Genomic DNA, 1,153,433 nt, shown 5'->3' on the forward strand with positions numbered 1-1,153,433 from the left:
TTTTACGAGGGATTTGTTCATAAATATCAGACCTTGCTTGGGTGGCCCGCGTACGACGACGCACCCCATGATCTGGAGCAGCGGCAGCTGTAAACTAAGTACGGAGAGAATATATATATATATATATTCAATGAAAAAACCATAGGTTTCATGCACGTTATAATTAGGAATTAGCATTTAAAAAACCTTAGAAATTCACTGAAAAAAACATAGGTTTCAGGGGCGTTATAGTTAGCTGGACATTTCCCTCGTACAAAACCCTAGAAATTCCCCTGTTATAGTTAGTTCAGCTAACTATAACTCGCGCCCCCGCAATGCACTGCTGATGACGTCACATATTACATCACTCATGAAATGGTCAGTGACATCACTGATGACATCACTGATGGCATCTCAAATGACATCACTGCTGACATCACTGATGACATCATCCATGTGACAAATTAGTGCACCTTCTCACACCCTAATATAACCTTTGATACACCGACTCAAAATTTCAAACTGCCATTTTGACAACCATAGATACTCCAATACCAATAACTGCAAACCTACTCATTGACTTTTAGGTTTACATACATGTCCACTCACTCACCTGTACAGTCACTAATACTTACAGTCACTCTGTGCATTTATACACCTATATAGTCACTCACACACCGCCAATCATCCATTGAGGTACTGACACATCTAGTCAGTCATGCAAATAATTAATCACAGTCCAATTTACTCACCTATACAGTTAAACACACTCAAGTTCACTTACTCATAAAAATACTAACAAATTATGTGTCTTCCTGCAGAAAAACAAACAGCACATGACACAGATATCCTTGCACTATGGCGCATACAGCCACTCCCAAAATCACACACTCTCACATATAAATAGTTATATACTCTTACACACATATACACTGCATTTCACATATGTAGTTACTGACACATGTACAACTGAGATATACATTCAATCACTAACACACCCTTACATACAGTCACCCAACCATACAGTCCATCACAGATGCACTCTTAACCCCTTCAGTGCCACGCCCTTTCCCCCTCCTGTGCCGGGCGTTGCACTAGTGGGTGGGGTTCATGACGAGATAGTCTCGTCATGGGCACAGCGCAACCGTGCTCCATGACGAGACTATCTCGTCATGGGCACTGAAGAGGTTAAAACTATGCACCCATAGAATCACTCACACATCTAGTCACAGAGTTACACACCCCCTACCCACACAAACACTCAGGCACCCATACAGATACTCAGACAACCAATCAATAACCCATATAGACACTCATATAGCTATTCACAAAACCATGCAGCCACTTATACACCAACACACAGACACATACAGACATTCACACAGTTTAGTCACTAGTCTGCAGTAAGATACATTTAATGACTCACTTATAGAGTCAGTTACGCACCTAGAAAATCATCCATTCACACACTTGTACACCCACTTATTCTTCAACAGGCCTTTCCCTATATATATTAAACATATTAAAGCTGTTCAGAAACACATACTCAATGGATGATGTCATCAGTGATGTCATCAGTGATGTCATTTGAGATGTCATCAGTGAGGTCATCAGTGATGTCACTGACCATGTCATGAGTGATGTAATATGTGACGTCATCAGCAGTGCATTGCGGGGGCGCGATTTATAGTTAGCTGAACTAACTATAACAGGGGAATTTCTGGGTTTTGTACGAGGGAAATGTCCAGCTAACTATAACGCCCCTGAAACCTATGGTTTTTTCAGTGAATTTCTAAGGTTTTTTAAATGCTAATTCCTAACTATAACGTGCATGAAACCTATGGTTTTTTCAGTGAATTTCAAAGGTTTTTTAAATGCTAATTCCTATCTATATTTTATCTCTAAAGATATCATGAAAAGCATTCTTTTTTAAAAGTAGGGTGCACATTTGTTTTGTGGAAAAGCATCTTTGTGATTGGTTAAGAAAAAGCAGTTTCAACGTGGAGTACATATCATAGGATAAAATTTGCTCAGCTCAACCACACCTGCTACTTGCATTTGGAAGGCACTGTTCGAACTTAAAACAATCAGGAAGTTTTAACCTGCACGTGTCGTTAAATGTTCAAGAATATGTTGCAAAAAAATATTGTTAAGTTTTAAAAAATTGATGGACTTTTAACCTGCACGTGTTGTAGATTGTTCTAGAAAGTGTGTTGATAGAATACGTTGCACTTCTGACTTCTATGTGTTGTTGAATATTAAAAAAACGGTTCAGGTGGAAAATTAAAAAGAAACCAATAGAGAAGTTTTGAAACCTAAAAGAATCAAGGAACTATTCTAATTTATTCTTTACATGTATTTATGTGTGGAGCAACAAAATTATAGACACAACAACACCAGGAAGAGGAAGAAGCAGGGAGTGGGGGGAGGGGGGTGATGGGCAGAATGGCACACATGCACAATTAAGTACAACACACATATAGACTAACAATGGCCAAAATGAAATACACCAACAAGGAGCACAAGTCACACAACCCACCAACATCACACCACTGAACGAGCATAGAAGTGAAAACCACGCTGCATTCATACAGGATGTGTACAAAGGCCAGTCGTTAGTGTTGTGGGATGTCTGCGACCGTGGTCATCATGGATGAGATGCCCAGCATGTTGCACATGGTCAAGTTCACTGTGTGTTATGTTGCCAAACAGCTGCTCCTCCCTCCCACGAGCCCCCACACTTTTGTACGGTACGCTGTTGTATCTCGTGCACTCGTACGGCACACCATTGAAATGCCTATTTGCGCATGTCCTACTACATTCCAACTACACCATCACAGTGCCGTTTGGAGGTGGTGCATGCCACTTTACAACATCGACTGCTGCGGCTCTTGTAGCAGGCCACACCAGAACACAACACAACTTCCTGTACACGGACATGTCCAAGACACCCCGTTCCCCTTGCCGGATAGGCACACCCCTGCACTGACCTGTGAACCCCAGACCAGAACACGCCAGTTGTGCATGCAGGAGGATGCGTGCGTAGCTACACATCCAGGCTCACTGCCAACGCTGAGGTGACAGCACACTGTGATGTTGCAGGGCTCGTGCCTATCATGCTAAGACAATGACCACAGGGACACACTTGCTAAGATGTGGGTTTGGGGGGCATTGGCGGTCCTGCAGTTGTTGAGATGAGTCTTCTGGCCCTCATGGGTATCCCTGTATCATGCTCATTGACTCTATGGCACCTGTGGGTGTTCTGGTGTGGCTCTTGGCTGTGTTCCCTTTCATGGTGCAGGTAGTTGTCCTGCTTAACACCAGCAGAAAGCAGGTGTAAAATCCCTGGTGCTAACGTGTCTTATCGCGAGAATTTGTTTCGCATTGCAATTGGTGTGAAAGTTGTGATGTGATTTTTTTCGTGTGCAGAACAATACACGAACTCTGCAGTATATCTCGTCAAGATCCAGCACCTGACGCACTATTTCCAATCAATATAAATACAATGAGATTTCTTAATAGATTTTGTGTGTACACTGTAAGTGCAGCCAATACCTCAGTGCAATTCAATACAGGATTTTAGTATTTAGAATAACTCGGAAAGGTGCACCTCGTGTCTTTTTGCACGGGAACGGCTAGTCTCCATTTTATTATCAGCACTTTAACGGAAGTAAAGTTGAGATAAATCTAACACACTATTCAGAAGTTGGGGCAAACTGCAGATATCACCAGTATTCCAGCGATAAGTGCCCCAAAATTTAACACCATGGTAGACTCCATCAAATAACAGTAATAAGAACAAGAAAGAGTCACACAGCAGTTAAGAGAACAACCAAAAACATTATTAATTTTTTTTTCAAACTTTATTTTTTATAATCATAAATATGTAAATGATAAACTATTTTAAAACGTTATTTTTTTATTAACATATATATGAACGATAAACTAATAAACAAAATGTATCAACAATAATACAAAACAACAAGGCGGAACACTCCTGTGGGGACCATGGATGTCGACTACAGACCTGAAAAATCAGAAAGGTTGTTAAAAAAAAACCAACATGCTATTCTCAACAAAATACCACAAGAAACAAATCACAGATATATAAAATGCATACAGCTAACAAAATTTTATAAGTTTAACTTACAAACACTGTAAATGTTGCCGCTTTAAAATATTTACCGAATCTGAGGAAAACTTTTTGCAGAAGGCACCACGCCCACAACGTTTTTCTTCAGTGGTGAGGAAATGTTTTACTTTTCCCAAGGGGCAAACAAAGACCAATGCCACCTTGGTCACATGCAAGATTTGCAAAAGAGTTCTGTCACGAGGGGATCCTAACAAGAAATATTCGTACGGCACGGCAAGTATGATGAAACCCCTAAGGACCCTTCATCCGAACAATCTTGCACGAGAAGAGTGCAAACAGATGAGAAACACTCCTGTTCTGTATCTGTAAAAAAGAATCACAAATAAATGTATTTTAATAACTTTCAAAATTATACTATTCCATTACTGTACAAACACATTTTATATAAATACTGACTAAGAAACTATGTCCCTGAACCACAAGTGTGACGATGGTTAAAACACTACATGCATAGTGCATACTACTTTGAAGCAGTTCATGCCCTAAAGCCAACCTCACTAAAACTCTACATGCTAACTGACTAAATGATTACAGTACTATAAGGAGACACACTGGGTGAGTGACAGGGTGTTTGCTAGAAGAGTATGAATACTAACTAGGGAATTGAAGGTGTGAAACACAACTGTGTAGGTGATTAGAGGACTGCATCCATACTGCATAGGCATTTAAAGCAGTCCATGTGCTAAGGCCTGGCTCACTGCATGACTACTTGGGTACTGACTGAATGATTAGAGTACAGCAAGGAGAGTGCCTAGGTGAATTTATAAGTGCTAGGCTTTTTGCACAGGGAATGGATTAGTACTTGGTACTGAATGGGTCACTAGAGGAGTGCAAAGGCAGTGACAAGATGTTTGCTGGACTGTATGGATACTGACTAGGAAATTGAAAGTGTGAAAGACAAGTGTCTAGGTGGTTAGAAGACTTCATGCATAGTGGATAGGGGTTTGAAGCAGTCCATGTGCTAAGGCATGGCTCAGTGCATGAATACTTAGGCACTGACGGAATGATTAGAGTACTGCAAAGATAGTATCTTGGTGAATTTATAAGTGTTTGAGTTTTCGCGCAGTGAATGGATTAGTACATGATGCTGAATAGGTCACTAGAAGACTGCAAAGGGAGTGACAGGGTGTTTCCTGGAAGCGTATGGATACTGACTAGGGAATTGAAGGTGTGAAAGACAATTGTGTAGGTGGTTAGAGGACTGCATGCATAGTGGATAGGGGTTTGAAGCAGTCCATATACTAAGGCCTGGGTCACTGGATGAGTCCTTGGGTACTGACTGAATGATTAGAGTACTGCAAGGAGAGTGCCTGGGTGAATTTATTAGGGTTTGGCGCAGTGAATGCATTAGTATGTGATGCTGAATGGGTCGCTAGAGGAGTGCAACGGGAGTGACATGGTGTTTGCTGGAAGTGAATGGATACTGACTGGGGAATTGAAGGTGTGAAAGACAAGTGTGTAGGTGCTTAGAGGACTGCATGCATAGTGCATAGGGGTTTGAAGAAGTCCATGTGCTAAAACCTGGCTCAGTGCATGAATACTTAGGCAGTGACTGAATCATTAGAGTACTGGAAAGAGAGTGTCTTGGTGAATTTATAAGTGTTTGGGTTTTGGCACAGTGTATGGATTAGTACATGCTCTTGAATGGGTCTCTAGAGGACTTCAAAGGAAGTGACAGGGTGTTTCCTGGATGTGTATGGATACTGACTAGGGAATTAAAGGTGTAAAAGACAAGTGTATAGTATGTTAGAACACTACATGCATACTGCATAGACATTTGAAGCAATCTATTTGGTACTTAGAAACTGACTAAATAATCAGACTACTTCTAGGACAGTGCTTAGGTAAAACTTTTAAATTTGCAGTTCTGCCACAGTGAACAGAATAGTACATGGTACTGTGCCTTAGTGTCAAACCCTGACTCATTTTATCAATGCATAAGCAAAGACTAGCTTCTAATGCTACTAAAACTTGACAACTTGACAGGTTTTAAAAGAGTTATCTGCAAAAAAATACACAATGTTACCAAATGCTTCTCTCACAGTGCTTCCCAAATGCACACAGACTCACAGTGTGATTCTAGACAACAACCACTATACCTAGGAGTTTACCAAAAATCATTCACTACTGTGGAAGTGGTAAGGGAACTGCACACAATCTTCATATTTCAGGACTGCACTTTTGTGTCAAAGCCTGACTCATTTAATCAAAGCATAAGCAAAGACTGGCTTCTAATGCTACTAAAACTTGACAACATGACCGGTTTTAAAACAGTTATCTGTCAGCAAATACACGATGTTACCAAATGCTTCTCTCACAATCCTTACCCAAATGCACACAGACTCACAGTGTGATTTTAGACAAGCAACACTATACTAGGAGTTTACCAAAACTCATTCACTAGTCTAGAAGAGTTAATGGTACTGCACACAATCTACATATTTAAGTACAACACATCCGTGTCAAAGCATGACTCATTTAATCAATGCATAAGCAAAGACTGGATTCTAATGCTACTAAAACTTCACAACATGACAGGTTTTAAAACAGTTATCTGTCAGCAAATACATGATGTTACCAAATGCTTCTCTGACAGTGATCCCAAATACACACTAACTCATAGTGTGATTCTAGACAAGCACCACTATCCCTAGGAGTTTACCAAAACTCATTCACTACAGTGCAAGTGGTAAGGGAACTGCACACAATCTACATATTTCACAACTGCAATTTACTGTCAATGCCTGACTCATTTAATGAAAGCATAAGCCATAACTGTCTTCTAATGCTACTAAAACTTGACAACATGACATGTTTTAAAACAGTTATCTGTCAGCAAATACACGATGTTACCAAACACTTCTCTCACAGTGGTTCCCAAATGCACACAGACTCACAGTGTGATTCTAGACAAACAACACTATCCCTAGCAGCTTACCAAAACTCATTCACTACAGTGGAAGTGGTAAGGGAACTGCACACAATCTACATATTTCACGACTGCACTTTAGTGTCAATGCCTGACTCATTTAATCAATGACTGGCTTCTAATGCTACTAAAACTTGACAACATGACAGGTTTTAAAATAGTTATCTGTCAGCAAATACACGATGTTACCAAATGCTTCTCTCACAGTGGTTCCCAAATGCACACAGACTCACGGTGTGATTCTAGACAACAACCACTATACCTAGGAGTTTACCAAAAATCATTCACTACTGTGGAAGTGGTAAGGAAACTGCACAAAATCTTCATATTTCAGGACTGCACTTTTGTGTCAAAGCCTGACTCATTTAATCACAGCATAAGCAAAGACTGGCTTCTAATGCTACTAAAACTTGACAACCTGACTGGTGTTAAAACAGTTATCTGTCAGCAAATACACGATGTTACCAAATGCTTCTCTCACAATCTTTACCCAAATGCACACAGACTCACAGTGTGATTTTAGACAATCAACACCATCCTAGGAGTTTACCAAAACTCATTCACTAGTCTAGAAGAATTAATGGTACTGAACACAATCTACATATTTAAGTACAGCACATCAGTGTCAAAGCATGACTTATTTAATCAACGCATAAGCAAAGACTGGATTCTAATGCTACTAAAACTTCACAATATGACAGGTTTAAAAAAAGTTCTCTGTCAGCAAATACATGATGTCACCAAATGCTTCTCTCACATTGGTTCCCAAATGCACACAGACTCACAGTGTGATTCTAGACAAGCACCACTATCCCTAGGAGTTTACCAAAACTCATTCACTAGTCTAGAAGAATTAATGGTACTGAACACAATCTACATATTTAAGTACAGCACATCAGTGTCAAAGCATGACTTATTTAATCAACGCATAAGCAAAGACTGGATTCTAATGCTACTAAAACTTCACAATATGACAGGTTTAAAAAAAGTTCTCTGTCAGCAAATACATGATGTCACCAAATGCTTCTCTCACATTGGTTCCCAAATGCACACAGACTCACAGTGTGATTCTAGACAAGCACCACTATCCCTAGGAGTTTACCAAAACTCATTCACTACAGTGCCAGTGGTAAGGGAACTGCACACAATCTACATATTTCAGGACTGCACTTTTCTGTCAAAGCTTGACTCATTTAATCAAATCATAAATCATAACTGTCTTCTAATGCTACTAAAACTTCCCAACATGACAGGTTAAAACAGTTTACACAATGTTACCAAATGCTTCTCTCACAATGGTTCCCAAATGCACACAGACTCACTGTGTGATTCTAGACAAACAACACTATCCCTTGCACTATACCAAAACACATTTCTTCATTTATAAGTAGTACTACATTTTAGTATAGAAACATAACATAACTCATTTCACAAATTCATAAACAATGACTGGTTTCTAATTCTACCAAAATATAAAAACAGCACAGCTATCTGTCTGCAAACACATGAAAAACACAAATGCTTATCACAGAATGGTTTCTACATGCACACACACTGTCAATAAGATTGTAGAGAAAAAAAGTACTCCCTACACTTTAGCAGGAGAAATACGATAGGATGCGCGCACCGTGCGCGCATTTTGCCGTTTTTTTGTTTTTAAAAGGGGGCCCCAGGGGGTCCTTCTGGGACCCCCTAAGCACCTCTGGAGGGTCAGAGTATTTCCACTCTGCCCCCTTTATATGTTTTACACACTTATTCCCCTTGCTTCTTCAGCCTCGCTTCTACCGAGGCAGGAAATGGCCGCCAACAGTTCCTGGTTTCGAATGTAGAGAGATACTCGACAGCCAATTAGCATTCAGCGCGCGATCGGGAGGGTGCACGCTCGGTTCGGGGAGGGTGCGCTTACGGTGCGGGTAGGGTGCGCCAATCCTCCGCGGCCATAGATATTTATGTACTTTTAACTCTAATTTTCTCAGCAACTAATGAACGGATTCACACCATATATGCAAAAGGCACAAGTCTGAACTGAGGACTACCTCTTTGCCAAATTTGGTGTCATTCCGTTCAGCGGTTCGGGCTGTAGCTGCGAAAACAGATCCTATGGGAAATTGCATGGGGAAAACGTGTTTTGGGACCCCCCTTTTTTCTCGGCCCCCGCTTGACGAATTACCACGAAACTTTCAGGGTAGGAGCGGAACTGGCCAAAAGTTTGGAAAATTTCACGAGGATTCATCAATCGGCGCCGGACTTATTGGGAATAGAATGTTGCAGATTTCCTATGGAAAATAGGTCCTAACTATAACTATCTACTGCCTTCAATATTCAGTAGTATAATCGTGTATGAGGAGCACAGATTAAAATTAAATAAAAAAATCAGGTTGAATTAAGCATTCTTTTTTTCTGTACTGAAAACCTGGCTAGGGACATCTGGCCTCCACTCAGGCAGAGCTCTCTCATTTCCGAGTTACATGTGTAAGTAGTTGATTCAGTCCAGGTTTTTCTTTCCATCCTGGGAATTGTATCCCAGTTAATTCTCTATGCCAGAGGGATAGTACCAGATCATGCCTTTTGAGCTTAAGAATTCTCCCAAGACTTTTCAGCAACTGGTGGATTATGCTGTCTCAGGGCTGGAAGAGTTCTGTATGGCCTACCTTGACAACAGTTCTATCTTTAGCAATTCATGTGAGGACCACTTGAGACACCACCATGATAGAGGGAGCAACATTGAGCATTAAGACTACTAAGTGCCAGGTGTGGCAGTACTCTGTACTCTACACTGGACATCAGATAGATAATGGGATTGTCCACACATTGGATTCCGAGATCCAGTTGTGTTGAAGCGAAAGACAGTTACCTGTCAGACGCAAGATAGATCCTTCTTAGGACTCACCAGTTATTGCAGGAAAGTTGTTGCCAATTATCCGATAACAGTTGCATGATTAATAGCCCTAACCTTCTTAGGACTCACCAGTTATTGCAGGAAAGTTGTTGCCAATTATCCGATAACAGTTGCATGATTAATAGCCCTAACATTAAAAAAGCAGCCTAAAAAAGTGATTTGGCCTGCAAAGTGTCAGAAGGCCTTCGATGACCTGGAGACAGTGCTATATACTGCACCTGTTTTGTAGGTACCTGAATATGGCCATCCCTTGATTGTGCAGACTGACCCTTCAGATAAAGAAGATGAAGCAGTATTGGCTCAACGTGAGGACAAGGGGAAAATGTGTTTATTGACAGTTATGAGTTGCAACCTACTTTCCATCGAATAGAAATGGGAGGCCATTGAAAAAGAGCGTGTTGCGATAGTGTGGTCTTTCAGGAGGTTACAGCCTTTTTTGTGGTATGAGAACTGTGGTTCAAATAGATCACAAACCTCTCATTCTGTTACTGGAAATGAAGGGCGAGGATCCCATGTTGCTCAGATGATGTATCTCAATTCATGGCCTCTGTTTCACAGTGGAGCACTGGACAGGATTGAACTGTAGGAAAATAGATGGTCTTTCTCACTGGTTTTCATGATCTGTCAACCAGACTTCTGCAATTGTGGAGTAAAGTTCCATGTATTCTAGTCTGTGATTCACACATGCTCTTCAGCCCTATATTTATTTACTCCTGGCAGCTGCAGTCCAGTAGAAAGTGCAGACTTTATGTGATGTTCCCTCAGCTGTGGGAGACCGACTGTCAAGCAGACACTAGTCCTGGTCATACAGTAGTCATCAGAGGGCTCTGCAGAACACTCCTTCCATGGTCATGACCAACTTGAAACTGTGGGGTGTTTTGAATCCCAAGTTTATGAACATATTCTAGACTGGGGAAGTGGATCCACCGTCTGAGATTTTAGAACTGGCTTGGGTTGGTTCTCCTTCAAATTTTAGTTCCAATCTTTTCTCGGGACACAGAGTTTTGGCAAAATGATGTCTCTTGCAGCAGGTAGCAATGGGGCTGGCTCCAAGCAGGAGCACCCAAAATAGGAGCACAATGAAGTGTGAGTTATCTGCAGCCATCCAGATACAGCAACCAGAGACAGAGAGAAGTGCAAGCCAGATCTAGAAATGTCTTCACCTTCAACAACAGAAATTACAGTCCCACTCCTCAACCCCCACCATCTACCAAATGAAAGTGCTCAGGAAAAACTAATAAGCAACCCTTTGCTAAAAACACTGTCATGGTAGTTCTAAAGGGAGTCCAAGACTAAATCCTCTTCACTTAGGTGTCTGAGCCTCCACCTTCATACCACAGCTATTCAGGCAATAAATTTTGACTGTTTGAGAAAAGCTGTCTACATCCTCCATCTTGTTCCAAGCTAAACCAGGGACAGCCTGTATCCCACTGGCCATATTACACAGTCTCACAACACATAGAGTCCTCTTCCCATGCATGTGCTGTACATGCAATGCACACACACACGCAGTCCTCGTGCACGTGGGACAGCAGCACTAGATTCTAGGTTTTACATGAAAATGGCACTTTACTGAAGGGAAGTCAATGGATTGCACCCACTCATGGCAGTAGGCCTTTTCCATCGTAGCATGCAGGATCAGCAACAACATAGTTGCATAAAAAATCAGCACCCCAAGGCTGCTCCAATTTAGGAAAGACACACCTCTTTGAAGAACTCTACATCATAATGCAATTACAGTTCACAAAACAGTTCCCTCTCCTGTCACTCATAGACTTTAACCCTGTACAGCTCTCCGCTGCCTTTTGGCTATGTTTTCTTATAGCAATACTACATGCTTACATACATACATACATACATGCATACATACATACAGACATAAACAATGACACGAGAAAAAGTTCTGGTCACCCTGTAATTCCAAAAAAGACAGTACACTGTCACCACTGCCTAATGTGATACACCCAGAATATTGCCAGTAGTCCAATAGTCCACTGCCTAGTAAAAGGGCATACTTTGCCTCGCATTGTAAGGGACAGGCCTGGCCCTCTGTGGACACACTAGACTAGTGTGACCCGAGAGATAAAAATAAAAGTCCAAATACCATTTTCACTTGCGGTAGGGCACTCAGGGCAGAGGTAGATGTCCTTTTACAAAGCAAATGACATTCCGTTCTCAACACTTCCAACTTCACTCACCTTACAAACTGCTTAAATTGTTGGAGTATTGCTCCTTCATGGGAAAGAGATAGACATGAAGAACAAAAGCAGAATCAGTAGTGCAAAATGAGATACATAAAAAAGTTAGTCACTTGTTTTAAAAACATATCAGAATCAGTTTAAATTAATCATAATTAAAAAGGATTGTAGCTCAGATTGAGTAGCAATATGCAGAGATTATTTTGTGTAATGAATTATGGACAAAACATAAACATGCTGATATAAATATATACATTCTGTTCATCACTGTTCATTATAGGAAAACAGATCAGAAGAACAAAAGCCAGTTCTCATGTTTTAGTTGTTTGAACTGCAGCTGTAATTATGATCTGTGGCCTGCTTTTCACATTTGTTATTGACACCAGGCATCATGACAGCACAACTCAATTACAATAACGTATTACCGCTGAAGAGCGATATCATTTTCATAATACAGTAATAAAAAAATGTGAGACTGGTTTTTATACAGTAATTGCATGCTTCCATCTATTATAAAACTAATAAAAGCGTAAAAGTAATAATAATAATAAGAAGAATGATAATGATAAAAATTAACCTATTAATACTTTTATTATTATTATTAGTAGTAGTAGTAGTTTTAGTAGTATATTTCTTATTATTTGTATCACGCCCAAGAGGAGCATCCATCAATGTTGGGCCAGAATGCTTCTGGAGCCAAACTACAGCCACTAACAGGATATTTAGATATTGATCAATAATGCGGGTGGTGGAGGAGCCTAGCGCGCAACCAAGATGGCCGCGTAGGTGCGAGGCTCCCGAGGACCTCCGCGACCTCCTGAATTAATCCTGGCGATATCCTGTCCTTGTTGAGGGGACTGTGTTTGGGAACCCGAGCGGAGGCGCCACCCGTTTTTTGGGCCCGAATCGGGCCCCGAACACCGGTGGGAGCGTCGATCGAAGGTTGCGGCCTTCTCCTCGCCGGCCCCCCGGATTGGAGTGGTGGGGCGATCCGGGGACAAAGTGAACAACAGCGGCGAGCGGGGCTGGGCGACTCGCGTACCCCGCACTTTCACTTTCGCTTTTGCGCCCTCCTTGCTTCTAGCGGGGTCGGGCTGCGGAGCGGGGTGCGGTGGTGTGGTCCTGTCCAAGTGCCCGGCTGACCCGCCGGCTGTGGGTCGCCCTGCGGATCGGTGGTCGCCCCCGCCCCCCCTCCCGGAGCCCGTGAATTGGTATAGCGGCCTGTTTGGAGATCTTGGCACGACGGTGGAAGGGCCAGCATGTCCACCAAACAAGATGGCGACCGGGCGAAGATGAAGACAACCCGCCGTGGCACGGCGCACCAGGCCAATAGTATGGATCGCTACACGCTCCAAAAGGGTTCTCCGGAGACATCGCGGTCACCCCCGGTGGGCCCGACGGAGGCATCTGCCCATCCAGTGGATCTGACCCTCCGGGACGTCATGGGCGCCATCGCAGAGATGAAGGCCTCAGTGGACCAGCGTTTCGATACCTTGGCGCAAAAAATTGACTCGGTCCTGGTGGACGTGGGCCTTGTGAGGGCAGACTTGTCAAAAACAAATGACCGAGTCGACTCCCTGGCCCACACCACAACGGGCCTCACGACGGACGTGGTGGCCCTCCAGAAGGAGGTGCGCCGGCTTGGCCAGGTGAGCGCCCTGATGGACCGGCGACTGGAGGATTCCGAGGGTCGGGCCCGGAGGAATAATGTCCGTATTATTGGTGTGCCGGAGGGCCGAGAGGCGGAGGCGGCGGATCTCTTCGTGGAAGAATTGATCCTGACCCATCTCCAGCCCCGGGGGCTGAGTAAGCTTTTTGCGGTGGAGCGTGCCCACCGGGTCCCCGGGGGCCGCCCTAAGACCGGTGCCCCGCCGCGGCCTCTTATTGCCCGGATTTTTAATTTTCGGGACAGAGATGCCATCCTCCAGACCTCCAGGCAACAGGGACCGGTCAGGCTGGACAACATGGATGTACACTTCTACCCAGACTTTACTCCGGCGGTCCAGAAGCAGCGACAGAGCTTTCTTGGTATTAAACGTCGCCTAAGGGACCTAAACCTCAAGTACTCAATGCTCTTTCCGGCTAAGCTGAGGGTGGAGGTGGATGGCCGTACGCACTTCTTCGACCGGCCCGAGGCGGCTGGGGACTGGTTGGACACTTTGCCTGGAGATCGGGGCGGGGGGAGCGCGGCTGGCGGGGAGGGCCCGCCGGATCAGAATTGAGGGGTGACTGTATAGGCCTTGCTCGGGATGTTATTCCTTTACCACATATTGCTTTCGTATGTTCCCCTCCCATGGAGGTCGGGTGGGGTCTGCTGGGGGCTTCCCTCCTCCTCTGGGGGACTAGTTAGTACTTAGCTATGGGGCGACAGGCACACTGCACTTTGGGGGGGCTGTCTGGGCTCATGCAGGGGTGCAGGGAGGGGGGAGTTCTGTTGGGACCGGGGGGTGGGGGAGGTGTGTTGTTTGTTAGCACCGCAGGGCAAACCCGCAACTGTTTTATTGTTCTTATGATGCTCGGTGGGGGACGACCGATTGTTTCGACGTATGATGGGGGGTAGGGATTTGACTGTGTTGTCATGGAATGTTAACGGCCTGGGGGATAGGATTAAGCGTGGTGTGGTCCTGCAGTATTTAAAACGCATTTCACCGGATGTTGTCTTCCTGCAGGAGACGCACCTTATAGGTAACACCTTTCATGCAATGAATCGGCGGGGTTATCGTTTGGCGGCCCACTCCGGCTTCACTTCGGGCTCGCGGGGGGTGGGTATTATGGTCAAGAACTCGCTCCCGTTTGAGATTGACGAGGTGCGCCATGATGAGAGGGGACGCTACACTGTTCTGGTGGGACGTATGGAGGGTAGAGTGTTTATCTTTATATCAGTCTATGTCCCGCCTGGGTTACAAGCCACTACATTTGCGGATCTAGGGCGCCTCCTTCTGGACCTTCCGAGTGGCCTGTTGGTGGTTGGAGGGGACTTTAATGCGGTTGCCTCTGGGTCTATGGATCGCCATCCCCCTAGGGACCTCCCCCGGGCACAGGCGTGGCTGCCCGGCCTTTTAGACACGCTGGGCCTGGTAGATTGCTGGCGCTTGAAGCATCCTGTATTGCAACAGTACACTTTCCACTCGGGGGCCCATGGTAGCCTCTCGCGGCTTGATTATATCCTTGTCCCGGCGGCCCATGCAGGGAGGGTGGGGGAGGTGCGCCATTTGGCACGGGGTATCTCAGACCACTCCCCATTGTTGTTGCATTTCGATGTCTTCCCGAGGGGGGATGGCAGGGTGGCCCCGATTAATGCATGGTATTTGCGCGACCCCACCATTCGTGCCGACCTGATCAAATCCTTACAGCGCTATTTCGATGAGAATGTGGGGTCGGTCCCGTCTGCCATCTCCCTGTGGGAGGCTTTCAAGGTGGTTCTCAGAGGGGAGGCCCTCTCCTTTATTTCCAATGCCCGGCGGCGCGAGCGGGAGGAGGTGACCCGGGTTGAGGCCGAGATTGCAGAACTGGAGGGTGACCTGGGGAGCGGGGTAACAGACGCCAAGTTGCATGTTTTGCATTTAAAGCAGGCGGCCTATCGGGCCCTCGTCGCGGAGGCGGCCAGGGGCCTCAGTAGAGAGCAGCAGGGGCGATTGTATGATGTGGGTGACAAGGCTGGCATATTGATTGCGTGGTTGGATAAGAGGGAGAGAGCGAGCCGCGTGGTGCCTTTGGTTGAGAGCGTGGATGGCGTGTGTGTCACCGAGCCGGAAGCCATTGTCTCCTGCTTCGCGGATTACTTCCGCGAAGTTTACTCCCCGGTTTCTCCCTGCTCGGAGGAAGATTCCCGTGCCTTGCTTCGGGACATCGCACTGCCCTCCCTTACGGTGGAGGATAGGGACTCGCTGGATGCCCCTCCCACCTCGGACGAAATTGCCTCGGCTATTCGCTCGGTTGCGTCCGGCAAGGCCATGGGCCCCAATGGTATTCCCATTGAGCTATACAAGCTACGCCCGGATGTGTTGGCGCCCCACCTGCGCGCGATGTTCCTTGCGGCCCACTCGCAGGGCTCCCTCCCGCTGGACCAGCGTCTGGCCACAATTGTGGTGATCCATAAGGAGGGGAAGCCCCGTGAACGAGTCACATCCTATAGGCCGATTTCGCTTTTGAACGCGGAGCCCAAAATCCTTGCCAAGGTGTTGGCCAACCGGTTGGTTGGAGTGGTGGGCGATTTGGTCCACCAAGACCAATCGGGCTTTATACCACACCGCAACACGGCGCTCAATCTGCGGCGCTTACACGGGGTGCTCGCGCGTGTCCCATTTTTGCGGGAGCCGGCCATCTTGGCGTCCTTGGACGCCACCATGGCGTTTGATACGCTTGAATGGCCATATATTTGGCCGATGCTGGCGAAGTTTGGGTTCGGCCCGGGTTTCGTCAGCTGGGTTAAATTGCTATATTCGGGCCCGTTGGCGCAGGTGGTGGTGAATGGGCGAGTATCGGCCCCATTCGCGCTGGGGCGGGGCACGCGACAGGGTTGTCCCCTGTCGCCTCTTCTGTTCGCCCTGGCCCTGGAGCCCCTGGCGGAGTGGCTGCGGTGGCACCCTTCTATCCGTGGCCTCCGCTGGACCCCCGAGCATGAGGACCGCGTGTCCCTCTATGCTGACGATATCCTTTTGTATCTCGCCTCCCCGCGCAAATCATTGATCGTCCTGGTTGATGTTTTGCGCTCCTTCGGTCGTAACTCAGGCCTGGTCATCAACTGGGCGAAATCCTGTGTCTATGTGCTTTCCGGGGAGGCTCCGGTCCTGCCACGGGACTGTCCGATCCAGATTGCCTCCCAGGGTTTCCGGTACCTGGGTATATATATTACTCTTGACCCGGAGGCCCGCTATGAGCGGAACTCGCTGCCCCCCCTCCAGCGTTTGAGGGAAGACGTGGTGCGCTGGCGGCGTCTGCCGCTCTCGCCGCTCGGCCGAGCGGCCTTATTTAAAATGATGTCCCTGCCGCGCTTCCTCTACGCCCTCCAGAATACCATGGACTTGGTCCCGGCACGTTACTTTCGTGAGGTGGAGGGCCTCCAGCGACGCCTGTTCTGGGACGGGAGGCCGCGTATTGCTCTGGCTAAACTGACGCTCCCGTGGTACGATGGAGGGGTCGCCCTTCCGGACATTAAACGGTATTACTGGGCCTCCCAACTAGCTGCAATTAATCATGGCCTTTACGGGCCCGCCCTGAATCCGGCATTTGAGATGGACAAGATGCTCCTACCCGGTGGCGACTACAATCGCGCGCTCTACTCTGGCGCGCCCGACTCCCGTCTGACGGGACCGACGCGTGTCATGGTGTGTGTCTGGCACGCGGCTAATGCAGCTATGGGGTGGAAGGACCGTTTGACCCGGGCGTCTCCGTTGTATGCATCTGAGAGGTTGGGCTCCCTGTGGACGTCGAAGGGCTTCGAGAAGTGGGACACGATCGGAATCAGTACGGTGGGAGATCTCTGGACGAGGGGGGGATTCAAAACTTTTGAGACGCTGCAGGCGGAGTTTCAGCTGCAGGGCAGTGAGTACTTTCGGTACCTACAGGTCCGCCATGCGCTGGGCTCCGTCTTCCCGGATGTTGCATCCATTCCGGAGTCTTCCCCCCTGGAGGACAGAGTGCTAGATGGCCATGTCCCGGACAGCACGATCTCCCTCATATACAAAAAATTGATTAACGATAGATCGTGCCTGCTGACTAGTCTCCGCGAGGCTTGGGTTGCCGACGGGCTGGAGCTGGACGACGAGGATTGGATTTCCGCGGTGGCCTCTCCGAAAGAGGTGGCCATCCCGGCTCGCCTTCGTTTCGTCCAGCTCAAGATCCTTCACCGGGTCTACGTGACGGGGCCAAGGCTTCTACGTATGGGTTTTGCCAGTGACGGAATGTGTAAGCGTGGCTGTGGCGCGTTGGCGACTTTCATGCATATACTGTGGGAGTGCCCGAAGGTGGAGCGATTCTGGCGTGGTGTGCATGGGGTTCTGCGAGTGGTTACGCGTGTCGCGCTACTGCCTGAAGCGAGGAGATGCTTGCTGAATGTCTGGGAACCTAATGACTATTCGGCACCGCAGACGCGGTGGGTGACTCTGGGATACATGATAGCTAAGCGCGATATTGCTCAATTGTGGGGATCCCAGAGGCCCCCTGCGGTGTCGGCCTGGAAAGAGCATATGGATTGGTGCATGTTTCGTGAAAAGGTGGTGTATGTGGCGAGGGGTAAGCCTGGGGCGTGGATGAAACTCTGGGGCCCCTGGAACGCCTACCGCGGGGGTGTTTGTGAGCCGCCGCTGCTACCGGCTGCCTCGCCGGCTCCGTCTCCCTAGATGGCCCCCCTCCCTTGGCCGCGGGCGCGCGGTCCCCCAGTCCCTGATCTACTCCCGTCCCCCTCTTCAGAATTTTGCTGCTGGTTTGGATCCCCCACTTATGGAGCACGTGTTGTCACTTTGGATCGAGGGTTGCCTTGCGGTTGTGGTTTGTTTATGTTGTTTTGTTTTAAGAAAATGGAACCGTACTGTGGGCATGGAGCCGTGAGGCCTGCACCATTGATTACTCCTGTTTACCTACTTTGCACCGCTGTGAGACTTTTTGCTGTATGCATGTAATATGTTTTTTGATGCTCTAGCGGCCGGCCGTGTGGTTGTAGGCCCATACCTGTAACTTTTCAAACTGCAATAAACGGTTTCAAAAAAAAATAATAATAAATAATGCGGGTGGTAATTTCAATGGTACGTTTAGAGAATGCTTTAGTAAACATTCATGTCTTCCTGGTGTCCTTTATAGCACCCTGTCCTGACAGTCCAGACTAGCTTGCCTTTGGGATGCCAGACTCGTATTTGTGGCATGGTTGATGGGACAACTTCCACAGAGGCACAACTAAGAGGTTAACCAAGTGTGTCAGGCAGCATTACTAGGATGTCTGCCATGACTAATAACAGCTGCCATGGATGGGCAGACACAGGGACATCTGATGGATTTGGGGGGCCCAGGGCCTCACCAATTTTAGGGTCTCCTGTTCCTAACAGCTTTGTATTTATGATCCATTTTCAGCTAAATCAAGCCCATTGATAATTCCTAAAAAGTTAGCTAATTGTAAAAGAAAGAAGGAAAATGACTGGCGGTTGCTTATTAAAAATCAGTACAAGCATCATTGAACAGCCCTCCTTTTTTTCTTGAGTTTTTAATTTAAATTAATTTGGGGTACGTCTCTGGGCAGACAGACTTACTAAGTATGGCTAACAAATAAAGTAAAACACCTGACCACAGTTAAAAGTGAAGCACCCCCGGCCCTTCGTCAGAGGTTAGAACAATACAAAGCGTGGCAGAAAACAAAGAACGTTTAAATTAAAAGGCATAAAATAGTGAGTTTGATGGGGTTGCTGTTTGTCATACTAGTTGGAATGATATAAGATGGGTATACCCGTATGTATTACATGACACCCAACTATTAGACTTCTTGACAGTGGGTATTAATAGAATTTGGTGAATAAATCAGAATAGCTTCTCTCTGTGTGACAATTTGGTATTTGGGACATAGACTCAAATAATCCTCTCAATATAATGTCATCCCAGGATTGACACATTTAGGTCCTGTAGCAAACAGGAACATAACTAGCAGTTTCTAATAGTATGTTTAGACAAATTTGATCATAAATTATTACCGACTTGAGAACCTCCTGTTTTAAAATGGATAAAAAGCTCAGCATACATATCTAGCTTGGCTCTAAAATAAAACTGAATGGCTCTATTAAGAATGAAATTAGGCATTTACCCCAGCCGTTTTTTTTATTTTAATACAATAATTATAATAGAAGTCCAGGCTTTTTATTCAGGGAACTTTTTATCCATTTTATACAAGATTTATATATATCAATATCAAGTGTCAATATTTATATCCACAGATTTCCTAATACTATTGACAACTACTTGAAACATAGAATTAGTTAGCAGCTGTGTAATTTCCAATCAAGGTATATCAAGGTACCAGATTAAGATTTTCTCATTGAAAACCAAGATTTGTGCATAACCACAATATAATATTCATACTAGTTCTAATTCTAAATGGAAGGCCTCAATAGAACTACAATAGAACTACGCCTTTTAAACCACCAAATAATGTTTTCATAGTGTACTCTCTATTAGAAGTACAATGGAGTAACCTGAGATCTTAAAGCATTCAACCCTATATAGTAACATTCTCTATAATTTAAAATAAACATGAAAACTTAAAGCATAAACAGTGGTCAGTGCCTTGGTAGTTTGACAACACATTGCACTGAAAAAGCACAAACTGCCATTACCCACTGAGGTAGCCTCTGCTGCCTGTGTCTCAAGTAAATTATTTTGTAAATCTAAAATCGATGTAATTGCTTTTCACAGGTGCTTGCCCCCAACTCACATCTACCTTTGGCCCTGGACATTATTGGTCATCCCTTCCACCACTTGGACAGGGCATTGTCTCTCAGGATGTCGCCTTCGTTGGTGTGATATGAATCATGCCACCCAGGATTTTGGCTGTCACATGTGTGCTGACCACTTTTTACCTCCCAATCATCAGCACAGTGAATCCATTTCTCATACAGGCATGATAAAAAGCCATGGCAATATGTTCAAACTGAATGGCAGACTACAGCAGGTTTCGAGAATCTACTACAGGATTGCAGGATTTAATGATCTACTGCAGATTTAAGAATCCTAGGATCTACTGAAGGCTAATAAAAGGCAGACCTATTGCTATGCCAGGTGCTTCTCTTTCCTCTCTTTCAATGAGGAGAAGCCGCTAATGGGCTCTACTTATCACCTGTGTTGCTCTGCCTGGACTCTCTTTTTCACCTAGTTTCCAGGCCCTCCAGTCAAGATTCACTTCAAGCCAGACATTTAGAAATATTTCAGACGCTTTCTTCTTGTGATGCTTATTGAACTAACTTCTGCAGCTTCACCTCAAAGACATCTCTAGCAGGCTAGGAATTATTCGACCTCTCCTAGTGCTGTCTTTAGCTACTTCAGGTTAGTCATAGCTAGGGAGAATCAGATATTACTTGTTTAGATTATGGGACTCTTAGTGGGCCCATGTACTGTCTCTTATTCTGTAATACACTCACAGTTGTACTGTAACAACAATCTCTTCAGTGTTATAAGCAGATCCTCTGTTAACATTTGCTGCTTGTCGGTGTCAAACTGTGGAGCATTGACAACTTCTATAGGACGTCAAATCGAGACCAATCTCATAATTCTTTTGGCTCTACCTGGTTAAATGTACTGTGTCATACGGTACTGTTTACCATTGTACATCAGATAGTAAATCTTGTGTACATGTTATTTCCTGCAGAAGGTTCCCTTTCATGCGAGATAAATAAAAAATAAATCTCAGTGTATTTTAAGTTGATGTAAGAGCAGACAGTAACAGTAGTCTAAAAATGCCATCACTCGTTAGAGATTGCAGAAATTCTAAGAAAACCTCCATCTGAGGAGATGAGCTGTGTGACTAGAAACCAACAATATTCCTTGTATGCCTTCTCTCATATCTGTATCCACTTTCCCATTTCCTATTCCCCGTCAGCATCGAGCACAGTGGTAGCTGTATTTTGCAATGTCAACAGGGAACTGATGGGTTCCACGTTGTGCTCACAGCAGCATGAAAATCTACACTACCTAACCACTCTTACATCCAGTACATGTCTTTAGTCAAAGAGAATAATAGTCATAACACTCCAGTCGTAGTCACTTTAGCCAGCATTCATACAGAGTTACAGGCACTTCAGCTAGTGAATTAATCCATGAGGGCAAAACTATAAGGGTATCATCTAAGGGGAGAAGCCTGGTCCTTGCCAAGGCTGGTTGCACCACGGCCTCTGCAACCAGTTCACCTCAACCTACAACCTAGTCTTGCTTTCTCATTCCCCTCAGGAACCCAGTCTTTGACTCTAACAGTGATCACTCCACCTCCTGTCTCTTTCACCATATTCATGAAGCAATGTCATTTACAGTTCTTCTGTCAGGCAGCTGCCTTTGCCGAGGTCTCATCATAGGTAGAATTTTTTTTGTCATGCTTGGGGCAACACTCCAACTTGATGAATACTTTTGGTTGAGTGAGATGACCCTTTGCTCTGCAGTTTCATCAATTTCATTGGAGGCTGTTATTCATGAAACCATATACATGCAGGTGTTGGATAATAAGTTACTTAATCTAAGGATGGCCAGGTTTGTTTTCAATCATACAATCATTTATGTTGACTGGTTGAAATCTTTACATTGTTTACACTGATATTTCTTTGTTTAAATGTTTCATATTTTGTATTTTATTTGATAAGTAATTAATTAAATGTTTTGTTAATTTTTAATTGAAAAATATTTTCTGTAAATCTTATAAACTGTTGTATTATTTTTTTATGGTTGTTTGGTATTTTCTGGGTTTTATACTGTATTTGTTTACACTTTTCGTATCTATTTGAGTGTTTAGATTTAATTGTTCTTACAAAATGCAAGAAATTACTTTATGACAGTCTTTTTAATGTGTGTTTGTTTTATAGGTAGTTATTTTAAGATAATTTCCATATTATTTTACCTAATTAATTTACAACATTGAAAATATATATGTAATTTAAAATGTATATGTCAATGATTGTTTCAAAGGTGTTTTTAAATATATTTTTAAGGAGGAATTATATTATTTGGTTGTAGTAATTAGGACCCCAAAAATGTATACTCTTTTCCGACTATTATTAGATTAGAAATAGAATAATAAATCTGATCCCCACCAATAAATGCTCTTTCCCTAATTTTTGTAAGTTTGGAGTTAGATTAGCAAATCTGACTCACCCACCCCAATTATGCATTTTCTGCAATGTTTGTTAGATTTGCATTAAAATACTAAATATGACACTCCCTCATGTATGCACTTACCCCAATGTTTGTTAGACTGGATGTAAAATAGTAAATCAGAGCCCCACTCACTCAATTTGCCCAATGTTTGTTGGATATGTATTTTTTAAACGTTTCTTCATTGGCATTGTGTGTTTATACATAATCATAACAGTAAACCTTTGTGCTACATTATACCATCTTGTATATTGAGCTTCTAATGCCAGTTTAAGCCTTGACATTCCACATTAGAAAAATCAAGAGACAGTAATGCAGTGATAAGTATGTTACAGTACAAAATACATTGATTTGAGGCACAGATCACCATTACTGAGCATCCATGCAGAATTCGTATGCCCCCCCCCCCCAAAGGTAGTGATCCATGGAGTGGTAGAAGTGTTGCCCCAAGACCTCATTCAGATCTGTCCTTTCGCAACAGTTATTGAGGGAGTGCATTTATTGTCTGGTTGTAGTGCGTACAGGTGAGTACCCCAGTCACTAACTCAGGGTGATGTCATCCATAGCATCTAAAGCTTGGACCAGTAGATGGGACTTCAATGGTTCACATATGTCTCTGGGCCTTGAGCTAGGGGGCAGTAATTCATCATAGACAGTAACCTGATCTTTTCAATATATAAAATCTTGCAGCCAGTCCTTAACGTTGGATGCCCAGCCCTTACCCTTTACATGCAACTCATCTCTTGGCCAGTAACAGGCTAAGTGATACATATTTAAGAAATCCTGCTTCAGTGTCCCCCGTGTGTCCCAATATCGCCACCAGAGGTTTAAGGTTGAGTTACTGGCCAGTCATGAGTGATAGTGCTGTCTCAATCTCTCCCCAATAGGACCGAACCTGGTGACATGACCAGGCCGGGTGGAAGTAGCCCGCCTCCTCCGGCCTGCACCTAGCTCATTTGTCATCTGCACGGAGATGAAATTTATGCAATCGTGCAGGAGTATAATACATCCTGTCCAGAAATGTATAATAATTAGAATAGTGAATATGGCCCTCCATCACATTCTTTGCACATTCCCAAATGTCTGCTTTGCTGGATTTACAATAGTATATGGGACCACCACAGATATATGCTTTTTTTCCTAATGTTTGCTATACTGGAGTTAAAATACTACGTTTTACCCCCTCTAACTTAAGCACTTTCTCAATTTTTATTGTACTAGAGTTAGAATAGTATATTTGACTCCTTAATGTATATATTTTCCCTGTGTGTTAGATAGGGCTTTGATTCCCTCCTCCCCAAAATGTATATATATCTCCTATACCTGCAGCAATAATCAATGAGTCGCACACTTCAGGCCACCTAAGGGGATCCATTGAGGAACGGAAGCCTCCCCAGGTGTCATCCCTAACATTTACCTTTGTCAGGCAAAATCCAGTATCAATAACAAGGGAGAATGCTCCCATCAATTAACAATTATTTCACAGAACATAGCAGGTATTAAGAGACTCTTTGAGGAGAAATCCGCCCAGGATTACCTTTGTAATGGGGACATATTATCCCTCCAGGAGACATGGGCCATGGAAACAATAACGTTTGCTGGATATTATGAGTTTCATAATGCTACCACAAGATACAATATGTTTGGCTGGCCATGAGGCGGCCTTTCCATCTTCATCAAACATGCTCGGAAAATAGTGGCCACGGCATTAACCATTAAGTCAAACGCACTTCAAGCCCTGCTCATCAAAGGCATAAAGTTCAATTCACAACCCCTACTCTTGCTGCTAATCAACTACTATTGTCAATCATGCACCGCTCCAGAAGAAACAGGCCCCTGACTTTTTAGCAAACACTATTGACAAGCTGCTAAACAAAAACAAGTTGTACCTGAAAATCATAGCTGGGTATTTTAACACCAGGGAGCTAGGCAAAAACACCAATTTTCCAGAGTCGCCAGGGATGGTGACATACATGCTCTCTTTTTTAACCATCACTTCTCCTCGTCCCAAACCATAAAAGAAGCCAGCTCTCCCTTATGGTGCCCCAAACCCAGCTTTATGAACATTTCCATTATAGATTGGCTATTTGCTAGCAAAGGGCCGGCGCCCACCCACTATGCTTTTGAAATCGACGCTAGGGACAAAAGCGATCATAGACCCCTATGCATAACATTGCATCTAGTTTCTACAAACTCACCATCCATACCTTCGCTGGGGGAACCTAAAGGAGATGAGCAAAACAAAGTCCTACATAGAATTAAATGGTCGATCAAACTCGGGGACAAACATTCAGCCTGGAAAGAAGAATGGAAGACAGCTAGCAAAATAACCAGTCCTAAAACTTACATAAGCATACTAGGAGGGCCTTGTGTGGACCTCCAGAAGGCATTGGGCAATGGGCAACTGAAATCCCCATGTTGGTTACCACCAACTCTGACCTCTTGTCATTCCAAGAAAATAATTGGCAGCAATCGAGCCCTCAGTAGGGCTCGAGGTTCCAAGATCTGATCACTTTGCGTGCAGTCTGTAGGTCAAGAAGCAGTCGGACAATACGCCCGACAGTTAATGCGATACCAGAGGCTTAGGAGGAAACCAGTATTATTGATGATGATGAGGTCGCAGAGCATACAGTGCATTCAGTTTTAACCATAGGGACATACATGAAACCACAGCGACAGTTACCACAGTGTCAGATGCTGTTCGGTATGCACCTGCTGGCAGCCATCTTGGACACTGACGCTTCCACTGATATCATGTCAGCAGAAGCCTTTAAGGCCATGCAGCCATCTGAGGCCCAGTAAAAGGCTGAGATCAGGATGTTCGCTTATGGCCAGGACACTGTTACCCAACCTGGGTAGATTCAAAGCAACCCATGGGTTTAAGACAGTAGACTTCCATACCTACGTCATGGAAGGTGGCCATGGCATGCTGCTCTACTGTCACACAGCTGAGGTTCTCAGGATTGTCACATTTGCATTTGATATTCAGTAAGTAGAGCTATCTCACATATTGGCAGAGTTCAGTGATTTATTTAAAGGCATTGGATGCCTAAAAGGAAAAGTAGTGAATCTCCATATTGACTGCTCAGTCCATAGACCTTTGACATCGATGCATTGCATTTCATCTGAGACCCCAAGTGGAGAAATAGCTAGACAAGCTTGAAGCAGCTGGGATTATTGACGGGGTGTCAGGCCCCACACTGTGGATGTCACCCATTGTGGTGGCGCGGAAGCCAAAACAACCCGGAGAGGTCCACATTTGTGTGGACATGAGGCTCCCTAAAGTTGCAATCAAGAGGGAATGCCACCTGACCCCCACCATCGATGACCACATTGGAGAACTAAGTGGCGCAAGTTGGTTCTCTATGGTGGACCAAAGATCAGGCTATCATCAACTCACCCTTGCTGAGGAGTTGAGGTACAACACAACTGTTTCCTCCCACGTCAGTCTGAAGCACTATAGGTAGTTCAACTTCGGGATCTCGAGCAATGTCAACCTATTTCACCATACAATACAAGAACTGTTGGTGGTGCTTCTGGGTGTCATTAATGTCAGTGAGGACATACCAGTGTATGTCAAGTTGGTACAGGAACATAAAGCAAGACTAAAGAGGGTCCTCGAAAAGATACAGGTGTCCGGACTCACCCTGCACCAAAATAAGCAGCAAATCAATATTTTTGGCTACACTTTCTCGACGGAGGGGGTGACCCCAGAGAAAGTACGGTACATCAAAGAAGCGTCCCCGCTATCCAATGTCTAGGTGGTACAAAGCTTTTGGGGGATGGTGAATTATTGTGGCAGATTCATCAAGGACCTGACCATGCTGACTCAGCTGCTCTGAGACTGACCAAGTCCGTAGTCCTTGGGTATGGAGTGACAACCAGAAGCAATCGTCCCTATCACCAAAGATGCCCTCTCGGCAGAAACCGTTGTTTATTTTGACCCCAGGAAAGAGACTAAAATCACTGTGGATGCCAGTCCAAAGAGGCTAGAAGTAGTGTTGATGCAATGGCCGGAGTGTGGAGAATGGGACCTGGTGGTATTTGCAAGCTGATTGCTGACTCTGACTGAACAGTGGTACTCACAAACGGAGATGGAAGCACGAGCAATACACTGTGGATGCCAAGACTTCCACTTGTATGTGTACGGACATCCTTTTGGGGTCAGTACGGACCACAAAGCTCAAATTGCACTGCTTCGAGGGACAGTATAGAGATTACCCCCATTAATCAAAAAGTGGGTGCTACAGTTACAGGAAAATAACTGGCAGGTGGAATACTGACCTGGAACCAAGTACCCCGTAGACTGCTTGCCGCATCATCCCAGGGCAGCAACCCCAGAAGAAAAAGAGGAAGTCAATGAGACCAAGGAATATGTACGAACTGTGGCAGACCGATCTCACCCTCTATCCATGTCGGTGGACACCATATACCAAGTTACTGCGAGGAATGAGTGTTTGAAGCATTCACTGAAAGACGTCAGAACTGGTTTGTGGCATCAGTTCAAGGCCCACTGGGCTCAACACACACCTGAATCTCAATGCATACTGTAAGGTCTATACCACATTCGCCATGATATGGTGGCAGACCCAAATGGTTGTCTCCTATGAGCACACGACCTCAGCATCCCTACAAGTGCGACCGACCAATTGGTGCAGCTACCCCATGCTGGCCATCAAGGGCTAGTCAAAACAAAGATTTAGCATCACACAAAGGTGTGGTTTCCTCTCATGGATGAACTGGTTGCGATGATGGAGAGATAATGCCCCTGGTGTCATGACGCTTGGGCACCTGTGCCGAGAGCCCCAGTCACAACGGAACGAGGACCTTAGCAGACATGGGAGTGCACAAGTCTAGACTTTGGGAGTCTCCCGGATGGGAGACACACTTTGGTCATCATTGATGACTAATCGAAATACCGAGAGATGGATATCCTCAACTCCCAAGGAGTCCAGGAAGTGCTTTCCAAACTGGAAAAGGTGATGGTCTAACATGGCCTTCTCAAAGAACTCTGTACCGACAACAGTCCACTTTTTCAGGGGCAGGAACTATCTATATATCTGCAGCCACTGAACATCAAACAAATAAGGGTTGCGCCTCATTGGCTACAAAATCTAATAAGGGGCAAACCCAATAAACCCTTGTGGGCTTGGGCGAGTGAATTGAAAAGGTTGAAGTGCCGACAAGGGATTTTGTTTTTGAAAAAGAATTACTTGGTTGTCTTTTACAACAAATTATTAGGTGGATGTATTTAAGTGCATTTTACATCAAAGACAGAATTGTCGTCAAGAATGATCATTAAATACAAAAGAGTACACACACGGGGATTTTTTACTTGTGAATTGAACACAATTCTTTTTATATATAAATCAGAATAAAAAGAAGTACATAAGAGCCATTGGTTAGAGCAATAACTCATGAAAAACAGGTTACATCGAATCCACAATTCATTGAAAAGACATCGATTTCAGCACAATTTTGACAGAGACCAATCTCATCATTGAGACAATAATCAACTGTACATATTGAATATTGCGAAAATAGATGGTTGAGTCGACGTTTCGGTCTTGTCTTTCATTAGATTTAAACATACTGAAAAAGATATGCTCTGGTGGGTTATCGAAGTGGTAAAACCTACAATTAGACAGCTGAATGTTGACCGTACACTTACAATGAGAGAAAATCGTTGGATTTGTCGCACAGACAATATCAAACAGGGTTTGAACTCCGCCACAGAATGGCACACCCTAGCATGTCTATCATAGGAGTTGGGTCTTTAGTCAACTTATATGTGGACCTGCCGACCAGCAGTTTGAGTATCACCGCACTGTTATCATCGATGCCATTGTGGCCTAACCATGACGATTGGGTGGTCGATACAGTCCCATTATTATTATATGTATGTTCAGGTTGTTGACAGTATATACATCTTTGACAGTCCATCTGTATACATACAGGTTTTGATTTCGTCATCAGGTCGCATAATATGGCTTTACCCTACATATAGTATATATGATAATGCAAACTACACTTCTAGCTTTGAGGGCATGAATGTATGTACATAGAACGACAAATTGTGTCCTTATTCATGTATACATTTGTATCAGATGGCCCGTTATAGGCGACTGTTTTCTGTTAATGTAATTTTGTTACGACGAAGGATCTAAGAATCACGTACTGTTTCCATTATTAAAATTATGGTGATCTACTCGCAATGTTCTCTTATAGTGTGGATTGTAAATACGTTATACCTCACTAAACGAACGTAGATACTAATGTACTCGCAATAGTATGTTGAACCATCGACTGGGAATGAGCTATTTCCACAACTATAGTGATGTTAAAGAATAAGTCCATACAACCTAGCATTTTTTTTAAAACGGCTGATCGAAGACACTAACAAATCCATAACAGCAATGCGGAAATACAAGCTGCCCGTAATTGTCACAGCCTCAATTACAATTATATGTCTTATTGTCTAAATCAACAGGCTCTGATCCCCTCAATCTCCACCGTCTAAGATCTAATGTAAAGATCAGTATGACCTGGGGACATTAATTAGACAGTCAAAGATGGCTGCCTCGTTCGACTAATCCAACACATTTCCGGTTTCAATTACACTTATTCCCGCCCCTTTACCGGTCGGCTTTAAAAACATCCAACTATTACCAGTCCAACGCGGCGTTCCTGACTTCGGCAGACCCCTATGCGTGTGGCTCTACATGAGACATGTAAGTAGACTTCACATTAAATGCATTTAAATCGTTGATTAAAACAGAGAGCCCCCCTTTTTCCCTCGGGTTACATTTTTTCAGTCAGTGACAGAGTCCCCGTAACCCTATGGCACATAGACCGCTATATCAGTCTCCCTACTATTTAAACGTAGTTGAAGTACTGTACTAGAAAAGACCAACTAACTTAGTCAGGCTCTTCCCATGTCTCTTTCATTCATATATTGAGCATAGGTTGCAACACCGAACGTTGTGTTACCAAATAGACCCAGTATATCATTAGCGGTAATTATGACACCATAGTCGCCCATTTTTTCCTGACAAGTTGTCCATTTATTGAGATGAACAACACAAAGACATCGCATACTGAAGTAGACAGTTCTTAGTCCCTGTAACTAGTCTACCAGTAGTGCACATATACCTCTATTTACTATGGTTCCAATAGTTTCTCTGAGGGTCCAGAATTAGATGCATGATAGAACTTTCTGTTTGCACTGAAAGCAATCGTTTCTGGTTCGACATTAAGGTTGAGCCACTCACTCTTACATCAACCTGGATATTGAGTCAACTTTACTAACAGTATCGTTTGCAAAGACTTTGATATATGCACTCACTATGGATGTTTTATTCATTTTGAGACACCCTAAACATAATTTATGAGCTAATGGTGTGCACATTTTTTGTTTCACCATACAGTCTTCGAAATCAGAACGAAGAATAACTCCTCCAGTTCAAGTTCCTATCACTAGAAATTTGGAATTACAAATGGTAGGATTTATTCCAATCACTCTCCTTTGAATCACCAATTTTTGCTTTATATAGACTAATTGCTATGCGTTCTTGATTTGATTACAGCAACAACTATAACGCTCCTACTACGATAAAAATAAAAACATCGTGGTATTTCCAGAATTCACGAAGTAAGCATATTCTTACATCAAACAAAACATTTGTCTATAAATAGGAAATGGTTAGAATGTGGACAATGTATAAAAGAGGATATGGAAATAAATATTGTGAAAAAAGTTCCTTACAGGTTATAAAATGGATGTATTCCACTGCTTGAATGTATTTATATACAAAGGTTAATACTCTCAATTCGATGAATTAAAATGAAAACTGTTAAGTAGATACTCACTGCAGCGTAGAATCAAAACTTATTAGATAAAATGTTAAAATGACTACTCTTCACACACGGGTTATTTTTGATAGATTTGTATTTAATACAGCTTACACAATCATGTTGCCAATGTTGTAACTGCTTGCATTATGTTTACATAGGGTTTTTTTACGCAATAACTTACTGTCCTGAAGATGGTCTGACGGACCTCTGCCATCCAAGACCGAAACGTCGACTCAACCATCTATTTTCGCAATATTCAATATGTACAGTTGATTATTGTCTCAATGATGAGATTGGTCTCTGTCAAAATTGTGCTGAAATAGATGTCTTTTCAATGAATTGTGGATTCGATGTAACCCGTTTTTCATGAGTTATTGCTCTAACCAATGGCTCTTATGTACTTCTTTTTATTCTGATTTATATATAAAAAGAATTCTGTTCAATTAACAAGTAAAAAATCCCCGTGTGTGTACTCTTTTGTATTTAATGATCATTCTTGACGACAATTCTGTCTTTGATGTAAAATTCACTTAAATACATCCACCTAATAATTTGTTGTAAAAGACAACCAAGTAATTCTTTTTCAAAAACAAAATCCCTTGTCGGCACTTCAACCTTTTCAATTCATTGGCTACAAGCCAATGGGGAGGTGGAAAGATTTATGAGTATATTGTTATTGACAAAGGTATCAGGATTGCTCACGTCCACCAAAAGCTGCTGGAATAGGCCATTTACTTGTTTCTACAAGTGTATCGCAAGACACCACCGCGGGGCAAGCCCCAGGACACCTCATCATGGGAAAAGTGATAAAAGACTGTATTCTGCACCACCCAGAATGGGCTCCTGTTCCTATAAATGACCAGCAAGTATTGAGGTAAAGATGTATAACAAACGCCCAAGCCTGCAGGCGCTGGCATGCCAAAATGTCCATCCTACAAGCAGGTAATCTTCTACTCAAGTTTAGACTCACGTTTGAGCGCCTACTGTAGGTTATCACTCAAATGCATGGTACTAAAGTGACTGCACGAATGGGCAAAGAGGAGGTCATAGGAAACATTTTGCATTTCAAGAAGTTTCATCCGGTGGATTCTCAGTTTGGGGAGGGTGAAGGGGCAGATGTAGGACAGACTGATCTTGACGATGCCCCGGCAAGTGTTGTCTGCTACAACTACAGCGAGTGAGGTGATAGCCGAGTCTCAGGGGTATCTACGGAGTTGAGAGACATGGACGGGCTACCGCCTGTGAAGTAACCCTGCCCCATCTCTCCGCCTAAGAAACCATGCGGAATGAGCCTGTACCCTGCATCCCTACAGAAGGCTGTGGGAGGTCATGGAGTATCTTTTTTGTAGCAGGACATGTGGGCAATGATGATTATCATGTTGTACAGAGAGAAGTATGTTGGTTATGTTTGTTTCAGTTTTGTTTTGTTTCATTAAATAGGAGAGGATCGTAATATCTACCAGTGACATAACTGGTAGGCGTGTGGCCACCAATGGTAGATCCGGAAAGAGGGATTTAATGTATCACCCGCAGTGCAGGTGTGTTGATGCGCTCTCACGGTCATATCCGCTGTTTTGAATAAAAGAAGTCCAGCCAGGTGGGGTGAGGGAGCAGACTGGCATAACAGTTGCTTAAGGAGGATTTTCCTTTTCATCAATTCTTAGAGTTAAGAGAAACTGTATCAAAAGGGGGACATTTAAAAGCATGCAAACTGATAAACAAGAAAATTGCAGAATAGGCATCACCTTCAGACACTCAGAGAATGGTCCCACAAAGGAATATCTAATATCAACAATGATAGCCTTATTAGAGAGCTATTAACCCCTTCCATGCGGGGCGGATTCCCCCGCTGTGCTGACCGTTACCTGCGCGGGCGTGGTCATGACGGAACGGTTCCGTCATGAGCACAGCTCAACCGACGCTCATGACGGAACCGTTCCGTCATGAGCGTCGAAGGGGTTAAAGCAAGGATTGGACACACTTGTTTGTGTTACCACGTACAGTACATTGTCTAATTCAGTCAAAACAAATCATCAGTAAACACTGGTGTAGCTGAAACCCGCCCTCCACCTTTTGGGGTTTACCACCAGTGACATGACACTTCCTTTGGGGAAGGTGTAACATTACCTATCTCACTAAATAAACCAAAACCATTGACTTTGGCAACAAAAAACCCCATGGACTCTCATGAAACTCACTAATTGTAACTCACTCAACGATTTGACCATGCAGGTTAAAGTATATTGGAATGACCTCTGGCAAGGTTTGCATAATCATCTGTGCACACAAAAGCACTATCAAATGTAAAACAACTATCAACAAAAATGTCAAATCACTTTTTGTAGGCATGACATAATTAGCATGATATCCGCTGGGTCATTACAGAACAACTATCTGAGAACACACCTGATCTACTGAAATGGTAACAGGACAAAGAACAGCGATGGATATACAGACTGAGGCCTCACACATCAGATGAGATCCCATTGACACTAATGAATACGTAAAGACAGTGTTTCCTATATGGATGTAGTATTTTGTAGGAGATTTTAATTTGTATCCCTCACATTGAAATAGTCACATTTGGGACTCATTGGATCCATCAATGCCCAAACCCTCCCCCCTTTTTCTAGCCAGCTGTAATCTTTTACTAGCCAGATACACCTTTCTTAAAAAACTTAAGGTCTGAGAGCCAAAAAAAGAGTTGAAGAATAATTTTTCAACATCTACTTTAAGGGCACACATGTTCCTTATTCAAACTGGCATTGTATTGGCTTGCGTCCTTTCTGGTGAATAGATGCCAGCAAATCTGGATTCCTCCCTTTTCTGCCGAACCCCATAAATTGACAGTGGGAATCCCGCAGAGCTCAGCACTAACTCTAACTTTGTTTAATTTACACTTAACTCCTTTGGCCAGGATTTCTGAAGCCCTCGGAGCAAAAATTATATCATATGCTGATGATACGCAATTGCGTTTTCTTTTGGCAAGGGTAAAGAGATCTCTGGAGTCCAGATAAAACCTGCGTAGCTACAGTTTTCCAGTGGTTGGCTGACAACCAATTAAAGTGTAATGCAGGAAAAACTGAGGGGCAGATTTACAAGCCCCTTGCGCCACTTTTGCGTCAATTTTCCCATGTTAAAAGTGACGCAAAAGTGGCGCAAGGGGCTTGTAAATCAGCCCCTCTGTTTTTTGGTAATACTGCGCCTGAATGCTGGCAGACCTATTGGCCTGAAAATGCAGCCCCTCCAGGCCTGCAAGAGGGCTCAATTAAAAACTTGGGAGTCAAATGTGATGATAAACTATCCTTTAAGTTTCAAATTGGGTCCGTGACGGGCACTTATTTTGGTGTCCTACGTTCTCTGAGGAAAGTTCTACATTTCTTATCTTCCCCAGCTAAGAAAACTGTAATTCAGGTCACAAGAACTTCAAGACTAGACAATCGCAATACATTATACTTTGGATTACCAAAGTGGGTGGTTGGTAATCTACAAGCTGTCCAAAACGCCGCTGCCAATCTACCAATCAAAACACAGATGTCTTCACATTAAGAAATTGATTTTGTTCAAAGTACTAGTTTTAGTGCATGGGACTTTATACCAAACAGGAGCAGCTTATCGTAAAGTAGGATTTAGCTTTTACAGTTTACAAAAAAAACAGAAATCGGTTAATAAACTGTTGGCAGCATTGCACAAAATAAGATAGGCTAGAACAGGAGGAAGGTCACTGACCTAGCTAAGAGCTGTCGCATGGAATAAGATCCCCCTGGAGTTTCGAGCCACAAGGAACAGTACAACATTTTTTAAAAAGTCGAAAACTTGGCTTTTTCTGCAGGATTAGTGATAGTTTTAGATCTTCAGACTTTTTGCCAAGCACCAGGACACTCTTAGGAGTAGCTGTTGCGCGAAATAAAATGGTTTACCATTTATCCCTCCGTACAATGTTTATGTTTTAACTGTGAAACACCCCAACAACAATTTTGTGAAAGGTGTTTGACTCTTCTTTCTTCTTATACTACCACGTCCTACACTTAAGTTCTACCTCATTGCTGTGCAGTGTCAAGAAAGTTATATTGAACAGTTTTTCTAATGAATATACCTGTAACTTCCGGGTCAGGCACGGCAGGAAGCGGAAGGGAGGGGCGATGTGAAGGAGCGCCAGATCAGGGTTAGAAGGCAAAGAATACAGAAGTGTTTAACCCCAATCATGTCCGTGTGTCATTGCGGAACGCGATTTGAAACCTGGCGACGAGGATGGGATGCGAAGACACCCCCCTCTGATCGGCATGCATAAGAAACGCCGACTGAGCACTGCAGCAGACGGTGAGCAGAGCGCTTCACTGTCAATGTGAGCGTGAGTGGAGGCTCCTGCCCAAAAACCCCACATACAGATGAAACCCAGAGCCCAGGACACCAAGCAGCCTGAAACCAAGAACCCCTGATGCCCAGACGGTTGGAACATCGTGTGGAGTTGGGATAAGCACAATAATCTTCAAGTGAGGCTGATGTGTAGAGGTCGCGTTTGGTGGCCATTTTGAGATCAGGCACTCCCATTCAAAAGGCTGGTCACCAGCCCAATGGCCATTTTAATGTCAGGCAAGAAGAAGAAAGTATGCTTGGGCCTGCCTACATTTAATTGGAACCCCCCTACAGACGCTGCCGCAGGTTGCTGGAGTGGAGAGTGAAGTCAGCTGAGTTTCAACATGACTACCTAACCGGACTCCTCACACAACGCAGCACCAGGCCCCGCGCGAATTGCGCCGCCCGGACCCATGTTAGTAGGGGTATCCTTCCTACGCCCTCCCGAGCCTTTGATGCTGACCTCCGGAAACAGTATGGGTCCCAAATGGAAGAGCTGGATAGAAGACTTTGAAGACTTCATGAAGGGCTCACAAGTGAGTGATCCTGGCCGACAACTCATAGCGTTACGGAACTTGGTGGGTAAAGACATCGGACAAATTATCAATGAATTACCCCAAGCTGATGCTGTGTCATACACAGATGTGAGGGAAGCATTGAACAAGAAGTTTCTCCACAAGCAGAACCTAGACTACGAACGCTACACCTTCAACCTTGCGTCTCAAGAACGGGATGAGTCCATGGGCAACTTCATCTCTCGCCTCAAGCGTCTAGCCAGCTACTGTGAATTTGACAAGTTCAACACCGAAGATGCGCTTCGCTTACGAATCATTAAGGGATGTCAATCAGAGTCACTATGCCGTTGCTTGTTGAAAAAGCATTACTCGCTCGACGATATTGAGGAGCTCACACAAATAAACGACCAAGCGGGAGAGCATGCAAAAAAGATGGAAGCTGGTAAGACAGAGAAACGGGAACAGGCGTTCCGAATACCTTCTCAGATAGACTCAAGACGTCGGCCGGATTATTGGAAACCTGAAAAGTTCACAAGTTCGCCCCGCAGCGAAAACAATAGCAGTCACACCCGGAAACAACCGCCACAGTGTTATCGCTGCGGCCAGGACTAACCTCACACGGGCCCCTGCCCAGCCATTGGACAACAGTGCCACCGATGCAGGAAGGACAATCACTTTGAAGCGGCTTGCCAAACACGTCATAAGGAAGCCAGGCTGACCAAGCAAAGCACAGGATCACGTCACCACGTGAGGGCAGTGCAAGGGAGAAGAGACCGATCAATGAGCTCGTCAAGATCCAGCACCCAGTCACAAGGTTCATATCGATCCCGACGATCAACGTCAAGAGAATTGTCCGCCCTCACTCCCATATCACAAGACAGTGATGAATACGTGTGTATGGTAGCAGACCCAGACCGATTAAAGAAGCATCCCCGACTACACATTCAAATGGGTAATCACTCTGTCAAGTTTGTTTTAGATACTGGAGCATCACTCAACTACATCTGCATGAGTGAATACAAGAGAATGGACCCGAAGCCGAAGTTAGAACTGGCCGGGGTGCGCGTCCACACGTGAATGTCCAAAGAACCGCTGTGGTGGTTAGGACAATTTCGCACGTCTTTGACCTACAAAGACAGGACAGTTCAGGCCAAATTCAAGTAATAGAAGGCCCTGAAGCAGCTGACTGCCTTCTCAGCTTACACTCCGTCCATCAACTCCTTTGGTTTTGCTTTGTTCGCCCTAAGTTGGCAGGGTATGCCCAGACGTGGGTCCCTTGCTCACTTTGCCACTGGATTCAAGCTAGCCCGGCTGATGGCGGCTGATTAGCCAGAAACCGGTCCCAGGATGCTTGTTTCCAGTCCGGGGAAGACATGCTTGGCAGTTCGGGCTGGACTGTTCCCATGAGGCACAGGGTCAGAATGATTTGCCTATGGCCATGTCTGAACTGGGGTGGCGGAGTGAGCTACAGAATGATGATGGATTAAACACAGATCAATTGACTGGGGGTGAATGCTTGCAATGTTCAACATTCCATCCATCATCCCCTTTGGTTTTGCTTTGTTTGCCTTCTCAGCTTACCAACAGCAGAACGTCTGAAGCTCGTAGAAATTCTGTACAGAGTTGACGACTCACCTGACATAATCAGCAAGTTCCCAAAACTATTCTTGGGCCTTGGAAAATTAGCCCATGTCAAAGTCAAGTTGCACATCAATGAACAAGTGACGCCTGTGGGTCAGCACCATAGGAAAGTACCATTCCATCTCCAACAAGCAGTGGATGACGAACTCCAAGACCTGCTGAGTTCGGACATCATAGAAAGGTCAATCTGGCCTACTCCGTGGGTGTCACCGGTAGTAGTTGTGCCCAAAGGAGGACACGAAAACAAAGTGCGCTTGTGTGTGGACATGCGAGCCCCGATCACAGACATCGAACGGGAGCGGCATCCAGGACCCCACATCAGCGACACGATCACTTGCCTGAATGGAGCGACAGTCTTCTCGAACCTGGACCTCAACAAGGGGTACCACCAGCCCGAACGTCATGAAAAATCTAGGTACATCACAACGTTCACCGCATACTAAGGGCTCCTCAGATACAAGCGCCTTAATTTTGGAATCTCTTCAGCAGCGGAGATCTTTCAAGAGGCTGTCTGGCGAGTGATCCAACACATCTTGAAGTCATTTAACTACAGCGACGACATCCTGGTGTTTGGCGAAACACGCAAGGACCATGACAAAGCACTGGATCGCATGTGTCATGCCCTTCTCAATGTAAACCTCACGCTCAACTGAGACAAATGTGAATTCCTTAAGTCAACTCTCAGGTTTTATGGTCACATCTTCTACAAAGACGGCATGAGACCCGATCCTGAAAAAGTCTTGGCGCTTGCTGACACGTCACAACCCCATGATGTTAGTGAGATTCGATCCTTCTTGGGCATGGCCAGTTACTGTGCCCGATACATCAAAAACTATGCGACCATCAGCTATCCGCTGCGAGTACTCACGAGGCTAGGCCAAAGCTTCCACTGGTCAACCAAATGCGAACACGCCTTCAATGTGATCAAAACTGCTGTGAGCTCCGCCATCAACCTAGCGTACTTCAACCCTCAAAGAAAGACTGAGATTACAGTAGACGCTAGCCCTGTCGGATTTGGTGCTAATCTAGCTCAGTATGATGATGAGGGAGACCAACGTCACATCATGGCATATGCCAGTCGCAGCCTCACTGACACGGAGAAAGCATACTCGCAGCCTGAATAAGAAAGCCTGGCGGTTGTGTGGGCGTGCAAGCATTTCCATCTATTCGTGTATGGGAAGCACTTCACACTCATCACTGATCACCAGGCTCTACTAACAATATTCGGATTGAGCGGTGGGGAATCCCCCTGCAAGACTACACGTACACCATCATTCACAAACCGGGTCAGGTGGAAAACCCGGTGGATTATATATCACGACATCCCCAAGCTCTGACGCGGACACGCGGCTCGTTAGCCAAAGAATTCCTCCATTTTGTCATCGATCAAGCACGCCCACCTGCCGTCCCACTGGACGTCATTATAGAAGCCACTGCCAAAGACGCCATGCTTCAGAACATCATGCAGCGTATCCGTACAGACTCTTGGAGATATTTGGAGGACCAGCAAGCTAACGATGACATTAATATGCAAGAACTCTTATCTTTCAGACACGTCAAGGATGATCTCATGATCAGTGCTGTTGGACCTGGCCCTTTTGGCCGGATGGTTCCTAAACTTTTCGCCTTCCACCTGTACTTTTTCTGACCTGTTGTTGGCTATTCTATGACTCTGGGCACTTTACCACTGCTGTTCAGTGCTAAAGTGCATATGCTCTCCCTATGTAAAATGTATATGTTGGTTGGATTCCATGATTGGCTTATTTGGTCTACTGTCAGACCCCAGTAAAGTGCACCAGGAGTGCCCAGGGCTTGTAAATACAAATGCTGCTGGTGGGCTTGCAGCACTGGTTGTGCCACCCACAGAAGCGGCCTAGTAAAATGTGTCTAAGGTCTGCCATTGCAGAACCTGCGTGCAGTCTGGTACTGTCATGCTGACTGGGCAAGTGCACCCACTTCCCAGTGCCTAAACCTTCCCTTAACTTCATATTAGTCACCCCTATGGTAGGCCCAAGGTCATGGTGCATTGTAAGTATAAGGTAAGACAAGCCCTGATGTGTGTGGCATGCCCTAATAGTGTATTACAGCCATTTTCGTTTTTCACTATTGTAAGGCTACCTGTTCTCCATAGGCCAGAATGGGCTGTTAGAATTGTTACATCCTATGATCCTAACAGACCCAGGGAACATGGTATAAGTATATAGTTTAGTATGCCTGAATAATAAAATACATATTTTAGTAAAGTTTATTTTAATATTCTGTGTTTGCAAATACCACTTTTAGAAAGTTGGTAATTGCTTGCCTAACCATTTCAGCCCGCCTCTGCTATGATGTGTATCTGCCTGTCTGGTTTGTGTGAGTAACAGGGATGGGGAAACCCAGAGGGGCAGGGCTAGGTAGCCTGGTGGTGAATAGAGAGATTGACATCCAGATGGGTGGGAGGAGTGCACCTGGACTCTGACTAGGGCTGTGCTCTGCCACCACAATGCTGGCTCCACCTCCTGTGGAGCGGCTGATGTCTCTGCCCTGCACCCTGAATAGAAAGGCAGGGTCATGTCATCAAAGTGCTCAAGAACTGGTTTGGACTGGGCAAAGGCCCCACTCCCCCAGAGGAACAAAGGAATTAGGGGTATAAGTATTGGGACCCTGCTCCCAAGAAATTAGATCCTGCTTGACAAGAAGAACCTCTGCCTGAGGAGAAGGAACTGGGAAAGCTGTAAGGAGGAGTACTGTCCCTGACCTGGGGGATTGGCCTGCAGTGGTTGCCTTGCTGCTGGAAGGAGAGGAGAAAGACTACAAAGACTTTATTTCAACTTGTGCTTAAAAGATCTCCAAGGGCTTGTGCTGAGCTTGCCCCTGAACGAAGTCCCAGGACCAGTGGACTTCACCCCCCAGCTCCCCAGAGTTCTTTGGAAGTGCCTGCTGCTGTTGTTGGGCCTTCTGAGGGACTGCGTGTCGCAAGGAGCTGGAAGCGCGACTCAAGAAAGAGAAGCGTGCTGCCGTCGGAGCTGTTGTCGTCGCATCTCGCAAAGCGTGTCGCCGCTGCAGCATCGCATCGAGCGGAAGCATCTCGCATCATTCCGGAAGTGTCTCGCAATGCCGAAGAAGCGTGTCGCCATCGCAGCCATCGTAGCTGACGCATTGCACCGCATCAAGAGAAGAGTCTCGCACCGAGGAAGAAGAGTGTAGCCATCGCAGCCATCGTAGTTGTCGCATTGCACTGCATCAAGAAAAGCGCCTTGCATCCACGGAGATGCGTGCCGCTGTCAGAACTGCTGTCGTCGCATCACGTAAAGGGGTGACGCCGCTGCAGCACCGCATCGAGCGGAAGCGTCTCGCAAACGTCGGAGAAGAGTGCCACTGCCAAGGCCGCTGTCGTCGCATCGCGTAAAGGGGTGACGCCGCTGCAGCCGACGCATCGAGACGAGTCTTCTCGCAACATCGGAGAAGCGTAACGCATCTGGAAGATCTTCACGTCTTTATTTCTTTGCACCAAAAACTTCATTGCATCAGCATCGTTGCAACACTTTCGTTGCCCTGCGTGTCGCATCTAAGGTACATTGACTTAAAGTGTCGCATTTAAGAACTTAAGAGAACTAAGTAAACTTCTACCATCTAAAGTAACAGTATTGTGTATTTTTGTCGTTTAATGGTCTTGTGATAACTCTATATAAAGAATCCTTATTTTTAATATAAAAACCTGTGTGGTGTCCATCTGTAGTGTTGTCACTTGGTTACTGTATGTGTTCACAAATGCTTAACCTATAACGCTCTGAGATAAGCCTTGTCTGCTCGCGCCAAGCTACCTAGAGGGTGAGCAGGGGTTATTTTAGGAGTGTAACCCCTTACCCTGACTAGAGGAAAGGTCCCCTGCTTGTCACAAGTACCTACCTGTGCCAACCAGAGAACCCGGATTCTAACAAGTGCCAATGGACTACTGCTGAGAGACAGGAGAATTGTTATTCCTCACCAATTAAGACAAGGAACTGTCAATCTAGCACACGAAGGTCACAGAGGTGTATTGGCCACGACGAAAGCGCTGCAAGAGCGAATCTGGTTTGCAAATGTCTGAAGTCCCAGACAGCGTGTGACAGCAAGTAGCTGTTGACTTCTTCGGCCCGCTGAAATCTGGAAAATACATCATCGTCCTCATGGATGAATATTCCCGATTCCCTATTGCACACCAAATCTCATCCGCAAAAGCAACCGCCGTCATACCCGTCATCGACTAAGCGTTTGCAGCATGGGGAATCCTCACGGTAGTGAAGACAGACACCGGGCCACCGTTCAACGGGCATGAGCTCACAGAGTTCGCAAAATCACCTGAACTTAAAACACAGAAAGATCACTCCTCTGTGGCCCCAAGCCAACGGGATGGTTAAACGTTTCATGGCCACCATAAAGAAAACAATACAACAAGCTGAACTAACTCAACGCGACATCCAACCAGCACTCAATGAAGTACAGGACCACACCACATAGCACCACAACAGATGTCCCCCACTCTGATGCTCGGAAGAACCTTGTGCACCAGGATACCAAATTCGGACACTATCACACAGTCCAAACCCCGACCTCGGACCATGAGACCTTAGTGATTCTTGATAAGACCAAGAAAGCAAAGATGAAAGAATATGCCGACAACCTTCCACATGCCAAGGCATCTGACATCCGAGAAGGAGATTGGGTGTTGGTAAGGCAGGAGCGGAAAACCAAGGCCGACAGTCGCTACTATGCCCACCCGCTCCAAGTAACGAGGAGGAAAGGAACTATGATCACAGCTGCCTCTGGAACTAAGAGGACCACAAGAAACGTGTCACATTTCAAGAAATGCAATCCAGCAGTGTACACTCGAGAAGAAGAATCTGACTGGAACACGGACATATCTATCAAGTCAAGAAGCAGATGATCAAGAGGAACCTCAATGTGTGGCTGACACGAACAACATGAGAGAGAGGCGTCTCTCTCGCCGACCACTGAGAACTATCCGGAGACCAGCCCGGCTCATCGAAGAACTCTAAGAAATGAACATGGGACACTTATAAATTAAAAAAGGGGGAGATGTTGTGTCGCCGTGCTGAACCTGTCTGTAACTTCTGGGTCAGGCATGGCAGGAAGAGGAAGGGAGAGGCGAGGCGAAGGAGTGCCAGTTCGGGGTTAGAAGGCAAAGAATAAAGAAGTGTTTAACCCCAATCGCGTCTGTGTGTCATGGCGGAGCGCGTTTGAAAATTACGTCCCTGATGGGGCTATATTTGAGTACCTAATACGGTAAGTCTTAGAACTAATGGGGTATATTTCCTCTTAGAATATCAATTTGAGTATCATACACTAGTGCTTCACAAATGTGGGTAGTTTGCAATATTGCACTTGCAAAATGTAATAATGTTATGTGCATGCATTGGACTACTAATTGTTGGTACATATATCTCTTTCCCCACCATAGCAGACATTAAGGATTTACAAACTCGACAAGAATAACTGCATGATTTGCATGCCGTCATTTTGCATGAATTAATGGATGTATGATGAATATGTTTAGAGACAGGAAACATCTAATTGTTAGGATCCTAGTCCTGAGGAAAGCCACAGACCTATAGAGGCAATCTTGAGGTTGAAACATGTAGACCATTTCAGATGTGGAAAAAATTGCAATTTCAACACATTACCTGAATTTTTTTTTAATGCCACTACTGGAACCAGGAATAAGGACCTAAAGGTAATTTTGCTCCAAGGGATCCTCTTCCCTTCATATTTAAATTTCAAGAGCCCTCTGAGAAGTCTGAGCCCACCCTCACCACCACACTTAGGGGTAAGGATGGGTTATCTATGATGAAGCTTGCCAAGGAAATGTAGGTGAATCTCCTGTATTGAAAACATTGTGCTCAGTAAGTATGGTAAGGGACAGAAGCACAATCATTCAGACTTTTCACTGCCAGAAGTTTCAGCATTCGTATTAAAACATTTTGTATTGCAACCACCATGGCAGAAATTGTGGGTCTGCAATATCCAGTTGAGGTATATTCATGGAAGGTGTCACTGATGCTTCATCAACTAATTGAGAAGAATCGTAATTCATAGAGGCAAAAAGATTGCCAATATTAGATTAATTTATAATTTGATAGTCTTTTTTGATCTTATTACTTGGTGGGTTATACATTGCTATATCATCTCTACTTAATTGTCTTTAAAAGTTGTCATTGCATAAAGATCAAAAAACCCTATGGGTAAAGCATGTGGGTTTTATGTAGTCAATGTTTCTCATTCATCAGACTTACCTAAAATCTCCACAGAGGTTACCCGAGGATCTGATACAGAATTATCATAAATTTTACAAAATAACAGAGTTGATTTACCAGCTGTTGAATGAATTATGTTAAAATAAATATAGTCCATTCTTTCTTGGTTCTTTTATGGCCCTCCTGTTCTTCAGCTAGATGAGTATTTGCTACGTCCTTAGATACCTAGTTATTATCACTATAAAATTACGGGAAGTCCTAAACTACGAACTTATACTTAATATCCTAGCATTGGACAAAGACATACCCATATGACTTAACCTACTGACCCAAAAAACACAATTGGTATGAAAATAAGTTAGTTGGAAATATAGCAAATATTACGAATTGCAGTCAAATCAGATCACACATTGATAGAAGAAGGAGAACATGTAGAGTTTTGGCCCTGGTCCGCTGCCCTGTCGGTGACACCCTTTGTTCACTTCAATGCTGACGCATCATTGGTGCTCTACATCAGCTAACTCCATGACACAGGAGGCAACCAGATTGTAGGGTGACCTAGTGGAGTACAACAACTAATCAGGAGGGAGGGCAGGAGGTAAAAGAAATTAGACACTGCCCCCTTCACATGCCCTCTCTAATACGTTTGCACCAGCGCCACCAATTATCACCAACAAAGTGCACAGTGCCTCTAGAAGAACAGTTCAGCTTCCGGTGAATTCAAAGATAAAGCAATTGCATGCCTAAGTTCTCACAGCCCCTCTGCATCAGTTCACTCATTGTTATAGGAGCTGACAAAGGCTACAGTGTCAAGCACTCAGTGACTCATTCAAAAGCAGCTGGTAGCATTTAGATTAATTTGAAAAACCACCGTGATTCATAAACTCAGACTCCAGGTTTCAGCAGTAGGCACTACATGCTGTTCTTTCTTGATGGCCTGATTAGGCATGCACTTGTGAACACTTACTCAGACTTTGCAGAGCTGTTCAGACAATGAAGTTATATAAAGAGGTTATGCAGCTCAATGACACATCCAAAGGCAGCAGGTAGATTGAGAATAATTTGGAGAACCACCTTGATCCATTACCTCTGCCACCAGGTTGTCAAACGTAGGTATTGTAGGAGAGTAGGGTCTGCTGCATATGGGTACCCCCACTTTTTGCTGGTGTTTCACTGTTTTTCGTTTTTAGTCTGGCTGTGGCCCTGCTAATCAGGACCACAGCCTAGCTGCTTCCTCTCTAAAATGGTTTGCATGTACATTAGGTACATGTCTAATTGGATTCTGGAGTGCCTTATAAGCCCCTAGTATATGGTATACTATGTACCTAGGGCATAGGTACCTCAGAGGCCTACCAGGGGCTGAAGCATGTATTATGCCACCCCTGGGAAGCACTACAAAATGGTACCACAGGTCTGCTACTGCAGCCTGGGTAAGGGTGTGCTTGCAATGCAAAGAATATTAGGACCCCCTCTGCACAATTTACTTTTCAAAAGGTCAGGGAGAAGAGGGGCAAGAACAATAAACAATCCAAAGAATATTACTCCCTCACGATCTATATATTATTACTTATACTTTCAAACTACTTTTTTACAAAGCATGGGTTATTGAACAAGGAATTCAATTACAAATCCAACTTATTTTTTTACTTTTCTTTATTTTGTTTTGATATTGTTCTTTTTATCATTGTTCATTTGCAACATTATCAAAATTATATATTTCTATTATTTACAAAAAGTCTCTAATACAAAATTATTTTCCTAAACAAACCCAGGTAGAGAACAAAAACCACACATACTACTCATTCATACATCCACATTACATCCACATCCCATACACAACTCTGTATAGCTTTCCCAGTTAAAACATTCAGTTGGTTACAGTCTCTGTGACCCTAAAAAGGGCTACTACTAAAATAGTAGAATTTAAAGAGGACTTGGTCAACGCGTTTCGGTGGCATAAAGAAACGTAGAAGCCACCTTCATCAGGACCCGCCACTTATCACACCAATGGTTTTCAAACCCAGGGATTTCCTGAAAAAATATATAAAACAAAATCAGTTACTAGCCCATGACTACCTGAGATTAAAAGACACTGATGGAACCAGTTTACCAACATTTACAGACATATAAAAGTGATTGACTACACAAGTGTCACCTTATCCCATTCAAGGGTATAGGCATTAGTGATCCAAGCACATGTGACAGTGCTCTTTTCATAATTATCCAACCCTTACTAGAAACAAGACAAAGATAAGAGAGAATAATCTGGTGAGTAGCAAAACAGCCTATTCAGCTATCATTTCCAAGTAGGACTATACTACATTTATAAACTATTCAAGGAAACAGCATAAGTAATCTAGTTTCACCCTACCAAGATTTACAGAATGGTACTTACTGTATATGAGTCTGGTACTGGAATAACATACTTCCTAATATTGTGTAAGACAGCAACCACAATAGTACCATACGTAGGAATATGCCCGTGTCCTGACAAAGTAAAGCGATAGGAAGCTATAAGTTATTGTTGGCTATTATTAACTAACCTTTCCTCCATTATTCCTGGACTTAGCTTAGATTCAAAAAAGATTTTCTTACCAGCGAGTAACAACCTTCTTTTTGCTCCTCAAATATATGGGGGTAAGCCACTGCCCATCCGCTAGTTGTCTACGCATGCACTCCGTAAGCCTGCATGGGGAATTTTTATTTTTTGCGTTAGCCCTTATGGTTAGTTCTAGGGGCATCCCTACCATAGTTGTCTCAAAGAAAGGGAAAGGGGGCGGACTCAAGTACCTTTATAGTGTATTCCTTTCTGAAATCACAGTAAAATTCTTCTCTCGTAAATGTCAATGGTCAACCTTTTTTTCACATCACGACCACAAATTAATATCCCGTCCTTCAAACTATTCGTAGTATCACTGTCAAGAGAGAGGACATGTCTTACTAATTTGAAACATATTTGAGTACAGAGTCGGAAAAAAGGACCATTAATTCAAGCCCTCTTTATGAATATCGAGAAAGTCTTCTACATCAACCCCCAGGGCAAAACCCCCAGAGAGACAAGCAATGAATACTATTTGCTGATCACCAAGGTATCCACTTCTACACAAGTACAGAGAAACATTCTCCATTTACTCATATTTGAACTACCACCAATACAATTTACCCAAAACTCTCATCTTATCACTCACCTTCTCTTGTCGGCGTATCCGTCCTCAATTTACGTGCCTCAAACTCACGGTCTCTCCCACAGGAAGTCGCTGGGAGACAAGGTGCGAGAGACCCACATTTATACTAGTTCGATCTCAATTGGAGCGAGCGCGAAATCACCAATACACATCACCTGGTGAGTTCCCAAACACTGAAGACGGACTCACCCACCTCTACTCCCGAGGGCGCCATCTTTGTTAAGTCTACCACTTCTCTTAACTGTAGAGAGAATACATATGTGGTACATAATTTAAAGCGTCGACGGACTATCGCGGTCAACCCGATAACGCCATCTTGGGTGTGATAAGTAAACTCAAAAAATAATAACATGCTTTAACCACATATATAATCACAACTATTTACAATATTCAAAAAGAAAAAAAGAAAGAAAGAAAAACAATACTTTACAAAAATGTTTTTTGAAAGAGTGCACTTGTATTATTTCTACTTTACTCGTTATCAAGCTTTGAAAGGACTTCTTTACCTGCTATCAATCTCGTATGCCTAAAATCATGGTTCAAAATGAGGCCACAAATTCACAAATTATTTGTGATAAAATGAAAATCCTATAAGAATTTTCGCAAAAGTTGCAAAAGGCAGCTGCTTCATTCGCCACACACTACGACCATAATCTCTCCATCAGGACCTATAGGTAAAGTCAACTCATAGGTACCCAAGTACAGACTATTCACGGTCTAGTTTACTCCGGGCCCTTGATCATAACGCAGCCCTAAATTCACAGTTTGTTTAAGACAGGGCAAGAATCCTGTAGAATTTTATACATTGGTAATAGGCAACCGCGTCACTTACCAAAATAAAAAGACTATAATCTCTTCATCAACACCTATGGATATTTTGAAATACCTCATTATTAGAACTAGATCATTTCTGCAACATGATCCTATGCCCTACCGCCACTAACTCAGCGTGGGCTAACACAGCACATTTCTTGGTACGCAGACCAAAGACCACAATTACAGAAATGGACAGCCATCCACTTCCACTATCCCAGTCTCACACTGCCCAATTCTCTTGAGAATATCACTCCCAAGCAGCCAGATAACAACACAAAGGTTTATCAGAGTGACGGAACTAACTCAACAAGTCAAATGTCATATCAGTTATATGACCACTAAAGTCCTGCATGTGTAAAAATTCACCATGGTTTCGTGATGTTCCATTGGATCTCTTCATTCAAGCCTCGTTTTACACTATCTAAGGTAAAAATCCAAAATGTTTCTCTTCTTTTTCGTATGATTTCCATAGGTGTCCCTGCCTGACCTTTAAATGTTTCTAAAATACACCACTTAATATCTTTTTCAGTGTGGTGTTTAGCAAGAAAATGTTGGACAAGTGGGGCAGCAGTGCTTGCACACCTTACAGTGGTATAGGCTACCCATATCACTACCATTGCACACACATATAAAACCTATAAGTCACTCCTATGGCAGGCCTTAACAATCCTGATGGCAGAGTGCTTGGTTTTTATGTGAGAGGGTGCCCCTGCATGAGCAGAGCCCCTCTGCAGCATTCGGAGTACCTCCTCTGATGCTGTTTGTGGTGCAGCCTGACCATATACTCTTAAGTGCATTATAACCTCGCGGTAAATGCTAACTTTGGGATGGCTGCACGGAAACATGTTGTGTCTGGTGTCAAACGCTTTGGAATACTACCCCCCCCCCGCCAGTTCCGGCGGCGGGGGTAGCATTCCACCCTTCTAGAGGGAGAGACATGATGTTCACACTGGTCTAACCCAGTAGGACTTTCTTGAGCCCAGGCATCACAAAATGGATGCCTCTGCCACAGACACGGGTCTGGCCTCCTGCTACTGACCGAAACTCCGGCAGGGGAGGTCTGGACAATAGGTTTCCTGTCGAAGGGAAGTATAACCACCTCCCCAGACAGGCAGGTGTGTATTGGGGCTGGGCGGGAGTACTCTCTGGTGCTTTGAAGTCCTGCGCTGGGGGCACACTTGGTGTCCCTGTGCATAGTCCAGTTCAAACCGGTTGCAGGGGCTACCTGCTCTGGTGTGAAACTGGACAAAGGAAATGGGTGTAACCACCCCTCTTTCCAAACCCTCCCATAGGTGGGTCCCTAGAGTATGTCCAACCTCCAAACTTAGTATAAGTATGGGAACTCAGTCCTTGCGACTTTAGATTACACTGGACGAAAATCTGCAACATATATCCTGGACCTTCGACGTTCTACTTTAACTAGAAGACTGAAGGAATATCCATTGGGGTCAAAGAGTGACTCCCCTGCTTGGCAGGCACCAAAGAACCAACTGACCGCTCTGCATCGCTGAAGCTCCTGCCGGACGCCAAAGTCTTTGCATCACCAGAGGTGGATTTCCAAACTTCTCAGAGAATACCCTGAGTCCACAGCAAAGCTGTTGCCCCTGGCTATCGTGGGTGACGTGGAACCGTGACCCCTCGCCACCTTGATCTTTTGCAGCAACACTATCTTCCTGGTCCTCCTCGAAGTTGTACTTTGGGTTCCGAGTAGCCCCAGCCTTGAGCTCTTCCTGCACCGAAGATTGCTGGCCTCCACTCCACGAGTGACCCGTGGGCCAGTTTCAAGTGGGACCGCTCGAGGCTCCTTTGTGATCACTAGCCCGTTGGCTAGCAAGTCCCCACAAAAGCAACTCCTCTTCTAATTGGGCGTCCCTGGTTGCTCCAGATGTGGCCCGACTTACCCTCACTGGGTGAGTCCCTCAGACCTTGCTGGTCTGCACCGGAGTCCTTTTCTCTGAATTCCAGTGACTTGCCGTTGCCAAGGCTTGTTGGGATTATTCTGGTCGCCGACACCACAGCACTCGACAGACTTCGTGGGACAGCTTGAATCCAGCTACTGGTCATCATCGGCGCCTTCTGGACCTCGTGGCTGAAGAGTCAAGACACCGATCAACTCACCTGAAGCACCCGACATCTGTGGGCATTGGTCCATCCTGCCCTCGGTCACTGGCTAGTGACCCAGACTCTGTCCCCTCTGCTTTCAGGTTCCTTCCATCCTAGATCCAGGCTTGGATCTCTTCGGACACTTCTCCTCTTCACGGCAGCAGCAGTTCTTCGCCAGCTTCCATTGTAATCGACAACGCGACCCGACGCCAAAAGACACCTATGCACCCGGATTCCCTGGGTGAGGTAACTCGAGTACTCCGGTGCTCCCGTGGGTACTAGCCCTAGAACTTCTTAAGTCCAAAAGGGTTTGGTCCTGACTCAATTCTAAGTGTCCCTAATCTTTAAATTTCCAACCGTGACATTGCCCATAGAAGCTAACGGGAACCCGCGGTTGTGTTTACACACTGCATACAGTCCCAGTGGGTCCCCTGTGTCACTACCTTGGGTGGTTCCTTGGGGTCCCAGCGATTCTACAGGCTCTAGGCCTTGTGTCTATTCCATGTGTGGTTCTTATACCACTTTTTTGGAATATGGTTTGGTACGCCCCTAGGGCCCAAACGTGTATTTGTGCTATTACTGTTGATTGCTAACTTGTAAATTAAGTACTTCGAACACCCGTCTCATAAAGAGACTAGAGGGGTGTGTTTTATCCTAAATACATATATTTTGAATATATACCTGGTGTGGTTGTCCTTTCATTTGATCATTCAAGGGATTATAGACTGGTAAAACAAGCTGCTTTACGTTCCTTCAAGACTTAGCCTGAAGGCTGCTCACCATAGCTACCACAAGGATAGCTTTCAATAAAGGTTGTCTTTAACCTATCACCATAAAGGGGTTGTTTGGGCTGATACAAGGTGCCCACTAGAACTAGTGGACAGCATATATCAGGCCACCTTCTCACAGGTATTACATGCTATTCATTTGGCGGGTGCCTTTGGTAGCTCTGCTGGGTAAACCCCAGTTCTCTGGAGCAATCCTCCTTACAGACATCTCCTGGACATCTGCAGCACATTTATTATGCACCTATCAACAACCACCAACCGATGGTGCCGCCTATTTGTGGTGAGGACGTCTGAGAACTCCCCTTGAAATCATTGCTGCACAGTACCAAGCCTGCTGGTGGTGGTGTAGGACTACTGGTGTGCTGAGACCCGGTGGCTGTCACGTCAGCCCCACTGAAATTGCTTCCAGTAGAGTGGGGGAGCTCCATGGAGATCAAGTGGCTGCCGCTGGTGCATCGAGTCACTTGGTGAGTGCATTGAGGGGGTGTGGGGGACCCGGTTAGGCCTGGTTGCTACCAGCATGCCATCGGCTTGGCTGCATCTGTGGTGCCATTGCAGGGCATTGCAGGGTAGCCCGCCATGGCCTGGCGGGCTGCCCTGATTTGGAGCTCCCTCTGTGGAACTGAGTGACAGGCTCTGCGCTCCTGGTGCTGCTGCCCGGATGCTGCTTCCCCAAGTGCAGAGAAGGTGGAGGAAGGCGCCCAACCTGGCAGTTGGATTCGGGACTTGCTCTTGACTGTGGCAATTGTGGCGCCCCTTCACCACTTGGCCCACCACATCAGCAACCATGGAAGGCACGTCAAACCTATGGCTGCAGAAAGGTTGACGGCCTCGACCTGAACCACCAGAGCACACTAATAATGCTCAGCTCCACCTAGTGCGACCTCCAGGCTCCGCTAAAGCCACAGGCTAGTGGAGAAGCCAGGAACCTACTGCTTTGGCTTCCCCCATGAGGTACAGGAAGCTGAAACCACGTGATCCATCTCTAGTGGACACTGGGAGCAGCGGTGTTGCTCCCTTTGGGCCGATGCCACTAGCCCCTTCGGTACACTAGACTAAATTTTGGGGAAAACAACAATACCACAGCCTCACTGTCCCTCTTGCCCTAATGGGAGGCTCCACCTGCTCATCCCATCAAAAGGATAGCTGCTGCAAGCACACACTTCGCTGCAGAGTGGGGTCAATTTACACCAGACTGAAGTGGCCAACCTGACTTTTCCATCAACCCCCAGCGCTCCACACCAACACACAATGGCTCTGGTCTCGAATCTGCAGCAGTGACTGCGACACCCCTCGGGAGGCCTTTAGGGAGTTTGGGGCCCCCTGCACCTGAGAGCATGTCTGGGCTACTCATGCTGCAGCACTTCAGCGGACTTCCACGGCCCTGGCAAGCCAGCCCACCCCACATGCTCCATGCCACTTGAGTCACCCTTTAGGCCAATGCAACTGACCCCTGCAACAGGGTAGGTCCTAAAAGTTGGGGGAAACATTGATGCCACAGCCTCGCTGACCTTGCTCTAGTGGGAGACTCCATCTGCTCGTTCTGGCCAAAGGATAATTGCTGCAAGAACAACAATTTTATGCTGAGTGGGGACTATTCACGCAGCTTGCTCTGCTGCAGTGGCTACCAACTCACTGCTCTCTGTGTCAAAACGCAGTGGCACTGGTGCGGATCTGCACTCATGCCTAAAGCACCCCCCAGAGAAGCCCTCGGTGAGTTGGAGGCCACCTGTGCCTGGGAAACATGCCTGGGTTGCTCGTGCTGCTGCACTTCAGCGGGCTTTCAAGTGCTAGCAGGAGGGCCCACCCTATGTCCCCCCTGCCAGATGAGACTGCGCTGGACCCAAGGGGGTGCCACCTCGCGATGAACTACCTCTGATCAGGCACCACTACTCAACTCGCAAAGATGACTGGTGGGGGTACTACCTTGGTCTGCTGCACCAAATTTGTAGGTGCCCATGATCGCCCAATATCACTAGATGACAAGATGAATATGTTACTGGATGCGGTGGAGAAGACAAGCACAACACTGGAGAGCACTCGTGTCTCTCGAGAGGGAAAGCTCAACAGCATTGCAACGGACCTTAATCTGCTCCACGCTGATCATCATAAACTAGCAGACAAAGTGCACACTGCAGAACAAACCATTGCTGGACTCCAGCCGGCTTCCAAAGAACTGTATCATAAGTACAGCTGCTCACAGACCGTGTTGACATTCTTGAAGCCATAGCTGAGGATGCTGAGGGCTACTCACGCAGTAACAACGTGCAGGTGATGGAACTTCCAGAAGGTGTCGAAGGAAGTAACTCTGTTGACTATCTGGACAACTGGCTGCGGAACCTGCTGCCGACTGACTCCCTCACACAATCCTTTTTGAAAGACCGTGCACATCATGTCCCGACATGGAGGCCCCCACCTGGCTTCAGCCCCAGACCATTGCAAACTCGCCTACTCCATTACCGTGACGTAGACATCATTCTACGAGAAGCCAGAGAACTCGATGTAATTGTAGTTGATAATGCCCGCATGTTCTTCTCGGACCACACAGTAACGGTGCAACATCACAGGGCCTGCTTTCTAGCTGTCAAACACAGTCTTTGTGAACTGAACTTGAAATACTCACTGCTCTTTCCGGCAAGACTACGTGTCATTACGGATGGCAAAACCCGCTTATTCAGCTCACCAGAAGATGCTTGGGATTGGCTGGAGACCTCAGGACTTGCTACGCCCTGCCGCTCCGTGGGAGGGGAGCCCGGCACTGTCAGGACTGATGGCGGACCTCACCGTGGGGTACGGCGAACAAGGAGATGGCCTCCCTGGCCTGCGGCAGTCCCCGATCTGATACAGGTTATACAGGAGAGAAGACAGGCCCTCCAGTCCGTGATAGCAATCAGCAGCACTTGGCCTTACATCAGCACCGAAGTAAGATCTGTGTGATCTTCAAGCGAAGATGGTTCCTCCACTGTTTCGGCCTGTAGATGCTGATGCCTTTGTGCGATCAGCGGCACTCCACAGACAGCCTATGACATTTTTTGAACAACCCCTACTTGCATATGACACTCTCATAACAACCAACTATGTCTCATCATGTGACATAACATACGTTTGTTGTTTTTACTGTCTGTCATTTCACTTAAAAATACTCATTTGGTGTCATACTACCAGCTCTTGCGCCACAAGCACATGCTGCACATGATCACCCTTCTACACATCTTACTCCAACTGGAACACATACACCTACACTGCATGGGATACACTACCCTTGGCAACGCCACGTCCCACCAGTAAGACCCTCGTTCTCAGGCTTCACTGCTGTATCTTGCACAAAGTTTTCAATAAGCATGGGTAGGTAAACATGTTGTTTGACTGCCCACTAGTATTAAATGGTTACATCCCATTCCCCCCACTTGACATTGCCTCCATACCCCATCAGGATCCACCCCGATACTTGTCACTATGCCTTTCCACTGCAGTTGCAAGCTTGGTCCATAGGGACACTCAGGACAGCAGCCCTCCATCTATACTCCCACCACTAGAATGACACACACCACTTTTAAAACCTGGAACTTGTAGGGCATGCATACCCCCTCACGCCGATATGCTGTCTATGCCTACCTCAAGTGCCTCTCCGCAAAATTGGCCATGATTTAAGAAACTCACTTAACACTAACTGAAGGAAACACACTTCAGCGCTGTTGGCGGGGACAGGTATACGCTGCTAATTTCTCAGATCAGACCTGGGGTCCCCTTATCCACTGAAGAGGTTGTAACTGACAGTAAAGGCCAATACATCCTCGTCAAGGTCTGCTTTGATGGTCAACATATTCTCATTGGTAGAATATATGATCCTAACAAAGAGCAATCCCTGTTCCTCCAACGGCTGTAAATGGCGCTGTCTTGCTGGAGCAGAATCCCATGGTTATTAGGTGGGGACTTTAACTGGGTTCTTAACACTGATCGTGACAGATCCTTTCCTCCACTGCTCAGCACTGCAGCTACCTCCTAGGCGCATGCGTTACGTGACTGGCTTCAGCATTGGCACATAGTAGACATTTGGTGACAGTACAATGCTCAAACAAAAGTGTATTCCTTTTTTTCCTCACCACATCGCCTCCATGTCAGGCTTGATTGATTTGTTGGCACAAGGGGTGACTTAGAATGTCTGAAGACCGCTGGATGCTGATTTAACTTGTCTGGAACGTACCCTCTTGCAACATGAGACCAACGCAGTACATAACCCCAGTAGCTCTCGCCATCTGCTGGCCACACAATGCCCTCCTGGAACGACTGTGTTGCCTGAACTTCGCAGCTCACTGTGCATGCACACATGGAGCTGCTGACAAGTCTAGCACACTATAGGCAAGGCTAATAAGATCGGACCAGCCCATCACCCCATTGTAGCTCTGAAACCTTCTACTGGTGACTTACACTGCATGCATCAAGACATACACCTAGAATTAACTCAAAACTACGCTTTGTTGTACCAATCCAGATTTACTGCTATTCCCTCAGAAATGGATGCCTTCTTCATTGCGATCCCCCTGCCCTGTCTAACCCCCAATCAAAAAGGCGAGCTAAATGATCCAATTACACTATTTGAAATACAGGAGGCAATCAAAGCTCAGACCACTGGCAAAATACCTGGCCCAGACAGCCTGCCTGTTGAATTTTACATGGCATACCCCCACGCTCCTTGCACCTCAGTTGCTCATCCTCTACAAAGAGGCTATGGAAGCATCCTGCCTTCCCACTTCTCTATGCGAAGCTCGGCTGATATTGCTCCCTACGCCACACTAAGACCCCACTGAACTAGGCTCTCACTGGCCCCTAGCACTGCTTAACACAGATTATAAGGTACTTGCTAGATCCTAGTGACTTGACTAGCACCCACAGCACCCACGCTGGTACATCATGACCAGAATGGATTTGTGCCATCATGCAGTACACCCTTAAATCTTAGACTCTTCTTCCGAGTCCTAAAATACACACCAGAATTGTGGCCCTGAGCGGGATGTGTGGTACTGGATCTGGCCAAGGCCTTTGATTTGCTGGAATGGGCCTGTCTATTTGAAACATTAACTCGCGATGGCATTGAGGGATGCTACCTAAAACTGGTTAAGCTATAATACCTCTGCCCAAAACCTAAGGTCAAAACCGGCCCCCTGATATCTGACACATTAGAGACTCACAGGGGAACCCGCCAGGGCTGCCCTCTTTTTTTTTTTTGTGTTTGAAAAGCTTTATTCAAGAAAATGTCATTACAAAGATATCAGCAAAGGCTTAAGGAATAAGCAAATAGAAGTAAAATAACAATAGCAAGCTAATATCATATAGAAACGAGCAAAAGCATTTTATACAGTTTTAAGGAGAAAAGGGAAACAAGGGAAGGAAGGGGAAGGATAAAGAAATAAAAAGGGGAGAAAAAAAAAAAGGGAAAATGTCAACAACATATTATGAAAGCATAAAAATACGTCTGAAGAGTAAGTGCTGTAAGCAAATCAATAATCAAATAGAACCAAGAAGAACAACTACAACAATAAATAAATCGTATACTGTGAATATAGTGAAAAGAAGAGGCAACATCCTCAAGGTGGCTCAAAATTTTCCGAAGTGACACGTGATACATTCTTTCGAACCATCCGATCTAAATATGAAGTAAGAGGTAACCAGAAGAGATCCCTATTAATTGTAGGATTACAGGAGGATGTGAAAGCAATATCAAGCCTATGAAAGTGACATAGAGAGTTCCACCAATGACGGATGGAAAGCTTTGTGAGGGATTTCCAATTGGAGGAAATGTGTTGAAAGGCGAGAGCAAGCAAAAGGTCAAAAAGACCATGAAAATGTAGAGGAAGATCTAAAGAGTCAGATAAACTGCCTAGAAAAAGGGTAGAAATCGAGTATTGATACGAGAGATGTATAGCCAAACATTATTCTAAAACTGAGAAACAGAAGGACATAAAAATAAAAGATGAAAAAGATTAGCATTAGGGGTAGAACGTGTCCAACAGTTAGACTCCGAAGAAGAAGAAAAACGATCCAGAGAAAGTGGAGAAAAGTATAGTCTGTGGTACATGTAAAACAAAGATTGAGTGAGGGAAGCAGAACGAGAAATTTTCAAAGATCTGGACCAAAGTTTATCCCATAGAGCAACGGACCAAACACATCCCAAATCCGTCTCTCAAGAGAGTTCCGTTTTAGACTTAAGGCGATCAGGATTAGGCGATAGAAAGAATTTGTAAATGAGCGAGGCTTTGGGAAGGGTTGAAAGAATTTTGAGAAGAGGGGCCTAGGGCTCGGAGGGAGGGGAAGAAGGAAGAGAATAAAAAATATCAAGGATAAGTGAGGCCAGAGTAACAAATTTTTGCAAAAAAGAACGAGGACAGTCATAGGACTTCTGAAATTGGGGAAAGGAACAAGGAGATGCTCCGTCAAAAAACTGGTTTACCCATATGATGCCCTTAGACCAAGAATTCCAGAAAATGGGCCTATTATTTATAAGGATGAGTGAATTATACCAAACCGTTGAAGCTAGAAAGGATTCCCGAGTTGAAAATAGTCTGTAAGAGAGAAAAAGTATACTTAAATAAAGGAAATGACATGTGCGGAGACTTGGTAGAAAAGCGTATGAATTCTCCAAAAGAGAACGGCAACAACAACGTTTGTTCAATGTGAAGCCAAAGAGGAGTAAAAGGAGAAGGAACTGACGCAAGCCATCTGGATGCCTGACGAAGAGAAAATGATTTATGGTAGAGACGAAAGTCTGGAAAATTGACACCACCATTGGACTTGGGTTTACGAAGCTGTGCTAAGAAGATTCTAGATTTCTTTTTGTTCCAAAGAAATTTTGACAAACAAGAGTCAATGCGTTTAAAATAAATTGCGGGGATATGAATAGGTAACATGGACAAAATGTAAATTAAAATGGGCGCTATCATCATCTTAATTGAATCCATTCACCCCCACCAAGAAAGAAAGAGAGGATTCCAGGAGGAAAACAGTCGCTCAATACGAGACAAAACCTCAGACATGTTTAGGGTGATTGACGAGGGAATAGAGTTGGAAAACCATATTCCTAAATATTTAATTTTGGAGCTGTTCCAAGCAAATCCAGTAGAAGAAAAGGCATGAGGAGTGCAAAATTTTGTAAGAGGAAGTATTTCAGTTTTATCCGAATTAATTTTATATCCCGAGACCTGTGAAAAAGAATCAAACTCAGCCAGCAGAGAGGGAACAGAAATGTCTGGAGCAGAGATGAATAGAAGAATATCGTCCGCATACGCAGAGAGCTTCAACTGATCATTACCATAAGGAAAACCTGAAATGGAGGTATTATTACGGATGGAAGACAAAAAGGGTTCAAGTGCGAGAACAAAGAGTAAAGGAGATAAGGGGCAACCCTGACGAACGCCTCGCTGAAGAGGAAAATATGAGGAAATCTGACCATTGACCAAAACCGAAGCTTTAGGGGAAGAATACAACAAAGATATAAGAGAGATAAAATGAGGGCCAAAACCATGCCAACGCAGTGATGCAAATAGGAAAGACCAATCAACCCGATCAAAGGCTTTCTCTGCGTCGACAGAAATGGCCGCCAAGGGAATAGAAAGAGAAGAAACCTTATTTAGAACATTAAGGAAGAGGCGAATATTGTCAGAGGTAAGCCGGTCTTTAACAAAACCACATTGCTCCTTACCAATGAGATGGGGCATAAGAGGATCTAAGCGTAAAGCCAATACTTTAGCAAACAACTTATAGTCCACATTTACTAAAGAGATCGGACGATAGTTCTTGCAAAATTTGGGATCGCGACCATCCTTGGGAATAAGACATATGGTAGCTTCTTGAAATGTGCCTTCTGCCTTACCCGACAGATAAAACGATTGAAAGAGAGAAAGAAGTTTGGGGAGTAAGAGATCAGAGAAGTGAGAATACAATTCAACAGAAAAACCATCAGGGCCTGGAATTTTACCCTTGGTGAGAGTCCTCAAAGCTGCAGAGAGCTCACGTAAGGAAAGATCAACTTCCAGGTCTGGGAAACTCAGATGAGAGGACGAGGGTTTAGGAAGATTGTCAAAATAAACTTGGATAAGAGAGGAAGAAGGAGAGGATTCCGGTGTATAAAGGTTACGATAAAATAACTGAAATTGGTCAAGAATATCCTGAGACTTATGTAATAAAGTGTTGTCCGAAGAATAAATAGAGTCGATGAAAGAGCGTTCCTTACGTGTCTTAAGATAATTAGCCAGAAGCTTCCCTGCCCTGTTACGACCACCATAGTAACGAGCACTGCTACGAAGAAGCATCGACGAAGCGTTATCCGTAGTAGATTTATTGAATTCAAGCTTGGCACGAATAAGATCCGGAGACACGGAATTAGTAGGGGAAGAGTAGAACTTATGCCCTAAAGATTTAATCTGGGCAAGAATAGATTTCTGTTTTTGAAGGAAAAGTTTCTTCTTCTTGGAGACAAAATCAATAACAATCCCTCGAGCTGTAGCCTTAAAAGAGTCCCAGAGAAGGTGAGGGGAGATATCGGAAGTATCATTTAACAGGAAGAAATCAATGGCAAAGGAGCGAAAAGAAGAGGAGAAGAAAGAATCATTAAGAAGAGAATTGTTAAATCGCCAACGAGAGGGCTTGGGATGCGGAGGAAGGAGGTCAAGATCCGTAACAATAGGAGCATGGTCCGAGATAAGTATAGGTTCAATAGAAGAAGAAAGCAGGCTTTGTGATAAGGAGAAAGAAAGAAAAATATAGTCGAGACGAGAGAAAGATGAGTGAGGAGGAGAGAAAAAAGAGAAGTCAAGAGTGTCAGGATGTGAGAGCCTCCAGGAATCAGTGAGACGTGCTTGAGAAATGGTGTCTAGAAATTGCTTGTGAGGTTTGTGAGGTACAAACCGAACCGTTGACTTTCGGTCAAGAAAGGGATCCACAATCTGGTTACAGTCACCACCTAAAATGAAGAGGTCATCTTTATGTTGAATACATTTGCTTGTAATTGAGGGCCAGAAAAGCAGGTCAGCTTGTGTAGGACCATAAACATTAAGTACAGTCAGGGGAATAGAATTGATTGATAATTTAGCTAATATCCACCTACCATCAGAATCTGTTTCTTGTAGTAAAACCTTACATTTTAACTTTTTATGACACAGAATAACAACACCATTCTTCTTATTGGTAGAAGGAGAAAATAAAACCGTACCCACCCAACCACGCTTTAGCTTGAGAGACTCAGCCTCAGAGAGATGAGTCTCTTGTAAGAGAACTATGTCAGGACTATAGGAGGCGAGATGGGAGAGAATCCTCTGACGCTTAATGGGATTGTTAAAACCTTTTACATTCCAGGAAATTCCTCTGAATTTAAACACTGAAGAACATGAACAGGAACAATACCTACAACAGCAAATAGAAGGAAAGATAATGACAAAAAGTGGAAAAGAATAGAAGCTAGATAAGAAGGTTGAGTGAAAATAGATGATAAGAAGAATAAAAAATTCAAAACTGAAACACAGCCACTAAAAAGAGAGGAGATTAAGATAAACAAAGGAAAGGTAAAAAGAAATAATAAGTGGAGCGGAGGCAAAGGGAAAAGAGGGGAAGGGTAAACAGAGACAGATACAAGAAGAGACAGCACAAATCCAAAAAGGACGACTGAAGATAACATACCTAAAGGGAACATGAAGAGGACAATGGGGCAATGGAGAGACGAAACAAGAATGACCTTCCGGGACCAGGAGACCACCAAACCGCATCAGGACGAGAGATGAGAGGACGAGCCATATAAGGGAGTAGGGGAGGACACCACTCGATCTGGATAAGAAAAATAAGTATGAGAAACGCTATAATAACAAGACAGGCCATAAAACAGGTAAAAATGGTATTCAGAATGAAATATAAAAGAGATTGCAAAAGAATGAGAATTAGCAAAATAGTAACATACAATGAAAAACATCATATAGAAAGGCTGAATAGATAGACAAAAGGCGAATTAACAATATAATAAAATAGACAAGGGCAATGTAAAAAACATTATCAGAGAAAACCTGCAAGAAAAAAAAGAATAAAAAATAGAGTTGAACAATCAGCCACTAGCAGAAGTAGAGGTATCCATGCCAGCATTAGTCTGAATATGAATAAAGTTCTTAAGTTCAGCAGGATCTTGAAAGGACCAAGTCTGGTTCTGATGAGTGACTTTGAAGGTGCAGGGGTGAAATAAACCATATCTGGCACCAAGAGAGCGTAGAGGGGCACGAAGACTCAAAAACTCTTTCCTTCTTGCTGCAGTAACATTGGAAACATCCTGAGAGAGAAAAACCCTCTGACCCAACCAGGAGACTTGGCGTTTGGTGCGAGCCGCAGAGAGGACAAGAAGTAGATCTGTGAATTTCAGAAAGAGAATAATGACTCCTCTAGGCTTAGTTGAGGTTGACGAGCGAGGACCAAGTCTGTGAGCTCGTTGGATAGTAAGAGAGGTGGTAGCAGGCAGGTCCAACAATTTCAGGAGGAAGGAGGAGAAAAACAAAACAGGATCGTCTCCCTCCAAAGACTCAGGTAGACCATAAATACGTAAGTTATTCCTCCTATTTCTATTTTCCAAATCCTCAGTATGTTGCTGGAGGGCAAGAACAGACTTCTCCAGAGAGGAAATACGCTGAGAGTTGACTGGGATCTCTGAAACCTGATGCTCAACAGAAGAGACTCTATTTTCCATAGTCGACCATTTTGCCTCAAAGAGTTGCATTTTATTATTGGTCTCCTCAACAAACGGTTGTAATGCACGTATCTCCTCCAGAAGAAGTTCCAAGGAGATAGGAGATGACGGTTTATCCGGCGGGGGGGAGTCCTGTTTCAGGCGCTTAGATGACGTGATAGGAGGAGAGGACTTACTTGAAGATGACTGGGATGAGGAAGGGCGGCTAGGAGCTGGTGACGCCATTTGATCCGTGATAGAAGAAGAGTCAACTGTTGAGGAAGATGAAGATGGTATTGAAGGAGAACTCTTCGAGGGCACAAAAACGAACTTTGGATTGCGTAATTTGCCCATAGATACTTGAATAGACAGACAATAGACTAGGTGGAGGAGGTATTGCAGCGTGCACATGCACAAATGAGACTGAAGCACGCAAACTCCCAGCAGGAACAATTAGGTGGAATATGTGGGAGTCACAGTATGGGAAATGGAGGTGCGCAGCATAGAAAGATGCAAGCATGAATATGAAAGAGTTCCTCCAGATAGGCACTTTAGCCTTGCGTAAACCTATCTTAAATCACAGAGTTGGAAAAGCGCAACACAGCAAAAACAGCAAGAACTGTGCAATGAAATGTCTAATAAAGGCAACTGAGGAAAGATATGTTTGAAAACCAGGAACCATCAGAAAGACCAATGAGGCAGCGCAGAAATCAACATGAGTGAAGCATCGGTTGTTAGTGGTCTACTGAACCTGAATGCGTTTCTGGCAAGGTGGTGGAAAGCACAGGTGTTATTCTTCACAACATTCCAGCTGTGTAGCAACTCAGTGAAGTTCAAGGGTGATTGTTAACTGTCAGGTACACAATACTGGCTGTCAGCGAAGATGTCACAACGACTCCCAGTACTTCCAGAAAAACAAGAGACCTTCAGAGAAGCCAGCATTAATAAACACACCTCATGTGGTCAAATGACATATCCCTCTGACGCAGCCACCGGAAACAATTCAGACAAGATTGGTGGTTAGATAACATTGCCCAATAGTAGGATTAGCGCCATGTGAGACTTGAACAAAATCTATGATGGCACATTAAAATTGCGCAAATGTCATGGCAAAAGAGTCTCTGGTACAAAATCTGCCTTTATGCACCCACATTGCGAAGAAATCAATTTAAATCACCTCTCAGGAGTGTTGAAGGCAAACGTGACAGACTCAGGGAACAGCAATGAAGCACAATAGAGGCATTCTCCTCAAACGCAGTGACATCGTAAAGTCGACATAATGCAGACAAAATGGCGGACACACTGAGGGGGTTAGCAAAATCACCGAAAACGAAGCATTTCTTCACAGAAGAGTAGCCCCCCAGGTCTCAACAGGTGCACATGACGTTTCGACGCTGAGAGAGGCCAGAAGGAACGAAAAAAGTTCAAAAACGCCTCCCTACGGCGTGAAAATCCATCTCGGTGCGGCGGAGCTCCGAAGTCAGGCGGCCATTCCAGTCGGCGCCTAAGCCACGCCCCCAAGGCTGCCCTCTTTTGCCCCTGCTTTTCTCACTAGCCATAGAGCTGCTGGTACTTGCCCTCCGTGCCAGGAGCGCAGAATGGGACCTACTGTTGGGTGACATCCTTCAGTCTGTCTCTCTCTATGCTGATGACCTGCTCACCTATCTTCATGACATTCACTCCATCCCATATGCTGTCGCCCTCGAACTAGACTGCTTTGCCCATCTATCCAGCCTCGGGTCAATTGGACCAAATCTTGTTTTTTCTTTTTTACCCGCTCACTGGCAGCCCTCCATCTCATTCTCAACCAGACGCATGTGCGCTGGCAACCATCCATGTTCTGCTACCTGGGCATCATGGTGTACCATGCGGAAGAAGATTTATATGATGGCAATCTGAAAAGTGCTGTTACCACACTGAGAGCGTAGATGGCTTTTTGGCGTACGCTGCTGCTGTCAGTAGAGGGAAGTATAGCGCTCTTTAAAATGGTTGCTCTCCCTTGACTCCTTTATTATTTTGCTAATCTCCCTCTCTACATCCCCACTACCTTTTTCCAATCCCTGCAAAAGGCATAGCAAGATTTAATATGGAATAGCTCCCGCTGCAGGGTAGCCCTGTCGAAACTATATCTGCCCACAGACCGAGACAGCCTTGCAGTGTCTCATTTTGAACACTACTATCTTGCATCCCGACTCCAATGGGAGGCTAAATGGATGTCAGGCTTACAGCTCACAGACACAGCTAAGAAAGCCCTGGCCCATGGTCTGCAAGATGAACTCAACATGTTCCACCCCTGTGCACAAGTGCCCGCCCCTAAGTCTCTGTTTTTGGGGGCAACACACCAATGTTATCGCCTCTCTCTCATCCTCAGACGCGCAGTGAACTCTTATGCTCCAGTGATGCCCTTGTTTGGCATGCACAGACAACACACCATTACATCGTAAGCAGGACTAGCCACCTGGCAGGTATCCACACAATCGGAGACCTTTACCGCGACAATATCCTCCTGACCTTTGAGTCCCTTATGGAGGAGGACACCCTCCCATCAGGCCACTTCCTCTTATATAATTCATTGGTGATTGTCATGGAAAATTGATGGGGTGATATGGCGCTGGAACCCCCAATACATCTCACCATGCAATACTTGTATGTACTGGGACCAGATCTGTTGGTTTGGGTACTCACTGTGCTTGCATTCTGGCCCCCCGCTCACCCTCATTCATTGCAAGTGGGAAGAGGCACTAGCCCGCCCCTGCAACAATAGGGAATGGGAAACACTGCTACAGGGCCCAGTGTCCCACGCAATGTCAGATTTTGCCTAATACAATACTACATAGTGTACAGTGCATACCTCGCCCCAGCAAACATAAACTGATACTTACAGCGTACAGATACCCACTGCACCCATTTATCTCTAGAAGATGCTGACTTTTTACACATGCTCTGACGATGTTGGCATCTACTAAACTACTGGTAGGGGGACACTTCAAAATTGTCTACCTGCATGGGGCGTTTGGGGCTGCACACCTGGGAGCTGTGCATTCTCGGACTCTATAGTAGGATTAAGAAAAATAGGGTTACATCGCGCTTCCTCGACCTAAGGCTGATAACAGCCAGTCGACACATCCCGCGCAGATGGAAAGCGCAGGATCCCCCATTGCTTGCGGCTTGGACGCAGTCCCTTCAGGCTTGAGCTCAAGCAGAGAGCTTTGCCCTGCATAGAGAGGACAATTTAGGGCTCCACAAACACTCTTTAGCATCCAATTGAGATACTATTCTAGTAGACTTACGGAGTGTTGTACAATCGGCCCCATCATCCGATATAAACCTGGCACTGCACCAATCAGACGACACAGCACACTGAGCACCACACCAGCTGCTGGGGCTGTATGGGTTGCAGACCACATGCCCTACACATGGTGACAGGCACCTACCTAGTCATAGCGCCTTTACGTGCCCATCAATTCACCCCTTAACATGTGTGAAACCGCTTTACTGTGGGGAGGGTGGGAGCGGGTGTAGGAAATGCCACACATTTTTTGATAACTTTTCTTTCTACTCAGTTCACCTATTTATTGCTAGATACATGACTGTCCTATTGATGCGAAACGTAGATTACAGCACATTACTCGTTTGAAATCTTAAAGCTCATATTATCACTGGGGTAAGTGATATGAATTACAAATATGCTGATCATTCTGGAAATGGTTGAATGCAAAGCAAGGTAGATCACGCTATCATACCTCGTCTCTCCATGTATACTTAGTGAAATGTTGCACCGACTATGCTAACCATGTATGAAGCTTGTAAAGCAAACTTCAATAAACATATTTAAACAAAACAACATGCTATTCTTTCATGATGGACTGAGCGGGCATGCACATTTCAAAGTATATTCGAACTTTACCCAGCTCTTTGGACTTACATGAGACAAGATGGTTGAGACCCATGAGGTGGGTCCTACCACCTATTTTTATTAATCAACCAATAATAATTTTATTTGATTCACACCTCAACTGAGGTCAACAAATACAATTACATAAAAAATATGTTAGATTATATTTTTTAAAGCGATTTTAGAAAACTCTTTATGAGAAAAAACTGGTTAAAATAGTTTGTGGTCCGCATGAACAACATACGATAGTTAAAACTATTAGATTTGTGCACCTTTTTTAAAATAGCTTTAAGAAACTCTTTAAAAACTTAAACAAGTTATAGCAAACAAATTTATTGGGCGGAGACTTTCACACCGTGATTAGATCTTCAGCTAAAATAGCATTGTCTCTTAAACGGATCGGCTTTATGAATCGACGCCAAGCCTCTACCAATATCGGATTAGGAAAAATAAGTAATACGTGATAGAGATCTTGTGATCCATGGTTGCACAAGTCACAATTGCCTAAAGAATTCTGGCTGAATAGGCTTTTAAAGGAAGAATACCCAATCGCAGAAGAAGGATACAGCGCCTTACATCGTGATCTAACTGGAACTGTAGATAGAGTTCAGGGGTTTTATATACTATGTTTTCCGAAAAAAAATTGTAATGCGTTCCTATTGAAGGTGTACCGAGACGCTTCATCTCTAAAAGTCTCCAATTTTAATATATACCTCAATAAGCCAGGAACTGCATGAAAGAGATTAAAGGCTCACCTTATGATATTGGAGACGACTCAAGCAAATGTGCTCTTTAGAGAGAGCTGAAGGCGTATGGCTTGTACAGGGACTGATTGGGATACTTTTAACAGATTCTGAAGGATGATCCCTTCCTTTACTTTTATCGATTGCCATGTTTTACTTTGTGTATATTCCATGGCGTAAAATAGAATCAGTGGGATTTTCATGCTGTAAACCTCCAACAAGGATTTAAAATGACTATTGCCTGTTGAGTGATAAGATCTCTGTGGTGCCCCAACATGCGAGTCTGCCTTTCACCCTAGATGTTGGAGATTGGAAGCGTCTTGTAAATTATGCAAAAAGATATGGCCCAAGTAGACATATTCTTTCAGTATCTCAATTGGGTTACCTCCCCAAAACCATCTGAAAGGTAAAGATTTCCTTCTTCCACTGAAAGATAAGATTTTGGGACCACCTACTTGATTATTGCAGCATTCTTGTATTTTCCCAGCTCAGCCACTATTTGACAATGCACATGAAAATTGAGTTACTTGTGCTGCATGTCTAACAGCTTTGTTGATGGGTCTATGAGTAGTCATGTTTTTCTTCCAGGCGCCCAAAGCCTTTAAAGATGTTCTTGAATTAATTGTGCATTTCCTGCAAGGCACACAATGGTACACCAAAGGCAAAGGATTTGGTGGCCATGCAGCTGATCAATGTTCTTCTATTTGTGTGGGCAACAAAGACATTTGTCCTAATGGTTTTTCCCTTCATAGCAGACATCAGTGAAGATGTTTTCAGCAATTGGAAGTGGTGACTTGCTACCATATACATAGACTGTAGTGTGTATAGCCATCATATTTTAAGAAGGGTAATTGCTTAATAGTACCTCCATGCCACAATACATACAGAGGTACCAATTTCAATTAGTATATCTATGGATGTTCCATGGATTCATATTTTGCATCTCGGGTGAGTGTTGGAAATGGGTGCTGCCCATTTATTCCTCCAGGATTTTTTGCTTTTGGCTACCCGGTTTTTGGACTTTTACTGTGAGTGAGTCTAACTTATGGTAAATTCACGGTAATTGGAGTGAGCATGTTAAGAGAGCTCTTTCATAGACAACTCAAAGTCACTATTATAATTATTATTATTATTATTTGTAATGCGGAACAAATCATCCCCAAGGGGATCTCTCGGTGCCAGGGTAGCAGACGATATAATTAGGGAGTGCTCATTTAAAACAGCCAGGTTTTAAGAAGTGTCTTAAATTGCGCCAAGTTGGAACACGCTCAGATTGTTTTGGTTTGTTCTAAAATTCTATGCAGGAGGGTTGGGACAGGGGTTGGCTGGATAATGTGGCATCTTTGGATTGGCCAGTGGTGCTTGGCCTCTACAACTTTCCAGCCCCTCTTAAAGGCCCCTGCACAAATGAAAAACAGTTGAGAAGACACTGGCCCTGAAAGTGACAATGGCGAAAGAATACCCAGCTTCAAGGAGAAGGCACCTGATGCCTTGCAAGGATTAAATGAGGAAGAGCCCCACTAGGGACCTTCAAGAACCTAGGAGGCTCTGGGGCCAGTAAAGTAAGGCATTGAGGGTGTTTTCCTGGCTGGCTGCAGAGGGCTGCGCAATATGCTCCCACCAGCAGGAGAAAAGCACCAGATGCCAGACAGAGGACAAGTCTGGTGCAGGGAGCCAGAAGATCCAGCTCCTCATAGGCTTGTTTTGCCATGTACAAATACCACATACATAGAACACACTCACCCAGTAGAACTCAACAGGTTGTGCAGCAAATTCAGATGCAGGCCAGGACTCGGGGTGGCCACCAGTGCAAAAGCCACATGCCGTATAGATTGAACAAGGGGCCACCAAGCAGAGGCATCAGTAGGAGATAATGAGCATAGAATGGGAGCCTTGTTACCAGGGTTGTGTTTCTGGTTAAGTATGTGTATAGGCAGTCAGGAGGCTTCCAAGCCTGAGAAGGATGCACAGCATTTTATTAAATCAGTAACCTATGGGCCAAAGCAAGCAGGCCCAACACACCTGATACGCACCACATTCTTTCAGTGTAAAGACACAAAAGTAATCCATGGGGTAACACACTTATCAATAAAGGTGGAGTTCAGAGGTGGGCGGATATGCAGTCTACAAAATAAAACTCCAGAAGAACCCTGTGATTTGCACGGTGGCAATAAGAATGCGGAGATACCCTAGTGCAGTGCATCCACAATGCTACAATCCTTTCAAAATATAACATATTCGGGGGGCGTGGCCTAGCAGCCGGCGATGGTGGACATGAACTAGGCAAGCTCTGTCCAGCCTGCACCAATATCCTTGATTCATCCTGCCTTCCGACTCCGAATTGAGTCCGTTGTCCGCGCCATGGCTGGGGAGCGCATTGGGGATGAGAGCGATCCTCGTTTACATATCCTATCCTGCCGAGTGGCGCTGTGCCTGAGGGGGCCTGAGGCGCGACCCGGAGGCAGCAGCAGGACGCCATTTTGGGCGGCGGTGCCTGGAGAGAGATGTGGAGCGGGCCTGGGGCTCAGAGGGATCATCTGGACCGGAGGAGGCCGCCTGCAGCTATTTGACATACGGTGAGGGGGTCGGGAGGGGAAGGCAGCCTCTAGGGTTGGTGGTGTGCGGCAAGGTCAGTCCCCCGTGCTTTGAGTGGGCGGTGGTGCTATCGGCGGCTGGAGCCGGGACACACCCGGCAGTAGAGTTGTGCTGCACTAGTTGCCAGGGGGACCCTGCTTGCTCCGGCTTTGAGGCTGCTGAATATTGGATGTTGGGAGCGCGCCCCGACGCTGCTGCTTGCTGGGGGTATTGGGGTGCGTGCCTTCCTCCTGGTGTCGTCACGCCCCTGCACCAGCGGCCATTTCGGGTCGCATGGGGGGTGGTGAGGTGACTAAGTGGAGTTGCCATAGTTATACATTTGTGCCCCCCTGGTCTGCTCAAGTGCTCGGCGGAGGGGTGGTGATTCCAAGGGAGCCCTCGCCCTCTCAGCGAGCTCTGGAAGGGTGGCCGTGAGATCAGAGGTCTGAGTCAGGCCGTGAAAGATTGGAGTGGGCAGAGCCTTGTGGTGGTAGCCACCGTGGGGGCCCTACGAGCACCAACCTTGGGGCTGCCGTACTTCGGGGGCTGGGAACATCCAACGCTGCTGCTGGCTGGGGCTCTGTGAGTCGTGTGCCTTCCTCCTGGATAGCCGTACCCTCGTATCGGCAGCCAATTCGGGCCATGCGGGGGGCGGTGAAGCGACTGTGGGGTGCCACTGCAGTTGTAGCTGTGTGCTTCACTGGCCTGCTCCGGGGCTCTGCAGAGTGGCGGTGGTCGCATCCTGGGGCCATGGGGGGGACGGAGGGCCCGCCTGAGCCTGGTTGTTGTGCCTGGCTTGCCATATAATCATATCCTAGGATCAAAGCAGGGCGGGCTGGTCCTTGTCCTTTCTTTGTTTTGTTAACGGTGGACACTAAAGGGCCCACTGGCTTCCTCACTGGGGTCTGTTGGGGCCCATGTTCGGCGGCCGTATCGGGTCGTGGTGGTCCCAGGTCCGTGGTGTTTGGACCCTCCTTGCCGGGCCTCTGGGGGATCCATACCAGTGGTCCAGTGGTTTGGTCCCTGTGGACATAATGACCCGTGATAAGCCAGGGGCGGGTTCCGCAAAGCAGAGTACACTGGATAAATTCACGGGCCCTGGGGAGGCCGCGACGCCTCTGGCGGGGGGTCAGGGAGCGGCCCCGGAGCTACCAGACAATGCAGCGCTTGTGGCCATGATCATACAGTCTCGGGATGCCCTGGAGGCTAAGATCGGGCGGTTGGGTCGGACGGCATGTTTCTCCGCCAGGACCTGCGGAACGCAGTGGCCCGCATCACGGAGACCGAAACACGCATTTCAGGAGTGGAGGATGATGTTACGATCCTACAGAAGAAAGTGGCCGCTCTGGAGACGACTCAGCGGACCCTGGCAGCACGGGTGGAGGATGCAGAGGGCCGGGCCCAGCTCAATAACCTTTGCTTTGTGGGCTTCCCGGAGGGATGTGAGGAGGGAGATATGGAGCGGTTTCTTACTCGATGGTTGGAGGGTTGGCTCCCCCCGGAGTCCCTGTCCCGCTGCTTTGTCATAGAGCGGGCTCATGGTGCCCTCATGCAAAAACCACCACATGGGGCCCGCCCGAGGCCAGTCATCGCCAGGATATTAAACTATCACGACCGAGATGTCATTCTTAAACAGGCCAATGTCAAGGAACCGTTGCTTTTTGACAATGCACGTATTCTAATATTCCCGGACTATACGAAAACGGTCCAGCAACAGAGACAGTCCTTCCTAGCGGCCAAGGCGCGCCTACGAGATCTTAAGCTTCCATATGCCCTGCTCTACCCCGCCAGGCTGCGAGTGGTTTACCGTTACCGGACCCACTTTTTCGACACCCCCGAGGAGGTTTTTTAATGGACAGATGAGAGAGAAGGTGCGACTGCGGCCCCATTCACCGCCCAGGCGGGACTCTGATTCTTCTTCTGGGGAAGCTGCCCACAAGCAGTCTCAATTGAGTTCTAAAAACAGTAGGAGGTCCAGATCCCATCGCCGGTCCCGCTCTTGCAGTGTCTCTGCACGGACTGGCTCGGCCTCTCGACAGGCCCCCTCGGGCACTGGAGCTGGAGGAGATCTCTAAACCCCTGAAGATACGGACACAGTGAACAGTAACGGAGGGCTTTATGTGATGGCAGGCTTCTCTGTTGGGCTTCCGGCGGAGGGGCAGCCTGCAGACTTTGGGCTGTACATTGGGGATCCATTGGTCGAGGTGCCCTGAGACTCCCTGTTGGGGTCTGCGGGCGTCACCCACTGCGACAGATGCTTCATCGTTCTTGAAGTGTAGGGTGGGGGGTTTGTTGGGTTGTGTTGGGTTATGTTTAAGGGGTTGTCCTCAAGTCGCACTGCATCGCCACGCTGCTAGTTCGCTGGGCATGCTCCACGCACCTCTCTCTACACCTTCTATCTTTTTCGGGGTAGTCAATGGCGGCTTCACCTGAGAAGGCCCAGCCCCCTCTCGAGACCCTCAGGGTACAAAGCTGGAATGTCAGAGGTGCCCTGGATAAGATTAAGCGGGGGGCAATTCTCCAACATGCTAAGAGGGCCCATGTTGATATCCTTATGTTACAAGAAACACAATCTTATGGGCTCAAAGGTGCTTTGTCTACAGAGATATGGGTTTGCTCGGGTGTTTCGTGCGGGCTTTACACAGGGGTCACTGGGAGGTAGCGATTATGATCCATCGCCGCGTCTCTTATACGCACATCAAGTCATGGGTAGATACCCAAGGGTGCTACTTGTTTCTGCGGGGCACAATCAGGGAGGAGCCTGTGGTGTTGGGATGTGTATAGGCCCCCCCTCCCTTGTCATGGGTATTGGTTGAACGGCTTATGTCTATATGGGCGGATATGCCGGATGGTTTATCTATGATCGGGGGGATTGGAACAATGTTATCGACATTGCCTTGGATCGTTGGAGACCTGGGGAGGGTGTGGTAGTTCACCAGAAAACGAAACTCTCCGCACTGGTATCGGGACTGGATTGGGTGGATCCCTGGTGCCAGATGCATGGCCTGGCTCAGGGCTACACCTATCTTTCTGCTGTGCATAACTCTTTCTCTCGTCTTGATTATTTGTTTGTCCCGCGTGCGTCTGCAGCCCGGGTAGTAGAGGCGGATATTCGACCAAGGGGCCTATCGGATCACTCGCCGGTTACTCTCGTTCTGCAAATGGGTTGGGCGGGAAGACCTTTCCGCTGGCGTCTTTAAACGTGGAACCGACAGAAGTCTGACTATGGGGAATGCCTCGAGAATGCACTGAATCAATACTTGAAGCTTAATGTAGGGTCGTCTCGGATGCTGAACCTCTGTGGGAGGCGATGAAGCCTACTATGCGGGGGTAGATATTTCCTATTGTGCAACAGCTCGTAGGACTCGAAGGGAGTCTCTGACACAAGCGGAGATGAACGTCGGCGACCTTGAACAACGCAGTCGTAGCGGGGAGGGTCATCATATATGGCAACAGTTATTACAGGCGCAGCAAAACTACGCTGCCCTCCTTATGGACGAGGCCCGACTCGCATGTTTGGCCACCCGCTGTCGCATATATCAGTGGGGAGATAAATCCGGGAAGATGCTCCGTAGACTTTGTGAGGGGTTGTTTCACGCTCAGCCCCTCCCTGGGATAGTGGGCCCGGATGGACGGCCCCCCACAGATTCCCTCGAGATAGCCGAAAGCTTTTCCACATATTTCACGGAGCTGTATACCCCCAAAGAACGTCTCGGTGAGGACAAGATTAGCTGGTTCTTAGACGATCTGCCCCCTCCGAGGATGTGAGCGCGAAGTTAGACCTTCCGCTTAGTGAGGAGGAATTGGGTACAGCCCTGGGTGACCTTAATTCGGGCAAGGCACCGGGGCCCAATGGGTTCCCCTGCGAGTTCTTCAAGAAGTTCTTTCTCCAGTTGGGGCCTCACTATCTTCGGGTGGTGGAGGAATCATGTGAGCATGGCTGTCTTCCACGGGACTGGCGGCATGCTGAAGTAGCGGTGTTTCATAAGCCTGGTAGGTCCCCAGATAGCCATGCTTCTTATCGCCCCATTTCGCTCCTCAACGTGAAAGCCAAGATTTTGGCCAAGGCGTTAGCCAATCGCCTGCAGACCCATATCACTACGCTTGTCCATCCAAATCAATCCTGTTTTATGCCCCAGCGGGCGACCCGACATAATATACGTCATGCTTAGGTGGCTGTGGAGGCAGTTCAGGGAAGATGTGAGCAAGCGGTGTTGCTGCTGGCAGATATGGACCGGACGTTTGATTCCTTTAGTTGGGTGTATTTATTTGCTCTGTTGCATCGTCTCAATCTCGGCCCGCGCTTCCTATCCTATGTATGGGAGCAAAGGGGACCCGGCTTACGCTGTGGAGCGGCGCTTCATGGGGGATCTTTCTATCCACACGATCCTATACTCTGCACCAGCGCGTAAGTCCGTACCGTCGGTGACTCGGTTGGTCTTCCAGGTATGGAGGCAGGCTTTGCGGTGGATAGGGCGGTGGAACACGCTGACCCGGGAGACCCCACTGTGGAATAACGGGCGCCTGCCGCAATTGGCTGCTTTGTCGGGGTTTCGGGGTTGGGACAACATTGGCATCTCTAAACTTGGGGATGTTATCTTAAAGTCCTTTCAGGACCTGCAGGGTGATTTTCAGATGCCTAAATCCCAATTCTATAAATACCTCCAGTTTTGACACACCTTGTCTCCTAGCCTGGTGGGTCTGGAGACGCTCGTCGAATTCAGCCCAGTGGAAGCCAAGGGGGATCTTCAGGATCATAAAATCTCCAAGATATATCAGACATTGGTGACACACAGCTTCCCCACCCTGCAGAAACTTAGGGGGACTTGGGAGGAGGACCTGGGATCCATGGAGGAAGAGGACTGGATGGAAGCTCTGGCCTAACCGCGAGGGGCGGCCATTGCTGTACGTCTACGTCTTATTCAATTTAAATATCTCCATAGGGTCTATTTTACCAGGGTTCGGCTATTGTGAGCGGGTATGGTGGCCTCCCTGATGTGCCTCAGATGTGAACAGAAGGAGGGGACCCTGATGCATATGATCTGGCATTGCTCCTCCATGGCGCGGTTCTGGCAGGGGGTGATGTCCTGCCTCTCGGAAGTGTTGGGATGGGACTTGCCCCGGTCACCGAAATTGGTATTGCTACACGTCATGGAAGGGATTAGGGGCAACATTTATAAGTGCCATCTTATGATGCTGGGTTTTATATTAGCAAAGAGGGATATCGCTAGGGCTTGGAAGGCGCCGGCACCACCGTTGTTGTTGGTATGGAAGAGGGGTCTGGACTTTTGCATGGGGTTGGAACTCCTTATTTTTACAGCCAGGGGTTGCCCGCAGAAACATTATAAAATCTGTGGTGGGCAGATTATCGTGCACTAATGTTGGAACCGATCGTGGAGGGAGTTCCCCCCTTCCAATTTGATGCTACCTCATGTGTATAAAAGGCGTCTGCTTGTAGGGGTGCATGAGTTGGGGAGGCAGGTATGGTGCGTGGCCTGGTTCTGATTGTGCTTTGGGGGTTGGTGGTGAGACTTGTGGGGGTGGGGGGATAGTTGGGGAAAGGGGGAGGGTTTCAGTTTTAAAATAAAAGGTGGGGGTTTTTTTTCATCTGCACTGCACTTCTCCATCCTTGCTACATTCCTTCCCTTTGGTTAAAAACAAGTCAAAGTCATGATGTTGGTTACTGATTGTGCAGAGGCCTCTGGGGTACAGAGCCCTGCGATATATGTGACATTTGATGAATACATTTTGTTTAAAAAAATATATATATAACATATTCAATCAATCGAAACAAACTAGACGGCACTGCTGTCCACACCGTTTTAAGGGTTCATAGTCTTGGTATCTTGAGGATGGTGCAAGATGTGCCCGAAGATTGTACTAAGAATAATCCCCCTCTCAACAACACCATTGAGACCCCAGACTTTCATCTGAGTGATCACCACATCCTGCTGACTCTTCAAGTGATAACGACAAAAGTGGCTTCTACACCCATCATACCTTGCACGCCACTGTCTGGTGCCTGGCACCCTCATCCTGCCTTTACAGCGAGCCACTGTTTCATGCCTCCAGCCCACTTGTAGAATAAGATAACTCTTTGTCACCTTGTCCCGCCATCACCATGGGTCTGATATAGCGCGAGACCGGAGAGAGAAAAAGAAGGAAATCATCCTCCCTGCGTCTCATAATTTCTGTTAATCAATATTTGTTTATCTAAAATTTCATTGCAAATAATATTACCATTTGTTTCATTAAAAGTTTTAGAATTTTTCTAGATCAATTTATTTAAATCACAGGACCATATATTTACCTATTCTGGCTATCTGGATTTCTCTAATTCTTTGGCTCTGAATAACCAAATTAGCCATTAAATTGTCCAAGTAAGCAGGCCAAAGCTTAAGGTCCAAAAGTTCTTTGCTCAGCACGTCACAGTCCCAAAGATCGCCAAAGGACCAGAAGTCGTGCAAGCATCAGTCATCGCCTATGGGGTCAAAGAGGGTATGAAGTCATAGTAACCGCCGAATGCCATTTTCCCTCCCTATTCTACTACTCTTTTTATAATAAATTTCGGGATAGCATGAAAAAAATATTTAGGCGGAGAAAGTCTGTGATTGGCTAATCGAAAACGTCCGATATTTGTTCATCCTAATATCCCATGGATTTTGCTGTTTCGCTGCCGGAGATGACATAGTCCTTATGTAACAATATTTCTTGGTTTGCTTGTATGATCCAATTGTTCATTTTAAACCAGTTTTTACTGTCCGAGGTTTTGGCAGTCCACCAAGATCCTATCCTTGACAGAGGATTATGGTGTACAGGGTTCGTTAGGAAGTTCACAGAGCCATCCAAGTCTGCATAGTAGGTATCGCTCTCACGAGACGGTGGTCACTTCTGAACTCGATTTCCGCCGCCACGTTGTGGTAGGCCCAAATGCTAACTTAAGCGAAACAAACACAAAAGAATAATTAATACAAAGAAATAATGCGTCTAATGTTATACCCTCACTAATCCCTTTATGTATATTAGTATTTTCCTAGCTTATAGCGACATTTAAAGCGATAATATTTACCTTTTGGATCCAACCTAGAATGCAAACATCACGTAAGCAATATAAATCGTGCAATATCTAATTACCAAATATACTACTATTAATATGCGTACGTATTTTAGTTATTTGAGTTATTTTGCCATGCAAATAGCAATTTCCCACGTGTAGTTTGTGTATGCCAAGGTTAAGTTAGTTTCACACAGCAAACCGTTAGTAAAATTATAATCAGTAGGTTAAATAGTTAATCTTTTCATGCAAATAGAGGAGGTATACAAAATGTTGCTCTACCTGCTCCATCAGGTCCATCAACCTTTACCACTTACCAAAAAGATGATTCAATCGGAAGCTGAAACTTACTGCCGGAATGTAAATCCTGAACCAACATCAGGTCTTCCACTTTGAATGCTGATTGGCTGCAGCATTCTGTTTCTTCCGTTTCTGAAACATCAACTCATCACTCATGAGGGCTGGTGTCCAGCTTGGATGTTGGAGCAACGTTTCCGTTGCTAGTCGCCCCATGCATAGCTAAGGGACTGTCCAGTGGTCACATGAGGTGTCTGCCAATATTCTCAGATGAAGTAGAGCATCCACTCCAGGTGGTTGTGCTTGGCATTGGCTATTCAAATCACATTGCATAAAGTTCACATAAAGTGTTTAGACTCGCCCTTGTCTAGCGGCCATCTTGACATTACCTTCTGACTTTTGACTTGCAGTAAATGGAAATAGACTGCCACTTCCTACCCCTGAAATGGAGGTTCATTGTCCAACCTGAGTTCTGTGTGCCCAAAATCTTTTCCACCTAATGGTTCAGTTAGTTAGCCAAGGAGCTATTCACAAGTTCGACTTTTGGATACTTGTAGTAGTCATCAATAGCCACCAGCACATGTCGACCATCCAGAAAACTTCAAAATTCAGCACTGGCTCAAATCCATGGATCATGTGGGGTGTCTTTAGTGATAATGGGTGCAGAGGTATCAGGGCTGCCAGCCTCCTAGTACATCTGGCACACTTTGACAATATGCTTGAACATCTCACTCAGCTGGGGAAAAGTGGACCTTGCTCCGGATCCTACTTTTACTTTTAACCACATGAGCAAGTTGGATCACTTGCATGATGACACATTATGGGGTCACAATCTGGTGTCCCCTGAGAGGGAATCCTTCCGCAGAGACTGCTCGCTCCTGCTGAAAGTTGTGCACAGAGGCCAAAGTCTATTATGCTTCCGGATCTATAGTGATGCATGAGGATTCAGGGCAGTCCAGTCTCCTTCCAGATAGCTCTCGAGACAATCTGCAGAGGATTCTCCTACTATCGCTTCTACAATCTCCTTTAACAACATGGGCAGAGGACAAGACCTTTCAATAATAAAACTTAAGGACTCCTCTGTCTCTCGGGCATTGTTCTCTTCCTTTTGAGTGGCAGACCGAGGGGGTCTGGAAAGGTAGCCCGCTGGGTTCTGGGAACCATGTTTCTATTCTACAGAAAACATGTACTCCTGTAGCTCCAGAAGCCATTCCTTTATCTTAGGTGGGAGGTTTGATGTTGACCACTGGAATGTTGGCAATAGTGGTTTCTGGTTCGTCTGTACTGTGAAAAGTGTCCATACAAGTAAAGAAAGAAGTGTCTAAAACCACAGTGATAAGGAATAGCTTCCCTCTCAATTTGGGAATATCTCTGTTCAGTGAGGTGAGTGCTCTGCTGGCATACTCCGCTGGGGCCATTCTCCAAAGCTCTGCTTCTGTGACAGCGATGCCCTATGCCCTGTGGGCTAGCATTCGCAGACAGCTCTAACTCCTTGTCTGGGTCATGATACACTAGGGTTGTCTCGGCCTCTAGTGCATCTTTGGTATTTTGGAAGGACACATCATGAGCCTCTTCTCACAACTCTGGGTTTGGCACTTTTGTGAGCTTGTGAAGAGAGACAGTAAGGGAAGTCAAGTTCTTAATTCATCTCCAACAGTAATTAACATCTTCAGAAAGCTCCTCACTTTTGTCATCAAGGATGGAGGAGGTGCTGATTTTATGCCTTTCACCCTGGTGGGTCTGGGCCACTTTTGTTGAAAAGTGATAGCCATAAAATCTGATGTATGACAGTATAAATTTGCACTTTTTACTATAAAGCACGAGGCCACAGTCTCAAGGTGCTTGTAGTACTTAGAGCTGAGCATTATGGTCTTTGAGAGATAGAGCATACATCAGTAAGCGTCACTTACGTTGATGACCCCGGTAAGTCCTGACAGTTCCTCTCTTATGGTATTTCAAAAGACCTCCACAGCACTAGATATACCAAAGTTTATCCTTTTGTATAAGCAGAGGCCAAGATAAGTGGAATGGTTGTAATGAAACTGGCCCCAGATTCCAGCAGGTGTGGGTGCTAGCCAGACCAGGGGTCCATCTTTGAAAACCAGCAGGACCAACTAATGTTGCTCACTAGGTCATTTGCATACGCCCTGAATGAAAACTGAGTCAGACAAAGTCTCTCAGCTGTCTGGTAGTTCAGAAGCATGCCTACCCATTTTAGGGTTATATACACCTTTGCTTGGGTGGTGATGTCATCGTGGGTAGTGACAGTGACAAACATAACAGATAGTGGCTGCAGGTTGGAGTGTCCATATACCTAAACTTGTAGGTTTCATTATCAGCTGATTGGCGAAGGTTTTGTATGTTTCTTTGGCGTGACATTGATGGGGGCTCTGGTGTCAGTGATGGTAGTCACAGACCAGTCACTGACCAGTATGCAAGAAAGGTTGGAGAATATTTCAAAATAAATTAAAAAATAGTGATGCAAGTTAGTAAGAAATCTTCTAATTAAGTCCATTAATTACATGTATTGCTCCTCGAACAATGTAACAATGGTACAGGTGTTGATATGTTAAATGGGAGAAAGGTGAACAGCCAAGAAAGATGAACAGCTAACACATGTTTCACCTAACCAAACTTTACCAAGGTTGATCTGACTCTGTCACTTGTACTCCATAGAAAAGGAAGCCTTTGTGTTGAAAGGTAACTGGCAACAATGTAACTTTTAGATTCATATCTTTCTTATGCAAAGCTCAGTTAAGTGAAGGCAGAGATTCTACTCCAATATCCTGAAAGAGCAAGATGAGTCGTACAAGAACTTGGTCACCACCAGGTCCCTTGGTAGTAGGCCATTTGGTAACAAGCTACTGAACCTGTTTTAAAACATCCCAGCACACATACACGCAGGACTCTAGTGCAGTTACGTGCTTGTACCATGAGTGATCCTTGCACCTTTATTTATATCCTCAGGCCAAGCCCAATCCCTCGGGAGCATGCTGTTACAACACATCGTAGTGGCCGGATGGCTCACTACTTCCCTCATAACCTTGATGGCAATCAAACTACAAAAAAATAAAAATAACAACCATGAAATGAAGAAAAAAACAGTTCTAGAGGAGCGTTCACCCTGGAGGATTGGTTTTCCGGGGCAGTTGTGACATCCCAAGAAGATACATGACCTTGACTCCAGGCATGGCTACTGTCTTCCCCGCAACTGGCCTCAGACTGCCAGCCGCCAGTGCTCTGATTCACCAGCGTTGCATCATGTTCGGGGTTTTCACATGACTTAAGCTTACTCAGTGCTCTCTTGAACCATGAGATATTTTGCGATACCACCAATCCCCCTCTCTGGTCTGTGACAATGACTCCTTTAATTCCAACTGCATCCTACACTTCTTTTTCAAAAGGAGTCCTGAATTTCCAACCAGTGTGTCGGTCTTTAATTACAACTTTATCTCCTATTCCTATGGTAGGCTCGTTCAGATTTGATTTTTTACTCACCCACTTTCTGTTTGCTTTTTTCTTGCTTTGCGCTGCTTCCTTGTCCGGATTCACAGGTGCCCACTGTGGGATCACTGGCACCAAGTGTCTTACAGGTCTCTTCATGAGGAGTTCACTCAGAGCACATCCTATAGCAGAATGGAGCGTTTGGTGATACGCTCTCAGAAATTGTTGTAAGCACTCCTCCAACTCCACTCCTTGATCCACACCTATCCTGAGTGCCTTGTTCAATGCCCTCATAAATTTTTCCACTTCCCCATTCACCTGGGGCCACAGGGGAGTGATTTTTCTGTGTCTGATGTTGAGGTAATTTCTGCCCATTAAATGCTGGCCCTTTATCAGCTTTCATCTCGCCTGGCAGCCCCAACATGGTAAATATTCTGCTAGAGCTGACTTGACGCACTAAAAAGCTGTGAGTTCCACCGCTGGGAATTTGGTGGTGCTGTCGATCATCACAAGAGTTTTCCGCCCATCAGGAAAACTCCCAAAATCCATATTTACCTTTGAACAGGGCTTGTCACATGGTTCTTCACTGATGAGGTTGCTGCACCTCTGCCCAACGGATTAAGCAGAAATGGCATCCACGCACAATCTCCTCCATTATTCAATCCATCCTGGGAATACAGACTTTAGAGCGTAACCATGCCTGGGTCTTGGCCAGCCCCTGATTTGCTTGGTGAGTCAGCTCCACCGTGCATCTCCACAGACTCTGAGGCACTACGATGTGCGGTCCCCTCAGCAGGAGCCCTTTTGAGCTCCAACTCAATGAGACTGCTCACCACTGCCAAGAAATCCTTTCACTTGTGCACCTTTAGTGCCTTTTTCACTCCACTGATCCAGTTGTCCTCTTAAATTGCTTCCACCATCTCCTCTATTGACAGTGCACAGGGGCAGACACTATCAGTGTCTAGCCATACAAAATCTTTAACCCCACCATCAGTTTCCTTTTGCAGCTGTGTATCCTCTGTCAGAGGGTGTCTTGAAAGGTAATCAGCTGGATTGTTCACTCCTGGCTGTTATGAAATATCAAAATTGTATTTCTATAGCTGTAATGCCTATCTTCCGATTCATGGTGGTCCATTCCTCACCGTTCCACTGAACAAAGGCACTAAGGGTTTATGATCGGTGCTCACTTGAAATTGGTGTCCACAAAGGTAAATGCGAAAAAGTTAACATGCCCATCGAATAGCAAGGGCTTCCCTTTCTATTTGGGCATACTAGGTTTCTACAGCAGTCAGTGCCTGACTGGCATATGCGATGGGCATCCACTCTCTGGCCATGTTTTGTTGTAAGAGGACGGCCTCCAGCCCCACCATACTGGCGTCCACGATAAGTTTCGTTCCGCCTCCCGGTCTGAAGCAAGCTACCATGTTTCTTACAAGCAGTGCTCCTTTTACCTCTCTGAATGCCTGGGAGGCTACCCCCATCCACTCCCACGGTGTGTCCTTTTTGGTTAATGCCCTCAACGGTTCAGAGATGGTCACCAGCTGGTGAATGAACCTCCCACAGTAATTGACCATTCCCAAGAAACTGCGCATCTCCGTGGGGTTATGGGGAATTGCTGCCACTCGGATAGCCTCTACTTTGGTGAAGTCGACTTGAAGACCCTCCTTCGAGAATCTATATCCAAAAAGTCTACCTCATTGGTGTAGAAAGAGCATTTACTCTTGTGGAGTGTGAGTCCTCGGTCAACGAGTGATTGCAGTGTGGCCCTCTGCCTGGCGTGATGCTCCACCAAGGTATTCAAAAAGATCAGAACATCGTCACTGATGTTGATAACACCCCCTAGTCCTGACAGCACTTCTTTTATTGTGTCCTGGTAAACCTCTGTTGAGGAGAATACCCCGAAGCTGGGCCTCTTAAATCGCTTCAATCCCACATGGGTCGGAAATGTGCCTTATGCAGTAAGTGCATGTCCATAAGCCATCTTAATGCCCACGGCTGTTTTGGTTTTGGGGTTATCTACAGGGCGACACCCACGAGGTAGGGCAAACTACTTTTTCAGTCACCCTAGCTCTCTCTATCGTCAGCCCAGTTCTGCTTCCACTAAGAGCCATTTTATCAATGTGTAGTTTCACTTTGACACCCTTTAGGCATACTAATCCTTCAAATAACTTAGGAAACTCGTCCATGATGTCCTCCGCATGAGATAGGTGTACCTGCTTGGCAAAGAGTACTTACCCCAAGTCCTTGGGTGTATGGCAGCCCAGTAAGATTCCAGAACTTTCCTTTGTGACGTGGAATTCGGTCTGTAGCACCGCCTTCCAATGAATCACTTCCACTTCTATGACTCTTTGGAGAGGTATTGGAGTAGCACATCCATAGTTGTAGATCTTTGCCTTGGTTCTCAACAACTGGGGTCGCGGTTCTAGTCACAGATACAGCTCGGCATCCAGAATGTTCACTGATGCACCAGTGTCAATAAGAGACTATATTGGTGTACCCTCTATGCTCACTCTACACATTGGTGGAGGTCTCTTCTTTTAGTTGCTGCATCCTGTGAACGACACGGTGAACACTTCACACTCATCGTCCTCTCCCTCTTCGATACTGTGCATTTGTTGGCACACCATCGTCGCCACACTGTCTTCTTTCCCCACTTCGGAGACAAACTTGACCTTTCTGAATCTTTTTAATTTTCTACCACCAATGGGTTGTCGCATGGCACCTGGGCATGCTTTTGTGAAATGGTCTTGTTTCTCACAGTTTAAACACGTTTTCCCTTTTGCTGGACAACTTCTCAGGGGATGACTGGGGAAACCACAGCTCCTACACAATATTTCTTCTGTGAAGGCCCGAGGCCTCCCTCTTCCTCTGCAAGACCATTTTGGATGGTGTCAACGCATTCTTCCTTGACCTTCACCGGGGCCAATTGTGTGGCGCTACTGCAGTGTGGGCTATTGCTGATTCCATCTCCCCGGCCCTCCCATTGGCCATTTCATGGGAACTACCCAATATGAGGATTTCATCAAGCGATATGCTCGGCTGGCAGAGGATTAGTTTCCTCAAGTTGTCGGAACGGCATTCTTGAATTAGTTGCACTCTTATTTCCACATGCTTGTCGATGCCAGTACATGTGCTGGCCAATTTTTGTAGGCGGACAAAAAAACATGTCTAGCAACTCCCCTTCTTGTTGACGAGCCTGCCTTCATTTAAAGTGTTTGTAATCTGAATTTAATTGCGGATCAAAGTGTCAGTTCAGCTAGGCCACAGCCGTATTATAGTCATTACTGTCACCAGTATTCAGTAGATCGAGGAATAATTTGTACAGCTCCTCACCTCCCATGTGTAACATGGTTGACATTTTTACGGCGCCGCCCGTTTCGTGCAAGGTGCTAAAGCGGTGTTCTAGCCTCCGTATCCTCCATCTCGGCGCTGCTGTCAGAGGGTCGCTAGTTGGCTAAAAGGTGGTAGTGAGGCTAGTGATGAATGAGCAAAATGCTCATTGGTGGGTACTTGGTCCTCACGGGTCTGAACCGACATTCTGATACTACTTCTGTGTTTCTCAGCCTCTTAGTGTGCCCACTTTTCTCTCAGTGTCTTTACCTTCTTTCTTTTACTTTACTTACATTTTTTTCCAGGCATTTCTTCCCACAGTTACACCTGTAGTGTCATCAACTGCACACACACACTTTGACTTTTCCATTTCTTTTATTTTTTCCTTTATCGATTTTTTAGTCAGCCCTCACACATCCTTCCTTTACTTCTTTCCTTATTTCACCACGGGCGAGTATCTACTTTACTGGCCACGTGGCACCGCTCTTCTGTCTCCTCTGCAAAGTTGGCCACTTGCAGCCTCTCCTCAGCTCCCCTCAGCTTAGGCCGGGCATCGGCCGCTCCCCTTGGTGTTTCCTCAGTGCCGATCAGTTGGAGCTTCTCCATGCAGCCACCCTTTGCACTGCGGGCGCCACTCCACTCGACTGCCTTCGCTGCGCAGGCCTCAGCGATGCTCCTTCTGCCACTGCCTTTCCCCACCGAGAACCGCCGCCTTTCTCTGCTGTGCCGTCGGCATGCACTGCGATCATTCCGTGCTACGCTACTCAGCATGTCCTGCACCGGCTCAATACCCCAGCAGCCTGGTACTCACGTACTGGGGTAAGTTCCTCCTCGATGTTACAGTTAGCGCTCTAGCGTTAGACGCTAGAGCGCATGAGGACACTACGCAATGCGTACGCCACGTTCGTGGCGTACGCCTCTGTATAAAATAAAGGGGCGCGGCCTGCTGAGGCAGTCACGTGCCGAGACCCAGACACGAAGTGTGGCGTCAATCATTGCAGCTGCGGGGCATGTAACGAGGGCCTCCATCAGCGCTAGCGGCCCCATAACACTGGCGACGAGTGCGAAGATCGACCCCGTGTGCCCCAGCTGGAAGACGCGCTCCGCGGCAGTCCCGCGCGCGCGCACGTGATCCTGACGGGCCCGACTGAAACCGGCTCCGTCTCACGCGGGCAGTGCAGCTGGGCCCCTCTGAGTCTGCCTCGACCTACGGTGAGTGCACGTGTGCACCGAACACGGCCCATTTTGGCAGATGAACATTCCTGCCACTGAACTGAGTGACTCTATTTCCCTGCTGTGCCCTGGCTGGGCCCTGAAGCCCTCTGCCCCAGTTGCCTGCTGTGCCCTGGCTGAGCCCTGACGCCCTCTGTAAATCCCAGGTGTGGGCATCTCTTGCCACTGCGGCCTCCTCTGCCTGCTGCCGTCCCTCCTGCTGTGCTGTGCCCCAGGGAGCCATGGGTGATGATGAGCGCCCCGCCCAGGCAATGCCACTGCACCCCGCGTCCGGCGTTCTGCCGCCTTTTAGTGAAGCTGCTGACCCTGCCACTGCCGCCCCACGCTGGCAAACGTGGATTGGCCGACTCGACAACTATTTTGCGGGCACCAGGGAGACGGATGGCACCGTGAAAAGGTCTCTACTACTCCACTATGCAGGGGAAGAAGTTTATCTCCTATTCAAGCACCTCCCCAACACAGGGAACGCAGACGACTATGACGCGGCCGTGAGAGCCCTCAATGCGCATTTCGACCCCCAGTTGAACCCGGATTTTGAACATTTCAAATTGCGCCAAGCGAGGCAAAAGGAAGGGGAGTCGGTGGATGCATTCCACGCTCGACTGAGGGTGCTGGCAGACACGCACCTCGTGGGTGATAGAGCCAAGGAGGAGATCAGAGCACAGATAATATGCAGAATACGCAGCAAAAAGTTACGAACACTCATTCTCTGCCAACCGAACATCCCGATGGCGGACATTCTAGTGCTGGCACGGTCCCATGATCTATCCGACGCCCGCGCAGAGGAGATGGAGATGGCGCTCACACGAGGCGCCGGGTCAGGAGTAACAGTCAAAACGGAGCGGGCCGACGCAGTACAGACGCGTGAAGCTTCCCGCCGACCGGCGGCGAAGAAGCCTGCAGCCCCGTGCGGGTACTGCGGGTATGACGAGCACGGAGGCAGGACGTGCCCTGCGAAAGGAAAGGCGTGTGACAACTGCGGCGTGATGAACCACTTTGCGTCTGTTTGCCGCAAACGATCCACGCAACGGGACCGGAGGGGAAAGAGGCCAGAGAAGGCCATGGTGAGACAGCTATCCCAGCTGTCGCTGTCCTCCCCCACCAACCCAGGGCGCAAGCAAGCGCAGGCCCTGCGGGAAGATGCAATGGAGTCCGATGATGACGAAGGGGAAATATACCTGATTTCATTCACCAGAGCCCTCAAGAGCTCGAGAAGACCACAACCGAGGTGCGACGTCCTAGTCGCTGGATCCCGGATAAACGCAGTGATCGACACAGGGGCGTCAGTCACCGTGATGGGAGTGCAGCAATACAATCGCCTCCGACCCAAGCCCGAACTCCGACGGTCAAAGGCCCAGATTTATGCCTACGGAAGTGACACACCGCTGCCCCTGGCAGGAAAGATGACGGTGCCGGTGAAATCGGATGACGCAGAGATAACGATTGACATACATGTGATCAATCAAGAGGCAGACACCCTCCTCAGCGGGCACGCAGCCGAAGACCTAGGGTTGATCGCATTCCTCCGGAAGGTGCAAGAGTCCCAGACGACTACCCTGCTGGACCAGTTTCCGGAGCTGTTCACTGGTCTGGGGAACATCCGACGACCACCAGTCAAGCTCCACATTGACCGTTCAGTCACACCCACAGCGTTAAAACACAGGAGGATTCCTTTCCACCTACGCCCGCTGGTAGAGGAGGAGCTGAGGAGGTTGGAGGAGCAAGGTGTCATAGAGACAGTAACCGGACCCACCCCCTGGGTATCACCCATGGTGATAGCGGAAAAGCCCCGGCAACCAGGCAAGATTCGAGTGTGCATCGACATGAGGCTGCCCAACAAGGCCATCAAAAGGGAGAGGCACATCACGCCCACGATGGATGACATAATCGCAGACCTTAACGGAGCCCGGTGGTTCTCCAAACTGGACCTCAACGCGGGGTACCACCAACTAACGCTGGCCGAAGAGAGCAGGTATATCACTACCTTCAGCACGCACCTGGGGCTACGCAGGTACCGACGCCTTAACTTTGGCATCTCTTCGGCGGCCGAAATATTTCAGAACACTATCAGAGACATCTTGCAGGGGCTACCAGGAGTACTAAACGTCAGTGATGACATACTGATACACGCCACAACAGTGGATGAACACTACCGACGGGTCCGGTCCACACTGATGAGGCTGAGAGAGTTTGGGGTCACGTTGCACAAGGAGAAGTGCCAGTTCTTTCAACAAAGCATTGAGTTCTTCGGATACACGTTTACCAACCATGGCATTCAAGTGGACCCAAGAAAATCCCAGGCTATCAAGAACGCCCCAGCACCGACTTCTGCGTCGGAAGTCCGCAGTTTTCTCGGGATGGCCACGTACTGTGGGCGGTTCATCCCAAACTTGGCTACCACGGCGGAACCTCTCAGACGCCTCACGAAGACAGAAACCCTGTGGCTCTGGGGGCAAGAGGAAGAAGATGCCTTCCATGCTATCAAGACCACGCTGCTGGACCAGGCCACTCTGGTCTACTTTGATCCGACCAGGAAGACAGAACTACTTGTCGACGCCAGCCCGGTGGGACTGGGCGCAGTCCTTACGCAAGAGCAAGAACCAGGGACATGGGCCACCCTGGCCTACGCCAGCAAGGCACTCACCCCAACTGAACAGAGGTATTCTCAGATTGAACGCGAAGCACTAGCCATCCGATGGGGTTGCCGGCATTTCCACCTCTATGTCTGCGGGCACCCTTTTACTGTGGTGACAGACCACCAGCCATTGGTGCCCCTGTTCAAAGGGACAGCGCCCCACCCCCCCCCGAGGATCGAGAGGTGGGCCATTGGACTACAACAATACCAGATGGAGGTGACATACCGGCCAGGTGCGAAAAACCCGGCAGACTTTCTGTCACGACACCCGGAAAGGGGGGTGACGTCCCCGATCGGGAAAGAAGAGGAAGAGGAAACCGAAGCACACATCGACCTCTTAGCTGCTCTGACTTGCCCTCGGATACTGACAATCCAGGAGATCATACGTGCCGGGGAGCACGACGCCGTGCTGGCAAGGACACGGGGAGCTCTTCAAAAAGGGCCATGGGCTGATTTCCTACACACCGCCAACTCGTGGGCAGACGAGGACAAGAAGGACTTGCAGCAGATGTGGCGAGTGCGGAATGAACTAAGTATGACCCGCGATGGTGTCGTCCTGCGAGGGTCTAGGATCGTCATGCCCACCGCACTACGCCATCAAGCCACGACCATTGCTCACGACGGCCATCAAGGGACGGAGAAGATGAAGACCAGGATGAGGGCGAAGATATGGTTCCCGGGGCTGGATGGCATGGTGGACGAGGTGGTAAGAAGCTGTGCCGCGTGCCAGGTGACGAGCGGCCCGGAGCCTCCGGCCCCCATCGTGACAGAAGAACCAGGAAGGTACCCATGGGACAAGATTAGTATAGACTTCGGGAGCCTCCCAAACGGAAAAGTGTCGCTGGTGGTCATTGACAACTTCTCGAAATATCCCATAGTGGAAGTTCTACCGTCCACAGCCTTCATGTTCGTGGGACCAGCGCTGGAGAAAATATTTGCCATGTTCGGGCGCCCCTCGGAGGTGAAGAGCGACAATGGGCCACCCTTCCACGGTCATGAGTTCCGGGAGTTCCTTCAGCATCAGGGAGTACAACATCGGCGAATCACTCCTCAGTGGCCACAGGCCAACGGAGAAGTAGAACGATTCATGAGGACCCTGAATAAAGTGATTCGAATAGCCGGCGTGGAGCAACTAGACCCCGAAAGGGAAATCCAGCGATTCCTGGGAGAATATCGGAGCACGCCCCACTGCTCCACCAAACAAGCCCAGTGGTCTCTCATGCTCAATGGCCCCCGCCGCGATGGGCTACCCACAGTCCCTGGGTGGGCGCCCCCACCGTTCGAAGCGGAGGAGGTTTTCCAACGACGAGCATACCGCAACCGACAAGTGAGCCGAGCCAGAGGCAGTCGAGACCGCGACATCAGACCAGGGGACAGCGTCCTCGTGAAGGACAGAAGGCCTGGAGGAAGATTCAGACCCCGGTATGAACCAGGTAGTTGGACTGTGGCACAGAGGCGGGGTACAATGGTCACAGCAGAAAGAGGGGTGGAGTCGACCACCAGGAACATCTCGTGGTTCAAACGCATTCCGGAGGCCACCGACCGCGGCCAGAGGGGGCTGGACGGAGGGGAGGAAGAGATCTCAACCCCAGAGCTGGGACCAGGACTGACGTCCAGCGGAGCCAGCAGCGCCCCAGAGCAGAGCCCTCAGGCCCCGACGGAAGGTGAAGCCCCGAATAGCCACCCACCCAGCTCCGGCACTCGTGCCACTGCCAGGTATGGTCTGAGAGCGAACCCCACGCCAAGCAGCCGCCTTAAAGACTTTGCCTGCCAAGCAAGTGAGTGACTGTTATGGACTTTGGTTTATTTTGTTATCCAAGTTGGGGAGGGATGTTACAGTTAGCGCTCTAGCGTTAGACGCTAGAGCGCATGAGGACACTACGCAACGCGTACGCCACGTTCATGGCGTACGCCTCTGTATAAAATAAAGGGGCGCGGCCTGCTGAGGCAGTCACGCGCCGAGACCCAGACACGAAGTGTGGCGTCAATCATTGCAGCTGCGGGGCATGTAACGAGGGCCTCCATCAGCGCTAGCGGCCCCATAACACTCGTCACCAGTGTAGAGGTCACAAACCTCTCGCTAGGCCCCTCGCTAGTAGGCAGGCGCGCAACACCCATTGGGCTCACCGGGCTTCAGCTTCCCCCGTCATGTGTGTCAGCCCGGCTGAGACAGCCTCGCGGGCTGGCGTCCGTCTAATTGCAGCCGGACCCGAGTACTTCACAGGTCTATAAAAGACCATTTACTCTTTAATGAGGCTTTTGTTGCGTTTTCGCCCCTTCTTACAGCCACTCTGCCTATGGCTGGAAGACTCAGCCCCCCCCCCCCAAATCTTTTTCAGCGCCCCCCCCCTCCCTAAATTTGGCTCTAGTTGCCCGCCTGCTAGTAGGCCATATGGTAACAGGCGCAGCACACATACATGCATGACTCTAGTGCAGTGATGTGTCTGGACCACGAGCAATCCTCTCACCTTTATTTATATCCTCGGGCCGAGCCTGGCCCCTTGGGGGTATGCCGTTACAATATATCCTTGTGGCCGAACAGCTTACTACAGTCACATTGAACGTTCAAAAGTAATGGTACTAGGAGCACAAAGTGTACCTCTCACATAAAATGATGCACATTTGAAATACTGCAGTTCCTCCTTACTTGATAGCTTATATACTTTACATTTACAGCACGGTGCCTCGTGCCTATTATATGTCCGCTGTGTTCTTCCAGTAGCAACCGACTACTTTTGCGAAGTGGTTATTTTTCTCACAGATGGAGAATCTGTTGCCACTAGCTGGGCAGTCTTCCGGATGAGGGAAAGGTACTTCACAGTGTCAGCATTGGGGGATGCGATCTTTGGCGTCCTTCTCACTTTTACAAGCCACCGGCCTTAACGACCTGTTTTTTTGCCTAACTTTCGATCGGTGTGTGAAGGGCAGCTGCTATGTGAGAGGCTGCCACCTTTGCAAGTTCTTTTGAACACCCTTGGGTTAGAATACCCTGCAGAGATTTGCTAGATCAGTGGTTCTTAGCCTGTGATTCTCGGACCACTGAGGGTCGGACTCCTACTGGGGGGTCTGTGCATGTGTAGTAAATTAAATAATATTAAGGATAATGAACTACATACAAATAAAAAAGTAATATTGAAAATGTTAATACATTCCATAAATGTGAAGGAATTTGAAACTTGAGACAAAAAATTAAGTTTGTATCCTTTGCTTGATTTATTGGGGCAGAGCAAGTAGAGCAAACAGAATACAGTATAGACAATGGGTGGCCTCAAATGAAGCCCCATCAAAAAGACAGCAGTTGGAGCAAAAAGTAAAAGTGATATGCTAAAGTTTAACATATCTTTTAGCCTTTAAGAATTGAAAAACAAATTTAGAAACGCTCCAACCTTCCCATTTGTATTTCAATTTTTCTATCTTTGGTTGTGAATTCATTATAATATTTCAATATTTGTGTATTTCTTTGAAGTTACTTGTTTTTGTATTCATGAGTATTGTATTGAGGTTGAAATGATATAAATTGCTTAGGCTAGGTGTTAGACTTGGCCTTTTCAGCAGGTTTACCCTCAGACTTTTTGCTTTCTGGCCTCCAATTTTTGACCATGTTTTTGTTGGTTTTAGAACTCTGTGCACTTTATCACTACCATTCAGTGTTAAAGTGCATATGCTCTATGTGTAAATTGTATTATGGACTGGTGTTTCCATGATTGGCATATTTGATTTACTGGTGAGTCCCTAGTAAAGTGCACTGAGAGTGCCAGGGCCTGTAAATCAAATGCTACTAGTGGGCCTACACCACTGATTGTGCCACCCACAGAGGTAGCCCTGTAAAGGTACCTCAGACCTGCTACTGCAGAGTCTGCGTGCAGTTTGTAACTGCCATGTCGGCCTGGCAAGTGCACCCACTTTCCAGGCCCTAATCTTCTTTTTTCTTGCATTTAAGTCAGCCCTAAGGTTGGCCCAAGCTACCCCTGTGGACAGGGTGCTGTGTATGTTAAAGGTAGGGCTGGTGTGTGTGACATGTCCTGGTAGTGAATAACAGTGCATTTCGTTTTTCACTATGGGAAGGCCATCTGTCCCATAGGATAGAATGGGAGTTTACTTATAACATCCTATAAGTATATCTTTCCCTAGGGACAAGATAGAAAGATGGAGTTTAGTATGTCTGAAATCAAAATATAAAAATGCATCTTTTAGTAAAGATGATTTTTATATTGTGTGTTTGAAAATACCCCTTTTAGAAAGTGGGTATTTTCTTGCTTAGCCATCCTGTGTGTCTCTGCTGGCTTGTAGATTGACCGACTGGCTTTGGAGTGACAAGGGCTGGGAAGTGCATTGTCCCAGACAGCCACTGGGGGGGGTGATGTGTGGCCTGCATTTCCTTAATGAGTCAGGGCTGGGCTGAATAGACCTGGGCTGTATTCAGAGTGGTGGGAGGAGTGTTCACTAGCACCTGAATAGGCCTGGCCTGCATTTAGAGTGGCAGGAGGAGATTCCCCTTGCACCTGAATAGGCCCTGTCTCCCTTGCACAATGCTGTCTCAATCTCCTGCCGGTAAGCTTGACCAGAGAGGACAGAACTGATTTGGACTAAACATAGGGACTCTCTGCCACTAGAGAAGAAAGGAAAATGATGTATAAATAGTGGGACCCAGACCCCAGTATTTAAGATTACTGCTGAACTAAGGAACCTGCCAGGAATAAGGGCTGGAAAAGCTGTCAGGACGAACTGCCACTTTGCTGCATGCTCTGCTATGTTGCCCTGCTGCTTGCTAATTCTGTCTTGGGCAGGGAAAGGACTGGAATGTACTTTCATCATCTTGCTGTTAGAATTTTCTCCAAGGGCTTGAGGTAGATCTTGCCTCCTGTTGGAAGTCTCAGAGATAGAAAAGACTTTAGAGAGAACTCGCTGGAATCAAGGAACCTGCCATGAAGAAGAGATTGAAGAGCTGCCAGGAGGAGTACTGACTATTTTCTGTGTTGCTGCTTTGTTGAGTTGGCCTGTAATTGCTGCTTCTTCCTTTGGCTATGAAAGGACTGAACTGAACTTTCTTTACTAGTGCTGAGTATCTCCAAGGGCTTGAAGCAGAGCTTGCCTTCTGTTCTGAAGTCTCAGGGACTGTAAAGACTTCACCAAAATGTTGGTACCGCTTCTGTTGTTTCAGTTGCCAAAGAGAATGGAAAAGCAACCGACTCCATCACTGACTCCATCGCTGGTTCTATGTCCTGGAGGCACCACAGAGGGCACTGCAGTATCTCGCACCGCAACCCTGGTCTCACCGACGACCGATGCCGCTGCCACCAAGCCGCTGCTTGCACTATGACCTGTGGCCACAGCACTGCCTCACTACACTTCACCGCCCTGGTCTCACCGACGCCATCGCTGCCTGTTGAATTTGACACCCGTGACTGCATTGCGGCTGGGGGAACAGCTTATATGTTTCACAACGTACTGCCTCACCCCACACCGCAGTCTGGGCCGACCTATGCTATCTCCTGCTAACCGGCTCTGTCGCTTGCACTGTGACCTGCTGGCACAGCAACAAGCACCGCCTCACTTCGCATCGTAGCCCTGGTCTCTCCGACGCCGCTGTATGCTTGTCACAAGCTGCTGCCTGCACCGCACCTTAAGGGCACCGCACGCTGCACCGCTTCACTTCACATGGCAATGGTTGCCACGTCTGGCTCGCACTAAGGTGTCAGCCGCAACGCAAAAACTACTGTTTACGAGTCTGCTGACACCCCAGACCGACACGGTCAGATGGAACTGTTGGATTCTGTTGTTTTCTAAATCGCAGTAGCTTGGGACGGAACTACCAACTCGGAAGAACTGTGTTTTTGAGATATTTCTGCAATTTTAAAGGATATCTTGCAAAGTATATATTTTTGAGTACTGTATGTGGGATTCTTATTGTTTTGGACTTGTTTTGGATAGATACAAATAATGGATATTTTTCTAAACTGGTGTGGTGTCTTTTTGTAGTGTTTTCACTGTATTACTGTTGGGTATGGCAAATGCTTTACACGCTGCCTCTGGGTGCTAAGCCTGACTGCTCGTGCCAAGCTACCAGGGAGTGAGCAGGGGTTATTTCCGGACTGTAACTCCCTTATCCTGACTAGAAGGAAGGGTCCCTACTTGGACAAAGGTGCAAACATTTGTCAACTAGAGACCCCCATTTCTAACACCTGTCAGAGGCCCTGGATTCCAGTAATGGACATTTCATTGTCTACTATTGGGCGACACACCGGCGCTACATCTCGGAGAGGGTGGTTCGCAAAAGCGCGATATATTGGTTTCAAATGGATAGAGTGGTGGCATGCAGGGCTCTTTGGGACTTTGTTCACCCTAAGTTGGCAGGGTATACCCAGACATAGGTCCCTTGCTCACTTTGCCACTGGATTCATGCTAGGCTGGCTGTTGAGGGGTGTTACCCTGAAACCGGTCCCAGGATGCTTGTTTCTGGTTCAGGGAAGACCTGCCTTGGCAGTTCGGGTTGGACTGTTCCCATGAAGCACAGGGTCAAGACTGATTTGCATATAGCTGGGTCGGAACTGAGGTGGCGAAGTGAGCTAAAGAATGATGATGAATTTAACCCAGATCTGTGAGTGGGGGTGGGCATCTGAAACGTTTCAGCACTCCGTCCAGCATCTCCTTGTGTTTGCTTTGTTCACCCAAAGTTGGCAGGGTTTACTCAGACGTGGGTCCCTTGCTCACTTTACCACTGGATTTAAGCTAGCGTGTCTGAAGAGGGGTGTTACTCCGAAACCGGTCCCAGGATGCTTGTTTCTGGTTCAGGGAAGACCTGGCTTGGCAGTTCAGGCTGGACTATTCCCATGAGGCACAGGGTCAAGACTGATTTGCATATAGATGGGTCTGAACTGAGGTGGCGAAGTGAGCTAAAGAATGATGATGGATTCAACCCAGATCTGTGACTGGGGGTGGGCGTCTGAAAAGTTTCAGCGCTCCGTCCATCATCTCCTTGTGTTTGCTCTTTGGGACCTTGGCCTGACTACCGAGGCGTTCACAGCCACGTAGTGCCTACATCGCTACCCCCACGAGAACTGTCCTGGACATATAGGATAAACTTGCTGTCACCAGGGGTCTCACCTCCTTCCCCTCCTCCAATACCCCTCTGGCCTGGAACCCCAGATTTTCTCCGGCCTTACAACCCAACTCCTTTCAGGTTTGGTGAGAAGGGGAATGCCGCACAATCAGCGATCTCTTTGAATGGGAAACCTTTGAGTCCTTCGACTAGTATAAACTAGATTTCCACCTTCCTGCCATGGCACTCTCATTTTCCTACTCCCTGCTGACGAGAGGCAACTACCTCGAAACACGTGTCCAGGGATGGCACACGCCACGCATACTTGCACGCACTCTTGAGCATAGGTGTATCCGCCGACGCTGACCTTCAGGGACCATTTTCATTGGGGGAACACGACTGGTAGGTGTAGCAGTGTGCGACCAATCTGATGTTACTTTATATTCAGGCTCCCTTGAGCCGGTGGAGTCGACGAACTCATGGTTACGCACCTGCGCGCTAAGAGAGGTACTAGACCTGATTATGTTTTTAGCAGCTTACACAGCAACCCCACTCTCATTTTCCTACTCCCTGCTGACGAGAGGCAACTACCTCGAAACACGTGTCCAGGGATGGCACACGCCACGCATACTTGCACGCACTCTTGAGCATAGGTGTATCCGCCGACGCTGACCTCCAGGGACCATTTTCATTGGGGGAACACGACTGGTAGGTGTAGCAGTGTGCGACCAATCTGATGTAACTTTATATTCAGGCTCCCTTGAGCCGGTGGAGTCGACGGACTCATGGTTACGCACCTGCGCGCTAAGAGAGGTACTAGACCTGATTATGTTTTTAGCAGCTTACACAGCAACCCCACTCTCATTTTCCTACTCCCTGCTGACGAGAGGCAACTACCTCGAAACACGTGTCCAGGGATGGCACACGCCACGCATACTTGCACGCACTCTTGAGCATAGGTGTATCCGCCGACGCTGACCTTCAGGGACCATTTTCATTGGGGGAACACGACTGGTAGGTGTAGCAGTGTGTGACCAATCTGATGTAACTTTATATTCAGGCTCCCTTGAGCCGGTGGAGTCGACGGACTCATGGTTACGCACCTGCGCGCTAAGAGAGGTACTAGACCTGATTATGTTTTTAGCAGCTTACACAGCAACCCCACTCTCATTTTCCTACTCCCTGCTGACGAGAGGCAACTACCTCGAAACACGTGTCCAGGGATGGCACACGCCACGCATACTTGCACGCACTCTTGAGCATAGGTGTATCCGCCGACGCTGACCTTCAGGGACCATTTTCATTGGGGGAACACGACTGGTAGGTGTAGCAGTGTGCGACCAATCTGATGTAACTTTATATTCAGGCTCCCTTGAGCCGGTGGAGTCGACGGACTCATGGTTACGCACCTGCGCGCTAAGAGAGGTACTAGACCTGATTATGTTTTTAGCAGCTTACACAGCAACCCCACTCTCATTTTCCTACTCCCTGCTGACGAGAGGCAACTACCTCGAAACACGTGTCCAGGGATGGCACACGCCACGCATACTTGCACGCACTCTTGAGCATAGGTGTATCCGCCGACGCTGACCTTCAGGGACCATTTTCATTGGGGGAACACGACTGGTAGGTGTAGCAGTGTGCGACCAATCTGATGTAACTTTATATTCAGGCTCCCTTGAGCCGGTGGAGTCGACGGACTCATGGTTACGCACCTGCGCGCTAAGAGAGGTACTAGACCTGATCATGTTTTTAGCAGCTTACACAGCAACCCCACTCTCATTTTCCTACTCCCTGCTGACGAGAGGCAACTACCTCGAAACACGTGTCCAGGGATGGCACACGCCACGCATACTTGCACGCACTCTTGAGCATAGGTGTATCCGCCGACGCTGACCTTCAGGGACCATTTTCATTGGGGGAACACCACTGGTAGGTGTAGCAGTGTGCGACCAATCTGATGTAACTTTATATTCAGGCTCCCTAGAGCCGGTGGAGTCGACGGACTCATGGTTACGCACCTGCGCGCTAAGAGAGGTACTAGACCTGATTATGTTTTTAGCAGCTTACACAGCAACCCCACTCTCATTTTCCTACTCCCTGCTGACGAGAGGCAACTACCTCGAAACACGTGTCCAGGGATGGCACACGCCACGCATACTTGCACGCACTCTTGAGCATAGGTGTATCCGCCGACGCTGACCTTCAGGGACCATTTTCATTGGGGGAACACGACTGGTAGGTGTAGCAGTGTGCGACCAATCTGATGTAACTTTATATTCAGGCTCCCTTGAGCCGGTGGAGTCGACGGACTCATGGTTATGCACCTGCGCGCTAAGAGAGGTACTAGACCTGATTATGTTTTTAGCAGCTTACACAGCAACCCCACTCTCATTTTCCTACTCCCTGCTGACGAGAGGCAACTACCTCGAAACATGTGTCCAGGGATGGCACACGCCACGCATACTTGCACGCACTCTTGAGCATAGGTGTATCTGCTGACGCTGACCTTCAGGGACCATTTTCATTGGGGGAACACGACTGGTAGGTGTAGCAGTGTGCGACCAATCTGATGTAACTTTATATTCAGGCTCCCTTGAGCCGGTGGAGTCGACGGACTCATGGTTACGCACCTGCGCGCTAAGAGAGGTACTAGACCTGATTATGTTTTTAGCAGCTTACACAGCAACCCCACTCTCATTTTCCTACTCCCTGCTGACGAGAGGCAACTACCTCGAAACACGTGTCCAGGGATGGCACACGCCACGCATACTTGCACGCACTCTTGAGCATAGGTGTATCCGCCGACGCTGACCTTCAGGGACCATTTTCATTGGGGGAACACGACTGGTAGGTGTAGCAGTGTGCGACCAATCTGATGTAACTTTATATTCAGGCTCCCTTGAGCCGGTGGAGTCGACGGACTCATGGTTACGCACCTGCGCGCTAAGAGAGGTACTAGACCTGATTATGTTTTTAGCAGCTTACACAGCAACCCCACTCTCATTTTCCTACTCCCTGCTGACGAGAGGCAACTACCTCGAAACACGTGTCCAGGGATGGCACACGCCACGCATACTTGCACGCACTCTTGAGCATAGGTGTATCCGCCGACGCTGACCTTCAGGGACCATTTTCATTGGGGGAACACGACTGGTAGGTGTAGCAGTGTGCGACCAATCTGATGTAACTTTATATTCAGGCTCCCTTGAGCCGGTGGAGTCGACGGACTCATGGTTACGCACCTGCGCGCTAAGAGAGGTACTAGACCTGATTATGTTTTTAGCAGCTTACACAGCAACCCCACTCTCATTTTCCTACTCCCTGCTGACGAGAGGCAACTACCTCGAAACACGTGTCCAGGGATGGCACACGCCACGCATACTTGCACGCACTCTTGAGCATAGGTGTATCCGCCGACGCTGACCTTCAGGGACTATTTTCATTGGGGAAACACGACTGGTAGGTGTAGCAGTGTGCGACCAATCTGATGTAACTTCATATTCAGGCTCCCTTGAGCCGGTGGAGTCGACGGACTCATGGTTACGCACCTGCGCGCTAAGAGAGGTACTAGACCTGATTATGTTTTTAGCAGCTTACACAGCAACCCCACTCTCATTTTCCTACTCCCTGCTGACGAGAGGCAACTACCTCGAAACACGTGTCCAGGGATGGCACACGCCACGCATACTTGCACGCACTCTTGAGCATAGGTGTATCCGCCGACGCTGACCTTCAGGGACCATTTTCATTGGGGGAACACGACTGGTAGGTGTAGCAGTGTGTGACCAATCTGATGTAACTTTGTATTCAGGCTCCCTTGAGCTGGTGGAGTCGACGGACTCATGGTTACGCACCTGCGCGCTAAGAGAGGTACTAGACCTGATTATGTTTTTAGCAGCTTACACAGCAACCCCACTCTCATTTTCCTACTCCCTGCTGACGAGAGGCAACTACCTCGAAACACGTGTCCAGGGATGGCACACGCCACGCATACTTGCACGCACTCTTGAGCATAGGTGTATCCGCTGACGCTGACCTTCAGGGACCATTTTCATTGGGGGAACACGACTGGTAGGTGTAGCAGTGTGCGACCAATCTGATGTAACTTTATATTCAGGCTCCCTTGAGCCGGTGGAGTCGACGGACTCATGGTTACGCACCTGCGCGCTAAGAGAGGTACTAGACCTGATTATGTTTTTAGCACCTTACACAGCAACCCCACTCTCATTTTCCTACTCCCTGCTGACGAGAGGCAACTACCTCGAAACACGTGTCCAGGGATGGCACACGCCACGCATACTTGCACGCACTCTTGAGCATAGGTGTATCCGCGGACGCTGACCTTCAGGGACCATTTTCATTGGGGGAACACGACTGGTAGGTGTAGCAGTGTGCGACCAATCTGATGTAACTTTATATTCAGGCTCCCTTGAGCCGGTGGAGTCGACGGACTCATGGTTACGCACCTGCGCGCTAAGAGAGGTACTAGACCTGATTATGTTTTTAGCAGCTTACACAGCAACCCCACTCTCATTTTCCTACTCCCTGCTGACGAGAGGCAACTACCTCGAAACACGTGTCCAGGGATGGCACACGCCACGCATACTTGCACGCACTCTTGAGCATAGGTGTATCCGCCGACGCTGACCTTCAGGGACCATTTTCATTGGGGGAACACGACTGGTAGGTGTAGCAGTGTGCGACCAATCTGATGTAACTTTATATTCAGGCTCCCTTGAGCCGGTGGAGTCGACGGACTCATGGTTACGCACCTGCGCGCTAAGAGAGGTACTAGACCTGATTATGTTTTTAGCAGCTTACACAGCAACCCCACTCTCATTTTCCTACTCCCTGCTGACGAGAGGCAACTACCTCGAAACACGTGTCCAGGGATGGCACACGCCACGCATACCTGCAAGCACTCTTGAGCATAGGTGTATCCGCCGACGCTGACCTTCAGGGACCATTTTCATTGGGGGAACACAACTGGTAGGTGTAGCAGTGTGCGACCAATCTGATGTAACTTTATATTCAGGCTCCCTTGAGCCGGTGGAGTCGACGGACTCATGGTTACGCACCTGCGCGCTAAGAGAGGTACTAGACCTGATTATGTTTTTAGCAGCTTACACAGCAACCCCACTCTCATTTTCCTACTCCCTGCTGACGAGAGGCAACTACCTCGAAACACGTGTCCAGGGATGGCACACGCCACGCATACTTGCACGCACTCTTGAGCATAGGTGTATCCGCCGACGCTGACCTTCAGGGACCATTTTCATTGGGGGAACACGACTGGTAGGTGTAGCAGTGTGCGACCAATCTGATGTAACTTTATATTCAGGCTCCCTTGAGCCGGTGGAGTCGACGGACTCATGGTTACGCACCTGCGCGCTAAGAGAGGTACTAGACCTGATTATGTTTTTAGCAGCTTACACAGCAACCCCACTCTCATTTTCCTACTCCCTGCTGACGAGAGGCAACTACCTCGAAACACGTGTCCAGGGATGGCACACGCCACGCATACTTGCACGCACTCTTGAGCATAGGTGTATCCGCCGACGCTGACCTTCAGGGACCATTTTCATTGGGGGAACACCACTGGTAGGTGTAGCAGTGTGCGACCAATCTGATGTAACTTTATATTCAGGCTCCCTAGAGCCGGTGGAGTCGACGGACTCATGGTTACGCACCTGCGCGCTAAGAGAGGTACTAGACCTGATTATGTTTTTAGCAGCTTACACAGCAACCCCACTCTCATTTTCCTACTCCCTGCTGACGAGAGGCAACTACCTCGAAACACGTGTCCAGGGATGGCACACGCCACGCATACTTGCACGCACTCTTGAGCATAGGTGTATCCGCCGACGCTGACCTTCAGGGACCATTTTCATTGGGGGAACACGACTGGTAGGTGTAGCAGTGTGCGACCAATCTGATGTAACTTTATATTCAGGCTCCCTTGAGCCGGTGGAGTCGACGGACTCATGGTTACGCACCTGCGCGCTAAGAGAGGTACTAGACCTGATTATGTTTTTAGCAGCTTACACAGCAACCCCACTCTCATTTTCCTACTCCCTGCTGACGAGAGGCAACTACCTCGAAACATGTGTCCAGGGATGGCACACGCCACGCATACTTGCACGCACTCTTGATCATAGGTGTATCTGCTGACGCTGACCTTCAGGGACCATTTTCATTGGGGGAACACGACTGGTAGGTGTAGCAGTGTGCGACCAATCTGATGTAACTTTATATTCAGGCTCCCTTGAGCCGGTGGAGTCGACGGACTCATGGTTACGCACCTGCGCGCTAAGAGAGGTACTAGACCTGATTATGTTTTTAGCAGCTTACACAGCAACCCCACTCTCATTTTCCTACTCCCTGCTGACGAGAGGCAACTACCTCGAAACACGTGTCCAGGGATGGCACACGCCACGCATACTTGCACGCACTCTTGAGCATAGGTGTATCCGCCGACGCTGACCTTCAGGGACCATTTTCATTGGGGGAACACGACTGGTAGGTGTAGCAGTGTGCGACCAATCTGATGTAACTTTATATTCAGGCTCCCTTGAGCCGGTGGAGTCGACGGACTCATGGTTACGCACCTGCGCGCTAAGAGAGGTACTAGACCTGATTATGTTTTTAGCAGCTTACACAGCAACCCCACTCTCATTTTCCTACTCCCTGCTGACGAGAGGCAACTACCTCGAAACACGTGTCCAGGGATGGCACACGCCACGCATACTTGCACGCACTCTTGAGCATAGGTGTATCCGCCGACGCTGACCTTCAGGGACCATTTTCATTGGGGGAACACCACTGGTAGGTGTAGCAGTGTGCGACCAATCTGATGTAACTTTATATTCAGGCTCCCTAGAGCCGGTGGAGTCGACGGACTCATGGTTACGCACCTGCGCGCTAAGAGAGGTACTAGACCTGATTATGTTTTTAGCAGCTTACACAGCAACCCCACTCTCATTTTCCTACTCCCTGCTGACGAGAGGCAACTACCTCGAAACACGTGTCCAGGGATGGCACACGCCACGCATACTTGCACGCACTCTTGAGCATAGGTGTATCCGCCGACGCTGACCTTCAGGGACCATTTTCATTGGGGGAACACGACTGGTAGGTGTAGCAGTGTGCGACCAATCTGATGTAACTTTATATTCAGGCTCCCTTGAGCCGGTGGAGTCGACGGACTCATGGTTACGCACCTGCGCGCTAAGAGAGGTACTAGACCTGATTATGTTTTTAGCAGCTTACACAGCAACCCCACTCTCATTTTCCTACTCCCTGCTGACGAGAGGCAACTACCTCGAAACACGTGTCCAGGGATGCCACACGCCACGCATACTTGCACGCACTCTTGAGCATAGGTGTATCTGCTGACGCTGACCTTCAGGGACCATTTTCATTGGGGGAACATGTTAGAAAGGATAGACGGACCGGGAGGGTCGGCCGGGGTCAGGAGGAGAGGTCTCCGGGGAGAGCCGTCTCCAGCGATCGTACAGATAAGTAACTTCCCCCCCACAGACAGATACCACACACGGATAAGGTTCAGTGTTCTTTATAAGCACTTCTTAAGGTACGGTTGAATGGTACAAGGAGGTCTGGACTCAGGGGTCCCCTCGATTCAAGTCTCTCAAAGCAGGGTAAGGGGTAGCGGGACAGTCTGTCTACCAGTCAGGTAGTTTGGATGAGATGATGATTAGCTCACAATCCTCGAGCTTAGTTGGTGCGGGCCGCGGCAGCGCCAGCAGGTCCCGGAACGATGGTCGATGTACGGTCCGCGGCAGCGCCAGCAGGTCCCGGTGAGGATGGTCGTTACAACGGGCTGCGGCGGCGCCAGCAGGTCCCGACGAGGATGGTCGTTACAACGGGCCGCGGCAGCGCCAGCAGGTCCCGACGAGGATGGATGTTGTAGAAGGCCGCGGCAGAGCCAGCAGGCAGGACGATGGTTCACAAGAGCGGGCTACGGCAGCGCCAGTAGTCCGTCAAGGCTGAGTTCTCTCGGTGTCTCTCGACTCCAGGATACAACTGCCTTCCTGCTCCGGAGTTGCCCCAGTTATAGGGCAGGCGCTCTTTGATGTCCGGACCCTCGCACTTGGAGGTCGGAGGGCCCGGGATGAAGGTGTCCAGGCACCCAGCAGGGGGTGGAGCCAGCGCCTGGGGGAGCTGGGGGCGATCGGCACCTGGCGGGGGAAGAGCTCTCGACACTTCGTCCTCCCATTGACCTGCCAAGTGGTCCGCTCACCTCCTGGGTGGATGGTGGTGCCGGGACGTCGGGGCCGGTCAGGCCCGGGGTTAGGGTCGGGGCGAGGCCACGCGGCCTCGTGGTGCAGGGCCCAAGATGGCGGCTTGAACCGGCCGGGGAAGCCGGTGGGGCTGGGCCCCGTGATGAGTAGAGGTCCGAGGGCAGAAGATCCGTCGGGAGACGGGGTACGGGTGCTTTTCGTGGGTTATGCCTGGTGGGCCGGAGCTCGGGCCCTGTCGTGCGGGGAGGGAGCAAGCCCTTCGTGTGGCCTGTCCAACATGCGTCCCCCCCAGCTGAAGACGGGGAGAGTCACCCATCTCCTTGGGGACTCTCCTCGTCGAGGCGGAAAGAGCGGGACAGGCCATCCGCGTTGGCGTGGTCTTGGCCTGGTCGGTGCTCCACAGTGAAGTCCATTCCCTGCAGGGAAATGGACCAGCGCAAGAGTTTTGGGTTCTCCCCCCGCATCTGCATCAGCCACTGCAGGGGTCGATGGTCGGTTTGTACCCGGAAGTGGGTACCGAAGAGATAGGGCCGGAGCTTTTTGAGGGCCCACACCACTGCGAAGGCCTCCCTCTCGATGGTGCTCCAGCGCTGTTCTCGGGCCAGGAGACGTCGACTGATGAAGGCCACCGGCTGGTCATGACCTTCGGGGTTTAACTGAGAAAGGACGGCTCCGATGCCGTGGTCGGAGGCGTCGGTCTGTACCATGAATTCCCGACTGTAATCGGGGGCCTGGAGCACAGGGGCGGTGCATAGAGCGGCCTTCAGCTTCTCGAAGGCCGCTTGACAATCGGGGGTCCAGTTAATCCGCTTCGGCTGGTTCTTGGACGTGAGACCCGTGAGGGGCCCCACGATGCTGCCGTAGTCTTTCACGAACCGCCGGTAGTAGCCGGTGATCCCCAAGAAGGCTCGGACCTCGGTCTGGGTGACGGGGGGCTGCCAGGACTGGATGGCAGCAATCTTAAGTTGTAGCGGGGCCACCAGCCCGCTTCCCACTTGGTGCCCAAGGTAGGTCACAGACCCTTGGCCAATTTGGCACTTGCCGGCCTTAATTGTGAGGCCGGCCCGCTGGAGGGCCTGTAGGACCTCTTGGAGGTGACGGAGGTGGTCGGGCCAGTGGTGGCTGTACACAGCGATATCGTCCAGGTAGGCAGCGCTGAACTCTTCGAGCCCCGCCAAGACCTGGTTCACGAGGCGTTGAAACGTGGCGGGGGCATTCTTCATGCCGAAGGGCATGACCTTGAATTGGTAGTGGCCATCGGGGGTAGAGAAGGCTGACCGTTCCTGAGCCCTGGGTGTGAGGCCGATCTGCCAGTAGCCCGCTGTTAGGTCGAAGATACTGAGGTAGCGGGCGGCCCCCAGCCGGTCGATCAGCTCGTCTGCTCGGGGGATCGGATGAGCGTCGGTCCGGGTGACAGCGTTCAAGCCCCGGTAGTCGACGCAGAATCTCAGTTCAGGTGCGGTGCCGGGGGCAGCGGCTTTGGGGACCAATACAACCGGACTGGCCCAGGGACTGTCCGAGGGCTCGATGACCCCGATTGTGAGCATCTTGGCCACCTCCTCCTGTATGCAGGCCCGTACCCGATCTGGTACGCGGTAGGCCCGGTGTCGGACAGGGGGACTGTCCCCGGTGTCCACGTCGTGCAAACACCAGGGGGTGACCCCGGGGGTGAGGGAGAACAGGGTAGCGAACTGCAGCAGGAGGTTCCGGCAGCCCTGGCGTTGCTCCGAAGTGAGGGTGTCAGAGAGCCGGACCCCGTCCACGGAGCCGTCATTCTCCTGAGTCTTCAGAAGATCCGGGAGGGGTTCGGAGTCTTCCTCTGCCCCACTGTCCGTAGCCATCAGGAGGCTGAGTTCTGAGCGCACAAAGTGTGGTTTGAGTCGGTTGGTGTGGAGGACCCGAAGGGGGTTCCGGGAGGTCCCCAGGTCGATGAGGTAAGTGACGGGGCTTTTGCGCTCGACCACTTTGAAGGGCCCCGTCCACTTATCTTGCAAGGCACATGGTTTGGTGGGGGACATCACCCATACTTGTTGTCCAGGCTCGAACTCAACGGAGGAGGCATTGTGATCATACCACCTCTTCATGTCCTCCTGGCTGGCCTCGAGGTTCGCCTTGGCCATCTCTCTGAAGCGCCGGGTCTGATTGCGTAGGGCCAGGAGGTATTTGAAGACGTCTGGAGGGGTCTTTAGGGGGGCCATCTCCCAACCTTCTTTTACTAGGCTGAGGGGCCCTCGCACAGGGTGCCCGTACAGGAGTTCGAAAGGGCTAAAACCGAGGGACTTCTGGGGAACTTCGCGGTAGGCGAAGAGGAGGCACGGGAGTAGTACATCCCACTGGCGACGGAGGGGCTCTTCCAATCCCCCAATCATCCCCTTGAGGGTGCGGTTAAAACGCTCCACTAGTCCGTTCCCTTGGGGGTGATAGGGGGTCGTGAATCTGTAGGTGACCCCGCATTGTTGCCAGAGGGACTTCATGTATTTGGATATAAAGTTCGTGCCTCGGTCGCTGACGACTTCTCGGGGGAAGCCTACCCGGGAGAAGATCCCCATTAGGGCCCGGCCAACCACCGGAGCTGTCACGGTCCGTAGGGGCACCGCCTCGGGGTAGCGGGTGGCATGGTCCACCAGTACTAAGATGAACCTGTGTCCTTGTGCCGTGCGGGGGTCCAGAGGCCCCACGATGTCTATCCCCACCCTCTCGAACGGGGTGGTGACCACAGGGAAGGGTTGCAGAGGGGCTTTCAGCTTCCGACCACTCTTCCCGCTGGCTTGGCATGTGGGGCAAGATCGGCAGTGGTTCAGGACGTCATTCCTCATCTTCGGCCAGAAAAAGTGGGTCACTAGGCGGCTGTACGTTTTATCTTGGCCCAGGTGTCCAGCCAGGGGGACATCGTGGGCCAGGTTGAGCAGAAAGTCTCTGAAGCGGAGAGGTACCACCAGTACTCGACCGGCCCCCAGCTCGGCGATTCTTTGCTCGCTGTATAGCAGGTCGTTATCCCAGTAGACCCAGTGAGTTCCGGTGGAGTCCCCTGCGTTCTGGGCGCTGGCTTGTTGGCGGAGTCCCTCGAGGGAGGGACAGGTCTTTTGTTCCTGGCGGAACTGTGCTTGGGTGGGCCCCCCCTCTTGACGCCACTGAGCCAGGTCAGGAAGGTCCTGGGGTTGCGCGTCCCCTTCGGCCGTCGGGTTTGGGAGGCTGGCCTCGTCGGTGTCTTCTACTGGGGCGACTGGGGGCGGAGGTGCTGGCCATTCTGGTTCTTCTGATCGAGGGACGGCACGGGCGGCCATGGACCGGGTGGTTATGCAGGCCCAGTCCGGGAGGCCCAGCATCCCCAGGTGCTCTCTTCTCTCAACGGTGGCCCACGGGGAACTCTCGAGGTCATTTCCCAGGAGGCAGTCCACGGGGGCATCGTCCCGGACCGTCACCTTCAACAGGCCGGAGACCCCTCCCCATTCGAATGGAACGCAGGCCATTTGACACATACTTTCAGAGTTGTCTGCCGAGCGGACGGGGCAGAGAATGTTCGGCAGGATCTGCTCGGGCTTCACCAGGTGACAGCGGACGGCCGTCACACTGGCGCCTGTGTCACGCAAGGCCTCGGCTCGCTGTCCATTAATGGTCACCCACTGACCGTATTTCCTGGTGTTAGCGGGTAGGGGAGCCCGCGGGACCATGTCTCTTCCCCCTAAGCACGCCAGGACCATGGCGGCCGGTTCCCACTCTTGCTGGGCCGGCTCATACTCCTCTGGTTCCTCCAATGATCGCTCTTCCCCCAGGGCGGCGGCAGCTACCTGGCGGGGCTTGGGTGTTTGGTTCTGCGGGCAGCTCGGGTCATTGGCGTAGTGGCCGACTCGCTGGCATCGGTGGCACGTGACGTTGGCTCGGACCCCAGGACGCCACGGGGGGTTGCCCCGACCGGCCGGAGCCGGGGTGCTGGCCACGGGTGTTGCGGGCAAGGCGTCTCTCCCTCGCCCCTGGCCCCCTCCTCCTCCCCGAGGACGGTGCTGGCCTTGGTTGTTTCTGTTCTGTTCGTGTGGCCCCCTCCGGCCCACTCGGGTGCTTTCCCATCGGTCAGCTTCGGCGGCGAGCTGCCGGGGGTCAGTCAGCTTACTGTCGAGGAGGTGCTGCCTGAGCTCGACGAAGCAGTTGTTCGACAGGTGCTCCCATACCATCAGGTTAAAGAGTTGTTCGTAGGTGGTGACCTGGCTCCCCTTTATCCAACCCTCGAAGGCACGGCTGAAATAGTTCACGTATTCTACCCAAGTTGTACCTGGGATCCGGGTGCAATCTCTGAACCTCTGGCGGTACATCTCGGGTGTGAGGCCGTAGCGGGTGAGGAGGGCAGCCTTCATGTGGTCGTAGGACGACATTTGGTGATCTGGGAGCTGCAGTAGGGCATCGCGCCCCTCGTTGATAAACCTCCCCCAGAGTCCGGCTCCCCAATCACTCCGGTCGATCCGGTGGGAGGTCATGGCGATCTCGTAGGCTTTAAACCACTGTTGTATGTCGTCTTCTCGGACATACTCGCGGACAACATCCTTGGGGATGTGGACTTTTTTCTCGATTGGCCCCGGGGTGTGTGGTCGCTCAGGCACCCCCAGTTCTTTATTCTGTTTCCGAAGTTCTATTTCCGCCAGTTTGCGCTCGTGCTCGAGCGTTATTTTTTTCTCCTCCAGCTCTCTCTGCCTCTGCTTCTCTTCTCGTTCATCTCGGAGCCGCATGTGCTCGAGGTTGAGTTTCTGTTCAGCTAACTTGAGTTCCCCATCCATCTTGAGTCGTGCCATTTCCAACTCGTGCAATCTGGTTCTTTCTCTTTCTCGGATCTCCTCCTGCGAGAGGCCCGTTCCCCGCTCCTCGGGAGCCGTGGCGTTCCCCTCTGGTGTGATGCTGCTTTGGTCGGAGGGTCCGGCGACCCCAGTTTCTGCCCACGACTCTAGGGCGTGCTTTAGATCCTCTTTGGTACTCAGGCCGGTGGTAGCAATGCCAAGTTCTATGCAGAATTGTCTCAGTTCGCGGTGGTTGTATTCTTCTAATTTCTCCATTTGGAATTTCTCGGTGGAGTTGCTATCTTTGGCTGACATCGTGTTGTTGTCGTGGGGTGAGCTACTCTCTGTACGATTACGCGTTGATTCGGATCGCGCCGCTGGCCACCAATGTTAGAAAGGATAGACGGACCGGGAGGGTCGGCCGGGGTCAGGAGGAGAGGTCTCCGGGGAGAGCCGTCTCCAGCGATCGTACAGATAAGTAACTTCCCCCCCACAGACAGATACCACACACGGATAAGGTTCAGTGTTCTTTATAAGCACTTCTTAAGGTACGGTTGAATGGTACAAGGAGGTCTGGACTCAGGGGTCCCCTCGATTCAAGTCTCTCAAAGCAGGGTAAGGGGTAGCGGGACAGTCTGTCTACCAGTCAGGTAGTTTGGATGAGATGATGATTAGCTCACAATCCTCGAGCTTAGTTGGTGCGGGCCGCGGCAGCGCCAGCAGGTCCCGGAACGATGGTCGACGTACGGTCCGCGGCAGCGCCAGCAGGTCCCGGTGAGGATGGTCGTTACAACGGGCCGCGGCGGCGCCAGCAGGTCCCGACGAGGATGGTCGTTACAACGGGCCGCGGCAGCGCCAGCAGGTCCCGACGAGGATGGATGTTGTAGAAGGCCGCGGCAGCGCCAGCAGGCAGGACGATGGTTCACAAGAGCGGGCTACGGCAGCGCCAGTAGTCCGTCAAGGCTGAGTTCTCTCGGTGTCTCTCGACTCCAGGATACAACTGCCTTCCTGCTCCGGAGTTGCCCCAGTTATAGGGCAGGCGCTCTTTGATGTCCGGACCCTCGCACTTGGAGGTCGGAGGGCCCGGGATGAAGGTGTCCAGGCACCCAGCAGGGGGTGGAGCCAGCGCCTGGGGGAGCTGGGGGCGATCGGCACCTGGCGGGGGAAGAGCTCTCGACACTTCGTCCTCCCATTGACCTGCCAAGTGGTCCGCTCACCTCCTGGGTGGATGGTGGTGCCGGGACGTCGGGCCGGTCAGGCCCGGGGTTAGGGTCGGGGCGAGGCCACGCGGCCTCGTGGTGCAGGGCCCAAGATGGCGGCTTGAACCGGCCGGGGAAGCCGGTGGGGCTGGGCCCCGTGATGAGTAGAGGTCCGAGGGCAGAAGATCCGTCGGGAGACGGGGTACGGGTGCTTTTCGTGGGTTATGCCTGGTGGGCCGGAGCTCGGGCCCTGTCGTGCGGGGAGGGAGCAAGCCCTTCGTGTGGCCTGTCCAACAGAACACGACTGGTAGGTGTAGCAGTGTTCGACCAATCTGATGTAACTTTATATTCAGGCTCCCTTGAGCCGGTGGAGTCGACAGACTCATGGTTACGCACCTGCGCGCTAAGAGAGGTACTAGACCTGATTATGTTTTTAGCAGCTTACACAGCAACCCCACTCTCATTTTCCTACTCCCTGCTGACGAGAGGCAACTACCTCGAAACACGTGTCCAGGGATGGCACACGCCACGCATACTTGCACGCACTCTTGAGCATAGGTGTATCCGCCGACGCTGACCTTCAGGGACCATTTTCATTGGGGGAACACGACTGGTAGGTGTAGCAGTGTGCGACCAATCTGATGTAACTTTATATTCAGGCTCCCTTGAGCCGGTGGAGTCGACGGACTCATGGTTACGCACCTGCGCGCTAAGAGAGGTACTAGACCTGATTATGTTTTTAGCAGCTTACACAGCAACCCCACTCTCATTTTCCTACTCCCTGCTGACGAGAGGCAACTACCTCGAAACACGTGTCCAGGGATGGCACACGCCACGCATACTTGCACGCACTCTTGAGCATAGGTGTATCCGCCGACCTTCAGGGACTATTTTCATTGGGGAAACACGACTGGTAGGTGTAGCAGTGTGCGACCAATCTGATGTAACTTTATATTCAGGCTCCCTTGAGCCGGTGGAGTCGACGGACTCATGGTTACGCACCTGCGCGCTAAGAGAGGTACTAGACCTGATTATGTTTTTAGCAGCTTACACAGCAACCCCACTCTCATTTTCCTACTCCCTGCTGACGAGAGGCAACTACCTCGAAACACGTGTCCAGGGATGGCACACGCCACGCATACTTGCACGCACTCTTGAGCATAGGTGTATCCGCCGACGCTGACCTTCAGGGACCATTTTCATTGGGGGAACACGACTGGTAGGTGTAGCAGTGTGCGACCAATCTGATGTAACTTTATATTCAGGCTCCCTTGAGCCGGTGGAGTCGACGGACTCATGGTTACGCACCTGCGCGCTAAGAGAGGTACTAGACCTGATTATGTTTTTAGCAGCTTACACAGCAACCCCACTCTCATTTTCCTACTCCCTGCTGACGAGAGGCAACTACCTCGAAACACGTGTCCAGAGATGGCACACGCCACGCATACTTGCACGCACTCTTGAGCATAGGTGTATCCGCCGACGCTGACCTTCAGGGACCATTTTCATTGGGGGAACACGACTGGTAGGTGTAGCAGTGTGCGACCAATCTGATGTAACTTTATATTCAGGCTCCCTTTGTAGGAGAGTAGGGTCTGCTTTCTATGTTCACCCCCACTTTTTGCTTTTGCTTTACTGGTTTTCGACTTAGATGTGGCTGTGGGCCTGCTAATCAGACCCACAGCCCTGCTGTTCTCTCTATAAATTAATACTATGTACTTTAGGTGCATAACCCATTTGGATAGGATCACCTTATTGGCCCCTGTACAGTGTACCCTAGGTACCCAGGGCATAGGTGTACCCTAGGCCTACCAGGGGCTGCAGCATGTATTATGCCACCCCTGGCCTGGCCTTCCATTTTGACACAACTGGCTGATCACTCAGCTGGGGCAAGGTCGTGTACTCACCCCTTGCTTAGGTGTAGTATTCCTATACCTAACTCACATATAGACACATGTGTACCTATCAGTCACTCCTATGGCAGGCCTTGACAATCCTGGAGGCAGAGTGCTTGGTAACATGTGAGATGGTGCTCTAGCATGAGCTGAGCCTGTCTGCAGCTTTCGGAACCATGTCCTTATAGCTGTTCTATGATATAGCCTGCCATATACTCTTAAAGTGCCTTATAATCTTAGACGGTTATGGTAACTATGGTTTGGCTTTATCAAAACATGTCGTGTAAGGTGTCTAACACTAGGGAATAATACCCCCATGCCATTTCAGGACATGAGAATATTATTCCCCCCTTCTAGAGGGAGAGACATGTTAAAATCATACTTCAACTGTTAGCCTCTGACCAAAGCCTCAGCATCACAAAATGGATGCTGCTGCCACGACACAAGTCTGACCTCCTGCAGCTGGGAGTGATCCCAGCCAGGGAGGCCTGGACAATAGGTTTCCTGCTTGGGGAGGTGCTAGCACCTCTCCAGACAGCCTTTAGTGTATTGGGGCAGGGTGGGCTGAAAGGAATGAGACATGCCTGGGGCACACAAGGTGTTCCTTGCATAGTCCAGTTCAAACCGGCGCTGGGGCACTCCAGCCCCAGCTCTGGCGCGAAACTGGACAAAGGGAAGTGGGTGTAACCACCCCCTCCCAGGTCCCACCCCTAAGGCGTGACCTAGCAGGTATCCCAGCCCCCCAGATTAGTATAAGAGTGGGAGTTGGGCCTCAAGACTCTAGATTATCCTGAACCTGCAAAACTGAACAGAAACTCTGGACCTTCGACATTCGACGAAAGAAGAAGACTGAAGAATCTCCCTTGTAGCCAAGGAGTGGCTACCCTGTGCAAACAGGCACCATCAAGAGACTACCCTTTGCTTTGCGACCGTTCTACGAGGAACCGACTGCAGAGCCCGACCAGAGCCTTGACTTCCAGACTTCTCCGACCCTCATCCACATCTGCAGCAGAGCTGAGATCCGTGGAGGCGACGAGCGACGTGGGACCGGCTACCTGGGAAAAGTGGCTAGTAACTTACAGCGCAGCTTCTGAGGTACCCTCGAAGTTGTGCACCGGGGATTGAGAAGCCCCAACCCCAAGCACCATCTGCACCGAAGACCAGCCCCCCACACTCCACGAGTTCTGCGTGGGGCCCTTCAGCATTTTCCTGCTTGCCGCGTCTGTCCGGTTGCTTGCCCGCTGGCTAGTGGCCTTTGTGACGACGCTCCCTGAAATCTTCTGCGCTGGTTTGGCTCCTCCAGACTGGCTCCCGCTTCTCTGCAAAGAAGAAGCACCCCAGACCTTCCTGGTCTGCACCAGAAGCAAGTCCTTTGTTCTTCGTGGGTTCCGCTTGCCAAGGCTTGGTGAGTCCTAGTCCAACTTCGACGCCGCCGACAGCAAGAGCCTTCGTGGGACAGCTCGCCTCCTGGCCCTGGTCGTCCTCGACGCTTCCTGGTCCTCCTGGCTGCAGCGACAAGCTTCACCTTCACCTGCAACTCTTCACGACATCGCCTGGTTCCTTCCTGGTTCCACGTGGTCACTGGCTAGTGACCTTGACTCTGTCCCTTCTGCTTGCAGGTTTCTTCACTTCTTGATCCCAGCCTTGGGATCCACCGGACACTCTTCACTGACTGCCTGTCAGCATCTTTCTTCAGGCATCCATAGGAGTCGACGACGAAAACGACGCATCTTCACCCCTATGCACCCGCAGCCTGTGGGCTAGGTAACTTGGGTACTCCGGTGCTCATCAGGATAGTGACTATCCTAGTGTCTAGTTTTCAAGTCTCAACTTCCTAGCTACTCCGGAAGTGTCCTAAATCTATCTATTTCTAAACTGTAACATTGCTATTGACTTTTACGCATTACGCGTGAGTGTTTCCACTCTGCACACGAATCCCGTGGGCCTCCCACTTCCTAACTAACGCTAGTGTAGTGTAGCCCCAGTGATTCCCTAGGCCTAGGCCTATTCTATTTCCGTGACAGTGGTTCTTATACCACTTATTTAGTATATGGTTCGCGTGGCCCCTAGGGCCTAACTGTATTACTTACCTGTGTGACTTACTGTATGCATTAATAAGACTGTGTTGTACTTACCTCTAAACTCATAAAGAGTGCTGAGGGTTTGCTTAGAATAAATACACTTTATTTTATATATATATCTGTTGTGGTGTCCTTTCATTTGGTATTCAAGGGATTATATATGGTATCACAGCTGGCTTCACATGCCATTCAGAGTTTAGCCTAAGACTGCTCTTGTCCATGCTACCACTAGGATAGCTGGTCTATAAGGTTGACTTTACAACCAATCACCATAAGGGTATTTGGACTGATATAAGGTGTACACTATAACTAGTGACATCATACATCAGGCCAACTTCTCACACCCTTGAGCCGGTGGAGTCGATGGACTCATGTGTAGGAGAGTAGGGTCTGCTTTCTATGTTCACCCCCACTTTTTGCTTTTGCTTTACTGGTTTACGACTTAGATGTGGCTGTGGGCCTGCTAATCAGACCCACAGCCCTGCTGTTCTCTCTCTAAATTAATACTATGTACTTTAGGTGCATAACCCATTTGGATAGGATCACCTTATTGGCCCCTGTACAGTGTACCCTAGGTACCCAGGGCATAGGTGTACCCTAGGCCTACCAGGGGCTGCAGCATGTATTGTGCCACCCCTGGCCTGGCCTTCCATTTTGACACAACTGGCTGATCACTCAGCTGGGGCAAGGTCGTGTAATCACCCCTTGCTTAGGTGTAGTATTCCTATACCTAACTTACATATAGACACATGTGTACCTATCAGTCACTCCTATGGCAGGCCTTGACAATCCTGGAGGCAGAGTGCTTGGTAACATGTGAGAGGGTGCTCTAGCATGAGCTGAGCCTGTCTGCAGCTTTCGGAACCATGTCCTTATAGCTGTTCTATGATATAGCCTACCATATACTCTTAAAGTACCTTATAATCTTAGACGGTTATGGTAACTATGGTTTGGCTTTATCAAAACATGTCGTGTAAGGTGTCTAACACTCGGGAATAATACCCCCATGCCATTTCTGGACATGAGAATATTATTCCCCCCTTCTAGAGGGAAAGACATGTTAAAATCATACTTCAACTGTTAGCCTCTGACCAAAGCCTCAGCATCACAAAATGGATGCTGCTGCCACGACACAAGTCTGACCTCCTGCAGCTGGGAGTGATCCCAGCCAGGGAGGCCTGGACAATAGGTTTCCTGCTTGGGGAGGTGCTAGCACCTCCCCAGACAGCCTTTAGTGTATTGGGGCAGGGTGGGCTGAAAGGAATGAGACATGCCTGGGGCACACAAGGTGTTCCTTGCATAGTCCAGTTCAAACCGGCGCTGGGGCACTCCAGCCCCAGCTCTGGCGCGAAACTGGACAAAGGGAAGTGGGTGTAACCACCCCCTCCCAGGTCCCACCCATAAGGCGTGACCTAGCAGGTATCCCAGCCCCCCAGATTAGCATAAGAGTGGGAGTTGGGCCTCAAGACTTTGGATTATCCTGAACCTGCAAAACTGAACAGAAACTCTGGACCTTCGACATTCGACGAAAGAAGAAGACTGAAGAATCTCCCTTGTAGCCAAGGAGTGGCTACCCTGTGCAAACAGGCACCATCAAGTGACTACCCTTTGCTTTGTGAAACGTTCGACGAGGAACCGACTGCAGAGCCCGACCAGAGCCTTGATTTCCAGACTTCTCCGACCCTCATCCACATCTGCAGCAGAGCTGAGATCTGTGGAGGCGACGAGCGACGTGGGACCGGCTACCTGGGAAAAGTGGCTAGTAGCTTACAGCGCAGCTTCTGAGGTACCCTCGAAGTTGTGCACCGGGGATTGAGAAGCCCCAACCCCAAGCACCATCTGCACCGAAGACCAGCCCCCCACACTCCACGAGTCCTGCGTGGGGCCCTTCAGCATTTTCCTGCTTGCCGCGTCTGTCCGGTTGCTTGCCCGCTGGCTAGTGGCCTTTGTGACGACGCTCCCTGAAATCTTCTGCGCTGGTTTGGCTCCTCCAGACTGGCTCCCGCTTCTCTGCAAAGAAGAAGCACCCCAGACCTTCCTGGTCTGCACCAGAAGCAAGTCCTTTGTTCTTCGTGGGCTCCGCTTGCCAAGGCTTGGTGAGTCCTAGTCCAACTTCGACGCCGCCGACAGCAAAGAGCCTTCGTGGGACAGCTCACCTCCTGGTCCTGGTCGTCCTCGACGCTTCCTGGTCCTCCTGGCTGCAGCGACAAGCTTCACCTTCACCTGCAATCTTCACGACATCGCCTGGTTCCTTCCTGGTTCCACGTGGTCACTGGCTAGTGACCTTGACTCTGTCCCTTCTGCTTGCAGGTTTCTTCTCTTCTTGATCCCAGCCTTGGGATCCACCGGACACTCTCCCCTGACTGCCTGTCAGCATCTTTCTTCAGGCATCCATAGGAGTCGACGACGAAAACGACGCATCTTCACCCCTATGCACCCGCAGCCTGTGGGCTAGGTAACTTGGGTACTCCGGTGCTCATCAGGATAGTGACTATCCTAGTGTCTAGTTTTCAAGTCTCAACTTCCTAGCTACTCCGGAAGTGTCCTAAATCTATCTATTTCTAAACTGTAACATTGCTATTGACTTTTACGCATTACGCGTGAGTGTTTCCACTCTGCACACGAATCCCGTGGGCCTCCCACTTCCTAACTAACGCTAGTGTAGTGTAGCCCCAGCGATTCCCTAGGCCTAGGCCTATTCCATTTCCGTGACAGTGGTTCTTATATCACTTACTTAGTATATGGTTTGCGTGGCCCCTAGGGCCTAACTGTATTACTTACCTGTGTGACTTACTGTATGCATTAATAAGACTGTGTTGTACTTACCTCTAAACTCATAAAGAGTGCTGAGGGTTTGCTTAGAATAAATACACTTTATTTTATATATATACCTGTTGTGGTGTCCTTTCATTTGGTATTCAAGGGATTATATATGGTATCACAGCTGGCTTCACATGCCATTCAGAGTTTAGCCTAAGACTGCTCTTGTCCATGCTACCACTAGGATAGCTGGTCTATAAGGTTGACTTTACAACCAATCACCATAAGGGTATTTGGACTGATATAAGGTGTACACTATAACTAGTGACATCATACATCAGGCCAACTTCTCACATTGGTGAGCAGCGGTTGGGATCTGAGCTTGCTGTTGTAATACCATTGTAATCTTGAGATACTAAATTGAAAGATCACACAGATATTGTCTAGGTACATATAACATAGATTATTATACTTAAGTCCTACTGGACTTTGTAGTTGTAGGTTGAAGGGAATAACACACCCTGACTACAACTACTAGAAAGGTTTAGTAGATACAACTAGTGTAGGTAGGTGCACACACCACACCCTCACTAGATCATGCCTCTGGGAGGAGATCAAGTAGATGCTCTCTCAGGAGGGGCAGGTCTGCAGAAGACCCCCTCTAGGTATGATACCTTAACATTCCAGGAGATGAGACACTTGTGTACCTCCAGAGGAATAAAACAGGGTGCAAACCCTACCCTCCTTCAGTTAAGACAACTCCTAGAGGAGTATGATGCTCAGAGGGCATCACAGGAAGGTGCCCTAGGCACAGAGGAGGGTCTACCCACCACAGAGGAGTCAGATGGGGCTTCAGATGGGGAGGTAGACAGCCAGAGCCAAGTAAGGAGACTTAGCCAGGCTAACTTAAGTTTACATGGGAGTTTGCATGGGATCCCCCCATACAGACCCACAAGTAGACATTCACAGAGAAACAGGAGGGACAGATCCCCTTCAAGGGAATCCATCCACTCCCATGTCTCTAACATCTCTAATGCTTCCTCTCACAGGGGAATGACTTCACCTGAGAGAAAGGAGCATGCAGCCAGAATGAGGGAGGCTAATCTGAGGATTCAGAGGGAAGAACTTGCCCTTGCCAAAGAAAAGCTTGCTCTGGCTAGAGAACAAAAGTTAAGTGGGTTAGAACCCACTGGTGGCAGCAACATTCCTAGAGATAGAGACAGGCACTATGATAATAGAAACCTGAGCAAGATTGTCCCTCCCTACAAGTGTGGGGATGACATCCACAAATGGATAACTGCTTTGGAGAGAGCTTGCAAAGTACAGCAGGTACCCCAAAGTCAGTGGGCAGCTATCTTGTGGCTCTCCTTCTCTGAGAAAGGAAGAGACAAGCTCCTCACAGTTAGTGATGAGGATGCAGATAATTACACTGTCCTGAAGAGTGCTCTGATTGATGGGTTTGGCCTAACCACTGAACAATACAGGTTGTTGTTCAGGGATACCCAGAAGACACAGACTCAGGACTGGACTGACTTTGTAGATTGTGCCACTAAGGCTCTGGAAGGCTGGCTATTGGGAAGTAAGGTTAAGGACTATACAGGATTGTATAATTTGATCATGAGAGAACAAATACTTAACAACTGTCAAAACCAGCTATTGCATCAACACCTGATTGATTCTGATCTGACTTCTCCCCAAGAATTGGGAAAGAAGGCAGATAGATGGGTCAGGACTAGAGATAAGCAGAAAAACCAGAACCAGGGCGGTGATCAGAAAAAGGCAGACCAGAAGGGTAATGAGCAGAAACAAAAAGACCAGAAGTCTTCACCAGGCCCCCAAAAGGCTCAGGGGGAGGGTGGTTCCAAAAAGGATAAGAAGAAAGAAGGCCAAAAGAAACCATGGTGCAACTATTGTAAGTCTACCTCACATTGGTTTAGTGAGTGCACCAAAAAGGATAAGCCCCCAGCCACCATTGCCCCTAAGGCAACTGTACCCCCTAGTTCAGCTGTAAGTGGTGGTTCCCAGCAAAAGGGTGTAGTAGGGTTAACCCTGGGAACTGAGGAGGACTCTGGCCTAGTCAGAGTACCTACTCAGGCTGTCCTGATCTGTGATGGGAATTAGCTTTGTCCTCTACTGTAGGCCCCAGTAACCTGGGCAAGTACAGACAGACACCTTTTATCAACCAAAGAATGGCTCAGGCCTACAGGGACACTGGGGCTAGTGTCACAATGGTGACACCTGCTTTTGTGGACCCTGGACAGATCATACTAGGTGAGAATTACCTAGTGACCAACGCTAGCAATGCCACTACCTCCCATAGTGTGGCTATTGTTAACTTCTCCTGGGGAGGGGTAACTGGCCTCAAGAAAGTTGTTGTTAGTTCAGACCTTCCTGTAGAGTGTTTACTGGGCAATGATCTTGAAACTTCAGTTTGGTCTGAAGTGGAGTATAGGACCCATGCAGAAATGCTGGGGATAGATGCACATGTCCTTGCTGTGACCAGGTCACAGGCCAAAAAGTGCAACACTGAACAAGTGCTGGATCCTGAAACTATGGACCAGTCACAATCCAAGAGAAAGAGCAGTAGGGTTAAGGCTGTGCCTTCCCCCCTGCCTCAGGTGGTGGATCAGCCCTCCCAGGAGGATGATTCTGAGAGCCCTGAAGGAACTGTCCTAGAAGAACTTGAACCTGATCAGGTTGAGTTTCTTGGGACAGGGGGACCTTCAAGGGCAGATCTGAGGCAGGCTCAATTAGACTGCCCCTCTCTTGAACCCCTCAGACAGCTGGCTGCTGCTGAGGCTGCAGGGAATGCTCAAGGTACCCATAGAGTGTATTGGGATGAAGGGCTACTGTACTCAGAGGCTAGAGACCCCAAGCCTGGTGCATCCAGGAGGTTGGTCATACCACTGAAGTTCAGAGGCTTCCTTCTAACCTTGGCCCATGATATTCCCCTTGCAGGACATTTAGGCCAGAACAAGACTTGGGACAGGCTTGTCCCTCACTTTCACTGGCCCCATATGTCAGAAGATACTAAGGAGTTTTGTCGCTCCTGTGTCACCTGCCAAGCCAGTGGCAAATCAGGTGGCACCACAAAGGCCCCCCTCATACCACTACCTGTGGTGGGGGTCCCCTTTGAAAGAGTGGGCATAGATATTGTAGGACCAATGGACCCACAGACAGCATCTGGGCACAGATTCATACTGGTGATAGTGGACCATGCCACCAGGTACCCAGAAGCAATTCCCCTGAGGACCACAACAGCTCCTGTTGTGGCAAGGGCCCTGCTTGGAGTATTCTCCAGAGTGGGCTTTCCAAAGGAGGTCATTTCTGACAGAGGTGCCAACTTTATGTCAGGATACTTGACTGCAATGTGGAAGGAGTGTGGTGTTAACTATAAGTTCACCACACCCTATCACCCACAGTGCAATGGGCTTGTTGAGAGATTCAACAAGACCCTAAAGGGAATGATAAAAGGATTACCAGACAAGCTTAGGCGAAGATGGGACATCCTTTTACCCTGCCTTCTGTTTGCTTACAGAGAGGTCCCACAAAAGGGGGTTGGCTACAGCCCTTTTGAGCTTTTGTTTGGGCATCCTGTAAGAGGACCCCTGTGTTTGGTGAAGGAAGGATGGGAGAGACCTCTCAGACAACCCAAACTAGACATAGTGGATTATGTACTTGGTCTCCGCTCCAGGATGGCAGAGTATATGAAGAAGGCTTCTAAAAACCTTGAGGCAAGCCAAGAACTCCAAAAAGCTTGGCATGACCAAAAGGCTGTACTGACTGTTTACCAGCCAGGACAGAAAGTGTGGGTGTTGGAGCCAGTGGCCCCAGCAGCACTCCAAGACAAATGGTCTGGACCCCACACTATTGTTGAGAAAAAGGGAGAAGTCACCTACTTGGTGGACCTTGGGACTCCCAGAAGCCCCCACAGGGTGCTTCATGTCAACAGATTGAAGGCATATGTTGACAGGGCAGACATGGGGCTACTCATGGCTACAGATGAGGGGCAGGAGGAAGAGAGTGACCCTCTCCCAGACCTGTTGACTCAGAACCCTGATGATGGCTCAGTTGATGGTGTGGTCTTTTCTGACAGCCTCACTGTCCATCAGCAACAGGACTGCAGACAAGTTCTGCAGGCCTACAGACATATGTTCTCTCTGACCCCAAGTCAGACAAACTGGTGCACCCATGAGGTGGACACTGGTGACAGTCTGCCTGTGAAGAGTAAAATCTACAGGCAACCTGACCATGTCAGGGACTGCATAAAAGTTGAGGTACAAAAGATGTTGGAACTGGGAGTCATTGAACCTTCAGAGAGCCCTTGGGCTAGTCCTGTAGTCCTTGTGCCAAAACCTCACACCCAAGATGGTAAGAGAGAGATGAGGTTTTGCGTGGATTACAGAGGTCTCAATGCTGTCACTAGGACAGATGCCCACCCAATACCTAGGGCAGATGAGCTCATTGACAGACTGGCAGCTGCTAAGTTTTTGAGCACATTTGACCTAACAGCAGGCTACTGGCAAATCAGACTAGCTGAGAGTGCAAAGGTCAAAACTGCTTTCTCGACCCCAGGAGGACATTATCAATTTGTGGTAATGCCCTTTGGTCTGAAGAATGCACCTGCCACTTTCCAAAGGCTGGTGAATCAAGTCCTTACTGGGTTGGATGATTATTGTGCAGCTTATCTTGATGATATTGCTGTCTTTAGCTCCACCTGGGAGGATCACCTGGTCCACCTGAGGAATGTTTTAGAGGCCCTGCAAAAGGCAGGCCTCACTATCAAGGCCACTAAGTGCCAGATAGGGCAGAGCAAGGTTGTATACCTGGGCCACCTAGTTGGTGGGGGTCAGGTTCAACCACTGGAGAGCAAGATCCAGACCATAAAGGACTGGGCTCCTCCAAATACCCAGACTCAGGTCAGAGCTTTCTTGGGCCTGTCTGGGTACTACAGAAAGTTTGTTAAGAACTATGGGTCCATAGTGACACCACTTAATGACTTGACCTCCAAGAAGATGCCAAAGAAAGTTCAGTGGACAGCAAGCTGTCAAAAAGCATTTGATGACCTGAAGCAGGCCATGTGCAGTGCACCTATTCTGAAAAGTCCAGACTACTCCAAAGAGTTCATTGTCCAGACAGATGCTTCTGAGTTAGGTGTGGGAGCTGTTCTTTCACAACTGAATGTAGATGGTCAAGACCAGCCCATTGCTTTTATAAGTAGAAGGCTGACCCCTAGAGAGAAACGTTGGTCAGCTATTGAGAGGGAGGCCTTTGCTGTGGTTTGGGCCCTGAAGAAGCTGAGGCCATACTTGTTTGGCACTCACTTCAAGATTCAGACAGACCATAAGCCCCTCTTGTGGCTAAATCAGATGAAGGGTGAAAATCCCAAACTTTTTAGGTGGTCCATTTCCCTACAGGGGATGGACTTCACAGTGGAACATAGACCTGGGACTGACCATGCCAATGCAGATGGACTCTCCAGATATTTCCACTTAGAACATGAAGACTCAACTGGTCAAGGTTAGTTTAATGTCCCTAAGTTTGGGGGGGGGGGTTGTGTAGGAGAGTAGGGTCTGCTTTCTATGTTCACCCCCACTTTTTGCTTTTGCTTTACTGGTTTACGACTTAGATGTGGCTGTGGGCCTGCTAATCAGACCCACAGCCCTGCTGTTCTCTCTCTAAATTAATACTATGTACTTTAGGTGCATAACCCATTTGGATAGGATCACCTTATTGGCCCCTGTACAGTGTACCCTAGGTACCCAGGGCATAGGTGTACCCTAGGCCTACCAGGGGCTGCAGCATGTATTGTGCCACCCCTGGCCTGGCCTTCCATTTTGACACAACTGGCTGATCACTCAGCTGGGGCAAGGTCGTGTAATCACCCCTTGCTTAGGTGTAGTATTCCTATACCTAACTTACATATAGACACATGTGTACCTATCAGTCACTCCTATGGCAGGCCTTGACAATCCTGGAGGCAGAGTGCTTGGTAACATGTGAGAGGGTGCTCTAGCATGAGCTGAGCCTGTCTGCAGCTTTCGGAACCATGTCCTTATAGCTGTTCTATGATATAGCCTACCTCTTAAAGTACCTTATAATCTTAGACGGTTATGGTAACTATGGTTTGGCTTTATCAAAACATGTCGTGTAAGGTGTCTAACACTCGGGAATAATACCCCCATGCCATTTCTGGACATGAGAATATTATTCCCCCCTTCTAGAGGGAAAGACATGTTAAAATCATACTTCAACTGTTAGCCTCTGACCAAAGCCTCAGCATCACAAAATGGATGCTGCTGCCACGACACAAGTCTGACCTCCTGCAGCTGGGAGTGATCCCAGCCAGGGAGGCCTGGACAATAGGTTTCCTGCTTGGGGAGGTGCTAGCACCTCCCCAGACAGCCTTTAGTGTATTGGGGCAGGGTGGGCTGAAAGGAATGAGACATGCCTGGGGCACACAAGGTGTTCCTTGCATAGTCCAGTTCAAACCGGCGCTGGGGCACTCCAGCCCCAGCTCTGGCGCGAAACTGGACAAAGGGAAGTGGGTGTAACCACCCCCTCCCAGGTCCCACCCATAAGGCGTGACCTAGCAGGTATCCCAGCCCCCCAGATTAGCATAAGAGTGGGAGTTGGGCCTCAAGACTTTGGATTATCCTGAACCTGCAAAACTGAACAGAAACTCTGGACCTTCGACATTCGACGAAAGAAGAAGACTGAAGAATCTCCCTTGTAGCCAAGGAGTGGCTACCCTGTGCAAACAGGCACCATCAAGTGACTACCCTTTGCTTTGTGAAACGTTCGACGAGGAACCGACTGCAGAGCCCGACCAGAGCCTTGATTTCCAGACTTCTCCGACCCTCATCCACATCTGCAGCAGAGCTGAGATCCGTGGAGGCGACGAGCGACGTGGGACCGGCTACCTGGGAAAAGTGGCTAGTAGCTTACAGCGCAGCTTCTGAGGTACCCTCGAAGTTGTGCACCGGGGATTGAGAAGCCCCAACCCCAAGCACCATCTCAATCAATCAATCAATCAATCAGTGACACTTATAAAGCGCGCTACATACCCGTAGGGTCTCAAGGCGCTGGGGAGGGGGGGTGCCGCTACTGCTCGAACAGCCAGGTCTTCAGCTTCTTCCTGAAGGAGAGGTGGTCTTGGGTCAGGCGCAGGTCGGACGGGAGGGAGTTCCAGGTCTTGGCGGCCAGGTAGGAGAAGGACCTTCCTCCTGTAGTCGCTCTTCGGATGCGGGGGACGGCGGCGAGGGCGTGGTTGGCTGATCGGAGGTGGCGTTTGGGAGCGTAGAAGTTGACTCGGCTGTTGAGGTAGCTCGGGCCTTGGTCGTGTAGGGCTTTGTGTGCGTGGGTGAGGAGGCGGAAGGTGATTCTCTTGTTGATGGGGAGCCAGTGAAGGTCTCTCAGATGACCGGAGATGTGGCTGGATCGTGGGATGTCGAGGATGAGTCTGGCTGAGGCGTTTTGGATCCGCTGGAGTCTCTTCTGGAGCTTGGCGGTGGTCCCGGCGTAGAGGGCGTTGCCGTAGTCCAGTCGGCTGGTGACGAGGGCCTGGGTGACGGTCTTCCTGGTCTCTGAGGGGATCCACCAGAAGATCTTTCGTAGCATGCGTAGGATGTTGAAGCACGCCGAGGAGACGCTGTTGACTTGCCTGGTCATGGAGAGGGAGGAGTCCAGGATGAAGCCCAGGTTTCGTGCATGGTCTGTCGGTTTGGGCGCGGTGCCCAGGGCGGGAGGCCACCAGGAGTCGTCCCAGGCGGAGGGTGAAGAGCCCAGGATGAGGACCTCCGTCTTGTCCGAGTTCAGTTTCAGGCGGCTGGTCGTCATCCACTCGGCTACCTCTTTCATCCCTTCGTGCAGGTTGGCTCTGGCGGCGGCGGGGTTGTTGGTCAGGGAGAGGATCAGCTGGGTGTCGTCGGCGTAGGAGATGATGCTGAGGTGGTGTTTGCGTACGATGGCCGCGAGGGGGCTCATGTAGACGTTGAAGAGGGTGGGGCTCAGTGATGATCCTTGGGGGACGCCGCAGATGACTTCGGAGGCCTCTGACTTGTACGGTGGTAGGCGGACTCGCTGTGTTCTTCCGTCGAGGAAGGAGATGATCCATTCCAGCGCCTTGTCCTGGATACCGATGTTGCTGAGGCGCCGTGTTAGGGTGCGGTGGCAGACCGTGTCGAATGCCGCGGAGAGGTCTAGGAGGATGAGGGCCGCTGTTTCTCCCTTGTCCATCAGGGCTCGGATGTCATCGGTGGCGGCGATGAGGGCGGTCTCGGTGCTGTGTTTGGCTCGGAAGCCGGACTGTGAGGGGTCGAGGGATCCGTTCGTCTCGAGGAAGGCGGCCATCTGCTTGTTGACGGTCTTCTCGATGACTTTGGCTGGAAACGGTAGAAGCGAGATGGGGCGGTAATTCTTGAGGTCGGTGGGGTCCGCTGTTGGTTTCTTGAGTAGAGCGCTGAGTTCGGCGTGTTTCCAGCTTTCGGGGAAGATGGCGGTGTCGAAGGATGTGTTGATGATGTCTCGCAGGTGGGGTGCGATGACAGCGTCGGCCTTGTTGAAGACGTGGTGAGGGCAGGGGTCGGTTGGTGATCCGGAGTGGATGGAGTTCATCGTGCGGATGGTGTCTTCTGTGCTGATCGGGGTCCAGGCGTGGAGGGTGGTGGTGGGGGGGGGTGGCAGGTCGGTCGTGGTGTGCGTTGGTTGGTTGTTGAAACTGCTGTGTATGTCCGTGATCTTGTTGTGGAAGTATGAGGCGAGGGAGTTGCAGAGGTCTTGCGATGGGGTGATGTCGTTGTTTCCTGCGCTGGGGTTGGAAAGCTCTTTCACGATGTTGAAGAGTTCCTTGCTGTTGTGTGCGTTGTTGTCCAACCGGTCCTTGAATGCTGTTCTCTTGGCGGCGCGGATCAGCTGGTGGTGTTTCCGGGTGGCCAGTTTGTAGGAGGTCCTGTTGTCCGGTGTCGGGTCCTTTTTCCAGACTTTCTCGAGGGCTCGGCAGTTCTTCTTGGAGCTCTTGAGTTCGTCGGTGAACCATGGGGCCTTCTTGCTGGCGGGTCTGCTGGGCGGGGTCCTCAGCGGGGCGAGCTCGTCCGCGCAGGTGGTGATCCACTTCGTGAGGTTGTCGGCGGCCTGGCTGGGGTTCGCTGAGCTGGCAGGAGGGTGTTGGCTCAGGGAGGTGGCGAGCTGGTCTGCTGTGATCTTGTTCCAGCTTCTGCGGGCGGTGTGTTGCTGGTGTTGGTGGGTCGTCGTTCTCTTGAAGGTGAAGTGGACGCAGCTGTGGTCCGTCCATTGAAGCTCTGTGGCGTGGCTGAAGTTGATGTCTGTGCTGGATGAGAAGACGGCGTCGAGTGTGTGTCCGGCGAGGTGGGTGGGGGTGGACACCAGTTGCTTGAGTCCCAGGTTGGCGAGGTTGTCGAGCAGGGTGCTGGTGTTGTGGTCGTTGTTGTTCTCCAGGTGGAAGTTCAGGTCCCCCAGGAGGATGTAGTCGGCGGAGGGGAGGGCATGCGGGCTGACGAAGTCGGCGATGTCCTCGCTGAATTGCGTGCGTGGTCCAGGGGGTCGGTAGATCAGGGTGCCTCTGAGGGTGGTGTTCGGGTTGGTGTGGATCTGGAAGTGCAGGTGTTCGGCGCTGGTCAGGGTGTTGTCGGTGCTGGTCGTGAGACGGATGGTGTTCCTGTGGATGATGGCGATGCCTCCTCCCATCTGGTTGGCGTTGCGGTCCCTCCGGATGATCTTGTAGCCCTCTGGGATGGCGATGGCGATGTCGGGAGCTGAAGAGGCGTTCATCCAGGTCTCCGTGAGGAAGGCAACGTCAGGGGCTGTGGCGTCTAGGAGGTTCCAGAGTTCGATGGCGTGTCTGTGGACGGAGCGGGTGTTGAGCAGGATGCACTTGAGGTGGGCGCTGCTGGAGTTCGACTTGTCGGGTGCTGGTGCGGGGCTGGTCCGGATGCAGGAGAACTTGCAGGCGTGGCAGCTGAAAGGTCCGTGGGTGCGTCGTGGTGTGGCTTGATGGCATTCTGGGAGTCGGCCGGTGTTGAGTGCGATGAGGGTGGCGGCGGAGTACGTCAGGCGGGTCGGTCGGGCTCTACGGGGGCCAGGGGTCCTGGCGCTGGTCGCGATCCGGTCGCGGACGGGCGCAGACGGGCTTACCTTTGGCGCGCCTTCGGCGCACAATCGGTGCGCCCGCTGCGCGTGACCGCTGCGCGTTCGCACGGTCGCCATTTAAGGCGAAGTGCGCGGGTGGGCGGGGCAGCTGGGAGGCGGGAGCGGGGAGGGTTACAGAAGAAAAAGGGGCGGGGACAAGCGGCGGTGGCGGGAAGGGAGGGCGGGGGGTGGCGCGGTAGGCGGGCAACAAGGAAGGAGAGCGCACACTTTAAAATACAAACAGGCAAAAATAAACGACAAAAAACGGGCAAAACAGAGAAAAACACAGATCGGCAAGACAAGCACAAATGCTTGACAAAACCTGGAAAAGCGGCAAAAGCACTCGCAGCGGCGGCAGCCGGCAAACGAGGCTCAACGAGGCAGCAGGGCAGGCAAGGGGCACACGCAGCAGCTGGTGGCCGTGCGGCGCGGGGGTGTCCCACAAGTGGGTCACACTCACCTGCGTCGCACGGTCGCCATTTAAGGCCAAGTGCGCGGGTGGGCGGGGCAGCTGGGAGGCGGGAGCGGGGAGGGTTACAGAAGAAAAAGGGGCGGGGACAAGCGGCGGTGGCGGGAAGGGAGGGCGGGGGGTGGCGCGGTAGGCGGGCAACAAGGAAGGAGAGCGCACACTTTAAAATACAAACAGGCAAAAATAAACGACAAAAAACGGGCAAAACAGAGAAAAACACAGATCGGCAAGACAAGCACAAATGCTTGACAAAACCTGGAAAAGCGGCAAAAGCACTCGCAGCGGCGGCAGCCGGCAAACGAGGCTCAACGAGGCAGCAGGGCAGGCAAGGGGCACACGCAGCAGCTGGTGGCCGTGCGGCGCGGGGGTGTCCCACAAGTGGGTCACACTCACCTGCGTCGCACGGTCGCCATTTAAGGCCAAGTGCGCGGGTGGGCGGGGCAGCTGGGAGGCGGGAGCGGGGAGGGTTACAGAAGAAAAAGGGGCGGGGACAAGCGGCGGTGGCGGGAAGGGAGGGCGGGGGGTGGCGCGGTAGGCGGGCAACAAGGAAGGAGAGCGCACACTTTAAATACAAACAGGCAAAAATAAACGACAAAAAACGGGCAAAACAGAGAAAAACACAGATCGGCAAGACAAGCACAAATGCTTGACAAAACCTGGAAAAGCGGCAAAAGCACTCGCAGCGGCGGCAGCCGGCAAACGAGGCTCAACGAGGCAGCAGGGCAGGCGAGGGGCACACGCAGCAGCTGGTGGCCGTGCGGTGCGGGGGTGTCCCACAAGTGGGTCACCCATCTGCACCGAAGACCAGCCCCCCACACTCCACGAGTCCTGCGTGGGGCCCTTCAGCATTTTCCTGCTTGCCGCGTCTGTCCGGTTGCTTGCCCGCTGGCTAGTGGCCTTTGTGACGACGCTCCCTGAAATCTTCTGTGCTGGTTTGGCTCCTCCAGACTGGCTCCCGCTTCTCTGCAAAGAAGAAGCACCCCAGACCTTCCTGGTCTGCACCAGAAGCAAGTCCTTTGTTCTTCGTGGGCTCCGCTTGCCAAGGCTTGGTGAGTCCTAGTCCAACTTCGACGCCGCCGACAGCAAAGAGCCTTCGTGGGACAGCTCGCCTCCTGGTCCTGGTCGTCCTCGACGCTTCCTGGTCCTCCTGGCTGCAGCGACAAGCTTCACCTTCACCTGCAATCTTCACGACATCGCCTGGTTCCTTCCTGGTTCCACGTGGTCACTGGCTAGTGACCTTGACTCTGTCCCTTCTGCTTGCAGGTTTCTTCTCTTCTTGATCCCAGCCTTGGGATCCACCGGACACTCTCCCCTGACTGCCTGTCAGCATCTTTCTTCAGGCATCCATAGGAGTCGACGACGAAAACGACGCATCTTCACCCCTATGCACCCGCAGCCTGTGGGCTAGGTAACTTGGGTACTCCGGTGCTCATCAGGATAGTGACTATCCTAGTGTCTAGTTTTCAAGTCTCAACTTCCTAGCTACTCCGGAAGTGTCCTAAATCTATCTATTTCTAAACTGTAACATTGCTATTGACTTTTACGCATTACGCGTGAGTGTTTCCACTCTGCACACGAATCCCGTGGGCCTCCCACTTCCTAACTAACGCTAGTGTAGTGTAGCCCCAGCGATTCCCTAGGCCTAGGCCTATTCCATTTCCGTGACAGTGGTTCTTATACCACTTACTTAGTATATGGTTTGCGTGGCCCCTAGGGCCTAACTGTATTACTTACCTGTGTGACTTACTGTATGCATTAATAAGACTGTGTTGTACTTACCTCTAAACTCATAAAGAGTGCTGAGGGTTTGCTTAGAATAAATACACTTTATTTTATATATATACCTGTTGTGGTGTCCTTTCATTTGGTATTCAAGGGATTATATATGGTATCACAGCTGGCTTCACATGCCATTCAGAGTTTAGCCTAAGACTGCTCTTGTCCATGCTACCACTAGGATAGCTGGTCTATAAGGTTGACTTTACAACCAATCACCATAAGGGTATTTGGACTGATATAAGGTGTACACTATAACTAGTGACATCATACATCAGGCCAACTTCTCACATTGGTGAGCAGCGGTTGGGATCTGAGCTTGCTGTTGTAATACCATTGTAATCTTGAGATACTAAATTGAAAGATCACACAGATATTGTCTAGGTACATATAACATAGATTATTATACTTAAGTCCTACTGGACTTTGTAGTTGTAGGTTGAAGGGAATAACACACCCTGACTACAACTACTAGAAAGGTTTAGTAGATACAACTAGTGTAGGTAGGTGCACACACCACACCCTCACTAGATCATGCCTCTGGGAGGAGATCAAGTAGATGCTCTCTCAGGAGGGGCAGGTCTGCAGAAGACCCCCTCTAGGTATGATACCTTAACATTCCAGGAGATGAGACACTTGTGTACCTCCAGAGGAATAAAACAGGGTGCAAACCCTACCCTCCTTCAGTTAAGACAACTCCTAGAGGAGTATGATGCTCAGAGGGCATCACAGGAAGGTGCCCTAGGCACAGAGGAGGGTCTACCCACCACAGAGGAGTCAGATGGGGCTTCAGATGGGGAGGTAGACAGCCAGAGCCAAGTAAGGAGACTTAGCCAGGCTAACTTAAGTTTACATGGGAGTTTGCATGGGATCCCCCCATACAGACCCACAAGTAGACATTCACAGAGAAACAGGAGGGACAGATCCCCTTCAAGGGAATCCATCCACTCCCATGTCTCTAACATCTCTAATGCTTCCTCTCACAGGGGAATGACTTCACCTGAGAGAAAGGAGCATGCAGCCAGAATGAGGGAGGCTAATCTGAGGATTCAGAGGGAAGAACTTGCCCTTGCCAAAGAAAAGCTTGCTCTGGCTAGAGAACAAAAGTTAAGTGGGTTAGAACCCACTGGTGGCAGCAACATTCCTAGAGATAGAGACAGGCACTATGATAATAGAAACCTGAGCAAGATTGTCCCTCCCTACAAGTGTGGGGATGACATCCACAAATGGATAACTGCTTTGGAGAGAGCTTGCAAAGTACAGCAGGTACCCCAAAGTCAGTGGGCAGCTATCTTGTGGCTCTCCTTCTCTGAGAAAGGAAGAGACAAGCTCCTCACAGTTAGTGATGAGGATGCAGATAATTACACTGTCCTGAAGAGTGCTCTGATTGATGGGTTTGGCCTAACCACTGAACAATACAGGTTGTTGTTCAGGGATACCCAGAAGACACAGACTCAGGACTGGACTGACTTTGTAGATTGTGCCACTAAGGCTCTGGAAGGCTGGCTATTGGGAAGTAAGGTTAAGGACTATACAGGATTGTATAATTTGATCATGAGAGAACAAATACTTAACAACTGTCAAAACCAGCTATTGCATCAACACCTGATTGATTCTGATCTGACTTCTCCCCAAGAATTGGGAAAGAAGGCAGATAGATGGGTCAGGACTAGAGTTAAGCAGAAAAACCAGAACCAGGGCGGTGATCAGAAAAAGGCAGACCAGAAGGGTAATGAGCAGAAACAAAAAGACCAGAAGTCTTCACCAGGCCCCCAAAAGGCTCAGGGGGAGGGTGGTTCCAAAAAGGATAAGAAGAAAGAAGGCCAAAAGAAACCATGGTGCAACTATTGTAAGTCTACCTCACATTGGTTTAGTGAGTGCACCAAAAAGGATAAGCCCCCAGCCACCATTGCCCCTAAGGCAACTGTACCCCCTAGTTCAGCTGTAAGTGGTGGTTCCCAGCAAAAGGGTGTAGTAGGGTTAACCCTGGGAACTGAGGAGGACTCTGGCCTAGTCAGAGTACCTACTCAGGCTGTCCTGATCTGTGATGGGGACTTAGCTTTGTCCTCTACTGTAGGCCCCAGTAACCTGGGCAAGTACAGACTGACACCTTTTATCAACCAAAGAATGGCTCAGGCCTACAGGGACACTGGGGCTTGTGTCACAATGGTGACACCTGCTTTTGTGGACCCTGGACAGATCATACTAGGTGAGAATTACCTAGTGACCAACGCTAGCAATGCCACTACCTCCCATAGTGTGGCTATTGTTAACTTCTCCTGGGGAGGGGTAACTGGCCTCAAGAAAGTTGTTGTTAGTTCAGACCTTCCTGTAGAGTGTTTACTGGGCAATGATCTTGAAACTTCAGTTTGGTCTGAAGTGGAGTATAGGACCCATGCAGAAATGCTGGGGATAGATGCACATGTCCTTGCTGTGACCAGGTCACAGGCCAAAAAGTGCAACACTGAACAAGTGCTGGATCCTGAAACTATGGACCAGTCACAATCCAAGAGAAAGAGCAGTAGGGTTAAGGCTGTGCCTTCCCCCCTGCCTCAGGTGGTGGATCAGCCCTCCCAGGAGGATGATTCTGAGAGCCCTGAAGGAACTGTCCTAGAAGAACTTGAACCTGATCAGGTTGAGTTTCTTGGGACAGGGGGACCTTCAAGGGCAGATCTGAGGCAGGCTCAATTAGACTGCCCCTCTCTTGAACCCCTCAGACAGCTGGCTGCTGCTGAGGCTGCAGGGAATGCTCAAGGTACCCATAGAGTGTATTGGGATGAAGGGCTACTGTACTCAGAGGCTAGAGACCCCAAGCCTGGTGCATCCAGGAGGTTGGTCATACCACTGAAGTTCAGAGGCTTCCTTCTAACCTTGGCCCATGATATTCCCCTTGCAGGACATTTAGGCCAGAACAAGACTTGGGACAGGCTTGTCCCTCACTTTCACTGGCCCCATATGTCAGAAGATACTAAGGAGTTTTGTCGCTCCTGTGTCACCTGCCAAGCCAGTGGCAAATCAGGTGGCACCACAAAGGCCCCCCTCATACCACTACCTGTGGTGGGGGTCCCCTTTGAAAGAGTGGGCATAGATATTGTAGGACCAATGGACCCACAGACAGCATCTGGGCACAGATTCATACTGGTGATAGTGGACCATGCCACCGGGTACCCAGAAGCAATTCCCCTGAGGACCACAACAGCTCCTGTTGTGGCAAGGGCCCTGCTTGGAGTATTCTCCAGAGTGGGCTTTCCAAAGGAGGTCATTTCTGACAGAGGTGCCAACTTTATGTCAGGATACTTGACTGCAATGTGGAAGGAGTGTGGTGTTAACTATAAGTTCACCACACCCTATCACCCACAGTGCAATGGGCTTGTTGAGAGATTCAACAAGATCCTAAAGGGAATGATAAAAGGATTACCAGACAAGCTTAGGCGAAGATGGGACATCCTTTTACCCTGCCTTCTGTTTGCTTACAGAGAGGTCCCACAAAAGGGGGTTGGCTACAGCCCTTTTGAGCTTTTGTTTGGGCATCCTGTAAGAGGACCCCTGTGTTTGGTGAAGGAAGGATGGGAGAGACCTCTCAGACAACCCAAACTAGACATAGTGGATTATGTACTTGGTCTCCGCTCCAGGATGGCAGAGTATATGAAGAAGGCTTCTAAAAACCTTGAGGCAAGCCAAGAACTCCAAAAAGCTTGGCATGACCAAAAGGCTGTACTGACTGTTTACCAGCCAGGACAGAAAGTGTGGGTGTTGGAGCCAGTGGCCCCAGCAGCACTCCAAGACAAATGGTCTGGACCCCACACTATTGTTGAGAAAAAGGGAGAAGTCACCTACTTGGTGGACCTTGGGACTCCCAGAAGCCCCCACAGGGTGCTTCATGTCAACAGATTGAAGGCATATGTTGACAGGGCAGACATGGGGCTACTCATGGCTACAGATGAGGGGCAGGAGGAAGAGAGTGACCCTCTCCCAGACCTGTTGACTCAGAACCCTGATGATGGCTCAGTTGATGGTGTGGTCTTTTCTGACAGCCTCACTGTCCATCAGCAACAGGACTGCAGACAAGTTCTGCAGGCCTACAGACATATGTTCTCTCTGACCCCAAGTCAGACAAACTGGTGCACCCATGAGGTGGACACTGGTGACAGTCTGCCTGTGAAGAGTAAAATCTACAGGCAACCTGACCATGTCAGGGACTGCATAAAAGTTGAGGTACAAAAGATGTTGGAACTGGGAGTCATTGAACCTTCAGAGAGCCCTTGGGCTAGTCCTGTAGTCCTTGTGCCAAAACCTCACACCCAAGATGGTAAGAGAGAGATGAGGTTTTGCGTGGATTACAGAGGTCTCAATGCTGTCACTAGGACAGATGCCCACCCAATACCTAGGGCAGATGAGCTCATTGACAGACTGGCAGCTGCTAAGTTTTTGAGCACATTTGACCTAACAGCAGGCTACTGGCAAATCAGACTAGCTGAGAGTGCAAAGGCCAAAACTGCTTTCTCGACCCCAGGAGGACATTATCAATTTGTGGTAATGCCCTTTGGTCTGAAGAATGCACCTGCCACTTTCCAAAGGCTGGTGAATCAAGTCCTTACTGGGTTGGATGATTATTGTGCAGCTTATCTTGATGATATTGCTGTCTTTAGCTCCACCTGGGAGGATCACCTGGTCCACCTGAGGAATGTTTTAGAGGCCCTGCAAAAGGCAGGCCTCACTATCAAGGCCACTAAGTGCCAGATAGGGCAGAGCAAGGTTGTATACCTGGGCCACCTAGTTGGTGGGGGTCAGGTTCAACCACTGGAGAGCAAGATCCAGACCATAAAGGACTGGGCTCCTCCAACTACCCAGACTCAGGTCAGAGCTTTCTTGGGCCTGTCTGGGTACTACAGAAAGTTTGTTAAGAACTATGGGTCCATAGTGACACCACTTAATGACTTGACCTCCAAGAAGATGCCAAAGAAAGTTCAGTGGACAGCAAGCTGTCAAAAAGCATTTGATGACCTGAAGCAGGCCATGTGCAGTGCACCTATTCTGAAAAGTCCAGACTACTCCAAAGAGTTCATTGTCCAGACAGATGCTTCTGAGTTAGGTGTGGGAGCTGTTCTTTCACAACTGAATGTAGATGGTCAAGACCAGCCCATTGCTTTTATAAGTAGAAGGCTGACCCCTAGAGAGAAACGTTGGTCAGCTATTGAGAGGGAGGCCTTTGCTGTGGTTTGGGCCCTGAAGAAGCTGAGGCCATACTTGTTTGGCACTCACTTCAAGATTCAGACAGACCATAAGCCCCTCTTGTGGCTAAATCAGATGAAGGGTGAAAATCCCAAACTTCTGAGGTGGTCCATTTCCCTACAGGGGATGGACTTCACAGTGGAACATAGACCTGGGACTGACCATGCCAATGCAGATGGACTCTCCAGATATTTCCACTTAGAACATGAAGACTCAACTGGTCAAGGTTAGTTTAATGTCCCTAAGTTTGGGGGGGGGGTTGTGTAGGAGAGTAGGGTCTGCTTTCTATGTTCACCCCCACTTTTTGCTTTTGCTTTACTGGTTTACGACTTAGATGTGGCTGTGGGCCTGCTAATCAGACCCACAGCCCTGCTGTTCTCTCTCTAAATTAATACTATGTACTTTAGGTGCATAACCCATTTGGATAGGATCACCTTATTGGCCCCTGTACAGTGTACCCTAGGTACCCAGGGCATAGGTGTACCCTAGGCCTACCAGGGGCTGCAGCATGTATTGTGCCACCCCTGGCCTGGCCTTCCATTTTGACACAACTGGCTGATCACTCAGCTGGGGCAAGGTCGTGTAATCACCCCTTGCTTAGGTGTAGTATTCCTATACCTAACTTACATATAGACACATGTGTACCTATCAGTCACTCCTATGGCAGGCCTTGACAATCCTGGAGGCAGAGTGCTTGGTAACATGTGAGAGGGTGCTCTAGCATGAGCTGAGCCTGTCTGCAGCTTTCGGAACCATGTCCTTATAGCTGTTCTATGATATAGCCTACCATATACTCTTAAAGTACCTTATAATCTTAGACGGTTATGGTAACTATGGTTTGGCTTTATCAAAACATGTCGTGTAAGGTGTCTAACACTCGGGAATAATACCCCCATGCCATTTCTGGACATGAGAATATTATTCCCCCCTTCTAGAGGGAAAGACATGTTAAAATCATACTTCAACTGTTAGCCTCTGACCAAAGCCTCAGCATCACAAAATGGATGCTGCTGCCACGACACAAGTCTGACCTCCTGCAGCTGGGAGTGATCCCAGCCAGGGAGGCCTGGACAATAGGTTTCCTGCTTGGGGAGGTGCTAGCACCTCCCCAGACAGCCTTTAGTGTATTGGGGCAGGGTGGGCTGAAAGGAATGAGACATGCCTGGGGCACACAAGGTGTTCCTTGCATAGTCCAGTTCAAACCGGCGCTGGGGCACTCCAGCCCCAGCTCTGGCGCGAAACTGGACAAAGGGAAGTGGGTGTAACCACCCCCTCCCAGGTCCCACCCATAAGGCGTGACCTAGCAGGTATCCCAGCCCCCCAGATTAGCATAAGAGTGGGAGTTGGGCCTCAAGACTTTGGATTATCCTGAACCTGCAAAACTGAACAGAAACTCTGGACCTTCGACATTCGACGAAAGAAGAAGACTGAAGAATCTCCCTTGTAGCCAAGGAGTGGCTACCCTGTGCAAACAGGCACCATCAAGTGACTACCCTTTGCTTTGTGAAACGTTCGACGAGGAACCGACTGCAGAGCCCGACCAGAGCCTTGATTTCCAGACTTCTCCGACCCTCATCCACATCTGCAGCAGAGCTGAGATCCGTGGAGGCGACGAGCGACGTGGGACCGGCTACCTGGGAAAAGTGGCTAGTAGCTTACAGCGCAGCTTCTGAGGTACCCTCGAAGTTGTGCACCGGGGATTGAGAAGCCCCAACCCCAAGCACCATCTGCACCGAAGACCAGCCCCCCATACTCCACGAGTCCTGCGTGGGGCCCTTCAGCATTTTCCTGCTTGCCGCGTCTGTCCGGTTGCTTGCCCGCTGGCTAGTGGCCTTTGTGACGACGCTCCCTGAAATCTTCTGCGCTGGTTTGGCTCCTCCAGACTGGCTCCCGCTTCTCTGCAAAGAAGAAGCACCCCAGACCTTCCTGGTCTGCACCAGAAGCAAGTCCTTTGTTCTTCGTGGGCTCCGCTTGCCAAGGCTTGGTGAGTCCTAGTCCAACTTCGACGCCGCCGACAGCAAAGAGCCTTCGTGGGACAGCTCGCCTCCTGGTCCTGGTCGTCCTCGACGCTTCCTGGTCCTCCTGGCTGCAGCGACAAGCTTCACCTTCACCTGCAATCTTCACGACATCGCCTGGTTCCTTCCTGGTTCCACGTGGTCACTGGCTAGTGACCTTGACTCTGTCCCTTCTGCTTGCAGGTTTCTTCTCTTCTTGATCCCAGCCTTGGGATCCACCGGACACTCTCCCCTGACTGCCTGTCAGCATCTTTCTTCAGGCATCCATAGGAGTCGACGACGAAAACGACGCATCTTCACCCCTATGCACCCGCAGCCTGTGGGCTAGGTAACTTGGGTACTCCGGTGCTCATCAGGATAGTGACTATCCTAGTGTCTAGTTTTCAAGTCTCAACTTCCTAGCTACTCCGGAAGTGTCCTAAATCTATCTATTTCTAAACTGTAACATTGCTATTGACTTTTACGCATTACGCGTGAGTGTTTCCACTCTGCACACGAATCCCGTGGGCCTCCCACTTCCTAACTAACGCTAGTGTAGTGTAGCCCCAGCGATTCCCTAGGCCTAGGCCTATTCCATTTCCGTGACAGTGGTTCTTATACCACTTACTTAGTATATGGTTTGCGTGGCCCCTAGGGCCTAACTGTATTACTTACCTGTGTGACTTACTGTATGCATTAATAAGACTGTGTTGTACTTACCTCTAAACTCATAAAGAGTGCTGAGGGTTTGCTTAGAATAAATACACTTTATTTTATATATATACCTGTTGTGGTGTCCTTTCATTTGGTATTCAAGGGATTATATATGGTATCACAGCTGGCTTCACATGCCATTCAGAGTTTAGCCTAAGACTGCTCTTGTCCATGCTACCACTAGGATAGCTGGTCTATAAGGTTGACTTTACAACCAATCACCATAAGGGTATTTGGACTGATATAAGGTGTACACTATAACTAGTGACATCATACATCAGGCCAACTTCTCACATGTTACGCACCTGCGCGCTAAGAGAGGTACTAGACCTGATTATGTTTTTAGCAGCTTACACAGCAACCCCACTCTCATTTTCCTACTCCCTGCTGACGAGAGGCAACTACCTCGAAACACGTGTCCAGGGATGGCACACGCCACGCATACTTGCACGCACTCTTGAGCATAGGTGTATCCGCTGACGCTGACCTTCAGGGACCATTTTCATTGGGGGAACACGACTGGTAGGTGTAGCAGTGTGCGACCAATCTGATGTAACTTTATATTCAGGCTCCCTTGAGCCGGTGGAGTCGACGGACTCATGGTTACGCACCTGCGCGCTAAGAGAGGTACTAGACCTGATTATGTTTTTAGCAGCTTACACAGCAACCCCACTCTCATTTTCCTACTCCCTGCTGACGAGAGGCAACTACCTCGAAACACGTGTCCAGGGATGGCACACGCCACGCATACTTGCACGCACTCTTGAGCATAGGTGTATCCGCCGACGCTGACCTTCAGGGACCATTTTCATTGGGGGAACACGACTGGTAGGTGTAGCAGTGTGCGACCAATCTGATGTAACTTTATATTCAGGCTCCCTTGAGCCGGTGGAGTCGACGGACTCATGGTTACGCACCTGCGCGCTAAGAGAGGTACTAGACCTGATTATGTTTTTAGCAGCTTACACAGCAACCCCACTCTCATTTTCCTACTCCCTGCTGACGAGAGGCAACTACCTCGAAACACGTGTCCAGGGATGGCACACGCAACGCATACTTGCACGCACTCTTGAGCATAGGTGTATCCGCCGACGCTGACCTTCAGGGACCATTTTCATTGGGGGAAAACGACTGGTAGGTGTAGCAGTGTGCGACCAATCTGATGTAACTTTATATTCAGGCTCCCTTGAGCCGGTGGAGTCGACGGACTCATGGTTACGCACCTGCGCGCTAAGAGAGGTACTAGACCTGATTATGTTTTTAGCAGCTTACACAGCAACCCCACTCTCATTTTCCTACTCCCTGCTGACGAGAGGCAACTACCTCGAAACACGTGTCCAGGGATGGCACACGCCATGCATACTTGCACGCACTCTTGAGCATAGGTGTATCCGCCGACGCTGACCTTCAGGGACCATTTTCATTGGGGGAACACGACTGGTAGGTGTAGCAGTGTGCGACCAATCTGATGTAACTTTATATTCAGGCTCCCTTGAGCCGGTGGAGTCGACAGACTCATGGTTACGCACCTGCGCGCTAAGAGAGGTACTAGACCTGATTATGTTTTTAGCAGCTTACACAGCAACCCCACTCTCATTTTCCTACTCCCTGCTGACGAGAGGCAACTACCTCGAAACACGTGTCCAGGGATGGCACACGCCACGCATACTTGCACGCACTCTTGAGCATAGGTGTATCCGCCGACGCTGACCTTCAGGGACCATTTTCATTGGGGGAACACGACTGGTAGGTGTAGCAGTGTGCGACCAATCTGATGTAACTTTATATTCAGGCTCCCTTGAGCCGGTGGAGTCGACGGACTCATGGTTACGCACCTGCGCGCTAAGAGAGGTACTAGACCTGATTATGTTTTTAGCAGCTTACACAGCAACCCCACTCTCATTTTCCTACTCCCTGCTGACGAGAGGCAACTACCTCGAAACACGTGTCCAGGGATGGCACACGCCACGCATACTTGCACGCACTCTTGAGCATAGGTGTATCCGCCGACGCTGACCTTCAGGGACTATTTTCATTGGGGAAACACGACTGGTAGGTGTAGCAGTGTGCGACCAATCTGATGTAATTTTATATTCAGGCTCCCTTGAGCCGGTGGAGTCGACGGACTCATGGTTACGCACCTGCGCGCTAAGAGAGGTACTAGACCTGATTATGTTTTTAGCAGCTTACACAGCAACCCCACTCTCATTTTCCTACTCCCTGCTGACGAGAGGCAACTACCTCGAAACACGTGTCCAGGGATGGCACACGCCACGCATACTTGCACGCACTCTTGAGCATAGGTGTATCCGCTGACGCTGACCTTCAGGGACCATTTTCATTGGGGGAACACGACTGGTAGGTGTAGCAGTGTGCGACCAATGTGATGTAACTTTATATTCAGGCTCCCTTGAGCCGGTGGAGTCGACGGACTCATGGTTACGCACCTGCGCGCTAAGAGATGTACTAGACCTGATTATGTTTTTAGCAGCTTACACAGCAACCCCACTCTCATTTTCCTACTCCCTGCTGACGAGAGGCAACTACCTCGAAACACGTGTCAAGGGATGGCACACGCCACGCATACTTGCACGCACTCTTGAGCATAGGTGTATCCGCCGACGCTGACCTTCAGGGACCATTTTCATTGGAGGAACACGACTGGTAGGTGTAGCAGTGTGCGACCAATCTGATGTAACTTTATATTCAGGCTCCCTTGAGCCGGTGGAGTCGACGGACTCATGGTTATGCACCTACGCGCTAAGAGAGGTACTAGACCTGATTATGTTTTTAGCAGCTTACACAGCAACCCCACTCTCATTTTCCTACTCCCTGCTGACGAGAGGCAACTACCTCGAAACACGTGTCCAGGGATGGCACACGCCACGCATACTTGCACGCACTCTTGAGCATAGGTGTATCCGCCGACGCTGACCTTCAGGGACCATTTTCATTGGGGGAACACGACTGGTAGGTGTAGCAGGGTGCGACCAATCTGATGTAACTTTATATTCAGGCTCCCTTGAGCCGGTGGAGTCGACGGACTCATGGTTACGCACCTGCGTGCTAAGAGAGGTACTAGACCTGATTATGTTTTTAGCAGCTTACACAGCAACCCCACTCTCATTTTCCTACTCCCTGCTGACGAGAGGCAACTACCTCGAAACACATGTCCAGGGATGGCACACGCCACGCATACTTGCACGCACTCTTGAGCATAGGTGTATCCGCCGACGCTGACCTTCAGGGACCATTTTCATTGGGGGAACACGACTGGTAGGTGTAGCAGTGTGCGACCAATCTGATGTAACTTTATATTCAGGCTCCCTTGAGCCGGTGGAGTCGACAGACTCATGGTTACGCACCTGCGCGCTAAGAGAGGTACTAGACCTGATTATGTTTTTAGCAGCTTACACAGCAACCCCACTCTCATTTTCCTACTCCCTGCTGACGAGAGGCAACTACCTCGAAACACGTGTCCAGGGATGGCACACGCCACGCATACTTGCACGCACTCTTGAGCATAGGTGTATCCGCCGACGCTGACCTTCGGGGACCATTTTCATTGGGGGAACACGACTGGTAGGTGTAGCAGTGTGCGACCAATCTGATGTAACTTTATATTCAGGCTCCCTTGAGCCGGTGGAGTCGACGGACTCATGGTTACGCACCTGCGCGCTAAGAGAGGTACTAGACCTGATTATGTTTTTAGCAGCTTACACAGCAACCCCACTCTCATTTTCCTACTCCCTGCTGACGAGAGGCAACTACCTCGAAACACGTGTCTAGGGATGGCACACGCCACGCATACTTGCACGCACTCTTGAGCATAGGTGTATCCGCCGACGCTGACCTTCAGGGACTATTTTCATTGGGGAAACACGACTGGTAGGTGTAGCAGTGTGCGACCAATCTGATGTAACTTTATATTCAGGCTCCCTTGAGCCGGTGGAGTCGACGGACTCATGGTTACGCACCTGCGCGCTAAGAGAGGTACTAGACCTGATTATGTTTTGAGCAGCTTACACAGCAACCCCACTCTCATTTTCCTACTCCCTGCTGACGAGAGGCAACTACCTGGAAACACGTGTCCAGGGATGGCACACGCCACGCATACTTGCACGCACTCTTGAGCATAGGTGTATCCGCCGACGCTGACCTTCAGGGACCATTTTCATTGGGGGAACACGACTGGTAGGTGTAGCAGTGTGCGACCAATCTGATGTAACTTTATATTCAGGCTCCCTTGAGCCGGTGGAGTCGACGGACTCATGGTTACGCACCTGCGCGCTAAGAGAGGTACTAGACCTGATTATGTTTTTAGCAGCTTACACAGCAACCCCACTCTCATTTTCCTACTCCCTGCTGACGAGAGGCAACTACCTCGAAACACGTGTCCAGGGATGGCACACGCCACGCATACTTGCACGCACTCTTGAGCATAGGTGTATCCGCCGACGCTGACCTTCAGGGACCATTTTCATTGGGGGAACACGACTGGTAGGTGTAGCAGTGTGCGACCAATCTGATGTAACTTTATATTCAGGCTCCCTTGAGCCGGTGGAGTCGACGGACTCATGGTTACGCACCTGCGCGCTAAGAGAGGTACTAGACCTGATTATGTTTTTAGCAGCTTACACAGCAACCCCACTCTCATTTTCCTACTCCCTGCTGACGAGAGGCAACTACCTCGAAACACGTGTCCAGGGATGGCACACGCCACGCATACTTGCACGCACTCTTGAGCATAGGTGTATCCGCTGACGCTGACCTTCAGGGACCATTTTCATTGGGGCTACACGACTGGTAGGTGTAGCAGTGTGCGACCAATCTGATGTAACTTTATATTCAGGCTCCCTTGAGCCGGGGGAGTCGACGGACTCATGGTTACGCACCTGCGCGCTAAGAGAGGTACTAGACCTGATTATGTTTTTAGCAGCTTACACAGCAACCCCACTCTCATTTTCCTACTCCCTGCTGACGAGAGGCAACTACCTCGAAACACGTGTCCAGGGATGGCACACGCCACGCATACTTGCACGCACTCTTGAGCATAGGTGTATCCGCCGACGCTGACCTTCAGGGACCATTTTCATTGGGGGAACACGACTGGTAGGTGTAGCAGTGTGCGACCAATCTGATGTAACTTTATATTCAGGCTCCCTTGAGCCGGTGGAGTCGACGGACTCATGGTTACGCACCTGCGCCCTAAGAGAGGTACTAGACCTGATTATGTTTTTAGCAGCTTACACAGCAACCCCACTCTCATTTTCCTACTCCCTGCTGACGAGAGGCAACTACCCGAAACACGTGTCCAGGGATGGCACACGCCACGCATACTTGCACGCACTCTTGAGCATAGGTGTATCCGCCGACGCTGACCTTCAGGGACTATTTTCATTGGGGAAACACGACTGGTAGGTGTAGCAGTGTGCGACCAATCTGATGTAACTTTATATTCAGGCTCCCTTGAGCCGGTGGAGTCGACGGACTCATGGTTACGCACCTGCGTGCTAAGAGAGGTACTAGACCTGATTATGTTTTTAGCAGCTTACACAGCAACCCCACTCTCATTTTCCTACTCCCTGCTGACGAGAGGCAACTACCTCGAAACACGTGTCCAGGGATGGCACACGCCACGCATACTTGCACGCACTCTTGAGCATAGGTGTATCCGCCGACGCTGACCTTCAGGGACCATTTTCAATGGGGGAACAAGACTGGTAGGTGTAGCAGTGTGCGACCAATCTGATGTAACTTTATATTCAGGCTCCCTTGAGCCGGTGGAGTCGACGGACTCATGGTTACGCACCTGCGCGCTAAGAGAGGTACTAGACCTGATTATGTTTTTAGCAGCTTACACAGCAACCCCACTCTCATTTTCCTACTCCCTGCTGACGAGAGGCAACTACCTCGAAACACGTGTCCAGGGATGGCACACGCCACGCATACTTGCACGCACTCTTGAGCATAGGTGTATCCGCCGACGCTGACCTTCAGGGACCATTTTCATTGGGGGAACACGACTGGTAGGTGTAGCAGTGTGCGACCAATCTGATGTAACTTTATATTCAGGCTCCCTTGAGCCGGTGGAGTCGACGGACTCATGGTTACGCACCTGCGCGCTAAGAGAGGTACTAGACCTGATTATGTTTTTAGCAGCTTACACAGCAACCCCACTCTCATTTTCCTACTCCCTGCTGATGAGAGGCAACTACCTCGAAACACGTGTCCAGGGATGGCACACGCCACGCATACTTGCACGCACTCTTGAGCATAGGTGTATCCGCCGACGCTGACCTTCAGGGACCATTTTCATTGGGGGAACACGACTGGTAGGTGTAGCAGTGTGCGACCAATCTGATGTAACTTTATATTCAGGCTCCCTTGAGCCGGTGGAGTCGACGGACTCATGGTTACGCACCTGCGCGCTAAGAGAGGTACTAGACCTGATTATGTTTTTAGCAGCTTACACAGCAACCCCACTCTCATTTTCCTACTCCCTGCTGACGAGAGGCAACTACCTCGAAACACGTGTCCAGGGATGGCACACGCCACGCATACTTGCACGCACTCTTGAGCATAGGTGTATCCGCCGACGCTGACCTTCAGGGACCATTTTCATTGGGGGAACACGACTGGTAGGTGTAGCAGTGTGCGACCAATCTGATGTAACTTTATATTCAGGCTCCCTTGAGCCGGTGGAGTCGACGGACTCATGGTTACGCACCTGCGCGCTAAGAGAGGTACTAGACCTGATTATGTTTTTAGCAGCTTACACAGCAACCCCACTCTCATTTTCCTACTCCCTGCTGACGAGAGGCAACTACCTCGAAACACGTGTCCAGGGATGGCACACGCCACGCATACTTGCACGCACTCTTGAGCATAGGTGTATCCGCCGACGCTGACCTTCAGGGACCATTTTCATTGGGGGAACACGACTGGTAGGTGTAGCAGTGTGCGACCAATCTGATGTAACTTTATATTCAGGCTCCCTTGAGCCGGTGGAGTCGACGGACTCATGGTTACGCACCTGCGCGCTAAGAGAGGTACTAGACCTGATTATGTTTTTAGCAGCTTACACAGCAACCCCACTCTCATTTTCCTACTCCCTGCTGACGAGAGGCAACTACCTCGAAACACGTGTCCAGGGATGGCACACGCCACGCATACTTGCACGCACTCTTGAGCATAGGTGTATCCGCTGACGCTGACCTTCAGGGACCATTTTCATTGGGGCTACACAACTGGTAGGTGTAGCAGTGTGCGACCAATCTGATGTAACTTTATATTCAGGCTCCCTTGAGCCGGGGGAGTCGACGGACTCATGGTTACGCACCTGCGCGCTAAGAGAGGTACTAGACCTGATTATGTTTTTAGCAGCTTACACAGCAACCCCACTCTCATTTTCCTACTCCCTGCTGACGAGAGGCAACTACCTCGAAACACGTGTCCAGGGATGGCACACGCCACGCATACTTGCACGCACTCTTGAGCATAGGTGTATCCGCCGACGCTGACCTTCAGGGACCATTTTCATTGGGGGAACACGACTGGTAGGTGTAGCAGTGTGCGACCAATCTGATGTAACTTTATATTCAGGCTCCCTTGAGCCGGTGGAGTCGACGGACTCATGGTTACGCACCTGCGCCCTAAGAGAGGTACTAGACCTGATTATGTTTTTAGCAGCTTACACAGCAACCCCACTCTCATTTTCCTACTCCCTGCTGACGAGAGGCAACTACCCGAAACACGTGTCCAGGGATGGCACACGCCACGCATACTTGCACGCACTCTTGAGCATAGGTGTATCCGCCGACGCTGACCTTCAGGGACTATTTTCATTGGGGAAACACGACTGGTAGGTGTAGCAGTGTGCGACCAATCTGATGTAACTTTATATTCAGGCTCCCTTGAGCCGGTGGAGTCGACGGACTCATGGTTACGCACCTGCGTGCTAAGAGAGGTACTAGACCTGATTATGTTTTTAGCAGCTTACACAGCAACCCCACTCTCATTTTCCTACTCCCTGCTGACGAGAGGCAACTACCTCGAAACACGTGTCCAGGGATGGCACACGCCACGCATACTTGCACGCACTCTTGAGCATAGGTGTATCCGCCGACGCTGACCTTCAGGGACCATTTTCAATGGGGGAACAAGACTGGTAGGTGTAGCAGTGTGCGACCAATCTGATGTAACTTTATATTCAGGCTCCCTTGAGCCGGTGGAGTCGACGGACTCATGGTTACGCACCTGCGCGCTAAGAGAGGTACTAGACCTGATTATGTTTTTAGCAGCTTACACAGCAACCCCACTCTCATTTTCCTACTCCCTGCTGACGAGAGGCAACTACCTCGAAACACGTGTCCAGGGATGGCACACGCCACGCATACTTGCACGCACTCTTGAGCATAGGTGTATCCGCCGACGCTGACCTTCAGGGACCATTTTCATTGGGGGAACACGACTGGTAGGTGTAGCAGTGTGCGACCAATCTGATGTAACTTTATATTCAGGCTCCCTTGAGCCGGTGGAGTCGACGGACTCATGGTTACGCACCTGCGCGCTAAGAGAGGTACTAGACCTGATTATGTTTTTAGCAGCTTACACAGCAACCCCACTCTCATTTTCCTACTCCCTGCTGATGAGAGGCAACTACCTCGAAACACGTGTCCAGGGATGGCACACGCCACGCATACTTGCACGCACTCTTGAGCATAGGTGTATCCGCCGACGCTGACCTTCAGGGACCATTTTCATTGGGGGAACACGACTGGTAGGTGTAGCAGTGTGCGACCAATCTGATGTAACTTTATATTCAGGCTCCCTTGAGCCGGTGGAGTCGACGGACTCATGGTTACGCACCTGCGCGCTAAGAGAGGTACTAGACCTGATTATGTTTTTAGCAGCTTACACAGCAACCCCACTCTCATTTTCCTACTCCCTGCTGACGAGAGGCAACTACCTCGAAACACGTGTCCAGGGATGGCACACGCCACGCATACTTGCACGCACTCTTGAGCATAGGTGTATCCGCCGACGCTGACCTTCAGGGACCATTTTCATTGGGGGAACACGACTGGTAGGTGTAGCAGTGTGCGACCAATCTGATGTAACTTTATATTCAGGCTCCCTTGAGCCGGTGGAGTCGACGGACTCATGGTTACGCACCTGCGCGCTAAGAGAGGTACTAGACCTGATTATGTTTTTAGCAGCTTACACAGCAACCCCACTCTCATTTTCCTACTCCCTGCTGACGAGAGGCAACTACCTCGAAACACGTGTCCAGGGATGGCACACGCCACGCATACTTGCACGCACTCTTGAGCATAGGTGTATCCGCCGACGCTGACCTTCAGGGACCATTTTCATTGGGGGAACACGACTGGTAGGTGTAGCAGTGTGCGACCAATCTGATGTAACTTTATATTCAGGCTCCCTTGAGCCGGTGGAGTCGACGGACTCATGGTTACGCACCTGCGCGCTAAGAGAGGTACTAGACCTGATTATGTTTTTAGCAGCTTACACAGCAACCCCACTCTCATTTTCCTACTCCCTGCTGACGAGAGGCAACTACCTCGAAACACGTGTCTAGGGATGGCACACGCCACGCATACTTGCACGCACTCTTGAGCATAGGTGTATCCGCTGACGCTGACCTTCAGGGACCATTTTCATTGGGGGAACACGACTGGTAGGTGTAGCAGTGTGCGACCAATCTGATGTAACTTCATATTCAGGCTCCCTTGAGCCGGTGGAGTCGACGGACTCATGGTTACGCACCTGCGCGCTAAGAGATGTACTAGACCTGATTATGTTTTTAGCAGCTTACACAGCAACCCCACTCTCATTTTCCTACTCCCTGCTGACGAGAGGCAACTACCTCGAAACACGTGTCCAGGGATGGCACACGCCACGCATACTTGCACGCACTCTTGAGCATAGGTGTATCCGCCGACGCTGACCTTCAGGGACCATTTTCATTGGGGGAACACGACTGGTAGGTGTAGCAGTGTGCGACCAATCTGATGTAACTTTATATTCAGGCTCCCTTGAGCCGGTGGAGTCGACGGACTCATGGTTACGCACCTGCGTGCTAAGAGAGGTACTAGACCTGATTATGTTTTTAGCAGCTTACACAGCAACCCCACTCTCATTTTCCAACTCCCTGCTGACGAGAGGCAACTACCTCGAAACACGTGTCCAGGGATGGCACACGCCACGCATACTTGCACGCACTCTTGAGCATAGGTGTATCCGCCGACGCTGACCTTCAGGGACCATTTTCATTGGGGGAACACGACTGGTAGGTGTAGCAGTGTGCGACCAATCTGATGTAACTTTATATTCAGGCTCCCTTGAGCCGGTGGAGTCGACGGACTCATGGTTACGCACCTGCGCGCTAAGAGAGGTACTAGACCTGATTATGTTTTTAGCAGCTTACACAGCAACCCCACTCTCATTTTCCTACTCCCTGCCGACGAGAGGCAACTACCTCAAAACACGTGTCCAGGGATGGCACACGCCACGCATACTTGCACGCACTCTTGAGCATAGGTGTATCCGCCGACGCTGACCTTCAGGGACCATTTTCATTGGGGGAACACGACTGGTAGGTGTAGCAGTGTGCGACCAATCTGATGTAACTTTATATTCAGGCTCCCTTGAGCCGGTGGAGTCGACGGACTCATGGTTACGCACCTGCGCGCTAAGAGAGGTACTAGACCTGATTATGTTTTTAGCAGCTTACACAGCAACCCCACTCTCATTTTCCTACTCCCTGCTGACGAGAGGCAACTACCTCGAAACACGTGTCCAGGGATGGCACACGCCACGCATACTTGCACGCACTCTTGAGCATAGGTGTATCTGCTGACGCTGACCTTCAGGGACCATTTTCATTGGGGGAACACGACTGGTAGGTGTAGCAGTGTGCGACCAATCTGATGTAACTTTATATTCAGGCTCCCTTGAGCCGGTGGAGTCGACAGACTCATGGTTACGCACCTGCGCGCTAAGAGAGGTACTAGACCTGATTATGTTTTTAGCAGCTTACACAGCAACCCCACTCTCATTTTCCTACTCCCTGCTGACGAGAGGCAACTACCTCGAAACACGTGTCCAGGGATGGCACACGCCACGCATACTTGCACGCACTCTTGAGCATAGGTGTATCCGCCGACGCTGACCTTCAGGGACCATTTTCATTGGGGGAACACGACTGGTAGGTGTAGCAGTGTGCGACCAATCTGATGTAACTTTATATTCAGGCTCCCTTGAGCCGGTGGAGTCGACGGACTCATGGTTACGCACCTGCGCGCTAAGAGAGGTACTAGACCTGATTATGTTTTTAGCAGCTTACACAGCAACCCCACTCTCATTTTCCTACTCCCTGCTGACGAGAGGCAACTACCTCGAAACACGTGTCCAGGGATGGCACACGCCACGCATACTTGCACGCACTCTTGAGCATAGGTGTATCCGCCGACGCTGACCTTCAGGGACTATTTTCATTGGGGAAACACGACTGGTAGGTGTAGCAGTGTGCGACCAATCTGATGTAATTTTATATTCAGGCTCCCTTGAGCCGGTGGAGTCGACGGACTCATGGTTACGCACCTGCGCGCTAAGAGAGGTACTAGACCTGATTATGTTTTTAGCAGCTTACACAGCAACCCCACTCTCATTTTCCTACTCCCTGCTGACGAGAGGCAACTACCTCGAAACACGTGTCCAGGGATGGCACACGCCACGCATACTTGCACGCACTCTTGAGCATAGGTGTATCCGCCGACGCTGACCTTCAGGGACCATTTTCATTGGGGGAAAACGACTGGTAGGTGTAGCAGTGTGCGACCAATCTGATGTAACTTTATATTCAGACTCCCTTGAGCCGGTGGAGTCGACGGACTCATGGTTACGCACCTGCGCGCTAAGAGAGGTACTAGACCTGATTATGTTTTTAGCAGCTTACACAGCAACCCCACTCTCATTTTCCTACTCCCTGCTGACGAGAGGCAACTACCTCGAAACACGTGTCCAGGGATGGCACACGCCACGCATACTTGCACGCACTCTTGAGCATAGGTGTATCCGCCGACGCTGACCTTCAGGGACCATTTTCATTGGGGGAACACGACTGGTAGGTGTAGCAGTGTGCGACCAATCTGATGTAACTTTATATTCAGGCTCCCTTGAGCCGGTGGAGTCGACGGACTCATGGTTACGCACCTGCGCGCTAAGAGAGGTACTAGACCTGATTATGTTTTTAGCAGCTTACACAGCAACCCCACTCTCATTTTCCTACTCCCTGCTGACGAGAGGCAACTACCTCGAAACACGTGTCCAGAGATGGCACACGCCACGCATACTTGCACGCACTCTTGAGCATAGGTGTATCCGCTGACGCTGACCTTCAGGGACCATTTTCATTGGGGGAACACGACTGGTAGGTGTAGCAGTGTGCGACCAATGTGATGTAACTTTATATTCAGGCTCCCTTGAGCCGGTGGAGTCGACGGACTCATGGTTACGCACCTGCGCGCTAAGAGATGTACTAGACCTGATTATGTTTTTAGCAGCTTACACAGCAACCCCACTCTCATTTTCCTACTCCCTGCTGACGAGAGGCAACTACCTCGAAACACGTGTCCAGGGATGGCACACGCCACGCATACTTGCACGCACTCTTGAGCATAGGTGTATCCGCCGACGCTGACCTTCAGGGACCATTTTCATTGGGGGAACACGACTGGTAGGTGTAGCAGTGTGCGACCAATCTGATGTAACTTTATATTCAGGCTCCCTTGAGCCGGTGGAGTCGACGGACTCATGGTTATGCACCTGCGCGCTAAGAGAGGTACTAGACCTGATTATGTTTTTAGCAGCTTACACAGCAACCCCACTCTCATTTTCCTACTCCCTGCTGACGAGAGGCAACTACCTCGAAACACGTGTCCAGGGATGGCACACGCCACGCATACTTGCACGCACTCTTGAGCATAGGTGTATCCGCCGACGCTGACCTTCAGGGACCATTTTCATTGGGGGAACACGACTGGTAGGTGTAGCAGGGTGCGACCAATCTGATGTAACTTTATATTCAGGCTCCCTTGAGCCGGTGGAGTCGACGGACTCATGGTTACGCACCTGCGTGCTAAGAGAGGTACTAGACCTGATTATGTTTTTAGCAGCTTACACAGCAACCCCACTCTCATTTTCCTACTCCCTGCTGACGAGAGGCAACTACCTCGAAACACATGTCCAGGGATGGCACACGCCACGCATACTTGCACGCACTCTTGAGCATAGGTGTATCCGCCGACGCTGACCTTCAGGGACCATTTTCATTGGGGGAACACGACTGGTAGGTGTAGCAGTGTGCGACCAATCTGATGTAACTTTATATTCAGGCTCCCTTGAGCCGGTGGAGTCGACAGACTCATGGTTACGCACCTGCGCGCTAAGAGAGGTACTAGACCTGATTATGTTTTTAGCAGCTTGCACAGCAACCCCACTCTCATTTTCCTACTCCCTGCTGACGAGAGGCAACTACCTCGAAACACGTGTCCAGGGATGGCACACGCCACGCATACTTGCACGCACTCTTGAGCATAGGTGTATCCGCCGACGCTGACCTTCGGGGACCATTTTCATTGGGGGAACACGACTGGTAGGTGTAGCAGTGTGCGACCAATCTGATGTAACTTTATATTCAGGCTCCCTTGAGCCGGTGGAGTCGACGGACTCATGGTTACGCACCTGCGCGCTAAGAGAGGTACTAGACCTGATTATGTTTTTAGCAGCTTACACAGCAACCCCACTCTCATTTTCCTACTCCCTGCTGACGAGAGGCAACTACCTCGAAACACGTGTCTAGGGATGGCACACGCCACGCATACTTGCACGCACTCTTGAGCATAGGTGTATCCGCCGACGCTGACCTTCAGGGACTATTTTCATTGGGGAAACACGACTGGTAGGTGTAGCAGTGTGCGACCAATCTGATGTAACTTTATATTCAGGCTCCCTTGAGCCGGTGGAGTCGACGGACTCATGGTTACGCACCTGCGCGCTAAGAGAGGTACTAGACCTGATTATGTTTTTAGCAGCTTACACAGCAACCCCACTCTCATTTTCCTACTCCCTGCTGACGAGAGGCAACTACCTCGAAACACGTGTCCAGGGATGGCACACGCCACGCATACTTGCACGCACTCTTGAGCATAGGTGTATCCGCCGACGCTGACCTTCAGGGACCATTTTCATTGGGGGAACACGACTGGTAGGTGTAGCAGTGTGCGACCAATCTGATGTAACTTTATATTCAGGCTCCCTTGAGCCGGTGGAGTTGACAGACTCATGGTTACGCACCTGCGCGCTAAGAGAGGTACTAGACCTGATTATGTTTTTAGCAGCTTACACAGCAACCCCACTCTCATTTTCCTACTCCCTGCTGACGAGAGGCGACTACCTCGAAACACGTGTCCAGGGATGGCACACGCCACGCATACTTGCACGCACTCTTGAGCATAGGTGTATCCGCCGACGCTGACCTTCAGGGACCATTTTCATTGGGGGAACACGACTGGTAGGTGTAGCAGGGTGCGACCAATCTGATGTAACTTTATATTCAGGCTCCCTTGAGCCGGTGGAGTCGACGGACTCATGGTTACGCACCTGCGTGCTAAGAGAGGTACTAGACCTGATTATGTTTTTAGCAGCTTACACAGCAACCCCACTCTCATTTTCCTACTCCCTGCTGACGAGAGGCAACTACCTCGAAACACATGTCCAGGGATGGCACACGCCACGCATACTTGCACGCACTCTTGAGCATAGGTGTATCCGCCGACGCTGACCTTCAGGGACCATTTTCATTGGGGGAACACGACTGGTAGGTGTAGCAGTGTGCGACCAATCTGATGTAACTTTATATTCAGGCTCCCTTGAGCCGGTGGAGTCGACAGACTCATGGTTACGCACCTGCGCGCTAAGAGAGGTACTAGACCTGATTATGTTTTTAGCAGCTTACACAGCAACCCCACTCTCATTTTCCTACTCCCTGCTGACGAGAGGCAACTACCTCGAAACACGTGTCCAGGGATGGCACACGCAACGCATACTTGCACGCACTCTTGAGCATAGGTGTATCCGCCGACGCTGACCTTCGGGGACCATTTTCATTGGGGGAACACGACTGGTAGGTGTAGCAGTGTGCGACCAATCTGATGTAACTTTATATTCAGGCTCCCTTGAGCCGGTGGAGTCGACGGACTCATGGTTACGCACCTGTGCGCTAAGAGAGGTACTAGACCTGATTATGTTTTTAGCAGCTTACACAGCAACCCCACTCTCATTTTCCTACTCCCTGCTGACGAGAGGCAACTACCTCGAAACACGTGTCTAGGGATGGCACACGCCACGCATACTTGCACGCACTCTTGAGCATAGGTGTATCCGCCGACGCTGACCTTCAGGGACTATTTTCATTGGGGAAACACGACTGGTAGGTGTAGCAGTGTGCGACCAATCTGATGTAACTTTATATTCAGGCTCCCTTGAGCCGGTGGAGTCGACGGACTCATGGTTACGCACCTGCGCGCTAAGAGAGGTACTAGACCTGATTATGTTTTTAGCAGCTTACACAGCAACCCCACTCTCATTTTCCTACTCCCTGCTGACGAGAGGCAACTACCTCGAAACACGTGTCCAGGGATGGCACACGCCACGCATACTTGCACGCACTCTTGAGCATAGGTGTATCCGCCGACGCTGACCTTCAGGGACCATTTTCATTGGGGGAACACGACTGGTAGGTGTAGCAGTGTGCGACCAATCTGATGTAACTTTATATTCAGGCTCCCTTGAGCCGGTGGAGTCGACGGACTCATGGTTACGCACCTGCGCGCTAAGAGAGGTACTAGACCTGATTATGTTTTTAGCAGCTTACACAGCAACCCCACTCTCATTTTCCTACTCCCTGCTGACGAGAGGCAACTACCTCGAAACACGTGTCCAGGGATGGCACACGCCACGCATACTTGCACGCACTCTTGAGCATAGGTGTATCCGCCGACGCTGACCTTCAGGGACCATTTTCATTGGGGGAACACGACTGGTAGGTGTAGCAGTGTGCGACCAATCTGATGTAACTTTATATTCAGGCTCCCTTGAGCCGGTGGAGTCGACGGACTCATGGTTATGCACCTGCGCGCTAAGAGAGGTACTAGACCTGATTATGTTTTTAGCAGCTTACACAGCAACCCCACTCTCATTTTCCTACTCCCTGCTGACGAGAGGCAACTACCTCGAAACACGTGTCCAGGGATGGCACACGCCACGCATACTTGCACGCACTCTTGAGCATAGGTGTATCCGCCGACGCTGACCTTCAGGGACCATTTTCATTGGGGGAACACGACTGGTAGGTGTAGCAGGGTGCGACCAATCTGATGTAACTTTATATTCAGGCTCCCTTGAGCCGGTGGAGTCGACGGACTCATGGTTATGCACCTGCGCGCTAAGAGAGGTACTAGACCTGATTATGTTTTGAGCAGCTTACACAGCAACCCCACTCTCATTTTCCTACTCCCTGCTGACGAGAGGCAACTACCTCGAAACACGTGTCCAGGGATGGCACACGCCACGCATACTTGCACGCACTCTTGAGCATAGGTGTATCCGCCGACGCTGACCTTCAGGGACCATTTTCATTGGGGGAACACGACTGGTAGGTGTAGCAGGGTGCGACCAATCTGATGTAACTTTATATTCAGGCTCCCTTGAGCCGGTGGAGTCGACGGACTCATGGTTACGCACCTGCGTGCTAAGAGAGGTACTAGACCTGATTATGTTTTTAGCAGCTTACACAGCAACCCCACTCTCATTTTCCTACTCCCTGCTGACGAGAGGCAACTACCTCGAAACACATGTCCAGGGATGGCACACGCCACGCATACTTGCACGCACTCTTGAGCATAGGTGTATCCGCCGACGCTGACCTTCAGGGACCATTTTCATTGGGGGAACACGACTGGTAGGTGTAGCAGTGTGCGACCAATCTGATGTAACTTTATATTCAGGCTCCCTTGAGCCGGTGGAGTCGACAGACTCATGGTTACGCACCTGCGCGCTAAGAGAGGTACTAGACCTGATTATGTTTTTAGCAGCTTGCACAGCAACCCCACTCTCATTTTCCTACTCCCTGCTGACGAGAGGCAACTACCTCGAAACACGTGTCCAGGGATGGCACACGCCACGCATACTTGCACGCACTCTTGAGCATAGGTGTATCCGCCGACGCTGACCTTCGGGGACCATTTTCATTGGGGGAACACGACTGGTAGGTGTAGCAGTGTGCGACCAATCTGATGTAACTTTATATTCAGGCTCCCTTGAGCCGGTGGAGTCGACGGACTCATGGTTACGCACCTGCGCGCTAAGAGAGGTACTAGACCTGATTATGTTTTTAGCAGCTTACACAGCAACCCCACTCTCATTTTCCTACTCCCTGCTGACGAGAGGCAACTACCTCGAAACACGTGTCTAGGGATGGCACACGCCACGCATACTTGCACGCACTCTTGAGCATAGGTGTATCCGCCGACGCTGACCTTCAGGGACTATTTTCATTGGGGAAACACGACTGGTAGGTGTAGCAGTGTGCGACCAATCTGATGTAACTTTATATTCAGGCTCCCTTGAGCCGGTGGAGTCGACGGACTCATGGTTACGCACCTGCGCGCTAAGAGAGGTACTAGACCTGATTATGTTTTTAGCAGCTTACACAGCAACCCCACTCTCATTTTCCTACTCCCTGCTGACGAGAGGCAACTACCTCGAAACACGTGTCCAGGGATGGCACACGCCACGCATACTTGCACGCACTCTTGAGCATAGGTGTATCCGCCGACGCTGACCTTCAGGGACCATTTTCATTGGGGGAACACGACTGGTAGGTGTAGCAGTGTGCGACCAATCTGATGTAACTTTATATTCAGGCTCCCTTGAGCCGGTGGAGTTGACAGACTCATGGTTACGCACCTGCGCGCTAAGAGAGGTACTAGACCTGATTATGTTTTTAGCAGCTTACACAGCAACCCCACTCTCATTTTCCTACTCCCTGCTGACGAGAGGCGACTACCTCGAAACACGTGTCCAGGGATGGCACACGCCACGCATACTTGCACGCACTCTTGAGCATAGGTGTATCCGCCGACGCTGACCTTCAGGGACCATTTTCATTGGGGGAACACGACTGGTAGGTGTAGCAGGGTGCGACCAATCTGATGTAACTTTATATTCAGGCTCCCTTGAGCCGGTGGAGTCGACGGACTCATGGTTACGCACCTGCGTGCTAAGAGAGGTACTAGACCTGATTATGTTTTTAGCAGCTTACACAGCAACCCCACTCTCATTTTCCTACTCCCTGCTGACGAGAGGCAACTACCTCGAAACACATGTCCAGGGATGGCACACGCCACGCATACTTGCACGCACTCTTGAGCATAGGTGTATCCGCCGACGCTGACCTTCAGGGACCATTTTCATTGGGGGAACACGACTGGTAGGTGTAGCAGTGTGCGACCAATCTGATGTAACTTTATATTCAGGCTCCCTTGAGCCGGTGGAGTCGACAGACTCATGGTTACGCACCTGCGCGCTAAGAGAGGTACTAGACCTGATTATGTTTTTAGCAGCTTACACAGCAACCCCACTCTCATTTTCCTACTCCCTGCTGACGAGAGGCAACTACCTCGAAACACGTGTCCAGGGATGGCACACGCAACGCATACTTGCACGCACTCTTGAGCATAGGTGTATCCGCCGACGCTGACCTTCGGGGACCATTTTCATTGGGGGAACACGACTGGTAGGTGTAGCAGTGTGCGACCAATCTGATGTAACTTTATATTCAGGCTCCCTTGAGCCGGTGGAGTCGACGGACTCATGGTTACGCACCTGTGCGCTAAGAGAGGTACTAGACCTGATTATGTTTTTAGCAGCTTACACAGCAACCCCACTCTCATTTTCCTACTCCCTGCTGACGAGAGGCAACTACCTCGAAACACGTGTCTAGGGATGGCACACGCCACGCATACTTGCACGCACTCTTGAGCATAGGTGTATCCGCCGACGCTGACCTTCAGGGACTATTTTCATTGGGGAAACACGACTGGTAGGTGTAGCAGTGTGCGACCAATCTGATGTAACTTTATATTCAGGCTCCCTTGAGCCGGTGGAGTCGACGGACTCATGGTTACGCACCTGCGCGCTAAGAGAGGTACTAGACCTGATTATGTTTTTAGCAGCTTACACAGCAACCCCACTCTCATTTTCCTACTCCCTGCTGACGAGAGGCAACTACCTCGAAACACGTGTCCAGGGATGGCACACGCCACGCATACTTGCACGCACTCTTGAGCATAGGTGTATCCGCCGACGCTGACCTTCAGGGACCATTTTCATTGGGGGAACACGACTGGTAGGTGTAGCAGTGTGCGACCAATCTGATGTAACTTTATATTCAGGCTCCCTTGAGCCGGTGGAGTCGACGGACTCATGGTTACGCACCTGCGCGCTAAGAGAGGTACTAGACCTGATTATGTTTTTAGCAGCTTACACAGCAACCCCACTCTCATTTTCCTACTCCCTGCTGACGAGAGGCAACTACCTCCAAACACGTGTCCAGGGATGGCACACGCCACGCATACTTGCACGCACTCTTGAGCATAGGTGTATCCGCCGACGCTGACCTTCAGGGACCATTTTCATTGGGGGAACACGACTGGTAGGTGTAGCAGTGTGCGACCAATCTGATGTAACTTTATATTCAGGCTCCCTTGAGCCGGTGGAGTCGACGGACTCATGGTTACGCACCTGCGCGCTAAGAGAGGTACTAGACCTGATTATGTTTTTAGCAGCTTACACAGCAACCCCACTCTCATTTTCCTACTCCCTGCTGACGAGAGGCAACTACCTCGAAACACGTGTCCAGGGATGGCACACGCCACGCATACTTGCACGCACTCTTGAGCATAGGTGTATCCGCTGACGCTGACCTTCAGGGACCATTTTCATTGGGGCTACACGACTGGTATGTGTAGCAGTGTGCGACCAATCTGATGTAACTTTATATTCAGGCTCCCTTGAGCCGGGGGAGTCGACGGACTCATGGTTACGCACCTGCGCGCTAAGAGAGGTACTAGACCTGATTATGTTTTTAGCAGCTTACACAGCAACCCCACTCTCATTTTCCTACTCCCTGCTGACGAGAGGCAACTACCTCGAAACACGTGTCCAGGGATGGCACACGCCACGCATACTTGCACGCACTCTTGAGCATAGGTGTATCCGCCGACGCTGACCTTCAGGGACCATTTTCATTGGGGGAACACGACTGGTAGGTGTAGCAGTGTGCGACCAATCTGATGTAACTTTATATTCAGGCTCCCTTGAGCCGGTGGAGTCGACGGACTCATGGTTACGCACCTGCGCCCTAAGAGAGGTACTAGACCTGATTATGTTTTTAGCAGCTTACACAGCAACCCCACTCTCATTTTCCTACTCCCTGCTGACGAGAGGCAACTACCTCGAAACACGTGTCCAGGGATGGCACACGCCACGCATACTTGCACGCACTCTTGAGCATAGGTGTATCCGCCGACGCTGACCTTCAGGGACTATTTTCATTGGGGAAACACGACTGGTAGGTGTAGCAGTGTGCGACCAATCTGATGTAACTTTATATTCAGGCTCCCTTGAGCCGGTGGAGTCGACGGACTCATGGTTACGCACCTGCGTGCTAAGAGAGGTACTAGACCTGATTATGTTTTTAGCAGCTTACACAGCAACCCCACTCTCATTTTCCTACTCCCTGCTGACGAGAGGCAACTACCTCGAAACACGTGTCCAGGGATGGCACACGCCACGCATACTTGCACGCACTCTTGAGCATAGGTGTATCCGCCGACGCTGACCTTCAGGGACCATTTTCATTGGGGGAACACGACTGGTAGGTGTAGCAGTGTGCGACCAATCTGATGTAACTTTATATTCAGGCTCCCTTGAGCCGGTGGAGTCGACGGACTCATGGTTACGCACCTGCGCGCTAAGAGAGGTACTAGACCTGATTATGTTTTTAGCAGCTTACACAGCAACCCCACTCTCATTTTCCTACTCCCTGCTGACGAGAGGCAACTACCTCGAAACACGTGTCCAGGGATGGCACACGCCACGCATACTTGCACGCACTCTTGAGCATAGGTGTATCCGCCGACGCTGACCTTCAGGGACCATTTTCATTGGGGGAACACGACTGGTAGGTGTAGCAGTGTGCGACCAATCTGATGTAACTTTATATTCAGGCTCCCTTGAGCCGGTGGAGTCGACGGACTCATGGTTACGCACCTGCGCGCTAAGAGAGGTACTAGACCTGATTATGTTTTTAGCAGCTTACACAGCAACCCCACTCTCATTTTCCTACTCCCTGCTGATGAGAGGCAACTACCTCGAAACACGTGTCCAGGGATGGCACACGCCACGCATACTTGCACGCACTCTTGAGCATAGGTGTATCCGCCGACGCTGACCTTCAGGGACCATTTTCATTGGGGGAACACGACTGGTAGGTGTAGCAGTGTGCGACCAATCTGATGTAACTTTATATTCAGGCTCCCTTGAGCCGGTGGAGTCGACGGACTCATGGTTACGCACCTGCGCGCTAAGAGAGGTACTAGACCTGATTATGTTTTTAGCAGCTTACACAGCAACCCCACTCTCATTTTCCTACTCCCTGCTGACGAGAGGCAACTACTTCGAAACACGTGTCCAGGGATGGCACACGCCACGCATACTTGCACGCACTCTTGAGCATAGGTGTATCCGCCGACGCTGACCTTCAGGGACCATTTTCATTGGGGGAACACGACTGGTAGGTGTAGCAGTGTGCGACCAATCTGATGTAACTTTATATTCAGGCTCCCTTGAGCCGGTGGAGTCGACGGACTCATGGTTACGCACCTGCGCGCTAAGAGAGGTACTAGACCTGATTATGTTTTTAGCAGCTTACACAGCAACCCCACTCTCATTTTCCTACTCCCTGCTGACGAGAGGCAACTACCTCGAAACACGTGTCCAGGGATGGCACACGCCACGCATACTTGCACGCACTCTTGAGCATAGGTGTATCCGCCGACGCTGACCTTCAGGGACCATTTTCATTGGGGGAACACGACTGGTAGGTGTAGCAGTGTGCGACCAATCTGATGTAACTTTATATTCAGGCTCCCTTGAGCCGGTGGAGTCGACGGACTCATGGTTACGCACCTGCGCGCTAAGAGAGGTACTAGACCTGATTATGTTTTTAGCAGCTTACACAGCAACCCCACTCTCATTTTCCTACTCCCTGCTGACGAGAGGCAACTACCTCGAAACACGTGTCTAGGGATGGCACACGCCACGCATACTTGCACGCACTCTTGAGCATAGGTGTATCCGCTGACGCTGACCTTCAGGGACCATTTTCATTGGGGGAACACGACTGGTAGGTGTAGCAGTGTGCGACCAATCTGATGTAACTTTATATTCAGGCTCCCTTGAGCCGGTGGAGTCGACGGACTCATGGTTACGCACCTGCGCGCTAAGAGATGTACTAGACCTGATTATGTTTTTAGCAGCTTACACAGCAACCCCACTCTCATTTTCCTACTCCCTGCTGACGAGAGGCAACTACCTCGAAACACGTGTCCAGGGATGGCACACGCCACGCATACTTGCACGCACTCTTGAGCATAGGTGTATCCGCCGACGCTGACCTTCAGGGACCATTTTCATTGGGGGAACACGACTGGTAGGTGTAGCAGTGTGCGACCAATCTGATGTAACTTTATATTCAGGCTCGACGCTGACCTTCAGGGACCATTTTCATTGGGGGAACACGACTGGTAGGTGTAGCAGTGTGCGACCAATCTGATGTAACTTTATATTCAGGCTCCCTTGAGCCGGTGGAGTCGACGGACTCATGGTTACGCACCTGCGCGCTAAGAGAGGTACTAGACCTGATTATGTTTTTAGCAGCTTACACAGCAACCCCACTCTCATTTTCCTACTCCCTGCTGACGAGAGGCAACTACCTCGAAACACGTGTCCAGGGATGGCACACGCCACGCATACTTGCACGCACTCTTGAGCATAGGTATATCCGCCGACGCTGACCTTCAGGGACTATTTTCATTGGGGAAACACGACTGGTAGGTGTAGCAGTGTGCGACAAATCTGATGTAACTTTATATTCAGGCTCCCTTGAGCCAGTGGAGTCGACGGACTCATGGTTACGCACCTGCGCGCTAAGAGAGGTACTAGACCTGATTATGTTTTTAGCAGCTTACACAGCAACCCCACTCTCATTTTCCTACTCCCTGCTGACGAGAGGCAATTACCTCGAAACACGTGTCCAGGGATGGCACACGCCACGCATACTTGCACGCACTCTTGAGCATAGGTGTATCCGCCGACGCTGACCTTCAGGGACCATTTTCATTGGGGGAACACGACTGGTAGGTGTAGCAGTGTGCGACCAATCTGATGTAACTTTATATTCAGGCTCCCTTGAGCCGGTGGAGTCGACGGACTCATGGTTACGCACCTGCGCGCTAAGAGAGGTACTAGACCTGATTATGTTTTTAGCAGCTTACACAGCAACCCCACTCTCATTTTCCTACTCCCTGCTGACGAGAGGCAACTACCTCGAAACACGTGTCCAGGGATGGCACACGCCACGCATACTTGCACGCACTCTTGAGCATAGGTGTATCCGCCGACGCTGACCTTCAGGGACCATTTTCATTGGGGAAACACGACTGGTAGGTGTAGCAGTGTGCGACCAATCTGATGTAACTTTATATTCAGGCTCCCTTGAGCCGGTGGAGTCGACGGACTCATGGTTACGCACCTGCGCGCTAAGAGAGGTACTAGACCTGATTATGTTTTTAGCAGCTTACACAGCAACCCCACTCTCATTTTCCTACTCCCTGCTGACGAGAGGCAACTACCTCGAAACACGTGTCCAGGGATGGCACACGCCACGCATACTTGCACGCACTCTTGAGCATAGGTGTATCCGCCGACGCTGACCTTCAGGGACCATTTTCATTGGGGGAACACGACTGGTAGGTGTAGCAGTGTGCGACCAATCTGATGTAACTTTATATTCAGGCTCCCTTGAGCCGGTGGAGTTGACAGACTCATGGTTACGCACCTGCGCGCTAAGAGAGGTACTAGACCTGATTATGTTTTTAGCAGCTTACACAGCAACCCCACTCTCATTTTCCTACTCCCTGCTGACGAGAGGCAACTACCTCGAAACACGTGTCCAGGGATGGCACACGCCACGCATACTTGCACGCACTCTTGAGCATAGGTGTATCCGCCGACGCTGACCTTCGGGGACCATTTTCATTGGGGGAACACGACTGGTAGGTGTAGCAGTGTGCGACCAATCTGATGTAACTTTATATTCAGGCTCCCTTGAGCCGGTGGAGTCGACGGACTCATGGTTACGCACCTGCGCGCTAAGAGAGGTACTAGACCTGATTATGTTTTTAGCAGCTTACACAGCAACCCCACTCTCATTTTCCTACTCCCTGCTGACGAGAGGCAACTACCTCGAAACACGTGTCCAGGGATGGCACACGCCACGCATACTTGCACGCACTCTTGAGCATAGGTGTATCCGCCGACGCTGACCTTCAGGGACTATTTTCATTGGGGAAACACGACTGGTAGGTGTAGCAGTGTGCGACCAATCTGATGTAACTTTATATTCAGGCTCCCTTGAGCCGGTGGAGTCGACGGACTCATGGTTACGCACCTGCGCGCTAAGAGAGGTACTAGACCTGATTATGTTTTTAGCAGCTTACACAGCAACCCCACTCTCATTTTCCTACTCCCTGCTGACGAGAGGCAACTACCTCGAAACACGTGTCCAGGGATGGCACACGCCACGCATACTTGCACGCACTCTTGAGCATAGGTGTATCCGCCGACGCTGACCTTCAGGGACCATTTTCATTGGGGGAACACGACTGGTAGGTGTAGCAGTGTGCGACCAATCTGATGTAACTTTATATTCAGGCTCCCTTGAGCCGGTGGAGTCGACGGACTCATGGTTACGCACCTGCGCGCTAAGAGAGGTACTAGACCTGATTATGCTTTTAGCAGCTTACACAGCAACCCCACTCTCATTTTCCTACTCCCTGCTGACGAGAGGCAACTACCTCGAAACACGTGTCCAGGGATGGCACACGCCACGCATACTTGCACGCACTCTTGAGCATAGGTGTATCCGCCGACGCTGACCTTCAGGGACCATTTTCATTGGGGGAACACGACTGGTAGGTGTAGCAGTGTGCGACCAATCTGATGTAACTTTATATTCAGGCTCCCTTGAGCCGGTGGAGTCGACAGACTCATGGTTACGCACCTGCGCGCTAAGAGAGGTACTAGACCTGATTATGTTTTTAGCAGCTTACACAGCAACCCCACTCTCATTTTCCTACTCCCTGCTGACGAGAGGCAATTACCTCGAAACACGTGTCCAGGGATGGCACACGCCACGCATACTTGCACGCACTCTTGAGCATAGGTGTATCCGCCGACGCTGACCTTCAGGGACCATTTTCATTGGGGGAACACGACTGGTAGGTGTAGCAGTGTGCGACCAATCTGATGTAACTTTATATTCAGGCTCCCTTGAGCCGGTGGAGTCGACGGACTCATGGTTACGCACCTGCGCGCTAAGAGAGGTACTAGACCTGATTATGTTTTTAGCAGCTTACACAGCAACCCCACTCTCATTTTCCTACTCCCTGCTGACGAGAGGCAACTACCTCGAAACACGTGTCCAGGGATGGCACACGCCACGCATACTTGCACGCACTCTTGAGCATAGGTGTATCCGCCGACGCTGACCTTCAGGGACCATTTTCATTGGGGGAACACGACTGGTAGGTGTAGCAGTGTGCGACCAATCTGATTTAACTTTATATTCAGGCTCCCTTGAGCCGGTGGAGTCGACGGACTCATGGTTACGCACCTGCGCGCTAAGAGAGGTACCAGACCTGATTATGTTTTTAGCAGCTTACACAGCAACCCCACTCTCATTTTCCTACTCCCTGCTGACGAGAGGCAACTACCTCGAAACACGTGTCCAGGGATGGCACACGCCACGCATACTTGCACGCACTCTTGAGCATAGGTGTATCCGCCGACGCTGACCTTCAGGGACCATTTTCATTGGGGGAACACGACTGGTAGGTGTAGCAGTGTGCGACCAATCTGATGTAACTTTATATTCAGGCTCCCTTGAACCGGTGGAGTCGACGGACTCATGGTTACGCACCTGCGCGCTAAGAGAGGTACTAGACCTGATTATGTTTTTAGCAGCTTACACAGCAACCCCACTCTCATTTTCCTACTCCCTGCTGACGAGAGGCAATTACCTCGAAACACGTGTCCAGGGATGGCACACGCCACGCATACTTGCACGCACTCTTGAGCATAGGTGTATCCGCCGACGCTGACCTTCAGGGACCATTTTCATTGGGGGAACACGACTGGTAGGTGTAGCAGTGTGCGACCAATCTGATGTAACTTTATATTCAGGCTCCCTTGAGCCGGTGGAGTCGACGGACTCATGGTTACGCACCTGCGCGCTAAGAGAGGTACTAGACCTGATTATGTTTTTAGCAGCTTACACAGCAACCCCACTCTCATTTTCCTACTCCCTGCTGACGAGAGGCAACTACCTCGAAACACGTGTCCAGGGATGGCACACGCCACGCATACTTGCACGCACTCTTGAGCATAGGTGTATCCGCCGACGCTGACCTTCAGGGACCATTTTCATTGGGGGAACACGACTGGTAGGTGTAGCAGTGTGCGACCAATCTGATGTAACTTTATATTCAGGCTCCCTTGAGCCGGTGGAGTCGACGGACTCATGGTTACGCACCTGCGCGCTAAGAGAGGTACTAGACCTGATTATGTTTTTAGCAGCTTACACAGCAACCCCACTCTCATTTTCCTACTCCCTGCTGACGAGAGGCAACTACCTCGAAACACGTGTCCAGGGATGGCACACGCCACGCATACTTGCACGCACTCTTGAGCATAGGTGTATCCGCCGACGCTGACCTTCAGGGACCATTTTCATTGGGGGAACACGACTGGTAGGTGTAGCAGTGTGCGACCAATCTGATGTAACTTTATATTCAGGCTCCCTTGAGCCGGTGGAGTCGACGGACTCATGGTTACGCACCTGCGCGCTAAGAGAGGTACTAGACCTGATTATGTTTTTAGCAGCTTACACAGCAACCCCACTCTCATTTTCCTACTCCCTGCTGACGAGAGGCAACTACCTCGAAACACGTGTCCAGGGATGGCACACGCCACGCATACTTGCACGCACTCTTGAGCATAGGTGTAGCCGCCGACGCTGACCTTCAGGGACCATTTTCATTGGGGGAACACGACTGGTAGGTGTAGCAGTGTGCGACCAATCTGATGTAACTTTATATTCAGGCTCCCTTGAGCCGGTGGAGTCGACGGACTCATGGTTACGCACCTGCGCGCTAAGAGAGGTACTAGACCTGATTATGTTTTTAGCAGCTTACACAGCAACCCCACTCTCATTTTCCTACTCCCTGCTGACGAGAGGCAATTACCTCGAAACACGTGTCCAGGGATGGCACACGCCACGCATACTTGCACGCACTCTTGAGCATAGGTGTATCCGCCGACGCTGACCTTCAGGGACCATTTTCATTGGGGGAACACGACTGGTAGGTGTAGCAGTGTGCGACCAATCTGATGTAACTTTATATTCAGGCTCCCTTGAGCCGGTGGAGTCGACGGACTCATGGTTACGCACCTGCGTGCTAAGAGAGGTACTAGACCTGATTATGTTTTTAGCAGCTTACACAGCAACCCCACTCTCATTTTCCTACTCCCTGCTGACGAGAGGCAACTACCTCGAAACACGTGTCCAGGGATGGCACACGCCACGCATACTTGCACGCACTCTTGAGCATAGGTGTATCCGCCGACGCTGACCTTCAGGGACCATTTTCATTGGGGGAACACGACTGGTAGGTGTAGCAGTGTGCGACCAATCTGATGTAACTTTATATTCAGGCTCCCTTGAGCCGGTGGAGTCGACAGACTCATGGTTACGCACCTGCGCGCTAAGAGAGGTACTAGACCTGATTATGTTTTTAGCAGCTTACACAGCAACCCCACTCTCATTTTCCTACTCCCTGCTGACGAGAGGCAACTACCTCGAAACACGTGTCCAGGGATGGCACACGCCACGCATACTTGCACGCACTCTTGAGCATAGGTGTATCCGCCGACGCTGACCTTCAGGGACCATTTTCATTGGGGGAACACGACTGGTAGGTGTAGCAGTGTGCGACCAATCTGATGTAACTTTATATTCAGGCTCCCTTGAGCCGGTGGAGTCGACGGACTCATGGTTACGCACCTGCGCGCTAAGAGAGGTACTAGACCTGATTATGTTTTTAGCAGCTTACACAGCAACCCCACTCTCATTTTCCTACTCCCTGCTGACGAGAGGCAACTACCTCGAAACACGTGTCTAGGGATGGCACACGCCACGCATACTTGCACGCACTCTTGAGCATAGGTGTATCCGCCGACGCTGACCTTCAGGGACTATTTTCATTGGGGAAACACGACTGGTAGGTGTAGCAGTGTGCGACCAATCTGATGTAACTTTATATTCAGGCTCCCTTGAGCCGGTGGAGTCGACGGACTCATGGTTACGCACCTGCGCGCTAAGAGAGGTACTAGACCTGATTATGTTTTTAGCAGCTTACACAGCAACCCCACTCTCATTTTCCTACTCCCTGCTGACGAGAGGCAACTACCTCGAAACACGTGTCCAGGGATGGCACACGCCACGCATACTTGCACGCACTCTTGAGCATAGGTGTATCCGCCGACGCTGACCTTCAGGGACCATTTTCATTGGGGGAACACGACTGGTAGGTGTAGCAGTGTGCGACCAATCTGATATAACTTTATATTCAGGCTCCCTTGAGCCGGTGGAGTCGACGGACTCATGGTTACGCACCTGCGCGCTAAGAGAGGTACTAGACCTGATTATGTTTTTAGCAGCTTACACAGCAACCCCACTCTCATTTTCCTACTCCCTGCTGACGAGAGGCAACTACCTCGAAACACGTGTCCAGGGATGGCACACGCCACGCATACTTGCACGCACTCTTGAGCATAGGTGTATCCGCTGACGCTGACCTTCAGGGACCATTTTCATTGGGGCTACACGACTGGTAGGTGTAGCAGTGTGCGACCAATCTGATGTAACTTTATATTCAGGCTCCCTTGAGCCGGGGGAGTCGACGGACTCATGGTTACGCACCTGCGCGCTAAGAGAGGTACTAGACCTGATTATGTTTTTAGCAGCTTACACAGCAACCCCACTCTCATTTTCCTACTCCCTGCTGACGAGAGGCAACTACCTCGAAACACGTGTCCAGGGATGGCACACGCCACGCATACTTGCACGCACTCTTGAGCATAGGTGTATCCGCCGACGCTGACCTTCAGGGACCATTTTCATTGGGGGAACACGACTGGTAGGTGTAGCAGTGTGCGACCAATCTGATGTAACTTTATATTCAGGCTCCCTTGAGCCGGTGGAGTCGACGGACTCATGGTTACGCACCTGCGCCCTAAGAGAGGTACTAGACCTGATTATGTTTTTAGCAGCTTACACAGCAACCCCACTCTCATTTTCCTACTCCCTGCTGACGAGAGGCAACTACCTCGAAACACGTGTCCAGGGATGGCACACGCCACGCATACTTGCACGCACTCTTGAGCATAGGTGTATCCGCCGAGGCTGACCTTCAGGGACTATTTTCATTGGGGAAACACGACTGGTAGGTGTAGCAGTGTGCGACCAATCTGATGTAACTTTATATTCAGGCTCCCTTGAGCCGGTGGAATCGACGGACTCATGGTTACGCACCTGCGTGCTAAGAGAGGTACTAGACCTGATTATGTTTTTAGCAGCTTACACAGCAACCCCACTCTCATTTTCCTACTCCCTGCTGACGAGAGGCAACTACCTCGAAACACGTGTCCAGGGATGGCACACGCCACGCATACTTGCACGCACTCTTGAGCATAGGTGTATCCGCCGACGCTGACCTTCAGGGACCATTTTCATTGGGGGAACACGACTGGTAGGTGTAGCAGTGTGCGACCAATCTGATGTAACTTTATATTCAGGCTCCCTTGAGCCGGTGGAGTCGACGGACTCATGGTTACGCACCTGCGCGCTAAGAGAGGTACTAGACCTGATTATGTTTTTAGCAGCTTACACAGCAACCCCACTCTCATTTTCCTACTCCCTGCTGACGAGAGGCAACTACCTCGAACCACGTGTCCAGGGATGGCACACGCCACGCATACTTGCACGCACTCTTGAGCATAGGTGTATCCGCCGACGCTGACCTTCAGGGACCATTTTCATTGGGGGAACACGACTGGTAGGTGTAGCAGTGTGCGACCAATCTGATGTAACTTTATATTCAGGCTCCCTTGAGCCGGTGGAGTCGACGGACTCATGGTTACGCACCTGCGCGCTAAGAGAGGTACTAGACCTGATTATGTTTTTAGCAGCTTACACAGCAACCCCACTCTCATTTTCCTACTCCCTGCTGACGAGAGGCAACTACCTCGAAACACGTGTCCAGGGATGGCACTCGCCACGCATACTTGCACGCACTCTTGAGCATAGGTGTATCCGCCGACGCTGACCTTCAGGGACCATTTTCATTGGGGGAACACGACTGGTAGGTGTAGCAGTGTGCGACCAATCTGATGTAACTTTATATTCAGGCTCCCTTGAGCCGGTGGAGTCGACGGACTCATGGTTACGCACCTGCGCGCTAAGAGAGGTACTAGACCTGATTATGTTTTTAGCAGCTTACACAGCAACCCCACTCTCATTTTCCTACTCCCTGCTGACGAGAGGCAACTACCTCGAAACACGTGTCCAGGGATGGCACACGCCACGCATACTTGCACGCACTCTTGAGCATAGGTGTATCCGCCGACGCTGACCTTCAGGGACCATTTTCATTGGGGGAACACGACTGGTAGGTGTAGCAGTGTGCGACCAATCTGATGTAACTTTATATTCAGGCTCCCTTGAGCCGGTGGAGTCGACGGACTCATGGTTACGCACCTGCGTGCTAAGAGAGGTACTAGACCTGATTATGTTTTTAGCAGCTTACACAGCAACCCCACTCTCATTTTCCTACTCCCTGCTGACGAGAGGCAACTACCTCGAAACACGTGTCCAGGGATGGCACACGCCACGCATACTTGCACGCACTCTTGAGCATAGGTGTATCCGCCGACGCTGACCTTCAGGGACCATTTTCATTGGGGGAACACGACTGGTAGGTGTAGCAGTGTGCGACCAATCTGATGTAACTTTATATTCAGGCTCCCTTGAGCCGGTGGAGTCGACGGACTCATGGTTACGCACCTGCGCGCTAAGAGAGGTACTAGACCTGATTATGTTTTTAGCAGCTTACACAGCAACCCCACTCTCATTTTCCTACTCCCTGCTGACGAGAGGCAACTACCTCGAACCACGTGTCCAGGGATGGCACACGCCACGCATACTTGCACGCACTCTTGAGCATAGGTGTATCCGCCGACGCTGACCTTCAGGGACCATTTTCATTGGGGGAACACGACTGGTAGGTGTAGCAGTGTGCGACCAATCTGATGTAACTTTATATTCAGGCTCCCTTGAGCCGGTGGAGTCGACGGACTCATGGTTACGCACCTGCGCGCTAAGAGTGGTACTAGACCTGATTATGTTTTTAGCACCTTACACAGCAACCCCACTCTCATTTTCCTACTCCCTGCTGACGAGAGGCAACTACCTCGAAACACGTGTCCAGGGATGGCACACGCCACGCATACTTGCACGCACTCTTGAGCATAGGTGTATCCGCCGACGCTGACCTTCAGGGACCATTTTCATTGGGGGAACACGACTGGTAGGTGTAGCAGTGTGCGACCAATCTGATGTAACTTTATATTCAGGCTCCCTTGAGCCGGTGGAGTCGACGGACTCATGGTTACGCACCTGCGCGCTAAGAGAGGTACTAGACCTGATTATGTTTTTAGCAGCTTACACAGCAACCCCACTCTCATTTTCCTACTCCCTGCTGACGAGAGGCAACTACCTCGAAACACGTGTCCAGGGATGGCACACGACACGCATACTTGCACGCACTCTTGAGCATAGGTGTATCCGCCGACGCTGACCTTCAGGGACCATTTTCATTGGGGGAACACGACTGGTAGGTGTAGCAGTGTGCGACCAATCTGATGTAACTTTATATTCAGGCTCCCTTGAGCCGGTGGAGTCGACGGACTCATGGTTACGCACCTGCGCGCTAAGAGAGGTACTAGACCTGATTATGTTTTTAGCAGCTTACACAGCAACCCCACTCTCATTTTCCTACTCCCTGCTGACGAGAGGCAACTACCTCGAAACACGTGTCCAGGGATGGCACACGCCACGCATACTTGCATGCACTCTTGAGCATAGGTGTATCCGCCGACGCTGACCTTCAGGGACCATTTTCATTGGGGGAACACGACTGGTAGGTGTAGCAGTGTGCGACCAATCTGATGTAACTTTATATTCAGGCTCCCTTGAGCCGGTGGAGTCGACGGACTCATGGTTACGCACCTGCGCGCTAAGAGAGGTACTAGACCTGATTATGTTTTTAGCAGCTTACACAGCAACCCCACTCTCATTTTCCTACTCCCTGCTGACGAGAGGCAACTACCTCGAAACACGTGTCCAGGGATGGCACACGCCACGCATACTTGCACGCACTCTTGAGCATAGGTGTATCCGCCGACGCTGACCTTCAGGGACCATTTTCATTGGGGGAACACGACTGGTAGGTGTAGCAGTGTGCGACCAATCTGATGTAACTTTATATTCAGGCTCTCTTGAGCCGGTGGAGTCGACGGACTCATGGTTACGCACCTGCGCGCTAAGAGAGGTACTAGACCTGATTATGTTTTTAGCAGCTTACACAGCAACCCCACTCTCATTTTCCTACTCCCTGCTGACGAGAGGCAACTACCTCGAAACACGTGTCCAGGGATGGCACACGCCACGCATACTTGCACGCACTCTTGAGCATAGGTGTATCCGCCGACGCTGACCTTCAGGGACCATTTTCATTGGGGGAACACGACTGGTAGGTGTAGCAGTGTGCGACCAATCTGATGTAACTTTATATTCAGGCTCCCTTGAGCCGGTGGAGTCGACGGACTCATGGTTACGCACCTGCGTGCTAAGAGAGGTACTAGACCTGATTATGTTTTTAGCAGCTTACACAGCAACCCCACTCTCATTTTCCTACTCCCTGCTGACGAGAGGCAACTACCTCGAAACACGTGTCCAGGGATGGCACACGCCAAGCATACTTGCACGCACTCTTGAGCATAGGTGTATCCGCCGACGCTGACCTTCAGGGACCATTTTCATTGGGGGAACACGACTGGTAGGTGTAGCAGTGTGCGACCAATCTGATGTAACTTTATATTCAGGCTCCCTTGAGCCGGTGGAGTCGACAGACTCATGGTTACGCACCTGCGCGCTAAGAGAGGTACTAGACCTGATTATGTTTTTAGCAGCTTACACAGCAACCCCACTCTCATTTTCCTACTCCCTGCTGACGAGAGGCAACTACCTCGAAACACGTGTCCAGGGATGGCACACGCCACGCATACTTGCACGCACTCTTGAGCATAGGTGTATCCGCCGACGCTGACCTTCGGGGACCATTTTCATTGGGGGAACACGACTGGTAGGTGTAGCAGTGTGCGACCAATCTGATGTAACTTTATATTCAGGCTCCCTTGAGCCGGTGGAGTCGACGGACTCATGGTTACGCACCTGCGCGCTAAGAGAGGTACTAGACCTGATTATGTTTTTAGCAGCTTACACAGCAACCCCACTCTCATTTTCCTACTCCCTGCTGACAAGAGGCAACTACCTCGAAACACGTGTCCAGGGATGGCACACGCCACGCATACTTGCACGCACTCTTGAGCATAGGTGTATCCGCCGACGCTGACCTTCAGGGACTATTTTAATTGGGGAAACACGACTGGTAGGTGTAGCAGTGTGCGACCAATCTGATGTAACTTTATATTCAGGCTCCCTTGAGCCGGTGGAGTCGACGGACTCATGGTTACGCACCTGCGCGCTAAGAGAGGTACTAGACCTGATTATGTTTTTAGCAGCTTACACAGCAACCCCACTCTCATTTTCCTACTCCCTGCTGACGAGAGGCAACTACCTCGAAACACGTGTCCAGGGATGGCACACGCCACGCATACTTGCACGCACTCTTGAGCATAGGTGTATCCGCCAACGCTGACCTTCAGGGACCATTTTCATTGGGGGAACACGACTGGTAGGTGTAGCAGTGTGCGACCAATCTGATGTAACTTTATATTCAGGCTCCCTTGAGCCGGTGGAGTCGACGGACTCATGGTTACGCACCTGCGCGCTAAGAGAGGTACTAGACCTGATTATGTTTTTAGCAGCTTACACAGCAACCCCACTCTCATTTTCCTACTCCCTGCTGACGAGAGGCAACTACCTCGAAACACGTGTCCAGGGATGGCACACGCCACGCATACTTGCACGCACTCTTGAGCATAGGTGTATCCGCCGACGCTGACCTTCAGGGACCATTTTCATTGGGGGAACACGACTGGTAGGTGTAGCAGTGTGCGACCAATCTGATGTAACTTTATATTCAGGCTCCCTTGAGCCGGTGGAGTCGACGGACTCATGGTTACGCACCTGCGCGCTAAGAGAGGTACTAGACCTGATTATGTTTTTAGCAGCTTACACAGCAACCCCACTCTCATTTTCCTACTCCCTGCTGACGAGAGGCAACTACCTCGAAACACGTGTCCAGGGATGGCACACGCCACGCATACTTGCACGCACTCTTGAGCATAGGTGTATCCGCTGACGCTGACCTTCAGGGACCATTTTCATTGGGGCTACACGACTGGTAGGTGTAGCAGTGTGCGACCAATCTGATGTAACTTTATATTCAGGCTCCCTTGAGCCGGGGGAGTCGACGGACTCATGGTTACGCACCTGCGCGATAAGAGAGGTACTAGACCTGATTATGTTTTTAGCAGCTTACACAGCAACCCCACTCTCATTTTCCTACTCCCTGCTGACGAGAGGCAACTACCTCGAAACACGTGTCCAGGGATGGCACACGCCACGCATACTTGCACGCACTCTTGAGCATAGGTGTATCCGCCGACGCTGACCTTCAGGGACCATTTTCATTGGGGGAACACGACTGGTAGGTGTAGCAGTGTGCGACCAATCTGATGTAACTTTATATTCAGGCTCCCTTGAGCCGGTGGAGTCGACGGACTCATAGTTACGCACCTGCGCCCTAAGAGAGGTACTAGACCTGATTATGTTTTTAGCAGCTTACACAGCAACCCCACTCTCATTTTCCTACTCCCTGCTGACGAGAGGCAACTACCTCGAAACACGTGTCCAGGGATGGCACACGCCACGCATACTTGCACGCACTCTTGAGCATAGGTGTATCCGCCGACGCTGACCTTCAGGGACTATTTTCATTGGGGAAACACGACTGGTAGGTGTAGCAGTGTGCGACCAATCTGATGTAACTTTATATTCAGGCTCCCTTGAGCCGGTGGAGTCGACGGACTCATGGTTACGCACCTGCGTGCTAAGAGAGGTACTAGACCTGATTATGTTTTTAGCAGCTTACACAGCAACCCCACTCTCATTTTCCTACTCCCTGCTGACGAGAGGCAACTACCTCGAAACACGTGTCCAGGGATGGCACACGCCACGCATACTTGCACGCACTCTTGAGCATAGGTGTATCCGCCGACGCTGACCTTCAGGGACCATTTTCATTGGGGGAACACGACTGGTAGGTGTAGCAGTGTGCGACCAATCTGATGTAACTTTATATTCAGGCTCCCTTGAGCCGGTGGAGTCGACGGACTCATGGTTACGCACCTGCGCGCTAAGAGAGGTACTAGACCTGATTATGTTTTTAGCAGCTTACACAGCAACCCCACTCTCATTTTCCTACTCCCTGCTGACGAGAGGCAACTACCTCGATACACGTGTCCAGGGATGGCACACGCCACGCATACTTGCACGCACTTTTGAGCATAGGTGTATCCGCTGACCTTCAGGGACCATTTTCATTGGGGCTACACGACTGGTAGGTGTAGCAGTGTGCGACCAATCTGATGTAACTTTATATTCAGGCTCCCTTGAGCCGGTGGAGTCGACGGACTCATGGTTACGCACCTGCGCCCTAAGAGAGGTACTAGACCTGATTATGTTTTTAGCAGCTTACACAGCAACCCCACTCTCATTTTCCTACTCCCTGCTGACGAGAGGCAACTACCTCGAAACACGTGTCCAGGGATGGCACACGCCACGCATACTTGCACGCACTCTTGAGCATAGGTGTATCCGCCGACGCTGACCTTCAGGGACTATTTTCATTGGGGAAACACGACTGGTAGGGGTAGCAGTGTGCGACCAATCTGATGTAACTTTATATTCAGGCTCCCTTGAGCCGGTGGAGTCGACGGACTCATGGTTACGCACCTGCGCGCTAAGAGAGGTACTAGACCTGATTATGTTTTTAGCAGCTTACACAGCAACCCCACTCTCATTTTCCTACTCCCTGCTGACGAGAGGCAACTACCTCGAAACACGTGTCCAGGGATGGCACACGCCACGCATACTTGCACGCACTCTTGAGCATAGGTGTATCCGCCGACGCTGACCTTCAGGGACTATTTTCATTGGGGAAACACGACTGGTAGGTGTAGCAGTGTGCGACCAATCTGGTGTAACTTTATATTCAGGCTCCCTTGAGCCGGTGGAGTCGACGGACTCATGGTTACGCACCTGCGCGCTAAGAGAGGTACTAGACCTGATTATGTTTTTAGCAGCTTACACAGCAACCCCACTCTCATTTTCCTACTCCCTGCTGACGAGAGGCAACTACCTCGAAACACGTGTCCAGGGATGGCACACGCCACGCATACTTGCACGCACTCTTGAGCATAGGTGTATCCGCCGACGCTGACCTTCAGGGACCATTTTCTTTGGGGGAACACGACTGGTAGGTGTAGCAGTGTGCGACCAATCTGATGTAACTTTATATTCAGGCTCCCTTGAGCCGGTGGAGTCGACGGACTCATGGTTACGCACCTGCGCGCTAAGAGAGGTACTAGACCTGATTATGTTTTTAGCAGCTTACACAGCAACCCCACTCTCATTTTCCTACTCCCTGCTGACGAGAGGCAACTACCTCGAAACACGTGTCCAGGGATGGCACACGCCACGCATACTTGCACGCACTCTTGAGCATAGGTGTATCCGCCGACGCTGACCTTCAGGGACCATTTTCATTGGGGGAACACGACTGGTAGGTGTAGCAGTGTGCGACCAATCTGATGTAACTTTATATTCAGGCTCCCTTGAGCCGGTGGAGTCGACGGACTCATGGTTATGCACCTGCGCGCTAAGAGAGGTACTAGACCTGATTATGTTTTAAGCAGCTTACACAGCAACCCCACTCTCATTTTCCTACTCCCTGCTGACGAGAGGCAACTACCTCGAAACACGTGTCCAGGGATGGCACACGCCACGCATACTTGCACGCACTCTTGAGCATAGGTGTAGCCGCTGACGCTGACCTTCAGGGACCATTTTCATTGGGGCTACACGACTGGTAGGTGTAGCAGTGTGCGACCAATCTGATGTAACTTTATATTCAGGCTCCCTTGAGCCGGGGGAGTCGACGGACTCATGGTTACGCACCTGCACGCTAAGAGAGGTACTAGACCGGATTATGTTTTTAGCAGCTTACACAGCAACCCCACTCTCATTTTCCTACTCCCTGCTGACGAGAGGCAACTACCTCGAAACACGTGTCCAGGGATGGCACACGCCACGCATACTTGCACGCACTCTTGAGCATAGGTGTATCCGCCGACGCTGACCTTCAGGGACCATTTTCATTGGGGGAACACGACTGGTAGGTGTAGCAGTGTGCGACCAATCTGATGTAACTTTATATTCAGGCTCCCTTGAGCCGGTGGAGTCGACAGACTCATGGTTACGCACCTGCGCGCTAAGAGAGGTACTAGACCTGATTATGTTTTTAGCAGCTTACACAGCAACCCCACTCTCATTTTCCTACTCCCTGCTGACGAGAGGCAACTACCTCGAAACACGTGTCCAGGGATGGCACACGCCACGCATACTTGCACGCACTCTTGAGCATAGGTGTATCCGCCGACGCTGACCTTCAGGGACCATTTTCATTGGGGGAACACGACTGGTAGGTGTAGCAGTGTGCGACCAATCTGATGTAACTTTATATTCAGGCTCCCTTGAGCCGGTGGAGTCGACGGACTGATGGTTACGCACCTGCGCGCTAAGAGAGGTACTAGACCTGATTATGTTTTTAGCGGCTTACACAGCAACCCCACTCTCATTTTCCTACTCCCTGCTGACGAGAGGCAACTACCTCGAAACACGTGTCCAGGGATGACACACGCCACGCATACTTGCACGCACTCTTGAGCATAGGTGTATCCGCCGACGCTGACCTTCAGGGACTATTTTCATTGGGGAAACACGACTGGTAGGTGTAGCAGTGTGCGACCAATCTGATGTAACTTTATATTCAGGCTCCCTTGAGCCGGTGGAGTCGACGGACTCATGGTTACGCACCTGCGCGCTAAGAGAGGTACTAGACCTGATTATGTTTTTAGCAGCTTACACAGCAACCCCACTCTCATTTTCCTACTCCCTGCTGACGAGAGGCAACTACCTCGAAACACGTGTCCAGGGATGGCACACGCCACGCATACTTGCACGCACTCTTGAGCATAGGTGTATCCGCCGACGCTGACCTTCAGGGACTATTTTCATTGGGGAAACACGACTGGTAGGTGTAGCAGTGTGCGACCAATCTGATGTAACTTTATATTCAGGCTCCCTTGAGCCGGTGGAGTCGACGGACTCATGGTTACGCACCTGCGCGCTAAGAGAGGTACTAGACCTGATTATGTTTTTAGCAGCTTACACAGCAACCCCACTCTCATTTTCCTACTCCCTGCTGACGAGAGGCAACTACCTCGAAACACGTGTCCAGGGATGGCACACGCCACGCATACTTGCACGCACTCTTGAGCATAGGTGTATCCGCCGACGCTGACCTTCAGGGACTATTTTCATTGGGGAAACACGACTGGTAGGTGTAGCAGTGTGCGACCAATCTGATGTAACTTTATATTCAGGCTCCCTTGAGCCGGTGGAGTCGACGGACTCATGGTTACGCACCTGCGCGCTAAGAGAGGTACTAGACCTGATTATGTTTTTAGCAGCTTACACAGCAACCCCACTCTCATTTTCCTACTCCCTGCTGACGAGAGGCAACTACCTCGAAATACGTGTCCAGGGATGGCACACGCCACGCATACTTGCACGCACTCTTGAGCATAGGTGTATCCGCCGACGCTGACCTTCAGGGACTATTTTCATTGGGGAAACACGACTGGTAGGTGTAGCAGTGTGCGACCAATCTGATGTAACTTTATATTCAGGCTCCCTTGAGCCGGTGGAGTCGACGGACTCATGGTTACGCACCTGCGCGCTAAGAGAGGTACTAGACCTGATTATGTTTTTAGCAGCTTACACAGCAACCCCACTCTCATTTTCCTACTCCCTGCTGACGAGAGGCAACTACCTCGAAACACGTGTCCAGGGATGGCACACGCCACGCATACTTGCACGCACTCTTGAGCATAGGTGTATCCGCCGACGTTGACCTTCAGGGACCATTTTCATTGGGGGAACACGACTGGTAGGTGTAGCAGTGTGCGACCAATCTGATGTAACTTTATATTCAGGCTCCCTTGAGCCGGTGGAGTCGACGGACTCATGGTTACGCACCTGCGCGCTAAGAGAGGTACTAGACCTGATTATGTTTTTAGCAGCTTACACAGCAACCCCACTCTCATTTTCCTACTTCCTGCTGACGAGAGGCAACTACCTCGAAACACGTGTCCAGGGATGGCACACGCCACGCATACTTGCACGCACTCTTGAGCATAGGTGTATCCGCCGACGCTGACCTTCAGGGACCATTTTCATTGGGGGAACACGACTGGTAGGTGTAGCAGTGTGCGACCAATCTGATGTAACTTTATATTCAGGCTCCCTTGAGCCGGTGGAGTCGACGGACTCATGGTTACGCACCTGCGCGCTAAGAGAGGTACTAGACCTGATCATGTTTTTAGCAGCTTACACAGCAACCCCACTCTCATTTTCCTACTCCCTGCTGACGAGAGGCAACTACCTCGAAACACGTGTCCAGGGATGCCACACGCCACGCATACTTGCACGCACTCTTGAGCATAGGTGTATCCGCTGACGCTGACCTTCAGGGACCATTTTCATTGGGGGAACACGACTGGTAGGTGTAGCAGTGTGCGACCAATCTGATGTAACTTTATATTCAGGCTCCCTTGAGCCGGTGGAGTCGACGGACTCATGGTTACGCACCTGCGCGCTAAGAGATGTACTAGACCTGATTATGTTTTTAGCAGCTTACACAGCAACCCCACTCTCATTTTCCTACTCCCTGCTGACGAGAGGCAACTACCTCGAAACACGTGTCCAGGGATGGCACACGCCACGCATACTTGCACGCACTCTTGAGCATAGGTGTATCCGCCGACGCTGACCTTCAGGGACCATTTTCATTGGGGGAACACGACTGGTAGGTGTAGCAGTGTGCGACCAATCTGATGTAACTTTATATTCAGGCTCCCTTGAGCCGGTGGAGTCGACAGACTCATGGTTACGCACCTGCGCGCTAAGAGAGGTACTAGACCTGATTATGTTTTTAGCAGCTTACACAGCAACCCCACTCTCATTTTCCTACTCCCTGCTGACGAGAGGCAACTACCTCGAAACACGTGTCCAGGGATGGCACACGCCACGCATACTTGCACGCACTCTTGAGCATAGGTGTATCCGCCGACGCTGACCTTCAGGGACCATTTTCATTGGGGAAACACGACTGGTAGGTGTAGCAGTGTGCGACCAATCTGATGTAACTTTATATTCAGGCTCCCTTGAGCCGGTGGAGTCGACGGACTCATGGTTACGCACCTGCGCGCTAAGAGAGGTACTAGACCTGATTATGCTTTTAGCAGCTTACACAGCAACCCCACTCTCATTTTCCTACTCCCTGCTGACGAGAGGCAACTACCTCGAAACACGTGTCCAGGGATGGCACACGCCACGCATACTTGCACGCACTCTTGAGCATAGGTGTATCCGCCGACGCTGACCTTCAGGGACCATTTTCATTGGGGGAACACGACTGGTAGGTGTAGCAGTGTGCGACCAATCTGATGTAACTTTATATTCAGGCTCCCTTGAGCCGGTGGAGTCGACAGACTCATGGTTACGCACCTGCGCGCTAAGAGAGGTACTAGACCTGATTATGTTTTTAGCAGCTTACACAGCAACCCCACTCTCATTTTGCTACTCCCTGCTGAAGAGAGGCAACTACCTCGAAACACGTGTCCAGGGATGGCACACGCCACGCATACTTGCACGCACTCTTGAGCATAGGTGTATCCGCCGACGCTGACCTTCGGGGACCATTTTCATTGGGGGAACACGACTGGTAGGTGTAGCAGTGTGCGACCAATCTGATGTAACTTTATATTCAGGCTCCCTTGAGCCGGTGGAGTCGACGGACTCATGGTTACGCACCTGCGCGCTAAGAGAGGTACTAGACCTGATTATGTTTTTAGCAGCTTACACAGCAACCCCACTCTCATTTTCCTACTCCCTGCTGACGAGAGGCAACTACCTCGAAACACGTGTCCAGGGATGGCACACGCCACGCATACTTGCACGCACTCTTGAGCATAGGTGTATCCGCCGACGCTGACCTTCAGGGACTATTTTCATTGGGGAAACACGACTGGTAGGTGTAGCAGTGTGCGACCAATCTGATGTAACTTTATATTCAGGCTCCCTTGAGCCGGTGGAGTCGACGGACTCATGGTTACGCACCTGCGCGCTAAGAGAGGTACTAGACCTGATTATGTTTTTAGCAGCTTACACAGCAACCCCACTCTCATTTTTCTACTCCCTGCTGACGAGAGGCAACTACCTCGAAACACGTGTCCAGGGATGGCACACGCCACGCATACTTGCACGCACTCTTGAGCATAGGTGTATCCGCCGACGCTGACCTTCAGGGACCATTTTCATTGGGGAAACACGACTGGTAGGTGTAGCAGTGTGCGACCAATCTGATGTAACTTTATATTCAGGCTCCCTTGAGCCGGTGGAGTCGACGGACTGATGGTTACGCACCTGCGCGCTAAGAGAGGTACTAGACCTGATTATGTTTTTAGCAGCTTACACAGCAACCCCACTCTCATTTTCCTACTCCCTGCTGACGAGAGGCAACTACCTCGAAACACGTGTCCAGGGATGGCACACGCCACGCATACTTGCACGCACTCTTGAGCATAGGTGTATCCGCCGACGCTGACCTTCAGGGACTATTTTCATTGGGGAAACACGACTGGTAGGTGTAGCAGTGTGCGACCAATCTGATGTAACTTTATATTCAGGCTCCCTTGAGCCGGTGGAGTCGACGGACTCATGGTTACGCACCTGCGCGCTAAGAGAGGTACTAGACCTGAATATGTTTTTAGCAGCTTACACAGCAACCCCACTCTCATTTTCCTACTCCCTGCTGACGAGAGGCAACTACCTCGAAACACGTGTCCAGGGATGGCACACGCCACACATACTTGCACGCACTCTTGAGCATAGGTGTATCCGCCGACGCTGACCTTCAGGGACTATTTTCATTGGGGAAACACGACTGGTAGGTGTAGCAGTGTGCGACCAATCTGATGTAACTTTATATTCAGGCTCCCTTGAGCCGGTGGAGTCGACGGACTCATGGTTACGCACCTGCGCGCTAAGAGAGGTACTAGACCTGATTATGTTTTTAGCAGCTTACACAGCAACCCCACTCTCATTTTCCTACTCCCTGCTGACGAGAGGCAACTACCTCGAAACACGTGTCCAGGGATGGCACACGCCACGCATACTTGCACGTACTCTTGAGCATAGGTGTATCCGCCGACGTTGACCTTCAGGGACCATTTTCATTGGGGGAACACGACTGGTAGGTGTAGCAGTGTGCGACCAATCTGATGTAACTTTATATTCAGGCTCCCTTGAGCCGGTGGAGTCGACGGACTCATGGTTACGCACCTGCGCGCTAAGAGAGGTACTAGACCTGATTATGTTTTTAGCAGCTTACACAGCAACCCCACTCTCATTTTCCTACTCCCTGCTGACGAGAGGCAACTACCTCGAAACACGTGTCCAGGGATGGCACACGCCACACATACTTGCACGCACTCTTGAGCATAGGTGTATCCGCCGACGCTGACCTTCAGGGACCATTTTCATTGGGGGAACACGACTGGTAGGTGTAGCAGTGTGCGACCAATCTGATGTAACTTTATATTCAGGCTCCCTTGAGCCGGTGGAGTCGACGGACTCATGGTTACGCACCTGCGCGCTAAGAGAGGTACTAGACCTGATTATGTTTTTAGCAGCTTACACAGCAACCCCACTCTCATTTTCCTACTCCCTGCTGACGAGAGGCAACTACCTCGAAACACGTGTCCAGGGATGCCACACGCCACGCATACTTGCACGCACTCTTGAGCATAGGTGTATCCGCTGACGCTGACCTTCAGGGACCATTTTCATTGGGGGAACACGACTGGTAGGTGTAGCAGTGTGCGACCAATCTGATGTAACTTTATATTCAGGCTCCCTTGAGCCGGTGGAGTCGACGGACTCATGGTTACGCACCTGCGCGCTAAGAGATGTACTAGACCTGATTATGTTTTTAGCAGCTTACACAGCAACCCCACTCTCATTTTCCTACTCCCTGCTGACGAGAGGCAACTACCTCGAAACACGTGTCCAGGGATGGCACACGCCACGCATACTTGCACGCACTCTTGAGCATAGGTGTATCCGCCGACGCTGACCTTCAGGGACCATTTTCATTGGGGGAACACGACTGGTAGGTGTAGCAGTGTGCGACCAATCTGATGTAACTTTATATTCAGGCTCCCTTGAGCCGGTGGAGTCGACAGACTCATGGTTACGCACCTGCGCGCTAAGAGAGGTACTAGACCTGATTATGTTTTTAGCAGCTTACACAGCAACCCCACTCTCATTTTCCTACTCCCTGCTGACGAGAGGCAACTACCTCGAAACACGTGTCCAGGGATGGCACACGCCACGCATACTTGCACGCACTCTTGAGCATAGGTGTATCCGCCGACGCTGACCTTCAGGGACCATTTTCATTGGGGAAACACGACTGGTAGGTGTAGCAGTGTGCGACCAATCTGATGTAACTTTATATTCAGGCTCCCTTGAGCCGGTGGAGTCGACGGACTCATGGTTACGCACCTGCGCGCTAAGAGAGGTACTAGACCTGATTATGCTTTTAGCAGCTTACACAGCAACCCCACTCTCATTTTCCTACTCCCTGCTGACGAGAGGCAACTACCTCGAAACACGTGTCCAGGGATGGCACACGCCACGCATACTTGCACGCACTCTTGAGCATAGGTGTATCCGCCGACGCTGACCTTCAGGGACCATTTTCATTGGGGGAACACGACTGGTAGGTGTAGCAGTGTGCGACCAATCTGATGTAACTTTATATTCAGGCTCCCTTGAGCCGGTGGAGTCGACAGACTCATGGTTACGCACCTGCGCGCTAAGAGAGGTACTAGACCTGATTATGTTTTTAGCAGCTTACACAGCAACCCCACTCTCATTTTGCTACTCCCTGCTGACGAGAGGCAACTACCTCGAAACACGTGTCCAGGGATGGCACACGCCACGCATACTTGCACGCACTCTTGAGCATAGGTGTATCCGCCGACGCTGACCTTCGGGGACCATTTTCATTGGGGGAACACGACTGGTAGGTGTAGCAGTGTGCGACCAATCTGATGTAACTTTATATTCAGGCTCCCTTGAGCCGGTGGAGTCGACGGACTCATGGTTACGCACCTGCGCGCTAAGAGAGGTACTAGACCTGATTATGTTTTTAGCAGCTTACACAGCAACCCCACTCTCATTTTCCTACTCCCTGCTGACGAGAGGCAACTACCTCGAAACACGTGTCCAGGGATGGCACACGCCACGCATACTTGCACGCACTCTTGAGCATAGGTGTATCCGCCGACGCTGACCTTCAGGGACTATTTTCATTGGGGAAACACGACTGGTAGGTGTAGCAGTGTGTGACCAATCTGATGTAACTTTATATTCAGGCTCCCTTGAGCCGGTGGAGTCGACGGACTCATGGTTACGCACCTGCGCGCTAAGAGAGGTACTAGACCTGATTATGTTTTTAGCAGCTTACACAGCAAACCCACTCTCATTTTCCTACTCCCTGCTGACGAGAGGCAACTACCTCGAAACACGTGTCCAGGGATGGCACACGCCACGCATACTTGCACGCACTCTTGAGCATAGGTGTATCCGCCGACGCTGACCTTCAGGGACCATTTTCATTGGGGGAACACGACTGGTAGGTGTAGCAGTGTGCGACCAATCTGATGTAACTTTATATTCAGGCTCCCTTGAGCCGGTGGAGTCGACGGACTCATGGTTACGCACCTGCGCGCTAAGAGAGGTACTAGACCTGATTATGTTTTTAGCAGCTTACTCAGCAACCCCACTCTCATTTTCCTACTCCCTGCTGACGAGAGGCAACTACCTCGAAACACGTGTCCAGGGATGGCACACGCCACGCATACTTGCACGCACTCTTGAGCATAGGTGTATCCGCTGACGCTGACCTTCAGGGACCATTTTCATTGGGGCTACACGACTGGTAGGTGTAGCAGTGTGCGACCAATCTGATGTAACTTTATATTCAGGCTCCCTTGAGCCGGGGGAGTCGACACACTCATGGTTACGCACCTGCGCGCTAAGAGAGGTACTAGACCTGATTATGTTTTTAGCAGCTTACACAGCAACCCCACTCTCATTTTCCTACTCCCTGCTGACGAGAGGCAACTACCTCGAAACACGTGTCCAGGGATGGCACACGCCACGCATACTTGCACGCACTCTTGAGCATAGGTGTATCCGCCGACGCTGACCTTCAGGGACCATTTTCATTGGGGGAACACGACTGGTAGGTGTAGCAGTGTGCGACCAATCTGATGTAACTTTATATTCAGGCTCCCTTGAGCCGGTGGAGTCGACGGACTCATGGTTACGCACCTGCGCCCTAAGAGAGGTACTAGACCTGATTATGTTTTTAGCAGCTTACACAGCAACCCCACTCTCATTTTCCTACTCCCTGCTGACGAGAGGCAACTACCTCGAAACACATGTCCAGGGATGGCACACGCCACGCATACTTGCACGCACTCTTGAGCATAGGTGTATCCGCCGACGCTGACCTTCAGGGACTATTTTCATTGGGGAAACACGACTGGTAGGTGTAGCAGTGTGCGACCAATCTGATGTAACTTTATATTCAGGCTCCCTTGAGCCGGTGGAGTCGACGGACTCATGGTTACGCACCTGCGTGCTAAGAGAGGTACTAGACCTGATTATGTTTTTAGCAGCTTACACAGCAACCCCACTCTCATTTTCCTACTCCCTGCTGACGAGAGGCAACTACCTCGAAACACGTGTCCAGGGATGGCACACGCCACGCATACTTGCACGCACTCTTGAGCATAGGTGTATCCGCCGACGCTGACCTTCAGGGACCATTTTCATTGGGGGAACACGACTGGTAGGTGTAGCAGTGTGCGACCAATCTGATGTAACTTTATATTCAGGCTCCCTTGAGCCGGTGGAGTCGACGGACTCATGGTTACGCACCTGCGCGCTAAGAGAGGTACTAGACCTGATTATGTTTTTAGCAGCTTACACAGCAACCCCACTCTCATTTTCCTACTCCCTGCTGATGAGAGGCAACTACCTCGAAACACGTTTCCAGGGATGGCACACGCCACGCATACTTGCACGCACTTTTGAGCATAGGTGTATCCGCCGACGCTGACCTTCAGGGACCATTTTCATTGGGGGAACACGACTGGTAGGTGTAGCAGTGTGCGACCAATCTGATGTAACTTTATATTCAGGCTCCCTTGAGCCGGTGGAGTCGACGGACTCATGGTTACGCACCTGCGCGCTAAGAGAGGTACTAGACCTGATTATGTTTTTAGCAGCTTACACAGCAACCCCACTCTCATTTTCCTACTCCCTGCTGACGAGAGGCAACTACCTCGAAACACGTGTCCAGGGATGGCACACGCCACGCATACTTGCACGCACTCTTGAGCATAGGTGTATCCGCCGACGCTGACCTTCAGGGACCATTTTCATTGGGGGAACACGACTGGTAGGTGTAGCAGTGTGCGACCAATCTGATGTAACTTTATATTCAGGCTCCCTTGAGCCGGTGGAGTCGACGGACTCATGGTTACGCACCTGCGCGCTAAGAGAGGTACTAGACCTGATTATGTTTTTAGCAGCTGACACAGCAACCCCACTCTCATTTTCCTACTCCCTGCTGACGAGAGGCAGCTACCTCGAAACACGTGTCCAGGGATGGCACACGCCACGCATACTTGCACGCACTCTTGAGCATAGGTTTATCCGCCGACGCTGACCTTCAGGGACCATTTTCATTGGGGGAACACGACTGGTAGGTGTAGCAGTGTGCGACCAATCTGATGTAACTTTATATTCAGGCTCCCTTGAGCCGGTGGAGTCGACGGACTCATGGTTACGCACCTGCGCGCTAAGAGAGGTACTAGACCTGATTATGTTTTTAGCAGCTTACACAGCAACCCCACTCTCATTTTCCTACTCCCTGCTGACGAGAGGCAACTACCTCGAAACACGTGTCTAGGGATGGCACACGCCACGCATACTTGCACGCACTCTTGAGCATAGGTGTATCCGCCGACGCTGACCTTCAGGGACCATTTTCATTGGGGGAACACGACTGGTAGGTGTAGCAGTGTGCGACCAATCTGATGTAACTTTATATTCAGGCTCCCTTGAGCCGGTGGAGTCGACAGACTCATGGTTACGCACCTGCGCGCTAAGAGAGGTACTAGACCTGATTATGTTTTTAGCAGCTTACACAGCAACCCCACTCTCATTTTCCTACTCCCTGCTGACGAGAGGCAACTACCTCGAAACACGTGTCGAGGGATGGCACACGCCACGCATACTTGCACGCACTCTTGAGCATAGGTGTATCCGCCGACGCTGACCTTCAGGGACCATTTTCATTGGGGGACCACGACTGGTAGGTGTAGCAGTGTGCGACCAATCTGATGTAACTTTATATTCAGGCTCCCTTGAGCCGGTGGAGTCGACGGACTCATGGTTACGCACCTGCGCGCTAAGAGAGGTACTAGACCTGATTATGTTTTTAGCAGCTTACACAGCAACCCCACTCTCATTTTCCTACTCCCTGCTGATGAGAGGCAACTACCTCGAAACACGTGTCCAGGGATGGCACACGCCACGCATACTTGCACGCACTCTTGAGCATAGGTGTATCCGCCGACGCTGACCTTCAGGGACGATTTTCATTGGGGGAACACGACTGGTAGGTGTAGCAGTGTGCGACCAATCTGATGTAACTTTATATTCAGGCTCCCTTGAGCCGGTGGAGTCGACGGACTCATGGTTACGCACCTGCGCGCTAAGAGAGGTACTAGACCTGATTATGTTTTTAGCAGCTTACACAGCAACCCCACTCTCATTTTCCTACTCCCTGCTGACGAGAGGCAACTACCTCGAAACACGTTCCAGGGATGGCACACGCCACGCATACTTGCACGCACTCTTGAGCATAGGTGTATCCGCCGACGCTGACCTTCAGGGACCATTTTCATTGGGGGAACACGACTGGTAGGTGTAGCAGTGTGCGACCAATCTGATGTAACTTTATATTCAGGCTCCCTTGAGCCGGTGGAGTCGACGGACTCATGGTTACGCACCTGCGCGCTAAGAGAGGTACTAGACCTGATTATGTTTTTAGCAGCTTACACAGCAACCCCACTCTCATTTTCCTACTCCCTGCTGACGAGAGGCAACTACCTCGAAACACGTGTCCAGGGATGGCACACGCCACGCATACTTGCACGCACTCTTGAGCATAGGTGTATCTGCTGACCTTCAGGGACCATTTTCATTGGGGCTACACGACTGGTAGGTGTAGCAGTGTGCGACCAATCTGATGTAACTTTATATTCAGGCTCCCTTGAGCCGGTGGAGTCGACGGACTCATGGTTACGACCCTGCGCGCTAAGAGAGGTACTAGACCTGATTATGTTTTTAGCAGCTTACACAGCAACCCCACTCTCATTTTCCTACTCCCTGCTGACGAGAGGCAACTACCTCGAAACACGTGTCCAGGGATGGCACACGCCACGCATACTTGCACGCACTCTTGAGCATAGGTGTATCCGCCGACGCTGACCTTCAGGGACCATTTTCATTGGGGGAACACGACTGGTAGGTGTAGCAGTGTGCGACCAATCTGATGTAACTTTATATTCAGGCTCCCTTGAGCCGGTGGAGTCGACGGACTCATGGTTACGCACCTGCGCCCTAAGAGAGGTACTAGACCTGATTATGTTTTTAGCAGCTTACACAGCAACCCCACTCTCATTTTCCTACTCCCTGCTGACGAGAGGCAACTACCTCGAAACACGTGTCCAGGGATTGCACACGCCACGCATACTTGCACGCACTCTTGAGCATAGGTGTATCCGCCGACGCTGACCTTCAGGGACTATTTTCGTTGGGGAAACACGACTGGTAGGTGTAGCAGTGTGCGACCAATCTGATGTAACTTTATATTCAGGCTCCCTTGAGCCGGTGGAGTCGACGGACTCATGGTTACGCACCTGCGCGCTAAGAGAGGTACTAGACCTGATTATGTTTTTAGCAGCTTACACAGCAACCCCACTCTCATTTTCCTACTCCCTGCTGACGAGAGGCAACTACCTCGAAACACGTGTCCAGGGATGGCACACGCCACGCATACTTGCACGCACTCTTGAGCATAGGTGTATCCGCCGACGCTGACCTTCAGGGACCATTTTCATTGGGGGAACACGACTGGTAGGTGTAGCAGTGTGCGACCAATCTGATGTAACTTTATATTCAGGCTCCCTTGAGCCGGTGGAGTCGACGGACTCATGGTTACGCACCTGCGCGCTAAGAGAGGTACTAGACCTGATTATGTTTTTAGCAGCTTACACAGCAACCCCACTCTCATTTTCCTACTCCCTGCTGACGAGAGGCAACTACCTCGAAACACGTGTCCAGGGATGGCACACGCCACGCATACTTGCACGCACTCTTGAGCATAGGTGTATCTGCTGACGCTGACCTTCAGGGACCATTTTCATTGGGGGAACACGACTGGTAGGTGTAGCAGTGTGCGACCAATCTGATGTAACTTTATATTCAGGCTCCCTTGAGCCGGTGGAGTCGACGGACTCATGGTTACGCACCTGCGCGCTAAGAGAGGTACTAGACCTGATTATGTTTTTAGCAGCTTACACAGCAACCCCACTCTCATTTTCCTACTCCCTGTGAGAAGTTGGCCTGATGTATGATGTCACTAGTTATAGTGTACACCTTATATCAGCCCAAATACCCTTATGGTGATTGGTTGTAAAGTCTACCTTATAGACCAGCTATCCTAGTGGGTGAGTAGACAAAATATCGGAAATGTAATATCGATATACAGAAATATCGAAGTCAAAATATCGATGGAACAATATATCTCTGTCAACAATATCGATGTAAAAAATGTCGAGATTGTGATGTGTAGTAAAATATCGAGGTATAGTATATCGAAAGACATAATATCGTGTAGTAAAAATATCGAAAAAGTATAGTATTAAGTCACTTTGTGATTTGTAAAAAATTATTGTTTAGAAGTGTCAGCAAATGTTTATTTAAGTGTATTAAAAATAACAATTTTCTTTCTATTAATATAATTTTTTAAATTTTGATATATAATTTTAGGAGCGGGATGTTGGGTTTATAGGGGATAAGGGTGGGGAGTGTTTTAAAAAAATATATTTGAAATAAAATATTTTAATACATTTTTGTAGAATTTAAATTTAAATTTTGAACAAAATTCAATTATTTAAAATTTAATTGTGAAAAAAAAAATTTTTAGTGGGATGTTGTGTATATAGGGGTTAAGGGTGGGGAGTATTTTGGAAATAAATATTATATTTAATATTTTAGGATATAATTATTTAACTATTATTAATATAATTTTTTAAATTTGGATATATAATTTTAGGAGCGGGATGTTGGGTTTATAGGGGATAAGGGTGGGGAGTGTTTTAAAAATATATATTAGAAATAAAATATTTTAATAAATATTTGTATAATTTGAATTTAAATTTTGAACAAAATAGTAATATTTAAATTTTAATAATGAAAAAAAATATTGTTAGTGGGATGTTGTGTATATAGGGGTTAAGGGTGGGGAGTGTTTTGGAAATAAATATTAAATTTAATATTTTAGGATATAAATTTAGAAATATTATATTTAAAAAAAAATAAAAAAATTCAAATGTGTTTTTAAATTTTAAATGTGAAAATTGTAATAATAAAATAAATGTAATCAGTGGGATTTTGGGGTTATAGGGGATAAGGGTGGGGAGTGTATTAGATATATATTTAATATTTAATATTTAATTAAAAAAAAAAATTTCAAATTTGGTATGAAAATTTAAAATTAAAAATTTTAGTAATAAAATTTAATAATTTATGATATAAATTTTGAAATATTATATTTAGAAATAAAAACATTTCAAATTAGTTTTAAAATTTTACATGTGAAAATTGTAATAAGAAAATAAATGTAATACGTGGGATTTTGGGGTTAAAGGGGATAAGGCTGGGGAGTGTTTTAGATATATATTTATTATTTAATATTGAATTCAAAAAAATTTACATTTAAAATTTTGTATTAAAATTTACAATTAAACATTTTACTAATAAAATACATTTAATAAGTGGGATTTTGGGGTTATAGGGGATAAGGGTGGGGAGTGTTTTTGAGAAATATTTAATATTTTATAAAAAAAAAATAGAAATTTAATTTTTGAGTTTAAAAATTAAAATTAAATAAATTACTAATACAATAAATTTCATAAGTGGGAATTGGGGGTTATAGGGGATAAGGGTGGGGAGTGCATTCAAAATATATGTAATATTTTATTTTTGAAAAATATAATGCAAAGTTCTAATTTCTTAATAAAAGTAAATTTTAATATTTTTAATAATAAAAAAAATTTCATAAGTGGTATTTTGGGGTTATAGGGGATAAGGGTGGGGAGTGTTTTATAAATATATCAAAATTTTATTATTCATAAAAAATTATTTCCATTTAGAAATGTTATTTTAATTAACATTTAACAATTTTAAGAAGATAATTCATTTAATAAGAGTGATGTAGGATTTATAGGGGATAAGGGTGGGTAGTGTTTACAAATTAGTAATTGTTTGAAAAAATCTAACATATATAGTAATCCTAATTCAATATAGATTGGAGTGGGAATAGTAAATTATTTATGGTCACTGTCCAGCACCTACTGTAATTTTTTATAGACTGGAGTGGGAATAGTAAATTATTTATGGTCACTGTCCAGCACCTACTCAAATGTATTATAGACTGGAGTGGGAATAGTAAATTATTTATGGTCAGTGTCCAGCACCTACTCTAATTTATTATAGACTGGAGTGGGAATAGTAAATTAGTTATGGTCAGTGTCCAGCACATACTCTAATTTATTGTAGACTGGAGTGGGAATAGTAAATTTTTTATGGTTAGTGTCCAGCACCTACTCTAATTTATTATAGACTGGAGTGGGAATAGTAAATTAATTATGGTCAGTGTCCAGCACATACTCTAATTTATTATAGACTGGAGTGGGAATAGTAAATTAGTTATGGTCAGTGTACAGCACCTACTCTAATTTATTATAGACTGGAGTGGGAATAGTAAATTAGTTATGGTTAGTGTCCAGCACCTACTCTAATTTATTATAGACTGGAGTGGGAATAGTAAATTATTTATGGTCACTGTCCAGCACCTACTGTAATTTTTTATAGACTGGAGTGGGAATAGTAAATTATTTATGGTCACTGTCCAGCACCTACTCTAATTTATTATAGACTGGAGTGGGAATAGTAAATTATTTATGGTCACTGTCCAGCACCTACTGTAATTTTTTATAGACTGGAGTGGGAATAGTAAATTATTTATGGTCACTGTCCAGCACCTACTCTAATTTATTATAGACTGGAGTGGGAATAGTAAATTATTTATGGTCACTGTCCAGCACCTACTGTAATTTTTTATAGACTGGAGTGGGAATAGTAAATTATTTATGGTCACTGTCCAGCACCTACTCTAATTTATTATAGACTGGAGTGGGAATAGTAAATTAGTTATGGTCAGTGTCCAGCACCTACTCTAATTTATTATAGACTGGAGTGGGAATAGTAAATTATTTATGGTCACTGTCCAGCACCTACTCTAATTTTTTATAGACTGGAGTGGGAATAGTAAATTATTTATGGTCAGTGTCCAGCACATACTCTAATTTATTATAGACTGGAGTGGGAATAGTAAATTTTTTATGGTTAGTGTCCAGCACCTACTCTATTTTATTATAGACTGGAGTGGGAATAGTAAATTATTGATGGTCACTGTCCAGCACCTACTCTAATTTTTTATAGACTGGAGTGGGAATAGTAAATTATTTATGGTCAGTGTCCAGCACCTACTCTAATTTATTATAGACTGGAGTGGGAATAGTAAATTATTTATGGTTAGTGTCCAGCACCTACTCTAATTTATTATAGACTGGAGTGGGAATAGTAAATTATTTATGGTCACTGTCCAGCACCTACTCTAATTTTTTATATACTGGAGTGGGAATAGTAAATTATTTATGGTTAGTGTCCAGCACCTACTCTAATTTATTATAGACTGGAGTGGGAATAGTAAATTATTTATGGTCAGTGTCAAGCATCTACTTTTATTTATTATAGAGTGGAGTGGGAATAGTAAATTGTTTATGGTCAGTGTCCAGCAACTACTCTAATCTGTCTGGTATTTAATTTAATTAAATTACATTGATATAGTAGTTATAAAAATATATTTAAGTGAATATTATTTGTATTGTATGTTTATATATTGGATTTGTAGTAATTAATTCTATATTTATAGTTTAGGATAATATATACATGTAACCTTTTAATTTGATATGTTTGGAATATTTAATATTATTATTAGGAAAAATATATGAATATTTTGTATTGGAATAATGGGTAATGGCATTCTGTAATTTTATAATATTGATTGATTTGTAATTTTTTATAAAATAATTATTCTATATGTTAAATATTCATAATAGAAGATTAATATTAATAATCAGAGAAACACAATTCATAAGACAAGAACATGGTTTTTATTGTAGTTTTTTAAATTTGTTATTGTTTATTCATTTGAGTAAGATCATTCAGAAATAGTATTATTTACATTGTAATTACATTCAAACATATTGAATATAGGTCAGAACAAATTTTATGTACATTAAGTATATTTTCAAACATTTTTAAGTAAATTATAAAGATTATTAATAATGTTGTACAATGTAGTGTTTTAAATTAAAATTAACATAGCAATAGGTTTTGTAAATCTTTATACAAAACTTTTAACAAATATTTTCATATATAAACATTTTAATATTTGTAGTACAAACATGTTATACCTTTTTTATTAATATTAATATGTAAAATATTAATATTAATTATTTTTACAATGTTTTCGAAACAAACATCTTTTTAACATAAATAAAATTTTAGCATTTATGCAAAAAAAAATTTAACAATTTTTCATACATTGTTCTGTAGTATTATCTTTTTAGAAATTATAATAATAAATATTTTAAATTTTAAAATATTTATTAATATAATTTTACAAATTAGGAACATTTGTTGACAATTTGTAGGTAAATTAAAAAAATAGGTATATTTTTACTAAATAATATAAAATATTTGTGTGTGAATTTACTGTTTTACCTGATTTATTTAGGGCTTTTTAGTATAGTTAAATGTTTTATTATGTTTTGGACACTCTATTTTGTAACCGGGTAATGTTGTTTTGGGTCATTTGGTTTGAAGGGAAGCTCGCGGTTGGGAGTTACTTCGCGTCGTGAAAGGTAAGGTTTGTTTTATGTGTTTTAGATGGTTTTAAATTTACTTTTGAGCCTAGTTAGATAATGTTTAGTGTAGCTGTACATATATTAGTTATATTTGGAAATGTTATGTGTTAGAGTTGCGTGTTGTGTTTTTACGTGTTTTTAACGATGTGTAGGCATGTTTCGAAAGTTAGGTTTAAGGTGTTTAATGTATATTTAGAAGTGTTTTAAATCTAGTATTATTGTTAGTACGTGTTTATGTGTTGTTTTATGTGGGTGGGAATGTCAGTTGCTTTGTTTTTACTATTTCTTTTCTAGGTTATTCGTTTCGGATGGACTCTTTTTTTTTTTTAAAGAAGTGTGTGTTCGTTTTATTGAACAATATGGTTTTTACACTACTTTAAATGTTTCGGTTTTCATGGATCGTTTTTTAATATTTTTAGCTATTTTCGGGTTTTTCATGGATTTTCGAAGGATATTTGGTGAATGGCTTATGGATTTAATCGCCAGTTGTATTTTTGCATTTTTTTTTGGGAACCATTTTTTTAATGTTTGGATTGTGTAAGCAGGAAATGGATTTTTCAGACTTTGGAATAAACGTGGTAAGTTAATTTATTATTATTTCTTGTGGGTGGGTATTGTTTAATATTATTGTTCATTTTTATTTTATTACAAATATTATTAATGTGTGTTAATATATTTTTGACAATATGTATAAATATGTTACACACAGTAATTATTTTTGTAATAAGATACATATATTTTATGTGTTTGATATTATTGAAAATGGGTAATTAGTCATTTATTTGTATTTGTACTTTAAAGAAGTGTTTTAGCTATGATGTTTAGGTATTCTAGGCCTTTGGTAGTAGGGTACAATTTTACTTGTTGCTCTAGATATTTATACATTTGTTTAGTTTGTTTTGAGGTTTTTGGAGTTAGCTGAGTTATGGATTGTTCCATTCGGAACTCTTGATAACTCTGTTCTTTTTGTAGGCATGATATAAATCTTTCTAGTGTTGGTTTTGTTCTGCCTGTTGATTGTAGGAAGGCGTTATGCCATCCTTCAACTGCGTTATTAGTTTTGGATTCTCCATTTAAGGTGCTTCTGTATACGTTCCACCAGGGAATTAAGAATTTAGGGTTTCTTCTGTGGCCAGATCTATGTAGTCTGCCGACCCATGTATCTTCGAAATAGTCCAATAGTGAACTTAGTTTTTCTTCATTTTGTTTGTAGAAGGCGCTGTCTATTAAAATGTTGTAATGTTCTGTTACGTCTGTGTCAGGTACATAAGCTAGTGCTATGAGTTTTTTTATTTGATATGCAAAAGATGAATTAGTTGCATATTCAATGCTTAGGGCTGATTTTTGCATGTGTCTCCATAGGCATTGATTAAAATGATAGTAACAGCCTTGTATGGAGGTATGGGGGTGTGTTTTTAATATAGAATTAATCATTGCATGTTCAAAATCTAGGATTATTTTTTGTGGGGAAAAGTCATTTGTTTTTTGTTTTATTATATTTAATAGTTCAGTGTATGTGGAGTTATGTTTGTTTGGTAATAATGTGTAAATTAATGGTATATTGCAATTGTGATATATGACATGTATTGTATATAGTTGGAAAAATGGTTTGGGACATATGGTAAAAGTCCCATCCATCATCCAGTTATGTGATTCTTGTAGTTTACAGAGATTTTTAGCTGTTCCAAATATTATTATTCTTTTGTCATTGTTTTTATTATCAAAAATGACAAATGGTTCTTTGTTGAAAGTTATACTTTGTTCTGGACTTAGAATAACTTCACTGTATGTGTGAGGAATTGGGGTTGAAGTAGTAGTGGTTTTTTTAGTACGTGCAATAGTTCTTTTGAGTGAAGTTACAGATGGCATTTGTGTAGTAGCAGTTTTAGGAATTTTGGGAAGCTGCTCTTTTAAAATTACACTGGTAGGTTTTTGAGAACTTGTGCTAGCTTCCTTTATAGTTTCTAAAGCAGATCTGACTTCGATTTCAGTAATGTTTGGTGGGTGGTTATGTTCTCTAGTGTATAGTACTGTTGTTTGTCGTGTTGTAGCACGCCCATAGCACTTATTAGAGTAGTATTTAGTGCATTTCCAGTTAACTTTTAAACCATACACTTTTTCCTGTGTGTAAGTGTACCCCATATAGCATAGTAACATTTTTCCCTTCTGGCTTGTTATGAATTCAGCTCCTTCAGTCATTTTGATGTAGCTTTATCTATGAAAAATATATATTATAGTTATTATATATGATGTTATATTAATTTTCAGTAGAAAAAAACAAGATTTAGTTACTATATACTTACAACGTTGGTTTTGATGTGTTTGAGTAGAATGCTCCTGATTCTTTATTTGTGGGATTTTCCTCTAGTATTTTCTTTGTCTGGAAAAGAAAAGGAAATGTGTTGTAATAATTGTTTCTATATTTTTATAGGGAATGGTTAGGGGATTTGCAATTGGGATTTAATTAGGGTGGTATTTTAATCTATTAGTTGATTTTTGGTTGTGAAATACTTACTTTTTAGTTGTATCTTTTTTGGTGCTGTTCTGTATTTTCTTAGTTTCTTTTGGAGTTTCCTGTAGTGAAAACATGAAATAGAAAGAAGACATTAATTTATTTATAGTGTATGTATATTGTAATTACAATTTATTCTATTTGAGTCTTCATGAGAATAATATAGTTAACTTACTTTTGATAGTTTTAAACATTTCCTGTATGTTGATTTTCTTATATCTGTAGTTGCAATCCAGTCGATTTTCCTCTTCATTCAATTTCGTTTTTTTGGTTTTGGACTGTGAATGAAGTTGAACTTCTTTTTATAGTGCTTTGGATGTTGTAATATGTGTTTTATTGGTCAGTTTGAATTCGGAGTGTTTTTATTGGTTAGTTCGAATTTTTTTTTTTTTTTTCTGGTAGTTAGTTTCCTAATAAGGAAAACGCTAATTAGTGGTTTTGTGGTGTATTATTCTATATGTATTTTTCTAAACATTATATTATGTATTGGATGCATGAATTGATAAAGTATAATTTAATAATATAGTTGTTTAATGTAGGAATGTTGTTAATAATGTTTTAGTAAAGAGTTAATTATTTAAATCCATTTTTAAATGTAGTAAATATATAATTGTTTAATAATAATTTTGTGTAGAGATAAAAGACATTATTTGGTGTTTATGTAGTTTGATTTTAGGTTTTCATTAAATGTTATATAGTCGATATTAGTAAAATGGAGATATTTTAGTGGTCGATATTTTAGTTTACGATATTTTGTTATGAAGTATATGTATATTATTGAGCATCGATATTTTAGGATTTCGATATTTGTGTTGCCGATATTTTGTGTACCTATATTTATGTAGTTCGAAATTGTGTGTTCGATATTTTTGTAATGTTTTAAATAAGTATATGATGTCGATAATAATGTGATCGATTATTTTGTATCGATATATTTGTAGGTCGATTTTTTGTCTTTCGATATTGTGTCAGTGATTCATCCTAGTGGTAGCATGGACAAGAGCAGTCTTAGGCTAAACTCTGAATGGCATGTGAAGCCAGCTGTGATACCATATATAATCCCTTGAATACCAAATGAAAGGACACCACAACAGATATATATATAAAATAAAGTGTATTTATTCTAAGCAAACCCTCAGCACTCTTTATGAGTTTAGAGGTAAGTACAACACAGTCTTATTAATGCATACAGTAAGTCACACAGGTAAGTAATACAGTTAGGCCCTAGGGGCCACGCAAACCATATACTAAATAAGTGGTATAAGAACCACTGTCACGGAAATAGAATAGGCCTAGGCCTAGGGAATCGCTGGGGCTACACTACACTAGCGTTAGTTAGGAAGTGGGAGGCCCACGGGATTCGTGTGCAGAGTGGAAACACTCACGCGTAATGCGTAAAAGTCAATAGCAATGTTACAGTTTAGAAATAGATAGATTTAGGACACTTCCGGAGTAGCTAGGAAGTTGAGACTTGAAAACTAGACACTAGGATAGTCACTATCCTGATGAGCACCGGAGTACCCAAGTTACCTAGCCCACAGGCTGCGGGTGCATAGGGGTGAAGATGCGTCGTTTTCGTCGTCGACTCCTATGGATGCCTGAAGAAAGATGCTGACAGGCAGTCAGGGGAGAGTGTCCGGTGGATCCCAAGCCTGGGATCAAGAAGAGAAGAAACCTGCAAGCAGAAGGGACAGAGTCAAGGTCACTAGCCAGTGACCACGTGGAACCAGGAAGGAACCAGGCGATGTCGTGAAGAGTTGCAGGTGAAGGTGAAGCTTGTCGCTGCAGCCAGGAGGACCAGGAAGCGTCGAGGACGACCAGGACCAGGAGGCGAGCTGTCCCACGAAGGCTCTTGCTGTCGGCGGCGTCGAAGTTGGACTAGGACTCACCAAGCCTTGGCAAGCGGAACCCACGAAGAACAAGGGACTTGCTTCTGGTGCAGACCAGGAAGGTCTGGGGTGCTTCTTCTTTGCAGAGAAGCGGGAGCCAGTCTGGAGGAGCCAAACCAGCGCAGAAGATTTCAGGGAGCGTCGTCACAGAGGCCACTAGCCAGCGGGCAAGCAACCGGACAGACGCGGCAAGCAGGAAAATGCTGAAGGGCCCCACGCAGGACTCGTGGAGTGTGGGGGGCTGGTCTTCGGTGCAGATGGTGCTTGGGGTTGGGGCTTCTCAATCCCCGGTGCACAACTTCGAGGGTACCTCAGAAGCTGCGCTGTAAGTTACTAGCCACTTTTCCCAGGTAGCCGGTCCCACGTCGCTCGTCGCCTCCACGGATCTCAGCTCTGCTGCAGATGTGGATGAGGGTCGTAGAAGTCTGGAAATCAAGGCTCTGGTCGGGCTCTGCAGTCGGTTCCTCGTAGAACGGTCGCAAAGCAAAGGGTAGTCTCTTGATGGTGCCTGTTTGCACAGGGTAGCCACTCCTTGGCTACAAGGGAGATTCTTCAGTCTTCTTCTTTCGTCGAATGTCGAAGGTCCAGAGTTTCTGTTCAGTTTTGCAGGTTCAGGATAATCTAAAGTCTTGAGGCCCAACTCCCACTCTTATACTAATCTGGGGGGCTGGGATACCTGCTAGGTCACGCCTTATGGGTGGGACCTGGGAGGGGGTGGTTACACCCACTTCCCTTTGTCCAGTTTCGCGCCAGAGCTGGGGCTGGAGTGCCCCAGCGCCGGTTTGAACTGGACTATGCAAGGAACACCTTGTGTGCCCCAGGCATGTCTTATTCCTTTCAGCCCACCCTGCCCCAATACACTAAAGGCTGTCTGGGGAGGTGCTAGCACCTCCCCAAGCAGGAAACCTATTGTCCAGGCCTCCCTGGCTGGGATCACTCCCAGCAGCAGGAGGTCAGACTTGTGTCGTGGCAGCAGCATCCATTTTGTGATGCTGAGGCTTTGGTCAGAGGCTAACAGTTGAAGTATGATTTTAACATGTCTTTCCCTCTAGAAGGGGGGAATAATATTCTCATGTCCAGAAATGGCATGGGGGTATTATTCCCGAGTGTTAGACACCTTACACGACATGTTTTGATAAAGCCCAACCATAGTTACCATAACCGTCTAAGATTATAAGGCACTTTAAGAGTATATGGTAGGCTATATCATAGAACAGCTATAAGGACAAGGTTCCGAAAGCTGCAGACAGGCTCAGCTCATGCTAGAGCACCATCTCACATGTTACCAAGCACTCTGCCTCCAGGATTGTCAAGGCCTGCCATAGGAGTGACTGATAGGTACACATGTGTCTATATGTAAGTTAGGTATAGGAATACTACACCTAAGCAAGGGGTGATTACACGACCTTGCCCCAGCTGAGTGATCAGCCAGTTGTGTCAAAATGGAAGGCCAGGCCAGGGGTGGCACAATACATGCTGCAGCCCCTGGTAGGCCTAGGGTACACCTATGCCCTGGGTACCTAGGGTACACTGTACAGGGGCCAATAAGGTGATCCTATCCAAATGGGTTATGCACCTAAAGTACATAGTAGTAATTTAGAGAGAGAACAGCAGGGCTGTGGGTCTGATTAGCAGGCCCACAGCCACATCTAAGTCGTAAACCAGTAAAGCAAAAGCAAAAAGTGGGGGTGAACATAGAAAGCAGACCCTACTCTCCTACACAACCCCCCCCCCAAACTTAGGGACATTAAACTAACCTTGACCAGTTGAGTCTTCATGTTCTAAGTGGAAATATCTGGAGAGTCCATCTGCATTGGCATGGTCAGTCCCAGGTCTATGTTCCACTGTGAAGTCCATCCCCTGTAGGGAAATGGACCACCTAAGAAGTTTGGGATTTTCACCCTTCATCTGATTTAGCCACAAGAGGGGCTTATGGTCTGTCTGAATCTTGAAGTGAGTGCCAAACAAGTATGGCCTCAGCTTCTTCAGGGCCCAAACCACAGCAAAGGCCTCCCTCTCAATAGCTGACCAACGTTTCTCTCTAGGGGTCAGCCTTCTACTTATAAAAGCAATGGGCTGGTCTTGACCATCTACATTCAGTTGTGAAAGAACAGCTCCCACACCTAACTCAGAAGCATCTGTCTGGACAATGAACTCTTTGGAGTAGTCTGGACTTTTCAGAATAGGTGCACTGCACATGGCCTGCTTCAGGTCATCAAATGCTTTTTGACAGCTTGCTGTCCACTGAACTTTCTTAGGCATCTTCTTGGAGGTCAAGTCATTAAGTGGTGTCACTATGGACCCATAGTTCTTAACAAACTTTCTGTAGTACCCAGACAGGCCCAAGAAAGCTCTGACCTGAGTCTGGGTAGTTGGAGGAGCCCAGTCCTTTATGGTCTGGATCTTGCTCTCCAGTGGTTGAACCTGACCCCCACCAACTAGGTGGCCCAGGTATACAACCTTGCTCTGCCCTGTCTGGCACTTAGTGGCCTTGATAGTGAGGCCTGCCTTTTGCAGGGCCTCTAAAACATTCCTCAGGTGGACCAGGTGATCCTCCCAGGTGGAGCTAAAGACAGCAATATCATCAAGATAAGCTGCACAATAATCATCCAACCCAGTAAGGACTTGATTCACCAGCCTTTGGAAAGTGGCAGGTGCATTCTTCAAACCAAAGGGCATTACCACAAATTGATAATGTCCTCCTGGGGTCGAGAAAGCAGTTTTGGCCTTTGCACTCTCAGCTAGTCTGATTTGCCAGTAGCCTGCTGTTAGGTCAAATGTGCTCAAAAACTTAGCAGCTGCCAGTCTGTCAATGAGCTCATCTGCCCTAGGTATTGGGTGGGCATCTGTCCTAGTGACAGCATTGAGACCTCTGTAATCCACGCAAAACCTCATCTCTCTCTTACCATCTTGGGTGTGAGGTTTTGGCACAAGGACTACAGGACTAGCCCAAGGGCTCTCTGAAGGTTCAATGACTCCCAGCTCCAACATCTTTTGTACCTCAACTTTTATGCAGTCCCTGACATGGTCAGGTTGCCTGTAGATTTTACTCTTCACAGGCAGACTGTCACCAGTGTCCACCTCATGGGTGCACCAGTTTGTCTGACTTGGGGTCAGAGAGAACATATGTCTGTAGGCCTGCAGAACTTGTCTGCAGTCCTGTTGCTGATGGACAGTGAGGCTGTCAGAAAAGACCACACCATCAACTGAGCCATCATCAGGGTTCTGAGTCAACAGGTCTGGGAGAGGGTCACTCTCTTCCTCCTGCCCCTCATCTGTAGCCATGAGTAGCCCCATGTCTGCCCTGTCAACATATGCCTTCAATCTGTTGACATGAAGCACCCTGTGGGGGCTTCTGGGAGTCCCAAGGTCCACCAAGTAGGTGACTTCTCCCTTTTTCTCAACAATAGTGTGGGGTCCAGACCATTTGTCTTGGAGTGCTGCTGGGGCCACTGGCTCCAACACCCACACTTTCTGCCCTGGCTGGTAAACAGTCAGTACAGCCTTTTGGTCATGCCAAGCTTTTTGGAGTTCTTGGCTTGCCTCAAGGTTTTTAGAAGCCTTCTTCATATACTCTGCCATCCTGGAGCGGAGACCAAGTACATAATCCACTATGTCTAGTTTGGGTTGTCTGAGAGGTCTCTCCCATCCTTCCTTCACCAAACACAGGGGTCCTCTTACAGGATGCCCAAACAAAAGCTCAAAAGGGCTGTAGCCAACCCCCTTTTGTGGGACCTCTCTGTAAGCAAACAGAAGGCAGGGTAAAAGGATGTCCCATCTTCGCCTAAGCTTGTCTGGTAATCCTTTTATCATTCCCTTTAGGGTCTTGTTGAATCTCTCAACAAGCCCATTGCACTGTGGGTGATAGGGTGTGGTGAACTTATAGTTAACACCACACTCCTTCCACATTGCAGTCAAGTATCCTGACATAAAGTTGGCACCTCTGTCAGAAATGACCTCCTTTGGAAAGCCCACTCTGGAGAATACTCCAAGCAGGGCTCTTGCCACAACAGGAGCTGTTGTGGTCCTCAGGGGAATTGCTTCTGGGTACCTGGTGGCATGGTCCACTATCACCAGTATGAATCTGTGCCCAGATGCTGTTTGTGGGTCCATTGGTCCTACAATATCTATGCCCACTCTTTCAAAGGGGACCCCCACCACAGGTAGTGGTATGAGGGGGGCCTTTGTGGTGCCACCTGATTTGCCACTGGCTTGGCAGGTGACACAGGAGCGACAAAACTCCTTAGTATCTTCTGACATATGGGGCCAGTGAAAGTGAGGGACAAGCCTGTCCCAAGTCTTGTTCTGGCCTAAATGTCCTGCAAGGGGAATATCATGGGCCAAGGTTAGAAGGAAGCCTCTGAACTTCAGTGGTATGACCAACCTCCTGGATGCACCAGGCTTGGGGTCTCTAGCCTCTGAGTACAGTAGCCCTTCATCCCAATACACTCTATGGGTACCTTGAGCATTCCCTGCAGCCTCAGCAGCAGCCAGCTGTCTGAGGGGTTCAAGAGAGGGGCAGTCTAATTGAGCCTGCCTCAGATCTGCCCTTGAAGGTCCCCCTGTCCCAAGAAACTCAACCTGATCAGGTTCAAGTTCTTCTAGGACAGTTCCTTCAGGGCTCTCAGAATCATCCTCCTGGGAGGACTGATCCACCACCTGAGGCAGGGGGGAAGGCACAGCCTTAACCCTACTGCTCTTTCTCTTGGATTGTGACTGGTCCATAGTTTCAGGATCCAGCACTTGTTCAGTGTTGCACTCTTTGGCCTGTGACCTGGTCACAGCAAGGACATGTGCATCTATCCCCAGCATTTCTGCATGGGTCCTATACTCCACTTCAGACCAAACTGAAGTTTCAAGATCATTGCCCAGTAAACACTCTACAGGAAGGTCTGAACTAACAACAACTTTCTTGAGGCCAGTTACCCCTCCCCAGGAGAAGTTAACAATAGCCACACTATGGGAGGTAGTGGCATTGCTAGCGTTGGTCACTAGGTAATTCTCACCTAGTATGATCTGTCCAGGGTCCACAAAAGCAGGTGTCACCATTGTGACACTAGCCCCAGTGTCCCTGTAGGCCTGAGCCATTCTTTGGTTGATAAAAGGTGTCTGTCTGTACTTGCCCAGGTTACTGGGGCCTACAGTAGAGGACAAAGCTAAGTCCCCATCACAGATCAGGACAGCCTGAGTAGGTACTCTGACTAGGCCAGATTCCTCCTCAGTTCCCAGGGTTAACCCTACTACACCCTTTTGCTGGGAACCACCACTTACAGCTGAACTAGGGGGTACAGTTGCCTTAGGGGCAATGGTGGCTGGGGGCTTATCCTTTTTGGTGCACTCACTAAACCAATGTGAGGTAGACTTACAATAGTTGCACCATGGTTTCTTTTGGCCTTCTTTCTTCTTATCCTTTTTGGAACCACCCTCCCCCTGAGCCTTTTGGGGGCCTGGTGAAGACTTCTGGTCTTTTTGTTTCTGATCATTACCCTTCTGGTCTGCCTTTTTCTGATCACCGCCCTGGTTCTGGTTTTTCTGCTTAACTCTAGTCCTGACCCATCTATCTGCCTTCTTTCCCAATTCTTGGGGAGAAGTCAGATCAGAATCAATCAGGTGTTGATGCAATAGCTGGTTTTGACAGTTGTTAAGTATTTGTTCTCTCATGATCAAATTATACACTCCTGTATAGTCCTTAACCTTACTTCCCAATAGCCAGCCTTCCAGAGCCTTAGTGGCACAATCTACAAAGTCAGTCCAGTCCTGAGTCTGTGTCTTCTGGGTATCCCTGAACAACAACCTGTATTGTTCAGTGGTTAGGCCAAACCCATCAATCAGAGCACTCTTCAGGACAGTGTAATTATCTGCATCCTCATCACTAACTGTGAGGAGCTTGTCTCTTCCTTTCTCAGAGAAGGAGAGCCACAAGATAGCTGCCCACTGACTTTGGGGTACCTGCTGTACTTTGCAAGCTCTCTCCAAAGCAGTTATCCATTTGTGGATGTCATCCCCACACTTGTAGGGAGGGACAATCTTGCTCAGGTTTCTATTATCATAGTGCCTGTCTCTATCTCTAGGAATGTTGCTGCCACCAGTGGGTTCTAACCCACTTAACTTTTGTTCTCTAGCCAGAGCAAGCTTCTCTTTGGCAAGGGCAAGTTCTTCCCTCTGAATCCTCAGATTAGCCTCCCTCATTCTGGCTGCATGCTCCTTTCTCTCAGGTGAAGTCATTCCCCTGTGAGAGGAAGCATTAGAGATGTTAGAGACATGGGAGTGGATGGATTCCCCTGAAGGGGATCTGTCCTTCCTGTTTCTCTGTGAATGTCTACTTGTGGGTCTGTATGGGGGGACCCCATGCAAACTCCCATGTAAACTTAAGTTAGCCTGGCTAAGTCTCCTTACTTGGCTCTGGCTGTCTACCTCCCCATCTGAAGCCCCATCTGACTCCTCTGTGGTGGGTAGACCCTCCTCTGTGCCTAGGGCACCTTCCTGTGATGCCCTCTGAGCATCATACTCCTCTAGGAGTTGTCTTAACTGAAGGAGGGTAGGGTTTGCACCCTGTTTTATTCCTCTGGAGGTACACAATTGTCTCATCTCCTGGAATGTTAAGGTATCATACCCAGAGGGGGTCTTCTGCAGACCTGCCCCTCCTGAGAGAGCATCTACTTGATCTCCTCCCAGAGGCATGATCTAGTGAGGGTGTGGTGTGTGCACCTACCTACACTAGTTGTATCTACTAAACCTTTCTAGTAGTTGTAGTCAGGGTGTGTTATTCCCTTCAACCTACAACTACAAAGTCCAGTAGGACTTAAGTATAATAATCTATGTTATATGTACCTAGACAATATCTGTGTGATCTTTCAATTTAGTATCTCAAGATTACAATGGTATTACAACAGCAAGCTCAGATCCCAACCGCTGCTCACCAATGTGAGAAGTTGGCCTGATGTATGATGTCACTAGTTATAGTGTACACCTTATATCAGCCCAAATACCCTTATGGTGATTGGTTGTAAAGTCAACCTTATAGACCAGCTATCCTAGTGGTAGCATGGACAAGAGCAGTCTTAGGCTAAACTCTGAATGGCATGTGAAGCCAGCTGTGATACCATATATAATCCCTTGAATACCAAATGAAAGGACACCACAACAGATATATATATAAAATAAAGTGTATTTATTCTAAGCAAACCCTCAGCACTCTTTATGAGTTTAGAGGTAAGTACAACACAGTCTTATTAATGCATACAGTAAGTCACACAGGTAAGTAATACAGTTAGGCCCTAGGGGCCACGCAAACCATATACTAAATAAGTGGTATAAGAACCACTGTCACGGAAATAGAATAGGCCTAGGCCTAGGGAATCGCTGGGGCTACACTACACTAGCGTTAGTTAGGAAGTGGGAGGCCCACGGGATTCGTGTGCAGAGTGGAAACACTCACGCGTAATGCGTAAAAGTCAATAGCAATGTTACAGTTTAGAAATAGATAGATTTAGGACACTTCCGGAGTAGCTAGGAAGTTGAGACTTGAAAACTAGACACTAGGATAGTCACTATCCTGATGAGCACCGGAGTACCCAAGTTACCTAGCCCACAGGCTGCGGGTGCATAGGGGTGAAGATGCGTTGTTTTCGTCGTCGACTCCTATGGATGCCTGAAGAAAGATGCTGACAGGCAGTCAGGGGAGAGTGTCCGGTGGATCCCAAGCCTGGGATCAAGAAGAGAAGAAACCTGCAAGCAGAAGGGACAGAGTCAAGGTCACTAGCCAGTGACCACGTGGAACCAGGAAGGAACCAGGCGATGTCGTGAAGAGTTGCAGGTGAAGGTGAAGCTTGTCGCTGCAGCCAGGAGGACCAGGAAGCGTCGAGGACGACCAGGACCAGGAGGCGAGCTGTCCCACGAAGGCTCTTGCTGTCGGCGGCGTCGAAGTTGGACTAGGACTTACCAAGCCTTGGCAAGCGGAACCCACGAAGAACAAGGGACTTGCTTCTGGTGCAGACCAGGAAGGTCTGGGGTGCTTCTTCTTTGCAGAGAAGCGGGAGCCAGTCTGGAGGAGCCAAACCAGCGCAGAAGATTTCAGGGAGCGTCGTCACAGAGGCCACTAGCCAGCGGGCAAGCAACCGGACAGATGCGGCAAGCAGGAAAATGCTGAAGGGCCCCACGCAGGACTCGTGGAGTGTGGGGGGCTGGTCTTCGGTGCAGATGGTGCTTGGGGTTGGGGCTTCTCAATCCCCGGTGCACAACTTCGAGGGTACCTCAGAAGCTGCGCTGTAAGTTACTAGCCACTTTTCCCAGGTAGCCGGTCCCACGTCGCTCGTCGCCTCCACGGATCTCAGCTCTGCTGCAGATGTGGATGAGGGTCGGAGAAGTCTGGAAATCAAGGCTCTGGTCGGGCTCTGCAGTCGGTTCCTCGTAGAACGGTCGCAAAGCAAAGGGTAGTCTCTTGATGGTGCCTGTTTGCACAGGGTAGCCACTCCTTGGCTACAAGGGAGATTCTTCAGTCTTCTTCTTTCGTCGAATGTCGAAGGTCCAGAGTTTCTGTTCAGTTTTGCAGGTTCAGGATAATCTAAAGTCTTGAGGCCCAACTCCCACTCTTATACTAATCTGGGGGGCTGGGATACCTGCTAGGTCACGCCTTATGGGTGGGACCTGGGAGGGGGTGGTTACACCCACTTCCCTTTGTCCAGTTTCGCGCCAGAGCTGGGGCTGGAGTGCCCCAGCGCCGGTTTGAACTGGACTATGCAAGGAACACCTTGTGTGCCCCAGGCATGTCTCATTCCTTTCAGCCCACCCTGCCCCAATACACTAAAGGCTGTCTGGGGAGGTGCTAGCACCTCCCCAAGCAGGAAACCTATTGTCCAGGCCTCCCTGGCTGGGATCACTCCCAGCAGCAGGAGGTCTGACTTGTGTCGTGGCAGCAGCATCCATTTTGTGATGCTGAGGCTTTGGTCAGAGGCTAACAGTTGAAGTATGATTTTAACATGTCTTTCCCTCTAGAAGGGGGGAATAATATTCTCATGTCCAGAAATGGCATGGGGGTATTATTCCCGAGTGTTAGACACCTTACACGACATGTTTTGATAAAGCCCAACCATAGTTACCATAACCGTCTAAGATTATAAGGCACTTTAAGAGTATATGGTAGGCTATATCATAGAACAGCTATAAGGACAAGGTTCCTAAAGCTGCAGACAGGCTCAGCTCATGCTAGAGCACCATCTCACATGTTACCAAGCACTCTGCCTCCAGGATTGTCAAGGCCTGCCATAGGAGTGACTGATAGGTACACATGTGTCTATATGTAAGTTAGGTATAGGAATACTACACCTAAGCAAGGGGTGATTACACGACCTTGCCCCAGCTGAGTGATCAGCCAGTTGTGTCAAAATGGAAGGCCAGGCCAGGGGTGGCACAATACATGCTGCAGCCCCTGGTAGGCCTAGGGTACACCTATGCCCTGGGTACCTAGGGTACACTGTACAGGGGCCAATAAGGTGATCCTATCCAAATGGGTTATGCACCTAAAGTACATAGTAGTAATTTAGAGAGAGAACAGCAGGGCTGTGGGTCTGATTAGCAGGCCCACAGCCACATCTAAGTCGTAAACCAGTAAAGCAAAAGCAAAAAGTGGGGGTGAACATAGAAAGCAGACCCTACTCTCCTACACTCCCTGCTGACGAGAGGCAACTACCTCGAAACACGTGTCCAGGGATGGCACACGCCACGCATACTTGCACGCACTCTTGAGCATAGGTGTATCCGCCGACGCTGACCTTCAGGGACCATTTTCATTGGGGGAACACGACTGGTAGGTGTAGCAGTGTGCGACCAATCTGATGTAACTTTATATTCAGGCTCCCTTGAGCCGGTGGAGTCGACGGACTCATGGTTACGCACCTGCGCGCTAAGAGAGGTACTAGACCTGATTATGTTTTTAGCAGCTTACACAGCAACCCCACTCTCATTTTCCTACTCCCTGCTGACGAGAGGCAACTACCTCGAAACACGTGTCCAGGGATGGCACACGCCACGCATACTTGCACGCACTCTTGAGCATAGGTGTATCCGCCGACGCTGACCTTCAGGGACCATTTTCATTGGGGGAACACGACTGGTAGGTGTAGCAGTGTGCGACCAATCTGATGTAACTTTATATTCAGGCTCCCTTGAGCCGTGGAAGTCGACGGACTCATGGTTACGCACCTGCGCGCTAAGAGAGGTACTAGACCTGATTATGTTTTTAGCAGCTTACACAGCAACCCCACTCTCATTTTCCTACTCCCTGCTGACGAGAGGCAACTACCTCGAAACACGTGTCCAGGGATGGCACACGCCACGCATACTTGCACGCACTCTTGAGCATAGGTGTATCTGCCGACGCTGACCTTCAGGGACCATTTTCATTGGGGGAACACGACTGGTAGGTGTAGCAGTGTGCGACCAATCTGATGTAACTTTATATTCAGGCTCCCTTGAGCCGGTGGAGTCGACGGACTCATGGTTACGCACCTGCGCGCTAAGAGAGGTACTAGACCTGATTATGTTTTTAGCAGCTTACACAGCAACCCCACTCTCATTTTCCTACTCCCTGCTGACGAGAGGCAACTACCTCGAAACACGTGTCCAGGGATGGCACACGCCACGCATACTTGCACGCACTCTTGAGCATAGGTGTATCCGCCGACGCTGACCTTCAGGGACCATTTTCATTGGGGGAACACGACTGGTAGGTGTAGCAGTGTGCGACCAATCTGATGTCACAATTGTAATACTGCCAGCTCCGACACTGGCTACATACACCCACTACACAAGGGGCCATACGCCAGCTTACCTTCTTCGAGACACTAGTATGTTCCTTTGATGGCTTGTGGGGGCTGATTTCACGCACATACTAGGTCCTACAACACTTCAACTCGCTACCCCTCCACCCTTATCAACGGAAATGGATCTCTGACACCTCAGCAATGCGAACAGCTGTGGCAGGACATTCGTAAAACATACAGAAGCATTACCCAACGGGAGACGGCTTACAAAGTTATGACCCACTGGTAATATACACCCGTTTGTCTCCAGAAGATGTTCCCCACCTCATCTCTGTGCTGGCACTGCAATTCTGACATAGGTTCTTACACTCACATCTGGTGGTCTTGCCCAATTTTAACTCTTTTCTGGAAGAAGGTGCTGAGCCACATCAAAGACACAGTGGGGTTCCCCATCCTGAACATTCCACAAATTGGGGATCCGACGCCAAACTCTCAAATCCATGAGACACTCGGATTGGCGTGTGATCCTACACATGTTAGGGGCAGCCAAACAGGTCATTGTCGTGCACTGGAAGAAACCTTTGACCCCGTCGGTTTCGCTGTGGCTCACTCACCTCTGGTACACCATGGCGATGGCGCTCTTATACAGCCACATCACACAAACTAACACTTAATTCACACATGTGTGGCAACCCCTGATACTACATTTGTCTCAACTAGCACACTGCCGCTCCATTCCCCCGTACTTGCGTGCTTTACAGCTCTTTGAAGACGCTCTACTACCACGAGGTGCTGCACCCTCAGAGTGAAGCTCCACTCACTACCATAGGTGAGAGACCCTTTATCTACTCGCCCTTTCCGTCACTATACTATTCTTATCTCTCCTGGTATCCACGCATGTGCTCACCACACCTACTGGTCATGGCTAGGTCTCAAACGACAACCTCAATGGGCCCTTCCCCCTTCCTTGTCCTTGCTTTCTTCCCCTTGTTTTCCTAAGTTACTCTCTTTTGTTGGATACTGGTGGAAACATGCTTTTGTGGCACACCATCCACTTTTATTGGGGCCAACTAACCATACCCTGCACATTATTCTTTGAAATATCTCAAACACGTACAAATGTAGTGCTGGGCCAAGGCCCCATGGACTTTCCTGTTTAGCCAGAAGCGCACTTACTGGATCCGCCAGGGTGTTACTTGTTTTTATGATTGTTAATAGCACTGCATGTATCATAAATGTGTGCACAGTTCTATGAAATCAATAAAACTGATTTAACCCCCCCCAAAAAGTACCTCTTCTTTACTTAAAGGGGCCTCATAGGCTCGAGGGTGGGGGGGCAGTGTGGCCACCCTTCTTAATGACAAGAAGGGAATAGTAATACAAATTGTTAGAGTGGTGAGTTGGCCCTCAACTGCTTCATGGTGCCCTGCGTTCTTTAAACTATGAGCAGTCGTAAACCTTTGTATATTCAGAAAACACCTACTTGTGGAACAGCGCATTTAGGTTAATCTGGTCCCTCCCGTCCTGGATGTTACCTGGTAGGACCGCTGGTTCTTTTTAGGTCTCGCGATCTGCGTTGCACTGCGCAGCAGTGCTCGCGCAGGCGAGAGTACTTTTGACCGGGGTTCAGAAATGGACCCTGGAATCACACACGCTGGTGCGTGTGCAATTCCTTCTGTGGTACACGATTGGCCTTCGCCTTATTATAAAAGACTGCACGCAATTGGCTAAAGGCGGGCGTGTTGCTCCACCCATGGCCTATTGGTGTATATTACGCGCTTGGTGCGCGTCATAGACACCAATAGACCATGGCTCGCAGTGGCGCACGCGCACCACTCGTGGGCTTATTTTTAAGCCTGGGCGTTGAACTACGCTCCGCGCGCAGAGCTTGCGAAGTTTAGGCAACTTCACGATTCACGTAGAGTGCGAAGTTGCAGATTGCTACGCAATCTAGCGTGTAGCGTAGTACTTTTGCTTCCTCGCGCGCTCAATATTCATTCTCGCGCACGCGGTAACGTCTTACCGTGATTCTGCGATCGCCAACTTGCTTTTCTGTCCGTTCGCGAGCGCCATGAGATTTGTAATATGGCTGCCCAAGCCTGCGAGAGTGTGCGATCGCGAACACGTCATTCGGGTGCGCGAGCTGACTTCCGGCGGCTGTCTTGGTAAGATCGCGATCCCGAACATGTAAAAACTACAATCTGGCGAAGAATATCTCGCGAGCTTCATAAAACCTTCTCTAAAATGATCATTTTGCTCAGAAAACCTCCTCAGATTGTGATTTTGCTGTAGTCTTTTGTGTAAGGAGGAGTCCTTTATTTTTTTTTACTCTTTTTTTCAAGAGGAAGGAAGTGCCCCTGAGTCTACAACTTCCTATTCCTGTCCAGCAGGCTCCTCCCAGTGCTTTGTGCATGTGCTGTTCACTTCCATTTGGATTTGGAGCTGGAAGGTTCACTTTTTGTGTCTGTCTGCTGCATCATATCATTGGATTGGATTTATTTGAGGACTTCTTGATTTGAGATTTAATTTACTACAAGTAAGTTGGAGAATTGGTGTGTTTGTTTCATTGGGGCTTGTTTGTACCTACATTTTTCTGGGATTTTCATTGTTTTTAAAAATTATTGTTGTGGCGGGTGGCCTGTACTTTCAATAGGGGCCTAGTTGTTTTTCTCTGCAATTTCTGCCAGTAGGGTACCCATGGGTCCATGTTTCGTGGTGTCAGTAGAATTTTCAACATCATGTAGGGCATGGATGGCATAGGAATGAAATGCTAAATGTGGCTGTGATGTATTTGACTGTTGGTGTGTGTGTGTGTGTGAAATACCTTTGTTGGATGTGTGTGCTTGATGTGTAACTTATTTCCAATCCTTTCGTAGCCCTGTTGATTTTCATTTTTGGATTAAAGCTGTGTTGTTTAGCAGGCCTCCTTTGTCCCGTCATCTATTATAGGCCTGCTTCAGTTCATTTTTTTCCATGGCCTGTTGTGACTGTGAGTGCCCATGTGGCTTGTGGCAATTTTGTGGTGGTAGTTTAGTAGTGTGTGCTTCTTTTTCCATAAAGGCCTGCATTTCTTTTCTTTGTTCCCCTTGGCTTATGCTTGTTGTTGTTGTGTCCTCCTGGCCATGTGTGTGGCGGCCATTTTGTGAAGGCAGGCATTGTGCTTTTGCCTTAGGCTTACATTGACTGTTCCAAGCTTGTGGCCTAGTCTGCCAGTAGGCCCAGAGTTAGTCAGCCTCAAATCTTTGGTGCGTTATTTAAATTTACAGTTTCTGTTGGTTTTTTTTTACACCATGGATGGCTTTGGATTTTACTTCAAAAGGTTTTTTTTGGGGTGGGATAGCAGTTTTTGGGTGTGTGTTAAATAAATAGGGATTTTCAGCCAGTCGGTAACCCTAGGGATTCAGCTCGCGTACTTTCGGTAACTCTGCACAGCGCGACAACGCGGACTTACAGTTTTCGGCATTTTTGCGCTCTCAATATGCGTGTTCGCACACACGATAAAGCATTTTTGTACAGTTCGCTATCCTGAACACGCAGCATTTGCAATCTGGCAAACAATATCTCGCGAGCAACATAAATCCATCTCGAAAACGCTGATTTTGTGCATTTTGCTAAAAAAACTCCTCAGGTTGTCATTCAGCTGTAGTTTTGGAGCACGGAGAAGCTTTTATTTTTTTAAAAATATTTTTTATGAGAGTAAGTAAGTTCCACAGACACTACAACTTCCTGTTCCTGTCCTTTGTAATCACTTTTTGGTTATTATTGTGGTGGGTGGCCTGAGCATGTGTGTGGCGGCCATTTTAGGAAGGCAGGCATTGTGCTTCTGCCATAGGCGTACATTGACTGTCTTCCATTTCTTGTTGTTGTGGGTGTATGGCGGCCATTTTGTGGAGCCATCCAAGCAGTGTGCTTTCTTTTGCCATTCTGTTCCAAGCTTGTGGCCTAGTCTGCCAGTACGCCCAGATGTGGTCATCCTCAAATCTTTGGTGCATTATTTAAATTTACATTTTGTGTTGTGTGTTGAATTATTTTTTTACACAGTGTATGGCTTTGGGTTTCATTGCAAAAGGTTTTTTTTGGGGTGGGATAGCAGTTTTTGGGTGTGTGTTAAATAAATAGGGCTTTTCAGCCAGTAGGTAACCCTAGGGATTCAGCTTGCGTACTTTCGGTAACTCTGCACAGCGCGACAACGCGGACTTACAGTTTTCGGCATTTTCGCGCTCTCAATATGCGTGTTCGCGCACGCGATAAAGCATTTTTGTACAGTTCGCGATCCCGAACACGCAGCATTTGCAATCTGGCAAACAATATCTCGCGAGCAACATAAATCCATCTCGAAAAAGCTGATTTTGTGCATTTTGCTAAAAAAACTCCACAGGTTGACATTCAGCTGTAGTTTTGGAGCACGGAGAAGATATTATTTTTAAAAATATATTTTTTATGAGAGTAAGTAAGTTCCACAGACACTACAACTTCCTGTTCCTGTCCTTTGTAATCACTTTTTGGTTATTATTGTGGTGGGTGGCCTGAGCATGTGTGTGGTGGCCATTTTAGGAAATCAGGCATTGTGCTTTTGCCATAGGTGTACATTGACTGTCTTCCATTTCTTGTTGTTGTGGGTGTGTGGCGGCCATTTTGTGGAGCCATCCAAGCAGTGTGCTTGCTTTTGCCATTCTGTTCCCAGCTTGTGGCCTAGTCTGCCAGTACGCCCAGAGGTAGGCATCCTCAAATCTTTGGTGCATTATTTAAATTTACATTTTGTGTTGTGTGTTGAATAATTTTTTTACACCGTGTATGGCTTTGGGTTTCATTGCAAAAGGGTTTTTTTGGGGTGGGATAGCAGTTTTTGGGTGTGTATTAAATAAATAGGGCTTTTCAGCCATTAGGTAACCCTAGGGATTCAGCTCGCGTACTTTCGGTAACTTTGCACAGTGCGACAACGCGGACTTACAGTTTTCGGCATTTTCACGCTCTCAATATGCATGTTCGCGCACGCGATAAAGCATTTTTGTACAGTTCGCGATCCCGAACACGCAGCATTTGCAATCTGGCAAACAATATCTCGGGAGCAACATAAATCCATCTCGAAAACGCTCATTTTGTGCATTTTGCTAAAAAAACTCCTCAGGTTGTCATTCAGCTGTAGTTTTGGAGCACGGAGAAGCTTTTATTTTTTTTAAAATATTTTTTATGAGAGTAAGAAAATCTCACAGACACTACAACTTCCTGTTCCTGTCCTTTGTAATCACTTTTTGGTTATTATTGTGGTGGGTGGCCTGAGCATGTGTGTGGTGGCCATTTTAGGAAATCAGGCATTGTGCTTTTGCCATAGGTGTACATTGACTGTCTTCCATTTCTTGTTGTTGTGGGTGTGTGGCGGCCATTTTGTGGAGCCATCCAAGCAGTGTGCTTGCTTTTGCCATTCTGTTCCCAGCTTGTGGCCTAGTCTGCCAGTACGCCCAGAGGTAGGCATCCTCAAATCTTTGGTGCATTATTTAAATTTGCATTTTGTGTTGTGTGTTGAATTATTTTTTTACACCGTGTATGGCTTTGGGTTTCATTGCAAAAGGGTTTTTTTGGGGTGGGATAGCAGTTTTTGGGTGTGTATTAAATAAATAGGGCTTTTCAGCCATTAGGTAACCCTAGGGATTCAGCTCGCGTACTTTCGGTAACTCTGCACAGTGCGACAACGCGGACTTACAGTTTTCTGCATTTTCACGCTCTCAATATGCATGTTCGCGCACGCGATAAAGCATTTATGTACAGTTCGCGATCCCGAACACGCAGCATTTGCAATCTGGCAAACAATATCTCGGGAGCAACATAAATCCATCTCGAAAACGCTGATTTTGTGCATTTTGCTAAAAAAACTCCTCAGGTTGTCATTCAGCTGTAGTTTTGGAGCACGGAGAAGCTTTTATTTTTTTAAAATATTTTTTATGAGAGTAAGAAAATCTCACAGACACTACAACTTCCTGTTCCTGTCCTTTGTAATCACTTTTTGGTTATTATTGTGGTGGGTGGCCTGAGCATGTGTGGCGGCCATTTTGTGGAGGCAGGCATTGTGCTTTTGCAATAGACCTGCATTGTCTGTCTTGTATTCCTGACCTTTTCTTGTTGTTGTGAGTGGCATGGCCATGTGGTGGCGGCCTTTTTGTGGTACCAGCCACTGTGCTTTTTCCATAGGCCTCCAAGCTTGTGGCCTAGTTGTACAGTAGGCCCAGGGGTACTACTCATCAATCATCACGGGTGCATGGAATTTAAACAACTGTTTTTGTGTTGTGAGTTAAATTTCAACATCATGTATGGCTTTGGATGGAATTGTAAAATGTGGCCTTTACTTTTTTTCGGGGGTAGATTTCACTTTTTGGGTGTTGTAAATAAATGCCTTTAGTTTTTATGTGTATATGTTCGTTGTTGTTGCTTCCTGATGCTGCATCCATCCCATAAGATGCACAAATTTGTATTTAGGACAAACAGGCTAGACTACATTTATGTTTTTGTTCTTTGCTATTCTTCTTCCTGAGTGTACACAGTACAAATACACCAGGATCCCTGGCCTTGTCAGTCTCTTTAATGGCTGGCTATACTGTTGTTGTTCACTGACTTCATAAAATTTAATTATTGTGACCACCCACCAGACCCTAAGAAGTTATATATTATATTATTGATCTTTTGACTGATGTTCTTCTGGCTTTTTTGCTTTTAGGTGCACAAAAGACAGAGGAGGTGTGTCATCATCATCGACCGTTGTGGTGCTAGACCGACGTCCTGCTGCTGTACATGACGTGACGTGTGAGTGACCTGACCAGGCATCTCTGCAACTTGTGCAACTGAGTGCTGTTTTGACATCTGAAGAAGATGCCCCCAAAGAAAGCAGGTAGCAGGTCCTCCGGTACCAAGAAAGTTGCCATGGAGAAGAAGGAACAGAAGAAGAAGAAAGTGTTACTTAAGTCTGGTGTGCCTCCCAAAACCTTTTTTGGAACACCAAAAATGACGCCTGCAGCAGCGGTGTCGGGGGGCCAAGCTGGGGGCAGCACCTCCACATCAGTGGGCCCAACCCACCAACCCAGGCCCAAGCAGATGAGTGTGGAAGAGGTAGCCAGCCTTATGGTGGAAAGGAGTGATGTTGAGCCTGAACTAAACTTATCGCTATCTCAAAGTAGTACACAATCAACGAAGGAGGGAACACAGCAGATAAGTGGTCAACAGCCGCAACCACCGCCTGCAATAGTACCTGTAGTTCCTTCCGAAGTAGGGGCAGTTCAGGAAATTGAGCCTCATGCAGAGGAAGAAGAGGAAGCCACTCCTTTAGAAGTTCCATTGGCTTCCAAATCCCCAGCAAGGAAAAGGAGGGTTAGTACATCAAGTTCTTCACCAAGCCCCCCTTCTGATGATCTAGATGCCACTTGGAAGCCACAAACTGTGTCTGAGAGGGAAACACGTCAGAAGAGCAGGCATGGGAAAAGGAAGGTTCCAGAAAGCCTTACACTTATGGAGGTTGATGTAGAAGAGCAGGAGGATGATGATGATGATGATGGTGAGCCAGTCATCACGAACATCACTCCTGGGCCTGAGGAGATGGAGACCAACATTTTTACACTATCCAAAATGGCTGCGAGGGATGTAGCACGCATACCTCCAACACAGGTAACACCAACACCACCTCCAGCTTCCATATTTACATTAGCAAAGGACCGGCAGCGTCCTACATCCAGCACAAGCACCACCTCAGCAGAAGTAGGTAGTTGTACTGCACAGAGTCAAATTCAACACACACCCTCCAGTTCATCCGGCATTGGAAGTGGGAGTGGCACCTCCAGCAGGAGACAAAAGTTAAGCTCCCCAGTGTGGGACTTCTTTACGGTTAGCGGAAAGGAGGAGAACATTGCTATATGCTCCATTTGTCATACCTCTGTTTGTCGTGGTAAGCTTGGTACAAACTATGGTACCGGAGACCAAATGACCCATCTGAAAAAACACCACGCAATCCAGTGGGAGGAGCATCTTATTCGAATGAAAAAAACTGGAACCATTGCTGTTGGGCATAAACGAGTAGAAAGTCCGCTCACGGTGGAACAGAAAGAAGAGGGAGACATTCTCTGTGCTAGTGGTACACAAAGTAGCCCTGTCCCCAGCACTGCAGTGGTAACGTCCACATCCTCAGCCACATCTCATTGGCACAAGAGTAAGAGTCAGCCTGAGACACCAAGGAGTACTGCTGGCCCAAAAAGTGCGACGTTGACCACAGGAAGGAATACCATGCAGCCTACCATTCTTAGCATGTTTAGTAGGCCAGAGGGGCAGTAAAAACGCAACCACCCAATAGCACGTTTGTACAATGCGAAGCTGGCTAAAATGTTAGCACTGGACCTTCTCCCTTTTTCTTTTGTTGAAGGGGTGGGTTTTCTTGAATTTGTGACCACCATCTGCCCAAAATGGAAAGTTCACAGCCGCTACTATTTCGCAAGAGTTGCTGTTCCAGCACTACATCACGACGTGCTGGAATTGCTTGGAAAAGCATTAAAACAGAGTGCTGTTCAGAGTATACACCTGACAACAGACATTTGGACCAGTTGCCAAGCCACTGATTACATGTGCATCACTGCACACTGGGTCTCTTTTTCGGGTGTTAAAGGTAAGATATCTGACGGTCTTGTTGACACCGCTGAGATTTTTAAAGACACTCGCAAACATGCAACTGTAGCCATGTTTGCTATGGAGAAATCTCATACTGCTGCAAACATTTTGGATGAGTTTAACAGCAAGGTGTTTGAGTGGCTGCGACCAAGAGGGCTTAACATTGGTTTTATTGCCATGGACAATGGCAGTAATGTAGTTAGGGCCATGAAAGATAGTGGCTATTTCAGGGTCCCATGTTTGGCACACTGCATTAACATTGTTGTTCAAGACTTTCTGAAAAATGAAAGCAAAGTCAGCAGCTTACTGACCACCTGCAGAAGAATATGCACACATTTCAACCATTCTTTTAAAGCCCGGAAGCAGCTGAGGGTCATTCAACGTGAGCATAAAACACATTGGAACTCAACGTTTTACATGCTTGAGCGTCTGTTTGAGCAGTACATACCACTTAATGCTTATGTCATGAAAAGGTCAGGGGATCCTACTGTGAAAGGCATGAGAGTTGAGATGGCCCAATGGGACCTCGTCAAATGCCTGACAGAGATGCTACTTCCTTTTGAGGTCTTCACACGTGAAGTGAGCAGGGAGGACTGTACTATGGGCTAAGCTATCCCATTGTTGTACATGCTAGAGCAAGAGCTGAAGGAGGTGTCAGAAATCTACACAGGTGTGGATGACAAAGTAGACACATATTATTTGGCAGAAACCTCACTCGCTCGCTCGCTTATCTGACAATACAAGGATTCAAAATAACATTGTGTCACATCCACATTACATTACTGCCTCAATTTTAGATCCACGTTAAAAATTATTGCTGCGCAGTAATGAAGTAATTCCTTTTTCAGAAGTGGATGTTGCCCAGTACAAAACTTTGATAGCTGAGGAAGCCACTGACTTTGAAAACGAAAGGATCTTAATTAGAGGCCCACCCCCCCAGGGCAGAAAAAGTACTGCAGGGCACCCAGAGTCAAGTTCTACTTCAGAGGCCGAGAGCAGTGCGTTTGCCTCCCAGCAGTCAACAACACTGCCAGCAATAACATCAACAGCACCAACAGGATCATCAGGCACATTTAAAAAAACTGCAGGTGATTGGTTTCTACGGAAAGGGTTTTGTACGTCCATGACTGATGCAAAGGCAAAAGAGGCCAAGCAAATCGGAGCACCCCTGAACATTGAGCGGATGGTTCAGGCCTATCTAGATGACACAACAGAGGTCTTCATGGAGCAAAGCCCATTGGTGTATTGGTATGGGAAAAGAAGCCAATGGCCAGTGCTCAGCAGGCTGGCGATAAAGTATGTGGCTTGCCCTGTTGCAAGTGTCTCTTCAGAGCGTATTTTCAGTGCTGCTGGTGCCATTGTTACTGTCAAAAGGACCAGTCTCTCGCCCAAAAGCGTTGAGAGGTTAATCATGATCAAAATGAATCAACACTTTATACCACCGGAGTACAAAATACGTGAATCACAGCAGGAAGAGGAGAGCGACTTCGATGACATAAGTAGTGGGTTGACGTACTTATGTCCGAACCACCAGAGTTTGAGGACGAGCTCCTCTTCCCTGACAACTAGCCTTTCAAATTGTTCTCCCTTCCTTTATTTGTGTGTGACTGTGTATCTGTTTTTCTGGTTCAAAATCTAATCACAACAAATCCATCAACAGTCTCCTCTTTTTATTTTCCTATTGGAGTTGCACGTCTGTGCATAACTGTCCACTCCACTCCTCAGGGTCCTGCTCCATCTTCCTTACTCTCCCTAAGTACATTGGATGGAGATGGAGAATAGTACAATACATGTTGCCTCTAACAGTCCCTCCATAAGAAGTGAAACGTGACTCCAGCTATATTCCGTTTTGTTTCCAAGCCGAAAGAAACTCATCACTGACTGTCAGAAGGCTAGGCAGGCATCAGATCTGACAGCCAAAGAGAACAGCAAGACAGGTAATGAGTGATTAATATTGTGAACGATGGCATGCATTGCATTGGATGCTGGGTGACTGCGAATAATTGTGCATGCCATGAAGTAGAACTATACTAGTTTATCGACAAAGTAAAAGTGACTCAGGTGTGGTGACAGTTAATGTTTCCTTGTTGTTTAATAATAACCACATTGTACTCCTACCACTGCAGGTGCCGGCCAATATCCGTTGCAATTTTGTAGTATGAAATATATTATACTTAATCAGTCACTACAGACTGAGTTGGTGCTGGAGAATACGTACCACACGGTCATCATCATGATGCTGCTGAGCATACTTTGCACACAGTCAGTTGGATCGGAGAAAATTGATGGAATAACTGCGTTTCATGGGCTGACTTAAAAGGTAAACAGTTTGAACAAGAACCACAGCAGACCTAGGCTAGATGTCCGTGTAGTGGTGTGCACTGGAGTAGAGTGTAGTGGTATGAGGGACAGTGGCGCATTGATTTAGTCACTTCATTTGGAAAATGCTAGGTTGCTGCAGTGCATATGACATTTCTCTGGCTCGGTCAAAATGTAAGTAAGGGGTAGGGTGCCTGGCCTGTGCCGCGCTTCTCCTGTTCTGTGGCTGTGCTGGCTCCTGAGTCCTGTCCCGTTGTTGTTGTAGCTTAATGCTGTAGAGTAGACACTATGTATCCTATCCAAGCTGCCTGAGTCTGAAAGTGTTCTCTCCAGAGTCTTGTCTTCTCGTCTTGCACTCCACTGTAATTGAGTTTATTGTTTTAAATGCAGTAATTTTTCAATACCCCGTTTGTTTTTCCATCTACACTTACAGGCCGGCCTTTAACCTGTGCTATATTCGGAGAAACGACTCACACTTACCTTACCAATCCGCATCAGGCAGGCAGTGGTACCCAAGATTGATGTGCGGAGTGTCCATGGAAGGGAGGACCAAGAGGAATGACGAGAATGATGCAACTCCACATTTGGACCAGGATAATACAGTAACTTTAGTATCATTCATCACTCGTCTTTAAAATTATTTGATTGCTTTTTTCTCTTCAATCATTATGACTGTGTGTTGTGGTTTGTTTGTTAATTGATCCCTACAACTATTTTTTAATTTGCTTTGCTAGCTTGAAAAATAAAAGTAAGCCCTGTACAGCATGTAATTTGGTTCGGTCTGAGCTCTGAGGGCGGCAGACAGGCAAGGCAAATTTCATATTAATAATTTCTTACCTGTACTGTCTCATTGGGTAATAGTAGTTATAGTAAGTACAACTCATTATCATTAACCATCAAGTTCTCTTCCTCAGCATGCATGCATTTGCTTTTTCTCACTTTATACTTTGATTTCTTTGATAATGGATCATGGTCGTCTTACAAGATTGTGTTTTACTTTTGTTGTGTCCATACTTCCCATCCATTCATCAATCCCTAACCCTCTTCCCCCGGGCTGTGTGATTTATATTGAGGTGTGATGTGATGACTACATTAAATGTACACCAACAATTGATCACACGCTTGCTGGGGCAGATGTGGTGAAAGTAACACTAATTGAATTTCAACCAAGGCAGGGCAAGGGTCTTCTTCTGCTTGCCCAACCATGCTGTAGTTTACTTTGTGTTCTGTTCTACTACTCCTCCCACAGTCTCTCAGTCAAGTGACTTTCTCTTTCTTTTTTCAAATGCTATTGCCAGTGTCTACTACTACCACCACAATAATGGCATCTTCTCCATTAATTTGGGAAACCAACCATGCAGCCATCAGTGTGCCAAACTTCATCATCAATCACAGGTAAGATACGTTTGGTGGGAGGTATGGACTAGGAGGAGAGACTGACAGTACTATTATGACAATTAAAAATAACTCAGTGAGGGGTACTGCATCTATCGGTTTGTGTGTTACAAAATCGGCAGATCTTTTAAATCAAACACTGGCTGTGGGCATGCAGCAGCACGGAAACAAAGTAACAAACCATGTAACTGAGATTGAATTCTGAAAACTGTAACCCACCACAAAACATTAACATCGTATAAGTAAATAGAATAAAATGTAATATCCCCAACAAAAATAAACTATCCCACTCTGACCTAACCCACCCCCCTCCCTAACCCCAACCAATGTCCAAAACGAAACGAAAGTCCAAGATTCCCAATGTCTGAACGAATCCCCAACGCCCAAAAACCCACCCCCCAACAAAAGGAATTAAAAAAGGGGCAAATGACGAGGTCCTCTATTGTCGGCAGGCCTTGAGGTGTTTGTCCACCAGGATTTTTACCCGCTCCTCCAGGTTCTCCTCTAAGCGGGCCATCCGGCGGAGCAGCTGGCAGTGAAATGCCCTGCAGTTACATGCAGGGTGGGGGGCAGCAGTGCTTGTAATGGAGGCGCGGCGGCGGGCGGCTGCCGGACCACGGTGCCGTGAAACTGAAGCCAGGGCCTGACTGGGGCCCGGGGCATTGGAGGAGGCTGCAGCTGCAGCCGCCTCCTCCTCCTCCTCCGCCTGAGCCACCAGCCGGCGATAATGTTCGCAGATGGCCTCCAGTTTACGGCGCCGGGCCCTAGCGGCCAACTCCTTCCGAGATGGTTTTGTTGATGTGGAAGGAGTATCTATATCAAGAAAGAAAAAGAACATGTTGTAGCCAATACTCTAAGCAAAACAGAAACACTAAAATCATTCAACACATAGTGTCACAGTATCACTAGCAAGCACAGTTCATAACATTTGTGATTTGGTGGTAAGTATCTCTACTCCTACTTCCTTGGACTCTAACATTTGTGGTAGGTTCCGACATTATAAATATAATCGTACTATTTACTCCGGTACACCAGTCGTGTTGTTTAGCCCAATTACATAACCTTGTTGTAGCCGGCATGCCAGCTCAGTCAGCTAAGCTTGCACCCAAGAGAAACAGATATGAGCCACATGATGCAGACTCACGTTAGTTTTATTTACTACTACTGTCTGCAGGTGGGGAAGCTCATATTTTTGTATGACGCCTTACGGCCGGTGGCACTGGCCATACTCTGTCTGTTACATGAGGGCAAATGCACAATTTCACTTACACCCTGCCCTGGGTACTACAAAAAGGCTTATTATTAATCTGATCCAATGATCATTGCTTATATTCATATTATAGATGCTAATACGATATGACATCAGGTCAGTAGCGGTCGGTGGTGGGAGTGCTGCCGGGCGGTGACGTGGGAAGGTGCAGGGTGGGGATAGTAAACTATGGATTAAGGACAATCACAGGTAATTAAACAATACATTAAAAAAAACAATTTGCACGCACTGCATCGCATTCGGCGGTGCAGTGCGCACATTGAAAATAATTTTATTTCTTTTTATGTTGATTACCTGTATTTGGCCGTAATACACAGTTTACTCGCCAGTTCCACCCACCCGTCCCCTCCCCATGTCACCGCCCGCCAGCACTCCCATCACCAACCTCTACTGCAGAGGGTCCTTTGCTTTCATTGATTGTGTAACCAACCATAAACAACAGATAGGCTGCCTGACCCAATCGAAAATACATAAATAATAATAGGTAGGGAGTGGTCCCAAGAGTGGGAGGAAGGGGCTTCCGCTTGATAATATAAATATATATATATATATATATATATATATATATATATATATATATATATATATATATATATATATATATATATATATATATATATATTACCTACTGGCGGTCGCCAGTAGGTAGTTATAGTTAGGACCCCTTTTCCATAGGAAAACCTCAACATTCTATTTTGAATAACTTTGGCGCCGGTCGATGAATCCTCGCGAATTTCTCAAAATAGGTGGGGCGCTACGCTTCGCTCCTACCCTGAAAGTCTCGGGGGGATTCGTCAAGCGGGGGCTGAGATAAAGGGGGGTCCCAAAACGCGTTTTTCCCATGCATTTTTCCATAGGACCTTTAGAACGAGCTACAGCCCGAACGGCTGAACAGAATTACTAGAAATTTGGCAGAGAGGTAGTCCCTAGGTCAAGGAAGTGCCTTTTGCAGGTTTGGTGTAAATCTGTTCAGTAGATTCTGAGAAAATAGCCTTTAAATCAATATATATATCTGAGCCCGCTTACGGTACGCTTACCGTACGCTTACCGTAAGCGTACGGTGGCGTGCGCGAGCGCGATTCTGATTGGCTCTTAGATCTTAGTAAACATTCGAATCGGCCGAAACCAGGAAGCGGCGTCCGCCATTTTGTCTCTCGCACTGAGTGTTGTTTATCAAACATGATGGCCAAAAACATGTTACTGGGCTGTTATGACAACTCCCTCCCACATAGTCATGTTGAGGGAGTCCCCAAACATCCCCCAAGAGCAAAAACGGTTTTATTTTTTTTTCGGCAATTTCGCCGAGTACGCTTACCGTACGCTTACCGTAAGCGTACGGTAAAAAAATAAAATAAAAAAAACACTATCCACACTTACCCCACCCCCTGTGCTTTTGGTGGCCGTAGGCCACCAAATGTACAGGGCTTATTAATAGGTAAAAAAAACTAAATTTTGGCAACATGAAATTATAAAATCGAAATAAAAAAAACACTATCCACATTGACCCCACCCCCTGTGCTTTTGGTGGCCGAAGGCCACCAAATGTACAGGGCTTATTAAAGTTGATAAAAACCGTGCACGGAACGAATTGCGTTAAGTGGGCGCGCACGCCTCGAATGGCGTAAAGTAACTTAGCATTTACAAAACCGTACAAATTCACTGAAAAAACCATAGGTTTCACACACGTTATAGTTAGGAATTAGCATTTAAAAAACCTTGCAAATTCACTGAAAAAACCATAGGTTTTACACATGTTATAGTTAGCGGAAATTTTACTGATAAAAAACCAGTGAAATTGCCCCGTTATAGTTAGTGCTGGCAACTATAACTCACGCGACCACAATCTTCTGCTGATGACATATGTGTCTTTATGAAAAAAAAATATTTGTAATATATGTATAGCTAAAAATGTATGGAAGAAGACATGGGCAAATAAGTGTCTAAATACAGTATTAGCATCAGCAGAGGATTGCGGTCGCGTGAGTTATAGTTGCCAGCACTAACTATAACGGGGCAATTTCACTGGTTTTTTATCAGTAAAATTTCCGCTAACTATAACATGTGTGAAACCTATGGTTTTTTCAGTGAATATATATATATATACATATATATGATGTGCTTGCAAACTACTGCAAGTCTGTGGAAATTTAGCGTGCAAACTGAACATTATCTGCGCCATCTTGCCTCTCCCCAGCGCCACGCACAGCGAATGAACGGCCGCCATTTTAGGCACCCCACTCTCTCCCCGCTCATTTTCGATCACCAGCGCTTTCCCCTAGCGCTGCGAGCATCCCCCGCGCGCCGGCCACCCCCGCTCTCTCATATAGGCCATAAACCCTCTCCTTCTGCGCAACCCTGCTACGGAACCACATCCGACCGACATCCCATACATGGTCATGCCTCTCCTTTGATAACCCCCTTCCTCTGCGCCCCATTGTCTGAACTGGTCCCAGGCCATCACCTAGCCCTGCGGATGCAGTTTATTGCCCCTACTGTAAGGGAAACACCCCACATCAAAGGGATTACAGTAGATCAAAGCCCCTACTCCCTGAGACACGACCGGTCACACACACCCCCCAGGAATTGGCGGAATACCCTGCTGCGCAATAGCCATCTCCTACTGTGGGTGGGAACTTCTACTGTATCTATGTGTGGGATCGGATCTGAACCGGGGCTTCAGGGGATATTCCCCCATACATCAAGGGAATCTCAAGAATGTACCATGTGTAATAAAGCAATAAACCTGTGTATAAGAGACCAGGTCTCAGAGATGCAGTTAGAGCACCACGTGACGATACCTTGCTGTCTGATCTGATGTGTTCTGCTCCGACGGAATAAAACTTTGTTTCCTGCCTTCCAGTCTCCGGCGCCTGCCTCTTTTATTGGTAAATTATCGAATGGTATGAGAGGCGATTACCGCCGGGCAAATACTTGAAAGGTTATCGACTGAAACTGCCGCTACCATTTAACAATTGGCGTCCCAAACGTGGGGCCCATCAGCGACACGTGGATCCAGTGGGAGAGGTCCCGACGACAGAGTGAACGACTGCAACGATCGGGAGAGCTCCTGCCCAATAGACCCTCGTCTGGCAGCCGATCATCCGAACTTCACTGGTTCCGAGCAGACCTCTCTCGAGTGATCTACGGTCCTGACTGGGAACCATCAGGAGTGCCGCGGCAAATACGGAGAGTAGAGGACGATTGGGCGCTGGAGGCGGAAGACGAGAAACTGTCCACGCAGTCCGGGTAAGGTCGTGATACACGACAAAATGCGAAATAATTGATTGATTGTTTAAAGCTTTGGAAATACTAGTATTGCTCATTGATTGTGCTCATTGATTGTTCTCTTTGAGATATTCGCTGTCTACAAACGGGGAGGAGTAGAAATACTCTCTCTCTCTCTCTCCCTTTGCAGATAGTGAAGGGTAGGTAACGCAGACTTTTGTCCCCGTTGAAACCCGTCGTGCCTATCTTTATCTCCCCATTGATTGATTGTCCGAACATTGATTGTTTTGGAGAATAGTGCTTTTTGAGATATTCTCGGTTTGCAAATAACGTAGAATAGGAATATTCTGTCTAGTCTTTGCAAATAGTGAAGGGTAGGTAATGCTGACTTTTGTCCCCGTTGAAACCCGTCATGCCTATCTTTATCTCCCCATTGATTGATTGATTGATTGTCCGAACACTAGTTGTTCGATATTGGTTCTTTGGAGGTATTCTCTGCTTACAAATAACGAAGAATAGAGATATTCTGTCTAGTCTTTGCAAGCAGTGAAAAGATAGGTAGTGCTGACTTTTGTCCCCGTTGAAACCCGTCATGCCTATCTTCTCCCCACTGATTGGTAGTTGGTTCTGCCCGGACCGCTTATTAGAGGTGAACCATCCGGCTCCACTGGAAAGCACCCCTAATAAGGACATGTTCACTAAATATGGACTAGTCGCCGTAGCTTATAGCAAACTGTGGCATAAATATACCAAGAAGGACCCCGAGAGTCAGTGGCCACTGATGGGATCCTTCGACGACCATAAGATAGAAGCGCTAGAAGTAGCTCTGCGTAGCAATAAGACGACGCCTACTATGCTTGACAGTATCGGCATGTGGCGCAAAGAAGCAACGCAACGGAAAAAGAGGGAAGAAGTAAAAGCAGAAAAGGAATTACGAAAGGCAGCTCACCTTGCCGCTAGAAGGTTAGAAGAAGACATAAAGGAGAGAAGGGAAACTAAACTAAGACAGAAGCCCGAAACCTCAGGCCAGTATGCTGTTAGGACCCCTTCTTTGCTCTACCCTGAGTTATCCTCCAAGCAGCGAACGAATGACGAATTACTGTTAGGTCCCCCGATCATTTACATGCCCCCTCCGTATGCACCCTCCCAATCAGTAGTGCAACACCCACAACCCCCGAACACGAGCGAAAGCAGTACAGGGGCCTCGGTCCTCACGGCCTCCGCGCCGGCCGAGCCTCCTGTGCTGAACACAACGTCGGCTATAACGTTAGACGACCCAGAGATGAGAAAGAAAGAGTCCACCAGAATGAATCGGCTAGCGAAGGATGAACGAACAGGAATCGACAAGATAGTAAAGGCACTGGTAGGATCCTTTTTGACCTTCCAAAAACTAAAGTAACGCTAGGAGTTAGCCCTTTGTGGGACATATGAAACCAAGGGAAGGAGTCAAGCTCACGGTCGAGACGACCACGAGGTAGCCCGACTCCATTACTCTCGCTACCCAAACATGTCTGCCCTACTGCCCACCCCGCCCAATAAGCATGACAAAATCCCGCACAAACGGAAGCCTGCTGACACCCACCATCAACGTCACCAAACTAGGGCTAGATCGCGCACAATTGGGCTATGTTATTTTTCCGATTGCACAGTAACCTCCTTGTGCTCGTCATCAGATTGCAAATATGTACAAACACTCCAACGACGTAGTATAGTTATAACATTTTAATAACTTATAAGATATAACAAACACACCAACAGGGTAAACAGGTTGAAACACGTTTTAAAACAACTATTTACATGACAGTCTGCTGCAACCTCCATCCCAAAGCCTTAACGTCCACGTGACACCGTCCTCGCCTCTCCTTCCTCGAAATTGCAACATTGGCCTGTTTTGGGCGGTTCTTTTAGTCGGCTTTGGGCTATAAAAGCCATGCAAAAATCCATTGACCTCAGTGGCGGACGACTGTGCGAATAGGCCGGAGGCTATACGAAGCGCCGAAGTTCTGGCAACCCCAAGGTGGAGCCCGCCACGCTGTGCGGGCCTTTCCGCTTTCTCTTCTTCTTTCTTTAATGAGGGCTGATGCCCTGGCGGGGGGAGGCGATGCAGACGGGCCTCCCCCACCTCCCCAGGTGGAGGCTCACCAGCAGATGAGGACGCCCCAACCGTCTTTTTCATCGGTCTGCTGGATCGCACCCTGCCACGTCGTGTGGATCCTCCCATTCTTTTCTTCTTCCTTCAATAACGGAGGGGTGCCCTGGCCGGGGGAAGCGACGCGGACGGGCCTCCCCCACCTCCCCAGGTGGAGGCTCGCCAGCAGATGAGGGCACCCCAACCGTCTTTGACTCGCCGGCCAGCTAAGCTGCACCCAACAGTCTTTGACTCACCGGCCAGCTGAGCTGCACCCTGCCGCTGCACGCGACCACCGGACAACAGCCCAAGCACGGGTTCACCAGGATCGCCACTAGCTCCCGACGCGGCGAGTGGGCCCCCGCAGCAAGGTAATCGGGGACCCACCCCGGTGGTGATACCATCCAAACTGCTGTCGTCACTGCTACTGGAATCACCCCGGTGGCAGTACCATCCGAACTGCCGCTGTTACTGCTGCTGGCTCCTCTCCGGTGACTGTACCGAAGAGCTGCTGCTACTGCTGCCCTTGAACTCCGGCGGTCGACTCCTCCGGATCCAGGCCTAAAGCCCACCGTGAGACAATTCTGGACTCGAAAGCTTGTCTGCTTGGGCATGGGCCCCACCCTTGACAAGATGCTCCCCTCAGCCTTGCAGAATCGGCTGGAGTCATTTGACACTCGACTCCCGCGGACTTCCGGTAAGGACAAACCGCCGCCATTGCTCTTTGCCCCGGACGGCAGTCACCTTGCCTCCGCTTGGTGCAGTGAGAAAGACTGGTTCGAAGCGTCGGCGGAAGAACCCGCCTCCTGCCCCGCCCCAAGAACGAACCATGGCATTTCTACGGGGTCGCAGTGACGCCATGCTGACGCAAAATTGACGCTAACGAAAGTTCTCGAACTACTGAAAGGGATTCTGGTCCAACAGCTAATTCATGGAAAGACTTAGACTGTACTCTGGCCCGACCTCGCCCCAAGATGGCGCCGATGTAGGAGAGGCCTACACACCCTTGTGGCGTCCCAGTCACGTGACATTTGTGTTAAACAGATATATATATATATATATATGCAATGCTTCCACATATGATGGTCGGGGAGGGGCGGCAAGGGAACCGATTTTATGCCGTAGTAGCGTTGCTTATGGCACTCGACGCCTCCCCACCACGTGGCCGGCCTGAACGGTTGTAGGCCCGTATCTTGTATGCTGACATTGTTTTAAATAAAGGGTCTCTTGAAAGAATTACGGAATCAGTGCCATGACTAATCACATAGGTTGATAGAGATTACTTCATTTGAATAAATGATTGTTACCCCCAAACAATAGAAAACAGATAATGCAGTCCCCATTTGCCTGAATCTTTTTGATTAACGGAATTTGTACCCATCACACCTATCTTTTTCCAAGAGTTGTTAAACCATGGTCAACCATAGCTCAGGGTATATGCCGAACGCAAGGTATGGTATCTTGCACCCTAATACAGGACCGATTGAGAAATGCATATATGACAAGGGAACCCGAATTTAGGAAATGAAATAAATTAGAGCATCTTTGTCTCGGACAAAGAGAATAATAGGTCTGTGGTATCACCCATTCCTGCGACTAGCCTGGTACGTGGTAAGTAGAACTTTTTCGTGTCTGCGCGCGCTGGGGTACTTTGAATACTGCACATCCCCTCCCCTCTTTTTCCCCTCTATAGGTCACAACGAAGCTCCGACTGAAGAATGAAGTGGACATGGACCGCACCGAGTTCAATATCAAGGAAAATTTAGACAAACGTTGTGAGATAGTGCGTGAAGTGCAGACCACCATTGAGAACATAAGAAACTGTATGGCATGATTGTGCGTGTGTGCTATGATTACACGGTATAAATGTGTGTGCATCTCATGCTTAGGTCACTTGGAGAGAGCGTCACTGTATGATCGAAATGCTCACCATCGATCAAAGGGAGGAGAATACAGGGTCCGACACCCCCTAGGATAAACTACAAAATACTGAAAGTACGCAGCATGCATAGGAAAGGAGGACAGGAAAGGAGAGGTCCCGATGCTCAACGTAGCCCTGAGTCTCCATCTTAAGTTTCTGCACTTGATGCATGTACTGTCACACCCTATCCGGCATTTGTGTGTACGTGATCACCGAATTTATGTCTTTTCCCCGCTTGTGTTTTCTTACATGGAACAGACCCATGCTACTCCATGTTGTGTGTGCACCAAGTGGCCTATTTTCTTACCCATGTCTCTCTCTCGTTTTGTGTCGTATGTATGCCAAATAGCCTACTTGATGCACACCTCTCTCTCTCTCTCTCTCTCTCTCTCTCTCTCTCTCTCTCTCTCCCTCTCTCTCTCTCTCTCTCTCTCTCTCTCTCCCACTCCCTCCCTCACTAAAAAGCCTTCTTACCCTCTTTTCTGTTTGAATAAATTAACGACACATACCTCCTCGGTAAGTGTATAATTGGCCTGGAGCACGGTGGTGTTCGAACAAATTGACTGAAACAAAACGACCGTACTCTGCCACGTTACTACCTCTCCTTTCTACAAATATTGAGCTTAATTGGCTGAGAAAAGAAAGGACAGGTAAGACGACTGATGTCTCCCAATTTGGCCCTCATCACGGGGACTATATGTCAGTGGTTTCCGTTTTTCAGAGCTTTAACAACCCCATCTCCACCGCCCAGAATTACCCCCGCCCAATTACCCCGAAATAGAACGTCTAAAAGCACCCCGTCCTCCCAAGATAACCCCAGCCCTATACTAGCCGCCTCACTAATAATACATCACCTAAACTGTTAAAGGGTTACCTATTGTCGCCAGCAAAAATAATGCTTAGCTTATGTTCCTCCCCGAAATGGATACACGTGAACCCGTGACAGTAGCACCTCGCACTTTCTTTTCATAAACTTAGCAGTCCTCGGAAGGAAATATATATTAACAAAACTTGTGTTGAGACGAGCGAGCCTCTGCCGGAGAAGCCGGTTCGAATTTTTAATAGACTAGAAGGTTGACAGATGTCAGGCTTCCTGCAACCAGTATCGGGCGCAGGAATCGGCACCTAGGGGGCCAGACGATGGACAGGGACACCCACAGAAACTTGCACCACAGCAATGATTAATAGATTAGTAACGCACACACTAACATCAGAGTTAAAAGACACCAATCATGCAGCAACCGATAAAAACATGTCCGCAACTACTCGGTGGTTGGGAGAGAGGATGAAGTATGTAAATGTCTTCCCTGCCAACTCTCTAAGACTTTTGTTTCTTGTACCCATTTAAAGATAACGTGCTGCCATCGGAAGGGAGGGGTCGGACGTGACGCACAGCCTGGCTGCAGACCTTGGAACATCTATGACATCGACCAAGGGGGAGGCTACGAAGCAAAAAGGGCGTGGGACGAGACACCATTTTCAGGATGATAAGCGCGAGGGGCTACATCGAGGCCCCCTGCTCACCGACCAGCGTGCCTGAAGTCTCAACCCGTCGGGCCCGATTGATGGGCCCAGTGCTGGAAGATTCTGCTCCCCTTGGTCCACATTTTTGATCTGATCCCACTCCACCCCCTCTTCCCTCGGCGTCCCGAAGCACGTCACACCCTTCTCTCTCTCACCATCTTTTATATGGATTATGAATCTGACCTACCCACAGAAGAACAAAAGGCAGGTACCCTGTCTCAAAGTACCTATGGTGAACTGTGTTAAGGAACAGGGCTGTGATCGGAGAACAATGAATGATCACACCCTGCAACGTGAGAAATTGGATTTGAGCTGGACCTTAGCTCCACCGCCGGTGCTCAACAGTGCCAACGAAAGAAGAACAACAATGAGAGCTTACCAGTGATAGCTCTTCATAAAAAGGACACTGGAAAGAAGAACCCATGTCAAAGTCGAAAATCCTCTCCCAACCACCTTTTTATACTAACTATCTTCTTATCAAGTTTTTATGGTGTTGCATCAATCACTTCCGACTGTACACTGAGAAGTTAAGGAAATGTAACTTTGTATAGTAACATCCATACAACACCAGCCATGTACACGACTATACTGTAACTCTGTATGTACTACCTCCTCGCCTACTTTATCACCTGTAAGTAACTATAAGCAAATGTGTCAGATTACTCCTGCATGCCCTAAAAACTCTGTATCTTTAAGGAATGTACGAAAGACATTAACGATATTATAGCTGAAGGTTAACAAAGAATAAATGACGGCCAGGCAAGCTGGCGAGATATGTTAAAAGGGAGGACTGTGGAAATTTAGCGTGCAAACTGAACATTATCTGCGCCATCTTGCCTCTCCCCAGCGCCACGCACAGCGAATGCACGGCCGCCATTTTAGGCACCCCACTCTCTCCCCGCTCATTTTCGATCACCAGCGCTTTCCCCTAGCGCTGCGAGCATCCCCCGCGCGCCGGCCACCCCCGCTCTCTCATATAGGCCATAAACCCTCTCCTTCTGCGCAACCCTGCTACGGAACCACATCCGACCGACATCCCATACATGGTCATGCCTCTCCTTTGATAACCCCCTTCCTCTGCGCCCCATTGTCTGAACTGGTCCCAGGCCATCACCTAGCCCTGCGGATGCAGTTTATTGCCCCTACTGTAAGGGAAACACCCCACATCAAAGGGATTACAGTAGATCAAAGCCCCTACTCCCTGAGACCCGACCGGTCACACACACCCCCCAGGAATTGGCGGAATACCCTGCTGCGCAATAGCCATCTCCTACTGTGGGTGGGGTGGGAACTTCTACTGTATCTATGTGTGGGATCGGATCTGAACCGGGGCTTCAGGGGATATTCCCCCATACATCAAGGGAATCTCAAGAATGTACCATGTGTAATAAAGCAATAAACCTGTGTATAAGAGACCAGGTCTCAGAGATGCAGTTAGAGCACCTCGTGACGATACCTTGCTGTCTGATCTGATGTGTTCTGCTCCGACGGAATAAAACTTTGTTTCCTGCCTTCCAGTCTCCGGCGCCTGCCTCTTTTATTGGTAAATTATCGAATGGTATGAGAGGCGATTACCGCCGGGCAAATACTTGAAAGGTTATCGACTGAAACTGCCGCTACCATTTAACAAGTCTACTGTATTCTTCTGATAATACTACCTATATTCCCCTACGCTTTGATACTGTTGCGCAGTTTCTTTTACATTTTCTTCAAAGTAAGAATCTCCAGTGACACTTTCCACCTATACTGTCTATTGATGATGATAGTAGTAGTAGTACATCCAGGCATACATCCATTAAAGTAAACGTGTATCCTTCTTTTTTATATATCTCATACTTAGTTGGTTTCACCAACAACCACCCATGCTTCCGCTCCTTCCTTGCTTGCCCTGGCTTTGAGAACCAAACAACGCTGATTCTTGCTATCTAGCACTATCCACCCATACTGTGTCACCCACCTAGGCAGGCATTCTCTTTCACCTTCCACCCATCCTTTAACAACCCATGCATCTGATCTGATTACTATCAGCCACCTATGCATGCTTCCAACAACATATCCTTCTCTGCCAGTCAGTCATATTATTTATCTCGTCCGTCCTTCCACCCTTAGTTCTTTCCCTCTTTGTTCAACACATCCATCAAGGTCATCTGATCTGAGTTTGTCTTCTCCATAAAACCTTCACAGCTGATTTTGGAGTCAAATACAAGAGGCCATGGTTACTCAACTCACGCTGCTAATGCTAAGTAAAGGGTGTGTTCTTCAACCGTTGTATAATGTTCACTACAACTTAATAAGTCGCACAGTACAGGGAAATAGTGAACACACTTCCATCTAGTAGTAATGTCAAGAAGTAATGAATATAACTTACCGCCGCCGGCCACTGCTGCTGGCTCCCCCCTGTCTTTCCTGCAGGTGCCGCCAGTTCTCCTGCCCCCTCCGGAATGGCCGCATCGCCGCTGGCCCCGCCGGCACTGCTGGATGGTAGTGTGCCTAGAAAAAAACAACACAAATTTTTAGATGCCTGGAAACCTCCCCCTATTTTAAGTGTTCACTTGGAACATTGAAAAAAAAGTGAATACAACATACATCAGCACTAGACAGTAAGTACAGTCAGTAGCTAGTAGTGATATGGTTCCTAGGGTCATCTAGTCCTACTCTACTCTTTTGCAAGTTAGCCTGAGCCATGTGTAACCCTTTTAGAATAGATTCATCATGTCGACTACTACTCTTTTGGCGCATATTTAATTATACCTGCCAGCTTATTGACATGTGCAGTACATGCCTTTGAGGCCACTTGACTGTTGCGTACAAGTGAAGAGGTCGAAAAACAACCCACTTATTGAGTTTGTTTAGTCCATATTGCTTAGCCATCACATACATGTTACACTTTTTGCCATGACTGCAAAATGCTTGCATTCACCAGTATACTATCTAACAGCTAACGCGCAGCATTTTTCTCATATAATAGGTGGAAGATTACCTTCTGCAAACCAGAGATTTACAGAGCATATTGGATGCAAGATGATGTAACCAGTATTTCTACGTTCTACGGTGAGGGGTCTTCCAGAATTCAAAAGATCTTGGCTCTTGTTCTTGTTGTCATGCACTTGTAAATGTTTACTGTTTTAATGTTAGGCTTTTTGCTGGCTTATTGACTATGGCTGTAGTCAATTAAATTTCATATTAACGATGTACAGAGTTTGATACTTGTTTCAAATAAACCTTTTGAACTTACACATAGACTCTGTGGTATTTGGTGTGGTGGGGTGGACTTACACAAGTGAGTGAGCAAATTGGTGTTATTAATTATTATGTTCTGGGTTGTCTGTCTCAGTCATCATCAACATTGTGTATCTTCTTCGTGGGGGGGTTGGGAGTGGGACCCTAATGTGAGACACTATAGCTAGTCGGTCAGGGGATCGTGGGTTCTCTTCGGACTGAGGTGTGATCAGTAAGGTCCAACCTCCCATCAGCAACATCCTATTTTGTTGTGCATAGTTCTGTATGTGGCTCTGCAGAATCACTAAACATTAGTAGTATCATGTACTATCCGATCAAAAATACTAGTCAAATATCTGGTTGGCCATTTTGTTTGTGGTAATTCTCAAAGCCTCAACATTGAGAAGACTTGAAGAGGACAACCCAAAGGACAGGACACAGTGGCTAGAGCTATTGGTCAATCAGAGTTTTATTATTCCAAAGAAAACCTTCTATAAAGAGTGGGCAACTGTGCAAGCTTCGCTACAGACAGAGTAATAATAGTAATAGTAGTAGTAGTAGTAGTAGTAGTACAGAGAGTCATAGCAGAGGCAGTTAGAAGCAACTTAGTTAGAGGCAGGGATAAACAGAATTTGGAAACAGATAGTCAAGGTCAAAGAAGTAAGCTTTTGTACAAAATAGAATTAGAAAGTGGAACCATAATTTATAATTCGGAAAAAAAAGATGCAGTAAAAGTTAGGGAAATATAAATGTCAATATAACCACTGGAGGACTTACTGGGGCCAGCAGCAGGAGCCTCGGTAGAGGAGCGGTCCTGTGGTTCCCCCGCCGACTCCGACCCTGTCTTGTTGCCCCTGGGTGGTGCTAATGATCATGTAAAATATAATAAAGAAAGACAAACATTAAGGAGTGCTGTGAAACAAATAATAATAAATCATTTTGAAAAATAAGTCAAACAACATTTTAGGAAACAACAATTGCAATAAAATTGACCTATCTAATCAGATGGATCGATTACTGGCTTCTTCCTGCATTCATGGATCGTCTACTTATTTATGAACACTCCAGTGTTCCATAATCATTCTGATAACAATACGAAGCCTAGTAAGTACCACCTGACCTACACCACCTATTCCAGACGGGCCAATTGTTCACAAAGTCTGCATTTCCATTTTTTTCAGCCATCAAATGCATAGATGAGATGGAGGACACATGCATACATTAGTGCATACATACATACAACAAATTGTGGGTTGGTTGCATGATTCTGATCTAGTTCTGCTACTGATTGACCATGCTAAACCTACCACTCACTAAACAAAGTACAAAAGGTTCGACGGAGGACTGGGGTAAGCAGCAATCAGTGACAGAGGATGCGTCACGCAGACCGCATAAAACAATTATTAACTAATATTAACAAACTAAACCTAGTATCCAATATCCATCCACCTCTATTTCACAGTAGGACAATGGAAGGACTAGAGTCTCTCTAGCAAATCGCATTACCTAACTTCAGTTCTGTAAAATAAACTTACATAATCAGCATCAGCAGCACAAGCTAGCGCAAACTAACTTGCAAACAAGTAAGAGTACCACCGAGCACCTGGGTCCTTGGCTTAAATCAAAGAACATTTTGCTTTTTGGAAAGTAATTTACCAGCAACGCTTGGCACGCAGCAGTAATCTTGTTGTTCATCAAATTTAATATACACAATCAGTTACTCACCAATCCAGACGACCTCGACACCTAGCAGGTCCAACAGGTCCTGCTCCCGGTCCAGGATGTCGGACCACCGGTGGGCTAGCTGATTGTGGGTGTGCCGGACCCCAGAGCACCGGAACACGGCCCGGCGCACCTTCGCCCACCGATGGTGCCGCTCCTGGGTAGTGTACCCGGAGCCGGGCGTGCCGCCTGCTGCCAAGGTCAAGGGGAGGAGGCGCTGGATGAAAAAAACAAGGGTGGCCACCTCCTCCTCCCCAAACAGTTGCCGGGCCTGCACCCCTGCAGGACGCATTCTGCCGCAAGGCAGGCGGCCCTTCTCTGCTCCTGCAGGTCCCTTGCCCTTGGCACTCGGACTTGGTGTGCCCTTGGCCATGGTTCTGGGGTGGGTGGGAGGCGGAAAAGAAAAGTTAGAAGGGGAAAAAAAAGTTAGGGGGAAGAAGATAGAAAAGAACTTTATAAAAGTAACAAAAACACAGTAAAAGTAGAAATAAAATGCAAAATATAAACTTAGGCAAAGAGAGAGATAGATAATAACAAAAAAAAGTCAGAAAAATGCTTTAAAGACAAAGGATTGCAAAGATAAAGGGTAGATACAAAAGTAGGCCCAGAACCATAGCATAGAGTGAAAAACAAGATGGGCGCGCCCATTCGCGACCGCGTGGGTAAGTTCGCGCGATATTTCTCGCGAACATGCACTATTCATCGCGAACAAGTAAAATGCGCTCCCGAACACGTCAATGCACATCGCGAACACGCTATCCGCAACCCGGAACAGGAAATAGGCATCGCGAGCGGGCGGGACATTTGAAAAACAAGATGGCCGCGCCCGTTGGCGACCACTTGGGTAAGATCGCGAGATATATCCCCCGAGCATGCAAACAGCTCCCCGAACATGCTCACCGCGCTCCCGAACAAGAAAAAGCCATCGCGAACGGGTGCCCCAAGCAACTACGCAAGCTCGCGAAGCTACGCGAAGGTCGCGTAGTGCAAGTACATCTTCGCGAAGCTTCGCGAAGCGCGGCTACGCGAACTACGCCCAGGGTTACTTATTTTGATGTTTGTGCACGCGTACAAGTAGTGAATGGAATCTAGGGTCAGGCTCTACCCACTGCATGAAAGTCCAAATGCAGATCACGAACGGCTCAAGGAAATATATCTTCTGCTGCTTGCAGGCTGTTATAAATAGAAATAAAGTGTCCTACGTTCTGCATGTGGAATGAACAAAGGCCCACCCACTATGGTTGCCTGCCAGTCTCTTACTCTGCCCCTGAAAAGCGCGATGCGTTTGTTGTTTGCCGAGCAAGTTTGTCTAGAAATTCGAGAAGCCAGATTGCAATTAATCGTTCTGAATCTTGCAACGGCCTTCCTGGCAACACTTGGGTTCCGAGAAGGCAAAACGTGTTCTAAAAACCATTGACTGAGGTAGTGAGGTTTGAATATTTGGGCAGGATTTATTTGTTATCTTTTTCAACTAGTGAGTTGGTTCCGCCCACGAATCCTATCACATATCCATTGTGCAGTGGTACCCATTGAGCAGTTCAGTGGCATGGCCAGTGTGTCACAGATCCAGGCACAAAGGAGGCAGTGTGAACTCGGAAATACTTCAGGGTCCCTTAGGCCTCTGTGCCCTGGTGCCACTGCACCTACTGCACTAATGGAACCTACGTCTCTCTTGCAGTTCGATAAATAGTGGGCATTCTCGCTGTCAAAACAAGGCAGAAAGAAGAATTGGTGCATACGTAATAGGTGGTTATTTAGAAAAGTGGGGCATAGATGTCTGATATGTTGGCCCATTTAATAGATTGATTTTCCACAGGGAGAAATAGCTTGTTTCCGTGCACCTTTTTAAGTGGATGACAGCTTAGCTCTCACTGAATATTTAAATTGTTATTTTTTAAATCATTTTTTTTGCACCCTGTCCGCTCCCTACGTTCGTTTCTGTTAATGTGTCTATCCAGCTTTCACGATGCAGCACTCGAAAGTCCCTTAGGGTATATTCACCCTTCACAAAATGAATACACTAAATAAAATAAATCATTTTCTATTATCGTTACCAGAAAAACATGACCCTTCAGTATATTCCTAAGTCATGTAAGGACGAAGCTGTCTGCACGCGTATTCACTCTTATAACCAGCATTAATACGGAGCAATCAGAAGTAGCCACTGCAGACTTCCTACTCTGCAAAGTTCTTAGATATGTATGGAGTTTGAACAGGGCCGGACTGGCCGTAGTGGGCACCAGGCAATTCCCGGTTACGCCGCACTGGTGGGGGTTGGTTTTCGGCCCCTGGGGGGGCGTTTTTGTTACAGGGCCGTTCTTGCAGCATAGCTGCAAAATCGTCCCTGTAACAAAATCGGCTGAAAACCAGCCCTGGCAAAGAGCTCGGCGGCACCCCCAAGCCCCGGGGGTCCCCAAGCACTTTGCCAGGGCCGGTTTTGGCTCCCAGTCCGGCCCTGAGTTTGAATCAGTAACTACAACACATCAGATACAAATAGGTATAAACAGATCACGAGGTGTAGTAACATTCTTACTTTAGTCACGCCTTTAATATCTGGCATTTACAACGTGGAAGTAACGCCACCTTGTGGAAAGTGCTAAAACGTGTAGAAAGGAGACAACAGAAGAAGGGACTCCTTGGGGGTGTTTGTCATGCAAACTGTTGATGTCTGGTCCATGAGATTTGGACCTCTGGTCAGTGAGAAACCACTGAAGAGTTCCCCATTGCATGTGCCTTTCCCTGAAACACGGAAACTTTTTGTTGTAGGCTTGGTATATTTGACATCTCTATAAGTCCACTTCAGTGTGCTTACAAATAGCGCAGGCTGTTTAAATGGTGAAAATCGTCGGTGTATTTATTAGGGAAGTTTGTCCCTCACATTTGGAGGTAAGGATTGTCCCGCAGTTCCAAGCTGGGCCTAAAAGTTGAAGTGAAATGGAACTTGATTTGTATTTAAACACACTAGATTTAACATAAAGTCAGGTGTAACTGTGTTTATAAAAGTTAGGTTCAGCTTCATTGTGCTTACATTTGAAGTGCGAGTTGTGGACATTTCCTTTTAAAAATGGTATCACGAGCTTACCTGCTATGTTACGAATTCGCACTGCAGCTGGGTTGCCTACTTTTAAAGTGTGCGAACACTCACTCTTGCTAACAATATTTAAAACAGTTACGCAAGTTTGAGCTATTGGCATTGTAAAGCCTTTTATTTTGGTATTGGTTTTTAAAACATAAATAAAAGACATTGTCATTTACAATGGCAATAGCTTAAACTTGCGTAAAAATGCGAGACCTATTGCATTGCAAATGCTTGTTTATGGAAGTAGTGTGCTAATTGGTCTGGGTTTTGGCATGCATAGAGAAGATAGACTCTGGGGTGTTCGCTGGTGTCTCTCTTCTGATGTTACATATTTTTATAGTTGACACATGTAAAAGGGCAAACATAAAAGTACATCGACTTGCAGATGGAAATAAAGTAGCTGGTGTGTTATTTTTATTATGAAAAAATATGAGTGTGCCTAATATGTGTCTGCTAAATTATGAGGCTACTCTGGTTATTTCAGTGATGTTTTCCTGAGCCCCATTAAATGAGTTATACATGGTGCTATAAATGATGTTATGTATAGATAGAGCAGGTCTGCGTCGTATCCCTTTCCTTACAATACCGGGTATGTTCATGGACCCTTAGGATGTCTTTTTGTAGGGGTTTCATTGCCTACATCTCTTATCGCACAATCTACTGTTATGATAGGGGTAAATGTTTCTATTTCAGGCGTTTTTTCTTGTGCCCACATATGCATTCATCCTGCCGATTACCAGAAGAATAGCTCTGAACATGAGTTTCTTTTTCACATCCATGGTGTCAATAGAGCTAGTAGTAGTTTTTTCAGTTCTTTAGTTTCTAGACTTTGTCTTCTTTTTGAGTAAATCTTGGGTCATTTTTTGATAGTTTTATCTTTCTCAGCGGTTTCAATCTAATATGAGTATAAATACCTATGTTCCTTATGACATCCGCTGTTACTAATGTTCATGGTCTTCTGATTTTATCAAGGTTTTCGAGTCTCTCTGATAGTATCTTTCTACGATTATCTAGTTACTTGGCTCCATGGAATGTTGTCATTTAGCCTGTTGATGAAGGTCCCCAGACGGTAACTCCATCTCTGTTTCTTTTGCAGTAAATTTCTCTCCTTATGGATGTTGGAATAATCAAGGGTTTCTAAGAAAACCCATTAGATGTAATTTGAGCAGTGTCCCACAGAGAGGAAGTGATTACTCATTTTTTGGTTGGACTTTCTACACCTAGAGTTGCTTCTGTGTTCACAGATGTGGGGTTTTACCTTTCTGATGATCATCCCAATGTAGCGCAGATTGCAGGGACACGTAATCATGCATATAGCATGAGAGCTGTTGCAGTTGGTATGTCTCCTTAGGTTCCACTTGAAATCAGTTTTCAGGTCTATAGTTTTTGTGGCTGTGGCTAAGTGGCATATGGAGCAATTACCACAGGAGTAGTGGCCTACTATTGGGGGAGAGGGTTTGCTTTTTCACATGGTTGAATGATGAGCTGCCTCTCATGAGCTCTTCATCCAATCATGTGAATAAACTAATCCAGAAAAATTGGAACATCAACACAGGCACTTTTAATTGGAAAAAAATGTGCTTTGGCTATATGACAGAAAGAAGCTTAAAGTCATATTTGTTCACACTCGACCAAGAAGAAAAGAGGCAACACAGGACACCAGATAGATATGAAACGAAAAGCATGGAAAGGATGGCTTAATAAAGTGCATTTTACAAGTGGTATCAAAGTTTCGACGATACCCCGTACTAATTAAGTAGCACTCATCAAAGGCATACTCTAGATTTATATATGAATTCATGTGAAAATATACATGTTTATAACTAAGACAGGACTGTCTACATTGTGAGCTGTATGTCTTCCCCTTTTTCATTTCAGCATAGAACAGTGTTCTCTCTATACCTGGAGCAAAAGGTTTATCCGTACTATACAAAGTCCAGGGGGCAGTGTTCCGCCTGACACAAATAATATAATTAAGGGATCCCCCCCAGATCCCTAAATCTAGTGGTCCTGATAAAAGCCGCCGACCCGTAGAGGGCGAAGGAAGGTTGAAACATGTAGACCTTGATTTCACCTAGTGATGTGATGGATACATTACATATCCCTCAGACACATCCACTCCTTTTTTACCTTACCCGTATCTAGGTTTTCATTAAACCAGTGTTTCTAGATAAGAGGTAATTTTAGATCAGTTATTCTGTTGCGGATCCCCACAAGAATCTCTTCGATCAAGAGAGATTACCTCCTGGTGGAGGAAAAAAGACCCAATGATGATGCTATCAACTACCAGTACATCAATGGCAAAGCATATACCATTGACCGAAAGTAGCTGTTGAGGGTCCCACAGATATTTCTAAAGGGATTCCTCCAGAACACTAGATCCCACTCTCTCTTGATTTTTAAGGTTGCATGTTAGCCTGTAGATGCCCCTTTCAGTGATCCTGCACAGTGGTGGCAACAAAATACATCTTGAGTCCCTTGACCCACAACTCCCACTTGGGGGCTTGTGTAGACAGCAGCCCTGAGTTGAGGAAGGGGTCAACAGCTGGAAACCCTCGTCTGTATATGTACTACCTTGCTGTGTCCTTCCTATTGAGTGATTTATAGATAAGCTTTCTCCCGCTAGAACAATAGCTCAATAACTGCAAGTATCTTGATATGAAAGGAGATTCACAACCCATCCCCTTTCTTTCACCTTGTCTGACACCTGTTTTGCTTCTTGGCCACACTATTTTTGGGTAGTGTAGGCATGACTTCCACTGATGGGCAGAGCACTTTCAGTAGCCCCTCTACTTTGAAGGACCTCTGTTGGGCCAGCTCACCATTGCATCATGGACCAATGGGTGCATCTGTGGTAATTGCGTCTCCAGCCTTAGCTGGCTTCAGGTAGGCCGATTGATGCCAGTGCTTCCAAGGTGGTATGGTTTGTGACTTACAAAATACTGCAAACAGGAAGAGTTGCCTTGGGAAACTAGGGCTGTGTGTGCTCTGGTGGTGCAGTGCAGCAGCTGAGGGTGTTGCTGAAGCAACCCTCTGCCAGGTGTTGGAATGCCCCCTTGGGAACAGCACTGGTGAGAGGTACCACCCTGAACATGTTGGTGAGAGGTACCACCCTGAACATGTGCTAATGGGGAGTGAGGCACGGGTTCTCGCTCTGGTGTGAGGCACCACCTTGTGCGCCCTTTTATGTGGTTGGCTCTTGTTTAAACGTTATTGTGAATATACCTATTCATTAGCATATGCATCTGCATTTATTGCGATAATCAATTGTATGAACTATACATAAAGCAGAATATGTTATGGATGTATCCTGTTATATTACCTCTCCATGTTTCCCCCTCCCTTCTTTGACAGTTAGCGCATTCCATGGTTTATGACTGTTCAAATGTCATTACTGTACAGTAAGTAGCTGTGGCTATGAGGTTGTGACTTCATTCTGAATAAACTATAACTTCATCAACTATGACTGCATGTTGTACTTTTATTTAGTTTAGGACGGGATATCGGATCTAGCTGTGCAGGGGACAGCCATACAACTTCACCCCTGTCTATCATTGATAAGCCACCGTGCAGCACCGTCTACTGTGGACTTGTGCTGGCGTGATAAGCGTACAATCTTGGGACCTGGTGTTCCGGGTTTTGCTCCAGTACAAGTAGTGCTGCTGGGGAGCAGTCTTGAAGCTGAAGTCGAACACTCTGAGGTGACCTTTACTGCTGTGAGGCAAGAGAGTCGACTGGTTTCAGACCAGTTGTTCTTCACTTTGCTGGTGATCAGGCTGAACTGGGGAGTTCTGGGCGAAACCCTCGGAGTACAGGATACCATACCATCAGAGTCTCCAAGGAGGTGAGGCATGACACTCGTGGGCCGCTCACTCCCTGTGCATTTTGTTGGAAGTTGGGCTGTAGCAGATAGTCCCACGGTGAATGCAGCAGTGCTGCGAGAGACGTCCGATCACTGAGTCCTCTTATGAGGGGAGGTAAATAATAGTGCCCTCATGCGGCCCCCAACTGCCTGTTCATCCTTGGGCAGGGCCACTACTGTGCACAGTGCGTTTTAGTTTTCTGTAGCGCCTCGGCGTTGTCGCCAATTCCAGAACATCCCCAAGCAGTAGAGTTGGCCCTGCGCGTCATTCTGACTTCCTTACTCCTCTCAGGCTTCGGCGGCCTGCATTGGGGAGTGGCGTGTTGTGCTAGCTAATCCCTTGCACTGCCCGCCGGCTGCCTTCAGAGGCCTGTGCCGTTGCCTGGGGTGCGATCAACTCGTCATGTTGCTGCATACTCTGCTGTAATGTCGTAACACATGACGCGATACGCCTGCTGCGTACGCGTCGGGTCACGTGAGTCGAAGATAATAAAAGAAGGTTGCGCATGCACGTACGCCACTGAGGCTACGGCGCCGGACCAGTTAAACACCCACTTTGTCTCCGCTTCGTTATTCCCGCTGTAGACCCCAGTCACGACCCTCCCGGCGATCGTAGCCTAGTTTCTCCGGCAACGGAGGCCGGACTACACAACATAAACTGGCGATGAGGGCAGACGTGCCCTCGCTGACGCGTGGTACGCTGGTGTGGCGGCCGCGAGGTCTGGCCTCGGCTCGCAGCGCTCATGCCCCAGCGTAGCGCGGTGAGCGAATCCTCGTGCTCTGGGAGCGCGCCTGGTGCGCAACACGGTCGCGCTGCCCCGCGGAAGCGCTGCAGGCCTAGCGCGTGAGGCATGTGGATGTCCTGCTCTGCCACCACGTGGTTCCAGGCCCAGAAGAAGGCTGAATACTCTTCCCCAACGCAAGTAAGCCCTGCAAGTGCTGCCAATTGCACTGTTGAGAGGGGGACAACCCTTGGAACACCCGGTGAGTTCCTGTGGCTGAGTGTTGGTGGCCCCAACTGGCAGACAAGCTAGAATAAGCCCACATCGGTACACAGTAGTCCAGCACCTCACAGTTTTCATCAGGAGGGGGGCCCATCGATCAGAAGCTTACACAGTGCAAGAGGAACACCCACAAGGACAACAATCAGGACTACACACACGCTGAGGCCAGGGAGGACCACGCACTGCGCTGTGTAACAGCCATGGCCACGATACCGCCAATAGAACCCTTCATAGTAGAAGGGTCGCCGTCTTCGATTGCGGCCAAATGGAAGGACTGGGAAGATCGGCTGCGAATATTTTTTGAGGCCACCAAAGTCCACAGGGACCAGAAAAGGGCAATGATCATACACCTCGGGGGAAAAGACATTCACAATATTGTCAAGACGCTAGCGGAGGCCACTCCCAAGACGCACATCACACTGATAGCCGCCCTTAATGAACTCTTCGAACCGATGGCCAACCGCGATTATGAGAGATTCATCTTCCGGCAAGCGCGCCATCTTCCGGACGAGTCGCTCGACATGTATCATGCCAGCCTGAAAAATCTTGCAGCCACGTGCGGATTCCGGGACGAGACAGAAGAAATCAGAGGGCAGATCATCCAGGGGTGTGCATCAGCCAAACTGCGAGAGCGCATACTAGAAGAGTCCGGGAAGCCGTTGGCGGAAATCCTGACAATGGGTCGGACCAAAGAACTGTCAAAAGCGCGAGCGGCGCACATGGAAGCAGTTCTTCAAGCGCCAGTGAAGACTGAACCTGTAAATGCGGTGTCAGCCAGACCCACACAGAGGTGGGGCAAGAAAGGAGCGGGAACTTCACCCCCAGGACAGCCAAAGTTGTGTGGATACTGTGGGGGATCGCCGCACACAGCAGCAAAGTGTCCTGCGAAAGGCAAACGATGCTCGTGATGCGGAAGATTCAATCATTTTGAAAAGGTGTGCCGGTCGAAAAAGTACCGCAGGCCCCGCCAAGTGGCGGACACCATCAAGGAAGAGGATCCCGTACCCAGCGACATGGATGACGATGAGGAGGAAGAGAGAGTGGTGCACAAAATCCACATGATTGGTACCACCACCCTCAAAGCAAGGCGCCTACCACAATGCAGTATCCGAGTAGGATCGCAGGAGGTCACCGCAGTCGTGGACACCGGGGCCACCATTAATATCATGGCCGCAACACTCCACAGTACGATGCACCCGAAGCCGGTGCTGCACCCCTCAGCGATAACGGTGTTTGCGTATGGCCAGGAAGCCCCGTTGAAAATACGTGGACGGTTCCGGACAGTCATATCCCATGGCACGCAGTCGGTTACCACCAACATTTACATTACAGAAGATGGCCAGGGGATGCTACTGGGATGCAGAGCGGCTGAAGACCTGCGTGTCGTCACATTTGCGTTCGGAGTACACCAGGAATCCCTGCAACACATCCTAGACGAATTCGAGGAGATCTTCCGGGAGATCGGGAAATTCCGAGGGAAAGAAATCCACCTCCACATTGACCCAACGGTCCAGCCGGTTGCCTTACGACACCGTCGAATAGCGTTTCATCTGAGGCCGTTGGTGGAAGAAGAACTCAAGAAACTAGAGGCAGCAGGGATAATTGAAAAGATATCCGGCCCCACACCGTAGGTGTCCCCCATCGTAGTCGCCCGAAAGCCCAAACAGCCGGGTGCGGTGAGAATCTGCATTGACATGCGACTTCCCAACGTTGCGATCAAGCGGGAACGCCACATCACTCCCACGATAGATGATCTCATCGGAGAAATGGCGGGAGCCTGTTGGTTTTCAAAGTTGGACCTCAGGTCCGGATATCACCAATTGGTACTGGACGAAGCATCCCAAAACATAACAACTTTTTCCACACATGTGGGACTCAGACGGTATACCAGGTTGAGTTTCAGAGTGTCCAGTGCCGCAGAAGTATTCCAAAACGTGATACAAGAGTTGATCGCAGGCGTCCCGGGGGTAATCAATGTCAGCGATGACATCATGATCCACGCCAAAACCATTCAGGAACACCATGAACGACTACTCCAGGTACTCCGCCGGATACAAGAGGCCGGCCTCACTCTCCACCGACAGAAGTGCGAGTTCCTATGCACCAAACTACAATTCTTTGGCTACACCTTATCCGCGGAGAGAGTGAACCCAGACCCCGAGGAAGTGAGGGACATTAAAGAAGCGGTAGCTCCCACCAATGTCACGGAAGTCCGCAGCTTCCTTGGGATGGTCAATTATTGTGGAAGATTCATACAAGATTTGGCCAACCTGACAGCACCACTGAGGGAACTGACCAAGGAGTCCACCACCTGGAAGTGGGACAGTGAACAAGCCCAGGCCTTTGAGAAGATCAAGGAGTCGCTCTCTGAAGCCACGACCCTGGCGTTCTTTGACCCCACCAAGTTAACCCTGGTCGCCGTCGATGCTGGTCCGGTTGGGCTGGGGGCTGTCCTCCTACAAAGAAGGAACCATCAGGAGGAGTGGGCTCCCGTGGCATTCGCCAGCAGATCCCTCACCGCGACAGAGCAAAGATACTCGCAAATAGAAAAAGAAGCCATCGTGATTCACTGGGGGTGCCACCATTTTCATTTGTACGTGTACGGAAAGCAGTTTGTAGTGGCAACAGACCACAAGCCGCTGGTAGCACTGTTCTCAGGGACCTCAACTAAGCCGCCGCCATGGATTGAAAAGTGGATGCTGCAGCTCCAAAATTACAATTGTAAAATAGAATATCAACCAGGGTCCAAGAATCCGGCCGACTACCTGTCCCGCCATCCTCGGAAAGCTACAGCCCACGAAATGGAGGAGGCCGCTGACACTGAGGAGTATGTCAGGTGTGTCACTGCCCGATCCTGTCCCATACCCATTTCCATGGCTAGTCTACAGGAAGCCACCAGCCAGGATGAGTGTCTGCAGCGTGCTAAGAGAGCCATCCGGGGCAGTAGCTGGCACAAAGCGAAGGAGGAATGGAAGAGTTTGACAACCACGGCACAACGAGTTATGGACAGTTTGTACCATGTTCGGGACAAGCTCACCGAGGATGACACAGGGTGCCTGCTACGAGGACACCGGCTAGTAATTCCCACGTCTCTAACCCAGAGAGTGGTGGACCTTGCCCATGTAGGACACCAAGGCATGGTGAAAACTAAATCGAGGCTTCGCACAAAGGTCTGGTTTCCACTAATGGACGATTTGGTAGAGGCCACTGTTCGGGCTTGTCCATCGTGTCAGGTCACTGGGGAGGCACCCCGACCTGCCCCTGTTATCATGGAACCTCGGCTGAGGGTCCCATGGTCCCGAGTGAGTGTCGATTTTGGCAGTCTTCCAGCTGGGCGCCATACCTTGGTCGCCATTGACGATCACTCGAAGTATCCTGAGGTGGAAATACTGTCGGCGCTCAGTGCGACTGAAGTTATACCAAAGCTCAAGAAAATCATGGCTGCCCATGGACTCGTGAAAGAGATACGGACTGACAATGGATCCCCGTTTCAGAGCCAAGAGTTCGCCGCATACCTACAAGCGCTGGGTATACATCATCACCGGATCACCCCCGCTGGCCACAAGCGAATGGGGAGGCTGAAAGATTTATGCGAACACTCAATAAAGTGATATGCATTGCACATGACAAGACTCAATCGGTAGAATTGGCCATCTTCACTTTTCTCCGGAGTTATCGCCAGACACCTCACACGACTACTGGGGTGGCTCCCGCACATTTATTAATGGGAAGAATAATCACCGACACGATCCCTCATCACCCGGAGTGGCGACCAGACACTCCCGAGGACAGCGCCATCGACGCCCTACGGCAAAAAGCACACGCTAATGTTAGTACCCGGCGAAGAGCCGCTCTACCCAACATCCGTCAAGGGGACACCGTGCTGCTCAAGAACCGAGCCCAGGGAAGCAAATTCCGGTTGAACTTTGAGAAAGAACCGTGGACGGTGGAGTCCGTCAAGGGAACTTGTGTTACGGCCACTCGTGAGAGGGAGAGAATAACCTGAAACGTGTCATTATTCAAAAGGTATCACCCGCACGGAGGAGAAGCAGACTCTGACCAGAGTGGTGGCACTGGTAACACAAGGCGTGTGGAAGATTGGGTGGAAGATGTCGACGCTGGAGATGGAGAAGTGGAGCCGGCCACGGAGGGCCTTGGAGAAACTGATTTTTCCCGGTCATCCCCGCAGAGAGAGTTGCAGGACACAGCAGTGAGTCCAGAGTGACCGTCTCGTGAGGCGGTGACCCCTGTCGAGGGGCAAGGTGGATACACCGGAGACTCACAAGGCCGGGGTGCATCGCAATACCGCCTGCGGATTAATCCTGAGCCCTCCTGTCGTCTCAAGGACTATCTCACGTAAGACTGTTCCATCTGTTTATGTTGAGTTTTGAAATGTGTGTGATAAAAGTGAGCACAGGGCGGGGAGCCCAATGTCAGAAACGTTATGAGTAAATTTTTGGTTTTTCTCATGTTTGTTGGGGAGGAATGTAATGTCGTAACACATGACGCGATACGCCTGATGCGTACGTGTCGGGTCACGTGAGCCGAAGATAATAAAAGAAGGTTGCACACGCACGTACGCGACTGAGGCTACGGCGGCGGACCAGTAAAACACCCACTTTGTCTCCGCTTCGTTATTCCCGCTGTAGGCCCCAGTCACGACCCTCCCGGCGATCATAGCCTAGTTTATCCGGCAACGGAGGGCGGACTACACAACACTCTGCCATCACCGTGCCCTGTGCTGGAGCCTAGGCGCGTTGCCTGTTTCTTTCGGAGCCTTCACGTATATCGGAGACGCACCTAGGCAGGCCGACCTTCATTTTCAGTGCTGGCATTGGTTCGGTCTCGCCTCTAGGCTGGCTTATCTACCGATGCTGGGTTTCCATGTGCTGAGCCTGAACCAGATTAACCCGAGCATTTCCATGCTGCATATGTGGTGATAGGTTTAGTATCAAGTTTGCCAAAGGGAGACAATGTTGACTAACGTACCTTGGACTACAGGAACAGAGAACATTGTAATGAGTATCTTCAACTGGGCGATTGCACTATTTCAAGTTTAGCTAACATTGCTTATATTATAGTGTTATTTCCTTGTATTATTGCAAGGTATTGTAATTTATGCAATAACTGAACTTTACACTAATTTATTCTGTGTCCGTGCCCTGGAAATGTATACATATATAGTACTATGGCAGTAGGCATTTTGATACAGCCGCCACCCTTCCTTGACAAAGTGAGAGAACCATCTTTGCCTTGGAAGGAGTGGGGGAAATTATTTCAATCTTAACTGATTGCAATTGCAGGGGAAAAGTTTTCCTCATTTTTGAAACTGCACATATTACCACACAATTTACGAGTCCATGGAAGGAGAGTCTATGAAAACCTTGTAACTCCTGAAGAAGGAGAGGAAGATGAAGAACATGAAGATTTGTATGTAATGACATTTTGCAAGCTGGAAGAGCATTTTGGGGAAAAAGTCAATATAGTACTTGAGAGGCATAAATTATTTTGCAGATTCCAAGGTAATGACGAAAAGGTCACTAACTATTATAGATTGCTTGAGGGTTATGCAGGGTTATGGCCAGCTTATGCAAATTTGGACCATTATGTGACTCCCTCATTAGGGACAATTGGTGAGATGCATCAGACTTGAAGGAAGCAATTGACTTGGCGAACAATATAGAGCACAAAGCAGAGTGTAAAGAGATGAAACGGAGTGATGTATCAGAAACTATACACGTAGTGAAGAATCACTCCAACAGTGAAGATCTTAATGCGGAGAATAATACCAGGAGAAGTCATATTACATGGTATGAAAAAACTATTGAAAGTGGTAAAGTAAAGGAAAAGAACAAATGTTATTGATGTGGAAATTATAATCACATAGCGAACACTCGAAATTGACCAGCATGGTTATGTATCTGTAGAAAATGTAAAAAAAGAGGTCACTCTACCCATACATGCAGAAATTGTCAAGAAGAAAACTAACAAGTTCATGTTGTAGAAGAGACTGAAGATAGTGCAAACAAATTTGTTTTCTCAAGTCATGACAAAAAATGTAAAAGCTGGGAATGACTATCCCACATGTGAGATTCTGCTAGATGAGGTAAAAGTAATGGTATGTGCTGATTTGTGTTCACCCTATACTTTTATTGACAGCAAAACATTTGAAGAAAAGTTGGAAATTAAAGGCTACACTCTTCAATGTGCAGACATAAAACCCGGAGAATATAACCAAGATCCTGTTCATTCGAATTTCCAGAAGTTTGTGCCAAAATCCTTGGTCATTTAAGGAATTTTCAGCATAAAATCAAAATAAAGGATAATGCAGTACATTTTGTGCATAAAGTGAGATCCATTCTCCACTTAATGCATGAACATTTGAAAGAAGAGTTAGACAGGTTACTAATCCAAGGTGTCATAGAACCTATCAGAAGTTCACTCTCACTTGCCCCTATTGTTGTTGCCCAAAAATCTGGCATAATAAGCCTGTGCTTATATGTAAATTTGAGGGATTTAAAAAATAATATTTGGGTTGATATTCCCCCTACCAAGAATAAATGAAATGATCCGCATGATAGGACATGCAGGCTATAGACCTCTCTTCGGCATACCCTCAAATCGAGTTACACACAGATTCCAAATGTCTTAGCTTGCAGCTGCCATTTTTCAAAGGGTAATGCATGAGTTACTGAAAGAGATAAAAAAGTACTTCACTACCATGATGATGTTCTAATATATGGTAATTCTGTGGATACACATAATGTTACATTGAAGAGTGTCCTCGCTGCCCTCAAAGATGCATGTCTAAATATTAAACTTGAAAAATTGCAATTTTGTGTAGAATCAGTCAATTACCTATATCGTAAGACTTGCCATCTTTGTTGTGGTTTCACCAGACATTGTGCCTCTACCTCCTGCATTTGTGACTGTGTGATGGAATTCGTTTTTGCTTGCTTAGATGCTATGGGCACTTTGCCACTGCTGATCAGTGTAAAAATGCAAATGCTCCATTTATAAATTGTAATTATGATTGGTTATCCATGATTGGCATATTTGATTTGCTAGTAAGTCCCTAGTAGAGTTCACTAAGTGTGCCAGGGCCTGTAAATCAACTGCTACTAGTGGGCTTGCAGCACTGATTGCGCCACCCACACGAGTAGCCCTGTAAATGTGTCTCAGACCTTCCACTGCCATGTTAACCTAGCAAGTGCCCCCACTTGCCAGGCCGTAACCATCTCTTTTCTTACATGGAAGTCACCCCTGAGGTAGACCCAAGGTACCCCCTATGGGCAGGGTGCAGTGTATGTGAAAAGATGGACATGTACTGGTGTAGTTTACCTGTCCTGGTAGTGAAATAATGTGCATTTTTTTAAAGTATTGAAAGGCTGTTTGTCTCATGGGATCGCATCGGAGCTGCACTGTAACATCTTACAAGTGTAGGAGGGGGTGGGCGCACACTGCCTCACACTCCAGCACTCAGTTTGCCCCGATGTATCATAATAAATGCAGTGCATGATAACACTTTCTTCGGGGTCAGGCTTTAATTTTTACTTGTGGCACCTGCGCTCAGCGATTGGTACTGAGACCTAAGAAGGCTTTGGGCAGCATCTCCAGCACCCCCAAAAAAGTGTTGCTCTCTACTGAAGAAGGACAATTATCCTGAAACACGTGTCTAGAGATACACAGCACTGGCTGCACCAACAAGGGTGAAAAACTAAAGTCTGACACCGAAGAAAGTGTTATCATGCACTGCATTTATTATGATGCATCGGGGCAAACTGAGTGCTGGAGTGTGAGGCAGTGTGAGCCCACCCCCCTCCTATTTGAAAAAAAGGCTTCCTTGAGCTAACGAGCTGAGGAGCTCTGGTTGATGCACATGCGCCCAGCAAGTGGTACTGAGACCTGAGAAGACTTTGGGCAGCATCTCCAGCACCCCCCAAAAAAGTGTTGCTCTCTACTGAAGAAGGACAATTATCCTGAAACACGTGTCTAGAGATACACAGCCCTGGCTGCACCAACAAGGGTGAAAAACTAAAGCCTGACACCGAAGAAAGTGTTATCATGCACTGCATTTATTATGATGCATCGGGGCAAACTGAGTGCTGGAGTGTGAGGCAGTGTGCGCCCACCCCCCTCCTATTTGAAAAGGCTCCCTTGAGCTGACGAGCTCTGGTTGATGCACCTGCCCCCAGCAAGTGGTACTGAGACCTGAAAAGACTTTGGGCAGCATCTCCAGTACCCCCAAAAAAGTGTTGCTCTCTACTGAAGAAGGACAATTATCCTGAAACACGTGTCTAGAGATACACAGCACTGGCTGCACCAACAAGGGTGAAAAACTAAAGCCTGACACCGAGGAAAGTGTTATCATGCACTGCATTTATTATGATTCAACGGGGCAAACTGAGTGCTGGAGTGTGAGGCAGTGTGCGCCCACCCACCTCCTATCTTACAAGTGTAACAAGTGTAACTCTCCACTGGGACAAGATAGAGAAACGGGGTTTAGGCTCTCTGAACAAATCTATTAGAAAGTAGGCATTTTCTTGTCTAACCATTCTGTGTACCTCTGCGTGTTTGTGTATTCACTGTCTGGTTTTAGAGTGACAGGGGCTGGGGATGTGCATTCATTCTACACAGGCCTGAAGGGGGGTTGAGGTGTGTCCTACCATTCCTGGGTGGCTCATTGTTAAGCTGAATAGACCTGGGCTGCATTTAGAGTAGTGGGAGGAGTTTCACGAGTACCTAAGTAGGCTGTCTCCTTTGCACAATGCTGTCTCCATCTCCTGTGGGGAATCTGGGCCAAAGAGGACAGAACTGGTTTGGACAGGAAACAACCTTTACAACGCAGTAATTACATCGCACTACCTTTACAATGCAGTCATTACGACGCAACATCCTTTACATCGCTTGCCATTACAATGTAGCCATTACATCGCATGTCATTACAACGCATGTAATTAGAATGCATGTCACTACAACGCATGTCATTACAATGCAATATAAGGTAAGTAATGGGGGAATAGTAATTTTTAACCCTACACTATCCAACACTTACCCTACTGTTGCTCTCACTGGAGTGGAAATAGTAATTTTTACCACTACACTATCCAACACATACCCTAATATTGTACTCACTGGAGTGGGAATAGTGATTTTTACCCCTACACTATCCAACACTTACCCTATTGTTGCACTCACTGGAGTGGAAATAGTAATTTTTACCCCTACACTATCCAACACTTACCCTACTGTTGCCCTAAAAGTAATATGCGGCAATTAGGGGGGCGTGGCCAAGTAAGATGGCTGACTGGTAGTGCACTGAGTCAGCTCCGGCCCCATGGACTCCTGTGAGCGGCTAGACGGGGGCTCTGGACTGGCGCACTGCGAGGAAAACACTCGCGGGACACCTGTGGAGGCGAATGGACCGGCGGCGAGGATGAGGCGGCCCCGGTGCGGCTAGAAAGCGAGCATTGACCCGGGAGCGATGACCGAGCAAAATGGCGGCGGACGGCCACGATCGCTCGCCGAGCGGCGGTTCACCCGGAATCAGGAGAGTGACTGGAGGCTGGTCGCGGTGACCGTGCAGCGGGAGTGACCGCCGCGGCTGGAGTGCGGCTGAACCGGAATCTGCCGGCGCCAGTGAGCGGGACAACGCACGGGGACACCTCACCGTGGGACGTGCATGAGGAAGCGGAGATTGCGGCCATCACGGAGCCCATGAGGAAGGACGGAGGGCCAACAGGAGATAAGTGGTCCGCCCTGACGGTGACCGAGCCAGGCTGGAGGGAGCAGGGGCGCAGGGGGCAATCACCGCGTGCCCGGGCGAGAGACGATGCCTGACTCCAAGATGGCGGCCAAGTAAGACACCTGCCGGCACCGGGGGAGCCTCCGCAGCACTGGTTCTCTGGCGCGCTAGATGGGAAGGGTGCCCTGAGATATAGGTGCAGGTCGGCGCTGGTGAGGACTTTCTGAGGCACGGCACGTGGGACCAGCTGAGTGCCTGGAGGCGGCGAGCGGAGACGAGTCGGTCCCCGCTCTGGCTTCCGGGGTCCTGGTGGCTGAGCGGTGGTGGTCGGCCGCGACAGGGCCATAGAACTGGTGGAGGCGACGTCGTGTGGCACGGAGGGGACGGTCTGATGGGGAGGTCGTCCCGTGCGCCCCCGACAAAAAAGGCGCCGAAGCCTCAGGAAAACCGCGTGGCGAAGTACTTCCAGGCGCTCTCCAGCACTGCAGACGAGGGAGGTCCAGGCGGAGGGGACAGCATGGCCTTGACGAAGGATGACCTGGTGGCTACACTCCGGGACTTCAAGAGGGATTTATGTGGTGAACTTAAACGGGACCTCCACGCCAGCCTGGACCAATTGCGTGGGGACCTGACGGAGAAGCTTGGTGATCTGCACAGTGATGTGGACGCCGTGGGGTCGCGAATCCTGGAGGTGGAGGAGAAGGTGCAATCCCTGGATAGTACAGCTCAGGCTTCCCGGTCGGAGTGCGCGGAGCTTCGCGCTCAGCTGGCGCAATCTGCTCTGAAGCTGGAGGACTTGGAGGATCGTTCCCGGAGGGAGAATATACGGGTGAGAGACTTGGAAGAAGGCGCAGAGGGTCCGGACCTGGAGGCGTTTATTATAGGCCTCTTTGGAGAGGTGGTGAACAAGCCAGACCTGAAAATAAAAGTGGATCGGGTGCACAGGGTCGGACCACCGGTACACGGCGAACGCCGGAGACCTAGGGATGTCCTAGCAAAGTTGCACGCCTTCCCAGTCAAGGAGGCCATCCTAGAAGCGGCTAGGAAGAAGAAGGAGGTCTCGTTCCAGGGCCACAGTTGCTCTCTATATCAGGACTTGTCGCAGGCCACCCTTGTTCGGAGGCAGCAGCTCCGCCCAGTGACCAGCAAACTCAGAGAGGACAATGTGCGCTATCGTTGGACCTATCCCTTTGGGCTCAGCTTCGAATGGCAAAATAAACGACACCACATCACAGACTTGGGAGATGGGCTGCGTATCCTGGGCCTCCCGACGGAACCGGAGGAAGGAGGCAGCCCGGGGCCATCCGGGACAGTGGCAGTCGGCTCTCAAGGGGAGCAGTGGCGCAGGGCGCAACGCCAGCGAGGAGGGCCTCACCGTGAGTAGAGGTCGCGAGCTGGAAAAACGGGATTCTCCGGGATGCAGTTCAAGAACGACCGCGGGGGGTCCTCCGGCCGGGAGGGACCCGGGAGCCCGAGCGGCGAAGCCAGGTGGCTGGTGACGAATCTGTGAAGGCCCAGCGGAGAGATGCGGCAGTCTCCACAGAGACACTGAGGTTACATGGACACTGAGGTTTTTGTTTTTCTCTATGAGCCCTTTGTCTGGCACACATGTTGTTGATGCTCTGCCGGTTGCGGAGCAAGTTGATGAGGTTAGGAGTTCGATGGGGCGGGGTCTTGGTTACTTTCCCTGGAACTACCCCAGGCACGAGGGGTTCCATGGTTGGGTTCTTGTGGTGGGGGGGTGCGGGAGTGGGGGGGGTATGTGGGGGGGTCTGGGCGGGGGGGGAGGGTGACAGGGGTAGGCTGCAACGAAGACGTGGAGAGGGTCCGGGGAGGGACGGCGAGACATTAGAAGGGGGGCCCGGGGGGCGGAGGCGGACAGGCGCTGAGGTCTGGTATCGGCGGATCCCACAACACGGGGTGGAGAGGGGGGTCTACACTCACTTAAGATGGTGACGTGGGCTACATGGAACGTGAAGGGCCTGAACTCGCCCCAGAAGAGACAGCAGGTCTTGAAGTACATTGTGGATCGGCAGGTCAAGGTAGTTGCTCTGCAGGAAACGCACCTTACAAGGGAGGATGTGGGTAGGCTCAAGCATAGGGCATTCCCGCAGATTTTTCACTCAGCGGCCACCACCAAACATAATGGAGTGGCGATATTGTTCCATAGCTCAATGCCCTTCCAAGTAGTGGATTCACAGAGAGATAAGGAGGGGAGGTGGCTCATGCTCAAGGGGCGGCTTCAGGGCCAACTATGCACCATTGCGGTCGTGTATGCTCCGAACACGGGCCAGGCGGTGTTCACAGCCCGCATGTTGGGGTCCCTGGGCGGATTCGCGGAGGGCCCCATCATTCTGATGGGGGACTTTAACTGCCTGTGGGATGGCGTCCTGGACGGCTCCCACGTTGCGGGGGCCAGATCATCAGTGTTTTCCAAGCGAGTCAAGGACCGCTTCGATTCCCTAGGTCTGCGGGATGGGTGGCGGGCTCTCCACGAGACGGCAAAAGACTATACTTTCTATTCCCATGTTCACCGGACTTACACTCGAATAGATTACATCTTCATTAGCCAGGCATTAGTGGGGAAGGCGACAGGGGCGCAGATTCTCCCCATCTCGGTCTCAGACCACGGGATGGTTCTATTGGAGCTTCAGTGGGGGGCGCGGGGACGTGGCAGATGGTACTTTCCGGGGGCCCTCCTGCGAGACCAAGTGCGGAGGGTGGAGCTGACCGAGGCCATAGGGGAGTACTTCCAGGACAACCCGCCTGAAGACACCTCACATCAGAATACGTGGGACGCATTCAAGGCGGTGATGAGGGGCAAATGCATCCAACTACAGGCGTCGCTGCGGCGACAACAGGCATTGGAACGGGAGGCACTGGAGGAGGATCTTAGGGGGTTGGAGGGCAGACATAAAGATAAACCCACTCGCGACCTGCAACGACGACTCACGGCGGTGAGGGGTAAATTGCGGGCGATTTACAGCGCCAGGGCGGAATATACCTTGCTGAGGCTGCGCCGCGCGGGGTATGAACAGGGGGACAAGGTGGGTTCTCAGTTGGCTCGAAAGCTTCGCATTCAGCGGGCAAAATCCTATGTGGAAGGCATTCGGGTAGGGCCAGACCGAGTCACACACGAGGAGGCAGCGAAGACCAGAGCCTTTAGGGATTTCTATGGCGAGCTGTATGGGGGGAGCCCGCTGGCGCACGACGGGCAAACGGCATATCTCGATGGGGTGGAGTGCCCCCAGCTATCAGCGCTGGACCGGGAACGGCTGGACGAACCTATTTCCGTGGAGGAAGTGCGGAATGCCATAAAGCGTCTCAAGCTCCACAAGGCACCTGGGCCCGACGGCTATACCGCCCACTTTTATAAACACTTTGTAGACGAGCTCGCCCCGCATCTGACGGCTCTGTTTCGGGCGGTGGCGAAGGAGGCGAGAGTGTCCAAGTCAATGGCAGAGGCGGTGATTACGGTCCTGCCTAAACCGGGCAAGGACCCACTGGTGTGTGCATCATACCGCCCCATAGCACTTCTGAACCTAGATGCCAAGCTCTACTCCATGATCCTAGCTAGCCGCCTGGATGACCTGCTGCCTCGATTGATCCACCCGGACCAATTGGGCTTCATTAAAGGGCGCCAGACGCACGATAATATACGGCGTACCATCCACCTTATCGAGAAATCATCCAGATTTAAGATTCCAGCTGTGCTAGTAGGATTGGACGCTGAAAAAGCGTTCGACCGCGTGGACTGGCCCTTCCTCTTCTTGACCTTGCAAAAATTTGGGTTCGGGGACGCTTTCATGGAGATGGTGCGAGCTAACTACAGCCATCCCTCCGCGAGAGTGGTGGTCAACGGGACACCTTCCGAGCCCTTCCATCTGACTAGAGGTACTAGACAGGGGTGCCCGCTGTCCCCTCTGCTTTTCGCCCTCAGCATTGAGCCACTAGCCATTCGGGTGAGGGAGAATGCTTCCATTAAAGGGATCCGATTTGGCGGGGAAGACCACAAAATCTCCCTCTTCGCGGATGATATTCTGCTGACTCTGGGGGAGCCACATGTCTCTCTGCCCGCGGTGCAGGGGGAATTGAGGGACTTTGAGAGAGTGGCAGGGTTCAAGGTCAACATGACCAAATCCTACATACTCAATCTCACACTCTCGAGAGCGGAGGTGGCCTTGCTCAAATCCCAGACGACGCTCTCATGGGCCCAACACTCGCTACAATATCTAGGGGTGCAGCTTACGCCGACGGTTTCGGGACTGTATGGGGCCAACTACACCACAGTTTTGCCGCACTTGCGGCAGGAGTTGCGGCGGTGGACGCCCTTGTACATATCTTGGTTGGGGCGAATCAACGCGGTGAAGATGATGGTGCTGCCCCGGGTCCTTTACTTGTTTCAGGCCTTGCCGATCCCGCTGGAGAAGGCATTTCTCCCGCAGCTGAAGACGTTGATCACTCAGTTTGTGTGGCAAGGAGGGAGGGCCCGGCTCCCTTTCACGGTGCTTCGGAAACAAAGGGCGGATGGAGGGATGGGGCTGCCGGACTTTGAGCTTTACTATCAAGCGGCCCAATTGCGGGTCGTGTTGGAATGGACGGTACAGGAAACAGAGAAGCATTGGCTTCATATGGACCGCGCGATAGCCGGCAGATCCATCTGGGATCTGCTGTGGAAACCGAGGAGAGATAGACCGCCGAATGCATATCTTAGCACGCCAACGCGCACTACGTTGGAGGTTTGGGATAGGGTCACGCGGAGGGAGGGGTGGACGACATTCCCTTCACCATATACCCCGATACACTTTAATCCGGCCTTCGCCCCAGCCAGAGAGGAGGGTCCCTTTGATGGGTGGCGAGAGGGAGGGTGTCTAAAGCTGGCGGACCTATTCGACAAGGGGGCGTTCCGCTCGTTTCAGAACTGTAAGAGTGAATTTGGGGTCCCCAACAGTGAGCAGTTCCATTATTTGCAGCTCAAACACTGGGCCACGGCGCCACCGTTCAGGGAGGCGGGCTGCCGGAGCCTTACGGATATGGAGAAACTGGTTTTGTCGCGGGCGGGCTCGATGAAGGGGGCAATCTGAGGAGGGGTTCCCCTGGGCCGTACATGGAGCATCTGAACCACCTATGGGGCATTCTGCAGATACCTATGGCCAGGGGACACCCGGCAGTTACTTGTTATTGTATGACTACACATGTGCAATGATACTGTTGTTCTGAAAATCAATAAAAATTATTGCTATAAAAAAAAAAGTAATATGCGTTGTAATGGTATGTGTTGTAATGGAATGCGTAGTAAATGTAGTTTCTAAAAATGCATTGTGATGGTATGCGATGTAAAAACATGCGTTGAAATGGATGTTGCGATGTAAAAATTGTGTTGTAAAGGCATGCGTTGTAAATGTTTGCGTTGTATCGTCCTACATCCGGTTTGGACTGGGCTCAGAGACCCTTGCCACGAAGAGAACAAAGAGAAAGTGTGGTATAAGTATTGGACTAAAAACCCCAGATAATTTGATCACTTCTGGACTCAAGAGGAACCTCTGCCAAGGAGAGGAGCTGGTGAGCTGTAAGGAGGACTACTGCCCCTTTGCTGTGTGTGCTTTTCTGGGTTGGTCCACAGTTGCTGCTTTTTCCAAGGAGAGGACAAAGATTGGAACTTTGCTGTGAACCAGCTTGAAGAAGAATCTCCAAGGACGTGTGTGTGTGCTTGCCTTCTGTTCTGAAGTCTCAGGGCCACAACAACTTCAACTGCACCCACTGACTAGCACCTGGACTCCTCTGTGGACTCCGGTATTCAAGTGGGGGCCAACTCCAGTTCCTGGTCCCTGAGAATTGTGTGGTTGTTGCTGCAAAGTAAGAAGAACAACTCTGACGCTGTCAGCGATTCTGCCAGTGTTGCCGCGACCTGCACCAAGGCTGGGGGCACCACTTGTGAAGTTCTTGACACACTACACAGCCTGCACCGCAGCTCCGATGCCCTTCAACGCCTGTAGTTATTGGCCTACCCGACATCAGTGCTCGCACTGAACCCGTCAGTGCCAGCATTATATTAATGCTGAGCTTCTAAACGACGAGGGTGACTTCACAAACTCTTTCACGTTGCATCCCCTCAACAGAACCGATGCCTCATCACTGATGCTGCCTAACTTCCCTGTCCTGGACTCGATACCTCACCTCCTCACAACTCGACACCTCACCTCCCACATGGCAGAAGGGAATGGGCATCGCCTCTTCACTGTCGCCTCACCTCCACGACAACCTGCATCGCCTGTTGACTTCATTTCCAAGGTACTGTTGTTTGGGGATCCTTGTAACTCCGTGCCTAGCCCGTGTACCTGGTGCTCAGTGCCGTACTTTGGATTTGTGCTAGTGATGACGTTGTAGTAGCCCCAGGTGGAGCTACTTTGTTTTTACAGTTCTATTTTTAAAGTAACCATTTCTAAATTGATATTTTGATACATGTATGCTGGATTTTTGCTGTTTTGGTCTTGTTTGGTTTAGATAAAGATACTTCATTTGTTAGGTCTCGCTGAGCCCAGCGCATGCACTGGCTCGGAGAGACATATTGTATGTGAGTTTTCAAAGTGTTGCTGACTGGCCTAGCGCTTGCGTTCACGCGACCGTGCATGCGTGAACCGCTAGCCTTCAGCAGCACTTTGAAAACTTGTGCGTCATCACGATCACTTTCGCTTTCAGAGCGATCGCGATGACGCACGCTTTTAATGCTTGTTTTTAAATCTGGACATCCGCATTACAGCTGCATCCTCATGACCGATAATATGTACCTAGAGGCCCACAGTTGATAGAGCATTTGTAGCACATTGAAGCCCGGTTCCAGTTCCCTGGCTGGCTCCGTCCGAGCCTGTGGCATGTTGCGTTCATTTGAGCGGCAGTCGTCTGATAAAAGCAGGAATGCATATCAACAATATTCCACAGCCCTCACTCTCCTAGCAGACACTGAATCTATTAATCTCCGTTTCGCCTCCAGCCACTCATGCGTCATCGCGATCGCGATCACTTTCGCTTTCAGAGCGTTCGCGATGACGCACGCTTTCAATGCTTGTTTTTAAAGCCGGACATCCGCATTACAGCTGCATCCTCGTGACGGATAATATGTACCTAGAGGCCCACAGTCGATAGGGCATCTGTAGCACATTGAAGCCCGGTTTCAGTTCCCTGGCTGGCTCCGTCCGAGCCTGTGGCATGTTGCGTTCATTTGAGCGGCAGCCGTCTGATAAAAGCAGGAATGCATATCAACAATATTCCACAGCCCTCACTCTCCCAGCAGACACTGAATCTATTAATCTCCGTTTTGCCTCCAGCCATCATGATTTCACCAGTTATTCTTCCCGGCTGACCCACGCTGTGAAATGGGATTTCTGAGGGGACACGAGCAGCGCTTCACTGGGGCTTAGTTTGCAGGGTTACCCCCGCTTCAAAGGCAGGCTCTGTCTCCCTGTGCTACCGTCCAGAAACTGCAACGCGGTGCCCCTGTGCTCAGGGGTCCCCGGCATTTATCAGGTAATTGGCAGGGGGCCGGTATCAAAGCCCCTTCGCCGGGGAAGGCCTCAGTGCGCTATCAGCCCGGTACAGCTGAGGGGATGGGGCTCTGGGGGCACCACAGCCTGGGGCCGCCACTATTAATAGAAAGCTGATAAACTGAAGGAACACTTCGAAAACACCTATATATGTCATCTTTATTAGTTATTTCTGCTGCTGCACTTACAGATCTAGTAATATCAAGCTCAAAATAAACAAACGTTCTTCACGTGCAGGTACCAGAAGTGACACATCACTGACCTCACAGCGCGTAGAAATGATCGCATTTAAATATCAGCCTGTACGAGCAGATAGCGGCATGTATTTATGAATGAACGGATGGATTGTGGTGGATGGATGGATGAAAGTGACCTAGTCCGGTTGGACAGACAAAAAGATATGTGCGGGATACAAAGGCATTTCCGTAATTTGCAACACAGATGTGACGTGTTTGGCACATACAGAATAGGAAGTGAAAACAGACTTGTTTTATAACATACGACAACAGCAACATTTCAGGGTTATGAATTCATGCATAGCTTTTGCGTATATTTCAGCACACCCCGGAAATCCCCGATTCTTCCTGACTGTAAACGTCGGAATGCTACGCAAACAAACCAGCCCCCCCCCCCCCCCCCCACGCCTGTCCTAATCCGCTATCTGCTTGGACCACTTTGTTTATGCCATGTTTTGGAAAATGGCTGAATGGTGAGTGGCCAAAGCTTTTAAATAAAATAGCACTTTGCTAGGATTTGTTGGCATTCTCTGTTTTCACCAATATGGAAGGGACTCTCTCTGTGTGTGAATACGCGAACGCTTGTGAGACTGACATATTTCCCTAATATTACCACAAACATCACCTGCAGCAAATGCATGCAGTCTCCCATACGTTGAAAAATATCCCTACAGTGTGCTTTGACAAGCTCAAAAGAGATGTGATTTGCTAATGTGGGCCACTTTATCCGCTTTATGGTTCGCTAAAGGGGCACTTTTATTTTGGTGCCTGGGCCTATTTTTGGCCCCAGTCTGCCCCTGGGCAGAGCACGAATTTGCGTCAGAATCACTTGTTTCATCATAAAACAAGATTACAGATGTATACTCTAACCCAAGAGCACATTTGAAATATATTTTAATCAGCCGCGGCCCGTGGAGGGTGTTCCGTGGGGCGGAAAGGCGGGGCGGGGGAGGGGCAGGGTGGGGGGTACTAAAAACCGAAATATGGATAATTGGAGGTAAGTGAACAATTAAATAAATAAAACGAATTTCGTAGCGCGCGCTGCATCGCAATTTGCGATGCAGGGCGCGCTACGAAATTCGTTTTATTTATTTGTTTACTTACCTCCAATTATCCATATTCCGGTTTTTAGTACCCCCTGTTGTGTTGAGCAGCGCTACTGCGGCGCCGGGCTCTAACTCTCGTGGGCACCTGCCGGGCGTTGGGGCCTAGAAATAACACGCGGGACCAGCAGTGACTTGTATGCGTAGTATCGTGGTCGCAGCCCTACTGGCGTAGGCACGCACGTACCTCGCTTTTATTTAGCTGACGCGGGTCACCTGACCCGTACGTTACGGAGGGGCGCCTGTTGCGTCACAGGCGCAAGACTACATTCCTCCCCAACAACATTAAAGCAAAACCAAAAACAGCTGACTGGAGCTTTGTCACTGAACATCATACCTCCCATTAGCTACCCCAATAAGAAATGAAACAGTCTTACGTTAGGTAGTCTCTTAACCGGCAGGATGGTTCCGGATTGTTCCTGAGACGATACTGCGACATTCCACGACGCTGAGAGTCATCGCCTTCACTGCCCCTCACCGGAGTTTGGTCACCGCCTCCCGGAGCGGACCAGTCCTCACCCTCTGCGGATTCCCGGTCTCGTTGGCCTGGGCTGTGCAGTGGGGTTTCGGGACTTCCGGCATCTTCGGTCACTGCAGGAGGTGGCACCCTGTCGGTAGTGTCCGGCCTCGCCTCCGTCGCTATTCTCCTGTTGGGACGGCCCTCCTCCTGATTGGGTGACTGCTCAGGCACTTCAGGGTAGTATCTTTTGAAGTGTGACACATTCCGTGTTACCCTTTCTCTCCCTCGGGTAGCCACAATGCGGGTCCCCTTGACATAGACAACTGTCCACGGGTCCTTTTAAAAAACCAGCCGGAACCTCCCGCTGGTGACTCTATTTCTGAGTAGCACTCTGTCTGCTCTGCGGAAGTTGACCAGCCTTGACCGTCGGCGACGGCTGACTTGCGCATGTGTCCTCTGGCGCTGGGCATCTATGATGGTGTCATTAGGGACGTCCGGCTGCCATTCTGGGTGGTGCGGGATTGAGTCACTGATTACCCTTCCCATCAACAAGTGAGCCGGGGCAATGCCAGTTGTGGAGTGCGGTGTCTGGCGGTAGCTCCGGAGGAACGTGAATATGGCGAGTTCCAATGACTGAGCCTTGTCGTGCGCAATTCGTATTACTTTGTTGAGTGTTCGCATGAATCTTTCGACCTCTCCGTTGGCCTGGAGCCAGCGAGGGGTGATCCTCCGGTGGTGAATACCGAGGGACTTCAGATATTCCGCAAACTCTTGACTTTGAAACGGGGGCCCATTGTCCGTTCGCAGCTCCTGCATGAGGCCATGGGCCGCCATGATTTTCTCAATCTTCGGTATGATCTCCGTGGCACTGAGGACGGACACTATTTCCACCTCCGGATACTTGGAGTGATCGTCGATCGCTACCAGGGTATGACGAACATCCGGTAGACTGCCACAGTCAATGCTCACTCAGGACCACGGGGTTCTTGGACGAGGTTCTACGATGATCGGGGCAGGCCGGGGTGCTTCCCCGGTTACCTGACACGCCGGGCACGCCCTGACTGTAGCTTCCACGAGCTCGTCCATTAGCGGGAACCACACCTTAGTGCAAAGTCTCGACTTTGTTTTCACCATACCTTGGTGCCCGATGTGCGCCAGGTCCACCACCCTCTGGGTCAGGGATGTGGGAATGACCAGTCTGTGCCCTCGCAGCAAGCACCCGGTGTTGTCTTCGGTGAGTTCTTCTCGTACATGGTGTAGGCTGTCCATCACTTTATTTATTTATTTATTTATTTATGGGCTTGTAACGCGCCGGCATCACACCCGAAGGTGTATCTCCGCGCGGTGCTGTGAAGAACAGGTAGGGCAGCGCTCCAACTAGAACAGGGTAGTCTTTAAGTGTTTCCTGAAGGCTAGATGGCTAGGACAATCTCTGAGGGAAAGAGGAAGACTGTTCCACAGACGTGGGCCCATGATGGAGAGGGCGCGACCTCCCTGTCTGGTCTTGTTATGTCTAGGAACCTGAAGTAATAGCTGATTGCTGGACCTAAGAATGCGGGAAGGGCGGTGGTATACAAATTTCTCGGCCAGGTAGTGAGGACCGAGGTTGTGAAGACTCTTGTGCACCACACAGCAAATCTTAAATTCCACCCGTTTCCGGATGGGAAGCCAATGGAGGGCCTTGAGGAGGGGCAAGGATGGGGTTCTAGGGGGGGCATTGGTCACCAGGCGGGCCGCAGTGTTTTGAACCACCTGAAGTTTATTAAGCACTCCTTCATTGGCTGCTAAGAATAGGCCATTGCAATAGTCCAGGCGGCTCAAAACGAGGGCCTGGACCAAGGTCTTTCTTGTATGGTCTGGTAGAAGGGGGAACACCTTCCGAAGGAGGCTAATAATGTGAAAGCAGGAACCCGCCGTGGTGCTGGCATGATGAGCAAGGGTAAGATCATGATCTAGACGGACCCCCAGATTTTTCACCACCTGTTTAGGGGATGGGGCCTGACCCAGACTGGAGGGCCACCAGTCAGGGGTCCACAGGGTTTTTGCCCCTCCGAATAGCATGACCTCAGACTTCCCCACATTACACTGGAGAAAGTTCTGGGCCATCCAGCTGGCGATCGCAGTCATGCCGTTGGAGAAAGCTTGTCTTATCTCCGGGGTAAAGTTTTTAAAAGTGAACAGTAGCTGCGTATCGTCAGCGTAGGAGATAGGCATAAACCCGAAAGACCTCACAATGTTGGCCAAAGAGGAGACATATACGTTAAACAACGTAGGGCTGAGACAGGAGCCCTGCGGGACTCCTCTGGTGATGCTGGCCGAGGGGAAGCTGAAGGAACCCATATTCACCTTCTGGGTACGTTCAGAGAGAAAGCTGGTGAACCACGCCAAGGCGGATCTATCAATACCAATCTCCTTTAATCTGGTAAGGAGAATTGCGTGGGATATGGTGTCGAATGCTGCGGACAAGTCCAGCAGCACCAACACCACTGACATCCCTCTGTCCAGGGACAAGCGTATAGCATCCGTGACGGAAAGAAGAGCCGTCTCGGTGCTATACCTGGGCCTGAACCCCGACTGAGAGTGGTCCAGACAGCCGGACTGCTCAATGAAGCTGGAAAGATGGTGATTCACATGCTTCTCCATCAATTTGCTGATGAACGGCAAGAGGGAGATAGGCCTCAGATTAGTCATATCAGACCAGGGGATGGAGGTGTTTTTCCTGATAGGCTTGACCATGGCCTCCTTCCACTCCCGGGGGACCAGTCCCTCAGAGAGGGAGCGATTGATCACCGTCTGAATAGAAGGACTGAGGACACTCCCAATGAGGTGCATGACACGGGCAGGTACAGGGTCCACTGGGCTGCCTGATTTAATAGTCCCGATCAGGGAGTTGACTTGGTCCAAGCTAATCTCGGGAATAGAGGACAGCGCAGCGGAAACAGCACCGACTGTTCCGGGCTGGGGGCTAAAAGAGGGGACCATCTCCTCAATAGGTGGGCTTATTTGGGAGATGTTACGATAAATGGAATCGATTTTATTGGCAAAAAACCCAGCGGTATCCTCACACAGTTTTTGGGTCAGCGTTTCAGGACTGTCACAGGCGACGGGCTTGGTAAATGTGCAAAGAACCTGGTACAGTAGTTTAGGGTCGTTGCCAGCCTCAGACAGTTGGAAGACAATGTGGGATTTACAGGCAGCTCTGATGTTTTTATGATAGAGTCTCATGGCTGAGCCATAGCGATCTTTATCGGTCATACTGCGTGAGATTCTCCAGGCCTTCTCCAACTTCCTGCAGGCCTTTTTCTCCGCACGCAGTAGGTCCGAGTACCATGGTTCCTGCCTGCGGTCAGAGCGCCGATTACAGCGTCTTAAAGGGGCAATTAGGTTGACCGCCGTGATCAAGGCATCATTGTATTTAGACAGAGCCGAACTGGTGGAGTCAGAGGGGAGAAAAACGGGAGGTACGAAAGTAGATTTAAAAGTGTCAGCGGACACCTTATACCACTGCCTGCGCCATAACGGGAGGGGAGCAGGTTGGGAGCGTTCTGTGAAGAGGGCGGGGAGGGAAAAGTTAATTACAAAGTGATCGGTCCATTCCACCTGCGTAGAAGGATAACACGTCAGGAGGTGCGAGTTGGACAGGATTAAGTCGAGGGTGTGACCGGCCCGATGGGTCGGACCTTGGTTGCACTGTTTAAGACCAAGGGCAGATAGATCAGCCAGCAGGTTGCGCGCATCTGCATTGTCAACCAATTCACTGTGGACATTGAAGTCTCCAAGGAGTACAAAATTAGTCCCTACGCTGATATGAGGAGCTAATGTCTCCAGAAGGAGGGTCGAAGCCTCCCCACAAGGGCCAGGGGGACGGTACACCAGTGCTCCCTTCCAGCAAGCTTGTGACAAGGAACCAATTCTGAAAACAAGGATTTCAATGTCCCTAGTACAGCATTGGTCGAGAAAGGTGACAGTGAGAGTGTCTTTATAGATTACTGCGACCCCGCCGCCGGTTTTGACAGGGCGGTCGAGCCTAAGAATCTTGTACCCCAAAGGGATCCCCAGGGTGATGGCCGGGACCAGATGGGGTTTGAGCCAGGTCTCCGTACAGAAGCAGAAATCAGGGCGGGTCGAGTGGATTAAGTCCCAGACCTCCGAGTGATGCTTCGGGAGGGATCTTATATTACATAATATGCTATTGCCCCTAGGAGACCTGGGACACAAGTCCTCAGGGGTCGATGTGTCTGAAAGAGGAGGGCATGGGTATGACTGGTAGCGGCAATGCCTACATGAGAAAGGGCCCTCTGGACATAAGTCAGGGTCCTGAGCGCAACCTTTCGGCGGCGGGTGCCACAAATTACGTAGGTCATTGGAAGAGTACCTGAGTCTGTCAGAACCGCCAGCGGAAGGAGCCTCGATAACAGGGGTCATGGCCCCTGGCCCCGTGCGGTCACGGACGGGCACAGACGGGCTCCTCTCTGGCTCGTCTCAGGCGCGACTAAGGCGCCCCCTGCGCGCAATCGCTGCGCGCTAGGGCGACGAGAGGGCTTAAATGCCCTGCCTGATGCAGTCAGCTAGAGCGCTAGCAGCGCGATAGTGTGGGTGGGGTCACTGGCTCTTCCTGTCCCGCCCTCCGCTCAATCGGCACTGGTTGCCGTGTCGGACCGGGGCAGGGGAAGAATCGAGCACAAGCCCTCAAAGAGTCAGAGCGTCAGCACAATCTCACAGTAATGGCAGTAAGTATGACAAAAAGTTTTATAAAATATCGTAGTGACAAATTAAAAGCTAGACTGTGCAAACACACACAAACAGGTACCGGCTAGTGGGGAGCGCAGAGCGCTGTTGCGATCACAGCAGATAGTAAAGCGGGTCGGGGAGACTCTGCCACCGTCCTCCCTTCCGCAAGCTCCCGCTGCTCCTCGCCGTCTTAAATGCCCTGCCTGATGCAGTCAGCTAGAGCGCTAGCAGCGCGATAGTGTGGGTGGGGTCACTGGCTCTTCCTGTCCCGCCCTCCGCTCAATCGCACTGGTTGCCGTGTCGGACCGGGGCGGGGCAGGGGAAGAATCGAGCACAAGCCCTCAAAGAGTCAGAGCGTCAGCACAATCTCACAGTAATGGCAGTAAGTATGACAAAAAGTTTTATAAAATATCGTAGTGACAAATTAAAAGCTAGACTGTGCAAACACACACAAACAGGTACCGGCTAGTGGGGAGCGCAGAGCGCTGTTGCGATCACAGCAGATAGTAAAGCGGGTCGGGGAGACTCTGCCACCGTCCTCCCTTCCGCAAGCTCCCGCTGCTCCTCGCCGCCTTAAATGCCCTGCCTGATGCAGTCAGCTAGAGCGCTAGCAGCGCGATAGTGTGGGTGGGGTCACTGGCTCTTCCTGTCCCGCCCTCCGCTCAATCGGCACTGGTTGCCGTGTCGGACCGGGGCGGGGCAGGGGAAGAATCGAGCACAAGCCCTCAAAGAGTCAGAGCGTCAGCACAATCTCACAGTAATGGCAGTAAGTATGACAAAAAGTTTTATAAAATATCGTAGTGACAAATTAAAAGCTAGACTGTGCAAACACACACAAACAGGTACCGGCTAGTGGGGAGCGCAGAGCGCTGTTGCGATCACAGCAGATAGTAAAGCGGGTCGGGGAGACTCTGCCACCGTCCTCCCTTCCGCAAGCTCCCGCTGCTCCTCGCCGCCTTAAATGCCCTGCCTGATGCAGTCAGCTAGAGCGCTAGCAGCGCGATAGTGTGGGTGGGGTCACTGGCTCTTCCTGTCCCGCCCTCCGCTCAATCGGCACTGGTTGCCGTGTCGGACCGGGGCGGGGCAGGGGAAGAATCGAGCACAAGCCCTCAAAGAGTCAGAGCGTCAGCACAATCTCACAGTAATGGCAGTAAGTATGACAAAAAGTTTTATAAAATATCGTAGTGACAAATTAAAAGCTAGACTGTGCAAACACACACAAACAGGTACCGGCTAGTGGGGAGCGCAGAGCGCTGTTGCGATCACAGCAGATAGTAAAGCGGGTCGGGGAGACTCTGCCACCGTCCTCCCTTCCGCCCGGGGTCGTCAGATTCTTCCACTCTTCCTTCGAACGGTGCCAGTTGTTGCTCCGGATCACAGTCTTGGCACGCTGGAGGCATTCATCTCGGCTCGTTGCCTCCCGTAGGCTCTCCATGGAGAGGGGTATGGAGCAGGACCGCGCTGTGATGCACCTGACATACTCTTCCGTGTCCGCAGCATCCTCCATTTCTTGGGCTGTGGCCTTCCTCGGGTGACGAGACAAGTAGTCCGCCGGGTTCTTGGACCCGGGCTGGTACTCTATCTTGCAGTTATAATTTTGTAATTGAAGCATCCACTTTTCAATGCGTGGCGGCGGCTTGGTCGACGTTCCAGAGAAAAGGGCCACCAGAGGCTTCTGGTCGGTTGCCACCACGAACGGTTTCCCGTATAGGTACATGTGGAAGTGGCAGCATCCCCAGTGGATGGCAATTGCTTCTTTTTCTATCTGCGAATACCTTTGTTCGGTCTCAGTAAGCAACCGGCTAGCGAATGCCACGGGGCTCCATTCTTCCTGAGAGTTCTTTCTTTGCAGGAGCGCCGCTCCTAATCCCACCGGGCCGGCGTCCACGGCCACTAAGGTAAGTTTCGTGGGATCAAAGAACGCCAGAGTAGTAGCTTCAGAAAGGGCCTCCTTGATCTTCTCGAAGGCGTGGACTTGCTCAGGGCCCCATCTCCAAGTGGTGGATTCCTTGGTCAGCTCCCTTAGTGGGGACGTCAAGTTGGCTAGGTCTTGGATAAATCTCCCACAGTAATTGACCATTCCTAGGAAGCTATGGACTTCCGTGACGTTGGTGGGCGCAAAGGCTTTTTTGATGTCTCGCACCTTTTCGGGGTCTGGATTCACCCCTTCCACGGAGAATGTGTATCCGAAGAATTGTAGCTTTTGGCAGAGGAACTCACACTTCTCTCGGTGCAGGGTGAGGCCTGCGTCCCGCACCAGGCGTAGCACTTGAAGTAAACGTTCGTTATGTTCCTTGATGGTTGTCGCGTGTATCATGATGTCATCACTGACATAGATGACCCCGGGAACATCAGCGATCAACTCTTGTATCACGTTTTGGAACACCTCTGCAGCACTAGACACTCCAAAACTTAACCGAGTGTATCTACGGAGTCCCACGTGTGTGGAGAACGTGGTGATATTGCGGGAGGCCTCATCCAATACTAACTGATGGTATCCCAACCGCAGGTCCAATTTTGAAAACCAGCGGGCTCCCGCCATCTCTCCAATGAGGTCATCTATGGTGGGAGTTATGTGGCGTTCCCGCTTAATTGCCACATTGGGGAGTCTCATATCCACACAAATCCTGACCGCGCCGGGTTGTTTAGGCTTCCGGGTGACGACGATCGGAGAGACCCATGGCATGGGACCTGACACCTTCTCAATTATTCCCGCTGCCTCCAGCTTCTTAAGCTCCTCTTCCACCAGGGGTCGCAGGTTGAACGCTATTCGCCGGTGGCGTAAGGCGACTGGCTGGACCGTTGGGTCTACGTGCAGATGAATTTCTTTTCCCTTGAACTTCCCTATTCCTTGGAACACCTCTGTGAATTCCACAAGTAGGTGCTGTAGCGATTTGTGATGTACTCCGAAAGCAAATGTGACGACTCCTAGGTCTTCTGCAGCTCGGCACCCCAGGAGCATTCCTAGGCCATCTTCAGTCACATAGACATTGGTCATGATGGTCCTCGAGCCATGTGCTAGGGTCGTCCGGAATCGGCCCCGTACTTTCAGAGGCGCGTCTTGACCATACGCAAACATCGTGATGGTTGAGGGGTGGAGCAGGGGCTTTGGATCCATGGTGCTATGCAGGGTCGCCGCCATGATGTTGATAGTGGCTCCGGTGTCGACCACGGCGGTGACTTCCTGGGACCCTACCCGAATGCTGCACTGTGGTAGGCGTCTTGACTGACGGGTGGCCGTGCCGATCATATGAATTTTGTGCACCACTCTCTCCTCCTCCTCATCGTCATCCATGTCGCTATGCTCAGGGTCCTCTTCATTCAGAGTGTGTGCTACCTGGCGAGGTTTGCGGTATTTTTTCGACCGACACACTTTCTCGAAGTGGTTGAATCGCCCACAGCCCGAACACCGTTTGCCCTTCGCGGGGCACTCCGCTGCTGAATGCGGTGGTCCTCCACAGTAGCCGCAGGTCTTGGCCTGTCCCAGAGCGGGGGCTCCCTGTCCTTTCCTACCCCATCTCTGTGGGGGCTTTGTTGTCACGGCGTTGACTGGTTCCGCTTTTATCAGCGTTTGCAACGCCGCCTCCATGTGCGCGGCACGCACATGGAGGCTTCTTTGGTCCGCCCCATGGTCAGTATTTCCGCTAGGGACTTGCCGGACTCTTCTAGTATGCGCTCACGCAGCTTGGCCGACGCGCACCCCTGTATTATTTGTCCCCTGATTTCCTCAATCTTGTCGTGAAACCCACACGTGGCCACTAGGCTCTTTAGATGGGAGTGGTATGTGTCCAATGATTCTTCCGGAAGCTGGAGCGCTTGCCAAAAGATGAACCTTTCATAGTCCTGGTTGGCCATCGGTTCAAAATGTTCGTTGAGGGCATTGATTAGCCCTTGGTGACTCTTGGGGGTGGCTTCGGCAAGCGTCTTCACGATGTTGTGAATGTCTTTGCCGCCTAGGTGGATGAGCATCGCTCACTTCTGGTCCTTGTGGACCTTGGTGGCTTCAAAGAAGATGCACAAACGGTCCACCCAGTCCTTCCACCTGGCCGCTAGCGACGATGGCGGTCCTTCTACAGTGAAGGGCTCAATGGGGGGAATGGTGGCCATGCTGCCACCGTGCCCTGTTCTTCAGGGGTCTGTGGGTCTTTGCGATACCTAACTTCTGCCCTTGGCGCCACCACTCTCTGCCCCCTATGTGCTGTCGGGTGCACCTGCGTAGGTCAGATGCACATGCGCTGGCTTTCGTGTGGGGTTCTGGTGCTCTTTACCCCTTTCGTGCTGGGACCCCTGCTCTGGTGGCGGAGCCTCGCTCCAGTGCGGTGATGTCTCTTTGGGAAGCCGTGGGGTGACGCTCTGGGCCTTGTAGGTCAGCGTTAATTGATGGTGGGCCTGCTGTAGGCGTCTACCTCCCCTCCCTCCTACGACAGGGCAGGGTACTCACATGCAGGACCAGACTCCTCCCCCAGGCTGCCGGGACACCAGCAGGCTCTCTCCGTGTGCACACCACACGAGGTCAGGGGCGATGCACAGCGAGGCTGGAATAGAGGCCTCGACCACGTGGGCCCCACCGCGGCACTCCGCCCGTTCCTCTCTGGTTCTTGGGCCGGGATTCAGCAGCAGCGGACGCGCTGAGGGTACCGGGGTGCAGCGCCGCCCACCACGGGGGTCGCCGAACACACGTGCGCACTGGGGCACGAGCGCCGCGAGCGGGGAAAACGCTCTCACGGCCGCCACACCAGCGTACGGGACACGCGGGCACGCCCACCTCGTCGCCACTTTGTTGTGTTGAGCAGCGCTACTGCGGCGCCGGGCTCTAACTCTCGTGGGCACCTGCCGGGCGTTGGGGCCTAGAAATAACACTCGGGACCAGCAGTGACTTGTATGCGTAGTATCGTGGTCGCAGCCCTACTGGCGTACGCATGCACGTACCTCGCTTTTATTTAGCTGATGCGGGTCACCTGACCCGTACGTTACGGAGGGGCGCCTGTTGCGTCACAGGCGCAACACTACACCCCCCACGCTGCCCCTCCCCGCCCCCCCTTTCCGCCCCACGGAACTCCCTCTATATAATTAAAACAGAAAACAACCCAAGAACAGAAGACTTTCTAAACGGTGGAAGAGACCGTACGATGAATGAAACATACCGACTATTTTGGGAGAAATAAATATCGTTTTCAAAGTAACATATGTCGCACTAAAAATTAATAGGCGGATTGACGAAACCGCTTTTACTTGGTGGATCGAAATGGATGTAGTTATAAATACACGCCACCCCCCACCCCCCTCCCCTCCCCCGTTATGTAAATAACATTATCTCGTTAAAAGATGAGAAACTGTAACTCGACTAAGGCTTTTAATGAACGAGTACAATTCCTTGTTTTTTTCTGCTTACCAGACATAGTCTGGTGTCAAAACCCCACACTGTGCACCTGGATGTACTCAAATTGATACATTTATAATTTAATAACTATACCGTGTGTGCCCAGCCACCGGATTCAAAGTGGCCCCTGCGCCGTACAATGGGCAGCACCGCGCTTCTACTTCCGGCTAATGACTCCTAGAAAAAGCACGTGTTTATTTATGCCCCTGTCCACTCCGTTCCACTTTGTCTTTGATTCATAACATAACTTGAGTAGAGTAAAACATTAAAAAAACAACAATCAGGAATCAGGACACGGATCCCTCAGTCATAAAAATTGGCCACAAACAACGCTTCTGCGTAATGTGATTTCCAGCGCTAGGTGCTCAACCGAAGACACAGGGTCCTTGTTAATTCAATCGATTTTGTTACTTGGAGTATCCCAGGTAGTCAATGCCTCGTGTATTGTTTTAGAAAATTTGGGAATGCCATTGCCTTTTTTGTGATTCAGCGCGAAGTGGGCAGGGACGGACCTTTAATCAAATTGAATGCGTTCAAACAATTCTTTTTGTACGATGGCCTGATTGCTTGTACCCTTTAAGTGGTTCTCAAAGGTGTTGTTTTAACACAACCAAAGGGTACAGTCACCGGGGTGTTAATAATAAAGCAATCTGGCCATTTGGATGCAAATGACCCTTTAAACCTCTTCCCAGAGCGCTTTATCCCTTTCCAGCAGACAATGGCACTTGCTACTTTGGACAGAGATCACTCCGAGTGGACGCTGGATGCTCAGTTGAAACGTTTGCCGGTCAGATGTGATTTATGAACTTATCACGAACGCATGCCTTGGTGTAAGAGGGCATTTGAAACTCTGACTGAAATATATACCCCTACACTGTCCACTTATCTTTGTATATCATAGGTAATTTCAGTGGCCTCCAAAAATAAGAAAATGCACCCTTTTCCCCTAAGGTAGGGAAAACCAATCATAATTTAGGTGCAGATCACACCGGTTTGCCTTGGTGCAAACGCACGTGCTGCACTAGTGAAAGTTACACCCTTGTGCTGCCCAGTGGCAAATGGTTTCAGATGGGGCCAGTGGGAGGCACAAACATTTATTATTTGTTGAAATGTTGTGGAAAAGAAAGCATAGTCGATTCATTTTGAATTTGAAACTGCGCACTGTTGGTTTATCTGATAGTTATATTAATTATGAGTAAAAACCATCTCTTTTTTTCTCAATTGGGCTTATGCAACACACACACACACACGCACGCACACCCCCCCCCAATCACTACCACCACCACTTTGTTATTGGTGACTCGCGATATCTCCCAAGAGAATTAAAAAAGTAGGCGCTAATGGGGACTGCGCTTATTAATTCACCTTTTATGCAAAAGAGCCCCATAATTAAGAGGTCACTGTGACACATTATAGTGTTGGAAAGTATACCTCACGGATGCATCTTACTCACGATTCACTGAAAACACTTGAGTCAATTTTCTCATTTAGCATCCAAATGAGCAATTAAATACATTTCTGAAAACTGTGCGCCCAAGTGATTGGTAAACTAAACGGTTTCATCTGAAAGATACAACTGACTTCGAACATTTAGCAGTTATCCAAAGCATTGTTTACTTCGCACGTTGACCAGCAGAGGGCGCTTTGTGGTAACTTCTCACGCAGTGACGTTCGCCCCTCACTTCCTCAGTAGTTTAGTTACTGATTGAATGCCCCCGGCCAGCCGCGGACCATGGAGGGTGTTCCGTGGGGCGGAAAGGCGGGGCGGGGGAGGGGCAGGGTGGGGGGTACTAAAAACCGGAATATGGATAATTGGAGGTAAGTAAACAATTAAATAAATAAAACAAATTTCGTAGCGCGCGCTGCTTCGCAATACAATATAGGTCTCACATTTACGCGAGTTTCAGCTATTGACATTGCAAAAAACAATGCCTTTTACTTTTAGATTTAACAACATAAACAAAAAGCATTTATTTACAATGCCAATAGCTTAAACTCGAGTAAATGCGAGACCTATTGCATTGCAAATGCTTGTCTAAACTGGTGTGTTGTCCATTTGTGGTGTTGTCACTGTGTTACTGTATGTTTGGGGTATGAATACTTTACAAATTGCCTTTGCGATAAGCCTGTCTGCTTGTGCAAAGCTACCAAGTGGGTGAGCAGAGGTTATCTAAAGTGTGTAACTCCCTTACCCTGACTAGAAGGAAGGGTCCCTACTAGATGAGGTAAAGGTAATGGTATGTACTGATTCTTGCTCACCCTATACTTTTATTGACCGCAAAACATTTGAAGAAAAGTTGGAAATTAAAGGCTACACTCTTCAGTGTGCAGACATAAAACCAAGAGGGTATAACCAAGATATTATACCTTTAGTAGAAATGGTTGACATGTGCATAGCTTTTAAAGATTGTACTACCCAGGGAAAGATGTATGTGGCTGAATAGGGGTCAAGCTTGTTGGGTTAGAAGTATTAAAGAAAATTGGGTATAAAGTTAGACCCTAATAGCAAGGAACCAGTCATGGCAATAGAACAATTGTGTGTTAGTAGTAAAATATATGAGGAATTTCCAGAAGTGTTTGCTAAAAACCTTGGTAATTTAAGGAATTTTCAGCATAAAATCAAATTAAAGGTTAATGCGGTACCTGTTGTGCTTAAAGTGAGACCCATTCCCCACTTAATGCATGAACATTTGAAAGAAGAGTTAGACAGGTTACTAAAACCACTGTATAAAATAACCCATCGGAAATTCACTCTGTCTTGCCCGTATTGTAGTTGCCCAAAATTCTGGCAGAAGAGGGTATCGCTTATGTTGTAAATTTGAGGGTTTTAAACAATAACATCTGGGTTGATAGAGTTCCCCTACAAAGAACAAATGAAATGAGTAGCATGATAGGAGATGCATGGTATTTTAGAGTTATAGACCTCTGTTCGGCATACCATCAAATCGAGTTACACACAGATTCCGAATCTCGTACATCGTTCATCACTGCTTCTGGTGCTTTTAGGTTCAGCAAAATGTCTGTTGGGCTGGCATCTGCGGCTTCCGTTTTCCAAAGAGTAATGCATGAGTTATTGAGAGAGATAAAAAACTTACTTATACTTCCATGATGATATTCTAAAATATGGTAATTCTGTGGATAAACATAATGTTGCATTGAAGAGTGTCCTCACTGCCCTCAAAGATAGTGGTCTAACATTTAAACTTTAAAAATGACAATTTTGTGTAGAATCAGTCAATTACCTAGGACATAACATTTCCAAAGAAGGGATAAAACTAGATTTAGTTATTACAGTCAGAGAGGCAGCTCTACCTAAAACAAAAGAAGAATTTAAATCATTCTAGGTCTAGTGGAGTATATGGTGAAATTTGTGAAGAACTTTGCCGATCACACAGCGCCCATGAGTAATCTATTGAAGAATGGTATTCATTTTGAATGGCATGATGCATGCAAAAAATCTTTTAAACTAGCTAAACAAGCTATTACAGAGGCACCCTAATTGGGACATTTTGACACAAAACATGAGACCATTCTGACCACAGATGTTAATGGGAAGGGAACTGGAGATTTATTTGTGCAGATTGTAGGTGGCAAGGAGAAAACAGTTGCTTTTGCCTTGAGGACAATGACAAATGCAGAAGACAACCATTCCATGATAGAAAGAGAAGCCCTGGCTTGCTATTGGGCCATAACCCATTTCAAATTCATTCTGTGGGGATTACCCTTTACATTGAGAATAGACCATAAACCTCTTACAGATATCTTTAATACCAAAGGGAGAGAATGATCCGCTCCTCGCATAGCCAAGTGGATCATCGATCTGGAAGGGTATAACTTCAAAACAGAATTTGTCCCAGGTAACAAAAACATATTTGCATACTGCCTTTCCCAATTACTTTAGCATGGGGAAGAAAAGGAAGAAGTGGTTAACCAAGAACACACCATTCTACCAATTAATCTTCCAGGCATTACAAAGGAGGAGTGGGTGGAATGTTCAGAGAAAGATGCAACTCTTTAATGTAGTAAAAGACAAGTTAGTTCAGAAATGGCCAGTTAAACCCTATGGACTCCAAGATGAAGTCTGTAGTTATTGGGAAGTTAGACATGAAATGTGCATAAATAATGACATGATCTGGGCTCTTATCTCCTTCATTTGGTCATTCGCAGTACATGTGCTGGCCAGCTAGCTTAGGCATGTGTAGCATGTATCTATGGACTCTAATTCGCGTTGGCGGGTCTGTCGGTGTTTGAACTGCTAAAAGTCGAGGTTCAGTTAGGGGTCGAAATGAGCATTGGGAGCTGTTACGGCAACATTGTAGTCTGTGGCAGGGCCAGTATTGGGGAGGTCCTTTAACAGCTGATAGATTTCTTACCCCGCATAATGAAGCAGGAGGGAGCGCTTGATTGTCCTGTCTGTTTCTCTGGTGGCAAAAAAATATTTCTCTAGTATATCCAGGTTTTCCAACGAGGTTATACCGGAGTTCGCTAAACAGCTGCAGAACCCCCACAAGTGCATGCTGCTATGGAAAGTGTCTCTGAGGTTGCACTGCTGGGGGAACAGCATTTGTGTCATCTGCCATTGCGGAGGTCGCTGTGCATGATCTACCGCACCCTAATGCCAGGGCCAAAGTCTCAATGGTACCCCTACAGTAGCACTGCTTTTTGGAAATGATCCTCTCACAGAACCACTGCTTATGCTCATGAGAGAAAGTTCCAGAAGACACCTAAGCAGGGAGAAGAGTTGTTTGATGAAGACTAGCAGGTGCAGGTCGAATGTTCGGACGAGAAGGTAGACACTACAGGAGAGTGGCCTAGGCACTCCCAACCATAGACTAACCTTGGTATCTGTCACGCCTCAGTACAGGCTCATCCGGGCTGATGCGGGGGACGGTCAAGCTTCAGGCGTGATGCATGCACTGTCACTCAGCAGCGCGAGGGCCTCTCTGTGAGGTGTAATGGGCTGCAACAAGTCTCAAGGCTCATTGGGGCACTCTGCTGTGGTAGACGGCACTGCAATAGGAAGCGGGGCCACTCCTCTGGGCAGAGCACAGAATCACCAATGGGTAGCCGGGCGTCGGCCCAGTTGACAGCACCCAGGGCCAGCAGGGAGGTCCATGCTAGATAAAGCCACTATTCCCTGGAGCCCAGAATAAACACACACACACACACACACACTACTATGGTGTGGGCAGAAGACCCATGCGGTCCACACCCCTTTATTTATAGCCTCGGTCCACGCCTGGCCAGAAGATGTGAAAAGTGCATATCCTGGTGAGGGGTCACACGGGAGGGTACTGGATGGCTCACTACATTCAACATAATATCTTTGTTTCAACTACATGTTTACTGTGTTAATCCTATTGTGAATTTAGTTTAAAAAGAACTTTTCACTGGCGCACTGGTCGACCGCAGCTACTAGGCAGTGTAACAGCAGCATGACTCCTTTCTGCCTCCTGAGAAGCATGGGCCACTTGGTGACAAAGCAGAGACAAGTAAGACCTGTAAAACTCTGCTTATGACAGGAATCTAATGTTCTATGTCCTACTCACTTCCATTAACCTCAGTACTTCACTCAGGTAAATCCCTAATGCTGCGCACACACATTATAAACCCCCGTCTACTAAAGGCATGGATGTGATGGAGAGTCAAAGATTAGGAGTTGAAACAAAATAAGCCCTTGTAGTATAGTGCGTAATGGTTTAATGGGTAAGTTAGTTCTATTAGTATCAGAACTGTATTAATGTTAACGATCTAGAATTGTAGAATCGTATGACGTAGTAAGTATTCCCTTTGTGTCATTTGACTGCTTGTACCTTGTTCGTGTTGGATGTCCTTTCATGCGGGGGTTGGAATAAAGGACCTACAAACCTGATACTGGTTTCGAGTCTTCAATAAGATACTACATTCAATTGGCGACGATCGATGGTCCAGCCCCTGCCAACTATTTTCTACAACTATATTCTACAAATCTTCCACACCGAAGATTCTGCATTCCTTTTTCGGTTCAATGCATGTTTTCAAATGAAACCTACACGCAAGTAACAGAAAAGGAACTACAAAAGAACAGAAGAGGAGACTCATTGAAACTCCGTTCTCTGTGAGTTTTTCTGAAATTTACATTTTTATTGTTCCCTCTTCTGCAACGGTAACCGTGGTGCTGCTTACTTTTACGGCCAACTGTCATTCCATGCGCAGCCTCTACAGCACGAGGACATCCACACGCTGCCTTCCAGGACGCGAGGACGTGTTCTGATCCTCCTGCGTTCCACCGATCAGTTCTCTTGGATAATTCTACACTACGTCACCACGTTCAATTACGAGGTCATGTTACGTGACCTCAGAGGCCATTTTGTGTTCCTGTTTGGAAGAAAATACCGCATACTGTGAATTCAAGCATTTTCAAAGTGATTTTCACATCGTTTTTTTTTTTTTACTTTATTAAGAAAATTCAGCGATTGTTTCTAGCAGTTCATGGACTATCCAGATATTGCAGTAAGATTCAAATTTGCTTATTATATATTTTTTAATCTGATTTGTTCTCTTTTCTTCTTTTATTTGCTTTTATTATTGTATACATATGGAAGGTAGTTCTACAAGGTCTGCTACTACAACTTCTAATACAACAAATTCTACAGCAACTAACTCTGCACAAAGTGTCAGTATTAATCTCAATAACCAAACAGAATTCTTGACTAGCTCAGGAGCACCTAATGTAAAAAGAGTGGAAATAATATTTTGTGAATTATATTGCCACTCTTGAAGACAATGGAAGTGTCATGTCTCCTGAAAGGAAAAAAAGGATTTTAATGCATTGTTTAGGACCTGAGGGTCTCAGAGTTTATAATCAAATGCAGAAAATAGAAAGAAGTGGTGATTTAGATGTTTTTTTCAAATGTGCCAATGTTATGTTGTGTTATTTAAATTTATATCTAGGCGCGACAGCTACCCAAAAGGGTCTCCTGGCACCCGGCGGAAACAACAGAAGATAGGGGAGCAGAACTTACTGATTAAAAAGCCAGGTTTTAAGAGATTTACGAAAGAGTGTTACGTTCATCTCTGTACGAAGTGACAGCGGAAGAGCATTCCACAGAATAGGGCCCAAGTAGTAAAAAGAACGGCCACCCATGCGGGATAGTCTGATCTTTGGCACCTGAAATTTAGCCTGAGCAGTGGATCTGAGAGTACGGGAAGGCAACTAGAGTTGGACTAGATTTTGCACATACATGGGAGCCATGCTGTGCTTAATTCTGAACATATAGTTCAGAGCTTTAAACTTAATCCGATTTTCAACTCTTAACCAATGAAGATCTCTCAGGGAAGCGGAAGTAGAAGCTTTTCTAGGAGTTCGGCAAAGCAATCTGGCCGCAGAGTTGTGTACTCTCTGTAGCTTTCGTATGACATCCTTGTTAGTTCCAAGATACAGGATGTTACCGTAGTCCAGTCTAGATGTAACAAGAGCCTAGACTACGGTTCTCTGAGTATGGCTTGGGAGCATCCACACGATTTTTCTCAGCCACTTCAGAATGGTGAAACATGTTGCAGCAACCTTCGTGGCTTGATGACGCATGGTTAGTGAGTAGTCAATAATAAAGCCAAGGTTGCGAACGTGATGGGAAGGCTGCGGTACCGTACCCATTTCTGTGGGCCAGTGTTGTGGACCCCAGAGCTCTTTGTCTTTACCCAGTACCAAGACCTCCGTTTTTTCACCACTCAGCTTGAGAAAATTGGCATGCATCCAAGATGCCACTTTGCTCAACCCAGCCCGAAGAGCAGAAGGCTCAGAGTTTTTTCCCGCAGAAAGTGAAAAAATAATCCGAGTGTCGTCGGCATATGAAAATAACAATAACCCAGCTCCTTCAACGATCGTTGCCAGGGGTCTAACATAAATGTTAAACAACAAAGGACTAAGAATAGACCCCTGGGGGACTCCAAACGGGGATGAATGAGTCTTGGAATTTGCTGCAGAAGAGAAGACCTGAAACGTACGGTCAGTGAGAAAAGAGGTTAACCAGCTAAGTGCAGAACCAGTAACCCCTATGAATTGTAAGGCATTTATCAACACTGCATGAGACACGGTGTCAAAGGCCGCACTTAAATCCAATAAGACAAGTGCGACCGTGTTGCCTGAATCCAAATGTTGGCGCAGCATTTCGATTACGCCAAGAACAGCCATCTCCGTAGAATAACCGGTTCGAAAACCAGGTTGAGAAGGATGCAGAATCCTGTTCTTTTCAATGAACTGAGACACTTGACCATTAATATGCCTCTCCAATATTTTTGAAAATACAGGAAGCACGGAGATTGGCCGATAGTTCGACGCCACCGTAGGGTCAGCATTGGCCTTTTTCAGTAATGGAATGACCATTGCATGTTTCCATTCCAGGGGGCCAGAGATTCTTTTAAAGATGAATTTAGGAGTTCCATAATAATTGCCAGTGTTGACAGGTCAAGCTGCTGCAGCACAGAAATAGGGAGGGAATCACAAGGCGAACCAGATTTAATGCGGCCCAGATGCAGTTGAAGGGACGTCATATCAAATAGTGGCCAGGTATTTATTTTATTAGTGGTATTAATATCAAGCAGAACTTTGTCAACAGATGGCCGAATTAATTGAATGGGGATTGAAGGTATTGACACGGGGGATGGTGACAAATTCCCAGTCAGAGTGGAATATATTGCTTCCACTTTGTTAGTAAAGAATTGAGCAAGATCTTCACATTGCATTTCATTCAAATTGGGGGGTGTGGGCTGAGTTGTAGCACCTGATAATTATTTTACCATTTTAAATAATGTTTTGGAGCAGTTCTTAGCATTGGATAAAGTTAGGGAAACATATTTAGCACGCGCCGCCCTACAGAGAGAATGATACTCCCTTTTGACGTGCAGATCTTGATGATCATTATTCACAAGTGGTGTGCGTGGCGGTATCTAGTCGCACATTTTATAAACGAAAACAAGACCCTAATGAGTCAATTGAAGATTACGTATCTGCATTGAAGAATTTGGCTATTAAATGCAAATTCGGTACCTTACATGATGACATGATCAGAGATCAGGTGGTTATGTGCACCAAAAACAAAAATATTCAAGACAAGCTGTGGATTGAATGTGAAGCCAGTCTCAAGGATATAATACCTTTAGTTAAAAAGGCGATACTTTCTGACAGATGTGCAAAAGCAGTTACTCTTTCCAATGAACCAGTTTCTGTAAACAAAATCAGTGATAATAGAAAAGAAAAAGCTTCCACTTACAAACCGCAAAAGCCATATCAAATTGTGAGATCTTATCAAAACACTAATCTTAGGAAGGAAGAGAATATTACTCAATCTGGTTTTGTATGTTATAGATGTGGCAGTACATCTCATACCGCAAGATTTGACAAATGTCCTGCTAAATCGGCTAAATGTCTTGAATGTGGACTTATAGGTAATTTCTCTAAGGTTTGCAGAAGGAAACGTTCCAAGAAACCTCGTGTCACATGCATCATTAACAATGGTTCAGATTTATCGGATAACAATGAGGATGATGAATCTCCAGAAAACTCTGGTACTGTAAGACATGTTGGTGCACATGCATCAACAAAACAAAAAGCGATTCCTTATTAGCGAAAAATAAGGAATCGTTATTAAGGAATCGCTTTTGTGAATGCATCAACAGATTTGGTAAATAATAGCGATTCCCTAAAAATCGCTATTTTTACCGAATTATCAATAGCGGGGCATGCAAACACCGAGGAGCTAATAGCAATATCGCTAATACCGAATTAGCTATTAGCGAATTCGGTATTAGCGAAATCGGCAATGATCGGGTCGCTCCGGGAACGTGTTTATGACATCACCAACCAGGAAATACTGCTGCCCCACCCTCATTGCCTCGACAGAGGAGCAAACAGGAGCTGGGACTGGAGACTGGCTGTGCTGATTGAAGCCACACCAACTGAGCTACCCTCAAACACTACCCAGATGGAGAAGGAAGCACCATCCAGCGCTGAGGCTGCACGCAAGCGGAAACACAAGTTTTCTGACCGGGAGCTGGAGCACCTGATAGAGGGAGTCAGCAGCAAGCACGATCGCCTTTTTGGTAAGCTGTCCCTCAAGGTGCCAGAGCCCGAGAAGCGGCGCATATGGCAGCGCATCCGGGAGAGGGTAAATGCTGTTGGTGTGACGCCCCGCAGCATTGACGACCTGAAAAAAAGATGGTACGACCTAAGGAAGCGGGCTAAGGAGAGGATTGCGGAGAGGCTCCGGGAGGCATCCAGAACGGGAGGCGGGCCTTCTACAGTTCAAGCCAAAACTGCCCTGGAGGAGCTGGTGGAAGGGACGATCGAGCATGAGGCCGTCGTGGGAGTAACTCAGATGGATACCTCCAGCGCAGTCACAAGTGCCCAAGGTAAGATGCATGCCTGTGCCCATACCCAGCATAGCGTAAATCCATTCCCATGCCCCCAGCAGGATCACAGTGTGCATGCAGCTTTGGCCCACACACCTTTACTCTTAACACTAGTGCATCATGGGAGTTGTAGTCTAGTCAGCCCAGTGTGCATGTACAGGATGAAATACAATTACAAATCACCACATCAGTTGAACATGGATAGAGACTGTTTATTTAGTGGATCACAGAGGGACATGTATGTTTACAACACTACGTAGGTGTAACTATCCCACTAACCATGCACTGTTTCACACACAGATGCATCTCCTGGGGATTCGGACGACAGCGGGCGGCTGATTATTTCAGAGACTCCTGCGGATTCCGACATGGACACAGCGCAGGATGCGCATACATCACCTCCACCTGCAGCCCCACCACCACCACCACCACCACCAGCACCACCAGCACCAGCACCACCAGCTCCACCTACAACATCCACTAAAGCGCCGAGGCGCAGGTCCCAAGTCCCGGCCATGTAGGTGATGGGAACACCCTCTACACCATTGGGACAAAGTCTGCGCAGCATCACACCGCCTGCTGCACCACCTGCACGTTCCAGACTCCCACAGCGGCGCAGGTCTCGGCCAAGTTCACTCTCCTCAGGCGACGTTGATATCACCCAAAATGCTGCAATCGAGGAAAGGATGCTGCGTGTCCAGCCCCTGCAGGGACGACACATGGCGACAATCAGCTCAAACATCGTGCGCCTTGCAAGGGAAATGCGTGCCATGACTGCGGCGGTGAGGGACATGAGCACTGTGGTGGCAGAGGGCAATGGGCTCCTGAGGGAGGACATCCATGAGCTCACCCGTGCCATGAGGGAAGGCCATGAGTGCGAGAGGAGGAGGCACCGTCAGAACTTGGTGCGGTCCGCGGCCTCTACAAAGGCCATCACAAGGATGAGCAATAGCACCGCAGTGTTGGCACGCCGCTCGGTGTCCTTGCAGGTGGACCCTGGACACTTCTGCGGGGATGTTGCCAATGCTCTAGGGCAGATGACCGCTGCAGTAGAACACCTGCAGAGCGGCACATTCAGTGCTGGTGCATTGGGAGGGGAAGACGGCAGTGAGGCTGCCTCGAGTGTAAGCAGTGTGTCTGGGGCAGAGACCAGCATCAGGCGCCGCAGTTCACGGGGCTCCACGGGGACAGGCCGTGGTGAGGCGTCGGAGACACCAGAGAGGAGGTTTGGCGTACGTGGCAAGCGCCACTAGACTGATTTACATCCATACCTGACCGTGGTGGGGCAACCATGGTCCTCCCCTTCCTGACGCTGCACAGCCGTGACTTAAACGCACATTTGTTCTTACAGTTTTCATGGGGAGCATTATTTTCATTGCTTGTTTGGTTGCACATACCGCAGTGCTACTGTGCATTAAACAGTTGCACCACCAATGAAATAGTAATGTATCATTCTTACCTGCTTCAGAAATGATGTTGCATGATGTATGTCCGCCTCCTATGGCCCTCTGCTGTGTTAGGGACGTGTGCCTGTCGGTGTTGGGCGGGTGGTTGGTCATCCCGGTGGTCGTCATTCCTGTCCACCTCTATGGGTATCCCCCTTCTGGTCGCAATGTTGTGCAGCATTGCACATACAGCAACAATCCGGCAGCAGGTATCAGGTTTGAATAGCAAGGCGCCGCCAGTCTTATGTAGGATTCTAAAGCGACTCTTCAGAATCCCAAATGTCCTCTCTATGACATTCCTAGTGCTTATGTGTGCCGCGTTGTATCGTTGTTCTGTGGGGTTGCTGGATTGATGTATGGGGTGAGTATATATTCACGCAGGGCGTAAGCACTGTCACCTAGAAGATAGAAGCAAACACTTAGCAATGGTGATGTTCATACATGTGTGGTGTTCATGTGGGGAAGAGGTATGTGTACGTACCAAGCAGGTGTCCCTCTACAAATTCTCCGTTGAGTAGACGCCTGTGGATGCCACTGTGGCGGAATATGTAGGAGTCGTGTGTGCTCCCCGGAAATTGTGCCACTAGGTCCGTTATGATGTGATTGGCATCGCACACAACCTGCACGTTGATTGAGTGGTATGACTTGCGGTTAGGGAATATGTACTCATTTGCTGAGGGTGGACAGATGGGGATATGCGTACAGTCGATGCATCCAATTACATGGGGGAATTGTGCCACCTGGTAGAATGCCTGTTTGTTGCGGTCCAACTGCTGTGGGGTTGTGGGGAAGCTGATGTGGGTGTGTATCATTGTCAGCATGGTATCTAAGAATTTCTTGAAGAAGCGTGAGAGTGCGCTTTGCGATACGCCTCCGGCTACGGCGATTACCCCCTGGAAACTTCCTGAGGCCAGTAGGTGCAGGCTGCATAGGACCTGGACGTGCGCAGGGATTGCATTGGTCCGGTGTGTCTGGTGCTGCAGTAGTGGTTCCAGGTCTGCAATGAGGCGCATGATCATGGCACGATTCAGTCGATACTTCTCGTACACCTCGTCCTCATTCTGTCCGAGCAAGGTGATGCGCAGTCTGAATACTCTCTCCTGGACCCTTCTCCTGCGCTGTCCTGCCGCATTGATACGCATCCTCCTTGCAAGCACGTAGAGGGCTGCCATTTTGTGCTAGCCAACAGGGTCTCCTTGGCCACATTTAAGGGTTTGGTGATTACCACAATCAGTTGCACATGTTTGAGATTTTTTTTTTTGTTCACAAAACTTTTTTTTAACTTTTCCTCCAGGTTCTGATTCCCCTTATTTTGCTCATGCTAAATAGCGATTTTTGGGATTTTCGGTATTTGCGACTGTTGTTGCATTGGGTAGCGATTCGTTATTAGCCATTGGCACTTGCCGGGAGCTATTAGTGATTTCGGTGATTGCTAATTCGGTATTTAGCGATTCTGTATTTTTGCATATTTGTTATTTGCGAATCGGTATTATTCCGGTATTTATTTAGCGATTCGTTAATTGCTCACAATTTGGGTTGATGCATTGGGATTCGGGTTTTGATACTCGCTAACGGCTGATTTTTGCGATTCGGTATTTTACCGACTGGATTTTTGCTTGATGCATGTGCCAGGTTGTTGTAAATATCACAGATGGTGATAGCAACACACCTTTATGCATGATATCTTTTGGTGGCATAATTTTGCAGATTGCAGCTGATTCAGGATCTCCTTTTACCATCATTGCTCAATCTATTTGGGATGAAAAATTTGCTAACACTATTGGTTCTTATTCACAGCCTACTGATGTGAATCCTGAGAGTTTTACTGGACAGAAAATTGATATGCTAGGTTTTAGGTCTCTTATATTTGAATTTAAAGGTAGAAGAGCGTTATGCAAATTGTATGTAGCTGCAAATGGACCTTCTGTTCTAGGGTGGAAAGATCGACGTTCACTTGATATCATCTTAGACCCTAACAGTCCTGAACAAGTTTTAGTAATGTGTGATGCAGAAAATACAAAAAAATGGGTAATGGATGAGTTTCCTAAAGTTTTTGCTGTTGGCATTGGAAAACTCGATGGTTTCTCTCACAAGATTGCCATCAAACCCAATGCCATTCCCAAAATTCACAAAGTTCGGCATATTCCTTTAATTGTACGAGATGAAGTTAAAAAAGAACTCAAAAAATTACAGGATGCTGGTATAATAGAACCAGTGGAGGCTTCTGAATGGATTTCTCCCATTGTGATAGAAAGGCGTGCCAATGGTAAAATTCACATGTGTATTGACTTAAGGTATTTAAATGATAATATTATCATTGATCAATTCCCTTTTACAAGAATTGACGAAATGCTTTCATTAACCAAAGGTGTCAAGTGGTTTTCCACCATTGATCTTTCCAGTGCATATCACCAGATCTCTTTGCATCTCATGAGTGAACATTTTATAGCCTTTTGTACCCCTTTTGGTTGTTTTCAATTTCGCTGCATGCCATTTGGGTTAGTGTCCACGGCTGCGGTTTTCCAAAGACTCATGCACAAATTGTTTGGTGATATGCAAGGGGTAGTGTTTTTCCAGGATGATATCCTGGTTATGGAAAGTCCATGACAAGCGTTTAAGAAAAGTAATGTGTACTTTACAAGAAAGGGGTGTAACAGCAGAACTTTCTAAATGCTAATTTGCAGAAAAAAAGTAACTTACTTAGGTCATGAAGTCAGTGCTTTGGGTATCAAACCTAAATCCAATTTGATAAATGCTATCGTTGATGCTCCCGCTCCGCAATCCAAAGATCTCAGATCTTACTTGGGACTTCCGGAATTTTGCTCTAAGTTTGTGGATACATTTTCAGAAAAGACTCATGTCATGAGATCTTTACTGAAAAATAAGGTATAATTTGTATGGAGTGCTTCTTGTCAGCAATCCTTAGAAGAGATAAAGAAAGCTATTGCTCATGCGACAAATCTTCAGGGGTTTGATCCTTTTGCAAATACTGTTGTTACTACTGATGCCAGTAGCAAAGGTCGAGGTGGTGTGTTCACCCAATTGGATGACAATCAGAAAGAGGTTATTATCGCCTTTGCTTCATGTTCTTTAACTCCCACTGAAGAACGTTATTCTGTAATAGAACATGAGACCCTAGCTTGTGTGTGGGCCCTAGAACATTTCAGAAAATGTTTAGGGGGCAGGAAATTTGTTTTACGTTTCGGTCACAAACCCCTTACTAAACTTCTCACCACTGAGGGTTTAACTAATGCCACTACTAGGATTGCTAGACTCTCTATGCGATTACAGGATTTCATGTATGATATACAATATGTACCTGGTATCAAAAACTTTACTGCTGATTTTTTGAGCCGCATGTCCCTTCCATTAACTGAACTGGATAACAATTCTTGAAATTAGTTTTCTGTTGCCTCCATTGCAGTTGATAATACACAAAGTAGTTTCAGTAAAGAAGAGTGGCTTGAAGCAGAGAATTCTGATCAAATGTTACTGGTACTCAAGCAACTTATTGTGAAAGGTTGGAATGGAGTGGACAAAAAAATTGTCAATGATGAGCTCAGAGGTTTTTGGGAAGTGCGCAATGAACTCAGCTTAAGTGATTCATTAGTCTTACGAGGTGATAAAGTAATTCCACCGAAGGGTTTAAGAAATAGAATACTTGATTTATGTCACGAAGGCCACTCCGGTATTCACGCACCAAATTCCGCATAAAAGAGCTGTATTGGTGGCCTAGAATTGACATTGATGTAGAGAGATGTGTTAGATCATGCATCAAATGTGAGATGTCTGATAAAATTCTGAAAACATTCAATCCACCTTTGGCTTCTCCTTATTGCCCAAAGTGTCCATGGGAAGTAGTGGCCATTGCTTTTTATGGGACCAGTCTTATACCAAGATGACTCTCAGAAGTACATTTTGGTTCTTGTGGACACATTTTCTAGGTGGTTAGAAGTATGTGTAGTTGATGTTATAAATACTAAAACTGTAATTTCATTTTTAGATGATATTTTCTTGAGAGAAGGGTTTCCTAAATTTATATTATCTGATAATGGTGTACAATTTAAATCTTTCGAAATGAAGAATTACCTAGCCACTTATGGCATTCAACAAAGGTTCACTGCTTTATATCATCCCAGTGGAAATGGTATTGTGGAGAGGGCCAATCGCAGTATCAAGGGGGTCCTTCAACTTGCCAATAAAAGTAATTTACCTTGGGAGGAGGAGTTGAAAAAGTTACTCTGGGCATACAAAAGCACTATTCATAATTCCATTGGCAAAAGTCATTTCTCTTTAATGAGAGGTACGATTCCTCATTCTAAAAATAATCCTAGTTGGTGGGATAGGAATGGAATGATCCAGTGTGATATACCAACGGTGAGAGAATGTATCAAGCAATCTCAACTTAAAAACAAAGTTTATTATGACCAAAAACATGGTACCAAACAGGTAAATTTATGTGAGGGCCAATGGGTTTGTGTAAAGAATGCAAGGAAAGTTCCCAAAGGAGAGAGTAAATTTAGTGATCCCAAACTTGTAGTAAAGGTTATGAATAACACTGCTTTGTTACAGAATGGTGAAGTTTGGCATTTTAGCCGCCTTGCTCCAGTCACATCTAACAGTAAAAAGGAATGTGTGAGTATCAAGAAAAACATCTGGTGGATGGATACCTTGAACACCACTCAGAATAAAGAAAATTCAAATATTACAGATGTTGTTTTCGAAATTGTGGGCATACATGATTTTGTTTCTAACGACAGGCAGAATAGTCTTCCCAATTTAGAACCTGTGTCAGGTGAGAATTTACAATATCCTTCAATCCCAGTTGTATCCTCTGGTGACAGTAATGTCATCAAAACTTCAAGTGGGAGAACTGTTATGAAACCAAAATATCTTGAAATGTTTGATTGCAATTTTTTTTTCCCTTACATTTTCAAGCAGGGGATTGTGTAGCATAGTGTGTAATGGCGTAATGGGTAAGTTAGTTCTATTAGTATCCGAACTGTATTAATGTTAACGATCTAGAATTGTATGATGTAGTAAATATTCCCTTTGTGTCATTTGACTGTTTGTACCGTGTTCCTGTTGGATGTCCTTTCATTCGGGGGTTGGAATAAAGGACCTACAAACCTGATACTGGTTTCGAGTCTTCAATAAGCTACTACAACCCTCTTGTGTTACGTTTAGCGGTACCTGTTTTTAAAGAAAAAAAAACAAGAAGCTACAACTGTATTAGTACACATATTTCCTTATACTATCCTGTAGAGGTTGAGCGGTGCAGTCGTTGGTGTGAGCGGAGTTAGGAGGGCAAGGGAAGAGGAGGGGCAGCGACAGGAAGAGGGCAGATAGTGTAGGGACAGGAAAAGTGATGGAAGCATGTGAATAAAGCTAGTGTCAACCTGAAGTCCAGTGTCTGTTGTAATTGACCGTAGACACTACAGCTGGCGACGAGGGTGGGATCCTGCAGCCCAGTGTCCCTAAACCCGAAGAAGACGTGCCCCCAGTCCCCTGGTGCAAACGGTGAGAAAACGCGCTCATTGCCGAGCGCTGGGTCGCGCTATATCCAGTGTCCCCCTGAGGCGAGAAAGTGAAGGAAGGAGCGGGAGCCCACCCCGACGAATGCTGGCAGCTCCTGCGGTGACTGACTGTTGCACCGGAGCGGTAAAACACGTGGCTGAATGAGCGCTGCTACGCGCTGAATGATAATCTCACGCCCGATGCGTGGGAAACGGCACGCGTGCGAAAAGGAACGTCGGGTGCCCACCCCGAGCTCGTTGTGCCAGGTAATGGATCCTAAAGTGTGTGTGAGGCACTAGAGAGGTGCTGTGACTGCGGGAGCGTGGACAACAGTGTGGCAAGCTGGCTGAGAGTGGCAGACAAGACCTCGTGGGAGTGGGAGACCCTGTGTGGCGGCCATTTTGGAGTCAGGCAGTCATCAGTGGGACATCCCCATAGAAGTAAAGGGGCGGCCATTTTTAAGTCAGGCGAGAAATAAACAAGCATTTGACAAGCCAAGAGAAAGAATATTTCTGTAAGGAAGGCGAGAGGAAGCAGGCAAGCATCTGCCAAAGCAAACAAGAAGTAAATAAAGTGAACAGGCACCAGTCAAAACAAGCCAGGAACGAACAAGCACGTGGGAGGACTGGACGAGTTAGGTGTGTGCTGCCACGATGTCAAATCACAACTCGCCGCAAAGAGCTGAAGCCACACCGATTATGACGGGTGTGTCACACTTGCGCCCACCAGAGCCACTACCGTTGACGGTTGGGGAGAGCATGGGCCCCAGATGGCAGGAATGGCTTGAGGACTTTGAGGACTACATCAAGGGGTCGAAGGTGACCGAGGATGAAGACAAAGTGATTGCGCTGCGCAACCTGGTGGGCAAAGAAATTAGCAAGATCATCAAAGAACTGCCTCGCGCGGACACAGGAACTTACGATAAAGTGCGCGAGGCGCTAAATAAGAAGTTTTTGCACAAAAGAAATGTGGATTACAAAAGATATGCGTTTCACCAAGCCCGTCAAGGGAAAGACGAAGCAATGAGTTCTTTCATAACACGACTGCGTCGATTGTCCAGATATTGCGAATTTGATGCGTTTTCAACGGATGATACCATCCAGTCGCAGATAATTTATGGGTGTCAGTCTGAGACACCGAGGAGGAGGCTGTTAAGGAAAAGTCACAACCTAGAGGAGATAGAGGAGATGACTCGAGTGTATGACCAAGCAGAGGAGCAAGCCAAAAGCATGGAGGCCGGGCGCACTGAAAGACGCGAGCAAGTATGTCGGGTGCAAGACAGTCACAGACGCAGACACTCGAAGGAGCGCCGGTACCCCTCCCGGCCATCCTCCCGCCAGAGATCAACCGTGCGCAGGAGACACGGATCAAGTAGAAAAGACAAGAGACAAGATGGGGGAAAGAAATGCTACAGATGTGGGTATGATTTCCCGCACAGAGAAGCGTGTCCAGTTATGGGGCAGCAATGTCGGAAGTGTGGATGAACTAATCACTTTGAGGTGACCTGTGGCGAATATCGCAGGGAGAGGAAGAATGAAGTGATGAGGCCAACTCGCTCTGACACCAGGCGACACCACGTGAAAGCTGTGTAAGATCGGCCAAAATCGTCTTCCAGTTCATCACATTCCAGCAGGGAGTCGAGGAGATCTCGCTGGGCGGGAAGGTCACCATCCCAGGACTCTCGATCAGGGTCGTGTGAATCTGAGTACACGGTCGAATATGTCAGCATGGTCGCCGATCCGGATCAATTAAAGACATACCCGAGACTGAACATCAGTGTGGGCAATCATGACACTCAGTTTGTCCTGGACAGTGGGGCACATTGAATTACATCACGGTAACGGAGTACAAAAAGATGAAGTCACCACCTCCGTTGTGCCGGCGTACGTCCGGGTATTCACCTGGATGTCAAAGAAACCGCTCCCCTGTCTAGGGAAGTTTCTAACCACTCTTCGACATCAGAACACGTCGGTGTCCGCTGTAATACACGTGATTGATGGCCCGGAAGCTGACTGCCTTCTCAGCCTACCAACGGCAGAGAGACTTCGGTTGGTTGAGATCTTATACCGGGTCAGTGGTGATCAAGACATATTACACAAATTCCCCAAGCTATTCAACGGGTTGGGAAGAATGAATAGATGTCAGGTTCGGCTTCACATCAACGAGCAGATCCGACCTGTCGCTCAACATCCCCGGCGTACCGTACCACCTTCAGCAGGCTGTGGAGGATGAGCTTCAAGAACTGCTCGCCTCAGACATTATTGAACGGCCTGACGGCCCCACCCCATGGGTGTCACCCGTAGTCATAGTGCCCAAGTAGGGCGCTTCTGGAAAAGTGCGGCTGTGTGTAGACATGCGGCTTCCCAACACTGCGATTGAACGGGAACGACATCCTGGGCCTCACTTAAGTGATATGATTGCTGCGCTAAATGGGGCCAGGGTGTTCTCGAAACTGGACTTAAACAAGGGTTATCATCAGCTGGAGCTGCATGAAAGGTCAAGGTATATAACGACTTTTGCGACACACTTGGGTTTGTTTCGTTATAAACGGTTAAGCTTTGGCATCTCTTCCGCTGCGGAGATCTTTCAGGAGGCGATACGCCAAACTATATGCCATATACCTAATACGCTGAACTACAGCGACAATATCTTTGTGTATGGGTCCAACGTCCAAGAACATGACAAGGCCCTGAATCGAGTATGCCATGCCCTCTTGGATGCCAACCTGACATTGAACAAAGAGAAGTGCGAATTCCATCGATCCACACTCAAGTTTTTTGGACATGTGTTTTCTGGAGCAGGGATGAAACCTGACCCTGAAAAAGTGATGGCCTTAAACGACACCAAGAGCCCTCAAGATGTCAGCGATGTCCGTTCCTTTCTGGGTATGGCCAGTTATTGTGCCAGGTACATCAAGGACTATGCCACAATTAGTCATCCACTTCGAACTCTCACAAAGCAGGGACAACTGTTCGACTGGACCCGTCAGTGTGAGCAGGCCTTCCAGGACATCAAACGGGCCGTTGAGGCAGCCGACAATCTGGCATACTTTGACCCCAAACGGAAGACGGAAATAACCGTAGATGCCAGCCCGGTGGGTTTAGGGGCGATTCTGGCTCAGTATGACCGAGAGGAGGATCAGCGCCACATTGTGGCTTATGCGAGTCGCAGCTTGTCAGACACTGAAAAGGCGTATTCTCAACCAGAGAAAGAGAGTCTGGCGGTTGTCTGGGCCTGCGAACACTTCCATGTGTTCATTTATGGCAAGCACTTTACAATGGTGACGGATCATCAGGCGCTCGTCACCATATTTGGAAATCCACGGTCGAAGATGCCACCTCGGATTGAGCGATGGGGTCTGTGAATGCAAGAGTACACCTACACCATAGTGCACAAGCCGGGAAAATCAGCAATTTCGGCCGACTACATGGCTCGCCACCCTAGAGCCGAGTCGGCGCCATGTGCATCAATAGCGGAGGAATATGTCCACTTCGTCGTGGGCCACGCTCAACCGCCTGCGGTTCCCCTGGAGGCCATCCTGGAAGCGACGGCGCAAGATGTCATTCTCCAGAAGGTACTTCGGCGTCTGCAGACTAATAGGTGGAGACATGATGGTGATGAGGAATGGGAAGATTCAGCAAGCAGCCAAGAGCTGCAAGCATTCCGACATGTGAGTAAGGAGTTGTCTGCCACCTCGGAAGGGCTTCTGCTGAGGGACCATAGGATCGTCATTCCGACGCAACTACGGCAGGGTATTGTCAATCTAGCTCACGAAGGTCATCGTGGTGTAGTTGCAACTAAGCGAGCTCTGAGAGAGCGAGTGTGGTTCCCGCTATTAGACCAGATGATAGAACTGACTCTCAAAGACTGTCTGCAGTGTCAACTTGTCAGTCAAGGAAGTCCCCCAGCTCCTTTGCGAATGACTGAATTGCCCAGCGGTGTGTGGCAGGAACTTGCTATGGACTTCTATGGACCTCTTCAGTCAGGAAAGTATGTCCTAGCAATTATGGACGAGTATTCGCGGTTCCCAATAGCCCAGTTTGTATCGTCCACTAGTGCGGCCAGCACTGTCGCGGTGCTGGATGAAGTGTTTGCGGCGTGGGGTATTCCAAAGATACTCAAAACGGACAATGGCCCTCCATTTAATGGACATGAGTTTGGTGAGTTTGCGCGACACCTGAACTTCACGCATCGAAAAGTCACGACCTTATGGCCACAGGCCAATGGTACCATTGAACGATTCATGGCCACTTTGAAGAAAACGTTTCAACAAGCGACCAGTGAGAAAAGGGACCTTCAGGTGGATCTCAATGAGGTCCTCCGGGCCTACAGGACAACTCCACATGCCACCACGGGCAAATGTCCTGCCACCCTAATGCTGGGAAGACCGATCAGGAACAGGATACCCACCTGGGAAGGGGCTCTGCGAGCAGTCTCACCTGCTCGCATTCATCAAGAGGTTGTGTCCGCGGACCGTCGTGGGAAAGAGAGAATGAAATCGTATGCGGACGCCAGAAGGAGAGCAAGATCGCCTTCCATCCTTGAAGGGGACTGTGTTCTCGTCAAGCAGGAGCAGCACCGGAAAACAGACTGTAAGTTCAGAGCTGAACCATTGACAATCATTCAGAAAAAGGGTACCATGGTGACGGCCGAATCGGACAGCCGAAGAGTTACCCGGAATGCGTCCCATTTTCAGAAATGCACTCCTGGCATGAAGGAGTCGCTTCAAAGAATGGGGGGCATCAAGAAAGTGATGTCCGAGAACAACCTGCTGGCGCTGCCGAGAGTCCGCATCCTGGGATTGGAGGAGAACCAGAGGTGGTGACAGGAACTATGTCACTGCGACCGAGACAGGACATTCGCAGGCCGAAACGACTTATTGAAGAACTGTAAACAAGTCAGTCATTTCATTTTGTTAAAAAGGGGAAGATGTAGAGGTTGAGCGGTGCAGTCGTTGGTGTGGGCGGAGTTAGGAGGACAAGGGAAGAGGAGGGGCAGCGACAGGAAGAGGGCAGATAGTGTAGGGACAGGGAAAGTGATGGAAGCATGTGAACCTGAAGTCCAGTGTCTGTTGTAATTGACCGTAGACACTACATACCCGACACTTTTTTCACATGTAATCACAGAAACATAAGGCAGCCCAGTCATTATTATTATTTTTTTTTTGCAGAGTTTTATATAGCACGAACTTGCCCCGATCCAATCGGGTATCAGAGCGCTTTACATAGCACCAGTTACGTTACATGAGGACACACATTCATATTTTGTTCGGCACGAGGAGATTAAGTGATTTTCTCAGCATCACATGATGTTTAGCGTCATTATCGAGACTCGAACCCAGTTCGCCAGGTCCCGGCCAACTCCTCTCCCCAATTATTGCTAACTTAAACGTAAAGCCCCGGACAGACAGCTGTCATCAGCTGAGAAGCAACGTCCAACGAGACACTGCGGAACCTACCACGCATGCGCAAATATAAGACCATGTTGAGAACAGGCAACCTCTACTATTTAACAGCAACAATTCTCGTTTCGCCTGACTTCAGTATGTCCCCACAAAAAATTGTACGCTAATCACGTGAACTGTTGAAAACTTCCCGTCTTCCTCGCGCCTTCCGCGCCTTGTGACCTCGTCTGAGCTCCGCTCAGTCGTCTGCTGCTCTAAAACCATGACAACACTCACTTTGCCTATGTATGGCAGTCTCTTCTAGTACTACTAAGACATGATTAGGACGCTATGAGAAGACTTCGTAGCTTGAGGATGATCTTATTTTGCCGTAGAACGACGATATACTTGTTCTGTATCCCAAAGTTTAAATCGATATCTTTCAAAACTGATCTCTGGGAAGTAATGTGCAGGTTTTATATGTATGCGAATACGTTTCATATTATAAATAAAGAGTTTTAAGACCTTTATTTACAAATTAAGAAAAAAATTCACCCGTTCTGCATACTCCAATTTTTTTGCCTGAATTGCTACCTCATTAACGCAGGTTTGTTATTATTTTTTTTATTTCATAATGAGTCTTAGTAACAGTTCTGTCAAACATTCTCTAAGATGGCCGCCCTTCTATATTTTATATGGAGCTTATGTGAAATTGGAATTCTCGGTGTTGTCCGTCTTCGCTGTCAGTCGGCCAACTGTCACTCAGGCTTGGGCTCAGGCAACAGACTAGGCCGCACGGACGGTTTGTGAATGGGCGGAGGAGCCGGTCACGTGACGCATCTTTGATGTTTACACTGGAGGGGGAGCCGCGGCCGCAGCCTGAGTGCTTGTCACTTACCCCGGGCAGCGCCCCCCCAGGGACCCGCTACTAGCGAGGATTCAGCCGCCCGCACCATGGAGGAACTGGTGGTGGAGGTGCGGGGGTCCAACGGGGCCTTTTATAAGGTATAAGGGGCACGGCCCGCTTGCCCAACCCCATGCCCTACCCTCTGTCTTAGGGGCCCAGCGCTCTCTCGATTCCTGTGTTGATCTTTCACCAAAAAATTAGGTGTATCCTACACATTAGCCAGGTGTGCGCGCATGATTGTCAGGAAACTGTCTAGACCCTGCAGAGCACAGCCCAAGCTCGCTTGCCTCACGCCTGCTGTCCAGCAGTGGATAGTGCTGAGAGGTGCACCTCAGGGCAGTATTATAAGAAGGGTTTATTTTTTGGGGCGGGTTAAGCTGTGCATCCATTTATTTACAGTCTATTTGGAGATGGTGAATTGACCATAGAATAGTCATTTTGGGGACTCGCCCTTGTACAGTTATATTTTGGTATGCGGTCTCACACAGCCTTGAAGTAGCGCATGTTGGGATAGTTTGTTTTTTGGAGAAAAAGAAGTAATACGAGGGGTAATCTCCAAGGGCAGTAGTGTTGGTATGAGGGATGTTGAGGGGTAGATGCATCTCTTTCACCGTCAAGAGACGTGATTGCACCACTGGGGAGTTTAGTGGGCTCACTCCCATTAGCTCGGAGCACCATGCTCACCTATACTGTGGGTGGAGCTATCTATGCACACCTTAGCTGTTAAGATGTTTGGTGCAACAGCGCCGTTTAGGTAAAGGTACATTTAAATGCTGTTTTAATTAAGTGGTTGATTAACCCCCTATGAGCATTTAGGGAACTGTCCCCCTTTTGTTAAGAGTCAAGTTGGAACCTGAATTATTTTTAGTACGTTTCGTGCATCCCACTGTTGTGTTGTGTGGGGGATTTCGGGGTTTGGATGGAAATGCTTTATCTTTGTGGGTTGTTGACTGGGCAGAGTGCAAACCCGAGCTACATGAAGCGGTGCTCAGTGCCACCCATGTGCTATTGACTTGAGGCAATCCCTATTGTATTGTGGAGGATTGAGCCTCTGTGTAGTTTTGAGGCGGTTTAAATCCCTCTAAAGTATAACAAAACCTGGTAGGGAGTGTGTTGTCTAAATTTACATAACATTTTCAGGTTAGTACATTGACCTAATCCCCTCTCAAAAATTACTAATAGCGGGTATGCTTTGTGTGTTATCTCTCTGTACACTATAGTGGGATGTAAGTTAGAATGTGTAATATAGAATGTGGGGTGCGGGGGCTGTGGTCAGTTGCTGCTGGTCCTGATGGACGCGGTGCTAAAGGTTCATAAAGCATACCTACATCCTGTTTTTAGGTCTCGCCTGACCCAGCGCATGCACTGGTCTGGCGAGACTTATTGAGAGGGCTCCAAAAAGTGCTACCAGGCCAGCCTAGAGCTACAGTGCATGTGCACGGGTGCGCGCGCCGCGCTTTACCGCGATTACTTTCAATTTCGCGGCCACACGGCCGCTTGGCATAGCCAATAGGTCTCGCTTTTGGGACCTTATAAGTATTTAGTTATGCAACTGTTGCATGGCTAAACACTTATAAGGTCCCTAAGGCGAGACCTATTGACTATGCCAATGCTTGTTCTGTGTTACCACCTTGTTACACTACCGACGAGGACTGGATACTCGTTGTAGAGTGGAGAGCACCTCAACCACAGGGAGGTGTCAGAGCTGCCTTTGGCAGTTTGCTTCGTTATACAGCATGGGTGTGGCAGTTGGAATCATTAGCGTGACCTCTGGTGTGACACATCAGTGAGGTTTGCAGCGCTGGTAAACTGTGCGATGACGGAGTGCTCGAGTTGTTTTCACGGGTACAGGAATATGTCTACGTTGTGAGGCCTGGAGCTATGGCAGTTTTGTGAAGGACATTGAAAAACAAGCTATGTGGCCATAGAAACCAAGAAGTATTGTGTTAAAACAAAGGCACGCTCCGGAAAAAAGACACACATCGCGACATGCGTGCGGCCATTTTTAGAAGTTGGGCATAGCACCTGTTTCAAGATAGGGAATGCGAGTTGGAGTAGGCACGTCGGTTTCCTAGCCGGCCTTGTGGTGATCGGTGTATCATTTGTTTTCGGCAAGTTCAAACAGAGCATGTCCAGAACCATAATAGGCGGTGTGCTCTGTTGGGCTACAAAGACTACGAACCGAGTCTCTTCAGGGCAGTAACAGATATATCTTGAGTAAGCCCTCAAGCACACTCAGCCTAATATCAAGGGAGCCTGTTCAGTGAGGTGACAGGCACACCTTTGGGCTATTTGCGACTACTAATATTAGAGATGACAGAATTCTAAGTTGAACAAACTACTTAGATATTGTGCTAATTTTGACTGTAAAGGGCTGTACATTTTAGAGACAGTGCTCTATTGACTGTAAAGGGCACTTATGTATTTTTTTGTCTGTAGACTTAGTATTATTTAACAGGTTTTAGGGGTCAGTTATTCTACAGTTTAATATTTGTTTTTATTTTGGTTTTCAGTTTTGTGTTTATGTGGTTTGCAGTGTGTAGCATGCAGTGGTTTGCAGTGTGTAGCATGCAGAACGTTAATGTGGCTTAGTTTTTCTTAAGCAGTCCTGGTGAACCTCCAGTGAGATGGAGTAAATGGAAGATGATGATTGGGTACTATGCGAGGGTGTGTGGAACCTACATTTTCATTGTTAATGGACTATCTTTGTGGAGAAGGACAGGAATGTTTAGAACATTTGCCTGAGCTAACTGCTAAAGAAAAAAGAGAATTAAATGAGTATGACATTTGTGTTTTAAAACTTAATCACCATTATCTACCTCAAATTAGTACCATCATGGAACGTGATAATTTTGATTGACGTGAACCGGGCAAAGAAGATTCAATTTAGATTATATTACGGGCCTCAGGAACTTAGTATTCACATGTGAATTTGGTGCGTCTGCAGAGGAAAGAAGTAGAGACCAATTTTTTTGAGATGCACCAGTGGTAACATTTTAGAGGAATTACGTTTAAAGGATGAACCACATTCAAAGTACGTGCTTTTGATAGCAAAAAGAGTGGAGCACATGATAAAATGTGTGTCGGAATTTAAGACGGCAAAGGATAAATCAATCACACAGTCTGTTAAAGTTGAAGAAACAGTATGTCTAGGGAAGGGCAAAGAGGTTTTGAGAGAAGATCAGATAAAAATCACAGGTGAATGTTCTTGCTGTGCTAGGAGTGGACACCGAGCCAGTGCAAGGGGCTGACCAGCATTAAATGTAGTTTGTCACAGTTGTGGCGAAAAAGATCATTTTATTAAATGTTGCAGAAACAAGTTTAAAAAGAACAAAATAAAGATGTCACACATTAAAGTGTATTTCAAGTCAAAGAGCAGGTGGTGGAAGGGGGGCATCCGAGCGGGACTGTGAAGATAGATGGAGTGGAATGAATAACGAAGTTTGATTTGTGTTCTCATTTAACCATTATTTCAAATAAAAAACTTCAGTGCAATGGTTTGAGGTGAAAAACAAATTGCATGTTATGGGTATATGTCCTGATGGTTATTGTGAGCAACCAATAAGAATGTCTGGATATTCTAATGCATGTATTGAGTTAGAAAACAAATTCATGATTTGGAAAATGCGCGTCTCACTGAGTGGATGATTTGATTGGATGGCCACATCAGCGTGTATTGGAGTCACTCTTAATGCCAATGCTGATCCCCAAGTGCAAGTAGAAGTGTAGTCAGGACAAGTCAATTTTGTGTCTGAGTTTCTATACTTAAAGAAGAGCTATGGTGTTTGAAAGGTTATATACACCCCACAAGGCTAAGAAATGAAGCAATGCCTGTGGTAGCTAAAGTTAGACGTATTCCTGTAGCTATTCAAGATGAGGTTGATCAGAAGTTAATTGATCAGGTTGTAATAACTGTTGAGGCTACAGAGTGGTTGGCTCCCATAGTTATGGTCAGAAAGGTCAGTAATGACATTAGGCTCTGTGTGAATATGAGAGCGCTCAATTATCAAGTCATAGTTGACAAATTTCCCCTTCCAAATATTGATGAGGTCGTGTCTACCCTGGCTGGGGCAAAATATGTTTTTCACACTTGATCTGACAGCCACGTACCATCAAGTTGAGTTAGACAGGAGTTCCCAGGAGCTCTCAGCTTTTATTACTCTGATGAGGTAATTTAAGTTTAAAAGGATGCCATTTGGACTCGTATCCACTCCCTTTGTGTTCCAGAGAATAATGGCATCGGTGTTAAAGGACATTAAAGAAGCGAAATGTTATCAGGACGATTTGTTGATTTTCAGAAGTAGTTTGTGATAACACAACTTAAGAGTGTGATTGGTGCTGAAAAGACTTTTGGATGCTGGGCTGATTTTAAGAAAAGAAAAGTGTACGTTTTCTGTGCATGAGGTTGATTATTTAGGGCATGTGATATCTGGAAGAGGTGTACCGCCCTAAAAAAACGGCTAATTAACACCATAGTGGAACTGAGAGAACCATCTTCAAAAGAAGAGGTAGTTTCTTTTCTTGGTATTGTGGAGTACTATGGCAATTGTTTTGAAAATGTAGCTGAGAAATCAACACATTCAAGCACTCTTGTTGGGAGGAATAAGGAGTTTTGTGGAGATCTGAATGTCGGCATGAATTTGTAAATTTGAAAGAGGAGTTTAAAAATGCATCTAATTTACAGAATTTTATTCCTGGAGGTGGAAACTATAATTGTCACAGATGTTGCAAAGTACTAGGAGCAATTTTGAAGCAGAGAAGAAATGGTAAAGAGTGTTTGATTGTCTGTGCCTCAAGATATTTACGTGGAGCAGAGATGAATTATTCTGTGGTTGAGAGAGAAGCGCTAGCAATTTATTGGGCGTGCAATATGTTTTGCAACTTTGTCTAGGGTACAACGTTCAAGGTTTATACGGATCATAAAGCATTTCCAGAAGAAAGGTCTGGATTTTATTTACTCAAAAATTAGACTTTGGGTTATTGCATTACAGGAATTTGATTTTGAAATGGAGCATTTGCCTGGTATTAACAATTTATCTGTGGACTGTTTCTCGTTTCCTTTCACTGGCTGGTCAAGAGGAGGTGGTCAAAGAGTTTTTGGATGAGAACATTAATGTGTTGGAGATTACATTGGTTGTGTTGTCTGAAAATGTTTGGAAGGAAAAATTGGTGAACAATGCGGAAATGTTTGAAGTAATAAAAGCGGGTCAGTCCGGTCATTTGAGGGTACTTGTCTTGGTTTCAGAAAAGCGACGAGCTATCAGGGAACAAAGGGATGCTATCAAGGGGAACAAGGTTAATTCCTCCCCTCAATTTGAGAAGTAGACTCATTTTTGTTGCACATCAGAGTCACATGGGTATAGTCAAAATGAAGGAAAGGTGAAGAACGAGTTTCTGGTGGCTCGAAATGGATGTGGGTGTTGAACAAGAGGTGAGAGGTGTAGAATGTAAAGGTAGTGATAGTTTTAGTCCAGTGCCAGATGACAATGGTTTGTTGGAAATTTCCAGATCACCCTTAGCAGGAGGTTGCCATCGATATTGTAGGTCCTTTTGAGAGAACAACATCAAGCGCCTTATTTGGTTGTTTTAATGGAGTTATATTACAGATAGGTGGACGTTGCATGTGTGCAAGATGTTACGTCGTCCAGTGTTGAGTTTCTAGGGGAAATGTTTAAAGGAATTAGCCGGAGTCAGTTCTCTCTGATAATGGACCGCAGTTCTGCTCAGAGTATGGAAGAGTTTTTTTTATTTTTGATATTTGGATTGTTCTCAAAAACATTCTATATATCATCCAGAAACAATAAAAGACAGCATTCAGTAGTCAAGAGAAAATTCTTTGGATTGGAAAATTTAACTACAACAAAGAATCATAGGCTATCACATGTCACCACATACTTTAACAGGAAAATCTCCCTTTGAGTTATTTAAAGGAAGGGCCCCTAACACGTTGTTATGTCCCTGTTGGATGACTTGGGACAGAGGTGTAAAATTTAATGGGACAAGTGATTGGAGAGACCGAGAAGTTAAGCTGCAGAGAAAAAGAAAGGTTAATTTTGACAAGAGGAAATGTGTGAAGTGGGTGTAAGTTAAAGTAGAAGATTGGGTAAGAATAAGAGCCCCTGTGGTGTGTTTTCCCATAGTCTTAAGTTCACTAAGGCGTTGACAGTGGTAAAGTGTTTCAAAAATGCTTTCAAAACAGAAGATGGGTGAATGTGGAATAAGATTTGTGTTGCTGTTTTGAATTCTGATGTGGGTTTAAATGTGGAGTCTTCATCAGAGGCCTGTACAAAATCTTCCAAGAAGCAGAGGAAGCCTTCTAAAGAAAAGGTTTCAACATATAGGAAAAGTGTTCGCAAGAGTAAGCGTCCAGCCTATCTACTGGACTATGTTGGTTGATGCAGGTTGTAAAGTGAATCAAGAATCGCAAAATGTATTAGGCGTAGTCGTGTGTAAGTTTAATTAGTATATTTATCCTCTAGAATTCAAGTGAACTGTATTCATGAGCAGTAGTTATTTGTTGGGATTTGAAAGGAGGGAGAAGTGTGATATCTATTGGTACACTGTAGTGTGATGTAATGTATAATGTGAAATATAGAATGTAAAGTGCGGGGGCCAGCAGTCAGTTGATGTTGGTTCCTGAAGGATAAAGTGCTTATCATAAAGAATACCTTGATCCTGTTTTTCTATGTAACCACCTAGTTACTTTGCTCGTCTTGTTTCTTTTGCTATAGATTGCTTAATTTGTATTCGTATATGACTCATGGTGCTGGACAACTGAATGGTGGTTGTTTTTGCGTGAATGACAATGTTTTTGGTTTTTAATTTAATTATTGAATTTTCTCAATGATAACATTACAACATAACCTGTCCTCTCTCCCATCCCCTGATCCTCGTGTGTTGGCATGAATTGTTCCATTAATATACATATTAAGTCATGTATCGGCTACCTTCTTTTATTTTTACCATGCATCTCCCTTTAAATCAGTGTACAGTTTGCGTTGTATGTAGGCACCTGGACATCTAGCTTGCTACTTGCCTGTAGCCTCCAGTTCCCGCTTGTTCCAGACTGATCCAGTGACATCGCAGTTGCCCGGTGTAGGAAAGTCGGCTCTGCTTTCAAAGTTACCCCCACTTATTGCTGGTGTCATTCTGTTTTCTGACTAGTCTGACTGGGATCCTGCTAATCTGGACCCAAGTCACTGTGCCCTCTCCCTAAATTTGACTATGGTAAGTACTTCGGTACCTTCCCAATTGACTATTGGTGCGCCCTTCTAAGTCAAAAACACAAGATAGGAGAGACAAGGGATTAAGCTTTCTCTGACTCCCTCACTAGTACTTAGTCTCACACGACAGAGAAACAATCAGGAACATAAATAACTGCGCTGGGCGCTACACGTGGGAAAATCAACAGATGTCTTAGTACTGCCCTCACACACTTGGTAGTGTCATGCTTCATCATTGGGCCGCATCATACACCCAGGTGCAGACCAACACCTTGGATGGAGCGCAATGTACTAAAAAATTGCGCTCCATCCAAGGTGTTGGTCTGCACCTGGGTGTAGAAAACGCGCCCTTCTAAGTCCCTAGTATATTGTACTAAGGTACGCTGGGCATAGGTACACGAGGGGTCTCCCATCGGCTGCAGCATGTATGATGCTACCCATGGGAGACCACTCAAACTATAGGCCTGCCATTGCAGCCTGTGTGAGCTGGTGGCAGCACTGCTCACAACAGATTTTGTTTCCTTATATCTGAGGTCGCTGCCCTTAAAACATATAAGTCACGCCGGATCATTCAACATAGAGGATAGTGCTTTTAGCGACCACAACCCATTGACATTGGTACTGATGGGGTTGGGCTATCCCATCATAGGTCCCTGTAAGGCTCAGGTACCCTTAACTTCCACCAACCAGGGTAGGCACCTTAGATGGGCAAGCATAGATGTAAAGGCTTTTAATCGTATTTTTACTTTTCTAAATGTCAGAACGAGATAGGTGCGTGTCTGAATCTCAGCTCTCCAAGTGAGGAGATTTTAAGTTTGTTCTCCTCCATTGCCCAGAGAGTTTCTGGTCTTTTAACTATACAGGCGGGGGGGGGGGGGGCAGGTTCAGGCCGCCCCCTCATGGTTTGACCAGAGGTGCTCGCAGGCATCCAGAAGGCTAAAAGCAGCCCTGAAACAGGTGCCACGGGTGAAAGCTAGAGTGTCCTTGTGCCAACGCCTTTATAAAGAATCAATAAGAGAGCGCAGGCGCCATCTCCAAAAGCAGGCATGGGAGGATCAAGCTAAAGCGAGCGAACTGAGAGATTCTTCCTTATTTAGGAAAATTATCAATAGTCCCTGTTTCGCAGACCAACAAATCCGACAGTATGCCACCACATTACACCAGATCAGTGGGTGTCCCACTATGAAAAAGTTTACAATGTTGCCTGTAATGGCGAGTCTAGCGTAGACCTTCCCCTTTCTGTGGCGGTTCCCTTCATCAGTTTTTCTTTGGAGGATGTAACCTCAAGCATTGAGCTTTTGGCTTCAAACAAGGCCCCAGGCCCTGATGGTATTCCCCCGGATCTCTTTGGTGACAACCCTGAGGTCTGGGCTCCCCTTTTAACCCAAGTCCTAAACGCAGCGGCCTTGAAGGGAACATTCCCTCTTGGTCCACCGTCATAGTGCCAATTTTTAAAAAAGTAGATAAGAATAAGCCGCAATCCTACTGTCTCCCTTATTTATGCTGTATTTAAGGTCCTGGGTCGGGTACTTTTATCTAGACTGTCTTTGTGGGCCACAGATTACCATATGTTATCGGAAGTCCAATATGGTTTTTGTGAGGGCTTGTCCACATCGGACCAATGCCTCAATCTCTACCTTCTGATTTCCAAGAATACTGTGGCCCAACCGGCAGCCATGTACTTGGCCTGTATGGACCTTACGTCCGCATTTGACCGGGTGAACCGGTCTAAGTTGTGGGACATACTAACCTCATTGGGATTGGATCCTCGTATCATACATCTACTTATGTCACTCCAAGCCCATACATCGGCGGCAGTGAGAGTCTCACACGAGGGAGAACTAATTCATTTTAATTGTATACGAGGGGGTGCGCAAAGGGTGCATTTTAGCTCCTTTTTTATTCTCGGTCTATATCAACGGCCTTGAGGCGGCACTCTTGGCCCTCCAGTCAGACTCCCCTAGAGTAGGCAGGAGAGTTCCGCCAGGCCTACTCTATGCGGACGACGTGGTGCTCATGGCCCGTACGAGTCAGGGCCTGCAGATTTTAGTAGACAGATTTGTGGCATTTATGGACAGCTGGACCTGTCGGTGAATTACACCAAGTCCTATGTACTAGTGGTGGCCCACGGGGGCTCCGGACAAAAAGTTTTAATGGCGGCAATCATATTCTAGGAAAGGTCCCGGCCTTTCCCTATTTGGGAGTGCTATTTGATGAAAAACTACAGTGGGAAGCCCTCTTAGAAGGGAAGCTGAACGAGTTGAATAAATCCCTGGGAGCCATTGCTAGTTTTACAAGCAGATTGGGTTAATGGGCCACGGAGGTAATTTTAAAACTGTATAAATCCAAAGGCATCTCAAGAGTAGTATACGGTAGCGAAATCTGGGGGTATGTGTCCCCACACAGGTTATAGGTGTCGGAAAATAAATTCCTGCATCGGATACTGCGAGTCCCCCAAGGTACGCTAGTTTGGTCTGTGCATGAAGAGATAGGGGTTGGCTTTCTGGCGGACCTAGTGGCAATTAAACCTTTAGTGTGCTGGATTAAGATATGGACTTCCGATCATATGAATTTAAATTGCATGATTGTATTGGATTGCCTGAAATTGGAGCATGGTAACAGAATACCTTGGATACAGTACGTAAAGGAGTCTTTTCAGGCTATAGGCAGGCCAGATTCTTTGCACATGACACTTTAAGTAAGAGGGGCGTTAAAATCATAAAAGACCTACACCACAAATTTTTTACTGCGAACCGTGAAAAATCTTAAGCTCAGTAAACCCTCAGTATGGGCATATGTAATGTTAAAATCGGTTCCGGGCATCAAACCATATTTATTGGCCCTAAGTAGTTCTCACAACAAATTTTTAATTACGCGTTTTAGATTCAACCAGCTCCATCATCTTTTAGCATCGCCGGTGTTTTTTTTTTCTCTCGCCTGATCAACAAGGTTCCTGCAGCTACGATCTTAGATCTCCTCAGGACACGTTACATTTTATACTATTGTGTAAATATTTTTTTTTTTTTTTTTTTGATTTTGAAAACCTTTATTTAAACATTTCGGTACACAGCAGAGAGCCTACAACCCTGCGGGCCGGCCGCGAAAAACCCATTTGGATGTATGTCGGATCACACAGCCCTGTGCCGTCAACCCGGAGGTGCGGCGGCGTTGAGGAGTGCAAACGTACCGAGAGGTAGAGAAGAATATTACATGTCTCAGAATTAAGTAAACAATCACAATTTAGGGGCAGGCTGCCCTAGGAGGCATAAGGTGCCGAAACTTCCAACTCCCCCCCCTCCCTCCCGAAACATCGGTCAACACTGCGCTTTCATGTGCGCCCTTGGCTAGCCAGCACCCTCCCCCCCCCCTTCCCAGCTCCCCGAGCCGCGATAGCAAGTGTCTAAACATCTCCGGGTTCTTCCTGCACAATGGAAGGGGACTCGCAGAGTCCCCCCCTAAAATCATTCCACTTGGACCACACCTCAACCCACTTGCGCGGGCACCCTCTCGCCACATATACTGTCTTTTCCTGCAGCATGCACCAGTCCATGTCGCTGGCCCAGTCTGAAGGTTTCGGTGGAACAGCGCTGCCCCAGAGCCTGGCAATGTTCCTTTTTGCTATCATTTGCCCGAGTGTCACCCAGAGCCTCCCCTTTGGCGGCAGGTCAGTTGGTTCCCATATGTTGAGGAGGCATCTCTTGGCTTCCGGGCGAATCTCCACCTCCCACACCTCCTCCATATCCCGCACCACCCTTCTCCAGTACCTCTGAATCTTCGGGCAGTCCCACAGCACGTGAAAAAAGGTTCCATCGCCTCCACACCCCCTTCTACATAGCGTTGTGTCCGCCCTACCCATCATATGTAGTCTTGTGCAAGAGATATAAACTCTGTGTAGGATCTTCAATTGGATGAGCCGCAATCGGGCCGATATCGCGACCTCACGTGGAGAAGCCAAAGCGTGCAGCCACTCCTCGTCATCTATTTCCAGCCCTTCAGCGACCCACTTTTCTTTAAGGGGAAGAAGCAAATCTGGGGGGTTATTAATAAGTTTTTTGTAGGTAAGGGATATGGCGTGTTCCGCGAGGAGTCCATCGAGCAATCTATCTTCGAGCGGGGAGGCTGGCGGCAGCTTGACCTCCGGTGGGATGTTCGCCTGCAAGGAGTGGCGCACCTGCAAGTATCTGAAATATTCGGCATCTGCCAGTTCGTATGCGTCCTGCATTTGGGCGAATGAGCGGACCCCGGCAGGTCCCCAAATGTCTTTGATTTGAGAGATGCCGATAAGATCCCATTTGCGGAATCCTTTGGTGCGTCGCAGATTTCCCAACGCTTCTGAGGCCCATAGTGGCGTGGCCATCGTGAGGACTCCGGACCACCCGAGCTTCTTCTGTGCGATGTGCCACAGCTTCACCGAATGAAGTGTCGGGCCGGTGAGTCTGCTCACACCCCGTCTAGAGTAGAGTGCTATTTCGTAGTTCCCTCCGGGAAGCAGCCATCTATCCATTCCGTAAGCCGGGTCATTCCCGTCCCCGTATGTCCCTTGGTTGATCGCGGATAGGTGGGCCGCCCAGTAGTACTTACGAATATCGGGGAGAGCGATTCCACCATCGTACCACCCCAGTGTGAGTTTGGCCAGTGAGATTCGGGGCTGCCCGGCCCAGAGGAGGTCGCGCAGCGCAGCTTCGATCGCTAGGAAGTAACTGTTCGGGACCAGGTGCGGGTAATTTTGGAGTGCGTATAGAAACCGCGGGAGCGAGAGCATCTTAAATAAGGCTGCCCTGCCCAGCAATGACAGGGGCAGATGCTGCCAGGATTTCGCCTCCCGTTGAAGCCGAAGCAGCGGCGGCTTGAGATTGTGCTCGTACAGCAGAGCCTTGTTAACAGTAATATACACTCCGAGATACTTAAACCCGTCCTCTGCCACCCGAATAGGGCAAGACTCAGGGAGTCTGGGAGGGTCCCCACGGAGGACGTATAGATGCGATTTGGCCCAGTTGACTCGGAAGCCAGAGTTGCGACCGAAACTGTCCAGTATATTCAGCGCCGCGATCAGTGACCCACGCGGCTTCGAGAGGTAGTGAAGTATGTCATCGGCATAGAGAGATATCTTATCCTCCCACCCCTCCGCCCATGTTATGCCCTGCACGGTGGCAACCTGTCTTATCCAGGCCGCAAGCGGTTCGAGGGAGAAGGCGAATAGAAGGGGGGACAGGGGACAGCCCTGTCGAGTTCCTCTGGCCAGCGAGAAGACTTCAGACACCTTATTATTTACCAGCACCTGCGCCAGGGGTTCCGCATACAGTAATCGCACCCAAGCGATAAACTGGGGTCCAAAGCCCAGCTTACGCAGGACTGCGAACATGTAGGGCCACTCTAGGGTGTCGAAGGCCATGGTGGCATCCAACGAGACCACCACCGCGTCCTCTTGAAGACTGTGGCACTGCCCTAGCACCCCATGCAATCTCCTAATATTGAGGGCCGTATTTCGGTGGGGCATGAATCCCGATTGGTCAGGGTGGATTAGCGACGAGAGCACCGGCTTAAGCCGATTGGCCAGCGTCTTGGCAAGTATTTTAGGTTCCGCGTTTAGAAGCGAAATGGGTCTGTACGATGCACAAGAGTCTTTGGGTTTGCCTTCTTTCGGAATTGCCACTATGGTCGCCAACCGCTGGTCCCGGGGCAGCAGCCCTACTGCTTTACTGCAGTCGAACATGAGTTTGAGGTGCTTACTAGTGACGTCTGGCTGGAGTTTGTAGATCTCTATGGGTATGCCGTTTGGACCGAGCGCCTTACCAGGACGGAGGTCTCCTATCGCCTGCTGGAGCTCAGCCTCGGTGAGCGGGCTGTCAAGAGCCTCCCGATCTGTGTCCGAGAGAGTGGGCAAGCGTATGTCCGCGAGGAGGTCCATGGAGTCCTCCTCCGGCCGGTCCGACTCTCGCTTGTAAACCTGCTGGTAATAGTCGGCGAACTGTTGTACTATTTCCCGGGGTTCCGTGAGCACTCTCCCCAATTCAGTGTGTAACTCCGGCACCACCCTGCTGGCCTGTTGTTTCCGCTCAAGCCAGGCAATAAGTTTCCCGGCTTTGTCACCTTGATCATATATTCTACCAATTCTATGCCGAGCCACCGTCTGGGCCTCCTGGGATACCAGCGCTCTATACTCCGCCGCCTTTAGCTGCATCGCGTGCCTGAGCTCCCGGTCGCCGCTGGTCGTTGCCTCCCTTTCTAGTTCCCAAAGTTGCTCCTCTAGCGCTACGGTCTGTTGGCTGCGTTTCCGTCGCCGAGCCGCGATAGCCGAAAGCGCCTCGCCCCGCACCACAGTTTTAAACGCCTCCCAGAGGGTGGCAGGGGAGGCGACCGACCCATCGTTTTCTGTGAAGTAGCGCGAGATGGAAGTGGATATGTGTTTCCTAGTGACCTCGTGTTTCAAGTGCCAGGGATTAATTGGCGCAGTGCAGCCCTCCCGTCTACTTCCGAATATAATCTGTGCAAGGACCGGTGAATGGTCGGAGATGCCCCTGGGGAGGAATTCGGCCTCCAGTACCGCCATGTCGTGTTGGAGCAGGGTGAGGATGTAGTCCAGCCGTGAGAAGGAGTGGTGCGCCCCGGAGAAGAAGCTAAAGCTACTTTCAGTGGGGTGGAGTAGGCGCCAAACGTCCGTCAGCCCGAAGGACTCGAGGAAGTCCGGCAGCCACCGTTGCCCCTGGGGCAGGTCTCTAGGTGGCAGTCTGTCTTGGGCTCCCGATGCCACTGCGTTCAAGTCCCCTCCCAGAACGAGCCGACCCTCGGGTAGCGATAGGAGGAATGAGCCCAGGTCTGCGAAGGCCCGGGCCTGTAGGCCTGGGGGGACATAGACTGAAAGAAGATTAAGCGCCCGGCCTTCCCAACGCCCCGACACAGCCGTGAAGCGGCCCTGCGGGTCGGTCTTGGTGATATCTACATGAAGGGGCAGCGAGCGTCGCAGGAGTATACCCACTCCTCTCGATCCAGTGGTGAAACCTGAGTGTGCTGCTAGAGTGTACCCATATCTGTTCAGGGCGTGACAGACATTCCCCAATAAGTGTGTTTCTTGCAGAAGCACCACATCTGGCTGGTGCCGTTTGAGGAACTGCAAAACTATAGTACGCTTGAGTCTGTCCCCCATACCGTTGACGTTCCAGCTGAGAATCTTCAGGCTTTTTTCCCACCTTCTAGCCATGGCTGTGTCGTAAGAGGGTTTCTTGTCCCACCACCCGGGCATCAATTGTGTGAACATAGTGTGTGTGACCGTAAAGGATCCCCAACTCCCACCCCTCCCTGAGCCCCACCCCACAATAACAAACCATACAAAATGCAACAAACCCAACAAGCCGGACAATCAACTCCCTCCCTCCCGGAGCTGGCCCTGACCTCCCTGCCCCCCCATCCCAAAACAACACCCCCCACCCTGCCCCCTGCTCCGTGGGTCTTGAACTGCCCACCACCCCAATTAGCAGAGCGCCTGTCGCCCCACCCCACCCCGGTGAACCCACCGAGGAACTCAACTTGGGAAGTTCGTGGGCTAGTCCTCTTTGGTCGCCCGTCCGTGGTGTCCCAGTTCGTTCAGCCCCTCTGCCCCGGAGTCACCCATAGAGGGAAGCCACCCGTAGAGGCAGTGAGGCGGCCAGGGTACCCCAGAGTCAACTAGTCTCAAAAGAAAGGCACATGTGGTATACGTTACTGTCTGATGTCTTCTCAGCGCTATCTCTCGTGGTCTCAGCGCGGCGTCCCTTCTCTGGACGAGCCCCAGCGGGGACTGTTGGACCTGGAACGCCAGGACCGCTGACTCGGCGCACCACCCGCAGGGTGTCCCGGCGCCGACTCCGTGGCGGGCAGGCCCGCGTCTCGCCGCTGTACTTCTTCACGCCTGGAATCCTGCGTCGCCTCTCCCGCATCCAGCCACTCCTGCACCGCTTCCGGCGTGGTGAAGAAGAGGGATCGCCCACCGGCGATGATTTTCAATTTGGCTGGGAAAAACATCATATATCTGATCCCACGCTCGCGGAGCGCCGCCTTGACCCCTTGGAAGGAGCGCCTTTCCCGTTGGACCTGGAGCGTGAAGTCGGGAAAGAACCGGATCGTGGCCCCTTCGTACTGTAGGTCACCGTGCTGTCGTGCCGCCTGAAGAATTGCGTCCCGGTCCCGGAAATTCAGAATTTTGGCTATGATCGTCCGTGGCATGGCCCCAGGCTTGGGTCGTGGGATAGGGGCCCTGTGCGCCCGCTCAATGGTGAAGAGCTTCGAGAGACGCTTGGGTTTAAGGTGTCGTAGGATCAGGTCCTCCAGGAAGAGCTCCACACTGTCTCCTTCAAGTCCTTCCGCCACACCCACAACGCGGATATTACTTCTCCGAGCCCTCCCTTCTTGATCATCGAGCCGCAGGGCCATCAGGCGGTGCTGGTGTACTAGCTCATTCACCCTACCCTCAAGCCGCTTCTCCGAGTCCTGTAGGGCCTTAATATCAACTTCATTAGCCTTGGAGCGGTCAGTGGTTTTCCCCAGGTCAGCTCGGAGCAGGGCCACTTCAATGGTGATCTTATCCATTTTGGTTTCCAAGTTCGTGCCCAGGGTTTGAATCGCAGCCATGATGGACTTCAATGAAGGGTCCGCTGGGTCCGCGTCATCCTTCGGAGCCTTTTCCGCCGGAGGCGGCGCCTTGGCTACTGTGTACTGGTCAAGCTTGTTGGCCTGCGTTGCGGCTCCACTCTTGGGTCGCATGGCGGTCCGGGCACCCCGCGGGTCGTATGCGACACCGCCCGCCGCAACACCGAGGTGTCCTGTGGTCCGACCGGCGTTCGCGGACGTAGCCCTGGGCCCACCGCTGTTGCTCAGGGATCGATAGAGGGAGGAAGACCTCCGCCGCCACACGAGAGGCCCAAAATCAGTTCCAGTACACCGTCCCACTCCCAGTCAGCCAGGCGGTGCGCAGTCCCTAGTCGCGCTTGTGGGCCTCACCGGATGAGTGGGCCGGGCGCTCCAACGCAACAGGCCACCCTCTGCTCTTCTGTGGCCACAAAATGGCGTCCCCTTCTAGGCCAGGGGATCAGTCCGCCGCAGCCCCAGTCGCGATCGTGCACCTTCCCTAGGACGACTGGTGGTCCCCTCCGCAGCACCCAGGCGCCCCTTGATCCGGCTGGGTTCTACGGACGTAGCCTTGAGCCCACAGTTCTCTGTCAGGGATCGATAGGGGGAAGGAGGTCTCCGCCGCCAACAGCCAGGCCCGATATCAAGCAGAGCACTCCGTCTCACCCCCGGGCAGCCAGGTGGTTCGCAGTCCCAGTCGCGCTCTGGAGTCTCACCGGAGGGTAGGGCAGGGCGTCCCTCAGCAACAGGCCTCCCTCTGGTCTCTCGTGGCCGCAAAATGGCGCCCTCTTCTCGGCCAGGGAATCAGTCGGCCGCAGCCCCAGTCGCGATCTCGCACCCGCTCCGTAGACATCCGCTGGTCTCCGGCCCCGAGCCGCGATATCAGCCGCGTTCTCCTACGACGGCGTCACTCTGAGCGCGTCGGTGGGCAGGCCCTCGCCGGGGCCTCAGGTAGCGCCGGGAGCCGCAAAAGAGCTCCGGAGCCGAGGCGTCCGGCCGCCGTCATCCGCCGCGGCCACCCTCCTGGGCCGTGCGAGTGTCGCCTGGGGTCGCCGAGCCGCCTCCGTGTGCACCGGGTCAGGGGGAGCCGGGGGAGCTCCAAGGCCACTCCCCGCAGCGCGGATTAAGTCCGGATTTTGATGGAACACCAACGGTCCCGGCGGAGCTCCGGGATCAGGCGGCCATTCACCTCGGCGCCTAGCCACGCCCGTGTAAATATTTTTAATTCCCCAGAAAAAGTTTTCTCTGGCCCCTGTTAAAAAATCTGATGTTTAGTCGGAACCGCTGGAATCGAACCCCTGTGCACTGTGACGACTTGCCATTGCCAAGGCTTGTTGAATCTGTCTTCCAGAGATCTTCCGGCTACATGATGCTCCAGCATCTCTTCCTGCCAAGATCTTCGTCCTCACTGCATCCTCTGCAACGTGGGCCGGCATCCTTGGTGAGCTGCTCGAGGTCCTCTTGCGACTCCTGTGCCTCCGGCTTGTGGGTCCTCTTGAGGGTCTTCTTTGGGTTGAGTGGGCTCCCCTGCGCTTGCTCGGGTCTTCCTCTGACTCTCCTGCACCTGGAAAGTCCGTTAGACCTTGCTGGTCCCAAAACAGCACCTTCTTCGTATACCATCACTGTTGCTGCTGCCAAAGATTGTTGGTGCAGGCCTCGAAAAATCATGAAACTGTTACTAGACCTGCAAGTCTAGTGACTTAACTAATCTACTTGCCCTATTTGTAATGTTCGTGACCAGTAAACTGGTTTAAAATTATGTGATCGTGGGCAAATAATTTAATTCATTGAGCCGCCATTTTCTTCTTTATCACATACTAGAGCAACTTCAAATGTGCGAGCTCATCATGGCTGCTGTACAAAAAACTATTTTGTTTGATTTAATAGTCTAAACCTCCTTTCCATATATAGTACAAATCTAGCCACATATAGGATACACATGACCTCTGACTTGCCTCTTAGTTCATTAACAGCATTTTCATCAGGGCGGGGGAAGGAATGTTTCTCAAATCATGTTTAAAAACTATCGCTTTTAATAAATACATAATTAAAGCATGAAGTGGTAGCACACTGTCATTTGTAATCAGCAGATTTTACATTGAAATGGCCACAAACTTTCCCACTGACATGCAGCTTTACTGATAGAACTATATAGTGTACAAACAATAACAATATGGAAATAGTTTGTGCAAATCTGTTTCACTTGCACATTAAGTAAAGTGTTATGGCTTGTTTTGTTCCTATTTAACTGTTTGCATCACACTTCCTGAATTACAAAAAAATTGCTTTTGTAATTCCTTATATATTTTGCAATATTTGACTATTAATGTACAGGTTATTTATTTAAATGTTATGTGTTAGAGAAAAATTACTGACATCTTCAGACAGCTCACTTGACAAAAACTTCTAACTCTAGTGAGAGAGAGAAAATAATCTAATTTTCCAAGCAGCAATTAATTAAAAGACAAACTGACATCTGACCTTTTACCTTGAACAGACAACAAATGTGTCATGATAAAAACAAGATTTAATGGCATCTTTATTGCTTGGTTACTTTCTAAATGAACAGAACACCTGTTTCTCTCCAGCCTGAGTTTACTTGCCAGAAGAAACCACTAGGTGCTAAAAATAGCTCGACCTGATAAAATTGTACTCACAATTGCGAGTCGGCGAGTAAAATATTCGAGGCCTGTGGTGCTCCCGCCTGACACAGACCCCCTGGTTCTTGACTTCTAACCCCCTGGTCTTCTACTACTTCGCTTGGTCCTCACAGCTGCAGCAATAAGTTCACCGTCAACTCTCCTGTATCTTCTGTCATCGGAGGTCATTGGGCTTCTGTGCCTCCGGGTCACTCCAGAGTATCATAGACTCTGTCCCCTCTGCTAGCAGGTACTTCTCTTCAAGAATCCATCCTTGGATTCCATCGGGCTCTTTCACCTTCTTCGCCAGTGGCATCTTCACTGAAGTCCTACATTGTGGTCCATGGTGGTTCCGGACATCTCTTCGCACCTATAAACCCAGCTTCCCTGGTGTAGGTATCCTGGTTCTTGGGTGATCCACGGGTGTGATGACACTCCAACCGTACATCTTCCTTGGGGTTTCTCTAGGGTCCACTGGGAAGGATCCTTCTTCAAAACTGCAACCGCGACTTTCCTATTGACTTGCATTGAGTACGCAGCTTTGATTCCACTCTGCACACAGCCTCTGTGGGATTTCCTGGGTACTTACCTTAGATGGTTCCTTGAGTCCCCAGCTCTTCTGAGTCTTCTGGGTCAAGTCTCGACTTCGGTCGCTGTTCGCATTCCACTGGTTTAATATGTGGTTTGATCTTCCTCTGGAGACCACTGTGTATTTGTGCTTACTTAACTTTTTCCTTTTGAAATATTATGTGTATTGTGTTGATATCTCCGGGTAGGAGATATACCAATGTGTTAGTGAGTGTCTATTATTAATATAAATAGTTTTAAAAGTGCCCTGTGTGGTTCTTTTCCGTTTAATCTACACTACATGATTAGTTCTGGTAAAACAAGCTGCTTAATACTCCTTGTGGACTAAGCCTGAAGGCTGCTCTCCACGGGTACCACTTAGAGAGCTTTCTATTGTTGTCTAATACCACTAAAACCACCATAAGGATTGTCTGGATTAGTGGAAGGTTCTTCACTATGTTTGCACCATATACTAAGCCAGCCTCCTACACCCAGGTTTTCCAGCTGGGGTTTTCCAGACTGGGTTTTCTCACTCACCATTCTTCCCACAAACAGAAGCCCTGCTCACCCCATGACCTACTCAATACAGACCGTAGGGTGACCGAGCAGCAGACTCGCAGCGGATGCGCTGAAGACACACCATAGGCAAGCCCATCTGCCCCTGGACCGCACCCAACGCCACGACCCCATGCCCTCTGGCCCCTCAAAGATGCACCATCACCAAGCTCCACACCACCCTGGACGCCACAACAAACACTGCCATTACACCGATCCATGCTCCATGGTAGGAATTTTCACCCGCACCCACTGCCACTGCACACACACGAGTCCACCTATTAGCACTACTTTGAACACACCACAGACACCACCTTAACATAAAAAAAATAAACTTGCATGCGCCCTTCTCATCACATGCTCACTATGCAAGCATTCCACTGAATTATGGGACCTCATCCCCCACACTTGCAGCCGACTTAGTCCCCCAGGGTGCATTCCTCAGCTCCACGCTCTTCAGTGCATATATTACCCCGCTGGCCAACATCGTCCGATCCCACAGTCTCAACATAATTTCCAACGCAGGTGACACCCAACTCATCCTCTCACTCACGACGCCCCCATCACCACCAGAACCACCTTCCACAGATGCGTGAAAAACGTCGCAGACTGGATCAAGAATAACTGCTTCAGCTAAACACAGACAAGACGGAAGCACTGTTCTTTGGCAAGAGCAGTTACACATGGTACGACTCCTGGTGGCCATCAGAACTAGGACCCGCACCCATTCCCTCTGACTACTCCAGAAATCTCAGAATCATCATTGACAGCAAGCTCACCATGAAATCACAGATCAACGCCATTTCTTCCGCCTGCTTCCTTACTCTGCGCATGCTACATAAGATCTTCATGTGGCTACCCATAAACATGAGACGCACACTGACACAAGTCCTCATCGCCAGCCGACTGGAATACGGCAATGCCCTCTACGTAGGAATTGCTGCACATCTTCTGCAGAGACTTCAGACCATACAGAATGCCGCAGCCAGACTCATCCTCCGCCTTTCCGGACAAACCTACATTGCACCCCAATTGAGGAAACTCCACTGGCTCCTCGTACAGAAGTGGTGCCAATTCAAGCTACTGACCCACACACACATAGCTCTACACAACCATGGACCCGCCTACATTAACCACAGCCTGAACTTCCACTAAACATTGAGAGAACTACGCTTCGCCTCCTTTTCACTTGCCCACACTCCTTGTATTCACTAAAGCAGAAGGGGATGGCACTCCTTCTCCCACATCGCAGCAAAGACCTGCAACAGCCTCCTCACACACCTCCAGACTTATGGAATTCCGAATGGCCCTCAAGGCCTGGCTGTTCGAATAAGCCTCCGGGGCCTGCAAGCGCCTGGATTCCCTATTGGATGATTAGCTGCGTTTTATAAATCCTGCTTGAATTATATTTGTATCTTTTATATACTTACTTCAGTATCTGCACCATTACTTATTATGTTGTGTTTTTTCAACTTGGTTTGTTCTAGGTCCCTTGCTACCAAATTCTATTCTAACGTACTTCCTTGGTTATCTGCTCTGTGTTGGAGTCTCTTTAAAATCTGCATTCTGTGGTTATCAATTTCAACGTTTCTCTCTCCCATTGTCACATTAGGGGTTTAATTTTCATTCCTTTTTAACTCTATACATGCCTTCGCCACTGCCATCCCCAGCTCTGTTATGTTAGTTAAATATTTAATTTTTTTATTCTTATACAGTATTCCTAGTAGACATGTCTGAATATTGTGTTGTAGGTTTATAATAGTTAAAGCTTGCAACTTTGCGGTTACAGCATTCCAGAATTGCGCTATTTCAGAACATTCTGATCACATGGGTATGTAAGTGCCTATAATCATCTTACATTTAGGACAGGTATCTGTATATTCTGGATTAATTATATGAACATTAGTACAGTAGTATATGTTCTCTGTATACTTTTATAGTGAATAAGATTCAGTAGTTTGTGTTCTAGATTCCAAAAACTATGCGGAGATAGAAGAAAAAGAAAGGTATCATTACACTGCAATGTATTTCATATCCACTGGTTTTCATCAAAACAACTACAGCGACATAGCTCTTTCTGACCCTGTTGAGGTAAAGATAATTGACACAATTCGACTTACAGCTATCTACATCAAAAGTTAATATACGGTCCCCACTACTCCATCTTGGCTTAAGGCACATCTTTTTAGAATTGAGATATCTTTGCACCATCTCTGAACTTCAAAAAATAAATTTCTTATATCCGTCTCAGAATATGTCTCGCTGGGATCCACAGAAAGGCTTCTCTCCCTCAAGCGTTCATGTCTTTTTTGAGGACCTGCAGGTTAGGGACACTGGAGTTACTGAACTCAAATTGGGGAATATATGGACTTGATTCAATTGAGCTGTATATATTTCTTTTGGACCTTGTCACCCTCTTACGCTGTTCAGATTCTGTCAAGTTTTCTAATCCATCGCCCACTTCCAAACACTCCTTTCGAGGCGACTCTTGTGAAGAAATATACTGCCCGCACAACATGCAAAGTATCCACTGGTTTTCTACCAAAAAACACAGTATGCAGAAAGCACTATGCCCCAGTTTTCAAGCCTCATTTGTTCTGTGGTGTACAAAGTCCTAGGATGTAATTCTTGGCAGCTTTGGCATTATTTAAAAAGAAAAAATTCTACTATGCTCTGAAGATTGGAGATAGAGACAAATACACAACTCAAATTTCTGTAATCTACTGACAGATTCAACATGCTTGTTCATGCTTATCTTGACCACAGTCATTCTTTGATACAGGGTGTTAGAACTGGGGTCTCTAGTTGGCAGAGGTAGGTATCTTTGTCCAAATAGGGACCCTTGCTTCTAAGTCAGGGTAAGGGGATTATACTACTGGATAACCCCTGCTCACCCCCTTGGTAGCTTGGCACGAGCAGACAGGCTTATCTCAGAGGCAGTGTGTTAAGCATTTGTGAACACATACAGTAATACAGTGAAAACACTACAGATGGACACCACACAGGTTTTATAAAAATAAGTATTCTTTATATAGACTTAACACAAGACCACAAACAACAAAAATCCACAATACTGTACTCAAAATTGACTTAAAGATGGTAGAAGTAACTTAGTTCAAGTTCCTGGTAAATGCGACACAGTTCTCACAAAAGTACCTGGATGCGTAACACAAAATACACAAAAGGCTCGCAGCGTTGGAGATGCGTTGGTTCCTTGCTTCGGGGGAGATGATTGGGTGGCGCCTCAATGCTTGCGCAGAGTAGGGGATGTGTCTTGATCCTTACCGGAAAGGAGGTGATGCATAGATTCTCGTGCTGCAGCCCGGTTGCGATGCGATAAGATGGCACCCTTGATGCGACGATGTTGAGACGATGCGGGCACGCCCTGGCGGCGACTCTGTACTTTGGAGCTGAGACAGGCCCTGCGACACGCTTCTCCCATGATGCGACGGCGACCCTCACGGTTGCGACACGCTTCTCCGGTGATGCGACAGCAGACAGCTGAGACGAAGACACGCTTCTAGGAGATGCGGCGGCGGCACGCTTCTCCGGCAACGCGATGACCTTCTGCAGATAGAATTCCCAACAAGGAAATTCAGGGGGGAGCTGGTGGTGAAGTCTTTTGTCCCTCAGACTTCAGCAGGAGGCAAGCACAAGTTCAAACCCTTGGAGAAACATTCTGCAAGATGATGAAGTACTCACAAAAGTTCCTTCTCCTCTCCTTTGCACTAAAGACCCCACTGTAGGCCAACCCAACAACACAGCACACTGGCAGGGGGCCAGTCCACTCCTACAGCTTACTTTGGTTCTTCTCCTTGGCAGAGGTTTCTTGTTGTTGTTCCAGAACCGATCTAAAGTCTTGGGGTCTGGGTCCCCATATTTATACTACTTTTCTCTTTGTTCTCTGAAGGCAGAGAGGCCTTTGCTTAGTCCAAACCAGTTCTGGTCAGTCCTGGAGCACTTTGTTGACAAGACTCCTTCTTTCCTTTCACAGTGCAGGGCAGAGACATCAGATCCACCACAGGAGGTGGAGCCAGCATTGTAGAGGGAAGTCACAGCCCTATTCAGGTCCCAGGTGCAACTCCTCCCACCCATCTACATGCAGATCTTCCTAATCAGCCCTGTGCTGACTCACCCTCTCTCCTGGAATCCCCTAGCCCCTGTCACTCACAGAACCAGACACTCAGTACATAACCTAGCAGAGGCAGGCTTTGACAGTTAAGCAAGAAAATACCTACTTTCTAAAAGTGGTATTTTCAAACACAGAATGTTAAAACCAACTTTACTAAAAGATGTATTTTAGCATTCTGAGTTGAGGCATAAACTAGAATTTCTACCATGTTCCCTGAGTCAGTTAGGATTATAAGATGTAATAATCAAACTGCCCATTCTGGCCTATGGGGAACAGATAGCCTTGCAATAGTGAAAAACGAAAATGGCCGTAATTCACTATTGGGACATGCCACACACACCAGGGCATGTCCTACCTTATACTTACAATGCATCCTGCCCGGGGGCCTACCATAGGGGTGTCTGATATGAAGAAAAGGGAAGGTTTAGGGACTGGCAAGTGGGTGCACTTGGTCAGTCAGCATGGCAGTACCAGACTGCACATAGGCTCTGCAACGGCAGACCTGAGACTCACTTTACAAGCTGCTTCTGTGGGTGGTACAACCAGTGCTGCAAGCCCACCAGCAGCATTTGATTTACAAGCCCTGGGCACACCTGGTGCACTGTACTAGGGTCTGACAAGTAAATCAAATAACCCAATCATGGAGTCACTAATCAATACATCAATTTAACATAGGGCGCACTTGCACTGTGGCACTGAATAGCAGTGGCACAGTGCCCAAACATCTAAACCAGCAAAACATATCAAAAACAGAGGAGGCCATCAGAAAGAATGGAAGGGAGACTCACGCCAATGGTACCAGGTCTAGGACAGGGTTTTAACCACCCCCTCCATAGTTGAGACATGCCTCTGGCTGGCTTTCACTACCCTTTCAATTGAATAAACCCATCTCGTTCCTTTACGTTGTGTCTGCAAGTCACTATGTGCTAGTTTTCAGGGACTGTCCTGGATCACAGCCGTGATCAAGAGTTTTCTGGGCAATCCATGACACCCCCGCAGTCTCCTGTGAGAGCCTTTGGATTAAAGAAACTATCCTTTTATTTTTTATGTGTGTTATTTCAACAATTCTGCTGTGATCTTTTTTGCTCTCTGGTATGGTGGGAATGTACTATTTTTGTGTCCTCCTAGCTCCTTCTAATTGGCGATCATTGCCCCGCTACTTGTTAACCTACCACTTCTTCTCTGGTAGTGTCACCCGATAGCTGATTCCATTGGGGATGATCACTTGCACCTTTGGAGTACACCACCAAATGATCTCACGGGCTAGTGAAGCACTATCTCTCACCTCTTGGATGCGCGAGCCATCTGCTTGCAGACAGTGTGGGCAAAGCGCTAAAGACCGCCATGGAGCACAGGACTGTTTGCAGGTCTGTGGATAAAGAGGCTGCTTCCTTCTCATACTGTGTGTCACAGACTTCCAGTAGCGCAAAAATAGCCTAGAGCCGCATGTGCACTCCCAAATGAGACCATCTTAGAACCAGACAAACACCTCATCTGAACTGGTCTTTATGGTGATATTTTATCAGTCGGCACAGGTATAGGTATCCTTAGAAGACTGTCTCCACTATTTTGTTATAACTCAATAGACATAGCCTTACCTTTGTGTTTTTTTTCCTTTTATGTTCATGCTATGTTATTGGAAGCCATAGGTCTGGTACCAGTAAAAAAAAAAATGCTTTTGTGGTAATAGTCACAGATTGATGTAACCATGTTGTCTACTCTGTTATTCCATTGTTTTTTTTTACAGTATTTTGCACTTGGACAGCATAACTGCAAGCATAGAAAACATCCAACTCGAACTGACTCAATGAGACAGTGCTTGAAAGGATTTTTTTTCTCTCAAACCAATTTTTATTGGTTTAGGTTTAATGGTAAGCAATGATAATAGCTGAGTCAGACATTTCCCAAGTGCCTTATCCTCACTCTATAGGTAATACAGTTGCTGTATCAGTTACACATTCGAAATAGTTGTTTGCTAGCTCTTAAATTTTACAAAGCAGAAACAATCCCCCCAACCACCCTCCTCCACCCGTCCCACAGTAACCATCCCCAAACATAATCGTGGGTATTGGATAGGATAGGACTGGATGGTAAGTCCATATGAACTGTAAACGGCAGCGAAAGAAAAGACAGTCTAAACAGAAACAGCCTATTGCTCAGGTTTTTCTGGCTATGGTATTCCTAGTTTAGAATTGAAAGAGGTGTAGCGCTCTTATGGTTAGAGGGCGACAGGTATACCACCAAAGGGCCCCAGCAGTATTCAAAGTTTTAAAAATTATTTCTAAAAATATCCTCCATTCTTTCCATCATGATTGCCCTCCAGAGGTGGGAGTGCCATTGAGTCAGGGCGGCTGCTTCCTTTTTTAGGTCCCGCTGAGCCCAGCGCATGCGCTGGCTCGGAGAGACATTTTGTATGTGGGATTTTCAAAATGCTGCTGGCTGGCCTAGCACTTGCGTTCATGCGATCGTGCACACGCACAGCCGGCCGCCAGCAGCACTTTGAAAACTGTGCTTTAGCGCGTCATCGTTATCACTTTCGATTTCAGAGCAATCGCGATGACTTCCACTTTTACGGACGCTCGGCGTTACTTTTACTGCCGCGCGGCCAATGCTTGTTTTAAATGAAATTCTTAAAATACCACTTCAAGACCGTGGGCCAAAGGATGGTACACCTATTCCCACTGTACTATAGTGGTACAGGTGGCAATAAAACCATTTACACTACCAAAACGATTAATAGAGTAATACCGGAGGAAATGACATTTAACCGGCACCTGCGCACATCCTTTTTTCCCAGCACATGCGCACGTTATCATTATTAAAACTGTATTTCTAATGCTGGTCCGTTATACAATTAATCATTAGTTCAGACGTGGCCGTGCAACACACATGCTTGTAACTTTTATAACTTTACTTGGAGGACTACATTTATTTTTTGTATATTTTCTTGGAGCGTGCCACATTTTAAACATAAACCAGAATGAGCAAGACCAGGAAAATAGAAGGGTTCAATTCTACCATCCACGGTAACACTTGCTAGGTTTTTCAGTAAAGTCCGAGCCAAACCATGAATAATGGAGAACACTCGTTCTATAGAATGGGTGGAACGACTATAGAACACAGTCTCCTACACCTCTGCATTGCTGGAATAACATGCAGCACAATGTAAGGCGAGGCCAGGCTGAACCAGGAAAGGAGATGGAGACTTTCAGGGCCGACCAGATAAGCAACGGCTACATCACGCCTCAGAGATGCCACTTCACCGCATATTATCAGGACCCATTGTTCTAGGGTGAGTGGGCCAAACCGATTCAGTGCAAGCAAACCAAGATTACTTCTGACTCGCACAATGCATTGCCTTCTCTCATAAAGCTTAGAATTGTAAACCTAGCGTCCTAAAACATGGAGCAGCACTGAAGCTCCCTGCATCTAACAGCAGAGAGGGATCTCGGGGGTTGGTCCGAGGGTGGGGTTTAGCTTACTGCATTGTTCAGATGGTGGTACGACCCTTTCTCTCTTTAATTACATCAGGTTACCAAAAGGTCAGTTGATTAAATCGAACAAGCATTGGCATAGCCAATAGGTCTCTCCTTTGGGACCTTATAAGTGTTTAGCCATGCAACACTTGATGTTGTTACACCAAGGATATTCTGCCGGATAACTAAACACTTATAAGGTCCCAAAGGTGAGACCTATTGGCTATGCCAATGCTTGTCTTCTATGCCGCTGCGATCGCGCACCTGGCCGCCCCTAGACAAACCCAAATAATGGCTTCATCTCCTTTCATCTGATATTTCAGGCAGCTATTTCTGAGGTCTAGTAGCACAAATTCATGAGTGTCGGGAACAGCATATCCCAAAATATCTTTAATCTGTGCCAGAATTTCCATCTAAAAAGGGCAGATAGTCAGTTCACCAAATATTTTGGAAGTCCCCCAACAAACCACAACCCCTCCAAAACAGATCAGGGGTATCTGGAAAAAGCCGCTTCAGTCTTGTGGGATAGAGCTACCAGTCATAAAGTATTTTGTAGTGGGCTTCGCTCATACCCATGGAATAGTTGTCTTTAGCAATGTCTTTCCAGAGGGTTTTCCACTGCCCCTCAGTAATCTCGGTCCCTAATGTGTGTTCCCAGCAGTCCATGTGGCGAGGTCTGGGCGAGTGCAGTGTGGAGAACAATAAAGCATATAAAAAAGAGATTACTTCTCGTGAGGATCCCATCCTCCTAACATATTTTTTTATAGGTGTCAGTTCTCGGGTGGCTGCTTCCCTGACCTGCAGGTTTATTGCCCAGTGTTTAAGCTGCAGATAGTGATATTGCTCAGTGGGAGGGAGGCCAAATTTGCGTTGGCAATGTTAGAAAGTTAAGATGTCACAGTTATGGAACAGCCCAGTTATAATAAATGGGATTTCTTTTTTTACAATCTCATGCAATGCATTGATAAATCACAGTCAATAGATAAGGAGAAAATGCGTTTTTATATTTATGGTAAGTATCAAAAAACAATCATAAAAATGCCAAATAGTCACAGCCCAATGATTTGGGCAGTTGGTGAAAACAACGCCAAGAACTAAACAAATATGCCAATATATCTGATCCCACACATCCATACATACCGCATTCATACCTCAAGCAATTTACACACACTAAAACAGAAATAAAGTGAATCCAGAGAAACCATCCCTCAGATATATTCAGAAAAGTGCCTACAATGTGCAGTCCATTTAAACAATGCTTCATTGGTCTCAAAGTCTCTAAATAGTATACATATCGGATTTTTTTTTTTTTTAGATATAATGTGTTTATAATATCATAATAAAGTTTGGTGAATATTTTTCATAGATAAAGTTCTCCGGAGTGGTAGTTTGGTCACTACTGTGAATATAATGATTTTGTCTTATTGGTGGTCTCCACACGCTAAAAGCAAGGGGGGTCAAGAAAACTTGGCGTCCTACAATGACAAAATTATGTCCATCTAGGTGGACTGGAAAATGAAGAGATACGAGGGCTATCGGTGTAAAACAAAGGTAACGCAGAGATGGCCCAAACTTGTCGATTTCCTAGGGCGATTCTTGAGAGTTGTTTCTTAGGTCAGTGTCTGCTCTGCAGGGATGAAGAAGCAATATTCAATATGAAATGAAATCAAAGATCAAGTCCTCGAGGAGGGAGGGAGGAAATCTCTTGGTCTATCCCACAAAGTTGGGTGGGAAAAGTACTGTTGAAAATATATTTAGGCAGTCGTCTGTATAGGCAAAATGAGCATCAACGCAGCTCCAGCCGTGTGTCGCGCGTTGCTGCCAGAAGGAAATGCTCACAGCTTTTTTTCCTAATTTTGGTATTACCGTTATCAAAGCTTCACTCATTGAATGTGTTACCTCAGTTCCAGATGCTAAGTGATTAAAGAGGTGTCTCAGGTGCGGTACTATCTCTGAAGCAAACGTTTTATAAAAATGAGCTGTTAGGCCATCAGGCCTGGGGATTTATGGGACTAACAACACCTTAACCACCAGTTGCACTTCATCCTCCGTTATTGGGGCACCCAAGAGATCATTCTGTGGAGGTGTCACCTGAGGGAGACTGATCAAATTCAAGTACATATCCTGAGCTTTATTATCTGTCATGTCGGCCCGATAAAAAAGTCTTGTAGAATGCACAAACTATCTGAGCTTTCCCATCGTCCGTGGTCTCTAGCTTTCCCTATGTGTCTCAAATGTCCCCTATGTATTCTCTTTCTCTTTTCACCCTGAATTATCTCGCTAAACGGGCCTTACCTTGTTTCCCTGCCCGTAGGATATTCAACGCAAACATAGGAGGAAGTCCGGCTCTATTTGTGTATATCGCATTCACTTTCCTCTTAAGTGCAGTCAGTTTACATTGGAGGGCCCTCGTAGGCGCTAATTTATATTTCAGTTATGTATCTTGAAGTTCCTCTTCGAACGCTATACATTCTTTTGCTCTCTACCTATTTAGAGTTGAGTTTTGTTCAGAACATTTGCCCCTCAGGCAGTGATTAAAATGGGAAAAAATAGGTGCAGGTACTTACCAAAAGGAGCAGTGGGTGGAGTTTAGGGCGGACACAAGGGCGGTGCTAAGGGGGAACAAGGGGCGGGGTTAGCTTTTTTACCGTGCCAAGGTTGTATGCACGAAATCTGCATGCATTGTTTGAATGTGGGATGTATCTGTCCATTAGTTATCTCACAAATAACTATATATATGGCACTTACTAATAAGTGTTTATTACTATCCAAAGAAACTTTTCTTTTTTGTGTCATGTTTAAAATAAGAAAATATTGAGGGAAAAACAGCAAGTTCTAAATATATGCCGTCTTGTTTGCAGTCAGGTCCTTGCTGCAGGTTCATAACTCACTAAGCTATAATACAGAGATGTTAACTTTTGACCTGCAGGTGAAAACAAGGCTCTATGCAACAGAAACAGTAATTAACTAAGCTATCTACATTAAACAGCTAATCTGTGATTTACAAGTTGCATGCTGTGCTTTCCAGCAGACACATTGATCCTCTATGCAATATTATGGTGAGTTAAACCTTTGATTAGAATGTACACAGATCTCTCAAACAAGTGCATTACCTCCAGAGTTATCCACTTTATTGTTACTTATGATGCCCCAAGCTCACTTACTTATGCTTTCTGGTTCTCATAATTGGTGAAGGCGCAACTGGAAAAAGCGAGGAATTCATCAGGCAGTCTTTTCTTTCACGCCACTAGTCAGTGTTTCTGTCAAACCTGGAAACCAGAGTTGCTTTCGAAGAGACATAGTTTGTATAGCTTTAGTGAGCAGCATATTCTCTCTCTCGCTCTCTCCTCCACTGGATGAGAAATGCGGACCCACAGACAATAGCGATATTGCTGTTGGTGGCTCGGCCTTTCAACATTCCGTTTTATGTGGTTGAAAGAGAGTAAACATGCTGCAGATGTGATATCAGAAAGAAACAAAAGTATCTACTGGGCTGATCTGGCTGCACTATGTGTAATAAAAATACACACCATGATCTCACTTGTGTTAATTCAGCTAATAATTGATATTATATGCCTTATATACTTACTATAATAAATGTCAAATGCATTCTTGCATTTGCAATTGTCGATGAAATAAATATTAAAAAGAACTTTAAATAGTGGTCATCCGCTGCTCAGGTGCTATTTCTTTTTCTTTTTTTTTTAACAATATGACGCTGTGAACGCTGGCCATGTCAAATCACTTTTTTAACCTTTCCCCGCCCTCCTCCATCTTGTTTCTTCTCCCCTCCACCTCTCCCCATCCTGTTTCTTCTACCCCCTCCCACTGCCATTCCTTCCATGTTTCTTCTGGCCGCTTCATAAAGCTACTTTTTAACTGTCCCATTACAAGACCTATTGGCTTTGCCAATGTTTGTCTTACTTCTTTCTCCCAATTCAGGTTATTTGTTTTTTTGCCAACTCAATAACCCCTTTATCTTCGCTGTTAAACCGTTGCACACTCCAATTTCCTTCAGGGTGGTGGGCAGATTTACCCACTCCTGCTCATGTACTGTTAGAAGGTTTCAGCTTTAAATTGCCTCCACTGTCTCTTACTATGACTTTCAGTAAACCTTCCTTTCTGAATACAGCATCCACAAAGTTCACCTCTGCAAATATTTCTCATTTACTACGATTTTGTAATCTGTAAATAAAAGTAGGACTTTTTAAACTGAACCACTGCGCTTGCAAACTGTTTGAAATTAAGTTTGTAATGTGAAGCTTTCCAAAGAAATGAGGACAGTTTATGTATCAAACCTCAAGGTCTGAATAGTAATGAGGCCATTGCATAACGGATTTTTCGGTAATCTAATTAAAACGCATTCTTTTTATCAACCGCCTAAGGATGACATGCTGCTTCAGCCTGCCTTAAATCGAACCGGTGGCCTATAGCCCACTGAGCCATCTGTCTAGTACACGAGTCTCGCCTGGAACATTTGCAAACCTGAGTTAGGGCCAGAGCTGACAACGTCTGCACTGGGGCATAGGAATCCGTGAGTTTGGTAACAAGATCCCTTCTTATTTAAAAATGCAAGAAGGCAATTCAGATGGGTGGGGACGGTAATACGTTCTTTTGTTATGTCCTGACCAGTGCCTCCCACCGCCACCCATTAGATTTTACAGCCCCCTCTCAGCCCCACTGTGAAAGATCAATAGATAAGCGAATGACTCGGCAGACACACCCCTGCCCTGATGACTTCCATAGCAGCTTACGCGGTGTCCTGGTGACAAGAGCTCCTGTGATTGATTCCGTGCAGTGTGTCATAAAGGTGCTGCCTTGGTATCAGCTGATGAGGGATGAAGGGAGCGCTGCCTTGGTTAAAGTCAGGTCCCCATGAGTACCGGTACTCTCTTCATTCTAGAAAAAGTGCCGGTACTCAAGGGGAGAGAATGAAAAAGTGCCGCTACTCAGTACCGGTAAGTACCGGCCCATTTAAAGCACTGCCCTCAGGAATGCTTTGAATGCGTCCCAGTTGTTTGATGGTGTGGTATACTGTGGGAGATTCATTTGGAAATATTCCGTAATTGCTGTGCGTAGTTGGTCTTAACAGTCTGTCGCAGCTTAAGGGTGGTAGGAAAAAAACATTGTGGGAATTTAGGAGCGCGCATGTCCCAGTCAAGACAAATGGGTGTGATCTGAAATAGTGATACAGGGAATCTTTTCAGCTTGGAGATAGCTCAAAAGACCTAAGTTAAGAAATATGTAATCTAGCCGTGAATAGGTCTGGTGAACGTGGGAAAAAAATAAGTCTGATCGTGGGATAAAGCGTTCTCCATGCATCCCTAAACTACAAGCCTTGGCTAGCTTGTTTTACCCCTTTTGAAAAGCTACCCTTGGGAGCACGCCGTGGGTGGGTGCTGTCTAATTCTGAATGCCATCTGAGATTAAAGTCTCTGCTAAGTATGAGTTCTCCTTCTGCATATCCCTTCACCAAAGCTAATAAGGAGGTGATGAATTCGAGTTGACCCACGTATGCCGAAAAAGAAATGTGCATAGTTTCTCCTGCAGTCTACCGTTCACCATTACTATCCTCTCATCTCTGTTCGTCTTGAACTCCTCTGGCTGGAACTTCATAGTAGAGTGGAACATCAATGCCCTTTTGATTTCGTAACTGCTGAGGATTTATAGCTCAGGCGGTATTTTATGTGTTTCAATCTGTTGTCCTCAAATCTCTTAAAATGTGTCTCCTGTAATGCAGCAACATCAAATTGGTGATCTAACAAGTACTTCCATACCTTTTGGTGCTTAAGTGGTGAGCTGAGACCTCTTGCGTTCCAGGATACTATAGTAATCATCTTAATGTAAGTCAGTTACTTTCCTCAGAATGACGCCCCCCAGATCACTGCCTCTTCCCATATTGCTGCCCAGCTTCCTGCACCCCCATGGCATAACCAATAACTCACTTGATTTGTGATATCTTTCCCTTTGCTGAAGACTAAAACCATCCCTCCATCCCACCTACATGATATTCGGAAAACATGTACCCCAAATAAAACAAAACTTGTAGGACAACTTTTCCCACCTCAACATTACCATATTGTTAGTTAAACATTATTGCTGGCGACTCTATCAGTGCCCACCGCTGCAGCTATCTGCACAAGGCAACAGTCCAGAGCAAAGATCCTCTTAAGACCATTGGATAATTAAGTATGGCGTTAAAGTTCCCCCGCTATCTCAAAATACATTGAAAAAGTTCACGTGAGACAGACATTCGTCTACTATCTCTCAGTAGCCGGTCTCTGTGGGATTGCAATAACCATTGTTTATATCTGACCATAGTGCAGCCACCCAGATTGGCATCATCTAGGATAGATGTTGTCACTTCTTTGAACTCCGCATTCGACGTAGAGTATTCCACTGATTTTTCTTCTGTTGTTCAGTGAGTCCACCTGTTTGGGGCTCTTGTCCGTCTGCATCACTTTTGTGTGGCAGCCCTAGGATATCTAGAGCATCTGACATGACGTGGTTTGTTATAGTCTAAGGTTAGCTGAAGGGGTAAGTCTTTCTATATCTGATGCGGTCTCGTTACAATTTTTCTATCACTGGTCTGAATTGTTGGCATCGTTGTAGGGTAGCTTGAGCCAGGTCTTGATATAGGGTGCATGTGAAGCCTTGAAAGGCGATTGTGTCTTTTTTTTCCGGGCCGCTTGCAGTGTAGCTTACTTCACTTTAAATGAGTGTAATTTAACAAGGACGTCTCGGGTACGTCAACGGTCTCCCTGGAGTATGTCTGCCCACATGGTGGCTTCTCTCTATCTTGATTTTCATGTAATGTGGACCCAATATTTCCGCAAATAGGAATACAGCAAATGCCTCTAGGTCCCGCTCTTCCGCCCCTTCTTCCAGGTCTCGAATTCTTCTATTTTCCCACCTGGATCTGTTTTCAAGATCCTCATTTTTCAGGAGGGCTGCGTGTAGTTGAGCTTTGAGGTCTTGCACAGCTTCCTTCGTACCTGTTGCATTTTGCTCTAGCTCGAGAGTTTTGGCCTTCAAATCGAGCGTTCTGGTGCCATTGAGTCCACATCCTGTTGAATGGAGGCCATGCGGTCGGGAAGGTCTACCTTTAACTGGTCCATTGATGCAGCTATGTACAGTTTGAGCTCTGCGCGATGTTCCTTTTTAAAGTCCCTGAGAGGCCAGTAGATCATCTTTGGTGAGTGCCATGTCGCTTGCCGTTTCGTTTGGCTTTTGTGTGCCCTTCTTTTCTGTTTTGTGTGAAGTAGCTGGACACCCTGTTTGAGAGTTTTTTTTCGGTGGCATCTGGGCTGTCCCTCATCCCTGTGGACCTCTCTTGATGTACATGTGTGTTGTGTTCCTGGGCCCTTGCTGCTAAGCTCCTAGGCCTGGTTCTTCTGAATGGTCGCCATGTAAGGATCAGTCAGGAATCTTCCGAGGATGTTGGTGCCGTTAGCAGTAGCACCCCACAGGGACCATTAAGACCGTGCCCTGGTACTTTCACGCAGTCAGGACCTCCCAAATACCATTTGGATGATCTGCTTCTGGGCCCTTCTATTTTTGAAGCTCGCAAGGCCTCTGGCCCGGGGCCACCATTTCAAGGTTCGGCAACAGCAGCGGCACTCAATTTTATTGCTTCCTACCTTTACTGGCGTCTCACGTCTCCGTGGTCCCCGGCCAAGCCACTGCACTTGTGGAAGCCGGTCTCACCAGGATTCCTCGTGCCCTGCTTCACTGCTGCTGAGGCGTCGATTTCGCCACTGACACCTGGCTGCGGTCGACTCCCCTTGATCGCCAGTGCTCTCAGGCAGAGCCCACATTCGGTAAGTTGTCTCTCTCGTTGGGGTCCGGCAATGCCCAACCTTCAACAGCGGGACTTACTCCATTGATTCTCTCCCGTGGGGCTCAGTTCCGCCAATTCTAGTTCTTCGATCAGTTCCCCTCATCTGTTTCAATTTCACCCATGAGGCCTCGCATCGAGCAGAAACCAGTTGTCGTCTGGTCTCTGGGTAATGCTCTATTCCCCGGTGTAAAAGCGCTGCGGCGGCCAAGCCAATGTGGATCATGTCTACCCGACCGTCTTGCCTGGCCACGCCCCCTTGAAAGGATTTTTTGTTCCTTTACACCTAAGACTGACAGTATTCATACAACTCCAATGTTTAGCTTAAAAGTAGATAGGACCAATCTTGGCTGCTATATAACAAAGATGCCTCAGTAAAGACACCTCACCTTTTAGGCCTACCAGCGTTCAAACAGACCTATTGTTCCTAAGACTATGGGCCTGATCTTGGTGGATGGGTTACTCCATCACAGCAGTCACAGATATCTATTCCTCCGAAATATAAATCCCGTAGCATATAATGAGATTTATATTTCGGCAGGCAGAATATCTGTTTCCGTTGTAATGGAGTAACCCGTCCTCCAAGATCTAAATCAGGCCTTTAGATTGGGCTTTTTGTCGGGTCCTTTCGATCATTTAAAAAAAAATATATTTTTTTTTTACCACTGTCTTTTAACCGTTGGCTTAACATGTTGTGAATTCTATTCAGTTCAGCCCAGATAATTTCTGTCACCTCATGTAGCTGACTGTGGAGTGTATTCTTCTGCCTCTAATGGAGTGTTTGTACTGCAATGCATTAAAGATAGTTGAGGAGCTTTTACTATGAAAGTTGTTAATGAACACTTCCTTTCCAAACTATAATCTTTTTCAGAGAACCCAAAGTTGTCTATTTTGAATCCTGCATTTATGTTTTAGTTTTCCATGTAAAATTCAGGTTGGGTGATAAGAGGCCCTTCATTATAGTCCTCTGCTTCTTTCTATGCCATAGAAACGAAAGGACTATAGTAGACTCCTTGCTATTGGTAGCAAGCAAAATTAATTTCTTTAATATCCAGTAGTTCTAGAATGGTTATTGTGATGATTTTACAGTTGAGCACAGACTCCTTGCTCTTTAATAATGGACTTCTCCTGCATTGAGTTACCACATGAAGGTTGAAAAGCTCTTACAAATTTGCCACATGACCTTGATAAAGCCTATGGATTTCGGTGAAACATTGTCCACGTGCCATTGTCCTCCCTGTTTTGCAGTTGTGCACTTTTATACTTTACATTTGCACTTTGAAATCACAAAATAAAGGACAATTTGTACCTTTATTCTTCCTGCTTCGTTTTTGGTTTTTTGAGGTAACTAGAACAACGTGGATTAACAGTCCTTTTGGCTTCTGCTCTTTTCTTTCTTGAAGTCCCTTGCTGTCTGGCCTTCATTAGGTCTCGCCTGACCCAGCGCATGCGCTGGTCTGGCGAGACTTATTGAGAGGGCTCCAAAAAGTGCTACCAGGCCAGCCTAGAGCTACAGTGCATGTGCGCGGGCGCATGCGCCGCGCTGCGCTTTACCTCGATTACTTTCGTGGCCGCAAGGCCGCTTTGATGTTTGATCGCGATCACTTTCACGGCCGCTTTGCATAGCCAATAGGTCTCGCTTTTGGGACCTTATAAGTATTTAGTTATGCAACTGTTGCATGGCTAAACACTTATAAGGTCCCAAAGGCGAGACCTATTGGCTATGCCAATGCTTGTTTTAGGTCTTTTCTAGACAGCGCATGTGCTGTCTCTTCGTAACGTTTTGTTTTCGGTCACTGGGCTAGGAGAACTCCCATTGCTTACCACTGGTTTGCTTCATCCGAACCTGCCTGTTACTTCTCCTGGATGGCACTGGCAGATCTGTGCGTGTCCCATCTGCATCATTAGGGCCCCAGCAGAGCTCAGTATCCCGCACCATCGAGAGCATATTGTACATATTGAAAACATACCTCTGCGGGCACCACAGCATCTATTTTATTGCTGTGACAAAAAGCTACGACTGACTACCGGTTTAGCACTTTAAAATCCCAAAGTCTCAAACTATTATTCCATTCCTGTGCACAAATCTTCTGGAGTGTGCCGTAGAACCACTCCACTGAAGTTCAGCTGAAGAAGCAACAAACCAAGAGGAAGGTGCACCAGATAAAAAGAGTCCAAATCCAAACAAATGTCCTTAATGTTTCCTTTTATTTTCTTCTAATATGAAGAGATAAAACCCAGCCAACGCGTTTCGTTCCACACTTCTTCAAGGCTGTAGACAAGCGACATAACACACATTGATAACATTCTCTGTGTTTTCCATTGTATTAAATCTGAAACAACCAACATACCACATATGTTCACATCATTCACTAATGTGGTTCAGTTTTGGCTTTCTTTCACTTGGGCCTTATTTATTCCTATTTTTCTTCTTTTCAAGTAAAATCTGTTATCATTCACATATTTGACAAATGTCTTAGATTGAACAACTGTTTCTGTAAGAAAAATAAAAACTTTATTCAGCTTAATCGAAGTATAACACAGGATACTGACTTCTCTCTTTTTGAAATAATGTTAATGTTGATTTAATCAAAACAAGAAAATGTCTGTCATGAAAAAAGCTTAAACTGAAATGCTTGCAAAGATTAAGTACACACAGAAAAATCTGTGACACTACGAATCTCTTCTTCAAATTAATTCCATGTGAATACTTGTTCCAAGGTCTCTAGATACCCATGTTCACATGGACAGTAGGATTGCTTGTTTGTTTGGCTGCACTATTTTAAGCACTAATGTCAGCAATAAAATAGATAAAAACAAGAAACAAAGAGGAAGGTGCACCAGATAAAAAGAGTCCAAATCCAAACAAATGTCCTTAATGTTTCCTTTTATTTTCTTCTAATATGAAGAGATAAAACCCAGCCAACGCGTTTCGTTCCACACTGGAACTTCTTCAAGGCTGTAGACAAGCGACATAACAACATATAAATGACATATACAACATATAAAGCAATACACATCACAAAAAGTATAATACATAAGAAAACTATAAGTACAGGGATCAAAAACGCACATACACCGTAAAAAAGTGACACATATAAATATTATCCCAGATATTACATACATAAAACATTTAAAGCAAACATGTAACTTTACATGTCTGAGAGTGTAACACATGCCTATATTGTGAGCATTTTTAGGATAAACCTATCCTAGTTAATTTCAAATCTTAATTCATGTTTATAGCTAGCCCACTGTATTTCTTTGTTTTATATATAGGTCAAAAAATAATTTTGTAATTATTTATTAGAAGAAGAGAACAACAAGAAAAACAGAAAAAATGGTGGCAAGTCTACAATGATCCTTTTTACGTATCTTCCACGACAAGGGCAAAAAGGAAGAAAAGGGGGGGGGGGGGAGGGGAGGGGAGGGGAAAGGAAGGGAATTGTGAATACAAAGGGAAGGAAGGGGGAAAGAAGGTAAGAATACGGAAATGGTGGTTTAATCATCCTAGCCATAGAAATATGAATAAAAATATCTAGGCACTCACCAAAAGTAAGTTCTTTATTTAATTCAGACGCAGAATGCAGTTTGGCACCATCCCGTATGCATGGGAAGTTCCCGAAATCGAAAATCTAATGCGAAAGTAATGTATAGATATGTGTAGATTGGAAAATAAACATGAAAATTATTAGGTGAAGATTAAATAGTCCTAGGTACAGAGAGCACACAAAAGGCTAGCATTGTCTATTTCAAAAACACGAAGTAAGGCAAGATTACCAAATTCAAGAAGGGGCTCCAAGTTGTGAGGACTATTCGTACGTTTAAAAAAAGAGGCAATAAAATTGGAGAACTATAAACCATTCCTAAACCTGATCAGTCCATGATATAGTAATTAAACACAGGGGAATATATAATCGTTTGCTAATAACATTGATATAGGCGTAAACAAATCTCATGCCGCACAATCTCTAAGTGATAATCAGAAATGGACTTACCCAGTCTATGAGTGTTAGGCTTGGAAAGTGTTTAATATACCACAAGTTTTCAAAGAAGGCGAGTTTGTCTGTTTAGTACAGTTCATTTTTAAAACTCCATAATAAGAGCAGGATTAGAGGGGTTCCAAGATTCTGGGGACAAAAATAGAAAAACTAATGATCCACTTGTGCCGTCTCCACCCTACCAAAATACACAAAGTCTGACATATATATTAAAAACCAACTGCCTTATGGTCAATGTATTAAGAGTGCTGGTACCGCAACCCCCATCTTGTGGTCGATGCCTCAAAGATGGATATCGGGTCTAAAAATCCCGTACAGAAATGCAATGTATAAATAGTAAACTGCAGAACGCAGTAAGAGACAAATACACGGCATGAGGAGAGAAGTCTGAAAGTCGCGCCTGCTCCATTTAAGGAACGGGTATATTATAACCCCTTCGGTAGTTCCAAATGTTCAAAGAAACATTAAAAGAAAAGTTCCTTGATAGCATATAGATGCTCTTACCTAGGAAGTCCCGTATACCGAACGACCAGGAAATTAGTTCGTTCCCGCTGCAAAAGGTATCCATGTCGCGCCCCAATGAGTTTAAAAATATAAGCACAGGAAGTGTCAATCAGGTGTTTGTCGACCACATTCCATCCCTCGCGATCTTTCGATTCGAGGGGAAAAGTATAGAAAAAGAGACGCCATGTTAGAACGGTAAAAATCCAATGTGCAAATATTAAAAAGCATATTGGTGTCAAGAGAAGTTAAACACAGGGAGAGTTATATATCCGTGTACTGGATAGTGGGACAGAAGATCGTCGACCACCTTCCATACCACGCGATCTTTGGATTCGAGAGGAATGGTATAGAAAAAGAGACGCCATGTTGGAACAGTAAAGGTCCTATGTGCAAATATCAGACCGCATGTTGGTGTCGAAAAGAGGTTATACATAGGGAGAGTTGTTAGTTATAACATAATATATATTTGTGTGCTCAATAGTGTGACAGATTGTTAATACCCATACCACAAGTTATTATGAATTGGAAAAGAAAAAGCAAAAACGCACGATTTGTTAGAAAGGAGGGCGCCATGATGGAACGGTCAAGCAAACCATTCCTATATTGTCCCCGACATTAGAAAGTATGTCATTCTTTACAGAAATAAGAAGGGGTTCCAATTCTTTCGTAATAATAAAGAAAGAAAAGACCAAAAGAACCAAAATCTGAGAGAAACGACCTAACAGGGGAACCAACAAAGGAGGACTCCTTTGAATATTGAATTGTTGCCCCCGAATATAATGGCATGTCCATTTCAAGAACCCGAATGGGGAAAGTTTTCCATATTCGGGGAAAGAATGTTATCTAAGGTCTCACGTATTTCAGAAAACGAAAAGATAATAAAGTCTAATTAATATTGGGGAGATATCCCATCATGAAAATGCATAAGCTGCTAGCAAGGTACATCTTAAAGAAAAAAATGCATTTCAGAATCGGAATTGTAACCCTGCGTTATGGCCCGCAAGCGACAAATCCACTTCGACTCCTATTGCCTGAGTGCCAATTCACGGTTTGTGCCCCTCTTACTTATAGGTACGTGATCAATGCCGTGAAACCAGAAGATATTACTGCCATTATGTTTGTTATTATAATGTTCAGTAATAGGGTATCTGGTATCCCTATTGATTAATGCTCTCCTGTGTTCTTGAATTCGGATTTTTAAGCATCGTGTGGTACTCCCCACATATATGATTTTACATTCACATCCCAAGATATATACCACATGAGTGGTGTTGCAGTTAATGAAATGAGTAATGTTGTAGATCCGTCGGCTATTAACCCCTTCCATGCTCATGACGGAACGGTTCCGTCATGAGCATCGGTTGAGCTGTGCTCATGACGGAACCGTTCCGTCATGGCCCCGCCCGCGCTCGAACCCTTCAGCACCGCGGGGGAATCCGCGCAGCGCTGAAGGGGTTAAAGGAAAAAGACGTCGTTTTATTTTTTCCACTACTGCAAATATTGCAGAGACTACAAGTGAAGAAACCATTCAGTTTCTTGGGTATCCAGTTGCCATTTCTTAGAGGAGTCACAACATAGCTTGGGCTAAGATGTTTTCTCAAAGAGGTCCCTCTTCGGTATGTAATACTCAGCCTGTCTGTGATACAGTCCTTTAATCCGGAGATCGAGGAAAGGAGATGCCAATTTTTGCGTAAAGCATTAAAAATTTTATTACTATAAGTATTATATTGAGTAATAAACCTCATTTTGTTGTCATTTTTTAGGGACCCCCGTACAGTGGACGTCTCAAGTAAAGTGGAGTCCCTGTTTGTACCAAGAATTCTCTGTTCAGCTTTATCTAGCAGCTTGTTACTGTAACCCCTTTTTTCGAATCTTCCCCTTGTCGCCTTGATATTATACAAAAAGGTTTTCTCAGTGCTACAGTTTCTCCTGATACGAGTCATTTCGCCAAATGGAATATTATTCATGACCGAGCTAGCGTGGGCACTGGATGCATGTAACACCGCATTACACACTGTCTCTTTTCTATACAACTTGCTTTGTATCATCCCATCCTCAATAAAGAAGTTTATATCTAAAAAAATGATGTTGTCATTGTGATAGGACATCGTGAGTTTAACATTAAAGACATTGTCATTTAGGTACTCAAAGTATTGTTGTAAAATTTCAACAGACCCGGACCAAAGGCAAATAATATCGTCTATGTACCTCCCCCAAAACACGATGTATTCTGTCCAGGGGGAGGCACTTCGGGCCCAGGCATGCTCCTTCTCGTACCATCCCATAAAGATGCAGGCGTACGAAGGAGCAAACCCGGAACCCATCGCAACGCCCTTGGTCTGTTGGTACCAATTAGAGTCATGTAAAAAGAAATTATTCGTTAAGATAATATCAACCATCTCAACAATCATTTCGTTGTATTCATAGAGTTCAGCCCCTTCTCTATCCAGGAAAGAGCGCATGGCCATGATCCTAAAGTACTTATCAATGCAGGTATATAAGCTTACGACATCAAAAGTCACAAACAGAAGTTCGTCCGACCATTGAAAATTTCTAAATTTGACCAGGATATCTTTACTGTCTCTTACATATGATGGATGATCAAGTACAAATTTGTGTAGTTTGACATCAACAAATTTAGATAAGTTCTCAGTGGATGATCCCACCCCTGAGATAATTGGTCTTCCAGGGGGAAAAGGACCTCCTTTATGTATTTTAGTTAAAACGTAAATACAAGGGTATGATGGACGATCAACTTTAAGGTATCTATATTCGTCCTCCGAAATCAAACATACGTCTCTCCATTCAATGAGTCTGCCATTTATGGTGGTAATAAGATTAGGGATAGGGTTATGTGTAATGAGTCTACAGCAAGAGGTATCGCCCAGTTGTCGATTAATTTCATTAAGATAGTCAAGACGGTTCATGATGACCACATTACCCCCTTTGTTTGCCTCACGTATCACAATGGTGGTATCCTCACTTAGGCGTTGAAGGGCCAATCTTTCAGTAAGGGAGATGTTTTGTGTTAGTTTTGGCTTATATTTTTTTGGTGCTTCTAATGCATATAATGCCTCTGACATTTTCTTATGGAAAACGTCGATGTTCGAGTTATAACCAAAAGTGGGTATAAATTTGGATTTAGGACGTAAACCACTTGCCACATCGCCATCCTGTCTAATTTCAAAGTCATCTAATAAGGTGGACATATTATGAGTGTCATCATCACAAATGGACAGGAGACATTGTATATTTCTGACGTCAGCGATTGTGTGGGAATCTGGTTCTCGTGGGGGTATACCCTTGATAGATTGTTGTGGTCTGTTTGAGAAAACATCACGAAGTTTTAACATCCTGACAAACTTGAACAAATCTACATGAGCATTAACCAAATCCCCACTTTGTGTTGGACTAAAATTTAGACCCTTACTGAGGATATTCATCTCATCTTCATCCAGCATTTTATTAGAAAGATTAACAATCTTCAAATGGCAATCATCATCAACATCTGTAGTAACAATTTCATTACTTGCGATTAATTGATATTGGCCTTCCTGGTTCTGGTTTGAGTTTCCATTTTTCCGATTGTAGTTTTGGGATTTGCTTTTTGTCCTCCTCCCTCCCCGTCTGATTTTTGTTGTTCTTTCTTTTGTTGGAGTCGACTTGAGATTCATAATTTTGCTAGTTCTTTCTGAAAAGACGAAGCCCCTTCCCCTAAAGGGACATTATTTGCCATGGAGGATGAGGTAGTACTTCCCTGTGACGAAACAGATGTATTGCTAATGGAACCAGTATCTTCACTTACATCCTTATCTTCTCTATTTCTTTTCTTATCCTCCGACCCTTATACGTTATCAAATTTTTTATGGAAGGTATAGATTCTTCCATCACGATAATCCCTGTCATCTCTTTTAATTTTTCTAAGCTTCTTGTCTTTTAGGTATATCTGATGGTTATCTATGATCTGTTTTAAGATAGCATAGTTTTTTTCAATCAGATCTTTTTCTTCCATTTCACCAATTAGTTTTTCAATTATGATAATCTCTTCCTGAAGTTTTTCCCCTTTTTTTTTCCATTGCATGTTTTACCAAAATTCTCATCATAGTTTGTGATGCTCCCTCTAGATGGCATTCCCACTCTTTAAGTAGGGCATCACTAAGGTCCTCAAAGGTCGGGAAAATTAGGATGCGTAAACCCCTTGGGACCTTACCATTTTCCATATATTGTTTTAGGGTAATACCATCCCACCGTCGACTAAGTTCCTGTTTTTTCAAACGTTCTAGTCTTATAAACAGTGTTTTTAAACTATTGTTTTGTGTTGATTCTGGAGTATTTTTTTCTTTAGAAATCCCTGTACCGAAGAGATTGTGTGCCATCTCTTCTCGACCATCGTCAAATTTAGACATATTTTAATTGATATTATATCACCCACGGGATAAGTGCGTAAACAGTCAAGATAGAAAATATTGTGACAAAAAGCTACGACTGACTACCGGTTTAGCACTTTAAAATCCCAAAGTCTCAAACTATTATTCCATTCCTGTGCACAAATCTTCCAGAGTGTGCCGTAGAACCACTCCACTGAAGTTCAGTTGAAGAAGCAAGAAACAAAGAGGAAGGTGCACCATATAAAAAGAGTCCAAATCCAAACAAATGTCCTTAATGTTTCCTTTTATTTTCTTCTAATATGAAGAGATAAAACCCAGCCAACGCGTTTCGTTCCACACTGGAACTTCTTCAAGGCTGTAGACAAGCGACATAACAACATATAAATGACATATACTACATATAAAGCAATACACATCACAAAAAGTATAATACATAAGAAAACTATAAGTACAGGGATCAAACACGCACATACACCGTAAAAAAGTGACACATATAAATATTATCCAAGATATTACATACATAAAACATTTAAAACAAACATGTAACTTTACATGTCTGAGAGTGTAACACATGCCTATATTGTGAGCATTTTTAGGATACACCTATCCTAGTTAATTTCAAATCTTAATTCATGTTTATAGCTAACCCACTGTATTTCTTTGTTTTATATATAGGACAAAATATTATTTTTTAATTATTTATTAGAAGAAGAGAACAACAAGAAAAACAGAAAAAATGGTGGCAAGTCTACAATGATCCTTTTTACGTGTCTTCCACGACAAGGGCAACAAGGAAGAAAAGGGAGGGGGGGGGGAGGGGAAAGGAAGGGAATTGTGAATACAAAGGGAAGGAAGGGGGAAAGAAGGTAAGAATACGGAAATGGTGGTTTAATCATCCTAGCCATAGAAATATGAATACAAATATCTAGGCACTCACCAAAAGTAAGTTCTTTATTTAATTCAGACGCAGAATGCAGTTGGGCACCATCCCGTATGCATGGGAAGTTCCCGAAATCAAAAATGTAATGTGAAAGTAATGTATAGATATGTGTAGATTGGAAACTAAACATGAAAATTATTAGGTGAAGATTAAATAGTCCTAGGTACAGAGAGCACCCAAAAGGCTAGCATTGTCTATTTCAAAAACACGAAGTAAGGCAAGATTACCAAATTCAAGAAGGGGCTCCAAGTTGTGAGGACTATTCGTACGTTTAAAAAACAGAGGCAATAAAATGGAGAACTATAAACCATTCCTAAACCTGATCAGTCCATGATATAGTAATTAAACACAGGGGAATATATAATTGTATGCTAATAACATTGATATAGGCGTAAACAAATCTCATGCCGCACAATCTCTAAGTGATAATCAGAAATGGAATTACCCAGTCTATGAGTATTAGGCTTGGAAAGCGTTTAATATACCACAAGTTTTCAAAGAAGGCGAGTTTGTCTGTTTAGTACAGTTCATTTTTAAAACTCCATAATAAGAGCAGGATTAGAGGGGTTCCAAGATTCTGAGGACAAAAATAGAAAAACTAATGATCCACTTGTGCCGTCTCCAACCTACCAAAATACACAAAGTCTATGACATGTATATTAAAAACCAACTGCCTTATGGTCAATGTATTAAAAGAGTGCTGGTACCGCAACCCCCATCTTGTGGTCGATGCCCCAAAGATGGATATCGGGTCTAAAAATCCCGTACAGAAATGCAATGTATAAATAGTAAACTGCCGAACGCAGTAAGAGACAAATACACGGCACGAGGAGAGAAGTCTGAAAGTCGCGCCTTCTCCATTTAAGGAACGGGTATAGTATAACCCTTTCTGTAGTTCCAAATGTTCAAAGAAACATTAAAAGAAAAGTTCCTTGATAGCATATAGATGCTCTTACCTAGGAAGTTCCGTATACCGAACGACCAGGAAATTAGTTCGTTCCCGCTGCAAAAGGTATCCATGTCGCGCCCCAATGAGTTTAAAAATAAAAGCACAGACTCGCCCGAGCGAGGGAGGGTCTCCTTGAAGATCTGTGGACTGCGGTGGCCCCCGTCTGGAAGGTGACAGGCCGCCGGAGGGTGAAGCAAGGACGTGGGGGGCGGAGGCTGGCCCTACCCGAGTGGAGTGCCCTGGCGATTGGGGAGCGGCCGCGAAAACTGACTGGCCGGGTGGGGGTCTCTACCGCAGGCGGCGGGGACTAGCGGCGGCTCCTCACGGCTGGGGAGTGCCCACTGAAGGGTGATCATGCCATCCGGGCGGCATGCCAAGACTGCATTGCAGACCAAGCTAGAGAAATTCGCATGGCACCAACAGCCGGGCGGGGATCGGGCGGGGCCGCCGGCCTCGGAGGGGAAGCCTGACCCGACGAACAAAGACTTTCTGTACGCCATTACCGCTGTCAAGACGTCCCTGGAACTGCGAATTGACACTGTGGCCACCGATGTGGGTTTGATCCGGGAAGACGTACGAAAGATCGCCGAACGGGTGGGTGCAGTGGAAAAGACGACCAAGGAATTGTCAAGTGACACCAGCCACCTCAAACGAGAGGTCACTGACCTGCACGCCTCCCACGAGGTGCTTGCCCGGCAGCTGGACGACTATGAAGGCAGGATGCGCCGGAACAATGTTCGAATAATTGGTGTTGCGGAGCGGGCGGAGGGACAGGCGGTTGACCTCTTCGTGGAGACTTGGTCCTAGGGGACTCCAAGTGTTTTTCCATTGAAAGAGCCCATCGGGTGCCGGGGGGCCGCCCCAGGCCGGGGGCCCCTCCTAGACCAATAGTGGCCCGAGTGTTCAATTCCCGGGATCGCGACATCATCCTTCAAGCGGCGAGGGCGGCTCCGCCCGTCACTCTGGAGAATAGCAACGTTACGTTCTTTCCAGACTTTACCCTACGAGTCCAGAAACAAAGGCGAAGCTTCCAAGATGTCAAAAAGGCCCTGCGGGACAACGACGTCAAATATGCAATGATGTTCCCTGCCAAGCTGCGAGTGGAGGCAGAGGGCAAAGTGTGGTTCTTCATGCGCCCGGAGGACGCTTGGGACTGGCTGGAGGGTTGGCGCACTGTGGACAAGCGTAAAAAAGGGAGCTTCGGCTGCGGATGCGGCCGAGGACTGGCGCGAAAGACGGCGCTCACCTTCGCGCTCTGATGCTGAGGCCCCAGGCCCGACGGAGGACCACTAACGATGGACGCTGGTAAGCGAGTGTATGGCCCACCATGGTCGCACTGGAGGTCCCTGGTGGAGGTTGAGAAGCGTATCACGGTCCTCACGATGACATTCTGTTTGCTATAGTTAGACCTGGTAAGGGGAGTGAGTTGATCCCTTTGCTGCATGGCCCAAAGTGTCCTCCAGTGTAATCATTTGTGAGGTGAAAACTGAGCCACCAGGGACGTAGATGGGGCCCCCCCCCCCCTCACTGATGAGCTTGCGGATGGAATGGTCTTCCTGCCGGGCTCGGGGGGGTCCTATTCCGGCATAATGACTATGGGATGGACAGTGATTTTAGTAAACCGGGTGTGGCGTAAACGGAATTCTAAGACCTGGCGATAGTAGGGTTGGGGGGGGGGAGGGCAAGAGGGCGAACTTTTGGTAACGCTATCAGCTGCTATGTTGGGAGTGGGGCAGCGCACGTTCCTCTAAGTGTTAATGGGAGGGCGACAGGCACTCTGCACGTTGGGGGAGGCGGGCGGTTTTAGTCCCGTTCTACAGGGGAGCAGGGAGGGTTGGGTAGTTTATGGGATTAAGTTGGTTGGAAAGGTTGTTGTTCATTGTTTTTTTCTTGCAGCAATCCCACACGGTAACCGTAGTCCCAGCAAGGCACAAATTATTCACCTACTGACCCCAAATCTCCTATCCGCCGTCTCTTTAAGGGACGAGGTGCTACGCGCATTGTCACTAAGGGGGAGGGCTATGAGTCCCCGGCACACAAGTCACTCCGACCACTCGGACATGGTGTTCCATAGATCTGGTGGCTATGGCGCAGAGACTTGGCTTAGTGTCCTGGAATGTTAATGGGCTAGGCGATAAAATTAAACGGAGCATAGTGCAACAATACATACACCGACAGCGTGCAGATGTAGTATTGCTCCAAGAAACGCAACTCCTGTCAGGCCCTCAACCGAAAGGGATATATTATGCTCGCACACTCATGCTTTACTTCTGGGTCCAGGAGGGTGGGGATCCTCCTGCGAAAGGGTTGCCCGTATGTGCTCCACACAACCCACACCGACCTTCAGGGTAGGTATGTGGTCTGCTCAGGTAGTTGGGAGGGGAGGGCCCTTAGCTTGCTCTCGGTCTATGCGCCGCCGGGCCTTCAGCGCCAGACCCTGACGGATGTAGGGAAAATCCTGATGGCCCTTCCGGAGAGCGCTGTGGTTCTGGGCGGCGACTTTAACCTAACGATGGATGACACAAGGGACCGTAATCCACCACGAAGGAATGATCCGCGGGGCTCGCAACTGAGCAATTTCGCGGACGCATTCGGCCTGGTGGACGTTTGGAGATGGTCGCACCCCAGTGAAACGCTTTATACTTTTCAATCTGGAGTGCACGGTAGTCACTCACGGCTAATTACCTTTTTACGCAAGCGCAGTACATCCAATATTTCACCGATTCCTCGGGCTTAGCACGGGGAATCTCCGATCACTCCCCGGTGAGATCTTTCTTTGGGATAACTACAGTGCGACAACCTGGTCCCATTCGAATTCAGCTGTGGCTGCTGAAAATCCCACACATCAGAGACTCCTTGCGTCAAGACACTGACCACTATGTTGACGAAAACGTAGGGTCGGTTGTTTCTGCTGTAACCTTATGGGGCGCTTACGGGGCAGTTATAAAGGGGAGAGCGCTGTCCTTGATGGTGGGACACAAAGCTGAGTGGAGGCGACGGGTCACCGAATTGGAGACGGAGATACTCCATCTCGAACAGGAAACTGCGCGCACACCAACCCGCGAGGCCCAACACTTACTTGAACTTACGAAACGGGACTACAAACAACTACTCTGTGAGGAGGCCAGCCAACGAATCCTCGCCACCCGACACAGAATCTATGAGTTGGGGGAACGCACTGGCAAACTGCTGGCATGGCTGGAGCGGAAAGAAATGGCCGCGCGATGGGTGGGAGCGGTCAAAGGGCCAGATGGGGTGTTGATCACGGATCCCCAAAACATCGCCGAAGCGCTCGCAGTATACTACGAGCAAATATACACTCCGCCGCAACTCTCGCAGGCACATCTGGCGGCGGACCTCCTGGCCACTATTCAGGTGCGGTGTCTCTCCCAGCAAGACCAAGAGACGCTGGAGACGGATATCTCACTGGAAGAAATCCAGAAAGCCATACGAGATACCCGCTCCGGAAAGGCCATGGGCCCCAACGGCATCCCGATAGAATTTATGAAATCAATGGCTCTGAAACTGGCACCCCATATGCTCAACCTATACAAGGAGAGCTATGAGACCGGCTCCCTTCCGGCCGAAATCCGCGAGGCCGCCATAGTGGTCATCCGTAAACCAGGCAAACCGGCGGACGAATGTGCATCGTATAGGCCCATTTCCCTGATCACAGTGGAGGCTAAAATCCTGGCGAAGCTGCTGGCCAATCGCCTGCTCCCCTATCTTGCGGCCTTGATCCACCCGGACCAGTCGGGTTTCATGCCGGGCCGTAATACCGCACGCAATGTGCGCCGTGTGCACGGGGCCTTGGGACGGGCGGCAACAATCCAAGAGGAAGCACTATTGCTTGCGCTTGATGCTAAGATGGCGTTCGATACGGTTGCATGGGAATACCTCTTCACGGTCCTGATCCGTGTGGGGATAGGCCCCCGGTTGTTGGGTTGGATTCGACTACTGTATACCATGTCCACAGCCCACGTATCAGTCAATAACCATCGTTCGACTTCCTTTTCCCTCGGCACGAGACAGGGTTGTTCCCTGTCGCCGCTCCTTTTTGCCTTGGCACTTGAGCCACTCGCGGTCTGGATCCGGAGCGAGCCAGAAATCAGGGGCCTTAAATGGACAGCGGATCATGAAGACCGCATCTCTCTCTATGCGGACGATATCTTGTTGTACCTGGCCTCCCCGGCGCGTTCGATCCGTCGGGTATTGCACATTTTTCATATATTCGGGGCCCACTCTGGGTACCAGATTAACTGGTCCAAATCCCAGATGTACCCCCTCTGGGGTGACCCGCCGCTGAGCCCTAGGGGATATAATATACCGATAGCGAAGCAGGGTTTCCAGTACCTGGGTATTTTTATAATGATAGACTCAGCACTATTTTATGAGCGGAACCTCGAGGGCCCACTACAGCGGTTTAAGTCCGATGTGGTCCATTGGAAAACACTGCCCCTTACACTTCTGGGCCGGGCAGCCCTTTTTAAGATGCTAGACCTCCCCCGTTTTCTCTACGCCCTTCAGAACATGCCTATAAAGATCCCAGAAGCCTACTTCCTAAAGATCGACGCAACTCTGCGTGGGTTACTGTGGCACACCGGGCCGCCGCGCATTGCAATGCAAAAACTAACTATGGGCTGGTATGACGGAGGGATTGGACTACCGGACCTACGCCTTTATTACCAGGCGACACAACTGATCGCGATAAACCAGTGGGTGTTTGGATCCCACGGTGACCCGAGCTTCCGAATGGACCTTTGCTCATGGGGAAGGGAGGATATAACAGGGCATTGTACTCAAACCCGAAGAAACTAGGCTTGACTGGCCCCACGGCCAGAACGGTGAAAACCTGGCACTGGCTCCAGAAGCGAATGGGATGGTCTGGACGGCTGACTAGGGCTACCCCACTCTGGGAGCCAGACTGTCTGGGGCGGCTGAGTACCTGCGCGGGGTTCGATAAATGGGATCTTATTGGCATCTCAACTGTGGGAGACGTATGGGTTAAAGGCAGGAAGGCGTCCTTCGCAGAGCTTCAACTTAAGTATCAGTTTGCACCCACTGAGCATTATCGTTATCTACAAATTAGCCATGCTATAGACGGTGCCCTGCCCCCCGGGTCGGCCCTTCCAAACTACTCCCCTTTGGAAGACAGATTGTTGCAAGACCCGATGGACCGTAGAGCCATTTCCTTAACCTACAAAAAGTTAATTAATATTCGCGCTGATCCAATGCAGAAACTACGGGCCAGGTGGGAAAATGAGGTGGGTGACATGCCTGATGAGGACTGGAGGGATGCGGTGGCCTCCCCTCGGGAAGTGGCGATACCACTGCGGCTCCGCCTGGTTCAGCTCAAGGTTCTGCATCGGGTGTATTTTGATGCAACCCTGCTATGTAAACTGGGTAGGTGTCCAGATGAGCTCTGCCTTCGTGACTGTCATCAAGTAGGTACATTCACACATATCCTGTGGGCCTGCCCCCCCATACAGCAATATTAGACAGAACTCACCCGTCAGATGGCGCGAGCCATCGGTAAGTCGGTTGCTCCCTCCCCCCAGCTTTACCTCCTTAATGTGTGAGACGATACGGACCTTACCCAAGCGGAGCAGGAGTGGGTGGCGATGGGTTGGGTCATAGCCAAAAGGAATGGGGGGTAGCCGCGGTGCCATCGCTGCGCACATGGGCTCAAGAAATGGATGTAGCGATGGTAGCGGAGAAAACGGTCTACAAGAGTCGCGGCTGCCCCAAAAAATGGGACCACAAATGGGGACGATGGAACAAATATCGGGGGGCATCTGCATTTCTCCCACAATAGAACTCCGACGAGAGAGACAGGCTATATTGGACGACTTGGGGGTGGGAGCCCCGACCGGAGTGCATGGGGAAACCTAGCCTACGATGCGAGGATTGAAGCCTCTCTGGCCCCAAACTGTGGCGGGAACCACCTATACATTGTCGTAAAACTGATTTGGTTTCTGCGTTAAATGCCCTTGATGTAATGCTTGTGGTCTCTAATGCCCTAATCTGTATTCAAGCCCAATGGGTGTCATGTGAATGTCATGGTTGATGTACTTGCTGTGGATAAAATGTTATTTAAAAAAAATATATATATAGGCACAGGAAGTGTCAATCAGGTGTTTGTCGACCACATTGATATTATCTTAACGAATAATGTCTTTTTACATGACTCTAATTGGTACCAACAGAACAAGGGCGTTGCGATGGGTTCCGGGTTTGCTCCTTCGTACGCCTGCATCTTTATGGGGTGGTACGAGAAGGAGCATGCCTGGGCCCGAAGTGCCTCCCCCTGAACAGAATACATCGTGTTTTGGGGGAGGTACATAGACGATATTATTTGCCTTTGGTCCGGGTCTGTTGAAATGTTACAACAATACTTTGAGTACCTAAATGACAATGTCTTTAATGTTAAACTCACAATGTCCTATCACAATGACAACATCAATTTTTTAGATATAAACTTCTTTATTGAGGATGGGTTGATACAAAGCAAGTTGTATAGAAAAGAGACAGCGTGTAATGCGGTGTTACATGCATCCAGTGCCCACGCTAGCTCGATCATCAATAATATTCCATTTGGTGAAATGACTCGTATCAGGAGAAACTGTAGCACTGAGAAAACCTTTTTGTATAATATCAAGGCGACAAGGGGAAGATTCGAAAAAAGGGGTTACAGTAACAAGCTGCTAGATAAAGCTGAACAGAGAATTCTTGGTACAAACAGGGACTCCACTTTACTTGAGACGCCCACTGTACGGGGGGTCCCTAAAAAATGACAACAAAATGAGGTTTATTACTCAATATACTACTTATAGTAATAACATTTTTCATGCTTTACGCAAAAATTGGCATCTCCTTTCCTCGATCTCCGGATTAAAGGACTGTATCACAGACAGGCCAAGTATTACATACCGAAGAGGGACCTCTTTGAGAAAACATCTTTGCCCAAGCTATGGTGTGACTTCTCTAAGAAATGGCAACTGGATACCCAAGAAACCGAATGGTTTCTTCACTTGTAGTCTCTGCAATATTTGCAGTAGTGGAAAAAATAAAACGACGTCTTTTTCCTTTAATAGCCGACGGATCTACAACGTTACTCATTTCATTAACTGCAACACCACTCATGTGGTATATATCTTGGGATGTGAATGTAACATCATATATGTGGGGAGTACCACACGATGCTTAAAAATCCGAATTCAAGAACACAGGAGAGCATTAATCAATAGGGATACCAGATACCCTATTACTGAACATTATAATAACAAACATAATGGCAGTAATATCTTCTGGTTTCGCGGCATTGATCATGTACCTATAAGTAAGAGGGGCACAAACCGTGAATTGGCACTCAGGCAATTGGAGTCGAAGTGGATTTGTCGCTTGCGGGCCATAACGCAGGGTCACAATTCCGATTCTGAAATGCATTTATTTCTTTAAGATGTACCTTGCTAGCAGCTTATGCATTGTCATGATGGGATATCTCCCCAATATTAATTAGACTTTATTATCTTTTCGTTTTCTGAAATACGTGAGACCTTGGATAACATTCTTTCCCCGAATATGGAAAACTTTCCCCATTCGGGTTCTTGAAATGGACATGCTATTATATTCGGGGGCAACAATTCAATATTCAAAGGAGTCCTCCTTTGTTGGTTCCCCTGTTAGGTCGTTTCTCTGAGATTTTGGTTCTTTTGGTCTTTTCTTTCTTTATTATTACAAAAGAATTGAAACCCCTTCTTATTTCTGTAAAGAATGACATACTTTCTAATGTCGGGGACAATATAGGAATGGTTTGCTTGACCGTTCCATCATGGCGCCCTCCTTTCTAACAAATCGTGCGTTTTTGCTTTTTCTTTTCCAATTCATAATAACTTGTGGTATTGGTATTAACAATCTGTCACACTATTGAGCACACGAATATATATTATGTTATAACTAACAACTCTCCCTATGTATAACCTCTTTTCGACACCAACATGCGGTCTGATATTTGCACATAGGACCTTTACTGTTCCAACATGGCGTCTCTTTTTCTATACCATTCCTCTCGAATCCAAAGATCGCGTGGTATGGAAGGTGGTCGACTATCTTCTGTCCCACTATCCAGTAGACGGATATATAACTCTCCCTGTGTTTAAATTCTCTTGACACCAATATGCTTTTTAATATTTGCACATTGGATTTTTACAGTTCTAACATGGCGTCTCTTTTTCTATACTTTTCCCCTCGAATAGAAAGATCGCGAGGGATGGAATGTAGTCGACAAACACCTGATTGACACTTCCTGTGCTTATATTTTTAAACTCATTGGGGCGCGACATGGATACCTTTTGCAGCGGGAACGAACTAATTTCCTGGTCGTTCGGTATACGGGACTTCCTAGGTAAGAGCATCTATATGCTATCAAGGAACTTTTCTTTTAATGTTTCTTTGAACAGTTGGAACTACAGAAGGGGTTATACTATACCCGTTCCTTAAATGGAGCTGGCGCGACTTTCAGACTTCTCTCCTCGTGCCGTGTATCAGTCAGCTGCCGCATATCGTAAGGAACTGCACTGGCTACCTGTGGCCAGCCGTATTCAGTTTAAGATCCTCACTCTGACTCACCGAGCCATTAATGATCGTGGACCAAACTACCTAAAAAAACGAGTTTCAATATCCCGGTCCATCAGATCTCTGAGATCCAATGACCTGCGCCTTCTGATCTCTCCCCGCTTTAGACTATCTAGAATGGGTGGCAGAGGATTCAGTGTCTTTGCTGCAAAACTATGGAACTCCCTGCCAGTCGATCTCAGATTCTGCCCTTCCGAATCTATCTTCCGGGCCAGACTCAAAACCTGGCTCTTTTCCAGACTCTGATTTATCATGCCACTTCCCCTGTTGTTCCTTCTCTCCCCTCTAAGACTCAGGTTCTAGCGCCGGGACACCCCTCTGGGGGTAGCTGTGCGCTTTATAAGCTACATAAATAAATAAAATAAATAAAATTTGTCTCTTACTGCGTTCGGCAGTTTACTATTTATACATTGCATTTCTGTACGGGATTTTTAGACCCGATATCCATCTTTGGGGCATCGACCACAAGATGGGGGTTGCGGTACCAGCACTCTTTTAATACATTGACCATAAGGCAGTTGGTTTTTAATATATATGTCATAGACTTTGTGTATTTTGGTAGGTTGGAGACGGCACAAGTGGATCATTAGTTTTTCTATTTTTGTCCCCAGAATCTTGGAACCCCTCTAATCCTGCTCTTATTATGGAGTGTACTAAACCGACAAACTCGACTTCTTTGAAAACTTGTGGTATATTAAACGCTTTCCAAGCCTAATACTCATAGACTGGGTAAGTCCATTTCTGATTATCACTTAGAGATTGTGCGGCATGAGATTTGTTTACGCCTATATCAATGTTATTAGCATACGATTATATATTCCCCTGTGTTTAATTACTATATCATGGACTGATCAGGTTTAGGAATGGTTTATAGTTCTCCAATTTTATTGCCTCTTTTTTTAAATGTACGAATAGTCCTCACAACTTGGAGCCCCTTCTTGAATTTGGTAATCTTGCCTTACTTCGTGTTTTTGAAATAGACAATGCTAGCCTTTTGGGTGCTCTCTGTACCTAGGACTATTTAATCTTCACCTAATAATTTTCATGTTTAGTTTCCAATCTGCACATATCTATACATTACTTTCACATTAGATTTTCGATTTCGGGAACTTCCCATGCATACGGGATGGTGCCAAACTGCATTCTGCATCTGAATTAAATAAAGAACTTACTTTTCGTGAGTGCCTAGATATTTTTATTCATATTTCTATGGCTAGGATGATTAAACCACCATTTCCGTATTCTTACCCCGTTCCTTCCCTTTGTATTCACAATTCCCTTCCTTTCCCCTCCCCCCCCCCCCCTTTTCTTCCATGTTGCCCTTGTCGTGGCAGACACGTAAAAAGGATCATTGTAGACTTGCCACCATTTTTTCTGTTTTTCTTGTTGTTCTCTTCTTCTAATAAATAATTAAAAAATAATTTTTTGTCCTATATATAAAACAAAGAAATACAGTGGGTTAGCTATAAACATGAATTAAGATTTGAAATTAACTAGGATAGGTTTATCCTAAAAATGCTCACAATATAGGCATGTGTTACACTCTCAGACATGTAAAGTTACATGTTTGTTTTAAATGTTTTATGTATGTAATATCTTGGATAATATTTATATGTGTCACTTTTTTACGGTGTATGTGCGTGTTTGATCCCTGTACTTATAGTTTTCTTATGTATTATACTTTTTGTGATGTGTATTGCTTTATATGTTGTATATGTCATTTATATGTTATGTCGCTTGTCTACAGCCTTGAAGAAGTTCCAGTGTGGAACGAAACGCGTTGGCTGGGTTTTATCTCTTCATATTAGAAGAAAATAAAAGGAAACATTACGGACATTTGTTTGGATTTGGACTCTTTTTATCTGGTGCACCTTCGTCTTTGTTTCTTTTTTTTATATATTTTATTGCTGACATTAGTGCTTAAAATAGTGCAGCCAAACAAACAAGCGATCCTACTGTCCATGTGAACATGGGTATCTAGAGACCTTGGAACAAGTATTCACATGGAATTAATTTGAAGAAGAGATTCGTAGTGTCACAGATTTTTCTGTGTGTACTTAATCTTTGCAAGCATTTCAGTTTAAGCTTTTTTCATGACAGACATTTTCTTGTTTTGATTAAATCAACATAAACATTATTTCAAAAAGAGAGAAGTCAGTATCCTGTGTTATACTTCGATTAAGCTGAATAAAGTTTTTATTTTTCTTACAGAAACAGTTGTTCAATCTAAGACATTTGTCAAATATGTGAATGATAACCGATTTTACTTGAAAAGAAGAAAAATAGGAATAAATAAGGCCCAAGTGAAAGAAAACCAAAACTGAACCACATTAGTGAATGATGTGAACATATGTGGTATGTTGGTTGTTTCAGATTTAATACAATGGAAAACACAGAGAATGTTATCAATGTGCCACCTATACAAAATTGCAGTGTGTCTTTATATGTGTGTCAACGGCGTTTCACCCTAAATCCAAATACTTGGGTCTCGTCAGGACTGTAATAACCTGGGGATGGCTGATCGTAGTGGGTCCTGTCCGCTCAGCTGGGGACCACTATGGGTATGGTAACCAGGGTAATAAGCAGGCCCAGGTGTGAGGTTCACTAGTGGGGTCAGATAGGTCGGGCAGGTGGCATTAGGTGCCAACTTAGAGGGGCATAGGATCCCGTATTGCTTCTGTAAAGGTTTCACAAAAGTCAACCACAGTCGACATTTCCTGGATAATTCCTGGCCTGTATTCCCGATTTGCAGTCTAAAAGTAGGGTTTGCCGCCTTCCCGGTCGGAGATGCAGTTAGCCTATAGCAGCGCTCGGTTCATTTGAGCTTGAATTGATACAGAGGAGAGCGCTCATTAATGGGTATGTAAGCCATTTAAGACTGTTGTTTACTTTTGTTATGTGCCAGTCTAGAATTAATGCAAATAATAGCAATGTGATGTTATTTATGGTTTTTGTATTGAAACCCGGTAAGTTGTGTGTTCATGCAGAAAAATGATGAGTTGTCAACCAGCAACACATTAAATGTACTAGAATATGAAAGTAAACTGACAGGTTCTCTTCTTCACCACACTTCCAGCGGAGGCAATAAATGCCATGCACTCACCTTGCTTTTAGCCGCTTTTAAAACAGCATTGTGTGCAACAATCCTCTCGGTCCAGTAGGCTAAAACAGTGTCTCTGTAAACCATAAAAAATCAAGCAGTGTCTTCAAATAACAGATATACTCATGCCCAGAATGTGTAGCAGGTCTATATAGTTAACAAGCATTTACAATGCAATCGGTCTCGCATTCGCAAGAGTTTAGGCTATTGGCATTGTAACTGTCCATGCCTTTTAATTTTTATCGGTTTTGAAAAACAACACATAAATAAAAGGCATAGTCATTTACAATGCAAATAGCTCTAATTCTCGCAAATGAGAGACCTATTTCATTGCAAATGCTTGTTTATATACGCAAACGGGGTATAAGGCGGGGGGGGGTGGCATGGTGCAAATGCTTCTAGAATTCCATGCAGTGCCAAATCTAGTAATGTGAGTGAGACATACGTGTGCATGAAATTTTAGCACCAAATGTAAGCAGGCTCAAACAATGGTCAAAAGAAAAATTGCTTTATTTTCCTACTCATGATACCTGTAATTTCCAGTTAATTACCAATATTGCGAATTTTCGCATAGGCTTTTGACTATGAGTAGACATTTGCACTAGAGGGTGCCCATGGGTCGGACCTCATGTTAGACGCTGTTCGCTCACGAGTACACAATTCTTATCATCAGTCTTTATGTGCTATCTCCGGTGATAACATCATTATCGTACAACTTTGTCAATACGGTACTCTGCAAGCTTTCTCCATTCGCGAAACGCGACACTTCCTTGCACACGTTTTAGTGTATCTTGGAGTTTTCTACATATAGTTCAATTTAACCGTATATATAGAACTACTCGGAAAATATCTGTCTCACCCTTTCTAAAGGCCATGCCTCTGTCATCAGATATGTCACATTTAAAATCAACTTGTTCACAACTTACAAAGTGTCACAAACATGCATGGTTTTCAGCGAGAGGCGCGTTGCGTGTGTGATTTCTACATTTAAGGTAACATCTACTGATGGACAAAGCATTTCTTCTCTTCGTGGCTTTGATGTGAGAATTCACAGGTGGGGCTATTTTAAGAAAACATTTGCAGACGGGCTGCATGGATTGGTGTGTTTTGTCCTTATTAGCGGATCGTTTAGGTAGTTACAGTCCCATTACAGGGAAATAGACGGTGAGAGCAGAAACACGGCCTCTATCTTATCACACGACCCAGTAGTCCCCAAAGCATGGGACAAGCTCCCCCTCTTAGCTCTCCCTTTCATCCAGCCCACGTCCATTCACAGATGAGCTGCTTGTCCGGAGGACAATAAACCCACCCTTAGCTGACGCTCTGGGGCCCTCCCCTTGCCTACAGCTCCCCGGTCCTCCATCTCGGCCCGAGGAGCACCGCGCTCAGTACGTGAAATTGTCTGTGTTTGCCAACAAGCTACGAGCACTGTGGCATCTCTGTCTAATTAGTCGCCAGGCATGTTAACACCAGAGCCGCAACAACGGCGGGGGCAAGGGCAATTGTTCGACTTCTGCCCCCAGGGCTCGCGCGTGCTGTTCACTATTATTAGCTGGTTATGTGGTTTATAGCCCTCCTTAAATCGAAATGCCCCAGGTCGGGATGATTTTTGTTGGATTGAGCACACTACCGTAACAAGCGAAGCATCCCCTCCAGACTTTATGAAATGGACGGAGTCGGAGAAATTGAAGTAATCTCGGTGTTTTTGACTGATTTGTAAATTGCGCTCTGCTGGCTGCTAGAGTGAGGGTCTGCCGAACCAGTGTTTCACTGCCGCCTGCTGCTGTGTCCTAAGCCTCAGCCGCCTCCTTTGTGATCCTCCGACCTCCGCTGCGGCACCAGTACATACCATCTATAACATCGCCAGAGCTCATTAAAAATGCCCGTACACGCAGCTGGAATGGAGCTTATATCAAAGCGCACTGAGAAAGCGCTTGGCATGACGGGATATGTAGTCCCTGTACCTCGTGCTATTCGTGTACATAGTGCAGTCTAAAGGAAAAAGAACTACATGTCCAAGAATTCTGTGAAACAGTATTTCATTTCCGTGATGGGTGAAAGACTAGTGCAGGGAGAGGAGAACAAGGGGGGAGATCAATATGAACTATATGGAATAAACACACAGCAATGCAGAAATAGGTGGGGGTGAGCATGTAGCACAAGGGAGGAGGTGGGAGAAGTGGCAGGAGGGGTGAGGAATTTGAGAGCAGGAAACAAAGAAAAAAAATAGTCCCCCGAATGTGCGTAACTATGTAGTAGTTGATCCTTGCTGCTGTGGGGGAAACCAAAGAGAAAAGGAGGGACAAGAGGAAGGATTGACCACTAGCAGACAAGTATTTTTAAAGGACACTGAAACAGACAAATGAAAGCAGTGGGTGGGCTCTAAGCCCACATATAAGTATATATATATATATATATATTACCTACTGGCGGTCGCCAGTAGGTAGTTATAGTTAGGACCACGTTTCCATAGGAAATCCGCAACATTCTATTTTGAATAACTTTGGCGCCGGTCGACGAATCCTCGCGAATTTTTCAAAATAGGTGGGGCGCTACGCTCCGCTCCTACCCTGAAAGTCTCGGGGGGATTCGTCAAGCGGGGGCTGAGATAAAAGGGGGGTCCCAAAACGCGTTTTTCCCATGCATTTTTCCATAGGACCTTTAGACAGGGCTACAGCCCGAACGGCTGAACAGAATTACTAGAAATTTGGCAGAGAGGTAGTCCTCAGGTCAAGGAAGTGCCTTTTGTAGGTTTGGTGTAAATCTGTTCAGTAGATTCTGAGAAAATAGCCTTTAAATCAATATATATATCTGAGCCAGCTTACGGTGCGCTTACGGTACGCTTACCGTACGCGTACGGTGGCGTGCGCGAGCGCGATTCTGATTGGCTCTTAGATCTTAGTAAACATTCGAATCGGCTGAAACCAGGAAGCGGCGGCCGCCATTTTCTCTCTCGCACTGAGAGTGATGTTTAAAATATAAAGCACAAAAACATGTAAAGGGGCTGTTTAGACAGCTCCCACACACATAGCAATGTTGAGGGAGTCCCCAAAGATCCCCCAAGGCCAAAAACGGAATTTTTATTTTTTCGCTAATTTCGCCGATTACGCTTACCGTACGCGTACGGTAAAAAATTATAAAAAAAAAAAAAATATCCACACTCTCCCCACCCCGTGTGCAATTGGTGCCCGAAGGGCACAAATTGTGCATGGCTTCTTAAAGATGAATTAAACTAAAATATTAAAAAAAAAAATAATAAAAAAAAAATTATCCACACTCTCTCCACCCCGTGTGCAAATGGTGCCCGAAGGGCACCATTTGTGCATGGCTTATAACATATACGAAAAATTAAAATATTACCTTTCAAAACGAAGTGCATCATATGTCCTCCATGTGCGCACGGTGCGCGAAGCGCATCGTGCGTACATGGCCCATCTAGCGTAACGTGGGCACGCTGTGCGCGTAGCGCACCGCGTGCCCACCGTGAGTGCACGGCACTAACTGCGTAAAGTGGGCGCGCGGTGCGCGAAGCGCACCGCGTGCTCACTGTGGGCGCACAGAGCGAACTGCGTTAAGTGGGCGCGCACGCCACGAATGGCGTAAAGTAACTTAGCATTTAAAAAACCGAACAAATTCACTGAAAAAACCATAGGTTTCACACACGTTATAGTTAGGAATTAGCATTTAAAAAACCTTGCAAATTCACTGAAAAAACCATAGGTTTCACACATGTTATAGTTAGCGGAAATTTTACTGATAAAAAACCAATGAAATTCCCCCGTTATAGTTAGTGCAGGCAACTATAACTCACGCGACCGCAATCTTCTGCTGATGACATATGTGTCTTTATGAAATAAAAATATTTGTAATATATGTATAGCTAAAAATGTATGGAAGAAGACATGGGCAAATAAGTGTCTAAATACAGTATTAGCATCAGCAGAGGATTGCGGTCGCGTGAGTTATAGTTGCCTGCACTAACTATAACGGGGGAATTTCATTGGTTTTTTATCAGTAAAATTTCCGCTAACTATAACATGTGTGAAACCTATGGTTTTTTCAGTGAATATATATATAAGTATATACTAAAGTATATACAAGAGGTCTCGAATGCTCGATCTAATACAAAATATAGAAACAGATGCCCCTGTTTCACAACTTCTGCTAGTCCCATTGAGTTCAAACAGCCATGTGTGTAAACTTTGAGCTTTTCAGAGTTCAGTGTAGTTCAGAAGCAATCTGGGCGACCGCCCCAAGACACCACCTCAGTCCATAAAACTCGGACTCCTTTCGAATCGAATACATGCGAGTCAGTACTCCCAATTACTTGGAATAGCATGTGGTGCATGCACCTCACAAGTGCTGCTGGTTCATATAAATCAAATATTGCCTGCAGCCAAGTACACAACAATGTGAATGCACTTCAAAACATCCCTCTACATCCCATTACATATTTGTATACCTTCCCCTACAACCAATCCTGACCAATGCAGTCTATACAGCACTTTGGTGTGCAACACAAAACGTCTCACAGGCAGAGATAGAACTGAAAATACTCTATGCTTTCACTGTATAACTAGTGCATCAACTTATGCAGCAGGGTTTACTATATTATGCTATAAGAAAAGGCATAATATGCTGCATAACTGGGCAAATCTTTTAATAGCATTACTTCGTTATTTTGACGTTTTTACACATTGTAATACTGTATGGGACAACATTTCTCCTCATTACTACCAGTTTAACAACCAAATGCAGAAATAGGCAACTGAAAGATGACCAGTGAATCTTTGTGAAGGGCTTTCAATGCGCACGAGCACATATCGTCATGTTTTTAGTAACTTTTGATACTTTCAAACTAGAAAAAATAAATTTGGTTAAATTTTGCTGATTATGCAGCCGATGATGTATTATGTGGCAAAATACGCAATTCCATAATTATTCAAAAAAAGCAGCAGCTGCATAATTGCATAATTCTGTGGCATATTGTGCGATCACATTACTTGATTATTTTGAGATTTTTACACTTGTTAACACTGTCTGAACATACAATTCACCAGTTTAACCCTCAAACATATCAATAAGCAACAGAAAGGTGAACTGTCAATCTTTATGAAGGGCCTCCCACTGTACAGCAGTGTGCCACCATGTTTTTTGAAACTTTTAATCGGTTTGTGCTAGAAACAAAACATTTTTGGGTTAAAATAAGCACATTATCCAGCAGAAGATGGATTATGTGGCAGATGCGGCACATCCATAAGTATGCAGAAAACGCGAATGTAGAAAAATCACGTCGTTCAGTGGCCCTGTTCATAACTACTGTCTTGTAAATTCCATACAACACTTTATACTGCACTTCGAATGGGCCCCAGCTCGATATTGGCCAGGCTACACTTTGTGCATTCTCCTCATTCTGAATCCTATCCTGTAAATTCCATAGACCATGGTGCATGCACGTCAGTACACATAGTTGTTTGCACTTTGTGCACGCACTACTTAACTAATGGTGTTCTTTAAATTACATAAGTGTCCATGCGCCTCTTTCTGCTTGTACTTTTTAACTAAATTTATCATGTAAACTCCATTCAACAGTTGAGAACCTGCTCTGTTCTCCATGTACACCAGACAAGACTTTGTGTATGTGCTGCATAACTAATGCTCAGTTATTAATCCAAAACAACACTTTGTCCAAGTACTTCAAAACTGTTCCAGTCCCATAGTCGAGAAAGCACTTTGTGTGATGACCTCGGCCTAATTCTCCTGTGCTGGCGCACTGCTCTTCTTCCTTCTGTTTTTGTGAGTGCTTTCTCCTGCATTTCCCTAATTTTTGAATGCTTTCTCCATGAGAGAAAGCACTCAGGAGATAACATACTTCAAAGATGCCATAAGTGCTAAAGGTGCCAGCACAAGCAAAGAACTGGTGGATGTAATCAAACAAATGGAGGTGCTAACTTGTAACAAAGTGGTGTTGTCATTTTTGTGCATGGTTGAGTATTGTGGAAGATGTATCCCAAATTTATGACCAAAATATATACGAGACAGATGTTGAAGAAAAACTTTGAATTTAAGTGGGACGAGGAGTGTAAGGAAGTTTTTGGTTTGGTCCAAAAGGATCTAGAGCAAACACCTGAGTGAGCCATGCAGAGACTGTGCTGATCACCGTTGCTAACCCAGAGGATGTAGATGCAGTTCTGAAGCAGGGGGTTGACGGAAATGAGAACTCTATTGCTTTTTCCTCAAGTGGGGTGAGAAGAGTAGAGGTGAGTTGTTCAGTAGTAAGAAAGGAGGCACTGACTGAAATTGGCTGTTGACTGGTTTAGGACATGTATCTGGAGTGTCGTATTTGTAGTTCCAACCTATGTGTGAGATATTTTTGCTAGAAAGGGTCTGGATTTGGTCAGAATGCATGTGTATGTGAGCGTGTGTCCTTTACCCTCTGCTCAGATGAATAAAAATCGTTATCTGTCTATAACATTGTGCAACTTCACACAGCTAGTTATTTTCCTTTGGCGAAGTCTTTCTTAAATAAGCTCAAATTGCTTGGGTGTCCTTGAGAAAAAAAACAGGTAGTACCAAACCTAGAAGGGCCTGGTTAGTTCACTAACCTGATTACCGTGTGATGGGCCCTAATAGCTGGATTGTTAAACTGTGAAACGATGGTTGTAGTGAAGGCGATGGGGGCGTGGCGGCGACGGCTGATTAACCATGTTCCAGGGTTTAAGATTGTTGGAAGCTGTCTCTAAGGAACAGAGTTCCAAGAGGGGTTGCTGGCCCTTACCTTGCATGCGAAGATGTCCAGGTTATTTGTGTTGTAGGCGGCAGGTCTCAGAAGCCAAGGACCGTGCTGACTGGAGACACAACTCTCTTTCAAGACTGATTGGCAAAGCTAAGGAGGGGGCTGTGTTTGAAAGATGTATTTGTAGCCTGTCATATAAGTGTTTATCTGCAGCCTTCTAGAAGATTACTGAGTGTTTATTGTCCATTAGAAGGCTACCTTTAACAGGAGACTGGGGCAGGAAGTTTAGGGTTCAGTCAACAAATACATTAAGCACTGGAGCCCTCCTGATGATTGAGGGCTTCCTGTCAAAAACAAGGCTGCCTCTGTCAGGTAACTGAAGCAGGAAGTGCAGGCCTTGAATTAGATGACAGGGCAGCTAAATAAACAACAAGCATACCAGATGATATTGTGGTCTGCAGGAAACCGAGGCTTTTAACTAATCAGTCCTATCTGTTAGGCCAGTTAGGCCAGTTAAATAAACAACAGACACACATCAAGCAACCTTGAGTAGAAAACATGAGCTCTTAATTAATCAACACCGCCTGTTTGCATTAGCACTTGGATAAACAGATCTTGAAACAGTGCTCTCAAACTAAAAGTACTATAGGCTATCAAACAGAAGTACATAGCATGCTTAATTAAAGATGCACAGCAGAGTATATGGCACGTGCCCACCTTGAAAACAGTAACAACAATGGGGAATAAACAGCAAAGGCAAACCGGGATTTAAAACGGAGGTGCTTAGTGCAGTGAAATGTAAATAACAAATATCCGCTTTTGTGTCATGTACATAATGAACTGTTGGCGAAGCATGATTTACTGTTCAGTGGCTCCAGGTTGGTTCAGTGTATTGGCAGCTGATTTTGATAAGATTTAGCACATGCAGGTCATTTTGGAGTGGTGATGCCAAAACAGAGTTTAAGAATCGACTTTTGGTGGCCAGGCTTGGATCTTGAGGGGGGAAAGGATGGTTAAATAATCCTGGGAATATTGCAGGAGTGAAACGATCTTGACAACTTGAATAGCCCCTCGCTCTTTGCTCAGATTACCAGAGTGACCCTGGGAAGAGGTAGCTGTTTGTTTGTTTATTTATTTATTTTAAAGGTTTTCTATAGCGCTGGCTAGACCCAGAGGTATCAGAGCGCTTTACAGGAATGTGAGGAGGTACAGTATACAAAAACACTTGATCACAAACATTGCAATTAGAACCAATATAACCAAGAAAGCCGATAAATACGAATGCTATTTACAAAAGAACTCTATTAGGTAACTTGGGTAGTTCGAGAGGGTGAGAGAGAAGAGATAGGAGGGAGAGAAAGAGAGTAGGAATTAGGGGAGTAGGAAATCAGTGGGAGGTAGTGCGTGGGACTAGAGGTCATATGTAAATACAGAGAACAGGGAGAGGGGTTGGGGGAAGACTAGCGTGAGGTAGGGGCGTTAGGATGGAAAGGGTGAAGGGGATAGAATTGGTGGGAAAATAGAGTAGACCCTGACGGGGCGCAGAGCGTGAGAACAGTGTCAGAGGTAGGAGATAATGGACCCCAGTATTTGCGTATGATTTGAGATCTTTTTTGAAGTTGAAGTAGGAGGGGTTACAACGTAGGTCTTTAGGCAAGGAATTCCAGATGAAGGGAGCGTTTCCGGAGAAGGAGCGAACTTGTGTGCATTTCTTCTTTAACAGGGGGGGTAATAAGAATGAGGGCGTTGGTGTTCCTCGTCGGTCAGGCGCAACCAGCTTTGTGGAGTTGGCCTGAGAGGTAGCGTGGGGTGTTTTGGTGAAGGGCTTTGTGCATGATGCATGCAATCTTATAGGTGGATCTTCCTTCGATGGGTAGCCATTTGAGGGTTTTCGGGGTGGGGGAGATGTGGTCGAAGCGTTTGTAGTCAGAGATGAGTCTAGCAGCTAGGTTGAGCACCAATTTAAGTGGAGCAAGGTGGACCTTTGGTGTCCCGGTGAGGATAGCGTTACCATAGTCAATTCTCGACAAGACCAGCGATTGGACAATGGTTTTAAAGTCAGCACCCGGGAAGTAGGGTTTGACTTTCTTGAGATGACAGAGAGTGAAGAGTGCTCCTTTTGCTGAGGTTTTTATGTGGGAGGTGAGGGCAAGGCTATTATCAATGGTGATGCCAAGAGACTTAACTGAATTAGAAGTGGCGAGAGAGCAGTTGAGCGCCTTAAAATCAGAGATCCAGTCTAGTATGGGGAGTGGGTAGTTTTTAGGCGACAAGAGAATGATTTCGTTTTTTTAGGGTTAAGTTTGAGATGGTTATGGTGGAACCATGCTTGGATCTTGGTCAGTGTGTCATTTAGGTGGAGTGGGATTTGATCTTGTAGTAAAGTTGCGTGTCTTTGGCATAAAGGTGGTAATTGATTCCTGCTTGTTTGAGGGTGAGGGGTTCCATGAAGAGGTTAAAGAGAGCAGGAGGGAGAATGGATCCTTGGGGACACCGAGAGAGATCGGAGTAGGGTTGGAGAGGCAGTTCTCGATTTTGATTTGTTGGGTTCTGTTTTGGAGAAAGGAGGCAAACCAGTTGATGACAAGGCCATTGAAGCCAAAGCGGACTTTAAGGGTGTTTAGTAAGGCAGTGTGGTTAACAGTATCAAAAGCATATAGGTTGAGGAGAATGATGAGGCATGATTCACCTTTGTCGAGTGAGTGATGTATGTCGTCCACTATATTGAGCATGGCAGATTCTGTGCTGCATCCTTTTCTGAAGCCAGATTGCAGGGAGTCAAAGAGGTCAAAAGTGTTGATGTGATTATCTAGTTGGAGCAGGGCGCATTTTTCGAGGGCTTTGGAGAGAAGAGGGAGGTTAGAGATGGGGCGGAGGTTATTTGGGTCGTTAGGATCTGCCTTAGGATTTCTGGGAATGGGTGTGATTTGACCCAGTTGGAGGGAGGCGGGAACACACCCAGTGGCCAGGTAGGAGTTAATAATGGTGGTCCAAGAAGGGGCAATGATATGTTTAAGGTCTTGGACAAGGTTAGGGGGCAGAGGGTCTTTGGTGTGGGAGGATGGTTTTAGTTTAGCGATGATGTCAAAGACTTCGTGTTCGGTGACAGGGTGAAAATTATGCCAGGAGGTATTGTTTTTTTGTTGCTGGGGGAGAGAAGGGTTTGGATTCCGGAGGGAAGGAAACGGACGGGAAATGGGCAGGGACAGGGGGAGGATTTGAAGGGGATGGAGATACTGGAGAAAAGTAATAAGAAGGTAGTTTGTAAGGAGAGAGCGGATCTAAGATGAAGGATTGGTCTATTTTGGTGATTTTATCAGAGAAGAATTTAGCAATTTATTCACATTTCTTGTAACAGGCCGTCAGCTTTTGGGGGGCAGAGGATGTTTGGTTTTTTACGATGCTGAATAGTTCTCTAGGTCTATTTTTGGCCCTATCCAGCTGTGTTCGGAAGAAGGCTGACTTTTCATTGAGGATGTGTTTTTTGTAGTTGGACCCATCAGATTGGAGGAGGGCTAGATGAGCGGGGGACGGATGTTGCCTCCATGTTCTTTCAGATTGTCTGAGAGAGCGCCTTTCGTTGTTGAGATCAGAGTTGAACCAGGATTTGGAAGAAATGTTTCTTTGGGTTTTAAGTTTAGGGGGGCAATTGGTCTAGGACCTGTAGACATAATGGGACCTTTGAGAGGGTAAATGTCGAAGCCAGATGTATTCATGTTGATTCATGGCCAGAAACCTATTTTATTTCAGCGATAGGTTGAAGGCATGTCATAGGTTTCTGAGAGAGTTTTCCAAATAAAGGGTTTTGCAAGTCCTGTGCCTGACAACGGTGTGTAATTCTGTTTGCAACAGACGGAAAAATATTTGATTGGACCTTTATTGGACCTTGTACAGCCCAGAACAAATGGAGTGGGGGAACATTTCAGCAAGCCTCCACCTTGGCAAAAGGACTCGTCATACCTCCTAGGGTGGTTGAAGAAAAGCCAACTGGTTTAATCGGATTTAGATGCTTACTTTGCTCTTTGGCCTATGCTAGTTTTGACTGTATTGATAATCTAGATTCCCTTTGGTCTTGGCTGACAAACCAATGCCTTATTTGATGATGAATACCTATTTCCCCTACCCACACATATATGAGGAGAGACCGGGATTTTTATTGGTGTTCTGTGCAATAAATGTTCGATTATGGTGATCTTACTTGTAAACCATGTTATGCATCATCAGAATGATTTCAGATTGCATTTAAAGTAAACCTGGTTAAGTGCCTAGGTTCAGCCAAGTATATGTCTTGGCCTGTTAATTTTGGTTTGGCAAGAGCCATGTCTAAACCAGTTCTTCTAGGTCTGGTTTAGAAGACCGCTTCAGCTGGCTTGCCAGATCTATTTTAATTAGTACATAATAGTGCATACAGTACTAACAAAAGAAGGGTTTTGGTTCAGCTCCCTTCAACCATTGCTCAGTTGGAGTGTCATTCACTTGTTGGGTCAGCCCTCAGAATGGCATATATTGACTGGTACATGAGTCCATCCTCTTGAGCCATTTCGTTTGCCAGTGCCATTCAGATGTATATTGGATACACATAAAGGGCTTTGCAAGTTGCAGCTTTTAGCCCGTTTACTGTTTGAGTCTGCCTCAGAAAGGGCAGCACTCACTGCGGTAAAGGAGTCTTAATGCAACAGTTGCTATTGCACACCACGCCCTCACTTTCCAGAAAACTGTGGTGTATGGCGTAGGCATGGGATGACAACATTTTCTCCCACAGATATAGTGTAACTTGCAGAAGCATTTATGGAGCCCGATACCAGGACAGCATCTTGGGTGCTCTCTAGTGCCGAGTGCCATTTGGGTTGTACTTTCATCAATGCAGGACAGATTGTCTTTATCTCCCACATCATTTCTGCATACTCTCAGGACAGAGTTTGAGGTGCTAGCCTGCGTGTTACAAGTGAGAGGGCAAGTGGCAGCCTGCATTGTGCCATGATGTCTTAGTGCTCATCCACAGTCTTTGCATGCTCCTCTACTTGTGTGCTGCTGCTCCAAATGGAAGTCTGCATGCTTCCTCGTGCTGCCACAGCTGCCTGAAGCTGTGCAGTAGGGCAGGCATAATTTACGGTAGTATGCAGGAGCACGCCTGATAACCACAAGGCTTAGCTCCTGTCAGCTCTCCACACTGTCAACAGTACTCCAAGGCCTGTATTACAAATAGGGCACATTGCCTGTTTGTGCCGTGGTGCACCTTGAAACAGGTGCACAAGGCACAAACAGGGTTAGTCTGCCCTGTTTTTTTAAAATTTCTTTATTGGCATTTGAGATTCATAAACAGGCCCTTTCAGTTCAGGAAATCATCAAAGATCAGTTATCCCCTCACCCGGTTCCCTGTCTGCAGATTGCCACATATCAGTGAACCATCGTTTTCGATTTCTTACAATATCTCATGCCAACGTTATACTTAAGAACCCTCCCCCTTCTCCCACCCTCTCCCCAGCCTCCGTGTCAACCATCACTCATCCTAATCAGGACGGGTTATCTATGAGAATCCGAGAATGGCCAAGGTATCCCTTATTCGTTTCGGTCACCCTCCAGCCCTCAATCGGTGTTGTGTTGTATCTGTGTGTCCCCAACTCACTCTTCCCAGCTGATCCGGTCCTGGGAGTACCCTGAGATTAGCCAGCATAGTTTCCCATGCATGGATGTCATCCTCAAGTTTTTCATCTCTCCGGACGTTTTTCATTCCCACCGTCTCAGCAGTTGCCCATTCACACATGTCTTTCAACCAGGCTTCATGCAACAGGGACCTAGGGCTCAGCCATGCTATTGCAAGATGTCTTTTGGCTAGCGCTAGCCCCAGAAGAACAAACCTTCTGCGTAATTTCTTGTTTTTGGGAGCATAGTGGGCCCTGTTACAATGAATGCGCTGCCCTCAGGGTAGCCACGAACTTGCGCTGCCCTGGGGGCATGCATTCAGTGAAATACAGAGCAGCTGGTACAAAGCTGCTTTGTTTCACACTACAAGCGGCAAACTGTCTGCTCTTTGAAGAGGGGAGAGAGGTCCTCCTGCAGGTGGGTGCAGGAGGACCTCTGCAAATGAGAGAACACACTGTGATGTTAGGGCTAGCGCTACATGTGCGCCAGCGACATCAGTATTACAGAAGGGGCCGCACAAGCATCTGAGGCCCCAGTTGTAATACCCTGGAGGTGGCACAAAGCAGGTGCACCAACACCCATCGCCCCCTGCCCCATGTTACAATATTTAATACATCCTCAGCGAAGTTAAGTCAGCAGAGACCTGCAGGGCATATTCGGAACTCACTAGTGGTCCTCTTTGTCTGCACGGAGCCTGCTGCTGAATCACTTTATCCTCATACTGTGACAGTGTAGGCATTACATCTGGATTTTACACCACCAGCTGCCACCACTGTCTCTCTCTGTAACCAGGAGAACCATTTTTATGCAGTGTAAATATTTCTTTAATGAGCATCATTTAATGTCTTCTGTATGGTATTACAGTGATGCCAACAGCTAGCTATGTTTTTTCAAACCCAAACTGCCCAATATGAGGCTTTAGATAATTCTACTCCTGAGATAAATAATGGTGTATCGAGATGGTTTTTGACTTCACGTCAGTGGAAGGTCGATGGCTGCCAAGCCTAATTTGATTGTTGTGTTGCAAGTCTCACCTGATAGGGAGTCCAGCTGAGGTAGAACGCATGTGTTTACTACTCTCTCTCAGTATTCAGGAACTGGTTCATCTGTTGTTGGTAATGTCTTGTTCCTGTGCTGCATGCATTTTAAGCTTCACTGTGTGTAGTTCTCTTCCAGTTTTGGTTGCAGTAGACAGATTGTGAGCAATCCTCTAGTTTAGAGGTTTGCTGAGTATGATCAGCCGTGTTCGCAGCACAGAGATTGGGGCACCACAAGAGAGGTGGAGGTGGATACTGGCTTCAATCTTACAGAGTAGGAAACTGCTATGACATGATGGTCACTTCACCGCATCTGTAACTCTTCTTGCCTAACCTCAAGTAGACTGCGGATATTTGTGCGTGTGTGATTGCAGCAATTCTTCATATGCACAAATAAACTTCTAAAATCAGCACATGCCCAAACTGCATATTTTTTCCTATCTTTTCCAGTGCAGATGGAGAAAAGTTTTTTGCAAACATTCTCTGAACCTTTTTCTCCTGCCTTCTTAAACTAACCTTGATGTAATAAAGAAAGTGTGCTGCTTTAAGATTTTATGGTTTTACTTATTAATCTGAACATCATCCAATCCTCAATAAGTCCTAAGTGTAGATTCATCTGACTTCCTGTAACAAGTAACACAAACAACTTTCACTTTGTCATTACTTATTAAAGGAACAAAAAAACAAAAAACAGGTATCTGGTTGAGATCTGGATTTAGGCTTGACCTTTCCAAAATCCTAATTCTTTTTCAGCCATTCAGTTCTAGATTTACCACAGTGTTTCGAATAATTGTCCTGTTGTTTGATACTCTTTTGGCTAAGCTTTCGTTGTTGAGCAGAGGGTCACACTTTTCCATTAATATAAAACTGATACAAAGAGGAATTGATGGTGTACTCAATGATTGTGAGATGTTATTTTGGGATGCTGTGAGGATAGTCTGTATTTGGTTTTTGTCAGACATTTTGTGCATTACAGCCAGAAAACTCCACTTTGGTCTCATCTGTTCAGAGGCCACTGTTCCTGTTTGATTCATGTGCTATTTTGCGCACCAAATCCATGCAGCAATGTTCATTTTGGAGAGAATGGATTTTTCTAGCCCCCTTCCTTAAAAGCTAAACTTGTTCTGTCTTTTCGTAAAGGTAGAATTATGAAGTCCAACATTTACTGTATTTACAGCAACCTGGGGATTCCTGAGTCTAGCTTTTGTTTTCTTTGTCATGTTAAGAGCATTATATGATCTGGTTTAAGGATCATTTTGCTGGGATGTCTGTCTATTCATGAGTAGATGGGCAACGTCTTCCATTTTCTTATTTGTAAATAATCTTTCTCACTGTGGCACAATTAGCATTATATTTTTTTGGAAATGTCTATAGATATCTTTTGACCTAGGTATGATGTGTCAACACAAACCTGAACATGCTATACCAGACCAAAAATGTTTTCTGCTTTTATATGTAGGTGGTATCTTCCTTGTGTGAATTTGTTTAGCAGTACCTGATTCCAATTACCTTTTGTTAAGTGAAATTGCAACAATAAGGGTGTCGTTTTGTTGGTTGAAATTTTTGTTTAATGTAAGATTTAAGAGTGAAATTTCAATTTGTCACTGGAGGTTGAGTTTATATACAGTTAGGAATGTGTGATGACTAGGTGAACCTCAGATTTATATTAACGTATAAAACGATAGAATCCTAAAAGGGTGCACTTTGTTTCTCACTTCACTGTAAGTCTGGCACAGGAAAAAACAATCCTGTAAACAGGTCCTGTAAGTCTTAATGGAAGATGTGATCCTACAGGAACCCTATTGAGTGTTCTGTAATCTCCCTGACCAAACAAGTGAAAAAAAAACACACTTTGTCTCAGAATTGTACATATAGTGTCTTCAAGTATAGCCACAAAATGATCAGTAAACAACAGCCTTAAAACTTCACTGTTTAAGTCTTTAAATGTTATGCTCTATCTATTCTGTCACTTTGATAATATTTTTAATGCCACCAACATGGATGTTTTGCTTAGAAGTTGCTTGATTCTGTTTGGGTAGCTTCACTACAGTGTGTTTTACATTTAGATTTTATTTATATATTATTTATATTATTTCAAGTATTTGTTTATTTATTTATTTTGTTTACATTAAAAAGAAATCTTTTTCCTGGTAATAATGCCAGTGAAAAGTGCCTTGTATATTATGTCTTTTATAGCAACCTGCAAATAAAAATAAAACGGAACGAATACTGACTCAGTCAGTCAATAGTTATGATCTCAAGCCATAAAAGCACAGAATAAAACTGTACAGCCACAAATCTACATAAAAAATAAGCATGCTTAAAAACACGTCGGTTCCATTATTTAAGATCACAAAAGTTCAAATATCAAAAAATAAATCACAGCCCCAAACAGGTTTCTGATCATTATTGCACAAAGAAGAAAATGTAACACTGCTACACAGAGATCTATCTCGCACATTTTTTTGCAAATAAAGAAACGCTTCTCTGTGAGAGCTGATCTTGGATGAACAAAGAATTGGTCTCAGGAAGTGCTTCCGGGGTTGAGACTATAGATGCAGAAAAACAGTTAAGTGCATGGTGCTTTGTTTTGATGAATCATTACAAGGGAAATTTGGCAGGGTTGTACGCCAGTTAGCATCCCTGGGAAAGTCAACTAATAAATGAAGAAAATTAAAATAAAACCCGGTGAGCCAGAACCTACTTTTTGCATCAAAGATTGAAGTCATATAAAATTCACGACCCATCGAGGTTTGGATGGAGCTATAGTTGGCACTCCTACTTAAGTTGTCAGAATGTGCCTGGTGGAGGCTATGCTGTCTTTCTCTAAATGCTGCTTTCACCAAGGACATCGCATTTGGCTTTGTATCTCTTTGGTTGAAATATAGGTCTGCAAAATACAGATCCGTAAGCCCCTCTTTATCATAATTGAGCCAGGGGATCGCCAATGCATGATCCAGGGAAAGACAATCTTCCAGTATATCTTTTTGAAAGTGAAGCCCCCTTTTTCCCCACATTCTCACCCAGAGTAACACTGGCAACGTCAGTTTGTCTGGCTTTAATGTGTTAATGCTTGTAAACCCAGCCATGAAGAAATCCACACAATCTGTGTTGCGTCACTGTGTAACATGCCTTTTTTTTGTGTCTTCACTGACTGTATGCCATTATTTTTCTTCATCAAACCTGCAGTGCTGCATGGCACCAACACTGCAGTCTTGGAGAATAGTAACAGCAAATCCATGAGTTATTGCCTATCCAGCACAGTACCTGAAGTACACAAATCATAAAATATCCACATTATTCAGCTGTGTGAGATAGTGTATGGTATATTTATATTAGCCTATCGCTCTTCTGTTACTAAAATACATTAATGTACAATTAAAATATATTTAAAAATAATTAGTCGATGGACTCTGTGTTTACAATAACTTTTGATTTTAGCCTTTTGTGGGGTTTGCCCAGGAATCTTGTCAGCATCCCAATAAAAGTGTTCGATTGTATCACAAAACATGTTGAAGTAGTCTCCGAGTGAGGGCTTTCTGAAAGATGTCAGTAAATATTTATTTTGTAAATGTTTCAATCCAGGGCAGCAGCATGACGTGCTCAGTAGTCTCTCCGGGGTAAATTCTGCAGTGTGAAAAGTGAGAACTAAAATTCCAACATCCTTCAAATTCTTACAGAGGTATATACAATAAGCTGAATTTTAGAAATGTTTTTTTTGTTCTGATCTCTAGAGTAGAATCAATATATTGTTGATTGAATTGAAAATAGGATTCTACAAGGAGGCCCATATGTTTATACTCTGTTGCCTTTCAGTAAGCCTCCTATTTGGTAGTTCTACAGTATGCTTTTTCTAACAACATGTTGGCGGGTAGACTGTGGCATGGCCAAGAGGTTCGATACCAATGATCGATTGTGGTCTTTGAGTGTAGCGGTAAATTGAGCATACAAGAGAGACAAATTGCTGCTAGGATTCTGAGTCAGCTAACCATACATATGACAACTCAAAGATTCAATACTGGTGGAAGCACAGACAGACAATAAATTGATTTTATTTAGACATATAAACAGGCTCAATTGATCCGAGATTTAATTCCAGTCAGTCATTGCATGCAGAGTTGAGCCTCGTAGATTAAATAGAAGGCAAACTTTTTTAATAAAGATTGTATCTAGTTTATCAAACTTCTAATTTAGTATAAAGGCGTAAGACAAAAATGGGACCAATTTTGCACTTAAAGCTGTTAAAGTAGGCCTAATGGCTCGTTCTCCACAAGTTTGGGCAAATCTTTTTAGAGATTTTGTTGTTGTAGTTTCTTTTGTTTTTAATTTATTTTTACGTTGCATCATAGATAGTTGCTTTTCTAAATAAAATCCAAGTAAACATACAGGTTTACTTTCTCCACTGTATGATGGCCCAGTTATCAATTACATTTCAGTGCTTTCTCGCCAAAGGATATGATTTTTGTTTTGTTAATATTAGCTAATAATCTGTTGATCTTATTATATTAATTTAACACTTTAAGTTGATGCTGTAAACTCATTGGAGTCTGGGAGCAGATTACAAGATCATCTTCATACAAAAGATAAGTAACGGAGTAGTTTCTGAGTTTAGGCAACATAAATTCAGATTTTTGTATAAAGTTGCCCACATCAGAAGTATATAATGAGAAAAGCAATGGGCTTGAGACAGTTTTTTTTTTTTTTTTTTTTTTAACAGTTTGAGACAGTTTTTGATAGTAATTCTCGTAGTGACAGCCAGCTTGTCTGATGATTTGACTTGCATCCAAGAATAAGAATGTAAAGAAATAATCCAATGTAGCAAAGAATTGTTGATACCCAGTCTTGATAGCTTTGTCTGTTACAAATTACAGTTTATATTTTTCAAAGGCGGATGAGTAGTCCGCAAATAACACACATAGAGTGATCTTCTGTAAAAAATAGCCTGATCTATGAGTAACATCAGCACTGCTATGTTAGTGGCATATGCTGCTCTGAATCCTGTCTGATAGACTGCCAACAGATTATAGGTTGTTACCCAGTTGGTCCGATGAGACTTCTGTGTCTATTTAGCAGAAATTTGCTGGATCTTTCCGACATCCTCCTTTATGAAGCGGATGTATTATAGACCCTGGCATGATGCTAGTATTCTGCCGGAGAGCATAATGTGATCGAAAACTAGGTTTAACATTCTGCCCCACTCTTTTTGGTCACGCTTCATTATTGCTATGGGAATCCTATTCGGCCAGAGAGTTCTTAGATATTATCATCTCTTTATGGACACATGGGGTTGATGTATATGCTAGAAAATTATGGCTCTCGGAGTGTGATTTAAGATGAGTTTCCCAACTGTCAAACAGAATTTCATAATCGGGGCCAGCCTGTATGAAAGCAGACCGGTTTCCACGAAGCAGCAAAATTATTTGATCTTGTTGGGTACGATCCTCTTGTGTAGTATGACCCATTTTTATCAGCTGCATCAACTTTAAGTTTCTTAACAGATTTTCTGTAGTATGCCTTCAGTTGCTTAATACCTTTAGAATGATCTGAGTTTCATGGATAATCTCCTAAATTTCTTCTTTAGACTTCATATACTGCTGGATAGATTGAGAAAAAGCTGCTTGCCACAAAGCAGACCAATTATTCTGCTAATTAGTGATGGTAAATGATCAATGTTGTTTTTTTTTGTTGCTTTTTGCCAATTGTGTGTCCACTAGCCCTGCTTTTACTTGATTGTTCTTAGTTTAATCAGCTCTCCACTGATCTTAGTATTGGTAAAGAGTGTGGCTGTTGTTTTTTTTCTCAAGATCCTATTTCCATACTCTCTTTTTTCTTGTACATAGCCATTGTTGTGTCAGGCATGAATGGCAGCATCTGGAAACTTGAAGATTACTATTTTAGCGAGATCACCTGAAGGTTGTGATTGCTTGGTGCTCTGGATACAGCTTCATAGTTTGCAAGCAAATTAAAGTTTGAGAAATTAATCAAAGTAAAGTCTGTTGTAGAGCTTGGGTTTGTGTTAAGAAATGTATTTTTAGCAGGTTGATCATTTGAAATATTCCCATTGAGATTACAAAGATAGGGATCCATTAAAATGTTTTTCAAAAGTTTGTATTTTTGAGTGTGACTTCTCACATTTCTTTGAAAAATTGGCAGAGAAATTGAAATAGCTTCATCAGGACCATCTTCGCAAAAATTCTGTTCTTAGAATATGTCAATAATATCCTCATCAAAGTTATTAGTAAAGACGCAAGGAAAAAGTCTGTATCGCTCACTGAAGATTTCCAGTTCATCCAACGGTCTCATAAAATTTGCCAAATCATCCCTTGACGATCGTAAGACAATATTTATAATTAATAGCTGTTCTTTAGCTGCGTTACTCACATTTCCAGCCAAGACGTGGTTAGTAGAAGCTGACATCTGTTTGCAACTAAGATCAAAGTTGTTTGTTAATGTGATTAAAGCCTCCAGAGAGACCATCAAATCTTGCCTTTGTTTCTTGTGTTATCTCAAAGGTTGCAGAGCTAGGAAGGTTGATGCTGTTTTATTCACCCAGCTGTTGCAGGTATACCACATGAAATCTTTTTTAAAATGTGGTCAGATCGTATTGTGGATTTTCTTTAGAAGACTAGCGAGACCGGCTGTGTTCCAGGAGCATATCTCCATAAGTTGTTGATGGTCTTCATAGTATATACTACTAGTGGTAGGTACACTGATCTTTTTGACTGTGAATATTGAGTTTAAGCCATTCCTACAGTGGAACGTTTTTTCCAATTGAATAAACTTTGGGAGAGGGGTGGGGGAATGAAGAATTTTCCCTTTATCCACTTTTGAGATTGATCAGCCCCATTCCTCAAGCTCTTCTCTTGTGGCACAAATCTTGAATGCAATCTCTTCTGTTGGCCAGATTGATTGGGTGAGATCCACATTGGAGTTTTCTTTTGCGATGTAGCGAACCGACAAGAGATGGACTAAAGATACAGAGTCAAACTCAGGAAAGGATGTTTTTTTTAATAAGTTCTGCTGATTCAAAATCTATTGTACCCCTCTTGACTGATAAAATGGCTTAAAATCCAGTGCTTGATTTTCTGTCACTAGAGTTTTTAATTCATGTAAAGCCTACGCAACTTGTTTTTAGACTGCTCTGATTTGTATTTCCAGGGTCCTCACTGTTGGTAAAGTGTATTTCAGAGGCGCGATCATTTGACTGAAACTGTAAGGAGGAGTTAGGCTGTGTTAAGGTCGCAGACTTTGTTTTGCTATTAGAGGGACCATGTTTGTCTACTGGTAGCTAATCGCTTTGTGATTTTTTTTTTGTGTGCGTTTACCAGAGGTAAAAATCCATCTGCCATATGGTTTAATAAAACCATCACTGGCGGTGATGGTTCCTAGATTGTTAAATGACCAATTCGGGTCAGGTTTCACCCCTGATACTGTGTGTGGTTTATTCTTGCCCTTTGGAACAGTTCGCCATTGCTGTACTGTACTTGTTGTGTCGCATTCGATGTTACATCAGCGTCGGGGCGCACGCTTTTCTAAAGTTTGATGGTGGCCTTTGGGGGACATTGCTTCCCATGTGGGATGTGCGCCAATGTCGCTACGTGGGTGTGGAACAGTGGATGATGTCAGGGCATGGGTGATTGGAACATTCCCTGCTACCACTTAACTGTAAGTTGGAATTTTATTAGGGACAGTTTTATAAAGGCCCTTTAGGAGATACAGTTTTTGCACAGTTTGTCGATCGTTGGCGGGCATTGAAGGCCACAGAGAGGGCTTGACCTTTGCCAAAAGTTTATTCTTGAAGTTCGGATGGGTTAGCTGTGCTTTTGGTGTATTTTTTCAAAGTGGCTTGGCGTAGCTCTTTGGATTTGAATTTGTCTATATTTTTATTTAATCTTCTCTGGTTTTTCAATCTTTTTTTACTTCTGTAACTTTCAAATGATTCTCTTTATTGATAGCTTGGTGTGGTAGTCTGATTTCCGTCATTAGTTGATATGGCCTCTTCTGCTGGCAGAATTCTTAGTTGAGCTAGATTTCTTTCTTCAGTTGATCTGAAGACCTCCTCCTGATTAAATGTGACTGCTAATTTGTGATGCTTACCGGATAGTGATTTTGAGTTGCAAGTGGTTAAAGGATCTTATGTTTGAAACAGTGAAATCAAAAGTACTTCCATAACCATTTTGACAAGATTGACAGGTTTGAAGGGATTAGATTTTATTCTGCCCCACCTGACTGGGTGTTGCTACGTGAAAAAGGAAATTTGCTGAAATCGACGATTTTATGTTCGAACATATTTTTATCAGTAGGCGCACAATAGGTTAGTTCAGTCGTCCATGTTTATTAAATTGGAGGTATTCTCCGTTAATGGTGTGACATTTTTGTTTTCCTCCCACCCCGACCAGTAGGAATTAATAACAGGAATCCGTGTGGCTAATTCTGAGTGTATTGATTTTAAAGTGTTACCTGTTTGCTAATGAGAGCTGATTGGAATCCTAAAGTATCTGTCATTTTTGTAAGGGTAGAGCTAACCGTGCTCATTGCGTAAGGTACTGGATAAACTAAAGGAGTATCTGTATCCTTAATCGGCGCATGAACTTCGACTCCTATTTCTGTCAAAGGGGAAAATAAACAATTTATAGGATTTGTAATAATGCAATTAATATCGATCATTAGTTCTGTATTGTCCAGAGAGCTTGCTAGCTTATTTTGCTCTCCTTGAATACATTTTATTGTTTCCCCCCTTTCTGGCTGGGCAAGGGCTATTGCTTTACCTGAATCTAGGTTTGGATCTAGGTTTGAGGAGAAGGCCAATGTAGTGCTTTGTATGGGATCCTCCCTCCAGTAGATGGCCTCTCCATTGCTGATCATGACAGAATAAATTGGGGTATGTAGTGGACTCTTGTTAACCTCAACCAGGGTGAAAGCCAATGCACAATATTCTGGCAAACTCTGCATGGGTGTTTGACAACAGCAGTTGGAGTTAGAGGATTGAGTGACATGTTGTTGGAAATGACCATCCTTTGTGTGGTGTACCCACAGAACTTTGCCTTGACAGTTTTTGCTGGCAGTAAGACTCTGCACTTTACCACTGCTAGCTTATGGTAAAGGGCATTTGATCCCCCTTTAAAGATTATGAAATTGGCACACACCAAATTTGCTTATTTAACTTACTTAGAGACTCTGGTCTAAGGTACGAATTGTATCTGGAGCGTATCGGTTAAATGTCACCAGTGGACTGTAGCCACCCATTGCATTGACCGTGTAAAGCTGACTGCAGGTCTACTATTCAAAGCCTGGCTTCAGTTTTTAAATTGCAAATTCAACCTGACATAATAATTCTTTTTGACAGGTGAAACAAAAGCTTCCTTTTAAATTATAATAAGTCATTTCTAATAGTCCTTATTGGCATTAAGCAGGGTACATGTTACTTCAAAGTTGGATATATAAACGCTTAATGTTAAACATCATTGCCGTAAAAGCCATTTTACTGTAGCAAGGCTGGCTCTTCCATAGAAAAGCATTTGAATGCATCATTACTTTTAATAATGTTATCTTTGGTAAGAAAGAGCTACAAAATTACAGGACTTTTTGAAATATTTATTAGAAGTACAAATCACAGATTTGTTAAACCTGCCTAAGCATCTGGAGGCCCTCCTGAACTCTAACTGTAACATTGCTGCAGAATAGGTACGAACATGCTCCCAGAGCAGTGACAAATGGCTTTGGAACAAAGGTGGGGTCAGGGAGGGTGGCGCTGATATTTATTCTTAGACAGAATAGCCAGGGGCTGAACCCTGGAATTTGATTAGCTTTCAGCAGGCCTACCTTGTTACAGACATATGTTAGCTGTGGCATTGGTAAGCCCCTCATTTGTTCCCCCAGTTGGGCAGGCACCAATCCAAGTGGGAAAGGAGCTGACACCTAGAGATGGGTTAGAGTGACCACAGAGGAGGGGTTGCTCATTGCCATTGACACACCTGTGGAGTAGGCACACTGCCTCTACACAAGAGAAGGATGGTTTCACCATCTTGGATTTCGACCGAGAGGGGCACTGTGGGATCGGAGCTAAAGAAGTGCTGCAAAGTGGGTAGGATTACCCTGGGACCTTTAACCTATATGTTAGGAAGGAGCCAGGCGTCACCAACACCCAAAGCCGGTACCAGGCATAAGTGTTGTGCCAACAGTACACTTGTCAGATCACATCTGGAAAAACAGAAGAGGATTAGACCTGCTGTCTGTGACCCGAGAAGAGCCCAGAAAACTGGACCTGCTATCCCTCTTGTACCACAGACAAAGAAGTGGATTGTAAGGGCCATAAGTCTGACCTCCTGTTCAAGCTACAGACACAACAAGCTACAAGAGGCCTTTTTCTCCAACTGCCCAGCAACCAGTTCCAACTGGACCTGCCCTGGACTTTGCTGCTGGCTTCTGCTGGAGTGAGTCTTGAGCAACAAGTGCTGACACAAGGTCCTGGACCATTGGCTGGTGTCAAAGTGTACTCCTATCTTCTGATGTAACCTGGGACTTAGAAACTTTTTGACATAAAACATGTCGGTATTACTGCAACCAACCTGCCGAGCCGATCCACAAAAGTGTGTTGCCACTGGGACAAAGTTTCAGGTTGCTCAGTCTTGGATCTTTTCAGCAGCAGCAAATTAGATTCAGCTTCAGCCGGACCTCGTGGAGAAGGCATCCAGGCTCGTGGTCTCCTCTTCGGCTACAGCCTGCAGCCTTGCCCCACTGGGACAATCCGAGCTCCAAAGTATTGCATAAGTCTAAAGGTAAATAAAATTATTGGGAACAGAGATCCCTATTGTGAGAATACCAAAATAATTTTCTTTTCTTTTTCCTCAAAACTCTTTTTACTTCTCAAAACGTAGCTCATCAACAATTAAGAACTAGATACATGAATAATCAGTGAGGTGAAAAGGTTCCCGGTGCCCAAACTTAGAGATGCAATTGTGTGGAGTACAGAATACAGAAGATATCAGCTGTAGGCACTGCATGTACAAAGAATTGCAATCAACACGGGTCCTGTGCCAATAGTCCACACTGATTTGATCCAGTGTTTCTAAGGGGTCATCATCAGTAATGAGGTTGATATTGGCCCAAGACCGAGCTGAACAAAAACACACAAACAAAAGTCACATATGAATATGAAATTAAAAATACAACATTAAAAACAAAATCAAAAGCTGACATTCAAAAACAAGGTTGTATGCATTAATCAAGGAGTACTTAAAAACAGGAAAATCTTTAATCCCAGGAATGCCCAGATACTATTAAAATCTTAGAAGGGTGGTTATAATGGATGATATTACAATTAGAAGGAGTCAGGGACACAGCTTACCAACCTATCCAGCTCTGCATTGGTGTACCATACCAAGAGGACCAAGTCCTAAACGGACTGTAAGTGGGGAAATTAGTCAGGCAATACGAGAGAGACAAAGAGAATCATAAAAGATAAGGAATGCCATACCACCAACCTTAAGGGCTGCAATGCAGGCATATCCCGTAACCTGATCCAGCAGCGGTGTGATCACCCAATCGAAAAATGATGTGTACCAGGCAAGAGGGATGCAACAAAAAAATGATACATTAATATTGTCCTGCAGTGCAAACGAAATAAGTGTAGAAATTGGGGTGGAAAACTGCTGACATTCAAGACTACACCCTGCCAATGAAGGGGTAATCTCTGCGATGGGGTGTTCCAACCAAGGGCCAGTAGGGATGGCCCAAAACAATTGTTGAAAAACCAACAACAACCAGTGGCTGTGCTGGTACTGAAGAACCATGTCGAAGATCCAATCAGTGTGAGTGTGATGTAAGTTGAAAAAAAAACTTTTAAAACACATTGAGTACACAACAGTCAGGCCCAGTCTTCCTAATGAAACAGAGCTGCCATATTGGAAGGGATTGCAGGGAGCAAAACCCTCATTCGCATGATAAGCGTGAGAGCGGCCAATGTAAAAATGTAAATCCAGAGTTGGTTGCACTGAAAAAACATGCAAGGAAATTAAAACAAAGGGAAAAATGCCGAGTTGGGTGCTATAAAGAACCATCCAGAGGGAATACAATGAGGAAGTAGCCAATACAAGGAATAGCAAAGGGTCCGAAGGTAAGCATCTTCACCGGGCGAAGACGCAAAAAATATCTGGTGGGCAAGGGACCTTCCTTAGGTCACAAATTCAAATTTCTCCTGCTCTGAGCTTTCCTGCCAAAAGTCACTGGCTTCACTGGAATCTGAACCAGCAGATATCCGACGCCGTTGAGCCCGTTGTGGCCATAGCCTGCTGCCTTGCCCAGCAGAGTATTTTGAACTTCCATTTCAGAGACTAAGCCCGAAGGTAAAACTTCGACCGGGTCGAACCTTGTTTCTGTACCTGACCTGTGCTCCATCACTGTTAATCTCAACTTTTGACTAGGTACCAGTCAAGCGCAGCCAGTTGACCGCTATCGAAGCTTAATACTTTTTAGTGCTATTTTTATATTTAAAAATATATAACTCTGGTTTCATTAGTAAATGTTTGTTGTTATAGGGTCTTTGTATTAATTAAAATCTACTTTATTAATCTAAATCGTTTTGGGAATTTTCTTGTGTTGTGGTTTGACTATATTACTGTTTTGGTACTGCATAAACACTTTACTCAGTGCCTCCAAGTTTAGCCTATCTGTTCTGTGCCGTATCTACCAAGGCTCAGTTTTATTTAGTGACTTTTGTATTTCGCTCTGGTGAGATTTGCGATTAGTACTTTTTTATTTATTTAAAGTTTTGTATAGCACGAACATGACCCAAGCGGGTATCAGAGTGCTTTACATACGGTTGTGGAAGACATAGTAAGATAGCTGAGGGATAAAAGTAAACGCGTCAGGCAATAAACAACAGGAACAGATAAGGACATTATGGCGGGCGACAATGGGCCGCAACAAATGAGATGTAGGTAAAACAGCTAAACAGGATCGAGGCAAGAGGAGAACGCTTCTAGTTCAGCGCAGTGTTCATTAGTATAGCTTTCACTTCCCTTTTGAAGGCAAGTGTTGAGGGAATCAGTCTTGTTTCCATGGGTAGGGAGTTCCAGATTCTCAGGGCAATACAGGAGAATGTACGATTGTTGGTTTTAAGTTTATAACATTTCTTTGTCTTAAGCAGCAGAGTGCCGGTGCTCCTTGAGGGCTGGGAGCCACTATAGAGTTCCAGCTTATTTGACAGGTAGAGTGGGGTATTGAAGTGTAGTGCTCTATGGGTCATACACGCAATTTTTAGCTGGATCCTTGCCTCAAAAGGAAGCCTGTTGAGAGATTTCAGAACCGGCGACATGTGGTTGGTCTTCTTGGTGCTGGTGATGAGTCTAGTTGCAGCATTTAGAGATGCTCTGATGGAGCCTTAACTGAGTTTCGGGAGTCCGCATAGAGTAGTAATGCCGTATTCTAGTCTAGAGATGACTAGTGCTTGGACGGCCGATTTGAAGTCCTCTTGGGGGAGGTAGGGTTTGAGTTTTCATAGGATGCTCAGTTGGAAGTTCGCTCCTTTGGTAGATGCTCTGATGTGATCTTGCATGTTTAGGTTCTTATCTAGCACAATTCCCAGTAATTTCGTGGAATCAATGATGTGTGGTGTGCAGTTGAGAGCAGTGAGTTTACATAGATATTTCACAACAGTGGGGGTTTCCCTAGTGGGTGAGATGAGGAGGAATTCCGTTTTAAGGGTGTTTAGTTTGAGATGATTGGAGGTTAACCAGTTTAGGGTTTTGAGCAGGGTTCCATTAAGTGACTTGATGTCTTCGGGGGAGGATATTTTCATGTATAGTTGGGTGTCGTCCGCATACATGTGATATTGGATGTTGAATGCTTTGAGTATTACTGTCAGTGGTTCAATGAAAAGGTTAAAGAGCGTGGGGGAGAGCTAGGACCCTTGGGGGACACCCAGCGTGCAGGGACTGGGGTTAGAGTCTGATTGGATTTGACACTTTGCGTTCTGTTGTTGAGGAAATAGGCAAACCATTTAAGTACTGTGCCTGAGAGCCCCATCCTGCATTCCAAGAGGTTGAGTAGATTGTCATGTTTGACAGTGTTGAATGCAGATGAGAGATAGAGTAAAATTAATAGACAAGCTTCATTCTGGTCAAGCAAAGTGAGAGCATCATCTACTATATGAGTGATGGCTGTTTCGGTGCTGTGGCCAGTGCGGAAGCCCGATTGGAATTGGTCGAGATGTTAAAATTTCTAAATGTGTTTGCGCAGTTGTTCATGTATCCATTTCTCCAGTAGTTTTGCAAGGGTAGGGATATTTGTGATTGGTCGGTAGTTATTCAAGTCTTCCGGGTCTGCCGAGGGTTTCTTGAGAATAGGGAGCACTAGGCCAGCCTTCAGGCAGTCCGGAATCTCACCTTGAAGAAGAGAGGCGTTGATGATCTTGTACCAGAGCGGTACTAGTGATCCTATCATTTCTTTAAAGAAGTTGGGAGAAAGGGGGTCATCGAATTGATTTGAAGGTTTCAGGGTCGAGAGTATGTTGAGGATGTCAGTGTCATTGAGGTGTGTGAATTGACTCCAAGAGGCATTGTTTTTGGGGGAGTGACAGGGAGGCCTGGGAAGGGGCATAGGTAACGAGGCGTCAAGAGAGAGTGAGAGTTTGAGTAAAGCAGACTTTAGATCTGATTCGATCTTATTCGCCTTTTCGAGGAAGAAGTTCGCGACAGCATCTCAGTTTTGCTGAGGGCGAGAGATGAGCTGAGATTGAATAGTGGTGTTGTTGGATTGTGTTTTAATCTGCTCAAAAAGCTGTTTCGGGCGATTTTTGGCTTTGTCAAGTTGGGCTTTGAAGAAGGTAACTTTCGCCGTTCTAATGAGTTTGTTGTATCTACTTCTTTTTAGTCTTAGAGTTTTTAGAAGGTCAGTGGATGGAGTGGATCTCCAGGTGTCGGTCGAATTTGCATGCGGCGGTAGGGAGACATTGCAGCGAGATATGAGCTCATGTACGTTTGTATTATGGAGCGATCTTTTCCATTGTTTTAGTTTTAGTGGTTGTGAACTTTTGGAATTCCAGCCTTCAAGGATACGGAAGTTGATATAGTGATGGTTGGATGTGATGCTTTGTATGGCTTCCGTGTTGCTTTGATTGGGATAGGTCGAACTAGGGGCATTTAAGGGGCTGTTTGTGAGGTTCGAGCATGCACTGAGATGGACGAATGCGGGGCTCTGTAAGCTCGGAGGAGGGAGAGAATATCTAGTTCTGCTAATTGATTTTTGGATCTGGCGGGTCTAGATGGGGCGTTAGGGTAGGGAGTGGTATTCCAATTCAGGACTGGGGGTTTCAGGTGGATCATATGCAGGATCTCCTGCAAGGTCTTGTTGGAAGAGAGATTAAGGGCGAGCTCCTTGGTGGAGTTAATGAGATTTTGAATAACAGTTTTGAGAATTATAAGTTCCTGGTTTATTTCCTTGAGTTTAGCAGCGGGATCCGAATGTGGATTATGGTCTTGTGGAGTGGAGGAGGGGGGATTGATCAATAGGGAGGGCGTAGGCGAGTGCAGGGTAGGGGGACGAAGGGGAGGGGGGACATTCGCTGAGGGAGAGTTCCCTCTCTGATGTACGGGAGAGCAAGGAGGTTAGCTGACTGCCTGGTGGGGAGTGGGCGAGTCCGTTGACGAGTGAGGGAATTATGTAGGATAGTGCTAGTGGGAGAAGGAATGGGGGAGGTGTCGGAAAGGTGATCGGAGCAAGGGATGACAACTAATCCAGAGTTAGGGGCATGTGGTTGGTTAGGTCGGGGCACGGTGGGTGAGTTAGAGGGGCCTTGGTTTGGTGGAGCTAGGGTCCTATGTGTGTTGATCGAGGTGTGTGGAGCAATCCTCAGGTGGTTGTGGCCCATTGGAGAGGGATCAGGGTGGTCCTGAGACGTTGGCTACTCATCCCCTCAACTAATACCCCAGTTTCATTATCTCTTCTATTTTGCTATGCAGCACATGGACTCACAAATTAAGTGTGACCAGGACAGCAACCTGCTAATGTGTTTCCTTGGCTCACTACTGGATGTATTCCACCCACTTCCTGTTCATCTAATATCATGGTCAATAGTATACTTTACCACAGACCACCACCACTTAAGTGTAGGTAGTTATTCTGGTCCTGATGAATTGCCGTCTAAATTGACTACAAGGCAAGAAACATGTCGACCATCTGACAGACGCTATCAACCAGCATCCTTGCAGTTGGTTATAGCGTTGGTTTGTCGTATTATTTTTAATTAGGGTGGGGGCCACGTTCATTAAAATACTTCTGAGTGGACCACCTCCCCTATTTTAGATTTTTTCACACACACATCACTATCACCTACACCAATTTTAGGGCCCTCACTTGCACTTCACCAATCGGCTTCTGGAAAAAAGATCTCCGTCAGGAAGGCCCCTACTTGGGTGCCGATCGGGGATTGCAGCGCCGCCCCGATAAGGAGCAGACCCGATGATGAAGCATGACACCTAGCTGGCTGGGTGTGTGAGGGTCTTATTCCAACTAGGAGAAGTTTCTTCTCCCCTTTTACACTCTAATACTCACTAGAGTCTACTCTACATCAACATAACCTTTGTATTAGGAACTGCATACCTTCTTTGTTAGAGCATCTAATATCATCACCAGTCATCACAGTCATTCCTGTGTACATTAGAAATATATTGCTGCACCATAATTAAAGATTCCCTTGGTAAGTTCTAATTTCTTAGTGGACCCGCAGGACCCAGCTCCTAATGGACTGTCTTTTCCTCAGCTAGTAGTTACTGCTATCCTTTGTATCAGTAGCTCCAGGGTGGAGAAAATCCAACCCATTTTGTCGGCCACTCATAAAGGAGGCCTTAAAGCTAAAAAAAAAAAAAGAAAACGCACACTGCTACTCCTTGGTACCATGCCACTTCCTTCTATATTTTTTCATACTTCGCACCGTTTTTAGGTCTTGCGCCTAGCGATGCAGTGCGCAGTACAGCTCACTCAGCGAGAGTCCTTTTGTAGTGGTTTCCAAAACGGAGCCTGGAATCGCACACTCTTCTGCGTGTGCTTTTCCTTTTGTGCCCCGCTATTGGCCTTTGCGTGCGTGTTTTTTAGCAAGAGAACACGCAATAGGCCAAAGGCGGGCGCATTGCTCCGCCCATGGCCTATTGGTGTCTATTATGTGCACCAAAGGCCATGTGGTTTCAATTATCGTGCCCAGACACGGGCGCGATAATGGAAACCACATGTTTGGATGTGGCGCTCCCGCACCACTTGCGGCCGTGTTTAAAATAGCGATCGCTTTCGGGATCGCTTTCACTGCTGCTTGATTTAGAAGGTGACGGTGTCTGCATTCGTGCACTCCTGCACGGACATCTCCTGTCCTACCGTGTAGTCCTCTTACTGCAAAAGGCACATGATTCCCGACCAATGGCTTTGCGAGCGCTTGTTTTAGAGGTGCTTGACGACCCTTTTCTGGTAGGTTGCACGGGTCTCCCGGAACTCAGTGGAATCTCCAAAATTGGCTCACTGTAATTGGACATGCCTTTTAGTGCTTCGAATATCCCTGAAATGGAAGTCCCAGACCTTCTTGAAATGTACACTCCGCTGCGTGGCAATTTCCGCTCTGGACAGCTCACAGCGCCAAGGCGCTACATTAGTGGGCTATTGGCGCTGTATAGAACCCCGTAAGAGTAAAGAATGTTCATCTATTTCACTGTAATATAATATTGCATATACGTGTGTGTCCGCGCTATTTGAATAGCGTACATCTGCCATGACTATGGCCTCTTGGCGCCTTTGACAGTCATTGCTCCCCACTGATACAAAGCTGTGTGCATAATATATGTTATTTTATATTTCACAAATAGCAAAAACCTTGATGTAACAGAAATTTACTCGCGTAGCCCCAGGTCGCCAAAGATGGTTTGTTTCTTTTTGAAAACCATGAAAAAATGTATCCTGTTTTCAGCTGTAATTCGTGCGTGCAGAAGTGTGTTCTTAGTGCTTTGCCTAGAGGGATTTGGGCTGAGAGTGTAAAAGAGGCAGGTTGTCTCTACATGAGTAATAAACGAAGTGAGCTCGTTTACAATGAATCCGGTAATACCAAAGTCGCCAAGTGCCCCAGTGAGGGAGGGGCAGGGTGGACGATAGTTAGCTTGCTGACTCAAAATGCATGCTGTTCGACTTACCATGACATCACAGGAAGGGGCATCATAGGAAGTGACTTCATTGGAATGGTCACCTTTGTGGCACTCCGGAAGCAGCTTGAAAGTAGTTAATGCTTTGGCCCACATTGGCATAGTTGTCACAACTGTCAGACTCTGCTAGTAGTCAAGGTCTAAAATACGTAGGAGTGCAAGCAACAAGTGCAATGTGAGACTATGACATAAATCATGCAAGATTCAGACAAAGATAATGAAAATTGGGTACACTGAGGTCAAATAGTTTGCACAGGATCAAACATTTAGCAAAGGAAGGAAGCAGAGATTTGAACCTATGCTTTTCACTCTGTGTGCAGAGCCACGCAAGAACGTTTATCTCATCCTGTTTCTGGTTTCGCAGGAAAAGGTAATACTTGGTTGTCATTTCCTCTCAAGAGTCAAACCAGTACAGTGAGTGTGACGAACAGGGTGCAAGTCCTAAAATAAATAAGTGTTGGACTACTTAGCATGTGCAGGGAGCTCACCAAAAGTGATGTATTAAAAAGAAACATCTTATCTCTTCATCACCCCCTCAGATCTAATCGGAGTGGGTCTGCTTTTTCAGTTTCGTCTGGCACTATACTTGTTGTAGGTGTACTCTACTAGGTGTATTTCAGCACTCTACTGGAGTGCTTCTTTTTTCAGCTACCTCAATCATGCACTTCTGCCCCCTCCGCTGTCTGTTACACTTGCCCCCATCCTCCTATTGTTAGCAGTGTTGCATCCCCCCCACCAGCTATTCCGCACTCCTTCCTTCCATTGTTGCCTGTCCACAAGCAACCCACCAGCCCTCCATTCTTCCACTGATTTTGTCATCACCTAGGCACTCGCTCTCCCTCTTTTTGTTGTTGGTTGCCTCACCCACCCTCCCTGTCTTTCTTCTTCTGTTATTGCTTGCCCTCACCCATCCTTTCTCCTTCGGTTGTGCTTGTTTCCACCTACCTTCCTGCACTCCCTACTTCCGTTGTTGCTTGCCCCTCCCCTTATATTGTTGTCAGTGTTGCTTCCCCCTCCCACCCAATTACCCTCCTTCTGTTGCCCATGTTGCCTCCATACTGGCATTCAAAAAGCGCCCTGACGCGGACAATTCTTGCCGCATCATAGAGATTTCTTTTCTCTACCGGCATGTTGCCTCTAAAGTATTCGGCCGCCATTTTTTTTCTATCTGTTTATTACAATCACGGCACCGGTGCTTTAGGTTTAAATATCTCAAGCTAAAGTGCCAGTGCGGCAATTGCTTCAAAAGTAAATAAATATAATTTTTTTTTTTTCGATTTGTTTACTTTTAAAGCAATTTCAGCACCCACGCTTTAGCTTAAGATGTTTGAATCCCTGTCTCCTATATGTAGGATGAGGGGGAGTGCATCCCAGGATAAGACAACCAGACTAGTTGTTCAGAGACAGCTGATTGCTTTCACATGGCACTCTCGTAATATCCCTTTAGTTTCAATGATAATTTTGGCTGCCTCTGTCCTTTCAAAAGTATTACTTTGATGTCACCCAAACATAGTGTTATTTACTGCTACATATCTATTCTCTTTTTCAATGCCCTCTCTCTCTTAATTTTTGTCTTCCTTCTCTCACTTTTATACCATTATTCTTCATCTATTTCTCTTCTCCCACCTTTTCTCCTTTTTATTTACTTTCGTTTACTTTTTTAATACACATTTCTTTCATTTGTAATGCTGTGTCAAAGGTACATGCAGTTGGCTGTTCTGTAGTTCCATAATTTTCCAGAGAGGTTCGCCTGCTCACCATTATTGAAGTATTTTATTTCAGGCACTGTTTAGCTGTTGTGCCTTAATTATTAGCTGCACCCATAAGAAAGTTTCTGAGGTTCCGGAGGATCCATTTGCACCACTCCTCTCCCCCAAATATTATTAGAAGAATTTCACAAATCTGGATTTGTAAAGTGATGGATGCAGGCTTCTACCGTGGCCTAGTGGTTTGAGAGGAACAGGGTAGGGACTGAGCTACGTGTCTAATGGTGTGCGCAAAATTCAGTGTAGAATAGCTATCAATAAAGATTATATAATCACGGTGGTGCTTGGGAGATGCATAGTGGAAGGCACTGGAAGACATCCAATGGCAATAGTATCGCTAGGAAAATTTTTTATATGGCAGCTGATAGGCTTCAGTAATTAACACCCTGGAAAGCCCACTAGAAGGTCGAATTAAACTTGGTCTTTTCAAGTGTAAAGGAATTTGGAAAATTCTCATAACCTTCCATAACACTGCCCCTTGAATCTGATATATCCTTGGCTCTTTGTCCAACAGCTCTAATAATGGCTGGAGCGCCTCAATTACCTCTGAGTGTATTGAATATAAATTCCATATTCGTCATCCATGCACTTAGGTTACATTTTTGGTAATGCCTCTGGATTTCCTACATACCCATGGTGTGTCTGAAAGCAAAATGCATAGGTGATGAATTGCTCCTGCTCAACACTTATGGAAGGACAATATGTTTTATCAGCATTTATCAGCACTGTAATTAAAAGGTATCAGTTTAAAGCACCCAATCATGGAATATGCCCTCAGATATATTTTAGCATATATTTGCTCCGTGGTATGATTAAAACTAACAATTCTTATAACCACAGCCGTTGTCCTTTAATTCATGCTATGGATCGTTTCCTATTTGGAGCGATTGTACAAATTCCCTCCAGTCAGTCAAGTTGGATGCTAATTTTTCATCACGTCCAGTGCATGACATGTTTATCCTGTCTGCAAGTGACCATTTTCATATATTTTTGAGCGAGGTAACGTTAGCTGTTTAAGTTTACACCTGGTAATATCTAACCTTTTCTTTTCTTAAAATAGATACTGGTGTCTTATTTTGTCCCCTTCGAGTTCCGGGATGACCCCATTGACCAACCTCCTTGTACACAAATATATAGAATTTATGTAGAGTGTCATTATGAAAAATCAGCTGATAACAATTGAGTGAATGTTCAGAGAAATTTACCAGGCATGCCTTAAGAGACTGCGGTGAGTCATGGCCTAAACGGAAGAAACACTTGCACATCCCAAAAAAATCTAAAATCAGTACTTAGACGTAATGAAATGGATGGCATATTTGGTGCCTTTCACCAACATGCTGGCCTTAATGGACCCCAGACATAAACATATCACCTGCAGATTACTTCATTAGAAAATATTCATAGTTGAGTCTGGTATGATTAGAAAGATGGCATAATTGGACTTCTGTCACAATCAAAGCCCTGACATAATCAAATTAATGACAAAGCTCGCAGAGTTTACTGTCCAGTAGCTTTTCTTCCCTACAATTCTTACGTTACTGTCTGCAATACTTAACTCCTTGAATGTATATCTTACTGAATGTGACGAATTCTCGTAATAATATATATAATGATACAGTCCCTACTGTAGTATTAGCTGCATTTGTCTCCAAATGGAGTTTCCTTGATATCCTTCCCTAGGGTAAAGTTGCAGATTTAAATTCTTTCCAGACAAACCACGTGTTAGCATTGAATTAAAAGGTGCGACCATCGAAGCACATCCATAGAAAAAGTTGGGAAATGCTAGAAAAAATGATACTCCCTTCACGGTATTTAGGAATGATATTTATATAAGTTGGATTGACCCTTTATTATAGATTCTAAAGACACAACAAATCCTCAAAATGACATCGCTCATGCTCAAGGAGTCAATTTGTAAGTCATCATGGTCATACTAAATCTTCAGGTATTTTAAATAACTAAGCCAAGCATTCATTGCTTTCCCCTATTCTGCCTAAAAAAATAAATATAAAAAAAAGAAAATATATATTATATATGATGTTTTTGTAGAATATATTTTATTGAGTTTATAAACAAAGAAAAGGACAGGCATAATATACTCAGACAGACCACCACATCACTATATTTACCCCATCACCTTCCCTTTCATGGTCATCGGCACCCCATCAGAAGCCCACAAGTATGTCAGCATAGGTCCACCTTGTCGAGGGTGGAATCAAATTTGGGTCTCATCACCTGATTTAGCATCCAAATCATCCGTAAGGCCGTGGTAGGATTTGCAGCCCCCCGATATCCCCGAATTTTTAGGACAGTCCCAACTGTCATACACCACCCTCTATGCCTCCATGCACCGACTCATGCCTTCCCTCCAAATCTCTTGCTTTGGAACGTTACTCCCCCTCATAGGCTTGCCAGAGCTCGTTTAAGAACATCAAAGCCCAGCATTCAAACCTGCAGTTGCTTCCTGGGGATGGCCTCATCGTTACCTATGCCTAGCACATTCAATGAAGGTGTCTTGGGAGTAAGCATTCCCACCACCTCATCCAGTTCTGTAATTATGGTTTCCAATATCGTGTCACCCTTGATCAACCCCAGATCGTAGGAAGGAAGGTCCCCTCTTCTATAGCGCAACAAAGGCACAAGGGGCTCTCCACCTGACTGATTTTATAGAGGCAGGACCTTAGATAATAGGATCTAAAGCTGTATTTTGAACTGAATCAGGAGATATCTGGTCTTGGTCGTTACCACTCTAGGGTGCATCAACGTAGCCTCCCAATACTCATCCTCTATGGGGCTCACAACTGCCTCCCACCTCTCTGGCAGCCCCTCAATGTATTAGACATATTACTACGTCTCGGCTAGCGTAGGCTGCGCAGACATGCGCAGTCTCGCTGGCGAGATTTTATGTTTTTGGGTAGCTTTCACTAGCGGGGTTTAAGCCCCGCCCCTCTTTTCCATTGGCTGGCGTCACCGTTTATGCTAAACCGTAGCCAGCCATTGGAAAAGAGCTTCCAGTGACGTACACTTTTCTCTTTTAGAGCCATCCCAGTTGGACTGGCTCGTCTGACTTCCTGCTGGCGTAAAAGGTTTCTTCTTTATGGGGCCAAACACTTGGCCCCATAAAGACAAGAAACCTTTTAGCAGGTGAGGCCATCCAAGTGGGACGGCAGAGAAAGGCGACGAAAACGTCATGGCGAGCGCTTGATATTTTCTTACTGTCACACGCTATGTCACTGTAATCCGTGATTTATCTACAGGGAGCCCTTCTATGCCACACACAAGCACCTTCATGGCATTTTGTGCCACAGCAGTCGTTCCTAAACATCTCTAGCTTCCTTGAGACAGTAAAAGCAATTTCCGGGTGTGTAAGATCTGCAGAGCCGTGTTTTTTGTCTCGCAGTTTTATATAGCTCGAATTCATCCTGGAGGTATCAGGGCGCTTTACAGGAGCACCAGCTGTTGCAGACGGACACATCCATGTTTTGTTAGGCGTGGGGAGATTAAGTGATTTGCCCAGAATCACAAGAGGTTGAGCCGCAGAGACTCGAACCTGGTTACCCAGCTTCGAGGTCATATGCTCTAACCGTTTGGACACATCTTAATGAGTCCAGCCTGCAGGGACAGGGGCCCATGTACTTACACTCCAGAGTGTATAACTCCTGGGCGTGTCACTCTTAAGTTTCAGGTGTGTCATTATTGGGTGTGTCATTACTGAGTGTGTCACTCCTGAGTGTGTCACTGGGGCGTGGGGTAGAGCAAACAACCCCGTACTGGTCACCGTGTTCTATTTGTATGACGATGCTTGTTTAAACCCGAGATGCGCTTGGTGGGCGCTATACCCTGACTTTGTCACGTAAGAGCTTGTGTCTCACGCTTCACCAACCAGCAGGAAGTGCGTGAATCTTCTCGGAGCGAGGGCTACATATGGAGAGGGAGAGTGCATCCCACACGAGCACGAGAGCATCTCTAAGGCCCTTGACAGTGAGTGCACGTGTGAGGGCATGTGAGATCCGCAGAGCCGTGTTTTTTGTCTTGTAGGTTTATATAGCTCGAACTCAACCCGGAGGTATCAGGGCGCTTTACACGAGCTATATAATTAACAGAGGGTACACTAATTAGTGTGACATATATATGAATTTGATTCCAATTACAGATACAACAGATCTCAATTAAACACTAAGATAAAAGTGACGACTCTTATCACTTATATTAGGTGGCAGAACGAGCCCCTAATACATTCTGGTCCTGACGAAAGCCTCAAGAATGCGTGAGAAGGCTGAAACATGTTGACCTGACCCACTGATGCAATAGACTGGTAACTTCGTCTATATACGCATCACACTTTTTGTTTTAATTTCCCACTTCACTCGTATCTCTATTAAAGTCTTTACTGTATTTGAGTGCAGTAGGGAATTATAAGTTCACCACTTATGAACACCTGCACGTCCCTCTTTCTTTTGATATCTGGACACTACAGACAAATCAGTTGGTCTACCTCCAGGTGGAGGACAGCATATATACAAAAGAAACCCAATGATGATGCTGTGACAGTACACTAAGGCGGAGAATCAAGATACACCGACCCCGACCTGTGTACTCATATGAGGGTTTTTTTCCAAAGTTTTCCAATACCAAAGACCCTGATTTTACAGGACAAGTGATCCATTCTTCCACAACTTGATTATTTGTACTAACCATTGGAAGCCGGATGGATCACTGCTTCTCATTCCCTCCCTGTTGATTTCTACACGCTTTACACGAGCTCCAGCTGTTCCAGACGGGCACATCCATGTTTTTATAGGCGTGGGGAGAGGAAGTGATTTGTCCAGAATCACAAGAGGTTGAGCCGCAGAGACTCGAACCTGGTTACCCAGCTTCGAGGTCATATGCTCTAACCGTTTGGACACATCTTAATGAGTCCAGCCTGCAGGGACAGGGGCCCATGTACTTACACTCCAGAGTGTATAACTCCTGGGCGTGTCACTCTTAAGTTTCAGTCCTGTGTGTCTCTCTTGAGGTTATCACTCATGGATGTATCACTACCGGGTGTGTCATTATTGGGTGTGTCATTACTGAGGGTGTCACTCCTGAGTGTGTCACTGGGGCGTGGGGTAGAGCAAACAACCCCGTACTGGTCACCGTGTTCTATTTGTATTACGATGCTTGTTTAAATCCGAGATGCGCTTGGTGGGCGCTATACCCCGACTTTGTCACATAAGAGCTTGTGTCTCACTCTTCACCAACCAGCAGGAAGTGCGTGAATCTTCTCGGAGCGAGGGCTACATATGGAGAGGGAGAGTGCATCCCACACGAGCACGAGAGCATCTCTAAGGCCCTTGACAGTGAGTGCACGTGTGAGGGCGTGTGAGATCCGCAGAGCCGTGTTTTTTGTCTTGTAGGTTTATATAGCTCGAACTCAACCCGGAGGTATCAGGGCGCTTTACACGAGCTATATAATTAACAGAGGGTACACTAATTAGTGTGACATATATATGAATTTGATTCCAATTACAGATACAACAGATCTAAAAGAAACACTAAGATAAAAGTGACGACTCTTATCACTTGTATTAGGTGGCAGAACGAGCCCCTAATACATTCTGGTCCTGACGAAAGCCTCAAGAATGCGTGAGAAGGCTGAAACATGTTGACCTGACCCACTGATGCAATAGAATGGTAACTTCGTCTATATACGCATCACACTTTTTGTTTTAATTTCCCACTTCACTCGTATCTCTATTAAAGTCTTTACTGTATTTGAGTGCAGTAGGGAATTTTAAGTTCACCACTTATGAACACCTGCACGTCCCTCTTTCTTTTGATATCTGGACACTACTGACAAATCAGTTGGTCTACCTCCAGGTGGAGGACAGCATATATACAAAAGAAACCCAATGATGATGCTGTGACAGTACACTAAGGCGGAGAATCAAGATACACCGACCCCGACCTGTGTACTCATATGAGGGTTTTTTTCCAAAGTTTTCCAATACCAAAGACCCTGATTTTACAGGACAAGTGATCCATTCTCCCACAACTTGATTATTTGTACTAACCATTGGAAGCCGGATGGATCACTGCTTCTCATTCCCTCCCTGTTGATTTCTACACGCTTTACACGAGCTCCAGCTGTTCCAGACGGGCACATCCATGTTTTTATAGGCGTGGGGAGAGGAAGTGATTTGTCCAGAATCACAAGAGGTTGAGCCACAGAGACTCGAACCTGGTTACCCAGCTTCAAGGTCGTATGCTCTAGCCGTTAGGCCACATCTTATTGAGTCTAGCCTGCAGGGACAGGGTCCCCTGTACTTACACTCCAAAGCGTGTCAGTCCTGGGCGTGTCACTCTTAAGTTTGTCAGTCCTGTGTGTCTCTCCTGAGGTTATCACTCCTGGATTTATCACTACTGGGTGTGTCATTACTGAGGGTGTCCCTCCTGAGTGTGTCACTGGGGTGTGGGGGAGAGCAAACAACCCCGTACTGGTCACCATGTTCTATTTGTATGCCAATGCTTGTTTAAACCAGAGAGGCACACTGCACACGTACTGTAGTGTACAAACTGCACACAATCCGTCATGCTCAGTCTTCTGAATGAAAGGCGGCTACCGTTGAATAAACACTGATCGTGTCTCCCAGCTGTTTCACATGCAGACCCCACAGAGGGCAGTGCTCCGACGCGCACCCTCCGAGCTTTGTAAGCAGCCTCCGACTCTGTACACCTCCAGAGCCACACACCTATTCCTATGTGTACCTCTCCTCTGTCCCCGGCCACACGCTTTCTCAGCGCACTGAAACTCCCCTGGATGTCTAGCTCCCCTTTACTCCTCTTGGCGCTATTTCGTATGCTACAGGAGCAGGCTCTGCCTCTGGCTTTTTTCGGTCTCTGCCACGTTTTATTATGGTCTCTGTCACGTTTTATTACGGTCTCTTTCACGTTTTATTACGGTCTCTGTCACGTTTTATTACGGTCTCTGTCACGTTTTATTACGATCTCTGTCACGTTTTATTACGGTCTACGCCACTGGCTTTTTTCGGCCTCTGCCCCGGCTGTTTTCGATCTCTTCCCTGGCTTTTTTCGGTCTCCGCCACTGGCTTTTTTCTGCCTCTGCCCCGGCTGTTTTCGATCTCTGCCCTGGCTTTTTTCGGGCTCTCCCCTGGCTTTTTTCAGGCTCTGCCCCGGCTTTTTTCAGGCTCTGCCCCGACTTTTTTCGGGCTCTGCCTCTGCCGTTGTCTATCTCTGCCCCGGCCGTTGTCTAGCTCTGCCCCGGCCTTTTCGGTCTCTGCCCCGGCTTTTATCGGTAATTTGTTTTTCACAGCTTTTGAGTTTTTGCTTTGTATTTTTTTTTTACATTTGAATACTTGATTTAATTTCATAAAAACTTCTAAACCTTTATTTTTTATTTATTTTTCCAGTTACCATATACCATATCCCTTAATTTAACTATATGTGGCCTGCACCATTTTTCCGTGAGAGAACACTTGACTGAAGAAATTCCTTTTTAATTCAGAAATGTGAGCACTTCATCCAGCCAAAAGTGAGTCTCTTAGTAATGTAGACCTAAATGTAGACTACAGATTTATCAACCCATTATTACCCACCTCAGTTGGCTGTAAGACATTTATACAGTTGACAAAGTAATACGAGTGATAACTGGTTCTTAGATTGTTTCTGCATTGTTCTTTAAAAGGGTTGGTATGTGTCTATTTCCTAAATTAGAGATGAGTTGAGCAGTCCTCATGGATACAGGCATATTGTTCCAGGTCCTCGGTGCGTAGATTGATGTACCTGTAAGTTACTCAGACATTAGCAACCGTAATGCACTTAAAAAGAGAATGACCAAGCTTTTAAAGTGGCCTTTCTTTCCTGATATCAAATGGAATGGCAACCCACTGGACTGCCCCTTGAGTTCTGAAAGATTAATTTACCCATTGTTTGTATTTCACTCTGGGGATTGATGGCAAACCTCTAGGGGAAGTCTAAGGAGCTGCATATGGGCAATGTTAAAAATTGCTTGAGCAGTAGGCCTTTTCCATTTTTTTTTCTAAAGCATTTTTATTGAGGTTTTAATAATCTGTGGCAAGTGTGGAAATTACAAACCGGCATATTTTAACATCGAAAGAAGAAGGAAAGACGTACAGGTACGCTAAGCAGTTCAACAACAGCAGGTCAAGTCATACATTCCAGGTCATGTAGTGCTGTGATAAAAGTGGTTGAACGTTAGGATTGCACCTGTGTAATGTTGTACCGTACAAGGCTTAAGTTGCAATAATCCCAGGTACCCCATGATAGTGAGTGTAGTACAGAAAACCTTTGATGACAACAGTGGCGATGGAAAACAAACTGGGAAAGTTGGAAGGGGAATAACAAAGGCAGGGGTAGCACGAGCGATATTGCTGAGGGAGCATGCAGGAGGAAAGAGATGGATATGGGTGAAAGATTATGAGCAGCAGGGACGGCTAGGGTGGGAACAGCTTAGGTAGCCCGGCTGACCTCCCTGGCATTGCTGAGGGAGAGAAGGAGTCTTGACCTGTTTTTGGGGGAAGGGGAGGGGGGCATGATACTGGTGGTGTTGAGGGGCGAGGCAGTGGCAGGACATTGTCACAGGGATCCATGAGGAACAAGGGGTATCTTCTTGAATCTGTTCTTGAAATTGAATGAGCATGGAATCTCATGCCACTGCAGTTGGGTGTTACCGGAGTCCATGGGCCTCTTTCCAATGCAGGGCAGTGCTTTAAGCCTCTCTCCAGCAGAGGTGTGCTGTATGCTATTGGGAGAGCATGGGGGGAGGGGACGGGACTCTCCAGTGCATGGTGAAGAGAAGCTTGGTGACTAAAGCGAGGTTTGCGAAGTGTGCCTGTACTTTATAGTTCTTTCTCCTTTGGAAAAGTCCTAAGGCTGTAGCCTCCCAGGAGTTCAGGGTTTTGAGTTCAGTGATGGTAGGTAGGGTTACCTGTATCGAGTGCCAGTAGTCCGCGATATTGGGGCATGACCAAAGTATATGTTGGAGGTCGGCAGACTGGGCCTGACACTGGGGCACCAGCGGTTTTGTGGGAAAAATACGGTTTAGTCGAGAGGGTGCAAGTTATGCCCTATGCAACACCATGTACTGAATGTTTTTTGAAAGAGTGCATCACAGTATATATTCTGAAAGGAACTCCAGGCCTTTGTCCCTCTCAGTGTCGTGAAGGGGCGGCCAGATCCTCTTCCCAGGTGTGTCTGGGATGTATCAGGGGAGTTCCCGTGTGTTCTCTTATTGTCTTGAATATCCACGTCACCTGTTGTTGCCCACATAGTGTATAGTGCATGTATGTCAGCGTGAGGAGGGTGGGGGGGGGGACTCCTAATCCAACGTGTACCATAGGGCCCGTATCTTTCCCAGTAGCTTCAAATGTAGTAGGAACTGGCTCAAAGGGAGTGGGCCTTTTCCATAGTATACCCTTTGCATGATGCAGTCTGCTTTGAAGTGTATCCTTATCTGTATTCCCAGCCATTTTAGTTTCCGTAGCATGCTGGACACATGAGCAAATGTTGGTAGGCCTAGCAATGCTGTGGCCACTGCATCTGCATCCTTTGCTAATTATCAGCGCTTTTTGGGTAGAGCAACATAGGCTGAGTTAATGAAAACAATATGGGAGTGGATAAAGGCATTCAGTAATACCACTCGAAATAGGAATGACCGAAATTGGTGTACTTTTCTGAGGAGATGAGATGCAGATGGTAAAAGCAAGACTTAGAAACAGCTGATGAGTTTTCCAAGATTCCTCCATTCCTTTTGATGGTAAAAAGACTGTTAGTGGAAAAGTAATCTGAGAACAGGCAGCAAAATATTGGAAGTCTTTACCAGCACAGATATGAAGCATAGAAAGCCATTGGAAGTTTAGAGAGTAAGTAAAAGCTTACCTCTTCCCGAACTAAAGACTTAAAAAGAAGAGGCACAGGATGGAGGTCAGTTAAAAAAAAACAAAAAAAAAACATTGAAATTGCTAAAATAGGGCCGGACTACCACTGGCTATATGTAATCAGTGCAGGCTGTGGACTAGACCTGTATTTTTTCTAGTTGTCCTAATTGCCCTAGCCCCCTGTAACCAGGACAGACTAGGAATTGTTTCTCCACCCCAGACTTGTGCAACATGCACATTATGGAAGCCCTCAAACTGAGAATCCTATAGGACCCACTTATACGTTCAGATCCACCATACCCCGCTTAATACGTACTAAAATGTGCAACCAATACATGGAGACATCCGCCACCCATCACTAGGACTGGTTGCTATAAAACAGTTATAAGCTGCTGCTGTACAGTTAATGTTGAATATTTTGGAAGACTTTTATATAGTTAAGCCATTTCAGTCCCACTCTTGTCTCTCAATTGCCTCGGGATTGAACACTTCAAAGCATTAAGCATTCTCATTACAACAACTTCTTAAGTCACGGTTGACCTAATGTAGGTCATCACTGCTGATGTCTTTTCCGACTTTTTCCTCAACCGTCCTAACAAGTTTTTGTCTTGACTGATGAATGCCGGCACAGGATGTGGCTCATTGGTTTAGCAATTACTTAAATTTCCGTAAAGGACCGGCATAGTAAATCATAAACTGCATGCATTCGGTCTCTCACTTTGCCTTCCTTCACCACACTATGAAGCGCTACGATCCAAGACTATTTTGGTCAATCAAGCACAATGCCAAACTGCTTACCATAAAGCTTTATTTAAAAAATAACACTCTTGCAACCATTCACTGTTACATGCTACTCAACTGAAAATGTGGTTTGGTGTCGAGTAAGGCATATGGAGCTCTCTACATACGCAATTAAAATTGCCACTTGAGTAGGACAGGGGAAAAGATGACTGTGCTATCCGATAGGCTGATTAGAGGTTTTCATCATCTGCGTTTTTATTGTGTTCAATTGAGATTTTACCTATCCATATGAGGATTGTTTTGAAGAGGTTGAGGAATACATATAGTAGACTGAGAAGTGTTTTTTTGCAGACTAAAAATTACCACTATGTTGTCTGCATACCTGTAACTCATGAGGTTAAACTAGTGCAACAGATTGGCCTGGGGCTGTAAATAAAAGCTAAAATGATAAGTAAAATAGGAGAGCCATCTGGCATTCTCCAGCTTACTTTTTTTCGGATAGAAAGGGCACACCTAGGTATATTGATCTCTGTCCTTGTGAAATGAGTCATTCATATCAAGTGGATTTATTTAAATTGAATGAAACGAGAGCTGCTGTAATAATGACACTGGTGACAGATCTACCAAGATCATTGCGCTAAGAGTCTCCATCATCAAACAATCTCCAGTCATCGACCATGTTGGTCTCCACAGCTCGTCACCTGTCCCATGTTTAAAAGCCACAGGGAAATCGTAGAGTAAGTAATTCCTCTTTTTACAAAGTCCTGTTATTGCAGGGTAACTGCTCACTCCATCAGTTTTTCAAGGTGTGAGATCAGAGATATGGGACTGACTAAAGACACAAACAGATCTCATGTAAATCTTTCTCCGCAAGTTTTTGAAACAGGCAATTTTCCAGCTGGTACAGTTGTGTTCTGCATACCTTTTAGAAATAAGTTCTCTCATGTTTAGCTTAGTTCCCGAAGTTCATTAATGTGTGACTGTTTTCGATAAAAAAGAGGGTTTTTTTTAACGCTCTTGCAAGATAATTATATTTCATTCTCTGGTTCGTAAAGCTCCCTCGTATTTCGACGATAACAATTTCTCCATTTTATTTCTCTAGTACTCTGGGGTATATGCCATTTTACACCTTTCACATTTGGATTTGGAGAAAAGGGTAAACATGATGCAGTCTAATCCAGAGGGGAAGATATAACAATCCTATATTATCCTAACTTCATTGTATGCCCTTCTGTACTTCGGGTTTTACCCAAACTGCTACTAGGACATTGTTCAAACACTCACCTAATCATTTTACATATAACAGTGTGATAGGATATCTTTATGCCCCCTTTCCTCACTTTCTGGTAAGTAAATACTTCATAAGGCTTAAAGTAATTTTCAGACCATGGTACCACCACGGAAAGTTCAGTTCTTAATCACAACTCTGGATAACGAAGAGTAGATCGAGTGAGTAGTCTTCTACAGCAGTGAGACAGGTTTAGACCGCATTGCATAGCTTCATTCCATTCAGTAATGTTTGGGATAAAGTATTATCATGGGCTTAGGCCCAGATGTTAAAATGTCCAGCAGAAATCAACTCCTAGAAGATACATTTATGGATAGTAAGACAATCTAAGTATTTACAAAAAGGTAGAACGGTTGTTCCCAACCCATGGTCTGGAGACCCCTGTGGTTCACGAAGACTCCTCAGGGGAACTGCGACTACTTAGAAAATGTAATAATATTAACAGATTAATAAAGTATACAAATGAAGAAGCTAAATGTACAGTTGAACATTTTAAAACGTACTGTAAATGTGAAGGAATTTGAAATTGGAGGCCGAAAATTACATTTGTTTAATCAGATTGATTTGTGGGAGCAGCGCAGGTGCATCAAACAGAATATAGTATGGACGATGAGTGGCCTCAATTGAATTTAGAAAAGAACCAACTTTTCTATTACAATTATTATTATTTTCTTAATTTTATTAGTTTGCAGTTGCGAATTAAATGATGTGTGTCCTTGTGTAGTTGTTCTAAGAAGGCTTTTTTCTGTATTTTTTGTGTATTGTTTTGAGGTTCAAATCATCCACAATGCTTATGCCGGGGACCCTAGCTTACAGTAATGACTAAGTGGAGTGTCCTCGACTACCAATAATGATTATTTAAATTTTTTCCAAATCAAACTTTCCAATTGGGAGTTTGTTTTAGAAACAAAAAAGGTTTTGCTATGCGGTTACTCTGAACATGGGGCCTCCCCAGGAAAACCTTGTGCCTTCGGAGGCGCAGCCATTCTGGTGTGCCCTCTGAAGGCCCAGAGGACACTTTCAGGTATGTGGAGACCTTTAAATATGAAAGGATGTCGTCCTTCAGGTCAGCAGAGACCATCTGTCTGCTGCCTTGGCTAGCTAGAGTGCACTTCACCAAGGGCTAAATAATCTCCTTATGATTTTCAATATGGATGTCCCTTGTTTTGAACCTGGGTGTGAAGACCAGCCTTCAGAGTTACTCTTGGAAGTTTCTCTTGGACAGTGTTTTCCTGTTCTCCGTTGCATCAGTGACGAGGACGAGCAATATCAAGATTTTTGCCCTCTTGAACATTATGATTTGGTATTCATAATGAGATTTTGTGGACAAGCCACCTCTGTTATCATCTGGTGTTGTTAAAATGTCAGTGATTTAGATTAGATTTCCAAAGCTATCTCTGATGTAGCTACTGTGACTTGGAGTTGTCCTAGCATTGGCCCTCCATCGTGTATTAAGTTAGTACCGTAAAAACTCTTCTAGAAGCAACAAAGGAAAAAAAAGTCTTGTTAATTTAGATGGTTTCATTTTGTTCAGAGTATGCCACTGTTTGCAAAGATCTAGGATTAACTGTTTTGTTAACATAAGGGAAGTATTTTCATAGCAAGGTGAAGCGGTGCAGGTCTTGTATTTTAAGCATTTGTTGAGCCCATATTTCAGCATTGATGCCTGTTTAGATAGATATGCAATTGTGTTTCTTATTAATATGTATTCTCTTTCTCACATTGGTTTGTATGTCTGAAACAACATCCGGTTTTGTACTGTTTGAAAAGTTTAAGTATTTTACATGTATCACCTATAAAACTTAAACTAAAAGTTGATTTTGGAAAATGTTAATAGCTGTTCTTTCTTCTCTTGTAGGCATTTGTAAAGGATGTGCACGATGATTCGATTACCGTTGCATTTGAAAATAAGTAAGTACGTACAGAATTTAATGTAAACCTATTGCAATGGGCAATGTATTGTAGTTAAACCACACAAAAGGTGATGGGAGGTTGTTTACATATTCTGACCACTGGTAATAGCGCGGGGTAGCACTCCAACCCATTGTTATTTTGCTCACCAGGCCACCTCAGTTTGGACCCAGTCATATGCAAATCAGTCTTGACCCTGGTTCCCATTGGAACAGTCCAGCCAGAACTGCCAATCCAGCTTCTTCCTGACCCGGACCACAAGCAACCCAGTACCAGTTTCTGGTATAGCTTGGTCCCAGTGACACTGTGAGAACGGGGCCCAGTCTGGGCATGCCCATTCGACTTAGGGCGGCACATGGATTGCTTTCGTTAAATCTGACCACTGGCAATAATTTGGGGTTGCTTGTCTTCTGGTTCAGGAAGGACCTTGCTAATATCAGTTGTTTAAAAATATTAAACTCTTTGTGATATAAATGTTTGGCAGCTCTTTTTTTTCAGTGATTGGAGCATGTATGAAAAATTACAATTAAAAATAATGATTGGAGTAATTATTTTGTTAATTCCATAATGGCAAGACATCCAAAATTACTATGTCTGTGTGTCTGTGAAAGCCACAACTTGGAGCTACTTGCAGCCAGTTGTTATTTCTCTACTGCTTGGATAGTTCCTAAGTGAAATGAAAATGGTTCCAGAACTATGACAACCAGTATAGGGGAAAGCGGCCAACCTTGTCTAGTAGCCTGGCTTAATCGAAATTAAGATGTACTCTAAATAAAGAAGGAAGTGTTACCTCTTAATCATGTTTGCACTTTGACATGATCCATAGTGTGGTACAAAAATGGCAAAATAAGGCTATTAAAAGGAGGTACTAAAGTACCCTTTGTTAGAAAGTTACCCTATTTGGCCTGTTAACCCCCATTTTTTGGTGCTGAATGAAACTGGTGGTAGCTGACTGTGTCTTGGGCTCTGCTAGTCAGGCCCCAGGGCCAGTGCTATGTTAAACACAAACACATACATTGAGGTACACTTGTATTTGGCATGACAAACCCTATAAGTCCCTAGTAGATAATAGGTCCAAGCCACGACCTACCCTTTAAGTCCCTAGTATGTAATAGGGCATGGCAGTTTAGAGGCCTGCAGCCTTTGTTGCATTTTTATGTATGCACTGCAGAGGCTGAGGTTATTTTAAAAGCAGTCAAAAAACACACTAGGGATCCAAGGGAGACGATCCCAAAAAAGAACCTGCTACTCCCTGTCTATCAATGAAACTCACAAAAAAATTAGTCTCTCGTGAACCTGAGGTTGTGTATTTGATAGAAAAAAGAGAAGAAAGCAGAAAGTGATCCTTTATAAAAACGAGAACCCTCACTCACCTGAAGGTGACATGCTTCATCATTGGGCACCCTCCTCACATCGGGCCTGCAAGGTTCCAGATGTGGGCTACAACTCCAACAAAGAAGGGAGTGCAAAAACAAAATCAGTGATAAGATTAAAACTACCTCAGGGGCCCAATAACTTTATTCGGTGGTACCCTTGGATAGGATTAAAAACTAGGAGGAATGGGGGATCAGAGCAAATATGCCTCATAGCGGTCAACATGTTTCTGCCTGTGTTAGACTCCAACAGGAGTTCTTAGGCATTCATCAGGACCAACAAAAGTTCGAATCACTCTGCATGCAACAATAAAAATAAAATAAATCAATCAGATTTGTTTACTGGCCGTGTCCATATGTTGTCACGGAAATGATGGGTGGTTAATACACCATCTCCCTCTTATGGAGGAGATACATTCCCACCCCTCTATTGCCCAGAGTTGTCAAGGAGTCATCCTTGTAGCTCTGGACTAGACACGGAGAGTCTGGTATCCCAAGCTTTTCAGCATGAGAATCGATCCTTAGATCAGGCTTCCCCTTGGAGAGGACCTTCTGTCGCAGCATCAGCAGAGGGTCCTCCACCTAAATCTGTCAACTCTCCGCCTTCTTGCATGGCGATTGAGCAGCGACTGTTGATAGCTTTCGACCTCCTCCCGAAGTTTGCAATGCTATTCTGGCAGCCAGGCAGCCCTCCACCCTGACCGTATACGCCTGCCGGTGGGAAGATTTGTATTATATTGTACAGAAAGGTTTATTGACCCTCTTTCTGATAACCTTCTTTTCATTCTTACCCTTGACCAGCAGAGCTCTGCTCTGGGCAATCTAAAGGGCACCATTCTGCTATGCATATCCTTGTGCGGCTACCTGACGAACCATCTTTATTTAAGTTCCCTAATTTGTATAGGTTTCCTAAAGATCTTGTAAATATGTTTCCCTCCTACCTTTCATTATTCCTCTGTGTGACCTTAATTAGTTTCTCTCTTTCTTAATTTGTGCTCCTTTCAAGGCTCTTCATAGTTGTCCCCTCCGGTTGCTCACCATCAAGACAACCTTTCTAGTGGCAATAACATCTGCCCAGAGAGTGAGTGAGCTGCAGGCTTTATCATCCAAGCCTCCGTTCCTGTCTGTTTTTTCAGACACTTCACACTAGGGCTTCTTTCCTGCCAAAAGTGGTAACTCCATTCCATGTGTGCCCATTTTCAACACTCCTCCACTTCCCTTCAAAAGAAGAGGAGCGACCCAACCGTATTGACCCAAAAAGAACTTTGTTGTTCTACCTTAACCTCACACAAGAGTGCAGCGTGTTTCACCAAGTCTTCTTAGGGTATGTTGAGTGAAGAAGGGTCGGGCGGTACAGAAACAAACCATTTTGCAGTGGGTTGTTCTCTGTATTAAAATCTGCTAGGCACTAGCCAATAAGCAGCCCCCTGAGGGCTTAAGGGTTCATTCCACCCGGGCTAAAGCTGCTACCTCTGCGTTAGCATGTAGATTCCCAGCCCTGGACATCTGCCAGCCAGTAACGTGGGCGTCCCTGCTTACGTTTACCAAACATTACTTCCTGGACAGTCTGGTCCGCAGGGATGGAGGAGAGGAGTTGGCCTAATGGCTAGGAGAACCTCGAATCTGGGGAACTGGGTTCGAGTCTCGGCAATGACGCTGAACATCCTGTGATTCTGGGCAAATCACTTAATCTCCCCCGTGCCTACCAAAAAAGAATGTGTCCTCATGTAATGCAACTGGTGCTGTGTAAAGCGCTCTGATACCCGATTCGGGTAAAGTTCGCGCTATATAAAACTGTAATAAAAATAATAATAATAAAAGAAAATAGGGATGGACACTGCGCCCATCTGGTCCTGCAGGACTTTTTAGTTTTAGAACTCGTCCGCAGCCCACCACCAGGGATGGTATTGCCTGGGTATCTATAAGGAATCTGCAACTGGATATCTGATAGAGACTTCTAGCTGCAGAATTCTTACCTTTGTATTCCCCAGGCATCACGCTGGATCTGGAAACTTTTGCGTGAGCTGTACCCCTTAAGCGCGCCATAGGGTTGCTCCATTTGGCCCCGTCTGACATAGTCTGCGATGTTAGCATTGGTTATGATGTCATGGTCACCTATATAGGCGCCACCCAGGCATGCGAACGTCAGTTCTTTTGTGGTGGTGGGTGGGTGGTGGTGGTGGGTGGGGGGGGTTGGGTGATTGAGTGGTGGGTGGTATCTCTGTTTTTCTACCTACAAACCATGTGAATATTGTTTCTTTGAAATTGACTTGTTGCAACCTCTACTTTCACCTACAATTTTATTTTTGCAAAAAGGTGTTCATTTATGTATTGGTAAGCTTTGTTGTATACCAATAAAACAATCTTAAATTACTTGTTTGATTTGAAACTAGTGAACTTTAAAAGATTTTTGACGTTCAGCTTGTAGAGAAGCATAAAGCAGAAGGAACTGGTCGTGGATTTGATGTACAACTATAAAATTGTGAGCCTCACTCCTACACTGCCTATTAATTAACCCTGCAGTTCTGGATTGTGCATGGAGATACGTAAACATAGTAAATAAATCATCTCTGTCTGACAGGAATGGGGTCTATTTTTTCGGACAATTTTATAATTCAACTCTGAATTATGAAGAAGGGTCGGCCGGTACAGGAGCTGCTGCTCCTACTGTATTTCATGTGGTTTTAAATCTTATGATGTATCATGTATTGACTTTTTCCATCATGCTCATCCTCTAGTTAGTTCTCCAAAGTACCATTTGTAGGATAGGCTTGCTCAGGGTGATATGCATAATCACAGGGATCCTAAGCAGTAAAGTATTTTAGACTGCGATTATATCTTCTCAAAGCTGTTCAGGACTTTAAAAAAATCAGCTTGAGCATTCTTCGAAGCTTAATGTTATGTGAAATGTCAAGTGCAATATGGTTAAGTAATTAACAAATTCATACCTTCTTTAGCTGGCAGCCAGAAAGACAAATTCCATTCCATGATGTTCGATTCCCACCTCCCACTGGCTACAACAAAGACATAAATGAAAGTGATGAAGTAGAGGTAAGCTCTCATCATAAAATAGTATCTTATGGCTTTAGCTATTCTTTTCTTGCCTCGGTGGGGATATCAAAGTGGCAATTGAAAGGGAATTATTTGGTGTGCAAAAGCTGATCAAATAAATGGTCTGTATTAATCAAGTAGACAACTAAATGTTTGTAAAAGAGGCAACATTCAACATGACGGTGTGAGTATTTCTAAGCTCATGTGCCCTACACTGAAAGAAAATGATTGTATCATTGTGTGGTTGAGGGAAGAAGACATCGGAATGATGACTTAAAAACATAATTTTTTTCCCTCACCCACATCTCAATTTGTTTGTGGTTTTACTTCATCCTCCATATTCTTATTGCCGCAAAATTGCAAAATACAGCAGTCAGTCCTAGCAAATGTTTCTAATGAAATGTATAAAGAGAACCATTGAAGCAACTGTTCAGGAAAAGTAGAAATATATGTTTGTAGTTACCACATAAAGAGTAGAAAAAGCGATGTTGAAATGTGCTAGGAACCATGGAATTATCTTCTTTCTTCTATGAATTGTTGAGGTATGCGTATCAGAAAGGTTATCTTCCAGGAAATTATATCGCATTTGTAAGCCATGTACTAGGAAGGTCACAGAAAACGGATTTATTTTCAGGAGTGTGGAAAATAAGAATTTATGAATATACATGCTTATCCAGATTTGGATCTTTCAAAGGTTCACATGCTTGAATCATTCCCGTTCGTCTAAGTGGGAGTCCCACGGTACCATAGTAAAGCAGTATGTATGAACTTGGCATAGGCTAAAATGGCACCAGGCCATGAAATGTATAGCCTATCTGTCTTTTTTTAAAAAGGCCCAAACTTTAACTATGACCAATCGAGTTGTAGCGCTCTCTAGAACACTCCCAAGATAGGTTGAATCCCTCATACATTTTTGTTGGTTTCGACAACGTTTCCCCCCGTCCCTCCTAAGAGGGGCTGGTTGGGGACAGCTCCCCAATATTTCAACTAGGATTGAGGGGTGCCGAAAAGACTGCCAGGCCAGGCCAGTTATGGGTTGGAGGTATTGCCCGATGCCTTGGCGAGTAGCCCCACTCATTTGTATCATAAATCTTCCAATCTCCCCCTGGGGGTGGAAAGATACAATGTTGGGGTTTTAGGGCTGAAGTGCGGCCCACTGCTGGCCGGTACCCACCTCATTTTTCTTTTTTTCTTTTTAATGTTAAAATATGTCTGAGTGTAGTGAATTTTTGTTCCCCTATGAGGGCAGAAAGTCTTTTGGGATATGTGATTGTGGAAGGACCCATACCTGTATGGGGCTAACCACACCCTATATTAATTTTTTTTAAATAATACCACTGATGTGTAGTGTACATTGAATAACCCAAGTGAAGGCTGCAAGGGGGTTTTTGACTTGTTGGGATGGGAATGACCCCTGCATGGTGTACAGTTGTGTCCTTTGTTCCACGTGGCCAACTGGAAGCATCTGGTATTGCGTTTTTTGGCCCCAGCTTCACACTAATTCTGAATGAGCCTGAAGGTCTAAGCCTGTCTTGTGACAAGGTTTATGTCCTGTTGGGGCACACCAAACGTTCCTTTTGTAGTGGCAGAGGACTACCCCACCTGCCACCGGTTCATGCGTGTAGCATAGTGGTGGCAGCATACTGTGTTTTGTAGAGATCTTAGTGTTACCATGTGCTTTTTCCTGTGCCACGGGAGTGGGTGCCTTCTCGCCCACTCATGTAAAATCCTGCTGCCAGTGATGAAATCTGAACTATGGTGCGAAATCCCAAACACGTACATGTATGCCTGTGTTCTGCAATGAGACTGCAACACACTGTGTGTTGGTATGAGTGAACCAGAATGACATAGGCCTGTGGGTTCTATTTTTGACAGCCTGTCCCATCCCTGTGCACAAGATGGAGTTGAGGGCACTGAATAATCCCCGCCCACGTGCGGGATCCCGGAGCATATATAACAAGCATTGGCATAGCCAATAGGTCTCGCTTTTGGGACCTTATAAGTATTTAGTTATGCAGCGCAATATCCTTGGTGCAACAACATCAACTGTTGCATGGCTAAACACTTATAAGTTCCCAAAGTCGAGACCTATTGGCTATGCCAATGCTTGTTTCACATGTCATGCTGCACATGTCGTACTGCAGGCAGTGTCATCAAGGAGAACAGCTGAGGGCATGATATGCTGCTTAGGGAAGCAAACACTTCCAGCCAACAGGGGCATCAGAAGTGGGTCGTGTTCACTTCCATTGGGGTAGTTCCCATGTAGGCAACAGTTGAGACAATGTTCTTCTTCATCAAAGGGAATGAGCACACCCTTCAAGAATCAGTGTGCAAGTGGGTTCCGATCCAGTAAGAAATTACGTCTTGGAAATACTTTTCTAGAAAATGCAAAAATGTTTTTCACGGAAGATCATTGAAGATCGGTGGCAGGGCATAGTTGATTTTTGGGTGGGAGTCACCTAGCCCTTGTTTCCCTTTTTTGTATTGCACCCATTTATTAGTACATACATGCTTCAGCACATAACATCATTATCACACTATGCCAGATGCAGTGTGATGGAACAGTACAATACAAGATATTATTGCATGCCGCCTTTCTTTCCAAAGGCACAACAGATTACATGTCTGAGAGAACACTAAAACAAACTGTTGTCCCCGTCACTGCTCTCAGCTACGATCAATACCCTAGGAGAGAACAAGAAAGAGTATAAAGGGAGTGGTGCGCGTGCGGCCGTCGCGAGAGTGATCGCGATCAAGCGCGCGACGAGCGATGCGCTTAATGACCATGAGGAATGCCATATGGCGCCTCTGCTCAAGCGCGCGCGCGCGCACATGCACTGAAAGCTGTAGCCGGCGGTAGCATTTTTTGAAGCCCTTTCTTAAAGTCTCGCCAGACCAGCGCAAGCGCTGGGTCAGGCGAGACCTAAGACTACATATATATGTGTATGTTTAGACAAAACAAGTACTTCCAAAACATACATATATACATGTACATATACATAAATATGCAGCCTAATGTACTTCTAATAGGCTAATATGCCAAAATTAAATGGGTTTTTTAGAAAGAGAAAATAATCTCCAATATAAACACTGCAACAGAGAACATACACTGTAATAGTGTTCATCACAGCCCTTTATTTTCAGAAAAAAAGCAAGTAATAGCAGGCAATTTTCTCATAGGCTGCATAGAAGAAAAAACGTCACAGTATCAAAAGCACTGGCACCCTGCCTTTAAGGATTCCAAGACCCTGGACACCATGCCTTTAGACCTCCAGGAGCCCCTGGCTCCCATCGTGCACCACAGGTGACAGGTCAGTTCTTTTTTCCGGCTTCTTCTGTGAGGATCCTGGAACTTGAGCTCATCATTTTTTGGCTATTTCTAGTTAGAAATTGTTTTTTTTCCCTTCATTTGACATTTCTTACTGCTGATAGCTGTTCTCAGTGATTTTCTGACTAACTAACAACTTTTGTCTGTCAGAAATGCCAGCTTTATTCAATAAATGTCCTTCCTGTGGAAAGAAGATGGCAAAAGCATTTCTCCAAGAGAACTCTGCGAAGTCTTGCTGGAGCGAGGAAAGGATCATTCCAAAAGTGGCATTGGGAGCACTCCTGCTTTCAAAGAGCCCTCCTCTCAAGAAGAACGCAGAAAACGGCGTCAATATACTTCTCCAGCGTCAAAAAAGAAGCAGATGCCTGAATGTTCGCCATCGGCGTCGAGAAAACAGGCAAGGCACTCGTCACCGTTGAGGGACAGATCGCCATCGAGACGACAAGAGCCTCCGTCGCCAAGGAGTAAGTCGCCGTCGAGGCATGCTACTTCGGGCTCAAAGAATGTTGGTCATGAGAGACCTAGGACTCCGTCGATAGTGAAGGACCTGTCGACGTCGAGGCACCTGTCGTCGTCTAGATCTCCGCCTCCTTCGCGAAGGTCAGCGTCGAAAGGTTCGACGGCTAAGACTCTGCCATGAGCCTATAGACTGACAGCGTCAAAATCTCCAAGAAGTCGGCGTCGAAGAAAAACCATAGACGTCGACGTCGAAGACGCACTCTTGGTCCTGAGGACGGTCGTTGACGAAGGAGCTGACGTCGAAGAATTCTTCGCGGAGGCGAGAGTCCTCAAGCATCTCGCCGCAGGAGCGGTCGACGTCGAAGGCGGCACAATCGGTGTAATCGGAGAGACCTCGTTTGACGTCGAGAGACAAAGAACCTGCGGTAGTTTCAGAAGAAGTGCTAGAAAGACCCATTCGACGTCGAGGGAAGCCTCTTCATCCCCTGGCATTAATATGATCCTGGTTACACCGGAGGGATCTCCGGTTCAAGGTGAAAATACTCCTCCTGTCAATCTTTCTCCAAGATGGCTAGAAAGCATACGACACTGGAAGGTTCCCGGTGCTGCAACTGGTCGCAGAAGTCCTGGCTCGGATTTCTCCAGAACATACTCTCCCTCCAGAGTCTCTGGTGGACCTCCTCCTACTGCATCCACGAGAAGTAGGACCCTGAAAAGGGATAGGTCGCCATCAGTCTTACGCTGAAGATCTCGTGAGCGTTCATGATCTCGTCATTCTCCTACCCCAAAAAGAAAGAGACAAAGGTCACCATCTTGGTCCACTTCCACAAGGTCTTCTATAAGAGACTATTCTCCGACTCAGTCTGCAATGCCGCCATCCAGAGTCTCCCCAATTGATGACATAGGAACTTTTAATGAAGTCGTATGCAGAGGTGCCACCAAGCTGAACATTGGTATGTCTGCTCCGACAGTCTCTTCAGCTGTCATTTTTGAAAACATTGCATCATAGATCCTCGGTGAGACCTTTGTTACCCTTAGTCCCAGGTCTTTTGGAACCAACAATGCAGACTTTTCTTACTCCTGCAACAGTGGGGTCAGTACCCTCCCGTATTTCCAAGAAATACAATGCACCAGATCAGGATCCGCTTTTCCTGTGACCGGATCCTTCCCCGGGCTCTGTCATTGTGGCAGCTGCCAGGAAGGCACATTCTGCTACGAATTCTTCTTCAGAGAAGGACTCTAAGAACATGGATTCTCTGGGCGAGAGAATGTGCAACACTCTTCTGCAGTGATGAAGGTGGCCAGCGCTTCTGCTCTCTTGGGGAGGTATGACAGATCTCTCTGGGACTCCCTGTCACAATTCACTGAGAAGCTACCGAAGGAAGATAAACAAGACTTCCAGGAAATCCTGCAGGAAGGTGGCTTGGTAGCAAACCAGGTGATAAGTGCAGCGGCAGACTCATCCGATCTGGCTGCACACGGCTATTCCCACAGCATCTGTTTGCGATGCCCAGCCTGACGGGCCTTAAATCAGACGCACAACGGAGGATTGTGAATCTTCCATTTAATGGCTTTTCGCTGTTTGGATCTCACGCGGACGACGAGATTTCCAAAATGAAGACGGAACTGGACACGGTTAAGGCTGTTGGTTTGGAGAAGTGGAAGGAATTCTGAAGAAGGTTCCGTCCCTACGCCCGGCGGTCTTTCCAGCAGAGGGTTTAAACACTTCAGTGGTCCACCCAACAGCAACATCAGCTCAGGTCACACTACCACCCGAGAAGACCGGGTAGATGAAGGGGACCTGCAAGACAGCTGGCGTCCACATCAAAACCACTAGCAAAGCAATGAGCAATGGCTTCCTCCATGCCTGTTAGCCACTTCAGTGGGAGGAAGTATCTGGTTTCACCTGGCAGAGTGGAAGACAATCACAAACGACAAGTGGGTTCTGAATATTGTGCAGAATGGCTATTTGCTCAGATTTAAATCCACACCTCCACCCGTTCTTTCATGAGGCAAATTCCTTCAAAATCACCTCATGTTGCAGGAGGAGGGGAACAGTCTTCTGCGAAAAAATGCCATAGAAACTGTTCCGGTATAACATCGAGGACAAGATCTATATTCCCGTTATTTTCTGGTACAGAAAAGAGGTCGTACCAGAGAATACAGGCTAATACCCGACCTGAGGCTATTGAACAAATACATCCGCAAAGAGAAATTTCGGATGTTAGCTCTGCACCAAATCTTCCCTCATCTACATCAAGGGGACTGGATGTGTGCTATAGACCTGCTGGATGCCTAATTCCATGCTCCGGTGTCCAAGAAACATCAAAAGTTTTTGCGATTTCAAGTGGCCTACCAGCATTTCTAATTCAGGCTTCTCCCGTTCGGGCTCAAATCAGCCCCCCGGACTTTTTCGAAATGCATGGCAGTGGTGGCGGCTTTTCTTCGCAAACAAAGGATTTTCATTTACCCTCGTCTGGACGACTGGCTCCTGAAGAGCTTGTCACCCTCTCAGCTTCAGAATCATCTATCATACTGTCTCCAGCTACTGGGCAAATTTGGCCCACAGGTCAACTTCAAAAAGTCGATCATCAATCCGACCCAGAAGATCCTCTACCTGGGTGCTTCATTGGATACCGTAAAAGCAAGCGTGTATCATTCGAAGGAGAGGTCGCAATCTTCTCATCTCTCAACATCCCACAGCCAGACAGGTTTCATCGCTTCTGGGTTCAATGGCGGCGTGCAGCTTTATCTTACGGAACGCCAGCTTGAACATGCGTCCTCTGCAGCAATCTCCGGAGGACCAGTGGATGCAGGCATCGGGTCTCTGGGAAGACCGTGTGTTTCTCCCTCAATCGGCCAAGGATTCCATCAGATGGTGGATGAAGCGTTTCCACCTCCTGAAAGGAGTTCCATTTCACCTGGACCTTCCGGCTCAGGCACTCGTCACGGATCCTTCCCTTCAAGGCTGGGGGGCTCATATTGGTCCTCTCCAAGTGCAAGGCCTTAGGTCAGAGGCAGAGCGAGGATATCACATCAACCTGTTGCTGAGAGCGGTGCATCTAGCTCTCAAGTCACTGTTCCCTTCTCTCCAGTCCAGCTCCCTGTTGGTTCAAACAGATAACACCACAACAATGTATTATTTGAACAAACAGGGGGGCACCAGGTCGAGACCTCTCTCTCTGGAAGCGCAGACCATCTGGAAATGGCTTCTCGCAAGAAATCTAAGCATAGTGGACATTAACCTTCCAGGAACTCTAAATGTCCAAGCAGATGCCCTAAGCCAGGACTTCGTATAAACTCATGACAGGGTGCTCAACAACGAGGTCACGCAGGACATCTTCCAGCAATGGGGAGTGCCAGACATCGATCTGTTTACAGCTGCGACAAACGCCAAATGCCCAGTCTTCGCATCCAGACTCCACCAACCAGATTCACGGGGGAAAGGCCCTTTGGATAAAATGGTCTCAGACATTGCTATACGCCTTTCCACCAATTCCGTTGATTCCTGCAGTGATCAACAAATTCTAAAGGACCAACACCAGAATGATCCTGATGGCTCCGGAGTGGCCTCGTCAGTGGTGATACCCGGACCTTCTTCAGCTTTCAGAGGTTCCACACAGGAGGTTACCAGCCGCCCAGACTTGCTGACCAAGAACAAGGGGAAGGTGTTTCATCCCAATCTCTAATTCCTGAGATTGATGGCATGGCTCCTGAAGTCCTTCAGTACGGACATTTAGACTTACCTTCGAAATGTATGAACATTCTTAAGGAAGCCAAGAGACCTTCCACCAGGAAATCGTACGCGTTGAAGTGGAAGCGATTATACTTATGGTGCATGAGCAATGGTCATGATCCAGTTCGGGGGCAAGAGCAGGCGATCTTTCCATATTTGCTACATTTGGCCAAATCTGGCCTGCAGTTCTCCATAAAAGTTAATTTAGCAGCTATTGCTGCTTCCAGAATGTCTCCTACACAGGTTTCCTGTTTCCAAATCCCTGTATTTAAAGATTTTCTTGAGGGGATAAAGAAGATTTACCCACCGATTAGGTCTCCATCTCCACCTTGGGAGCTTAACATAGTTCTGGCTAAATTGATGAGTGCTCCTTTTGAGCCTATTCACAAGGCTTCTCTACAGCACTTGTCATGGAAAGCTGCTTTCCTAGTTACCATCATCTCTACACGCAGGGATAGCGAGATCCAAGCTTTGTGTTGTAAAGAACCGTATACTGTTTTTCATGCAAACAGAGTGGTGTTTGAGAACCCATCTGAGATTTCTGCCTAAGGTGGTTTCGGATTTCCATATCAATCAGGTCATCACTCTACCCACATTTTTTCCCAATCCCTCAACTCCTCCTGAGAGGTCCCTTCATTATCTAGACCTTAAGAGGGTTCTAATGTTCTACCTAGACAAAACAAAGGGCTTGAGAAAATCAGACCGACTGTTTATAAACTATGGTTCCATAAATACTAGTTCTGCGGCTTCCAAAAGATCTATCTCTAGGTGGATTGTGTCTTATATATTTTTCTGTTACCAACTGGCCAACAAAGCCCTGCCGGGCAAACCTAATGCCCATTCTACCAGAGGAAAAGACTCTACCACGGCTCTCCTCAGGAATGTGCCTATTGCAGAAATTTGTAAAGCAGCCACGTGGCGATCAGTACACACTTTCACTCGCCCCTACTGTTTAGACTCTGACACACTGGCGGATGCTTGGTTTGGGCAATCCGCTTTAAGAAATCTGTTTGAGTGATTTCATCCTTAAAATGTTATTTTTGATGTACTTATACTGCTATTCGTCCGCAGGGAAGTGGGTATTGGCTTGCTATTCTATTCAGTGCTTATGACTATTGATGAGTATCCCCTGAAAGAAAAGGATAAGTTACTTACCTGTAATCCAGGGTTATACTCATCAAAGTCATAAGCAACCCTCCCTCCTCCCCGCACGAGTATTGACAGTATAGTATTGTTTCTGTTCTTTCTGCCATGATTCCTTTATGTTTGTACACCATAAAAAAGAACTGACCTAACTGTCACCAGTGGTGCATGATGGGAGCAGGGGGCTTCTAGAGGTCTTAAAGGCACAGTGTCTAGGTTCTTGGAAAAGGCAGGGTGCCAGTACTTTTGATACTGTGACGTTTTTCCTTCTATGCAGCCTATGAGCTAATTGACTGCTATTATTTGCCTTTTTTTCTGAAAATAAAGGGCTGTGTTGTTCTCTGTTGCAGTGTTTATATTGGAGATTATTTTCTCTTTCCAAACAACCCATGTAATTTTGGCATATTAGCCTATTGGAAGGTCATTAGGCTGCATATTTATGTATGTATGTATATATATATATGTTTTGGAAGTTCTCTGTACTTGGTTTGTCTAAACATACACATATATATGTATTTTTATATATGCTCCGGGATCCCGCACGTTCGCGGTGATTATTCAGTGCTTATGACTTTTGATGAGTATACCCCTGGAAGAGAACTAGGATTACAGGTAAGTAATTTATCTTGCCTAATGTCAGGAAGTGAAGGGTCTTTTGAGGAGGGACAATGTGTCTCTTCTTGATTACTTTTAAGTGTGGTTGTGATAGTCAGATGCACACTACTCACACCTCTTTATTCCTCTATTGTGGGTGCTCCAGCCTGGAGGTGGTTGTACTTTGAAGACTATTGTTAGAGAAAAAGGCTGAATTTAGAAGACAGCCAGACACATACAAATAGAACTTTCCCAAAATATTCCTGACAGTTCAGGTTGAGAGTACTCATTTCCCTTTTCCTCTACCTAAGGAAGTTGAAGGTATGGGAGCATTTGACCCACTTGTTGTTCCTGTACCAAATTCCCTCTGAACGAAGAGGGAATGCTCCTCAGAGTCTGACCTAGATGAAGAACAGGCAGTCTGGTCCAGAAACACCTTGAGAGCGCTGCCTGAATGAGAGGGAAATTGGCGTGCCAACCCTGGAGGAGGAGCTGACTGGTGATGTGGATGAAATAGGCTTTGAGCCAACAATGTTATCGGTACCACTTGGGGAGATGGTTTCTGATATCATTTATTGGCAAGAATGGATGCCGAGAGATGGAAAATATGTGATAGCAAGTTATAACTCTTTGCCTATTGTTTGTTGCCACTTCACTCCCAAGATACCTTGATGTAAATGGATATTCTTTCATAATTTTTGTTAATGTGAATTTTATTATTAAAATTTACAATTACAGTAAATGTGATTATATAACTTGATAATAATTATATTAGTAATTGCAGCATCATGAGGAAGACTGAAAAAGCACATTCTGTCCCTCTGATCCCCAGTATATAATTCATTTATGGTCAAATGTTCAACATGGGGTTACACTCACAAGCCCGCAGGACTAGAGGCAGCTCAAGTAAGGAATCGCATTCCTCTGTTAGACATTATGAGAAATGTGGAAAGCAACACGGTTCCCCAAGTATTTTACCACAGGAAGTGCAGGAGCCTGTTTACTGTGATGATAGATTTACAGACTGTTATTCGAAAAGCTGAAGCAAGTGTCAGTGATGATGCTGGAACGAGTGAGTGCATGAGTAAACGCTTAAACAGAAGAGCATCATTAATCTGATATCTGCTTATGTCCCCACCAGACTATTACGGTCCTCCCATCTACACCTCCTCCACACCACCAGAATTAAAAAATCTAGATGGGGAGCAAGTTCCTTTGTCCACCTGATACCTAAACTGTGGAATGAGCTTCCTCATGACCTAAGAGCGCTGCAAAATGAACTGGCTTTCAGAAAAAAACTTAAAACTTGCCTATTTCCCTTAAACCATTAATGAGCTTCGTTCTTACCACAGCACTCATCATCAGCGTGGGAAGCCCCAGGGTAGCCTTGCGCAATACAAATCCCAAATCAAATCAATTCAGATCAAAGTAAAACGTGTATGCTGCAGAATGTATATTTTGCGGCAAGATAAAATGCTACAAGGGATCATCAGTGTGTGAGAAATGTAGCAACGCCACGGAGCTTAGAGATGACCAAAGGCTTTGAGAGTGTGCAACCATTAATTCTATGTCAGGACTGGAGGCGAGGATTATGCCTTCTTTCTCCACTTTAATCAATAGCAGCGAAGTACAACAGAAACTACATTTCCCATGAACCAAAGGGAAAATTTAGTCAAAACAAAACACGTAACATTGACCAATCAGTGAACCAGCACAGTGTCCAATCCGGGGCCGGATGCCCAATATAGTCCATCAACTGTGTCTCCTCCTCCTCTTTCTTCGCTGCTGCGCAGCAAGTTAAGTACACGTTTTCATTTCTGTGACAGTTACTGCTGTAATGATGAATTATGTATATTTGACTGATATTGTGCTTCAGATGTTTCATGCTTCTCTGTTGTGACTAGCGCTTCGCGCTACATTTGAAGTGATCGTTTGCTTTGTTTTTCGTCAAGCGCGGCTTGACTCGATAGCGTTGGTGCGATCCGATGTGTTTTTCTCTTTGAGTTACTACGCGCTTGTGGCGCGTTCGGTTTCACCAGCGTGGGGACAGCGCTGGAGGAATTTGGCCGCGGGTGCGGGTTTCCCGTGCCTACGTGGCGTCAGCTGGCTGCGCTCCTGGTCCTCCCACCGCCAGAGGGCGGGAGAGGCTGTGCACCGCGTCGCGTTCGTTTGATCTCACTTCAAAGGGGATTTTTCAAACGACGCGCGCGCGGTGCACTGAGGCGAACACCGGTTTCGGTGTAGGCAGCAGTGGCGCTATAACGAGGCCGCGCTGCCAGATATCTTCTACGCTTGTTGCCCATGTCCAGTTTCTGTGGGGCGCAGGCTGTATTTTTCATCTGAACGCCTCTTGGAGGTCTGGTATTTTCAAACAAGGGACTTTGCCCAGATCAGTTCACCTGGTGCAGGGTGTGTTTGCTTGGACGTGTCATTGGCCAGCAGGTAGTCCCTCGGGCTTGGACCCGGTATCTTGTGGTGAAAAGTACCACGTTTTAAAAATGAACTGGCTGATACCCAGCCCTGTAAAGAGAAGGTTTATTCCTTTCTGCCTTTCCAGGCCTCCTTAGCTTTTCCCTCACTTTTGGTGAGTGTACCCCTTCCCTATGGAGTATTATGATGATTTTCCCGAGGAGGAAGAGGATCCCCTCGCCGACATGCCCTGGGGTGATGCCTTTTATGAGGCTATGGACACATCTATTTACCGGGCGGTGGACCAGGCAATATCTCCCTTAGAGTCTAGGCTTTCTTCTCAGATTCAATCCGCTTTTGCCCAACTCTCCCACCAGTTGACGTCCCAACCCTCTATCCCTTCGGGTGTTTCACCTGATCCCCTGGGGTCCCCTCCTGCTAAGCGTATCCGCGACACAGGGGTGGACGGAGATGCCTTTGATCGCCTTAGACAGGCGTTTCTAGATAGCCACAGGTCAGTTCCGGCTGATCTTTCCCTCCCTAGAGCTCCGGTTCTTCCTTCAGGCGATACCTCCACCCCCTCTCTCCCTGGTCCGTCTCACACTCCCCCAGGTACATCAGATATGCTAGATCCCAACGATATCGTCCACCCACGGTCTTCGGACTGGACTCCGGCGGACAAAGTAGCAGCCTCTGTGTGATCGCCCACATTAGACGCCCTCTAGAAAAAGAGGCCCGTAACTGCCTTCGGGCGGAATGCCCCCACCCAGCCCTGGAGGGGAAGGTGTCCCTCACCCCTGAGATTGACCCGCGAATGGGTACCTTTCTTCAAAAGTTCATTAGGGACCCAAAAAAGGGGATTGACAGATCCTGGAGGGCTTGCCAGGATAAGCTCCTGGACGCTTTGGGACCCATCACAAAAATTTTAGACATGGCAGAGGAAGCAAAGGAGTCAGGCTCCATTATTTCCCCAGAGACTCTGTCCGGTTGTCGCAACGTGTGGTGATTTTCATGGGGTATGCAAACTGTGCCCTTTCCACCGAGCGTCGCCGGTCCCTTCTTATTAAGATTGATCCAAAGTTAGGTGACCTGGCAGACTCTGAAGCTGGTGCAGTGGCCCAGGGTGGATTGTTTGGTGAGCCCTTTGTCAAGGAGCTTGGAAAATTTGTGAACACGTTCACCTCTTTAGATCGGGCACAGTCTACTATCAAGAAGGTGTTACCTCGTGTTTTTTTGGCGGGGCCGGCCGAGGCAGGGGTCGCTCGGCCGGTCGTCAGCAACGCCAGCAGGCTCAAAGAGGCTCCGGACAATACCAGGACCATTCCCGGTTCGGCAATTTTTACCCCACACGTGGACGACGGGGTAAAGGCAGAGGATTCCGTGGAGGAGCTACAACCTCTAGTCCAGGTGAGAATTCTCCCTTCTTCCCCTCTAGACATAGGGGGTCGGTTGGCGGGTCGGTTTCAGGTTTGGCAAACCATCACGCGCGACGCTTGGGTTCTGCAGACTGTGAGGGGTTTTCGCTTAGAGTTCCAGGGGTCCCCGGTTCAGTCGACTTTGCCCCGACCCATTCATTTTTCAGCGCAAGACGCGGTCTTGGTAGACGCGGAAGTTGCTCCTGGCAAAGGGCGCTATCGTTGTTTCGTCTCCCCACCCTCAAGGGTTTCTGAGCAATATTTTTCTGGTCGACAAGACCGACGGAGGCAAGAGGCCTGTGATCACCTTAAGCGACTTCAACCAGTGGTTGGTTTACCGGCATTTCAAGATGGAGGGAATCCATCTTCTTCGGGACGTGTTGAGGCCCCTCGACTGGATGGTTCGTTTGGACCTCAAAGACGCCTATCTGGTGGTCCCGATTTTTCGGCCCCACCGTCGGTTCCTACAGTTTTTCTGGGGTCGTCACACATACGAGTTCACATCCCTCCCGTTCGGTCTCTCCTCAGCTCCCTGGTGCTTCACCAAGGTTCTCAAGCCAGTGGTGGAGTACCTGCGATCCAGGGGGGTCAGAATGATTGTCTACCTCGACGATTTGCTTCTCATGGCCTCCTGTCCACGTCAGTTGACGCAGCAACTCCAGATGGCGGTCTCGCTTCTACAGGAGCTCGGTTTTGTCATAAACGAGACAAAGTCCCTTCTCTGTCCTACGCAGAATGTAACGCCCTGAACGTCTCAGGATCGTTTAACAGACACGACAATGAGGACGCAACCACTTGTGAAGGGTTAGTTCTTTTAATGAAGGCAAATAAAATACAAAGAACAAACAAAAGTTATAGTCACTGGAATCCTCCAGGCTAAGTACGTTACCAGCCCACAGCACGGATGGTCCTAACCGTCCTCTGCATATACGCCGATCCCGGCGTATGCCAACAGAGGGCAGAAATGAAATGGCCGACAATGCCAATCGGTAGGCTGTGAGGGGCACGAAGAGTGTTGGGGAGAATCGAGGAGTCAGGGAAACACCCAGCCGGGGTCTCTACCTGAAGGGAGCAGCCGCTCAACCTCTTCCTCAGACTGCACCGGGACGCGGAGTCACCTCCTGGTGATGCGTCACCGATACCCCAATCACAAGCAAGAAGACTGAACCGAGAGCAGCCGCTCGATCGATCCTGTGGACTTCCGAGTCTGTAACGCGGCAAACACCTCCTGGTGTGCGTTACAGCTGGCAGTCCCTGTGTCTCTGGTCGGGCTGGGAGTTACGACTCCAACCAGCAAAAGCGCCACTGCGCTTGGACTCAGCCGAGTCAAAAAGCGAAGCTCAATGGTTGACCGGTAGAGCTTCCGGGTCCTTCACAGGTGACGATGGGGCAAGACACGGCCCAGGGAGTAACGACTCGACCTACCTCCGTTCTTGCCTTACTGGAGCACCACTCCGGAACACTGCTCTTCACGAAGCAGGTACGTCGGTGTAAACACAATATCCGACAGCCTTGTACCTCCCGGTTCCTCCCTTTATAGGGCGTGTTTTCCTTGAGTTATGTAACAGCTCTCCTGTTTACATAAGGGCGTGTTTCCCTTGAGTTATGTAACAGCTCTCCTGTTTACATAAGGGCGTGTTTCCCTTGAGTTATGTAACAGCTCTCCTGTTTACATAAGGGCGTGTTTCCCTTGAGTTATGTAACAGCTCTCCTGTTTACATAAGGGCGTGTTTCCCTTGTATGACAGGAATTCTCGACAGTACATCCTCCCTCTCAGCGGCTCCCCACGGGTCCAGCGCTGGCAGGAAAACGCCGATGGAACAAGGAGACCAAGCGCGGAGCATGAACCCCTTCAGCCGGTTCCCATGAATGCTCCTCCGGGCCATAGCCTTTCCACGCAACCAGGTACCACAGCTTCCCCCTGCGCCATTTGGACGCCCGTATGCCCGACACTTCATACTCCACCTCCGACTCCACGCATACCGGCCTAGGTGTCCCAGACGGCTTGGAGGGTGCTGGTTTGAGCAATGATACATGAAAGACAGGGTGTATCCGCAATGACTGGGGCAAGCACACCTTCACGTTCACGGGACCCATACACTTGGTAATTCGATAGGGGCCCATGTACTTGGGATGGAACACACTGTTCTTTCGAAACCTCATGTTTCTTGTGGATATCCAGACGTAGTCTCCAGTGCGGTACAGTGGCCCGGGCCTTCTCTTCCTATCTGCCGCAGCCTTGTATCTTCTCTTGGCCTCTATTAGGACAGCCCTTGAGCGCATCAACGTGTCTTTTATGTGTGCCACCCTGTCCGCTGTGGCGGGAATCCTGTCCTCTCTGAACGGATGTAGAAATGGCAAGAACCTGGGATGTTGGCCATAGTTGCTATAGAATGGAGATGACTGTGTGGAGCTGTGAGTGGCGTTGTTATAGGCTATCTCTGCAACCCATAGCAAGTCGACCCATTTTTCCCTGCCCTGGTCCACAAAACATCGCAGATACTGTTTGAGCGTTTGATTCAGGCGCTCGGTTTGGCCGTCCGTTTGAGGGTGGTAGCTGGTGGACAGGGCGGTCTTAACATGCAGCGCAGTGCACCAAGTCTTCCAGAATTGCGCAGTAAACTGCGACCCCCGGTCCGACACGATCACCCCAGGTAATCCATGCAGTCGTACCACATTCTTTAGGAGTAGTGACGCCAATTCCCCGGCCGTAGGGACTCTCTTGCAGGGGATGAAGTGCCCCATTTTCGTCAAGTAATCCACCACCACCAGTATTGCCGTCATCCCCTGGTCTACCGGTAGGCCCACCACGAAGTCCAGTGATATGCTATCCCATGGTCTATCCGGGGTCGGAAGTGGATGTAAGAGCCCTTGGGTTCGGCCATGGTCGGCCTTCATGGTAGCACACGTAGGACACTCCTGTCCCCACCTCCTGACATCCACTCTCATGGTTGGCCACCAGAAATGCCGTCCCATGCTAGCCACCGTTTTTTCAAAGCCCAAATGACCTGCGCATGGAGAGTCATGGCACCAGATGAATGCTTGTTTCCTTAGCCTAGGCGTGGGTATCAATAGGCACCTGCCCTTCAGGGGTATCCCGTCCTTCAGCTGCCATTCTCTGTGACTGAGGAGCCACCTCCGCCATGCGAATGACCTGATCCCTCTCTTTATTCCCCTCAGGAAAGTATCCGGTTGGATAACCCCCACTACCATCCTCGGGGAAATGATGGAACGCTCGGTTGCAGGCAATGGTTCCTTAACTGCAGATTGACGGGACAGGGCGTCCGCCTTCCGGTTTTCCGTCCCCGGCCGATATGTGATGCGGAAGTTGAACCCCGCAAAGAAGATCATCCACCGCAGCTGCCTGGGAGAAAGGTGTCTAGTGGCCGTCATGAACTGTAGGTTCCGATGGTCCGTGTACACCGATACCACATGTCTTGCCCCCATCAACCAATGCCTCCATTCGGTGAAGGCGTCCTTGATTGCGAGAAGCTCCTTCTCCGCAATATGGTAGTTGCGTTCGGCGTCGTTGAGTTTGCGGGACATGTACGCAACGGGATGAAGCACCCCTGTGTCGTGGTTGCGTTGGGACAAGATAGCCCCCAGCGCCACATCCGACGCGTCCGCTTCCACCACGTAGGGGAGATCCGGATCGGGGTGAGCCAACACCGGCGCCTTACCAAAGGCGCTTTTCAGGGCCTCAAAGGCTTTGTTCGCTTCAGGGGACCAGACAAACTCCTTGGACTTCCTCAGTAGCTGTGTGATTGGGGCCACCACTCCTGAAAATCCATCTATAAACCGCCTGTAAAAGTTGGCGAAGCCAATGAAACTTTGGACGTCCTTCACGCTTTGGGGCACCGGCCATTCTTTCACCGCCTTGATCTTTCGTTCTGCCATCTCCTGTCCCTCTGGACTCAGCATCACTCCGAGGAATTCCACGGATGTGACGTGGAAGTCACACTTGCTGAGTTTACAAAACAGCATGTTTTCCCTCAGCTTTTGGAGCACAGCTTTGACGTGGTGTACATGCTCCTCCACACTGGACGAATAGATGAGGATGTCGTCGATATATACGACCACGTAGATATCCAACTCCTCTCTGAATACCTCATTCAAAAAGTACTGAAAGGCTGCCGGGGCGTTGCACAGACCGAACGGCATGACGAGGTACTCAAAAAGGCCGAACCTGGTCTTAAAGGCGGTCTTCCACTCGTCTCCGTCCCTCATGCGCACCAGATGGTATGCCCCTTTCAAATCCAACTTGGTGTAGATACGAGCTTTCTTGACCTGTTCCAGAAGTACACTGATGAGAGGCAAGGGGTACCGATTTTTTATGGTTATCGCATTCAATGCCCTAAAGTCCACACAGGCTCTCAGCTCCCCATTAGCCTTCGGGATGAAGAAGAGTGGCGAGGCGGCCGGAGACTTGGACGGGCGGATGAATCCTAGCTTGAGGAGTTTATCCAGGTACCCCCGGAGATGCACGTTTTCAGGCTCCGTCAGGGCATACAGCCTGCCGCTGGGAACGCTGGCCCCTGGCACCAGGTCGATCTGGCAGTCAAACTGTCTATGTGGTGGTAGCACTTCCGCCTTCACCTCATCAAATACATCCTCAAAACTGTGATAAGCCTGGGGGAGAGCCACATCTTTTTCTGCCGCTGTAGCCACCGTCTGACTCCCGCTCTCATCTGCGTCAAGGGATTCCGTTCTTATTCCACAATGCAGGATGCAATACGGTGACGTCATTTCGATGCGATGTGTTGGCCAATCCACAAAGGGGTTGTGTTTCTGTAGCCACGGCAATCCCAATATGACGCCATATTGGGGCGCTCGGATGATGTTAAAATCGATTTGTTCCAAATGGTTCCTCCCATATCTCATCGGAAGGACCCCCGTGTGCTGTCCGATGGGCCCCGTCACCAATCGCCTTCCGTCTACCGCATAGACGTCTTCGGGTACTGCTTTGGGAAGAAGCACTAGCCCTAGCCTGCATGCCTCGTTGTGGTCCATAAACATGCCAGTGGCCCCTGAATCCACCATGGCCACAACGGGTATCCACTGGTCATGCACTCCCACGTGCACCGTGATAAACAGGTGTCGTTGTCCCTTAGTGACCGAGTTGGAAAGTGAAGGGATGGATGAGTGACTCCGAGATGCCCCTTCTCTGGTCTTGGAGTCCTCTAGTTTTCCGCCGGTATGTCCACCACGGCTGTTACCGACCGGTTGGCCCGATAACGTGACGTCTTCGGTTTGGCAGGGCATTCACGTACGTAGTGGCCTTTTTTGCCACAATATAGGCACAATCCTTGTTTACGGCGAGACTCTTTCTCCGTGGCTGTGAGGCTCGCTCGTATTGCGCTGATGTCCATGGGTTCTCCCTTGGATGCGGTGGAAGTTTCAGGACTTCTCACCGTCACATAGGATGGAAGGGATTTTCCTTTTCTCCCATGATCCCCCTTTCTTTCACTTAGCCTATGTTCCAGCCGTAATACCAGGTTGATAAGGCCCTCACATGTCTTGGGTTGAGGGTCAATATGAGCCACGGCGTCCTTGAGCTCATCGCACAGCCCTTGATGGAAGAGCGCCGTCTGTTTAGCAACAGGCCACTTGGTTTCCGCAACCAGCCTTCGGAACGCGTTGAGATACTGCACCAGGTCGTTGGATCCCTGTCTCAACTCAAGCATTTCACGGTCCGCCGTGTACGAGTCAGCCCTTCTGTCGAATACCTTCAGGAATTCCTCGCGAAAAGCACCCCAATCACATAAGAGGGGGTCGTCCCTGCTCACCAGAGGTACGGCCCATTGTGCCGCGTTTCCAGCCAAATAGGATATAAGGAAAGCCACACGAGCCTGACTCGTGGGGAACGCCTTTGGTTTGCACGATAAATGTAGCGCCACTTGTGTGAGGAATACCTGCACTGTGTTAGGATCCCCACTGTACCTCTCTGGTGTTGCCAAGGGGATGGCTACCGGCATTTCCACTACTACCGCAGGGGTCTGGTTCGTGAGGGAGGTGCTGGGCGTGAGCGGGTCCAATTGGATAGCATCCAGTCTGGCTTTTACATCGGCTGTTTCTTGCCTAGAGGCAGCCACTTCAACTTGCATGGCCGCTAAAGCAGCCAGCACATCATCAAGTGTTGCCATGTCTGTTATCGACCGGGAGACAGTTAGTGTTATTATGGTCGGATATTTTGTAACGCCCTGAACGTCTCAGGATCGTTTAACAGACACGACAATGAGGACGCAACCACTTGTGAAGGGTTAGTTCTTTTAATGAAGGCAAATAAAATACAAAGAACAAACAAAAGTTATAGTCACTGGAATCCTCCAGGCTAAGTACGTTACCAGCCCACAGCACGGATGGTCCTAACCGTCCTCTGCATATACGCCGATCCCGGCGTATGCCAACAGAGGGCAGAAATGAAATGGCCGACAATGCCAATCGGTAGGCTGTGAGGGGCACGAAGAGTGTTGGGGAGAATCGAGGAGTCAGGGAAACACCCAGCCGGGGTCTCTACCTGAAGGGAGCAGCCGCTCAACCTCTTACTCAGACTGCACCGGGACGCGGAGTCACCTCCTGGTGATGCGTCACCGATACCCCAATCACAAGCAAGAAGACTGAACCGAGAGCAGCCGCTCGATCGATCCTGTGGACTTCCGAGTCTGTAACGCGGCAAACACCTCCTGGTGTGCGTTACAGCTGGCAGTCCCTGTGTCTCTGGTCGGGCTGGGAGTTACGACTCCAACCAGCAAAAGCGCCACTGCGCTTGGACTCAGCCGAGTCAAAAAGCGAAGCTCAATGGTTGACCGGTAGAGCTTCCGGGTCCTTCACAGGTGACGATGGGGCAAGACACGGCCCAGGGAGTAACGACTCGACCTACCTCCGTTCTTGCCTTACTGGAGCACCACTCCGGAACACTGCTCTTCACGAAGCAGGTACGTCGGTGTAAACACAATATCCGACAGCCTTGTACCTCCCGGTTCCTCCCTTTATAGGGCGTGTTTTCCTTGAGTTATGTAACAGCTCTCCTGTTTACATAAGGGCGTGTTTCCCTTGAGTTATGTAACAGCTCTCCTGTTTACATAAGGGCGTGTTTCCCTTGAGTTATGTAACAGCTCTCCTGTTTACATAAGGGCGTGTTTCCCTTGAGTTATGTAACAGCTCTCCTGTTTACATAAGGGCGTGTTTCCCTTGTATGACAGGAATTCTCGACACAGAATCTTACATTCTTGGGGTTTGTCATAGACTCCACTACTTCCACTCTCAGCCTCCCGGCCAGGAAAGTTTCCAAGATCAGGCACGAGTTGCGTCAAGTGTTAGCGAAGCAACGGATCTCCCTCCGCCAGTTGGCTCGGGTAGTGGGTCTGCTGTCGGCTTCGATCCAAGCCATCTTCCTGGTCCCTCTACATTACAGGGCCCTTCAACGGCTCAATGGTTTCTTCCTACGCAAGGGTTACCCCTACACTCACAAGGTCGCATTATCCACCGAGGCTCGCGCCGAAATTCATTGGTGGTTGGACCATATGGAGGCATGGAACGGGAGAGCAATTTTCGGTTCCACGCCAGACACAGTTACAGAGTCAGACGCCAGCAGGCTTGGTTGGGGTGCACGGTGCAGAGACCTCTCCACGGGAGGATTGTGGTCTCCCGAAGAACAGCAGTTACACATCAACTGCTTGGAGCTTCTGGCAGGATCCTTCGCAGTTCGGTGCTGGACGAAGAATTTAGTGCAGTCTTGTGTTCTGCTGAAAATGGACAATGTTTCAGCAGTCCGTTATGTGAATCACCTGGGAGGTACACGTTCGAAGGCCCTCTCGGATCTGGCGGCCAGTTTCTGGCAGTACTGCCTGGACGCGCAGGTGTCGGTCACAGCGGAATACCTACCCGGTCGAGCCAATGTGGAAGCGGACTTTCAGTCCCGCCACTTTCGGGATTCTAGCCCATGGCGGTTGCACCACTCCGTCTTTGCGACGTTGAACGACCTTTGGGGTCCTTTCTCAGTGGACCTGTTTGCGTCCCGTCTGGATCACCAGATTCAGCGATTTTTCAGTTGGCGTCCAGATCCTCTGGCAGCCGCCACAGATGCGTTTCTTCAGGATTGGAGTGGGGAACTGGGTTATGCGTTCCCTCCCTTTGCGATGATCACGAGGGCGACGGCTCAGGTCCGTCGGCAGAAGGCAGATCTAGTCATGGTCACGCCGTTGTGGAAGTCTCAAGTGTGGTTTCCAGTTATTCTGGAACTTTCCTGGGATTTTCCAATCCTACTCCCCCAATTTCCAGCTCTTATTCTGAATCCGGACGGGAATCCGCACCCTCTAGTGTCCGCGGAATCGCTATGGCTCATGGTGTGGCGGATTTCCGGGGTCGATGGGAAGCCCCTGGCCTTTCGAGAGAAGCTGAAGCTTTCATTACTAAAGCATGGGCGAACAGCACGGTCAAAAGATACAGGTCAGCGTGGGGTAGATGGTCCCGTTGGTGTTTGCGACGGGGTTCCGATCCCTTGGTCTCGGATGTCATCCAAGTGGTGAATTTTCTGGCTCAATTGGCATCACAGGGCCTGGCGTACCGATCGGTCAATACCTTCAGGTCGGCGATCTCCTCGGGCCACGTCCCGGTGGAGGGTTCACCGGTGGGCGAACACCCCCTTGTATGTCGCCTGCTGCGGGGTATCCGCTTATCGTTGCCTCCGGAGCCCCATTATTCCGAGCTCTGGGATGTGAATCAAGTGCTTAACCTCTTTTTATCTTGGCAGCCGAATAGGTTCCTTTCACGGAAAGAATTTTCGGGTAAGCTAGCCATGCTTTTGTGCCCGATTTCTTGCAGGCGGGTATCGGATGTTTGGGCCTTGGACATTACAGGTCGAATTTTTACCCCGGAGGGGGTGACTTTTACACTGTTGAGGCGCACGAAGTGCCATTCTAGGACGATTTCTTATACTCAGTTTCCTGACTCTCCGAAGCTTTGTGTGGTTCGATGCCTCAAGGCATACGAAGAAATGACTGAGGAGTTTTGCCCTCCGGGGGAGAGACAACTCCTCATTTCGCTTCGGAAGCCTTTTAAGGCGGTTTCTTCCCCTACCATCGTTCGATGGGTCCGCTGGGTGATGCAGGAAGCAGGCATCAACCTTAGCAAGTTTGGTGCACATTCCACAAGAGGTGCGATGGCTTCAAAGGCTTTCAGTTTGGGGGTGCGTTTGGAAGACCTCCTCAACGCGGCAGATTGGTCTTCGGACTCTACTTTCAAACGGTTTTATTTTAAACCGGTTTTAAATATGGCTCATGTGGTTGTGGGCAAGCTTTGAACAAGCATAATCCTCGCCTCCAGTCCTGACATAGAATGAAAAATTTCCTAGCTAACGTAACGGAAAGTTTCAATTCTATTAAGGACTCGGAGGCGAGGATTATCCCGCCCTCGCTTCCTGAAGGAGATCCCTCCCGTACTTCTGTAAGTAACTTTGTTTCTATTGGATGAAATGTTCAGTTACTATTGTGCATAATGCAATTGTCATTTTCTCTTTTGGACATGTTGTTCCTTGGCAGGTCTTGTGTATTATGGCTTCTGTACAATTGGGCATGTACACTTCCTGCAGTAATGTTTTATTTTTGTCCTCAGGCTCGGATTCTCACAAGCAAGATTCCTGATGGGCTGATGCTTGCTGGTTCCGCGCTCAGAAAGAGGAGGAGGAGACACAGTTGATGGACTATATTGGGCATCCGGCCCCGGATTGGACACTGTGCTGGTTCACTGATTGGTCAATGTTACGTGTTTTGTTTTGACTACATTTTCCCTTTGGTTCATGGGAAATGTAGTTTCTGTTGTACTTCGCTGCTATTGATTAAAGTGGAGAAAGAAGGCATAATCCTCGCCTCCGAGTCCTTAATTGAATTGAAACTTTCCGTTACATTAGCTAGGAAATTTTTCATTGTGATTCAAAGATCTTAGCAGTTAGTAGGGACATAGTGGCTGCAGAAGCTCATTATCATGCAATTTTTTATACAGTTGTTAAAGCAAAGGAGGAAGATCATACATCTAGCATTCAAACCGATGATCGCTACAGAAATTGGAGAGATGAAGCATATGATTAACTAACTATTTCAATACATTAGAACTGTGATTATTCCTAACAAAGAGGTAATACGTGTGACGAGACTCACTGAAAGGCTTGAACCCCTCGTGACACGCAGAGGAATACAGGGAATAGACAAATTAACCAAGAAGCTTTTCAGAAGAATATTGGACTGGGAGTTTGGTGACAACCTCAACATATTCCCAGAAAACCAAGGAAAATTATTGGCCCAAACTGATAGTGTCATGCTACAGGACAACCAGAGTTTAATAAGAGAATGATCAGTTTTAATGATTAAGGCAATGGACATGAACAAGCTTATACGTCAAACATCATTTCACATAAGAGCAATGATTAAAACAAACTTGACATCAACACCATGGCCATATTATCCATAATATGTTTATAAAGATCAATTTACAGTGCCTGATTACCTTAAACGGTTCTTATTAGGATTTCTTACTGGAGACCCAAAAGAATATAAAGCTGTCCAAAAGGGTTGTCTTACTTATGCAACAATTCAGCCAGGAAATTATATATGCAGTGAAAAATGGCCAGCAGCAACCCCCCAAGCATTTGATGCTTCCATATGCCATAAAATGACTGACAGACAATGTTGAAATCATTTGCAATCTAAACAGACTTTTTCGTGGGATTTCATACTCTCAACTGGAAGAAAATGATACTGCCTTGTATCTTCAGAAGCTTGCTGCTACTTTAAATGAGCACATTGTTTTTCCAGCCAACATTCAGCCTCATGTCTTCACTAATGTAGCATGGAGTAACATTTATAAGGACTCTTTCTGGTAAGGGGATAACTCATCGAGTCAACGGTATAGCTGTGCAGCCCAAGTTGTTTGGACCACAACCTTTTATAGCTCTTCCCCCAAGCATTGAGAAACCAAAGCAAAGAACATTGACCACCTCAAATACTGAAGAATTGTTCATGTATGTTTCTGGTGAATAGGTTGGGCCTTAGCCATTGATGACGAGTACTGAAGTCATGCCGGAAGGAGTTACCCAATTTGAAGCTTGCATAAAATAAGAACCTAATCTGGAGTGTTACTAGACAAGGATCGAGCCTTGCACAGATAATACCAAGGTGGATAGGTATAACTTCAACAATAGAGACCTAGTAGTGTATCACAGGATTCCATTTGCTAATTGACCACCATTAATGCCCTGCAATTGAGTTGACAACTGGTTCTGAAATTGTGGAGCTGTCTGAGCTGTTAAGGGAATCCGTGCATATAGCGAAAATTGTAATGGTCATTGTTCAAGCTCGCTATGCAAAAGCAACTGAGATTATGTGGAATCAGAATGCAACATACAACAGAATCATTTTTCGAATGGGCACCTTTCACACCATTTGTAATGTCATGTCCATTCTTGGAAAATGCTTTCAAGACGCTGGCCTTCTCGACCTTTGCATTGAAGCAGACATGATAGCAGAAGGATTAATATCATCAGTACTAGAAGGTCATATGTCAAATCGTGCAGTTCGAGTACACCAATGTGTGTATGAAGCTATGTTGAGACTGGCTTGGTTTATATTTATCTCCTGGGTAGAGAAGAATTACGAAGAGAACATTCAGGTAGTCTGCTCCTTCATTGAGGATATTATGACTTTGCAAAAGACCTATGCCAACAGAAATTAGATAACCTCTTGCAGAATGCTGCCTTTGCGAAAGTAAAACAGCTTTGGCATGTGTTCCTGGAGCATCTTCGTCATGATAATGGAGATCTCTCTGCATTTTGGATGTCGTATGTGGATAGTGTTGAAAATGTCTTGTTGGCTCTGCGGCGTTCTGCTCACAAAGTAAATTGGCATTTATCCAGTATTGGATCTTGCATATATTCACATGCTTGAATCATCTCCGACGTCGAGGTGGGAGTCTCATGGTAAATATTATAATAGTAGTAAAACATATTATCATAGGCAACAATGCATTGCACAGCCACTGCAGTAGCCCATCTGTATCCTTTTGTAAAAAGAACCAAAGCTAAAACACAGCCAATCAAACATCAGCACCCTCTAGACTACTCCACAAAGAGGCAAGACCCTCAGATTTGTAAAAGCACGTCGTTGTGACGGGGAGTCTCCCTGAGCTCTAATCAGTTTTTCTCTTCAGGCCTTGTGGGTCATGTGGTAAGAATAGGCTGCAGGCTGAAGATCCTCGCAAGGATTGTATTTACTGCTCGTACCCTCTTCACAAGGTAAAAGACTGTAGAATCTGCAGAACTTTTTCTTCAAAAACTTTGAAATACAGGGAAGGCAGACTGCTTATCTTGTTGGGGAGGCTAAAATCTAAATCATCTTTGGTCTCTGATGAGGAACGCAGTGTAAGTTCCTAGGCGTCAGCCCAGCTCTCTAAGAAATGGGATAGATCTGTGGAATCCCCTTAGAGACATAAAGTGTCAAAAACTACCCATCATGAGTCTGAGCATGCTACCTCAAAAAAAGGGAAGCTTTGTTTCCCTTCTGAGGAATCATCTGCCTCAAAAACGACCTGTAAGTAGGCTAAGAGTTGGTTTTAGTCTCTCAGCAGTCGACGTCGAGGCTTGCTCAGTTGATGGAAGCTTCATCAAAGGTTTTGCCATCATCGACAGCACCTATTACACCGTTGGCGTTAATCTCATTGGCACCTGCATTGTTGACAATGTTATCAACGACGACCCCTCCGCCATCGTCGACTTCTCCACTGTCGATGGTGCCTCCACCATTGACGATACCTTCATCAATGACACCTCCACATCATCGACAGTAGTTATGACGACACAGTCGCTGACTACTATTTTCTCTACGTCGATGGTATCTGTTTCACGGTTGACAAGGATCAAGCACAGAGACCTTCTACATTACATTTCACTCTTGTTTTGTCATCAAGATTCTCGTCGACGATGCCGTCGTCGAGAGGTTTGTATCAGGATCCATCATACATCTCCCTTTTGCCTCCTAGTCAATTTTTGGAGGAATCTGAAGATGACGGAATGTTTAGTCCGGCCCACAGCCCTTCTCAACTGCATATAAAATTACAGGAGGACGAGGATGAAGAGGAATATTATCGGCCACAATATAATCAATCCATGGATAGGTCACAAATGTTGTTACCACGCCTGGGACCAATGATACAGCTGCCTGTTGCATTGGTGCAGGATCTAACCGCTATGTTGCACAATTACCATACACGTTTCCCTACAGCAGCAGGAACTGCGCAAAAAGAAAAGTCTCCGCCGCCTGCTTCGGATTACAGAACAGTTTCAGTGCTCCCTCCAGAGGCACATGATTCTAAACTTGTGCAACAAGATCAGGGTCCACAGCACGACAATGATGATACCGAAGAAGGAGAAATTCCCAAAACTCCAACAATTATCGACAAGTGGGAAGAATACCTAATTCCTACGCCTTCTTCGCCAGCTCATCAAGCGATTGACTGAAGATATTGAGGGCTTCCATGCTCTAATGGAAAGAGCGGTAAATTGTTTTCACTTACCAATGTGTGTGAAACAGTCTGACTTTTTTTGTATGATTTTAAAGAGCAGAACAGAAAATCTGTACGTGCAATTCCCATTATAGAAAATGAAAACGCCATATTCGGTACCAGCAATCCTTGCTAGAATCGATAAATAATATAAAGCCTCAACGATGCACCAGCATGCTTAGTGGGACCTCCAAGGCCAGATTCTGTAATTGCCCAGGCTGCACAGCGAAGATCCTGGAATCCTTCGGTAGCCATTACTGCTCCACTCGATAAGGATGGAAGGCGTTTATATTATATTGGAAAGCGGTTTACCACCATTGCTGTTGCGTCAGTGCATGCCACCAATTCCCTAGCAATTCTAGGAAGATATGACCGCCAAATTTGGTTGAATTTGGCATCATATCTCAAAATTTTACCGGACGATAAGAAGCAGGAGGCAAGAAAGATTCTGCTCGAAGGTGAACGGCCATCCTCTGAAATTATTGATATTTCCGTGGATATGGCTTATCTTGCTTTTAGGCAACTAGCTGGTGCGGCAGTTCTCCGTCGCCATGGATGACTGAAGTCTACTACCTTCCGTCCAGAGGTGCAGAGTTAAATTTTAGACAAGCCGTTTGATGGCGATGCGCTATTTGGAGAACATATTGATGAGGCCTTGCAAGCAATTAAAGGGGATACTGATACCGCTTAGGCATTGAGTACGCTTCAATATAGGAAAGCACCTTTTCGAGGAGCCTGTGGCAGAGCATCTTATTCCTTTCGGGGAAGCTATCAAAAGTACCAGCTGCAATCATATCAGTCTTACAGACATGGCTATCAACAGAAGCAGTCGTATCGAGACCCACTGTCTGACGGATTTTCCAGACAGCAACTCAGGAGGAAGCAACCTACCCAGGCCAGAGACAATGCTAGAAAGCAGTGACAACTTCCCAGCACCTGCTATGACTTTGCTGAAAAGCAACCTCGATTTGACAAATATTTCCTTACTCTACGATCAGTGGAACAAAATTACGACGGACAAATGGGTCCTAGACATCATAAAGTATGGTCATACTCTAGAATTTGTAAAAGTATCACCACCTCATCCACCTCTAAAACGGCTTCCAGCTTATTCAAATTGCTCAGAAAGGAAGCCATGGTTATGCTCCAGAAAGGAGGTTCCCAGATGGGAAAGGGTTTGTATTCCAGCTTCATTCTAATAAAGAAAAAGCTGTGAGAATGGAGAGCAATTCTGGATCTCAGAAAACTAAACAAATATCTGCAGAAAAGGCTTTCTGCATGGTCATCCTTCAGGCAACACTTCATCTTCTCAATCATGAGGACTTTATGACAACTCTAAATGTACAAGATGCATATTTCCATTTCCCAATTCATCCCAAACAACAAAATGTTCTCCATTTCACTGTGGCAGATGTTCATTTTCAATTCAAATTTCTCCTGTTTGGTCTACGTTCAGCCCCAAGAGTGTTCACTAAGTGCCTGGCTCCAGTTGCTGCTCATCTCAGGCTTCAAGATTTGTAGCTCTTTCCTTACCTCGACGACTGGCTAGTGAAAGCACCGTCTTTTCAGCAGGCCTCAAAGGCAACTTCAATCAGCTTACGAATGTTTCGTTACCTGGGGCTAAAAATCAATTATCAAAAATCAGTTCTACAACCGTCTAAGAAGATGGTTTTACTCGGTACAATGCTAGGCACAGTCCAAGACCAGGCATTCTTATCTACAGAAAGGAAAGCACACTTTATTTTTCTAGTGAAAAATCTAACCGGAAGAAAGTTCGCTTCTGTGCGTCTGATCAAATCTCTACTCGGCATGATGCCCTCAGCAATTCTAATGATACCTCATGCACATCTAAGAATAAGACCATTGCAGGAGCAGTTGGACAATCAATTGCTCCAAGTAACCGGATCGTTCGACCTAGAGCAGATGACTCCAGTTCTGAAAAGAGCACTTCTCTGTTCACAGTCCTCCAAGAATCTCTCGACAGGGCTAACTTTCTGTTCCCTGATTTCATCCTTACTACGGATGCTTCTGTAGAAGGCTGGGGAGCACACTTTCAAAATCTTCAGATAAGAGGCAAGTAGTCCTAAAATGCTTTCAAAGATGCACATCAATTTCCTGGAGTTGTAAGCCATTTTCCTAGTCTTACAGGCATTCCTCCCAAGAATACGAGGTGCTTCAGTTTTCATAAGAACGGACAGTACTACATGCATGCATTACCTCAACACGGAAGGAGGCACATGCTCCCATATCCTATCGCTGTAAGCGCAGGAAATCTGGAAATGAGTTCTCTCACACTGCATCTCTATCAAGGAAGAACATCTTCCAGGGGTGAACAACAGTTTGGCAGATTCTCTAAGCAGAACTTCCAACTCCTGCCACGAATGGGACCTGGATCAGACTGTTCTCGATTTCATCTTCCAGAGATGGGGCAAGCCCAACTTGGATCTTTTACCTACTGAATGCACCGGAAGTGCCAGTTCTTCGCCAGCTGGGAACCAGAAAGAGGATCGTGCGGAAATGCTTTTCTAATGAGGTGGTCGGGGGTCTTCGCTTATGCCTTTCCCACTTACCCATTAATATCAAGGCTTCTGATGAAAATGAAAAGAGAACCATGTCATCTGATCCTCATTGCTCCGCTTTGGCCATGCCAACATTGGTTCACGGAGCTTCTTCTGCTCTCAGAATGCAAGCCTGATCACCTTCCGATATTATCGACGCTGTTAACAATGAGCAAGGGCCAGATTCTCGATCCACGTCCTGCATCACTACAGTTTCATGCATGGTTACTGAACTCAATTAATTTAGGGACCTAGACCTGCCACAGGACTGTAAAGACATTCTATCTAAAGCAAGGGCAATATCTACTATTAAAACTTAGTCTCAAATGGAAGCGATTCTGTTCATGGTTTCTTCAAAACAATGTTTGATTCTCCTCCAGACAAAATGTCGCTTATCTTCTCTCCCAGGCTAAATCAGGCCTCATGGACACTTCTGTTAAACTACATCTTGCCGCTATTTCTACTTACAGACGTTCATCTGGAGGTTTTTCTCTTTGTTCATGTCGACTGGTGAAACAGTTAATGAACTGACTTTTCAGAGTTTACTCTCCTATTAGAACTCCTCCACCTGAATGAAGACTTAATTTGGTACTTGCACAACTTATGAAGTATCCCTTTGAGCATATACACAGAGCTGAGCTCAAATATATTTCCTGGAAAGTTGCATTATTGTTGGTTCTTACATCAGCCAGGAGAGTCGGCGAGATTCAAGCATTCACGATTAAAGAGCCTTACCTTCGTTTCACTTATGACTATGTACTGCTTAGAACAAACCCAATATTCATTCCAAAAGTACCCTCTACTTTCCAACTTAATGAGCTGGTTATTATGAGAACATTTTTTTCAAATCCTACTTCTCCGACTGAAAAAGCTTTTCATACTTTGCATATAAAAAGATGTCTACATTTTATTTTTATTACATGCTAAGAACAGCAGAAAATCTGATCAGTTGTTCGTCTCCTATGGTTTACAAAGATCAGGTGCTGCAGTGACTAAAGCAATGATTGCCAGTTGGATTTGTAGCCGCTATTCATTTCTGCCATTTTGAAGCTGGCAAACCACTTACTCTCAAGCCTAAGGCTCATCCTACGAGAGCAGTATTGTCCTCAGCGGTGCTCTTTGCAGGGGTGCCATTGGACAAAATTTGCATTGCAGAAACATGTAGAAGTGTGCAGATATTTACACAGCATTACTGCTTGGATTTGTCAGTCTTACGCAACCTTTTTCAATAAGGTAAGCCTCTGTTTTGGAGGTGTTTAATTTCAGTTCAGTGATATTCTGTTGACATGTTATTGCTATGTTTTTACATGCTCCTTTATAAATTTGATATATATATTTTCAGCAACTCACTCGCTCCACCCAGGCAGTCAAACACTCCAAGGGTGCCTCTGTAGACAGGGGTGGGACCGCTTCTGTTCCACAACAACTACAAAAATATTTCAGAGCACTCTCGGGAGTATTAGTCTGATTTATTGATGCAAATGCATTTCGGCATGCGCCTTCTTCAGTGCATACAAATCAAAGGTAAGCCTCTGTTTTGGAGGTGTTAAATTAATTTCAATTTAGTGATATTCTATTGACAAGTTATTGCTATGGTTGTATATGATCCTTTTATAAATTTTGTGTGTGCGTGTGTGCGTGTGTGCGTGTGTGTGTGTGTGTGTGTGTGTGTGTGTCTCTGTCTGTCTGTCTGTCTGTCTGTATAGATAGATAGATAGATAGATAGATAGACAGATAGACAGATAGATATGCGAAAAGAATCCCTGCAGTCCCAACAGGAAAGACGAGCCACTCCGGTTTTGTAGTTAAAGTATTGCGGGTTTATTTTTGCAGCAGAAAAACGACGCGTTTCGATATCAGGCGAGATCTTGGTCACATGTGTAGGCTTTCCTTATTATAAATAATCTTGTCACATGCTAGAAAATCTGAGTGTCTTGCCTCTTTGTGGAGTGTTTAGAGGGTGCTGATGTCTGATTGGCTGTGTCTTAGCTTTGGTTCTTTTTACAAAAGGATATGGATGGGCTACTGCAGTGGCTGTGCAATGCATTGTTGACTATGATAATATGAATTACTACTAATATAATATTTACTGTGAGACTCCCATCTCGACGGCGGGGATGATTCAAGCATGTGAATCTATGAAAGATACCAATACTGGATAACTGAAGTTACAGGTAAGTAACTTGTTTTCTTACATCTTACTGCCATATGCTCAGTGATCCCATGATGGTTGCGTATGACAAGATGAACAGCGCTAGACATCTTCCTGTTTACTATTCTGAAATGACATTACTTGCAGTGACAAACATCCAGAGATACACCCAAACTTAATCAACGGATGCTTTTCAGTTCAACTGTCAGATGTTAGTCTGTGTGCACAAATTCCGGCCAATCAAGGGATAGAGGTTACAGTCAACAAAGACACACAGACTCCGTATGTTTCGACAAATTGACCCTCAAGGCAGGTGCTGTGAAAAGATATTATATAACGGCTGAACACAGAAGCGCCTTTTTGGGTCAGATAAGGGAAATGGTCCATAACAACAGATCAGATCTTACTCATGCAGACCGACATAAGTCACAAAATGAAATAGACCAAGATAATGTTACTAGAGCTATTATTTAGGCTTAAAGATGAATAAACCCATTTGGGAGGCCACATGATCTCATTAGTCTCCCCACGGCAAAAGAGGCATCGCAAAGACTCCTGCATAATGAATGCACGGAAAATAGGTGACCAGTGCTATACAGACTTCAAACTTGAGCGTCTTGAGAATAATCCACCTATTAAGAAGTTTCAATACCAAATGAACAAAGTAAAAATCTTCACTAAAATGTCCTAGAAGAAGGCAGGGAACAGCATTGGCAGGGCAATCCTTGAAAGCAGACAAAGCACTATTTGGTCGAATCATTGTGACAGCACAGAATCAGAACCTTCAAATGGTGGATATACCTCTCTCATCCCGCAGGACCTTCACCATAGGCTTTAGCAACCACAGAAAGTCTGTTGCGAAAGACAAAAAACTGTTTTAGCATTATGCTCGCAGAAAAAGTTATCCTTGCTAAAGAAATACCTGGAAATTCAGCCACTCTGATTGATGGTATGGTTCTTGTTTAAAAAGTAAATGGAGAGGAATCAAGCTTTGGTTAGGTGGCTGTCTGTCTTGTCCATGGCTTTAAGGAAAGGAAATAGGACTCAAAGAAAAGATGTTATGTTTGATACATACAATGAGACGTCTATTAAGAACAGCAAAAGGAAAATCAGAGGGGAAGAACTTGGGCACCAGGTACAGAGTATTTTGTAAAACTTGAGACTAAAACACTATTTGTGAACTGCGAAGATAATTTATACAAAATTCCATCTAAAGGGAGACACAAAGTGCCTGATCTCAACAGTACACACAAAGAAGCAGATGTTAATTTGTTGCTACATGCTCCACATGCTGCTAATGAGGATTATGAAGCAGCAATGATAAACTCAAATGACACTAATGTATTTATTATGTGTTTGGGATTCCATGACAGAATCATGGCTAAACTCTTTCTGAAATGTGGTACTAAAATATGCATGCAAGTCCTTGAAATTGGGAAAATAGCTTCAAGTCTTGGTGAATATGTTTGTTGATCTATGGTAGGTCTCCATACGTTTACGAGTTGTGACACAGTAAGCGCATTTGCGGGAAAAGGACAAGTAGGTGCATTCAAAATCCTGCCTGCCTACAGACATACACAGGAAACATTTTTGCAGCTCGGAAATGAATAGGATCTCTCTGAAGAACTAATTGACAAATTGGAGCAATTCTTGTCCGTGCTGTATGCACCAAAATCCTCCGTTCACAACGTGAATGCCTTGAGATATCACTTATTCATCACAAAGAAGCATGAGCTAGACAGTCAACAACATCCACCTTGCAGTGACTGTCTGAAGAAACATGCCGAACATGCAAATTATCAAGCAGCTATAAGCAAGAGATGATCCACAGACACCTAGTCCAATTGGGAGAGGGTGGAAGTTAGTAAAATACAAGGGAGCAGAGCACATAGTAGGGGACTGAAATGAGGGGCAGCCGGCAACTCAGGCTGTTAGATCCTCTAACTTGCAACAGCATTAGGAACTGCAAACTGCAAACATGTCTGCTGTCTAAATGACCTCAAGTGCACTGATGTGCAGACTTCCGACCTGTGAAAATCAACAAGATGTCGAGAATGATGACACCTATTCAGAAGATGATGATGATGACGAATGTGAATGATTAAATTGTGTTTGTTCACTTATGACATGCATTGCCAATGTAAGAAGTAACAGCTATTACTATTTGAAATTGCAAGTAGAAATTAAGCATATTGGGGCATATGCATCAACATTGGCATTTGCGATTCCTTATTAGCGAAAAATAAGGAATCGCTAAGAAGGAATAGCAAAAGGCTATGCATGTAGGAATCGCTATTCAAATAGCGATTCCTTAACTTTCCTTAATTGCTACTAGCAAATTGCGAGTAGCAATTAAGGAATGCCATCCCAATCATTCCTATGGGCCTCCAGGCCCATAGGAATGAATTGGAGATTGCATGAGCAAATAGCGAGTACCAGTAGGTTCTCGCAAATTGCTCATGCAATTTCAAGGGTGCAAGGGTGTCAAAATGACACCCTATTGCACCCCTGAAATTGATATGTGCACATATGTTGCACACACACATGCTCTAAGGGCATGTGTGTGCGCAACATGAAACTTTGAAAAATGCACAAAAGTGCATTTTTCAAACTTTTAGCAAATTACCATGCAGTTCATCTTCATGGTAATTTGCTCCCCCTATTAGCGAATTCGCAAATTTTTTTACTTTCATGCATTGCATTTAAGGAATCCCAAATAGAGATTCCTTAAATTAAGGAATCTCAATTTGGGATTCCTTAAATGCTATCGCTATTTAAGGAATCGCTATTTAAGGATTCCTTAAATAGCGATTTTTGCTTTTGGGTTGATGCATTGGGATTGGGTATTTTTAACTCAATACCGGGAGCTATTAGCGAATCGGTATTTTACCGACTGGATTTTGGCTTGATGCATGAGGCTGATTATCTATAGCAGTATATGAGGAAAGCAGTTAAGTGTTATTATTTTGGGGACTACATTTTTATTATTACTATTAATAATCATAATTATTTTTTAATAGTATTGAATTTAACCAATCTGGTGGAACTTGATTTATTTTCCCACATATTCTCATGAATTTGTATGCCGTTTATCAAAAATAGGAAAACAATTATTTTTACCGGCCATGGTTGCTAATCCAAAAATATCAGTCAAAGAATGATGATTGCTATCGCATATTTTCCATCGCTAGGCATCCATACCTTGCAAAAAAATCATTTTAGAATCCATCACCGAGTGGTTCCAGTGGCCAAAATGTTGGTTCCTGGCTCATGGCCTAAAAGTGGTTGAGTCTGGTGCTGTGGTCCATCCTCCAGAAACTCATGAAACAGCATTACTGACCTACTTCTGGCTTGGGCTTGTCAAGAACTTAATTGAAGAAGTGCAATACTCTTGAAGCGTGCCCAAGCAGATCGTACTGTCATCTCTGCCGTTGCTACTATGACATTTGTCCGAGTCTGCCTGACCAGTTTGCCAACTTCAAGAAGGGCCCCAAATGATTTTTGTCCTCATGGCTGTGGTACTGTTGCCACTGTTTGATCCATGCCTCAGTAATCTCGGTCGCAGAAATGAATCCTGCAGTGTGAGACGCCCAAACAGGCTCAGCCGATATTGTCCAAAGTATCTCAAAGCTACCTGGTTACGGCCCCTGGACCTACACACGGTAGGTGGACTGCCTCATTGCCATTCTCCAGGGAATCCCCAGTGACCAGCATTGATACTTACCAGTGTGGAGAAAGTGGGCTACTGTAATCGTGAAGCCTACCTGGTGCCGACACGGTTTAGCCGATAGAAGGGCCCCCAGTCAAAGACAGCCACTGCTGCCTTTAGAACACCGTTGTGTGACTTGCGTTCGCCAGACCCGAGCCAGGCAGTTGCATGTTTTCACTACAGCAGGCCTACCTCTAGTGTGCACAGACTGTAAGGAGGAGGCAGTCCTGGGGCCTACCGCCGCTCAGTGACAATTGAGAGACTTAATTGAACTGCTGATATAATTAGAGACTCATTGATCCAAGAGGGTAAGAACTGCACCTGTACTGGTTACTATGCTCCCCACAATACAGGAAGGAGTAGAGGGTAAAGTGATAGGGTGACCCAAGCATTTCCTGCCCCTAGTGCATTTCATATTTACATTTATTAGTTTGTACATTTTTTAATTTATAAACTTGTGCTAATATTTAGTATTGAGTGTTATTCGCTTATATAATTATCGTATAATGCATTGCTTTTCAAATAGGTTGATATCGCTAGAGTCAATCATAAATGTGTCATAATGTAATTTATAATGTATAGTGTATTTTAGTGAATGTGTTAATTTTTTCATTTTATTTCATTTATAATGGTGTCTGGCCTTTTCAAAATAATCAAGTACATAAACATATTCTCAAAGTGAAGTCTTTAGCTTTCTGTGGGAGTTTTGTTCGTTATCTGCTTTACCTGCATGTTTCTCAACTCTGGAACGCAGTAAGAGTGTGGCCTTCATTAACAGAACTTTTTCCCATCAGCTACTGTGTTTTCTAAGTGAAGATATGCAGGTTAGAGGCCACCTCTGAAACTCAGATGGACTCTTTTGTGTTAAGAAGGTTTAGTGCTAGAAGGGAAGTGTTTGTCACCAAAGATTGATTTAATGAATACCATCAACAGTGTTTCACTTCCGTCTCATCACCGTAGGCAAGGCATATGGTTTCTCTTTCCTCACTTTATTCACTTTAAAAGAGCAGGCCTCAACAAAAACAACAAAGCACTCAATTTCCCAAGAGACATGGGGAGAAGAGTAGTCAATAACCGCCAATAGCAGTCCATATGCATATATGTGTTCCTTCATGTCTATCATTCTATTCTGTTTGCTGCTCACTCATCAGATAAATTGCCCTTTCCTTTTATTCTGATAAAAATCTGTAGATTAAGGTTATCTTTTGTTTCTGGATCCTGGATATTTGTGCCTTGATTTCCTCACATAATTGCCTTTTTCTCCTAAAGTTCCAGATGGCAGTAGCATGAAATTGAGCTTTGAAATCGAGCAGGCATGGTGCGCTCAACTGGCCGCTGGATGGCGCACGACTATTGCCAAGACTGATTTGCATTAAAAATTACCATAGAGTACTTTCATCAAGCGTGCTGCTTTGATTTCTAGTGTTCATGCAATTACAAGACTCTTGGGGGGATACCCGCTGTTCCGGTATTGTAATAAGACCCACGCTCCAGGTTAGTTTTGAGGCTGATGGGCCTTTTTTCTGCCCCAGCGAGTGTCTGCCCTTAGCTAAAAACCACAGGCTGGGGTTAGTTGCTTCTTATAAGAACTTCGACTGAGGACACTGCAGAGGCTCTTCTATACAGTTCTGTTTGCAAATCTCCAACCCATCCTCCCAGGTTCACAGCCTTCTCTCTCTTATTCTCTTAAACACCTACCCTTCTGGGTCCCTTTGGATAACAATGGCTGAGATTGTTTCTACTCCCCTTCTAGCATGCAACAAGGAGATCAGTTATTATGAAGAGGAAGCCCCGATTTCATCCCCTGGGATGACACTGTTATGGAGGTGGTGGATACGTCCATTCAAAGGGCAGTGATCTCTGCCCTGGGACACTTAGAGAAGAAACTTATGACTTGGTCTGCAGCCCCCCCAGAACTCCTCCCTTAGAGGGAAGTCAGAGTTCCATCCCATGAGACCAATGAAGCCCAAGGCCCAGAGAGCCAGATTCCCACCAGGGTTAAAGGGGAGAACCTCAGTGGGAAAGACACCTTTCATAGGCTAAAAGATGCTTTCCTAGCCTGGTCCAAGAGCACTCAAGAAGGGAAACCATACTGTGCAGAAACCCTCTTCAGGTACATCCGGCGACAAACAATTCTGGGCTTGACCCTGGCATCTTCCGCCCTTATGATGGCCATGAAGGTGGATTGTGGTCCCATGGGGATCTGGATGATGATATGGATGCTTGCATACCATGGCGCCTATATTCTGAATCTATAGGTTGGAAAAGCGAGGATCAGGGAATAAAAGACGCTACAGCATCAACAGATGTGTTGGATCCCAAGATCACCCAAATCCTGAGTTTGGACTCTGTCTGACAAGGCTGCATAATATGTGGCCAACTGTCTCCGGAAACCCTTAGGTCTAAAGGTCTGGGCTAGACTGACAGCCGAATGTCTCCGCCTATTCTTAGACAGGAAGGTGGGTGTGACTCCTGAAATTGACAGTAAAATGGCTATTTTCCTTGCAAAATTCATAAAAGATCCCAAGAGGGGTATCAACAGATCCTGATGGGCCTGTTTGATTAAACTTCTTTGTTTTGTTCCTAAAATCTTGGACATTGAAGAGCAGGTGAGCAATTGTAGGAAGCTGTCTCTGTATATACTATACCAAAGTAAGGTATAGTGTGCACAGAGTCCAGTGGAACCCCAAAGGTAGGCATAGGTAAAGTTACATGGAACCTTACTCTCTATTTGTGGTAGTGTGGTCGAGCAGTAAGGCAGTACCAGAGGACAGTGTTAAGCATTTGTTGTACACACTCAGTCAAGTCAGCAAATGAATTCACACACTCAGAGTTTGGTATAAAAATATTCTTTTAGTTATTTTATTTTCTAGAACCAAACATGCCTGGCACAGGTAAGTTGATAAATACTTTGCAGTAAATATACAGTTTGAAATGTATTTGTAAATGTACTTTGAAATGGTTACAGCTTGAATTACTGGTAATGCAGTACTGTGAAATGCTGTACATATACTTTGTATCGCCTTTGCAATGGAAATTACAGGTAAGTTACTTTTATGTTACTTTTTAGATTACTTTTTCTACTCCGTGTGATATGCCTAGATATCACACTGGGACATTTCCTAAAGAAAAAGTGAGTAAAGTCAGTTTTGAACAATTGTTATTTTTCAGGTTTCCATACAAATCAACTCCACACTTGAGAAAAAACAGTCAGTGGGTTTCTATGGAGAGAAATTAAGTTAATGATTACCAGGTAAGCGGTCTTTGGAGTTGAGCTTCTGGGGTTAGAACAAGGGTCCCCCCCCCAGGGTCAAGGATGCACTCTCGTTACACCCTCAGCGGCATTAGGGCGGCCGTGTGCAGAGTGCTGAGGCCTAATGTTATTCAATAGGGGATAGGGGGACTCCGGTTGGTAGCTGCTTGCAAACAGGCCACTGGGTTGTGGGAGAAAAGCTCCTGGACTTTAGCTCAGGGAAAATGGGGAAACAAATTAACACCAAAGGTGCACCCTCAGAGGCACTAGCGGTGCAGGGTGCTGTATTGACGTTGGGTGCTCTGTTGGTTTCAATGGGGAACCTCCGGTTTGCAAAGGCACTGCATGCTCGGGGTCGAAGGTCTTCTGGTTGCGACCACCACTTCGAGAGCTAAGTTGGGGAGTTAGGGGTTGGTAAGGCACCGACGGTTTGGGCACACCAGGCCGTGGGGCGTCGGGTGCAAGGGTGCCTTTTGGGGTTGGATCTTCTTACCAGCTCCTGGTCGCGGTTAGGGGGGCCTTCTGGATATAGGCTGCAGGCGTCGGCTGGAGGCTTGAGGCAGGTCAGGGGTCGCCGGATCTCCGGTCAGGATCACCGGGGTGACCTCCGCCTGGTGCTTGCCCACCCGAGCTCCGGCCGTGGACGGCGGGTGCAGAGTGGGGCGGATTTGCGGTGTCTGGGCGGAGCCAGAGGTTGCAGGTGAACAAATCCGTTTTTCACGGGAGACAAAGTCTTTGTGCTTGAAGGCAGGCAGATCCTCCAGTGTTTGAGGTTGCTGGCTACAGGACACACCAGGGTTTCGCAGGAGCAGGTTCGAGGTGGAGACAGGCCAGTAGGGCTGGGGCCAAGTCAGTGGACGTATTCCTCTTGTTGGCTTCGGCACGGCTGTTTGGTCCTTCTTCTTTTTATGTTGCAGGTTCTTGTCTGAGGAAGCAAGGTTCAGGGGTGCCCCTAAATACTAGATTTAGGGGCGTTACAGATAGGTAAAAGGCAGGGACCAATGGGTTCCTTCCCTGGGGTGGGTACACCCCCTAATATGCCACCCTCCAGTGGGAGGGGGGCATGAGCCTGGCCCTGGTTGGCTGAGTCCCCTGAGATTTGTGCTTCACCTCGCCTCCCCAACTTGAGAGGTGGGCACATGTCCCTTCCTCCCATGTTTTTCCCGACGCTTTTCCTGCCCCAAGTGTGGGTAGGGGCCAGTTGCTGAGAGCAGCAAGCGGCCTGGGGAAGCTCACAAAGGCAGCAAGCCTTTGAAGCTTCACCTTCGTGATCCCTGCCCATCCTGGGGGAGGAGGCTTGGCACCTCGTCCCAGGATGTGCATTGTTTCAGGCCCCTGAAAGCAGCAGGCTCTCGACCCAGGGATCCAGAAACATGTCTGGTGGTGGCAGCCACTTAGCCTGGACACTAGTAGTAGGTTATTTTTCAGGGGGCATCTCTAAGACGCCCTCTGTGTGCATTTTTCATTAAATCCCACACTGGCATCAGTGTGGGTTTAATGTGCTGAGAAGTTTGATACCAAACTTCTGAGTTTTCAGTGCAGCCATTATGTTGCTGTGGAGTTCGTAATGACAAACTCCCAGCACCATATACTCTTAATGTCAACACTGCACTTACAATGTCTAAGAATGGACTTAGACACTGTAGGGGTACAGGGCTCATGCACCTGTATCCTCACTACTGGTATAGTGTACCCAGCTAGACGGGTGACTTATCTATGCCAGGACAGTGGGTTGTAGGCATGGCTCGCAGGGATGTGTGCCATGTCGACACTTCACTTAGTTTTGCACCAAGACACGCAGCCTGCAAAGGCAGTGTGTGAGTGTCAGGGTACAGGACCTCTAGGGGGGGGGGCACAATAGGTGCTGCAGCCCTTCGAGGCCTACTCTGGTCACAGTGCCCTGGGTACCTGTGGTACCATTTTCCAGGGGCTGACCTGTGGCCAGAGATGCCAATTGGGTTTAGGCTTTAATGCCGTTTTAGGGAAAGAACGTAGGCCTTGGGTACCTGATTAGCAGGACCCTAGGGCATACTCAGTCAAAGCACATCAGCAATTCAGCAAAATGTGGGGGCAACCATGCAGAAAGAGGGCACTTTCTCAAACAAATCCAGTTTGCTTATCTCACCAGGGATCTTTTCAAGTTGGGTGCAACTTGCTGCCATTCTGTTGGGCAATTCGAACTGTGGTAACTCCTTGGAGAGACACAGTTCCTTACTCTTGAAGGTCGACCTTAAGTTGGGTGATCTCGCCACGTCTAAGGCCGACATGATAGCAGAAAATGGCCCGTTCGGTGACCCGTTCTGGAAGGAGCTGGGCAAGTATGTGTTCGCCTTCAGTTTCTTAGACAAGGCACAGGCCCTCAGGTAATCTTCAGACAAACAGGTCGCAGAGGGGCTGGCCTATTATGAGGGCACTCAGCTGGCCATTTCGAATCTGAATACTCTAAACAAGGTCGACCACACTGCTGTGACAAATATCTGAAAGAGACACGTTAGTGATAGATTCCCCACCTTAGAATATCCCCAGGCGTCAGACTGGATCCGGAAAGTTTTGCTTAGCAGTACCCTGGCGCGTCAGTAGGTGGCATTGTGCGGCTCTGCGTCCGTCACTGGCGTCGTAAGCGCCAAGATGACGCGACGGAGAGTACTTAGGCGCCACCCATGCGCACTGACGTCAGTTCTTTCTTTTTCCGCGCCAGCAAGCGCAGATCCGGATAGAGCACGTACCTTAGTCACTTTTTGACTACTATATTGAGACTTTTTGTCTCCTCTCTTTTCTCCTGGTGCACGTAGGGATGCCCGGCTTTAAGTCCTGTGGGCCTGCCGACGGAATATGTCGGTGACGGACCCCCACGATGTTTGCCTCTACTGCCTGGAGACTGCTCACGACTGCCGGGCCATGGCCCCCAAGGCCTTGCGGGAGCAGCGTAGGAAGTTGCTGGAGGTCCGGCATTTCGTCACGCTTCCGCCGTTCCCGGGACCGTTCGTGGGACCGGAGCCGTCGCTCCTCAGGCTCCAAGTCTTCGCCTTCGGATTCCGGTAAGCAAGGCCACAAAAAGAAGTCGAAGAAGCGTGTTCGCTCTCCGACGTCCTCCCTTCGCTCCCTGGAGGTCGGACGAGGGGGACAGGGGCTTCACCCCAGCGGCTCCCCTGGAGCCTAGGAGTCCCGTGGCCTACCCGCCATACCCGGGTCCGTCGGCGACTCCCAAAGAGGTGCAAGAATTCCTTGCTACCATGGACCGCCTTTTTAGGCCTCGGGCTCCTGCCGGCGCGCCTAAGGGCCCTGCGGTCCCGGGTCCAGATCCTGTTGGCCCGGCGGCTCCGCCACCGGCGCCAGCCCCTGCGCCACAGGATCCTGCGCCAGCGGCTCTGGCGCCACACTGGGTGCCGTTTATTCCTCTATTGCCCCGATTCCAGGACCATTTTGTTCCGGCCTGGGATCCGAGTTGGGAGCCGGCGCCGGTCCGACTCCGGGCCGGTGCCATTCACAGTGGCGTTCGTCTCTTCTCCGGCTCCGGCTTTGGCACTGCGACCGGCTCCCTTTACGCCAGAGGTGGACGAAGACAGGGAAGGGTCCGAGGACCCTCTTGCCCGGCAATGTGACTCCGAGCAGGATTGGGTGGACGACTTGGAGGAGGCAGGCGACCTCGATATCTTCTCTGACCCAGGGTTCGCTTCCTCCCCGCCTACGAAGGAGGAAGGTGCCTCTTACACGATGGTCCTGCGTCAGGCGGCTGAGGACCTTAATCTTGACCACCCCACAGCGGCCCTCAAGATCAACCTCCTCACCGAGGGGCTCCAGACAGCGTCTACTTTGTCGGAGCCGTTGCTTCCCTTCAATGACGCCCTTAGCGCCGTCCTCTTGGTCGAGGCCGGCCACGGGGGCCCCGGTGGATAAAAACGTCGCCAGGCGCCACTGACCGGCGCACTGTGACCCTGCCTTTTTGACTACTCACCCTACGCCTGAGAGCCTGGTCATTCAGGCCTCGACGTCACAGAGTGCTTTTCCGACGGCCCCACCAGGTAAGGACTCTAAACGGCTGGACCAGTTTGGGAAGCGGTTGTTCTCTTCGGCAAATATTAGGGTTGCGGTCGGTGAACACCACCTGCTTGTTCGCCCGCTACTCCCACGCGCTGTGGGATGCCGTTGCTCAGGTGTTGCCTCAGTGTCCTGAGGAGGTGCAGGCTGTCCTTTCTCAGGCAATTGCTGCGGGTAAGGATGCGGCTAAGTTCGCCGTTCGGTGTGGGTTGGACATCGCCGACTCATTGGGCAGGGCGATTTCTACAACAGTGGAGTTGCGATGTCACGCCTGGTTGCGTTCAACTGGGTTTTCGCCTGATGTCCAAAGCTCGCTCATGGACATGCCCTTTGATCGCACCCGCCTGTTTGGCGACAAGGCTGATAGTACCCTGCTGCGCTCTCAGGATTCGCGGGCTACGGCCAAGTCCTTGGGCCTTTCTACTAAAAGTTCGGCTTCTCCTGGTTTTCGTTCCTTTCGTGGCCAAGGTAGAGGCAGTCAGGCGCGCCCATCCCCTAAGCCTGGGCAGAACCATCCCCAGCACGGCCGGAGTCGCGGTTTTCGCAGGGGCGGGTCGGGGAACCATTGTGCGGGTCCGTCCACCACCACCCATGCTGCTTCCGCCACCACCTCCCTCACTGGCGCGAGATTACATCAGACTGATGGGTGCTGCAGATAATTTGCCACGGTTACTCCCTTCCAGTCCTCCCCTCCTACTATTCCACCTCGGTGCCAACGCATGTCGGGGGATCAATTGTTTCTTCTCCGACAGGAAGTCACGGCCCTCTTGGCCAAGGGGGCATCGAGTGCGTTCCTGGCCCGGAAGTAGGGAGTGGTTGTTATTCCCACTACTTTCTGGTCCCCAAGAAGGACAAAGGGGGCCTGCATCCTATCTTGGACCTTTGGAACGTCAATCGCTTCCTCCGGAAGGAGAAGTTCAAGATGCTGACTTTGGCTCAGGTCTTAGCTGCCCTCGGCCCTGGAGACTGGATGTTAGTGTTGGACTTGCAGGATGCATATTTTCACATTCCCGTCCTGCCGACCCACCGGCGTTAGCTGCGGTTCACAGTAGGCCAGAAGCATTTTCAGTTTGCTGTGCTCCACTTCGGCCTTACAAGCCCCCCTAGGGTGTTCACTAAAGTGATGGCGGTGGTTGCAGCTTATCTGTGCAGGTCGGGTGTGTCAGTCTTCCCCTACCTCGACGATTGGTTGTTAAAGGCGGGCTCGCCCCAGACAGTCGTCCACCACCTTCAGACTACGGCCGATCTCTTGCATTTGCTGGGGTTCTCCATCAACGTGCCAAAGTCGCACCTGAGTCCCTCTCAGAAGTTCCCCTTCATCGGAGCGGTTCTGGATTCGACGCTGTATCGTGTTCATCCTCCCGAGCAGCGAGTCTGGGATATTCAGGCTATGATTCCAACCTTTCAGCCTCTGTCCTGGGTTTCAGTCAGGGTGACCCTCCTGCTCCTGGGCCTGATGGCCTCCTGCATCCTGCTAGTGCCACATGCCAGATGGCATATGTGGGTTCTGCAGTGGGACCTGAAGTTCCAGTGGGCGCAGCATCAGGGCAACCTGTCCAATCATGTCCAGATCTCGGAGGGCACTGCACGACAATTGCCGTGGTGGCTCACGAATCGCGATTGGGTCAATGGCAGATCCCTCTCCCTTCCCCAACCGCAGCACATAGTAGTGACGAATGCGTCCCTCCTGGGATGGGGAGGCCACTTGGGAGAGGCGGAGATCAGAGGACTCTGGTCTCTGGCTGAGTCCCGGCTCCATATCAATCTGTTGGAGCTTCGGGCGATCCGACTAGCACTGAAGGCATTCCTTCCCTCTCTCCGGGGAAGTGTGGTGCATGTGTTCACGGACAACACCACTGCCATGTGGTATTGCAACAAGCAGGGCGGGGTGGGGTCCTGGACCCTATGTCAGGAGGCTCTGCTACTCTGGACATGGCTGGAACATCAAGGCATTACCTTGGTGGTTCAACACCTGGCAGGTTCTCTGAGCGCCAGGGCGGTCGAACTCAGCCGCCAGTGCTTGATGAATGACGAATGGCGTCTGCACTCGGACATGGTGCAAGGTCTCTTTCAGCAGTGGGGAGAGCCTTGGTTAGATCTATTCGCCACCAAAGAGAACGCGCAATGTCATCAGTTCTGCGCGTTGGAGTTTCCAAGGCGGCACTCGCTCGGCGTCGCTTTTCGTCGCGAGTGAAGTTGCAGTCTGTTGTACGCCTTTCCGCCTATACCGCTTCTGCTCAGAGTGCTGAAGGAGATTCGACATGACCGGGCCCAAGTCATCCTTATGGCTCCGGATTGGGCACGAAGATACTGGTATCCCGAGCTACTCAGCATGGTGATCGATCCCCCGATCCGTCTGCCTCTTCGAGAGGATCTTCTGTCGCAGCAGCAGGGGACGGTCCTCCACCCGAACCTGTCCAGCCTCCACCTCCATGTGTGGAGATTGAGCGGCGACAGTTGACAGGTTTCGATCTTCTCCCGAAGTCTGTGATGTCAACTTGGCAGCCCGGCATCCCTCCACTAAAACGGTCTACGCCTGTCGGTGTAACAAATTTGTGGCATGGTGCACAGCGAAGGCTGTGGATCCCCTTTCTGCCCCTCTTTCGGAAGTTCTTTTGTTCCTGCTTTCCTTGGCCCGGCAGGGCTCTGCTCTGGGCACTCTTAAAGGTTATCTTTCTGCCTTCTCCGCCTTTCTCCGGCTTCCTGATCAGCCTTCTCTTTTTAAGTCTCCGGTTCTTAACCGTTTCCTTAAAGGCATTACGCACACATTTCCTCCCGTGCCGTTCATCATGCCTCAATGGGACTTGAATCTCGTTTTGACCTATCTGATGTGCGCTCCTTTCGAGCCCCTTCATACCTGTCCTTTGCGTCTTCTCACTCTCAAGACGGCTTTCCTGGTAGCTATCACCTCTGCCAGAAGAGTGAGTGAGCTCCAGGCTCTTTCTTCCAAACCTTCTTTCCTTTCTGTTCATCCGGACAAGGTGGTTTTGAGGACCCGTCATTCTTTCTTGCCAAAGGTTGTCACGCCCTTCCACATCGGGCAGACCATCGCTTTGCCCACCTTCTTGCCGCCTCCGCATCTTTAAGGGAGGAGGAGAGGCTCCATTGTCTGGACCCGAAACGTGAGCTTGCGTTCTATCTGAAGCGTACACAGCAGTTCCGGGTGGATGACCAGCTCTTTGTTGGCTACGTGGGCGCCAAAAAAGGCCGGGCCGTGCACAAACAAACCATCTCGCGGTGGGTCGTTCTGTGCATAAAAGCCTGCTACTCCTTGGCTAAGAAGCAGCCTCCTGTGGGGCTGCATGCCCATTCTACCAGGGCAACTGCAGCCACTTCTGCCTTGGGACGCGGCGTTCCCTTGCAGGATATTTGTCAGGCAGCTACGTGGGCCTCGCTGCACACGTTTATCCAGCATTACTGCCTTGACAGTCAAGTCCGGAGAGACTGCTTCTTTGGTCGTTCTGTTCTCCGTGACTTTCTGGTGTAATTTGTTTGCAGACCCACCACCGGGGTTGGTATTGCTGGGCTATCTATTCTAAGGTGAGGAATCTATCACTAACGTGTCTATTTCGGATGCACAACTTACTACTTGTGTAACGATATATCTGTAAGAGACATTAGTTAGTGATAGATTCCTTACCGCCCCACCCATCCTCCCTGTTCTGCGAACTGGTTGCTAGGGTTAAGGTCATCCCTCTTAGGGCCCTAGTTTTCTGCACCAATGGTCAGTATCTTGCATGGCTCTGCGTTCATGGCGCGGACTGTCATGTACAGAACTGAAGTCAGCGTGCATGGGTGGCGCCTAAGTACTCTCCGTGGCGTCATCTCGGCGCTTACGACGAAAGTGACGGACTCAGAGCCGCACGATGCCACCTACTGACACGCAGGGGTACTGCTAAGCGAAACTTTCCGGATCCAGTCTGACGCCTGGGGATATTCTAAGGTGAGGAATCTATCACTAACTAATGTCTCTTACAGATACATCGTTACACAAGTAGTAACTTGTGCGACATGACCATACCGGATTCAAAGGTTTCCTCCCAACTTGAGGAGGGAACAGAATATGTGACTTAAGCAACTCCTTTAGAGGTATCAACACTGCAGGAAGTCGATACTCCATAAGTTAACCAGCAATGCTTGAGTCCTCCAAACCATCAGAGGTTTTCAATTGGAGTTCAACAGCTTGCCGAAGCAGTGATGATGGCTGAAGTTCATCTTATTTTCAGAAAAAATTCCAGTTTTATCGATTAAAAGGTAATGGCCCTAGAATTGAAAGAGGCTCAAGTTCAGATGGTACCTCATCCCTGAGGTTTCATCAGCAAAATGTTCTTGTTAATTCATTTACTCCAGTTGTATAGTGCAGATGTCACCAACTGGTATCCTGGCACTAAGGCAAGCGGGTAAAAACCACTGCTAACATATAACGATCCGGAAGAATACGTAGCAAATGTATTTAGGGATGAGCCATGTCTTTAGAGCTTTCCTAAATTGTAACAGGGTAGTTGCTGATCTAAGAGTTGGTGGCAGCTTGTTCCAAAGCTGGGCCTCGGTGACTAAGAATGCCTGGACTCCTTGTCTTGCCTTCCGAAACTTAATGATGCAGAACATGTTTGCAGTACTGAAGCGAAGGTATCATCCCGGTGAAACCCCTTCAGTCTTCTTTGTAGTTGTGTACTCGGCCAGTACTCTTTTGTGCCTTGAACACAATGCACATAGATTTAAACAGAATCTTCTGCTTTAAAGGCAGCCAGTGCCATTCTTTCAAGGCATCGGAAGCTGATGATCTTATTTTAAGTATTCCGGGTCTGTTAATCCCCGAAGAATTTCAAAGGTTTCTAATGTTGAGGTTACCAAACTGATTGAGTCATCTAAATCGGGTTCTCCATGTGATTGCCTGCCCTCCCAGAGTTGCCACTCTTGCAGCTGAGATTATTGGGATTAAATTGACCGATTACACAGGTGTGAGATTCTGTGACTGTATGAAGGCAGTCCGTTTGTGGATGTCCATCAACTGCCTCAAACTCAATTCAGGAAAGACGAAGGTCTTGCTTTTTGGTGCCCATTCTTCCCTTTGGTCCCCTGAATGGTGGCCGTCTGACTTAGGATCACTTCCTTCTCCAGTCAGGTCATCCAAGAATCTGTGACTCCTTATTAATCACAAACTGTCATATTCTGACCAGGTTAAGGCAGTCACTTTGGCTGCCTTCATTCCTCTCAGAATGGTCAAGAAGATTCTTCCTTCTATTTCATCTCATTTGCAGAAAAAGGTAGTCACTTCGCTAGCAGTATCTAAGATTGCAACATGCTGTATCTTAATGCTAATCAGCATGTACTTAATAAGCTGCAAACACTGCAAAACGCAGCAGGCCATGTGCTTTACAAAATTCCCAAACATCAATCGGTCTCTAAGTTTGTCAATAAATTTCACTGCCTTCCCATCAGACAGAGGGTCACTTTTAAAGCTCTTTGTATTGTTTGCAAAGCATTGCATGACCAAGTACCTGTTTTTTTAGAAATAGCTGCACCTGGTATACCCCAGGTAGGTCGCTACTTCCGGCCTTTGTCAAACTGGTGGTAGTCCCCAGTTTCAAGGCAGGAATGCTCTTCTGTATATAAAGCCATGCCAAACCTTCTGGCTTTTAGGAAAGCCTTGAAAATATGGCTGTTATCCCTCAAATAAATTTCTTTCTGCTATCTTAGTCCGCATCAAGATGCCTTTTTGGCAATTGAACGCTCTAGAAAAATAATAACCATAACATAACCAAGGCCATTTTCTTCGTCCTGAGAAATGACCAAGGCTCCCCCCCTCAGTAATCAATCTCAAAGAATTCAACAAATGGTTTATCTTCTGACATTTCAAGATGGAGCGAATTCATCTGCCCAGGAATAGTCTCAGATTGGGAGATTGGATGGAGTGGTTGGACTGGAAAGACCTGTATCTGGCAATACCAGGTTTCCAAACACAACATAGACGTCTGCAGTTCTAGTGTAGACAGAGTATGTACGATTTTACATGTCTATCATCTGGCGTGTTTGCACAGTGGTGTTTCATAAAGGTCCTAAGACTGGTAATGAAATTTCTCCACGTGAGAGACATAAAATGATTTGTTTATCTTGACATAATTCCCATCATTGGCTGGCGGAACATCTTTCTCTGTTAGAAGACCTGGACTTTGTGATCTATCAGGATTTATCAGAGCTCACTCTTACAGTGGATTCAGTTTCTACCTTTTTTGATGGACACGATAAGAGCAATTCTCATACTACCGAACTCAAAGATGATGAACATAATGAAGGAACTAAGAGAAGCCCTGGCCTGACCCAAAATATCTCTGACATTAGGCTCACTTGGTGGGACTCTTGGCCTCATCAATCCTGACCATATTTCTAGAACTGCTGAACTATTGGACAATGCAACGTCTGAAGGCCGCACATCTCAGAAAAGGATTAAGCTATTCAGAATCGGGCAGTTAATAGATTATGCCAGAGCAGAAATGCACTGGTGATCTTAGTACATTCAGGGATGGAATGGCAACGGCAGGGCGATCTTTGGTTCGACACTAGATCTGATCATAGAATCTGATGCCAGCAGATACGGCTATGGAACAAGGTGTAGAGATTTGTCAACAGACAGAGAATGGTCTGAAAAGGAACTAGGATTACACATAAACTGCCTGAATCTTGTAAGATCTTTTGCAGTCAAATGCTGGACGAAAAAGAAAGCAAAATGTTGTGTCCTTCTCAAGATGGACAACATTTCAGTGTTACAATATATAAACCACATGTTGGTAACTCTTTCGCCTTTCCTCATACGAATGACCACAGATTTTTTGCACTTTTGTCTGGATAATCAGGTGGCAATAATGGCAGAATACCAGCCGGGACGTCAAAACATGACTGCGTCATTCACGTCACTTTCAGGATGCCAGCACTTGTAAGTTACACACAGCAGTCTTTCAGGCACTCATGAAAGTCTGGGGTCCTTGTCACATGACCTGTTTACTTCCAGCCTGGATCATCAGTTTCCAATGTGTTACAGATGGAAACTGGACCGGAAAGCAGCATCAATGGATGCTTTCCGTCAGGAGTGGACACTAGAGGTCAGCTATTCCTTAACTCCATATGATTGCGCTGGTGGAGCAGCGAGATGAGGTGAACATTATTTTGATCTTCCTGATATGAAACTATGGTTTACAGTTCTGATGGATTTATTGATCTATCTCCCTCCTCTCCATTAAACATCCTCATGAATCCATGAGGGGAGTACCATCGACAAGTCCAGCCCTGGAAGGCTCATTTCAACTTTTGGCAAGGAAAAATAAAGGGGACGTGTGACGCTCCTGGGCCTTTCTGACTATACTCCAGACCTCACCAGGAATGCATGACAAGACAGCACATTTAATTGATACAAATTGACTGTGGTGATGGATATGTTGTGTGGTTTCAGGTCTGGATCCTGTGACTTTAGGCCTTATCCACATTTTTGGTAACAATTGGCTATAGAATGCAAATCTTACATGTCAGTCAGTACTTTTTGGCCGGCCATTTAAGCAGGCCATGTGTGCTTATATGGTGTGACTGTGGAAGGCTATTCCTTTGTATTTACTCAGAGGAGTGCAGCTTTCTATACCCCTGCTGGCAAAAAACTCTTTATCTATGGCATGTGAACCACATGTTGAATATGTCTCTCTCCAAAGAAACAAGTGTCTGTCCAGAAAGGAGTTATCGTGCAAATTAGGGATGCTTCTTTATTTAATTTTATTCTAAAGAGTGTTGAATGGTAGTGCACTAGACCTTCCTGGCAGAAGGTTCATACCGTATGGAGTCACATTCCCAAAGTTAAAAACCTAAATGATTTTTTACCCAGAATTTCAGGAATTTCCTAAATTGTATGTGGTCAAATGCATTAGTGCTTAGGTGGGCACACCAGTGGATATCAGGCCTCCAACAGCCAGCCACTTGCTCATTGCCTTAAATAGCATTTCAAGGATGTGTCCTCCCTCACCTTAGCCTAATGGGTTAGATAGGTAATGTAGGAAGTGTGGTTAGACACAGAATTTAGTGCAAACTCAGCTAGAGGTGCTGTGGCCCCAAGGCGTTTTCGCTGGGTGCTCAAGTGGAGCATATCACAAACGAGGTGGACTTGTCATTTTCTTCTATTTTCAAGCAATTCTATCTGAACACAGTGAAAAGAGTTGCTTCATTAGTAATATGGCATTAAACTAGCATAATCCTTGCCTCCAGTCCTGACATAAAATATAGAATTTCCCAGCTAATGTAAAGGAACATTTTCAATTCTATTAAAGACACAGAGACGAGGATTATCCCAGCAAAAAAAGGATATGAGACTAGACTAGAAGGAATACATACATTGATGTGAATTGCTAGTAGCTGTTATTAGACTACTCTTTTCTCAATGCCTCTTGAGAAATGTAGAGCATTGTTGTTTTTGATGAGGGCTTCTGTTAAATATAGTGAGCCAAAAGAACGCGTAATCCTTGCCTCTGTGTACATAATAGATTTGTAAACTTTCTTTTCTTAGCTAGGAATTTTATATTCTAAATATATATTTTATATATTTAATACGTTGTTTAACAACCTGTTTATTGCCACTTTTGTTTGTTGATGTGTTGTTGTGATTTGTTGATAGTTACATCTTATCATCTGAGATCTGAGCCTGTTGTACCCCTACAGTGATATTCCTGAGAAACCTGTGACTGTTCGCTTTTTCTACTGCTGAGAGTGAAGTGCTGAAGGAGTTGTACTTTGTAGAATTTTGAGTTCTGCGGAACCATAACAGGACAAAGCATGGGACAGTATATTCAAATGACTGTAGACCCTGCCTGCCTTGTAGAGTCCGATAGGGTAAATCCCCACCATAAGGAGCAGAAAGACTGCATTTAAATTTCTATGGTGGGCTAGGCATTGACCCATGCGGCCTGCTACCCTCCACAAACCCCTAATGTCTAGTGGGTGGTTCCCTGTTAGAGGATTGTCCTCCTGGGGCATTCTCAAGCAAGGATTAACTAGGGTGAGGTATCGCTGGAAAGGGAACATTGTCTCCTTGGATTTGTGCTTGGGTGGCAGAGATATGCTACTGAGCCCTGATCAAAGTGAAAACATTCAGCGCCTAATGCTGCAGAATGGTTTCACTTCCAATCATTGTGACGTCAGTGCAATGCTTATACTGTGATTTACCCTATTAAAAAATAATAATAATCTTGAAATGTGAGGAAAGCTCTTCCTTTGCCTCCTGGTATTATTTATCTTTTACAGTGTGGTGGATGTCCTATTCACATCTACCTCACTGTGATGAGATTGGAGTGGACTCCCCTCCTTGTCTTGCATACTTCTCAACACTTGCACCGTAACTAAACATGCCACTGAAATTTAAAAATGGCTACTCGACCACTCACCAGACCTGCTCTTCCTGACCAAAACCTGGCTGACGCATCTGCCCTCGTCACCTCCACGTCAATCCTTCTGGATAAGATCGCAAGACAAAATAGGACAAGCAGACCCAGAGGCATAATCACTATCATCTTCAAAGAATCAATCCAATGCTCCACCACCTTGTATAGGACCATTAGCTGCATGGAACACTTGACTTTTAACCTCCTCATCACTACCAACTACATCCTGAGCAGCACCCTCAATCTACCACGGTCCAGACCACACACCAATTTCAGCAGCCAAGACTAACTTTGCTATAGTGAAAGACTTCACCAATTTTGCAACAAGCTCCACAAGCATAACCCTTTCTCAAGATCTCTGCACTCAGCTGTCCCAATTTTTCAGCAATAAAGTCAACAGCATCTACGAACATTTCAATCCCTAACCGGACCCTCCATCCCTTGCATCGCTCCTGCCCATATTTTCAAACTCCCTACACTACAACCATGAAATCCTTACACTTCAGAGCACCCTTGGACCACTGCCCTCACCATGTCTTTATCAAAGGACTGAACCCAATCAGACTAGAGGATTGATCTCCAACCATCTCCTACACTGTCTACAGACCATCCAGAATGTTGCAGCGAGACTCATCCTTGACCTCCCACAGTACATCCACATCTCGCCACAACTCGGAAAGCTGCACTAGCTCCCCATCTACAAACGCAGCCAATTCAAACTCTTCACACACTCATTCTAGGCACTTCACAACATCAGTTGAGCATACCTGAACAAGTGCTTGCATTTGCACCATCCCACCAAAGACCTACATTCAGCCACTCTCTCACTCGCACACATACCCGCAACCACAAAACAAGAGGTCGAGCATTGTCCTACATCGCACCCAAGACCTGGAACTGCCTCCCTCAACAAATCAGGGTCTTATCCTCACTTCTTGAAATCTGCAAGAAGCTGAGGACATGGCTTTTCAACAAACTTGCGGGGTCCGATACACAACCCAACACCCAAACACATATGCCTACATGCCTGCTCCATTGCCTGAATACCCTCACTTGCGATTAGTGTGCATACAAATCCACATAACATAAGCGCAGGCCTCACCCTAATCATGAACAACTCAATCATCACAGCCAGCCACCCAGGGGCCTGGAAACACGCCACAGTACTGAAAAACCCTCAGCAGATCCAAAGACGCTAGCCAACGAACAGTCTACCGTACCCTGAACAAGTAATGAAAAAGATGATAAACAACTATCCACCCACCTTAATGACATCCACCTCCTTGACGCCACTCAGTCTGGCTTCAGACCCAACCACAGTACAGAGACTCCCATTATCGCTGCCATGGACGATATCCGCATGATCATGGACTGAAGTGAGACCGCGGTTACTTAAGTATTGGAGCTTTCATTGATTCACATGCCTGAATCATTCCCTGTCGTCGAGACGGGAGTCTCCGGTACATAAAAAAGCATTGCTTAGTAGTATACCAAACTGAAACACAGGCCTAGGCCCATTTTCCTTTGCAACCCATAACCTTTGTTATGTCAAAAAGGACTAAACTTGTCTCTGAACCAATCAGAACCTCTCACCCTCTAGAACTCTCCTGAGAGAACCTTCTGCTCCTCAGATTTTCTACCGCACGTTGTGCTAGGGAGTCTCCTTTGAGCTCTGCTCAAATTCTACAGTTTGGTTCTAGATTGAAGAGTTTATTCAACTGATTTTTCATCATCAACTTCTGGAGAATGGCTGACAAGGAGAAGAAGGGTTTATTTAGAGCCTGCGCCGCCTGTTCAAAGAAAAGGTTATGTACTGCATTTACCCACACCATCAGGCGAAGGAATGTAAGGTATGTCGTACCTTTTCTAATAAAACACTGAGGGATCGTGAAGGTAGACTGGTAATTTGGCTCCAATAACTTAAGACCAGAAAGGACGTCGTGTCTAGTGACAGTGATGAGGCATCAACAACTTCAAGGAGATCTAAAAAAAGAGGTAGATCTCCTCAGGCTCATACCTCAGGGGAAAGACTTGAGAAGGTTCTTAAAAAGATCACGAATGGGTCTTCAGAGCGCAGTCCCTCAAAATCTCCTCAAACTATAGAAAAGGAGAGCAAGGGTCATGCTTCAGGGGTAAAACATTTAAAAAAGACGAGTTCAGAGCCTTCAAAATCACTCCTTAAAATTAAACATTCACTTAAAAAGCTAGCCTCTACAACTCGTGAAGAGAAATTAGGAAAATCTACGTCGTCGACGGGAACGTCGACGAAGAAAGTAGCGTCTTCAACAAAGAAAAGTGAGGTAAAGATCTCTATTAATCCTATACCCTCGTCGACGATGGCGTCGTCGACAGCAGTGTCGACGACGAGAGCGTCGACAACGGCGGCATCGACGACCACGACTACATCGTCGACGGGATCGTCGACGACAGTGACAACAGGATCGACGACGACAACGGTGACGGCAGCGTCGACGGCAGCATCGGCGATGACTGTTTCGTCGGCGATTTCGACGGCAATCTCGTCGACGGGCTCGTTGACGAGAGAAAAACCCCCAGAAAAACTGGATTTTACCAGGAAGAGGAGGATTACCCCAGATATTACATCTCCAAGCAAGGTAGCACCTCTGGTTCCATCCCACTTGTTAGAGGAAGAAGACTCGCAGGAAGAAGATAATGATGGTCCTTTTGGCTACGCCAGTAGCCCCTCACAATTGCGTGTTAAATGTCAGGAAGATGACTGGGAAGATGATTATAGGGGATTTCAAGACTGTCCCCAGCAACACTATCAGGAAGAAATGGTGAGCGTTCCATCTTCACTGCGGACGGATTTGCAGTTTATGTTGGATGACTATAAAAGGAGGCATCCTTTACCTCATTCTTCCCAAAGGATACCAGTGACTACATCACACTCTGTTCCATGTACGCCTGTGCGAAGACAAGAGGTACCTGGGTCCTTGCCTATATCACCATTACCGCAACCGGCTCCAGAGACCTCTGACGATGAGGAGCAGGAAGAGGGGGAGATAACGGACCCTAGTAAAGAATGGGATGATTATTTCATTCCGTCCCTTCATCTCCTTCACCGAGGCCTGTTGACTCTCTTCCGGAGGACATCGGAGGGTTCCATAATCTTATGGAGAGGGCTGCACAGAGATTTGCGCTCAACATGTCATCGGACAAAACAGAGTGCTTCTTGTATGATTTCAAGGAGCCGTTTCACAAGACAGTTCAATCTCTCCCGATTGTTAGTCATCTATGGGAAGAAGGTCTCAAGGTCATGGAGACGCCGGCAATGGTTACTCCAGTACTCGCCAGACTGGACAAGAAATATAAAGCGGCCTTGGATGCTCCCGCTTGTCTTCTAGGCCACCCCAAGCCGGACTCAGTTATAACACAAGCGGCTCAGCAAAAATCGAGGAATCCGTCAGCTCCAATCTCAACACCTCCCGACAGAGAGGGTAGGCACTTGGACAATGCGGGAAAGAGTTTTTCGTCCATGTCTGCCCTTCTAGTTAAGGCGGCGAACGCCCTGGCCATCCTGGGCAGGTATGATAGGCAAATGTTGTGCGACCTATCGCCTTATATGGACAGCATTCCTGAGGCTGACAGACAGGTAGCCAGGAAAATCCTCCAAGAAGGTGAAAGGACTTCAGCTGAAGTCATAGATTGCGCAATGGACATTGCGACCACGGCTTTCAGATCTTTGGGGGGAGCGCTGTTTTGCGCCGACAAGGATGGTTAAGAGCGACCGCTTTTAAGCCCAAAGTCCAGAAAAGATCTTGGACCTTCCCTTCAATGGAGAAGATTTGTTCGGGAAGCACATTGACGAGGCCTTGCAGAGTATCAAAAAAGATACAGAAACCGCTAAATCTCTGGGAACATTGCAATATAGGAAAGTTCCTTTTCGAGGCTCAAGAGGTAGGGTCCAATCCTCTTATAGAGGGGGTTACCAACAAGGCCAGTATACTTCTTACTCCACCTCATCTCAGCCATACCCTCAACAGTATTCGCAGCGACAAGTAGGAAGTTACACAAAATCTACTCCTAGAGGTCGAGGAGGTCGTCAGGGGAAGGACAACACCCGGCGACAATGACAACTTTCTGACTCTGGCCACACCTATTCCTCTTATGTCACATGTTCCCCTGGGTGGAAGAATTTCTTATCATCTTCAAGATTGGCAGCAAACAACTACGGACCAATGGGTCCTCAACATAATACAATTCGGATATACTCTAGAGCTTCTGCAAAACCCCCCCTTGTACACCTCCTAGACACCAAGAGGTCAAATATTTGCATCAGATGCGTCAAGAAATTCGGACAATGCTCCGAAAGGGAGCAATAGAACCGGTACCGAATTCCCAGAGAGGAAAGGGATTTTATTCCTGGTTTGTCCTAGTCAAAAAAAAGTTCCCCAATGGCGCCCTATTTTGGACCTCAGATCCCTAAATACTTATCTCTAGGAACAATCCTTCAGAATGATATCCCTCCAAGATATTCTGCTGCTATTAAACCCAGGAGATCATATGACCAAATTGGACCTACGGGATGCGTACTTTCATATCCCAATCTATCCTTCCCACAGGAGGTACCTTCGTTTCATGGTGGCCGGAGAACACTACCAATTCAGGGTACTGCCTTTTGGCCTGAAATCAGCCCTGAGAATTTTTACGAAATGCCTGGCTCCAGTGGCAGCGGTTCTAAGGAAACGGAAACACCCAGTATTTCCTTACCTCGACGACTGGTTAGTCAAAGCACCATCAGCAGCATCGGCCCGGTCGTCAACAAGGGCTTGCGTGGAACTGTTTGCCAGATTGGGTCTGACTTTAAACGAAGAGAAGTCAACTCTTCAGCCTACAAGAAATATCACCTTCTTGGGAGTAATTCTAGATACAGAGATAAACAAAGCGTTCCCCTCCAAGGAAAGACAGCTGGGAATAATATCTCTATCCCAGGCTTTTATAAAAAGAAAGTCTCTTTCAGTACGCAAGTACAAATCATTGCTGGGAACGATGTCATCTTGCATTCCCCTCGTACCTTTCTGCAGGCTAAGCATGCGTCAGTTGCAAGAGCAGCTAGATCTTCAATGGCATCAAGCGACAGGATCCTTCGACGATATACTCAGGGTAACGCCGGTCATGATCCACGTGGCAACATGGTGGACCCGGAAACGGAACATCTCGCAGGGCCTTTCTTTCCGGATTCAACCAGCCCCATTAGTGGTTACGACAGATGCGTCCTTGGAAGGCTGGGGAGCGTTACTTCAGTACCTGCAAGTCAGCGGTCGGTGGAAATCGAACGAACAGCAATTGCATATCAACCTCTTGGTGCTCAGAGCCGTCCGCTTAGCATTGTTGGCGTTCCTACCAAGGATTCAAGGTGCAGCCGTGTTAATAAGAACAGACAACACAACAGCAATGCACTATTTGAACAAACAGGGAGGAACAAGATCACTCTCCCTGTCTCGAGAAGCCCAGTTGATATGGGAATGGGCTCTACAACACAGAATATCTATTACAGCGGAACATCTTCCAGGGGATCAGAACACCAAGGCGGATACTCTCAGGGAGTTTAAACAACATCTTCCAAAAATGGGGAAGACCGACAGTAGACCTCTTCGCGACAAGGGAGAACAAGAAATGCCAGATATTCCAAGCTGGCTTCCCCAACGGGGATCTTGGGGGAATGCGTTTTTGATGGCATGGTCAGGCATCTTTGCCTACGCCTTTCCTCCAATTCCCCTCCTGCAGCGGGTTCTTATGAAGATCAAAAAAGAACCATGCAGGATAATCCTGATAGCTCCATGGTGGCCCAGGCAGCATTGGTTCGCGGAGCTTCTACTACTGTCGAAGAAATGCCCGATTTGTCTCCAGCCGATACCGTCACTTCTGACGATGTTCCAGGGGGAGGTACTTCATCCGGATCCGAAATCACTGCACTTAGCAGCCTGGCTCCTGAATACTGCAAATTTCAACATCTGAACATCCCTATCTAGAGCCAGGGCAGATAGTACAAACAAAACATACCGGATGAAGTGGAAGAGATTATGTTTATGGTGCAAAAGATCTAACATTCATCCTCTGCACTCGGCAGCTCACAAGATTATTCCATACATCTTACTTTTGGCAAAGTCCGGTTTGGCTCATGCATCGATAAAGATACACCTAGCCGCAATATTACGCTACAGAAGGACTGCCTCTGGTCCATCTTTGTGGTCCGCTAGAGTAATCAAACAATTTATGAAGGGATTGTTCCGGGTTTTCCTTCCAATAAAACCTCCACCACCTCTCTGGCAATTGAACATTGTTCCTTCCCAGTTAATGAAACAGCCCTTCGAGCCAATACACAGGGCAGATCTGAAATTCCTATCGTGGAAAGTTGCGCTTCTCATTGCGCTCACTTCAGCCAGGAGAGTGGGGGAAATTCAGGCTCTCACGGTCCAGGAGCCTTTCTTACAATTCAAAGAGGACAGAATGATACTCAGGACTAATCCAAAATTCATTCCAAAGGTACCAACTGATTTTCATTTAAATGAGCCATTAATTCTCAAACGATTTTTTCCTCAACCAACAACAGCGGCGGAAAGGGCTTTCCACTCGCTGGATGTCCAACGCTGTCTAAAGTTCTATTTGCAAAAAACCAAGCCTTTCCGCAAGTCTTCACAACTTTTTGTTGCCTTCAGCGCACCCAGGAAGGGTTTCCCTTTGTCAAAAAGGGGAATTGCCAGATGGATTTCCAGTGCGATAGAGTATTGTCATCATGCAGCTGGGCGACCTCTGAATGCACGAGTCCGTGCCCATTCGACAAGAGCAGTGTCCACCTCTACTGCTTTATTTGCGGGTTTGCCGATCCAGGATATCTGCAGGGCGGCGACCTGGACGAGTACGCACACCTTCACCAGGCATTACTGCTTGAATACGGCCACAGGAAGAGATGTGGCGGTGGGAGAAGCGGTGCTGAGGAACCTTATCCAGTAACGGTGAGCCTTCTTTACCATCCCTCCTTCTTTTTTTTTATCTACATTTGCACATTTTATTGTTTTTTATTGTATTTGATGCAATTTTGCAAAGTATTTTTGATATGTGTGTTTTGGTTTAGAAATACCGTTTTTATCACACTATATATGTTTCCTTGTTTCAGGATATGGGTAACACAAAATGTGCATTTATCTACTGCTCGCTATTCTGATTCAGGCATGGGAATCTATGAAAGCTTCAATACTGTAGTAAGAAAACAAGTTACTTACCTGAAAACAAGTTACTTACCTGTAACTGTAGTTCTCCAGTATTGGAGCTTTCATAGATTCACATGCAACCCACCTTCCTGCCCTGAGAGGCTCACCTCGGATTTAGCACGCAGAACGTTATGGCACAAGTGCACGAAAATCTGAGGGGCAGAAGGTTCTCTCAGGAGGGTTCTAGAGGGTGAGAGGTTCTGATTGGTTCAGAGACGCGTTTAGTCCTTTTTTACATAACGAAGGTTATGGGTTGCAAAGGAAAATGGGCTTAAGCCTGTTTTTCAGTTTGGTATACTACTAAGCAATGCTTTTTTATGTACCGGAGACTCCCGTCTCGACGACAGGGAATGATTCAGGCATGAATCCAATACTGAGGATCTACAATTACAGGTAAGTGACTTGTTTTCTTCTCAACCTACTGGATCTTTCTGCAGTCTTCAACACCATCTCCCACCCCATTCTGTTTCAACAGCACAAAGCCGTCATCCGAAATCCAGCACTTTGCTGGATTTGCTCCTACCTGGCAGATGGTACCACAGTCGGTCACCAATGCCCACTTTCACCTTTTATCTCCTCATCTGTGGCGTTCCACAAGGATCCTTACTCAGCCCTACTCTGTTTAAGGCTTGCATGACCCCGCTTGCCAGCACTATCCGCACTCTCAGAATCATCATCATCATAGCTTATGCTGACAACACCCAGCTCACACTCTCCCTCTCTGAAAAACGTGCAAAACAGCCAAACCAATTTCTCCGCCTACATGACCGTAGCCGCCAGATGTATGAAATCCAACTGCCTCAAGCTCAACACTGACAAGAAGGTAGTAGTAATCTTTGGCTAAGACTCTTCACTCTGGCACTCAACCTCAACTCCATGCTGAACTCTAACCCACACCCCTCCAGGCATCCCATGTAAAGAACCTCAGAACAGTAATAGACAACCAACTTACCATGACCGGTTAAGTGACAGCAGTCTCACTCTCCTATTTCCAAAAACTCAATATGCTCAAGAAGATTTTCAAATTACTCCCGACCTGCACTTGCAAAACTGTCACCAAAGCCCTCATCACCAGCAAGCTGTGCTGGAAATCAACGCTTCACTGACCAGAAGACTCTAGACCATAAACACATTAGGTGGCCAGGTTCATTCTCTACCTCACACCTTGCATTCACATCACCCTGCACCTCAAAGAGCGCCACTAGCTCTGAATCCACAAGAAAGCTCTCTTCAAACTCCTCAGGCACACATACAAAGCCTTACACAACATTGACGCCATGTGCTTCAGCAATCACATACTAATCCACAAACCAACCGTACACCTCTGCTCAGCCGAACTCCTCATTCTCTCACCATCCCTTCTGCATATGCAGAACCAGATCTGGCAGTTGTGCCTTCTCTTGCATCACCCCGAAATCCTGGAACAACCTGCCCCTTCATTTCAGAGCTTCCTCCACAGTTCTTAAATTCAATAAGAAACTGAAGACCTGGCTCTTCACCTTACCCCAACCCTGCCTCAACCCATACAGCTCCTGCTTCAGGGCCCGGATACCTTATCAGGTGAGTTGTACACTATACAAATACACATAGCATAGCATAACATAACAATGGTTATTCCATTACAGCTTTGGGGCTAACTACCTTACTGTGACTGGCATGCTTTCAGCGAATCACTGCTTCTTGAGTTTTGATTTTGACGTTCCAAACCACTATCTAAGAAGTTAGTAGAGGATGTAATAACCCATATAATTGTGCTGTCGATGTGGTTGGATGACGAATTGCTGATATATTGGACAACAAAGATTTAATAGGTGTTGCGTTCAGTGCGCAATTTGTTTTGCCCCCCAACTCCTTAAAAAGCATTACTAGTTTGAAGCAAATGGCTGGGCATTACCTCAAACGTACATGAAATATGTAATTAGGGAATGAGTAAATCAAAGCCCAAGTTTATCATAGTATTATCATGAGAAAGAGGCAGTTCTTGTCCCAGAGGAACAAGAAAACATGAATTTTCGGCTTTAGGGAATATTGTTATGCACTGAGTTGCAGTGCAATAAAGTGCTGATCTTTTCTCAGTGTGCAATTATAGCGGAATCTCTGTACTTCAGCTTACTACTCCGTCCATCTTAATTGATGATTCATTATATTCAAATAATAATGTGAGTAGATTACAACAATCAATTACTGCAAAACCACAGCCAAGCAAAGTAATCGATAATGGTGCATGGCAACAAAAGTTACATTCAGAGTTTCTTAACGCTGCTCTGATTTTGATAGTTTTACAAGACCCTTCAGTAAACATTTGTTTTTAATATAAAATGAACATTTGATTTTGTTACGTAATCTAATGATGGTTCATATGTCACTCAGCTCAAGGGTTCAACTGAAATGATTTGGGACTGCCTTGCCATTGCTTTTTGCCTTTCTACCGAACATGGTGGCTAGTTCCGGCTAGTTAATATTGCTTTGGTAATAAGTGATGTGTCCTTCAAAGTGGAAATGTTTATTATTAAAATTATTTACCATCAATAATTCTGTCTAGGTTTACTCCAGAGCAAATGAAAAAGAGCCGTGTTGCTGGTGGCTGGCTAAAGTCAGAATGATAAAGGGTGAGGTAGGAATATATAACTTTTATTTTGGTTATATTACTACTATCCCGTTTCCTCTTGTTAACTTTCTTGCTTTCATTTGTAACTTCTTTTAAACAAAGTTTTACAATTTTTAGTCTTTAAGTTCGTTATTTCTTTCATTATTGAAGACACACGGTCTTATGTTTTGTCTGTTATTTTCCTTCCAGTCCCAACACACTATCATTTATACTGAATACTTAACCATTCATGTTGACCAACGGTGATTTATATTGATTTTGTTTTTATCAGTTTTATGTAATAGAATATGCAGCCTGTGATGCCACATACAATGAAATTGTCACAGTTGAGCGTTTACGAGCAGTGAATCCCAGTAAACCTGCAGCAAAAAACACGTTTCACAAGATTAAATTGGATGTTCCAGAAGATTTGAGGCAAATGTAAGTTTATTTTTCATGGATTGTAAATAAATATAAGTATTTTTATAGGCGTAGGAGGACAAGCCATTAATTGTCTTGAGTTATTTTTCAGCTCACACTCCATTTAGCACTGGAAATACCTTTAAATCTCTTAAACCCAGTACTTCATCACTATCGTCCTACTGATGTCCATTTCATCGTTGTGCTGTCATTAAGTTTGCTGCTTCTTGGATTAAAAAGCCAAATGTATCAAACATGTTATATACATATTTTCTTTGTGTTCTGCCTTTAAACCCACATGTATCTTCCCCCTTTCATGAGATACTCTCCGTTTGCAAGTACCTTATTCACATCATATAAAGGTTATGTTGCATTATGTACTTGTAACTCCCAGCCTCTTCCCTCCAGGCGGTCTGAACATTGTGATGGTACAAAAGGAATTGTACCACCTTGGCACAATACAAAGCAAAACCACTCCCATAACCCTGCTCACTCTCCCAAGAAAACAAACTCTCTTCCCTGTTCTAGGGAAAGTAAACACAAATCTGCGTAGCATGTGTTTGTCCTGCACAATCTCATTTTTATCTCAACGTAAACTTTTTCTGTTTGTTTTGCTAGCCATATGGTGTCTCCTGTGTACCAGCATGTTTAAACCAGTCCCCGCATTCTGTTTATCGGCTTTGAGGAGTGGTTTTCTTGCAGATGTCCATTTTTCTGAATACAACTTTCGTCAGTGGTACTTGCAGTGCTTAATGTCTCTAAACACCATTTATAAATGTTTTGTGGTAAAAGGTTTCATCTAAAACTTGTTGCATCTGTGGTCCGGACATCTCTGCATACACTGCACAAGAGTATGAATATTTTCTAGAAAGGGATGCAAATATGAGTAGATACATTGTTTTATGGTCACTGTTTCTTATTGCTGTACTCCCAGATCCGGTACTCGAACTGGAAAGGATTCTTGTGCTGAGGGGTTTGGGTGTTCTGTGGCTAGTGCCTCACTGCTGAGCGCACAAAGCTGCGGTGCTAGCCTGGCACTGAGATTTGTCCCGAAATGTATGTGGTCTTGATTGGACCTTTTACCCACACAACCCTCTTACTGCTAGATTCCTTAGTCCACTAGGGTTAGAGGTCCTGTCTGGAACTTAAGACACCCAACCTCGCAATAGAAACGTAAGAACAAATAAACATGGCATTCAAATTGCTTCTCAGAAAATGGAGGTGTTTAAACAAGGACTCTCTGACATATTGGCTCTGGAAGTAAGTACTCACGCCAATAATGGTATTACAACAGTTTTTTGTCACTGTTTAATAGGACTAGTAAGCACTACACATATAATCATTTGTTGCATTGGAATAATAAACATAAAGAGAATAGTAGCGAAAATGAGAGCAAGTAACATTAAATATAGGAATGAAATATCCAGATTGTCCTAAATGTATTCAAAGTCTTTTAATGTTTGGTTTTCCCTAGAAAACTAAATCATAATCCAGTGTGACCCTGTGCGAGTCATATTTAGTAGTTCTGTTAAACCTAGGCAGAATACTCTGCCTATAAAGACCTCTTAGAACTAGCATGAGCAAATGCAGGCATGTCCTGCAGAGGTCTTCATTCAAGTTGTTCCATAGCTACTGGGAGAGTCAGCACCATTCTGGTGATGTGTGCAGAGTTGGCCGCACAGGCACATTGCAGGCTACCCTTCTCTGGCTTCAGTCCGACTGACCTTGAGCCTCCAACAACAAGGATTTTATTTAGCTTGTGACCTTTTGTACGGATATCACTCAGGTAATCTCATTGGTTCAGATCTAATGACGATGATCTCACTTTAAGAGTTAAGCAAATAAGATTGGAGATCTGAAAATTCTCAATCTTTCTTTGACCTAGAGAAACCTCTACATGACGTAATGCAGTTCATGTTTTGGATATGACCCGGTCATGTTATCCTTTGTTGTCCCGGTCTTTAACTTCGACCGGCAATTAATCTGCATTACATCAACATCTGGAAGGCATTCCAGAATGTACTGAAGATGGTGGTGCGTGCTGTGGTCTACAGCACTGGCAGGCTCCATAGCTGTGTTTGAGTACCAGTCAAACAACCTTGGAAGGCCGAGGCTTTTCGTAGCTCAGAATGAAATGAGGGGGATATGCACATTGAGCTGCCCTGCATTAGTCCTAGCAAATGACCAACATCAATGAGTGTTGCCGCAATATCTGAATTCCCACTTATTCTGGTTAATCTCTTTTTGTTCATGTTTTAATCAGAGCTTAATAGGTTGGTAGAACATCCCTCACTCACACATTAGCAAAAGGTTAATTCTTAGCCCCAAATAGTTTCTTGGATGTGAAGCCTTCACCATGACTCAGAAAATATCACTGAGAGGCTAATTATCACCTCATTCTGAAATGATCATGGCCGAACACTGGGATTTGTTCCACAGGCATACTCTCACCTACACCCTCCTCTGATCTGGGCACCCATGTGCGGCATCATTAGGCCCCCCTCTTAGAGTACACACCTGGAAGCTTAACCACATATAGGCACTTGATGCGAAAACAAAGGTATAGACTCCTCAATCCCAGGTAATATATAAACCTAGAGATGTGTTGTTTTCGGAAACCAAATTTCTGAACATGTTCTGCATACATCCAGCTCCTTGTGACAAAGATGACTTGGGATGGTTTTTAAGAAGTCCTCTATAAGTGGCCTTGAGGTTGCTGAAAGTGCCCACAGGACTACTAGATTTGCGCTTTGTAAGGATTTCAATAAAGTAAATGATGATCAGGTGATTATCGTTTTGTCACAGAAAATAGCTGACAAATGAATCGTACCATAAGTACTGTATCCTGTTCAGTTTGTTTATATTTTAGTTCATCTGACACAATTGGCCAGTCAGTAATAACTTTATTCAATACTTTTCAGTAACATAAAAGTGTGCAACAGAGTAAAAAACATAAATGTAAAAAAATCTTTTCGTATGTACATTTCAATTGTGAGGAGTCGAGAGAAAAATATCCACCCTTTTAAAACCGAATTTCATGCACTCGAATAACTTATTCTAAAAAATGATCAGAATAAAAGACCTTATAAAATTCCATTAAGCAATCAAGTCGTAATGCAATCCACCCGGAAAATACTTTACACATGGCAATTCCACCTGCAGGTTTTTTCTTATTTTCAGTATGTGTCATGAGAAATAAGTAATTGTGCATCACACATCCCAATTATGTAATTGCTGTAAAAATAAAAAGGCTGATCTGCACTGTCTAAAACTGAGTGTTTTAAATATGGGTAACATACATTTCTTCCTAGGAATTTAATAAAGTTTACAAAAAAAATACAATGTGCAAATTGGTTATAGGTGACTCACTGTCACACAGCTCTGACAGGGAGTGAAAATTATTTTGGAACTTTACCAACAGTGTCAGCATATGTGCCCTGAATTTGGTCAGAATAAACCTTTAATGTTCGTTTTGTAACATGTTCATATATGGTTTCAATCCCACCTCGATGGCTGTCCTATTATATGCGAGTACAGATGATTCTACTCAGTTGCCTGCCCATCTCTCTCCCATGGCCTTATTCAAAACACAGTATTTCAACTTTTCTTTATCTAGTAATTTACAGGAATCTGGATTATTAAAGACGATCCACTAGGCCAATCTCCTCACATATAGATTTTATTTGCATCGGCCACAGGATCTCTATCGCGTAGTCTAGGTTCATAGTATCCCTAAGAATTAATTTATTCAGCCCTTTTTCTTCTTGCAACCAAAGTGTGTGCCAAAGCAAGATCGGGGCCAACTTTATTTAACCTATCAGATATATACGGGGTTCCCAATTCAGTGTGGACTACATAGTTCGAACAGCTTGGCGGAAGAGCTAGAATATTTTTAAGGAATGAATCCTTAACCCTTTATGGTACTTTGTGTATTGACCATTCCCCAGATCCCCACACCGTATGAGGCCACTGCCTTGCTCTCATATATAATGAGTTCCATTATTGCCTTAAAACCCAGCTTCTTTGTGAACGCGAATATCCCATTTATGAATTCCTCCATTTGTGCACACCTATTTGTTATCATAGGCAACCATGAGTTCTTACTATTGAAAATTATTCCTAAATAACAGACGGTGGATGATTCGCTCAGTTTATTCCCTTCCTCATAAAATATGGGTTTTACTCTGGTTTTGACCCAATAGGTTCATGGTGTAAGTTTTGGTGCCATTTACTTTCAGATCCAGGTCCGACATAAGGCAATGTAATCCTCAATTAGACCCTGTAACGCCCTACCAGTTCTAGTAATTAATACAGCATCATCTGCATAAAGTAGAATTGGGAGGGGGCACTATGTCCCTGGCGGATTGACTTAGGGCTTATTGTACTGGATTTGTGTATAGGTAAAACAGGAAGTGGGCTAAAATACACCCCTGCCTGAACCCTCTTACGGTGTTAAAGCTAGCTGAGCACTCACAATCCCTCCCGAAACGTACGCAGGCATTTACATCCGTGTACAGTTGCCTAATGTAGTTGGTAAGTCCTACCTCGATCCCCAGATCCTCCATGATTTTCCACAGCCTTGAGTGTGACACGCAGTCAAAATCTGTAGACCAATCCATGAAGGATAGATATAATGACCCCTTTTTAGCCACTGTATACTTCTCTATGATTGTGCTTAGATTCAAACATTGGTGGGCTGTGTTCAGCCTCTTTTTAAAACCAAATTGGATGTCCACCAGTATATTATTTGTATCTCGGGATATTAGTTGAGGATGTTCATGAAGAGGGAAGGCCTGCCACTATAGTGGCATTATAGACATTCGTAAGCAGTGGGCTCAGAGATCTTGCTGCTCCCTGTACATATCCAGAGGTGTCCCATCTGGACCTGGGGCCTTTCCATTACTACTTTCATCTAAGGCCCTTGTGACCTCAGCCAAACTCACGCACGCAACGGAATGTTGTGGAATATCTATACCATGGGTCTTTAGGTTCCCTGCACTATGTGCCACTTGCTGTAATCTTGTGTGAGGATGATCGTCATAAATGGCTGAGAGAAGATGAACCCAACCCTCCTCCGCAATGTGCACCTCAGTTGAAGGTTCGTGAGGCCCCTTAAAACCCTCTAAAGGTGGCTTCAAATCCTTTGATAGCTGGATTCAGGGCTTCAAAAATCATAATAAAGTCAATGGAGGACTCATAATCATTTCTGGAGAATATAGCCGCTAAACTATCACTCTGGTACAACTTTCTGTTTTGGATCCCAAGGCTTAACTTCACCATCAGACTGTTCAGGGCTGATCCTTAAGTATCATGTTTGAAATGGGTGAGGAGCACACCTTGTTCATCTATGATACCACAGATTAGTTTATCTACAAATGGACAATAGTGTATAATAAAATCACCTGGCAAGATAATGCTCACAGGTTTGTGATGCGAGAATATAACTCTGGATCAAAAGGTCCAAGTCCATAACTACTGCGGTTCTCAAATTATCCAAACCGTTATTATAAAAATTAATTAAGAAAATATCCCATGCCTCTCCCACCTGACATAATAATAAATGGAAATAGGGAGATTCATTAAGAAATATCAAGATTTTCCAAGGTGTGGTGTTCAGGATATAGGTTGAGAGGCCACCCTTTGCCCTTCCAATCACTGAGGGTTTAGCCGTGGTAAAGAAGCCTGGATATCCATCAGTAGGATGGGCTGTTGTTTCCCATGTTTTCTGCAAACAGAGGATATGGGCATCTGGTAACAGGCTGTGCGAGTAGGGTATATCAATCTTATTTTTAATCTCTGCCACATTCCATGATCCAAGCCCCACCCTAGTGTTTGCAAATGCATGCAAGCCTTTACTTTGACCTACAATTTCCTTCACTCCTGTTCGCACAACCTTCTTGGGATTTCCATTTGTGGTTCACAATTGTTCTTTGCTGATCATTGGCTCAGAAATTTGATCCCCACCTTTTTGAACGTTTCAAAAAAATTACCTAGATCAGGTTCGAGTCAATCCTGTTCATTCATCTCAGAAAGGGACTCAAACATCTTACTCACTCTGCAGGGCTCCCCTGGTATTCTAAAGGCATCTAGCTGAAGTCCCGCCTGATTTACTCCTATTTCTGTCTGATATCAGGGTTTCTGTGGGACTATGTCAGTCTCTTTAGGTCTAAAGAAGAAGCAGAGATATTATTAGTCACCAGACCATTAGATCTACATACGTGTAGGACCCTCTCAGCTAGAGCAGGGGTGCAAAACTTCACAATCACGCAATCACTTGCAATAGTTTTCTTTCCTCTACCCACCCAGCTCACTCGTCTGACCATTATTTTTTTGATGGACAATTCACTGACTCCCTTCAGTCTTTTCCCCTATCCAATACACACATTTGTTTTTTAATGGGCCCCAGGTTTCTTCCTTTTCTCTGGGCATAGGGGGGACTCCTGCAAGGGCGACCACATACGGTACACAATCAGGCGGCAGGTCTATAGTCCTTGTGGAAGGGGGGCTGGGTCCCTTATCTTCCTGTTTTTTCGTGGCTGGTACATATTTGTTAATTTTATTTATATTTACATCCGCCTCGTGACACTCCTGGCCAACATTAGATCTGGTACCCATGCTCGTCAAGCAACCCTCTTGTTCATCCCCTCTTTTCATCTCTGTTTCTATTTGATTTAAGTCTACCTTGTTACAAACCACACCCTTCATGAACTTGTCTAGGACTCCGGTGTAAGACTGTACCAGAGTCTCAACTGAGGGCAGTCGATTAGACATTGATAGAATCATGGAGGACATACTCTGTTCCATAGCAACCAATGTATCCTTAATGTCTCTAAGGGTTACTGTCGCCAATTTATGTCCTCCCTGCACATCCCCACTAGGGGCATTCATTCTGTCCATAGCCCCGGACTGTCGCTTTCCCACCTTAATGCCGGTTTGCAGGAGAAGGAGCTTTGAATGGCCCATTCGTGGTGAACCTTTTTGCTTTGTTTTTTTCTTTGGGGGATACTGCGCTGGTCCCTGGTGATGGAACTTCTATGGGGACAGAGACGAGAGCGTCCACTTATGTTTGCACTAAGGTGGAGTCTATTACTAGTGATCGACTTTATGTGCGGGTGGAACTATAGGAGCAGGTGACTTACTATTATGGCGGCTGCTTTTAAAGTTACTTTTAGGGTTGTCTTAAGTTTATCCTTGGTATGTTTTATTTCATTATTCAGAGCCCCCATTGTGCCCGTTGGGAATTTTTCTAGTGGGCTGGTGGTAACACCCTCTGCCGTATTGAGTTTCCTTTTCCCCATAACAAATCTTGTTACCTGAGCTCACCTTGTCAGTCCAATGGGAAATCTGTAAAATTAAATGCCGACACTGCCATAGTTCGGGTGGAGTAAAATCAAGGAATGTGGCCCAGCCCGGCCTCATCTGGTCACTGATGGGTACAGATAGGCGCTCTCTGCCTGGGCACACACGTGCATGTCCTGCTGAAGTCTGATGGCGCTCTTGTAGCGTCAGGGAGGCTCCTCCTGTTTTACAGACAGCAGTGGTCGTTGCTGGGGGACCAAGTCCCAACCCAGCGAAGGCAAGCAGAAACGGGCACTCAGGCCTCAGCACAAACCCAAGTACAGCGTTACCGGCTCTGCTGGAGTCTGCTGGCGTTCTTGTAGTACCGGGAGGCTCCTCGTCCCTTAGAGGCAGCAGTGGTGGTTGCTGGGAGACCGAGTCCCATCCCAGCGAAGGGAAGCAGAAACGGGCACTCGGGCCTCAACACGGCCCCCAGTACTGCGCGCCCCGCGCTGCGGGAGTCTGCTGGCGCTCTTGATACAATTCTTTTAATTATGAGAAGTTGACTCTGGGATGCATTTTGACTTGAATATCTGATGGGTACATATTCCTGTATATTCATCAACTTAAGAATATTCCTTTAGATGCCTCATTCGTCCATAAACGTCCACAGCAATAACTTTGTCATGCAGCTGCATCCTTGACTCCACCCATGGGATGTAGTAATAGTGAGTATATTAGGCACCCTTCAGCACGTTGTTGCCAGTTCCTTTTCATTTGCATTTCAGCAGTGTAGGTTTAGAGCTCTCTCTGTTCTTCACCAGTGGAATTTCTCTGCTTAGGTCAAATGTCTCCGTGATGGATGCATCTCCCTGTAGATTCCTCAACATAGGAGTAGTCCTCCAGATTCTTGACTGGTGCAGAAACTTCAACAGCACTAGCTCTCTGGCGTCGCCAGGGAGCACCATGCAGCTTCATCCTTGACTCCACCCATGGAATATGATGAGAGCAGAGTATATTAAGCTCCAACCGGCACGTTGGTGTCAATTCCTTTTCATCTGATCTCATCAACTATGGATCAGAGCTCTTTCAGTTCTTCGCCAATGAATTTCCCCTACTTTTATCAGATGTGTCCCATGAATATACCAGGGTTAAGCCCCGTCACAAATGCCACAAGAAATTTGACTTGTCAATCGACATCATATCTGCAAGTAGGGTCTGGGCTCGGACCACGCAACTCAGTTTCATTGATGCATCATCAACTGAAATGCATCAGGTAGTCTAAGGTAAGCAATTGTTATCCATTCTGTTGGCACCCACTTCAGTGCTGACACAGATGCCCTGTCTGAGCCATTTCTGGCATGACTTTGAAGTCAGCTGAAATTATCCAAATGGTGAAAGAAAGAGTCAAATGAAATGCCATTGGCAGAGCATCTTCCCAGGGCCCAGAACGTTGCCTGAATGGAAGAACTGTTTAAGTCAGACTCTGAGGCCTGTGCCATCTCCGCTAAAAATGACTGCCACACAAAAGCTCATAACTCGGAAGCACACAACTTTCAACCCTGTAATAAATATTGATGTTGGCTAATATGTTCCTGTGTACCACACTGAATTGTCTTGCTCCTGCAGGAGGGTGGGGAGGTCCTTGACCCCATCTTCAAACACCGCAGCTGCATGCTTGGAGTTTGAGCAGTGCCAGCTAGAGTACTTTTGTCTCCTGCTGAGGTTTCTGATGTCCTATAAGCTGCCAGGAAATAACACTGGATTCCATTTATGCATGTTTTCGGAACAAGTTTGTTCAATGGTGCGAATTGTAAGGCCTGAATTCCTTTCAGTGGGACCTCTCGACATCTTGTGATTCACACTGTTTCTTGCCCTGTAGGGTCTGGCAGTAGCTACAGTTAGCAAATACAAGGAGACGATGAAAGGAGCGCTGAAACTTTTCAGACACTCACCCCTAGTCACAGATGTGGATTGAATCCATCTCCATTTGTAAGCTCACTTCACCACACCAGTTCAGACCCAGCCATATGCAAATCAGTCTTGACACTGTGCCTCATGGGAGCAGTCCAGCCCAAACTGCCAAGCCAGGTCTTCCTTAGACCGGAAACAAGAATCCGGAGGCAAATTGAGCAAGGGCCCCACGTCTGGGCATACCCTGCCAACTTAGGGCGAACAAAGCGAACACAAGAAGATGAAGGACGGAGTGCTGAAACCTTTCAGACACTCACCCCCAGTCACAGTTCTGGGTTGAATCCATCATCGTTCTTTAGCTCACTTCGCCACCCCAGTTCAGATGTGGGTCCCTTGCTCACTTTGCCACTGGATTCAACCGAGATCTGTGACAGAGGGTGAGTGTCTAAAAAAGTGTCAGCGCGCCGTCCATCATCTCCTTTTGTTTGTTTTGTTTGCCCTAAGTTGGCAGAGTATGCCCAGACGCGGGTCCCTTTCTCACTTTGCCACTGGATTCAAGCTAGCCAGGCTGATGAGGAGTGTTACACTGAAACTGGTCCCAGGGTGATTGTTTCCAGTCCAGGAAAGATCTGGCTTGGCAGTTTGGGCTGGACTGTTCCCATGAGGAACAGACTCAAGACTGATTAGAATATGGCTGGGTCTGAAATGAGGTTGCAAAGCGAGCTAAAGAACGATGATGAATTAACCCAGATCTGTGACTGAGGATGAGTGTCTGAAATGTTTCAGCGCTCCGTCCATCATCTCCTTGTGTTTGAGTAGCTACTGTTAAACAGTATTTGTCTTCTCTTTCTATATGAGTCTTCCTGGCCAGCTATCCTTTATAGATGTCCACTAGTAGCACGGTTTCTAAAAGGCTAATTGATTTGTTTCCTCTCACTCTATTCATTGTTCCTCAGTGGGATATGATTTTTTTGTTGACTTTTGTAAACATCTCATTCATGTTCTTGTACTGTTGTCTGAAATGAACTCTCACTCTGAAGACAATGCTAATAGTGGCCATACCTTCAGTTCATATGCTTAAAAACCCTAGACCCTTTCGATGTAATGGTTTTCTACCCAGGTAAGTTGATCCTTTGTACCTGTTCATCCTTCCTACTCATGTTGAGATAGTCCTTTAATATGGGCCAGTCTATTACTCTCAGATATTTCTTCACTCTAATAAAGGTGGCTGCATTGGCCTAAATTAAGTTACAAGAATCCTGGTTCCTCTAACTGGCAGTACATGTGGTTTGTCATGCCGCCTGTAACAAATTCTTTGGAAAGACACATTTTGTTTTGAGTACTGAACAGAAGAATTATGTTTAATCATTCAAGATTTTTTCAGTAGTCTGAATATTTTACATTTTTCCTTGGAAGCTCTAGCCATGCAGCTGAATGTCAACTTACTCCAGTATTGGAACTTTCATAGATTCCCATGCTTGTATCATTCCCCGTCGTCGGAATGGGAGTCTCGGTAAATAGAAAATAACATAGCAGTATATACAAAAGAGAAAGAAAGGCCTAGCCTCATCTCATTTTGTAGCATATCCACCTCATTTTGTAAAACAGACCAAACTAAAGCAACAACCAGATTAGCCTCAGCCCATAGAACCTTACTGAGAGAGTCTCAGAGCCTCAGATTTTCTACCGCACGTTGTGCTAAGGGAGTCTCTACTGAGCTCTGCTCAGATTTCTCTTCAACGTCTGGATTTTTTCATCTTTTCACTGCTATTTCTCTTCAGGATGTCATACAAGGAGAAAAAGGCTTTATTTAAAGCTTGTGCCACTTGTTCAAAGAAAAGGCTTTATGTGGAGGACAAGCATAAGGATTGTATTTATTGCTTGTACCCTGACCACAAGGCCACTGACTGTAAAATCTGCCGGACCTTCTCATCAAAGACCCTTAGAGACCGCGAGGGACGTTCACTAACCTGGCTACAAAAGCTAAAGTCACGAAAGGAGGCTGTATCCAGTGACAGCGATGAGACCTCCTCTGCAACATCTTCAGGGAGATACCAAAAGAGGGGTAGGTCTTCTCCTTCAACTTCAGCTTACCCCCCTGCTAAGGCCTTGCAAAAAACCTCTGATAGGTTTGACAGGCACAGTCCCTTAAAATCTCCTCACTGAGGTGCAAAGGAGAGGGAAGGACTGGTTTCTGAGGTACTTTCTACTCAAAAGGCGAGCCATGGGCCTTCTATTTCCCCTCCACCATCTGGGAAACCAAAGCTGTTAAAAAAAAATCAGCTTCAGTACCTCCAGAGGGGACAACTTCAGGTATGTCGACGACGACATCAAAGATTCACCTTTCATTAGTTCCAGCTCCGTCGACGGGCGCGTCGACGAGTACAGCGTCGACAGCAACATCGTCGACGATACAGGTGATACCAGTTACAATGTCAACGACGATGATGACTACATTGACGTCTACGAGGTTGACATCAACGATGGCGACGGCAAAAATGACGTCGTCGACGACTATGTCGACGTCGTCATCTACAGTGGTACTGACGACGAGCTCGTGGACGGAACCGTCGACGATCATTCCATCGTCGTCGTCGGTCCAATTTTCATCGACGATCCCTCCAACGACTATCTCGTCGACGTCGATGATTCAAAAAGTGGAAATTTCAATAAAAAGAAAGATTACACCAGAGATGAAATCTCCTCGGAGGGTGACACCATTACCTCTGGCACTACTTTTTGAAGAGGAGGAATTTTCAGATGAGGAGGATGGTCCTCATGGGGAAGCATATAGTCCAACCCAATTCCGAGTAAAATACAAGGACTCAGACTCGGAAGACTATTTTATGGACCAGCAACAATACCAGCAACAAACAAGACCACAGGAACAGTTGCAGCAGGGCATGATAGCCATGCCGTCTTCGCTTATTACTGATCTTCAGCTCAAGAGGAGATTTCCATCACATCCCTCTGACCAACTATCAGTGTAGGTGCCACCACTGCCACCGCTGACTATGGTAGTTCCTCAACTTCCTCAACCTTCGGACCAGGAACCATCAGAACGTCACCAGAATATCGTCACGGGGAATGACGATTAATCAGACGATGACCAGAGCGTAGGACAAGCGCCAAATCCAGATAGGGAATAGGACGACTATGTCATTCCGGATCCAGCTTCACCGTCGCCGGATCCTGTGGATTCTCCTCCAGCGGACATTGGAGGTTTCCATAACCTCATGGAAAGGGCTTCCAAACGGGTTGACCTTCCCATACCTTCTCTACAATCGGAATGCTTTCTTTATGATTTTAAAGAACCTGTCAAAAAGTCTGTCCGATTTTATCCAGATTGTGGAACATGTATGGAGTGAGGGGATTCATTTGATGCAGTCTCCCGCTACCGTCATCCCTGTTCTTCCTCGGCTGAAGAAGAAATATAAGGCCCCTGCTGATGGTCCCGCTTGTCTGGTTGGCCAAACGAAGCCGGATTCTGTCATACCTCAAGCGGCCCAAAGAAAGTCAAAGAATCCGTCGGCGCCCCTTACCACACCACCGGATAAGGAGGGTAGGTGACTAGACAATGTGGGAAAAAGATTCTCTTCTATGTCCAGCCTTCTTGTCAGGGCAGCCTTAGCAATTCTGGGACGATATGATCGCCAAATGTGGTGTGATTTATCTCCATACATTGGCCAGCTACCAGATGAATCTAAGGCTGACGCAAAGAAGATTCTGGAGGAAGGAGAGCGTTCTTCAGAGATCATAGATTGTGCAATGGACATTGCTACCACTGCTTTTCGCGCTTTGGCTGGTGCGGCAGTCCTTAGAAGACAAGGTTGGCTTCGGGCCACCTGGTTTCGTCCAGAGGTTCAAAATAATATCCTAGACCTACTGTTTGATGGAGAAATACTTTTTGGTAAGCATGTGGACGATGCACTGCAGGAAATAAAAAAGGACACAGATATGGCAAGGTCCTTTGGGACCTTGCATTACCGCAAAGTACCTTTCCGTGGGGCAAGAGGGAGAGGTTTTTGTTCGTACAAAGGTGGTTATAAACAGCAGCACTATTCCTCCTATTCACAGCAATCGCAATCTTACAGACCCCAGTATTCTCAGCGCCAGGGCCAATCATCGTCTTTTTCTCACCAGCCTTCAAGAGGACGACAGGGACGTCAGGGAAGAGATTCTTCTAAACGTCATTAGTGGCGTTCAGGCTGTGTCTACTCTTCCTTCGCCCCCTGTAACACTAGTGGGGGGCAGGATATCACAATGCCTCCACAACTGGGAGATCATCGGATCGGTGGGTCCTCAATATCATCCTATTCACACGCTGGAGTTTCAACACCTTCCACCATCCAGAGCCCCTCAGCCACCGAATCCAAACATCTATGTCTAGAAGCTCACCAACTGCTTCTCAAAGGAGCAATAGAACCGGTGCTTCTGTCCCAACGAGCCGAAGGATTCTATTCCCGGTTCTTTCTTGTTCGCAAGACAGTAGAAAAGTGGCGTCCAATTTTAGACCTGAGGGAGCTCAACACCTAGCTCATAAAATTGTTTCGGATGGTATCCCTACAGGACATTTTAAAGCTTCTCAACCCAGGCCACTCTGGATCTCGAGGACGCATACTTCCATGTTCCTATTCACCCAGCCCACAGGAGGTTTCTACGCTTTACAGTAGCCAAGAGCCACTTTTAATTCAAGGTCCTGCCTTTCGGACTCAGATCCGCGGATATTCACGAAGGTGTTGGCACCAGTTGCAGCGTTTCTCAGAAAACAATTGCTACAAGTTTTTCCTTACCTGGATGACTGGTTGGTGAAAGCACCATTGTCTCAGGCAACTATAAAGGCAGTCGAAAGTTGCATTCAACTTTTCCAACATCTGGGACTTCAGTTGAACAAAGAGAAATCAGTCCTCTATCCCTCCAGGTCAGCCAAGTTTCTGGGGGCCATTGTGGACACAGCTTCTTGCAAGGCTTTTCCATCAGAGGAAAGACAGGACAGATTAGTTTCCTCCGCCCGTCGTTTACAAGCAAGACGGTCTGTCTGTTCGCCTATACAAATCTCTTCTAGGATTGATCTCATCTTGCATTCCATTAATTCCGCATTGCAGACTTCGTATGCGTCCGCTCCAATAGCAACTAGACAAGCAGTGGCGCCAAGCAGAGGGATCGTTCGACGACAAGATAATCGTCACTCCTCTTATGAAAGAGGCGGTCAGCTGGTGGATGATCAAGGACAATATCTCAAAGGGTCTCACTTTCTCAGTTGCTCCAGCTCCTCTGATACTTACAACAGACGCCTCTCTAGAAGGCAGGGAGCGGTCTTGCAAGACCTTCAAGTGAGCGGCCACTGGACACCCGAACAACGCATTCTCCACATCAACCTTCTGGAGCTCAAGGCAATTCGGCTAGCGTTACAGGCTTTTCTTCCACGAATATGGAATTCAACCGTCCTAGTCCGTACAGACAACACGACGGCTATGCACTATGTGAACAAACAGGATGGAACACAATCTCAGCTGCTCTCCAAAGAGGCCCAAGAGATTTGGGAGTGGGCGATTCATCACCAAATCGCTCTTTCGGCAGAACATCTTCCGGGTACCCTCAACACGACAGCAGATACTTGGAGTCGTCTGAAGTTGGTCTGTCACGAGTGGGAGTTGGATCAAGCCATTCTCGAGAAGGTTTTCAATCATTGGGGTACTCCGTCCATAGACCTGTTCGCCACTCCAGAGAACAGGAAATGCCACTTTTACGCAAGCAGGTAACGCCATCAAGGGTCGTTGGGGAATGCGCTTTCGATGGCCTGGTCAGGCGCATTTGTCTACGCCTTTCCGCCAATTCCCCTAATTCCAAGATTGCTCAGGAAGATCAAAGCAGAGCCATGCACAATGATTCTAGTAGCACCAGCGTGGCCCCGCCAGTTTTGGTTCACGGAGCTCCTCCTGCTCTCTCAGTATCATCCAATTAATCTGCGGCAAATTCCCTCTCTATTGACGATGTCCCAGGGCCAAGTGGTGCATCCAGATCCGAGCTCACTTCAGTTGACTGCGTGGCTCCTGAACACCGAGAATTTCAAAACTTAGATATCCCTCAGGAATGTAAGGAAGTGCTAGCTCAGGCCCGTGCACCGAGTACGAATAAAACTTATCGTTCCAAATGGAAACGTTTCTTCGTGTGGTGCCGCCGAGAGAACATCCATCATTTTTCTTCTGCTCCTCATCAAATCTTACCTTGCATTTTGTCTCTGGCCAAGTCAGGTCTTGCTCATTCTTCTATCAAAGTGCATCTGGCTGCTATCTCTAGATTCAGACGGACGGCTTCTGGTCCTTCTCTCAGGTCGGCAAGAATTGTCAAACAATTTTTAAGAGGACTCTTTAGAGTTTTCCCTCTGGTCAGACCTCCGCCTCCCATGTGGCAAATCAATTTGGTTCTTGCTCAACTCATGAGACCTCCTTTTGAGCCTGTTCATAGAGCGGATCCTAAATTCCTTTCATGGAAAGTGGCCCTCCTTCTCTCTTTAACATCTGCCAGGAGGGTTGGGGAACTTCAAGCTCTCACTATAAAGGATCCGTTTTTACAGTTTAAGAAGGACACTCTTATTCTGAGAACAAATCCGAAATTCATTCCCAAAGTGCCTTCGGATTTTCATTTGAATGAGCCGGTCATTCTAAAATCTTTTTTCCCTCGACCTACGTCTCCAGCGGAAAGGTCTCTTCATTCCTTGGATGTCCAAAGATGTTTAAAATTCTATCTCCAACGTACCAAGGATTGCAGAAAATCTACACAGCTCTTTGTCGCTTTTAGTGCACCGCGCAAAGGTCTTCCCCTTTCAAAGCAAGGAGTTGCACGTTGGATTGCCAGTGCGATCCATAACTGCCATCAAGCGGCTGGTAAGCCCCTAGAAGGGCGGGTCCGGGCGCACTCCACAAGATCAGTTTCATCGTCTGCTGCTCTTTTCACTGGAGTGCCGATTAAGGACATTTGCAGGGCGGCTGCATGGAGCAGTGCCCATACATTCACGATGCATTACTGCTTGGACTCTTCCACGCGGAGCTAGACAGCAGTGGGACAAGCAGTCCTCAGGAACCTCTTCCAGTGAGCGGTGAGCTTTCCCTTCTAACCCTCCTTCCTGTTATTGTTACTGCACATTTTGTATCATATGATGTTTTCTGACTAATGTTTTGCATATCTGGTTATTGCTTATGTGACTATACATACAGGGTTATGCCAGTGTTTATTTCACAAAATGTGCATTGTTGCTAACTACTCTGATACAAGCTAAGGGAATCTATGAAAGGTCCAATACTGGAGTAAGAAAACAAGTTACTTACCTGTAACTTTGGTTCTCCAGTATTGGTAACTTTCATAGATTCCCATGCGCCCACCCTCCTCCCCTGGGAAAGCTCAGCCTTCAGCAAATTTAGTTACTCTGTTACACAACGGCTACGAAAATCTGAGGCTCTCTCAGTAAGGTTCTAAGGGGTGAGGCTAATCTAATTGGTTGTTGCTTTAGTTTGGTCTCTTTTACAAAAAGAGGTGGATATACTACAAAATGAGATGAGACCTAGGTCTTTCTTTCTCTTTTGTATTTACTGCTATGTTATTTTTCTATTTACCGAGACTCCCATTCCGACGACGGGGAATGATACAAGCATGGGAATCTATGAAAGTTTCCAATACTGGAGAACCAAAGTTGCAGGTAAGTAACTTGTTTTCATTTCACTGAAAAAGGTTTATACGAATGTTTCAGGTTTCTCCACATTTGCTCTTCTAGCCTCCCTTTCTCCTGCTTCAACAGATTATTAGATATGGTACCTTATCTATATTCTTTTTTTATTCGCAGTAAGTTTGAAATAATGACACTGCTTACCAGGTTCTCGTCCCTCGTCCCTCTTTATTCCTAAGCATTATCTAATTAACCTGAGGAAATATAGTGACAGTAAGCAAGCACTGGCACAGCAAGTCTTTAATCTTAGGAAGGTAGAGCAAGAGTTTTTTTTTTTCATTGCAAAGCCACAAAAATAAAAATAATGAACAAAGGCCACTTTCTAGACGTGGCTGCCATATGCTGAAAATGTTAAATAAAAAATATATCCTCTTAGGATGAATAAACAGTAGCCACAAGTAGGTGATGATTTTCAGCATATTTTTAATTTCTGAAATAAAACAATGTATATTTCTACATATCAATATAGCTCGTAAGCAATATTTAGGTTATATATTACAAGTTCCACTTCATTCAAAACGGTCTCAGGAGGTTTTGCGTTGCTTACAAACCAAAGTGACAAAACAGTTAATAAATAGACCTAGGTCATGCACAAAATGTTCAGGTTCAACTTTAAAAACATCACATTAACCTTTTAAAAAGAACTATTACTGTGCCAACTACTAATGTTAAGGATATACAGTTCACTAAATCACGTTGATACAAAGGCTTTACAGTTACTCCAGTATTGGAACTTTCATAGCTTCACAAGCTTGAATTGTTCTCCGTAGTCGAGATCAGAGTCCCTGGTTCCTTATAAAAGCAATATCACAATGGACATATAGCATAGAGGGTCAAGGGCCTTTAGTAACATATTACTGTCCTTAATTAAAAAAGGATGAAACTTAAAAGTCAACCAATCAGACCATTTCACCTTTTAGAACGTTCCTGATAGAAGCTGCAGTGCCTCAGATTTTCTACTGCACGTCGTGCTAGTGAGTCTCCTCTGAACTCTGCTCAGTTTCTTCCAGTCACAACTACCTGTTAAAGATTTTCACTGCGTTGTTTCTCTACGTTGGTAGTTTTCCTCTACAGCTACCTGCACTTGTTATTTTGGTGCTTCAAACTGGTTTCCACCATGCAAGAGACACCTAAAAAGGGGCTCTTCAGATCCTGTGGCACCTGCAAGAAGAGGTTACACATCAATGATCCTCATGAAGACTGTGCATACTGGCTCTATCCAGACCACAAACCGAGGGACTGTAAGGTTATGCCGAACATTTTCTAATAAAACCTTAAAGGATAGAAGGACTTCTCCTTCTATGGCTACAGAGACTAAAATCCAGAGACCACCCATTCTCTGATGCAAAAAGCAACACCTTGTCTATGAATTCTTCCAAAATGCCAGTTAAAAGAGCTAGAGAAGATCCATTACTCCATACCTCTCAGGAACCTCTGAAAAAGGCTTCGAAAAAATCTTCGGAGGGTGCTCATAAGCACAGAAGCCTCTCCAAGTCATCTTACTTTCTCCACCAAAAAAGGAGAAAAAAAAGTACAACTTAACTTTCAAACTGCTCAAGAAGTTGACATCAGAGCCCCTAACACCTCCACCTGTGATACAGCATGTCTTTAAAAAAAAAACGTGGTCAGCAGCGCCATAGGATGGCTTGTTGACCGCATCTCCATCGACGAAGATATCCACAACGCCTTCCTTAGCATCTTCAGTGGCATCAACAGTCACCACCATAATGGTGTCCACAGCGTCAGCATTAACCTCGACAACGTTTTAATTGACGGCTGCAGCACCAGTGTCGTCAATGGTGAACTTTTTGCTGTCCCATCGTCGACGACGCAGCAACCAATGACGGCGTCTCTGAACATGAGTGATTTCCTGTCCACAGATTGTAACCCAGGGGTCTCCAGCCTTTTCTGTAGAGAGAAATACTTGTGGTCACTGAAAACAATCATGAGCTCTTGAAGGCTAAACAACTTGTGAATTGTTACCATACACCCCTACGCCCGGCTTCTCGGACTTTGCCTATTGCTTAATGTCATTGGAGCCGGATACTATGGTTTGAACAAAATACTTGTACTAGAGGCACTATGACAGGGCTGCTACGTGTGTCCGTGAAAACGGGGTCTTTGGAGATGTATAAACATGAGTGCGTATCAATGCGATATATTTATATTGGTGACTGAGAGTCTGTGTATGTAGTTGCAGCACAGGACATACCTTTTGCTATATGTGGCCCTCTTACATGTATAGCACAAACATACAATAATTGTGTTTTAAATGGGAAAAATGTAAAGTGCAGAAAAGCTTTCTGATTTTTTTTTATTTTCTGCACTTTACATATCTCATTTTAAAAAATTGCAGTATTTTTCATTTATACTTATTGCACAGTATCTACTGCAAGAGGCCTGCTGTTTGTAAATGTGACACTTTGAAATGGGGGAAAATTTAAGTGAAGAGTTAACATAATCATTAAAGTAACTTTTAATTTTAATTTTCCATATGTAAAGTCATTCAGAAACAATATTTTGTTCACAGCTCCAATATTGACTTGACAAGGAGAGTTAAATACCTCACTACTTCAGTTGTTCACCTCTGTGCCCCAGCATGGGTCATACATCTAGCAAACACAACAAGATGAGGATGGAGTTCTGAAACTTTTCAAACACTCGCCCCTAGTCAACAGATCAGGGTTGAATCCATTGTTTGTTTGCTCATTATGCCACCTCAGTTTGAACCCAGCCATATGCAAATCAGTCTTGACCCTGCTCCTCATGGGAACAGTCCAGCCTATTTTGGGGTATCACCCGTCATCAGCCAGGCTTGCTTTAATCCAGTGGCACAGCCAGCAAGGAAATGAAAAATGAAATATCAGTATTTGTAAAGCGCACAGCTACCTCCGAAGTGGTGTCCCGGCGCTGGGGGCCGTCGGGAAGATTAAGCGAGCTATTGCCCAGAGTCACATGGTGCTGGGCTAACCTGCCGCCGGCACCGGGGATCGAACCCTGAACCCTGTAGTCCGGAGTCAGGCACCCTGGCCGCTGCGCCACACCTCTTCCACCAAGCAAGGGACCCACGTCTGGGCATACCCATGGCCACTTAGGTCGAACATAGCAAACACATCAAGATGATGGATTGAGTGCTGAAACCTTTCAACCACTCACCCCCAGTTAACAGATCTGGGTTGAATCCATTGTTCTTTTACCCCGAAACCGGTCTAAGGGTGCTTGTTTCTGGTCCAGGGAGAACCTGTCTCGGCAGTTCGGGCTGGACTGTTCCTATCGGGAGCAGGGTCAAGACTGATTTGCAAATGGCTGGGTTTAAACTGGCATGGCATAGGGAGAAAACACTGTGGATTTAGTCCCAGTTCTACGTACTGGGGTGAATGCTTGACATTGTTTAGCATTCGGTCCATCAGTTGTTCTTTTTGCATGGGTCTTAAATCTGACTGCACTGCTCATTACCAGGCCCTGCTATATGCAGCCTGATTATAATAATGTAAAATAAACACAGCCTTCCCCTAACTTTAAAAAGAAAATATGAACTTGTGCTTATTTAAAAATGAACTCTAGGCTGTGAGCTACTCTGAAGGAGTCTGATCTAACCAGTCGACGACAATTCCAGAGTTGCCTTTTTCCTCGTTGATGACACCGCCGACGATTATTACTCACAGGACCCTCAACAATACCAACAAGATATGGTATGTGTACCGTCCACTCTCTTGATGGATTTGCAGGCTGTGTTAACCACTTCAAGACACGCTTCCCTCCAGTGACTACTTCTGTACACCATGCACCAGTCCCCATGGCTCCTGTGCCTTCTCATCTGCTCACTCCTCGGCCAGAGACTCTACCTCTTTCTAGACCAGTGCACCACTCTCCGCTAGTAGTGCCTTTGTGGGATCCAAACTCATCTGACGAAGAGAGAGAAGAAGGTGAGTTGCTAGATCACCTTGATGAATGGGACGACTATGTCCTGCCGGCACCAGCTTCTACATAACCTCCTATTGTTGACTCACCTCCAGAGGACATTGAGGTTTTCCACATCCTCTTGGAGAGGGCGGCCACTTGCTTTGACCTTCTTATTCCTGCCACGCAACAAGAGTGTTTCCTGTATGATTTTATGGAGTCCTTTTGCAAAACAGTAAAGGCTGTACCCATCATTGATTATGTGTGAAGTCAAAGCCTACAATCATGCGCAACCTGGCAACAGTACCAGCCATACCAAGCTGGACAAAAAGTAAAAGGCCCCGGATGATGCCCCAGCCTTCCTCGGGGGCCAACCTAAAACGGACTCAGTCATCTTCCAGGCAGTGCAATGAAGATCACGGAATCCTGCCACGCTCTTGCAGCGCCTCCAGGCGTCTGAATAACATCTGCAAATGCTTTTCATCCATGTCGGCCCTCACAGTAAGGGCCGTAAATTCTCAAGCCCTCCTTGACCTCTATGACTGACAAATGTGGTCCGATATAGCCCCATATATTGCCCAGCTTCCTAAGCATGTTAGAGAAGAAACAAAACAAGTGTTGCTGGAAGGTCAGCGTTCCTCCTCAAAGATAATAGACTGTACCATGGACATTGCCTCCACAGGGTTTCAGCAGCTTGCGGGTGCAGCGGTTCTATGCCATCAGGGATGGCTCAAAGTGACCAATTTTGAGCATACTAGATTTGCCATACAATGGTAAGGTCTTTGTTTGGAACGCACGTTGATGAGACTCTACAAGCCATGAAAACCGGCGCTGATACTGCCAAATCATTGGGAGCTTTACAGGATAAGAAGGTTTGTTGTGCCCCAGGAAGAGGCCAGTCTTCCTTTCGTGGAAGGTATCAGCAATATCGTTATCCAACATATTCCTCCAATAATCAACAATTCCTCTCTCAGTATCAGCAGCGACAAGCACCATCAGCTGGATATCACCGCCCTCCTCTCAGAGGATGGTCAGGACGACAGGGCAAAGACCACAATCTTGACGATGGCTTCAGTCAGGCGCTACCATCCTCACTTTTTTCTTCCACCCAAGGTACCAGCAAGAATTACCAAACACCTACAGCGTTGGAGACAGATCACTACAGATCAATGAGTGCTAGACCTAGTGCAATTCGGAGATCTTTTGAAATTTATACAAACCCCTCCCTCAACACCACCTCATGCATACATCCAGAAGAACTTACCCATCCTCACATTCAGGTCAAAACTATTCTGCAAAAGGGGATGATAAAAAGAGTTCCTCGTTCCCAGAGAAGTGAAGGTTTATACTCCTGTTTCTTCTTAATCTGCAAGAAGTCAAGACAGTGGAGACCCATTTTCGATTTGAGGGATCTCAACAAATATCGCAAGAAACCATAATTTTGCATGATTATGCTCTAAGACGTTGCAGCTCCTCAACAAAGGAAATTGCTTATAATTTCTTTACCTCCAAGATGCCTACTTTCATGTACCCATCCATCCTAAACACACAAAGTTCCTCAGATTCACTATAGCCGGCAGCTACTTACAGTTCCTCTGTTACCATTGGATCTCAGATCTGCCCCCTTCATTTTTAGGTCTCGCCTGACCCAGCGCTTGCGCTGTTCTTGCGAGACTTTAAGTAAGGGCTTCAAAAAATGCTTCCGCCGGCCACAGCTTGCAGTGCATGTGCGTGGGCGCGCGCTTCAGCAGAGGCGCCATATGGCGTGATTACTGCTGCGCGCGCACCACTCGCGCACATGCACTGCAAGCTGTGGCCGGTGGTAGCATTTTTCCCCGCGATCACTTTCACTTTCCGTACTCACTTTTGAGACGTATTCTGACTCCACATTATCCACAGTACTCTGTGAGCTAATTTAAAAAAATCTTTATGTCTCACATTGATCCTGGACATCAGCGTTCGTCCCGTAGTTACATCAGCAACATGTGACTTCCACCTCCCCAGCTCAGGGGCAGTGACCTAAGTCTTTCCACTCTAAGGCCTCTTTGATCATGGCGGGTGGAAGTGAAGTCATTGCCATCGGCGCATGCCGCACAAACTCGCGCGGGGTCCGCAAATGCGAAGAGGTGACGTTCATGAGGTCAAACCCACCCACGCTCATGCGCCTCTGACTTCACCCCAACAATTAAAATTAGGGAAATACGGTACTATCTCAGCGCCCTGGCTTTCTGCTATCGACAGCTTATCTAAGAGCATGCAATAATAGAATTGCAGTGTCAAAGTTCACAATATATTTTTTCTGTGGTACCCACATCCTTCAGTTTGCAATAAAAATTGTTTCAAATATTTTTAGAGCCAGCGTTCTCTGTACATTTGACAAGTAACGTCTGTGTCCATTGAATTATAGCATTTCAGTGTCTTTTTTTATAATTTGAAACTGTGGGAACCTAAAGTAATTTTTGTATCCAAGGTTTTCTTACCCAAAATAACTGCTTTCAGTTTTATGTCAATACTTTTTAAATATTTCCATCTATAGTTATAAATTGTTTGTCCATCTTGTCTGTATTTGTCCTATTTTTATTTTCCAAAATTGATTTCCGTGTTGTAAAAGATTGAAACTACTTGTATAATTCCACTTTATTTAACCAGTAAACATACGCGCACACTTACGATGCCTGTTGTTTTGAGCGCTAGGATCATCTATATGTAGCCCAATGCAACACTCACCTGAAAACATTACTGCAAACGTCCATGCAGTCGCAGAAGCAGAAATAAAACAAGCATTGGCATAGCCAATAGGTCTCGCATTTGGGACCTTATAAGTGTTTAGCCATGCAACAGTTGGTGTTGTTGCACCAAGGATATTCTGCTGCATAACGAAATACTTATACGGTCCAAAAAGCGAGACCTATTGGCTATGCCAATGCTTGTTACAAAATGCCTGGCACTCATCGCAGCTTGCCTCAGACAGCAGCAACATCAAGTCTTCCCATATCTTGATGACTTGTTTGTGAAAGCTCATAGAAACCAGTCTGTAAAGGCATCCACCAAGGTTTGCTTTTGCTTCTTCAAAGAGTTAGGACTCACTCTCAACCCGGGCAAGTCAACCCGCCAGCTGTAGCAGCGGATAATCTTCCTAGGAGCCATACTAGACACAGACCTCAACATGGTATATCCCACTATCGGGAGACAACGAAAGTTGATATCTCTGGCTTGCCTAGTTCAAAAATGGTCATTTTCAGTTCACCTGTACAAGTCTCTCCTAGTCATTATGTCCTCTTGCATCCAATGCATACTGTACTGCTGCCGCCACATGCCTCCACTTCAGGAAGCATTGGACGCCTAATGGACTCGGGACAGAGACATTCCAAGACATCATTCACCTCACTGCACTCATGATCAAGCCATTCCACTGGTGGACTTACTCTATAAATCTCTCTGCAGTTCTCCCATTTCTTCCTCCGCCATCCCCGCTGGTAATTATGACAGATGCCTCCCTGGATGGGTGGGGAGCTTACCTCCATGACCTTCAGGTCAGTCGCAAATGACCTCTTTCACATCTCGACATACACATCAATCTTCTCAAATTAAGAGAAGTATATCTCGTGCTACAGGCCTTCCTTCCCAGGATTCAGCAATCGGCAATGCTCGTGCGAACAGACAACACAACAACCATGCACTACATAAACAAACAAGGGGATCCCAGATCTTGCCTACTGTCCCATCTAATCTGGCAATGGTGCATTCCACCACACGGTGTACCTAACGGCAGAGCATTACCAGGAAACTGAACACCGTAGCAGTCACATTAAGCACACTCAAGTTTACCTGCCACGAGTGGGAATTGGACAAGCACACACTAGATCACATCTTTCTCCAGTGGGGCAAACCAAACCTGGATTTATTCGCTAGCTCCCCATCCCCCCCCCCCCCCCCACACCAAATGCCAGTTCTTCGCAAATTGGCAACCTCCTCATCAGGGGTCATTGGGGAATGCCCTTTCGATTGCATGGTGCAGCATATTTGCCTGTGCATTTACACCAATTCCCCTCCTTCCAAAGATCTTCAGGAAGATGAAGGCCGAGTCCTGTCAGATCATCCCGATAGCCCGTGTGCCCTCGTCAGCACTGGAGGCACTAGTAGAGGGCCAGTTCCAAGGACACCTCCCAACATCCTATCCCTCCCTACCACAAGCAGCAGCAGCGCTACCACCAATAGACACACAGAGGGTACATTAAGGGTGCTTACAGGGGCAACAGGGACAGGGGCAAGGGAGGTTCCGGCAAAGGGGGCTCCACCTCTAGACACTGAATCTCTCTGCTCCCCTTCCCGATCACATAATACCTGTCTGGGGAAGTCTGCAGGATTTCTTTTCTCTTTGGCAAGAAATCATATGAGACATGTGAACGATAGTATGCCACTGCTACTGCCTAGAATGTCTCACACCTCCTCCCAACATTCCGCCCTATGCTAATCCAAACAGAAGAGGTTTGAAAAGGTACAAACACTCCTTCAAAAAGAGGCCATAGAACTAGTACCTACTCATCAGCGGGTCAGAAGGATTTATGCCCTCTGCTTCCTTATCCCCAAGATGGACAACTCCCTCATGACGTTCCTAGACTTCCGGCACTTGAACTGGTACATCTTTTTCAATTACTTCTACATGGTAACCCTGCAGGGTGTTAGCCCTCTGTTTCAACAAGGTGATTACATAGCTGTATTAGACAACAAGGATGCCTATTTTCACATTTCTATTTATCCCACCCATTGGCGCTACCTACGCTTCGTGGTTTGTGTCTTTTTTTATCAGTTCAAACTCCTTCCATTTGGTGTCATCATGGCTGTATCGGTCTTCAACACGTGCAATAGAATCATTTTCAGATGACTGCATTATTGTGTGAATAACTAAAACTCACTGGGCATTCAAACATCAGTATGCATATACTGGTTAAATACACGTGGGAATACAGACATTGCTTTTTTCACTAAATACAAAAGAATACAGATAAAATGAGCAAAAAATAAATATGTTTAAATAAATGGAAATGTGGAAAAAAAAAACATAAATCTGGGATCCCTATACATAACATTCATGCACTATCATCCTATACCAAGTAATGACACTTTATATTATAATGAATGCAAGCATGGAAATAGTGAGCTAAGCCTTGCATTTATAATGAATATATGCATACATGAATGTGACGTGGGACTCAATACTAGGAAAACTGCTTTGCACATGACAGTGACAGCCATCTTTGAAGTAGAGAAATGTAGCATTCCAATATAGCAACCACAGCTATTTACCTTGCGAATGCTTTTTATGCTATTTTACAAGTATTGTAAAGTCAGTTACTTAGGCTGGACATCTGGGAAGGTTATCTTTTATGTTTCTAAGATGGGTATCGCGTTACATCATTGTGCAATTGGCGGTCATCTTAGAACTATATACAAGATATGCCAAAATGACCGAATGTGGAAATTTATACCTCCAAAGTGACTGCCACATTGCATCTACACCCAGTGTAATGGCTTTCTTGGAAGTATAAAGAAATGCTTATATTGCATTGGCAAAACCAATACTGGCAATGAACAAGCAATGGCAAATCAAGACTATTTGGCTTTGCCAGTGCTTGTTTTGATTTGGTGTAAATCCGTAAAATAAATCTTACCCTGGATATTAGCTTTTCAAATATGTGTCATGTTGGCATTGAGTTAATAATAGAAGATACCTTGACCTATATAGTTCCAAGCTTGAAAGTTCTGTCATGTGAATGTTAATTTTTCAAGACTGTGATTTACAGATCAGTAGCTTAATTATTTTTCCCACAATCTTGAAATTTCCAAATTAGACAAACGTTTGCTAATTCCCCTAAATGGGGGAAAATAGTTAACGGCGAGAAAAGGGGAAGGGGCATGATGACCGTCTCGAAGAAGAAGAGAGGGGAATAATAATTATGGCTGAATGGTGGATAAATAATCAGAATACACTTATTATGATGTACATTTTTCTGCCATCCAGGACCATGTGGATACAATTTTGTATTTGGAAATAGGCACAATTTTCCTGAACTTGCGAGTTCCAGTGAATGCATAGATTTCAAAATTCAAGTGTTTTATGAAATTCATGAATCCTAACATAAAAAAAGAAATAAGTTCTCAACCCTGTGGTTAAGTATAGGGTTTGTTAGTGGTTGGTTGCAAAGTCTGGTCACAATCAAGGCCCTGGTTCCATCCCCCATTTTGCGGTGCCTTTAGTCATGCAAAGCAGAGACTGCAGTCCTGGTTGGGTGCAGCGCTTAGCCTCCGTAGTCCAGGATGAGAGGCATGGTTGATTGCCCTGCCTCCAACCACTAATGTTCCTTTTTTTTTTTAAAACCATTAATATTCATTGGGGGAGAGATAAGCCAAGCTAAACAAAGTTATGGTTCCGGTAGTGCCAAACTCCATGACCTTAGCTATAAGGAAACCGACAGATGCCATCACAAATGATATTGATTACAACTGCAGAGACATTAAATCTATCCTGTTGCCATTGATATATACTGTATATATTTATTTTTGTTAGCATATGTGTTCTTTATGGATGTGTTGTTGCGTTCATCAATTTATTGGTGTAAGTATTGAGAGTTCTCAAACAGTTGACAGGTTTTACATTTTGATGTTTAACCCAAGTATCAATTTCAATGTGGTCTCCATGAATATTTTGATGTTTTTTTCGATGAGACTAGTTTAGTGTTTGCAATACTTGAACAATTTCTCATTTTACCGTTTTTACTAGCATGTGTGTGTGTGTGTGTGTATATATATATATATATATATATATATTTTTTTTTTTTAAATAAAATTCTGGAAAGATACTGTACTAATTTAATGTAAACAATTACTGTCCATGTACTTTTATTCTACAACAATTTTACCTTGATAGCCAAAAAATATTTATTTCTCATTGTCGAAATGTAAAGAATTGAATAAAATGTTACGCAAACAATCTCAAAACCTTTTTGCTCTTTTGCTAGGTGTGCCAAAGAATCTGCACACAAGGACTTCAAAAAAGCAGTTGGAGCATTTTCAGTGACTTATGATTCTGAAAACTTTCAGCTCATCATTTTGGTGAGTACAGGTTGTGTGGGGTGGCAGTGTGTTTTTCCCTGGGCTCCAGGTGGGAAACAGTTGGGGCTATTGTTAAAGGTTTGTTGTTGATCAGGCGTGGCAATTTCTTCCTTTTGCTAGAGGATCGACTGCTCATTTGCTCATACTTTGCCGTGGATAGCAAGTACAGGATAGTTGGGGTCCAGCCTACTCTGTGTATAGATGCAGCATGGACTCCATCTTCCTTTAATGGAGTGCACTTGCAATGATGGACCAAAATGTACATTTTCTAACTTGAAATGTCCATGGTATGGGAAGTCTGAACAAAAGACCGAATGTATGCGTAACATGCTTACTTACAGGAGACCCACTTGGATGGGAAAGAGATGGGTAGATGCAGAGGTGGAGGGACCACATGTATGGCACGCCCTGGGCCTCCTAAGCTGATTTAGAAAGACCCCCAACCCCCCCTCCCCAGGGGAGGGGGGGGGCCATTTGAAAAGATTTGTGAATGTATACACCCAAATGTGGTGCAGTTGAATTTGTTTTACCTGGTGGCGAGGGCTCTGTTGAATTCTGTACTCTTTGGGGGACTGGGATTGGATTTTACGTGCACCCCTTCAGCGGACATGGATAGATACCTGCCTGCACTCCCAGGTGCGCAGGCCGTCCTGTTAGCAACCAGATTCAGGAAGTGACTTGACAACTTGAAATTACTTGTCTATAGGCATATAGTGCACCTGACTGCGAAAGAGTTCTTCTTGTTCTCCCCCACACACATGCGTCACACCAGAATTAATTTATTCCTGTGTCACCCACATTTGCTTGTGTATCAGATCACAACCCACTGAAGTTGACATTGAGGTGGAGTATGCAGGTTAGCATACCATTGTAGCACCTCCAGGCGGTGGCCCTGCTAGATTCTTTTTAGAGGGACTCGCTTCGAACAAGATTGGCTCAGTAGTTTGAATCTAACAAGGGCTCCACAGGAAATGTGCCTGTTGAGTGGGACACCTTCAAAGTTACTGTTAGGGGGTGCTTACCTGGTTATGACATGATGTGAAGAAGGATTTGGAACAAAATGTACACAAACTTGAAGTTGAGCTTATTACACTGGAGTGGGAGGCAGTTGATGACCCCTCTAGGCGCCCTCTGATAACTCGGGTAAGGAAGAAGTATAGGGAGTAGACTTGGGTCACATCATTATAATTCATTCATCACTAAAGGGCACAGCAAGAGGGAAATGGGCGGGCAGATTGCTTGGATGATTGAGCGGCGAGCATGTATTCCCCAATTGCTGACATCAGAGTGTGGGATAGCACAGTGGTCAACATGTAAATTGCAATCAATCAGGGAAAAAACAGCACTATATTCAAGTTGTCCAGATAAAACTGCTATCACTTGATCAGGTGCAAGCTTTGAACCTTACCATAGTAATTGGAGAAATTGCACTTGCCATGAGGGTCTCACCACGGGGAAGACCCCTGATGGTGAAGGGATGCCGTAGGCGCTCTATACTAACTACATGGATGTGTTGAGCCCCCACTGATGTTAACGTAGCGCCCTCTATGGCTGAAGTCAAAATCATATCGATGTTGACGCCAGGATGGGAACCATTGGACGTTAGACCTCTTTGATGCCGGACATTATTCTTTCTGATCAGTCAGGCTTTATTCCAGGCAGGACTACCTCGCCCATTATTTGAAGGCTTTTTTATTTTGTAAATGTTCTCCTTTTGGGCAAGGAGTGTCACTGTGATAAATATGGAAAATGTGTTTGATCCACTTGAGTGAAACTTCATGCAGTTGGTAATGGAGAAACTGGGTTTTAGCTGTGGTTTCAAAGGATGGGTTGGTTTGTTGTACATAAGCTCTAAGGCAAGGTTCGGTGCAGGTCAGGCTGTGTTGGAATCCTTCAAGGTTGAGCAGGGTACCCCTCTCTTACTTGCACTGGATTTGGTGCCCATGGCATTCACTCTCCAAGTAGGAACTCTCATTGGAGATACCTACACAGAGGGGTACCCATATCCTTTCTCTCTAGGTGGATGACATTCTGATTTATCTACATAATCTGGCCAACGACCTCCTGGTGCTTTTGAGTCACTTGAGGAATTTCAAGAATCAGTCTGGCCCTCCTTGGTAATATGGAAGAGTTGTGCCTTTCCCCTTAAGGCGAGAACACTGGTGGCTGAAGATGATCTGCCTGTTCTTCTTCTAAGCTGGAACCCGAGGTCCACTAGATACTTCGGCATTCAGGTATTTCACAAAGGTAGAAACAGAGTTGAAGGCAATTTGGGGTGCATGTTGGTCTGTCTGTCCTGTTTTGGTTAAAACTGCCCTTGTCTCCGATATGTAGACTGGCTTTGTTAACCGCCTTTGAGACTGGTAGACTGGCTTTGTTGAAGATGGTGCCATTGCCACTGTTCCTTTATTTTTTTAATGTCCCCTACCACTTGTGCTGATTATCCGTGTTTTCAAGGACCTTAGTAGGCTACTTTTAGACTTAATCTGGAGACACGAGTTGGAGGGTAGCCCTGCATAAGACACACACACTCCTTACACAGAGGGGTCTTTCCAGGCAGGTGATGGCCATATTGAGTTGCAGGAGGGCTGAGTCTTGTACACAATCCTTCCTCCACTCCATGCTTACTCATGACTCAGGGGGTAGGAAAATGATGGCACTCTATAGTTGTTTGTTACATCAGTCGATGGTTGACTTAACTCCTTTAGTTGAAGGTTGAGGCATGCGTAGGCAGTTGACACCTAAGGGAATGGGAGGGGGGCACGAATGGAGAATCCATTTAAGGTGTTGAGGAATGCTTGGTTTCGGTTTATCCAATGTTAAAGTGTTACATAAGGCGTTTCTTGCACCTTTACATTGCACATAATTTACCCTGGCACATCGATTGAATGTCCAAAATGTCAATTGCTGTAGGCAGACTTGGCACAAATGTTCTGGCACTGCCCGCACTTCACAGCTTTTTGGCTGTTATTTTTTGACGTAATCAGGGAAATTGACAAAACCTACACTTGCACTTTCAAGACCAGTATTCTAGACCTATTTAACGAAAAAAGTCAGCAAGGTTGGAAGACCGGTTTGCTGACTTGGCGTCGATTCTGGCCATGAGGCAGATCGTCATGTGTTGAAAGCTGCCACAGGCCACATGCGTCCAAGTCTGGTGTAAAGAGTTGCTCACATGGGCAAAGGCATATTAAAACATGCTTAATGTTCTGCAGAGATGAGATGAAGAGGCGATGGGCATAACTATGTTGGATTCCATGGTTATATCCCTACAAGCAAAAGGTGACACATGGACTCTAGACACCCCAGGGGTAGGAATATTACTTTTCTGGAAGCTTTAACTCCCAAACTACCACTATACTACTTTGGTAATTTTCACTGGCTCTATCTTGCTTTCTGGTTAGAAGGGCATAATAAGGCCACTTTAGCACACTGTTGCTCGATGATGTCTATTGAAGAGTAATTATTGCTTAGCTCCTCTGTTCCCTTCACTGTGCGACCTCGTGTCATCACACTACGTTGATTATGTTTACATATGCCTGTTGTTACTGTTAGTACTGTCTGTGATTGACTCACGCGCTCTGACTGTATAATATGATTGCAATAAAAGGCGCTTAGCATGTATACTGATAGATATGCTACATAATTGTTCAAAACAATAAAACCGTTAAAACAAAAGTAATTTTGTTGAGTAACTATGAAATGTATTTCAAATTCAGTTTGATGAGTGGTTTAAAAAAAAAAAAAAGTTTTCAATACTTTTTAGTTATGAATGTAATCAAGATTCTTATTGTTATGCCGTGCTGAAGAGCATTCTTATTATGTGTATTTTTCTCCATAATATGTCTTTATTACTCCTCATAAATGATGAGTATTTCCAGCTATGTACTTGCTCCCTGAAACTTTGAGGGATCTGTCAGATTTACAAAAATGTCCCCTCTTTTAGAAGTAACCTGGCTGTGTGCTCATTGTCTCAAACGGTTTAGGCTGTTTCCATAATACTTTTATGATTGAATTGACAACAGATGACCTTTTTTGGTAGGACCATGGAATCAGAATAAATATTATACTTGCATGCATTGATGTTTGATCTGGTTCTAAGGCAAAAGTTTGATAGAGAGTGCCTTCTATCCGCAGACAGTCAAGTTGAGTACCCTTTGACTCAGCACCGCTATGGCCAGGTCCCATGGTTTATTGATTTATTCCACATCGTTCGAACAGCAGTTTAAAAGTACTGCTGCATGGATATAGGGTGTTGCTATAGTAAACAGAAACACTAAATTTAGTTGACCAAAATCAGGTTCCTTTAGAGGACTCCACTAATCCACTGCTTCTGTTTCACCAGCATCAAAAACACAAAAGCTTTGTACAGGCATGTTTCTCCTGCAAGTCACAGGCTCTCGTTTTTAAGGGGTAAAGATTGATAACTTTTGACCAGTAGTTCTTCATGTCATCCTTATAGATTATTGCTTTTCCTTTTTTTCTTATTGTAAGTATTTATTTACTTATTTAGAAAGTTATATATAGCGCGAACATGACAACTGAGGGTATCAGATCGCTTTACATAGTATGCAGCCAGGAGGGTATAGGTAAACATACAGAGTCAAAAAAGCGAAAAGTACATTCTTTTTAAAAAAGTAGGCAATTCTAGGATCTCTGTCTCCTGCCCACTCTTCAGACGGTATTTGAGTCTGAACTCACATTGAGAGCAATAGCAACAGATTTATTGGAGGTAGATGTAATTTCGTCTGAGTGTACTGTTACACAACGTCCTCTCTTTTTTTTGGCTTACAGGTGTGCAGTTATACCGTCCCCACTACTCTATATGACTTCTATACAGTATCATCTTAGTATTCCATGATTATTGCATGTTCTAATAGCCCGCTTTGTACTCATTAAATTGTTGAAATTGTACTTTAACACTGTAATTTCTTTTAGTCTACCAATGAAGTTACATTAAAAAGAGCAAGCATGCTGAGCGATATGCACTTTCGAAGTCTTCGTACCAAGTTGTCTCTGATGTTGAGGAACGAAGAAGCAAGTAAACAGCTAGAGGTAGGTAACAACTTTATTTTGAAAACTTGTAAATCAAAAAGAATTGGTGACTTCCACGTGTTGGTCCAATAATAGATGATCTCTAAAACTGAACTTAACATGTCTTCATAGACGGTTGTATAAAAGGGATGTGGAATTCCTATAGCCCGACGCCCGGGACACATTGTTTGGGGTCAAGGTCAACAAGTTTTAATGTCTATTTTGTCCTTGGGACAAGTAGGCCCAACCCCCTACAGCACAAACCCTTTAGCTGCCAGTTTACAATACCACATTATGGATCAAGGAAGAGCATTGTCTAAAGTTAAGGTAACATGTGTGTCCAAGTTTTAACACTGTTCAAACTTGTATTTATGGTTCATTAATGCAAAGCCTTTATTATTAGGGTGAGCACTAAAAGTAAATGTTGTCAGCTCTGCTTGCACTACTGACGGTGGTTCCAGTATAAACGTGTACACACGTTTCCAAAGTTTAGTAATATGAGGCTATGTATAATGCTCCCAGAATGCTCTCTGATTATATGCAAATATGTGCAGAAGCTTGAAAGCAACCGTGATGATTCTTTGATTTCAAAATAAAATGTTCACAATAAAATGCAAGATTTTGCTAAACTACTGTAAGATTTTAGGTACCATATCTTTGCAGGATCATTTAGTCACATGTTGATGTATGCTTGTATTTACCAAAAATATTCATAATGGAAAAATCAGTGTAATCAGTTAAAATACGTTTGTGGGAAACAAAAATAAACAAGCATTGGCAAAGCCAGTAGGTCTGAAATTGGTGGTCAGGCTTTTGGTTTTGTCAATGCGTGACTTGTTTAAGCATTGTTTTTTGTAAAACCTTATCTGTGTGGGAGCTGCAGGGCCCTCGCCATTCTAACAAGCATTGGCAAAAGCAAAAATTGTTTTTGGTTTCAAAAAGCACACATTGCCACTGCACTTCCAAGCACTGAACAAAACTACTATGTGTGTCAATATGCTGCTTGTAATAGAGCAGAATACTGTCACTCACAGTGAAGCTAGCTGATAGACCGAGAGAAGGTGAGAGAGAGACATAATTTTACTAAATACAAAAGGTCATGGTTAACCCCAGGCCCAATTATTAAAGAAAGTCTTAAAAGTGCATCCATGGTATATATCCATGCATTAAGTGCATATATACAGTCTCCGTGAATTCACAATAATTTACAGAAGTAGGCCAAGAAATAGTACTGTAATATTTGTGAACTGCATTTTACCATGAGCAAATGTGCTTGTGTAGATTTGCTCATGTGAAAATCTGAATGTTTCAAGTTCACTTTTCCCCCAACCACTTTTTTCCCCAACCCTGAAGAAGTTTTACGTCTGCCACTGCCAGGAGTACATTTCCAACCTTTTTCAGTATGGGAAAATATTTAAAAAGAGTTGGTGAAAACCCTTAAAACATGCAAATTAGTAGGTTTGCACAGACTCAAAAGGGCATTCCAACCCTTGAACTATTGCTTACCACTACCTTCAGCTCCAGTATGTAGACCTGCAGAAACATAGGAACATAAGGGAATTGCTAGTATTCAAACCCTACTATGGTACAAGCCCTGGCATAATTAGAGAGGCTTTATCAGAACTCTTGCTTAATGAGATTGCTGCCGTAATTTGTCGCCACATTACATGGCACAAAAGGGACAAGTGGATTTTGTTACGGGACAAGTAGATTTATGAAGCAACCTGCCCCATGGACAAGTAGATATTTTATTAAATTCCACACCCTTGTAAAAAGTCTAAAACATCAAGTAGCCGGAGGGTGTACAGTAGCAGTGAATTTTCAACGCCAGCAACTAAGCAAACATAAAATATAATGAAACCTGATTTAAGAAGTTTGCTGATAAAAATTTAATAAGTTCTTGTGATTTATCCATTAATAATTATTGGTTAATCTATTTCCAGCATTCTACTAAGCCAGTGTTCTACTGGATACATGAATCATCAGATGCTAAAACAGGATTTGAAGAAACTGTTCTCTGTCTTCATTTAATAGTAGTAATCTCTGATGAATATTTAATCCACTTTTAGGGCATTGTCCTGCCATCACAACAGAGCATGCATAGATTTTAATGGTGTTTAGATTAGCTATCAGATTTATATCCTCATTTCATAACTACAACCACACACTAGGAGACGTCTGACTTTGAGAATAACAATTCAGTAGTAATTTAAAAAGATGCCACACGGAGTTGTTTATTGGATACCACTTTATTTAGAAATTATAACTATTTTAGATTACTGTTTGTATACCTAGCCATAACTGCAGAGTTTTGAAGTTGTTCTACGTTTTAATTGATAACTGTACTTTAACTCCTTTTTCATTGTGTAGTTGAAAGGTTTTTTTCTAAAAGTGCTTTGATATGCTATGAATAAAATAAATCAGAACTGTCACGTCATGAAGATTTTATGGCTGAATTTTGAATTCTTTCTATTGTACTGCATATTTTTGTTGGTGCACCAAATAGCTGCTGTGCATGGTCTTCGGCTTTGTGCAGAAAAAGTTTGCCAGAGGATCTGTCCTTCTGCTAGACACTGCACTCATTTCAGCGCATGCCCAACTCCACTGTAGAAGGCCTTTAGCCATGCACATAGGAGATTGGCCTGAAGGCTCACCCAACACCATTTTTAATGCAAATAGCTCAGATATAGACCAAACCAAGCGAAGTCACGCATCTGAGTGCAGTCCTAGTTTTATGCTGGGTTTTATGCAGTTCCTTTCAGCATTTTTCAGTAGTGGATAGGAAAGTTTCCTTGAATAGTTAACATAGAACTCCTCATTTTTTCCTCTTAGCCCTTTATATTTTGTCCCCCCCAAGACAGATTTACCAAAGCCTACGTACCAAAGCGGTTTGATTGATTGATCAAGTAATTTTTAATTCTCCCACAATTGATGGACTTCATGAAATCAGATATTTAGACAGCAACCAAACAGGATGAATGTTTGCTTAATAGTGTGTGGATTTGTCTGACTGTTTCAAAGTTATTAGCAAATTACTAATGTAGTGAACCCTCCCTCTTAACTGTAACCCCCTTAACGGATATGCATGAAGTAGAAAATACTTTGAATATGTTTAATATTCTAAGCATCTACTTAATTTCACTTATAGTCGCCATACCTCACTATTCCTCAAAAATTAAGTGTTTAAAGCCTACCGACACCTTGTTGTAGTGTAAATATCTTAAAAACAGAACAGATATACACTAGGCTCAGCAAAGAACACCTCCTAGTAAAGTTATACTTTTGTGGCAAGTTTGGTATAATTCAGCTCAGCGTTTTCTGTTTTAGCAAGGGAAAAGCTTCCTATGGGAGTTAACATAGAAACTATTTATTTCTGCACCAGGGCATCATCATTATAAATGATGAGCTCTTACTCGTCTTACCCATGTGCGGGATTTTTTAGAATTTCTTTTTATAAAACATATATGACCTAAAAATACATATTTTATTTTTTTTAAAGTCATTTTTGGGAATATAAAAAACTTAGAACAGCCGATAACAGGCTTTATTGTTTCATTTTCAAGTATTTACTTTAAAGAAAGGTAACAGTTTTTAAAATGTATATACAAAGTCACAAAAAAAAAAAGCTAGTGACCGGAACCTTTTTAAAGGAACAGTGAAACAAATTGGAATAATGCAGCCTTGGAGACTGAAGTCTGAAATGGTTGGTGAGAAAACTTTCTTTCCCCTTTAAGGCACACAGATCACTTCCAGTATCCCATCATGCCCTGTAGATGGCAGTTGAGCCAGTTTTGTATTCCAACTCCTGCTATTTTATAATGATTTGTATAGCGCACTAATCACCCGAGAGGGTATCAATCAATCAATCAATCAAGGAATTTATAGAGCGCGCTACTCACCTGTAAGGGTCTCAAGGCGCTGGGGGGGGGGGGGGTCGCTACTGCTCGAACAGCCAGGTCTTGAGTTGTTTCCTGAAGGCGAAATGGTCCTGGGTCAGCCGGAGGTGGGTGGGGAGGGAGTTCCATGTCTTGGCTGCCAGATAGGAGAAGGATCTTCCTCCGGCGGTGGCTTTGCAAATGCGTGGGATGGTGGCGAGGCTGGCGGAGCGGAGCTGGCGGGTTGGTGTGTAGAATGCGAGTCGATTGTTGAGGTACCTGGGGCCCGCGTTGTGGAGAGCCTTGTGTGCGCGGGTGAGGAGTCGGAATGTGATTCTTTTGCTGACGGGGAGCCAGTGCAGATCTTTCAGATGGGCAGAGATGTGGCTGTGACGGGGTATGTCCAGGATGAGTCTTGCCGAGGCGTTCTGTATGCGCTGTAGTCTTTTCTGGAGCTTGGCTGTGGTTCCGGCGTAGAGGGTGTTTCCGTAGTCCAGGCGGCTGGTGACAAGGGCCTGGGTGACCGTCTTCCTGGTTGCGGTGGGGATCCATCGGAAGATTTTTCGGAGCATGCGCAGGGTGTTGAGGCAGGATGCTGAGACGGCGTTGACTTGCTTGGTCATCGTGAGGGAGGAGTCCAGGATGAAGCCCAGGTTGCGTGCGTGGTCTGTGGGTTTGGGGGCGGTGCCCAGGGCGTGTGGCCACCAGGAGTCGTCCCAGGCAGAGGGGGATGGTCCCAGGATGAGGACTTCCGTTTTGTCTGAGTTCAGTTTCAGACGGCTGAGCTTCATCCATTCCGCGACGTCTCTCATCCCTTCCTGGAGGCTGGTTCTGGCGGTGTTTGGGTCGTTGGTGAGGGAGAGGATCAGCTGTGTGTCGTCGGCGTAGGAGATGATGTTGAGGTTGTGTTTGCGTGCGATGGTTGCGAGGGGGCTCATGTAGACGTTGAAGAGGGTGGGGCTGAGCGAGGATCCTTGTGGGACACCGCAGATGACTTCGGTAGCCGCGAACAGGAACGGGGGGAGGCGGACTCTCTGGGTTCTTCCGGCGAGGAACGAGATGATCCACTCCAGGGCCGTGCCTGGGATTCCGGTGACGTTGAGGCGTTGTATCAGGGTGTGGTGGCATACCGTGTCGAAGGCTGCTGAGAGATCCAGGAGGATGAGGGCGGTGGTTTCCCCGTTGTCGAGCATTGACCTGATGTCGTCGGTAGCTGTGATGAGGGCGGTATCGGTGCTGTGGTTTGCTCGGAAACCGGACTGTGACGGGTCGAGGGATCCATTTGTCTCGAGGAAGGCGGAGAGTTGTTTGTTGACCGTCTTCTCAATGACTTTGGCAGGAAAAGGGAGGAGCGAGATGGGTCGGAAGTTCTTGAGGTCCGTGGGGTCCGCGGTGGGTTTTTTCAGGAGGGCGCTGATCTCGGTGTGTTTCCAGCTCTCCGGGAAGGTGGCGGATGTGAAGGAGCTGTTGATGACGTCCCGGAGTTGGGGTGCGATGATGGAGACCGCTTTGTTGAGGATGTGGTGTGGGCATGGGTCTGTAGGGGAGCCGGAGTAGATGGTGCTCATTGTGCGGGCGGCGTCTTCGGTGCTGACCGGGGTCTAGGCGCAGAGGGTGGCGGTTGGGTGTGCGGGTTCGGTGGTTGTGTGTGTGGTCTGAGTGCCGAAGCTGTCGTGCATGTCGGCGATCTTGTGAAGTCATGGTAAACATGAGGTCAGAAATATATAATGAAGAGGATGTTACTTGAAATGTTTCAAGCACAATTTTTAGAAGTCGTACAGAGATGGCAGAAATGGAGAAGGAGATTTGAGCATTTTTAAAAAGCAACAGGTAAAAAATATACTGATGAACAGGCGAAAGACTTACTACTCAATTACTCAATCTTGTAAGAGATGATGTTGAAGGTCATAAAATTACATTCCCAGAACAAGAAAGAAATACATATGAAGGGCTTATGAAGTGTTTAAATGCCAAGTTTGATCCTCAAAGAAACCTAGATTTTGAAAGGTACCATTTTAATATGCCTGTCAACAAGAAAAGGAGAAAGTGAATGACTTATGTCACCAGACTAAAAAAAGTTGGTCACATTCTGTGAATTAAACACATTTCATAATGAGTAGGCAATAAGAGAGAGAGTAATACAAGGTTATAACTCAAAGTTTAGGAACAAGCTTCTGGACAAAACATATGACCTCCAAGAAATTGTATGCATGGCAAAAACAGAAATGTAGGCTCAGAAACATGCTACGAATATGGAAGAAGGGAGAATCAAAGCGATAAAGCAAATTAGGCAAATGTCAAGGAAAGTGAATGTTGGAGAAAAGGTGGGAACACAGACCAGAGAATGGAGATTGTGCTACAGGTGTGGATTTCAGTTCCTGCATCAGCGAACATGTCCAGCAATGGGACAACAATGCAAAGAATGTGGAAGATACAATCATTTTGCAAGTGTATGTACGTTCAAAAAAGAAAAAAAGAGATTTGAATGATGAGGGAAAACTGGAAGCAAGCCAGTCTGGATACAAAGAAACGATTTGGAGACACAAGATATGTAAGACAAATGGAAGGAGTTGAAGAAGACTTGGAAGGAGAAGTCGAACAGTAGGAAATACTTTACATGATGGAAGAAGAGAGTGAATTTCAACAACTTGATATGATCAAGAGAGAACATTAAAAGAAAAACAAATCTGTGGATTTAATGGATGGTCTTCAAAAGGTTCCATTTATTTGAGATACTGGAGCAATGTGCAAAATAATGTGCATAACTGAATATATGAAAATGATGAAACAACCCATTGAATGTTAGTGTTTTTCAATGGGGGGGGGGTCTAAGCATCCTGTTTTGTGCTTAGGAAAATTTGAAGAAACACTGCAGTATAGAGATGTGATGAACAAAGAAGACATACATTGTTAGACCTGTCAGCCCTTTGGGTGGTCCCTCCTCATCATTATTTATTTTGTCCCACTTTTGCCTCAAACCCTGTTTGAATTTTTCCTTTTTGGGAACCACCAGACTTTTTAGTGTTGCTGCAGATTCAGGGAGCCATTTTACCTACCCCTGAAACTTCTGTCTGAGGGCCTGGAGCACAAAATGGTGGCCACCTGTGACATCACCAGCATCCACTGGAACCTACCAGCACCTTCCAGAACATTCCAGAACTCTGTGACAGTTGGAGGCGGTTTAGAATGTTGGGGAGTTAAGAGAGAGTGTTGGCAGTTGGAGTTGGCAGTTGGCACCTGACTGGTGAAGGGAGAGCAGCACAACAGTGAAGGAGGAAGGAGTGAAGCAGCAGGGGTGGAAACTTGTGCCTGGAGTGGGGTCCATAAACCCACCCTTGATACTTGTCCCTACTGATGGATCCCAGCCTGTAGCCCTGTGTGGGAAGAAGCCAGAAAAACTCATCCTAAGGACCTGGACAGCAGGAACAGGCCTTAGAAGCAGAAAGCAGCAAGATCCTGACCTGGAAACTGGTTTCCCTGGAGTCCGGCGTCGAGTAGCCTAAGACCTGGAGCCCGAGGTGGAGAAGCGGCGCTGACTGAAGTAGCGGACGTCGTACCCGGAGCCGCCTGAGGTCGTGAGAGGGCGCCGACGGAGGTCGTGAGGAATACCAGAGGTCGAGGAGGAAGTGAACCGAGGTCGAGTGAGCGGCGTCATCGGAGGAGTGAAGTCCGCCCTCCGGAGTCGTCGGGGACCGAGGTAGAAGTGTACCGGAGGTCGGGAGTGAGGATCGCACTCCGGAGTCGCCCGGAACCTGAGAGGAGGAGCACCGGAGGTCGGGGGTGAGGATCGCACCCCGGAGTCGCCGGAAGTCGACATCGAGGCCAGGCCGGCCGACGTCATCGGAGCCGAGAGCGCCATCGGACCGGAGCCGCCCGAAGTCGACATCGAGTAGAGACTGCCTGACGCCGTCGAATCGGAGGTCGAGATCGAACCGAGGCCGCCGACATCGGACCGGAACCGCCTACCGGCGTCGTCTAGAACTGACATTGTGCCGAGGCCGCCGAGACCGAACCGGAACCGCCTCACGGCATCGACACGACTCCAGCGGCGTCGGAACATCAGAAAAAGGGCAGTAAGTGGAGTAGAGGGCGCCTAAGGCCCTGTGGAGACCTGAGAGACTGCTCTAAGGGGCTAGGGAGGTGCTGGAACCAACCTGACTGTGCCAGGGGTGAATTGGGACTAACCTAGAGAGGTTGTGTGGAGAGAGAAAGCCAGGGTACTGGTATTCCCCCCTTGATCTACCTCAGTTTAGGCCTCAGCCTTGTCCCAGCCAGGGAGTAGAACCCCTCAAGCCTTCCACAACCCTACAAGCTGTGCCTGGGCCAAATCAGCCCTTAGGAATTGAAAAGTGATCTGATTACATGAGTGCTGCTGTATACTTTTAATTATTTATTGGGGGCACTGTATTTATTGTGTTAACCTATTTATTGCTTCACTATATTTATTGGTCTACAGGACTTGTTGGTGTACAATATTTATTGGTTCAGTATTTATTGCCTCAGAATATTTAATTGCCTGTATTACCTGCACTTATATTTATGTCCCTTGTATTTATGATCATCCCTATTTATTGAATCTCCAGACAGTATTTATTTGACCTGCACTATTTAAAATTTGTATATTGTGATTGACCTATTTATTTTCCCAATCAGCAACTAAGAGAAAAAAGATAAAGAAAGATATTTTCATAATTTTTACGGTGTAGAGTCGTTTTTGGAACGGATGCACGCATGGTTATTGTTTGGGTATGTTGTATGCTTAGCACGGAGCCTGATTCCTGACCACTCGAGCCAAGCTACCACACTGTGTGTTCGGGGAGTCCACCACCACCCTGCGGAGTGGGAGTGGGCTGTTTCCAACATAAATTGGTGTTCAGTGGTGGGATAGAGCTGTGCCTACGCATACTCAACAATAACTGTGGGTAGTCCATAGGCCTACACCGGGAGTTTTCTCAAGAGCGGCCTTCCTAATTGTGGGTTTTTGTTTTTTCCAAATTTACTCTGGTGGTGGGAGGAGGTATTATTAAAGGTACCCCCCTGCATGGTTACTGCACAAAAACCTGTCCTCTAACCTGAGTGGGCAAGATGGAGTTTGTACTAGAAAATCTAGAAACGTACACTGTGGCCCAACTCAGGGAGTTTTGCCAGCGGGAGGGGGTGTACTGTCCCCCAGGAGCAAAGAAGGGTGCACTCCAAACCAGCTTAAGGGCTTGGGGGGAGGCACGCCGAGAAAGCAAGGCTGAGGAGGAAGACAGGGATGGAGAGCCTGACCCCGAGGGGGCTGAGATGTACCAACCTGAGGTGGGGAACCTGTCAGCAGGGCCCAGAACCATTTCTAGGAAGGGCAGCAGTGCCTCTAGCGGTGGCTTGTCTGAAGTGGAGCTAACGGACCGGAGGGAGAAAAGACAGCTCACATGGGACTTAGCAAGGCTGGAAAAGGAGAAGGAGGAGCAGAGGATGGCCCATGAATTGCGACTGAAAGAAATAGATCTTCAGATCTTGAGAATCGGGGCACAACCTGTTCCTAATGGTGGCAGCCAGACCCAAGAGATCACCAGGGAATCTAAACCATACCTGCCAAAGGACATAGTCGCTAGCTATGGGGTGGGTGATGATATTGCCAAGTGGCTAGCAGCCTATGAGGTCTCGCTGAGGGCCCATGGGGTTCCAGAGAAGTACTGGGGAGGGGGATTGTACAAGTACATGCCTCCAGCTGGTAGGGATGCTTTATTGGCCCTCGAGGAGGATGAGCAGACCCACTACCCCACCATGAAACTGGCGCTCATCAGAAAGTTTGGACTAACACCTGAGAAGTACAGACAGAAGTTCAGGGGTAGTCACAAACTGGGCACACAGAATTGGGTGGACTTCCTGGACTATGCAAAGAAGGCAATGGAAGGTTGGATCCAGGGCAGTGAAGTGAGGAACTACGAGGAGTTGTTTGACCTAGTACTGAAGGAACACCTGCTCGAGAAATGTTTCCCTGAACTGCGGCAACACCTGGTGGATAGCAAGCTGACCAGTCCCCGGAAGCTTGCTGAGGAGGCGGACATTTGGGCTAGTACCCGGGTGTCCACAAGGGGGACTGGAGGGGATACTCAAAAGGCCGGACAGGGCGCCCCCCAGAAGAAAGAGGGAGGGGAAAAGAAAAAGGAGTTCTCCAAAGGCCCCCAAAATAACTTCCAAGGGAAGGGAACAGGATTCACCTCTAAGGCTAACCCACCCAGAAACCCTAATCCTGGCCAGAGTCAGCAGCCAAGGGTTCTCCATTGCTACGAGTGCGGTGGCGTTGGACACTATAAAGGAGATCCGAAGTGCCAGAAACGACCACCCCCTCCCACTGGAGGAAAGACCCCCGGAGTAGCTAGTGCAGTGCTCGGGGAGGAGATGCCCTTAACTAAGGGAAGGGAGTGGGCGGGTGTCACTTTAGTGTCCCTGGGAGAACGGGAGATGGTTCCTAATATCCAGGTGCCCGCAAATACCGCAAAGTATGGGCAGTGGGTCACCATCAACGGCCAAAGAGGGGAGGCTCTGAGAGACACAGGAGCCAGTATGACTATGGTGCGTAGCCAACTGGTGTCTCCAGAGCAGGTAATTCCCGATGTACTCCACCCAGCCGCGATGGCTGACGGCAGAACAGGCCACTATCCCGTGGCCGAGGTTCCCTTTGAATGGGGGGGGGTTGCAGGTTCACTTCGAGTTGCCGTAAGCCCTGCCGTGCCAGTCGATTGTCTGCTGGAGAATGACATGGAGCACAACGCTTGGAAGGAGGTGGAATACCGGACTCACACCGAGATGCTGGGTACACCTGACTGGGCCTGTGTTAGCACAAGGTCCGCGACTACCCGAAGAGGGAGTTCATTTCGGCTGGAGCCTGGAACAAAGGCCCAGCCAGCTGCCAGTCAAGGGAAGAACCGAGGACAGGAGGAGCCTGCCTCGGCGTCTCCACCCCGTAGGACGGATAGGCCACCGGAGGTGGTGGACCAGGAGTCTGCGGAGGGGGACGTTACCAACCTGGAGGACCTACCTATCCCGGCCGAGTGGCACGTGGAGGGAGGCCCGTCCAGGGAGGAATTCTGCCAGGGCCAGAGGGAGTGCCCTACCCTTGAGGGGCTGAGGCGACAGGCCGAAGCCCAGGCAGCAGGGAACGTTGAAGGGAACTACAGTGTTTACTGGGAGGATGGCCTCCTCTACAGTGAACCCAAGGCACCCCTACATGGATCGTCACGAGCCTTGGTAGTTCCTCAACGTTATCGAGCCTTCCTTCTGGAGTTGGCTCACGAGATACCATTGGCAGGACACCTGGGGCAAGACAAGACCTTCGCCCGTCTTGTCCCACACTTTTATTGGCCTCAGATGAAAGTGTCGTCCGATACCTACTGCCGGACATGTGTGTCTTGCCAAGCCAGTGGGAAAACAGGGGTGAAGCTGAAAGCTCCCCTGGAACCACTTCCTGTCGTTAGCACCCCCTTTGAAAGGGTGGGCATCGACATTGTGGGTCCGTTAGATCCGCCAACATCAGCTGGTCACAGGTTTATCCTGGTCCTGGTGGATCATGCCACACGGTACCCAGAGGCAATACCTCTGAGGACCATAACAGCACCTGTTGTGGCTAGGGCCCTGATGGGAATCTTTACCCGAGTGGGTTTTCCCAAGGAAGTTGTGTCCGACAGGGGGACCAACTTCATGTCAGCGTATATGCGGGCAATGTGGAAGGAGTGTGGAGTGACCTACCGGTTCACCACTCCTTACCACCCCCAGACCAATGGTCTGGTGGAGAGGTTTAATAAAACCTTGAAGGGCATGATCAGAAGTCTGCCTGAAAGCCTGCGGAGGAAATGGGACGTCCTCCTACCCTGTTTACTTTTTTCCTACAGGGAAGTGCCACAGAAGGGAGTGGGCTTCAGCCCCTTCGAGCTTCTGTATGGGCACCCTGTACGTGGACCTCTCAACCTGGTGAGAGACGGATGGGAAAGAACTCCCAGAAAGCTCCCCCAGGATGTGGTGAGCTACATGCTGGCCTTCCGGAGCCAAATGGCTAAGTTGTGGAAGCAAGCTTCTGACAACTTGGAAGCCAGCCAAGCAGTAATGAAGGCGTGGTATGACCACAATGCTCACCCGGTGGAGTTGGAGCCTGGCCAGAAAGTGTGGGTGATCGAACCGGGAGAGCTTAGCGCCCTCCAGGATCGCTGGTCAGGACCCTTTGAGGTGTTGGAGAAGAAGGGTAAGGCTACCTACTTGGTGGACCTGAAGACCCCTCGTCAGCCCCTGCGGGTGCTGCATGCCAACCGCCTCAAACCCCACCACGAGAGGCCCGAAGTCATCTTGATGATGGTGACTGACGGAGGAGAGGACGTGGAAAGCGAGCCTCTCCCTGATCTGTTTGCGTCTCAAGAGAAGGATGGGTCGGTGGAGGGAGTGATTCTCTCCCCATCTCTAACTCCTGAACAGCAGGAGGACTGTCGCCAGGTCCTGGGGCAGTACTCTTCGTTGTTCTCCCTTGTCCCGGGTAGGACTCACCTGTGCGTCCATGACGTGGACACAGGAGACAGCCCACCTGTGAAGTCCAAGATCTACCGGATGTCAGACAAGGTGAAGGCCAGCATTCATAGTGAAGTCACTAAGATGCTGGAGCTAGGAGTGATTGAACCTTCTAGCAGCCCCTGGTCTAGTCCGGTGGTGTTAGTACCGAAAGCTGCACCACCGGGTGCCCAACCAGAACTGAGGTTCTGTGTGGACTACCGGGGACTGAATTCAGTGACAAAAACTGATGCTCATCCGATCCCTAGGGCGGATGAATTGATTGACCGGCTGGGAGCTGCCCAATATCTAAGTACCTTTGACCTTACTTCAGGGTACTGGCAGATCTCGTTGACTGATGGAGCAAGGGAAAGGTCAGCCTTCTCCACGCCCAATGGCCACTACCAGTTCTGTGTGATGCCCTTTGGGCTCAAGAACGCACCTGCCATGTTTCAGCGCCTGGTAAACCAGATCCTCACCGGAATGGAGAGTTTCTCTGCTGCTTATCTGGATGACATAGCCGTCTTCAGTAACAGCTGGGAGGATCACTTGCGTCACCTGCAAGCTGTTCTCCAGGCCCTGAGACAAGCTGGATTGACGATCAAGGCCAGCAAGTGCCAGATCGGGCAGGGGTCGGTAGTGTACCTTGGACACTTGGTGGGTAGGGGAGCGGTGCAACCCCTCCAGGCGAAGATCGAGGCCATCATGGCCTGGGAACCCCCCAAGACACAGACTGAGGTCCGAGCATTTTTGGGCCTCACGGGATACTACCGCCGCTTCGTGAAGGGGTACGGTACCATCGTAGCCCCCCTCACGGAGCTCACGTCCAAGAAACAACCTCGACGGGTAGTCTGGACGGAGGCTTGTCAGCAAGCCTTTGAGAGATTGAAGAAAGCCATGTGCGAGGCCCCGGTCTTAAGGGCCCCAGACTTTTCCAAGGAGTTCATTGTCCAGACAGATGCATCAGAACATGGCATTGGGGCAGTGTTATCGCAACTCAACGAAGAGGGTCTGGATCAACCCGTGGTCTTCCTATCCCGGAGACTACTTCCCAGGGAACAGAAGTGGAGTGCAATAGAGCGTGAAGCCTTTGCAGTGGTATGGGCTCTGAAGAAGTTGCGGCCATACCTGTTTGGCTCGCACTTCCTGGTTCAGACCGACCACAGACCCCTTCGTTGGCTGATGCAAATGAAGGGGGAGAATCCCAAGTTGTTGAGGTGGTCTATTGCCCTACAGGGAATGGACTTTCAGGTGGAACATCGGCCTGGAGTGGACCACGCCAATGCAGACGGTCTCTCAAGGTATTTCCGCCTTAGTGATGAGAACTCCCAAGGGGTTGGGTAGCTCTCCCCACTTTCAGCTGGGGGGGACGCGTGTTAGACCTGTCAGCCCTTTGGGTGGTCCCTCCTCATCATTATTTATTTTGTCCCACTTTTGCCTCAAACCCTGTTTGAATTTTTCCTTTTTGGGAACCACCAGACTTTTTAGTGTTGCTGCAGATTCAGGGAGCCATTTTACCTACCCCTGAAACTTCTGTCTGAGGGCCTGGAGCACAAAATGGTGGCCACCTGTGACATCACCAGCATCCACTGGAACCTACCAGCACCTTCCAGAACATTCCAGAACTCTGACAGTTGGAGGCGGTTTAGAATGTTGGGGAGTTAAGAGAGAGTGTTGGCAGTTGGAGTTGGCAGTTGGCACCTGACTGGTGAAGGGAGAGCAGCACAACAGTGAAGGAGGAAGGAGTGAAGCAGCAGGGGTGGAAACTTGTGCCTGGAGTGGGGTCCATAAACCCACCCTTGATACTTGTCCCTACTGATGGATCCCAGCCTGTAGCCCTGTGTGGGAAGAAGCCAGAAAAACTCATCCTAAGGACCTGGACAGCAGGAACAGGCCTTAGAAGCAGAAAGCAGCAAGATCCTGACCTGGAAACTGGTTTCCCTGGAGTCCGGCGTCGAGTAGCCTAAGACCTGGAGCCCGAGGTGGAGAAGCGGCGCTGACTGAAGTAGCGGACGTCGTACCCGGAGCCGCCTGAGGTCGTGAGAGGGCGCCGACGGAGGTCGTGAGGAATACCAGAGGTCGAGGAGGAAGTGAACCGAGGTCGAGTGAGCGGCGTCATCGGAGGAGTGAAGTCCGCCCTCCGGAGTCGTCGGGGACCGAGGTAGAAGTGTACCGGAGGTCGGGAGTGAGGATCGCACTCCGGAGTCGCCCGGAACCTGAGAGGAGGAGCACCGGAGGTCGGGGGTGAGGATCGCACCCCGGAGTCGCCGGAAGTCGACATCGAGGCCAGGCCGGCCGACGTCATCGGAGCCGAGAGCGCCATCGGACCGGAGCCGCCCGAAGTCGACATCGAGTAGAGACTGCCTGACGCCGTCGAATCGGAGGTCGAGATCGAACCGAGGCCGCCGACATCGGACCGGAACCGCCTACCGGCGTCGTCTAGAACTGACATTGTGCCGAGGCCGCCGAGACCGAACCGGAACCGCCTCACGGCATCGACACGACTCCAGCGGCGTCGGAACATCAGAAAAAGGGCAGTAAGTGGAGTAGAGGGCGCCTAAGGCCCTGTGGAGACCTGAGAGACTGCTCTAAGGGGCTAGGGAGGTGCTGGAACCAACCTGACTGTGCCAGGGGTGAATTGGGACTAACCTAGAGAGGTTGTGTGGAGAGAGAAAGCCAGGGTACTGGTATTCCCCCCTTGATCTACCTCAGTTTAGGCCTCAGCCTTGTCCCAGCCAGGGAGTAGAACCCCTCAAGCCTTCCACAACCCTACAAGCTGTGCCTGGGCCAAATCAGCCCTTAGGAATTGAAAAGTGATCTGATTACATGAGTGCTGCTGTATACTTTTAATTATTTATTGGGGGCACTGTATTTATTGTGTTAACCTATTTATTGCTTCACTATATTTATTGGTCTACAGGACTTGTTGGTGTACAATATTTATTGGTTCAGTATTTATTGCCTCAGAATATTTAATTGCCTGTATTACCTGCACTTATATTTATGTCCCTTGTATTTATGATCATCCCTATTTATTGAATCTCCAGACAGTATTTATTTGACCTGCACTATTTAAAATTTGTATATTGTGATTGACCTATTTATTTTCCCAATCAGCAACTAAGAGAAAAAAGATAAAGAAAGATATTTTCATAATTTTTACGGTGTAGAGTCGTTTTTGGAACGGATGCACGCATGGTTATTGTTTGGGTATGTTGTATGCTTAGCACGGAGCCTGATTCCTGACCACTCGAGCCAAGCTACCACACTGTGTGTTCGGGGAGTCCACCACCACCCTGCGGAGTGGGAGTGGGCTGTTTCCAACATACATGTATTAAAATGAGAAGTTCCACAACCATGTCAGTTGAGCTATGTTACCGCTCAACTCATGCGTCTGATAGCAATTTGTTGTAATATCTCAACAGATCACAAAGTTCTGAGGAAATATCCAGAATTATTTGATGGACTAGCTAAATTAAAAGACAAAGCGATTACCCTTCACATAAATGAAACAGTAAAACCAGTGGCTCAAATATATAGAAGGGTCCCAGTTCACATGCAAGCATAGGTAGAGAAAGAGATAAAATTATTACTTGAACAAGATATAATTGTAACGGTCCACAGCGACTCCGTAGGATCCGGGCGAAGCACAAAGGGGTCCCCCTCCAGACGTCCCCAACTCTGTTTTATACCAACACAGAGTAATGGGGCAATCAGGCGAGGGAAAGGAATTAGGAAGGGAGCAGCGGGGAGAGGGATACCTGTAACAAAAGAATACACGGTTACCACACATACATATATATATCAAGACTGCTACTCTCATTAGGTCTCACTACACGCGCCTATTTACCTGCCGCCCTCTCTTTGTGTGTTCAGGGTTCTTGCGTGTCAACAAGAGATACTTCTCACCAGTGGTGCCACTGCGCACCTAATACAATAAAAAACAAAACAAAGACATCAAGCCTTCACAGCGTTCCCCAGTTAGACTGGACTCAATCACCCATATCTAGTCATACATACCCTATTCCCCCCTTTTCTCCGCTGAAGAAATGCCCAGCAGTTTAACAGGTCAGTGAACCTCATTTGTCTTGCTCAGCATTGGACTGTTTGACGTGTTAAGCAAATGATGCAAGTAATCCAATGAACTCCTCTCCCCTAACTTAGAATAATAAAGTACCAAACAATAAGTTCCAAGAAGAACTGTCTTTCTCGTGTTTCTGACTCAACCAATCTCCACCATAGTGTTTGTTCAGTAGTCTTCTGCAGTGCATCCGCACCACTACAATCCAAACCTGGTTAGCGCTGGCGTCCTTCTCCGTCAGGATCCTGTAAGCTGACCGCGCTTACATCAGTGCCATCCAGTTCCTTCACGCTTCCTCCTTAGTATGGCCCATTTACTCCGGTGTAACAACCGGCTTCCCCCGCGTCTCTGTTGGGGGCAAGAATGGAGCCGAGCTCAGTACGTCAACGCCCCCGCGCCCCGTAGGTAATCCTGGGTTCTCACGGAATCTCGATCAGACTCTGAGCAAGACTCGGCGGCTGACAATAATTGAAGAAGTAACAGGGTCAACACCTTGTGTATCACCCATTGTAATCGTTACGAAAAAGGACACTGAAGACATCAGAATCTGTGTTGATATGAGAATTCCCAACACAGCTATTAAAAGAGAACCGTATCCAGGTCCTCATTCAATTGATTTGATTAATAATATAAATGGGGCTGTGTTTTTTCCAAAACTTGATTTATGCAAAGGATATTGTCAATTGGAAATTGATAACCAATCAAGGTATATCACAACGTTCTCTACGCATTTGGGACTATTTAGATACAAACGATTACATTTTGGAATATGTTTAGCTGCTGAGATCTTTCAAGAGATCATAGAGAATGTCATAAGGCCAGTGCTAAACAGTATGAACTACAGTGACGATATTTTAGTATCTAGAAATACACAGGAGGAACATGATCAGGCTTTAGATGGAATTTGTCAACAGCTTCAAAAAGCTGGGTTGACAATCTAAAAAAAAGTGAAATAAATAAAAGTGAGTTTACTTTTTTGGGACATATATTTTCGGTTAAATGAATGAGACCAGATACTATAAAAAAAAAAAACAGCTGTGAATGCAATACAAAGGCCGAAATATGTAACGGAATTATGGGCATTTCTAGAAATGGCTAGTTATTGTGCTGGATCTGTTCAATATTTTGCAACTGTAAGCTCACTGCTTAGAGAACTAACAAGGAAAGGGCAAAGATTTCATTGGAGTAATGAATGTGAACAAGGATTTAAAGAAATAAAGTCTGAAATATCAAACGCAGCAAACCTGAAATACTTTGATCCACATTTGTGTACAGAGCTCGCAGTAGATGCCAGGCCTGTAGGGCTGGGTGCAATTTCGGTACAACATAAACCTGGGAGGGAAACTCCTAGGTATGTGGTCTCTCATGCTAGCAAGAGTCTGTCTGAAGTAGAACAAAGATATTCTCAACCTGAAAAGGAAAGTTTGGCTGTTGTTGGGCATGTGAACATTTTCATGACTTTATGTATGGCAAATCGTTCATAATCATCACTGATCATCAAGCTCTGATTTCTATTTTTGGAACCCCAAAAACAAATATGCCACCAAGGATTGAAAGATGGGGGATGAGATTTATGGATTATGACGTGAGATTCATCCATAAACCAGGAAAAACGTACAATGCAGCGGAATATTTGTCTAGACACCCATCTCAAATAGGGATGGAGCAACAATTAGAGGCAGAGGAATACATATGCTTCATAGTCAGATTGGCAGTATCAGGAATTTTCAAAGAGTATGAATTAATTGAAGAAACACAAAAAGATGGCACTCTTCAAGAAGTGAAAAGAAGTATACATGAAAATAATTGGGTATTATTCAATAATGGAAGTTGATTTCAATCAAATATTAAAAAAACATGATATACTAACATTCTGAATTGTCTGTGACTTCTTCTGGAATACTACTCAGGGGAAACAAAATAATTGTTCCAACAAGCCTACAACGACGTGTGATTGACTTGGCACACGAAAGTCATCGAGGCATCTCTGCCACAATAAATGTCTTGAGAGAGAAGTTATGGTTTCCCAGACTAGACAAACAAATGGAAGAAGTTGTTCAGTCTTGTTACATATGTCAATGTACCTCTAAGGAAAGAGGGATGAAGGAATTGCACATGTCTGAATTACCAGACGCCGTATGGTCCAATATAGTAGCCAACATTTATGGACCATTGGACTCAGGCATTACTTGCTAGCAATAATAGATGAATATTCTCAATTTCTTTTGTGAAAATGGTATCGTCAACATCTACGTAAGCAATACTTCAAAACTGGATGAAATATTCTCCACTTGGAGAGTACCTAGCACTAAACAGACAATGGGCCAGTATTCATTGGAAGTGAATTTCAAAAGTTTATGAACTATCGTATAGTACATAGAAGGATAACTCCAATGTGGCCTCAGGCTAAAGGAATGGTGGAAAGGTTGATGGCCACTATTAAAAAGGCCTTGCAAAGGGCAAAACTTTTACGAATATCGATAAACCAAGCACTATGCCAAGTTTTGCGAGATTAAAGGAATACTCCACACATATCAACTGGAAAATACCCTTCAGATCTAATGTTTAGTCAGTCAAGGCAAACTTGTCTACCGCACCTGCTAGCAAATCAGCCAAAAGATCATAAGGACATAATGGAAAAAGATCAGATGCAAAAGAGAAAAATGAAATACTGTGCAGAAAATGGAATAAAATGTCAAAACCAGGAATACCAAATTGGTGATCTGGTGCTAGTTCGGCAACAGCAAGTGGAGAAGTCACAAAGTAGATTCCATCCTGTACCCATGAAAGTAACAAACGTTCAAGGAATAGCAGTAACAGCAGAAAATGACAGCAGAGTTATACCGAGAAATAAATTTTTTTTTAGAAAAATCAAACCAAGCATTGAACAAGAAAATATACAATCAAAGGGTCAACAAAATGAGCAGATGCACAGAAAATCTGAAAGAGTTTTGAAAAGACCTGAGAACTAATTGAACATTGTTGAAATATTTAAAAGAAAATAATAATTATTTCGGGGGGAAATTAAATGATGTGATGATGGATGTGGTGACACTGACTATGATGTCACCTGGAATGGTGAGGACAGAAGTTCTATTTAAGAAGGATGGAAGGTTTTCAAGGACCGGTATGTCATATAATACTAGTTATAGGTAATATGTATCATGGTCACTAGGCTCCAAAAAATACAATATATTCCAAATATTCATGTGAGCCTATTCCTTACACTGAAGACGCCACCTACGTCTAGTCCACCACAAAAATCTTTTCAGTGTCATCTAGATTGCTTTGTTTGAAAATCAGCACCGTCCTCATTAAAGATACCGTAGACCGTGTACCCATGTACCAGAAAGGGATGAGAGTCTACTCATGCTATTTTCGGTTCAGAGAGAGTTGGGGAGAGGAGTTGGCCTAACGGTTAGGGCGCTCGACCCTGGACCTGGGGGAACTGGGTTCGAGTCTCGGTAACAACGCTAAACCTCCTGTGATTCTGGACAAATCACTTAATCTCCCCGTGCCTAACAAACAAAAAAAATGAACGTGTGTCCTCATGTAACGTGACTGGTGCTATGTAAAGCGCTCTGATACCTGATTGGATTCGGGTCAAGTTCGCGCTATATAAAACTCTGCTAAAAAAAAAAAGAAGAAAGGGCTAAAACAGGAATTCTATCACACTTAAGACCTCACGATAACTGACAAGTGCATGAAGATTGCATATTGGTACTTCACCACAGATGTCCTAACTTCATCAGGTGGATTGGATGTTTGTCATAGATCTCCAAGATGCATGCTTTTACATTCCCATCTTTTAAAAGCATCCCAGATTCTTGATATTTCTGGTGGGCAATGTCAATCTGCTCTCAGACTTTTTTGAAGTTCATGGCAGTAGTGGCAGCACACCTCAGGAACATTTTAATCTGCTTCTAACCTTACCTAGACAAGTCGCTTCTATAGGCCTCGACACCTCAAGAAACCCAGTGTAAGTTTGATATGGCTATCTCAGTTCATCTTTATTTCAGTGCTTGAAACCATAAAAGCATGTAAAAACATTATATACAAACAATTAATGACATTTGCCAAATAAGGTTTGGTTTTTTAAAATAGTTAAGGTCATAAAACCATTTTTACAGACAGAAAGATCAACTCAAACAGATAAAAGCGAAGTGTTCCCAAACACAGCCCTTCATTATTAAACAGGTAATTGACCATAAAAAAGAACTTGGTCTTAAAATAAAATATAGCAGCTAGCACGTTTCCATTAAAAAGCATGGTGCTGCAGTAACCACAACACGTCAACCCAGGGACATTGTTCGACATGTGTAATAGACTTAATCAATAATAAAAGAAAGTACATATTAAATTAAAACAACTCCTCCTGCTTTTTCATGTGTAGCCATACTTTATAGAGGTATCGACCAACACCAAATGCTACTGCCTGGCTAGTGTCCCATCTCAAATAACAGTAAGCCACCCACTATGCCCTCACACCCCAGAGAGTACACACCGGTTTGATCCATCTCTGCCTGGGTCTTGCATAGGCAGGACAGGAAGAGAGGACATGTTCAGCATTCTCAGTGGTGTATTTTCAAGTATCACAGTTTAGAAAAGTAGCTAGGGAGGTTACAGCACTCAAGTCTCAGATTGAGTTTTGGAAGACGCTTAACGTTTCAATTATAGGCAGGGTTGAGTTAATTAAAATGGTCATGCTGCCGCGTCTCCTTTATTATTTCCCTAACCTACCGCTTTACTTACCTGTGTCTTTTTTTCGCTCTCTGGAGAGAACTATGAGAGACTTTATCTGGAAAAACTTGTGGTGCAGAGTGGCGTTGGTGAAGTTGTATCTGTCGCGAGCCAGGGACGGGCTGGCTCTCCCCAACCTAAAACATTATTTTTGGGCATCCCAAATTCTGTGGGTGTGAAAATGGGTAGAGGGTTTGCATCTAGCTGACTCGGCGGAGCGTGACCCGCCAAACTCTCAGGATAGGATCCTCTCCATATATCACCCTCGTAAAAAAATCATACAAGCCGCTTCCTTTACTAATTGCGCAGAAATGTTTCCACAGGGGGCTACATCTTACTAAACATGTCACACCATACGCGCCCGTTGTGCCCATATTGAGTATGCCAACAGCACAGGGACCAGCACAGGGCACGGATCTTTCAGACTGGGTGGGAGCTGGTATTACTACATTAGGAGATCTGGACGGAGAGGGTGTATTACGGCCGTTTCTCACTATCGTGAATGAAGACGGGGTTCCCCCTGGCCAATTTCTGACTCATGCCTCCTGGGTGGCTGCGAAGCGGCGTTGGTGGTGGGACATTGAGCAGGAACCACCAACACACCTCCTCCTAGAATATGTACATGTGATGGGCACCGGACGCCACCTGGTGAAGTGATTTGCAGAATCGATCAGGGAGCATACTCAGAGAGGTCCACAAGAACACTCTTTTCAGACTGGTTCTGTTCTACATTGTCCATAGGGCCTATCTCTCTCCTGACAAAATAAATAAATATTTTCATAGTCAAGATGCGTGCTGTCCGCGCTGTAGGCTGATAGATGTCAACTTATTACACATGCCTTGGTCCTGCCCAGATCTGCATACATAATGGGAGGAAATACTTGTGGCACTGACCACTAGCACAGACCAGGAGGTGCCGCGGACCTGGGAAGCTTGCGTCACTGGAGTGTTTCCAAGAAACAAAAAGCATAAAGCATCCACTAGATTTCTGGTTTGGGTTTCATTGTGGCCAAATGCCTAATTACACGCCAGTGGAAGGAGGAGGAGCCCTCGCCGATGAAGGCTTGGTTTTTATCCATGCTGAATTGGGTGAAAGCGGAGGCGGTTTCCTTGGTGCGGGTGTATGCGTTGGGCTTGCGTAAGTTCCCCATTTCTGATGCGTGGAATTCAATGCTATGTAAGCTGCAGGGGCTGCTGACCCTGGACGACACCTTGGATGTTCCTGCTCCGGACTAATAGTGTGTCATGCATTTGTAGACTTTGACCCGAGCTGTGATTTGATTTGCAGGCAGAATCCGTTGCATCCCATACTGTAAAACAATTCTCTTTATAGTCAGGACGAGCACCTCTATGGCAGTTGACAGGGTTCTGTCTCATAACGCTTGGCCACTGTGACTTCTTTCCTACCTTGAAGTGGCTCCTGTTTCCCTTCCTATCCTCCTTTCCCATTAGTGTTCTTATGTTTAGTGTTTTTTCATAAGATGGTTTGATCATATATACAGCCTGATGTAATATGGCGGAGGGAAGCCACAACAGCCGTACATTTGTATTTGAAATATGATTACATAGTCGAGTTCTACTGTACCACGACGAGACTAAAAAGTGTTGTTGATGGAGGGGGAGGCCCTGTGATTGCTGGGTTGTTCCACCTGTTACCTATTACACCTACTATCTGAAAGACACACCTTAGTGATAGATTCCTTACCTTAGAATATCCCCAGTCGTCAGACTGGATTTGGAAAGTTTTTGTAGCAGTACCCCTGCGCGTACAATATTAATAAAAAAAAAAAGAAAACATGCCCTATCTTTTAAATACAGTGCACCTTGGCCTATAAGCTGTTTATGGCCTACAACTGGGGTGACTAACATGCATTGAAAAGGCAGGTCTTAGCCTGGCAAAAGGTTTATTTTGCCAGATGGGATTGACAGTTTCAATCTAAACATAGGCTGCAATGGTAGGCTTGAGATATATTTTAGAAGGCTATTTAAGTGGGTAGCTCAATAAGTGCTGCAGACCCACTGGTATAATTTAATTTACAGGCCCAGGGTACATAATGTACCAATTTGCTAGGAACTTATAAGTTCATTGTATGTGCCAATCAGGTGTATGCGAAAGTTTTAAATAGTGAGCACAAGCACTTTAGCACTGGTGAGCAGAGGTGTACAGAGTCCCAAAGCCAACAAAAACAAATTTCGACAACAGGAGGTAAGTAGGGGGACCACCAACCTAAGGTCTGTCAGGTCTAACACCTTACGTAAGTTCTAGCTGTAATAAAATGTGTCTGTCAAGATATATTTTAACTTGTATTCAGGCTTAGTCTTAACTTTGTGTCCGATCAACTTTGGCAAAATACTGTGTATTAGTTTAGAAGATGCTGCTAATTTGTGAACAAGTGATTTTGTTTTAAACATGCCTCTTTCATTGTGTGTTCTGAGAGAACAAAAAGTCAAATGGTTTACAATGATTTTTTTTGTTATTGACAGAACAAAAATATCTTGGGCTATTTTTTTTCAGAGCTCAAGGCAGCTGGCTTCGCGATTTCATGAACAGTTTGTTGTTCGAGAAGACTTAATGGGTTTGGCTATTGGAACTCACGGTGCTACTATTCAGCAAGCTAGAAAAGTTCCAGGTGTTACTGCAATAGATTTGGATGAAGATTCGTGCACATTTCATATCTATGGAGAGGTACAGTAAAGCATGTATGGCATTGCAAATCCTTTCAAGGTAACACTGAAATATGTTAAAAAGTGCACTGTATTTTTCATTTTTAGGACCACGAGGCTGTGAAAAAGGCCAGAAGTTATCTTGAATTCGCTGAAGATGTGATTCAAGTGCCTCGAAATTTAGTAGGTATGTATCTTACGAGCAGGATTTATCAAACATGGTGTACCAGTAAGTAGAGAGTTAAATTTCCGATGTATACTTCTATATGCACATTCCTCACCTGCAAAATTATCCCAGATGTCAGTCTGGATCTGGAAACTTCAAAGCTCTCACATCGCTGGTAGGGGCGCTTGCTACATATCGACGCTGCAGTGGCAGCAGATGAAATCACCAAGCCATATAACACCCACCCCGCGTACAACAATGTCAGATCTCTTTTTCCTATATCTTCAACACAACACAGACTTGGAGCTCTTTCTCTCCAGGGAGTCGTACATATTCCTGATAGAAGATTATTGCAGTAGTATGATGTCTCCAGAATGTTCAGGCTTTAAGCCTTGTAGGGATTGCGAGGGACAGATGTCCATCCCAAGCCCAAACTCCATATGTTTGTGGTACTTGGGATCAGACCATGATTCCCGTTAATGTGACTTGTGCCTCGGTATGCATCCGAAGGCCTCCGGTATAAGTTTTATTATGCTAGGAGGGCAGGGGTCATTAGCGGAACCAGATTTGGAGGTGGATATGAGGTCAATGATGTATTCTGTAGTAATCTGACTGAATTCTAAGAATGAGGGGGGTATAGTTAGTGGTGTGTGATGCTAAAAGGTCAGTGGAAAATGAATCTACGTTAGTTGTGATAATTTGTTTGTTTATAGAGGAAAGGGCTGAGAAATTGGAGTAAATGTGAGTGACTTTTTCCTGAAAGAATATAGCGAGAGAATCACAGAAGATTTGTGTAGGGGTTATAGAAGAACTGGTCTCTGGTCCTGAGAGCTTAGTAACGACTTTGAATAGTTGTTTCACAGAATCTTGAGATGTTTCAATTTGATTCAAGTAGAATTTATTTTTTTCTGTGATTAAATGATTTTTATAATTAGACAATGCTTCCTTATAGCGTGTCTTCATGGTACTATCATAATTTCGGCGCCAATGTCGTTCTGAATTTCTACATTTCTGCTTTTCTAGTCTTAGTGCCTCCGAGAACCAAGGGCCGGATGGCATCTTTCTGTTTTTAGAGGCCTTTTTTATCGGTACCAAGGTGTCAAAGGCTGTGTGGGGCCATTGTGTGTAGTGCCTGGCTGCCTGTTCAGGGTTATCCGGTAAGTGTTGATGGGTGGATAACAAGTGCGATTATAAATCTTCAGGGGAGATGCTGCCCCAGGCTTTAAACTGCGTGGGGGGAAGGGGATTGACATGGTTGTGGGTATTAAGTTTGGTGTTAATGTTGAAGAGGACCGCGGAGTGGTCGGTCCAAATTAAAGGGAGAACATTTATTAGAGAAATTTGTTTGTTGTTTGTGAATAACCCATCAAGTGTATGTCCGGCCAAATGAGTGGGCTTGGTTACTAGTTGGGAGAGTCCTATGGAGTCGAATTCTGATAGTAGGGCTGAAGTATCATAATCGTTGTAAGCTTCAAGGTGGAAATTGAAATCGCCTAAGATGGTAAAGTTGGCTTCTCCTGCTGATGGTTGTGCTAGGAGATCTAGTGAGGTGCTCTGTAGAGGTACCAACAAGTTCAACATAACCATGTCTGTACCTCAGGTTACTACATCCATTATATTTGAAACTTTACACCATTGGGCTTCGGCAAAGCCTCTGCTATCTTTGGTGTAGGAATAATACCCTTACTGGTCGTTAAGAAGGCTTCCTCATGTTTGGTGATATGGCCCTGAGTTTCAGCCTCGCTAACAAGGTTTTGAATAGTGGAGCGTTGAAGTGCTAACCCATCTATTTCACTGAACACTGCCAACCTAGCCTCGGAAAGTTTATAATTCAAAGCAATCTTGCCCACCACCTTTGGTACCTCAATTTCCCCTTTTCTTAAAACATACAGCAATAGGCTCCCTGTCCTCTTTATCCAGCCTCCAACGGCAATTGGCGAAATCGGCATGTGATTTGATTTCTTTCGAGCCCTTTCGATCTAGTACCAAGATCGCAATATGTTTGAAAGTTTGAATTGTTCATGACCACCATTTACATATGGACGCTAGTTTGTCCATCTAAGCGCGGTATCAGATTCTCTAGAGGGGTACTATAATGATCGTAGAGATTCTCCAGTATTTGGGGTGTCTTTCATAGATTCACATGCTTGAATATTCCCCGTCGTCGAAGTGGGAGTCCCACGGTATATATAAAAAGCAATAAGTATCATGTATATATACATATACACATACCTAACCACATAAGAGTATATACATACCCAAATAAACATATATATATATAGTTCAAATAACATATCAAGTTAAAAATACCATAGGATAGCATTGAGACATAGGAAAGCATTGAGAAAAAGAATCACTTTGCTAACATATCACTGTCACTTTATAGTCCAAACTCCAGCCAATCAGGCGCTAGCACCCTCTAGAACCTTCTCCTCAGAGGCTCAGGCCCTCAGATTTTCTACCGCACGTCGTGTGAAGGGAGTCTCCCTGAGCTCTGCTCAGTTCTTCTTCTGGTTTGAGGTTTTTTATCTCTCATCATGTCTGCAAGTAAGAAATCTCTTTTCCGTCCTTGTTCATCTTGCGGAAAGTCAAGACTTTTCTCTGAGGATCCCCATGAGAAATGTATTTATTGTCTGTATCCTGATCACAAGGTGGCTGATTGTAAGATCTGCAGAACTTTCTCTCACAAAACTTTGAAAGATAGAGAAGGTCGCCTTTTGATATGGCTTCAAAAACTAAAGGACACAGACAACCCACTTTCTGAGGTGGAAAGTGTAGCCTCTGTCAAAACAGGAGTCTCCTCAAAGCGTGGAAGTGTCCAGGACTTGCCATCTCCTTTTCTGAAAAAGAAGAGACTTCACCTTGAGGAAGTGTCTACAGGCAAGGTCTCTGTCTCCACGTCTGCGCCCCCGAGACGTAGCTCTCAGGCGCCTGTGACTCCGTCAGCACATGTTTCCAGTCAGAAACTTTCAAAACCGTCGACGGGCCCGTCGACGGCCCCTCCGTCGACGAGATCGGCTACTTCATCAGCCTCGTCGACGACGGTGACGACGGTATCGAGTAGATATCCTTCGTCGACGACACTGACTTCGTCGACGTCTTCTCCGTCGACGATAGTATGTGTGTCTCTTAGAACTGTCTCGTCGACGATACCACTCACTTCTTCGTCGACGACTGGGAAGCTGGCGCTTCCGTCGACGTCCACAACTCCGTCGACGATGGGTAAAAAGAAGAAGAGGAAATCTTCCTCGTCGACGACAGCCTCGTCGACGACAGCCACCCCGTCGACGACAGCCATTCCGTCGACGACAGCCATTCCGTCGACGGCAGCCACCCCGTCGACGACAGTCCCGTCGACGACAGTCCCGTCGACGACAGTCCCGTCGACGGCAACAACCTCGTCGACGGCAGCTCCGTCGACGATTGCTTCGTCGACGGTCGCCTCGACGACGGTAGGGTCAAATTTTGCGACAATGCCATTGGTGCCAATGTCAACACCAGCACCGGGGTCTGTGGACAGCTCCTTAATGCTTCGTCGTAAGGCCATGCTAGACCCAGTGATGTTACCACCTGGACCACGGCCACCTCGTCAACTATTTCCCTCAGGGGATGAGGACGATTCGGATGAAGGCGATCAGTCTCTTTTTCGGGATGCTCATAGTCCTTCGGAGCTCCATATAAAATGCCAAGAGTCTGAGGAGGATGAATTTTATGAACAGGAAGAAGAGCAAAATACCTCTGCTCCGGTTCCTATGATGCAGCTTCCTGTGCAGCTTGTTTCCAACCTCCAATATATGTTGGAGGACTATAATCGTCGTTTTCCAGCATCCCCTCAAAATACTCCACGTGAAGCGCCATCTGAGGTTCCACCTCCTATATTGCCAACGATACCCACGCCCTCCACACCTGCACTGCCTTTCAATGCAGAGGATGATAATATGGACAATCCGGATACGGAAGAGGGCGAGCTCCCAGAAGACGACACTATGGCGGACTGGGATGATTACCAAATCAATTCGCCCGCATCACCGCCAAGGTCACCAGTCAACTCGCCACCTGTCGACATAACAGGGTTCCATCAGCTGATGGAGAGAGCAGCACAACGCTTTCACCTTCCCATGGTGGTCAGGGAAGAGGACTGTTTCTTATATGACTTCAAGTCCCAACCTCAGAAACAAGTACGAGCTGTGCCAATCATAGACTTCATATGGAATGAAGGCCTAAAATTAATGAAGACACCTAATTCTATTCCGGCGGTGCTCCCACGCCTGGAGAAAAAATATAAAGCTCCGGATTCTTCCCCAGCCTGCTTGGTGTCTCAACCTAAGCCGGACTCAGTGATCACACAAGCGGCACAGCGCCGCTCCAAGAATCCATCATCTCCAATGTCGGCGCCTCCGGACCGCGACGGCCGTCGCCTGGATGCTATAGGCAAGAAGTTTTCAACCATGGCGTCAACAACGGTCCGGGCTGCGAATTCCTTGGCTATCCTCGGCCGTTATGATAGACAGATGTGGTCGGACATGGCTGCATTGGTCAAACTTATACCGGAGGATTCAAGAGCGGAAGCTCAGAAAATCCTGCAAGAGGGAGAAAGGGCGTCATCCGAGATCATTGACTGCTCTGTTGACATCGCATCCACCGGTTTTCGCCAATTGGCGGGAGCAGCCGTCCTAAGAAGACAGGGCTGGCTTCGGTCAACCTCTTTTCGGCAAGAGGTCCAGGCTAAGATTTTGGACATGCCATATGACGGGGAGTCATTATTCGGCCAGCATGTAGAAGATGCCTTGCAAACCATTAAAAAGGATACGGATACGGCTCGTTCCCTCGGCACTCTACAGTTTAAGAAGCAGCCCTTTCGAGGTGCGCGCGGCCGCGGCACCTCCTCATCATCATCCTTTCGTGGCTCCTCGTCCCAATACCGCTCGTACAATCAGGGGCAACAGCGGTACTATTCACAACCGCAGCAGTCCTACAGACAGCAAAATAGCAAGTCATACAGAGGAAAGTCGAATTACAGAGGAAATTCAACCAAGAAGCAGTGACTCTGTACGGAAAGTACTTCCTTTTCCCAGTTGTCCTCTAGTTCTCGTTGGAGGAAAAATCTCCCAGTTCTTTTCAACCTGGTCCTTAATCACTTCGGACCGCTGGGTCCTGGATATAATTTCAAGGGGCCACGCCCTAGAGTTTGTGAAGGTTCCTCCACGCACACCGCCATCCGGGCCACCACCCGCCCATCTCAGAGAACTTTTCAAACAAATCCAAATAATGTTAAACAAGGGTGCCATCGAAGTGGTTCCGAAATATCAAAGAGGGTTGGGATTCTATTCCCGTTTTTTCCTCATACTAAAGAAATCAGGGGAATGGCGTCCGATCCTCGATCTCAGATTGCTCAACAAATTTCTCAAGACTCAGTCCTTTCGGATGCTCACATTGAAGGACATCCTCCAATTCTTTTCTCAGGAGGATTACATGACAACGATCGATCTGCAGGACGCATATTTCCATGTGCCCATTCTACCACGCCACAGGAAATACCTACGGTTTCGAGTGGGCCACAGGGACTACCAATTCAAAGTCCTACCCTTCGGACTCTGCTCAGCCCCGCGGGTCTTTACAAAATTCCTAGCCCCGGTGGTGGCTCACTTACGACAAGAGGGTATTCAGATATACCCCTACCTGGACGATTGCCTCATCAAAGCTCAATCCTCTCACCAGGCGGCCCTCGATACCCAGCGCTGTCTCGATCTGTTTCAGTCCCTGGGGTTGTCGATCAATGTGCAAAAATCTCAACTCACGCCGACTACGTGCAAGACTTTTCTCGGCGCTTGTATCAATACGAGCACAACCATGGCCTTCGCTTCAGCAGAACGTCAGGAACGGATTCAACAGCTTGCGAGCTCCATCGCAGCAAAGCAGTCAGTTTCAGTCCGCATATTAAAATCCTTTCTGGGAATGGCGTCCTCCTGCATCGCTTTGATCCCTCTCTGCAGACTAAAAAGTCGCATCATCCAAGAGGAGTTAGACAAGCAGTGGCGCCAGGTTTCCGGTTCCTTCAACGATCAGGTCGTGGTGTCACCCCGCATGGCTCAAGCGCTGCATTGGTGGACTTGTCCTGCCAACATCGCAGCAGGAACATCCTTTCTGTCGTCAACCCCAGAACTCGTCCTTACCACGGACGCATCCATGGAGGGTTGGGGCGCACATTTTCAAGATCTATCCGTCAAGGGCCTATGGTCAGCGGCTCAGCGTTGCTGGCACATCAACAGACTGGAACTGATGGCCATTTTCTTGGCGTTGAAATCCTTCCGCCTGCAGTTCCAAGGGAAGTCAGTCCTCATTCAGACGGACAACACCACGTGCATGCACTACCTGAACAAACAGGGCGGGACGAGATCTCCACTGCTCTCCCGTCTGGCGCAGAGGATTTGGAGTTGGGCCATACTCCATCAGATGACGATACAAGCAATTCATCTGCCCGGCATTTCCAATACTCTGGCGGATGCACTCAGTCGGTCAGCATCATCAACCCACGAGTGGGAGTTAAATCAACCGACGCTGGAATTCGTCTTCGACCTTTGGGGTCACCCGACAATCGACCTCTTCGCAACCCCGCAGAATGCAAAATGCCAGTCCTACGCAAGCTGGTTTCCCCACGAAGGGTCGTGCGGAAATGCCCTTTCGATCAATTGGTACGGGATATTTGCGTACGCTTTTCCGCCGATTCCGTTGATTCCACGAGTGCTGCGGAAGATGAGACAACAACCGTGCCATGTACTTCTAATAGCTCCACGGTGGCCTCGGCAGGCATGGTTTTCGGAGTTGCTTCTCCTATCCCAACGCGAGCCCATCCTTCTCCACCTGAAGCCGGATCTGCTCACAATGAACGATGGTCGGATATGCCATCCGAATCCCAGATCTCTCAGCTTGTCGGCTTGGAACCTGAGCACCTTGAATTTGCTCATTTGAACATTCCTCCAGCCTGCAGGGAGGTGTTAGCTAAGGCAAGAGCTCCATCCACAGTGAAAACGTATAAGCTCAAATGGAAGCGATTTTGTCATTGGTGTGCTTCCGCCCACATTCATCCTGTGCACGCTCCTCCAGAACACATTCTGCCGTTCTTCCTACAACTAGCGCAGTCTGGATTATCACACTCTACCTTAAAGGTATTTCTAGCGGCAATATCTCGCTACCGACAAGATGGCTCGTCCTCTCTCTATTCATCCAGAGTCATACAACAATTTTTCAAGGGTCTCTTCCGCATGTTCCCGCCCATTCGGCGTCCTCCACCCACGTGGCGCCTGAACATCGTGCTGGCTCAGCTTATGAAGGCGCCCTTCGAACCTATCCACTCAGCGGATGTCAAATTTTTAACTTGGAAAGTGGCCCTCCTCCTTGCTCTGACCTCTTCCCGCAGAGTCAGTGACATTCACGCTTTTACAATAAAGCCTCCGTTCCTTCAATTCAGATCGGATTGTGTCATCCTCCGCACTAATCCGGTTTTTATACCTAAAGTGCCATCCGATTTCCATCTTAACGAACCAGTGCTCTTAAAGACTTTTTTCCCGCATCCACAAACCCCGGCGGAGCAAAGCTTACACTCTCTGGACTTGAAGAGATGTCTAAAATTCTACATTAGCAGGACTCAATCCTTTCGCAAATCTGACCAGTTGTTTGTGGCCTACGGGCGTGCTTGCAAAGGACAGTCTGTCACCAAACCTACTATTGCCCGTTGGGTTTCATCAGCAATCTCTTTTTGCCATCAAAAGGCTGGTAAGCCTCTGTCTTCGGGAGTGAGAGCCCATTCAACGAGGGCTATGTCATCTTCCACTGCCCTGTTCGCTGGTGTGCCCATCCATCAAATATGCCGGGCAGCTACGTGGTCCAGCAGGCACACGTTTACGAAGCACTACTGTCTGGAATCCATTAACGAAGCAGACACGGCTGTGGGACAGGCAGTTCTACGAAATCTGTTTAAATAAGGTGAGCCTCTGCTACTTCCCTCCTCCTGGGGTATTATTATTATTATTATTGCGTTTTAAATACATTGTTTGTATTACATGCAATATCAATACGGCTTGGTCAGCCAAATACTGTTTACTGCTTACTATTCTATTCAAGCATGTGAATCTATGAAAGACACCCCAAATACTGGAGAAGAACAAATGTTACTTACCTGTAAACTGTGGTTCTCCAGTATTGGTGTCTTTCATAGATTCACATGCGACCCACCCTCCTCCCCTCAGAGGCTCTCTTCTCCTCTTTCGGCTCTATGGTCACTCTCGTGCTCGAAAATCTGAGGGCCTGAGCCTCTGAGGAGAAGGTTCTAGAGGGTGCTAGCGCCTGATTGGCTGGAGTTTGGACTATAAAGTGACAGTGATATGTTAGCAAAGTGATTCTTTTTCTCAATGCTTTCCTATGTCTCAATGCTATCCTATGGTATTTTTAACTTGATATGTTATTTGAACTATATATATATATGTTTATTTGGGTATGTATATACTCTTATGTGGTTAGGTATGTGTATATGTATATATACATGATACTTATTGCTTTTTATATATACCGTGGGACTCCCACTTCGACGACGGGGAATATTCAAGCATGTGAATCTATGAAAGACACCAATACTGGAGAACCACAGTTTACAGGTAAGTAACATTTGTTCATCGCTAGCAATACGTAACAAACTTCGCCTTGACATGTTCATATGTCTCCGGTATGGTTTAATAAAGTTCTTTCATAATACACTAACTCACCCAGCAACGTTCTAGTTGTTCACGCACTATTAACAGAGAATATAGACGTCACACGTACACATTTGATGTCACATGACCCAAACAACCGGCTACTTACTTCCGGCTCTACCCGTCACACAGTAACATCTGGGCCGAGTAGGACAACGGCAGGTCCACCGCGGGAGTGTGCAAGCATGGAAGTATGTTTGGGTCCTCTTAGGGGCATACGGTTTCTCGACCAACGGACACTAATTCCGAGTTCCAAGCTTTAACTCATCTATCTGCTTGTTACTTCTTTTAGATACTATAGCTCACTACCCCCCTCTCGGACCCATGACGTATAACGTTCACTGTTTACGAGTAAGCGGACCATTATTTTCCCTATGCTACTGTTTTATTTTATTTTATTCCAGTTGCGCATGCACCTATGCCTCAGTGCTTGACAGATATCGCGGGTGCTCGAGTGGCATGCTAAACACTTTCACGAGTCAGCTATCACTAGCAGTACATCGGCCAACAGCCACTACTCAAGCATATTTTTGCTAGTCATTTCTAATTATAAAATGTTGTTTCTTCACACAGGTAGTGTACCTGTAAACAGTTCCCTCGAACATTGATCGAGAGTGGACGCTAAACTCAATACGCGAATGCCCGCCCCAGGGGCAGCAGTGGCTCAAATGTTAATACACCCACTCCCTCTCCACAGCACGGGATTACCAAATTTATTTTACACTTAATGATTGCTAATACAGCAAGCAACCAACAGATCACATGTATATGTTTGTGTGTTTTGTCTGTGTTTTTTTTTTTTCCTACAGAATTTAGTAGCCCAGGAAATACCAGGAGGCCAATCGGTAGAACCGTAAGTTTTACCACTAGCACTATTCCACAGGTTAGGGTGCGCCTTAGCGTACGCATACCGCCGTGCAATCTCAACTGGTCCTGAGGAATGCTTAGCTAACTTGCAATACAAGCAGAAACATGTCGACCATATCTTTTCACTGATTCTAAAACCGAACAACCTTGGTTATCCTAACCAGCCAGTCTTTGTCCGTCCCACTTGATTTTTAATGGTCGCTGGTTTACCTAGAATAAAAAATTGTTATCGGTCAAAACCATCTACCTTTTAATTCACATTTTCCACCACTATTGTCTCAAGAAACCAGCTCCGCTGTAACTCCGGCGTCGTAGCACACCAGGGAGGCATTCGGCCTCCTTGGTGGGAACCCGATGATGAAGCATGTCACCAACCAGGTTGGTGAGTGAGGGTTCTTTTACAAAAAATCTTTTTGTTTTTCCCACGCTGTTCTATTATATTAGGTCTATCAGTCTAATGTTAATCACTCTTTCGTTGTTTATACAAGTGTATTAGGGGGAACAAGAGTGATCCTCTCCCTCTCTTTGTTGTTTTGATTGCTGCCTTCAGCTTCTCCACAACTTGGGCCTTCAAGAAATCCATACTAAATCCAACTCAAAAGATCCAATACCTAGGCTTCTTCCTGGACTCCGAAAAAGCAATCGTGTGTCCTTCGGAGGAGAGGTTGTCATCAATCCAAGGAAAATGCCTGACCCTTCTTCACACGCATCTCCCGACAGTTCGACAGGTGTCATCACTACTGAGATCAATGGCGTAGTGCATCTTTATAGTACCAAACGCACGATTACAAATGCTTCCACTACAACAATGTTTGGAGGACCAGTGGATGCAAGTATTAGGGCCCTGGGAGGATCATGTAATTCTCCATCAATCAGCCAAGGACTCCATCCGGTGGTGGATGAAGCGATCGCACCTGATGAAGGGAGTCCCTTTCCACCAGGACCCTCCAACCCAGACTTTAGTCACGGACGCTTCTCTCCAGGGTTGGGGTGCTCATATGGGCCCCCTGCAAGTACAAGGTCTATTGTCCGACTCCGAACAGAGCTACCACATCAACCTGCTAGAGTTGAGAGCCGTACATCTAGCTCTCAAGCCCCTGTTTCCGTCGTTCAAGTCTCGCTCCATTCTAATCCAAACGGACAATACAACGACAATGTATTATTTGAACAAACAGGGAGGTACCCGATCAAGAACAGTCTCCATAGAGTCTCAAACCATATGGAACTGGCTTCTAGCAAGAGACCTGTGAATAGTAGCCCTTCATCTACCGGGCTCTCTCAACTCCCAGGTGTTTTTCGTCAGCAGAGACTTCGTCGAAGCCCACAATTGTGTTCTCAACAACAAAGTCGCTCACAGCATCTTTCGAGAATGGGGAACGCCAGACATCGACCTGTTTGCAGGCGCGGTAAACGCAAAATGCCCAGTCTTCGTATCCAGGTTTCCCCAGCAAGGATCTCAAGGGAATGCCCTTTTGATCAAATGGTCTCAGAGCTTACTGTACGCTTTTCCACCGATCCCGTTGATACCAGTTGCAATCAACAAGTTCTACAGGACCAACTCCAGGATGATCCTTATAGCCCCGGAATGGCCTCGCCAGTGGTGGTTTCCGGACCTCCTTCAACTATCGGAAGTGCCACACAAGAGGTTGCCATGCCGCCCGGATCTCCTACCCAACCTGTCCTCCCTCCGGTTGACAGCATGGCTCCTGAAGTCATCCAATATGGACACCTACAATTGAATCCAGATTGTATGGCTATTTTCAAAGAAGCAAAAAGACCTTCCACGAGGAAATCATATGCCTTCAAGTGGAAGTGGTTCTTCCTATGGTGTGTGGACAATGGACATGATCCCATCCGGGGTCAGGAACAGGTGATTTTACCCTACTTGCTGCATTTGGCTAGATCTGGTCTTCAGTTCGCTTCTATCAAAGTCCACCTTGCAGCAATCACAGCCTATAGGAAGTCCCCCAACCAGACTTCTTTGTTTAGAATTCCGGTGGTAAAGGATTTTCTTGAGGGCTTGAAAAAGGTTTACCCACCAGTCAGGTCTCCCTCTCCTTCATGGGAGCTTAACATTGTGTTGACAAAGTTAATGGTTGCTCCTTTCGAGCCTATTCATAAAGCTTCCTTACAGCATTTGACATGGAAAGTCGCGTTCCTGGTGGCCATTACATCTGCTCGCAGGGTGAGTGAGATCCAGGCTCTTTGCTGTAAGGAACCTTATACTGTGTTCCACGCTAACAGAGTAGTTCTCAGAACAAATCCTAGCTTTTTGCCTAAAGTAGTCTCCGACTTTCACATTAATCAGACTATCACTTTACTTGCCTTTTTTCCGAATCCTCCAGAAAGATCTCTCCACTCCCTAGATCTCAAGAGGGTTCTGAAGTTTTATTTGGACAGAACAAAGACACTGAGGAACTCAGAACATTTATTTATTAACTATGGTCCTGTTAACACAGGTTCTGCAGCTTCCAAAAGATCCATTTCTAGGTGGATAGTTTCTTGTATTCTTCTGTCATACCAATTGGCCAACAAATCTCTTCCGGGGAAGCCTAAGGCCCATTCCACTAGGGGAAAAGCTTCTACCACGGCTCTCCTGAGGAATGTCCCCATGGCAGAAATTTGTAAAGCAGCTACATGGCGATCAGTTCATACCTTTACTCGCCACAACTGTTTAGATGCTGACACGTAGGCACATGCTCAGGTTGGGCAAGCCTCACTGCGAAACTTGTTTGCTAATAATGTTTAATATGTGTACGTCCATTTAGTTTGCTGTTTTTGCTCGTCCGCTCGGAAGTGGGTATGGGCTTGCTACTCTATTCAGTGCTTATGACTAGTGATGAGCATCCCCTGGAAGAGAAGGATAAGTTACTTACCTGTAATCCTAGTGCTCTTCCAGGGATATACTCATCAAAGTCATAAGCAACCCTCCCGCCTCCCCAGACGAGCATTAACAGTTTACTCATTATTCTTGCATCTTTGATGCAGGTTTGGTTCCTACAGGTTTCTTATACCGTACAAAAGAACTGACCTAACTGTCACCTGTGGTGCATGATGGGATCAGGGTTCTCCTGGAGGCCTTAAAGGCAATGTGCTCAGGGTCTCTGAGGCCTTAAAGGCGAGGTGCCAGTTTCTTTTTCTGTACAGGGATATAATTTATTTATGCAGCCTTCTTTAGGCTAATTGCCTGCCATTACCTGTTTTCTTTGATGAAAATAAAAGTTTTTTTTTTGCGGAATGCTATTACTGTACATGTTCTTCTCTTACATTATATGTTTATGGGTTATTTTCATACTAGAGAAATACATGCAACTCTGGCTTCTTAGCCTATTGGATATGTTTAGGGCTGCATATTTTTTATGTTATACATGTATATGTGTATATTTATTTCGTACTATGTACTCCTTTTCTACTACATACACATATATATGTATTTTTGTATGTGCTCCGGGTTCCCGCACGTGGGCGGAGATAATTCAGTACTTATGACTTTGATGAGTATACCCCTGGAAGAGAACTAGGATTACAGGTAAGCAACTTATCCTTCTAATGCTGCGATGATTATTACTGCCCTGAAATACAATGCCTCTGTTTATTAATTATTTCCTGGGCCGCAGCAAACTATATACTTAACTGTGTTCCTGTTTATTTCTACATTAACCAAATTGCAAGGTGCACAAAAGATAAGAAAAAGCAGAGTAGGCCCTACCACACAGAGGAAGATGATTTAGGGGTACTACACCACTCGAAAAGGGATTTATTACCCATGAATACACTGAAACTGGAGGCTATACTTGCTAATTAAAAGTCACACAAGTTTGGAAAGCACAACCCCATCATGAAGTCCATAGAGGACGAAACGCGTTGGCTGGGCCGACTAGAAAATTTAATGTATTGAGAAATTAAGAAAAGTTGGATACTGGACACATTCTTAAGACTCCTGACAACTAAATCTCATTGTTATATTTGTTAACATTGGATTGCCTGAATTTGGGCCAGAAACAAAACATTATAGTGGACGTTCCTTTTTTAATTGTTATGGTGCAAATTGCAAGGTGTGGTGTTTTTCAGCGACAGCCGTTGCTAGCGAGAACACAGTGAACCAGTCCAGCAGTCCAACGGCTGTATGTATTGCTCATTGTTTGCTGCTTCCATCATATAGTGTTGCAAAGCATGGTGCTTTAAGCTGTATCGGGCTATCAATTAACAGTGGTGCTGCACTAGCCGTGTTCCTGCTTGCTTCACTCTTCATCGTGTTGCTGAGTGGGGTATTTAACGCTTCTTCTGCCTATTGCCAAGTGGGGTACTCTTCGAGCATTGCACGGCTGCTGGAGTACGGATCATTGTTTGCAGCTAAGATGATATCATAGCTGAGTTGTGCCTTCTGTATATTCGCTCATTGAAATAGCATAAACATTCTGTATATTGCACTGAGAAGTGATTGATGCATGCTGTGTGTAGCCTACGCCACCCAACTGTAGTTGCGTCTTTATGCCGTGGTCGCCAGTTCGTGTCCAGCCTGGGCAAATCTTGCTGTGCGGGGAGTCTAAAACTGTCACGGGGAAGGTAAAGGCTAAATCACAGGGTCCCTGCTCAATTCTACCAGACTCTCAGCAAGAACTCACTGACTCAGAGATGCTGCTTGATCCCTCTCCATTCAGCCTACACACTCGACAAGATATTAGGGACCTTTGAAGAATCAAAGTCTACCCTTCAGCAGGAAATAAGGAAGGTATCAGTAGAGCTGGTCTTGCTTCATGCTGACCACCAGAAATGACCTTCAGGGTGAAAGACAATGAATCCGTCTAAGCAGATGAGAGGGGTTTCGTTTCTAAACATCTGCCAGGCTGCATCATGGGCATCGGTGCACACGTTCACAAAACAATACTGCCTTGACAGTCTAATATGACGGGAATGCCTCTTTGCCTACTCCCCAGATCCTCCACTTTTGGGAGAAACTGCTGTGGTTCTGTTCTAAAGGTGAGGAGTCTGTGGTTAGAAATAAACGGAAAAAAACTAAGTTCTTAACTTCTGCAGCTCTCTTTCCGGTGGATAATCTGTCTAACCACAGATTCTTCACTGCCCTCCCATCACCCTATTTTGTGGAGTGGCCTCCTTCGCATCTAATAAAGTCTTAAGGTAGATGATGAGCACAAAGTGATGTCGATTTGTTGTGTGCTCAGCGTCTGAGAATTGCGGCTCTGCTCCATCGCTTCCGGGCTGGTATGAAGTCGCTCCAGTGTCACATGGTGCCACCTAGCGTCACACTGGAGCATTACCCCAGAATTCTTTGCATACAGTCTGATACCTGGGGATATTCTCAAGGTGGTGAAATTAGGTATCAACAGCAATAGCATTACCATAGGTGTGCAAATTGTTATTATTATTAGGCGATTGAGCGCACAAATGCCCTTAGGTGTCTCGGCGCTGTGGACAGCTGAGTTGAGAAGAGAAAGGGGAAGGAAGATTTATTGATTGAATAGCCAAGTTTTTAATTGTTTACGGAAGGATAACAAGGTGGGAATGGTTTTAATATGTATAGGGAGTGTGTTCCAGAGTTTGGCGGTGGCGACAGTGAGTCTTCTGTCACCCCAGGTTTCTTTTTTGGTTCTGGGGACAGTTAGCAAATGGTCTACTGACGAGCGTAGGGTTCTCGTTGGTCTGTAGAGGCATATATTTTTTGGGAGAAATTCAGGACCTATGTTATGTATTGCTTTGTAGGCAATGCATAGGGCCTTGAATTTTGTTCTGCTTTTGATGGGTAGCCAGTGTAACTGTCGGATTACCTTAGAGATGGGTTTAAACTTAGGGGTGCCTGAGAGATTTCTAGCTGCTGCGTTTTGCACCATCTGCAATTTATGTACGACTCTTTCCTGGGCATTAATAAGTAGGCCGTTACAGTAATCCGTTTTTGACATGAGTGTACTGATGAGAGTTTTGCCTGCATTAGAAGTAAGGTAGGGCAGAAGTTTTTTTATCATCCTATTAGTAAAAAAGGATGATGAGACGACCAAATTGACGTGATGGATAAAAGAAAGTTTGCCATCCAAGTTTCTAACCTTAGTAACGGAGCGGAGGAGGACCCAACTCTTCAAGCCACCAGGAAGGGGACCAGCTGGGGGAGAGGTTTCCGAAAATCATCACTTCCGTTTTTTCAGAGTTCAGCTTTAAACAGTTGTTTGCCATCCAGGTGCTGATGGCAAACATTCCCTCTCTGAAATTATCCGAAATTAACTTGCCGTTATAATGGATCTCCAACACAATCTCAGTATCGTCGGCATAGGACGTGAGCCGCAGATTGTGTGACTTGATAATTCATCAAGGTCCGATATGTATAGGTTGAACAGGGTCGGGCTTAGCGAGGATCCCTGAGGGACCCCACACGGCAGAGAAAAAGAAGGGCAGTTGAAGTTACCGAACTTTACACGTTGAGTGCGGTTGGACAGGAAGGATGTCAATAGGGCCTTTGCTTTGTCTTTGATGCCTATGGCTGAGACACGATCGATAAGATAGAGTGGTCGACTGTGTCAAATGCTGCCGAAAGATCCAGCAGCACCAAGACCGCGGCGCCTCCCTTATCAAGAGTCATCCTGATTTCGTCGGCTGTCTTAATGAGTGCAGCTTCTGTGCCGTGGCCTTTCCTAAAACCAAATTGGGTGTTGTCCAAGAAATTGTTGTTCTTAATATAGCTGGCTAGCTGGATATTCATCACTTTTTCGATGATCTTTGCGGGGAGGGGAAGGCCTGCAATTGGTCTGTAATTCTTGGTATCTGTGGGATTGAGGTTGTGTTTTTTGAGCAGAGGTTTAATAATGGTTTCTTTCCAGATGGCAGGGTATATTCCTGTTGAGAACATTGAATTACAGATGTTGGCCAATTCGGGACCTATGATCTCCGGTATAAGTTTTATTATGCTAGGAGGGCAGGGGTCATTAGCGGAACCAGATTTGGAGGTGGATATGAGGTCAATGATGTATTCTGTAGTAATCTGACTGAATTCTAAGAATGAGGGGGGTATAGTTAGTGGTGTGTGATGCTAAAAGGTCAGTGAAAAATGAATCTACGTTAGTTGTGATAATTTGTTTGTTTATAGAGGAAAGGGCTGAGAAATTGGAGTAAATGTGAGTGACTTTTTCCTGAAAGAATATAGCGAGAGAATCACAGAAGATTTGTGTAGGGGTTATAGAAGAACTGGTCTCTGGTCCTGAGAGCTTAGTAACGACTTTGAATAGTTGTTTCACAGAATCTTGAGATGTTTCAATTTGATTCAAGTAGAATTTATTTTTTTCTGTGATTAAATGATTTTTATAATTAGACAATGCTTCCTTATAGCGTGTCTTCATGGTACTATCATAATTTCGGCGCCAATGTCGTTCTGAATTTCTACATTTCTGCTTTTCTAGTCTTAGTTTCTCCGAGAAACAAGGGCCGGATGGCATCTTTCTGTTTTTAGAGGCCTTTTTTATCGGTACCAAGGTGTCAAAGGCTGTGTGGAGCCATTGTGTGTAGTGCCTGGCTGCCTGTTCAGGGTTATCCGGTAAGTTTTGATGGGTGGATAACAAGTGCGATTATAAATCTTCAGGGGAGATGCTGCCCCAGGCTTTAAACTGCGTGGGGGGAAGGGGATTGACATGGTTGTGGGTATTAAGTTTGGTGTTAATGTTGAAGAGGACCGCGGAGTGGTCGGTCCAAATTAAAGGGAGAACATTTATTAGAGAAATGTGTTTGTTGTTTGTGAATAACCCATCAAGTGTATGTCCGGCCAAATGAGTGGGCTTGGTTACTAGTTGGGAGAGTCCTATGGAGTCGAATTCTGATAGTAGGGCTGAAGTATCATAATCGTTGTAAGCTTCAAGGTGGAAATTGAAATCGCCTAAGATGGTAAAGTTGGCTTCTCCTGCTGATGGTTGTGCTAGGAGATCTACAGCCTCATGCATCAAGCCAAAATCCAGTCGGTAAAATACCGAATCGTTATTAGCTCCCGGTAGCGAGTCAAAAATACCCAATCCCAATGCATCAACCCAAAACGTGAGCAAATAACGAATCGCAAAAAAAATATCCGCTAACATACCGATTCGCTAATACCCAAAATGCTAAATTACCGAATCGCTAAATACCGATTTTGCAGTTACCGAAATCACTATTAGCTCCCGGAAAGTGCCAATAGCAAATAACGAATCGCACCCCAATGCAACAAAACTCGCTAATAACGAAAATCGCAAAAAACGCTATTTTGCAAGAGCTAAATAAGGGGAATCAAAACCTGGAGGTAAAGTTAAAAAAAAAAAAAAAGGTAATGCTAAAAAACCTACATGTGCAAATGATTGAGGCAATCACTAAACCCTTAAATGTGGCCCAGGAGACCCTGTTGGCTTTCACAAAATGGCTGCCCTCTACGTGCTTGCAAGGAGGATACGGATCAATGCAGCAGGACAGTGCAGGAGAAGGGTCCAGGAGCGAGTTTTCAGACTGCGCATAACCTTGCTCGGGCAGAATGAGGACGAGGTGTACGAGAAGTATCGCCTCAATCGTGCTATGATCATGCGCCTGATTGCAGACCTGGAACCATTACTGCAGCACCAGACACACCGGACAAATGCAATCCCTGCGCACGTTCAGGTCCTATGCAGCCTGCACCTACTGGCCTCAGGGAGTTTCCAGGGGGTAATTGCGGTGGCCGGAGGTGTATCGCAAAGCGCACTGTCACGCTTCTTCAAGAAATTCCTAGATGCCATGCTGACAATGCTACACACACACATCAGCATCCCCACAACCCCACAGCAGTTGGACCGCACCTAACAGGCTTTCTACCAGGTGGCACAATTCCCACATGTGATTGGATGCATCGACTGCACGCATATCCCCATATGTCCTCCCGCCGCAAATGAGTACATATTCCGGAACCGCAAGTCATACCACTCGATCAACGTGCAGGTTGTGTGCGATGCCAATAACATCATAACGGACCTAGTGGCACAATTCCCAGGGAGCACACACGACTCCTACATCTTCCGCCACAGTGGAATGCACAGGCGACTAATCAACGGAGAATTTGGAGAGGGACTCCTGCTAGGTACGTAGAAATACGCTTCCCCACACCAACACCACACATGTATGTACATCACCAATGCTAAGTCTATGCTTCTATCTTCTAGGTGACAGTGCTTACGCCCTGCGTGAATACATACTCACCCCATACATCAATCCAGCAACCCCGCAGGAACATCGCTACAACGCTGCACACATCAGCACTAGGAATGTAATAGAGAGGACTTTTGGGATTCTCAAGAGTCGCTTCAGAATCCTCCACAAGACAGGCGGCGCCATGCTATACAAACCTGAAACATGCTGCTGGATAATTGCTGTATGTGCAATGCTGCACAACATTGCCACCAGAAGGGGGATACCCATAGAGGTGGACAGGGATGATGACCACCGGGATGACCAACCACCCGGCCAACAACGACAGGCACACATCCCTAACACAGCAGAGGGCCATAGGAGGCGGACATACATAATGCAAAATCATTTTTGAAACATGTGGAAATGAGACATTACAAGTTAGTTTGGGGTGCAACTGTTTAATGCACAGTAGCACTCAGGTTTGTGCAACAAAACAAGCTATGTAAATCATGCTCCAATTGCATAAATGTAAATAAAAGGTGCCTTAAAGTCACGCCTGTGCATACTCAGTAACTGGGTGTCCATGGTTGCCCCACCATGGTCCTGCATGCATGTCCAACTGTCTAGTGGCGCTTCCCACGTACCCCAAGCCTCCGCTCAGGTGTATCCAATGCCTCACCACGGCCTGGCCCCGTGGAGGCACGCGAACTGCGGCGCCTGGTGCTGGCCTCTGCCAGTGACACGCTGCTGACACTGGAGGCAGCCTCACTGGCGTCATCCCCTCCGAAAGCAGCAGCACTGCATGTGCTGCTCTGAAGGTGTTCCACAGCAGTGGTGATGTGTCCTAGTGACTTCGCTACATCCCCGCAGAAGTGGCCAAGGTCCACCTGCAGGGACACTGAGCGGCGTGCCAACACTGCGGTGCTGTTGCTGTGCCGTGTTATAGCCTTGGTAGCGGCGGCGGAACGCAACAATTGCTGCCGGTGTCTCCTCTCATAGCACTCATGGCCCTCCCTCATGGCCCTCCCTCATGTACCTCCTCCCTGAGCTGAGCATTGCCCTCTGCCACCACAGTGGTCATGTCCCTGACCGCCGTGCTCATGTCCGTAACTGCTGCAGTCATGGCGCGCATCTCCCTAGCAAGGCGCACGATATTGCAGCTAATGTTTGCCACATGTCGTCCCTGCAGGCGCTGTGTACGCAGCATCCTCTCCTCGATTGCAGAAGTTGTTGGGACATCCTGTTCGGCTGAGGAGACGGAACTTCGACGAGCCCTGCGCCGCCGTGCGCGTCTTCCGCCTCCAGGTGGTGCATCAGGTGGTGTGTTGGTGCGCTGCCTGGGTGCCAATTGCGAGGAGGGTGTTTCCATCTCCTGCAAGGGCGCAACTTTGGACCTGCGCCTCTGCGCTATTGTGGCTGTTGTAGCTGCAGCCTGTTTGGCTGGTGCCGTTGCTTGTGGCGCTGGTGCTGGTGGCGTTGCTGGTGGTGCTGCTGGAGGTGGTGCTGTTGGGGTGGCAGGTGTAGGTGATGCATGCGCGTCCTGCGCTGTCTCCTGGTCGGACTCGACGGGTGTTTCGGAGATGATCAGCTGCCCGCTGTCGTCCGAATACCCAGGTGATGCATCTGTGTGTGAAACAGTGCATGGTTAGTGGGATAATTACACCTACATAGTGTTGTACACATAAATGTCCCTCTGTGGTCCACTAAATAAGCAGTCTCCATCCATGTTCAACTGATGTGGTGTATGGTCATTGGATTTACGCCTGTACATGCACACTGGGCTGACTAGACTACAACTCCCATGATGCACTAGTGTCATGTGTAAAGCTGTGTGTGCCAGAGCTACAGACACACTGAGATCGGGCTGGGGGCATGGAAATGGATTTACGCTATGCTGGGTGTGGGCACAGGCATGCATCTTACCTTGGGCACTTGTGGCTGCGCCGGACGTGTCCATCTGGGTCACCCCCACGACGGCTTCCCGCTCTATCGTCCTTTCCACCAGGTCCTCCAGGGCTGTGTTGGATGGTGCTGTAGATGGGCCGCCTCCAGTCCTGCTCGCCTCCCGGAGCCTCTCCGCAATCCTCTCCTTGGCACGCTTCCGCAGGTCGTACCACCTTTTTTTGAGGTCGTCGATGCTTCGGGGCGTGACGCCAACTGCATTCACCCTCTCACGGATGCGCAGCCATATGCGCCGCTTCTCCTGCTCAGGCACCTTGAGGAACAGCTTGCCAAAGAGGCGGTCGTGTTTGCTGGAGACTCCCTCGATAAGGTACTCAAGCTCCCTGTCCGAGAATTTCCGCTTTCGCTTGCATGCTGACTCAGCGCTGGATGGCACTTCCTGCGCCATGATGTGTGTGTCTTGGGATTTGCAGAGTCGGTGTGGCCTCACTCTGCACAGGCAGTCTTCCTTCCCAGCTCCTGTCTGCTCCTCTGTCGAGGCTATGTGGGTGGGGCTGCAGTATTTCCTGGTTGGTGATGTCATCTGCACGTTCCCGGAGCGACGCGGTCATTTGCGATTTCGCTATTACCGATTCGCTAATAGCTAACTCGGTATTACCGAACTCGCTATTAGCTACTTCGGTATTACCGAACTCGCAATTTGCTAATGGGAGTTTGCATGCCCCGCTATTGAGAAATCGGTAAATTTAGCGATTTTTAAGGAATCGCTAAATTTTACCGAATCTGTTGATGCATGCCATGTACCGATTCCTTAATGGCGATTCCTTATTTTTCGCAATTAAGGAATCGGTATTCGTTTGGTTGATGCATATGCCCCTAGTGAGGAAAGAAATTCTGCTTGAGTTCCCGGACGGCGATACAGTAGGATACCTTTAAAAGTGTATGATTTGGTAAGTGAGATAGAAAAAATAAAGACTTTGCTTGTTTAGGTGAATAAGTGCTAGTCCGCCACCTTTTTTGTTGGTTCTATCTAGTCTCCTAACACAAAAATCGTCCGGGGTTACTGTGGCAAAGTCAGGTCTGAAGGAGGGATCACCCCAGGTCTCTCTTAGAAATAGGAGATCAAGTTTATGATTTTCAAGGAAGGAGAGTATTTCATACTTATGTTTGGGAAGGGAACGCGCATTAATGAGGGCTGCGTAGATAGTACTATGTTTAGTGATTGGAAGGTGGGAGTTAGAAGAAGCTGGGTTTTTACTGGGGGTGGGTATACACAGATATTTTGCACATGGAACTAAAACTTGGATAAGTAAGGTATCTGATGTAAAACAGGGGCAGGTTTGTGAGTCCCTAAAGGTGATAGCTATATATTTTGGTTGCTTACTAGTGTAGGTTCGTACGTTAGATTGCAGAGAGGGTTTACAAGAGCTAGGGGGTAAGGCCCTGTGCCCGGCCCAGGCGCGGACGGGCGCAGACGGGTTTGCCTTTAGCGCGGCTTCGCCTTGCGTTCTTTCTTCACAAACAGGAGGACTTCATTGAAGCAGCCAAACAGTAATCGCCCCTATTAAAGCTGAAACTGAAGACCTCAAGGCACTCTTTCGCGGACATAATCTACTCATCCATACTCGTCATTTATTTGACTTGGGCAACTTCTCCCTTCTCTTCCCACTTGGGCGCGTGCACTTCTTAGTGGTGGTGCCACCTGCCCATAGTGCTCCAGCACACCCCATATTGCCTGACTTTTTAACTTTAAAGATTGCAATAAAGCATTCTGCCTTATTGTGAAAAATATTATCCGTCATACGATTGCAACTATGTCTTCTTCTACCCCATGCAGTAGAAGAGGCAAGACACAACTTCCTATCAACTTCCTAATCACGGATTACCGTGTGCACACCACTCTAACTAACCCTCTGGAAATCTCAGGATTTTTTTTTATTTTTAACATTCACAAAATGTATCTTATGTTCTTTGGTTGAAGTCAGACATAGTTATTAATCCACTTGTACTAAATGTCTACATTTTCTGCTTTGCTCTAAAGACCGTTAGCGTAATGTACCTATATTAACTGTTGAGTAGTTGTTATAGTACTGCCATTTCAATACTTAGCAAGGTGAGAACATATCCAGAATGACTACTGTATTGTCTTCCTTTATCTACAAAATGTTGCTATAGTGATTGATCCCCTCCCTGAGTAAGTCATCCTGAACCATGGAGTAAGTGGGTTGACATAAATGTCTTCCCTAGGGGAAAAACCCAGAAAGTCACTTGAAAAGTCTGAGTGTGTTTTGTACCTATAATGTTTTGAAAGTTGAATTTGGGTTTGCAGATTCAGGCAACTGACTTTTTCTGGTAGTCAGTGAGCAGGAAACCGCAAAATCCTGCATCCTGTGTTGTTTCTTCTTCTCGTTCCCAATGGGGTCTTCCAGTTGTACTCTGAGGCAGATGGCTTCCATTTCCATAATGGCGCTAAGTGAATTTTGTCAAACAATTAAAAATTATTTGATGGTATGTGTGGTGGTAATCGGAACACATGCAAATTATGTTTAGGTCTGGCAAAAAATCCAGACGATTACACGAGATGGGAAGTACATGGAAATTATTCAAACCAGTAAATAACAGCAAGGAAAGCTATAAAGATCAAATACCGTGGAGAAAATCGTAACAAAATAGTGCCAAAACTACTCTGCAAGCGTTCAGCGATCCTACTAATATCAGTAAAAAACTGGCTGTGAGGCAGCTGCCAGTACAAGGCATGATGAGAGTTTGAAGCTGCTGGCTCTTTAAAGGAACCTGGTTTTAGCCTGTTACATGCAGCCTATGACTATTGTTTTCTTGATGTTTTACTGCTTATCGCTTATTTCTCCCTGTGCAGCAGGTTTTAGGTTTGCTGCTGCAATGATGTCTTATGTATTTAAGCCTTTAAAAAACATACAATTTGAGGAAATTAGTCTTGTGCAGTATTTGAAAGGTGCATTCTCATTTTAAAATGACAGAAATTGACCTCCCCTGAAAGACACATTATTTGAAATTGAAGTTTTGCGAATCCCCCACGTACGCTCTAATATTCCACTTTTATAGCTACCAACGAGATTACTCCGATGCAAAACCCACACTCCTCCAGCCTGGTTTCATCAGGATGGTAACCCCCTGAAAGATCAATATCGGTTTCTGCCTCTGAATCACATGACGTTTCTTCATCAAGCTGCCTATCTAACTCAATTTCAATGGCTTTCCTTTGTTCTCTTCGGAAAAGGTGAATTCAGCTTCAGTCCACAACAAACTAATACATTATGTAATTTTTGGGAGAATGTTGTGCCAGGGATGCCTGATAGGGTGCCGAGATATTTTGATGCGTGACTGTGGGTAGCATCAATAAGCAAAAATTGTCAAATGCTACACTACAACACATAAGAGTATGCAGCTAGTCACCTAATGTTTGGAGGGGCAAGTGCTCATTGAAATGTGGCTCTTAGCTACTAGAATTGCTAGTGCAATCAACCTTCTATCACCTTACTGCGTTCATCAAAAACAACTTCCCAATAAACCTGTATCGCAGGGCAATTTCATTAAATATAAATAAAGTCAGCTACCTCTTCTTCAATTCTAAGACACCCAGGCTCTTCTTTGAGACCAAATCTGAAAAGACTGGGTATAATGTCTCTCAATATATTTTACCTGTACAGGTCTGTGTCAAGGTCTGTGTCAAGGTCTGTGTCAAGAAAATATTTTTAATTGCCGAGCTGCAAAATAGCCAGTGCTTGAAAGTGAAAATCTATTGCAAATCTTGTTGTCATTCCTAGTGAGGCTTCATAACCACTGACCGCATAGTACCCCTGGCTAGGCCATATAACCTAGAAATAATATGCTTATGGTTGACATTGTGTATCAAGTAAGTCAACAGTGGAGAGGGATCAGGCATGTCCAGAGGGCTACCAATAATATCTCTAAGGGCACATTTGATAATAGAGGAATGTGTGTGAGTTGTGTGTTGCTCTTGGAGCTGGTCCAAGGTCTTTTTTTTATTGTCAGAAAATACATCTCCCATAGTTAATGATTTATAATTTTTCCAGCTGTTCACCAACCTCTCTTCAGGCACAATGGAAGCCAAGCACAACAGCTTACTCCCTTAGCAGGAGCATACAGTAGTTTACCCTGCTTGTGCTTGAGCAGCCATCTCCATGCATGTATAGCGGTGCCAAGTAAATCTTTATACAGCATCTTCCGATGGGTGAACTAAGATCGCACTACCTTGAGAGACAGTGGTGAGGCTACATCCCTCTCCACCAGAGGTGTAGAAAATTGAGTTGACTAAAGAGGGCACATACTTCTCCAGCCATAGGTATGATAAAAAGAAAGGACCATGAATCCAAAAGTGAGCAAATTGACTCAGTGCTATGTTACAATAAAGTATAAAATCTGGAGATGCTAGACCCCTCTCGTAGGGAAGTATCAGCATAGCTGTCTAATACATGGCTGCCTGCCCTTCTGTGCTAGGCTGATCATTATCCGTCGTAATTTATGGATAAAGTGCGAGGCAAGATAATCTGAATATTCAAAAACAGAAAATGAAGTTTATTGATAGTGTCTCACAGTTTGCAAATAGCCACTTTATAATTACATGTAATAAGCTCAAAAGAATCACTGTGATCCCTGACACCCAAATAACAGACAGGTTCTTCATTCCATTTCAAAGGGAACTCCACAGTGAATTATTTTGCTGATTTAGTGAGCGGAAATAGAAGGATTTGTCTCAGTTGATCTTCAAACCAAAGACGACCCCGCCTCCCACAACGTATAATCTTGTGAAGTGGTGGGGTTATTTCTGAAGGGAATATATATATATATATATATATATCTGTTGTTAGGCATCCTTTTTAGATCTCGACTGACGTGAGAGTACTTCTCTATTTTCAATCTTGAGTCAAGCTCTAGCAAATCAGGTAGCTGTTAACATCTTATGGAAACAGGTGAACGTTTGAGGCATGCAATTCTTCATAGCATTGTTTGAAACAAGGCTGTGTTAAATTCTCCGGTATTGGATCTTCCATAGATCCACATGCTTGAATCATGCCCCTTCATTCAAGTGGGAGTACCATAGACAGCAGTAGTCAAAGACCCACATACGAGTTAATGTTAAAAAACATTCACTTCAATAGCTTATGCTCATCATTTAAGACCCAAAGTCCAGCCTATCAGCCAAGAGCACACTTTAGGACCCTCACCACAGAGACTTCAGTTCCTTAGATTTTCTACCACATGTCATGTGTTGGGAGTCTCCTGGAGCTCTGGTCAGTTTTGTACAGTTGGCTCTACATTTAAGAAGAATTCTCTTCAGGTCAAGATTTATATCTGCTTTTTCATTTCTGACTACTCAAAAATGACAGAACCAACTAAGAAAGGATTTTTTAAATCTCTTTGTGTGGTACACTGCATTATTCACAATTCTGGTCCTGTTTACTTAAGGAAAAGGTTTAAGATGTACTCCCCAAATGATACCTTCATTCTTTGGACACCTTTCTCCTCACAGTCCCCAAATTTGTGCAAGCTCATTTAGGAGGACTTTTTCATGAAAAGATCTCCGCCAAAGAGCCCCTTCGCGGGTGCCCGTCGGGCATTGCAGCGCTGGCCCAACGAGGAGCAGGCCCAATGATGAAGCATAACATCCTTCGGGGTGTGTGAGGGCACTTTTTAGAAATACCTGAATTTTCCCTCTCTCTAAGGAACTGCGTACCTTTTGACTTACATTTATCATTAGGAGCCTGTTTGCTGGACCTACCTAAATAGCTCCCAGTTCCCTTTGTATAAAAAAAAAAATTATAATTATCCCATCGGACCATCTAGGACCTAGTAAGAATGCCAAGGTTTCACCCGCCCTTTTGCATACACTCTAGCTACAGCATATTTACCTATATGTTTAACCTCCCTTTCTGCAATCTTGTTATAATCACCAAGCTTTGTATGGATCGCTCCATAGTGTACTGTTCATTTGTACGAACATGAGATCATTCCAGATCATTAATCTCTGTTTCAAGCTGCGAGAGACTATGGTGTATTGATTTTAAGTTTTAAATCTCTAGCATGTTTCACTATACTAAATCCGTGGATGTATATATTGATGTTTTCTTGTACTGTGTTGAAAGTGCTTGACTATATTGTAGTAAAAAAAATACTTTATAGCAGAAGTCTTCTCGGCTCTAAATACCGTATCAAGTAGATATCCTTGAGAAACCAATATGGCATTTGTTCACAATAGTATGATGTACAACCATGGCAGAGTGGTCAGAATACATATGCACTAAATCAAACAAGACAGCACCCATGGTACAATATTTCTGGGCAGCAGTTAATAATCAGTGCAGGAATACATATGATGGTCAGCAGAATAGTACGTGAATGTAGTGCTTTTTAGGTTTCTATGCCTCCACAGATTTAGCATTTGTTCCTGCTACATTATACGGCATAAAACATGCGCTGCCATGGACTGTCTTTTGGACGGCCTGTCGATCTATCAGTTAAGGAGTCTAAGACACAATCAAAATCTATTCAGCATTGAAACCAAGTGACCGTCCATTGTACTTTGTGATAAAAATGTGGATTATCAAAGTTTTGTCTGTAAAAAGAAACAAGCACAATACTTTTCTGTAGGAGGCTGGCTTAGTATATGGTGCACACTTAAAGGATTACCTGCACCAAAGAAGTCTAGAGCATATGGGTGAAGTGACTTCAGAACCAAGCCTATCAGACAGTGGGCGTCTTGGGAAGAAATGCCTCTGGAGAAGTCTATGAAGACATCCGGTGTAATTCAAGGGTGGATTCATGAAGAGATGAACCTGCAAGCAGAGGGGACAGAGTCTTTGCCACTCGGAGGGGACCAGGAAGCCCGGAAGCCCAATGCCTACCTTTGTCGAGATGTTCAGAAGAGTTCACAAGGATCTTGTTGTTGCAGCTGTGGGGACCCGGCGACGCTGTGGAAGACCAGGAGCGGTACACCTGGCTGCTGAGCTGGAGCGGGGAAAGGTAGAATTTTTTTTTCCTGTCAAAGGGAGGTGTGACTATCTCCCAGACCGGCCTTAATGTATTGGGGGCACTTTCCAGCGCTACCGGGCTGAATTGAAGGGTACATTTGGTGCCCTCCTTGCATATACTGGTTTGAGGCAGGTCGGGAACCCTCGATTCCAGCTCTAGCTCCAAACTGGACAAAGGACAAGGGAGTATCCTCCCTTCTGTCCAGCGCCTCCTCTGGGAGGGATCCCTGAGTTGTTCCAACCCTGTCTGTTGGTATTTAAGGACTCCCCGTGGGTGGGTCCTCAGATTCGCCATGGAACAAGACTCATGTCTGAAACCAAGATTCTCTTCGACCGTCTGGACACTGGGACTTCTCTGGACTTCCCATGGAACTGATACTGCATTAAGGACTCTTCCACCTCTGGTCTTGCTGTTATGCACGTATTCTGCCATTTCTGTGTCTGTGCTTCATTCAGGATCTTCAGGGACCTGTGGGCATCGAGGACACCCAAAGTAATCTTCCTTGGAGTGAAGGAGTCACTCCCCTGCGTCTGCAGGCACCTCATCTAAGCTGATCAATCTGCTGCTCTTGTCGTTCTACGGACTTCCTGAGGCTCAGAAACACAGGTGTTGGATCTGTGGCTTCCAGGGGCCTGACCTGTATTTCCTGCAATTTGGAGAGTATACCTTGGAGCCGCTGAGTCCACACCACTGTGCACTGTGTCGACTTGTTGCTGCAAAGGCTTGTTGGCTCTGCGCTCCAGAGATCTTCGGGCTACAAGAAGTTCCAGCCTCCAGCACCTCATCTCTCGAAGAACAGCATCCTCCCTGCATCGTGGGCCTCCATCTTTGGTGAGCAGCGTGAGGTCCTTTTGTGACTCCTGTGCATTCCGCCTGTGGGTCATCTCAAGGGTCTTCTACTTTGGTGGCTTCCCTGCTTGCCCAGGGCATGCTCTGACTCACCTGCACGTGGTGAGTCCCATGGACCTTGCTGGTTCCAACTATTGCATCTTTTCGTCTTCCACACCATTTGAAGCTACCAAGGCTGTTGGTCCTCCAACCAGACACTGGCCACCTGGCCACCAACATCGGACGTGCGTGTCCTGGTGTACCAAAGTACTTACCCAAGCCATTTTGGGAGAGAGAGCACAGATGCTGGGGTACTGATTATTAGGATCCCGTCAAACCACAGTCAAATCATACTGACACCAGGTAAAAAGTTGGGATAGCCATAAAGGAAATATCCTACTAGCCTACATTTTCCCATCCAGCAAACATCTGGCAATTGCTTATCTTTTCTCGGGATCAATAATTGTTTCTAAAATGCGAATTCCACAACGGTTTCTAATCCAGAGTATCACACCTTTGGCATGAGAATTCAAGAACACTACATAGCATTACCACTTCAATTTATGTCAAACATTTAGTGGTATTAGGGTTAGGATGTGCTCTTGGAGGAAGGCAGCATCTACTGAATGTCTCTTCAAATAAGCGGAGCTCTTGGAAACTTTTGGTACCCAATTGTTAAATGTAAAGTAGTCCTAGAGTAAACGTAGTTACAGCCATAGCAATAACAAAAAAAAATTGTCATCTGATCAAATATAGCAGAATCAAGCCATTGTTTACAACGAAAGCACTAGCAAATAAACAGACAATTTTCTTCTGTATAACGAAACCCAACCCTCCCAAACCCACCTCCCACACTGCAAACCCCAAATCACAATAAAGAAATATCCCACCCTCCTCTTACCAAACTATCTCTCATTCTGAAGGAAGAAGACAACATGGTAGAGCACACTTGTGGCAGAGCAAGTGAGACTAACTATCCACTACTGTTAGCATTAGTGGCTACATTCCTGTTTATCTGGGCAAGCAACCTACTGACTAGACTTACTTATCTTTTAAACTGTAGAGGCTGAGGTCATCATTAGTCATAAGACAAAAATTCCTTCAATATTCTTCATACAGGTTACCATCCCATACTATCTTTAAGTCTTTTTAAACGTGAATGAAGTTACTTGTTTTCATCAAGTATGGATGATCTTGTCTTTGCCCCCACAGCGTCATCATGTGAGCTACTGGCAGCAGTGTGAGCTTTTAATGCCTTAAACAGTGTTGCATATTTGTAAAGATTTGTAGCTTGCCATTCACCATTACCCTGAGGAAGGGAGGGTATTGCATGCATCCTGTAATCCATGCATATCGCCTATAGCTTCTTGATGGGTAGAAATGTTCTCCTAGCATCTTGCACCTGTAATGTAAAGTCAGGGAACAGATAGCAAGCCCAGAAAAATGCAATGTCTAAAGTTCATGCGCCTTTTGTGGGGCTACAATCCCAGTCCCTAAAACTCAGCAGCCTTGCAATTACAGGGTGCCGCCTAGCTCCTCGAACGGGTCTGGGGGCGAGATACACTCTTGCTACAATTAGCATTTCTGAAAAAGTATCTTGCCCCAACAGATCTGTGAGCACTTTCTATGCAAACTGTTCCATATTTCCAAAGGTGCAGTTTTTAGGTCTCGCCTACGCAGCGCGCATGCGCTTCATAGGAAAAAGACCTGTAGCAATCGCTTCGGGTTTTGTCCCAAAACCGTGCACACGTTCCATTCCCTTCAATGGCAATGCGTGCACGTTTGGCGATTCCCTTGCGGGAGCGAGCTTGACACCATATGTTTGTAATTAATTTACAAACACATGGTGCCCCCGCTTTGTGTGCTGTCGGCCGCACTCCCCTCAACCCTCCCACTTTCGGCGCGCGCTTGTTTTTTTTTACTTTCAGCGCGAGGCGCGGTTTGTTTTGTTCTCAGAAGTTTAGACGTCACTGCAGACCTGCACATTTTCAAAGGCTTTTATGATTTCCCAGGGCCTTGTTGAAGATGAGACTGTAAGGCCCTTTAAAACTATACCTTTTGTATTGTTGGCTGGGCTTTCAGACGCATCTCGCGCTGCCACAGTGCAACCTAGCAATGCAGCATCATCACCTCTGAGGGCGCCATGCCGCGTTTCAGTGGCTTCCCCGAAGCACCTCATGGATGAAAATCTGTACGCGCTGTTTCCACACACAGCTTTGAGAGGGTGCCATGTTAGACCTTGAGCCAGAGCCACACGATCCAGCAGTCTATGCTCTGCGAGCAAGCACCCTAAAAGCTGCGAGCGTAAGGTCCTTCGGCAGTAAGGCTATTTGCAATCCTCATTTCAGCAGAGCGTCATTTGCATACTTCTCCCTATTGTCAAAATGACATAATGTTCAGTCTGAGATGGACAATTAAAGCACAAAAGTCCAGGCTGCGCGGCAACCCTCCGCTGAATAAAGTACTCTTCAGACATTTCCTTTGAAGTAACCTGGGAAATAATGGCCTCCCTTATTACCCGTCACCGAGCAGAAGTGGGCGGCGCTGCTATGTCTGCGCAAAGCTGGTATCAATCTATGTAAGACCGAACGTTGTGATTGGGATTTCATTTTATGTTCCCACGGTTAGGGACAGCGGCAGTGCCTAGAACGGTAGCGGAAGCTCTAGTGCGCTACACGGCTTGGGGTGACGTCTGGGATTTATGGCCATGTACCCCGTAGTGTGTCACAGATTTTCGTGACATTGTCTAGTCTCAGTCTTATGTTATTGAACACTTGTTTTCGCCTCCCTTTAGCAGCGGACCATGTTGCCTAGCAACGAAGACACGCTGCCCTATGGAGGGAGGCATGCGCCTAAACTTGGCACTCGAGCTGCTATGTTATAACCTTTAACATTTAGCAAATAACTAACAGCACCACTCTTTCAGCTGAGTGAAAAGGCCAGTTTTACTCGGGAACAGCTGCTAACAAGGTGCATGGGAAGAAAGTAAGCGTTACTAGTCAGTGGAAAAGACCGGACTCCGTCACCTGGACATACTGGCAACTTCTTCCCAGGCATAACCCCCTTGAATAGGTACGCAGATTCCAGACTCAAACCCCGCCTTGCCCCCACCACCCCCTCCATCACAAACCTTTCTCGCTTATATTGAAAATCCCTGTTTCTGTGAATGCAGGTCCTTCCTTACCCTCCTGCATGTAAGGGGACTGAGGCCGGTTTCATGAAAGGGCTGCTTTTTTGTTCTTCTGCTCCCTATAATGCTAGAATCATTGTGATTTGGAGCTCCTCCTTAGGTTTTTTGATGCTTGTGGACCTTCAGTCTCCCTGGTCTATTGCGGCACTGCCACGTGCTGCCAGCTCTAAATCCCTACATAGGCTGTTTATGAACCTGAAAGATGGCACTTATCTGTTACGTAGCTTTCAGGTTGATGAAGGGTGGCTGTTTCATGAGTCCCTTCAGAATAGAACCTCTACAGAATTCAGCAGTTGCGATGGTCCGTTTTGTTTTTAACAATTTCTCAATTGCTTTGTGCTTCAGTGCTCTTCTCGGTGCACATTTTGGGTGCAGTTCTGACCTAAATCTTCCTTTTAATGGCCTCTCTTCCTATAGTGATCAATGACTCCATGTCCCCAAATACTATCCCCTACCTAATGCATTACCCAATTTCGTGTACTCAGCTCATCCTAGTTACAGCGTCAAAAAGTTGGTGTTGCCTCTTTCTTGAAATAACGCTGTGAGCATCAGAGGTAGTCTTGATATGACACTGTGTGCGCTGCTGAAGTGCTATTGCTACCAGTTAACACCATAGGTCAGTTATAACTTGACTTAAGTAATCCTGTGCTATTTCACATTTATTTTTTTAAATTCACCAATCGAGCAAACATTTGTTTTGAAGTACCCCTGTATGGTGGCCCTTCCAGCTTCATGAAGGAAACTATCACACAGAAAAATGATTGCAGTTACATTTAGAGACATGCTTTAGAGCAGGAGATCGGAACATGTCTATTACTCTTCCTTGTGATGAGCAGATTAGCACTGAGTCTTGAACGAGCGTCTCTTTCCTTGGCTTCCCCTGATGTGTGCCGTGTTGTGCACCCAGACTCCCTCATTCTGTTTGGACTGATTTGCTCTCCTTGGGCCTATAAGCGGGCTTCTTAACCCATGCCAATTCCACTGCTGTGCACTGCTAAAATCGATTTAAAAAGAGGATTGAGCGGTGATGCAGAACTGTTTTCACTGCGTAGCATTCTGTTTTACACATTTTGTGTAGCAGGTGGGTTCCTCCCACCCGGTCATCCATGTTTTTGCACCCTGCTGTGGTAGCCCCTATTCTGAATGGACGTGTGCCATCACTTTGCAGTACATGACCCATAAACTCCCTCAACCAGCATCTACTGCAAGCGAACCATCTACATCAGAGTGGAGCACTGGGCTTCCCTGAGGGCTTGCTCCTGGGAACATTTTCTGTTAAGTAGAGTGACACCTTAGAGGAGCCTCCCTCAGTACCATTGATGGTGGTACAAGTTACCTTACCTTTAACACTACAACTGACGTGAACCAGACTGCCCTTATCAGAATGTAATTCTATATTTGTTATATGGTCCCTTTACCCAAATAACTTTACAAGTCAAACAGTACAGCAAATAGTGTGCAAGACAGCGACTTAAAACATGTGATCATGCTTGAATTGATGATGATAGTGCAGGGTTGAGGCAGAGATGCACTTTAGACCAAAGCCAGAAGAACTCTTGACGGTAGGTGGATTGGTCAAGGTGTAGTAGTGTCTAGAAAACTGTTCATAATGGGGGCGGCGTACTCTTCCATTAAGGAAGTAATCCGGACAAGGTGAAGTGTGAAGCGCGTGAAAGACAGATTTATATTTTTTACTTGAAGGTCTTTGTCGAATTAGCTTTCGTCCAACTGGTGCCTATTTTCATGGATATCAACGAGTCTTGAGCACGGTGGCCAGCAGGGTGGGCATACATGGAAGCAGAGTATAGCAGTGCTCTGTGCTGTCGGGCTTTCCTTTCCATCTCTAAATAGTAATGGGAAACAGTAGCTGATTGAGCGTCCAGCATTGGCCTATTACTTATCAGGCCCAGTGGTTGGCATAGCCAATAGGTCTGCCTTTGAGACCTTAGGTGTTTAGCCATGCAACAGTTGATGTTGTTGCACCAAGGATATTGTGCTGCATAACTAAATACTGATAAGGTCCCAAAAGTGAGACCTATTGGCTATGCCAATGCTTGTTGACCTTGATTTTGCCTCCGAGCCTTCATTAGGTCTCGCCTGAGCCAGCGCATGCGCTGCTCTGCGAGACATCTATTAAGTGCACGCGCGCAGCTGGCAGCTTTCAGCGTCCATCAGGCGCCATCTGGCTTTCCTCTTGCTTGCTCTCTCAATGCTCCTCCGCCCCTCCCCCACCGAGTTTCGCGTTTATTGGAAACATATGTGCAAACGCGCTGCTTTCACTTTTGCCGTGGCGGGCGCTCACGCGGGCACCACTTTTGAAGCCGGGCTTGTCTTGTTAATAGTTTGGAAATGCCTGTTCCATTGTCACTCCAAATTCTGTTTCATTGCCACGACCTAATTTCTCAGCCCCTATTCTCTTCCCTAGATTTCTCTTTTATTTACAGTCAGCAGTACTTTTTATTTTTTTGGGTACCCCGCTCCAGATCTTCAGTCCTCTTTCCTGGTCCACCCACCCTGGTTTTTTTCTTACAGCATCACACACGACAAGTTGATTTCCCGTCCATGTTGCCCCTCTAGTTTCCTTTCACAATGCGTCACTTGTTTTTATTTTGTCATCGCATCTCGCAAGTATGAGACGTGATGAGCCTGTCAATCCCTGTTCATTTCAGGCGTATACATGCCAAAGACTGAAAAGGCATAACTGGTGGTACCCCTCCTAACCCTGGAGGGTTGGCATGTAAATTATAGATATCGCTTAATTATTGCCACAGTAATCTTTGAAGTAAATGGCGTCAGCATAGTGTGCGTTTGCTCAAAAAATGGCAAACCGCAGCACCAGATTTGATACGTTTCGCATCCAGCAGTGAGTGTCGGGTATCACAGTACTTTTGTGATCGAATGTTCTTTCAAACAAGAAATGACAAAACATCCCCGGAAACAGCTTGTGACATCGCTTCCAGGTTGAGGTATTTTTATTATTATTTATATTAAGCAAAGCTTCAGTGGCGACTCTGTAATATTGAAGGCAGACCTCCAGCAAGCTTCAAATGGACAGGCAATGAGTGCACATAACCTAAATTAGGAATATCCTTACCAATTCTAACTGTCAATTTTCTACCTAATTAATTTAACACAGTCTCTAGATTGCCTCTTGCTTTAACCCTTGCTTACTCTCTCGGTCTGCACGGTTGCCTTTTGCTGCCCTCTCCATTAGAATCAATGTGCTCATTGCCAATTTGTGTTTGAACCAATTCTGCCGGGAGGGGGGACGGGTCGTAGTACGTGTAAATTATCCAAAATAGACACAAACAATGCATCTGATTAATTGCTCCCAATGGGCTTCTTGTTTCTCTCCCTCCTACTAACTCTTCCATTTCGCACTTTCTTAATTCCTGTACCCTCCCTCCCTACACGCGGCCTGCTGTCTACCCCGTCCTTACTTGGGCTGCGCCCTCCTGCTCTCACCCGGCCCTCTTTCTAGCTATTGTTAACGTCTGTGCGACGCTCTGTCTCTGCGAAGCTCTCTCTGCTAGACGCATTCTCTCGCCCCCCCACCATTTCTGCCTCTAGTTTCTGTCCGCTTTGTTAGTCTTGTGCCCCCTTCCTGCCCAGTTGTCCCCGCGGCACCATTCACTCACCCCGTCTCTTAGAAAGTGATTAACTGCCCGGCAGAGTTCAGAGCGGGGGCCTGGGCCAGTGGACGTGGAGGGGGCGGCGACGATTCATGGCGAAGGGTTTTATTTGCGCGGATATTTACACATCTAATCTAAACTGGGCCTACATCTACTGGAATTTTGTTCGTCGGACTGATTACATTGTGCTGAAAAATAAACTATCTCATTGTACTCAAGAGGCTTAATATTGTATAGGATTCCCATCAAAGGGCTTTTAAAAACAAAATTGCTAAATTCAGTTGGACACAGTATAAGCAAAAAAATGTACATTTTGGTAGATCTATCTAATTAGTGCCAAAGGACGACTTTATAAAGGACTTAGGTCGTTTTTGAGGATTTCTCTGAAGTGCTTTATAGTGAGTAAATGATGATGGATTATTTAAGTCCAGGTTCCGAGGGTGGAGTTAACAGCCGAATTGGACTAACGGTGTAGGCGGAATTGAGTCGCAAAAATATGTTGCTTCCGTGTACTTTCTAGCTTCTATGTCTGTAATAAGCGCCACCCAGCACCGCAGAGTCATTCAGCACTAGAGGTTGACACTTGTTTACGTTTTCATGTTCATGTGGTGACAGGAGAGCGTCATTCCTCTGGAGCAGAGCGTGCAGGGTAGGAAACCCGAGGATTGCACGTTGTTCCACACGTGGGGGCAGGGGTGAGGGGTGGGGTCTTTTGCCATTGACGATAGATTAATAAGGAAATTATCTATTCTCATTGGCCGCGGGAGTAAACAAAAATCATAGAGAGTGACAAAGTATTGGATAATGGGTACTTAAAAATTACAATAACATAATGTAATTGTAGCCTGCAGAACGTCAATCGGGTATAAATTATAAAAATGCCTTCCTGATTACGTGAAGTAGTGGTACATGATCACTCTTACATGCCTTTGTGAATTTGCCCCCAAAGGCCAGATGCTCTATTGATAAAAATACAAAGAGTGACTGTCATTTCGTTTTGTACTATGTGTGAAGAAGAGTCACAATTTAGGTGTTTTGGGTCAAGTCACAAAGACATTTACAAGTATGTGAAAGCAGTATTGCAGGAGTCTTGGCCGCTTTCGAAATAAAGTTCTGTTAAAGTGAGTACTCCTGAAATCAGACCGTTGTAGAATTCCTTTGTTATTACTGGTATTTTAGTGCATTCCACAAAAGTCGTAATTTTGCTCCAAATATACTTGTAGCCCTATTGGAGCAAAATGCACATTTTCCAACGTAATCATTTGTGAATGAGGCTTATTGTAACAAGGTAAACTTGTTTTGATTTCTTGCATGCTCACAATCTAGTACAGAGAAGATGGATAATTCCGTTACTTTACATATCGTGAAGCGCTATACCATTAGCAAACTTATCATAGCACTATAATCAGCAGTATCACACAACGGGCCGCTTTAACCAGTGATTCTCCAGTATTGGGGTGTCTTTCATAGATTCACATGCTTGAATATTCCCCGTCGTCGAAGTGGGAGTCCCACGGTACATAACATAGCAATGTAGTAATAACATAAGCCTAATAGGCATAAAAGAAAGTAAAACCATTGAGTTTTTATGGATAGACAACTTGTCACATCTATAACATATTACTGTCATTATGTTTTAGTCCAAAATCCAGCCAATCAGGTATCCGCACCCTCTAGAACCCTCTCCCCAGAGGCTCAGGCCCTCAGATTTTCTACCGCACCTCGTGTGAAGGGAGTCTCCCTGAGCTTGCTCAGTTTTTCTTCTCATATCTCCTCAGAAGATTACCTCTATGATGTCTACATCTAAGAAATCCCTCTTAAGACCTTGTGGAAGTTGTGGTAAACTGAGGCTTCATTCTGAAGACCCTCACAAGAAATGTATTTATTGCTTATATCCTGAACATCAGGTAAAGGATTGTAAAATTTGTAGAACCTTTTCTCAGAAAACTTTAAAGGACAGAGAAGGGCGTCTCCTTCTGTGGCTACAGAAGTTGAAGACTTCAGAAAATCCTCTTTCAGATGTGGAGAGTGTGTCTTCAATCAAAACTGCTCCCTCCTTGAAGAGAACAAGTGACTCTCAGAAGGTTTCTCCAAGACCTAAAGTGGTGAAGAAACATCATGTTGATAAGCCCACTACCCAACCTTCAACTTCAAAAGGGGTGATTCCCCCCCCCCCCCCCCCCCCCCCAGGAGTCTATCTGAATCCTTTACGCCCCCGAGATCTGATTCTCAGGCATCAAAGACTCCATCTGCGCAGTTTTTACCTCAGAAACTGCCTCTCTCGTCGACGAGCTCATCAACGCTTCCTCCGTCGACGAGAGCTGCCGTCGTCGCATCTACGTCTTCGACCTCTATGTCTATGAAGCCGGCTATGATCCTGTCGTCGGCGTCTTCACCGTCGACGTTGGGATCTGTCACAACACAAGGATCCTTGCCCCTCCTAGCATGACAATTGCCATCTCACGGCTGTTAGAGCAGACCACGCAGCATCACCCACCAGTCGCAGTGAATAGGAAAGGTCTGTGGTCACAATCTTGTATGGCCATTGTATGCTTGGTCATAAATCATGCACAATTTCCTTCTGCCATGATCGAGCAGCAACAACGGCCTCCCAGTGCAGCGACATCGAATCCCGTCCGGTCAAAGTAAGACACGGCCGTAGTTAATCTAGCGTGCTTAATGTGGCCGAATGAGCTGCGCGGTTATGTGGCCATCTTAGAGCCAGACAGGCTCTTCTCCCTCCCTCCCTCCCTCTCAAGAAAATGTTCTTTCCCCCCAGATGGTACTGCTGCTTTATAAATTAGATTTCCTAAAGATGTGCTTATTATTTTGGTATTGAAGTACTGACTCAGTCTGTAAAAGCATTACAATTGCTATACTTATCTTACATTATTTAACCAAAATGTACTTTTTAATGGCTGAATATTGATGTTGCAACTTTATGTTTTTTTTCCTAAGGAAAAGTGATTGGAAAAAATGGAAAACTAATTCAAGAAATAGTGGACAAGTCTGGAGTGGTACGAGTACGAATTGAAGCTGAAAATGATAAAAATATCCTGAAAGAGGAGGTACTTTCTGTATGTATACCTACTTTTTCATTTATTCTATTTTATTACTTAAGTACTAGCAGCATTTTTTAATGTGTGTTTATTTTGGATTTAGTGTTTTTTGTGGCAAAATCCATTACGTGCACCATCAGTCTCTTCTCTCGTAGGGCATTTCCATGTATAGTCACAGTCACTGAATAGCCCCACTCACGTGCGGGGACCCAAGGCCGGCAAAGATACTTGAGAAAGAAAGAGAGATCTATATCTATATATATATATATATATATATATATATATACATACACATATATACATATATATATATATATATATATTCAGGCTCATGCTTGGCTTCCAGTTGCTTGAGATGCACTCGAACTCCAATGCGGGGCTCCAAGCTCCAACCCCATTTAAACGGCATGGAAGACGCCAGCCAGCTCCCCTTTCACAGTCACAGTACCACTCTGCCGACGCGTTTCGAAATTAATTCTTCTTCAAGGGCTCATGGTAAAAGAATCAAGCACATTCCCGGGGCTGTCTCCTTAAATATGCGAAATGGCGCACCCTCTAATGGGCTGCTCTGAATGAGCTACGCTGTGCATCCTGGGAGATGTAGTACCAAGGAATTACCATATTCACGTGCATCTTTCCTGTTGGTCTATTGAGAGTTTGTAGATAAACTCCGGCTGTCGGGCGTCCCCCTAAATCCAGCATTGATGCCCCACTGCAGAGGCTGTTGAATACAAGCCCCCGTGGCCCCCAGGGGAATGGGGTGGTGCATCTCGGCGGTACGGACCCCGCCAAATATTCAGGCTCATGCTTGGTTTCCAGTTGCTTGAGATGCACTCGAACTCCAATGCGGGGCTCCAAGCTCCAACCCCATTTAAACGGCATGGAAGACGCCAGTCAGCTCCCCTTTCACAGTCACAGTACCACTCTGCCGACGCGTTTCGAAATTAATTCTTCTTCAAGGGCTCATGGTAAAAGAATCAAGCACATTCCCGGGGCTGTCTCCTTAAATATGCGAAATGGCGCGCCCTCTAATGGGCTGCTCTGAATGAGCTACGCTGTGCATCCTGGGAGATGTAGTACCAAGGAATTACCATATTCACGTGCATCTTTCCTGTTGGTCTATTGAGAGTTTGTAGATAAACTCCGGCTGTCGGGCGTCCCCCTAAATCCAGCATTGATGCCCCACTGCAGAGGCTGTTGAATACAAGCCCCCGTGGCCCCCAGGGGAATGGGGTGGTGCATCTCGGCGGTACGGACCCCGCCAAATATTCAGGCAAATGCTTGGCTTCCAGTTGCTTGAGATGCACTCGAACTCCAATGCGGGGCTCCAAGCTCCAACCCCATTTAAACGGCATGGAAGACGCCAGCCAGCTCCCCTTTGGCGTCTTCCATGTCGTTTAAATGGGGTTGGAGCTTGGAGCCGCGCATTGGAGTTCGAGTGCATCTCAAGCAACTGGAAGCCAAGCATGAGCCTGAATATATATATATATATATATATACACTCACTCACTGGCCGAATTTTTCATCATGAAGTTGTAAAAGGACCAGCACAAAGTATTTGTGTATAATTTCAAGATGTTTTTGAAAACAGAAGAAATCTCCCTCACAAACCCTTTTTTATTATAGAGATGAATGAGGACACATTAGCCGCATAGGCTTTCTTAATATGGCTAAAAAAGAGACCGAGCCTTTAAGGACCCAGATACCAACAGTAAGCCATCATTCTCGACAGGTGGCAGTTCGTTTTTTACAGCTTCTGCTGACAGTACCCTGGAGCATTGAGCTCAGCCAAATTTTGGCTTTTCTCTTCAAAATTCTCAACTGAATTTTGGTGATAACCTTTTTTCTCAACGTCTTTGGTCTCTCCCTTCCCTTTTCTGTCTTTTTCTGACAGAAATGAGATGCTTTTTTACAGAGCTGCAGGAACATTTCAAGAAGCACCCTGAGAGACAGAGAGACAGAAAGAAGATTTGCCTCCATGGTTTCGAGCTAAGAAGACGACATACGCAGTCTGAAGGTGGGATCTCAGGGCAAAGAGAGATTCAGACCTCTACCAGGGTTCTGACATCTGTCTCTGGAGGGGTGTGGAGGGTTCAAATCCCTCACTGGTATCGGGGTTGCCGGCAATGCGGTGCACAACAAATGCACCAACGTCCCTACCAATCATATCAACAAATGCACCCTAGAGCGAGATCTAAACAGCAGCTTGCTCAAGAGGGAAAGCAACCATTCGGGTCAAAACCCTGAATCATTGCTTCCCCCTCTTCTGTTACCCACTCCCGGGGCAGAACATAACTCAAGGCGTCTGGGTGCTGAATATTGTTAGCAGTGGATATTGCCGGAGGTTCACCTGTCCTCCACCATCCATACCTTCGAAACTGTACAGTTTCCAACTCCCACTGTTACAAGCGGAGGTCAACATCCTCTTACAAAAGATGGCAGTGGAACCCATTCTTCACCAATAATGAGGTACAGGATTTATTCCAGGTAATTTCTTGTCAAGAAGAGAGACCAGAATGAATTCAGATCTATTCTCGACCACAAAACAGCAAACCAGTGGATTTGGCTAGAAAAGTTCCAGATGCTGGCACTACACCAAATTCATCCCCAATTACACCAGAGGGATGGGCTTAGTTCCATTGACCTTCAAGACGCATACTTTCATATATCAATCACCAGAAAGCATCAAACGTTCTTGAGGTTCATAGTGGGACAGGACCGTTATTAATGCCAAGTACTTCCATTTGGCCTGAAGTCTGCACCCAGGACATTCTCCGGTTACATAGCAGTAGTGGCTACCCATCTAAGGAGACACAAAATATTTGTCTACCTATACCTAGATGTATTGGTTCTTTCATAGATTCATATGCTTGACCTGTCATCGAAGTGGGAGTCCCAGGGACTCCCATCACGACGACTTGGAAGGATTCATGCATGTGATTCTGTGAAAGCTTCCAATACTGGAGAACTACAGTTACAGGTAAGTAACTAATGTCTTACTCCAGTAGTGGTTGTTTCATAGATTCCCATGCTTGAATCTTTCCCCGTAGTCGTGATGGGAGTCCCCCATTTCATTAGGAGATTCCTCCTCAAACCATAGTCACCGATGCCTCACTACTGGGAGGAGCCCACATGGATCACCTCCAAATCCAGGTCTGGAAATCAGTACATATATTCACCAAGCACTACTGCCTATACTCTGATCCTAGAGCAAATGCTCATCTACGGCAGGCTTCCCTCAGAAACCTATTTGCTTAAACTTTCTTGTTGATCCTCTGCCTCCTCCACTGAGCTATGTGGGGATGGGCTTGCTCCTCTATTCAGTGATTGACTATACATGGAAATCCTGTACGAGAGAATGAATAGTTTGTTACCTGTAACTTCTGTTTTATCGTAGGGGAATTTTCATGATAGTCATAAGCACTGAATAGTTCTTCCCCCTTGTAGGGACCCTGGAGCACTTCTTCAATATATATCTTCTTTTCACCTTTCTTCGGAAGGCATGCAGAGATACTTGAGAAAGAGACAGATGATGCAGCCAAAGAAAGGCGAAATTCTCCACTTAAGAAGATATATATTGAAGAAGTGCTCCGGGGCCCCCTCACAGGGCGGGTTATTCAGTGCTTGTAACTATCATGGAAATTCCCCTACGAGAGAACAGGAGTTACAGGTAAGAAACTATTTCTTCTTGCTATATCGTTGTTCATATAAGTAATTTCTTTTTGCATTTGCTCATGTTAATGAACTGTCTAAGTAGCTTATTGTAGGTGATTGTAGGTACTCTGTGATATTTTTGATGGCGTTTCAATTTACTTGTTTTGGCAAGCACAAACAAGCAAGTCTGTAGGACTGTGTTTATATCTCTTGCAGTGTTCTGAAACCTTTGCGTGTGGGCATTTTATATGGATTATATTAAGTTATGTGTGTAAATTGTAAGCAGAAAACCCAAAATCTAGTATTCAAAAACATCTTTTATTAGTGTATATATTAGGTTGCATAGTGTATTAATAAGGTGTTCCTAAATGTGTCCCTGCCGGCAGTTTAATTTTACTTTTGAAATAAACCATAAAATCTGACTAATGTGCCCACCTGCAGAGAGCAGTTGTTTTACGTGGGAGTTTTGCTGGAGCCCTGCTGCACTCAGAGATCCTCAGACGCTGTTTTCCTTGGCGCTGTGACAGCGCGGTGACTCTCTCTCTGTTGTTCCCCTCCGCCGCCGCTAGTCTCCATCAAGCGGCCACTGAGTGGGGGGACTACAGATCCCAGAATCCCTGGTGACTCGGACACACCTACCCACGCCCACTTCCCCGCCCGGCGGCGCTTAAATCATCGCTGCTTCCTCCACGTCGCGGGATGCGCGCGGGACCGGACGGGCTAAGCCCGGGCAAAGGGCGGGCCGTCTGTGGCCGTCCGAGGCCGGTCAAGGCTGGGCTGGGCCACTCCCCTTGGCTCGACCTACTGAGAACATCTATGAAAGACTATAGACAAACCGTATATCCTATGCCCTCTTACTAAGGTATTTGTCAATTGTGTCTGCATACTCAGCTGTATTCTCCCCGGTATAATGAATACTCGACTAAAAACAGGTAGGGCATCTGGGGTGGCTGGGTCAGTTAGTGGTACTTTAGACCATTTCATGATCAGGGCTGTTTCAGTCTTGGAACGAGAAATCGCGCTCACTGAGCGGCGCCTGTCCTCAGAACTGTTAAACAAACGTTCCTCCCTGGGACCCATACAGCTAGCTACCACTCCGTCTAACCAAGCTACAGATAGAGACTTAATAAGTGACATTGGTATTCCCTCACAATGACAAGATCTCACAGAGTCACAAGATAGGAGTAGGGACCTTGATACTATAGGTTCGAGGCATATGAGCTGCAGATTATACACTGTGCATAGCTCGCCATCTGGTGTTGGGCCCGGATGTTTGCAGTTTGTTTTTCCTCTTGGAAAGTCTTTGGAAGTCACGAGTTGGGTGACTCCTCCCTTGGTTCGTATTGCGCATGGGCTTCGGCTCCATCCTCAGATTGTTTTTTTCCGCCTTCGGGCTCGGATGTAATACTTCGCGCTCCGGTTCCGAACTTTCCAGTTCACCGATCGACGCAAAATCCTCGCTCATCGAGATCCTTCAGATAATAAATCATCTTAATCACCTTCTCTTCGCCACTTCTTCGATTCCGGTCGTCGACGGCGGCCTTCGGGCCTATTCCGGCTCCGGTCTCGGCTGATGGAAGGAACTCCTTTCAAGAAGTGCCCTCGATGTGGGTCCAAGTTTCCCCACACCGATCTCCATGAGGTGTGCAACCTCTGCCTCTCCCCTGAACACGAGGCTCGAGACTGTCCTGCCTGCAAGTCTTTTCGCTCCAAAAAGACCATTCGAGATCGATGGGCTAGACGCAACATGGCGCACTCCTCGACCTCCGCTCCAGTCGACTTTTTCGGGGACGACATCGAAGCTCCGGGACAACAGAACATCGAACAGGAGGACGACGACCTCGTCAGTGCTTCCGAGGCCGAAGACTCAGATGTGGAGGACATCACCCCGGCGCAGAGGGTCGTGAGTACAATACCCCCTCCCACACCAACGCCGACACCCAAAAAGGCTTCGGTCACACCTTCGCCTTCGGGCCTAGGCAAGACCAAGGACACTGCTTCTCACACCCCACCTTCGGGCCCGGTAAAGAAGCCTATTAAGCCTTCCGGCAGCTCGGGCTCGAGCCAGCCTACCATCGGTACCGAAAAACACCCTTCGGCACCGAAGAAAAGATCGGCCTCCATCTCCACACCGAACCCAGTACCAAAGCCTTCGGTGTCGAAACCTACCCTGCCGGTGCTGACCAAACATCACAAGGCCCTCGGCTCCGACACTCCCGTGCCGAAGCCTTCTTCGGCGCCGACCAAAAAATCGGAGGTCCCAAAGAAGCACGGCTTGGACAAGCCTAAAAAGCCGTCGGCCCCGAAAACTTTGGCGCCGACCGAACAACCAGTGTCGCAAGAACTTTTTACACCGGATCCTCTCCAAAAGACACTCACCAAGGATCCAAAAACTGGACATTTGACATTGTCTACAAAAAAGAGACACTTGGATAAACCAGCTCCACCTCCACCTCCAAAGAGGAAAGACACTGCTACCTCCCCTTTCAGAGTGCCTTCCCCTACTCCTCCACCTCCCCACCTCTACCCTCTCCACCCCCGCCTCATCGTTCCCCAACCTTGTCTCCTGTCCCAGACGACTTAGGAGACCCATTTTATGATCCAGCAGATATGCCACAGGATCCCACCCCTATTGGATCTCCAGACCAATGGGACAACTATAATAATCCGGACATCCCAGATGTCCCACAGGATGACCTTTACCCATCTAGGCCATCCCCACCTGAAGATTCCTTGTTCCTTGGGTTTTCACCACCTATTACAATGGGCGGCACACTACCACGGGATGGAGTTACACACTGACCCGGTGGAGGAGGATTTTCTCCTAGACACCTTTGAAGACGCACATAGGTCTACTGCCATCCTACCTATGTTAAAAGGGGTGATTAAACATGCACCGGAAGTCTTTAAAGACCCAGTCAGGGCCAGGGTCCTAAACCCCCGTATAGAGAAGAAATACAAAGCCGCCCCCACAGACCCTTCATATATTAAAGGCCCTGCACCATTGGATTCCCTAGTGGTATCTACAGCTAGGAAACGCTCCAATTCCCAGGCGTCATGCGAAGCACCACCACCTGACAAGGAGTCCAAGCTCCTAGACGCGTCAGGGAAGCGCACTGCGTCGCAAGCCGCCAACATATGGCGTATCGCCAACACGCAAGCGCTATTGGCCAGATACGACAGGGCACATTACGATGAGTTAGAGACCATCATGCACCATCTCCCTGAAAAATATAAGAACAGGGCCAATGAATTGATCCAAGAGGGAAAACTAATAACTAATACCTCTATTCGCTGTGCCCTAGATGCAGCAGATACAGCCTCTAGGGCCATAAACACCAGTGTCCTTCTCCGTCGTCATGCCTGGCTCAGAGTTTCAGGTTTTAAACCTGAGGTACAAGCCTCTATATTAAATCACCCATTCGACCAAGATCATCTATTTGGCCCAAAAGTTGATGAAGCCCTCGAAAAGATGAAAAAGATACTGACATGGCGAAATCCATGGGAGCCCTACAGTCACACACTCCTAGACGCTCCTTTCGCCGCTCTTCCTTTCGAGGCACGGGCAGAGGCTACTCCTCGGATAGTGCATCCACGTCCTACAAATCCCCTCCTCAATCTACCTTCACAAAGTGTTATCAAAGAGGCGGATACAGAGGCAATAATAATAAGGGCAGATGCAAAACAAATACCGCCCGCTCTGCCACACCTACTACCCAATGACTTTCCCCCGCTCCCTCCAGACCATTCCACTCCGGTCGGGGGCAGAATACAACATTTCCTTCACGTCTGGGAGACAATCACCGCAGACAGATGGGTGACACAAATTATAAAGTCAGGGTATTGCTTAGAACTAACATCTGCCCCCCCAAAACATTCCACCCAGGCATCGCCCTATGTCTCAAGAACATACTGCACTGCTAAAACAGGAGGTGACCTCCCTCCTGCAAAAAGGAGCCATAGAGCAGGTCCCCATAAATCAGCAAAATTTAGGGGTCTACTCCCTGTACTTTCTAATTCCAAAGACAGACTAGACTCTACGACCTATCCTAGATCTCAGACCTCTAAACTCTTACATACACTCAGACCATTTTCACATGGTAACCCTTCAACAGGTTCTCCCACTTCTCTCCCAGAACGATTTCTCACCACTCTGGACTTGAAAGACGCATACTTTCATATTCCAGTACACCAGTCTCACAGAAAGTACCTCAGATTTGTGGTGGACGGGCAACACTACCAGTTTAAGGTGCTCCCGTTCGGGGTAACAACAGCACCAAGGGTATTCACCAAGTGCCTAGCAGTAGTGGCTGCACACCTCAGAAGACAGCACATTCACGTCTTCCCGTATCTGGACGATTGGCTGATAAAAGCCACGTCCTACGAACAATGTGTGCAACATACCGCCGCTACAGTCCAACTACTCCACCAGCGAGGGTTCACGGGGAACCATCAAAAATCCCCCCTGGTGCCATCACACACAAAACAGTACCTCGGTGCCACCATAGACACCTCAAAAGCCATAGCCTATCCCAATCCTGCCAGGATTGCAAAGATACAGGCTCTGCGTCAAAAATTCATATCTCAACACTCTCTCCCAGCAAGAGTGTTTATGCAACTGATAGGGATGATGGCCTCTTGCATCTTCATAGTGCCCCATGCAAGACTTCAGATGCGTCCACTCCAAGAGTGCTTAGCGCGCCAGTGGAACCAGGCCCAGGGACATTTGGCAGATCTGGTGTTGGTAGACGGTCGCACCCATCGCTCTCTGCAGTGGTGGAACACCACAAACCTTTCCAGAGGTCGACCGTTCCTGGACCCAGTCCCACAGATAATCCTCACAACAGACGCATCGCTCTCCGGCTGGGGAGCTCATCTGTTACATCTCACAGCACAGGGCACATGGACGCCACAACAAAAGTTACTCCACATCAACCATCTGGAGTTACTAGCAATCTTCCTCGCCCTAAAATCCTTCCAGACGCAGATTTCAGGCAAGGCAGTCCTCATTCGCACAGACAACATGACTGCCATGTACTACATTCAAAAGCAGGGGGGCACACACTCTCCACAGCTCTCTCAGCTAGCACAGAGCATGTGGAGATGGGCAATTCCACAAAAAATCTTTCTCCTGGCCCAACACGTCCCAGGAGTCCAAAACACCGTGGCACATCTGCTCAGCAGACAGACGCAGCAGATCCACGAGTGGGAACTTCACCCACAAGTTCTTCACCCGTTCTTTCAGAAGTGGGGGCATCCACACATAGACCTATTCGCCACCCACGAAAACAAAAAATGCCCAAGCTTCGCCGCCAGATATCCACACCCATTGTCCAAAGGCAATGCGATATGGATGAACTGGTCAAACAAATTTGCATACGCTTTTCCACCTCTCCCACTAATTCCATTAGTGGTGCGAAAGCTACAACAGCATTCCCTAACACTGATCCTAGTAGCTCCAACATGGGCCAGACAACCGTGGTACACCACATTGCTGGAACTCTCAGTAGTACCACACCATAAGCTACACCTCTCACCATGCCTCCTAACCCAGAACCATGGAGAGATCAGGCACCCGGACCCAGCTCAGCTCAACCTTGCGATCTGGCTCCTGAGGTCCTAGAATTTGGGTACCTTAACCTTCCCCCTGATTGCATGAACATTATCAGGGAAGCTAGACGCCCTACTACTAGCGCATGCTATGCTGCAAAGTGGAAAAGATTTGTTGTTTACTGCCACAACAACACAATCAATCCTTTAAATGTGTCCATACAGCACATCATATGTTATTTACTCCACCTACAAAGGTGTAACCTAGCATATACTTCCATTAGGTTACATCTCGCTGCCATTGCTGCTTATTAACAGAACAGGCAGCACCTATCACTCTTCAGAGTGCCTGCCATCAAGGCCTTCATGGAAGGCCTCAAAAGAGTAATTCCACCCAGAGTACCACCCTCACCGGTCTGGAATTTGAATATAGTTCTCACACGGTTAATGGGACCCCCTTTCGAACCATTACATAAATGTGAGCTCCAATTTCTCACATGGAAAACAGCTTTTCTAGTGGCCATCACTTCCCTCAGAAGGGTTAGTGAAATACAAGCACTCACTATACAGGAACCTTTTCTCCAAATGCATCAGAACAAGGTTGTACTCCGCACCAACCCAAAGTTTCTACCCAAAGTCATTTCTCCATTCCATTTCAACCAGTCGGTAGAATTACCAGTCTTTTTCTCACAACCTCAAACTGTTGCGGAAAGAGCGTTACACACTGGATGTAAAAAGGGCTTTACTTTACTACATCCAACGCACACAACCTTTCAGGGAAACCAAACAGCTATTTGTCTCCTTCTCTCCACCACATAAAGGCAACCCTATTTCTAAATCGGGGATAGCTAGGTGGATTGTAAAATGCATACAGATTTGCTACCTGTTGGAAACCGGGCAACCGGGTTAGCAGTCACCAGGTTCCCAGCACAAGGGTAGCTTGGCTCGAGCGGTCGGGGGTCAGGCACCGTGTTAAGCGTACGTCACACCCTCACAATAACCATGCGTTCATCCGTTCCAAAAACGGCACTACACCGTAAAAATTATGAAAGAAAGTAGTTTGTCTTTATCTTATTTTCTCTTAGTTGCAGGGTTCATAAAATAAATACAGTACCATAAGATTCTCCTTTAAAATAGCAGGTCAAATAAATAATACCACAGTGGGGTTTCAATAAATAGGATCAGGTCATAAATAAGCAAGGAATAAATAGGGGTGCAATAAATACAAATGGCTAATAAATACTGTCAGACAATAAATACAATGCAGGAATAAATACAGTCAGACAATAAATACAGTCAATAAATAAAGCACCTTCAATAACTTAAATAACACAATTAATGACAATTACAGTTCACATCACTTTCCTGAGGTAGTTTGGTTTTACTATGCCCAAGTACAGCTTGTGGTCATTTAGATGACATGGGGGGTGTCCCACCTAGATTGGTCAAGGCTGGGCCTGAACTGAGGTAGAATAGGGGTAACCTAAGGATCTGGCTCTCCCAAAATACACAACCCCTCACAGAGGTCACTGCACCAGTCTCAGTTCACCCCTGGCACTCCCAGGCTGGTTCTAACACCCCTCTAGCCCCTAGAATGGTCTTTTAGGGCTCCACAGGGCCTCAGATGCCCTTTCTACCACTTACTGCCCTTTTCACGATGATCGGCTCCGCTCGGCGCCGTGTCGATGTCGTGAGGCGGCTCCAGCTCGATGTCGCTGGGCGGCTCCGGTTCGGTGTCGCTGGGCGGCTTCGGATCGGTGTCGCTGGCGGGTCTGGATCGATGTCGCTGGGCGGCCTCGGCTCGGTGTCGCTGGGCGGCTTCGGCTCGATGTCGCTGGGCTGCTCCGGCTCGATGTCGCCTTCCGGCATCGCAGGGTCACGGTCTCCCCGCTTCTGGGTGTCTCCGGAGTGCGACCTCCACTCCCGACCTCCGGCGTGCTTCACCTCAGATTCCGGCGTCTCCGGAGTGCGATCTCCACTCCCGACCTCCGGCGCGCTTCACCTCGATCTCCGGCGTCTCCGGAGTGCGATCTCCACTCCCGACCTCCGGCGCGCTTCACCTCGATCTCCGGCGACTCCGGAGTGCGATCTCCACTCCCGACCTCCGGCGCGCTTCACCTCGACCTCAGGTGACTCCTTACTCGACCTCCGGTGCCTCTCCACGACCTCCGTCGGCGCCCTCTCTCGACCTCTGACGGCTCCGGGTACGACGTCTGCTTTCTGTCAGCGCCGTTTCTCCACCTCAGGCCTCAGGTCTCCAGGCTTCTCGACGTCAGGACTCCAGGAGGACACCGCTAAACAGGTCAGGAGCTTGCTCGTCTTCTTCTTTAAGGCCTCTTCACAATATTTAGGTCCTTAAGATGGTTTTTCTGGTCTTGGTCCCACACAGGGCTCTAGGCTGGGCTTGGTCAGTAGGGACTAGCATCAAGGGTGGGTTTCTGGACCCCACTCCAAGCACTGGTTTCCACCCCTGCTGCCTTACTCCGACCTCCTTCTGAACTGGTCCTCTCTCCTCTCCAGTCAGATGCCAACTGCCACCCTGAGATGGCCTCCCAACATTCTAAACTGCCTCTCACTGTCACAGGGTTCCAGAATGTTACGGAAGGTTCTAGAAATCTCCAGTGGGTTCTGATGATGTCACAGGTGACAATGGGTGGCCACCATTTTGTGTCTCAGGCCCTCAGACAGAAGTTCCAGGGGTAGGGAAAATGGCTCCCTGACCCTGCATCAACACTAAAAAGTCTGGTGGTTCCCAAAAAGGAAAAATTATAATAGGGTTTGAGGCAAAAGTGGGACAAAATAAATAATGATGAGGAGGGACCACCCAAAGGGCTGACAGGTCTAACACGCGTCCCCCCCCCCCAGCTGAAAGTGGGGAGAGCTACCCAACCCCTTGGGAGTTCTCATCACTAAGGCGGAAATACCTTGAGAGACCGTCTGCATTGGCGTGGTCCACTCCAGGCCGATGTTCCACCTGAAAGTCCATTCCCTGTAGGGAGATAGACCACCTTAGCAACTTGGGATTCTCCCCCTTCATCTGCATCAGCCAACGAAGAGGTCTGTGGTCGGTCTGAACTAGGAAGTGCGAGCCAAACAGGTATGGCCGCAACTTCTTCAGAGCCCATACCACTGCAAAGGCTTCACGCTCTATTGCACTCCACTTCTGTTCCCTGGGAAGTAGTCTCCGGGATAGGAAGACCACGGGTTGATCCAGACCCTCTTCATTGAGTTGCGATAACACTGCCCCAATGCCATGTTCCGATGCATCTGTCTGGACAATGAACTCCTTGGAAAAATCTGGGGCCCTTAAGACCGGGGCCTCGCACATGGCTTGCTTCAGTTTCACAAAGGCCTGCTGGCAAGCCTCCGTCCAGACTACCCGTCGAGGTTGTTTCTTGGACGTAAGCTCCGTGGGGGGGGCCACAATGGTCCCATACCCCTTCACGAAGCGGCGGTAATATCCAGTGAGGCCCAGAAAAGCTCGGACCTCAGTCTGAGTCTTGGGGGGTTCCCAGGCCATGATAGCCTCGATTTTCGCCTGGAGGGGTTGCACCGCTCCCCTACCCACCAAGTGTCCAAGGTACACTACTGACCCCTGCCCGATCTGGCATTTACTGGCCTTGATCGTTAAACCAGCGTGTTTCAGGGCCTGGAGAACAGTTTGCAGGTGACGCAAGTGATCCTCCCAGCTGTTACTGAAGACAGCAATGTCGTCCAGATAAGCAGCAGAGAAACTCTCCATTCCAGTGAGGATCTGGTTCACCAGACGCTGAAACGTGGCAGGTGCGTTCTTGAGCCCAAAGGGCATCACGCAGAACTGGTAGTGGCCCTTGGGTGTGGAGAAGGCTGACCTTTCCTTCGCTCCATCAGTCAGAGAGATCTGCCAGTACCCGGATGTAAGGTCAAAGGTACTCAAATATTGGGCAGCTCCCAGCCGGTCAATCAGTTCATCCGCTCTCGGGATCGGATGAGCATCAGTCTTGGTTACTGAATTCAGTCCCCGGTAGTCCACACAGAACCTCAGTTCCGGTTGGGCACCCGGTGGTACAGCTTTTGGTACTAATACCACCGGACTGGACCAGGGGCTGCTGGAAGGTTCAATCACTCCTAGCTCCAGCATCTTAGTGACTTCACTGTGAATGCTGGCCTTCACCTTGTCTGTCATCCGGTAGATCTTTGACTTCACAGGTGGGCTGTCTCCTGTGTCCACTTCATGGACGCACAGGTGAGTCCTACCCGGAACAAGGGAGAACAAAGAAGAGTACTGCCCCAGGACCTGGCGGCAGTCCTCCTGCTGTTCAGGAGTTAGGGACGGGGAGAGAATCACTCCCTCCACCAACCCATCCTTCTCTTGAGACGCAAATAAGTCGGGGAGAGGCTCGCTTTCCACGTCCTCTGCTCTGTCAGTCACCATTAACAATATGACTTCGGGCCTCTCATGGTGGGGTTTGAGGCGGTTGGCATGCAGCACCCGTAGGGGCTGACGAGGGGTCTTCAGATCCACCAAGTAGGTAGCCTTACCCTTCTTCTCCAACACCTCAAAGGGTCCTGACCAGCGATCCTGGAGGGCGCTAAGCTCTCCCGGTTCGATCACCCACACCTTCTGGCCAGGCTCCAACTCCACCGGGTGAGCATTGTGGTCGTACCACGCCTTCATCACTGCTTGGCTGGCTTCCAAGTTGTCAGAAGCTTGCTTCCACAACTTAGCCATTTGGCTCCGGAAGGCCAGCATGTAGCTCACCACGTCCTGGGGAAGCTTTCTGGGAGTTCTTTCCCATCCGTCTCTCACCAGGCTGAGAGGTCCACGCACAGGGTGCCCATACAAAAGCTCGAAGGGGCTGAAGCCCACTCCCTTCTGTGGCACTTCCCTGTAAGAAAACAATAGACAGGGTAGGAGGACGTCCCATTTCCTCCGCAGGCTTTCAGGCAGACTTCTGATCATGCCTTTCAAGGTCTTATTGAACCTTTCCACCAGACCATTGGTCTGGGGGTGGTAAGGAGTGGTGAACCGGTAGGTCACTCCACACTCCTTCCACATCGCCCGCATGTATGCTGACATGAAGTTGGTCCCCCTGTCGAACACAACTTCCTTGGGAAAACCCACTCGGGTAAAGATTCCCATCAGGGCCCTAGCCACAACAGGTGCAGTAATGGTCCTCAGAGGTATGGCCTCTGGGTACCGTGTGGCATGATCCACCAGAACCAGGATAAACCTGTGACCAGCTGTAGTAGGCGGATCTAATGGACCCACAATGACGATGCCCACCCTTTCAAAGGGGGTGCTAATGACAGGAAGTGGTTCCAGGGGAGCTTTCAGCTTCACCCCTGTTTTCCCACTGGCTTGACAAGACACACACGTCCGGCAGTAGGTGTCGGACGACACTTTCATTTGAGGCCAATAAAAGTGTGGGACAAGCCGGGCAAAGGTTTTGTCTTGCCCCAGGTGTCCTGTCAAGGGGATCTCATGAGCCAATTCCAGGAGGAAGGCTCGGTAACGTTGAGGGACAACCAAGGCCCGTGACGATCCGTGCATGGGTGCCTTGGGTTCACTGTAGAGGAGGCCATCCTCCCAGTAAATATTGTAGTTCCCCTCAACGTTCCATGCTGCCTGGGCTTCGGCCTGTCGCCTCAGTCCCTCAAGGGTAGGACACTCCTTCTGGCCCTTGCAGAATTCCTCCCTGGTCGGCCCTCCCTCCACGTGCCACTCGGCCGGGATGGGTAGGTCCTCCAGTTCAGTAACATCCCCCTCCGCGGACTCCTGGTCCACCAACTCCGGTGGCCTATCCGTCACACGGGGCGCGGATGCCGAGGCAGGCTCCCCCTGCCCTCGGTTCTTCCCTTGGTCGGCAGCCGGCGGTGCCTTTGTTCCAGGCTCCCGCCTAAACGAACTCCTCCTCCGGGTAGTCGCGGACCTTGTGCTAACACAGGCCCAGTCAGGTGTACCCAGCATCTCGGTGTGAGTCCGGTATTCCACCTCCTTCCAAGCATTATGCTCCATGTCATTCCCCAGCAGACAATCGACTGGCACGGCAGGGCTTACGGCAACTCGAAGTAACCCTGCAACCCCTTCCCATTGAAATGGAACCTCGGCCACCGGATAGTGGCCCATTCTGCCGTAGGCCATCGCGGCAGGGTGGAGTACATGGGGAATCACCTGCTCTGGAGACACCAGTTGGCTACGTACCATAGTCATACTGGCTCCTGTGTCTCTCAGAGCCTCCCCTCTTTGGCCTTTGATGGTGACCCACTGCCCATACTTTGTGGTATTTGCGGGCACCTGGATCTTAAGAACCATCTCCCGTTCTCCCAGGGACACTAAAGTGACACCCGCCCACTCCCTTCCCTTATCTAAGGGCATCTCCTCCCCAAGCACTATACTAGCTACTCCGGGGACCTTTCCTCCAATGGGAGGGGGTGGTCTTTTCGGGCACTTCACATCTCCCTTATAGTGTCCGACACCACCGCACTCGTAGCAATGGACAACCCTTGGCTGCTGACTCTGGCCAGGATTAGGGTTTCTGGGTGGGTTAGCCCTAGGGGTGAATCCTGTTCCCTTCCCTTGGAAACTATTTTGGGGGCCTTTAGAGAACTCCGTTTTCTTTTCCCCTCCCTCTTTCTTCTGGGGGGCGCCCTGTCCGATCTTTTGATAGTCCCCTCCAGTCCCCCTTGTGGACACCCGGGTACTAGCCCAAATGTCCGCCTCCTCAGCAAGCTTCCGGGGTTTGGTCAGCTTGCTATCCACCAGGTGTTGACGCAGTTCAGGGAAACATTTTTCGAGCAGGTGTTCTTCAACATCAAATCAAACAACCCCTCGTAGTCCCTCACCTCACTGCCTTGTATCCAACCCTCTAATGCCTTCTTTGCATAGTCCAGGAAATCCACCCAATTCTGTGTGCCCAGTTTGTGGCTACCCCGGAACTTCTGTCTGTACTTCTCGGATGTTAGTCCAAACTTTCTTACGAGCGCCACTTTCATGGTGGGGTAGTGGGTCTGCTCATCCTGCTCCAGGGCCAATAATGTATCCCTGCCAGCTGGAGGCATGTATTTATACAACCCCCCTCCCCAATATTTCTCTGGAACCCCATGGGCTCTTAAAGAGACCTCATAGGCCGCTAGCCATTTGGCGATATCATCCCCTGCACTATAGCTAGCTACTATGTCTTTTGGCAGATAGGGTTTGGGTTCCCTGGTGATTTCTTTGTCTTTGCTGCCACCATTAGGAACAGTTTGTGCCCCGACTCGTAGGATCTGGAGATCTATCTCCTTGAGCCTCAACTCGTGAGCCATCCTCCGTTCCTCCTTCTCTTTCTCCAGCTCCGCCAACTTCCATGTGAGCTGTCTTTTCTCCCTCCGGTCAGTTAATTCTATTTCTGATAAGCCGCCACTAGAGACACTGCTGCCCTTCCTTGAAAGTGTTCTGGGCCCCTCTACTAGGTTCCCCACCTCAGGTTGGTACAAACCAGCCCCCTCGCGGTCAGTCTCTCCATCCCTGTCCTCCTTTTCAGCCTTATTTCTCGTCGTGCCTCCCCCCAAGCCCTCAAACTGGTTTGGAGCTCACCCTTCTTTGCACCTTGGGGACAAAACACCCCCTCTCGCTCACAAAACTCTCTGAGTTGGGCCACAGTGTAAGTTTCCACATCCTCCAATACAAACTCCATTTTGCCCACTCAGGATAGAAGACAGTTGCTTACAGAAGCTATGCAGGGGGTACCTTTTGTAATACCTCCTCCCACCACCAGAAGTAAATTTGGAAAAAACAAAACTCAAAATTATGAAGTCCGCTTGGAGAAAACTCCCGGTGTAGGCCTATGGACTACCCAAAGTTATTGTCGAGTGGACGCAAGCACAGCTCAATCCCACCACTGAACACCAATTTTATGTTGGAAACCGGGCAACCGGGTTAGCAGTCACCAGGTTCCCAGCACAAGGGTAGCTTGGCTCGAGCGGTCGGGGGTCAGGCACCGTGTTAAGCGTACGTCACACCCTCACAATAACCATGCGTTCATCCGTTCCAAAAACGACACTACACCGTAAAAATTATGAAAGAAAGTAGTTTGTCTTTATCTTATTTTCTCTTAGTTGCAGGGTTCATAAAATAAATACAGTACCATAAGATTCTCCTTTAAAATAGCAGGTCAAATAAATAATACCACAGTGGGGTTTCAATAAATAGGATCAGGTCATAAATAAGCAAGGAATAAATAGGGGTGCAATAAATACAAATGGCTAATAAATACTGTCAGACAATAAATACAATGCAGGAATAAATACAGTCAGACAATAAATACAGTCAATAAATAAAGCACCTTCAATAACTTAAATAACACAATTAATGACAATTACAGTTCACATCACTTTCCTGAGGTAGTTTGGTTTTACTATGCCCAAGTACAGCTTGTGGTCATTTAGATGACATGGGGGGTGTCCCACCTAGATTGGTCAAGGCTGGGCCTGAACTGAGGTAGAATAGGGGTAACCTAAGGATCTGGCTCTCCCAAAATACACAACCCCTCACAGAGGTCACTGCACCAGTCTCAGTTCACCCCTGGCACTCCCAGGCTGGTTCTAACACCCCTCTAGCCCCTAGAATGGTCTTTTAGGGCTCCACAGGGCCTCAGATGCCCTTTCTACCACTTACTGCCCTTTTCACGATGATCGGCTCCGCTCGGCGCCGTGTCGATGTCGTGAGGCGGCTCCGGTTCGGTGTCGCTGGGCGGCTTCGGATCGGTGTCGCTGGCGGTTCCGGATCGATGTCGCTGGGCGGCCTCGGCTCGGTGTCGCTGGGCGGCTTCGGCTCGATGTCGCTGGGCTGCTCCGGCTCGATGTCGCCTTCCGGCGTCGCAGGGTCACGGTCTCCCCGCTTCCGGGTGTCTCCGGAGTGCGATCTCCACTCCCGACCTCCGGCGCGCTTCACCTCGATCTCCGGCGTCTCCGGAGTGCGATCTCCACTCCCGACCTCCGGCGCGCTTCACCTCGATCTCCGGCGACTCCGGAGTGCGATCTCCACTCCCGACCTCCGGCGCGCTTCACCTCGACCTCAGGTGACTCCTTACTCGACCTCCGGTGCCTCTCCACGACCTCCGTCGGCGCCCTCTCTCGACCTCTGACGGCTCCGGGTACGACGTCTGCTTTCTGTCAGCGCCGCTTCTCCACCTCAGGCCTCAGGTCTCCAGGCTTCTCGACGTCAGGACTCCAGGAGGACGCCGCTAAACAGGTCAGGAGCTTGCTGGTCTTCTTCTTTAAGGCCTCTTCACAATATTTAGGTCCTTAAGATGGTTTTTCTGGTCTTGGTCCCACACAGGGCTCTAGGCTGGGCTTGGTCAGTAGGGACTAGCATCAAGGGTGGGTTTCTGGACCCCACTCCAAGCACTGGTTTCCACCCCTGCTGCCTTACTCCGACCTCCTTCTGAACTGGTCCTCTCTCCTCTCCAGTCAGATGCCAACTGCCACCCTGAGATGGCCTCCCAACATTCTAAACTGCCTCTCACTGTCACAGGGTTCCAGAATGTTACGGAAGGTTCTAGTAATCTCCAGTGGGTTCTGATGATGTCACAGGTGACAATGGGTGGCCACCATTTTGTGTCTCAGGCCCTCAGACAGAAGTTCCAGGTGTAGGGAAAATGGCTCCCTGACCCTGCATCAACACTAAAAAGTCTGGTGGTTCCCAAAAAGGAAAAATTATAATAGGGTTTGAGGCAAAAGTGGGACAAAATAAATAATGATGAGGAGGGACCACCCAAAGGGCTGACAGGTCTAACACTACCACAAAGCAAAACAAACGCTATTGGTTCCCCCTAAAGCCCACTCTACAAGAAAGATAGGGGCTTCTATGGCTTTTCTAGGAAACATACCACTAGATGACATATGCAAAGCAGCCACATGGTCAACACCGCACACTTTCACAAAACATTACTGTGTAGATGTGCAAACCAAGAAACAAGCTACTGTGGGCCAAGCTGTACTTAAAACACTGTTCCAAACTACTGCAACGGATACTGGTGGTCACCGCTAGGGTTGGGTACTGCTATATAATCTATGCACAGTGTATAATCTGCAGCTCATATGCCTCGAACGGAATATGCTACTTACCAGTATGCATCTGTTCTTGGCATGTAGAGTTGCAGATCTATACACGCCCACCCGCCTCCCCGGCTACCTGTATCCGTTCCAGTCTTATCTTATTTAGATACAACACACATGGGTTTCTTTACTGTTACCACTACGCTCCATCTTTCCCTGCTGCCAAAAACAATCTGAGGATGGAGCCGAAGCCCATGCGCAATACGAACCAAGGGAGGAGTCACCCAACTCGTGACTTCCAAAGACTTTCCAAGAGGAAAAACAAACTGCAAACATCCGGGCCCAACACCAGATGGCGAGCTATGCACAGTGTATAGATCTGCAGCTCTACATGCCAAGAACAGATGCATACTGGTAAGTAGCATATTCCATACTAGCATAGGACCTCAATTGGATACTTCTATGGAGGAGCAAATAGTAGTGACTGCGAGCAATTCTCCAATTAAGAAAGTTACTGGGAAAACTCCATGCTCAGCTCCCCAAATAAAACGAAAACGGGGAGGCAATAAGCAAAAAGGAAATCGAGCTAAAAATTCTAAAATAGTCACTAGCCCCATAAAAACTAAAGGCACATCAGATAGTAAATTCGCCCAAGATCATTCAATTGCACATTCTCATCAAGCTCTAATGGGAAATGTGGAGAAGTTGGTCAAATCGTTAATGTTACCACTCATTGAGAGGGTAAAGAAAATGGCGGGCAACTGGAATTGCCAACACAAACTTGTTGAAGGAAATGTTGGCAAATAGATCTGATCTAATTCCCACTGTCCCGAGGGTAGTGCCGAATTCAACTAGTTCTGCAAATAGCACAGATCCTTTATCTCATACACATGATAACATCTCGGCTAAAAAGGTTACGAATTTGACCCCTGAGCTAACAAATCTCAGGGAAGAGAGATTCAGAGCCCAAGGTAAAAAGCAGGAATACGAACAGGGATACACTGATAAGAGACCCCTTCTAGACAGAAAACTTAAAGGACCTGTTCATTATATAGATCTCCCACCGGAGGCAGAACCCTACGTCATTGTACTTACAGGGGTTCCAGAGCAGACTAAGGGGAAATTTGAAGCCCATCAGAATCTTAAGAACAAGGTAGTATATTGGCTAAGCATGAACAGGCCACTACCCCCCAATATAGATGACAAAATCCTACATTTTAGAAGATTGGAATGGGTAGGTCAAAGACCAAAGGACCTACATGGGGATATTATTATTATTAATTTTAAGGATCGTAGGGCTACAAACTACCTTAGGGATTGGTAGTCAGAGAGTCTTGAGGATGGCATTTCCACCCGAGACCTAAGTTATTTCTACCCAAGGGCCCTAGTAGGAAATATACTGAGATCAAGACATCATAATATCAGGCCTACGGTGGGACCAATGTCACACTTTGCCACTGTTAATCGCTTTTCCCCTCTTTCAGGTCTTGAGGGAGTGGACTGACATACAACCTGGACCGAGGAGAACGTGAGGGAAGATGACACACCTCTATGGTCCCCTGATACTATAACAGCCAGAAATGAATATTTAATAGATAGTGGGCGGAGGGAGGGTCTGGCCGATACCATCCATAAGATTTTCCAAAATGGCCAGTTGATAGTCTCCTGGAATTTAGCGGGTCTAAAGGACAAAGTAGATCGTCTAGACTGGCTTGAGATTACAAATAATCCCAATGGGAAGAGATGATAGCCAGTCTGAGAAAATCACTGAAAGAGATGGAAAAAAAGGGTGATGCAGATTTGGCTCTCTTATGGGTTGGTGACTTTAATTGCTCCCTATGCACTAGTTATGTTACCGGTACTTGCCCCCTTGCAGAGGATAAGAAAGATATACCTACTCATTTTTGTCATTCTAGGTTGGGGGATCTATTAAATTCCTTGATATACGAGTACGATCTCGGCTATGTTAATGAAAGCTGCTCGCCAATGGCAGAATTTAAACCAACATTTAATGGGAGAGGGGCAAACTCAATAATCGACTTTGCCCTTCTATCCTCTAGATACCGATCCCTAGTCTTGTCGTGGGAGACATTAGATGCCTCCCACAGTGATCATTATCCTATTTCTTTTTGTCTAGGACAAAAGGGTCCAGCACCAAACTCTGAGGTCATTCATGACACACCAATAAATTTGGCTAGTACTAATGGCTATTGCATCAATTGGGCAAAAGTTGATCCAAAACTCTTTATGTATAAACTGGTTATTAAAGTTTACGATCAGCTACAAATCTGTCTTTCCTTGTCTGAAAGCAACCAGCAAGTTTTAGACGCCTTTGGTGCAATAGTGTCTGAGATCAAAAAAATGTTGTCAAAAGAATATAAAACCCGTACGGATAAAGCAAAGAGTTGGTTTGATAAAAATTGCTCAAAGGCGCACCAAAATCTGAAAATGGCCTTACATGAAACTCCGAGATCATTGGAACTGGTAAGACAGACTAGAAAATTGTATAGGGTTGCATTAGCCAGAAGAAAAACAGAGTTAAAAGCTGAAATTTGGCAGAACCTCCATGAGGCTTGTCTAAGAAATGATAATGTAGCCTTCTGGAGAGCTGTAAACGCCCCTTTTCTGTCAGATAGAGAGACAGATACTATTGACATAGCCATATCAGGGGCTGTCTGGGTTATGCATTTTAGTAATTTATATAAGAACCCTAACGCGATTGTGCATAATAATGACATGGATAACCAGGAACTTTTAAACCCATTCCCACTGGGGGTTGTTTTTGATCACGCGGAGGTTATTAAGGCCATTAAGGATAGTGCCTCGGGAAAAGCTCCGGGACCGAATGGAGTCCCGATCGATTTATTTAAATCTGAGATACTACTATGGTCACCTCTATTAACAAATGTATTAAATTGTGCTAATGCCTCTGGCTTTATTTCAACTTGGTCAGAGGCAGTGGTTATACCCATCTTTAAAAAAGGGGATAGGAACAACCCCGTATGTTACCGACCTATATCCCTTTTGGATGCCTTAATGAAGGTTGCAGGCAGGATTATTCTTAATAGGCTCCAGGTTTGGGCAGAGGATCAAGACATCGTATCAAATTAACAATATGGTTTTTGCAGTGGCAAAGGCACAATTGAACAGGGCTTAAATCTAGCGTTGCTGACTGCAAAGTATACTCAAGCCAAGAAGGAAAGCCTATTTATTACATTTGTGGATTTAAGTTCCGCGTTTGACTGCGTAGATCATTCTATGTTATGGAAGACGCTTAGTGACATGGGTGTAGATCAACAGATCCTTCTATTTATTAGAGAATTATATAGGGATGCGGGGGCCAGGGTACGTTACGGGAGAGAGGGGGCTTGTTCTGATAAATTTTACATCAAGAGAGGAGTTAGACAAGGGTGCATTTTAGCACCCTTCCTCTTCACCCTATATATTAATAGCGTAGGACAACATTTTAGGGACTTTCAGTTCGATTACCCCGCTGTTGGGAGAACATCCATCCCCATTCTTCTGTATGCGGATGACGCAGTAATAATGTCACGTACCTTTATTGGCCTACAAAGGGCGGTGGTCAAATTCTCAGACTATATGAACACTCGCGGACTAGTAATTAACGTCTCTAAAACATATTCTATGACATGTAGCACCTCTAGAAAACATAGTAAGGCAATCTTGCTGAAAAGAGATAAGATTAAAAATACCGACAGCTTCTGCTATCTAGGAGTTAATTTTGATAGCAGAGGGAATTGGAATGGGGCAGTGTTCGCCAGAAATTTGGCCTTTAGTAGGGCCAACGGTTCTCTGTTAAATTTCTCTAGGACATTAGGTGGCCGACCAGTTAAGGAGCTTGTACAAATTTATAAAGCAAAATGTATTCCTGCTGGTACCTATCGGGCAGGACTTTGGGGGATTGTTAAAGCAGACCAGATACAACAAACTGAAAATGATTTTATTTGCCATTTGTTGGCAGCCCCCAAATCCATGTCTACTTATTTCAGTCATAGTGAACTTGGGATACCTTTTATTGATGATACGATTAAATCTTCCCCACTGCTCTTATGGCATAAAATTTGGGTAACACCAGAAACATCTTTAAACAGAGATGTAGTTTCTGACTGCTTAGCTTTAGACGGAGCTGCAAATATTAAGTGGTTATAGTATATCAAAACCATGGCATCGGATATAGGGCATAAAGAATATTTTGAAAACCCAATTTGCCTAGAAACGGTCCCAAAACGCACACTTAAAAAAATGATCTTGGAATTTTTACAGGATAAAAGGAGGCTTGCTGAAAAGGATAAATGCACAACCCTGGAAAACCATTCATTGATTCTTCATGTAGGCATTCAGCCGTATTTATTGTTAGAACCTAGTCCTTTTTAGGTCTCGGCTGCGAAAGGCTGCGCTTGCGCAGTCTCGCTCCGAGATTTAATGAGTTTGAGTGACTTTGAGAAGAGGGGCTTGCACCCGCCCCTCTTCTCTCCTGTTCTCCATTGGCTGGCCTCTTAAATGCTGGCCAGCCACTGGAGAAGAGGTCCAGTCACTCCGTTGAAGCCCCGTCCTTTTCGGATCGGGGGGCGTGTTTTTTGCGAGAAGTCTCAGGGAGGAGACAACAGCAAAACACGCCCCCGAATCCGAAAAGGACGTGGCGTTTCTCCGAGGCATTTTCTTCTCAGCCTCGGAGAAAGGCAGTGGTGTGATCGTCCGCTCCCCCTGCGTACAGCTGCTGCCCTGGTCTCCTCACCCTGTCCTCTGCGGAGCTTATTGTTTACTTTTTTTCCCTGCAACTAGTTCTAGAGCGTAAGCTAAAGAGTCAGTAGCAGAACTCTGAGAGGAAGTAAACAACTAAATGGTTTCCTGTTTTTATGATGCTTCGCGCGGCGCGTCAAACGTCAGGCTCCGAGTGATTCGTTGACAGGTATTAATAAGCTAATTGGGTTGGATGCGGGTAATCCATTCGCACAGCTGCGACGTGCCAGTCATTCGTGCCGCCATTTTGGAAGAGGGTACTGATTTTGTGGGAGTGGCAAGAAAGCACCCAAAGTAGTGTACATGCCTTCCTAATGCTGCGTCCAACCCTCTGTAGAGCGTGCGTGGATTGTTATCTGTATCAAAAACTTGGTTGAAATGTTTCTACAGATAAGGCTACCGTGTTTCTTGGCACCCTTCATAATAGCAAGGCCGCCAGAGACACGACGAGATATTGTCTTTCGTTTGTTTTGCCCATGCTACCACCAGTGGCATATACTGTCCTTTAAAAGTTGTTTCACGTGATACTTTTAATCGAATAATGTAGTAGCATTTTGGTTTTAATTACTAAGTGAGTGGTCCTTCTTCTCTGCCCACTGCGGCTCACAGTCCCTCGCCTATCGTTACTAAGTTGGTAGTCCTTCCTTGATGGCTCTGAGTCCCGGCATGTAGTGTACCGAAGAGAGCGGAGAATGCACTTTTCAGCCCTGGTCCGGAGAGCTCTCTGGGTTCAGGAGCCGATCTGTAGGTGCATCACCAGCAGGGTGCGTGTGCTTAAATTTTCTATGCTTCTGGCGGTCTGGTTTTCAATTGCCTACACTGTATGACATTTCCACCTTTGCAATTTTTCAGAGTCTGACATTTAAGTACTTTAGAGGTGACACTTGGTGAGTTACATCGCAGTTATGTCGCATGAACAAATTACAGAAAGTAATGTTTTTGTGTAATTAAATGTTCCAGAAATTCAACAGCAGTAACCACTCATCGAGATAGATGTTTTGTATAAGGAAACCTCAACTACATTTTTAGGTCGAGGCTAGGCAGCTATGAACATTGTCCATTTACCGATCTTCTGCGGAGGCCCTGTAGTGCATGGTTGCCCTGTGAATGACATGCCTGCACTGTAGGTATTAACTTCCTGGCAATGGTAAGTGAAGCAGTGTATGATGTCAGGTTGTTCAATGCTTGAAAACATTTAGGCAGGTTTCACATGGGGTGCTACGTAGGAGACTGGCTGAGCTGATGTTGCTGGTGGGTTGTGTATTGATGAGAAATCCACCAATGGGATATTTGTCCCTGTATTTCGTTAATAAATTAAGTCAATGCATTTGACAATGTGTGAACAGTGCTCTTTACAGTCAGATTGCGTTGCCTATGCCGGATGCCTCTATTTTCATCCCATGCATACTGAGTCTTTAGAACACGCTGATCAGCTGTTGAATTTGGCTGTCTTATACTACTTATATAGAAGGGCAATTCACATGACCGCTCCAGAAAAGTATGACTGACTTGATTATCACTAGGGCTACTCACTTTTATCTGTTCATACATTGATGAACTATCCTACTTTATGACCTGGCATTGTTAAAGTTAGAGCTATAGGCATTGCTCATGACATTATTTTTGTTTATGTTTTTGTTTTTAAAACATGTAGAGAAACGGCATTGTTATTTACAATGTCAATAGCTTAATCAGTGTGTGTGTAGGTGGCTCTGTGTGTGGGTGCAAATGCAATAGGTCTCGCATTTGAGAGTGATTAAGCTATTGACATTGTAAATAACAATGCCGTTTCTTTAAATGTTTTAAAAACAAAAACATAAACAAAAATAATGTCATGAGCAATGCCAATAGCTCTAACTTTACCAATGCCGAGACCATTGCATTGTAAATGCTTGTTTGAGGATGTTGTTGACCAGGTTCCGGGTTGGCACTTTTTTTCGACTTAACATTTCCCAATTGCAATGATTGGTCCAAATCACTAGTTAAGTGCCCCTGTGATGACTTAGCCGATCAGTCTAACATTCACAGCATTCTATTTTGTAAATTCTATGCGATTGCGAGGAAAGGTTTTTGAAGCCGATCCTTATAAAATGGTGTATTAGGAGTTGCAGAGCAGCATATTATAAATTGAAGCAATTAGAAACAGCTCTTGTGGTAAAAGCGGTCTCCTCCTATTTGAGACTATCAATAGGAGTGAGGAATACCATGGGGGCAGGGGTAACCTAGGCTGCAGTGTTTGAAATTTTATCTTTTATCTATTAATTTTTATATGTAAATATATGATGATGCTATATCTTATTATATAACATTTTTAATGTTTTTATCTACTGTACTATGAAATATGTGCTTTTATGATTTTACAACAGAATCGAATAAAGCAAATTTTTGACTTTTTGACTTTGACTTTGACTAATGTGCTCAATGTTTAGCTTTCTCTTGTATGTATTAGTAAATCCGTTCCCATCCTACATTATATAGAACAAGTACAATGTTTTGATAATGCTTCCAGAAACCTGATTTTAGTAAGGACTTAAACTTCTGATGGATACATCTGCCAGTGGATTCCTCACCTTGTGAATATCCCCTGCGCCAGCATTCCACAGAACTTTTCTTCCCCAGCATTCCACGTCGACGTGGGCGACGTCACAATACATCGGCTCCGCACGCGACTCCGTACGACGTCATCGGAGTCATAAGAAGCCCACGTCGGCGTGATGACGTCAGTTCCCTTTTTTCCGCGCCGTCGACGCGCAACGGTTTTTTCCCAGTGCTCTCTAGATACTTTGTAATCTAGTGGTGTATTTTTTGTTAAAATCGGTATGTCTTCGACGAGGAAGTCGGGCTTTAAGCCCTGTAGGGAGTGCGGAGGCCTGATGTCCATGACGGATCCGCATCAGAATTGTTTATGGTGTCTCTCCTCTGATCATGACGTGGAAGAGTGCGGGCGCTGAAGGAGAGGAAGACCAAACTCTTCATGAAGAAGATCGGTGAGGAGAAGAGAGGGAGGAAAAAGGAGAAATCCAGGCGGGAGTCTTCGACTTCGAGGTCGTCGAAGTCGAAGAAGCACCATAAGAAGAGGAAGCATTCTTCTCGGCGTCGGTCCTCGAAGTCTAAGAGGTCGAGGTCGGCTTCGCCTCGTCGACGTCAGAGCAAGGTCTTGTCTCCTTCGGCTTCTCCTGATAAGTCTTCGAAGTCTCCCTCTCCGAAGCGGACTCCAGCTCGTTCCCCGACGCCGTCGCCGGCGCCGTCCAAGGCTTCGACTCCGGGTCGGGTGGAATCTGATGTGGAGCAGGAGCAGGAAGAGTCTGTTCCGGTGCCTGATGACTCCGCGGCTCCGGTGGAGGATTCTGAGGAGCCGACGCCGGTGGCTCCACAGGAGGATACAGGGGCAGTTCCTTATCCCCAATTCCCGGCTCCAGGTACGGATCCTTCGGGATTTCTGAATGCCATGTATGGCATTTTTCAGAGAGCATCCTTCCCATCCGGAGCACCAGCAGGTCCCGTGGGTCCGATGGCGTTTTCTCTGGGAGTGCCGCAGCAATACGCTCAGGCTCCTTTTCTGCCTTTTATGCCGATGGCGCCTTCTTGGCAGTTTCCGGCGCAGGTTGGGAATCCGGCTCGACCTCGGATGGATGGTCAATCTTCGGAGCCTTCTTTGACGCCGAGGCCGACTCCATCGACGCCGCATCCGGCGCCGCCGACTCCACCTGTAGCGCCTCCGACGCCGATGCCTTTGGCTCCACCGACGCCGCGTACGACGTCGACGACGCCGGCTCCCCGGAATCGATCGAGGCGGGAGGCCCAAAGGGTTTTGGAGGAGGAAAGATATCGGGCTGAGGTGGAAGAAGGTGAAGTCGACTCTTCTTCGGATGAGTTTGGAGGTATAGAGGTAGCAAGTGGTTTGGATACCACCCCGGAGTGGGAGCATGCTTCTACAAGGTCTTCTCCACCACAGGAATTGGCGCCCTACCATGTTGTGATCAAGAAGGCCGCGGAGTTGTTAGATCTGCAGCTGCCCTCTGTGGAATACAAGTCCAATCTGCTTACAGAGGTGTTGCACTCCCCGACGTCGGCTTCGGAGCCTTTGTTACCTTTCAATGAGGCTCTCTTGGAACCAGTGTTGGAGGTGTGGAAGAAGCCTCTGTCAGCTCCAGCAGTTTGCAGGCAGGTGGCAAGGAGATACAGGGTTGCGCCAGGAGACCCGGATTTTTTATCCACGCATCCTTCTCCGGAGAGCCTAGTGGTGCAGGCTTCATGTTCTAAACATGCTTCGGGTGCTTTCCCCCAATCTCCTGCTGATAGGGAGTCAAAGAAAGTTGATCAGGCGGCCAAAAAGACATTCTCCTCAGGAAGTATGGCGTTGAAGTCATCAAATGCCACATGCTTGCTGGGGCGTTATGTTCATGCCCTGATGGACTCTATAAAAACTTTGGCCCCTAAGTTACCTGAGGGGGATAAGTCGTCCTTCATGGAGGTTGTGGCGGACACTCAGGCAGCTGCCAGGCAGGTGATCCAGTCTGGGCTGGATACGGCGGACTCTGTGGCGAGGATTATGGGGTCGTCCATTGCCGCAAGGAGACAAGCTTGGCTCCGTTCCTCAGGGTTTTCTGCAGATGTCCAGGCCACGCTGGTGGATCTGCCCTTTGATGGACAAAAGTTGTTTGGGGAGAAGGCAGATTCTGCTCTTCAACGTTTTAAGGACAGTAGGTTGACGGCGAAGTCCTTGGGTCTGCAGGTTCCTGCTAGAGGTTCAACTTTCCGTAAGGCTAGGGGATTCGGAAGGTCATCCTTTCGCTCCTTTCGACAGCCACAACAGCAGCAACAACAGCAGCAGAATCCCCTCTATCGCTCCTATAGAGGGAAGCAAAGGGGTCGGAGAGGTTCTGGTCGCAACCCCTCTTCTTCTTCCTCCTCCTCCTCTGCTCCAAATGAGGCTTCAGGGAAGCAGCCCTAGATCCCCCATCCCGGATCATGTAAGACCTGTGGGGGGTCGGGTGTCCTACTTTCTACGGGGTTGGAAATCTGTTACAACCGACCTTTGGGTTTTGAACCTCGTAGAGACTGGGTACGCCCTTCCCTTTCGGGAGTTTCCTCCCTCTTACCCTCCTTGCCAAGGTTATTGCTCGGAGGACCACCTGCTTCTCCTGCAGAAAGAAGTTCAAGCTTTGTTACAGAAGGGCGCAATAGAGGTGGTTCCGGAGCAGGAAAGGGGTCAGGGATGCTACTCCCGGTATTTCCTGATCCCCAAGAAGGACGGCAGATTGCGTCCGATTCTGGACCTCAGAATCTTGAATTTTTACCTGAAACAGGAGAAGTTCAAGATGCTGACCCTTGCGCAGGTTCTTCAAGCGTTGCAGCAAGGAGACTGGATGGTGTCGCTCGATTTGCAGGACGCGTACTTTCATGTCCCAATCCTGAAGTCGCACAGGAAGTATCTCCGTTTTACGGTTGGGTCGCAACATTATCAGTTTGCGGTCCTCCCGTTTGGTCTTACTACTGCACCTCGAGTCTTCACAAAGGTGATGGCAGTGGTGGCTGCTCATCTCAGGAGGTCGGGGATTCCGGTTTTCCCCTACCTGGACGACTGGCTTCTGAAGGCAGAGTCCCCAGAGATGGTGCAGCGTCATCTGCGGGTGACAACTCAGCTGTTATTCGACTTGGGTTTTTCGATCAATGTGCCCAAATCTCACCTGGTGCCCTCTCAACGCAACCTGTTTATAGGGGCAGTACTGGACACTACTGTGTGTCGAGCATTCCCTCCTCCTCAAAGGATTCTCGACATTCAGGAGATGGTCCCTTTATTCCACAGTGGAGCGGTTGTTCCAGTTCTGAAGGTCCTTCGCCTGCTCGGTCTGTTCGCTTCCTGCATTCTGTTGGTCAACCATGCACGCTGGCACATGAGGGCGCTCCAGTGGTGCCTCCGCAAGCAGTGGTATCAGCACAACGGGGATCTCGGGGAGTCGATCAAGATCTCCGGAGAAGCTGCAGCGGATCTGTCTTGGTGGAGCGTGGAGGGCAATCTGTCCCAAGGAAAGCCTTTCCATCTACCTCCATCGGTGGCCACAGTGATAACGGATGCCTCCACCCTAGGGTGGGGAGCTCATCTGGGGGATCTGGAGATCAAGGGTCTTTGGTCTCCAGAGGAGAGGTTGTTTCATATCAACCTTCTGGAGTTGCGGGCGATTCGTTTGGCACTCAAGGCCTTTCTCCCTTCCCTTCACGGTCAGTCAGTTCAAGTCCTGACGGACAACACGACCGCGATGTGGTATATAAACAAACAGGGAGGAGTGGGGTCTCTTTGTCTCTGCAGAGAGGCCCTGCGTCTGTGGTCCTGGGCTCAGGACCATCAGATTTGTCTGATGGCAAATCATCTGGCCGGGGTGCTGAACGTGCGTGCGGACAGTCTCAGTCGGCAGTTCTCCGCCGACCACGAGTGGAGGCTCCATCCGGAGGTGGTTCGTCGCGTCTTTCGGACGTGGGGGACTCCTCGGGTGGACCTGTTTGCCACCCGAGAGAACGCGCACTGCCCGTCATTCTGCAGTCTCCAGTATCCGATGCAGGGGGCGTTGGGGGACGCGTTTCAGTTGAGTTGGGGCTCTCGACTCCTTTACGCGTTTCCACCCGTACCCTTGATTCCTCGGGTTCTGAGGAAGATTCGCCAAGACCGGGCCCAAGTCATTTTGGTCGCCCCGGACTGGCCAAGAAGGGTGTGGTACACAGATCTTCTCCACCTCTCCTCGTGCCCTCCGCTCCGTCTCCCTCTGAGGGCAGACCTCCTCTCGCAGTCGGAGGGGCAGGTTCTACACCCCCACCTCCAGAGCTTACACCTTCATGCCTGGAGATTGAACGGGGCAACCTGAGTTCCTTCTCTCTCCCACCTGATGTGGTGGACGTTATTTTATCGGCCAGGCGACACTCCACCAAGTCCATATACTCCTACAGGTGGTCTAAGTTTGTAAAGTGGTGTGGAGAGAGGTCTATTGACCCTTTAAAGGCTCATCTTTCTGATGTGCTTCAGTTTGCTCTTTCCTTGGCTCAGCAGGGCTGTGCTGTGGCCACGGTCAAGGGCTACCTTTCGGCCTTATCGGCATTTCTGTGCCTTCCAGATCAACCTTCGTTGTTTAAATCTCCGGTTGTTCTGAGGTTCATCAAGGGCCTTACAAACATGTTTCCTCCTACGCCATTTGTAATGCCTCAGTGGGACCTTAATCTTGTCTTAACCTTTTTAATGGGGTCCCCTTTTGAGCCTCTACATAGTTGTCCTTTGAGGCTGTTGTCCTTTAAGGTGGTTTTTCTTGTAGCCATAACCTCGGCAAGGAGGGTGAGTGAGCTTCAAGCTCTTAGTTCCAAACCTCCTTTTCTTACCTTACATGCTGAAAGGATGGTTCTCAGGACCAGGGCTGCTTTCCTGCCAAAAGTTGTTACTCCTTTCCATTTGGGGCAGTCTATTACCCTCCCTGTTTTTTATCCACCCCCTCATCCTTCCAAAGAAGAAGAAAGACTCCATCGCCTTGACCCGAAGAGGGCTATGAGTTTTTATTTGGACAGGACCAAGGACTTTCGTATTGATGACCAGCTTTTTATTGGCTACGTTGGTCGTTCTAAAGGTAAAGCGGTGCACAAGCGCACGCTGTCAAGATGGATTATACTGACCATCAAGATCTGCTACGCCCTGGCTGGTAAGACTCCTCCTGAGGGTATTCGTGCTCACTCTACTAGAACTAAGTCTTCAACATCTGCTCTGGCCCGGGGTGTTCCTGTGGCAGATATTTGTAAGGCCGCGACTTGGGCCTCCCTCCATACTTTCGCAAAGCATTATTGCTTGGACTCTGAGATGAGGAGGGAGGGCCACTTCGCGCGCTCTGTCTTGCAAGACTTTCTGGTATAGAAAGGTGGACACCCTCCTCCGGGAGTGGGGACTGCTGTGGGAATCTATTCACAAGGTGAGGAATCCACTGGCAGATGTATCCATCAGAAGAACAAGTTACTTACCTTCGGTAACGCTTTTTCTGGTGGATACAGTATCTGCCTGTGGATTCCTCACCAACCCACCCGCCTCCCCGTTGTCCACCTTTTGTATACCATGAAATAGGTCTTGTTTGAAATGCTTATATTTTCTCTTGTACATTTGTAGGAAATGCTTGTTTGATTAGCATTCCTTTGTTTTGTATGCTATGTATATGTATTGGTTTTTCTATATACTGTGTATACTTGGGATTGTCGTTGGTTCACCTGTTCGCCTCGAAGGCACGGAAAAAATGGGTGGAACTGACGTCATCACGCCGACGTGGGCTTCTTATGGCTCCGATGACGTCGTACGGAGTCGCGTGCGGAGCCGATGTATTGTGACGTCGCCCACGTCGACGTGGAATGCTGGGGAAGAAAAGTTCCGTGGAATGCTGGCGCAGGGGATATTCACAAGGTGAGGAATCCACAGGCAGATACTGTATCCACCAGAAAAAGCGTTACCGAAGGTAAGTAACTTGTTCGTCTTGACTAACTTGCCTAAGTGAAGTGCTTGCATGCACGCATTTTTTACTGTTATTCTGCTTATCGAAAGTGAAAAGTGAGCTAAGCAAGGAGAAAAGACTGAAATTAGGGAAAGGAGTATTTCCAGGCCTAACCAGTGTTACACTTACTTTTAAGTGTATTTTGTACGTTCAATATCTTTAGGGGCAGATTTCCTATTTCCTGTAAACCCTTAGTTTTAAGCTATGAGCTTTTTTCCTCTGCTTTTTAAACTGCAAGCAAGGTTTTGCGTTTCAGCAAAAATTTTACTAACCCTGAACCAACGTACAATACAATTCTGGTAGCAGGACACAACTTTGTTTGTATGGACTACACTGTAATATGCTCCTCTAAATACCTGCCTATCCTCTGCATTAATGTAAAAAAAAGTTCGGGATTTACTGTAGAAAAAGCCTGCAGTAGAGTAAGGCCGAATAAGGAATCTCTCCACCTGCTGTTCAAAATAATACAACATTTGAGCCTGGCTTTTTTAACTGAACATCCAGTGAACTTCTTAATCAGTTTTCGAAGGATTAAGACTAAGTTCAACCTGTAGCAGTGATTTTGATTCAGTGGATTGAAAGTTGTGCATAAATGTCAAGGTGATGGGGCAAGGACAGAAATTATTGGAAGACCAGTGTTTGTATCCTCCTGGGGTATAGTCTACTTCACTGTTAGCTGCTAACTAGTTTCCTTCCATCCAGGTGTTGACCATGGATTGCAAATGAATCAACAGTTCTATACTAAGAAGCCTGCTTTGGGTTAATACAAATAAAATGATTCCTGGTTATTCTTCTTAGAAATGGTAATTAAAGTAATCAATTATACAGTTGTCCATCCTGTGTGCAGAGCACTGTTTACCGTATATCCAATCATAAGAGTAAAACACATGATTTTTAATTCATCCAAATACAATGAAACCTAGTTATAGGTTTTGGCTTGACTAGATTCGATTATTTTTCTTTTTAAATTAAATATCCAGTTAACATACCAAGGTGCATAAAGCAATCAATCACCATTACCCTAACTTTGTGCCATAAGTTTCCCAGAGGAACTTGTAAGAAATTAAGGGAATTGAAGCCAAGGGGACAGCATCTGATGAAAAATGAAGCAGGGCTATGCCCATTTATGGAAATCGAAACCTCCCTTTCCTATCATCAGGGGGTAACACAGTCATCTGCAGCCCCTACGTTGTAAGGGGGCTCCCAAACCCTTCAGAGCAGCCCCATTCCACCCATGATAAATTCATTTTTGTGCAATATGGGGGCCCGCTTCAATTCTGCAGGGGCACCGTTATTTTACGTAATGTCATTCCTTATCATGTCTTGTTTTGAGAGTTGCTTCTAATTCTCAGTCTTTTTTCCTACTCATGAGAGAAGGATCTTGGAACACTTCTTGGGTTAACCCTATATTTGAGTGTTAAGAGATTACAAGTGAATTTTTCCCACTTTTACACATTTTTCCCAACAGAACCTGGTGGACATTCCTTGTATAATATGTCCCAATTGTGGAAGAAAAAAAAGTCTCTTTGACAAACTCTGAAAGACTTGTTTCTGTTAGAAATTACGTTTTTCTTTAATTTGTATTTGATCATAAAAGTTACATTCTTAGAAGGCAAGATTTTGTTTTTTGAGCATATTTTTTTAGGTTTCGCCTGCACAGCACTTGCGCTATGCTTGTGAAATCTGTTGCATTTAATATCTCTTAAAATGGTGCTCTTATCAGTTCATCCGCTTTTGTGTGGACATTTTTTTATGCATTTAAAAACTTCTACAATCGTATTATTTCATCGCACATTTTGTTTACTTTCCTGGCTGCATGCATTGAAACCGTGCTTTTGCAGATGTATTGGAAGGAAGAATTTTACATTGTAACATGCATGGCCACTTAACGCATGTTGAATTCTTCTTGGTCTTTAAATACTGGGTCGCTTGTCCTTGTATCCACCCCACGTACCAACAGAGTGTTTGCCAACATCAGTGACTCCTGACTTTCTGACCTACTTTGACTTCACAGGTATATCTACACAAGTGACTTCTTCTTTCTGTCTGACTATCTTCCTTCCCATTTTTTTCTGACAGCGCCAGTTAAACTATCTGCTGTCTTCGGCCACTGTTCTCTTCCCCTTTTTTAGGTCTCGCCTAGCGTTGCAGCGCATGCGTTGCTCGCTCTGTAAGATCTATTGTAGTCGAGGCGATTTCGGAAGTGGAGTGGAAGCTCCGCCCATGCTTTCGATTGGCACGCGTCACCCTTTATGGTAAACGCTGGCCTCCAAATGAAAGTGAGGCTTTTTGGCGACGGCCCTGTCTCCTTTAGGCCCCGCCCACCCGGACTGGATCGTGTGCTGGCGGCGTGAAACGGTCTCCTTCTATTAGGTCTGTGAGCACTTTTTTTTTTCATTCAGCTCTTGCAAATACGCGGCTGCATTCGCACATTTGGTGACAGCTTGTTTTTGGTAGGTAGCGCAGCAGCTTGCTCCATATTGCCGTTGCGTGTATTTACTTATTTATTAACAAGACGGTTGTTAGTAAAGTACGTGTCAAAGGCTAAGAAAAGTAGGTTTTTGCAGTGAAATATATCTATAATGGGCGTTTCGCTGGAACAATTGCACAAGAAAACTGTTCCAGCCTGTTATACAGGGTTTTTTTTCATTTAATTGGGTCTGTATGGCACACAGTTACACGCTAAGCTGCTCTTGATGTGTGTGTGTGTGTAGGATTTGTTTTAGGCTCGGTAAAGAACGTCAGCCCGGATTTGTGCGGGATAAACAAATCTTTGTAGTTTCAATGCCCCCTCCCTTCTCAGCCAGGACAAGCCCCCGCCCTCGGAGCACACTGTGTTCAGTTTGTTGTGCGGCATCCAAAGGGGCACTGAACCGCTGGTAAGTGCTCGGGGATCCCCCAACGCCGTGGGCACAAACCCAGCCAGTGCGCTGTTCCACAAAGGGATTATTCCTGGAAAAGCGCCTTGTTGCATTCTGCTAAGCACCTCTAAGAAACAATGGCGTACAAAGGGTGTCATGGGCCCTGTATATTACTGCCTTGTCAGGTGGGGCCCGCTTCCAGTGCACCATTGACAGCTACACTCTCTGGTGAGAAACTGGCAACATCGGAAAGGTCTATAGAGAAACTCGGAAATTTACTATAGATATGGTGGTGGCTCGAAACGCAAACCCTTGTTTTGTGAATCACAACTGTGAATTCACACTCTTAAAAAAAGAGCCTGTTTGCACGTGCACATTATTAATAGGGCGCCCGTTCTATGGCTCATATACGGTTTTATTTATACAACACTTGCAGCACATTTTTGCTCACTTTTTGAACTGACAATAGCATGTGTTAATTATCCATTTCGAAAGTACTCATTTTATAGACCTGGAAGGATGACAGCGTGAGTCGGATCCATTTTGATTCGACTGTGACCCGGGTGCCAACAGGGTTTGTTAAAACTGCTCTTAACAACTGGCTCTTTTCACTTTAAAGACTGCTGCTGAATGACCTACAGACTCTTCAGGGCTCTCTTAACCACAAGCGCGTGCATTTGCAATGCAGTAGGTCTCGCAATTACGCGAGGTTGAGCTATTGGCATTGTAAATGCCAATGCCTTTAATTTATGTGTTTGTTTGTAAAACATAAATAAAAGGCATTGTCATTTACAATGCCAATAGCTCAAACTCGTGTAAATGCGAGATCTATTGCATTGCAAATGCTTGTTCTACACTCCGTGCCTCCCTCAGATAGCTGCAGCCAGCCTCTCACACGCACACTTCCCTTCCTGGTGCTCCTTTCTACCTCCTCGGGAAGAGCTGCCTGCCGCTGGTCTTCCGCTCGACACTGCTGGTAGAAAACACACCGTCATCTTGTAAATGTCCATGGAAAATAAATAGCCCTGGCTGGGATTAGGTATTATTGTGTTCTCTTATGAAAAAGAAAGGTCAGATGTCCGGCATGGCTCCGCACCCTCCCAGTGCTCGGAACGGGTGCTGCATGGAGTTTCATGCCTGCCTTCCCTTGCGGAACTTTGGTACTGCAGCAACACCCCCCACCCCCGCCTGCATGATGCTCCCCCAGCTGGCCCATTCTCCTTTACCATTCTAATAGGAAAGAGGGCGCTTGTGAAACCGCCTACTTTGCTTTTTCACAATATAATCTTTTGTGCTGAGCTCGCATTCGCACAAAGCATGTCAGTTCTTATCACAGTCGCTTTCCTGAAACCAGAAAGTGCCCCCTAGCCCCGCCATGCCTCCTCCTAGGTAGAAGGAAAACTTTACTTTACAGCCACCAAACGGACCTACAGAGGAGCACCCATCTGTACCAAGGCTCGGACATTCATCCTCGCTGCTCGATTTTCAAGCCTTTCTTTCTTTCCACTGCTTTTCTTTCTCCCTCCTCCTTCTCACCCTTAACGCACTCTGTTCTTTTCTCATTAATTTCTCCTTTCTTCTTCTTTATTCATTTCTTTCTCATTCTGTCCTTTCTCCTGCTTTCTTTCTTTCCTTAATTACTCCTCCAGTCATAACTCCCATTTCCTTCCTTCTTTCGCTTTGTTTTCAATCTATTTCACATTTTTCTTCTTTCAGTTGCCATTCCGTCCTTTCCCCCTATATTTCTATATATCTGAAACAAACACGTTAGTTAGATTCCTCACCTTAGAATATCCCCAGGCGTCAGGCTGGATCCGGAAAGATTTTTCGTCAGCAATACCCTTTGCGCGTCGCTAGGTGTCGTCTGCGTCTCCGCGTCCATCGTCGGCGTCGTGCGCCGGAATGACTTTGTCGGAGTACTTAGACGCCGCCCTCGCGCGCTGACGTCAGTTCTTTTTTACGCACTAGACAGCGCCGATCCGGGAAGAGCTTACCCCTTTAGTCACTTTTGACTAAAACTTTTTGAGACTCTTTTGTCTATTCGTCGACTCGAACTGGTGCCGGTAGGATGCCTGGTTTTAAAGCCTGTGACTCCTGTCACCGACTGATGTCGGTAACGGACCACCATCGCCGGTGCCTTTACTGCCTTGGGGCCGACCACGACGCGGAGTCGTGCCCCTTCTGTCGGGCCTTGACCTCGAAGGCTAGGCGGGAGCGGTCCCGCAAGCTTCTCGAGCTCCGACACTCGGTTCCGTGCCATTCACGGTCCCGGTCCAGGAGGAGGTCCAAGGACCGGTCGCGGAGCCGCAGCCACCACCACCGATCGTCGGGATCCAAGTCTTCGGGTAAGTCGAAGCATAGTAAGAAGTCCAAGAGACGACATCGCTCTTCGGACTCCCCTCGCCGGTCGCGCGACTTGGTCGAGGGTCCGGGTGGTACCACCCCCGCGGCTCCGCCGGAGCCGCAGGAGCCGCGTCCGTCTCCATACCCGCCGGTCCCTGGGGCTGACGCGACTCCGGCGGAGATCAGTGCCTTCCTCTCGGCCATGAGGGGCCTGGCTCCGCCGTCGACGCCTGCCGGTGCGCCTTCAGGCCCCGCAGGCTCGACTGGGAGGCCAAGCGAGCCGGCGGCCCCGGCGCCGACTTCGGTCCCGACGCCGCAGGTCCCCGTGGGATCCAGGCCTGGATATCAGTCGATGCCGGCCGACCTCACGACGCCTCCTCCGCCGGCGTCCACACCGGTTCCGCCCCCGGCGCCGTCTCCGGACGCCGCCGTTCCCCAGTTTAGCCACGGTCCTGGCCCGGCGCCGGTGCGGCGCCGCATCCGACGCCGATGGGTGACCATTTCATCTTCCGTCCGGCTCTGGGAGGGGTCTGATGACCCTCTAGCCTGCCAGGGCCAGTTATCACAGAACTGGACAGATGAGCTGGGGGATGCCAGTGGCCTTGACACCTCCCCTGACACTGGCTTCATCTCTCCTCCGACCGTGGCTTCTGAGGAAGGTGCTACCTTTTCTGTGGCGTTGCGTAAGGCCGCCGAAGCCCTCGGGCTGGAGCTACCTACTGTGGCCGTGAGGACTAACCTCCTCACTGAAGTGCTCCAACCGTTAGCAACCTCCTCGGAGCCTCTGCTGCCGTTTAGCGAAGCACTGATGGACGTTCTCAAGGGTACCTGGTCCAATCCCTCCACAGTACCTCCTGTGGATCGGAATGTGGCCCGGCGCCACCGCCCTGCACCGGGCGACCCCAGTTTTCTGTCCCAACACCCCACCCCTGAGAGCCTGGTTATCCAGGCCTCTACTTCCCAGACCTCCTTCCCGTCCGCTCCCCCGGATTGGGAATCCAAGAGACTGGAGCAGTTTGGCAAAAAGCTGTTCTCCTCCCTTGGTTTAGGGCTGCGGTCGATTAACACTGCTTGTCTCTTGGACCGTTACTCCCACTCTCTGTGGCATACGGTGGAGGACGTGCTGCCCCTGTGCCCGGAGGAGGCCCGGACACGGCTCACCCAGGCTCTTGCCGACTGGCGGGACGCAGCGCGGTATGCCATCCGATGTGGTTTGGACATGACGGACTCACTTGGCAGGGCAATGTCGTCCACAGTGGTGCTTCGTCGTCACGCCTGGTTGCGGTCCACGTCTTTTTCCGGGGATGTCCAGAGTACCCTCATGGACATGCCCTTTGATGGCGATCGCCTCTTTGGCGACAAAGCGGACAGTGCGCTGGAGCGCTTTAAGGACTCCAGGGCTACGTCCAAGTACTTGGGTCTCTCGGCCACGCACCCGCAAACTTCCGCATTTCGCCCCTTTCGTGGCCAAGGAAGGGGCGCCCCCTCACGTCCGCCTAGCCACAGGCCGCAGAACAATCCTCCACGCGGACGTGGATTCCGCCGAGGCACTACAGGGGGTCAACTTGCCGGTCCATCCACATCCACCCCAGCAGCATCCACCTCAAAGCCTTCCTAGTCCGTGCTTTCAGGCCCATTCCACGTCAGTGGGCGGCAGAGTTCGCCATCACCTGCTCCACTGGCGTTCCATCACTTCGGACAGGTAAGTGCCGCACATCGTCCAAAGTCGCTACTCCCTCCCCTTCGAGATGACCCCTCCAGCCATGCCACCGCATGTCGGGGGACCACTTGAATCTTCTACGGGAGGAAGTTGCGGCCCTCTTGGCCAAAGGGGCCGTCGAGCACGTTCCTGGTCCAGAAGTAGGCCGTGGTTGTTATTCCCACTACTTTCTGGTTCCCAAGAAGGGCAAAGGGGGGGCCTATGCCCTATCTTGGACCTCAGGAGCGTCGATGCCTTCCTCCGGAAGGAGAGGTTCAAGATGCTCACCTTAGCTCAGGTTCTGGCTGCCCTAGATCCTGGAGACTGGGTGGTAGCGTTGGACTTGCAGGACGCTTATTTTCACATCCCCGTCCTGCCGGCCCACCGGCGTTAACTGCGGTTCACGGTGGGTCAGGAGCATTTTCAGTTTACTGTGCTCCCCTTCGGCCTCATCAGTGCCCCTCGGGTGTTCACGAAAGTGATGGCGGTGGTCGCAGCTCATCTGCGCAGATCAGGGGTTCTGTAGTAGGGGATCTCTGTGTATAGTCATAATCTAGTGAATAGTCCCGCCCATGTGCGTGGACCCCGGAGCAATAAAAAATAATCTCTAAAGGTGACAAATCATGCAGACCTGCATACACCTTTAAGAGAGAATTTAATTTAAAGACAGATAATGCAGCCTATACCCACAGGCTACACTGTCCAGTACTTCAACTAGAATTCCACCAACATCCACAAACAGCACTGCCTGTCCAGCTTTTCTCCACATAAGAAAAAACCCTGCCTCTACCAGCAAAAGCCTCTGGAATGATAGAGAGGAAGGAGTGGACAGACAAGCCCCATAGGCTGCCATTATGTGGCTTAGAACAGGATACTATGCCTTTAAGAAAACTTTCCAGATTTCCAGAACTTTCCCCAGTATCCCAGAATGCCCAGCAGGTCCCATTTACTTTCAGTTCTTTGGCCGTTCTGTCCTCCAGGACTTTCTGGTGTGATCTTGGTTCGCAGAACCACCACCGGGGTTGGTATTGCTTGGGTATCTATTCTAAGGTGAGGAATTTAACTAACATGTCTTTCAGATGAACAAGTTACTTACCTTCGGTATTTTATGGCGACGATTTGAACTAAAGAACCTGCGTCTGCAACCTCTGTAACCTTCAATTTCAAGTCTACTTCAAGTCTGGAGTACCTACTATCAAGCTAAACCAACTCAAGCAACTACAGCTGCGATTATTCAACTAACTGGCACACCATAGCCCCACCAGTGACCTCTACAACGGTCGCCCTCAACGCTACAGTGCCAGCTCCTGTCTTATCAGCAGCTCAAGTCTCTGTCTGCTGTCCCTACAGCGTCTGTTCGGTTGCTGCTCAAGCGCTGTGCCCTCAAGACAGGGTAAGCCTCTGCTGTGCCCTCAAGAGAGGGTAAGCCTCTGCTCTGCTGTGCCCTCAAGACAGGGTAAGCCTCTGCTGTGCCCTCAAGAGAGGGTAAGCCTGTTTTTCAAGTGCTGTGCCTTCTGCTGTGCCCTCAGGAGAGGGTAAGCCCATCGCCTTTGTCAAGTGGTGTGCCCTCTTATGTGTCCTCAAGAGAGGCATCAGTTCCTGTCTGCTTGCTGTTCTCAGTGCATCACAAGTGTTATTTCCAGTTTAAAAGCTCTGTTTCAACTACCAAGGTAATCAGACTGTTTTGATGTTTCCTGTTACACCACGGGACAATTTTCGATCTCATCAGAGCTTCTACCTGCTACCTGCTCGAGAAACCCCTATCCTAGAAGGGTTGGATCTAGTATTGTATTTCAAGTGTTGAGCGTTCCTGTGTTATTGCCTGACATGCAATGGTGCTACCTTCAAGCGCTACGGAGGAGTGATATTACTATGTTTTCCCCGTCTTTTTACCCAGCGCTATCTATGGTGGAAATGCTTTATTTCTGGGAGGTGAGCCATGTTTTTTTGTATCGATTGGTCCCTGGCAAACTTTTGCTTTCTGGCAGTTTAACATTATTTTATTTTAAATAAAGAGCGCGCGTTCGTTCAAGTGCACGCGATCTTACCTGCTTGTCGTAATCTTCGGAACTCTTCCTATGTCATCACTGACAGCTGATGAGAGACGCTCTGCAGTAAGGACGTGCAGTGAGCCACCCTGCACGACGTGGGATAGCTTGCCGCCATCTTAGGTTCATTTCATTTCAAGCTCCAGATTGCGATGTTTTGTTTAATTCGTTGCTCTGACAACCACGTTCTTTTAGGTGCTATAATGTACTTTCATTTTCAACTGGAAGCAACGAGTTTTCGTTTTCAAATTCGTTCTCAGCATGAGGCAACAGGAATTTTGAGCAACCTCCAGCATGTCACCGGTTTACATACAGGTTCTGCCAGGTGGTGAATCGTCTACGAGGGAGTTCCACCTTCGTTCCTTCATAGTTTCATGGATGTCACACGCTTTGAAAGATTATTATTTTAGTGTCTTTGTGGTGAACATTTTCAAACGTACTGCACACCATTGTGAGGATTTTCTATCGACGATGTCTTGACAACGTTTCAGTATTTTATTATTTTTTCTGGCGACTCAAAACATCTTTGCTGCTTTGATGCTCCTTCGAGTGTAATTTAGGAATGTTCATTACTGTTTTCACTCACTTCTTTGACCTATGCTGCCATCTAGTGATAATTTCTAACGTTGCAAGCTTGGAGCTCTTTGGTCAATGTATTACCATTCTGTATCTGTATGCCATTTTTTTTTTATGTGTAATTTATTACGATTTACAGTGATTCTTTCTAGTTACAACTTTACAGCGTTTCAACCTCTTGGTTGTTAACTCTACGTTCTCTAAAAATGCTCAGTGTGACAAGTTATACCAGAACCAGTTAGGTGTTTTTTTTTGTTACATGTGAGCAGTGTTTACTATCTCTTTTCTGCATGACTTTTAATATGGTCATACAGTGCACATTGTTTTTTTATTTACCACACAGTGCACAATCGTGCACAATTTATGTATCTCTCCGCGAGGTGTGTTTTGGGGTTTTGTCCCACTTTTATGTGCACATTAGTTGACCTCTAGTCGAGGTGCGTCGCACGGACGTGTGTCCCGTGTTTCTAGGCTCAGTTTCTTGACCTCTCCGGAGGTGTGTTGTGGGGTTTTTCCCCATTATCCTGTGCATATCAATTTTTACCTCCAGTCGAGGTGCGTCCGTAGGTGGACATCACATTATGTCCGTAGGTGGACATCACATTATGTTGGTTTTGCCTTCACTTAGTGCATATTTTTAAGGTGTTTAGTGTTGGAAATTGTTTTGTTTTCAATAGTGCACATTTACCTCCACTCGAGGTTACTCATGCAGAAGCAAATGTTGTTACCCTTGGTGGGTGTGTGGTTTAAGTCGCCACAGTGCATGGGTTGCGTTACTCTGGGTGTTTCAATTGTCTTAAGTATGGTTTTGCACGCTATAGCCCAGTTGTATTCTTCTTATTGTGATTTCTTTTTCATGCTGTCGTCAGGGAAAAGTGAGTATTCATTTTCCGCTTTTTCTCTGTCGCCTTGTTTCTTCCTGAGGTGAGCTGTTTTCTTGTATTTCTACCTGGCCAGTGGTTATGCAGAGGACAGTCATTAATGGATGTTTTCTTCTTTTATTCTTTGGAAGGGAAGATGGGTGTTTTACGTTTTCCTTTCTCATGTCTTTCATTATATCTTATCCCTATCTCTCTTTGGTGTTTTTGGTTAGGTTGCTATCCTTGGAAGGGAAGATCGGTTTGGTTTGTGTTATTCTCTCTTACTTGCTTTCAGTATATTCCTCCTCTAGTTTCTCGTGCTTTCCGGTCTTCTCGTTTCTGTGTCCAGATTCTGTTCTCTTTCTCTCTTGTCATTCTAGATTTTGGCGTTCCTTTTTGTTTTTGTTGGAACAAAGGAGGATATGTAGTATCCTGGTCTGGTATGGTTTAAGATGTGCCAGTGGAATGCTGACAGTGTGATGCTGGATGGAATGTTGGGAGTGGGAATGGACAGTTGGAGAAGGGCTGAGCACCTGGAAGGTTGCTCCTGGTGGGGCTAAATACCTGTTGAATACCTGCTAAATACTAGCTTATTTACAACTACCTTTCAACATGTAACCAACCTCAATAAAACTACATGAAACTACATCCTGGATCCTGGCTTGATTACTACAACGATGTATCTGTAAGAAACATTAGTTAGTTAGATTCCTCACCGACCCACCCATCCTCCCCGTTCTGCGAACTGACATCTAGGGTTACGGCTATCCCTTTCAGGGCCCTAGACTTTTTTGGCACCAGTGTCGGTCTCTTGCATGGCTCTGCGTTCCTGGCGCGGAAAGCAATGTACAAGAACTGACGTCAGCGCGCGAGGGCGGCGTCTAAGTACTCCGACGACGTCATTCCGGCGCACGACGACGGACGCGGAGCCGCAGACGACGCCTAGCGACGCGCAAGGGGTATTGCTGACGAAAAATCTTCCGGATCCAGTCTGACGCCTGGGGATATTCTAAGGTGAGGGCAGAACACAAAGTATTTGTTTGGCGTGATGCTCATCATGCTATCAAAGTTGCAAATCCCGCTAACCAAATGCATGTGTTCGTCCCTGATCTTCCTTACCTGATTGGCACTGGTGTCCCTTCGATCGATCTTACTAGATGATGTATATCACACATGTATATTGTTGATGGTATATTGCATGTACACCAGCATGCATGCACCATTGCCTAACTCTATTGGCCTGAAACTCTTGATTTTTCGCCAGTGTACAGTGTTCCACTATTTTACGTTATAAATATGGTTAAACTTGTATGTAATTTAATTGGATTTATATAGCACTTACTACCCCATACGAGGCATTGAAGCGCTTTATGGCGAGTACACGCTACTTGCGGAACCCAAGATTAGTGGTTAGTCCAGTGGTTATAGTTGGTTATTGTGATTACTAATGTGCTCTCAAGAAAAATTGCATGCGTTTACTCCTTTTACTTTGTGATCTGTTAATGCCTGGTAGGTGTGCTCATTATTTAGCTGTGTGGTTTCAATTGAATGGTTGGTGAGATAGATAGGCTGGTGAAGGTTAGTTAATGTTAGACGACAGGGATAGGGTTTTAAAGAGGAAAGGTTGTGATCTATGAAATGAGGTATCAGTCAATTGCAGAATTGTAATAAGGATTGAGGCAGACAGGCATGAGACTGAGAGGAGGCTATTCTCATAAATAGAAGGTTATGCAAAGGATTTAAGTTAAGAAGAGGGGTCACTCTGGAAAAAAAATCAAGCTAGAGTAATCAAAGTCAATTTTTCAAGCAGAGTTTAGGAGTGTAGTGGGAGAAGGCTTTCTGAGTTAGCAAGCAGTCGGATAATGTAGGCTGTAGAGAAACACCATTATACATAGTGCACCTATCTGGGGCAGTCAGCTAAACATGTGATATTGAGTGTATACACCATATAACCTAGTCTGCTGTGTGCCAAGCCCAGGACTATCCTTTTAAACATAGGTTAGAGTATACCAACATTGGGACAGGGTCTGTATGCTGCAGAATGGGAGTTGGCACAAAGAAAATAGTTCTTATTTAAGGGTCTTCCTTCACTGTTCTGTAAATAGGTTTTTTCACTCACTCACTCAAAATTAGTTATTTGGCACTGGCTGAGAGCGTCTTGCCACTGCGCAAACAGATTTAGACTCTTTTTGTCACCTAATCTGGCCCAAGTATAGGTTGTGTGTGTGACGTTTGCAATATATGTATAAATAAGTGAAGCAAGCTTGTGGGTTCCATTTGGATATTCCAGACGTTTCTGTGCACAAGTTGGAGGTGAAGTTGTTTTCCCAGATAGTGAAAATGTATCTGGATGCAAGAAAGAGGAAAGCTTGACAGTAAACTGAGGACAAAGGAGACAAGGCTCCTATAGAGACTAGGTGCACTGCCACTTGGCAGATGGTGCAGTTGGAGGACGCTGCAATCTGTTCTTCAGGATGAGAAGGGATCTTAAGGTGAAGCCAGCCTTTTCTCTCTTTCCTGAACACTCTCTTTGTGGCTGTTTGTACCCAGATGCAGATAGTTCACTCCTCTTTGTACCTCTGTTGTGGGTGTCTCAGACTGGAGACTTACCTGCTGTGAATGGGGCATACATCACATAAAGGCTGTCTAAAGGGCTGCAGTGTGAGGTACTTGAAATGGAAGCCACCCCGAACCAACTCTCCTGCCTGCTCCTCTTGTTTTGATCCTTATAAAATTCGTGTCTATATCACGCCTCAGAAAAACAACAAAAAATGTGATTCGCTCCCATCCCCATAACCCCTGAATGTGTAGAGCCAACCCACAGGCGCTACATTCTGCCAGAGGACCCCGCAGACATTAACCCTCATGTCAAATATATAAATAAGCAACAGGTTAATAAAATAGTAAATAGAATTGTATAGAACACTGACCACGTATCCCATTCCAGCTTTTTTCACCTTAACTGAACTGTAAAAGTTGCATATGAAACCTCAGGTATGTTTTAAAATGTTCTAAAATGACTCAGCGCAATAAAAGTTTATAAAAGTGTGTGCCGTTAATAGAGCAAGAAATGTTGTGTCAGGCCTTAGTATTATTAAAAGCTCTGACAGTTCTTGGTCCCTCACTGATTTGTAAAATAAACTTGCACTCCTCACCTGACTGCAAAATAAATGTACAATCAAAGTGTGTGTGAATAAGATAGTGACTGACAATAGCAAACGTTTAGGAAGTAACTGATATCAGAGTGAGAGTCCCGAGGCTTCAAGGCACTGATTTAAAAATAAAAAAAATTATGTTGCCCAAATTATTGTAACTATGCAGCGTGTGTATAGCATGGCCCAACTGTTAAAACTGTGTTGGGCTTTGTGATAGTGAAGCACCCATGGAAATTCCATGTGGTGCCTTGTGGCAACCTGAACCAAACACACTTGATTTTAAGGAACACGAAGCAGGCATTACAATGGTTAGTTAAGAGAGTTTTTAAACATGAACACACAGGAATGTGAAACTGGTGGAGGAAAGGTGTTAGAATAGTAAATTATTTTCTCCTCAAATATTGGGCGTTTTTTTATTTCTTGACTCTGATTGTGGAGATCAGCGTATATAAATGGCTACTTTTACAGAGTAAGTGGGGAGGAGAGACATCAGCATTTTAGATCATTGACACAAACCACTAGCCAAACCAACAGTAGGCCCCACTCTCCTAGCCCCCCTCACCTTCCACCCCCCTCATAACACTGCCTCATTACCGAACTCTCATCACCATGAAAACATCCAAATTAATCTAATTATGCCCGTTGAATCCACCTGAAACAGGGCCTCTCCACCAAAGATCTACCAAGTTCATCTATTCTTCAGTGCATGCGAATGTTCACTTTCATCCTCTCTCCTCCACATGATATGATCCGAGGCAGTTGAAATGTGGTGTACTATGCTTTAAAATACACAAAATACACATAAATGAATAAAAAAAATTATATTCGCTCTACGATTCACGATCAGATCATCGATTTCATTTAATTTTTCTTTCTTTGTTTCTCTGTTTCTATGTTCGTCCTTATGTTTTTTTATGGTTGTCTTATGATTTACATTTATCATCGTTGAATATATTTTTTTCTAATGCTTTAATTGTTGGGTTTAACAAATCTCCTGAATGTCTTTACCATGTTACTTGCAACCAATGTTCTGCCTTCCATATGTATCATATTATTTTTTATCCTAATCTTTGTCTTTTGGGTTCTATTGAAATGTATAACCAACCTTGAGAAAGCCCCAAGCCTGCTCACCACATGGGGCGAAACACGTGTTGGCCGGTCACTACCCATAATATCTTGTCAAGCAGTGTAATTGGAGTTTGGCAATCACCAAGGGACACAAGTTTAAAAAATAATTATACAAGAATTTGATGACTCATGGCCTTCAATATTAATTCTAAATTTAAATTCAACATTGGATTTATACGTTACCTGGGACTAATTCATATTACAAGTTACAGATCCTGATTATACTGTGGATTTAAGGGGTACGGTCCTTCTATAGGTTAGCCCATTTGAACTTAAATTAAAGCCCTGCCTATGGTGGCGCAGATCCTCTAGGTTATTATCCCAACTCTTCTTGAATGTTACATTTATATGTGGCTCTGCACCATTACTTCTGGAGTGGTACGGAGTCATCACGGAGTCACATGGCGCCCCCTATCAATGCAAGGAAAATTCTCTGGATCCAGCCTTGTGCTTGGGAATATTCCTAAGATGAGGAATCTGCAGTTAGATAGAAAATGCAACAGTAAGAGCATTGCTGAAGGCACAACACTTTTCTTCTTTGCACCCTGTTACCATAGTTTCTGTTTTCTGAAAAAGTTCAAATACAAATGCCAGACACCAAAGAAAAAACATGCCTTAATGACTTCAGTACAGCTTAAGTGGCACAGGAAGGTTAAGAAAACCTCAAGAACTGTTCCTGTGTTCCTCCCTATGCTGCGCTGTAGTTTTAATACATGTAAGGGGAATCATGTTGAGTTTACCGGCCTAACCCATGGTCACTTGTACACTGCCGTGCGTGAAGCCTCAAAGGTTTGTGGAGTTCCATAGAGGACTGTCTATAAGAGATCATTCTGTAGCCTAAACACATTCTTTTGCTGCAAATGCACCAATGCAGTTTCTGATGTAATGTGCTCCCTCTCTCTGCCTAACACTATGTACACCCAATGGCTATTGAAATGTGAACGACTGACAACAAAGCATTTGTCTGAAACGGGCCGGCCAGTTGCTCTACTTTGTGGGTGCTGTGTCTGACCTAGAAAATGAATGACACCTCAAAAAAGCAATGGCTTATATGGGCGAAATTCTGTTAGTATTATTATTATTATTGTATATTAGTTTTCATGGTTACAAGAGGCTGGTGTGTAGCTAAAGCTGTCCCATAGTTTTCACTTGTGATTGGCTTTGCTTTAGTTGTGGTTGAATGTTTCCACCAATGTTTTTATGTATTTCTGATGAAATAGTTTAATTGCAGTGGTCATTTTGGGTTGAAGCAATTTTCCCTCCTAAATGTATTTTGTAAAGGTCACTCCCTGAGTCCTAATGTTTTTTATGATAAGTAATCAACTGCTAATTAGGTAGATCAGTTTTTCTTTATTTTTTTTTACTGTTTTGATCGTTTACAATTTGAATATAACTCAATTTGAGATGCATCGCTTTTAAGGAAAGCAGTGTTCTAATCGAAAGAGTATAATCATTTTTGGACTAAAGTACCATCTGCTATAAAGGACATTGCTTATTAATAAAGAGCTCCTCGTCTATAGAGGAACGAGTCGAAATCATAGGTTTTTTATGTGGCCATGGAACTCCGAGGTGACCCATCCTTTAAACTACATACCAATATAACTACCCTTTCCGAAAAAATGCTTATATCCTTGGTCTCTTGCTCCTTGATATAAAAGCGCATGGCTGGAAATATGTACACGAAATGTGGAATTAGTAGCGCTAAATTAAAAATACTTATAAACAACCGTTATTTTTTCGCAGAAACATATATGCAGTTTAATATGTTACTTTTATAAATGGGCTTAGTTATACATTTTTGCTAACATGCAGAGAGATTACTCTTTTCGTTTAATGAACAAAAAATTGTTCATAACATAAACATTGACTTTCTGCTCATATCTGTTCTTGTCAGGGAAACTGATCTGAAGATGTGAAAAGTCAGTTTTCATTTACGTTGTTTAAAATGCAGTTGTAAATTGGAAATCGGTATAGAGGCAGTAGGAAGGGGGGGTGGGGTTATGCCACACACAAGGGAACTTCAAAATAGAGATAAAAATGAATAATGGTAATGAGGAAAATTAACTTATCTGCTTGGAGCCGCATTTAAAAGAGGCAGATTGTTGATGGCTCATGCCTTTCATGTGTTGCTATTGTTCTATTCTGGAACCTTTTAATATTGTGATGTAAGCGGCTGCTTGGACTGCATTAAAGGAATAATGCATAATGTAGCCTCCGTTCTTGTAATTAAATTCTTCTCTTTGACCTGCTGTTAACACTGTGTCGGCTCCGGCAGCACCCATTGTGATGTCACAACTCAACAGTCATAAGTTACTGTAGTTGAGCTGCACGTCGTTTTCTTACTACAGGTGGCTAGTAACACAACTGTGCAATAATAAAGTTAGTCAAGTTTTTATACATAGGGATTCCAAGCTTCAGAGTATTATAAATATAGAACAGTTTTATTTTATAATATTCCATTATAACACCAATTTCAGTTTGCGAGGTATGCTGAGTTAAATCAGTGGTTCTTAACGTGGTCCGAAGACCCCTGAGGGTCAGCAAGGCCTACTCCGGGGATATGCAACTGTTTACCAAAATTAAATAATGTTAACATTAATAAAATGAAATGAATAAAGCTTTTACTAATCAAGAAACAAAATTGAAAATTTGAAGACTCTTTATAGGATTGTAAATTACACAAAATAGTTAGGCATTTGTTTGGGGTATACTTGATTTTCGATTTTTGTTTATTGTTTTGAGGTTCAAATCATAGAAGTTAATGAGGCTTGGGTCCCTGGTTTCCAATAATGACTCAGTGGGAATCCCTGGATTTTAGTTAAGATTCAGTGGGGGTCCACAGAAGTCGAAAGGTAAAGAACCGCTGATTTTAAAGGAATGTTATTGAACTAAAGTACCGGTATAGGTATTTAGTGAATGTTTTTGTTTTCATGTAACTAATTGTTTAAAATGACAAGTTATCTAAGTTCATGCAGTATCTGTGTTTTGTCTACATTCCGCTAACTATGTTTTTATATCTCTGCCTATCTATTTAACTTTAGAAAAAATATGTTTTGACCGTTTAGCACTGATATATGTTTTAAATTGCCTTTGCAGGGGCTAGTACCGTTTGTGTTTGTTGGAACCAAGGACAGTATCACAAATGCAACAGTTCTTTTGGATTACCATCTTAATTATTTAAAGGTGAGCTGTATTCATTTGTTTAATTGTCATACAATTTTGTTTTTAAAGCTCAGGATTTGTCAGTTCACGGATCTGCACACCATGTGTTAGATTCCAGGCAGCACTACTGTTGCAATTAAAAAAGCTTTTGTGACACAGAATGTAAATACTCTTTCTCAAAGCAAATAATTGTGTGTTGAATCCTTTGTCTTCAGTGTAATGGTTATTAGTTGTGAGATGAAATATGCTGATGTGCATTCTGTTTTTAGGTAGTGCTGAATCTTAGAGGTGTCAATATATTTTTCATCTGGTGATGTTTGCTATCTTTTTCCATCAAGACATCAGTCATTTACTAGTCATTGATCAATCTTTTTAAATTATTAGTCTCAAAAGAAAACCTTGTAGGAATGGTGCTAGAAACTAGCCTCAGTACAGTGGCAAGTAAAGTATTTTAATCCCCCCACACACCCCCGCCGTGGAGCAAGTATCCTTGAACACAAGCTGAATCATGTATTATTACTTTTCTTACTGAGAACTTATTTGCTACACCCTATTCCTCTGTTTAAAGTAAATCAAAAGAAGATGGTCAAGACGCCAACTGATTTTTTTCAACAGAAGTTTGATTTGTTAGTCAAAAGTAGTGGGTTATAAGTCAAAATACCGGAGTTATAGCATGATAAAATGCTGTTCAGAACACATATGGTTTTACCATATTTCTGACCGTGTGTGCCCCAAATCAAAATAAAAGGATTTGTTTTCAATTTCTTTATTATTTGTTATGCTGGCTTATCACAGGGGCTGTTTTCATTGGGAGAAGGTTTCCTTTAGCAATGCATTCAACTTTGCGAAGATGGTGAGGAGTAAATTCGTTAGGCAGAGTAACCTGTAGAAAACACCCAAATACCCTCATAACTACAGTGGATCGATTGCTGGAGAGAACTGCACCGATGTGAAAAGGTTTTCATTTCCCTGGTCATGTTCCATGGGTTTACTCAAATATAGGTACTTGGTGGTTTGCGAACGAAAATAATCTTTGTATGGGAGAAACTTAAGAAAACTTAAGAATCTACTCTTGCTTAGCGGATAGAGCAATCATTTTGCGAAATGACCTTCTCTACTGATAGACGAATAGAGTCTAAATTAAGGAATATCTTCCAACCAGCAATATTAATTAGGGAAAGGCCAAAGTGGAATGCCCTAAACTGGTTATTAGTGGTCAAACATCGGCCATCAATACAAGCTCAGTGAATTTGTAGATCAACTCCATTTGTTGCAAGTAAATATTGCAGACTTTTTCCTAATAATGTCTAGCCTTCCAGTTGTCTCAGAAGCTGCTGTATTTTTACAACACTTAATCTTCTTTAGAATGATCTTTCTATGGTTATATTCTGAGTTGGATTTTTTGTTATATTAATGCTAAGTGTTTTACAGCTTTGCTTCCCAAAAAATATTTGTCTAATTATTGTTTGTTCCTTTACTTTTCGACTTTCATCGCTTAGGCATATGTAAGTGTTTTTGTAGAAAAGCAGATATTAGGCATGTGATTCTACATAATAAATTCTTTTAATGGGTTACCTACACTAGTTGGAGATGTTGATGATGGATGAAGAATTTCCGTTGCTTTTATGATTGCTATTTCAAATCGCCTGAAAAGCACCAAATCCCCCCAATGAAGAATATCCCTCTACATCCCATGTCTCTTGAAGGCACTCTATCTCAAATGATTTGCCTGAATCTCATCCCTGCCCATCCTCTAAAAAAGATCTTAACCCAAAATATTCCAATTAAGGATGTGCAGGATTTTTTTACGTGTCTCCGGGAGCCCGCCTTGTCATTTCAACTTCTTTCTAACACTGTGGCCCATTAAGGTTGTCCCTACTCCGGGATCAACCTTAGAGGGCCCAATCTCCTAATTCAGAGTGGGTATAGCACATGGGAAGTGCGAGAAGAACTCTTCTACATACCTCATATTTACGCACCATGTTTCCTGCATGCAGAGGACATCGATATCAGATATAGTACGTGCCCGCTCCTTGATTCCCATCTTATTCTGGCACCCTCCTACATTTCGTGTTATGCAGTCATCAATGACTTGGTTAGTGGTACTAGAGCCAGTCCTTCAGAATATGAACAACAAAGGCTAATATTAGAATTATGTTTGCCATTGGTACTATTAACACTATCAATTCTATCAACAAGTCTACAATTACACTTGCTATTACGAGAATCCTACCCGATCAGATCAAAATCATTCAAGACCGTGCCAGCCTTAAGCACGTTTCCTATATCAGGGTTTTACCTTTGTGTCCTCGTGATACTATGCCTAAGTCAGTCATTATCTTGTAGGGAGCTAAGCACCTGAAACATATTGGTCATAACCAAAGGAGAATACAAACTATGACTACTGCCAGGTACTTCCTGTATGTTGTGGTTCAAATTGCGTGTTGAATCAAAAGGGCGTAGGTGACGGTGTGATTACATTAGTGACATTATCAAACCACTAATCACTGACTGTGATTGGCAAGCAATTGTACCCCTTGTTTATCATGCTGACCCGTCTTTATAGTCAAAGATGCACTGGAAGTGCCCAAATTGTCACATTGACCTGTTGGTCTCCCATTTGCTTTTCATGAACCTGTCCCAGTTTTGGAGATTTTTGGTAAGGAGTTAAGACTTTTAGTAGTGGGGGCAATTCAGATAAGGTTTAGTGTTGTATTCATATGATTATGCCTTTCACCCCTGAAATATTGTCAGTTGCTTTCAGGCACTGTGTTCTGCAGTTTCAGAGTTCCTTATACCTGTGTACAGTCTTTCAAAAATGTTGTTTTCAGAGCGGTGGAGAAGCCTTTATCTTTTTCACTTGCTTCGCAGTCCATCATTGGTCCTATTTGAATGTTCTTATAAAATGTGTTTTTGGATTATTGCACCAATGTTGTTGGATCGTTATGGGCTCTCTCCTGAAACGTTCGTATTTTCCAGGTTCCACTTTTGTAAAATGTTATTCGTATGATGGTGAGTCATTTTCGATTGTGAATTTTACTTAAACTATCATGTGTAACAAAAGACAATGTATGTTTTGTATCTGATTTATGTGCAAAGCCTACTTATCTGGCATGCTTAACTTGCGAAAACAATTAACTACGATTGGACATGTCTACTCCCTTACTAATTGAAACATTATGTTTGGCATTAATTGTAGTTAAAGTGAACGACTGTTGATATTGGTGCATGGCGTGCTCATTTGTAAAAATAGACATTTTTACAGTGTCTGTCTCCCTTGCTGGTTTGCTGTTTCTTAACAGCCTTTGCCTGAAATGTTGCTGCCTCATTACAAAGATCGATATTATTTAAATTATTTTAAAACGAATTTATAGATTAACTTCAGTGTGTTTGTTGTGGTGCTTCAGAGCGCAAGAATGCGTGAGAGCGTTGGTAAGTAGCTGTTTGTATGGATGAGTTCAGTGATGAGATAGCTGGGTTCTTAGTGGAACGTTTGGAATCGGTAAGTGGAGTGGGCAGGAGCTGGGCACCGTTATGATCGCTTTCCATCTGGAATAGCTCGCTCTTCAGTGGCTTCCATCACAGCAGACTTGGTTGCTACTAGTGAGCTGAAGAGCCAAGAATGTTTACTATTCTGCTGGCAGTAAGACCAATTGATTCGTACATTTGCCTGGATTTGGTGTATCTGCTGGAATTTTGTGAGTTGGGTGCCTGAAGTCCTGCGCTTGTCGGGGGACACCATTGCAACTACCTACCTGCAGTGTGGCGAGGGATGTACATATGCACAAGACACTGAAGGAATACACGGAGGGGTGACAGATGACGTGTGTCATGGAAGTACCGGGTTGCATTGCGTGGCAGCCTTCTTTTGGCGGAACTACTCCACATTAATCGGGTCGTGTTGAATCAACAGTCGCCCCCATATTAAGTTTATTTCGGCAAGAGACTTGTAGGAAAGAACAAAGCTAGCGATCTCTGAATATGAGCCACGCCCTTTGCAGATGTAAGTTTACCTGATGAAAATCCGTTTTGGTGAAGTGAACCTACCGCGAAATCTGTTTCATTCTGTTTTTATAAAAGTACTGTTTCCATAAATGGAGATGCATGATATTTCATAAGTGAAACGTAACATTGACTTTATTGTTATTGCTGTGCAGTATTTCACTAACTGTAAACTTAAAGAAGGGTGGTGACTTTACAGTACATGGTAAGACAGTGAGCTTTGTAACCATCTAATGGAGAGGCATGAGCATTGGCAAAAACTGTTTCCTCTTTACAGATTACATTTTCAAAAATAAATATTCGTAAGGTTTCACCTTTCACTACCACGCATATTTACGGCGGCAGGAGAATCCCTGTCAATGAGATCGGTAGGATGGAAGGTGTGCTTTTTTAATGACATTGCTGCGAACTTAACACAGTGTCTGTTGTGCTGTGAGGAATAGGCTTGAATGCGTGATGACAATTGGGGCTGTTGTTTTCAAAGTATATGCTGACTCTGAGTCATCCTTCAGTGGGAGAAATTCATTAAAATAATTGGAGATAACCTACAGGAGATCGACATACATCCGGATGGTTTCACCATGCCGCTGTAAAAGTTACGCGCGGCTGTAAAAGGTTTTTAGTCTTGGGATGGATTGAGCAAAAGTAGATCGCACAACTGGGCAATGGTGAGATCAAGTTGTGTGTGGATCTTCGTCATCTTAATAAGATCATCGTTCTGGATAGGTTTGTATGTTAATGAAATGTTAGCCTAGGGTAAATGTGCCAAATGGTTTGCCACCATCGATTTGTCACTTGCTGAATATAAGATTCTCTTAGATCCTGATAATAGGAAGTACGCAGCTTTTATCACTTGGTAAGGATGTTTTAAGTTAAAGCGGATGCCTTTTGCTGCTACTGTTTTTCAAAGGTTGATGCTCCAGCTATTTGGCAAGTAAAAAGGAATTTATGTGTTTTTAATATGATATGTTAAATTATGTTTATTCATAAGGGCCGGTATAGCTGTCTCAGCCTCTCTCGTGACTATCAAAACATCATCTGCGTATTCTGCCACTTGAAAGCTGTATTACCAAATTCTATCCCTGGAATTTCTGTGTTTTCCCTCAGGTTTTGGAGGAACGGCTCTATAGCTATTAAGAAAAGTGACGGGGAAAGAGGGCAACTTTGTCTGGTGCCTTGTCGTACTGAAAGGAAAGAGGAAACTGCACCCCACCCTTACTTTGGCTCTAGGTTCGTGATATAGTGCCATAATTATTTGTATTAGTGAGTTACCCAAGTTAAACCTTTCTCGTATCATTTGCAGAAAAGCCCAGTCAACTTTGTCGCATGCTTTTTCCGCGTATAGGGAGATAGCGACAGTAGGGAAGTCGATTTGCTTAGCTTTTTTAATTTCATGGCAAAACATCATGGTGTTATCACAAGAGAGCCTATGTCTAAGGAAACCTACTTGCGAGGGGTGGCTGAGTTTACTAATATGTTTTTGAAGGCGGAGAGACAATATCATAGCGTATATTTTGCAGCCAAGGTTTATTGGCCTGTAATTTTCTGTGAGGAGCGGGTCTTTACCCTCTTTTGGGATGACTGTTATGATTGCCTCTGCTGGGGTGCCTGTGATTTTGCCTGTGTTTTCAAACTGGTGGTGTAGGTTCAAGAGAGGTTGTCTTAAGTGGCAGGTCAATGTTGTGAAGAAAGTTGCATTGTATCTGTCCGGACCTGGGGCGTTACCAGATTTACCAGATTTTAGCTTTTTAATGGCGTATTTACTTCTTGGAGGGTAATAGGGCCATTGCTGGAGCTCATTTCATGGTCTGTTAAGGAGTTAAGGGAGATCTTGTCTAGGAATTCTTTAAACCTCATGGGATTCAGTTTTGTGTTTGTCATACAGTTTTTGGTAGAATTCCTGGAACATTTCAGCTATTTTAAGTGGATTAGTGTGGATAATACCTGTGTCTTCCTTAATAGCATTGATGCAGATTTTCTGCATTTTAAATTTAAGGTATGAGGATAGGGATTTCCCAGCCTTGTTGGCCTTGCATATACGCAGGCTTTTTTGTTTATTAACCTAGACCCCTGCTCTGGTACTAATAATTTAATAGTATTCATATTTCTTGTTTAGTATCTTGCTTAGCGTCTGCGAGTCCTTCTTAGATAGATGAATCTTCTCTAGTTCCGAGATTTCCTTCTCTAGGGTGTGTAGTTTCTAATTGACATCTTCCTTCATGTTTGATTTACTTTTAATTACAATTCCCCTAATCGTGGATTTCAGTGCCTCCCACCTGGTGATGTGCGATGTCTCGTTTTCTTTGTTTTCTATCAAATAATGTTTAATCGCTTCTTCAATAACTCTTTGTTTTGTGGTTAAAACGTCATCACTGAATCTCCACAGGGGTTCTTTTAGCGGTGGTGTTGAGTCTGTATTAGTTAGTGTTATGCAGGAGTGGTCTGAGATGACTCTCGGCTCTATGGTTGTTTGGTCAATTCTGCTAGTTGAGTTCCTGAAATCAGGAGATAGTCTATTTTGAAGTATGAACTATGTGGGTAAGAATAGATTGTGTACTCCCTTTCTGCTGGATTCTGTAACCTCCATGTATCTATCATATTAAATTTACTGCAAAGGTTTTTGAGTGCTTTGTGCGACTTATTCGGTCTAAACTGGCAATTCGAGTTCCTACCAAGGGCAGTGTCCATTCGGAGATTAAAATTCCACCCTAGTATGAGTGTGGCTGAGTCGGGGATCCGGCTAATCTGCTCTCCAATTTCATCCCAAAAATCCGGGACGTCATTTGTGGGGGGATAAATGTTAACTATGTAAAGATCTGAGTTATTCTTAGTTTTGTTATGACCTATCTACCTTGCTTGTCGGCAGTGTGCAAGGTTAAGTCTGTCCTGGCTTTCCTAGAGATCAGTGTTAAGACTTTTTTTCTTGCCCATTGAAGAAAAACATGCTACATCTGTAAATTGGTGGCCTTTCAGTGAGTTAGCTAGGTTGGTATTTAGCTTAGTTTCTTGCAGAAGGATTATGTCTGCCTTTTGTTTATGGATACAGTCACAAAAAAAAAATCCTATTGACCGGATGGTTGAGGCCTTTAACATTCAGTGATAATATTTTAATGTTTTGATGAGTTGGGGATGTAATATTGTTGTGAGTGAAATCTATGATCAAGAAGTACAATGATTGCCAATAGTTTTAGGATCTTAGAGACATAGATTGGTATTTCAGTATTCTACGAAAGGAGCCTACTTCAGATATCTCGATAGTTGTTTTTTGCTTAGGTCTGCTTGTCACCTCGGGGGTTTGTGTAGCTGCTGGGACACAGTGAGAAATCTCAGCGTATAAGAGTCTCCCTACTGCAACCATTTTCTGAATGCATAGTTTCTTAGAGCCATTGGTTAAAAGAAAACGGGAACAATTATGTGTAGAATCACAATAAAGATAAAAAAGGCAAACAATAAAAAATACAAACCCCCCCTTCCCCTCCCACTAACCCTCCCATCCTCCCCCCAGTAGAAGCGCTAGATTTGGCGAAAGCAGGAGGACACTTCCCTCTCGGGGACGCTGTTATACATGGGAATTGCTTCCCTTCCCACGGAACTAAACTTAGTTAAACCAACTAAGGGTCTTTGTGAGACAAGAGTGTTAAACTAGCTAAAACAAAGTTATTTATTGCTCTGGATGCCATCTATTGTATTGTCTTGAGGATGTGGAATACTGACTGATGTAGCTTGGCAACTTGGAGTGCAGTTAATATAACTGACATAACTATTTCAATAAACACAAGCATATCTACATATGGACCTTCAAAGAAGTATCATAGGGCCGCAAGATCATAAGACAACTGTGTCAGCTATAACAATAGTATGCTAGAAGTGAACATTCATTTAATTTATAACTCACATTACCCACGTGGTAGGAGCTATCAGCTCTAGGTGTGTGGGCTCCTAGGTACATGCATATAAGTGTATATTGGCACAGATGCGTGGTGCCTGGTACCTGAACTAAGAGACCCTTTTCCCAATTTGTTACGATGTGTGGTGACAAATTGCACCCAATCCATACGTTAACGTTAGGTGAAGCACGCTACATAGTCAACTTAGAACAATCGGCTACAGTCTAAGAAATTATCGGATCAATGAAGAACTACCAGGATCCAGGGAGAGAGTATCCTCAACATGTAGAAAATGTGTGCGCCAAGTAAAGTTAGCCATATGCAGGCAGGAGTTGGGCAGAAGCAGGTTTGACAACTTGGCAGTAGTGAATGTGTCCATTTAGTGTCGTACAGTTCAGTCATTCTGTTTGTTGTGGGTATTTGTGAGAGGCTTCTATAGTCGTTATTTGCTGCAACTGTGATCATTAGAGAATATTGTAGGTTTTGGTGACCTGTGTGCAGCCTATATGATTATAATGCCTTAATATTTGATCCAATTATCCGCTATCACTATTAGAATAGGAGCTCCCCTTCATCAGCGGCTAAAATTCACACCTTCTGTGTTCTATTTCCCTTGTATGGGGTATTGTCGGTTGTCGGTAGTCTTGGCACAGTGGATTTTCAATGGTATGCCCCTCCTTAGTGGAGTGTCTTAGAAGGTGGTCAGTGTCTGCAGGCTCTTATAGTATTGTCTTTGTAGTGCCAGGCAGAACCCGGCTTACTATAGTTCTTACCTGCCTCAATTAGCCACAAGGATCTTGTAGTATTTGACTTTGTATTGCCCAGCGGGACCAGGCACACCAGTATTCCTTTACCTGCCTCAATTAGCCCAAAGACGGCCTCAAATGGTCACGACTATGGATAGACTAAGGCAGCTGGTCCTTCCGTGTAGATCTCCTTCGTTGTAGATTAGACCATTAGGCTCTCTCGTTCGCGCGTCGCACCTCAAGTTGCGCCATCTTAAGGTTAGGCACCCTCCGGTCCCTGGCGATCATCGCGGGAGCGCCTGAAAATCATTGCTGTCTCAATCTATCCACAGCAGAGGGCAGATTAGTGCAGTTTAACCCGGCAGATTCGTGTTCATTGAGCACATTCGCTGGCTGTAACCGTATGTTTCAGGCCATTTAGACACCACCAATAAGATCACGCCATCTTGGAGTTCTTAGTACTCTTGTGATCTATTGGGCCATCTTTTATGAGCCCCTTTGAATAACTTGCAGCTGCTTTTCATCTGACTGCAAATCAGTGTTAGTAAAGTGGTGGAATCCTACCCTCTTCCAAGCTCCCTGAAGATCTGTGGATTCATGAACCTCTGACTCAACTGCGGGTTTCACACTTGCTTCTGTTCTGCCTTTGGTCACAGTGCCACAAACAATGCTATAACCCCCCTTCCCCTGAGGATCGACGCCGATGTCATCAGTGCCGGAGGAGGAGACAAAACCATTTGTGCTCTCTCACCTTGATTCTACTAGGTTTTCGTCTTATGGCACCCCATCAGACTCTGTCACCTTGCCCTGACCTCAAGGAAGGTCTCAAACTCTCCATTATCGTTTTGGGACAGCCGAAGGTAATGATCAGTAGGATTAAGGGGATGTGTTTGTACCTCAGTTTACCAATGACAGTTGGTATGAGAATTGACAACATGCTTGGATTCTAGACAATTCTCCAGGCTTCAAATTGTTCTCGCTCCATGGCTTTGATACTAAGGACAGTGCCTCCGTCTTTGTCGTAATGTGGAGGGCGGCTGATGTACTTGACCTCCAACTTCCAACCATAGAGGTAAAGCAAAATGTACTAACTCTGGTAGTTCTGTTAAATGAAACACACATGTAGCCTCTACTGCTTTTTAATGAGGCCCTAATTGATACCTTTCTAGGGGCATGGATGCAGCCTTGCTCAGGGCCTTAAGTAAACCAACAAATTGTTCGGCTTCATAGCCCTTCTATGTGGACCCATATGAAACACCTGACCCCTGAAAGATTGGTGTTGCAGGCTTCTACCAGTAGGGTTAACCCAAATGCCTTCCCTACTGCTGCGCCAGGCCGAGAGTCAAAGTGCATTGAGACCTTTGGCAAGCGCATGTTTTCCTCCATCGCCTTGCATTATGCTCAGTCAATGCCAGCTGTCTCCTAGACCACTACTCCCATGTGCTTTAGGAGTCAGTGGCCCAGGTATTGCCTGACTTACCCAAGGACATCTTGGCCTCTCTCACACAGGCCATTCAGAATGACTGTGGTATGGCAAACTTTGTGATACTATGTGGACTGGCCACTACTAATTGCCAGGGCTGGTAATAGGGCAGGTTATAAGCACCGGTGTAGCACTCAGACTACACACCTGGATAAGGACCAGCTTCTTCGTGGACATCCAATCCTTACTAATTCACATTTCCTTCGACTGATCTGTCCCACTTTGGCAAGAAAGCAGATTGGGCCCTTGAACAATTTAAAAAGATAGCAGCGCCAATGCATGCTATTTAGGGCTGTCTGCCCCCTGAAACAATTTCACCTTCAGTTTGACATCTTTCTTAATTGTGGAAGGGTTACCAGCCTACCTACCCGCCACCACCAACATCCTCGGCTGTCTCAAGCCCACAAATGAAAAACCTGACCACCTTCTCACCACCTGGGACCAGCTTACCACACAAGACACCATAGCCATCATGAACTCCGTACACTCCGGAGCTCCCACAGGCCTCTGTCCCCACCACATCATCAACCTCGGGACCAAGAGGATCAGCAAAAAGCTCACCCCTGTTTTTCAACGCATCCATCACCACGGCCACCTTCCCTGAAGAATGGTAAAATGCAGACGTCAAACCCCTACTCAAGAAGCCATCAGCCGACCCCAACAAACGCCCCATCTCTCTGCTGCCCTTTCCTGTCAAATCCTTGAGAAGGCCATGAACCGCCAACTCACACGACACCTTGAGAACAGCAATCTTCTGGACACCTCTCAATCTAGATTCTGCACCAACCACAATACCGAAACCACTCTGATTGCTGCCACAGACGACATCATATCCTCCCTTGACCAGACAAAATCAGTGTCCCTGATCCTCTTAGACCTCTCAGCAGAATTTGACTCAGTATCTCACTACCTCCTCATTAAAAGGCCTCTTTACATTGGAATCAAATGAGATGCCCTCAAATGAATTGCCTCTTTGATCACCGGAAGAACCCAGAGAATCTGCCCACTTACCTTCACCTCGGAACCCAAGAAAACCATCTGTGGTGACATCTTTAGGATGTCATTTTGTGTAATGCACAAAATGTGAATATTTATAGGAAAGCAAGAAGGCCCCTTGTACACAACACCATTAGCTATGTGAACAACTAGTTTTATGCCGGTATATACTTTCACAGGGAGCTGGTAGGGGCATGCACACTGAGAACAGAGAGAATGGGTGGTAGATTATGTGAGCTGAACATTGAGGGTAGGACGGCACGGGTAAATGCACGCGCAGCAAGCAGGAGGAGGTAAGGAAACAGATATAGAATGGAGGGCAACGAATAGGAGAGGTAGCAAGGGCAGAGGCACCCAGACGGAGAACAGACGGCAGTTGTGTACACAGGCAGGGACAACAAACGGACTAGAGATGGAAGACTGGCATGGGCAGCATAACATACCACAAAGGGTACGAGGGTGTGAGCAGGGGCACAGAGTAAGCAGGAGATGGGAGAAGAGAGAGGTGTGCAGCAAGCTGAACATGGAGGGGCAGGCCGGTAGCGGCAACACAACAGACCACAGAGGGTAGGAGGAAGGGGACAGAGGCAGCAAGCTCACCAACGATGGAAGGTTGGCATGTGGAGTTGCAGCAAGCTGACCACGGAGAGAAAACTGGAGTGGGTAATAGCACACAGATATAGAAAGCAGGTGGGAGGAAAGGCAGGAGCAGGAGCAGGGGCACAGTGCTGACCAGGGAGGCCACGCAACAGGCAGTTACAGAGGACAGGAGGGAAGCTGCAGTGGCATGCACACAGATTGCAGAGGTGAGGGGGCTTGGATAGTAGTAGGGGTAACAAGCGGACCACAGAAGGAAGGTGGAAAGGGGCGGTGGCATTCAGATTCAGATGGGAGAGAAAGGGACAAGGAAGTCAGAAGCAGCAAGTCTTTTTTAAATATCTTTATAATTTTGGTTTACGTTTCTTGAAATGATTTTTAAAAGAACGTTGCATACAGTTCTTTAACTCGTGGATTTTGTTAATTTAACGTATGGCCTGTGCAATCGTGTTCGGGTTTTTCGGTCTTAGGTTCCACAAGTGCCCATGGAGTAGTTCTGTTCTGTTAAGATTTCTTATAGAGCGCACGTACACCGATTGGTTTCTTGGCGCTATTTCTAGGAGTTGCCGGAGCCCTATTGATTTAGTCGTATGCTTGGGTAAATAACCATGTCTTGAGAAGACTTCTGAATCGCGGAAAGTCAGTGCAGGATCTGATGTCAAGTGGAAGGGTGTTCCAGAATCTAGGTGCCAGCCCTGCGAGCCTGCATCCGCCCTGTTGCTTCAGTTTGTAGGAGGGTGTGACCAGATGGTTCATGTGGGCTGAACGCAGGTTGCGGGTAGGTATATGCGTTTGAGTAAGGCTAGAGATACATTTTGGACTCATGCCATGCAAGGACTTAAAAATAAGGCAACAAACTTTGATGGCACATCGTTGTGGTATGGGAAGCAAATGCACTTTCTAGGCTGCTGGAAAATCAGTCTAGCAGCCTGGTTCTGCACCAGTTACAGTCTTCGATATAGTGGTATGCCGAAGTATAGGGAGCTGGCATAGTCTATGTGCGATATAACCATGGCTAAAATAACCTGTACCAACTCTTCCCTGGTGAGGAGTCTGCTGATCTTCCTTAGCTGAAAGAAGCAAGTAGAGATTACCTATCCAATTTGAGCTTTCATAGTAAGGTCACAGTTGTCACCCCAAGACTCTTGGCTGAGGGAGATGAAGTGGGGAGAGAACCCAGTTCGACTGGACAGAAGTTTGAGCTCCATGGGTTTTGAATACCCCCTGTCAGAATAAGTTCGATGTTGTCCGGGTTAAGTTTTAAATGGTTGCTGTTCATCCAATTGCGCATGTGCAGCATAGTAGCTTGGAATTCAGACAGTCAGGTGTGTTATTAATGGTGAACATTAATTGTAGGTCGTCTGCATAGTTAAATGTGCACACCTTCCTTTCTTTCAAGGACCAGATCAGTGGGAGAAGGTATAGGTTGAACAAGTGCAGGGATAATGAGAAACCCTGAGATACTCCACATGTTGTTCTCATTTTAGGCGCCGTGAACTGGGATAAGCGAACCGACTGGGAGCGGTCTTTCAGGAACGATCTAATCCAGCTAAGAGCCAATCCCTGGAGGCCCGCATCCCTGACACTGTCAACCAAGATACCATGGTCGACCGTGTCAAATGCCGCGGAAAGATCAAACAGCATAAGGACCTGGAGGGAGCCTTTATCGGCTTCCTTTCGAAGTGTGTCTAGCACGGTCAGTATCACTGCCTCTGTTGAATGGGCTCTGCGAAACCCTGCTTGGTGGAGGTCGAGGTATTCAGACTGTTCGATAAAGGCATTTGGCCACATGGGATTTCAGTACCTTAGCCAAGTATGGGAGCAGAGAGATTGGATGGTAGTTGGTCAGACTCCGGGGATCGGCCCCTGTGTATTTTGGAAGGGGAACAATAATCGCTTCTTTGAAAGCTCTAGCGACACAGCCTTGAGACAGTGACTCATTCAGAAGAGAGAGGGCAGGCCTGGGGATTACAGAGAAAACTTCTTTTAATATATGAGGCAGACAGCTATCAGTGGGTAACCCTGATTTTACTTTGGTCAGAAGGTCCAAAAATGCCTGACTGCTTATTGCCGGGAACCAGGGTTTTTTGGCACTGATGGTAGTGCCTTGAGGGTGCAGCAGGTAGATAAAGAAGGTATTCAGGGAGTTACAAAGTGCTTGAGAGGGTATTGGTTTTATTGTGACTGTCAGGGTTGGACAGTTCATTGACAATGAAGAATATTTCCTTTGATCTATTGGTGGAGCTCAAGATTTTTTAATAGAAATCCGTAGCCTGGGTTGTTAAAATTGATTTTTTGTATTCTTCAGTAAAGCTAAATAAGTCTCTCTTTTATCAGGGGAGTACTTACGCCTCCATTTCCTTTCAGATTGGGGTAGGGCTAGTTTTGGGGTTTTTAGAGAACCATCTCAGAGCCTCATGTCGCCTAGCTGATCTTATTGTCCTGAAAGGGCCATGCTCATTGCTAAATGCTGCTAGCCATGCTGTTAGATTTTCCAAACTAAGGCTGATGGATGGATGGATGGTTAATTGGGACTGTGTTTGCCAGTGTGTTACAGAAAATGTTTCTATTGATGCTATTCCAGTTCCTTGCCAAGGGCTCTTTTATAGCTGGGGGTTTAACCATAGTTATGTTGTTGATGGCGAACTTTATTAAGTAGTGGTCAGACCATGTGCAAGGAGAGACTGTCAATGCAGACACTGCAAGATTGGCTGTCCAGACATGATCAACTATGTGTCCCTTAATGTGTGTGGCAGAGGTTACCTCCTGAATAAAATTTAACCCATTAAGTAGGTCAGTCAATTCTGCGAAGTGGGGTCCACCCAGTGCGTCGTTGGCCCACCCAGTGCGTTGTTGGCCCAATAATTGAAGTCACCAATCAGCAAGATTTTTGCGTGGTTGGGTATTAAGTGGTCCATCTGTTCCCCTAAGGATTGGGGGAACAGGGGCATGTTCTGGGGGGGTCTATATAATAGTACATAGATTAGGGGAGCCAAGACCGACTCCAGTTTGATCACAAGATTATCCACCGAAGTTAATTCTAACAAGGTTAGTGAGGTGAATTTTAGTTCCTGGCGTATGATGGCAGCTACTCCTCCAATTTTTCCTGGTGGGCCAGCAGGATGTAGTAGTTGTTGGGAAGCGCAGCCAGAGTATCTAGGCGGACTCCTGTGAGAGCCAAGTTTCCGATACAAAGAGAACATCTGATTGAGTTGAGTCCAATTGGTGGAAAATGTCTAGCTTATGTTTTGCCATGGAGCGAGTGTTTAAATAGAGGATTGTTAGCTCAGAGGGCCTATATTTATCCTGTTTCTGGGTATATCCTGTTTCGTGGGGGTATTGAGCGAATCCTGGGAAGGAAGCCCTTGCTTCCATAATCCTATGTCTAATCCGTCTAGGGCCAATAGAGGGATTGAGTCAGTAGTTTCCAGAATGTAGGAGCTTTAATTCAGACGGGGTATAGGATACAAATTGGACAGAATGCCTGGCCCCGGACGGCTGCGGATGGGCACAGACGGGCTTGCCTTTGGCCTGTCCTCTGCGCTCCCGCGCTGTGGCCAGCATTAAGTGCTCGGTTGCTGCCTTAGCTCCTTCTCCCGCCCTTAGTGATAGGATGCCCCTGGTGGGTGTCACCCAGGAAATGACTGAATCGGCACCGCAACGTCGAGTGACCGATCAGTCAGGTTGTGGAGGTAAGATCTTTTTAGTTAAAAAGCATCAAATTCAACACAATTTTAATAAAACTAATCGTTTTTAAAAACAGTGCTAAAGGCAGTATACAACCGGGCAGCGGCGCAATCCTATAGTAGTCTCCAGGATGGCCCTGATGATGCATGTCACATTTGGGGCATTGATTATTTATTTATGTATTTTTTTGCCCTGGTAGATTCCATCTCTAGCCTAGTCGTAGTCGATGATGGTGCTGAATATGTCGTAGGCACCATAATCTGATAGAGACATCTAGCCGCAGATTCCTTACTTTAGAATCCTCACCCAGGCGCAAGACTGGATCCGGAAATTTTTTCCATAGCACGTCTGCGCGTTGAAAGCGGGTGTCACTGGACTCCATATCGACGTCATCCACCTGATGTAATGTCGGGAGAGTCTATATAAAGCATCGTCACACTGACGCCGGTTCCTCCTTTTCTGTGCTTTCAACACTAGTCTGGAGCCGTTTATGGGGTTGTTTTTCTTGCTTTTGTTTTTTTAAATGTCTTGGGGGTTAAGCCCTGTGGAGCTTTTGGCAGATAATTGACGGCCACAGATCCTCATATCATCTGTATGTGGTACCTCAGAGAGCATCTATATTCTGAGGAGTGTGGTTCCTGTCATCGTCTTTGGCCGAAGGTGTTGACGGAGCGTTGTTCGAAAATCCTGGTGGCGCCGCTAGCAGAGGCACCTCATCACTGTTGGTCCCCCTCCAAGTCTAGAGATTGTTCAAAGAGCCGTTTGCGTGAGGGCCCTTCACGTTCAAAGGAGTCTCCGAAGGAGAAATGGACAAAACTGATGAGTTAGGCGTCTCCAACTCCATTTACCAGCCTCCGGTTGCGGAGTCTTTACAAGAGTCTACCCCGGGCCTCCGTGTTTTCCCTGATGCCGTGGTGACTCTGGCCCAAATGTGGGAATATTCTAATTCAATGCATGAAGTCTTTGGGCCTAAGCCTCCCTCTCTTTCTAGCCCCAATGAGGTGGAAGGTATCTTAACTGGCTCTGTGTGAACGGGTTCGCCCTCGGGCCAGTTAGGCCCTCTGGATCAGTTGTAGAATCTGTATCTGCATCGGTGCACAGCCATTTGGTATTACCAACTTTGGCACCAGAGTCTGGTCAACCAATGACATCAGTGGCGCCGGTCAACACCTAGCCTATTTCTCTTTCCGCTGTCGATACAAAGCCGCAAAGGTGATGTCACTTATGGCAGTGATGGAACTGTCTATTTCAGACAACTCTCCATCTATCCGTAGACAACCTGTCACTGTTTTTTCTGCAGGAGTAGGCAGTTTTCAAGGTGGAGAGGAGAATATAAAGGATTAAAACTCTTTGGACAACACTGTATTGCCTCCTATGAATGTTAAATTGGTTGACAGAACTGAGTGAGGCTAGTGGCATTAAGCCCTCTCTAGTTTGGACTTACTTTCTCCATCTGGTATGGCTACAGAGGTCAGTTCCTCTTTTGCAAAAGTGTTAAGGAGAGCATCTGTAGTCTTGGATTGGCAGCTTCCCGTAGTGGAACTATCCACAGAACCTTTAGTAAATGTACTTCACCAGGGGGAGAGAGGAGTGGAGCTCTTGCTCCCTTATAAAGAGTCTCTGTACAACATTTTATTAGGAGCTTGGACAATCTTGTAAACTTCACAAAGGGTCTGGCTTTGCAAGCAGCGACAGCTTCTGGTGACCCTAGTTTCCGTCCTCTAGTCTCACCAAGCACTTAGTCCAGAAGGCTGGAAAGTTGTGGGAGAAATATTTTGTCTTCGGTTAGTGTAGCATTGCAATCTGTGAATACTGCAAGTGTTCTTGGCAGGTTTTCCCATGCGTTATGGGACTCATTGGACCTTTTGTTTCCTTCTCTTCCAGAGGAAGCCAGAAGTGAACTTTTACAGTGTGTGCAGCATGGCACAGAAGCGACTAAATCTACCATAAAAAGTGATATGGATACCACATATTCAGTGGGGGGAGCTATAGCTCAATCAGTTGTGCTACGAAGATATGCATGGCTGCGTCAGTCTAGATTTTCTGAGGCAGTCCAGGATAGCCTAAAACATATGCCATTTGATGGTGTATGCTTATTTGGTGTACTTGCATATTCCGCTTTGCAGCTATGTAGAGCAGGTCGGCGCGACAACAACATCTAGACATATCTTTAATTGTTTTCATACTTTCTGAATTTTGAAGTGGGATTTTTATGATTGAATACTTGGTATATTCCTTATGATGGCAGTGCAATCCAGGTTTTAATGGTTACACACTTAAGGTTATTTACATGTATCATCATCACCCTTATTTCCAACATCTTACGATGATAAAGGGTATTATGTGAACAGTTATACTAAAGGACTCTTCGAGTGGAATAATTAAAGTTATTGCCTAATATCCTACGATAGATTTTCATTATTTCTATTTACTGTTAGTTGTGGGAGTGGTTGTCTTTCTACTTTGCTTATTTCCTTGCCGATCCTACATGGGGTGTTGTCTGATAGACAGGGCATACAGTTTTTTCTTGACTCTGAAGAAGAGCTTATGCTCAAGAGTTGATCACCATTATGGTTTGTTCCGTGCTCTGAGTAGAGAATCTTTTGTATGATTGTTAAGCATTTCTTTATATGCATTTTGAACTGGGATCACTCAGCTTGTGAAGTTAAGAACCCCATTGAAGTGATTAAGATGTAATAAATTCATGAAATTTAGTTACCCCTATAGGGAGATTTTGGTAATTGAAATGTACTTCTTGTTTGCTCTAGAAATGTCATTTGTAGCCTACTTTACCTGTAGTTGCGTTAGACTTTAACCTCTGATATTTGCTTTACATCTAAGCAGTAGGTAATTTTCCTAATTAATGATAGTAAAAGTTCTTTATTTTTGCTGGATTAAGTAGGTGGGGACCAAGATGTTAATATCTTAACAGTTTAAAGACACTATATGTTCTTGCTTTTGAGGTTCTGTCTTATAGACATTGCAGTTTGGTGGCTGTTCTACACATTTGTGTAGACCTTTAGTTTACAAAGTGTTCTTTGAAGGTAATTGTTTTATTTTCCTGGGATTACGTCAGGCTGTTTTAGGTCTCCAGGAAGATGTGGCCTCTAGGTTGATTCTACATGACACTTTGCTTTATTACCTAAGATCTCTGAAGGAAATTTCCCTTTTCTTCTTTATGATGATGTTTATATACATTTATGCATTAGGAGAATAGGTGTTTGCCTCGGAACTTCTACTTTTTGTAGAAGACTTTTATTACTATTTTAAATGATCGTTGCTCTTCTAGGTAACAACTATTTTTCATCATTTAACTGACTAATTGCTTGTAGTTTGGGTTCACATTTTGCGGAGTGTTGTCTTTAGATGTAATATACAAAATCAGTTGGATTCTTTATTATCGTAAGACCCTTTAAATGTTTCGGTTTAAGTATGGGACACCTTTTCTAGATCATCAGTAGATGGGTCTCTATTGATATAGTAAGGTCACGTACTAACCTTGGTTTTCGCTATGCTATCAAGGTTTATTTTTCATACTTTCTATCTTATTCAGCTTTATACTACTATTGCTTGGTAGGTTTTGTATAGAATAAAGTAGTCAAGTCTTAAAAGCTTGCACAGTAATATATATCACAACAGCCTTTTATAAAGAAATTACTCAGAAATGTATTTCTATAATCAACGTATAACAGAGTTAAACTGATAAATGTCAAAGCTATTATGCATATTGAGGGGTTGTCTATGTTGTGCAAGATTCCAGCACAGTTACAAGATTGTTATGAAAGTTAGAAACTGTAAGGTATGTTTCTCATAGTTTGCATAGGCATGTGTCTAACATTTACCTTTTTAGTTAATTTGTGGGATAATTGGTTTCTTGGTACTCTGATGTTTGAAAGGCATGGTGTGTGAAATGTAATCCCTTTTTTAAAAAACTAAACAGTTAAGTAAATTAAATTATGTTTCATGTAAGTACTCTTATCTAAGGAGTTTTCATACATAGAGAACCGCCATCATGGCTCCCATGATACAATTTGCCTTTCTTAAGGATGCTGTTAATAACTGATGTCTGTCTTCAAGGTCTAGTTTAATGGTGTTGCTTTTGGGCATTTTAAAAAACCTGAAGTTGCTTATTCTTCTGCTTCACTTGTATACCTTACATCTGCCTTCCTTAGTCAGCATCATTGTGTGGGTGTTCCTTTCACATACTTTGGGAGGAGTGAGAGGGGGGCGTCTGACTCCACACTAAAAGGAATTAAACAAATGAGTAACTAGTGCTTGTGAAAGCGTTTATGTACTAAATGTTATAATCCAAAATTCACCCCCTCGTCTTCTCTCTCTCTCTCTCTCTCTCTCTCTCTCTCTCTCTCTCTCTCTCTCTCTCTCTCTCTCTCTCTCTCTCTCTCTCTATCTCTCTCTCTCTCTCTCATATATATATATATATATACACACACACACACACAGTTCAGTTACAATCTTTTGTTGAGTGTGCGTTGAACAAAATGATACTTGAAGGTAGATATCTTTCTTTAACAAGCCTTTCACCACCTTGCATATGTTTCCTATTTAGGAAGTTGACCAGTTGCGTTTGGAAAGGTTGCAAATTGATGAACAGCTACGGCAAATTGGAGCTAGCTCTCGACCACCACCGAATCGCACAGATAAGGAAAAAGGTTATATGACAGAAGAAAGTACAACAATAGGACGAGGAAGTCGACCGTACAACAGCAGAGGGCGTAGCAGACGTGGTCAAGGATATGCTTCAGGTACATATTGTTGAAAACACAAGCAAATGTAACCTAAGTATCTTTAAATTTCCCACTCTGAAAAAAAGATGAAACAAGAAGTAATTTTAGTTTTCATTTCCTATTTCCACTTGGTTCCTTTGTAGAACATCTCGAGCGATTATACTCTTTTAATATATAGCTCATCATTGTGTTTGGATGATATGGGCTCACCAAACTAGTCACAACTAAAAAAGTTAGGGCAAATTGAACTGAATAGAGTCCTCCGGCTCACACCAAATTACTCTAATTCTAGTCACACCTCCCACTTTCATGAGGCAAAGTTAGAACACCAGAAATACCACATCTCTGACATTATTGGTCATGGATGACCTTGGGATGAAATAATATCACTCTGGTGTGGCTTATTCTTAGCCTCAGATACAGATACACTTTCAGTTATGACAGTTGGGTACTCACAAAAAACCAGGCTCACTTAATAATTTAGATCTGTTTTGTGCTTTCTGTTCTTCAAGATTCTTCTTGACCACATGCTTAGTTTTTCTTGCATCCACATCAGTTGTTCTGTTTAATTAATATGTATCTTCTACATCTTGCTGCTTTAATATGTACCTTTGACTGCTCATTTTACAATTGTGATGAAGATGGGCAGTTTGACATCTATTTTAACCTTAGCTCCTTCATTACACCACCCTTAAATACAGTGTCTGATCGCTTCACCTTCTACTTGTACATCATCTGTGCTTCAATGTACACTAACACAATAAAAAAAACAATTACCTGCATAAAACCTAAATCATGATTACTGACCATAGTCAATCTCTCAGTAATCCATCTATGTGGCCTTACGTAATGGGACAGTATCCTAATTCCATTTCCTCCAAATACAAATTCAAGATTAATATCTCCCATGAACATTCTCTGGTCCAAGAGGTCATACTTAATACAAAAGGTGACTTTCTTCACTTTTGGACACTAAAAAAGCTATTTCACGACTTGATCATCCCTTAGGGTCAGGTAGGTGTCAGAAGGTCATAACTTGTGCTTCGCATTTTGATACATAGACACCTCCAAAAAAAACTTTCGTTTTTATATAAACAGACATCCGATGAACAGACATATTTCTGATGGATACATCTGCCTGTGGATTCCTCATCTTATGAATATCCCCTGCACAAGCATTCCGCGGAAACATTTTCCTAGGTCTCCACGCCGACGTGGTCGTCACAATGCCATAGCTCCGCAGGCGGCTCTGCATGATGTCACTGGAGCCATAAGAGGCGGCGTGATGACGTCAGTTCCCTTTTTTCCGCGATGTCGACGCTAACGGTTTTTCTACGGACTCTCCATACTTTCTTCTAGATTCTTTGTATTTGTCTGGTTTCCTTCTGTGGTTTCGACATGTCTGCTCCAAGGAAGTCGGGTTTCAAGCCCTGTAAGGAGTGCGGGGGGCATATGTCGATCACTGACACCCATGAGGACTGCCTGTGGTATCTATCTTCAGATCATGACATCGAGGGCTGTCCTTGTTGTAGGAAGATGAACCCGAAGGCCTTGAAGAAATGAGAAGCCAAGCTGTACATGGTTAAAGTAAGAAAAGAAAAAAGAGGTCGAAAATTTCAAAGTCGAGGCCGACGACTTCACATGATTAGAGGAGGAAGCAGAAGAAGAAGAAGAGGCATGGATCTCAACGCCGTACATCGAAGCCTGTGGCTTCGAGGTCGCCTTCTCTGGCTCCTCGACGTTGTGTTAAGGACTTCGTCTCTCCTTCACCTTCAGTGTCTCCTCAGGTGACTCCGGCCCATTCTCCTTCGTATAATGGAACTCCGGAGCAGTTCGGCTCTGGGAGGTTCGTCGAATCCGGCTGATGCTGAGACACCTTTGGCTCCTGTGGCTGCGCCTGTGGCCCCAGTGGTTCTGACTCCGGAGGTGCCTCAATTGGATCTCGAGCCGGTTCAGTATCTTCTTTTCTTGCGCCGCGTTCGGATCCCTCGCATTTTTTAAATGCGATGTATGGTGTGTTTTCCAGGGCCACATACCCTTCTGGTGCACCTTCGGGTCCCGTGGGTCCTCTGGCATTTAATTTGGGTGTGCCTCATCAATATCCTCAGGCCCCCTTTGTGCCATTCATGCCGATGACGCCATCATGGCAAATTCCGACCCCGAGGATGTCGACGCCGTATGGGCAGTCCCCGGCTCCATCCAGCAAACCATCTTCATGGATTCGTTTGACGCAGGTTGCTGCTGCGGTTCCGCCTTTGACGCTGCTCCTGGAGCCATCGACGCTGCGTGTGGCACCGACGACGACACCGGAACCGAAGATGTGCTCGAGGAGAGAAGCGCAGAGGTTGCTAGAGGAAGAACAGTACCAGGCTGAAGATATGGAGGAAGGTGAAATTTATGAGCCTAAGGATATGTTCGAGGGTCTGTGTGAGGCAAGTGGACTTGACACCTCCCCAGAGTGGGACTTTGCTTCTCAGAAAGCTTCTCCTTCGAAGGAAGTTGCACCCTTCCATACTGTGATAAGGAAGGCAGCAGAGCTCTTGGATCTGCAGCTTCCTATGGCTGAGTACAAGTCTAATTTGCTTACAGAGGTGCTTCATTCTCCGTCCTCTGTGGTTGAACCACTCTTGCCGTTCAATGATGCCCTGACAGAGCCGATCCTTGAGGTTTGGCGCAATCCTCTTTCTGCTCCTGCAGTTTCAAGGTCAGTGTCCAGAAGGTACAGACCTGCCCCAGGAGATCCTGTGTTCCTTTACTCTCATCCTTCGCCTGAGAGTTTGGTGGAGCAGGCTTCATGTTCAAAGCAGTCTATGGGCGCCTTTCCGCAGGCTCCTGCTGACAAGGATTCCAAGAAACTTGAACAATCTGCAAAGAAGGTCTTCTCGTCAGCGAGTATGGCTTTAAAATCCATCAACGCTACCTGTTTGTTGGGTAGATACATTCATGCCCTTATGGACTCTGCCAAGCAGCTTCTACCAAAATTATCTGAGGAAGACCGGGGAAATTTAAATGAGGTACTGGCGGAATCACAGGCTGCGGCTTGCCAAGTCATCCAGTCTGGCTTGGAAACGGCAGATTCGGTGGCCAGGCTGATGGCTCATTCATTGCTACGAGAAGACATGCTTGGCTAATGTCTTCTGGGTTTTCACCTGATGTACATGCTGCCCTTCTAGATCTTCCCTTTGACGGGTCTAGGCTTTTTGGAGTAAAAGCCGCCTCTGCTTTGTAAAGGTTCAAGGACAGTAAGGCCACAGCGCAATCCTTGGGTCTACAGTCTCAGGCAAGGGGTTATGGCTATAGAAGATACCGTGGCTTTGGGAAATCTTCCTTTCGTGGTTCCCGTCATCAACAGCAACAAAACCCCCTGTACAGGTCCTACAGGGGTAAGGGCAGAGGTCGCCTTCGTGGAGCGGGTCGTCAGCCTTCTTCCTCCTCCTGCTCCACCTCCCCAACCCCTCCTGGTAAAGCAGGAAAGCAGCCCTAGATCCGCCATCCTGGATCATGCAGGTCCTGTGGGGGGGCCGGCTTACCCATTTTCTGCAGGATTGGAAATTGGTCACTGCGTACCTTTGGGTTTTAGATCTGGTAGAAAATGGGTACGCCCTTCCCTTCAGGTAATTCCATCCTCCTTACCCTCCTTGCCAAGGGTTTTGCATGGAGGATCATTTAATTCTCCTTCAGAAAGAGGTTCTTGTCCTGTTAGAAAAAGGTGCGATAAGAAGTGGTTCCGGAGCAGGAAAGGGGTTAGGGATGCTACTTCCGGTATTTCCTGATTCCCAAGAAGGATGCCAGGTTACAACCCATCCTGGATCTCAGAATCTTGAATCTATTTCTCAAGCAGGAAAGGTTCAAGATGCTTATCCTAGCACAGGTTCTTCAGGCACTGCAACAAGAGGACCGGATGGTGTCCATCGACTTGCAGGATGCGTATTTTCACATCCCAATCCTGAAGTCACACAGGAAGTATTTCCGGTTTACGGTTGGTTCGCAACATTACCAGTTTGCGGTCCTTCCGTTTGGTCTTACTACTGCACCTCGAGTCTTCACCAAGGTGATGGCGGTGGTGGCTGCCCTTCTCAGGAGGTTGGGGATCCCGGTTTTCCACTACCTGCACGAGTGGCTTCTGAAGGCAGAGTCGCCAGAGGTGGTGCGTCGTCATCTGCAGGTAACAACTCAGCTGTTGTTCAGATTGGGTTTTTCGATAAATGTGCCCAAGTCTCACCTGGTGCCCTCTCAGCGCATCCTGTTCATGGGGGCAGTACTGGATACCACTGTGTGTCGAGCTTTTCCTCCTCTGCAAAGGATTCTCGACATTCAGGAAATGATCCCTTTGTTTCACGATGGAGCAGTTGTTCCAGTTCTGAAGGTCCTACGCCTGCTCGGTCTGTTCGCGTCCTGCATTCTGTTGGTCAACCATGCACGCTGGCACGTGAGGGCGCTCCAGTGGTGCCTCCGCAGGCAGTGGTATCAGCACAACGGAGATCTCAGGGAGTCAGTCAGGATCTCCAGAGAAGCTGCAGCGGATCCGTCTTGGTGGAGCGTAGAGGGCAATCTGTCTCAAGGAAAGTCCTTTCATCTTCCTCCATCGGTGGCCACGGTGATAACGGATGCCTCTACCCTAGGGTGGGGTGCTCATCTGGGGGATCTAGACATCAAGGGTCTTTGGTCTCCAGAGGAATGATTGCTTGAGATCAATCTTCTGGAATTGCAAGCGATACGTTTGGCGCTCAAGGCCTTTCTCCCTTCTCTTCGTGGTCTGTCGGTTCTAGTCCTGATGGACAACACTGCCGCTATGTGATATGTCAACAAGCAGGGAGGAGTAGGGTCGTACCATCTCTGCAGGGAGGCGTTGCGGTTTTGGTCCTGGGCTCAAGACCATCGGATTTGTTTGATGGCAAATCATCTGGCTGGGGTACTAAATGTGCATGCGGACAGTCTCAGTCGGCAGTTCTCTGCCGACAACGAGTGGAGGCTTCATCTGAAGATTGTTCGACACGTCTTCCGGACGTGGGTGACTCCTCGGGTGGACCTGTTTGCCACTCTCGAGAACGCACATTGCCCGTCATTCTGCAGGCTCCAGTTTCCGATGCAGGGGGCATTGGGGGAAGCATTTCAGTTGAGTTGGAGCTCACAACTCCTTTATGCGTTTCCTCCCATACCCTTGATTCCTCGGGTACTGAGGAAGATTCACCAACAGCGGGCCCAAGTCATATTGATCGCCCTAGATTGGCCAAGAAGGGTGTGGTACACAGATCTACACCTTTCATCGCACCCTCCGCTCAGTCTCCCTGTCAGGGCAGACCTCCTCTCGCACTTGTAGGGACAGGTTCCTCACCCCCACCTCCAGAGCCTGCACCTTCATGCCTGGAGATTGAACAGAGCAACCTGAGTTCCTTCTCTCTCCCTCCTGACGTGGTGGATCTTATCTTATCGACCAGGCGACACTCCACCAAGTCCATTTTCTCCTACAGGTGGTCAAGATTTGTTAAATGGTGTGGAGAGAGGTCTATTGATCCCTTAAAGGCTCATCTTTCTGATGTTCTTTGTTTTTTGCTGCATTTGTTGTGCTGTGGCTACTGTTAAGGGTTATTTGTCGGCTTCATCGGCATTTCTTTGTTTACCTGATCAGCCGTCTCTTTTCAAATCTCCGGTTGTTTTAAGGTTTATTAAGGGTCTTACTAAGATGTTTCATCCTGCTCCCTTCATTATGCCCCAGTAGGATTTAAATCTGGGTTTAACTTTCTTAATGGGTTCCCCATTCAAACCTATGCATAGTTGTCCCTTGAGACTGCTGTCATTCAATACGGTCTTCCTTGTGGCTATCACCTCAGCCAGGAGGGTGAGTGAGCTTCAGACTTTGAGTTCTAAGCCTCCGTTTCTGACTATTCATGCTGAAAGGATGGTTCTCAGGACCAGGGCTGCTTTTCTGCCTAAGGTGGTAACTCCCTTCCATCTAGGGCAGTCCGTTACCCTCCCTACTTTCTTTCCTCCCCCTCACCCTTCCAAGGAGGAGGAGAGGCTGCACCGCTTGGATCCTAAGAGGGCGGTTAGTTTCTATCTCGGTAGATTGAAGGACCTGCGATTGGATGATCAGCTCTTTGTGGGCTACGTTGGACGCATGAAGGGCAAGGAGGTGCACAAGCGCATTCTATCCAGGTGGATCATCTTGTGCATCAAGATCTGCTACGCTCTGGCTGGTAAGGAGCCTCCTGAAGGCATTAGAGCTCATTTCACCAGCGCTAAATCATCTACTTCTGCCTTGTCTAGAGGTGTTCCTGTGCTGGACATCTGTAAGGCCGTAACTTGGGCCTCCCTCCACACTTTCGCAAAGCATTACTGCCTAGATTCCGAGGTGAGGATGGATGGCCATTTTGCACACTCTGTTTTGCAGGACTTTTTGGTATAGAAGGGTGAACACCCTACTCCGGGAGTGGCACTGCTGTGGGATTCTATTCATAAGGTGAGGAATCCACCGGCAGATGTATCTATCAGAAGAACATGTTACTTACTTTCGGTAGCGCTTTTTCTGGTGTATGCAGTATCTGCCTGTGGATTCCTCACTGACCTACCCGCCTCCCCGTTGTCCACCCTTTTATACCATTGAAAGAGGTATTGGTTTATATGGTTGTTTCATATTGTTATTCTTTATTGCCCCTATTTGCCTTTTTGTAGGCGTATAGGAAATGCTTGCTTTCCTTTTTCACTTTACACTGTGTGTATTTGTGTGAATATTGTGTACTATGTATGCATTGTCTATATGGTCGATCCTCCCGTTTCACCCGGTGGCACGGAAAAAATGGGTGGACCTGACGTCATCACGCCGACGTGGCCCTCTTATGGCTCCAGTGACGTAATGCGGAGCCGCGTGCGTAGCCATGGCATTGTGACGACCTCGTCTGCGTGGAGAGCTAGGAAAAAGTCTGGCGCAGGGGATATTCATAAGGTGAGGAATCCACAAGCAGATACTGTATCCACCAGAAAAGCGTTACCGAAGGTAAGTAACTTGTTCTTCTCAGTAAGTTCCCTGAACTCTTTTCCTTGACATCCAGTCGGGCTCCCTGGTGTGCCCATGAGGTGGACACGGGTGACAGTCTGCCTCTGAAGATTAAAATGGACAGTCAGCGTGACCATGTTGGGGATTTCATCAGGACAGAGGTCCAGAAGATGATAGAGTTAGGAGTCATTGAGCCTTCAGATAGCCGCAGGGCTAGTCCTGTAGTCCTTGTGCCGAAACTTCACTCCCACGGTGGAAAGAGAGAAATTCAGTTTGTTGTAGACTACAGAGATCTCAATACAGTCGCTAAGATTGAAGTCAATCCTATCCCCAGGGCAGACAAATTGATAGATACTCTGGCTTCCGCCAAATATCTCAGCACCTTTGAACTGACTGCAGGCTATTGGCTGATCAGACTCACAGAGGCTGCAACACCTAAGAAAGCATTTTGGTTTGAGAAATGCACCTGCCACATTTCAGAGGTTAATTAATCAAGTTCTGTCAGGTCTGCGAGATTTTATTGCAGCATATCTAGATGATATAGCTGTCTTTAGCTCCACCTTGTGGAGAGGTGTGGCTCACTGGTTAGAGGCGGCAGACCCGTAAGCAGAGAATCAGCCAGGGACCAGGGTTCAATTCCCGACGCGGCAGGGTCGTGGACCAGGGTCAAAACTGACTCGATAATTCTCGCCTCGGTACCTACTCTAACCAGGAACACACTCGGCAACTCTGGGCATTAAGCTTGCCTCATCTCTACAACGGCCCCCCACAGACGCCGGGGATGCCTGGTTTCATCTTGGAGATACCCAGAAAGGGACCATCTCACAGGGATAGCCAGGACGGGTTCCCCAGCGGTCTACAGCGCCGGGACGCCCCGTTGCTGGGGCAGCTGTGCGCTTTACAAGTCTACAACATTTACATTTACATTTACATCACCCGGTCCACCTCAGGAATCTACTTGAGGCTCTGCAGAAGGCAAGCCTCACTATCAAGGCCAGTAAGTGCCAGATAGGGCAGAGTAAGGTTGTGTACTTGGGCCACCTGGTAGGTGGAGGCCAGGCCAGGTTGAGCCATTGGAGAGTAAAATCCAAACCATTGTGGATTGGGTTGCTCCCACTACCCAGACTCAGGTCAAAGCTTTTCTGGGCCTGACTAGGTACTACAGAAGATTAGATTAGGGGTCTCACCTTAATGACCTCACCTCTAAGAAGATGCCCAAGAAGGTGAATTGATGCCCTGAAGAAGGCCATGTGCTCAGCTCCCATTCTGCAGAGTTGTGACTGCTCCAAACAATGTATTGTCCAGACAGATGCCTCTGAGATAGGAATAGGAGCAGTCACAACTTAATTCAACTTAATTTCAGGGAGGTGATGCTGCAGATCGTTCACTGGTCTTCACCTTCCTCTGCTGTGCACTACAGTCTGCAGCCCCAACTGCCCACCCTTCAACCTCTCCCCCACACACACAGACACACACACTGACTGTCCCAACTTGGAGTTCACTACTTCTGGGCTGGATGTTGTTTCAATTGTGCTCCCACTGGAGTCTGCGTTGTCTAAACTAACTCTGCTGGTGCTTGTCCCTGATTGCGATCATTCATCAGCAAGAGCCCCCTTTAAATCATTCTACTGCTATAGCGCAGTCCTATGTTGAAGGCCAATCCCCAGTGGCCCCACTTACTCAATGGGTACATTTTGCTAGGATAATAAGCCATTTTATCTTCTGATTTTGATGCCATCAGATGCATCACATAGATCTTCGGGATGAGGATGAACAAGTTTATATCTTCCTGCTTAATCATTGCAATTATCTGACCTTTTCCCACACGTAAAGAGTAATTGGCTTTCACACCCTATCTGATTCTGCCCTTCCCTTGCCATATAATCTATTTAATGTGGAGAGTGTTTTTGCAGTACTGATTAAGAGAACAGTGGAAATGTTAAGTTCACTCTTCCATCAAAGGAGACAAAAACAATTTTCTTACAGAGATCCTTCAGTCTAGGCTACCTACTTCTAAGATTCTTTTGGCTTTTACTGAGTATTTTATTGATCCTATGTTAATGCTGGGTGTAAGCCCTTTTCTGTCCCACTGTTAGTGGACCCATTTTCTGACTTCACTCAGCATCACCAGGGGACCTGAAATAGCTCATGCAACACCCTTTTGCCTAAAAGTCCAAAGGTGCAAGCCTAATTTTGTAAGGTTAACCCCAAATGCTTCCCTTCTACTCCTCTGTCAAAACAGGTTGATGAAGTGCACAATAAATTCTTCTCTCCCAGCAGTTTGGCACTGTTTAATTTGAATGCTTCTTGCCTTCTGGCTTGCTTCTTACCCTATGGCCCACAATTTCCACACCATTTGGAAGTTGGTATTTGAGCTTCATCCAGGTTTATCACAGGACTTTTGTGTGTCCTTTGCACAAACATTTTGAGATAGACAGGGTCCACGCAAGTACATTTTGCTTTCTAGCCTGCCCTACCCTACCCTCAGACTCGTTTTTTACCCATGCCATACAAGCCTGTCCCTTATTCCCAGTCATACCTCTATGCATTCTACATGGTTTTAAGAATGATGTCTAGACTTTATTGATGGATATGTCCTTTGATTGGACTTTACTCAGTGGAGACAAAACAGACTCTTCCATGCTGAGATTTAAGACTAGTCATGCAGTGGCATAGTCTCTGGGTTTAACTTCACCAGCGCATCAGTTTCGCCATCAATTTTGATGTCACTCATTTCATTGGTCAACAGTGTCAGCCAATCTATCAGCCTGTGCAGAACTTTTTGCCCTTTAGGGGTCAATGTGGTGCTAGACAAAGGGGCAGCAGCAGTTATTCTCCTATACCACACTCGGTACCACAACAAAACTGTTTCAGTGCACAGAGGTGAACATGCACATCCAGTGGAAAGTTGTAATCAACATTTCCTGTCCTGCTGGGATTAAATACCCTCAGACCATTGGATCTTTCAGTTTGTCCAAATTGGGTGTGACCTATGCTTTCTGGGTGCTTCTCCTCACAGACCCCCAGTTTCACACAGATTTGGCAGTGCAGACCCGAAACCTTTTTGGGGGAGTTGCTGATTTTTCTTGATAGGGGTCAATCAAAATAGCACCCAAAGCGGATAGTGGTCTTGTGTGTTGCTTCTGTTACTTCCTGAATCGAAGAAGTGTGGAAGCCTTCAGCCAATTCTGGACCTCTAAATATTGAACTCAATCTTTGAAAGGAGAAATTGAGGATTTTGGCACTGGATGGTGTCCCAGGACTTGTATGACGCACACGTGCATGCACTGGTCCTTACTTTCACACTGGAAATACTTGTGTTTTGTGGTGGGATCCCCTCACTATCAATTTACTGTACTCCTTTTGGACTTTTGAAGGTTCATCAGGTCTTCTTGAAGGACATGCCGATGGTTGCAGGCGATCTTTGCAGGTTGAGACTGAACATGTTTTCATACCTGAATGACCGGCTGTTGAAAGCTCGTTCAGCTAGTCTTGAACCATCTACAGAAAGCAGTATTGGTGCTGTTTGACCTGAATCAACTGCTGTTAAGCTTAAATCAACAAATCTAATTTGCACCTCCAACCCATTAAAAGGCTAACATGATATTCCCCTTACTGGGCATCTTGGGCAAAGCAAGACTTGGGACAGACTTGTCCAACACTTTCACTGGCCCCACATGTCTGAAGATACCAAGGATTTTTGTTGTTCCTGCGTCAATAGCCAAGCCAGTGGTAAGTCAGGTAGTACTACAGAAGTCTCCTTAATCCCACTACCAGTGGTTGGGGTTCCCTTTCAAAGGGTAGGAATCAACATAGTTGGTCCACTAGGACCCTTCTAAAGCATCTGGTAAAATGTATATCCTGGTGGTGGTGGACAATGCCACCAGATACCCAGAAGCTTTTCCCCTTAGGACCACTGCAGCGCCCCTCTTAGGCATCTTTTCCAGAGTGGGCTTTCCTAAGGAGGTTGTATCAGACAGACGTGCAAACTTTGCCTCTGGCTACCTGACAGCCATTTGTAAAGAGTGGGGTGTCAACTATAAACTCACTACACCCTAGCTTCCACAAGGTAACGGGTTGGTTGACAGATTCAACAAAACCCTTCATAATTTGATTGTGGAACTATCTGACAAGCTCAGGAAGGGATGGGATGTCATATTACCTTCCCTTCTTTTTGCCTACAGAGAGGTTCCACAGAAGGGAGTGGGCTACAGCCCCTTTGAATTTATGTTTAGACATCCAGTTAGGAGTCCACTTGCTCTAGCGAAGGAGGGATGGGAGCAGCCTCTCAAACTTCCTAAGCAAGACATTGTGGACTATGTGCTAGGCCCGCATACACGCATGGCTGAGTACATGAAGAAGGCCAGCATAAGCCTGGAGGCCAGCCACAAACTTCAGTAGTTGTTGCATGACCAAATAACTGTTCTGAGGAAGAGGGTGGCCCTCTACCTGATCTCCTCTCTCACAATCCTATTGATGTATCAGTTGGGGGTGCAGTGTTTGCAGACAGCCTAACTGACCAAGAACAAGCTCACTGCAGACATGTTCTGATGGATACATCTGCTTGTGGATTCCTCACCTTATGAATATCCCCTGCGCCAGCATTCTGCAGAAACCTTTTCCTAGCTCTCCACGCAGACAAGGTCGTCACAATGCCATGGCTCCGCACGCGGCTCCGCATGACGTCACTGGAGCCATAAGAGGGCCACGGCAGCGTGATGACGTCAGTTCCCTTTTTTTCCACGCTGTCGACGCTAACGTTTTTTCTACGGACTCTCCATACTTTCTCATGGATACTTTGTATTTGTCTGGTTTCCTTCTGTGGTTTCGACATGTCTTCTCCAAGGAAGTCTGGTTTCAAGCCCTGTAAGGAGTGCGGGGGCATATGTCGGTCACTGACCCCCAAGAGGACTTCCTGTGGTGTCTATCTTCAGATCATGATGTCGAGGGCTGTCCTTGTTGTAGGAAGATGAACCCGAAGGCCTTGAAGGAACGAGAAGTCAAGCTGTATATGGCTAAACAAGAAAAGAAAGAAGGGGTCGAAAACGTTCAAATTCAAGGTCGTCGACTTCACATGATTCGAGGAGGAAGCAAAAGAAGAAGAAGAGGCATGGATCTCGACGCCGTTCGTCGAAGCCTGTGGCTTCGAGGTCGCCTTCTCTGGCTCCTCAACGTTGTGTTAAGGACTTTGTCTCTCCTTCACCTTCAGTGTCTCCTCAGGTGACTCCGGCCCATTCTCCTTCGTATAAGGGAACTCCGGAGCAGTCTCCGACGCCGAGATTTTCTCCGGCTCCGGAAGGTTCGTCGAATCCGGCTGATGCTGAGACGCCTTCGGCTCCTGTGGCCCTGGTGGTTCTGACTCCGGAGATGCCTCGATTGGATAACGTGGCGGTTCAGTATCCTTCTCTCCCGGCGGCGGGTTCGGATCCATCGCATTTTTTAAATGCGATGTTTGGTGTGTTTTCCAGGGCCACATACCCTTCTGGTGCACCTTCGGGTCCCGTGGGTCCTCTGGCATTTAATTTGGGTGTGCCTCATCAATATCCTCAGGCCCCCTTTATGCCATTCATGCCAATGAGGCCGTCATGGCAAATTCCGACTCCGAGGATGTCGACGCCGTATGGGCAGTCCCCGGCTCCATCCGGCTAACCGTCTTCACGGATTCATTCAACGCAGGTTGCTGCTGCGGATCCGCCTTCGACACCGCTCCCGGAGACATCGATGCCGCGTGTGGTGCCGCCAACGCCGCAACCGAAGATGCGCTCGAGGAGAGAAGCGAAGAGGTTGCTAGAGGAAAAACAGTACCAGGCTGAAGATATGGAGGAAGGTGAAATTTATGAGCCTGAGGATATGTTCGAGGGTCTGTGTGAGGCAAGTGGACTTGACACCTCCCCGGAGAGGGACTTTGCTTCTCAGAAATCTTCTCCTTCAAAGGAAGTTGCACCCTTACATACTGTGATAAGGAAGGCAGCAGAGCTCTTGGATATGCAGCTTCCTATGGCTGAGTACAAGTCTAATTTGCTTACAGAGGTGCTTCATTCTCCGTCCTCTGTGGTTGAACCACTCTTGCTGTTCAATGATGCCCTGACAGAGCCGATCCTTGAGATTTGGCGCAATCCTCTTTCTGCTCCTGCAGTTTCAAGGTCGGTGTCCAGAAGGTACAGGCCTGCCCCAGGAGATCCTGTGTTCCTTTACTCTCATCCTTCGCCTGAGAGTTTGGTGGTGCAGGCTTCATGTTCAAAGCAGTCTACGGGCGCCTTTCCGCAGGCTCCTGCTGACAGGGATTCCAAGAAACTTGAACAATCTGCAAAGAAGGTCTTCTCGTCAGCGAGTATGGCTTAAAAATCCATCAACGCTACCTGTTTGTTGGGTAGATACATTCATGCCCTTATGGACTCTGCCAAGCAGCTTCTACCAAAATTATCTGAGGAAGACCGGGGAAATTTAAATGAGGTACTGGCGGAATCACAGGCTGCGGCTCGCCAAGTCATCCAGTCCGGCTTGGAAACGGCAGATTCGGTGGCCAGGGTGATGGCTCATTCATTGCTACGAGAAGACATGCTTGGCTAATGTCTTCTGGGTTTTCACCTGATATACAAGCTGCCCTTCTAGATCTTCCCTTTGACGGATCTAGTCTCTTTGGACAAAAAGCCGACTCTGCTTTGCAAAGGTTCAAGGACAGTAAGGCCACAGCGCAATCCTTGGGTCTACAGTCTCAGGCAAGGGGTTATGGCTATAGAAGATACCGTGGCTTTGGGAAATCTTCCTTTCGTGGTTCCCGTCAGCCGCAGCAACAGCAACAAAACCCCCTGTACAGGTCCTACAGGGGTAAGGGCAGAGGTCTCCTTCGTGGAGCGGGTCATCAGCCTTCTTCCTCCTCCTGCTCCACCTCCCCAACCCCTCCTGGTAAAGCACGAAAGCAGCCCTAGATCCGCCATCCTGGATCATGCAGGTCCTGTGGGGGGCCGGCTTACCCATTTTCTGCAGGATTGGAAATTGGTCACTTCGTACCTTTGGGTTTTAGATCTGGTAGAAAATGGGTACGCCCTTCCCTTCAGGGAATTCCCTCCTCCTTACCCTCCTTGCCAAGGGTTTTGCAAGGAGTATCATTTAATTCTTCTTCAGAAAGAGGTTCTTGTCCTGTTAGAAAAAGGTGCGATAAGAAGTGGTTCCGGAGCAGGAAAGGGTTTAGGGATGCTACTTCCGGTATTTCCTGATTCCCAAGAAGGATGCCAGGTTACAACCCATCCTGGATCTCAGAATCTTGAATCTGTTTCTCAAGCAGGAAAGGTTCAAGATGCTTACCCTAGCACAGGTTCTTCAGGCGCTGCAACAAGAGGACTGGATGGTGTCCATCGACTTGCAGGATGCGTATTTTCACATCCCAATCCAGAAGTCACACAGGAAGTATTTCCGGTTTACGGTTGGTTCGCAGCATTACCAGTTTGCGGTCCTTCCGTTTGGTCCTACTACTGCACCTCGAGTCTTCACCAAGGTGATGGCGGTGGTGGCTGCCCTTCTCAGGAGGTTGGGGATCCCGGTTTTCCACCACCTGGACGACTGGCTTCTGAAGGCAGAGTCGCCAGAGATGGTGCGTCGTCATCTGCAGGTAACAACTCAGCTGTTGTTCAGATTGGGTTTTTCGATAAATGTGCCCAAGTCTCACCTGGTGCCCTCTCAGCGCAACCTGTTCATGGGAGCAGTACTGGATACCACTGTGTGTCGAGCTTTTCCTCCTCTGCAAAGGATTCTCGACATTCAGGAAATGATCCCTTTGTTGTACAATTGAGCAGTTGTTCCAGTTATGAAGGTCCTACGCCTGCTCGGTCTGTTCGCCTCCTGCATACTGTTGGTCTACCATGCACGCTGGCACGTGAGGGCGCTCCAGTGGTGCCTCCGCAGGCAGTGGTATCAGCACAACGGAGATCTCAGGGAGTCAGTCAGGATCTCCAGAGAAGCTGCAGCGGATCCGTCTTGGTGGAGCGTAGAGGGCAATCTGTCTCAAGGAAAGCCCTTTCACCTTCCTCCATTGGTGGCCACGGTGATAACAGATGCCTCTACCCTAGGGTGGGGTGCTCAACTGGGGGATCTAGACATCAAGCGTCTTTGGTCTCCAGAGGAAAGATTGCTTCATATCAATGTTCTGGAATTGCAGGCGATACGTTTGGCGCTCAAGGCCTTTCTCCCGTCTCTTCGTGGTCTGTCGGTTCAAGTCCTGATGGACAACACTGCCGCTATGTGATATGTCAACAAGCAGGGAGGAGTAGGGTCGTACCGTCTCTGCAGGGAGGCGTTGCGGTTTTGGTCCTGGGCTCAGGACCATCGAATTTGTTTGATGGCAAATCATCTGGCTGGGGTACTAAATGTGCATGCGGACAGTCTCAGTCGGCAGTTCTCTGCCGACAACGAGTGGGGGCTTCATCTGGAGGTTGTTCGACACGTCTTCCGGACGTGGGGGACTCCTCGGGTGGACCTGTTTGCCACTCTCAAGAACGCGCATTGCCCGTCATTCTGCAGGCTCCAGTTTCCGATGCAGGGGGCATTGGGGGAAGCATTTCAGTTGAGTTGGAGCTCACAACTCCTTTATGCGTTTCCTCCCATACCCTTGATTCCTCGGGTTCTGAGGAAGATTCACCAAGAGCGGGCCCAAGTCATATTGATCGCCCTAGATTGGCCAAGAAGGGTGTGGTACACAGATCTACACCTTTCATCGCACCCTCCGCTCAGTCTCCCTGTCAGGGCAGACCTCCTCTCGAACTTGTAGGGACAGGTTCCTCACCCCCACCTCCAGAGCCTGCACCTTCATGCCTGGAGATTGAACAGAGCAACCTGAGTTCCTTCTCTCTCCCTCCTGACGTGGTGGATCTTATCTTATCGACCAGGCGACACTCCACCAAGTCCATTTTCTCCTACAGGTGGTCAAGATTTGTTAAATGGTGTGGAGAGAGGTCTATTGATCCCTTAAAGGCTCATCTTTCTGATGTTCTTTGTTTTTTGCTGCATTTGTTGTGCTGTGGCTACTGTTAAGGGTTATTTGTCGGCTTCATCGGCATTTCTTTGTTTACCTGATCAGCCGTCTCTTTTCAAATCTCCGGTTGTTTTAAGGTTTATTAAGGGTCTTACTAAGATGTTTCATCCTGCTCCCTTCATTATGCACCAGTAGGATTTAAATCTGGGTTTAACTTTCTTAATGGGTTCCCCATTCAAACCTATGCATAGTTGTCCCTTGAGACTGCTGTCATTCAATACGGTCTTCCTTGTGGCTATCACCTCAGCCAGGAGGGTGAGTGAGCTTCAGGCTTTGAGTTCTAAGCCTCCGTTTCTGACTATTCATGCTGAAAGGATAGTTCTCAGGACCAGGGCTGCTTTTCTGCCTAAAGTGGTAACTCCCTTCCATCTAGGGCAGTCCGTTACCCTCCCTACTTTCTTTCCTCCCCCTCACCCTTCCAAGGAGGAGGAGAGGCTGCACCGCTTGGATCCTAAGAGGGCGGTTAGTTTCTATCTCGATAGATTGAAGGACCTGCGATTGGATGATCAGCACTTTGTGGGCTACATTGGACGCATGAAGGGCAAGGCGGTGCACAAGCGCATTCTATCCTGGTGGATCATCTTGTGCATCAAGATCTGCTACGCTCTGGCTGGTAAGGAGCCTCCTGAAGGCATTAGAGCTCATTTCACCAGGGCTAAATCATCTACTTCTGCCTTGTCTAGAGGTGTTCCTGTGCTGGACATCTGTAAGGCCGTAACTTGGGCCTCCCTCCACACTTTCGCGAAGCATTACTGCCTAGATTCCGAGGTGAGGAGGGACGGCCATTTTGCACACTCTGTTTTGCAGGACTTTTTGGTATAGAAGGGTAGACAGCCTACTCCGGGAGTGGCACTGCTGTGGGATTCTATTCATAAGGTGAGGAATCCACCGGCAGATGTATCTATCAGAAGAACATGTTACTTACTTTCGGTATCGCTTTTTCTGGTGTATGCAGTATCAGCCTGGGGATTTCTCACTGACCCACCCGCCTCCCCGTTGTCCACCCTTTTATACCATTGAAAGAGGTATTGGTTCATATGGTTGTTTCATATTGTTATTCTATATTGCCTCTATTTGCCTTTTTGTAGGCGTATAGGAAATGCTTGCTTTCTTTTGCTTTCCTTTTTCACTTTACACTGTGTGTATTTGTGTGAATACTGTGTACTATGAATGCATTGTCTATATGGTCCGTTTCGCCTGGTGGCACGGAAAAAATGGGTGGAACTGACGTCATCACGCCGACGTGGCCCTCTTATGGCTCCAGTAACGTAATGCGGAGCCGCGTGCGTAGCCATGGCATTGTGACGACCTCGTCGGCGTGGAGAGCTAGGAAAAAGTCTGGCGCAGGGGATATTCATAAGGTGAGGAATCCACAGGCAGATACTGTATCCACCAGAAAAGCGTTACCGAAGGTAAGTAACTTGTTCTTCTCAGTAAGTTCCCTGAACTCTTTTCCTTGACATCCAGTCGGGCTACCTGGTGTGCCCATGAGGTGGACACAGGTGACAGTCTGCCTCTGAAGATTAAAGTGGACAGTCAGCGTGACCATGTTGGGGATTTCATCAGGACAGAGGTCCAGAAGATGATAGAGTTAGGAGTCATTGAGCCTTCAGATAGCCGCAGGGCTAGTCCTATAGTCCTTGTGCCGAAACTTCACTCCCACGGTGGAAAGAGAGAAATTCAGTTTGTTGTAGACTACAGAGATCTCAATACAGTCGCTAAGATTGATGTCAATCCTATCCCCAGGGCAGACAAATTGATAGATACTCTGGCTTCCGCCAAATATCTCAGCACCTTTGAACTGACTGCAGGCTGTTGGCTGATCAGACTCACAGAGGCTGCAACACCTAAGAAAGCATTTTGGTTTGAGAAATGCACCTGCCACATTTCAGAGGTTAATTAATCAAGTTCTGTCAGGTCTGTGAGATTTTATTGCAGCATGTCTAGATGATATAGCTGTCTTTAGCTCCACCTGGCAGTATCACCCGGTCCACCTCAGGAATCTACTTGAGGCTCTGCAGAAGGTAAGCCTCACTATCAAGGCCATTAAGTGTCAGATAGGGCAGAGTAAGGTTGTGTACTTGGGCCACCTGGTAGGTGGAGGCCAGGCCAGGTTGAGCCATTGGAGAGTAAAATCCAAACCATCGTGGATTGGGTTGCTCCCACTACCCAGACTCGGGTCAAAGCTTTTCTGGGCCTGACTAGGTACTACAGAAGATTAGTTTAGGGGTCTCACCTTAATGACCTCACCTCTAAGAAGATGCCCAAGAAGGTGAATTGGACAGCAATCTGTCAAGAGTCCTTTGATGCCCTGCTCAGCTCCCATTCTGCAGAGTTGTGACTACTCCAAACAATGTAGTGTCCAGACAGATGCATCTGAGATAGGAATAGGAGCAGTCACAACTTCATTAAGAGGGCCCGGAATCAACTAGTAGCTGTTATCTGCAGAAGGTTGACCCCAAGAGTGAAACATTGGTCCGCAATTGAAAGGGAGGCCTTTGCTGTGGTCAAGGCCTTTAAGAAGTTGAGGCCATACTCGTTTGGCACTCACTTCATTGTCCAGACATACTATAAACCCCTTTTATGGCTAAAACAGATATAGGGTGAAAACACCCAACTTTTGAGGTGGTCCATTTCCCCAAAGGGGATGGACTTTTTAGTGAAACATAGACCTGTGAGTAATCATGCCAACGCAGATGAACTTTCTTGATATTTCATCTTAAAAAATTAAGACTCCACTGGGCAAGGTTAGCCTTATCATTTTAAAGTTTGGGAGGAGGTTATGTAGGAGAGTAGGATCTTTCAAGCATAGATACACCCACTTTTTGCCTGGTGTGATTGTGTTATGACCGTAGTTCACTGGGATCCTGCTAATCAGAACCCCAGTGGCATTGCTCTCTCTTCTGTAAATTCTCTAGCAAGTACCCCCCTCCCCCCCCCAATTGGCATACTGGGGCATAATTATAATTCCCTAGTATATCTTACTGAGGTACATATGGCATTGATACACCAAGGATCTCCTACGTACTACAGCATGTATTATGTCACCCATAGGAGTCGATGCAAAATGTCTCTGGAGAGCTGCCATTGCAGTCTGCGTGAAATGGTGCTTGCATCTTCACTTTGGACATAAGGTTTCCCTTATATCCGGGTACCTGCACTTTAACCTATAAGTAGCCCCTAAGGTCGGCTCTTCAGTCTAAGGGCAGGGAGCATGGTTCTAAGTGTGTGGGTACCCTTGCATAGCAGAGGTATCCCTCCAAGCCTTGGACTCCATTTTCTGGTCTTAGTAAATGCAGGTCTGCCATTATAAGGTATGTTGTGGACACTGGCAAGTCGAGATATTCATCTACATAATGGCTGTCCCGAACCTGGTCATGTTTGATATCAAACCTGTTGGAATCATGCAACTACAGCGATTCCAGTATTAGTTGCATGACGCCATGTACTGGGGGCTTCTTAGAGGACCCTCAAATACCTACCTATGTAGCCTTACAGGGTCTGCCTGCAAGCCAACGCTGCTGCCGTCCATAGACCGTGTTCTGCCCCCCTACTGATGAGCTTAACTCAGGCAGCTGAAGCTGAATAAAGGATTTCCTGCGAAGGAGAGGTGTGACCACCTCTTCTTTAGAATTAGGTATGGTGGGGGTGCTTCAGAGCGCCACCAGACTGCATTGAAGGGCACAAAATATACCAGTTTTGCCCAATTCGGAAGCCCTTGGCTCCCACTCTGGCGCGAAACTACACAAAGGACACCTCCCTAGGGAGGTGCCCAGAGTTCCTCCAGGTGGCCACTTGATTCTTCCATGTTGAATCTTGGCCCCTGGTGGTATTTGACTGGCTAGGACAGCTGAGTAGCGTCCCTGACCCCCTTTGATTTTTGGGTCACCAGCGAAGAGGTCCTTCTCCTTTATAGGGTTATTTAAGGGCTCCCCTGAAGGTGTGTCCTTAGATTCGCCTCAACAACAACATTTAGATCTGACTGTCTGTCGTTTGAAGACTGTCCAAAAACTCTTCTGTTGGTGGACACTGGAGCTCTGATGTGTGGTGAGAAGATTCCTGCTTCATCTTTGTCCCTCTGCATTTCCAAGTTCTGCAACTCTGTGGCCGTCCATCCTCCGAGTCACCAAGGAGTCAGCCAGAAGGAATCTCCCTTAGAGGGAAGGAGTCCCTTCCCTGCATCCGCAGGCAGCACTTATGATGACTAACAGTTTGCTGATCCTGTTGTTTCACGGACATCACCCAGCTCTGCAACACAGGTGGTGGTTAGTTGGTTCTCCAGAGGCCTGACTGGTCTTCCTTGCAATATGAGCGACTGTAATCCCTCTCCAGCCGACATGATTCACCTCCCTGTGCACTACGCCTGTCTGTCGTTACTAAGGCTTGTTGGCTCTCTTCACAAATTATCTTCAAGCTCCAAGAGGCATCAGCCTCCTGCACTGCACAGCTCTAAGAACAACATCCTGCCTGCATCCTCTGCATCATGGACCTCAATCTCCTGTGTGCTGTTGAGGCTTCCTTGTGACTCCCTGTGCCTGCTGCCAGAGGGTCCTCAGTGGGGCTTCATCAATTTATGCTGACTCTCCTGCATGCTGAAGACCTGCCCTGACTTATCCTTGCTGAGTTAGTCCCACAGACCTTGCTGGTCGGCCAAACAGCATCTTCTCCCGTCAACCGTTGTTTGCATTTGCCAAGGCTTGTTGGTGGTCCTGCCGTCCACTGGCCTTCCTGCACTCGTCGACCTGCATGGGACAGCTCGTGGACTGCTCCTGTATCGTCACCTGGACACCATAGCTGCTGCTTCATCCTCACCTTGCTACACCAAGAACCTCCAACCAGGACTGTAATTGTGATCCTTACCTCCGGGTGGTTTGGACTCTGTCCCCTCTGCTTTCAGGTTCCTCTCGCCTGGATTCCATGTCCTGGTTCCACCGGCCTGGTCCACAAGACGCTGTAGCTGCTGATCTTCCACGAACTTCCATTGGCATCTACGGGTGGTTTCTGACTCCACTTCATCCCTATGCACCTGGGCTCCCTGGTGTAGGTATCCTGCTTGCTGAGGTATCCACGGGTGGGGTGGCTCTCCAACCTTCCTTGATCCAAGTGATTCCTTCGGGAAGGGTCCGAGAACTAAACAATTTCAGTGGATGTTTGACCCGGTGTGACCACGCTGCACCCGGGTGCCTTGGGCTTCCTGGCTACTCACTGTCTGTGGTTCAGTGTTTCCCCTAGGGTCCTCCATCCTTTGGTACTAGTCCCGATCTGATAGAGACATTTAGCCGCAGATTCTTTACCTTTGAAATTCCAGGCATCAGGCTGGATCTGGAAAGAAAAGAACACCTGGAAGTTCAAAGGTAAGGAATCTGCGGCTAGATCATGTCTCTACCAGATAAGAGGTTACCGAAGTGAAGTAACTTGTCCTTTTGGTACTTACTTCACTTTCTAATACTTTAGTATCTGGTTTGGCTCCCTTGTTGGGCCATATGTGTTTTCTGTGCTACTCACATCTTCCTAAAGTATTTCTTGTGTGTAATTGATATCTCCAGGCAGGAGACATACCAAGCTAATGTCTAGTGTGTACTAATAAATGCAAAGTATTCTTATACTCACCGGTGTGGTTCTTTCTTGTGTGAAAAGCTTACTAAATGACTTTAGTGGTACATGCACTTGCTATACAACCCTCCTGACTAAGCCTTAGCTGCTCTCCACAGCTACCCCTTGAGAGCTCAGGTTTCTCCAGTATTGAATCTTTTCTAGTTTCACATGCTTGATTCTTCCCCATCGACATGGTTCGAGTCCAATGGTAACATAAGAAATAGCAGTAGTTCAACATCACCAAAGACCTCCATAGAACAGAAAACTTACTTAAGTAACTTTTCAGCTTCATTTTAAAACAAACACACCTCAGCCAATCACAGCTGAGACCTCAGAGTTCCCTTCCCCACAGAGCCACCATACCTCAGATGTCTTACTGCACGTCGTGTGATAGGGAGAACAAGAAACCTCAGTCAGAGGCTTCACAACCCTCTTCAACTCCTGCATCTGCTTTTCTGACTCCTCTCAGAGACCAATCTTCTCGACCATCAACGGCTTCGTCTTCGAACATTCCACTCTCCTCAAGAAAACCAAAGGTTCCTACGCCGCCGGCGTCTTTGTCAGCGACAATTACGATGACGACTGTCAAGATGTCGACGGCAGCAACGGCCGCGGGAGCTTCAACAACGGTAACAACATTGTCGTCAACGAGGCCTTCTCTGTTGATGAGAATTTCACCATCGACCACAGGTTCGGCGACGATTCCAAAGAGGACGTCCCTGAAGACGAAGGCCACACAGATGATTGCATAGTTGGCTGCACCGTCGTCGAGCCCGTCAATGGGACCGTCGACGGAGAGAGAAATATGTCTCCTTCAGCCCAGGGAAATTCAGGACTCCTCCAAAATATCTCCTTTACCTCCTACACGCCTTCTGGACTTTCAAGATTGAGAGGATGAAGGTATGTTTGGCCCTGCATACAGTCCATCGCAGTTAATGGTCAAGTGCCAATATTCTAATGATGAGGACTTTGAGGGCAATGCTCCATCTTCTTATCAGGCAGTGGAATTTTCTGTTGCGGAAGCAGACATACCTGTCATGCAGAGGTAGGATTCCTTCCAGGAACATTATCCATACGATGACATAGAGTAGAAGCGTCATCAGTTCAGGAGACCATCAATGAATGTTCCAGTGTCTCTGGTGTCTGATCTCCATCACATGCTTAATGACTAGTAGAGGCATTTTCTGACGCAAATGCTCCTCAGAGGCCTTTACCTCCCCAAGAGGTACCCACTATTCTTCCGGGCAAAGTACTCCCAAATCCGCAAGGGAGAAGACCCTTCCTCCTCCTATAGTCATCACAGAGGATACTCGGGATGCTCAAACAGAAGAAGGTGAGATACAAACAGACACCTGATGCCCATGATGAATGGGATGACTACATAGCGCCTATTAGCAAAACATACAACTTATTCATTATGGCATTAATCCAATTTATTTGGTTTTAAAGAGGGATGTAATCTCTACTGTGATTAAAAAAACACAAGAGGTTCAGCACTATACACTTTCGTATGTACATAATATAACAACAATCGCTTGATAACAAAGCATGTGACACAAAGTATAAAGATTTTCTTCTTTATTGCTTTTGGATGAAGATTCCTTGTATTTCACATTTCATGTTCACATAGCCATAGCCAACGCGTTTCGTCTCTCGTGAGACTTCTTCAGGGCTATCAAAAAAACATACATGATAAGTTCTCAGATTTTCTTTTATGTTAATTTCTCCAAACATATTTAAAAAGTTATTATTTCTTTAAAAACCAAAGCACCTCTAACAATTCTTCATTTACTATAACGTCTTTAGGACAGAAAGAGGACCTAAACTTTAGAAAGCAAGAGAAAGCTTTTTTGCAATAACATATGTATATCATACATCATATAGTTCTTACATTCTTGGCTTCATAGATGCACTAGTAGGTGCCTACAGACACAGATATGGGATGTCATATTTGGCTTCAAAACATTCATTTGTTCTTATTCTATGGGGCCTAGTAGGGCACATCCGTTAGAGACATACATTATGTTCATATTCTATAGGGTCTAATCTGGCACATCAGAATTCATCACAAGAGTATTTCCAAGTACATTCTATTCACAAGTGAATTCTCAATATCACATATTAAAATAGTATCATATTGCATTAAAAATTATAGAGAAAGCGACAAATGCATATAAAAATCGCTGTTTTATATTTATCGAGACCATACATATTTCGCATACCTCATATGTGTCATATATACGGTTCTTCTTTATTTAGAAGTTCCAATGATATGGATTCAGCGATGAACACTTCTCTAAGTCACCCAATATTCTATAAAAGATATATATACAGAATCATAATATCAATCCCAATATTTCTTATCAGTAAGTATCATACAGCATTATTTTCATTTATAATCTTTAATTTTTTCTTTTATTTTTTCATAATAAAAGCGGAAGTGATTTTACTTATACATAGAAACCTATAGAGATATCCCTAAACTAACAGTATAGATTCCTCGTTCCATGAACCATATTGTAATGTCTCGTTATAATCTCAGTATAATTGTGTGTCTGTAGTGACATTCATAGTGCTTTCCAATTTATCACATATATATTTAAGCACCATGATACGGACAAGATGGCAAAGCAGTATAGCTACATTAGCGGTCATTACTGTTTTATCGTGTTCTAAAGCATACGATACATCACAAATTAGTATTGGTGACACCATTGCCTTCTAATTCGTCTTTTGTACATTCAAGTGTTATAATACAAGCAGTGTGGCAATATGGTGTGGCTACGTGAAAGATCATTATTATTGTGTTTAGACCTTAGACATATAGTGTGATATAAACAAATATTGATAACAATGTTCCTAATGACAATTTGATATATATATCCATATGATCGTATGCAAATAAGCCCTCTAATATCACCGATTGCAACTATGTTTAGAAAAACAAAGGATGGCTCCAGACTGCTATTGCTGAAAGACGCTGGTGCAGCCATTTACTCAACTACAGCGGAGATTCCAGGCCTTATGACACCTCTAGCTCCTCAGACACTTTCTTTGCCTTGGAATGGAAATAATAAGCCACAAAAGGAAGGGGGACAAAATTCAGCCCGTACCATCAAACAGTGGCTTTTACGAAAATCAAGTACGGAAGAGGTAAAAATTGTTTTGCCAGTGCTAGAAAGGGAGGAGTTGATGAACAGCACCAGCACAGGAATTGCACTTAAAGAGGATTTAAGTCTGTGCTCCGACACAGCACAGGCATACAGGTCAAACAATGAGGGCACTATATACAATTTCACTGAATACAACACATAACTAACTAACCCTATGGTCTGCCTGAATCAGTCAGTAGACCTAACAATCTTCGACCAAAGGGTGTTAAGTCTCAGTGAAAAATCCTATTCGCCAACACCAATACTCAAAACACCCCAAGGGGACATGTCATCGTCCACCCCGAAGCCTGTAATAAACAACGCTAGACCAACAAGGCTTCACATAGCCGCGCAGGTGCACCAGTCAGTCCAAGACGATCAAGAAGTTACTGATAACGTCCGTCAAATTGTAAGAATGCCACCATCAAACAAAGACATCATGCAAACAACTGTGTCCGAAATGCCTGCTCAAGTGGGCGTAAAGCATCATGCCAATTCTCAAAACAATACAATGCCACAGGAATCCACCCTGGGAAGAAAAAAAAGTAATCAAAGGTACACCAACAACAGCTTCAGCAGGGTGGTTGATGGCAATACCCATCAGCTTAACCAAGAACAAGCCCCGACGGAGACTAGAAATTCAAAATCACAATTGCAACAAGGAGAAACAGCCAGTAACCATAGTTTCTTTTCGGAGACATTTAAATCTTTATTGAATACACTACAGACAACAATAACAGCATTTAACATGCAAAATGATAAGATGGACATCCAAATAGACCTGATGAACATTATAGCAACACAAATAGCAGGGATTAATACCAAACTGGAGAGTATGAACAATCTGATTACCAAAGCCCAGGCAAAATATTCCGTCCAGTGCGCATGCAGCGCAATAATTGAAAAACTAAGCTTGTTGCCAACACTTCTAGATCAGATAATTCAATTCAACAAATCCTCCTTGGGCCTGAAGGGCATAACAAAAGAAAAGGAAGTGATAAAGATTAAAACAGAAAACGATCAATCTCTTCCAAGCTTAGAGCTTCATAATGACATAAAAGCAGATAAACAGTCAGACAATCAAAGATCAAGTAACAAAGATCGAAAATTATCGCGTAAACAAAAAAAACGTGACAGGAAAGCCCGGAATAAATTGCCTCTGCTTTTAGAGCAGCATACAACAAAGATCTATCCAATGTTTCGCCCACCAGAGATTGGTCATACAACAACAGCCTCGGTTAGTTCAATAGACGATCTCACCGATAGTGATATTTGTTTAGATCTGGCAGCAATTGAAAAACAAACAGAAGGAAAGGGCGCAATTATACGAGGCACAAACAAAGAGGTGACCCGAGCTTGCTTAGATTCGGCAGCAACTGAAAAACAAGCTGAAGGAAAAGGAGTGAATAAACAAGGCCCAAATAAAGAGGCGATCCGAGCTGGAGACTTTACTGGATCCCAACAATTAACAAAAAACAAATGCTCAAAAAACAAAAAAAAAGGGAAAGGAATGGAAACCATTAATGTAGACGCAAGAAGTCCCAGACAACAACGAGCTACGATTAGTAATCTGACAGCTCATAATTGCTCTGAAGAAAAATGCAATGGCCACAAAGTTGCAAACAATCAAGGTCAACACAAATTAGAATTAGACCATGACCCTAATAGAGATCGTGTAGAAGGACAAAGAGTAATATGGAAACTCCCTGACAGTCAAGAAACTTCAAACATGGGGAATCAAAAGTATGATGATAGTACGAATGTTGCCCAGAAAACGGATATCTCAAAGTTTCAAATGCTCAGCCTAGGTGGAACCAACAGATTGGTGGAAAATCAAATGAGACCACAACCAAAACAAGAAGCCGACTCGATTTTAAGGAGTACGACACTGGAAGCTGAAACTATCTTAAGCGCTGGACGCCGGGTGGACGACCTATTGGCCGATCATTCTGCAATGGATCTCAAGTCTCACCGGGCCAACATAAAAGTCGAAATTTTAGGTGACTTAAAGCAAATTACACTCGGAAATAAGGAAGAAAACCCAACGCCCCTGGCAGGCCATTGCAACGTACCAACAGAACGGCAACTATTACTAATCCCAGAATACGATTCAAAAGGGCCCCATGATATTTTGAATAGAGGGAACATTTTGCAGTTAACATCAAATATTCCGGCATTAAAATACTTAACATCAGTGAATCTACTGGCAGTAGAATTCATAGGAATGGAACATCAAAAGAGTAAGGAGCAAACACTGACCACCTGGCTGACTGAAGAAGATGTACAGTACATCATGGATTCTAAGGCGCAATTTGAAGCCTGGGGAATCAAATTGCTAAAACCAGCGACCCCCCCGTTATCCCGGCCCCCTAAACATCACTCTTAATCGTAGTAAAGGAAGAGCTCAAAGGCGAATTGATAACACACCTAACACTCATACATTACTCAAAGGGGCAATTGGCGGCAACCCCTCTATAACACAGAAAGAGGGGCCACAATATGATCGGGTAAATGGAATGGATAGGTCTATGGTCAATTGGGGATGGTTGCCAGGAGCACTAACTTCGAAAACAAGTCTCTGACCAACGGAAAACAATTCATCAACTCAAGACACAAGTAACATACAGGTGCTCTCGTGGAACATCGCGGGGGCAAAAAAATGGTTGGAGAACGGAGATCTCCCCAAAAAATTGGAAAATTACGACATAATAGCTTTACAGGAAACTTGGGCTCTAGAAGCTCTCCCATTAGCAAATTATGTTCACTATACAGTTCCAGCAACCAAAACCAAAACCTTTGGTCGCCCAAAAGGGGGCTTGGCAGTCTATATCTCCTCGGAGCTAAAAATGGAAAGTGAACAAATGGATTCAGAAGGACCAAATATTCAATTGATCAAATTGACATTAGGGCCTGCTAACAGATTAAAAATCGTCCTCTTGATAAATACATACACACATCCCTCGGCCAGGAAAAAACTGGTCCACAATAAACAACTGATCGGAATCATTACCAACATCTGGAGCACCTTTCCCTCGTGGGACTTGATACTCACAGGGGACTTTAATTCAAACCTGATTTATACTCCGGACGAGGACGATTCTACATCAGCAGACAACATATATTGGTCCGTTCCACATCAATTTCAGCCAATGAGGCCAAAAGTGGACCGCATAGGACAAGAGTTGGTAAATGCCTTAGAGTTTCTTGGGCTAAGAGTATTGAATGGTAGAACTCCAGATGACTTCCCCCCTAAGTTTACATTCCATGGGGGGAGGATAAGGTCAAGACTGGATTACACAGCCATCTCAGTATCGTTGATTCCATCCCTATCGCATTTTTCGATAGAGTTTACAACCAGGAGTGACCATTCATATCAGCTGATACATTTTAGGTCAAAAATTACCAAACATCAGGTAAATACAACCATTGATGGTAACATACATACAGTGGACCTGAAACGTTTAAAATGGTCAAACGATACAATTGAAACATTACAGTTAAAAGTAAAAAACATGTTAATTACCAGCAAAATCGGTGCCGAGGACAAAATACAAGCATGGGAAAGCTTCACAGCTGAGCTAAAAACACTAATGCCGTCAGGACAAAAGCAGCCCAACATTCGGGGAAAAAACATCAACGTTAGGTCTGCGAATCCTGAAACGTAAACTCAAAAAATGTATTAGGATGCTAAAAAGAACAACTCCTGACACAGCAGCATGGGACAGTGTAAGACAGCTCAGGAAATGTTATAAAAAAGATCTCTGGAAAGAAAAAAGAAAGAGCAACGACAAATTCTGGGCCGAACTCCTCTGTAGTTCAAAGAAATCCAACTCAAAACAGTTCTGGACCATTATAAATAACCTGAATCGACCGGTTACAGTTTTATCCTCAAACATACAAGAATTGGAGTGGGTTGAATTTCTATCTAGGAGGTTTTGGGAAGCTCCCTTGACAGAACTAATCGTGGGAAACACCTTTGATCAAGGGGCGGTTCATGTAAAGTCCACTGGGTTATTGAAAAGTACCAGCCCAGTAGATGTCACCACTTCAAAGCAGAAGGAGCAATTGAACGTGATCATAAATCCAATGGAGGAAAATGTCCCCTTGTCAGAACCAATCGTGGGAAACACCTATGGTCAAGGGGCAGTTCAAGTAAAGCCCACTGGGTTATTGGAAAGCACCCGCCCAGAAGATGCCGCCACTTTAAAGCAGAAGGAGCAATTGAACGTGGTCATAAATCCAATGGAGGAAAATGTCTCCCAGAGCTCAGCCACAAGTTACTCGTCCTCTTCGATTGAAGGAGTCAGACGTATAATTAAGAAAGGCAGAAATGATGGCGCACCAGGCCCCAACGGAATTCCTCAAGCAATTTATAAATATGATATTCCATTTTGGGGCAATCACCTTTCCAACTTATATCAAGAAATAGAGAAACTAAACATCATACCAGTAAACTGGCAAGGTTCGATTTTGACACCTCTATTTAAAGGAGGAGACAGAGCAAATCCGGCGCACTACAGATTGATAGCATGGCTTGACGTAGAGGCCAAATATTATGCCTCCCTGGTACTAGAAGAGCTTAAGGCATGGTCTGACGACCTAAACCTAATTCCGGAAAACCAGACGGGCTTCAGACAAGGCCTTGGCACGACGACGAATATTTTAGGTCTCTCGCTAATTACAAACAAGTGTAAGCAGAGGAAATTGCAACTTTACCTCTGCTTTATAGACCTAAAAGCCGCCTTTGACAGCGTTGACCGCGATCTTCTGTGGAAAAAGCTGCGAGCCTGGGGTATCCCTGAAAGGGTTTTAAAAGGCATCCTGTTATTCTACTCTAACACCTGGATAAGGATTAAGATAGGTGACGGGTCCAGACTCTCAAGGAAGCTGACAACCACTAGAGGCTTGAAACAAGGGTGTGTTTTGGCCCCCCATCTTTTTAATTTGTTTTTATCTGACCTCTCTCCAAGGCTGGACTGTATCAATTCCCATCCACCAAAACTAGGCGAACTGAGAATTTCGCATCTCTCATACGCGGATGATGTGGTATTAATGAGCCAAACAAAGATCGGCCTGCAAAGATGCCTGAATGAAATGTCCGTTTACATTTCAGAAAACAAACTTGAAATAAATTCATCCAAAACAAAAACTATGGTGATTGGAAAAAAACAGTTAAGAAAACAGACAATCTGGCTTAATGGAATTCAACTCGAGGAGGTAAAAAAATACAAATATTTAGGCCTCTATATCGACAACTCAAGAAATCTTACGGAACACAAAAAATATATGTCCCAGAGATCAAGTGCACTAACATTTGCTCTTAGCCTATTAGCTAAAAAGCTGAAGGGCCCCTCTTACAAACCGTTGCTCGCCGTAATGAAGGCAAAAATCCTGCCAACTCTAACATATGCCAGTGTGGCCTTCCACGGCGAGGATGGAGAGCTCCTAAACCAACTAATAGCTTCCATATACAAAAAAGTATTCCCGATTCCAAGGTCAGCTTCCACAGCCCAGGTTCGGCTGGAATTCGACCTTACAAATGAAGAAGTTGGCAGAATGTATGCGACGGTGAAAAACTGGTACCGCTTTAAGCTAAATGCTGCTACCTCAAAAATTAACGAGGCCATCTGGACTGAACTAAATCAAGACAAATCCTCTCCGTTTAATCAATACCTTTGTAAATCCCTTTCGGCTACATGCACGACAGAAATATGGAATAAAAACTTGCCGTACCAAACGTTTAAACAAGTTGTAAATAAAGAATCAAAAACTCACTCTCTGCTACTGGACAAAAATATTCTAAGATCAAGGTCGCACGCCTGGATGGTGACAAACCACTATAAGTCCCTCGTTCCGGCGGCTTATGTATGTGAAACTTACTCGATTAATATAAAAAAACAACTTATGGCACTGCGTTTTGGATCATTACCATCCCTGGCTGAGCAGCCGACTTCGCAGCATACAGGCCCTAAAACATGCCGGCTGTGCAACCATCATAAAGAAGACTTTATTCATATAATTTGCACATGTAAAAAACTGCGGATCGAACGAGTAATCTTTCTAAAGACAAGTTTCAACGAAAGAGGTATTACATCCTGCCGAGCCGCAATAATGGCGTGCCTAAGCCCCTCAGACCCCTCACTGCATAGCAGACTAATCAAATTTCTTAAAGCCTTTAAAAAGCATTGCTAAAAGGGTCTGAAGCTGGGCAAATGAGGTTTAATTTTCTGCATTGAACTTTTAAGAAACAAAATGATTTTATAATTAAATATCTGTTTTTAACTGCTTACTGTAATTTTGTGCTTTTGCTACTTGTTTTAAATTGTTATGGTTTTAACTAACTAACAATAAACATTACTTTACTTACATATGATCGTATGCTCCTATTTTATTTGAAAAGGCCGACCCAATAATAGTTTCCCATAAATGCTCCCTGCTTCGCGTTATATGTATACGCGTAGGTATTGTGATGACATAGTATAACCTTACCAAAAATACACATCATGCCGTTCACTTTTATCTTTCGAAAATGCGGTGAAGAGCCAATTTGCTATTAATGTCAAGAATACTGGGCTCTATTTAAGGTTGCGAACTTGAATAGAAATAGAGCCCAGTATTCTTGACATTAATAGAAAATTGGCTCTTCACCGCATTTTCGAAAGATAAAAGTGTATATATGTCACTAATACCCTTTTCCTGTCCCCTACCTACACACCATCACGTTACATTCCCCATCTTCTCCTCCTACACACTGAGCACTGTAATATATTGCACTGAAAATGTTATTGAGCAACTTCGTTGCCTCTGTTCGTTACATGCTTTGAATTTAATCACAGTAGGGATCGCATCCCTCTTTAAAACCAAATAAATTGGATTAATGCCATAATGAATAAGTTGTATGTTTTGCTACTATGAATTTTTTAACTAAATAAGTTCACTACCAAGACCAACTCCTTTTGTACTGTATCCATTGACCCAGGTCGGATAGTATTTATGGGTCGCCCCCTTAATACTCAATATACATAGCTCCTATGCCACCATCTCCTAACCCTCCTGCTGCGGATTCCCCTCCAGCAGATATCGGGAGATTTCATGGTCTTCTATAGTGTGCCTCCAAACGTTTTGATTTGCCGATGCCAACTAAACAGACTGAGTGTTTTCTATATGATTTTAAACCAGGCACTCAAAGTTCAGTAAGAGCAATTCCTATAATTGACTTTCTTTGGTAAGAAGGACTAAAGTTAATGAAAACACCAGTTTTTACTCCAAAACTGGACTCGCCTGCATGCCTAATTGGTCTCGCCTGCATGCCTAATTGGTCATCCAAGGCCGGACTCTGTGATCATGCAAGCAGCACAGAGAAGAGTCAAGAATCCAGCATCTCCCTGCACTGCCCCACTGGACAAGGAGGGTTATCGCCTGGACAATATTGGAAAGGTGGTCTCGGATCTGGCGGCTACCTCCATTAGAGTCTCTAATGCCATAAACATTTTCGGGAGAAATGACCGCCAGATGTGGTCGGACATCTCTACTCTGTTGGAGTATCTCCCAGAGGATTAAAAGAAAGAGGCAAAATATATTCTTTTGGAAGGAGAAAGAGCATCTTGGGAGCTCATTGAGATAGCTATGTGTGAGAAAGTGCCATCTTTCTTGCATGGTATGCCCCCACTTTTTGCTGAATTGCTGAATGTACTTTGACTGAGTGTGCCCTGGACTCCTGCCAATCAGGTGCTCAGGGCCTATGTTCCTTCCTTAAAAACCTAAAACCCAAATTGGCAAACCCTGGCCACATGTCAGCCCCTGGTAAATTGTACCCAGGGCCTTGTGACCAGGGAAGACCTCTAAGGGCTGCAGCACTCATTGTGCCACCCTTAGAGGCCCTGTACCCTAACACACACACACACTGCCCTTGCAGGCTGAGTGTCTGGGTACAGGACAAAACAAAGAGTCGATATGGCACACATCCCTGTGTGCCATGCCCTCCACCTACACTGCCCTGGCATACATCAGCCACCCCTCTAGCAGGGTGCCGTATGCCAGTGGTGTGGGCACAGGAGCAGGAGCCCTGTGCTCCTACAGTACCCAGGTCCATTCCTGGGCACTGTAAGTGCAGTGCTGCCATTTAAGAGTACATGGTGCTGAGAGCTCAACACTGAAGACTGAGAAGTTTGGTATCAAACTTCTCAGCACATTAAACCCGCACTGATGCCAGTGTGGGATTTAATGTACCAAGCACCCCAGAGGGCATCTTAGAGATGCCCCCTGAAACCTAACCTACAATCCACGCCTGGTCTGAGAGGCTGCCTAGGCTGCCACACAGCAGACATGTTGCTGGACCCCTGGGTAGGAGAGCCCCTGCTCTCCTGGGCCTGCAACAATGTGCATTGTGGGCGAGGTGCTAGATCTCCTCCCCCAGGATGGGCAGGGGGAAGCTTCAAAGGCATGCTGCCTCTGTGAGCTTCCCCAGGCCATTGCAACCCCCCACTTTGGCGGGAAGCTTGGCCGGAAACCCCAAATAAGGACAGAGGATGTGCTAGCCTGCCAACCCCACCCCTCAGGTGGGGGAGGCGAGGTGAAGCACATCTCCGGGCTCTCGCCATCTTGAAGATGGGGAGCCCTGCCCAATCAGGACTAGGCTACTGCTCCCCTCCCACAGGAGAGAGGCAGGATAGGGGGTGTACTCACCCCAGGACAGGGACCCATTGGTCCCTGCCCTTCACCTACCTGTAACGCCCCCTAAATCTAGTATTTAGGGGCACCCTGAACCTTCCTTCCCCAGATTCCGAAATACAAAGAAGAGCAAGAAGAAAGAAGACCTGCCCTGCAGCTGCTAAGAAGAGGAAGACACCAACTGCTTTGGCCCCAGCCCTACTGGCCTGTCGACCCTCGAACCTGCTCCTGCTCCAACCCGGCATCTCTTGTGGCCAGCAACCTCACAAGCCCCGGAGGACCTGGCTACCTTTTGGCTCTAAGCCCCTGGGACTCCCATGAGTAGAGGCTCTACTCAAAAGCTGCTTCTATTCCCTGGCATCAGCCCGGAACCGCGAACCCTTCACACTCTGCACCCGCCAAGCCTGGCCTGTGCTGGAGTGAACAAAGACCACTAGGATAACCCCACGGCAACTGTGACCCCGAGTCCGGCACCCAAGGAATTCCCTCGACGCTCCTGACGACGCCTGCAGCCTCAGAACCAGGTGCCCCCCCAACCGCGATCAACAGAGGGTAAGATCTCCCGAAACCAAAAGGCTCCTCTGCACCCGGCGCCCCGCAGCCCCCAGTGCCCAACTCCGGAGTACCTATCTATCCTCCAACTACCCAACTTACCTCTCGAAGTGGTGGTTGCACCTGAAGAACCTTCGTCCCCGAGCTTGCAGTCTTTTTCTAAACCGGAGCTTTCCCGTTGAAATCAATTGAGCGCCCGAAGGCTCAAAAGCACCCTGCACCCAGCAGTGTAACCTCTACATCTATCTACTTCCCCATTTGCCCTGAGCAAGTGACCAGGAGCCCAGCTCCCACAGCCGCGTGGCCTGCTAGTCAGCAGCCACCAACCAAGGCCTCCCATAGGATAACATTGGGCCTAACTCTCTCTGCACCCGGCTGCCCCTGTGCCGCTGAGGGTGTAACAACTGTACCTACCTGCCCTGGGAGACCCCTGAGTCTATGCCCAGAACCTTAACTCTGCCAGTCGAGTACTTACCTTAAAGCCGATAACTCAATTTTCTTCATAGGTTAACATCAACTGGTTTTTCCTGAAATTTCTTCTAAGTGTGGACTTTTCAAAACTTAAAATATTCATCAAAAATCAGCCGAGTAACGAAAACGAAAATATTCACCTGCTATTAGCTGAGCTCCCAGTGCTGGATCTTGGTACCCCGCACTGACTCTGAAAAATATTCACAACCGTACTCACCAGTAACCCAATTTTCTTCTATAGGAAACCATTGACTGTTCTGTGAAATTTCTTCTGGCGATTTCTGCAAACTTTAAATATTCTTTAAAAATCGTATAAATTGTGAAAACGTAATTACTTACCTGTTTTGGATAAAGGACCCAGTACTGAGTCTAGGCACCCAGTACTGGATTACAAAAGTAACGAGAACATACTATACCTGCAATTTGAATTTTCTTCCATAGGGAATCATTGACTGTTTTCTATGAAATATTTTCCAAGTGTCAACTTTTAAAATAGCAAAATATTGTCTAAAAATCATAACAGTAACTAAGTCGACTTTTATCACTTGTTTCTAAGTACTGTCCCAGGACTGAATCTAGGATCCAGTCCTGGAATCACAAAAGTAATCCTAAAAGTAATCTATTGCAAATAACTTGAAAGTTCCATTGAACTCAATGCATTATTGTGTTTAAAATTGTGTTGCCTATTGCAACCACTTGTAACTTTCTACAAAAGCCAATTGCATATTGAACAAGCATTTACAATGCAATGGTCTCGGCATTGGTAAAGTTAGAGCTATTGGCATTGCTCATGACATTATTTTTGTTTATGTTTTTATTTTTTTAAACATTTAAAGAAACGGCATTGTCATGAGCAATGCCAATAGCTCTTACTTTACCAATGCCGAGACCATTGCAGTGTAAATGCTTGTTTGGCCTTTGGCAAAATTGGATAAGGTTTGCCAGGACCAGATGCCAAGGTGGGCAGTGTTCCAAAACCAGCATACAAGTACCAAGAACAGTCTGAACTCCGAGCCAGAGCCACAAAGGCTGTACATGTAACTTATTCTTGTAGCATTTTGAATTCATGCCTGCCAACATTTGGCAACAGGAACGAGGGAGGTTTCGAAAAAATAACTGGGGAAAGAAATTCTCCATCAAGTTGCATTGCAATGAGGGAAAAGTGAAGTGCGAGTAAGCTGAAATAATGAGTTATTTACTTTAAAGAGTGAAAATCTCCCACCTGCATCCAAGTAATCCCAAGTAAGTCACATGTATTTTTTGCGACTAGAACCCTAAACATTTACTAAAAACCTACATTACCAGTGGCTTAAGACATGTCCAAAGCAAGGCTGAATATAAAAGGCGTGTAATAACAGAGGAAAAACAGCCAGGGCGAGCTGCAGAAGCTACTGTAAAATGCACTTAGAAAGGTATACAATAACACCCAGAGCACTCCAAAGTCTTTTATAAGGTCTGCAAAATGAAAGCAGGTCCGATTATTGTACATGATTCAAGGGTCCAACTTGTTAGCACATTGAAAGACAGCCGACACGTGTTTCGTCTTAAACGACTTTTTCAAGGCTGAATAGTATCTAAGTAACTGATGTAAACAGGTCCACAAGAGTACGGTAAGTAAAGGACACAACCTGCAAGTAAACAGCATTGGTACGTAAATGTGGACTGCAAGGAGGAACCTTGAAAAGCCCCCATTTGTCCCCCAAACGTAAGGTTTGTGTTCCGAGGCGAGTACAGCACTTAGAAATGTACACACCCTAGGTATTACCGGACGAAACAATAGCAGTGTCAGACCTGCATGAAATTACCGTAAGAAATGGAAATACCCCAAGAGCAACTCACCAAAGGGACGGCACTCTCACCCACCAAAGGGAGCAGAAAGCAGCACTCTCACCCATCAAAGGTAGCAGGAAGCAGCGCTCTCACCCACCAAAAGGACAGCACTCTCACCCACCCCAGGGAGCAGATGACCTGGCACTCTCCCCCACCCCTGAAGTAGGAAGCAGCTGAGCCCGGCACTCTATACCACCCCGGGAGCAGGAAGCAGTACTCTCACCAACGCCAGGAGCAGCACTCTCACCAACGCCAGGAGCAGCACTCTCACCAACCCCAGGAGCAGGACGCAGCTGAGACCGGCACTCTCACCCACCTTAGGGACGCAGGCCCAGTAGTAGCAGAGGTAGGCAGTGCTGACACCCAGTATCAGGGGCAAGGGCCTGCCCCAGTTGGGCAGCAAGGCATCGTGCACGATCTGCGTGTACCCGAGCATCCTTCGCACTCTGCGCCTCCAGCGAGCAGCGCACACTTCAGCCCGCACCGGTATCTGCCCACCGCAGCTGCCACCCGCGAGAGTGGGAGGTTTAACCGGAAGCGCCAATAAATCCCGTCACAACTTCAATGTGCCGCGCCTGTCCTCGGGGCTTCAAGTGCGGGAGATCAAGGCGCCCTCTAGCACACATACAAATCCATCGCCCATATGTAGAGATCTAATCATACAGACCAGCACATCTACTCATACGTTTCGTACGATATGCGAACACTCGCCCTGCACGCATCAATTACATACACACGCTCCAACCTGCTCCCTTCACACACACACCTTTCGCCATTCACACAGACTTTTCAATGCATATTGATTCATACATGCATCGCACACATACATACCATGCACGTACAGAAAAGTCATTAAATCTCCCAACTTCCGGTTCTGCCTTCGGCAGACCGGTAGTCCTCAACCTAAAAACTAAATCCACATCCAATAGAGTAAGTAACGTACTCGTACTTTCGGCTACCTTTTATGGTCACTGTAAATCTTAACTATGTGTTGCATTTGACGAAGCCATACATCGCTGGGTTTGGTAGCAGGCTCGGCTGAGTCCTTCTTTTGTGTCTAACCTCTTGTCCTTAGAGTGAAAGTACAAATGTCTGGATAGCATCGTTCCCCGGTCTACATAATTTGTGAATCTAGAGTGTGAATACTGTATTTCCAGCGAGTAATTTGCGAGATAGTTTTTATAATATTAGTTATGACTGGTTGTAAGTTTTTCGGGCTGGGCTGGTGACTGAGCAGCTGCGACAAACGTTGAGGGAGAGAAACAAGATGGCGACTGGCGGAGCCGGGGAACAGGCAATGGAAGGTAGGAAGGCGTAGGGGACGGGGGTACAGGACTGTGGTTAGTGAACATATTTGTAGTGAACATGTCATTACAAGGTAGTGATAATAATGGCGATTTAAGACCGTCGCCTAGTATATAGGTGCCAATTTGATGTAAGCGAGAAATGGCTCAGTTGCAGGAAGAAAGTAGTGTATGAGTAAGCTGGAAGGGTTTTGCGATGTCTGGAAAGGGGTATCATTGTGATATTTATTGTAACACACTTGCATAAAAACAATTCTGGTCGGTTTGTAGCATTACGCATGATATAGGAGCAGATACAAGAGCAGCGTCGCCGTGTGGTATTTAAATATGCGCGTCCAAAATTTTCACATCCAACTAATTACTTTTTTTGAGCGGATACCCTTGTAGCGGGTCTCACAACACACCAGTCGCCAAGTTTAAAGTAGATTCTAGGGGTCGAGTGGAGGGCACCGGAAGACACAGCCGCCTTTCTCCGAGGCAGAGCAGAAATGCCTCGGAGAAACGCAGAGTCCTTTTCGGATTCGGGGGCGTGTTTTGCTGTTGTCTCCTCCCTGAGACTTCTCGCAAAAAACACGCCCCCCGATCCGAAAAGGACGGGACCTAAATGGAGTGACTGACCTCTTCTCCAGTGGCTGGCCAGCATTCAAGAGGCCAGCCAATGGAGAACAGGGGAGAAGAGGGGCGGGTGCAAGCCCCTCTTCTCAAAGTCATTAATTCTCGCGAGCGAGACTGCGCAAGCGCAGCCTTCGCTAGCCGAGACCTAAAAAGTATTTATATAAAGCATCTCATTCTGAGAAAGTATATTTTAATACCTATTGCTGGTTCTAAAATAAAACAAGCATATCTTTTTTATATATAAACCATTGGCCTAGAGTTCAGTTATTGAGTGTGTGAGACCATTTGCTGACTGATTGTGTGCAACAAATGCCTTACACTGTCCTCTGATACTGCCTTACTCCCCGACCAAGCTACCACTTTAGCGAGTAAGGTTATATCTAACTTTAGCCTCTGCCAGGTGCATCTGCTGTGTTTCTCCTGTTCCCCTGTGTGTTGCCTTGTGAGGGACGAGATTCTGATATTTTGTTCCACGTGGATTGTTTTTTATGTGATGAAGGTGCACGATTTCTGGGAGGGGGCCGTGCCTTGGAAGGGATGGGAACAACTGAGACGCTCTGCCTGGGGGCTCCCATGCCGACTCCGGATGAATACAATGTACATTGTTCCCCTACCTGATGTCTTCATTATCTGTATAAGCCACTGGCCATACGCATTATTGTGTAAAGTGACTCGCTTGCCCCCTGAGGAAGAGGTAGATGTGATGCTCATATGACGGCTGATCCACATTGTCACTTGAACCTGCATATGTTTCTCTGTATGTATGTGAAATTGAACCATAAAATCTCAATAAACAAAGCTTAAAAAAAAAAAAAAAAAAAACTTTAGCCTCTGCCAAACCTCTGGGGACTGTGGACTCTGTACACCCTGTACCTATTTGGGAACAGTATATACAGAGCCACTTTCTCACACTATGGACTTTTCATCCACTGCATTTCGACAGATGGCAGGAGCGATGGTTCTGCGTCGCCAAGAATGGCTAAAAGCAACCACCTTTCATCCAGAGATCCAAGCCAAGGTTTTAGACATGCCTTTTGATGGGGAGTGCTTGTTTGGTAATCCCATAGACGAAGAGTTACAATCTATCAAGAAGGACATGTAATCAGTCAAAGCCTTGGGCAATCTCCAGCAGCGCAGCTTTCAGTCTCTTCGGGCTAGAGAACGGGGGCAATTCTTATCCCGTCCACAATTTCAGCAGCGGTACCAGCCATATCCGAAGAGGCCAGTACCAGCCATACAACCGGTCCTTCCAGTCTAACACCGCTCAGACGTATTCAAGACCGGCAGGACGCAAGAGGCAGCAATCTGATGGAAAGACCCAAGACTCCAATAGGAGACAATGAAGCTCATCAGGCCCCTGCTACCGTAGTCCCACACCACGATCACGTATTCTCCGCATCCTTCCAGAAATGGAACTCCATTTCTTCAGACAGATGGGTTTAGATGTGTTCCAGCATGGCCGCACTCTAGAAATCATTCAACATCCTCCAAATGTTCCACTACGGAAAGTTCTGCTCCGTCACCTTGCAGATCTCAAAAAGGAAATGCATTTGCTTCTTCTCAAGCAGGCCACAGAGGAAGTACCCCTCAACCAGCAAAACCGGGTGTTTTATTCCCATTCTTCCTCATCAAAAAGAAAAATGGGAAATTGAGGCAGGTCATGGACCTCAGAATGCTGAGCAAGTTCATCAAGAGTCAATCTTTCAGGATGCTCTCTCTTCAGGAGATTCTTCTTCTCATGTAAAACGGGGATTTTCTGGCTTCCCCCGATCGCCTCGACGCCTATTTTCATATTCCCATTCACCCTCAACATCGAAAAGTTTTCAGGTTCAAGGTGGCAGGGCGCCATTACCAATTCAGAGTGCTTCCTTTTGGTTTAAAGTCCGCTTCCAGGGTGTTCACAAAGTGTGTGGCACTGATGGCAGCCTTCATAAGATGTTCCCATACTTGGTTCATAAAGGCTCCATCTTTGCAAGCGCCAGAAATTCCAACGAGAACCTGTCGGGTTCTTTTCCAGTCTCTAGGTCTTCGCATCAATTTAGAAAAATGGTTCATTATCCTGGCAAAATCGTTGGTCTTTCTGGGTGAACGTCTCGACACAGAGCTGGGGAAAAGCCTTTCCCACTCGGGTAAGAATATTCCGGATTATGGATATGACAAAGCTTCTTTCAGCAAAAAGGTTAGTTTCTGTGAGGCAGTACAAGTCCATGCTGGGGATGATGTCCTCTTGCATCCCGCTTATTCCAAATTGCCAACTTCGCATGAGACCGCTGCAGGAACAGCTTGATGCACAGTGGGTTCAGTCTCAAGGCTCATTCAACGACAAGGTTCACAGTTCAACATCAATGACGGTGGCTATGGCCTCGTGGATGGTCAAGAACAACCTGTCGCCAGCTCTCTTTCATTCAGTGTACCACAACTGGTGATGACCTCGATGGACGGATGTGGGGGGCTCACCTTCAAGAATTACAGGTTCACGGCAATGGGTCCAAACACGAATCGGAGTGTCATATAAACATTCTGGAGCTCAAAGCAGTGTTTTTAGGTCTGAAGGCCTTCCTGCCTCGGATCATAGGTGCGTCAGTGCTCGTCGGGACCGACAACACTGCGACAATGTTTTACCTCCGAAGGCAAGGCGGAACAAGATCTTGATGCCTTTCCCTTCTTGCTCAGCAGATATGGGAATGGCTCCTTGTCAACCACATCCCCTTGCGAGTGGAGCACGTGCCAGGGATTCACAACAAGAAGGCCAATTCTCTCAGCACAGTGCTATGAATGGGAACTCAACAACCAACACTTTAAAGAGGTTTTTCAGTCCTAGGGTTACCCAACATTAGATCTGTTCGCTACGTTCCTCAATAAAAAGTGTCCTCTTTTTTGCAAGCAGACATCCTCATCTAAATTCATGGGGAGATGCCGTCCAGTTTCTTTGGACAGGTATGTTCGCCGACGCTTTTCCCCCATTTCCACTTGTTCCTCGGGTACTTCAAAAAATCAAGCAAGAGCCTTGTCGGATCATTCTAATTGCTCCAAGGTGGGCAAGACAATTCTGATACACTGAACTGCATCGCCTATCAGAGTGTGCTCCGATTCTTTTCCCTACAAAGGAGAATTTTCTCTACATGAACCAGGGCCAAGTGGTTCATCCACAAATTCACTATCTTCATTTGTCGGCTTGGCTCCTCACCACGCTGAATTTTGGGATTTAAGGCTTTCAAAGGAGTGTACTAAGATACTGCAGAAGTGTCGAGCTCCGTCTACGTTGAAATGTTACACAGCTAAATGGAACAGATTCTGTACTTGGTGTATCTCGCAAGCATTGCATCCATTCTCGTCATCTCTGGAGCAGGTGCTGCCTTATCTCTTGCACCTAGCAAAATCAAGTCTTTCTCACTCTTCCATAAGAGTTAACCTTGCTTCAATTTCTAGGTATAGAAGACGCTCAAATCAAACTTACCTGTGGCCTAACCGGCTCGTCAAGAATTTATGAAGGGACTTTTTAGAGCTTTTCCTCCTGTTCAGCCTCCTACAGTTTTGTGGCAATTAAACACAGTTCTGTCGCAACTGATGTGTCCTCCCTTTGAGCCAATACGCAAATCCAAATTAAAGTTCCTTTCCTGGAAAGTGGCTTTCCTCTTGGCCATTACGTCAGCCAGACGTATCAGTGAAATCCAGTCTCTCACTACAGAGGAAACGTATCTGCAGTTGTTGCTGGACAGAGTTATCCTACGCACAAACCCTTCTTTTATACCTAAGGTGCCTTCAACATACCCCCTCAATGAAGTGATTTTTTTACCAACATTCTCTCCTAATCCATCCGCAGCAGCAGAAAGGGCGTTGCATTCGCTGGACATTAAACAATGTTTCAAGTTTTATCTGCAAAGAACATAGACCTTCCGTAAATCCTCTCAGCTTCTAATCTCTTTCTCGGCACCCAGGAAAGGAAATGCATTGACACGGGCCAGCGTTGCTTATTGGGCCCCTCCACAATTTCCTTCTGTCATGAAAAACCTGGCCATCCGCTTCTTGCGAAAGCACAATCTCATTCTACTAGGAAAGTGGCGATTTCCTTGGCCCTGTTTGCGGGAGTATCACACCTGGACATTTGCAGGGCGGCAACGTGGGTGAACGCTCACACACTCTGTAAAGCATTACTGCCTTGATGGTTGGAAAAAGGCAGCTATCGCTGTTGGACAAGCTACACTCCAACGTCTTTTTGCCTAAGGTAGGCGGCTTTTAGCCTTCTATGTTCTTTACATGCTGTTTGTAAATTTGTATGCTTATTATTCTCTTCTTGGTTTCTGATGCTACAAGTTTACGTCATGGTGGGATGGTTCGCCTGCCCACCACCTTTCTTTTTCTCCTATTGTGTTTTTTACTGCTTACTAGTCTGATTCAAGCATGTGAATCTATAAAACCTTCAGTACTGGAGAAAAAAAACCAAGCTACTTACCTGTACACTGTGGTTCTCCAGTGTTGATATATTTGATAGATTCACATACGACCCTCACTCCTCCCCGATTAGGCTCACCAATGACCGCTATGTGCACATTATTTCTGCTCGACCGTGCCTCCAGTTCTTCAGCTTTCACCGCCGTCTGCATAAGTAGACTCTTGGGTTTGTCCATGCGCTTTCCCGCTGAGGTACTGATGTCTTCTAAGTCCGAGATGCGCTGTTCGGCGGTAGTAATACGGGCTTCATGTTGCTCAGATTTCTTGTGCATACTCTCAAGTCGGGCCATGATAGCGTCCAGGCGGCTGTCGACTGATTTGAAACCTGCGCGCAGCTCTGCCTGTATGGTCGCTGTGCCATTTGGGGCCGGTAGATCGGGATCCGTGACTTGCGAGGATGCACCACACGGTCCCTCATCCTCCCCACGCGGGGGTCTTGAGCACTTCAAACGAGAGGGGACGCTGGCGAGGGTGAGAGGGCCATATTACGCAAAGGAGTAATAGAGGCATTAAGGTTGTGCAGTTAGAGGTGCTAAGGAGGAAAGTTAGTCAGGGGGTGCGTGTTGGCGCTAGAGCAGAAGTTTGGTTACTGATGACAAGTGGAACACTGAAGCAATGGGTGCATCTTCTGCACAGGAGCAATCCCAAGCAGAAACCCAGCAGAGGGCGAAGGCGCGCGTGGATGCAGAGGTGGGTTACAGCGCCCAATTCCAATGGAGGGAGACCGGTGCAGGGCCTATCCGGCCGAGTAGTGCAGAGCTCCCAGCTTGTTAAGTGGCGTGCAGCATGGCATGGACCTGCTCATATCAGTCAGCCTCCCAAGTTTGGTGGGCGTGGCCCCAGCAGGCTCCAGCGATAACGAGAAGGAACAGAGGCCCACCGCCGTGCACGGCATGCAGTCCGGCAGCCCAGGACGGTGACGGTACTTACTGGTTGTGTAGATGGCTCCTCAACTCCACTCAACAGCCCAGGCTCCAAAGCTCAAAGAGGTGGATAGCCATCCTCAAAGGGACTGCATTACGGTACCATTCGGCACCGTCTCCAAACGCCGTATCTGCCCGGTGGCTCCAGCCAGCCTCTGAACCGCACTGCTTGTCTCGATTTTCAGAATGCGACCCCTGTCTCCGAAGAGCCAGCATTTACCCTGCACTCTGCGACAGGCCAGGAGCCGACCACAGCGCCGCAGGCGCCAGGGTGGTGGGCTAGCTGTGACCTCGCATGTCGTTCGGTGGATGTGGAGGCTGTCTGATTCAGTGCAGGCCAGGAAAAATTGAGGCACAGCTCCCGGACAGTCAGGCGCGAGCGGCCTACTTGGTCCACGCCACGCCCCCCAATATTCTGTGCTTAATGTCAGTCAATTGGCTGTGAAAGCCTTTGTAGGTCTTAATAGACAACATGACCACCATGTGGTTCTCCCACAGGCAGGATGGCTTATGGTCTTGAATTTTGTCCCTGGAGGCTAGGTACCGATTAAATTGTCCAGAAAGTCTGAGAATTTCCTTGGAAGCCAATCATCTAGTGCGTTAACTCAATGCTAGGGTAAAATAGCTCAGCAGATGTCAGCTGGAAGACCACACAGGTGTCTTTATCCGAATGTGACTCAAAAATGTTTCGTCTTATGCCCTGGCACATTCTTTTTGCTTCTGCAGAGAATGCACAGTATCACAATTACTGCACACTGGAGCGTCAACCAATAGGATCCGTAGGGGAAACTTTCCAACTTTAGTGGTGCGCAGGACTCCTATATGCCTTTCTACCAATTCACTGAGAGTGGCGAAGATGATCAGGTCAGATCAGGCTCAAATCATCTTGATAGCTCCAGATTGGGCGAGGAGAGTGTGGTACACCAATCTGTTGATACTGAACATTTGTCCTCCAGTCTGTCTGCCTCTTCGAGAGGACCTCCAGTCTCGACAGGCCAGGGCGCTGTACTAGAATTTCCACAATCCATACTGGGAAACGGCCTTTGAAACGCAGGCTGAGCCACGCATGCCGTTTCCCCACAAGCGGAACCACGCTTGCCTTAACTATGCATGATGCCGTAACCATGCAAATGCCTGGTAAGGAAGTGTGCGGTCTAGATGCCCACATGGACTTGCCCAGAATGAGTCAGAATTGGGAGACGTGGAAGTGGTCTGGTAAGTTTTTTGGGGGGGTTTGGCTGGATAGGGGTAGTTTTTAGGGACGTGGTAGTTTTTAGGATTTAGGGGTGTCTGGTTATTTTCAGGGCTCGGGGGGGGAGTTGGGCTTGTTTTTAGAGCTCATGGTGGGGTTTGAGGTTATTTTCAGGGCTCTAGAGTCATGGTTGTTTTTAGAGCTCAGGGGGTTGGTTGCTTTTAGGTCTGGGGGTTGGGGTTGTTTTTTGGTGTGAAGAGGTGGGTGTCGGAGTTGCTTTTAAGGCTTGGGGGGGTCATGGTTGTTTTTTGGGCTCGGGTGGTCGGGTTGTTTTTAGGGCTCAAGGAGGTCAGGGTTCTTTTTAGGGCTCAGGGAGGGGCTCTGAGGTGTTTTTGAGGCTCAGGGTGGGGAATGTTGGGGTATGATTCTTACCACACATATCCCTTTACCAGTTATACATTTACCATGAAATTGTGCAATAAAGGCGTGTGTGGTAAAGGAATGAGTTGTTTATATGCATTTGCTGTTCGGGCAGTGTTGTAGAGGCACACGTGGTTTAGGTATGCGTGCCTCTGTCATACAACCCCTTACATACACCTTCAGCGATGGAGATTGAGTAGCAACATCTGAGCAGTTTTAACTTCCCTCTGAGGTAGGGGATGTGATTCTGGTGGCTAGATGTCCTTGTACCAAACCTTTTTGTGTCACTGGCCAAAATTTGTGACATGGTGTGGGGGAACACCAGCTTTGTCTTTTGCAGGATATGGTATCTTATGTTCTGTTCTGTTGTTCATCCTATCTTTGGCTTCGCAAGGATTTGTTGTGGACAAGGTTAATTGCTATGTATCTGCACATCAGCCTTTTTTGCTTTTACCTGCTAAACCCTATTTATTCAGTCACCAATTGTGATCTTCTTTCTAAAAGGACTCATGTACATGTTCCCATCAATGCCTTTTAGTATGCCTCACTGGGACCTTAACTTGGTCCCTTCGCTCCTGATGTGTGCACCGTTTGAGCCCATGCCTAACCATCCTCTTCAGCTGATCACTAGCAAGGCAGTGTTTCTTGCAGGCATTGTCAGTATAACCCCCATACTTCATGTTCTTTTTCGACAAATTGTTTCTGAGCACTTCTGCTTCCTTTCTGACAAAAGTTATATCTCCCTTCTACCTGGAACAATCCATCACGCTTCCCTCCATACCTCTAAGGAGGAGATGAGGCTTCACAAGCTAGACCTAGAGAGCACTCAGTTTTTGCATCAAGTCAGCAATCATCTTTTCATGGGCACTGGCAGTGCAAAGAAAGAGAAAGTGGTACAGAAATGAAGCCTGCTTAGTGAAGGTCGTCCTTTGTAGAGACACCCTAAGCCCTTGTGTAAGAAAGTGCCCTCTTTTTGCATGGTTGCCCCCACTTTTTGCCAAACTGCTGATGTTCTTTTACTGAGTGTGCCCTGGGTTCCTGCCAAACAGGTACCCAGGGTCTATGTTATTTCCCTAAAACTGCATTAAGACAAAACCCAATTGGCACTCTTTGGCCACAGGTCAGTCCCTTTTGAAATGGTACCATAGGTACCAAGGGCACTGTGGCCAAGGAAGGCCTCCAAGGGCTACAGCACTTATTGTGCCACCTTTAGAGGCCCTGTACCTTTACACACACACACTGCCATTGCAGGCTGCATGTTTTGCTGCGGAACAAAGTGAAGAGTCGACATGGCACACATCCCTGTGCGCAGCAAAAATATGAGGGGCGGTACCCTAATACTTAGAAAAGGGACGGGTAAGTGTAACACAAAGTAAAAGTTCCCTTTTCAATTAGTCAAAAAAACAAACCTAGTCTGAGAATACAGTAATACCAACAAACTAGATATGTAGATTATGTGATATAAATGACCTATCCCAGGTAGACTCAATCATAAGAAAAAAGGAACAAGCATTTGCAATGCAATAGGTCTCGCATTTGTTGGAGTTGGAGCTATTGACATTGTAAATGACAATGTTTTTAGGTGTGTTTTTTAAGTGGAGGGATAATTTAAAGAACAAGAGGTGCGTAAGCACACACTTTGTGTATATATAGTTGTTGCTTAGGAGAAGCAATGCTGCCAGTAACTGCACCTCTTTTACTGCCAGACTTGCTTCTCATAAGCAAGGACTATAAGTTTAAAGTGCGTGTTTACACACTGCTTCCAGGTTTTGAAAACACAGAAATAAGTCATTGTCATTTACAATGCCAATAACTCAAACTCCTGCAAATGCGAGAGAAATAGAGATGGACAGAGACACTGGTAGGCTGCGAGTATCAGTCGCTGGTAGGATGAGGGAGGTAGATTGGGACAGGGATAGATATTGATGTGCAGAGATGAGCGGGGTTAGAGAGGACGTGGGAGGCCGAGGGTACCAGACACTGGTAGGGTGAAAGGGGTAGATTGGAACAGGGATAGATATATAGGGGTGGGGGGGTGGGAGGCCGGGAGTACCTAAGCTGGGTGCGAGAGGCGCATTGAATAAATATACAAGGATAGTGCTTAGAGAGGAATGTAGAGAGTGACATGCACCTGGGATGCCACGAGTGTCATGTACACCCCCTCACACTGTCCTACCTGCTCTCTGCAGCGGCTCTTCCTCCCGGCTCACGCAGCCAGCACGCTGCCCTACGACGCCACGGGCACCCCGGCAGTGCGGAAATATAGCAGGTGTCATAGGCGAGTCCTCTCCCTGCCCATCCCGCGGCAGGCCCTGCCCAACCCGGCACCGACAGGCGTGTCTGCCCCAACGGAGCGTTTTGATTCTCGCCTGAAGCATGCAGCGCCTGGAGAGCTGCACGGCAAGGGCGAGGCGCTGGCCTCGCTGCTGGAACAGCAAGGGGTGCAGGGCAGGGACTAGAGGGCACAGAGAGAGGTGTCTGCGGGCACGAGACGCTGCAGGGCAGGACTGAAGCGCACAGTGAGAGGTTTCTGCGGGCACGAGGCGCTGCAGGGCAGGAATGTAGCGCACAGTGAGGGCTGTCTACAGGCACGAGGCGCTGCAGGGCAGGACTGAAGAGCACAGTGAGAGGTGTCTGCAGGCACGAGGCGCTGCAGGGTAGGACTCAGGGGCACTGGCAGAGCTTTGTTTGCCGGGGGCATTGGATGCTTTTGCACGAGCACCAGTTACACTATATATGTCAAGTTACTTCTGTAGGCTCGGGGAGAAGCAGTGATTTGCCCAGAATCACGGGATGTTGAGCCGACGCAGAGAATCGAAACTGGTCTCCCAGTTCCAAAGTCGGCATCGCTGGCCCTGGCGCCACATCCTCAGCCTGTGCATTTCCCCCATGTCAAGAACATCAAGAGTACTGCGCTTGGGGTGTACTGCAACCATATGTGATTAGGCCTCCTGCAAGGGGAGAGATAGTGTTGCTGGCAGAGCAGTGTGGACCCCAGCGCTAGAGTACCCGAATGTAACAGAGATACCCGCTCTTAGGAACGACTCCATCTTGGATCTAATAAACTGAAGAGCAGCGTAAGAAGAAAATGTAAATAAGTTATTTCATAATCACATTTTCTACTTACTGCCAAAAACAAGCAGACACCCCAAGCCATGGTAGCCAGGTTCGGTAAAGCATGTACGAGTTCTTAGGGGACATGGGAAGCGAAATGACGAGCGTGCCCGTAAGGAAGCCTCTATCCACGAGTATGATGGGCCATGGATAGACCCTGGGTTGAAATAACTCACCAGTTGGAGAACAATAAATAAACAATGTATTTATTCGTTCTGTGTAGCGCCACAGCCAGTGGGGAACACTCAAGATTGCCACCACTTGGAATTAATCCTGGCGATATCCTGTCCTTGTTGAGGGGACTGTGTCGGTGAACCCGAGCTGAGGCGCCACCCGTTTTTTGGGCTCGAATCGGACCCCGAACACCGGTGGGAGCATCGATTGAAGGTTGCGGCCTTCTCCTCGCCGGCCCCCCGGATTGGAGTAGTGGGGCGATCCGGGGACGAAGTGAATAACAGCGGCGAGCGGGGCTGGGCGACTCGCGTACCCCGCACTTTCACTTTCGCTTTTGCGCCCTCCTTGCCTCAGGCGGGGTCGGGCTGCGGAGCGGGGTGCGGTGGTGTTACCTTGTCCAGGTGCCCGGCTGACCCGCCGGCGGTGGGTTGACCCGCGGCCCGGTGGTCGCCCCCGCCCCCCCCCCTGACACCCGTGATTTGGTGTGGCGGCCCGTTTGGAGATCTTGGCACGACGGTGGAAGGGCCAGCATGTCCACCAAACAAGATGGCGACCGGGCGAAGATGAAGACAACCCGCCGTGGCACGGCGCACCAGGCCAATAGTATGGATCGCTATACGCTCCAGAAGGGTTCTCCGGAGACATCGCGGTCATCCCTGGTGGGCCCGACGGAGGCGCCTGCCCAACCGGTGGATCTGACCCTCCGGGACGTCATGGGCGCCATCGCAGAGATGAAGGCCTCAGTGGACCAGCGTTTCGATACCTTGGCGCAAAAAATTGACTCGGTCCTGGTGGATGTGGGCCTTGTGAGGGCAGACTTGTCAAAAACGAACGACCGAGTTGACTCCCTGGCCCACACCACAACGAGCCTCACTACGGACGTGGTGGCCCTCCAGAAGGAGGTGCGCCGGCTTGGCCAGGCGAGCGCCCTGATGGACCGGCGACTGGAGGATTCCGAGGGTCGGGCCCGGAGGAACAATGTTCGCATTATTGGTGTGCCGGAGGGCCGAGAGGCGGAGGCGGCAGATCTCTTCGTGGAAGAACTGATCCTGACCCATCTCCAGCCCCGGGGGCTGAGTAAGCTTTTTGCGGTGGAGCGTGCCCACCGGGTCCCTGGGGGCCGCCCTAAGACCGGTGCACCGCCGCGGCCTATTATTGCCCGGATTTTTAATTTCCGGGACAGAGACGCCATCCTCCAGACCTCCAGGCAACAGGGACCGGTCAGGCTGGACAACATGGATGTACACTTCTACCCAGACTTTACTCCGGCGGTCCAGAAGCAGCGACAGAGCTTTCTTGGTATTAAACGTCGCCTAAGGGACCTAAACCTCAAGTACTCAATGCTCTTTCCGGCTAAGCTGAGGGTGGAGGTGGATGGCCGTACGCACTTCTTCGACCGGCCCGAGGTGGCTGGGAACTGGTTAGATACTTTGCCTGGAGATCGGGGTGGGGGGGGCGCGGCGGGCGGGGAGGGCCCGCCGGATCAGAATTGAGGGGTGACTGTATAGGCCTTGCTCTGGATATTGTTCCTTTACCATATATTGCTTTCGTATGTTCCCCTCCCATGGAGGTCGGGTGGGGTCTGCTGGGGGCTTCCCTCCTCCTCGGGGGGACTAGTTAGTACTTAGCTATGGGGCGACAGGCACACTGCACTTTGGGGGGGCTGTCTGGGCTCATGCAGGGGTGCAGGGAGGGGGGAGTTCTGTTGGGACCGGGGGGTGGGGGGGGTGTGTTGTTCGTTAGCACCGCAAGGCAAACCCGCAACTGTTTTGTTGTCTTTAAGATGCTCGGTGGGGGGCGACCGATTGTTTTGACGTATGATGGGGGGTAGGGATTTGATTGTGTTGTCATGGAATGTTAACGGCCTGGGGGATAGGATTAAGCGTGGTGTGGTCCTGCAGTATTTAAAACGTATTTCTCCAGATGTTGTCTTCCTGCAGGAGACACACCTTATAGGTAACACCTTTCATGCAATGAATCGGCGGGGATATCGTTTGGCGGCCCACTCCGGCTTCACTTCGGGCTCGCGGGGGGTGGGTATTATGGTCAAGAACTCGCTCCCGTTGGAGATTGACGAGGTGCGCCATGATGAGAGGGGACGTTACACTGTTCTGGTGGGACGAATGGAGGGTAGAGTGTTTATCTTTATATCAGTGTACGTCCCGCCTGGGTTACAAGCCACTACATTTGCGGACCTGGGGCGCCTCCTTCTGGACCTTCCGGGTGGCCTGTTGGTGGTTGGAGGGGACTTTAACGCGGTTGCCTCTGGGTCTATGGATCGCCATCCCCCTAGGGACCTCCCCCGGGCACAGGCGTGGCTGCCCGGCCTTTTAGACACGCTGGGCCTGGTGGATTGCTGGCGCTTAAAGCATCCCGTATTGCAACAGTACACCTTCCACTCGGGGGCCCATGGTAGCCTCTCGCGGCTTGATTACATCCTTGTCCCGGCGGCCCAGGCAGGGAGGGTGGGGGAGGTGCGCCATTTGGCACGGGGTATCTCAGACCACTCCCCATTGTTGTTGCATTTCGATGTCTTCCCGAGGGGGGATGGCAGAGTGGCCCCGATCAATGCATGGTATTTGCGCGACCCCACCATTCGTGCCGACTTGATCAAATCCTTACAGCGCTATTTCGATGAGAATGTGGGGTCGGTCCCGTCTGCCATCTCCCTGTGGGAGGCTTTCAAGGTGGTTCTTAGAGGGGAGGCCCTCTCCTTTATTTCCAATGCCCGGCGGCGCGAGCGGGAGGAGGTGACCCGGGTTGAGGCCGAGATTGCAGAACTGGAGGGTGACCTGGGGAGCGGGGTAACAGACGCCAAGTTGCATGTTTTGCACTTAAAGCAGGCGGCCTATCGGGCCCTCGTCACGGAGGCGGCCAGGGGCCTCAGTAGAGAGCAGCAGGGGCGATTGTATGATGTGGGTGACAAGGCTGGCAAATTGATTGCGTGGTTGGACAAGAGGGAAAGAGCGAGCCGCGTGGTGCCTTTGATTGAGAGCGTGGATGGTGTGTGCGTCACTGAGCCGGAAGCCATTGTCTCCTGCTTCGCGGATTATTTCCGCGAAGTCTACTCCCCGGTTTCTCCCTGCTCGGAGGAAGATTCCCATGCCTTGCTTCGGGACATCGCACTGCCCTCCCTTACGGTGGAGGACAGGGATTCGCTGGATGCCCCGCCCACCTCGGACGAAATTGCCTCGGCTATTCGCTCGGTTGCATCCGGCAAGGCCATGGGCCCCAATGGTCTTCCCATTGAGCTATACAAGCTACGCCCGGATGTGTTGGCGCCCCACCTGCGCGCGATGTTCCTTGCGGCCCACTCGCAGGGCTCCCTCCCGCCGGACCAGCGTCTGGCTTCAATTGTGGTGATCCATAAGGAGGGGAAGCCCCGTGAGCGGGTCACATCCTATAGGCCGATTTCGCTTCTGAACGCGGAGCCCAAAATCCTCGCCAAGGTGTTGGCCAACCGGTTGGTTGGCGTGGTGGGCGATTTGGTCCACCAAGACCAATCGGGCTTTATACCACACCGCAACACGGCGCTTAATCTGCGGCGCTTACACGGGGTGCTCGCGCGTGTCCCATTTGTGCGGGAGCCGGCCATCTTGGCGTCCTTGGACGCCACCATGGCGTTTGATACGCTCGAATGGCCATATGTTTGGGCGATGCTGGCGAAGTTTGGGTTCGGCCCGGGTTTCGTCAGCTGGGTCAAATTGCTATATTCGGGCCCGTTGGCGCAGGTGGTGGTGAATGGGCGAGTGTCTGCCCCATTCGCGCTGGGGCGGGGCACGCGACAGGGTTGTCCCCTGTCGCCTCTCCTGTTCGCCCTGGCCATGGAGCCCCTGGCGGAGTGGTTGCGGTGGCACCCTTCTATCCGTGGTCTCCGCTGGACCCCCGAGCATGAGGACCGTGTGTCCCTCTATGCTGACGATATCCTTTTGTATCTCGCCTCCCCGCGCAAGTCACTGATCGTCCTGGTTGATGTTTTGCGCTCCTTCGGTCGCAACTCAGGCCTGGTCATCAACTGGGCGAAATCCTGTGTCTATGTGCTCTCCGGGGAGGCCCCGGTCTTGCCACGGGACTGTCCGATCCAGATTGCCTCCCAGGGTTTCCGGTACCTGGGTATATATATCACTCTTGACCCGGAGGCCCGCTATGAGCGGAACTTGCTGCCCCCCCTCCAGCGTCTGAGGGAGGACGTGGTGCGCTGGCGGCGTCTGCCGCTCTCGCCGCTCGGCCGAGCGGCCTTATTTAAAATGATGTCCCTGCCGCGCTTCCTCTACGCCCTCCAGAATACCATGGATCTGGTCCCTGCACGCTACTTTCGCGAGGTGGAGGGCCTCCAGCGGCGCCTGTTCTGGGACGGGAGGCCGCGTATTGCTCTGGCTAAATTGACGCTCCCGTGGTACGACGGAGGGGTCGCCCTCCCGGACATCAAACGGTATTACTGGGCCTCCCAACTAGCTGCAATTAATCATGGCCTTTACGGGCCCGCCTTGAACCCGGCATTTGAGATGGACAGGACGCTTCTGCCCGGTGGCGATTATAATCGAGCGCTCTACTCTGGCGCGCCCGACTCCCGTTTGACGGGACCGACGCGTGCCATGGTGCGTGTCTGGCACGCGGCTAATGCAGCTATGGGGTGGAAGGACCGTTTGACCCGAGCGTCTCCGCTGTATGCATCTGAGAGGTTGGGCTCCCTGTGGACGTCGAAGGGCTTCGAGAAGTGGGACACGATCGGAATCAGCACGGTGGGAGATCTCTGGACGAGGGGGGGATTCAAAACTTTTGAGACGCTGCAGGCGGAGTTTCAGCTGCAGGGCAGTGAGTACTTTCGGTACCTACAGGTCCGCCACGCGCTGGGCTCCGTCTTCCCGGATGCTGCATCCATTCCGGAGTCTTCCCCCCTGGAGGACAGAGTGCTAGATGGCCATGTCCCGGACAGCACGATCTCCCTCATATACAAAAAATTGATTAACGATAGATCGTGTCTGCTGACTAGTCTCCGCGAGGCTTGGGTTGCCGACGGGCTGGAGCTGGACGACGAGGATTGGATCTCCGCGGTGGCCTCTCCGAAAGAGGTGGCCATCCCGGCTCGCCTTCGTTTCGTCCAGCTCAAGATCCTTCACCGGGTCTACATGACGGGGCCAAGGCTTTTACGTATGGGTTTTGCCGGTGATGGAATGTGTAAGCGTGGCTGTGGTGCGTTGGCGACTTTCATGCATATACTGTGGGAGTGCCCGAAGGTGGAGCGATTCTGGCGTGGTGTGCATGAGGTTCTACGAATGGTTACGCGTGTCGCGCTGCTGCCTGAAGCGAGGAGATGCTTGCTGAATGTCTGGGAACCAAATGACTACTCGGTCCCGCAGGCGCGGTGGGTGACTCTGGGATACATGATAGCCAAGCGTGATATTGCCCAATTGTGGGGATCCCAGAGGCCCCCTGCGGTGTCGGCCTGGAAAGAGCATATGGATTGGTGTATGTTTCGTGAAAAGGTGGTGTATGTGGCGAGGGGTAAGCCTGGGGCGTGGATGAAACTCTGGGGCCCCTGGAACGCCTACCGCGGGGGTATTTGTGAGCCGCCGCTGCTACCGGCGGCCTCGCCGGCTCCGTCTCCCTAGATGGCGCCCCCCCCTTGGCCGCGGGCGCGCGGTCCCCCAGTCCCTGATCTACTCCCGTCCCCCTCTTCAGAATTTTGCTGCTGGTTTGGATCCCCCACTTATGGAGCACGTGTTGTCACTTTGGATCGAGGGTTGCCTTGCGGTTGTGGTTTGTTTATGTTGTTGTGCTTTAAGAAAATGGAACCGTACTGTGGGCATGGAGCTGTGAGGCCTGCACCATTGATCACTCCTGTCTTCCTACTGTGCACCGCTGAGAAAGTTTTTTGCTACATGTATGTAATATGCTTTTGATGCTCTAGCGGCCGGCCGTGTGGTTGTAGGCCCATACCTGTAACTTCTATAAACTGCAATAAACGGTTTCAAAAAAAAAAAAAAAAAAAAAAAAAAGATTGCCACCACTTGAACCCCGAAATCAGCGACCCCGAGTGGTGCGCACGCGCGCGCCACAGCGAAACGTGCTTTCAATTATCGCTCTCGCGTCTAGGCGCGATAATTGAAACCACATGCCCGGGGGTGCGCGTAACAGACACCAATAGGCCATGGGCGGAGCATTGCACCCGCCTTTGGCCTATTGCGTGCTCTGTTTGTAAAAAAAACACGCACGCAAAGGCCAATGGCATGGCCCAAAAGGAAAAGCACATGCGTGTGCAATTCCTAGTGCAATTTAAAAAAACCCCATACAAGAGGTCGCTCGATGCGCGAGCAGTGCTGTTCACTGCAAAGATAGTCGCGAGACCTAAAAAGGAAAAAAGATAAGAGGGTTAACATACAGGTTACTGTATTATGACTCAATGACAATCAAATAAAAAATATATATTCAAATTGATCATGATTTTATTAAAAACGTATATGAAAACCTTTTTATGACAAAATACAAATACACAGATTGATAAAATCGTATCAACATTTGTGACACGGCTGTTCTTTGTTTATGATGTTTACTTTTGTTGGATTCAGTTTTATATATCCAAAACATCTCTTTTTCTTTTTCGACGACTGTATTTGAAAATGTTGACATCTTTACCAATGTCATGTTCTACATACGATGTATTGCCCTGGAAACTCTTGGGCTCTTTTTGCCTGTCAACAAAAAAATATGTTGTGAAAAAAATATATATCATATCCACATAATTACATCAATACAGGTTTTTTTATCCTTTTTATACATATCATTAAAAACAAAATATATTCGAAGAACAACTGTCGACGCAGCGTTTCAGTGAAAATCAGATATTTTGTCACCTTCTTCAGGACGAAAATTGCATGTTTATCTAAACAACAATATAAAAAGAATAATTTCAGTATATTGATACAAAGACTATTTTTGTTTACATTGCAGAACACGTTCATATTACAGCAACCTGATATACCCCTGCCAGCACATTCATAATAAGCTTTTTCAATCACTAAAATTACATCACATAACCCGTATCAGTCTTTGTATGATCAGTTCAAAGACTCAAATAACTATTGGTTAAAGTTGGGTTAAAGACCTAAAAGGGAGAGCAATTGTCAACCTTGATTAATTTGTTGTATATGCATAAGAGGAACATACCTAAATATTGTATCGAAACTCTGCAAAGTGCAGTCTCAAAGTTACAATAATGTAACACTCAGGCGAAATAAGTTTTGTTCTGTTCTTCAAAACTTTGTAGACATAAGGCAAAATTCTACAAAGAAAGTATTTGTCCAATTTAATACTATCTGCTAAACCAGTAATTTAATAACAAGGGCTATATTGGTAAAGACCCACCTACCTATACGGTCTAATGTTTAACATAAAAAAACTCATCAATATTCAAAGGCGTTTGCTGATGTCCAAAAGATCATAGCAAATGTAGGTCTATGAGTGAAAAAATGAGAAAATAAGGAAATATTGCTTTTTTTGACATATCTCCTATATACGATTAAAATTGAAATGATCTCACCTATGGTTAAAAATAGCCAGACAAATATTAACTTAGTTGGCTGCCCTTGCATAGATCGTAAATGACGTTGAAGTAATTGGTACTTTTTTCCGATTACAACACAAGCTATGGGAGATGAAAATACTTTGTCTAAAGTATAAGATGTCTAACAAAATAATATGTTTCAGGTAAGTATTATTCTTAACTAACAATCCATTCTGTATTGTCGTATTGATATACAATTGTCTCTGTATGTGTTTAGACAACAGACATTTGTTGATTAACTTTCTCTAGTAGAAAAATAAGATAGTGGGGACAAGATGTAATGCCAGGAACAGCAGTGTTCTCAATTACTGTAATACTCTAGCTAACAGTGTTCAATATTTATATTTATTTATATAGAAGATTACGGAATGCCTAGATATGCACTTTCATATAATTGAGCAATGAAGTAGAATTACAAAGACTAGAGTCTCACCTAACTCTTAAGTCAAGTATTCAGCTAGAGTTACAAAACTGCCACCGCCAAGCGCAGAGATACTCACCTTTCCAAAACAGAGCAACCGTAGATCTCGCTAACCGGTGTCCGAGTGCGGAAAAGAGGTTTTAGTGTTTAACGTTGTCCTTGTATACGGAAGTGCATCATTGAGCATGCCATATGAGGACTGTACTCCAGTATGGGACGGAGCATGAAGCAAGTAAACTACGGCGGCCGTATTGGAAGTATGTTATACTTATGAATTGTGGCAACCATCTTGAAATATAAATGTCATTATAGAATAACTCTACCATGTACCAAATTGGCGTTAATAAAATTCCTATAGACATCCCTCTGTGCCATGCCTCCAACCCACTGCCCTGGCATAGGTCAGTCACCCCTCTAGCTGGGTGCACTATACCAGTGGTGAGGGTACAGGTGTATGAGCCCTATACCCCTACAGTGTCTAAGCCAATTCTTAGACATTGTAAGTGCAGTAATGCCATTAAGAGTATATGGTGCTGGGTGTTTGTCATTATGAACTCCACTGCACCATAATGGCTTTACTGAAAACTGGGAATTTTAGTATCAAACTTCTCAGCACATTAAACCCACACTGATGGCAGTGTGGGATTTAATGAAAAATGCATTCAGAGGGCATCTTCGAGATGCCCCCTGAAAAACGACCTAACTCTAGTGTCCTGCCTGAGTGGCAGCTCGCCAGCTGCCACCACCAGACATGTTAGTGGACCCCTGAGTCCAGAGTCTGCTGCTCTTGGGGATCTGAAACAATACACATCCTGGGACGAGGTGCCAAGCTTCATCCCCCAGGATGGGCAGGGCCCACGAAGGGGAAGCTTCAAAGGCTTGCTGCCTTTGTGACCTACCCCAGCTGTTTGCCGCTGCCAGCTACTGGCTCCCAACAGGAGGGAGGTGTGCCCACCTTTGCCAACCCCACCACTCAGGTGGAGGAGGCGAGGTGAAACACAACTCTCAGTCCCCGCCATCTTGCAGCTGGGGGGACCCAGCCAACCAGAGAGATGCATATGGCCCCGCCCAACCTTTACTTACCTGTAATGCCCCTAAATCTAGTATTGAGGGGCAAACCCACACCTTGCCCTCTCAGAAAAGAACTGACCAGAAGGAGAGAAGAAGGACAGAAGAAGCCCTGCTGAACTAAGAAGAGGAGGACGCCCACTGACTTGGACCCAGCCCTACCGGCCTGTCCCCACCTCGAACCTGCTCCAGCAAAATCCCGGTGTGCCCTGCAGCCAGCAGCCTCAAGAACCCGAAGGACCTGCCCTGCATTACAAACCCAAGACTTTTGTCTCCTGTGAACACCGGATTTGCTCACTCACAGACTCTGGCCCCAGCCAAAACCGTGAGTCTGTACCACTCAGCACCTGACGCCCACGGCCCGAGTTCAAGTGGCCAATGAGATCTCCCCGGTGATCCTGACCTGAGATCTGGTGATCTGACCTGCCTCAAATCGCCAATCGACGCCTGAAGACCCTTTATGTAGGATCTCCCTGACCGGGACCAGAGCTGGTAAGAAAACCCGACGCCTAATGGGTGGCCCAACTGACGGTGTCCCAGCATCCCCAGACATCCCAACTTACCTCTCCAACCTGTGGTCACCTCTTTGCCCTGAGCCTAACACCAGTAGCTTTGCTCCCACAACCTTGTGGCTTGCTCGTGAGCAGCCACCAACTGGAGGCCTCCTATCACCCTTGGATAAAATTGGGCCTTACTACTCTGCACCCAGCCACACTGGTGCTGCTGAGGGTGCTTTCAGAGTGCATCCTGGACCCTGGGTGAACCCTGGTTCTAACCCCAGAACGCCAACTCCCAAACTCAAGTACTTCTTGAAACGGATAACCACATTATTTCCTATAGGGCTGCATTGTCTGCTTTCTTGGGAAAATTGTTCCATGTGTGGAGTTGGTTTTGTATGAGAACTTGAAAAACTGCAAATATCTAAAACTGCTTTACTTACCTTTCTCTAGGGAATATCTAGGCTTATCACACTAGAATAGGTAATCCATAAAATAATCTGTAAAGTAATCAAAAGTAATTTCAACTGCATTCCAAGTATTTACAAATCTGTAACGAAGTCATTTTCATTCAGCTTGGTTGTATTGTTCAACCTGCCTTGAAAAGTACCATTTACACTTGCCTGTACCAGGCATGTTTTGTTCTAGAAAATTAATGTAACTAAATAATATTTTTGATACAAACAAATTGGTCTGAGTTGAGTCTTTGAGTGTGTGACATCATTTGCTGCTTGAGTGTGTACGACAAATGTTTAACACTACACTCTGATAATGCCTTACGGCTCGGCCACATTTCCACAAATAGAGAGTAAGGTACTATCTACTTTTACCTCTGTCTACCTTTGGGGTTCCACTGGACTCAGTGCACACTATACCTCATTTTGGTATAGCATATACAGAGCCAGCTTCTTTCACCTGGCCAATAAGGAGCACCTTGCAGGCCTACGGATCCATTCCAACAGAGCCAAGTCTGCTTAAGCAGTGTTGATTAACGTTGTTTGGTACTGGGCATCTTCCAGGCTGTTAAAAAAGTGTACATGCATATGCTCAGGAAGCACTCCTGCCATGACAGTGAGGTACGCTTGGTCCCACAGGACAGTGTGGTGTGAGTCCACTCCTCAGACCAGCTACCTTTTTCGGAGTTACTGCTTGGGTACCAAAAAGGCAAGAATTGGAAACGCTTTTACTGCTTAATACTCTATCTAACCACAGATTCCCCACCACCCTCCTTCCTCTCCGTTCAGTGGAGTGGACTGTTGTAACTATTAAAAAAAACTCCCACATTAGATCCAGCATCCGTCTCCTCAAGTCCGACTTGGTTAATCCACTTTTGAGGGTGCAAAAATTGTCAGGATAAACTGATTTCAGTGCGAGAGGATGACACTTGTATAACGATCTGTGCCTCAATTCAAGCGATAGTATGAGGCTCCTGCAGAATGTGATGACTGCACAGGAGCAAGTGCTTGGAAAAAAAACGAAACCAGTCGCTGGCACCTGGGTTTTCTCAAAAGGTGAGGAATATGCGTTTAGTTATAGTATGCCCAGAAAGAGCATTCTGTAAGGTAAGTAAGCTGTTTTTCTTTTAAATACCGTGACTTACTCTGACAAGAAAGCTTTTAAGCATGTCTTGGCCAAAATATTGTCATCTGCACTTCTGAACCCTTTTAAGTATAGGGCATTATGCGTCCTGCCAAGAACGAATTCTTAGCTAGTGAGGCCAAGGAAGGTCAAGGACAGAGGATGACTAAATAATGCACAGTCAGTATGAAGAACTAGTGGATAGAACTGGTAAATAGCCTCTTACTGTATGGTATGGAATGGAATCTTATTCAAGTTTCATAATGATCGCCACTTGCTTCACTGTACAATTTTTGTCTCTCAAACACAGCTGTCTATTGAGATGTCCTTAACTGCCTGAAAGAAGTTTTTGGATAATGAAATTTACAAATTACCATGTTTGTAGGTACCTCTGTCTATTGATCATATGCATATCCATCCGTAAGAATTTTATTGAACTATTAATAGTAGCATTTTTAGTCATGCAGAGTAAGTTATGTAAGTCCATTCTCACCTATCTATTAGGAACCAATTCTGAAGCCTCCAATGCTTCTGAAACGGAGTCTGACCATAGAGATGAGCTAAGTGATTGGTCACTTGCTCCAACAGAAGAAGCAGACCATTTTCTTCGGCGTGGTGATGGAAGAAGAAGAGGTGGTGGAGCACGTGGGCAAGTAGGGAGAGGTCGTGGAGGCTTTAAAGGTTAGTGTTGATTCTTATTTGCATGAAATTGCTTTTTGACCACAAACAAGCTTTTGGATTTTTGACCGGGAACAAGATATTCGAAAAGCATGATTTTACAATTCTCTTGAGTGCTACATACCATCATTCTGCTACACATCCAATTCATCTGTATGTTTCCTTTTCATACTGTTAAATTGGCATACTTGTTGGTCACACATTTTGAAGTTACTCATGCCCCACTGCTAAGTAGCACCTCTTTCTGATGGATACATCTGCCAGTGGATTCCTCACCTTGTGAATATCCCCTACGCCAGCATTCCACTGAACTTTTTTCCCCAGCTCTCTACGACGACGTGGACGTCATAATATCTCGGCTCCGCTCGCGACTCTGTATGACGTCACCGGAGCCATAAGAGAGCCAAGTCGGCGTGATGTCAGTTCCCTTTTTTCCGTGCCGTCGACGCGTAACGGTTTTCCAGCACTCTCCTGCTACTTTGTTGTCTTGTAGTGGGTTACTGTTTCTGGATAAGCTATGTCTTTGACGAGAAAATCAGGTTTTAAACTTTGTAGGGAATGTGGGGGCCACATGTCCTTTACTGACCCCCACGATGATTGTTTGTGGTGCCTTTCTTCAGACCATGATGTGGATGACTGCTCCTGCTGCAGAAAAATGAACTCCAAGGCCCTGAATGAGGAAAAAGGAGAAGTCGAGGCCGGAGTCGTCGACTTCACACTCTTCGAAGTCGAAGAAACATAAGAAGAGGAAGCATAGCTCTCGGCGCCGATCGTCGAGGAGTAAGGCTTCGAGGTTGCCGTCGCCTCGGTGTTGAAGCAAGGAAGTTATTTCTCCATCTCCTTCTCGTATGTCACCAGAGAGGTCTCCTTCGCCGAAGCTGACTCCGGCGCGGTCCCCGGTGCAGTCATCGTCACCAGTGGAGTCTCTAGCTTCCGACGCCGATCCGGGTCAGGAGGAAGAGCCTTCTCCACTGCCAGCTGAACCGGCGGCGCCAGTAGAGGACACTTTGGCTCCGGTTCCTGAAACTCCTCGACCGGATTCAGGTTCGAACCCGTACCCGCATTTCCCGACTCCGGGTGCGGATCCAACGCATTTCCTCAATGCGATGTATGGGGTTTTTCCAAAGGGCTGCCTTCCTATCCGGCGCACCATCTAGTTCCGTGGGTCCAATGGCATACACTTTGGGAGTGCTGCAGCATTATGCTCAGGCTCCCTTTATGCCCTTCTTGCCGATGGCTCCTTCGTGGCAGTTCCCGGCGCCGTCTGAGATCCATCCCGGCTTCGTCTGGGTCGTTTGCCTTCTTCGGAGCCTCCCTTGATGCCGTTGCCGACTCCATCTGCTCCGCGCCCGGCGCCGCCTAGTCCTCGGATCCGTTCTCGAAGAGAGGCCCAGAGGATTTTGGAGGAGGAGCGTAATAGGGAAGAAGTGGAGGAAGGTGAGGTCGGTGGATCTTCTGATGAGTTTAAAGGCATTCAGGATGCTAATGGTCTCGATACTACTCCGGAATGGGAGCATTCTTCTGCTAGGTCTTCACCGCCACAGGAGTTGGCCCCTTATCATACGGTCATCAAAAAGGCTGCAGAGTTGCTGGACTTACAGTTGCCCTCTGCTGAATATAGACCGAACCTGTTGACTGAAGTCCTGCATTCACCTTCGTCAATTGTAGAGCCCTTGTTACCTTTTAATGAGGCTATTTTAGAGCCAGTGATGGACGTTTGTCGCAAGCCTCTTTCTTCGCCTGCAGTATACAGACAAGTGGCAAGAAGATACAGGGTGGCTTCGGGGATCCAAGCTTCCTTTCTTCTCACCTCTCACCAGAGAGCCTTGTGGTGCAAGCTTCATGCTTGAAGCAATCGTCAGGCGCCTTCCCTCAAACACCTGCGGATAGGGATTCTAAGAAGACCGATCAAACAGCCAAGAAGGTCTTTTCGTCTGGAAGCATGGCTCTTAAATCAACCAATGCCACTTGTTTATTGGGGCGCTATGTTCATGCACTGATGGACTCGATGAAGCTATTAGCCCCTAAGCTGCCGGAAGAAGAGAAAGCCTCTTTTATGGAGGTTGTTACGGACACCCAAGCTGCTGTGAGGCAGGTTATTCAGTCGGGTCTAGACACGGCTGATTCTGTGGCTAGAATTATGGAGTCTTCGATAGCCACTAGGAGGCAAGCTTGGCTTCGTACTTCTGGCTTCTCTGCGGATGTTCAGGCCACGTTAGTTGACTTGCCTTTTGATGGAGAAAAACTGTTTGGGGAGAAGGCCGATTCCGCCTTGCAAAGGTTTAAAGATAGCAGGGTTACTGCGAAGTCTTTGGGTTTACAGACTCCTGCTAAGGGACTTGGCTTCAGAGAATATAAAGGATTTGGGAGGTCTTCATTTCGTACCTTCCGTCAACCTCAACAACAGCAACAACAGCAGCAGCAGAATCCTCTCTATAGGTCATATAGAGGAAGGCAAAGGGGCCGGAGAGGTTCTGGCGGCAACCCATCTTCATCTTCTGCCTCCTCTGCTCCCAATGAAGCTTCAGGGATACAGCCCTAGATCCCCCATCCTAGATCATGTGAGACCTGTGGGGAGTCGGGTGTCCCACTTTTTGCGAGGTTGGAAATCCGTCACGACGGACCTTTGGGTTTTAAACCTCGTGGAGATTGGGTACGCCCTTCCCTTTCGGGAGTTTCCTCCCCCTTACCCTCCTTGCCAAGGTTTTTGCTCAGAGGACCATCTGCTTCTTCTGCAGAAGGAGGTTCTTGCATTGCTACAAAAAGGTGCGATAGAGGTGGTTCCAGAGCAGGAAAGGGGTCAGGGGTGCTACTCCCGGTATTTCCTGATTCCGGCAGATTACGTCCAATCCTGGACCTCAGAGTCTTGAATTTTTACCTGAAACAGGAGAAATTCAAGATGCTGACCCTTGCACAGGTTCTTCAAGCGTTGCAGCAAGGAGACTGGATGGTGTCGATCGACTTGCGGGATGCGTATTTCCACATCCCAATCCTGAAGTCGCACAGGAAGTATCTCCGTTTTACGGTTGGGTCGCAACACTACCAGTTTGCGGTTCTCCCGTTTGGTCTTACTACCGCACCTCGGGTCTTCACGAAGGTGATGGCTGTGGTGGCTGCTCATCTCAGGAGGTCGGGGATTCCGGTTTTCCCCTACCTGGACGACTGGCTTCTGAAAGCAGGGTCCCCAGAGATGTTGCAACATCATCTGCAGGTAACATCTCAGCTGTTAATCGACTTGGATTTTTCAATCAATGTGCCCAAATCTCACCTGGTGCCCTCTCAACGCAACCTGTTCATAGGGGCGGTACTGGACACTACTGTGTGTCGAGCATTTCCTCCTCCTCAGAGAATTCCCGACATTCAGGAGATGGTCTCTTTATTCCACAATGGAGCGGTTATTCCAGTTCTGAAGGTCCTTCGCCTGCTCTGTCTGTTCGCCTCCTGCATTCTGTTGGTCAACCATGCACGCTGGCACATGAGGGCACTCCAGTGGTGCCTCCGCAGGCAGTGGTATCAGCACAACGGAGATCTCAGGGAGTCAGTCAGGATCTCCAGAGAAGCTGCAGCGGATCTGTCTTGGTGGGGCGTGGAGGGCAATCCTGTCTCAAGGAAAGCCCTTTCATCTTCCTCCATCGGTGGCCACAGTAATAACGGATGCCCCCACCCTGGGGTGGGGTGCTCATCTGGGGTATCTGGAGATCAAGGGTCTTTGGTCTCCAGAGGAAAGGTTGCTTCACATCAACCTTCTGGAATTACGGGCTGTACGTTTGGCGCTCAAGGCCTTTCTCCCTTCCCTTCGCGGTCAGTTGGTTCAAGTCCTGACGGACAACACTACCGCGATGTGGTATGTCAACAAGCAGGGAGGAGTAGGGTCGTATCTTCTCTGCAGGGAAGCATTACGGCTCTGGTCCTGGGCTCGGGATCATCGGATTTGCTTGATGGCGAATCATCTGGCCGGGGTGCTGAACGTACGTGCGGACAGTCTCAGTCGACAGTTCTCCGTCGACCACGAGTGGAGGCTTCATCCGGAGGTGGTTCGTCACATCTTTCGGACGTGGGGGTCTCCTCGGATAGACCTATTTGCCACCCATGAGAACGCCCATTGCCCATCATTCTGAAGTCTCCAGTTTCCGATGCAGGGGGCGTTGGGGGACGCGTTTCAGTTGAGTTGGAGCTCACAACTCCTTTATGCGTTTCCTCCCATACCCTTGATTCCTCGGGTTCTGAGGAAGATTCGCCAAGATCGGGCCCAAGTTATTTTGGTCGCTCCGGATTGGCCAAGAAGGGTGTGGTACACAGATCTACTTCACCTCTCATCGCACCCTCCGCTCCGTCTCCCTCTCAGGGCAGACGTCCTCTCGCAACCGGAGGGGCAGGTTCTTCACCCCCACCTCCAGAGCCTGCACCTTCATGCCTGGAGATTGAACGGGGCAACCTGAGTTCCTTCTCTCTCCCGCCTGATGTGGTGGATGTTATTTTATCGGCCAGGCGTCACTCCACCAAGTCCATTTACTCATATCGGTGGTCTAAGTTTGTTAAATGGTGTGGAGAGAGATCCATTGACCCTTTAAAAGCCCATCTTTCTAATGTGCTTCAGTTTGCTCTTTCCTTGGCTCAGCAGGGCTGTGCTGTGGCCACGGTCAAGGGCTATCTATCGGCCTTATCGGCTTTTCTATGTCTTCCAGATCAGCCGTCTTTATTTAAATCTCCTATTGTACTAAGATTTATCAAAGGCCTTACTAACAGGTTTCCACCTACTCCTTTTGTAATGCCACAGTGGGACCTTAACCTTGTCTTAACTTTTTTTATGGGGTCCCCTTTTGAGCCCCTTCATAGCTGTCCTTTGAGGCTGTTGTCCTTTAAGACGGTCTTTCTTGTAGCCATAACCTCGGCAAGGAGGGTGAGTGAGCTTCAAGCTCTTAGTTCAAAACCCCCGTTTTTAACCTTACATGCTGAAAGGATGGTTCTTCGGACCAGGGCTGCTTTCCTACCTAAGGTAGTTACTCCCTTTCATCTGGGGCAGTCGATTACTCTCCCTGTGTTTTATCCTCCTCCTCATCCTTCCAAGGAGGAAGAAAGGCTTCACAGACTGGACCCAAAAAGAGCTGTGAGCTTTTACTTGGACAAAACGAAGGACTATCGTTTGGACGATCAGCTCTTCGTGGGCTATGTTGGACAATCGAAAGGCAAAGCTGTGCACAAGCGCACTCTGTCCAGATGGATCATCCTGGCCATCAAGATCTGCTACGCCCTGGCTGGTAAGGTCCCACCTGAGGGTATTAGAGCTCATTCAACTAGAGCTAAATCTTCTACTTTTGCTTTGGCCAGGGGTGTTCCTGTAGCAGACATTTGTAAAGCCGCGACTTGAGCCTCTCTCCATACTTTCGCAAAGCATTATTGCTTAGACTCTGAGATGAGGAGGGAGGGCCACCTCGCGCGCCCTGTCTTGCAAGACTTTTTGGTATAGGAAGGTGGACACCCTCCTCCGGGAGTGGGACTGCTGTGGGAATCTATTCACAAGGTGAGGAATCCACTGGCAGATGTATCCATCAGAAGAACAAGTTACTTACCTTCGGTAACGCTTTTTCTGGTGGATACAGTATCTGCCTGTGGATTCCTCACTGGCCCACCCGCCTCCCCGTTGTCCACCTTTGTATACCTTAAAGGATGCCTTGTTTGACATGTTGTTTTATCTGGTACACTTTTAGGAAATGCTTTTGTTCCTTAGCTTTCCTTTTTATATATTTACTATGTATATTTGTTCGAATGTTGTATACTGTGTATACTGTGAATCTGTTGTCGGTCCACCTGTTCGCCTCGGAGGCACGGAAAAAATGGGTGGAACTAACGTAATCACGCCGACGTGGCTCTCTTATGGCTCCGGTGACGTCATACGGAGTCTCGAGCGGAGCCGAGGTATTATGACGTCCACGTCGGCGTAGAGAGCTGGGGGAAAAAGTTCTGTGGAATGCTGGCACATGGGATATTCACAAAGTGAGGAATCCACAGGCAGATACTGTATCCACCACAAAAAGCGTTACCGAAGGGAAGTAACTTGTTCGTACAGTGAGTCTACATTTCGGCAGCTGGTTGTTAACACGAAGATGCCTCTATTGTGTCAATATTTGTAACCTTTTCAGCCTGTCAGATGAAAGTGTGTCAGCAAACGGGATGTTGCTCCGTAATTATATGGCCCTCCACACCGTGAGGTGTCACTACCGTGGACTGGAGCACCTTTGCTGAAAATAGGTTATCCACTTTAAGAATTATAAATCCTGTGCCCATAATTCCCTTTGCCCCCTCCCAGGTCCCAGCTCCAATATTCGTGGATGCTTCCTGAACTCTACTGCTTTTTGTCTGACTATTGCAGGGGAAGTCTGTAGGAAGCTGGCTCTTTATATGATGTACCAAAATTAGGTATATCGTGCAAAGAATGCAGGGGTTCCCCTATGAGTCGATAAGGGCTTGCTCTAGCAATCCCAAGGTGCTCTTCTCGGGGTTAGTGTGGTCGAACAGCCTTAGGCTTATCAAAGAGGAGTGTTGACATCTGCAAATACACACAATAGCCAATAAATGATGCACACGACTCAATTAGGACATCCACACCAATTTATAAAAATAACACGTCTTTATATATGTTTAGATACCAGAATCATTACAATCTGGTTAGTATGTTTTGGAAGAGAAAAGGTTTGTGTTTTGAAAAATGTCGACCCTTATTGCATTTTTCAGAATCTGCAATTTTATCCTATGGGAGGAAAAACAAGTATGGCATTCAGGTACAGTAGAGCATCTTGCAAGACCAATTTCCGGGATGTATGGTGAGTATCGAGCAAGGTTCAAGGCAGCAACAGTAGGTCAACTCCAGCGGCGCTAGAGCAGCTGGGTGCAGTAGGGGGACTACAGCGTCGGGTGCCCAGTATTAGTCAATGGGGATCGATCTCATGAAAAGAGGCTGCATGTTTTGACTGGGATGCAAGTTGGGTTGAACCAACAGGAGAGTTCAAGTCTTGCAATGCTAGGGGATGTGGGGATACCGGTGGTCCTCTTCTCCTCGGGCTGGGGCAGCCGGATGCAGTGGGTCCTTGTGGTGTTGGGTTACTTCATCCAGGAGCACTCGCTGTTGAGGGGGCCTGCAGGCAACATCATCGGGGAGTTCACAAGGGGTGAACCCAAAGTGGACTTGGTCTCTTGAGGGACCACGATGACACTGTTGGCCCACTTTTTCACAGGGGGGCTTGATGCAGTGGTGCTTGGTGGCATCTGCTTTTGGCGGTTCCGTAGTCCTCACCGTTCTTCTTGGGGTGCCTGCAGGATGCAGGGAAGAAGCTCAGCTACTCCACAGGAGTTCTTGAGTCTTTATTGAAAGCAGGCCATCCTCCCATGCATTTGAGGCATGACAGCTGCAGGATAAGACGTCTTTAGCGCAGGTTTCGATGGGATGCAGCAGACAGGCTGGCAGGGCTGGTACCAAGTCAGTTGCACTTCTTCAGTCTTCTGCTTTTGTGTCTCTTCAGTGTCCTTCTTCGTAGGTCATCAGGATCTGCCTTTCTGGTTCCAGGGACTACCCTAAATACTGAATTTAGGGGTGTTAAGGGAGTACAGGGTAGTAGCCAATGGGCTATCTCACCCTGGGGTCACTGTGCCCCCTATATGTCCACTTCCTGTGGGAAGTGGGCATATCCCTGTCCCAGAGATCTTAAATTTGCCATCATCAAGATAGCTAATTCTGAAAAGTCGCTTCTACTTCAGGTAGTCTACCTTAGGGGTGGTACTGGCCTGAGGTTGAACATCCCTATCTGACCAGCTAATTTTCCCACCTGTCCAGGTGCCAAAGGGCCTTGGACAAAGGAGGTTGGCTTCTTCTCCTGTGAAAGAAGCAGATTTGCATATTAAATGCAGTGGGCTCATTGAAGCTCTCCAGCTTTGGAATGCTAATCTGCATGTCCTCCTGTGGGAGGGGGTGTGTGCATTTTCTGCCCGAATAGGCTTGATTTCTGACCTCCTGAGAGCAAAGGCCTTTCGCTTTGGTTGGCCGAAACTTGTCTCTTGTGGCAAGCTGGTGAAAAAGAGTCAGTCAGCACACCAGTAGCTGGCAGGTTTTCAGGGGCAACTCTAAGGTGCCCTCCCTGTTCATGTATCAATAAAGCCAACACCGGAAACAGTGTGGGTTTATTAATAGATTTTTGATACCAAACCTTCCTATTTTCAGTGAAGCCATTTTGAAATTGGGAACTCGTTTTCAACAGTGTCTAGCTCATGTACTCAAAATTGTTTCCCTGTTAACTTGTACTGGCAGCAATTGAGCTGACAAGTACAGGTGCATGTCTGCTCGTGTAGATATGTCCTCATATGTAGTATAGTGCACCCAGCCTTAGGGCTGTAAGGCCTGCCATAGCGGTGACTTACCTATACTGCATGCATTGTCTAGGCCTGGCACTCAGGGATGTGTGCCATGTTGTGCTTTTACTTTTGTCTGCACCAAGACACACAGGCTACAGTGGCAGTCTGTAGGTGTTTGGTGAGGGGTCCTTTAGGGTGGCGCAATTCATGCGGAAGCCCTTAAGGTCCCTCTTTAGCCTCCTTGCCTTAAGCACCAGGGGCATCACTTACTAGGGACTTACAGGAGTGCTAAAAGTATTGCCAGTTGAGGTACCATTGCACAGTTTTTGGGAAAGAGATCTGGCCCTGGGGGACTGATTAGCAGCAACCCAGTGCACTTCCAGTCGAAATCGCATTAAATACCAGTCAAAAAGTAGGGGTGACTGTCAACGAGCATTAAAAATGCAATAGGTCTCGTCTTTCATCAAGTTAAAGCCATTTGCTTTGCTATACAATACCATTAGCAAAGCAAATGTCTTTAACTAAATCAAAGGCGAGACCTATTGCATTTTCAGTGCTTGTTATGACTGCCCCAGAATGCAGCGCCAAATCAGATTGGAGTTAGGGCTCATGAAGCAAAAGCACGCAAGACTAGGTGACTTTGTCGAACTCTGCCTCAAGCTAAGAGAAGCCAAGGAAGACTCAGATCAAAGAATCTGGATTGAATTATCTACAAACATGGGCCCATACAGTGACTATCTACGGTCTAGCATAGTGTCCCTACAAATAAACAAGCAGTGGGAACTCCCAACGTCATTTCAAGTCTTTAGGAAACATGTAAAAAAAAATTACACGTGAGCTTTCGCTTTTGGAGGATAACACATCTTCTCAAAGCGTGCTCACTCATAGATTACCATCCGATCCTATAAAACCTTAGAGTGGCAGGAAAACCTAAGTTCTAATTATTCACTCCATGAAAATATGAAAATAATGCGCTTTCATTTGGGAGATTTCCCACCTTTGATACTTTCTCCAAAATATCTTGAAAAAGGAAATTATAAATCTTGCAGAGACTGTAATAAAGCTCTCAAAACGTTTACGCACATTATTTGCATGTACCCAGTATTCCTGACAGAGCAACGACAATTTATACAGTATTCTTTCAATTCATTGGAAGTGTGAACTTTCCGTCAAGCAGTTATAGCATTTTTCAACAGAGGCAACTAAAAACAAGTTACGTGAATGTTACTGCTTCGGGCACTGGTGGAAAAGACAATATTTTTTGATGAGTTTCTAAGATGCCCTTCCAAATGAATTTTATGTCCTGAGTGTAAAATTGTTGTTCGCACCGGTATTAAGATAATATCTCTTGATGAGTTCTTAAGATGTGTTTTTAATTGTATTTTTTAAGACTAACTTTTACTGTGCTCTTTTTATATTCAGTGGTTTTCATTAACTAAGCATATTTATTAAAATTTGAATTTGAATTTGAGGTCTTCATTGACAGAGTACTTTCAAAGGGTTTTTTTTCCTGTCAGAAGGTTGGTATACTCAATTGGCCATAAACTGTTAGTTGTAATATTATGAAATATGAAATGTTCCTTTGCTTTTCAAGGCAACTCATTGTGTCCCAGCTAAAATAGGCAGCTAGGGCTTTTCCACTGAGAAATACTAAACTGTCTGTTGATGCCGCCCCGTGTGGCTATTTTTGTAGATCAGCAGTGCAAAAAAATTTCAGGGAAGGTTATTTTTAACTCTACTTGAGTTTGTTTGTGGCTTTGGTAAATGTTGCATATTTTGACACAAACATTATCCTTTGCCGCATAATCTCGTTTTTCAACAGAAAATGGTATTCATCCTAGACTGATCACAGATTACAAAAACACTGAATAAGAAAGGCAACGCCCATCTTCACAGTCTGCAGGCTAACGAGCCATCGCCGCCCAGTCACCTGACTCCCACCCCACCCCGTCAGTGATGTCTTTCAGTTGGTGGTTGCTTGTTTTGTCAGTAAAATTCCCTATTGAACCGCCTGATGTACTGAGAGAGGTGCGCTTTGACTCCAGATCAAAAACACATGGTTCGTTTAACTATATTAAGTACAGGGTGGAGATAGTCATTCATTATTTTAAATACAAACGGCACCCTTCAACCATGCAGGAGGGATTAAAACTGATATTAATAAAATACGAAGAATAACCATGAATGGGTCACTTTATATAGTGCACCTGTACAAGCAAAAAAAGTTTGCTCACTTTTGCATTTCTAATTAATGGAAACGTACGTAAGAGAAATATCTAACTAACTGTTCTACAAGACGGTTGTCAGTCTGTAAGTGGACCTCGCTGCAGCCTCGCAGGGGTAACACAGAATAAGCCAACAATTAACGTCGAGGGGGAGGCCAGTTCAAAGGAGGCAGAATAAAAGGAGTGCGCCTTCAATTGCACGGAGCCTGCGCGTGTAGGTTAAAAATCTGCTTATTGAAACAGCATATTCGTTTTACGAGCTGGAACAAACTTTAAGGAAAGAAAATCAAAAATTGGTACCTTTCACAGAAAATAAAAACATCTCTTTTTGGTGGTTAATGCCATCTTGGACGTGCTGCATTCTGTCTAAGACCCCACACTTTCCCCATTCAGAGGCCCCAATGCAGCCAGGGAAGGAAGTCCGTCATCTATTCAATGCTGAGAAAGTTTGAAAATAATCCATCTGACTTTTTAAAACCTGCAAGTTTCTGTTTGCAGCGTAATACAAATCAACAAGAGAGAAGCATTCGTTGACGGCTCGTGTTTCCTGCAGAGAATCACAAATTCAGCATAGTACTTGTTTAAACCTCTTAACTTTTTATTTTTCAACCCCGTAGTCTTTAAGGCACTACGCCCTGATAGAACTCTACCAGCTGCCCTTCCTTGCCAACGGTGTGTTCAAAACTAGCTGGCGTAGCTATTGCCTATCTGACAAGCTCCCCGTGACTGGTGGCTCTCGGCACCCACGCAACAAGGACACCGCCAGCGAACAAAGGAGTGTCAGAGAAAACACAAGGCAGAAGTCGTCTCTATTTGTGCACACGGGGTCTTGAACGACGTCTGCCAGCGTGACCTGAGAAAGAAGGAGGGGAGGAGTGAAGAGAAGACAAGCTGTCGCCAGTGTAAACAAGATGGCGTGGGCTTGTCCACATGGGCCGGCCTAAACGTGGACAAGGCGGTAACCTGAAAGCCCAGTTTTCAATCACGCGTCAGCGTTTAACATAAACGATGACGCGCGCCAATTGAAAACAAGGACGTGCCTTTAAGTAAGTTTAGAAACTGTATCGATAGCAAAAGGTACTCGCATGGCGAGTGCAACGCATGCACGCTGCTAACGCCAGGCGAGACCTAAAAAGGGCACTTTCCCACAATGTCTCTAAACAGAATTTGTTTTATTTAGAAAATAGTTTTAACTGCTTTTTGTCTTACCTTTGGCTATTTGTTTCTCCCGTCAACCTCATTATTACTGCATTTCCTACTTATGGTGCAGGTCAGAGCTTTTAACCCCTTCAGTGCCCCGCCCTTTCCCCGCCCTGTGCCGGGCGTTTCATTAGCGGGCGGGGTTTATGACGAGCTGGACTCGTCATGGGCACAGCGCAACCGCGGCCCATGACGAGTCCAGCTCGTCATGGGCACTGAAGAGGTTAAGCATTGATCTTGTGGATCCAATTTTTCAGAATCAGTTCTTCACAAGTACTTACTTTATTTATGGAGTGACCAGCACCCCATAGTTATTTGCATTGTGGATATAATTCAGATAAGAGATAAAGAATTGCTTGTGCCTCTACGACAAAATGACATACCTCTGCAGTGTTTAATACATTCCATGTTATATGATCTTACCCTATGAAGAAAGACTGTGAGACAATGAGTACTACACTCTATATTATATAGTCTGCTCCAGTGAGAATAGCTTCGACATGCACTTGAGGCTTTACACAAGGACTCATCCCAAGTTGATCAGGCGCCTCATGAAGGAGACCACCTGTTATACCAGTGAGTGGTAAGTAAGTCTTTTTATGGAGCCCACTCTATGGTGCCCCAGATTTAGCCATGGAGTCTTTAGATCCTAGTCAAAGGCAACATTTTAAAAAGCTCATCCCAAAGCATACACATTGCAAATGAAAGCCGAGGCACAGAAAGAATGGCATGTTGTTACAGTATCAGTCTCCCACACCAGACAAGCTCAGCAATGACTAATTGGCCACTTGAAGACACACTGACTCCACTGTGCCAGTCTGTGGATATGAATCTGCAAATAAAGGTCTCCCTTATCTCGTGATTGGACACTCAACTATATTGTTGAGTCAATGTAATGTAAAAGGCATTTCTAAAGCACTCTGTTACTCCAAGGAGTGTCCTGGCGCTTTGCACCGCCAGTGAGAAGTAGCTGAGAGAAGTAACATTAGTCTTGCTTAAAACTCCTCTGAGAATTTAATAAATAACCCTAAAAAAGGAATTTTGCCCCGCTTGATTGCTATGAGGTGCTATGAGCTGAGACTTCTTTTGGGGAGATGTTCTCATCCTTGCACTGTGGGAGTTGCCAGATGGTTCAGAGGGGCTGCTTCCTGCATTGTGATAGAGTACCTTCACAAGGTTTTTTAAAATATCTTATGTGATGTTTTCCAGTCAGCATTGGCCTCCCTCTCCGCACTGGCACCATTTGCTTGCATCTTAACCTCACTGAAGTGGGTGATCTTATGCTGAAAATATTTAAATAGAGACAAGTGGCAATTCATGTGGGAAGGGTTTTGGTTTCCCCTCGAAGAGTGTAACAGCACTGTTCAATACTAAAAGCTGTGTTATGGAATGAGTTGATTGAGGTTTTCGATCTCTAGGATTTCTCCTACTACTTCTGCCAGCATTGGTTCTAGCAAATACTCCGTTTCTAAGGCTACATTAACACTGACAAATGCTCCTGCTTCTCTTCCAGGGGATCCTCATGAATAGTCATAAGCAGTGAATGGTCCCGCCCACGTGCGGGGACCCTGGGGCACATATTAAATATATATATATGTTTAGAAAAGACTAAACATGCCCAAATTACATGGGTTTTCATTTAAAAACATTCCACAATCATCAAAAATGTCTGTAAAAGAAAAAAAAAAGAGACCACAAAGTGTAATCACAGCCTTGATTTTTTTTTTTTTTTTTTATATAGTATTTTTATTAGGCATTTTATACATATACAGGACATACATATCATTTGTCTGTCGGGGTCGCCCTTAGGTTACATGGTATTTCTGTTAGTATAATGTTACTTTTAGGTCGGTTCCCCCATTGTTAGTTTGTTTCTTATAGTGAAGAGAGAGTTCCTAAGGTGGGAGTGTATAGGATAGATTAGAATAAGTTGAGGGAGATGGATAGGAAAGAAGCGCGATCGCATACTTTTCTCAAACTTAGGTAGCACTTTAATTCAGGCATTTGCCTTGGCATCTGACTGTCTCTGTTTCCTATGGTGGATCATGAGGAACAAGCGCTTTGTCCAGTGCTTCCCATATACCTCTGGAAGACGCCTTCCACGGCGTGTGTTGCAGTGCTAGGCTGTCTGCTCCTCTAAGGTAAGTAATCCAGTTGAGCCAGCTCTTTTAGGATGTTTTTGAGGAGTCTTTCCAGTTGTTTAGCACGAGTTTGACTGCCGCTGTTAGGAGTAGGTCCAGTAGTTCTCTTTCTGCCTCTGTGGGGAGGTCTGTTCGAATGAACGCTGTTATGAGTGAGGCAAAGTTCCTGATGATTTTGCACTTAAAAACGTTGTCTATAAAGTCCATAACCTTATGCCAGAAGATCTTGAGCCTTGGGCAATGGAAGATCAGGTGCTCTAAATCTCCCCTCCCCGTGCCACAATTCCAGCATGTTGGGTTATCTCTTAGGCCAGTGGTTCCCAAACTTTTTGGACCCATGGCTCCCTTGCCCTAATTGGCAGTTGGCCGTGGCTCCCCAACATTTTTTTATGGGTGGGCGGGTGGGGGGGGGGGGGATGTAAGCTCGACCTCGGGAGTACTTCCTGTTGTCTTCCTTAAATTAATTGGGATGCAATGAAGGTAGTATAATCATATTTGTAACAAAATACGAAGATAACAGCTGTTTAATAAAACTTTGTTAAGTGTGAAACGATACAAGATTAATAGCCATATGTTTCCATGCAGCATTTATTAACCACACAACAATAGTTCACAAATTTCTATATAAATATCTTTTCAATGAACAGGTAAAACAGAGTCCGAAATTTACCTTACAAATCCTAGTGAGATGGATGTGCTTGTTTTTCCTTACATAACTCCTGAAATCTTGGAGTTATTTTTGAGATTGCAACACGCATTTCTTTTTCAAGGTGAATTTTTGCCCTATATTTAGACTTTATCACTGCAACTGCTGAAAAGCCTGCTTCACAAAGGTACGAAGTAGCAAAAGGGATCAAAACATGCAGGGCTCTCTTGCTAATCATTGGATATTCATCTCCAGCTTGGCACCAGAACTCAAGCAGTGACTGAGACTGGAACCTTACTTTCAATGTTGAGTCACTTGAAACATCAATAAGCTGTTCTGCTTCCTCATTGTTGAAATGCTGAGGTATCTCAGCGTTGAAGGGGTCTCTCACCCATTTTATTGGCTCCACTTCATCCTCTGGAAAATATTTATCAAGGTAGAAACGCAGTTGAGACAAATACAGAACAAAAACTGTCCTCAGTTCCTCCTTTAACGCCATCTCATTCTCCTGCAGGAATTGGTCCAATGAAGGAAAACATTTATAGTCACCTTTGCTTAGACTGCTTTTCCAAAGGATCACTTTCTTCTTAAAGCCTGAAACTTTGTCTGACAGTTGCAAGATGTTAGTATTATTGCCTTGCAAGGACTTGTTCAGTGCATTCAGTTTTTCAAATAGATCAGAAAGAAAAGCCATTTGTATTAGAAAGTCTGCATCAATAAACTTGTCAGCAAAACAATGTTCATCACCATGTAGATATGAGTATATTTCATTCCTCAGTTCATACACCCTAAGCAGGGAGTTACCTAGAGACAGCCACCGAGAACTACTATAGAACAAGAGACATGAGTGTTCCGCACCCATGTCCTCACACAGTTTAGCAAAAAATCTTGCTTTCAATGGTCTTGTTTTAATATAATTTACCACTTTGATGACAATTTTCAGAATACCATGCAGTTCTTCACTGAGGTTTCCTGCTGCCAGTGCTTCTCTGTGAATGATGCAGTGTGTCCAAACAGCATTAGGAGCTTTAGATCGTATGCGAGCTTGAAGTCCTTGGTAGCATCCTGCCATTGAACGGCCCCCATCTGTACAAACTCCAACACATCTCTCCCAGTCAATTTGATTCTGTTGCATGAAATCATCCACAACCGCATACAAGTCTTGACCTGTGGTTCCACCTTTGATTTCTTTACAAAACAACAAATCCTCAACAATTTGTTTTTCGTATAGAAACCTGACATAGCAAATAAGATGGGTGTCTTTGTGGTTGTCTGTTGCCTCATCCAACTGGAGTGCAAAGTCTTTGCCTCTTAGATTACAGATGAGCTGATCGTTAATATCTTCAGCCATATCATTTATCCTCCGGCTGATAGTATTATTAGAAAGAGGCACTTTCAGCAGCTGTTTACCCGCATCTTCGCCGATCATGATTGTTACCATCTCAACAGCAGCAGGCAAAATCAGCTCTTCTGCAATTGTGTGGGGTTTTTTACTCTGTGCAACTAGATAGGCCACTTTATATGAAGACAGGAGGGCGTTACTATTAGTTTTGGTTTGTTTTGAGAAAGTGGACTTTTGTAGTTTGGCTTCTGCAACTTTTCTTTCAAAAAAATCCCTTGGCTTTCCGACCACATTTGGGTGAAGACTTTCAAGATGCCGCTTAAGTTTACTTGGAAGCATGGATTCCAGAGCCAAAACTTTTAAACAGATTGCACATTGAGGACGGTCCTCGTTATTAACCCGGACACACGTGAAACCATAATCCAAATACCTGTCATCGTACTTTCTATACTTGGCCTTTCGTTTCCCGTCGTCTTTTTTGTCAGAAGAACCTGCAACTTCACTTTGCTCAGACGAACTTGAACTTGGCATTAGAAATCTCTTCATTGTCAATCACAAAGATGGGAATCAGTTCCTCTCGTCTTTCTATCTGTAAAGTCCCTGGTCGTCGTTTCTTTTCCTTTGCTGAAGTATTTCCAGGTTTCTTCCAGGTGTCATCCACAGTCTCCACGGAATAATAAGCCTGAAGTACAAAACATCCAGGTAAGACAAGTATAAATAGAACTAAAGTTATTCTCTGCCTAATGATGGATCTATTATTTCTGTTAGTTTGCAGAACCATTTTGCAGGCTCAGAAATTTATAAATCAGTACGCGGCTTTAGAACTGGTGGTGCCCAGTGCGACAATGTTTGCGCCCCACAGATTCCATCACTACCACCCTTTAGCAGTGCCCCCCTCAAGTCTCCATGACCACTCTCTCTCAAATATATTGAATCAGTTATATAGTGCCACCTATACCAGTGTAAGTTGTCAGGGCACTTATCACACACACATTACACAGAGACAATCAATCATATGTGTGTAAATTAGTGTATAGGAAATGTTTCATAAGCCAGAGGACTACAAGGTAAGTCACATGTCATCCATACTGGTGGCAGACAGTAAGTGTGCTTAGTCTGGAGAGGCACAGACTCAGAATTTAAAGGGTAGTGGGGGTTCCATTTAATAATTAGGAGTGTTTGTTACTGAAATGAACCCTTTTTGAAACAGATTATAATGAAAGATGGAGGAAAACATCATAGTGCTCTAATAATCCATACTGTTTGCATGCAGCTCTTGAATGACAGTTATTAGCACATGTTAGGATTTTAACATTCTACACTACTTTTAAGCAAAAGATCTGACAAAGGCACTGACCTATTTAAACTAGCTTCACTGTGTGATGTGCATGATACACATTCTTTGCAGCAGGCACATTAACACTGTCTAATTTCTTTATTCACTTTTTTGAACCTTGCATTCCATCCTTGATGTTTGCCACGGTTGGGACGTTTGGTATAACTAACTTTGCCTTCATGAAGCTTCAAGTATAATTTCTGTCAAGGTTTGTTTCCATCGGTGTGAGTAGTAGTGAAGTACTCGTGGTCAGTAGAGTCTGAACTAAACACTGATAATGCCCAGTTTCCTAACCTCTTCCAGAAAATAATGTAGTTTGGAAGTAGGCAAAGCTTGGAAAACAGTAACGCAGGAAAAAAGTGTGGCTGAAAAATAACGCGCAAGAGTGAAAGACTAAGTGAGGAGTGCTGGAAGAAAGATGCATGCGTGGGAATCAAGAGTAGGCAACCTTGGTATTCATCAGCCCCCACAATATGCCAGCACTAGGCTCCTAAGAAAAACTTTAGATCTCACACTTTGATTTTTATTTTATTTATTTACTATTAGGCCTTGGATTGCTTTCTTGATAAAAGGAAATCGTATAGCGCTTATTCAGCTGATCTGAACTGCAAAGTAAAAGTAAAAATAAAAAGCCAAAGTGCTCGGCGTGCATCATATATGCTTGCGTATGTCCACACAATGACCATCGTGAAATTGTTAGCGTTCCAAGACGTCAGCCATGCGTTCACTTGCAGATGTGTCGTGTCACGTGCACACACGTGTATTGTACCACGCTGTAGCGACCATGCATAGAAAGTTAACAGGTTGGTATTTGCCTCTAAAGTGAATGTACACCCTTGCTTAGACAGAACGGGTCTTTTCGTTGTAATTAAGTATTCGCTGGAGCGAAAAATATTAAATCAAGTTAGTATTTCTGTTAACAAGAAGAAACCGCCAAGAAGCAGCATATTTCTCCTCTATAAGCACAGTATGCGGTTTTGGCAGTTTCAACACTATAAATCGGTTCATGTTTGGAGCGCGCTTATTAAGCTGTTTCATTCAATATCGCCCGATTTATATATCAGCCGTAAAATACTCTCGTCTCACTAGTAACTGATACTGACTCTCCTAGCCTCCTACTCACATTGGGCGACTCACAAATTCAAGGTACCAGTAGAACGGGAACGACATGGTAGTTTTTCAATACATTTAATGTGCAGTTTATCCTTTGACTGAGAACCAAAATACATTCTGGGAAAAAAAATGTCCTTCGAGCCGATTTGAACCAGCGACCTAAGGATAACAGACACTCCACTACAGTCCTCCGCTCTACCAACTGAGCTTTACGCTTTTTGTTTCTAGTGAGTCTTTCTAAATGTGGCCTTACTGCTTTGTCGAGTACGTTCCATGTAGTCAACGTAAAAAAATAAAATGGCAAAGTATTACACATGTACTACGGTCCATGTCTACACAGCAATAAATGTGAGAGGCAATACAAGTGACTACCACTACTACCTCAAAGAACGTCCGTAAATTCAGCCTAGCGTTCGTTGTCTCTTATTAATTTTTTACAGAATATTTGTCGTAATTCAAGTACTTCTGGGTCGCATGACAGCCAGTCCGACGGCTGAACATTATTGTCTCACTGTGTAATCAACTTTACTTCACTGTCTTACCTTGGCAACGGCAGAAGACGGCCGGCGGTAGAAAGCGGCGGGCGGCAAAAGACGCAGCAGTAACTCCCCACTAACGCCAGAGCTGCGTACGTATGGCATGCGTATGCCAGTAATGGAGACTACCTCCGACGCCTGAGAATGCGCGTACGACGCGTATACGTACGTACGCACGCACGTACGCCTCCAGGAACAGACCATGTCCCCAGTTTTTGCAGGTGGGACAGCTTTTGCCTTCAGCTCGCTTTTCGCTTAATTTTTCAACATTGTGGTCGCGGCGCCCCTGGCTCCTCATTACGGCGCACCGGGGTGCCGCGGCGCACAGTTTGGGAACCGCTGTCTTAGGCCTAGTGAGGGTAGTCGGGCTGGGGTCCAGAAAGTTTTGTGAAGGAGCCATAATTTGGTTTGTGCGAGAACAGGTGTGATTTTATTTTGTGTGGCTGATGCCCATATAGTTTCCCACTCGTGTTCTTCTATTGGGGGTTGTGAGTGTGTCCCCCAGTATCACTTTATTTTGTTATTCAGTTTGTGTTTGAGCTGTCTTAGTGTTTTATATATTTTCGATGCTTGGTGACCTAGTTTGTTTATGTTCTTTACATATTGGAGTATAGAGGGCGTTGTGTCTGTTAGTTTTGATTTTGTTATGGCTGTCTTTATTTTTAGAAACCTGTACAGGTCTAGGTCTTCTAGCTGGTGGGTAGTCTTCAATTCAGCGAATGTGATTGGCGCCTTTTTCTAGTTGGTGCGGGTGCGAGATACCTTTCTCTATCCAAGTGTCGAATCTTAGGGTTTTCCCTCTGTATTTAAGGTTGCTGTTCCCCCAAATCGCTTCTAATTTTGATCCTGACCTCCATTTTAATGTCGAGTTTCTGATGGATACATCTGCCAGTGGATTCCTCACCTTGTGAATATCCCCTGCGCCAGCATTCCACGGAACTTTTCTTCCCCAGCATTCCACGTCGACGTGGGCGACGTCACAATACATCGGCTCCGCACGCGACTCCGTACGACGTCATCGGAGCCATAAGAAGCCCACGTCGGCGTGATGACGTCAGTTCCCTTTTTTCCGCGCCGTCGACGCGCAACGGTTTTTTCCCAGTGCTCTCTAGATACTTTGTAATCTAGTGGTGTATTTTTGTTAAAATCGGTATGTCTTCGACGAGGAAGTCGGGCTTTAAGCCCTGTAGGGAGTGCGGAGGCCTGATGTCCATGACGGATCCGCATCAGAATTGTTTATGGTGTCTCTCCTCTGATCATGACGTGGATGAGTGCGGGTGCTGTAGGAGCATGAATCCTAAAGCGCTGAAGGAGAGGAAGACCAAACTCTTCATGAAGAAGATCGGTGAGGAGAAGAGAGGGAGGAAAAAGGAGAAGTCCAGGCGGGAGTCTTCGACTTCGAGGTCGTCGAAGTCGAAGAAGCACCATAAGAAAAGGAAGCATTCTTCTCGGCGTCGGTCCTCGAAGTCTAAGAGGTCGAGGTCGGCTTCGCCTCGTCGACGTCAGAGCAAGGTCTTGTCTCCTTCGCCTTCTCCTGATAAGTCTTCGAAGTCTCCCTCTCCGAAGCGGACTCCAGCTCGTTCCCCGACGCCGTCGCCGGCGCCGTCCAAGGCTTCGACTCCGGGTCGGGTGGAATCTGATGTGGAGCAGGAGCAGGAAGAGTCTGTTCCGGTGCCTGATGACTCCGCGGCTCCGGTGGAGGATTCAGAGGAGCCGACGCCGGTGGCTCCACAGGAGGATACAGGGGCAGTTCCTTATCCCCAATTCCCGGCTCCAGGTACGGATCCTTCGGGATTTCTGAATGCCATGTATGGCATTTTTCAGAGAGCATCCTTCCCATCCGGAGCACCAGCAGGTCCCGTGGGTCCGATGGCGTTTTCTCTGGGAGTGCCGCAGCAATACGCTCAGGCTCCTTTTCTGCCTTTTATGCCGATGGCGCCTTCTTGGCAGTTTCTGGCGCCGGTTGGGAATCCGGCTCGACCTCGGATGGATGGTCAATCTTCGGAGCCTTCTTTGACGCCGAGGCCGACTCCATCGACGCCGCATCCGGCGCCGCCGACTCCACCTGTAGCGCCTCCGACGCCGGTGCTTCTGGCTCCACCGACGCCGCGTACGACGTCGACGACGCCGGCTCCCCGGAATCGATCGAGGCGGGAGGCCCAAAGGGTTTTGGAGGAGGAAAGATATCGGGCTGAGGTGGAAGAAGGTGAAGTCGACTCTTCTTCGGATGAGTTTGGAGGTATAGAGGTGGCAAGTGGTTTGGATACCACCCCGGAGTGGGAGCATGCTTCTACAAGGTCTTCTCCACCACAGGAGTTGGCGCCCTACCATGTTGTGATCAAGAAGGCCGCGGAGTTGTTAGATCTGCAGCTGCCCTCTGTGGAATACAAGTCCAATCTGCTTACAGAGGTGTTGCACTCCCCGACGTCGGCTTCGGAGCCTTTGTTACCTTTCAATGAGGCTCTCTTGGAACCAGTGTTGGAGGTGTGGAAGAAGCCTCTGTCAGCTCCAGCAGTTTGCAGGCAGGTGGCAAGGAGATACAGGGTTGCGCCAGGAGACCCGGATTTTTTATCCACGCATCCTTCTCCGGAGAGCCTAGTGGTGCAGGCTTCATGTTCTAAACATGCTTCGGGTGCTTTCCCCCAATCTCCTGCTGATAGGGAGTCAAAGAAAGTTGATCAGGCGGCCAAAAAGACATTCTCCTCAGGAAGTATGGCGTTGAAGTCATCAAATGCCACATGCTTGCTGGGGCGTTATGTTCATGCCCTGATGGACTCTATAAAAACTTTGGCCCCTAAGTTACCTGAGGGGGATAAGTCGTCCTTCATGGAGGTTGTGGCGGACACTCAGGCAGCTGCCAGGCAGGTGATCCAGTCTGGGCTGGATACGGCGGACTCTGTGGCGAGGATTATGGGGTCGTCCATTGCCGCAAGGAGACAAGCTTGGCTCCGTTCCTCAGGGTTTTCTGCAGATGTCCAGGCCACGCTGGTGGATCTGCCCTTTGATGGACAAAAGTTGTTTGGGGAGAAGGCAGATTCTGCTCTTCAACGTTTTAAGGACAGTAGGTTGACGGCGAAGTCCTTGGGTCTGCAGGTTCCTGCTAGAGGTTCAACTTTCCGTAAGGCTAGGGGATTCGGAAGGTCATCCTTTCGCTCCTTCCGACAGCCACAACAACAGCAGCAACAACAGCAGCAGAATCCCCTCTATCGCTCCTATAGAGGGAAGCAAAGGGGTCGGAGAGGTTCTGGTCGCAACCCCTCTTCTTCCTCCTCCTCCTCTGCTCCAAATGAGGCTTCAGGGAAGCAGCCCTAGATCCCCCATCCCGGATCATGTAAGACCTGTGGGGGGTCGGGTGTCCTACTTTCTACGGGGTTGGAAATCTGTTACAACCGACCTTTGGGTTTTGAACCTCGTAGAGACTGGGTACGCCCTTCCCTTTCGGGAGTTTCCTCCCCCTTACCCTCCTTGCCAAGGTTATTGCTCGGAGGACCACCTGCTTCTCCTGCAGAAAGAAGTTCAAGCTTTGTTTCAGAAGGGCGCAATAGAGGTGGTTCCGGAGCAGGAAAGGGGTCAGGGATGCTACTCCCGGTATTTCCTGATCCCCAAGAAGGACGGCAGATTGCGTCCGATTCTGGACCTCAGAATCTTGAATTTTTACCTGAAACAGGAGAAGTTCAAGATGCTGACCCTTGCGCAGGTTCTTCAAGCGTTGCAGCAAGGAGACTGGATGGTGTCGCTCGACTTGCAGGACGCGTACTTCCATGTCCCAATCCTGAAGTCGCACAGGAAGTATCTCCGTTTTACGGTTGGGTCGCAACATTATCAGTTTGCGGTCCTCCCGTTTGGTCTTACTACTGCACCTCGAGTCTTCACAAAGGTGATGGCAGTGGTGGCTGCGCATCTCAGGAGGTCGGGGATTCCGGTTTTCCCCTACCTGGACGACTGGCTTCTGAAGGCAGAGTCCCCAGAGATGGTGCAGCGTCATCTGCAGGTGACAACTCAGCTGTTATTCGACTTGGGTTTTTTGATCAATGTGCCCAAATCTCACCTGGTGCCCTCTCAACGCAACCTGTTTATAGGGGCAGTACTGGACACTACTGTGTGTCGAGCATTCCCTCCTCCTCAAAGGATTCTCGACATTCAGGAGATGGTCCCTTTATTCCACAGTGGAGCGGTTGTTCCAGTTCTAAAGGTCCTTCGCCTGCTCGGTCTGTTCGCTTCCTGCATTCTGTTGGTCAACCATGCACGCTGGCACATGAGGGCGCTCCAGTGGTGCCTCCGCAAGCAGTGGTATCAGCACAACGGGGATCTCGGGGAGTCGATCAAGATCTCCGGAGAAGCTGCAGCGGATCTGTCTTGGTGGAGCGTGGAGGGCAATCTGTCCCAAGGAAAGCCTTTCCATCTACCTCCATCGGTGGCCACAGTGATAACGGATGCCTCCACCCTAGGGTGGGGAGCTCATCTGGGGGATCTGGAGATCAAGGGTCTTTGGTCTCCAGAGGAGAGGTTGTTTCATATCAACCTTCTGGAGTTGCGGGCGATTCGTTTGGCACTCAAGGCCTTTCTCCCTTCCCTTCGCGGTCAGTCAGTTCAAGTCCTGACGGACAACACGACCGCGATGTGGTATATAAACAAACAGGGAGGAGTAGGGTCTCTTTGTCTCTGCAGAGAGGCCCTGCGTCTGTGGTCCTGGGCTCAGGACCATCAGATTTGTCTGATGGCAAATCATCTGGCCGGGGTGCTGAACGTGCGTGCGGACAGTCTCAGTCGGCAGTTCTCCGCCGACCACGAGTGGAGGCTCCATCCGGAGGTGGTTCGTCGCGTCTTTCGGACGTGGGGGACTCCTCGGGTGGACCTGTTTGCCACCCGAGAGAACGCGCACTGCCCGTCATTCTGCAGTCTCCAGTATCCGATGCAGGGGGCGTTGGGGGACGCGTTTCAGTTGAGTTGGGGCTCACGACTCCTTTACGCGTTTCCTCCCATACCCTTGATTCCTCGGGTTCTGAGGAAGATTCGCCAAGACCGGGCCCAAGTCATATTGGTCGCCCCGGATTGGCCAAGAAGGGTGTGGTACACAGATCTTCTCCACCTCTCCTCGTGCCCTCCGCTCCGTCTCCCTCTGAGGGCAGACCTCCTCTCGCAGTCGGAGGGGCAGGTTCTACACCCCCACCTCCAGAGCTTACACCTTCATGCCTGGAGATTGAACGGGGCAACCTGAGTTCCTTCTCTCTCCCACCTGATGTGGTGGACGTTATTTTATCGGCCAGGCGACACTCCACCAAGTCCATATACTCCTACAGGTGGTCTAAGTTTGTAAAGTGGTGTGGAGAGAGGTCCATTGACCCTTTAAAGGCTCATCTTTCTGATGTGCTTCAGTTTGCTCTTTCCTTGGCTCAGCAGGGCTGTGCTGTGGCCACGGTCAAGGGCTACCTTTCGGCCTTATCGGCATTTCTGTGCCTTCCAGATCAACCTTCGTTGTTTAAATCTCCGGTTGTTCTGAGGTTCATCAAGGGCCTTACAAACATGTTTCCTCCTACTCCATTTGTAATGCCTCAGTGGGACCTTAATCTTGTCTTAACCTTTTTAATGGGGTCCCCGTTTGAGCCTCTTCATAATTTTCCTTTGAGGCTGTTGTCCTTTAAGGTGGTTTTTCTTGTAGCCATAACCTCGGCAAGGAGGGTGAGTGAGCTTCAAGCTCTTAGTTCCAAACCTCCTTTTCTTACCTTACATGCTGAAAGGATGGTTCTCAGGACCAGGGCTGCTTTCCTGCCAAAGGTTGTTACTCCTTTCCATTTGGGGCAGTCTATTACCCTCCCTGTTTTTTTTCCACCCCCTCATCCTTCCAAAAAGGAAGAAAGACTCCATCGCCTTGACCCGAAGAGGGCTATGAGTTTTTATTTGGACAGGACCAAGGACTTTCGTATTGATGACCAGCTTTTTATTGGCTACGTTGGTCGTTCTAAAGGTAAAGCGGTGCACAAGCGCACGCTGTCAAGATGGATTATACTGACCATCAAGATCTGCTACGCCTTGGCTGGTAAGACTCCTCCTGAGGGTATTCGTGCTCACTCTACTAGAGCTAAGTCTTCAACATCTGCTCTGGCCCGGGGTGTTCCTGTGGCAGATATTTGTAAGGCCGCGACTTGGGCCTCCCTCCATACTTTCGCGAAGCATTATTGCTTGGACTCTGAGATGAGGAGGGAGGGCCACTTCGCGCGCTCTGTCTTGCAAGACTTTTTGGTATAGAAAGGTGGACACCCTCCTCCGGGAGTGGGGACTGCTGTGGGAATCTATTCACAAGGTGAGGAATCCACTGGCAGATGTATCCATCAGAAGAACAAGTTACTTACCTTCGGTAACGCTTTTTCTGGTGGATACAGTATCTGCCTGTGGATTCCTCACCAACCCACCCGCCTCCCCGTTGTCCACCTTTTGTATACCATGAAATAGGTCTTGTTTGAAATGCTTATATTTTCTCTTGTACATTTGTAGGAAATGCTTGTTTGATTAGCATTCCTTTGTTTTGTATGCTATGTATATGTATTGGTTTTTCTATATACTGTGTATACTTGGGATTGTCGTTGGTTCACCTGTTCGCCTCGAAGGCACGGAAAAAATGGGTGGAACTGACGTCATCACGCCGACGTGGGCTTCTTATGGCTCCGATGACGTCGTACGGAGTCGCGTGCGGAGCCGATGTATTGTGATGTCGCCCACGTCGACGTGGAATGCTGGGGAAGAAAAGTTCCGTGGAATGCTGGCGCAGGGGATATTCACAAGGTGAGGAATCCACAGGCAGATACTGTATCCACCAGAAAAAGCGTTACCGAAGGTAAGTAACTTGTTCTTTAGTAGTGCTATTTTGTTGTTCCTCAGTATAGGGTTGTACTCGTGTGGGTATGTGTTTGCTGTTAGTAGGGCTAGTGGGTTCAGGTTGTTCAGAATGGACTTTTCTACTTGTACCCATACGGCTGTGTATTCCGGTGTTTGTTCTACCCACTGTATGCCTTGTTTGGCAATGAAAGCGTGTTGGAAGAGCTTGAAATCCGCCAGGTTCACCCCTCCTTGTGTTTTCGGTAATCTTAGTTTTTTTTATGCTTATCCTCGCTTTCTTATCCCTCCACAGGAATCTGGTGCACAATTTATCTACCCTTTGGTGGAAATCATCCGTTAGGAAGATGGGGCTCATCCCCGATAGGTAGTTTACCAGGGGTGTGATCATCATTTTTAGTGTTTCGATTCGTCCCCACCATGTCATAAATTTTGGTGACCAATCCTCCAGTTGTTTCTTTATCTTTATCAGTACAAGTTTATCATTGTGTCTTATTGTGGTTGGTAGGTCACTACCAAATAGTATACCCAAGTATTTGATATAGTTGGTCTGCCAGGTCAGTCCTGAGTTTCCCAGGACTTCTCTGGCGCAGAAGATATTCAGCGGCTTGCACTCAGATTTGTCAGTGTTAAGCTTGTACCCTGAGTGTTCCGAATATTCTTTTATCGTGGACATTAGTGCTTCTATTGATGTCTGGGGTTGCTCTGTCATTATCAGGATATCGTCAGCGTAGGCTGCCAGTTTTACATTCATTCCTCTAAAGTTTATCCCCGTGATATTTTCATTTACTTTTATGTCCTTAATGAGAGGCTCTAGTGCTAGGAGGAAGAGTGACGGTGAGAGTGGGCACCCTTGTTGTAGTGTGAATGTGTCAGATAGTGAGCCATTTATCGCGATGCGGGCCGTGGGCGACTGGTATAGGGCCATTGCCATTCTGATAAAATCTTTCCCCAAATTGAAACTGTACATGCATTGTTCTAGGAAAGCCTACAATACTTTATCGAAGGCTTTCTCTGCAACTAATGCTATGGCCACTGCCGGTGTCTGGCTCCCTGAGACTTGTTCCAGTACGTGGCAGAATAGCCATGTGTTGTCGCTTGCCATTCGGTTTCGCATGAATCCCACTTGGGTGTTGCTTACTATTTTTGGCAGGAGCAGGTTCAGTCTGGCCGCTAGGATTTTGGCATATATTTTGCAGTCGGCATTGATAAGTGATATGGGCCTATAGTTCCCTGGGAGTTGGTGGTCTTTACCTTCCTTCGGTATGACTATTATTGTCGCCTCTGTCATTGACTTTGGGAGAACCCCGGACGACGCAGTATGGTTGAACACTTTTTTCAAGGTTGGGGTTAGTTGGGGAAGGAAGGCTTTGTAGAAGTCTGCTGTGAAGCCATCTGGGCCCGGGGCCTTATTTTTTTTTAGCGCTTTGACCGCCATTCCTATTTCCGTGGAGTTGATTTACTGTCCTAGTCTTGCATTGTCAGCTTGGTCTAGTTTTGGTAGTTTCAACCTTTCTAGAATTTTTTTGCAGAGCTCCTTGTCGAGCGTTTTTTGGTTCCTATAGAGTTCTTCATAGAAGTCTTTGAATGTCTTGAGTATCTCTTTGTGTCTTGTGTGTGATTTGTTGTGTTGATCCGTAATTGATTGGATTGCTACCTGGTTATGCTTGTGCTTTAGGTATGATGCTAGCAGTTTCCCTCCTCTGTTCGACTCGCAGAGGTTGAGCGCCTTGCATTTGTCGAACCACATGCCCGCTCTTTCGCTTATGATCTTGTTGTATGCGTACTTCTGTTGTGTTAATGCGTAGAGTGTTGTGTTGTCTTGACTGTTTATAAGTTCTAATTATAGCTTTTTAATATCCTTCTCAAGCTGTGTCAGTTGGAGTTTCGCTTTCTTGTTTATTCTTGCATTGATGCTTATTAGTTTCCCTCTGATGGTTGTCTTTAGTGCCTCCCATAGGGTGTTGGTGCTCACCTCACTATTGTCGTTATGGGTTATGTAGTCCACTATGGCTCCCCAATTTCCTTTTTGTTGCCCGGGTCTCTGATGGTGTCGCTCCTAAAGTGCCATCTTTTCGGGGCTGTTTCGTTGTGTGTGCCGCTTAGTTTTAGGCTAATGGCTGAGTGATCAGAGACCAGTCTTGGTTCGATAGTAGACTCTTCGATCATGTGTGTGTGGGTCCCTGAGATTAGGATGTAATCTATCCTCGTGTATGACTTGTGAGGGTTGGAGTAGAAGGTGTAGTCTCTTTCGGTTGGATGTTGCAACCTCCATGCATCTTTAAGGTTGAATTTGGAACATACATTTAGTAGTGCTGTGTGGGACCTGGTAGGTTGAAATGTGCACGCGGATTGCCTTTCTATTAGAGGGTCTAGTGGTAAATTGAAATCCCCTGCCACGATAATGATTTCATCTTGTGGCAGTTTGTCTAGGGAGTCGGATACCTCTTTCCAGAATGAGTGGTCGTCTATGTTTGGGCCATATATGTTCGCTATGGGCAGTTTTCTTCTCTGGCTAGGGTAGTTACTAGCAATCTGCCCTCTTTATCCTGTGTCTTTGATACTATTGCTAGGCTCGTTCCCCTGGATACTAGGGTCAACACCCCTCTTTTCTTGTTAACTGCAGATGAGCTTGCGCTCTGCGCTATCCATTTGGCTCTTATTAGTTTGGCGTCTTCCTCCTCTAGTTTTGTTTCTTGTAACAGGACTACATCGCTCTTAGTTTTTGTTAGGTAGTTTAGTATTTTCTTGCGTTTAATGGGGTGGTTAAGGCCCTTGACGTTGAGTGATGTTATTTTAAGGTCTGTGGTTAGTGTGAGAGTTTTGTTACCGGTCATTTATATCCCTGTGGCGCGGCACTACTATATGGCCTAATCTCCAAGGACCCCGAGTTTGCTCGTGTCTCTGCCCCCACTTTTTTTTCCCTAGAGCTGCACGGGCTAGTACAATGGTCTTCATTTGAGTATGTGACGTTTGGGATGAGGAAAGGATGAAAAAAGAAAAGAAAAGAGTGAGTACCTGAGAAGTATTAGCTTTAAACCCCTCCCCCTCTGTGTCCCTCCCCCCCTCCCTCCCCCCTTCTTCATTAGGATACGGAAGGTGCGACGGCAGGATCGCCATTTCGCCTCCCGGAGCTTATTGTCTCGTTGTTCCTTGATGTTGCACTCCTTATGTTGTGGGATCGGTCATGAGGTAGCAGATAGCTGTTCTTGGGGTAGCTGAGGTTGAGGTAGATGGTTGAGGTAGATGAGCTGCGCATTGTCTTTGGCATCGTCTTTGTCTTTGTTTCATCGTTTCGTCGCTTTTACTCTTAGTTTAACCTGGTGTCTCCATCATTGTTGTGTTCTGGAGATGGGTCTCTTTTTGCTGAGCACTGTAGAGCTGTGTCCATGGGTAGTGACATTGGCCCCTCTATGTATTTGTGCAGTTCACGTGGATCCGTGAAGATGTGGTTTTTCCCTTTGTCTATTATTTTAAATCTTGTAAGGGCAATGAACGAAAATTGGATGTTCCTGTGTTTAAGTTTCTAGCGAAGAGCGAGGAATCCTTTCCTTGTGTCCACTGTGGACTTTGAGTAATCTTGGGTTAAGGATGATTCTGTGGCCCTTCCAGTTGATCTGTTGGTTTTTCCTGGCGAAGTTAAAAAAATTCCTCCTTGTGTTGTGATCTCAGGGGCTTGCATATGATGGGTCTTGCATACTGGGAAGTCTGTGCCTTGGCAGCCGGTACTCTGAATGCCTTATCTAGTTCAAATTGGCGGTTGAACTTTAGGTTGGTGAGCTTTGGTATCAGGTCTTCCAGGAATGTGGAGCAGGAGCCTGCCATGTCCTCTGCTCCTTCTGGGATTCCGAGTATTCGAATGTTCCCCCTTCGGTTTTTATCTTCCATCTCCGCTGCTTGCTTCTGTAGGGCGGTCGTGATTTCCGTTAATGATCCTACTTCTTTAACCATGATATGTCCTGCATCTTCCGTGTCGCTAATTCTCTGTTCCGCCGCTGCTAGTCTGATGTTCACCGAGTTCAGGTCTGCTCTAACCGCCGCAATCTCTAATTGGATTGTTTCCGTGGTGAGCTTGGTTGACTTCGCCAAGTCGTGCACCTCTGCTAGTTTCTTAAGTATCGTTTCTAGCGTGCTATTTATGTCTGGCCTTTGTTTGATTGGTGAGTCCGATGTCTGTGGTTCGCCCTTACTTTTCTTCTGTTGCTGGTGCACTCTGGTTTCCCTGTCAGCCATGTTTGTCTGTTGTCGCCTATGCCTCTCTCTTGTGTCTTTGGTCCCTTTGACTCGTGTGCTTGCCCTGAGTTTTTTCTTTATACCTCTATTCTCCTTGCTAGCTCTTTACTTCTTACTTTTTACTGCCCATGGTGTGGTATGTGTTGGCTCTCTTTGTGCGCTCTTCTTTTTGAGTTGCTGGCTATCCTGTTTTCCAGGCTCTCCTGCTTCTTCCCCTGCCCTCTGTCCTCGCCGCACTATGATGCTTAATTCCTGGGGTACGCCCCAAAGACTCTTGTATTGGGCGTTCTAGCCTGAGCACTGTGGCTCCTTTTGTTCTCTAACTGCGGTAGTGCTTCGTGAGAAATCAAGGGGGTCGGTGTGGTACTGTGTCCGGGGTGGGGTGCAAGAGGCCGGCCTAATTAAGCTCTCCCACATTCTCCTCTCCTCTGCTATGCTTGCTTGTTTGCTAGGATTTTAGCCATCTCTCAGCTTTAGTTCTTCTTTTTAATTTCGCTTCTTTGCGCTCTATTCTGCTATATTGTCAATTTTTTTCCCCCTCTTTTTGTTTCCCCCGCTGCCTCCGATGGCTCCCCTTCCTTTCTTCTCCGTCGCGCTGTTCTGGCTGTGAAGCGGAGACTCTCTATTCTGGTGTTTTGAGTGTGGGGGGGGGACTCTCGCAGCAGTGCTGTCTTTATCGCTGGGGCTTTGGTTTCCTTTTTTGCGCAATTATGTCTGTTCTATCCCCACTAAAGACTCCGATTTGCTCCTCTTCCCCTCCACTCTGTAGCGTGTACGGTTCCAGCAGCCTCCCGGTATAGTTTTGTGTCTTTGAGGTGACTCAGAGGCAGGAGCGGAGGGTATCTTCTCCGTTGCGTGCGTCCCCGGCAGCCTCCCGCTATTCTGGCGGTGGAGCGGTGATGCAGAGGCAGGAGTGGGGGATAGCGCTATACGCGCGATCGTTGTGATCAGTTATTTCCGGTGTTTTGCTGTCGCTGAGTCTTTTGGCTCCCTTTTTCGGCACTTATGCCCATTCTTTCGCCCCTTCCTCTCCACTCCGACGCGTGTGCATCGTCAGCCACACGCTTTTCCTGGCTGCGGATCGCCGACTCAGAGGCAGGAGCGGGGATATCGCTGTGCACTGGGGGGGGGGGGCTCTCCGAGCAGCGCTACTTTTTATTTTGGCGCTTGGCTCGCCCGCTTCCCCCCGCTCACCTCTGGCAGCTGCACGACGGTCTTTGTTCCTCACCCCTCGCTCTTCTCGTAGGTTGTGTATCTGGGTGGCCGCCTTTAGTTTTGATTTCTCCCGTTGTTGTCTTTGGGCGCCATCTTAGATACCTCAGTCCTCTATCCGTGTTCTTAACTTAGTTTTGCATTTCTTGGCATTTTGGGGCGATCATACCTCTCCAGAATGGTAACACTCTGTGGAGCGCGAGTTCCGATCCCACGTCTTGCGTTTCTTTTTCTTGGTGGTTCGCTGTTCAACGGAGTAAACTCCCTTCGCTTGCTCCGTTACGGCGCATCGGCAGGATCAGGCAACCATTAGCTCTGCCATCCAAGCCACGCCCCAGCCTTGATTTGTAAGGAAACTGCAAGGGAATGAGAGACATTGTTAGCCAATAGCTGTATTTAAAGCATAACAGAGAAAACTGACACTGTGGCTTTAATACCTCACAGGACCCCCGGCATCCCATCATGGCCCACAGGTGACAGTTAAGTCAGTTCTTTTTTCCGGCTCCTTCAGTTAGGATCCTGGAGGACTGAACTCTGCAGTTTTTTGTCATTTTGTCAAGAAATTTTATTTAAAAGCGTATGTTTTTGCTATCATTCGACAATTTTAAATACCTATAGTACATAAGCCCATTTTTCTGACTGCCAAATATTTTGTAGGTCTCGCTGAGACAGCAAAAGCTGTCTCTTTGAGACATTTTGTAAGTTGGTTTTTGAAAGTGCTTCCCCTGGCATAGAGCTACAGTGCACAAGGCGTGCACGCGCGCAAAGCATCCATATGGCTTTACGTTGCTCTCCCTCGTAGCCCCTCTCCGCCCCCTTCCCTGCTGCTATTTCACACCAGTTTATCTCACTTCGCCACGACGCCCGCTTCATGGAATATGGCGATTTATTACAACTGTGGCCGCACCACTGTGCCCGCCCCCACCGCCCCTCCCACTCCCTCCTCATCAGCTTCAGCGCGCGCTTGTTCCAATATGCCACGGGAAACAAAGTGACAGCAATCTCCGTTGGACCCAGACTCTTACACTGAAAAAGTACATCAGAGAGTTTGTATGACGAGCCCTTTTCACTCTACGCTGTGCCTTTCTTTTAGCATTGTACAGGAACAGCTGGTAGTCCACTGCAGATAGTATGACGTGCAGTAATAACTGATAGACTTCCCAGCCGTCATTTTATGGATAGCATCTACATAATGCCTACCGGGCAAAGCGAAAAAATGGCTCTGAAAATCTTAGCATTACACCCGTTTTCTTGTTGAATCGCTTACAGAAATTGTCACTTAAAGCGTCACGCGGGAGGCAGGCCAATGTCACCCAACAGCACACTTTAAACCTAGAAATATCACACATATGCACCCTGAAAACGTGTCAGTTATGACCTCATACACTCTCCCGGGCGATGCGGCTTGCCGCCATGTGACGACAAAGCGGTCAGCCAGCCATACTTTAAAGTAAACAAGCCCTCCTATTCACGGCAGACTGTTGTGGAGAAAGAATATTGGGCAGCACGTCTTTACAGTGTTACGGAAGTCGGCCGAACTGCGTACGTTTTATCCCAGCCATCTGGACAAGGGACACTCACTGCATTTATGAGGGTTGTAAACTACCACAGGAGCGAATGCAAATAACGACCCAAGAGAACACGGCTAGTGCGCAGTCTATTTTTTTGTGTGTGCAGATTTATATAGCGTTATCTCGACCCGAAGGTATTGGAGCGCTTTACACGAGCCCCAGTTACGTTACACAAGGACACATTCATTATTTGGTAGACACAGGGAGATTAAGTGATTTGCCCAGAATCACAGGATGTTGAACAGAACTCGGAGATCACGGACCTCGCACCGGAGGGACTCGCTGTGTGCACTCACAGATGCACACAGCTTACACGCTTAACTTTCAACAACAATGCAAACATTTGCTCTAAATGACACTATGAACGGTACTGCTGGCTAACAAGTGAGGCTTGGCTGAAAATATATCCCACGACACACACACCGACACTCAGCAGCGATGCAAAACATGTACTGCACTGCCCCTCCCAACCTGAAACTAAAGAACCTTTGTATTGCAGGCATATTCGGGTCACAGCCAGGGGAATCACAGTGAAGTATTGCAGCTGGTTCACTTTACTTTTATTATCAAGGACACACAAGGGACGTCACACACACAAGCAAAGCACACACACAGATACATCTGGTATGAAGTCTGAACGTGAGGAACTGCGCGGATTAGAAGTGGGGGTGAAACAACAAATACCAGCATTTGAGCCAGAAACACGGGAGAGGCGGGTTGGTGGGGATTCTGCTCCACTCTGCATGGGTAACTGCTCATTACATCCCTCCCGGCTGCAGCCCCCACGCGCAGCCTCTGTATTCTGCACTGTAGGCTGGGCATAACACACGCCATATCTTCATCCGCGCAGACCATCTTTACTCTGTTGTACACTGGGCAATCACCTGCCATTGTTACTCATCATAGTAGCACCACTACCAGCGGCCGGTATGGGAGTAGGGCAGTGCCCGCTGTTGTAAAGTGGATATGGTGCTACTGTGTGCTAGTCCGCATAACCCCTCAACCCCCTAACTATTCTATTGTTGATTTACCAGTTACGATGGGAGTGATGACCCGTGTGGTGGCTTCTCCAGACGGACACCAGCAGCATCGGATTCAGGACAAACTCGGGGCCAATTTTTTTTTTTTTTTTTATATATGGCACGAACTTGAGTGAAAGGTGTGTATTTATGTTGCATTGAGTAGAGTACATAACTACACTCAACATAATACCACTCAGTACCACGTAATTACACATCACATAATTACACTGTATTCAGTACAACATAAATACACTCCACATACCACTCAGTACTACATAATTGCACGCCACTTAATTACTCTCTACTTAATGCAACATAAATACACTCCACACAATTCCAATTTGTGCCACATAATTACATTGTACTCAATGCAACATAATACACACCTTTCACTCAAGTTCATGCTATATAAAAATAAAACAACAACAAAAAAACAATTGCAATGCAATTGGTCTCACATTACTGAATCTTGGAGCTTCTAAGGTTGCATTATTATTAGCAATGCCAACAGCTCAAACTTTTAATAATGCGAGACCTATTGCATTGCAAATGCTTGTTTTCTGTCACATTATGTCTTCACTATTCGTGAAGTGTCCTCCTTGTGGTAAAAAGAAGGCACACACTGATCCACATTCAGTCTGTATTATTTGTCTTCCTGCTTCTCATTGTTCATAGACATGCTACTATTGTCAGACATTTTCCAAAAGAACGCTGAAGAACTGAGAGATGATCAGGCTGCACTGCCTACAAGAGAGAGGAAAGACTGGATCTTAAAGTGTCCTTGGGGAGCAATCCTCCTTCAAAGAGCCCTGCTCTCAGGAAAAGTTAGCACACAGGAAGATCTCATGAGGTGCATTAGAAACATATCTCCCATCGATAAGTAGGGGGTCGATATTGGGGGAAATTCCTGTGTGCTCACCGTCGGTGTTGAGATCGATGTTGAGAGTGGCCTCGGAGACGCATTGACACTCAACGTCAAAGACTTCACTGTCGTCGAAGCAGCCGTGGTCAACAAGGTGGCCATTAGGACATTCACCGGCAGCTCTGCCCATGTCGAAGCACCTGGCAATGTTGTTAACATCAAGGCATTCACCGACAGCTTTGTCGACACCGAAGCCACACCAGCCATCGAAGCACCCACCGACAACTGGAGATACGCCGTCAAAGGATTTCCGGCAGGTGTCGATGCCAAGACACTCTCCGACTGTGAAGGATGCTCCCAAAGAGGTACGGTTGATGTGGAAGCGCCCAGAGAGCTCAGAGAGAATATCGATAACAAGAGGCCCTTCCCACTCATAAGATGTGCAGATTTTACATCCGATTTAGTGGAGTCAGGGTCCCCATCACCTTCTGTTGACCCACCTGTGAATCTCTCCCCATGTTGTCTGAAAGGTGTGCACAGTGGCGTGATCCTCCCCAGAGTCCTGGTTCACATTTTTTATAGACCTACTCTCCATCCAGGGTCACTCTGCATAAGCCAGCACCAAAACGCACTCCCCCTCTTGCATCCACTCTGGATTCCCCATCCACACTTCCAAAGAGACGTGCACTTTCCCGGCAGTCTCGGCGAAGGTCCAAGACCCCACGGAGGTGCAGATTAACGCCTAGGACCCCGCAGAGGCATAGATCAAGATCTAAATCGCCAAGAACCAAGTCTGCTACCAGATCTCAACAATTTCATCGGTCCAGATCGTTTCATAACAGGTGTAGAACACCTTCCTGGTCCACCACTTCTCGTTCTTCTGGAAGGGACTATTTGGCAGCACTGTCAGACACGCCGCCTGCATGGGTTTCTCCGGTGGGCGACTTGATCACATTCAAGAATGTATTAATTAGAGGCGTATCAAAATTGAACATTGACATTAGAGCATTGCGTACTGCATCGTCCTCACTCATCTTTGAGACTCTGTATCACAGAGTGGCATTGAGACCACTCCCATCTCTGGTCCCAGAACTGCTAAAACCTGCACTGTAACTTTCGTCTTCTCTGCGAGCTGCGCCCTCACGGATCCTTAAAATATATTAGGTTCTAGGCCAGAACCTGCTATTCCTAAAGACTGATCTGCCACCAGATTCAGTAATCAAAGCTGTGGCTCTGAAAGCGCATCCAGTCACTACCTCGTCATCAGTGCCCCCAGACTAGTACAGCAAGCAGATTGACACGAAGGGCAAAAAGATGTGCGGCACGTCTGCTTCTTTCATGAAGATGCCCAGTACCTCTGCAATGCTAAGGCAGTAGAAATGGACACTCTGGGACTCTCTTTCCAGATTCACAGAAAAGCTGCCAAAGAAAGACAGGCAGGACTTTCAAGAAATCTTCTATGAGAGCTGCCTAGTCTCCAACCAGGTCATTAGTGCAGCGATGGATCCATCAAACCTGGCTGCACATGAATCCTCCCACTGATCTGTGCCAGAAGGTCCTCTTGTCTTCGTTTCACAGCCCTAAAACCTGAGGCCCAATATAGGATTCCCAAGCTTCCGTTTACCGGGTGCTCACTGTTTAAATCACATACGGACGATGAAATGGCCAAGATGTAAACTGAGCTGGATATGCTCAAAGCTGTGGGCCTCCAAAAATCAAAAGAATTCCGACGAAGATACAGGCCTTATAATAGGCGTCCCTATCAGCAGGGGGTTCAAATTCCTCACTGGGTTCCACAACAGCAACACCAGACCTGATCATATTATTGTCCCCGCAGATCAGCTTGGGGAAGAGCAAGCCATTGTTAACCAGCATCTTCTTCCAAAACACCAGCCAAACAATGAGCCCTCACTTCCCCCTTCTATGTTACCCACTCTGGTGGGGGAGGAGTATCCCCAAACACCTGGACAAGTGGCGCTCCATCACAAGAGACAAGCGGGTCTTGAATATTGTTCAAAATAGTTACTCACTTTGATTCAAGTCTTCTCCTCTTGCTGTCCCACCTACAAAAACATCAAGTCATCAGTGAGGCTTCCTGCAAACGAAGTCGCTGGTCTGATCCGAAAGAGGATCATAGAGGAGGTCCCACTTTCCCAAAGAGGATGGGAATTTACTCTTGCTACTTCCTGGTGAGGAGGAAAATCCAAACAGAGAATTCAGACCATTCTGAACTTGAGATTACTGAACAAGTTAATATGCAAAGAAACATTCAGGATGCTGGCCTGTGAGAGGCTGGCTTACTATATGGTGTTCACTTAAGTAGAACCCTGCACTAATCTAGACAGGCTTTATGGTGATTTTAGTTGTCTTAGACACCTTGGAAAGCTCTCTAAGTGGAAGCTGTGGAGAGCAGCCTTCAGGCTTAGGAGTGTGAAGCAGCTTGTTTTACCAGTACTTAATCTGATGGTATAGGTTACGTGAAAAAGAACCACACAGTGTAATTATGAAAATAGGTTTTTATTATTAACACTCACTAACACAATGTATTATCTCCTACCCAGAGATAAAACGCAATACACACAATACTTTGTCAATAGAATACATAAATAGCACAGAATACACAGTGGTCCCCCAGGGAGACCAAACCATATACTCAAATAGTGGAATTCGAACCACGACCTATGTCAAGAATGGACCCAGAAACCAGATAGCTGAAATGCATGACACTAGACACATGGCATGGGGAATTTCCGACCAATTACCAGTCTGGACTCAGGTGGTCTTGGGCGGGAAGCGAGAGCGAAGAATTGTGCCCATTAACCGATGGTTCCTTCGTAACCCAATAGTCAGGGATTCCCTAGTACAAACTATCTGCAACTACTTTCCCGAAAATGTAGGCACGGTAACCTCTCCCCAGACCATCTGGGAGGCCTTTAAGACAGTTGTGAGAGGACCGGCACTTTCCTCTATAGCCAGTATTCGGAAAGAAAAACGCAAAATTCTCGAACAGGTGGAGAGGCAGATTCTCCGTCTGGAAGGGACAGGTGGGGAAGAAGTCACGGAAGAAAATCTCCATATCCTGAAACTCAAAAGAGATGAATACAAGAGCATTGCTACTGACCTGGCTAAGGAAATGGGGATGGACAAAGCGGGTAGGATTTACGATCTGGGGGTCAAAGCTGGGAAGCTATTAGCCTTGCTGGACAAGAGAGACTTAGCGAGCCGACTGGTCCAGAAACTAGAGGAGGAGGGTGGGCAAGTAGTGACAGACCCTCAAGCTATTGCAAAGGAGTTTGCAAACTACTTTGAAACGGTTTATCGCTCCAATTCCACCCAATCGGAGGAGGATTCCGCGGAGCTGCTTAGGGATCTGGGTATGCCTACCCTGTCAACCGAAGACAGGGACATGCGGGAAAGCGCCCTCACGGATGACGAATTGGCAAAGGCAACCAGAGACCTCTGATCCGGAAAAGCTATGGGCCCTAACGGCCTACCAATAGAACTGTACAAACTAAAACCAGATGTCATTGCCCCACACCTGAGAGCAATGTTTGACGATAGTCGGAAAAAGGGTCTGCTGCCGAGAGACCAGAGAGAGGCCACACTAGTAACTATTCACAAAGAGGGTAAACCTAAGGACAAATGTTTCTCATACAGACCCTTCTCCCCGCTCAACGCTGAACCCAAGATCTCTGTTGAAACGCTAGCGAATCATCTTATCCAGGTCATCAGTAACTTAGTACACCCCGACCAATCTGGCTTTATGCCACACAGAAATATGGCTTTAAATCTTTGCCGTCTTCACGGGGTGCTAGGTAGACTGAACACAATCCAGGAGTCCACAGTGGTGGTATCCCTAGATGCCACCATGGCATTTGACACGATAGAAAGGTCTTATCAATTTGCTGTGTTAGTTAAGCTGGGGTTTGGGTTCGTCTTTATAGGATGGATCAGACTCCTCTACGCAAAGCCCTTGACACAGATCATGGTCAATATTAAAAAATCTGAGAGCAGAGGCTGGCAATGTGCTCCTTTTGCGGATACCTCCCCGCTTAATGCCGATGATGAGACATTGTAATTGTGCGCCGAATGACTATCCATGACGAAGTCCCCTTTAATCGGACTCCATTTGACTGCAACTTTGAGACTTCTTTGAATTATTTGGGTTGACAACTTTTCATTTATTGTACATTGTGCATATCGGATGTTGGTATATTTTGCATTTGGTTGTTTATTGTAATGTCTTTTGGATTTTCTTTTTTTTTTTTTTTTTTTTTACAATAAACAGATTTTAAAAAAATAATAATAAGAAGAAATCTGAGGGGTTTGGGCTGGGCAGGGGAACTAGACAGGGCTATCCACTGTCCCCCTTCCTTTTTGCTCTTTCACTGGAGCCACTGGCAACCTGGATCCGTTGGAGCCCATCTATTAGAGGGCTCAGGTGGGTGGTGGGTTGGGAGGACCACATTTCCCTATATCTGGATGATATCCTCCTATAATTGGCCTCCCCAAAATTTTCCATCAACGCAGCCCTTAACATTTTTATGAACTTTGGGAGATAATCCGGATATAGGATAAACTGCAGCAAATCCCTACTGTATGTTCTAAAAGGAGACCCCCTGTCTCTGCCCCGCGCTTGCCCTATGCAAACAGTGAAAGAGGGCTTTCGCTACCTGGGTATCACGCAGACCCCAAACGTTGATACGAGCTGAACCTACTCCCCCCACTACAGAAGCTCAAAAGAGATGTAGATACCTGGAAAGGGCTCCCACTATCACTAATAGGACGAGCGGCATTATTCAAAATGATGGTGCTGCTGCGTTTCCTCTACGCATTGCAGAACACCCCAGACGTAGTCCCAAATAAATATTTTGCAGAAATAGAGAGCCTGCAGAGGGATTTACTATGGGAAGGGAGACCCAGAATAGCTTTCCATAAACTAGTCCTGGGGTGGTACGACGGGGGTATTGGATTACCAGCCATCAAAAAGTACTATTGGGCAGCACACTTAACAGCGATTAACCACTGCACGTACCGCACAGATGAGGACCCAGCATATTAACTAGACAAATGGCTGTTCCCTGGGGGAACATACCATAGGGCCCTCTAGTCGCGACCACAGAGATACCCCATGACGGGGCCAACTAAACATTTAGTGTTGGTCTGGCATACAGCTAACAGAAGTCTGGGTAGGGATAAGAAGATCACATAGGCCACCCCGCTATGGGAAACGGAGCAGTGGCACCTTGGGCACTCCGAAGAGGTTCAACAAGAGGGATACAATTGGCATAACAAAAGTTGAAGACCTATGGGATAAGGGAGATGTGGTCACGTTCGCCGCCCTACAACAGAGCTACGACTTAGCTGGCACGGAGTACTACAGTTATCTGCAGGTTAAGCATGCGCTTTTGTCCAATATACCCATGGGCACAACCCTACCAGACTCTTCGCTACTAGAGGACAGATTGCTTGACGGATATATGCCCGACAAAGCGATATCCCTGACATACAAAAAACTGATTAATAATACCCCAAACTCCCTCACATCCCTCAGACAACACTGGGAGAGAGATGGGCTAGAAATAGACGACAAGGAATGGCAGGAAGCAGTAGGGTCCCCAAGAGAGGTGGCAATCTTGTCTAGGCTCTGTCTAGTGCAGTTGAAAATCCTCCATAGAGTATATATCACCGGTCAACCCTAGTTAAAATGGGTAAAGTGGAAGACGGCAACTGTTGACAAAGGTGTGGACTGTTGGACTCCTTCATGCAAATAATATGGGAATGTAAATACATCCAATCTTATTGGGCAAAAATCCTTGATTTCATGAACGAGGTACTGGGGGCTACCTTGCGAATAGAGGCTAAGAGATGCCTACTGAACATATGGGAACCCACCGATCTAAGCGCTAAAGACATAATCTGGGCCACACTGGGGCAGATGGTTGCCAAGCGGAATATAGCACAAATGTGGGGGCGGGTCACAACCCAAGGTAGACTCTTGGAAAAAAGATATGGACTGATGCATGTTTCGTGAAAAAACTGTTTGTGTCACGGGGGTGCCCTAAAAAGTGTTCCTCCATTTGGAGTAAATGGAATGAATATAGAGGCAACATCCGTGTTCCCCCCCATTGTTCCAGAGATAGAAGTCCCAAGTGTTCCGTAGTAATTGTTAATTATCAAAATGTATCTAAGTAACCCGTCATCATGACAAGAATTGATTCAATGTTTCTGTCTTCTTTATTGTAATCTGTGAAGTCGACTCGAATTGTTAATAAAAAAGAATTATATATAAAAAAAAAAGAATGGACCCAGAAGACGTAGAAGAGCCAGGGACCCAAGGAACCACCCAAGGTGAGTATCTAGGAACCCCACGGAGGTCGTGTGCAGAGTGGGAACACAACTGCTTGCTCAATGTTAGTCAATAGGTAAGTCGCGGTAACAATTTTACATAAGAAGAACACTTCCCAGTGGACACCGAAGAAACCCTGTGGAAATTGGAAGGTTGGAGGGGCACCCCTCCTGTGGATACCCCAGGAACCAGGATACCTATACGAGGGAAGCTGGGTGCATAGGTGTGAAGTGACGTCTCGGAAACCGCCGTAGACCACAATGGAGGACTTCTGAAAAGAAGGTGAAAGTGTCAGGTGAAACCCAAATGTGGATGCAAGGTGAGAGGTACCCACAAGCAGAGGGGACTGAGTCTATACCACTCAGGAGTGGCCAGGAGGTACAGAAGACGAATGCCCACCGATGTTGGAGATGCAGGGGAGTTGATGGTGCCCTTGAAGTTGCAGCTGTACGGACCAGGTTACACAGAGGAGGATCAGGAGCCGGTCATGAGCTGTCCCATGTAGGATGTCAAGAGCCGAGGGGGTCAGTGTCTGACAGGGTCACCAACAAGCTTTGGCAACGCAAACAACTAGGGTGAAGAAAAAGGTGCAACATTGGAACCAGCAAGGTGCAAGTGACTCACCACCAGCAGCTAAGTCAGAGCAGGCCCCGAGCAAGCAGGGGAGCCCATTGGAGCCAAAGAAGACCTTTCGAGAGGATCCACGGGCCGAAGGAGTCACAAGAGGACCCCAGAGCAGCTCACCAAAGGGTAAAGGGTCATGGTGCAAAGGATGTGATGCAGGCAAAGATCTTGGCTGCAGGAGATGCGATAGGGTGGAGCTTCTTGGAGCTCGAAGATCTCTGGAGGAGTCGGTCAACAAGCCTTGGCAACGGCAAGTGGACGCGGTGCACAGGGGTACTGTTCCAGCAGTTCCGACGAGGGATACTGGCCTCTGACTCTGTGTGAAGACCGTGCAGGCTTTCAGGGAAATGCAGAACCACCACCTGTGTTGCTGAGCCTTTCGGACTCCGTGGGAGCCCAGGATCAGCAGACCGGTCAGCTGCGTTGCGGTGCCTGCAGATTCAGGGGAGGGACTCCTTCACTCCAAGGGAGATTGCTTCGGGTGCCTAGATGTCCACAGGTCTTGTGGAGAACCTGTAAAGCACAGACTTTGCAGCAGACTTGCAGGATGAAACCAGGAGCAGCAGGAGTCTTCCCAGTTGCAGTCTTGGTTCCCAATGCGAAGTACAGCGAGGTCCAGAGTGTCCAGATGATCGAAGTTGAAGTGGCATGTGATCTGAATCTTGTCCAACAACAAATCTATGGACCCACCCATAGGTAAGCCCTTATGCAGGGCTCGAAAAATCTGAAAAATGGTACTAGTCCTGCAGGACTAGTACCTTGAAAAATCTCCTCGCCCTAACAGTGACCTACTTGACCTCCGTCTCTGAAAGCGGAGCAAAAGTGACAAGATAACAAGATTTAAAGGCATTTTTATTGCTCATTTGCTTTGTGAGCAATAAAAAGCCCTTTAAATCTTGTTATCTTGTCACATTTGCTCCGTTTTCAAAGACGGAGGACAAAAGTTAGTATGTTTTCCTACTCGCCAGAAAGGGCGAGTAGGACCTAAAAATAGCTCGACCTCATAAAATTTACCTCGCAAATGCGAGCGGTCGAGTGGATTTGTCGAGCCCTGTTATGTACCCTAAGGAAAGGGGGCTGGACTGTGGGAAGGATACTCCAATGTCCTATGTCCAGTTTCGCACCAGAGTGGGAGCGAACGTCTCTCTGAACTGGTTTGTACTGGAGTATGCAAGGAGGGCACCAAATGTGCCCTTCAAGCAGTCTGAGTGGCACTGGCAAGTGGTCACACCTCCCTGTGACAGGATGCCTATTGTCCTGCCTTCCTCTGCTCGCGCTTGGTTCAGCAGCAGGAAGGCAGAATCGTGCTCTGGTCGGCAATAGCCATAGTTTGCTGTCCGGGTCTAGAAGACTGGTACAGTGCATGGAATCATACCCCCACACCACTAATACCAAACACAAGAGGGTTAGTTACAGCCAGTTTAGAGATGGCCATCGCGTAATGAAGCATGGCCACTCTATGTATCTTAATGGCTGATGCGCTTACAACCCAGGAGAATGGACTCCAGAGGTCATAGGGGTTCCCTGCTCATGCAGGGGCACCTTCACACTTAAAACCAAGCACCCTACCTTCAGGATTGAAAGGCCTGCCATAGGGGTGACTTATAGGTTGTAAGTGCAGTGACCTCCGATATAAGGAAACTTATATCTGTTGTTAGTGGTGCTAGCACCAGCTTACACAGGCTGCAAGGGCAGACATGTAGTCACAATTTGAGTGGTCTCTCATGGGTGGCATAACACATGCTGCAGCCCATGGGGGACCTCTGGTTTACCTATGCCCTGGGTATCTTAGTACCATATACTAGGGAATCATCAGGGAACAACCAGTAGCCAATCTGGAGTGTACCTAAGTACTCACCATGTCCAATTTAGGGAAGTAGCACAGAGACTAGGTCCTGATTAGCAGGATCCCAGTACGACTAGTCAGTAAAACATAATGACACCAGCAAAAAATGCACCCAACCCCCCTCCCCCAAACGTAAGGAGATGAGACTAACCTTGCCCAGTTGAGTTTTCATTCTTAAAGTGGAAATTTCAGGAGCGTTCATCTGTGTTGGCACAGTTACTCCCAGGCCTATGTTCCATTGAATAGTCCATCTCCTTTAGGGAAATGGACCACCTCAAAAGTTTGGGATTTTCACCCTTCATTTGTTTAAGCCATAAGAGGGGCTATTGGTCTGTCTGAACTATGAAGTGAGTACCAGGCAGGCATGGTCTCGACTCTTCAAGGCCTAGACCACAGCAAAGACCTCCCTCTTTAGCTGAGCAACGTTTCTCCCTAGGGGTGAACCTTCTGCTTATAAAAGCTACTGGTTGGTCCTGGCCCTATACATTCAGTTGTGACAAAGCAGATCCTACCCCTATCTCAGATGCATCTGTCTGGACAATGAAGGTTTTGGAATAGTCAGGACTTTACAGAATGAAAGCAGTGCACATGACCTGCTTCAGGTCATCAAATACCTTCTGACAGCTAACTGTCCACTACCCACTGAACTTTTTTCCTCATTCTCTCGGAGGTGAAATCATTATGGGGAGTCACAATGGACCCATAACCATTAACAAACCTCCTGTAGTATCCAGTCAGGCCCAAGAAAGCTTTGACCTGAGTCTGGATAGTGGGAGCTACCCAGTCTAGCAACCCAGTCTAGAATGGTCTGGATTTTGCTCTCCAGTGGCTGAACTTGGTCTCCACCTACCAGGTGACCCAAGTATACAACCTTGCTCTACCCTATCTGGCACTTGGTGGCCTTGATAATGAGGCCTGACTTTTGCAGGGCCTCCTGAACATTCCTGAGGTGGGCCAGATGATCCTCGCAGGTGGAGCTAAAGACACCAATATCATCTAGATATGCTGCACTATAGGCTTCCGTAGACGTGAGAACTTTGTTCACCAACCTCTGAAATGTGGCAGGTTAATTTTGTGGACCAAAGGGCATCACAATACATTGATAATGCCCACTGGGAGTTGAAAATGCTGTTTTTGGTTTATCATCCTCAGCTAGTCTGAGTTGCCAAAGGCCAGCAGTCAGGCTAAATGTACTCAGAAACTTGGCTAGGGCCAAAGTATCTATGAGCTCATCTGCCCTTGGAATAGGATGGGCATCAGTACTAGCGACTGCATTGAGGCCTCTGTAGTCCAAACAAAACCTCATCTATCTTTATCCATCCTTTGTATGAGGTTTTGGTACCAGGACTACTGAACTTGCCCAGGGGCTATCTGAAGGCTCAATGACCCCCAATTCCAGCATCTTTTGGATCTCTGTCGTGATTCAGTCTCTGACATGGTCCGGCTGTCTGTATATTTTGTTCTTCACTGACAGACTGTCACCTGTGTCCACGTCATGGCTACACCAGGTGGTTTGACTGGGTGTCAGAGAAAACATCTGTTTGTACTGATTGAGGACCTTCCTGCAATCAGCTTGCTGCTGGTCAATGAGGATGCCTGCCAAGGATACTCCATTACCTGACCAATCACAGGGTTCTGAGAGAGGAGATCAGGGAGAAGGTCTCTCTCTTCCTCCTGTTCCTCTTCTGTCGCCATGTGCAAGCTCATGTCAGCTCTGTCCACAAAAGGTTTTAGGCGGTTCACATAAATTACTCTGTGGGGACTTCTGGGAGTGCCTACGTCCAAGTAGGTGACCTCACCTTTCTTTTCAAGGATGGTGTGAGGGCCACTCTACTTCTCTTGGAGAGCTGCTGGGGCCATAGGCCCCAACATCCTCACTTTCTGGCCTGGCTGGTAAACAAGCAGGACAGCCTTTTGGTCATGCCAGGCCTTCTGAAGCTCCTGGCTGGCCTCTAGGTTTTTACTCGCCTTCTTCATGTACTCAGCCATACGTGAACGCAGGCCAAGGTCAAAGTCCACTATATCCTGTTTAGAAGGTTTGAGAGATTGCTCCCTGTACGGGACACAATGGGCCCCTAACTGGATGTCCAAATAGAAGTTCAAATGTTCTGTAGCAACCTCCTTGTGAGGAACCTCTCTGTAGGCAAAGAGAAGGCAGGGAAGTAAGACACCCCATTTTCACCTGAGCTTTTCTGGGAGTACCATGATCATACCATGGAGGGTCTTTTTGAACCTTTTGACATGCCCATTGCACTATGGATGGTAGTGTGTGTGGTAAACGTATAGTTTACTCCACACTCTTTCCACATTGCAGTTATGTAGCTAGACATGAATTTAGTACCTCTGTCTGTTAAGACCTCCTTAGGGAACCCCACCCTGGAAAAGATTCCCAGGAGGGTTCTGGCCTCTACAGGAGCTGTAGTGGTCCTAAGGGGAATTGCTTCTGGATTACTAGTGGCATGGTCCATCACCACCAGGGTTTAACTGTGTCCAGATGCAGTTGGTGGGCTCAAGGGACCAACAATGTCGATCCTTGTCCTCTCAAAGGGTACCCCAACCACTGGAAGTGGAATTAAGGGGGCCTGTGTAGTGCCACCCGATTTACCACTGGCTTGGTGAGTGACACAGGAGAGTCAAAACTCCTTGGTGTATTCTGACATGTCGGGCCAGTCAAAATGAGGGACAATTCTGTCCCAAGTCTTTCTTGCCCAAGGTGTCCTGCAAGGGCAATATCATGTGCCAGAGAGAGAAGAAAACCTCTGAACTTCTGGGGTGTTACCAACATCCTGGTAGCACCAGACATGGGGTCTCTACCTTCAGAATACAGAAGCCTATTTTCCCAATAGTTCCTGATGGATCCACTTCCCTGCTTCCCTAGCAGTTACTTGATGTCTGAGCTGTTCAAGATAGAGGCAGGATTGCTGCTCCAAATTCAAGTCTGTGCTGGAAGGGCCCCCTGCCTCCAATAACTTTGCCTGATCAGGCCCAAGTTCCTCTGCGACAGTTCCTTCACAGGAAATGAGATCATCTCCCTCAGGAGACTGATCTTCATTGAGAGTTTGGGAGGAGACAATTCTTTATCCCTCCTGCTCTTTCTCTTATGAGCAGTCTGGTCCTTTTTTCCAGGATCCAGTTCTCCCTCAGTGCTAAGCTGTTTGGCCTGAGCCCTAGTTACAGCAAACACACTGGTAGAGATGGTCACCATCTCTGCATGAGTCCTGAGCTCTACTTGAGACCAGGCTGAAGTCTCTATATCATTGCCCAACAGACAATCTACAGGTAGGTCTGGAGACACCACATCTTTCTTAGGTCCGGTTATCCCTCCCCAGCTGAGATTCTCAACTGCCAAGGAATGATCAGGGGACACATGTTTCTTTGTCACCATATCCTGGGCTGAAAGATCGGAATCATAGCCCGAATACCACCTACACATACCATCAAATAACATTCGGCGCACAGACTCTCAGCTCAAATCTTCCAATGCCGAAATCCACTAATAAAGAGAAAGATACTCTTTTCAAGAAGCTTCCATCTGAAGACACAGTGTTGGATTCAAAACAAAAGAGACTTAGTATTGACCCCCAAACTAGACACCTTCTGGCCACTCTTCATAAAAAACAGAAGCTGGATCTCTCAGAGGATTCTCCTGTACCTCTGAAGAAAAAAGAAATGGTTATTAACTCTTCTCCTCCCTACATACCTCCCTCTCCTCCTCTTAATCCCAATTTACTGATTACACCATCAAATTCACCACCACCTCCACTTTCACCTGACCCACAGGATGAAGATTATGGGGATGGGGATGAGGTTGAAGATCAGGTCATACCACAGGACACTGATCCCTGGGAAGATTATAATAAGGATCCAGATCAAAATAATGACCCTGGCCTGTATCCCTCCAGACCCTCCCCACCTTATGACAACATTGGCTTTGCCCAGCTTATCAGTAGGGCTGCTCAGTATCACAGGGTAGAGCTACATACAGACCCTGTAGAAGAGGATTTTCTGTGGAGACATTTACCCGATACTTTGCCAATGCTCAAGGGGTTGTTGAAACACACAGACGAGGTATTCAAACACCCAGTTAGAGCCAGAATACTCACACCTAGAGTGGATACAAAATACAAGCCCGCTCCTACAGACCCTGCATATATAAAAGGCCCGTTGCCCTTCGACTCTCTTGTTGTGTCTAACACATGCAAGAGAGCTAACTCTCAAACTACAGGCGACGCCCCTCCTCCTGATAAGGAGTCGAAACTCATTGATGCCTCAAACAAACGAGTGGCTTCGCAGGCTGCTAACCATTGGCGTATTGTCAATGCTCAGGCCCTGTTAGCACGCTACGATAGGGCTCACTATGATGAGTTGGAAAAACTCATGCAATACTTGCCTGATGAGTATAAAACCAAAGCTAATGACCTCATTCAGGAAGGTAAGCTTATCACCAACACTTCCATAAAATGTGCACAAGATGCAGCAGACACAGCATCTCGTGCCATCAACACCAGCATACTGCTGCACAGGCACGCTTGGCTTTGAATCTCTGGATTCAAGCAGGAGGTTCAATCCTCCATACTTATTCAGCCCTTTGATAAGGAACATCTTTTCGGGCCAACAGACGATACTTCACTAGAAAAAATGAAGAACGACACCGAAACTGCTAAGTCCATGGGGGCCTTACAATTGCCTTCTAACAGGGGTTCCTTTCGCCGCTCCTTTTACAGAGTTGGCTAAAAAACAGTGTCATCAGAGAATCCCTCCTCCTCTTATAAGAATAACAACCAATCTACCTCCTCCAGAGGTCATTTTCGAGGAGGCTACAGAGGAAATAATAATAAGGGAAGAGGCAGAGGTAACTCCACCCGCACATCCCCTGGCAATAAACAGTGACTTCCCAACGCTACCCCCGATCATCCCACACCTGTCGCGGGATGTCTCTCACAGTTCCTACCTGTCTGGAGCTCAATCACCTCAGACAAGTGGGTAATATGAATTATCCAGTATGGTTATTGCCTGAAACTTACCTGCACTCCCCCAGCTATCCTTCCAAGAGAACGTGCAATGTCATCAGAATATCTCATCCTTTTAAAACAAGAGGTTCTCTCTCTGCGATAGAACCAGTCCCATTGTCACAAGGGACAGGAGTGTACTCCCTATACTTTTTGATTCCAAAAAAGGACGGCTCTCAGGCCCATGCTGGACCTCAGACAGCTAAACCTCTATATTCAGTCAGACCACTTCCTCATGGTCACCCTACAACAGGTGCTCCCATTGCTTCATCAAGGCGACTTTCTTTCCACTCTGGATTTAAAGGATGCCTATTTCCATATTCCCATTCACCCAGCGCACAGAAAATATCTCAGGTTTGTGGTGGATGGACAACCTTACCAATTCAAAGTTCTTACATTCTGGATTACTACAGCATCCAGAGTCTTCAATAAGTGTCTAGCAGTAGTCGCCGCTCATTTGAGAAGACAACACATTCACGTCTTCCCTTACTTAGGCGACTGGCTAATAAAAGCCAAGTCACAACACAGCTGCATACACCACACTCACAAAACAGTTCAGCTACTTCACGACTTGGGATTCACTGTGAACCTCACCTAGTCTCATCTCCAACCCTCCAACGCGCAAGTGTACCTAGGAGCCACAATAGACACTTGCAAAGCTCTAGCATACCCCAATACAGACAGGATACACAACATGCAAACCCTGGTATCACAACTTCATCCTCAACACTCATTACCAGCTTGAGTGTTCATGCAATTAATCAGAATGAGGCTTCTTGCATTCTAATCGTTCCCTAAGCAAGACTCCAAATGCATCCCCTACAGGAATGTTTAGGACGTCAGTGGAACCAGGCTAAAGTTCAGTTAACCGATCTGGTGTTGGTAGACGGCCTCATCTATCGCTCTCTGCAGTGGTGGAATTCACAAAACCTTTCCAAAGGGCGGCCATTTGTCGACCCGGTTCCACAGATAGTGCTAACAGCAGACACATCGCTCACTGGTTGGGGAGCTCATCTTAAAAAACATACGATTCAGGGCCTGTGGACACTACAACAAAAACAACTCCACATAAACCAACTGGAGCTGCTAGCAATTTTTCTGGCATTGAATGCTTTTCAACAACATCTAGTAGGCAACGCTGTCCTAGTCCGTACAGACAGTATGACAGCAATTTACTACATACAATAACAGGGGACGCACACTCTCTACAGCTTTCACACCTAGCTCAAAGCATATGGCGATGGGCCATACCTCAAAAGATATGTCTTCTTGCAGAACATCTCCCAGGAGTAAACAATCAGATTGCAGATCTGCTCAGTTGTCAAAGACAACAGATCCACAAATGGAAACTACATCCTCAAGTACTCCTCCCATTCTTTCACATGTGGGGCTACCCAGAAATAGATCTGTTCGCCACACACCTCAACGCAAAATGCGCAAACTTAGCGTCCTGGTATCCACACCCATTGTCCAAAGGCAATGCGCTATTGATGAATTGGTCAGGGATATTTGCTTATGCTTTTCCACCTCTCCCGCTAATTCCATTAGTAGTTTGGAAGCTCAAGCAACATTCCCTCACAATGATCCTGGTTATTTCCACTTGGGCTCGACAACCATGGTTCACAACCGTGTTGGAACTATCAGTAGTTCCTCTACAAAAGTTACACCTCTCCCCCAAGCTTCTCACTCAGAATCATGGATATATAAGACATCCAGATCCCAGTCAACTCAACCTTGCGATCTGGCACCTGAAATCATAGAGTTTGGCTATCTTAATCTCCCACCAGACTGCCTGAACGTCATTAAAGAGACTAGACTCCCTACCACAATAGCATGCTATGCAGCAAAATGGAAACGATTTGTAATTTATTGTAGTAAAAATCAAATCAATCCACTAGATGCTTCAACTCAAAACATCATTTGCTATTTGTTACACCTACAACATGCTAACCTAGCATATACATCTATACGATTACATCTTGCCGCAATAGCGACTTACCTACAAAACAGACAACACTTATCTTTGTTTCATGTAACCGCTATCAAAGCCTTTATAGAAGGGTTCAAAAGAATCATTCCTCCTAGACTTCCACCTTCTCCCGTGTGGAATCTTAATATAGTCCTTCCAAGATTCATGGGCCCACCATTTGAGCATTTGCTCAGATGCGAACTAGAGTTTCTGGCTTGAAAGGTAGCCTTCCTTATAGCCATCGCATCTCTTAGAAGAGTTGGTGAGCTCCAGGAACTAATCATACAAGAACCGAACCATTTTTACAGATTCACCAAAATAAAGTGGTTCTTAGAACTAACCCAAAGTTTTTACCCTAAGTCGTTTCTGCTTTTCATCTCAACCAGTCTGTTGAGTTACCTGTGTTTTTTCCTCTACCAGCATCAGTAGCAAAACGTGCTCTTCACACATTAGATGTGAAAAGAGCTATACTTTATTACATTGAAATAACCGAATCTTTTGGGAAAACTAAACAACTCTTTGTTGCCTTTTCCCCACCACATAAAGGCAATCCCAATTCAAAAGCAGGTATTGCATGGTGGATAGTTAAGTGCATCCAAATATGCTACCTTAAAGCTAAATGCACCTTAACAATTCCCCCTAGAGCGCACTCTACACACACACCAGGGGCTACTATGGCATTCTAGGGAGCATACCCTTAGATGACATATGCAAAGCTGCAACATGGTCTACACCACACACATTCACAAAGCACTATTGTGTAGATGTGTTAGAAAAACTATAAGCTAGTGTGGGCCAGGCAGTTTTAAGACCACTATTTCAAACCACTGCATCAGATACAGGTTAGCCACCGCTTGGAAGATAACTGCAGTATAGTCTATGCTAAAGCATATGATCTACAGCTCCTATGCCTCGAACGGAAAATGCTACTTACCCAGTGCGCATCTGTTGTTGGCATATCGAGCTGTAGATTCATATGCACCCACCCGCTTCCCCGGGTACCTTTATCTGTTGCAGTATTATCTTACTTAGATACAGTATACATGGACATCTCTTTCTACTCTTACTAACTCTATCATCACCCTTAAGGCAAAGCAATCTAGGGATGGAGTTGATGCCCATGCACACTTTCACCAAAAGGAGGAGTCACCTATCTTGTGACTACAAAGACTTCTTCAAACAAAAACAAAGTGCAAACATCCAGGCCCAACACCAGATGGCAATCTGTGCTAAAGCATATGAATCTACAGCTCTATATGCCAAGAACAGAGGCATACTGGGTAAGTAGCATTTTCCTTTCTGTGTGTCAGAGGAAGGGAGTGAAGTTCCGAGAATATGTACAGGTTGCTCAGCAAAGTTTGTTGTCTAGTTCCAGTCGCCCCCTTTATTGTTCATCATCATTTTCAAACCTAATTTCACTTTTCTATATAGGATTGCTATAACCATAGACTGATAGAAAAACTGAAAAAGGGAGAAAATCTAAAGAAGGGTGACTGAAAAGTATGTAAATATAGCTAGCACAACAAAAGAAGCGTGTATGTGTTGGTGTCAAGTTTCTTAACCATTTCACTCCTGTGATGGCGCTTCCAGTTTTTTCTAGCGATACTTGCACTGTACTGGCCTTTAACATCAGAGGAAGGATGGAGGAATGAAGATCTCAAAGTTGCTACAGTTAATAATGGAAATGTTACAAAAAATACTTTGTGTACAGTGATTTTTGTAAAATGACAACTGTTTCATGACAATTGCACTGATATAAATTTGGACTTACATTGTAGCTCTAGTTGAAAACACCTTGCATTAACGATAATTTTATTTTTTAGTGAATGATGAACAGTCACGAACAGATAACCGTCAACGTAACTCAAGAGATGCTAAAACGAGAACAGCAGATTCATCACTCCAGGTAAACTTGTGTGTGTGTGTGTGTGTGTGTGTGTGATACTTTTAATTAAACTTCAACGTCCTATTTATTCATTAAAAAAGTATAAAAACAGGAGAAGTTAGAACAGTTGTTAAGATGAGTTGTAAGAATATCAACAAATAGATTTTCACCAAGAATATACATCTTGTTGCATAATTAGTCAGATCTATTCTGTAGTAAATAATAGGGACTTCTAAAACAATGGTAAAAGAACAAACATTATATAATTCAATTGAAACAATGTTTTATACTGAGGAATTTATATATAAGGATGTAGATTGATACTTGAGAACATAGGGTGTCAGAAAATACATGGAATCATATTGGTGTTTCTTCCATTATAATGTTAATCATTTAATTTCTTGGCTGTGCAAATTTTATATTGATGTATACATTTGAATAAGCATCACTTTACCTACTGGAAACATTAAGCTGCTTCCAAATGTTTTTTTTATTTTTATTTGAAAAACGTTAAAAAAACTCAGTTGATTAGCATTCAACAAATGTGTTTGCATTTGATTAAATTAGCTGAATTCAAAACTTACTGATTTTGCATTTGGAGCAAAAAGAAACATTGTAGACTCACTAGTATATTAAACAAATTAATGGGAACATTAGAAGAGGCATAAGTAGCAGTATTATCAGTTGTTTATGTGCACTGGAGGTAGCATTCATTACAGATTTTTCATGATGTAGTAAGAGTAAGAGCAATACTTGAATCAGTGGTGTAATTTTAGAACTGATTGCATGACTAATAGTTGGGGCAGTAGTATTTATGTCAGCCAACCCAGTACCAGCCATACACATGAGGTACCATTTTTATGAGAAGTATGGAAACAGTAGGTTGTAGGAACTTTGTAGATCCCTGCAGATTCTGCAACTTTCCTTCCCAGAAACATGAGGAAAATGGGTGATTTTAGCCACATTTTAGGTTTGCAGTGTATTGTGTGTAAGAAATAGTACTGGGGTCCACACAAGTGAAGTCACACTAGACCCTCCTTGATGCCTAGTCTTCAAAAGTGTTAGAGGTTGTTATTCTGATGGATACTTCTAACTGCAGATTCCTCACATTTAGAGTTCCTCGGGTGCCAGAGTGGATCTAGGAGATATAAAAAGCACTGCTCCCTCATGCCAGTAGGTGGCACTGTGTTGCTCAGCATTGACTTTGTTCTGCCCCAGAAGTGACGATATAAGCGCCACCAAAGCTTGGGTGACCAACCGTATGTAAATTTCACGGACCGTCCTTCATTTTGGTGTCATGTCCATTGTCCGTAATCATTCCTTTTACGGACGCCTTTTGTCCGTAATTTTGGAGATTAATTACAGCCAGCTGTGCTGTTACCCTGCCAGAAGCCCCAAGAGATTGAAAGTTCTCAGGGGCCAGCTCACACTTTTCTGTTGAACTCCAGAGGCTGCAGCAGCCACTCACTGAGCGCGCACAGACTGTAGATACGCCCTTTGTCATTCTGACTGAGGCTGACTATCCCCTTTCGAATGACAATGCGCCATCTGCCTTTAGCATATCATGTGCAAGTGAGTGCCTTGGAGGCCAGTGACTCAGTTGGAGCCAGTAGATCGTAGTTAGTGATTACAGAGGAGTTTCCCCCCCCCCCCCACAGAGTACCTTGTGTAATTTGCCAGTGTTGTTCACTGAGAGTGACATGCCAGGAGCAGTGACGGGACAGAACAGGTGATGGGACAGGAGAGGGTGACGGGACAGGAGAGGGTGACGGGACAGAAGAGGGTGATGGGGCAGGAGAGGGTGACGGGGCAGGAGAGGGTGACGGGGCAGGAGAGGGTGACGGGGCAGGAGAGGGTGACGGGGCAGGAGAGGGTGACGGGGCAGGAGAGGGTGACGGGGCAGGAGAGGGTGACGGGGCAGGAGAGGGTGACGGGGCAGGAGAGGGTGACGGGGCAGGAGAGGGAGACTGGGCAGGAGAGGGAGACTGGGCAAGAGAGGGAGACTGGGCAGGAGAGGGAGACTGGGCAGGAGAGGGAGACTGGGCAGGAGAGGGAGACTGGGCAGGAGAGGGTGACGGGGCAGGAGAGGGTGACGGGGCAGGAGAGGGTGACGGGGCAGGAGAGGGTGACGGGGCAGGAGAGGGTGACGGGGCAGGAGAGGGTGACGGGGCAGGAGAGGTGACGGGGCAGGAGAAGTGACGGGTCAGGAGTGCTGACTGGGCAGGAGCCCTGAACGGTGAGGAGGCAGGAGCGTGACAGGGCAGGAGAAGTGACCGGGCAAGAGAAGTGATGTGGCAGGTGCTATGATTAGGCATGAGCAGGAGCAGTGAATGGGTAGAAGCATTGACGAGGCAGGGGAAATGACAGGGAAGAAGCGGTGACAGGGCAGGAGAAAGTGACCGGGCAGGAAAAGTGACTGGTACTTATTTTCTTTGCCTATTTATTGATATAATATTGCATGACATCCACTGATGTGTCTGTAAAGCATACCTATTGTCCCCAATTTTTGACCTCCTGTCCTGAATTTTTGTCCTGTATTTTGACCCTTTGTCCTGAATTTTTATACTCACCGTCCTGACTTTGCACCCATGCCAGTTGGCCACCACAACCAAAGCACTTCAGTTTCTTTCTTTACTTGCCTTTGTACGAGAATCTGGCTCTTGCTCCGACTTTTTCCTCATCAGTTGGATAAAAGACTGGAAACACTGCATTGCACACCTAACTCCGCCATACCTCTGATGAAGAAAGAATATTTCGAAACGCGTAAGGTGACGGATCGGCTGTTTATCTCGACAGGAGGACCCTGCCTGTACCATTAAAAAACTTTTGTGTTTAACTTTGGTCCGAGTGCTTCCGAAGAATAGGACACCTTTGAGCAGATATATATATATATATATATATATATATATATATATCTATCTTGGCTTGCGACGCAGCGCATGCTCTGCACATTCCACAAACACCACTGCACTACCCTAAACACTAAAACAATACCCCAGCATGACCCCCTACACTACCCAAACACTACTGTACTACCCTACACCCTAAAACACTACCCCAGCACGGCCCCTACACTACCCAAAAATCACTGCACTACCCTAAACCCTAAAACACTACCCCCAGCACGACGATCTCCTACATTACCCTAACACCACTGCACTACCCTAAAACACTACCCCCAGCATGACCCCCTACACTACACAAAACACCACTGCACTACCGTAAACTCTAAAACACTACCACCAGCACGACCCTCTACACTACACAAAACACCACTGCACTACTCTAAACCCTAAAACACTACCACCAGCACAACCCCCTACACTACGCAAACACCACTGTGCTACCCTAAACACTAAAACACTACCCCCAGCACGACACCCTACACTAACCATACACCACTTCGCTACCCTAAACCCTAAAACACTACACCAGCACAACCCCCAACACTACCCAAACACCACTGCACCACCCTAAACAATAAATCTACCCCCAGCATGACCCCCTACACTACCCAAACACCACTGAACTATCCTAAACCCTAAAACACGATCACCTATACTACACAAACACCACTGCACTACCCTAAACCCTAAAACACTACCCCCAGCACGACCCCTTCACTACGCAAACACCACTGCACTACCCTAAACCCTAAAACACTACCCCCTACACTACACAGACACCACTGCACTACCCTAAACCCTAAAACACTACCCTCAGCATGACCCCCTACACTACACAAACACCACCGCACTACCCTAAACTGTAAAACACTAACCCCAGCACGAACCCCCAACCACTACCAAAACACCACTGCACTACCCTAAGCACGACCCCCTACCCTACACTACCCAAACACCACTGCACTACCCTAAACCCTAAAACACTACCCCCAGCACGACACCCTATACTACCCAAACACAAGTGGGCTACCCTAAACCCTAAAACACTGCCCCCAGCACAACACCCTACACTACCCAAACATGACTGCAGTACCCTAAAACACTACCCCCACCATGACACCCTACACTACCCAATCATCACTGCTGTGCCCTAAACCCTAAAAAACTACCCCCAGCACGACCTCCTACACTACCCAAACACCACTGTGCTACTCAACCCTAAAACACTATACCCAGCATGACCCCACACACTACAGAAAAACCACTGCGCTACCCTAAACCCTAAAACACAACCCCAGCACGACCCCCTATACTACCCAAACACCACTGCGCTACACTAAACCCTAAAACACTACCCCAGCATGACCCCCTATACTACCCAAACACCACTGCACTACCCTAAAACACTACCCCAGCACGATCCCCTACATTACCCAAACACCACTGCACTTCCCTAAACCCTAAAACACGACCCCCTACACTCCACCAACACCTCTGCCCTTAACCATAAAACACTACCCCCAGCATGACCCCCTACACTACACAAACACCACTGCACTACCCTAAACCCTAAAACACTACCCTCAGCACGACGCCCTACACTACACAAACACCACTGCACTACCCTCAACCCTAAAACACTACCCACAGCACAAACCCCAAAATACTACCCAAATACCACTGCACTACCCTAAACCCTAAATCTACCCCCAGCACGACCCCCTACACTAATCAAACACCATTGCACTACCCTAAATTTACCCCCAGCACGACCCCTTCCACTAACCAAACACCACTGCACTACCCTAAACCCTAAAACACTACCCCCAGCACGACCCCCTACACCACTGCACTACCCTAAACCCTAAAACACTACCCCAGCACGACGCCCTACACTACACAAACACCACTTCACTACCCTCAACCCTAAAACACTACCCCAGCACGAAACCCCAAACACTACCCAAATGCCACTGCACTACCCTAAACCCTAAATGTACCCCCAGCACGACCCCCTACACTACCCAAACACCACTACACTACCCTAAACCCTACATTTACCCCCAATACGGCCCCTTACACCACGGGTACTCATAGTACGGCCCGCTGGCCGCCTGCGGCCCCGCAAGCCTTCCTTGGCGGCCTGCGGACCTTTCAGACATCTTAACTGTGTTTTAAAAACAAAATAATTAATGAGTGTTCCCAAACACTGCCAGTTGCACCAGCGTGACTCTGACTCTGCTCTGTGGGCGCCGGGCGGTTCCAGGGATAGTCAGAGTAGAGCTGCGGGGCCTAAGAAGAGGTGAAATACAACAAGGCCTCATTAACATGCAAATGGTCTTTTAAAGACCTGTGAAGTGCTCGGTGCGGCTGTTTTTGTGCCCGGGAAGCTGTCTCAGCCCCGGCTGACACACACGCAGGGTGAGATGACAGAGGGTGACAGACGGAGGGAGGGAGGGACGGAGAGGGAGACAGAGGGAGACGGAGGGAGAGGGTGACAGAGGGAGAGAGTGACAGAGGGAGGGAGACAGAGGGAGTGGGAGACCGAGGGTGGGAGACCGAGGGTGGGAGACCGAGGGTGGGAGACCGACAGAGGGATGGTGACAGACAGAGGGAGGGAGACAGAGGGAGACCGAGGGAGGGAGACAGACAAAGGGAGACCGAGGGAGGGAGACTGACAGAGGGAGACCGAGGGAGGGAGACAGACAGAGTGAGACCGAGGGAGGGAGACAGACAGAGGGAGACAAACAGAGGGAGACAGACAGAGGGAGACAGACAGAGGGAGACAGACAGAGGGAGACAGACTGAGGGAGACAGACTGAGGGAGACAGACTGAGGGAGACAGACTGAGGGAGACTGAGGGAGTGAGAGAGAGAGGGAGACAGACAGAGGGAGACAGATAGAGGGAGAGAGATAGAGGGAGACAGATAGAGGGAGAGAGACAGAGGGAGACAGATAGAGGGAGAGAGACAGAGGGAGACAGAGACTGAGTGAGAGGGAGACAGAGACTGAGTGAGAGGGAGACAGAGACTGAGTGAGAGGGAGACAGAGACTAAGTGAGAGGGAGACAGACAGTGAGAGGGAGACAGACAGTGAGAGGGAGACAGACAGTGAGAGGGAGACAGACAGTGAGAGGGAGACAGAGTGAGAGGGAGACAGAGTGAGACAGTCAGAGTGAGGCAGACCGAGGGAGGGAGACCGAGACTGAGTGAGAGGGAGACAGAGACTGAGTTTCAGACATGTTATAGTTAGGAATTAGCATTTAAAAAACCTTAGAAGTTCACTGAAAAAACATAGGTTTTAGGGGTGTTACAGTTAGCTGGACATTTCACTTGTACAAAACCATTGAAATTCCTCCGTTATAGTTAGTTCAGCTAACTATAAATCGCGCGCCCGCAATCCACTGCTGATGATGTCACATATTACATCATTCATGACATGGTCAGTGACGTCACTGATGACGTCGCTGATGACATCTCAAATGACATCACTGATGACATCATCTAGTAGATGTAATATGTGACGTCATCAGCAGTGGATTGCGGGCGCGCGAGTTATAGTTAGCTGAGCTAACTATAACGGAGGAATTTCAATGGTTTTGTACAAGTGAAATGTCCAGCTAACTATAACACCCCTAAAACCTATGGGTTTTTTTTTGTGAATTTCAAAGGGTTTTAAAATGCTAATTCCTAACTATAACATGTCTGAAACCTGTTTTTTTCAGTGAATTTCAAAGGTTTTTAAAATGCTAATTCCGAACTATAACATGTCTGAAACCTATGTTTTTTTTACTGAATATATATGTATATATATGTATATGTGTATGTGTGTGTATATGTGTGTATGTGTTTGTGTGTGTGTGTGTGTGTGTATGTATACATATATACACATCAGATGATTAACTTGGATGTGCACTCAGACTCACTCGCACATCACAAAGTCAATACTCAAAGAAAACACCTCAGATGATTATAGCCACTGGAAACTGAAGATGCACACAAACTGCCACACATCACAATGGCACAAATCAAAAATCAAACACTTCACCTGGCGCAATCTTCATCCTGGCCTACTCTATACTGGGGGTTTTTACAGCCGGGGTAAAGAGACTCACCATCCAAGGTTTTGCTATACCGAAGTAGATACGTCCATCCCCATTCGGACTCCAAAACAATCCTGGTCTCTATGTCAACAAACCTCAGCTCAAAACACACTAGAAGGTTACGAGAGGCCTTCTATCTGCACCAAGCAAACTTACTGGAATTGGACACTTTTCATGCAAGCATTCCGAAGGCAAAGGAGTTCCCACCTTCCTTCTGCATTCTCATGTGTCCCAGCCTTTATCTTAACAAAGTCTCCGGCGGTACATTCATCAAGCTCCTCTCCAAAAACAAAGCAACCTTGAACGAGAATAACCTAAACAATTTAGGTAATCTGAGGGCCTGCCTGTGCGCGCAAAAAGCTCAAGCAAGACAGAGTCAGAATTCAAGAGGGCATGTCAAAGCCAATAGTAAGAACTTCATAATACTTCCCAAGTACAACACAGTGCACATTTGTGCACCACTGCATATTGCAACACATACTTCATCTCTTAATGTACAACACAATGCACATTTGAGCACCACTGCTCATAACACTGCACTTTGAGACCAAAAAGTACATTCCACACCTCTCTCATGCTTTCAAATGCACTCCACACATTCTGTTCCTGTCCCTGTGACAGCTCCCACTTTAAAACTGCAAGATTACACTGAAGAAATCTTCAAGGAAAAAGACATATGCAGGATGTACATTCAGGCTAGGGTAAAGTAAAACCCTAAAAGTCAATTAAAATGATGGTAGTCAAAGGTCATCACTTGGTTTCAAAACATGTGAATGCCTCTAGCACTACAGACCTTTACACTACTTGTTGACTGTATCTGAAAGAGACACGTTAGTGATAGATTCCTTACCATAGAATAATCCCCTAGCATCAGTTTGGATCCGGAAAGTTTTCTGCTTAGCAGTACCCCTGCGTGCCCGTCACTGGCGTCGTGCACGCCGGGACGACGTCACGGAGGCTACTTAGGCACCACCCATGCACGCTGACGTCAGTTCTTTCTTTTTCCGCGCCGAAAGCGCAGATCCGGATTGAGCACGTGCCTCGGTCAATTTTTGACCACTTTTTGAGACTTTTTGTCTTCTCCTCTTGTCTGGTGCACGTAGGGATGCCCGGCTTTAATTCTTGCGGGTCGTGCCACCATAATATGTCGGTGGCGGACCCCCATGATGTCTGCCTCTACTGCCTGGAGACCGACCACGACCCCAGGGATTGTCGGGACTGCCATGCCATGGCACCGAAGGCATTTCGGGAGCGGTGCCGGAAGTTGCTGGAGGTTCGGCACTCCTCTCGCCGCCGCTCCGGGTCTAGGGGCCGTTCGCGGGACCGGAGCCGTCGCTCCTCGAACTAAGTCTTAACCTTCAGATTCCGGTAAGCGAGGCCATAAAAAGAAGTCGAAGAAGCGTGTTCGCTCTGCAACGTCCCCCCATCGCTCCCCGGAGGTGGACATGGGGGACAGGGGCCCCGCCCCTGCGGCTCCTCTGGAGCCTGGGAGTCCCGCGGCCTACCCCCTCTACCCGGGTCCATCGGCGACTCCCGAACAGCAGCAAAAGTTTCTTGCTGCCTTGGACCGACTGTTTAGGCCTCAGGCTCTCGCCGGTGCGCCTGCGGGCCCCGCAGCCTTGTGTACAGATCCTGTTGACCTGGCGGCACCGCCTCCGGCGCCAGCCCCGCAGCCACTGGATCCAGCGCCCGCGGCCCCGGCACCCCAAGGTGTAACGCCACTGGCTCCGACCCCGGCGCTGCCCTTGGCTCCGACCCCAGCGCCGCCCCTGTCTCCGCCACAGGCGCCGCACTGGGTGCCGTTTATCCCGCCCCTGCCTTGGTTCTCGGACCATTTCGTTTCGACCTGGGATCCTCATTGGGATGGGGCTCCGGTCCTGCCACCGCGACCGGCTCCTTCTACCCCGGAGCCGGATGAGGACTGGGACGACTCCGAGGACCCCCTTGCGCGGCAGTGTGACTCCGAGCAGGATTGGGTGGAGGACCTTCAAGATGCGGGTGAACTTGATGTGTCTTCCGACCCGGGGTTTGCCTCGCCTCCGCCTACTATGGAGGATGGCGCTTCCTACACTATGGTGCTGCATCGAGCCGTGGAGGCTCTCCACCACGACCTCCCTGCGGTGGCCCTTAAGACAACCTTCTTACGGAGGTGCTCCAGATGGCGTCTACGTCGTCGGAGCTGCTGCTCCCTTTCAATGAGGCCCTTACTGAAGTCCTCTTAGGTACTTAGTTGCGGCCGGCCTCGGGGGCGCTGGTGGATAAGAACGTTGCTAGGCGTCATCACCCGGCGCCTGGTGATCCCACCTTCTTGACCACTCACCCCACGCCTGAGAGCCTGGTCATTCAGGCCTCGACATCGCAGAGTGCCTTTCCCTCGGCTCCGCTGGATAAGGACTCTCAGAGGCTGGACCAATATGGCAAAGAGGTTGTTCTCCTCCGCCAGTTTGGGTTGAGATCGGTTAATGCCGCCTCCTTATTGGGCCGTTACTCCCACGCAGTGTGGGATTCGGTGGCGGAGGTTCTGCCTCAGTGCTCTGAGGAGGTCCAGGCTGTCCTTTCCCAAGCGATTGCGGAGGGGAAGGATGCGGCGAAGTTTGCCATCAGGTGTGGTTCGGACACTGCTGATTCGTTGGGCAGGGCTGGTGAGCGTGAGAAAAATCGCCGCTCCGCTGTCGCCGAGTGCTCGCTAATCCCCAAGATCGTCGCAGCACCTGTCTGCGGGCCTGAAAACGGCCGCTATCCGAAGATCGTCGCAGCACCTGTCTGCGGGCCTGAAAACGCCCGCTATCGGGAAATCATCGCAACAGGATCATCGCAGCGCGGACACCGAGCGTTCGCCATTTTCCCCGCATCGAATCCGGATCGTCGCTTCCTCGCGGAGCGCCATCTTTGTCAACGTGGCAAGATCACACACGCAACAGGCTCGGTGCATCCTCCTCCCTTCGCGGCAAGGATTTCATCGCATCACCGGCTTAGCGTGAGGAAGTTTGTCGCTTTGTCTCCTGCCCGCAACCCAGCGCATCATCCCCCCTTGCGGTAAGGATTCAACGCATCGCTGGTTAGTGTGAGGAAATGTATCGCTACAACGCCTTAGCGACATTTTTGTTGCTTTGCTCCAGGAACCAGATACTTTGTGAGTAAAAGGGTCGCAGAGACCCCTGCCTTGAACTAAACATCATTTTGTGCATCCTGAACTATTTTTCCTTGCAGCATTTCTAAAGTAATTATATTTTTATAGTATTGTGGATTTTTACTGTTATTGGTCTTGTGATTAAGTCTATATAAAAATACCTATTTTTTATAACTACTGGAGTGGTGTCCATTTGTAGTGTTCCTCATTATATTACTGTGGTCATAAATGCTTCACACACTGCCTCTGAGATAAGCCTAGCTGCTCGTGCTACGTTACCATAGGGTTGAGCAGGGGTTGTCAAAGGGTGTAGGCTGCTTACTCTGACTTAGGAAGAAGGGTCCCTACTTGGACAGTGGCCAGCCATTGCCAACTAGAGACCCCCATTTCTAACATTGGTGGTCAGCGGTGAGGATCTGGACTTGCATTTATGATTGCATACAGTAATTATAGTGTACACTACTAGTGAGTGCAGACCATAACATAACCACGTACGTTGTTGAGATTTTTTTTATTCTATTTTTGATCGTTATTGCCAGTTATTGCCACAATGGGCAAGCCCAGATCCAATGCCTCTGAGGATCTCTCCTGGGAAGAAGAGAAATTAGACACCTACAATGCCAAGCAGCTCAAATATTTTTGCAAACGCTTCACAGTCCCTATCACAGGTCTCACTAGAAGGGAAGAGTATTACAAGGCATTGAAGGCCTGGCTAGAAGCCAGGGATGCCCCTAGGAATGAGGAAGGGCCTGTGGAGGGGGGAGAGAATGCAGGAGAGCAGCAGGAAGAAATTGTAGATTTGGTAGGGGATAAAGCAGTTTCCAGCCCGGGCACTAGTGTGTCCTCAAGGGGTCTGTCTCCAGAAGAGATGGAGGACAGGGAGAGAGATAGGCGGCATAATATGGAGATGGCTAAGCTCAAATTGGATGGTCAGAGAGACCTAGAGAATAAGAAGTTAGAAGTTGAGATAATGAAGATGAAATTTGAACATGAGAGAATTTTGAGGGAGTTGGAGATTAAGGCCAAGAGTATTGAGATCTCCCCCTCTGGTGGCAGCATACCAGTCGTGCATACTGAGAGTAGAGTGTATATACCTAAAGAGGTTATTAAGGATTTTCATAAAAGTCAGGATATTGGGCAATGGTTTGCCGCTTATGAATTAGCTATGGTGTCCCACCGGGTCCCTGAGAAGGATTGGGGAGCGGGGTTGTGGGGACGCTTTGTGAGTGAGGGGAGGGATACCTTGTTGGACCTACCCCCAGAAAGTAGGATGATTTATGCCCACATGAAGGAAGCTTTGATTACCCGCTATGGTTTGACCCCTGAAATGTACAGGCAGAGATTTAGAACCTGCAAGAAGATATACAGGGTACCACGTGGGTAGAGTATGTGTCTTTTTTTGGCAGAGCAATGGAGCGCTGGGTAAAAGGCAGCAAAGTAGAAACTTTTGAGCAACTGTATGACTTGATTGCATGGGAGCATTTTTCCAGTAACTGTTTTCCTGAGCTACGCCAGCATCTGATAGATTGCAAGCTGACTAACCCTAGGAAGCTTGCTGAGGAGGCGGACCGCTGGGTGAGCACCCGGGTTCGCAAGGGTCCGGTGGGAGACTTCGCCAAAGGTGGGCAGGGTCCCCAGCAGAGAGGTGGGGGGGACGGGGGTAAACCAAGGGAGTTCCACCGAGGGCCCCAAGATAATTCCCAAGGGAACCAGGCAGTGGTATCCCAGCCTCCCCCAGATAAGAAGCCAGTGCCTCCAACAGGTAATCCTGTTCCAAGGAGGCCCCCTACTTGTTTTAAGTGTGGCCAGGTGGGCCACAGATACTTTGACCCCCAGTGTCCCCAAAAGGATACTCCTACACCACCCCGTGCACCGCCCCGCCAGCTTGCTAGTGTAGCCCTGGGGGAGGAGGAGATGGGTGCCCCAGGTGGGTGGGACCCCGTAGAGTTGACCCTTGTCTCACTAGGAGACTTTGAAATGGTTCCTAAGCCTGCACTGCCTGATAACACTAAAAAATACAGGCAGTGGGTAACCATCAATGGCCATAGAGTGGAGGCTCTGAGGGACACAGGAGCCAGTGTAACTGCTGTCAGCTCCCGGTTGGTGTCCAAAGAGCAGGTTGTGCCCCATGCATTCTACCCAGTAGTGTCTGCAGACAACACAGAGAGCCAATGTGAGGTGGCTCAGGTTCCCTTTGAGTGGGGGGGGTCTCAGGAACTCTTCAGGTGGCTGTGAGGCCCGCCATGCCTGTGGACTGTCTGTTGGGCAATGATTTAGAGAACTCACCATGGGCTACAGTGGAGAGGAGAGCTCACTTGCAAATGTTGGGACTGCCTGAGTGGGCATGTGCTACCACTCGGTCCATGGCAGCCAAAGAGAGTGTTGAGAAAGACCTGGAGCCTGAGAATATGGCCCAGGTCCCTGCCTTAGAGGGAGGGGGCAGGGGGCGCGGGAAACCGGCCCCCTTGGTTCCCACGGCCCAGGAGGGAACAGACCCTGAGGGGGATGCCCTGGAGCCTACCGGGGAGCAGAGTACCGACCTGGGGGACCTGCCTGAGCTTACCCAGTGGCAGCAGGAAGGGGGGCCCACCAGGGAGGAGTTTTGTGAACAGCAGAGAACTTGCCCCTCTCTTGAGGGTATGCGGCAACAGGCTGCAGCCCAGGCAGCAGGTGATATGTCCGGTTCACATCTGATTTATTAGGAGAACAGTCTCCTGTATAGCGAGCCTAAGGTTACTGAGCCGGGGTCAGCCCGTGTGCTGGTGGTACCCGAGTGCTTCAGAACCTTCCTACTAGGGTTGGCTCATGACATTCCATTGGCAGGACATCTGGGGCAGACCAAGACCTTTGAGAGGCTGGTCACCCACTTTTATTGGCCCCAGATGCGCAAGAGTTCAGATACGTATTGTAGGACCTGTGAGACTTGCCAGGCAAGTGGGAAGAGTGGGGGGAAGATCAAAGCCCCACTCCAACCCTTCCCAGTTGTTAGCACCTCATTCGAGTGAGTGGGCATTGACATTGTGGGGCCTCTGGACCCCAAGACAGCCATGGGCAACAGGTACATCCTGGTCTTGGTGGACCATGCCACCCGGTACCCTGAAGCCATCCCGCTCAGGACAGTGACGGCCCCCGTGGTGGGACGTGCACTGATGGGGATCTTCTCCCGTGTGGGGTTCCCCAGAGAGGTGGTGAGCGACAGGGGGACCAACTTCATCTCCCAGTATATGAAGTCTCTGTGGAAGTTCACCACTCCTTACCACCCCCAGGGTAACGGTCTGGTTGAGAGATTCAACCGGCCCTTGAAGGGCATGATCATGGGCCTAGAGGAGCCCCTGAGGCGTAAGTGGGACGTCCTCTTGCCATGCCTGTTGTTTGCATACTGTGAAGTGCCACAGAAGTCCTTAGGGTTCAGCCCCTTTGAACTGCTCTATGGCCATCCGGTAAGAGGGCCTCTGAGTTTGGTCAAGGAAGGCTGGGAGCAATCTCCCAGGAAACCTCCCCAGGATGTGTTTAGCTACATCCTGGCCTTCAGGAACCAAACTCGGCGTTTCAGAAACATTGCTGAGGCAAATCTGGAAGCCAGCCAGGAGGAGATGAAACGTTGGCACGACCAGAATGCCACTCTGGTCGAGTTTCAACCTGGTCAAAAGGTTTGGGTTCTGGCCCCAGTGGAGCCCTGTGCGCTCCAAGATAAGTGGACCGGTCCATTTGAGGTGGTGGAGCGAAAAAGTCAAGTTACCTATTTGGTGGACTTTAAATCTCCCAGGAACCCCCTGCGGGTCCTGCATGTGAATCGCCTAAAGCCCCACTTTGCGAGGTCTGAAGTGGGCATGCTTCTTGCCACAGATGCAGGGATGGAGGAGGAGAGTGAGCCTCTTCCTGACCTCCTGTGTGCAGGAGAGAAGGATGGGTCAGTGGAGGGTGTGGTCCTCTCCACCACACTGACCCCAGAACAGCAAAGAGATTGCCACCAGCTGTTGGGGCAATTCCCAGATTTATTTTCCCTGGTACCTGGTGTCACTGACTGGTGCGTCCATGAGGTAGACACCGGGGATAGTCCTCCTGTCAAGCACAAGGCTTACAGGGTGACCGACAGGGTAAGGGCCTGCATTAAGGAGGAGGTCTCCAAAATGTTTGCCCTGGGGGTGAATGAGTCCTCTAGCAGCCCTTGGTCCAGCCCCGTGGTCTTGGTACCAAAGGCTGCAGCGCCTGGTGACACTCCAGAACTTAGGTTCTGTGTGGACTACCGAGGTCTCAATTCGGTCACGAGGACCGACGCGCACCCCATCCCCAGAGCTGATGAGCTCATAGATCGGTTGGGGGCTGCCCGGTACCTCAGCACGTTTGATCTAACGTCTGGGTACTGGCAGATCGCCTTAACTGATGGGGCAAAGGAGTGGTCCGCATTCTCCACCCCAGATGGGCACTACCAGTTCCGTGTGATGCCCTTTGGGATGAAGAATGCCCCTGCCACCTTTCAGAGGTTGGTCAACCAGGTGTTGGCTGGGCTGGAGGATTTCAGTGCCGCCTACCTGGACGACATTGCCGTATTTAGTTCCTCATGGGAGGACCACTTACGCCACCTCTAGGAAGTGTTGATGGCGCTGCGCAGAGCAGGCCTCACAATCAAGGCCAGTAAGTGCCAGATTGGGCAGGGTTCGGTGGTGTACTTAGGACACCAGGTAGGGAGTGGCTAGGTGGCCCCTCTACAGCCCAAGATTGAGACCATCCTGGCTTGGGAGCCCCCAAGGACCCAGACCCAGGTGAGGGCCTTCTTAGGACTCACGGGTTATTACAGGAGGTTTGTCAAGGGGTATGGCAGCATTGTTGCCTCCTTGACTGAGCTGACTTCCAAGAAGCAGCCCAAGATTGTGAACTGGACTGACACCTGTCAGAAAGCTTTTGATGCTCTCAAGACTGCCATGTGTACAGCACCCGTACTCCAGGCGCCCAACTTTGCTAAGGAATTTATTGTCCAGACAGACGCTTCAGAGCATGGGGTGGGGGTTGTTCTGTCACGGGAACAGAGGTGGAGTGCGATCGAGCGAGAGGCATTTGCTGTGGTCTGGGCGCTGAAGAAGCTGAGACCATACCTGTTTGGGACTCACTTCCGGGTTCAGACCGACCACAGGCCCCTCAGGTGGTTAATGCAGATGAGGGGTGAGAATCCCAAGTTGTTAAGGTGGTCCATTTCCCTACAGGGTATGGACTTTACGGTGGAACACCGCCCTGGTACAGAACACGCCAATGCTGATGGTCTGTCCAGATTTTTCCGCCTTAGTGATGAGAACCTCCCAGGGGATGGGTAGTTCTCCCCACATTTCAGCTGGAGGGGACGTGTGTTAGACCTGGCACCATTGGCGTGAGTCTCCCTTCCATGTTTTCGCTGTGTCTCCTCTGTTTTTGCTGGTTATAGATGCTCTGGGCGCTGTGCCACTGCCATTCAGTGCCACAGCGCGAATGCTCCCTTTGTAAAGATGACATATGAATTGGTACATCCATGATTGGCTTATTTGGTTTACCTGTTAGTCCCTAGTAGCGTGGCCTGTGTGTGCCCAGGGCTGGTAAACCGAATGCTGCTGGTAGGCCTGAAGCACTGGTTTGTGCCACCCACAGAAGCAGCTTGTAAAGTGTGTCTCACACCTGCCACTGCAGTGTCTGCGTGCAGTCCAGAACTGCCATCTTGGCTGTGAAGTGCACCCACTTCCCAGCCCCTAAACCTTCCCTTGGCATCCTGTAAGCCCCCCCTGATGATAGGGCGCATTGTATGTGTAAGGTAGGACATGCCCTGATGTATGTAGCATGTCCTAGTAGTGAATTACACCCCATTTCGTTTTTCACTACTGTAAGGCTACCTGTTCTCCATAGGCCAGAATGGGAGGTCTGGGCTATTACATTCTATAGTCCTAACTGACCCACAGAACATGGTAGAAAAACGAATCTAGTATGCCTGAGCTCAGAATATTAAAATACATCTTTTAGTGAAGGTTATTTTTATATTCTGTGTTTGAAACTACCACTTTTAGAGTATAGGTACTTTCTTGCCTAAGCCTTCCAGTTTGCTCTGCTATGATGTGTATTGGCTGTCTGGTTTTGGAGGGACAGGGCAGGCTGAGTCAGACCTGGGTTGAATAGAGCGACCTGCCTTGGTGTGAGGGGAGGGGTAGCTCCTGCATTTGAATAGGACTGTGCCTGGCAAGGTGAATGCTGGCTCCACCTCCCACTGTGCGTCTGAGGCAGACCTCCTCTTTCTGAAAGGAAGGATGCAGCCTGATCAACAAAGTGCTCCAGGGCTGGGCAGAACTGGTTCTGGCTGGGTTCAGAGACTTGGGACCCCTAAGAACAAAGACTTTGGGGGTATAAATATTTGTTCACAAACCCCTACATTTTGTATTGCTCCTGGATAACAAGAAGAACCTCTGTCCGTGGGACTACAAGAATCTGCAGGAGAAGGACTGTCCTTGTGCTTGTATGCTGTTTCTGGGACTGGCCTGCAGCTGTTACTACTGGACTTCAAGAAGAGGAAAAGAACTTTGATTGGACTTTTATTTTTGTGCTACAGCAATCACCCAAGGGCTAGGAGAGAGCTAGCCTCCTGCTGGAGTCTCAGGCACATCAGACTCCACCATCAGCCTCCTGTTTCCTCCCAGCGAGGATTACTATCTGCAGGTGAGGCTCCTGTGTGTTCCAGGGCCTCTAGTTCTACTGCTGAGAAGAGAGCGTTGAAAATCGTCGCTAACCTCCGTTAGCGAGCCGCTGCAGCTGGTGAGCGTGAGAAAAATCGCCGCTCCGCTGTCGCCGAGTGCTCGCTAACCCCGAAGATCGTCGCAGCACCTGTCTGCGGGCCTGAAAACGGCCGCTATCCGAAGATCGTCGCAGCACCTGTCTGCGGGCCTGAAAACGCCCGCTATCGGGAAATCATCGCAACAGGATCATCGCAGCGCGGACGCCGAGCGTTCGCCATTTTCCCCGCATCGAATCCGGATCGTCGCTTCCTCGCGGAGCGCCATCTTTGTCAACGCAGCAAGATCGCACACGCAACAGGCTCGGTGCATCCTCCTCCCTTCGCGGCAAGGATTTCATCGCATCACCGGCTTAGCGTGAGTAAGTTTGTCGCTTTGTCCTGCCCGCAACCCAGCGCATCATCCCCCCTTGCGGTAAGGATTCAACGCATCGCTGGTTAGCGTGAGGAAATTTATCGCTACAACGCCTTAGCGACATTTTTGTTGCTTTGCTCCAGGAACCAGATACTTTGTGAGTAAAAGGGTCGCAGAGACCCCTGCCTTGAACTAAACATCATTTTGTGCATCCTGAACTATTTTTCCTTGCAGCATTTCTAAAGTAATTATATTTTTATAGTATTGTGGATTTTTACTGTTATTGGTCTTGTGATTAAGTCTATATAAAAATACCTATTTTTCATAACTACTGGAGTGGTGTCCATTTGTAGTGTTCCTCATAATATTACTGTGTATGGTCATAAATGCTTCACACACTGCCTCTGAGATAAGCCTAGCTGCTCGTGCTACGTTACCACAGGGTTGAGCAGGGGTTGTCAAAGGGTGTAGGCTGCTTACTCTGACTTAGGAAGAAGGGTCCCTACTTGGACAGTGGCCAGCCATTGCCAACTAGAGACCCCCATTTCTAACACTGTCCCACCCAGAGCTCATGGTGGTGAAGGATGCGATATTGCTGAGATGGGGAGGTCATCTGGGTGATGTGGAGATCTGAGGGTCCTAGTCTTTGTCTGAGACCGATCTCCTAATCAGCCTGGCTCTGAAAGCCTTCCTATTTTCCATCAAAAGGGTGCTGGTTCAGGTTCTCACGGACAACACCATCTCCAGTGCTACTGCTACAGGCAGGGAAGAGTGGAATCCTGGGTCTTGAGGCAAGAAGCACTTCGTCTGTGGAGCTAGCTGGAATGTCAGGAATTTCCCTAGTCGTGATCCACCTAGAACAATCTTTAAATGCGAGGGAAGACAAATTCAGCCGGCGGTCCCTGGCGCATCAGGAATAACTGTTACATTCTGTGGTGCACAGGACATCTTGCAGCAAGTGGGAGTACTCGATAGATTTTTTTTTAAAAACGTGGCGTGTCAAATCTTTTGCACACTGGAGTTTCCAAGAAGGTGCACACTCAGACTTATTTGAAAGAGTGGAGTACAGAACTCCTGTATGCCTTCTCGCCGCTGCCTCTCCTGCCTCAAGTCCTATTGGCTCCTGACTGGTCAAGGACAGTGTGGTAGCTGGAATGTAAGGCCATGAGCATCTGTCCTTGGATAAGGCTACTGCTTTGGAAGATCTCATGTTTCAGCAGCAGGGCAGGGGTCCTGCACCTGAATCTCTGCCATCTGCATATTGATTGAGCAGCAGAGGTTGACTGTGTTGAATGTTCCTCTTGCTAAGTTGTGGTTGTCATCCTAACTGCCAGCTGTCCCTCTACAAAGTATGCCTATGCTAGGCGCTGGGACAAGTTTGTGGCCTGATGTGGCACCCACAATATAGATCTATTACAGTCAAACTCTCTGATATCTTGTTTGTTTTATCTCTGGTTGAGCAGGGACTTATAAGCAGCACCGTTAAATGTAATTTGCTGTCCCTTGTGGCAATTTTGTGTTTGCTAGACTAATGGTCCTTGTTCATAACACCTGTTGTGATGAGGTTTATAAATTGTATGACACATATGTCTCAACCTAGACCCTTTGTGATGCCAGAGTGGACACTTAATTTAGCCCTGACTTTCCTTACATGCACTCCCTTCGAAACAGTGCAGAGCTGTCCCTCACGTATCCTGGCCCTGAAGACCAGATTACCGGTTGCAGTAACTTCGGGTCATCGCATGAGTGAATTCCAGCTCTCTGAGTGCTGCCTCCTTACACCACTTTTAATTCCAGATAAAGTGGTGTTGAGGACCAAGACAGCCTTTTTGCCAAAGATTGACTCCTTTCACGTCAGGTAAATTATCACTCTCCCAACATTATATCAGTCAGGCTGCGATGTGTGCATTGGTGCACATGTTCATGAAGCACTACTGCCTTGACAGTGGGGTCCGATAGGAAGGGCCCGTTTGGTCCTGCAGGACCGAGCAATTCCACAGGCCCACCATCTTGGTCGATACTACTTTGGCATCCACTCTTAAGGTGAGGAATCTGCGGTTAGAAATATCAGTCAGAATCTTCCTGGTGGATACTCTATCTAACTGCAGAATCTGAGAGAAACACGTTAGTTATAGATTCCTTACCTTAGAATTACCCCCAATCGTCATACAGGATCCGTAAAGTTTTTTCGTCAGCAGTACCTCTGCGTGTCGAAAAGTGCCGCCCGCCGGCCCCGCGTCCGTCGTTGGCATTGTGGGCGCCGGGATGACGTCGCAGCAGCTACTTAGACGCTGCCCTCGCGCGCTGACGTCAGTTCTTTATTTTTCCGCGCTAGCCAGCGCAGATCCGGAGAGAGCAGAACCGCCCGTCAATTTTTGACTGAACTTTTTAGCAACTTTTGTCGACGTCTTTTTTGAGTCTCCGACTCCTAGTGCACGTAGGGATGCCCGGTTTGAAGGCATGCGGTTCCTGTACCCGACTGATGTCGGTTACGGTTCCGCACTGCATGTGCCTCTTTTTCCTGGAGCGCAACCACGACCCCAAGTTGTGCTCCGACTGCCGGACCATGACTCTGAAGGCTTTGCGGGAGCGGTCCTGAAAGCTTCTTGCGTGCCGGCAGTTGGCTCCGCGCCGTTCGAGGTCCTAGTCGCGAGGGAGGTCGCGAGACCGGTCGCGGAGCCATCATCATTCTTGCAAGTCTTCGCACTCGAGTCGGGTAAGTCGAAGCATAAGAAGAAGTCGAAGCAGCATCGTCGCTCTTCAACTTCTCCCCGTCGGTCGGCTGCTGAGACGAGGGATGCGGGCGGTGACCCTCCCACAGCTCCACACGCAGAGCCCGAAGAGTCGAATCTGGGCTTCCCTCCCTTTCCCCGACCCGGGCGACTGCTGCCCAGCTTCGTCAATTTTACGAGGCTATGCACGCCATCTTTGGGCATCCCGAACCCACTGGCGTGCCTTCGGGCCTGCGGACTCGGTTGGGGGGCTTAGGCCTTCTCTGCCTAAAGCTCCGGCGCCGCAGGTCCCCCTTGGATCCAGGCCTGGATCGGCGCCGGTTGACCTTATAACACCTCCACCGTCGCCGCTTCCTCCGGCACTGCTACCGCAGCCAACGCCGGTCGTGTCCCCAGCCAACGTCGACCCCGGCCTCCATCCTGCTGTGGACCCGGAGCCAGACAACACCGGATCCCGCACCAAGCGGGGTTTTTGTGCCCCTGTTCTCTCCTAGGGCCCCTTTTCGGTTGGATTGGTACCCAGAGGATGAGGAGGAGGACTGGGAGGGGTCAGGTGACCCTCTGACTGATCAGTTAGAATCTGAACAGGACTGGAGAGAGGAACTGGGGGATGCCAGTGGTCTAGACACCTCACCTGACCTTGACATGTTGTCTCCTTCTACCGTGTCTACGGAGGCGGGAGCGTCATACGCAGTGGTGTTGCGTAGGGTGTCCGAGGCTCTCAACCTCGAGCTTCCTATGGTGGCGGTCACGTCTAACCTCCTGACAGAGGGGCTTCAGCCGGCTGCGAGCCCTTCGGAGCCCCTGCTGCTGTTTAATGAGGCTCTTACCGACGTCCTTTTGGGCACTTGGTCCAGGCCCAACACATGGGCTCCCATGGACAGGATAATTGCCCAGCGCCATCGCCCTGCCCGACCCCACTTTCCTCTCTCAACACCCCACCCTAAAGAACTTGGTGGTCCAAGCCTCCACTTCCAAGAGCGCATTCCCTACCGCTCCACCGGAAAGGGAATCCAAGAAGCTGGATCATCTTGGAAAGAAGATTTTCTCTTTTGCCAGCTTAGGACTGTGGTCGGTAAACACAGCATGTCTATTGGGCCGTTATTCCCACTCCGTGTGGGATATGGTTGCGCAGGTGCTGCCCCCAGGCTATTGTCACCGGAAGGGATGCGGCGAAGTTTACCATCCGTTGTGGGCTGGATACCGCCGACTCTCTGGAAAGGACAATTTCAACGTCAGTAGCCCTTCGTTGCTATGCCTGGATGAGATCGACTGGCTTTTCGGGGGATGTCCAGAATACTCTCATGGACATGCCCTTTGATGGCTATCGCCTTTTTGGCGACAAAGCGGACAACGCTCTAGAGCTTTTCAAGGACTCACGGGCTACGGCCAAGTCCTAAGGCCTCTCCAGCTGCCCTGCGCAGTCTGCTTTTCGCCCCTTTCGTGGATACGGACGGGGTGCCCCACTACGTCCCGCCCAGAGCCACAGGCTGCAGCAAGTTTCCCAATCTTTGTGCGGCCGGGGACGTGGGAACCACCGCTGTGGTTCAGAAGGCCAGCAGGCGGGCAAGTCCACCAACCCCCCTCTGCAGCAGCCTCCAAACCTTCCTAGTCCGACTTTTCAGGCCCATCAAACGCTAGTGGACGGCAGGATCCGCCATCACCTCCCCCACTGGCACACCATCACGTCGGACAGGTGGATTTTGCAAATAGTCCGAAGAGGCTACACCCTCCCCTTTGAGACTACCCCTCCAGCCATGCCACCTCAATACCACTGCATGTCTGAGGTTCACCTGGGCCTTCTCCAACAGGAAGTTACGGCTCTCTTGGCCAAGGGAGCCATCAAGCGCGTTTCTGTCCCAGAAGTAGGTTGTGATTGTTACTCCCACTACTTTCTGGTACCCAAGAAGGACAAGGGCCTGCGTCCTGTCTTGGATCTCAGGAACGTCGACCGCTTCCTCCGGAAGGAGAAGTTCAAGATGTTGACTCTCTCTCAGGTTTTGTCTGCCCTCGACCCTGGAGACTGGATGGTAGCGTTGGACTTGCAGGATGCTTATTTTCACATCCCCATCCTGCCGGCCCACCGGTGTTACCTGCGGTTCACGGAAGGCCACGAGCATTTTCAGTTTACCGTGCTCCCCTTTGGCCTTACCAGCGCCCCTCGGGTGTTCACGAAAGTGATGGCGAAGGACGCAGCTCATCTCCGCAGATCATGGGTTCCAGTCTTCCCCTATCCCGATGACTTGTTGTTGAAGGCGGTCTCGCCCCAGACAGTCGTCTCCCAACTCCAGACTACGGCCAACCTCCTGCATTCTCCATCAATGTGCCAAAGTCACACCCGATACCCTCTCAGAAGCTCCTCTTCATGAGAGCGGTTCTGGACACGACGCGGTTTCGGGTTTATCCTCCCGAACAGCGAGTCCGGGATATTCGGGCTATGATTCCGATCTTTCAGCCGCTATCCTGGGTTTCGGTCCAGATGACCCTGAGGCTGCTGGGCCTCATGGCCTCCTGCATCCTGCAGGTCGATCATGCCAGGTGGCATATGCGGGCTCTGCAGTGGGACCTGAATCTCCAGTGGGCGCAGCATCAGGGGATTCTGTTTGATTGCGTCCAGATCTCGGAGGGCACTGCACAGCAATTGCAGTGGTGGCTCACGAACCAGGATTGGGTCAATGGCCGATCCCTCTACCTTCCCCAACCAGAACACACAGTGATTACAGACGCCTCCCTTCTGGGATGGGACGGCCACATGGGAGAGGCAGAGATCAGAGGCCTCTGGTCTCTGGCGGAGTCCGGGCTCCATATGAAACTTCTGAAGCTCTGGGCGATCCGCCTTGCACTCAAGGCATTCCTTCCCTCTGTACGGGGAAGAGTAGTGCAGGTGTTCACGGACAACACCACCGCCATGTGGTACTGCAACAAACAGGGCAGGGTGGGGTTGTGCACCCAATGTCAGGAGGCCCTCTGTCTCTGGACATGGCTGGAACATCAGGGCATATCTCTGGTGGTTCAACACCTGGCAGGTTCCCTGAACGCCAGGGCGGACAAACTCAGCCGCAAGTGCATGATGGATCACGGATGGCGTCTTCACTCGGAGGTGGTGCAAGGTCTCTTTCAACAGTGGGGAGAGCCTTGCTTAGAACTATTCGCCACCGAAGAGAACGCGCAATGTTAGCAATTCTGCGCGTTGGAAATTCCAAGGCGGCACTCGCTAGGCGACGCTTTTCCTCGCCAGTGGAGTTGCGGTCTGTTGTACTCCTTTCCGCCTATACCACTTCTGCCCAGAGTGCTGAAGAAGATCAGGCGGGACTGGGCCCAAGTCATGCTTGTGGCTCTGGATTGGGCACGAAGAATCTGGTATCCCGAGCTGCTCAACATGCCCATCAATGCTCCGACCCATCTGCCTCTTCGAGAGGATCTTCTGTCGCAGCAACAGGGGACGGTCCTCCACCTAAACCTGTCCAGCCTCCACCTCCTTGCGAGGAGATTGAGCGGCGGCAGTTGATGTCTTTTGACCTGCCTCCCAAAGTTTGTGATGTAATATTGGCAGCCAGGCATCCCGCCACTAAGACGGAATACGCCTGCCGGTGGAACAAATTTGTGGCAAGGTGCACAGCAAAGGCTGTGGATCCCCTTTCTGCCCCTCTTTCTGTGGTTCTCTTGTTTCTCCTTTCTTTAGCCCAGCAGGGCTCTGCTCTGGGCACTATCAAGGGCTATCTTCCTGCCATCTCTGCCTTCCTTTGGCTTCCAGATCAGCCTGCTCTTTACAGGTCCCCGGTTGTAAATTATTTCTTGAAAGGCATAACTCCTCTCTTTCCTCCTATTCACTTTGTGATGCCTCAGTGGGACTTGAATCGAGTCTTAACCTATTTATTGTGCGCTCCCTTTGAGCCACTTCACAACTGTCCTTTGAGGCTTCTGACGCTTAAGACTGAATTCCTGGTAGCCATCACATCTGCCAGAAGAGTGAGTGAGCTCCATGCCCTTTCTTCCAAGCTTCCTTTCCTGTCTATCCATCCGGACAAGGTGGTTCTCAGGACTTGTCCATCCTTCCTGCCCAAGGTTGTCGCTGCTTTTCACATCCGGCAGACAGTCACTTTGCCCACCTTCTTTCCTCCTCCGCATCCTTCAAAAGAGGAGCAGAGGCTCCACTGTCTGGACCAAAAACGTGCGCTTTCCTTTTATCTGGATCGCACCAAACATTTACCGTTGGATGACCAGCTCTTTGTTGGCTACGTGGGTGTCTAGAAAGGTTGAGCCGTACAAAAGCGGACTATCTCCTGATGGGTCGTTTTGTGTATCAAAGCCTGTTATTCTCTGTCAAAGAAGGAGCCTCCAGTGTGGTTGCGCCCCCATTCCACCAGGGCAACGGCAGCAACCACTGCTTTGGGACGGGGAGTTACTCTAAATGATATCTGTCAGGCAGGTACGTGGGCTTTGTTGCACACATTTACCAAACACTACTGCCTTGACAGTCAAGTCCGGAGAGACGGCTTCTTTGGCCGTTCTGTTCTCCAGGACTTTCTGGTGTGATATTGGTTCGCAGACCCACCTCCGGGGTAGATATTGCTGGGGTATCTATTCTAAGGTAAGGAATCTATAACTAACGTGTTTTCTTTCAGATGAACAAGTTACTTACCTTCGGTAACAATATATCTGTAAGAAACATTAGTTAGTTATAGATTCCTTACCGCCCCACCCATCCTCCCCATTCTGCGAACTGATTTCTAGGGTTAAGGATATCCTTTCAGGGCCTTAGTTTTGTGCACCAGTGGTCAGTGTCTTGCATGGCTCTGAATTTCTAGCACGGAAAGTCGTGTACAGAACTGACGTCCGCGCGCGAGGGCGGCGCCTAAGTAACTGGCCCGACGTCATCCCGATGACCACGATGCCTACGACAGACACGGAGTCGACCAACGCCACCTTTCGACCCGCAGTGGTACTGCTGACGAAAAAACTTTCCGGATCGAGTGTGACGCCTGGGGGTAATTCTAAGGTAAGATAAGGAATGTATAACTAACTAATGTTTCTTACAGATATATCGTTTCCGAAGGTAAGTAACCTGTTCTCGTGCACCACTCTCCCTCCTTCCTGTTCTGTGGAATAGTATCTTTGTCCATCTAAAAAGGTCCCAAATTAGAGTTCTGCACACTGGTATCTCTGATTATTTTTGTGCTTCATGTCCCAGGGCATGAACCGAGTCTTGAAAGAAACTGATGTTCAGATGCAGGAGAGGCTCTAGCATCACTTTTGAGAGGAACAAAATCAACATGGTGCTGCATGGCGCCACCCACCCGCACACAGGAGCAATGCTACTCAAATTCTCCAGGTCCACTTTGGCTCCTGGGAATAATTTAAATGTGGGTAATCTGTAGTTAGAGATTCGACCAGAAAGATCATTAATAAAGGTAAGTAACTTTCTCTCTTTGGAGGTGGGTGACACAAGGCCAGAATACTATAGCCAACATAGAGCAAGACAGTTTCTGAACTTTCCTTACCCTAGAGTCATCTCCAGCCTAGCTGTTGAGAAAAGATCTGCAGCACAATTTAAGTGAGAAAAGCCTTATGTCCTAAAAGATGTGGTACACATTCACACTGGGAGTGACGGTTAGAAAACAAAACTAAGAAATCTGCAGTTTTCCAAAATGTTACTGGATGCCAGATATGCTGCTTCTTGCACCTCAGAAATAAGTGAGACAGCTGAGCCAAATTATATATAGTGTTAAAATCGTATGACATTTGGAATTCACAAGGATAGATGAAATCATCTAACTGAATTATGATTAGTCAGCAACCATGGGGCAGAAATTCCCACTGGACGCATATGGAGCGCACTCACCTGCTCCTTGTGGTATTCTCCAGTAATATCAGTAACGTCAGTTCACTGTATGGCACACTAAGATCATTGGTGGGTGAGAGGGGAGTGGTCGGACTGACGTGGAAGCAATTCTACATAGGTCCTTATAAATGATTCCATTGGTGAAAGCCTCTGGTGCAAGTACTCGATGTTCCCCCGCTTCCACCTAGTGACTGACCTATTGACGTCCACCACATGACAGGGGTGGTGCAGTGGATATCAGTAGGTCATCCACTACATTAATGGGATTAAAACAGAGTATGACTAATAAAATAACTTCCCATAATGAGCCTCCAAATATTACTGTACTTTTTAGATCAGAATTACACATATGACTTTGAAGCAATGGGTTTGTTTGTAGATAAATTCAGACTCCATGAAAACCTGGATCCATACATTGAGCATCCATACATTGAGCATCATTCAAAATAATGTTGTAGCATGAAAACCAGATACATAACTTTCATATTTGAGGCAGGTTTGCTGAAGATACACATGCTTTGCATAAGTCCACCATCTAGTGTTGGGCTCAGATGTTTACAATTTGTTTTTATTCCAAGAAGTTTTCTTTTGAGTCAGGAGACTGTGTGACTCTTCCTCTTGATGATACTGCCGCTGACGGGTCCGGATGTAAGCTCTTGCACTTTGTTTCGAGATTCTTTTGGGCTCCCTTTGGTTCTCTAGTAGATAATCCTTCTGCGTAGCGGGTCTTTGACTGGCTTCTTCAGGCCAAGCCGTGGGCATTTTCTTCACTTCCACGGTCTTTTGTGCATGTCCATAATGTCCATAATACCCCTTACACCTACCACCGAAGACGTCCATGATATTGGGGATTAATCCTCCACAGTATTTTAGGAAGCACCTAATTTTAAATGTTGGTTTTTCAAGCTTGAAATTTTGAAAGGATTTTCGTTTTTCGTGTTAGCACTTTGTTTCCATTGTTATTCTGATCATGGCGCAGCAACAGCCTATTCCTATTACAGACGATTGCAGACCTTCTGTCCATGAGCATGTAATTGTACATGACCTGACAAATGTAGATGGTGACTTTATTTTTGTTTTGGCTATTGCTTTAAAGTCTTTTGTTCGTGGGTCAACTTTCTGGCTTTCCGATGCTAATAGCAAAATATTTCATGAATACACAGTTGTTGCACCACCACAAGCATGAAGAACGTATGTGCTCTTAGAAATACCACTATCACATTGGAAACATCAAACTTGGTTCTGAGGTGGCCATCCGCTTGTACTTCCACCAGTACGCATGGGTCCCCTTAGTAATGAAGGGGCTACCAGGTAATCATTAGCTGGTCATACACCATTCCCTAATTTAACGACTCTCAATGCTCAAGAGTTACAACAATTATATAATGGTCTAGTTAGGCTATATAAACGCTAACGCAATAGGCTTTGAGCACCTTGTTGGCAGCCCCAGCAAAGGTTGACCTGCCTGGGCAGGCCCTGTGGTCTTCAGTGCCCACAATAAGTCCTGTAATTGTTCATTCAATTATCGGCAAACTCCCCGCAAATCGTGAGGAAATCCATTTTGGATCGGCCCGAAAAATCGATCAAATTGAAGCAGTGTCTCCAGTTACGGGACCTCAAGACAAGCACAGAAAATTGACTATGCGCTTACCCCATGGAATGGTTCCCGGAATAGGTGGCTGTAAATCTTGGGGCAAAGTTTTTGCTGCAGTCTATACCATAAGTCATGGTACTCTTATCTATGTCTGTCTTACCGGCGGTGTTAGATACAGAACGAACACGGGGCAGCTGCTGTTTCCTTTCTTGGCCAAATCATTCATTGTACTGCGAAGTATGCTTACATGTTTTAAAATGCAGACACCCCTTATGTTGGTTTTAACGGCCTCACAGAGTGAGCTGCAACAGAGCCAGTGTTAGTAGTAAAATACTCATTAGCATATCAAATTTCAGACCGGAAAACCTCATCTAGAAGTGCTATTTCAGGGAAGCACCAGCAGTGAAAAGAGAAGCTGGAGCATGAAACAAGAATTGACATCTTTACTGGTGCATGATTGCAAAGAGGGCGAGGTGGATGTACGATATCAGTGAGACACATAAGGGCTTATCGAGAAACATACCACTGATCTGTGTGGGCCCGAACATTGTAGGTTGCAGAGTAGAAAGTATAGTCTTTCGCATGGGTGTTGCGGCATCACCGTGCATCAGTTAGCTGTAAACTATCTAGAATGTCAGTTAACACCTATAGTTATCTAGGCTTTGCGACCACAGGAGAGCCAGTTGTTTCAAGAAGGGGGTTGCATATGAGGTTGAAATCAGCTCCCATAGGAGCAGGAGTGTGGCCTATTAACACAGACAGTTTATGGTAGAACTCTGGAGAGTCTGTGTTGGGTACAAAGATATTGACAAAGATTGCTGGCATAACCGCCAGTAAACCAGATACCAGTGAGGATCTACCCTCAGTGTCAGGGACACACCCGCAGGACAATGATGATGATCTCATGACCAAGGATGCAAACTCCACTGGAACATGAGCTGTAGTATGCAAAGGGGTGTGCAGAGCCCCGTGGCGGCATATGTATTGGTATCTCGAGCAGAAAGGTGCATCTCTTGTAAAAATGCTAATTTAAGCCCATGTCTGATGAGATAGTTGAGCACCTGCTTACCCTTTCTAGGGTTATTGAGGGCCCTGATGCTCCAAATACAAGGGAACTCAAGTCCTGAACCCACACCAGGATGATGCATCATTCAATCCAGGGTGAATAGCATGCAGACATGTGAGGTTGTGTCATTTGAAAAGTGGAGAAGCATAGCAGTGGAGTAACAGCAAAAAAGAAATAGAACATTACAATACAACCCCCTCTCCCCACCGACACCAGAAGAAGGGCTCTCAAGTGAATCCCATCATTCCAAGAACAAAGCAAGTAAACAGAGTGGGAAGGTGACAACGCTCTTTAGAGGATCAACCGACATTAGAGTGAAAATATACGAGTATGAGGGCTGTCCAACAAGGCAATTAGCCCAACAATTACGCATAACGGAAAGAAGAAATAGTAGCAAAACCACAAAAGGCAATAAGGGTATAGAAAATAAAGCAAATATAACAAGCAGAACATTGCCTTCAGAGCAGAGGTGATCAGGACAGCACGTCTCACTGGGACCCCAAGGCAACTGAGCGGGGACACCCGTGGCGAGGGTAGGCCGGATTAGTTCATATCTAGCTTGTGTTGTTAGCAGAACTGTAGAGCCTGAGCGAGGACCTGGAATATATGATGACATCCATTCAGTTCAATCCTCAAGTGAGTTGGGTACAGCATATTGTATTTGAGGCCTCGTTTCTGAAGGGTGCGTTTTACATCCTCAAACTGGTGTTGTGACTCTTGAACCGCTTGCATGAAATCTGGAAAAAGGATCGAGACAGTCCCTGATAATGTAGTGGTCCATTCCCGCGAGCCTGCTCAGCCCCATGTCTCAGTCTCGAAAATTCAGTAAGTGTGCAATGATAGGGAGCAGGGAGGCACCCTTTATAGGATGAGGTCCAAGTGTTCTATGAGCTCGTTCCACAACAGACCTCTGGAAAGGCAGGTCTACCAAACAGTTCCACCATAAGTTTTCCACAAATAAGTCAATATGCCCTGTTTCATTGGTTTCCATCATCCCGGCAATGTGGAGGTTATTGCGGCGCAACCGTGCCTCCAAATTCTTGTTCTTGTCCACAGTAGCTTTTAGCATGCACTCCACAATCTCGAGGCGCTTCAAGATGTCCACGCTCCTGTGCTTTATCTCCGCCATTCAGACATGTGGCGTGTTAGTCTAGGCGGTCGTGCACGCAGTCAAGGCGGCTGGTATTGGTGTCAAGTCACGTATCGATATCCTGGAAGCCAGCACGGAGTTCAGGCATGATGGCTGCAACCCCATCGGGGGTGACTTGCAAGCCCCATCTGCAGGGGGCTTGTCGGTGTTCGGTCGTGGAGTGCTGGCACGGCAGGGTCCTGCCAGCCTCAAGGACAGCTGTTTCTGTTTGAGATCACCACGACCCATCACACCAACATAGCAGAGGTACTCCGTAGTGGCAAAAGCGTAGGTCGATCAGTCACTTCCAAACAAAGGAAACATTGAGTCACTGGCTCCCTACGACCACAAGACAGCCAAGAAGCAGACACTACAGAATATTTTACAGTCTAGTTCACTGCAGGGGGTATAGACATGCTGGTGGGCATGCCAAGGCATTGTGCAACATACAAGGTTGGCAGTACGTGTGGAATGAGTTTATCCCAGGTTTAGAAAGGCTCATGGGCCCCAAAAGCAAGGAGCCCTTACATAGATGGTCAGTAGAGGGTACTTACAGCAAGCTTGCAGTCCTGGGGCAGATGGCATGTGCACTAGCAGTCCCAGCGTCCAACTGCGGAAGGGACAGTGCAGCAGATCACAAGGCCCAGTTGCCGACTCACTGTGCAGGGCCGAAATGGCCACCAGGCCCAACCACTGGGCAGGTGCAGAAATGATGTGGGCGCCATCGCTGGTCCGCCTCCTCACAGGCGAGGGGATTGGGTGGGCGGGGGAGGCACAGGCCCACGTATCAGGCCCACAGGTAGCAGGCAAGGTCATCCAGCAGCGTCGGCACGCGGCATTGGCCATTCTTCTGCACACCTAGAGGACTGATCTGCTACAGGCAGGTGTCGAAGGGTCCAGGTGCCAAGAGTTAGGGACCTCCAAGGTCCAGTATTGACTGCGCCTACCGTGGCCCCACCCTCAGGCCTACCTTTGGACCATATAACCGTGGGAAATCCAAGGGCAGCGTCAGGCTGTGGTGACGAGGTGCGCCAAATTAGAGCCTTTCCGGGTCAGCTGGGCAGCAGGATGGTCAGCCACTCTTCGCTTGCCCCAGGCCAGGCCCAAAAGAGCATAGTGATTGACACAGTTGCTTCATAATAGAGCCTGAGTTTCAATAAATATTGTAAACTTCCCTTGACTCTTAATTTTGGTCAGTATGGACTAGAATGAGTGAGAAACAAAAGGTGATGGTCTGTTTCCACGGTTCCCTTGGGTATTAGAGAGTCATGTTCTAGATTGCCAATTCCTTGTTACTCACAGAAGGTTAGGAGAGCACGTGCGTCACTGTGAGCTAGTCAGCTTTGGGCTCATAGGTACTGATGTGGGATGGTGACTAAGTCTACATACAGATGTGCTGTGATTCCAAGACACAGTTCTGTTTCCGAACAGAATCCCTGCAACAATGTTTTTTGCCATCAGAGCTACTAGAATAATAATAGTCAGCTGTTGTATGCGTACATTGCAGCTACATGCCAACTGGCTAAAGGATAACTGGGGGTCCTAAAAGCATTTTTGAGGGGATACTGCAAACAATGGCTCCTTTTAACAGTATAATCAAAGCTAAAATAATTGGGATTTTCTTGAGATAAAAAAACAAACTAGGGGACAGTCTCTGCTTTCAAGCTCCCTCATCACCTCCCCCAAATAGTGCACATGATGTACCCACAGTGGCATAGCAGTGGGGCAGGGCCCTAGGCGGCACAAGTTTTAGGGGTGGCGGCCTCCCCCTCCTCCCGCTCGTCACATTAACCGCCAGCATCCCTCAAGCCCCTCCCTCCTACCCCGCTCTTACATGCGGCCGCCGGGCGGCAAGCGCAGAGACCAAGCGGCAAAATGTCTAGGTGCACCACTGTGTACCCAAACAGACAGGAAGACTTTAAAAACTCGAGCGATTTGTGGCCATATTAAAGTCAGATAGTATGATGCATACATTATCCAGTATTGAGGTATCTTTCATAGATTCACATGCCTGAATCAGATTTTCACCGCACTTCGCTGTGTAAGGGAGTCTCCCTGAGCTCTGCTCAGTTCTTCAGCTTTCTCAGATAAGTTTATGTTTTAAACCGTTCTGAAGAATGTCTGATAAAAAAGATTATTTAGAGCTGGTAAATCCTGTGGGAAGAAGAGAGTGCATGTGGATGATGCACACAAAGAATGCATTTATTGTCTCTATCCCAACCATGAGACAAAACAATGTACAATATGCTGCACTTTCTCAACCAAAACCTTGAGAGATAGAGAATGAAGACTTTTATTGTGGCTAAAAAAGAAGCAGAGTGCTTCCTCTGATGTGGATAGCGACACGTCCTCAATGTCACACAAGAGGCCCAGGTCGCCTGAGGGTCAGCCTGAAGTCTCTCTTTTGACCAAGGACTCTCTTAAGCATGAGAAACATCTTAAGGTCTCCTCAGGGATTGGATCCCCTCAGTCTTCAGGAACATCAAAAAGAAAACCAGAGTCATCAAGCCATTCCAGAGGTAAAGTTAGCCAAAAATCTTCTTCGGCATCAAGTTCACAGTTGACGCCTGTGACTTCTTCAACGACGACTACAGTGCCCTCTCGTCATCGAGACCGTCGACAGTGTTAACTAAGTCAACTGCGAGTATAAAGGGGTCCATAACGTCGACGTTGCCTCTATTGTAGATGACTCCACTGTCGAAGAGAGTGCCACAGACGAAGAGCTCATCGTCGAAGAGACTGTCAACGAAAACATCATCGTCGCCAAAGACCTTGACGCCGACACCATCGTCGACGACAACTGTTCCGTTGACGACAATCCCACTGACTATGACAATACCATCGTCTACGACTGGGATACCGTCGACGACGTTCCCATCATTAACGGCACCAAAAACAAAAAATCCAATTTTGTATGTAGGTCCTTCAACTCAGTTCCTGCAATCTACAAAGATGGAATTTAGGACACCAAAAATTTCACTGATACCTCCAGCCATCTTTTAGATGTGGAGGATACTTGATGAAGATGAAGGTCTATTTGGAACGTCACATAGTCCTTCTGAACTTAACGTCAAGTATCAAGAAGAAGACGATGACTATGATGATGAGGAACAGTATTATTAGCATTATCCAGCCCCTCATGCTCAGTATCAGCAGTACAAATACTTCGAGCAGCCTAGACAACAACCTGCTCAATTTCCTCCAGCATTAATACTGGACCTTCAAAATATGTCCTCTTGCCGACAAATATGTCGGCAAGAGGACACTGTTGCAGTGCCCGCACCTCTGCCGGTAGCTCCTCAAACACCACTACCACCTCCTGCCACTCCTCGGTTAAGACCATGTCCAATAATTCTTTTACCTTCGAGGGAGGATCCTACCACCTCTGAAGAAGAGCAGGAAGAAGGAGAAATCCATGATCCTCCTCCACCCACTGACGAGTGGGATGATTACATAGCACAAACACCATCCCCACCACCTCATCGTCCTTAAGACTCGCCTCCAGAGGATATTGGTGGATTCCACAATATTATGGACAGAGCCACTAACAGATTTCACTTGCCAACAATTGTGCATCAATCGGACTGCTTTCTCTATGATTTTAAAGACCAAACAAGAAAAACAGTCAGATCAATAACTAGAATTGATCATATTTGTCAAGAGGAAGTCAAAGTAATGAGGATGCCAGCTTCGGTGGTTCCTGTGCTACCGAGATTGGACAAAAAATATTGAGCCCCTGAGGACTCTCCTGCATGTCTCACGAGTCACCCCAAGCCTGACTCTGTGATCACACAAGCAGCCCAGAGACGATCAAAGAATCCATCTACTGCCGTCACTTCTCCACCGGACAAAGAGGGTCGACATGTCGATTCCATTGAATAGAGATTTTCATCAATGGCAGCATTCTGTCAGGGCTGCTAACGCTCTGGCCATATTGGGCAGATACGATAGGCAAATATGGTCCGATATGGGGACGATGAAAGACATAATCCCGGAAGACAACAAAGAGGAATTCATTAAAATCCTCACAGAAGGAGAAGGAGCAGTGTCAGAAATAATAGACATTGCAATGGACATTGCCACTACCATCTTCCGGCAGTTAGCGGGTGCTGCCGTTCTAAGGCGACAGGGGTGGTTAAAAGCGACACATTTCCTCCCAGAAGTCCTGACCAAAATATTGGATATGGACTATGATGGCGATAGGCTGTTTGATATATTGATGAGGCGCTTACTGCCAAAAAAAGGATACGGATACTGCCAAGGCGTTGGTTACCCTTCAGTATCACAAGGTGCCCTTTCGGGGAGCTCGAGGTAGGGGTTTCTCAAGATATAGGGGAAATTACCAGCGTTCACAGACTTACCAGACCCACCAGCCGCAATATCGCCAAGGATACCAGCAGCAATTCTACTGACAACGGCTGGCTTTTCTAGACAAGGCTCCAGACAAAAGCCAAGATCTCAAGGCCATAACTCCGGTCGCAAGCAGTGATTGCAACAGGGTACCAGCTGCTTTTCCTTTTCCCCCAAACGGTGCAAAGATCTCCAAACATATCCACCAGTGGCGCAACATCACGTCATACAAGTGGGTCCTAGATCTCATCTCTTATGGCCACACTTTGGAATTTACTCAAATGCCTCACAATACCCCTCCCAGGGCATCGCACCCCCCTCATCTTCACTTGCTCAGAAAGGAAGCAAGGATCATGCTTCAAAAAGAGGCAATAGAAATGTCCCTTTTTCTCAGAGAAGGAAAGGCTTCTACTCCCGCTTCTTTCGCATTAGCAAAAAATCGGGGGAGTGGAGGCCTATCCTAGACCTCAAGAAATTAAACAAATTCCTAAAAAGTCAGACATTCAGGATGGTCATGCTTTCAGACATCCTACGACGCCTCAAGAGTGGCGACATCATGACTTTATTGGATCTCGAAGATGCATATTTTCATGTCCCTATGTATCCAAAGCACAGGAAATTCCTACGGTTCACAGTGGCTGGTACCCACTATCAATTCTGAGTCCTTCCATTTGGCCCCAAATTGGCTCCACCGACTTTCACTAAATTTTTAGCTCCAGTGGCAGCAGCCTTGCGGAGCAAAGGTCATCAGGTATTCCCATACCTGGACGACTGGCTGTTGAAGGCACCATCTGCTCGTCTAGTGGAAGCTGCAAGAGACGATTGTCTAACTTTGTTTCACAAGTTGGATCTCTCAATCAATTACCAAAAATCTTCAATCCTTCCAAACCGGATAATGACATATCTGGGCGCCAGATTGGACAACATTCAGAACAAAGCCTTCCTTTTCCGGGAAAGACAACAATGGTTGCAAGCATTAGCACTCAAACTGTCCAGAAAAGTGTGTTTCTGTAAGAGTGCACAAGTCTCTACTAGAAATGCTCTCTTCGGCAATAGATCTTGTGCTGCTGACTCGCTTACATATGAGGCCTCTTCAAGAGGAACTACAATGCCAATGGATCCAAACCAAAGGTTCTTTCAACGACGTGGTAAATGTCACTCCACGGATGAAAGAGGCTTTCCAGTGGTGGGCTCAGAAATCACATAGGTCCCAGGGCCTATCTTTTCTCTCAGTCATTCCAGACTACATAGTAACAACAGATGCTTCTGTGGCAGGCTGGCAAGGGCACTTACAGGACCTGCAGGTTCAAGGGAAGTGGTCCTTGGCTCAACGGCAAATGCACATAACCAGGTTGAAATTGAAAGCCATTTTTCTCTCTCTTCAGGCTTTCCTCCTTCGAATACAGGGATCATCGGTGTTGATCCGCAAGGACAACACCACGAGCATGTTCTATATCAACAAACAGGGAGGCACAAAGTCCCTAACTCTGTCTCAGGACGCCCAGCAGTTATGGAACTCGCTGATGCTCTACCGAATTTCCTTAAAAGCGGCACATGTCCCTGGCCTCCGGAATACCTTAGCGGATGCTTTGGGCAGAACGAACGACCGCTGTCAGGAGTGGGAGCTAGAACAGGAACAACTGGACAGAATATTTGCAATCTGGGGAAAACCAGCGCTGGACCTGTTTGCGACCCATATCAACTCCAAATGCCGATTCTTCGCAAGCAGATTCCCTCTCCCAAACTCACGGGGGAATGCTCTTTTAATGCGCTGGTTAGGGATCTATGCATACGCTTTTCGCCCCATTCCTCTGATACCCAGGGTCCTCACGAAGATGAAATGGGAACACTGCCGCTGTCTGCTGATAGCCCCCAGGTGGCCCAGACAGCACTGGTACGCGGAACTCCTCCTACTACTGTCAGAAGCTCAACCCATCCGCCTATTGCCAACACCAACGCTGTTGACCAAGAACAAAGGCCAAGTATGTCACCTGGAACCAGCTTCTCTACAGCTGCATGCGTGGCTCCTGAATTCTTCGAATTTAAAAATCTGAACATTGCACAGGACAGCACAGACATTTTTGCTAAGTCTAGGGCTGACAGCACCAATAAAACATGCAGGCTAAAGTGGAAGCGTTTTTGTCTATGGTTCAGGTGCAATGAAGTACATCATTTTCTCTCTACTTCAGAAGATGTCTTGCCTTATTCGCTCTCTTTCGAAAAGTCTGGTCTTGCACACTCGTCTGTTAGAGTTCACCTTGCTGCTATATCTAGATGCAAGTGGTCACCAAAAACTCCGTCTGTATGGTCCTGAAGAATCGTAAAGCATTTTATGGAAGGACTGTTTCGAGTTTTCTCACCCATCAGAGCTCCACACCCAGAATGGCAACTTAATGTGGTATTATCTCAATTGCTAAAACAGCCATTTGAGTCCATTCACAAGGCAGACTTGAAATACCTAACTTGGAAAGTCGCCCTTCTTCTGGCGCTTTCATCAACAAGAAGGGTTAGTGAAATACAGGCTTATACCATATCCCATCCTTTCTTACGCTTCACTGATCAAATGGTCTTTCTGAGGACAAACCCTAAATTCATCCCGAAAGTTCCTTCTCAATTCCATTTGAATGAGCCTGTCATCCTGAGAACTTTATTCCCTAACCCTTCCATGCCTGCGGAAATAGCGCTCCACACTCTAGACTCAAGAGATGTCTTAAATTGTATTTACAAAGGGCTAAGGCCATACAAAAGTCAAATCAGTTATTCGTAGCTTATGGTCAAAACTGTCAGAGTGCTGCAGTTTCTAAGGCTACCATAGCCAGATGGATAGCGAGCACAATACAATTTTGCCACGACAAGGCTGGCAAGCCATTATCAAGGACTGTGAGAGCGCACTCCACTACAACAATTTCAGCATCAGCTGCTCTATTTGCCGGAGTGCCACTTGAAAAGATCTGCAGAGCTGCAACGTGGAAGACGACACTCACGTTTATGCAGCATTACTGCCTGGAGTCTTCACAACGTGCTGACACATCCGTCGAACAGGCAGTACTAAGGAACCTATTTTGCTAAGGTAAGCCTCTTTCAAGAGAGGTTTTATTAGATACATAGCATGATGCATACAATATACAAGCTTAGGAAATATAATTTTTAAAGTAGAAATGTTGCATGGGAGCTCTTAAAGGGGCAGTCGGAGCAACAGACTAGCATAGTTTGTGATTAATGTAAAGCATATCCAATCTGATCAGCAAGCCAACACTAGTGCTGCAGTGCAGGGAAAAGGTTTACCTGGAGTGGTGCCTCGCTGAGACCGTTACAGAACAAGCAATATCAGAAGTCTAGAAACAGAACAATGGATAGCAAATCTAACGACCTGGACCAAGAATGAATGCAGTTTGACCTTTTGAGCAGGCCGTTAGACTCTTCAATGGAGAATACTGTGCAGCAGAGCTTTGTGGTAGACCATGACTCCATATGGGCAGGTGATGTTTGGGCCTGTGGCTGTACTTCTAGGTGGATTGTGAGCCTGCAGGCTCATTAAATCTGAGTTTATCTGGTCACTGAGCATGTACCTCATATACAGTACAGAGGGCTTTGCAAGAAAGACCAAAACAACAGATTCCCTGAAAACATCACTGGCCAGACACCTGCAACCACAGGAGTATCTTGGCACAATCCCTTAAGGAATTTTCTCGAACGAAATTTATCCTCATTTAAGTCAAAACATGTTTTATTTTCAGATGTGGTAGCGAGTGGAAAGAAGAGTGATCTGCCTTCCACATTCATGGACATGCCTGCAGTCACAGTACATGAAGATGGGATGTATGACGTTACATCACATTTCATTGTAACGCATGCCTTTCCAACGCATGGTTTACAACGCTAATGCCATGACATCGCAAACCTTTACCACGCATATTTTTTATAACGAATGTACGTTTGCCACGCATGCCTTTCCAACGAAATTCATTGTAAAAGCATGCTTGATAAAAGCATATGCGTGTTAAAGGTTTCCGCATATGGCTTTACCACGCAATCTTTTACAGCGATAATGTCGCTGTAAAGGCATGGTTAGTAAAGACATGCAAGACATAGACATGGGTACCTCAACCCCCTCCAGATCAGATGCTGCGGGCTCGACACTTGCGCCACCCATTCCACTGTGGACCACAACGACCCTGCGCCCCTAAATTTCGATTCTGGCAGTGACTGTAAGACACTTTAAAACTATACACCTCCCTCGTGCTGCACGGGTCAAACAGCCCGAGTCGGCGCCCTCCTTAAGCATGAGCCAGTCCTCGATGTGGGTCTTCAGCAGCTGCGCAAGGAGGGGACGATTGAACCCAAACTCATATTTCCTTGTCAATGGTCTGCAATTTCCCCCATGCGTAGTGTGGTGCACTCACCGCCACAACTAGACTGGTAGATCGGGTTCCGGGAACCAGCGCCTTGGCGCGTAGTCTTTCTGGTCAGCCACACGTCCTGTCCCTGCCACCTCGCCGATCACCCCCAGGGGCAGCTGAAACTAGATCCGGTTCCAGGAACCAGCGCCTTCGGCATGTAGTCTTCCCGGTCAGCCCCACATCATGTCCCTGCCGCCTCACAGAAGCACCGCCAGCGACCACTGAAACTAGGAATGCAGTCAGTAGAGCTTGCCGTCTACGCCAGACTGCTGCTGGGTATATTGTGCTCGTGCTCCTCCCCCACTCCAGTACCAGAAGAGTGGAACACTGAAAACTCCAGGTATTACCACAAATCCTTTACCACAAACATGCCTTTACGAAGCATGGCGATTTTGCTGTAAAGGCATGCGTAGTAAAGGTAATATTCGTGGTAAAGGATTCGTTCCAATGGACATGCGTAGTAAAGGAACAATTATTGTAAATGATTTCGTGGTAATGGCCATGTGTGGTTTTGACCGCGTTGTTATGGCTGTTTCCCATGAAGATGTACTTCATGAAGCTGACCGTGTAGAAAGAATCCGGAAAAACTCAGGCCACACACTGGAAACTATTAATCATTTTGGGAGATATAACAAATGCTGTACACAGTAAATGAGGTAGTGGAACATTTTGTCCATTCCAAAACAAATGCAACTATTGGAAGCACTTACGATGTTATCATGAAAATTGCTACCAAGATAGGACTGTCCTACTAGATCAACCTTGTTGTTTATAAGTAGTTGGTGCAATTACTATGTACATGTATGCACAGTTCCTATTACCCACAAGACACATAAATAGCTAATATTCAGTGACTTCTTCTGTCTCAAGATGTGGTTCCTTCTTCCTTGCCATAAATTGTCAGCCATTAAAAGGACCAACATTTCAGGTAAAATAGTAGCAATCTAATACTTCTCCTCAACTTTATAATTGTCAAGCTGGCAATCCATCTGGAATGGATTCAGGGACTTTCCATATACCATCCGATTAAGGTGGTCAGCTGGTAACGTATTGGTTACTCTAATGGATGCTAATGTTCCGAGCAATTCTTGTAATGCATATGTTTACACACTGTAAATTGTTTTTGTGATATACCATTAAATTAAAATTATGAATGTATATTCAGCAAAATTGCACATTTTTATATCATTGTACCTATGTTTAGGTCCGAATTGATGGCAACAACGAAAGAAGTTTGCACTCTAAAACATTACAGACTACTACCTTCAGTGAAGGAAATAGACAGCGCCCAAGTAAAGATCGGAATCCGAAGAAAGAGAAATCAGAGAGCCTGGATGGTCAGCAGGTGGTGGTGAATGGTGTTCCTTAAGCTATATACTTTTTTATTCATATGTCCTACCCAGTTTTATTCATTCCTATTCTTCATTAGAGAAACCTGTTAGGCCAAAGACAAATAGTAGGCAAGCTGGTGCAGGGCACGAAAGAAATAAACATCTATTGAGATTGGCATTTTTTGTTTTAAGCAAAAGTTGCAAAATATTTGCAGTAGTGTCGTAAACTTCTGAAAATACTTTCAAGTACATATTGCACTTGATATGAACATTTTTTAAAATTGTTAAAAATACTGAGCTGTGTGTTGGTATGCTTCTGTTTACTTGTACCATTTCGAGGCAGCTGGTCAAAATCATTGATCTTGTGAAGAATGATTAGTGTTTGCATTAATGCTACTGGGTTTCCGTTATCACATTTTACACAGTCCTCCATGAAATGCTTTTTCGTGTCCATGTCATTTCATGTCCGTTGGTCCGTTTTTCAGTATTTTACTGGACCCTGAACTTTGTGTGATGTAATAATTGTCTTTTCCATTAGCAAAAAAAGTTGTATGATCTGTGCCTTTTTTATATCTCGGCAGAAGGACTATTTTATTCGGATGCAGATTTCAGGGATGATGAGTTAGGAACATGGAAATGTGAAATACATGTAGCAGATTTTGACAGGAATTGGAATGCATGTTTCCCCCCCAAAAAGTGTCCTCCAACATCGATTCAACCAGCAAATAATGAATAAAAAAAAAGTTGGTTTTGCACTCAAAATTTGTGAAAGTGTTTAATGAATGGCGATGTTTTCAGAAACCAAGTAAAGAAATGTCAATGACTCAACCATTTATGTAATTTATGGAGATGTACCTATTCACGGAATAGTGATGGATAGCCTGCCATTTGTTCTCAATAGAAATAGCGATTGTACGTGTTCTTTCTTCTGCCCAAAATTTATGAAAAGTTTTCATAGTTGAATTTAGTGACCCACCAAGCTAAGGAAAACCAATTCCAAGCAGTGTGTGATTGAATTAAGTACAGTCTTAAAAAGGCAGAATAACTTTGGAAGCAGAGTAGATTTATTGTATATTTTAAGATACAATATCCAATTTAGGAACAGGTTTCACAGTGGTTGTGGAATTAATACAAAAGAATACATAACCAAGAATGATTTTTGAAAACATGTTTTTTAGTTTTTATTTCTGATCATGAGAAAAAAACTGGGAAATCTATGGAACAACCAAACCACCATTTTGAGCTTTTCCTATGATAAATCCACTATCTGTGCCACTAATCATGTACAAAACTGTACAGACAAGACCCTGACTCTGATGTATGTTGTAAGTTTAATCTTTGCTTTGTTTTCATAATACTGTTTTCCTTGCATTCAAGTGAGTATATAAAATGGCAACAAACTGCACATATAAAATGTCTTACTGATTATTGCCAAACATTCATTATGATTTCTAGGTATTTATTTTGGGAATGTATAGTATTTGAAAACAAAAATTGGTACCTTGCACACATCATCTTTAAGCTGTTTTGATCTAAAATACTGTAGATAATTAACCAAGGTAGAATGACCTTGTAATGTAACTGCTCTTTGGGCAAAATCCTCTGTACATATTAGCTACAAAAGATTGGATTTTATGTTGACATTTGTTTGGTTATAGTGCAATATATTTTGTATGCAAGCAGTTTCAATAAAGTTTGATCTTCCTCTGCTAACTGATTTTGATATAATCCTTGAAATTCTTAATAAAACAAGTTGTACATGTCTTTATTCTAACCAACATGCGTTTGTCAATCTCTGTTACTTTCCAAATATGTTTAGTGGTCATTGTAGTTGTTACAATGAATGAATTTGAATGAGTGTTGGATGAGTGTCTCCTTCCATTTTTGTTCAGTGATTTGGATGTGATCTGGTTGCTTCAGGTCACACAGATTATAGGGCTTTGCGAAATTGCTGTGCGAGTTTCAAGCACATTTAGGCCTGCTTCAAAAGGGAAAAAGGCCAAAGCCAACACAGCTGCTTTTAAGAGCACTGTGAGGGTACATGCAATTTGTCCTGATCCTTGTCAGTGTTCCTGAAAGTAGCTGTCCCTGCTTGGAAGCCTGCATGCAAATCCTGCCTTGCAGTGACCTCGTGACACTTTACCTTCCAAACACCACACACATTCTCCACGGCTGAGGAACTTCTCTTTCGTGCAGTGCTGTGCTGAAGGAACAGGCATTGTAATTAACGTAACACAGTTACTATTAAGGTAGTTATGTTACTTTGACTCATACACTGTTGGCCACTGCACAATTATTACTAGTTCCATGCATTTCTTACTATATCGGACGAGGAATGGTTGTCCATTCTCCCTCTTTTTAGGTTTTACCTAGAAAACAGATGTGCTGTCTCTGCGAGACATTCTGTATACTCTCTGTGGGCTTACAATCCGCCATTTCCTTTTAATTAGTTGCCCATGTCCTATAAAAAACTTGCTTCTATGTTGGTAATATTTTTTTTTTTTGTCCCTCCTGTTGGTGTCTTGCTTCCTCCAACGGAGCAGGGACCTTTTACTTGTATCCTTTCACTTAGCTGTATGTCCGTTTGTTTATGCATACTACTTTTTCCTATCTTTACGATCCCTCCTCAGGAGCACTTGTTTTCAATCGCTCCGAGCGCCGTTTCTCTCCCAGGGCCATTTATGTAAACACACCTGTCATGTTCTTATTTTGTTGTTTAGGAGTGACTCATTTATTTTTATCTGCCTTGTCTAACATCATAATTCCCGAAAAATTAAGGGAATTTTGCTTTTCTGTGCATCAACATACGCCCCGTAAAGCACCCATGGGGTAACCACAAGAGAGTATTCAGCAACCTTGTTACGATGATGGCCATCTTGGAATAGGGTCTTTTACGTTTTGTAAAGGCTGGGTTGCATTGAAACAGAAATGTTTCCCGAAATTCCAGTTTAAAAAGTATATAAATCGCCATTCGGTTGAGTTAACTCATGCACCCAGCATTCTTAAAAGATGTTGGCAGTAAAAGTAAAGTTAGTCTGCAATATGCTCACCGAAGCAGTGGCTTTGATCATGTAGGACCAAAACAAGTCCACTAAGAAACAGTTAATCCGTCTAGCGCTCCGCCTCCAGTACCCAGGCATGTTTTTCATGCCATATTCTCACTGCTCTGGGCTGCCTGTTCTGATATTTGGCACAGCTTACTTCTGTTAAAGATACCGTTATCCATTACAGGACAGGCTGGAAAAGTTACCCATAAAATAGCAGCAAGGAGGGGTTTTTGGAGCAGTTGCCAGGTAAACACAAGCTCTCTGTGAGTAGAAATAGGTAGGATTAGCTCCGGATCGATCCATGAGAATGTCTTGGGTATTGGGAATAGTAGAGCTAAGCTTACGCACAACGTGTCCTTGAAAGCACAGCTTGCAAAGTGTATGCGTATGAAGTGTGTGTGTGTGTGCTGGATGTTTTTCCCTGGACCTTTTGTGAAAATCTGTGATTGTGTGACAACGTGCCATTCACACTGTAGATGTAGGTCAGTTTTGTGTGATTCTATGTTAACCTGCTTCCTCTATTAGCGATTTCTTGTTCTTTGTTCTTACAATGCGTTGATAATACCTGTGTAAGTACAAATCTGAAAGAGTCTATTAGTTATAGATTCCTTACCTTAGAATTGCCCCTAGGCATCAGAATGGATCCGGAGAAATTATTTCTCAGCAGTACCCCTGTGCATCGGTAGGTGGTGCCGGTCGACTCCGCATCCGTCATTGGCGTCATGGTCTTCTTAGATGCTGCCCCTGTGCGCTGACGTCAGTTCTTTATTTTTCTGCCCCAGCCAACGCAGATCCGGAGAGAGCGTGCCCCTTAGTCACTTTTTGACTAAACCCTTTTTTGACTTTTGTCGACCTCTTTTCTGAGTCTTTAACTCCTGGTAGTACGTGGGATGTCCCATCGTCGGACGGGCTTCAAGACCTGTGACTCCTGTCACAAGTTGATGTTGGTCACTGATCCGCACCGTGTGCCTTTGGCGCGTGGAGTGCTGCCACGATCGAAGTCGTGTTCCGACTGCCCGGGCCATGAACCCGAAGTCTTTGCAGGAGCGGTCCCAAAGCTTTTGGAGGCCCGGCAGTCTGCTCCACGCCGCTCGAGGTCCCCGTCAATAGGAAGGTCGCGGGCCCGGTCCCGGAGTCATCACCATTCTTCTTCAAAGTCTTCGCACTCCTCCGGTAAGTCGGAGCACAAAAAGAAGGCAAAGAAGCACCGTCGCTCTTCGCCTTCTCCCCGTCCGTCGTCCGACGTGACGCAGGACCCGAAGCATCGTCGCTCTCCGGCTCCTTCCTCGGAGCCTGCTGGGACGGCTCGGCGCTTCCCTCCCTTTCCCATGGCCGGAGCGTCCCCTGCCCAGCTTCGTCAAATTTGCGACGCTCTACACAGCATTTTTGGGCAGCCCGACTCTGCTGGCGGGGGCCTAGGGGCCCTAGGCCTTCAATGCTGGCAGCTCTGGCTCTGGCGCCACAGGGCCCCAAAGATCCAGGCCTAGATCCGGATCGGTGCCAGTCGACCTCACGGTCCCTCCCCCAGCGCAGATTCCAGTGGCGACGCCCCTAAGCCGGTTGTCACTCCTGGGATGGTGTGGCCATATGGGAGAGGTGGAGATCCGAGACCTCTGGTCAACCTTCTGGAGCTCCGGGTGATTCGTCTTGCACTGAAGGCATTCCTTCCTTCTGTCAAAGGAAGAGTGGTGCAGGTGTTCACAGACAACACCGCCACTATGTGGTACTGCAACAAACAGGGCGAGGTGGGTTTTTGGACCCTATGTCAAGAGGCTGTGCGCCTTTGGACACGGCTGGAAAATCAGGGCATATCTTTGGTGGTTCAACACCTTGTGGTGCAATGTCTCTTTCAGCAGTGGGGAGAGCTTTGGTTAGATCTATTCGCCCCCTAAGAGAACTCACAATGTCAGCAGTTCTGCGTGTTGGAGTTTCCATGGCGCCTCTCGCTCGGCAACGCTTCTTGCAACGAGTGGAATTGCAGCCTCCTATACGCCTTTCCGCCTGTACCACTTCTGCCCAGAGTGCTGAAGAAGATCAAGTGCGACCCGGGCCCAAGTTATTCCTGTGGCTTTGGACTGGGCACGAAGAGTCTGGTCCTCTGAGCTCTTGAGTATGGCCACCGATCCTCCGATCAGGCTGCCTCTTCGGGAGTATGTTCTGTTGCCACAGCAGGGGATGGTCCTCCACCCGCCCGACTCACTGCCAAGCTAGCGTTTACAAAGAAGCAATCGGTTTTTCAACACGCTGCAGATCAGGACACCTGTTCTCAAAACGAAACGCCCGTCATCCACACGGCATCAATTAAAACATCAATCAGCATACTGCTCATTCGTTTAATACAGCAAAAGAATCTTGCTGCATAAAGAAAATATCCTGAACTTATGAATCCAATACCCAGTCCGTTCAAATCAATTGATCTCTATACCTGAAAAGCCATCCAAAAAATAGAACAGGTTCTACGATTATCACTAGCAATACCCTGCAACGTTTTTCGTCCACTGTGATATTACATTGCCAATAGCATTGCACCAACTCTCAGGCTGTTCATGCTTCCTCCTGACAAATCCTTTATTTGCTATCCATACGCTAGACTGCCTTTTGAAGAATTGTGGCTTTTCCTGACGAAGGCGTACTTTTCGCCGAAACGCGCGTAGAAGATAACCATATGGCCACTGATTTGTTTTAATTTTAACTGTTGTTTGATGAATATTATTACATTGAATGTCTACATTATGTATAAATGCACTGTTGAATCGCTTTTTTTACTGATCTGGTCTTTGATTCTGTGAGAATCATATTAACAATAAACATTAATGTGAATTTTTTTTAAAAACTGTTTTGGCTATACTATTTGGACACATTTTTATCAATTTACTAATCACGTCAATTGCCTAGGAAGTTATTATTGCATTGTGTTATACCCTGTCCTAGGAATTATACTCTATTTCCTCATATTCAGGGGGTCCCTGATATTTACACAAAAAAAAAAAAAATGGTCCTCCACCCAAACCTGTCCAGTCTCCACCTCCTTACGTGGAGATTGAGCGGCGACAATTGACAGCTTTCAACCTTCCTCCCGCAGTCTGTAATGTCATCTTGGCAGCCAGGCGTCCCTCCACTAAAATGGTATACGCCTGTAGATGGAACACATTTGTGGCATGGTGCACAGCAAAAGCTTTGGATCCCCTTTAACATGACTTCTTGGGTCAAAGCGTGCATTTTTTTACTGACAGAAAATATGGGTTTTTTTTACATGAGAATGTCATGTATCTTTAGGCAGTATTGGTTAGCTAACCAGACTCTGATGATTAAAACGTTGTGCATGATTTCCTATTTCAAATAGTACTCCTCAATCCCACCTCCTATTAGGTGATGCTTTGGAATTCAATAGGATGAGAAAGCTGCAAACAAAATTATCAATCGGAAAAGGTACTAATCTTTATAACACTTTTTATGGTGCATACCCTAACTTCCTCAAGGTTGCCTTGTGAGGGAATTGGTCTCAACAAGCCTTGTTAGAGCCACTAGGTCTCTGCAATGAAACCTGTTGGCTTTGCCAATGCTTTTTGTGTTTGCGAGCCTTCAGAGATGTACGCACATCTGCAATGGCCATATTTGATAAGGGTTAATAAAATATTCCAATTGCTTTCAAAGATAGCCATGTGCATCCATGGGAGCCCTCTTTGAATGCAGTTGTAATGTTTTATTTGATCGAGGCAACTAGCCGCCGATTCCTTAGCTTTGAATTACCCAAGCGTCAGACTGGATCAGGAAGATTTTTCTTCAAGCAATACCCTTGCGGTCTGGTAGGTGTCATCGGTCTGATCTGTGTTATGTTGTAAAGTCCGTGTCACCTATATAGGCTCCACCTCGGTGCGCTGACTCAGTTCTTTTCTTTCCATGCCAGCCAACGCAGACCTGTAAAAGAAAGCTACACTTTTTGACACACTTTTTTTTTTACATTTTGTCAAGCATTTCTTGGAATATAGCTTTCTTCAACATGACAAAGAAGACTACTGGATTTAAACCGTACAGCACATGCAACCATGCCATGTCGGTGATGGATTCACACCTGATTTGTCTTTGGTGCTTGTAGCATAACCACTACTCGAAGTCGTGCTCCCACTGCCGGGCCATAGCTCCAAAAGCTTTGAGGGAGCACTCCCAAAACCTGCTTGAAGGTCATCGCTTAGCACCACGTCATTCACCCTGTAGGTATCTTTCTCGGTCGAGAGGAAGGTCTGGGCGCCTGGTCTTAGTCCTGATCCCTCCGCTCAAAGTCGTAAAATAAGTCAGGCAAGAGGTACAAGAAACACAAGCAGTTGAAGGGTCCTTCCACTTCTCCTCGTCTGTCGGCCAACGCGACGGAGGGGTCTCGGTGCTGTTACTGGGTCGGGTACACGCTTCCCGGGAGCCATAGCAACCCGTGACCAGTCACAGAATTTAATGATGCCATGGGCCTCAAATTTGGACGGCCTGACCGTCCCGGCGCACCTTCCGGCCCCGAAGGCTCAGAGGGTGCTCTATCGGGTTCCGCAGCTCCAGCCCCTGCACCTATGACTCCTCCCATGGATCCGGACCAGTGCTGGTCATGCCACTGCGACCTCCCCGGCATTGGCCCCATGCCGAGACTCCCGACGGCACAATGCCAGCCCCATTTTTATCCCTCATGACCCGGAACCAGGACTGCACCTACCAACGGCGCCCTTGGTTCCTAGGTCGGATACTCAGCCTTATTTTGAAAGGCTAGGAATGGAGGGTTGGGAGAGGTCGTTGGATCCTTTACAAGACCAGCCTCAATACAAAATGGACTGCAATGAATAATTGGGCGATTCCAGTGGACTGCATACTGCTTTCTCACGCTATCGTGGCTCCAGAGGAGGGAGCTTCATATACTATGGTGGTGAGAACGGCTGCAGAGTCTTGGTAGAAAAAATGTTGCATATTTTACGGTCTGCAGCCTTAGGGTGTGGGTACAGACAGTAAATACAATATTTGTGCTTGTCCTCAATGTATAACCTCTTCTTAGCACAGGTAGCACAGGCTTTAAAGAGGGCCTTCTTCTCATCAGACATCATGAAGAAGTTGTTGAAGAAAGAACTGGTGAAAAAGTTGTAGAATTCAAGTTGACAGGAAAAAACTGAGCAGAGCTCAGTGGAGACTCCCTTGCACAATATGTGGTAGAAAATCTGAGGTTTTGAGCTTCTCTCAGGAGGGTTCAAAGGGGTGAGACTATTCTGATTGGTTGTTCATTTTTTTTGTCTCTTTTACAAAAAGAGGTGGATAGGTTGCAAAACAAGAATGTGCCTAGGCCTAGGTTCTGTTTTTGTAATGGTTTCTATTGCATGTGTACTGGGGACTCCCATTCCGGACGGGGAATAATACAAGCATGGGAATCTATGAAAGTTTCCAATACTGGAGAACCAAAGTTACAGGTAAGTAACTTGTTTTCTTCTCCAGATTCAGCCCTGCTTTCTCACGCTATCGTGGCTACAGAGGAGGGAGCTTCATATACTATGGTGGTGAGAACGGCTGCTAAGGTCCTGGACGTTCAGCTCCCTTCGGTGGAAGTCAAGATGAACATCTTCACTGAGGTCTTGCAGCTGGGTGTCTACTCCTCAGAACCCCTCCTGCCATTCCACAAGGCCTTGACTGAAGTCCTTCTGGGAACCTGGTCCAAATCCAGCATAGGGGCTCCTGTGAATTGGACAGTCGCTCGTCCCTATCGCCCTGCACTGAGCGACTAAAATTTCCTCGCCAACCCCCGAGAGCTTGGTATTTCAAGCCTCTACCTCACAAAGTGCGTTCCTTTCCGCACCCCCGTGATGGGAATCCAAAAGGCTGGATAGTTGGGTTAAGAAAATCTTTTCTTCCACAAGCCATACATTGCGGTAGGTGAACACTGCATGCCTATTGGGCCGTTATTCCCACTCCCTGTGGGAAACGGTTGCACAAGTTCTGCCACAGGTCCTGGAGGAGGTCCAGGCCATCCTCTCTCCCAACGGGTATCAGACGGAGAGATGCAGCAAAAAATAATTATTTATTTTTTTATTTATGTTTAATGAACACATGACGACATACATAGCTGTGCGCCTACAACCCGGAGGCCGGCTGCAATGTAACTAATAGACACTCCTCATCACAGCTTATCCTACATCCCGGAGGCTGGGCATCACTGTGTTCAAAAGTTGCGGTTCGGTATATCTTCAAGGTTTGCAATCCTGTATGCCCATTTCTTGTGTACTTTCCCCCACGAGGGGGCACAGATTTTTCTACTTTAAACAAAACACCCAAAGGAACCTTACCCCTCCCCGCCCCCCTATTCATAACCATTGAGGTGTCCTGTCAGCAACCCACCTAGAATGTATCCTTGCATTCAGCGCCAATCGTCACATCTCCTCCCAGAGGAGACTTACATGCCTACTACTCATCTCGTACCAGGGCATGTCAGTGAGTGGACTTTGTACCCTCCCCACTACCATCAATCCCCTGTTAGTGTAGGGACTCTTCCCCCCCCCCCCACTTCAGTACGTCTCTACGAGCTCCTGGAGGGAACCCAACGGACCACTCAGGCAATGGCTGCACTCGGGGTCTCTCCATCGTCCGTCCCCACCTCAGTCTCCGCAGCCCCACCATCCCTCCCAAGATAGTCGGCGTATAGTGCCCAAAAATTCTTTGGTCTGCTGCGCGGAGGAGCAGCTCGCTGAACCTCTCCGACTGCGTGCAGCAGTAGAGCACGTCTCGCGCCCACTGCGCTACTGTAGGCAAGGGGCCCCGCATCCAACACAGTGCTACCCTACGCTTTGCTATAAGCATACCCATGTCCACCAGCCGGCGTGCTGCCTTGGGAAGCACTCTAGAATGTCCCAGCAAGGCCACTGCAGGATCCGGAGTAAGATCTAATTCTACAACTCTTCCTATCTGCTGATAGATCGCTTCCCAGAAGTTGCGGACACCCGGGCAGTCCCATGCTAAGTGGATAAAGTCAGCCACTGGGTTGCTGCATCTCTCACAGGCCGCCCCCTCCCGCTGGCCATACCGGTGCAGTCTCTCCGGCGTGTAATAGACTCTGTTTATGAACTTAAAATGAATCAGCCTGTGCTTGCCGTGTAAAGATATGCGACGTATACCAGAACAGCAGTACGCCCACATGGCATTGTCTATTGCAGTGTCAAGGTCCCTCTGCCAGGCTAATCTGGCCTTAGTATATTCCTGTGATCTCTGCGACATCGCCATGCCGTATAGTTTAGACATTAGCCTATGGGGGCTTTTGTGTTTGATGAAAAATGATAATTCCAGCACCTCAGGGGGTTCTGCCATGTCGTCCCCTAGGTGTTGCCGCCATGCCCTTCTCACCCTATGGAATTGGAAGCGCTGCAGTTGTGTGGCGTTGTCCACTGTGGCAGCGACCTCGTCCCATGTCTTAGCAACACCGTCCGTAAACAGGTCCCCCATCGAGTGTATACCCAGCTCCCGAAGGGACTGCACCACCCCGCGGTCTCTGCAAGGGGTCAGCCAGACCGCCCACTCAAGTGGCATTGCTGGGGAGAATAATAATGCCCCCGCCGTTTGCTGCAGTATATTATTCCATGCATGCCAGGTTGAGTTTAGTGAGTCTAAGAATCCCGTTCTGCGATCCGGCGTCTCAAAAATAACCGCGGGAAGCGGGAGAGGTGCAGCGAACAGTTTCTCTAACTTTAGATATGGGACCGATTCATCGCCGTGTATCCAACTGTGCTCCTGAGCGCCCTGTGCAATCCTGAAGTACAGCTCCAAATCAGGCGCCCCTAAGCCGCCCAGATTATAAGGCAACGTCAAGACGCGCCAACTAACACGTGCGTGCTTACAAGCCCATGCCAGCCGCAACAGGGATTTAGTAAGCCTAGCAAAAAAGGCGCGCAACAGCACAATAGGGATGTTAGCAAACAGGAATAAGAATCTGGGAAGTACCACCATCTTCATAATGGATATCCGACCCACCAGTGACAGGGGTAGACTGATCCAGGTCTCCACATCGTCTTCTAGTTTATCAATGGCCCTGCCGTAGTTTTCAGAGAGCACCTCAGAATCCATATGTAGTTGAATCCCCAGGTATCTGACCGAGTCGTCCGACCACTGAAGCGGATACTCCATCTCAAATGGGGTAGTGATCGGGGTCAACGGAAAAGCGATGGACTTAGTCCAGTTTACCTTCAGGCCAGAGAGTGCCCCGAAATGTACCACCTCCCGCAGCACCGGTGCTAAGTTATTCTCCGGGTCCTTAACATACAGCAGGGTATCGTCTGCATATGTGGAGACCACGATCTTGTATGTTGGAAAGCTTACTCCTCTAAGGCTGTGGTATTCCCGAAGGGCGCACGCCAAAGGCTCCGCCACCAGGGCATACAATATAGGCGACATTGGGCAACCCTGACGCGTTGGGAATAGCATCCGTAACCAGGTCGCCCAATCGTATCCGCGCAGTAGGTCCCCTATACAGCACCCCAACCATTTGCAAGAAGACCGGACCCAGCCCCATTCTGGTCAGAACCTGTCGCATGAATGGCCATTCTACCGAGTCGAAGGCCTTCTCCATGTCCAGGAAGACTGCAAGAGCCCGCGTGTCCCTACGTACATGCTGCATAGTGCCAAACACCGTCCTCAAATTATACGTTAGTTTTCTGCCGGGCACAAACCCCGCCTGCTTCGGGGCAATCAGCTCCGATGAGAGCAGGGCCAGGCGCGTGGCTTAGACTTTCGCAAAAAGTTTGGTATTGACATTTAGCAGCGACAGCGGCCTATAAGAACTGCATTCCTCAGGCGCCTTACCTGGTTTGGGGATCGCCACCAAAATAGCCTCTCTCATAGACTGTGGCATGTGTCCCGTAACACACATATCATCAAACAGAGCCGATATATGTGGGAGTAGCAGGTCTATAAAGGTTCTGTAAAAGGCAACCGTGAGGCCATCCGCCCCTGGAGCGCTATGCGCCTTCATGCCCGCCAGTGCCTCCAAAATGTCATCTTTCTCTATGGGGAGGGCCAGGAATTCTCTGTGCTCATTAGTGAGGAAAGGCAACTTAATGCAATCCAGGTAGTCTCGTATGCTCTCTTCCATATTGGTCTGTTGGGAAGCGTAGAGAGTAGCGTAATACGACTGGAAGCGGGCAGCAATGTCGGCCTCTTCCGTTAAGAGCACGCCTTCGTCCGATCTAATCTTGGTAATAGCAGCTCTACCCCGCCGGGCTTTTAGTATATTAGCAAGTACCGAGCTGGGTCTGTCGCCCTCCCCATATACCCTGGACATAGCGTACTTTCCCAGATGCTGTCCTTCCACATCTGCAGCCTCATGATATTCCGCTAACAGAGCCTTCAGCTCCTCTGTAGTGTCTGCCAACGCCTCTGACTGTTGCTTAGCCTCCAAGTCCCCCAGCTTGCGCTCCAATGTCGAAAGTCTCTGCCGGATATCGCGCAGCACTCCGGAATGTTTGGCTATTGCCACCCCTCTAATGTAAACCTTAAATGTTTCCCAGATCGTTTGAAAGCTATCCACGAACCTATGTTGGTTTCGAAGAACAACGTGATCGCCTCAGACAGTTCTTCCTTAAAAAGGGGGTCTAGCAGTGAGTATGGGGGGAACCGCCATAGAAATGGGGGGATGGTCTTTCTGGATGTTGCCAAGGTCAACAATATGGAGGAATGATCAGATAGTGTGCGCAGCAACACCTGGCACGACCTAACCTGTGGCATAAGAGACGTTGATGCGAGCCAGTAATCAATACGCGTGTGTAAGTTGTGATAGGAAGAGGAGTGTGTGAAGCCCCCCACAGTGGGATTAAGAGTTCTCCACACATCAGCAAGAGCCATACAGAGCATTTCCCGTCCGATGACTTTAACTGCTGACGTCTGCGTTCTAGTCGGACCACCAGATCTATCAAGGGCAGGATTCAGGACCATGTTAAAGTCTCCTCCCCACAACATGTGCGGCACCCCGCAGTCCCTCACCGTGTCTGCCAACGCCGCATAAAACTCCGGGCAGTCATAGTTTGGGCCATAGATATTGACCAGCAATAAGTCCAATCCTCTACCCTGACAGCGGGAGAGCACAAACCTGCCTCCATCGTCCGCAGCCAGCAAATGCGACCTATAGTCCGACTTAGGGTTGAACCAAGTCATCACCCCCCGGGCATGGGTGGTGAAACCAGCTGCGTGTGCGTGACCCGCCAACCCTCTAGAGCGCAGCATGGGGCTATGGTTAGGGAGATGCGTTTCCTGTAGGAAGGCTATATCTATAGCGTAGGTACCAATGAAGGAGGGATCAGAGGGGCGTTTTCCGCTCACAAGGAGTGAGTGGGAGGTCCAGACTGGTAAAGTGCCCCGGCAATGAGACTTTTAGAAAGAAGACTACCAGTAGTTCCTCAGAGAGAGAAGAGGGGTGGAGGTGAATCGGTGATTGAGCCTAAGAGGACTACATGTACACTATGTGTAAAGTGGGTAATCCTTTAGTTGGATTTTAATGCCCTCACACACCCTTTCAGGTGTCATGCTTCATCATCTGGGCTGCTCCTCGTCGGGCCGGCGGTGCAATGCCTAACGGGCTCCCTAAAAAGGGGCACTTTATCGGAGTTCTTTTAATCCAACAGCCGTCAGGTGAAGTGCGGGTGTGTGGGCCTGGTTATTGTAGATACAAAAAGTGAGTTAAAACAGGGTCGAAAGTACCAGTGTGGAAAATCAATTTATTCTAAAGGTCTCCTTCCCTGATTAAAAAGGTGTATGTAGCACTAAGTAGAGTGTAATGTCTCTAGTTGTCGTGCATGGGATTGGTGGTCAACATGTTTCTCGCAATGAGCACGTGCGCTCGCGATTCGTCAGGACCTATCTACAATAGTAAGAGGGGACTATCTATAATATAATGGTCTCCTAGTCACAGTGAGTCATGTGAACAAAAAACTTGTTTCTAAAATACCTGTAAAGGTCTGGTGCTACCCTATTCAGTAGGACTGTAGACCACAACAGGGCTCGGTGGACTCAGCGTGCGGCGAAGGACCTCTAAAAGTAGGTCTGAAATCTGCCCCGCTCACGCTCAGTCTCTGGACCTACCCGAGCCACCGAGTGACTAGGAGACCATTATATTATAGATAGTCCCCTCTTACTATTGTAGATAGGTCCTGACGAATCGCGAGCGCACGTGCTCATTGCGAGAAACATGTTGACCACCAATCCCATGCACTACAACTAGAGACATTACACTCTACTTAGTGCTACATACACCTTTTTAATCAGGGAAGGAGACCTTTAGAATAAATTGATTTTCCACACTGGTACTTTCGACCCTGTTTTAACTCACTTTTTGTATCTACAATAACCAGGCCCACACACCCGCACTTCACCTGACGGCTGTTGGATTAAAAGAACTCCGATAAAGTGCCCCTTTTTAGGGAGCCCGTTAGGCATTGCACCGCCGGCCCGACGAGGAGCAGCCCAGATGATGAAGCATGACACCTGAAAGGGTGTGTGAGGGCATTAAAATCCAACGAAAGGATTACCCACTTTACACATAGTGTACATGTACATGTAGTCCTCTTAGGCTCAATCACCGATTCACCTCCACCCCTCTTCTCTCTCTGAGGAACTACTGGTAGTCTTCTTTCTAAAAGTGCTATATCTATAGCGTGCCTATTAAGGTAGTGCAGGACTCTACGTAGCTTCCGATGATCATTCAGGCCTCTGACGGTCCAGGTCAGCACTTTAACAGAATCAAGCGCCCCGCATATAGCTGTGTTACTAGGCATTGCTATTCTGTCTGAAACGCATAGCGTCTACCTCTGAGTGCCGCATGCAACATGTATGCTGAAGGATTCACCACATAGTATACTGATAGTTGGACCTCATAAAATGAAAAATGGAACCCACCACCCTCCCCCCACCCACTGCAGACCCCCCGCAACTCTGCCCTGCCGTGTCCCCTGTAGGGACTACCCACACCTCCCGCCACCCTGTCCCCAAAAAATTAACCCCCCCCCCCAAGTTGTGGTATTCACTCGCGGGCGGAGGTCGCTCAGTTCTTAGTCTATAACGGGTTACCACCTAGTACCCAGTTACGACCCCCAAGCGCAGCAAGCGAATGTCTGCCTCCATGCCATGCAAAGACCACAGCACAACGTATCACTCTGCAATCCTCATAATCCCCAACTGCGCGCCCGGCCCATGCACCCCCCCGCAGCACCTAACAGGATATTGCCCGCCGGGATAAGGCCTATGTGCCAGACCTCATTGCACCATGAACAGTCTGTGGCCGCTCACCGCGCCCGCAGTCCAACAGCCTATTAGTAAGCGCTATCCAGTCTTCACCTTTTACATCCCACCCGTCTACTCCCCTCCCCAGCACCTCCACCCACTCCAGGTGGCTGGGTACCAAATAAGTGCAACACATTCTTGCCGGCCATCCAGGGTCAGTCCTGATCCTCCAACGAGCCAAGATGTGAGATTTCCCTTGCCTGTTGACTCGCAACTTGGCCGGATACAACATTGTGTAATCCAGTCCCAGTTCCCGCAGCTGTTTTTTAGCCGGAACAAACTGACGCCTGGCCTCCTGTACTCTGGCAGTGAAATCTGGATAGAGCGAGATGGTCGACCCCTCGTAGACCAAAGTCTTCTTCTCACGCGCCACACGAAGGGCCACGTCCCTGTCCCGGTAGTTCAGCAGTTTCGCTATAATCGGTCGCGGTGGCCCTTCCGGAGGGGGCCTGGGTCTCAGGGATCTATGTGCTCTTTCCACTACAAACATCCCTGAAAACACGTCCTTACCAAGCAGTTCTAACAGAAGCGACTCCACAAAACACTCCATTCTGCCAGTTGACGTCGTCTCCGGCAGGCCTGTAATACGCAAATTGCACCGACGTGTACGCGCCTCAAGGTCCTCTGTTTTATCCTGTAACACCTGCATAAGACGCCCAAGTTTCTTGTGGTCCAAATCCAACGAAGTCTGAGCTTCTTCAACTTCCGCAAGACGTTGGTCCGACTGGTCCAATCTCTCTGCATGCTTGTCAATGCGCTCCCCCATACGATCCATCCTGTATGAGAGAGCGTCAATCTTGGCGCCCAAGGAGGTGATACCATTTTGCAGTCCTCTCTCCATGGAAAGTAGCAGGCCCCGAATATGCTGTTCCTCTTCCGGCGGGACCGAGGTGCCACCGGCAGCCCCTTCCGCAGGGACCTGAGTTTTGGGGCGCCTCTGCTTAAATGATAGTTTAGATTGGGACTTGTCAGACTTGCCCATCGTGGGTACTGTCGCCGATGGCGTCGCGCACCTCGTCCCAAAAGACAGCTAGCAGTGCCAGCCAGGGCGCACCTTCGTGCAAAGTGCCTCACCTAGAGTAGCTCCCACCGGGCTCTTTACCTGGTGCCCGCCTCCAATTGCGAGAGTAGCGTCGCAACCAGCTCTCCCCTCTGCAGGAAGCTCCATTCGGCCTCCCTAATTAGGCCCACCGCTCCACCACACGCGCATCAACTCTAGTCCTTCGCCTCACCTCCAAATGTAAGGACAGATGTATCGGGCGAGGGGGAGGTGGGGGGGAGCCGCCACGTTGACTCCCGCCCACTCCCCGCACCCCGTTATTCAGCAGTGCTGTGGCAGAGACTGCACTCTCTCAGCTTCCCCAGGAAGTCAACTGTGGGCTGCACTCCAAGCCCCCACTCACCGTGCGCCACGCGACTTCCTGCGGCCAGCACCCCCGCGGTGATTGCAGCGGTGGCTTCGGGCCGACCCTCCAACACCCAGGGCGGCCAGCGCTCAGGTGTTCTCACTGGCCAACACGATCATCCAGTCGGCATTCCAGCAATCGCACCCACGCCGCATTCTACGGCAGCTCTCGCCGCGTTTAGCCAGGCAATCTGCAGCTGGGGGCTGCCTGCAGTGAGATCGCCGCTGGTTGTCGCTCAAGGGTGCTCCTGACTTGTCCCCCGTATGCTGCCTCCAGTACTTAGTCTCTGCGGGCATAGCTCCAGCCGTCGCGTCGCGCCTTTCAATGGCGGCCGAGACTCCTCCTATTTAGGCCCTTCGCGGCCCGAGCTTTGGCAAGTGATGGGGTGCCAGCTGTCCAGGTCGCCTCTCCAGCCACCTCCGTGGCTTACGCCGCACCCCAGGCGTCACTTCGGAGTCCCGTTCCCGAGCCTGGGCTTGAAAAACGGGGATCGGCGCAAACAGACCGCGTCCTCGCGGTCCCGTGGGCCGCACGCACAGCAACGAAAGGCCGTCTGCTCGCGCACCCGAGGCCGGGGATCAGCGGCCCAGCGTCATCCCCAGATCCGCCGGTCACCACTCCGCGCGGTCTGCGCCCACCGGTACAGGAGTCTCGCCGCTGGGTCACACAATGTGCCCGGCGCCAAAGTCTCAGCGTTGGCCGCAGTCTCAAGGCATGCGGGCCGGATAATTGAAGGATTGGTATGCCGCTTGCCGGAGCTCAAGGCTCAAGCAGCCATCTTCGCTGCGAGCTAAGCTCCGCCCCCTCAGAGATGCAGCAAAATTCACCATTCGTTGTGGGCTTGACACAACCAACTCGCTGGGCAGAGTGATTTAATTAACTGGTTGTTTGACGCCAGGCCTGGCTGAGAACTTCTGGCTTTTCTTGGGATGTCCAGATTGAAGGATTGGTATGCCGCTTGCCGGAGCTCAAGGCTCAAGCAGCCATCTTCGCTGCGAGCTAAGCTCCGCCCCCTCAGAGATGCAGCAAAATTCACCATTCGTTGTGGGCTTGACACAACCAACTCGCTGGGCAGAGTGATTTAATTAACTGGTTGTTTGACGCCAGGCCTGGCTGAGAACTTCTGGCTTTTCTTGGGATGTCCAGGCTCCCCTCATGGACATACCCTTTGATGGCCTCCATCTCTTCGGAGACAAAGCAGACGTGGCCCTGGAGCTCTTTAAAGACTCATTGGCTAGGCCTAGTTCTTAGGCCTCTCAGTGGCCCCACGCCCCAGTCTACTTGTCGTCCCTTTCGTGGCTACAACAGGGGCTTTCAGCCACACCAGCCCTATCCCAGCCTCAAAGCTGTGCAAGCTCAGCAACCTTTGTTCAGCCATGGGCGCGGCTTTTCTGACCCAGTGGGTCGGGCAGCCAGAGGTCAGGTCAGTCCACCACCCCCACCTCCCAACCTACAAGCCCTCCTAGTCCAGCCCCTCAAGATCATGGGTGGCCAGTTGGTGGCAGGATCAGCCATCACCTCCTCTACTGACAAAACATCGGGTCAGACAGGTGGGTTCCTTAGATAGTCCGAAGGGGCTCCTCCCTCCATGCCTCCAGCCTACGACCGGCTGACGGAGGATCACCTGGCAATGCTTCAGGAGGAAGTCATGACTCTAGGCCAAGGGAGCCATAGAGCGGGTTTTAGCACCAGAAGTAAGCTGTGGTTGCTATTCCTGCTACTTTCTGGTCCCAAAGAAGGAAAAGGGACTGCGCCCTATCCTAGATCTGCGAACCCTCAACTACTTCCTCAAAAAGGAAATTTCAAGATGCTCACTGTAGCTCAGGTCTTGTCTGCCTTGGACCCGGGAGATTAGATGGTAGTGTTGGACTTGCAGGACACCTTTCACATTCCTGTTCTGCCCACCCATCAGTGCTACCTGCGATTTACAGTAGGCCACAAGCACTTTTAGTTCAGAGTGCTCCCCATTGGCCCTACCAGCGCCCCTCAGTGTTCACCCATGTGATGGAGGCGGTTGCAGCTCATCTGTGCAGATCACAGGTGCCAGTCGTCCCTTGTCTCGACAGCTGGTTGTTGAAGGCGGGTTTGCCTCAGGCTGTCGTCTCCCACCTCCAGAATATGGTGAACCTTCTGAACTCACTGGGATTCTCTATCAGCGTGCCAAAGTCACACCTGACTCCTGCTCAGGTGCTCCTTTTCATCTGAGCTGTTCTGGATACATTGCAGTTTTGGGGATGTCCTACCGAACAGCAAATCCAGGAAATTCAGGCTACAATAACAATGTTTCAGCCTCTATCCTGGATTTTGGTGAGAATGACTCCGAGGCTACTGGGCCTCATGGCCTCCTGCACCCTGCTAGTGACACATGATAGTTGGCAAATGCGGGCTCTGCAATGGGACTTGAAGGTTCCAGTGGGCGCAGCATGAGGGGAATCTCTCTGACATGGCCCAGATATCGGAGAGAACTGCACAGGACCTGCAGTGGTGGCTAACAGACCTCAATTGGGTCAAAGGCAGATCCCTCTCCCTTCCCCAACCACACTACACAGTAGTGACGGATGCATCATTCCTGGGATGGGGCTGCCATCTCGAAGAGGTGGAGATCTCTGGTGGAATACGAACTCCACATCAACTTGTTGGAGCTCCGAGCTATTCGCTTGTCATTGAAAGACTTTCTTACTTCTGTGGTAAATAATTTAATTACCGGGACTTAATTTGATACAGAACATAATAAAAATAGCTCAATAAATAAGAGGCAGAATCCGTGGTATTAGAGGTTCGGAATGGGCTTTATTCCAATGGACGATTCGGAATCGTGGCCTCCAGGTTCCATCACCACGGAGGTTCAGGAAGTGAAGTACATACATTATTGATAATTAATCACTTTTATACAATAGGCATTACAGTGAAGCAAATGCGAGAGGCGTAACAATTGATAAGGAAGATAACATTGTACATGCGTAATGAAAAATGGGCATGATTGGGCGTAACAAAGGAACGTCATCAGGCATGATGTCATAATGGGGTGGTTCCATGAAAGATTTTCGCAATGTCAGCAGAAATACTTGGCAGAGATGCGCGCACAGCAGTATGACGTGTGATTGACGTGCAGCTAGGGGGTGAAGGGGACTTGACATTTAGCTCTACATGTGGCGACAGATGTCTAGAGGGTCAAGTCAACCTAATCCCAAATCATATCTAACATCCTATGTTTAAAGAACTATGTTATCCAAAAGAGAGGCCTTCTTGGAGTAGAATCTTATTCTATACTGACTATACTGACTGTTAGTGCGTGTACAAGCGTCTAAGTGTCTACACTAGATGCGAGGGCAGGAATCTTCCATAGTAACAGGGCTATGAATTACTTGCATAAAGACAGAGAAGCCGGGCCTTTGCTCGGTAGCTGGCAGAATGTTTACTTAAACTACTAGACAGGAATGCATTGGGCAGGGAGCGGAGCAGATAATTTCGAAGGTGAAATACAGTTCTTGGCAGGCAGCAAGCTGATGTCAGGCATCGTGAGCCGCGCAGAGGATGAGACAAAGTTCATGGTCACAGATGCAGGCTCGGACTGGAGCTTCAGAGATGGAAAGCAAGAAAAGCTTGATGACAGAATCGGGGCCTACTCGCCTGGACTGTAAAATGGCATAAGTGAACTGTAGAAAGGCGGTGGCCTTTCATACTTAGGAATGGAATATCCAGCCTATTCATGGCGGATCTGAAAGAGGACATGTTAACGGTGGACGCACATGTATTTGCGTCTTCATAACTGGAACTGGAGGAAACATACATGTACTTGTAACATGCACATAGAACCGTTGGGGTCCAAGATAGGGGACATAACTGACCAGAAAAATCCATATTTCCACATTCCCTCCTTGTCCCCTACTTGCCCGTCAAGAGATATCAATCTTCATTAATCCATTGATCTGTTCAGATAGCATCATTTGTTCTTCTTTCTTCTTCCGGGATCTTGAACGAAAATCTTGATGTGGAATACACGATGTGGCACACAGACCACAAATCGCTGGTCCACATTGCAGGCATAAGCAGCAACTGAATAGTATGAGAAAGCCAATACCTAGGAAGGATAGGACTCTCCATCCCCAGGCTGATAACACGCTCCAAAACCAACCGGACCAAGTCCAGGTGCCTGGATTCTGGTGTATCTGGCTCACAATCTTATGAAGGCGGGTTATAGCTTTATATACAGATGGCGAATTTTCTGGTATGAAAATGCAACAGCTTGATCCGATGACCCTACAAGCTCCGCCCCTATCGGCCAGGATGACGTCAAGGACAAGACGATTTTGAAGCACAACAATCCGCATAGCAGACTGCTCTTCTGTTAAATTGCCTAAGGCAGAAATAGTTTCGTTCACTACTGCTTCAAGGGTTCTAGTTAATCTACGTATCAGCTTACTATTAGTAACGGTACCTATATAGGGAAAGAGACCTTTATTGAAATCTGTGTATTTTTCCCATGCTGTTTCAGTGTAATCGACTATTGGGAGATCTCTCCTTTCTCTATTGTGTACTAAATGAGTATTTCTGTGATAATCAGGAGGAGCTAGAAAAACAGGTGGCAAAAGGAATCCAATGTAGCAGGTACCATCCCAATCTAGAGGCAAACGTACATATGCCGTCTGACCACATATAAAATAGGAATGGCGGGAAGCTCTAAATGTCGACTTGCCTTGATCACTGAATTTTATTACAGTGGTGCATCTACTATGGCCCATATTTATGGAACCATTCTTTCTTACACATAATTCACCTTTTACTGGAAATACTGACATGGCGGGCAAAATTGGAGTAGCTTCGGATTCGATATTTAGGATCATAAGATTAAGCGTAAAATTACCTAATCCATATACTTCATTTTCTAGATCAGTTCCTGTTCTTTTGGGAAGTCCCTCCTTGTTGGGGTGGCAGACTTTAAGTAAAACTAAGTTCAGATTTCCCCATACCCAGTTGTCTTGATAAACTGCAGAATTTGAATCTAAGGAGTTAATTAAGCTAAACCATGCTCCACAGGAGCCGTTGTGTGTGAACGGGTATGGAAAAAGAGGTAGAATTCCTTTATAGTTCTGATAGGGAGGAAGTCGGCCACATATCCAACAATTTGTAGCATTGCTAACCTGATGGGAATGATGTAACATACTAATAAAAGTGTTATTGCGCAGCGCAAATCTGTATGACAATTCATGCGGAGGTAATTCACTAAAAGAATGTTCAGCAGTAACATTATAAACATGTCTAGAAATAGGATAATATATGTGCAACAATATACTTGCAATAATCATTAAAAGACTTAAGAAAAACAAGATTAATAACGTCACTGTGCAATGACTACGCAGTGATTTACAGTATGCATGTCGTTTCAACATTTTTCGGGTTTTTTCTCTATTCAGATCTAAGGGATACATGTCAGAGACAAATTCAACCGCTTCACCTTGGAGAGGACTTAAACAATCAAATTGCCCGACTGATTAGATCTGAGTTTTAGTTTATAATGTTCGTGACTACTTGACTCAACCAAAGGAAGTTTTGAGTCAATGGGTGGAGACACGCGAGGTGTAGTTTTTACATCTGATGGTAGTCCATAAAATTTCTTGATATGACTTGAATGTACCCAGCCTTTTCTGCCTTCGATCTTCACGGCTGTCCTTGTGGTGAGCAAGACCAATTGCGGCGACCTCCACCTAGGATCCAGCTGAGTCTTTCGATCAAAGTTCCTCACTAAAACGAGATCCCCCGGAATTACGTCATGGGGTTTCACCTCAGTGTTGTCAGGAAAAGCTGCAGCTACCTGTGAACGACAAGATTGTAGTGCAGACATCAAGGAAGCCAAATAATCTGTCAGCATATTACAGTCAATATCAGTTATTTTACGTGGTATAGGCGTTCCCCACATATTTGGTGGTCTGCCAAAGATCACCTCATACGGGGATAGCCCTGTTCGAGAGTGTGCTACCATTCTCATGTAAAAGAGTGCAACTGGTAATGCTACTACCCAGTCGACACCTTTCTCCCTGCATATTTTGGACAATCTAATTTTCAGGGTCTGATTATGTCTTTCCACGAGACCTGCTGCCTCGGGGTGTCGGACACAGTGGAATTTCCACTGATAGCCTAACAAAAGTGAAACGTGTTTCATTAGTTCGGATGAGAACGGCTGGCCGTTATCTGAGTAGACAGCACGTGGTAAACCGTATCGTGGGAAGAATTCTCGAACTAACTGTTTGGCAGTAGTCGGGGCAGTGTAATCTGAAACCGGGTATGCCTCTGTCCAACGGGAAAGAGCACAGACAACTACGAGAACATATTTGAATCCTCGACATCGTTCCATCTGGATATAATCCATCTGGAGGATTTCAAAAGGGTAATCAGGAGGCTGAAATCCACCCTGCTCTACGGGAATGCTTTTTCCTGGGTTGAACTGACAACAGATCATACAGGTACGAACTTTTTGTTTCGCTGCTGCTCGTAAATGTTTGTTGAACCAAATGTGTTGAATGCTGTCTAGCATAGCTTTCTCTCCTAGATGCGCTGGACTATGGACAGTGTTAATAATGACTTGGACCATTGAATCAGGAAGGAACCACACAGATTTTTCCTTCGTCATCCATCCTTGATCCGTTTGGATCCCTCCTAATTCAGTCCATTTCCTTATTTCGTCTGGAGTAGCATGTGTCTGTATGTCAATTACATCAAGAGCGGGATCCTTAACCATCATGCAATGTGTTGGTGTCTGGACTATTGTCTTTGTCATGTCGGATGTTTGAGTTTGAGCAGTCTGTTTAGCTGTTCTGTCAGCTAGATCATTGCCTTGAGAAATGATATCAGTAATTTTCGTATGAGCTTTGCATTTCATAATCGATATTGCAATGGGTAAATGTATTGCATCTAATAAGGCATGAATGAGGGGTCCGTGCTGAATGTGGGCACCGTGAGAAGTTAAATAACCTCTCTCTCGCCACAGCACGCCAAAGTCATGTACAACTCCGAATGCATAACGTGAATCAGTGTATATGTTGACTTTTTTATTTGTGGCTTGAATACAGGCCTGTGTCAGAGCGACGAGCTCTGCTGCTTGAGCGGACAAGGTATTTATACACTTGGTTTCAATAATTTCAGTTTCTGTTGTGACTGCATAAGCGGCCACTAACTCTCCTGTACCTGTTCTCATACATGAACCATCTACATACAACGTCAGGTCTGGGTCTGACAATGGGACATCTGTCAAGTCTTGTCTGGGTTTCGTCGTTGTAGTAATAACTTCAATACAATCATGAGCTAGTGGGTCTGTTCCATTTACAGGTAAAAGTGTGGCAGGATTCAATGTGTTACAACGTCTGATTTCTATATGTGGCTGAAACAATGTTAATTCGTAACCTGTAAGTCTTGCTATGGTCAAGTGTTGTGTTTGCGTTCGATTCACAAGAACCTCTACTGCATGTGGTACTTGGACTGTCAATGGATGTCCTAACACTATGGCATCGCTTTGTCTGATTGCTAAAGCTGTCGCTGCCACTGATTTCAGGCACGCAGGCAGAGCCTGAGCTACGGGATCTAATGTACTAGAAAAATAAGCACACGGTTTGTGTGATCCTGCTTGTTCCTGTGTGAGTACTGACAAGGCAGTACCTTCTCGTTCTGTAACAAAGAGTGTAAAATGTTTTCTGTAACATGGTGTTGCTAAAACAGGTGCTTGGCATAGAGCTTTCTTTAAGCTTTCAAAAGCTAGTGTGTGTTCCTGAGTCCAAGGGAGGACAGTCGATGTGGCTGCCTCCTGTGTTGTCAATTGAATGAGTGGTTTTGCTAGAAATGCATACTGAGAGATCCACTGCCTACAATATGAAGTGAGGCCTATGAAAGCCCGCACCTCCTTTTGTGTCTTGGGTATTGGCATATTTGCAATTAGCTGGATACGATCTGGTGTAAGCTGCCTTCCCTCCTTGGACAGCGAGTGACCAAGGTAAATAACTCGCTGGACACAGAATTGCAGCTTAGAAGGGGACACCTTGTGCCCCTTTTCGGCTAGAAATTGTAAAACCGTCAGTGATGCTTTTTCACATTCAGGTTCGCTTCGGGCGGTGATCAGCAGATCATCGACATATTGGAGCAGAGCAGTGTTGACTGGCATGTGTATACTGTCAAGTTCTCGTTTCAGTGCTTGGCTATAGATGCTGGGGCTTTCTGTAAATCCTTGAGGTGCGCGTGTGAATTTAAAGCTACGTCCATTTAAACTAAATCCGAACAAGTATTGGCTTTCCGGATCTATTGGGACGCTGAAAAAGGCATTCTTGAGATCAATTACAGTAAAGAATGTTGCTTCGGAATCAATAGCTGTCAGTAATGAAGAGATGTCTGGAACTACGGGGTATTGTGGTACAATACATTTATTTAATTCGCGCAGATCAATAACCAATCGATATACTGGGGGAGCCTTTGGATCAGTTCGTTTAAGAATCGGAATTATCGGTGAATTACATACATTGGAGTCGGTCTCCACAACCACTCCTTGGCCAATAAGCTCGTCAATGATTTGCAGTAAAGCCATTACAGCATCTGGGGGTAACTTGTATTGTCGCATTCGTGGTAGTACCACTCCTGCCTTTAGTGTGACTCGATATGGTGTAATGTTCATGCAACCAACATCTGTAGGGCCTTGTGCCCATAAATGTGTGGGTAAAGTCTGCAGTCGGGAATCCATGTCTCGAGACACATAGTGACCTTTGAAATCACGCAAAAACAATCTTACTCCTTCCGGAGAACAACATATTATAGCTCCTAGAGCTTTCAGTGTTTTTATACCTAACAAGTTTTCTGGACATGATTTAGTAAGCAATAAATCTGTAGTTCTGGTCAAGGGTCCTATCGTAAGTGGAAGAGGCTGTGATACTTCATTAACAATAGGTTTTCCTGAAAAACCAAGGGAAATATTCTGTGAGCCTGAGAGGGGTGCCCCTGGAACTTCACTACGTTTTATAGTGGTTCGACTTGCCCCTGTATCAAGTAAAAATTTTCTATCTTGGCCTAATAATTCACTATGTACATAAGGTCCTTCTTGGTCTACAGGGACCTCGATAAGGGGTAAGTCAACTTCCCTCTCTAGGCTGGTTCATGCATATCGTTGATAATCAGGATAGTCATACTGTGCGGTCTGGTACAGCTGTCGTGTCGTGGTTTGTGTGGCAGCAGCAGGCAACGCTGGTGCGGCTGGCACAAACTGTATAGACTGTTGTGGAGCTGGCATGGCCTGTGCATGCTGCGGTGCTCCTTGTTCATTCTGATCCTGTCTAGGTGGCCGTGGTCTTTCTTTTGTAATACCTGTGGCGATATTACGCTTCAGGACTGGGCAATCGTGTATGTAATGTCCTGGCTGTTTACAATAGTTGCATGTCCCTTTTACAGGTCCTGCTGAATCACCGGACTGTGTCGTACCCTTTTTATGACCTTCAGCTGGAACTGTCTGGGAGACTAGCATTTTCATTTTCGTGTCTTTCATGCGTCTCTGCTCATGTTCTTGTTCCTCTCTAATTCTATTGTAATGGTACTGTAACATTTGTAACATTTGTGATGGGGTATTACCTTGCCAGGTACTCTCGAATTTTAATACTCTATTCTTCACTTGGGGCAAGGAATTTTCAACTAATTTTGTCACAAACAGATGTGGGTATGACTCGCTACTTGCTTTTATACCACTATTTATACCAAAACATTTTTCGAATCGGGCATAGAAATCACTAGTGTCTTCATCTTGCTTTTGTTTACAGGCTGAAATTGCACCCCAGCCTTTTTCGTGGTTAATAAACGTGGCAGTACCTGTACTAGTAAACCTGGTAGTGCTTTAGTTTTGTCCCCAAGCCCCGAACCTGGACCTCGGGCCTTTTCTTCATTTTCTAATGCTGTCCAATCTATCTTTTGGTCTCCTACCTCCCACTCTTTTTCCTTGAGTTTTTCATAAATGCCAGCAGGCATTAATACCTTTAATATTGTCATAATGTCGGGATAGGTATACTCTCCCATGAGTAACATGTCTTTAATTTCTCGGTGGAAACCCGCTGGGTCTTTGTCATGACTGGGTACCACTTTCTTCATTTCTAACAATTCTATTTTTGATATGGGCGTATATACAAATACACGTTTAAACTGATTGTCCTCGCCCTTTATTGGGTGTACTTCTCGTAAGGGATTCTGTCTGTCCATGTAATACATCGGTCTTTCCTTGATGGGCAGTGAATCATGTTCTGGACATACAAAAAGAATGTACTGCTTTCTGGATTCTAGTATTTCCTTAATTAACTTAGTACCTGAACCTTTCCATCTATTCGTGAGTAATTCAGTCAATATATCAGGTAAGGGACCAGGATCTGAATGTTGGCTTTTATATAGTATAAGAAGTTGTTGAATCATATAAATCCCAGCTAAACGCTGTTCATCTGGGGTGAGGTTCAAAAATGTGTGTGCTACTGTATCATCACCATATTTTTCGGGACTGTCAACCCAATGAACGGCTGACCTGGCTAATTCTTGTTCATCCATAGAATCGAGTAAATGATAACCCCTTCGTTCTCGCAGTAATTTATCAGCGGTTTGGAACGAATGCTCGGGGGACCTCATATTTATTATAGGTGTTTGGAAATTCCTGTTATTATCTGGACATATCGGACGTATCGGGTCAGTAAAGCATCTAGTACTATTACAAGATCTTCCTCTACCTACATAGGCTATAGTTTCTGACTGTCCTGTGGACGATCCTGATCCTTCCTCCTCCTCGTTTTGTTCAAGCTGGTCTACCGCTAATCTCTCTTCGTGTAGGCGTTCTATTTCTTTACGGATCTTTCTGCACATGGCTATTATACATTTTTGCCTATCATGTCTCCCTTCTGATATATTCTGGCTCCATCTGGTAAGAGTTTCCATTGTTTCCGGGTCTACCCCCGGTCGGTCTTGATTTCTGATCACACAATTTATGAGGAAACGTAACAGTTCCCCCTGTATCTCCACTTTCTGGTATTCCATAGCTCTGTTAATACTTTCAGAATCTCGCCCTGTTTGGACATAATGATATATATTGTCTAAATGCATAGTCATTCCTGGTAGCTTTCCTAAATACACCGCGGCTCGTCTGATACGTAATGATGCCATGATCATTTCGTCCTCTTTGCCGGGCACAGGGTCATATCTACAATCTATAAGAAGTTCCTTAAGCGTGCGGGAATTTATGAGTTTGGGGGTACGTGGATGTGCTGACTCTTGAAAGGTAAGTTTATTTACTCTGGGTGGCGTAGAAAAAATATTGGTAGCACCCCCAGTAGCCCCGTCTGGAGTATCGGGCGTGAAAGGATTCGTAGAACGCGATACAGCAACTATAGGTGTGGACACAGCTATAGAAGTAGCTGTAGGAACAGATGTGGAAACGGACGTGCTTGCCGGAACTTGTGTCAGGATTTGATGCTGTAAGGATACAGATACAGGATCTTGGCGTTGAACCTCCCCGGCCGATGGTCTATGCGGGGCGGGGTTAGCATACTCGGGAGCAGCGTCATCTAAATATGAGGAAAGAAAAACATCTTCTGCGGTTCTAGGATGCCCTTTAGGATGTACTTTTATTGGGAATAATGGGGGTGGCAAGTCTTTTGGTATCCCCGGAGTAGCCTTAGGTAATCCCTCGGCCAGAAGGGGATACATACCCTTCATGAGGGCATTTCTTTGTCTGTCTACTTGTTCTGATTTCACTCGTGTACCTTCTTCAATTAATAGATTTTCTCGAACTTTATTTGAATTCTCTTTACTCTTCTCTTCCTGTCTACGTGCTTTTTCTGTGCGTCTATACGATTCTTTACGCCATAATTCAATGGCGTCTTTCTGTGACTGTCTGGCTTTCCTTTTCCATAACTCTTCCTCTACTTTAACGATGCAATCTGCATCCCAGGTCCCAGCTGCGGGCCACCTCTGACTTTCTGGTAATTCCTTAGTGTAGTCTACCCATAGATCAAGAAATAATATAGCGTCTAGGCCGTGTTTATGATACATGAAGTACCCTGGAGTGTCCCTAGGAGGAATGGGAACAGCTTCTTCGAGTACCCCTTTTCTAGTTGTGATCTGTCTTAGTTTCGAAAAGAGCGGCATATTGAGAACTGGTCTGATACTTGGTCTTGAACAAACTTAATACAATAAAAACACAATAATGAACAGTCATTCACACCACAATATGCAGGACGTATTAATACATTTAACATTTAAATGAGCAGCGATGATGATGACGATCTAAGAAAACTTAATCATAAAACATAATTCTCGACATTAACGGAAATTATTCTGAATTTATATACTTGATATACTAGATATACTGCTAAACAGTACAGATACACTGCTAAAACAGTGCAGACCGGATTTGTGTACCCAAACCCGTCTGGACCGGCACAACTCATGTGCACGCCAGAACGCCTCCCCAGTAATGGTACTCACCGGGTAGCTCGGAACGGAAGGCCTCGGAACGGAACTGAACTGAGCTGGACCGGACTGGACTCGACTCGACAACTTCGGATACTTCAGGACATCGGAAACCTGGTGGGCCTCTGTATACCTCGGATCTTGCTCTCTCAGCTAGGCTCTGGTCGGGATACTTCGCACTTCTCACCGCCTCGTCTGGGTGTTGATCGCAGCCTCAGTCGCCCCCGCTTGACCGGAGGGAGATACAGGAAATCCTGCTGGTACGCGTTGTTGTCCGTCCAGCTGTGGCAGGAGACCGGGCCTGCAACGCACCGCCGGCGCGTGAGATGAGAAAGTGTCCCTATTCGGGCGCCATTTATGTGGTAAATAATTTAATTACCGGGACTTAATTTGATACAGAACATAATAAAAATAGCTCAATAAATAAGAGGCAGAATCCGTGGTATTAGAGGTTCGGAATGGGCTTTATTCCAATGGACGATTCGGAATCGTGGCCTCCAGGTTCCATCACCACGGAGGTTCAGGAAGTGAAGTACATACATTATTGATAATTAATCACTTTTATACAATAGGCATTACAGTGAAGCAAATGCGAGAGGCGTAACAATTGATAAGGAAGATAACATTGTACATGCGTAATGAAAAATGGGCATGATTGGGCGTAACAAAGGAACGTCATCAGGCATGATGTCATAATGGGGTGGTTCCATGAAAGAATTTCGCAATGTCAGCAGAAATACTTGGCAGAGATGCGCGCACAGCAGTATGACGTGTGATTGACGTGCAGCTAGGGGGTGAAGGGGACTTGACATTTAGCTCTACATGTGGCGACAGATGTCTAGAGGGTCAAGTCAACCTAATCCCAAATCATATCTAACATCCTATGTTTAAAGAACTATGTTATCCAAAAGAGAGGCCTTCTTGGAGTAGAATCTTATTCTATACTGACTATACTGACTGTTAGTGCGTGTACAAGCGTCTAAGTGTCTACACTAGATGCGAGGGCAGGAATCTTCCATAGTAACAGGGCTATGAATTACTTGCATAAAGACAGAGAAGCCGGGCCTTTGCTCGGTAGCTGGCAGAATGTTTACTTAAACTACTAGACAGGAATGCATTGGGCAGGGAGCGGAGCAGATAATTTCGAAGGTGAAATACAGTTCTTGGCAGGCAGCAAGCTGATGTCAGGCATCGTGAGCCGCGCAGAGGATGAGACAAAGTTCATGGTCACAGATGCAGGCTCGGACTGGAGCTTCAGAGATGGAAAGCAAGAAAAGCTTGATGACAGAATCGGGGCCTACTCGCCTGGACTGTAAAATGGCATAAGTGAACTGTAGAAAGGTGGTGGCCTTTCATACTTAGGAATGGAATATCCAGCCTATTCATGGCGGATCTGAAAGAGGACATGTTAACGGTGGACGCACATGTATTTGCGTCTTCATAACTGGAACTGGAGGAAACATACATGTACTTGTAACATGCACATAGAACCGTTGGGGTCCAAGATAGGGGACATAACTGACCAGAAAAATCCATATTTCCACACTTCAATCAAGGAAAAGCTGGTTCAAGTGTTCACGGAAAACACCACCACCATATGGTTCTGCAACAATCGGTATGGTTTGGTCGTGGACCCTTTGTCAAGATGCCCTGTGTCTCTGTACGTGGCTGGAACAGCAGGGAATTTCCTGGGTTGTTCGACACCTGGCAGGCTCTCTGAACACCAGAGCGGACAAACTCAGCTGTTGATGCCTAGGGGATCACAAATGATGTCTCTATTAGGTGGTGGTGCAAGGTCTCTTTCAGCAATGAGGAGAGGCTTGGTAAGATCTGTTCGCCTCTGCCAAGAATGAGCAATGTCAGCAGTTTTGCGTGTCGGAGTTCCAAAACACTTTTTGTCCCGAGTGGAGCTCAGACCTCCTGTACGCCCTTCCGCCTATACCACTCCTGTCCAGAGTGCTCAAGAAGGTTAGGAGCAACCAGGCCCAAGTCATTTTTGTGGCTCAGGACTGGGAAAGTCTGGTATCCCAAGCTTCTCCGACTGAACATTGATCCTCCGATCAGGCTGCCCCTTTGGGAGGATCTTCTGTTGCAACAGCTGGGGAGGGTCTTCCACCCGAACCTGCCAACTGTTTGCCTATTTGCGTGAAAATTGAGCGGCGGCATTTGACAGCATTTGACCTTCCTCCTGAAGTCTGTTATTTTGGCAGCTAGGCGTCCCTCTACCAAGACCGTGTACGCCTGCCAGTAGCACAAATTTGTGAATTAATGTACATAAAGATCTATTGATCCTCTTTCTGCTTCCCACACTCAACTCCTTTGTTTTATTTTGACCTCTGCCCAGCAGGGCTCTGCTCTGAGCACTCTCATATGGTCAATTTTGGCCCTCTCTTCCTTCTTGAGGCTGCCAGACCAACCCTCTATATTTAAATCCCCTATTGTAAATAGATTTCTTAAGGGGTTTGTATATATGTTTCCACCGGCCCCTTTCATCATGCTTCAGTGGTACTGTAATTTTGTTCTCACCTTACTCATGTGTGCTCCATTCGAACCACTGCACAACTGCCCCCTCCGGCTGCTTACCATAAAAACAGCCTTTTTAGTGGCAATAACCTGCCAGGAACGTGAACGAATTGCAGGCTCTATAATCTTAGCCTTCTTACCTAACTAGCTTCCCAGATAAGTTGGTGCTTTGCACTAGGGCCTCTTTCTTACCAAAAGTGCTAATACCCTACCATGTGGGGCAATCAGTGACTGTGAGAGGCTGTCTTAGTATATGGCGCCCACTTATGTAAGTGTAGCACATTGCACTAATCCAGACAACCCTTATGGTGATTTTAGTGGTCTTAGACAACCTTAGAAAGCTCTATGAATGGTAGCTGTAGAGAGCAGCCTTCAGGCTTAGTCCAGAAGGAGTGTAAAGCAGCTTGCATACCAGTACTTAATCTTATGGTATAGGTTAAGTGAAAAAGAATCACAAAGTGTAGTTATAAAAATATGTATTTTATTACAGACACTCGCTAACACAATTGTACTATCTCCTACCCAGAGATAAAGACACAATACACACAATGCTTAGGAAATAGAGCACGTAAGTAGCACAAATACGCAGTGGTCTCCAGGGGGAGACCAAACCATATACTAAAATAGTGTAGGCGAACCACAACTCAAGTCCAGACTGGACCCAGAAGACGAAGTGTTGGGGACCCAAGGAACCACCAGATATAAGTACCCAGGAATCCCACGGAGGCCGTGTGCAGAGTGTGAACATGACTGCGTGATCAACATAAGTCAATGGGTAAGTTGCCTTTGCAGTTTTAAAGGAAAAGGACCCTTCCCAGCGGACCATGAAGAAACCCTGTGGAAGATTCTTCCCCACCCCACCCGTGAATACCCATAGGAACAAGGATATCTACACCAGAGAAACCATGTGCATAGGTGTCAAGTGATGTCGGAAACCGCTGTAGCCCACAATGGAGGACTTCAGGAAAGATGCATCTGGAGAAGAAGATAAAGGAGTCCGTGGAACCCAAAAGTGTATTCGGGATGAGAGGTACCTGCAGGCAGAGGGGACAGAGGCTATGCCACTCCGGAGTGACCAGGAGCCATTCACGAGCTGTCCCACGTTGAGTGTCGAGAGTCAGGGGGTCAATGTCCAGCAGAGGCACCAGCGCACTTTGGCAACGACAACAGGCGTAGAAATCAAAGACGGTGCAGGGTCAGGACCAGCAAGTTCCAAGCGACTCACCATAGCTAGGTAAGTCAGAGGAGGCCTGAGTAAACAGGGAAGCACACTGGAATCAAAGAAGTCCCTTGAAAAGGACCTGAAGATCTCTGGAGACAAGTGTTGCCCAGCCTTAGCAACGGCCAGCCGACGCGGTGCACCGGGACTCGGTTCCAGTGGTGTAGACGAGGAATACTGGCCACAGAACTCAGTCTAAGGACCGTGTAGGCCTCGACGGAGTTGGAGAACTGCCACCTGTGTTACTGAGCCTGTTGAAGTCCGTAGGAGCCCAGGATCGGCAAAGCGGTGCAAATGCAGGGGAGTGACTCCTTCACTCCAAGGGAGATTCCTTCGGTTGTCTTTGGATATCCACAGGCTCTGTGAGGAACATGTATGGAGCATGGACACTGAGAGTGCAGCAGACTTGCAGAACGATGAGACCTGGAGCAGTCGTAGTCTTCCGGGTTGCAGTCTCGGTTCCTCAAAGCAAAGTTCAATGCAGTCAGTCCGACACGGTCAGAATGTCCATACAGTTGAAGATGACGCGGAGTTGATTTTGAATTGAATCCCAGTTAAGCCGTCAAGTACCCTTAGGAATGGGTTGGGATGATTTAGGCTGGACAGTGGGGAGGATACTCGCATGTACTTTGTCCAGTTTCACACCAGAGTGGGAGCCAATGGTTTCCTGAACTATGTGAACTGGAGTATGCAAGGAAGGCACCAAATATGCCCCTCAAGCAGTCTCAGTCTCAGTGGCGCTGGCAAGCGCCCCCACCCTGTCCCAATACACTAAGTCACAACTCCCTGTGACAAGATGCCTATTGTTCTGCCTTCCCCTGCTCGAGCTTGGCTCAGCAGCAGGAGGGCAGAAACATGCCCTAGCTTGCTGTTTGGTTCTGGAAGACTGGTGCCAGGAGCATTGAGGGCCTCCCAGAGGAGCTTTACAGTGCATGGAATCATACCTTCCATGATTCCGACATGTTTGATATCAAACATGACAGGGTTCATTACAGCCAATTTAGAAATGGTCATCACGTAATGACGCATGTTAACTTTATATGTCGCAATGGCTGATACACTTACAACCCAGGAGAATGGACTCCGAAGGTTGTAGGGGTGCCCAGCTCATGCAGGGGCACCCACACACTTAGGACCCAGCACCCTACTTTCAGGATTGGAAGGCCTGCCTTAGGGGTGACTTACAGGTTTTAAGTGTAGTGAGATCAGCTATAGGGGAACCTATATCTGTCATAAGTGTTGCTAACACCAGCTTGCACAGGCTGCAATAACAGGCCTGTAGTCACATTTTGAGTGGCTCTCATGGGTGGCATAATACATGCTTTAGCCCATGGGAAAACCCTGGTCTACCTATGCCCTGGGTCTCTTGGTACCATATACTAGGGGCTTACAAGGGTACACCAGTAGCCAATCTGGAGTGTACCTAGGTACTCACCATGTCCAATTTAGGGAAGAAGCACCGAGACTGGGGTCCTGATTAGCAGGATCCCAGTCAAACTAGTCAGAAAACAATGACACCAGCAAAAAGTGGGGGTGACCATGAAGCAGATCCTACTTTCCTACAGTCACCCTTCCTACTTTCTACACTCCTCTGCACCCCTCTTAAGAAGAGGAGCAACTCCACTGTCCCAAAAAAGAAAGTTGTCGTTCTACCTTGACCACATGAAAGAGTTCCGGTGGATGACCAACTCTTCCTGGGGTACGTGGGAGTGAAGAAGAGTCATGCAGTGCAGAAAAGGATGATCTCTGGTTGGGTCTTTCTTTGCATTAAAATCTGCTGCGCTCTGCCCAAAAAGCAGCCTCCTTAGGGCTTAAGGTCTCATTCTGCTAGAGCTAGGGCTGCTACCATTGCAACGTGGAGTTCCAGTCCTTAACACTTGTCAGACAGCAACGTGGGCATCACTGCACACGTTCACCAACAACTACAGCCTTGACAGTGAAGTCGGCAGAGACAGCCTTTTTGACTGCTCTGTCCTGAAGACCTTCTTGGTCTAAACTGTCCGCAGTTATATATATATCACAAAAGCAAAACTCTCAAGACTTCCACTGCAGCAAAATGAGAGAAACGGACCCAAACAGCTCTGGCAGGTAGATGTTTATTATTCAATCTCTCCCTCAGCAACGTGTTTTGAGCACGCTGTGCCCTTGATCATATATATTAGGCTCGGTGGGGAGCGTCCATAAAGCATACCGCACTCGAACAGCGAGGAGCTTCCCCAAAGCTTTATTTAGGTACAAACAGTCGTCTTCGCCAGAAAATGTTGCATGAGGCCGCAGTCCGACGCGTTTTCAAGTTGCCTCTTCTTCCAAGGAGATGCAGCCTGCAAGCGCTTAATTGGCTGCGCCTACCTTTATATAGGTTGCTATCGCCAGCCTAATTGGCAGCTCTGAATGAGATGGGCGTTGCATTATGGCACGTTCACCCACCACTACAGCGTCGAACTGCGGCCTCATGCAACATTTTCTGGCAAAGACGACTGTTTGTACCTAAATAAAGCTTTGAGGAAGCTCCTCGCTGTTCGAGTGCGGCTTGCTTTATGGAAACTCCCCACCGAGCCGTCCTGCCGCTGAACCAGCACCACCCCTTGTACCGGGGGGCCACAGAGCCTTTGATTCCAGGGCTTTGAGTGGGGCAACGAGAGAGTTAGTTAGTTAGTTATGACCGATTGGCTCTCCTTGAGAACTTTTGTAGGATTAGTTTGCAGACCCTCCTCCAGGGGTGTATGGCCATGGTATGGAATTGAAAAGTTAAGGAATCTGTGGCTAGATGTCTCTATCAGATGTACAAGTTACTTACCTTCTGTAAAGTAATAACTTGTAGAGACACAGTCTAGCCACAGATTCCTGAACGCCCTGCCGTTTCTCCCGCTCTGTGAACAACCTGTGAGACAAAGGTTATACCCCGTTTTGGTACTGGTTTATTCACCTGTGGTCACTATCTCACATATTGGTGGCCCAACAAATATCTTGTTGCTGCCTCATGAGTCTTGTCTCTAGTATTATCATACCTTTTGCTTCCACTGGTGAGTGATCTGTAGAGTGGGGGGTGTTTTCTTTTCCAAGGCTGGTTCTCATCCAGGGGATACTCATTAATAGTCATAATCTATGAATAATCCCCGCCCATGTGCGGGATCCCGGAGCATATAGAAAAAACCATATATATATGCATATGTGAAAACATATACATGCAGCCTAAAATGTTTCAAACATGGTAATGCTGTAAATTACATAGGTTTGCATAGCAGTGCCCCCTAACCCATAAGGAAAAAAGGAAGCACCAAGCCAATTGTAACACAGCACTGCTTTATTGCCATAAAGCAAACTTGTAATTGTAGGCATTCGCCTGTAGGCTGCAGTAGAGTATAAAGAAACAAGAAAAACTGACACCTTGCCTTTAAGGCATTAGAGTAGGGGGACCGTGCCTTTAAGGCCTGCAGGAGACCCCCTGCTCCCATGATGCACTACAGGTGGCAGTTGGGCCAGTTCTTTTTTCCGGCTCCTTCTGTGAGGATCCTGGAGCTTGAGCTCTTCAGTCTTTGACTGAAAGTTTTGAAGATTTGATTTTTTCTCTAAAATTTCGACAGCTTCTGGTTCCTGAAGGCATTTTCTACTGGTGTACTGTAAAATTTCGAAATTTTTCCAGTCAGTAGGCCTCCTTTATTTAGGAAATGCCCTTCTTGTGGAAATAAGATGGCGCTGGCAGACCTACACTCGGTGTGTATTGTGTGTTTGCCATCTAAACACACTCCTGACCGGTGCCCCCACTGCCAGAAGTTCTCCAAGCGCACTCTGAAGGACAGAGAGCGCATCAAGTTACATGCCCAGCTGGAGAAGGAAAGAAGCCGTCGGGAGGACGATCATTCTTCTTCTAGACCACCTTCTTCAGCCACCCAGGCTCAAAAACGGTGAAGGTTGCACGTCATTCGTCGTCGACGTCGAAGGTACCGTCAACACACGAGAGGACGACTTCGGTATCAAGAGGGTCATCTCACCGTCGAGATTCTCCGCCGCGTAGAAGTAAGTCGGCGTCTAGGCGCAGTCCTTCGGGCTCGAAGGCTGCTAGTCCGGTGAGATCTGGACTGTCTCCGTCGACGTCGAGGCTTCCGTCGACGTCGAGACACTCTCCGCCGCCCTCGAGGGGTTCGGCGTCGAGAGAGGCGGCGACGTACGTTTTGCGGCGAGTGGGTCGCTCTACATCCAGACAAACCCCCACTCGGCACCATGGAAGGTCGACGTCGAAGGTCACCAGGTCGACGTCGTAGAAGGTCGCCGTCGAAGTCCCCAGGTCGGCGTCATGGAAGGTCGACGTCGAAGTCCAGTCGACGTCGAGGGAGGTCGCCATCAAAGTCACCAGGTCGACGTCAGGGACGGTCGACGTCGAAGTCCTCCGGTCGACATCAGGTACCGGGGCGAAGGCGATCAGCGTCTATGTCTCCGCAACGCCGTCGGCGTTCAGCGTCGAGACCGCCGTCGAGCTCTGAACACCAGACTCAACACTTGGCACCTATGGTGACGCAAACGTCGTCGACGTCGAGGGGGTCGACGTCGAAGGATAAAGGCGCAGTGCCAGCGGAGAGACGAGTCACTTCAGAAGAGTGGTCATCGTCTCCAGGCCTGCACATCGTGCAGATCTCTCCGGAGAAGTCGCCTAAGGCTCAAGAGAGGTTCGGACTGTCACCTCGCTGGCTGGAGGATGTGGGCGCTGGCACATGTAGGAGTCCGGGATCGGAATACTCCCGCATGTATTCTCCATCCCGCTTCTCTCCGTGTCGGAGTAAGTCTCCTCGAGGGAGTCCGAGGCCTCCTCCCCCACGTCGGTCTCATTCCAGGGACCGTCGATCCACGCACAAACGGCCAAGATCTCCGTCAAAGCAAAGGTCACGGTCCAGGGCGGGACTACTCTCCGACCTTCTCTTCTACACCTCCTTCTAGAGTTTCCCCGGTGGATGACATCACCACTTTCTCCGACGTCCTGGGTAGAGGTGCGCAAAAACTGAACATCACATTGCACACCCCTCTGGCACCCACTTCAGTCATCTTTGATACATTGCACCACCGGTCAGCACCCAGACCTCTGCTACCTCTGGTGCCAGGATTGTTGGAACCTGCCATGGCCACGTTCCTTACTCCGGCTACGGTGGGCGCGGTGCCGTCCCGAATAGCGAAGAAGTACAAGGCCCCTGCGGAGGATCCCTTATTCTTGAGGGCGGACCCGCCAGCGGACTCCATGATCGTGGCGGCGGCCATGAAAGCTCACTCGGCCTCAGTGTCATCTTCTGTCCCCCCTGAGAAAGACAGCAAGCTGATGGACTCTTACGGCAGAAAAATGTGCAGCACCTCTGCCTCGCACATGAAGGTGGCTAGCGCTTCAGCCCTGCTAGGGCGATATGATCGTTCTTTGTGGGATTCCCTTACAAAGTTCGCTGAAAAATTGCCGAGAGAGGACCGGCAGGATTTCACAGAAATTCTCCAGGAAGGCGGGCTGGTAGCCAACCAAATCATCAGCGCGGCTGCCGATGCCTCGGATCTCGCCGCGCATGGCTACTCGCAGGGCGTCTGTTCACGGCGATCGGCCTGGCTGAGGCTAACGGGCCTCAAGCCGGATGCGCAGAAGAGGATTCTCAATCTCCCCTTTAACGGGTCGTCTTTGTTTGGGGCGCACGCAGACGACCAGATGAGCAAGATGAAGGCGGAGTTGAATACGGTTAAGGCTGTGGGGCTGGAAAAGCGGAAGGAGTTCCATAAGCGCTTTCGCCAGGGCGACAAGCGTGCATTCCATCAGCGCGTTCAAACACCCCAATGGTCCTCCCAAAATCATCAGAGGTCCCAGTTCCAGCAAAGGGGCCGCGGCAGAGGAAGGGGACATGCAAAACAGCAGCAGTCCTCCACCAAGCAGCCTTCGAAGCAGTGAGGTCTTACTTCCTCCGTGCTCGTTCGCCACTCCGGTAGAAGGAAGTATCAGTGTTCACCTGGCAGAGTGGGAAGCAATTACAAAAGACAGATGGGTGCTGAATATTGTGCAGCATGGCTACTTGCTGCGGTTCAAGCCTCCCCCTCCGCAGATACCACCACGGAGGCAGGCACTCCCTCATCTCCGAAAACAACTTTTACAGGACGAAGTGGCCACACTCCTTTCCAAGAACGCCATAGAGGAAGTTCCACCCGGGCAGAGAAATCAAGGAGTGTACTCCCGGTATTTTCTAGTTCCAAAACGAGGAGCGGTCACGGAGTACAGACCCATTCTCGATCTCCTGCTCCTGAACGGATTTGTCATAAAAGAGAAATTCCGAATGCTGGCCCTGCACCAGATCTTCCCGCATCTCCACCAGGGGGACTGGATGTGTGCCATCGACCTTCAGGATGCTTACTTTCATATCCCTGTATCAGCGAAGCATCGAAACTTTCTCAGATTTCAGGTCTCTCGTCGGCACTATCAGTACAGAGTCCTGCTATTCGGCCTCAAATCCGCTCCACGAACATTCTCAAAGTGTATGGCGGTGGTGGCTGCCTTCCTCCGCAAGCGGAAGATATTCGTCTACCCTTATCTGGACGACTGGCTCCTGAAAAGTTCAACGCCGGCTCGTCTCCGGAGTCATCTATCATTTTGCCTCCGGCTGCTACGATCACTGGGTCTACAGGTCAACTACAAGAAGTCGGTCCTCAATCCCACTCAGCGGATTCACTACCTGGGCGCCTCTCTGGACTCCGCAAAGGCAAGCGTGTGTCCTTCAGAGGAGAGGTTATCATCCATGCTTCAGAAATGCCGCAAGCTTCTCAACACCGCATTTCCCACAGCCAGGCAAGTGTCTTCTCTTCTGGGGTCGATGGCTTCGTGCATTTACATTGTACCCAATGCACATCTTCACATGCGACCTCTGCAACAAGACCTAGAGGATCAGTGGTCACAGAGGTCTGGCCGATGGGACGATCTTCTTTCCCTTCACCAAGCAGCCAAAGACTCCATCAGGTGGTGGATGAAATGCTCCCATCTACTTCACGGCGTTCCTTTCCATCAAGCGCCACCGACACAGACAGTGGTAACAGATGCCTCCATGCAGGGCTGGGGTGCTCATATGGGCCAGCTTCAAGTACAAGGTCTCTGGTCCGATATCGAGCAGAGTTATCACATCAACTTCTTGGAGCTCCGAGCGGTTCACCTCGCGCTCAAAACCCTGTACCCATCCCTCCACACCAACCATGTGCAGGTTCAGACAGACAACACCACGACTATGTTCTATCTGAACAAGCAAGGAGGCACCAGATCTCGAGTGCTGTCGCTGGAGGCTCAGTCCATCTGGAGATGGCTTCTGGCGAGAGGCCTGTCGATAATCGCCGTCTACCTGCCAGGGACCCTGAACGTGCAGGCAGACGGCCTCAGCAGAGACTTCGTCGAAGCGCACGACTGGGTGCTCAATGCAGACGTCGCTCAAGAGATCTTCCGGCTGTGGGGAGTACCGGACATCGATCTCTTTGCAGACGCGACAAACACAAAATGCCCCGTCTTCGCCTCCAGGTTCCCCCAACGGGGGTCTCAGGGGAACGCTCTTTTGATCAGCTGGTCCAGGACATTGCTATACGCTTTTCCTCCTCTCCCCCTCATCCCAGCTGTGATACAGAAGTTCTACAGGGCCAGGACTCGGATGATCCTAATAGCCCCGGAGTGGCCCCGCCAATGGTGGTACCCGGACCTACTCCAGCTGTCGGAGGTGCCACACCGGAGGTTGCCTTGCCTTCCGGACTTGTTGACCTAGGACAAGGGGAGAGTGTTCCATCCCAACCTCCCCTCCCTCCGGTTGACAGCATGGCTCCTGAATTCGTCCAGTATGGACATTTAGATCTTCCACCGGACTGTATGAACATCCTCCGTGAAGCGAAAAGACCCTCTACCAGGAAGTCTTATGGCTTCAAGTGGAAGAGATTCTGTATTTGGTGCAGGGATAACGCCCTTGATCCGATCCGGGGTCAAGAACAGGTTATCCTCCCCTACTTACTGTACTTGGCGAAGTCTGGGTTAAAATATTCTTCCATCAGAGTCCATTTAGCTGCGATCACAGCTTATAGGAAATCTCCTACCCAGACCTCATTCTTCCAGATGCCAGTGGTTAAGGATTTCTTAGAGGGGCTTGAGAAAGTATTTCCACCAGTGAGGTCTCCTTCCCCCTCCTGGGAACTCAACATTGTACTCTCTAAGCTGATGGGGTCCCCTTTCGAACCTATCCATAAGGCATCCTTGCAACACCTGACCTGGAAGGCTGCCTTCTTGGTGGCCATCACTTCTGCCCGCAGGGTGAGCGAGATTCAGGCCCTCTGCTGCAAGGAACCTTACATGGTTTTCCATACTAATAGAGTGGTGCTCTGTACTCATCCGAGCTTTCTGCCCAAGGTGGTCTCGGACTTCCACATTAACCAGGTGATCACGTTGCCCACTTTTTTCCCGCAGCCAACCACTCCCCCGGAGAGAGCCTTACATTCTCTTGATCTCCGGAGGGTGTTGAAATTTTATCTGGCTAAGACTCTCTCACTTAGAAAGTCCGACAGGCTTTTTGTTAATTACGGGCCCACTAACACAGGGCTGGCTGCTTCCAAGAGGTCCATTTCTCGATGGATTGTCTCCTGTATAGCCTTGGCTTACCAACTGTCCCATAAGGTTTTGCAGGGTAGACCTAGAGCACACTCTACTCGAGGGAAGGCTTCGACTGTAGCTCTCCTTCGCAACGTTCCCATGTCTGAGATTTGCAAAGCGGCGACATGGCGCTCAGTGCATACTTTTACGCGCCATTATTGCCTAGATTCAGACGCACAGGCCGACGCCCAGGTGGGACAGGCTTCTTTGAGGAACTTGTTTGCATGACGGTTATGTTATGTGACTGCAAGTCTTAAATGCTATAATGCTCGTCCGCGAGACTTTGGGTATGGGCTTGCTACTCAATTCATAGATTATGACTATTGATGAGTATCCCCTGGATGAGAAAGATTAGTTACTTACCTGTAATCCTAGTTCTCATCCAGGGGTATACTCATCAAAGTCATAAGCGACCCACCCACCTCCCCGGACGAGCAATGTTCTCCTTAAGGTATTGTTTCTGGAATCCAGATATGTTCAGGTGCGAATGCACCGCCAAAAAGAACTGGCCCAACTTCCACCTGTAGTGCATCATGGGAGCAGGGGGTCTCCTGCAGGTCTTAAAGGCACGGGCCCCTACTCTAATGCCTTAAAGGCAAGGTGTCAGTTTTTCTTGTTTCTTTATACTCTACTACAGCCTACAGGCGAATGCCTACAGTTACAAGTTTGCTTTATGGCAATAAAGCAGTGCTGTTACAATTGGCTTGGTGCTTCCTTTTTTCCTTATGGGTTAGGGGGCACTGCTATGCAAACCTATGTAATTTACAGCATTACCATGTTTGAAACATTTTAGGCTGCATGTATATGTTTTCACATATGCATATATATGTATATATATGGTTTTTTCTATATGCTCCGGGATCCCGCACATGGGCGGGGATTATTTATAGATTATGACTTTGATGAGTATACCCCTGGATGAGAACTAGGATTACAGGTAAGTAACTAATCCTTATGCATTAGGGTGTGGGTTACATGTAGCCTAAGCTTTGTTGGTTAATGCTGGGGTTTTTACCGTAAACTCTTAGCATACCATCTCTTGTTTATTCATAAATAGGGTTTCAAAGATTTTGATCTTTTCTGGGCACACTGTTTCCACAGCCAGTTTCTCTGGTGGCTCCACGTTCTGGCATGGAAGTTTTCACTGAAGGAACTGACGTCCGTGCATCGTAGGGGACTTATATGGCACCGTCACATCCGGAGATGATGTCATTGCGGAGCCGTAAGGTGGTCCCTCCCCCGGCAAGCAGAGCTGATGCTGAAAAGTTTGCGGATCTAGTCTGATGCCTAGGGAGAATTCAAAAGTTAAGGAATCTGCAGCTAGACTATATCTCTACTGTTAGACCCGGCCTTGTGGCATGGCCATCCCTGACCCCTAGCCACACACCCTGACCCGTGCACCTCATTCAGCCCCCGAGTACACGGCCTAGCCGGTCCTTCCCGCCAGAAACCACACAACCCCGACCCGGACTTCCCCGTCCATGCCCTCCATCTTCCCAGCACCACAGAGCCCGCGTGCCCACTTCATGCACCTACAATGGCCGCCCGGCTCCAGCGCAACCCAGACCTAGAGGCGCCGCCACGGCTGGAGGACATCGCGCTCCCACGGAGTGAGAGAGGGAGGAGCAGTTTCCATCGCACCTCTGACCTCCCCTTGGGAGATGGGTTTCGATCGGCCCTCCGGCCTCCCTGAAGGCTGGCTCCACGCCTGCTGTGTGTCTGGGACTCCTCCCGACCCTGAAAGGATCAAAGGACGACATGACAGGGAGCTCCAACGAGCGACCCCCAGGTGCTAAGACCCCTGCCTACACAGACTCCGGACATCAAAGAGGGGTTGACCTATAACACGGGGTGCTCTGGGACTATCCGGCAGATTCGACTCTGGAACGACGAGAGCCCTGCTGACGTGGTTGCGGCTCCCTGGCAACCTTGGAACCCCTGAGCCCTGCTGAGTGACTCGCGGCTCCCTTGAAGATCGTAAGACCTCCGAACTTGTGCTTGAGCCCTGCTGAGTGACTCGCGGCTCCCTTGAAGATCGTAAGACCTCCGAACTTGTGCTTGAGCCCTGCTGAGTGACTCGCGGCTCCCCTGAAGATCGTAAGACCTCCGAACTTGTGCTTGAGCCCTGCTGAGTGACTCGCGGCTCCCCTGAAGATCGTAAGACCTCCGACCTTGTGTTTGAGCCCTGCTGAGTGACTCGCGGCTCCTAGCAACTCCCTCGGTCCGGCTGGACCGCAGCGTATCCCCCAGCTCGAGGATTGTGAGCTGTGCATTGGGTACGCACCTGCATTGATCCGGATCCCCAAAGACTGTCCCGCTACCCCCTTTCCCTATCGAGACTCTCTGAGCCCGTGCGCTATTTGTACATATCCACCTTGGTGATCATAAAGATCCGACGAAGTTGAGTCGATAAAAGATCTGTTCCCAAGAACCTACCGTGTGGTGTCTCTTTGTCGTGTGGTGCCGTGTGTGCGATCCTAGATACGAGACTCTTCCCCTGAGGAGTCTCCCGCCAGTGCCCGGCTACGTTATCCCGAGGGTAGGTCTCAGGGTGTTCAGGTAACCTCCCTGTCTCCCCTGGGGTCGCCTTCTAACATCTACTAGATATTACGTTACCGAAGGTAAGTAACTTCTACTTCAGCGCTCTAGTTCACAACACACCAATGTCAGTGCACTTCATGGCTCTGCACTTCTTGCGTAGGAAGTCGTAAAAGTTACTGACAGCGCTGATGTGGTGCCTATATAGGTGACATGGATGCCACAACGCCTGAGACAATGCTGTCTCGCTTAGCCGACCGAGGCCACCTACCGACACAAAAGGGTATTGCTCGTGGAAAAATCTTCTGGATCCAGTCTAAGGCATGGGAAATCCAAAGGTAAAAAATCTACAGCTAGATAAGGTCTCTATCAGATAAGGTGTTACAGAACTTTTCCAACTAACCCAATCGAAGATAGCCATCACAGATGTGCACACGTACATGATGGCTATCTAAAGCAAAAAACATTAGCAAGGACAATACATTTCACTGCATAGACCTGTTTGCTTTGTCAAATCTTGTTCACATTCCCTACCCAGTGAATTATTCATAGGCATGCTATTGTTGTTGTTGCAGTGTTTCCCACACCAGAATAACAGTCCTCCACATATCACCATCTCATCTGTATTTGTGAATGTAGATAGTCATTTTTAGTGTCCGTAAAGGAACTTTGTGAGGATTGATTTTATGCATCCCTTTTGTGCTTTTAAGTATAACAAAGGTGCAGAAAAACTGCATTGCTGACTGTTGAAATAGTCTCATGTTTTATTTCTCTCCAATCCCTTTTTTTCCACCTGGTTTTTGCCTCAGGTTTCTGTTTTCTCTATCAGGGCCAATTACTAGGGCTGTTATATAGAACTCAGAGCTGAGCAACTGAATATGAGATCTCATTATATGATTCATATCTGAAATGTTACTAAAGGATATCAACTGAAAGTATTTTTACTTCTATCTCTCATCCTTTTTCCAGGCACTATGTCAGATTCTTATTACTTGTCCTAGTGCCTGATAATTGACTTAAAGCTCTGCTCCATTTGACATTTCAACATCTAATTTTTAGTTTGTAGCTCTCCTTGCTGATATTGTGTAGGGGCAAAGTCAACAATCCAACCAGCTAGTGAGCCAACATTGCCAACTTTGTGTAAAAGTAGGTTGTTTGTCATAGATACTCTCACTTTTTGCCTGGTGTCAGTGTGTTTTGACTGCAGTTCACTGGGATCGTGCTAACCAGGACCCCAGTGGCAGTGCTCTATTCTCTAAATTCTATGGTAAGTACTTTGTACACCCCACAATTGGCATACTGGGGTACCGTTGAACGTCCCTAGTATATGGCATTGAGGTACCCTGGGTATTGGTACACCAGGGGTCTCCCACGGACTGCAGCATGTATTATGCCACCCATAGGTGCCCATGCAAACTGTGTCTGCAGAGCTGCCTCTGTGAAATGGTGCTTGCACTATTCACTTTGGATATAAGGTTTCCCTTATATCCAGTGACTGCACTTTTAACCAAACAACCCTAAGGTAGGCCCTTCAGTCCAAGAGCCGGGTACATAGTTCTAAGTGTGTGGTTACCCCTGCACGAGCAGATGTACGCTTACAAATCCTGAGCTACCTTCTCTGGGCTTTGTAAGTGCGGGCAGCCATTTTAAGATACATAGTGGACACTGGCAAGTCAAGATGTCTAGCTACATAATGGTTACTCAGAACCTGGTCATGTTTGGTATCAACATGTTGGACTCATGCAACTATACCGATTCCAGTGTCAGTTGCATGATACCATGTTCTGTGGGGCTCCTTAGAGGAAGCTCCCAATACCTACCTGTTTAGCCTTTCAGAGTCTGCCTGCCAGCCTGTGCTTCTGACTACCCTAGACAGTGTTCTTCCCCCATGCTGTTGAGCTTAAGTCGCACAGGTAAAGCTGAACAAAGGATTTCCTCTGAAAGAGAGGTGTGACCACCTCTGCTTTAGAATTTGGTAGGGTGGGAACACTTCCTAGTTCCATCAGACTGCATAGAAGGGCACTTTGGTTGCCCTCCTTGATTAAACCAGTTTTGCCCAGTTCAGGCACGCTTGACTCCCACTCTTGGCCCCTGTGAGCATCCGACTCTGTACAACAGCTGTGTAGCAGCCCTGAACCCCTCTGATAGGCGGGTCACCTCAGAAGAGGTCCTTCGCCTTTTTAAGATTACTTAAAGGCTCCCCTGAGGGTGGGGTCTTTAGATTCATACTGACAACAACTTCAATATTCGACTACCTGTCAGCTGAAGACTTTTCAAAGACTCTTGGTGGACACTGGAACTCTGCTGTTCTTCAAGCCAGGATCTAAGACAAGACCGCTTTCTGTGGGAGGATTCCTGCTCAGTGGGAGGATTTCTGCTGCATCTTCATTCCTGCACTTCCTTCAAGTTCTGCTACCCCGTTGCCGTGCATCCTCCGAGTCACCAAGGTTCAGCCTTCATCCAAGCCAGAAGGAAGTGAAGGAGTCACCTCTATGATGACGTTCAGTTTCTGATCCTGTTGTACCGTCTCTGCAACACAGGTTGTGGTTTGTTGGCTCTCCAGAGGCCTGACTAGTCTTACCTGTAACTTTGATTGACTGTAGTCCCTCTCCAGCCTATGTGAACCGCCTCCTTGTGCACCACGTCTTTTTGCCATCGCCAACGCTTTTTGGTTTCTTTCACGAAAGATCTTCAAGCTCCAAGAAGCTCCAGCATCTCATAGCTCCAAGAACGACATCCTGCCTTTTGTGCATAATGGGCCTTCATCTCCTGTGTGCTGTTGAGGCTTCCCTGCAACTCCCTATTCCTGCTGCCAGAGGTTCCTCATGGGGGCTCCATCAATTCCTGCTGGCTCTCCTGCGTGCTGAGGGCTGGGCTTGACTTTCCATTGCTGGGCTAGTCCCACGGACCTCTCTGCTCTGCAACACAGCATCTTATTCTGCAAACCGTTGTTTGCATTTTCCAAGGCTTGTTTGTGGTCCTGCCAGCCACTGACCTTCCTGAACTCATCAACCACCGTGGGAGAGGTCATGGGCTGCTACTGTGCTCCTGCATCGTTGCCAGGTCTCCACAGCTGTTGCTTCAACCTCAACATTCTACAGCAAGAACCTCCAACAAGGGCTGGTATTGTGCTCATGTGCCTCCTGGTCACCTCTGGGTAGTTTAGACTCTGTCCCCCATGCTTTCAGGTTCTTCTCTTCCAGTTTCCACGTCCTGGTTCCGCAGGCCTGGTCTATGAGGCTCTGTTGCTGCTGATCTTACATGAACCTCCATTGGCATCTAAGGGCGGTTCCGACACCACTTCATGTCTGTGCTCCCTGGAGTAGGTATCCTGGTTCCTGGGGTCTCCACAGGTGGGGTGGGTCTCCAACCTTCTTTGATCCAAGTGATTCCTTCAGAGTGCTTTGGGAAGGGTCCTAGACTGTAAAAACCCAACCACAACTTACCCTGTTGTATGCTATGGACATTTGACCCGGTGTAACCACACTGCACCGGGGCGCCTTGGGGTCACTGGCTACTCACCTTGGGAGGTTCTGTGTTTCCTCTAGGGTCCTCCATCCTTGGGTATTAGTCCTATTTTGGTACTTACCTCACATTCTACTATTTTACTATATGGTTTGGCGCCCCAGTTGGACCCTTTCTTATGCTACTTACCTATTCCTGAAGTATTTCTTGTGTGTAGTTGATATCTCCGGATAGGAGATATTCCAAGTTAGTGTCTAGTGTATGTTATTAAATATAAAGTATTTTTATATTCACCTGATATGGTCCTTTTCTTGTGTGAAAAGCTTACTGACTGACTATAGTGGTAAATGCACCTGCTTTACACCCTCCTGATTAAGCCTTAGCTGCTCTCCACAGCTACCCCTTGAGAGCTCTGGTTTTCAGGGACCTAAACACTATCACTAAGGGTTGCCTGGACTCAGTGCGCAGTGCCTCACCAGGGGTGGACACTGTATACTGAGCCAGCCACCTACAACCTTTGTCCCAGTATTGCCTTCATTGTTTATCTTTACCATGCTGTGGACCTCCCAATCTCTAAGAACCTTAAAAATTAATCTTAATGGGATTAACCTAATCGACTTTCTCTGTAAATGCTTGAGAACACTAAAAGTCCACTTGCTGCCTGATTGACTGGATCTTTAAAATTAGTAAAATGGAGTGCTTGTAATTGGCAGTGCATCATGATTATCTTTTGAAAACAGATCTGCGTGGAACATTGTTCTGTTGTCCAGAATATTGAACTAAGCCGTACCATGTTCTAAAGGCCCCTGCTTGATCTGTGCTAGCCTCTTTCACTGATGACATTGCCTACATGAAATCTCCAAGCCAGCATCTAAATGTCAGACAAAGTATCTCTTCCCTCACAGAAGACTAGAGGACAACTGCCCAAGAAATTACTGCTACAAATGGAGTTGTTCCAGTGTCTACACACTGAGTTGGCTTGCCAAATAGACAAATCAAGCAATACCTGTGGCCTGGCACATTTGCTGTAGGTAAGACTGTGGTCTGCCCCTCCATCATCATCACGGTTGGTCAAAGGCTCATTTGATCATGTTATGGGTGCCTGCCTCCTCAGTGACTAATTCGTAGTTTCTCAAGATCAACATCATCTCGCTAGACATAATGAAAGCTATCTTGGGGTTAGGCCATAAAAAATGTTATGCACTATGTAATGAGAGAGAACTTGCATATTAAGGTTAAGAAAAATAATAAACATCTCTAGTGGCACTGCTTCTGTGCATTCATCTCAATGTGGTAGAGTTTCAGCCCACCAAATGATTTCCCTGGTGAGTATACCTCTGCCTGTTGAAATAAGCTAAAGTGTAAACCGCTAATCTGTGTGAGACTCAAAACTCAGGCTCAGTCCTTAGCCCAGTGAGCCAAAAATCCTTGTGTCATAATGAGTTTTAAATGCAGTTCTACAGACTGTCACTGTGTTCCATAAAGGGAATCAATCTGCTGCTCTTGCACAATTTATTCACAGTGAGCAGCTAGATTAATGTGGCTTGTTAGTCAAGTGTTGAAGATTTAATTAGAGAAAGGTTGCAACTGCTCTGCTCCCAGCGGTAGTCCATCCTTCCTTTCCTTGAAGGTCAGATAAACATTGACACAGTCCCTTGAGTATGCGTACAGTACGGTTTTCAGAAGTGATAAAGTTGGTTGTGCAGTAAACCAAATAAGCTGTTTGCAAATTGTACAAGTACTGGCTAAGCCTATCGGTCAACGCTTTATTGTGCCAAGGAATGTAAGCACAGGCTTATTCAAATACGGTTTATCATGTTCAATCCTGCCCTATTGGCTTTTCCAATACTAGTCAAAAGTAGCAACTATGGATTGCTTTGTGTATAGAACTCATAAGGGTGAAAAATAATTGATTGTAACAAGTAGTGTGGTGCCTGAGCATCCTTTTCAGATTTAAAACAGTCTTTTTGATTGAGACTTCTAGTCGCAGATTTTTCAACTTTCGAATGTTCCCCAGGCATCAGACTGGATCTGGAAACTTTTCAGCAGTACCCCTGCGTGCTTGTAGGTGGCAAGGTTCAGCTTAGCACTGCAGCCAGAGCCTATTTAGGTGCCAGTTCAAAGTGCTAACATCTGTTACTTCCTTTCCATGCCTCCTGATGCGGATTCTGAGCTTTTTGCTCTCAGAGTCACTTTACCTCAGTATTTTATCCAACTTTCTACTGTGTGCAAGGAATGTCTCCCCTGATGGCAGGTTTTAAACCCTGTAGGGACTGACGCACAGAAATGTCTGTGACAGAGCTCCATCAGGTGTGCCTGTGGTGTCAATTCACGACTCCAAAGCCTGCACTGAGTGCGTGTCAATGAGCCCGAAGGCACCCTTGCCCAGGTCTTGTCTGTCTAAGACCCTGGAAGCTGGATGGTAGCGTTCAAACATCTATTTACATATATGCGTACCACCGGCATTACCTGTAGTTTGTGGTGGGGCAGGTGCATTTTCAGTTTGCTGTGCTCCGTTTTGGTCTCACCAGTGCCCATTGACTGTTCACACAAAAGTGATGGAGTTGGTGGCTGCACATCTTCAGAGGTGCCAATCATCCCTTCTACGACTACTGACTGTTGACAGCAGGCGGGCCATAGGCAGTTGTCAGCCACCTCCAAACTTCGCTGAACCTCCTTTTATCCATGAAGTTCACTATCAACGTGCCAAAGTCACACCTGACTCCTCTTCAGATGCTCCCCTTCATCAGAGCCATTCTGGACATGGTTCAGTTTTGTGCCTTTTCCCCGGCAAACAGCCCACTACATTCAGGCAATGATCCCTTTCTTTCAGCCTCGGTCCTGAATTTCAGTCAGATCAACTCTGAAGTTGCTGGGACTGATTGCATCCTGCTGAAGGAGCAGGATAGGTGACATATGCAGGCTGTGGGATCTGAAGTCACAGTGGTCCCAACATTAAGGGGACTTCTCAGACCATGTTCAGGTTTTAGAGAAGACTGCAAAAGATCAGCAGTTGTGATCACTGGACTGTAATGGGGTCAGTGGAAGACCCTCTCCCTTTCCCACCCAGAGCTGACTGATGCATCGCTTCTGGTTAGGGGTGGCAATCTGAGAGTAATTGAGATCAGAGGCCTCTGATCTCTAGTAGAGTCCCAGCTCTACATCAGCCTTCTGGAACTGAGGGCCATCCGCTTGATGTTGGAAGTCTTCTTTCCATCAAAGAGAGGTTGGTTCAGCTGCTCACAGACAACACCACCACCATGTGGTACTGCAACAAACAGGGCTGGGGCGAATCACAAACCCTGTGCCATGAGGCCTTGCACCACTGGAACAGGCTGGACCACTAAGGAACTTTCATGGTGGTGAACAAGATCATTGAATGCCAGGGCAGGCAAACTCATCCGTTAGCACCTAGCAGGGCACGTGGCAGTTACACCTGGAGGAAGCGCAAGTTCTCATCGCCGCATGAGGAGAACCTTGGCTTGATTTATTCTCCACTGCTGAGAACGCGCAATGTCAGACTTCTGCGTGTTGGGATTTTCTCAAGGCGTCTCTCGCTCGGAGACACTTTCCATCGTGAGTGAAACTAGGGACGCCTGTACACTTTCCCACCAATAGTACTCCTGCGCCGAGTACTGAAGAAGATCAGGTCATCAAAGTAGCCCCAGCTAGAGCACAGAGAGTATGGTATCCAGAACTGCAGTGCTTAAGCAGTGTCCTCCGATCAGGCTACCCCATTGGTAGGATCTGCAGTTGAAGCACTAGGACAGGTTCTCTTCCAGGGGATCCTCATCAATAGTCATAAGCACTAGAATATTCCCGCCCATGCGCGGTACCCCGGAAACATAATCATATATGTGATAAACATATATGCATCTCCACATATATATACATATATATATAAATAATAAAAAAGTAAATGCAGCCTTACATAACCAGAGCTGAATAATGTTGTAAGGACTCCCCTGTATATTACAAATATATGTAATATAAACTATATATCACAAAAACAGGGAAGAAACAACAGCAAAGCATGTTTGAAAACTGTTTTAATGCTTAGCATTTAGCCCAAAACCTCAGATAGGACTGAAAGCATTGACAGCTCACAGGCTGCATTGTAGAAAAGCACAGCCTAGAAAGGCTAGAAAGCTAACTCATAGCAACATAGAAAAACTGGCACCGTGCCTTTAAGGCAGCCATGACCCCTAGCTTCCCATCATGCCACAGGGGTGACAGTTAGGTCAGTTGTTCTTTCCGGCTCCTTCAGTCAGGACCCTGGTTACACAGCTCCACTCTTTTCTTGTTTTATTCAGAAATAATCTACCTTTTTCAGAAATTTTTTATCTTACTTGTAACTGATTTTGGCATTTTTTTTCCACTCAACATGCCATCCCTTTTTGATCCCTGCCCTTCTTCTGGAAAAAAGAAGGCCAGGTCAGACTCTCACTCAGTCTGTATTCTTTGCCTGCCTAACAATCATGTCCCCAAGACTTGTCCTCATTGCCAGTCTCTCTCAAAAATAACTTTAAAGACAGAACGAATTCGTCTTTATGGGCTGGCGGAAAAGGATTCCAGAGGCAGGTATCCGGTAAGAAAAGGCTCCAAGAGGCCCAGATCCTCTTCTAGACCATCAGCGTCGGGCTCGGCGCTGAGAAAACAGCCACCGGAGGGACATACATCTATGAAAAGACCGTTGACGGCGGGCTCGCCGTCGAGAGAACGCAGGCATGAAGGTACATCACTACATTCGACGTCGTCAACCTGCCGACAATCGGCGTCAAGGAGTTCCAGTCCACCGCCCGCTTCTCGGCGACGATTGCCTTCGAAGAGCCAAAACCCTCTGCCGTCGTCAACCCGGCGACGATCGGCGTCGAGAACCAGCAGACCTCCGTCGACGTCGGTTAGACGTTCGACGTCGAGAGCTGATAACCCTCCGTCGCCGTCACACAGACGGCGTTCGACGTCGAGGGGAGAGAATTCTCCGCTGTCGCAGACCAGGCGGCGTACGGTGTCGAGAACGAAAAGTCCTCCGCCGTCACCCGGCGACGTTCGACGTCGAGGACCAGAAGCCCTCCGCCGGCATCAGTCCAACGACGCTCGGCGTCGAGAGCTAGCAGCCCTCCGCCGTCGTCATTCCACCGACGATCGGCGTTGAGGAGAGGAAGTCCTTCAGCGCCTTCGATCCCACATCGCTCGATGTCGAGATGAAGAAGTATTTTGCCGTCGTCGAGGCGCCATTCGCCTGCGACGCTTTCGACGCCAAAGCAAGCGGAGTCAACGCTGAGACTGCTCCCAGAACCTGGTCGAGCTTCGACGGCTAGAAGATCTCTATCAACGTTGAGGAGAGCTCCGTCGCAGCGGGCTATATGCTCGACGTCGAGACCCCCATCGCATAGATCTGAAGAAGGTTCAGTGGTCTTAGTGACTGAATCTGCTTTGAGACACTCATCTTCTCACTCCTCGAGACGTCCATCGACGCATTCTCCATCTGCGTCTCCAGAACATCATGCGAGGAGATCGCGACAGAGATCCCTGTCACATCAGAGGAGGGCCTCTCCGTCTATACACCTATCTCCAAGATGGCTTTTGCAAGTCCATCACTGGAGTAAGACTCCGGCGGGCGCATCGAGAAGGGAGGAGGAATACACGAGCCCTGTCCACAGATCCCCTCTACAGAGATTGGTACAGGAGGTGGATAGATCGTCTTCGCCGGTACGTCAGCACCGTGCAGGAGGATCTAAGGAACGCAGGCCGTCTTCGTCTCATCACCACAGAAGGAGGTCTCCTTCATGGTCATCTTCCTCCACCCACTCCTCTAAGAAGGACTATTCGCCTACTCTATCGGACAGCCCTCAGTCGAGAGTGGCTCCGATAGATGACATTAACACCTATCATGATGTGCTGCAGAGTGGGGCACAGAAACTGAATATTGCAATGTCCACACCTCAGGTCGTGACGACAGTGATCTTCGAGACGCTGCACCAAAGATCTGCTTCGCGACCTTTGCTACCTCTGGTTCCTGGGCTTCTGGAACCAATCATGGACATTTTTCTAACACCCTCAACGATTAAGGCTACACCGGCCAGGATTCAACAGAAATACAAGCCTGCTGATGTAGACCCGGTGTTCTTGAAAACGGATCCACCTGCGGATTCAGTGATCGTCGCAGCGGCACGTAAGACACACGCAGTCTCTACTCATGCGTTGGTCCCTCCCGACAAGGAGAGTAAGTCCCAGGATTCTTGGGGACGAAAAGTTTGTGGCTCTGCAGCTTCTTCACTTAAAGTCTCCAGTGCAGCAGCCTTATTAGGTCGGTACGACAGATCCTTATGGGACTCTTTGGATGGTTTCAAAGAGAAGCTACCAAAGGAGGATCAGAAGAACTTTGAAGAAATCATTACAGAGGGCTCCTTGGTAGCTAATCAAATGATTAGCACTGCAGCGGATGGTGCCACACTATCGGCGCATTCGTATGCGCATGGAATTTGCGCAAGGAGGTCTGCCTGGTTAAGGCTTACAGCTCTTAAACCGGATGCTCAGCAGAGGATCCTTAACCTTCCTTTTTCTGGGTCTTCATTATTTGGTTCCCACACTGATGAAGAGATGGCTCGAATGAAAGCCGAGTTAGACACTTTGAAGGTGGTGGGGTTAGAAAAGAAGAAGGACTTCCGACGAAGATACAGACCTAGCCAGCACAAGGGATACCAACAGAGGGTTCAAACCCTTCAGTGGTCCCAAAGCAAGAACCAAGGAAGATCGCAATTTCAGGGTCGGAAGTCTACCAGAGGTAGAGGAGGTAACCAACAACAATCCTCCTCCACTACTCGAACAACAGGAAAGCAGTGAACCAGAGCTTCCTCTGACACCGTTGCCTACTCCAGTGGGAGGAAGTGTTTCACGCCATCTGAAAGAGTGGTGCAACATAACAAAAGATCGTTGGGTGCTCAGTATACTGCGCAGTGGATATGCACTCTGTTTCCGTGTGTCTCCAAAGGAGATTCCTCCAAAAAGATCTCGTCCTCACCAGCTAAAATTAATACGACAAGAAGTGGTGGCGCTTCTGCAAAAAAAGCGCATAGAGAAGGTTCCCCACTCTCAGTACTCCAGGTACTTCCTTGTGCCAAAAAGAGATCAGGAGCACAAGTTCAGACCTATCCTGGACCTGCGGTCGCTGAACAAGCTTATCTTGAAAGAGAAATTTCGCATGTTGGCGCTTCATCAAATATGTCCACATCTGCAAGCAGGAGACTGGATGTGCTCAGTGGATCTCCAGGATGCGTATTTTTACATTCCTGTAACTCCCCGTCATCGCAAATTTCTGCAATTCTTGGTCGGCAGCAGTCACTACCAGTTCAGGGTGTTGCCCTTCGGACTAAAATCTGTCCCACAAGTCTTTACCAAGTGCATGGCGGTGGTGGTGGCAGCTCTACACAAAAGAGGACTGTTCTTATATCCATACTTGGACGACTGGCTCTTGAAAGGGCCATCTCCTCAGCAGGTAAAAAACGACTTCCAAGTGTGTCTAGCTCTACTCCGCAGGCTAGGCCTGCATGTGAATATGGAGAAGTCAGTTCGCCAGCCTACACAGGTGATCCATTTCCTGGGCTCCGTTCCAGATACAAACCTAGGAAGAGTGTTTCCTTCGTAACAGAGACTTTTATCAATTCAGCAGAAGTGCGAAGATCTTCTCCAGACAAATCGCCCAATGGTCCGGCAAGTAGCGTCCCTATTGGGATCAATGGCTTCTTGCATATTCCTCATTCCCAACGCCAGGCTGAGGATGAGGCCTTTACAGCAGGACCTGGAAGACAAGTGGGACCAGGCAACGGGTTGCTGGGAGGACCGGATTGCACTTTCACCAGCAGCGTCTGTTCTATGGTGGACTCGTCCACGGAACCTCTTAGTGGGAGTCCCCTTCCATCAACCTGTTCCTACCCAGTCCTTGGTAACGGGTGCATCGCTTCAAGGTTGGGGAGCACACATGGATTGCCTACAAATGCAGGGGCGGTAGTCCATCAGGGAACAATCCTACCACATAAACATGTTAGAGCTGCGGGCAGTCCTTCTAGCCCTGAAAGCCTTTCAGCCCTCGATCATGTCCAACTCAGTCCTCATCCAAACAGACAACACGACCACCATATATTACCTCAACAAACATGGTGGTATGCGCTCTCTCCCTGGAAGCTCAAAGGATATGGCATTGGCTTCTAGCCCGAGGCCTCTCCGTCACAGCGGTGCACCTTCCAGGGGAACGAAACGTGCGAGCAGACGCACTCAGCCGGCACTTTGAAGTTCAGCCAGACTGGGTGCTAAACGACGAAGTAGTGGCAGAAATTTTCCATCAGTGGGGACAGCCTGCCATAGATCTGTTTGCAGACGATCTAAACAAAAAATTCCACGCCTACGCCTCCAGGTTCCACCATCCAGGGACGAAGGGGAATGCTGTTTTGATGGATTTGTCCGGAATATTTGCATACGCCTTTCCTCCCCTGCCTCTGATTCCGAAGGTGGTGTCCAAGCTCATCTGGTCCAACATGTCAATGATTCTGATAGCCCCGGGCTGGCCTCGGCAGTGGTGGTACCTGGACCTATTACAGCTGTCGGGACACCCCCACAAGAGGCTTCCTTGCAGATCGGACCTACTGACCAAGATGGACGGGAAGATACTACATCCCAACCTTCCCTCACTGAACTTGGCAGCATGGCACCTGAGGTCCTGCAATATGGACATTTGAACTTACCACAGGTCTGTATGCATATACTAAAGGAGGCAAAGAGACCTTCCACAAGGGCTTCGTATTCCTTTAAGTGGAAACGGTTCTACCTGTGGTGCACTCGTAATCACTTTAATCCAACCACAGGGCAGGAGGAGATAATTCTTCCTTACCTCCTGTACTTGGCTAAATCAGGGTTAAAGTATTCATCGATCAGAGTACATCAAGCAGCGATAACGGCCTACAGAAAGTCTCAAAGCCAGCCTTCCTTTTTTCAACTACAGGTGGTCAAGGATTTTCTACAGGGATTGAAGAAAGTGTATCCCCCTGTTCGGCCTCCTTCTCCTCCTTGGGAGTTGAACCTGGTCCTCTCTAGGTTGACGGGTCCTCCTTTTGAGCCCATCCATAAAGCCACGCTGCAGCATTTGACATGGAAGACCGCTTTCTTAGTCGTGATTACATCAGCGCGAAGAGTAAGCGAAATCCAAGCGCTGTCTTCCAAAGAGCCATATACTATCTTTCACCATAACAGAGTAGTATTAAGGACTCACCCTGCTTTTCTGGCGAAAGTTGTATCTGATTTTCATGTTAATCAGTCAATTTCTTTGCCGTCCTTTTTTCCCAATCCCGCAACTCCTGCGGAAAGGTCACTCCATTCCCTAGACCTTAAGAGAGTGCTTAAATTCTATCTAGAGGGAACGAAGGTCATAAGAAAATCGGACCAATTGTTTTTAAATTATGGTTCCATGAGGGCAGGTTTTCCAGCTACCAAGAGATCCATTTCTAGATGGATAGTGTCTTGTATAAAATTGGCCTACCAGCTGGCAAATAAACTCCTATTGTTGTCACCTAAAGCACACTCCACTAGGGGGAAAGCAGCTACAGTAGCTTTCTTGCATGACGTTTCAATGGCAGAAATTTGCAAGGCAGCAACCTAGAGATCTGTGCATACTTTCACAAGGCATTATTGTCTTGAATCCGACTCCAGGGCGGATACTCAAGTAGGCCAGGCCTCCTTGAGAAATCTGTTCAGATAAAAGAAATGTCTGAATTGTCAAGTTTAGTTGTCTGAGCTTGATTGTTAATTATTATTTTTCCTTTGCCTGCAGTGGATGAGGTGAGGCTCGCTATTCTATTCTTGTGCTTATGACTATTGATGAGGATCCCCTGGAAGAGAAGGATTAGTTACTTACCTGTAATCCTAGTTCTCTTCCAGGGGTATCCTCATCAAAGTCATAAGCAACCCTCCCGCCTCCCCGGTGTAGGAGAGTAGGGTCTGCTTCCTATGGTCACCCCCACTTTTTGCTTTTGCTTCACTGGTTTTCGACTTAGATGTGGCTGTGGGCCTGCTAATCAGACCCACAGCCCAGATGTTCTCTCTCTAAATTCACACTATGTACTCTAGGTACGTAACCCAATTGGTAAGGATCACCCTATAGGGCCCTGTACAGTGTACCTTAGGTACCCAGGGCATGGGTGTACCCTAGGCCTACCAGGGGCTGCAGCATGTATTATGCCACCCCTGGCTGGCCTTCCATTATGACACAACTGGCTGATCACTCAGCTGGGGCAAGGTTGTGTAAACACCCCTTGCTTAGGTATAGTATCCCTATACCTGCCTTATATATAGACACATGGGTACCTTTCAGTCACTCCTATGGCAGGCCTTAACAATCCTGAAGGCAGAGTGCTTGGTAACATGTGAGATGGTGCTCTAGCATGAGCTGAGCCTGTCTGCAGCTTTCGGAACCATGTCCTTATAGCTGTTCTATGATATCGCCTACCATATACTCTTAAAGTGCCTTATAATCCTCGCGGTTATGGTAACTATGGTTTGGCTTTATCAAAACATGTTGTGTAAGGTGTCTAACACTTTGGAATACTACCCCCACATCATTTCTGGCGATGAGGATAGTATTCCTCCCTTCTAGAGGGAGAAGACATGTTGAAGACCTACTACCCGGTTAAAGTTAACCAGAGCCCCAGCGTCACAAAATGGATGCTGCTGCCACAGACACAAGTCTGACCTCCTGCTGCTGGGAGTCCTTCCAGCGAGGGAGGCTTGGACAATAGGTTTCCTGCCTTGGGAGGTGCTAGCACCACCCTAGACAGGACTTAGTGTATTGGGGCAGGGAGGGATGACAGAAACGAGACACTGCCTGGGGCACACAAGGTGTCCCATGCATAGTCCGGTTCAAACCGGTGCTGGGGCACTCCAGCCCCAGTCCTGGCGCGAAACTGGACAATGGGAAGGGGGTGTAACCCCCTTCCCATTCCCATAGGAAGGACCTAGCAGGTAACCCAGCCCCCCAGATTAGTATAAGAGTGGGAGCTGAGTCCCTAGGACTTTGGATTATCCTGAAAAACTGCAACTTGAACAGAAACTCTGGACCTTCGACATTCGACTATGGAAGAAGACTGAAGAATCTCACTTGTGGCCACCCTGTGCAAACAGGCACCAACAAGCGACCTGCCATTTGCTTTGCCCAAGTTCTACGAGGAACCGACTGCAGAGCCCGACCAGCGCCTTGACTTCCAGGCTTCTCCGACCCTGATCCACATCCACAGCAGAGCTGAGATCCGTGGAGGCGACGAGAGACGTAGGACCGGCTACCTGGGAAAATTGGCTACTACCTTCCAGCGCAGCTTCTGAGGCATCCTCGAAGTTGTGCTCTGGGGACTGAGAAGCCCCAACCCCGAGCACCATCTGCACTGAAGATCAGCCCTCCACACTCCACAAGTTCTGCGTGGGGCCCTTCTGCATTTCCCTGCTCGACGCGTCTGTCCAGTTACTGGCCCGTTGGCTAGTAGCCCCTGTGATGACGAACTCTAAACTTTCCACCGCTGGTTTGGCTCCTCCAGACTGGCCCTTGCTTCCCTGTGAAAGAGAAGCACCTCAGGAATTCCTGGTCTGCAACAGAAGCGAATCCTTCATCCTGCGTGGGTTGCGCTTGCCAAGGCTTGTTGGGTCCAAACTCGGCAACGACGCCGCCAACAGCAAGAGCCCTCATGGGACAGCTCACCTCTTGGTTCTGGTCGTCCTCGACGCCTCCTGGTACCCGTGGCTGCTGCGACAAGCTTCACTTCTTCACCTGCATCTTCACGACATCGCCTGGTTCCTTCCCGGCTCCTGGCTGGTGACCTAGACTCTGTCCCCTCTGCTTGCAGGTACCCTCCTTCTTGATTCCAATCTTGGGATCCACCGGACACTCTTCACTGACTGCCTGTCAGCATCTTTCTTCAGGCATCCATAGGAGTCGACGATGAAACCCGACGCAAGTTCACACCTATGCACCCGCAGCCCGTGGGCTAGGTAAACTGAGTACTCCAGTGCTCACAAGGGTATTGACTATCCTAGGGTCTAGTTTCCAAGTCTCTAACTCCTAGCTCTTTCCGAAGTGTCCTAAAACTCTTTATTTCTAAACATCACTATTTCTATCGACTTTAACGCATTACGCGTGAGTGTTTCCACTCTGCACCTGAATCCCGTGGTCCTCCCACTGCCTAGCAACTGGTAGTATAGTGTAGCCCCAGCGATTCCCTAGGCCTAGGCCTAACCTGTGTTCGCGACAGTGGTCCTTATACCACTTACTTAGTATATGGTTTGCGTGGCCCCCAGGGCCTAACTGTATTACTTACCTGTGTGACTTATGTATGCTTAAATAAGACTGTGATGTACTTACCTCAAATCTCATAAAGAGTGCTGAGGGTATTTTGACTAGAATAAATACATTCTATTTTCATATATATCTGTTGCGGTGTCCTTTCATTTGGTATTCAAGGGATTGCAAATGGTATATCAGCTGGCTTCACATGCCATACAGAGTTTAGCCTAAGACTGCTCTTGTCCATGCTACCACTAGGATAGCTGGTCTATAAGTTTGACTTTACACCCAATCACCATAAGGGTTGTTTGGACTGATACAAGGTGTACACTAGAACTAGTGACATCATATATCAGGCCAACTTGTCACATTGGTGAGCAGCGGTTGGGATCTGAGCTTGCTGTTGTAATACCATTGCAATCTTGAGATATCAAATTGAAAGATCACAAAGATATTTGTCAGGTACATATAACATAGCTTATAAATACTTAAGTTCTACTGAACTTAGTTGTTGTAGGTTGAAGGGCCTAGCACACCCTGACTACAACTACTAGAGAGGTTTTAGTAGATACAACTAGTGTAGGTAGGTGCACACACCACACCCTCACTAGATCATGTCTCTGAGAGGAGATCAAGATGATTCTCTCTCAGGAGGGGGATATCCTAGAAAGATACCCTCTAGATATGATACCCTAACTTTTCAGGAGATGAGACAGTTGTGTACCTCCAGAAAGTTAAAACAGGGTTCAAACCCCACCCTCATTTATCTAGTGGAGATCTTAGAAGAGTTTGATGCTCAGAAAGCCTCCCAGGATGGTACCTTAGGTACCAATGAGGGTCTGCCCTCTACAGAAGACTCCCCTCACAACACTGATCTAGATGAGTCAGCAGGGACTTCAGAAGATGAGGTAGACAGCCAGGTCCAAGTTAGGAGACTTAGCCAGGCTAACTTAAGCCTACATGGGAGTCAGAATGGGGTCCCCCCATTCAGACCCTCAAGTGGACTTAACCAGAGAAGCAGGAGAGGAAGATCCCCTTCCAGGGAATCTATCCACTCCCATGTCTCTAATAGCTCCAATGCCTCTTCTCACAGGGGAATTGGTTCTCCACAGAGAAAAGAGCATCAGGCCAGAATGAGGGAAGTCAATCTGAGGATTGAAAGGGAAGAACTTGCCCTTGCCAAAGAGAGACTTTCTCTGGCCAGAGAGCAAAAGTTAAGTGGGTTAGGACCCACTGGTGGCAGCACTATCCCTAAGGATAGAGACAGGTCCTATGACAATAGAAACCTGAGCAAGATTGTCCCTCCCTACTGTGGAAATATGGATTTTTATGATCAGTTATGTCCCCTATCTTGGACCCCAACGGTTTCATGTATAAATCATAAGTACATGTATGTTTCCTCCAGTTCCAGTTATGAAGACGCAAACACATGTGCGTCCACCGTCAACATGTCCTCTTTCAGACCCGCCATGAATGGGCCGGATACTCTATTCCTAAGTATGAAAGGCCACCGGCTTTATATGGTTCACTTCCCACATTTCTTACAGTCCAGGCGAGTAGGCCCTGATTCTGCCATCAAGCCTTTTCTGCCTTCTGCCTCTGAAAGCTCCAGTCTGAGCTCGCATCTGTATTCATGAACTTTGTCCTACTCCCTGTGCGGCTAACGGTGCCTGACTCGACCTGTCTGCTTGCCAAAAACTGTATTTCACCTTCAAGATTATCTGCTCTGCTCCGCTCTTCACCCAATGCATTCCTGTCTAGTAGTTTAAGTAAACATTCTTTCAGCTACCGAGCAAAAGGCCCGGCTTCTCTGTCTTTATGCAAGTAATTCATAGCCCTGTTACCATGGAATATTCCTACCCCCTCGCATCTAGTGTAGACACTTAGACGCTTGTACACGCACTAACAGTCAGTATAGTCAGTATAGTCAGTATAGAATAAGATTCTATCCTAAGAGACCTTTCTTTTTTGGATAACACAGTTCTTTAAACATAGGATGTTAGATATGATTTGGGATTAGGTTGACATAACCCCAGACTTCTGTCTCCACATGTAGAGCTAAATGTCAAGTCCCCTTCACCCCCTAGTTGCACGTCAATCACACGTCATGCTGCTGCGCGCGCATCTCTGCCAAGTATTTCTGCTGACATTGCGAAATTCTTCCGTGGAACCACCCATTTATGACATCATATCCAATGACGTTCTTTAAGTTACGCCCAGTTACACCCATTTTAGTTACGCATGTATGTTCTTATCTTTGTGATCAACTGTTACGCCTCCTGCATCTGTTTCACTGTAATGCCTATTGTATAAAAATGATTACTTGTCAATAAAGTTTGTTCTTCACTTCCTGAACCTTCGTGGTGATGGAATATGGAGTCCATCAATTCGAATTGATTTTGGAATAAAGCCCGTTCCGAACCTCTAATACCACGGATTCTGCCTCTTATTTTACTGAGCTATTATTATAGATTCTCCGCATCAAATTAAGTTCCGGTAATTAAATTATTTACCACATATATGGCGCCCGAACAGGGACACTTTCTCATCTCACGCGCCGGAGGTGCGTTGCAGGCCCGGTCTCCTGCCACAGCTGGACGGACAACCACGCGTACCTACAGGATTTCCTGTATCTCCCTCCTGCCGAGCGGGGGTAACTGAGGCTGCGATCGACACCCAGACGAGGCGGTGAGAAGTGCGAAGTATCCCGACCAGAGCCTAGCTGAGAGAGCAAGATCCGAGGTATACAGAGGCCCACCAGGTTCCGAAGTTCCGAAGTTTCGAGTCGAGTCCAGTCCAGTCCGAGTCCAGCTCAGTTCAGTTCCGAGGTCTTCCGTTCCGAGCTACCCGGTGAGTACCATTGTCGGGGAGGCGTTCTGACGTACACATAGGTTGTGCCGGTCAAGACGGGTTTGGGTACACAAATCCGGTCTGCACTGTTTCAGCAGTGTATCTGTACTGTTTAGCAGTACATCAAGTATGTCTAGTATATAATCCAGAATTACCTAGTTAGTGCCGAGTATCATGTTTAGTGACTAGTTCCCTAAATGGCCATCATTGTTGTTCATTAAATGTTAAATGTTAAAATGTTTTAAATACGTTCTGCATATTGTGGTGTGAATGACTGTTCATTATTGTGTTTTGTTGTATTAAACGTGTTCAGAATTAGGTATCAGATCAGATTAGTTCTCAATATGCCGCTCTTTTCGAAATTAAGACAGATAAAAACTAGAAAAGGGGTACTCGAAGAAGCTGTTCCCATTCCTCCTAGGGACACTCCAGGGTACTTCATGTATCATAAACATGGCCTAGACGCCATATTATTTCTTGATTTATGGGTAGACTACACCAAGGAATTACCAGAAAGTCAGAGGTGGCCCGCAGCTGGGACCTGGGATGCAGATTGCATCGTGAAAGTAGAGGAAGAATTATGGAAAAAGAAAGCTAGACAATCACAGAAAGATGCCATTGAATTATGGCGTAAAGAATCGTATAGACGTACAGAAAAAGCACGTAGACAGGAAGAGAAGAGTAAGGAGAATTCAAATAAAGTTCGAGAAAATCTATTAATTGAAGAAGGTACTCGAGTAAAATCAGAACAAGTAGACAGACAACGAAATGCCCTTATGAATGGTATGTATCCTCTTCTGGCCGAAGGGTTACCTAAGGCTACTCTGGAGATACCCAAAGACTTGCCACCCCCATTGTTTCCGATAAAAGCACATCCCAAAGGGCATCCCAGAACCGCAGAAGATGTTTTTCTTTCCTCTTATTTAGACGACGCAGCTCCCGAGTATGCTAATGCTGCGCCACATAGACCGCCTGCCGAGGGGGTTCAACGCCAAGATCCTCCTCCGTCTGTACCGCCGCAACAACAAACTCCGACACAAGTTCCGGCAAGCACATCTGTTTCTACAGCTGTACCCACATCTATGGTTGCTATATCACGTTCAACGAATCCTTTCACATCCAGCACCCCAGGTGGTGCTACAGGAGGTACAACAAACATTTTTTCCACGCCACCCAGAGTAAATAAACTTTCCTTTCAAGAATTAGCACACCAACGTATGCCCAAACTAGTAACTCCCGACACGCTTAAGGAACTTCTAATAGATTGTAGATATGATCCTGTGCCCGGCAAAAAGGATGAAATGCTGCTGGCATCATTACGTATCCGACGAGCTGCAATATATTTAGGAAGGCTACCAGGAATGACTACACATTTAGAAAATATATATCACTTTGTCCAGTCAGGACGAGATTCTGAAAGTATTAATAGAGCCTTGGAGTACCAGAAAGTGGAGATACAGGGGGAACTGTTACGTTTCCTCATAAATTGTGTGATCAGAAATCAAGACCGACCAGGGGTAAATCCGGAAGAAATGCAAATTCTTACCACATGGAGTCGGAATATATCAGAGGGGAGACATGATAAACGATCATATATAGTAGCTATGTGCCGCAAGATCCGCAAAGAAGTAGAACGAATACACGAAGAAAGATTAGCAGTAGACGAGCCTGAACAAACCGAGGAGGAGGAAGAATTAGAACTACCCACAGGACAGTTAGAAACAATGGCCTATGTAGGTAGAGGGAAATATTGTAATAATACTAGATGCTTTACTGATCCGATACGTCCGATACGTCCAGATAATAACAGAAATTTCCAAACCCCTATAATAAATATACGGTCCCCCGAACATTCGTTCCAAGCCGCTGACAAATTACTCCGAGAACGAAGGGGTTATCATCTACTCGATTCTATGGACGAACAAGAATTAGCCAGGTCAGCCGTTCATTGGGTTGACAGTCCCGGAAAATATAGTGATGATACACTAGCACACACGTTTTTGAACCTCAACCCCGATGAACAGCGTTTAGCTGGTATCTACATGATTCAACAACTCCTTATATTATATAAAAGCCAACACTCCGATCCTGGTCCATTACCTGATATATTGACTGAATTACTCACGAATAAATGGAGAGGTTCAGGTACTGAGTTAATTAGAGAAATACTAGAATCCAGAAAGCAGTACATTCTTTTTGTATGTCCCGAACATGTCTCACTGCCCATAAAAGAAAGAACGACGTATTATATGGATAGACAGAATCCCTTACGCGAAGTGCACCCGATAAAAGGTGATGACAATCAGTTTAAACGTGTGTTTGTATACACACCCATATCTAAAATAGAACTATTAGAAATGAAGAAAGTGGTACCCAGTCATGACAAAGACCCAGCGGGTTTCCACCGTGAAATTAAAGACATGTTGCTCATGGGAGAGTATACCTATCCCGACATTATGACAATATTGAAGGTATTAATGCCTGCGGGCATTTACGAAAAACTCAAGGAAAAGGATTGGGAGGTGGGAGACCAGAAGATAGATTGGACAGCATTAGAAAACGAAGAAAAAGCTCGAGGTCCAGGTTCAGGGCTTGGGGGAAAAGACCAAAACACTACCAGGTTTACTAGTACAGGTACTGCCACGTTTATTAACTACGAAAAAGGAAGACTGGGGTGCAATTTCAGCCTGTAAACAAAAGCAAGATGAAGACACTAGTGATTTCTATGCCCGATTCGAAAAATGTTTTGGTATAAATAGTGGAATAAAAGCAAGTAGCGAATCTTATCCACATCTGTTTGTGACAAAATTAGTTGAAAATGCCCTGCCCCAAGTTAAGAATAGAGTATTGAAATTCGAGAGTACCTGGCAAGGTAACACTCCGTCACAAATGTTACAAATGCTACAGTACCATCACAATAGAATTAGAGAGGAACAAGAACATGAGCAAAGACGCATGAAAGACACGAAAATGAAAATGCTAGTTTCCCAGACAGTTCCAGCTGACGGTCATAAAAAGGGTATGACACAGTCCAGTGTTTCAGCAGGTTCTGTAAAAGGGACATGCAACTATTGTAAACAGCCAGGTCATTATGTACACGATTGTCCAGTTTTAAAACATAATATCGCCATAGGTAATACTAAAGAAAGACCACGGCCACTTAGACAGGATCAGAACCAACAAGGAGCACCGCAGCATGCACAGGCCATGCCAGCTCCGCAACAGTCTATGCCAGCTCCACCACCGCAGCCTATTGCTGCTACACCAACAACGACACGACAGATGTACCAGACTGCACAGTATGACTACCCTGACTATCAACGATACTCATGAAACAGCCTAGAGAGGGAAGTTGGCTTACCCCTTATCGAGGTCCCTGTAGATCAAGAAGGACCTTATGTACACAGTGAACTATTAGGCCAGGATAGAAAATTTTTACTTGATACAGGGGCAAGCCGAACAACCATAAAACGTAGTGAAGTTCCAGGGGCACCCCTCTCTGGCTCACAGAATATTTCCCTTGGGTTTTCAGGAAAACCTATCATTAACGAAGTATCACAGCCTCTTCCCCTTACGATTGGTCCTTTGACACGAACTACAGATTTATTGCTTACTAAATCATGTCCAGAAAACCTGTTAGGTATAAAAACATTGAAAGCTCTAGGAGCTATAATATGTTGTTCTCCGGAAGGAGTAAGATTGTTTTTACGTGATTTCAAAGGGCACTATGTGTCCCGAGACATGGATCACCGACTGCAGACTTTACCCACATACTTATGGGCACAAGGCCCTACAGATGTTGGTTGCATGAACATTACACCATATCGAGTCACACTAAAGACAGGAGTGGTACTACCACGAATGCGACAATACAAGTTACCCCCAGATGCTGTAGTGGCTTTACTGCAAATCATTGACGAGCTTATTACCCAAGGAGTGGTTGTGGAAACCGACTCCAATAGATGTAATTCCCCGATAATTCCGATTCTTAAACGAACTGATCCAAAAGCCCCGCCAGTATATCGATTGGTTATTGATCTGCGCGAATTAAATAAATGTATTGTACCACAATACCCCGTAGTTCCAGACATTTCTTCATTACTGACAGCCATTGATTCCGAAGCAACATTCTTTACTGTAATTGATCTCAAGAATGCCTTTTTCAGCGTCCCAATAGATCCGGAAAGCCAATACTTGTTCGGATTTAGTTTAAATGGACGAAGCTTTAAATTCACACGCGCACCTCAAGGATTCACAGAAAGCCCCAGCATCTATAGCCAAGCACTGAAACGAGAACTTGACAGTATCCACATGCCAGTCAACACTGCCCTGCTTCAATATGTCGATGATCTGCTGATCACCGCTAGAAGCGAACATGAATGTGAAAAAGCCTCACTGACGGTTTTACAATTCTTGGCCGAAAAGGGACACAAGGTGTCCCCTTCTAAGCTGCAATTCTGTGTCCAGCGAGTTGTTTACCTTGGTCACTCGCTGTCCAAGGAGGGAAGGCAGCTTACACCCGACCGCATACAGTTAATTGATAACATGTCAGTACCCAAGACACAAAAGGAGGTGCGGGCTTTTATAGGCCTCACTTCATATTGTAGGCAGTGGATCCCTCAGTATGCATTTCTAGCAAAACCACTCATTCAGTTGACAACACAGGAGGCAGCCACATCGACTGTCCTCCCTTGGACTCAGGAACATACACAAGCTTTTGAAAGCCTAAAGAAAGCTTTATGTCAAGCACCTGTCCTAGCAACACCATGTTACAGTAAACAGTTCACACTCTTTGTCACAGAACGCGAAGGTACTGCTTTGTCAGTACTCACACAGGAACAAGCAGGATCACACAAACCATGTGCTTATTTTTCTAGTACATTAGATCCCGTAGCTCAGGCTCTGCCTGCGTGCCTGAAATCAGTGGCAGCGACAGCTTTAGCAATCCGACAAAGCGATGCCATAGTGTTAGGACATCAATTGACAGTACAAGTACCACACGCAGTAGAAGTTCTCTTGAACCGCACACAGACACAACACTTGACTATAGCGAGACTCACCGGTTACGAACTAACATTGTTTCAGCCACACATAGAAATCAGACGTTGTAGTACATTGAATCCTGCCACACTTTTGCCAGTAAACGGAACAGACCCACTAGCACATGATTGTATTGAAGTTATTACTATCACGACGAAACCCAGACAAGACTTGACAGACGTCCCATTGACAGATCCAGACCTGACGTTGTATGTAGATGGTTCATGTATGAGAACAAGTACAGGAGAGCTAGTGGCCGCGTATGCCGTCACAACAGACACTGAAATTATTGAAACAAATTGTATTGATACCTTGTCAGCTCAAGCAGCAGAGCTCATTGCTCTGACACAAGCCTGTATTCAAGCCACAAATAAGAAAGTCAACATATACACAGATTCACGTTATGCATTCGGAGTCGTCCATGACTTCGGCGTGCTGTGGCGAGAGAGAGGTTATTTAACTTCTCACGGTGCCCACATTCAGCACGGACCCCTCATTCATGCCTTATTAGAAGCAATACATCTACCCGCTGCAATATCAATAATGAAATGTAAAGCTCATACGAAAGTTACTGATATCATTTCCCAAGGCAATGATCTAGCTGACAAAACAGCTAAACAGACTGCTCAAACTCACACATCTGACATGACAAAGACAATAGTTCCGACACCAACACATTGCATGATGGTTAAGGATCCCGCTCTTGACGTAATTGACATACAGACACATGCTGCACCAGAAGAAATAAAGAAATGGACTGAATTAGGAGGGATCCAAACTGATCAGGGATGGATGACGAAGGAAAAATCTATATGGTTTCTTCCCGACTCAATGGTCCAAGTTATCATTAATACAATACATAGTCCAGCGCACCTAGGAGAAAAGGCTATGCTAGACAGCATTCAACACATTTGGTTTAACAAACATTTACGAGCAGCAGCTAAACAAAAAGTTCGTACCTGTATGATCTGTTGTCAGTTTAACCCAGGTAAAAGCATTCCCGTAGAACAGGGTGGATTTCAGCCTCCTGATCACCCTTTTGAAGTCCTCCAGATGGATTATATCCAGATGGAACGATGTCGAGGATTCAAATATGTTCTTGTAGTTGTTTGTGCTCTGTCCCGTTGGACAGAAGCATACCCGGTTTCAGATTACACTGCCCCGACTACTGCCAAACAGTTAGTTCGAGAATTCTTCCCACGGTACGGTTTACCACGTGCTGTCTACTCAGATAACGGCCAGCCGTTCTCATCCGAACTAATGAAACACGTTTCACTTTTGTTAGGTTATCAATGGAGATTTCACTGTGTCCGACACCCCGAGGCAGCAGGTCTCGTGGAACGACATAATCAAACTCTGAAAATTAGATTGTCCAAAATATGTAGAGAGAAAGGTGTCGACTGGTAGTAGCCTTACCAGTTGCACTCTTTTACATGAGAATGGTAGCACATTCTCGAACAGGGCTATCCCCGTATGAGGTGATCTTCGGTAGACCACCAAATATGTGGGGGACGCCTATACCTCGTAAAATAACTGACGTTGACTGTAATATGCTGACAGATTACATGGCTTCCTTGATGTCTGCACTACAATCTTGTCGTTCACAGGTAGCTGCAGCCTTTCCCGACAACACCGAGGTGAAACCCCATGACGTAATTCCCGGGGACCTGGTGTTAGTGCGGAACTTTGACCGGAAGTCTCAGCTGGATCCTAGGTGGAAATCGCCTCAACTCGTACTGTTAACCACGAGGACAGCCGTGAAGATCGAAGGTCGAAAAGGCTGGATACATTCAAGTCATATCAAGAAATTTCATGGACTACCATCCGATATAGAGACTAAACCCTGTATTTCCTCAAAGACAGACTCAAAGCTCCCCTTGGTTGAGCAAACGAGCTCAGAACTATATAGACTAAAATTGAGGTCCAATAAGTCAGACAATTTGATTGTTTAAGTCCTCTCCAAGGTGAATCGGTTGAATTTGTGTCTGACATGTATCCTCTGGACCGGAATAGAGAAAGAAATAATCAAATCCAGTTGAAAAAACATGCGTACTGTAAATCACTGCGTAGTCATTGCACAGTGACGTTATTAATTCTGTTTTTCTTATGTCTTTTAATAATCGCTGCAAGTATATTGTTGCACATATATTATCCTATTTCTAAACATGTTTATAATGTTACTGCTGAACATTCTTTTAGTGAATTTCCCCCGCATGAGTTGTCATATAGATTTGCGCTGCGCAATAACACTTTTATTAGTATGTTACATCATTCCCATCAGGCTAGCAATGCTACAAATTGTTGGATATGTGGCCGACTCCCTCCCTATCAGAACTATAAGGGAATTCTGCCTCTCTTTCCATATCCGTTCACACACAATGGCTCCTGTGGAGCATGGTTTAGTTTAATTAATTCCCTAGATTCGAATTCCGCAGTTTATCAAGACAACTGGGTTTGGGGAAACCTGAACTTAGTTTTGCTTAAAGTCTGCTACCCTAACAAGGAGGGACTTCCCAAAAGAACAGGAACTGATCTAGAAAATGAAGTATATGGATTAGGTAATTTTACACTTAACCTCATGATCCTGAACGTTGAATCTGAAGCTACACCAATCTTGCCTGCCATGTCCGTATTCCCAGTTAAAGGGGAACTATGCATAAGAAAGAATGGCTCCATACACATGGGCCACAGTAAATGCACCACTGTAATAGAATTCAGTGATCAAGGCAAGTCTACATTTAGAGCTTCTCGTCATTCCTACTTTATATGTGGACAGACCGCATATATACGCCTACCTTTAGATTGGGATGGTACCTGTTACATAGCATTCCTTCTACCACCTGTTTTCCTAGCTCATCCTGATTATCATAGAAATACTCATTTAGTACACAATAGACAGCAGAGAGATCTCCCAATAGTCGATTACACTGAAACAGCATGGGAGAAATACACAGATTTCAATAAAGGTTTCTTTCCTTATATAGGTACAGTCACTAATAGTAAGCTGATACGTAGATTAACCAGAACCCTTGAAGCAGTAGTAAACGAAACTATTTCCGCCTTAGGCAATTTAACAGAAGAACAGTCTGCTATGCGGATTGTTGTGCTTCAAAATCGTCTTGTCCTTGACGTCATCCTGGCCGATAGGGGCGGAGCTTGTAGGGTCATCGGATCAAGTTGTTGCATTTTCATACCAGAAAATTCACCGTCAGTATATAAAGCCATAACCCGCCTTCATAAGATTGTAAGCCAGATACACCAGAATCCAGGCACCTGGACTTGGTCCGGTTGGTTTTGGAGTGTATTATCTACCTTTGGATGGAGGGTCCTATCCTTCCTAGGTATTGGCTTTCTCATACTATTCAGTTGCTGCTTATGCCTACAATGTGGGCCAGCGATTTGTGGTCTATGTGCCACCTCGTGTATCCCACATCCAAGTTTTCACTCAAGATTCCGGAAGAAGAAAGAAGAACAAATGATGTTATATGAACAAATCAACGGATTGATGAAGATTGATATCTCTTAAGGGCAAGTAGGGGACAAGGAGGGAATGTGGAAATATGGATTTTTATGATCAGTTATGTCCCCTATCTTGGACCCCAACGGTTTCATGTATAAATCATAAGTACATGTATGTTTCCTCCAGTTCCAGTTATGAAGACGCAAACACATGTGCGTCCACCGTCAACATGTCCTCTTTCAGACCCGCCATGAATGGGCCGGATACTCTATTCCTAAGTATGAAAGGCCACCGGCTTTATATGGTTCACTTCCCACATTTCTTACAGTCCAGGCGAGTAGGCCCTGATTCTGCCATCAAGCCTTTTCTGCCTTCTGCCTCTGAAAGCTCCAGTCTGAGCTCGCATCTGTATTCATGAACTTTGTCCTACTCCCTGTGCGGCTAACGGTGCCTGACTCGACCTGTCTGCTTGCCAAAAACTGTATTTCACCTTCAAGATTATCTGCTCTGCTCCGCTCTTCACCCAATGCATTCCTGTCTAGTAGTTTAAGTAAACATTCTTTCAGCTACCGAGCAAAAGGCCCGGCTTCTCTGTCTTTATGCAAGTAATTCATAGCCCTGTTACCATGGAATATTCCTACCCCCTCGCATCTAGTGTAGACACTTAGACGCTTGTACACGCACTAACAGTCAGTACAGTCAGTATAGTCAGTATAGAATAAGATTCTATCCTAAGAGACCTTTCTTTTTTGGATAACACAGTTCTTTAAACATAGGATGTTAGATATGATTTGGGATTAGGTTGACATAACCCCAGACTTCTGTCTCCACATGTAGAGCTAAATGTCAAGTCCCCTTCACCCCCTAGTTGCACGTCAATCACACGTCATGCTGCTGCGCGCGCATCTCTGCCAAGTATTTCTGCTGACATTGCGAAATTCTTCCGTGGAACCACCCATTTATGACATCATATCCAATGACGTTCTTTAAGTTACGCCCAGTTACACCCATTTTAGTTACGCATGTATGTTCTTATCTTTGTGATCAACTGTTACGCCTCCTGCATCTGTTTCACTGTAATGCCTATTGTATAAAAATGATTACTTGTCAATAAAGTTTGTTCTTCACTTCCTGAACCTTCGTGGTGATGGAATATGGAGTCCATCAATTCGAATTGATTTTGGAATAAAGCCCGTTCCGAACCTCTAATACCACGGATTCTGCCTCTTATTTTACTGAGCTATTATTATAGATTCTCCGCATCAAATTAAGTTCCGGTAATTAAATTATTTACCACACTACAAGTGTGGGGATGACATCCACAAATGGATAACTGCTTTGGAGAGGGCTTGCAAAGTACAGCAGGTACCCCAAAGTCAGTGGGCAGCTATCTTGTGGCTCTCCTTCTCTGTGAAAGGTAGAGACAAGCTCCTCACAGTTAGTGATGAGGATGCTGACAATTACACTGTCCTGAAGAGTGCTCTGATTGATGGGTTTGGCCTAACCACTGAACAATACAGGTTGTTGTTCAGGGATACCCAGAAGACACAGACTCCGGACTGGACTGACTTTGTAGATTGTGCCACTAAGGCTTTGGAAGGCTGGTTATTGGGTAGTAAGATTAAGGACTATACAGGATTGTATAATTTGATCATGAGAGAACAAATCCTTAACAACTGTCAAAACCAGTTACTGCATCAACACTTGATTGACTCTGACCTAACTTCTCCCCAGGAATTGGGAAAGAAGGCAGATAGGTGGGTCAGGACTAGAGTTAAGCAGAAAAAACAGAACCAGGGCGGTGACCAGAAAAAGGCAGACCAGAAGGGTAATGAGCAGAAATCAAAAGACCAGAAGTCTTCACCAGGCCCCCAAAAGGCTCAGGGGAAGGGTGGTCCCCAAAAGGATAAAAAGAAAGATGGCCAAAAGAAACCTTGGTGTAACTATTGTAAGTCCAATTCCCATTGGTTTAGTGAATGCACCAAAAAGGACAAGCCCCCAGCCACCATTGCCCCTAAGGCAACTGTACCCCCTAGTCCAGCTGTAAGTGGTGGTTCCCAGCAAAAGGGTGTAATAGGGTTAACCCTGGGAACTGAAGTGGATTCTGGCCTAGTCAGGATACCCACTCAGGCTGTTCTGATCTGTGATGGGGACATAGCTTTGTCCTCTACTGTGGGTCCCAGTAACCTGGGCAAGTACAGACAGGCTCCTTTAATCAACCAAAGAATGGCTCAGGCCTACAGGGACACAGGTGCTAGTGTCACAATGGTGACACCTGCCTTTGTGGACCCTGGACAGATCATGCTAGGTGAGAATTACCTAGTGACCAATGCTAGCAATGCCACTACCTCCCATAGTGTGGCAATTGTTAACTTGGGGTAACTGGCCTCAAGAAAGTTGTTGTGAGTTCAGACCTTCCTGTAGAGTGTCTGTTGGGAAATGACCTTGAAACTTCAGTGTGGGCTGAAGTGGAGTATAGGACCCATGCAGAAATGCTGGGAATAGATGCACATGTCCTTGCTGTGACTAGGTCACAGGCCATAAAGTGCAACACTGAACAAGTGCTGGATCCTGGGACAATGGACCAGACACAACGCAAGAGAAAGAGCAGTAGGGTTAAGGCTGTGCCTTACCCCCTGCCTCAGGTAGAGAGTCAGCCATCACAGGAGGATGATTCTGATGGCCCTGAAGGAACTGTCCTAGAAGAACTGGAACCTGACCAGGTTGAGTTTCTTGGGACAGGGGGACCTTCAAGGGCAGATCTGAGGCAGGTACAATTAGACTGTCCTTCTCTTGAACCCCTCAGACAGCAGGCTGCTGCTGAGGCTGCAGGGAATGCTCAAGGTACCCATAGAGTGTATTGGGATGAAGGGCTGCTGTACTCAGAGGTTAGAGACCCCAAGCCTGGTGCGTCCAGGAGGTTGGTCATACCATTGAGTTTCAGAGGCTTCCTTCTTACCTTGGCCCATGATATTCCCCTTGCAGGACACTTAGGCCAGAATAAGACTTGGGACAGACTTGTCCCTCACTTTCACTGGCCTCACATGTCAGAAGATACCAAGGAGTTTTGTCGCTCCTGTGTCACCTGCCAAGCCAGTGGCAAATCAGGTGGCACCACAAAGGCCCCCCTCATACCACTACCTGTGGTGGGGATCCCTTTTGAGAGAGTGGGGATAGACATTGTTGGACCAATGGACCCCCAAACAGCATCTGGGCACAGATTCATACTGGTGATAGTGGATTATGCCACCAGGTACCCAGAAGCTATACCCCTGAGGACCACAACAGCTCCTGTTGTGGCACGGGCCCTACTTGGAGTATTCTCCAGAGTGGGTTTTCCAAAGGAGGTTGTCTCTGACAGAGGTGCCAACTTCATGTCAGGATATTTAACTGCAATGTGGAAGGAGTGTGGTGTGAACTACAAATTCACTACACCCTATCACCCACAATGCAATGGGCTTGTGGAAAGGTTCAACAAGACCCTAAAAGGGATGATAAAAGGTTTACCAGACAAGCTTAGGCGAAGAAGGGACATCCTTTTACCCTGCCTTCTGTTTGCTTACAGAGAGGTCCCACAAAAGGGGGTTGGCTACAGCCCTTTTGAGCTTTTGTTTGGGCATCCTGTAAGGGGACCCCTGTGTCTAAGGGAAGGATGGGAGAGACCTCTCAGACAACCCAAACTGGATATAGTGGATTATGTACTTGGCCTCCGCTCCAGGATGGCAGAGTATATGAAGAAGGCTTCTAAAAACCTTGAGGCAAGCCAAGAACTCCAAAAAGCTTGGCATGACCAAAAGGCTGTGCTGACTGTGTCCCAGCCAGGACAGAAAGTGTGGGTGTTGGAGCCAGTGGCCCCAGCAGCACTCCAGGACAAATGGTCTGGACCCCACACTGTTGTTGAACAGAAGGGAGAAGTCACCTACTTGGTGGACCTTGGGACTCCCGGAAGCCCCCACAGGGTGCTTCATGTCAACAGGTTAAAGGCATATGTTGACAGGGCAGACATGGGCTTACTCATGGCTACAGATGAGGGGCAGGAGGAAGAGAGTGACCCTCTCCCAGACCTGCTGACTCAGAACCCTGATGATGGTTCAGTTGATGGTGTGGTCTTTTCTAACAGCCTCACTGATCATCAGCAACAGGACTGCAGACAAGTTCTACAGGCCTATAGACATATGTTCTCTCTGACCCCAAGTCAGACAAACTGGTGCCCCCATGAGGTGGACACTGGTGACAGTCTGCCTGTGAAGAGTAAAATCTACAGGCAACCTGACCATGTCAGGGACTGCATAAAGATTGAGGTACAAAAGATGTTGGAGCTGGGAGTCATTGAACCTTCAGAGAGCCCTTGGGCTAGTCCTGTAGTTCTTGTGCCAAAACCTCACACCCAAGATGGTAAGAGAGAGATGAGGTTTTGCATGGATTACAGAGGTCTCAATGCTGTCACTAGGACAGATGCCCACCCAATACCTAGGGCAGATGAGCTCATTGACAGATTGGCAGCTGCCAAGTTTTTGAGTACATTTGACCTGACAGCAGGCTACTGGCAAATCAGACTAGCTGAGAGTGCAAAGGCCAAAACTGCTTTCTCAACCCCAGGAGGACATTATCAATTTGTGGTAATGCCCTTTGGCTTGAAGAATGCACCTGTCACTTTCCAAAGGTTGGTGAATCAAGTCCTTACATGCCTGGATGACTACTGTGCAGCTTATCTTGATGATATTGCTGTCTTTAGCTCCACCTGGGAGAATCACCTGGTCCACCTGAGGAATGTTTTAGAGGCCCTGCAAAAGGCAGGCCTCACTATCAAGGCCACCAAGTGCCAGATAGGGCAGAGCAATTTTGTGCACCTGGGCCACCTAGTAGGTGGGGGTCAGGTTCAACCACTGGAGAACAAGATCCAGACCATAAAGAACTGGACTCCTCCAATTACCCAGACACAGGTCAGAGCTTTCTTGGGCCTGACTGGATACTACAGAAAGTTTGTTAAGAACTATGGGTCCATTGTGACACCACTTAATGACTTGACCTCTAAGAAGATGCCAAAGAAAGTTCAGTGGACAGTAAGCTGTCAGAAGGCATTTGATGACCTGAAGCAGGCCATGTGCAATGCACTTATTCTGAAAAGTCCAGACTACTTCAAAGAGTTCATTGTCCAGACAGATGCTTCTGAGTTGGGTGTGGGAGCTGTTCTTTCACAACTGAATATAGATGGTCAAGACCAGCCCATTGCTTTTATTAGTAGAAGGCTGACCCCTAGAGAGAAACGTTGGTCAGCTATTGAGAGGGAGGCCTTTGCTGTGGTTTGGGCCCTGAAGAAGCTGAGGCCATACCTGTTTGGCACTCACTTCAAGATTAAGACAGACCATAAGCCCCTCTTGTGGCTAAATCAGATGAAAGGTGAAAATCCCAAACTTCTTAGGTGGTCCATTTCCCTACAGGGGATGGACTTCACAGTGGAACATAGACCTGGGACTGACCATGCCAATGCAGATGGACTCTCCAGATATTTCCACTTAGAACATGAAGACTCAACTGGTCAAGGTTAGTTTAATGTCCCTAAGTTTGGGGGGGGGGGGTTGTTTAGGAGAGTAGTGTCTGCTTCCTATGGTCACCCCCACTTTTTACTTTTGCTTCACTGGTTTTCGACTTAGATGTGGCTGTGGGCCTGCTAATCAGACCCACAGCCCAGATGTTCTCTCTCTAAATTCACACTATGTACTCTAGGTTCATAACCCAATTGGTAAGGATCACCCTATAGGGCCCTGTACAGTGTACCTTAGGTACCCAGGGCATGGGTGTACCCTAGGCCTACCAGGGGCTGCAGCATGTATTATGCCACCCCTGGCTGGCCTTCCATTATGACACAACTGGCTGATCGCTCAGCTGGGGCAAGGTCGTGTAAACACCCCTTGCTTAGGTATAGTATCCCTATACCTGCCTTATATATAGAAACATGGGTACCTTTCAGTCACTCCTATGGCAGGCCTTAACAATCCTGAAGGCAGAGTGCTTGGTAACATGTGAGATGGTGCTCTAGCATGAGCTGAGCCTGTCTGCAGCTTTCGGAACCATGTCCTTATAGCTGTTCTATGATATCGCCTACCATATACTCTTAAAGTGCCTTATAATCCTCGCGGTTATGGTAACTATGGTTTGGCTTTATCAAAACATGTCGTGTAAGGTGTCTAACACTTTGGAATACTACCCCCACACCATTTCTGGCGATGGGGATAGTATTCCTGCCTTCTAGAGGGAGAAGACATTTTGAAGACCTACTACCCGGTTAAAGTTAACCAGAGCCCCAGCGTCACAAAATGGATGCTGCTGCCACAGACACAAGCTGGGAGTCCTTCCAGCGAGGGAGGCTTGGACAATAGGTTTCCTGCCTTGGGAGGTGTTAGCACCACCCTAGACAGGACTTAGTGTATTGGGGCAGGGAGGGATGAAAGAAACGAGACACTGCCTGGGGCACACAAGGTGTCCCATGCATAGTCCGGTTCAAACCAGTGCTGGGGCACTCCAGCCCCAGTCCTGGCGTGAAACTGGACAAAGGGAAGGGGGTGTAACCACCCCCCTCCCTGGTCCCACCCATAGGAGGGACCTAGCAGGTAACCCAGCCCCCCAGATTAGTATAAGAGTGGGAGCTGAACAGAAACTCTGGACCTTCGACATTCGACTACGGAAGAAGACTGAAGAATCTCCCTTGTGGCCAAGGAGTGGCCACCCTGTGCAAACAGGCACCAACAAGCGACCTGCCGTTTGCTTTGCCCAAGTTCTATGAGGAACCGACTGCAGAGCCCGACCAGAGCCTTTTCTTCCAGACTTCTCCGACCCTGATCCACATCCACAGGTCCGTGGAGGCAACTAGAGACGTGGGACCGGCTACCTGGGAACATTGGCTACTAGCTTCCAGCGCAGCTTCTGAGGCATCCTCGAAGTTGTGCTCTGGGGATTGAGAAGCCCCAACCCCGAGCACCATCTGCACCGAAGATCAGCCCTCCACACTCCACGATATCTGCGTGGGGCCCTTCTGCATTTCCCTGCTCGACGCGTCTGTCTGGTTACTGGCCCGTTGGCTAGTAGCCTCTGTGACAACGAACTCTAAACTTTCCACTGCTGGTTTGGCTCCTCTAGACTGGCCCTTTCTTCCCTGTGAAAGAGAAGCACCTCAGGCCTTCCTGGTCTGCAACAGAAGCGAATCCTTCATCCTGCGTGGGTTGCGCTTGCCAAGGCTTGTTGGGCCCGAACTCGGCAACGACGGTGCCAACAGCAAGAGCCCTCGTGGGACAGCTCGCCTCCTGGTTCTGGTCATCCTCGACGCCTCCTGGTACCCGTGGCTGCTGCGACAAGCTTCACCTCTTCACCTGCATCTTCGCGACATCGCCTGGTTCCTTCCTGGCTGGTGACCTAGACTCTGTCCCCTCTGCTTGCAGGTACCCTCCTTCTTGATTCCAATCTTGGGATCCACCAGACACTCTTCACTGACTGCCTGTCAGCATCTTTCTTCAGGCATCCATAGGAGTCGAAGACGAAACCTGACGCAAGTTCACACCTATGCACCCGCAGCCCGTGGGCTAGGTAAACTGAGTACTCCGGTGCTCACAAGGGAATTGACTATCCTAGGGTCTAGTTTCCAAGTCTCTAACTCCTAGCTCTTTCCGAAGTGTCCTAAAACTCTTTATTTCTAAACATCACTATTTCTATCGATTACGCGTGAGTGTTTCCACTCTGCACCTTAATCCCGTGGGCCTCCCACTGCCTAGCAACTGGTAGTATAGTGTAGCCCCAGTGATTCCCTAGGCCTAGGCCTAACCTGTTTTCGTGACAGTGGTCCTTATACCACTTACTTAGTATATGGTTTGCATGGCCCCTTGTGCCTAACTGTATGACTTACCTGTGTGACTTATGTATGCTTAAATAAGACTGTGTTGTACTTGCCTCGAATCTCATAAAGAGTGCTGAGGGTATTTTGACTAGAATAAATACATTCTATTTTCATATACATCTGTTGTGGTGTCCTTTTATTTGGTATTCAAGGGATTGCAAATGGTATATCAGCTGGCTTCACATGCCATACAGAGTTTAGCCTAAGACTGCTCTTGTCCATGCTACCACTAGGATAGCTGGTCTATAAGGTTGACTTTACAACCAATCACCATAAGGGTTGTTTGGACTGATACAAGGTGTACACTAGAACTAGTGACATGATATATCAGGCCGACTTCTCACACCCGGACAAAGCATCCTTATTTTTAAGAAATTGTCAACTCTTTGTGTTATGGCTTTGTGTCACCGCAAAGAACAACTGACCTAACTGTCACCCCTGAGGCATGATGGGAAGCTAGGGGTCATGGCTGCCTTAAAGGCACGGTGCCAGTTTTTCTATGTTGCTATGAGTTCGCTTTCTAGCCTTTCTAGGCTGTGCTTTTCTACAATGCAGCCTGTGAGCTGTCAATGCTTTCAGTCCTATCTGAGGTTTTGGGCTAAATGCTAAGCATTAAATCAGTTTTCAAACATGCTTTGCTGTTGTTTCTTCCCTGTTTTTTGTGAAATATGGTTTATATTACATATATTATTTATAATATACAGGGGAGTCCTTACAGCATTATTCAGCTCTGGTTATGTAAGGCTGCATTTACTCTTTTATTATTTATATATATATGTATCTATATGTGGAGATGCATATGTTTATCACATATATGATTATGTTTCCGGGGTCCCGCGCATGGGCGGGAATATTCTAGTGCTTATGACTTTGATGAGGATACCCCTGGAAGAGAAGTAGGATTACAGGTAAGTAACTAATCCTTACTCTAGTATTGGAACTTTCATAGATTCCCATAGCTTGCATCATTCCCCGCCGTCGGAATGGGAGTCTCGGTAAATAGAAAATAACATAGCAGTATATACAAAAGAGAAAGAAAGGCCTAGGCCTCATCTCATTTTGTAGCATATCCACCTCTTTTTGTAAAAGAGACCAAACTAAAGCAACAACCAATCAGATTAGCCTCACCCCATAGAACCTTACTGAGAGAGCCTCAGAGCCTCTGATTTTCTACCGCACGTTGTGCTAAGGGAGTCTCCACTGAGCTCTGCTCAGATTTCTCTTCAACTTCTGGATTTTTTAATCTTTTCACTGCTATTTCTCTTCAGGATGTCAGACTAGGAGAAAAAGGCTTTATTTAAAGCTTGTGCCACTTGTTGAAAGAAAAGGATTTATGTGGAGGACAAGCATAAAGATTGTATTTATTGCTTGTACCCTGACCACAAGGCCACTGACTGTAAAATCTGCCGGACCATCTCTTCAAAGACCCTTAGAGACCGCGAGGGACGTTTACTAACCTGGCAACAAAAGCTAAAGTCACGAAAGGAGGCTGTATCCAGTGACAGCGATGAGACCTCCTCTGCAACATCTTCGAGGAGATCCCAAAAGAGGGGTAGGTCTTCTCCTTCAACTTCAGCTGACCCCCCTGCTAAGGCCTTGCAAAAGACCTCTGATAGGTCTGACAGGCGCAGTCCCTTAAAATCTCCTCACTGAGGTGCAAAGGAGAGGGAAGGACTGGTTTCTGAGGTGCTTTCTACTCAAAAGGCAATCCATGGGCCTTCTATTTCCCCTCCACCATCTGGGAAACCAAAGCTGTTAAAAAAAACAGCTTCAGTACCTCCAGAGGGGAAAACTGAGAAGAAAATCCATCCGTCAACGACTACAACTTCAGGTACGTCGACGAAGATTCACCTGACGTTAGTTCCAGCTCCGTCGACGGATGCGTCGATGAGAACGGCATCGACAACGACTTCGTCGACAGCAACATCATCGACGCTACAGCGGATGCCAGTTACAACGTCAATGACGGTGATGACTACATCGACGTCGACGAGGATGACGTCGCCGATGGTGTCGACGACGACGATGTCGACGTCGTCATCTACAATGGTACTGACGACGAACTCATCGGCGGTTCTGTCGACGATCATTCCTCCGACGACCTCGTCGACGACGTTGTTGATGCAAAAAGTGGAAATTTCAATAAAAAGAAAGATTACACCAGAGAGAACATCTCCTCGGAGGGTGACACCATTACCTCCGGCACTCCTTTTAGAAGAGGAGGAATTTTCAGATGAGGAGGATGGTCCTTATGGGGATGCATATAGTCCATCCCAATTACGAGTAAAATACCAGGACTCAGATTTGGAAGACTATTTTATGGACCAGCAACAATACCTGCCACAAACAAGACCACAGGAACAGTTGCAGCAGGGCATGATAGCCATGCCGTCTTTGCTTATTACTGATCTTCAGCTCATGTTGTTGGATTATAAGAGGAGATTTCCATCGCATCCCTCTGACCAACAATCAGTGCAGGTGCCACCACTGCCACCGCCAACTATGGTAGTTCCTCAATTTCCTCAACCTTCGGACCAGGAACCATCAGAACGTCACCAGAATGTCTTCACGGGGCATGACGAGTCATCAGACGATGACCAGAGCGTAAGACAAGCCCCAGATAGGGAATGAGACGACTATGTCATTTCGGATCGAGCTTCACCGTCGCCGGATGCTGTGGATTCTCCTCCAGCGGACATTGGAGGTTTCCATAACCTCATGGAAAGGGCTTCCAAAAGGTTTGACCTTCCTATTCCTTCTGTACAATCGGAATGCTTTCTTTATGATTTTAAAGAACCCTTCAAAAAGTCTGTCCATTCTATCCCGATTGTGGAACATTTATGGAGTGAGGGGATTAAGGTGATGCAGTGTCCAGCTACCGTCATCTCTGTTCTTCCTCGGCTGGAGAAGAAATATAAGGCTCCTGCTGATGGTCCCGCTTGTCTGGTTGGCCAACCGAAGCCGGATTCTGTCATATCTCAAGCGGCCCAAAGAAAGTCAAAGAATTCGTCGGCGCCCCTTACCACACCACCGGATAAGGAGGGTAGGCGACTAGACAATGTGGGAAAAAGATTCTCTTCTATGTCCAGCCTTCTTGTCAGAGCAGCAAATGCCTTAGCAATTCTGGGACAATATGATCGCCAAATGTGGTGCAATTTATCTCCATACATTGGCCAACTACCAGATGAATCTAAGGCTGACGCAAAGAAGATTCTGGAGGAAGGAGAGCGTTCTTCTTCAGAGATCATAGATTACACAATGGACATTGCTACCACTGCTTTTCGCGCTTGGGCTGGTGCGGCAGTCCTTAGAAGACAAGGTTGGCTTCGGGCCACCTTGTTTTGCCCGGAGGTTCACAATACAATCATAGACCTACCGTTTGATGGAGAAATGCTTTTTGGTAAGCATGTGGACGATGCACTGCAGGAAATAAAAAAGGACACAGATACGGCAAGGTCCCTTGGGACCTTGCATTACCGCAAAGTACCTTTCCGTGGGGCAAGAGGGAGAGGTTTTTCTTCATACAAAGGTGGTTATCAACAGCAGAGCTATTCCTCCTATTCACAGCAATCTCAATCTTACAGACCCCAGTATTCTCAGCGCCAGTGCCAAACATCGTCTTTCTCTCGCCAGCCTTCAAGAGGATGACAGGGACATCAGGGAAGAGATTCTTCTAAACGTCAATAGCAGTGTTCAGGCTCTATTTACTGTTCCTTCGCCCCCTGTAACACCAGTGGGGGGGGGCAGGATATCACAATGCCTCCACAACTGGGAGATCACCACATCGAATCGGTGGGTCCTCAATATCCGGTTTGGCCACACGCTGGAGTTTCAACACCTTCCACCATCCAGAGCCCCTCGCGCCACCGAATCCAAACATCTACGCCTTCTACGTCTAGAAGCTCATCAACTGCTTCTCAAAGGAGCAATAGAACCGGTGCCTCTGTCCCAACGAGGCGAAGGATTCTATTCCTGGTTCTTTCTCGTTCGCAAGACAGTAGAAAAGTGCCGTCCAATTTTAGACCGGAGGGAGCTCAACACCTATCTATTAAAATTATCGTTTCGGATGGTATCCCGACAGGACATTTTGAAGCTTCTCAACCCAGATGATTACATGGCCACTCTGGATCTCGAGGACGCATACTTCCATGTTCCTATTCACCCAGCCCACAGGAGGTTTCTACGCTTTACAGTAGCCAAGAGCCGCTTTCAATTCAAGGTCCTGCCTTTCGGACTCAGATCTGCGCCGCGGATATTCACGAAGGTGTTGGCACCAGTTGCAGCGTTTCTCAGAAAACAATCGCTACAAGTTTTCCCTTACCTGGACGACTGGTTAGTGAAAGCACCATCGTCTCAGGCAACTATAAAGGCAGTCGAAAGTTGCATTCAACTTTTCAAACATCTGGGACTTCAGCTGAACAAAGACAAATCAGTCCTCTATCCTTCCAGGTCGGCCAAGTTTCTGGGGGGCATTCTGGACACAGTTTCTTGCTAGGCTTTTCCATCAGAGGAAAGACAGGACAGATTAATTTCCTCCGCCCGTTGTTTACAAACAAGTCGGTCTCTGTTCGCCTATACAAATCTCTTCTAGGATCGATCTCATCTTGCATTCCATTAATTAAGCATTGCAGACTTCGTATGCGTCCGCTCCAAGAGCAACTAGACATGCAGTGGCGCCAAGCAGAGGGATCGTTGGACGACAAGATAATCGTCACTCCTCTTATGAAAGAGGCTGTCAGCTGCTGGATGATCAAGGACAATATCTCAAAGGGTCTCACTTTCACAGTTGCTCCAGCTCCTTTGATACTTACAACCGACGCCTCTCTAGAAGGCTGGGGAGTTGTCTTGCAAGACCTTCAAGTGAGCGGCCATTGGACGCCCGAACAACGCATTCTCCACATCAACCTTCTGGAGCTCAAGGCAATTCGGCTGGCGCTACAGGCTTTCCTTCCACGAATACGGAATTCAACCGTCCTGGTCCATACAGACAACATGATGGCTATGCACTATGTGGACAAACTGGGTAGAACACGATCTCAGCTGCTCTCCAAAGAGGCCCAAGAGATTTGGGAGTGGGCGATTCATCACCAAATTGCTCTTTCGGCAGAACATATTCCGGGTACCCTCAATATGACAGCAGATACTTTGAGTCGTCTGAAGTCGGTCTGTCACGAGTGGGAGTTGGATCAAGCCACTCTCGAGAAGGTTTTCAATCGTTGGGGTACTCTGTCCATAGACCTGTTCGCCACTCCAGAGAACAGGAAATGCCACTTTTACGCAAGCAGGGAACGCCATCAAGGGTCGTTGGGGAATGCGCTTTTGATGGCCCGGTCAGGCGCATTTGTCTACGCCTTTCCGCCAATTCCCCTAATTCCAAGATTGCTCAGGAAGATCAAAGCAGAACCATGCACAATGATTCTAGTAGCACCAGCGTGGCCCCGCCAGTTTTGGTTCACGGAGCTCCTCCTGCTCTCTCAGGATCATCCAATTCATCTGCGGCCAATTCCCTCTCTATTGACGATGTCCAAGGGCCAAGTGGTAGGAGAAACACACAGAAGTCCCTATTTTGGAGCTTATCCTAGTAAATCACGAGCGCAATCAGAGGACTGTAATTTCATACCAAACCAGAAAAATCTGCACAGAACACTGTATCCTATATCTGCACTAAATAAAACTTTATAGAGGACTTGTTGCTTAAAACATAATCATTTATTACATATCATAAAAATTCATTAATACAATCTATCTATGCCTCCCAGAATGGGTTACACTCTATAGTTGTCGCAAAGGAAACTAATCCACATAGGTTAAAAACAACACAGTTAAAAGTCGACGCAGCATTTCGGTGATATTCTTAATCGGCCTCCCTGCTTTTGCGGATCCTTCAAGGCGGGTTGTCCTTGAAGGATCCGCAAAAGCAGGGAGGCCGTTTCTATCTGACAAGGTTCCTACAGAATTGATGAAGAAAGAAAAACCGAAGTGTAGAAAACAACTCTAGATCGATTTGTGGGTATCTTCTTAAGATTGAAGACAAGGACAAGGCCCTCAAACTACTAAGCATTGTGAGAATAAGGTTCCCCAATGATTAAAAGTGGTCTCTTTTCTCTTGATGAATGAACACAATTACGGTGGCTTTTGCGGAACAAATATACAACCTTAATTATCAATAAGGCAGAACAACTAACAGGCAGAAAATGTAATCTTGGAAGGTCACCCTCCACTGAATGCCTATTCAATCGAAAGATGAGATTTGATGAAATTTTTTAGTCCTGAAGAAGGTGGAAAGATTAAGAATATCACCGAAACGCTGCGTCGACTTTTAACTGTGTTGTTTTTAACTATGTGGATTAGTTTCCTTTGCGACAACTATAGAGTGTAACCCATTCTGGGAGGCATAGATAGATTGTATTAATGAATTTTTATGATATGTAATAAATGATTATGTTTTAAGCAACAAGTCCTCTATAAAGTTTTATTTAGTGCAGATATAGGATACAGTGTTCTGTGCAGATTTTTCTGGTTTGGTATGAAATTACAGTCCTCTGATTGCGCTCGTGATTTACTAGGATAAGCTCCAAAATAGGGACTTCTGTGTGTTTTTCCTATTACTGATACCCCGTCCCTCTGTGTGGTGCACATTGGGGTAACTCCCCTCTTAATTTTGAAAATACAAGGGCCAAGTGGTGCATCCAGATCCGAGCTCACTTCAGTTGACTGCGTGGCTCCTGAACACTGAGAATTTCAGAACTTAGATATCCCTCAGGAATGTAAGGAAGTGCTAGCTCAGGCCCGTGCGCCAAGTACGAATAAAACTTATCGTTCCAAATGGAAACGTTTCTGCGTGTGGTGCCGCCAAGAGAACATCCATCCTTTTTCTTCAGCTCCTCATCAAATCTTACCTTACATTTTGTCTCTGGCCAAGTCAGGTCTTGCTCATTCTTCTATCAAAGTGCACCTGGCTGCGATCTCTAGATTCAGACGGGCGGCTTCTGGTCCTTCTCTCTGGTCGGCAAGAATTGTCAAACAATTTTTAAAAGGACTCTTTAGAGTTTTCCCTCCGGTCAGACCTCCGCCTCCCATGTGGCAATTCAATGTGGTTCTTGCTCAACTCATGAGACCTCCTTTTGAGCCTGTTCATAGAGCGGATCTTAAATTCCTTTCATGGAAAGTGGCCCTCCTTCTCGCTTTAACATCTGCCAGGAGGGTTGGGGAACTTCAAGCTCTCACTATAAAGGATCCGTTTTTACAGTTTAAGAAGGACACTCTTATTCAGAGAACAAATCCGAAATTCATTCCCAAAGTGCCTTTGAATTTTCATTTGAATGAGCCGGTCATTCTAAAATCTTTTTTCCCTCGACCTACGACTCCAGCGGAAAGGTCTCTTCATTCCTTGGATGTCCAAGGATGTTTGAAATTCTATCTCCAACGCACCAAGGATTTCAGAAAATCTACACAGCTCTTTGTCGCTTTTAGTGCACCTCGCAAAGGTCTTCCCCTTATAAAGCAAAGAGTTGCACGTTGGATTGCCAGTGCGATCCATTACTGCCATCAAGCGTCTGGTAAGCCCCTAGAACGGCGGGTCCGGGCGCACTCCACAAGATCAGTTTCATCGTCTGCTGCTCTTTTCGCTGGAGTGCCGATCAAGGACATTTGCAGGGCGGCTACATGGAGCAGTGCCCATACATTCACGAAGCATTACTGCTTGGACTCTGCCACGCGGAGCGAGACAGCAGTGGGACAAGCAGTCCTCAGGAACCTCTTCCAGTTAGCGGTGAGCTTTCCCTTCTAACCCTCCTTCCTGTTATTGCGATTGCACATTTTGTATCATATGATGTTTTCTGACTAATGTTTTGCATATCTGGTTATTGCTTATGTGACAATACATACACGGTTATGCCAGTGTTTATTTCACAAAATGTGCATTGTTGCTAACTGCTAACTACTCTGATACAAGCTATGGGAATCTATGAAAGTTCCAATACTGGAGTAAGAAAACAAGTTACTTACCTGTAACTTTGGTTCTCCAGTATTGGTAACTTTCATAGATTCCCATGCCCCCACCCTCCTCCCCAGGGAAAGCTCAGCCTTCAGCAAATTTGGTTACTCTGTTACACATCGACTACGAAAATCTGAGGCTCTGAGGCTCTCTCAGTAAGGTTCTATAGGGTGAGGCTAATCTGATTGATTGTTGCTTTAGTTTATTTACAAAAAGAGGTGGATATGCTACAAAATGAAATGAGGCCTAGGCCTTTCTCTCTCTTTTGTATATACTGCTATGTTATTTTTCTATTTACCGAGACTCCCATTCCGACGACGGGGAATGATACAAGCTATGAGAATCTATGAAAGTTACCAATACTGGAGAACCAAAGTTACAGGTAAGTAACTTGTTTTCTTTCTGCGCCTGGGCCTTCGCAATCTCCATTTTTAGCTGAACACCTTTGACCTTTCTCCGGAGGTGGTTGATGTTATCTTGGCAGCCAGTTGTCCCTCATCAAAAACTGTGTACATCTGTCTTGGATCAAATTTGTAGCTTGTCACGGTATTTGGGAGATAAACCCCCTTGAGGCCAAGTTATGTGACATTTTATTGGTTGTTTTGACCCTATCCCGGCAAGGCTTTGCCCTGGACACAGTTAAAGGGGTCACGTCTTCGGTTATGAAACTAATTAAAGGGTTATAACATTTGTTTCCAGCCGCGGTCCGTGGAGGGAGTTCTGTGGGGCGGAAAGGCGGGGGGTACTAAACACCGGAATATGGATAATTGGAGGTAAGTAAACAATTAAATAAATAAAACAAATTTTGTAGCGCGCGCTGCATCACAAAATGCGATGTAGCGCGCGCTGCGAAATTTGTTTTATTTATTTGTTTACTTACCTCCAATTATCCATATTCCGGTGTTTAGTACCCCCCTCCCCCGCCCCGCCTTTCCGCCCCACGGAACTCCCTCCACGGACCGCAGCTGTTCGTTTCCTCCTTCTCCTTCATCATGCCACAGTGAAACCTTACCTTGGTCCTTACCTTTTTGATGTGCACTCAATCTAAGTCACTTGACAGCTGTCTGTCTAAGATCCTGGAGACTGGATGCTGGCATGTGACCTACAGAACAACTATTTCCATATACTACTCCCACCAGCGTTACCTGCAGTTTGTGGTGGGGAAGGAGCATTTTCAGTTTGCTGTGCTCCTGTAGGAAACTGGGTTTTTGTTGCAGTACTCTCCCCACACACCTTGTGTCTGGCTTTTGATGCAACTTTGACTGAAGAGTACTGGATCCCTGCAAACCAGACTCCCAGTAACAGTGTTCTTTCCCTAAAGCTGTACCACAACTGCCACAACTTCAATACCCCTTGTAAAGTCCCTAGTAAATGGTACCCTTTGTTCCTAGGGCATTGTTACTGAAGAGGGACCCCAAGGGTAGTAGCACAAATTGTGGCACCCTATGGTTCCCTCACAGAGGCCATGCACACTGCCAATGCAGACTGTGCGCCTTGTTGCCGACAAAACAGAAGAGTCAAAATGCACACATCCCTGTGTGCCACGCCCACAGACACTGCATGGGATATAGGTAAGACACCCCTCTAGCAGGCCTTATCGCCCTAAGGCAGGGTGCACTATACCTCCTGTGAGGACATATCTCCATGAACAGATATGCCCCTGCAATATCCATATTGATTCTTGAACAGGTAAACCATAAGGAGTATATGGGTTGGGCACTCTTCATTACGAGTTTCCAAGCTCCATGATGGCTTCACAGTATCATGGGATGTTTGGTACCAAACATCTCATCTTAGTAAACCTGCACTGATTCCAGTATGAGATATATATACAATTGCACACAGAGGACCCCTTAGAGGGGTCCGCTGAAACCTACCAACACCTTAGTTTGGTCACTAACTGGTCTAACTCAGCCTGTCACCACCAGACAGAGTTCTGGCCTCATGGGGTGAGTGCCAGCGTGCTCAGAGGTCAAGAACAAAGCCTGTCTTGGGCAGAGCTGTTCACCGCCCCACACTACACACCCTGCCCCAAGTCAGGAAGAGACATCCATGATGGGAAGCTTCAAAGGCTTGCCACCTTTGAAACGGACCCCAGAATAAGCAGGACTCCCCTCATAACCTCACCCCTTTTGGCAGGAAGAGAAGCGGGAAACCTTCTCTGCCAGCTCTACCCCTCAGGTGTTGGAGCCAAGGTGAAGCACATTTTTCAATACCCACAATCTTGAAGATGGTGAGACTTCTCCAATCAGGGCTAAGGCTTTGTCCCCCTACCACAGGAGGTGCACATAGTCAAGGGTGGGGTGGGAACACCCCAGGTAAGAGGTTCAAAGACCACTACCTGGCACTCCCTTGTAAGCGCCCCTAAATTTAGTATTTAGGTAGCATCCCCAGACCCTAAACTTAGAATGCAAGGACACAAGAAGACAAACGAAGAACTGCTGTGGGACTGAGACCTGCAGACCTCATGGTGGACCATTGGGCACAAACTCCCACCTGCCAACACAGAACTTGACAATCACTATCCTCCAGGTCGCCTCATCGTTGTGTTGCTTTCATAAACCCTAGAGGGTCATCAGCACTTCAAAAATCGCCAAAGAACTCCCTCAAGATAGAGGTACTATCTCCCTTCAGTCGCAGGCACCAAAAACAGCAAAGTCCTGTTCAGCTTCGTCCGGCTCCCCAGCCCGTCCAATGTCTGTGAGTGCCATCTGAAGGTATGCCTGCTCTGGAGGGTCAGCTTGGCCTCTACACCAAATCTTGAGGCCCAGGACCCACCGGAGCTGCAAGGCACTACTATCCGGAGTACCAGACCCCGACTACAAAAACCTACAAAACCAAGTCCAGATGAACTCCAAAACCGAGTCCAGGCGGACTCCGACTTGAAAGCGAGCCAGGCCCTGACGAGGGACTTCAGGACTCTGGAGACCCACCTCAGCAGTGGTCCATCAGCTCCAGAATTGTCACTCCAAGGTGTCCACCTCTGACCACGAGGTTCAACTTTGCACACCTTTGCCCAACTGCCCATCTTTACTGCTCCCAGCCCACCCGGCCGGGGAATCTTCAATTCAGCTGTGCTCCTAAGGCCCCATAGTCCTTGCTGTGAGAAGTTGGCCTGATATATGATGTCACTAATTCTAGTGTACACCCTGTATCAGTCCAAACAACCCTTATGGTGATTGGTTGTAAAGTCAACCTTATAGACCAGCTATCCTAGTGGTAGCATGGACAAGAGCAGTCTTAGGCTAAACTCTGAATGGCATGTGAAGCCCGCTGTTATACCATATGTAATCCCTTGAATACCAAATGAAAGGACACCACAACAGATATATATAAAAATAGAATGTATTTATTCTAGTCAAACCCTCAGCACTCTTTATGAGATTCGAGGTAAGTACAACACAGTCTTATTTAAGCATACATTAAGTCACACAGGTAAGTAATACAGTTAGGCCCTAGGGGCCACGCAAACCATATACTAAGTAAGTGGTATAAGGACCACTGTCACGGATACAGGATAGGCCTAGGCCTAGGGAATCGCTGGGGCTACACTATACTACCAAAGGTTAGGAAGTGGGAGGCCCACGGGATTCAGGTGCAGAGTGGAAACACTCACGCGTAATGCGTAAAAGTCGATAGAAATGCAAGTTATTAGAAATTAGCAGTTTTAGGACACTTCTGGTATAGCTAGGAAGTCGAGACTCGGAACCTAGACCCTTGGATAGTCAATACCCTAGTGAGCACCGAAATGCTCAAGTTACCTAACCCACGGGCTGCGGGTGCATAGGTGTGAACTTGCGTCGGGTTTCGTCGTTGACTCCTATGGATGCCTGAAGGAAAGTTGCTGACAGGCAGTCAGTGAAGAGTGTCCGGTGGATCCCAAGGATGGGATCAAGAAGGAAGGAACCTGCAAGCAGAAGGGACAGCGTCTAGGTCACCAGCCAGGAGCCGGGAAGGAACCAGGCGATGTCGTGAAGATGCAGGTGAAGAGGTGAAGCTTGTCGCAGCAGTCACGGGTACCAGGAGGCGTCGAGGACAACCAGGACCAGGAGGTGAGTTGTCCCACGAAGGCTCTTGCTTTCGGCGGCGTCGAAGTGGAGTCAGGACCCAACAAACCTTGGCAAGCAGAACCCACGCAGGATGGAGGACTTGCTTCTGGTGCAGACCAGGAAGGCCTGGGGTGCTTCTCTTTCACAGAGGAGTGGGTGCCAGTCTGGAGGAGCCGGACCAGCAAGTTGGAAACAAATGTTCGTCGTCGCAGAAGTCACTAGCCAACGGGCCAGCAACCGGACAACACGTCGAGCAACTCAGGTGCAGAAGGGCCCCACGCAGAACACGTGAAGTGTGGGGAGCTGATCTTCGTTGCAGTTGGTGCTCGGGATGGGGGCTTCTCAATTCCCCAAGCACAGCCTCGAGGGAGCCTCGGAAGTTGCGCTAGTCAGGTACTAGCCACTTTTCCCAAGTCGCCAGTCCCACATCCCTCGTGGCCTCCACGGGTCTCAGCTTCGCTGGAGATGTGGATCTGGGTCAGAGGTGTCTGGAAGTCTCAGCGCTGGTCAGTCTCTGCAGTCGTCCCTCGTAGGATCTGTCAAAAAGCAAAGCAGTGGTCGCTGGATGGTGCCTGGTTGCCCAGGGTGGTCACTCGTTGGCCACAAGGGAGATTTCTTCAGTCTTCTTCCTGAGGTCGAATGTCGAAGGTCCAGAGTTTCTGTACAAGTTGCAGATTCAGGTTAATCTAATTTAGCAGGGCTCAGCTACCTACTGATATACTGGGCTAGTGGGCTGGGCTACCTGCAAGGTCCCTCCTATGGGTGGGACCAGGAATGGGAGTGGCTACACCCCCTTTCCTTTGTCCAGTTTCGCGCCAGAGCTGGGGCTGGAGTGCCCCAGCGCCGGTTTGAACTGGACTATGCGTGGGACACCTTGTGTGCCCCAGGCATGTCTCATTCCTTTCAGCCCTCCCTGCCCAAATACACTAAAGTCTGTCTGGAGCCCAAGCAGGAAAGCTATTGTCCAGGCCTCCCTGGCTGGGAGGGCTCCCAGCTGCAGGAGGTCAGACTCGTGTCTGTGGCAGCAGCATCCATTCTGTGATGCTGAGGCTTTGGTCAGAGTTAAACAGCAAAGTAGGATTTTAACATATCTCTCCCTCTAGAAGGGGGGAATAATATCCTCATCACCAGAAATGGTATGGGGGTATTATTCCAAAGTGTTAGACACCTTACACAACATGTTTTGATAAAGCCAAACCATAGTTACCATAACCGTTTAAGATTATAAGGTACTTTAAGAGTATATGGTAGGCTATATCATAGAACAGCTATAAGGACATGGTTCCGAAAGCTGCAGACAGGCTCAGCTCATGCTAGAGCACCATCTCACATGTTACCAAGCACTCTGCCTCCAGGATTGTTAAGGCCTGCCATGTGAGTGGCTGATAGGTACACATGTGTCTATTTTAAGGGTAAATATAGGTATACTATATCTAAGCAAGGGGTGATTACACAACCTTGCCCCAGCTGAGTGATCAGCCAGTTGTGTCTGATTGGAAGGCCAGACCAGGGGTGGCATAATACATGCTGCAGCCCCTGAGAGGCCTAGGGTACGCCTATGCCCTGGGTACCTAGGGTACACTGTACAGGGTCCAATAAGGTGATCCTTACCAATTGTGTATGTACCTAGGGTACATGGAGTCCATTTTAAAGAGAGAGCAGACAGCCTGAGACCCTGAATGGCAGGATCTCAGGCCAACTAAGTCGAAAAAACAGCTAGACTCTAGGCAAAAAGTTGGGGGTAACCATAGTCAGATATCCACCTTCCTACACTTGCGACCCCCACTCTCTTTTGGGAGCCCTCGGACTTGTCTGCCAGTCACCCTTTGCTTTGCTTTTACAGGCATTCCCCTGGCTTCTAAGCATGCCAGCTACAAAGTCCCATTTTTCCTTGTTCCACAAGAAACAGAGGAAGGTCCAGAGAACTTGACAGTGGCACTTTGTACCTTGGCCCTGAATCTTCTGATTTCCAAAAGGGTAGGTAACCACACAATAACTGTACTGCATTGCTTCTTCCAATTGCATTTCTCGTTCCATTGGAAATGTATTGTGAGTAATTGCGACCAAATGTGATTAATGCATTTTGCTGTGATTGTTTTGTATTGCGAAAAGTATTTACCTTGTACCCGAAGTTCTTGTTCTAAATATTTATACAAAAAGAGAACTATGTTTCTAATTTGGTCCTTGAGTGTGTGTATCATTTAATGCCTCAGTGAGTACAAATGCATAGCACTACCCTCTGATAGGCCTAACTGCTCACCCCCACTACCACAAAATAGAGCGTTAATAATATCTACTTTTGCAGTGGTAAACCAATAAGGGTCTCTCCAACCTCTCTGCACAGTGTACCCCAGTTTGGTGCGCTATATAGAAAGGTGATTTTCTACATTGGTCGATCGGCAGTGGGGTCTACGACTTTGCGTTTACTGAACCACTCTGAAAATAAAGTAAACACACACAAGTGGAGTCACAATTGCCTTTAGTTAAAGTATATTTAAAATCCAAATCTTGCTGTAGTTAGGAAACTGGTGTTATTTTTTTTCCTCTCTAAAAAGTTTCCGAACTTAGTAAAAAATAATGAGTACTAGAAACATTACTCCGGAGGACCTGGCACAGGTGGGGAAAGTCAACCTCACACCTTACCTGTCCTTGCCAATGAGACAGCTTAAAGGCATGTGTAAAACTTATGGCCTCAAGACTTGGTCAAACCCTAACAAATCACAGCTCCAGGAGCTTTTTTGCAGAGTATGACAAAGAGTATCCAGAGGATGACTCTGATCTTACAGTAGATCTGAACACAGACAATGGGAGTGATGATACAGCACCCCAAGACAGATGAGCATTTACAGATGAAGAGCTTGCTCTGAAAAGCTTACCCAGGAGAGCACCTATAGAAACACAACTCCTAGCTATAGAAACAGAGAGAAAAGAGTTGGGCCTAGGACCCATCTCTGGTGGCAGCATAATAATAAATAGGGAGAAAAGTGCTTCTTTTGATCCTATAATCCCTACAGGAACTGTCCCAAAATTCTTTGAGAGTGATAATATCCCCTAAAGCCTAGGGTTAGGTGTAGGACCCACTAGTATAGTACTTTGTCTACATTAAGTAATAGACGCACTACAATTATTCATCAAATAATGTATATGATGTTTTGAATCATGTTAAATCTGAATACACCTGTGTTTTGTGCATGCGGAGTAAGCTGCTCCGACTATATTAGTGGGGATTCACCTCACTATTTGTTTACGAATATGAGTCAATGTCACCTGTTGCACTCAAGGGGTTGGGGTGACCTGGCTGTTGAGACCGACCAATCTCTTCTCCTTTTTTGTTTATAATATAAAAAAGGGGGGCTTGTTCTGGGTAATTCCTTCCCACCTTGATATCGATTGGATGAGAGGCTCCACTGCTGTGTACCTGTCTGCATCAACACATCCACAGATTGTTTAACTTTTGATTCCCTTCCTTCAATATATTGACTGCTGAATCAGGTATTTAGAAGCCCAGGTAGGACTCACCCGGGTATACGTTTTGTGGGTAGCAGTCGCATCACGACCTAGCGTCCATCTAACCCTTAGGCTAAGACGTTAGGGATCCACTAGCCCTGAAGAATGCCCCATACTTAGTAGGCTAATCATTGAGGGCAGAAACATGTTGGTGAAATTGTACTCTTTGATACCCATCTAAAAGAATTGTTCTTAATATACCTAGAGTGCTCACTAATAAAGGTAATAACGAGGAACTCTGGTATTTTTAGGTTGAGTCTGCCTTGGTAGTACGATCGTACCAGGGTGGGGAGAGGATGCGGATGATGAAGCATGAAACTATTATGTGTGTGAGGCATCCTCTTCCATTAAGGATGGCCTCCCTGTTTTGAACAGTCGTACGCTTCTCAGTGTAGGAGTTGGCTATCTTAAACTAAGGTATTTAGAACCTCCTCTGTACCGCCTCCATTTTTCTTAGCACCCTACCTTTTTATGATTAATTATATCACCAAGAAATTAATTGCTTTTGAGATGACCTGCCTTAGCAGACAGGTCAACGGGAAGCTGAGGAGTGCTGTCCTTTGGGAAATGTTCTCTGGAAAGTGCAAGGATGGACTCCTGGCACTCAATGAGAAATATGTTGAAACTTATGATCTCATAAGGGTACCCTGATTGAGGCCTTTGGATTCACCACTGAGGGGTATAGAATCTGGTTCAGGGAGGCTTGAAAAACCCAGAGCCATACCTAGGTATATTTTGTAGACTACTCGGGAAAATCACTAGGAGGCTGGTTAGAGATGTGCATGATTATGATGGGCTTTACAATTTGATAATAAAAGAACACCTGTTAAGTAATTGTGTACAGGAAAAGTTGTATCAATAACTAAAAGACCTGAGGCCAGTCTCTCCTCAAGAGTTGGGGAAGAAGGCTGATCACTGAGTAAGAATCAGTGTGTACAAAACTAGATATGGTGGGGTGACCAAAATCAATGAGGCCAAAAAGACACCCCAGAACAAACAGTGTAGCACTCTGAAAAATATAAAAAATAAAAGTCTCCTGGAGGCCCCCAAAAATCTGTTCATGAGGGCGGGCCCAGAGACACTTCACACAATAAAAATGGGCACCAGGGTAAGAACTGGGACCCCCAAGAATGCTTCCCAGCCATTGCCCTGAGAGATACCTGTGTCAGTCACACTGTTGTGCATGACATGTTGATAATCTCAGACCAGTATATCCCAGGTAAAACAAATAAGGGCTATTCCATGAGAGGTCACTGTTAGGCCTGTGGCTGTAGTGCCCCTAGAAATAGTTGGGTTTCTTAGTTGGAAAAAGTTGGTAGCCAGCAAAGACCTCCCCCTTGACTGCCTCCTTGGAAATGACTACCCAGAGGTTGGTCTGAGCCACAGTGAAGTGCTGGTCTAGTACCTGTCCTCACTCAAGGATTCTGGGAGTGCTGAACCTGCAGCTAGTGCCGGTAAACCCCAAAAGAAAAAGAAAAGAAAGTGTAAGAAAGGTGGTCAACTGTTAGCCACAGCTCTAGTGATCCAAGGAGATTCTACACCAGTAGAGGAGAACTCCAAACTTGGTATTGGTGAAGCCCTACCTGCCCCATAAGAAGGCCTAATCCCTAAGGCAGCTTTTCAGCTTGAGATGGTGGCTCCTCAGCTGACAGAAGAGAGGGTGTTCTCTGCAAGATGTAGTGACCCACCACTCTACAGCAGCAGACAAGCAACCTGAACTCCAAGAAACCTGGAAGTTAGCTCCCACACCTATCAGTGAAGATATAAAGGTATAGTTCTGGGCACTGCGAGCTGTCAGTGGCCTCTGGTGGGTGTTAACTTTTATGAGGGCACTGTTTTTGGCATAGAAGCCTGACCCCATGTCAAATTTCAAATTGGGCTCATTACCCTTTTGGTCATGATGGGGTTACTCAAACTGTGGGTGGCCTCACTGGGTAAGCTAGGTTTTGCCCTTGCTAAGGAATTGACAGAAGTGGGCACCTCTTACCCAAAACAAAAAATATTGAGTGAGGGCACTAAAGAGATAGGCAAAGGGCATTCCAAGCTGGGTCCTACAACTGTTGAGGAAGGCCAGCTCCCTAGAGGGACTGATCTGGACAGAAGGATGTAAGGCCCTGCAACAGTCCAACCAATGCCTCTACTCTTCCTCGTCTAACAGACGAGGAAGACCTTCCCAGGTTTGGCTGAGTCTCCTGGGCTGGGGTGAGCTCATGTAGGAAACTGGGTTTTGTTGCAGTACCCCACACACACACCTTTTGTCTGGCTTTTGATGCAACTTTGACTGAAGAATACTGGATCCCAGTACCAGTGTTCTTTCCCTAAAGCTGTACCACAATTGGCACAACTTCAGTACCCCTTGTGAGTCCCTAGTAAATGGTACTCCTTGTTACTAGAACATTGTTACTGAAAAGGGGCCCCAAGGGTAGGAGCACGAATTGTGCAATCCTATGGTCCCCTCACCAAGGCCATCCACACTGCCTTGCAGACTGCTTGCCTTGGTGCAGGCAAAATTGAAGAGTCGACATGGCACACATCCCTGCAAGATCCATGATAAGTTGCGTGTGCACACCTTCCCTTCTAATGAATTTCAGTTTAAGTTTTAAGTTGATTTTCGAATACGAGCGTGCAAGCAGCATGCTGTGACCGTCCCTGCACAGCATTAGTATGATTAGCCCAACAAGAGGAAGCGACTATCCCGCCCCCGGCTGCTGCACTGCTAAGTGAGGAATCACTCCTCTAGAGATAAACTCGATTATAAACCAGGTGCTCCAAAGTGATCAACAGTAATCCAAATGTATCTGAATACCAATATTCCGTGTTTCCAGACTCCTGATATCAATCCGGAGGCAGCGATGTGCAAAATGAATGTTTTATTATGCATTTTCAAATGTCTACTGTTGCATTACGCTTAGAACATAGACACGTGCTTTTTACATTCCTTCAAACTGGCTCTGGTATAACAACCCAATGCATTTCGAACCGATTAGGTTCTTCGTCGGTGGTACTGTAACAAATAAAACAGAGAGAACTGCATAAACAACCGGACTGAGCATGTACAACTTAAATAATATTAAGCAAAACAACTGGGTGACCTGATGAAATAACCACCTCCATCCCTCTTCCCTCATGATGAAAAAAATATAATTGCACAGCAATAGCCAAAAAGAATATAAAACGGCGTTTTTCCCACCCTTTAACTCACACATCCATGAAAAAATCCACTTTGTTCATTTACCTTGTTTGCCCTGCAACTAACAGTTACGCGTATGCGTCTCACTTTCCACTTTCAGGGAGTCATCGACTTCCCCCCTGTTGGGGCCGTTGTTTTAAACCCTCTTCGCGCTCAGGTTTTCCCGCTTTCTCCCTAATTAGTACACACCACGTGATCTACCGTGTCTGCTGTCCTCTTGAAAAACGTAGCTAATGCCTCACTTTCCCATAACGCCTTGCACCTGTGAACCAGACCCCATAACCCCAACTAAATCCAAACCCATCCACATAAGTAATAAAAAAAAACACAAAAAAAACAGTCAAACAATAAAACAAACCCAAATAAAACCAATGATGCCGCGAAAACACGTATATGAAGTCACTCATACTATATGAGTCTATAAGTGAAAAGTTTAAGTCCATCAGTGTCAAACACAATCCATTATATTAACATAGTACTGCTTCCTTCTGATTGTAGTTAGGATGAATACAGTCCAACAATGTTGATGTTATCGGCCATTTGTGCAAGGTGGTTTAAATGTGCTGCCTCCGGAGCTGTGCTGTTGAGTGGCTTGATTTTATTCCGTATTGTGGGGTGCAACCTCGCGTTGCCATGCCCACAGACACTGCATGGGATGTAGTTGTCACCCCTCTAACAGGCCTCGTGGCCCTAAGACAGGGTGCACTATATCTCCTGTGAGGACATATCTACATAAGCAGATATGCCCCTACAATATCCCTATCCATTCTTGGATAATGTAAGTAAACAGGGAAACCATAAGGCGTAAATAAGGAGTACATGGGCTGGGCACTCGTCATTATGAGAGTTTCTCATTTATTGCCTCAGTGAGTAGAACAAATGCTTAGCACTACCCTCTGATAAGCCTAACTGCTCGCCCACACTACCACAAAATAGAGCATTAGCATTAGTATTATCTATTTTTGCCTCTGTGTATTTGTTTATTGAATACTTTTTAACTCTGTTTTAACATTGTTTGAATATTGTGAACGAATTGAGAATTTGTACTTTACCTCGGGTTCGCGTTCAGAGAGCCTTTTGCCTGGACGTACGTTCTCGGTTTCCTTGACGGTCCCGCAATCTTGGGCGGGCCGCCTTTTTGCGGGGTTAGCACTCTAGTAGTTGAGTGCTTTCCATCCACGCTATCCCATAAAAGGGCATGCTCTCGTGACCACGCGGCGGACGCGCGCAGCGGGCGTGCCGCTAGCGCGCCAAAGGCAAGCCCGTCTGCGCCCGTCTGCGACCGGACTGCACCATGCGCCATTCCCCCTGGTCAAAACTATGCAATTACTTATGCTAAATCAACCTTGATGAGCCTTCAGCACAAAGGTATGGGTAACAAATGTCACCCTATCTTTTAACGAGAAATGATTCTCAGGACCTGCACTGTCCAACGTGTAACCTTGTCCTGGGAAATGGTCACCCTGTCTTCCATCTTCCAAAATATGCCGACACTGCTCGGTTTGACACACGTTTCGGTAATAAGCGTGCCATAACGGGTGTCTTACTGAACACTAGATCTCTTCCCAAGCATAGGCACGAACTTGCTGATTTTTTTGAACTTCATATGCCTGACATATTATTCCTTACAGAGACATGGACTCACAGTGCCTCTGAACCTGACCTAAACGTGATAGGAATGGTCAAAGGGGGGGAGGGGTGGCCATTGCTTACCATTCACACATCAAAGCAACTTTCACGGATACTCCCCAGTTCAAGGAGGAGGCCATCTTGTTTAGCTTCAAAGTTACCAGTACCGATGTCCTTAATGGACTTCTAGTTTATAGACCACCTGGGCCCAGGAACACATTTATTGAAGCCATTACTACTGTTATGGAATCTTGCATGGTACACTCTAATTTCTCCGTGCTGGGTGACTTCAATTTTCATTTAGAATCCACCAATAATGCTGATACCAAGGAGTTATTAGATCGGTTTCTCAGTTTAGCATTAAAGCAAATTGTTACCTGGCATACACACACGGGCAAACATACTTTGGATGGTATTTTTACCAATCACCCACAGACAAAATTTACTAAAACACTACCCCTGCCTTGGACAGACCATAGTGCTGTCTTTTTTGAAGTTAACACCAACTGATTCCTAAATAAAACCCTTGGTATAAACAGAACAGGGGTATCACGCCCTTGGAAACAAATATGCAGTCCTGATCTTGAAACTGCACTGTAATTACAGAGCCCTTTTATGGACACTAACCCTGATCAAGCAGCGGTACATTTTAACCGCTGGATTGAACAGGCAGTCTCAAGGCTAGCCCCTGAAACTTGTACACGAACAAACAATAGATTGTCCTCAGCCCCATGGTATAACTCTAAGTTAAAAAACCTAAAGAAAATCTGCAGAGCCAAAGAAAGACTCTGGAGGAAGGAATACTCAGAGTCCGGAAAAAAACACTACAGAGGCGTTAGCAATATACAAAGAAACCATAAATGAGGCAAAATCTACGTATTTCAATGAGAAAATCATGGCCTCCAAAAACACTCCCCGAGAACTATTTAAGACAGTCACTAAATTAGCCACCTTCGGTAATACTAAACCGTTTAACATAACAAAACAGTTTTGTGACAAACTTGCTAAATGTTTCCATGACAAGGTGGTCAAAGTATACGATGAATTCTCTACTGCCACTAATGGAACTAGACGTACTTGAGATGGACAAATCTAATACACAAGTTCTCTTACAAGAGTTCTGTCCCCTTACACAGGATAGAGTTGAAGAAACTATCTTGGCGATTAAATCAGGCTCTGCTCTGGATCCCTGTCCAGCCATGGTCTTTCATATGGTCCCTAATACTATCGCCAATAACCTGACACCTCTTCTGAATAACATTCTTAACTTACGACAGTTTCCGGTTGACTGGAAAAATTCCCTGATAAAACCTATCCTAAAAAAGCCGACTCTTGATCCCTCGGAAGTCGCTAACTATCGTCCTATTACTTGCTTACAGTTTCCATCAAAAGTTCTTGAAAAAGTATTAAATCAGGAACTGCCGTCTTTTCTAGAATCAAACGACAAACTGGATGCAGCACAGCATGGCTTCAAGCCACGGCACAGCACCGAATCTGCATTGATTGCAGCTACTGAAAGTCTACGTGCGCAACTAGATCAGGGTGGAAAGGCCATACTAATAATGATTGATTTATCCGCCGCGTTTGATACGGTGTGTGAGAAGTTGGCCTGATGTATGATGTCACTAGTTCTAGTGTACACCTTATATCAGTCCAAACAACCCTTATGGTGATTGGTTGTAAAGTCAACCTTATAGACCAGCTATCCTAGTGGTAGCATGGACAAGAGCAGTCTTAGGCTAAACTCTGAATGGCATGTGAAGCCAGCTGTGATACCATATATAATCCCTTGAATACCAAATGAAAGGACACCACAACAGATATATATATAAAATAAAGTGTATTTATTCTAGTCAAACCCTCAGCACTCTTTATGAGATTAGAGGTAAGTACAACACAGTCTTATTTAAGCATACATTAAGTCACACAGGTAAGTAATACAGTTAGGCCCTAGGGGCCACGCAAACCATATACTAAAGAAGTGGTATAAGGACCACTGTCACGGAAATAGGATAGGCCTAGGCCTAGGGAATCGCTGGGGCTACACTACACTACCAACAGTTAGGAAGTGGGAGGCCCCCGGGATTCAGGTGCAGAGTGGAAACACTCACGCGTAATGCGTATAGTCGATAGAAATAGTACAGTTTTGAAATAAGCAGTTTAAGGACACTTCTGAAGCAGCTAGAGAGTCGAGACTCGGAAACTAGACCCTAGGATAGTCACTACCCTTGTGAGACCCGAAGTACCCAAGTTACCTAGCCCACGGGCTGCGGATGCATAGGTGTGAACTTGCGTCGGGTTTCGTCGTGGACTTCTATGGATGCCTGAAGGAAAGTTGCTGACAGGCAGTCAGTGCAGAGTGTCCGGTGGATCCCAAGGCCGGGATCAAGAAGGAAGGGTACCTGCAAGCAGAAGGGACAGAGTCAAGGTCACTAGCCAGTGACCACGTGGAACCAGGAAGGAACCAGGCGATGTCGTGAAGATTGCAGGTGAAGGGTGAAGCTTGTCGTTGCAGCCACGGGTACCAGGAGACGTCGAGGACAACCAGGACCAGGAGGCGAGCTGTCCCACGAAGGCTCTTGCTGTCGGCGGCGTCGAAGTCGAACTAGGACTCACCAAGCCTTGGCAAGCGGAACCCACGAAGAACGGAGGATTTGCTTCTGGTGCAGGACCAGGAAGGTCTAGGGTGCTTCTCTTTTGCAAAGAAGCGGGAGCCAGTCTGCAGGAGCCAAACCAACGGTGAAGATTTCAAGGTGTGTCGTCACAAAGGCCGCTAGCCAACGGGCAAGCAACCGGACAGACGCGGCAAGCAGGAAAATGCAGAAGGGCCCCACGCAGGACTCGTGGAGTGTGGAGGGCTGATCTTCGGTGCAGATGGTGCTTGGGGTTGGGGCTTCTCAATCCCCGGTGCACAACCTCGAGGGTACCTCAGAAGCTGCGCTGGAAGATACTCGCCACTTTTCCCAGGTAGCCGGTCCCACGTCTCTCGTCGCCTCCACGGATCTCAGCTCGGCTGTGGATGTGGATCAGGGTCGGAAAAGTCTGGAAGTCAAGGCTCTGGTCGGGCTCTGCAGTCGGTCCCTCGTAGAACTTCAGCAAAGCAAAGGGTAGTCTCTTGATGGTGCCTGTTTGTACAGGGTAGCCACTCCTTGGCCACAAGGGAGATTCTTCAGTCTTCTTCTTTCGTCGAATGTCGAAGGTCCAGAGTTTCTGTTCAAGTTGCAGGTTCAGGATAATCTAATCTCCTGGGGCCCAGCTACCACTCTTATACTAATCTGGGGGGCTGGGTTGCCTGCTAGGTCACGCCTTATGGGTGGGACCTGGGAGGGGGGTGGTTACACCCCCTTCCCTTTGTCCAGTTTCGCACCAGGACTGGGGCTGGTGTGCCCCAGCACCGGTTTGAACTGGACTATGCATGGGACACCTTGTGTGCCCCAGGCAGTGTCTCGTTTCATTCATCCCTCCCTGCCCCAATACACTAAGGCCTGTCTGGGGTGGTGCTCGCACCTCCCAAGGCAGGAAACCTATTGTCCAAGCCTCCCTTGCCGGGATCACTCCCAGCAGCAGGAGGTCAGACTTGTGTCGTGGCAGCAGCATCCATTTTGTGATGCTGGGGCTCTGGTTAACTTTAACCGGGTAAGTAGGTTACAACATGTCTTCTCCCTCTAGAAGGGAGGGAAAATATCCTCATCCCCAGAAATGGGATGGGGGTATTATTCCAAAGTGTTAGACACCTTACACAACATGTTTTGATAAAGCCAAACCATAGTTACCATAACCGTTTAAGATTATAAGGCACTTTAAGAGTATATGGTAGGCTATATCATAGAACAGCTATAAGGACATGGTTCCGAAAGCTGCAGACAGGCTCAGCTCATGCTAGAGCACCATCTCACATGTTACCAAGCACTCTGCCTCCAGGATTGTTAAGGCCTGCTATAGGAGTGGCTGATAGGTACACATGTGTCTATATATAAGTTAGGTATAGGAATACTACACCTAAGCAAGGAGTGATTACACGACCTTGCCCCATCTGAGTGATCAGCCAGTTGTGTCATAATGGAAGGCCAGGCCAGGGGTGGCATAATACATGCTGCAGCCCCTGGTAGGCCTAGGGTACACCTATGCCCTGGGTAACTAAGGTACATTGTACAGGGGCCAATAAAGTGATCCTATCCAAATGGGTTATGCACCTAAAGTACATAGTATCAATTTAGAGAGAGAACAGCAGGGCTGTGGGTCTGATTAGCAGGCCCACAGCTACATCTAAGTCGAAAACCAGTAAAGCAAAAGCAAAAAGTGGGGGTGAACATAGAAAGCAGACCCTACTCTCCTACATGGTGGACCACCGCATACTTCTCCAGCGGTTGGCGGAAATAGGGATTATTGATAAGGCCGCAGACATTCTTCGGTCATACTTAACTAACAGACAACAATCTTGTAATGCTAGATGAGCACAAATCTCCCCTTTTTGTTATGCCATGTGTGTACCTCAGGGATCAGCACTTTCACCTACCCTGTTTAACATATATGTCACCCCACTGGCTAAACGTATTCGTTCTTTTTGTTTTAAGGCCATTTGTTATGCTGATGACACGCAAATTATTGTCTCACTAGCCGCCAAACCAGAGATTGTGGCAGAACGTTTTACTCTTTGCATGAGCCAAGTTATTAGCTGGATGCAGAACAACTGCTTAAAATTGAACACCGGGAAGACGGAAGTGGTCTTGTTTGGAAGGGACATTTCACTTTGGAACTCCAACTCGTGGCCCGCGACAGCAGGGCCGTGCCCCCTGCCCGTAAAGAAGGTAAAAAATCTTGGAGCTCTGATCGACCATCATCTCTCTTTATCAGGGGGGGCGCTAGAGGGCACACAGCGGAATGGCTGCCTACTGAGACAGCTCCGCCGGACGGGGGAAACAAATGGTGCGATAGGCGAGATACCCGCGGTGCTGCTGCTCGCAAACGACACCACGGAGACCGGATGACGGCCGCCACCCGTGGCGGGTGTGGAAGTCGGATAAGTGGACCGGTAGCCCCTGAAATGCGACCTTGAATGCTCCGCCGCGGGCGCTCCCAACGGCTGACAAAATGGCGGCGCCCAAGAAGACGGAGACTGTTAGACCTGGCATCTTTGGCGTGGTTACCCCTGACTTTTTGCCTCTACCTCCTGTATTTTTGATGCTATGCTGGATTTCGATTTTGCTGGTTTAGTTGCTTTGGGCACTTTGCCACTGCTGATCAGTGTCAAAGTGCAAGTGCTCCCTTGGTAAATTGTTGTATTGATTGGTTATCCATGATTGGTATATTTGTTTCACCTGTTAGCCCCTAGTAAAGTGCACTGCATGTGCCAGGGCTGGTGATTCAAATGCTACTAGTGGGCTGCAGCACTGATTGTGCCACCCACAGGAGTAGCGCTAAAATGATGTCTTAGGCCTGCTTGCAGTGCCTATGTGCAGTCCAGGACTGCCATGTCGACCTGGCCAGTGCACCCACTGACCAGGCCTTATCCTTCCCTTTCTGTACATGTAAGGCATCCCTATGGTGGCCCTAGGTACCCCCCTGGGCTGGGTGCAGTGTATCTGGAAGGTAGGGCATGTACTGAGGTGTGTAACATGCCCTGGTAGTGAATTACAGCCATTTTCGTTTTTCACTGCTGAGAGGCTATCTTGCCCATAGGATAGAATGGGGAAGGCTGTTTACATGCCTATCTTCCCATAAGGGCAAGATAGAAAATCCAAGTTTGGTATCTCTGTGTTCAGAATTTAATTATACATCTTTTTAGCAAGATGGTTTTTAAATTCACTGTGTGAGAATAGCACTTTTTAGAAAGTAGCTATTCTCCTGTTTAACCTTCCTGGGTGCCTGTGTGCTGGTTGGCTGAAGGGTGTCATGTGATGGGCCAGGTGGCTCCAGGAGCCTGGATGAGTCAGCAGCAGGGTGAATAGGGAGATCTGCTTTAGATGGGTGGGAGGAGTAGTCCCTGGGTTTGAATAGGGCTGTCCCTGCCAAACACAAAGCTGGCTCCACCCCCTGCTGGCCAGGCTGAGGACTCTGCCTCTGCTGGCACAAAGAAGGCTCCACCTCCTGCTGAGCGTCTAACGACCCTGCCCCTCACTCTGAAAGGAACCAGGTGCTCCAGAGCAGAGCACACCCAGGAACCGGTTTGAGCAGGGGAATCCCCCCACTGGAACAAAGAGAGACAAAGACTTGGAGGGGTATAAGAAGAGGACCCCAGACACCTAAACTTTAGATCACTTTGGAACTAAGAAGAAACCTCTGCCAAGGAGAAAGCTGAAAGGACTGAAGAGGAGAAGACTGCCTGCTTGCGGTTTTGCTTTGCTGCCAAGGAGAGGGGAAGGACTTTGCTGTGTCCCCTTCTTTTGATTCTGATCTCCAAGGGCCTGAGAAGAGCTGGCTCCCTGTTAAGAAGTCCCAGGAACAAAAGGACTTCACCACCAGCTCCCCTGGAACTCTGCTGAGAGAGTTCTGACCTGCCTTGGAGTGCTTGCCCAGTCTTGGGGCCTCAGGAGGTCGTTTTGCTGTGTTTGGGAGCTGGGAAGCAGAAGCGTGAAAAAGAGTAACTGGTACCCAACGCATCATCCGATTGCGTGTCGCAAGACGAGAGTGCGAGGAAAATTTCATCGCGGCACCATCGCAACACGCAGGGTCCCCGCATCGCCGAGTGCGTCGAGCATCGTCCCGGTGCGAGAAGATTCCTGACGCTGCGAGGGTCGTCGCAGAAACAGTTTGCGGGCCGCACCACTGCCGGTGCGTGAAAAGTCTCCAGCCGCTGCGTGTGTCGACGCAGAGTCCCGTTCCGTGGCGCATCGAGAGTTGCGGCGCCGGAAGGCCACGCTGCGCCACGCATCGCACCACATCGAAGAGTGTCGCATCGAACCTGTGCGTAAAGCTTCCCCCTAAGAAACCTACGCAACGAAGGCCAAAGTCATCGCATCCTCCCCTTACAGATCGGAGCCGGCGCATCCACCTCTGCTGCGTGAAGCAGGGCTGCTGCAAAGCCTCCCCAGGATCTCAGGAGTATCGCATCGCCTTTGCAAGCTTCCTTGTTATAGCTTTTGGGAACCTTATCGCAACTACAGGTACTGTTGGGCACGAAAGTGTCGCATTTTGTGCATTGAGAGTCGCATTGTGCAAGACACTGACTTTTACATCCTGGAGTACTTTCTGAAAACTCTTGAACTATCTTTAAAGTAACCTTTTTGAATTATCTGTTGGTTTGTCTGTAGTATTTGGTCCTGTGAAGTTTTTTAGTAAAAGATACCTTATTTTTCTAAAACTGGTGTGGAGTAAATCTGTGGTGTTTTCACTGTGTTACTGTGAGTGTTGGTACAAATACTTTACACATTGCCTTTGATAGCCTAGACTGCTCAGGCCAAGCTACCTAGAGGGTGAGCAGGGGTTATCTTAACAGTGTATCCCCCTTTCCCTGACTAGAAGCAAGGGTCCCTACTTGGACAGTGGTACCTACCCTGCCAACTAGAGACCCCCAGATCTAACATTGGTGGTCAGCGGTGAGGATTGAACTTGTATTTGTACTTGACCCACAGTAATTGGTGTACATCACTAGGAGTGCAGACCAATAGACAACCACATACTGTATTATTTTTGATTCTATTTTTGAGTAACTCTTCAAGAGCATCATGTCTCAGGTGGCAACAAGTGAGAGGGCAGAATTGGAGTTTTCCATTGCGGATTTATATTCATACAAAGTTGAAGATCTCAAGCAATTCTGCAAAGACCGTGGTTGCTCTTTTAAAAGCGGAGCTAGAAAGGATGTGCTACAAAGAGTCCTGAAGGCCTGGTGGGAGGCCCAAGAGGAAAGTGATGTAAATGAAGAGGATGGTTTTGTTCCCCAAGATCTGCCTGTGGGCAGACCAGTCTCAAGGGCTGGCAGCTCCCATTCCAGTAGGGGGCTCACTCCAGAGGAGTTGGAGGAGAATCAAAGGGTGAGAAACCATGAATTGGAAATTATGAAAATGAAAATGAAGCAATCAGAAGTAGACAAGGCGGCGGAGGAGAGCAAGAATGCCCGTGCCTTGGAGGAGAAGAAATTGCTTCTGGCTCATGAAGTGAGCATGAGAGAACTGGACATCAACGCCAAGCAGGTGGAGTCCGGTTCAAATGGTGGCAGCGCACAGCCAGTGCAGGGGGGTAAAGTATATATCCCCAAAGATTTAGTACAGAATTACAATAGGAGTGAAGATATCTATGCCTGGTTTACATCGTATGAGATAGCATTAAGAATGAATGGTGTGCCTGAACAGCATTGGGGGGCGGGCCTGTGGAAACATTTTGAGGCTTCTGGGAGGAGTGCTCTAGAGCCCTTAGAATTAGCAGGTGCCATGACCTATCCCAATATGAAGGAGGCCCTATGTCTCAGGTATGGACTTACTCCAGAGCAGTATAGACTGCAGTTTAGAAATTCCAAGAAGAAAGAGTCTGAGACTTGGATGGAGTGTGTGAATCTGTACTCGCGGGCACTGGAAGGTTGGATGAAGGGCAGCAAGGTAACTGATTATAAGGGGTTGTTACATTTAATTAGTTGGGAGCACTTGAGTAGTCTATGTGTTCCAGAGCTGCACCAGCATCTTTTAGATAGCAAGTTGACGGACCCCATTGAGCTTGCTAAGGAGGCGGACCGCTGGACCAGTACCAGGGTCCACAGAGGAATTGTGGGTACCATTGCCAAAGGTGGGCAGGGTCCCCAGCAGAAGAGTGGGGGGGACAAGGGTAACCAAAAGGAGTTCTCACAAGGGCCCCAAAATAGTTCCCAGGGTAACCAGTCCCAGCCCCCCAAGTCAAAACCCAAACCAACCTGGCCCCCTAAGGGCAGGTCGGATAACAAGGGTCCCATTAAGTGTTATCACTGTCAGGAATTGGGTCACAAGTCTCCTGTGTGTCCCAAGAAATCCCAGGCACCCACTGGTGCTCCAACACCGGGTATAGCTAGTGTAGCTTTTGGGGGGGATTTAATTTCTAGTGATTTGGAGGGTTTAGCAGTTATGTCCCTTGTCTCTTTAGGAGACACAGAGATGGTCCAGGAAACCCCTGTCCCTGATAACACTAAGAAGTACAGGCAGTGGGTGACCATCAATGGGAGGAGGGTGGAGGCTCTCAGGGACACTGGAGCCAGTGTGACTACGGTCAGGTGTCAGTGGGTCCCTGAGGAGCTGATCATTCCAGACGTACTTCACCCAGTAGTGTCAGCTGACAACTCTGTGCGCCTTTGCAAGGTAGCACATGTTCCCTTTGAGTGGGGGGGGTCTCAGGTCCTCTCAGAGTTGTTGTGAGTCCATCCATGCCAGTAGACTGTCTGCTAGGTAATGACCTGGAGAGTTCCCCGTGGAAGGAGGTGGAACGCCAGGCTCATTTGGAAATGTTGGGTTTGCCTGAGTGGGTCTGTGTGACCACCCGGTCCATGGCAGCCAGACAGGGTTGTGAAGCAGACCTGGAGCCTGAAACAGTGGCCCAGGTCCCTGCCAGAAAGAGGAAGGGCAAGGGGCGTGGGGCGTCCACCCCCGCTGTTCCCACGGTCCAGGAAGGAGCAGAACCTACGGGGGATGCCCTGGAGCCTACAGGGGAACAGGTCGCTGAGCTGGGAGACATACCTGAGCTGACCCATTGGCAGCAAGAGGGTGGTCCCTCCAGAGAGGAGGTCTGCCGTGCGCAGACGACATGCCCTACTCTTGAAGGTCTGCGGCACCAGGCTGCAGACCAGGCAGCAGGTGCTGATCCGAAGAACTTTTTTCTCTACTGGGAGAATGACTTGTTGTACAGTGAGCCTAGGTTTGCTGAGCCCAGTGGATCACGTACCCTGGTGGTACCCGCAGGGTTCAGAGACTTCCTACTGGGTCTGGCTCACGACGTGCCGCTTGCAGGACATCTCGGGCAGGACAAGACCCGACAAAGGCTTGCCACCCACTTTTACTGGCCCGGGATGAAGACGGACGTCGCTTCCTTTTGTAAATCATGCCAGACTTGCCAGGCAAGTGGCAAGGCTGGAGGAAAATGCAAAGGCCCTCTCCAGCCTTTTCCGGTAGTGAGCACCCCTTTCGAGCGGGTGGGAATAGATATTGTGGGGCCACTGGACCCCAGGACCGCCTTAGGCAACAGGTTCATCCTGGTCCTGGTGGATCATGCCACACGGTACCCGGAGGCTATCCCTCTCAGGACAACCACAGCCCCGGTGGTGGGCCGTGCGTTGATGGGGATCTTTTCCCGTGTGGGTTTCCCCAAAGAGGTGGTATCTGATCGGGGAACCAACTTCATCTCCAGGTATATGAAGTCTCTGTGGGAGGAGTGTGGGGTAACTTATAAGTTCACCACTCCTTACCACCCTCAAGGAAATGGGTTGGTTGAAAGGTTCAACCGGACCCTGAAAGGCATGATCATGGGGCTGACAGAGCCCATGAGACGGAAGTGGGACGTCTTTTTGCCATGCCTATTATTTGCCTACAGGGAGGTACCACAAAAGTCTCTAGGGTTCAGTCCCTTTGAGCTTTTGTACGGGCACCCTGTTAGAGGACCTCTCAGTCTGGTGAAGGAGGGTTGGGAGAAATCCCCGGGGAAAACCCCTCAGGATGTGTTCAGCTATGTGCTGGCCATCCGCAACCAGACCCAGCGCTTCCGGGCCCTCGCTCAGGCGAACCTGGAAGCCAGCCAGGATGAGATGAAGAGGTGGTATGACCAGCATACCACTCTGATGGAATTTCAACCGGGGCAAATGGTGTGGGTGATGGCGCCAGTGGAGCCTTGCGCGCTCCAGGACAAGTGGACTGGGCCATATGAGGTGGTGGAGCGCAAGAGTGAGGTGACCTACCTGGTCAACTTGCGATCTCCCAGGAACCCCATGAGGGTCCTACACGTGAACCGCCTCAAACCACATTTTGAGAGGTCTGAAATAACAATGCTACTTGCTACAGATGCAGGGATGGAGGAGGATAGCGATCCTCTTCCTGACCTCCTGGCAGCTAAGGAGCAAGATGGGTCAGTGGATGGAGTGGTCCTCTCGCCCACCCTGACCCCAGAACAGCAGAGGGACTGTCGCCATGTGTTGGGTCAGTTTGCATCTCTGTTCTCCCTGACCCCCGGTATCACCAACTGGTGTGTCCATGACGTGGACACGGGAGATAGCATGCCTGTGAAACAGAAGTTTTACCGGGTGGCTGACAAGGTCAGGGCCAGCATCAAGAAGGAGGTTTCTAAGATGTTGGAGCTAGGGGTGATTGAGCCCTCCAGCAGCCCCTGGGCTAGCCCAGTGGTACTTGTACCGAAAGCTGCTGCGCCAGGTGCCACTCCAGAACTTAGGTTTTGTGTGGACTACCGTGGGCTCAATGCTGTCACGAAGACTGACGCACACCCCATCCCCAGAGCTGATGAGCTCGTGGATCGGTTGGGAGCTGCCAACTACCTCAGTACGTTTGACTTAACTTCTGGGTACTGGCAGATTGCCTTAACTGATGGGGTCAAGGAGAGGTCTGCGTTTTCAACTCCAGAGGGGCACTTCCAGTTCCGTGTCATGCCCTTTGGGTTGAAGAACGCCCCTGCCACATTCCAGAGACTGGTCAACCAGGTACTGTCCGGGCTGGAGCAATTCAGCGCCACATATCTGGATGACATTGCTGTGTTCAGTTCCACTTGGGAAGAACACTTGCAACACCTCTGCGCAGTGTTGAAGGCTCTGCATAGTGCAGGCCTCACTATCAAGGCCAGTAAGTGCCAGATAGGGCAGGGTTCAGTGGTGTATTTGGGACACCAGGTAGGAAGCGGCCAGGTGGCGCCCCTACAAGCCAAGATAGATACCATCCGGGCTTGGGAACCCCCCAAAACCCAGACAGCGGTGAGAGCCTTCTTAGGACTCACCGGGTACTATCGCCGTTTTGTCAAGGGGTATGGCACCATTGTTGCTCCCTTGACAGAACTAACTTCCAAGAAGTTACCGAAGAAAGTGATTTGGACCAGTGCCTGCCAAGAAGCTTTTGAGGCCCTGAAGGAGGCCATGTGTACAGCACCTGTACTCAAGGCGCCTGACTTCTCCAAGGAGTTCATAGTGCAGACAGACGCTTCTGAGCATGGAGTGGGAGCGGTGCTCTCACAACTAAATGATGAGGACTTGGACCAACCTGTAGCTTTCATTAGTAGGAGGCTACTTCCCAGGGAACAGAAGTGGAGTGCGATTGAAAGGGAAGCTTTTGCTGTGGTCTGGGCGCTGAAGAAGCTGAGGCCTTACTTGTTTGGGACTCACTTCCGGGTTCAGACGGACCACAGGCCCCTCAGATGGTTGATGCAGATGAGGGGTGAGAATCCTAAGCTGTTGAGGTGGTCCATTTCCCTACAGGGGATGGACTTTACGGTGGAACACCGCCCCGGTACAGAACACGCCAACGCTGATGGTCTGTCCAGGTTTTTCCGCCTTAGCGATGAGAACTCCCAAGAGGGTGGGTAGTTCTCCCCACTTTCAGCTGGAGGGGACACGTGTTAGACCTGGCATCTTTGGCGTGGTTACCCCTGACTTTTTGCCTCTACCTCCTGTATTTTTGATGCTATGCTGGATTTCGATTTTGCTGGTTTAGATGCTTTGGGCACTTTGCCACTGCAGATCAGTGTCAAAGTGCAAGTGCTCCCTTGGTAAATTGTTGTATTGATTGGTTATCCATGATTGGTATATTTGTTTCACCTGTTAGCCCCTAGTAAAGTGCACTGCGTGTGCCAGGGCTGGTGATTCAAATGCTACTAGTGGGCTGCAGCACTGATTGTGCCACCCACAGGAGTAGCGCTAAAATGATGTCTTAGGCCTGCTTGCAGTGCCTATGTGCAGTCCAGGACTGCCATGTCGACCTGGCCAGTGCACCCACTGACCAGGCCTTATCCTTCCCTTTCTGTACATGTAAGGCATCCCTATGGTGGCCCTAGGTACCCCCCTGGGCTGGGCGCAGTGTATCTGGAAGGTAGGGCATGTACTGAGGTGTGTAACATGCCCTGGTAGTGAATTACAGCCATTTTCGTTTTTCACTGCTGAGAGGCTATCTTGCCCATAGGATAGAATGGGGAAGGCTGTTTACATGCCTATCTTCCCATAAGGGCAAGATAGAAAATCCAAGTTTGGTATCTCTGTGTTCAGAATTTAATTATACATCTTTTTAGCAAGATGGTTTTTAAATTCACTGTGTGAGAATAGCACTTTTTAGAAAGTAGCTATTCTCCTGTTTAACCTTCCTGGGTGCCTGTGTGCTGGTTGGCTGAAGGGTGTCATGTGATGGGCCAGGTGGCTCCAGGAGCCTGGATGAGTCAGCAGCAGGGTGAATAGGGAGATCTGCTTTAGATGGGTGGGAGGAGTAGTCCCTGGGTTTGAATAGGGCTGTCCCTGCCAAACACAAAGCTGGCTCCACCCCCTGCTGGCCAGGCTGAGGACTCTGCCTCTGCTGGCACAAAGAAGGCTCCACCTCCTGCTGAGCGTCTAACGACCCTGCCCCTCACTCTGAAAGGAACCAGGTGCTCCAGAGCAGAGCACACCCAGGAGCCGGTTTGAGCAGGGGAATCCCCCCACTGGAACAAAGAGAGACAAAGACTTGGAGGGGTATAAGAAGAGGACCCCAGACACCTAAACTTTAGATCACTTTGGAACTAAGAAGAAACCTCTGCCAAGGAGAAAGCTGAAAGGACTGAAGAGGAGAAGACTGCCTGCTTGCTGTTTTGCTTTGCTGCCAAGGAGAGGGGAAGGACTTTGCTGTGTCCCCTTCTTTTGATTCTGATCTCCAAGGGCCTGAGAAGAGCTGGCTCCCTGTTAAGAAGTCCCAGGAACAAAAGGACTTCACCACCAGCTCCCCTGGAACTCTGCTGAGAGAGTTCTGACCTGCCTTGGAGTGCTTGCCCAGTCTTGGGGCCTCAGGAGGTCGTTTTGCTGTGTTTGGGAGCTGGGAAGCAGAAGCGTGAAAAAGAGTAACTGGTACCCAACGCATCATCCGATTGCGTGTCGCAAGACGAGAGTGCGAGGAAAATTTAATCGCGGCACCATCGCAACACGCAGGGTCCCCGCATCGCCGAGTGCGTCGAGCATCGTCCCGGTGCGAGAAGATTCCTGTCGCTGCGAGGGTCGTCGCAGAACCAGTTTGCGGGCCGCACCACTGCCAGTGCGTGAAAAGTCTCCAGCCGCTGCGTGCGTCGACGCAGAGTCCCGTTCCGTGGCGCATCGAGAGTTGCGGCGCCGGAAGGCCACGCTGCGCCACGCATCGCACCACATCGAAGAGTGTCGCATCGAACCTGTGCGTAAAGCTTCCCCCTAAGAAACCTACGCAACGAAGGCCAAAGTCATCGCATCCTCCCCTTACAGATCGGAGCCGGAGCATCCACCTCTGCTGCGTGAAGCAGGGCTGCTGCAAAGCCTCCCCAGGATCTCAGGAGTATCGCATCGCCTTTGCAAGCTTCCTTGTTATAGCTTTTGGGAACCTTATCGCAACTACAGGTACTGTTGGGCACGAAAGTGTCGCATTTTGTGCATTGAGAGTCGCATTGTGCAAGACACTGACTTTTACATCCTGGAGTACTTTCTGCAAACTCTTGAACTATCTTTAAAGTAACCTTTTTGAATTATCTGTTGGTTTGTCTGTAGTATTTGGTCCTGTGAAGTTTTTTAGTAAAAGATACCTTATTTTTCTAAAACTGGTGTGGAGTAAATCTGTGGTGTTTTCACTGTGTTACTGTGAGTGTTGGTACAAATACTTTACACATTGCCTTTGATAGCCTAGACTGCTCAGGCCAAGCTACCTAGAGGGTGAGCAGGGGTTATCTTAACAGTGTATCCCCCTTTCCCTGACTAGAAGCAAGGGTCCCTACTTGGACAGTGGTACCTACCCTGCCAACTAGAGACCCCCAGATCTAACAGAGACGCACTGACCTCGGGAGCTGCAGAGACAACAACAGCGGGCTGTATCCGCGAGGTCAGCGGCACCGGATGATGCCCCCGCGGGACGGACTGGAGCTGGAGACCGAGGGGCTCCGGCGCGGTGCGCGCCCTGAAGAGAGACGTTGCGAGAGGCGGAGGCTGAAGCCGGAGGGGTGCGCCCTGCGGCGGGGACTGTGATGGCGGCGTGGCATTGACTCGAGACGCCAAGGCGTGCTCCCCGCAGGCATGAGAGGCAGGTGGAACCTCGCGATCAACTGGCTGGCTGGGCGACCGAAATAGAGAGATTGCCGGGGAGCTGCTCTACGTCTGTCGGATGATCTGCTCAACGTGGCACGGAGGAATTGGTGAGCTCCACGCTGCCGAGGCGCGAGTGTGAGGGGGGCTGCCCGTGCCTGCGCATCGTGGCCTGCTACGGATCAGCTGCCTGACCCGGAGGCGAGCCCAACGAGAGGATTGCGCACCTGGGGCATACGAACTGCGTTGATCGCTGAAAACCGGCTGCCGGTGCTCGGAGACCGGGCTGAAGGGACGATACGTGGCTGGCCTGTCATTGTGGCGGAACGGGAGCGAAGCGGCGCATGTAGTGTGTGGCGTGAGGTGCAGCCTGGGGAGAGAAACGGGACCTTGGAGCTACTGCCCCGCTGCCCTGAACCTCATCGTAGCTGCGTGAGCTCCACTGCTGGAAGGCGGACCTGTGGGCTGAGTCACCGGGTGTCCGTAGGAGGAAGGCCGCGCGATGGGGAAGCCAGAAAAGACACAAGCCAAGCTCCAATTCGAAATCAAAAGGCAAGCCAAGGGCGCCGCGATGTTGACGGACACTGCCACAGACGCTGGGGGGACGGCACCCCTGGGCATGGAAGGAGCCCTAAAGGCCATTCAGCAAAGCCTGCACGATATTCATGGCAAATTGGACACCATCACGCTGCGTGTGGACAACATGGCGGCTAAGCTGGATGGGCACGGTGAGCGGCTGACAGAGGCGGAAACCCGCATCGGGGTGGTGGAGGATGTCTCGCAAAACACGGCGAAACAGTGTGCAGAGGCCGAGAGACTGCTGGAGGCGCTAAGAAACAAGACGGAGGATTTGGAGGCGCGATCGCGGCACAATAACGTGAGAATAACGGGGGTTCCGGAGTCCACCAACACAGGCAAGATGGAAACGTATGTTGAGGAGATGATTCACAGCGTTATTGGCGTGGAGCAACTATCCCCGATGTTCCTGATTGAAAGAGCGCACCGATCGCTGGCCCCGAGGCCGAAACCCGGAGCGCCCCCGCGACCTATAGTTGCCAGGGTTTTAAACTACAGGGACCGTGATGCCATCCTCAGAATTGCGAGGGAGAAGAAACAGGTCACACACCAGGGTAATACTTTAGAATTCTATCCGGACTTCACGGTCGCAGTCCAACTGGCGCGTAAGGAGTTCAATCCGGTTAAGAAGAAGCTGCGCGACCTTGGTGTGGACTATGCTATGCTTTACCCAGCCAGGCTTCGTGTCACACATGGGGGTCATACAACGCTATGTCACACACCCCAGGCAGCACATGAACTTGTCAAGAAAATTGGAGCCAGGCGCAAAGAGAGGCAGAGGCAGGATCAGGCGGCGGACACCGACTAGACGCTGGTCAGCGAGAAACGACCGGAGGGTGGCGACGAAGCTGCCCATTATGGGATGCTCCTGTGGCGCTGAGGTGGGGTATAAATGCGTGGTGGCACAGATGGTGATGGACACCCTGGACTGTCGGAGACTGCACGGGCGAGCGCCACGAACAGGACGGCCCGGGCTCGGGCCCTGCAGGTAACCGAGAGCCCTACTGATGCGCCTGCCCTGGTGGGCCCACGGTAGCTGTTGGGTCTGGACTGCTGAGGAGGTACTGTTCTAACAAACCGGAGCTTACTTGGTGCCCCACAAGGCCGACTAGTGCCGCAATTGCATGCAACCCCTGGGACAGGGACAGCATAGACTCACTGAAGGCCTGAAGTAAGGAAGTTTGGGGGATGCGGCTGGGACCTGGGTCGGTGTGCCGGTCATGAGAGGGTCAGATGCTGCTGGTGTGAAATTGGGCAGGGTCCATTAAATAGCGGGCAATTGCTGAATTGGTTGTCGTGGGGCGGGGGGTGGGCCGTGGAAACGCCTGTTTAGACAAGAGGCTGCTGGGCCTCACATAATAACCAGTCCCCGTCCACATCCATTGAGTTGAATGGAGAGGTGTGCTCTAGGTGGTCCCCCGAAGTGGGTGTTCCCCGAACTCAGTTCAGTTAATGTTTGATGTCAATTGTGGGGTATGTCTTTGGCATGATTGGGGGAGGCGGGTTGGGGCTGGGAAGTTAATAAGTTGGTCACTGTATATGAGATGCATCGCTGAAAACCAAGTGCTATTCGATGGGAACATCAGGGTCCTTCTGTGTCAAGATGGTCACTGGGGCGCACCCTCTAACTGCAGGCTTACATGTCACGATACTATCACTATTGGTCTATGGCTGAGAAGCGACTAGGAGCTGGATGCATCCGAATGCTTACATGGAATGTGAGAGGGCTTGGTAACCCCAAAAAAAATTAGGCAAACACTGGCATACCTAGACAGGCTGCGCGTAGACATTGCACTCATACAGGAGACTCACTGCGCGCTGACGCGCCAAGTCAATGTGGGGCGGAGGTGGGCTGAATCGGCGCACCACTCCTCGTACTCATCATATGCACGGGGGGTACTGGTACTGGTTAGAAAGGGACTCAAATATACGATCGACAAGGTAGATGCGGACGACATGGGGCGCTTTGTAATTCTAACGGGTCTCCTGCGAGGACAAAAATTGGCTATTGTAAATGTATACGGTCCTAATGTGGACGACCCGCAGTTCTATCACTCATTGTGGGGTAAACTGCGCGATCTTCAAGCCCCCCACGTAATCTGGGGAGGGGACTTTAATCTAGCGCTCTGTGACGACGTGGATAGGTCCAGCGCGTCAACGGAACCACACAAACGCGCATTGCTCGTCCTACGGGACATAATGGTGGACACGGGACTCACTGACATTTGGAGAAGTAGAAACCCAGAGGGCCGCGAAGCCAGGCTGGTGACTGGGGATATTGCCTTGTGGACACGTGAGGTACGACATCTGCCCCGTACGCTATCGGATCACAGCCCAGTGCTCCTTGCCCTGGAACTCCCGAACTATGCCCCGCCTCCCTTCAGCTGGAGATTTAACGCAAAGGCATTATTAGATCCCATATATGCTGACACTATCGGGCAGGCGATACAGGACTACTTCGCTAACAATGCGCCTACTACTGACAACCCGGGCATACTATGGGAGGCCTTCAAGGCCACCATACGCGGCGTCTGCATAAGTACTAATGCGGGTATTCTTAAGGATATACGGCAGCAACTCCAGGCAAAGGAGGAACGGCTACGGCGGCTAGAACAGGACTACGTTGATACGCAGCGCGCTCAAATATTAGGGGGTATTAGAAAAACACTTTCTGAATTCCAAAGCCTGGTGGAAGACGAAATAAAGTACACAGCGAAGAGGCAGGTGGCAAGGGCGTATGGGGAGGGGGGCAGACCGGGCAGGCACCTGGCGGCCAATATATGTGAAGGACGCACCCCACAAAACATACAGACGATCCGAAATCAGCAGGGAGAGAGGAAGTGTGGGGAACGGGAAACGGGAAATACTGGGTGAATTCGTGGCCACGTATGGAGCGATGTACGCCTCCCGGCCAACGGCCAACACGGCCGAAATCGTAGAGTACCTCGATGATGTGGCGATAGCATGGCTATCGGACACGCATCGGGAATACCTGTCGCTGCCTATCACGGTGGAAGAGGTCTCGGAAATAATTCGGTCCCTGCCGAATGGTAAGGCCCCAGGCCCCGATGGGTTCTCATGTGAATTTTATAAGGCCTTTGTGGACCAGCTGGCCCCTCGCCTGGTGGCGATGTATGGCAACGCACATGAACAACAGCACTTACCGCCGACCCTCCGGGAAGCGCTACTATTGGCGCTACTCAAACCGCAAAAGGATCCAGAGCTCTGCGACTCGTATCGACCTTTATCCCTAATAAATGTGGACAATAAGATCCTGGCAAAGCTGCTTGCTGCCCGGCTTAACCCCCTGATGCCCAACCTGATTCTGCCCGACCAATCTGAGTTCATACCATCGCGCTCCACCGCGCATAATACTCGAACGCTGTTCGCACTTTCGCACTATCTAAAACCTGAGACGAAGGCGGCGGCGGTCTTCCTGGACGCGGCCAAGGCCTTTGATTCATTGGAGTGGACATATCTGAACGCGGTGCTGCGACGGATGGGGTTTCCGCTCAGGTTCCTCCAGTGGATACAATTATTGTACGACGCTCCAGTGGCGCGGGTTCGGGTGAACAAATACATTTCAGACCCAATTGATATTCGGAGGGGAACGAGGCAGGGGTGCCCCCTGTCCCCCCTCCTGTTCGCACTGGCGCTAGAGCCCCTGGCGTGCAAGGTCCGGCAGGGACACCACTACTCGGCTCTGCAGTTTCCACAGAGGCCACTGCACATATCATTATACGCCGACAATATGCTGCTATATGTGAGGGATCCCGGGGACAACTTGAACCCGTTGCTGAGGGAATATATCAAATTTGCGCGCCACTCCGGTATCAATATAAACTGGGCCAAGTCCCTGATTATTCCTCTGACGGATAGCACGCGGCCGCACCCAACGGACTACCCGTTGGAGTGGAGGACTGATCCGATAAAATATTTGGGCGTGTGGTATCACAGAGACCCAGATATTGTGATCCGAACTAACTATGGGAGGACGATAGATGCACTGGAGGAAAAGGTGGGGAGATGGATCCAATTGCCACGGTCTCTGGCGGATCGCATTGCCATCGTCAAAATGGTAGTGCTGCCTAAGCTGCTCTACCTATTCAATAACGTTCCCATTCACCCCCCTGCAGAGGTATTCAGGCGCATTACATCGATGGTCCTCCGGCTCATGTGGGCGGGAAAAACGGCAAGGATTGAGCTGCGGACGCTTATGTTGCCATACGGCCGGGGAGGGTTCGGAGTACCCGATTTTCTCCTTTACTACCTTTGCGCGCAAGCGCAGTATGCGCATTTTTGGTACCACAAAATTCCATTTCTCACCCACACTGCAGTCGAGGAAGGGGACGCTCTGCCGATACCACTGGAAGCGGTCATAACTCATCGCCGGCCTCCTCTGCATAAGAACGACATTAACACAATAGACACCACAAATAAAGCATGGCACACTATGGGAAGGAAGGCTAATAAACTACCGCTGTATGCCCCGGCGCTCCGGCTCCAGTGGCATCCGGAAATTTCAGTCACGCAAGAGTAGAAGGGGTTGGAATTGCTGCGTCAAGTGGGCATCGACACACTGGGAGATCTGTATGAAGGTGGGATTTTCAAAACAATAGACCAATTGACATTCATTAGTAATATGTCTGCGCTGTTCCGATTTAACTATTACAGGCTGCAAAAAGCTGTGAAACAGCTATACCCGACATATCCGGCGGAACCTCCGGAACGGACTGCCTTGCAATGGTTGATCACCACACCTGCGGCCAGGCACCTGGTGTCCACACTGTACACGAAAATCCAAACAGATATAGCGGCAAACACGAGCGCCTCCATGGACAAGTGGAATAGCTGCTTGGACACTCCACTCACAGAGGAGGAATGGGCTACTGCCTGTGCACTAACTGGCATGTTAACACCTAATGGCAATCTTCGCATCCTACACTTCAAGTACCTACACCAGACGTACTACACGCCTGCTAGATTACACAGGTATGGGTTGCGGGAGGACTCCAGATGTGGGCGCTGTGGTAAAGAAGGGGCGGACTTTATTCATTTGGCGTGGTCGTGCGGGGCAATTGGGGACTACTGGATGCAGGTGACGCAGCTACTGGGAACTATGGTGGGCGGTGAAGTGAGCTGTGAGGCCAAAACCTGCTTGCTGGGACTGCTGCCTAACTTTAGGGCCCTGAAGCGTAGATTTTGTGTTATAGCGTTGCTAATGGCCAAAAGGAGGGTCTCACTCTGTTGGAATGGCAGGCAGATCCCGAAAACTAAAGACTGGCTTGTGGATTTAACGCACTGTAGAGATACCCTGAGGACTTATGAAGAAGAACTTCCCACCAGATCGAAGCCAAAAGACTACTGGGTGTACCTAACTCAATATTTGCAATTGCAGTAAGAGAGCGAACCGCTGCTGTCCCATGTGACGGGTGGCGGGGAACGTGGGGGGACCCCTGATTCAGATTGGGATACTAAGACTTGGCCGATGGATGCTGTTGTACTGTGACCGAAATGTTATGGTTGTATTTGATTGTATGCAATTGAAATGCTAATAAAAAAAATAATAAAAAAAAAAAATCTCTCTTTATCAGACCAGATCAACAGCATTACCTCATCCTGCTTTTTTACATCTGAAAGAAACACATTGGTTAGATTCCTTACCTTAGAATATCCCCAGGCGTCAGGCTGGATCCGGAAAGATTTTTCGTCAGCAATACCCTTGCGCGTCCGTCGTCTGCATCGTGATTGCCGGGATGACGTCGTCGGAGTACTTAGACGCCGCCCTCGCGTTCTGATGTCAGTTTTTCTTTTTTACGCGCCAGTAAGCGCAGATCCGGGAAGAGCATACCCTTTTAGTCACTTTTTGACTAAACTTTTTGAACTTTTTTTGGTTCCTATTTTGAGTCAACCTCGACTCCTGGTGCCGGTAGGGATGCCCGGGTTCAAGCCGTGCGACGCCTATCACCGCCTGATGTCGATCACGGATCACCACCGCAGGTGTCTCTACTGCCTTGGTGCCGACCACGATGTTGAGTCGTGCCTCGACTGCCGGGCCTTGACCTCGAAGGCTAGGCTGGAGCGGTCCCGCAAGCTGCTCGAGATCCGGCAGTCAGCTCTGCGCCGCTCAAGGTCCGGGTCGAGGAGGAGGTGGAGGAACCGGTCGCGGAGCCGCAGCCATCACCGCTCGTCGGGGTCCAAGTCCTCGCATTCCGGTAAGTCGAGGCACGGCAAAAAATCGAAGAGACAACCTCGCTCTTCTGACTCCCCTCACCGGTCGCGCGACTCGGCTGAGGGTTCAGGTGGCACCACCCGCGCGGCTCCGTCGGAGCCGCAAGAGTCGCGTCCGGCCCCATACCCTCCGGTCCCTGGGCCCGATGCGACTCCGACGGAGATCTGAGACTTCCTCGTGGCCATGAGGAGTCTCACTCCGCCGTCGAGGCCTGCCGGTGCACCTTTGGGCCCCGCAGGTCCAACTGGGGGGCCAGCGAACCAGCGGCTCCGGCCCCGGCACCGTCGTCGACTTCGGTCCCGACGCCGCAGGCCCCCGGGGGATCCAGGCCTGGCTCCCGGTTGACACCGGTCGACCTTACGACCCCTCCGCTGGCACCGACGCCTTCGGTGCCGCCCCCGTCTTCGGACGACGTCGTCCCCAGGTTTAGTCCCGGTCCGGGCCCGGCGTCGAAGCGGCGCCGTATCCGGTGCCCATGGATGACAGATTAATCTACCGCCCGGCTCCGACCTTTCCACCTGTCTACCAGGAGTCGGATGACGGGGACGACTGGGAGGGGTCTGTGGACCCTCTGGCACAGCAGTGCCAGTTATTTCAGGACTGGGCAGAAGAGCTGGGGGATGCCAGTGGTCTTGACACCTCCCTTGACACTGGCTTCATCTCTCCTCCTTCCGTGGCTACAGAGGAGGGTGCTACCTATTCTGTGGTGCTGCGCAGGGCTGCAGATGCTCTTCAGCTAGAGCTCCCTGCAGTGGCCGTGAGGACTAACCTCCTCACTGAAGTGCTTCAACCGCCGGTGAGCTCCTCGGAGCCTCTGCTGCAGTTCAATGAAGCACTGATGGATGTTCTGATGGGCACCTGGTCCAAGCCCTCCACCGTCACTCCTGTGGACCAGAACATAGCCCGGCGCCACCCCCCCGCACTGGGCGACTGCAGCTTTCTGTTGGTGCACCCCACGCCTGAGAGCCTGGTTATCCAGACCTCTATCTCCCAGACTGCCTTCCCGTCCGCTCCCCCGGATCGGGAATCCAAAAGGTTGGAACAGTTTGGAAAGAAACTGTTCTCCTCCCTTAGTTTGGGGTTGCGGTCTATCAACACTGTTTGCCTTTTGGACCGTTACACCCACTCTCTGTGGGCTACGGTGGCGGACGTGCTGCCCCAGTGTCCGGAGGAGGCCCAGACACGGCTCGCCCAGGCTCTTGCCGAGGGGCGGGATGCGGCACGTTACTCGATACGATGTGGGCTTGACACAACGGACTCGCTAGGTAGGGCAATTGTGACCACGGTGGCGATTCGTTGTCACGCCTGGCTGAGGTCCACGAATTTCTATGGGGATGTCCAGAGCACCCTCATGGACATGCCCTTCGATGGCTGTCGTCTCTTTTTCGACAAAGCGGATAGTGCGCTGGAGCGCTTTAAGGACTCCAGGGCTAAGGCCAAGTCCTTGGGCTTCTCGGCCTCGCGCCCGCAAACTTCCGCTTTTCGCCCCTTTCGTGGCCAAGGAAGGGGCGCCCCCTCACGTCCGTCTAGCCACAGGCTGCAGAATCAGCCTCAACGCGGTCACGGACGTGGATTCCGCCGAGGCGGAGCGGGGGGACAGAGAGCCGGTCAGCCCACATCTACCCCAGCAGCATCTGCCTCAAAGCCTTCCTAGTCCGAGCTTTCAGGCCCATTCAACGCCAGTGGGAGGCAGAGTTCGCCATCACCTGCTCCACTGGCGTACCATCACATCGGACAGGTGGGTGCTGCAAATCATCCGAAGGGGCTACTCCCTCCCCTTCGAGGCGACCCCTCCAGCCATGCCTCCGCAGTACCACCGCATGTCAGGGGATCACTTGCAACTTCTGCAGGAGGAAGTTACGGCCCTCTTGGCCAAGGGGGCCATCGAGCGCGTTCCTGGCCCAGATGTAGGTCGGGGTTGTTATTCCCTCTACTTTCTGATTCCCAAGAAGGGCAAAGGGGGTCTACGCCCTATCTTGGACCTCAGGAGCGTCAACGCCTTCCTCCGGAAGGAGAAGTTCAAGAGGCTCACCTTGGCTCAGGTTCTGGCTGCTCTAGACCCTGGAGACTGGATGGTAGCGTTGGACTTGCAGGACGCTTTTTTGCACATTCCCGTCCTGCCGGCCCACCGGCGTTACCTGCGGTTCGTAGTAGGCCACAAGCACTTTCAGTTTACCGTGCTCCCCTTCGGCCTCACCAGTGCCCCTCGGGTGTTCACAAAAGTGATGGCGGTGGTCGCAGCTCATCTGCGCAGATTAGGGTTTCCAGTCTTCCCCTATCTCGACGACTGGTTGTTGAAGGCGGGCTTGCCCCAGGCAGTCGTCTCCCACCTCCAGACTACGGCCGACCTCCTGCATTCGCTGGGGTTTTCCATCAACGTGCCAAAGTCGCATCTGAGTCCCTCCCAGAAGCTCCTTTTCATCGGAGCGGTTCTGAACTCAGCGCAGTTCCGGGTCTATCCTTCGGAACAGCGGGTTCGGGATATTTAGGCTCTGATTCTGATCTTTCAGCCTTTATCCCGGGTTTCGGTCAGGTCGGTGCTGCGGCTACTGGGTCTGATGGCCTCCTGCATCCTGCTGGTACATCACGCCAGCTGGCGGATGCGGGCTCTGCAGTGGGACCTGAAGTTTCAGTGGAACCAGCATCGGAGCAACCTGTCCGACCATGTCTTCATCTCAGAGGGCACTGGAAGACAGTTGCAGTGGTGGCTCACGGACCGCGATTGGGTCAGTGGCAGATCCCTCTCCCTACCCCAACCGGAGCACGTAGTGGTGATGGATGCGTCCCTCTTGGGATGGGGGGGCCACATAGGAGAGGCAGAGATCAGATGCCTCTGGTCTCCGGCGGAGTCCCGGATCCATATCAACCTATTGGAGCTGCGGGCGATCCGACTTGCACTGAAGGTATTCCTTCCCTCTGTTTGTGGAAGTGTAGCGCAGCTGTTCACGGACAACACCACTGCCATGTGGTATTGCAACAAACAGGACGGGGTGGGTCGTGGACCCTTTGTCAGGAGGCTCTGCGCCTCTGGACATGGCTGTAACATCAGGGCATCACCCTGGTGGTTCAACACCTGGCGGGCTCTCTGAACGCCAGGGCGGAAGAACTCAGCCGCCGGTGCATGATGGATCACGAATGGCATCTGAACTCGGACGTGGCGCAAGGACTCTTTCGGCAGTGGGGAGAGCCTTGGTTAGATCTATTCACCACCGAAGAGAACGAGCAATGTCATCAGTTCTGCGTGTTGGAATTTCCAAGGCGGCACTCGCTCTGAGACGCTTTTCGTCGCGAGTGGAGTTGCAGTCTGTTGTACGCCTGTCTGCCTTTACCACTTCTGCCCAGAGTGCTGAAGAAGATCAGGCGCGACCGGGCCCAAGTCATCCTTGTGGCTCCGGATTGGGCACGAAGATACTGGTATCCCGAGCTACTCAGTCTATCACTCGATCCCCCGATTCGACTGCCTCTTCAGGAGGACATTCTGTCGCAGCAGTAGGGGACGGTCCTCCACCCGAACCTTTCCAGCCTCCACCTCCATGCGTAGAGATTGAGCGGCGACAGTTGATGCTATTTGACTTGCCTCCTGAAGTCTGTGATGTCATTCTGGCAGCCAGGTGTCCCTCCACTAAAACGGTAAACGCCTGCAGATGGAACAAATTTGTGGCATGGTGCACAGCAAAGGCTGTGGATCCCCTTTCCGCCCCTCTTTCTGAGGTTCTCCTCTTTCTTCTTTCCCTGGCCCAGCAGGGCTCTGCTCTGGGCAACCTCAAGGGATATTTTTCAGCTATTTCTGCTTTCTTACGGCTTCCTGATCAGCCTTCTCTTTTCAAATCCCCTGTTGTTGCTCGATTCTTTAAAGGCATTACTCATATGATTCCTCCTGTCCCTTTTGTAATGCCTCAGTGGGATTTGAACCTGGTGTTAACCTATCTGATGTGAGCTCCCTTTGAGCCACTTCATAATTGTCTTCTTCGTCTTCTGACTATTAAGACTGCTTTCCTGGTTGCCATCACCTCTGCTAGACGGGTGAGTGATCTCCAGGCTCTATCTTCTAAGCCTCCTTTCCTTTCTGTCCATTCGGACAAGGTTTTTTTTTTTTTAACAAACTTTATTGATGACTTTAGCAAATTTGAAATGTATCAGTCATTCTACAGAGACAGTCTTTCACTTTTGTATGGAGAACATTACACATATGGCTTATAATGGCTATGTGCGGCATTTCGTAAACGATAAAAGCGAAGACAATGATCTCCAATAACATCGTTGACATCGAAGTAAGCGATCTGACAATATAAATCGACAATAGGAGACAATTATATTCCAAGCAGCAAGCGAACTTCATTAAACCATCCCCTCCCTCCCTAGCCCGCCCCAGGCAGCAGTAAGGAGTGCAGCTCCCCCCGGTCTCATCTATGGGGTGTAAATCCTATCTCATGTAGGTTTTTCCCCGCAGTCCAGTACGATAACCACTGAAGTTGACTGGCGTAATAGTAGGCCCTGAAGTCAGGGACTCCCAGACCCCCACCGTGCGTGCTCAGCTGTAGCTTCCGCAAGCTCATTCGCCTGCGGCCTGCGCCCCAGATGAGATTAAGCAGCATAGTATTAAGTGTGTTAAAAGTGGACAGTGGGAGGACGACAGGCAAATTTACAAAATAATATAGTATGCGGGGTAAGATAACCATCTTCGAGATGGCGACTCTCCCCATCACCGATAAAGGTAGCGATGACCAGAAGTTCACACTGGCACGCAATGCCGTCACCGCTCGCCCAATATTACCGTCGATTTGGTCCGCCTGTGTTCTGTACACATGTATGCCCAGATATTTAAAGGTGCCGGGGCCACCGACAGCGTGTAGTCGCCAAACTGCAGAGTACTGTGGTATGGTGTTTCCCGGAAGAAATAAGCAGTAGATTTCTCCGGGTTTATGGCCAGACCCGAAAGGCGTTCAAAGGTGGCAAACAGCTCCGGGAGGGGACCGTTGATTGCCTTTAGGTCTCGTAAATACAATAATATGTCATCTGCGTAGATGGAGAGCAAGTGGTCTGTACCGTGGACGGGAATACCGAGTTGGGCCGCTGAACCCCTGAGTGTGATAGCCAGGGGCTCGAGCGCGAGCACAAACAGCAGCGGAGATAGTGGACATCCCTGTCTGGTGCCCTTGTGAATAGAATATTGCTCGGATATGTAACGGCCAGTGCGTGCTCTGGCTGTCGGGGATGTATATAATAGGCGGACCCATCTAATATATGTGTCTGGTATCCCGAATCGCTGCAGAGTCGCAAACATAAAGTCCCAAGAAAGGGAATCGAAGGCCTGTCGCAGGTCCAATGCTATGCAGCCCGCAAACTGGTACGCAGGCGGGGTAGCCGTCATTACTTGGTGTAGTCGTCTATTATTAAGGGATGTGCTGCGGTTCTGTAGAAACCTGCATTGATCTTCATGTACGAGTTTGTGAAGGTGTGGTTGTATACGATTAGCGAGGGCTTTACTTAGAATTTTATATTCCGTGGATAATAAGGAGAGGGGTCTGTAATTAGACATGTCTAATCCATCCCTACCTGGTTTGGGTATCGACGTGACCAGTGCCTGCATGGTAGAATGAGGGAGGTGACCAGTGTCGAAGGCAAGTTTGTATACTGATTCTAGAATGGGTACCAAGGTCTCTCGGAATGTATGATAAAATTCCACTGGTAGTCCATCCATCCCTGGCGCTTTATTGCGACGCAGGCCCTTAATCGCATCTCGGATTTCTTGTTGGGTTATGGGGCCATCTATGGCTTTTTGTACATTTTCAGGAAGTTTCGGGAAGGGGAGATCTTGTAGGAACTCCGTTATCGAGGAGTCCTCCACAGAGATGGGTGGGGCGTAGAGCATGCTAAGATGTGCATAAAAGGCAGTGTTTATTTCTTTTTGTGTATTGACTATATGTCCTGTGGGTGTACGTATTCTGGTTATAATTGGTGTATCCGGGTTATCCCGAACTATGCGGGCGAGCAGAGCACCCGACCTATCCGCCTCCGCGTGTTTCCTCTGTAGGAAAGCTTTGTGATCTATTGTCCGTAGTGTCTCCAGAACGTCCGCGTGGTCAATATGGGCAGATTGTAGTGCTAATTTTTTCCCAGGGTCTGTCGCCGCCTCCTGCTCGAGTGTGTTCAATCGTCGTTCGATGTTCAAGAGTCGTTGGTGTATCTCCTGCCTGGCACCGACTAGCCTTCCTATCGACGACCCCCGCACCACCACCTTCAAGGCATCCCATTCTATCAGATTAGAGGAGGCTGTGTTCCAGTTTTCAGCTAGGTACGTCGTTATGACGTCCGAGAGAGATGAACGGAACGGGGCATCGTCTAATAGCTGTGGGTGTAATTTCCAGGTAGGAACCGGGGTAGGTACATTACCCCAGTTGAGTGTGAGCTCCAGTGGGTTATGGTCTGAGAAGGTTTTTGCTAGATATGTAGATTGACTGGCTTGTGTAAGAATGGATCTAGAGCAGAGAAACCTATCAATTCTGGTGTGGAGGCTATGTACTGGTGAATAAAAGGAGTATTCTTTGTGGGTGGGGTGGAGGCATCGCCATGTGTCTAAGAGCGCCCACCCACTGACCCAAGTTGTGAACTGTTCAGTCAACTTACTGACGTTGGTACCGTGCAGGGGTGGGTGTGACCTATCTAAAGTAGTGTCCAGCACAGCATTCCAGTCTCCTCCCAACACCCAGGGTATACCCTCCCAGTCTACAAATGCCCGTCCCAGCCTATGTAGGAAACTGTCTTGGTCGAAGTTAGGGGCATAAACGTCCTTCCCAGGACTACCGGGGCGCCATCCAGCGTGCCTCTCAGCAGGATATATCTCCCTTGATCACCCACCCGGCGTTCTATCTCTAGAAAGGGGACCCCAATGTCGTACCCATACAGTCGCACCCCTGGCAAAAGCAGAGTAGTTAGTAGAATAAATCTAACCTCTCCATTTTTTACGCATTTTTTGTGTTTCGGAGTCAGTGAGATGGAATTCCTGGAGAAACGCCACATGAGTCTTACATCTAAGGAGGTAGGCGTGCACTCGATGGCGTTTTTGAATCGCCCCCAGTCCACGCACATTCCAGGTAATGAGGTTATAGGACCCTAAGGTGGGAATTGACCCGGGCATGTTATTCGATACAACATAGGGCTCCCACACTCGTGGAGCCTGTACTTCGAGCTTGACCAGGAGTCCCTTTTCCCCAAAACAAAAACAAAACTTGGCTCAGCGTCAGAACTATGCTGGGCCCAACTATAAAACATAAACATTATAGAACAAATAACGGTGCATACGCTGGTAGGGAGGTGGCCATACCTAGTCATGGCCCTTGTCCTAATAAGGTCAGAAATCTGGCGGCTCTACGAAACCCTGTCGTGGGGGGGCATCATAAGTAAATATGTCCGTGACAACGACAAGAAACCCCACCCGGCCCATCAGCAAGAGGAGAGAGACCCAGGGCCCCCACAAGGTCGCAGTCCATTCCCCATGTACATAGTTCAGACAACATCGTTTTTGCCAACAATTCAGTCTCTACTATGGGGAATAAAAAGATCGTCAGGAACAGAAAGACAATACTCAAATATGCTTTCATGGAGACATTCTTAAAATGATAGAGTCTGGCTCAGCAAATAAGGAATATTGCAAAGGATACGTCTGACTTCATAGTGCAATCAGTTGCAGTTAGTTATCAATTATGACATCCGCAGTCTGGGGTGTCATCGTGGGGAAAAGACTTATGCTATGTTCGGAGTCTGAATGCAGAGTACTATCGTCCGAGTCCGTGGGGGTCCTGTGTGGGTCCGTGTGGAGTGCCCCTGCAGCGGCCAGAGCCCCCTCCTGATCGCGGCGCTGCTGATCCCGTGATGGGCCAGTGCCACTCCTGCCTGAGCCCCGAGGGCAACCGGAGTCCCGCTTCGCAGGCGTGTCCGGGCTCCGTGAGGAGCGGGCAGAGTGGCCAAGCTGGCTAGAGCCAATACCCACAACTTCCAGCCATTCCTCAGCGTCTGTCGGGCTCTCGAAAAAATGAGTCTTTTTATTGTGGATAACTTTCAGCCGGGCAGGATACAGGAGTGTGAGTTGTGTTTTCTGCAGTTTTTTCTTCACCAGTTGAAAGGACGATCTCTGCCTCTGTACTAAGATGGTGTAGTCCGGGTACAGAGATATACGGTGATTCTCGAATCGAATTGTGGCTTTGTCTCTCGCCTTCTGCAGTAGGACATCGCGGTCTCTATAGTTTAGGATTTTTACTATCAGAGGGCGGGTTGGTGCGCCAGGTCTAGGCGGGCCAGTTGGGATTCTGTGGGCCCGTTCAACGCAGAAGTATGGAGAGAGTCCCTCGGGCGCCACGTGCTCCCTAAACCAGGTTTCCATAAATTCTGCCGCCTTGACCCCCTCGCTGCGTTCTGGCAGGCCAATAACGCGTATATTATTGCGTCTGTTCCTTCCCTCCGCGTCTTCCACCCGATCCAGAAGGCTTGTCACCTGTTTTTGCATTTGTTGCAAGGCGGACGTGTTTGCTGCCACTCGAGGATCTAGGTCCGATAGGGATCGTCCATGTTCCTTTACCGTGTCTGCCAGTTTGCCATGGTCCGCCCTGAGCAACGTCAAGCTCGTGGTGAGTGTGCCCATCTGTAGCTCGAGTGCCGCCCTGGTATCTCGGATCTCCGTGAGTATGAGGTCCAGTTTGTCCGGGGGTCCAGCAGCAGGCCCAGGAAGCGCATCTCGGGGCAGGGAAGAGCGGCCATCGCGCTCAGGCATAGCGGGAGGTCGGCTAGGCCCCCGCTGGTCCCCCAGCGTCCTCCCTCGAACTCTGCCCATGTTATGGGCCTTCCGCCAGTCCAGGCGTGGATATGGCGCCGTAGGCGAACCAGCGAGTGCGAAGTTCCAGTCCCCTCCACGCGCCAGACGCGGCGCAGCCCCAGCGGGCGACGAAGGAGTCTGCTCACTGCCCAGAGGGGCGCCCAGTGTCTGGGCGGAGCGGGGGGAAGGAGAGTCACCGCCCCAGGCGGTCGGGGCAGTAGGGAATCCCTGTGGCACCCAGCAGGGTAATCAGCCCCCCAATGCAGGCATTCCAGTGTAAAAACAGGAAGGCCCCGCCGGTCCAGCTTCGATAGCTGCGGCAAGCGGATTCCGCCGGCAGTCAGGCCCCCTCGGTCCTCTTCGCGCTACGTCGCACAGCAGACCCCTCCTAGTGGTCCCTGTGTAGGGATCTGAGCACTGTAACCATGTCTATCAGTAGGCGATGCTCACCCCCATGCCATCACACAGTGGCCATCTCAGTAGGATCCACCAGGGGGGGGGAGGTCTGCCAGGCCCATCCGCCTAGCACTGCGGCGAGCAAGTTGTTACCGGGGGGGGGGAGGGGGCCAAGGCGCGCACCCCCGGTGTCCCCGCTCCAAGTATCCTGCAGTTCGATGGGGGGGGGGGGTTCACGGGTGCTCGTCCGTCGGCACTCACCGCACCAGCACACGATGGGCCCCTCCAGTCCTCCGCCAACCTGCACCCCTCAAGTGTCCATCCACGTAGTTGCGCCCCGGCGGCCCGTCGGGATCACCCCTCCGCTTCGCCGATACTCCCGGACCGTCCAGAAGGGGCATTCGGACAAGGTTGTTCTCAGGACTCGTTCTTCCTTTCTCCCTAAGGTGGTAACTGCTTTTCACATCGGCCAGTCTGTTACACTGCCCACCTTCTTTCCGCCTCTGCATCCCTCGAAAGAGGAAGAGAGGCTCCACAGTCTAGACCCAAAACGAGTGCTGTCCTTCTATCTGGATCGCACAAAACAGTTCAGGGTGGACGACCAACTCTTTGTTGGCTACGTTGGCGCTAAGAAGGGGTGGGCAGTGCACAAGCGAACCATCTCTCGGTGGGTCATTTTTGTCTGCCTTTACCACTTCTGCCCAGAGTGCTGAAGAAGATCAGGCCCGACCGGGCCCAAGTCATCCTTGTGGCTTCGGATTGGGCACGAAGATACTGGTATCCCGAGCTACTCAGTCTATCACTCGATCCCCCGATTCGACTGCCTCTTCAGGAGGACATTCTGTCGCAGCAGCAGGGGACGTTCCTCCACCCGAACCTTTCCAGCCTCCACCTCCATGCGTGGAGATTGAGCGGCGACAGTTGATGCTATTTGACTTGCCTCCTGAAGTCTGTGATGTCATTCTGGCAGCCAGGTGTCCCTCCACTAAAACGGTATACGCCTGCAGATGGAACAAATTTGTGGCATAGTGCACAGCAAAGGCTGTGGATCCCCTTTCCGCCCCTCTTTCTGAGGTTCTCCTCTTTCTTCTTTCCCTGGCCCAGCAGGGCTCTGCTCTGGGCACCCTCAAGGGATATCTTTCAGCTATTTCTGCTTTCTTACGGCTTCCTGATCAGCCTTCTCTTTTCAAATCCCCTGTTGTTGCTCGATTCTTTAAAGGCATTACTCATATGGTTCCTCCTGTCCCTTTTGTAATGCCTCAGTGGGATTTGAACCTGGTGTTAACCTATCTGATGTGCGCTCCCTTTGAGCCACTTCATAATTGTCCTCTTCGTCTTCTGACTATTAAGACTGCTTTCCTGGTTGCCATCACCTCTGCTAGACGGGTGAGTGATCTCCAGGCTCTATCTTCTAAGCCTCCTTTCCTTTCTGTCCATTCCGACAAGGTTGTTCTCAGGACTCGTTCTTCCTTTCTCCCTAAGGTGGTAACTGCTTTTCACATCGGCCAGTCTGTTACACTGCCCACCTTCTTTCCGCCTCTGCATCCCTCGAAAGAGGAAGAGAGGCTCCACAGTCTAGACCCAAAACGAGCGCTGTCCTTCTATCTGGACTGCACAAAACAGTTCCGGGTGGACGACCAACTCTTTGTTGGCTACGTTGGCGCTAAGAAGGGGCGGGCAGTGCACAAGCGAACCATCTCTCGGTGGGTCATTTTGTGCATTAAGGCCTGTTATTCCTTGGCTAAGAAGGATCCTCCTGTGGGGCTGAGAGCCCATTCCACCCGGGCCACGGCGACTACTACTGCCCTGGGATGGGGAGTCCCTCTGCAGGACATTAGTCAGGCAGCAACGTGGGCCTCGCTGCACACATTTGCCAAGCATTACTTCCTGGACAGCCGAGTCCGGAGAGACGGCTTCTTTGGCTGTTCCATTCTCCAGGACTTCCTGGTGTGATCTTGGTTCGCAGACCCACCACCGGGGTTGGTATTGCTGGGGTATCTATTCTAAGGTAAGGAATCTAACTAACGTGTTTCTTTCAGATGAACAAGTTACTTACCTTCGGTAACGATATAGCTGTAAGAAACATTAGTTAGTTAGATTCCTTACCGCCCCACCCATCCTCCCCGCTCTGCGAACTGATATCTAGGGTTAAGGTCATCCCTTTCAGGGCCCTAGATTCATGGCACCAGTGTCAGTCTCTTGCATGGCTCTGCGTTCCTGGCGCGGAAAGCTGTGTACAAGAACTGACGTCAGCGCGCGAGGGCGGCGTCTAAGTACTCCGACGACGTCCAGTGATCCCGACGCCGACGACGGACGCGGAGCCGCAGACGACGCCTAGCGACGCGCAAGGGTATTGCTGATGAAAAATCTTTCCGTATCCAGCCTGACGCCTGGGGATATTCTAAGGTAAGGAATCTAACTAACTAATGTTTCTTACAGATATATCGTTACCGAAGGTAAGTAACTTGTTCATTGAAAATTCTTAGGAAAATCCTCCCTTTCATCCCTATGCCCCTTAGGAAAATGGTCGTGACGGCTCTGATCTTGTCAAAAATTGACTACTGTAACTCACTCTATCTTGGAGCCAAAAAGAGTGAAACTGCAGACTTTGCAAGAAGCGGCCGCCTGGCTACTAATAAAATTACCCAATAGTCCCATCAGTCTAATCATTCGAGAACAACTACACTGGTTGCCCATTTCGGCCAGGATCAAGTTTAAATCTATGTGTATTCTACACAAGACTCTGCACGGGGTGGGACCAGCGCAGATCAGTCAATACATTAAGCGCTACACCCCACAGAGATGCCTCCGTTCAGCATCGGCGTCTCTGCTTGTGGTCCCAAGGGTAAAAATGCTGAAATGGGGTGGCAGAAGTTTCCGATACTTAGCCCCAAGGATATGGAATTCTATGCCCCTGCACCTCAGAATTCAAAACAACCTATTACAGTTCAGGAAGGAACTTAAAACTTGGTTGTTTGCGTGCACCTAATCGGTGGGTTGATTTTCTGGTTACACTCTATAGCAGCAAGCGCTAAGACGCCACGGCAAACACGCGCGCTACAAAAACCCATTTTTCATTTCATACAGTGGGTGGCCACCCGTCATTGCGCAATGGCTAAATGTGTAGTTGCTGTGCCGAACCTGGGCATGTTTGGTATAAAATATGTTGGAATCATACCCCAACACTGTTACCGGTGTTGAAGGTATGATTCCATGCACTGAAGGGCTCTTCGGGGAGCCCCCAGTATGGCCGGTAACAACCTTTCAGGGTCTGCCAGCAAGCTAGTGCTGCTGCCGACCCAGACACGATTCTGCCCTCCTGCTGCTGAGATGAGCTTGAGCAGTGGAAGGTAGAACAATAGGTTTTCCTGTTCCTGGGAGGTGTGACTACCTTACAGACATACTTAGTGGATTGGGCTGGGGTGCAGGCGCTTGCCAGCACCACAAGACTGTTTTGAAGGGCACATTTGGTACTCTCCTTGCATACTCCGGTTTGAGCTCTGGTGTGAAACTGGAAAAAGGACATGGGAGTATCCTCCTCTCTGTCCAGACCCTCCTCTGGGAGAGACCCCTGAGTCTTCCTAAACTCTTTCCTAGGGTATTTAAGGGCCTACCTATAGGCTGGGTTCTCAGATTCACCAAGGGTCAAGACTAAAGCCTGAAACACGTCACTCTTTTACCGTCTGGGCATTTTAACTTCTCTGGACTTCTGCTGGAGCCAAGACAGCATCACAGAAGTCTCCTGCTGCTCCTGATCTCGCTGTTCGCAAGTCTTCTTCGTCGTCTATGTCTGTGCTTCTTCCAGATCTTCACCAGAGCTGTGGGCATCAAGGACACCCTGAGTAATCTCCCTCGAAGTGAAGGAGTCACTCCCATGCATCTGCGGGCACAGCAACAAAGCTAACCTGTCTACTGTGCTTGACGTCCCATGGACTTCGAAAGGCTCAGCAACACGCTCGAGGCCTGACCTGTCCTCTCTACAATGTTGAGGCCTGTTTTGACTTGCCGTTGTCAAGGCCTGTTGACTCTGAACTCTAGAGTTCTTCGGGGCAACAAGAAACTCCAGCCTCCAGCATCTCTTCCTGCCAAGTACAGCATCCTCACTGCACCCTCTGAACCATGGGCCTTCATCTTGGTGAGCTGCTCGAGGTCCTTCTGCGACTCCTTTGCCTTCCGCCTGTGGGTCCCTCAATGGTCTTATTCTGCTCCTGTGGGCTCCCCTGCTTGATCGGAGCGTGCTCTGACTCTCCTTCTTTGCTTTCCATGCTTGTTGCAGATGCCGAGGCTTGTTGATGCTCCTGCTGGACACCAAAACCCTGGTTCTCGACTTCCGACGTGGGACAGCTCGTGTACGTCTCCTGGTCTTCCTCAGCATCGCCTGGTCCTTAGAGCTGGGGCGAAAAGGTCACATCATCACTCCTGAACCTACCATCGGTGGGCATTGATCTTCTGTGTCTTCTGGTCACCTCTGAGTGGCATAGACTCTGTCCCCTCTGCTTGCAGATTCTGCTCTTCAAAAATCTACCCTTGGATTCCACCAGACTCTTGCACAGTCTTCGCCATCTGTATCTCTTCTGAAGTCCTCCATTGTGGTCTTCGGTGGTTTCCAATGTCACTTCCCACCTATGCACTCGGCTTCCCTGATTTAGGTATCCAGTTTCCTGTGGTATCCACTGGTGAGGTGACTCACCAACCCTCTGCTTTCCATGGGGTTTCTTCATGGTCCACTGGGAAGGGTCTACTTCTCCAAAACTGCAACTTTCCAGTTGACTTCTATTGGACACACTGCTGTGTTTCCACTCTGCACACAGCCTCTGTGATGTTCCTGGGTACTTACCTTGGGTAATTCTTGGTATCCCCAGCTCCTCTGAGTCTCCTGATCCAAGTCCCTACTTTGGTCGCAGTTCGCACTCCCTTCTTTAGTATATGGTTTGGTCTTCCCCTAGGGGCCATTGTATTTTGTGCTTACATACCTATTGTAATTGAAATATTATTGTGTATTTGTGTTTATATCGCTGGGTAGGAGATATACCAATGTGTTGACGAGTATTGTGTAATAAATAGACATATATTTATATATACACTGAGTGGTTCTTTTTCATTTAACCTGATTCGATCTGGTAAAAACAAGCTGCTTAACACTTCTTCTGGGTACGCTTTAAGGCTGCTTTCCACAGCTACCTCTTAGAGAGCTTTTTATGGTTGTCTAAGATCCCTAAAATGACCATAAGGGTTGCCTGGATTAGTGGAAGTTGCTTCACTTAAGTGAGTGTGCATCATATACTAAGCCACCTCAGTTTAGACCCATCCATATGCTAAACATTATTCAAACAGCTCTATTAGGAACAGTACAACACAAACTGCCAGGCTAGGTGCTCCAATCTGCAGGCGTAAGAGGGGAGAATTTTAGGATAGGATGTAGAACCTGACCCTCCAACTGCCATAGGAAGTCCACTCTGAGTGGGAGCTGAAGGGGAGGGATAGAGATAATTGCGGAAGGACTGCATACCACACCAGTGGCGTAGCTCGACCATGTGCCTTCTGTGGCAGTCCGTGCGTTTGCCATCTGTGGCATCTTAGAGCAGTGGAGTGCTGGTGATTCCTGCCACGGGTAATAGTGGAGGAGGGGGGTGCTGCTGATTCCCACGTTGGCTGCAGATTAGAGCGGGGAGGCTGCACGGGGCGGACCGCTCCCCACTCCCCCCTCCTTGCTACACCACTGTACAACACTCTTCTCAGCCAATCTTGTGCAACCAGACAGACTTGCAATCAGTCTTAGCACAGCTTCATTAGCACTTGAGATATTAAAGGGCATGGGGAGAAGTGCAAAGTGAAGTGGTAAACTGCGTATCAGCTGAAATGCATCACCCAAGGCTCTGTGGGGGGCACAGAACTACACCAAATGCACAACTTCATACATGCCAAACACATTCACCAGTAAAATAGCTCAGTTGACAAAGATGGTCTGTACCTTCTCTAGATAGAATCATCTTTGTTCCCTATTTCTCAAAGATCTTAAAGAAAATAACCTTCTTGCACTTACAGGATTTTGTGACCAAATATGGCCTGCTTGGCCAATTTCAAACGGTAATTAGACCTGAAAGGAATAGAAAGCTATTCATTCTGTCAGTCATAAACAATCTTAGGCTCCATTTTGATGGTGGTGGTGGTGTAAAGATTCCTTTAACACCCTCAACCATTCTGCACTCATCCCAATGCTGAAGGAAACAGGCTACTCAGGTTAGACTGTCAGGTAGCTTCTGTTATTCTGCTTGACAGAACCAAATCAGTGACCATCTTCACTTTGATTCACATCAAGTGATCAGATGTGGTGTCCCACTGGATCCAATAATGTCACCTTGCTTTTTTAATGGCAGTATATGACCCTAACCCACTTGTAATATGTAGAAGGAGTCTGTTTTAAAATGTAGCCTCTTTTATGATTCTAAAGACCCAATTATCAGAGAAAGATTTTATTAATTATCTAAGACTGGATTTAATTAGGTATTGGATGGCTAATAATTTCCTGAAGTACTGCCCTTCTTAAAACAGAGAGATTACTTTTGTCAAGAACTATTACTAAGAAAACATCTGGCCAGTAGGCAAGGGCCAGTACCTTGTTCCAAACATGTTTGTCCGTACCATAATGTTGGCATCACCATAGATCACAGTCTTACCGTTGAAGTTCAAAGTGGCGAGTACATTCCTATCCTAAAACATTCCACAACCCTAAAGAATACCTTGCCATTCATTGAGCACAATCTACATATCCCAGTACTTAACACGCTCATTCCATTCCGACTAGACTAAACATACTTCACAGCATCAAAAAATTGTCTATATAGTGTACAGCTATCATAGAATGCTTTACCATGAGTCATTGTCAAGATTTTAAGTAGGGACTACATCTAATCCATCCCCCAGCCCCTACCATGGCTCCTGTATTCAGAACGGCCATGTTTAAAGAATTGTCCAGAAAGCTATATACCAGAACTTGTCTTATTTAATTGCCTCTAGATTCAAATTGCACCACCCTGTATGCTCACATCTGATAAAGACATCTTGCAACAGATTTTTTTATTTTTTTTATTTTCCAGGTGTCAGGTCGAATCCAGAAGATTTTTGCATGAGCTGTATCCATCCGAGCCGGTAGGTGGCATTGATTTCTCCGTGCGGCGACATTGTTTGCGCCGGAAGTGACGTCTGCGTCACCTCATTGCACTAACATCAGTTATTTTCTTACCTCACCAGTTAGCTCTGATCTGGAGAAAAAGCCTTTTGACGCAATTTTTTTGATGTTTTGTCAAATTTATTTTGAAGAATTTTTCCTCCTGATTGTGTCGAGGTGATGTCTTCGAGGAAGACAGGCTTTAAACCACGTAGCGCCATGTAGGTTACAGACCCACTGTAGTGTCTTGAGCGCAACCACAACTCTAAGTTGTGCTTGGACTGCTGGGCCATGGCACCAAAGGCTTTGAGGGAGCGATCCCTGAAAATACTAGCGGCCCCCAGGCAATGCAATGTCGATCTCGGTCCTGATCAAGAGGGAGGTCGTGGGGCTGCTAAGGAGTTCCAAGTCCTTTTCCTCCCTCTCCAAGTCTTCGGGACATCCGGTAAAGAGACACAAGAAGCATAGGAAGTCGAAACGTGCTTCGACTTCTCGTCAGTTAGCTGATGCGACAAAGGATCATCAGCATTCGAGACACAGTTTGTCAGATTTGTTGCCAGGGCGGACTCCAAGCCTCCCAGCTATTCTGGGAGCCGGAGCTGCCCCTGCTCAGGTAAAATAATTTTATGAGGCCATGTGCTGCATATTTGGGCGGACTGAACTCGATGGAGCGCCTTCGGGCCCCACGGGGTCGGATGGGGCCCCATTTGGTTCTGCGCCAGCGGCTTTGGCCTCCACTCCAATGGGTCCCGTAGATCCAATCACAGATCCAGACTGGCATCGATCATGCCACAGTCACCTCCCAGAATGCTGGCCCTGACGCTGATGCTCCCGGTGGCGCCGGCAGCACCAGCCCTATTTATATCTACGAATCCGACACGGAGCCCGAACTGAGTCGACCAATGCCAATTCTGGTGTTGACGGGACCCACATACCCTAGGTCGGTGTCTGAGCCCTATTCTGACGGGCTATGCCTCAGGGAGGAACGGGAGGGGTTAATGGACCCTTTAGAATACACTGGAAGGTATAGAATGGTGAGAGGAACTGGATGATGCCAGTGGTCTGGACACATCCCAGATACAGGTATACTTTCTTCCCCTACCATGGCTATAGAGGAGAGAACAACATATTCCATGGGGTGAAGAGGGCAGCTGAGGTCCTGGATTGTGAGTTGCCCTCGGTGGCAATCAAGACTAATATCTTTGATGAAGTGCTACAACAATTAGCTTCCTCTTCTGAAACCTTGCTCCCTTTTAATGAAGCACTAACAGATGTCCTGCGGGGACCCTGGTGCAAGCCCAGCACATGGGCTCCTGTGAATAAGACAATTGTCCTCCATCACTGCCTCGTACGTGGGGACCCAAACGTCCTCGCCCAACACCTTAACCCTGAGAGCTTGGTGGTCCAAACCTCTATATCCCATTGCACATTCCCTTCCACACCCCTGGACAGGGAATTAAAGAGGCTGGATAGCTCGAGAAAGAAGATGTTTTCTTCTATCAGCCTTGCATTGTGGTCAGTGAATACCACATGCTCATTGGGCAGCTACTCCCACACTCTGTGGAGCTCGATTGCGCAGGTGCTTCCACAGATCCTGAAGAAGGCCTCCTTTATAGCCTCTGCATAATTGTCCCCTCTGGCTGCTCACCATCAAAACAGGCTGTCTCGTGACAACAACATCTGCCCAGAGGGTGAGTGATCTGCAGGCTTTCTCATCCAAGCCTCCATTCCAATCACTTTTTCCAGGCAAACTGGTGCTTTGCACAAGGACCTCTTTCTTTCCGAAAGTGGTAGCACCATTCCATGTGGGCTAATCCCACACTTTCTACGCTCCTCCACATCCCTAAAAAGAAGAAGAGTGACTCCACTGTCTGGACCCAAAAAGAGCATTGTTGTTCTACCTTGAGCGCACATGAGAGTTCTGGGTGGACGACCAACGCTTTGTGTGGTATGTTGGAGAGAAGCAGGATCAGGCGGTGCAGAAATTAACCGCTTTCTTTGTATTAAAATCTGCTAAGCACTGGCCAAGAAGCAGCCCCCTGAGGTCTTAAAGGCTCATTCCACCAGAGATAAAGTTGCTGCCACTGCATTGGGATGTAGAGTGCCAGGCAGGTCCATAGATGTCCCTGCACATGTTCTCCAAATATTACAGCCTGGGCAGCCAGGTCCGCAGGGACTGGCATTTCACCTATTTGTTCCTGCAGGACTTTCTAGTTTAGAATTTGTCCGCCTCCCACCACCCAAGACTGTCTTGCTTGGGTATCTATTCAAAAGGAAAGAATCTGCAGCTAGATGTCTCTATCAGATGAACAAGTTACTTACCTTCAGTAATGCATTATCTGGTAGAGAAAATATCTAGCCACAGATTCCTTACCGACCAACCATCCTCCCGCTCTTTGGACAGATTTCTAGGGTTAAGGATAATCCCTTTCAGGTCCCTAGTTGAACACGCCAGTGTCAGTGTACTTCATGGCTCCGCACTCTTGACGTGGAAAGCCGTGAAAAGTACAGAAGCTAGCTCACAGAGGTGGCGCCTATATAGGTGATGCGGATGCCACTTCCGACTTCCAGTGCGGATGACATAGACGTTACCAAGTGGAGCTGATAGATGCCACCTAGCAGCACGCAGGGGAACTGTATACGTAAAAATCTGGATTCAGTATGATGACTGGGAATTTCAAAGGTAAGTAATCTGCTGCTAGATATTGACTTTACCAGATAATGCAGCAACAAAAGTAAGTAACTTGTTCTACAGTTCTCTGGTCTCTGCCTCCTAAAAAGTCTGCCATAGCAGGCTCGAAAACGTGGAACTCTAATCTCTCCCACTTAACACAAAGATCTGTCTCTCTAAGATCAGAAAGCTTTCAAGACCCCACTGTGAATGCCCTCGTCCTATCACGTAACTGGGCAGATATCCGCCTGACTTTGGAATTTATTTGTATCCTTTTCCCGCGAATCCCGCCGAGATACCGCTGCCGGTGGAATCCCTTACTTCGGGTGTACCCATAATATCTACAATGGACCACCTAGACAAAGAAATTATTATGCAGACTTAGATATACTCAGGTGAGCTCTGCGTTGTTTCATCTGTCTGAGTACTGATTGGGTCTTTTTATTGGGCATCCCATTAGCCTTAATCTTGACGGAAGCGGGCATCTTGTGTCTACCGGTGTTTATACTTTGTTGGTGCCCATTGGAAGACATTGTCGCACCTTGTTGGAAATATCCATGTCTTGTGACTCTATACCATTCTTGGTATTCGCTGGCTAGATATCCTAAGCGCCCATAGTTTGTCCCATTCTTTGTTCCCCTCCTTGCAACGGAAATCACTTAGAATAACTATTTTGCCCCAGGCTTTGTGCATTGGATCTATCCTTTGAGCGCTACTTAGTTACTATATGATTCGTTTTTTTTCAGGGTCCATTATTCTATTTTCGCTGATGCCGTAGAAGATCCAGAAGCACTGGATTTGGACTTAAAGGCCTAGCTCTATGCTCTGTTTTGAACTTTAATTATAGTGGAGGTAACCTGCATCTCTAATTGTTAAAAAATGTGGGGAATCTCCATCTTTGTACAATATTTTTTGACGCTGTTCTTTCATTGTATTGTTTTTTTTGCATTATTTTTAGGACCTTGCTGGGTCTTCTGGTCTCTCAGATTTATCAATATTTTGCTTTCGGCTCCTTTCTGCTAACATTCAATTATTTGAGGAGATTTGTGAGTAAAACTTGCTGGTTGATTTGTTTCTATCCTGGGAATCTAGAAGACTGGTTCCATCTATTCATTGATGTATTTATTTTCTTCATTTTCCTATTCTCATTTTTTTCACTATCCGCATGGTATCACTGTGAATCTACTTCTGTTCCCTTTAAAATCTATCATGGGTGGTGCTAGTATTTGTACATGCTCCTCTTGGGTTTGATACACTCTTTTTCACTTTGTTCTGGATGGTCTTTTTGAGCATGTTTCTTTAACTTAGTCTATGTTTAAGAGTTTAGCTTGACTGGCAGTGGATCGAGTAATTCTTATTGTGTATATTTCTGTGTTTTTTAGGATTACCCAAGGAAACCTGTTTAGTGTGCAGCCATATTGGAGAGGTAGAGATCAGAGGTTTTTAGTCTCTGTTTTGAGTCTCCACTACACATCAGTCTCCTGGAGCTGAAGACCATTTGGCTGGCATGGAAAGCCCTCTTCCTATCCATCAAAGGAAAGCAGGTGCAGGTGTTCACGGACAACACCATTACCATGTGATATTGCAACAAACGATGCAGTGTGGGGTCGTGGACCCTGTGCAGGAGGCTCTTCCCCTCTGGACTTGGTTGGAGCACTAGGATATCTTCCTGGTTGAGCAGCACCTGGCGGGATCTCTGACGACCAGGGCAAAAAAACTCAGCCATTGATACCTTGCCGTTCACAAATCTCATTTACACCCGGTGGTGGCGCAGGGCCTCTTCTGAGAATTGAGAGAACATTAGCTCTATCTAATTGCCACTGCCAAGAACGTGCATTGTTAGCGTTTCTACTTGTTGGAGGGTTTCCAAACCGGCTCTCGCTCAGACTCTCATTCCATTTAAACTTGAACCCGGTACTCACATATGCATTTCTGCCAATACAGCTCCTGACTCAGGTGCTCTAGAAGACCAACCAGGCCCATCTCATCCTAGTGGCTACAGTTTGGGCACAGAGTATGGTATCCCAAACTCCTGAAAATGAGCATTCATCATCCGATCAGGCTGCCTCTTTACGAGGATCTGCTCTCACTGAGGAAAGGGAGGATCCTGAACCCGAACCTGCGCACACCCCAGCTTCATGCCTGGAGATTGAGTGGCAACAGTTTAGAGTTTTTCATCTTCCTCCTGAGGTTTGTGATATTATCCTGGCAGCCAGGCATCCCTCAACTAAGGCACTATATGCCTGCAATTGGGACAAGTTTGTTTCTTGGTGTTCCTCTTATCAAGTGGACCTCCTTTCTGCATCTCTGTTGGTGGTTAAGCCCAGGGCACTGTTAAGGGTTACCTTTTGGCTATTTTGGCTTTTACTACAGTTGCCGGATCTACCCTACCTGTCTAAGTCACCTGTTGTGCCGTGTTTTCTCAAAGGTTTGCAAAATTTGTTCCTTCCTACCCCTTTTGTTATGCTCCAGGTGGATCTCAATTTAGTTTTGACATACCTCGTGTGTTCTCCCTTTGAGCCATTATACAGCTACCCCCTGAGGCTGTTAACAGTCAAGCCATTCTTACTAGTGGTTATTACATCAGCCTGGAGGGTCAGCTTCAAGCTGTCAGTTCACCCACCGCGCACCAGCTTTTACCCGGACAAACTGGTTCTTCAGATATGCACCCCTTTTCTGCCGAAGGTGGTCACTGCCTTTCATGTCGGCCAGAAGATCGCGCTGTCAACATTTTTTGCCCCACCTAATCCTTCTAAGGAGGAGGAAGGACTCCACCACCTTGACCCAAAGAGAGCACTCTCTTTCTACAATGTTTGAACTTAAGACTGCAGAAACCACCTTGCAATAGATTGAGAGTACAATCCATTGAAATACCATCTCACAACGAATTATACTTTGTATCAACATATGCTACACATTAGCTAAAAAGCAGCCTCCTGAGGGCTTGTGGGCCCATTCAACCGGAGCCAAGGACGCTACTAATGTGTTAGCACACAGACTACCTGTCATGGACATCTGCCACATGGGCATCACCCAACACATTCATGAAGAAATACAGCTTGGACAGTCTAGTCCGTCGAGATGGACATTGCACTCATTCGGTCCTCCTAGGAGGAACCATATAAGCTGTCTCATATTACTCCAATGTTGGGCCATGTTAGAGCTGGCGTCCTTGGGGTGGTTTCCCCTGGCTTTTTGGCTTCAGATCTCCTGTTTCTACTGACTTCTTTTTGCTGGCTTTAGGTCTCTGGGCTCTTTACCAATGCTAACCAGGGTTAAAGTGCATGTGCTCTCTTCTTTAAACATAGTAATATTGGCTTATCCACAATTGGCATATTTAATTTAGTTACAAGTTTCTAGTAAAGTGAACTACATGTGCTTAAGGCCTGTAAATTAAATGCTACTAGTGGGCCTGCAGCACAGATTGTGCCACCCACTTCAGTAGCCCTTTAAACATGTCTCAGACCTGCCATTGCTGAGCCTGTGTGTGCTATTCTAAGCTGGCATGTCGACCTGGCAAGTTAACCCTGTTGCCAGAGCCAAACCTTTTTAGTACATATAAGTAACCTGTAATGTAGGCCCTGAACAGTCCAAGGGCAGAGTGCAGTGTATTTAAAAACTAGGACATGTATGTTTAAGTCTTTCCTGTCCTAGTAGTGAAAAACTCTTAAATTAGTTTTTCACTACTGCAAGCCCTATCTCTCCCATTGGTTACAATGGGAATTACCTTATTACATTGTATATGTGTAATTTCAATTGGGAAGAGATGGGACCCCCATGTTTGGTGTCTCTGGAGTTACAATTTAAAATCCCACCTGATGGTGAGGTTAGATTTTAAATTGCAATTCTGAAAATTCCACTTTTAGAAAGTTAACAGGAGATGATGGCCGGAGCGCTGAAACTTTTCAGACACTCACCCCCAGTCACCGATCTGGGTTGAATCCATCATCATTCTTTGGCTCACTTTGCCACCCCAGTTAAAACACAGCTACATGCAAATCAGTCTTGACCCTGTGCCTCATGGGAACAGTCCAGCCCGAACTGCCAAGCCATGCCTTCCCTGGACCGGAAACAAGCATCCTGGGACCGATTTTGGGCTAACAGCCCTCATTAGCCAGGCTAGCTTCAATCCAGTGGCAAAGTGAGCAAGGGACCCACGTCTGGGCGGATGTATGTCGTTACAATGCATTCCGTTGCAACGCATGCCTTTACCACGCATGCGTTACAACGGAATGCCATTTCCACGCACAACCTTTTCCACGAATATTCCTTTACCACGCATACTTGCATGGTAATGGAATACTCTTGGTAAAGGTTATACCCCTCCCCTGTACCCTTACGTGACCGCCCAATCATTATTATTACCCCTGCCCGATACCCTTAAACAGTATACATATTTTTAATACTTTTATTCTCCTTACCTCTTCACGTCTTCTCCTCGATCTTCTTTGATTACGTCCTACGTCGTAAAGAGGAAGCATCATTCCGTTTCCTCTAAAACAACGCCGATTGTCACCACTTTCCTTCGTTTTTACAGGTTCGTTTTTTTGGGCGGGGGAGACCCCCAAGCCCCCTTTTTTTCTGCGTGCATTTTGTTTTTTGGGGGGGAGACCCCCAAAACCCCCTAAACCCCCTTTTCTTTTATTACCTTTGAACACACATCTTCGCCGCCGACATCAAAAACGGACTGAACCTGAGGAAGATGAACTGGTTCCAGTGAAGCTTGCGTGGTAAAGACGGTCGTGGAGGGCATATACGTGGTAAAGACGTTTACGTGGTAAGTGTACCGTTGTAAACGTAACGCGTAGAAAAGCCTTAGTGGTTAAGGATGTTTCCCCGTCTGGGTATACCCTGTGTCAAGGGTGATGTTCCTCAGGGCTTGCACAATGCTAGAAGGGTCCACCTCCAGGCAGCTCCTCTGATTTTCGTTATGATGCAGAATATTAGCGTGGCCAGGCGGGGGAAAGGGTGTTGGGGAAGGAACAGCAGGGAAGGAGATCTGTAAACAGAAATTGCAGAACATGTTAAACAAACTGACTTTCTACTGAAAACGAATAAAATCTTACTACTGATTTATTATTGAAGCGCACAAGACATATGGTATAATCATTGTTGAAACACATGGCATGCATAAAATCTCAGTACTTGCGCCCATAACTGTACGAACTTCAAAGTCTCAAGATTCTGTGACAGGATCGATTACAAGACCACCAATATCGTGCCAAAGAAGAGGTACAGTGCATTTTGTCACAAAGGTTGCGTGAGAGAGAGCGTTTGTGAAAACTGTCATTGACATTGCGAAGTGTAGTGGTGCACCTAGAGCCGCAGGCCAAAGCCATGACTCCCTGCCAACTTAGGGAGAACAAAGCAAACACAAGGAGATGACAGACGGAGCGCTGAAACTTTTCAGGCACTCACCACCAGTCACAGATCTGCTTCCGGTCCAGGGAGGACCTGGCTTGGCAGTTCAGGCTGGGCTGTGCCACTGGCTCACTATGCCACTGGAATCAAGCTATCCTGGCTGAAGAGGGGTGAAACCCCGAAACCGGTCCTAGGATGCTTGTTTCCAGTCCAGGGAGGACCTGGCTTGGCAGTTCAGGCTGGACTGTTCTCAAGAGGCACTGGGTCAAGACTGATTTGCATATGGCCAGGTCGAAAACTAGGGTGGCATGGAGAGCAAAAGAATGATGGATTTAACCCAGATCTCTTGACTGGGGGAGAATGTTTTGATTTGTTCTGCATTCCGTCCATCAATTGTGTGTCTTTTGCTTTCTCGCCCTAAGTGCGCCGGGTATGCCTAGACGCAGGTGTCGGGCTCACTGTGCCACTGGAATCAAGCTATCCTGGCTGAAGAGAGGTGAAACCCCGAAACCGTTCCTAGGATGCTTGTTTTCGGTCCAGGGAGGACCTGGCTTGGCAGTTCGGGCTGGACTGTTCCCATGAGGCACAGGGTCAAGACTGATTTGCATATGGCCAGGTCGAAAACTAGGGTGACATGGAGAGCAAAAGAATGATGGATTTAACCCAGATCTCTTGACTGGGGAGAATGTTTTGATTTGTTCTGCATTCCGGCCATCAATTGTGTGTCTTTTGCTTTCTAAGTGCGCTGGGTATGCCTAGACGTAGGTCCTGGGCTTACTGTGCCACTGGAATTAAGCTATCCTGGCTGAAGAGAGGTGAAACCCCGAAACCGTTCCTAGGATGCTTGTTTTCGGTCCAGGGAGGACCTGGCTTGGCAGTTCGGGCTGAACTGTTCCTATGAGGCACAGGATCAAGACTGATTTGCATATGGCCAGGTCTAAACTGGGGTGGCATGGTGAGCAAAAGAATGATGGATTTAACCCAGATCCCTTGACTGGGGGAGAATGTTTTGATCTGTTCTGCATTCCGTCCATCAATTGTGTGTCTTTTACAGATCTGAAAGTTGCCATTTTCTTACTTTAGCCATTTGGTGCCTTCTGCCTGTCTCTGAATACATGTCTGGAGTGGTTTACAGCTAGGCTTTGTGCATACCCTCTAGACAGCCAAACACAAAGGGAGCTCAGGTGTGGCTTTTAGAACCACCAGAGACCTAGGCCCTGGTTATCTCAGGCAGAGGCTGCAGCTATATCATCAGGAATGGGGCCTGAGATCCAACCCCCTCCGACTCCTTCAGGTTCCGCGCTTCTCCAAAGCCCGGCAAGGAGGCAGATCCTTTTCCACAAAAACAGCAAAACTGTGGAACTCTTTGCCGGTCCACCTTCGCCAGATTGAAACAGAACCTGAATTCAGGAAAGCGTTAAAAACCTAGCTCTTTAATCAGGTATAATGGTCGGCTTGAACCTCTTGCTAGTCTGCTATCAGCCCTGGCACACCTCTTTTGAGGTAGCCACGTGCTCTAGAAATGACTATTACTATTACTATTACTGATGGGCTATCCACATTCTGATAGGCCATCCTGGGCAGCAAAAAGTAAGGGGCTGACACTTTCACCTGAATAGGCTCTGTCCTGTCCCCACACAAAGGGCTGCATAGCCCACTTTAGTGAGTTTGGAGCCAGGGAAGGGACTCTGTGCATTTCAAATGCCTCTCTTTGAAGTCTCTCCCATTTCAAAGACACAATTGGCTATAAGAACTGGACCACAGACACTACCAAAGCAGTATACCTCTGGATCTGTGGATACTCTGCCAGGAAGGACTACTGTGCTGCTACAGGGACTGCCACTATACTGGACTGCTCCTCTGCTGGATTCCTACTTTGCTGTGCTAACCTGCTGCCCTCCTTGCATGGGAGTGAGAAGGACTTAAACTGCATCTTTCCAACACAGAACCAAAGTGACTCCAAGGGCTTGCCTCCTGTTTGAATTCTCAGGGACATTAAGGACTTCCAGCCATTCACCTACAGCACTTTGACTTAGCTATCTGAGAGTCTTACTCTGCCAAGTAATGCAAAACCAGACCTGGGCCTTTGGAAATGGGTATTTCCGCTACTGCCAAAATCTATGCATCACTGTTGTTGCGCCGCTCAGGACCTGCACATCTTCTAACACAAAGGCATCGTGGCTGCTGCTTCTACTACAAACACATTGCGGCAACTGCTACAGCTTGTATGCATCTATCTATCTATCTTTTTGTTGATGTTTTGACTGTTTTACTGTTTGAAGTGTTGCACAAATACTTTATTCATTGCCTCTTAAATTATGCCTGACTGCTTTGTGCCAAGCTACCAGTGGGTGAGCTCAGGCTAATTTATCATGTGTATCTGACATACCCTGATAAGGATTGTGGTTCCTGCTTGGACAGGGTGCATACCTTTACCAACCAGAAATCCAATTTCTAACAGACTACATTAAGGAATATCTATGATGGCCAAATAAACTAAAGGAAACTCATCTACTTTGTATGATTCCTTATGTAAAGCACCAAGCTCTAAAATCTAGACCCGAAGCCTTACAATGCAGACATGAGGCCCTTAAAAGAGCTATGAACCTGAATGCATTCACCTGAACTTTGACATAAACTCACATAAAAAACATATACTGCTTTACAATGTGAATGGTATGAAATAATGTATTGTTATGAACACGGGGCCCTGCAACCATGTTACCGAAATGTAAGTAGCTCAGTTATCTCCATTTAGGGCACATTGCAACCTCCGTTCAGTTCGATCATCTCTCTAAGAGAAAATGTGCATGTTTTTGAGATATTCACTGTTCAGGTTGCAAAAATAAGTGTGGATAAACATAAAACATCCATGAAAGTAGGATCAAGCACTGGTAAAGGCAACAGCCGTAGTACCGGCATCAGTCTAAACATAAAACAAATATACAGCATGTTGTAATGTTACTTATATATTTTATATCTTTCAAGATCCTTTGGTGACATGTATGTATTCTAGAATACAAAGCTGCCCTGGCTCAGAGTTAGAATGTTTGTGGTAGATTAAGATTAGCCTGCTGTCAGTTGGGTGGCTGAGCTGTTTTTCTCCTGCAACTCGAAAATTAAATCTACTTCAGAAGACATTCAGTTTCCTGCATCTTCATTTGTAGTAAGGACTCCCTTAATACGTACATACATTGTTAAGTTAGCATAACCACGTCAGAAGTTAGAAAGCCATCTTGCTGCTTTTGCACACGACACTGCGTTCACATGTTATTGCTTAAACGAACTGCTGACTCGAGTTTTGCCTCACACGAGAGCAATCTGTTGTTACCATCCCGAGCTCTGCGAAGCGACCTTGGTCTGCACACGATGTGACAAACAGTCTGAGTTGTTAGACAAATGCATGTTTTCCACTCTAGGTTGATCGACCCACTATTTAGTCATAACACACGAGCAGCTGCACATACCTGAAAGTTGGTGCTTTTAATATCACGGACATCATGTTTATTATTCAGACCGAAGACGAGCCTTCCTGCGAGAAGACTCCTGATGCTCCTGTGATGTGATTTCACTAAGCTGATCTTTGAGGTATGGGGTCCCCTATTCAAGCCTAAGAGACCTTCTGTTAGTCTAATAATAATATTAGCTTCTTAGTAAAGGGAAAGTGGTAGTATCCACTGTCATTATAACATGATCACCCCTTTTATATTCTATGGAATTGTAACTATGTTGATGGTTTTGATTTTAATCATTTGTCTGCTTGTATTAGCCAAAGTACTGCATATTAGGACACGTGGTCTATAAAAATAAACTCCTTTTATTTTCACCGTGTCTCTGTTGATTCTTGTTGTGGACTGATGTGAGAATAATATACGAACAGGTATTTCTGATTCCCACCATTCCTGAGTATGTACTGAGTCGCGTGTTCTGGGTTGTCTTTTCATTGGGACCGCCGAGCTAAATCTCGGATAACGAATGGGACACTTATGCTAGCCGGATACTGGGTTCTGGGTTCTGAGGTGAGTTTCTGGTACACCACAACTCACTGAGGTCCTGGGGTTCTACGCATAGTTCTGTGTATAAGCAGAATCCCTGCAACATGGCGCCCTTCCCCATGTGGTTATACCGCCGAGAATGGCCCTTTATCAATTGCAGGGGCCACTTGGCCGGTACTAGCCGGATTTACGCCTCATCCCCGTTACCTCACGGTGACGGTGGCTGAGTTGCGTGTACTACACACTGCTCTTATTACGGTATATAGGGCGTTAGTGCAGTATGTGTCGCGCAATATGCAGGCGGGGGCACCTGCTGTTGCGGGACAGCCTACTGATCATCACGCGGTGGTCATTAGTCCTGTTATGGTCAATTCTGTTATGGGCAAGCACCCCCAAACTAGGGATGATTTCCCCTTTTGGCTTGCTGAAAAATTTGACCAAATAGAAGCGGTTTACCCGAATACTACTCCTGTGGAGAAACACAGGATCCTCACCATTAGTTTGCCTGAGGACTTGGTCCCCCACATTGATGATTGTGCAAATTGGGGCAAGGTCTTTGCAGCGACGTACGCGCAGTGCTATGGCACTCCGTCTATGTTGCAGCTGCCCTCCGTTATCAAAAGAGTTCAAGAGAACCATGGTGCGGAGTCTGCGATAGAGTTAGGGATGCGGCTCCTCGGGCAATTTGACCTGGTGGCTACCATGATAATTGGTAACCTGAAGGGTGATGCTTTGCATTTCCAGGTTCGTAATGAACTGAAACGGATTCCTGAGGAGGATAAACCGCAGGAATTTGCGAGAATAATCGCAGAGGCATATCGGGATTTGGGTCGTAGCTCTTTAGGGGTTAAACCTGTAATAAAGACTCCCGATCTAAAACAGCAGGGTAAGGCAGAAACGTCTGGTAAGGACGATAGGCCCTTTTTTCCTAAACAAAAATGGCAGGTTAAACAACAGGGAAAGCAGCAGCAACAGAAACAGGGCTCTCGGCCTGCCTCTCCCGTACAGTCTAGTAGTGAACGCACTTATGATCTGCGCGATTGTGCTGCTATATAGTCTCCTGATAGATTTCAGGTTTCTGAACAGCGCTCTCCTCGTTCTTCACAGGAAACATCGGCTACACAGTCCGGTGGTCGGGGTGCTCCACAACAGCGTGACCAGCCCCGACAGACTGAGGGTAAAGGCAAGCAGGACGAATTTGCACGACAAAGACCCCCGTTTCAGAAGAAGAAAGTGGCGGCTCTGACGGCGAGGTATGCCTCAGATAGTGCGGACACAGCTTCGGAACCGGACATGGGCGCTGACGCTCCTGGACAGCGCAGCGGAAATTACCATAGTCCGTCAAGCTCTGCGTCCATTTCTGGCGGTGACAGCAACTGATATATCGGTTACTGTTGAAACAGCTGACACCAGAGTGGCTCCCCCTGACAGACTTTATGAGATAGTCTTATTAATAGAGGGTGACATACAACGTACAATAAAAGGGATTTTTTGGGATAATCTGACCTCCTCCTATGATATCCTCCTAGCGGAGGCAGATTGGCCCCCAGCTTTCATTTTAGAGGCTCCTAGAGGGGAGGAAGTAATCCTCCCGTCCTTTGCGCACACAGTGCCTAAGGACCAAGCTGAAGTGTATGCTGAGGAGTGGGCGCTTGCGCTTGCGCCGGCGGTGTATCGTACTCAGGTGGGATGGGACAGATTGTCCCCCTGCCATGAGATTCCATTGCGGTCTATGCCCCAGCCCCAACCTCAATATCCTATGCGTCGTGAAGCTAGACCCCACGTCGCGGCAATCCTTGAACAATTGGAATATCAGGGTGTTATTGAAACATGTGTGTCCCCTATGAATAACCCTTTATTCACTGTAACGAAGCCTGACGGCTCGTACCGTTTAGTTTTGGATTACCGGCACCTAAACTCCCACTGCCGGACCTGCGCGGTACAAAATACACATAGCTCGGCTTTGGTCGACAGTCTCGTGCGTAAGAGATTTAAAACGACACTTGACATTTCCAATGGCTTTTTTAGCCATAACCTGTCCACACTGAGTAGCCAGTGGACAGCGTTTACTTCTGGCGGAAAACAAAAACAGTTTACAAGATTAGCCATGGGTTACAAAAATAGCCCTGGCGTCTTTTCTGCTCGCGTGGTTTCTCTTTTAGAAAGAATAGACCCCGAGGCATACTCATATGTTGACGATATCTATCTTGCGGATGATGAGCTGATGCCGCATCTGTCTCGAGTTGACAATATTATCGTGAGTTTTGCAGACTATGGCTACAAATTCAATTTTGCGAAGTCACACATCGCAGAATATACGGTGTTGTTTTTGGGCTACGAGCTCAACAATGAAGGTAAGGGGTTAGCCCCCCACTTTCTGGAAAAGTGTGCACGCTTAAGTGCTCCTACGACACTGAAGAAATTACAATCTCTGCTGGGTTTTCTGAATTTCGGCCGTACGTACATTCCTGATTATGCCCAGCGTATCAAGCCGCTTTACGCCTTGGTACAGCCTTCATTCTCGAAATCTAGCTGGCAGCTAGAACACTCTGCTATTTTACAGTCTTTACAGGCTGACCTTCTTGCTTCACAATACTTGCTGACACGTGATAACCGCACTAACCTGGTAATAAGAATAGTACCAGGCGCCGTGGGGTTCACGTATTTGACGTTTAATGAGGGCGACACAGTCCCCATTGCGTACAAATCCCACTTGTACACCTCTGCTGAATTACGTTTCTCCACGGTCGAAAAAGTTCTGACTGCTGTGCAGATGGCGATCCTCAAGGAACGCGCACTGTCGCATGGGAAACAGATTCTGGTTGTAACTCCATATCCTGCTTTAGAGGCAGTGACTAAAGCAAGTGTACCCAATTCTAAAGCTTTGCATCCACGGTGGATACAATGGGCTACAACACTGACGTCGCCAGACGTCACTTACATCTTTGATGCCTCATTACAGACTCAAGAGTACTTGCAGTATGAATTCGTTCATCCGGCACCTCTGTCTTTGCGCCCGCTCGAAGAATACCATTGTGTCATATACACTGACGGGTCTGCGCAACCCGCAATTGGATCGAAGCACGCTTATTCAGCGGCTTGCGCAATTGTCGTAGGTACATTCGTAACTGGTGAATTCCAATCTGATGCAGTGCATACGCAGTCATTGGGTGATTGTACCGCGCAATTGGCGGAGCTCCGGGCTCTGGTGCTTGCACTGGAGTTTGCTGATCCCCGAGTCACTACTCTTATAGTGAGTGACTCCTTCTACTGTGTCCAGTCCTACAATGACAATTTACACTTCTGGTCTCAGAATGATTACCGCGACACTAAAGGTAGCACAATTAAGCATAAAACGCTTTGGGTTCGAGTGGCGGACTTTAAAGAACGTCTCCCTCTCGTTAGTGTTATACACACTCTTGGTCACCAGCGGCTTGGTGTCCATGCTGTCGGCAACAGCTTAGCTGACGAGGCAGCGAAAACAGCAGTGGCTAAATACTTAGTGGCAGCAGTTACAAGATCCAAAAGTAAAATTGATGATGACATCTTGGCAGCTATTGCTGCTACAGAGAAGGGAGGAGATTACCCGAAGGGTTTTCCCTCTCGGTATATTTATCATTTAAGTCCTGATAACGTCCCCATTAGTGAGGATTAACGACGTTGGTGATAGAATAATTCCCAACGCGGACTGCAGACCAGCACTGATCTTGGCTGCGCACGAGGGGTTGGCGTCAGCCCACGCCGGTGTGTCAGCTACAATATCTCTGCTACAACAACGTTACTGGTGGTTTGGTTTATATAAACAAGCGCGCGCTTATGTTCTTGATTGTGACATTTGCCAACAGATTAAACCTTCTACTGTTGCGCGCCCACCACAGACACAGCTGTACATCTCTAATAAGCCATTTGGTTGTGTTTATTTAGATCACTGCGGTCCTTTTTCTTCTGATACTGCGTACAAGTACATCTTGGTTGCAGTGGATTCGTGCACACGTTTTCTATGGGTATGGCCACAAAGGAGTGCTGACTCGCGGACTGTCATCAGGGATTTGCGTGTCTTTGTGGGAACTTTTGCGTGTGGTACCTTCCATTCTGATCGGGCCCTGCGTTCGCCTCTAAGGCTTACAAGGAGGCTATGGAAAATTTGGGGGTCCTTGTCAAATTTTCGTCTCCCTACCGACCTGAGGGTAATAGTGTGGTGGAGCGAATGAACCGTGACTTAAAGCAATCATTGACAGCACGTGTTTTAGGCACAGGCCGGAACTGGCTAGCCCATTTGTATAATGTCCAACGTGCACTAAATAATCTCCCTAGAAGGTCTCTGGGTGGGCGGACCCCGTACATGATGCTCTTCGGAATCAGAATGTTTGTTCCAGACCTTGATGGTCGAGACATTGCGGCGTCGACCGCACCCTTTGACGTAGATGATCACTGTGCTGTTTTGCAGACTCTACAAGAAGCCAGAGACTCTCTTTCGAAAGAACATTTGCCCTCCACGTCTGAAGCTGAGGTTCAGATTCCGGTAGTCGGCTGGCTACCCCGAGTTGGTGATCTGGTCCGTGAGAAGGTGGAGAACAAGAAGGAGTTCGGCCCCTCTTATCGTGCACCAGTTCCAGTGCTTGGAGTGCAGGGTACAAGAACAGTCATTTTACCTCCACTTCCTGGTCGCAAAGAAAACAGGTACATCTCTATTGACAATGTCAAACTTCAGCGAGTGGCCGATACTTCTTAGTATGACTCCGGCAGTTTCATGCCAGACAATGCAAAGAAATTCAATGATGGTTCCTGCTTCTACCACCTTGTCTGATGTTGCAATCGAGATGCATTCAGTTACTGATCCCCTGCTGATACCACCGGCTGGTGGTTTGTCCGATGAGACTGAGTATGCTTATCCTACACGTGGACCTTCGCCTGTTTTACAATCTACAGCACTTGGCCAGTCCCGTTTTTCCTTTGACACTAACTCTTTGCCCTCAACTCCCCCATCGAACATTGCTGTTTTTGTGAGCTGGTTTAAGAAACATTTTTTGATAGCTCCTTGGACATACATCTGGTTGATGCTTTTTGGTATTTTTTTGTTTATGTCCATTGGATTTGTTGTAGTTTTCTTCCGTTTGGTGGATGGCCATTATCTCAAAGAGAGATCGACAATTAGACTTATCAATGGAACTTTGGCCCCCCACTCCTCATCCCACATCATGAAAAGGGACCAGACTTTTGTGAATATTACTGCCTGGCCCGTCATGGATGGAATCGCATGGGATGCTGTTAAATTTCAAATTCATGGGCCTACAGAGGTCATTAATGTGCCTAATGTATTTCGTGTTTCTATGGGTGATGTAGTTAAACAGAACATACGTTCTGATGATTGGGATGTACACGCCATTGAAGCACTGTTTTCAGATTTGAAATATTATGCCGCCTTTGATGCTGAGGATTTGTATGACAATGCGGCTAATTATGCGGAACAGTATTGTTTTCAACATTATGGCAATCACTTCCTACATAAATCAAATTCGTTTAGAAATTTTGTAAATTTTACCCAGTGGGAACATTGTCCCACCCCCTCTTTTGGCAGTTCACATACATTAGTTGATAAGTTTACTTATTTTTCTGATTTCGGTGTTTCAGCCCCGGCATCCTTTTATTTTAAAGTTAAGCCTGAGTCTGCCTCCAAGGTTAGACTGACACACACCAAATTGCTTTATTCTAAGTCCTTTATGGTTGAGTTGTCAATCAAAGGTTATGATCTATGGAAGGCTACTATTGATCTTAAGTCGGTTTGGGGTTCCAAACTGTGGCAGGTTCAGGGAACTGAAGCTTTACACCGTGCCTGTCTAGTACCAAATCATATGTTGTTTTTAAATGCAACCATCTTCCAAACCACCTGTTTCGGATTGGCCACTTCTAAAAAACTCAATTCGCCATCTGTGCCGGATCTGGGTGCTTACCCAAATTGGAATAATCACACAGATCTGTCCCTTCCTGCTTTGCAGTTATTGGTTTCCAATTCGTCTTTCAATATTTCGAAATTTAATAGTGAGGGATGGTTAATTTGGCAAAGCAGTTCTGATACCTGTCAACGTCGTTTTCTAGGACTGAAACCGGGGTATACTCAAGATCGCGTGGACCCCCGGTTTGAGTCGTCACATACAGTAACTACATACTCTGTGGGGAAATTATGTCAGTCCTGGCTGCGACATTCCACCTTGGCATCTGTCAAAGTTCATTTATCAAAGTTACATGACAAAATAGATTTGAATGATTTTGTTAAAGGTCCTGTGGGTGGCAGATCCAAGAGATGGGCGTATGCTATTTACAACGAAGTATGGAAACTGTCGCAAATTGAGGCAGCTTCAAGATTGAGAGCTATTGATCAGGCTAATATGGAAAAAGTATTAGCAGTTATTGATAACAGCATTAACACTCTTTCTTCTCGAATTTATACATTAGATAATATTGTATCTTCAATTGTTTATATTGTGCAGGATGATATGTCTGTGTTGTATCATGGTCAAAACCAGTTGCGTTCTGTTATGCAGTTTGCATGGACATTACAAACATTGAAGGCAGGGAAGGTCCCTTGGGACTATCTGAATACAACATCGTTATTTCTTCCCTTTAACCTTACTGACAAACAGCAGTTCATGTCCATGAAGGATGCTACATATTCCTTGCTCCATATTGAGAAATTGGAGCCGTTACCTTTTTCTGTTGCGGAAGTCGATTCCGCTGTGTGGCTCTTACACGGATTGATAAGTCTACCGTTTGCGCTTTTTAAGTTTACCTCTTGTATGAAACACTATGCTTTGGGTAGATATGAACAGCTGGGCACCGCTTTCATACATGAAGTCTGGTCCCTACCCTTTACGTATAGATGTACAAGGGACGGTACTGAGGTTTATCTGAAGGGTGAAGAATGTACAACGTCACCTGATCATTCTGTTGTATGTAGGCACATTCAATTGCACGGTGCTTGTAATGTACACGCTCCGAATTTGGCCTGCGTCCTCAAAGGTATCCCGGTACCAGTGATTACGCCATCTTTCACGCTGCTTGCAAACGGTAGTTATTTAATTTTAAACAATGAAGCTTGCTGCGGGATGTTAGTAGGGATCCCGTATATAGTAACTGTAACACAGAGGGTTGTCTGCTGCAATAACGTCCTGTTTCCACCCCCGCATGGGAGGCTGGATGCTTCTATCTGGCCTTCAATTCCAACCTTGAAAGCAGAGTTCGACAAAATGAGCAGAATAAGAGCGCTATTGTCCCAAAAGGAGGTGCCATTGACTTCCTCCCGGGAAACATTTGTCCTTCACGTAGCAAATACGCGCACCGAGGTACAGGCGCTTTTGAATACTGACCTCCCCCTGCATTTTGGTGCTTTGATCCAAACAATTTTCAATGCCTCGTCCACGACTGGCCTGGCTCATTTTTTTAAACTTGTGGGCTCAGGCCTCGTGACCTCTTTCCAAACTATTTTTGGTGTGATTCCGGCATTTTTTCATTCTATTTTCTCCAGCGTCTTTGGAGGTGTCCCGTTAATTCTGGCTCTAGTGGCAGGTGTGCTGCTTTTACTTTTCATCTTGCGGAATGGCTGCTCTTTCTGTGCCACACGACAGCCTGTCCCGTCTGCAGCTTCTTCGTGACAGGATGCTTGATTACTATGGTGTCCTGCCGTTGGCGACTTTGAGCCTGGCATATGGATTATCCTTCCGGTATTCCTACTTCACCTGCGTGCAACCTGTCTTCCACTGCCTAGATTGTCCCTTTGAATGGCCTATGGATTTGTGTTTAACCAACATGGTGTCTCCGGACCCGGATTATGATCGACTGATGAGGCCCTTAGTGTCTCACGAGTCTGCCTGTTCTGGTGTTCGGATTATGGCCTGCGGTGCGGCGCATGGTATCCTGGGTAATTGGGACATCGTGAGAGCGGCATATGACTTCTTGAATATGAGTTACTTGGAAGTACACGCTGGTTGCCCTCCGATGGTGCTAGAGGCTCCGCTGATAGAAGAACACGTATGTTCCTTTTCTTTACTTAACTGGATGGCTGAAACCTTCAGTGGCCGTGCCAATGATTTTCTGCTGGAAGCTGTGGCCACATATGCTGCATATACTTTCATGGATTGAGTGAACTTTCGTCCACTGTGTTTTCCTCACGTGTCTTGAACTGTCCCTGTGCGTCTGCACTTCTGCCCGGTGAGGCGTTTTTTCATTTTTCACCTCCCACGGCACGTTTGAGGTTTTTTTGTTTTTTCTATGGCTTTTTGGTTTTTTTCCTGTTCGAACTTTGCCTGAACTGACCAGTTCCCTTTTAAAATTGGATACGCCTTGTTCTGCTCTGTCGCGCTTGAACTCTGCGTTCTCTTTTTTCTTGCATACTAAGTAGTGCTTCGATCAAGGGGGCATGTAGTAAGGACTCCCTTAATACGTACATACATTGTTAAGTTAGCATAACCACGTCAGAAGTTAGAAAGCCATCTTGCTGCTTTTGCACACGACACTGCGTTCACATGTTATTGCTTAAACGAACTGCTGACTCGAGTTTTGCCTCACACGAGAGCAATCTGTTGTTACCATCCCGAGCTCTGCGAAGCGACCTTGGTCTGCACACGATGTGACAAACAGTCTGAGTTGTTAGACAAATGCATGTTTTCCACTCTAGGTTGATCGACCCACTATTTAGTCATAACACACGAGCAGCTGCACATACCTGAAAGTTGGTGCTTTTAATATCACGGACATCATGTTTATTATTCAGACCGAAGACGAGCCTTCCTGCGAGAAGACTCCTGATGCTCCTGTGATGTGATTTCACTAAGCTGATCTTTGAGGTATGGGGTCCCCTATTCAAGCCTAAGAGACCTTCTGTTAGTCTAATAATATTATTAGCTTCTTAGTAAAGGGAAAGTGGTAGTATCCACTGTCATTATAACATGATCACCCCTTTTATATTCTATGGAATTGTAACTATGTTGATGGTTTTGATTTTAATCATTTGTCTGCTTGTATTAGCCAAAGTACTGCATATTAGGACACCTGGTCTATAAAAATAAACTCCTTTTATTTTCACCGTGTCTCTGTTGATTCTTGTTGTGGACTGATGTGAGAATAATATACGAACAGGTATTTCTGATTCCCACCATTCCTGAGTATGTACTGAGTCGCGTGTTTTGGGTTGTCTTTTCATTGGGACCGCCGAGCTAAATCTCGGATAACGAATGGGACACTTAAGCTAGCCGGATACTGGGTTCTGGGTTCTGAGGTGAGTTTCTGGTACACCACAACTCACTGAGGTCCTGGGGTTCTACGCATAGTTCTGTGTATAAGCAGAATCCCTGCAACACATTCATCAAAGAATCCACTTTTTAACACTGGCGACGATTGGGTAAATTTACAGCTCAACTCCAGCTACACAATTTAACAGAAATTACAGAAGGCCGAGTTCTGCAAGTTACTCTTATGAAACAAGACCCCCAAGTAAGACTATTTTACTTTAATTATTCACAAAGATTTTAACTTTGTGAGAAAAATCTGAATACGGCGAAAGGAAAGACAAAGTCATCAGCACAGCTGTCCTAAACAGCGCGTCAAGTTATCTGAACATAGCTTAACAGCGCATCAATTTTCATCTTGACTTTTTCTTGCCTTTTATGGGTTTAAAGAAATTGATGACTTTTGATGTTTACCGCTGTTAAAATCGCTCATATACTGTGCAGTGTACTTTGCTGTTACGTTGTTTTTATTCAAGTACCTTGCGCTGCTTTCATGAGCAAGCATGCTCCCCTACCTTCATTTCACTCGACATTCTAGTGCAACGCCGTCTTTGTCAAGGGAGATCCCTACGCTTCTTCAGACTCAGCGTACTACGTCCTATGCAGCGTCTGACCATTCGTCATAAGCTCTGACGTTCCATTGTTCTGGAGAGACGCAGCTTTTCATGCTATCAGCCCTCGTCACAAGAGATTTGACGTGCTGACAGTGGAACGTAGCGTCCTACGCTCTCTATCCTGAGTCAAAGAATCAGTGACTCCTAGCAACGTTATTCTTTGCTGACAGCGCTGACACGCACAGCCTTTTCAATTCAAAGCGTGTCCTTCTTCGTACATTTCACCTCCACGTTGACGTGCAGAGTGTTTGATGACAGCGCTGACACGTACAATCTCTACAATCTAAAGCGTGTCTTTCTTCATGCATTTTGCCATCTGACGCTGACGTAAACAGCATTTGGCGTGCACAGCATTTTCTTTTAATACCATATACTTTTGCTCACAGCGCTGACAAGCACAGCCTTTCCAAATTAAAGCATGTCTTACTTCATGCAATTCCTACCTTCTACGCTGATGTGCACAGCTTTATTTTTATTTTATTGTGTGCACACATGCATTTCCTTGCAGCGCTGACACGCACAGCCTTTTCAATTACAGTGTGTTTTTGTTTTAATTTCCCTTCATTATAATTTGAATACTGCTTTGACAACTTAGTACTTTTATATATAACATGTTTTATACATTTTCAGCGCTGACACGCACAGCCTTTTCAATTCAAAGCGTGTCCTTCTTCGTACATTTCACCTCCACGTTGACGTGCAGAGTGTTTGATGACAGCGCTGACACGCACAACCTCTATAATCTAAAGCGTGTCTTTCTTCATGCATTTTGCCATCTGACGCTGACGTGCACAGCATTTGACGTGCACAGCATTTTCTTTTAATACCATATACTTTTGCTCACAGCGCTGACACGCACAGCCTTTCCAAATTAAAGCGTGTCTTTCTTCATGCAATTCCTACCTTCAACGCTGATGTGCACAGCTTTATTTTTATTTTATTGTGTGCACAAATGCATTTCCTTGCAGCGCTGACACGCACAGCCTTTTCAATTACAGTGTGTTTTTGTTTTAATTTCCCTTCATTATAATTTGAATACTGCTTTGACAACTTAGTACTTTTATATATAACGTGTTTTATACATTTTCAGTGCTGACACGTACAGCTTATCTACAAATTTTCTTCTCTTCATCCCATATTTATGCTAAAAAAAAACATAATAATAATTTTTGTGTGATTTAATAAACTCCAACGTTGATATACACTCACCTGGACTTTGTCTACAGTACTGACACACAATCAAATCCAGTGTGTGTTTTCTGCTGATTTTTTATTGACAATACCACAGTGCTGATGCGCACAGCTTCTTCTACATCCTGTGTGTTTTCACACCTTTGCTGACATTTGGATTAAATGTGTTTTCATTACACTTTATTTTAGCTCCATCTTCGGCACTGATAAGTATAACATCAACTATACTCATAAGGAATTTACTTTAAACTCATTCTCTGTTTGTCCAAAATATATTCAAGCCACGCAAAACATGACTGCAGCTCCATTTTTCTTACAATCTCCAGGAGATCCTCCTATCAAATGGTGCAAATGGAAAAAAGTGTTCGAGCGCTATGCTCGTGTTTGCGGCACCTCTCTCAGCGTTGAGAGAAAAACTGCTTTGCTCATGCATTGTCTTGGTTCAGAGGGGCAAGATGTTTTTGATCATCTCCCGGATGTTCCAGACAGTGCTGCAGCAAATAATAATGAATTTGAGCTGTGTATTTATAAACTAGATACACATTACTTACCTAAGGTCAGTACTATTTTAGAACGTTACCATTTTGGTAGACGTATGCAAAAAGAAGGAGAAAGTATTGAAAATTATGTCACTGATCTGAGACGTTTAGCTTGTAAGTTTGATACACTCATTGATGAAAGAATACGTGGCCAATTTATGCTTGGGTGTGGGTCTGAGAAAGTACGTGATGAATTATGGCTCAAGGATGAACCCTCTCTACATGAAGTCCTAGTTATAGCCAAAAGAATAGAGCATTCCTTCGAGTGTGTCAAGGAAATTAAAAAAGATCTGAATAAAGATGTTTCTGTGGTTAACACAAATTTAGCTTCCAAGTCAAAAGAGTCTCAGGTAAAACCTCAATCTAAAGACAAACCTACTAACAAATCTAATATTAGATTTGGTAAAGAAAACAAATGTTATAGATGTAACAGTACTGGACACTGGGCGAATGACAAGTCTTGCCCGGCTTTGAATGCCACAAGGGTCATTTTGTTATCGCCTGCAGAATCACAGCTTCTAAACAAAGTGTCAATGAGGTTTCACACAATGATACTAATGTTCAGCATGATTTTGAATGTGGACAGATTGTAGTTCAGGTCGGAGGTGATGGACCTTTGGATTTTATACTTGTGGAAGATCATAAGACAAAAGTGTTGTTTGACTCTGGTGCTAAAATTACTATCATTTCTAGCAAATTTTTCAGTGATAACTTGAGTTCTAAAGTCAATCCTTTAAAAGCTGATATCCGACCTACTGCCTATGGTGGAGATCCCATTGAATTGAGAGGTTATTTTGTGGGTCTAATTGAGTATGAAGGTCATTTTACTTCTGGTAAAATCTATGTCTCCAAGAAGGGCGACAGTATAATTGGTTGGTGGCATCAAAAAGATCTGGGTGTCATGTTAGACCCCAATAGCATTCCTCCCATCATTATTAAAGACAGAGGTGATATCAAGTCTGTAGATCACTCTTCCTTATCTGTGGATTAGCCTTCCTTAAAAACCCAGCTGATGGAACAGTATCCGCAAGTATTTGGGAACAAGCTAGGGTGTTTAAAGGGGTATTGTCGTAAGGTAAAATTATCTCCAGGATCTACTCCAGTTTCTAGTAAAGTACGAAATGTTCCCTTCACTGTTAAAGATGAAATGCTAAGAGAATTAGAAAAGCTTAAAGCTCAAGGTATCATTGAGGAGGTGGTAGGAACGTCATGGTTGGCTCCGGTGGTGGCTAATCTTTGCCTCTAAATGACTTTGTAACTTGGCAAATCTAGATTTAGTGGTTGCAGCTGCAAAAACCAGATCAGCTAACCCTGTCTCTGTAACATTTCTCCCACAAAGAAAGCTGGAAGTTGAAAGAGGCATATTCTTTAAGATTTCTGCTACACCTTTCCTGGCTAACTGGATGGGCAATGCCAACATCCTCCTGGTAAGATACACCAGAAAACAGTGGGAGGAAGCATCAAATTAATCATCCTTCTTCTGAAGACAATCAAGGAGAGGTGCAAAGGTCATTTTGTTTCCCTTCTGTCATAGGGCAAATTATTATTATTATTATTATTGAGATCCACATTGAAAACATCCTTGGATGTAGAAGATACAGGACTTAAGAGATATGAGCCATGGACAAGTTCCGCACCGCCAAGTTAGCTCAAGTACAGAGGATTCAGAATGAGTAGTAGACATGTCTGTTATTTCTGAGGACCCATTTGGAAACAATGTAGAGTATGCCTTGCAAGCTACCAGCGCTGATGTGACTGCATTGAATGCAAGGAAACCTTTTTTTTTTTTTTTTAAATTTTTTTTTTCCTTCCCTCATTCACCTCCGACCCCAGCTAACCTGGAATCAGAAGGTCACCGCTTTTACTCTATTAAGAGGAGTGGGTCTTGGGGTAATCCTTCACGCCCTTTTTGTCCCTCACCTACCAGTGGCGTACCGACTTCCTTCCAGTTGCTGACCTCCCGTTGTTATTGAGAGGATGGTCATGCTCCACAGGTTCCTTAAAACCGACGACTGATGCTGGTGGCCTACCATTGATCGACAGCTGGGGCCCCTAGGGTAAAAGCACAAACCAGCACAGTCTAAGAGCTTCCCTGAGGCTTAATCATAGGACAAAAAGCAAATGTTGGTGAATTGTGCCAAAAAACAACAAAAAGGATTAGACTGAAGTTCAGCTTAACAGGCAGTCCCAGATAATTCTCTTCTTAGAGTTCTTCAATCTGGCCAGGTCTGTCTTTGATGTTTTATACAGGGCAGATAGCCAGTCCGAATGTGTGGGGGGTGTGGTCTCGACCCACCTCTTACATATTTCCCGTCTGGCCAACAATATAGCAAAAAATAAGAAACCTCTATTTCAGCCTGTGATGTCACTTGATATACCAAAGATAATAAGAGAAATCTGTATTGGGTGGCCCAAAATAGACGTTAACGAGACTCCAACACCCTTCCAAAATACAGAAAGAGATGGGCACTCCCAAAACATATGTACATCAGGAACACTCTCCAGATTACATTTTTTGCATCTAGCAGGTGGGGCTTTAGACATTTTAGAGAGCCTCGCCGGAGAAAGATAGGCTCTATGTTTGGTGAAATAGTGGTTCCTCCTCAGCCGAGCTGGTTTAACAGCTGAGAAAAGAGTGTTATAAGAGCTTTGCCACAAGTCCACCAAGTCTTTTCCTGGGAAGAATTCCCCCCACAACTCTCCGGCTAACTTAAAATCTCCATCAATAGCTTCCTCAATTGCCCAATAAAAGAACGAGATCTCTTTCTTCCCTGCCAGTCTATTAGCCAGATGTTCTTCCAAAGGGTTCCCCAACCCTATCGGATTTTTTAGATCCTGGGACCAGCTTTTTAGCTGCAAGTATTTAAATCTAGACATACCGTCCTCCAGTTTATCATTTAATTCAGTCTAAAGTAAAAGTGTTCCATCTACCACTAAATCCCCCCATGTTAATAACCCAGCTGTTTTTAGGGGACAGCCAACAAGTCTTGAAGACAGTTAGGAGTTCCTGGACTATCACACAGAGGAGCTAGCCTTGAGTAATATTCTGGCCCAAATCTGCGCCGCGCCACCTAGGACTTTCAGTTTAACCTTCTTAAAGAATTTTTTGTCCCCATATTTGAATAGATAACCTTCATATGGAAGCCCCGATTGTTGTAGCATAGCTAAAAACATGTTGCCTCTCTCTGAAGAGTCTGGAGATTTTAACAGCATTCTAGAGTGCACTAGCTGAAAGGCCCAAGCATAATACTGAATATCGGGAAGAGTGAGACCTCCTTTCTCCCTTCTCCGTCTTAGTTTTTTCCACAATATTCTAGTGGATTTATAAGCCCACACAAACCCGTTGATAGCTTGCTGGAACTTATCTATCAACGGCTTCTCAAAATTTAGTGGAATCGTGTTAAATAAGAAGGTTACTTTTGGTAAGATTATAATTTTTATCAAATTCACTCTTCCCAAGATAGACAATGGAAGATGGACCCAACCTTTCATGAGTTTTTGACTCTCTTTTAGGATATTCCCCTCTCTTTTAGGATATTCCCAAAGTTTACTTTAGCTATCTTATCTATCTCTGGGACTATTTTAACTCCTAAGTAACGCAACTCACTTTTGATTTGGGATCGGCACTCCGGCAAATTCCAGGTCATTAACTCCATTTTATCCTTGTTGGTATGATGGCCAACTCCATTTCAGGGCCTGAGAGGCAGATTTACCGAAAGTCTTAAATTCCCATGTTTCTAAACACAGCCTTCCATTTGCCACTATATAGTTACTATCAAATGTACCTCTTTAGAGCTCAACAAACGTTTAGGTCCGCCCAGCAACCTAGGAAAGATGGGTCTTAATGTATGGATTTTCATAGAAATGTAGGTGCTTGTTGGAAATGTGCCTTTTCTGCACGATCACCGCAGATTTTTTCCTACCTATACTGTAGCCGTTTTTGTTAGCCAAAGGACTCTGCTCACTTTGCTCCTGCTAACCACTGGTAAAGTGCTTCTGCTCTCCCTTTACAATTGACATATTTTTTATTTAGCACATTTAATTATTTACTTATAAGTCTCTAGCAAATTGTACTACATGTACCCAGGGACTGTAAATTAAATGCTACTAGTGGTCTTCAGCACTTGTGCCACCCACTAAAGTAGCTCTGTAAAACATCTCTTGGCCTGCCCCGGCAGCCTCTGTGTGCAGTTTTAAAACTATCATTTCAACCTGGCAAAATAAACCTTTTGCAAGGCCTAGTCATTCATTTTAGTATTCCCTAAGGTAGGCTCTAAATGCCCCAAGGGCAGTGTGCATGGTATTTAATAAGTAGGACATGTATCTATGAGGTTTTACATGTCCTAGTAGGGAAATGCCCTCAAAGTCATTTTTCATTGTAGCAAGGCTGGTTCTCACGTAGGGAAACACTAGGTTACATTATAACAACGTACAATTCTTCATTTCAGTTTGGGAGCAGCTAGAAAAATAATTCAATGACTCGTTTTATTAGTAATTTAAAATCCAACTTAATGGTAAAGTCACATTTTATATTGCTCTTTTGAAAATGATACTTTTAGAAAGTTGTAATTTTACTGCCTAAGTCAAATGTGCCTTACTGCTGTGACATGGCCCTTTGGGACATTGTTGTCTTCTCTAAGTTAGCATGAGCACTCTGTAGATTGTCCACTGCTTTTCACATGTTACTACACAGGTTTATTTAGCAAATTACTCTTTTGTCGTTTTTACATGAGAACCTATCACTGTGTTCACACTCTGCAGGTTCCTGGGATTTAGTCTGATTATTGTGAGCAAGGTCACTAAACAATGTCCCTTGTTATTCTGTTCTGGTCAAGCCCTAGCACCTAGACAAAACATACCAATGCAGCTGTTGTTTAGGAATACGTACTGTGGTCTTATTGGAATACACAAATCCAATCCAATCCAAATTTCTTTATTTCGGCCAATTAGGCCATAAAAGATACAATCACACAATACATTAAAAAAAATCACAGAGAATAAAAGTAGTTAATAAAATCAGTAAAATCAATACACAAAGGATTGCGGGCATCTCAAACCAAGAAATTCATTGGACAGACCGGTTGTTAATTAGTTTGGACCTTATCTGCCACATAGCCATTAAAAATTTTGCAACTGCAAAGACTATATGCGGACTAGTATTTGTTTTCAGTATTCTATACACCTGGAGATGACTCCTAATGCCCAGGTTTCTGCATAGCGGAATTAACCAGTACCTTCTTGGTCTATTGTAAGCTGGGCAAAAAAAAACAATGTGGGTTTCTTCCTCATCATGAATACAACAGCCAGGGCAAGTTTTGTCATTATTTTTTGACCAATTGTGGGTGAAAATTTTAATAGGGAGAGTCCCTAGCCTCCATTGTATAAACAGTTTTCTGGATAATATGGGGAAAATAATATCCATAAATCCCTCAAACTGATAAGAGTCCTTAAAAGTCAGAAATCGATCGGTCAAGGACCCTTTATTAGATGCAGAGACCAGGGAGGCATAGCGTTGCTCCCTATATATACCCACAAAACGTTTGCGGGAAACCCCCAGACAGCCTTGCTCAGGCGACTCCCATAGTTCAGGAAGTCCCAGCCGATGGAGTTCTTTCTTTATGAATGCTAACCAAGGGATTTTATCGCAAAAATTCAGATTCATGACGTGTACAAGCTCTTGCCTATAATGTGAAAGCTCAGCAATAGACCAGAGCCTATGCCAGAACCTTAATGGCATAAGTTCCAGGTCCTCTTTTATAGAGGGTAGGCCCATATCAAGTCTTAGGGGAAGAAGAGGTGTACCGCGGGGGAGGGCCAGGAGACGCCTTAGGAAATTATTTTCTACATTAATAATTCCTGTGCCCGCCTTGTGTCCCCAAAGTTCTCCACCATAGGATGCAGCAGCTTTAACTTGGGACTTATACATTACCACTGCCGGGCTAATTGGTTTGTAGGTGGAAGAATTTGCCACCTTCAAAATTCCCCCCGACATTTGTGCAAGTTTCAGGCGGCTAATTGCTACGTGAGGTTCCCATGATAGGTTTTCATGCAGCGTTACCCCTAAATACTGAAAGGTTTTAACTCTCTCCAGTGTTACTGAACTCAGGGAAGGGTTTGGTCTAGTTTTGGCTGTGGGATTAAATATCATAAACTTGGTCTTCCCTGTATTTATTTCCAAGCCATATTGGCTACAGAAAAGACCAAAGCCATCTAAAATCCGTTGGATCCCCATCGGAGATTTGGACAGCAGCAGGGTATCGTCCGCAAACATAATGGCCGGTACCCTCCTGCCGGCCAGGGACGGGGCATCATTGTCATGCACGTTGTCAAGATGTGCGATTACGTTGTTAACATAGAGGCAGAAGAGGGTCGGGGCAAGGACACAACCCTGTCTCACCCCTCTATGAACTGGGAATTTAGATGTCAGCTCACCCGTCCTTCCATACCTGACCTGTGCAAAGTTGTTTTGGTGGAGCCTAATGATGGCGTTTAATAGGTGGCGTGGGACTCCCAGCCCCGTTAGTGTCTCCCAAAGTTTCTTCCTGGGGACCAAGTCGAAAGCTGACCTCAGGTCCACGAACACCATGTACAGCCTTCCCCTCTCAATGATTACAGTTTTCCAATATAGGAGTACGAGGCGGAAGATCTGATCCATGGTGGACGTGTTTTTTCTGAAGCCAGCTTGTAAGGGGCTGAGAATTTTATTTTCCTCCATCCACTCCATAAGATGGTTTAGGAGTAGACGGGAGTAAATTTTCTGGGGGACATCTATAAGACTTATTGGCCTGTAGTTGGCTGGGACTAGAGGAGAGCCCTTTTTAAAAATGGGCACTATCTCAGCCCCCAGCCAAGTACAAGGAATCTCCATCCCACCCAGAATGGCGTTAAAGAGTGTGAGAAGATAAGGACCCCATATATCTGGATAGGAGCGAAAAAGATCGCCGGGCAACCTGTCAAGTCCTGGGGCCTTCTCCCTCGACAAGGCTAGAATAACACTGACCACCTCGGAAAGAGTAAATTCCAAGGCCGGTGCAGTGGCAGGAGCGACAGTAAAGGCCCTGTCCCTTACGCCATCGCTCTGAGGTGGTTCCTGATATAGTTGGCCAAAATGGGCCTCCCAAGCGGAAGCTGCAATGTTTGGCTCTATTGCAGCTTTGTGTTCTGGCATGCCAGTATTCACCAGGGACCAGAATTTCCTCAGATCTTTCGCTTCCAGTGCTGATGTTAAATCCTGCCATTTATTCCAGTCCCAGTCAGCTCGCGCCACTGCCATAGTTTTCTTGTACATCCGTCTAAGCTCAGCAAGTTTGCACTTGTCCGATCCCATTTTAACACACTTCAGGAGTTCGGACTTGGCCTTTTTACAGGATGCATTGTACCAGTTTGGGGTACGGGTTATTTTTTTCCTTTGTGGTAACACTGGGTAAAAGACCTCGCCTAAAAGGGCCACCAGTTCTTCATGGATATGAGCTAATTTCTTATTAAATTCTGGGATTCTTGGCTGCGAGATTAGATTATCCGTTTCCATAAGCTTCGGAAGTGCTAGCCGAAAAATTTTGCTTATGGACTCGTCTGAGCTCGCCAGTTTCCCCCATTTGATCCTACGTCTATTGGAACTAATTAACAGGTTCCCAGGATCGTGTCTGGGCTCATCGGCGAGTGATCGAGCTGTACCTTTAGGGTGCACCATATACATTACAAGTGCATTATGATCACTATCCGATCTTACAATTATTCTAAAATCCTGAATCTTGGGCCAGAGACTAATGTCTACCAAAATGTAATCTAACCTGGATTCATTATTCCTCCTGTTAAAAGTGCATACGGAGGGGGTATCTGAAATACTGCGGCCATTGCATGCCCTTAGGGAAAAGTTTAGCGTTAAGGAGAGTATTTGTACTACTAGGGGAGACCAGGTTTTAACATATGGGGATTGGCATCGCGGAACACCCCAGAGGTCATCTTCCACTGCAAGTGCTCCTTCCTTGAGACCTTCTAAAGGCTCAAAGTGACAATTTAGGTCGCCTCCCAAGACTATCTTAAGGTCATTCGGGAGGCTAGCCAGAAAGCCAGTAAGATCGTCAAGTGTGGGAGATTCCATAGCCAGCTTGGTGGGTCGGGAGTATACGTTAATTATTGCTAGACTTAAAGCGTTGGGCCACCTGAGTATAACACACTGAATATCCTGGGAGTGAGTCGGTAGACTCTCCGCATTACACCCAATGTGACTAGCGACCCAGATCGCCAGTCCTCCAGAGGGCCTCCCTCTACCTGACCAGGTCGCATTAATTTCAAACACAGCATACCCCACTCTAGATAATGGTTCCCTAGCCCATGTCTCTTGGAAGAGACAGATATCGCTATTTGCTATCAAGGAGTCCCAGTCACTCGTGTCAAGTTTGTTGACAATACCAGCAACATTCCAGGAAAGAACCTTTAGGGAGTCGTCAAACGGATCTGATTCGCTTCCACCACTTTTAAGCGGAGCGACATCCGTTGATGGAGTCGTATGACTGGGCAATGGTATTTCCAAAGTTTGTGGTTCCATCTGGTCTGCTACATGATGTGTTGAGGATTGCAATTTGAACTTATTACTAGTACAGCCCGGTGGAGTAATAATTTTAGATAAATCAGTTACTTGACCAAGGGGGTTAATAGATGTCAAGTTCTCCCTTCGAGGGGCACCGTGTTCTTGAGTGGCGCTATCTAATTCACATCCGGCCTGTCCCTGACCCTTGAAAAGTCAATCTATCTGTTCAAGGCAACTGTACCTATTAGGGTGCCAAAAGTTACCAAAGTTGTTACTGGGTGCATTACGGTTGGGCCAGACTCTGCGGCCATCAGCAGCAGGTCCGACCAGGGTCCAACCATAGTCATTGTTCAGAAATGGCTTATAAGTATTGGGATAGAAAAATGAGAGGTGGACCACTTCAATAGATGTAGACCCTGTGTTCCCAGTCCAATTGCAAATATATGGCACAATTTTAGGATTCCTAAAGTTCACAATTATGCAGTCACCAACACATTTCTTGTCTGTATAGCCGATCCATGGGACTCTTCTTACCATAAGAATTTCTCCCTTAGTATTAGGTGGTAATGGCCTATGGGTATTTAACCAACTAGTGACCTTATTATGTAAAGAATCATAAGGTTCCACCACAGTTCCCTCAAACGTGGGTACTCCCTTCAGGACAACAGAATAGGCAGCAGCCTCGGGGGGCAGATTTATCGCTTTGCGCCTGTTTTGTTGGCTATCTTGCCTATCTATATGGTTCCTAGCGTCGTGTGTTAATTTTTCCTGATCGGAACCAGCGGCCGAGCCAGATAAATTCGGCCTACAGGTAACTCCTGTGACAGGTTGGTGGTTACAGGGTAGTACGGGAACAGATTGTAACAAAGAAGCTGGCTGCGCATTGTCCGTTAAAATGACTGTTGGAGGTGCATTGGACAAGATGTTAGAATTAGATGGTAAATTGGGTAAGTTAGAAATCCCTGTGGGGTGTCCAACTACTGCGTGTGTACCTGCTCTTTGGTCTGAGGCTAAGCCTAACAATCCCTTACGCAGGTCTATTTGACAAATCTCTATGTTGGCCAAGCGGTCTTCTAAAGGAGTGAGGAATTCCCTCAGTAGGGTACGTAGGCCAGTATACATACTATCATCCATTCCGGCAACATTTTGTTGACTAGGTGGGTTTTTTGCTGTGGTGTGTTGTTGTGGGGATTCATGTTTACGGGATAGGACCGACCCTTTGCCAACTATGTCCAGTTTAGTTCCCCTAACCCTAGAGATGGCTTTTGGGGCTTTGGATTTTCCCCCCTTAGTTTTATAAGCCCTTTTATCCGTTTTCGGGATTGCTCCCTCCTTCACCCCCTGTAAGAGCATGGTCTGGTCCTTAGTTTTACTTGTAGACAAATCAATAACCGCTACCTCAGCAGTGGGGCAAGCTGCGGGGCCCTTACAGTTTGGAAGAGATAGTATACTCAGCTCTGCATGCTCGGAATTATCACAATCAATAGAGGAGGTAATGGTGCAGTTAGTATCAGACGGATCTGGGAGAACAGTTACCCCGGCAACCCCCCCTATCGGAAGTGTTATAGGGTTTAATGACTTGGCGGGAGTAGTAACATTTGCAATAGGTCCCAGGGAGGATCTCCTCACCCAATCTATTTCTTGGGAGATACGTCTTTCGAGAATGGAGATCTCATCCACAAGTAGAGACCCAGCTTTAGCAAAGTACGTGTCCAATGTACCTGTTGGTCTTCCCGTCGCCATGGCACTCTTGCTCCTGGTCTCTCTCGTAGTCATAATGTCTCCAACAGCACCTGGAGTATAATGGATTACGGGCAGCCTGAGGTGTCTCACGCCCTCCCTCGACCGTACTCGAACGGCCTCAAACGGCCCGCTCTTTGCCCGGTCTTCGCCCCGGCTCTCGTCCCGCACGCGTCCCGCTAGCGCGCGAGAGCAATAGTGTGGTGATAAAGGAGAATGGGGCGGAGATAGAGGAGGAGTCGGGAAGAGGGCCAGGTGCAGCCAATGTGCAACGCGCACAGCTCCCTGGTCCTCGCAGTCCCGAGTGCGTGGATGGCAAATTGCAAAGTCTCCCCTGTGGCAGGTGGCAGGTGGCTTCAGGCAGCACAATGTCCTTCAGGGTACAGCGTCCGGTGGAAAAGATGTGCCCCAGAGATCAACAGCCAGATAGCAATCCTCGAGCGGCACCCGCGAAGCTGGGGCCGCGAGTCGTATTAAGCTCTGCGGGGGAGGAGTCGGGAAGAGGGCCAGGTGCAGCCAATGTGCAACGCGCACAGCTCCCTGGTCCTCGCAGTCCCGAGTGCGTGGATGGCAAATTGCAAAGTCTCCCCTGTGGCAGGTGGCAGGTGGCTTCAGGCAGCGCAATGTCCTTCAGGGTACAGCGTCCGGTGGAAAAGATGTGCCCCAGAGATCAACAGCCAGATAGCAATCCTCGAGCGGCACCCGCGAAGCGGGGGCCGCGAGTCGTATTAAGCTCTGCGGGGGAGGAGTCGGGAAGAGGGCCAGGTGCAGCCAATGTGCAACGCGCACAGCTCCCTGGTCCTCGCAGTCCCGAGTGCGTGGATGGCAAATTGCAAAGTCTCCCCTGTGGCAGGTGGCAGGTGGCTTCAGGCAGCGCAATGTCCTTCAGGGTACAGCGTCCGGTGGAAAAGATGTGCCCCAGAGATCAACAGCCAGATAGCAATCCTCAAGCGGCTCCCGCGAAGCGGGGGCCGCGAGTCGTATTAAGCTCTGCGGGGGAGGAGTCGGGAAGAGGGCCAGGTGCAGCCAATGTGCAACGCGCACAGCTCCCTGGTCCTCGCAGTCCCGAGTGCGTTGATGGCAAATTGCAAAGTCTCCCCTGTGGCAGGTGGCAGGTGGCTTCAGGCAGCGCAATGTCCTTCAGGGTACAGCGGACACTTGGAGAGGGATGTCTCCAGGGAGAAGAGCAGAACAGCACCTATGATGTAGAACTACCATCTATAGACTGAGGTATGGGGTCTGCAGATAACACCCAGAGATATTTTAATATATAATCATTCTTCTTCTACACAAGGGGAGAGAAATTAGGCTACACTGTCTTTTTATAAAGACAGCTCCTTTCATGATTTACTGACTAATTGATATGCTTACCATATTTGTGTTATGCATTTTCCTGCTTATTGTGGCATATATACTACATAATAGAGCTTGTCAGTTAAAATAAATATTTTAAACTGATTTGTGTCTCTGTCAGATCTTATTGTGGACAAGTACAAGAGGGCAAGCGAAAGGGTGTGTCTTGCGACCGCGATGCCTGAGAAACTCAGGAGTGTTGTGTTCTGGGGTGTCTAATCCTTTGTGTCTCTGTGAGTGAGTAGGAGAGCAAGTGAGACACTATAGCCAGTTGGTCCCAGGCTCATGGGTATTAAGATGGTAGGATGACCCAGTCCCTAGGCACTGAGATCCCATAATCCTACGCATAGTTCTGTGTTTGTGCAGAATCCCTGCAACACTGCCAGTGGCACGTGTCAGTTAACTGTTGAATGGCTCCCCTGTGGCAAGATGTGTATTGCTCCCAGACAGTGGACAGTTTTCCCCTCTTGAGCAGGATGGCATGGGGGCTATGCTCATCCCCTTTCTGAGCTTCAAAGGATGTCTACCATGTCCCTGGCAAACGTAGCTCACACCTAGGCCTGCCTCCCATTACCTTCCTAGTCAGCTTGGCACCAAACACAATGGGAGGGGGGAGCTGCCCAAGAACTGGTTTGTTGTGACCACAAGTGAGGGTATGCCAATTTCCCTAGCCAAACCTGTAGGTGGCCACAGGGAACTCTGACTAGGGAAAGAAGGGTTCTGTCATGTTGGTTTTAGGAAGAGAGGGGCACTGGGGGATAGCTTAGAGTAAAACACACAGGAAGTGCTGCAATAGTGGGTAGGGTCACCCCTGAGAACCTTTACCTCATTGGTTAGAGTGGCCAAGAGTTTCAGCCACCTGGCACTGGACCTAAAGGTGGTAACTCCAGTACCCTCCTTAAAATTCTCCTGGACCTGTGAAGAATCAGAAGGACTGCCCTGCTGTCTGAAGAACCTGAAGAAGTCTAGGCTTGCTAGCCTTGAGCACAGGACCCCAGAAGTGACTTCAAGGGTGAGTTGGCTGACCTGCTGTTTAAGCTGCGGGGCCACAACAAGCTCCCAGGGCCCTTCCATGCAACTGCACAGCTGACCAGTTCCAGCTGGACCTGACTGGAACCCTGCTGCTTGCCTCTTGTGGAGTAAGTCTTGACTCCAATTGCTATCCCCAAGGTCCTAGAACCTTAGTTGGTGTCAAAATGTACCCCTTCAAAAGTTTCCTGAAACCCAGGATTTGGAAACCCTTTTCTCTGAGAACTGATTGGGGACCGGGGACTAACCTGCCAAGCTAATCTGATGAAGGTGCATTGCCGGAGGGCCAAAGATTTTGGTTGTTCCTGCTACATTTTTCTCCGGTACAGCAAATCTGATTAAGCAAGCCTTTGAGGAGAAGGTGGCTGGCCTCGTGGAGCCCTCTCCGGCTACAGACTGCAGCCTTGCCCTGCTGGAAGAATCCACGCTCCAATAATGTGACTAGGGCCTGATTATAGTTTTGTTGCAATGGCAAGACTCTACCAAACTGAAGGTCTGCCTGTATCATTTAGAGTTGGGCGACTGAGTTAACTTTCACTATGTCAGCAGTGAAGACTTCGCTGTCTCCGCTGTGATGGCTGCCGATTTCTGCTTTTAGCCTGCGTTGCACTATCGCACTTTCATTTACTTCTAAACTGAGCATCACACTGTGAGTTTCAACTAAAACTGTTTTTAAATCGAACTGCATTGAATTTTAATTTAAAAGCCTGCCAAACCTGACAAACTTACTTGTAATTGACTCAATTGGGAGGGCGCTATACCGCAACTGAGGTACTGCGCAAACAGGAAGTCACCATAAGCAGCGCTGTAGGAGGGGTAGTATTCTAGCTTTTTAATTAAGGGTGACTATAAAAACTGGGCTACGGCTCAGCCACACCGCTGGTGCGCTAAAGACGTATTTATTTCAACTCTAGGTCTATGCCGAAACACTGCCTTGAGATCTGGGATATTTTAGCTGACATAAAACCTGACCTAGCCTTTATCACAGAAATCTAGCTGGATGATAACAACTCCCCCGACATTGCCACCGCCCTACCAGCAGGATACAAACTTATAAAACGGGACTGAAGAAGAGGGAAGGGAGGGGGAATAGCCATTCTATTCAAAGACTGCTTCACTTGTCTTCCTGAGTCAGTGGCTTCAATAGGCGGACATGTTATTTTAGCATTTCAATTGTCCAATAGAGACTATAGACTACTAGGGGAGCAGTAATTTACAATCCGCCAAGATATAAGCCAGATTTTAGTACTAAACTACTATCTCAATTATTCCCCTCTTGCCTAAAACATAGCACTTTTTTAGTTATAGGCATTTTTAACGGCAATTTTGAGAAATCTGATGACTCTGTGGCTAAACATTTGGAAAATGACATGTAGATACTGCAGCTAAAAGAATGGATTAAAGGGCCAACTCAGACTGCTGGGCACACGCTTGACCTATTCTTCTCTAACATAGAATCCACTAATGTTTCCAAGGTTACACCCCTGTCCTGAACTGACCACTCTCTGATTTCATTTTCTTTTAACCTGCCATCCAAGCCAACTTGATTGATTACTCCAAGATCAGCGACAAAAAGGACATGGAACAGCATTGCCCATGACTAGTTCGCCTCCCTTTTTTACCTAAACACTACTAGGACACTCTCTGTTCAGACAGGCTGAATTTCTACACTCCGAATCACTCATGCATTGAACCAGTGTGCCCCCAGGTTAGGAAGTAAACCAAATAGAAAAACTCCAGAGAAAGGGTATTCATAAGAATTGAGACAATTGAAAAGGAAATGTAAAGCACTAGAACATAAATGGTGACTGATTAAAGAAGGTAACGACAGACTGCTCTTCAAAGGGGAGTTGAAGACTTTTCACAATGCTCTCAAAAGTGCTAAGAACCAATACTACGCAAAACGAAAAGACGATAACCATAACTCACCTAAAGAGCTATATAAAACTGTGAAGGAACTCTGCAAACCTATTTGCATGTCCCATACTATGACCCCTTCAAGCAACAATTGCGAGATAATCAACAACTTCTTCTCTGATAAAATCTCTAAAATCTAATCCTCTTTTAAAAGCCAATTAATTTCCGATGAGCTAGACTGGGAAACGCTAGCTCCACACCCTGAAGCACACACTTATTTAGGCAACCTGTCCCCTCTCACTGAAGAGCAGGTTGTAAAAGCCATGACCGAGGTCAAATCAGGATCTCCCCTTGATCTTTTGGATACATCCCATACTGGCTTAGAGCTTCTAACAGCACAAAAGCCACCTTACTTGCAGTATCGGATAACATCCGATCGTTGGTGGATCAGGGCATAGCTGGTGCCCTGATCCTCTTGGATCTGTCGGCAGCTTTCAATACTGTATCCCACGATCTTCTGCTGAGCATCCTGCATGAAAAAGGATTACACTTGAAAGCCCTTCATGGGTTTAACTCATTTCTACGCATTAGAACACAAAACATTCAAATGGGCCCCTTCTCTTCCGGTTCAAAAAACATTAATCATGGTGGCCTGCAAGGAGCTCCTTAAATCTGACCCTTTTTATGCCTATGTCTCTTCATTTGCTAAGATAGGCAGGAAATGGGGCTTTAGTATCTGCTCCTATGCAGATGATACACAGTTATTAGTTGCCTTCGAAGAAAAGCTTGAGTACGCCAGAAATTACTCAGTCAACTGCCTCTCAGAAACAGCAACCTGGAAGACGGAACACTGCCTGAAGCTAAACGCTGAGAAGTCTGAAATCCTGCTCTTTGGAGGGGCTCACCTACTTTGGAATGCCACCCCAGAACCCAAACGTGTTGCAAAAAACCTGGGCATACTTATTGACAATGCATTAACCATGCAAGACCAAGTGCGAGCGCTGTGCTCAAAAGGTTTCGCTACACTAAAACTATTAAGAAGACTCTTCTCATGGATCCCCTTAAGCTGCAGAAAGACTATTACCCAGGCACTACTTTGTAGTAAACTAGACTACGGGAATGCGCTCTATGTGGGCATGCCTGAGTATCATTTCTCTCGACTGCAAGTGATCCAAAATGCCGCTGCCAAGCTGGTTTGTAATAAAAGCAAATACAGCTCAGCATCAGAATGTTTGAGGGAGCTCTATTGGCCACCCGTGCGCCAAAGGGCCAAGTTTAAGCTACTGTGTTATACAAACTGAGCGCTACATAAGTGTGGTCCCAGAATTCTGCAGTACAAAATCGAATTCTATATTCCCACACGAAAATTGAGGTCCTGCCATCATGCCCTGACCAAAATCAAACACATCAAGAAAGCTAGGGAAGGGGGTTGCTCTTTTTTCAGCATTACAGCTGTCCACTGGAATGAACTTACCTTCGATCTTCACCTTACGAACGAGTACATGCCGCTCATGAAGCTGCAAATATGGCTGTTCCCAGGATATAGGTATTAGCACCTGTAGCCTCATAACATAGTTCCCTTTGTTTCCAGACGCTCTGACTTCCACTACCTCTTTCTCAGGAAAACGCTTCCTAAGCGCCGTGATATTCCTTAGGATGAATGTCACGCTCAATAAATACAAATAAATAAATAAATTGCCCAACAGACTATGGATCATCAGGGGTTGGGCCATTTGTCCGCCCACCCAATTTAGAGAGGAAAGACAAATTGCTAGTTTGCACTATCTGTCACCGCAAGGTAAAACCTGATGGTAAGGAACAGTGAAAACCATAAAATGACCCCTCCCCCACGCCTTGAGTAACAATTTTTATTGGCGGGGGTTCATTATTTTTATATTTTACTATAAATAACCTGCTTTGGGTTTTATTTTTGAAAATAAAAAAAAATGAATGTTTTCAGGACGGCTCCACTATGTTGACTAAGCCGTACATCAAAATGTCAATGCATTTAGAGAGACCAGAGTGACTGTGAATCCTGTAACTGCAAGAGATGTCTGCTGGGTGGCTGACATCTCAAAATTTGGCAGACGAGTACTTACTCAGGGCAGCGGAGTGCTTTATTCCTTTCTAACTAAGTAAATATCTGTCCGCCAAACACTAAATCAGGACCTAAGTCGGAAGGTATACGCCTTCGCCAGGCGATGGCACAAAAAGTAAAGGGCTTCACTGGAACCTCATCCAGTGGCTATCTGACCATTTGGAGCTCTCTTTGGCCACAGCCTGCCTTTCCCAGCTGAAGATTTTTGACTTTTATCCCAGAGATAAGTTTGACGGTAAAAATATTCACTGGAACGAACCTGGTATCTGTATCTGACTTGTGCTCCATCGCGGTCAGCCTTACCTTTTAACTTTGTCCTGGTCAAGCACAACCAGATATTCGCAGTTGGTCCTTAATACTTTTTGGCGCTGATTTAACTGTAAACTTTAAGAATTCCTACCTCTGGCTCTACTTATTGAGTTTTTGCTGTTTTGGGGTCATTTTATTTATTAAATAAAATTTACTCTATTGTTCTAACCTGATTTGGGATTTTTCTTGTGTTGCGTTTTACATTTATTGCTGCTCGAGTATTGCATAAATACTTACTCACAGATTCTACATGAAGCCTGACTGCTTTTGTGCCATGCTACCAGAGCATCAAGTACAGGTTTATTTAATGGCTCTTGTAGATCACCCTGACAAGGATTATGATTAATAATTTAGATGGGCTACCACCACCTCAGCTAATACTCTAATTTCTTACAGTGCTAAAGTAGGAACTTGTCATGCCATTAAAGGAATAAAAGCCAGTGAAGGACCTGGATTAGATTTGACTGCACAGCCCAAATAACACTAGTCAGCAGGCCAGCGAGGGAACTGGTACATTATTAGACAGGAACCCAGATCAGTCAGAATAAAAATGGCTCAACCACTAATGTGTAGTCTGGAATGTTGTCATAGATGTGTGGATTGGGATTTTTCCTCTCATTACCAACACCATCTTGAAGAGTACGAGTTGATAGTACTGGCAATGAGGAGGATGTAAATGGGCAGAGGACATCTTGAAGAGCTTAATTATGAGTTTGTACATCTGATAGAGACTTCTAGCTGCAGAATCCTTACCTTTGAATTTCCCAGCCGTCGGACTGGATTCGGAAACTTTTACTGAGTAATACCCCTTACGCGCGATGTCGGGTGGCTCCAATCGGCTCCGACGTTGGCATCGGTAGCGTCGGTTATGATTTTTGCGTGCCTACATAGGAGCCACCCAGGTGCGCGGACGTCAGTTCGTTTCTTTCCGCGCCAGTTAAGCGCCAATCCGGGAAGAGCTACCCCTCTGCCACTTTTTGGCAGGCTTTTTTCTTGACTTTTGTTGATATTTTTGGTACGACTTCATGTGCGAGGAATGTCTGGTAGGATGTCAGTTACCGATTCCCACCGCGTATGTCTGTGATGTCTTGAGCGCGACCATGATTCGTAGTTGTGTTCAGACTTTCGGGCATATTGTAGAAAACCGTGTGCACCAGGCACAGGGCTTTAAATTAAGGGTGGGCGGAATTTGCGAAATTGACTTTTGCAAAATTTTGCGAAACGGCAAAAAATCTACGTGAACACGCGAAATTTTGCGTGCTAGTGGAGACTTTGGGCTGATTAATGCGTTACTGAATTTGACCTTCAACTCGGGCACCTGCTTTATTTATATCTGTAAGTGCTTCCTGTTGAGGTTTAATTTTTGTGACAGGAGCATCGTGCCAGAAGGAATCCTGCCCTGCATATTTATCCAAGAAGATGCCACCGTTTTGTGCAATACCTCTACTCAACTGGAGTACTTTCTACTGGCTAATCAGTAAGTGCTACCTCGGTGGGTAAATGTGTAGTGCTTTTCCTACACTACAGCTGCGTAAAGGGCCAGAAGAGTTGTCTCCAGCGACCCGGCAGTCGACACCATCTAGCAAGACTCCGAGGAGGTCACGATCCCTTTCGAAGAAGAGGAGGTTGCCGGATCGCTCATGGAGCCCTAAGTCCTCTTCCTCCCATTCAAGGTCATCTGGACACTCGGGGAAGAGGCACAAGAAGGAGAAGAAGTCCAAGCGGACTTCGACTGCACCTCAACCAGCATCCGTCATCGAGAGAGGTAAGGAACACCGAAGCTCTAAGCACGATTCTGCGGAGCCGGAGACAGAGTCGACTTTGCGCATCCCTTCCTTCCAGGAGCCGGAGCGACTCGCACTCAAATTAAACTTTTACGAGGCCATGCGCCTCATATTTGAGCAGAACGACCCCGTTGGTGAGCCCTTGGGCCCCGCAGGGTCAGATGGGGCCCCATCGGGTTCAACGTCGTTGGCTTCGGCCACTGCGCCGGTTGGGCTTCAGGGATCTGATCCAGGTTCCAGTTCGACGCCAGGGAAGGTTGCGTTGGCATGACCAAAGTAGGTGCGCCGGTGCCCTTTGGTTGAGCAAGCCCCATCCTCATTCCTGACAACACAGAGCCGGAACGGCGTCAAGCAACGCCGATTCCGATGTCAACAGAACCCAGGGGTTCTATGTTGTCGCCTGAGCACTTTGTGGACGTGCTAGGCTCAGGAGAGGAATGGGAGGTGTCTGGAGACCCGTTAGAGAACCAGGATGTCTCTGAGGAGACAATGGACTCATATGGGGAACTTGGGGAAGCCAGTGGTCTGGATACTTCACCAGACACTGGCATGCTCTCTCAGCCTACAGTGGCTACGGAGGAGGGGGTGTCTATGCCATGGTGGTTAAGAGGGCAGCTGAGGTCCTTGGACTGGAGCTGCCCTTAGTGCAGTTCAGGACTAATCTCCTGACCGAAGTGCTTCAACCTAGGGCTTCCACTTCTGAACCCCTTTTGCCCTTTAATGAGGCACTTACAGACGTCCTTCTGGGAACATGGTCAAAGCCTAGCTGAGAGGCGCCTGTGAATAGGACGATTGCATGCCGCCATCGCTTACCCGGGTGACCCAAAGTTCCTCAGCCAACACCCCACCCCAGAAAGTTTGGTGGTGCAGGCCTCTACTTCCCAGGGTGCATTCTCTTCTGCCCCTCCAGATAGGGAATCCAAGAGACTGGACTAATTTGGGAAGAAGATGTTTTCTTCCTCCAGTCTGGCATTGCGGTCGGTGAATACCGCATGCTTATTGGGCCATTTCTCCCACTCTCTTTGGGAAACGGTTGCGCAGGTGCTGCCACAAGCCCCGGAGGAGGTTCGGGCTGTGCTCTCCCAAGCTGTCAAGGACGAGAGAGATGCAGCAAAATTCACCATACGGTTTGCTTTGGATATGACCAATTCGCTGGGCAGATCTATTTCAACAACGGTGGCCTTTAGGCTCCACGCCTGGCTTCATACAACTGGCTTCTCAGGGGATGTCCAGGCCAATTTGATGGACATGCCTTTTGATGGAACCCGCCTTTTTGGGGGAAATTCAGACTCGACCCTGGTCAGGTTCAAGGACTCTCGAGCTACGGCCAGATCCTTGGGCCTCTCCTCCACTCCTCATGGACAGTTTTCTTTTCGCCCCTTTCATGGCACTGGAAGTAGTTTCCAGCCACGTCAGCCCTATCCTAGCGACCGTTCCGCTCAGTGGACGTGGTTCATTCCGTCCTCGGAATGGAGGCCAGAAGTCATCCGCCACACTGCTCCCGGCAGCCGCATCCTCCAAGCACTCCTAGACTGATTCTGCAGGACCACACTACTCCAGTGGGTGGGAGAATTCGTCATCATCTCCCCCGCTGGAGATCTATAACAACAGACTAGTGAGTCTTGCAAATCGTCCAGGAGGGCTATTCTCTTCCTTTCCTTTCTTTTCCTCCTCCTATTCTGTCAACTCAGGAACGACTGGCGGAGGATCATTTGAAGTTGCTCCAAGAGGAAGTTACAGCTCTTTTGGCCAAGGGAGCTTTAGAAAGGGTCCCAGTTACAGAAGTAGGCGGTGGCTGTTATTCCTGCTACTTTCTGATTCCGAAGAAGGATAAGGGGCTTCGGCCCATTTTAGATCTTCGGACCGTCAATCTCTTCCTCAAAAAGGAGAAATTCAAGATGCTCACATTGGCTCAGGTCATGTCTGCCCTAGACCAAGGAGTCTAGATGGTAGCGTTGGACCTGCAGGATGCATTTTTTCACATTCCCATCCTGCCGGGCCACAGGCATTACCTGCAGTTCAAAGTAGGCTACGAGCACTTTCAGTTTACCCTGCTCCCTTTCGGCCTTACCAATGCCACTTGGTTGTTCACCAAGGTGATGGCGGTGCTTGCAACTCATGTGCACAGGTTAGGGGTTTCAGTTTTCCCATACCTCGACAACTGGCTGTTGAAGGCGTCCTCGCCCCAGGCAGTCATCTACCACCTTCAGACTACGGCGGACCTCCTGCATTTGCTGGGTTTCTCTATAAACGTGCCGAAGTCACACCTGGCTCCTTCTCAGATGCCCCCTTTCATCGGAGCTGTTCTGGACACAGTGCAGTTTCGGACTTATCCTCCCGAGTAGCAAGTCCAGGATATTCAGGTTTTGATTCCGATATTTCAGCCTCTATCCTGGATTTCGGTGAGGTTGACTCTGAGGCTGTTGGGTCTCATGGCCGCCTGCATCCTGTTGGTAAAACATGCCAGGTGGCGTATGTGGGCTCTGCAGTGGGACTTGAAGTTCCAATGGGCACAGCATCGGGGAAATCTCACCGACATGGTTCAGATCTCGGAAGGAACTGCAAAGGATCTGCAGTGGTGGTTAATGAACCAAGATTAGTTCATTTGCAGACCTCTCTCCCTTCCCCAACCAGATGTCGCAGTTGTGACGGATGCGTCTCTTCTAGGATGGGGCGGCCATATGGGAGAGGAGGAGATCAGGGGTAATTGGTCTCCTGGGGAAGACGGGGCTCCACATAAACTTGTTGGAGCTCCGAGCGATTTGGTTGGCATTAAAAGCATTTCTTCCCTCTGTCAAAGAGAAGTTAATGCAGGTGTTCACGGACAACACCACCTCCATGTGGTACTGCAACAAACAAGGCGGAGTGGGTTGTGGACCCTTTGTCGAGAGGCCCTGCGTCTCTGGGCATGGCTGGAACATCAGGGCATAACCCTGGTGGTTCAACACCTGGGAGGTTCTCTGAACACCAGGTCAGACGATCTCAGACGTCGATGCCTTCACAATCACAAATGGCATCTCCAGTCAGAGCTGGCCCAAGGTCTCTTTCAAAAGTGGGGAGAATCTTGGTTAGATTTGTTTGCCTCAAAGAGAACGCGCAATGTCCACAGTACTGCGCGCTGGAGTTTCCAAGGCGGCTATTGCTCGGCAACGTGTTTTGTCGCGAGTGGAGCTCAGGCCTGTTGTACGCCTTTCCGCCCATACCACTCCTGCACAGGGTTCTGAAGAAGATCAGGAGTGACCGGGCCCAAGTCATCCTTTTGGCACCGGACTGGGCAAGGAGAGTCTGGTATCCAGAGCATCTGAGCATGAGTGCCGATCCTCCGATCAGGCTGCCTCTTCGGGAGGATCTTCTGTCGCAGCAGCAGGGGAGGGTTCTCCACCCGAACCTGTCAACCCTGCGCCTCCATGCCTGGAGATTGAGCGGCGGCAGTTGATGGCTTTTGACCTTCTTCCCGAAGTGTGTAATGTTATTCTGGCTGCCAGAGGTCCCTCCACTAAGTCGGTATACGCCTGCCGTTGGCAGAAATTTGTATTAACCTGTACAGAAAGGTCTATTGATCCTCTTTCTGCTTCTCTTTCTGTTGCCCTTTTATTCATTCTAACCCTTGCCCAGAAGGGCTCTGCTTTGGGAACTCTCAAGGGTTATCTTTCAGCTCTGTCTCCTTTTTTGCAGCTGCCAGACCAGTCTTCCCTCTTTAAATCTCCCATTGTAAATAGATTTTTGAAAGAGTTGGTTCATTTATTTCCACATACACCCTTTGTTATGCCACAATAGGACCTTAATTTGGTCGTCACTTATCTGATGTGCACTCCTTTCAAGCCTTTGCACAATTGTCCCCTCCGGCTGTTGACCATCAAAACAGCTTTCTTAGTGGTGATTACATCAGACCGAAGGGTGAGTGAATTGCAGGCGTTATCCAGCTCGCCTCCTTATCTTATGTCCTTTCCGGACAAGGTGGTGCTTCGCACCAGGGCATCATTCTTACCAAAGGTTGTGACCCTATTTTATCTGGGTCAGTCCATTACTATGCCTACCTTCTTTGCTCCCCCACATTCCTCTAAGGAAGAGGAGCCTCTACCCTGTCTGGACCCAAAAACCTTGTTGTCGTTCTACCTTGACCGCACAAAAATGTTCCGGGTGGATGACCAACTCTTTGTGAGGTATGTGGGAACAAAGAAGGGAGAGGCAGTGCAGAAAAGAACCATCTGTCGCTGGGTTGTCCTCGGCATTAAAATCTGTTATGCCTTGGAAAAGAAGCAGCCCCCTGAGGGATTAAGGGCCCAATCCACCAGGGGAAAGGCTGCGACTACAGCCTTGGCACTGGGTGTCCCAGTCCAATACATCTGTCAGGCAGCGACGTGGGCTTCATTGCACACGTTTGCAAAACATTATTGCCTTGATGGTCAGGTGCGCAGGGAAGGGCACTTTGGCCGCTCAGTCCTGCAAGACTTTTTAGTCTAGCTTATGAGTCCACAACCCACCGCCGGAAAGGAATCTGCAGCTAGAAGTCCCTTTCAGATGAACAAGGTACTTACCTTCGGTAACGCATTATCTGGTAGACACCAATCTAGCTGCATTTTCCTTACAGCCCCACCCATTCCTCCCCGCTTTGTGGACTGATGTTGTAGGTCTAGGGTTACTCCCCTTTAAGGGCCCTAGTTTTGCACTTGTTTACCTCAGTCACTTCATGACTCTGCACTTCTGGCGTGGAAAAAAATGAAAAGTACTGACGTCCGCGTGCCTGGGAGGTACCTATGCACGCACCATGACATCATAACCGACTCTACGGACACCAACGACATCACGAGGAGCTGATTGGAGCCACCCAACAATGCTCGCAAGGGGTATTGTTCAGAAAAAGTTTCCAGATCCAGCCTGACGCCTGGGAAGTTCAAAGGTAAGGAATCTGCAGCGAGATAGAGTCTCTACCAGATAATGCGTTACTGAAGCTGAGTAACTAGTTCATCTCTGTTATCATTCTCTGCAGATGCACTCACAAATTGTACTCTGAAGGAACCGAGAACAGGGAGTCAAGACACAGTTGTAATCCAACATGCAAGGCTATAACTGCAGCCAAATGACATGTACCGATCAGTTGCATGGAACATCTGTTGTCTCAAAAAGGGTTACGTGGAGCTCCACAAAGCTGTAGCAATGTTGAGCCATTTCCTCACTGGCTAATTTGTCTCTATGTAGTAGCACCCGAGCAGCCTCACTGACCGCAGACAAGTATTACTACCTAGGCTAACCGGGGGGAGTGGATAATGAGAAAGGGGAAGGCACAGCGTGATGACTTCCGCAGTGTCCTCTAATCTACAAGGTCTTCCCTATCTGCCTGTCAGGAAACTGCAAGCTTGTGGATTTTGGGTAAATTGTCTGATTTGTGCTTCCGACATTAACACTCTTTGCAATCATGTATGCCTTCCTTATATGTCAGAAACTGTGTAAGGTAATTGTTTGGCATATTCATTATAGTCATTATGAGCAATGTTTGTTTGTTTTCTTTTTCCCAGAAAGGACTGAGGTTTCCTTTCACTTTTTATTTATTTTTCTACAACACATGTTTATTTGTTCACTTTGCACGTTTAGAAAACGTTCCTTTCCACGTGTTTGCCAAGCACGCGCTGAAACGCTCCCTGATTGCTTGGAAACACGTGCGTTGCAGGGAACACCTGGTAACGTCTATAAATAGCCAGCGCGCTATTAATCTTGGCTTGACTTCGTCTTGAGATACCGAGTAGTCAGGAAGACGTCCGTGAGCTGAACGAGATTCCCAAGTGATTGAAGCCTGAAACCGAGATCGCGAAGAAGAGAGAGCTTCAGTTAAGTCCCGGGTTTTGATTATTTCATTTGGCATTGCTCCCGTGCCTCGCGCTAAAACTATTTCCCAACCAGCAGTGAATTGAGTGACATGAAAAGGGCGCGCTCGTTATTTAAGAGCCTGGAAAGACTTGTGAATGCATTATTTCATTTGGCATTGCTCCCGTGCCTCGCGCTAAAACTATTTCCCAACCAGCAGTGAAATCGAGTGACATGAAAAGGGCGCGCTCGTTATTTAAGAGCCTGGAAAGACTTGTGAATACACTCTTGTGTTCTTTGGCCTTTGAACTAGACAGCAAGAGACAATAGCAAAACGGACACATTTGAAAGTGTGACATTTGAATAAGAGCGCATTTGGAGTGAAAAGCTAGATGTTATTTAAAAAGACCAATTCCTATTATGTTGTATTTGAGGAATATTCCATGCACTATTTTGTTGAGTTACAAGTATATTACTCTGTGGTCAAAAGACAGTAGTGTAACCACTAGCCAAAATATAATAGGTAGTACTTAGATTGTTTTCCAAAGGGGTTATCTTTTTCAGGAAAGAAGTAAGCAAGATTCAAAAGGATACTGAAAGGGACTAAGTGAGAAGTGTTTGTCAACGGTCCTAACTTGCAGAAAGAGGTGCATCTTTGAAGGCAATTGTACAATTAATACGAGGTGAATTTACATTTACATACAAAGTGCGTGTTTATTAGATCTTGTCGCTTGAAAGAAGTTATGAATGTGTTATTGTATTTTCTTTAGTCTCGAAAGAATGCAAGCAAGCTTTAACAAGAACCCGGCTGGTCCAGAAGAGAAGTAGCAGTGTCTCTTTCTTTGTGTGTTGTTCGTTGTCCCAATCCCCTTTCCTTTTGGAGTATCTGCCAACATCATTGTTAGTATCAGTGAGGTTGAGAGATAGTCCAGGAGGGTTTGGGAATATCTGTCTCATCGCCCCTGTCAACTACCTGGATTTCAGGTGAGTGGTTGGACAATTACGACAGAAAGTCAAGCCATAACATTTAGAGTTGACCTGGGCGATGGATTCCCCGGTAGATAAAGACATCCCATCCATGCAGGAGTTGTCGCAAGTGCTACAAACTCTAAGACAGGAAGTAGCTGATTTAAGACAGGAAAATTCCCAGTTACGTAATGATTTACAGCGTTATAAACCTCGAGATAACCCTTGGGATTCTACTGTGCGACCCAAAGTTGTGCTACAGCCATCCCGTTTCACTTTCCAGGCTACTAATTCGGATGCTCCTTCAGTGCCACCTATAAATGTTTCAGTTACCACTCCAACTGCTGTTCCTTTAGCTCCCCCGGAGCGGTTCCTTGGGGATCATGCAAAGTTTTATATGTTTCTTAATCAGTGTCAGTTGCATTTTTTATGTCGCCCAGCGGCTTTCCCTAACGATGAGGCTAAGGTGGCTTTTGTATTATCATATTTGGGTGGTGTCGCAGCAAATTGGTCTATTCCTTTTGTGGATAGGGATGACCCTATTTTACATGATTTTTCTTGTTTTAGATCTGAATTGCGTAAACTGTTTGCTAGACACCAGTTCATACAGGCCAGTGATAATGAACTCCTAAGTTTACGACAAGGTTCTAAGGATTTACTGACTTATATGACGTCCTTCAATCGTTTAATTGCTGAAACTGAATGGCCACAAGAGAAAAGAACATCGTTGTTCTATCGTGGGCTGCGGGATGAGCTCAAAGATGTTCTGGCTCAAATAGTTGATCTCCCTACAGATTGTTCAGATTTTATGGACCTAGTGGTCCGATTAGACCATCGGTTAGGGGAACGTAAAGGGGAGAAATCGCGACCTGATGCAGCAAGGGTTTTAGTGTTTAAACAGGAAAGAAAGGAATCAACTCATACCAATTCAGATAGCATAGAGCCCATGCAAATAGGTGGAGTTCGGGGGCCACTGTCAAAAGAGGAAAAGGATCGTAGGCGTAGATTGAAACTCTGTTTGTACTGTGGGAAATCGGGGCATTTTGCCCGAGAATGCTCTTCTAAACCACCCATGCCCAGGAAAGTAGTTGGTAGCAGTGATTCTCCCTTGGTTACTGATGACCCTTCGGGAAACGTACTGGCCCGATAAGGAAGGAGACCCCCCTATCGAGCATCTTGGATTCCCGGGTCTCTCATCAACATTTAGCTAATACTATGACGACTGTCTCTCGACATTTAACACTCATTGTCACCTTACTTTTGTCTAAACAAGTTAGGAAGGTTATCCCTATTCTGTTAGATTCAGGAGCTACCGGAAATTTTTTAGACATCGGTTTAGCTAGAACCTTGGATATAGCAACATTCAAAAAATTGATTCCAGAACCCGTTCGAGCAGTTGATGGATCTGAACTAACCTCAGGTTTGATCCAATTTCAGACTCAACCATTAACCATGGTTTGTGCTGATGGGCATTCTGAAGAGATTCAATTTGATTTGATTGACACACCTGTTTTTGGGGCTATCTTAGGAATACCTTGGCTTCAGACACACAATCCCAAGATTGATTGTGTAAAAAGGACAGTAACCTTGGATTCTTCTTTTTGTGCTCACTCTTGTTATGCAGACAAGAGGATGCCCATCGCTCCCTTACATTGTGCCTCTGTTAGCATTCCGTGTGAAGAACAAGAGACTCCGGTACCTCATCATTACAAAGATTTTTCTGATGTCTTTTCTGAGGTACAAGCCACGCAACTTCCACCTCATCGGTCTTTTGATTGCCGAATAGATCTCATTCCAGGTGCTAACTTACCTTGTAGCAGAGTCTATGCTCTGTCAGACCCAGAAACACGATACTTACGGGAATATCTAGATGATCTACTCTTGAAGGGGTTTATACGTCACTCTACCTCTCCAGTAAGTTCTCCTTTATTCTTCGTACCGAAGAAGAACAAAGAACTCCGCGCTTGCATAGACTATCGCGCATTAAACAAGGTCACAGTAAAAAAACGATATCCTCTACCACTCATTCCTGTCCTCTTGGATCAAATTAGGAATTCCACTATCTTTACCAAGCTTGATCTTAGGGGTGCTTATCATCTTATTCGTGTAAAGGAAGGTGACGAGTGGAAGACGGCTTTCCGAACTAAGTTCGGATTGTTCGAATATACTGTGATGCCCTTTGGGCTATGTAATGCGCCTGCGGCGTTTCAATATTTCATTAATGAAGTATTACAGGATTTCTTGGATGTCTGTGTCATTTGTTATATAGATGACATTCTGATTTATTCCACGTCTACTGAGGAACATGTACTCCACGTCAGGGCAGTGTTGCAACGTTTACGAGAACATCAGTTGTTCATTAAACTAGAGAAATGTATGTTTTATGTTTCCACTGTTGAGTTCCTTGGCTATGTACTCTCTCCTCAGGGTATTGGCATGGACCATTCTAAAGTTCAGGCTATTTTGCGTTGGGAATCCCCTAAGTCAGTGAAAGATATTCAACGGTTTTTGGGATTTGCTAACTTTTACCGACGCTTCATTCCACGTTTTTCTTCCTTGGTGACCCCAATCACACAGTTGTTAAAAAAAGGGGTCCGCTTCAGTTGGTCTGATGTGGCTGAGAAAGCCTTTCAAAGTCTAAAGAAGGCCTTTACCGAAGCACCCGTTTTGCAGCACCCTGATCCCACGCAACCTTATTTTGTGGAAGCAGATGCTTCACAAGTAGCGGTGGGGGCCATTTTGTCACAACGAAACCCTGCTACTGGTCATCTCCATCCTGTTGCCTATTTTTCCAAAAAGCTGTTACCAGCCGAACAAAACTATACGGTGGCAAAACGAGAGTTACTGGCCATTAAGTTGGCCTTTGAAGAATGGCGTCATCATTTGTTGGGAGCACGTCATACTATCACTATTTACTCAGATCACCGTAACTTACAATTCTATCAGAATGTCAAAGCTTTAACAACTAGACAGCTGCGCTGGCTTCTGTTTTTCAATGAGTATGATTTTGTCATCACCTATAAGCCCGGAAAAGAGCAACAGAAATCTGATACTTTGTCACGCCTTAGTTTCCAAGGTACTGAGGTAGATCAGGAAGAGAGTAAATCGATTATTCCTGACGATAAAATTGTTGCTCTTTGTGGCCCACAGGAGTTTTGGTTACAGATTGACAAAGCGCAAAAGGAAAACAAGATCTTACCCGATCTAAAAAAAAAGGGGGGTTTGTGGTATCATGACGATCAGGTTTATGTTCCAACAAAAGAACTCCAACAAACGATTTTATCTTGGACTCATGATTCTGTGTTTTCTGGTCATCCTGGGTGTAAGAAAAATGTTGAGCTTATTGAGCGACAATTTTGGTGGCCAACTCTCTTAGATGATGTTAAGCAATATGTTCAAACATGTCCAGTTTGTATCCAATCAAAAAGTCCCCATATGGCTCCAGCAGGATATCTTCACCCTATACCTATCCCCTCAGCCCCGTGGCACATGATAAGTATGGATTTTGTCACAGATCTTCCTGCTTCTAATGGTTGTCATGTAATTTGGGTAGTGATAGACTATTTGACCAAAATGGCTCATTTGGTTCCTCTTAAAAAGTTGCCTACTGCCAAGGAACTCACCGATTTATTCATCCAACATATTGTAAAATTGCATGGTTTGCCATCTGCCATTATTTCGGACCGGGGTCCTCAATTTGTTTCTAGGTTCTGGCGAACCTTTTGTTCAGTCATGAAAATTGATGTCCGTCTGTCTTCTGCTTACCACCCTCAGACAGACGGACAAACTGAAAGATTAAATCAAACTATGGAGCAATTATTGCGTTGTTTTTCCTCCAGTTGGTCCTCAGATTGGGATAAAGCTTTACCCTTGGTAGAATTTGTGTATAACAATTCTGTTCACTCAGCAACAGGGGTTTCCCCATTATATTGTTTATTAGGATATCACCCACGCATGTTACCCGTTCCACAACTGGATCTTGACATTCCTGTTCCTGCTGTTCCTGTTCATCATGCGAATTTACATGATATACAGAAAAAGGTCATTGATCATATATCTCACTATCAACAGCAGGTAAAGACGCAAGCAGATAAACATAGAAGGGAAACTCCACAATATTCCGAGGGAGATTTAGTTTGGTTGTCATCTAAGAATCTTAGGTTAAGTGGTTCTCGAAAACTTCAACCACGGTTCTTTGGACCATTCCCAATAAAGAAAATCATTAATCCAGTCACTATGGAATTATGTTTACCTACTGACTATCAAATCCATCCAGTATTCCATGTTTCCCTTTTGCAACCTTATGTAACTCAAACTAGATCTGGTCCACCTCCTCCTCCTGTTAAGGTAAATGGGCAATGGGAGTACGAGATCTAAAAAGTCTTGGATGCAAAAAGAACCAATGGTATTTTGTATTATCTGTTAAGTTGGAAGGGTTATGGCTCTGACGAAAATTCATGGGAGCCGGCTTCTTCCATACATGCTCCCCGTTTGCTTAAGTTATTTCATCTGCAACATCCCACGAAGCCTCGTCCTATATCGAGGGTTTTGAGGGGGAGGACTGTCAGGAAACTGCAAGCTTGTGGATTTTGGGGAAATTGTCTGATTTGTGCTTCCGACATTAACACTCTTTGCAATCATGTATGCCTTCCTTATATGTCAGAAACTGTGTAAGGTAATTGTTTGGCATATTCATTATAGTCATTATGAGCAATGTTTGTTTGTTTTCTTTTTCCCAGAAAGGACTGAGGTTTCCTTTCACTTTTTATTTATTTTTCTACAACACATGTTTATTTGTTCACTTTGCACGTTTAGAAAACGTTCCTTTCCACGTGTTTGCCAAGCACGCGCTGAAACGCTCCCTGATTGCTTGGAAACACGTGCGTTGCAGGGAACACCTGGTAACGTCTATAAATAGCCAGCGCGCTATTAATCTTGGCTTGACTTCGTCTTGAGATACCGAGTAGTCAGGAAGACGTCCGTGAGCTGAACGAGATTCCCAAGTGATTGAAGCCTGAAACCGAGATCGCGAAGAAGAGAGAGCTTCAGTTAAGTCCCGGGTTTTGATTATTTCATTTGGCATTGCTCCCGTGCCTCGCGCTAAAACTATTTCCCAACCAGCAGTGAATTGAGTGACATGAAAAGGGCGCGCTCGTTATTTAAGAGCCTGGAAAGACTTGTGAATGCATTATTTCATTTGGCATTGCTCCCGTGCCTCGCGCTAAAACTATTTCCCAACCAGCAGTGAAATCGAGTGACATGAAAAGGGCGTGCTCGTTATTTAAGAGCCTGGAAAGACTTGTGAATACACTCTTGTGTTCTTTGGCCTTTGAACTAGACAGCAAGAGACAATAGCAAAACGGACACATTTGAAAGTGTGACATTTGAATAAGAGCGCATTTGGAGTGAAAAGCTAGATGTTATTTAAAAAGACCAATTCCTATTATGTTGTATTTGAGGAATATTCCATGCACTATTTTGTTGAGTTACAAGTATATTACTCTGTGGTCAAAAGACAGTAGTGTAGCCACTAGCCAAAATATATTAGGTAGTACTTAGATTGTTTTCCAAAGGGGTTATCTTTTTCAGGAAAGAAGTAAGCAAGATTCAAAAGGATACTGAAAGGGACTAAGTGAGAAGTGTTTGTCAACGGTCCTAACTTGCAGAAAGAGGTGCATCTTTGAAGGCAATTGTACAATTAATACGAGGTGAATTTACATTTACATACAAAGAGCGTGTTTATTAGATCTTGTCGCTTGAAAGAAGTTATGAATGTGTTATTGTATTTTCTTTAGTCTCGAAAGAATGCAAGCAAGCTTCTCTAACAAGAACCCGGCTGGTCCAGAAGAGAAGTAGCAGTGTCTCTTTCTTTGTGTGTTGTACGTTGTCCCAATCCCCTTTCCTTTTGGAGTATCTGCCAACATCATTGTTAGTATCAGTGAGGTTGAGAGATAGTCCAGAAGGGTTTGGGAATATCCGTCTCATCGCCCCTGTCAACTACCTGGATTTCAGGTGAGTGGTTGGACAATTACGACACTGCCTTTGCGATGGTGTATCACTCTGGGATCTTGTCAGGTACGTGTAACATCACTAACTAACCTCAAACAAGTGTAATAATTTGTCAAAGTTTCTTATCACCTTATGTTTTAGATTGGTTCAAAGTTGACAGTGTTTTTATCTCAACATAATGCTGCACTGTATCATAAGTCTTTCCGTAACACTTGTTTTGCCCATGGTTGCGATGGGAATTCTAAATTTGGAATCAAACACAAGTTCTAGGTAACACTAGTCTTTCTCTTTTGTTTTACAGGGTAAATAGTTATCATTTTAAATTTAATTAACAAGTCAGTATCTTTACTGTAAGTGCATTACCTTCATATCCTTGTTCCTGTCTTATTTCTCACCCCCTGTTTCTTTTTTTCTCCACAGGTTGCTGCTGTTCCGAGGTCACTGGCTGTCAACCAACATAAAACAAGTAAGTGTGGAATCTTGCTGGAGATGTTGCTTGGTGCGTGCTCACAGTGCTCCTGCTCTACTAAAGGGTCCTGTAGAATGGGCACGGTCGGCTGTGCAGGCATGGCTTAAATAACTTTGCCACACTTAAGATAGCTGCCGCCTCTCGCAAGACATCATTGTCTTGAGGCAGCCCTTTACTAAGTGATCTCTGGGGCACGAGCCACCGCGTCCTGCGAGACTTCAGTGTTTCAAGTTAACCTGTCAGCATGTGACCTCTGGAGTGTGTGAGCCTCAAGAGCACAAGCACAGCGGCTGTACCCCCGAGCTTGGGGTCACAACACTGGTGCCTAAATTCTAGCTCTTAAACAGTGGCGGCTCCTCTGCTAAGGTGAAGGAGTGTTGCCCCACTGCTTTTTTCAGTGTCGCCTGTTCCTCACAGCTGCAGTTTCAAGGTCACCGTCATCTCTCCTGCAGCACTCGACATCGGCGGGCATTCGTATTCCGTGACTCCTGGTCACTTCTGAGTGGCTTAGACTCTGTCCCCTCTGCTTGCAGGTACTTCTCAACTTGCACCCACCTTTGGGTTCCAACAGAAACATTCACCTTCTTCAGCAGCAGCATCTTCCTGAAGTCTTCCATTGGGTTCGACAGTGGTTTCTGACGCCACTTCACACCTCTGCAGCCGGCTTCCCTGGTGTAGGTATCCTGGTTCCTAGTGTATCCACCGGAGGGGTGGCTCTCCAACCTTCTGCCTTCCATGAGGTTTCTTCAGGGTCCACTGGGAAGGGTCCTTCTTTAAAATTGTAACCGCAACGTACCCATTGACTTGTATTGAGCCTGCCCACTCTGCAGGTGGCCTCCTTGGGGTACCTGGTTACTTACCTCGGGTGGTTCCTTGTGTTCCCAGTACTTCTATGTCTTCTGGGTATAGTCTTAACCAGAGTTGTGGTTCATATACCACTATTTTATTATATGGTTTGGTCTCCCCCTGGTGACCACTGTGTATTTCGTGCTACTTACCTGTTTCTATTGAAAAGTATTGTGTGCATTGTGTATATCTCCGGCTAGGAGATATCTGTATGTGTTAGTGAGTGTCTTATAATAAATACATATTTTTATAAATACATTGTGTGGTTCTTTTACACTTAATCTATACCTATGATATTATGTTCTCATAAAACAAGCTGCATAACACTCCTTCTGGACTAAGCCTGAAGGCTGCTCTCCACAGCTACCACTGTCTGGATTGGTTCAAGGTGCCCACTTACATAAGTGTACACCATATAACAAGCCAACTTCTTACACAAGGGCAGTAGAGACAGCTTCAGAGGAGGAGCAATGCCACAGAAGTGTTTTTATGTAAGATTTATCCTTTGTTTCCAAGTAGAAATGGGGAAAGGTTGAGATGGTTTTCAAACAAATGGAAGGAGATCACCTCCAATCTGTGGGTATTAGAAATGACCAAAGGTTTCCATATAGAATTTTACAATGCCCTATTTTAGGCAATACATTTCAGACCATCGGCATTTTTAGTGTCAGGAAATGGAATGCATAGACAACAACGTGAAGGATCTGAAGCACAAAGGTGCCATTTAAAGGTTGGAAATTCATCCCAGTGTATTTCTGAACAATCTCTTTCTCGTAGAAAGGAAAGACAAGGGATTCAGACCTGTTAAAAAACCTGAAAGAGTTCAATTAACATCTCTTCTATCATTGTTAGTAAATGCCCGAAATGTACTTCCTGAGAGATAGCCTCTGCCCTGAGGACTAGATGGCAGGCTCAATCTGAAGGTAGCCTACCTAACCGTTCTCATCTTTGCTCCGAGCAGATGGTTTCTAAAGTTCCTATGGAGAGAACAGATCTACAAATGTATGGCACTACCATTCAGATTTTCATCAGTGCCAAGGTTCTTTAGAAACCTTCGACATCGGTGGTGGAACATCTAAAGAGGAGAAGAGTGAGACTTAGGATATATCTGGTTGACATTCTGCTGATGGACCACTGCCCCCCCCACACTGGTGATCCAATCTGATCACAACTATTGACTTACTACAGGACCTAGGTTGTTAATAATTTAATGGAAGTCATACTTGACTCTGACTCAGACCATGTCCTTCCTGGGTTTTGTTATAAATTCAGCCACTGCCAAGCTGAATCTTCTGGCCAGGAAGAATACAAAAATGAAGAAGAAATTAAAGAGAGTCATTAGGAGAGACAGAGTCCTCTGGCCAGGAAAAGAGCACCTTCTGTCATCATTAATACAAGCTAAGACGGAGATCCAGTGGTGGTTGGAGAATATGGGAGCGTGGAATAGGAGAGCGATCTTGAGTCCTTCCCAGATCTAATCATTGAATCTGAACCAGCTGGTGGTGCTAAGAAGCTAGGTGTGGAGAGATCTTGATTGGTGGAAGATGGTTAGAGACGGAGCTATAGCTTGACATAAATTGCTTGGAACTCTTCGTGGGTACCTTTGCTATCAAATCCATGATGAATGACAGGATATAGTACTGCATGCTTCTGAAAATGGACAATGTGTCACTGGTGAGATACTCCATTCGCCTGGGGAACATGAGATCTCGGAAACTCATGAAAATGGCAGAAGACTTCTTGCACCTCTGCCTGAAAAGACAGATCTCTGTAACAGTGAAATATCTTCTAGGCCACCAGAACAAAGTGGCAGTCTAGAAATCCAAGTACAACTAAGATTCCAGCAATTGGAAGCTGAATTTGGGGATCTTCGAGGTTTTCATGATCAGGTGTGAGTAGTTCAAGACAGACCTTTTTGCTTTCAGGTTAAACAATCAACTCCCCATGTACTTCAGATGAAAACAGGACAAGGGAGCAGCAGCAGTGGTACCAGGAATGGTAATTCAATCAGAACTTTGTTTTTTCCCCTTTCACTATGATGGCCATAGTGGCAACTCAAGACAGACTTCAGAAAGCAACTTTGAAACGTGTGACTCCCATTTGGAAGTTGCAACCATGCTTACTGATTTTTATGGAATTGTCATGGGATCTTCCGAAAGCCCTACCTGTCATCCCAGAAAAATTAAAAGATTGTTTGGTCCAACCCCATCCCATGGTCCTACACCTAAATTGATGACCTGGAGGATTTCAAGGGAAGATGGAAGAACATCAATCTTTCAGAAGTTGCTGCGGCTTTTGTTATCAACATGTTGGGTCTGGCGAAACACTTTGATCCAATTGGGCAGGAATTGTCCACATTCTGAATTTCTCCTCAGGTTGAGCCCAATCACTCATGGCTTATAGTACAGTCAATAACTTCTCGGAAGGACAGTTCCTAATGAATGATACTGCTGTAGGCGAATATCCTTAGGTGTGTAAATTGATGAAAAGAAAACATCTCTCTAACCTACCAGAACCCAGGTATTATAGGATGTGGAACATGAATGCATGAATATGTTTCTCCTCTGGCTTCCAGGAAAGAACTGTCAGCAAAGCTGACTATGCTGCCATTTACGATCTCTTGTAAGAGGATCTCTGTTGTCAGGGCACTGGACATTTCAAGTAGGCTGTTCACACCAACGGAGTGACCTTTACAATAGCCAGGAGGACAAAAACTTACAACAGATTAATGCTGTACCCCATGTTCCAAGACAAACCTCAACTAAGTGGGGTCGGATGTCTAAAGACATATGAGAATATGAAGGCACAGGTAAGAACACTGGGCGAAAGACAATTTTTTATCTAATTGAATAAACCATTCAAGGCTGTGAGGTTTCCATCTATTGCCAATTGGGTAAAGAGGACCATGGTTAGAGGATATTATGAATGCTTCAGATTGATCATTAAACTGGGCTTTTAAGAAATTCTACCTCATGCCCATTTCTGAATCAGCAACACTGGTGGTAATTAGGCTTTAAACATGCATAATCCCCACCTACAGGTCTGACATAGAATGTAAAATGTCCTAGCCATTGAGAAAGAAAGTTTAAAATCTATTAAAGAAAAAGAGTCAAGGATTATCCCAGTTATTATACTGTACATCCTTAGGGTGGTCTTTCCCTGGACTTTTGCCTCCACATTTTGCTGATTCTTTTTGTTGGCCTTTGGACTCTGAGCACTCTACCACTGCTAACCAGTGCTAAAGTGCATCTGCTTTTTCCTAAACATGATGAAATTGGTGTATTTGTTGGACTGGTAAGCCTCGTGTAAAGTGGTATACCAAAATACCCAGGGCCTGTACTTCAAATACTATTAGTGGGTTGCGGCACTGATTGTGCCGCCCACAGAAGTAACCTTTCAAACTTATCTCAGGCCTGCCAATGTAGTGCCTGTGTGCGCAGTTTACTGACATTTCGACTTGGCATTTAAACTACTTGCCAAGCCTTAAATTCCCCTTTTATTATATAACAGTCAACTGTAAGGTACGCCCTAAGTAACCCAAGGGCAGGGTGCTATGTAAGTAAAAGGGAGGACATGTACTTGTATGTTCGGCATGTCCTGGTAGTGCCTATTTTAGCATGTCCTGGTAGTAGCCTATTGTTGTAATTTCTCCCACTTGGTACAGGCCATGCACCCCCACCCCTATGACGCCATTGGTACAGCCGTGGAATGTTGGTAGGAAGGCCACCTTAGAATGTTGATGAGGTTGCCTTCACTTACTCTGACTAGCCTGCATGACCTACAAGCTGAGGATGCTGTTGTGTTAATACTTAATAAAGAGATTTACAACTTCACCTGCGTGACTCTTCACTACAGATTTGGCGACGAGTGACAAGGGAGACCATGGCAGGGACGGTGCAGCATCCTCCCCTGTGGATTTTGAGCTTGTATCGGTGATTCTTCAAGTTAATTTTGGCAGGGAATGACCTACAGCGCAGGCGAGACGAGTTGGTGAAGCCTTTTCGCCGTCCTGGTGATTTTTCTCCTACCTGTCAACTGGAGGGCGCCCCTGCGGAGGTTACTTTTCATTCGAGGTTGTACAATAACCTGAGCCCTGAGGGTCTTACTTATGGAACTGTCTACGCTACTCTCCTTCTCGAAGAAATTTGGAGTTGGTCGACTTTAGAGCTACATAGCGGACTGCAGCGGACCTTTGTAAACCCGTTGCGCACGCCGGGTAGACTGAGGAGGCTTTAACGTACGGCTGGTTCAGCGGGGAACTGTCGACGGAAGGTACGGAGGATCAGCTGATGTGAGTTGAGAGTTGGTACTCAAGGGGAGGCAGTGGACAGTTTGACGTTGCGGCTGGTTTGCGCATTGACATTCCCAATTATACGCGAAGCCTGTGAGGGAAGTATAGTGGATCGATAGAAGTACCACCTGCCACGGCGAGGAATGAACTGTGTGCACGACGGAGAGATTGATCAAAAGGCGGCGTTTACTTACATTTCGTCGAGCAGAGCTGGGGTTTCTGGTGGCAGCGGGAGTTCAGCGCGACGTGAGGAAAATCCTGTCAGCTTGCTGTGAGACGCCTTCCTCGCTCCTGTAGGCGGGGCCTGAATAACATTCACCGGCATAGAAAGGGGACTGGAACCAAAGAATTTACCGGCCATTGTGCAATTAAGTCCAGGTTTTGGGCGCAGTATCTACTCTTTAAAGGGAGTGTGGGTTTCACTGTTTAAGGTTTTATTCAGCAGCTCTTTTCTTACTCCTGCGGTGTTGTGCACTGGAAGTAGCTGTTATAAACCTACTTATAGCGCTTAGTTTCCGGTTTCTTTCTGGTTATAGTTTTTTTTTTTTCCTCATCATTTCCAGGGGCATTGCTCAGGGCACCTTGATAGTTATATAAGTGGGAAGGTATTATTTAATTAATTCAAACCTAGGGTACTACACGGCAGTTGCAGTTCACGCACATTGGACCATGGCAGGAGCAGGAATGAGTCAACCACCCCCATTTCTGAATGAGTTAGGGGAACCTGATATACCATGGAGGAGATGGGTTGGGATTTTCAAATCCTATTTAATCGCCATTGGCGGAGGGAACTTTTCCAATATAAGGAAGCAGCATATTTTATTACACAACTTAGGAGTGCAAGGAAGGAAAGTGTACGAGGATGTCACAGGGAGACTGGTTGAGGATGAACCTTTGGAGGAGGATGAAGGTGTGGATGTGTATGAGTACACTTTAAGGAAGTTGGGGGAGCACTTCAAGGTAAAAATTAATGTGGTCTTAGAGAGACACAAATTTTTCAAACGTAGTCAAAAGAAAGATGAAAAAGTCTCATCGTACATAGCTGTGTTAAGAGGCATGTCAGCCACTTGTGAGTTTGGGGCCCTTACAGATTCGCTTATAAGGGACCAATTGGTGAGGTGTACAAATGATGGGAAAGTGCAAGAGGAGCTGCTCACTAGAAACCCCGATCTGGAGGAGGCCATTAGTGTAGCCAAGGGGTTAGAACACACGGCACAGTGCATGAAAGAGATGAAAATTGGAGAGGCAGGGAAGGAAAGTGCAGAACACAAGGAGGCGTCTGTCACCGAAGCTGTGTGTGTGGTGGAGCAAAAACATAAAGAGGTGGTAAATAAGAAGACTAATAGCTTACAATGCTTTAGATGTGGTAGCCATAATCATTTAGCGAACAACTGGAAGTGTCCTGCAAGAAATATTGTATGTAGGAAATGCAACAAGAGAGGGCATTTCTCAAAAGTTTGCAATGTGTTTACACCCAAAGTGCATATGGTCGAAAGCAATGAGATGGGCGAAGTCACAGAAAAGAGTTATATTTTTCAAATTGGGGGGGAGAGCAGGGAAGACAACACTGTATATCCCACATGTGAGATTAAACTGGATGATGTGGGGATTAAGGTTTATGCGGATTCTTGCTCGCCATTTACACTAGTAGAAAAAAGAGTGTTTGATGAAAAAATTGGAAATCATGGCATGAAGTTAGAAAGTCCAGACATTTCCCCTTCAGGTTACAATAAGAGCCCTATACCACTAGAGGGCATGGTGAGGATGAGGATCTCATTCAAAGACAGGCACACAGTGGGGAAGGTATACATTGCGAAGGAGGGGTACAGCCTGCTGAGATGGAAACACCAGAATGAGCTGGGTATTAAGCTAGATCCCAACAATAGAGAACAGGTATTTCTCATGGAAACACATGGGGATAGTGCAGGACTCATCAAGAACTACCCTGAAGTTTTCAGTGAGGAGCTGGGGTTGCTCAAGAACTATATGCACAAAATAGTACTGAAAGGAGGGGCAAAGCCTGTAATTCACAGAACGAGATCAGTACCTTTGTTAATGAGAGAACCGTTGAGGATGGAGTTGGAGAAATTGGCGAGACAAGGTGTCATCAAGGAGATTGAGAGCTCAGCATGGTTGGCGCCCATTGTCATCACGACAAAGGACAGTGGTAAGAGCATTAGGCTCTGCGTGGACTTGAGAGCTCTTAATAGTAGCATAGTGGTGGACAGACACCCCTTGCCCAGAATACATGAAATGTTAAGCACTTTGCAGGGAGCGAAAGTGTTTAGTGTCTTGGACCTATCATCCGCTTACCATCAAATAAGATTGCACCCAGAATCACAGCCGTTGACGGCTTTCACGACTCCTTTTGGTAACTTCAAGTTCCTAAGAATGCCGTTTGGTCTGGCATCGGCAGCATCGGCGTTCCAAAGAGCCATGCAGCATGTACTAAAGGATTGCCAGAAGTGCATGTGCTTCCAGGACGATATACTGATTTATGGCACAAGTGAGGAGGAGCATAAAATGAATGCCGAAAGGGTCCTAGGAAGATTGAAGGAGGTAGGATTCACAACAAAGGAGAGCAAATGCAAGGTGGGGGTCACATCAGTAGAATATTTGGGTCACATAATATCGGAGGAAGGAATCAAACCCAAGTACAGCTTGGTGGAAGCAGTGAGGAGCGCGCCTACACCGAAGAACAAAGAAGAAGTGATTTCATTCCTCGGTCTGGCGGAATATATGGCAAAGTTCATCAAGAATTTTGCCATGATGGCCCAACCGTTGAGAGAAATGCTTAAACGAAATCGTGAGTTCACCTGGGAGAAGGAACAGGAAGAGGCTATAAGAAACATAAAGGAAGCCATTGCCACGGCCCCGTACATTGGAAATTTTGATGTAAAGAAAGACACTATGATTACCACGGATGCTAGCAGCAAAGGAATAGGGGCAATGCTGTCACAAAGAACAGAGGAGGGTGTGAAGGTGGTGGCGTTTGCTTCAAGGTCCTTGACAGCTGCAGAGTCTAATTATTCAACCATTGAGAAGGAAGCATTGGCGGTTTATTGGTCAATCAAGCACTTCAATTTTTATGTGTGGGGCATGCCATTTGAAGTATACACGGACCACAAACCACTTGTGGGGTTGTTTGCAAAGAAAGACTTGGAGAACGTAACGCCAAGGATTGCAAAATGGATCCTAGGACTGCAAGGATTTAACTACAAAGTCGGATTTGTCCCAGGACAACAAAATAAAGTGGCAGACTTTCTCTCAAGGTCACCTATGGAAAAACCGTTGGAAAAGGAAATGGTGATGGAGGTGAAGATCCCCGCGGTGGCAAGAGAGGAATGGTATCAGCATATGGACCAGGACAGGATCCTAGGTGAGGTGAAAGGGCTGGTGACGAAAGGATGGCCCAACAGGTTTCAGGGACCTGCCAGAAAACATTCAACCGTTCTGGAATGTAAAGAATGATTTGTCCATTGAGGGAAGACTACTGCTCAAGTCAGGAAAAATTGTACCTCCGGAGGGTTTAAGGACTAAAATAATCGATCTCACTCATGAGGGTCATATGGGCAGGAGCATGTGCAAGGCACGTCTGAGAGCGGATTACTGGTTCCCAGGAATGGATCAGTTAATGGAGGACAAGGTGAAAGACTGTTTCGCGTGTAGCATGAGTGACAAGTCAAGAAGCATAAGGCACGCTCCACTCATCCCTGTAGAAATCCCAATGGTACCATGGGACAAACTGGGACTTGACATTACGGGGCCCATTCGGGCCAAAGGACCACAGGAGTGGTACCTTTTGGTAATCATTGACTACTATTCGAACTGGATAACCTGTAAATTCCTGAATTCCATCAACACCAGGTCACTGATAGAATTCATGAGCGAAATATTCTCTAAAGAAGGGATTCCCTCTTCCCTCGTCACAGACAATGGGGTACAGTTTGTGTCGGAGCAGATGAGAGAGTTCCTGGAGGACATGTCCATAACACATGTGCGCACTCCCCTTTATTGCCCTAAAGCCAATGGGAAGGTGGAGAGAGCGAACAGGATGCTAAAAGAATGCATACAACTGGCGAACAATTCAGGGTTGGCCATTGAACCTGCCATTAGAGACATGCTCTGGGCTTACCACACTACACCCAGTCTCTCAACGGGTCATACCCCCTTTGAACTGTTGAGGGGAAGGAAGGCAGGATCGAAATTGTCCCCTAATTGGTTGTGTCCAAAAGAGTTGGGGGAAGTCGACAAGGAGGAATTAAGGGACAGAACGGTGGCCCGACAGGGGAAATACCAGGAGTGGTATGACAGAAAGTGGGGGGTCAAGGAGAGATCCTTTCTTCCAGGGCAAATGGTGCACATCAGGAAACCTGAGGTCATGAGAAGAAAGGGGGGAAAGTATTACCCCCAGGGAAGAATTAAGGAGGTCAAGAGAAATGTGGTTGTCATGGAGGATGGGAAGAAATGGAGCATGGACAGGGTGGCTGGGGACGTGAGGGAAAGGCCCCGCGGCGAGTGCACCAGGGGACAAGGTAACGAAGAGAGGGTGGATGTGGCACAACAGAGGAGAGGGGGCCGGCAAAAGAACGCTCCAAGCTGGCACCAGCACTATAGCATGGGGAGGTAGACCTTACTCTTTTTTCTTTCCCTAGGAGTCCTCCTAGGGGCTCAGGTACATCCAGTTAGTTTGTGTTGTTTTTTATTCCTTCCCTAGGTCCAAGCAGACCTCGTTGCTATCGTTGATATGGGGGGAAGATGTGTTGTAATTTCTCCCACTTGGTACAGGCCATGCACCCCCACCCCTATGACGCCATTGGTACAGCCGTGGAATGTTGGTAGGAAGGCCACCTTAGAATGTTGATGAGGTTGCCTTCACTTACTCTGACTAGCCTGCATGACCTACAAGCTGAGGATGCTGTTGTGTTAATACTTAATAAAGAGATTTACAACTTCACCTGCGTGACTCTTCACTACACCTATGTTTGGCATGTCCTGGTAGGAGCCTATTTAGCTGTTCACTACTGTGAAGCCGACCCCTCTCATAGGCCAGCATTGGGAATTCCTTAATATACTTTTGAGCTGTAATTCCTGAACAGAGAGGAGTAGCTTTTTCGGGTTTCAAATCTTTGGAATGGTAATAATAAATCTTCCTTACTGGTAAAGTGTGATTTTACATTACTGGTTTAGAAATGCCACTTTTAGAAAGTGGACATTTCTCTGTATTTACTGCTCTTTTTGCCTTACAGCCTGTATCAAATACACGCTTGGGTTGGGTGACAGCTACACTTCGTGCATTCCCTCTAGACAGCGACAAACACAGGAAGGTGAGGCTTGTCTGTATTCTGAGCACTGTTCTGCATTCATCTGCATTCTGATGGGTCCTCCTGGGCAAGAAGTAATAGGAGGAGCTGACACTTACACTTCAATATGTAGTGACCTGTCCACACACAGAACACTGTTTACCCCCCACAGATAGCTTGCCAGACAGTACTGGGTTGAAAGGGATCCATGTGCACTTCAGAGAGCTACTTTAAAGTCACTTCCTACATCAAAGGCACTTTGGGTTATAAGTACTGGGTCTCTGAGCCCCTAATATTCTGGACTTCTGGATCTTGAACTGAACCTCTGTCAGATGGGCTTCTGTGCTGCTTAAAGGACTAAACAGGACTGCTTTTTGGAAGGACTGCTTTACTGCTTGTTGTCCTGCTGCTCCCTGATGCTGCTGTAGGAGATCTGGACTTTGCTTTCCCTCCAAGTGATCTCCAAGGACTCGCTTCCTTGCCCCCTGTTTATTGAAGTCTCAGGGATACAAAAGGCTTCCTGCAATTCTGCTGCTGGTGCTGGACTCTGCAGACCGTAAGTCCTACCCATTCCTATGGTGCCCTCTCCAAGTTCTGGGCCTCATAAGTGGGTTCTGCAGCTGTTTTCTACAAAGTCGACACATCGTCACCACTACACCAGTTGGAGCCAAAGCATCGCTTTTCAACACTGACACAGAGGCTGTTTGACGACAGCAGTTCCACAGCCTGTGCGGCCCGACGACGACACTCTGTGCAGCTCAAAAACGACGCATTGCCTTCACTTTAGCAAAGATCGATGATGGCACAGTGACCCCACTGTGTGCCCTCAGCATCAACGCTTTGCTCCATCTAAGGTACTTTCTCAGCTGGCCCTGTGTGGGTCCTGTAGCTGGCCTGCCCTCCATCGCAGTGGGCCTGAACTTTGGATTTGCACCGGTCCCTCACAACCTCAAGTTACCTTTTGTCCACTAGTGACTTCTGTGCACTACTTTTGCATTTAATCTTTAAAAATGTATTTCTCTACTTCTACCTCAACCAACCAAGAGCCCCATTTCTAACATTTCAGAATATTTCCTTGGAAAATTCAACTCTCCCTAGAGAAAATTATGGGTAAGAGTAAGCAAGGAACTTTTCTTACAGCTTACTTGAAACATCCTTTTGCAAAAGCTGTTTTTTGTCATTCGTTTTTTTGTTAAGTTGGTGATGTTTGATAGTGTTGTGATGAATATCGGAGAAATCTGCATCTGCCCTTTTGATCAACACCTCAATTTCATTTGAGATATTAAAGACATGGATAACTAGATTGTATGTTGGTTTCCTAGGAACAGACTAGACATGCATTGGTAATGCTAATACGGATGGTTTTAAAGGAATTGTGTATGGTATATGTGAAGCATTACAATTAAATAGCATGGGAATGGAAATTTATTTGTGGGTAAGCAAAGAACTGTAGAATAATATTGGTTAAGCTTAAAAGGTCAGATGATAATTGAACTTTCATGCAAGACCTCAACATCCATGTAGGTTAATGACTGCCCCACTCCCTTCTGTGCTGCTGCCAGAGAAAAGCACCAACAATTTTCTAGTTCTCTCATACAGTTTAAAAGATTTACAGTTGCATATGTGTCCCCCTAAACATTCAAGCTCAGGTAACTGGATAAATCAACAAAATAATTCCAGCTGTGAGGAGGGCGCAGCAGTCACTAGATAGTTATGAGAGAATCACTAGAAAGGGGCCTTGGGAGCCCGGAGTACATGATTTGATTAGACAGAAGTTGTGTGCTTCCACAAAAAAGTGCTTGCCCTCCATGCAGCTGTGATCATTCTGTTTATTTATCAACACTCCTAAGCTTGAACTTTAATGGGCACACACATGACACTGACATGCCATTAAAGTGTCTTAGATACCTATATAAATGATGTAGTTTTGCTCTGGTAGCAGCAAAAATGGTAAGGAGGGCAGTCATTAACGAACTCGGATTATCTATGTTGCAGATTCCTTAAATTTGAATTATCCCTAGGCATCAGAATGGACCTGGATGTGAGCAATATCCCTGTGTGGCGGTAGATGGCTTAGTCCGACTCCGCATGACATTGCCTGGGCCTTCTCAGCACCTACCCAAGTTTACTAGAGTTGGAGTGACCCTCGCTCAACTCCATGAGTTTTTTGAGGCCATGCTCCTAATATAAGGGTCGCCAGTCCCCGGTGGTGCACCATCAGCCCACCTGGGTCAGGAGAGGCCCCTATGGGTTTTTCGCCTGCAGTTTCACCCTTAGTGCCAGTCAGGCTCCTTGGATCCATAGATGGATCCAGACAATGCTGGTCGAGCCACCTTGACCTCCCCACTGCCAAATTCCCTGGCACCCACCGGTGATGCCGGCTCATTCTGATCCCTGACTCTAACATGGAGACGAATGAGCGTTGTCCAACGCTGACTGGAAGCTCTTCATCTAGGGGGAGCCTCATCTGTTATCCTATGGGCAAAGACTTGGGGAATATTGGGTGCGGCCACCGGATACTTCTGAATACCACCCCTTAGACTCCAATGAAGACAACTAGTGTGAGAATTTGGCAGATGCCAGTGTATTGGACACCTCTCCTGATACTGGCTTAGTCTAACCCCCTACCGTGGCAATGGAGGAGGAAGCCTCATATGCAGTGGTGCTGAGGAGTTCAGCTAAAGTTCTGGGACCTCAGCTTCTCTCCATGGCTATCAAGACAAACGTGTCAATGGGGGTGTTTCAGCTGGGAGTCACCCCTTCCAACCTGCTTCTCCCTTTTAATAAAGCCCTCACATACGTCCTACTCGGGGCCTAGTCCAAGCCCTTCACAGAGGCTCCTGTGAATAGGACAATTGCCATCACCCCACCCCGGAGGACCGCAAATTCCTAACCCAGCACCCCACCAAAGCCTCTACTCCCAAACCAAATCCTGGCGCATTCCCTACCACTTCACCAGACAGGGAATCCAAGAGGCTGAATACTCTAGACAAGAAGATGTTTTGTTCTGCTAGCCTGGCACTGCAGTCAGTGACCACTGCATGTCTTTTGAGCCAATACTCCCACTCACTCAGGCACCTAGTTACCAGGTGCTGCCTATGGTCTCAGAGGAGTCTCGAGCCATATTCTCCCAAGCTATTGCTGACAGGAGGGACGCAGCTAAGTTCACCCTATGATGTGAGCTGAATACAACCGACTCACTGGGAAAAGAGGTTTCTTCTTAAATGGCCCTTACGCGCCTGGTTGAGAACCACTGGCTTTTCAGGTGAATGTACAGAAATCACTCATTGTCAAACCCTTTAATGGCTCCCGTCTCTTCGGAGACAAGGAGGACCCAGCGCTGGAGCGCTTCGCGAACAGCAGATCTATTGCCAGGTCCTTGGGCCTTTGCATTGCCCCTCGCCAACCCCAGTCTGCCTTTTGCTCCTTTCGTGGACAAAAAAGGGGCATTCAGCCGTGTATATAACCACCCAGCCACAATAGCGCGCACATTTCCCAGCCCCTACTTGGTCGAGGATGTGGTACTCACAGCTTCCAAGCCTCTTTTGTTTGCCCTATGACCATCATGTGCATCCAATGGGAGGCAGGATATGCCATCACCTACACAACTGGAGGTCAATAACATCAGACCGCTGGGTTCTCCAGATTGTTTTAAGGGGCAACTCCCTCCCCTTCATGACTACCCCTCCTCCAATGCCACCCACTTGTGACAGGCTGATGGAGGACTGTATCTCCTTAGTGTGCCAGGAAGTGGTAGCTTTCAAAGAGAAAATTAGAGAGGGTGCCAGCATCAGAAGTAGGTCATAGTTGCAATTCCTGCTACTTTCTTGTGCCCAAGAAAGACGGAGGACTTTGTCTTATCCTAGACCAACACCCTCTCAATTTCTTCCTGAAAAGGAGAAATTCAAAATCCTCGCTCAATACCTGTATGCCCTGGACCTGAGAGACTGGATGGTAATGTTGGCCTTGTGGGACCCTCACTTCCACAGCCCCGACTTGCCTGCCCACATGTTACCTGTAGTTCACGCAAGGCCACAAGCACTTTCAGTCCATCCTGCTCCCATATGACCTTACCAGCACCCCTCAGGAGTTCACCAAGGTGAAGGCAGTGGTTGCAGCTCATTTGCAGATATCAGGGGTGCTAGTCTTCCCCTACCTCGATCACTGGCCATTTAAGGTGATCTCTCCCACCTCCATATTAAGACAGACCTTCTGCACTCGCTGGGGTTCACTATCAGCATGCCGAAGTCACACCTGACCGCTTCTCAGATGCTCTCTTTCCTCTGAGCTGTTCTGGACACTGCACATTCGGACTTATCCTCCCGAATGGCGAGTTTGGGATATTCAGGCTATGATACCAATGTTTCAGCTTCTGTCCTGGATTTCGGTGTGTTAGACTCTGAGGCTGCTGGGACTCATGGCCTCCTGCATCCTGATTGTGACACATGCCCACTAGAATATGCAGGCTCTGCAATAGGAAGTTCCAGTTGACACAGCATATGGGGAATTTCTCCAACATGGTGCAGTTCTCGGAGAGCGCTGCAAAAGATCTGCAGTGGTGGTTAATGAACTGCGATTGGGTCAGCGGCAGACCTCTGTCCCTTCCCCAACCAGATCTGACATTAGTGACAGATGCCTCACTCCTTGGCTGGGGCAGTCATCTGGGAGAAGTGGAGATTGGAGCCCTGTGGCGGAATATGGACTCCTCATCACCATGAACTCCGAGCAATCCAACTGGCATTGAAAGGCTTTCTACCCTCCCTCAAGGGAAGGCAAGTGCACATGTTCACAGACAACACCACCGCCATGTGGTATAACAACAAACAGGGTGGGTGGAGTGCGGTCATGTACCCTTTGCCAAGAGGAGTCTCTGGACATGACTGGAACATCAGGGCATTTCCCTGGTGGTTTAACACCGGGTCGGATCTCTCAAAGCCTGAGCGGACAAACTCAGCCGAAGATGCCTAGCTGATCACGAATTGCGTCTCCCTCCAAAGGTGATGCAAGGTCTCTCCCTGCAGTGAAGAGAACCTTGGTTAGATCTGTTCGCCACTTCCTATAATGTGGAATGCCAGCAGTTCTGCGTTCTGGAGATTACAAGATGGACATCGCTCGGAGACACTTTTTGTCTCAAGTGGAGCTCAGATCTCCTGTACACATCTCCACCCATACCACTCCTGCCCAGAGTTCTCAAGAAGATCAGGATCAACCGAGCCAAAGTCATTCTTTTTGCTTTGGACTAGGCTCAGAGTATCTGGTATGCCAATTTGTTGAGCATGTACATTGACCCTATGATCAGGCTGCCCATTTAGGAGGATCTTCTGTCACAGCAGCAGGAGAGGGTTCTTCACCTGAACCTGTCAACACTCTGCCTTCATTCGTGGCGATTGAGAAGTGACAGTTGACAGCTTTTGACCTTCCGCCCGAAGTCTGTAATGCCATTTTGGCAGCCATCCACCAAGATGGTATACACTTTCTGTTGAGGCAAGTTTGTGGTTTGGTATGTAGAAAAGCAAGTTGAACCCCTTTCTGCCCCCCTCTCTGTGGTCCTTTTGTTTATTCTTTCTCTTGCCCAAGAGGACTCTCCTTCAGGAATTTCTGCAGTTTCCAGATCAGCCATCTCTTTTCTAGTCCCCTATTGTACATAGGTCACTGAAAGATCTCCAACACTTGTTCCTACCTTCACCCACCATCGTGCCTCAATGTGACCTATATTTAGTTTTGACTTTCCTGCTGTGCGCTCCTTTGGAGCTGCTACACAACTGTCCTATCAGGCTCCTTACCATCAAGGCGGTGTTTGTAGTGGCAGTAACATCTGCCTGGATGGTCAGTGAGCTCCAGGCTTTGTTGTCTACGCTTCTGTACCTCAACATATTCCCAGACTATCTGGTCCTTCTCATTAGAGCTTCCTTCCTACTAAAAGTGATCATTCCCTTTCATTGAGGCCAGTCCATCATCCTGCTTACCTTTTATGCTTTCCCTCATCCTTCTGAGGAAGAGGAGCGACTCCACCTACTGGACACAAATAGAGTGTTGTCATTCTACCTTGACTGCACAAAAGAGTTCTAGGTGGAGGAACAACTCTTAGTGGGGTTTGTCAGAGCCCAGAAAGGGAGGGTGTTACAGAAATGGACCATCTCCTGATTGATCATGCTCTGTATCAAAATCTGGGACGTATTTTCCAGGACGCAACCCCTCGAGTGTTTTTGTGCTTGTTCCACCAGAGCCAAGGCTATAACCACTGTGTTAGCATGTTGAGTTCTGGTCCTGGACATCTGCCAGGCAGCAACATGGACATCTCTGCACATGTTTGCCAAGCACTACTGCCTGGACAGTCAGATCTGTAGGAATAGGTGCTTTGCCAGATCGACCCTGCAGGACTTTCTAGTGTGTAATCTTTCCGCAGACCCTTAGAGGAGTAGGTATTGGTTGGGTATCTATTCTAAGGTAAGGAATCTGTAGCTAGAAATTTCTATCAGATGATCAAGTTACTTACATTTGGTAATATCTTATCTGGAAGAGACTCTATCTACCCACAGATTCCTTACTGACCACTGGGCCATCCATCATCCCAGCTCTGAGAACAAATTGATAGAATTAGGGCTTTTTCCTCCTTTTGGGGCCCTAGTTTACACACACCACTGGTCAGTACTCTTCGTGGCTTTCTGCTTCTGGCATGGAAAGTCGGGAAAAGAAACTGATAGTAGCACGCTGGGGTGGCGCCTAAATTGGCAACGTATATGTCACTTCCGGCACAGATGATGCCACAGACAGTGCAACGATATCACCTACAAACATACTGTCCATGAAAAAATCTCTGGATCCACTCTGTCACCAGGGGAATATTCTAAGGCCAGGAATCTTCAGCTAGATAGAATCTCTACCAGGTAAAGCTTTACTGAATGTTAAAACCTCGTTCTCTACGTCTGGCTTGGCAGTGCAACTGTCACCTGACCTTTAAACCTACACCAATATTCTTTATAGTACTTTGCTTCCACTCAAATAAATATCTATTTACTTGTAGTACAGCACATTGTCATACAACATTCCTTCAAATCAAGAACTAATTATTACAATGTACTATTTTACATTCTATTTTGCTAAGAACTTTTTTTTTGGCCAACCCTAGAAAAATTATTGATAGCTCCTATCCAGTTTTTCACCCCTTAAGGCTGCACAACTAATACAGTAAACAATGCTCACTGTCCCACTAATGCGGCCAACAATTCTATGTTTGAGCTCCAGGTTACATTGGGCAGCTTGTGGGGTCCCTACATGAAGGTTTAGTTCAAGGCTCCCCGAAAACTTCGCACAGGCATGAAACGCATTGGTGATAGAGCCGAATTCTCATCTACCTTACCATCACCAAGAATCCTCTCTGGTCGCCAGGATCTTACTAAATACTGAGCAACAAACTACAAGAAATTCCATACGTCAGTGGAAGATGGTGATATCTAATTCCCTCGTCCACTGAGGCAGGTAACTGCATGCACACGTAACAGTCTTTCGCATCCATCGCATCCGCGTACTCATATAGCAGCTTCGCATACGCATTAAGCTTAAAATCACCTCTAGACAAATCTATGTGAAATCTACGACTCTCTTTGATTAGTAAAGCTCTTTCAGCTCCTATGGTGACCTCCTTTTGGCTAGGAGTGGTAGGTGTAGGTGTCCCCTGTACCTCTGCTTCTTGCTCATGCGAAACGATATATGAAGCTACAACTATAATGATTATAGAGACTATCACTCCACCTACAAGTGTACCTACTACTAATTTGAATCCACGATGAGTATTTCCAGCATCCATGATCTCGCAAAGTTCTCAAAGTTCTTGGTTTCAGCAGCAAGCAATTAAGAGTCTCTTTTCTCATCCAGATGTCGCTTGCTAACCAGTTCGAACAACACTTCGAGAAGCTGGAAATCCCCTTGCTATTTCAGTTCCTTATTTACACAGTCCACAAAAAGACTTCCCTAGATCTCTTTCGTCGTTTTTGCGGAAAGTCCCTAAGTTTATTCTTCTTCCACTCGGGCCTAGGTGATCTTCTTTATAGACTTTTATTTACAACAAAGTTCACTTTCAGTCCAAAATAGGATCAGCCCCCAGATTCTCTAAAACATGCTGCAAAAGTTCAAGACGAAGCCACACTAATTCCTGATGTGGTGGCACATAACCAAATGTTGGAAAAACCAGTCTCGCCAGGATTAGATCACAAATTCTGCTTAGACATGGAGGATTCGGAATAATGAGAGTCAGTATTCCTTCAATCTCCATTCCCGGAACCAACCAGCAACACATCAACTTTCAAGTTTGGAAACTTGCTGACCCACGTCAAGGACCTCGGCCTCCCCGAACTCACCACTACTGGAATCAGTCACACCATATGTCCACTCCGGTGAGGCGTATCTTTGACACAGCACTCTTGTTCTCCTGGATCTTCTCAGACCACCTCGGGCTTGCTCTTCGTCACTCTGTTCAGATTCAGACGTTTCAGAAACTGGAGCAAGATCTCTTTCAGGTGCCAACCTCAGGTTCAGCCGCCTCTGGCTCGCAGGCCAAACCTCTTCTGCTCTCGTGGCACTTCTGCTCTCCCTCTGGGTACCCTGTGCACTACTTCCTTCTTCGGCTAAATTTGACTCTACTCCTCCCACACCAATACTTTCTTCGTCTGAGTCAAATTCGGGGCTTTGATTGACACAACCCCTTTCAGCTCGATCCAGTGCACAACCAACTGCGTCAGCAACCCTCACAGCTTGACTTGCCCTCTCAGATGGCCCCACCACCTCATCTGGATTTTCATTCACGAGAGGGGCTGATTCTTCCAAGGGTGCTGGGACTCTGCGGGTATGGGAGGCATGCACCCAGTTCGGCAATGCTCCACACTTTACTGCCGTGTTCGTGACCAGTATTACTTGGTACGGGCCACGCCACCGAACATCCAGGCAACTCTTCCTCATGTGTTTGCGAACAAGCACCCAATCTCCCGGACACAGGTCATGGCACAGGTCACTTGAGGCTGGAACAGTTGCTGCTTGTACCTGCTGAGAATAGAACGGACTACGTGAGCCAGTCCCCTGCAGTAATCGAGAATTAAGTCATCAGTGATGCTAATTAGAGCAGTAGCAGGTATTTCTGGCAGTCGCATTGCCCTCCCCATCAGGATATCGTGAGGTGATAACCCAGTCCTCCTATCTGGAACACTGCGCAAACTCATAAGGACCAAGGGCAGTGCATTAGGCCATTTCAAAGATGTCGAAGTGCACACTTTTGCCATCCGTGCTTTCAAAGTCCCATTAACCTGCTCCACAATCCCAGAAGCCTCTGGTCAGTAGCTGCAATGTAATCTCTGATCCACATTCAAGGCAGCACAGAGCAATTTCATGACCTCACTGTGGAAATGTGTCCCTCTATCTGATTCCAAAGAGGCCAGGAAACCGAACCTCGGGATAAGCTCCCTCAACAATAGCTTAGCTACAGTGAGTGTGTCACATCTACGTGTTGGGTAAGCCTCCACCCACCTTGAGAAAACACATACCACAACTAAGATGTACCTCAGTCCATTACACTTTGGCATCTCAATGAAATCCAACTGCATTCTATTGAACGGCCCTCCTGACCATCCAATGTGACTCAAAGTTACAGCAGTCTTCTTTCCTGCATTCATCTGTTGACACGTGACACACCTCTGGCATACAGCTTCAGCAACCGCACAAAACTTTGGATTGTACCATGTCTGTCTAAACACTCGCACCATTGCATCCCTGCCAAGATGTACGGCACCATGTATCAATCTTGCTATTGGGCTCCACAAACTTTCCGGCAACACAGCTCGACCATCACTCGAGATCCACACATTTACATCTCCTTTCTCAAATCCTGATCTTATGCAGCCATCTCGTTCTTGGTCGGTAACCCCATCCTGCAATCGTTTTAGTTCCTCCCAAGTGTCTGCCATGGCTAACATCATGCTGAGCTCGGTTCTTTCGTGGCTTTCTCCAGTGTAATCTCCTGTAAATATGCATCCTTGTTCTGAGCAAAAACAGGCAACCTCATCTGCATAGTTATTACCCAATGAAACAAAATCAGTCCCTCTCCCATGAGCAGAACATTTGACAACCACAATTTCCTTGGGACACTGTAATGCTTCCAGCAATTATCTCACATATTCCCCATTTCTGATGGGCGAACCTGAAGATGTCATGAAACCTCTCTGTGACCATAGCTGCCCGAAGTCATGAACCACACCAACCCTGTACTGACTGTCAGTGTAGATTGTTATCCGAATCTGATCAGCAGCCAAACAGGCACGGGTCAAAGCAATGATTTCAGCTACCTCTACGGAGCGGAGTGTACTCCCTCTAGACAAGCTGCTTCAACAACTCCAGTGATGGTACATACTGCAAACGCTGCTCTTAATCGACCAACATTGTCCCTTAAGCATGAACCATCTACAAAGAAAATTTCATCAGAATCAGGGAGCGGTTCATCAACAATGTCTGGTCTCGGTTTGGTGCACAGTTCAGTCACATCGAGACAGTCATGGTCCTCACAATCTTCATCATCTGCATTTGGAATGGGCATCAATGTTGCAGGATTCAAAACAGAACACCTCTTCAACGTCTCATTTTCTGCCCCAAGTATAACTTGCTCATAGCGTGTTAATCGATTGTTTGTGAGGTGCTGTGTTTTGGTCCTTGTCATCAACACTTCAACAGAGTATGGCACATAAACTGTAAGTGGATGTCCCATGACAATACTCTCACACCTTTCAATACTGACACCTGTTGCAGCAACGGATTTCAGACATCCGGGCAAAGCAGAAGCTGCGGGATCTAAAGTAGCTGAAAAGTAGGCAACTGGTCTACGGACACCTCCATGATTCTGAGTCAAAACTGACAATGCGCGGGGGCGTGGCTTGCGCGCCGCTGCGAGATGGCGTGTTGCGCTTGAGCTCTGTGCCGAGCGAGGGCCATCGGAGGTTTATCTACTGCTTCGAATTGCCCCATACCTGTTAAAAGTTGGCCTCATGTTTCTGACGATGCCGAGAGCTGCATGAGCGAGTTTCCTGTTCTCTGAAGCTGCCGGTGACTGCATTTCTGCCGTTTAAGGTGGCGCTCGGTGTTTTTACGAGCGGCCGCCATTTTGTTTCCTCACTGACGGAGATGTTTTTTCTCCACAACACGACGGCGTTATTTCTACGAACTTGCCAGAAATGATGACAAACAGGTGCTGGTGACTATTTCCATTCTTATAAAAGTCTATATTGGATTTCTTTCATCCCTCATGTTACATTGCTGCCTATTATGAGAGTATTTTGGATTTTATTCTACTATACCTCTCTTCAGAGCGCCTCCAATGCCTTTGTATGGTGCTTCTATGCTCTATGATACCCTGATTCTTGTTTTGTTTTTTTTTTTGGTTTCGAAAGGCGTCCTTTGATTCCTGCAGGGCGTGGTATTTTTGTGATGAGATTCCTCTCCTTTGTCATGTAAGCCCGCCATTATTATTATCCTGTATTGGTTGCTGAGAGTGCGCTCTTCACTTTTTGCTCATTTCTTTTTTGTATATTGAGTATACTAGTATCCTCTGGCTTTTTCCTTCCCTTCATTTATCTGAAGTGGTGTATTTTGCTTCCGCTGTGGCTGTGTGCTCTACGGCTGCGAATATGGGCTTGTCACCAAATGCTAAAGACGCAAAGGACTCTAAAGCTTCTCTTAAGAGGTCCAAACAAGTGTCTCCTACACCTGAGACTGCTCAAAAAGACACCAACTCCACTCTTGAGACCATTCTGACGTGCCTTAATGATGTTCATGACATTGCGCAGTCTACCAAGACTAACACAGATTTGCTGCAATTGGAGGTGTCAGCCATCAGGAATGATCTCAAGGCTCTTTCCCTTCGTGTTTCAGCCACAGAAACACGTATTAGTGGTGCAGAAGATTCTATGCAAAAACAATCTAGGTCTCTTTGCCAGTTAGAGCGCTCAATGGCGGCATTGCGGAGAGATCTCACTGATCAAGAAGATCGTAACCGCAGATCCAATCTGCGCATTTTTGGTCTTCCGGAGGAAGTTGAGAAAGATGCACCTTCTATGATTGATTTCTTATATCAATGGATTCCTTCTACGCTGCAAATTTCTTTCCAAAGAGACTTTGAGTTGGAACGGGCACACCGTGTTCCCACCTTTCGCTCTAAATCGGCCACGCAACCAAGAGCGATAATTTTTAAGCCACTGCGCCATCAACATACGGAACAAATTCTGGCTCATATGCGGAAGGTTAAAGCTGTCTCATGGAATGGCCATCGCATTTCAATTTCTCAGGACTTTGCCAGAGACACGGTAATAAGGAGGAAAGATTTTCTTAAACTCCGAAAGCGTCTCTCTGAGATTAATATCCCCTTCTCTTTTTCTGGCCCTTCAAAATTCCGCATTACCTTCAAAGGTCGTTCCAGAATCTTCGATGAACCTGCTGATTTGGCCTCGTTTTTGGACAATCAGATGGAGCTGCAGATGGAACTTCAAATGGAAGCTTCGCTTGATCCTGGTCCCTCTGGCACCTGATGTGGTTACATATAACTGCAATGAGTTTTCTCTTTTCCAGATCTATTAAGTTTGTCTTTTTTAGATATGCATGGTGATGTTATTGTCCACTGTTGTTGGTGTGCTTTTGATGTTTTTTTTTGCGTGGCTTTGTAAGCTATGTGGTGGTCGTGTTTTTTCTCCTTTTCCTTATATGTTCTCCCTTCATATCTTTATGATGTAGTGGACCACTATCTCCGGTATATCTACTTTATGTATCTTCTATTCTTTCGTGGTATTGTTTCTTTATAGGTTGGCCTCACTCCTGCTCGCTTTTTTCGTGCTTATCAATCTTTTTCCTCCTTGCATGCTTTTTGTCCATGTCAGGTTCCGGTTCTTTTCTTATCTCACTTTATGGCTTCTTTTATTTCCTTAGAATTTTTGTGTGAGACTTGGTCTTATCTCTCTTTTTTTTTTTTTGTTCTTCTTTTCTCCCTGACCCCAATTAATGTTACTTCCATTGTCGTATTTTTATTTGGTCCTTTCGCGTGATGTTTTTCTCTTGTTGTTTTGTCTCTATGAAGTACGCCCTTGATTATTAACTGTATTGTTGTATAGATTGGTTACATAAATTGCTTCATAGATGCTTATTAATTGCTATGTATAGAGTTAATTTTAATTTCTGTATAGTGAATTTTTATATCTATTTCATTGTTATATCATTGATTGGTTTGTTTACTTATTATTATTAACTGCCTCTCTCTACTAGGCCTAAATTACTATATTTATATTGCACTTTATAGTCTCATGTTTTTTACTTCTATGGTTATATATTTAAGATATTCTTGCCTCTTTAAATTAAATTAAGTATAACAAGTTTTATATATTTGTGGACAATTAACTAGATGCCTATCTTTAGATTTTACATATTTAAATATATACTTGTTTCTTCTATTTATCTTCCATAGGGCTTCATTGATTGTTATACTGGTCAGCTATTTCATGCCTTTCTCTATTATGACTCATTTATTTTCTTCATACTGTACCTTATAGTCTTCTTTGCAAATATATTTCTTTCTCTTTATTCTTTCCTGCTTTTCATGATGTCTGCTTCGGTTTCGTTCTACCTAAATTAGAGATAGTTATTAGCTTATTTTTCATCATTTCCTCATTTGTAGCATTAGATATCTTTCTCTCTTCTGCTTTCTCCATTCTTTTATGATATACTTTATATGTTACCTATTTATCAATTTGGTATATACATGTCGCCTTTATAGACTTACATGATGAATTGTTTTTGGAATACTCTAACTAATTCTAGTTCATATTTCAGATATTTCTTCTTCTTAATTAAGTATAATCAGTTATGTACTGTATTGGGGCTGTTTATGCTGATTGTATTTATTCCTCGTGATGGTCCCCTTGCTCATCTTCCCATGTTCCCCCCAGTATGAATTTGGTCTTTTTAAGACCTTCCTTGTTGGTTCTTCTCTCTCTTCTTCTTTTTACTTTCCTTCTTTCTTTTTCCTCTTCTTTCTCTTTTTCTCTTCGGATTTCCTCCTTGGATTCTCCCTGTTTCGTGTTGTTGTCTAGTGTCTGGAGGCGAATTTCTATGGTTGTTGTATATCCTCTGTCATATATGGAGTATCATTTTTCCCTATTATTGGCTCTATGTCTGGATTGAATATACTTTCCCTTAATGTTAAAGGGTTAAATCACCCAGTAAAAAGGTCAAAGATATTAGACTACTGCAAATCTCTTTCTTCGGATCTAGTCCTTTTTCAAGAGACAAAGGTCTCTGCCAGAGAGGCGCTATTTTTGAGGAAAGAATGGGTTTCTGATGTTGCTTGTTCAGATGCTTGTGGCAAAAGAAATGGGGTAATTACTTTAGTTTCTAAACATTCTGGTTTGTCTATTGTTTCCTCTGAACAGGATACAGAGGGACGTTGGTTATTATCTAAGTTGTCTGATGGTAATGCTGATCTCTTTGTCATGAATATTTATGCCCCTAACAAGGATGATCCGTCTTTTTAGAAAGTAATCACCAAAAAGCTAAATGACACACCTCATTCTGGTAATCTTATTGTAGGTGGAGACTTTAATTTACCAATGGATCCCATCCTAGATAGGAATTCTGCCTTTAATTTTCGTCCCCCTAAATCACATAAACAAATGATTAATATGTGCTCTCTTATCCATCTTCAGGATGTCTGGCGTCTTCATAATCCCACTGGCAGTGATTTCTCCTTCTTTTCTTCCCCCCATTCGTCTTTTTCACGCATTGATTATCTTTTGGTTCACTCCTCTCTTGTTCAATCTTCCTCATCTCCGCTTATTCATCCTATTTTGATTTCAGACCATGCCGCGGTGACTTTCACACTTTTGTCTTTTGCCCCTAGAGCGAGATCTCGATCTTGGAGACTAAACACAGAAATCTTACATGATGATTCCCAGGTTCGAGAGTTTTCCAATGATATTGAGACGTTTTTCCTTGAGAATGTTGGTTCAGTCGATTCCCCTGTTGTTCTCTGGGACTCTTTTAAATGCACTTTCCGTGGTCAGGTCATCAAATGTATGTCAAGGAGAAATGCTGCCATTAAAAAGGAACTCACGGACTTAGCAGCTGAGATTAAAAGTCGGGAATCTCTTTTTCGACAATCTAAAGATAAATCTTGCCTACAATCTATTAAGAATTTAAAATATATATACAATACTATAGTCACTAAGAGATCTCATATAGGTCTTCAGGCTCAGAAATCTAAGAAGTTGTTGTTAAAAAACCGTGCTGGCAAGATTCTTGCGGCTACATTAAAGTTCCAGGAATCTTCTTATAAATCTTCCCAAATCTCTTCTATTAATGACCATCTTGGTAAGAAAAAATTTCAGACTGAAGAAATTCTTGAGGTCTTTCGAGATTTCTATAATAATTTATATACCCCCTCTATCCAATCTTCTTTTGAACAATGCCAAGAGTTCTTAAAGACAGTTCCTGTGGAAACTGTATCGGAGTAAGATAATAACTCTTTGAATGGCCCGATTACCTCTGACGAAATTATTTCTGCAATTAAAGCTACTCGCTCCGGTAAAGCCCCAGGTCCTGATGGATATCCTATTTTGTTTTATAAAACCTTTATATCTGTGATTGTGCCGAAACTTCAATCCGTCTTTGATGCTTTTATTAAAGATGGTTCTGTGTCTGGTTCTGCTGCTGATGCTACTATTGTAGTAATCCCCAAAGAAGGAAAAGATCATTCGGACCCCAAAAATTTTCGTCCTATTTCTCTTCTTAACATGGAAGCTAAGATTTTTGCTAAAATCTTAGCTAAACGCTTAGAATCCTTTATTCCTCAATTGGTTCATCCTTCCCAAACAGGTTTTGTAAAGGGTCGTCTTGCACGTGATAATATCCGTACTTTTTGTCACATTCTCGGTTCAGCCAAGCGATCCAATCTTCCGGCGGCGGCCTTGGCCCTTGATGCTGAAAAGGCCTTTGATAAGGTCTCTTGGCCTTTTCTACGAGCTGTTTTATGTGCACACAATCTTGGTGATTCCTTTATCCGTATGGTTATGTCTCTTTATTCCCGACCTAGAGCTAACATAAGAGTAAATGGAGCTACGTCGTCCTTTTTTAACCTTCGCCAGGGTACTAGGCAAGGATGTCCCTTGTCTCCTCTTTTATTTTTGTTATCCATTGATCCTCTTCTCAGAATGATTGACTTACATCCAGACATTAAGGGGTTCTCTTTTGGGTCTCATCAGATAAAAACAGCTGCTTATGCGGATGATGTTCTTATTTTCTCTGATGATATTGCACTGGCCATCCCTGCTATCTCTGATACGATTTCTCTTTTCTCAAAGGTTTCAGGATATACCCTGAACAAAGATAAGACAGAGATGTTCCCCTTAAATGCTTACTGTTTCTCTTCTCATATGGGTTCGGTGGGTTTTAAGTGGCAATCTAAACAACTAAAATATCTGGGTATTTATTTTTGTTCCACGCTTTATGCTACGGTTACTTATAATGAATCTCAAACTATTCTTAAGGTGCGACGTCTTTTAGAAACTTGGTCTCCGAAGCATATTTCCTGGTGGGGTCGACTGCAGACTCTTAAAATGATGATAACACCTATTATTAATTTTGTTTCTTCTATGCTTCCGGTAAAGCTTTCTGATTCCTTCTTTCACGAACTTGATTTACTTACTTCCAAATTTTTATGGAATGACAAAAGGGCTAGAATTGCTTATAAATTCTTACGGAAATCTTACGATATGGGAGGCTGTAATCTTCCTGATTGGGGCATATATCAAACTGCTTTTCTGGCGTCTCAGGGTGCGCTCTGGTTTTCTTCTCCCTCTATTCATGTTCCATCTTGGTTGCTAATAGAACAAGAATTGGCCTCCCCTCTGCCGACTGCCTCTTTTTTAACCACGAATACCCTTTCTATTCCATTCTCTCGATCTATTATTTTAGACACTATTGCTGCGGTTCGCAAGGTTGATAAGAAAGTGGCAATTCCACTGCATAAAACTAGATGGTCGTCTATTTGGCGGAATTCTAAAATCAAAATTAATATTGATCCAGAGTTGATGTCTTATTGGGCTGGGAAAGGTATCTCACTTGTTAAACATCTCTATGACTCCAATAATGATCCTTTCCCTTTCTCCTCCCTAGCTCAACAATTTTCTTTATCTAACTTAGACTTTTATACCTTTCTTAAGATAAAGGTAGCACTTGCTAAAGTGCACCTTCATCCTTCTTCCCCTACGATTACGCTTTTTCAATTATGGATCAGGACTGGTCATGTAGCGTCTAGGATTTACAAATTCTTGTCGTCCTCTACTCTTCCTTCCCAAACTGTCGCACAGCAAAAATGACTACATCATTTTGATCATAGTGTTACCGATCATATCTCTTCAGACACATGGCAAGATATTGGTAAGCTTTCTCTTCGTAACAAAATGCAGTCTAAGTTTTTCTCTGTTAATCTTCTTCACTGGACTCCCATTCGTTTGTATTCGCTAAATCTCAAAGAAGACAATCTGTGTTGGAGTTGTGGTCTTTTACCAGGCGATTTTCAACATATGTTCTTTGATTGTTCCCTTCTCCAACCCTTTTGGGATTTAATTCACAAACACCTCATGATTATCTTTAATATTAAGTTTCAACTCTCTTTTCCATTAATTCTTTTAGGTCCGTTGGCGGCCCCGGTCCCTTTGCCTTTAGATTCCATGGAATTACAATTGTTGGATCTTTTATTGACTATTGCAGTCAAAGTAATTCTCATGGAGTGGAAATCTTTCTCTTCAGTTTCTTACCATACTTGGTGGGCTTGGGTTTCCTTTTTACGAAGTGCTCATACGTCAGTTGATCACGCTCATCTCTCTCCTTCTATATCTACTGGTGTTTGGAAAGCCTTAGATACGTACATGGAATTGGCCTCAGAGGGGTTGGTGGATCAATATCCTTTTGATTTGTCTGGTTAATGTTGTGTTGTGTGTCGGGTGAATCCTTTGGAAATCTTTTCCTCTTCCTTCACTCCTCCCTGTCTTTCTTCATCTCTTTCCTACTTTTTCCGTCTTTTCTTCCTTCCTTTCTTTTTTTTTTCCTCTCATCCCTAATTTGCTATCTGATGGTGATACTTTTGATAATTTCTTCTGCCGGTTATCAATTTTTTCTTCCCTAATTAATTTATTTATCTGATATCTGCAGATTAATGAATGTTAATGATGTGTTTCTTATTATTTAATTTCAATCTAACATATTGTTTGTCTTTATCTGATATCAATTGTATCACTTTTGCTTGTATCCTATGTCCTTTTTTGCTCCTTTAAAATAATAAAATTCTTTTGAAATGGAAAACTGACAATGCGCAACCTTCTCTCTCGCAACAGAACAACGAGAAAGCCTTGTTGTAATCAGGCATTCCCAAAGCTGGAGTGCGACACATGGCGTCTCTCAGCCTTAAAAACAACATTAGGCAGTCGTTGTCCCATGGTACCAGATCACTCACATCCTTGTGCGTCAGATGCTGTAAAGGCTTCGCCTCAAACGAGAAGTTGGGAATCCATTGGTGACAATAGCCAACCATCCTCAAGAACATTCTGACTTCTCTCTGTGTGGTAGGCACAGGCGTGTTCATAATTGCCTCAATGCGATCTGGTGACACCTTCCTTTTGCCCTTCTCAATTCTGTGACCCATATACTGCACTTCACTCAGGCAGTACTGCAACTTATTTGAGGACACCTTGTGTCCGTTCTCTGCCAAATGATTCAGTAAAGAAATGGTATCAATCCTGCAAGCGTCTTCTGTTTCTGAGGCAATGAGCAAGTCATCAATGTATTGCACCAGAACGGAGTTCTGTGGCAACACAAGACTCTCAAACTACTTCTTCAAGATCTGATTAAAGATCGATGGACTCTCTGTGTACCCCTGAGGGATACGACACCATGTTAACACATGATTTTCCAGCCGGAAAGTACAAAAGAAATTGGCTCTCCTCATGGAGTGGAATTGAGAAGAATGCTTGACACAGATCAATCACTGTAAACCACTCAGCTTCACATGGAATTTGAAACAGAATCACAGATGGTTTTGGTACCACTGGACAGCGTGGAACAACAATCGTGTTGACCTTTCGCAGGTCCTGCACGATCCTGAATTTCCCACTCGGTTTCTGTAATCCCATGTTTAGGTGAATTGCATGGGCTACCCATGATCTCCTTCAGAATTCCCTGCTTGATCATAGACTCAATTACAGGTTTGATCCCTGCAATAGTCTCTGGTGACAAATTGTACTGGGGCGTCCTAGGAAATTCCACATTCTGCTTGACCTGAATCTTCACTGGCTCTACATCTTTGATCAACCCAAGCTCTTCTCCAGTGAAGTCCCACACCTCATGTGACACTGAATCTCTCAAGTCAAGTGGAAGTTCTTCCACTGTCAGTGCTGGTTACATAAGGTCGCATCATCATCCTTCGTCTGTACTTCAACTCCCTTCGGTGTGCAGTAGATGGTACAATTTAATTTGCACAACAGATTTCTTCCTAACAGGCAAACTGGACTCGAGTCACACACCACAAACTGGTGTCGATCTCGGAAAGTTCCTATTCTCACAGGAATTGGCTCTGTCAGAGGACTGGTCATTTTCTTGTTTGCTACTCCAACAACTTGCATCGATTGTCCCGAGAGGGGTAGGTTAGGGACTACTGCTGATCTTACAGTAGAACAGGTAGCACCAGTGTCAACCAAAAAGGTGGTGGGGTGACCATCAACATCTGCATCTACAAATGGTCCCCTCTGGTCTACCTCCAAAACTACTCCAAGTGTGCAGTCTTCCTTCCCTCTCAGGCACCGTCATGCCAACGGATCTGGGCTGAACTCATCATACCTTTCGAACAAGGGCATCTGTTGATAAGTCTGAGTTCCCTGCTGAACATATTGAACTCTGGGTGGCTGGGGAACTTGTACCTGCAGACTGAACGTCCCCCCTTTCATCGACTTTGGTCTAGTCACTGTAGGGACTGCTACGGCTACAGGTACCTGAACTATCTCTACCTCCTGTTGCACTTGGTTGATCGGATTCAAGGGGCACTCGCGTTTCCAATGTCCAACCAGTGAGACAAAGATGACACGCAGTGGTCTTTTTCAACGTCGCCACTTCCACTCCTGTCTTGGGATCAACTGACTTTGGTCTTCCCTGACCTTGGACATTCTGGTTTCCTCCTTGGTTATTTCCCTGTCTCCTTCCCAACGTTCCTCCACTAGGCTGACCCTGAGCTGCTTGCATCTGAGCAAGGATCAATTTGTCTTTCAACTTCCTGTGCTTCGAATCTACCTCATCACTGCAGTATCTGGCACACCGCAAGATCTCATCCACCGGCTTGTTCTGCCAACAGATCAGATGTTGCTGTATCATGAGACTAACTTCTGGTCTCAAACCCAACACAAACTTCGAAACAAACTGTTCCATGTCTTTTGAATCTAAGGCATCTAATCCACTGTACTGTTTGAAGGCCTGCAAAAGGCGTTCATAGTACTCGTGCTCCATCTCTTTTGGTTCTTGGACTGTCCAATCTATCTTAACCCAATCAATATCCCACGTGATCACTTGCTCAAACTTTTTCATAACTATGGGTGACGGGCCATTTGTGATAGGATCCCTTTCTGGCTCTGAAGTCGGCCAATCAACAGTAACCTTACATGCAGGCCATAAGTCCCCTGGAACCACGATGTCAAACAACATGTTTAAATCAATCCACAACACTTTTGACATCTTGACAAAGCGATCAACCAACTTGTACCATTCTACAGGCTTCCCCCTCAGCCGAGGGAAATCATTCGTAAATGCAACCAAATCACCCCTACTCCAAGGCACATGCACGTACCCTCCATTCTGTACCTCTCGTAAAGGGAAATTCCCTATGCCTACCATCCCTCCACCTGGAGGTGGCGTCTCTCCTACTATCTTTTTGGAACTCTTCTTCTTGGACCATCTTTCCTCCCATTTATCAAGCATGATCCATGCACGCATCGCTATAATCAAATCTCTGATGTGTGTTCTCAGCCCTATGACCCTTTTCTCTTCCAGTTCTTGGTCACCATATTGCAACCTATGGTTTCCCTGCAATGACTTCACTTTGGACAAATCTACCTCATACTTCTTGGCCAACTCTGTCAGTTTCTCATGTGTGGTTCTTGCCTTGCGAGTCACATCCTTCGCTACAAAAAGTAACTTATCTTGTTCATAAATGTCAACCCTTTCAAGAGGCAAATTTCCATTTATGATTTCGTCTACCTCTGCCTTCAAGCTCACTACATCTAACATCCTTGCTTTCATGGTGCCCTTCAATATTTCTCGACAAGCTGCACCATTCCGTTCATCGTACTCGCAGCTCTGATCTCGAGATCTACTCTCTTCGGTTATGTTCCTAGGGACTGGTCGGTTTCCTGAATTATCCTGCCCATCATTCCCTGCGGTTCTCTTACTCTGATTTCTCGCAGGCGGTACCCACATTCTCAAATCTGATCTTGACTCGGCCAGAGACCTTGGTCTTATCGGTCTCACATCCACCTGTTCCCTAGAGGAGTCTGCGGTGGCTGGCAATGGCGTACTCCATTCTATAGGTCTCGGAGCCTGTTCCATCTCGCTCGCTGTCCCGTTTCCCTCAACAACACTCCTTGATCCAGCAGCGGACTGTGCTAGACTACCAACTCTCTCTTGGTCTGGGTTGTAGACTGAAACAATGGGTCCAATGGTAACCGGTACTTTTAACGCATCCGGTAACCTCACACCTCTCGCATCCTCGGTGCTCGCTACAGACTGAATTCTCGTGTCCTCCGCTCCTGCCGAGATTTTCCCTATTACTCTCACATCTGACTGAGTCTGTAGCCCACTAGTCCCTTCTACTGGAGCCGACTTTCCTTCGTAGGAATCTGGATTGAACGGAGGCGGTCTTTCCGACAACAACCTCTCTACCAAGCTGTCATCCGTAACACTATCATCCTCATCTACGCTCTTTGCCTTCGCACGGTCTGTTTTCTCTGGTAGTGGGTACAACCTATCCCCCTCAATCATTTCCACTCTCCACCTCTTTTCTAGTGCATCTCACCTCGCATCCTGGAATGCCCTGATTGACTTCTTCGCTCTTTCTTGACTTCTGTCTCTTTTCTTGTCATCCGCTGCTCTGATCCATGCATGTAATGCCTCAAACTAGGTTGGTCTAGGCAGAGGTCGCAAAGAAGACATGACAGATTTCAACTGATACAACACATCCAACCTGAAAGTACCATATCGTGGGAAGATCAGTTCTCCCTCACCATGAGTCATTTTATGCCAATTTTCAAGCCAAATTATAGTACGCAATCCCACATTCTTTGACATATAATGCGCTGGAGTGTCCTCGGGAGGGGCTTCTTCTCTCCCTCGAGTAACCACATGTTTCTCACCTCTACACAATTCTCGGAAAACCTTAACCCCTTGTGTGCGGGTTTATTTCTCCCGCTGTGCGGGAGAAATAAACGCGTGCGCGATTACGACGGCTCCCGGCCGTCATGCGCACACGCCCACCGTAATGCACGACGGCCGGGAGCCGTCGTGCGCACACAAGGGGTTAAAACATTTCATGATGAACACATTTTTGATTGCGCACAATGTATTCGTTCACTGATGTCAATCCACCAATAGCAGCGCGACTCACACCATCAGACCTATCGCAGCGCAACACCTTCTGACGTCACACTTCCTCCGCTCGCAGCAGTTCCCCTCCTTCACAATTTGCGTCTCACTCTTGCATTCATCCCATTCACTCTCTGAAGTAATTATCTGTCCACGAAACAACTGGACAATCACTTCTCTGACTGCTTCCGACAGTCTCTCGAAATTGTTGACCTCAAACCTGGCAACTGTCTGTCCGCGAAACGACCGGACAATCGCCTCAACTGATAGGCTTCAAACGCTCAATGTTCCACTTACAACAACCTACGACCAGCATCGGTTACTCACGCACTCACGCATTCGCTCCCCCTATCTCAGTCTGGGTAATCAATGACGTCTCACGATTCCCTTTCACTGGTCAACAAAATCTACCTTGGGTGTCTTCTACATCACAACTTCTCAGACTACTCGTTGAGTCTAAGAATCCCCGGGCTGCGTGCTCTGACAGCCTGATCTCACAATTACTCAACTCTCATTCCAACTCCGCAAGCCATCACACAATCAAATCAACACCGCAATCTACTAAACACATCACCCTATTCATACTCACTCTATCACGAACTGCTGCTTTCCGCCGCACCGCTACTCTCCGTCAGTCTCCATCAACTGCCATTGTCTGCCGCACACCATCCGATGGGTCACCATCACTTGAATTCTATGGGCCTCTAGAATCTCTTATCTTGATCTAGATCTCCCCTCACTATCAGAGATAACCATCCTACTCTGCTACCAACTGATGGAACCAGATTCTTATCTACCTTACCATCACCAAGAATCCTCTCTGGTCGCCAGGATCTTTTTATCTGCTAAATAGTGTAGAGGGGAGGAAATTCAATTTTTAGTACATAATCAACAAAATCAAATCTTAACTCCAAAGGACAACTAACTCTGAATCTCAATTTATTACAAAGCCAAAATTAAATGCACATACAAACACCTCAGCACGAGGTTAAGAAAATAAATGGGCACTAGTACAAAAAATATCCTACACAGGAGTCTTATCCGCCTCAGAATAAGAAGAATAGTCAGCTCCAATAACATCAGGCAAGCGATGATCACTTCAATCTCTACATTAGAAGTCATTTACCTAAAAAGAAGGAAGTCAGTTAGTCTATCCCTACTCTATCTCTTAGATGACATCCCTACTTAGCATTATCCCAGGCAAGAGTAGAAGGTGTCAGCAGTGAAGACTTCCTTAGAAGTGCACTCACTTAGTCAGAGCTCGCTCTAAGATGCTCCTTTTAGCTCCCCATCTAAACCTCAACTGCCCAACCCACGGGGCACTGTCCTTAATTCAAAATCCCAAAACGTAGACCACGCCCTCCCTCCGGCACATCTCTTCAGCCAGATCTTCTTCCAGTAGTTTTCCAGTGAAACTTGTCTCCCTTCCAACGACGGTTTACTCGTCCCTGGGTCCCAGGCACCTTCTCTGCCGAAAGTATCATCCCTACATTCCAGTATACTCCCATATTGGCTTCTCGTACCATCCTAACTCCTAGAACAAAGGGTTAGTCTCTCTAACGAGCTAAGTGTCCTTACACCTGCAACAGAAACATGAGAACGAGAAACTTTCCACTTCTCTGAGATTTTCTAACGTCCTGAAACCCAAAGCCTTACCAAGGGAAATCATTTTCGGCCTACAATATTTAGCTAACATAGGAAATGAACAGGCCTTTCTCTTTAAATGTATATGCGATCAGGCCTTGACACAATTAAATACACACACTTCTAAAATCACACTATAACCATTAACGTCATTACACATTATATATGAATAAGCAAACTACATGTGCAGACTTTAATATGTGCACGTTTAAACCTAATGCATCACATTACATGAAAACCAATCATTATGCGTTGACTAAAATACATTTGCAGTGAACTACGACATTGCTCTTTATGAAAGGCATGCTTACATTTCAAATCACACTATTATGAGCAGATTTGAATAATACATTTCTAAGTCACACATTACTATGAGTCATTTTACATATGTGGGTGCGGACTAACAGTGATTATGGTGCACCCCTACAATTTCCAGAATAACGTGGCGCTCTATCATTGGCCTTGATGAGCTATTGTATTACATGATCAGTGTATTGATTTTTGTAAACACTCTGGCACCACACTTAATTCTATACTCGTGAGTCTGATTTTGGTGACGTTTATACCACAATTTCTGTGCACCTGCACCTTGTTTGCCGTTATCATATTTATACGTATTTTGCGTGTACGCAAAAGACACACAAGAACACGAATGAGCCAGAATTGTTTATCCTGTTTCCGATATGTCACTATTGCAGGTTTGTGTGTTTTAAGTGGCTTCATCTCTGCGATACATTGAAAGCATACATGGGCAGCACACTACTGTCCTGGAACCATGTGAGAAATATGTGCACTGACTCAAAGCATAGGTGTGCTACGGTTTTTAAGACATTGCACTATCTAATGCTCATAGACTTAACTTGGAAATTTAGAGTTAGTGCACACAGCAGAGCTCTGAGACAGGTAGCAGTGACTCCAGAAGGAAGTTGAGGTGCACAACTGCAGACACCACCTCACCCGCAGTCCTTCTTGATGTGATGAGGGTTACTGCACACAGGCCGGAGTGGGAACCAAAAGTAGCCTTTCAAAAAATGATCAAACCAAGCCTTCTCCCTTCTTTCTGTCAGTATTTACTTCCCCTCCCTCTCTTTTTCCATCCATCCATTCACTCACTCTCTCTTTTCACTCTCTCTTGGATCTGCGTCCATCATCTCTCTCTCCTTCATGCCTCTTTCTTTAACTCATCTCCATGTCACTTTCCCTCCTTTCTTTTGTCATCTCTTTGTTTATGGCCTCTACAAAAGTGACAGAGGTGCTCCTTGGCCTTGAAAGACCAGCCCTGAGGTAATACCCAGATGGGGTAAATGGCCAGTCTGGCCCTTACTAGATACTCATTGTCCTTGTGGCCTGGAAACAGAAGAAAAGAAGAAATGTTTTTAACAATTTCAGCAGTGGCGGCTGGTGAGCCCCGAAAGTTATAGGGTGCAGTACTTGTCACAGGTTCACCTCTTTGTCCCGCACAACTACTAATGTGCAGAAACACTGAGTTGAACTCCTTGGGTACAGGTATTCTTCTTTAATAGTGCAACAGATGCAGTTGCACCAGAGACACGGTGCCCTGGTGCAAATGCACCTGTTACATCATTTATAGTGACATCCCTGACTCACTTCCACTCCCTCTTATAATATTTCCCACACATTCAACTCACTCACACCGTTTTACTCATTCTCACTGTGCCCTGGTGCAAATGCACCTGTTGCATCATTTATAGTGACACCCCTGACTCACTTCCAGTCCCTCTCATAATATTTCCCTCACTCACTCATTCTTACTCACTCACACTGTTTTACTCATTCCCTCGTTTTTCCTTATTCATATTCACTCACTCATTAATTCACACTATTTCATTATCATTGACACTCAAACACATTAAAGTAACACACACACACACTCACTCAATCTCATTCTCTCTCAGTCACTCACTCACACACGTACATTCACACATAACCAGAAAAAAACAGTGACTTTGTTTACTTACCTTTCTTCCTTTGGCGGCAACCATGGTAGAAACACAGCAAGAACCCTGTGCTGGACATTGGAACCAGCAAGCCGTGATTCCTCACGAGGAGACAGGCAGTGCAGCCTGGCCAGGTTTCAGAGGAGGACCCACCTCAAGCCCTGTCCCAGCTTTTTGATAGGACTGGAAGCACAGTTCTATCAAAAGCTGGGACACGATCGGGGGTCCTGTCCCTGCTGCTATCTATATGTGGCTCCTCAGTGGCCTCAGGGAAGGTGCGCCCTGACAGCCCCATTTCAGTAGGAATATTGTTGTGTTGCCTGAGGCAGGTGTAGCATGTTTGCTAAATAAAAAGGATTGTGCTTGACTCAGGGGATTGTATTTGAACTACACCCCTCACATGCACAATCCAGACATCCACCTACAGAGTGCTACGTTTTAATTAACACTCTGTCGCTGGGTCGTCGCTCGGCCCCTTCCTCCTCCTCCTGGTGGAGAGGCCGAGTGGACTGACGTGTACATTGCATGCAGGGTTAATGTAAACACGAAAGAGCTGTTTGCATCAGCACCGCTAAGTTAAATTATTACAAGTGTAATACTTTAACTTAGCATGGCTCATTGGGTTTACAGGTGGCTGAGCTGTGCCACGAAGCCCCTGAATTCAGCTAAGAAATAGACAAATATTTTCTTACAGTTTGTATAATGCAAAAATAAGAGGCCAGCGTCTCTTAAACGTATTGTTGAATTCTGCTAAGTGGTCATAACTAGATCACACACACATTGGTGTAAAAATTCCGTTTTTTTTTTAACAATTACTCTCATTAAAAAGCTACTGTCAAAGCTCCATATTTGTATTTATGACCGCAACAACTATACTGTGCACCTATACGATGATGACACCTAAATAAGACACATTCGTAAATCTACACACAGTTGTAACTATGCGGCACTTTAAACTTTCGTAATGTTACTCAACAAAACGTCAATGATTAACTTACATATAGTTTGCAAGCTGTTAGCTATCATATGTGATAAACATCTGAATTGTAATGTTTATGCCTTGCATCTATGTAGCTTCCCGTCTGCATACAGTGTAATAGGAAAGGCGTCTGATGACTGAGCAGTTCAACATAAGGTGTGTGGAGCCTGAAATGGAAAGCTACTGATAACGTTTGGGCATCTGTTATTAGACCCACAAGAATAAGGAGTAGGTTTCACTTCTGGACTGGATTACTTTTTTCATGTATCCCAGTGCATTTTGCTAGAGTCCAAGTAGGAAGTGTTCACCAAGAGGTAGTTTAGGTCTTCAGCCTTTCACAGTCCTACAATAGGAACAACTGCTCACAGTGTAAACAACGTCCAAGAGGTCGCCTAACCTTTTGCAGCTAGTGGGCATTACAGGAACCCCTACACAGCCTCCTCTCCATAAGCTGCCTACAAGTTTCAAACAAACTGGAGGACAGCAAGACATAGGAGTATATTTACAAGAAATGGCACTCTGCTGTTTTTCCACAGTTGAGAGTCAAAAATTTTACCGCTCCAGTACGACACTTCTTAATGCCATTTTAGCATTGTATTTACAATGCGGTGCTACATGGCATTAGGAAGATTTAGCAGCTGAAAAAACTGACACTAAAGTGAGTGTCAAGTCAATAAAAAACCACCCAGAACCCTAGACTCCGAGGACCCAGACATACCTTCCAACGTGCTGTGCTATGAGTCCAGCAGGAGTTGGCAGATCAGGTTCGGGTGGTAATGGAGACTGTGGCAGTCACCCTAGAGGGAGCCCATGGATGCCTCAATTTCAAAGCCCTTTCCAGTCACACGAATTGGGAGCAGTCCGTAGTCACACACAAGAGACGAACTGGTATTGATTGCCCTCTACACGGTCGACTGCATATGGAGACCGGTTGCCTTCCAACGCCTGTAACAATACACTAGCAAGGCAATTAAATTGACGGGCAATTACTGAGAAATTGTCGCTGGGACTTATATATTCTATATCCTGCATGTTTATGGCGGGTTTATGACTAAGCCCAATATCTAAGTTGGTTGCCCTAGCCTCTCCTGAGGAAGATCCGCAAGGCCGAGGCTGGAATTACCCTCAAGGCCATAAGACGGGTCGAAACGTCGACACCCCCATAATTTAGACTGGACCATACATGTTTCCCCAAACGTGCCACGCAAGAATGTACTTCTGTGTAATTTAAAAAATTTAAATTATTGGTTTTCCATTATATATGTGGCCAGTCCGGATAATACGGTGAATCATAACCTGTCCAGCTGTTCAGAATTACTAATATCTGTCTCCCTTATGTCACTACTTTGAAGCCTTTTCACATTTCCTCACACCTGAGCACCTTCCTTTACGCATGTTCCACCTGGAGCAACCTTCTATCATTTATGACAAACAAGTATTTTTTTTTTTAAATGTACCTGAAATTGTATACCAAAAATTAAATGCAAGGATAAAAAATGTCTTGGGTATTGCACTTTTATTGCTCATGTCTTTGGATCTGAATAAATGTATTTAATACTATGAGCAGGCGCATTGCATCATAGAATGCACCTTAGAATGCTCATGAAAACTGTTATTTAAAAAACCTAATTAGGGTATTGACTTATGTCTCCATAAAGAAGGTCTAGGACCATTGTTTTTTGTATTATATTCAATTTCAATAGGGGCAACCCTGCCACCATCAGAGGTGCCTACTCTTCACTCCGTGCCCTCCAGCAGTCCCGGCTGACATTGCTGGTGTCATGAGCCGGGTGCATCAACAACTGCCCAGCCAAAGTGCCAACAGTGACGTGGCCAAAGAGCTGCGGGCAATCAGAACCATCTTGGCGTCCATGGAGCGGAAGCAGGACTCCCACATGGCTGCCTACCACAGCGACATTGATTCTGTGTTGCAAAACCAGCAGATCCTCCTTGATGCATTGATGGCACAGATGAATGCTGCTGCTAGCATGGGTTCCACTTCTTCCACCCTTGATGTATGTGTGCCTCTCTTGGCTGCCGCATCTAAAACATCACCCTCGTGGGAGACACCACACACATCAGAGGAGGAAGATATGGATGGTATTTCCTTCCAATGTAGAAGTTTCCGGTAGCTTTCATCTGAAAGAAACACGTTAGTTATAGATTCCTTCCCTTAGAATTACCCCAGGTGTCAGACTGGATCTGAAAAGTTTTTTCATCAGCAGTACCTCTGCATGTCGGCTCAGCGTCCGTCGTCGGCGTCGTGGTCGCCGGGATGACGTTGCGGCAGCTACTTAGATGCCGCTCTCGTGCGCTGACGTCAGTTCTTTCTTTTTCCGCGTCAGCCAGCGCAGATCCGGGAGGAGCGGTACCTCAGTCGTTTTTTCTCGACTTGTGTTGACTTCTTGTTTCGAGTCTTCCACTCTGAACAGGTGCACGAGGGATGTCCGGTTTCAAGGCCTGCGGTTCCTGTAGACGACTGATGTTGGTGACGGATCCGCACTGCGTGTGCCTCTTTTGCCTGGAGCGCGACCATGACCCCAAGTCGTGCTCCGACTGTCGGTCGATAACGCTGAAGGCTTTGTGGGAGCAGTCCTGAAAACTGCTTGAACGCCGACAGTCGGCTCCGTGCCGTTCGAGGTCCCAGGCGAGAGGGAGGTCGAGGGACCAGTTGCAGAGCCACCACCATTCCAGTTACAAATCATCGAAGTCTTCGCACTCGGGGTCGGGTAAGTCGAAGCGCAAGAAGAAGTCAAAGAAGCATTGCGCTCTTTGACTTCCCCTCGTCGGTTGGCCAATCCGACGAGGCATGCGGGTGGTGCCACTCCCGCGGCTCCGTGCGCGGAGCCCGAAGGGTCCACAACGAGCTTCCTTCCCTTTCCGGGACACAGAGCAACCCCCGTCCAGCTTTGTACGTTCTATGAAGCGATGCATGCCATCTTTGGGTGGACCAACCCCGCCGGCGCGCCTTCGGGCCCTGCGGACTCGGTTGGGGGGGCCTAGGTCTTTGCTGCCCTCGGCTCCGGCCCCGCGCCGCAGGCCCCCCTTGGATCCAGATCTGGCTCCGGATCGGCGCAGGTTGACCTGGTTACACCTCCACCAGCGCTGCTTCCTTCAGCACCACTACTCCGTTCGGCACAGGTCGGCTCCCCGGCCGGCGTTGACCCCGGCCTCCATCCCGACGTGGTGACGGAGCCGGACCGGCATCGGCCGATGCCGGATCCGGCACCGATGGGTACTTTTGTCCCTGTGTTCCACCATGGCCATATTCAGCCACATTGGCAGCCAGAGGAGGGTGAGGAAGACTGGGAGGGGTCAGATGACCCTTTAACCGACCAGTTAGATACTGAGCAGGACTGGAGAGAGGAACTGGGGGATGCCAGCGGTCTTGACACTTCTCCCTGCCTTTGCATGTTGTCTCCTCCTACCGTGGCTACGGAGGAGGGAGCGTCATACGCAGTGGTGTTGCGTAGTTCGGCCGAGGCTTTCTGCCTCAAGCTTCCTACGGTGGCGGTCAGGGCTAACCTCCTGACTGAGGTGCTTCAACCGGCAGCGAGCTCTTTGGAGCCGCTGTTGCTGTTTAATGAGGCCCTCAAGAACGTCCTTTAGGGCTCGTGGTCCAGGCCCAACACGGGGGCTCCCGTGGACAGGATGATCGCCCGAATCCACTGCCCGGCTCTGGGCGACCCCAGTTTCCTCTCCCAACACCCCACCCCGGAGAGCTTGGTGGTCCAAGCCTCCACCTCCAAAAGCACCTTTCCTACCGCTCCTCCGGCAAGGGAATCCAAGAAGCTGGACCAACTTGGCAAGAAAATGTTCTCTTCCGCCAGCTTAGGACTGCGGTCCATAAACATCGCATGTCTCTTGTTGCCGTTTTTCACACTAAGTGTGGGATATGGTGATGCAGGTGTTGCCTCAGTGTCCGGAGGAGGCCCGGGCAGTGCTCTCACAGGCTGTTGCTGCTGGGAGGGATGCAGCAAAGTTTACAATCCGTTGTGGTCTGGACACCGCCGACTCTCTGGGCAGGACCATTTCAACGTTGGTAGTGCTTTGGCGCTACTCCTGGATGAGGTCCACTGGCTTTTCAAGGGATGTCCAGAACACCTTGATGGACATGCCCTTTGATGGCCGTCGCCTTTTTGGTGAAAAAGCAGACAACGCCCTAGAGCGCTTCAAGGACTCACGGGCTACGGCCAAGTCCTTGGGCCTCTCCTCCCGTCCGGCACAGTCTGCTTTTTGCGTCTTTCATGGCTAGGGAAGGGGTACTGGCTGTTGAAGGTGGGCTCGCCCCAGGCAAATGTCTCCCACCTCCAGACTATGGCCGACCTCTTGCATTTGCTGGGGTTCTCCATCAATATGCCGAAGTCGCACCTGATTCCCTCTCAGAAGCTCCTCTTTATCGGAGCGGTTCTGCACACGACGCGGTTTCGGGTCTATCCTCCCGAACAGCGATTCCGATCTTTCAGCCTCTATCCCGGGTTTCAGTCAGAATGACCCTGAGGCTGCTGGGCCTCAGGGCCTCCTGCATCCTGCTGGTCGATCATGCCAGGTGGCATATGCGGGCTCTGCAGTGGGACCAGAAGTTCCAGTAGGCGCATCATCAGGGGAATCTGTCCGATTGCATCGGGATCTCGGAGGACACTGCTCAACAATTGCAGTGGTGGCTCACAAACCAGGATTGGGTCAATGGCAGATCCCTCTCCCTTCCCCAACCAGACCACACTGTGGTGACTGATGGAGCCCTTCTGGGATGGGCGGGCCATATGGGAGAGGCGGAGATCTGAGGACTCTGGTCTCCAGCGGAGTCCGGGCTTCACATCAACCTTCTGGAGCTCTGGGCGATTCTTCTTGCACTGAAGGCATTGCTTCCCTATGTCCTGGGAAGAGTAGTGCAGGTGTTCAAGGACAACACCACCGCCATGTGGTATTGCAACAAACAGGTGGGATGGGGCCGTGGACCCTATGTCAGGAGGCCCTTCGCCTCTGGACATGGCTGGAACATCAGGGCATTACCTTGGTGGTTCAACACGTGGCAGGTTCTCTGAACGCCAGGGTGGACAAACTCAGCCGCAGGTGCATGATGGATTACAAATGGTGTCTTCACTCGGAGGTGGTGCAAGGTCTCTTTCAACAGTGGGTAGAGCCTTGGTTAGATCTATTCGCCACCGAAGAGAACGCGCAATTTCAGCAATTCTGCACGTTGGAATTTCCAAGACGGCACTCACTCGGTGACACTTTTCGTTGCGAGTGGAGTTGCGGTCTGTTGTATGCCTTTCCGCCTATACTACTTCTGCCCAGAGTGATGAAGGAAATCAGGCGCGACCGGGCCCAAGTCACTCTTGTGGCTCCAGATTGGGCACAAAGTTTCTGGTATCCCGAGCTGCTCAACATTGCCACCGATCCTCTGATCAGACTTCCCCTTCGGGAGGATCTTCTGTCGCAGCAGCAGGGGACGGTCCTCCACCCGAACCTGTCCAGTCTCCACCTCCTTGCGTGGAGATTGAACGGCGGCAGTTGACATTTTTTGACCTGCCTCCTGAAGTCAGTGACGTAATCTTGGCAGCCAGCCGTCCCTCCACTAAGACGGTATACACCTGTAGGTGGAACAAATTTGTGGCATGGTGCACAGCAAAGGCTGTGGATCCCCTTTCTGCCCCTCTTTCTGAAGTACTCTTGTTTCTTCTCTCTTTAGCCCAGCAGGGCCCTGCTCTGGGCACTATCAAGGGCTATCGTTCAGCCATCTCTGCTTTCCTTTGATTGCCAGATCAGCCTTCTCTTTTCAAGTTCCCGGTAGTTAACCATTTCCTAAAAGGCTTAACGCATTTTTTTCCTCCAATCCCCTTCGTTATGCCTCAGTGGGACTTGAACCTTGTGCTCACCTATCTCATGTGTGCTTCCTTTGAGCCACTGTATAATTGTCCTTTACACCTTCGGATTCTTAAAACTGCTTTCCTGGTAGCCATCACTTCTGCTAGAAGAGTGAGCGAGCTCCAGGCTCTTACTTCAAAACCTCCTTTGTTGTCTGTTCATCCGGACAAGGTGATTCTCAGGACCCTTCCATCCTTTCTTCCTAAGGTGGTCACTGCCTTCCACATCGGGCAGACCATTACTTTGCCCACCTTCTTTCCGCCTCCGCATCCCACAAATGAAGAAGAGAGGCTCCACCGTCTGGACCCAAAGTGTGCGCTCTCCTTATATCTGGATCACACAAAACAGTTCCGGGTGGATGATCAACTTTTTGTTGGTGCAAAGAAGGGTCAGGCCGTACACAAATGCACCATTTCTCGATGGGTCGTGCTGGGTATTAAGGCTTGTTACTTTCGTGCTTAAAAGCAGCCTCCAGTCGGGCTACACGCTCACTCCACCAGGGTGATGGCAGCCACTACTGCCTTGGGAAGAGGAGTGCCTCTGAATGACATCTGTCAGGCAGCCACGGGGGCATTGCTGCACACGTTCACCAAACACTACTGTCTGGACAGCCAAGTCCAGAGAGACGGCTTCTTTGGCTGTTCTGTTCTCCAGGACTTTCTGGTGTGATCTTGGTTTGCAGACCCACCACCAGGGTTGGTATTGCTGGGGTATCTATTCTAAGGTAAGAAATCTATAACTAACGTTTTTCTTTCAGATGCACAAGTTACTTACCTTCGGTAATGATATATCTGTGAGAAACATTAGTTAGTGATAGATTTGTTACCGCCCCACCCATCCTCCCCGTTCTGCGAACTGATTTCTAGGGTTTCGGACATCCTTTCAGGGCCCTAGTTTTGTGCACCATTGGTCAGTGTCTTGCATGGCTCTGCGTTTCCGGCGCAGAAAGTCGTGTACAGAACAAACGTCAGCACATGAGGGCGGCGTCTAAGTAGCTGCCGCGACATCATCCCGGCGACCACGATGCCGACGACGGACGTGGAGCCGACTGACGCCACCTTCCGACGTGCACTTATAAAAAAACTTTCCGGATCCAGTGTGACGCCTGGGGTAATTCTAAGGTAGGGATTCTATAACTAACTAATGTATCTTACAGATAAATCGGTACGCAAGGTAAGTAACTTGTGCATCTGTGTCATATATCAGTTTCTCCTTAGACCTGTGCTGATCAACATGCCAGGGAACATCTGCAGTCACTGTCCTCATTTTGACTTCACCTTGACCATTTCTGGATTGTCAATGTGGCCTATCCTCCCCAATAAAGTAAACACAGGGAGATGATGGATGGAGCACTGAAACGTTTCAGACACTCAACCCCAGTCACAGTTACATGGGAACAGTCCAGCCCACACTGTCACACAGATAATGTATGTATGTAGCTATCTGTGACAAACTGTATTGAGCAACATTGAGGTTCTGAAATTTGTCGTTTCTCGATCGCACCCAGACTCCATCTTGTGTTTTCCACCATCTTAGGTTGCCCTCACTCAGGCAGCTGGTAAACGAGATGTTTTTGTCATTTCTGCCCTTGCGTGTCTGGTAGCCTTTCGTCCCGTGTTTATTAACTAGTGTCAGGGTCTAGCCGAATACACTAATTCATGTCTGAGCTGGATAACCCCCGCCCGAACTATCTGTTAGCTCACACCATTCTTTCCTCTCGCTTATCTTATCTACTGCCCTTCGCTACACATCTCATGCATTCTCTGGCTTCACGACTGTCCTTCTAGAACATACAACCATGTTTTCTCTCCTTGTAAACTGTATCATGTGGATTCTCTTTGCAATTTGCTTAAAGGGGCCAGCAACAAACATCACCTGGAACCCGAGTCAGTTTTTAGCTTAAACCATTGTTGGTGACATTTGTAGATGTCTCAAATTCTATATGTATTTGGTTATCCATTGTATCCATTGTATTTCATTGTATAAAAGCTTGTGCGCCACGGAGGTCAAGGAGCAGTCTCTTGTGAACCCATCCCTGTGTGACTTCACGGACAACTGTCCTAGCTGCAGCTAATAAAACTCGATCTTTTACCCCAGACGGAGTGTCCAGTGTCTCTGTATTGCAAGGCAGGAGAACTAGAGGATTTCAGGCGTACTCTGCGCCGCCTGGCCCTTAATGGTCAGGTTCCTCAAATGGCGACCACGAAGGGACGGCTTCAGTGGTAGCGGTGCAGCCAGAGGATCGTGAGGGGCCCCGCAAGGAAAATCTGGAGGAGGCGCCCCACGTGATTGACCCCTATATGTCGGAAGTGGACCGAAGGATTTTGTGGTGTGGCTTCCCCTTTCAGACGGCTGCTGCGACTGCTGCCCTGACTGCCGTCCTGCCTTGGCCCCGGTTTTTGTGACGATTTGGTAGAGCGAGACGATAGACGGACCTCCGGTTGGCGTAAGAAGATACTTAGTTAAGTATTTGATTGGTGGGTCGCTCCCACAAATTTTATTTTTTGGGTCTTTGAGTTTCCTTTTTGTATTTCAATTGTTGCAATAATTGAAGCCAAGGGGTGAGTACGTTTGTGCTGTTTTTGTTAAGAATTGACACACCCCCTCTTTTTGAAGTTTGTAGAATAGTCCAGAGAAATAACGATGCCTGGTCTAAGTAAGTTTCGTCGATTTTGTTGCTTAGGTTGTACTAGGGACTCCCAGCTCGAGGACTCTTGTCCGATTCCTCCGGTTGGAACTCCCACTTATGAACTCTATTCAAAACATGGTATTGGCCCCATTACTTTTAACAAAACATGGGTCCGATATACCAGAAAAGACGGTGTTTTACTGTGGCCACAAAATGGCAGTTTTTAGCCCAATATATTAGACAATTTAGAAACCACTTTGTTTAGAAGAAAAGCCCAGCCGGCAATGTTTGACTCGTTCCGCCTTTGGCGAAAGGAAGCCAAAGAGAAAGAAATTAAACAAACAAGAAGAGATCAAAAGGATAAAATATGTCGATTTTACAGGCTGCCCAGCAGTTCAGAAATAACGAAGTAGACTCTGCTAGTGAGGTATCAGAAAGACAACATCGCATGGCAGTAGATAGATGCTATCCGGTGTTGCCTACTTCCCCTTCAGAGAAGAGTAAAGATATAGAGGAAGACCCTTTAATGTCTTGTTTGTTGAATTCTCCTCCACCCTATGTGCAAACTCCTAATGCACCTCCTATGGCTCAGCCAGCAGCTGCTCAGCGACCTGCTCAGCCAAATAATACTTCACTTCTTCCTCAGCCTTTGTTTTCTCCTCCTCCTGTTATTCCATCTCCTTTAAATTCCTCTCTATCCCCTGCTCTGGTGAGAAACTCTCCAGGTGCACCGAGGAGACTCACAAATGCTGTCACAAGTTTCTTTTCTCCCTTAATTGGAGCCCTGAATCTGTCTCCGTCTTTTTCTAGACGACAATCTCGTTGTCAGCTTCCTATTACGGACGAAAAAGCAGTATTAGGTTCCCTCGCTACTAAATGGATTGAGAAAGGTTCAATATATAGTGCACGGGATATTTTGAGCACCTTCTGTCAATGGACAGAGCCCATTCAAAGATATGTTTTTGACGTAATGTGCGACACTCTCATTAAGGGTTGGGACGATATGGAATTAGACACGGCTCCTATGGAACTGATGAAGCTCCAAGCCGATTTTGATAAAGGTTTTATAGTAGGAGCAGACGTTGAGAAAGCGGTGATTATGCTGATTGAATTTAGGACTTTATTTCTCTCTCTAAAACTCCCCGAAACTGAGCCTTTGTTTTCTCCTCCTCCTGTTATTCCATCTCCTTTAAATTCCTCTCTATCCCCTGCTCTGGTGAGAAACTCTCCAGGTGCACCGAGGAGACTCACAAATGCTGTCACAAGTTTCTTTTCTCCCTTAATTGGAGCCCTGAATCTGTCTCCGTCTTTTTCTAGACGACAATCTCGTTGTCAGCTTCCTATTACGGACGAAAAAGCAGTATTAGGTTCCCTCGCTACTAAATGGATTGAGAAAGGTTCAATATATAGTGCATGGGATATTTTGAGCACCTTCTGTCAATGGACAGAGCCCATTCAAAGATATGTTTTTGACGTAATGTGCGACACTCTCATTAAGGGTTGGGACGATATGGAATTAGACACGGCTCCTATGGAACTGATGAAGCTCCAAGCTGATTTTGATAAAGGTTTTATAGTAGGAGCAGACGTTGAGAAAGCGGTGATTATGCTGATTGAATTTAGGACTTTATTTCTCTCTCTAAAACTCCCCAAAACTGATCTTATTGACAAAACTAAACACTATCCAATGCGTGAAGTCCCCCCAGTATGGAGAGAGGCGGTAGGTGGTGCTCAGCCGGTGGCTGCTCATTTCCAGCGTATATGGGTATATGAACCTTGGAAAAGAGATGAAGTTTTAGCCCTTAAACAAACACTTCCAGACCCACGTAAAACTCCTGCTGGCTATTATAAGGAGCTATCCCAGACAGTTGAGGCTTGCGTTATGAACTTAGCTGACATTGATATGTTATGTGGGAATGTTGTTCCACAAGCAATATGGGCGAAAATTCGTAGGGAAGATCATGCTGCCGAACTAGGTGGTGTTTGGGCAGCTATTAGAGCTGCTGACACAGCACAAGTTGGCGGCGCAAAGCCTGACGATCTGATTACAGCACTTCCTGGTAGAATCATTGATTTAATGAAGACTCTTATGCCTGCAGTACGAGTAAATTGGGATAGGTTAACCGCCTGTAAGCAAAAGAAAGACGAGAGCGTCTCCGATTTCTTCACTCGTTTTGAGGAGACCTTTCTGGATCATAGTGGCCAGGATATGAGCACGGAAGGTGGACAACGCTTATTTGTGGACAAGTTCGTATTTAACTTGCTTCCCGAATTATCAAATAAATTAAAAAGTTCCGAGAGTGCATGGGCTGTTTCTTCTACTGCTAAAATATTGGCTACAGCACAATATTATGAAAACAGGGACAAGGAAGAGAAAGATAAGCAGGAGAAGAAAAATAAAGATTTAAAAACAAAGGTTCTTTTACAGCATGCTTATCCTCCACGTCCTGCTCAGCACCAGTCTTCTCAGCCCCCACAGTTTCAGAAAGTGTTTCAGAAGCCCGAACATTATGTACCCCAATCTATGCTAGGTCCAAACCAATGCGCTTACTGTAAGGAAGAGGGACACTTTAAGAGTAATTGTCCAGTTTTGCTCCAAAGTAATAATGGAGTGTTTGTCCCACGAGTCCGTGGTAATTTCCAGTCAGTCTCCAGGGGTAGAGGTAGAGGTACATCCCTCCAAGAGAAGCGTTCCTTTCCCTCCCCTAATGCTGTGAATTCTTTTGACCAACAGAGAGTCCAGTCTACACAATATTATAGTGACTATTATGTTGAAGGTGGCGACGAAAGTTTCCAAAATGAATAGGCCAGCAATGGACAAAGTAAGGGAGTAGTATCAATTCCAGTAGATCAGAATGGTCCTTATGTCACTGTCAATGCAATGGGTATTTCAGAGCCATTTCTTTTAGATACTGGTGCAATGAGAAGTTCTATTATTCATTCTAAACTCCCTGGGGCACCTTTGTCTGGCTTAATAAACACGTCTGTAGGATTATCGGCGCCCCAGTTCGTAACCCAGTCTCTTGCCCTTTACCTGTTTCGATTGGTCCATATGACCTGGAAGCATCACTTAACCTTACAACTGGTTGTGGTGAGAATCTATTGGGTTTGGATCTGTTAAAAAAGTTACATGCCACGTTACACTGCTCCCCTTCTGGTGTGAATCTTACACTAGGTAAGAAACTAACATCGTCAATGCATCTGTCTAGAGATAAGTTTCCACCTGAATTACTATCTCTTCCTGAAAGTCTTTGGGCTACGGGTCCGAATGATGTGGGTCGTCTTGCGATTCCACCATATGTTGTCACTCTCAAGCCTAATGTTAAACTGCCACGTATAACTCAGTATAAGATTTCCAATGAAGGTGAAAAAGCATTATTGGCTATTGTTCAAGATTTGGTCCAGAAGGGTGTGGTGGAAGAAACGAGGGGAAATGTGTGTAACAGCCCTATTCTTCCGATTCTTAAGCAAACTGATCCTTCTCAACCACCAGTCTATAGATTTGTGATTGATCTTCGAGAGGTGATCAAAATTGTTTCACCACAGTTCCCTGTTGTCCCAGACATTACAGCCTTACTGACAATGATACCAGTTTCAGCAGCTTGGTTCACCGTGATTGACTTAAAGAACGCTTTCTTCAGCATTCCTATTTCTAAAGAGAGCAGAGATATTTTTGGATTTTGTTTAGGAGGCCGAAGCTTCCGATTCAAGAGAGCACCACAAGGCTATTGTGAAAGTCCATCCATTTATAGTCAAGCTCTTAAATCACAGCTTGATACATTCCCTTTGCCTCCAGGAGCCACTCTTATTCAGTATGTGGATGATTTGTTGATCGCGACTGATTCAAAGGATGTGTGTAAAGATGTGACTGTGGCATTGTTGCGGCATTTGTCTGATCTCAATCATAAGGTATCACCTTCTAAATTACAGTACGTGTGCCAAGAAGTTACATACTTAGGTCATCTCTTATCAAAGGAGGGAAGGCGACTAACCCCCGAACGCATTGAAGCAATTACGCACATGTCGGTACCATCGACGCAGAGAGAAGTACGTGCTTTCTTGGGCATTACTTGCTACTGCAGACAATGGTTACCTAATTTCTCTTTATTGGCCAAACCTTTATTAGCACTTACACAGAAAGACACGCCCCATCCACTCCCATGGACTGATGAATGTCAGAAGAGTTTTTCTGACTTACGATCAGCCCTGTGTTCTGCTCCTGTGTTAGGTACCCCTGATTACAGTAAATGTTTCACGCTCTATGTCCATGAGAGAGAAGGTTGTGCATTATCAGTTTTGACACAACAATTTGGAGACAAACAGAGGCCATGTGCCTACTTTTCTGCTACGTTAGACCCGGTAGCTAAAGCGTTACCTAGCTGTCTCAGAGCTACGGCGGCGACAGTAATCTCTATTCGTCAATCAGCTGGAGTAGTATTGGACCACACTCTCACTGTCATGGTACCACATGCTGTGGACACTTTATTGAATAGAACTAAAACACAACATCTCACGAGTGCTCGGTTGTCTGGTTACGACTTGACTCTCTTAGCAAGCCACATACGTATAAAGCGATGTAACACCTTGAATCCAGCTACTTTGTTACCACTCCCAGATGAAAGAGATCCTCAGGATCATCATGACTGTTTTCTTCGCACAGAAGAAGAAACAAAAGGAAGAATAGATTTAAAGGATACTGCGCTTGAGGATCCGGATGGAACCTTGTGGGTTGACGGTTCCTGTTTCAAATTACCCAATGGCGAGACTACCTCAGCTTATGCAGTCACCACATTACCTACAGTAGTGGAGACAGCATGTATCCGATACAATTCAGCCCAGGCTGCAGAATTGATAGCCTCGACTAGAGCATGTGTGCTGTCGAAAGGGAAAAGAGTGAATGTTTACACAGACAGCCAATATGCTTTTGGCGTGGCACACAGTTTTGGTCGTTTATGGAAGGAAAGAGGATTCTTTACTTCCCATGGAACGAAGATTCAGCATGGCCAGTTGGTCACCGATCTTCTTGACTCTCTCACATTACCTACCCAAATTGCCATCATCAAGTGTATTGCACATAAAAGAGTCACAGATGACATTGGTCGCGGGAATGCTTTCACAGACGAGGTAGCGAAAAACACAGCTAGGGACATCACAAGTCACATGTATGTTGCAGGCCCTGCAAATCAGATCCCAGAAAGAGGAATCTGTGAGGACACAATTGAGAGCGTAAGAACGATTCAGGAAGAGGCTACAGAGAAAGAATTGAGTAAGTGGAAAGAAAGTACGGGAATGTTGGATTCGAATGGATGTTGGACAGAAGTGTCAGAGCATCAGCGATGGATGTTGCCAGATGCATATGTATTACCTGTAGTGACTATGGCTCATAGACCAGCTCACATTAGTGCTAAAGGCATATGCAAATTCCTGGCTCCAGTTTGGCAAAATGAAGGAATTCCGAAATGTGCAGACAATGTGGTAAAACATTGCATCATATGCTTAATGCATAACCCAGGGAAGGGTACTCCAACTCCTGCAGGCCATTTCTCTCCCCCTACGTACCCCTTTGAAGTATTACAGATTGATTATATACACATGGATCGATGCAACAATCTCAAGTATGTTCTCGTGGTAGTATGTGCATTCTCTAGGTGGATAGAGGCTTACCCCTTAAAAGATAACACAGCTGTATCAACTGCTAAAGTATTACTGAAAGAGTTTTTTCCTAGATTCGGTTTGCCGCGAATTGTCTGGAGTGACAATGGAAGTGAATTTGTAGGCAAAATCATGCAGAAAGTATGCACGGGTCTTGGTATTAGGCAGAAATTCCACGCGGCAAACCATCCACAGTCAGCAGGTTTGGTAGAGTGCTACAATGGCACTCTCAAACTGAAATTGGCAAAGATTCAGGCTAGCACAGGTCTTGCCTGGCCTGACGCTTTACCATTGGCCTTACTATCCACCAGAACTACTGTACACTCTCGTATGGGACTTAGTCCATATGAAGTGATATTCAGACGCCCCGCCAATATTTGGGGAGTTCCTCGCCCTAGGAAGTACTCAGACATACAGTACCCTATGCTTATTGATTACCTTCATGACTTGACTGCTAAATTAAGTGTTCTTCGCCAACAGGTTCAACGTGCTCTGCCAGAGGCCTCAACAGACCCAGGTCACTCTATAAAACCGGGAGATTGGGTCTGCACCAAGAACTTTCAAAGAAAGAAAAATCTTGATCCTCGCTGGTCGCCTCCTCGCCAGGTTCTACTGGCTACGCGGACAGCAGTAAGGATAGAAGGCAAGAAAAACTGGGTCCACGCCGTGCATTGCAAAAAGGTACCCTTGCCCTTGCCTTTTGACCAGTGGGTCCGCGGGGGCATAGGTGAATCTGAAGGAGAAAAGACTCCCCGGTTCGTACCATTTAGTAACGCACGGATGGAAGACACCCAGACTGAGGAAGAAAGTGATGACACTCTTCGAAGAACCATCCCATTACATCTACAAGTGAACACTACTAATCCGGAAATAATCTTTCAGGACCAAACGACTCCAACAAAGAAACGATACAACCTGTAATTCAGGTAATTGACACTCCTGAGGCGGAAGCCGGGAGAGAATGCTCTTGTTTTAAATTTGTTTGTTCTCGATCTCACTGATCTTACCTGATTGCTCTCTTTTGCTTGGCACTTCCCCACCAACAACAGCACCTTGAATACTCCCGCGCAGCGGACGTAAGCGCTACCGCGGGTTGGGAAATCCTTTGCTGCCATCAACCCTCAGGCCACGCCCACTGACGTGAGGCCACGCCCCTTTTTAAAAAAACCCATCTTATAAAAGCCGGGCTGATTACAAGCTCGCGCTCAGAGGTAATTGACACTCCTGAGGCGGAAGCCGGGAGAGAATGCTTGTGTTTTAAATTTGTTTGTTCTCGATCTCACTGATCTTACCTGATTGCTCTCTTTTGCTTGGCTCTTCCCCACCAACAACAGCACCTTGAATACTCCCGCGCAGCAGACGTAAGCGCTGCCGCGGGTTGGGAAATCCTTCGCCGCCATCAACGCTTAGGCCACGCTCACTGACGTGAGGCCACGCCCCTTTTTAAAAAAAAACATCTTATAAAAGCCGGGCTGATTACAAGCTCGCGCTCAGAGGTAATTGACACTCCTGATGCGGAAGCCGGGAGAGAATGCTCGTGTTTTAAATTTGTTTGTTCTCGATCTCACTGATCTTACCTGATTGCTCTCTTTTGCTTGGCTCTTCCTCACCAACAACAGCACCTTGAATACTCCCGCGCAGCGGACGTAAGCGCTGCCGCGGGTTGGGAAATCCTTCGCCGCCATCAACCCTCAGGCCACGCCCACTGATGTGAGGCCACGCCCCCCCCCTAGCCTATAACTACGTGTATTTTTCGGACGCGCAGCGGACGAGCGCAGCGGGCGCACCGGTAGCGCGCCTAAGGCACGCCTATGGCAAGCCCGTCTGTGACCGTCCGCGACCGGATGGGGCTAGGGGCACAGCTCCATGCCCATTTTATTTCCTATCCCCCTGATACACTGTGCGCCCACCAAGGCCCTTGGGACTTGAATCAAGCAGTGAAGGACCATATCATAGAAGCGGGGATCCTAAGCGCCCATCCCTTACCCTCTTTACCACCCAACCTGCCTTCAACTACTCGACTTCCGATCTGCACTAGTTCCACCTCTGCTCAAGTAAGTGACTTACCGATTATTTCTGCCCTCCTACTTAACACTCGGTCGGCAGTAAAACACCACCTTGACCTGTTTATTCTCCTAGACACTCAGAAACCTAACTTACTGTTCCTCACAGAAACCTGGTTTCACCAGGACTCCCTGCCCAACTTGCTTGCGGCTCTGCCCGTCTCCTACTATGCCCTTCGGGCAGATCGACCCCCTGGCAAAACGGGGGGGGGAGTGGCTCTGATCATTCACTCAGATCTACACTTCCAACTACTACCTCACACCCCTATCCCAGAAGTGGACTACTTAGTTGCACGCTCAAACTCCTTCCAGATCCCTATCACATGTGTCCTGATGTATCGGCCCCCCAAAAATATGCCGCATTTCCTTCCAGCCTTCCAGGACCTGCTAGCCACATTAGCCGTGAACAACTCGGCAGTCCTGGTACGGGGGGACTTCAACTTTTGGCCATCGAACCCAGCAGAAGATGCCCCCTCCAGAGATTTCACAGAATCACTTCAAAATCTGAATTTTATATCCAATATTCACACTCCCACCCATGTTCAGGGTCACATATTAGATCAAGTTTGGTCCCTTAACATCCCTATCCTTGAGCCTACTGTTTCCCCTTGCTTGTGGTCAGACCACCACTTGATCTCCTTCTCCCTGGACTCAAGTTCAACCACAAAACCCCCCCTGCCCAAAAACACCTGGGCTCGCAACTGGGGCAAAGTTGACATCCCATTGCTGTGTTCTTCTTTACTATCCTCCAGTCCAGCTATAGAGGAACAGGCCCCACCCCTTCAGGCAGCAATACTAAATAATTGGCTGTCCAACGCCTGCGATGAGGTGGCACCCCTAAGACGCATTAGGGTAAGACGCGCCCATGACGTCAACAAATGGTTCACCCCAGAACTTAAGGAGAAAAAACTGGCCGCCCGCCGCGCAGAACGTGCGTGGAGACGCACTTACTGCACAGCCTCCAAATCACTGTACTCCTCCACCCAGGCAGAGTACAAGAAAGCCATCCTTGATGCCAAAACCAGCTACTTCTCAAACAAGATCCTCCGGGCAGAGAACCAACCCAGAGAAATCTTTGCCACAGTTTTCGAATTAGCCTCTTCGGACAGGACTTCATCCAAGCCGGTACCTTCCCAGCACTTGTGCGACTCACTGAACAACTTCTTCATCAATAAAATTGCAGATATTAAGGCCAATATACCTCCACCCTCCCAAGCTTTCTTAAACCCCGACCCACAACCCAACGCCTGCCACCTCGACTTCATAGCCCCACTGTCTAAAGAAACCTTCCTCTCCTTGCTCCCATGCGTCAAGTCGGGATCCCCCGCTGACATCTGCCCGGCTTACATCTTGCACGATATCTTCCTCACTTGCCCATTTCCCCCCCTCACCTTTCTCAATGAGACCCTCAAATCAGGCACTGTCCCTTCATGTCATAAATCAGCCACCATCATTCCAATCTTGAACAAACCAGGCACAGACCCCACAGCGCTAGTAAACTATCGGCCCATTTCCCTCCTCCCCTACCTGGCTAAAGTTCTCGAACGCCACGTAACCAAAGTCCTTAGCTCTTTTATAGAGGACAGCGGCTATCTATCACCATGCCAAGAAGGGTTCCGCCCTCTCCATTCCACCGAAAAAGTGGTGCTCTCTGTCATTGACACACTCAGAGCGGGGCAAGATGCTAATCTCTCTCAGGCATTGGTTCTCCTCGATTTGTCGGCCGCCTTCGACACGGTCGATCACACCATCTTTCTTTCCCGTGTCGAGGCGGCAGGCATTGGAGGTTCTACCCTGGCCTGGATCAGCTCATTCCTGAGCGACCGCTCACAGGCAGTCCACCTGGCAAATTTTTCCTCCGAGCCCCGCAAAGTGCTATGCGGCGTCCCTCAGGGCTCCTCTCTCTCCCCCCTTCTTTTTAATTTATACGTCTGCCCGCTCATTTGTGCTCTGTAGAGGATGGAGGTCACTGTGTTTAACTACGCCGATGACCTCCAACTCATTTTTAACCTCTCTAACTCCCCCGAACCTATTTCTAATTTCCAGTCGGTGATGGTCTTTATCAGGGATTGGATGTGCTTTAACCACCTCAAGCTCAACCCTGATAAGACCGAGCTTCTTCTCACTGGCCGCAAACTCAACCCGTGGTCCCCCTTCTTCTGGCCCCCCTCCTTTGGTCCCCCCCCCTTCTCCCTCTCCCACCGTTAAGACATTGGAAATCACCCTCAACCAACAACTGACCCTACACTCTCAGATCAGCACAGTGGTCTCTTCCTGTTTTTTTTACTTTGCGCACCATTCGCAAGATCTCACGGTTCTTTTATTTTTCAGCCCTTAAATTGATCTTGATGGCTATGGTCCTTTCCCTGTTGGATTATGGGAATGCCCTACACAACGGCGCCCCCGCTTACGCCATCCGGAGGCTCCAACTGGTACAAAACCAAGCTGCCCGCCTGGCCTATGGTTTACCCAAGTCACACCATACCACTCCCCTTCTTAGATCCCTCCATTGGCTCCCAATTAGAGAAAGGGCCCTCTTTAAGATGAGATGTATCACGTTCCAGGCTCTTGCGGGAACAGCCCCATCTTTTATCACGTCAAAAATCTTCCCCTACATCCCCAGCAGACAACTCCGATCCTCCTCTCTGTCCCTACTGGTGGTGCCCAGATTCAAGAAGAGCAGAATGGGAGGCTCACTGTTCTCCGTTCTTGCTCCACAATTTTGAAATTCTCTACCTTTCCAAATGAGATCAACACCCTCGTACCTGGAGTTCCGGAGCACCCTGAAAACCAATTTGTTTGCACAGGTTTTTAAAGTCTAAGCCGCATCACCCTCTCACTCAGGTATCATTTCCTCTACAGCGCCATGAAACCGCTTGGTGTCCGAGGGCTCAATAAATATTTTATAATTCAAATTTAAATTCAAATTCAACCTGAGGACCAGACCTGAAGCAAAGACTTGAACATTTGTTACTTTTGCCACCAATGAACTATTTTTCCTTTTTTTAGATAGTATTTGTGCCATCTGTCCCCGTCGCAGGGTCTCGGTAGGAGTCTTGGACTGGACCTGGTTTATGGTCAAGATCCGCTAAGTTTAGGATTGTCAAATAGCCAGGTGATTGAGGAAGATTGCTGCGAGCGACAAATTTTTCCAGCCAGGATGGATGGTACATCACGTCAGGTAGATAGGAGACAGAACATGCAAACCAAATATCGTAAATCATTACGTAGTCGTTTTGGCGTAACCTTGTGTGTGTTGCTGATTCTATGTGTTTTGCTAGCATGTATAGGTTGGATTGTCCATGTGTTACAACTAAAAACTGTTCCTTTATCTACTTCTGTACCTTCTCGTCCCACTAAAATTCGACACAAGATAAGTGCCCTTTCCTCACATGAACAAATAAGAAGGGTGGAGTATAAAAATAATTTGTTTATCCAGCTGTTACACCAACACCAGTTAGCTGTCAACATATCTGACTGTTGGGTATGTGGACTCATGCCTCACACTGCCCATAAAGGGATGCCCTATTTAGTATTGCCTTTCTCATATGAAGGTTCAGCATGGGCTTACCTGGCCATGTTTTCGGCTGCCTACCACAACAGACTTCGATATCCGATAGGTACATTTGAGAGAGGAATGGATTTTAGCCACGGTACTTTGATAAAGGGTATAGTGGCCATGGCTAAAATTCTAGGGAAGAGTAAGATTCCTTTGGATGAAAAGAAAGCCTACGAAGGTTGGAATGTAACTCATTACATTTCCAGTCTTAATAACAAGACCAAACAAGAGAAGTCTTCCCCAGCATGGACTGTACCCCACCAAGGCAACTTTTGCCTCCGAATCAATAGCAAGGAGAATGACACTCAACAAAACTGTTCCCAGATATATGTATTCACGTCTCAAAATAACCCTCCATTGATCCCATCACAAGGAACCTATTTTGTCTGCTATGACAAAGCATATAAATGGCTCCCCTCTGACTTTTCGGGAACATGTTACATAGCATTCTTGCTTCCCCCAACGTATACTGCATCCTCAGACCATCACAGACACAGATATGGTAGAGGCGTATTTGATGCCAAAGACACAGCTGGCCAGGAGGGAGGAGATTTCTTCAACGGATTCATTCCCTTCTGGGGACCAATGATTAACAGCGGAAACATTAGGCGATTAGTTCGCGTGGTTGAGACAAGCATCGATGTTACTGCAGGTGCCTTAAGTAACATCACTGCAGAACTCCGAGCGGACCGTCTCATGACGTTACAAAACAGAATTGCGCTAGATGTGATCCTAGCAGACCGAGGAGGAGTCTGTAAATTAATTGGATCAAGCTGCTGTATATACATTCCTGATGACGCCCCGACTGTATATCAGGCCATCTCAAAATTACATACCATCTCCGCATCGATCCATCAGGACGAAAGAGATTGGTCCCTCATGGGAAGGTTATGGGGATTGTTATCTACCTGGGGATGGAAGATACTAACATTCCTTGGAGCAATTCTGGCCATCATATTCTCTTGTTGCTTGTGCATACACTGTGGTCCTGCTATCTGTGGTCTGTTCGCTACCTTATGTGTATCAAAGACTGTAACCCAACAAACAGAGAATAGTAAGATGATGGTCCAGCAATAGTTAAACGACCTTATGGCAATTGATATCGACTCCGACTCAGACTAACATGAGCCCAGTCATTGTGTTATTGCCTGAGTAATGGCAAAAGGAGGGTCTGAGGTTGTGAAATTTGTCGTTTCTCGATCGCACCCAGACTCCATCTTGTGTTTTCCGCCATCTTAGGTTGCCCTCACTCAGGCAGCTGGTAAACGAGATGTTTTTGTCATTTCTGCCCTTGCGTGTCAGGTAGCCTTTCGTCCCGTGTTTATTAACTAGTGTCAGGGTCTGGCCGAATACACTAATTCATGTCTGAGCTGGATAACCCCCGCCCGAACTATCTGTTAGCTCACACCATTCTTTCCTCTTGCTTATCTTATCTACTGCCCTTCGCTACACATCTCATGCATTCTCTGGCTTCACGACTGTCCTAGAACATACAACCATGTTTTCTCTCCTTGTAAACTGTATCATGTGGATTCTCTTTGCAATTTGCTTAAAGGGGCCAGCAACAAACATCACCTGGAACCCGAGTCAGTTTTTAGCTTAAACCATTGTTGGTGACATTTGTCGATGTCTCAAATTCTATATGTTTTTGGTTATCCATTGTATCCATTGTATTTCACTGTATAAAAGCTTGTGCGCCACGGAGGTCAAGGAGCAGTATCTTGTGAACTCATCCCTGTGTGACTTCACGGACAACTGTCCTAGCTGCAGCTAATAAAACTCGATCTTTTACCCCAGACGGAGTGTCCAGTGTCTCTGTATTGCAAGGCAGGAGAACTAGAGTATTTCAGGCGTACTCTGCGCCGCTTGGCCCTTAATGGTCAGGTTCCTCAAAATCAAGAAGTTACAGGTAAAAGGTGAGTATTTAGGTGTTTACTTTGACTATCGAATAAAAATGTATACACAGACTGATGAACATTATTTGATATTTCATCATTGTTGGCTATTGTTAGATTTGGGGATCTCTAGTTGGCAGAGGTAGGTACCTTTGACAAATAGGGATCCTTGCGTCTAGTCAGGATAAGGGGTACACTCCTAAAATAACCCCTGCTCACCCCCTTGGTAGCTTGGCACGAGCAGACAGGCTTATCTCAGAGGCAGTGTGTAAAGCATTTGTGAACACATACAGTAATCAAGTGACAACACTACAGATGGACACCACACAGAATGTATTATAAAAAGAAGTATTCTTTATATAGATTTAAGACAAGACCACAATACTGTACTTTATAATGGTAGACTTAGCTTAGTTCTCTTAAGATGTTAAATGCGACACTCAGAGTTCAATGTACCTTAAGATGCGTAACGCAAGACAACAAAAGTGTTGCAAAGACGGTGATGCGTTAAAGATCTGGTGCAAAGAAACAAAGATGGCGCTTCCTTCTTGATGCGACACGCTTCCCGGTGATGCGGCGGAGTCTGCTGTGAAGTCGATCCTCTTCTCCGGCAATGCGAGATGTTTCCTCACGATGCGAGCCGCGACAGGTCCTGTGACATGCTTCCCAGTGATGCGGCGGCATCTGATGCGACGTCGATCCTCTCCCCAGGCGATGCGAGTTGCTTCTACAACGGTGCGAGGCGCGACAGGCCCTGCGACACTCTTCTTGGTGATGCGGCGTCGTCTGATGCGACGTCGATCCTCTTCTCCGGCGATGAGCCGTGTCAGGCCCTGCGACACGCTTCCCGGAGATGCGGCGGCACCTGATGCGCCGTCGATCCTCTTCTCCAGCGATGAGCCGCGCTTCGGTGGACCTGCGATGACTCAAGGATTCTTCTGCGACACGCTCCCGGTGGTGCGGCAGCGTCTGATGCAACGTCGATCCTCTTCTTCGGCGATGTGAGGCGCTTCGTGTTGTGAAGCGGCAGCGGCAGTTCGGCTTCTTGTTCGTGAGTCGCGCTTCCAGCTCCTTGCGACACGCAGTCCCTCAGAACGCCTCACAAAACAGCAGGCCCTTCCAAAGAACTCTTGGGGAGCTGGTGGGTGAAGTCTGTTGGCCCTGAGACTTCAGCAGGAGGCAAGCTCTTTTCCAAGCCCTTGGAGATCCTTCACAAGTTGAATAAAGTGCACACAAAGTCCTTTCTCCTTTCTTTGGCAGTCAGGCAACCACTGCAGGCCAATCCCCCAAGCAGCTCTTCAGCTTAAGGATAGTCTCTCCTCAGTTTCTTCTGGTTCCACTCCTCAGCAAAGGTTTCTTCTTGTTTCCCAAAGTGATCTAAAGTTCTGGGGTCTAGGTCTCCCTTTTTATACTCATTTTCTCTTTGTTCTCTGAAGGCAGAGAGGCCTTGGCCTAGTCCAAACCAGTTCTGGTCAGTCCTGGAGCACTTTTTTTTACATGACTCCTTCTTTCCTTTCACAGTGCAGGGCAGAGACATCAGACACACCACAGGAGGTGGAGCCAGCATTGTGGAGAGAAAGCACAGCCCTATTCAGGTCCCAGGTGCAACCCCTCCCACCCATCTACATGGAGATTTCTCTATTCACCCCTGTGCTGAATCATCCTGTCCCCAGCCCCCTGGAATTCCCCAGCCCCTGTCACTCAAACTCCAGACAAGGAATACACAACCTAGCAGAGGCAGGCCTGGATGGTTAGACAAGAAAATACCTACTTTCTAAAAGTGGTATTTTCAAACACAGAATGTTAAAACCAACTTCACTGAAATATGTATTTTATCATTCTGAGTTCAGTTATACTAAACTCAAATTTCTACCATGTTCCCTGAGTCAGTTAGGATTATAGGATGTAAGAATCAAACTGCCCATTCTGGCCTATGGGGAACAGGTAGTCTTGCAATAGTGAAAAACGGAAATGGCTGTAATTCACTATTAGGACATGCCACACACACACCAGGGCATGTCCTACCTTATACTTACAATACACCCTGCCCTTGGGCCTACCATAGGGGTGTATGATATGAAGAAAAAGGGAAGGTTTAGGGACTGTCAAGTGGGTGCACTTGCCCAGTCAGCATGGCAGTGCCAGACTGCACACAGGCTCTGCAATGGCAAGCCTTAGACACACTTTAACAGGCTGCTTCTGTGGGTGGCACAACCAGTGCTGCAAGCCCACTAGCAGCATTTGATTCACAAGCCCTGGGCACACTCAGTGCACTGTACTAGGGTCTGACAAGTAAACCAAACCAGCCAATCATGGAATCACTAATCCATACATCAATTTACAATAGGGAGAGGATATGCACGTTAGCACTGATCAGCAGTGGAAAAATGCCTAGAGTCATAAAACAGCCAACAACAGGTCAGAAAAAATATAGGAGGAAGGCAAAAAGTTCAGGGATGACCCTGCAAAAAGGGCCAAGTCCAACAGCTATGATTTTGAACATTCAACGTTCAGTAAAAAATAACTATTTATGATGATTTCCCTCTACCGGTTTGAGGCAACTGTTGGTCCAGGTTGCTGAGGGTACTCCTCTCCCTCATCATCTGGCATTTCCTGCTCCCCATTTTCATCTGCCCATGACACATTTGTCCGGACACAGATGTTGGGCAAAATGCAGAAGCCCAAAATAATTATACACACCATGGGTGGCGTGTAGAGCAATCTGCCCCCAGACATATCCAGGCTCCGGAGGTGGGATTTTAATACTCAGAATCTCAGCTCAATGATGGGTATGGTGCTGCATAGGGCATGGTTGTATGTCCGGTGGGCTTCTGTATGTGGATTTATTTTTTGTGTTGCAATTCTTTATTAACATTTTGCAAGGGATTACATCTTGAAAGCAATAGCATCGGCTGCACAGTTACAATGGCTGGATAAACAGTTTAACAAGAAACTTGCATGACATGTGCCTCCTAGGGGGTGAGAGAAGCATCCTGTGTCCTGATAGGCGTGCCAGTGTTGGCCGGAGCGTGGAGCCCTATGGGCGGTGGTTTTGCTCATCGAGTTGGATTCCGTGTATGTACCTGGTGGCTTCTATATATCAGGCGTATCGGCTTGTGACTCTGGGGGGACACTCTTCCTGCTCCTGGGTGCTGCTACTGTACCTGGTGGGGGGCAGGGCTCAGAGGGGGGGGTACTATTCATATCCTACTGCGGGGTCTCTTCTCGGAGTCTGTACGGAGCGTGGCTGTAGTGTGTCTGTGTTGCTGCTGTGCCAGGGGGAGTGGTATGGGGGAGTGAGGGAAGGGGGGTTATAGATGAGCAGGAGGGACGAGACAGAAGCATACGCTGTTTGTGGATTCTTGACTGGATTCATGACCCGCAGCATCACCTTGGTCTTTTGCCAAAAAGGAGGTGTCATATCAGTTAGGAGTCATGACAAGAGATAGCACGACATTCATTTCCAATCTCTCCTGTGTCCTACTTGACTCATACACCTTCCTTACAGTGAAAGATGTGCTATGACATAGTGTGACATATGCAAAAGTAAGCATTGGAAGTGGCTGACACCGAGCTGCACATACAGCTGTGCTGTCATTTTTGAGTCACTTACTATTTGTCTTTCTGGTGAGTATCAATGCCATGCAGGTGATATATTCTCACCAGTAAGGAGAGTCTGTTTGCAATTTAGTAGACACCTGTCTGACATTCATTCTATTGTGTCTTCTAATGGCTACTAAGCCATTTCTGAACTGATACCTGTCTGATTAGACAACATATAACAGGAGTAGGTGATTTGTGCAACTTCAGTCACACATATTTTGCATTGAGATTTGGAGTCAATATTGTTCAATGTGCTCTGCCATGGGAAGGATAGTGAGTGGATATAAATGTGGGACTTTGTAGTATACACATGGCAGTGCACAGTGTCCACTATGGTAACAGTTAACAAGGGGTTATATATATGAGTCAATCTTTCACTGTACAGTGCTACCGGGGGACTAACTACACAACAGGGCCTCACGTCTTGTGGACAGTGTATTTGGAAGCATCATTTTACTTGTTATTGCATTTGTGAGGATGTTTGACACTATTTAATGCACACACAGGGCCTCATGTAGCATTTGTTGCCACCTGTCAGCAATGGATGTGAACTGGCTAAGCTGACCAGCATCCAAAGTTAATTTGTGGATGGTGGCTTTCAGTTGACATAAAGCACATCCAAGGTTTGTTCACATTTGCCTCGGTACATCATAGTGACTAAAATTACCACCAGCCCCCCCTTGCACCATAGTGCACATGTGACAGCTTAGTGTTCTCACATTGCACAATGCTTCAAGAGACACATTCCAGCACCAATAATGCATTATCTATGCAATTCACTCCTTCTATTTGTAGTGCGGAATGCTGGACACATAGTAATTAGACATGCCTAATGGACATGTGATTCTGTATCATCATTTCAACTCCCCTTGGAAGGCCCACTATTTGCACACTGTCCCAGGGTCCCAGAACCAAGGTTATGTGTAAAAGTGTGAGTTAATCATTGGTGTTGGATGGGACACGCCACCGCAAGGCACATGGTAGACTTCCTTAATGTAGGGTGAATGAATGCTGCAGTTTGGTGTGGCATGCTTTACTACAAACCAATAAGGCCATAGAATATCATGCAGACAGACTTTGCATTGCCACATTGATGTGATTTGGGAAACTGCACCACCAGAGCATCATGAATAGTGATAGTCCATCAACACGGTTCTCTTATAATTGTGTCCCACGGTGACATAGGCGGTACCGACATGCGTGACTTGTAGAATTGTGTTGCGCGGAGGCAATGTAGTAAGGTGCAAGTATGTAGGCCCACATCAACTACGTATGCACTGTTCAATTTAACCCAAGACTGATATGCCAACGTTTTCCTACATAATTGACTGTCATGTGCTTGAAAAGTAATTACCAACCAGTAGGCCATTCCCATAGGTCCCATTCTGGAAACGCTCATTGATGGGGAATTCCGGCAGATGAATGGGTACTTTGCAACGACGTTAATGAAAAGGCCCAGATGTTCCACAGTTGCCTGCATGTTCATTTAATAGAGGTGCTTCCTGTTGCGGTAGATCTGGGATGATGCTGTTGGAGGCACAAGTTGTACATGTGTGCAGTCGGTTAGTTAAAACCATAAAAGCATTCTATACACATAATTTAAATTGATATTCCATTTGTTAGCAGCAAAAATATTACACTAATTTGAAACATAGAATAATCAAAGACAAACAGTTTAAAATACGACATTAAAAAACCCCGATTTGTTAAAATTAATTAATGTAAACTAGGTCATAGAAATCACTCTCACTTTTTTCCTCCTTATTCTAACTGCTGCAGTAAGGAAACTCGCTATGCTAAAAATCTCCCAGACATTAGACAGCATCTGTAAACACATAAGTGCTGGTTTTACTTGTAGAAATCCTTTGTCCTTTAGAATTGGGAGGATAAAACGCTTCGGAATGTGCAAAAAATGCTCACAAAAGAAAACAAAATGCAATGTGTCCTGGGTGGAGAAGTTATCACATGAACATACTCCCAAATCCTCCACCCTTCTCCATCCCGGAGGATCGGCAAGGAGAAAATGTAGCTGGTTCAACCTGAATCTTACCAGAAGAAAGCAGTGGTTAGAATTGATTACCACATTCAAATAAGGTTCAATTGCACAAGATGTTTTTAGCAATTGGTGGGCACGTACCATTGGTTTTGCCAACTCCCTTTCTTCTCTTTCCATAGAAGCCATATATAAATAAGATTTCTTCACCCAATGCATATCACCCTTTACTAATTTGTCTGGGGAATTAAATAATTCTGGCTGTCCCAGTTTCACTGCCAGCCTTTTGACAAGACACAGCCAGGGGATACTACTCGCTCGATCTAGAAGCAAACAGTCTCTCATGACTTAACGATTCAATTCTAGTTCGGGGTTTAACCAGGTTGAAATCCATTTTAAGAGAGGTGCTATTACAAATAAATCCTCCACAAAGCCTGTCCCAGTCTCTTGATGAATTATATATGTTGGCGTGGATTGTGGCACCGATAGCAAGTCTCTTAAAAATGTGTTCTCTACTACTTGAATTTCCCTTGCTTCTCTAAAACCCCATATATCCACGCCATAAATTGCGATGGAGGTAAATTTTGCTCGATATATTTTTAACAAAGCTTGCATTGGTTTAGCCCCTAACCTTCGTGCGAAGCCTAGAATTGCAGATGTGGATCTAGCCAATACGTTTCTCTTTGCATTTAATTGCGGGATCCACATCCCTCGATCATCAAATAAAACACCTAGGTAAGGGAAAGTAGTAATCCTGGTAATCACATTACCCTCGCAGTGGAGGTTTTTAACAATTTTAGGCTTGGAACCAATTATCATTGTATGAGATTTTGAGAATTTGACACTTAGATCCAAGGATTTCATAAAAGCAGCATAGGAGGTTAAAAGAAATTTTGGGCCAACCGCGGTTCTCGCTAAAAGGGCAACATCATACGCGTATAGGAGTGCCGGAATCAACCGCTCCCCCACACGCAGAATATCTTTGCTGGCTCCCCCTAAAACTTGATTATTGCTATAAAGGGTAAAGAGTAGGGGAGCCAAAATACACCCCTGCCTAACACCATTAGCTATGCATATTTCCTGGGTACAGTTCCCCCTTTGATCGTACCTCACTGTGACGGTTAGATCCCTATGCAAGTCGGCAAGGAAATGAACAATATTTCAATCCACACCTAACTTGAGGAGTGTAGCCCATAATTTGGATCTATTCACTTGGTCAAAGGCCGAGGAAAGATTCATGAACGCCAAGTACAATGTTCCCTTCTTGGCAATGGTGTACTTCCCAATTAATAGATGCAGGTTAAGGCACTGATCAGTAGTGCCTCTTCCTTTCCTAAATCCGTATTGCAGATCTGATAGGGTATTAGATTCAGTTAACCAAGCCGTAAGTTTACTGAGTACTACCCTTCCAAGCACCTTTACGGAAGAGTTAATGAGTGATATTGGTCTGTAGCAGCTTGGGTCCCCTCTATTACCCTTTTTAAAAATCGGGATAATAACTGACAGACCAAGATCCAGGTAGACCTATTTTGCAAGCCATATTAAAAACATCGGCCAATAATTTAGACCAAAGCATTACGTTAGATTTAAAAAGATCGGCTGGGACGCCATCTGGTCCAGGGGCTTTGTTACTAGTCATTTGGGTTATGGCCTCCACTACTTCTGACTCATAGTGTATGCCTCAACTTCAAATGTGGTACCTGAGGATCCTTGGTTCTCCTGATCGCCATATATGGATTTAAAATGGTTGTACCAGTCCTGCTCCTGTATGTTACAGTCAAGGGGAGTGCCCATAGATTCTTGAAAGAAGGGTTTGTTAACAATTTCCCAAAAAATAGGAATTATTTTTAATAACTTCAGTGGACAATAGATCGTTCCATGCCTCATGTTTAATCTCGTCTTTACGTTTATTTATTGCCAATGTATACGTTTTCCTTATAGCTGCTATGGCACATTTATCTTGTGGTTTATGTTTTAGGGCCACTCGCAACTTTCGATGGGCAACTGAGCAATTACGATCAAACCACCTCTCCCCTTTATTTTGAGGATCCCTAAAAGGGCGTTTAAGGTCAGAGGCCACCTGAGTGCAAATTTTGGTGTATGCTGTAAGGACCTCTTTATCCCTCGAGTTGTCATCCAAACAGAGGTTCAAATCCCTTCCAACAGTGTGCAACAGGTTCGCCTGAAAATCCCCCAGCACTACCATGCACCATTTAAGTCAGCGGGCCTGATCTTTAGGTCTTATATTAGAGGTACGAGCACATCTATTAGATTTTCGAGTTTTCTTAAGACCACCCACCAGTGTCAAACTTATAGGATTGTGGTCACTAAACTGAGACCACATGGTAGTGTAACCTATCACCCGAGGGGTCAAAGCTACACTGTGTGCAGTCAATTGCTCCAACACATGTGGGGATCCTGCAATGTAACTAAGTATGTAAGTAAGGTTTATTGTTTAGTTAATTTAAACCATAAAAATGTTGCTACATATGTCAACTATAATTTTAAAAAAAACAGAAATTTAAATTCAGTTCATCAAGCCAATAATTCAACAATGCAATATCTCACAATTAATAAAATCTTCAATTACCAAAAAACGCTCTCTAAAATCCTGTAAAGTGGTATCTAAAACCTGTAAAACCACTGCCTAACTCGAGTATAGGCTGGAGACAAACCTTCAGTTATCAGGTAGCAAACTTATTTGCTTCATTTCCGGAAATAGTTGTTTAAAATTAGATTTAGGAGTCTCTAAGGCTCTTTTGTTGCTGGTTTTCAGCAGTCCTCAACCCTGGGCAGCACAAGTTTATTTGCTGCCCAGCATTTCTGAATGAAGACTACGTCGGGTACAGTCCTTAAAATGATTAATCATATGGGTCAGTTGCTGCTGGCATTGTTCCTTCTGTGAGTGAACCCACTCGTTAGGGTTTGGACTTCACAGTCTGCTTGTGTATGTGGAGGAACTTGACCAGTTTGCAGTTCATATGAGGATCCGATGGATCAAGCCCTTTGATAATAGTGGACCGGCAGGATCGTATTCCTCTCTCCAAAAAGGCTTTCTTTAATAAAGTGACACGTGCTGGATGAAGTCATATCAGGGGGATAAGATCTTCTTTGTGATTGCCGCAAAGGTGACACATTTTTGACTCAGTGGTTTTCTACCTCAGCACATATGAAAGAGAGGGATATTTTCCAAAGCGCAATGCCATTAGCTGTTTTTTTAATTTGACAGAAAAGGTTGGATCTAAGTAAGCTGCCAGTTTAACAAGGTACCCCCGGGTGCTGGATGCGCTGACAGTTACCTGTGCGCGTTGCCGTAGCATAGCTTTTGCTGTGGTGTATTTTAAAATCATTTCCTCGTTTTCCTATTTCTGTTGGATCTCATTAGTATTTTGCCCTGCTTTTAACCTGTGGCATCGTGTGCTTAGAGTTGTTTCCCCAATTGCGCATTCTTGCACTATAATTGTTGTACTCACCGCTTTTAGAGCGGATCCTTGGCCGGTAGAGTGTGACATTGCCGCCATCTTGGGGGGAAGGAAGTGCCGTTTTTGAGCGCCATTTTAGTCAGCGCTCTAGCACTCCGGCGTACAGGACTGCAGCCCATTTAAATCCCAAGCACAGGTGGGTTAGCCTGAACAAGGTACCCCCGGGTGCTGGATGCGCTGTCAGTTACCTGTGCGCGTTGCCGTAGCATAGCTTTTGCTGTGGTGTATTTTAAAATCATTTCCTCGTTTTCCTATTTCTGTTGGATCTCAATAGTATTTTGCCCTGCTTTTAACCTGTGGCATCGTGTGCTTAGAGTTGTTTCCCCAATTGCGCATTCTTGCACTATAATTGTTGTACTCACCGCTTTTAGAGTGGGTCCTTGGCCGGTAGAGTGTGACATTGCCGCCATCTTGGGGGGAAGGAAGTGCCGTTTTTGAGCGCCATTTTAGTCAGCGCTCTAGCGCTCCGGCGTACAGGACTGCAGCCCATTTAAATCCCAAGCACAGGTGGGTTAGCCTGAACAAGGTACCCCCGGGTGCTGGATGCGCTGTCACTTACCTGTGCGCGTTGCCGTAGCATAGCTTTTGCTGTGGTGTATTTTAAAATCATTTCCTCGTTTTCCTATTTCTGTTAGATCTCGTTAGTATTTTTCCCTGCTTTTAACCTGTGGCATCGTGTGCTCAGAGTTGTTTCCCCAATTGCGCATTCTTGCACTATAATTGTTGTACTCACCGCTTTTAGAGCGGGTCCTTGGCCGGTAGAGTGTGACATTGCCGCCATCTTGGGGGGAAGGAAGTGCCGTTTTTGAGCGCCATTTTAGTCAGCGCTCTAGCGCTCCGGCGTACAGGACTGCAGTCCATTTAAATCCCAAGCACAGGTGGGTTAGCCTGAACAAGGTACCCCCGGGTGTTGGATGCGCAGTCAGTTACCTGTGCGCGTTGCCGTAGCATAGCTTTTGCTGTGGTGTATTTTAAAATCATTTCCTCGTTTTCCTATTTCTGTTGGATCTCATTAGTATTTTGCCCTGCTTTTAACCTGTGGCATCGTGTGCTTAGAGTTGTTTCCCCAATTGCGCATTCTTGCACTATAATTGTTGTACTCACCGCTTTTAGAGCGGGTCCTTGGCCGGTAGAGTGTTACATTGCCGCCATCTTGGGGGGAAGGAAGTGCCGTTTTTGAGCGCCATTTTAGTCAGCGCTCTAGCGCTCCGGCATACAGGACTGCAGCCCATTTAAATCCCAAGCACAGGTGGATTAGCCTGAACAAGGTACCCCCGGGTGCTGGATGCGCTGTCAGTTACCTGTGCGCGTTGCTGTAGCATAGCTTTTGCTGTGGTGCATTTTCAAATCATTTCCTCGTTTTCCTATTTCTGTTGGATCTCATTAGTATTTTGCCCTGCTTTTAACCTGTGGCATCGTGTGCTTAGAGTTGTTTCCCCAATTGCGCATTCTTGCACTATAATTGTTGTACTCACCGCTTTTAGAGCGGGTCCTTGGCCGGTAGAGTGTGACATTGCCGCCATCCTGGGGGGAAGGAAGTGCCGTTTTTGAGCGCCATTTTAGTCAGCGCTCTAGCGCTCTGGCGTACAGGACTGCAGCCTATTTCAACAGCACATGGATACGCGCAGCGGTCGAGCGCAGCGGGAGCGCCGTATGAGCGCCGGAGGTGCGCCAGAGGTAAGCCCGTTTGCGCCCGTTCGCGCACGGTCGGGCACAGGGCCTAGACCCTCCGCCCCAGTATGCGAGTTGCCTCTTATCTATTCTCGCCAGTGTCTTTTATCATTAAAGGGTGTCTTATCCTCTGTCTGTTGCCACTCTTTAGACGTAGCCCGTGGTCAATTTATGTGTAATTACTGCTCTTTTGGCGTGACAGAGAGTGATGAGAACAGAAGCCCATTTGAAGCTGACCTAAAAATGGCATTAGTGAACTGTCGCTCACTGCCGAAGCATGCTGTTGAAATTTCTCTCTTACTTCATGATAAGGCTCTGGATATATTGTTTCTTACGGAAACTTGGTTAGGACCCAATTCGGATCCTGATATCGTCCAGTCATTGCCCTCTGGATATTTGATTCAGCATAAGGACAGAGCCGTAAAGGTGGTGGGGGGGGGGTCGCTATCATTTATAAGGATCATATAGCGTGTCGCCTATTCGACCTTTCAATTTCGGATAGTGAAAGTGTACATTTTGCCATCTCAACCTCTCCAGCTACCTCCTTCTCAGGATTTTTGATCTATCGCCCTCTGGGTTCCTTGGGGCAATTCCAGGAAAAATTAGTGGAAACAGCTATGGATGTAGCCAGTACTGTTTCTAATTTCATGGTGCTGGGGGATTTTAACTCCATTTTAATAAATCGTCGGATTTTGACGCCTCAGAAGTAATAAAAGATCCGGGGAGTTATGACCTAAACCAAAGGGTACAACATCCCACTCATTCGAAGGGTAACCTCCTGGACCCTATTTTTTCTAATATTCCCGGCCTCACCACTGATGTCCCTGTCCCGGTTCCCTGGTCAGATCATGTGGTGGTTCCTTTTAGTTGGAAGGTGCCTCGGCCTAGCCCAACCCCAATCTTTCATAGAGGGCTGGCTAGGCATTGGTCCAAGCTTGAGCTCTCTAATTGGGCAAACATTTTGAAGAAGACTGAACCCTCAGCCCATTCGGACACGGATAGAGCCAATAAGGATTTTAACCAGTGGATAGAACGGTCTTTGGACAGCCTGCTGCCAAAAAAAACGACAACACTAAAGAAAGGCCACACCAAACATCCCTGGTTTAATTCGGAGCTAAGAGCTCTTAAACAAGAGTGTAAAAGGGAAGAGAGGCAATGGCGAAAGGAGTTTAGTGGTGAAAAGAAAAGGAGATACAGAGCGGCTCTAAAGAAATATAGGACCGCTCTGATCACCACTAAATCTGTTTTTTTCGCTAGTAAAATTGAGTCCTCTGCTAATGCCCCCAGGGAGATATTTAGAATAGTAAAGTCTCTGATGAAAGTACCTGATCCGCCGCCTGTTCCAGATGAATCAGGTAGTCGGTGTGAAGAACTGGCAACCTTCTTCAGCACTAAAATCCAAAAGATCATCGATACGCTTCCTCAATATCTCTAATTGACCTTCAATCTTCATTTTCCACCCAGCATCAATTGGATCATCCTAGGCTCTCCTCTTTCTCTCCTCTTAGGGAGGATCTCTTACCCCCTTTATTGAATGCCATAAAGAGTGGTTCCCCGCTCGATCCTGCCCCGATGAATATCTTAAACGCAGTTTTGACTACCATTAGTAAATCTATGGTGAACGTGGTCAATGCCTCAATGGAGTCAGCTGTGGTGCCTAGAGAGTGGAAGGTAGCGATGGTCAGGGCCCTGTTGAAGAAGCCCAGCTTGGACCCAGGGGACTTTTCCAACTATCGCCCCATTTCCCTGTTACCAGGGATCAGTAAATTGACTGAGAAGTTTGTCAATATACAATTAGCCTCTTTTCTGGAATCACATAATTTGCTCCATCCATCTCAAACTGGGTTTAGGAAAGGACAGGGAACGGAAACAGCCCTGTTGAGGGTGGTGAAGGAGGCCAAGAGGATTCTGGACGCAGGTGGCAGCGCGGCCATTATCCTCCTGGACCTCAGCGCCGCCTTCGATACGGTTAACGATCATATCCTTATTTCCTGTCTCAGTAACATGGGAATCACGGGTAAGGCTCTCAAGTGGCTGGAATCCTTCCTTGGGACAGATTCTTTAGAGTCTTTGAGGATAATCATTGCTCCTGCCCGGTTCCGTTGCAGTGTGGGGTGCCGCAGGGTCTTCCCTTAGCCCCACACTGTTCAATGTGTATATGGCTCCCTTGGCGGAGATAGTGGCTCCTTTTGGGGTTCATTTGGTGAGTTACGCCGACGACACCCAGTTGGTGTTCTCCCTGAATCAGATTGCACATTCTCCGTCGACGCTATGTAACTGTCTAGAAGCCGTTGCAAGCTGGATAGATCAGTACCATCTCAGACTGAACGGTGGAAAGACAGTTGCTGTTGTTGGGACGACAGGCTAGATTTGATAACGCGATTTTCTGGCCTTCTTGTATGGGTTCTGGCCCCGTCCCTAAATCGGAAATCAAAAGCCTTGGGTTTTGGCTTGATGCAGAACTAGCGTTTAGAACTCAGGCTAGAAAAACAGCTGCTATCTGCTTTGGGCTTTTGAAATCCATGCGCAAAATCCTCCCTCAATTGCCGGAAAAAGCTAGAAAAATCCTAATCCAATCAGATTTGATCTAGGATCGATTATGGGAATGCCATCTATTTAGGAGCCACGGCCTCCCCGACTAAACAACTTCAGGTCGTCCAGAACTCGGCGGCAAGGCTTCTAACAGGTATCAGCCATCGCACATCAGCTAGACCCGCATTAAAAACTCTTCACTGGCTTCCGGTGAAAGAGCGGGTCCACTTCAAGTCACTGTGTATGGCACATAAAATTTTCCATGGGAAAGGCCCTCCCATTTTAGAAAACATGGTAAGGCCCTACAAGTCCTCTCTAAATCTTCGCTCCAACGATCAGAACCTTGCAGTGATCCCTCGGATCAACCGATCCCGTTCTGGTGGTCGTCTCTTTTCATTAAATGTATCCAAACTGTGGAACTCTCTGCCTCTGTCTTTCGCCAAGATTCCAGACTACTTGTGTTCCGGAAGAAGCTAAAAACATGGCTCTTTCCGAGAAAGTAGAGTCTTTTTTAGATTAGCTGATGGTATTTCCATTATCCCTGGGTTACCTTTCCCGAGCGCTGGGATGCTTCCGAGTAGCCATGCGCTATATAAGAGCCTTTTCAATTCAATTCAATTCAATTTAAGGACTTTATAGATATTAAATGTCGTCCATGAGTTGGATCTCTGACTAAAAATGCCTTTGTCTAGCAATAGAGAGTGGAATTTTGCAGCTTTGTTAAGTGTTAACTTAAATGTTGGAATGTGCAGAATTTTGTTCCATAGATCCAAAGTGGATTTAAGTGCATTGTGCAAAAAGTGCGTATATGGTGATTTATTCCCATTCTTCAGTGCATACCACAGTGCCTTGTTCAGGCCAGAGTTCTCTGTGTTCTGTTTTATGCAATACCAAACCTTTATCGGTGAGTAGCATCTGCCCAAAGTCTCATTAATTAGGCCAAATTCCAGACACATTTGTGCCAGCGAAGCAGTTTGTGAGAGCTGTAAAACCTGCAATGACATAAAATGCTTGCTTGTTCTCCTGTAGTTGCTGCTGGCATCCATGATGGTGGGGAGAAACCTGGAGAAGGATGCCTGGGATACTCCTGCCACTCTGGCGGGTTGAAAAGTTCCAGATGCCAGCATGTGGAGTGCAGCCAGAAGCTTGATCTGCGGAGGTATGTTGGTGCAGTGCTGTGATGTTGGCTGCAGCCTTGGCACAATCTGGTGCAGGAGGTGGATAATGGACTCTCTTCTGAGCCTGTAATGGACAATGACCTCCTCCTCCCTGAGGTCAATCAGGGTTATCCTCTGGCAGTATGTCCACTCCCTTCTCCTGCTTGCATCTGTGGTGGTCTCCTTTGTGCTTCTAGATGCAATAGCAGTAGATCCATGGCGTAGTTGAGCTTGCCAAATTTCTTTGGGTCTGTTCTGCTTTTCTGCCAGTGTGCTAGCGTCATTTTTAAAGACCAGCTTTTCCTTAGAAGTAAAAAAATGCTGCTAGGAACTCGAAGCAGCCTTTGAAAAATAACAGCATTTCTGAAAATCTTTGTACATATGGCAGCACCAGCTTTGCGAGTGGTTTTATGAGGGAACACCTACTTTGCATATCTTTTTCGGAAAATGCTGCGAACAGAACTGGCTTTGAAATAATAGGTGATAGTGTAAAAGTGACATTCAGGGGCTCAAGTGTCACTTTGTAAATATGGCGCTAAAAAAAAGCAGCAGCGTAAAAAAAGTGACACTGCGTGGTGTTAACTCCTTATAAATATGTCCCAGAGTGAAAACAAGGAGGTGGACTTCAAGAAAAGGGAGAAGTCAGAAAGCGAATCAACAGTAGGTTATTGTGAAGCAGGGAGGCGTAAGTGGCTGATGATAAGGATGGAGACTCAGGATAGGCTAATTAGTGTGCAGAAACAGAGAAACAGGGTCTGTGTCAGTACCAGGGGTCTGTATCAGTACCAGGGGCCTGTAGAAGCACTTGGTTCTGTAGCAGTAACAGGAGCCTGCTAGGGTAATAATTTTCAGCTAATTTGACTGGGAAAGGTAGCTATACCAAACAAAGACCTGTGATCTGGTCTAAGAAGTTCGAGGCAGGGTAAGGGAATCTAGTCTTTGGGTGAGGACTGCTAGCTGCTACCTGTGCACCTTACATCCAGTTGGGGTAAAAGGACATTATTGAACATTTTAGGTCAGTGGTTCTTAAACCTTTGACATCTATAGACCCCCACTGAATCATTACTGGAATCAGGGACTCGAGCTGAGTCAGTATTGGACACCTGCAACCCTCGGCCTAAACATATTCTATCATTTAAACCTAAGAACAGTACAAAAAAATACAGAAACAACTATATATCAAAGAAATCCAAAAATCTTAAAATATTTAATTAATTCACAAATATGGAAAAATGAAAATTATAATAGGAAGGTTAGAGTGTTTCTAATTTCAGTTTTCAATCTTAAAGTCCAAGAGCTATGCTAAACTCTATATGTCACTTTGGTTTTTGCTCTTAAAGCATGCTCTCTTTTTTCAGCACTTTAATTGAGGGAACCCATCATCTATACTATATTCTATTTGCTGTACCTGCACTACCCCAGCAAATCAAGCTAGGATACCTACTTCATTTTTAGCCTCCAGTTTCAAAATCCTTCACTTGTACAGAATGTTTGAACATTTACACTTTTTCAGTTTTGCTACATTAGAATTAATAGTATTTAATATTTTAAACTGTCGTGGACACCCAGAGTATGTTTTTGCAGATCATAGGTTAAGAGACACCAACTTAAGTATTATTGCCTGAAATATTGACTGCCAAATACATTTTTTAGAGAGGGCAGAGGGTGCTTTTTAGATTTACTTTAATCTACAGTCCTCTCCCATTCCTTGTCGATATTGTAATTGCAAGATTCGGTTTGCCTTTTTTTAGGTCGAGCATTCGAGACCACTTGTATATACTTTAGTATATGCTTAAATGTGGATGTACTTTGTGGGCTCTGGAGATCAACCCTCGGACTTGTCTGCTTCCGCTTAGGGATATTTTTTTCTGTTCAACTGCCTCTATTTAATTTTCTTGATAGAAAAGGACCAGCAGAGGTCAGTAAAATACCAGGATCACTTTAGCATTCTCTAGATTTCAGTCCATAGAAATTGTCTTCCACAAGCACCCGTATACAATAATATTGTTTTTAAATCTTGTATTTTCAGTGATATGACCACTGAAGGCCCTGATTTAATATTAAAAACAGAGCTTTTGGACTATACCATATTCCGCTGAAAGGCAAGATTTCTCTCCATGTGTTCCCACACCTGGCGTGTCACGCAGTTTGGTGTTTACTTTCCCTCCATGTTAAAGAACAGTAGATGTTTCAGCACCCAGGCCAATGTGCTGCATAGGTAAATACATATAAGGTCCCAAAGGCGAGACCGATCGCGTTGCAAATGCTTGTTAAATGCTTTATTGACTTTTCCGTATAAACACTTTACAACTTCAAACATTATGTAGTCCTTTGCACACTGTGCAATCGACTCAAAAGAAAGGGATCTTACAACGGTCAAATCTGCATGTAAAGAAAGCAGACAGTAAAAGCAGAAAATGCATTGCCACAAGCATCATGGTAGTAACAGTCAAACTTGCTAGGATTGGCCACGTCAGCGCGGTAAGAGAAATGACAATATGTGCGACTCTGCGTAGTACTATCGAGAAGACTGGTTTGCATTCTAAAGAGATCGAAAGAGATATTACGGCTTTAAACAATGTACAGTTGTGTATTCGAACTGATGCAAGAAATGGAGAAACCTGAAATAAAGTATTGTATCAACATGGCTTGTGTGGTGCCTGCAAGACTACGGGTCAGCCGTCATTGTGAGGTGGCCTCAGCCAGAGACAGGAGGATTATGATGCAAATGCCCCATATTAAGGAGGGAGAGGGCGCGCGGGAGACTTGATCAGTACAAGTGTGAGTCAGAGTGAACTGGGGCTGAACAAAGGTCGACGAGAACCGTGAGTATTTATCGAAAAAACATTTGAGGCGACTGTAGAAAAAGGAAACTTCTAAACAAGCCATAGCACATTTTTATTACTGATCTTTCCCTGTGACCACACAAGAACGAAAAAGAAAGCTGTGCCTCGTTTTCACTACATGTTTAAAACATCTGAGACACCAGATGTGCGGCCTAAAGCTGGGCGCATTGAAGGCCTGCTGAACTGCTGAGTCCCTCCCAGAGACCTGTGTCCGGGCTTCTCTCCTGGCGCATGTATGTAGTAGGTAGTTATTATAGGACTGAGGAGAGCAAGAGAAGTCTAAAGATGCTTTTTTTTTTTTTTGCATATTTATATAGTGCGAACTCGACCCGAAGGTATTGGAGCGCTTTACATAGCACCGTATTTACATTACACATTCAGGCACGGGGAGATTAAGTGATTTGCCCAGAATCACAGGATGTGGACGCGACCTCGAGGCTCGAACCCTGGTTTCCTGCACCAGAGGCGGCAGCGCAGTCGACGGACCACATCCTCTCCCCAATTATTATTATTTTGAGATCAAGCATATTTCGTTATCAAATATTAGCTCTTAACAACTTGTCTCGCCATGGCGATGCATTATTATAAAAGTGGTTCAACATGAGGTAAAGAAGTCATTAAAGTGCAAGAACGCCCATTCCAACGATCCACATAAAAAACGAAGTCACGTGCTGTTAGAATAAGTTCCCTGTTATTGTGTTGACCTATGACATTTTGGAATGCTGAGACTCAGTTCTGTGGCTTGGTTACAATATTGTGGATGTCGTTATGATTTTGTAAACTAAAAGTATTTATTTTATCAATATACTACGGACAATGGACGGTTTTAATTCTTAGAATGACGCAGAGTATTCCATTGGCATGTAGCCCTTCAATACACCTATTAGGCTTCAAAACCAGGGCCGGTCCTAGAACTTCTGGGGCCCCGGGCGAGAGGGAAGATGTGAGGTCCCTTTAATTCGCATGTAACATAACAAGAAGTGACACCGCAGGACTTTTGATCTTATTTGGCATCACTGAAGAGACCTAAAGTGGATATCAGTAACATAGACAAAAAGATAAATATACAAGTAAAATAAGTCCATATATTTGAAAACTTTATTAAATGGATTACATTTGTCACAATGGATGGAAAAGCTAGGTGCAGGTCTCAAAAAGATGGATATTTTTTACTCCATGTTTCCAGAGTCCATGATTGTTTCCAGATAAGTGCATGATAAAAATTCCAGTTCTGTCTCAAAGGGGAGAGATCCTGTTAAGGTAATGAGGGGTGGGATCATTCAAAATATAAAATTAAACAAGAGAAAAACCCTCACATCATGGATATAATCGCAAATTTCAAAAGGCCAGTTATCTTTCCGTGCCATTATTGTGCCACCTTAGGATGACATATTAATACTTAGTAAGTTGTTTTAACATAAATCCTCTCACTAGTATCCCACCCGCACATGCTAAGACTCGTAGGACAATCTTTTTTGTGTGTGGGCTCTTTACTCGCCAGAATTATGTTAAGTGCAAAAACACAACACATATATAACAAAAATACAAGGCACCATTGCAAACAAATAAAGATTGTACATACATTTTTTTTAAAAGACTTAGAACCACTGAGACCACTACTAAATCATTCATTGACTTGAAGGTATGCTACATCAATGTTTTTGATTTAGTGTTGGAACTGTAGGAAGTGGTAGAGGCCAGCTTTAGTGCTGGAGGAGCCCTGTGCGACAATGTTTGTTGGTGACCCCCAATGACTTCCTCTGCCACAGATTCCCTCTACAGTGCCCCCCAAACCTCTGCAACCACATTCTCGCTCAGATGCATTTAATTTGACCTACAGTGCCTCTGATACCAGTGTAGGGTGTCAGACCATTTTACATCACACACATTACACAGAGACAATCAATCATACATATGTAAAACACTGCATAGGAAATGATAGATAAGACAAAGGACTACACCGTGTAGGAGTCATATGACAATCATACTAGCAGGCAGCATAATTTAATAGTGATTGGTCTGGAGAAACACAAATTAGAATTTAATATCATGGTGAGGGGTTCTCTTTAATAACCTGTTGCAGGGATTCTGCTCATGCACAGAACTATGCGCAGGAAACCAGGACCTCAGTGAATTGCGGTGTACCAAAAACTCACCTCAGAGCCCAGAACCCCTATCCGACCAGCATTAGTGTCTCATTCGTTATCCGTATTTATCTCTGCGGTCCCAATGTATAGACAACCCAGAACAAGCAACTTACAGCCTCATGCATCAAGCCAAAATCCAGTCGGTAAAATACCGATTCGCTAATAGCTCCCGGTATTGAGTCAAAAATACCCAATCCCAATGCATCAACCCAAAAGCAAAAATCGCTATTTAAGGAATCCTTAAATAGCGATTCCTTAAATAGCGATAGCATTTAAGGAATCCCAAATTGAGATTCCTTAATTTAAGGAATCTCTATTTGGGATTCCTTAAATGCAATGCATGAAAGTAAAAAAATTAGCGAATTCGCTAATAGGGGGAGCAAATTACCATGAAGATGAACTGCATGGTAATTTGCTAAAACTTTGAAAAATGCACTTTTGTGCATTTTTCAAAGTTTCATGTTGCGCACACACATGCCCTTAGAGCATGTGTGTGTGCAACATATGTGCACATATCAATTTCAGGGGTGCAATAGGGTGTCATTTTGACACCCTTGCACCCTTGAAATTGCATGAGCAATTTGCGAGAACCTACTGGTACTCGCTATTTGCTCATGCAATCTCCAATTCATTCCTATGGGCCTGGAGGCCCATAGGAATGATTGGGATGGCATTCCTTAATTGCTACTCGCAATTTGCTAGTAGCAATTAAGGAAAGTTAAGGAATCGCTATTTGAATAGCGATTCCTACATGCATAGCCTTTTGCTATTCCTTATTAGCGATTCCTTATTTTTCGCTAATAAGGAATCGCAAATGCCAATGTTGATGCATATGCCCCTTAGTGTATTCTCAGGAATGGTGGGAATCAGAAATACCTGTTCGTTATTATTCTCATATCAGTCCACAACAAGAGTAAACAAAGACACGGTAAAGTTTAAAAAGTTTATTTTATAAACCTCGTGTCCTAAGATACAGTACTTTGGCTAACATAAGCAGACAAATGATTAAAATCAAAACCATCAGCATTGTTACAATACCATAAAAAATTAAAGGAGAGATCATCTTACAAATGACAGTGGAATACAGCCACCTTCCTTTCGCTAGTAAACTAATATTATTATATTAATAAAAGGTCTCTAGGCTTGAATGGGGAACCCCATACCGTAAAGATCAGCTTAGTTGAATCACATCACAGGATCAGGTGTGCACTGCTCCTGGGAAAGCTCTTCTTCAGAATGTGTGTGTTAAGCATGCAGCCTGCAATATTAAAAGCGCTCGACTCTCAGGTATTTGCAGCTGTGTGCGTGTTATGGCTAAATAGTGGGCCGATTAACCTGAACCCAAAAACATGCACCGTCTAGCGACCCAGACTGTTTCTTTACACAATGTTCAGACCAAGGTCGCAGCTCACGGCTAGGGATGTGAACAACAGACAGTTCTCCTGTGAAGAAAAGGCGAGCAAGCATTTTTCAAATAATAACATGTAACTGCAGTGTTGTGTGCAAAAGCAGCAAAAGTGGCAAGATGGCTTTCTAACATCTAACGCGGTTATGCTAACTTAGCAATGTACGTATATAAATTGCAGCCCTCACTACACCCCCCCTTGATCGGACCACTAACTAATAGGGGTACAATTAAGGAAAGCAGAGTTCAAGTTCGACAGAACGGAGCTAAGAGCACAAATTGGAAATCCATATTAAGGCAGTGTAGGTTCGAAGAGAAAAAAACATAAAACCATAAAAAAGGGAAAAAAAAATTATGAATGGATGTCGAATAAAAAAATTAAAAGTTTGTGCAAAGGAATGTTGGACGACATCCAAGTTAATTCATCAATGTATAAGCACAGTAAGTAGCAACATCTTCCAAGAGGAAATCATTGGAACGTCCTGCAAAATTGTCTGCCATCCAGTTCAGTAGGGGAATGAATACACATGTTCTTCGACAACTGGAGCCTCTAGTACCATCAGAGGACAACTGGCATGTACTTCAAGATAACTTCGTGCCAGGAAGTCATCTGCAGCCGTACCGATGTCCCTAGGACTCCATGTGCCGCTCCACAGGCCATAATCCTGACACCAGAACAGTCCAACTCATGAGCCACTAAGGGACTCATTAGTCGATTATAATCCGGGGCGGGAGACACCGAGTTTGACAAGCACAAATCCAGAGCCCATTGGAACGGACATTCTAGGCAATGAAAGACAGGTTGTACGCATGTAAAGTAGGAACACCGGAAGGACAATCCATAGGCGAAGCTCAAGGTTGCCAGTGGTAGTGTTCCATAGATTTCAAGCATCCGGTTACGAAGATGGAGTAGCCGGGACAGGCTCTCGTGTGACACAAACTGTGCAGCCATTGCGTAGTAAGCCGACCAATAACAGCACCCCAGCCACGAGGGCGAGAATCAACGGGAGACCTCCAAAGACGCTGGAAAAAATAGAATGAAAAAATGCCCGGATCACAGCAAAAATAGTTTGGAAGGAGGTCACGAGGCCGGAGCCCACAATTTTGAAAAAATGTGCCAGGCCACTTGTTGACGAGGCATTAAAGATAGTCTGAATCAGGGCACCAAAATGAAGTGGGAGATCAGTATTCAAAAGCGCTTGCACCTCGGTGCGCGTGTTTGCTACGTGAAGGACAAATGTTTCCCGGGAAGAAGTCAGCGCGACTTCTTTTTGAGACAATAGAGCCCTTATTCTGCTCATCTTGTTGAACTCTGCTTTCAAGGTTGGAATGGAAGGCCAGATGGATACATCCAGCCGCCCATGCGGGGGTGGGAAAAGGACGTTGTTACAGCAGACTACTCTCTGTGATACAGTCACTATGTAGGGAATTCCCACTAACATCCCACAGCAAGCTTCATTATTTAAGAGCAAATAACTACCGTTAGCCAGCAGTGTGAATGATGGTGTAATAGCTGGCACTGGAATCCCTTTTAGGATGCAAGCTAAATTAGGAGCGTGCACATTGCATGCACCATGTAATTGAATGTGCCGACATACTACAGAGTGATCCGGAGTGGAAGTGCACTCTTCACCTTTTAAGTAGACCTCTTTACCGTCTCTCACGCACCTGTATGTGAATGGGAGAGACCAAACTTCATGCAGGAAGGCAGTACCTAGTTGTTCATATCTGCCTAGCGCATAATGTTTCATGCAAGAACTGAACTTAAACAGGGGAAATGGTAATGTAATTAACCCGTGGATAAGCCACACAGCGGAGTTCAATTCGGCCACAGAGAAAGGCAAATGTTCTAACTTTTCAATGTGCAGCAATGAGTATGTTGTATGTTGCATCTTTCATGGACATGAACTGTTGTTTTGCAGTTAGATTAAAAGGAAGGAACAAAGATGAAGTATTCATGTAGTCCCAAGGGACTTTCCCTGCCTTTAATGTTTTCAATGTCCATGCAAATTGCATTATAGACCGCAATTGATTTTGACCATGATATAAAACAGACATGTCATCCCGCACAATGTCAACAACAGATGAAACGCTATTATCTAACGTGTAAATTCTGGAAGAAAGGGTGTTAATGCTCTTATCTATAACAGCCAATACTTTTTCCATATTGGCTTGATCAATAGCTCGTAATCTGGAAGCAGCTTCAATTTGTGATAACTTCCAAACTTCGTTATAAACAGCATATACCCATCTTTTGGACCTGCCAACCCCAGGACCCTTAACAAAATCATTCAAATCTATTTTGTTATGTAATTTGGATAAATGAAGTTTAACAGATGCCAAGGTGGAATGTTGCAGCCAAGATTGGCATAACTTCCCTACAGAGTAGCTAGTTACAGTATGAGATGATTCAAAACGGGGGTCCCCACGAACCTGCGTATACCCCGAATTTAAATCCAGAAAACGATGTTGACAGGAATCTGGGCTTTTTTACCATATTAACCATCCTTCCGGATTTAATTTGGAAATATTGAAGGATGTGTTAGAAACGTACGACTGCAACGCATCAAGGGACAGATCTGTATGATTATCCCAATCAGGATAAGCACCCAGATCCAGAGTGGAGGGAGAATTACATTTTTTAGAAGTAGCCAATCCAAAGCAGGTGGTCTGAAAAATCGTTGAATTCAAAAACAACATGTGGTTCGGGATGAGGCAGGCACGATGCAAAGCTTCTGTTCCTTGTACCTGCCATGGTTTAGAACCCCAAACCGATTTAAGATCAATAGTAGCTTTCCACAGATCACAACCTCTGATTGCCAAATCATCCATAAAGGATTTGGAATATAACAATTTCGTGTGTGTCAGCCTAACTTTCGAGGCAGACTCAGCTGCCACTTTAAAATAAAAGGATGCAGGATTTGAAACGCTGAAATCAGAAAAATATGTGAATTTGTTCACTAATGTGGTGGAGCTGCCCAGCCTTGGCGCTGGACAATGTTCCCATTGTGTGTAATTTACAAAATTTCTAAACGTATTGGCTTTATGAAGGAAATGATTGCCATAATGTTGATAGCAAAACTGCTCATCATAATTAGCAGTATCTAAATACAAATCTTCAGCATCAAACGCAGCATAATATTTCACATCAGAAAACAGTGCTTCTATGGCTTGAACATCCCAATCATCTGAGCGGATGCTTTGCTTAACTACATCACCCATAGAAACACGAAATACATTTGGTACATTGATAACTTCAGTGGGACCATGAATTTGAAATTTAACAGCATCCCCACACAATCCCATCCAACACAGGCCAGGCACTAATATTCACAAAAGTCTGGTCCCTTTTCATGATGTGTGATGAGGAGTGGGGGGCCAAATTCCATCAATTAGTCTAATTGTAGATCTTTGTTTTAGGTAGTGTCCATTCACAAGACGAAAAAATACCACCACAAATCCAATGGACATGAACAAAAAAATACATACGAGCACCATCCAAATGTAAGTCCAAGGGGGAATTAAAAAATGTTTTTTAAACCAGACAGCAAAAATAGAAACTTTTGATGGGGCATTGGAAGTCATTGAGTTAGTATTAAAGGAGAATCGTAACTGCGGTGGATTGTAAAACAGGCAATGGTACATCTGCAGGATAAACATACTCAGTATCTTCAGGTAGACCACCAGCCGGTGGTAGCAACAAAGGACCAGTAACTGTGTGCATCTCGATGGCAACATCAGACGAGGTGGTAGAAGCTGGAGCCAAAACAGAGTTTCTCAGCATCGCAGGGCAAGAAACAGCTGGAGTCATACTAAGAAGAATCGGCCACTCGCTGTAGCTTGACATTGTCAATAGAGATGTACCTGTTATCCTTGCGACCAGGAAGTGGAGGTAAAATGACTGTTTGTGTACCCTGCACGCCAAGCGCTGGAACCGGTGCATGATAAGAGGGGCCATACTCCTTCTTGTTCTCCACCTTCTCACGGACCAGATCACCAACTCGAGGTAGCCAGCCGACTACCGGAATCTGAAGCGCAGCATCAGATGTGGAGGCCACGTGTTCCTTCGTGAGACTGTCTCTGGCTTCTTGTAGAGTCTGTAATACAGCACGGTGATCATCTACGTCAAAGGGTGCGGCTGACGCCGCCATGTCTAGACCATCAAGATCCGGGACAAACATTCTTATGCCAAAGAGCATCATATATGGGTCCTCCCACCCAGAGACCTTTTAGGGAGATTATTAAGTGCACGTTGGACGTTATACAGATGGGCTAGCCAGTTCCGGCCAGAGCCTAAAACCCTAGCTGTCAAAGATTGCTTTAAGTCACGGTTCATTCGCTCCACCACACTATTACCCTCAGGTCGGTAGGGAGACGAAAATTTGACTTGGACCCCCAAATTTCTCATGGCTTCTTTGTATGCCTTAGAGGCGAACGCAGGGCCCTGATCAGAATGAAAGGTACCACACGCAAAACTTCCCACAAAGACACGCAAATCCCTGATGACAGTACGGGCATCAGAACTCCTTTGTGGCCATGCCCACAGAAAATGTGTGCACGAATCCACTGCAACCAAGATGTACTTGTACACAGTATCAGAAGTGAAAGGACCGCAGTGATCTATATAAACACACCCTAGTGGTTTATTAGATATGTACAACTGAGTTTGTGGTGGGCGCGCAGCAGTTGAAGGTTTAATCTGCTGGCAAATGTCACAATCAAGAACATAAGCGAAAGCTTGTTTATATAAACCGCACCACCAGTAACGTTGTTGTAACAGAGAAACAGTAGCTGCAATGCCGGCGTGGGCAGAGGCCAGACCCTCGTGAGCTGCTGTTATTAACGATGGTCTGCAGTCTGTGTTGGGACTCAATCTGTCACCAACGTCGTTAATTCTCACTAATAGGACTTTATCAGGACTTAAGTGATAATGGTAACGAGAAGGGAAACCTCTCGGGTAATTACTTCCCATTTCTGTAACAGCAATAGCTGCCAAAATGTCATCACCAATCTTACTTTTGGATGTTGTAACTGCTGCTACTAGATATGTCGCCACTGCTGTTTTTGCTGCCTCGTCAGCTAAGCTGTTGCCGAAAGCGTGGACACCAACTCGTTGGTGACCGAGAGTGTGAATAACATTCACGAGAGGCAGATGTTCTTTAAGTTCTGCCACTCGAACCCAAAGCATTTTATGCTTAATTGTGCTACCTTTGGAATCATGATATTCATTTTGAGACCAAAAATATAGTTTGTCGTTGTAAGATTGAACACAATAAAACAAGTCACTTACTATAAGAGTAGTGACCCGAGGATCAGCAAACTCTAGTGCAAGCACCAGAGCACGAAGCTCCGCCAACTGTGCGGTACAATCACCCAATGACTGCGTATGCACGACATCAGATTGGAATTCACAATTCACGAAAGTACCCACCACAATTGCGCAGGCCGCTGAATAGGCATGCTTCGATCCAGTCGCCGGTTGCGCAGAACCGTCAGTGTAAATGACACAATGGTAATCTTCGAGCGGGCGCAAAGACAGAGGAGCCGGATGAACGAATTCATACTGCAAGTACTCCTGAGTCTGTAATGAGGCGTCAAAGATATAGGTGACATCGGGCGATGTCAAGGAAGTGGCCCATTGTATCCACCGAGGATGCAAAGCTTTAGAATTTGGTACACTCGCTTTGGTCACTGCCTCAAGGGCAGGATATGGTGTGACAACCAACATGCGTTTTCCTTGCGACAGCGCTCGTTCTTTGAGAATCGCCATCTGCACTGCTGTAAGAACTTTCTCGACAGAGGAAAAACGCAGTTCAGCCGAAGTGTACAGGTGTGATTTGTAGGCAATGGGGACGATGTCGCCCTCATTGAACGTTAAGTACATGAAACCCACTGCGCCTGGCACAACTCTTATTGCCAGGTTAGTGCGGTTATCACGTGTCAGTAAGTATTTTGAAGCAAGAAGATCAGCTTGCAGTAATTGCAAAATAGCTGAATGCTCCGGCAGCCAGCACGATTTGGAAAAAGTAGGTTGTACCAAGTTATAAAGCGGCTTGATACGATGGGCATAATCAGGAATGTACGTACGACCAAAATTCAGAAAGCCCAGCAAAGACTGTAATTTCTTCAGTGTTGTAGGAGCACGCAGGCATGTGCACTTTTCCAGAAAGTGCGGAGCCAATCCTCGACCTTCATTGTTGAGTTCGTAACCCAAGAACAACACTGTATACTCTGCAATGTGAGACTTCGCAAAATTGAATTTGTAACCGAAGTCTGCAAACATAACAATAATGCGATCAACACGACACAGATGCGGCCACAGCTCGTCGTCTGTGAGAGATATCATCGACATACGAGTACGCATCTGGATCTATGCTCTCTAAAAGAGAGACTACACGTGCGGCAAAGATGCCAGGGCTGTTTTTATAGCCCATGGTTAGTCTTTTAAACTGTTTTTGTTTGCCGCCTGAAGTAAACGCTATCCACTGACTGCTAATAGAGGAAAGGTTATGGCTGTAAAAGCCATTGGAAATGTCAAGTGTGGTTTTAAACCTTTTTCGCACGAGACTATCGACGAGTGCCGAACTGTGAGTATTTTGTACCGCGCATGTCTGGCAATGAGAGTTTAGATGCCGGTAATCCAAAACTAGGCGGTACAACCCATCAGGCTTCGTCACAGTGAATAAAGGATTATTAATTAGTGACACACATGTTTCAATAACACCTTGATATTCCAATTGTTCAAGGATTGCCGCAACGTGAGGTTTGGCTTCGCGACGCATGGGATATCGGGGTTGTGGCTGGGGCATAGACTGTAATGGAATCTCATGGCTGGGGAACAATTTATCTCAGCCCACCTGAGTACGATACAAAGCCGGTGCCAGCACCAGAGCCCACTCCTCAGCGAACCTTTTAGCGTGGTTCTTTGGCACAGTGTGCGCAAAGGACGGGAGGATTACCTCCTCTCCTCTAGGAGCATCTAAAATGAAAGCCGGGGGCCAGTCTGCCTCCGCTAGGAGAATGTCATAAGAAGAGGTCAGATTATCCCAAAAAATCCCTTGAATTGTACGTTGTATGTCACCTTCAATTAATGACAGACTATGTCATATAGTCTGTCAGGGGGAGCCACGCTAGTGTCAGCAGTTTCTACAGTAATGAACGTGTCAGTTACTGTCGCCTCCAGATATGGACGCAGTGCTTGCCACACTACTGTAACCTCCGCTGCGCTGTCGAGCAGCGTTAGGGCCCATGTCAGGTTCCGAACCTGCGTTCTCACTATCTGTGGCATACCTCGCTGTCAGTGCAGCAACTTTCTTCTTTTGAAATGGGGGACGTTGACGTGCAAACTCGTCTTGCTTGCCTTTACCGTCAGCCTGACGGGGTTGTTCACAACCTTGTTGTGCACCCCGACCTTTGCCACGGTCTCCGCCACCGGACTGTGAGGCCGATGTTTCCTGTGAAGAACGAGGCGAGCTTTGTTCAGTAACCTGAAATCTATCAGGCGACTTAATACTAGTACGATCGCGCAAATCATAAGTGCGTTCGCTAGTCTGCTGTACGGGAGACGCAGAACGAGACCCCTGTTTCTGTTGCTGCTTTCCCTGTTTCTTTGCTCTCCAATTCTGCTTTGGAAAAGCCGGACGATCGTCTTTACCAGACAAACTCACCTTAGTTTGTTGTATCAAGTCAGGAATGATTACAGTCGGTTTAACTCCCAAACTACCAAGGCCAATAGTTTCATAGGCTTCCGCAATAAGTTTCGGTAACTCTTTGGGCTTATCGAGTTCAGCGACGTGGGCTAAGCCATTTGCCACTTGGAATTGTACCGCATCTCCCTTGAGATTACCAAGGACGAGGGGGGCAACAACATCGAATACTCCGACAAGCCTCATTCCCAACTCTACAGCCGCCTCCGGTCCGTGCTGATCTTGAACACGTTTAATGACAGAGGGCAGCATGACCATAGACGGACTCCCGAAGCACTTCGAGTAGACTGCGGCAAAGATCTTTCCCCAGTTGTCACAATCTGACATATCAGGGATGATGTCTTTCGGCAAACTAATGGTGAGTATTCTGTGTTTCTCCACCTCTGTAGAGTGTGGAAACACTGCTTCCAGCTGGTCAAATTTCTCGGCAAGCCAATAAGGAAAATCATCCTTATTTTGGGGGCGCCCACCCATCACCGAATTAACTATGATGGGACTAATAACAACCGCCGGGTGACCAGCTGGTAGTCCCGCAACAGCAGGACCTACCTGCACGTTGCGTGAAACGTATTGCACCAAAGCCCTATATACTGAAATAAGGGTTGTATGGAGCGCACGCAGCTCATCCACCACAATAGTTAAATAGCGGGGGTGAGGTGTAAATCCGGCAAGCACCGGCCATGTGGCCCCTGGAATTGACAAAGGGCCCATTCTAACCGGTGCAACCGCATGGGGAAGGGCGCCATTAAACCAAATGCTATGCTGCCAGGCTGAAAGGGGGATCTCTAGCGTCCGATATGGCATATAATTGGCTGGGACCCGCGTGTGAGTATACGAGTGAAACGTTTTATCATCCGCATTCACTGCTGGCAGTGTCACCCAAGAGTAGAGGTGTACGGCTATGTGCAGCAATTTCGACCGCCATAAGGACACACAGAAGATCAACAACGAGTTCAATCAGTAGCACAAGGGTTCAGAAATTGAAGAAACCTTTTTAAATGATCAAGCTTGAGTAATAGGTAGGTTAAAATCCGTCACTCCCGTTATCCCAAAACAAGAGTGAGGGAGTCGTGGACTAATACAAGCACTACTAAGGCGTTTCAAATCAATAGACCAAACGTTAGGTGCGCCATGTTGCAGGGATTCTGCTCATGCACAGAACTATGTGCAGGTAACCAGGGCCTCAGTGAATTGCGGTGTACCAAAAACTCACCTCAGAGCCCAGAACCCCTATCCGACCAGCATCAGTGTCCCATTCGTTATCCGTATTTATCTCGGCGGTCCCAATGTATAGACAACCCAGAACAAGCGACTTAGTGTATTCTCAGGAATGGTGAGAATCAGAAATACCTGTTCGTTATTATTCTCATGTCAGTCCACAACAAGAGTAAACAAAGACACGGTAAAGTTTAAAGAGTTTATTTTATAAACCTCGTGTCCTAAGATGCAGTACTTTGGCTAACATAAGCAGACAAATTATTAAAATCAAAACCATCAGCATTGTTACTATACCATAAAAAATGAAAGGAGAGATCATCTTACAAATGACAGTGGAATACAGCCACCTTCCATTCGCTAGTAAACTAATATTATTATATTAATAAAAGGTCTCTAGGCTTGAATGGGGAACCCCATACCGTAAAGATCAGCTTAGTTAAATCACATCACAGGATCAGGTGTGCACTGCTCCTGGGAAAGCTCTTCTTCAGAATGTGTGTGTTAAGCATGCAGCCTGCAATATTAAAAGCGCTCGACTCTCAGGTATTTGCAGCTGTGTGCGTGTTATGGCTAAATAGTGGGCCGATAAACCTGAACCCAAAAACATGCGCGGTCTAGCGACCCAGACTGTTTCTTTACACAATATTCAGACCAAGGTCGCAGCTCACGGCTAGGGATGTGAACAACAGACAGTTCTCATGTGAAGAAAAGGCGAGCAAGCATTTTTCAAATAAAAACATGTAACTGCAGTGTCGTGTGCAAAAGCAGTAAAAGTGGCAAGATGGCTTTCTAACATCTAACGCGGTTATGCTAACTTAGCAATGTACGTATATAAATTGCAGCCCTCACTACAAACCAGAATCGATTTCTATCCAAATTAACCCTTTTTGCAACATTAGGATAATCAGAGATTGGTAAATAACCATAATGCTCTAATTTATACCTTGCACACTGCCCATGCCTAGCACCGGCCCAGTTTAAAACTATAAAATTTCTGTGTGAGATGCCTGTATTTTAGTGACTATCAGTTCATGTGAGTTCTTGGGTTTCTTCCCACAAAGTGTATCCAGCCCTGTCTGTTAGCAAAGTCAGAACACGTTTTCAGGGTGGCGAATTGCTGGATTCTGGCAGGAATTGAAAGGGCTCGGACTCCTCTGTCCTTTGTTGCCGCCTCGTTTACTCCGCCTTTGGCCAATTTGACCTTTCTTCCAATAGCACTCTCCGAGCTCTCGGGGTGTGGCACAGTAATTTGACCTACAGTTATGATTGATTTGTAAACGTGCATGGTTGTCAGAACAAGACCAACCAGCAAGGTAAGGTTGTATGTTTATTGAGAGCAAGCTGGCAGCGCCCTCTCACCACCAATATTCCTTGTAACTGACACTCCCCCGCTCCCTTCCATTCCCACATTCTAGAACCTGTGGCATCCCGTTACCTAGGCACTGGTAACCTGGATATCACATCTCCCCTCTTTATCACGACTACATTAACTTAACAAATAATATAATAAATAAGCACTATATCAAGTCTAAACTAAATAATAAATACTGTAGTGATAAATTCACCACTGTAAGACTGTTACATGAAATATGAACATAAAAGTAGTTTTACACAATACCATGCAATGCAATATCAGCGTACACAACCCCATACCCTCTCTTTAATATACATCACATTATGAAATCATGAAACTTCTTTGGCAGCACAACAGATCTATCTACTTGTGTCGACGTAGTACGATTTCTTAGTTCGGATGTATTGGTAACTGAAGTGTGGGTGTCTCCACCACTGCCCCACTACCTTCTCCCAAGGTAGGTGCTGCTACTTCCTTGCTTTCATTTGCTACCTCCTTCAACATCCATTCCATAAAATGTGGAACGTCACTCTTCCTCCTTTTTGAAAATTGCCAATCAAGACATTTATTGCATCTGGCCATTCTGATAAAATGCCATACCTTTTTGTCATTCAAAAAAGCAGATTTCAAGTAAACCTCCATGACTTGCAATGGCTCTGAAAACTTACAACATCCCTTCTTAGTTTTGTGGCCCAATTTTACTTTCACCCAATCGCCAGGCACTAAATACACTTCTTTTTACACCATGCTTCTGTTCATAGTATGTTTTGTACAATTTCTGCATTTTCATCAGATTGCTTTTCACCACAAAAGGAGGCCATTTGCTACAAATCATCATTTTCTTCCAAGCCATGTTCTCCTTTGTAAACAGTTCTCTCCCTCTAAGAATTCTAAACGGACTGTACCCTGTTCCAGTGGGTGTTATCCTATAAGCCAGACAGTGCTATACAATTCCTTCATCCGATCACTACCAGCAATAATAGCTGCCTGCGCACTGCTTAATACCACTCTGTTGAAACGTTCTACAACACCATTCTCAACTGGATGGTAGACCAGGGTATCCTTCCCAATGATACCATCCTGCTTAAGAAATTTCTGTATGTTTTAGAAATAAATTGTGGACCATTATCGCTTAGAATGGACTTTGGAATACCTTCTCTTAAAAATATTTTCTTGAGAAAGGAAAGAGTGGCATTGCCATCAACTCCATCCGATACTTAATCTCAGGCCACTTAGAATACTGGTCAATGACCACAATGACCTGTTTAGATACAGCTCAATCATCTAGAATGGGTCCCAAAATGTCTATGCTCAGATCCTCCCACTGATGCTCCGGGCACCTCTTGTCACCCAAAGACGGCCTTAACATGGATTGTGCTTTGTCCGAATTGGCGCATAACTGGCATTCTTTTTACAAATATTTCTGTATCTACATCTATGCCTGGCCACCAATAAATTGATCTCACTTTTTTCAATACCAAGATGTCCTTCATGTTTTATGTCTAAAAGTCTCAATCTCAACTCCTTTGGAAGTTCCATCCTGTCCCCCTGAAAACATAACCTGCATCGCAAAGGGCCAATTCATCTTTAATTTCCCACTAGGTTTTGTATTTACCCTGTAATTCCTACTTATCAGACCAACCCTTGATAACGAATTGTTTCAACAGACTCAATATTTCATACTCATAATATTTTGTTTCCCATTCCTCTTTGAGTATGGGACCATTACCATCCTCAATAATTGCCTCACTAAAATCCTCCCATTCATCTTTTCCAGCTTCCTTCAAAGGCAAAAGAGAGGGCAACTTTGTTCCTTTTCGCAGGCAGGTATTCTACATCGTACACAAAATCCAGAAATCTCTAAGTCATTCTTGCAATACATGGGATAGCCTGACAATGCCATTGTAGCTTACAGACTTCACTAGTGGTTTTCGGTCTGTGTGCAGTGTGAACCGTAATCCCCATACATGCTGCCTGAATTTTTCCTTTGCCCAGACTGCGGCTGACATTTCCTTTTCAATCACTGAGAACATTTCCACCCTGTCAGCAGTGAACGAGAGACATATGCCACTGTGCATGCTTCTCCAGTTCCTGCCACTTGGGTTAATCTCACCACAGGCCCTTTCATGAGCATCTGTGGTTACAATACTGTATGCTCCTCATCAAAACCTTGCAAAGGAACAGCTGTGCTAATCTCATGCTTTATCCATTCAAAATCATTCCACACAAACTCTTGTTTCATTTCTAACAACTGTCTAAGACCATGTGGTTTCATAGCAAAGTTTTGTAAACATTTGAATAAAATTCCGCTAGCCATTGGAAGGACCTGACTTCCTCTTTGGAGGTCGGAGCCGGGCATTACTCACAGCCTCTATTATGTCCTTTTTTTGCAAAATACCCTCACCTCCTACTTTGTGACCTAAATATGTAATCGATCTTAATGCAAATCTGCATTTCTTCAATTCTGCAGTCAGACCTATGTGGGCTAATTTCTTGAACACAATGCTTAACCTTGAATCATGCTCTTGTTTGTCTCGGCCCATTATCAATATATCGTCATAGAAGTACGTCACCCCTTTGACACCTTTAAACATTTTGTGCATTAGGCGTTGAAATACCGCAGCCGCGAGGCCAAACAGCATGCGTACAAATTTATAGCATCCGAAAGTGGTGATGAACACCATAAGATTCCTGCTACATGGATGCAGTTGGACCTTGTGATAATCCAATGTTAAATCTGTTGTCGGAGTCCATTTTATCCCCTCGGATTGACACAAAAGTGATTCAATTCTAGGTAAGGGAAACTTGTCAATTACAGTGATTTTATTCAAATCCCTGTGGTCAATGCATAACCGTAAACAGCCCTCAGATTTCTGGGCTATGACCAAGGGAGCCAACCACTCTGCACTCTACAGGTTAAATTATTCCTTTACTCTATAAGGCATCTAACTCTTCCATGACACTCTCCCTCACACCTATTTGTATTATTGCAGATTGGTACTGCACCCTCCTTTAATACAATTTTGTGGACAAACCCACTCATTTCCCCCACTTTACTGGAAAATACAGCCAGAAATTGTTTCATCATGTCTTCCTCCATTGACACTGTTGGTTCACTGAGAAGCATTACTTGGTCTTTACCATTGGAGTCAAGAGTAACACCTATGGCCCCCTGATCCACTAACCCAAGTACGGATGGTCCTTTTTCCACCACATATAATCACCCTTTGGTTATCCTGTTTTTAAATTCAAACTGGACTTCTATGAATCCAACCTTAGGGATCTTTTCTCCTGTAAAAGAAGCTGAGGGTACATTTGTCGGGTTCACATGGTCACCTGTGAACTTCTCCTCCCACACAGAACTTTGCACTATTGTATATGGTGGCCCAGAGTCGGGTACAGTTTGTATCTGTACCCCTCCAATATTTATATCACACATAGGCTTCTTCTTGGAGTTACCATTCACATCTAAAACAGCATCCTCAATACTTAGGACCCCCCATCTTTTATTTTTTTTATTTACGTTGCCCGAACATGACCACAGGGGGTATCAGAGTGCTTTACAATTTAGCAATTGCGAAAGGTATAAGAGGAAGTAACAGAAACCAACAGAACAACATACAATCATCACAGGCTCATAGAAACTAGCGTGTTCTCGAGAGCCGTGGAAGCTAGGGTTCCAAGGCAGAAGTTTCTTCATCAATATCGCTTAAACTTGCTTTTTGAAACAGGCAATAGCAGGATTCAGTCTATAGCACGAACATGACCACTTAGGGTATCAGAGCGCTTTACAATTTAGCAATTGCGAAAGGTATAAGAGGAAGTAACAGAAAACAAACAGATCAACATACAATCATCACAGTCTCATAGAAACTAGTGTGTCCTCGACTCCAGACGTTTCTTCATCAATATCGGTTTAAGTTCCTTTTTGAAAAAGGCAATAGAGGGCTTCAGTCTGACTTCAATCAATCAATCAATCATAGTATTTATAGAGCGCACTACATACCTGTGAGGGTCTCAAGGCGCTGGAGGGGGGGGATGCTGCTACTGTTCGGAGAGCCAGGTCTTGAGAAGTCTCTTGAAGGTTAGGAGGTCTTCAGTCTGCCGCAGGTGGATGGGGAGGGTGTTCCATGTCTTGGCGGCGAGGTGGGAGAATGATCTACCGCCAGCGGTCACTCTTCGGATGCGGGGGACGGTGGCGAGGGCGCGGTCTGTGGAGCGGAGCTGGCGGGTGGGGGTGTAGAGGCTGAGTCGGCTGTTAAGGTACGCTGGTCCGGTGTTATGGAGTGCCTTGTGTGTGTAGGTGAGGAGCTTGAAGGTTATCCTCTTGTTGATGGGGAGCCAGTGCAGGTCTCTCAGGTGGGCTGTGATGTGGCTGCGGCGGGGCATGTCAAGGATTAGGCGGGCGGAGTCGTTCTGGATGCGTTGGAGCCGTTTCAGGAGTTTGGCCGGGGCTCCTGCTTAGAGTGCGTTGCCGTAGTCCAGTCTACTGCTGACGAGGGCCTGGGTGACCGTTCTTCTCGTTTCGGTGGGGATCCACTTGAAGATCATGCGGAGGGTGTTGAAGCAGGAGGAGGAGACGGCGTTGACCTGCTTCGTCATGGAGAGGGTGGAGTCGAGGATGACCCCTAGGTTGCGTGCGTGGTCGGTGGGTGTGGGGGGTGCTCCTAGTGCAGTCGGCCACCAGGAGTCATCCCAGGCCGAGGGGTTGGGTCCGAGGATGAGGACCTCCGTCTTGTCCGAGTTCAGCTTCAGTCGGCTGTTTCTCATCCAGTCGGCGATGGCCTGCATTCCTTCGTGGAGGTTGGTTTTGGTGGTGTAGGGGTCTTTGGTGAGGGAGAGGATCAGTTGGGTGTCGTCGGCGTAGGAGATGATGTTGAGGTCATGTCGTCATGCTACGTGGGCGAGCGGTGCCATGTACACTTTGAACAGCGTTGGGCTGAGGGATGAGCCTTGGGGGACGCCGCAGATGATCTTGGTGGCTTCGGAGCGGAAGGGGGGGAGGCGTACGCTCTGAGTTCTGCCGGAGAGGAAGGAGGTGGTCCAGTCCAAGGCCTTCTCTTGGGTTCCGGGGTCATGGAGGCGTGTTCTTAGTGTGCGGTGGCAGACCGTGTCGAAGGCGGCTGACAGGTCCAGGAGGATGAGGGCCGCGGTTTCTCCATTGTCAAGCAGGCTTCTGATGTTTTCAGTGGCGGCGATCAGGGCAGTTTCGGTGCTGTGGTTGCTGCGGAACATGGACTGGGACGGGTCCAGGATGTTGTTTTCTTTGAGGAAGCTGGTCAGTTGTTTGTTGAAGGCCTTTTTGATGACCTTCGCTGGAAACAGGAGCAGGGAGATGGGTCAGAAGTTCTTTAGGTCCTGGGGGTCTGCCTTGGGTTTCTTGAGTAAGGTGTTGATCTCTTCGTGCTTCCAGCTCTCCAGGAAAGTCGCTGTCTCAAAGGAGATGTTGATGGTTTTCCGGAGGTGGGGTGCGATGGTGCTGCTGGCTTTGTTGAAGATGTGGTGTGGGCAGGGGTCTTCCGGGGATCCGGAGTGGACGGTGTTCATGAACTTGATGGTGTCGTCGTCGTTGATGTTGGTCCAGGTCAGCAGGCGGTTGGTGCGGGTGGTGGTCGTGGGAGCTGTTGTGTATGTCTGCGATCTTGAGATGGAAGAAGGTGGCCAGCGAGTCGCACAGGTCTTGAGATGATGGGATGTCGTTGGTGTTGGAGCTGGGGTTGGAGAGTTCCTTCACGATGCTGAAGAGCTCTTTGCTGTTGTGTGCGTTGTTGTCTAGATGGTCTTTGAGGGAGGTCCTTTTGGCGGCTCTGATGAGGTGTTGGTGCCTGTGGGTGGCGTTCTTGTGAGCTGTGTAGCTTTCTGGTGTTTGTTCACGGGTCCAGTTCTTTTTGAGTTTTCGGCAGGTTCGCTTGGAGGCCTGGAGGTCTTCCGTGAACCAGCTGGCTCTCTTGCTGGTGCGGGTGTTGGGGGGGTTTCTTGAGTGGGGCGAGGGTGTTGGCGCAGTTGTCGATCCACTGTCTGAGGCTGCATGCTGCGGCGTCGGGGTCGGGTGGGTCTGCGGGTGGGATCTGGGCGAGGGTGGTAGTAAGCTGCTCCTCGGTGACCTTGCTCCAGTTGCGGTGAGGCATCTGTTGGGTGTGGTGGCGTGTGGTGGGTTTCTGGAAGGTGAAGTGGATGCAGCGGTGGTCAGTCCAGTGGAGTTCAGTGGTGTGGTTGAAGGAGACGTGGGTGCTTGCTGAGAAGATGGGGTCAAGCGTGTGGCCGGCAGAGTGGGTGGGTATTGTGATGAGTTGTCTGAGTCCGAGGTTGGCGAGGTTGTCGATCAGGGTGGAGTAGTTGGAGTCGTTGTTGTTCTCGAGGTGGAAGTTCAGGTCCCCGAGGAGGATGTAGTCTGTGGAGGCGAGGGCGTTTGTGCTGATGAAGTCGGCGATGGAGTCGCTGAACTGCGGTCGGGGTTCGGGGGGTCTGTAGATGAGGGTGCCTCTGAGGGTGGTGTTAGGGTCCGTGTGGATCTGGAAGTGCAGGTGTTCGGCGGTGCTGAGGGTGTCGTCGGTGTTGGTTGAGACTTTGAGAGTGTTCCTGTGGACGATGGCGATTCCTCCTCCTACTCTGTTGGTGGGGTCCTTACGGGTGATCTTATAACCTTCTGGGATGGCTATGGCGATGTCGGGTGCCGAGGAGGGGTTCAGCCAGGTCTCCGTCAGGAAGGTGACGTCTGCGGTGTTGGTGTCGAGTAGGTCCCAGAGTTCGACGACGTGTTTGCAGGCGGAGCGGGTGTTGAGCAGGATGCATCTGAGGAAGTTGGGTTCTTCGGTGGGCGGGTTGGAGGGTCGGATGCTGGTGAAGCTCCAGTTTTGGCAGGCGAAGGGTCCTTGGGTGCGCTTCGGGGCGGCCAGGCAGCAGGTGCGTGATCGTCCGTCATTGAGTGCGTGGAGGGTGTTGGAGTCGTAGCGGAGGTGGACGACATGGTGTTCGCGGTGGCCAGGGGTCCTGGCGCTGGGCGTGGTCCAGGTGCGGACGGGCGCAGACGGGCTTGCCTTAGGCGTGCCTTCGGCACACCACCGGCGCGCCCGCAAGGTGCGTCCGGCATATATGGGGAGGTGGGAGGGAGGATGAGGTGGGAGGTGGGGGCAGCGAATGGGCAGTCAGGGGGTGGGGCCACAGGGGAAGCAGTGGCGGGAGCGGGACGATAATCGAAGGGCACAGAGGCAAAAGGCACAAAATTAGAGGGGCAGCGAGGGTTACAGAAGGCAAAAGGCACAAAAATAGAGGAGCAGCGAGGGTTACAGAAAGCAAAAAGGTTCCAGAGATGCGGGGGCAGCAAGGGAACAGAGAGCAAACGGGCAGAGGGACACAGGGGCAGCGAGGGTAACAGAGGAAAAACCGGGCAGAGAGCAAGTGCAGGCAGCAGGGGAGGACAGAGAACAGCAGTTACGGACACAACAATGTCAGAAAAGGCAGTACAAGCAATGCAGTGAGCCCAACCTACCTACGGCAGCTGGGGCAGACACACAGGCGGAGCTGCACAGAGGGGGAGTGACCTACCAGGTAGGGTCAAGGGTCGCACTTCAGGGGGCAGGGAGTTCCATATTCTCATGGCGAAAACCAAGAAGGCTTGATTGTAAGTTTTTTTTTTATGGAATTTCTGTGGTTTGAGCAGCTAGGTGCTGGCACTTCTAGATGATCTAGAGCCCAATCACTCAAGGAATCATTCTCCCCTTCTATGTCATCCTCATTTTTCATTACACATTTAACAGTATTCCTGTCCCCTTTCTTATTCTTCTTCCTGCAAACTTTGACGAAAAGGCCCATGATTCCGCAGTAAGCACACTTTGATTTAATCACAGGACAATTTTTATTCCTGCCATATGGCCCTTATTCCCAAACCTAAAACACACAGGACCTTTGTCCTCCACTTCTATTTAACTTTTAGAGGACTTCTTCTACCCATGACCCTTGCCACTTCTTTTCTCCATTTTCTTCTTATCATCCTTAACCCCTTCTATGTCGAGGACATAACGGTTACGTCCTCGGTTGTGGCACTGGTGTGCTGAGGACGTAACCGTTACATCCTCTGCACACCAGCCACAAATCCCTCTGCTGTAAACAACAAAGAGATTTCCTTTTTAGTTTTTCAGCCTCAGGAGCTGGGAAAGAGCTCCCCCAACCTCCTGAGGCATTTTTTTTTAATGTAATGACAATCGTGTGCATGGCGTGCTGGCTTTATTACATTGAAAGAAAACTGTAACAAGCTGATCGAATCGTTTCAGTTTTACTGCTTTGGTGCTCGTGAGGCTATCTCAGCCCCCCGAACACCGAAACACACATGGGCGGTATTATTGGAAAGGGGATAATCTCTCCTTTCCAATGGTACCCTTCCCTAGTGGACCCCTGCTTGGGAATTGCCACAAGAGGGGATCTCTGAGCAGGATTCCCCACTAGATTCCTGGGAGGGTGGAGCCACCCCTTGGGCAAAGGCCTTGGCTTCCCTTAACTTTTTGGGTCATATTTAGTATTTCTGCCCCCTCTGGGGAGAGATGGGGCAATAGCCTCCAATCATCCCCGTGGGGGGGGAGGGGGCAGAAAGTCCACTAGGAACCAGGGTTTTTTTTCAATGTAAAGTTAGGGTCGGTGACTGCCCTGACTGGATAGTGTAATGCCCCCACCCAATCCAGAAATAGGCACAGTCTTTCTGCCCCTCCCAGGGTGGGCAGAAAGTCCACTAGGAACCAGGGATTATATATTTATGTAAATGTAGGTGTGGACGGCTTGCCAGAATGGGCTTGCCAATGCCCCCAATCCCAGAAATAAATAGCCACAGTGGTTCTGCTCCCCCTGGGGGGGCAGTTGGGGGCAATAGCTTCTGATCTACCCCCACAAGGGGGCAGAAAGCCCACTAAGCACCAGGGAGTATTTTCTTTTAGCCAGAGTAGGTGTGGGAGCTGTCCAGAATGGGCAGTTAATGCTCCCACCCCACTCAAAAACGAAATAGCCACAGCCTTTCTGTCTACCTGGGGGGCATATGGGGCAATAGCCCAAGATCTGCACCGCTGGGAGGGTAGAAAGCCAGCTAGGCACCTGGGAGATGTTTGTTCAAATGTTAGGGGTGGGGGCTGCCCAGAATGGGCATGCTAATACCCCCACTCAGAAAATAGGCATACTCTTTCTTCCCCCCCCCCCCCCCTCCGGTGGGGGGCAAAATGTCCATTAGGCACCAGAGATATGTTTATGGGCAGGTCAGGAAGCACCCCCTTAGGCAAGGGTCACTCCCCTTTTTTGTGCACACATTTTGGCCGTTTCCATTCTTAGGCTCATTTGCTCACAAGGGGGACAGAAAACCACTAGACACTAGCGAACGTTTCTGTGTGTGTGTGAACTGGAATTTGGCTGATGGTCTGTGTGTACTGGCGTTTGAGTGGCTGTGTGTGAACTTGCATTTTGCTGGCAGTGTATGTGGACTTGCAGTTAGGTGGCAGTGTGTGTAGACTAGCGCTGCTTCGCTGGCAGTGTGCATGGACTGTCACTTGGCTAGAGGTCTGCATTGATGGCACATGTCTGGTGGTGTACGTGGAATGTCATTTGGCTGGTGGTGTGCATGGACTGTTGCTTGGCTGGCAATGTGTATGGATGTCGCTTGGCTGGCGGTGTGGATTGCATGGATCCTTCAGCATTTTATTACCCAGAATCTGCTGCAAACCTCAAATTTAGCTAAAAGGTCACACTTTCCTCACATTTCTTTGTGGAATGGTTGTGGGATCACCACGCCAGCACAAACTTCCCACCGCCCAGCGTTCCCCTTGGTCTCCCGATAAAAATGATTCCTCACTTGTGCGGGTGCCCAAAGCAGAGAACCTAAAAACCTATAAAAATGGAAAACTGAGGGGGGAACCAAAGTGGGTCCAAAAGTGCAGTTTTTCTTCTTTTAAGTTTTTAGGCTGACTCTGCTTTGGTCACCAACACAAGTGAGGTATCATTTTTATTGGGAGACTTAGTTGAATGCTGGGTGGTGGGAAATTTGTGCTGGCACAGGGATCTCACAACCTTCTCACTCAGAAATGTGAGGAAAATATGACCTTTTAGCTAAATTTGAGGTTTGTAGGGGATTCTGGGTAAGAAAACATTGGGGGATCCATGCAAGCCACACCTTCCTGGAGTCCCCCCGGTGTCTAGTTTTCAGGAATAAAGCAAACTCAAGGAGATGATGTACGGAGCGCTGAAACTTTTCAGACACTCACCCCCAGTCTGAGTTTAATCCATCATCATTCTTTAGCTAACTTTGCCACCTCAGTTCAGACCCGGCTATATGCGAATCAGTCTTGACCCTGTGCCTCATGGGAACAGTCCAGCCCAAACTGCCAAGCCAGGTCTTCCCTGAACCAGAAACAAGCATCCTGGGACCAGTTTCAGGGTAACACCCCTCATCAGCAAGGCTAGCTTGAATTCAGTGGCAAAGTGAACAAGGGACCCACGTCTGGGCATACCCTGCCAACTTAGGGCGAACAAAGCAAACACAAGGAGATCATGGACGGAGTGCTGAAACTTTTCAGACACTCACCCCCAGTCATAGATCAGGGTTGAATCCATCATCGTTCTTTAGCTCACTTTGCCACCTCAGTCCATATCCAGCTATATGCAAATCAGTCTTCACCCTGTGCCTCATGGGAACAGTCCAGCCCGAAATGCCAAGCCAGGTCTTCCCTACACTGGAAACAAGCATCCGGTGACCAGTTATGGGATAACACTCCTCATCAGCCAGGCTAGCTTGAATCCAGTAGCAAAGTGAGCAAGGGACCCACGTCTGGGCATACCCTGCCAACTTAGGGCGAACAAAGCAAACACAAGGAGATGATGGATGGAGCGCTGAAACTTTTCAGACACTCACCTCCAGTCAGAGATCTGGGTTGAATCCATCATCGTTCTTTAGCTCACTTTGCCACCTCAGTTCAGAGCCAGCTATATGCAAATCAGGCTTCACCCTGTGCCTCATGGGAACAGTCCAGCCGAAACTGCCAAGCCAAGTCCTCCCTAAACCGGAAACAAGCATCCTGCAACCGGTTTCAGAGTAACACTCCTCATTACTCAGGCTAGCTTGAATCCAGTGGCAAAGTGTGCAAGGGACCAACGTCTGGGCATACCCTGCCAACTTATTGAGAACAAAGCAAACACAAGGAGTTGATGGACGGAGCGCCGAAACGTTTCAGACACTCACCCCCAGTCACAGATCTGGGTTGAATCCATCATCGTTCTTTAGCTCACTTTGCCAGCTAAATCCATACTCAGCTACATGCAAATCAGTCTTGACCCTGTGCCTCATGGGAACAGTCCATCCCAAACTGCCAAGCCAGGTCTTCCCTGAACCAGAAACAAGCATCCTGGGACCGGTTTAGGGGTAACAACCCTCATCAGCCAGGCTAGCTTGAATCCAGTGGCAAAGTGAACAAGGGACCCACGTCTGGGCATACTCTGCTAACTTAGGGCGAACAAAGCAAACACAAGGAGATGCTGGACGGAGCGCAGAAACTTTTCAGACACTCACCCCCAGTCACAGATCTGGGTTGTATCCATCATCGTTCTTTAGCACACTTTGGCACCTCAGTCCATACCCAGCTATATGCAAATCAGTCGTGAGCCTGTGCCTCATGGGTATGGTCCAGCCCAAACTGCCAAGCCAGGTCTTCCCTGAACCAAAAACAAGCATCCTTGGACCAGTTTCGGGGCAGCACCCCTCAACAGCCAGGCTAGCTTGAATCCAATGACAAAGTGAGCAAGGGACCAACGTCTGGTCATACCTTGCCAACTTAGGGCAAACAAAGCAAACACAAGGAGATGATGGACGTAGCGCCAAAACTTTTCAGACTCTCTCCCCCAGTCACAGATCTGGGTTGAATCCATCATCGTTCTTTAGCTCACTTTGCCACCTCAGTTCAGAGCCAGCTTTATGCAAATCAGTCTTGACCCTGTGCCTCTTTGAAATAGTCAAGCCTGAACTGCCAAGCCAGGTCTTCCCTGAACCGGAAACAAGAATTCTGGGACCGGTTTCGGGGTAACACCCCTCATCAGCCAGGCTAGCTTGAATCCAGTGGCAAAGTGGTCAAGACTGATTTGCATATGGCTGGGTCCCATTTGGGGTGGTGTGGTGAGCAAAAGACTAATAGATTAAACCCAGATCCTTGTGCCAACCCCGTAACCAAAAACGTAGGAAACCCCTATCTGTTACAAAACCTGTTTTGCAAGGGGGGCACCTGCATTTTTGGCTCGGTGACCATCTAGGGAAACCTACGAAACAAAGATTTTTTTTTACACAGACTCACCTGCAAACCTCAAATTTCTGTGTGGGAAAGTAATGGAATCGCCGGGCCCCTAGGTCTCCCGATAAAAATGCTATCTCACTTCTGTGGGTGGGCCAAGTGCTCGCCACAAGGAAGGGCCCAAACCATATAGTGGAGGCATCTAAATTATCGATCACAAAAAGACCTGGTTTTGCAATGAGTCACCTGCATTTTTGGTCCCTGGCTTAGAACTCACTGTGCTATCCTCTCAATCTCTACATTTTTTACCCGTCGCAGGCCCTAGGCATCATTTTACTCATGAGTTTAGGGCAACGCTGGGTGGTAAGAAATTGTGCCGGCATGTGATCCCACAATGAAATGTGAGCAAAAATTAATTTCTTTAGCAAAATTTGAGGTTTGCAGGTGATTCTGGGTAAGAAAACGTTAGGGAATCCATGCAAGCAATACCTCCCTGGGCTCCCCCAGGTGTCTAGTTTTCAGAAATGTTTGAGTTTGATATGTTTCCCTAGATGACCGCTGAGCCTGGGACCAAATACACAGGTTACCCCCTGGTAAAAGCAGGTTGTTCTGTGATTGCTCATTTTGATGTCTCCACAATACACTTTAAGACGTTTCTTGTTGTGGCAGTAGGCCTACCCACCATTTTTATTGGGAGACTTGGGGAAATGGTGGATGCATGGTAGTTTGTAGCTCCCCACAGATTCCAGAACTTTACAGAAGTGTCCAGGATCAAAAACGCAGGTGACCCTCTTGCAAAACCAGGTCGTTTTGTGATCAGTAATTTTGATGCCTCCAAAACACATTTTGGGCCCTTCCCTGTCGTGACAATTGGCCCATCCACACAAGTGAGGTAGCATTTTTATCGAGAGACCTAGGGAATGCTGGGTGGTAGGAAATTTCTGCTGTTGCGGTGATCCCACAACTTTCCCACACAGAAATGTGAGGACAATGTGATTTCTTTGGCTACATTTGAGGTTTGCAAGGGATTCTGGTTAAGGAAACGTTGGGGGATACATGCAAGCCATAGTTCCCTGGAATTTGTGGTGTGACTAGCTTTCAGAAATATTCGAGTTTTTTACATTTCCCTACAAGGCCTCCGAGCCTGGGACCAAAAACACAGGTTACCCCCTTGTAAAAGCAAGTTGTTTCGTGATAGCTCATTTTGATATCTCCACAATACGCTTTGAGCCATTTCTTTAGTAGCACTACCCACACAAGTGTTTTACCATTTTTATTGGGGGACTTGGGAAAATGCTGGATGCATTGTAGTTTGTAGCTCCCCACAGATTCCAGAACTTTCCATCACAGAAGTGTGAGGAAAATATGTTTTTTTTGACAAAGTTTGAGGTTTGCAAAGGATTCTGGGTAACAGAACATGATGTAAGTCGCACAAGTTACCCCATCCTCGATTTTCCTGGGTGTCTAGTTTTCAAAAATTTACCAATTTGCTAGGTTTTCCTAGGTGCTGGCTGTGCTAGGGCCCATAAACCACACCTAGGCATGTTGCAAAAAAAGAGGCAGTTTTCAGTGTAAAATTGTGATGTGTCCACGTTAGTTTCGGGCCATTTTCTGTCACGGGCACTAGGCTTACCCACACAAGTGAGGTACCATTTTTATCAGGTGATTTGTGGAAATGCTGGGTAGAAAGAAGCTTGTGGCTCACTGCAGATTCCAGAACGTTCTATCACAGAAATGTGGTGAAAATGTGTTTCTTTAGACACATTTAGAGGTTTGCAAGGCATTTTGGATAACAGAACCTGGTGAGAGTCACACAAGTCACCCTATCCTGGATTCCCCTGGGTGTCTAGTTTTCAAACATGTACAGGTTTGCTAGGCTTCCCTATGTGACAGTTGAGTTAGGGCAAAAAATTCACAGGTAGGGACATTGCAAAAAAGGATCAGTTTTTAGTGGAAAAATGTGATGTGTCCACGTTTCCTGTTGCGGACAATAGGTCTACCCACACAAGTGAGGTACCATTTTTATCAAGAGACTTCGGGAAAAACAGGGTGTGGGGGCCTGGCAGCAAAGGGGTTAAAATTAAGCCTGGGCGGAGTTCGCAGAGCTTTACTCTGTGGAACTCTGCAAAGTGCCAGAAAACCTCCGCTGGGCTTTGCGAAGTTCTGCCAGCAGTGGAGTCTGTTAAGTTGCGCTGTTCGCACAGATTTCTACCACCAGGAGTTGGTCTCACACTGTAAAATCAGCACGAATGGCACTATACATTGCGCCAGAGGGCGCTGCTGCTTTCTGTCGCTCGAATAGACATTCTACTCAAGTAGCAGCTTCCTCAACGTGAATGGCAGATTTCTCAACGTGCACGGTCGCGACCTGCCGCAAATGCCCACAATGAGAAATCTCGCCAGGAGGAGGTCTAGCACGTAATTTTTTCGCAAGCGCTCGCCAAATTACGGTGGCGAGCCGCTCGAGAAAAAAAAACTCGGCGTCACTTTGTTAAGTTTTTAGTAACTCAGCGTGGAGTGTGGAGTGGGAAAAACTCTGCAAACTACGCGGGCGAAGTGTAATCTTCGCCCACCCCTAGTTAAAATCAAACATTTTGCATACTGACTCCCCCTCACTACTGCTTTCAAAACAGCTTTGGCACACCTTTTAGACATTTCAGCTTTCTTGACAAGGCAATTATTTCATCCAATGGTGAATCGCCACATACCCCCAGTTTTTCTTGGATAGAGCATTATCTGAATGCATCACTAACTGGTCTCTTGTGAGATCATCGTGTAGGGTACCAAATTTACAGGTGATCACTAATTTCATAGTCTTTCACTAACTGTCATAACCTGTTTCTTTTGGAAAAATTTGTACCTATCAATTGCCGCACGAACAGTTGGCTAGTAATGAATATCTAAGTCTTCCAAGGTATTACTAAAAACATCTGAAATGTCTGTAAGTCTTGATTTTTCCCATTTGACTGTATACACGTAAACTACAGGACCAAGTCTATGTAACAGAATCTTTTTCTTCCTGCGAGAAATTAACTCCTCATCATTTTCCTCCCACATAGGGAGCTGCAATTTCACCAGCTTCCTGTGTATAACAGCAGTGCCAGCTTCACAGGAGGCAGGTAGTGGGCTAGGACCACAGGGGCTTGAGGCTCCCACTGCTGTCCCGATTCTGCACACTGGGTGCCCTGGCTGGGACCAGGGCACCCAAGGGCACGATGCCAGGCCCCGGGAGATGGTATCAATCAATCAATCAATCAATAATTTGTAAAGCGCACTACATATCCGCAAGGGTTTCAAGGCGCCGCGGTAGGGGAGAGGGGGGTGCTGAGGCTACTGGTCGAACAGCCAGGTCTTGAGTTGTCTCCTGAAGGTTAGAAGGTCTTCGGTTTGTCGTAGGATGAGGGGGAGGGTGTTCCAGGTCTTGGCGGCGCGGTGGGAGAAGGATTTGCCTCCGGCTGTGGTTCTACGGATGCGTGGGACGGTGACCAGGGAGAGGTCTGCGGAGCGGAGTTTTCGGTTGGACACGTAGAAGGAGAGGCGACTGTTGAGATAAGCTGGGCCGGTCTTGTGGAGTGCCTTGTGTGCGTGGATCAGGAGCTTGAAGGAGATTCTTTTGTCGACCGGGAGCCAGTGCAGGTTCCTCGGGGGGGGGGGGGGTGATGTGGTCGCGGCACGGGACATTGAGGATTAGGCGTGCGGAGGCATTCTGGATTCTTTGCAGTCTGTTGATGAGCTTGGTCAGGGCTCCGGCGTAGAGGGCGTTTCCGTAGTCGAGTCTGCTGCTGACTAGGGCCTGGGTGACTGTTTTCCTTGTGTTTGTCGGGTTCCATCTGTAGATCTTGCGGAGCATGCGGTGGGTGTTGAAGCAGGTGGAGGAGACAGCGTTGACTTGTTTGGTCATGGTGAGTTTCGAGTCGAGGATGACTCCCAGGTTGCGTGCATGGTTGGTGGGTGCGGGGGGGTCCCCAGCGACGCGGGCCTCCAGGAGTCGTCCCATGCTGAGGGGTTGGGCCCGAGGATGAGGATCTCTGTCTTTTCTGTGTTCAGCTTAAGGCGGCTATCCTCCCTCCAGTCGGCGACGGCTTTCATTCCCTGGTGGAGGTTGGATTTGGTGGTGAGGGGGTCCTTGGTGAGGGAGAGGATCAGTTGCGTGTCGTCAGCATAGGAGATTATGTTGAGGTCATGGTGTCGGGCGATGCATGTGAGAGGTGCCATGTAGATAACTTTTGAACCCTCCTGAGGCACAGCCGGGAGTAGCAAGGAAAACTGAGCATAACTTTGTTTTACAAACTGTAAAATTTCACTTAGCTTTTAAAATCACTCACCTTCCCTGTCACATCACTGCAGTGTGCAGGTACCCTTTCCTGCTGAAAAACGAGCACTGGTAAGGGTAAAATCGCCGTTTTCCCGCCAACTTCATTCCCCTCTCCCTGACTGGGACATGCCCACCTTGAGGCCACGCCCCCCTCTTCAAAGTTATAAAAGACGCGCTGACTACTAGCGCTTTAGATAACTTTTGAACCCTCCTGAGGCACAGCCGGGAGTAGCAAGGAAAACTGAGCATAACTTTGTTTTACAAACTGTAAAATTTCACTTAACCTTTAAAATCACTCACCTTCCCTGTCACATCACTGCAGTGTGCAGGTACCCTTTCCTGCTGAAAAACGAGCACTGGTAAGGGTAAAATCGCCGTTTTCCCGCCAACTTCATTCCCCTCTCCCTGACTGGGACACGCCCACCTTGAGGCCACGCCCCCCTCTTCAAAGTTATAAAAGACGCGCTGACTACTAACGCTTTAGATAACTTTTGAACCCTCCTGAGGCACAGCCGGGAGTAGCAAGGAAAACTGAGCATAACTTTGTTTTACAAACTGTAAAATTTCACTTGGCTTTTAAAATCACTCACCTTCCCTGTCACATCACTGCAGTGTGCAGGCACCCTTTCCTGCTGAAAAACGAGCACTGGTAAGGGTAAAATCGCCGTTTTCCCGCCAACTTCATTCCCCTCTCCCTGACTGGGACACGCCCACCTTGAGGCCACGTCTCTCGCACTGCTCCCTCCCTACAAATATGTGCATGTTCCGGAAGTGCAGCGGACGAGCGCAGCGGGCGCGACGAATGCGCGCCGAAGGTGCGCATAAGGCAAGCTCGTCTGTGCTCGTCCGTGCCGAGACCGGGCCAGGGGCCAGAACCTCTGATCAATCCCCACGACAGGCTCCCCACATCTACCTCAAATCCACATTGATGGCACTGCGCACGCCTAACACTGACTGCGCTCAATATAATCCACACCTATGGTCAGATACCACAAAATTTACATGTCCCCACTGTAACGTGAAGCTACAGATAATGAATGAAAAAATCAAAACGTATGCCGTCACTGCATCTATGTCTTCCGACATCACCGATGCACTAATCAATGCACGATCTCTTGTCAAGCACCGGCAAGAAATACACGATCTTATTATCAACAACAATCTTGATTGTCTCTTTCTCACGGAGACATGGACGGATGGAGCATCCGATCCTGACATGGCAGTTGCGACCCCCCCAGCATATAACGCCTATCGCCTAGATAGAGTGGGGCAGCGCGGAGGAGGACTAGCCATCATCGCTCGCGACCACATAACGGTCAGAATATCTCACATTCCCTCCACCTCCTGCGAAGCCCTTCTTTTCGATCTTAAACTCACCCCATCGTTTCATTTTAAAGGCATCCTACTATATCGACCACCAGGCTCTCGCACCAACTTTCTAGCAAATCTGGGTGTAATACTAGAAGCTCCAGCGCTGGAAGACTCATTTACATTATTGGGCGACTTGAACTTCCAACTTGAGAATGCATCTGACAAAGATACCCAGTCCTTGATATCAGACATGCACACCATGAGTCTTCGGCAACTGGTAACCACCCCCACCCATATAGCCGGTCACACGTTAGACGGCATTTTTACTAATATGCAAGGCGTTAATATAACAGATACCTTACCAATGCCATGGACCGACCACTTCGCCATTTTTATAAAAATATCAGTCACATTAAATAGACTCAGACCCCATTCAGTACCAAAACCACAAACCATCAAAGTTTGGAAGGACATCGATCACGCTGAGCTAACGAGCCTACTGGAAAAAACTCGTCCTGACTCAACATTCGATCCAAACTTGGCCACACGACAATTTCAGGAGTGGATAGGTACCGTCACCCACTCCTTAGCCCCAACTAAAAAACTCTCTAGAAACAGAGCAACGCCATCAGCCCCATGGTTTACAGAGGAGCTCCGTATTAAGAGGCAATTCTGTAGAAACAGGGAGAGACATTGGCGCAAATCCTACAGCGCTGAAAGCAAGACCAGCTATAAGGAAGCACTCGGACAATACAAAGCTCTTATTGTCGAAACAAAAAAAATCTTATTTCACTGAACAAATCAATTCTGCTAAAAACTCAAGTAAAAAACTTTTTGAGATAACTAAGGTCTTAGCGGGAAACGCACCGGACCTGAATCCTCCACAATCCCAAGTCTTTTGTGATTCTCTGGCTGATTTCTTTTTCACAAAGGTAAATGATATATATCAAGCATTCTCCACAAAAACAGTAATGAGCCCCCCCATATCTAACAACGGGACCAACAATATCGAACTTTCTCAGTTCTTAGACCTTGGAGAAACACAAATCAAGGAAACAACGGCCACAATTAAATCAGGCTCAGCATTAGATCCTTGTCCTCTAAAAGTCATTCGTCCGATCATGGACTATCTCTCCCCTGACATTGTATCAATCTGCAACACAATGTTCAGAACTGGGATATACCCAGACTCCCTTAAAAATACCTTGGTCAAACCCCTACTTAAGAAAGTTATTCTGGACAAGGACCAACTAAAAAACTACCGCCCCATAGCCAGTCTCCCCTTTTTAGCAAAGGTAGTGGAAAAGGCTATGAACTCACAACTCTCAGAGTTCATAGAAAAACATCAACTACTGGACAACACCCAATTTGGTTTCCGCAAGTTCCACGGAACCGAAACTGCCTTAATAAAAGCTACAGAGGACATAAGAGTGATCCGGGACCAGGGAGGTACAGCAATACTCGTACTGCTCGATCTGTCGGCAGCCTTCGACACGGTCGACCACAAGATCCTGGTCGACCGTGCCGAAAAACTGGGCATACGCCACATGGCTAGAAATTTGCTCTCCTCCTTCTTGGCAGGTAGATCACAGGTGGTCACACTGGGGCCCTTCCAATCGCACAAGCTGTCACTACCGTGTGGGGTTCCCCAAGGCTCATCCCTTAGTCCGACACTATTCAATATCTACGTGTCGGACCTGGCCTCTGTCATCAAGGCCTATGGGATGAGCCTTACTTCGTACGCGGATGACACCCAGCTTGTGTTGGCCATTAACGGGAATGGAGACAAGGTAGCTGAAAACTTCCAAGAGGGCATGCGGGCGATCGGTGAGTGGATGGCCTCTAACTGTCTAAAGTTAAATGCCGAAAAAACGGAGGTCGTCATATTTGGACATCTCTCCCCAGGATGGTCAAACACCTGGTGGCCCCCCACGCACGGAACACCACCTACACCAGCCATCACCGTCAGAAATCTGGGGGTGATTTTTGACGATAAATTCAATTTTATGGCACACTCAAATAAAATAGCAGCAACAGCCCATCACAAACTTAGGCTGATCAAGAAAATCATGCCGTTTTTACCAACCTCAGCAGGTAAGACGCTGATAAGCGCCCTCGTGCTGTCATCTCTTGACTATTGTAACGGCTTATTCATCAACGCCCAAGCAAGAGTGATCAACAAAATGCAGACCATCCAGAATGCTGCAGCCCGCCTCCTGTCTGGAATCCCTAAGTTCTCACCAATCTCTGAGACTATAAGGGACTTGCATTGGCTCAAGATTCGAAACAGGATCAAGTTTAAAGCGCTGTGCATACTCTATAAAGCATTGCACAACTGTGGTCCACATTTCCTGAAATCCCATCTCAGACACCAGTCCTCCATAAGATCGCTCCGATCTAATAACCTTAAAATCCTTCAAATACCACGAACAAAAACAGTTAACTGGGGCGATAGACGCTTCCTTGTGGCAGCTCCCAGGTTATGGAACTCCCTGCCAGCATCCATCAAAGACAGCCCGTCCCTGATGCATTTCCGTAGAAAGATAAAGACCTGGCTGTTTGATCAAGAATAGTTACCGGCTCAACCTCAGGAATACATTCAAAGTTTCTAGCGCTGAGACGCCTACGGGCAATTGTACGCGCTGTATAAATCTAAAAAATAAATAAATAAATAAATAGATGTTGAACAGCGTCGGGCTGAGGGAGGATCCTTGCGGGACGCCGCAGTTGATCTCGGAGGCTTCGGATCAGAATGGGGGGAGGCGGACTCTCTGGGTTCTGCCGGAGAGGAAGGAGGAGGTCCAGTCCAGGGCCTTGTCTCAGTTCCCTGCGTCGTGGAGTCGAGTGCGTAGTATGCGGTGGCAGACGGTGTCGAAGGTGGTGGAGAGGTCCAGAAGGATAAGGGCCGCCGTCTCGCCGTTGTCCAGTAGGATCCTGATGTTGTCTGTGGCGGCGATGAGGGCGGTCTCGGTGCTGTGGTTGCTGCGGAATCCTGACTGGGAGGGGTCCAGGATGCTGTTGTCTTTGAGGTAGCGGGTGAGCTGGATGTTGACTATCTTCTCGATGACCTTAGCTGGGAACGGAAGCAGGGAGATGGACCTGAAGTTTTTGAGTTCGCTCGGGTCTGCCTTGGGTTTCTTCAGTAGGGCGTTGATCTCGGCTTGTTTCCAGCTTTCAGGGAAGGTCGCTGTCTCGAAGAAGAGGTTGATGATGTTGCGCAGATGGGGTGCGATGGAGCTGCCGGCTTTGTTGAGGATATGGTGTGGAAAAGGGTTGGACAGCGAGCCGGAGTGGATTGTGCCCACAGTCTTGATTGTGTCTTCGGTGCTCACGTTGGCCCAGGTTGTCAGGTGGTTGGTGGGTGGTGGATGTTCCGGCGCGTTGGGGTTTGTTAGGGTCGTCCGGGGGTTGAAGCTATCGTGGATGTCAGCGATCTTGCGGTGGAAGAAGCTGGCGAGAGAGTCGCACAGGGCTTGCGACGGCGGAATGTCGTTGGCGTTGGAGCTGGGGTTGGAGAGTTCCTTCACAATGTTGAAGAGCTCCTTGTTGTTGTGTGCGTTGTTGTCGAGGCGGTCTTTGAAGGAGGTCCTCTTGGTGGTCCTGATGAGGTGGTGGTGGTTGCGGATGGTGTCTTTGTGGGCTGCGTGGCTGCCCGGCGACTTCTCGCTGTGCCATATGTTCTCCAACTTCCGGCAGGTGCACTTTGATGCTAGGAGTTCCGGGGTGAACCAGTTGGCTCTCTTGCTGGTGTCTTTGAGGGTTTGTTTTTTCAGCTGGGGTAAGGTGTTGGCGCAGTCGTCCATCCATCGTCTGAGGGAGCGCGCACCATCGTCGGGGTTGGTCGGTGGGTTGAGTGCTAGGTTTGTCTGTAGTTGTACTTTGGTGATCTTGCCCCAGCAGCGACGGGGGATCTGCAGGGTTTGGTGATGTGTGACGGGTTTCCGAAAGGTGAAGTGGATGCAGTGGTGGTCGGTCCAGGTGGGTTTGGAGAAATGGCTGAAGGAGACGTGGGGGCTTGAGGAGAAGATTGCATCAAGCGTGTGTCCGGCAATGTGGGTCAGCGTCGTGATGAGCTGTTCCAGTCCGAGGTTGGCGAGTTGTCTATCAGGGTGGAAGAGTTGATGTCGTTGTTGTTCTCCAGTTGGAAGTTCAGGTCTCCAAGGAGGATGTAGTTGTTGGAGGTCAGTGCATGCATGCTGATGAGGTTGGCGATGGCGTCGCAGAATTGTGGATGGGGTCCTGGTGGTCTGTATAGGAGGGTGCCTCTAAGCTTGGTCTTGGGGTCCGTGTGGATCTGGAAGTGCATGTGTTGGGAAGTGCTGAGAGTGTCGTCGGTGTTTGTTGAGACCCTGATGGGCTTCTTGTGGACGATGGCGATTCTTCCTCCAACTCCGTTGGTGCGGTCTCTGCGGGCGATCTTGTATCCGTCGGGGACGGCTATGGTGATGTCTGGAGAGGAGGTTTCGTTCATCCAGGTCTCGGTCAGGAAGGAGACATCTGGTGCTGCGGTGTCGAGTAGGTCCCAGAGCTCGACGGCGTGTTTGTGTGCAGAGAGGGTGTTGATCAGGATGCATCTGAGCTGGTTGTGTTTTGTCGCGGCGGGTGTCTCTGCGTCTTCGATGCAGGAGAAGCTGCAGTTCTGGCAGGCGAAGGGACCGTGGGTGTGCTTTGGGGTGGCCCTGCAGCAGGTGGGGGTCTGTCTGCAGTTGAGAGCGATGAGGGAGCTGGCGTCGTATCGGAGGCGGTCCAGGTGTTCCAGGCACGGACGGGCGCAGACGGGCTTGCCTTAGGCGTGGCTTTGGTGCGCCAGCGGTGTGCCCGCTGCATGCGGCTGGACACCGCCTGCCATTTTAAGGGGAGGTGGGAGGGAGGAGCAGCTGGGTGGTGGGAGGCGGGTGGTGAGGGCAGCGAATGGGCACGGGGGGCGACGCCGCAGGGGATGCAGCGGCGGGGATGCACAGAAGAAGAATGGGCAGTGGAGCACCGGGGAACTAAGGCACACTAGAGCGGGGGGAAACAGAAAGCACAATGGGCAGCGGGGTGCCGGGGAGCAAGTCACACAAGAGCGGGGGAAACAAAAGAGAATGGGCAGCAGGGCACATGGGAACAAGTCACACAGGAGCGAGGGAAACAAAAGAGCATGGGCAGAAGGGCACAGGGGAACAAGTCACACAGGAGCGGGGGACACAAAAAGAGAATGGGCAGCGGGGCACAGGGGAACAAGTCACACAGGAGCGGGGGAAATAAAGAGAAAAACAGGCAGCGGGGCACAGAAGCCAAGGCCAAGGGTACAAGACATTCGGAGCGCAGGTGGCGCTGCAGCGGGGGGGGGTGCGACCTACCTGGCAAGGGATCCTCTAAGCCGTAATCAGCCAGGGGGAGGGAGTCACATGCCACCCCTCCCCAATTGAAACAGGGCTAACCAGAGGACAGGAAGATGAGCAGAAGAGGCCAAACAGAGGTCAGAAAAACAAGCAGAGAAAGGCAAACAATCAAACCAAAAGTTACAGGGATGATAAAGTTAGGAACTAGATTTGAAAAACATTACAAATTCACTGAAAAAACAAAGATTACAGGGACATTATAGTTAGGCTCAGATTTCATATGTACAAGACCATAGAAATTCAGCAGTTATAGTTATCTGACCTAACTATAACTTACACCCCCACAATGCACTGCGTATGATCACACATATTATATAACTCATGATGTGGTCAGTGACATCACTGATGACATCTTCCGCAGAACCCACTCACTCAACCACACACCCACTCACATCCCATTCACAGACCCATATACCTACTCAAACATCCACTCACTCATCCATAGATTCATTCACACACCCACTAATTCAGTCATATAGCCACTCACACTACCACTCACTCACTCATACAACTTCTCACTCACCCACTTACCTATGCAGCTACTCATACCCTCATTTATTCTCCTATACTGCCCCTGACAGAGCCAATCACTCGCCCATACACCCATTCACTCAACAAAACAGCCAATACCACAACTAGTCATACAGACACTCACACACCCACTCATACACCCAAACAACCAATCACACAGCCACTCACTCCCCCATACAGATACTCACACACCCACTCACTTACTCATACATATACTAACAAACATACTCACTCACCTAAACAGTCACTGAGACAATCAGATACTCACTCATACAGCCTCTCACATACACTCACCCTAACAGCCACTCACAGTCTTATGCTACTCAAGCACTCACTCACTCATACTGACACTCACAAACTACTCACTCACTTGTAGAGTCTCTCACATACCCCCTCACTCATTCATACACCACTTACATACCTACTCACTCACCCACACTGCAACTCACACAGTCACTCACTCAACCATACAGCCACTCATCCATACAGCGACTGGCACACCCATTCATTCACCTATACAGCAACTGACAGACCCACTTAGTCACCTATGCACACAGTCACACAATCACTCGCACACACACTCACTGACACACGGATACACACAGTTACACAGACACACTCATAATCTAGATTTAAAAATGGAATCACATATTAGTACACAAACTATACTAATTTAACTTTTGTTTAACTTTGGATATTTGTTTAACACTCATAAACACTTAGAAAACACTGATAATCACTAGAAGATATCATATATATATTCAAAAATATATATTCACTAAAACAACAAAGGTTACAGGGATGTTATAGTTAGGCTGACATTTCACTTTAACAACACCAGAGAAATTCAGCTGTCATTATTAGCTGAGCTAACTATAACTCAGCCCACTGTTTATGACCTCACATATTACATCACTAATGACATCTCAAATGACATCACTGATGTCATCATCCACAAAATCACCAACACACCCACACCCCCATAGAATCTTTCATACACCCACTCCCACAAAACCATTCACAAACCCAGTTACAGACTCATACCAGTACTTACACACCCACTCACTGATTCATAGATCTACATACAAATCCACTCACTTACCCATATAGCCACTCATATACCCACTCACTCACTAATACAGCCACTGACATATCCACTCATATATCCATACAGCCACTCACACACTGAGTAAGTCACCCATAGAGTTACTCACATGTCTACTCACTCACCCATACCGTCAATCACACAGCCACTTACTGACCCACACAGTTACACACACACACACGTACTTACTCATACAAATACTAACACATACTCACTCATCTATAGTCACTGACAGAAGAAAACACTCACCCATACAGCCACTCTCACATATACTCACTCACCCATACATCCCCTCACACACACAGTTACTGACCCATACAGCCAGTCACGCTCCCACTGAATCATCCGTACAGGCACTCATACACCCACTGATTAACCAATACACCTTGAGATATATATTTAACACTCATAAACCTTTTACAAACACTCACAGTCACTGGATGATGTCATGAGTGATGTCACTGACTATGTCATATGATGTAATATGTGAGGTCATCAGCAGTACATTGTGAGGGTGCGAGTTGTAGTTAGCTCAGCTAACTATAACTGCTGAATTTCACTGGTTATGTATGAGTGAAATCTGAGCCTAACTATATTGTCCCGGCTTATACATTTCGACCTGCACAGTCTTCCTCAAAGCCGCAATACAATCAGTCAGAGTGCCCTACTGCCTATGTTTAGTGTAGTGTCTAATTTCTTTATTTCCCGTGCCTTAATATTAATTAGCCCCTGGGTGGGCCAGGTCCCAGGGGCAGTGTATAAATAAAGGAAGGGGCACACAAGCCCCCCTTCCTGGGGATTATTATGCCCCAGTGACCACCACGTCCCCGGGGCTTAGTTTTAAAGAAATGTGGGGGTTGCCTGATCGGCAACGCATCGTGCCCTTGGGACCGCCACCTCCCCAGGGCAAATCCTGAAGTTAATGAGGGGGGACTCCTGCAGCCTCCCGCATCCACGAGGACCACCACCTCACCGGTGCAAAATTAAACATTAATGCGGGCCGGGATGCACACACCCCCCGCAGCCCTGTGGACCATCACCTCCATGGGGCCAAAATGAAATTAGTGCAGTGGGCTCATGGGGCAACCCCACAGCCCTGGGGACCACCACCTCCCAGGGCTGTATAGTGCAAAGGAGGCCAGCTCCTGCTATGTCCAGGGGTGCTCAACCCCGGAACATAGATTTTTGCTATGGCTTGTCTGGAGCTTTACCGCTCCCACGAGCCATAGCAAACTGCTCCACTTTGAGCAAGCAAGAGGAATTTACTCTTCCTTGCTCAAAGCGGAGAACAATTGCTTTGACAGAGGCAGCTGCATGTTAGCATTTCCTTCTCTGTCAAAACAATGCAAGCTCCCGCAGGAGGTGGGGAGCGGGCAGGGACTGTGGGGGCCTTCAGGCTCCCCATGGTCCCTAACATTTCACACTAGAACTCGGGCCTTTAGGCCCCTCCCCTTCTTGTTTTTTAAATAATTTATAAGGCCTGGATCCAGGCGATTGGTTCCTCGGAGCCAAAATTGGCCCCCTCCCTTTTAGTTAAAAAAATATATAAATTAAAGGCTGGGCCCTGGCCTCGGGAGGAATGCCTAGTGGCCAGCCTCCTCCACTGAAAAATGGTCCGGCCCCGGAGGATTGGGTCCCCGGGGCCAAAAATGGCCCAGGGAAAAGGGGCCTCGCAGCCACCCGTCACTAAAATATTTAAAAAAAGGAAAAAACACCATTTGCAAGTTGCCAGAGGCCCACCCCCTTCTTCACCACTCTGCAAACATGCCTCGTAGTGCACAACTGGTTCTGGGATGAAGTACCCTTAGCTGCAGAGGGTCCTTGGGGGCCAGCAAGCCCTCCTGTTACCTCCTGTAATCCCACATTGCAGGATTGCTGAAAGGTGTTCGGAGGCCACGTCCCCTTTCTCCACCATGCTGCAAACATGCCTCCTGGTGCACTACCGGTTGGGGGATGAAGTCCCTTTGGAGGCTGAGGGTCATTGGAGGCCAAGAATCCCTCCTGTAACCTCCTGTAAATCCCATGCAGCGCGATTGCTGAGAGCTGGTTGGAAACCTCGCTTCCTTTCTCCACCACTCTGCAAATACATCTCCTGGCACACTACTGGTGGGGGATAAAGTCCTTTTAATGCTGAGGGTCGTTGAGGGCAAAGAAGCCCTCCTGTTACCTCCAGCAAGTCCCACACAGCACAATTCCTAAGAGCGGGTCGGAGGCCCCGCCCCTCTCTTCACCAGTCTGCAAAAGCGAGACAGTTAAAAACCCATAGAACTTCCCTTAATAAAACAAAGAATAACGGGTTGTTATAGTTATCAAATAGAATAAGAAAAACCTTGGCAATTTCCTGAAAAAAACAAAGGTTACAGGGATGTTAATGTTAGGCTCAGATTTCAACTGTACAAAACCAGTGAAATTTGGCAGTTATAGTTACCTGAGCTAACTATAACGTTCGCCGCGGCAATGCACTGCTTATGACCTCACATATTACATCACTCATGACATGGTCAGTGACATCACTGATGACCTCTCAAATGCCATCACTGATGACATCATCCACAGAACCACTCACACCCTATACAATCTTTTGTACGCCCACTCACATACCAGTACAACTACTGACATACCCATTCACAGACCTATGCCAGTAGTCACACACCCACTATCTCCTTCATAGAGCCACTCACACATCCACTCACTCACTCGTACACCCACTTACTCACCCATACAGCTAGCTACATAAACATGCCCTCACCCATACAACTACTAACACACCCACTTATTTACTTACAAAGCCATACACCCACTCACTCACCCAATCATCCTCTAAACACTGCACTCACTCACTCATTGTCACGTCTCCTACTCCTCAGGATCGGTATGATGCTCAAAAATGGTCCACCTCTTGACAGCTTCAAGTCTGCTTGCTGTAATAGCACAGATCAGTGAAGTGATCGAGCGAGGGAAGGAAAGGATGGGACTGCGGGGAGGGAGATCTGAAATGACAGTAACCACTAAACCACTACGTATTAATAATACATAGCAGTCCTGTTTTGAACAAGGCAGTAACTTTTCTATATTAGGTATATGTACCTGTAAAAGAAAAGAACATGTATTCTTAGATGAGCCCTTCGTGTGTATTTATGATTCCTATTCTTTGGTATAGGACCTACAGTTTACACCTTTAGATAAGGACCCTCTGCAGACCACACAGAGGGAAACAAAAATAAGGAAACAAAAACAACCCAATGAATTTGGTTGTGGTATAAGTGGGTTGCAACAACAAGCCTGGGATACACATGTAACTCCAAAACAACCTACTTCAAGTTTTGCCAAGCCTGCCGTCACAGGGTAGTCAGACACAGTAAACCTAATCTCTTCCACTATTCCCTGCTACAACATGCGGCCTGAAGGTGGGTAGAAAAGTAAATAATTCTCATTGTTGTCAAAAACATAACATAGATAGCAAAACATACACCATTGGAGTGCAGCGAGTGCGAATTCAAATGGTGCCAACACTGTTGCGTCACAATTCTGTTAACACGTTAGGCGATGTTTAGAATAATGAGTATGCGACAGACACAACGCTAACATACAAACACAAACATATAGCCTTTACACCATTAGTCCTGCACGAGCACGATTGGTTGTGCCTAGAAATGCCAGTGTGATATTCCATAAAGTAGAAAGTTCACTTGAACCCCCTCTATGACAAAACCATGCCGGTATCCCTGCTACCTGTAAGAAACCACAAACGTGTATTTCGCCAAAAGGGAGGGACACCGCAATAATTCGATACTCTCGAACTCCTTAGAACAAATGCACTACGAGGTAGCTTAGTGCTGACTTAATCCTCCAAATGCAGAAAGGTTTATAGGTGTTACAGCACCCTTACTGGACTGTGGATCTGTATACCACCTTTAAATAATCACGATAGCCATTCATCAGAATTAGCGGCAACTCCGCGGGAAAGCGGAAGTTCTTTTATTCTCCTCCGCTTCTCCGATGGCAGCGTGCACGATGTCCAGCTTCCGTGACCCCCGTTGTGGAGTCCTGGGAAATGTAGTCTTTGTTTCCCCGCTACTGTAAATGCGCTAAGGAGCGTGAGATGAAAGAAATGGCAGGCAGGGTATCGAGGCGAGACAGGGTGACCAAGACAACCAGATACGAGGGAGGGGGTATTGTGACACTCAAAGAAGCCCTCATACACTCCCTCACACAATCACTTACATACCCATTCGCATATCCATACAAGCACTCACACATTCCTGTACTCACCCATACAGCCATTCACACACTCACTGTCCAATACAGTCACTCACACACAAAGTCACGTAACAAAACATCAATCAATTTAAAAGAGCAACTACTCACCCCTGAGGGTCTCAAGGCATGAGTGGTGTGACACCGTGGGGTGCTCTGGTCATCTAAGGAGCCGGGTCCTGAACTGATTGAGTTAGGGCTTTGCGGGAGGTGGAGGAGGAAGTCGTTACAGGTCTTGGCTGAGAGGTAGGAGAAGAACCTTCCCCGGGTTCTAGTCTACTAAATGCGTGGCATGGTGGCCAGAGAGAGGTTGGCTGATGGGAGGTTTCTTTTGGGTACGTGGAATGAGAGGCGGTTGTTTAAGTATGCAGGTCCGATGTTGTGGTGGGCCTTGTATGTGTGTGTGAGGAGCTTGAAGGTTATGCTACTTTCGATAGGGAGCAAATGGAGGTCGCAGTCGTGTTGGGTGGTGTGGTTGCAGTGGGGGTGTCTAGGATCAGTCTGGCTGCGGCATTCTGGATTGTCTAGAGCTTTCTAAGGAGTTTTTTGTTGATTCCAGTGTAGAGGTCCTTGCCGTAGTTCAGTCTGCTAGTGATGAGGCCATGAGTAACCATTTATCTAGATTTGGAGGGGATCAATCTGAAAGTTTTACGGAGTAAGCTGAGGGTGTTAAAGCAGGCTGAGGACAAAGCGTTGATCTGCCAGTTCGTGGTGAGTGATGATTTCAGTATGATGCAAAGGTTTTGTGTGTGGTCTGTCATGGTGGAGGGGTTTCTGAGGGCGGGGGGCCCCCAGGTGTCATCCCATGCTGAGGGGTTGAGCCAAGGATGAGGACTTCTGTTTTCTCAGAGTTGAGTTTCAGGCAGCTGTCCTTCATCCAGGTGGCGACGGCTTTCATCCCTTCTTGGACGTTGTGTCTTGTGATGGTGGGTTCTTTGGTGAGGGAGAGGATGAGCTGGGTGTCGTCTGCGTAGGAGATGGTTGCAAGGGGGGCCATGTATATGTTGAAGAGAGAGGATCCCTGTAGTACTCCACATCTGGTCTTAGTTGGTTCTGAGAGGTAGGGAGGTTGTCTGACTCGCTGGATTCTGCCTGTGAGAAAAAAGCGTATCCAGTCAAGGGCCTTTCCTTGGATGTCGGCCTCATGAAGTCTGGTGGCTAGTGTGTGGTGTGAGGCTATGTCGAAGGCAGCTGAGAAGTCCAGGAGGATGAGTGCTGCCATTTGCCCTTGGTCTCGGAGGGCGCAGATGTCATCAGTGGCAGCGAGTAGGGCAGTATTGGTGCTGTGGTTGCTGCAGAATTTGTATTGGGAGGAGTCCAAGAAGTTATTGGCTTCGATGAAATTTTGCTAGCTGTGTGTTGATGGCCTTTTTGATGACTTTGGCTGCAAATGGAAGCGGTGAGATGGGCCTGAAATTCTTGTGGTCCATTGGGTCTGTGGAGGGTTTCTTCTGGAGGGGGTTGATGGACCTGCATAGTTCAGGTGCAATGGCCGTTACGGCTCTGTTGAAGATGTGGTCTGGGGTCTGAGTGTGCTCTGGAATGGATGCTCTTTATCATCTTTAAGGTGTCTTCTGTCATGAGCGGGACCCATGTGGGTAGGGTCTGTTGGGTAGCATCGCTGGGCGTGGGGGCTGAAGCGAAGCAGAGGTCTCTGATATTGAAGTTGCCGTAGAGCGTCTTACTCTTGAGGTGAAAAAAGGTGCTGAGTCTGTTGCAGAGATTTTGGGAGGGGGGATGTCTGTAGTTTCGCTGCTGGGTTTGAAAAATTCCTGGATGACTGGGAAAATTTCTTTGGAGTAGTGGGCTTTGGTGAAGATTCTGTCCTGGAGGAAGTTCTTCTTTGTGGTTATGATGAGTTGGTGGTGTGCTGTGGTGGCTGTTCTGTAGGTGGTGTGTGTTTCTGGGGTTTTGCTGTTCCTCCATGTCTTTTTGAGTCGTCAGCAGGATCACTTGGATTCTTGGAGTGCATGAGTGAACTAGTTTGCTTTCTTGATGTGTCTCCCTGTGGCTTTCTTGAGGGAAGCGAGTGTGTCTGATCCAGAGGTGGGGGTTTCGTGCTGCGGTGGTGGCCTCTGGAGTCATTGGAGGTGGGGTGCTGTTGAAGGCGGCGGTGATCTGCTTTTCTGTGACTTTTTTCCAGTTTCTGCGGGGGGTGGTGTGCGTGCTTGTGCACAGTGGTTTTTTGAAGGAGAAATGGATGCAGTGGTGGTCCGTCCAAAGCAGTTCCTTGGTGCAGCTATAGGAGACGCTGTTTCCTCCTGCGAAGATGGGATCGAGTGTGTGTCCTGCTGTGTGTGGGGGCAAGTGACTGTTTCAATCCTATGTTGGTGAGGTTCTCTAGGAGGGCGGTGGTGTTGATGTCATAGAGGTTGTCCAGGTGGAAGTTGAGGTCTCCCGAGTAGTATGTAGTGGGGTGCGATGAGGTCGACGATGGTGTCAGTGAAGGAGCACGGGGCCAGGTGGCCTGTTGATGAAGGTTCTGCAAAGAGTCATTGAGGGGTTGGTCGGCATCTGGAACTGGAGATGTTCCATGGGGGTTGTAGCGTCATCTGGGTCAGTGGTTGACAAGGGAAGACAAGCAGAGTGAGCTTTTGTGGACGATGGCTATGTCTCCTCCTGGGCAAGTAAGACAGTCTTTTCTCAGGATCTTCTATCCACCGGGAATGGCAATTGTGATGTTGGGCACGGAGTTGGTGTTGATCCAGGTTTGCGTGAGGAAAGCGATGTCGGGCGTGTGGGTGTTGAGGAGGTCCCAGATTTCTATGGCGTGCCTTTGTGGGGAGCGCATGTTGAGGAGGATGCAGTTCAGTGGTTTGTGTGTGATGATGACCTGTGGGCTAGATGCTGCTGCTGGGGTCCGGAAGTGGGTGAAGGTGCAGCAGCAGTGTCTGCAGGAGACTGAGCCTTGTGTGTTGCTCAGCGTCCAACGCTGGTAGTTGTTGCTGCATCCGCAATTGCGGTACAAAAGGGGGTGGCGATGGACGGAGCATCAGAACCAATCAAACAGTCACACCCAGTCAACAGATCTGGGTTTGATCCATCACCGTTCTTTAGCCCACTCTGCCACCCCAGTTCAGACATGGCCATATGCAAATCAGTCTGACCCTGTGCCTCATGGGAACAGTCCAGCCCGAACTGCCAAGCCATGCCTTCCCTGGACCGGAAACAAGCTTCCTAGGACCGGTTTCTGGCATTTCAGCCGTCTTCAGCCGGGCTTGCTTGAATCCAGTGGCAAAGTGAGCAAGGGACTCACGTCTGAGCATACCCTGCCAACTTATGGCGAACAAAGCGGTACAAAAGGGGGTGGCGATGGACGGAGCATCAGAACCAATTAAACAGTCACACCCAGTCAACAGATCTGGGTTTGATCCATCACCGTTCTTTAGCCCACTCTGCCACCCCAGTTCAGACATGGCCATATGCAAATCAGTCTGACCCTGTGCCTCATGGGAACAGTCCAGCCCGAACTGCCAAGCCATGCCTTCCCTGGACCGGAAACAAGCTTCCTAGGACCGGTTTCTGGCATTTCAGCCGTCTTCAGCCAGGCTTGCTTGAATCCAGTGGCAAAGTGAGCAAGGGACTCACGTCTGAGCATACCCTGCCAACTTATGGCGAACAAAGCGGTACAAAAGGGGGTGGCGATGGACGGAGCATCAGAACCAATCAAACACTCACACCCAGTCAACAGATCTGGGTTTGATCCATCACCGTTCTTTAGCCCACTCTGCCACCCCAGTTCAGACATGGCCATCTGCAAATCAGTCTGACCCTGTGCATCATGGGAACAGTCCAGCCCGAACTGCCAAGCCATGCCTTCCCTGGACCGGAAACAAGCTTCCTAGGACCGGTTTCTGGCATTTCAGCCGTCTTCAGCCAGGCTTGCTTGAATCCAGTGGCAAAGTGAGCAAGGGACTCACGTCTGAGCATACCCTGCCAACTTATGGCGAACAAAGCGGTACAAAAGGGGGTGGCGATGGACGGAGCATCAGAACCAATCAAACACTCACACCCAGTCAACAGCTCTGGGTTTGATCCATCACCGTTCTTTAGCCCACTCTGCCACCCCAGTTCAGACATGGCCATATGCAAATCAGTCTGACCCTGTGCCTCATGGGAACAGTCCAGCCCGAACTGCCAAGCCATGCCTTCCCTGGACCGGAAACAAGCTTCCTAGGACCGGTTTCTGGCATTTCAGCCGTCTTCAGCCAGGCTTGCTTGAATCCAGTGGCAAAGTGAGCAAGGGACTCACGTCTGAGCATACCCTGCCAACTTATGGCGAACAAAGCGGTACAAAAGGGGGTGGCGATGGACGGAGCATCAGAACCAATCAAACACTCACACCCAGTCAACAGATCTGGGTTTGATCCATCACCGTTCTTTAGCCCACTCTGCCACCCCAGTTCAGACATGGCCATATGCAAATCAGTCTGACCCTGTGCCTCATGGGAACAGTCCAGCCCGAACTGCCAAGCCATGCCTTCCCTGGACCGGAAACAAGCTTCCTAAGACCGGTTTCTGGCATTTCAGCCGTCTTCAGCCAGGCTTGCTTGAATCCAGTAGCAAAGTGAGCAAGGGACTCACGTCTGAGCATACCCTGCCAACTTATGGCGAACAAAGCGGTACAAAAGGGGGTGGCGATGGACGGAGCATCAGAACCAATCAAACACTCACACCCAGTCAACAGATCTGGGTTTGATCCATCACCGTTCTTTAGCCCACTCTGCCACCCCAGTTCAGACATGGCCATATGCAAATCAGTCTGACCCTGTGCCTCATGGGAACAGTCCAGCCCGAACTGCCAAGCCATGCCTTCCCTGGACCGGAAACAAGCTTCCTAGGACCGGTTTCTGGCATTTCAGCCGTCTTCAGCCAGGCTTCCTTGAATCCAGTGGCAAAGTGAGCAAGGGACTCACGTCTGACCATACCCTGCCAACTTATGGCGAACAAAGCGGTGCAAAAGGGGGCAATTGAGCATGTGGAGGGTGCTGGAGTCAGAATGGAGGTGGGTCAGGGGACCAGGGTCCCTGGCGCTGGTCGTGGACGGGAGCAGACAGGTTTACCTTTGGTGCGCCTTTGGCATGCCAGCGGCAGGGCCACACTGTGGCTGCCATTCAGTAAGGGTCATGGGGAGGGTGGGAGCGAAAAGGACATGCTGGAGAGGCCGTGGGGGCAGCAGCGGTGAGGAGCACAACAAACAGCAGGAAAAGGAAAAGTGAGAGAGACAGCAAAACAAAGAAAAAGGGGGCAAGGGAGCAAAAGAGGAGAGAAAAGAAAGAGCAAAATTGAGAGTAAAAGAGGGCAGAGAGGAAGTGAAGCAAGGTGGAACAGCAGAAGGGCAGAGTGCCCTGTCACTGGACCACCAGGGATGAGGTGCAGGCAGGACCCTGCAGGTGGCGGAGGGCCTTGAACCTACATCCAGATGGCACTCACAGGGCAGCAGCATTACTGGTAGCGATGTGGGGGGAGAGCTGACCAGGTCAGACAGCCACTCACTCACCCATACAGCTACATACACACCTAGTTACTTACTCATACAGCTGTTCAGACACCCACTCACTCACCCATACAGTCACTTACACACTGATAGAGCTTTTTACACCATCACTCACCCACCCATACATGCACTGACACACCCACTCACTCCCCAATACAGCCACTCACACAGCATCTACCTCACCCACACGGCTACTTACAAAACAACTTATACACTCATAGAGCCACTCACGCACCTATATGCACAAGGATTCATACAGTCACACTGCTACTCGCATGATATATATTAAAAGTAGTTTCACTCATTAGTAGTACAATTAGTATTATAATAGTGGTATTCTTTAAGTCTTGTAGTACCTTAGTATATATGTTTAACAATCATAAACTCTTTCAAAATACTTACACTCACTAGATGGTGTCATCAGTGATGTCATTTGAGATGTCATCAGTGATGTCACTGACCATGTCTTGAGTGATGTAAAATGTGAGGTCATAAACAGTGCATTACAGGGGTGTAAGTTATAGTTAGCTCAGGTAACTAGTACTGCCGAATTCCAATGGTTTTGAGTGAAATCTGACCCTAACTATAACGTATCTGTATCCTTTGTTTTTTTCAGTGAAAAAAAGAAATTATATATAATATAATCGCCAGTAGGTAGATATAGTTAGGACCTATTTTCCATAGGAAATCCGCAACTTTCTATTTGGAATAACGTTGGCGCCGATTGGCGAATCTTCGTGAAATTTTCCAAACTTTTGGCCAGCTCCGGTCCGCTCCTATCCTGAAAATTGTCGATTCGTCAAGCGGGGGCCGAGAAAAAAGGCCGGTCCCAAAACGCATTTTCCCAATGCATTTTCCCATAGGACATTTTGACGCAGATACAGCCCGAACTGCTGAATGGAATTACACCACATTTGGCAAAGAGGTAGTCCTCAGTTCAGACTCCTGCCTTTTGCTTTAATGGTGTAAATCCATTCAGTAGTTCCTGAGAAAATTAGAGGTAAAAGTACATATATATCTATGGCCTCGGAGGATCCGCACACCCTCCCAAGCACGAGCTGTATTCTAATTGGCTGCCAACACTTCTTGATTTGGAGTGTTGACAGCCATCTTGTAACTCGGTAGAACCGAGGCACAAGAAACCTAAAAAACAAACGCGAAAAACGCGAAAAGGGGGCAGGGTAGAAACACCCTGTCCCCCTAGGCCTGCTCAGGGGGTCCCACAAGGACCCCCAGGGCCAAAAAATGCATTTTTTTAAAAACAAATCAGCGAGATTTGCGTGAATTTCGGCCAAAAAAAAAAAAAAAAGAAGCACGGGGCTCCCGCGCTTCCTTGGTAATTGGCTTCCGGGGAGCCAAATCCCGGGGGCAGAATTAAAAAAAGAAGTGTGGGGGTCCCAAATCCCCCCCCTGCAGCCCCGGGGACTGCCAATCCCCGGGGCTTCTTGAAAATGGGTGGGGGGGCTCACAGCCCCCCCAGCCCCAGGGACCACCACCCCCGGGGCTTGAAATAATTTGGGATGGGAGGATCTCAGGCCCCCCCCAGCCCCGGGGACCGCCACCCCCCGGGGCAACTTTTCAATGTGGGAGGGGGACCACACGGCCCCCCTCCTGGACCCTTGAATAGGCCCTGGGGACCGCCACCCCCCCAGGGCCGGCTCCTGCAGAGTCCCAGGGTGCCCACCCCCGGGACCCTGCTGTTTGCAATGACAGGGCGGGAGCGTCGCAGCTCCCACCCTGTCATTGCAAACTGCTTTGATTCATTGAAGCGAGAGCAGGGAAACCTGCTCTCTATTCAATTAAGCAAAGCTGATTGCTTTTCCACATGGGGAGCAGCATGTTAGCTGCTTCCCATGTGGAAAAGCAATGCCGGCTCCGCAGGATGCGGGTAGCCGGCTGGAACCGTGGGGGGATTGGGGACCCCCCACAGCCGCCAACGGAGGCCAGGCCCTGGGGGATGGGGTTCCCGGGGCCATAAGTGGCCTGGGAGGGGGGCCACGTGGCTCCCCTCCCCAAATAATTGTTTTTGTTTTTAAAAACAACAAAAAAAACAATGGCCGGCCCCGGGGGATGTGGTCCCCGGGGCCTTAAAGTGACCAGAGGAGGGGGGCTATGCAGCCCCCCTCCATAAAGAATTAAACATTTTTTTTAAAAAGGGCCATGCCCCGGGGGATGGGGTCCACAGGGCAAATTATGGCCTCGGGAGGGGGGCCACGTGGCCCCCTTACCTTTTTTTTTTTAATACATAAAAATTTGGGGTAAGCCCTGGGGGATGGGGTCCCCAGGGCCAAAAAATTGGAAAAAGAAGGGGGGCCACACAACCCCTCTTCTAAAAAAAAAGAAGAAGAAAAAAAAGACCGGGATCAAGCCGGAGGCCACGCCCCCTCCTTACACCACTCTACAAACGCGCCCCCTGGTGCGTTTGCAGAGGGGGAACTAATTCCCCTTGAATACTGGGGGTCCCTGGGGGCCAACTAGCACACCAGGAACCTCCAGTATGCGCCAGGGGGCTGCGTTGCAGAGAGGTGTAATGAGGCCACGCCCCTTTTTACACCTCTCTGCAACGCAGTCCGTGGTGCTTACTGGAGGTACCTGGTGGCCTAGTTGGCCACCAGGGGACCTCAGGAATCAAGGGGACTTAATCCCCCAACTTAAACCGCGCCACGGGGCGCGTTTGCACAGTGGTGAAGGTAGGGGGTGGGGCCTGAGGTGATACTGTGCAAACACGCCCTGTGGCGCATTTTAAGTTGGGCAATTCATCCCTCTTCAATCCAGAGGTCCCCTGGGGGCCAACTAGCCCACCAGGGACCTCCAGTAAGCGCCACGGAGCTGCTTTGCAGAGTGTTGTAAAAAGGGGTGTGGCCTCTGAACACCTCTCTGCAATGCAGCTCCCTGGCGCATACTGGAGGTACCTGGTGGGCTAGTTGGCCGCCAGGGGACCTCAGGATTCAAGGGAACTTAATCCCCCAACTTAAAACACGCCACGGGGCGCGTTTGCACAGTGGTGAAGGTAGGGGGTGGGGCCTGAGGTGATATGTGTGCAAACACGCCCTGTGGCGCGTTTTAAGTTGGGGAATTAATTCCTCTTCAATCCAGAGGTCCCCAGGGGGCCAACTATCCCACCAGGTACCTCCAGTAAGCGCCACGGAGCTGCGTTGCAGAGTGTTGTAAAAAGGGGCGTGTCCTCTGAACACCTCTCTGCAACGCAGCTCCCTGGCGCATGCTGGAGGTACCTGGTGGGCTAGTAGGCCCCCAGGGACCTCTGGATTGAAGAGGAATGAATTCCCCTATTTAAAACGCGCCACAGGGCGTGTTTGCACACGTCACCTCAGGCCCTGCCCCCTTTCTTCACCATTGTACAAATATTCCTCTAAAATCAGCCGAACTATGAATTCCAATTTACTCACGTGTTATCAGGAGAGAACCCAGTGCTGCATCTTTTAGCGCAGCACTGACCCTGAAAAGTAATTCTAAGCGTACTTACCAGTAACTTGTATTTCCTTCCATAGGACTCCATTGTGTGGTTTTCACCAGAAAAGTTTCTAAGTGTCCAATTTTGAAACGTACAAATATTCCTCTAAAATCAGCCGAACTACGAATTCCGATTTACTCACCTGTTATCAGGAGAGAACCCAGGGCTGCATCTTTTAGCCCAGCACTGACCCTGAAAAGTAATTCTAAGCGCAGTTCCCAGTAACTTGTATTTCCTTCCATAGGAATTCATTGTGTGGTTTTCACCAGAAAAGTTTCTAAGTGTCTATTTTCACAAACTAAAAATATTCCTAAAAAAATCGTCTGTATGACTTAAACACATTCTTTCAACTGTTTACAGGAGATTGGCCAGTGCTGGATCCAGGATCCACCACTGAGTAAGAAAAAGTAACGATAACTCTACTTACCTGCTAAGTGAATTTTCTGCCATAGGATAACATTGGTGATTCTATGTGAAAAATGTTCTAAGTGTCAACTTTTAAAATACAATAATATTCCTTACAAATCACTACTGTAACCAAAAGGCTTTTACTCAACTGTTTACAGGAGATGTCGAAGGACTGATTCTAGGATCCAGTCCTGTGGTTAGAAAAGTAATCCATAAAGTAACTAATTGCATTTGACTAGAAATTCACATTGAGCTCAATGTTGCATTGTGTTTGAAATTGTGTTGCCCATTGCAACAACTGTAACTACTGTAATTAAAAGTCTATTGCCTATTTGCAAAGTATTTAAACTAAAGTAATTAATTCTGAGAAAGTATATTTTGTATTGTAATGCATAATGTAATTAAAAAAATAAAATATCTAAAAATAAACAGTTTACAAAATGGAGTAAATCAGTATCAAAATAATTAGTATAACAATTAGCCTCTTCGCTGCGGCGCAAACTCCGCCGCAGCGCTGCCGCAGTGCTGGACATTCCATTCCTGGGCGTGGTCATGACGTCTCCCGGCCGTCGTCCGCACACGCCCATCGTGACTCATGACGGCCGGGAGACTTCATGAGAATGGAAGTGGTTAATACATTAAAAATTGTAATTTACAAAACCGTTGAAATGAACGGAATAAAACATAGGTTTCAGGACTGATATATTTAGGAATTAGCATTTAAAAAACCTTTGAAATTCACTGAAAAAACCATAGGTTTCAGGCCTGATATAGTTAGGAATTAGCATTTAAAAAACCTTAGAAATTCACTGAAAAAACAATAGGTTTTAGGGGTGTTATAGCTAGCTGGACATTTCACAGGAACAAAACCATTGAAATTCCTCCGATATAGTTAGTTGTACTAACTACATCTCACGCGCCCGCAATCCACTGCTGATGATGTCACATATTACAAGATTCATGACATGGTCAGTGACATCACTGATGACATCTCAAATGACATCACTGATGACATCATCCACGTGACAATCAGATACACCTCATAATACACTAGTATAACCTTTCATCAATCACTGTAAAATACAGAGTGCCAGATTTAAAACCATTGACACACCAATACAAGTTTCTAAACACCCACTCAGTGATTCCTAGATCTATACACACATGTAATCACTTATCTATAGATTCACTCATACATGCTGTCAATGATCAATAGAACACTATCAAATATACTTATACACCTATATCAACAATACACACCAGCCCACATCCTAATCACTTATGAAGTCATCCTACTCACTTATGCAAACAATGGATCATACTTACTTTTACTTAGCTATACACTTATAAAAACACCACTTCATCTATTCATATAGATAATAACTCATATTTGGTGTGTTATAAAAACACTATTACAAGTATACAGTTATCCATACAGTCACTCATACAATCACTAAGTCTTATGTATACTTATTTATATACAACAACTGACACATACACTGGCTTTTATTTTTCTAGTTTGTTGGACATGTACCATTGAGACATATATTTGCTCATCGCCACACCCATAAAGATATTCACTCACCCAAACAACTGTTATAACATGTAGTTTTAACTTCATATACCTACTGAATCAACTATTCACACATCTTTGGGCAGTCACACACCCCCCCTCCGAACCACACACACATTCACTCTCCCATAAAAATACTCAGTTAACTAATCAATAAATAATATAGGGCCCGATTCACAGAACTAACTTAAGACAAAATCGTAAACTTACTACCATTTTGGTATTCACAGATGACACTTACTCATTTTGGTATTCACAGAAGGCACTTACTCATTTCGGTATTCACAGAAGTTAGGACTCCTAACTTTAGGACTACTAAATGCCTTCTGTGAATACCGAAAGTCTTAAAATTAGGATTTTTCTCAATTTAGTAGTAGTAAAGTTAGGACTCCTAACTTTAGGACTCCTAAATGCCTTCTGTGAATACCGAAAACCTTAAAATTAGGGTTTTTTTCAGTTTAGTAGTAGTACAGTTAGGACTCCTAACTTTAGGACACCTAAATGCCTTCTGTGAATACCGAAAGTCTTAAAATTAGGATTTTTCTCAATTTAGTAGTAGTAAAGTTAGGACTCCTAACTTTAGGACTCCTAAATGCCTTCTGTGAATACCGAAAGCCTTAAAACTAGGATTTTTCTCAGTTTAGTAGTAGTAAAGTTAGGAGTCCTCACTTTAGGACTCCTAAACTTAGAAAAATCCTAATTTTAAGACTTTCGGTATTCACAGAAGGCATTTAGGAGTCCTAAAGTTAGGACTCCTAACTTCTGTGAATACCGAAGTGAGTAAGTGTCTTCTGTGAATACCAAAATGAGTAAGTGCCTTCTGTGAATACGAAAATGGTAGTAAGTTTAGGATTTTGTCTTAAGTTAGTTCTGTGAATCGGGCCCATAGACTTTCACGTAGCTAGTAACCAACTAGTGCAGCAGTTTACACAACAACTGACAAAGTGATATAGAGATTCACACAGTTTAGTCACTATCCAATATATTTAGTGAGACACTATAAATTAGTCAAGTAAACAGTCAATCACACTGCTACTAAATCTTCCATCCAGATATTTATATTTATATATCCACTCATTCTTCAATGCAAATTGCTACATATATAATACATATTTAAATAGCGAACCAAACCACATTCACTGGATGATGTCATCAGTGATGTCATCAGTGATGTCATTTGAGATGTCATCAGTGATGTCACTGACCATGTCATGAATGATGTAATATGTGACATCATCAGCAGTGGATTGCGGGCGCGCGAGATGTAATTAGTACAACTAACTATATCGGAGGAATTTCAATGGTTTTGTTCCTGTGAAATGTCCAGCTAGCTATAACACCCCTAAAACCTATTGTTTTTTCAGTGAATTTCTAAGGTTTTTTAAATGCTAATTCCTAACTATATCAGGCCTGAAACCTATGTTATCTACTGGCGGTCGCCAGTAGATAGTTATAGTTAGGACCGTGTTTCCATGGGAAATCCGCAACATTCTATTTGGAATAACTTTGGCGCCGGTTGACGAATCCTCACGAAATTTTCAAAACAGGTGGGGCGCTCTGCTCCGCTCCTACCCTGAAAGTCTCGGGGGGATTCGTCAAGCGGGGGCTGAGAAAAAAGGGGGGTCCCAAAACGCATTTTCCCCATGCAATTTTCCATAGGGACCTTTAGTCCAAGGTACAGCCCGAACGGCTGAACAGAATTACTTGAAATTTGGCAGAGAGGTAGTCCTCAGCTCAGGGAAGTGCTTTTTGCAAGTCTGGTGTCAATCTGTTCAGTAGTTTCTGAGAAAATCAAAAGTAAAATCATATATATATGTGGGCGGAGCCTAACCACACATCTCATCCTGAGATCTGATTGGCTGTCAGCACTTCATCCAAGAAGTGTTGGCAGCCATCTTGTGACCAATAAACATGATAGCACCTCTTTAAAAAGCATTGCAGTTAATAGAAGGTTTTAAGACTTTAGTTACATTATAAATCATTTGTTGATGGTACCATACTCATTTTAGGAATTGTGGTATGTTCTAAGGTGATTTCACCATGTGAAAAAGCCTTCTGCTGGGATATCATGATTGAGAGAAAAATATTTTCTCATGCTTTTCCCACAGAGGTTTGGAAGGTGATCTATAAGCTAAACTGAGAGCTTATTTTCTGTAAATTCACACTATCTTTCTCAGTCACGTGAGAATGAAGTCTGACATTCTCAGTAAAACATGTACATCCAACAAGGGCAGAGACTGTCAGTTGATTCCTTTGTGTTCTACTGCAGCTTCCCAGAGTGTTCCAACGAACAACTAGAGCACTAACAGTCCTACTTATGATAAACGTATGGCACACCTGAAGCCATCTTGCTTGGATTAAAGTGGTAACTCTTAAAACATTTAATTTAAAAAGGAACAAAATGAGGGGGTTCATTTTTCCATAACAAGTATGATTAGTGCTGCAGAAAGAAAAACTAGGGCACATTTTGACTTCTGAAATCCTCTTTTATTTCATTAAAAAATTCTGACATGCAGACTGAAACATGCACTTTCAATACCAGCAGCAGTTTTCCCTGGTGAGCAGTAGCTTTACTACAGTGATCTAATGAGCAAAAAGAGTGCTAACATTCTGAATTTATGGCAAATGTGTGACACATCTGAATGCCTTCTTCATGGAATCAAAGTAAAAAACTGAAAGTATTTCCTACAGAGGAGACTGCAGTAAATGAGGAAATTAGGAAACTTCATAACAAATAAGTCTCCCAAGATGGCCACCAGAGACAAAAGAGCCCAAATGTAGCCCAAATGTTACCCAGATGTAGCCCAAGTATAGCCCAATGACAGAATGTCCCAGAGTGTTCTTAAAAACAACTAGAGCGCTTACTGTCTTCATTATGACAAAAGTATGGCACACCTGAAGCCATCTTGATTGGAATAAACTGGTAACACTTAAAACATTTAATTTAAAAAGGAACACTATGAGGGGGTTCATTTTGCCATAGAAATTATGATTAATGCTGAAGAAAGAAAATGAGGGCACATTTTGAGTGAGTTCTCAAATCCTCTTCTATTTCATTAAAAAATTCTGACATGCAGACTGAAACATGCACTTTTAATACCAGGAGCAGACTTCCATGGTGAACAGTAGTTTTACTACAGTGATCTAATGAGCAACTAGAGTGCTAACTTTCAGAATTTATGGCAAATGTGTGACATATCTGAATACCTTCATGATGGAATCAAAGTAAAAAACTGAAAGCATTTCCTACTGAGGAGACTGCAGTACATGAGGAAATTAGGAAACTTCATAACAAATAAATCTCCCAAGATGGCCACCGGAGACAAAAGAGCCCAAATGTAGCCCAAAATCACCCAGAGGTAGCCCAAATATAGCCCAATGACAGAAGTGTGCAAAACACTTATTATTTTGTGTTTTTGCAGTGTTATATAGTGCAGACTTGTCAGGTATTGGAGTGCTTTACATGAGCATTGGTTACATCACACAAGAACAAATTAATTTTGGTTGTAGACATGGGGAGACTAAGTGATTTGACCAGAATCACAGAATGTCGAGCTGAAGCAGAAACTCCAACCTGGTTCCCCAGTTGCAAAGTCTGCAGTTCTGGAAGTAACACCACATCCTCTCCCCTAAGTGCAACATTTAATCAAGTGGTCAACTGTATAAAAAAACATAAAGATAACAAATAATTTAAAAGTGCTTTGTCGTTATTTGAAAACTCAGAAAATGTGTCCTTATTTTAGTCTTTTAGAGCACTAACCATAATTTTGATGCCAATAAGACCCTCTCATATATGTAATTTCTAAAGGAAATGCTCTAGGTATTACAGTTTTGATTACATCAAGATGACGTCAGGCGTTCCACACTTTTGTAATAAATATAGAACGTTAGCAATCTAGTTGTTCATTAGGATACTGTTGAGAGGCAGAGGCCAGGGGCACGGACTCTGAAAATTGAAGGCAGGTAGGAGGGTGCAAAGGCAACAATTTAACCACACTGAGCAGGCAGGAAGGGCCGTGGCAGCACAACAGACTATGGAGGGCAGTGGAAAGGGGGGCAGGGGCAACAAACCAACAATACAGGACTTGCAAGAGAGGCTGTGGCAATGTAATAGACCATTGTGGGCAGAAGGAAGAGGCAATGGTAGTAATGGTTGTGGAGAAGTGTGGCTCAATGGTTAGAGCGGCAGACCCTGATGCAGAGGTCTGGCCCGGGACCAGGGTTCAATTCCCCGCCCCGGCGGGTCTTGGGCTCAAAATTCCACGGACCCGATAATTCTTGCCTCGGTGCCTATTCCAATCATGGAGTCCCACTCTGCAACTCTGGGCAATATCTTGCTTAATCCCCACAACGCTAAAAGGATGCCTGGCCTCCACCTTGGGGGTGCCCAGGAGTTGACGCCTCACAGGGAAAGCCAGGATGGGTTCCACAGCGGTATTCGTACAAGTGCCTTGAGACCCTTGCGGGTGAGTAGTGCGCTATACAAGTATCAATTTACATTTACATTTTTACAACCATACATGCCAACAGACCCGATTCAGCCAGGAAACGTCCAATGTTTTTAAGCTCAAATGGGCTTTATTTGATCTGTCTCCTGTCTACAATCTCCTCTTTTTCAATGTAACTCAAAGGGGAAAATCAATACCCCAGTTTTTTTTCAAAATCTCCCTCTTACCAAGTTCAAAATGTTCGCAAGTATGGTACATTGGATCATGGAAGGAAATGGGGTAGGGACATGGACTTGGATAACAGAGGACAGGAGGGACATGGAGAGGTGCACCAAACTGACCCTGCAGGGCAGGCATCAGGGTTTGCAGCAGCACAATACACCACACAGGGCATGCGGGACGGGAGTGCAGCACAACAATCCATAGAAAGCAAGAGGGAGGGGACAGGACCATGCACATGGACAACAGAGAACAGAGGGGCAAGAGGCAATGGTAGCTAGCTGACCATAATGGACAGACAGGAGAGAAAGCTGCAGCATAACAGAACATAAAGGGCAGGAGGGACGGATCAGGGACATTACAATGGAACAGACAAGCCAGGAGGGAGGGAGTAGGGGTCTGCACATGTAAACAGAGGGCTGGGGGCAAGGGGGCAGGGCAGGAGCAGCAAGATAGCCATGGAGGTCAGGCAGGATGGGCACTAGAAGCAAGACACACCATGAAGAGCAACAGTGAGACTGTGATGGCATACACACAGACCATGGAGGGAAGGCGGGAGGGGGTCAGGGGCAGCTAAATGACCACACAGGGAAGGTGGGAGGGGCCATGGCAGCACAGAAGACCATGCATGGCAAGTAGGAGGGTTAGTGGCAGCACAATGGCTATGATGGGCAAGAAGGAGGGTGCAGGTGCATGCACAAAGGACGATGGAGGATAGAAGGGAGGGTCAGGATCTGTGCACAGACAAGAAAGTTCAGGGGAAGGGGCCTCACAACAGACCGCACGGGGCAGGCAGGAGGAGCAGTTGCAGCACAACAGACCAGGGAGGGCAGAAGGGTGTGGCAGTACAATGGACCATGTAGGACAGGAGGAAGAGGATGGGGGCATGGCATGTGGACAGGCAGGGTGGAGGTGGCAGGGACAGGTTACAGTCATCTGACAATGCTAGGCAGGTGGGAGGGGAGTGGCAGCTCAACAGAACACTCAGAGTAGATAGAAGTGGCAGGTCCATGGAACATGGTGGGCAAAAAGGATGGAGCAGGGGCATGCACAAAGACATCGGAGGGCAGGGGGAAGGAGAATAGGGGCAGCAAGCTAAGCACAGAGTTTAAGCAGGAGGTCAATGATGGGGCATAGAATTGGGCAATGGAGGGCAGGAGGAGGGGACTGGTACATCATACTAAATTGAGGGCAGTGGCACCACATCAGACCATGCATGGCAGGAGGGAGGAGGCTAGTCCATGGATTCACACAACAGAGGATAGGGAGGAGGGGGATGGGGCAGCAAGCTAACTGTTCAGAGAAGGCAGGTATTAGGAACTTTACTGTTTTTAAAACGTGTGTCTGTGCGAACTACTTAAAATATGAACAAGTATGCAGCATAATCTCACTTTTATTCAGGAAAAAGAGGACGTTTGTGACTGTGACTCCGGGCTCACTTGGCAGAAACACCCCCTGACCCTCCACCCCCTATCGCAAAATGTAATGCCCGTGAAAAGGGTAGGTGAACACAGTGTTATATAGAACATAGTCCTGAGAGCACGATTGAAAATGAAAACTAGATATAGTGTATGGTATAAGCTATGCACCAAAAAGTGTGATATAAGATGAACCGGGCGTGAAATATAATATGCAATACATTGTGTGCAATGACAGATTCATTGGAGAGCGCGAGATAGCACAGGCACTAGCGCGTGCTATGCGATGTGCGCCTTGGAGTGTAATATGCACAGGGCAGTGTTGTGTAACCTAACTAGTCTCTAAAGTTGTAATATAAAATATGTGCTGGGGAGTGTAACGTTGCATATGCACTGTGACAAAGATATGGATCCCAGATTGTAATATGTATGGCATAGCACTGTGCGTTATAACATAGGCATCGAGGAGGCACGTTAGATGGGGCAATATAACCCGTGCGAAGACAAGTGTGGCATGACATATTCACGGGGTGGTGTTACAGTGCACATGGGCTAGAGAGTGTCATAGCATATGCACTAGCTGGTGGAATACAACACAGAGGTGTGTGGCACTCGGCAGGCAATGGTGGGTGTAACACAGCATTGGGCTCTGCCAGGAGCGCGCTGTGACTCTCAAGTGATGTTCGTCCCCTTTCCAGAGAGTAAAATAAAAAGTATTACACATCCGGCAGTGGATGTGTGTTTTATTAACCGTGAGGGGGGTTTCTTACATAGTTTTGGTCAAATTTTTGTCGAATCCACTTTGAATGGCTTGGTGTGCATGTGTATTAAATGTGCCCGTCAATAGCTACCCATGTTTGTATAAATAAACGACAAGGGTGTCTACCGGCATCAGACATGTCAGAGCTTCACTAGTGGTGTAAATACATTCCACGTGGATTCATTGTATGCATAGTCGCCTTTTAATGAATATCACTCAAATCGTCATGGTGATAGGTACGTACGGTTTGTCCAGCATGTCCTAGGTGTGTCTATAAATATATATTTTTTAAAAATAATTAAAAACAGTGGCCGGCCCTGGGGATTGGGGTAAAAAAAAATATAATTAGGAGACAGGCCCTGGGGGATGGCGTCATCAGGGCCAATAAATTAGAATAAGAAGGGGAACCACACAGCCCCCCTTCTTAAAAAATTTAAATAAATAAAAGACTGGTATCGTGCCGGAGACCACGCCCCCTCCTTGCAGCACTCTGCAAACGCGCCCCCTGGCGAGTTGTAAGTTGGGGAATTAATTCCTCTTCAATACTGAGGGTCCCTGAGGGCCAACTAGCCCAACAGGCATCTCCAGTATGCGCCAGGGAGCTGCGCTGCAGGCAGGTGTTCTGAGGCCAAGCCCCTTTTTACACGTCTCTGCAATGCAGCTCTGTGGCACTTACTGGAGGTACCTAGTGGTCTAGTTTGACCCTAGGGACCCTTAGGATTCAAGGGGACTTAATCTCTCAACTTAGAACAGCCACAGGGCGCGTTTACACAGTGGTGAAGGGAGGGGACGGGGCCTGAGGTGACGTGTGCAAACACGCACTATGGCACGTTTTAAATTGGGGATATAATTTCCCTTCAATACTGAGGGCCCCTGGGGGCTAACTAGCCCAGCAAGTTCTTCCAGTAAGCGCCACTGAGCTGCATTGCAGAGAGGTGGTCCAGGCTGTGCCACTTTTTACACCTCTCTGCAACGCAGCTCTGTGGCACTTACTGGAGGTACCTAGTGGGCTAGTTGGACCCTAGGGACCCTCAGGATTCAAATGAACTTAATCTCCCAACTAAAAACGGACACAGGGCGTGTTTACACAGTGGTGAAGGGAGGGGACGGGGCCTGAGTTAACGTGTGCAAAAACGCTCTGTGGCCTGTTTTAAGTGGTAGTTTTAATCCCGCTGCCCTATTATATACTAGGGGCTTACAGAGGAGGTCATGCTAATCACAGGGGGACCACAACGCATAATGTTCCCTAGTGTATGTAGGTGTTTTCACTGTATTCTAAGTGTCTTTTAACATAGCACTGGCTCTAGGACTGGTTAGTCAGACTCAGTTACCACCAGTATCCGTCTGAAAAAGTTGAGGGTAGAGGATGATTTTACAACAAGGATTCTTTCTGCTCTTCTTTTTGTTCTTTCTGCACGTTATCCTTCTTCCTGCACTTTCCTTGGTCTTTGAGGACTTCTGTTGCTTCTTTCTGCACTTCTTTTTTTTCTTTCTGTGCATTTTTTCTTCTTTCTTCACATGTCCTATCTCTGTAGGCATAGTTAGAAATTAGCATTTAAAAAACCTTTGAAATTCACAGAAAAAACCATAGGTTTCAGGCACGTTATAGTTAGGAATTAGCATTTAAAAAACCTCAGAAATTCACTGAAAAAACCATAGGTTTCAGGGGTGTTATAGTTAGCTGGACTTTTCACTTGTACAAAACCATTGAAATTCCCCCGTTATAGTTAGTTCAGCTAACTATAACTCGCGCGCCCGCAATGCACTGCTGATGACGTCACATATTACATCACTCATGACATGGTCAGTGACATCACTCATGACATCACTGATGACATCTCAAATGACATCACTGATGACATCATCCTTGTGATAGAGTGGCAGACCTCCTCTCACCCTAATATAACCTTTGATACACACATTCAAAAATAGAGACTAAAATTTTCAAAACAATGGATATACCAATACCAGTTACAACAACCTCTTCAGTAATTCTAAGATCCACATACACATCCACTCATTCACCAACAGTCCTATACAGTCACTCATACATGTACTCACTCATCATATGTACTCATACACCTATACATCCTGTTACACAATGCCACTCATCCATAGAGTTACTCACACACATAGTCACTCATGCTAATAAAGAATCAAACATACATTTACTTGCATATACAGTTATACACACACCACCACACTTACTTCTACGGAAACTTACACATACTTATTAGTCTTTTAAACAATCACTTATAGAAACACATACTTATTCATACAGGAACTCTTTCAATCTCTCACTCTCACATATACTCACTTATATACACCAATAGTCACATATACTAGTTTAAAACATATGTAGTTACTCATAAAGACACTATTGAGACAGTCATTCACTCACTAACACACCCATACACACACTCATCCACCAATACAGTCCTGCACACATGCTGTCTTCAACACATACAAACAGTGAGTCACTCATTCATGCACCTATGCACTACGTAATACCCCCCACCGAACCATGCAGACACTCAGACTGATACTCAAAAAACCAACTAATAACCTATATAGACACCCATGTAGCTACTCACCAACCCATGCAGCCACTTATACACAAAGTGAGAGACTGATACAGATATTTACATATTTAAACATTACTCACTAAGCCATGTATTCACTATGATACACTTAATCAGTCAGTTACACAATCAATTTTTCAAAAACAAATCATCCATTTAGACACTTATATACCCATTTATTCTTCCATCGACCTTGAGATATACATATATAAAACATCTTTAATTTTCAGAAAAACACACATTCACTGGATGATGTCATCAGTGATGTCATTTGAGATGTCATCAGTGATGTCATCAGTGATGTCACTGACCATGTCATGAGTGATGTAATATGTGACGTCATCAGCAGTGCATTGCGGGCGCGCGAGTTATAGTTAGCTGAACTAACTATAACGGGGGAATTTCAATGGTTTTGTACAAGTGAAAAGTCCAGCTAACTATAACACCCCTGAAACCTATGGTTTTTTCAGTGAATATATATATATATATATATATATATGTCTGCTTTACTGCATCAAGTGTTTAAGCATTTGCACTATGATGCACTGTGCCTAGTATACACTGCACAATCTATGCTCGCTCATATTTTGTTACTGGAATCTTACAAAGTTGGTAAAATGGCTACTCAATATATACATATAGTATATTAAGGATGTACACATTACGGTTTGATTGAGACGATTATATCAAATCTCAGGTAGTCATCCCTTTCTTATAAGCCGAAATGCAAGTGGTTCATAGAATATGTTCTGTAACACGGGAGACAAACAAGAGAGCATTATTCATATAAGAGTTGTATAATGAAATAGACATATTTCCGATGGTGCAGTGCACTGAAATTAAGTTTATCGCTCTCTGAATAACATTTTTTTTTACAATTCACAGATAGTGATGTATTAGAAAAGAGCATAATTACGTGGTGAAATTAATGGATTTTCTATCAGTGCTTGGAAAGAAATGTCTTGTTCTCCTACTTTATTTCTGCATCATTCGTAGTAAGTATTGCATAAGGTATGCCGGTCCCATTTGTTTTTGTTTTAAGTTCATACTTGCTTTGCATCGTAGACTTTATGTAATCATAAATATGCATGCTTTGTGAATATACGCCCTAATATTTTAGCTCGCATGGTGGTATTAATCACTTCATTGGAAAGCATGATGCCATGCACACTGCTCTATAGAGTGGAGGAAATAAGGTATTTAACTGATAAGTTTTAATGTTTGTAAAAAAATAAAGATGTCATTTAATACATATTTGAACTTTGAGACTGGGGAACTAATTTGAGCTGCGCTGGAATGATTGTCGTTAACAATACAAGGGTTGCTTGAAGAAATGTTTCTGGGGTATCTATACCCCGCAGTCCTTTGAGAAGCACAGACTGGAGCAAGCTTTGATGTTTTTAGACTGCACACTAGTACTTGTTTTGAACAATGGGAGTGTCCCCCTAATTTTGTGGTACTGTTGTGATGCCTTCAGTCATGGCCCGTGCAGGTAAGAGCAATAAGGCCGAGTCGGGGGGGGGGTGATTCTGACAGACAACCACGAGGGAAAATTATTTATTTATTTTATTTTCCCGCGTTGTCTATGTCGAAATGTTGCCTTGTTTGTTTCATAGAGGCAACAATCGAATAATGTTCAACAGAATTTAATTCAAGGTCTGGTAGTTCTAAGGAACCCGTTTATAAAATGTGCGAAAACAACAGTCTTTGGTTTTGTGCATAATATTGTACTTTTTGGAATGTACAAAACATACAATCATACACCTGAAGAAATTATGTTTAGTACTTTCCTGAGTTTAGTACATCAGTCCTGACTATCTGACTGCAGTTGTCTGCATTGTGCAAATTGGCAGAGGCAGGCTTGGTGTAACAACGTGCAAACGAGATGGAGACGGGGGAGAGAGCAAAGGAGGGAAGGAGTCACGTAATGTTCATGGCGGCGGTTCTTGTTTGCAGTTTTCAAAACCAACATGGGTGATTAACCAAGTGAATATAATACCGACCTAATACTATTAAAAATGTATGTAGAACCTCTCTGTTCATAATCACCACAAAATTAATGAGGCACCCTTATTTCTCTTATCTGACAAAATAGTATCCCACAATATCCACCACTGGTATTGCACCAGGATTTGAAACTGAATTCTTTGGCTACAGATTAATGGGATGATCTGTGGTGTGCCAATTTTGCACATAGGTGTGCCCATGAATATCTATGTACTTATTTCTACCATGTGGTTAGGCAATGTAGCAGCCCTCAACGAACCACAGCCCCTGGAGATCTGGTGCCCATGATGTGTTGTAGAGGAGCAGGCCCCATATTTTTAATGTTTAGAATACATATAAGGAGCCCCTAAACAGCCTATGCCAAATGCAGAATCCGCCCTCCATAAAGAGATTGCTCTGTCATTATGAAGAGATGCAGCCACTTCATCAAAAAGACGCCCTCTGAAGGTGGTTTAAACCCTATCAATAGATATTATCATAGCCTGACACCAGCGGCAATGGGGCCGAACATGCATCAGCGTGACCTTAAAGAAAGTGGTCATGACGTCACTGGTTTTGACGAGGAGCCCTTCCTTTGGCTGGAAACGCTCAGCCTCATAGATATTTAAGGACTTCAGCATTGGTAGCAAAGCCGTGAGTAACGAAGCAAATGCCCGAAATAGTTTCATCCACATGAAAGATGGCGAAGAATCTTTAACAGCTCCTAACTCACCAGTATATGAAGATGTGGGGTTTCTGGAGGAATCTTCCCTGGAGACTATCATCATGCAACAGCCACGCAATATCCTGATGCCGGTTAATCCTCGATGGAATTTAGTGACTCTCAAGATTTCAGAGCTGCCGCCAAGTCCCACGAAAATGACGAGGTTAGTAAAAATTGTTATAGACACTTACTTATACTGACTAATGGCCTGTCTTTCTTTCTTTTTTGAACCGTAGAAAGCATCAGCAAAAAGAGCCGGGGTAGAGGGGATGTTGACAAAGGTTAACGTCATACAATATTACTGCCTGTGCTGTTCAAAACAGACTGAAAGTTCCACAACACAAAACAAAGAGCAACGTAAGAAATATGTTTGTACCTATAATTTTGCAGATTTTGAAACAGAAGCTCCACGGATACCCTATGATGCCAAAGGGCCTTTTAATGAAAGGTTTTGCTGTGACTGTTGTGAGCGCGTGTGTCAAACATGACTATTATAACCTCTGTTACAGCCATAAAATTAATGATCTGCAACAGGAGGCTCACCAGTGTCTATATGACTCATACACTTCAAGAACAATCCATCATATATGTAGCTCTCTTGACCAAAGCAAAGTATATTAACTGTTACGGTTGCTGTATGGTTTTTACGAGGAAAAGAAAAATGTCCACCTTGATATGATTAAGGGTTTGTCAACCACGCTAAAAGAGATCCGGTTTTCGAGTGAGTTAAGTTAAAAACTCTGTCGTATGCAAGGTTTGTGTACGTATTTTGTGAGAACAATGGCAGAAAGGGCTATAGAAAGACATATGTGTGATATTTATTTAAAAAATAGACGAGTTGGCACTTTAGCCCCACAATTAAAATTATGAGTCCCCTGGTATTGTGTCAGTATTGTACTATTTAACTTCACATACTTACTCACTTTTAGGCCAAGCATCAGAATGTCGGTGCGCAAGATGCTTCTGAGTTACGTCCAGGATACATATGAATTGCCAATGTTGCTTAAAGAAAGAATAGCTGGAAAAAAAAACTTTAACTCAGTGCTATCTGAAGCTTGGTGAGACAGCCGCGGTGATATAGTGTGACAGTCCTACATGCATAGCCAACTTGTGTATCACTGTGTGGCTACCTATAATAGAAGAATACTGGAGCTAATACAAAAGCTGTATGAGGGAGTTAAAACTATGAGTGATGACCAGCTTACATATCGCCTTGGAGCTTCTGATTGAAGATAATGTCAGAAATAAAGCTTTTGAATTGTACGACAGAGAACTGTAAAATCTTTTGAATGACATCAGCATCCTGAGTGTAAAAAAAAAACGTATAGGAAGGGTAAGCGGGAAGTAAAAATTTCAAAACTTGCGACATTGAGGCAAATTGTCTGTTGGGCCCCTATTAAAGTATGTAGCATGTGCCATATTATGTATACATAGTGAAAAGTCAGCAAACTGTCCAACAGTGACAAGACGTGTATCATGAAACTGTAAAGTATGCAGTATGCTCTGTTTATGTATTGCTAACATTCTTTATTTTTAATAAAATGCCCTTACACAAAACCATTGTCTTACATTTCATGAAATGCAGGGGCTGCTAATGTCAGGGGACAGGTTAAGGAATCTTTATTGCGATGCAAGTGGGGTCTGAAGCTTCAGAAGTGCCGAAAATGAGCCGGTAAACAGAGCAAAGGTGAAGACCTGCTTATCTGGGGAAGAGGCATATTCACTCCACAAGCCTGCCAGGAATCCTTTTAACAGGAGACCAACCATTGTTAATGCGCAGCTAGATTATCAGTGGCAGGCAGACATACTCAGTCTTCAAGATCGAGGCAAGCATAATAAGGTAGCTCACTATATAATAACAGTAATAAAATGTATTGTCAAAGTACGCCTTTGCAGAAGTGCTAAGCGATAGAAGTGGTACTAGCATCACCAAGGCATATAAAGCCGTCTTCAGGAAAGAGCGAACCCCTCAAAAACTGCAAACAGATGCCAGAAAATAATTTTCAAAGATTTCAATTCAGAAATTAATAAAATAGCACGCTGGTCATCATTTTGTAATGCACACGGAAGTAAAATCTGCTGTTATAGAGCCTTTTAACAGAACCTTTAAAAAGATGTGGAGATATTTCACAACCTAAAACACCTACCGATATGTGGAGGTTCTACAGGCATTTATAGATGTTTATAGATGCTTGTAGCGCCAGTTATCACAGAGTCATCAATAAATATCCCGTAGATGTAACAACGGATAATGTCTTAGCAGTATGGAAAACTGTGCACGGGAGGCATTTTGCTGCCAAGATAAAGAAGTCTCTTTTAAAAGAAGGTGATCATGTTAGGGTTTCAAAGTTGAAAGGGCTCTTCATGAAGGGCTACTTTCGGACTGCTTTACTGGTATCTTCTTAGAAATGAGAGAAACCCTTTTATTACTGAGCTTTTTGATAAGGTGGCGCTTCTTCTTCAAAACACGTAACTGGCTCTTTGATACAGGGACATTACCCTTTAGGGTGTTTAGAGCGATTTTTGAAATGGCAGCTACTGAATCATTCAAAGACACACACAGGATGGCTTTTGTTTTCTGAGGGCTAGCTGTTCCACGAGGGGGCTGTGATTCCTGCGAAACCATACACACCCAGCTTTGGAGATGCACCTTTTTTCAGGGAATATCTGGACTTGGTTTCGATAACCGGGAAGCACCTGCGTGACTTGGGAGTCATCATGCCAAGAGAAGGATATGGGTTGGGGTACACACTGTTCGCCTTTGATCTGACCCCTGTCATGGAAGACGGCGACCACTACAGCTTACTCAAAAATTGAAATCTAAAAGCATAAATACGTGTTAGTCAGCCCTTGGCTACAATGTGAACATAGTTGTATTCTCTCTATTCAACAACATCATACAGATCAACCACGCCCAGCAGATTTTGTTTGACTATCATTAAAATATTGTAAAATGGACACTGTTCAGATTTGGGATTTCATAAGTCGTCATGAATACGCTAAGAAATACTTTCCAGGTGTTTTTCCAAACGACACTCTACCTGGAAAAATAGGGTCTGAAAGACCCTACACGCTTGTCTTTAACACAGATCCGCACTACATGGAAGGAATTCACTAGGTATCCCTGGTTTTAGATAAAGACAAAGGGGCATATCAGCAACAACTGGCGATAATTATCGCTAAGCGCACTTAGCGCTAGGATAATTATCGCCGGCTAAAGGGGATTTTTATCGCTGAGATAGCGTGCTATTAGCAAAATCGATAAAAATCCTAGCGCTAACTTCCTAACGTGAGATTATCGCTGGAAACCCAGCGATAATCTCACGAAATGTGGCGTTAGCTTGTTGATAGGGCCTCACAAACTTAGCCATGATATCCACCTTCCATAGGATATCATGGCTAAGTCAGTCCTAAAGCAGGCGTAAGGAAAGTTGTGATAACAGGGGTTATCGCTACTTTTCTTGCCGCTATGCTTCATAGCGTGGGGCTTGATGATAGGAGAAATGTTGCTTAGCGACATTTCTCCTGTCATGTTAGATCAGGAACGCCCACTTTGCATCTCATTAGAGATGCAAAGCTGGGCGTTAGGAATTTGTGCGCTAATGCAAGGTTTCACGTGTTAGCGTGACCTTGCTAATTAGGCGATAAAATTATCGCCACTTTTCAGCCGAAAACGGCAGCAAAAGCGGCGATAATTTTCGATGTAGATATGCCCCTAAGTTACAGTTATGTTATGTTAATTTAATCTTATTAAGCACTCAGCTACCCAAGGGTTTCCCGGCGCCGCCTGTAGAACAGAGGAAAAAAGAAAAAGTAAGTATATTCTACATATTAAACAGCCAGGTTTTTAAGCACTTGCGATAATTCTCATAAATGGTTTCAGTCCGAAGTACTAGCGGAAGGGAGTTCCACAGGGAGGGGCCAATACAAGAAAAGGATCGACCACCCATACGGGACAGCCTGAACCTAGGCACCGTGAATTTCACCTGAGTTGCAGAAAATAAGGAGCGTGATGGAAGGTAAAGGTGAACCAGAGCATTCAGATATTGAGGCGCTGTACCACTTTTGATTTTGAACATATAGCTCAGGGCTTTGAACTTTATGCGGTTCTCAACCCTGAGCCAATGCAAATCACGGAGGGCGCATGAAATAGAAGCTGTTTTTGGGATCTTGCAAAGCAACCTGGCTGCTGCATTTTGTACCAGCTGTAACTTTCGTACCACATCCTTCTTGGCTCCGAGATACAAAATGTTGCCATAATCCAGTCTTGAAGTGACCAGAACATGGACCACGGTGTGTTGTGTGGATAAAGGCATCATCCAAAGGATTTTCCTAAGCCATTTAAGGACAGTAAAACAAATGGACGCTACTTTCACTGCTTGTTGCCTCATTGAAAGTTGGTCATCAATTATGACACCCAAGTTACGAACCTGCTGATTGGGTTTGGGCAAGGCACCCATATCAGGTGGCCAATGTTGGGGGCCCCATAGATCTTTATTCTTGCCCACTATCAACCCCTCTGTCTTTTCACCATTAAGTTTAAGCAGGTTGGCTTTCATCCATCCTGCAATATTCCTCAAACCAGATTGAAGAGAAGATGGTTTGAGTGCCCTGTCAGCAGTTAAGGAAAAGACAATCTGGGTGTCGTCAGCATAAGAAAAGAGAGACAACCCTGACTCTTCAGCGCTCAGCGCCAAAGGCCTGACATAAATGTTGAATAATAAAGGGATGAGCATCGAACCTTGGGGAACTCCATAGGGTGAAACGTAAATTTTAGAACTGGATGTGGGGGGAAAAGCTTGGAACGTACGATCCACCAGGAAGTCTATAAGCCAGTTCAGTGCCACACCAGTCACTCCCAAAGATTGCAAAGCCTGCAGGAGCAGAGTGTGGGATACCGTGTCAAACGCAGCACTTAAATCAAGGAGTACAAGAGCCATGGTCTCCCCGTCATCCATGCGGTTATGTACCATTTCTGTGACTCCAAGCAAGGTAGTCTCCATAGAAAAACCTGGGCGAAAGCCAGACTGAGAGCCATGCAAGCATTTGTGGGATTCAACGAAAGATGACAGTTGAATGTTGACATGTTTTCCCAAGATTTTAGAGAAAGCCGGGAGCAGAGAAATGGGCCGGAAATTAGACAGTTGTGCTGGGTCAGCGTTAGCTTTTTTTAAAAGTGGGAGGACCATTGCATGCTTCCAAGCAGATGGTACCTTGGCTTCCATCAAGGAGGCATTAAGCAACTCCATAATTTGCAGCAGAGATGACGTGTTAAGTTTCTGGAGCACAGACATGGAAATAGGGTCTGTAGGAGAACCTGATTTAAGACTATCCAAAATGCACCTAAAACAATGAATGTCTAGCGGCACCCAGGTTTCTAAATTGTTAATGGGTGTCGAAGATGATCTAACCTGAGGCTCCATGCTTATAGTTTACGGATTCAAATTCTTCATATGATGTTGACCATTAGTTGCCTGGATTTCATTCAGTGTGGCGTATATACTTTCAACTTTGTTGAGAAAAAACCTTGCAAGATCATCACATTGAGATTCAGTGCACATTTTAATTATTTTATCTATTGTATTATGGCTGAGTATGTAATATGAATTTTTATCATTGTATCTTTGTATTATATTTCTGTGCTTTTATGGTTTTTAACCGAAATAAAGCTGTGAATGAATGAATGAATGAATGATTCAGTGAGATCCAGAGATTTGGGTAGGCACGTAGCGCACGATAGTTCTTTAACCAGCGTGAACAATGTTTTAGCATTGTTCTGTGCCTTTGAAATAGTGGAGGACACATGCTCCGCACATGCAGCTTTACAACAGGCATGATAGTTTCTTTTGGCCAACTTATAACCTAATTTAGTATCAGGGGCATAGTTTTTTCTCCAGCGTCTCCCAGACACTTTGCATTTACTTTTCTCAGCTTTTAAACTCTCAGAGAACCAAGGGGCCGGAGGCCGGTGGTTGTTCACCTTCTTAGCCGAAGGCGGAAGGCAAACATTAATAGAATTAAGTAACCAGCTATGTATTAAGTGTTTGACAGTACAGCTGCATTCCCCAAGCATAAACCTATATTCAAGTATGTAAAAAAAGCTGCTGCAAGTTGGAGTATAACAAAATACAGGTACAGGATTCTCTCACCGTCGCATGCGGAGAACATAGTTTATATTTTATTAGTAAAATGCCAAAGGGTATGACATTTAGAAAGTTTTAAAATATATATATTCGAATGACCTGACAATTGTTATGAAATATGTGAAAGAAAACTCTAGGTCTACATCAAGCGCTGTTAAAACAGAATACGCAGTTTGTTAAAAGTTTAAGGTGAAGTAACATCTATTATGTGCAATAAGAATAATAACGTGAATTCAGACTCAGCATCTTTATTCTGATGCAAATGTTTTTAAAAGATGGCAGAAACACTTTGAAAAATTAAAAGGTTTATTTGCAAAACATTTTTTACATAGTACAAGCATCAAACTAGCAATCAAAGAACAAACAGCAGACCAAGGTCGAGCACATTCAATCTGTATGTACATTAAAAGTAAAAAAGTGGTGCAATCACTTGCTGCACCCGCTGTCCAAAGGTGCCACTATTAGCCATGATTTTCACGAAAGATGTAAGGTGCACTCGTTGTGAAGTCAATAAGGCATGCAGAAATCTGTTCCAAAAAGTACTTCTTTTATTCCATTGTTTCTTAAAAACTGGCACACAGCCAACGAGTTTCGTTCCCAATTTTGCCAGAGGGAACTTCGTAAGGGCTCAACAAAATTTTTTATAACTGCCCTTATCAACGTTCGCTCGTTGGCTAAACACAGGCAAGAAATTGCTGATTTGCTTCTGGACAGGAACATCGATATAATGTTCCTGACAGAGACCTGGATGGATAAAACATCGGACCCAGATCTTGTTATAGCCGTCCCAAAGGGATTCAAAGTATATAGGCTGGACAGAACTAACAAAAGAGGAGGTGGGATAGCAATCATTGCACGGGACACCCTCAAAATTCACATCAAGGCAATACCTACTACTACATGTGAGGCGCTTCATTTTAATATCTATTTATCGCCTTCTTATAACTTCAGAGGCATACTATTATATAGACGACCAGAAACCCGGTTGGGATTTCTCACAGAAATTGCCACCATCTTAGAAACATTTGCAATCGAGAAATCCATAACACTGCTAGGAGATTTTAATTTCCATCTGGACTGTAATGGAGACAAAGACACTATATCCCTACAGTCGGTAATGGAGGTCTTTGGCCTGTCACAATTGGTGACAGGACCTACCCACAATGCTGGGCATACATTAGATGGAATATACACCAATCTAGATAATCTCCTAATCACTGACGTCCTCCCAATGACTTGGACTGACCACCACCTGGTACTAAGTACTATAGAAATTAGTGATACCTCCACTGTTAAAACACCCACTCCCAGACAGGAACCTTTTAAGGTATGGAAAGACATCAATATTCCGAACCTTAAGGTAGCATTAGATAATTCTAAGCCCACCCTGTCTACTGATCCAGAAATAGCCACAAACCAATACCAAGTTTGGCTGGACCAGGCTACTAATAAATTAGTACCAGTCAAACGAATGTCCAGTAACAGAAGCTCCCCTTCAGCACCCTGGTACACAAAAGAACTTAGAAAACACAAACAGCTATGTAGAAACAAAGAAAGACACTGGAGGAAAAGCTATGACGATGAAAGCAAACATATGTATAAAAAGCTTCAAATTCAGTATAAACTCCTGATCATAGAGGCCAAAAAAAAGTACTACAGCGAGCAAATTGAAAGTGCTAAAAACTCTAATAAAAAGCTCTATAACATAACTAAACAGCTTGTAGGAGGTGTTCCTGACTTGAACCCCCCTTGTTCACAAAGTGTCTGTGACTCACTAGCATCCTTCTTTTTCACTAAAGTGAATGATATCTTCTCAGTATTCAACTCTAACGGATACTCAAAACACAGATAACATACTAACACCACATACTGAAAACACCCTTCCACAGTTTGCGGAAATCACAGAAAACCAAATTCAGGACATCATCAAATCCATTAAGTCCGGCTCAGCACTAGATCCTTGTCCCGTGAAAACTCTCCTCCCATTATTTGACACAGTGGTGCCAGTTATAACTCAAATCTGTAATCTGCTGTTTCGCACAGGTATCTTCCCTTCCCCTTTAAAAAAGACCTTGCTAAAGCCACTTCTGAAAAAAGCTGGCCTGAATAAAACAGAGTTAAAAAATTACAGGCCTATAGCCAACCTCCCGTTTCTAGCCAAAATAGTAGAAAAGGCCATGAATACTCAACTTGCGGAATTTATCGAGCAATACCATCTGCTCGATGAAACCCAATTTGGATTCCGCAAGTTTCATGGAACAGAAACGGCACTGATCAAAGTAGCGGATGATATTCGTCTAATACGAGATCAAGAAGGCTCAGCATTGCTGGTGCTTCTAGATTTATCGGCCGCCTTCGACACGGTCGACCATAAGATCTTGGTCGATCGTGTTGAAGGCATGGGCGTGCGAGGCCTAGCGAAAAAACTACTAACATCATTCTTGACGGATAGATCACAGGCAGTCATCCTGGGACAATTCGAGTCAGCAGAGTTGTCCTTGCCATGTGGGGTACCTCAAGGTTCATCCCTTAGTCCGACACTATTTAACATCTATGTGTCGGACCTTGCTAAGACGATCAAAGCACATGGGATGAACCTTACCTCATATGCGGATGACACCCAGTTGATCCTGTCCATCAGGGACGATGGGGAAACAGTAGCGGAGAGTTTTAGAACAGGTATGCAGGCCATTGGACAGTGGATGTCAGCAAACTGTTTGAAACTGAACTCCGACAAAACTGAGGTGGTAACCTTTGGTCATCTTAACCCTAATTGGTCCTCGGTATGGTGGCCGGTATCTTTTGGAGCCTTGCCTAAACCGACCACGAAGGTGAGAAATTTAGGCGTCATTTTTGACGATAAATTGAATTTTATGGCTCATGCAAACCAGACGGCCTCCACAGCGTTCTACAAATTACGCCTGGTAAAAAAGATCCTTCCATTTCTTCCCAAGAGTGTAGGCAAGACTTTAGTAAGTGCCCTAGTCCTGTCTGCATTGGATTACTGCAATGGCCTGTTTATCAATGCTCAAACCAGGGTCATTAAGAAAATGCAGACAGTACAGAACGCAGCGGCCAGACTCCTCTTGGACATCCCTAAGTTTGAACCCATAACTGATACCTTGAGAAGCCTCCATTGGCTCCCTATCAGGAACAGAATCAAATTTAAAACATTATGTATAGTTTACAAATCGCTACACTCACAAGCCCCTCAATTCCTGAAAGATCAGCTTACTCCGTATTGTCCTCCTCGACCACTTCGTTCAGCCAAACTGAACGATATAGTGATACCTCGGACCAGATTAGTCAACTGGGGAGACAGACGTTTCCTGGTGGCCGCCCCGAAACTTTGGAACACACTGCCACAATCCATTAGATCTAGCCCAAATCTCCTGTCATTTAGAAAAATGCTGAAAACATGGTTGTTTAACCTCTAAGAGCTAGAAGCCAAGCAAAGGAGAGTTCACATAGTACAGCGCCGAGACGCCTGCGGGCATTTGTTTGCGCTTTATGAAATGTTAAAAAAAAAAAAAAAAAAAAAAAAAAATAACCAGCCGGTGCATAATTTTCAAAAGTCTTTTGGGTAGGTCAAGGCCTCAGAGGCAGGGTATAGCCTCCAAAATTGAATGAATTCGCGAAAATCTAGCACCCAATCGAGTGTAAGGTATCGTGTATCCCAGATATTGTATTGGAGATATAAGCAAAACCCAGTCACCATCAGGGGACAAATTATATGTGCGGTCCTGGTATAGATACTATTTGAACAGCATAGTCGTAGGGATTACGGCATGATAACCGGCAAGAACCAAGTAGTACAAGCATCACACTGATAAACTTACTAAAGAAATAAAAGAAGATTAACATCAAAAGATTTGACAATGGCAAATATATAAACACAGACACTGGCACACATATACATAGGTTCTAAAGTCAGAAGAAACATCAGACATTTAACTACGTGTTCATTTTGGACAACGTCTTTTTTTTAGGTTCCAGAGGAAGAGCCTCAGCGCTGAAAGAGGGGGGCAGCCGGGGAAAGAAAGGGGATGCTAGCATCTTATTGAGGGGGTTAAAAACAACAGGTGTTGGAGTACTTGGGGGGCTGTAAGTCGGATCTTTCAAACTTTCAAGCAGCCACCTGTGTTCAGCATTACTTTCTAGAGCGATAGTGTTTTAGGGTGCGTAAGACCTTTGACTAGGCTGTACATGTGGGATCCAACAACCGGTTGACCTTTCTAGAGGAATTCGCCTCTCTCATTCCATGAGGACAGGTCTTTTGAACTGACATTTTACTTAGGAACATTTGCATGAGCCCTCTGTACTTTTAACATTGTATTTTTTTAAATTTCTTTTACAAAGCTGTCTGAGGATGATGGTGGGTTTTTCAGGCATTGAAGGGGGGTGGTGGGGGCTGTTGTTTTCAGCATTCAACTGTCTGTAATATTTTTAAAAGTTCTGAAGAGAGCTGGAGTAAAGACCTGCCTTGTCGTAACATTTTAAATCAGAACAGTTGAAAATGTCATTAATCTCGGCATACAGGCACAGTGTCTCATTTTTCTGGATATTCCAGGCCTCACCCGTAGACATCCCCACCTGTTCCAGCTGCTGTTTTGCTACCAAGTATATTATGTGGGCATGATCCATTAGTTCCCAGTTAGGAGGCTGGTGATGAGTGGCATAGCTATGCCCAACAAAGAACCTATAAAACATCCAGACTGCTTTATCGGTTTCTTCTTAGAAATAAGAGAAGCCCTTTTATTACTGAGCTTCTTGATAAGGATGCGCTTCTTCCGCAAAACAAGTGAATAGTGCTTTGATATAGGGACATTACCATTGAGGGTGTTTAGTGCGATTTTTGAAATGGCAGCTACTGAATCGTTCAAAGCCACACACAGGATGGGTTCTGTTTTCTGTGGGCTAGCTCTGACTAGCATTTTTAGGAGGGCTAGCTTACGTCGTAGACACGCAGACATGGTCATTACCGGGTATTATAATGTCTAGAGTGCACATGTGACGGGAATCTCTTTAACAATTCATTTTAAAGGCTATGGGCTTGGTTTTAAGTGTGTAAGCGATGGGGAGATTGGGTGGGAAAATACCAGCTGGCAGTCTGTAGTCTCCTAGAGTATTGGGTTTTAAGTCTACCGGTAAGTGACCGTGGGGTTTCTCGATAGTGACGTTAATGGCTTCCAAGAAAAACTGTGTGTTACCGGGGTACATCTGTTTAGCAATAATGCATCTCTGTTGTTTGCCTCAGGGTTTTTGTAATAAAACCAGGTATGAGGTGTCGATAGCTATAGAACGACTGCTGTTACCCTTGTAAAACAAGTTCTGAACGATATAAATATTATTCGATTGCGATGGTGTGTATATTGAGTAAAAGCTTTATCTATCTCAGGGTAATCCCCACCTTCACTCATAAGGTCATCTACAATCACCATGTTAACAAGGCCTGTAGGTCACACAATTCATCATCATTGAGAGTATTCGATATGCCTTCTATGAATTTGATGTGGGGAAAACGTAGGGATAGTTTCATATAAAGATCGTGCCAAGATTAATAAAGCCAAACAATATTGTTGGATGTTTGGTGTTAGACCTGGCATTTCTTGGCATGATTACCCCTGACCTTTTGCCTCTACCTCCTCTATTTTTGATGCTGTAATGGATTTCGTTTTACTGGCTTAGATGCTTTGGGCACTTTGCCACTGCTGATCAGTGTCAAAGTGCAAGTGCTTCCTGTATAATGTGTTATGGTAATTGGTTGTCCATAATTGGTATATTTGTGTTAATAGTAAAGTCCCTCGTAGAGTGCACTATGTGTGCCAGGGCTTGTAACACAAATGCTACCAGTGGGCCTGCAGCACTAATTGTGCCACCCACAACAGTAGCCTTAAAGAGGGAATTCATGCCTGCCACTCCAGTGCCTGCGCACAGTCTGTTAAACTGCCTTGTTGTCCTGACAAGTGCACCCACTAGCCAGACCTTACGCTTCCCTTTTTATGCACATCAGCCACCCCTATGGTAGGCCCAAGGTACCCCCCTGGGCAGGGTGCAGTGTATGTGAAAGGTAGGACGTGCACTGAGGTGTATACCATGTCCTGACAGTGAAATACTCTCCATTTCATTTTTCACTGTTGAAAGGCCATCTTTCCCATAGGACAGAATGGGGGAGGCTGTGCAGTATGTTTCCAGCCTATCTCCCCATAGGCTTAAGATGGAGAGGTGAAGTCTAGTGTGCCTGAACTCACAATTTTATAACACATCTTTTTGTGAAGGTGGTTTTTGCATTGTGTATTTAGAAACCCCACTTTTAGAAGTGGCTGGGTTTTTGTGTTCTAACAATTCTGTGTATCTCTGCCTGGGTGTGGATTGACTGTCTGGATTTGAATGTGATAGGATCTAGGGAATGTCTTGACCCAGGGGAGGAGGTGAGACAGCAATAGGCTTACCTGCATCTGGAGTGTAGGGGGGAGGAGTAGCTCATGGAGGTGAAGAGGCTTGGGCTGCTGCCATAAAACAATGGCTCCATCTCCTGCTGAGTGATTGAGGATCCAGACCCCACTATCAAAGGACGAAGGTGTCACTGGCAGGGAGACACCCAGAACTGGTTTGGACAGGGTTCAGTGCCCCCCTGAACACAAAGACTTCAAAGACATTTAGCGTTATAACTATGAGAGCTGAAACCCCTGAACGTTGGATTGTTCAAGACTGAAAAGGATTGAAACTACTTCGTGGTCAAGAGGTACCTCTGCCAAGGAAGAAACAACTGAAGAGACTGAAGGAAAGGACTGACCATTGCTGTGTGTTCTGGGGCTGACCTGCAGTTTGCTGATTTAACCAAGGAGAGGCTAAGGGACTTTGCTGTGTGCTGTGTCCCCCTGCTTGAAAGGACTTTGCTGTGTGCTGTGTCCTGAAGTAACTTATCCCCAAGGGCCCGAGGAGAGCTGGCTCCCTGTTGTGGAAACTCAGGAACACAAACATGTCCAGGTGTGTCTCAGCAACACTGTGTGTGTGTGCTTTTTGCAGCCTGAAACCCTCGTAACAATTGTCCTGTGATCGTGGGCACCCGGAATCCAAGTGAGTCTCAGCGACGCTGTGTGCGTGTGCTTTTTGCAGCCTGAGACCTTCGTGTAGATTGTCCTGTGATCGTGGGCACCTGGAGCCAAAGTGAGTCTCAGCGACGCTGCGTGCGTGTGCTTTGTGCAGCCTGAGACCTTCGTGAGGATTGTCCTGTGATCGTGTGCACCTGGAGTCCAAGTGAGTCTCAGTGACGCTGTGTGCATGTGCTTTGTGCAGCCTGAGACCTTCGTGAGGATTGTCCTGTGATCGTGTGCACCCGGAGTCCAAGTGAGTCTCAGCGACGCGGTGTGCGTGTGCTTCGTGCAGCCTGAGACCTTCGTGAGGATTGCCCTGTGACCGTGCACCCCCGGAGCTCAAGTGAGTCTCAGCGACGCTGTGTGCGTGTGCCCTGTTTCAGCCTGAGACCTTCGTCATTGCCATCGGCCCAGATCGGCATCCCCAGAGGAGCTGTGCCACCGGCCCGAGTCTGCGGTTGCCAAGGAGGGACCTCAAACATTCCTGTCTGGGGGGGGCAGAGCTCCAGTGCCCATATTCACCGAAGTCGCATCGGCGGCCCAAGTTGCAAGGAGAGGAGAGGAGAGCAAGGTCACGCCCCCCAGGTAACGCTCATCGAGGGTGCGTGTGTTGTCACCTGGGGCGGGGTGCGGGCTCTGAGAGAACCGCTCTCGGCCTTTCCCATTCTCGCAGCCCGAGCCTCCGCTCAAGCTCGTATTACAGTCCATACTTGCCGAGGAGTGGCAGTTCCGGGGCCGGAGTGTGGAGCTGCACTTTGTTTTCCACCATCCCCGTGTTGCGGGCATATTTTGGCAGTAGATGACCGCGGGTCAGTACGAGTGGCATAGAGACCGTCCAGAGAACCGTGATCGGTGCCGGACTCTTTACAACCTTATGATTGTAACTGCCTGTTTAACTATTGCTTTATATTTTTTTATAGTCCTTACTAGGTGCTTGAGACAAAAATACATTAGAGTTCTTTTGGAGCTACATTTTGTAAAACACACCTACTTTGCCCCTTTGTGGAACCCCTTTCTTTATAGCCGGCCCATCTATATGCCAGAAGACTGCTTTCTTTTTTTTAACAATGTCGCAACCTTTTTAGAACTTGTTGAGGCTCTGGCCAACACTTTTTCTTGAGGGTCTACCTTTTGCTGAGTTTTGGCATAATTGTGAGCTTCCAGGGGAGCTGTGAAGAAAAATGAATCACTGTCACATTTCCAATATAATGCACCGATTTAGCACACTCCGAGGTCATGATGAATCTTGGCGGGTTTTGGACTGTACGGGCTAATCATTACTCATCCTGTAAAAAACAAGGCCATCCCTTAATTCAACTGTAATAGCAGGATTATGCTGGATGATGCCCAATGTGTCTTTAGACTCTAAGGGGCAGATCTATTAGAAAGAGCCGCAGTGAGACACCAAAAGCCCTTTGGCTGCGCCACGCTGCGGCACTTCCAAAGCACAGGGATGCGACATATTTACAATGACATGTCACATTCCTGTGCTCTCCCCTGCGCGGGGAACAGCCATTACAACGCGGTTTTTACCACGCAGTGCAGTTACATCGCATGCGTTACAACGCATGCGATGTTACAACGCTATGCCATTACAACGCAAGTCTGTACATCGACTTGCGCTAGATGGCGTGCTAACATTACAAATAGTGTAGTTTACTATCCCAACACCTTCCCTACTGTTAAGTGGACTGGAGTTGGAATAGTAAATTACACTTTTTTAATGTTAGCACGCCATCTAGCGCAAGTCGATGTAAAGACTTGCGTTGGAATGGCATAGCGTTGTAGCATCGCATGTGTTGTAACGCATGCGATGTAACTGCACGCGTGGTAAAAACCCGCGTTGTAATGTCATACATCCCCCTGCGCTGGCGCACAAACTTCTGCCTGCGCCATAGGTAGTTTGTTTATGTGCAGGAAGGGGCACCTTCCTGCATGAAAACAATCATTAGAGGCACTTTCCTCTTTCAATGTGTGCTGTAGAAATTCAACCGTTTCCTTGTCACTCCATGATAATTCTGGGAGATCCTGTATGCAGACAGACAGATTTGCTTTAACCCCTTGCGTGCTCATGACGGAACCACTCCGTCATGAGCCACGGGCGCCGTGTGCTCATGACGGAGTGGTTCCGTCATGCTGCGCCCGCTGCGGCCACTCCGCCCACGCGGCGCTGATTCCCCGCCTGTGCGGGTGAATAATGCGAGCGGGCGGAGTCGTGACGGAACCACTCCGTCATGAGCACAGCGCGCCCGTGGCTCATGACGGAGTGGTTCCGTCACGAGCATGGCGGCGCCGCGCTGACCCTCGAACCCCCCCAGCACCGCGGCGGAATTCGTGCCGCGGCGAAGGGGTTAAAAACAACTCTAACAAACAGGACATGTCATAGTTGATTGAGTCATTTATACATGTGTTGTTTCACAGTATAGTACATTTTGTAATGTTGCTGGAACCGACATTCCTATCAAACTTTGTAGCATAAAGGGCTGAATAATGCAGGGGCTTTGAAATGACACTAAACACCTCTCACTTCTAAGCACAGGGGCTGCGCTAGATCCTCAACCCAACATTAAAGAATTGCTCAAAGCAGATTAGAAATAACTTCTAATCAACGCTTGCACTAAACACATACAGCTTCCTTCCTTCTACCTCAGCGCCCCCTGACCTGGTCCTGTTGCAAAGGGCTTTTTAAAACACATTCAAAGCATGCTGCCGACCTATAATCCCAGGCAAACCCAAGGTATGAACAACTGATTTTATTCGTTCTTTTTTGTAAAACCCAGATTTTCACGTAAGCAATGCAACACACTGAAACAAGCGGCATGGTTCAGCTACCATTCACTCACTCGTAACAGAGGTCCTTGAGGTCTCACAATTAAAAAAAGAAATAGCTGTTCATATGACACCCCTATTTTACACTTGCATTTTCTTAATCATAGGATGCTACCAAGGGCTGCCTTGTCAAAATTTACACTTTTTCATTAGCCTGTTGCAGACTTGCTCAAAGCATATTACAAATAACTCTTAATCAACGCTTGCACTGAACATATACAGTTTTCTTTATCTACTCCCCCCCCCGCCCTGGCATTGTTGCTCAGGGGTTTTCACATTCAAAGCAAAGCACATTCAAAGTATGCTGCCGACCATTACCCCCTGACAAACCCTTGGTTTAAACAATAGATTTTATTTGATTTTTTTTTGTAAAAATACAGTTTTTCACGTAAGCAATGCAACACAATGCAATGAAAAAACATCATGGTTCAGCTCACACCCGTTTTTTTCAAACCATAATAAAAGCAAACATGGTGAAATGCCATACATTTTAAAAGTGAATAAACATGTAAATGCTATAAGTTAACATTGTTTTTACCTGCAGCAGACGTTGTCTGTAGCGCATGGCCCACTTTGCTGAGGGAGGAGCAACCATCTGCGCTTGGGTTCCATTTCATAGCTGTTGTCTGCTTCTGATTGTGTGTGTGGCCTTTGCAATTGTATTTTATACTTAGAAAGCTTGATAATTATGCATGGGCCCACTTTGTCGACGGGGGAGCAGCGGCTATCTGTGTTTGGTTTCCATTTCATAGCAGATGTCTGCTTCCGATTGTCTGTGAGGCTGTGGAACAGCATATTCTACCTAGTAGAGCTTACTCAGATTTCAGCATCCCTGGTGTAGGATTGTTACTGTTCTATGACTTGTGTGTTTAGAATTCGCAAAACCTTATATTCTTCAGGTATGACACACGCCTCTGTGGCTTCTCTCACCATGATGGCATGCTGAGATACACTAGGAACTGACCTCCATGAAGTCCAAACTCCTTTCTGATTTCCCAAAACTTTGATAGTGTATTAGCTACATAGAGGCCCCACCCATGTCATTCCAGCTTTTGTCAATGTATCAATGTTTCTTCTCATGCTTCCTTACTAAATTGTGGGAGGCACCACAGATGCAGGTCCAGCCCATATGCTATCTGCATTTTGCTCCTCTCCAGGGAGACCACACACAGCATTGTCTTGTGGTCCTAACTTATAATAGAACCAGATGTGTTCTGACTTTACCCCAAATTGCTGCCTCCCAGCGGGAGAGCTCCATGTCCTTTCTATAAGAAGCGAGTATGAGTATTGTGCCCTTATGTCACCCATCTCACCACCTGCTGTCATTGTGCACAGTATAGTATAATTCAAAGTCTGGCTGTCCTGATGCCTTTCGACCAGTGTCTGCTGCACCTTTCCAATGCCACCCTAAGCATACCAGTGCTCCATATCAGGTTTGTCAGTAATGTTTGCAACTCCTCAAAGTAATTTTGGGGAATCACCACTGACATATTTACAAAATGCTACAGTAGCCTGGGTAACCTGAGCTTGTTGGAAAGAGCCACTCTATCAATATAGGATAGTGGTAGCATACAGCAGAAGACCACCAACCTCAGCTGTTGCAGGGATTCTGCTTAGGGACAGAACTATGCTTGGGACCACAGAACATTGGTAGATAGGACTGAGTTACCATACCACCTCAGTGCCAGGAGCCCGAGTTTGACTATCTATAGTGCCTCTCCTGCCCTCCTACTCATAATCAAAGGAACACATAAATTAAAACCCCAGAACACAACACTCCAGGCCCTCACAGGGATCATGGTGACAGGACAATCTCATTTGCTCACTCACTCGTACTCGTCCACAATAAGATATGAAAGACACACAAAGGAAGTTTGAAATGTTTAAACTATTGTGCCCTAGAACGCAGCATACGTGCTACAATCAGAAAAAAAGTGACATGCCATCAGCATTGTTAATAAACCGTAAACTATGAAAAGCCCCATCGTATTATATGACAGAATACCCTAGCCCCCCTCCCCTTCCACAGAAGCAAACTGATTTTACAGCAAGGATCTCTAGGTTTAGCAACGGACCCCGGACCTTAACATACCCATATGGACATTCTACATCTCAGATACAGCCATGATTTTCAATCAGGAAGAATCTATCTCTCTTTATCCGTTACCTTGAATATTGCATACCTATACGACAAGGTTCTCATGTTCATAAACAACAGCTGCACTTCTCCTGTTGTGTCTAGGTGCGAATGTCTGACCAGAACAAAATAACAGAGGACATTGTAGTTTGACCTTGTTTGCTTTTCAGACTAAATCCCAGGAAAGAACAGAACAAGGAAACAACTGCAGGTTCTGTGTGAAAATACATTGTGGCACAAACACAAGCATGTTTATATAGTAATGTGTACAAAGGATAATGTAGCCTACAACGTGCACAGTTAGGCAAACATAGGGGAAAACTACAATGTACCTGCATAGAACACATGACGCCCTACCCTTGGTGAGGAAGGAAGCACGTAAAGGGCAAGACAGAAATCTGAAGATAAGCAAACTCAAAGCCAGCACTTAAAATTATTAATCATTCTCACAGGCAGTGAATGACAATTTAAAAAGAGAAAACATCCAATTAGTATGTGACGGAGGAACCCAGTGTGTAAGCAGCTATTTTAGAGGCAAAAGGCTCCATGATGTGGTGTGCATCCATGTAGATAGAAAAGTCTGCAGCGCAGCTCATTCCTATTAACATATATGATCCTCAGATCTAACAGATGCACATACTATCATAGGGCAACCTGCGTTGACTCCAACAAAACTCGGATCAAGCAATCGCTGTGCTGAAGCACATGAACTTCTGTTGGCTATGTGCTGCAGACTCAGTAGGGGATGCAAACCCAAAGAACAGTCCTGATAATGGGCCACTAAGGAACTCATCAGCAGTTTGACATCTAGGGCATTCTCGCGTCCAGAAAAAGTATGATTGCGTCCTCTTCTATAACGTGTTTGCGACCAAGCACATTATGTAACCTACGTGGATTAAGGGCCGTACTTCGGCCCGGCATAAAGATGGATTGATCTGAATGCACCAGAGAGGTGAGCAGAGGGGCCAGACGGGACGCCAGCAATTATGCAAGGATTTTCGCCTCCGCGTTGATCAGCGATATTGGGTGATACGACCCGCATATATTCTTTGGTTTTCCCGGTTTGCAAATTACTTCTATGGATACAAACCTCTGGTCGTCCGGCAAAACACCTTTTCATAGCTCTTATTATACATGTCTCTCAGATAGGGGGTTGCTAATGACATAGTAGATTTGAGGAGCTCGACAGGGATCCCATTAGGGCCCATTGCCTTCCGGATTGTATATTACCTATTGCTATCTGGATTTCCTCATCGGTGATATCTTCCTCCAGCGAATCTCTCTTGCTGGGGGACAGGGTAGGCAAGGTCATATCCTCCAAGAGCCGCCGCGAGTCTTCTGCGGCGGTGTAACTGATGGAGTACAGATCTGTTCGAAATAGTCAGCAAAGGCCTCTACAATTTCCTGCAGATCTGAAAGGGTCTGCGTATTATTGATATTCAGCTGAGGGACCCAAGGCTCCTCCACCTCCCTCCTTTCAAGCCATGCGAGCATCTTTCCAGCTCTATCTCCCAGCTCATAGAGCCTATGACGTGTGGCCAGCTGCGAGGCCATTGCTTTATATGCAAGCTGTTTAACCTGCAGTTTATGTCTCGAGGCTTCATCTGGGGAACGTGTATGTTGCGCTTTAAGAGCGTGGAGCTCGGTCTCTGTCTGCTCTATCTGCTCTAACTGTGCCCGTTGTAATTTGTTGTACCCCACCTTAAGTGACAAAGCTACTCCCTTCACCACTGTCTTGTATGCCTCCCATATTGTCTGTGCCAATTTAACAGAGCCAACGTTCTCCCGAAAACAATGTTCCAATTGGTCATGTATGCTTTCTTTAATGTCCGGAATCGTGATCAACCAAGGGATAATTGATAAGGTGTTTCTTTGACGCTGATTATTGTATGTCAATTCGGCCCAGACTGGTGAGTGATCCACAATGCCGCGTGGAAGACAGCACGGCACCCGAAACCAGCTATACAGACTGTGTGTGTTAAGAGGTAGACTATACGGGAGAAGCTATTATGACCGCAATAGTTATACGTGAAGCATGTCATGTCGGGATGGAAATGGCGTCATGTGTCAGTGATACCCAAGGCAGTGAGAAACTCCGCCATATGTGTGTTGGGCCTCGATGGGGGGCGTGGTGGTTGTCAGTCTAACTGATCATTGACCGTCATATTATAATCCCCCCTAGGATCAATGTACCCAGTGGGAGATCAAGCAAGACCCTCCCCAGGTCCACAAGCGTGTCTTTACCTAAAGCTGGTGGTGCATAGACAGAGACAATATTGATAGGCCTCTCCTCCCAAATTGCCTCTACTACCGCAAACCTACCCTGGGGGTCTGCCCTTGTACGTTGCAGAGTCAATGCAAGAGTTTTCTTAATTAAAATGCCCGTGCCCCTGGACCCCAAGGTGTATCCTGCATGGACCCAGAGCTTATAACTGCATATGCCCACCAGGTGTGTTTGTCGTAGGAGGATTATATCCGGGGTCTGTCTTTTAAGGTACTGCACTAGAAAGTGTCAATTTTTTAGTGTCTGTCCAGGAGGTGACCCAGAAGCGGACGCGCGCTGTAGCGAGAACAGCTATTTTGCTCCTTATGGTATCCTTTATTTTTAACCCCAATTGCGAGGCTTGACTTTTAAATTGTGTGGTTTTTTTTAAATCACAAAAAGCAAATCTATAAAGGTACTAACACGCTCTCCTGCATACCTCTGACACCCGGTATTCCCCATTCCCCGGTCCACCACGGGAACCTTCCCGATTGTTGTGGAGGGAGGCGCGGCAGATTCCATCACTTCCAGGCTAGAGGGGAGGGTGGTGGAGTGTCATTGGCTGCTGATAATCGCCAAAGGCGCGCCAAAGGCAAGCCAGTCTGCACCCATCCGCGGCCATTCGGGGCCAGGCACCACAACCCCTGCCCGTTATTCCCCGCACCCTAGGAGCTATAGCCCCAACTCCCTCCTCAACCTAAGGGGAGCAACCCACGTTATCTGCCAACATTCTTGGAATGTGGCAGATAAACACACCACCTGCACACACTGTGGGTTCCATTTCCAACCTGCCTTACCTACCAAAAAAAACCAGCGAAGTATGTACCTCCTAAATTGTAGGTCACTCCCCAAGCACACCACTGAAATTGCCATGCTCTTGGAAGAACTCAACCCGGATGCTCTATTCCTGACAGAGACCTGGCTCAATGGCTCAGTACCGGATCTCATACAGTCCCTCCCTCAGGGATATCAAATACATCGAGGAGACCATAGAGGAGGAGGCCTAGCGGTCATCTATAAAGACTGTTATGGGTGCTGCACCTCCCCCAACCGGATACCAAACTGCGAAAGTCTCTCCTTTGCCATTGATTTCTCCCCCACAAGTACCTTCTCTTGGCTACTTACATATCGTCCACTCGGGGCCCTGGGACAATTTCTTATCACCCTCCCCCCTATCATAGCCGATATGGCATGCAGGCCGTCTAATTTCACACTATTACGGGATCCTAATATCCACTTCAACGATGCCTCGGATCACATCGCCATAGAAATGACCATGAGCCTCTCCGCATTACAACTTAAACAACTTCAATCCCACCCACACCAAAGGTCACTTACTCAATTCTCTTTTTAGTAACTGTGCAGATCTCACAGTGGGCACCCCTTCCCCTCTCCCGTGGTAGGACCACTTCCTGATCCCTCTCTCCTGGGTCACTCCCAACCCCCACTCCTCCATCAACACAACCATTCGTAGGGAACGGAACTGGTCTAAACTCCCCCTGGATTGCTGGTTGACGGCCCTTGAAACCTCAAGACCACCCAACAACCCTAATCCCACTCTAGCCAATGAGGACTACAATAGCTGGATTTACAACTCCCTTGACTCCGAGCTCCCCATGAAATACTCCGCAACAAAGCGCAGTGCCGCTACTGCACCCTGGCATTCCTCCAGATTACGGGAAAGGAAACGATACTGTAAAAAATTAGAGAGGAAATTGCGACTGGATTATTCCCCTTCCAGCAAAATTGCATACAGGGAGGCAATAAAAACTTACAAAAAAGAAATCAAAGCCTCACAATCTACTTTTTTTGAAGAAAAAATTAAAGCAGCTGCCTTCATGCCTAAAGAAATCTATTGAATAGTGAAAACCCTCCTTAAACTCCCTGAGAAGCCCCCGAACACCATTGACGCACAAACCCGCTGCAACAACCTTGCAGAGTTCTTCTTCCCAAAAATACAAACTATTTACACCTCCTTCTCCCCCATCCAGTTTGACACATCCTCCGCCAACTTCTCAAGCGCAGCACCCCAACCTTTAGCCACCCTGGAATCCCTCCCCCCTCTTAATCCCTCCATATTAGAATCCATTACGCACCAGGTGAAATCTGGCTCCCCCCAAGACCCGGCGCCCCCACGCACCCTGCTGCCAGCTATTGGCAACATTCTTCCCACCATACTTGACCTGCTCAATGCCTCCATATCCTCCGGCATTGCCCCTCCCCCCTGGAAACGCGCCATGGTTAAGGCCCTCTTGAAAAAACCTAACCTAGACCAAGATAACCCCAGTTATTGGAAGGGGGGGCGTTGCCATTATGTATAGGGAAAAGTGGTCCCTCCACATGGAGGACATCAATGTGTGGGGTGACAGTGAAGTGCTGGACTTTAGCTTGCATCTTTCCGCGCACTTTACGTCGGGTGGCTCTCTGATTTATCGCCCCTTCAGGCCCGGCTAGCTCTTTTCTCAATGCCTTTAATGCCGTGGCAGAACGGGCGCTTCGTTTTTCACATTACCTGGTCTTAGGAGATGTTAATCTCCATCTCGATCAGCCTGAGACCAGGGATACCAGTGACTTCCTGGATTGGCTCAATTTGGCTCAACTCTCACAATGGGTCCGCCTTCCCACGCACCAGGATGGCCACTTATTAGATCCCGTCTGCTCTAACTTCCCTATTCAGGCTGACCAGCCTCTGCCGGTCTCTTGGTCAGACCACTTTCTTGTCTGCTTTTCATGGGAGGTTCTGCAGCAGATGGTACCATTGGAGTCCAATCTGCCCCCAATGTTTCGTAAAATTGATCTTCAGCAGTTTAACAGTTCCTTAGCTTCCTCGCGGCCTATTTGTCAGCAGGACCTGGAAGGGTGTCTGCTGGGGTTCACCAAATGGATGTCTAATTTGGTGACCACGCTTTCTTTACCACGTACCTCTAGGCTCGCTAGAGACTCCCCCTCCAAACCTTGGTTTTCGCCAGAACTCCGTTTACTGAAACAGGACTGTAAGGTATTGGGGAGATTATGGCGTGCCAATAACTACTGTCCACTGGCGAAATATGCGCTTAGAACCAACAAAAGGTCTATTAAAGGGCGATTACTGAGGCAAAAAATCAGTATTTTTCCTTGCGCATTCATCAGGTGAATAATAACCACAAAGAAATGTTTTCAATTGTACAATGCTTTGTGGCTCCTCGTGCCCAGGTCTGTTCGGCACCAATCTCGGAGGCTTGGTGCAATGTTCTTGCCAAGTTCTTCCTAGATAGGATTCAGGCTATCCAGGCGGCTTTTTCCACCTGTTTTCAGGGACCTTTTGTTCCCTCTATTCCCTCTTGATTCTTAGCTGGCCCTACTCACTAATTACTTGCTTTTTCATCAGCAGAGCTGCTTTGTACCCTCAGAATTCTTAAGGGTTTGAAATCAGGCTCACGCACTGATCTGTGTGCAGCTAGGCTGTTAGCCTCAGCTGCTGAAATCATTAATCATGAGGTCAACAATATTGTTAATATTTCCCTGTCCGAGGGGCGGGTGCCTGTTATGTGGAAGCAGGCTACGATTCTTCCTCTCTTAAAAAAGCCTTTACTTAACCCTTTGTCCCCGGGAAATTACCGACCAATCTCTCTTCTGCCAAGCTTGGCAAAAGTTTGTGAGAATGTGGTTACGAGACAACTCACAGCCTTTGTTGAAGTTGCTGGCCTGCTGCACCCTGCGCTGTCTGGCTTTCGAGCAGTCTATAGTACGGAGAATGCATTGATAGAGATTTCGGAAGCCATCCAGGAGTGTCTGGATGCTGGCGGGAGGGCAGCCTTGATTATGCTGGACCTCTCGGCGGCATTCGACACGGTGCCTCACTCCCTTCTTCTTGCTCGCCTTTCGGAGATTGGTATTGCCGGTTCCGGCTTAGGCTGGCTCAGCTCTTTCTTGGCTGACAGGTCGCAGCAGGTCTGGCTTCCACCTTGTGTTTCAGCAGCTTAGCCAGTACTTATAGGTGTTCCGCAGGGATCCTCCCTTAGCCCTTTGCTCTTTAACAACTATGTTACCCCGCTGATATATTTAGCGGAGGAGCTTGGTGCTAAGGTAATTGCCTATGCGGACGACACTCAGTTGCTGTTTACCTGGAAGGGTGACGATGCAGAGGTCTGCTCTGCCCAGCACTGCTTGCTTTCAATATTTCGCTGGTTGGCTCAGGCCCAACTGCAGTGTAATGAGGAGAAATCCGAAATACTTCTTTATGGTAAATTTCCACCTAACTTTAGAGAGTTATTATGGCCGGTGTGGTTTCTCCTGCCCTGTACTGCTGTAAAAAATCTGGGCATTTGGTTTGAGGAGAACCTAACCATTGCTATCCAGATCAAGAAATTGGCGGGGTCCTGTTTTGGCATTCTGAAAACCTTGAGGAAGTTTCTTCCTCTTCTCCCAAATGATGCAAGGGAATCTGTGGTCCGGGCGTTGATTCTCTCTCGCCTGGACTATGCTAATGCACTATATGTCGGGTCCCCCGGTTATATGGTGAAGAAGCTCCAGAATTCAGCGGCCCACCTCCTCCTAGATCTCCCCAGAAGGAGTGTGCGCCCTCATTTGCGCACCCCTCATTGGCTTCCTATGGAGGTGCGGATCAAATTTAAAGTCTTGTCAATTGCCCATTCTGCCCTGTACGGTCGGGGTCCCAGCTATTTGGAGAAGAGGTTCTCTTATTATTTACCGTCAAGACAATTGCGTTCCGCCTCCAAATTGTTGGTTCAGATTCCCCGTTTTATCCGTCAAAGGTTGGGCGGCTGCTCCCTTGTTCAGAAGGCGGCTCTTGGTTGGAACGCATTGCCTTTGGCTATACGTAGTATTCAAGACGCTCAGATCTTCAAGAAAAAGCTGAAAACATTCCTGTTTTAATCTCTAGAATTACGATCTATTTCAGGTTTCGCGCCGGGATACTCTCTGGAGTAGCTGCGCGCGCTATAAATACACATAACAATAACAATAACAATTATCGGCCAATCTCCCTGTTACCTTGGCTGAGCAAGATCCTGGAAAATATGTCAACACAGTACTAGTAGAGTTCCTGGAGAACAACCATTTGCTCGATCTCTCACAGACAGGATTCCGACCCATGCATGGGACCAAAATCGCCCTTCTTGCGGTAACTGAAGAGGCAGGAAGATCCTGGATCAAGGAGGCACCGCAGCAATCATCTTCCTTGACTTAAGTGCCGCATTCAACACTGTAAACCACTATATACTAATATACCGGCTTACCAACTTAGGAGTTTCAGGAAATGCCATCACCTGGTTCAAATCCTTCCTGGCAGACCGCTCTTTCTAGGTGTTTGAGGGCGATATCCCTCCCCCAGCAATCCATTGGGCTGCGGTGTGCCTCAGGGTTCTTCCCTGAGCCCTACGCTATTTGACATATATATGAGCCCCCTAGCTGAGATTGTCCATCCTTTCAGCATAAAAATCATCACTTATGCCGACGACAATCAGCTAGTGGTGGTCCTTAACCAGCCAAACACCGCCCATAACAACCTGAGTGGATGCTTGGAGGAGGTGGCCAATTAGATGACACTCTCCTGTCTAAAGCTAAACGGAGACAAAACTGACCTTATGCTCTTAGGTAACACCCCCAAGCTCACTATTAACTCACTGTGGCCTATCTGCCTCGGCCCGGCTCCAACGCCAAAGGACACAATCAAAAGCTGGGGCATCTGGCTGGACAACTCCCTTAACTTTAACAACCAAGCAGCCAAACTTGCAGCCACCTGCTACGGTCTACTTAGGCTACTCCGAAAAATTCTTCCCCTACTTCCAGGGTCCAGGGTCTCATCCTATCACGCCTGGACTTTGGGAATGCCCTCTGTTTAGGGGTCCCTCAGTCCACCTTGCGTAAGCTCCAGGTCATCCAAAATTGCGCAGCCTGAACACTCCTTCAGATTCCCCATCGACTCCCAATCAAACCTGGATTAAAGAACCTTCATTGGCTCCCAGTTAGGGAAAGAATTGAATTCAAGGCCCTGTGCATTGCGCACAGGGCCTTTTGGAAGACAGGCTCTGCCATTAATCAATCATTGATTACCCCTTACCACCCGAATAGACAGCTTAGATCAGCATCTTCCTTCCTTGCCATAGTACCCAGGATAAAAAGAGCTAGATGTGGTGGTCGCTTCTTTTCTTATATCTCGGCCAATCTCTGGAACTCTCTCCTCCTCCATCTGCGGACAGAGCCCAATTTGCTCCCATTCCGTAAGCTTTTAAAAACTCTGCTCTTCAATAAATCTGAATAGTCTCTAACTGTTCGCATGCACGCGTGGTTTGTAGCGCTAGGACGCCTTAGGGTAGCTATCGCGCTTAATAAATGGTCTTTTTATTTCATTTCATTTCACATGGCTCAATGCAAAACCCAAAGTGCTCTATTATTGGCAGTGTGGGGAGCAGCCTTAGACCTAACACAGAGGAGTGTAAGACATTTATTGCACACACATGATCAATAAAAGACAAGAAGGAGATCCAGGCCAATTTTATAAAACTGTACTTTGTTTGTACTTTATTTTAAGACCCAGGTCTTCATAATAAAGTAAGTCAGTTTTTAATAAAAATACTTTTCACTTTCAAAAATCACTACTTAGAAACTTTTTTACACTGTCCAAAGTTATCCTATTGGGAATTAATATTGTGGTTAATCAGGTGAGTATCAAACTTACAATTTCAGTCTTAGGAACCAAAAGTCAACAAGAGCCAGGGGTCAAGTAGGTACCAAAACTGCACCACCAGCCACGCAGGGGCGGCCGGTGCAGAGCTAAAATTCGGAGTTTGACCTAATGCTTTCCAATGGAGACAGGGGGTGCCTGGAGCTACACTGCTTGCAGGTGAGTAAATCGGTTGCAGGCACCAAGCTTTGGGAGTTGGCACAAGCACTAGGGGGGGGGGGCACAAAGCAGCACCAAAAATACACCACCAGCAGCACAGGGGTGGCTGGGTGCAGGGTGAAAATTCGACCTCAGGCGCCCAATGCTTTTCAATGAGGATTTTCATGATGGCAAAGGGGCTGCATGCGTGGCACCGAAGGTTACAGGAGGAAGAACAATGACAACAGAGGTAAGGTGGGATGTAGGGGGTCATAAGGGGACCTTTTTTTCAACCCACCAAGGCCCGGGGGCTTTGGGTACAGCGGTGCCTTTGGACGTTGGAATCTTCTGCTGCCTGTGGTGGTCGGGGGAGCCTTTGGATTCACACTGCAGGCACCGTCATGGATGGCACAAGAGGTCAGCCAACGCTGGACACAAGTTCAGGAGAGATTTCATTGCACAGGTGAGCCACTTATGGACAGGTCTGCTGTCCTCTGGGGATTGGAGTCTTTATTGAAGGCAACAGTCCCCCCAGGGGTTTTGAAGGTTGAGCTGCAAGACAGGTCACAGGTTTCGTTGAAGCAGGAGACAGCCCAGTAGGGCTGTGGCCAAGGCAGTTTTCATCTTCTGGCTTCTGCTGCCGGGTGTGTTCTTGCTTCTTAGGTCATCACAGATCTGGGGGAGCCACTTAATTACTAAATTTAGGAAGTGTTTTAGGAGAGTAGCAGGTAGGGCCAATAGGCACCTCACTTGGGGTGACTTCACCCTCTATTATGCTTTTCTCCTATGGGAGGGGGCATAGACCTTGCTCTGATTGGAGGGGTACCCCCATTATCGAGATGGAAGGGACTGAAAAGTGGGCTTAACCTCGCTACACCCCACCTGAGGGGTGGGGTTGGCAGAGGTGAGCAAACCTCCTCTCTTTTGTAATTTTTCCGCCAGTTTTTCCACCCAAAGTGGGGGGGATAAGCCATAGGCTGCCATCTGCTGCTAGCAGCAGAGGCTGGGGATTGGATTACAAAGGTGGCAGGCCTTTGAAGCTTCCCTCTTCAAGCACTGGCCCATCCTGGGGGAGGAAGCATGACACCTCTGCCCAGGATGAGCTTTGTTTCTGGCCCCAAAGAGCAGGGTCTCTCAACCCAGGGGTCCAGAATCATGTCTGGTGGTGACTGGCTGTCTACAGCTGGTCAGAGACAGGGTTGGTAGGGATTCAGGGAGCACCTCTGAGGTGCCCTTTGAGTACATGGTACAATAAACCCCACACTGGCATCAGTGTGGGTTTAATGAGAGGAGTAGTTTGGTACCAAACACTCCTGTATTAAGTGAAGCCATCATGAGGCTGTGGTTGTTGAGTTCTCATCCCATGAACTCTCTATGGCTTCCCTGGCACTTACAATATTAGGAAATGGTGCCCAATATTGCAGGGGCATATCGGCTCATGCAGATATGCCCTCACTTGTAGTATAGTGCACCCTCGCTTAGAGCTCTGAGGCCTGCTAGAGAGGTAATTTACCTATACTGCCAGGCAGTGTTATCTGGCATGTCACCAAGACACAGTATCATGTTGACTTTGCCATTTTCTCCTTCACAGGGCGTGAAGGTTGCAAGGAGAGTGGCTTTGCCCAGTGAAGGGTGTTCTTAAAGGACCCTCTTCAGCTCTCAGGCTCCAGATGCCCAGGGTGCCAGTTACTAGGGACTTACAGGGGCAGAAGTACCAGGGCACCTGGTTGGCAGGGACCCTTTGCACTACATTTGAAACCACATCAAAACCAGGCAAAACATGGTGGGGCTAACCATTCAAAAGAGGCACTTCTTTACAACTGCAGAATGGATCTGAGCTGACTCTGACCATGATACAATGTCAACATATCATTCTGTACAATATCAATAGCAGATGACATAATACTGTTCAAATTATAAATACAAGATGATAATGTATTAATACTGTTGTCTATTACAGCAAGTACTTTATCAAAATTATCTTGATCAATCTGTCTCAAACGCATAGCAGCTTCAATTTGTTATAATTTACAAATTTCATTGTAAGCTGCATAGAGAAATCTTTTAGAATGAGGGGACTTGGGACCTAACAAAAAATCAAATAGATCCATGTCCTCAAATTGAAGAGAAAGATGTTGTTTCAATGCAGACATTGTGGGATGTTGTTACCATTGATGGCATGGACTACCATCTGAAAAAGGGGTAATAGTGTTCGAATGGGTTGACTGTGAGTACCATGGATCTGGTCTACTTGATTTGAAACTGGAGGTGGAATTAAGAAAACAAGCATGACAACCATTAGTATCTATTGGCCACAATAACCACCCACCAGGCATTGCTAATGATGAGTTATATGTACCATTTTATATCTTACTATTTAATTGGGCTTCTGTATAATTTGTGTAGGATTTCCAATTATCAAAGCAAGCAATTGGTGGAATTATTGGGGCCTTCATTTCTTTAATTTTAGCCAATCCCAGACAAGTAGTCTGTTGAATTGTTTCATTTAGTAACATAGTTTGTGTGAGAAATAGACAGGCTTCAATTAAAGTTTCTGTGCCCTGGACCTGCCAGGATTTTGTGCCCCAATTTGATTATTGGTAAATATTGTCTTTCCAATAATTGTAATCCTTAAGGGCCAGTAGCTCCACAAATGTTCTGCATATATCAGCTTCGTCCGACTAAGCATATACTTTTTCGACTGGATTGGAACCAATTTAAAATAATATGATGTTGGGTCTGAAATGTCACAACTCGTAAAATGTGTATACTTATCTGTTTGAGTTTTTGAACTTACTTGTGGTGGAGTTGGACAAGGTTTCCTCTGTGTATAATGAAAATGGGGACACTGTCTACTTACCCTATGTAAAAAATGATGTTCATAATGGTGAGAACAGAACATCTCAGCATAATTAGCGGAATTAAGATATAAATCTTCTGACTCAAGCATCAAATTCACTGTATCAACATCCCAACCATCTGGTGGTAACCCTGGCACCATTACATCACCCACAGAAACTTTGAACACATATGGAATCTGCAGGGTCTCTATAGGACCAAATATGTCAAAAGGAATTTTACAACAAACAATTCCATCAGTCACTGGAATGGCCGAAATGTTGACAAGGGACAAGTCTCTTTTCATGTTATGTGAGGAGGAATGGGGATCCAGCACCCTGTTGACCAGTTCTGTAGCAGAACGTTCTAGGAGGCAATGGCTGTTGATCAGAAGTAAAAAGACAGTCACAAATACAATCCACAGGAATAAGAGAACCAAAAAGAAGATGATCCAAATGTATATCCACGGAGGTATTAGATAAGTGCGCTTAAATGAAGAAATAAAAACACAAATCTGCACTCGAGGTGGATGCAGAACCTAAAACACTGAAGAACTGTCAGATGAGAAATGGTCTTGATCCTTATAGTACCCGGAGGAACTCAAATGGAAAAGCAGTGGTTGTGATTCAACAGTCTGATTTGAAAAATTACTCAGAAGGTGTTTCCAACGGTGGATCAGTATAATTGACATCCATAGTAGAAGATGGAGAAGTAGAAACAGGTACCAAATTAACGGAGGTATTGACCTCCCCCTGGCAGCCGGGGAGAAGAAGCAATGGTGGTGCTCACGGGCTTTAAAGGAAAGTTTTGTGAGGGACCACTCCTAGGCATATTATGGAGTATTAGCCTTATGGTGTTACTTGACATGTTCAAAGGAGACAAAGCGATTTTCTTTATGTCCTGGAAGTTGTGGCAAAATTAGAGTTTGTGTCCCCTGGTTACCAAGAACTGGAACAGGAGCATGGTACGTTGGGCTGAATTTCTTCTTGAGGGCCACTTTTTCGTGGACAAGGTCTCCTACTTTGGGAAGCCAGCCAGATGCCGGAATATGAGTGTCTGGAGTCGAAGAGAGAGATGCAGGCAAATGCGTGCATGCCAAGGCATCACAGCACTTTTGTAGATCCTGTAAGACAGTACAGTGGTTATCTACATTGAAGGTTGCAGCAGTCGCCACATCATCTGGACCATCAAGGTCCGGAACATACATTTTGATGCTAAAGAGCATTTTGGGCGGGGTCCGCCCGGCCAGAGATCTTTTAGGGAGATTATTTAATGCCCGCTGAACCCCATAGAGATGATTCAACCAAAGATGCCCTGTAGCTAATACTCTAACCGTTAAGGATTGCTTTAAGTCATGGTTCATTCTCCCCACAACAGAATTGCCCTCAGGCCTATAAAGAGAAGAAAAATGCACCTGCATACCCATGGACTTCAACTAATCACAGTACGCCTTAGAGGCGAAAGCCAGACGTTGGTCCAAGTGGAATGCGTGACAGGCATAAGGCCCAACAAAGACTTTCAAATATTTAGTAACAGTTTGAGCGTCAGCCGAGCGCTGTGGAAAAGCCCCAGAGGAACCTAGAACAAGAATCGACTGCAATCAAAATAAATTTGAACGCAGTATCTGAAAGTTAAGGACTGCAATTATCTAAGTAAACACAGCCAACATGCTGATTGGAATTAAACAAATGTGTCTGAGGTGAATGAGACACAATACAACTTTAAATTTGCTGATAGATGTCAAAACATATAACATATTTTTTTGTCTGTTGGTATAAACCTTGCCACCAACACCGTTGTTTTAAGATTGAAATTATGGCAGCTACTCGTGCTGAAATAACTACTTCATGTGCTGCAACTATTAAAGACTGTCTGCGGCCATGGTTGGGGATAGAACGATCACCAACCCCAGGTATTGTCACAAGGGTAACATGTTGTTTATTCAGAAAATAAGAATACTTAGAAGGAAAACCTTTGGGTAAAGTGGTGCTGGCTTGAAAAGCATAGATGGCAGCTAAAATGTAATTATCAACACATGTTTTAGACAGTGGAACTGCTGCTATTTTATATGTGGCTGCTTCATAGAATTCCCTACTGTGTGCGTTCCCACTCATTAATGATTCAATGTATGAATTACATGTGCTTGTGGCAATTTATCTTTAAAATCTGTCACCTTACCCCAAAGGATTTTATGCTTGATTGCGCTAACTTTGGACTCCCTAAAGTTATTTTCTCACCAAAAATGCACATTTTCATTAAATGATTGTACACAATAAAATGAATCATACACTATGAGTGTGAAGAATTCGGGATTCGTATGTTCAAGTGTGAAAAGCAAAGCTTTCAGTTCAGCCAACTGCACAGTATTGTATCCTAGAGACTGAGAGTGAGCAATAGATGAAAAATGCCATCCGAAATAGTGCCAAAAACATATGTGTATGCTGTGTAGTATTGCTGTTTAGAACCTATAGCAGGTTGCACTGAAGCATCGGTGTAGATGATACACTTGTATTCATCAAGCAGAAGAATTGATGAGGGTATAGGATAAACTTACTCATATTGCGAAAATTCTTGTGTCTGTAAAGAATGGGGCAAAGACAAAGTTGACATCAACTGCTGTTAAGGATGTAGCCCATTGAATCCACCTGGGATAAAGGGCTTTTGAATTAGGAACGCAAGCGTTCATGACAGCCTCTAAGGCGGGCACAGGAGAAACGAGAATAATTTGCTTACCTTGAGCCAATGGCCGTTCTTTAAGGACAGTCATCTGCTATTAGTATTTTTTCATCGGATACAAAACCCATTTACGCTTTAGAATATAAATGCGACTTATACACAGGAGGAATTGTATCTCCTTCATTAAATATGACATAATAAAACCAATAGGACCAGCTACAATCTGGATTACCAGATTTGTTGTATTAAGACATGTATGTAAATGTAATGTTTTAAGCAAATCCGACTGTAAAGCTCTGAGAATTTCAGTGTGTGCAGGCATACAGCAGGACACCGAAACATCTAGACGTTTCAAAGCATATAGTGATTTAATACGGTGAGCATAATCTGGAATGTACATTGTAAACAAAATAAAGATTGCATCTTTTGAAGTGTATTTGAAGGTTGCAGATGGCACATTTTTCTAAAAAGTGAGAGGCCAAGCTCTTACCCTCATTGGTTAATTCATAACCAAGGAATATGATGCTGAGGAAAGCAATTTACAAGTTAAAAAAATGAACTTGTAATCAAGTTCAACAAACCGCAATAGTAAGCGATCCACTCTTGCTAAATCAAGATTTAATTCATCATCAGTTAAGTAGATGTCACCAACATAGGACAAATCATATGGGTGAAACGCATGGAGAATGGACACAACTCGAGCTTCAAAAACACCTTGGCTATTTTTGTACCCCATCGGCAAACAGGTATTTTGCCGCTGGGAGCGAAAGGCAGTAAATGTGGACCAATCACGGCTCTCAGGAGCCAAATTGTGACTGAAAAAAACATTTGAAATAATGAGAGTGGTTTTCCATTTTTTACAAAAAATATTGTTAATCAAAACCAAACTGTAAGTATTTTGGACAGCAAACTTGCAAGTATGACTAATAAAATGTTGATAATTTAATACAATGCAATAAGAAAGATCAGGCTTTGAAACCGGAAAAAGTGGATTATTCATCGGTGACACACAGGGTTTAATTACTCCCTGGTACTCTAATTGAGGAAGAATGCCTTTAACATCTGCTTTGGCATCACGTTTAATATGATATTGCAGCTGAGGCAGTGGTGTAGACCGTGTAGGTATTACATGGAAAGGAGACTCTTTATCCCATCCAGCTTGGTTGCGATATAAAGCATGGGCCAAAGCAAGGGCCTCTTCAGAAGCAGAAGCCTGTTTAACTACATCAGGGGCCAAATGTGAAAAGTAGGCAGGATAACATCATACCCTGAGGGACAAGCAAGAATAAAAGGAGGAGGTCAATCAATCACCGCCATACTAATGTCATTAGAAGAAGTCAAATTGTCCCAAAAGATAGCTTTGATGGTGGTTTAATGTCACCCTCAATTTAAATATCTAAGTAATAGAGTTTGTCATTGGGTGAGACGCAGGTGTCCGTGGTCTCTACAGGGACAACGGTTTCAGTAGCTCTCGCCTCCAGAAGTTGGTGGAGTGTCTTGTGCACTATGGTTACTTTGCCCTCTGTTGAGGAGAGTCACCG

At 47.0% G+C, this 1,153,433-nt stretch overlaps 1 protein-coding gene across 8 annotated transcripts; it reads left to right on the forward strand.

Annotated features, from left to right (window-relative positions):
• Positions 1–293,479: 293,479 nt before the first annotated feature.
• On the forward strand, positions 293,480–784,697 carry FMR1 (fragile X messenger ribonucleoprotein 1). 8 transcript variants are annotated; one of them, XM_085607993.1, is made up of 17 exons: positions 293,573–293,739; positions 348,699–348,816; positions 350,299–350,442; positions 398,332–398,388; positions 402,715–402,808; positions 464,338–464,409; positions 464,675–464,823; positions 492,637–492,730; positions 497,669–497,785; positions 521,496–521,666; positions 521,753–521,831; positions 560,087–560,205; positions 610,449–610,535; positions 630,480–630,675; positions 690,776–690,952; positions 743,183–743,265; positions 782,797–784,697. In XM_085607993.1, the coding sequence occupies exons 4-17, from the start codon at positions 398,345–398,347 to the stop codon at positions 782,959–782,961; spliced, it is 1,647 nt and encodes a 548-aa protein (XP_085464119.1). In that variant the 5' UTR covers positions 293,573–293,739; positions 348,699–348,816; positions 350,299–350,442; positions 398,332–398,344; the 3' UTR covers positions 782,962–784,697. The 8 variants fall into 8 exon arrangements, with proteins under 8 accessions (XP_085464118.1, XP_085464117.1, XP_085464123.1 ...); XM_085607998.1 differs by having other exon boundaries at positions 293,588–293,739; positions 398,332–398,384; XM_085607997.1 differs by lacking the exon at positions 350,299–350,442 and having other exon boundaries at positions 293,554–293,739; positions 398,332–398,384.
• The last annotated feature ends 368,736 nt before the right edge of the window (positions 784,698–1,153,433 follow it).

Source organism: Triturus cristatus, chromosome 5_2, assembly GCF_964204655.1.
Source record: "Triturus cristatus chromosome 5_2, aTriCri1.1, whole genome shotgun sequence".
In the NCBI taxonomy this organism is placed as follows: Eukaryota; Metazoa; Chordata; class Amphibia; order Caudata; family Salamandridae; genus Triturus; species Triturus cristatus.

Coding starts and splice junctions, on each gene's coding strand:
- FMR1 (XM_085607991.1), top strand. CDS start 293,689: ATGGAGGAACTGGTGGTGGAGGTGCGGGGGTCCAACGGGGCCTTTTAT. Junction 630,676..690,775: donor TGGTCAAGGATATGCTTCAG/GTACATATTGTT, acceptor CCTATCTATTAG/GAACCAATTCTGAAGCCTCC. Junction 743,266..782,796: donor CAGCAGATTCATCACTCCAG/GTAAACTTGTGT, acceptor ACCTATGTTTAG/GTCCGAATTGATGGCAACAA.